The following is a 1,153,433-nucleotide window of genomic DNA, read 5'->3' on the forward strand; positions in this document are numbered from 1 at the left end:
GAAATGTCTCCACCACTATCTGTGTAAACATGGAAATATCTACACCGCTGTCTGTATAAACATGGAAGTATCTACACCACTATCTGTGTTAAGATGGAAATATCTACAGCACAGTCTGTGCAACGATGGAAGTACCTATACCGCTATCTGTGTAAAGATGGAAATATCTACACCGAAATCTGTGCAAAGATGGAAATATCTACACCGTTATCTGTGTAAAGATTGTAATATCTACACCGTAATCTGTATAATCATGGAAATATCTATACCTCTATCTATGTAAACATGGAAATATCTATACCGCCATCTCTATTAACATGGAAATATCTACACGGACATCTGAATAAACATGGAAATATCTACACCGCCATCTGTATAAATATGGAAATATCTACATCGCTACCTCTGTAAACATGGAAATACCTACACCGCTATCTGTAGAAACATGGAAATATCTCCACAGCTATCTGTATAAACATGGAAAAATCTACACCATTATCTGTATAAACATGGAAATATCTACATCGCTATCCCTATAAACATGGAAATGTCAACACCACTCTCAGTATCTACATGGAAATATCTAAACCGCAATCTCTATAAAAATGGAAATATCTACAATGCTCTCTGTGTAATCATGGAAATATCAACAGAGCTATCTGAGTAAACATGGAAATATCTACACCGCTACCTGTGTAAAGATGGAAATATCTACACCATGATCTGTATAAACATAGAAATATCTACACCACTATCTGTATAAAAAAGGAAATATCTACACCGCTATCTGTATAAACACGGAAATATCTACACCGCTATCTGTATAAACATGGAAATATCTACATAGCTATCCCTATAAACATGGAAATGTCAACACCGCTATCTGTATCTACATGGAAATATCTAAACCGCTATCTCTATAAACATGGAAATATCTACAACGCTATCTGTGTAATCATGAAAATATCTACGGAGCTATCTGAGTAAACATGGAAATATCTACACCGCCATCTGTGTAAAGATGGAAATATATACACCACAATCTGCGCAAAGATGGAAATATCTACACCGCTATCTGTGTAAACATGGAAATATCTTCACCGCTATCAGTATATTCATGGAAATATCTACACTGCTGTCTGTATAAACATTGAAATTTCTACACCGCCATCTCTACAAACATGGAAATATCTACACCGCAATCTGCATAAACGTGGAAATATCTACACTGCTATCTCTATAAATATGGAAATATCTACACCGCTAACTCTATAAACATGGTAATAGCTACACCGCTATCTGTATAAACATGGAAATAGCTACACAGCTATCTCTATAAACATGGAAATATCTACACGGCCATCGGTATAAACATGGAAATATCTACACAGTCATCTGCATAAGCATGGAAACATCTATACCACCATGTCTATAAACATGGAAATATCTACACTGCCATCTGTATATACATGGAAATATCTACACAGCCATCTGTATAAACATGGAATTATCTACACCGCTATCTCTATAAACATGGAAATATCTACACCGCTATCTGTATAAACATGGAAATATCTTCTCAGCTATCTGTGTAAACATGGAAATATCTACAATGCTATCTGTGTAAACATGGAAATATATAGAAAGCTATCTATCTGTGTAAAGTTGGAAATATTTACAACGCTATCTGGGTAAAGATGGAAATATCTACACCGCAATCTGTGCAAAGACGGAAATATCTACACAGCTATCTCTGTAAACATGGAAATATCTACACCGCTACCTGTATAAACATGGAAATATCTACAGCGCTATCTCCATAAACATGGAACTATCTACACCACGATCTGTATAAACATGGAAATGTCTACACCGCTGTCTGTATAAACATGGAAATAACTACACAGCCATCTGCATGTCCATGGAAATATCTACACCGCCATCTGTATAAACATGGAAATATCTACACGGCCATCTGTGTATAGATGGAAATATCAACACCGCCATCTGTACAAACATGGAAATATCTACACCGCCATCTCTATAAACATGCAAATATCTACACCACGATCAGTATAAACATGGAAATATCTACACCGCTATCTGTATAAACATGGAAATATCTCCACTGCTATCTCTATAAACATCAAAATATCTACACCGCCATCTGTATAAACATGGAAATACTTAAAAAGTTATCTGTATAAACATGGAAATAACTACAACGCCATCTGTATAAACATGGAAATATCTACACAGCCTAGTGTATATACATGGAAATATCTACACCGCTATCTATATAAACATGGAAATAACTACACTGCTATCTGTATAAACATGGAAATATCTACACCGCCATCTACATATCCATGGAAATATCTGCGACGCCTTCTGTATAAACATGGAAATATCTACACGGTCATCTGTGTAGAGATGGAAATATCAACACGGCCATCTTTACAAACATGGAAATATCTGCACCGCTATCTGTATAAACATGGAAATACATACACCGCGGTCTGTATAAACATGGAAATATCCACACCGCTATCTGTATAAACATGGAAATAACTACACCGCTATCTCTATAAACATGGAAATATCTACACCGCCATCAGTATAAACAAGGAAATATACACACAGTCATCTGTATAAGCATGGGAATGTCTACACCACCATCTCTATAAACATGGAAATATCTACACTGCCATCTGTATAAACATGGAAATATCTACATCGCTATCTGTATAATCATGGAAATATCTCCACCACTATCTGTATAAATATGGAAATATCTGCACCGCTATCTCTATAAACATGGAAATTTCTACACTGCTATCCGTATAACATGGAAATACCTACACCGCTATCTGTATAAACATGGAAATATCTACAGCGCTATCTGTAAAAACATTTAAATATCTACACCGCTATCTGTATAAACTTGGAAATATCTACAACACTATCTGTATAAACATGGAAATATCTCCACCACTATCTGTGTAAACATGGAAATATCAACACCGCTGTCTGTGTAAACATGGAAGTATCTACACCACTATCTGTGTTAAGATGGAAATATCTACAGCACAGTCTGTGCAACGATGGAAATATCTATACCGCTATCTGTGTAAAGATGGAAATATCTACACCGAAATCTGTGCAAAGATGGAAATATCTACACCGTTATCTGTGTAAACATTGTAATATCTACACCGCTATCTGTATAATCATGGAAATATCTATACCTCTATCTATGTAAACATGGAAATATCTACACCGCCATCTCTATTAACATGGAAATATCTACACGGACATCTGAATAAACATGGAAATATCTACACCGCCATCTGTATAAATATGGAAATATCTACATCGCTACCTCTGTAAACATGGAAATACCTACACCGCTATCTGTAGAAACATGGAAATATCTCCACAGCTATCTGTATAAACATGGAAAAATCTACACCATTATCTGTATAAACATGGAAATATCTACATCGCTATCCCTATAAACATGGAAATGTCAACACCACTATCAGTATCTACATGGAAATATCTAAACCGCAATCTCTATAAAAATGGAAATATCTACAATGCTCTCTGTGTAATCATGGAAATATCAACAGAGCTATCTGAGTAAACATGGAAATATCTACACCGCTATCTGTGTAAAGATGGAAATATCTACACCATGATCTGTATAAACATAGAAATATCTACACCACTATCTGTATAAACAAGGAAATATCTACACAGCTATCTGTATAAACACGGAAATATCTACACCGCTATCTGTATAAACATGGAAATATCTACATAGCTATCCCTATAAACATGGAAATGTCAACACCGCTATCTGTATCTACATGGAAATATCTAAACCGCTATCTCTATAAACATAGAAATGTCTACAATGCTATCGGTGTAATCATGAAAATATCTACGGAGCTATCTGAGTAAACATGGAAATATCTACACCGCCATCTGTGTAAAGATGGAAATATATACACCACAATCTGCGCAATAATGGAAATATCTACACCGCTATCTGTGTAAACATGGAAATATCTTCACCGCTATCAGTATATTCATGGAAATATCTACACTGCGGTCTGTATAAACATTGAAATTTCTACACCGCCATCTCTATAAACATGGAAATATCTACACCGCAATCTGCATAAACATGGAAATATCTACACTGCTATCTCTATAAATATGGAAATATCTACACCGCTATCTCTATAAACATGGAAATAGCTACACCGCTATCTGTATAAACATGGAAATACCTACACAGCTATCTCTATAAACATGGAAATATCTACACCGCCATCGTTATAAACATGGAAATATTTTCCCAGTCATCTGTATAAGCATGGAAACATCTATACCACCATGTCTATAAACATGGAAATATCTACACTGCCATCTGTATATACATGGAAATATCTACACAGCCATCTGTATAAACATGGAATTATCTACACCGCTATCTCTATAAACATGGTAATATCTACACCGCTATCTGTATAAACATGGAAATATCTTCTCAGCTATCTGTGGAAACATGGAAATATCTACAATGCTATCTGTGTAAACATGGAAATATATACAAAGCTATCTATCTGTGTAAAGTTGGAAATATTTACAATGCTATCTGGGTAAAGATGGAAATATCTACAACGCAATCTGTGCAAAGATGGAAATATCTACACAGCTATCTCTGTAAACATGGAAATATCTACACCGCTATCTGTATAACGTGGAAATATCAACACTGCCATCTGTATAAACATGGAAATATCTACTCCACCATCTCTATAAACATGGAAACATCTACACCGCCCTCTCCATAAACATGGAACTATCTACACCGCCATCTCTATAAACAAGGACATACCTACACTGCTATCTGTGTAAACATGGAAATATCTACACTGCCATCTGTATAAAGATGGAAATATCTACACCGCGAGCTGTATATACACGGAAATATATACACCGCTCTCTGTATAAACATGGAAATACCAACACCGCTATCTGAATAAACATGAAAATATCTACACCGCTATATGTATAAACATGGAAATATCTTCACTGCGATCTCTATAAACATGGAAATACTTACAACGCCATCTCTATAAACATGGAAATACCAACACCGCTATCTCTATAAACATAGAAATATATACACGGCCATCTCTATAAACATGGAAATATCTACATCGCCATCGGATTAACATGGAAATATCTACAATGCTATCTGTATAAACATGGAACTATCTACACCACCATCTGTATAAACTTGGAAATATCTACACTGCCATCTCTAGAAAATGGAAATATCTACCCCGTGATCTGTAGAAACTTGGAAATTTCTACACCGCTACCTTTGTTAACATGGAAATATTTACTCCGCTATCTGTATAAACGTGGAAATATGTACACCACGATCTGTATAAACATGGAAATATCTACACCACTAACTGTATAAACAAGGAAATATCTGCACCGCTATCCGTATAAAGATGGAAATATCTACACCTCTATCTGTATAAACAAGGAAATATGTAAACCACTATCCCTGTAAACATGGAAATGTCTACACCGCTATCTGTAGATACATGGAAATATCTAAACCGCTATCTCTATAAACATGGAAACATCTACAACACTATCTGTGTAAACATGGAAATACCTACAGAGCCATCTGTGTAAACATGGAAATATCTACACCGCTATCTGTGTAAAGATAGAAATATCTACACCGCAATCTGTGCAAAGATGGAAATATCTACACCGCGATCTGAGAAAACATGGAAATATCTACACTGCTATAAGCATATAGATGGAAATATCTACACCGCTATCTGTATAAACTTGGAAATATCTACACCGCCATCTCTATGAACATGGAAATATCTACACCGCCATCTGTATAAACATGGAAATATCTACACCACTATCTGTAGAAATATGGAAATATCTACACCGCTCTGTCTATAAACATTGAAATAGCTACACTGCTATCTATATAAACATGGAAATTTCTTCACCGCTATCTCTACAAACTTGGAAATATCTACACTGCCATTTATATAAACATGGAAATAGCTACACAGTCATCTGTATAAGCATAGAAATATCTACACCACCATTTCTATAAACAAGGAAATATCTACACTGCCATCTGCATACACATGGAAATATCTACACAACCATCTGCATAAACATGGAAGTACCTACACCGCTATCTCTACAAACATGGAAATACCTACACCGCAATCTCTATAAACATGGAAATATCTACACCGCAATCTCTATAAATATGGAAATATCTACACCGCCATCTCCATATACATGAAACTATCTACACCGCCATCTCAATAAACATGGAAATATCTACACCGCTATCTCTGTAAACATGGAAATACCTACACCGCTATCTGTATAAACATGGAAATAACTACACCGCTATCTGTAAAAACATTTAAATATCTACACCGCTATCTGTATGAACTTGGAAATATCTACACCTCAATCTGTACAAACATGGAAATATCTCCATCGCTATCTGTATACACATGGAAATATCTCCACCGCTATCTGTATAAACATGGAAACACTTACACCGCTATCTGTATAAACATGCAAATATATACAACGCTATCTGTGTAAACATGGAAATATCTATACCACTATCTGTGTAAAGATGGAAATATCTACAGCACAATCTGTGCAACGACTGAAATATCTACACCGCTCTCTGTGTGAAAATGGAAAGATCTTCAACGCAATCTCTGCAAAGATGGAAATATCTACACCGATATCTCTGTAAACATGGAAATATCTACACCGCCATCTGTATAAACATGGATATATCTACACCGACATATGAATAAATATGGAAATATCTACACCGCCATCTGTATAAATATGGAAATAACTACACTGCTATCTCTGTAAACATGGAAATAACTACACCGCTATCTGTATAAACATGGAAATATCTACACCGCTATCTGTATAAACATGGAAACATTTACACCGCTATCTCTATAAACATGGAAATATCTACACTGCTATCTGTATAAACATGCAAATATATAAAACGCTATCTTTGTAAACATGGAAAAATCTACACCGCTATCAGTATAAACATGGAAATATGTAAACCGCTATCCCTGTAAACATGGAAATATCTACACCGCTATCTGTAGAAACATGGAAATATCTAAACCGCTATCTCTATAAACATGGAAACATCTACAACACTATCTGTGTAAACATGGAAATACCTACAGAGCTATCTGTGTAAACATGGAAACATCTACACCGCTATCTGTGTAAAGATGGAAATATCTACACCGCAATCTGTGCAAAGATGGAAATATCTACACCGCTATCTGAGTAAACATGGAAATATCTACACCACTATCAGTATATACATGGAAATATCTACACCGCTATCTTTATAAACTTGGAAATATCTACACCGCCATCTCTATGAATATGGAAATATCTACACCGCCATCTGTATAAACATGGAAATATCTACACCTCTATCTGTATAAATATGGAAATATCTACACCGCTATGTCTATAAACATGGAAATAGCTACACCGCTATCTGTATAAACATGGAAATAACAACACTGCTATCTGTATAAACATGGAGATATCTGCACTGCTATCTGTATAAACATGGAAATGTCTACACCACTATCACTATATAGATGTAAATAACTTCACCGCCATCTCTATAAACATGGAAATATCTACACCGCTATCTGAATAAACATGGAAATATCTACACCGCTATCTGTATAAACATGGAAATATCTACACCGCTATCTCTGTAAACATGGAAATGTCTACACCGCTATCTGTATAAACATGGAAATATCTACACTGCCATCTGTATACACATGGAAATATCTACACAGAAATCAGTATAAACATGGAAATACCTACACCACTATCTCTGTAAAGATGGAAATTACTACACCACAATCTGTATAAACATGGAAATAACTACACCGCTATCTGTATAAACATGGAAATACCTACACCACTATATTTTTAAATATGGAAATATCTACACTGCTATCTCTATAAACATGGAAATGTCTATACCGCTATCTGAATAAACTTGGAAATATATAAACCGCTATCTATATAAACGTAGAAATAACTACAACGCTATCTGTGTAAACATGGAAATACATAAACTGCTATCTCTATAAACATGGAAATATCTACAACGCTGTCTATGAAAAGAAGGAAATATCTACACCGCTATCTCTATAAACATGGAAATACCTTCACCGCAATCTGTGTAAACATGGAAAGATCTACAACACTCTCAGTATAAACATGGAAATATCTACACCGATATCTTTAAAAACTTGGAAATATCTACAACGCTATCTGTATGAACATGGAAATATCTACACATCCATCTGTATAAACAAGGAAATATCTATACCGGTATCTCTGTAAACATGGAAATACCTACACCGCTATCTCTATAAACATGGAAATATCTACACCACTATCTCTATAAACGTGGAAATATCTACACTGCCATCTCTATAAACATGAAAATATCTTCACTGCCATTTCCATAAACATGTAACAATCTACACCACCATCTGTATAAACATGGAAATATCTACACTGCCAGCTGTATGAAAATGTAAATACCTACACCGCGAGCTGTATAAACATGGAAACACCTATACCGCGAGCTGTAGAAACAGGGAAATATCTACACCGCTATCTGTGTAAACAAGTAAATACCAACACCGCTATCTGTATAATCATGGAAATATCTATACCGCTATCTCTATAAACATGGAAATATCTACACCACGATCTGTATAAACCGGGAAATATCTGCACCGCTATGTGTATAAACATGGAAATATCTACACAGCTTTCTCTATAAACATGGAAATATCTACACCACTAACTCTGTAAACATGGAAATATCTACACCGCTATCTGAGTAAACATGGAAATATGTACAAGGCTATCTGTGTAAAGATGGAAATATCTACACCGCAATCTGTGCAAAGATGGAAATATCTACACCGCTATCTCAGTAAACATGGAAATATCTACACTGCTATCTCTATAAACATGAAAATGTCTACATTGCTGTCTGTATAAACATGGAAATATCTACACCACGATCTGTATAAACATGGAAATATCTACACTTCTATCTCTATAACATGAAAATATCTACACTGCTGTCTGTATAAACATGGAAATATCTTGAACACATTCTGTGTTAACGTGGATATAAATACACCGCTCTCTGTGTAAACATGGAAATATGTACACAGCTATCTATGTAAAGATGGAAATATCTACAGTGCAATCTGTGTAAACATGGAAATATCTTCACCGCTATCTCTATCAACATGGAAATATCTACACCACTGTCTTTATAAACGTGGAAATATCTACATCGCTATCTGTTTAAACATGGAAATATCTACAACATTATCTGGGTAAACTTGGAAATATCTACACAGGTATCTGTGTAAACATGTAAATATGTACACTGCTATCTGAGTAAAGATGGAAATATCTACACCGCAATTTGTGCAAATATGGAAATACCTACACTGCCATCTCTGTAAACATGGAAATGTCTACACCGCTACCTATATAAACATGGAAATGTCTACACCGCTATCTGTATAAACATGGAAATATCTACACCGCCATCAGTATAAACATGGAAATAACTACACCGCCATCTATATAAACATGGAAATATCTACACCGCTATCTGAATAAACATGGAAATATCTACTCCGCTATCTCTATAAACACAGAAATATCTACACCCCCATCTTTATAAACATGGAAATACCTACAGAGTCATCTGTATGAAGATGGAAATATCAACACCAATATCATTATAAAAATGGAAATATCTACACCACAATCTGTATAAACATGGAAATGTCTACACCGCTATCTGTATAAACATGGAAATAACTACACCGCTATCTCTATACACATGGAAATATCTACACCGCTATCTGTATAAACATGGAAATATCTACACCGCTATCTATATAAACATGGAAATATCTACACCGGCAACTCTATAAACATGAAAATATCTACACCGCCATCTCCATAATCATGGAACTATCTACAATGCCATCTGTATAAACATGGAAATATCTACACCGCCATCTCTATAAACACAGAAATATCTACACTGCCATCTGTAGAAAGATGGAAATATCTACACCGTGATCAGCATAAACATGGAAATATCTACTCCTCTACCTGTGTAAACATGGAAATATCTACACAGCTATCTGTATAAATATGGAAATATCTACACCACTATCTGTATGAACATGAAAAAATCTACAGCACTATCTGTAAAAACATGGAAATATCTACACTGCCATATGTATAAACGTGGAAATATCTACACAGCCATCTGTATAAACATGGAAGTATCTACACAGCCATCTCTATAAACATGCAAATATCTACACAGCTATCTGTACAAACATGGAAATAGCCACACCGCTATCTGTATAAACAAGGAAATATCTACACTGCCATCTGTAAAAACATGGGAATATCTACACAGTCATCTGTATAAACATGGAAATATCTTCACCTCCATGTGTATAAACATGGAAATATCTACACTGCCATCTGTATACACATGGAATTATCTACACAGCCATGTGTATAAACATGGAAATATCTACACCGCTATCTCCATAAACATGGAAATACCTACACCGCAATCTGTATAAACATGGAAATATCTACACCGTTATCTGTATAAACATGGAAATATCTACACCGCTATCAGTATAAACATGGAAATATCTACAACAATATCTGTGTAAACATGGAAATATCTACACAGATATCTGTGTAAACCTGGAAATATGTACATCGCTATCTGTGTAAAGATGGAAATAACTAGACCTCAATATGTGCAAACATGAAAATATCTACACCGCTATCTCTGTAAACATGGCAATATCTACACCGCTATCTGTATAAACATGGAAATATCTACACCGCTATCTGTATAAACATGGAAATATGTCCACCGCTTTCGTATAAATATTTAATGTCTTCATCGCTATCTGTATATACATGGCAATATCTCCACCGCTATCTGTATAGACATGGAAACATCTACACCGCTATCTGCATAAACTTGGAAATATCTACACCGCTATCTGTATAAACCTGGAAATACCTACACAGATATCTCTATACACATGGAAATATCTACACTGCCATCTGTATAAACATGGAAATATCTACACCGCTATCTCTATAAACATGAAAATACCTACACAGCTATCTGTATAAACATGGAAATATCTACACCGCTATCTGTAGAAACATGAAAATATCTACACCGCTATCTGTATAAACTTGGAAATATCTACACCTCCATCTGTGTAAACATGGAAATACCTACACTGCCAACTGTATACACATGGATATATCTAAACTGCCATGTGTATAAACATGGAAATATCTACACCATTATCTCTATAAACATGGAAATTCTTACACCACTATCTGTATAAACATGGAAGTATCTACATTGCTATCTGTATAAACACGGAAATATCTACAACGCCATCTGTATAAACATGGAAATACATACACAGTCATCTGTATAAACATGGTAATAACTACACCACCGTCTGTATAAACATGGAAATAACTACACTGCCATCTGTATAAACATGGAAATGTCTACCAAGCCATCTATGTAAACATGGAAATATATACACTGCTATCTGTAAGAACATGGAAATAGCCACACCGAAATCTGTATTAACATGGAAATATATACACCGCCATCTGTAAAAACATGGAAATATATAAATGGTCATCTGTATAAACATGGAAATATCCACACTGCCATCTGTATACACATGGAAATATCTTCTCGGCCATCTGTATAAACATGGAAATATCTACACCACTATCAGTATAAATATGGAAATATCTACACCGCTATCTCTATAAACATGGAAATATCTACACCGCTATCTATAGAAACATGGAAATATCTATACCGCTATGTGTATAAACATGGAAATATGTACATCACCATCCGTATAAACCTGGAAATATCTACACAGTCCTCTGTATAAACATGGAAATATCTACACCAACATCAGTATAAATATGGAAATATCTACACTGCCATCTGTATACACATGGAAATATCTACACCGCTATCTCTATAAACGTCAAAATGTGTACACCGCTATCTGTATAAACATGGAAATATCCACATGGCTATGTCTATAAACATGGAAATGTCTGCACTGCCATCTGTATAAACATGGAAATTCCTTCACATTCATCTGTATAAACGTGGAAATATATACACCACTATCAATATAAACATGCAAAACCTACTCTGCCATCTGTATAAACATGGAATTATCTACAAAGCCATCTGCATAAACATGGAAATATCTACAAAGCCATCTCTATAAATATGGAAATATCTACACCTCCATCTGTATAAACATGGAAATATCTACACTGCCATCTGTATAAACATAGAATTATCTACACAGCTATCTCTATATACATGGAATTGTCTACATCGCTATATGTATAAACATGGAAATATCTACCCCGCTATCTGTATAAACATGGAAATATCTTCACCGCTATCTGTATAAACATGGAAATATCTACACCGCTATCTGTATATATATGGAAATATCTACACTGCTATCTCTATAAACATGGAAATGGCTACACCGCTATCTGTATAAACATGGAAATATCTAAATGGCTATCTCTATAAACATGGAAATATGTACACCACCATCTCTGTAAACATGGAAATACCACCACAGTCATCTGTATAAACATGGAAATACCTACACCACTATCTGTATAAACATGGAAATATCTGCACTGCCATCTGTATAAACATGGAAATATCTACACAGCCATCTCTATAAACATGGACATATCTACACCACTATCTGGATAAACATTGAAATATAAACACCGCCATCTGTAAAAACATGGAAATATCAACACAGTCATGTCTATAAACTTGGAATTAACTACACCTCCATCTGTATAAACATGGAAATATCTACAATGTCATCTGTATAAACTTGGAAATAACTAGACCGCTATCTATATAAACATGGAAATACCTACACCGCAATCTGTATAAACATGGAAATATCTACATCGCTATCTGTATAAACATGGAAATATTTTCACCGCTCTCTGTATAAATATGGAAATATCTACAATGCTATCTCTATATACATGGAATTGTCTACACCGCTACCTGTATAAACATGGAAATATCAACACCGCCATCTGTAAAAACATGGAAATATCTACACAATCATGTGTATAAGCATGGAAATATCTACACTGCCATCTGTATAAACATGGAAATACCCATACAGTAATCTGAATAAACCTGGAAATATCTACACCACTATCTGTATTAACATGGAAATATCTACACTGCCATCTGTATAAACATGTAAATATCTACACAGGCATCTCTATAAACATGGAAATATCTACACCGCTATGTGTATAAACATGGAAATAGCCACACCGCTGTCTGTATAAACATGGAAATATCTACACCGCTATGTCTATAAACATGGAAAAATCTCCACCGCTTTGTGTATAAACATGGAAATACCTCCACCGCTATGTGTATAAACATGGAAATATCTACACCGCTATCTGCATAAACATGGAAATATCTACACTGCTATCTGTATATACATGGAAATACCTACACCGCTATCTGTATAAACATGGAAATAACTACATCGCTATCTGTATAAACATGGAAATATCTCCACCGCTATCACTATAAACATGGAAATATCTACACTGCTATCTTTATAAACATTGAATTGTCTACACCGCTATCTGTATTAACATGGAAATATCTACAAGACTATCTGATTAAACATGGATATAGCTACACAGCTCTCTGTGTAAACATGGAAATATGTACTCCGCTATCTTTGTAAAGATGGAAATATCTACACTGCAGTCTGTGCAATACAGAAATACCTACAGCGCCATCTCTGTAAACATGGAAATGTCTACACCGCTATCTGTATGAATATGGAAATTTCTACACCGCTATCTCTATAGACATCGAAAAGTCTACACCGCTATCTGTATATACTTGAAAATATCCACATGGCTATGTCTATAAACATGGAAATGTCTACACTGCCATCTGTATAAACATGGAAATACATAAACAGTCATCTGTATAAATGTGGAAATATCTACACCACTATCTGTATAAACATGGAAAATCTACACTGCCATCTGTATAAACATGGAAGTATCTACAAAGCCATCTGCATATACATGGAAATATCTACACAGCCATCTCTATAAACATGGAAATATCTATACCGCTATGTGTATAAACATGGAAATATCAACAAAGCCATCTGTAAAAACATGGAAATATCTACACCGCTATCTCTATAAACAGAAATATCTACACCAGGATCGATATAAACATGGAAATATCTACACCGCTATCTGTATAAACATGGAAGTATCTACACCGCTATCTCTATATACATGGAATTGTCTGCACCGCTATCTGTATAAATATGGAAATATCTACACCGCTATCTGTATAAACATGGAAGTATCTACACCGCTATATCTATATACATGGAATTATCTACACCGATATCTGTATAAACATGGAAATATCTACACCGCTATCTATATATATATGGAAATATCAACAACGCTATCTCTATAAACATGGAAATATCTACACCGCTATCTATATATATATGGAAATATCAACACCGCTATCTCTATAAACATGGAAATGGCTACATCGCTATCTGAATAAAGATGGAAATATCTAAATGGCTATCTCTATAAACATGGAAATATGTACACCACCATCTGTATAAACATGGAAATACCTACACTGCCATCTGTATAAACATGGAAATATCTACACAGCCATGTCTATAAACATGGACATATCTACACCACTATCTGTATAAACATTGAAATATCAACACCGCCATCTGTAAAAACATGGAAATATCTACACAGTCATGTGTATAAACCTGGAAATATCTACACCTCCATCTGTATAAACATGGAAATATCTACACTGTCATCTGTATAAACATGGAAATAACTACACCGCTATCTATATAAACATGGAAATACCTACATCGCAATCTGTATAAACATGGAAATATCTTCATCGCTATCTGTATAAACATGGAAATATGTACACCGCTATCTGTATAAATATGGAAATATCTACAACGCAATCTCTATATACCTGGAATTGTCTACACTGTTATCTGTATAAACATGGAAATATCAACACCGACATCTGTAAAAACATGCAAATATCTACACAGTCATGTGTATAAACATGGAAATATCTACACCTCCATCTGTATAAACATGGAAATATCTACACTGTCATCTGTATAAATGTGGAGATATCTACACCGCTATCTATATAAACATGGAAATACCTACACCGCAATCTGTATAAACATGGAAATATCTACAACGCTATCTGTATAAAGATGGAAATATCTACACCGCTATCTTTATAAATATGGAAACATCTACACCGCTATCTCTATATACATGGAATTGTCTACACCGCTATCTGTATAAACATGGAAATATCTACACCGCTGTCTGAATAAACATGGAAATATCTACACCGCTATCTGTATAGACATGGAAATATCTACACCGCTATCTGAATAAATATGGAAATAACTACACCGCTATCTCTATAAACATGGAAATGTCTACACCGCTATCTGTATAAACATGTTTATATCTACATGCCTATCTCTATAAACATGGAAATATCTACACCGCCATCTGTATAAACATGCAAATACCTACACAGTCATCTGTATAAACATGGAATTATCTACACCACTATCTGTATAAACATGGAAATATCTACAATGCTATCTGTGTAAACATGGAAATATCTACACAGCTATCTGTGTAAACATGGAAATATGTACACCGCTATCTGTGTAAAGATGGGAATATCTACACCGCAGTCTGTGCAAATATGGAATATATACACCGCAACCCCTGTAAACAAGGAAATATCTACAACGCTATCTGTATAAACATGGAAATATCTACACCGCTATCTCTATAAACATGGAAATATCTACACCGCTATCTATATAAACATGGAAATAGTGACACCGCCGTCTGTATAAATATGGAAATATCTACACCGCTATCTCTATAAACATGGAAATGTCTACACCGCTATCTGTATAAACATGGAAATATCTACATGGCTATCTCTATAAACATGGAAATATCTACACCGCCATCTGTATAAACATGGAAATATCCACACAGTCATCTGAATAAACCTGGAAATGTCTACACCATTATCTGTATAAACATGGAAATATCTACACTGCCATCTGTATAAACATGTAAATATCTACACAGGCATCTCTATAAACATGGAAATATCTACACCGCTATCTGTATAAACATGGAAATAGCCACACCACTATCTGTATAAACATGGAAATATCTACAACGCTATCTCTATAAACATGGAAAAATCTCCACCGCTATGTGTATAAACATGGAAATACCTCCACCGCTATGTGTATAAACATGGAAATATCTACACCGCTATCTGCACAAAGATGGAAATATCTACACCGCTATCTGTATAATCATGGAAATACCTACACAGCTATCTATATAAACATGGAAATATCTACATCGCTATCTGTGTAAACATGGAAATATCTCCACCGCTATCTCTATAAACATGGAAATATCTACACTGCTATCTTTATAAACATGGAAATGTCTACACCGCTATCTGTATTAACATAGAAATATCTACAACACTATCTGAGTAAACATGGAAATATCTACACAGCTCTCTGTGTAAACATGGAAATATGTACTCCGCTATCTGTGTGAAGATGGAAATATCTACACTGCAGTCTGTGCAAGTACGGAAATAACTACAGCGCCATCTCTGTAAACATGGAAATATCTACACCGCCATCTGTGAAAACATGAATATATCTTCACAGTCATCTGTATAAACATGGAAATTTCTACACCTCCATCTGTATAAACATGGAAATATCTACACCGCTATCTCTATAAACATGGAAATAGCTACACCGCAGTCTGTATAAACATGGAAATATCTACACGGCTATTTCTATTAATTTGGAAATGTCTACACCGCTAGCTGTATAAACATGGAAATATCTACAAGGCTATCTCTATAAACATGGAAATATCAACACCGCAATCTGTATATACATGGAAACACCTACAGAGTCATCTGCATAAACATGGAATTATCCACAGCACTATCTGTATAAACATGGAAATACCTACACTGCCATCTGTGTAAACATGGAAATATCTACACAGCCATCCCTATGAACATGGAAATATCTACATGGCTATCTGTATAAACATGGAAAAATCTACACCGCTATCTGTATAAACATGGAAATACCTTCACCGCTATCTCTATAAATATGGTAATATCTACACCACTATCTCTATATACATGGAATTGTCTACACCGCTATCTGTATAAACATGGAAATATCTACACCGCTATCTGTATAAACATGGAATTACCTACACCGCTATCTGTATAAACATGGAAATATCTACACGGCTATCTCTATAAACATGGAAATATCCACACCGCCATCTGTATAAACGTGGAAATACCTACACTGTCATCTGTATAAACATGGAAATATCCACACCACTCTCTGTATAAACATGGAAATATCTACACTGCCATCGGTATAAACATGGAAATATCTACACAGCCATATCTATAAACATGGAAATACCTACACTGCTATCTGTATAAATATGCAAATAACCAGAACGCTATCTCTATAAACATGGAAATATCTACACCGCCATCTGTGAAAACATGAAAATATCTTCACATTCATCTGTATAAACATGGAAATATCTATACCTCCATCTCTATAAACATGGAAATATCTACACCGCTATCTCTATAAACACGGAAATACCTACACCGCAGTCTGTATAAACATGGAAATATCTACACAGCCATCCCTATGAACATGGAAATATCTACACCGCTAGCTGTATAAACATGGAAATATCTACATGGCAATCTCTATAAACATGGAAATATCAACACCGCAATCTGTATATACATGGAAACACGTACAGAGTCATCTGCATAAATATGGAAATATCCACACCACTATCTGTATAAACAATGAAATACCTACACTGCCATCTGTGTAAACATGGAAATATCTACACAGCCATCCCTATGAACATGGAAATATCTACATGGCTATCTGTATAAACATGGAAATATCAACAACGCTATATATATAAATATGGAAATATCTACACCGCTATCTGTGTAAAGATGGAAATATCTACACCACAATCTGTGCAAAGATGGAAATATCTACAATGCTATCTCTGTAAACATGGAAATATCTGCACCGCTATCTGTATAAACATGGAAATATGTACACTGCCATCTGTATAAACATGGAAATATCTACACCGCCATCTGTATATACATGGAAATATCTACACCGCTATCTGTATAAACATGCAAATATCTATATATTCATCTGTATAATCATGGAAATATATACACTACAATCTTTATAAGCATGGAAATAGCTTCACTGCCATCTGTATGCACATGGAAATATCTACAGAGCCACCTGTAAACATGGAAATATCTACACCGCTATCTCTATAAACATGTTAATATCTACACCGCTATTTGTATAAACATGGAAATATCTACACTGCTATCTGTATCAATACGGAAATATCTACACCGCTATCTGTATAAACATGGAAATATCTACACCGCTATCTGTATAAACACGGAAATATCTACACCGCCATCTGTATAAACATGCAAATATCTACAGTCATCTGTATAAACATGGAAATATCTACACCATCATCTCTATAATCATGGAAATATCTACACAGCCATCTGTATACACATGGAAATATCTACACCGCTATCTCTATAAACATGGAAATATCTACACCGCTATCTGTATAAACTTGGAAATATCTACACCGCTATCTGTATAAACATGGAAATATCTACACCACGATCTGTATAAACAAGGAAATATCTCCACCGCTATCTGTATAAACATGGAAATATCTACACCGCTATCTGTGTAAACATGGAAATATCTACACCGCTATCTGTATAAACATAGAAATACCTACACCATAATCTGTATAAACAAGGAAATATCTCCACCGCTATCTGTATAAACATGCAAATATCTATACCGCTCTCTGAATAAACATGGAAATATCTACACCGCTATCTGTATAAACATGGAAATACCTACAACTCTTTCTGTGTAAACATGGAAACGTCTACACAGCTTTCTCTGTAAACTTGGAAATATCTACACCGCTATCTGTGTAAAGATGGAAATATCTACACCGCTATCTATATGAACATGGAAATATCTACACCTCCATCTGTATAAACATGGAAATACCTACACAGCCATCTCTATAAACTTGGAAATATCTACACCGCTATCTGTATAAACATGGAAATATCTACGCAACTATCAGTATAAATATGGAAATATCTACAATGTTATCTCTATAAACATGGAAATATCTACACCGCCATCTGTATAAACATGGAAATACCTACACCACTATCTCTATAAACATGGAAATATCTACACTGCAATCTACATAAACATGCAAATATCTACAGAGTCATCTGTATAAACATGGAAATATCTACACCACCATCTGTATAAACATGGAAATATCTACATCACTATCTCTACAAACATGGAAATATCTACATTGCCATATGTATACAAATGGAAATATCTTCACACCATCTGTATAAACATGGAAATATTTACACCGCTATCTGTATAAACATGGAAATATCTACTCCGCTATCTGTATAAACATGGAAATATCTACAACGCTATCTGTGAAAACATGGAAATACCTACACAGCTATCTGTGTAAACTTGGAAATATCTACACGGCTATCTGTGTAAAGATGGAAATATCTACACCGCAATCTGGGCAAAGATGAATATATCCACACCGATATCCCTGCAAACATGGAAATATCTACACCGCTATCTGTATAAGCATGGAAATATCAACACCACAATCTGTATAAACATGGAAATATCTACACCGCACTCTGTGTAAACATGGAAATGTCTACACCGCTATTTATATAAACATGGAAATATCTACACCGTTATCTGTGTAAACATGGAAATCTCTACACCGCTATCTGTGTAAACATAGAAATGTCTACACCGCCATCTGTATAAACATGTAAATATCTACACTGTCATCTCTATAAATATGAAAATATCTTTACCGCCATCTGTATAAACATGGAAATATCTTCACCGACATCTGTATAAAAATGGAAATATCTACACCGCTATCTTTATAAACATGAAAATATCTACACCACGATCTCTATAAACATGGTAAGATCTACACCTCTATCTGTATAAACATGGAAATATCTACACTGATATCTGTATAAACATGGAAATAACTACACAGCTCTCCCTATAAACATGGAAATATCAACACCGCTATCTGTGCAAACATGGAAATATCTGCACCGCTATCTGTATATACATGCAAATATCTACACTGCTATAACTATAAACATGGAAATGCCTACACCACTATCTCTATAAACAAGGAAATATCTACACCACCATCTGTATAAAAATGTAAATATCTACACTGCCATTTTTATAAAGATGTAAATGTCTACACCGCGAGCTGTATAAACAGGGAAATATCTTCACCGCTGTCTGTATAAACATGTAAATAGCAACACTGCTATTTGTATAAACATGGAAACATCTACAACGCTAACTGTATAAAAATGGAAATATCTACACCGCTATCTGTATAAACATGGAAATATCTACAACGCTATCCGTGTAAACATGGAGATACCTACACCTCCATCTCTATAAACAAGAAAATAACTACACTGCCATCTCCACAAATATGGAACTATCTACACCGCCTTCTATATAAACATGGAAATATCTACACTTCCATCTGTATATAGATGTAAATACCTACACCGCGAGCTGTATAAACATGGAAATATCTACACCGATTTCTGATTAAAATGGAAATACCAACACCGCTATCTGTATTAACATGGAAATATCTTCACCGCTATCTGTATAAACATGGAAATATTTACACTGCTATCTCGATAATCATGGAAATACCTACACCGCTATCTCTATAAACATGGAAATATCTACACCACTATCTCTATAAACTTGGAAATATCTACACCACCATCCCTATAAACATGAAAACATCTACACTGCCATGTGTATAAACATGAAATTATCAACACTGCCATCTCCATAATCATGCAACTATCTACACCACCATCTGTATAAAAATGGAAATATGTACACCGCCATCTGTATAAACATGGGAATATCTACACCGCGAGCTGTATAAACATGGAAATACCTACTCCGCAATGTGTATAATTATGGAAACATCTACAACGCAATTTGTATAAACATGGAAATATCTACACCGCTATCTGTATGAAAATGGAAATATCTACACCGCTATCTCTATAAACATGGAAATATATACACCGCCATCTCTATAAACATGGAAATATCTACACGGCCATCTACATAAACAAGGAAATATCTACACCGCCATCTATATGAACATGGAAATATCTACACCACCATGTGTATAAACATGGAAATATCTACACTGCCATCTGTAGAAAGATGGAAGTATCTACACCGCCATATGTAGAAACATGGAAATATCTACAAAGCTATCTGTATAAACATGGAAATATCTACAATGCTATATGTATAAACATGGAAATATCCGCACCATGATCTGTATAAAGATGGAAATATCTACAACGCTATCTTTGTAAACATAGAATTATCTACACTGCCAACTCTATACACATGAAAATATCTTCACAGCCATTTGTATAAACATGGAAATATATACACCGCTATCTCTAAAAACATGGAAATCCCTATACCGCTAACTCTATAAACATGGAAATATCTACACCACTATCTCTATAAACGTGGAACAATCTACACCGCCGTCTCTATAAACATGAAAATATCTCCACTGCCATCTCTATAAACAAGAAATTATCTACACTGCCATCTCCATAATCATGGAACTATCTACACCACCATGTGTATAAAACCGGAAATATCTACACCGCCATCTGTACAAACATGGAAATATCTACATTGCCATCTTTGTAAACATGTAAGTATCTACACCGCCAGCTGTATAAACATGGAAATATTTACACCACAATGTGTATAAATATGGAAATATCTACACCGATAGCTGTATAAACCTGGAAATATCTACACCGCTATCTCTATAAACATGAAAATATATACACCGCCATCTCTATAAACATGGATATTTCTACACCGCCATCTACATAAACAAGGAAATATCTACACAGCCATCTATACAAACATGGACATATCTACACAGCCATCTGTATAAACTTGGAAATATCTACACTGTCATCTGTAGAAAGACGGAAATAATTACACCGCGATCTGTATAAACATGGAAATTTCTACACCGCTACCTGTAAAAACATGGAAATATCTACACTGCTCTCTGTATAAACATGAAAATATCCACACCACGATCTGTATCAACATGGAAATACCTACACCACTATTTGTATAAACATGGAAATATCTACAATGATATCTGTAAACATGGGAATATCTACACCGCTATCTCTTTAAATATGGAAATATCTACACCGCTATCTCTATAAACATGGAAATGTATACACCACTATCTGTATAAACAGGGAAATATCTAAACCGCTATTTCTATAAACATGGAAATATCTACAACGCTATCTGTGTAAACACGGAAATATCTAATCCGCTATCTTTTTAAATATGGAAATATCTACACCGCTATCTGTATAAACATGAAAATATCAACACTGCCATCTCTATCAACATGAAAATATCTACACCGCTATCTCTATAAACATGGAAATATCTACACCACTATCTCTATAAACATTGAAGTATCTAAAATGCCATCTCTATAAACATTGAAGTATCTAAAACGCCATCTCAATAAACATGAAAATATCTACACTGTCATCCCTATAAACATGAAATTATCTACACTGCCACCTCCATAATCATGCAACTATCTACACCACCATCTGTATAAGAATGTAAATATCTAAACCGCCATCTGTATAAACATGGAAATATCTAAACTGCCATCTTTATAAATATGTAAATATCTACACAACGAGCTGTATAACATGGAAATATCTACACCGCAATGTGTGTAAATATGGAAATATCTACTCCGCTATCTCTATAAATATGGAAATATCAACACTGCTATCTCTGTAAACATGGAAATATCTACATCCCTATCTGTATAAACATGGAAACGTCTCCACCGCTATCTGTATAAACATGGAAATATCTCCACCGCTATGTGTATAAACATGGAAATATCTACACCACTATCTGCATAAACATGGAAATATCTACACCGCCATCCCTATAAACATGGAAATATCTACACTGCCATCTGTAGAGACATGGAATTTTCTACAGAGCCATCAGTATTACTATGGAAACATCTACATCGCTATGTCTATACACATGGAATTAACTACACCACTATCTCTACAAACATGGAAATATCTACAGCGCAATCTCTATAAACATGGAAATATCTACACTGCATTCTCTATAAACATGAAAATATCTACAATGCTATCTCCATAAACACGTAACAATCTACACCGCCATTTGTGTAAACATGGAAATGTCTACACCGCCATCTGTGTAAACATGGAAATATCTACACTGCCATCTGTATAAACAAGGAAATATCTACACAGCTATCTGTGTAAACATGGAAATATCTACACCGCTATCTGTGTAAAGATGGAAATTTCTACACCGCAATCTCTGCAAAGATTGAAATATCTACACCGATATCTGTGTAAACATGCAAATATCTACACCGCTATCTGTATAAACATGGAAATACCTACACCGCAATCTGTATAAACATGGAAATATCTACACCGCCATCTGTATAAACATGGAAATATCTACACCGTCATCTGTATAAACATGGAAATATGTACACTGATATCTGTATAAACATGGAAATATGTACACCACTATCTCTATAAACATGGAGATATCTACACTGCCATCTGTATACACATGGAAATAACTACAGAGCCATCACTATAAACATGGAAACAACAACAACGCTATCTCTATAAACATGGAAATACCTACAGCGCTATCTCTATAAACATGGAAATGACTACACCACAATCTCTATAAACATGGAAAAATCTACACCGCCATCTCTATAAACACAAACATATCTACACCGCAATCTCCATAAACATGTAAAAATCTACACCGCCATTTTTGTAAACATGGAAATATCTCCACCGCTATCTGTATAAACATGGAAATATCTACACCACTATCTGAATAAACATGGAAATATCTACACCGCTATCTGTATAAACATGGAAATATCTACACCCTGATCTCTATAAACATGGAAATATCTACACCGCTATCTGTATATACATGGAAATATCTACACAGCTATCTCTATAAATATGGAAATATGTACACCGCTATCTCTATAAATATGGAAATAACACCGCTATCTCTACAAAAATGCAAATATCTACATCGCTATGTGTATAAACATGGAAATATCTACACCGCCATCTCTATAAACTTGGAAATATCTACAGAGCCATCAGTATAAACATGGAAATATCAACACCGCTATATCTATAAACATGGAAATACCTACACCGCTTTCTCTATAAACGTGGAAATACCTACACCGCTATGTGTATAAACATGGAACTATCTACACCGCTATCTCTATATATGTGGAAATACCTACACCGCTATGTCTATAAACATGGAAATATCTACACCGCCATCTCCATAAACTTGAAAATATCTACACTGCCATCTCCATAAACATGGAATTATCCACATTGCCATCAGTATAAACATGGAAATATCTACAGCGCTATCTGTATAAACACGGAAATATCTAGAACGCTATCTGTATATACATGGAAATATCTACACTGTAATCTGTATAAACATGGAAATATCTACAACGATATCTGTATAAATATGGAAATATGTACACCACTTTCTCTATAAACATGGAAATATCTACAATGCTATCTGTATGAACATGAAAATGTATACACCGCTATCTGGATAAACATGGAAATATCTACACCGCTATCTGTATAAACATGGAAATATCTACACCTCTATCTGAGTAAACATGGAAATATCTACATCGCTATCTGTACAAACATGGAAATATCTACACCGCTGTCTCTATAAACATTGGAATATCTAAACTGCCATCTGTAAAAACATGGAAATATCTACACCACCATCTGCATAAACATGGAAATAACTACACTGCCATCTGTATACACATGGATATATCTACACCGGTATCTGTTTAAACATGGAAATATACACACCACGATCTGTATAAACAGGGAATTATCCACAACGCTATCTGTATAAACATGGAAATATCTACACTGCTATATCTATAAACATGGAAATATCTACACCGCCATCTGTATGAACATGGAATTAGCTACACCACCATCTGTATAAACTTCCAAATAGCTACACAGTCGTCTGGATAAACATGGAAATATCTACACCACCATCTTTATAAACACGGAAATATCAACACTGCCGCATGTATACCCATGGAAATAACTACAGAGCCATCTGTATAAACATGGAAATATCAACACTGCAATATCTATAAACATGGAAATACCTACACCGCTATCTTAATAAACATGGAAATACCTACACCTCTATGTCTATAAACATGGAAATATCTACACCGCTATCTGTATAAACATGGAAATAACTACTCAGCTATCTGTATAAACATGGAAATATCTACACCGCTACCCCTAAAAACATGGAAATATCAACACCGCTATGTGTATAAACGTGGAAATATCTACACCGCTATCTGTATAAACATGGAAATATTTACACCGCTATCTCTATAAACATTGAAATACCTACACCGCTATCTCTTTTAATATGGAAATAACTACACCGCTATCTCTATAAACATGGAAATATCTACACCGCCACCTGCATGAACATGCAAATAACTACACCGCCATCTGTATAAACATGGAAATATCTGCACCACCATCTGTATAAACATGGAAATATCTACACCGCCATCTGTATAAGCATGGAAATATCTGCACCGCCATCTGTATGAACATGGACATATCTACACCGCCATCTGTATAAACATGGAAATATCTACACTGCCATATACATAAACCTGGAAATATCCACACAGCCATCTATATAAACATGGAAATATCTACACCGCCATGTGTACAAACATGGAAATATCTACACTGCCGTCTGTAGAAAGATGGAAATATCTGCACCGCGATCTGTATAAACATGGAAATATCCCAAACACTATCTCTATAAACTTGGAAATATCTACACTGTCATGTGTAGAAAGATGGAAATATGTACAACGCGATCTGTATAACCATGGAAACATCTACACCGGCACCTTTATAAACATGGATATATCTACACCGCTATCTGTATAAACATGGAAATATCTACACTGCTATCTCCATAAACATGGAAATATCTACACCGCTATCTGTATAAACATGGAAATATCTACACCGCTATCTCTATAAACATGGAAATATCTACACTGCTATCTGTATAAACATGGAAATATCCTCACTGCCATCTGTATAAAACTTTAAATATCTACACCACGAGCTGTATAAACAGGGAAATATATACACCGCTATATGTATAAACATGGAAATACCAACACCGCTATCTGTATAAACATGGAAATATCTACACTGCTATCTGTATAAACATGGAATTATCTACACCGCTATCTCTATAAACATGGAAATATACACACCGCCATCTCTATAAACATGGAAATATCTACACTGCCATCTACATAAACAAAGAAATATCACACCGCCATCTGTATTACATGGAAATATCTACACCACGAGCTGTATAAACGTGGAAATATCTACACCGCTATCTGTATAAACATGGAAATATCAACACCGCAACATATATAAACATGGGAATACCTACACCACTATCTCTATAAACATGGAAATACCTGCACCTCTATGTCTATAAACATGGAAATATCTACACCGCTATCTGTATAAACATGGAAATAAATACTCCGCTATCTGTATAAACATGGAAATAACTACACCGCTATCTGTATAAACTTGGAAATATCTACACCGCTAACGCTAAAAACATGGAAATATCAACACAGCTATGTGTATAAACATGGAAATAACTACACCGCTATCTGTATAAACATGGAAATATCTACACCGCTATCACTGTAAATATGGAAATACATACACCCTTATCTCTATAAACATGGAAATATCTAAACCGCTAACTCTATAAACACGGAAACATCTACAACGCCATCTGCATAAACATGGAAATATCTACACCGCTATCTGTATAAACATGGAAATATCTACACCGCCATCTCTATAAACTTGGAAATAACTACACCGCCATCTACATAAACAAGGAAATATCTACTCAGCCATCTATATAAACATGGAAATATCTACACTGCCATCTGTAGAAAGATAAAAATATCTAGACCACGATCTGTGTAATCATGGAAATATCTACAACACTGTCTGTATAAACATAGAATTATCTACAACGCTATCTGTATAAACATGGAAATATCTACACCATGATCTGTATAAACATGGAAATATATACACCGCTATATGTATAAACATGGAAATACCAACACCGCTATCTGTATAAACATGGAAATATCTACACCGCTATCTGTATAAACATGGAATTATCTACACCGCTATCTCTATAAACATGGAAATATACACACCGCCATCTCTATAAACATGGAAATATCTACACTGCCATCTACATAAACAAAAAAATATCTACACCGCCATCTGTATTACATGGAAATATCTACACCACGAGCTGTATAAACGTGGAAATATCTACACCGCTATCTGTATAAACATGGAAATATCAACACCGCAACATATATAAACATGGGAATAACTACACCACTATCTCTATAAACATGGAAATACCTGCACCTCTATGTCTATAAACATGGAAATATCTACACTGCTATCTGTATAAACATGGAAATAAATACTCCGCTATCTGTATAAACATGGAAATAACTACACCGCTATCTGTATAAACTTGGAAATATCTACACCGCTAACGCTAAAAACATGGAAATATCAACACAGCTATGTGTATAAACATGGAAATAACTACACCGCTATCTGTATAAACATGGAAATATCTACACCGCTATCACTGTAAATATGGAAATACATACACCCTTATCTCTATAAACATGGAAATATCTAAACCGCTAACTCTATAAACATGGAAACATCTACAACGCCATCTGCATAAACATGGAAATATCTACACCGCTATCTGTATAAACATGGAAATATCTACTCCGCCATCTCTATAAACTTGGAAATAACTACACCGCCATCTACATAAACAAGGAAATATCTACTCAGCCATCTATATAAACATGGAAATATCTACACTGCCATCTGTATAAACATGGAAATATCTACACTGCCATCTGTAGAAAGATAAAAATATCTAGACCACGATCTGTATAATCATGGAAATATCTACAACACTATCTGTATAAACATAGAATTATCTACAACGCTATCTGTATAAACATGGAAATATCTACACCATAATCTGTATAAACATGGAAATATCTACACCAATATCTTTACAAACATGGAAATATCTACACCACCATCTCTGTAAACATGGAAATATCTACAAAGCCATCTTCATAAACATGGAAATATCTACACCGCCACCTGTATAAACATGGAAATATCTACAATGCCATTTGTATAAACATGGAAATATCAACACCGCCATCTATATAACCATGGAAGTATCTACACCGCCATGTGTGTAAACATGGAAATATCTACGCTGCCATCTGTATAAAGATGTAAATATCTACACCGCGAACTGTATAAAAATTGAAATATCTACACCGCTATCTGTATAAACATGGAAATATGTACACCGCTATCTGTATAAACATGGAAATATGCACACCGCTACCTGTATAAACATGGAAATATGTACACTGCCATCTATATAAACATGGAAATATCTACACCTCCATCTCCATAAACAAGGAAATACCTACACCGCCATCCATATAAACATGGAAATATCCACACCGCCCTCTGTAAACATGGAAATATCTACACTGCCATCTGTAGAAAGATGGAAATATCTACACCGTGATCTGTATAAACATGGAAATATCTACACCGCTATCTGCATAAATATGGAAATATCTACACCGCTATCTGTGTAAACATGGAAATATCTACACCACCATCTATATAAACATGGAAATATCTACACCGGTATCTCTATACACATGGAAACATCTACACCGCCATCCGTAAAAACATGGAAATATCTACACAACCATCTGTATAAATGTGGAGATATCTACACTGCCATCTGTATACCCATGGAAAAATCAACAGAGTTTCTGTATGAACCTGGATATATCTACACTGCCTTCTGTATAGCCATTCAATTATCTACAGAGCCATCAGTATATACATGGAAATATCAACACCTCTATATCTATAAACATGGAAATACCTACAACGCTATCTCTATAAACGTGCAAATACCTACACCGCTATGTCTATAGACATGGAAATATCTAAACCGCCATCTCCATAAACTTGAAAATATCTACACTGCCGTCTCCATAAACATGGAATTATCTACATTGCCATCTGTATAAAAATGGAAATAACTACACCGACATCTGTATAAACATGGAAATATCTACAACGCCATCTGTATAAACATAGAAATATCTACACTGCCATCTATATAAACATGGAAATATCTACACTGTAATCTGTATAAACATGGAAATATCTACACCGCTATCTGTATAAAAATGGAAATACCAACATCGCTATCTGTATAAACATGGAAGTATCTACACCGCTATTTCAATAAACATGGAAATATCTACACCGCTATCTTTATAAACATGGGAATATATACACCGATATTTCTATAAACATGGAAATATCTACACAGCCATCATCCTAAACAAGGAAATATCTACACCGCCATCTATATAAACATGAAGATATCTACACCGCAATCTCTATAAACATGAAAATACCTACACCGCCATCTGTAAAAACAGGGAAATATCTACACAGTCATCTGTATAAACATGGAAATATCTACACCACTATCCATATAAACATGGAAATATCAACACTGCTATCTGTAAAAACATGGAAATATCTACACTGCTTTCTATATAAACACAGAAGTATCTACAGCGCTGTGATTGTAAACATGGAAATGACTACACCGCCATCTGTATAAACATGGAAATATCTACACCGCTATCTCTATAAACATGCAAATATCTACACCGTCGTCTCTATAAACTTCGAAATATCTACACCGCCATCTGCATAAACATGGAGATATCTACCAGCCATCTGCTTAAACATGGAAATATCTACACCTCCATCTGTATAAACTTGGAAATATCTACACTGCCATCTGCATAAAGATGGAAATATCTACAATGCGAGCTGTATAAACATGGAAATATCTACACCGCTATCTGCATAAACATGGAAATATCTACACAGCCATCTGAACAAACGTGGAAATATCTACACCGCTATCTGTATAAACATGGAAACGACAACACGGCTACCTGTATAAACATGGAAATATCTACACCATCATCCCTACAAACATGGAAACATCAACACTGCTATCTGTAAAAACATGGAAATATCTAAACCCCTTCCTGTATAAACATGGAAGTATCTACAGCGCTGTGATTGTAAACATTGAAATGCCTACACCGCCATCTCTATAAACATGGAAATATCTACACCGCTATCTCTATAAACATGGAAATATCTACACCACCATTTCTATATACTTGGAAATATCTACAACGCCATCTGCATAAATATGGAGATATCTACCCGCCATCTGCATAAACATGGAAATATCTACACCTCCATCTGTATAAACATGGAAATACCTACACCGACATCTGTATAAACATGGAAATATCTACACCGCCATCTGTGTATGCATGGGAATATCTACACTGCCATCTGTATAAAGATGGAAATATCCACACCGCGAGCTGTATAAACATGGAAATATCTACACCGCTATCTGTATAAGCATGGAAATACGAACACCGCTATCTGTATACACATGGAATTATCTACATCGCTATCTGTATAAACATGGAAATATCTAGACCGCCATCCGCATAAACATGGAAATATCTACACCACCATCTGAATGAATATGGAAATATCTACATGGCCATCTGTATAAACATTGAAATATCTACACCGCCATCTGTATAAACATGGAAATATCTACAGTGTCATCTCTATAAATATGACATCTCTATAAATATCTCTATAAATATGGAAATATCTACACTGCCATCTGTAGAAAGATGGACATATCCACACCGCGATCTCTATAAGCAAGGAAATATCTACACCGCTACCTGTATAAACATTGAAATATCTACACCGCTAACTGTATAAACATGGAAATATCTACACCGCTAACTGTGTAAACATGGAAATATCTACACCGCGATATGTATAAACATGGAAATATCTACACCGCGATCTGTATAAACATGGAAATATCTACACCGATATATGTATACACATTTAAATATGTCAAACACTATCTATATAAACATGGAAATATCTACACTGCCATCTGTATAAACATTGAAATATCTACACAGCCATCTGTATAAACATTGAAATATCTACACCGACATCTGCATAAACATGGAAATAGCTACACCACCATCTTTATAAACATGGAAATATCTACACCGCCATCTGTATAAACATAGAAATATCTACAACGCCATCAGTGTAAACATGGGAATATCTACACTGCAATCTGTATAAAAACGGAAATATCAACGCCGTTAGCTGTAAAAACATGGAAATATCTACACCGCTATCTGTATAAACATGGAAATACCAACACCGCTATCTGTATAAACATGGAAATATCTAAACCGCTATCAGTATAAACTTGGAAATATCTACACCGATATCTCTATAAACATGGAAATACTTACAAGGATATCTGTATAAACATGGAAATATCTACACCGCTATCTGTATAAACATGGAAATATCTACAATGCTATTTGTATAAACATGGAAATATCTACACAATGATCTGTATAAACATGGAAATATCTACACCGCTATCTGTGTAAACATGGAAATACCTTCACCGCTATCTGTATAAATATAGAAATATCTACACCGCTATCTGTGTAAACATGGAAATACCTTCACCGCTATCTGTATAAATATGGAAATATCAACACCGCCATCTCTATAAACATGGAAATATCTACACCGTGATCTGTATAAACATGGAAATATCTACATCGCTATTTCCATAAACTTGGAAATGTCTACACCACCATCTGTATAAACATGGAAATATCTACACCGCTATCTCTACAAACAAGGAAATATCTACACCGCCATCTGTATAAACTTGGAAATATCTACAGTGTCATCTGTATACACATGGAAATATCTACACAGCTATCTGTATAAACATGGAAATATCTACACCACTATCTCTATAAACATGGAAATAACTACACCACCATCTCTATAGACATGGAAATATCTACCCTGCCATCTCTATAAACATGAAAATAACTACACCGCCATCTCCATAAACATGGAATTATCTACACCTCCATCTGTATAAACATGGAAATATCTACACTGCCATCTGTATAAACATGGAAATATCTACACCGCCATCTGTATAAAAATGGAAATACCAACACCGCTATCTGTATAAACATGGAAATATCAACACCACTGTCTGTATAAACATGGAAATATCTACACCGCGATCTGTATAAACATGGAAATATCTACACGCTATCTCTATAAACATGTAAATGACTACACGTCTATCTGCATAAACATGGAAATATCTACACTGCTATCTCTATAAACATGGAAATATCTACACCGCCATCTGTAAAAACATGGAAATATCTACACCACGATCTGCATAAATATGGAAATATCTACTCCGGTATCTCTATAAACATGTAAATAACTTCAATGCCATCTGTATACACATGGAAATATCTACACCACTATCTCTATAAACATGGAAATATCTACACCGCCATCTCTGTAAACATGAAAATATCTACACTGCCATCTCCATAAACATGAAGCTATCTACATCGCTATCTGTATAAACATGGAAATATCTACACTGCTATCTCTGTAAACATGGAAATATATACACCGCCATCTCTATATACATGGAAATATCTACACTGCCATATACATAAACAAGGAAATATCTACACCACCCTCTGTATAAACATGGAAATATCTACAACGCTATCTTTATAAACATGGAAATATCTACACCAGTATCTCTATAAACATGGAAATATCTACACCGCCATCCGCATAAACATGGAAATACCTACAACACCATCTGAATGAACATGGGAATATCTACATGGCCATCTGTATAAACATTGAAATATCAACACCGCCATCTATATAAAAATGGAAATATCTACACCCCTATCAGTATAAACATGGAAATATCTACATCGCTATCTGTATACACATGGAAATATCTTCACAGCCATCTGCATGAACATGTAAATATCTACACATATATCTCTACAAACATGGAGATACCTACACCCCTATCTCTTCAAACATGGAAATATCTACACCGCTATCTCTATAAAAATGGAAATATCTACACCACTATCTGTATAAACATGGAAATACCAACACCGCTATCTGTATAAACATGGAAATATCTACACCGCTATCTGTATAAACATGGAAATATCTACAACGCTATCTCTATAAACATGGAAATTCCTACACCGCTTTCTGTATAAACATGGAAAAATCTACACCACCATCTCTATTAACATGGAAATATATTCACCGCCATCTCCATAAACATGGAAATATCTACACCGTCATCTACATAAGCAAGGAAATATATACACAGACACCTGTATAAACATGGAAACATCTACACCACTATCTCTATAAACATGGAAATATCTACACCACAATCTCTATATACATGGAAATACCTACACCGCCATCTGTAAAAACATGGAAATATCTCAACCCATATCTCTATAAATATGGAAATATCTACACTGCCATCTGTAGAAAGATGGACATATCCACACCGCGATCTCTATAAACCAGGAAATATCTACACCGCTACCTGTATTAACATTGAAATATCTACACCGCTAACTGTATAAACATGGAAATATCTACACCGCTAACTGTAAAAACATGGAAATATCTACACCGCGATCTGTATAAACATGGAAATATCTACACCGCTATATGTATACACATGGAAATATGTCAAACGCTATCTATATAAACATGGAAATATCTACACTGCCATGTGTATAAACATTGAAATATCTACACAGCCATCTGCATAAACATGGAAATATCTACACCGCCATCTGCATAAACATGGAAATACCTACACCACCATCTTTATAAACATGGAAATACCTACACCGCCATCTATATAAACATTGAAATATCTACAACGCCATCAGTGTAAACATGGGAATATCTACACTGCAATCTGTATAAAAACGGAAATATCAACGCCGTGAACTGTAAAAACATGGAAATATCTACACCGCTATCTGTATAAACATGGAAATACCAACACCGCTATCTGTATAAACATGGAAATATCTACACTGCTATCTGTATAAACTTGGAAATATCTACACCGATATCTCTATAAACATGGAAATACCTACACGGATATCTGTGGAAAAATGGAAATATCTACACTGCTATCTCTGTAAACTTGAAATATCTACACCGCCATCTGTATAAACATGGAAATATCTACACCGCCATATGTATAGACATAGAAATATCTACACCGCTATCTCTATAAACATGGAAATATCAACACCACTATCTCAATAAACATGGAAGTATCTACACTGCCCTCTGTATACACATGGAAATATCTCCAATGCCATCTGTATAAAGATGGAAATATCTACACCGTGAGCTGTATAAACGTGGAAATATCTACACAGCTATCTGTATAAACATGGAAATACCTTCACCGCCACCTTTATAAACATGGAAATATCTACACCGCTAGTCTGTATAAACATGGAAATATATACACCACTATCTGTATAAAGATGTAAATATCTTCACCGTGAGCTGTATAAACATGGAAATATCTACACTGCTATCTGTATAAATATGGAAATATCTACACCCCCATGTGAATAAACATGGAAATATCTACACTGTCATCTGTGGAAAGATGAAAATATCTACACCACGATCTGTATAAACATGGATATATCTACACAACGGTCTGTATAAACAAGGAAATATCTTCACCACTATCTGTATAAACTTGGAAATAACTACAGCGATATCTGTATAAACATGGAAATACCTCCACCGCTATCTCTATAAACATGGAAATATCTACACCGCCATCTGTTTAAACATGCAAATATATACACAGTCATCTGTATAAACATGGAAATATCTACACCACAACCTCTATAAAAATGGAAATATTTACACTGCCATCTGTATACCCATGGAAATATCTACACATCCATCTGTATAAACATGGAAACTTCTACTCCGCTATCTCTACAAACATGGAAATACCTACACCGCTATCGCTATATACATGGAAATATCTACACTGCTATCTCTATAAACATGGAAATATCTACACCGCCATCTCTATAAACATGAAAATATTTACACCGCCATCTCCAGAAACATGGAACTATCTACACCGCCATCTGTATAAACATGGAAATGTCTACCCCACTATCTGTATAAACATGGAAATATCTACACTGCCATCTGTATAAACATGGAAATATCTACACCGCGAGCTGTATAAACATGCAAATATCTACACCACGATCTGTATAAACATGGAAATACCAACACCGCTATCTGTATAAACATGGAAATATCTACATCGCTATGTCTATAAACATGGAAATGTCTACACCACTATCTCTATAAACCTGGAAATACCCTCACCGCCATCTCTATAAACATGGAAATATCTACATCGCTATCTGTATAAACATGGAAATATCTACACCGCTATCTGTATAAACATGGAAATATCTACACTGCTATCTCTGTAATCATGGAAATGTCTACACCGCTATCTGTATAAACATGGAAATATCTACACCGCTATCTCTATAAACCTGAAAATTTCTACACCATCATCTGTGTAAACATGGAAATAACTACACAGTCATCTGTATAAACATGGAAATATCTACACCACTATCTGTATAAACATCGAAATATCTACACTGCCATCTTTATACACATGGAAATATCTACACAGACATCTGTATAAACATGGAAATATCTACACCGCTATCTCTATAAACATGGAAAAACCTACATTGTTATCTCTATAATGATGGAAATATCTACACCGCCATCTCTATAAACATGGAAATATCTACACCGCCATCTCTATAAACATGAAAATATCTACACCGCTATCTGTATAAACATGGAAATACCAACACTGCTATCTGTATAAACATGGAAGTATCCACAGCGCTATTTGTATAAACATGGAAATATCTTCACCACTATCTCTGTAAACATGGAAACACCTACACCGCCATATCTATACACATGGAAATATCTACAACGCTATCTCTATAAACATAGAAATATCTACACCGCATCTCTTTAAACATGGAAATATCTACACCGCCGTCTGCATGAATATGGTAATATCTACACCGCAATCTGTATAAACATGGAAATATCTACACCGCAATCTGTGTAAATATGGAAATAACTACACCGCTATATCTCTGTACATGGAAATATCTAAACCGCTATCTTTATAAACATGGAAATATCTACACCACTATCTGTATAAACATGGAAATACCTACACTGCCATCTGTATAAAGATGGAAATATCTTCACCGTGAGCTGTATAAACATGGAAATATCTACACCGCTCTGTGCATTAACATGGAAATAACACCGCTATCTGTATAAACATGCAAATATCTACACCGCTATCTCTATAAACATGGAAATACCTACACCGCTATCTCTATAAACATGGAAATATCTAAACCGCAATGTCTAATAACATGGAAATATCTCCACCGACATCTCTATAAACATGGAAATATCTGCAACGCAATCTATATAAACCTTGATATATCTCCACCACTATCACTATAAACATGGAAATATCTACACCGCTATCTGTATAAACATGGAAATATCTGTACCGCTATCTGTATAAACTTGGAAATATCTACAACGCTATCTGTGTACATATGGAAATATCTACTCAGCTAACTGTGTCAACTGGGAAATATCTACATAGCTATATTTGTAAAGATGGAAATATCTACAACGCAATCTGTGCAAAGATGGAAATATCTACACCGCTATCTCTGTAAACATGGAAATATCTACACCGCTATCTGTATAAACATGGAAATATCTAAACCGCTATCTGTATAAACAAGGAAATATCTACACCACCATCTGTATAAACATGGAAATATCTACACCGCCATCGGTATAAACATGGAAATATCTACACTGCTATCTGTATAAATATGGAAATATCTACACCACTATCTCTATAAACATTGAAATGTCGACACCGCTATCTCTATAAAAATGGAAATATCTACACCGCAATCTCTATAAACATGGAAATATCTACTCAGTCATCTGTATAAGCATGGAAATATCTACACCACAATCTCTATAAACAAGGAAATATCTAAACTGCCATCTGTATACACTTGGAAATATCTACACAGACTTCTATATAAACATGGAAATATCTACACCGCTATCTCTATAAACATGGAAATACCTACACCGGTATCTCTATAAAGATGGAAATACCTACACCGGCATCTCTATAAACATGGAAATATCTACACCACCATCTCTATAAACATGAAAATATCTACACCGCTATCTGTATAAACATGGAAATACCAAGAATGCTATCTGTATAAACATGGAAATATCTACACCGCTATCTGTATATACATGGAAATATCTTCACCACTATCTCTGTAAACATGGAAATACCTACACCGCCATATCTGTACACATGGAAATATCTACAACGCTATCTCTATAAACATAGAAATAGCTACACCGCCATCTCTTTAAACATGGAAATATCTACACCGCCATCTGCATGAATATGGTAATATCTACACCGCTATCTGTATAAACATGGAAATATTTACACCGCCATCTGTATAAACATGGAAATATCTACACCGCTATCTGTATAAACAAGGAAATATCTACACCACCATCTGTATAAACATGGAAATATCTACACCGCCATCTGCATAAACATGGAAATATCTACACTGCTATCTGTGTAAATATGGAGATAACTACACCGCTATATCTCTGTACATGGAAATATCTAAACCGCTATCTTTATAAACATGGAAATATCTAAACTGTTATCTGGATAAACATGGAAATATCTACACAGCCATCTGTATAAACATGCAAATATCTACACAGTTATCTGTATAAACATGGAAATATCTACACCACCATCTGTATAAACATGGAAATATCTACACCGCTATCTTCATAAACATGGAAATATCTGCACTGTTATCTCTGTAAACATGGAAATATCTACACCACCATCTGTAAAAACATGCAAATACCTACACAGTCATCTCTATAAACATGGAAATATCTATACCACCATCTCTATAAACATGGAAATATCTACACTGCCATCTGTATACACATGGAAATATCAACACCGCCATCTGTATAAATATGGAAATATCTACACCGCTGTCTTTATAAACATGGAAATATCTACACCGCGATCTGTATAAACATGAAAATATCTACACCGCTATCTGTATAAACATGGAAATATCTACACCGCTATCTCTATAAACATGGAAATATCTACACCGCCATCTTTAAAAACATGGAAATATCTACACACTCATCTGTATAAACTTGGAAATATCTACACCACCATCAGTATAAACATGGAAATATCTACTCTGCCAGGAGCTCAAGAGCAGCCTGGGCAATTCAGCAAGACCTCATCTCTACAAAAGAATAAGAAAAATTAGCTGGCCATGGTGGCATGCACCTGTAGTCCCAGCTTCTTGGGAGGCTGAGGTGGGGGGATCCACGAAGCCCAGGAGTTTAAAGCTGCAGTGAGCTTGGATAACGACTGCACTCCCACCTGGATGACAGAACAAGAACCTGTTTCAAAAAGAAACAAGAAAAAAAAACCTAAAAACTAAAACTGGATGTTGTTTGCTAGTAACTAAACAGCAAATTAATTGTAACATGCTTATATATCAACGATGTCTTTCTTCTTTGATCATAAACCTGCTCACTAAGAAGCTGCTGAAGTCCATGGTAGTGACAGGTACATGTCTGCATCCTTGTCCTGACCTGTATCTTCTTTGATTGTCTCTGACTGGCACTGCCGAACCCGCTTGATACCTGATCAATGTTGTACTGAACCGGACTGCTAACTGATCAATGTTGTTGAGCTCACTGCACAAAGCTGTTCTTACAAGGTAGATTTCTGCCTGGAATAGCCATACTTACACTGTTTATATTCCTTACTCCTGACCCATCCAACGCAGCACAAGTTCTATTTATTGCCATAGAAACATAGGTCATTTGGAAACACCTCCTTCATTTCTATGGAATGTTCAAACATTTCTGACATTTTGGACTCTGTTCTAGCCTCTTGTTAAATATATCCAGAAAAGAGACAAAGCTTTATGGGGGGGCTATATGCACACACATGCTATAGAATAAGCTATCTAAATGCTTAAAAATACTTTCCATCTGGCACCGCACCTTAATAGGTAGACAGAAATTAAGTATGTGTATATCTATCTGTATAGATACATACAAATATATATCCCCAAAACAAAAACTCATTCTCTTACTTATACATAGGTAGAATATAGGTGAATATACATATACATTTATAGGTAGAACAAAAAAACCCCTCAGCCTCTTTAGGGCCATGTGTTTTCTCTGAGTAGTTGTCACAATTTATTAAAATACATGTGTATGCCTTTTTAGATAAATTCCATCAGACCAGTTTCTGTCTGGTTGGAAAATAATAACTGCCTATTTGCTAAGTGCCCCTGCCCCCATACTATGTTCCAGTGAACTAAAGACCTCTGGCAATCATAGATTTACAACTCAGCAAGATTAAACAATTTATTGTTATTTATGACCTGCAAGCTGGATCTTCTGTATTATATTCCACATTAGCATCTATCACTTTACATTTGGGAGATCCTGTCCAAAAAATGATTATGCCTCCTAACCAAACATTCAGCAGGGCTGCAGGAACAGGCCCCCTGAACAAACATCCTGCCAAAGTACTTTAAAGCACCGTGAGCTCCCACAGCTGTGCATTTTCAGATGACTCAGCAGATTAGCGTGGAGTCTCTTAGCCTCTGCTTGGTCTGTTCCTTTCAGTGATCTCTCACATGGCCCAGTCCATTCGGTTTGAAAATCCTCATGAAATGAGCAGATTAAGATCTGGCTTCAGTAGAGGGCCATGGGGTGGGCATGGAGGGGAGAGGGTTTGCTCTTAACACAGCCTGAGCCTCAGAAAGGTTTCAGATGGAAAAGCATGGCACTGACTCAGCTCATGCTTAACAGGAAATAATGCACAGACCACACCAAAAAAGCCCTTTATGTTGTGTGAAAGTCTATGCCGGAGCAGCTGCTGCCACCTCATGTACTGTGATAGAGTGTGCATGTGTGTGTTTGTGTGTGCAAGACTGTGAGTATGCACACAAATGTGTGCTGGGAGGGGGAGGAGATCACACCTTCCACAGTCGCCACCTCAGCCTTAGCTAGCAGCATGGAGAAATGCCAAAAGTCAAGAGGAAGCTGCACCAAAGCAACTGTGATCACCACATCAGCAGGCGCTTTCTGGTTAGTAAAGCTACTGGGACTGAAAAACACACACGATCTCGTCCTTCTTTTATTTTAATCAGAGCAAAATATTTTTATAATAATTGTGTTCTATGAATAAATTATTCATAATGCTGTAACCCATGATCACATTCAATCCTCCCAACAACCCTAGAAGATATGTAGACAAGTATTATTACTTTCCCTATTTTTATAAATGAGGAAATAAACCCCAGGAGGCTAGGCGACTTCCCCACGGTCATAGAAGTTGCAAACAGTAGTATCGTGATTCAAATCCAAAGCTTCTCCTTTTGTCTTTCTCATTTTAATTTTGAAGGTAATGCATATGCATGTATGATCTTTTAAATCCAGAGATGTATATGGAATAGATAGGAAAAGGGACTCTCCTTCCCCATTATACACCCCCTCCACCCAAGCTATATACACTGTTGACTAGAGTATGTCCTTTCAATCCTATTTTCTATGCCTACATTATATACAGAAAAGCAGGATTACGTTACACACAATATTCCAGTCATTGCTGTTTTTCACCAACAAGCTATCATTCACATCTTTTTCATACTACATATAAATTTATATCCTTTATTTTAGTGGTGTATATTGTGCAGTTGTGTCATAAATTATGTACCTGTTCTCTGTTGAACATATAGATTTTTTCTGAGTTTTTCCTTAGCCAAATGCTGCAGTGAGTACCCTTGTACACAGATGTTTGTACATTTGTTCTAGAAAAATCTGCAGCAAAGATTCTTAGATTAAGAGATTCCCAGGTTATTAGAAAACTACTCTATTAATTTAGATATATACTTCCAAATTGCCTGACCAAAAAGTTATGTCAATTTAACTTCTATGAACAGTATACAAACATGACAATTTTCCATCACCTACACCAACTCTGGGTAATTTCATCTTCTTTACAAGTTGATGGATTGTTTTAATTTATATTTCTCTGGTTATTAATAAGGTTGGCCACCTGTTCATGTGTTATTATTGATGATATTTGTATTGAATTGTTTGAATTTTCTTGATTTCAAAAAACGTTTTACATGTCATAGATATTAAATATTTGTTGTAAAACTCTCCTTCCAGTATTGTGTATGTGTTTGGTCAAGTAGAATAAACTCTCGTCCTCTGATTTCAGATTCCTTTCTCTTTCCATTAGAAATCCCTAAATGTAAACCTACATATTGATAGCTAAAAACCAGGATGTTTACTAGAGAAAAAGAATACAAAGGCAATAATTAAATATTATATTTATACAAAATACCTACTAGTACAAACTTAAAAAGAGAAAGTAAAAGTCAAATGCTTCTACGACTTCAGACTAAGAAAAAGAACTTTTGAGGTTGAATGTTCCTGAAATTTTTCTTTTCATACAACTACGGACATGACTTCAAAAGTTGATGTGACTAAAAATGTAAGATATGAAAGATATTTGAAGACTCAGAGAAGGTGGATTTTCATTTTAACAAGTCACATATATATTCTAGATATCCTCTTATTCGTAACTAAGAGAGTCAAATCAGATGAAAGAATCTAAAAATTTCCCTTTGACTGTGTTAAGTAGAAGTAGTAGAGGCATATTGGCCAAATCTTGAGTGTTTGCAAATTGACTCTTAAGGCTATAGGCTGGCACAGATCATTGAAGCCCTAGCTTTTTATCTTTAATTTTAAAATCCCAAAACAATGTATACTAATTTTTCTTGTCCATTATTTCCAAATCATCTTGTTTAAATGTTATTACAGTGCTTGCTCATGTTACTGTTGTCTAACAGAAGGGTCTCCGGGGCCTTAAAACTGAGAGGGTTAGGATTAATGATTCCAATACCTATGCTTGGACATCTCCAAAAGTGGGTTCCAACTTCTTGTCCTCAAGTCTGTATAGAAACTAGCAAACTTCCAGAGTTCACAAAAGGCTCAAAGAGAACAGATGTTTTATAGAAAATTCTTAGAGCAAGTTTCACGCATAATGTTGCTGATGCGTGTCTGCCTTTTCAATAAACATCACTATGCTTTATCACAAGATTTAATAAAGCAGCTTAGTTAAAAATGCCATCTGGGTCTCTGGACACATTAAACAAAGCTTAAAATGACCACCCCAGCAACTGGGAGGACCCAGCTGTTCTCATAATCTGTCCCACTCCTTTTACTTCCCCATAAAAAGAGTGAATGAAGACCACAGACTAAAAGCATCCAGAAGGAACTGACACAAACAGGGAGATAGATGGAGCCAAGGGCTCCTGTAAGTTTGCTATTGCTCACATAATAGATTTGCTAATTCCACAACCTGCGGATGGTGATTAAGAACGGGAAGCAGAAAGAGGGAAGAGAGAATCATAGAAGGGCTCATTCAAGTTTTCTAATGTATCACAAACCTGTCCTCCCTAATGTCTGGATCATAGCAGCCCATTCCATTCACCTATTCTGTAGTGCACTCCAATAGAAAATACAAAGCCATCACCACCCAGTTCTTTCTCCCTTCTAGAGATGAGATATTAGCCACCTAATCCCAGATTCTCAGATCCATTCCAGGAAAGAAGCCCTAGGTATTGAAGCACAGCTTTCCCTCCCTCCCTTCTTTTTTCCACCCCAAGATTTGTTCCCCAGATAGTTCTAGTAAATGCAAAACCAAGTATATTCTCATTCTTTAGAGCAACCAGCTTTTCATGGCCAACTGGAATCAAATACAACCCGCACAAACATCTATCTGGAGGACACTCCCAAGGCTCCTACTGAGCCAGCCTTCTGCATACCACTGCATTTCAGCTTCCTAGTTCACAAGACACTGAGACATTCTTGAATTCTCCAATGTGCACTGTGTGTTAATATCTTTGCTGCTCATCATGTGGCCAATAAAGGGCATGACTAGTCAACAAATAAATTTTCTCTTGGCTAAAACTTGCAACAAAACTGTAAGCTGTTTACCAAGGGGCCCACTACAGGTTATATTCAATATATACAGTCAAATCCTAACTATCTGAGATATATTCAGTTGACCATACACCTTTATATTTCAGTAAAAGGTCTTTACATTTCCCAGTGCTATCGATGTTACAAAGTGCTTCCATATGCAGTGCTTCATCTGATTTCCAGGATAATTAAATGATCCTGTCATACCTGATTTTTAGATGAGGAAACAAGTGGTTTCTGGGTATTTCAAGAGGCTAACGCATCTGCCCTCCAACTTGTATGTGAAAACCAAAAACAAAATTCCGAGGCCCCTCAACCATCTGAATGGATTTGACTCTTTTTGTCAATATATGGCAGAGCTAGGAAAAGAAGGTGAGTCTTCCAGCTGCTGATACAGGGTTTTTTTCTGCCATACTCCATTACCTCCAAGGCTAAAGTCAAAAGAGGGTGTGGTTATCACATGAAAAAATCTGGTTTGGATTTCCCAAATGTGTATGTAGTATTTGGGGATTTACCTTAATTTAACCTACAGTTCTTTTGGGTTGTAACAGTCTGACTCCATTTTTGAAAACAAAACAAAATCGATTTTAAATGCTGAATTATAGATCTTTGCTGTCCAGTATGGTAGCTACTAACCACTTATGGTTATTTGCATTTCTATTTTAATTAATTAAAATTAAGTAAAATGCAAAATTCAGTTCTTCAGTTGCTCTAGCCACATTTCAAGTGTTACAGTAGTCACATATGGCTAGTGGCTGGGACAATGCAGATTATAGAACAGTTCTATCATCAAAGAAACTTCTATTGAACAGTGCTATTATATAATGTCATCTCCAGAGAAAGAAGACTTTAGAAAAAGTCAGAAACGGCCGGGCGCAGTGGCTCACACGTGTAATCCCAGCACTTTGGGAGGCCAAGGCAGGCAGATCCCTTGAGGTCAGGAGTTCAAGACCAGCCTGGCCGACATGGTGAAACCCCGTCTCTAGTAAAAATACAAAAAATTAGCTAGGCGTGGTGGTGCATGCCTGTAACCCCAGCTACTCAGGAGGCTGAGTTGGGAGAATCACTGGAACCCAGGAGGCAGAAGTTGTAGTGAGCCAAGATTGTGCCACTGCACTCTAGCCTGGGTGACAGAGCAAGACTCCATCTCAAAAAAAAAAAAAGAAAAAAAAGAAAAAGAAAAAGTCAGAAACATCTTGAGGCAGGCATAGTGCTGTCATCTGTCCAATATTGAAGATGATTTAAGAATAAGAAAGAAGAAGAGAACAAAGAAAAGAAAAAGAAGTTGCCTTAGGTGTACCTACCCAGAAAAGGACAAAGGCATTCTTGTAGTCATTGTGTTGTATTTTAGCTCTTAAACTTTTTAAGAGATTAGAATAATTTGACACATAGAAGATCTAAACCACTGAAGAGGCTCTGAAGCAGATAAAAGTAGAAGGAAAATAAAAAACTAATTAGTTACAAACTAAGCTTAACCACAATTCGTTTAAACGACACTATTTACTCTTCACATGATTGGTTTTTCTTTTGCTTTATAGTATGACATAGTTTATATCTTTAAAGAGGAATTAAAATATTTCTGGGAATTTTTAAAAGTAAGTTCACACAGCCACATAAAAACTACAGAAACAGATAAAACCTATCTTCTCATTTATTCCCTAATCCATTCAAATTAAATATAAAAATCCAAGCAGCCACAGTGATATTCAAAAAAGCAAAAGTGAGACAAAACAAAATTCATTTGTCACCTGTGGAGGTAGTTAGCTCACCTAATCTTCACTCCAAACACCAGTAATTTTTAAAAGACAGAAATAAACATATGTTCTGCCTTCCCGGAAGGAACTATGTTTCAGGGTAGCCAAATAACCCAGTTGTGAAGAAAATGGTCTGCTTATAGAAAAATGCCAGCTAAAACATGTCGATAGAATTAGAGAATTAGAAATTCACCATTTTGAAACCCCTAATGAAATAATCAACTCAAGCAAGGATCATTAATAAATGCTAAAACAATCAAGTAACTATTGATACAGAATATAACTGAATATACACATGGTACAAAGTTCACATCACAGACTACTGGCTTGACCCAAGGGGGAATATTGCAGAGGAGATAGGCAGTGATCACCCTAACTTTGCGATCATCTCACCATCACTAATGATGGGATGTGAATACACATTATTGCCTATGAAATAGTCTTTAAAAAAAGAAGTTGAACCTGAATCTAACTAAACCTTGCAATGGGCTGAACGTGTATGTCTTCCCCAAATTAATATGTTGACATCCTAACCCCAAAGGTGCTGGCATTAAAAGGTGGGGCCTTTAGGGGGTCATTAGATCATAAGGACAGATGCTTCATGATTGGAATTGGTGCCCTTATAAAAGAGGCCCCAGAGAGCTAGCTAGTCTCTCCCACTATGTGAGGGCCCAGCAAGAAGGCCAATCTATGAACCAGAAAGTTTTTCCTAACCAGATATCAAAACCACATGCTCCTTGATTTTAAACTTGCTAGCCTCTAGGACTGTGAGAAATAAATTTCTGTTCTTTATAAGTCATCCAGTTTTTGGTATTTTGTTATAGCAGGCCTAAAAGCCTTTAGAACTAACTTCCACTTAACCAGGAAAAAACAGAGTGAAAAGTTAAATGACACCATAAAAAGCAACCAGAAAATTCCAGAAGGGGAAATATTCTACAGGACAACTGACTAGTTTTTCAACAAGTCAATTTCACTAAATAAACACATAAACAAAGAGTATGGGTATTTTCCAGGTTAAAAAAGTCTTGAGCTAAATAATCAAATGCAATGTGTGTCCCTTGATTAGAAGAAACTAATTTGAACAAACCAGCCACAAAAGATATTTCAGGGAGACCAAGCTGGAAGGATCACTTGAGGCCAGGAGTTTGAGACCAGCCTGGGCAACGTAGTAAGACCTCCATCTCTACAAAAACAATAAATTAGCTGGGCATGGTGGTGTGCACCTCTAGTCCTAGCTACTCAGGAAGCTGAGGCAGGAAGATCACTTGAGCCCAGGAGTTTGAGGCTGCAATGAGCTATGATTGTTTCACTGCACTTCAGGCTGTGTGAAAGAGCAAGACTTTGTCTCAAAAAATAAAAGGACATTTCATAATAATTGAGGAAATCTGAATGTGGACTGGGTAATAAATGATATAAAAAAGCCATTTTTTATTTTGTTTGAAAAGATGATTTTGTAACTATACAGGAAAATGTTCTTATTTTTTTAGAAATCTGTACTAAAGAATTTAGGGGTAAAATATCATTTTCTTTAATATACTTTCAAACACAAGCAAAAAATAGTCATGACACAAATATAGCAAAATGTTTACAATCTATCTTCTATGCTTGCCTGTGAGTGCCATTAATCTCATCTCTCTGCTTTTCTGAAAGTTTGAAAATTTCAAAGTTTTATAATAAATTTTTTTACATCCCATAATTTTATAATCATTTTTTTAAAGTTTGAAGCAAATCAACAACTATAGCTTCAAAAATATCCTGACCCACAATAAACATTGAACAGGGTATATTTCTCCCATTTCCTAAAAAAGTTGGCCCAGGAAGGAGTATGAGAGCTGCCATAGCTCTCCCAAGGCTCATTATTCTCCATCACTCCATGGGAAATCCCAAAATAAATTTTTTTAAAAGTTGTTTAAATTTATAATGTTTTTGATTCTATAATAATTTTATAATAAAATAATTGTAAAATGTTTTTGATTTTATATTTTTAATTTATAAAAATTTTTATACATGTTTATGTTTGAAATGTCTACTTCAAACTTTATGAGATATTAAAATATAAGTAATATAGTTCATCATTTTAGAAATGCCATGCTTTTCTTCTCCAGCAATTACATAATCAAAGAGTAACTGTAGTTTTTCCTGGAACATTGCTTTGTAGGCTGGGCATGGTGGTTCATTACACTTTAGGAGGCCAAGGCAGGCAGATCTCTTGAGATCAGGAGTTTGAGACTAGACTGGGCAACACAGAGAAACCCTATGAGTAGTAAAAACACAAAAATCAGCTGTGCGTAGTGGCATGCACCTATAGCCCCAGCTACTCAGGAGGCTGAGGTGGGAAGATCACCTGAATCTGGGGAGGTCAAGGCTACAGTGAACCAAGACTGTACCATTGTACTCCAGCCTGGGCAACAAAGTGAGACCCTGTCTCAAAAAAAATGAAATTCAATTTAAAAAAAGAAAATTGCTTTGTAAAATTAACTTTTTCAATCAAAACCAAGATTTTTCAGATATAGAGAATGCAGCCCACTGGTCAGACTTGTCAGTTCAAAGAGAATAAATTCTAGTTTCCTATTTTTCTAGCCTGCTTATGATTATCCAATAGGATATCAAAAAAGACCAAAGCCTTTGGGATCCATGTTCAGTATTCCTGAGTTTAACTCAGGATGCCAAATCAGGAGACAAGCACATTCTCATCAATTTTCAATCATTCGAGACCAATTTTGCTTATAATTATCCACTTCTTTTAGACCACCTTTCTCCTGAAGCCAGCCTTATGGCTATTCACTTCACTTTAGCATAAGCCACCAAGAAGGTGAACAAAATGAGGAAACGATTGCTTAAAGTTGGCGTTTGAAATTCTGAAACATGTCCACCATTCCCTTCACCCATGCCCACCCCTCTTAGAAGTAGTACTTTCAGATTATTTAAGAGTCGATGCTTCTATGTGGATTTTGTCATCTGTCCTTTATAACAGCTAGTAGGTTTAATTTGACTCTATTTTAACATATATTGACCTATGCTAATTATCTCTTAAAATAAATTCCACTCTTAGAGTTAATAAAGTGTGTTTGTCATGGAAGACCCATTGAAGTAAGAAGCTGAGGAGCCCTTATGTTAAAGTGGGACAAGAAATAATAGGACATAATAATTTTCCCATGCAAATCAACAACCGTAGCTTCAAAAATATCCTGACCCACAACAAGTATTGGACAGGCCATGTTTCTCTCACTCCCTAAGAAATTGGCTCAGGAAGGAGTATGAGAGCTCCCATAGCTCTCCCAAGGCTCATTATTCTCCATCACTCCACAGGAACAGCCTGTCAGAGAAGAGTGAAAGACCATTTGTCAACCTCTCTTCAACTCCCTGATTCTAGCCAAACTTCATCAATCTCAAGTGAGGAGCCAGAGAGAAATCAAACCCCATATATCCAGCATCATTGTCTACTGGAGTCAAAAATCACAATTCCACTACCCACCCCAACACCACTGGCCCTGTTTCTCCCAATTGCTTTTTATTGTGTTTTTTAAAAAATCCTCTTTCCCCATCCCTGCAACACCAAGAAGGAGGAATTATAGTAGATAAATATGAAGCACGGAGATCCTTTAAAAATGTTTTTAATAATAAATGAGAAAATGAAAAGGAGAGGGTTGGGAAGGAAGGAGGGAATTCAAATGCCAGGGAATTGTGCAGTTTCGCTTTTAAAGATGTTAACACTCATTTATACATCTGCAAGACACTCCCCTTAAAGAAAAGTTCTATGAGTGTGGGTCTGGTTGCATGAATAAGGATAAAATTACTTTTTTAGATGATGTTTCCCACATATCATTCAGAGACCCCTGAAGTTAGGTATCCCTCTTGTAGATATCCTTGAGATGCTGCTGGACCTGGGAAAGAGGAAACTGGGATACGGGTCTATGCCAAAAGGTGCTTCTAGTTATAGGACAGAGAGGAAAGGGGAAGAGGGAGAAAAACCCGAAGTCTGCGAATCTGGATTGCAGAAGACTACCGAGGTCGTGGGAGAAGGGAGAGAAAACAAGGATGAAAAGCGAAAGGGGAAGAGGCATGAAATGTTGTCAAATGTCAAAAGGCATTTGGAGAGAAGTTGGGAATTGCATTAAGAAAACCACTGCAAATCTCATTTCAGACCATTTAGAGATATGCCCCCTGGGAACTGCGAGCTCAGGCTGTTTAGCATCAAACAAATGGATCCACTCCATCCCTACCCTAATTCAATAAATCATTCAGTAATTCCACTGGGTTAAAGAACCAAAATATTAAAAACCTTCAGGGCCTACTCTTGCCAAATATGTCAGGGATCGTGTGTGTGTGTGTGTGTGTGTGTGTGTGTGTGTGTGTGTGTGTGTGTTCTGAGACACCACTACTGTTAAATAGGCAGAGCTAAGACTTAGGGGACTGGCAGATTATTGCAAAAAGGGCACGGGGCAGAGGGACTATGTTGTGAGCCTGGGAAAGAAGTTTGTGTGGGGACTGTGGGCAGTGAACGCGTTGGGAACAATATGGAAAACTGGGAGCTGCCTTGGAATCTACAGGGCCGGGTAAGAGAATGTCCGAAAGAAAAATGAGCAGGTGCGGGAGGTGTGCAGAGTCGGAGAAGAGTCCAGGGCACCCGGAGTGGCTCCAGGAACGACGGACACCCCTCAAGGCTTTTGGGGGCGGTGGGTACTAATAGAACCCAGTGTCCGGGGTGCGCCGGGGAGGCTGCGAGCGCGGCGGGAGTGGGGCGCTGGAGGGTGAGGACGCGGGAGTGAGGAAGCAAAGCCTGGGCCGGGCAGGGGCCTCCCAGCTGGGCCCGGAGGCAGCAGGGGGACAAGGGCTAGGAGAGGGCATGGCGGCGGAGCGGCGGGAAGCGAGGGGCAACCAGACACTCACCCCGTTGGCCGCGGCCATCTGCACCACAATCTCGATGGCCGTCCTGCTAAAGTACCTGCCGTCGCTGCCCACCACTGTGGTGCAGCCCTGACGGTCGCGCAGGTCGATGGACGACAGCACGCTCTGGATGAAGTTGGGCAGGTAGTTGCGCTGGCCCTTGAAGAGGCCAGTAGGTCGACGCAGATCCCCGCCGCCGGCCGGCCGCCGGTCCTCGTAGGGCACGGTGGGCACTGTCAGCACCGGGATGGGGCTCCCCTCCGTGGCGCCTCCTGGCCGGTCCTGCTGCGGCTCCTGGGGCCGGAGGGAATCTGCAGCCTGCCGGGGGCCTCCGCCAGCCTGGCCGCACGCCGGGACTCCGCCTCGCGCCCGGGCCCCCTCTCCGGCAGGTCAGCACCCTGCGCCCTGCGCCCGCCCGCCTGGGGACTGCCCGCCCCTCCTCTCCGCGTGGCCGCTCGCTGACTCCCTCGGCGGAGATTGCTTCTGCCTTCCTGTAAAGTTTTCTCCCGCCCACCTTCTCCGCTGCCAGACCACCCGAGATGCCCTCAGTTTCTCCCCAAGTTGGACTCACTTTCGGGGTGTCCCAAAAGCCTGATTCCAGGGCCTGCTAGCCCGACCCCGGTGACGCCTGCACCCGCGCCTGGCCCCAGCCTTCACGCGTGATCGCCGCCCTCCGGGGCACACCCTCCGCCAGAAAACAGCCGGCGGGCGGCGAGACTTTGGGCAGAGTCCGGGTTCCTCTCCGGCGCCAGGCCCGTCCCTGTCTCCTAGGGAGTGTGCAGCCTACACGCACCAGTTTCTCTTTAGAACAAGGACGGGGAGGGATTTGGGAGGGGGCTGAAACCTTTTGCCATCAGCGAACAGCCTCAGCCAAAAATAACCCTGGAAAGGCGAGCTAAGAATGGTTATCTCCTGCCAGCGCTGAAATCGGAGGCTGGGCGCTGCGTGTGGGGTGTGTGTGTGTGTGTGTGTGTGTGCGTGTGTGTGTGTGTACCCTCCCACCCCGACCATTTGTTGAAGGGAATCACCACTGTCAGACTTCAATCCAACAAGACCCACTCGAGCCATCCACACTTTCCCCAGCCTCCTCCAAAACAGCACACTTTCCGGCATGGACAATTCTTTTTTTTTTTTTTTTTTCACTTGTTTGTTTGTTGTGGTGGTTGCAACAGCAGCAACACAGACGACACATATTTCCCTATTCTTCTCGCCCTTCTCACCCTCCCTACCCAGCTCCTGCCTTAGAAACAGGCTTGGCCTACACTGTATCTGTCCACACTGCCTGAACTCTTCCCTGAGTTAATCGTTTTCAATAGGAGGGGGCTAAATCCCTTATTAATGCCCTACCAGGAGTGAATGAATAAAGCCAAGTTAAAGGGGAACTGGGTACCAGATACTGTGCTAGGTTCCTTTGCATGTATCCTTTCATTCTGCTGGAGCTAAAGATGTTCTGCCTCCTCTCCAGAAAACGCACCCAAACTCCAAAACCAGGAAATTCTCCATAGAAAATAGGAGTGAAGAGAGAAAAGACTAACAGGATAAACCCCAAAGCAGGAAGAAAGTTTTGTCTCCCATTTCGCTCAAGGAATTTTTGGACCGACCAAGCCTACTGTCCTGAAAGATCCTGCTGCTTCTCCTTCCCCAAATATTGTCCACTTCCTGAGAGTAAGGCTGACTTGCCACAGGCTTATAAAGTGTTTGGTCACAGTAAGACAACTGTGAGTAATAACACACATTGTATACTGTTTTGCAATTGATAAAAGGCTTCGCATCTGTTTTTTCTTTGGAGGCTGAAGAAAAGAAGAATGGTATTCACGCAGTTCCCATTTTACAGGTGAAAACAAGAGGACTTTTTCTGTGAAGTCAGGAAAGTGGTTACAATGGTACTTTCCGCCTATCCGAATTATGTATGGCCCCTCCCCTTTCTATTAATAACATTGAAGTGTGATGGGATAACCACTGAAGCTGTCAGTTGAAACCTGCTGGGACTTTTTAGCCATTCTCTTCAACATAAAGAATGGGTGTTTTTGGAGGGGGTGAGAGGAATGGGGAAATGTTGTCAAAGAGTACAATGTTTTAGTTGAGACAGGAAGAATACATTTTGTTGAGATCTACAGCACAGCATGGTGACTGTAGTTAACAATGAAGTATTGTGTATTTCAAAATTGCTAAGACAATAAATTTCAAATGTTCTCACCACAAAAAAGATAGGTTTTGAGGTGATGAATCTATTAATTCTCTGGATTTAATTATTCCACAATGTATACATATATCATAACATCACATTATACCTCCGTAAATACATACAATTTTAATTTGTCAATTAACATTTTTTAAAAGAATAGTGTGGCCATTTGGGGAGGTAGTTTTTTTTTTTTTCCTCTAGTCTCTACTCAGTCTCCAAGATCCCATTCCCCATAAAGTTCCTGTCACCCAGGTGGAGTGCAGTGGCACAATCATGGCTCACTGCACCCTCTCCCTCTTGGGCTCAAGCGATCCTCCCGCCTACAGGTACATGCCACCACGCCCAGCTAATTTTTGTAGTTTTTGTAGACATGGGGTTTCACCATGTTGCCTAGGCTGGTCTCGAACTCCTCAGCTCAATCAATCTGCCCACTTTAGCCTCCCACAGTGCTGGGATTACAGGTGGGAGCCACCAAGCACAACACATAAAGTTCCTAACTTTTTATCTCCCTGGGAGTGCACACCCTACACACACAAGTTTCTCTTTAGAACATACTTAAGAGTCTTGGCTTAGCATCCAACAGACAGAACTTTAACACTTCTACGGATCTGTGCACCTGTCTATGGTGTGGGGTTTTTAAGATCTCTTTCTAATGACACTTTATTTTGCAAAGCAGGACAGTTTCATTCCCAGAAGAGCAGGTATGGTAAATCCTTTGTTCCAGTAACGAAGACAATGATCCAAACCCTAAGCCTCAGAGAAGCCCAGAAACCCTCCAGGCCTCCATCTCTCTGCTCCTAGCACCTGCCTCTCTCTTGACATCAACATCATTCTCCCCTCTCACAGCCCAGCTCCTTCCACAGACCCAGGGATTAGGCACCAGCACCTCAGACTAGATTTTAGAGAATTACCATTCAAGAGGCAATCCTCTTCCCTTGGTTCCAATTTCAAGGTTCTCAAAGACTGGAACAGGGCTAGTTTGAGGCAATGTGCCCCATCGCATAGCCAGAAAGAACCTTACAGTGAAAAGGAAAACAATTCTTCCAAAGTAAGGGGGTGCTGATCCCCAGAGGGAGGACAGATGGGCAACCAAACAGTAACCGGGCCACCACGTGCTTCACACTCACTGATCAAGGATTTCTAAAACCACTTCTCTCTTCTCTGAATTTATATAGGACTTTGTATCACTCATAAAGGAATGTCTTATAGGCTGATAACACCTTTCTATTCATGCTTATACTTAACATTTAGGCTAGGATAATTTCCTAACCTCAGTGTCCTCACTATAAGATGGGAATTATTATAATCCCTACCTCATAAATTGTTGGGAGGATTAAAATACTTAGTAAAGTGCCTGACTAATAGAAAGGCATTCAATAAATGTTAGCTATTCATGGTGTCATCATCATTATATTTACCATTATTACTAATCTCCTGTATTGCAAGAATTACAGTTTATATTTTTGTAGACCATCACTGTAGCTAAAGGGTCTTTGGGCCATAGGTGATATTCCATAAAGGTTGGTTAAATTGATCTGTGGTTTTTGACTATGGAAACTCAGAACTCCCTCAAAATGTACAAAACAGATTTACCTGCTAAATAAATCTCTTCAAAGCTGACCCCAGGTTTAATTGAATTAATTCCAATGAATTTGTCACAATGATGGAGAAAGGAAACTTAGAGGGCCCCACAGTTGTTTGCTGGTAAAATGAGAAGTTTGGATTAGATCAATGTTTCCCAAAATATTTTCCTCAGAATGTTAGTGCCCCTCGAATCCTGCACAAAGCAAGAGTTTCATGACCAAGTAGCTTTTAAAACTCCTGTACACTCTACTCCCATTCTTCACAATGCACACTTTCATATTAAAAGTTCTGAGAGGTCCTCAACAGAAGACATCACTTAACTTTTTTTTTTTTAAGACAGATTCTCACTCTGTCACCCAGGCTGGAGTACAGTGGCCACCACTCCTGGCCTAAAGATTTTTTAACCTGGTGCTTCCCAATCTAAACTCACAGGGACCAGTTTTCTTAATGAAAGAGAATCAGACTAGCTTGTAACCATAGCTGGTGACACTCCTCTGCCCCATTCCTTGTATGTCCTCAGTGGACTAGGTCAGGAATAAATAAATTTTCCTGATTCTCAAGGGCTGGTCACTCCTTTGCACTGAGCTCAAAGCTTCTCTGTAGCATGGGTCACAATGAATGGTAGCCCTGATAGCCTAGAATAGCCTTTCAGCCTTCTCTGAGCCTCTAAAGACTGAGGATCCTTGGCATGAAATGGAGCAACTGATATACCCTTGCTTCCCCTGGGGACTCTCTTGCTCTCAAAAAGGCATCAGCCATCATCTCCATCTAGAGAATATACTAGCTGACTCAGCTTGACCAGCCTGTCCCAAAATGAGAATCTGGGTAAAATAAGCATTGAAACACTTAATTCCTTGTAGACTCACAAAACATATTAGCATATTAAAGACTGTGAAGTTCTGCAGGAAAAAAAAACCTATTTAACTTTAATCCAACATTGCCAAGTTTTATTTGACCATGGAAGATTTTTCAAAAACACTTACAAACAGATCAAGGACATTAATCTTTCATGAAACACTAGATCCCCAGGGTCCTCTCCAGCTACATCATTCTGTGATTTTCTTTTTTATTTATGATGCATTAAAAGATTAATGTCTATCAGACTTCCATTTAGAAATTCACCAGAATGTGCAAAGGCAGCAGGTAAAATTGCTGAAGGGTATTATAAAAATACCCTCCAGTGATTTTTGAAACTTAAACTGAAATATTTATATAACTATATATTTCAGTTTGTATATTATATATATATATACACACATATATATGTGTGTATATATATTGGTGTATGTATATCTATATCTATGTATATATGGCATTATATCCATTTTACAGATGCAGAAACTGAGCTTTAGAGGGGGTGAGCAATTGGTCCAAAGCCACACAGCACACAGGTAGTCATTGATAAAGGTAAAAACAAGAGTTGAAGCCTGAGGTGTAAGGACACAGAGACAAGTACACAAATGTTTACAAGTTACACATATGACACGTGCCTTTAACATGAATTTCTTGAACATTCATTTAGAGGCCTTACAATGAAGACATCAGAGTGGCAGCAAGTTCTGTTGGAATCAGGGGAGCGTGTTCTTCTATAATCCCCTGGCTAACAGGAAAGCACACTGATTTGGCCCATGGTAGTTATACACTCCCATTGAGTCAGGGGCCACTTCCATGCACACAGGAGGTGCTAAAAATATGCTGTTGACTCATTGCCTCTAAGAGCAGAAGAAATGCCAAAAGTATAGGACAAGAGGCAGAAAAGCACATGGAAAAATGTCGTAGGGCAGTCCTCTGAGGAAGTGTTAGATCCCTTTGAAATCTGTCCAAACACTTTCTTGTGCTGGGGAAAGTCAATTACATATTTCAAGCAACCCCACATGTCATACGAGTATCTTGTACGTGTTTGTGTACTCGTGTCTGTGAACTTACATCTCAGACTTCAACTTCTCGCTCCCCACCCTTATCAATGACTGCCTGCATGGCCTTGGGCAAGTTGCTTTCCCTCTTCAAAGCTCAGTTTCTGCATCTATAAAATGGACATAATGCTACCTACCTCATGGGGTTAGTGATCACATTTAAGGAGCTAATATGTGGAAATTGCTTACACAGTACCTATCACATAATAAGGGTTTAATAAGTGTTTGATGTAATTGTTTTGATTATTACTACTATTACTAAAATAATAATTACTACAATAATAATGATTCTTATTCTCTATATTAGTATTATCTTTGAAAATGGGCATAGATTATGTCTATGTAACACTTTTGGCACAATATCTAGCATTATATCACACACAAATTAGAGAATTCATGTTATTAAGGATGAAAAAATATTTTTACTGACCCTTCAATTCTTCGTAAGTAACTGCAAAAGAAGCCATTATCCCAACACATGAAATAAAAAAAAAAAATTCAGTTCCTCTGGAGTTTGTTTTTGGAGGTAGCCACAGGATACCTAATTTTTTTTTCTTTTCAGAGAGACCGAGGGGCTCACTAGGTTGACCAGGCTGGTCTTGAACTCCTGGTCTCAAGCCATCCTCCCACCTCAGCCTCCCAAAGTGCTGGGATTACATGCATGAGCCACCACATCCAGCCTACCTAAAATATTGAATGTTGTTAATAAATCTCCTGAGGCCAGCATAAGAAGGTGATGGGCAAAACTAATGCAGGTATGTTTTTCTGGCTTTTTCATGTATTGGGCCAAACTTTGAAAAGCACTTACTATTAATGGCTATCTTGCAAAATTTGTGATTTATTAAAAGCAGATTTTAATTGTTTTACCTAAAAATAATAGGCCTCTGATCTGCCAAAGATGAAGATTTAATTTCTAGGTGTTCCCCACAATACCTAGAAACATCAGTGTAATCGATTATTAAACACTTTAGAACTATTCTCATCAAAGTTCTTTAATATATAATACAGCAAAAGAAAAGTTTCTTTTCTAAAGGCTTCTCTATACTTTTTTTAATAGTTGAATTTCATTTCTGAAGGCTCCTAAAAAGAATAGAATTTAGATCTTTATTAAAGAGGAAATATATTTTCCGTGTTTAATTTAAATTACATTCCATCAGTCATTTGCAATCTTAGCCTACACGGAATTTTTTTTTTTTTAGTAGTTTTTATGTTTGGGCTTTAGGAGGGGATTCCCAATAATCTCTATATAAATATTTCTAATCTCTATATAAATATTTTAACATTTCAATGTAAATTAGTTTTTTAAAGCTATTTTATCCATAAAAATAATGAATTTGCATGGCTGAGGGTGAAATAATATGTTACCAGGACCCCTCAGTTTTGGGGGTTGTGAGTAGATCCCATCTTCATGTTCCTCCAGCCCAGCCCAAGCCTGGCTCAGGTCCTCCTCCCCCATTTGTCAGGAACCACCATCCCCAGGGATTCTATGTGCCCTGCCTGACCAGTGTTCTCCATCAGAGTTTACCAATCTTTTGTTCATTCCCTCAGAGCACAGCTAAGCAAGAGTACACTAATTTGAAAATTAACTCAAGCAAATAGAGGAACAATATCCCCAACACATTGCATTTTAACATAGGGTTTCCTGGACACACTGTTTCAATACGGCTGTCAGCTTCAGAGGGAAATTCATGAACGTCTTCGTAGTTTGTTTTTACGTTTCACTTGGCACTGTTTCTAAAATTTCCTCTGAAGCCAAAAAATAAGTTATTTCCCAGCACACTGGGCACTTTTCATTTATCATTGGATTGATTTTTGTAACTTGCAGTAGGAGTTGAAATCGACCAGGGGGTTCTTATCCAACAGACAGCAGCAAAACTCTTTGTGTATCTGTGTTCCTTTCAACAAGCGTGACTTCCTCAATGGCATCATTCGTGAGCGTAACACAGAGCTCAGCAATAACGTTTCTTCACTAACCCTACCAGGTATCCAACATAGAATGTTACTTCCTTTCACTGTTTTCCGACTCCTGGCAGATATTAATCATTGGGATTTGGGAACAAGGAAATAGAATTTCTGAGAATGCTTGGGAATTCCCAAATTAATATGATTTTCATAACACTTCACTTACAAGTTTTTGAAAAATAATAAGTGACTATAATAACAAGCAAATAGTCGCTTTTTTCTGTAACAGGATTATATGAAAAGTTTTAGTAGTCTTCTGTTTTAAAAAGATATGATAACAAATGATGATTTATTATTATTATGAGCCAACATATTGTAACAAGATTATAAAATCCAATAGCATTAATAGAGAAAACATTAAAAAGAAATGAATATTATCACAAAATAAATGCTAAAGAAAAGTCCTTTAAAGATTGAAAGGTAACACCACAAATACTTAATGCTTTAATCATTGTTTACATGACATTGTTAAACAAGGCATCAATCATCCCCTCCAATACCATTTAAATAACATAACATTCTGATCTCCTGGCAAGATGAATAGCACTAGAAAGAAGCAACTGTCAAAATTGCCGATTTAAGGGCATATTTTGTTTCTAAAACTTGGCATTTCTTAGAAAACCTCTCATAGGATTTGTAAAACATATACTATGCCTATGAACACATTAATATTTATTTGCAGAAATGGTTCACTGTTAGCAGTGGACAAGGCCATGAACACACACTTGTAACACAGCAGCAGATACAAGAAAGTCTGACTGAGGCTCCTTTACTGCTCCTGTCCTGTTCACCTTAACTTTCATCTCCACATGTCAGTGCTTCCTCATCTTGCTTGACTTGAAGTCAGTGCATTTCTTCAAGCCAGTAAGTTCTCTATACTGACTATTAAGCTGTAATTTTCACAGGAAAATTAGAATGTTCCTTCCCATTTTCCTAATTTCTCAACTGATTTTTCTCAGAATTCAGAATCCATAAATATTGAAATGCCAGGAGAGAATTTCCAAATGGAAATGCTGTTCCCTTCGTCCATTTTCAGAAGAAACCATAGAATAGTGTTATCCTTCTCTTCTCCAATTTTTTTTTTCCTGCAAACTTATGGTTATCACCTCTTTAAGTGAGTAGCTCACAATTTTGCCTCCCCTGCAAATGGTCCCAAAACAGTGAAGTGGGTCCTCTTTAGCTGTGTCTTTAGTACATAATCCTGCATTTCTGACCATATGCAGGGAGTGTGACCCAGGGAAGGATCCCTGACTCAATGGGATTTCTCTTGCTGTCTCTAGAATTTGAACACCGGAACCCAGACGTACAGAGGCTGGGAGCCATCGTGGTGTGCTATATTGATGACGGCAGCAGTGGGTGGTGTGGGGGCAGTTAATTGACAGCTACCTGTTGCTGACATCCCAGGAACTGCCTGAACCTCCTCTTTCCCAGTCATAAGATATCTAAGATTCTGCAGTATTCTTCATTAAATCCTAGCATGGTTTAAGCTAGCCAGAATTAGGTTCTGTTGCTTTCAATCAACAGAACCTTAGCTAATACATTGTTATTTCCTGGTCTTTGTTCCTTTAATTTTCCAGGAAAAGAAGGGAAAATGGCTTACTGGTTTTAAAAAGAGACAAGGGACAACATACCATTTATGCAAAATTTAGAAGCACTTAAAGGAAACTCTGGAAAGTTCCTGAGACATATATAGGTAGGATCAGCATAAAACTTGAACAGTGTATCTAGATCATGGTTGCCATGGTTGCCTTGACACAATGAACATCTGTATCAAGATCATATTTTCTTGGTGGGACAGAGAGAAGCACAAGGCGGCACTCACATTTACAGTAATCCTTGTTTTCCAGGGACCCTACAACCCAGTTTGTCCAGAGCTGTTCATCTTAAGTTTGTTATCCCACCATAATTATAAATAGAACCTCCTTTTTCTCTCAAGAATATCCCACTTTGGATGATAATTTCTGTGACTACCCATTAAGAATATTTAATAACTATAGAAAACTGCTTCTCTATATTTTTTGTATGTTTGAAACATTTTATAACAAAAATATCTTTAAAGTTATCACCTACACAGAATATAGCTGCCAAATGCTCCTACTCTGCTATTCTAACCATGAATCCCTCTGGGGCCCCTTCCTCCTACGGCGCTTGTGAGGATGAAATGAAATAAGCTCTATGAAGTGCCCAACAGTGACCAACACTGAATAAAATACAGCCACCATAGGAGGCCTTCCCTTATGTTCACCAAACTCCTGATAAGTTATTTGGTGATGTTTTAATCTTAATATTTTATGTAGATTATACATTCATCTGATTCAAAATGCAAAAGGTACAAAAGCGTATACAGTTAAAAGTTTCCCAACCCACTACCATTTATCTCCCTGGAGGCAACTGTTTCCAGATTTTTGAATATCCTTAAAGAATATCATATGTATGGAAAAGAAAGTTTATATATTTATATGCATATGTGTATGCATTTTCCTATGAGAGGCTCACAAAGTCTCCTTGAAGAGATATCATTATTACAAATACCCCTCAATTTACAATGGGGTTATATTCCAATAAACTTATGAAAATATTGTAAGCTGAAAATGCATTTAATACACTTAAGCTACTAAACATCATAGCTTAGCTCGGCCTACCTTAAACACTCACATTAACCTACAGTTAGGCAAAATCATCTAACAGAAAGCCCATTTTATAATAAAGTGGGCTTTGAATATCTCATGTAATATAATGAATACTGTACTGAAAGTGGAAAACAGAATGGTTGTATGAGTACTCAAAGTACAGCTTCTGCTGAATGTGTATTGCTTTCAAACTATCTTAAAGTTGAAAAATCATAAGTCAAAATATTCTAAGTCAGGGATTGTTTGTACTTCTACTTTACATGATGAAATTGAGCCTTGAAAAGATTAAGTGACTCGCCCAAGGTCACACTGGCAGTTAAATAGTGAAACTTGGATCCAAATTGTTCAGTCACTACATGTATTGTCTTGAAATTTGAAAAAGAGGAAGAGGAATTAAACTACTGCATTGAAGGACTATTTTAGGCATAGAAGAAGCAGATGCCTTCATGTCCAAGTGATTGTGAAAAGCCCACTTGCCCCAAAATATGTCTCCTGGTCATATGAAATTCCACCATTTCAGATTTTTACCTGGGGATTTAGAGTAATCTGCTGTTTTCCTAGAGCTCCCCTAAAATAGAAATGGAAACTTTTGGAAGGCTAAATATATGCTAACATTGGAAAACTCATTTTCTCCCCTTCGTAAGGCAAGGTACTGAAGGAGGGGGCCCTACGGGCTGTGCAGGGACATCCTGGAGGCATGGGGAGAAGAAACTGAAAGGCAAGTTTGTATGGAACAAAGAATATCGATCTCAGGATTCTCCCTTGGACCTGCCCTAACTTTGTTCAAATAGACTTAGCCACTGACCTGCTGTCAAAAGACCACAGCCAATCTGACTTGTTTTCAATATAATGATGAATATTGATTTGGTCCCTTCATCCAACATTCTCAGCTGGATCTTTTTTGACCAAGGATCTACATTACTAGGTGAGTACAGGCAGTTAATTCTTCCACACGGGACTTCGGAGTTTCTGAGTTAACCAGAATCACCCACCTTAACATCTGCCAGTTTATACCCCAAGTCCTGACCAGTGCCCCCTACCTGCTATGCGTCATGTTTTCAATAGAGCATAAAATCAGAAATGAAAGATGAAACATCATAGCCAATATCACAGAAATACAAAGGATCCTAAGAAACTGCTAGCTATAATTACACACTAACTAATTGGATCATCTAGAAGAAATGGATAAATTCCCAGACACATAAAACCTACCAAGATTGACTCATGAAGAAATTTAAAAATCTGAACAGACTAATAGCAAGCAAGGAGGTTGAATCCGTAAGAAAATGTCTCCTATCAATGAAAAACCCAAAATCAGATGGCTTCCCAGATTAATTCTAACAAATATTTTAAGAAGAACTAATACCAGTCTTTCTCAAACTCTTCCAAAAAGCTGAAGTGGAGGGAATACTTCCAAACTCATCTTACAGGGCCAGCATTACCCTGATTCCAAAGCCAGACAAGAACACTACAAGAAAGGAAAATGACAGGCCAATATCCTTGATCTACATAGATGCAAAAATCCTCAACAAAATCCTAGCAAACCAAATTCAATAGCACATTGAAAGAATCATTCACCATGATCATGTCATGGTTCAACATAAGCAAATCAATACATATAATATACCATATTAGAATAATAAAGGATAGAAACTATATGGCCATCACAATAGATATAGAAAAAGCTTTTGACAAAATTCGAAACCCTTTCATGGTGAAAAAAAAAAAAAACACCCAACAGATCACGTATTGAGGGACTGTATCCCAACAAAATAAAGGCCATATATGACAAACCCATAGCTAACACCATAATCAATGGTGAAAAGTTGAAACTTTTCCTCTACCATCAGGAACAAGACAAGGATGCCCACAGACACCACTTCTCAGGGTAATTAGGCAAAAGAAAGAAATAAAAGGCATCCTAATAGGAAAGGAAGAAGTGAAACTGTCTCTACTGACGGCATGATCTTGTTATATATAGAAAACCTTACAAACTTCACTAAAAAAAGGTTAGAACTCAACACAAAGAAGGGAACAATAGACACTGGGGGACTCCAAAGGTGGGAGGGAAGGATGGTGGGAGCAAGGGTTGAAAAACTACCTATCGATTAGTATGCTCACTGCTTGGGTGGTGGGATCATTAGAAGCCCAAACCTCAGCAGCATGCAATATACCTGTTTAAGAAACCTGTACATCTACCCTCCTGACTCTAAAAGGAAACATACAATATTTAAAAAACAAAAACAAATAAATAAAATTTGAAAACTGTTAGAACTGAACTGATAGGTGAAATCAGTAAAGTTGTAGGATACAAAATCAACATATAGAGCCTTGAACACAGCAACATCCAGCTGTCTGACACGAAAGTCTCAGGGGCAAGAAAACCTCTATATGAACTCAGAAACAATGAGCTAAGTTGTGTTTATGTCTGAAAGGATGTTAAGAACTTCATTCATGTTACATCAGAGCCAACAGAAAGAACCAACAGGAAACCTGTACCCAACAAACAGGAAAACTATACCCAACAAACAGAAATGACAAGATGAAGGGAAAGCAGAGGTAAGGGCTTACCTTAGAAAGGGCAAGTGATTAGCTCAATATGCAATACAATGTTTGCTCCTGAGCCAAAAATTTGTACAATAATTTGGATATTACTTGCACAACCAGAAAAATCAGCCACTCATTAGGAAAATGTGTTTCTGTAGAAGTCTTAGGACTCAGCTATCTATAATAACATGAAAAGACAATATTTTCATCCAAAATGAGTATTTTTGTTTGTCTTGGCTTGTTATTCTAACGTCAACAGCCTCTAAATAAACTGTTGAAGTACATGATATAACCACCTCTTTCTCCATCTTTCCCATTGCTCCCATAGGGTTTCAGTTGTGCAATTTCACCATTAGCAAAGCTTTTTGCTGAAATCTGGCTTTTCAAAGGGAGAGTATCCAGAAACAGAAGATGCTGATCTGGGAGGCTCTTCCTAATAGAACTGCTGCTTCAGTTTAACTTGAAAAAGCCCACACCCAGTTCCTAATGACAAACATCTGAACACCGGGTCTTCCCATGAGCAAGACCATGCTATGCCTCCTGCTCGCTCTGTTCTATAAGCAACCCACAGATTGCTCCCTGTGAAGAGGAGCCTGCCAGGGGAGCAGCATTCCACCAGACCCTGATTTAGCAAGATATTTCCGTATCATTCCCCCAACCAGCTGGAAGTCCTCCACTGCTCTTGTGTAAAAATCTAACTCATCTCGCTGAATTTCCTGATTTAAAAGTCTAATTCATTTCACCAAAAGTGTGACAGAAGGAAACCAAGTACACCATCTCTCTCTTACCAAACCAAAGCTATTGCATGTGCATTCTGGGGAAAAACATGGTCCAAATATGTTATGGAGGGGGTGCCAGCCCAGTGTCATCCTCTTACTATTGCCATAGGATCTTGGCTGATGGCATCAGAGGAAAAACAAGTTTATCGATTACTTTCAACCATTAAGCCCACTCCTCCATGAAAAATAAGTCACAAGTCCAATGTCTCTTATTAAAATAAGCACTGCAAAATATAAAGGAGTCACAGTTTTAAAATGGGACACACGTTCTCTAAGCGGTGAACCACGTTAGAGGTGCACTGTTTACATTGTATAAAGTCCCCTGGAGCCAGGGTTAGGAAGCGCATCTGTTCTTTGGTGTTCTGGGATGAAGGAGAAAGGAAAATGTGCTGCCAGAAGTGAGTGGGAAGGAGCCCATGAGATAAAGGAAGTAAATCCATTTGCTGATTGCAATAATAATGGTAATACACGAAGCTATACATACATACATACATACATACATACATACATACATACATGCAAACTTTCACATTTTTTTAAAAAAAAGAACTTAAGGCTTCCACTCATGTAATCAGCCCTTATGAACTCTCCTGATTAGCTGCAAGGAAAATCTTCCTTTCTCCTCTTTCTTGCACCATCCTGGGCTGCCTTTTGACTTTTTTTTTTTTTTAACTTATAAACGATCAGCTCATATTCTGAAGTTTGTAGTGCCCTCCCGCCCCCTCTCGCTCTATACGGCTCTTTTACATTGGCAGCTGTCGTGCTGCTGGGCATCCTCAAACCCACCAGTTTCCCTTTAATGTTTGAGCAGACAAACATGATCATGCACTAGGCATCACTGTGCCACTCAAAATGCTTTTTTGTTTTTTTTTTATTGCATCTGAGAGAAATCTCAAGGTTGCAAACCTGGAGTCAGAATTGTCTCCATGTGTCTCAGAGGGAAGAGTATCGTGTGAAGAAACAAGTTGATTCTACTAATCAAAAGGAATTTTTTTTGATATCAGGTCATCCTCCGAATGAATTTATATTACCGAGTGGAGGGTCACATGAAGAAAATGGTCAAAGAGCACCACCTAGAGCAAGAGCTGAGAAGTGCAGCGGAGCCGGGCTGTGTCAGGAAAGAAAAGCAAGCTGGGGCCTGGCTCAGCGCTCTCCCCTCTGCTCCTGTCTGCATGGAAAGATTAGGATGACAGTGGCAGGAAGCTTGTGCACCTAGTATGCATCACTTGAAGGGAACACACAGATTCCAGTAAACAGTTGGAAGGAAATGTTAATACCAGGCTCTGCTAAACAATATGAAATGACTCCTAGATGAGACAAGCGACTTTCATCAAAGTTTCCTGATACCTGAAAAGACAGCCCAGGGGATCCTGCACTACATGTGGTGTATGTAAATTAAGCGGGTTTTTTTCCCCTTTGTAATCAAGGCTCATACACAAACAAAATCACATTTTAGAAACGGCCTATTTCAACTTGTAACTAGCTTGCTTTCAGGGGCTCCAGGTCAAAAAGAAATAGAGCACAAAGACGCTTTCTCCTTAGGGATCATACACAAATTCACTCTGTCCGTTTCTTTCCCACATGGAGCAACAAAGCCGTCAGACCTCTCCATCCACACATCGGGTCCTTCCTGATTAAAGTGAGATAAATCACAGCCCTCTCTCTCTAGATGGCAGGCGACAAGAGGGGGATGCTTGCCTCAGTAAGTCCTCCCCATCCCTCTGCATTCATGCAAGCCCGAGCGGAGAGATGCAAGAAATTACGGATGCATTTTAATTCCCCAGACCCTGCAATTAAAAATGGAAATTTTTTGGCCACGCCTGTTGGCTCACGCCTGTAATCCCAGCACTTTCAGAGGCCGAGGTCGGTGGATCACCTGGGGTCAGGAGTTCGAGACCAGCCTGGCCAACATGGTGAAACCCTGTCTCTACTAAAAATACAAAAATTAGCTAGGAATGGTGGTGGGCGCCTGTAGTCCCAGCTACTCGGGAGGATGAGGCAGGAGAATCACTTGAACCCGGGAGACAAAGTTTGCAGTGAGCCAAGATCGCACCACTGCACTCCACTCTGGGTGACAAAGGAAGACTTCATCTCAAAAAATGTTTTTAAAAAATGGAAGTGTTGTTCTTTCATTTGTAAATGTGTTTTGGTAAAAGAGGGGCAGTTTAAGCAACCCTTTCTATTGTCTACATTGTTAAAATTCATCTGACATGGACTCTTGACTCCGTTTTGCCTGGGCAGACCCAATTCAAGCATTTACAACAGCTATAACCTCCTCAAATCAAAAAGAGGAATCAGCATTATTGCTAAGTTCAAATAAGGTCTTGTTTTATTTCATTTTTATTTTTGAATGCAGCCATTCCTCCAGGTGCTGTCATCAGGTAAGATTGTCAGTCCTGATTAGGTAAAGGTATTATTACAAAATGCAATTCTTAAAAATTCAGTGTCTAACTACACTTTTAATAAGCCTTTCCCCCTCCCCTATGTATTCTCCCTTAGACACCCCTTCTCAAATTTAAAATCACAGAAACTAAAATATGATGCCTAAAGAGAGCCTAGCGACTGCCCAGTCCTCTAATTTGATGAGTGGGAGTACTGAAGCCCAGAGGAGGTCAAGTAATTTGTTCCCAATGTCTTAGATAAGAAGAAAATGACCAGCTGGGAAATCCCACTCATGTCAAGGCAGAGGCACAGGGCCACAGACTGTGGTTGAATTGTGCCACACTCCTACATCCTTCTTTAGGAATCACAGAACATTCCTGTGTTGAGTCGGAGTCACTGACTTCCTTTTCAGGCTGATTGAGTTCTGTCCTTACGGGCTGCGACAAGAAGTTTTGGTATTATGCTACACCAAGACCATTTATCTAGTTCAAGAAATGAGCACAGTCCTTAGAGCCCAGCAACTTTCCCCATGTCCAGTAAATGTAGCTTCTCCATTAGAAGCTGTCAGAATGGAGCCTTCTGGCTCATCTTGATTTTGATTTGTGCAAGAATGAATGGTTGTGCTAAGACAGCTTTCCTAGCTGATAGAGAGCGTAACTTTTTTCTCATAATCTATAAAAACATTAAATTAGAACTTTTTTCTCATAATCTGTGAAAAAATATTAAATTAAATCTGGCTCGTCTTGATTTTGATTTGTGCAAGAATGAATGGTTGTGCTAAGACAGCTTTCCTAGCTGATAGTGAGCAAAACTTTTTCCTCATAATCTATAAAAAATATTAAATTAGAAGCATAGAGTTTATTTCATGACTTTTATCTTCCTGCAATTTTCTTGTGGGCATAAATGATTTGTTTTTATCCTGCCTGCCCCCCAATCCCTTTTCCAAGAGACTAAAAGAGTATCTAGTGCAAAGTGGAGACTCAAATATTTTTTAATAAACAGTGATCCCAGCCACCCAGTGCATGTTGCCAAATGCCAACCCCATAAATAATCAAACACATCATCTCATTCAGCCAATCAAAATCAAGTGCTACCTATTTTTTTAAGTTTTCATAGCCCTTGGGCATCTGCTTTCTCAGCATTTCCCAAACTTGAGTCATTCTCATCCTGCCTTCCTAATTTTGATCTGTCAATTACCTCTACTATTATTTATTTCATATATTTTTAAATAGACCCACTTTTGAAACTTAAATACACGCCTTTTAAAAGGAAGCTTTCTTACTACTATACATCAAAAGCCATTATTACTTGTTCTAAGTACTCATAACAAGATGGTCACAACTATTAAAATTTACTAATGTGCATCCACATACTCTCTAAATTCATGGAGCATCTGCACACACTTTAAGAAACAATTCTGCATTACTCACTCAATTTTCTTGACATCCTTCTGAGGCAGGACAAACCTTGGGCCCAAAGAATTGAGGTAGGAGTCCAAGCAAGTTGCCAGCCACATAAAGGCAAACCTTGGCTCGGAAGTCAGGACTACCAGCCCCTAGGTTATGGTTCATGCTCTTTCCTCTGCTCTCCAGAACCTCCTATCTCCAAGTGTAGTTAGCAGCCCAGATGCAGCAGCATCCTCTAGAGACTTGTTAAAAATGCAGAAGCTCAGGCTTCACCCCAGGCCTATGCAGACTGAATCTGCATTTTAACAAGGTCCAGGTAATTCACGTGCACATTAAGTTTGAAAATGCCTGGTATAGATCAGGGGTTCTTTAACTTAGCAGCACATTAGAACCATCTGTAGAGACTTTAAGAATACCAGTGCCTGGGCTTAACCTCCCAGAGAATCTGACTTAAGTGTCTGGGGTTTGCCCTGAGTCTAGGTATTTTTAAAAACTCCTCAGCTTATACAAAGCTGGCAGGGCCGGGCACAGTGGCTCATGCCTATAATCCCAGCAGTTCGTGAGGCCAAAGTGGGCAGATTGCTTGAGTCCAGGAGTTTGAGATTAGCCTGGGCTAAAACCCCATCCCTACAAAAAAAAAATACAAAAAGTAGTTGGGCATGGTGGTGGCACATACCTGTAGTCCCGGCTACTCAGGAGGCTGAGTCCTCACTTCAACCCAGGAGGTCACGGTCTGGTCAACAGAGCAAGACCCTGTATCAAAACAAACAAACAAGCAAACAAAAAATGCTAGCAGCTTACCAGCTAGGGAGGCCTGTAGAGGCAAGTTTTCCAAATGGGGCTACATTAGTTTTTCCAGAACTTTAGCTGCATCAAAACCACCTGGATGGCTTGTTCAGCTACAGAGGGTCTGGCCATGCCCCTAGAGTTTCCAGCTGAGGGTCTGGAATGGGGCCCGATGATTTGCATTTCTAACAATCTCCAGGTGATGCTGATGCTGTGGGTCCAGGGACCACATTTTGAGAATCTATGCTAAATGAATCGGAGAAGACCAAAGCTCAAACTTATTCCAAGAACTTTTCAAGGCCCACCTGCAAGTTGTAGTGGAAGTAAGCATCTAAGGGTGCAAAAAAGGTTCACTGTAGACTAAGGCCTTTTACCTGAGCTCTCAAATGTTCACATTTCTCTTATCAACCTAAATAACAAACAGAGAGAGGCTCTCCACAAGAAAAAGATATTCGTTTGGAAACAGAGCCTTGCAATAGAAACAGGCAAGCCAGAGTAAACTATATGCATATTCACGGAGGTAAAGGAAGACAAAAGAAAAAATGAGGAAGATTATATGATCATTTGGAAATGATTATCCTTGGCTACAAAGATCAATAACAAAGGTGATGCCAGGCCAAGGTTGGACAGGCAGTTGTTGGGCAAATATCCTTCAGAAGCATTGTTGTGTGCAAAGTTGCAATGAGCTTTGTGCAAGATTGTGTTTTTTGCAGTCTTCTGTGATAAGTTTTGTTATCAGGCATACAAGCCCAAGAATCCTTTATTGCATGGCCTTCCCTGGCTCTATTTGTCAGGGTTTTGGTTAGGGGAGGGGTATTTTTAACACTCTCAATGTAAAAAATGCCATAAGGTAGGTACCCCAATTGCTTGTTTGGTCTTCATAAAATAACTTTTCCACCCGAACAAAGTCTACACATAAATTGTAAAAATACCCTGGCATGCAGTCCCTGGAAAAGTCTGGAGTCATTCTCGGGGTTCCCACCCAGGTGGGCAAGCGTAGCCACCACAGATAAACACAAAGTAGGGGTCCCCGCTGGGGTTCAGCGGCAGGCAGTGGCCCTGGTTCTGATATTTGGCTGAAAACACAGCTCCTCTTTGTCACCCTCAGGACATTTCAGCTATTTCCTAGATAATAATCTCACTTCACCCTGCACAAAACAGGCACATGATCATGTCACTCTGACCTGGTTTGAGTCCAAGGAGAATTTTGTTTTTAAAATAATTTAGGTTAGTAGTTAAAATATCAACTTTGGGCCAGGAGTGGTGGCCCATGCCAATAATCCCAGTACTTCGTGAGGCCAAAGTGGGCAGATTGCTTGAGTCCAGGAGTTTGAGACTAGCCTGGGCTAAAACCCCATCCCTACAAAAAAAAAAAAAATACAAAAAGTAGTTGGGCATGGTGGTGGCACATACCTGTAGTCCCGGCTACTCAGGAGGCTGAGTCCTCACTTCAACCCAGGAGGTCACGGTCTGGTCAACAGAGCAAGACCCTGTATCAAAACAAAGAAACAAACAAATAAAAAATGCTAGCAGCTTACCAGCTAGGGAGGCCTGTAGAGCCAAGTTTTCCAAATGGGGCTACATTAGTTGTTCCAGAACTTTAGCTGCATCAAAACCACCTGGATGGCTTGTTCAGCTACAGAGGGTCTGGCCATGCCCCTAGAGTTTCCAGCTGAGGGTCTGGAATGGGGCCCGATGATTTGCATTTCTAACAATCTCCAGGTGATGCTGATGCTGTGGGTCCAGGGACCACATTTTGAGAATCTATGCTAAATGAATCGGAGAAGACCAAAGCTCAAACTTATTCCAAGAACTTTTCAAGGCCCACCTGCAAGTTGTAGTGGAAGTAAGCATCTAAGGGTGCAAAAAAGGTTCACTGTAGACTAAGGCCTTTTACCTGAGCTCTCAAATGTTCACATTTCTCTTATCAACCTAAATAACAAACAGAGAGAGGCTCTCCACAAGAAAAAGATATTCATTTGGAAACAGAGCCTTGCAATAGAAACAGGCAAGCCAGAGTAAACTATATGCATATTCACGGAGGTAAAGGAAGACGAAAGAAAAAATGAGGAAGATTATATGATCATTTGGAAATGATTATCCTTGGCTACAAAGATCAATAACAAAGGTGATGCCAGGCCCAGGTTGGACAGGCAGTTGTTGGGCAAATATCCTTCAGAAGCATTGTTGTGTGCAAAGTTGCAATGAGCTTTGTGCAAGATTATGTTTTTTGCAGTCTTCTGTGATGTTTTTGTTATCAGGCATACAAGCCCAAGAATCCTTTATTGCATGGCCTTCCCTGGCTCTATTTGTCAGGGTTTTGGTTAGGGGAGGGGTATTTTTAACACTCCCTATGTAAAAAATGACATAAGGTAGGTACCCCAATGACTTGTTTGGTCCTCATAAAATAACATTTCATAAAATCTCTGTAAACGTGGAAATATCTACACCGCTATCTCTGTAAATGTGTAAACATTTACAACGCTATCTGTATAAACATGGAACTATTTACACCACCGTCTCAATAAACATGGAAATATCTACACCGCTATCTCTATAAACATGGAAATATCTACACCGCTATCTCTATAAATATGGAAATACCTACACCGCTATCTGTATAAACATGGAAATACCTACACTGCTGTCTCTATAAACATGGAAATATCTACATCTCTATCTGTATAAACATGGAAATATCTACACCACTGTCTCTATAAACATGGAAATATCTACAATGCTATCTCTATAAACACGCAAATATCTACATCACTGTCTCTATAAAGATGGAAATATCTACACCGCTATCTCTATGAACATGGAAATAACTACACCGCTGTCTCTAGAAACATGGAAATATCTAAAACGCTATCTCTATAAACGTGGAAATATATACACCGTTATCTCTAAAAACATGGAAATATATACACCGCTATCCCTATAAACGTGGGAACATCTGCACCGCTAACTCTATAAACCTGGAAATATCTACACCGCTATAAGTATAAATGTGGAAATATCTACACCGCTATCTGCATAAACATGGAAATATCTACACCGCTATCTCTATAAACATGGAAATACTTACACCGCTATCTGTATAAACAGGGAAATATTTACAAAGCAATCTCTATAAACATGGAAATATCTACTCCGTTATCTCTATAAACATGGAAATATCTACACCACTATCTGTAAAACATGGAAATATCTACACCGCTGTCTGTATAAACATGGAAATATATACACGGCTATCTGTTTAAACATGGAAATATCTACACCACTGACTGTATAAACATGGAAATATCTACACCGCTATCTCTATAAACCTGGAAATAACTACACCACTATCTGTAAAACATGGAAATATCTACACCGCTGTCTGTATAAACATGGAAATATATACACGGCTATCTGTTTAAACATGGAAATATCTACACCACTGACTGTATAAACATGGAAATATCTACACCGCTATCTGTATAAACATGGAAATATCTACACCGCAGTCTCTATAAACATGGAAATATCTACAACGCTATCTGTAGAAACATGGAAATATCTACACCGCTGTCTGTATAAACCTGGAAATATCTACACCGTTATCTGTATTAACGTGGAAATACCTACACCGCTATCTGTATAGACGTGGAAATATCTACATCACTATGTCTACTAACGTGGAAATATCTACATCGCTATCTGCATAAACATGGAAATATCTACACCGGTATGTGTATAAACGTGGAAATATCTGCACCGCTATGTGTATAAACTTGGAAATTTCTACACTGCAATATGTATAAAAGTGGAAATATCTTCACCGCTATCTGTATAAACGTGGAAATATCTACACCGCTATCTCTATAAACGGGGAAATATCTACACCGCTATCTGTAAAACGTGGGAATATCTACACCGCTATCCCTATAAACGTGTAAACATTTACACGGCTATCTGTATAAACATGGAAATGTTTACACTGCTATCTCTAAAAACAAGGAAATACCTACACCGCTATGTCTATAAACATGAAAATATTTACACCGATATCTGTATAATCATGGAAATATTTACACCGCTATCTGTAAAAACTTGGAAATATTTACACCGTTATGTCTATAAAAATGGAAATATCTACACCGCTATCTCCATAAACATGAAAATATCTACACTGTTGTTTGTATGAACATGAAAATATCTACACCGCTATCTCTTTAAACATAGAAATATCTACATTGCTGTCTGTATAAACATGGAAATATCTACACAGCTATCTGTATAAACATTGAAATATCTACACCGCTATCTGTATAAACATGGAAATATCTACATGGAAAGCTGTATAAACATGGAAATATCTAGACAGTCATCTCTATAAACATGGAAATATCTATACCGCTATATGTATAAACATGGAAATACCCACACCGCTATCTGTATAAACATGGATATAACCACACCGCTATCTGTATAAAGATGGAAATATCTGCACCGCAATCTTTATAAACATGGAAATATCTGCAACTCTATCTGTGTAAACATAGAAATATCTACATGGCTATTTGTGTAAACATGGAAATATCTGCACCGCTATCTGTATAAAGATGGAAATATCTACACCACTATTTGTAAAACGTGGAAATATCTACACCGCTCTCTGTATAAACCTCGAAATATCTACACCGATATCTGTATAAACCTGGAAATATCTACACCGCTATCTGTATAAACAAGGAAATATCTACACCGCCATCTGTATAAACACAGAAACACCTACACCGCTACCTGTATAAATATGGAAATATCCACACCGCTATCTCTATAAACATGGAAATACCTACACCGCTTTCTCTATAAACATGGAAATATCTACACTGCAATCTCTATATACATGGAAATATCTACACCGCCATCTCTATAAACATGAAAATATCTACAACGCCGTCTTAAGAAACATGGATGTATCTACACCGACATCTGCATAAACATGGAAATATCTACACCACTATCTGTATAAACATGGAAATATCTTCACTGCCATGTGTATAAACATGGAAATATCTACACCGCCATCTGTATAAAGATGGAAATAACTACACCGCAATCTGTATAAATATGGAAATACCTACACCGCTACCTCTATAGACATGTAAATATCTACACCGCTATCTGTGTAAATTTGGCAATACCTAGACCGCAGTCCGTGCAAAGATGGAAACATCTACACCGCTATCTCTGTAAACATGGAAATATCTACACCGATATCTGTATAAACATGGAAATATCTACACTGCCATCTGTACACACATGGAAATATCTACACAGACATCTGTACAAACATGGAAATATCTACACCGCTATCTCTATAAACATGGAAATATCTACACCGCTATCTGTATAAACATGGAAATATCTACATCGCTATCTGTATAAACAGGGAAATATCTCCACCGCTATCTGTATAAACATTGAAATATCTACACCGCTGTCTGTATAAACAAGGAAATATCTACACCGCCATCTGTAGAAACATGGAAATATCTACACCGCAATCTGTATAAACATGGAAATACCTACTCCGCTATCAGTATAAATATGGAAATATGTACAGCGCTATCTCTATAAACTTGGAAATACCTACACCGCTTTCTCTATAAACATGAAAATATCTACACTGCTATCTCTATATACATGGAAATATCTACACCTCCATCTCCATAAACATGAAAATATCTACAATGCCATCTTCAGAAACATGGATGTATCTACACCGCCATCTGTATAAACATGGAAATATGTACACCACTATCTGTATAAACATGGAAATATCTTCACTGCCATCTGTATAAACATGGAAATATCTACACCGCCATCTGTATAAAGATGGAAATATCTACACCGAAATCTGTATAAATATGGAAATAACTACACTGCTATCTCTATAGACATGGAAATATCTACACCGCTATCTCTATAAACATGAAAATACTTACACCACCATCTCTTTAAACATGGAAATATTTACGCTGCTATCACCATAAACTTAGAAATAACTAGACCGCCATCTCTATAAACATGGAAATATCTACACCTCTCTCTGCATAAACATGGATATATATACACAGACATCTGTATAAATATGGAAATATCTTCACCGCCATCTCTATAAATATGAAAATATCTACACCGCCATCTTCAGAAACATGAATGTATCTACACCGCCATGTGTATAAACATGGAAATATCCACACCACTATCTGTATAAACATGGAAATATCTTCACTGCCATCTTTATAAACATGGAAATATCTACACCGCCATCTGTATAAAGATGGAAATATCTACACCGCAATCTGTATAAATATGGAAATACCTACACCGCTATCTCTATAGACATGGAAATATCTACACCGCCATCTCTATAAACATGGAAATATCTACACCGCCATCTAAATAAACATGGAAATATCTACACAGACATCTGTAAAAACATGGAAATATCTACACTGCCATCTATATAAACTTGGAAATATCTACACTGACATCTGTAGAAAAATGGAAATGTCTACAAAGCGATCTGTATAAACATGGGAATTTCTACAACGCTACCTGTATAAACATGGAAATATCTACACCGCTATCTGTATCCACATGGAAATAACTACACCGCAATCTGTATAAACACGGAAAAATGTACAATGCTATCTCTGTAAACATGGAAATATCTACACAGCTATCTGTGTAAACTTGGAAATATCTACACCGCTATCTGTGTAAATTTGGCAATACCTACACCGCAATCTGTGCAAAGATGGAAATACCTACATCGCTATCTCTGTAAACAGGGAAATATCTACACCGATATCTGTAAACATGGAAATATCTACACTGCCATCTGTATAAACATGGAAATATCTACAGCGCCATCTGTATAAACATGGAAATACCGACACCGCTTTCTCTATAAACATGAAAATATCTACACTGCCATCTCTATATACATGGAAATATCTACACCTCCATCTCTATAAACATGAAAATATCTCCACCGCCATCTTCAGAAACATGGAACTATCTACACCGCCATCTCTATAAACATGAAAATATCCACACCGCCGTCTTCAGAAACATGGATGTATCTACACCGACATCTGCATAAACATGGAAATATCTACACCACTATCTGTATAAACATGGAAATATCTTCACTGCCATGTGTATAAACATGGAAATATCTACACCGCCATCTGTATAAAGATGGAAATAACTACACCGCAATCTGTATAAATATGGAAATACCTACACCGCTAACTCTATAGACATGTAAATATCTACACCGCTATCTGTGTAAATTTGGCAATACCTAGACCGAAGTCCGTGCAAAGATGGAAATATCTACACCGCTATGTCTGTAAACATGGAAATATCTACACCGATATCTGTATAAACATGGAAATATCTACACTGCCATCTGTACACACATGGAAATATCTACACAGACATCTGTACAAACATGGAAATATCTACACCGCTATCTCTATAAACATGGAATTATCTACACCGCTATCTGTATAAACATGGAAATATCTACACCGCTATCTGTATAAACATGGAAATATCTACACCGCTATCTGTATAAACATGGAAATATATACAATGCTATCTGTGTAAACATGGAAATATCTACACAGCTAACTGTGTAAACTTGGAAATATCTAAACAGCTATCTGTGTAAAAATGGAAATATCTACAGAGCAATCTGTGCAAAGATGGAAATATCTACACTGCTATCTCTGTAAACATGGAAATATCTACACCACTATCTGTATAAACATGGAAATATCTATACCGCAGTCTCCATAAACATGGAAATATCTCCACGGCTATCTGTATAAACATGAAAATATGTACACCGCTATCTGTATAATCATGGACATATCTACGCCGCAATCTATATAAACTTGGAAATATCTACCACGGTAGGTGTGTAAACATGGAAATATCTACACAGCTATCTGTGTAAACTTGGAAATATCTACACAGCTATCTGCGTAAACATGGAAATATCTACACGGCCATCTGTGCAAAGATGGAAATAACTACACCGCTATCTCTGTAAACTTGGAAATATCTACACCGCTACCTGTATAAACATGGAAATATCTACACCGCTGTCTGTATAAACAAGGAAATATCTACACCGCCATCTGTAGAAACATGGAAATATCTACACCGCAATCTGTATAAACATGGAAATAACTACACCGCTATCTGTATAAATATGGAAATATCTACACCGCTAACTCTATAAACATGGAAATAACTACACCGCTTTCTCTATAAACATGAAAATATCTACACTGCTATCTCCATATACATGGAAATATCTACACCTCCATCTCGATAAACATGAAAATATCTACACCGCCATCTTCAGAAACATGGATGTAACTACACCGCTATCTGTATAAACATGGAAATATCTACACCACTATCTGTATAAACATGGAAATATCTTCACTGCCATCTGTATAAACATGGAAATATCTACACCGCCATCTGTATAAAGATGGAAATATCTACAACGAAATCTGTATAAATATGGAAATAACTACACCGCTATCTCTATAGACATGGAAATATCTAAACCGCTATCTCTATAAACATGAAAATACTTACACCACCATCTCTATAAACATGGAAATATTTACACTGCTATCTCTATAAACTTAGAAATAACTAGACCGCCATCTCTATAAACATGGAAATATCTACACCTCTATCTGCATAAACATGGATATATATACACAGACATCTGTATAAATATGGAAATATCTACACCGCCATCTCTATAAATATGAAAATATCTACACCGCCATCTTCAGAAACATGGATGTATCAACATTGCCATCTGTATAAACATGGAAATATCCACACCACTATCTGTATAAACATGGAAATAACTTCAATGCCATCTTTATAAACATGGAAATATCTACACCGCCATCTGTATAAAGATGGAAATATCTACACCGAAATCTGTATAAATATGGAAATAACTACACTGCTATCTCTATAGACATGGAAATATCTACACCGCTATCTCTATAAACATGAAACTACTTACACCACCATCTCTATAAACATGGAAATATTTACGCTGCTATCACCATAAACTTAGAAATAACTAGACCGCCATCTCTATTAACATGGAAATATCTACACCTCTCTCTGCATAAACATGGATATATATACACAGACATCTGTATAAATATGGAAATATCTACACCGCCATCTCTATAAATAAGAAAATATCTACAGCGCCATCTTCAGAAACATGAATGTATCTACACCGCCATGTGTATAAACATGGAAATATCCACACCACTATCTGTATAAACATGGAAATATCTTCACTGCCATCTTTATGAACATGGAAATATCTACACCGCCATCTGTATAAAGATGGAAATAACTACACCGCAATCTGTATAAATATGGAAATATCTACACCGCTATCTCTATAGACATGGAAATATCTACACCGCCATCTCTATAAACATGGAAATATCTACACCGCCATCTAAATAAACATGGAAATATCTACACAGACATCTGTATAAACATGGAAATATCTACACTGCCATCTCTATAAACTTGGAAATATCTACACTGACATCTGTAGAAAAATGGAAATGTCTACAAAGCGATCTGTATAAACATGGGAATTTCTACAACGCTACCTGTATAAACATGGAAATATCTACACCGCTATCTGTATCCACATGGAAATAACTACACCGCAATCTGTATAAACACGGAAATATGTACAATGCTATCTCTGTAAACATGGAAATATCTACACAGCTATCTGTGTAAACTTGGAAATATCTACACCGCTATCTGTGTAAATTTGGCAATACCTACACCGCAATCTGTGCAAAGATGGAAATACCTACATCGCTATCTCTGTAAACATGGAAATATCTACACCGATATCGGTAAACATGGAAATATCTACACTGCCATCTGTATAAACATGGAAATATCTACAGCGCCATCTGTATAAACATGGAAATACCGACACCGCTTTCTCTATAAACATGAAAATATCTACACTGCTATCTCTATATACATGGAAATATCTACACCTCCATCTCTATAAACATGAAAATATCTCCACCGCCATCTTCAGAAACATGGAAGTATCTACACCGCCATCTCTATAAACATGAAAATATCCACAACGCCGTCTTCAGAAACATGGATGTATCTACACCGACATCTGCATAAACATGGAAATATCTACACCACTATCTGAATAAACATGGAAATATCTTCACTGCCATCTTTATAAACATGGAAATATCTACACCGCCATCTGTATAAAGATGGAAATATCTACACCGCAATCTGTATAAATATGGAAATACCTACACCGCTATCTCTATAGACATGGAAATATCTACACCGCCATCTCTATAAACATGGAAATATCTACACCGCCATCTAAATAAACATGGAAATATCTACACAGACATCTGTAAAAACATGGAAATATCTACACTGCCATCTATATAAACTTGGAAATATCTACACTGACATCTGTAGAAAAATGGAAATGTCTACAAAGCGATCTGTATAAACATGGGAATTTCTACAACGCTACCTGTATAAACATGGAAATATCTACACCGCTATCTGTATCCACATGGAAATAACTACACCGCAATCTGTATAAACACGGAAAAATGTACAATGCTATCTCTGTAAACATGGAAATATCTACACAGCTATCTGTGTAAACTTGGAAATATCTACACCGCTATCTGTGTAAATTTGGCAATACCTACACCGCAATCTGTGCAAAGATGGAAATACCTACATCGCTATCTCTGTAAACATGGAAATATCTACACCGATATCTGTAAACATGGAAATATCTACACTGCCATCTGTATAAACATGGAAATATCTACAGCGCCATCTGTATAAACATGGAAATACCGACACCGCTTTCTCTATAAACATGAAAATATCTACACTGCTATCTCTATATACATGGAAATATCTACACCTCCATCTCTATAAACATGAAAATATCTCCACCGCCATCTTCAGAAACATGGAACTATCTACACCGCCATCTCTATAAACATGAAAATATCCACACCGCCGTCTTCAGAAACATGGATGTATCTACACCGACATCTGCATAAACATGGAAATATCTACACCACTATCTGTATAAACATGGAAATATCTTCACTGCCATGTGTATAAACATGGAAATATCTACACCGCCATCTGTATAAAGATGGAAATAACTACACCGCAATCTGTATAAATATGGAAATACCTACACCGCTAACTCTATAGACATGTAAATATCTACACCGCTATCTGTGTAAATTTGGCAATACCTAGACTGAAGTCCGTGCAAAGATGGAAATATCTACACCGCTATCTCTGTAAACATGGAAATATCTACACCGATATCTGTATAAACATGGAAATATCTACACTGCCATCTGTACACACATGGAGATATCTGCACAGACATCTGTACAAACATGGAAATATCTACACCGCTATCTCTATAAACATGGAATTATCTACACCGCTATCTGTATAAACATGGAAATATCTACACCGCTATCTGTATAAACATGGAAATATCTACACCGCTATCTCTATAAACATGGAAATATATCCACCGTGATCTGTATAAACATGGAAATATTTACACCGCTATCTGTATAAACATGGAAACTTCTACACCGTTATCTGTATAAATATGGAAATATCTACACCGCTATCTCTATAAACTTGGAAATATCTACACCGCCATCTGTATAAACATGGTAATACCTATACACTCATCTGTGTAAACATGGAAATATCTACACCACCTTCTGTATAAACATGGAAATATCTACAATGCCATCTGTATACATATCGAAATACCTATACGGCAATCTGTGCATAGACGGAAGCATCAACACCGCTAACTGTACAAACATGGAAATATCTACAATGCGGTCTGTATAAACAGGGAAATATCTACACCGGTATCTGTATGAACATGGAAATATCTACACCACTATCTGTGTAAACATGGAAATATCAGCAGCCGCTATCTCTATAAACATGGAAATATCTACAAAGCCATCTGTATAAACATGGAAATACCTACACAGTCATGTGTAGGAACACGGAAATATCTGCACTGCCATCAGTATAAACATAGAAATATCTTCACAGCCCTCTGTATAAATATGGAAATATCTGCATAGGCATCTGTATAAACATGGAAATATCTGCACCGCTATCTGTATAAACATGGAAATACCTACACCACTGTCTCTATAAACATGGAAATATGTACACCGCTATGTGTATAAACATGGAAATATCTCCAATGCTGTCTGTATAAACATGGAATTATCTCCACCGTTATCTGTATAAACATGGAAATATCTACAGCGCCATCACTATAAACATTGAAATATCTACACTGCCATCTGTAAAAACATAGAAATATCTACACAGTCATCTGAATAAACATGGAAATATCTACACCGCAATCTGTATAAACATGGAAATATCTACACCGCTATCTGTATAAATATGAAATACCTAAACCGCTATCTCTATAAAAATGGAAATATCTACACTGCTATCTGTATAAACTTGGAAACATCCTCACTACTATCTCTATGAATATGGATATATCTACACCACTATCTCTATAAACATGGAAATATCTACACCGCCATCTCTATGAACATGGAAATATCTACACCGCCATCTGTATAAACATGGAAATTTCTACAGTGCTATCTGTATAAACATGGAAATATCTACACCGCTATCTGTATAAACATGGAAATATCTACACTGCGATCTATATAAACATGGAAATAACTACACCGCGATCTGTGTAAACATGGAAATATCTGCACCGCGATCTGAATAAACATGGAAACATCTACACAGCTATCTCTATATACACAGATATAACTACACCGCAATCTGTATAAACATGGAAATACCTACAAAGTCATCTGTATAAACATGGAAATATCTACACAGCCATCTGTATAAACATACAAATATCTACACAGCCTTCTGTATATACATGGAAATATCTACAGCGCTATCTTTATAAACATGGAAATAACTACACCGCCATCTGCATGTCCATGGAAATATCTACGCCGCCATCTATATAAACATGGAAATATCTACACCGCCATCTCTTTAAACATGGAAATATCTACACTGCCATTTGTAGAATGATGGAAATATGTCCACCTCCATCTGTATAAACATGGAAATATCTACACCGCTATCTGTATAAACATGGAAATAACTACAACGCTGTTTGTATAAACAAGGAAATATCTACAGCGTGATCTGTATAAACATGGAAATATCTACACCGCTATCTGTATAAACAGGCTAATAACTACACAGCTATCTGCATAAATGTGAAAATATTTGCACCGCAATCCCTATAAACATGGTAATATCAACACCGCGATCTGTATAAACATGGAAATATATACACCATGATCTGTATAAACATGGAAATATCTACACCGCGATCTATATAAGCATGGAAATATCTACACCGTGGTCTGTATAAACATAGAAATATCTACACCGCCATCTCTATAAACATGGAAATATCTACACACCTATCTGTATAAACATGGAAATATCCACACCGAAATCTCTATAAACATGGAAAAATCAACACCGCTATCTCTATGAACATGGAAATATCTACACCGCCATCTCTATAAACATGGAAGTATCTACACCACGATCAGTATAAACGTGGAAATATCTACACCGCTATCTCTATAAACATGGAAATATCTCCACTGCCATCTATATAAACATTGAACTATCTACACCGCCATCTGCATAAACATGGAAATACTTACAAGTTATCTGTATAAACATGGAAATATCTACAACGCCATCTGTATAAACATGTTAATATCTATAGAGCCATGAGTATATACATGGAAATATCTACACCGCTATCTACATAAACATGGAAACAACTACACCACTATCTGTATAAACCTGGAAATATCTACACCGTCATCTACATATCCATGGAAATATCTGCGCCACCATCTGTAGAAACATGGAAATATCTACACGGTCATCTGTGTATAGATGGAAATATCAACACCGCCATCTGTACAAACATGGAAATATCTGCATCGCAATCTGTATAAACATGGAAATATCTACACCGCGGTCTGTATAAACATGGAAATATCTACACCGCTATCTGTATAAACATGGAAATACCTACACCGCCATCTACATATCCATAGAAATATCTGCGCCACCATCTGTATAAACGTGGAAATATCTACACGGTCATCTGTATATAGATGGAAATATCAACACCGCCATCTGTACAAACATGGAAATAGGTGCACCGCTATCTGTATAAACATGGAAATATTTACACCGCGGTCTGTATAAACATGGAAATATCTACACCGCCATCTGTATAAACATGGAAATATCTACACCGTTATCTCTATAAACATTGAAATATCTACACCGTGATCTGTATAAACATTGAAATATTTACACGGCTATCTGTATAAACATGGAAATATCTACACTGTTATCTGTATAAACATGGAAATATCTACACCGCCATCTGTATAAACATGGAAATATCTACACTGCTATCTCTATAAACATGGAAATATCTACAATGCCATCTGTGAAAACATGGAAATACCTATACAGTCATCTGTATAAACATGGAAATATCTACACCACCATCTGTATAAGCATGGAAATATCTACAATGCCATCTGTATACACATGGAAATACCTACACGGCAATCTGTGTATAGATGGAAACATCAACACCGCCATCTGTACAAACATGGAAATATCTACACCGCTATCTGTATAAACATGGAAATATCTACACCGCTATCTGAATAAACATGGAAATATCTACACTGCTCTCTGCATAAACATGGAAATGTCTTCATCGCGATCTGTATAAACATGGAAATATCTGCACCACGATCTGTATAAACATGGAAATATCTACACCGCCATCTGTATAAACCTGGAAATATCTACAATGCCATCTGTAGAAAGATGGAAATATCTACACCGCAATCTGTGTAATCATGGAAACATCCACACCGATATCTGTGTAAACATGGAAATACCTACACCGCCATCTGTAGAAATATGGAAATATCTACACCGCTATCTCTATAAACATGTAAATACCAACACCGCTTTCTCTATAAACATGGAAATATCTACATCGCAATCTCTATAGACATGGAAATACCTACAATGCCATCTCTATGAACATGGAAATATCTACACCGCTATCTGTATAAACATGGAAATATCTACACCGCTATCTCTATAAACCTGGAAAGATCTACACTGCTATCTGTATAAATATGGAAATATCTACAACGATATCTCTCTAAACATGGAAATGTCTACACCGCTATCTCTATAGACATGGAAATACCTACAACGCCATCTCTATAAACATGGAAATATCTACACCGCTATCTGTATAAACATGGAAATATCTACACCGCTATCTCTATAAACCTGGAAAGATCTACACCGCTATCTGTATAAATATGGAAATATCTACAACGATATCTCTCTAAACATGGAAATGTCTACACCGCTATCTGTATAAACACGGAAATGTCTACATCGTTATCTCTATAAACATGAAAATATCTACACTGACATCAGTATAAACATGGAAATAACTTCACAGTCATCTGTATAAACATGGAAACACCTACACGACCATCAGTATAAACATGGAAATATCTACACGGAAAGCTGTATAAACATGGAAATATTAAGACAGTCATCTCTATAAACATGGAAATATCTATACCGCTATCTGTATAAACATGGAAATACCCACACCGCTATCTGTATAAACATGGAAATAGCCACACCGCTATCTGTATAAACATGGAAATATCTGCACCGCTATCTTTATAAACATGGAATTATCTGCAACTCTATCTGTGTAAACATAGAAATATCTACACGGCTATTTGTGTAAACATGGAAATATCTGCACCGCTATCTGTATAAAGATGGAAATATCTACACCACTATCTGTAAAACGTGGAAATATCTACACCGCTCTCTGTATAAACCTGGAAATATCTAAACCGATATCTGTATAAAAAAGGAAATATCTACACCGCCATCTGTATAAACATGGAAATACCTACACCGCTATCTGTATAAATATGGAAATATCCACACCGCTATCTCTATAGCATGGAAATACCTACAACGATTTCTCTATAAACATGGAAATATCTACACTGCAATCTCTATATACATGGAAATATCTACACCGCCATCTCTATAAACATGAAAATATCTACACCACCATCGTCAGAAACATGGATGTATCTACACCGCCATCTGTATAAACATGGAAATATCTACACCACTATCTGTATAAACATGGAAATATCTTCACTGCCATCTGTAAAAACATGGAAATACCTACACCGCCATCTGTATAAAGATGGAAATATCTACACAGCTATCTGTATAAACATGGAAATATCTACACTGCCATCTGTATAAATATGGAAATATCTACACCGTGAGCTGTATAAACATGGAAATATCTACACCGCAATCTGTATAAACATGGAAATATCTACAATGCTATCTCTGTAAACATGGAAATATCAACAAAGCTTTCTCTGTAAACTTGGAAATATCTACACCGCAATCTGTGTAAATTTGGCAATACTTACACTGCAATCTGTGCAAAGATGGAAATATCTGCACTGCAATCTCTGTAAACATGGAAATATCTACAATGCTATCTGTATAAACATGGAAATATCTACACTGCCATCTGTATAAACATGGAAATATCTACAGCGACATCTGTATAAACATGGAAATATCTACACTGCCATCTGTACACACATGGAAATATCTACACAGCCATCTGTATAAACATGGAAATATCTACACCGCTATCTCTATAAACATGGAAATATCTACACCGCTATCTGTAGAAACATGGAAATATGTACATCGCTATCTGTATAAACAGGGAAATATCTCAACCGCTATCTGTATAAACATGGAAATATCTACACCGCTATCTGTATAAACTTGGAAATATCTGCACCGCTCTCTGTATAAACATGGAAATATATACAATGCTATCTGTGTAAACATGGAAATATCTACACAGCTATCTGTGTAAGCTTGGAAATATCTACCCAGCTATCTGTGTAAAAATGGAAATATCTACACAGCAATCTGTGCAAAGATGGAAATATCTACACCGCTATCTCTGTAAACATGGAAATATCCACACCGTTACCTGTATAAACATGGAAATATCTACACCGCTGTCTGTATAAACAAGGAAATATCTACACCGCCGTCTGTAGAAACATGGAAATATCTACACCGCAATCAGTATAAACATGGAAATACCTACACCGCTATCTGTATAAACATGGAAATATCTACACCACCATGTGTATAAACATGGAAATATCTACAATGCCATCTGTATACACATGGAAATACCTACACGGCAATCTGTGTATAGATGGAAACATAAACACCGCCATCTGTGCAAACATGGAAATATCTACACCGCTATCTCTATAAACATGGAAATATCTACAATGCGGTCTGTATAAACATGGAAATATCTACACCGGTATCTGTATAAACATCGAAATATCTACACCACGATCTGCATAAACATGGAAATATCTGCACTGCCATCTCTATAAACATGGAAATATCTACAAAGCCATCTGTATAAACATGGAAATACCTACACAGTCATGTGTAGGAACATGGAAATATCTACACTGCCATCTGTATAAACATGGAAATATCTACACAGCCCTCTGTATAAATATGGAAATATCTGCATAGGCATCTGTATAAACATGGAAATATCTTCACCGCTATCTGTATAAACATGGAAATACGTACACCGCTGTCTCTATAAACATGGAAATATGTACACCGCTATGTGTATAAACATGGAAATATCTCCACTGCTGTCTGTATAAACATGGAAATATTTACACCGATATCTGTATAAACATGGAAATTTCTACACCGATATCTGTATAAATATGGAAATATCTACACCGCTATCTCTATAAACATGGAAATATCTACACCGCCATCTACATATCCATAGAAATATCTGTGCCACCATCTGTATAAACATGGAAATATCTACACGGTCATCTGTGTATACATGGAAATATCAACACCGCCATCTGTACAAACATGGAAATATCTGCACCGCTTTCTGTATAAACATGGAAATAACTACAACGCTATTTGTATAAGCAAGGAACTATCGACACCGCCATCTGTTTAATCATGGAAATATATACACAGACATCTGTTTATACACGGAAATATCTACACCGCTATCTGTATAAACATGCTAATAACTATACCGCTATCTGTATAAATTTGGAAATATTTGCACCGCTATCCCTATAAACATGGTAATATCAACACAGCGGTGTGTATAAACATGGAAATATCTACACCATGATCTATATAAACATGGAAACATCTACACCGTGATCTGTATAAACCTGGAAATATCTATATCGCTATCTGAATAAACATGGAAATAGCTACACCGCTATCTCTATAAACATGGAAATAACTGCACCGCCCTCTCTATAAACATGGAAATATCTACACCGTGATCTGTATAAACATGGAAATATTTACACGGCTATCTGTATAAACATGGAAATATCTACACCGTTATCTGTATAAATATGGAAATATCTACAATGCTATCTCTATAAACATGGAAATATCTACACCGCCATCTGTATAAACATGGAAATATCTACACTGCTATCTCTATAAACATGGAAATATCTACAATGCCATCTGTAAAAACATGGAAATACCTATACAGTCTTCTGTATAAACATGGAAATAGCTACACCGCCATCTGTACAATCATGGAAATATCTACACCGCTATCTCTATAAACATGGAAATATCTACAATGCAGTCTGTATAAACATGGAAATATCTACACCGCCATCTGAATAAACATGGAAATATCTACACGGCTATCTGTATAAATATGGAAATATCCACACCGCTATCTCTATAAACATGGAAATGTCTACACCGCCTTCTGTATAAACATGAAAATATCTACACTGCCATCTGTATAAACACGGAAATAACTACACCGCTATCTCTATAAACAAGGAAATATCTACACTGCCATCTTTATATACATGGAAATAGCAACACAGTCATCTGTATAAACATGGAAACATCTACACCACTATCTGTATAAACGTGGAAATATCTACACTGCCATCTGTATAAACATGGAAATATCTACACAGCCATCTCTATAAACATGGAAATATCTAGAACGCTACCTATATAACCATGGAAATAGCCACACCGCTATCTGCATAAACAAGGAATTATCTACACTGCCATCTGTATACACATGGAAATATCTACACAGTCATCTGTATAAAGATGGAAATATCTACACCATTATCTGTATAAACCTGGAAATATCTACACCGCTATCTGTATAAAAGTGGAAATATCTACACCGCAATATGTGGAAATATGGAAATATCTACACATCTATCTCTGTAAATATGGAATTATCTACTCCGCTATCTATATAAACATGGATATATCTACACCGTTATCTGTATAAAAATGGAAACATATACATCGCTATCTGTATAAACATGGAAATATCTACACCGCTATCTGTATAAATATGGAAATATCTACACCGCTATATCAATAAACGTGGAAATGTCTACACCGCTATCTGTATAAACATGGAAATATCTACATGGCTATTTCTATAAATATGGAAATATCTACTCCGCCATCTGTATAAACATGGAAATACCTTCACAGTCATCTGTATAAACATAGAAATATCCACACCACTATCTGTATAAACACGGAAATATCTACACTGCCATCTGTATAAACATGGAAATATCTACACAGCCATCTCTATAAACATGGAAATATCTACATTGCCATCTGAATAAACATGGAAATAGCTAAAACGCTATCTGTATAAACATGGAAATATCTACACCGCCATCTGTAAAAATATGGAAATATCTATACAGTCATCTGTAGAAACATGGAAATATCTAAACCGCCATCTGTATACACATGGAGATATCTACACCGCTATTTGTATAGACATGGAAGTATCTACACCGCAATCTGTACAAACATGGAAATATCCACACAGCCATCTCTATAAACATGGATATATCTACATCGCTATCTGTATAAACATGGAAATATCCACACCGCTCTCTGTGTACATTGGAAATATTTACTCCGCCATCTGTAAAAAACATGGAAATATCTGCACATTCATCTGTAGAAACTTGGATATATCTACACACCAATCTGTATAAACATGGAAATATCTACACTGCCACCTGAATACACATGGAAATATCTACACAGCCATCTGTATAAACATGGAAATATCTACACCGCAATCTCTATAAACATGGGAATACGTGCACCGCTATCTGTATAAACACGGAAATATCTACACCGCTATCTGTATATACTTGGAAATATCTACACTGCCATTACTATAAACATTAAAATACGTCCACCGCTATCTGTATAAACTTGAAAATATCTCCACCGCTATCTGTATAAACATGGAAATATCTACACCGCTATCTGTATTAACATGGAAATATCTACACCGCTATTTGTATAAACATGGAAATATCTAGACCGCTATTTGTATAAACATGGAAATATCTAGACCGGTATCTGTAGAAACATTCAAATATCTACATTGCTATCTGTATAAATATGGAAATATCTCCACCGCTATCTCTATTAACATGGAAATATCTACACCGCTATCTGTATAAACATGGAAATATCTACACCGCTTTCTGCATAAACATGCAAATATCTACAGCGTTATCTGTACAAACATGGAAATACCTCCACCGCTATCTGCATAAACATGGAAATAACTACACCGCTATATTTATAAACCTCGAAATATCTACACTGCAATCTCTGTAAACATGGAAATATCTACAACACCATCTGTGTAAACATGGAAATACCTACACAGCTGTCTGTGTAAACATGGAAATATGTACACCGCAATCTGTGTGAAGATGGAAATATCTACTCCTCTGTCTCTGTAAACATGGAAATATCTACACCACTATCTGTATAAACATGGAAATATCTACACCGCTATCTGTATAAACATGGAAATATCTACACCACAGTCTGTATAAACATGGATATATCTACACCGCTATCTGTATAAACATGGAAATATCTACACTGCTATCTGTATAAACATGGAAATGTCTACTCCGCTATCTGTATAAATTTTGAAATATCTACACCGCTATCTCTATGAACATGGAAATGTCAACACTGCTATCTGTATATACATGGAAATATCTACATGGCTATCACTAAAAACATGGAAATATCCTCACCGTATACAGATCTACAACGCTATCTGTATGAACATGGAAATAGCTCCACCGCGATCTCTGTAAACATGGATATGCCTACACCGCTATCTTTATAAACATGGAAATATCTACACTGCCATCTGTATAAAAATGGAAATATCTACACTGCCATCTGTATACACTTGGAAATATCTACACAACCATCTGTATAATCATGGAAATATCTACACCGTTATCTCTATAAAAATGGAGATACCTGCACCACTATCTCTATAAACATGGAAATATCTACACTGCCATTTCCATAAACATGGAACTATGTTCACCGCCATCTGCATAAACATGGAAATATCTACACTGCCATCTGTATAAAGATGTAAATATCTACACCGCGAGCTGTGTAAACATGGAAATATCTACACCGCTATATATATAAACTTGGACATACCAACACTGCTATCTGTATAAATTTGGAAATGTCTACAACGCTATCTGTATAAACATGGAAATATCTACTCCGCTATCTCTGTAAACATGGAAATACCTACACCGCTATCTCTGTAAACTAGGAAATATCTACACCGCTATCTCTATAAACATGGAAATGTATACACCGCCATCTCTATAAACATGGAAAAATCTACACCGCCATCTACATAAAAAAGGAAGTATCTACACCGCCATCTCTATAAACGTGGAAATATCTACACCGTTATCTGTATAAACATGGAAATATCTACAACACTATCTGTGTAAACATGGAAATATCTACTCAGCTGTATGTGTAAACATGCAAATATGTACACCGTTATCTGTGTGAAGGTGGAAATATATACACGGCAATCTGTGCAAATATGGAAATACCTACAACTCTATCTCTGTAAACATGGAAATAGCTACACTGCTATCTATATAAACATGGAAACCTCTACATCGCTATCTATATAAACATGGAAATATCTACACAGCTATCTGTATAAATATGGAAATATCTACACTGCTGTCTCTATAAACATGGAAATGTCTACACCGCTATCTGTTGAAAAATGGAAATATCTACATGGCTATTTCTATAAATATGGAAATATCTACACTGCCATTTGTATAAACATGGAAATATCTACACAGCCATCTCTATAAACATGGAAATATCTACATCGCTATCTGTATAAACATGGAAATAGCTAAACCCCTATCTGTATAAACATGGAAATATCTACACTGCTATCTGCATAAACATGCACATATCTACAGCGCTATCTGTATAAACATGCAAATATCTCCACCGCTATCTGTATAAACATGGAGATATCTACATCGCAATCTCTCTAAACATGGAAATATCTACACCGCTATCTGCATAAACTTGGAAATATCTACACCGCTATCTGCATAAACTTGGAAATATCTCCACCGCCATCTCTATAAACATGGAAATATCTCCACCGCCATCTGTATAAACATGGAAATATCTCCACCGCTCTCTGTATAAACATGGAAATATCTACATCGCTATCTGTATAAACACGGAAATAACTACACCGCTATCTCTATAAAAAAGGAAATATCTACATTGCCATCTGTATATACATGGAAATAGCTACACAGTCATCTGTATAAACATGGAAACATCTACACCACTATCTGTATAAACGTGGAAATATCTACACTGCCATCTGTATAAACATGGAAATATCTACAAAGCCATCTCTATAAACATGGAAATATCTACAATGCTACCTCTATAAACATGGAAATAGCCACACCGCTATCTGCATAAACATGGAAATACCTACACTGCCATCTGTATACACATGGAAATATCTACACAGTCATCTGTATAAAGATGGAAATATCTACACCGTTATCTGTATAAACCTGGAAATATCTACACCGCTATCTGTATAAAGGTGGAAATATCTACACCGCTATCTGTATAAATATGGAAATATCTACACCGCTATCTCAATAAACGTGGAAATGTCTACACCGCTATCTGTATAAACATGGAAATATCTACATGGCTATTTCTATAAATATGGAAATATCTACACCGCCATCTGTATAAATATGGAAATAACTTCACAGTCATCTGTATAAACATAGAAATATCCACACCACTATCTGTATAAACACGGAAATATCTACACTGCCATCTGTATAAACATGGAAATATCTACACAGCCATCTCCATAAACATGGAAATATCTACATCGCCATCTGAATAAACGTGGAAATAGCTACACCGCTATGTGTATAAACATGGAAATATCTACACTGCTATCTGTATAAATATGGAAATATCTACACCGCTATCTCTATAAACATGGAAATGTCTACACTGCTATCTGTTTAAAAATGGAAATTTCTACATGGCTATTTCTATAAATATGGAAATATCTACACTGCCATCTGTATAAACATGGAAATATCTACACAGCCGTCTCTATAAACATGGAAATATCTACATCGCTATCTGTATAAACATGGAAATATCTAAACCCCTATCTGCATAAACATGGAAATATCTACACCGCTATCTGCATAAACATGCACATAACTACAGCGCTATCTGTATAAACATGGAAATATCTACATCATTATCTGTATAAACATGGAAATAGCTAAACCCCTATCTGTTTAAACATGGAAATATCTACAGCGCTATCTGCATAAACATGCACATATCTACAGCGCTATCTGTATAAACATGGAAATATCTCCACCGCCATCTGTATAAACATAGAAATATCTCCACCGTTCTCTGTATAAACATGGAAATATCTACACAACTATCTGTATAAACATGGAAATATCTACACCGCTATCTGTATAAACATGGAAATATCTACACCGCTATCTCTATAAATATGCAAAAATCTACAGCGCTATCTGTATAAACATGGAAATCTCTCCACCGCTATCTCTATAAACATGGAAATTTCTACACCGCTATCTTTATAAACATGGAAATATCTTCACCGCAATCACTATAAACATGGAAATATCTTCAACACTATCTGTGTAAACATGGAAATATCTACACAGCTGTCTGTGTAAACATGGAAATATGTACACCGCAATCTGTGGGAGGATGGAAATATCTACACCGCAATCTGTGTGAGTATGGAAATATCTACACCGCAATCTGAGCAAATATGGAAATATCTACACCTCTATCTCTGTAAACATGGAAATATCTACACCACTATCAGTATAAACATGGAAATATCTACACCGCTATCTGTATAAACATGGAAATATCCACACCACAATCTGTATAAACATGGAAATATCTACACCGCAATCTGTATAAACATGGAAATATCTACACCACTCTCTGTATAAACATGGAAATCTCAGCACCGCTATCTGTATAAATATGGAAATATCTTCAACACTATCTCTATAAACATGGAAATGACTTCAATGGTACCCGTATAAACATGGAAATATCTACATGGCTATCTCTAAAAACATGGAAATATCTCCACCGCTATCTGTGTAAACATGGAAATATCTCCACCGCTCTCTGTATAAACATGGAAATATCTACACCGCCATCTGTATAAACATGGAAATATCTACACCGCTATCTGTATAAACATGGAAATATCTACACCGCTATCTGTATAAACATGCAAATATCTACAGCGCTATCTGTATAAACATGGAAATATCTCCACCGCTATCTGTATAAACATGGAAATATCTACACTGCTATCTTTATAAACATGGAAATATCTACACCGCAATCTCTATAAACATGGAAATACCTACAACACTATCTGTGTATATAAGGAAATATCTACACAGCTGTCTGTGTAAACATGGAAATATGTACACCGCAATCTGTATGAGGATGGAAATACCTACACCGCAATCTGTGCAAATATGGAAATATCTACACCTCTATCTCTGTAAACATGGAAATATCTACACCACAATCTGTATAAACATGGAAATATGTACAACACTATCTGTGTAAACTTGGAAATATCTACTCCGCTATCTGTATAAATATGGAAATATCTACACCGCTATCTCTATAAACATGGAAATGTCTACACCGCCTTCTGTATAAACATGAAAATATCCACACTGCCATCTGTATAAACACGGAAATAACTACACCGCTATCTCTATAAACATGGAAATATCTACACTGCCATCTGTATATACATGGAAATAGCTACACAGTCATCTGTATAAACATGGAAACATCTACACCACTATCTGTATAAACGTGGAAATATCTACACTGCCATCTGTATAAACATGGAAATATCCAGACAGCCATCTCTATAAACATGGAAATATCTACAACACTACCTCTATAAACAGGGAAATAGCCCCACCGCTATCTGCATAAACAAGGAAATATCTACACTGCCATCTGTATACACATGGAAATATCTATGGAGTCATCTGTAAAAAGATGGAAATATCTACACCGTTATCTGTATAAACATGGAAATATCTACACCGCTATCTGTATAAAGGTGGAAATATCTACACCGCAATCTGTGGAAATATGGAAATAACTACACATCTATCTCTGTAAATATGGAAATATCTACCGCGCTATCTATATAAACTTGGAAATATCTAACCCGCTGTCTGTATAAACATGGAAATATCTACACCACGATCTGTATAAACATGGATATATCTGCACCGCTATCTGTATACACATGGAAACATCTACACCGCTATCTGTATAAACATGGAAATATCTACAGCGCTATCTGTATAAATATTGAAATATGTACACCGCTATCTCTATAAACATGGAAATCTCTACACCGCTATCTGTATAAACATGGAAATATCTACTTGGCTATTTCTATAAATATGGAAATATCTACACCGCCATCTGTATAAACATGGAAATACTTACACAGTCATCTGTTTAAACATAGAAATATCTACATCACTATCTGTATAAACACTGAAATATCTACACTGCCATCTGTATAAACATGGAAATATCTACACAGCCGCCTCTATAAACATGGAAATATCTACATCGCTATCTGAATAAACATGGAAATAACTAAACCGCTATCTGTATAAACCTGGAAATATCTACAACGCCATCTGTAAAAATATGGAAATATCTACACAGTCATCTGTAGAAACATGGAAATATCTACACAGCCATCTGTATACACATGGAAATATCTCCACCGCTATCTGTATAAACATGGAAATATCTACACCGCTATCTGTATAAACATGGAAATATCTACACCGCTATTTGTATAAACATGGAAATATCTACACCGCAATCTGTATAAACATGGAAATATCTACACTGCTATCTGTATAAACCTGGAAATATCTACTCTGCTATCTGTATAAACATGGGAATATCTACACTGCCATCTGTATAAACATGGAAATAGTCACACCGCTATCTGTATAAATATGGAAATATCTACACCGCCATCTGAATAAACATGGAAATATCTACACGGCTATCTTTATAAATATGGAAATATCTACACCGCTACCTCTATAAACATGGAAATATCTACATGGCTATCTGTATAAACATGGAAATATCTGCACCGCTATCTCTATAAACATGGAAATGTCTCCACCGCTATCTCTATGAATATGGAAATATCTACACCGCTATCTGTATAAACATGGAAATATCTACACCGCTATCTGCATAATCATGGAAATACCTACACCGCTATCTGTATAAACATGGAAATATCTACAACGCTATCTGTGTAAACATGGAAATATCTATAATGCTATCTGTGTAAACATGGAAATATCTACACAGCTATCTGTGTAAACTGGGAAATATCTACACCACTATCTGTGTAAAGATGGAAATACCTACACCGCAATCTGTGAAAAGATGGAAATATCTACACCACTATCTCTGTAAACACGGAAATATCAACACCACCATCTGCATAAACATGGAAATATCTACACTGCCATCTGTATAAACATGGAAATATCTACACAGCCATCTCTATAAACATGGAAATATCTACACAGCCATCTGTATTAACATGGAAATATGTACACCGGTATGTGCATAAACATGGAAATACCTACACCGCTATCTGTATAAACATGAAAATATCTACACTGCTATATGTATAAATATGGAAATATCTACACCGCTATCTCTATAAACATGGAAATATCTTCACCACTATCTGTATAAACATGGAAATGTCTACACCGCTATCTCAATAAACATGGAAATATCTACACCGCCATCTGTATAAACATGGAAATATCTACACCGCTACCTGTATAAAAATGGAAACATCTGCACCGCTATCTTTAAAAACATGGAAATATCTACACCGCGGTCTGTAGAAACATGGAAATACCTACACCGCTATCTGTATAAATATGGAAATATCTACACCTCTGTCTCTATAAACATGGAAATATCTACATCGCTATCTCTATAAACATGGAAATATCTACACCGCCATCTTTAAAAACATGGAAATATCTACACACTCATCTGTATAAACATGGAAATATCTACGCCATCATCTGTATAAACATGGAAATATCTACACTGCCAGGAGCTCAAGAGCAGCCTGGGCAATACAGCAAGGCCTCATCTCTACAAAAAAATAAGAAATATTAGCTGGCCATGGTGGTGTGCACCTGTAGTCCCAGCTTCTTGGGAGGCTGAGGTGGGAGGATCCACGGAGCCCAGGAGTTTAAGGCTGCTGTGAGCTTGGATAACGACTGCACTCCTGCCTGGATGACAGAACAAGAACCTGTTTCAAAAAAGAAAAAAGAAAAAAAAACCTAAAAACTAAAAACTGGATGTAGTTTGCTAGTAACTAAACAGCAAATTAATTGTAACATGCTTACACATCAACGATGTCTTTCTTCTTTGATCATAAACCTGCTCACTAAGAAGCTGCTGAAGTCCATGGTAGTGACAGGTACATGTCTGCATCCTTGTCCTGACCTGCATCTTCTTTGATTGTCCCCATCTGTGTCTCCGACTGGCACTGCCGAACCGTCTTGCTACCTGATCAATGTTGTACTGAACCGGACTGCTAACTGATCAATGTTGTCGAGCTCACTGCACAAAGCTGTTCTTACAAGGTAGATTTCTGCCTGGAATAGCCATACTTACACTGTTTATATTCCTTACTCCTGACCCATCCAACGCAGCACAAGTTCTATTTATTGCCATAGAAACATAGGTCATTTGGAAACCCCTCCTTCATTTCTATGGAATGTTCAAACATTTCTGACATTTTGGACTCTGTTCTAGCCTCTTGTTAAATATATCCAGAAAAGAGACAAAGCTTTATGGGGGGGCTATATGCACACATATGCTATAGAATAAGCTATCTAAATGCTTAAAAATACTTTCCATCTGTCACCGCACCTTAATAGGTAGACAGAAATTAAGTATGTGTATATCTGTCTGTATAGATACGTATAAATATATATCCCCAAAACAAAAACTCATTCTCTTACTTATACATAGGTAGAATATAGGTGAATATACATATACATTTATAGGTAGAACAAAAAAACCCTCAGCCTCTTTAGGGCCATGTGTTTTCTCTGAGTAATTGTCACAATTAATTAAAATACATGTGTATGCCTTTTTAGATAAATTTCATCAGACCAGTTTCTGTCTGGTTGGAAAATAATAACTGCCTATTTGCTAAGTGCCCCTGCCCCCATACTATGTTCCAGTGAACTAAAGACCTCTGGCAATCATAGATTTACAACTCAGCAAGATTAAACAATTTATTGTTATTTATGACATCCAAGCTGGATCTTCTGTATTATATTCCACGTTAGCATCTATCACTTTACATTTGGGAGATCCTGTCCAAAAAATGATTATGCCTCCTAACCAAACATTCAGCAGGGCTGCAGGAACAGGCCCCCTGAACAAACATCCTGCCAAAGTACTTTAAAGCACCGTGAGCTGCCACAGCTGTGCATTTTCAGATGACTCAGCAGATTAGCGTGGAGTCTCTTAGCCTCTGCTTGGTCTGTTCCTTTCAGTGATCTCTCACATGGCCCAGTCCATTCGGTTTGAAAATCCTCATGAAATGAGCAGATTATGATCTGGCTTCAGTAGAGGGCCATGGGGTGGGCATGGAGGGGAGAGGGTTTGCTCTTAACACAGCCTGAGCCTCAGAAAGGTTTCAGATGGAAAAGCATGGCACTGACTCAGCTCATGCTTAACAGGAAATAATGCACAGGCCACACCAAAAAAGCCCTTTATGTTGTGTGAAAGTCTATGCCGGAGCAGCTGCTGCCACCTCATGTACTGTGATAGAGTGTGCATGTGTGTGTTTGTGTGTGCATGAGTGTGAGTATGCACACAAATGTGTGCTGGGAGGGGGAGGAGATCACACCTTCCACAGTCGCCACCTCAGCCTTAGCTAGCAGCGTGGAGAATTGCCAAAAGTCAAGAGGAAGCTGCAGCAAAGCAACTGTGATCACCACATCAGCAGGCGCTTTCTGGTTAGTAAAGCTACTGGGACTGAAAAACACACACGATCTCGTCCTTCTTTTATTTTAATCAGAGCAAAATATTTTTATAATAATTGTGTTCTATGAATAAATAATTCATAATGCTGTAACCCATGATCACATTCAATCCTCCCAACAACCCTAGAAGATATGTAGACAAGTATTATTACTTTCCCTATTTTTATAAATGAGGAAATAAACCCCAGGAGGCTAGGCGACTTCCCCACGGTCATAGAAGTTGCAAACAGTAGTATCGTGATTCAAATCCAAAGCTTCTCCTTTTGTCTTTCTCATTTTAATTTTGAAGGTAATGCATATGCATGTATGATCTTTTAAATCCAGAGATGTATATGGAATAGATAGGAAAAGGGACTCTCCTTCCCCATTATACACCCCCTCCACCCAAGCTATATACACTGTTGACTAGAGTATGTCCTTTCAATCCTATTTTCTATGCCTACATTATATACAGAAAAGCAGGATTACGTTACACACAATATTCCAGTCATTGCTGTTTTTCACCAACAAGCTATCATTCACATCTTTTTCATACTACATATAAATTTATATCCTTAATTTTAGTGGTGTATATTGTGCAGTTGTGTCATAAATTATGTACCTGTTCTCTGTTGAACATATAGATTTTTTCTGAGTTTTTCCTTAGCCAAATGCTGCAGTGAGTACCCTTGTACACAGATGTTTGTACATTTGTTCTAGAAAAATCTACAGCAAAGATTCTTAGATTAAGAGATTCCCAGGTTATTAGAAAACTACTCTATTAATTTAGATATATACTTCCAAATTGCCTGACCAAAAAGTTATGTCAATTTAACTTCTATGAACAGTATACAAACATGACAATTTTCCATCACCTACACCAACTCTGGGTAATTTCATCTTTTTTACAAGTTGATGGATTGTTTTAATTGATATTTCTCTGGTTATTAATAAGGTTGGCCACCTGTTCATGTGTTATTATTGATGATATTTGTATTGAATTGTTTGAATTTTCTTGATTTCAAAAAACGTTTTACATGTCATAGATATTAAATATTTGTTGTAAAACTCTCCTTCCAGTATTGTGTATGTGTTTGGTCAAGTAGAATAAACTCTCGTCCTCTGATTTCAGATTCCTTTCTCTTTCCATTAGAAATCCCTAAATGTAAAACTACATATTGATAGCTAAAAACCAGGATGTTTACTAGAGAAAAAGAATACAAAGGCAATAATTAAATATTATATTTATACAAAATACCTACTAGTACAAACTTAAAAAGAGAAAGTAAAAGTCAAATGCTTCTACGACTTCAGACTAAGAAAAAGAACTTTTGAGGTTGAATGTTCCTGAAATTTTTCTTTTCATACAACTACGGACATGACTTCAAAAGTTGATGTGACTAAAAAATGTAAGATATGAAAGATATTTGAAGACTCCGAGAAGGTGGATTTTCATTTTAACAAGTCACATATATATTCTAGATATCCTCTTATTCGTAACTAAGAGAGTCAAATCAGATGAAAGAATCTAAAAATTTCCCTTTGACTGTGTTAAGTAGAAGTAGTAGAGGCATATTGGCCAAATCTTGAGTGTTTGCAAATTGACTCTTAAGGCTATAGGCTGGCACAGGTCATTGAAGCCCTAGCTTTTTATCTTTAATTTTAAAATCCCCAAACAATTTATACTAATTTTTCTTGTCCATTATTTCCAAATCATCTTGTTTAAAGGTTATTACAGTGCTTGCTCATGTTACTGTTGTCTAACAGAAGGGTATCCGGGGCCTTAAAACTGAGAGGGTTAGGATTAATGATTCCAATACCTATGCTTGGACATCTCCAAAAGTGGGTTCCAACTTCTTGTCCTCAAGTCTGTATAGAAACTAGCAAACTTCCAGAGTTCACAAAAGGCTCAAAGAGAACAGATGTTTTATAGAAAATTCTTAGAGCAAGTTTCACGCATAATGTTGCTGATGCGTGTCTGCCTTTTCAATAAACATCACTATGCTTTATCACAAGATTTAATAAAGCAGCTTAGTTAAAAATGCCATCTGGGTCTCTGGACACATTAAACAAAGCTTAAAATAACCACCCCAGCAACTGGGAGGACCCAGCTGTTCTCATAATCTGCCCCACTCCTTTTACTTCCCCATAAAAAGAGTGAATGAAGACCACAGACTAAAAGCATCCAGAAGGAACTGACACAAACAGGGAGATAGATGGAGCCAAGGGCTCCTGTAAGTTTGCTATTGCTCACATAATAGATTTGCTAATTCCACAACCTGCGGATGGTGATTAAGAACAGGAAGCAGAAAGAGGGAAGAGAGAATCATAGAAGGGCTCATTCAAGTTTTCTAATGTATCACAAACCTGTCCTCCCTAATGTCTGGATCATAGCAGCCCATTCCATTCACCTATTCTCTAGTGAACTCCAATAGAAAATACAAAGCCATCACCACCCAGTTCTTTCTCCCTTCTAGAGATGAGATATTAGCCACCCAATCCCAGATTCTCAGATCCATTCCAGGAAAGAAGCCCTAGGTATTGAAGCACAGCTTTCCCTCCCTCCCTTCTTTCTTCCACCCCAAGATTTGTTCCCCAGATAGTTCTAGTAAATGCAAAACCAAGTATATTCTCATTCTTTAGAGCAACCAGCTTTTCATGGCCAACTGGAATCAAACACAACCTGCACAAACATCTATCTGGAGGACACTCCCAAGGCTCCTACTGAGCCAGCCTTCTGCATACCACTGCATTTCAGCTTCCTAGTTCACAAGACACTGAGACATTCTTGAATTCTGCAAGGTGCACTGTGTGTTAATATCTTGGCTGCTCATCATGTGGCCAATAAAGGGCATGACTAGTCAACAAATAAATTTTCTCTTGGCTAAAACTTGCAACAAATCTGTAAGCTGTTTACCAAGGGGCCCACTACAGGTTATATTCAATATATACAGTCAAATCCTAACTATCTGAGATATATTCAGTTGACCATACACCTTTATATTTCAGTAAAAGGTCTTTACATTTCCCAGTGCTATCGATGTTACAAAGTGCTTTCATATGCAGTGCTTCATCTGATTTCCAGGATAATTAAATGATCCTGTCATACCTGATTTTTAGATGAGGAAACAAGTGGTTTCTGGGTATTTCAAGAGGCTAACGCATCTGCCCTCCAACTTGTATGTGAAAACGGAAAAGAAAATTCCAAGGCCCTTCAACCATCTGAATGGACTTTGACTCTTTTGGTCAATATATGGCAGAGCTAGGAAAAGAAGGTGAGTCTTCCAGCTGCTGATACAGGGTTTTTTCTGCCATACTCCATTACCTCCAAGGCTAAAGTCAAAAGAGGGTGTGGTTATCACATGAAAAAATCTGGTTTGGATTTCCCAAATGTGTATGTAGTATTTGGGGATTTACCTTAATTTAACCTACAGTTCTTTTGGGTTGTAACAGTCTGACTCCATTTTTGAAAACAAAACAAAATCGATTTTAAATGCTGAATTATAGATCTTTGCTGTCCAGTATGGTAGCTACTAACCACTTATGGTTATTTGCATTTCTATTTTAATTAATTAAAATTCAGTAAAATGCAAAATTCAGTTCTTCAGTTGCTCTAGCCACATTTCAAGTGTTACAGTAGTCACATATGGCTAGTGGCTGGGAAAATGCAGATTATAGAACAGTTCCATCATCAAAGAAACTTCTATTGAACAGTGCTATTATATAATGTCATCTCCAGAGAAAGAAGACTTTAGAAAAAGTCAGAAACGGCCGGGTGCAGTGGCTCACACGTGTAATCCCAGCACTTTGGGAGGCCAAGGCAGGCAGATCCCTTGAGGTCAGGAGTTCAAGACCAGCCTGGCCGACATGGTGAAACCCCGTCTCTAGTAAAAATACAAAAAATTAGCTAGGCGTGGTGGTGCATGCCTGTAACCCCAGCTACTCAGGAGGCTGAGTTGGGAGAATCACTGGAACCCAGGAGGCAGAAGTTGTAGTGAGCCAAGATTGTGCCACTGCACTCTAGCCTGGGTGACAGAGCAAGACTCCATCTCAAAAAAAAAAAAAGAAAAAGAAAAAGAAAAAGTCAGAAACATCTTGAGGCAGGCATAGTGCTGTCATCTGTCCAATATTGAAGATGATTTAAGAATAAGAAAGAAGAAGAGAACAAAGAAGAGAAAAAGAAGTTGCCTTAGGTGTACCTACCCAGAAAAGGACAAAGGCATTCTTGTAGTCATTGTGTTGTATTTTAGCTCTTAAACTTTTTAAGAGATTAGAATAATTTGACACATAGAAGATCTAAACCACTGAAGAGGCTCTGAAGCAGATAAAAGTAGAAAGAAAATAAAAAACTAATTAGGTACAAACTAAGCTTAACCACAATTCGTTTAAACGGTACTATTTACTCTTCACATGATTGGTTTTTCTTTTGCTTTATAGTATGACATAGTTTATATCTTTAAAGGGGAATTAAAATATTTCTGGGAATTTTTAAAAGTAAGTTCACAAAGCCACATAAAAACTACAGAAACAGATAAAACCTATCTTCTCATTTATTCCCTAATCCATTCAAATTAAATATAAAAATCCAAGCAGCCACAGTGATATTCAAAAAAGCAAAAGTGAGACAAAACAAAATTCATTTGTCACCTGTGGAGGTAGTTAGCTCACCTAATCTTCACTCCAAACACCAGTAATTTTTAAAAGACAGAAATAAACATATGTTCTGCCTTCCCGGAAGGAACTATGTTTCAGGGTAGCCAAATAACCCAGTTGTGAAGAAAATGGTCTGCTTATAGAAAAATGCCAGCTAAAACATGTCGATAGAATTAGAGAATTAGAAATTCACCATTTTGAAACCCCTAATGAAATAATCAACTCAAGCAAGGATCATTAATAAATGCTAAAACAATCAAGTAACTATTGATACAGAATATAACTGAATATACACATGGTACAAAGTTCACGTCACAGACTACTGGCTTGACCCAAGGGGGAATATAGCAGAGGAGATAGGCAGTGATCACCCTAACCTTGCGATCATCTCACCATCACTAATGATGGGATGTGAATACACATTATTGCCTATGAAATAGTCTTTAAAAAAAGAAGTTGAACCTGAATCTAACTAAACCTTGCAATGGGCTGAACGTGTATGTCTTCCCCAAATTAATATGTTGACATCCTAACCCCAAAGGTGCTGGTATTAAAAGGTGGGGCCTTTAGGGGGTCATTAGATCATAAGGACAGAGGCTTCATGATTGGAATTAGTGCCCTTATAAAAGAGGCCCCAGAGAGCTAGCTAGTCTCTCCCACTATGTGAGGGCCCAGCAAGAAGGCCAATCTATGAACCAGAAAGTTGGTCCTAACCAGATATCAAAACCACATGCTCCTTGATTTTAAACTTGCTAGCCTCTAGGACTGTGAGAAATAAATTTCTGTTCTTTATAAGTCATCCAGTTTTTGGTATTTTGTTATAGCAGGCCTAAAAGCCTTTAGAACTAACTTCCAGTTAACCAGGAAAAAACAGAGTGAAAAGTTAAATGACACCATAAAAAGCAACCAGAAAATTCCAGAAGGGGAAATATTCTACAGGACAACTGACTAGTTTTTCAACAAGTCAATTTCACTAAATAAATACATAAACAAAGAGTATGTGTATTTTCCAGGTTTAAACAGTCTTGAGCTAAATAATCAAATGCAATGTGTATCCCTTGATTAGAAGAAACTAATTTGAACAAACCAGCCACAAAAGATATTTCAGGGAGACCAAGCTGGAAGGATCACTTGAGGCCAGGAGTTTGAGACCAGCCTGGGCAACGTAGTAAGACCTCCATCTCTACAAAAACAATAAATTAGCTGGGCATGGTGGTGTGCACCTCTAGTCCTAGCTACTCAGGAAGCTGAGGCAGGAAGATCACTTGAGCCCAGGAGTTTGAGGCTGCAATGAGCTATGATTGTTTCACTGCACTTCAGGCTGTGTGAAAGAGCAAGACTTTGTCTCAAAAAATAAAAGGACATTTCATAATAATTGAGGAAATCTGAATGTGGACTGGGTAATAAATGATATAAAAAAGCCATTTTTTATTTTGTTTGAAAAGATGATTTTGTAACTATACAGGAAAATGTTCTTATTTTTTTAGAAATCTGTACTAAAGAATTTAGGGGTAAAATATCATTTTCTTTAATATACTTTCAAACACAAGCAAAAAATAGTCATGACACAAATATAGCAAAATGTTTACAATCTATGTTCTATGCTTGCCTGTGAGTGCCATTAATCTCATCTCTCTGCTTTTCTGAAAGTTTGAAAATTTCAAAGTTTTATAATAAATTTTTTTACATCCCATAATTTTATAATAATTTTTTGAAGTTTGAAGCAAATCAACAACTATAGCTTCAAAAATATCCTGACCCACAATAAACATTGAACAGGGTATATTTCTCCCATTTCCTAAAAAAGTTGGCCCAGGAAGGAGTATGAGAGCTGCCATAGCTCTCCCAAGGCTCATTATTCTCCATCACTCCATGGGAAATCCCAAAATAAATTTTTTAAAAAGTTGTTTAAATTTATAATGTTTTTGATTCTATAATAATTTTATAATAAAATAATTGTAAAATGTTTTTGATTTTATAATTTATAAAAATTTTTATACATGTTTATGTTTGAAATGTCTATTTCAAACTTTATGAGATATTAAAATATAAGTAATATAGTTCATCATTTTAGAAATGCCATGCTTTTCTTCTCCAGCAATTACATAATCAAAGAGTAACTGTAGTTTTTCCTGGAACATTGCTTTGTAGGCTGGGCATGGTGGTTCATGACACTTTAGGAGGCCAAGGGAGGCAGATCTCTTGAGATCAGGAGTTTGAGACTAGACTGGGCAACACAGAGAAACCCTATGAGTAGTAAAAACACAAAAATCACCTGTGCGTAGTGGCGTGCACCTATAGCCCCAGCTACTCAGGAGGCTGAGGTGGGAAGATCACCTGAATCTGGGGAGGTCAAGGCTACAGTGAGCCAAGACTGTACCATTGCACTCCAGCCTGGGCAACAAAGTGAGACCCTGTGTCAAAAAAAAAATGAAATTTAATTTAAAAAAAGAAAATTGCTTTGTAAAATTAACTTTTTCAATCAAAACCAAGATTTTTCAGATATAGAGAATGCAGCCCACTGGTCAGATTTGTCAGTTCAAAGAGAAAAAATTCTAGTTTCCTATTTTTCTAGCCTGCTTATGATTATCCAATAAGATATCAAAAAAGACCAAAGCCTTTGGGATCCATGTTCAGTATTCCTGAGTCTAACTCAGGATGCCAAATCAGGAGACAAGCACATTCTCATCAATTTTCAATCATTCGAGACCAATTTTGCTTATAATTATCCAGTTCTTTTAGACCACCATTCTCCTGAAGCCAGCCTTATGGCTATTCACTTCACTTTAGCATAAGCCCCCAAGAAGGTGAACAAAATGAGGAAACGATTGGTTAAAGTTGGCGTTTGAAATTCTGAAACATGTCCACCATTCCCTTCACCCATGCCCGCCCCTCTTAGAAGTAGTACTTTCAGATTATTTAAGAGTCGATGCTTCTATGTGGATTTTGTCAGCTGTCCTTTATAACAGCTAGTGCGTTTAATTTGACTCTATTTTAAGCATATATTGACCTATGCTAATTATCTGTTAAAATAAATTCCACTCTTAGAATTAATAAAGTGTGTTTGTCATGGAAGACCCATTGAAGTAAGAAGCTGAGGAGCCCTTATGGTAAAGTGGGACAAGAAATAATAAGACATAATAATTTTCCCATGCAAATCAACAACCGTAGCTTCAAAAATATCCTGACCCACAACAAGTATTGGACAGGCCATGTTTCTCTCACTCCCTAAAAAATTGGCTCGGGAAGGAGTATGAGAGCTCCCATAGCTCTCCCAAGGCTCATTATTCTCCATCACTCCACAGGAACAGCCTGTCAGAGAAGAGTGAAAGACCATTTGTCAACCTCTCTTCAACTCCCTGATTCTAGCCAAACTTCATCAATCTCAAGTGAGGAGCCAGAGAGAAATCAAACCCCATATATCCAGCATCATTGTCTACTGGAGTCAAAAATCACAATTGCACTACCCACCCCAACACCACTGGCCCTGTTTCTCCCAATTGCTTTTTATTGTGTTTTTTAAAAAATCCTCTTTCCCTAACCCTGCAATACCGAGAAGGAGGAATTATAGTAGATAAATATGAAGCATGGAGATCCTTTAAAAATGTTTTTAATAATAAATGAGAAAATGAAAAGGAAAGGGTTGGGAAGGAAGGAGGGAATACAAATGCCAGGGAAATGTTCAGTTTTGCTTTTAAAGATGTTAACACTCATTTATACATCTGCAAGACACTCCCCTTAAAGACAAGTTCTATGAGTGTAGGTCTGGTTGCATGAATAAGGATAAAATTACCTTTTTAGACGATGTTTCCCACATATCATTCAGAGACCCCTGAAGTTAGGTATCCCTCTTGTAGATGTCCTTGAGATGCTGCTGGACCTGGGAAAGAGGAAACTGGGATACGGGTCTATGCCAAAAGGTGCTTCTAGTTATAGGACAGAGAGGAAAGGGGCAGAGGGAGAAAAACCCGAAGTCTGAGAATCTGGATTGCAGAAGACTACCGAGGTCGTGGGAGAAGGGAGAGAAAACAAGGATGAAAAGCGAAAGGGGAAGAGGCATGAAATGTTGTCAAATGTCAAAAGGCATTTGGAGAGAAGTTGGGAATTGCATTAAGAAAACCACTGCAAATCTCACTTCAGACCATTTAGAGATATGCCCCCTGGGAACTGCGAGCTCAGGCTGTTTAGCATCAAACAAATGGATCCACTCCATCCCTACCCTAATTAAATAAATCATTCAGTAATTCCACTGGGTTAAAGAACCAAAATATTAAAAACCTTCAGGACCTACTCTTGCCAAATATGTCAGGGATCGTGTGTGTGTGTGTGTGTGTGTGTGTGTGTGTGTGTGTGTGTGTGTTCTGAGACACCACTACTGTTAAATAGGCAGAGCTAAGACTTAGGGGACTGGCAGATTATTGCAAAAAGGGCACGGGGAAGAGGAACTATGTTGTGAGCCTGGGAAAGAAGTTTGTGTGGGGACTTTGGGCAGTGAACGCATTGGGAACAATATGGAAAACTGGGAGCTGCCTTGGAATCTACAGGGCCGGGTAAGAGAATGTCCGAAAGAAAAATGAGCAGGTGCGGGATGTGTGCAGAGTCGGAGAAGAGTCCAGGGCGCCCGGAGTGGCTCCAGGAACGACGGACACCCCTCAAGGCTTTTGGGGGCGGTGGGTACTAATAGAACCCAGTGTCCAGGGTGCGCCGGGGAGGCTGCGAGCGCGGCGGGAGTGGGGCGCTGGAGGGTGAGGACGCGGGAGGAAGCAAAGCCTGGGCGGGGCAGGGGCCTCCCAGCTGGGCCCGGAGGCAGCAGGGGGACAAGGGCTAGGAGAGGGCATGGCGGCAGCGCGGCGGGAAGCGAGGGGCATCCGGACACTCACCCCGTTGGCCGCAGCCATCTGCCCCACGATCTCGATGGCCGTCCTGCTAAAGTACCTGCCGTCGCTGCCCACCACCGTGGTGCAGCCCCGGCGGTCGCGCAGGTCGATGGACGATAGCACGCTCTGGATGAATTTGGGCAGGTAGTTGCGCTGGCCCTCGAAGAGGCCGGTAGGTCGCCGCAGACCCCCGCCGCCGGCCGGCCGCCGGTCCTCGTAGGGCGCGGTGGGCACTGTCAGCACCGGGATGGGGCTCCCCTCCGTGGCGCCTCCTGGCCGGTCCTGCTGAGGCTTCCGGGGCCGGAGGCAATCTGCAGCCTGCCCTGGGCCTCCGCCCACCTGGCCGCGCACCGGGACTCTGCCTCGCGCCCAGGCCCCCTCTCCGGCAGGTCGGCACCCTGCGCCCTGCACCCGCCCGCCTGGGGACTGCCCGCCCCTCCTCTCCGTGCGGCTGCTCGCTGACTCCCTCGGCGGAGATTGCTTCTGCCTTCCTGTAAAGTTTTCTCCCGCCCACCTTCTCCGCTGCCAGACCACCCGAGGTGTCCTCAGTTTCTCCCCAAGTTGGACTCATTTTCGGGGTGTCCCAAAAGCCTGATTCCAGGGCCTGCTAGCCCGACCCCGGTGACGCCTGCACCTGCGCCTGGCCCAAGCCTTCACGCGCGATCGCCGCCCTCCTGGGCACACCCTCCGCCAGAAAACAGCCGGCGGGCGGCGAGACTTTGGGCAGAGTCCGGGTTCCTCTCCAGCGCCAGGCCCGTCTCCCTGTCTCCCTGGGAGTGCGCAGCCTACACGCACCAGTTTCTCTTTAGAACAAGCACGGGGAGGGATTTGGGAGGGGACTGAAACCTTTTGCCATCAGCGAACAGCCTCAGCCAAAAATAACCCTGGAAAGGCGAGCTAAGAATGGTTATCTCCTGCCAGCGCTGAAATCGGAGGCTGGGCGCTGCATGTGGTGTGTGTGTGTGTGTGTGTGTGTGTGTGTGTGTGTGTGTGTGTACCCTCCCACCCCGACCATTTGTTGAAGGGAATCACCACTGTCAGACTTCAATCCAACAGGACCCACTCGAGCCATCCACACTTTCCCCAGCCTCCTCCAAAACAGCACACTTTCCGGTATGGACAATTCTTTTTTTTTTTTTTTTCACTTGTTTGTTTGTTGTGGTGGTTGCAACAGCAGCAACACAGACGACACATATTTCCCTATTCTTCTCGCCCTTCTCACCCTCCCTACCCAGCTCCTGCCTTAGAAACAGGCTTGGCCTACACTGTATCTGTCCACACTGCCTGAACTCTTCCCTGAATTAATCGTTTTCAATAGGAGGGGGCTAAATCCCTTATTAATGCCCTACCAGGAGTGAATGAATAAAGCCAAGTTAAAGGGGAACTGGGTACCACATACTGTGCTAGGTTCCTTTGCATGTATCCTTTCATTCTGCTGGAGCTAAAGATGTTCTGCCTCCTCTCCATAAAACGCACCCAAACTCCAAAACCAGGAAATTCTCCATAGAAAATAGGAGTGAAGAGAGACAAGACTAACAGGATAAACCGCAAAGCAGGAAGAAAGTTTTGTCTCCCATTTCGCTCAAGGAATTTTTGGACCCACCAAGGCTACTGTCCTGAAAGATCCTGCTGCTTCTCCTTCCCCAAATATTGTCCACTTCCTGAGAGTAAGGCTGACTTGCCGCAGGCTTATAAAGTGTTTGGTCACAGTAAGACAACTGTGAGTAATAACACACATTGTATACTGTTTTGCAATTGATAAAAGGCTTTGCATCTGTTTTTTCTTTGGAGGCTGAAGAAAAGAATAATGGTATTCACGCAGTTCCCATTTTACAGATGAAAACAAGAGGACTTTTTCTGTGAAGTCAGGGAAGTGGTTACAATGGTACTTTCTGCCTGTCCGAATTATGTATTGCCCCTCCCCTTTCTATTAATAACATTGAAGTGTGATGGGACAACCACTGAAGCTGTCAGTTGAAACCTGCTGGGACTTTTTAGCCATTCTCTTCAACATAAAGAATGGGTGTTTTTGGAGGGGGTGAGAGGAATGGGGAAATGTTGTCAAAGAGTACAATGTTTTAGTTGAGACAGGAAGCATACATTTTGTTGAGATCTACAGCACAGCATGGTGACTGTAGTTTACAATGAAGTATTGTGTATTTCAAAATTGCTAAGACAATAAATTTCAAATGTTCTCACCACAAAAAAGATAGGTTTTGAGGTGATGAATCTATTAATTCTCTGGATTTAATTACTCCACAATGTATACATATATCATAACATCACATTATACCTCCGTAAATACATACAATTTTAATTTGTCAATTAACATTTTTTTAAAAGAATAGTGTGGCCAGTTGGGGAGGTAGTTTTTTTTTTTTTTCCTCTAGTCTCTACTCAGTCTCCAAGATCCCATTCCCCATAAAATTCCTGTCACCCAGGTGGAGTGCAGTGGCACAATCATGGCTCACTGCACCCTCTCCCTCTTGGGCTCAAGCGATCCTCCCGCCTACAGGTACATGCCACCACGCCCAGCTAATTTTTGAAGTTTTTGTAGACATGGGGTTTCACCATGTTGCCTAGGCTGGTCTCGAACTCCTCAGCTCAATCAATCTGCCCACTTTAGCCTCCCACAGTGCTGGGATTACAGGTGGGAGCCACCAAGCCCAACCCATAAAGTTCCTAACTTTTTATCTCCCTGGGAGTGCACAGCCTACACACACCAGTTTCTCTTTAGAACATACTTAAGAGTCTTGGCTTAGCATCCAACAGACAGAACTTTAACACTTCTACGGATCTGTGCACCTGTCTATGGTGTGGGGTTTTTAAGATCTCTTTCTAATGACACTTTATTTTGCAAAGCAGGACAGTTTCATTCCCAGAAGAGCAGGTATGGTAAATCCTTTGTTCCAGTAATGAAGACAGTGATCCAAACCCTAAGCCTCAGAGAAGCCCAGAAACCCTCCAGGCCTCCATCTCTCTGCTCCTAGCACCTGCCTCTCTCTTGACATCAACTTCATTCTCCCCTCTCACAGCCCAGCTCCTTCCACAGACCCAGGGATTAGGCACCAGCACCTCAGACTAGATTTTAGAGAATTACCATTCAAGAGGCAATCCTCTTCCCTTGGTTCCAATTTCAAGGTTCTCAAAGACTGGAACAGGGCTAGTTTGAGGCAATGTGCCCCATCGCATAGCCAGAAAGAACCTTACAGTGAAAAGGAAAACAATTCTTCCAAAGTAAGGGGGTGCTGATCCCCAGAGGGAGGACAGATGGGCAAACAAACAGTAACCGGGCCACCACATGCTTCACACTCACTGATCAAGGACTTCTAAAACCACTTTTCTTTTCTCTGAATTTATATAGGATTTTGTATCACTCATAAAGGAATGTCTTATAGGCTGATAACTCCTTTCTATTCATGCTTACACTTAACGTTTAGGCTAGGATAATTTCCTAACCTCAGTGTCCTCACTATAAGATGGGAATTATTATAATCCCTACCTCATAAATTGTTGGGAGGATTAAAATACTTAGTAAAGTGCCTGACTAATAGAAAGGCATTCAATAAATGTTAGCTATTCATGGTGTCATCATCATTATATTTACCATTATTACTAATCTCCTGTATTGCAAGAATTACAGTTTATATTTTTGTAGACCATCACTGTAGCTAAAGGGTCTTTGGGCCATAGGTGATATTCCATAAAGGTTGGTTAAATTGATCTGTGGTTTTTGACTATGGAAACTCAGAACTCCCTCAAAATGTACAAAACAGATTTACCTGCTAAATAAATCTCTTCAAAGCTGCCCCCAGGTTTGATTGAATTAATTCCAATGAATTTGTCACAATGATGGAGAAAGGAAACTTAGAGGGCCCCACAGTTGTTTGCTGGTAAAATGAGAAGTTTGGATTAGATCAATGTTTCCCAAAACATTTTCCTCAGAATGTTAGTGCCCCTCGAATCCTGCACAAAGCAAGAGTTTCATGACCAAGTAGCTTTTAAAACTCCTGTACACTCTACTCCCATTCTTCACAATGCACACTTTCATATTAAAAGTTCTGAGAGGTCCTCAACAGAAGACATCACTTAACTTTTTTTTTTTTTTTTAAGACAGATTCTCACTCTGTCACCCAGGCTGGAGTACAGTGGCCACCACTCCTGGACTAAAAATTTTTTAACCTGGTGCTTCCCAATCTAAACTCACAGGGACCAGTTTTCTTAATGAAAGAGAATCAGACTAGCTTGTAACCATAGCTGGTGACACTCCCCTGCCCCATTCCTTGTATGTCCTCAGTGGACTAGGTCAGGAATAAATAAATTTTCCTGATTCTCAAGGGCTGGTCACTCCTTTGCACTGAGCTCAAAGCTTCTCTGTAGCATGGCTCACAATGAATGGTAGCCCTGATAGCCTAGAGTAGCCTTTCAGCCTTCTCTGAGCCGCTAAAGACTGAGGATCCTTGGCATGAAATGGAGCAACTGATATACCCTTGCTTCCCCTGGGGACTCTCTTGCTCTCAAAAAGGAATCAGCCGTCATCTCCATCTAGAGAATATACTAGCTGACTCAGCTTGACCAGCCTGTCCCAAAATGAGAATCTGGGTAAAATAAGCATTGAAACACTTCATTCCTTGTAGATTCACAAAACATATTAGCATATTAAAGACTATGAAGTTCTGCAGGAAAAAAAAAACCTATTTAACTTTAATCCAACATTGCCAAGTTTTATTTGACCATGGAAGATTTTTCCAAAACACTTACAAACAGATCAAGGACATTAATCTTTCATGAAACACTAGATCCCCAAAGTCCTCTCCAGCTACATCATTCTGTGATTTTCTTTTTTATTTATGATGCATTAAAAGATTAATCTCTATCAGACTTCCATTTAGAAATTCACCAGAATGTGCAAAGGCAGCAGGTAAAATTGCTGAAGGGTATTATAAAAATACCCTCCAGTGATTTTTGAAACTTAAACTGAAATATTTATATAACTATATATTTCAGTTTGTATATTATATATATATGTATATACACACATATATATGTGTGTATATATATTGGTGTATGTATATCTATATCTATGTATATATGGCATTATATCCATTTTACAGATGCAGAAACTGAGCTTTAGAGGGGGTGAGCAATTGGTCCAAAGCCACACAGCACACAGGTAGTCATTGATAAAGGTAAAAACAAGAGTTGAAGCCTGAGGTGTAAGGACACAGAGACAAGTACACAAATGTTTACAAGTTACACATATGACACGTGCCTTTAACATGAATTTCTTGAACATTCATTTAGAGGCCTTACAATGAAGACATCAGAGTGGCAGCAAGTTCTGTTGGAATCAGGGGAGCGTGTTCTTCTATAACCCCCTGGCTAACAGGAAAGCACACTGATTTGGCCCATGGTAGTTATACACTCCCATTGAGTCAGGGGCCACTTCTATGCACACAGGAGGTGCTAAAAATATGCTGTTGACTCATTGCCTCTAAGAGCAGAAGAAATGCCAAAAGTATAGGACAAGAGGCAGAAAAGCACACGGAAAAACGTCGTAGGGCAGTCCTCTGAGGAAGTGTTAGATCCCTTTGAAATCTGTCCAAACACTTTCTTGTGCTGGGGAAAGTCAATTACATATTTCAAGCAACCCCACATGTCATACGAGTATCTTGTACGTGTTTGTGTACTCGTGTCTGTGAACTTACATCTCAGACTTCAACTTCTCGCTCCCCACCCTTATCAATGACTGCCTGCATGGCCTTGGGCAAGTTGCTTTCCCTCTTCAAAGCTCAGTTTCTGCATCTATAAAATGGACATAACGCTACCTACCTCATGGGGTTAGTGATCACATTTAAGGAGCTAATATGTGGAAATTGCTTACACAGTACCTATCACATAATAAGGGTTTAATAAGTGTTTGATGTAATTGTTTTGATTATTACTACTATTACTAAAATAATAATTACTACAATAATAATGATTCTTATTCTCTATATTAGTATTGTCTTTGAAAATGGGCATGGATTATGTCTATGTAACACTTTTGGCACAATATCTAGCATTATATCACACACAAATTAGAGAATTCATGTTATTAAGGATGAAAAAATATTTTTACTGACCCTTAAATTCTTCGTAAGTAACTGCAAAAGAAGCCATTATCCCAACACATGAAATAAAAAAGAAAATTCAGTTCCTCTGGAGTTTGTTTTTGGAGGTAGCCACAGGATACCTAAATTTTTTTTCTTTTCAGAGAGACCGAGGGGCTCACTAGGTTGACCAGGCTGGTCTTGAACTCCTGGTCTCAAGCCATCCTCCCACCTCAGCCTCCCAAAGTGCTGGGATTACATGCATGAGCCACCACATCCAGCCTACCTAAAATATTGAATGCTGTTACTAAATCTCCTGAGGCCAGCATAAGAAGGTGATGGGCAAAACTAATGCAGGTATGTTTTTCTGGCTTTTTCATGTATTGGGCCAAACTTTGAAAAGCACTTACTATTAATGGCTAACTTGCAAAATTTGTGATTTATTAAAAGCAGATTTTAATTGTTTTACCTAAAAATAATAGGCCTCTGATCTGCCAAAGATGAAGATTTAATTTCTAGGTGTTCCCCACAATACCTAGAAACATCAGTGGAATCGAGTATTAAACACTTTAGAACTATTCTCATCAAAGTTCTTTAATATATAATACAGCAAAAGAAAAGTTTCTTTTCTAAAGGCTTCTCTATACTTTTTTTAATAGTTGAATTTCATTTCTGAAGGCTCCTAAAAAGAATAGAATTTAGATCTTTATTAAAGAGGAAATATATTTTCCATGTTTAATTTAAATGACATTCCATCAGTCACTTGCAATCTTAGCCTACACGGAATTTCTTTTTTTGGTAGTTTTTATGTTTGGGCTTTAGGAGGGGATTCCCAATAATCTCTATATAAATATTTCTAATCTCTATATAAATATTTTAACATTTCAATGTAAATTAGTTTTTTAAAGCTATTTTATCCATAAAAATAATAAATTTGCATGGCTGAGGGTGAAATAATGTGTTACCAGGACCCCTCAGTTTTGGGGGTTGTGAGTAGATCCCATCTTCATGTTCCTCCAGCCTAGCCCAAGCCTGGCTCAGGGCCTCCTCCCCCATTTGCCAGGAACCACCATCCCCAGGGATTCTATGTGCCCTGCCTGACCAGTGTTCTCCATCAGAGTTTACCAATCTTTTGTTCATTCCCTCAGAGCACAGCTAAGCAAGAGTACACTAATTTGAAAATTAACTCAAGGAAATAGAGGAACAATATCCCCAACACATTGCATTTTAACATAGGGTTTCCTGGACACACTGTTTCAACCCAAGAGTTGGGCTAATAGTAGGAGTTCCATCTGCTAAAATACGGCTGTCAGCTTCAGAGGGAAATTCATGAACGTCTTCGTAGTTTGTTTTTACGTTTCACTTGGCACTGTTTCTAAAATTTCCTCTGAAGCCAAAAAATAAGTTATTTCCCAGCACACTGGGCACTTTTCATTTATCATTGGATTGATTTTTGTAACTTGCAGTAGGAGCTGAAATCGACCAGGGGGTTCTTATCCAACAGACAGCAGCAAAACTCTTTGTGTATCTGCATTCCTTTCAACAAGCGTGACTTCCTCAATGGCATCATTCGTGAGCGTAACACAGAGCTCAGCAATAACGTTTCTTCACTAACCCTACCAGGTATCCAACATAGGATGTTACTTCCTTTCACTCTTTTCCGACTCCTGGCAGATATTAATCATTGGGATTTGGGAACAAGGAAATAGAATTTCTGAGAATGCTTGGGAATTCCCAAATTCATATGATTTTCATAACACTTCACTTACAAGTTTTTGAAAAATAATAAGTGACTATAATAACAAGCAAATAGTCGTTTTTTTCTGTAACAGGATTATATGAAAAGTTTTAGTAGTCTTCTGTTTTTAAAAGATATGATAACAAATGATGATTTCTTATTATTAGGAGCCAACATATTGTAACAAGATTATAAAATCCAGTAGCATTAATAGAGAAAACATTAAAAAGAAATGAATATTATCACAAAATAAATGCTAAAGAAAAGTCCTTTAAAGATTGAAAGGTAACACCACAAATACTTAATGCTTTAATCGTTGTTTACATGACATTGTTAAACAAGGCATCAATCATCCCCTCCAATACCATTTAAATAACATAACATTCTGATCTCCTGGCAAGATGAATAGCACTAGAAAGAAGCAACTGTCAAAATGGCCGATTTAAGGGCATATTTTGTTTCTAAAACTTGGCATTTCTTAGAAAACCTCTCATAGGATTTGTAAAACATATACTATGCCTAGGAACACATTAATATTTATTTGCAGAAATGGTTCACTGTTAGCAGTGGACAAGGCCATGAACACACACTTGTAACACAGCAACAGATACAAGAAAGTCTGACTGAGGCTCCTTTACTGCTCCTGTCCTGTTCACCTTAACTTTCATCTCCACATGTCAGTGCTTCCTCATCTTGCTTGACTTGAAGTCAGTGCATTTCTTCAAGCCAGTAAGTTCTCTATACTGACTATTAAGCTGTAATTTTCACAGGAAAATTAGAATGTTCCTTCCCATTTTCCTAATTTCTCAACTGATTTTTCTCAGAATTCAGAATCCATAAATATTGAAATGCCAGGAGAGAATTTCCAAATGGAAATGCTGTTCCCTTCGTCCATTTTCAGAAGAAACCGTAGGATAGTGTTATCCTTCTCTTCTCCAATTTTTTTTTCCTGCAAACTTATGGTTATCACCTCTTTAAGTGAGTAGCTCATAATTTTGCCTCCCCTGCAAATGGTCCCAAAACAGTGAAGTGGGTCCTCTTTAGCTGTGTCTTTAGTACATAATCCTGCATTTCTGACCATATGCAGGGAGTGTGACCCAGGGAAGGATCCCTGACTCAATGGGATTTCTCTTGCTGTCTCTAAAATTTGAACACTGGAACCCAGACGTACAGAGGCTGGGAGCCATCGTGGTGTGCTATATTGATGACGGCAGCAGTGGGTGGTGTGGGGGCAGTTAATTGACAGCTACCTGTTGCTGACATCCCAGGAACTGCCTGAACCTCCTCTTTCCCAGTCATAAGATATCTAAGATTCTGCAGTATTCTTCATTAAATCCTAGCATGGTTTAAGCTAGCCAGAATTAGGTTCTGTTGCTTTCAATCAACAGAACCTTAGCTAATACGTTGTTATTTCCTGGTCTTTGTTCCTTTACTTTTCCAGGAAAAGAAGGGAAAATGGCTTATTGGTTTTAAAAAGAGACAAGGGACAACATACCATTTATGCAAAATTTAGAAGCACTCAAAGGAAACTCTGGAAAGTTCCTGAGACATACCTAGGTAGGATCAGCATAAAACTTGAACAGTGTATCTAGATCATGGTTGCCATGGTTGCCTTGACACAATGAACATCTGTATCAAGATCATATTTTCTTGGTGGGACAGAGAGAAGCACAAGGCGGGACTCACATTTACAGTAATCCTTGTTTTCCAGGGACCATACAACCCAGTTTGTCCAGAGCTGTTCATCTTAAGTTTGTTATCCCACCATAATTATAAATAGAACCTCCTTTTTCTCTCAAGAATATCCCACTTTGGATGATAATTTCTGTGACTACCCATTAAGAATATTTAATAACTATAGAAAACTGCTTCTCTATATTTTTTGTATGTTTGAAACATTTTATAACAAAAATATCTTTAAAGTTATCACCTACACAGAATATAGCTGCCAAATGCTCCTACTCTGCTATTCTAACCATGAATCCCTCTGGGGCCCCTTCCTCCTACGGCGCTTGTGAGGATGAAATGAAATAAGCTCTATGAAGTGCCCAACAGTGACCAACACTGAATAAAATACAGCCACCATAGGTGGCCTTCCCTTATGTTCACCAAACTCCTGATAAGTTATTCGGTGATGTTTTAATCTTAATATTTTATGTAGATTATACATTCATCTGATTCAAAATGCAAAAGGTACAAAAGCGTATACAGTTAAAAGTTTCCCAACCCACTACCATTTATCTCCCTGGAGGCAACTGTTTCCAGATTTTTGAATATCCTTAAAGAATATCATATGTATGGAAAAGAAAGATTATATATTTATATGCATCTGTGTATGCATTTTCCTATGAGAGGCTCACAAAGTCTCCTTGAAGAGATATCATTATTACAAATACCCCTCAATTTACAATAGGGTTATATTCCAATAAACTTATGAAAATATTGTAAGCTGAAAATGCATTTAATACACTTAACCTACTAAACATCATAGCTTAGCTCGGCCTACCTTAAACACTCACATTAACCTACAGTTAGGCAAAATCATCTAACAGAAAGCCCATTTTATAATAAAGTGGGCTTTGAATATCTCATGTAATATAATGAATACTGTACTGAAAGTGGAAAACAGAATGGTTGTATGAGTACTCAAAGTACAGCTTCTGCTGAATGTGTATTGCTTTCAAACTATCTTAAAGTTGAAAAATCGTAAGTCAAAATATTCTAAGTCAGGGATTGTTTGTACTTCTACTTTACATGATGAAATTGAGCCTTGAAAAGATTAAGTGACTCGCCCAAGGTCACACTGGCAGTTAAATAGTGAAACTTGGATCCAAATTGTTCAGTCACTACATGTATTGTCTTGAAATTTGAAAAAGTGGAAGAGGAATTAAACTACTAAATTGAAGGACTATTTTAGGCATAGAAGAAGCAGATGCCTTCATGTCCAAGTGATTGTGAAAAGTCAACTTGCCCCAAAATATGTCTCCTGGTCATATGAAATTCCACCATTTGAGATTTTTACCTGGGGATTTAGAGTAATCTGCTGTTTTCCTAGAGCTCCCCTAAAATAGAAATAGAAAATTTTGGAAGGCTAAATATATGCTAACATTGGAAAACTCATTTTCTCCCCTTCGTAAGGCAAGGTACTGAAGGAGGGGGCCCTACGGGCCGTGCAGGGACATCCTGGAGGCATGGGGAGAAGAAACTGAAAGGCAAGTTTGTATGGAACAAAGAATACCGATCTCAGGATTCTCCCTTGAACCTGCCCTAACTTTGTTCAAATAGACTTAGCCACTGACCTGCTGTCAAAAGACCACAGCCAATCTGACTTGTTTTCAATATAATGATGAATATTGATTTAGTCCCTTCATCCAACATTCTCAGCTGGATCTTTTTTGACCAAGGATCTACATTACTAGGTGAGTACAGGCAGTTAATTCTTCCACACGGGACTTCGGAGTTTCTGAGTTAACCAGAATCACCCACCTTAACATCTGCCAGTTTATACCCCAAGTCCTGACCAGTGCCCCCTACCTGCTATGCCTCATGTTTTCAATAGAGCATAAAATCAGAAATGAAAGATGAAACATCATAGCCAATATCACAGAAATACAAAGGATCCTAAGAAACTGCTAGGTATAATTACACACTAACTAATTGGATCATCTAGAAGAAATGGATAAATTCCCAGACACATAAAACCTACCAAGATTGACTCATGAAGAAATTTAAAAATCTGAACAGACTAATAGCAAGCAAGGAGGTTGAATCCGTAAGAAAATGTCTCCTATCAATGAAAAACCCAAAACCAGATGGCTTCCCAGATTAATTCTACCAAATATTTTAAGAAGAACTAATACCAGTCCTTCTCAAACTCTTCCAAAAAGCTGAAGTGGAGGGAATACTTCCAAACTCATCTTACAGGGCCAGCATTACCCTGATTCCAAAGCCAGACAAGAACACTACAAGAAAGGAAAATGACAGGCCAATATCCTTGATCTACATAGATGCAAAAATCCTCAACAAAATCCTAGCAAAATAAATTCAATAGCACATTGAAAGAATCATTCACCATGATCATGTCATGGTTCAACATAAGCAAATCAATACATATAATATACCATATTAGAAAAATAAAGGATAGAAACTATATGGCCATCACAATAGATATAGAAAAAGCTTTTGACAAAATTCGAAACCCTTTCATGGTGAAAAAAAAAAAAACACCCAACAGATCACGTATTGAGGGACTGTATCCCAACAAAATAAAGGCCATATATGACAAACCCATAGCTAACACCATGATCAATGGTGAAAAGTTGAAACTTTTCCTCTACCATCAGGAACAAGACAAGGATGCCCACAGACACCACTTCTCAGGGTAATTAGGCAAAAGAAAGAAATAAAAGGCATCTTAATAGGAAAGGAAGAAGTGAAACTGTCTCTACTGACGGCATGATCTTGTTATATATAGAAAACCCTACAAACTTCACTAAAAAAAGGTTAGAACTCAACACAAAGAAGGGAACAATAGACACTGGGGGACTCCAAAGGTGGGAGGGAAGGATGGTGGGAGCAAGGGTTGAAAAACTACCTATCGATTACTATGCTCACTGCTTGGGTGGTGGGATCATTAGAAGCCCAAACCTCAGCACCATGCAATATACCTGTTTAAGAAACCTGTACATCTACGCTCCTGACTCTAAAATGAAACATGCAATATTTAAAAAACAAAAACAAATAAATAAAATTTGAAAACTGTTAGAACTGAACTGATAGGTGATATCAGTAAAGTTGTAGGATACAAAATCAACAGATAGAGCCTTGAACACAGCAACATCCAGCTGTCTGACACGAAAGTCTCAGGGGCAAGAAAACCTCTATATGAACTCAGAAACAATGAGCTAAGTTGTGTTTATGTCTGAAAGGATGTTAAGAACTTCATTCATGTTACATCAGAGCCAACAGAAAGAACCAACAGGAAACCTGTACCCAACAAACAGAAATGACAAGATGAAGGGAAAGCAGAGGTAAGGGCTTACCTTAGAAAGGGCAAGTGATTAGCTCAATATACAATACAATGTTTGCTCCTGAGCCAAAAATTTGTACAATAATTTGGATATTACTTGCACAAACAGAAAAATCAGCCACTCATTAGGAAAATGTGTTTCTGTAGAAGTCTTAGGACTCAGCTATCTATAATAACAAGAAAAGACAATATTTTCATCCAAAATGAGTATTTTTGTTTGTCTTGGCTTGTTATTCTAACGTCAACAGCCTCTAAATAAACTGTTGAAGTACATGATATAACCACCTCTTTCTCCATCTTTCCCATTGCTCCCATAGGGTTTCAGTTGTGCAATTTCACCATTAGCAAAGCTTTTTGCTGAAATCTGGCTTTTCAAAGGGAGAGTATCCAGAAACAGAAGATGCTGATCTGGGAGGCTCTTCCTAATAGAACTGCTGCTTCAGTTTAACTTGAAAAAGCCCACACCCAGTTCCTAATGACAAACATCTGAACACCGGGTCTTCCCCTGAGCAAGACCATGCTATGCCTCCTGCTCGCTCTGTTCTATAAGCAACCCACAGATTGCTCCCTGTGAAGAGGAGCCTGCCAGGGGAGCAGCATTCCACCAGACCCTGATTTAGCAAGATATTTCCGTATCATTCCCCCAACCAGCTGGAAGTCCTCCACTGCTCTTGTGTAAAAATCTAACTCATCTCGCTGAATTTCCTGATTTAAAAGTCTAATTCATTTCACCAAAAGTGTGACAGAAGGAAACCAAGTACAGCATCTCTCTCTTACCAAACCAAAGCTATTGCATGTGCATTCTGGGGGGAAAACATGGTCCAAATATGTTATGGAGGGGGTGCCAGCCCAGTGTCATCCTCTTACTATTGCCATAGGATCTTGGCTGATGGCATCAGAGGAAAAACAAGTTTATCGATTACTTTCAACCATTAAGCTCACTCCTCCATGAAAAATAAGTCACAAGTCCAATGTCTCTTATTAAAATAAGCACTGCAAAATATAAAGGAGTCACAGTTTTAAAATGGGACACACGTTCTCTAAGCAGTGAACCATGTTAGAGGTGCACTGTTTACATTGTATAAAGTCCCCTGGAGCCAGGGTTAGGAAGCGCATCTGTTCTTTGGTGTTCTGGGATGAAGGAGAAAGGAAAATGTGCTGCCAGAAGTGAGTGGGAAGGAGCCCATGAGATAAAGGAAGTAAATCCATTTGCTGATTGCAATAATAATGGTAATACACGAAGCTATACATACATACATACATACATACATACATACATGCAAATTTTCACATTTTTTTTAAAAAAAGAACTTAAGGCTTCCACTCATGTAATCAGCCCTTATGAACTCTCCTGATTAGCTGCAAGGAAAATCTTCCTTTCTCCTCTTTCTTGCACCATCCTGGGCTCCCTTTTGACTTTTTTTTTTTTTTTAACTTATAAACGATCAGCTCATATTCTGAAGTTTGTAGTCCCCTCCCGCCCCCTCTCTCTCTATACGGCTCATTTACATTGGCAGCTGTCGTGCTGCTGGGCATCCTCAAACCCACAAGTTTCCCTTTAATGTTTGAGCAGACAAACATGATCATGCACTAGGCATCACTGTGCCACTCAAAATGCTTTTTTGTTTTTTTATTGCATCTGAGAGAAATCTCAAGGTTGCAAACCTGGAGTCAGAATTGTCTCCATGTGTCTCAGTGGGAAGAGTACCGTGTGAAGAAACAAGTTGATTCTACTAATCAAAAGGAATTTTTTTTGATATCAGGTCATCCTCCGAATGAATTTATATTACCGATTGGAGGGTCACATGAAGAAAATGGTCAAACAGCACCACCTAGAGCAAGAGCTGAGAAGTGCAGTGGAGCCGGGCTGTGTCAGGAAAGAAAAGCAAGCTGGGGCCTGGCTCAGCGCTCTCCCCTCTGCTCCTGTCTGCACGGAAAGATTAGGAAGACAGTGGCAGGAAGCCTGTGCACCTAGTATGCATCACTTGAAGGGAACACACAGATTCCAGTAAACAGTTGGAAGGAAATGTTAATACCAGGCTCTGCTAAACAATATGAAATGACTCCTAGATGAGACAAGCGACTTTCATCTAAGTTCCCTGATACCTGAAAAGACAGCCCAGGGGATCCTGCACTACATGTGGTGTATGTAAATTAAGCGGGTTTTTTTCCCCTTTGTAATCAAGGCTCATACATAAACAAAATCACATTTTAGAAACGGCCTATTTCAACTTGTAACTAGCTTGCTTTCAGGGGCTCCAGGTCAAAAAGAAATAGAGCACAAAGACGCTTTCTCCTTAGGGATCATACACAAATTCACTCTGTCCGTTTCTTTCCCACATGGAGCAACAAAGCCGTCAGACCTCTCCATCCACACATCGGGTCCTTCCTGATTAAAGTGAGATAAATCACAGCCCTCTCTCTCTAGATGGCAGGCGACAAGAGGGGGATGCTTGCCTCAAGAAGTCCTCCCCATCCCTCTGCATTCATGCAAGCCCGAGCGGAGAGATGCAAGAAATTACGGATGCATTTTAATTCCCCAGACCCTGCAATTAAAAATGGAAATTTTTTGGCCACGCCTGTTGGCTCACGCCTGTAATCCCAGCACTTTCAGAGGCCGAGGTCGGCGGATCACCTGGGGTCAGGAGTTTGAGACCAGCCTGGCCAACATGGTGAAACCCTGTCTCTACTAAAAATACAAAAATTAGCTAGGAATGGTGGTGGGCGCCTGTAGTCCCAGCTACTCGGGAGGATGAGGCAGGAGAATCACTTGAACCTGGGAGGCAAAGTTTGCAGTGAGCCAAGATCGCACCACTGCACTCCACTCTGGGTGACAAAGGAAGACTTCATCTCAAAAAATGTTTTAAAAAATGGAAGTGTTGTTCTTTCATTTCTAAATGTGTTTTGGTAAAAGAGGGGCAGTTTAAGCAACCCTTTCTATTGTCTACATTGTTAAAATTCATCCGACATGGACTCTTGACTCCGTTTTGCCTGGGCAGACCCAATTCAAGCATTTACAACAGCTATAACCTCCTCAAATCAAAAAGAGGAATCAGCATTATTGCTAAGTTCAAATAAGGTCTTGTTTTATTTCATTTTTATTTTTGAATGCAGCCATTCCTCCATGTGCTGTCATCAGGTAAGATTGTCAGTCCTGATTAGGTAAAGGTATTATTACAAAATGCAATTCTTAAAAATTCAGTGTCTAACTACACTTTTAATAAGCCTTTCCCCCTCCCCTATGTATTCTCCCTTAGACACCCCTTCTCAAATTTAAAATCACAGAAACTAAAATATGATGCCTAAAGAGAGCCTAGCGACTGCCCAGTCCTCTAATTTGATGAGTGGGAGTACTGAAGCCCAGAGGAGGTCAAGTAATTTGTTCCCAATGTCTTAGATAAGAAGAAAATGACCAGCTGGGAAATCCCACTCATGTCAAGGCAGAGGCACAGGGCCACAGACTGTGGTTGAATTGTGCCACACTCCTACATCCTTCTTTAGGAATCACAGAACATTCCTGTGTTGAGTCAGAGTCACTGACTTCGTTTTCAGGCTGATTGAGTTCTGTCCTTACAGGCTGCGACAAGAAGTTTTGGTATTATGCTACACCAAGACCATTTATCTAGTTCAAGAAATGCACAGTCCTTAGAGCCCAGCAACTTTCCCCATGTCCAGTAAATGTAGCTTCTCCATTAGAAGCTGTCAGAATGGAGCCTTCTGGCTCATCTTGATTTTGATTTGTGCAAGAATGAATGGTTGTGCTAAGACAGCTTTCCTAGCTGATAGAGAGCGAAACGTTTTTCTCATAATCTATAAAAAAATTAAATTAGAACTTTTTTCTCATAATCTGTGAAAAAATATTAAATTAAATCTGGCTCGTCTTGATTTTGATTTGTGCAAGAATGAATGGTTGTGCTAAGACAGCTTTCCTAGCTGATAGTGAGCAAAACTTTTTTCTCATAATCTATAAAAAATATTAAATTAGAAGCATAGAGTTTATTTCATGACTTTTATCTTCCTGCAATTTTCTTGTGGGCATAAATGATTTGTTTTTCTCCTGCCTGCCCCCCAATCCCTTTTCCAAGAGACTAAAAGAGTATCTAGTGCAAAGTGGAGACTCAAATATTTTTTAATAAACAGTGATCCCAGCCACCCAGTGCATGTTGCCAAATGCCAACCCCATAAATAATCAAACACATCATCCCATTCAGCCAATCAAAATCAAGTGCTACCTATTTTTTTAAGTTTCCATAGCCCTTGGGCATCTGCTTTCTCAGCATTTCCCAAACTTGAGTCATTCTCATCCTGCCTTCCTAATTTTGATCTGTCAATTACCTCTACTATTATTTATTTCATATATTTTTAAATAGACCCACTTTTGAAACTTAAATACACGCCTTTTAAAAGGAAGCTTTCTTACTACTATACATCAAAAGCCATTATTACTTGTTCTAAGTACTCATAACAAGATGGTCACAACTATTAAAATTTACTAATGTGCATCCACATACTCTCTAAATTCATGGAGCATCTGCACACACTTTAAGAAACAATTCTGCATTACTCACTCAATTTTCTTGACATCCTTCTGAGGCAGGACAAACCTTGGGCACAAAGAATTGAGGTAGGAGTCCAAGCAAGTTGCCAGCAACATAAAGGCAAACCTTGGCTCGGAAGTCAGGACTACCAGCCCCTAGGTTATGGTTCATGCTCTTTCCTCTGCTCTCCAGAACCTCCTATCTCCAAGTGTAGTTAGCAGCCCAGATGCAGCAGCATCCTCTAGAGACTTGTTAAAAATGCAGAAGCTCAGGCTCCACCCCAGGCCTATGCAGACTGAATCTGCATTTTAACAAGGTCCAGGTAATTCACGTGCACATTAAGTTTGAAATGGCCTGGTCTAGATCAGCGGTTCTTTAACTTAGCAGCACATTAGAACCATCTGTAGAGACTTTAAAAATACCAGTGCCTGGGCTTCACCTCCCAGAGAATCTGACTTAAGTGTCTGGGGTTTGCCCTGAGTCTAGGTATTTTTAAAAACTCCTCAGCTTATACAAAGCTGGCAGGGCCGGGCACAGTGGCTCATGCCTATAATCTCAGCAGTTCGTGAGGCCAAAGTGGGCAGATTGCTTGAGTCCAGGAGTTTGAGATTAGCCTGGGCTAAAACCCCATCCCTACAAAAAAAAAAATACAAAAAGTAGTTGGGCATGGTGGTGGCACATACCTGTAGTCCCGGCTACTCAGGAGGCTGAGTCCTCACTTCAACCCAGGAGGTCACGGTCTGGTCAACAGAGCAAGACCCTGTATCAAAACAAACAAACAAGCAAACAAAAAATGCTAGCAGCTTACCAGCTAGGGAGGCCTGTAGAGCCAAGTTTTCCAAATGGGGCTACATTAGTTGTTCCAAAACTTTAGCGGCATCAAAACCACCTGGATGGCTTGTTCAGCTACAGAGGGTCTGGCCATGCCCCTAGACTTTCCAGCTGAGGGTCTGGAATGAGGCCCGATGATTTGCATTTCTAACAATCTCCAGGTGATGCTGATGCTGTGGGTCCAGGGACCACATTTTGAGAATCTATGCTAAATGAATCGGAGAAGACCAAAGCTCAAACTTATTCCAAGAACTTTTCAAGGCCCACCTGCAAGTTGTAGTGGAAGTAAGCATCTAAGGGTGCAAAAAAGTTTCACTGTAGACTAAGGCCTTTTACCTGAGCTCTCAAATGTTCACATTTCTCTTATCAACCTAAATAACAAACAGAGAGAGGCTCTCCACAAGAAAAAGATATTCGTTTGGAAACAGAGCCTTGCAATAGAAACAGGCAAGCCAGAGTAAACTATATGCATATTCACGGAGGTAAAGGAAGACAAAAGAAAAAATGAGGAAGATTATATGATCATTTGGAAATGATTATCCTTGGCTACAAAGATCAATAACAAAGGTGATGCCAGGCCCAGGTTGGACAGGCAGTTGTTGGGCAAATATCCTTCAGAAGCATTGTTGTGTGCAAAGTTGCAATGGGCTTTTTGCAAGATTGTGTTTTTTGCAGTCTTCTGTGATAAGTTTTTGTTATCAGGCATACAAGCCCAAGAATCCTTTATTGCATGGCCTTCCCTGGCTCTATTTGTCAGGGTTTTGGTTAGGGGAGGGGTATTTTTAACACTCTCAATGTAAAAAATGCCATAAGGTAGGTACCCCAATTGCTTGTTTCGTCTTCATAAAATAACTTTTCCACCCGAACAAAGTCTACACATAAATTGTAAAAATACCCTGGCATGCAGTCCCTGGAAAAGTCTGGAGTCATTCTCGGGGTTCCCACCCAGGTGGGCAAGCGTAGCCACCACAGATAAACACAAAGTAGGGGTCCCCGCTGGGTTTCAGCGGCAGGCAGTGGCCCTGGTTCTGATATTTGGCTGAAAACACAGCTCCTCTTTGTCACCCTCAGGACATTTCAGCTATTTCCTAGATAATAATCTCACTTCACCCTGCACAAAACAGGCACATGATCATGTCACTCTGACCTGGTTTGAGTCCAAGGAGAATTTTGTTTTTAAAACAATTTAGGTTAGTAGTTAAAATATGAACTTTGGGCCAGGAGTGGTGGCCCATGCCTATAATCCCAGCACTTCGTGAGGCCAAAGTGGGCAGATTGCTTGAGTCCAGGAGTTTGAGACTAGCCTGGGCTAAAACCCCATCCCTACAAAAAAAAAAAAAAATACAAAAAGTAGTTGGGCATGGTGGTGGCACATACCTGTAGTCCTGGCTATTCAGGAGGCTGAGTCCTCGCTTGAACCCAGGAGGTCACGGTCTGGTCAACAGAGCAAGACCCTGTATCAAAACAAAGAAACAAACAAACAAAAAATGCTAGCAGCTTACCAGCTAGGGAGGCCTGTAGAGGCAAGTTTTCCAAATGGGGCTACATTAGTTGTTCCAAAACTTTAGCGGCATCAAAACCACCTGGATGGCTTGTTCAGCTACAGAGGGTCTGGCCATGCCCCTAGACTTTCCAGCTGAGGGTCTGGAATGAGGCCCGATGATTTGCATTTCTAACAATCTCCAGGTGATGCTGATGCTGTGGGTCCAGGGACCACATTTTGAGAATCTATGCTAAATGAATCGGAGAAGACCAAAGCTCAAACTTATTCCAAGAACTTTTCAAGGCCCACCTGCAAGTTGTAGGGGAAGTAAGCATCTAAGGGTGCAAAAAAGTTTCACTGTAGACTAAGGCCTTTTACCTGAGCTCTCAAATGTTCACATTTCTCTTATCAACCTAAATAACAAACAGAGAGAGGCTCTCCACAAGAAAAATATATTCGTTTGGAAACAGAGCCTTGCAATAGAAACAGGCAAGCCAGAGTAAACTATATGCATATTCACGGAGGTAAAGGAAGACAAAAGAAAAAATGAGGAAGATTATATGATCATTTGGAAATGACTATCCTTGGCTACAAAGATGAATAACAAAGGTGATGACAGGCACAGGTTGGAAAGGCAGTTGTTGGGCAAATATCCTTCAAAAGCATTGTTGTGTGCAAAGTTGCAACGGGCTTTGTGCAAGATTGTGTTTTTTGCAGTCTTCTGTGATAAGTTTTTGTTATCAGGCATACAAGCCCAAGAATCCTTTATTGCATGGCCTTTCCTGGCTCTATAAGTAAGGGTTTTGGTTAGGGTAGGGGTATTTTTAACACTCTCAATGTAAAAAATGACATAAGGTAGGTACCCCAATGACTTGTTTGGTCTTCATAAAATAAATTTTCATAAAATCTCTGTAAACGTGGAAATATCTGCACCTCTATCTCTGTAAATGTGTAAACATTTACAACGCTATCTGTAAAAACATGGAACTATTTACACCGCCGTCTCTATAAACATGGAACTATCTACACCACTATCTCTATAAACATGGAAATACCTACAACGCTATCTCTATAAACATGGAAAAACCTACACCGCTATCTGTATAAACATGGAAATATCTACACAGCTGTCTATATAAACATGGAAATATCTACACCTCTATCTGTATAAACATGGAAATATCTACAGCACTGTCTCTATAAACATGGAAATATCTACAATGCTATCTCTATAAACACGCAAATATCTACATCACTGTCTCTATAAACATGGAAATATCTACACCGCTATCTCTATGAACATGGAAATATCTACAGCTCTGTCTCTAGAAACATGGAAATATCTACACCGCTATCTCAATAAACGTGGAAATATATACACCGCTATCTCTAAAAACATGGAAATATCTACACCGCTATCCCTATAAACGTGGGAACATCTACACCGCTAACTCTATAAACCTGGAAATATCTACACCGCTATAAGTATAAATGTGGAAATATCTACAGCGCTATCTGTATAAACATGGAAATATCTACAACGCTATCTCTATAAACATGGAAATACTTACACCGCTATCTGTATAAACATGGAAATATTTACAAAGCTATCTCTATAAACATGGAAATATCTACACCGCTATCTCTATAAACATGGAAATATCTACACCAATATCTGTAAAACATGGAAATATCTACACCGCTGTCTGTATAAACATGGAAATATATACACGGCTATCTGTTTAAACATGGAAATATCTACACCACTGACTGTATAAACACGGAAATATCTACACCGCTATCTGTATAAACATGGAAATATATACACCGCTGTCTCTATAAACATGGAAATATCTACAACGCTATCTGTAGAAACATGGAAATACCTACACCGCTGTCTCTATAAACCTGGAAATATCTACACCGTTATCTGTATTAACGTGGAAATACCTACACTGCTATCTGTATAGACGTGGAAATATCTACATCGCTATGTCTACAAACGTGGAAATATCTACACCGCTATCTGCATAAACAAGGAAATATCTACACCGCAATCTGTATAAAAGTGGAAATATCTTCACCGCTATCTGTATAAACGTGGAAATATCTACACCGCTATCTCTATAAACGGGGAATTATCTACACCGCTATCTGTAAAACGTGGGAATAACTACACCGCTATCCCTACAAACGTGTAAACATTTACACGGCTATCTGTATAAACATGTAAATATTTACACCGCTATCTCTAAAAACATGGAAATATCTACACCGCTATGTCTATAAACATGAAAATATTTACAACGCTATCTGTATAATCATGGAAATATTTACACCGCTATCTGTAAAAACTTGGAAATATTTACCCCATTATGTCTATAAAAATGGAAATATCTACACCTCTATCTCCATAAACATGAAAATACCTACACTGTTGTTTGTATGAACATGAAAATATCTACACCGCTATCTCTATAAACATAGAAATATCTACATTGCTGTCTGTATAAACATGGAAATATCTACACAGCTATCTGTATAAACATGGAAATATCTACACCGCTATCTGTATAAAGATGGAAATATCTGAACCGCTATCTTTATAAACATGGAAATATCTGCAAATCTATCTGTTTAAACACAGAAATATCTACACGGCTATTTCTGTAAACATGCAAATATCTGCACCGCTATCTGTATAAAGATGGAAATATCTACACCACTATCTGTAAAACGTGGAAATATCTACACCGCTCTCTGTATAAACCTGGAAATATCTACACCGATATCTGTATAAAAATGGAAATATCTACAACGCTATCAGTATAAGCAAGGAAATATCTACACCGCCATCTGTATAAACATGGAAATACCTACACCACTATCTGTATAAATATGGAAATAACCACACCGCTATCTCTATAAACATGGAAATACCTACACTGCTTTCTCTATAAACATGGAAATATCTACACTGCAATCTCTATATACATGGAAATATCTACACCGCCATCTCTATAAACATGAAAATATCTACACCGCCATCTTCAGAAACATGGATGTATCTACACCGCCATCTGTATAAACATGGAATATCTACACCACTATCTGTATAAACATGGAAATATCTTCACTGCCATGTGTATAAACATGGAAATATCTACACCGCCATCTGTGTAAAGATGACAATATCTACACCGCAATCTGTATAAATATGGAAACACCTACACCGCTACCTCTATATACATGTAAATATCTACACCGCTATCTCTGTAAATTTGGCAATACCTACACCGCAATCCGTGCAAAGATGGAAATATCTACACCGCTATCTCTATAAACATGGAAATATCTACACAGCTATCTGTGTAAACTTGGAAATATCTACACAGCTTACTGCGTAAACATGGAAATATCTACACGGCAATCGGTGCAAAGATGGAAATAACTACACGGCTATCTCTGTAAACATGGAAATATCTACACCGCTACCTGTATAAACATGGAAATATCTACACCGCTGTCTGTATAAACAAGGAAATATCTACACCACCATCTGTAGAAACATGGAAATATCTACACCGCAGTCTGTATAAACATGGAAATACCTACACCGCTATCTGTCTAAAGATGGAAATATCTACACCACTATCTGTGTAAACATGGAAATATCTACAATGCTATCTCTATAAACATGGAAATACCTACACCGCCATCTGTATAAACATGGAAATATCTACACAGTCAACTGTATAAACATGGAAATATCTACACCACCATCTCTTTAAACATGGAAATATCTTCATTACCGTCAGTATACACAAGGAAATATCTACATAGCCATCTGTATAAACATGAAAATATCTACACCGCCATCTCTGTAAACATGGATATACCTACACCATCTCCATACATATGGAAATATCTACCCCGCCATCTCTATAAAAACGGAAATATCCACACTGCCATCTCTATAAACATGAAAATATCTACACCGCCATCTTTATAAACATGGAAATATCTCCACTGCCATCTCTATAAAGATGGCAATATGTACACCATGAGCAGTATAAACATGGAAAAATCAACACCGCTATCTGAATAAACATGGAAATAGCAACACCGCTATCTGTATAAAGATGGAAATATATACACCACTATCTGTACATACATGGAAATATCTACACCACTATCTCTATAAACATGGAAATACCTACACCGCCATCTCTGTACACATGGAACCATCAACACCGCTATCTCTATAAACATAGAAATATCTACACCGCCATCTCTATACACATGGAAATATCTACTCCACCATCTTCGTGAACATGGAAATAACTACACCGTTATCTGTATAAACATGGAAATATCTACACCGCTTTCTCTACAAACATGGAAATATCAACATTGTAATCTGTATAAACATGGAAATGTCTACACCAGATCTGTATAAACATGGAAATATCTACACCGCTATCTGTATAAACATGGAAATATCTACACCACTATCTATATAAATATGGAAATATCTACAACGCTATCTCTATAATCATATATATATCTACAACGCTATCTGTGTAAACATGGAAATACCTACACAGCTATCTGTATAAATATGCAAATATCCTCACCGCTATCTGTATAAATATGGGAATATCAACACCGCTATCTATACAGACATTGAAATATCTGTGCTGATATCTGTATAAACATGGAAATATCTACACCGCTATCTATATAAACATGGAAATATCTATATCGCCATTTGCATAAACATGCGTATATCTACACTGTCATCACTATAAACGTGGAAATATCTACACCGATATCTACATAAACATAGAAATATCTATACTGCCATCTGCGTAAACATGCATATATCTACACCGCCATCTGTATAAAGATGGAAATATCTACACCGCCATCTGTATAAACATGGAAATATCTACACCGCTATGTGTATGAACATGGAAATATCTACACTGACATCTGTATAAACGTGGAAATATCTACACTGCCATCTGTATAAACATGGAAATATCGACAACGCCACCTGTATAAACATTGAAATATGTACACCGCCATCTGTATAAATATGGAAATATCTACACCGCTATCATTATAAACATGGAAATATCTACACCGCTATCTCTATAAATTTGGAAATATCTACACCGCCATCACTATAAACATGGAAATATCTGCACGGCTATCTGAATAAACATGGAAATATCTACACCGCCATCTGTGTAAACATGGAAATATCTACACCGGGATCTGTATAAACATCGAAATATCTAAACCGCTATCTGTATAAACATGAAAATAACTACACAGCTATCTCTATAAACATGGAAATATCTACACCGCTATCTCTAAAAACATGGAATTATCTACACCGTTATCTCTATAAACATGGAAATATCTACACCGCCATCTCTATACACATGGAAATATCTACTCCACCATCTTCGTGAACATGGAAATAACTACACCGTTATCAGTATAAACATGGAAATATCTACACCGCTTTCTCTACAAACATGGAAATATCAACATTGTAATCTGTATAAACATGGAAATGTCTACACCAGATCTGTATAAACATGGAAATATCTACACCGCTATCTGTATAAACATGGAAATATCTACACCACTATCTATATAAATATGGAAATATCTACAACGCTATCTCTATAATCATGGAAATATCTGCAACGCTATCTGTGTAAACATGGAAATATCTACAGAGCTATCTGTATAAATATGCAAATATCCTCAAAGCTATCTCTATAAATATGGGAATATCAACACCGCTATCTATACAAACCTGGAAATATCTGTGCTGATATCTGTATAAACATGGAAATATCTACACCGCTATCTATATAAACATGGAAATATCTATATCGCCATTTGCATAAACATGCGTATATCTACACCGTCATCACTATAAACGTGGAAATATCGACACCGATATCTATATAAACATAGAAATATCTATACTGCCATCTGCGTAAACGTGCATATATCTACACCGCCATCTGTATAAAGATGGAAATATCTACACCGCCATCTGTATAAACATGGAAATATCTACACCGCTATCTGTATAAACATGGAAATATCTACACTGACATCTGTATAAACGTGGAAATATCTACACTGCCATCTGTATAAACATGGAAATATTGACAACGCCACCTGTATAAACATTGAAATATGTACACCGCCATCTGTATAAATATGGAAATATCTACACCGCTATCATTATAAACATGGAAATATCTACACCGCTATCTCTATAAATATGGAAATATCTACACCGCCATCACTATAAACATGGAAATATCTGCACGGCTATCTGAATAAACATGGAAATATCTACACCGCCATCTGTGTAAACATGGAAATATCTACACCGGGATCTGTATAAACATCAAAATATCTAAACCGCTATCTGTATAAACATGAAAATAACTACACAGCTATCTCTATAAACATGGAAATATCTACACCGCTATCTCTAAAAACATGGAAATATCTACACCGTTATCTCTATAAACACGGAAATATCTACACCACCGTCTGTATAAACGTACAAATATCTACACAGTCATCTGTATATACATGGAAATATCTACACCACCATCTCTATAAACATGGAATTATATACACTGCCATCTGTATACACTTGGGAATATCTACACAGCCATCTGCATAAACATGGAAATATCTGCACCGCTATCTCCATAAACATGGAAATAACTACACAGCCATATTTATAAACATGTTAATATCTACACCGCAATCTCTATATACAAGGAAATATCAACAACGCCATCTCTATAAACATGAAAATATCTACACCACCATCTCCATAAACATGGAACTAACTACACCGCCATCTTTATAAAGCTGGAAATATCTACACCGCTATCTTTATAATCATGGAAATATCTACACTGCCATCTGTATAAAGATGGAAATATATATACCGTGAGCTGAATAAACATGGAAATGTCTTCACCGCTATCAGTATAAACATGGAAATATCTACATCAATATCTCTATAAACTTGGAAATATCTAAACCGCTTCTGAATAAACATGCAAATATCTACACAGTCATCTGTATAAACATGGAAATATCCACACCACCATCTCTATAAACATGGAAATATCTAGACTGCCATCTCTATACACATGGAAATATATACAATGCCATCTGAATAAAGATGGAACTATCTGCACGGACATCTGTGTAAACATAGAAATATGTACTCCGCTGTCTGTATAAACATGGAAACATCTGCACCGCTATCTGTATAAACATGGAAATATCTACATCGCTATCTGTATAAACATGGAAATATCTCCACAGCTATCTTTATAATCATGGAAATATATACAACGCTATCTGTATAAACATGGAAATATCTACAACACTATCTGTGTAAACCTGGAAATATCTACAATGCTTTCTGTGTAAACATGGAAATATCTACACAGCTATCTGTGTAAATTTGGAAATATCTACATGCTCTCTGTGTAATAATGGAAATACCTACACTGCAATCTGTGCAAAGATGGAAATATATACACCGCTATCTCTGTAAACATGGAAATATCTACACTGCTATCTGTATAAACATGGAAATATCTACACCGCTATCTGTATAAGCATGGAAATATCTACACCGCCGTCTGTATAAACATGGAAATAACTACAACGGGATCTGTATAAACATGGAAATATCTATACCGCTATCTGTATAAATATGGAAATATCTTCACCACTATCTTTATAAACATGGAAATAGCTACACCGCTATCTGTAAAAACATGGAAACATCTACACCGCCATCTGCATAAACATGGAAATATCTACACCGCTATCTCTGCAAACTTGGAAATATCTTCACTGCTATCTGTGTAAACATGGAAATATCTACACCACTATGTGTATAAACATGGAAATATCTACACCGCTATGTCTATAATCAGGGAAAAATCTACACCGTCATCTCTATAAAAATGGAAATATCGACACCGCTATCTTTATAAACATGGAAATATCTACACCGCCATGTGTATAAATATGGAAATATCTACATCGCCATCTGAATAAACAGTTAAATATCTACACAGCTCTCTGTATGACCATGAAAATATCTACACCGCTGTCTCTATTAACATGGAAATACACCATCATCTGTATAAATATGGAAATATCTACACCGTTATCTCTATAAACATGGAAATCTCTACACCACTATCTTTATGAACATGGAAATATCTACACTGCCATCTGAATAAACATGGAAACACCTACACCGGTATCTCAATAAAAATGGAAATATCTACACCGCTATCTGTATAAACATGGAAATATCTACACTGCCATATGTATAAAGATGGAAATATATATACCGTGAGCTGTATAAACATGGAAATATCTGCACCGCTATCTGTATAAACTTGGAAATATCTACAACACTATCTCTATAAACTTGGAACTATCTAAACCGCCATCTGAAAAAACATGCAAATATCTACACAGTCATCTGTATAAACATGGAAATATCCACACCACTATCTCTACAAACATGGAAATATCTAGACTGCCATCTCTATACACATGGAAATATCTACAATGCCATCTGAATAAACATGGAAATATCTGCACGGCCATCTGTATAAACATAGAAATATCTACTCCGCTGTCTGTATAAACATGGAAACATCTGCACAGCTATCTGTATAAACATGGAAATATCTACATCGCTATCTGTATAAACTTGGAAATATCTCCACCGCTATCTTTATAAACATGGAAATAAAAACACCGCTATCTCTATAAACATGGAAATATCTACAGCACTATCTGTATAAACCTGGAAATATCTACAATGCTATCTGTGTAAACATGGAAATATCTACACAGCTATCTGTGTAAATTTGGAAATATTTACATGCTATCTGTGTAATTATGGAAATAGCTACACTGCAATCTGTGCAAAGATGGAAATAACTACACCGCAATCTCTGTAAACATGGAAATATCTACACTGCTATCTGTATTAACATGGAAATATCTACACCGCTATCTGTATAAACATGGAAATATCTACACCGCCGTCTGTATAAACATGGAAATAACTACAACGGGATCTGTATAAACATGGAAATATCTATACCGCCATCTGTATAAACATGTAAATATCTACACGACCATCTCTATGAACATTGAAATACCTACACCGCCATCTGTATAAACATGGAAATATCTCAACCGCTATCTCTATAAACATGGAAATATCTACACCGCTATCTGCATAAACATGGAAATATCTACACCGCTATCTGTGTATACATGGAAATATCTACATCAAAATCTGTATAAACATGGAAAAATCTACACCGCTATCTCTATAAACATGGAAACATCTACAATGCTATGTGTATAAACATGGAAATATCCACAATGCTATCTGTATAAATATGTAAATATTTACACCGCTATCTGTATAAACAAGGATGTATCTGCACCGCTACCTCTATAATCATGGAAATATCTACAGCGCTATCTCTATAAAGATGGAAATATCTACACTGCTATCTGTATAAACGAGGAAATATCTACACCGCTATCTCTATAAACATGGAAATATCTGCAGTGCTATCTCTATATACATGGAAATATCAACGTCACTATCTCTATAAACCTCGAAATATCTACACACCCATCTGTAGTAACATGAATACACCTACACCACTGTCTGTATAAACATGTAAATATCTACACCGCCATCTCTATACACATGGAAATATCTACACCGATATCCATATGAACAGGGAAATATCTACACATCAATGTGTATAAACATGGAAATATCTACACTGCTATCTGTAAAACAGGGAAATATCTACACCGCTATCTATCTAAAAATGAAAATGTCTACAATGCAATCTGTAGAAACATGGAAATACCTACACCGCTATCTGTGTAAACATGGAAATATCTTCACCGCTATCTCTATGAACATGGAAATATCTACAGCACTATCTGTATAAACATGGAAACATCTACACCGATATTTCTATGAACAAGTACATATATACACCGCTGTCTGTGTAAACATGCAAATAACTACACCATTATTTGTATAAACATGGAGATATCTTCACCTCTATCTCTATGAACATGGAAATATCTACAGCGCTATCTGTATAAACATGGAAACATCTACACCGATATTTCTATGAACAAGTACATATATACACCGCTGTCTGTGTAAACATGCAAATAACTACACCATTATCTGTATAAACATGGAAATATCTACACCGATTTCTCTATAAACATGGAAATATCAACAGTGCTATCTGTGTAAATATGGAAATATCTACACCGCTATCTCTATAAACATCGAAATATCTACACCGCTATCTGTATAAACATAGGAATATGTACAACGCTATCTGTATAAACATGGAAATATCTAGACCGCTATCTGTGTAAACCTGCAAATATCTGCACGGCTCTCTGTATAAATATGGAAATACCTACACCAGTATCTCTATAAACATGGAAATGCCTACACAGCTAACTGTATAAACATGGAAATATCTACACGGCTATCTCTATAAACATGGAAATATCTCCACCGCTATCTGTATAAACATGGAAACATCTACACAGCCTTCTGTATAAACATGGAAATATCTACAACGCTATCTGTGTAAACATGGAAATATCTACACCGCTATGTGTGTAAAGATGGAAATATCTTCAGCGCAATCTGTACAATGATGGAAATATTTAAAAGTCTATCTGTTTAAAGATGGAAATATCTACAACGCAATCTGTGCAAAGATGGAAATATCTACACCGCTATCTGTATAAACATGGAAATATCTACACCGCTATCTGTATAAATATTGAAATATCTACACCGCTATCTCCATAAACATGGAAATGTCTTCACCGCTCTCTGTATAAACATGGAAATATCTACACTTCCATCTGTATAAACATGGAAATATCTACACAGACATATGTATAAACATGGAAATATCTACGCCGCTATCTGCATAAACTTGGAAATAGCCACGCCGCTATCTGTTTAAACATGGAAATATCTATACTGCCAGCTGAATAAACATGGAAATATCTACACCGCTATGTGTATAAATATGGAAATATATACACCAATCTCTCTATAAACATGGAAATACCTACACCGCTATCTGTGTAAACATGGAATTATCTACACTGCTATCTCAATAAACATAGAAATATCTACACCGCAATCTCTATAAACATGGAAATATCTACACCGCCATCAGCATTAACATGGAAATATCTACACCGCCATCTGTATAAACATGGAAATATCTACACCTCCATCTGTATAAACATAGAAAGATCTACACTGCCATCTTTAGAAAGATGGAAATGTCTACACCGCGATCTGTACAAACCTGGAAATATCTGCACCGCTACTTGTATAAACTTGGAAATATCTACACCGATATCTGTATAAACATGGAAACATCTACACCACGATCTGTATAAAAATGGAAATATCTAAAGCACTATCTGTATAAACATGGAAATATCTACACCGTTATCATTATAAACATGGAAATATCTCCAACGCTATCTGTATATACATGGAAATAACTACAACGCTATCTTTATACACATGGAAATATCTACACCGTTATAACTATAAACATGGAAATATCTACACCGCTATCTGTATAAACATGAAAATATCTCCACCGCTATCTGTACAAACATGGAAATACCCATGCCGCTATCTGTATAAACATGGAAATATGTACACAGCCATCTCTATAAACATGGAAATGTCTACACCGCTATCTGTATAAACTTGGAAATATCTACAACGCTATCTGTGTAAACATGGAAATATATTCACAGTCATCTGTATAAGCATGGAAATATTTGCACCGCTATCTGCATAAACATGGAAATATCTACACCGCTATCTCTATAAACATGGAAAAATCTACACTGCTATCTGTATAAATATGGAAATATCTACACCGCTATCTCTATAAACATGGTAATGTCTACACCGCTATCTATATAAACACGGAAATATCTTCATTTCTATCTCTATAAACATGGAAATATCTACACTGCCATCTGCATAATCACGGAAATACCTACACAGTCATCTGTATAAACATCGAAATATCTACAGCACTATCTTTAAAAACATGGATATATCTACACCGCTATCGGTATAAACATGGAAATATCTACACCGCTATCTGTATAAACATGGAAATATACACTGCTATCTTTATAAATATGGAAATAGCTACACCGCTATCTCTATAAACATCGAAATATCTACAGCACGATCTTTATAAACATGGATATATCTACACCGCTATCTGTATAAACATGGAAATATCTACACCGCTATCTGTATAAACATGGAAATATACACTGCTATCTTTATAAATATGGAAATATCTACACCGCTATCTCTATAAACATGGAAATGTCTACAAAGCTACCTGTATCAACAACGAACTATCTTCATGGCTATCTGTATAAACATGGAAATATCTACTACGCCATCTGTATAAACATGGAAATACCTACACGGTCATCTGTATAAACATGGAAATATCTACACCACTATCTGTATAAACCTGGAAATATCTACAATGCCTTCTCTATAAACATGGAAATAACTACACCGCTATCTGTATAAACATGGAAATATCTACACCGCAATCTGTATATACATGGAAATACATCCACTGCTATCTGTATAAACATGGAAATATCTCCACCGCTATCTGAATAAACATGGAAATGTCTTCATCGCTATCTGTATAAACATGACAATAGCCACACCGCTATGTGTATAAACATGGGAATATCTCCACCGCCATCTGTAAAAACATGGAAATATCTACACAGTCATCTGTATAAACATGGAAATATCTACACCTCCATCTCTGTAAACATGGAAATATCTACACTGCCGTCTGTATACACATGGAAATATCCACACAGCCATCAGTATAAACATGGAAATATCTCCACTGCTATCTCTATTAACGTGGAAATACCTACACCGCTGTCTGTATAAACATGGAAATATCTGCACGGCTATCAGCATGAACATGGAAATATCTACATCGCTATCTGTACAAACATGGAAATATCTCCACCACTATCTCTATAAACATGGAATTATCTTCACTGCTATCTGTATAAACATGGAAATATCTCCACCGCAATCTGTTTAAATATGGAAATATCTACAACGCTATCTGTACAAACACGTAAATATCTACATCGCTATCTGTATAAACATAGTAAATATCTCCACCGCTATCTCTATAAACATGGAAATAACTACACCGCTATCTGTATAAACATGGAAATATCTACACCGCTATCTCCATAAACATGGAAATATCTACACCGCTATCTGCATAAATTTGGAGATATCTACACCGCCATCTGTATAAACATGGAAGTATCTACACCGCCATCTGTAAAAACGTGGAAATATCTACACAGTCATCGGTAGGAACATCGAAGTATCTACACCTCCATCTGTATAAACATGGAAATATCTACACGGCTATCTGTATAAATATGGAAATACCTACACCGATATCTCCATAAACATCGAAATGTCTACACCGCTATCTTTATAAATATGGAAATACTTATATGGCTATCTTTATAAACATGGAAATATCTACACCGCCGTCTTTATAAACATGGAAATACCTGCACAGTCATCTGTGTAAACATGGAAATACCTACACCACTATCTGTATAAACATGGAAATAACTACACTGCCATCTACATAAACTTGGAAATATCTACACAGCCATCTCTATAAACATGGAAATATCTACATCGCTATCTGTATAAACATGGAAATAGCCACACCTCTATCTGTATAAACATGTAAATATCTACACCAACATCTGTAAAAACATGGAAATATCTACAAAGTCATCAGTATAAACATGGAAATACCTACACCTAAATCTTTGTAAACATGGAAATATCCACACTGCTATCTGTATGCACATGGAAAAATCCACTCAGCCATCGGTATAAACATGGAAATATCTACACTGCCATCTGTATAAACATGGAAGTAGCCACACCGCTCTCTGTAAAAACATGGAAATATCTACACCACCATCTGAATAAACATCGAAATATCTACACAGCTATCTGTATAAATATTGAAATATCTACACAACCATCTCAATAAACATGGAAATATCTCCAACACTATCTGTATAAACATGGAAATAACTCCACCGCTATCTGTATAAACATGGAAATATCTCCACCGCTATCTGTATGAACATGGAAATATCTACATTGCTATCTGTACAAACATGGAAATATCTCCACCGCTATCTCTATAAACATGGAAATATCTACACCGCTATCTGTATGAACATGGAATTATCTACATCGTTATCTGTATAAACACGGAAATATCACGACCGCTATCTCTATAAACATGGAAATATCTCCACCTCTATCTCTATAAACATGGAAATATCCCCACCGCTATCTGTATAAACATGTAAATATCTACACCGCTATCTTTAAAAACATGGAAATCTCTGCACCGCTATCTATAAAACTTGGAAATATCTACACCACTATCTGTGTAAACATGGAAATATCTACACTGCCATCCGTATAAACATGGAAACAGCCACACCGCTATGTGTATAAACGTGGAAATATCTACACCGCCATCTGAATAACCATGGAAGTATCTACACCGCTATCTGTATAAATATGGAAATATCTACACTGCTGTCTCTAAAAACATGGAAATAACTACACCGCTATCTGTATAAAGATGGAAATATCTACACCGATAACTCTATAAACATGGAAATATCTACACCTCTATCTGCATAAACTTGTAAATTTCTACAACGCCATCTGTATAAACGTGGAAATACCTCCAACGCTATCTGTAAAAACATGGAAATATCTCCACCATTATCTGAATAAACATGGAAATATCTACATCGCTATCTATATAAACATGGAAATAGCCACACCGCTATCTGTATAAACATCGAAATATCCACACCGCCTTTTGTAAAAACATGGAAATATATACACTGTCATCTGTATAAACATGGAAATAACTTCACCTCCATCTCTATAAACATGGAAATATCTACACTGCCATCTGAATACACATGGAAATATCTACACAGCCATCTGTATAAACATGGAAATATCTACACAGCTATCTCTATAAACATGGAAATACCTACACCGCTATCTGTATAAACATTGAAATATCTACACCGCTATCTGTATAAACATGGAAATATCTACACCGCTATCTGTATAAATTTGTAAATATCTACACCGCCATCTCTATAAACATGGAAATCACTCCAACGCTATCATTATAAACCTAGAAACATCACCACCGCTATCTGTATAAACATGGAAATATCTCCCCCGATATCTGTATAAGCATGGGAACATCTTCACCTCTATCTGTATAAACATAGAAATATCTACACTGCTATGTTTATAAACAGAGAAATATCTACACCACTATCTGTATAAACACAGAAATATCTACACTGCCATCTGTATAAACATGGAAACAACCACACCGCTATCTGTATAAACATGGAAATATCTACACTGCCATCTGAATAAACATGGAAATATCTACACCGCTATCTCTAAAAATATGGAAATATCTACACTGATATCTGCATAAACTTGGAAATATCTAAACCGATATCTATATAAACATGGAAATATCTACAACGCTATCTGTATGAACATGGAAATATCTACATCGCTATCTCCATAAACATGGAAATAGCCACACCGCTATCAGTATAAACATAGAAATACCTACACAGTCATCTGTATAAACATGGAAATATCTACACTGCAATCTGTATAAACATGGAAATATCTTCACAGCCATCTATATAAACATGGAAATATCTACATTGCTATCTGTATAAACTTGGAAATCGCCACACCGTTTTCTGTATAAAAATGGAAATATCTACACCGCCATCTGTAAAAACATGGAAATATCTACACAGTCATCTGTGTAAACTTGGAAATATCTACACCTCCATCTGTATAAACATGGAAATAACTACACTGCCATCTGTATACACCTGGAAATATCTACACAGCCATCTGTATAAACATGGAAATATCTACACCGCTATCTGTATAAACATGGAAGTATCTACATCGCTATCTGTATAAACATGGAAATATCTACACTGCCATCTGTATAAACATGGAAGTAGCCACACCGCTATCTGTATAAACATGGAAATATATACACCACCATGTGAATAAACATGGAAATATCTACACGGCTATCTGCATAAATATGGAAATATCTACACCGCTATCTCTATAAACATGGAAATATCTACACAGCTATCTGTATAAACGTGGAAATATCTACACCGCAATCACCATAAACATGGAAATATCTCCACCGTCATCTGTATAAACATGGAAATATATACACAGTCATGTGAATAAACATGGAAATAACAACACCGCTATCTGAATAAACATGGAAAATCTACACCGCTATCAGTATAAATATGGAAATATCTACACTGCTATGTCTATTAATATGGAAATGTCTACACCGCTATCTGTATAAACATAGAAATATCTACACCGGCATCTGAATAAACATGGAAATATCTACACGGCTATCTGTATAAATGTGGAACTACCTACACCGCTATCTCTATAAACATGGAAATCTCTGCACCGCTATCTGTATAAACATGGAAATATCTACATGGCTATCTCTATAAACATGGAAATATCTACACCGCCATCTGTATAAAATTGGAAATGCCTACACTGCTATCTCTATAAACATTGAAATGCCTACACCGCTATGTGTTTAAACATGGAAATACCTACACAGTCATCTGTATAAACATGGAAATACCAACACCACTATCTGTATAAACACGGAAATATCTACACTGCCATCTGCATAAAGATGGTAATATCAACACAGCCATCTCCTTAAATATGGAAATATCTACACCGCTATCTGTATAAACATGGTAATATCTACATCGTTATCTGTATAAACATGGAAATATATCGACCGCTATCTCTATAAACATGTAAATATCTCCACCGCTATCTCTATAAACATGGAAATATCTACACAGCTACCTTTATAAACATGGAAATATCTACACCACTAGCTGTAAAAACTTGGAAATATCTACACTGCCATCTGTATAAACAGGGAACAGCCACACCGCTACCTGTATAAACATGGAAATATCTACACCGCCATCTGAATAAACATGGAAAAATCTACACCGCTATCTCTACAAATATGGAAATATCTCCACAACTATCTGTATAAACTTGGAAATATTTACACTGCTATCTGTATAAACATGGAAATATCTACACAGCCATCTGTATAAACGTGGAAATATCTACACCACTATCTGTATAAACATGGAAATATCTACACTGCCATCTGTATAAACATGGAAGTAGCCACACCACTATCTGTATACACATGGAAATATATACACCATCATGTGAATAAACATGGAAATATCTACACCGCTATCTCTATATACATGGAAATATCTACACCGCTATCTGTATAAACGTGGAAATATCTAAACCGTTATATGTATAAACATGGAAATATCTCAACTGCAATCTCTATAAACATGGAAATATCTCCACCGCTATTTCTGTAAACATGGAAATATCTACACCGCTTTCTTTATAAACATGGAAATATCTACAAAGCTATCTTTATAAACATGGAAATACCTCCACCGCTAACTGTATAAACATGGAAATATCTACACTGCCATCTGTATAAACATGGAAACAACCACACTGCTATGTGTGTAAACCTGGAAATATCTACACCACCACCTGAATAAACATGGAGTTATCTACAGCGCTATCTGTATAAATATGCACATATCTACACCGCTATCTCTATAAACATGGAAATAACTACACCGCTATCTGTATAAACATGGAAACATCTACACAGCCATCTCTATTGACATGGAAATGGCCACGCCGCTCTCTGTATAAACATGGAAACATCTACACAGTCATCTGTAAACACATGGACGTATCTACACCTCCAACTGTATAAACATGGAAATATCTACACTGTCATCTGTATACACATGGAAGTATCTACATAGCAATCTGTATAAATATGGAAATATCTATACCACTATCTCTATAAACTTGGAAATACCTACACCATTATCTGTACAAACATGGAAATACCTACACCGCTATCTGTATAAAAATGGAAATACCTTCACCACTATTTGTGTAAACATGGAAATATCTACACCGCCATCTGTATAAACTTGGAAATATCTACACAGCCATCTCTATAAACATGGAAATATCTCCAACGCTATCTGTATAAACATGGAAATATCTCCAACGCTATCTGTATAAACATGGAAATATATACAACGCTATCTTTGTGAACATGGAAATATCTACTACGCTATCTGTATTAACATGGAAATATCTACACTGTCATCTGTATAAACTTGGAAATAGCCACACCGCTCTCTGTATATTCATGGAAATAACTTCACCGCCATCTGTAAAAACATGGAATATCTACACAGTCATCTGTATAAACATGGAAATACCTACACCTCCATCTGTGTAAACATGGAAATATCTACACTGCCATCTGTATACACATGGAAATATCCACACAGCCATCTGTATAAACCTGGAAATATCTACACCGCTATCTCGATATACATGGAAATATCTTCATCAATATCTGTATAAACATGGAAATATTTACACTGCCATCTGTATAAACATGGAAGTAGCCACACCGCTATCTGTATAAACATGGAAATATCTACACCACAATCTGAATAAACATCAAAATATATACACGGCTATCTGTATAAATATCTAAATATCTACTCTGCCATCTCTATTAACATGGAAATATCTCCAACGCTCTCCGTATAAGCATGGAAATATCTCCATTGCTTTCTGTATAAACATGGAAATATCTCCACCGCTATCTGTATGAACATGGAAATATCTACATCACTATATGTACAAACACGGAAATCTCTCCACCGCTATCTCTATAAACATGGAATTATCTACACCGCTAGCTATATAAACATGGAAATATATACGCTGCTATCTGTATAAACATGGAAATGTCTCCACCGCTGTCTGTATAAACATGGAAATATCTACATGGATATCTCTATAAACTTGGAAATATCTACAACGCCATCTGTATAAACATGGAAATACCTACACTGCTATCTCCATAAACATAGAAATGTCTACACCGCTGTCTGTATAATCATGGAAATATCTACATGGCTATCTTTATAAACATGGAAATATCTACACCGCCATCTGTATAAACATGGAAATATCTCCAACGCTATCTGTATAAACATGGAAATATCTCCACCGCTATCAGTATAAACATGGAAATATCTCCACCGCTATCTGTAGGAACGTGGAAATATCAACATCGCTATATGTACAAATATGGAAATATCTCCACCGCTATCTCTATAAACATGGAAATATCTACACCGCTATCTGTATAAACATGGAAATATATACGCCGCTATCTCTATATACAAGGAAATATCTACGCCGCTATCTCTATATACATGGAAATGTCTACACCGCTATCTGTATAAACATGGAATTATCTAAATCGTTATATGTATAAACATGGAAATATCTCGACCGCAATCTCTATAAACATGGAAATATCTCCACCGCTATTTCTGTAAACATGGAAATATCTACACCGCTATCTTTATAAACATGGAAATATCTACACCGCTATCTTTATAAACATGGAAATATCTACACCACTATCTGTATAAACATGGAAATATCTACACTGCCAACTGTATAAACATGGAAACAACCACACTGCTATGTGTGTAAACCTGGAATTATCTACACTGCCATCTGAATAAACATGAAATTATCTACAGCGCTATCTGTATAAATATGGATATATCTACACCGCTATCTCTATAAACATGTTAATAACTACACCGCTATCTGTATAAATATGGAAACATCTACACAGCCATCGCTATTGACATGGAAATGGCCACAGCGCTCTCTGTATAAACATGGAAATATCTACAACGCCATGTGTAAAAACATGGAAATATCTACACAGTCATCTGTAGAAACATGGAAGTATCTACACCTCCATCTGTATAAACATGGAAATATCTACACTGCCATCTGTATACACGTGGAAGTATCTACACAGCAATCTGTATAAACATGGAAATATCTACACCGCTATCTCTATAAACCTGGAAATACCTACACCACTATCTGTATAAACATGGAAATACCTACACCGCTATCTGTATAAAAATGGAAATATCTACACCACTATCTGTGTAAACATGGAAATATCTACACCGCCATCTGTATAAACATGGAAATATCTACACCGCCATCTCTATAAACATGGAAATATCTCCAACGCTATCTGTATAAACTTGGAAATATCTCCAACGCTATCTGTATAAACATGGAAATATATACAACGCTATCTGTATAAATATGGAAATATCTACAACGCTATCTGTATTAACATGGAAATATCTACACTGTCATCTGTATAAACTTGGAAATAGCCACACCGCTATCTGTATATTCATGGAAATATCTAAACCGCCATCTGTAAAAACATGGAAATATCTACTCAGTCATCTGTATAAACATGGAAATACCTACACCTCCATCTGTGTAAACATGGAAATATCTACACTGCCATCTGTATACACATGGAAATATCCACACAGCCATCTGTATAAACCTGGAAACATCTACACCGCTATCTCGATATACATGGAAATACCTACATCGATATCTGTATAAACATGGAAATATCTACACTGCCATCTGAATAAACATGGAAATGTCTACACCGCTATCTGTATTCATATGGAAATATCTTCACCACTATCTCTATAAACATGGAAATAACTACACCGCTATCTGTATAAACATGGAAATAACTACACCACTATCTCTATAAACATGAAAATATCTACACCGCTATCTGCATAAACTTGGAAATATCTGCACCGCCATCTGTATAAAAATGGAAATACTTCCACCGCTATCTGTATAAACATGGATATACCTCCACCGCTATCTGAATAAACATGGAAATATCTACGTCGCTATCTGTATAAACATGGAAATAGCCACACCGCTATCTATATTAACATGGAAATATCTACAGAGTCATCTGTGTAAACATGGAAATATCTACACCTCCATCTGTATAAACATGGAAATATCTTCACTGCAATCTGTATACACTTGGAAATATCAACACAGCCATCTGTATAAACTTGGAAATATCTACACCGCTATCTGTATAAACATAGAAATACCTACACCGCTATCTGTATAAACATGGAAATATCTCCACCGCAATCTGTATAAACATGGAAATATCTACAGCACTATCTGTATAAACTTGGAAATATCCACACTGCCATCTGTATAAACATAGAAATACCTACACAGTCATCTGTATAAACGTGGATATATCTACACAAATATCCGTATAAATATGGAAATATCTACACTGCGATCTGTATAAACATGGAAATATCTACACAGCCATCTACATAAACATGTAAATATATACATAGTCATCTGTATAAACATGAAAATATCTACACAGCCATCTCTATAAACATGGAAATATCTACATCGCTATCTGTATAAACATGGAAATAGCCACACCGGTATCTGTATAAACATGGAAATATCTACACCGCTATCTGTATAAACATGGAAATATCTACAACGCTGTCTGTATAAACATGAAAATATCTGCGCCACTATCTGTATAAACATGGAAATATCTACATCGATATCTGTATTAACTTGGAAATATCTACACTGCCATGTGTATAAACATGGAAATAGCCACACCGCTATCTGTATAAACATGGAAATATCTACACCGGCATCTGAATAAACATGGAGATATCTACTGGGCTATCTGTATAAATATGGAAATACCTACACCGCTATCTCTATAAACGTGGAAATGTCTATACCGCTATCTGTATAAACATGGAAATATCTACATGGCTATCTCTATAAACATGGAAATATCTACACCGCCATCTGTATAAATTTGGAAATACCTACACTGCTATCTCAATAACCATTGAAATGTCTACACCGCTCTCTGTTTAAACATGGAAATATCTACATGGCTATCTCTATAAACATGGAAATATATACACCGCCATCTCTATAAACACGGAAATACCTACACAGACATCTGTATAAACATGGAAATACCTACACCACTATCTGTATAAACACGGAAATATCTACACTGCCATCTGCATAAACATGGAAATATCTACACAGCCATCTCTATAAACATGGAAATATCTACACCGCTATCTGTATAAACATGGAAATATCTACATTATTAGCTGTATAAACATGGAAATTTCTCGACCTCTATCTCTATAAACATGGAAATATCTCCAACGCTATCTCTATAAACATGGAAATATCTACACCTCTATCTTTATAAACATGGAAATATCTACACCACTATCTGTATAAACATGGAAATATCTCCACCGCTATCTGTATAAACATGGAAATATCTCCACCGCTATCTGTATGAACATGGAAATATCTACATCGTTATCTGTATAAACATGGAAATATCTCCACCGTTATCTCTATAAACGTGGAAATATCTCCACCTCTATCTCTATAAACATGGAAATATCTACACTGCTATCATTATAAACATGGAAATATCTACACTGCCATCTGTATAAACATGGAAACAGCCACATCGCTATGTGTATAAACATGAAAATATCTACAGCGCCATCTGAATAAACATGGAAATGTCTACACCGCTATCTGTATTCATATGGAAATATCTACACCACTATCTCTATAAACATGGAAATAACTACACCGCTATCTGTATAAACATGGAAATAACTACACCACTATCTCTATAAACATGAAAATATCTACACCGCTATCTGCATAAACTTGGAAATATCTGCACCGCCATCTGTATAAAAATGGAAATACTTCCACCGCTATCTGTATAAACATGGATATACCTCCACCGCTATCTGAATAAAGATGGAAATATCTACGTCGCTATCTGTATAAACATGGAAATAGCCACACCGCTATCTATATAAACATGGAAATATCTACAGAGTCATCTGTGTAAACATGGAAATATCTACACCTCCATCTGTATAAACATGGAAATAACTTCACTGCAATCTGTATACACTTGGAAATATCAACACAGCCATCTGTATAAACTTGGAAATATCTACACCGCTATCTGTATAAACATAGAAATACCTACACCGCTATCTGTATAAACATGGAAATATCTCCACCGCAATCTGTATAAACATGGAAATATTTACAGCACTATCTGTATAAACTTGGAAATATCTACACCGCCATCTGTATAAACATAGAAATACCTACACAGTCATCTGTATAAACGTGGATATATCTACACAACTATCCGTATAAACATGGAAATATCTACACTGCGATCTGTATAAACATGGAAATATCTACACAGCCATCTATATAAACATGGAAATATATACATAGTCATCTGTATAAACATGAAAATATCTACACAGCCATCTCTATAAACATGGAAATATCTACATCGCTATCTGTATAAACATGGAAGTAGCCACACCGGTATCTGTATAAACATGGAAATATCTACACCGCTATCTGTATAAACATGGAAATATCTACAACGCTGTCTGTATAAACATGAAAATATCTGCGCCAATATCTGTATAAACATGGAAATATCTACATCGATATCTGTATTAACTTGGAAATATCTACACTGCCATGTGTATAAACATGGAAATAGCCACACCGCTATCTGTATAAACATGGAAATATCTACACCGGCATCTGAAAAAACATGGAGATATCTACTGGGCTATCTGTATAAATATGGAAATACCTACACCGCTATCTCTATAAACGTGGAAATGTCTATACCGCTATCTGTATAAACATGGAAATATCTACATGGCTATCTCTATAAACATGGAAATATCTACACCGCCATCTGTATAAATTTGGAAATACCTACACTGCTATCTCAAAAACCATTGAAATGTCTACACCGCTCTCTGTTTAAACATGGAAATATCTACATGGCTATCTCTATAAACATGGAAATATCTACACCGCCATCTCTATAAACACGGAAATACCTACACAGACATCTGTATAAACATGGAAATACCTACATCACTATCTGTATAAACACGGAAATATCTATACTGCCATCTGCATAAACATGGAAATATCTACACAGCCATCTCTATAAACATGGAAATATCTACACCGCTATCTGTATAAACATGGAAATATCTACATTATTAGCTGTATAAATATGGAAATTTCTCGACTTGTATCTCTATAAACATGGAAATATCTCCAACGCTATCTCTATAAACATGGAAATATCTACACCTCTATCTTTATAAACATGGAAATATCTACACCATGATCTGTATAAACTTGGAAATATCTACACTGCCATCTGTATAAACATGGAACAGCCACACCGCTGTCTGTATAAACATGGAAATATCTACACCGCCATCTGAATAAACATGGAAATATCTACACCGCTATCTCTATAAATATGGAAATATCTACACTGCTATCTGCATAAACTTGGAAATATCTACACCGATATCTGTATAAACATGGAAATATGTCCACCGCTCTCTGTATAAACATGGAAATATCTCGACAGCTATCCCAATAAACATGGAAATATCTCCAACTCTATCTCTATAAACATGGAAATATCTACACCGCTATCTGTATAAACATGTAAATATCTACACCGCTATCTATAAAACATGGAAATATCTACACCACTATCTGTATAAACTTGGAAATATCTACACTGCCATCTGTATAAACATGGAAACAGCCACATCGCTATGTGTATAAACATGGAAATGTCTACAACGCCATCTGAATAAACATGGAAATATCTACAACGCTATCTGTATAAATATGGAAATATCTACACCGCTATCTCTATAAACACGGAAATAACTACATCGCTATCTATATAAACATGGAAATAACTACACCACTATCTCTATAAACATGGAAATATATACACCACTATCTGCATAAACTTGGAAATATCTACACCGCCATCTGTATAAACATGGAAATACCTCCACCGCTAACTGTATAAACATGGAAATATCTCCACCGCTATCTGAATAAACATGGAAATATCTACATCGCTATCTTTATAAACATGGAAATATCCACATCGCTATGTTTATAAACGTGGAAATATCTACACCGTCATCTGTAAATACATGGAAGTATCTACACAGTCATCTGTATAAACATGGAAATATCTACACCTCCAGCTGTATAATCATGGAAAATCTACACTGCCATCAGTATAACCATGGAAATATCTACACAGCCATCTGTACAAACATGGAAATATCTTCACCGCTATCTCTATAAACATGGAAATACCTACACCTCTATCTTTATAAACATGGAAATATCTACACCGGTATCTGTATAAACATGGAAATACATACACCGCAATCTATATAAACTTGGAAATATCTACACCGCCGTTTCTATAAACATGGAAATATCTCCAATGCTATCGTTATAAACCTAGAAATATCTCCACCGCTATATGTATAAACATGGAAATTTCTCCACCGCTATCTGTGTAAACATGGAAACATCTACACCGCTATCTTTATAAACATGGAAATATCTACATCGCTATCTGTATAAACATGGAAATATCTACATCGTTATCTGTGTAAACATGGAAAAATCTGGACCGCTATCTCTCTAAACATGGAAATATCTACACTGCTATCTTTATAAACATGGAAATATCTACACCACTATCTGTATAAACATAGAAATATCTACACTGCCATCTGTATAAACATGGAAACAGCCACACTGCTATCTCTAAAAATATGGAAATATCTACACCGCCATCTGTATATACATGGAAAGAGCCACACCGCTACCTGTAAAAACATGTAAATATCTGCACCGTCTTCTGTATAAACATGGAAATATCTACACGGCTATCTGTATAAATATGGAAATACCTACACCGCTATCTCTATAAACATGAAAATGTCTACACCGCTATCTGCATACACATGGAAATATCTACATGGCTATCTCTATAAACATGGAAATATCTACACCGCCATCTGTATAAATTTGGAAATACCTACACGGCTATCTCTATAAACATTGAAATGTCTACACCGCTATCTGTTTAAACATGGAAATACCTAAAGAGTCATCTGTATAAACATGGAAATACCAACACCACTATCTGTACAAACACGGAAATATCTACACTGCCATCTGCATAAACATGGAAATATCTACACAGCCATCTCTATAAACATGGAAATATCTACTCCGCTATCTGTATAAACATGGAAATATCTACATCGTTATCTGTATAAACATGGAAATATATCGACCGTTATCTCTATAAACATGGAAATATCTCCGCCACTATCTCTACAAACATGGAAATATCTACACCGTTATCTTTATAAACATGGAAATACCTACACCATTATGTGTAAAAACATGGAAATGTCTACACTGCCATGTGTAAAAACATGGAACAGCCACACCGCTATCTGTATAAACATGGAAAAATCTACACCGCTATGTGTAAAAACATGGAAATATCTCCACCGCTATCAGTAAAAACATGGAAATATCTCCACCGCTATCTGTATGAACATAGAAATATCTACATCGCTATATGTACAAACATGGAAATATCTCCACCGCTATCTCTATAAACATGGAAATATCTACACCGCTATCTGTATAAACATGGAAATATCTATGCCGCTATCTCTATATACATGAAAATATCTACACCGCTATCTGTATAAACATGGAAATATCTACAACGCTGTCTGTATAAACATGAAAATATCTGCGCCAATATCTGTATAAACATGGAAATATCTACATCGATATCTGTATTAACTTGGAAATATCTACACTGCCATGTGTATAAACATGGAAATAGCCACACCGCTATCTGTATAAACATGGAAATATCTACACCGGCATCTGAAAAAACATGGAGATATCTACTGGGCTATCTGTATAAATATGGAAATACCTACACCGCTATCTCTATAAACGTGGAAATGTCTATACCGCTATCTGTATAAACATGGAAATATCTACATGGCTATCTCTATAAACATGGAAATATCTACACCGCCATCTGTATAAATTTGGAAATACCTACACTGCTATCTCAAAAACCATTGAAATGTCTACACCGCTCTCTGTTTAAACATGGAAATATCTACATGGCTATCTCTATAAACATGGAAATATCTACACCGCCATCTCTATAAACACGGAAATACCTACACAGACATCTGTATAAACATGGAAATACCTACATCACTATCTGTATAAACACGGAAATATCTATACTGCCATCTGCATAAACATGGAAATATCTACACAGCCATCTCTATAAACATGGAAATATCTACACCGCTATCTGTATAATCATGGAAATATCTACATTATTAGCTGTATAAATATGGAAATTTCTCGACTTGTATCTCTATAAACATGGAAATATCTCCAACGCTATCTCTATAAACATGGAAATATCTACACCTCTATCTTTATAAACATGGAAATATCTACACCACTATCTGTATAAACTTGGAAATATCTACACTGCCATCTGTATAAACATGGAACAGCCACACCGCTGTCTGTATAAACATGGAAATATCTACACCGCCATCTGAATAAACATGGAAATATCTACACCGCTATCTCTATAAATATGGAAATATCTACACTGCTATCTGCATAAACTTGGAAATATCTACACCGATATCTGTATAAACATGGAAATATGTCCACCGCTCTCTGTATAAACATGGAAATATCTCGACAGCTATCCCAATAAACATGGAAATATCTCCAACTCTATCTCTATAAACATGGAAATATCTACACCGCTATCTGTATAAACATGTAAATATCTACACCGCTATCTATAAAACATGGAAATATCTACACCACTATCTGTATAAACTTGGAAATATCTACACTGCCATCTGTATAAACATGGAAACAGCCACATCGCTATGTGTATAAACATGGAAATGTCTACAACGCCATCTGAATAAACATGGAAATATCTACAACGCTATCTGTATAAATATGGAAATATCTACACCGCTATCTCTATAAACACGGAAATAACTACATCGCTATCTATATAAACATGGAAATAACTACACCACTATCTCTATAAACATGGAAATATATACACCACTATCTGCATAAACTTGGAAATATCTACACCGCCATCTGTATAAACATGGAAATACCTCCACCGCTAACTGTATAAACATGGAAATATCTCCACCGCTATCTGAATAAACATGGAAATATCTACATCGCTATCTTTATAAACATGGAAATATCCACATCGCTATGTTTATAAACGTGGAAATATCTACACCGTCATCTGTAAATACATGGAAATATCTACACAGTCATCTGTATAAACATGGAAATATCTACACCTCCAGCTGTATAATCATGGAAAATCTACACTGCCATCAGTATAACCATGGAAATATCTACACAGCCATCTGTACAAACATGGAAATATCTTCACCGCTATCTCTATAAACATGGAAATACCTACACCTCTATCTTTATAAACATGGAAATATCTACACCGGTATCTGTATAAACATGGAAATACATACACCGCAATCTATATAAACTTGGAAATATCTACACCGCCGTTTCTATAAACATGGAAATATCTCCAATGCTATCGTTATAAACCTAGAAATATCTCCACCGCTATATGTATAAACATGGAAATTTCTCCACCGCTATCTGTGTAAACATGGAAACATCTACACCGCTATCTTTATAAACATGGAAATATCTACATCGCTATCTGTATAAACATGGAAATATCTACATCGTTATCTGTGTAAACATGGAAAAATCTGGACCGCTATCTCTCTAAACATGGAAATATCTACACTGCTATCTTTATAAACATGGAAATATCTACACCACTATCTGTATAAACATAGAAATATCTACACTGCCATCTGTATAAACATGGAAACAGCCACACTGCTATCTCTAAAAATATGGAAATAGCTACACCGCCATCTGTATATACATGGAAAGAGCCACACCGCTACCTGTAAAAACATGTAAATATCTGCACCGTCTTCTGTATAAACATGGAAATATCTACACGGCTATCTGTATAAATATGGAAATACCTACACCGCTATCTCTATAAACATGAAAATGTCTACACCGCTATCTGCATACACATGGAAATATCTACATGGCTATCTCTATAAACATGGAAATATCTACACCGCCATCTGTATAAATTTGGAAATACCTACACGGCTATCTCTATAAACATTGAAATGTCTACACCGCTATCTGTTTAAACATGGAAATACCTAAAGAGTCATCTGTATAAACATGGAAATACCAACACCACTATCTGTACAAACACGGAAATATCTACACTGCCATCTGCATAAACATGGAAATATCTACACAGCCATCTCTATAAACATGGAAATATCTACTCCGCTATCTGTATAAACATGGAAATATCTACATCGTTATCTGTATAAACATGGAAATATATCGACCGTTATCTCTATAAACATGGAAATATCTCCGCCACTATCTCTACAAACATGGAAATATCTACACCGTTATCTTTATAAACATGGAAATACCTACACCATTATGTGTAAAAACATGGAAATGTCTACACTGCCATGTGTAAAAACATGGAACAGCCACACCGCTATCTGTATAAACATGGAAAAATCTACACCGCTATGTGTAAAAACATGGAAATATCTCCACCGCTATCAGTAAAAACATGGAAATATCTCCACCGCTATCTGTATGAACATAGAAATATCTACATCGCTATATGTACAAACATGGAAATATCTCCACCGCTATCTCTATAAACATGGAAATATCTACACCGCTATCTGTATAAACATGGAAATATCTATGCCGCTATCTCTATATACATGAAAATATCTACACCGCTATCTGTATAAACATGGAAATATCTAAATCTTTATATGTATACACATGGAAATATCTCGATCGCTATCTGTATAAACAAGGAAATATCTCCACCGCTATCTCTGTAAACAAGGAAATATCTACACCTCTATCTTTATAAACATGGAAATATCTACACCGCTATCTTTATAAACATAGAAATATCCTCACCACTATCTGGATAAACATGGAAATATCTACACCGCCATCTGAATAAACATGGAATTATCTACAGTGCTATCTGTATAAATATGGAAATATCTACACTGCTATCTCTATAAACATGGAAATAACTACACTGCTATCTGTATAAAAATGTAAATATCTACACAGCCATCTCTATTAACATGGAAATATCTACATCGCTATCTGTATTAACATGGAAATAGCCAGACCGCAATCTGTATAAACATGGAAATATCTACACCGCCATGTGTAAAAACATGGAAATATCTTCACAGTCATCTGTAGAAACATGAAAGTATCTACACCTCCATCTGTATAAACATGGAAATATCTACACTGCCATGTGTATACACGTGGAAGTATTAACACAGCAATCTGTATAAACATGGAAATATCTACACCGCGATCTCTATAAACCTGGAAATACCTACACCGCTATCTGTATAAACATGGAAATAGCTACAAGGCTATCTGTATAAATATGGTAATAACTACACCGCTATCTCTATAAACATGGAAATGTCTACACGGCTATCTGTATAAATATGGTAATACCTTCACCGCTATCTGTATAAACATGGAAATATCTACATGGATATCTGTATAAACATGGAAAAATCTACACCACCATCTGTATAAATGTGGAAATACCTACACTGTTATCTCTATAAACATTGAAATGTCTACACCGCTAACTGTTTAAACATGGAAATATCTACATGGCTATCTCTATGAACATGGAAATATCAAAACCGCCATCTCTATAAACATGGAAATACCTACACAGTCATCTGCATAACCATGGAAATACCTACACCAGTATCTGCATAAACACGGAAATATCTACTCTGCCATCTGTATAAACATGGCACAGCCACACCGCTATTTGTATAAACATGGAAACATCTACACCGGTATCTGAATAAACAAGGAAATATCTACACCGATATCTCTATAAATATGGAAATATCTACACCGCTATCTGCATAAACTTGGAAATATCTATGCCGCTATCTGTATAAACATGGAAATATCTCCACTGCTATCTGTATAAACATGGAAATATCTCCACCGATATCTGTATAAACATGAAAATATCTTCACTGCTATCTGTATAAAGATGGAAATATCTACATCGCTATCTCTATAAACATGGAAATAGGCACACCGTTATCAGTATAAACATGAAAATATCTACACCACCATCTGTAAAAACATGGAAATATCCACACAGTCATCTGTAGAAACTTGGAAATATCTAAACCTCCATCTGTGTCAACATGGAAATATCTGCACTGCCATCTGTATACACATGGAAATATCAACACAGCCATCTGTATAAACATGGAAATATCTACACCGCTATCTCTATAAACATGGAAATAACTACACCGCTATCTCCATAAACATGGAAATATCAACAGCGCTATCTGAGTAAACATGGAAATATCTACACCGCAATCAGTATAGATTTGGAAATATATACACCGCTATCTCTATTAGTATGGAAATGTCTACACCGCTATCTGTATAAACATGGAAATAGCCACACCGCTATCTGTATAAACATGGAAATTTCTACACCGCTATCTGTATAAACTTGGAAATATCTACACTGCCATCTCTATAAACATGGAAATATCCTCAACGCTATCTGTATAAACATGGAAATATCTCCACCGCAATCTGTTTAAACATGGAAATAACTCCACCGCTATCTGTATAAACATGGAAATATCTACACCGCTATCTGTTTAATCCTGGAAATATCTACACCGCTATCTGTATAAACATGGAAATATCTACAACGCTGTCTGTATAAACATGGAAATATCTGCGCCACTATCTGTATAAACATGGAAATATCTACATCGCTATCTGTATTAACATGGAAATGTCTACACTGCCATGTATATAAACATGGAAATAGCCACACCGCTATCTGTATAAACATGGAAATATCTACACCGGCATCTGAATAAACATGGAAATATCTACACAGCTATCTGTATAAATATTGAAATACCTACACCGCTATCTCTATAAACATGTAAATGTCTTCACTGCTATCTGTATGAACATGGAAATATCTACAGTGCTATCTGTGTAAAAATGGAAATATCTACACCGCTATCTGTATAAACTTGGAAATATCTACACCGCCATCTCTACCAACATCGAAATATCTCCAACGCTATCGTTATAAACCTAGAAATATCTCCACCGCTATCTGTATAAACAAGGAAATATCTCTACCGCTATCTGTATAATCATGGAAACATCTACACCGCTATCTGTATAAACATGGAAATATCTCCACCGCTATCTCTATAAACATGGAAATATCTACACTGCTATCTTTATAAACATGGAAATATCTACACCACTATCTGTATAAACATAGAAATATCTACACTGCCATCTGTATAAACATGGAAACAGCCATACCGCTATCTCTAAAAATATGGAAATATCTACACCGCCATGTGTATAAACATGGAAAGAGCCACACCGCTATCTCTAAAAATATGGAAATATCTACACCACCATCTGTATAAAGATGGAAATATCTACACTGCCGTCTGTATACACATGGAAATATCAACACAGCCATCTGTATATACATGGAAATATCTACACCGCTATCTGTATAAACATGGAAATACCTACACCGCTATCTGTATAAACATGGAAATATCTACACCGCTACCTTTATAAACATGGAAATGTCTACACCGCTATCTGTATAAACATGGAAATATCTACATGGCTCTCTCTATAAACTTGGAAATATCTACACCGCCATCTATATAAATATGGAAATACCTACGCTGCTATCTCTATAAACATAGAAATGTCTACACCGCTATCTGTTTAAACATGGAAATATCTACATGGCTATCTGTATAAACATGGAAATGTCTACACCGCCATCTTTATAAACATGGAAATACATGCACAGTCATCTGTATAAACATGGAAATACCTACACCACTATCTGTATGAACATGGAAATATCTACACTGCCATCTCTACAAAAATGGAAATAACTACATCGCTATCTGTATAAACATGGAAATAGGCACACCACTATCTGTATAAACATGGAAATATCTACACCGCCATCTGTTAAAACATGTAAATATCTACACTGTCATCTGTATAAACATGGAAACACCTACATCTCCATCTGTGTAAACATTGAAATATCTACATTGCCATCTGTATGCACATGGAAATATCCACGCAGTCATCTGTATAAACATGGAAATATCTACACCGCTATCTCTATAAACATGGAAATATCTACATCGCTATCTCTATAAACATGGAAATATCTACACTGCCATCTGTATAAACATGGAAGTAGCCACACTGCTATCTGTATAAACATGGAAATATCTACACCACTATCTGTATAAACATGGAAATAACTACAACGCTATCTGTATAAACATGGAAATATCTGCACCACTATCTGTATAAACATGGAAATATCCACATCGCTATCTGTATTAACATGGAAATATCTTCACTGTCATCTGTATAAACATGGAAATAACCACACCGCTATCTGCATAAACATGGAAATATCTACACCGCCATCTGAATAAACATGGAAATATCTACACGGCTATCTGTATAAATATCAAAATACCTACACCGCTATCTCTATAAACATGGAAATGCCCTCACCGCTATCTGTATAAACATGGAAATAACTACATGGCTCTGTCTACAAACTTGGAAATATCTACACCGCCATCTATATAAATATGGAAATACCTACACTACTATCTCTATAAACATAGAAATGTCTACAACTCTATCTGTATAAACATGGAAATATCTACATGGCTATCTTTATAAACATGGAAATATCTACACCGCCATCTTTATAATCATGGAAATACCTGCACAGTCATCTGTATAAACTTGGAAATACCTACACCACTATCTGTATAAACATGGAAATTTCTCCACTGCTATCTGTATAAACATGGAAATATCTTCACCGCTATCTGTATAAATATTGAAATATCTACAATGCTATCTGCATAAACATGTTTATATCTGCGCCACTATCTGTGTAAACATGGAAATGTCTACATCGCTATCTGTATAAACTTGGAAATATCTACACCGCTATCTGTATAAACATGGAAATATCTACACCGCTATATGTATAAACTTGGAAATATTTACACCGCCATCTCTATAAACACGGAAATATCCCCAACGCTATCTGTATAAACATGGAAATATCTCCACCGCTATCTGTATAAACATGGAAATATCTCCACCGCTATCTGTATAAACATGGAAATGTCTATACCGCTATCTGTACAAAGAAGGAAATATCTACAACGCTATCTGTATAAACATGGTAATATCTGCGCCACTTTCTGTATAAACATGGAAATATCTAAATCATTATCTGTATTAACATGGAAGTATCTACACTGCCATCGGTATAAACATTGAAATAGCCACACCGCTTTCTGTATAAACATGGAAATGTGTATACCAGCATCTGAATAAACATGGAAATATCTACACGGCTATCTGTATAAATATGGTAATACCTACACCGCTATCTCTATAAACATGGAAATATCTACATGGCTATCTGTATAAACATGGAAAAATCTACACCGCCATCTGTATAAATTTGGAAATACCTACACTGCTATCTCTATAAACATTGAAATGTCTACACCGCTAACTGTTTAAACATGGAAATATCTACATGGCTATCTCTATAAACATGGAAATATCAAAACTGCCATCTCTATAAACATGGAAATACCTACACTTTCATCTGTATTACCATGGAAATACCTACACCACTATCTGCATAAACACGGAAATATCTACCCTGCCATCTGTATAAACATGGCACAGCCACATCGCTATCTGTATAAACATGGAAACATCCACACCGGCATCTGAATAAACAAGGAAATATCTACACCGATATCTCTATAAATGTGGAAATATCTACACCGCTATCTGCATAAACTTGGAAATATCTACGCCGCTATCTGTATAAACATGGAAATATATCCACCGCTATCTGTATAAACATGGAAATATCTCCACAGATATCTGTATAAACATGAAAATATCTTCATTGCTATCTGTATAAACATGGAAATATCTACGTCGCCATCTCTATAAACATGGAAATAGGGACAACGTTATCTGTATAAACATGGAAATACCTACACCGCCATCTGCAAAAACATGGAAATATCTACACAGTCATCTGTAGAAACTTGGAAATATCTAAACCTCCATCTGTGTCCACATGGAAATATCTGCACTGCCATCTGTATACACATGGAAATATCAACACAGCCATCTGTATAAACATGGAAATATCTACACCGCTATCTCTATAAACATGGAAATATCTACACCGCTATCTCCATAAACATGGAAATATCTACACCGCTATCTGAATAAACATGGAAATATCTACACCGCTATCAGTATAAATATGGAAATATATACACCGCTATCTCTATTAGTATGGAAATGTCTACACCGCAATCTGTACAAACATGGAAATAGCCACACCGCTATCTGTATAAACATGGAAATATCTACACCGCTATCTGTATAAACTTGGAAATATCTACACCGCCATCTCTATAAACATGGAAATATCCCCAACGCTATCTGTATAAACATGGAAATATCTCCACCGCAATCTGTTTAAACATGGAAATACCTCCACTGCTATCTGTATAAACATGTAAATATCCACACCGCTATCTGTTTAATCATGGAAATATCTACACCGCTATCTGTATAAACATGGAAATATATACAACGCTGTCTGTATAAACAAGGAAATATCTGCGCCACTATCTGTATAAACTTGGAAATATCTACATCGCTATCTGTATTAACATGGAAATGTCTACACTGCCATGTATATAAACATGGAAATAGCCACACCGCTATCTTTATAAACATGGAAATATCTACACCGGCATCTGAATAAACATGGAAATATCTACACAGCTATCTGTATAAATATTGAAATACCTACACCGCTATCTCAATAATCATGTAAATGTCTACACTGCAATCTGTATAAACATGGAAATATCTACACTGCTGTCTGTATAAAAATGGAAATATCTACACCACTATCTGTATAAACTTGGAAATATCTACACCGCCATCTCTACAAACATGGAAATATCTCCAACGCTATCGTTATAAACCTAGAAATATCTACACCGCTATCTGTATAAACAAGGAAATATCTCCACCGCTATCTGTATAATCATGGAAACATCTACACCGCTATCTGTATAAACATGGAAATATCTCCACCGCTATCTCTATAAACATGGAAATATCTACACTGCTATCTTTATAAACATGGAAATATCTACACCACTATCTGTATAAACATAGAAATATCTACACTGCCATGTGTATAAACATGGAAACAGCCACACCGCTATCTCTAAAAATATGGAAATATCTACACCGCCATCTGTATAAACATGGAAACAGCCACACCGCTATCTCTAAAAATATGGAAATATCTACACCACCATCTGTATAAACATGGAAATAACTACACTGCCGTCTGTATACGCATGGAAATATCAACACAGCCATCTGTATAAACATGGAAATATCTACACCGCTATCTGTATAAACATGGAAATACCTACACCGCTATCTGTATAAACATGGAAATATCTAAACCGCTACCTTTATAAACATGGAAATGTCTACACCGCTATCTGTATAAACATGGAAATATCTTCATGGTTCTCTCCTTAAACTTGGAAATATCAACACCGCCATCTATATAAATATGGAAATAACTACACTGCTATCTCTATAAACATAGAAATGTCTACACCGCTATCTGTTTAAACATGGAAATATCTACATGGCTATCTGTATAAACATGGAAATACCTACACCGCCATCTTTATAAACATGGAAATACCTGCACAGTCATCTGTATAAACATGGAAATACCTACACCACTATCTGTATAAACATGGAAATATCTACACTGCCATCTCTATAAAAATGGAAATATCTACATCGCTATGTGTATAAACATGGAAATAGCCACACCTCTATCTGTATAAACATGGAAATATCTACACCGCCATCTGTTAAAACATGTAAATATCTACACTGTCATCTGTATAAACATGGAAACACCTACATCTCCATCTGTGTAAACATGGAAATATCTACACTGCCATCTGTATGCACATGGAAATATCCACACAGCCATCTGTATAAACATGGAAATATCTACACCGCTATCTCTATAAACATGCAAATATCTACATCGCTATCGCTATAAACATGGAAATATCTACACTGCCATCTGTATAAACATGGAATTAGCCACACCGCTATCTGTATAAACATGGAAATATCTACACCACTGTCTGTATAAACATGGAAATAACTACAACGCTATCTGTATAAACATGGAAATATCTGCAACACTATCTGTATAAACATGGAAATATCTACATCGCTATCTGTATTAACATGGAAATATCTTCATCGCCATCTGTATAAACATGGAAATAGCCACACCGCTATCTGCATAAACATGGAAATATCTACACCGCCATCTGAATATACATGGAAATATCCACACGGCTATCTGTATAAATATGGAAATACCTACACCACTATCTCTATAAACATGGAAATGTCTTCACCGCTATCTGTATAAACATGGAAATATCTACATGAATCTCTCTACTAACTTCGAAATATCTACACCACCATCTATATAAATATGGAAATACCTACACTACTATCTCTATAAACATAGAAATGTCTACACCACTATCTGTATAAACATGGAAATATCTTCATGACTATCTTTATAAACATGGAAATATCTACACCGCCATCTTTATAAACATGGAAATAACTGCACAGCCATCTCTATAAACATGGAAATACCTACACCACTATCTGTATAAACATGGAAATATTCACACAGCCATCTGTATAAACATGGAAATGTCAACACCGCTATCTCTATAAACATGGAATTAGCTACACCGCTCTCTGTATAAACATGGAAATATCTACACTGCCATCTGAATAAACATCGAAATATCTACACACCTATCTGTATAAACATGGAAATGTCTATACCGCCATCTCTATAAACATGGAAATATCTCCAACGCTATCTGTATAAAAATGGAAATATCTCCATCGCTTTCTGTATAAACATGGAAATATCTCCACCGCTATCTTTATGAACATGGAAATATCTACATCGCTATCTGTACAAACATGGAAATATCTCCACCACTATCTCAATAAACATGGAAATATCTCCACCTCTATCTCTATAAACATTGAAATATTTACACCTCTATCTTTATAAACATGGAAATATCTACAGAGCTATCTATAAAACATGGAAATATCTACAACACTATCTGTATAAACATGGAAATATCTACACTGCCATCTGTATAAACATGGAAACAGCCACACCGCTATGTGTATAAACATGGAAATATCTACACCGCCATTTGAATAAACATCGAAGTATCTACACCGTTATCTGTATAAATATGGAAATATCTACACCGCTATTTCTAAAAACATGGAAATAACTACACCGCTATCTGTATAAACATGGACATATCTACACCGCTATCTCTATAAACATGGAAATATCTACTGCTATCTGCATCAACTTGTTAATATCTACACCGCAATCTGTATAAACATGGAAATACCTCCATCGCTATCTGTATAAACATGGAAATATCTCCACCGCAATCTCTATACACATGGAAATGTCTACACCGCTATCTGTATAAACATGGAAATATCTACATGGCTATCTCTATAAACATGGAAATATCTACTCCGCCATCTGTATAAATATGGAAATACCTACACTGCTATCTCTATAAACATAGAAATGTCTACACCGCTATCTGTTTAAACATTGAAATATCTAGATGGCTATCTCCATAAACATGGAAATATCTAGACCGCCATCTCTATAAACATGGAAATACCTACACAGTCATCTGTATAAACATGGAAATACCTACATCACTATCTGTATAATAATGGAAATATCTACATTGCAATCTGCATAAACATGGAAATACCTATACAGCCATCTCTGTAAATATGGAAATATCTACACAGCTATCTGTATAAACATGGAAATATCTACATCGTTATCTGTATAAACATGGAAATATCTCGACCGCTATCTCTATAAACATGGAAATATCTCCTCCGCTATCTCTATAAGCATGGTAATATCTACACCTCTATCTTTATAAACATGGAAATATCTACACCACTATCTGTATAAACATGGAAATATCTACACTGCCATCTGTATTAACATGGAACAGCCACACCGCTATCTGTATAAACATGGCAATATCTACACCGCCATCTGAATAAACATGGAAATATCTTCACCGCTATCTCTATAAATATGGAAATATCTACACCGCTACCTGCATAAACTTGGAAATATCTACACCACCATCTCTAGAAACATGGAAATATCTCCACCGCTATCTGTATAAACATGGAAATATCTCCACCACTCCCTGCATAAACATGGAAATATCTACATCGCTATCTGTATAAACATGGATATATCTACACCGCTATCTGCATAGGCATGGAAAATCTACACAGCTATCTATATAAACGTGCAAATATCTACAGCGCTATCTGTATAAACATGGAAATATCTCCACCGCTATCTGTATAAACATGGAAATATCTACACCGCTCTCTTTAAAAAGATGGAAATATCTACACCGCAATCACTATAAACATGGAAATATCTACAACACTATCTGTGTAAACATGGAAATATCTACACAGCTGTCTGGGTAAACATGGAAATATGTACACCGCAATCTGTGTGAGGATGGAAATATCTACATCGCAATCTGTGCAAATATGGAAATATCTACACCTCTATTTCTGTAAACATGGATATATCTACACCATTATCTGTATAAACATGGAAATATCTACACCGCCATCTGTATAAACATGGAAATAGCCACACCACAATCTGTATAAACATGGAAATATCTACACCGCAATCTGTATAAACATGGAAATATCTACACCACTATCTGTATAAACATGGAAATATCTACTCCGCTATCTGTATAAATATCGAAATATCTACACCGCTATCTCTATAAACATGGAAATGTCTACACCGCCTTCTGAATGAACATGGAAATATCTACACTGCCATCTGTATATACAGGGAAATTACTACACAGTCATCTGTATAAACATTGAAATATCTACACCACTATCTCTATAAACGTGGAAATAACTACACTGCCATCTGTATAAACATGGAAATATCTACACAGCCATCTCTATAAACATGGAAATATCTACAACGCTATCTCTATAAACATGGAAATAGCCACACCGCTATCTGCATAAACATGGAAATATCTACACTGCCATCTGTATACACATGGAAATATCTACACAGTCATCTGTATAAAGATGGAAATACCTACACCGTTATCTGTATAAACATAGAAATATCTACACAGCTATCTGTATACAGGTGGAAATATCTACACCGCAGTCTGTGCAAATATGGAAATATCTACACATCTATCTCTGTAAATATGGAAATATCTACTTCGCTATCTATATAAACATGGAAATATCTACACCGCTGTCTGTATAAGCATGGAAATATCTACAACGCGATCTGTATAAACATGGAAATATCTATACCGCTATCTTTATAAATATGGAAATATCTACACCGCTATCTCTATAAACATGGAAATATCTACAAGGCTATCTGTATAAACATGGAAATATATTTACGGCTATCTCTATAAATATGGAAATATCTACACCGCCATCGGTATAAACATGGAAATATCTTCATGGCTATTTCTATAAATATGGGAATATCTACGCCGCCATCTGTATAAACATGGAAATACCTACACAGTCATCTGTATAAACATAGAAATATCCGCACCACTATCTGTATAAACACGGAAATATCTACACTGCCATCTGTATAAACATGGAAATATCTACACAGCCATCTCTATAAACATGGAAATATCTACACCACTATCTCTATAAACATGGAAATATCTACACTGCCATCTGCATAAACTTGAAAATATCTACACCACCATCTCTATAAACATGGAAATATCTCCACCGCTATCTGTATAAACATGGAAATATCTACAACGCTATCTGTATAAACATGGAAATATCTACACCGCTATCTGTATAAACATGGAAATATCTACACCGCTATCTGTATACACATGGAAATATCTACACTGCTATCTGTATAAACATGCAAATATCTGCAGCGCTATCTGTATATACATGGAAATATCTCCACCGCTATCTGTAAAAACATGGAAATATCTACACCGCTATCTTTATAAACATGTAAATATCTACACCGCAATCTCTATAAACATGGAAATATCTACAACACTATCTGTGTAAACATGGAAATATGTACACCGCAATCTGTGTGAAGATGGAAATATCTACACCGCTATCTGTATAAACATGGAAGTATCTACACCACAATCTGTATAAACATGGATATATCTACACCGCTATCTGTATAAACATGGAAATATCTACACCACTATTTGTATGAAGATGGAAATATCTACTCCGCTATCTGTATAAATATGGAAATATCTACCCCGCTATCTCTATAAACATGTAGATGTCCACACCGTCTTCTGTATAAACATGGAAATATCTACATGGCTATCTCTAAAAACATGGAAATATCTTCACCGCTTTCTGTATAATCATGGAAATATCTACACTGTCATCTGTATAAACACGGAAGTAACTACACCGCTATCTCTATAAACATGGAAATATCTACACTGCCGTGTGTATATACATGAAAATACCTACACAGTCATATGTATAAACATGGAAATATCTACACCACTATCTCTATATACATGGAAATATTTACACTGCGATCTGTATAAATATGGAAATACCTACACAGCCATCTCTATAAACATGGAAATATCTACGACGCTATCTCTATACACATGGAAATAGCCACACCGCTATCTGTACAAACATGGAAATATCTACACTGCCATCTGTATAAACATGGAAATATCTACACAGTCATCTGTATAAACAGGGAAATATCTCCATCGCTATCTGTATAAACATGGAAATATCTACAAAGCCATCTGTATGAACATGGAAATATCTACACCGCTATCTCTACACACATGGAAATACCTACACCGCCATCTATATAAACATGGAAATATCTACACCGCCATCTCTAGAAACATGGAAATATCTACACCGACATCTCCATAAATATGGAACTATCTAAACCACCATCTGTGTAAAAATGGAAATATCTACACCATGAGTGTATAAACATGGAAATAACTACATCACTCTCTGTATAAACATGGAATTACCAACACCGCAATATGTATGAAAATGGAAATATCTACACCGCTATCTGTATACACATGGAAATATCTACACCACTATCTTTGTAAACATGGAAATACCTACAACACCATCTCTGTAAACATGGAATTATCTACACCGCTATCCCTATAAACTTAGAAATATATACACCGCCGTCTCTATAAACATGTAACTATCTACACAGCCATCTGCATAAACATGGAAATATCTACAACGCCATCTGTGTAAACATGGAAATATCTACACTGCCATCTGTATAAAGATGGAAATGTCTACACTGCGCTCTCTATAAACATGGAAATATATACACCGTTACCTCTATAAGCATGGAAATATGTACACCACCATCTGTGTAAACATGTTAATAACTACACCACGATCTGTATCAACATGTAAATATCTACCCAGCTATCTGTATAAACATGGAAATATCTACACCGCTATCTGTATAAACATGGAAATGTCTACACCGCTATCGGTATAAATATGAAAATATCTATACTGCTATCTCTTTAAACATGAAAAAGTCTACACCACTATCAGTATAAACATGGAAATATCTACATGGCTATCTTTATAAACATGGAAATATCTAAACCGCCATCTGTTTAAACGTGGAAATAACTACTCTGTCTTCTGTATAAACATGGAAATGTCTATACCAAAGTCTCTATAAACATAGAAATACCTACACAGCCATCTGTATAAACGTGGAAATATCTACACAGCCATCTCTATAAACATGGAAATATCAACACCGCTATCTGTTTAAACATGGAAATAGCCACACCGCTATCTGTATATACATGGAAATATCTACACAACCATCTGTAACAGCATGGAAATATATACACAGTCATCTATACAAACATGGAAATATCTACACGGCTATCCCTGTAAACATGAACATGTCTACACCGCTATCTGTATAAACATGGAAATATTTACAGGGCTATCTCTATAAACATGGAAATATTTACACCACCATCTCTATAAACATGGAAATATCTATAGAGTCATCTATATAAACATGGTAATATCTACACCACTATCTGTATAAACAGGGAAATATCTACACTGCCGTCTGTATAAACATGGAAATATCTACACAGCCATCTCTATAAACATGGAAATATCTACAACACCAACGGTAAAAACATGGAAATATCTACAACACCGACGGTAAAAACATGGAAATATCTACAACGCTATCTATATAAATATGGAAATAGCTACACCGCTATCTCTATAAAGATGGAAATATCTACACCGCTATCTCTATAAACATGGGAATATCTACACCGCTATCTGTATGTACATGGAATTATATACACCGTCATCTGTATAAACATGGAAATATCAACAGAGTCATCTGTATATAGATGGAAATATCTACAACAACGTCTCTATAAACATGGAAATATCTACACGGCCATCTGTATACACATGGAAATATCTACACAGCCATCAGTATAAACATGGAAATACCTACACCGCTATTTGTATAAACATGGAAATATCTACACCGCGATCTGTATAAACATGGAAACATCTACACCGCTACCTGTATAAACATGGAAATATCTACAACGCCATCTGTATAAACATGGAAAGATCTACACTGTCATCTTTATAAACATGGAAATATCTACACCACCATCTCTATAAACATGGATATATCTACACAGCAATCTGTATACACATGAAAATATCTGCACAGCCATCTGTATAAACATGCAACTGTCTACACTGCCATCTGTATAAACATGGAAATATCTGCACCGATATCTGTATAAAGATGGAAATATCTACACTGCCATCTGTATAAACATGGAAATATCTACACCGCTATCTGTATAAAGATGGAAATATCTACACCGCTATCTCTATAGAGTTAGAAATATCAACACCGCCATCTCTATAAACGTGGAAAAATCTTCACCGCCATCTGCATATACATGCAAATATCTACACCGCCATCAGTATAAACATGGAAATACCTACACCGCCGTTTGCATAAACATGGAAATATCTACACTGCCATCTGTAGAAAGACGGAAATACTTACACTGCGATCTATATAAACATGGAAATTTCTACACCGCTACCTGTATAAACATGGAAATATCTCCACCGCTATCTCTATGGACATGGAAATATCCCCACAGCTATCTCTATAAACTTGGAAATAGCTGCACCGCTATCCCTGTAAACATGGAAATATCTACACCTCTACCTGTATAAACATGGACATATCTACACAGCTATCTCTATATACATGGAAATATCTACACAGCTACCTGCATAAACTTGGAAATATCTACACCACCATCTCTAGAAACAGGGAAATATCTCCACCGCTATCTGTATAAACATGGAAATATCTCCACCACTCTCAGTATAAACATGGAAATATCTACACCGCTATCTGTATAAACATGGAAATATCTACACGGCTATCTGTATAAACAAGGAAATTTCTACAACGCTATCTGTATAAACCTACAAATATCTACAGCGCTGTCTGTATAAACATTGAAAAATCTCCACCGCTATCTGTATAAACATGGAAATATCTACACTGCTATCTTTATAAACATGGAAATATCTACACCGCAATCTCTATAAATATGGAAATATCTACAACACTATCTGTGTAAACATGGAAATAACTACACAGCTGTCTGTGTAAACATGGAAATATGTACACCGCAATCTGTGTGAAGATGGAAACATCTACACCGAAATCTGTGCAAATATGGAAATATCTACACCTCTATCTCTGTAAACATGGAAACATCTACACCACTCTCTGTATAAACATGGAAATATCTACACCGCTATCTGTATAAACATGGAAATATCTACACCACAATCTGTATAAACATGGATAAATCAACACCGCTATGTTTATAAACATGGAAATGTATACACCACTATCTGTATAAACATGGAAATATCTACTCCGCTATCTGTATAAATATGGAAATATCTACACCGCTATCTCTATAAACATGGAAATGTCTACACCGCTATCTGTATAAACATGGAAATATCTACACCGCCATCTGAATAAACATACAAATATTTAAACCGCTATCTCTATAAATATGAAAGTATCTACACGGCTATCTCTGTAAACATGGAAATATCTACACGACTACCGGTATAAACTTGGAAATATCTACACCACTATCTCTATAAACATGGAAATATCTACACCGCTATCTGTATAAACATGCAAATATCTACAGCGCTATCTGTATAAACATGGAAATATCTCCACAGCTATCTGTATAAACATGGAAATATCTACACCGCTATCGTTATAAACATGTAAATATCTACACCGCAATTTCTATAAACATGGAAATATCTACAACACTTTCTGTATAAACATGGAAATATCTACACAGCTGACTGTTTAAACATGGAAATATGTACACCGCAATCTGTGTGAAGACGGAAATATCTACACCGCAATCTGTGCAAATATGGAAATATCTACACCTCTATCTCTGTAAACATGGAAATATCTACACCACTCTCTGTATTAACATGGAAATATCTACACCGCTATCTGTATAAACATGGAAGTATCTACACCACAATCTGTATAAACATGGATATATCTACACCGCTATCTGTATAAACATGGAAATATCTACACCACTATTTGTATGAAGATGGAAATATCTACTCCGCTATCTGTATAAATATGGAAATATCTACACCGCTATCTCTATAAACATGTAAATGTCCACACCGTCTTCTGTATAAACATGGAAATATCTACATGGCTATCTCTAAAAACATGGAAATATCTACACCGCTTTCTGTATAATCATGGAAATATCTACACTGTCATCTGTATAAACATGGAAATAACTAAACCGCTATCTCTATAAACATGGAAATATCTACACTGCCGTGTGTATATACATGGAAATACCTACACAGTCATATGTATAAACATGGAAATATCTACACCACTATCTCTATATACATGGAAATATTTACACTGCGATCTGTATAAATATGGAAACATCTACACCGCCATCTGTGTAAATAAGGAAATATCTACACTGCCATCTGTATATAGATATAAATATCTGCACCACGAGCTGTATAAACATGGAAATATCTACATCGCTATCTGTATAAACGTGGAAATACCAACTCCGCTATGTCTATAAACATGGAAATACCTACACCGCTATCTCTATAAACAACGAAATATGTACACCGCTATCTGTATAAACATGGAAATATATACACCGCTATCTGTATAAACATGGAAATGTCTACACCGCCGTCTGTTTAAACATGGAAATATCTACACAGACATCTGTTTATACATGGAAATATCTACATCACTATCGGTATAAACATGCTAATAACTACACCGCTATCTGTATAAATGTGGAAATATTTGCACCGCTATCCCTATAATCATGGTAATATCAACACCGCGATCTGTATAAACATGGAAATATCTACACCATGATCTGTATAAACATGGAAATATCTACACCGCGATCTGTATAAACATGGAAATATCGACACCGTGATCTGTATAAACATGGAAATATCTACACGCCATCTCTATAAACATGGAAATATCTACACCCCTATCTGTATAAACATGGAAATATCCACACCGCTATCTCTATAAACATGGAAAAATCAACACCGCTATCTCTATGAACATGGAAATAACTACACCGCCATCTCTATAAACATGGAAATATCTACACCGTGACCAGTATAAACATGGAAATATCTACACCGCTATCTGTATAAACATGGAAATATCTCCACTGCTATCTCTAGAAACATCGATATAAATACACCGCCATCTGTATAAACATGGAAATACTTACAAAGTTATCTGTATAAACATGGAAATTTCTACACAGCCATGTGTATATACATGGAAATATCTACACCGCTATCTATATAAACTTGGAAATATCTACACCGCCATCCCTACAAACATGGAAATATCTACATCGCTATCTGTATAATCATGGAAATATCTACACCACTATCTGCATAAACATGGAAATATCCACACCGATATCTGTATACATATGGAAACATCTACACCGCCATCTCTATAAACATGGAAATATCTAAACCGCTATCTGTATAAACATGGAAATACCTACACAGTCGTCTGTATAAACATGGAAATATCTACACCTCTATCAGTATAAAGATGGAAATATTGACACCGCCATCTGTAAAAACATGGAAATATCTATGCAGTCATCTGTATAATCATGGAAATATCTACACCTCCATCTATATAAACATGGAAATATCTACACTGCCATCTGTATATACTTGGAAATATCTACACAGCCACCTGTATAAACCTGGAAATATCTACAACGCTATCTCTATGAACATGGAAATACCTACACCTCTATATGTATAAACATGGAAATATCTACACCGCTATCTGTATAAACATGGAAATATCTCCACCACTATCTGTATAAACATGGATATATCTACACCGCTATCTTTATAAAAATGGAAATATCTACATCGCTATCTGCATAAACATGGAAATATCTACACTGCCATCAGTATAAACTTGGAAATAGCCACGCCGCTATCTGTATAAACATGGAAATATCTACAACGCCGTCTGAATAAACATGGAAATATCTACACGGCTATCTGTATAAATATGGAAATATCTACACAGCTATCTGTATAAATATGGAAATATCTACACCGCTATCTCTATAAACATAGAAATGCCTACACCTCTATCTGTATAAACATGGAAATAACTACATGGATATCTCTATAAACATGGAAATATCTACACTGACATCATTATAAACATGGAAATAGCCACACCGCTATCTGTATAAACATGGAAATATCTACACCGCCATCTGAATAAACATGGAAATATCTACACGGCTCTCTGTATAAATATGGAAATATCTGCACTGCTATCTCTATAAACATGGAAATATCTACACATCTACCTCTATAAATATGGAAATATCTACACCGCCATCTCTATAAACATGGAAATATATACACCACCATCTGTATAAACATGGAAATAACTACACCGCAATCTGTATAAACATGGAAATATCTACACCGCTATCTGTATAAACATGGAAATACCTACACCGCTATGTGTATAAACATGGAAATATCTACACCGCTATCTCTATAAACATGGAAATGTCTACACCGCTATCTGTATAAACATGGAAATATCTACATGGCTATCTCTATAAACATGGAAATACCTACAATGCCATCTGTATAAACATGGAAATACCTACACAGTCATCTGTATAAACATGGAAATATCTACACCACTATCTGTATAAACATGGAAATATCTACACTGCCATCAGTATAAACTTGGAAATATCTACACAGCCGTCTCTATAAACATGGAAATATCTACAACGCCATCTGAATAAACATGGAAATATCTACACGGCTATCTGTAAATATGGAAATATCTACACCGCTATCTCTATAAACATGGAAATATCTACACCGCTATCTCTATAAACATGGGAATATCTGCTACGCCATCTCTATAAACATGGAAATATATCCACAGTCATCTGTATAAACATGGAAATAACTACACTGCTATCTGTATAAACTTGGAAATATCTACACCGCCATCTCTATAAACATGGAAATATCTACACCGCTATCTGCATAAACATGGAAATATATACACAGCTATCTGTATAAACTTGGAAATATCTACACCACTATCTGTATACATATGGAAACATCTACACTGCCATCTCTATAAACATGGAAATGCCTACACCGCTATCTGTATAAACATGGAAATATCTACATGGATATCTGTATATACATGGAAATATCAACACCGCCATCTGTATAAACACGGAAATACCTACACAGTCGTCAGTATAAACATGGAAATATCTACACCACTATCTGTATAAACATGGAAATATTGACACCGCCATCTGTAAAAACATGGAAATATCTACACAGTCATCTGTATAAACATAGAAATATCTACACCTCCATCTGTATAAACATGGAAATATCTACACTGCCATCTGTATACACATGGAAATATCTACACAGCCATCTGTATAAACATGGAAATATCTACACGGCTATCTGTAAATATGGAAATATCTACACCGCTATCTGTATACATATGGAAACATCTACAACACCATCTCTATAAACATGGAAATGTCTACACCACTATCTTTATAAACATGGAAATATCTACATGCGTATCTCTATATACATGGAAATATCAACACCGCCATCTGTATAAACATGGAAATACATACACAGTCATCTGTATAAACATGGAAATATGTACACCACTATCTGCATAAAGATGGAATTATTGACACAGCTGTCTGTATAAACATGGAAATATCTACACAGTCATCTGTGTAAACATGGAAATACCTACACCTCCATCTCTATAAACAAGGAAATATCTACACTGCCATCTGTATACACCTGGAAATATCTACACTGCCATCTGTATAGACATGGAAATATCTACACCGGTATCTGTGTAAACATGGAAATATGTACATCGCTATCTGTATAAACATGGAAATATCTACACTGCCATCTGTATAAAATGGAAATAGCCAAACCGCTATCTGTGAAACATGGAAATATATACACTACCATGTGAATAAACATGGAAATATCTAAACGGCTATCTTCATAAATATGGAAATATCTACACCGCTATCTCTATAAACATGGAAATATCTACACAGCTATCTGCATAAACATGGAAATATCTACACCGCAATTTCTATAAACATGGAAATCTCTCCACCGTCATCTGTATAAACATGGAAATATATACACAGTCATCTGTATAAACATGGAAATAACTTCACCACTATCTGTATAAACATGGAAATATCTACACCGCTATCTGAACAAACATGGAATTATCTACACCGCTATCAATATAAATCTGGAAATATCTACACAGCAATCTGTATAAACATGGAAATATCTTCACCGCTATCTCTACAAACATGGAAATACCTACCCCGCTATCTGTATAAACATGGAAAAATCTACACCGTTATCTGTATAAACATGGAAATATCTACACCGCTATCTGCATAAACTTGGAAATATCTACACCGCCATCTCTATAAACATGGAAATATCCCCAACGCTATCAGCATAAACATGGAAATATCTCCACCGCTATCTGTATAAACATGGAAATATCTCCACCGCTATCTGTATAAATATGGAAATATCTCCACCGCTATCTCTATAAACATGCAAATATCTAGAACGCTATATGTATAAACATGGAAATATCTGCGCCACTATTTGCATAAACATGGAAATATCTACATCGCTATCTGTATTAACATGGAAATATGAACACTGCCATCTGTATAAACGTGGAACAGCCACACCGCTATCTGTATAAACCTGGAAATATCTACACCGCCAACTGTATAAACATAGAAATACCTACACTGTCATCTGTATAAACATGGAAATATCTACACCACTATCCATATAACCATGGAAATATCTACACTGCAATCTGTAAACATGGAAATATCTACACTTCCATTTGTATAAAGATGGAAGTAGCCACAGCGCTATCTGTGTAAACATGGAAATATATACACTACCATGTGAATAAACATGGAAATATCTACACGGCTATCAGCATAAATATGGAAATATCTACACCGCTATCTCTATAAACATGGAAATATCTACACAGCTATCTTTATAAACGTGGAAATATCTCCAACGAAATCTCTATGAACATGGAAATATCTCCACCATCATCTGTATAAACATGGAAATATATACACAGTCATCTGTATAAACATGGAAATAAATACACCACTATATGTATAAACATGGAAATATCTACACCGTTATCTTTATAAACATGGAAATATCTACACCGCTATCTGCATAAACTTGGAAATATCTACACCGCCATCTCTATAAACATGGAAATATCCCCAACGCTATCATTATAAACATGGAAATATCTACACCGCTGTCTGTATAAACATGGAAATATCTCCACCGCTATCTGTATAAATATGGAAATATCTCCACAGCTATCTGTATAAACATGGAAATATCTACAACGCTATCTGTATGAACATGGAAATATCTGCACCACTATCTGTATAAACATGGAAATATCTACATCGCTATCTGTATTAACATGGAAATATGAACACTGCCATCTGTATAAACATGGAAATAGCCACAACGCTATCTGTATAAACATGGAAATACCAAAACCGGCATCTGAATAAACATGGAAATATCTACACGGCTATCTGTATAAATATGGAAATACCTACACCGCTGTCTCTATAAACATGGAAATGTCTACACCGCTATCTGTATAAACATGGAAATATCTACATGGCTATCTATATAAACATGGAAATATCTACACCGCCAACTGTATAAATTTGGAAATACCTACACTGCTATCTCTATAAACATTGAAATGCCTACACCGCTATCTGTTTAAACATGGAAATATCTACATGGCTATCTCTACAAACATGGAAATATCTACACCGCCATCTCTATAAACATGGAAATACCTACACAGTCATCTGTATAAACATGGAAATCCCAACACCACTATCTGTATAAACATGGAAATATCTACACAGCCATCTGCATAAACCTGGAAATATCGACACAGCCATCTCTATAAACATGGAAATATCTACACCGCTATCTTTATAAACATGGAAATGTCTACTCTGCTATGTTTATAAACATGGAACTATCTACACCACTATCAGTATAAACATAGAAATATCTACACAGCCATCTGTATAAACATGGAAACAGCCACACCGCCGTCTGTATAAACATGGAAATACCTACAAAGACTTCTGTATAAACATGGAAATATCTACACAGCCATCTGTATAAACATGGAAATATCTACACAGCCATCTGTATATACATGGAAATATCTACACTGCTATCTGTATAAACCTGGAAATAACTACACCGCTATTTGTATAAACAAGCAAGTATCTACACCGTGATCTGTATAAACATGGAAGTATCTACAGCGCCATCTCTGTAAACATGGAATTATCTACACCCCTATCTGTATAAACATGGAAATATCCACAGCGCGACCTCTATAAACATGGAAAAATCAACACCGCTATCTCTATGAACATGGAAATATCTACATCGCCATCTCTATAAACATGGAAATATCTACACCACGATCAGTATAAACATGGAAATATCTACACCGCTATCAGTATAAACATGGAAATATCTCCACTGCTACCTCTATAAACATCAAAATATCTACACCGCCATCTGTATAAACATGGAAATACTTACACAGTTATCTGTATAAACATGGAAATATCTACACCTCCATCTGTATAAACATGGAAAAGCCTACACTGCCATCTGTATATATATTGAAATACCTACACAGCCATCTGTATAAACCTGGAAATATCTACACCGCTATCTCTATAAACATGGAAATACCTACACCGCCATGTGTATAAACATGGAAATATCTACACCGCCATCTGTATAAACATGGAAATATCTGCACCGCTATCTCTATAAACATGGAAATATCTACACCGTGATCTGTATAAACATGGAAATATTTACACTGCTATCTGTAAACATGGAAATTTCTACACCGTTATCTGTATAAATATGGAAGTATCTACACCGCTATCTCTATAAACATGGAAATACCTATACCGACATTTGTATAAACATGGAAATACCTATACAGTCATCTGTGTAAACATGGAAATATCTACACCACCATCTATATAAACATGGAAATATCTACACCGCCATCTGTATAAACATGGAAACATCTACAATGCCATCTGTAGAAAGATGGAAATATCTACACCGCAATCTGTGTAAACATGGAAATATCTACACCGATATCTGTAAAAACATGGAAATATTTACACCGCTATCTGCATAAACATGGAAATATCTACACCGCGATATGTATAAACATGCAAATATCTACACCGCGATCTGTATAAACATGGAAATATCTACACTGCCATCTCTATAAACATGGAAATATCTACACCACCATCTGCATAAACATGGAAATTTATACACAGACATATGTATAAACTTGGAAATATCTACACTGACATCTGTAGAAAGATGGAAATATCTACAAAGCGATCTCTATAAATATGGGAATTTCTACACCGCTACCTGTATAAACATGGAAATATCTACACCGCTATCTGTATCAACATGGAAATATCTACACCGCAATCTGTATAAACATGGAAATATCTACACAGCAATCTGTGCAAAGATGGAAATATCTACACTGCAGTCTCTATAAACATGGAAATATCTACACCACTATCTGTATAAACATGGAAATAACTACACCGCTATCTGTATAAACATGGAAATTTTTACACCGCTATCTGTATAAACATGGAAATATCTCCACCGCTATCTTTATAAACACGGAAATAACTACACCGGTATTTTTAAAAACATGGAAATACCTACAGCACTATCTCTATAAACAATGAAATATCTACAATGGTATCTGTGTAAACATGGAAATATCTACACAGCTATCTGTGTAAACTTGGAAATATCTACACCACAATCTGTGTAAGCATGGAAATATCTACAACGCTATATGTGTAAACATAGAAATATTTACAATGCTATCTGTGTAAACAGGGAAATATCTACACAGCTATCTGTAAAATGTGGAAATATCTACACCACTATCTGTATAACCCTGAAAATATCTACACCGCTATCTGTATCAACATGTAAATAACTACAACGCTATCTGTATAAACATGGATATATCTACAAAGCCATTTGTATAAACATGGAAATACCTACACAGTCATGTGTAGGAACATGGAAATATGTACACTGCCATCTGTATAAACATGGAAATATCTACACAGCCCGCTGTGTAAATATGGAAATATCTGCGTAGGCATCTGTATAAACATGGAAATATCTGCACCGCTATGTGTATAAACATGGAAATACCTCCAGTGCTGTCTGTATAAACATGGAAATATCTACACCGTGATCTGTATAAACGTGGAAATACCTACACCGCTATCTGTATAAACATGGAAGTATCTTCACAGCTATCTCTATAAATATGGAAATACCTACTCCGCCATCTGTATAAACATGGAAATACCTACAAAGTCATCTGTATAAACATGGAAATATTTACACAGCCATTTGTATAAACATGGAAATATCTACACCGCCATCTCAATAAACATGGAAATATCTACACCCCTATCTTTATAAACATGGAAATATCCACACAGCTATCTCTATAAACCTGGGAAAATCAACACCATTGTGTCTATGAACATGGAAATATCTACACCGCCATCTCTATAAACATGGAAATAACTACAGCGTGATCAGTATAAACATGGAAATATCTACACCGCTATCTGTATAAACATGGAAATATCTACACCGCAGTCTGTATAAACATGGAAATATCTACACCGCTATCTCTATAAACATGGAAATATCTACACCAAGATCTGTATAAACATGGAAATATTTACACCGCTATCTGTATAAACATGGAAATATCTCCACTGCTAACTCTATAAACATCGAAATATCTTCACCGCCGTCTCTATAAACATGGAAATACTTACAAAGTTATCTGTATAAACATGGAAATATCTACACCGCCTTCTGTATAAACATGGAAATATCAACACAGCCATGTGTATATACATGGAAATATCTACACTGCTATCTATATAAACTTGGAAATAACCACACCGCTCTCTGTATAAACATGGAAATATCTCCACTGCTAACTCCATAAACATCGAAATATCTACACCGCCATCTGTATAAACATGGAAATACCTACAAAGTCTTCTGTATAAACATGGAAATATCTACACTGCCATCTGTAAAAACATGGAAATATCTACACAGTCATCTGAATAAACATGGAAATATCTACACCACCATCTGTATAAACATGGAAATATCTACAATACCATCTGTATACACATGGAAATATCTACACAGACACCTCTATAAATATGGAAATATCTACACCGACATCTGTATCAACATGGAAATATCTACACTGCCATCTGTAGAAAGATGGAAATATCTACACCGCTATCTCTATAAATATGGATATATCTACACAGCCATCTCTATAAACGTGAAAATATCTACACTGCCATCTCCATAAAGATGGAAGTATCTACTCCACCATGTGTATAAACACGGAAATATCTACACCACCATCTGTGAAAACATGGAAATATCTACACCGCTATCTGTATAATCATGGAAACATCTACACCGCCATCTGCATGTCCATGGAAATATCTGCGGTGCCATCTGTATAAACATGGAAATATCTACACGGCAATCTGTGTATAGATGGAAATATCAACACCCCCATCTGTACAAACATGGAAATATCTGCACCGCTATCTGTATAAACATGGAAATATCTACACCGCGGTCTGTATAAACATGGAAATACCTACACCGCTATCTGTATAAACATGGAAATCTCTACACCGCTATCTCTATAAACATGGAAATATCTACGCCATGATCTGAATAAACATGGAAATATTTACACCGCTGTCTGTATAAACATGGAAATATCTACACAGTTATCTGTATAAATATGGAAATATCTACACCGCTATCTCCATAAACATGGATATATCTACACCGCGATCTGTATAAACATGGCAATATCTACACTGCTATCTCTATAAACATGGAAATATCTACAATGCCATCTGTAAAAACATGGAAAAACCTATACAGTCATCTGTATAAACATGGAAATATCTACACCACCATCTGTATAAACATGGAAATATCTACAATGCCATCTGTATACACAAGGAAATACCTACACGGCAATCTGTGTATAGATGGAAACATCAACACCGCCATCTGTACAAACATGGAAATATCTACACCGCTATCTCTATAAACATGGAAATAACTACACTGCGGTCTGTATAAACATGTAAATATCTACACCAGTATCTGTATAAACATGGAAATATCTACACGACGATCTGTATAAACATGGAAATATTTACACCGCTATCTGTATAAACATGGAAATATCTGCACCGCTATCTCTATAAACATGGAAATATCTACAAAGCCATCTGTATAAACATGGAAGTACCTACACAATCATGTGTATATACATGGAAATATCTACACCGCAATCTGTATAAACATGGAAATATCTCCATCGCTATCTGTATAAATATGAAATATCTAAACCGCTATCTCTATAAAAATGGAAATATCTACACTGCTATCTGTATAAACATGGAAATATCCTCACTGCTATCTCTATGAACATGGAAATACCTACACCGCTATCTGCATAAACATGGAAATATCTACACCGCCATCTCTATAAACATGGAAATATCTACACCGCCATCTGTATAAACATGGAAATATCTACAGCGCTATCTGTATAAACATGAAAATATCTACACCGCTATCTGTATAAACATGGAAATATCTACACAGCTATTTCTATAAACATGGAAATATCTACACCGCCATCTGTATAAACATGGAAATACCTACAAAGTCATCTGTATAAACATGGAAATATCTACACAGCCATCTGTATAAACATGGAAATACCTACACAGCCATCTGTATAAACATGGAAATATCTACACCGCGATCTGTATAAACATGGAAATATCTACGCCGCAATCTGCATAAACATGGAAATATCTGCACCGCTATCTCTATAAACATGGAAATATCTGCAAAGCCATCTGTATAAACATGGAAATACCTACACAGTCATGTGTAGGAACATGGAAATATCTACACTACCATCTGTATAAACATGGAAATATCTACACAGCCCTCTGTATAAATATGGAAATATCCTCATAGGCCTCTGTATAAACATGGAAATATCTACACCGTGATCTGTATAAACATGGAAATATTTACACCGCTTTCAATATAAACATGGAAATATCTACAACGTTATCTATATAAACATGGAAATACCTACAATGCCATCTGTAGAAACCTGGAAATATCTACACCACCATCTGTATAAACATGGAAATATTTATAATGCCATCTGTATACACATGGAAATACCTACACGGCAATCTGTGTGTAGATGGAAATATCAACACCCCCATCTGTACAAACATGGAAATATCTGCACCGCTATCTGTATAAACATGGAAATATCTACACCGCGGTCTGTATAAACATGGAAATACCTATACCGCTATCTGTATAAACATGGAAATCTCTACACCGCTATCTCTATAAACATGGAAATATCTACGCCATGATCTGAATAAACATGGAAATATTTACACCGCTGTCTGTATAAACATGGAAATATCTACACAGTTATCTGTATAAATATGGAAATATCTACACCGCTATCTCCATAAACATGGATATATCTACACCGCCATCTGTATAAACATGGCAATATCTACACTGCTATCTCTATAAACATGGAAATATCTACAATGCCATCTGTAAAAACATGGAAAAACCTATACAGTCATCTGTACAAACATGGAAATATCTGCACCGCTATCTGTATAAACATGGAAATATCTACACCGCGGTCTGTATAAACATGGAAATAAATATACCGCTATCTGTATAAACATGGACATCCCTACACCGCTATCTCTATAAACATGGAAATATCTACGCCATGATCTGAATAAACATGGAAATATTTACACCGCTATCTCCATAAACATGGATATATCTACACCGCCATCTGTATAAACATGGCAATATCTACACTGCTATCTCTATAAACATGGAAATATCTACAATGCCATCTGTAAAAACATGGAAAAACCTATACAGTCATCTGGATAAACATGGAAATATCTACACCACCATCTGTATAAACATGGAAATATCTACAATGCCATGTGTATACACATGGAAATACCTACACGGCAATCTGTGTATAGATGGAAACATCAACACCGCCATCTGTACAAACATGGAAATATCTACACCGCTATCTCTATAAACATGGAAATAACTACACTGCGGTCTGTATAAACATGTAAATATCTACACCAGTATCTGTATAAACATGGAAATATCTACACGACGATCTGTATAAACATGGAAATATTTACACCGCTATCTGTATAAACATGGAAATATCTGCACCGCTATCTCTATAAACATGGAAATATGTACAAAGCCATCTGTATAAACATGGAAGTACCTACACAGTCATGTGTGTATACATGGAAATATCTACACCGCAATCTGTATAAACATGGAAATATCTCCACCGCTATCTGTATAAATATGAAATATCTAAACCGCTATCTCTATAAAAATGGAAATATCTACACTGCTATCTGTATAAACATAGAAATATCCTCACTGCTATCTCTATAAACATGGAAATATCTACACCGCTATCTGTATAAACATGGAAATATCTACACTGCCATCTCTATAAACATGGAAATATCTACACCGCCATCTGTATAAACATGGAAATATCTACAGCGCTATCTGTATAAACATGAAAATATCTACACCGCTATCTGTATAAACATGGAAATATCTACACAGCTATTTCTATAAACATGGAAATATCTACACCGCCATCTGTATAAACATGGAAATACCTACAAAGTCATCTGTATAAACATGGAAATATCTACACAGCCATCTGTATAAACATGGAAATACCTACACAGCCATCTGTATAAACATGGAAATATCTACACCGCGATCTGTATAAACATGGAAATATCTACACCACGATCTGCATAAACATGGAAATATCTGCACCGCTATCTCTATAAACATGGAAATATCTGCAAAGCCATCTGTATAAACATGGAAATACCTACACAGTCATGTGTAGGAACATGGAAATATCTACACTGCCATCTGTATAAACATGGAAATATCTACACAGCCCTCTGTATAAATATGGAAATATCCTCATAGGCTTCTGTATAAACATGGAAATATCTACACCGCTATCTCTATAAACATGGAAATATCTACACCGTGATCTGTATAAACATGGAAATATTTACACCGCTTTCAATATAAACATGGAAATATCTACACCGTTATCTGTATAAACATGGAAATACCTACAATGCCATCTGTAGAAACCTGGAAATATCTACACCACCATCTGTATAAACATGGAAATATCTACAATGCCATCTGTATACACATGGAAATACCTACACGGCAATCTGTGTATAGATGGAAATATCAACACCCCCATCTGTACAAACATGGAAATATCTGCACCGCTATCTGTATAAACATGGAAATACCTACACCGCGGTCTGTATAAACATGGAAATACCTACACGGCTATCTGTATAAACATGGAAATCTCTACACCGCTATCTCTATAAACATGGAAATATCTACGCCATGATCTGAATAAACATGGAAATATTTACACCGCTGTCTGTATAAACATGGAAATATCTACACAGTTATCTGTATAAATATGGAAATATCTACACCGCTATCTCCATAAACATGCATATATCTACACCGCCATCTGTATAAACATGGCAGTATCTACACTGCTATCTCTATAAACATGGAAATATCTACAAAGCCATCTGTAAAAACATGGAAAAACCTATACAGTCATCTGTATAAACATGGAAATATCTACACCACCATCTGTATAAACATGGAAATATCTACAATGCCATCTGTATACACATGGAAATACCTACACGGCAATCTGTGTAGAGATGGAAACGTCAACAACGCCATTTGTACAAACATGGAAATATCTACACCGCTATCTCCATAAACATGGAAATATCTACACTACGGTTTGTATAAACATGGAAATATCTACACCGGTATCTGTATAAATATGGAAATATATAAACCGTGATCTGTATAAACATGGAAATATTTACACCCCTATCTGTATAAACATGGAAATATCTGCACCGCTATCTCTATAAACATGGAAATATCTATGAAGCCATCTGTTTAAACATGGAAATACCTACACAGTCATTTGTAGGAACATGGAAATATCTACACTGCCATCTGCATAAACATGGAAATATCTACACAGCCCTCTGTATAAATATGGAAATATCTGCATAGGCATCTGTATAAACATGGAAATATCTACACCGCTATCTCTATAAACATGGAAACATCTACACCGTGATCTGTATAAACATGGAAATATTTACACCGCTATCTATATAAACATAGAAATATCTACACCGTTATCTGTAAACATGGAAATACCAACAATGCCATCTGTAGAAACATGGAAATATCTACAACACCATCTGTATAAACATGGAAATATCTACAATGCCATCTGTCTACACATGGAAATACCTACACGGCAATCTGTGTATAGATGGAAATATCAACATCCCCATCTGTACAAACATGGAAATATCTGCACCGCTATCTGTATAAACATGGAAATATCTACACCGCGGTCTGTATAAACATGGAAATACCTACACCGCTATCTGTATAAACATGGAAATAACTACACCGCTATCTCTATAAACATGGAAATATCTACACCGCGGTCTGTATAAACATGGAAATACCTATACCGCTATCTGTATAAACATGGAAATCTCTACACCGCTATCTCTATAAACATGGAAATATCTACGCCATGATCTGAATAAACATGGAAATATTTACACCGCTATCTCCATAAACATGGATATATCTACACCGCCATCTGTATAAACATGGCAATATCTACACTGCTATCTCTATAAACATGGAAATATCTACAATGCCATCTGTAAAAACATGGAAAAACCTATACAGTCATCTGGATAAACATGGAAATATCTACACCACCATCTGTATAAACATGGAAATATCTACAATGCCATGTGTATACACATGGAAATACCTACACGGCAATCTGTGTATAGATGGAAACATCAACACCGCCATCTGTACAAACATGGAAATATCTACACCGCTATCTCTATAAACATGGAAATAACTACACTGCGGTCTGTATAAACATGTAAATATCTACACCAGTATCTGTATAAACATGGAAATATCTACACGACGATCTGTATAAACATGGAAATATTTACACCGCTATCTGTATAAACATGGAAATATCTGCACCGCTATCTCTATAAACATGGAAATATCTACAAAGCCATCTGTATAAACATGGAAGTACCTACACAGTCATGTGTATATACATGGAAATATCTACACCGCAATCTGTATAAACATGGAAATATCTCCACCGCTATCTGTATAAATATGAAATATCTAAACCGCTATCTCTATAAAAATGGAAATATCTACACTGCTATCTGTATAAACATAGAAATATCCTCACTGCTATCTCTATGAACATGGAAATATCTACACCGCTATCTGTATAAACATGGAAATATCTACACTGCCATCTCTATAAACATGGAAATATCTACACCGCCATCTGTATAAACATGGAAATATCTACAGCGCTATCTGTATAAACATGAAAATATGTACACCGCTATCTGTATAAACATGGAAATATCTACACAGCTATTTCTATAAACATGGAAATATCTACACCGCCATCTGTATAAACATGGAAATACCTACAAAGTCATCTGTATAAACATGGAAATATCTACACAGCCATCTGTATAAACATGGAAATACCTACACAGCCATCTGTATAAACATGGAAATATCTACACCGCGATCTGTATAAACATGGAAATATCTACACCGTGATCTGCATAAACATGGAAATATCTGCACCGCTATCTCTATAAACATGGAAATATCTGCAAAGCCATCTGTATAAACATGGAAATACCTACACAGTCATGTGTAGGAACGTGGAAATATCTACACTGCCATCTGTATAAACATGGAAATATCTACACAGCCCTCTGTATAAATATGGAAATATCCTCATAGGCTTCTGTATAAACATGGAAATATATACACCGCTATCTCTATAAACATGGAAATATCTACACCGTGATCTGTATAAACATGGAAATATTTACACCGCTTTCAATATAAACATGGAAATATCTATACCGTTATCTGTATAAACATGGAAATACCTACAATGCCATCTGTAGAAACCTGGAAATATCAATACCACCATCTGTATAAACATGGAAATATCTACAATGCCATCTGCATGCACATGGAAATACCTACACGGCAATCTGTGTATAGATGGAAATATCAACACCCCCATCTGTACAAACATGGAAATATCTGCACCGCTATCTGTATAAACATGGAAATACCTACACCGCGGTCTGTATAAACATGGAAATACCTACACCGCTATCTGTATAAACATGGAAATCTCTACACCGCTATCTCTATAAACATGGAAATATCTACGCCATGATCTGAATAAACATGGAAATATTTACACCGCTGTCTGTATAAACATGGAAATATCTACACAGTTATCTGTATAAATATGGAAATATCTACACCGCTATCTCCATAAACATGGATATATCTACACCGCCATCTGTATAAACATGGCAATATCTACACTGCTATCTCTATAAACATGGAAATATCTACAAAGCCATCTGTAAAAACATGGAAAAACCTATACAGTCATCTGTATAAACATGGAAATATCTACACCACCATCTGTATAAACATGGAAATATCTACAATGCCATCTGTATACACATGGAAATACCTACACGGCAATCTGTGTAGAGATGGAAACGTCAACAACGCCATTTGTACAAACATGGAAATATCTACACCGCTATCTCCATAAACATGGAAATATCTACACTACGGTTTGTATAAACATGGAAATATCTACACCGGTATCTGTATAAATATGGAAATATATAAACCGTGATCTGTATAAACATGGAAATATTTACACCCCTATCGGTATAAACATGGAAGTATCTGCACCGCTATCTCTATAAACATGGAAATATCTATGAAGCCATCTGTTTAAACATGGAAATACCTACACAGTCATTTGTAGGAACATGGAAATATCTACACTGCCATCTGCATAAACATGGAAATATCTACACAGCCCTCTGTATAAATATGGAAATATCTGCATAGGCATCTGTATAAACATGGAAATATCTACACCGCTATCTCTATAAACATGGAAACATCTACACCGTGATCTGTATAAACATGGAAATATTTACACCGCTATCTATATAAACATAGAAATATCTACACCGTTATCTGTAAACATGGAAATACCAACAATGCCATCTGTAGAAACATGGAAATATCTACACCACCATCTGTATAAACATGGAAATATCTACAATGCCATCTGTCTACACATGGAAATACCTACACGGCAATCTGTGTATAGATGGAAATATCAACATCCCCATCTGTACAAACATGGAAATATCTGCACCGCTATCTGTATAAACATGGAAATATCTACACCGCGGTCTGTATAAACATGGAAATACCTACACCGCTATCTGTATAAACATGGAAATAACTACACCGCTATCTCTATAAACATGGAAATATCTACACCGCGGTCTGTATAAACATGGAAATACCTATACCGCTATCTGTATAAACATGGAAATCTCTACACCGCTATCTCTATAAACATGGAAATATCTGCGCCATGATCTGAATAAACATGGAAATATTTACACCGCTATCTCCATAAACATGGATATATCTACACCGCCATCTGTATAAACATGGCAATATCTACACTGCTATCTCTATAAACATGGAAATATCTACAATGCCATCTGTAAAAACATGGAAAAACCTATACAGTCATCTGGATAAACATGGAAATATCTACACCACCATCTGTATAAACATGGAAATATCTACAATGCCATGTGTATACACATGGAAATACCTACACGGCAATCTGTGTATAGATGGAAACATCAACACCGCCATCTGTACAAACATGGAAATATCTACACCACTATCTCTATAAACATGGAAATAACTACACTGCGGTCTGTATAAACATGTAAATATCTACACCAGTATCTGTATAAACATGGAAATATCTACACGACGATCTGTATAAACATGGAAATATTTACACCGCTATCTGTATAAACATGGAAATATCTGCACCGCTATCTCTATAAACATGGAAATATCTACAAAGCCATCTGTATAAACATGGAAGTACCTACACAGTCATGTGTATATACATGGAAATATCTACACCGCAATCTGTATAAACATGGAAATATCTCCACCGCTATCTGTATAAATATGAAATATCTAAACCGCTATCTCTATAAAAATGGAAATATCTACACTGCTATCTGTATAAACATAGAAATATCCTCACTGCTATCTCTATGAACATGGAAATATCTACACCGCTATCTGTATAAACATGGAAATATCTACACTGCCATCTCTATAAACATGGAAATATCTACACCGCCATCTGTATAAACATGGAAATATCTACAGCGCTATCTGTATAAACATGAAAATATGTACACCACTATCTGTATAAACATGGAAATATCTACACAGCTATTTCTATAAACATGGAAATATCTACACCGCCATCTGTATAAACATGGAAATACCTACAAAGTCATCTGTATAAACATGGAAATATCTACACAGCCATCTGTATAAACATGGAAATACCTACACAGCCATCTGTATAAACATGGAAATATCTACACCGCGATCTGTATAAACATGGAAATATCTACACCGCGATCTGCATAAACATGGAAATATCTGCACCGCTATCTCTATAAACATGGAAATATCTGCAAAGCCATCTGTATAAACATGGAAATACCTACACAGTCATGTGTAGGAACATGGAAATATCTACACTGCCATCTGTATAAACATGGAAATATCTACACAGCCCTCTGTATAAATATGGAAATATCCTCATAGGCTTCTGTATAAACATGGAAATATATACACCGCTATCTCTATAAACATGGAAATATCTACACCGTGATCTGTATAAACATGGAAATATTTACACCGCTTTCAATATAAACATGGAAATATCTACACCGTTATCTGTATAAACATGGAAATACCTACAATGCCATCTGTAGAAACCTGGAAATATCAATACCACCATCTGTATAAACATGGAAATATCTACAATGCCATCTGCATACACATGGAAATACCTACACGGCAATCTGTGTATAGATGGAAATATCAACACCCCCATCTGTACAAACATGGAAATATCTGCACCGCTATCTGTATAAACATGGAAATACCTACACCGCGGTCTGTATAAACATGGAAATACCTACACCGCTATCTGTATAAACATGGAAATCTCTACACCGCTATCTCTATAAACATGGAAATATCTACGCCATGATCTGAATAAACATGGAAATATTTACACCGCTGTCTGTATAAACATGGAAATATCTACACAGTTATCTGTATAAATATGGAAATATCTACACCGCTATCTCCATAAACATGGATATATCTACACCGCCATCTGTATAAACATGGCAATATCTACACTGCTATCTCTATAAACATGGAAATATCTACAAAGCCATCTGTAAAAACATGGAAAAACCTATACAGTCATCTGTATAAACATGGAAATATCTACACCACCATCTGTATAAACATGGAAATATCTACAATGCCATCTGTATACACATGGAAATACCTACACGGCAATCTGTGTAGAGATGGAAACGTCAACAACGCCATTTGTACAAACATGGAAATATCTACACCGCTATCTCCATAAACATGGAAATATCTACACTACGGTTTGTATAAACATGGAAATATCTACACCGGTATCTGTATAAATATGGAAATATATAAACCGTGATCTGTATAAACATGGAAATATTTACACCCCTATCGGTATAAACATGGAAGTATCTGCACCGCTATCTCTATAAACATGGAAATATCTATGAAGCCATCTGTTTAAACATGGAAATACCTACACAGTCATTTGTAGGAACATGGAAATATCTACACTGCCATCTGCATAAACATGGAAATATCTACACAGCCCTCTGTATAAATATGGAAATATCTGCATAGGCATCTGTATAAACATGGAAATATCTACACCGCTATCTCTATAAACATGGAAACATCTACACCGTGATCTGTATAAACATGGAAATATTTACACCGCTATCTATATAAACATAGAAATATCTACACCGTTATCTGTAAACATGGAAATACCAACAATGCCATCTGTAGAAACATGGAAATATCTACACCACCATCTGTATAAACATGGAAATATCTACAATGCCATCTGTCTACACATGGAAATACCTACACGGCAATCTGTGTATAGATGGAAATATCAACATCCCCATCTGTACAAACATGGAAATATCTGCACCGCTATCTGTATAAACATGGAAATATCTACACCGCGGTCTGTATAAACATGGAAATACCTACACCGCTATCTGTATAAACATGGAAATAACTACACCGCTATCTCTATAAACATGGAAATATCTACACCATGATCTGAATAAACATGGAAATATTTACACGGCTCTCTGTATAAACATGGAAATATTTACACCGCTCTCTTTATAAACATGGAAATATCTACACAGTTATCTGTATAAATATGGAAATATCTACAACGCTATCTCCATAAACATGGATATATCTACACGGCCATCTGTATAAACATGGAAGTATCTACACTGCTATCTCTATAAACATGCAAATATCTACAATGCCATCTGTAAAAACATGTAAATACCTATTCAGTCATCTGTATAAACATGGAAATAAATACACCACCATCTGTAAAAACATGGAAATATCTACAATGCCATCTGTATACACATGGAAATACCTACACGGCAATCTGTGTATAGACGGAAACATCAACACCACCCTCTGTACAAACATGGAAATATCTACACTGCTATCTCTATAAACATGGAAATAACTACACTGTGGTCTGTATAAACATGTAAATATCTACACCGGTATCTGTATAAACATGGAAATATCTACACGACGATCTGTATAAACATGGAAATATTTACACCGCTATCTGTATAAACATGGAAATATCTACAATGCCATGTGTATACACATGGAAATACCTACACGGCAATCTGTGTATAGATGGAAACATCAACACCGCCATCTGTACAAACATGGAAATATCTACACCGCTATCTCTATAAACATGGAAATAACTACACTGCGGTCTGTATAAACATGTAAATATCTACACCAGTATCTGTATAAACATGGAAATATCTACACGACGATCTGTATAAACATGGAAATATTTACACCGCTATCTGTATAAACATGGAAATATCTGCACCGCTATCTCTATAAACATGGAAATATCTACAAAGCCATCTGTATAAACATGGAAGTACCTACACAGTCATGTGTATATACATGGAAATATCTACACCGCAATCTGTATAAACATGGAAATATCTCCACCGCTATCTGTATAAATATGAAATATCTAAACCGCTATCTCTATAAAAATGGAAATATCTACACTGCTATCTGTATAAACATAGAAATATCCTCACTGCTATCTCTATGAACATGGAAATATCTACACCGCTATCTGTATAAACATGGAAATATCTACACTGCCATCTCTATAAACATGGAAATATCTACACCGCCATCTGTATAAACATGGAAATATCTACAGCGCTATCTGTATAAACATGAAAATATCTACACCGCTATCTGTATAAACATGGAAATATCTACACAGCTATTTCTATAAACATGGAAATATCTACACCGCCATCTGTATAAACATGGAAATACCTACAAAGTCATCTGTATAAACATGGAAATATCTACACAGCCATCTGTATAAACATGGAAATACCTACACAGCCATCTGTATAAACATGGAAATATCTACACCGCGATCTGTATAAACATGGAAATATCTACACCGCGATCTGCATAAACATGGAAATATCTGCACCGCTATCTCTATAAACATGGAAATATCTGCAAAGCCATCTGTATAAACATGGAAATACCTACACAGTCATGTGTAGGAATATGGAAATATCTACACTGCCATCTGTATAAACATGGAAATATCTACACAGCCCTCTGTATAAATATGGAAATATCCTCATAGGCTTCTGTATAAACATGGAAATATCTACACCGCTATCTCTATAAACATGGAAATATCTACACCGTGATCTGTATAAACATGGAAATATTTACACCGCTTTCAATATAAACATGGAAATATCTACACCGTTATCTGTATAAACATGGAAATACCTACAATGCCATCTGTAGAAACCTGGAAATATCTACACCACCATCTGTATAAACATGGAAATATCTACAATGCCATCTGTATACACATGGAAATACCTACACGGCAATCTGTGTATAGATGGAAATATCAACACCCCCATCTGTACAAACATGGAAATATCTGCACCGCTATCTGTATAAACATGGAAATACCTACACCGCGGTCTGTATAAACATGGAAATACCTACACCGCTATCTGTATAAACATGGAAATCTCTACACCGCTATCTCTATAAACATGGAAATATCTACGCCATGATCTGAATAAACATGGAAATATTTACACCGCTGTCTGTATAAACATGGAAATATCTACACAGTTATCTGTATAAATATGGAAATATCTACACCGCTATCTCCATAAACATGGATATATCTACACCGCCATCTGTATAAACATGGCAATATCTACACTGCTATCTCTATAAACATGGAAATATCTACAAAGCCATCTGTAAAAACATGGAAATACCTATACAGTCATCTGTATAAACATGGAAATATCTACACCACCATCTGTATAAACATGGAAATATCTACAATGCCATCTGTATACACATGGAAATAACTACACGGCAATCTGTGTAGAGATGGAAACGTCAACAACGCCATTTGTACAAACATGGAAATATCTACACCGCTATCTCCATAAACATGGAAATATCTACACTACGGTTTGTATAAACATGGAAATATCTACACCGGTATCTGTATAAATATGGAAATATATAAACCGTGATCTGTATAAACATGGAAATATTTACACCCCTATCTGTATAAACATGGAAATATCTGCACCGCTATCTCTATAAACATGGAAATATCTATGAAGCCATCTGTTTAAACATGGAAATACCTACACAGTCATTTGTAGGAACATGGAAATATCTACACTGCCATCTGCATAAACATGGAAATATCTACACAGCCCTCTGTATAAATATGGAAATATCTGCATAGGCATCTGTATAAACATGGAAATATCTACACCGCTATCTCTATAAACATGGAAACATCTACACCGTGATCTGTATAAACATGGAAATATTTACACCGCTATCTATATAAACATAGAAATATCTACACCGTTATCTGTAAACATGGAAATACCAACAATGCCATCTGTAGAAACATGGAAATATCTACAACACCATCTGTATAAACATGGAAATATCTACAATGCCATCTGTCTACACATGGAAATACCTACACGGCAATCTGTGTATAGATGGAAATATCAACATCCCCATCTGTACAAACATGGAAATATCTGCACCGCTATCTGTATAAACATGGAAATATCTACACCGCGGTCTGTATAAACATGGAAATACCTACACCGCTATCTGTATAAACATGGAAATAACTACACCGCTATCTCTATAAACATGGAAATATCTACACCATGATCTGAATAAACATGGAAATATTTACACCGCTCTCTGTATAAACATGGAAATATTTACACCGCTCTCTTTATAAACATGAAAATATCTACACAGTTATCTGTTTAAATATGGAAATATCTACAACGCTATCTCCATAAACATGGATATATCTACACGGCCATCTGTATAAACATGGAAGTATCTACACTGCTATCTCTATAAACATGCAAATATCTACAATGCCATCTGTAAAAACATGTAAATACCTATTCAGTCATCTGTATAAACATGGAAATAAATACACCACCATCTGTAAAAACATGGAAATATCTACAATGCCATCTGTATACACATGGAAATACCTACACGGCAATCTGTGTATAGACGGAAACATCAACACCACCCTCTGTACAAACATGGAAATATCTACACTGCTATCTCTATAAACATGGAAATAACTACACTGTGGTCTGTATAAACATGTAAATATCTACACCGGTATCTGTATAAACATGGAAATATCTACACGACGATCTGTATAAACATGGAAATATTTACACAGCTATCTGTATAAACATGGAAATATCTGCACCGCTATCTCTATAGACATGGAAATATCTACAAAGCCATCTGTATAAACATGGAAGTACCTACACAGTCATGTGTATATACATGGAAATATCTACAGCGCTATCTGTATAAACATGGAAATATCTACACCGCTATCTGTATAAACATGGAAATATCTACACAGCTATTTCTATAAACATGGAAATATCTACAACGCCATCTGTATAAACATGGAAATACCTACAAAGTCATCTGTATAAACAAGGAAATATCTACACAGCTATCTGTATAAACATGGAAATATCTACACCGCGATCAGTATAAACATGGAAATATCTACACCGCTATCTGTATAAACATGGAAATATGTAAACCGCGGTCTGTATAAACATGGAAATATGTACACCGCTATCTGTATAAACATGGAAATATCTGCACCGCTTTCTCTATAAACATGGAAATATCTACAAAGCCATCTGTATAAACATGGAAATACCTACACAGTCATGTGTAGGAACATGGAAATATCTACACTGCCATCTGTATAAACATGGAAATATCTACACAGCCCTCTGTATAAATATGGAAATATCTGCATAGGCATCTGTATAAACATGGAAATATCTACACCGCTATCTCTATAAACATGGAAATATCTACACCGTGATCTGTATAAACATGGAAATACCTACAATGCCATCTGTAGAAACATGGAAATATCTACACCACCATCTGTATAAACATGGAAATATCTACAATGCCATCTGTATACACATGGAAATACCTACACGGCAATCTGTGTATAGATGGAAATATCAACACCCCCATCTGTACAAACATGGAAATATCTGCCCCCCTATCTGTATAAACATGGAAATATCTTCATCGCGGTCTGTATAAACATGGAAATACCTACACCGCTACCTGTATAAACATGGAAATCTCTATACCGCTATCTCTATAAACATGGAAATATCTACACCATGATCTGAATAAACATGGAAATATTTACACCGCTCTCTGTATAAACATGGAAATATCTACACAGTTATCTGTATAAATATGGAAATATCTACACCGCTATCTCCATAAACATGGATATATCTACACCGCCAACTGTATAAACATGGAAATATCTACACTGCTATCTCTATAAACATGCAAATATCTACAATGCCATCTGTAAAAACATGTAAATACCTATACAGTCATCAGTATAAACATGGAAATATCTACACCACCATCTGTACAAACATGGAAATATCTACAATGCCATCTGTATACACATGGAAATACCTACACGGCAATCTGTGTATAGATGGAAACATCAACACCGCCATCTGTACAAACATGGAAATATCTACAGCGCTATCTCTATAAACATGGAAATAACTACACTGCGGTCTGTATAAACATGTAAATATCTACACCGGTATCTGTATAAACATGGAAATGTCTACACGACGATCTGTATAAACATGGAAATATTTACACCGCTATCTGTATAAACATGGAAATATCTGCACGGCTGTCTCTATAAACATGGAAATATGTACACCGCTATGTGTATAAACATGGTAATATCTCCACTGCTGTCTGTATAAACATGGAAATATCTCCACCTTTATCTGTATAAACATGGAAATATCTACAGCGCCATCTCTATAAACATTGAAATATCTACACTGCCATCTGTAAAAACATGGAAATATCTACACAGTCATCCGAATTAACATGGAAATATCTACACCACCATCTGTATAAACATGGAAATACCTACAATACCATCTGTATACACATGGAAATATCTACACAGACATCTGCATAAATATGGAAATATCTACACCGCCATCTGTAAAAACATGGAAATATCTACACCGCGATCAGTATAAACATGGAAATATCTACACCGCTATCTGTATAAACATGGAAATAACTCCACTGCTATCTCTATAAACATCAAAATATCTACACCGCCATGTGTATAAACATGGAAATACTTCCAAAGTTATCTGTATAAACCTGGAAGTGTCTAAACCGTCATCTGTATAAACCTGGAAATATCTACACAGCCATTTGTATACACATGGAATTATCTACACCGCTATCTACATAAACATGGAAATAACTACACTGCTATCTGTATAAACATGGAAATATCTACACCGCCATCTACATATCCATAGAAATATCTGTGCTGCCTTCTGTATAAACATGGAAATATATGCACGGTCATCTGTGTATAGATGGAAATATCAACACCGCCATCTGTACAAACATGGAAATGTCTGCACCGCTATCTGTATAAACATGGAAATATCTACACCGCGGTCTGTATAAACATGGAAAAACCTACACCGCTATCTGTATAAACATGGAAATATCTACACCGCTATCTCTATAAACATGGAAATATCTACACCATGATCTGTATAAACATGGAAATATTTACACCGCTATCTGTATAAACATGAAAATATCTACACAGTTATCTGTATAAATATGGAAATATCTACACCGCTATCTCTATAAACATGGAAATATCTACACCGCCATCTGTATAAACATGGAAATATCTACACTGCTATCTCTATAAACATAGAAATATCTACAATGCCATCTGTAAATACATGGAAATACCTATACAGTCATCTGTATAAACATGGAAATATCTACACTACCATCTGTATAAACATGGAAATATATACACAGCCCTCTGTATAAATATGGAAATATCTGCATAGGCATCTGTATAAACATGGAAATATCTACACCGCTATCTCTATAAACATGGAAATATCTACACCGTGATCTGTATAAACGTGGAAATATTTACGCCGCTATCTGTATAAACATGGAAATATCTACACCGATATTTGTAAACATGGAAATACCTACAATACCATCTGTAGACACATGGAAATATCTACACCACAATCTGTATAATCATGGAAATATGTACAATGCCACCTGTATACACATGGAAATACCTACACGGCAATCTGTATATAGATGGAAACATCTACACCGCCATCTGTACAGACATGGAAATATCTACACCATTATCTGTGTAAACATGGAAATATCTACACTGCGGTCTGTATAAACCTGGAAATATCTACACCGGTATCTGTATAAAGATGGAAATATCTACACCGTGATCTGTATAAAACATGGAAATATTTACACCGCTATCTGTATAAACAAGGAAATACCTGCAAAGCCATCTGTATAAACATGGAAATAACTACACAGTCATGTGTAGGAACATGGAAATATCAACACTGCCATCTGTATAAACATGGAAATATCTACACAGCCCTCTGTATAAATATGGAAATATCTGCATAGGCATCAGTATAAACATGGAAATATCCGCACCGCTATCTGTATACACATGGAAATATCTACACTGCTGTCTCCATAAACATGGAAATATGTACACCGCTATGTGTATAAACATGGTAATATCTCCACTGCTGTCTGTATAAACATGGAAATATCTCCACCTTTATCTGTATAAACATGGAAATATCTACAGCGCCATCTCTATAAACATTGAAATATTTATACTGCCATCTGTAAAAACATGGAAATATCTCCACACTCATCCGAATAAACATGGAAATATCTACACCACCATATGTATAAACAAGGAAATACCTACAATTCCATCTGTATACACATGGAAATATCTACACAGACATCTGTATAAATATGGAAATATCTACACCGCCATCTGTATAAACATGGAAATATCTACACCGTGATCAGTATAAACATGGAAATATCTACACCGCTATCTGTATAAACATGGAAATATCTCCACTGCTATCTCTATAAACATCGAAATATCTACACCGCCATCTGCATAAACATGGAAATTCTTACAATGTTATCTGTATAAACATGGAAATATCTACACCGCCATCTGTATAAACAAGGAAATATCTACACACCCATGTGTATATACATGGAAATATCTACAGCTCTATCTATATAAACATGGAAATATCTACACTAATATCTGTATAAACATGGAAATACCCACACAGCTATCTCTATAAATATGGAAAATCAACACCGCTATCTCTATGAACATGGAAATATCTACACCGCCATCTCTATAAACATGGAAATATCTACACCGTGATCAGTAAAAACATGGAAATATCTACACCGCTATCTCTATAAACATGGAAATATCTCCACTGCTATCTCTATAAACATCAAAATATCTACACCGCCATCTGTATAAACATGGAAATACCTATACAGTCATGTGTGTAAACATGGAAATATCTACACGACCATCTGTATAAACATGGAAATATCTACAATGCCATCTGTATACACATGGAAATAACTACCCGGCAATCTGTGTATAGATGGAAACATCAACACCGCCATCTGTACAAACATGGAAATAACTACACTGCAATCTCTATAAACATGGAAATACCTTCACTGCGGTCTGTATAAACATGGAAATATCTACACCGGTATCTGTATAAACATGGAAATATCTACACCACGATCTGTATAAACATGGAAATATATACACCGCTATCTGTATAAACATGGAAATATCTGCACCGCTATCTCTATAAACATGGAAATATCTACAAAGCCATCTGTATAAACATGGAAATACCTACACAATCATGTGTAGGAACATGGAAATATCTACACTACCATCGGTATAAACATAGAAATATCTACACAGCCCTCTGTATAAATATGGAAATATCTGCATAGGCATCTGTATAAATATGGAAATATCTACACCACCCTCTGTATAAACATGGAAATATCTACACTGCCATCTGTAGAAAGATGGAAATATCTTCACCGCTATCTCTATAAATATGGAAATACCTACACCGCCATCTCTATAAACTTGAAAATATCTACACTGCCATCTCCATAAAGATGGAAGTATCTACTCCACCAAGTGTATAAACACGGAAATATCTACAACACCATCTGTGTAAACATGGAAATAACTACACCGCTATCTGTATAAACATGGAAATAACTACACCGTCATCTGCATGTCCATGGAAATATCTACGCCACCATCTGTATAAACATGGAAATATCTACACGGCCATCTGTGCATAGATGGAAATATCAACACCGCCATCTGTACAAACATGGAAATATCTACACCGCTATCTCAATAAACATGGAAATATCTGCACTGCCATCTGTAAAAACATGGAAATATCTATACAGTCATCTGTATAAACATGGAAATATCTACAATGCCATCTGTATAAACGTGTAAATATCTACACTGCTATCTCTATAAACATGGAAATATCTACACCACCATCTCTATAAACATGAAAATATCTACACTGCCATCTCCATAAACATGGAACTAACTACTCCGCCATCTGTATAAACATGGCAACATCCACACCGCCATCTGTGTGAATAAGGAAATATCTACAATGCAATCTGTATAAAGAAATAAATATCTGCACCGCGAGCTGTATAAACATGGAAATATCTACATCTCTATCTGTATAAACGTGGAAATACCAACACCGCTATCGGTATAAACATGGAAATATGTACAACGCCATCTATATAAACATGGAAATATCTACACTGCTATGTCTATAAACATGGAAATACCTACACCGCTATCTCTATAAACATGGAAATATCCACACCGCCATCTGCATATCCATGGAAATATCTACAACGCCATGTGTATTAAGATGGAAATATCTACATGGCAATCTGTGTACAATTGGAAATATCAACACCGCCATCTGTACAAACATGGAAATATCTACACAGCTATCTGTATAAACATAGAAATAACTACACTGCAGTCTGTATAAACATGGAAATACCTACACCGGTATCTGTATAAACATGGAAATATCTACACCACGATCTGTATAAAAATGGAAATATTTACACCGCTCTCTGTATAAACCTGGAAATATCTACACTGCTATCTCTATAAATATGGAAATATCTACACCGCCATCTGTATAAACATGGAAATAACTACACAGTCTTGTGTAGGAACATGGAAATATCTACACCAACGTTTGAATAAAGATGGAAATATCTACAACGTTATCTGTATAAACATGGAAATATCTACAGAGTGATCTGTATAAACATGGAAATATGTACAGCACTCTCTGAATAAAGATGGAAATATCTACACCGCTATCTGTAAAAACATGGAAATATCTACACCACTATCTGTATAAATATGGAAATATTTACACCGCTATCTGAATAAACATGGAAATATCTACACCTCTATCTCTGTAAACATGGAAATATCTACACTGCCATATGTATTAACATGGAAATATTTACACAGTCATCTGTATAGACCTTGAAATATCTACACTGTCATCTATATAAACATGGAAATATCAACAGAGAACTCTGTATAAACATGGAAATATCGGCAGAGCCATGTGTATAAACATGGAAATATCTACACCGCTATCTGTATAAACATGGAAATATCTACACCGCTATCTCTATAAACAAGGAAATACCTGCAAAGCCATCTGTATAAACATGGACATATCTCCACCGTAATCTGTATAAACATGAAAATGTCTACACCGCTATCTCTATAAACATGGAAATATGTGCACTGCCATCTGTAGAAACATGGAAATACCTATACAGTCATCTGTATAAACATGGAAATATCTACAATTCCATCTGTATACACATGGAAATATCTACACAGTCATCTCTAGAAATATGGAAATATCTACACCGCTATCTCTATAAACATGAAAATACTTACACCACCATCTCTATAAAAATGGAGATATTTACACCGCTATCTCTATAAACATAGAAATAACTACACCGCCATCTCTATAAACATGGAAATATCTACACCGCCATCTGAATAAACATGGAAATATCAACACAGCCCTCTGTATAAATATGGAAATATCTGCATAGAAATCTGCGTAAACATGGAAATATCTGCACCGCTATCTGTATAAGCATGGAAATAGCTACACCGCTGTCTCTATAAACATGGAAATATGTACATCGCTATGTGTATAAACATGGAAATATCTCCACTGCTGTCTGTATAAACATGGAAATATGTCCAACGTTATCTGTATAAACATGGAAATATCTACAGTGCCATCTCTATAAACATTGAAATATCTACACTGCCATCTGTAAAAACATGGAAATATCTACACAGTCATCTGAATAAACATGGAAATATCTACACCATCATCTGTATAAACATGGAAATACCTACAATACCATCTGTATACACATGGAAATATCTACACAGACATCTGTATAAATATGGAAATATCTACACCACCGTCTGTATAAACATGGAAATACCTACAATACCATCTGTATACACATGGAAATATCTACACAGACATCTGTATAAAAATGGAAATATCTACACCGCCATCTGTAAAAACATGGAAATACCTATACAGTCATCTGTATAAACATGGAAATATCTACAATGCCATCTGTATACACATGGAAATATCTACACAGCCATCTGTATAAACATGTAAATATCTACACTGCCATCTCCATAAACATGGAACTATCTACTCCGCCATCTGTATAAACATGGAAACATCTAGACCGACATCTGTGTGAATAAGGAAATATCTACAATGCCATCTGTATAAAGATATAAATATCTGCACCGCGAGCTGTATTAACATGGAAATATCTACATCGCTATCTGTATAAACGTGGAAATACCAACACCGCTATCGGTATAAACATGGAGATATCTACAACGCCATCTATATAAACATGGAAATATCTAAACCGCTGTGTCTATAAACATGGAAATACCTACACCGCTATCTCTATAAACATGGAAATATCTACATCGCTATCTGTATAAACATGGAAATATCTTCACCGCTATCTGTATAAACATGGAAATATCTACACCGCGATCTGTATAAACATGGAAATATCTACACCGCGGTCTGTATAAACATGGAAATATCTTCACCACGATCTGTATAAACATGGAAATATCTACACCGCGATCTGTATAAACATGGTTATATCTACACCACCATCTATATAAACATGGAAATATCTACACAACCATCTGTATAAACATGGAAATATCTACAATGCCATCTGTAGAAAGATGGAAATATCTACACCGTAATCTGTGTAAACATGGAAATATCTACACCGATATATCTAAAAACATGCAAATATCTACACCGCAATCTGTATAAACATGGAAATATCTACACCGCGATCTGTATAAACATGGAAATATCTACACCGCGATCTGTATAAACATGGAAATATCTACACAGCTATCTCTATAAACATGGAAATATCTACACCGCCGTCTGTATAAACATGGAAATACCTACAAACTCATCTGTATAAACATGGAAACATCTACACAGCCATCTGTATAAACATGGAAATATCTACACAGCCATCTGTATATACATGGAAATATCTACACCGCTATCTGTATAAACATGGAAATAACTACACCGCTATTTGTATAAACAAGGAAATATCTACACCGTGATATGTATAAACATGGAAATATCTACAACGCTATTTGTATAAACAAGGAAGTATCTACACCATGATCTGTATAAACATGGAAATAACTACACCGCTACTTGTATAAACAAGGAAATATCTACACTGCCATCTGTTTAAACATGGAAATATATACACAGACATCTGTTTATACATGGAAATATCTACACCGCTATCTGTATAAACATGCTAATAACTTCACCGCTATCTGTATAAATGTGGAAATATTTGCACCGCTATCCCTATAAACATGGTAATACCAACACCTCGATCTGTATAAACATGGAAATATCTACACCATGATCTGTATAAACATGGAAATATCGACACCGCGATCTGTATAAACATGGAAATATCTACACCGTGATCTGTATAAACATGGAAATATCTACAACGCCATCTCTATAAACATGGAAATATCTACACCCCTATCTGTATAAACATGGAAATATCCACACAGCTATCTCTATAAACATGGAAAAATCAACACCGCTATCTCTATGAACATGGAAATATCTACACTGCCGTCTCTATAAACATGGAAATATCTACACCGCCATCTGTATAAACATGGAAATATCTTCACCGCTATCTGTATAAACATGGAAATATCTACACCGCGATCTGTATAAACATGGAAATATCTTCACCGCTATCTGTATAAACATGGAAATATCTACACCGCGATCTGTATAAACATGGAAATATCTACACCGCGGTCTGTATAAACATGGAAATATCTTCACCACGATCTGTATAAACATGGAAATATCTACACCGCTATCTGTATAAACATGGAAATATCTACACCGCGATCAGTATAAACATGGAAATATCTACACCGACATCTGTATAAACTTGGAAATATCTACAATGCCATCTGTAGAAAGATGGAAATATCTACACCGCAATCTGCGTAAACATGGAAATATCTACACTGATATCTGTAAAAACATGCAAATATCTACACCGTTATCTGTATAAACATGGAAATATCTACACCGCGATGTGTATAAACATGGAAATATCTACAGCGCCATCTCTATAAACATTGAAATATCTACACTGCCATCTGTAAAAACATGGAAATATCTACACAGTCATCTGAATAAACATGGAAATATCTTCACTGCCATCTCCATGAAGATGGAAGTATCTACTCCGCCATGTGTATAAACACGGAAATATCTACACCACCATCTGTGTAAACATGGAAATGTCTACACCGCCCTCTGTGTAAACATGGAAATATCTACACCGCCATCTGCATGTCCATGGAAATATCTACGCCGCCATCTGTATAAACATGGAAATATCTACACGGCCATCTGTGTATAGATGGAAATATCAACACCGCCATCTCTATAAACATGGAAATATCTACACCGCGATCAGTATAAACGTGGAAATATCTACACCGCTATCTGTATAAACATAGAAATATCTCCACTGCTATCTCTATAAACATCGAAATATCTACACCGCCATCTGTATAAACATGGAAATACTTACAAAGTTATCGGTATAAACATGGAAATATCTACACAGCCATGTGTATATACATGGAAATATCTACACCGCTATCTATATAAACATGGAAATAACTACACCGCTATCTGTGTAAAAATGGTAATATCTACACCGCCATCTACATATCCATGGAAATATCTGCACCGCCATCTGTATAAACATGGAAATATCTACACGGTCATCTGAGTATAGATGGAAACATCAACACCGCCATCTGTACAAACATGGAAATACCCGCACCGCTATCTGTATAAACATGGAAATATCTACACCGTGGTCTGTATAAACATGGAAGTATCTAAACCGCTATCTGTATAAACATGGAAATATCTACACCGATATCTCTATAAACATGGAAATATCTACACCGTGATCTGTATAAACATGGAAATATTTAAAACGCTATCTGTATAAACATGGAAATTTCTACAACGTTATCTGTATAAATATGGAAATATCTACACCGCTATCTCTATAAACATGGAAGTATCTACATCGCCATCTGTATAAACATGGAAATACCTATACAGTCATCTGTGAAAACATGGAAATATCTACACCACAATCTGTATAAACATGGAAATATCTACAATGCCATCTGTATACACATGGAAATACCTACACGGCAATCTGTGTATACATGGAAACACCAACACCAACATCTGTACATACTTGCAAATATCTACACTGCTATCTCTATAAACATGGAAATATCTACACTGCGGTCTGTATAAACATGGAAATATCTACACCAGTATCTGTATAAACATGGAAATATCTACACCACGATCTGTATAAACATGGAAATATATACACCGCTATCTGTATAAACATGGAAATATCTGCACCGCTGTCTCTATAGACATGGAAATATCTACAAAGCCATCTGTATAAACATGGAAATACCTGCACAGTCATGTGTAGGAACATGGAAATATCTACACTGCCATCTGTATAAACATAGAAATATCTACACAGCCCTCTGTATAAATATGGAAATATCTGCATAGGCATCTTTATAAACATGGAAATATCTGCACCGCTATCTGTATAAATATGGAAATACCTACACCGCTGTCTGTATAAACATGGAAATATGTACACCGCTATGTGTATAAACATGGAAATATCTCCACTGCTCTCTGTATAAACATGGAAATATCTCCACTGTTATGTGTATAAACATGGAAATATCTACGCCGCCATCTGTATAAACATGGAAATATCTGCACGGCCATCTGTGTATAGATGGAAATATCAACACCGCCATCTGTACAAACATGGAAATATCTACACCGCTATCTCTATAAACATGGAAATATCTGCACTGCCATCTGTGAAAACATGGAAATACCTATACAGTCATCTGTATAAACATGGAAATATCTACAATGCCATCTGTATACACATGGAAATATCTACACAGCCATCTGTATAAACATGTAAATATCTACAATGCTATCTCTATAAACATGGAAATATCTACACCGCCGTCTCTATAAACATGAAAATATCTACACTGCCATCTCCATAAACATGGAAGTAACTACTCCGCCATCTGTATAAACATGGAAACATCTAGACCGCCATCTGTGTGAATAAGGAAATATCTACAATGCCATCTGTTTAAAGATATAAATATCTGCACCGCGAGCTGTATAAACATGGAAATATCTACATCTCTATCTGTATAAACGTGGAAATACCAACACCGCTATCGGTATAAACATGGAGATATCTACAACGCCATCTATATAAACATGGAAATGTCTACACCGCTGTGTCTATAAACATGGAAATACCTACACCGCTATCTCTATAAACATGGAAATATCTACATCGCTATCTGTATAAACATGGAAATATCTTCACCGCTATCTGTATAAACATGGAAATATCTACACCGCGATCTGTATAAACATGGAAATATCTACACTGCGGTCTGTATAAACATGGAAATATCTTCACCACGATCTGTATAAACGTGGAAATATCTACACCGCGATCTGTATAAACATGGTAAAATCTACACCATCATCTATATAAACATGGAAATATCTACACAACCATATGTATAAACATGGAAATATCTACAATGCCATCTGTAGAAAGATGGAAATATCTACACCGCAATCTGTGTAAACATGGAAATATCTACACCGATATCTCTAAAAACATGGAAATATCTACACCGCTATCTGTATCAACATGGAAATATCTACACCGCGATCTGTATAAACATGGAAATATCTACACTGCGATCTGTATAAACATGTAAATATCTACACAGCTATCTCTATAAACATGGAAATATCTACAACGCCGTCTGTATAAACATGGAAATACCTACAAAGTCATCTGTATAAACATGGAAACATCTACACAGCCATCTGTATAAACATGGAAATATCTACACAGCCATCTGTATATACATGGAAATATCTACACCGCTATCTGTATAAACATGGAAATATCTACACCAGTATCTGTATAAACATGGAAATATCTACACCACGATCTGTATAAACATGGAAATATATACACCGCTATCTGTATGAACATGGAAATATCTGCACCGCTGTCTCTATAGACATGGAAATATCTACAAAGCCATCTGTATAAACATGGAAATACCTGCACAGTCATGTGTAGGAACATGGAAATATCTACACTGCCATCTGTATAAACATAGAAATATCTACACAGCCCTCTGTATAAATATGGAAATATCTGCATAGGCATCTGTATAAACATGGAAATATCTGCACCGCTATCTGTATAAATATGGAAATACCTACACCGCTGTCTGTATAAACATGGAAATATGTACACCGCTATGTGTATAAACATGGAAATATCTCCACTGCTCTCTGTATAAACATGGAAATATCTCCACCGTTATCTGTATAAACATGGAAATATCTACGCCGCCATCTGTATAAACATGGAAATATCTGCACGGCCATCTGTGTATAGATGGAAATATCAACACCGCCATCTGTACAAACATGGAAATATCTACACCGCTATCTCTATAAACATGGAAATATCTGCACTGCCATCTGTGAAAACATGGAAATACCTATACAGTCATCTGTATAAACATGGAAATATCTACAATGCCATCTGTATACACATGGAAATATCTACACAGCCATCTGTATAAACATGTAAATATCTACAATGCTATCTCTATAAACATGGAAATATCTACACCGCCGTCTCTATAAACATGAAAATATCTACACTGCCATCTCCATAAACATGGAAGTAACTACTCCGCCATCTGTATAAACATGGAAACATCTAGACCGCCATCTGTGTGAATAAGGAAATATCTACAATGCCATCTGTTTAAAGATATAAATATCTGCACCGCGAGCTGTATAAACATGGAAATATCTACATCGCTATCTGTATAAACGTGGAAATACCAACACCGCTATCGGTATAAACATGGAGATATCTACTACGCCATCTATATAAACATGGAAATGTCTACACCGCTGTGTCTATAAACATGGAAATACCTACACCGCTATCTCTATAAACATGGAAATATTTACATCGCTATCTGTATAAACATGGAAATATCTTCACCGCTATCTGTATAAACATGGAAATATCTACACCGCGATCTGTATAAACATGGAAATATCTACACCGCGGTCTGTATAAACATGGAAATATCTTCACCACGATCTGTATAAACGTGGAAATATCTACACCGCGATCTCTATAAACATGGTAAAATCTACACCACCATCTATATAAACATGGAAATATCTACACAACCATATGTATAAACATGGAAATATCTACAATGCCATCTGTAGAAAGATGGAAATATCTACACCGCAATCTGTGTAAACATGGAAATATCTACACCGATATCTCTAACATGGAAATATCTACACCGCTATCTGTATAAACATGGAAATATCTACACGGCGATCTGTATAAACATGGAAATATCTACACTGCGATCTGTATAAACATGTAAATATCTACACAACTATCTCTATAAACATGGAAATATCTACAACGCCGTCTGTATAAACATGGAAATACCTACAAAGTCATCTGTATAAACATGGAAACATCTACACAGCCATCTGTATAAACATGGAAATATCTACACAGCCATCTGTATATACATGGAAATATCTACACCGCTATCTGTATAAACATGGAAATAACTACACCGCTATTTGTATAAACAAGGAAATATCTACACCGTGATCTGTATAAACATGGAAATATCTACACCGCTATTTGTATAAACAAGGAAATATCTACACCGCTACCCGTTTAAGCATGGAAATAACTACAACGCTATTTGTATAAACAAGGAAATATCTACACCATGATCTGTATAAACATGGAAATAACTACACCGCTATTTGTATAAACAAGGAAATATCTACACCGTCATCTGTTTAAACATGGATATATATACCAGACATCTGTTTATACATGGAAATATCTACACCGCTATCTGTATAAACATGCTAATAGCTACACCGCTATCTGTATAAATGTGGAAATATTTTCACCGCTATCCCTATAAACATGGTAATATCAACACCTCGATCTGTATAAACATGGAAATATCTACACCATGATCTGTATAAACATGGAAATATCTACACCGCGATCTGTATAAACATGGAATATCTTCATCACGATCTGTATAAACCTGGAAATATCTACACCGCTGTCTGTATAAACATGGTAATATCTACACCACCATCTATATAAACATGGAAATATCTACTCCGCATCTGTATAAACATGGAAATATCTAAAATGCCATCTGTAGAAAGATCATAATATTTACACTGCAATCTGTGTAAACTTGGAAATATCTACACCGATATCTGTAAAAACATGGAAATATCTACACCGCTATCTGTATAAACATGGAACTATCTACACCGTGATCTGTATAAACATGGAAATATCTACACCGCGGTCTGTATAAACATGTTAATATCTACACAACTATCTGTATAAACATGTAAATATCTACTCCACTATCTGCATAAACATGGAACAATCTACAGCGCTATCTGTATAAACATGGAAATAACAACACAGCTATCTGTATAAACATGGAAATATCTAAACCGATATCTGTATAAACATGGAAATATCTTCACCGCCATCTGTAGAAACATGGAAATATCTAAACCGCTATCTGTATAAACATGGAAATATCTACACTGCCATCTCTATAAAGATAGAAATATCTACACCGCGAGCTGAATAAACATGGAAATATCTACAACGCTATTTGTATAAACATGGAAATACCAACACCGCTATCTGTATAAACATGGAAATATCTACACTGCAATATGAATAAACATGGAAATACCTACACAACTATCTCTATAAACATGGAAACACCTACACCACCATCTCTATACACATAGAAATATCTACACTGCTATCTCTATAAACATGGAAATATCTACACCACCATCTGCATGAACATGGAAATATCTACACCACTATCTGTATAAACATGGAAATATCTACACTGTCATCTGTATAAACATGGAAATATCTACAATGCCATCTGTGGAAAGATGGAAATATCTACACCACGATCTGTATAAATATGAAAATATCTACACCGTTATCTGTGTAAAGATGGAAATATCTACACCGCAATCTGTGCAAAGATGGAAATATCTACACCGCCATCTCTGTAAACATAGAAATATCTACACCACTATCTGTATAAACATGGAAATATCTACATCGCTATCTGAATAAACATGGATATATCTACACCTTAATCTGTATAAACATGGAAATATCTACACCGCAATCTGTATAAATTTGGAAATATCTACACCGCCATTTGTGTAAACATACAAATATCTGTAGACATGGAAATACCTACACAGCCATCTGTATAAACATGGATGTATCTTCACAGCTATCTCTATAAACAAGGAAATACCTACACCGCTATCTCTATAAACATGGAAATATCTACACCGCAATCTGTATAAACATGGAAATATCTACACCACTATCTGTATAAACATGGAAATATCTTCACTGCCATCTGTATAAACATGGAAATATCTACACTGCCATCTGTATAAAGATGGAAATATCTACACCGCAATCTGTATAAATATGGAAATACCTACACTGCTATCTCTATAGACATTAAAATATCTACACCGCTATCTGTATAAACATGGAAATATCTACACTGCCATCTGTATAAAGATGGAAATATCTAAATCGCGAGCTGTATAAACATGGAAATATCTACACCGCTATCTGTATAAGCATGGAAATACCAACACCGTTATCTGTATAAACATGGAAATATATACACCGCTATCTCTTTAAACATGAAAATACTTACACCACCACCTCTGTAAACCTGGAAATATCTACACCACTCTCTGTATAAACATGGAAATATCTTCACTGCCATCTGTATAAAGATGGAAATATCTACACCGGGAGCTGTATATACATGGAAATATCTACACCACTATCTGTATGAACATGGAAATACCAACACCGCTATCTGTATAAACATGTAAATATCTACACCGCTATCTGTATAAACATGGAAATATCTACAATGCTATCTGTGTAAACATGGAAATATCTACACAGCTATCTGTATAAACATGGAAATATCTACACCGCTATCTGTATAAACATGGAAATACCAACACCGCTATCTGTATAAATATGGAAATATCTACACCGCTATCTGTATGAACATGGAAATACCTTCACCACTATCTCTGTAAACATGGAAATATCTACACCACCATCTCTATACACATGGAAATATCTACACGGCTATCTGTATAAACATGGAAATATCTGCAACACTATCTGTGTAAACATGGAAATATCTACATTGCTATCTGTGTAAACATGGAAATATCTACTCTGCTATCTGTATAAAGATGGAAATATCTTCACCGCTATCTGTATAAACATGGAAATTTCAACATCGCTATCTGTGTAAACATGGAAATATCTATACTGCTATCAGTAAAAACATGGAAATATCTACACCGCCATCTCCATAAATATGGAAATATCTACACCGCTATCTCTATAAACCTGGAAATATCTACACTGCTATGCGTATAAACGTGGAAATATCTACAACGCTATCTGTGTAAACATGGAAATATCTACACAGCTATCTGTGTAAACTTGGAAATATCTACACCGCAATCTGTGTAAAGATGGAAAGATATACACAGCAATCTGTTCAAAGATGGAAATATCTGCACCGCTAACTCTGTAAACATGGAAATATCTACACCACTATCTGTATAAACATGGAAATATCTACACCACTATCTGTATAAACATGGAAATATCTACACCGCTATGTGAATAAATATGGAAATATCTACAACGCTATCTCTATAAACATGGAAATATTTACAACTCTATCTGTGAAAACATGGAAATAACTACACAGCTATCTGTGTAAACCTGGAAATATCTACACCGCTATCTGTGTAAAGATGGAAATATCAACACCGCAATCTGTGCAAAGATGGAAATATCTACACCGCTTTCTCTGTAAACATGGAAATATCTACACCGCTATCTGTATAAACATGGAAGTATCTACGCCGCTATCTGTATAAACATGGAAATATCTACACCGCCATCTATATAAACATGGAAATATCTACACCGGGATCTTTATAAACATTGAAATATCTATACCGCTATCTGTGTAAATATGGAAATATCTACACCGCTATCTCCATAAACAAGGAAATATCTACACTGCTATCTGTATAAACATGGATATTCTTCACCATTATCTCTATAAACATGGAAATATCTACACGGCCATCTGTATAAACATACAAATATCTACAAAGTCATGTGTATAAACATGGAAATATCTACACCACCATCTCTATAAACATTGAAATATCTACACTGCCATGTGTATACACATGGAAATATCTACACATCCATCCGTATAAACATGGAAATATCTCCACCGCTATCTCTATAAACATGGAAATATCTACACCTCCATATGCATAAACATGGAAATATCTACACTGCCATGTATACACATGGAAATATCTACACAGCCATCTGTATAAACATGGAAATATCTACACCGCTACCTCTATAAACATGGAAATACCTACAAAACAATCTGTATAAACATGGAAATATCTACATCGCTCTCTGTATAAACATGGAAACACCACCACCGCTCTCTGTTTATATATGGAAATATCTACACCGCTATCTGTATAAAAATAGAAATATCTACACAGTCAACTGTATATACATGGAAATATCTACACCACCATCTCTATAAACATGGAAATATCTACACTGCCATCTGTAAACATGGAAGTATCTACACAGTCATCTGTATATACATGGAAATATCTACACCACCATCTCTATAAACATGGAAATATCTACACTGCCGTCTGTATACACATGGAAATGTCTACAGAGCCATCAGTATAAACATGGAAACATCTGCACCGCTATCTCTATACACATGGAAATACCTACATTGCAATCTCTGTAAACATGGAAACACTACACCACAAACTCTGTAAACATGGAAATATCTACACCGCCATCTCTATAAACATGAAAATATCTACACCGCCATCTCCATAAACATGGAACTATCTACACCGCCATCTGTGTAAACATGGAAATATCTACACTGCCGTCTGTATAAAGATGGAAATATCTGCACCCCGAGCTGTATAAACATGGAAATATCTACACTGCTATCTGTATAAACAGGGAAATACCAACACCACTATCTGTATAAACGTGGAAATATCAACAACACGATCTGTATAAACATGGAAATATCTACAAGTCTCTCTGTATAAACATGGAAATAAATACACCGCTGTCTGTATAAACATGGAAATATCTATACCACCCTCTGAATAAACATGGAAATATCTACACTGCTATCTCTATAAATATGGAAATATATACACCGCTATCTATATAAACATGGAAATATCTATGCCGCCATCCGTATAAACATGGAAATATCTACACAGCCATCTGCATAAACATTGAAATAACTATACCGCTATCTCTATACAGATGGAAATAATTACACAGCTATCTCTATAAACATGGAAATATCTACACCGCCATCTCTGAAACCTAGAAATATCTACACTGACATATTTATAAACATGGAAATATCTACACCGCCATCTCCATAAACATGGAACAATCTACACCACCATCTGTGCAAAATGGAAATATCTAAACCGCTATCTGTATAAACATGGACATATCTACACTGCTATCTGTATAAATATGGAAATATCTACACCGCGAGCAGTATAAACATGGAAATATCTACACCGCTATCTGTATAAACATGGAAATACCAACACTGCTATCTGTATCAACATGGAAATATCTATACCGCTATCTGTATAAACATGGAAATATCTACACCACTATCTCTATAAAGAAGGAAATACCTGCACTGTCATCTCTATAAACATGGAATTATCTACACCAATATCTCTATAAACAAAGAAATACCTACACCGCCATCTCTATAAACATGGAAATATCTACACCACTATCTCTACAAACATATAAATATCTACACCGCCATTTCTATAAACATGGAAATATCTACACCGCCATCTGTATAAACATGGAAATATCTATGCCGCCGTCTGTATAAACATAGAAATATCTACACTGCCATCTGTGGAAAGATGGAAATGTCTACACCGCGATCTGTATAAACTTGGAAATATCTACAATGCTATCTGTATAAACATGGAAATATCTACACCGCTATCTGTATAAACATGGAAACATCTACACAGCTATCTGTGTAAACATGGAAATATGTACACCGCTATCTGTGTAAAGATGGTAATATCTACAACGCAATCTGTGCAAATATGGAATTATCTACACCACCATCTCTGTAAACATGGAGATATCTACAGCGCTATCTGTGTAAACATGGAAATATCTAGACCATTATCTGTATAAACATAGAAATATCTACACCACTGTCAGTATAAACATGGAAATATCTACACCACAATCTGTAAAAACATGGAAATAACTACACCGCCTTCTGAATAAACATGGAAATATCTACACGGCTATCTGTATAAATATGGAAATATCTACACCGCTATCTCCATAAACATGGAAATATCTACACCACGATCTGTATAAACATGGAAATATCTCCACCGCTGTCTGTATAAACATGGAAACATCTACACCGCTAACTATATAAACATGCAAATATCTACAACGAGATCTGTATAAATATGGAAATATCTACACCGCTGTCTCTATAAACATGGAAATGTCTACACCACTATCTGCATAAACATGGGTATATCTACAAGGCTAACTCTATAAATATGGAAATACCTAAACCGCCTTCTGTATAAACATGGAAATAACAACACAATCATCTGTATAAACATGGAAATATCTACAGCGCAATCTGTGAAAACATGGAAATACTTACACCGCCATCAGTATAATCATGCTAATATCTCCACCGCTCTCTGTATAAACATGGAAATATCTCCACTGCTATCTGTAAAAACATGGAAATATCTACACCACGATCTGTATAAACATGGAAATATCTCCACCGCTTTCTGTATAAACATGGAAACATCTACACCGCTATCTGTATAAACATGGAAATATCTACACCGCTATCTGTATAAACATGCAAATACCTACAACGCTATCTGTGTAAACATGGAAATATCTACACCGCTATCTGCATAAACATGGAAACATATACACCACGATCTGTATAAAATTGGAAATATCCACACCGCTATCTGTATATACATGGAAATATCTATGCCGCCATCTGTTAAAACATAAAAATATCTACAACGCAATCTGTATAAACATGGAAATACCTACACAATCATCTGTATAACCATGGTGACATCTACACCGCTATCATTAAAAACATGGAAATATCAACAACGATATGTGTGTAAACATGGAAATGTCTACACAGCTATCTGTGTAAACATGGAAATATCTACACCGCTATTTTTGTAAAGATGGAAATGTCTGCAGCGCAATCTGTGCAAACATTGAAATATTTACACCGCTATCTCTATAAACATGGAAATATCTGCACCGGTATCTGTATAAACATGGAAATATCTACACCGCTATCTCTATAAACATGGAATTATCTACACCACCATCTTTATAAACATGGAAATATCTACAAAGTCATCTGTATATACGTGGAAATATCTACACCACCATCTCTATAAACATGGAAATATCTACACTGCCATATGTATACACATGGAAATATCTACACAGCCATCAGTATACACTTGGAATCATCTGCACCGCTATCTGAATACACCTGGAAATACCTACACCGCTATCTCTATAAACATGGAAATATCTCCACCGCTATCTGTATAAACATGGAAATATCTGCTCCGCGATCTCTATAAAAATGGAAATATCTACACCGCTATCTCTATAAAGATGGAAATATCTCCACTGCTATCAGTATAAACATGGGAATATATGCACCGGTATTTCTATAAACATGGAAGTATGTACACCGCTATCTCTATAAATATGGAAATAGCCACATTGCTATCTGTATAAACATGGAAATATCTACACCGCCATCTTTGAAAACATGGAAATATCTACAAAGTCATATTTATAAACATGGAAATAACTACACATCCATCTATATAAACATGGAAATATCTACACTGCCATCTGTGTACACATGGAAATAACTACACAGTCATCTGTATAAACGTGGAAATATCTACACTGCTATCTCTATAAACATGGAAATACATACACCGCTATCTGTATAAACATGGAAATATCTACACGGCTATCTGCTTAAACATGTAAATACCTACACTGCCATCTGTATAAAGATGGAAATATGTACACCACGAGCTGTATAAACGTGGAAATATCTACACCGCTATCCGTATAAATATGGAAATATCTACACCGCTATCTCTATAAACATGGAAATACCTACACCACTTTCACTATAAACATGGAAATATCTACACTGCAATCTCTATATACATGGAAATATCTACAACGCCATCTCTATAAACATGAAAATATCTACACCGCCAATTTCAGAAACATGGATGTATCTACACCGCCATCTGTATAAACTTGGAAATATCTACACCACTATCTATATAAACATGGAAATATCTTCACTTCTATCTATATAAACATGGAAATATCTACACCGCCATCTGTATAAAGATGGAAATACCTACACCGCTATCTGTATAGACATGGAAATATCTACACCGCTATCTGTATAAACATGTTAATTTCTCCCCTCCCATCTGTTTAAAGATGGAAATATCTACACTGCGAGCTGTATAAACATGGAAATATCTACACCGCTATCTGTATAAACATGGAAGTAGCAACACCGCTATCTGTATTAACATGGAAATATCTACACCGCTATCTCTATAAACATTAAAATACTTACACCAAAATCTCTATAAACATGGAAATATTTACACCGCTATCTCTATAAACATAGTAATAACAACACCACCATCTCTATAAACATGGAAATATCTACACCGCCATCTGCATAAACATGGAAATATCTACACAGACATCTGTATAAACTTGGAAATATCTACACTGACATCTGTAGAAAGATGGAAATATCTACAAAGCGATCTGTGTAAACATGGGAATTTCTACACCGCTACCTGTATAAACATAGAAATATCTACACCACTATCTGTATCAACGTGGAAATAACCACACCGCAATCAGTATAAACATGGAAATATCTACACAGCAATCTGTGCAAAGATGAAAATATCTACACCGCAGTCTCTATAAACATGGAAATATCAACACCGCTATCTGTATAAACATGGAAATAACTACAGCGCTATCTGTATAAACATGGAAATTTTTACACCGCAATCTGTATAAACATGGAAATATCTCCACCGCTATCTTTATAAACACGGAATTACCTACACCGGTATCTTTAAAAACATGGAAATACCTACACCGCTATCTCTATAAACAATGAAATATCTACAACGCTGTCTCTATAAACATGGAAATATGTACACCGCTATGTGTATAGATGGAAATATCAACAACGCCATCTGTACAAACATGGAAATATCTACAGCGCTATCTCTATAAACATGGAAATATCTGCACTCCCATCTGTAAAAACATGGAAATACCTATACAGTCATCTGTATAAACATGGAAATATCTACAATGCCATCTGTATACACATGGAAATATCTACACAGCCATCTGTATAAACGTCTAAATATCTACACTGCTATCTCTGTAAACATGGAAATATCTACACCGCTATCTCTATAAACATGAAAATATCTACACTGCCATCTCCATAAACATGGAACTAACTACTCCGCCATCTGTATAAACATGGAAATATCTACACCGACATCTGTGTGAATAAGGAAATATCTACAATGCCATCTGTATAAAGTTATAAATATCTGTATCGCAAGCTGTATAAACATGCGAATATCTACATCGCTATCTGTATAAACGTGGAAATAACAACACCGCTATCGGTATAAACATGGAAATATCTACAACTCCATCTATATAAACATGGAAATATCTACACCGCTATGTCTATAAACATGGAAATAACTGCACCGCTATCTCTATAAACATGGAAATATCCACACCACCATCTGCATATCCATGGAAATATCTACAACGCCATCTGTATAAAGATGGAAATATCTACACGGCAATCTGTGTACAGATGGAAATATCAACACCGCCATCTGTACAAACATGGAAATACCTTCACCGCTATATGTATAAACATAGAAATACCTACACTGCAGTCTGTATACACATGGAAATATCTACACCGGTATCTGTATAAACGTGGAAATACCAACAGCGCTGTCGGTATAAACATGGAAATATCGACAACGCCATCTATATAAACATGGAAATATCTACACCGCTATGTCTACAAACATGGAAATACCTACACCGCTATCTCTATAAACATGGAAATATCTACACCGGTATCTGAATAAAAATGGAAATATCTACACTGCTATCTGTATAAACATGGAAATATCTACACCACGATCTGTATAAACATGGAGATATCTACACCGCGATCTGTATAAACATGGAAATATCTTCACCACGATCTGTATAAACATGGAAATATCTACACCGCTATCTGTATAAACATGGTAATATCTACACCACCATCTATATAAAGATGGAAATATCTACACCGCCATTGTATAAACATGGAAATATCTACAATGCCATCTGTAGAAAGATGGAAATATCTACACCACAATCTGTGTAAACATGGAAATATCTACACTGATATCTGTAAAAACATGGAAATATCTACACCCCTATCTGTATAAACATGGAAATATCCACACAGCTATCTCTATATACATGGAAAAATCAACACCCATATCTCTATTAACATGGAAATATCTACACCGCCATCTGTATAAACATGGAAATACTTACAAAGTTATCTTTATAAACATAGAAATATCTACACAGCCATCTGTATAAACATGGAAATATCTGCACAGCCATCTGTATATACATGGAATTATATACACCGCTATCTATATAAACATGGAAAAAACTAAACCGCTATCTGAAGAAATATGGAAATATCTACAGCGCTATCTGCATATCCATGGAAATATCTGCACCGTCATCTGTATAAACATGGAAATATCTACACGGTCATCTGTGTAGAGATGGACATATCAACACCGCCATCTGTACAAACATGGAAATATCTGCACCGCCATCTGTATAAACATGGAAATATCTACACCGTGATCTGTATAAACATGGAAATATATACACCGCTATCTCTATGAACATGGAAATATCTACACCGCCATCTCTATAAACATGGAAATATCTACAACGCGATCAGTATAAACATGCAAATATCTACACCGCTATCTGTATAAACATGGAAATATTTACACCGCGGTCTGTATAAACATGGAAATATTTACACCGGATCTACGTATCCATAGAAATATCTGTGCCGCCATCTGTATAAACATGGAAATATCTACACGGTCATCTGTGTATAGATGGAAATATCAACACCGCCATCTGTACAAAGATGGAAATATCTGCAATGCTATCTGTATAAACATGGAAATATTTACACCGCGGTCTCTATAAACATGGAAATATCTACACTGCTATCTGTATAAACATGGAAATATCTACACCGCGGTCTCTATAAACATGGAAATATCTACACCGTGATCTGTATAAACATGGAAATATTTACACCGCTATCTGTATAAACATGGAAATATCTACACCGTTATCAGTATAAATATGGAAATATCTACACCGCTGTCTCTATAAACATGGAAATATCTACACCGCTATCTCAATAAACATGGAAATATCAACACTGCTATCTCTATAAACATGGAAATATCTACAATGCCATCTGTAAAAACATGGAAATACCTACACAGTCATCTGTATAAACATGGAAATATCTACACCACCATCTGTATAAACATGGAAATATCTACAATGCCATCTGTATACACATGGAAATAACAACATGGCAATCTGTGTATAGATGGAAACATCAACACCGCCACCTGTACAAACATGGAAATATCTACACCGCTATCTCTTTAAAATGGAAATACCTACACTGCGGTCTGTATAAACATGGAAATATCTACACCGGTATCTGTATAAACATGGAAATATCTACACCACGATCTGTATAAACATGGAAATATTTACACCGCTATCTGTATAAACTTGGAAATATCTGCACCGCTATCTCTATAAACATGTAAATATCTACAAAGCCATCTGTATAAACATGGAAATACCTACACAGTCATGTGTAGGAACATGGAAATATCTACACTGCCATCTGTATAAACATGGAAATATCTACACAACCCTCTGTATAAATATGGAAATATCTGCATAGGCATCTGTATAAACATGGAAATATCTGCACCGCTATCTGTATAAACATGAAAATACCTACACCGCTGTCTCTATAAACATGGAAATATGTAGACCGCTATGTGTATAAACATGGAAATATCTCCACTTCTGTCTGTATAAACATGGAATTATCTCCACCGCGATCTGTATAAACATGGAAATATCTACACCGCTATCTGTGTAAACATGGAAATATCTACACATCTATCTCTATAAACATGGAAATACCTACACCGCCATCTGTATAAACATGGAAATACCTACAAAGTCATCTGTATAAACATGGAAATATCTACAGAGGCATCTGTATAAACATGGAAATATCTACACAGCCATCTGTATATACATGGAAATATCTACACTGCTATCTGTATAAACATGGAAATAACTACACCGCTATTTGTATAAACAAGGAAATATCTACACCGCCATCTGTTTAAACATGGAAATATATACACAGACATCTGTTTATATATGGAAATATCTACACCGCTATCTGTATAAACATGCTAATAACTACACCGCTATCTGTATAAATGTGGAAATAGTTGCACCGCTATCCCTATAAACATGGTAATATCAACACCGTGATCTGTATAAACATGGAAATATCTACACCATGATCTGTATAAGCATGGAAATATCTACACCGCGATCTGTATAAACAAGGAAATATCTACACCGTGATGTATATAAACATGGAAATATCTACACCGCCATCTCTATAAACATGGAAATATCTAAAACCCTATCTGTATAAACGTGGAAATATCTACACAGCTATCTCTATAAACATGGAAAAATCAACACCGCTATCTCTATGAACATGGAAATATCTACACCACCATCTCTACAAACATGGAAATATCTACACCACGATAAGTATAAACACGGAAATATCTACACCGCTATCTGTATAAACATGGAAATATCTCCACTGCTATCTCTATAAACATCAAAATATCTACACCGCCATCTGTATAAACATGGAAATACTTACAAAGTTATCTGTATAAACATGAAAATATCTACACCGCCACGTGTATAAACATGGAAATGTCTACACAGCCATGTGTACATACATGGAAAGAGCTACACCGTTCTGTATATAAACATGGAAATAATTACCCCGCTATCTCTATATAAATGGAATTATCTACACCGCCGTCTACATATCCATAGAAATATCTGCGCCGCCAACTGTATAAACATGGAAATATCTACACGGTCTTCTGTGTATAGATGGAAATATCAACACCGCCATCTGTAAAAAGACGGAAATATCTACACCGCGGTCTGTATAAACATGGAAATATCTACAACGCCATCTCTATAAACATGGAAATATCTACACCGCTATCTCTATAAACATTTAAATATCTACACCGTGATCTGTATAAACATGGAAATATTTACACCGCTACCTGTATAAACATGGAAATTTCTACACCGTTATCTGTATAAATATGGAAATATCTAAGCCGCTATCTCTATAAACATGGAAATATTTACACCGCCATTTGTATAAACATGGAAATACCTATACAGTCATCTGTGTAAACATGGAAATAACTACAATGCCATCTGTATACACATGGAAATACCTACACGGCAATCTGTGTATAGATGGAAACATCAACACCGCCATCTGTACAAACATGGAAATATCTACACCGCTGTCTGTATAAACATGGAAATATCTACACTGCGGTCTATATAAACATGGAAATATCTATACCGGTATCCGTATAAACATGGAAATATCTACACCACGATCTGTATAAACATGGAAATATATACACCGCTCTCTGTATAACTATGGAAATATCTGCACCGCTATCTCTATAAACATGAAAATATCCACAAAGCCATCTGCATAAACATGGAAACACCTACACAGTCATGTGTAGGAACATTTAAATATCTACACTGCCATCTGTATAAACGTAGAAATATATACACAGCCCTCTGTATAAATATGGAAATATCTGTATAGGCATCTGTATAAACATGGAAATATCTGCATCGCTATCTGTATAAACATGGAAACACCTACACCGCTGTCTCTATAAACATGGAAATATGTACACCGCTATGTGTATAAACATGGAAATATCTCCACTGCTGTCTGTATAAACAAGGAAATATCTCCACCGTTATCTGTATAAACTTGGAAATATCTACAGCGCCATCTCTATAAAAATTGAAATATATACACTGCCATCTGTAAAAACATGGAAATATCTACACAGTCATCTGAATAAACATGGAAATATCTACACCACCATCTGCATAAACATGGAAATACCTACAATACCATCTGTATACACATGGAAATATCTACACAGACAGCTGTATAAATATGGAAATATCTACACCGCCATCTCTATAAACATGGAAATATCTACACTTCCATGTGTAGAAAGATGGAAATATCTACACCGCTATCTCTAAAAATATGGAAATATCTACACCGCCATCTGTATAAACATGAAAATATCTACACTGCCATCTCCATAAAGATAGAAGTATCTACTCCGCCATGTGTATAAACACGAAAATATCTACACCGCTATCTCTATAAACATGGAAATATCTGCACTGCCATCTTTAAAAACATGGAAATACCTATGCAGTCATCTGTATAAACATGTAAATATCTACAATGCCATCGGTATACACGTGGAAATATCTACACAGCCATCTGTATAAACATGTAAATATCTACAGTGCTATCTCTATAAACATGGAAATATCTACAGCACCATCTATATAAACATGAAAATATCTACACTGCCATCTCCATAAACATGGAACTAACTACTCCGCCATCTGTATAAACATGGAAACATCTACACCGCCATCTGTGTGAATAAGGAAATATCTACAATGCCATCTGTATAAAGATATAAATATCTGCACCGCGAGCTGTATAACCATGGAAATATCTACATGGCTATCTGTATAAACGTGGAAATAACAACACCACTATCGGTATAAACATGGAAATATCTACAACGGCATCTATATAAACATGGAAATATCTACACCGCTATGTCTATAAACATGGAAAAACCTACACCGCTATCTCTATAAACATGGAAATATCTCCACCGCTATCTATATAAACATGGAAATATCTACACCGCTATCTGTATAAACATGGAAATATCTACACCGTGATCTGTATGAACATGGAAATATCTACACCCCGATCTGTATAAACATGGAAATATCTACACCGCTATCTGTATAAACATGGAAATACCAACACCGTTATCTGTATAAACATGGAAATATCTACACCGCTATCTCTATAAACATGAAAATACTTACACTACCATCTCTATAAACATGGAGATATTTACACCGCTATCTCTATAAACATAGAAATAACTACACCGCCATCTCTATAAACATGGAAATATCTACACCGCCATCTGAATAAACATGGAAATATCTACACAGACATCTGTATAAACATGGAAATATCTACACTGCCATCTGTATAAACTTGGAACTATCTACACTGACATCTGTAGAAAAATGGAAATGTCTACAAAGCGATCTGTATAAACATGGGAATTTCTACACCGCTACCTGTATAAACATGGAAATATCTACACCGCTATCTGTATCAACATGGAAATAACTACACCGCAATCTGTATAAACACGGAAATATCTACAATGCTATCTCTGTAAACATGGAAATATCTACACAGCTATCTGTGTAAACTTGGAAATATGTACACCGCTATCTGTGTAAATTTGGCAATACCTACACCGCAATCTGTGCAATGCTGGAAATACCTACACCGCTATCTTTGTAAACATGGAAATATCTACACCGATATCTGTATAAACTTGGAAATATCTACACTGCCGTCAGTATAAACATGGAAATATCTACAGCGCCATCTCTATATACATGGAAATATCTACACCGCGATCTGTACACACATGGAAATATCTACAAAGCCATCTGTATAAACTTGGAAATATCTACAATGCTATCTCTATAGACATGGAAATATCTACACCGCTATCTGTATATACATGGAAATATCTACACCCATATCTGTATAAACGTGGAAATATCCACACAGCTATCTCTGTAAACATGGAAAAATCAACACCGCTATCTCTATGAACATGGAAATATCTACATAGCCATCTCTATAAACATGGAAATATCTACACCGCGATCAGTATAAACATGGAAATATCTACACCGCTATCTGTATAAACATGGAAATATCTTCAATGCTATCTCTATAAACATCGAAATATCTACACCGCCATCTGTATAAACATGGAAATACTTACAAAGTTATCTGTATAAACATGGAAATAACTACACTGCCACCTGTATAAACATGGAAATATCTACACCGTTATCTGTATAACTATGGAAATATCTACACCGCTATCTCTATAAACATGGAAATATCTACACCACCATCTGTAAAAACATGGAATTATCTACACTGCTATCTCTATAAACATTGAAATATCTACAATGCCATCTGTAAAAACATGGAAATACCTATAGACATCTGTATAAACATGGAAATATCTACACCACCATCTGTATAAACATGGAAATATCTACAATGCCATCTGTATACACATGGAAATAAATACACGGCAATCTGTGTATAGATGGAAACATCAACACCGACATCTGTACCAACATGGAAATAACTACAACGCTATCTCTATAAACATGGAAATATTTGCACCGCTATCTCTATAAACATGGAAATATCTACACCACGATCTGTATAAACATGGAAATATCTACACCACGATTTGTATAAACATGGAAATATTTACACCGCTATCTGTATAAACATGGAAATACCTACACAATCATGACTAGGAACATGGAAATATCTACAATGCCATCTGTATAAACAAGGAAATATCTACACAGCCCTCTGTATAAATATGGAAATATATGCATAGGCATCTGTATAAACATGGAAATACCTGCACCGCTATCTGTATAAACATGGAAATACCTACACCGCTGACTCTATAAACAAGGAAATATGTACACCCCTATGTGTATAAACATGGAAATATCTCCACTACTGTCTGTATAAACATGGAAACATCTACACCGCGATCTGTATAAATATGGAAATATCTACAACGCTATCTGTATAAACATGGTAATATCTACATATCTATCTCTATAAACATGGAAATACCTACACCGCCATCTGTATAAACATGGAAATACCTACAAAGTCATCTGTATAAACATGGAAATATCTACACAGGCATCTGTATAAACATGGAAATATCTACACAGCCATCTGTATAAACATGGAAATATCTACACTGCTATCTGTATAAACATGGAAATAACTACACCGCTATTTGTATAAACAAGGAAATATCTACACCGACATTTGTTTAAACATGGAAATATATACATAGACATCTGTTTATACATGGAAATATCTAAACCGCTATCTGTATAAACATGCGAATAACTACACCGCTATCTGTATAAATGTGGAAATATTTGCACCGATATCCCTATAAACATGGTAATATCAACACCGCGATCTGTATAAACATGGAAATATCTACACCATGATCTGTATAAACATGGAAATAACTACACCGCGATCTGTATAAACATGGAAATATCTACACCGTGATCTATATAAACATGGAAATATCTACACCATCATCTCTATAAACATGGAAATATCTACACCCCTATCTGTATAAACATGGAAATATCCACACAGCTATCTCTATAAACATGGAAAAATCAACACCGCTATCTCTATGAACATGGAAATATCTACACCTCCATCTCTATAAACATGGAAATAGCTACACCGCGATCAGTATAAACATGGATATATCTACACCGCTATCTGTATATACATGGAAATATCTCCACTGCTATCTCTATAAACATCGAAATATCTACACCGCCATCTGTATAAACATGGAAATACTTACAAAGATATCTGTACAAACATGGAAATGTCTTCACCGCCATCTGTATAAACATGGAAATATCTACACAGCCATGTGTATATACATGGAAATATCTACACCGCTATCTATATAAACATGGAAATAACTACACCGCTATCTGTATAAACATGGTAATATCTCCACTGCTATCTCTATAAACATCGAAATATCTACTCTGCCATCTGTATAAACATGGAAATACTTACAAAGTTATCTGTATAAACTTGGAAATATCTACACCGCCATCTGCATGTCCATGGAAATATCTATGCCGCCATCTGTATAAACATGGAAATATCTACACAGCCATGTGTACATACATGGAAATATCTACACCGCTCTCTATATAAACATGGAAATAACTACACCGCTATCTCTATATACATGGAAACATCTACACCGCCATCTACATTTCCATAGAAATATCTGCACCGCCATCTGTATAAACGTGGGAATATCTACACGGTCATCTGTGTATAGATGGAAGTATCAACACCGCGATCTGTAAAAACATGGAAATATCTACACCGCGGTCTGTATAAACATGGAAATATCTACACCGCCATCTGTATACACCTGGAAATATCTACACCGCTATCTCTCTAAACATTCAAATATCTACACCGTGATCTGTATAAACATGGAAATATTTACACAGCTATCTGTATAAACATGGAATTTTCTACACCGTTATCTGTATAAATATGGAAATATCTACACCGCTATCTCTATAAACATGTAAATATCTACACCGCCATCTGTATAAACATGGAAATACCTATAAAGTCATCTGTGTAAACATGGAAATATCTACAATGCCATCTGTATACACATGGAAATACCTACACGGCAATCTGTGTATAGATGGAAACATCAACACCTCCATCTGTACAAACATGGAAATATCTACACTGCTATCTCTATAAACATGGAAATATCTACACTGCGGTCTGTATAAACATGGAAATATCTACACTGCGGTCTGTATAAACATGGAAATACCTACACTGCGGTCTGTATAAACATGGAAATATCTACAACGGTATCTGTATAAACATGGAAATATCCACACCACGATCTGTATAAACATGGAAATATATACACTGCTATCTGTATAAACATGGAAATATCTGCACCGCTATCTGTATAAACATGGAAATATCTACACCGCTATCTGCATAAACACGGAAATATCTACACCGCTATGTGTATTAACGTGGAAATATCTCCATTGCTATCTGTATAAACATGGACATATCTCCACCGCAATCTGTATAAACATGAAAATATCTACACCGCTATCTCTATAAACATGGAAATATCTACAGTGCCATCTGTACAAACATGGAAATATCTACACAGTCATCTGTAGTAACATGGAAATATCTACAACGCTATCTCTATAAACATGGAAATAACTACACCACTATCTCTATAAACATGGAAATATCTACACCACTATCTCCATCAACATGGAAATATACACACCGCCATCTCTTTAAACATGGAGGTATCTACAATGCCATCTACATAAACAAGAAAATATCTACACTGCCATCTATATAAACATGGAAATATCTATACAGCCATCTGTATAAACGTGTAAATATCTACACTGCTATCTCTATAAACATGGAAATATCTACACAGCCATCTGTATAAACATGGAAATACTTACAAAGTTATCTGTATAAACATGGAAATATCTACACCGCAATCTGTATAAACATGGAAATATCTACACCGCTATCTGTATAAATATGAAATATCTAAACCGCTATCTCTATAAAAGAGGAAATATCTACACTGCTATCTGTATAAACATGGAAATATCCTCACTGCTATCTCTATGAAAATGGATATATCTACAACGCTATCTTTATAAACATGGAAATATCTACACCGCCATTTCTATAAACATGGAAATATCTACACCGCCATCCGTAAAAACATGGAATTATCTACACCGCTATCTGTATAAACATGGAAATATCTACACCGCGATCTGTATAAACATGGAAATATCTACACCGCGATCTGTATAAACATGGAAATATCTAGACCGCTATCTCTGTAAACATAGAAATATCTACACAGCTATCTCTATAAACATGGAAATATCTACACCGCCGTCTGTATAAACATGGAAATACCTACAAAGTCATCTGTATAAACATGGAAATATCTACACAGCCATCTGTTAACATGGAAATATTTACACAGCCATCTGTACATACATGGAAATATCTACACCGCTATCTGCATAAACATGATAATATCTACAACGCTATTTGTATAAACAAGGAAATATCTACACCGCCATCTGTTTAAACTTGGAAATATATACACAGACATCTGTTTATACATGGAAATATCTACACCGCTATCTGTATAAACATGCTAATAACTACACCGCTATCTGTATAAATGTGGAAATATTTGCACCGCCATGCCTATAAACATGGTAATATCAACACCACGATCTGTATAAACATGGAAATATCTACACCATGATCTGTATAAACATGGAAATATCTACACCGCGATCTGTATAAACATGGAAATATCTACACCGTGATCTGTATAAACATGAAAATATCTACACCGCCATCTGTATAAACATGGAAATATCTGCACCCCTCTCTGTATAAACATGGAAATATCCACACAGCTATCTCTATAAACATGGAAAAATCATCACCGCTATCTCTATGAACATGGAAATATCTACACCGCCATCTCTATAAACATTGAAATATCTAAACCGCGATCAGTATACACATGGAAATATCTACACCGCTATCTGTATAAACATGGAAATATCTACACCGCTATCTCTATTAACATGGAAATATTTGCACCGCTATCTCTATAAACATGGAAATATCTACACCACGATCTGTATAAACATGGAAATATCTACACCACGATCTGTATAAACATGGAAATATTTACACCACTATCTGTATAAACATGGAAATACCTACACAGTCATGACTAGGAACATGGAAATATCTACAATGCCATCTGTATAAACATGGAAATATCTACACAGCCCTCTGTATAAATATGGAAATATCTGCATAGGCATCTGTATAAACATGGAAATACCTGCACCGCTATCTGTATAAACATGGAAATACCTACACCGCTGTCTCTATAAACAAGGAAATATGTACACCGCTATGTGTATAAACATGGAAATATCTCCACTGCTGTCTATATAAACATGGAAACATTTACACCGCGATCTGTATAAATATGGAAATATCTACACCGCTATCTGTATAAACGGTAATATCTACACATCTATCTCTATAAACATGGAAATACCTACACCGCCATCTGGATAAACATGGAAATACCTACAAACTCATCTGTATAAACATGGAAATATCTACACAGCCATCTGTATAAACATGGAAATATCTACACAGCCATCTGTATAAACATGGAAATATCTACACTGGTATCTGTATAAACATGGAAATAACTACACCGCTATTAGTATAAACAAGGAAATATCTACACCGCCATTTGTTTACACATGGAAATATATACACAGACATCTGTTTATACATGGAAATATCTAAACCGCTTTCTGTATAAACATGCTAATAACTACACAGCTATCTGTATAAATGTGGAAATATTTGCACCGATATCCCTATAAACATGGTAATATCAACACCGCGATCTGTATAAACATGGAAATATCTACACCATGATCTGTATAAACATGGAAATACCTACACCGCGATCTGTATACACATGGAAATATCTACACCGTGATCTATATAAACATGGAAATATCTACACCATCATCTCTATAAACATGGAAATATCTACACCCCTATCTGTATAAACGTGGAAATATCCACACAGCTATCTCTATAAACATGGAAAAATCAACACCGCTATCTCTATGAACATGGAAATATCTACACCTCCATCTCTATAAACATGGAAATAGCTACACCGCGATCAGTATAAACATGGATATATCTACAACGCTATCTGTATATACATGGAAATATCTCCACTGCTATCTCTATAAACATCGAAATATCTACACCGCCATCTGTATAAACATGGAAATACTTACAAAGATATCTGTACAAACATGGAAATGTCTACACCGCCATCTGTATAAACATGGAAATATCTACACAGCCATGTGTATATACATGTTAATATCTACACCGCTATCTATATAAACATGGAAATAACTACACCGCTATCTGTATAAACATGGTAATATCTCCACTGCTATCTCTATAAACATCGAAATATCTACTCCGCCATCTGTATAAACATGGAAATACTTACAAAGTTATCTGTATAAACTTGGAAATATCTACACCGCCATCTGTATAAACATGGAAATATCTACACAGCCATGTGTACATACATGGAAATATCTACACCGCTCTCTATATAAACATGGAAATAACTACACCGCTATATCTATATACATGGAAACATCTACACCGCCATCTCCATTTCCATAGAAATATCTGCACCGCCATCTGTATAAACGTGGGAATATCTACACGGTCATCTGTGTATAGATGGAAATATCAACACCGCCATCTGTAAAAACATGGAAATATCTACACCGCGGTCTGTATAAACATGGAAATATCTACACCGCCATCTGTATAAACCTGGAAATATCTACACCGCTATCTCTCTAAACATTCAAATATCTACACCGTGATCTGTATAAACATGGAAATATTTACACAGCTATCTGTATAAACATGGAATTTTCTACACCGTTATCTGTATAAATATGGAAATATCTACACCGCTATCTCTATAAACATGTAAATATCTACACCGCCATCTGAATAAACATGGAAATACCTATACAGTCATCTGTGTAAACATGGAAATATCTACAATGCCATCTGTATACACATGGAAATACCTACACGGCAATCTGTGTATAGATGGAAACATCAACACCTCCATCTGTACAAACATGGAAATATCTACACTGCTATCTCTATAAACATGGAAATATCTACACTGCGGTCTGTATAAACATGGAAATACCTACACTGCGGTCTGTATAAACATGGAAATATCTACAACGGTATCTGTAAAAACATGGAAATATCCACACCACGATCTGTATAAACATGGAAATATATACACCGCTATCTGTATAAACATCGAAATATCTGCACCGCTATCTGTATAAACATGGAAATATCTACACCGCTATCTGCATAAACACGGAAATATCTACACCGCTATGTGTATTAACGTGGAAATATCTCCATTGCTATCTGTATAAACATGGACATATCTCCACCGCAATCTGTATAAACATGAAAATATCTACACCACTATCTCTATAAACATGGAAATATCTACAGTGCCATCTGTACAAACATGGAAATATCGACACAGTCATCTGTAGTAACATGGAAATATCTACCCCGCTATCTCTATAAACATGGAAATAACTACACCGCTATCTCTATAAACATGGAAATATCTACACCACTATCTCCATCAACATGGAAATATACACACCGCCATCTCTTTAAACATGGAGGTATCTACAATGCCATCTACATAAACAAGAAAACATCTACACTGCCATCTATATAAACATGGAAATATCTACACAGCCATCTGTATAAACATGTAAATATCTACACTGCTATCTCTATAAACATGGAAATATCTACACCGCCATCTGTATAAACATGGAAATACTTACAAAGTTATCTGTATAAACATGGAAATATCTACACCGCAATCTGTATAAACATGGAAATATCTACACCGCTATCTGTATAAATATAAAATATCTAAACCGCTATCTCTATAAAAGAGGAAATATCTACACTGCTATCTGTATAAACATGGAAATATCCTCACTGCTATCTCTATGAAAATGGATATATCTACAACGCTATCTTTATAAACATGGAAATATCTACACCGCCATTTCTATAAACATGGAAATATCTACACCGCCATCCGTATAAACATGGAATTATCTACACCGCTATCTGTATAAACATGGAAATATCTACACCGCGATCTGTATAAACATGGAAATATCTACACCGCCGTCTGTATAAACATGGAAATACCTACAAAGTCATCTGTATAAACATGGAAATATCTACACAGCCATCTGTTAACATGGAAATATTTACACAGCCATCTGTATATACATGGAAATATCTACACCGCTATCTGTATAAACATGATAATATCTACAATGCTATTTGTATAAACAAGGAAATATCTACACCGCCATCTGTTTAAACATGGAAATATATACACAGACATCTGTTTATACATGGAAATATCTACACCGCTATCTGTATAAACATGCTAATAACTACACCACTATCTGTATAAATATGGAAATATTTGCACCGCCATGCCTATAAACATGGTAATATCAACACCGCGATCTGTATAAACATGGAAATATCTACACCATGATCTGTATAAACATGGAAATATCTACACCGCGATCTGTATAAACATGGAAATATCTACACCGAGATATGTATAAACATGGAAATATCTACACCGCCATCTGTATAAACATGGAAATATCTGCACCCCTATCTGTATAAACATGGAAATATCCACACAGCTATCTCTATAAACATGGAAAAATCAACACCGCTATCTCTATGAACATGGAAATATCTACACCGCCATCTCTATAAACATTGAAATATCTAAACCGCGATCAGTATAAACATGGAAATATCTACACCGCTATCTGTATAAACATGGAAATATCTACACCGCTATCTCTATAAACATGGAAATATTTGCACCGCTATCTCTATAAACATGCAAATATCTACACCACGATCTGTATAAACATGGAAATATCTACACCACGATCTGTATAAACATGGAAATATTTACACCGCTATCTGTATAAACATGGAAATACCTACACAGGCATGACTAGGAACATGGAAATATCTACAATGCCATCTGTATAAACATGGAAATATCTACACAGCCCTCTGTATAAATATGGAAATATCTGCATAGGCATCTGTATAAACATGGAAATACCTGCACCGCTATCTGTATAAACATGGAAATACCTACACCGCTGTCTCTATAAACAAGGAAATATGTACACCGCTATGTGTATAAACATGGAAATATCTCCACTGCTGTCTGTATAAACATGGAAACATCTACACCGCCATCTGTATAAATATGGAAATATCTACACCGCTATCTGTATAAACATGGTAATATCTACACATCTATCTCTATAAACATGGAAATACCTACACGGCCATCTGTATAAACATGGAAATACCTACAAAGTCATCTGTATAAACATGGAAATATCTACACAGCCATCTGTATAAACATGGAAATATCTACACTGCTATCTGTATCAACATGGAAATAACTACACCGCTATTTGTATAAACAAGGAAATATCTACACCGCCATTTGTTTAAACATGGAAATATATTCACAGACATCTGTTTATACATGGAAATATCTACACCGCTATCTGTATAAACATGCTAATAATTACACCGCTATCTGTATAAATGTGGAAATATTTGCACCGATATCCCTATAAACATGGTTATATCAACACCGCGATCTGTATAAACATGGAAATATCTACACCATGATCTGTATAAACATGGAAATACCTACACCGCAATCTGTATACACATGGAAATATCTACACAGCCATGTGTATATACATGGAAATATCTACACCGCTATCTATATAAACATGGAAATGACTACACCGCTATCTCTATAAACATGGTAATATCTCCACTGCTATCTCTATAAACATCGAAATATCTACTCCGCCATATGTATAAACATGGAAATACTTACAAAGTTATCTGTATAAACTTGGAAATATCTACACCGCCATCTGTATAAACATGGAAATATCTACACAGCCATGTGTACATACATGGAAATATCTACACCGCTCTCTATATAAACATGGAAATAACTACACCGCTATCTCTATATACATGGAAACATCTACACCGCCATCTACATTTCCATAGAAATATCTGCACCGCCATCTGTATAAACGTGGGAATATCTACACGGTCATCTGTGTATAGATGGAAATATCAACACCGCCATCTGTAAAAACATGGAAATATCTACACCGCGGTCTGTATAAACATGGAAATATCTACACCGCCATCTGTATAAACCTGGAAATATCTACACCGCTATCTCTCTAAACATTCAAATATCTACACCGTGATCTGTATAAACATGGAAATATTTACACAGCTATCTGTATAAACATGGAATTTTCTACACCGTATTCTGTATAAATATGGAAATATCTACACCGCTATCTCTATAAACATGTAAATATCTACACCGCCATCTGCATAAACATGGAAATACCTATACAGTCATCTGTGTAAACATGGAAATATCTACAATGCCATCTGTATACACATGGGAATACCTACACGGCAATCTGTGTATAGATGGAAACATCAACACCTCCATCTGTACAAACATGGAAATATCTACACTGCTATCTCTATAAACATGGAAATATCTACACTGCGGTCTGTATAAACATGGAAATACCTACACTGCGGTCTGTATAAACATGGAAATATCTACAACGGTATCTGTATAAACATGGAAATATCTACACCAAAATCAATAAACATGGAAATATATACACCGCTATCTGTATAAACATGGAAATATCTGCACCGCTATCTGTATAAACATGGAAATATCTACACCGCTATCTGCATAAACACGGAAATATCTACACCGCTATGTGTATTAACGTGGAAATATCTCCATTGCTATCTGTATAAACATGGACATATCTCCACCACAACCTGTATTAACATGAAAATATCTACACCGCTATCTCTATAAACATGGAAATATCTACAGTGCCATCTGTACAAACATGGAAATATCTACACAGTAATCTACAGTAACATGGAAATATCTACACCGCTATCTCTATAAACATGGAAATAACTACACCGCTATCTCTATAAACATGGAAATATCTACACCACTAACTCCATCAACATGGAAATATACAGAACCGCCATCTCTTTAAACATGGAGGTATCTACAATGCCATCTACATAAGCAAGAAAATATCTACACTGCCATCTATATAAACATGGAAATATCTACACAGCCATCTGTATAAACATGTATATATCTACACTGCTATCTCTATAAACATGGAAATAGCTACACCGCCATCTCTATAAACATGGAAATACTTACAAAGTTATCTGTATAAACATGGAAATATCTACACTGCAATCTGTATAAACCTGGAAATATCTACACCGCTATCTGTATAAATATGAAATATCTAAACCGCTATCTCTATAAAAGAGGAAATATCTAAACTGCCATCTGTATAAACATGGAAATATCCTCACTGCTATCTCTATGAAAATGGATATATCTACACCGCTATCTTTATAAACATGGAAATATCTACACCACCATTTCTATAAACATGGAAATGTCTACACCGCCATCCGCATAAACATGGAATTATCTACACCGATATCTGTATAAACATGGAAATATCTACACCGCGATCTGTATAAACATGGAAATATCTAGACCGCTATCTCTGTAAACATAGAAATATCTACACAGCTATCTCTATAAACATGGAAATATCTACACCGCCGTCTGTATAAACATGGAAATACATACAAAGTCATCTGTATAAACATGGAAATATCTACACAGCCCTCTGTTAACATGGAAATATTTACACAGCCATCTGTATATACATGGAAATATCTACACAGCTATCTGTATAAACATGATAATATCTACAACGCTATTTGTATAAACAAGGAAATATCTACACCGCCATCTGTTTAAACATGGAAATATACACACAGACATCTGTTTATACATGGAAATATCTACACCGCTATCTGTATAAATATGCTAATATCTACAACGCTATCTGTATAAATGTGGAAATATTTGCACCGCCATGCCTATAAACATGGTAATATCAACACCGCGATCTGTATAAACATGGAAATATCTACACCATGATCTGTATAAACATGGAAATATCTACACCGCGATCTGTATAAACATGGAAATATCTACACCGTGATCTGTATAAACATGGAAATATCTACACCGCCATCTGTATAAACATGGAAATATCTGCACCCCTATCTGTATAAACATGGAAATATCCACACAGCTATCTCTATAAACATGGAAAAATCAACACCGCTATCTCTATGAACATGGAAATATCTACACCGCCATCTCTATAAACATTGAAATATCTAAACCGCGATCAGTATAAACATGGAAATATCTACACCGCTATCTGTATAAACATGGAAATATATCCACTGCTATCTCTATAAACATCGAAATATCTACACCGCCATCTGTACAAATATGGAAGTACTTACAAAGTTATCTGTATAAACATCGAAATATCTACACAGCCATCTGTATAAACATGTAAATATCTACACTGCTATCTTTATAAAGATGGAAATATCTACACCGCCATCTCTATAAACATGGAAACATCTACACCGCCATCTGTGTGAATAAGGAAATATCTACAATGCCATCTGCATAAAGATATAAATATCCGCAACGCGAGCTCTATAAACATGGAAATATCTACATCCCTAACTGTATAAACGTGGAAATACCAACACCGCTATCGGTATAAACATGGAAATATCTACAACACCATCTATATAAACATGGAAATATCTACACCGCTATGTTTATAAACATGGAAATACCTACACCGCTATCTCTATAAACATGGAAGTATCTACACCGCTATCTGTATAAACATGGAAATATCTACACCGCTATCTGTATAAACATGGAAATATCTACACCGCTATCTGTATAAACATGGAAATATCTACACCGCTATCTGTATAAACATGGAAATATCTACACCGCGATGTGTCTAAACATGGAAATACCTACACCGCCATCTGTATAAACATGGAAATATCTACACAGCTATCTCTATAAACATGGAAATATCTACACCGCCATCTGTATAAACGTGGAAATACCTACAAACTCATCTGTATAAACATGGAAATATCTACACAGGCATCTGTGTAAACATGGAAATACCTACACAGCCATCTGAATACACATGGAAATATCTACACCGCTATCTGTATAAACATGGAAATAACAACACCTCTATTTGTATAAACAAGGAAATATCTACACCGTGATCTGTATAAACATGGAAATATCTACACCGCCATCTCTATAAACATTGAAATATCTACACTGCCTTCTGTAAAAACACGGATATATCTACACAGTCATCTGAATAAACATGGAAATATCTACACCACCATCTGTATAAACATGGAAATATCTACACCGCTATCTGTATTAACATGGAAATATCTACACAGCTATCTCTATAAACATGGAAATATCTAAACCGCCATCAGTATAAACATGGAAATACCTACAAATTCATCTGTATAAACATGGAAATATCTACACAGCCATCTGTGTAAACATGGAAATACCTACACAGCCATCTGTATACACATGGAAATATCTACACCGCTATCTGTATAAACGTGGAAATAACAACACCGCTATTTGTCTAAACAAGGAAATATCTACTCCGTGATCTGTATAAACATGGAAATATCTACACCGCCATCTCTATAAACATGGAAATATCTACACCCCTATCTGTATAAACATGCAAATATCCACACCGCTATCTCTATAAACATGGAAAAATCAACACCGCTATCTCTATGAACATGGAAATATCTACACAGCCATCTCTATAAACTTGGAAATATGTACACCACGATCAGCATAAACATGGAAATATCTACACCGCTATGTGTATAAACATGGAAATATCTCCACTGCTATCTCTATAAACATCGAAATATCTACACCGCCATCTGCAAAAGCATGGAAATAATTACAAAGTTATCTGTATAAACGTGGAAATATGTACAAAGCCATCTGTATAAATATGGAAATATCTGCACAGCCATCTGTATATACATGGAAATATCTACACCGCTATCTGTATAAACATGGAAATAACTACACCGCTATTTGTATAAGCAAGGAAATATCTACACCGTGATCTGTATAAACATGGAAATATTTACACTGCTATCTGTATAAACATGGAAACTTCTACACCGTTATCTGTATAAATATGGAAATATCTACACCGCTATCTCTATAAACATGGAAATATCTACACCGCCATCTGTATAAACATGGAAATACCTATACAGTCATCTGTATAAACCTGGAATTATCTACAACACCATCTGTATAAACATGGAAATATCTACAAAGCCATCTGTATACACATGGAAATACCTACACCGCAATCTGTGTATAGATGGAAACATCAACACCGCCATCTGTAAAAACTTGGAAATATCTACACTGCTATCTCTATAAACATGGATATATCTACACTGCGGTCTGTATAAACATGGAAATATCTACACCGATATCTGTATAAACATGGAAATATCTACACCACAATCGGTATAAACATGGAAATATATACACCGCTATCTGTAAACTTGGAAATATCTGCACCGCTATCTCTATAGACATGGAAATATCTACAAAGCCATCTGTATAAACATGGAAATACCTACACAGTCATGTGTAGGAACATAGAAATATCTACACTGCCATCTGTATAAAAATAGAAATATCTACAGAGCCCTCTGTATAAATATGGAGATATCTGCATAGGCATCTGTATAAACATGGAAATATCTGCACCGCTATCTGTATAAACATGGAAATACCTACACCGCTGTCTCTATAAACATGGAAATATGTACATCGCTATATGTGTAAACATGGAAATATCTCCACTGCTGTCTGAATAAACATGGAAATATCTCCACCGTTATCTGTATAAACATGGAAATATCTATAGCGCCATCTCTATAAACATGAAAATGTCTACACTGCCATCTCCATAAAGATGGAAGTATCTACTCCGCCATGTGTATAAACACGGAAATATCTACACCACCATCTGTGAAAACATGAAAATATCTACACCGCGATCGGTATAAACATGGAAATCTCTGCACCGCGTTCTGTACAAACATGGAAATATCTTCACCACGATCTTTATAAACATGGAAATATCAACAACGCTATCTGTATAAACATGGTAATATCTACACCACCATCTATATAAACATGGAAATATCTACACCGCCATCTGTATAAACATGGAAATATCTACAATGCCATCTGTAGAAAGATGGAAATGTCTACACCGCAATCTGTGTAAACATGGAAATATATACACCGATATCTGTAAAAACATGGAAATATCTTCACTGCTATCTGTATAAACATGGAAATATCTACACCGTGATCTGAATAAACATGCAAATATCTACAGCACCATCTCTATAAACATTGAAATATCTACACTGCCATCTGCAAAAACATGGATATATCTACACAGTCATCTGAATAAACATGGAAATATCTACACCACCATCTGTATAAACGTGGAAATACCTACAATACCATCTGTATACACATGGAAATGTCTACACAGACATCTGTATAAATATGGAAATATCTACACCGCCATCTGTATAAAAATGGAATATCTTCACTGCCATCTGTAGAAAGATGGAAATATCTACCCCACTATCTCTATAAATATGGAAATATCTACACCGCCATCTCTATCACCATGAAAATATCTACACTGCCATCTCCATAAAGATGGAAGTATCTACTCCGCCATGTGTATAAACACGGAAATATCTACACCACCATCTGTGTAAACATGGAAATATCTACACCGCTATCTGTATAAACATGGAAATATCTACACTGCCATCTGCATGTCCATGGAAATATCTACGCCGCCATCTGTATAAACATGGAAATATCTACACGGCCATTTGTGTATAGATGGAAATATCAACACCGCCATCTGTACAAACATGGAAATACCTACACCGCTATCTCTATAAACATGGAAATATCTGCACTGCCATCTGTAAAAACATGGAAATACATATACAGTAATCTGTATAAACATGGAAATATCTACAATGCCACCTGTATACACATGGAAATATCTACACAGCCATCTGTATAAACATGTAAATATCTACACTGCTATCTCTATAAACATGGCAATATCTACACCGCCATCTCTATAAACATGAAAATATCTACACTGCCATCTCCATAAACATGGAACTAACTACTCCGCCATCTGTATAAATATGGAAACATCTACACCGCCATCTGTGGGAATACGGAAATATCTACAAAGCCATCTGTATAAAGATATAAATATCGGCACCGCGAGCTGAATAAATATGGAAATATCTACATCGCTATCTGTATAAACGTGGAAATACCAACACCGCTATCAGTATAAACATGGAAATATCTACAACGCCATCTATATAAACATGGAAATATCTACACCGCTATGTCTATAAACATGGAAAATCCTACACCGCTATCTCTACAAACATGGAAATATCTACACCGCTATCTGTATAAACATGGAAATATCTACACCGCTATCTGTATAAACATGGAAATATCTACACCGGGATCTGTATAAACATGGAAATATCTACACCGCGATATGTATAAACATGGAAATATCTTCACCGCGATCTGTATAAAAATGGAAATATCTACACCGCGATCTGTATAAACATGGAAATATCTTCACCACGATCTGTATAAACATGGAAATACCTATCCCGCTATCTGTATAAACATGGTAATATCTACACCACGATCTATATAAACATGGAAATATCTACACCGCCATCTGTATAAACATGGAAATATCTACAATGCCATCTGTAGAAAGATGGAAATATCTACACCGCAATCTGTGTAAACATGGAAATATCTACACCAATATCTGTATAAACATGGAAATATTTACACCGTGATCTGTATAAACATGGAAATATCTACACCGCAATCTGTATAAACATGGAAATATCTACACCGCTATCTGTATAAACATGGAAATATCTACACAGCTATCTATATAAACATGGAAATATCTACACCGCCATCTGTATAAACATGGAAATACCTACAAAGTCATCTGAATAAACATGGAAATATCTACACAGCCATCTGTATAAACATGGAAATATCTACACAGCCATCTGCATATACAGGGAAATATCTGCACCGCTATCTGTATAAACATGGAAATAACTACACCGCTATTTGTATAAACAAGGAAATATCTACACCGTGATCTGTAGAAACATGGAAATATCTACACCGCCATCTCCATAAACACGGAAATATCTACACCCCTATTTGTATAAACATGGAAATATCCACACCGCTATCTCTATAAACAAGGAAAAAATCAACACCGCCATCTCTATGAATATGGAAATATCTAGACCGCCATCTGTATAAACATGGAAATATCTACACCGCGATCGGTATAAACATGGAAATAACTAGACCGCTATCTGTGTAAACATGGAAATATCTACACCGCCATCTGTATAAACATGGAAATACCTACAAACTCATGTGTATAAACATGGAAATATCTACACCGCCATCTGTATAAACATGGAAATATCTACACACCCATGTGTATATACATGGAAATATCTACACCGCTATCTATATAAACATGGAAATAACTACACCGCTATCTGTATAAACATGGAAACATCTACACCGCCATCTACATATCCATGGAAATATCTGCGCCACCATCTGTATAAACATGGAAATATATACACAGTCATCTGTGTATAGATGGAAATATCAACACCGCCAACTGTACAAACATGGAAGTATCTGCACCGCATTCTGTATAAACATGGAAATATCTACACCGCGGTCTGTATAAACATGGAAATATCTAAACCGCTATCTGTATAAACATGGAAATATCTACACCGCTCTCTCTATAAACATGGAAATATCCACACCGTGATCTGTATAAACATGGAAATATTTACACGGCTATCTGTATAAACATGGAAATATCTACACCGTTATCTGTATAAACATGGAAATACCTACCATGACATCTGTAGAAACATGTAAATATGTACACCACCATCTGTATAAACATGGAAATATCTACAATGCCATCTGTATACACATGGAAATACCTACACGGCAATCTGTGTATAGATGGAAACTTCAACACCGCCGTCTGCACAGACATGGAAATATCTACACCGCTATCTGTATAAACATGGAAATATCTACACTCTAGTCTGTATAAACATGGAAATATCTACACCGGTATCTGTGTAAACATGGAAATATCTACACCACGGTCTGTATAAAACATGGAAATATTTACACCGCGATCTGTATAAACATGGAAATATCTACACCGCTATCTCTATAAACAAGGAAACACCTGCAAAGCCATCTGCATAAACATGGAAGTAACTACACAGTCATGTGTAGGAACATGGAAACATCTACAAAGCCCTCTGTATAAATATGGAAATATCTGCATAGACATCTGTAAAAACATGGAAATATCCGCACCGCTATCTGTATAAACATGGAAATACCTACACTGCTGTCTCTATAAACATGGAAATATGTACACCGCTATGTGTATAAACATGGTAATATCTCCAGTGCTGTCTGTATAAACATGGAAATATCTCCACCTTTATCTGTATAAACATGGAAATATCTACAGCGTCATCTCTATAAACATTGAAATATCTACACTGCCATCTGTAAAAACATGGAAATATCTACACAGTCATCCGAATAAACATGGAAATATCTACACCACCATCTGTATAAACATGGAAATACCTACAATACCATCTGTATACACATGGAAATATCTACACAGACATCTGTATAAATATGGAAATATCTCCACTGTCATCTGTATAAACATGGAAATATCTACACCGCGATCATTATAAACATGGAAATATATACACCGCTATCTGTATAAACATGGAAATATCTCCACTGCTATCTCTATAAACATCGAATTATCTACACCGCCATCTGTATAAACATGGAAATACGTACAAAGTTATCTGTATAAACATGGAAATATCTACACCGCCATCTGTATAAACATGGAAATATCTACACAGCCATGTGTATATACATGGAAATACCTATACCGCTATCTATATAAACATGGAAATAACTACACCGCTATCTGTATAAACATGGAAATATCTACACCGCCATCTGCATATCCATAGAAATATCTGTGCCGCCATCTGTATAAACATGGAAATAGCTACACGGTCATCTGTGTATAGATGGAAATATCAACACCGCCATCTGTACAAACATGGAAATATCTGCACCACTATCTGAATAAACATGGAAATATCTACACCGCGGTCTGTATAAACATGGAAATATCTACACCGCTATCTGTATAAACATGGAAATATATACACCGCTATCTCTATAAACATGGAAATATCTACACCGCTATCTGTATAAACAGGGAAATATCTACACCGCCATCTGTAAAAACATGAAAATACCTACACAGTCATCTGTATAAAAACGGAAATATCTACAACTCCATCTGTATAAACCTGGAAATATCTACACTGCCATCTCTATACACATGGAAATATCTCCACTGCCTTCTGTATAAACATGGAAATATCTACACCGCTCTCTATTAACATGGAAATACCTACACAGCTATCAGTATAAACATGGAAATATCTACAACGCTATCTGTAGAAACATGGAAATATCTACACCGCTATCTGTATAAAGTTGGAAATATCTACACTTCCATCTGTATAAACCTGGAAATACCTACACTGTCATCTGTACACTCATGGAAATATATACACTGCCATGTGTATAAACATCGAAATATCTACACGGTTATCTCTACAAACATGAAATACCTACACCGCTATCTGTATAAACATGGAAGTATCTACATGGCTATCTGCATAAACATGGAAATACCTACAACGCCATCTGTATAAACATGGAAATACATACACATTCATCTGCATAAACATGGAAATATCTACAGCACTATCTGTATAAACATGGAAATAACTACACCGCCATCTGTATAAACATGGAAATGTCTCCACCGCTCTCTGTATTAACAAGGAAATATCTACATCGCTATCTGTATAAACATGGAAATATCTCCATCGCTATCGGTATAAACATGGAAATATCTACACCGCTATCTTTATAAACATGGAAATATCTACACCGCTATCAGTATAATCATGGAAAATCTACAACACTATCTGTATAAACATGGAAATATCTACACTGCTATCTGTATAAATATGGAAATATCTACACCACGATCTCTATAAATATGGAAATAACTACACCGCTATCTGTATAAACATGGAAATATCTACAAAACTATCTGTGTTAACATGGAAATACCTTCACCGCTATCTGTGTAAACATGGAAATATGTACACCGCTATCTGTGTAATGATGGAAATATCTACACCGCTATCTGTATAAACCTGGAAATATCTACAATGCTATCTGTGTAAACATGGAAATATCTAAACAGCTATCTATGTAAACATGGAAATATCTACACCGCTTTCTGTGGAAAGATGGGAATATCTACACAGAAATCTGTGCAAAGATGGAAATATCTACAACGCTATCTCTATAAACATGGAATTATCTGCACCGCTATCTGTATAAACATGGAAATATCTTCACCGCTATCTGTATAAACATGGAAATATTTACAAGGCTATCTCTGTAAATATGGAAATATCTACACTGCCATCTGTATAAACATGGAAATATCTACAAAGTCATCTGTATATACATGGAAATATCTACACCACCATCTCTATAAACATGGAAATATCTACACTGCCATCTGTATAAACATGTAAATATCTACACTGCTATCTCTACAAACTTAGAAATATCTACACCGCCATCTCTATAAACATGGAAATATCTACACTGCCATCAGCATAAACATGGAAATAACTACACCGCCGTCTGTATAAATATGGAATTATCTACACCGCCATCTCTATAAACATAGAAACATCTACACTGCCATCTGTAGAAAGATGGAAATATCTTCACTGAGATCTGTATAAATCTGGTAATATCTACACCTCTACATGTATAAACATGCAAATATCTACACAGCTATCTGTATAAATATGGAAATATGTACACCGCTATCTCTATGAACATGGAAATGTCTACACCGCTATCTGTATAAACATGGAATTATCTACATGGCTATCTCTATAAACGTGGAAATATCTACACCGCCATCTGTAAAAACATGAAAATACCTACACAGTCATCTGTATAAACATGGAAATATCCCCAGCGCTATCTCTATAAACATGGAAATACCTACACCGCTAATTTTGTAATCATGGAAATACCTACACCGCTGCATGTATAAACATGGAAATATCTGCAACACTATCAGTGTAAACATGGGAATATCTTCACAGTTACCTGTGTAAACAAGGAAATATGTACACCACTATCTGTGTAAAGATGGAAATATCTTCACCGCAATATGCGCAAATATGGAAATATCTACACCGCTATCTCTGTAAACATGGAAATATCTACACCGCTATCTGTATAAACATGGAAATATCTACACTGCTCTCTGTATAAACATGGAAATACCTACACAGCTCTATGCATAAACATGGAATTATCTACATCGCTATCTCTATAAACATAGAAATATCTTGAACGCCATCTCTATAAACATGGAAATATCTACACCGCCATCAGCAAAAACATGGAAATAAATACACCGCCATCTGTATAAACATGGAAATAACTACACCGCCATCTCTATAAAGATAGAAACATCTACAATCTCATCTGTAGAAAGATGGAAATATCTGCACCGAGATCTTCATAAACATGGAAATATCTACACCTCTACCTGTATAAACATGGAAATGTCTCCACCACTCTCTGAATAAACATGGAAATATCTACACTGCCATCTGTATAAACATGGAAATATCTACACTGCCATCTCTAAACACATGGAAATACCTACACCGCTATCTGTATAAGCATGGAAATATCTACACCACTATCTTTATAAACATGGAAATATCTACACCGCTGTCTGTATAAACATGGAAATATCTACAACAATATCTGTGTAAACATGGAAATATCTACACAGCTCTCTGTGTAAACATGGAAATATGTATACCGCTTTCTGTGAAAGATGAAAACATGTAGACCGCAATCTGTGCAAATATCAAAATATCTACACCGCTATCTCTGTAAACATGGAAATATCTACACCATTATGTGTATAAACATGGAAATATCTACACCGCTATCTGTATAAACATGGAAATATCTACACCACGATCTGCAAAAACATGGAAATGTCTACACCGCTATCTGTATATACATGGAAATATCTACACAGCTATCTGCATAAACTTGTAAATATCTACTCTGCTATCTCTATAAATATTGAAATACCTACAATGCTATCTCTATAAACATGGAAATGCCTACACCGCTATCTTTATAAACATGGAAATATCTACATTGCTATCTCTATAAACATGGAAATATCTACACCGCCATCTGTATAAACATGGAAATACATACACAGTCATCTGTATAAACATGGAAACATCTACAACACTATCTGTATAAACATGGAAATATCTACACTGCCATCTGTATAAACATATAAATATCTACACCGCTCTCTGTATAAACATGGAAATATCTACACAGCTATCTCTATAAACATGGAAATAGCTACACTGCTATCTGCATAAACATAGAAATAGCGAGAACGCTATCTGTATAAACATGGAAATATCTACACCGCCATCTGTAAAAACATGAAGATATCTACACTGCCATCTGTATAAACATGGAAATATCTACACTGCTATTTGTATAAACATGGAAATATCTACACAGTTATCTCTATAAACAATGAAATAGCTACACTGCAATCTGTATAAACATAGAAATAGCGACACCGCTATCTGTACAAACATTGAAATATGTACACTGCTATCTGTAAACATGGAAATATCTACACCGCTATCTTTATAAACTTGGAAATATCAACACCACCTTGTGTATAAACATGGAAATATACCCACCACTATCTGTATAAACATGGAAATATCTCCAACGCTATCTCTATAAACATTGAAATTTCTACGCCGCTATCTGTATAAACATGGAAATATCTCCACCGCTATTTATATAAACATGGAAATATCTACACCGCTATCTGAATAAACATGGGAATATCTACATCGCTATCTGAATAAACATGGAAATATCCCCAGCGCTATCTCTATAAACATGGAAATATCTACATCGCTATCTTTGTAAACATGGAAATATCTACACCGCTACCTGTATAAACATGGAAATATCTACAACACTATCTGTGTAAACATGGGAATATCTTCACATTTATCTGTGTAAACATGGAAATATGTACACCGCTATCTGTGTAAAGATGGAAATATCTTCACCGCAGTATGCGCAAATATGGAAATATCTACACCACAATCTCTGTAAACATGGAAATATCTACACCGCTATCTGTATAAACATGGAAATACCTACACATTCATCTGTACAAACATGGAAAAATCTACACCACTATCTGTATACACATGGAAACATCTACACCGCCATGGGTATAAACATGTAAATATCTACACTGCCATCTGTATACACATGGAAATATCTACACAACCATCTGTATAAACATGGAAATATCTACACCGCTATCTCCATAAACATGGAAATACCCACACCGCTAGCTGTATAAACCTGGAAATATCTACATGGATATCTCTATAAACATGGAAATTTCTACACCGCCATCTGTATAAACAAGGAAATACCTACACAGTCAATTGCATAAACATGGAAATATCTACACCACTATCTGTATAAACATGGAAATATCTACACCGCTAACTGTATAAACATGGAAATATCTACACAGCTATCTGTATAAACATGGAAATACCTACACAGCTATGTGTATAAACATGGAATTATCTACACCGCTATCTCTATAAACATAGAATTATGTAAAACGCCATCTCTGTAAACATGGAAATATCTACACCGCCATCAGCAAAAACATGGAAATAACTACACCGCCATCTGTATAAACATGAAAATATCTTCACCACCAACTCTACAAACATAGAAACATCTGCACTGTCATCTGTAGAAAGGTGGAAATATCTACACAGAGATCTGCATAAACATGGAAATATCTACACATCTACCTGTATGAACTTCGAAATATCTACACCACTATCTGTATAAACATGGAAATATCTACACTGCCATCTGTATAAACATGGAAATATCTACACAGCTGTCTCCATAAACATGGAAATATTTACACTGCTATCTGTATAAACATGGAAATATCTGCACTGCCATCTGTATAAACATGGAAATATCTACACTGCCATCTGTATACACATGGAAATACCTACACAGCTATCTGTATAAGCATGGATATATCTACACCGCTATCTCTGTAAACATGGAATTAGCTACACTGCAATCTGTAAAAACATGGAAATATCTACACCTTTCTCTGTATAAACATGGAAATATCTACACCGCTATCTGTATAAACATGGAAATATCTACACCGCTATCTTTATAAACATGGAAATATCTTCACCGCTATCTGTATAAACATGGAAATATCTACAACAATATCAGTGTAAACATTGAAATATCTGCACACCTATCTGAGTAAACATGGAAATATGTACACCACTATCTGTGTAAATATGAAAATATGTACACCGCAATCAGTGCAAATATCAAAATATATACTATGCTATCTCTGTAAACATGGAAATATCTACCCCGTTATCTGTATAAACATGGAAATATCTACTCCGCTATCTGTATAAACATGGAAATATCTACAACGCTATCAGTGTAAACATGGAAATATCTCCATCGCTATCTGTATAAACATGGAAATATCTACACCGCTATATGTATAAACATGGAAATATCTACGTCGCTACCTGTATAAACATGGAAATATCTCCAGCACTATCTCTACAAACATGGAAATATCTACACCGTTATCTTTGTAAACATGGAAATATCTACTACACCGCTACCTGTATAAACACGGAAATACCTGCAACACTATCTATGTAAACATGGGAATATCTTCACAGCTATCTGTGTAACCATGGAAATATGTACTCCGCTATCTGTGTAAAGATGGAAATATCTACACCGCAATATGCGCAAATATGTTAATATCTACACCGCTATATCTGTAAACATGGAAATATCTACAACGCTATCTCTGTAAACATGGAAATATCTACACCGCTATCTGTATACACATGGAAATATCTACATGGCTATCTCTATAAACATGGAAATATCTACACCGCCATCTGTATAAACATGGAAATAACTACACAGTCATCTGTATAAACATGGAAAAACCTACACCACTGTCTGTATAAACATGGAAATATCTACACTTCCATCTGTATAAACATGGAAATATCTACACAGCCATCTGTATAAACATGGAAATATCTACACTGCTATCTGTATAAACATGTAAGTAGCCACACCGCTATCTGTATAAACATGAAAATATCTACACCGCCATCTGTAAAAACATGGAAATATCTACACAGCCATCTGTATAAACATGGAAATATCTACACCTCCATGAGTATAAACATGGAAATGTCTACACTGCCATCTGTATACACATGGAAATATCTACACAGCCATCTGTATAAACATGGAAATATCTACACCGCTATCTCCATAAACATGGAAATACCTACACCGCAATCTGTATAAACATGGAAATGTCTACACCGCTATCTCTATAAACATGGAAGTATCTACACTGCTATCTGAAAAATATGGAAATATCTACACCGCTATCTCTATAAACATGGAAATATTTACACCGCTAGCTATATAAACGTGGAAATATCTGCTTGGCTATCTCTAGAAACATGGAAATATCTACACCGCCATCTGTATAAACATGGAAATACCTACACAGTCAATTGCATAAACATGGAAATATCTACAACACTATCTGTATAAACTTGGAAATATCTACACCGCTATCTGTATAAACATGGAAATACCTACACCGCTATCTATATAAACATGGAATTATCTACACCGCTATCTCTATAAACATAGAAATATCTAAAACGCCATCTCTATAAACATGGAAATATCTACACCGCCATCATCATAAACATGGAAATAACTACACCGCCGTCTGTATAAACATGGAAATATCTACACCGCCATCTCTATAAACATAGAAACATCTACACTGTCATCTGTTGAAAGATGGAAATAACTACACCGAGATCTGCATAATCATAGATATATCTACACCTCTACCTGTATAAACATGGAAATAACTACACAGCTATCAGTACAAACATGGAAATATTTACACCGCTATCTCTATGAACATGGAAATGTCTACACCGCTATCTGTATAAACATGGAAACATCTACATGCCTATCTCTATAAACATGGAAATGTCTACACCGCTATCTGTATAAACATGGAAATACATACAATGATATCTCTATAAACATGGAAATATCTACACCGTCACCTTTATAAACCTGGGAATACTTACACAGACGTCTGTATAAACATGGAAATATCTACACTGCTATCTGTATAAACATGGAAATATCTACACTTCTATCGGTATAAATATTGAAATATCTACACCGCTATCTCTATAAACATGGAAATGCCTACACCTCTATCTTTATAAACATCTAAATATCTACAAGGCTATCTCTGTAAACATGGAAATATCTACACCGCCATCTGTTTAAACATGGAAATAACTACACAGTCATCTGTATAAAGATGGAATTATCTACACCACTATCTGTATAAACATGGAAATATCTACTCTGCCATCTGTATAAACATGGAAATATCTACACCGATACCTGTATAAACATGGAAATGTCCACAAAGCTATCTCTATAAACATGGAAATATCTACACCACTATCTGTATAAACATGGAAATACCTATGCTGCCATCAGTATAAACATGGAAATATCTACACAGCCATCTCTATTATCATGGAAATATCTACAACGGTATCTGTATAAACCTGGAAATATCTACACCGCCATCTGTAAAACATGGAAATATCTACACTGCCATCTGTATACATATGGAAATACCTACACAACCATCTGTATAAACATGGAAATATCTACACCGCTATCTCTATAAACATGGAAATACCTTCACCGCGATCTGTATAAACATCAAAATATCTACACTGCTATCTCTGTAAACATGGATATATCTACACCGCTATCTCTATAAACATGGAAATATCTCCACCGCTATCTCTATAAACATGGAAATATCTCCACTGCTATCTGTATAAACATGGAAATATCTACACCGCTATCTGTATAAACATGGAAATATCTATACCGCTCTCTGTATAAACATGGAAATACCTACACCGCCATCTATATAAACATGGAAATATCTACACCGCTATCTGTATAAACATGGAAATATCTACAACACTATCTGTGTAAACATGGAAATATCTACACAGCTGTCTGTGTAAACATGGAATATGTACTCTGCTATCTGTGTTAAGATGGAAATATCTACACCGCAATCTGTGCAAATACTGAAATATCTACAGCTCTATCTCTGTAAACATGGCAATATCTACACCGCTATCTGTGTAAACATGGAAATATCTACACCGCTATCTCTATAAACATCGAAATGTCTACACCACTATCTGTATAAACATGGAAATATCTACAGCGCAATCTATATAAACATGGAAATATCTACACCACCATCCCTATCAGCATGGAAATAGTGGCACCGCAATCTGTATAAACATGGAAATATCTACACCGCCATCTGTATAAACATGGAAATACCTACACAGTCATCTGCATAAACATGGAAATATCTACACCGCTGTCTGTATAACCATGGAAATACCTACACTGCCATCTGTATAAACATGGAAATATCTACACAACAATCTCTACGAACATGGAAATACCTCCACTGCTATCTGTATAAACATGGAAGTAGACACACCGCTATCTGTATAAACAATGAAATATCTACACTGCCATGTGAAAAAATATGAAAATATCTACACAGTCATCTGTATAAACATGGAAATATCTACACCTCCATCTGTATAAACATGGAAATATCCACACTGCCATCTGAATACATATGGAAATATCTACACAGCCATCTGTATAAACATGGAAATATCTACACCGCTATCTCTATTAACATGGAAATACCTACACAGCCATGTTTATAAACATGGAAATATCTACACCGCTATCTGTATAAACATGGAAATATCTACACCGCTTTCTTCATAAACTTTGAAATATCTACACCGCCATCTGTATAAACATGGATATATATCCACCGCTATCTATATAAACATGGAAATACCTCCATCGCTATCTGTATAAACAGGGAAATATCTACAACATTATCTGTATAAACATGGACATATCTACACACCTATTTCTATAAACACGGAAATACCTACACCGCAATCTGTATAAACATCGAAATATCTACACCGCTATCTGTATAAACATGGAAATATATACACTGCAATCTGTATAAATATGGAAATATCTACACCGCTATCTCTATAAACATCGAAATGTCTACAACACTATCTGTATAAACATGGAAATAGCCACACCAGTATCTGCATAAACATGGAAATATCAACACCGCCATCTGTAAAAACATGGAAATATCTACAAAGTCATCTGTATAAACATGGAAATATCTACACAGCCGTCTGTATATACATGGAAATATTTACGCCGCTATCTATATTAACATGGAAATACCTACACCGCAATCTTTATGAACATGGAAATATCTATGCCGCTATATATATAAACATGGAAATATCTACACCGCTATCTGTATAAACATGGAAATACCTACACTGCTGTCTGTATAAACATGGAAATATCTACATCGCTAACTGTATAAACATGGAAATACCTCCACCGCTATCTCTATTAACAATTAAATATCTACACCTCCATCAGTATAAACATGGGAAATCTACACTGCCATCTATATACACATGGAAATATCTACACAGCCATCAGTATAAACATGGAAATATCTGCACCGCAATCTCTGTAAACGTGGAAATATATCCACTGCTATGGGTATAAACATGCAAATATCTACACCGCTATCTACATAAACATGGAAATATCTACACGGCTATCTGTACAAACTTGGAAATATGGACAATGCTATCTGTATAAACTTGAAATATCTACACCCCGATCTGTATAAAAATGGAAATATCTCCACAGCCATCTGTATAAACATGGATATATCTCCACCGCTATCTGTATAAACATGGAAATATATACACTGCTATCTGTATAAATATGGAAATATCTACACCGCTATCTGTATAAATATGGAAATATCTACACAGTGATCTGAATAAACATGGAAATATTTACACCGCTATCTGTATAAATATGGAAATATATACAACGCTGTCTCTATAAACATGGAAAGATCTGCACCGCTATCTGTATAAACATGGAAATATCTACACCACTATCTCTGTAAACATGGAAATATTTACACCGCCATCTGTATAAGTATGGAAATATCTTCACAGTCATCTGTATAAACATGAAAATATCTACACCACAATCTCTATAAACATGAAAATATCTACACAGCCATCTCCATTAATATTGAACTATCTACACCACCAGCTCTGAAAACATGGAAATATCTACACCGCTATCTGTATAAACATGGAAATTTCTGCACTGTCATCTGTATAAAGATGGAAATATCTACACCGCGAGCTGTATAAACATGGAAATATCTACACCGCTATCTGTATAAACATGGAAATACCAACACCGTAATCTGTATAAACATGGAAATATCTACACCGCTATCTGTATGAACATGGAAATATCTACACCGTAATCTCTATAAACCTGTGAATACCTACAACGCCTTCTCTATAAACATGAAATTATCTACATCGCTACCTCTATAAACATAGAAATATATACACGGCCATCTCAATAAACATGGAAATATCTACTCCACCATCTGCATAAACATGGTAATATCTACACCGCCATCTGTATAAACATGGAAATATCTACACCGCTATCTCTATAAACATAGAAATATCTTCACCGCCATCTCTATAAACAGGGAAATATCTACACCGCCATTTGTATAAACATTGAAAAATCTACACTGCCATCTCTAGAAAGATGGAAATGTCTACACCTCTGTGTATAAACATGTTAATATCTACACCGCCATCTGTATAAACATGGAAATATCTACACGGACATCTGAATAAACATGGAAATATCTAGACCGCCATCTGTATAAATATGGAAGTATCTACACCGCTATCTCTGTAAACATGGAATTATCTACACCGCTATCTGTATAAACATGGAAATATCTCCACCTATATCTTTATAAACATAGAATCATGTACACCGCTATCTGTATAAACATGGAAATATCTACACCGCTATCTGTATAAACATGGAAACAATTACACCACTATCTGTATAAACAAGGAAATATCTACAATGCTATCTGTATAAACATGCAAATATATATAACGCTATCTATGTAAACATGGAAAAATCTACACCGCTATCTGTATAAACATGGAAATATGTAAACCGCTATCCCTGTAAACATGGAAATGTCTACACCGCTAACTGTAGATACATGGAAATATCTAAACCGCTATCTCTATAAACATGGAAACATCTACAACACTATCTGTGTAAACATGGAAATATCTACACCGCTATCTGTGTAAAGATGGAAATATCTACACCGCAATCTGTGCAAAATGGAAATATCTACACCGCTCTCTGAGTAAACATGGAAATATCTACACCACTATCAGAATGGACATGGAAATACCTACACCGCTATCTGTATAAACTTGGAAATATCTACACCGCCATCTCTATGAATATGGAAATATCTACACCGCGATCTGTATAAACATGGAAATACCTACACCGCTATCTGTGTAAAGATGGAAATATCTACACCGCAATCTGTGCAAAGATGGAAATATCTACACCGCTCTCTGAGTAAACATGGAAATATCTACACCACTATCAGAATGGACATGGAAATACCTACACCGCTATCTGTATAAACTTGGGAATATCTACACCGCCATCTCTATGAATATGGAAATATCTACAGCGCCATCTGTATAAACATGGAAATATCTACACCGCTATCTGTGTAAATATGGAAATATCTACACCGCTATGTCTATAAACATGGAAATAGTTACACCGCTATCTGTATAAACATGGAAATATCTACACCGCTATCTCTATAAACTTTGAAATATCTACACTGCCATCTGTATAAACATGGAAATAGCTACACAGTCATCTGTATAAGCATAGAAATATCTACACCACCATCTCCATAAACATGGAAATATCTACACTGCCATCTGCGTACACACGGAAATAACTACACAGCCATCTGTATAAACATGGAAGTACCTACGCCGCTATCTCTATAAACATAGAAATATCTACACCACTATCTCTATAAACATGGAAATTTCTACACCGCTATCTCTACTAACATGGAAATACCTACACCGCTATCTGTATAAACATGGAAATACCTACACCGCTATCTCTACAAACATGAAAATACCTACACCGCAATCTCTATAAACATGGAAATATCTACACCGCCATCTCCATAAACATGAAACTATCTACACCGCTATCTCTATAAACATGGAAATATCTGCATCACTATCTGTGTAAAGTTGGAAATATCTACAGCACAATCAGTGCAACGATGGAAATATCTAAACCGCTATCTTTATAAACATGGAAATAACTACACTGCCATCTATATAAACGTGGAAATATCTACACAGCCATCTCAATAAACATGGAAATGTCTACACCGCTATCTGTATAAACCTGGAAATAGACACACCGTCATCTGTATAAACATGGAATTCCCTACACTGCCATCTGTAAAAACATGGAAATATCTACACAGTCATCTGTATAAACATGGAAATATCTACACCGCCGTCTCTATAAACATGGAAATATCTACACCGCCGTCTGTATAAACATGGAAATATCTACACCGCTATCTGTATAAATATGAAAATATCTACACCCTATGTCTATAAACATGGAAATAGCTACACCGCTCTCTGTATAAACATGGAAATATCTACACCGCTATCTCTATAAACATGGAAATATCTACACCGCCATCTGTATAAACATGGAAATATCCACACAGTCATCTGTATAAGCATGGAAATGTCTAATCCACCATCTCTATAAACATGGAAATATCTACACTGCCATCTGTATGCACACGGAAATATCTACACAGCCATCTGTATAAACATGAAAATATCTACACTGTTATCCCTATAAACATGAACATATCGACACCGCCATCTCTATAAACATGAAAATATCTACACCGCCATCTTCATAAACCTGGAACTGTCTACACCATCATCTGTATGATCATGGAAATATCTACACCGCTATCTGTGTAAATATGGAAATATCTACACTGCTATCTCTGTAAACATGGAAATGTCTTCACCGCTCTCTGTATAAACATGGAAATATCTACATCGCTATCTCTATGAACCTGAAAATATCTACACCGACATCTGTATAAACATGGAAACACCTACACAGTCATCTGTATAATTATGGAAATATCTACACCACTATCTCTATAAACATGGAAATATCTACACTGCCATCTGTATAAACATGGAAATATCAACACCGCTATCTGCATAAACATATAAATATCTGCACCGCTATCATTATAAACATGGAAATAACTACACCGCTATCTCTATAAACATGGAAATATCTACCCCGCTATCTCTATAAACATGGAAATATCTACACCCCAGTCTGCATGAACATAGAAATCTCTACACCACCATCTGCATAAACATGGAAATACCTACACCGCTGTCTCTATAAACATGGAAATATCTACACCCCCATCTGCATAAACATAGAAATCTATACACCACCATCTGCATAAACATGGAAATATCTACACCGCTATCTGTATATGCATGGAAATGTCTACAACACTATCTGTGTTAACATGGAAATAAATACACCGCTATCTGTGTAAACATGGAAATATGTACACAGATATCTGTGTAAAGATGGAAATATCTACAGCGCAATCTGTGCAAATATGGAAATATCTACACCGATCTGACTGTAAACATGGAAATATCTAAACCGCTGTCTGTATAAACATGGAAATAACTACACAGCTCTCTGTATAAATATGGAAATATCTCCACCACGATCTCTATAAACATGGAAAAATCTACACTGCTATCTGTATAAATATGGAAATATCAACACCGCTATCTCTATAAACATGGAAATGTCTACACCGCTATCTGTATAAACATGGAAATATCTACATGGCTATTTGTATAAACATGGAAATACCTACACCGCTATCTGTATAAACATGGAAATATCTACACCACTATCTGTATAAACGTGTAAATATCTACACTGCCATCTGTATAAACATGGAAATATCTACAGAGCCATCTCCATAAACATCGAAATATCTACACTGCTATCTCTATAAACATGGAAATAGCCACAATGCTATCTGTATAAACATGGAAATATCTGCACCACTATCTGTATAAACTTGGAAAAATCTACACTGCCATCTGTATAAACATGGAAATATCTACAGAGCCATCTCTATAAACATGGAAATATCTACACTGCTAACTGTATAAAAATGGAAACAGCCACACCGCTCTCTGTATAAACATGGAAATATATACACCGCCAACTGTAAAAACATGAAAATTTCTGCACAGTCATCTGTATAAACATGGAAATGTCTATACCTCCAACTGTATAAACATGGAAATATCTTCACTGCCATCTGTATACACATGGTAACATCTACACAGCCATCTGTACAAACATGGAAACATCTACACCGCTATCTCTATAAACATGGAAATACCTTCACCGCAATCTGTATAAACATGGAAATATCTACACCACTCTCAGTATAAACATGGAAATATCTACACCGCTATCTTTAAAAACTTGGAAATATCTACACCGCCATCTGTATAAACATGGAAATATCTCCACCAGTATCTGTAAAAACAAGGAAATATCTCCACTGCCCTCTGTATAAACATGGAAATATCTACACCGTTATCTTTATAAACATGGAAATATCTACAACGCTATCTGTATAAACATGGAAATATCTACAACAATATCTGTGTAAATATGGAAATATCTACACAGATATCTGTGTAAACATGGAAATATGTACATCACTATCTGTGTAAAGATGGAAATATCTAGACCAAAATATGCGTAAATATGAAAATATCTACACCGCTATCTCTGTAAACATGGAAATATATACACCACTATCTGTATAAAGATGGAAATATCTGCACCACTATCTGTATAAACATGGAAATATTTACACCGCTATGTGTATTAACATGGAAATATCTCCACCACTTCCTGTATAAACATCTAAATGTCTACATCGCTATCTGTATAAAGATGGAAATATCTCCACCGCTATCTGTATAAACATGGAAATATCTACACTGCCATTTGTATAAACATGGAAATATCCACACTGCCATCTGTGGAAAGATGGAAATATCTACACTACGATCTGTAAACATGGAAATTTCTACAACGCTACCTGTATAAACATGGAAATATCTACACCGCTATCTGTATAAACATGGAAATATCTACACCGCCATCTGTATAAACATGCAAATATCTACACTGCCATCTGTATAAAGATGGAAATATCCACACCGCGAGCTGTATAAAGATGGAAATACCTACACAGCTATCTGTATAAACATGGAAATACCAACACTGCTATCTGTATAAACATGGAAATATCTGCACTGCTATCTGTATAAACATGGAAATGTCTACACCACTATCACTGTATAGATGGAAATACCTTCACCGCCATCTCTATAAACATGGAAATATCTACACCGCTGTCTGCATAAACATGGAAATATCTACACTGCCATCTGTATACACATGGAAATATCTACACGGACATCAGTATAAACATGGAAATATCTACACCGCTATCTCTATAAACATGGAAATTACTACACCACTATCTGTATAAACATGGAAATAACTACACTGCTATCTGTATAAACATGGAAATACCTACACCACTGTAACTTTAAAAATGGAAATATCTACACTGCTATCTCTATAAACATGGAAATGTCTATACCGCTATCTGAATAAACTTGGAAATATCTAAACCGCTATCTATATAAACGTAGAAATACGTACAACGCTATCTGTGTAAACATGGAAATACATAAACCACTATCTCTATAAACATGGAAATATCTACAACGCTGTCTATGTAAACATGCAAATATCTACAACGCTATCTCTATAAACATGGAAATACCTACTCCGCTATCTGTATGAACATGGAAATATCTACACAACCATCGGTATAAACATGGAAATATCTATACCGGTATCTCTGCAAACATGGAAATACCTACACCGCTATCTCTATAAACATGGAAATATCTACATCACTATCTCCATAAACGTGGAAATACCTACACTGCCATCTGTATAAACATGAAAATATCTTCACTGCCATTTCCATAAACATGTAACAATCTACACTACCATCTGTATAAACATGGAAATATCTACACTGCCAGCTGTATAAAGATGTAAATATCAACACCGTGAGCTGTATAAACATGGAAATATCTACACCGCTATCTGTATAAACATGGAAATACCAACACCGCAACCTGTATAAACATGGAAACATCTACATCGCTATCTGTATAAACATGGAAATGTCTACACCGCTATGTGTATGAACATGGAAATACCTTCACAGCTATCTCTATAAACATGGAAATATCATCAACGCTATCTATACAAACATGGAAATATATACTCTGCCATCTCTATAAACATGGAAATACCTACACCGCCATCTACATAAACAAGGAAATATCTACACGGCCATCTATATAAACATGGAAATATCTACAATGCTTTGTCTATATACATGGAAATATCTACACCGCTATCTGTAAAAACATGGAAATATCTACACAGTCATCTGTATAAACATGGAAATATCTACACCACCATCTGTATAAACATGGAAATATGTACACTGCCATCTGTATAAACATGGAAATATCTACACTGCTATCTCTACAAACTTGGAAATATATATTCTGCCATCTCTATAAACATGGAAATACCTACACAGCCATCTACTTAAAGAAGGAAATATGTACACGGCCATCTATATGAACATGGAAATATTTACAACAGTATCACTAAAAACATGGTAATATCTACACCACCATCTGTAAAAACATGGATATACCTACACAGTCATCTGTATAAACATGGAAATACCTACACCACCATCCCTATGAACATAGAAGTACCTACACCGCTATCTCTATAAACATGGAAATAAATATACCGCTATCTCTATAAACATGGAAATACCTACAGAGCTATCTCTACAAACATGGAAATATCTACACCGCTATCTCTATAAACTTAAGAATATCTACACTGCCATCTCTTTAATCATGAAAATATCTACACTGCCATCTCCATAATCATGCTACTATCTACACCGCCATCTGTATAAAAATGCAAATATCTACACCGCCATCTGTATAAACTTGAAAATATCTACACAGTCATCGGTATAAAGATGGAAATATCTACACTGCCATCTGTATAATCATGGAAATATCTACACAGCCATCTGTAAAAACTTGGAAATATCTACACAGCCATCTGTATAAACATGGAAATATCTACACCATCATCTGTATAAACGTGGGAATATCTACACCGCTATCTGTATAAATATGGAAATATCTATACCGATATCTTTATACACAGTGAAATATCAACATTTCTATCTGCGTAAACATGGAAATATCTACACCGCTATCTCTATATCCATGGAAATATCTACACCGCCATCAGTAAAAACATGGAAATATCTACACAGTCATCTGTATAAACATGGAAATATTTACACCACCATCTGTATAAACAAGGAAATATCTACACCACTATCTCTATAAACGTGGAAATATCTACACTGCCATCTCTATAAACATGAAAATACCTTCACTGCCATTTCCATAAACATGTAACAATCTACACCACCATCTGTATAAACATGGAAATATCTACACCACTATCTCTATAAACATGGAAATATCTACACCACCATCTCTATAAACATGAAAATATCTACAACACCATCCCAATAATCATGGAAATATCTACACCGCCATCTGTATAAACATAGAAATATTTCCACCACCATCTGTATAAACATGGAAATAGCTATACCGCGAGCTGTAGAAACAGGGAAATATCTACACCGCTATCTGTGTAAACATGTAAATACCAACAACGATATCTGTATAATCATGGAAATATCTATACCGCTATCTCTATAAACATAGAAATATCTACACCGCGATCTGTATAAACAGGGAAATATCTGCACCGCTATGTGTATAAACATAGAAATATCTACACAGTCATGTGTATAAACATGGAAATATCTACACCTCCGTGAGTATAAACGTGGAAATATATACAGTGCCATCTGTATACACATGGAAATATCTACACAGTCATCAGTATAAACATCGAAATATCTACACCGCTATCTCTATAAACATGGAAATTCCTACACCGCCATCTGTATAAACATGGAAATAGCTACACCGCTATCTGTATAAACATGGAAATACCTACACAACTATCTGTATAAACTTGGAAATATCTACAACGCTATCGGTATAAACATGGAAATATCTACACCGTCATCTCTATAAACACTTAAATATCTCCACCGCGATCTGTATAAACATGGAAATATCTACACCGCTATCTGTATAAACACGGAAATATCTACAGCGTTATCTGTATAAACTTGCAAATCTCTACACCGCTATCTGTATAAACATGGAATTATCTACATCGCCATCTTTATGGACGTGGAAGAATCTACACTTCCATCTGTATAAATATGTACATATCTACACCGCGAGCTGTATAAATAAGGAAGTATCTACACCGCTATCTGTATAAACATGAAAATACCAGCAACGCTACCTGTATAAACATGGAAATATCTACACAGCTATCTGTATAAACATGGAAATATCTACACCACTATCTCTATAAACATGGAAATACCTTCAACGCTATCTCTATAAACATGTAAATATAAGCACGGCTATCTCTACAAACGTGGAAATATATACTCTGCCATCTCTATAAACATGGGAATACCTACACAGCCGTCTACATAAACAAGGAAATATCTACACAGCCATCTATATGAACATGGAAATATCTACACTGCTATCTCTATAAACATGGCAATATCTACACCACCATCTGTAAAAACATGGACATATCTACACAGTCATCTGTATAAACATGGAAATATCTACACCACCATCTCTATAAACATAGAAATATCTACACTGCCATCTGTATACACATGGAAATATATACCCAGCCATCTCTATAAACATGGAAATAAATACACCGCTATCTCTATAAACATGGAAATACCTACAGAGCTATCTCTATAAACATGGAAATATCTACACCGCTATCTCTATAAACATGGAAATATCTACACTGCCATCTCTATAATCATGAAAATATCTACACTGCCTTCTCAATAATCATGGAACTATCTACACCGCCATTTGTATAAAAATACAACTATCTACACCGCCATCTGTATAAACATGGAAATATCTACACAGTCATCTGTATAAAGATGGAAATATCTACACTGCCATCTGTATAGTCAAGGAAATATCTACAAAGCCATCTGTAAAAACTTGAAAATATCAACACAGCCATCTGTATAAACATGGAAATATCAACACCACTATCTGTATAAACGTGGGAATATCTACACCGCTCTCTGTATAAATATGGAAATATTTACACCGCTATGTTTATACACATGGAAATATCAACAATTCTATCTGTATAAACATGGAAATATCTACACTGCTATCTCAATATACATGGAAATGTCTACACCGCCATCTGTAAAAACATGGAAATATCTACACAGTCATCTGTATAAACATGGAAATATTTACACCACCATCTGTATAAACATGGAAATAACTACACAGCCATCTGTATACACATGGAAATATCTTCACAGCCATCTGTATAAACATGGAAATATATACACCGCTATCTCTAAAAACATGGAAATACCTACACCGCTATCTCTATAAACATGGAAATATCTACACCGCTATCTCTATAAACACGGAAATACCTACACCGCCATCTCTATAAACATGAAAATATCTACACCGCCATCCCAATAAACATGGAAATATCTACACCGCCATCTGTATAAACATGGAAATATCTACACCGCCATATGTATAAATATGGAAATATCTACATCGCCATCTGTATAAACATGGAAATACCTATACCGCAAGCTGTAGAAACATGGAAATATATACACCGCTATCTGTGTAAACATGGAAATACCAACACGGCTATCTGTACTATCATGGAAATATCTATACCGCTATCTGTATAAACATGGAAATATCTACACCGATTTCTGTATAAACATGGAAATATATACACCACTAACTGTATAAACATGGAAATATCTACACCGCCATCTGTAAAAACATGGAAATATCTACACAGTCATCTGTATAAACATGGAAATATCTACACCTCCGTGAGTATAAACATGGAAATATCTACACTGCCATCTGTATACACATGGAAATATCCACACCGCCATTTGTAAAAACATGGAAATATCTACACCGCTATCTCTATAAACATGGAAATACCTACAGCGCTGTATCTATAAACATGGAAATATCTACACCACAATCTCTATAAACATGGAAAGATCTACAACGCTATCTCTATAAACATGAAAATATCTACACCGCCATCTCCAGAAACATGGAACTATCTACACCGCCATCTGTATAAACATGGAAATATCTACACCGATATCTGTATAAACATGGAAATTTCTACACCGCTATCTGCATAAACATGGAAATATCTACAACGCTATCTGTATAAACACGGAAATATGTACAACACTATTTGTATAAACATGGAAATATCTACAACTCTATCTGTATAAACATGGAAATATCTACACAGATATCTGTGTAAACTTGCAAATGTCTACACAGCTATCTGTGTAAAGATCGAAATATCTACAGCGCAATCTGTGCAAAGATGGAAATATCTACACCGCTATCTCTGTAAACATGGAAATATCTACACCACTATCCGTATCAACATGGAAATATCTACACTGCTATCTTTATAAACATGGAAATATCTACACTGTTATCTCTATAAACATGGAAATATCTACACTGCCATCTGTATACACATGGAAATACCTACAACGCCATCTGTAGAAACGTGGAAGTATCTACACCGCTGTCTCTATAAACATGGAAATACCTACACCGCCATCTCTATAAACATGGAAATATCTACACCACAATCTCTATAAACTTGGAAATATCTACACCACCAACTCTATAAACATGAAAATATCTACACTGCCATCTGTATAAACATGGAAATATCTACACCGCTATCTGCATAAACATAGAAATATCTGCACTGCTATCATTATAAACATGGAAATACCTACACCGCTATCTCTATAAACATGGAAATATCTACACCGCTATCTCTATAAACGTGGAAATATCTACACCACCATTCTATAAACCTGGAAATATCTACACCCTCATCTGCATAAACATAGAAATATCTACACCGCCATCTGCATAAACATGGAAATATCCACACCGCCATCTGCATAAACATAGAAATATCTACACCGCCATCTGTATTAGCTTGGAAATATCTACACAACTATCTGTAAAACGTGGAAATATCTACACCGCTATCTGTATAAACGTGGAAATATCTACACGGCTATCTGTATAAACGTGGGAATATCAACACCGCTATCTCTGTAAACATGGAAATACCTACACCGCTATGTGTATAAACATGGAAATATCTAAACCGCTAACAGTATAAAGAAGGAAATACCTACACCGCTATCTCTATATACATGGAAATATCTACACCGCCATCTGTAAAAACATGGATATATCTACACAGTCATCTGTATAAAGATGGAAATATCTACACCACCATCTGTATAAACATGGAAATATGTACAATGCCATCTGTATACACATGGAAATATCTACACAGCTATCTGTAGAATCATGGAAATATCTACACCGCTATCTCCATAAACATGGAAATACCTACAGCGCTATCTCTTTAAACTTGGAAATATCTACACCACTATGTCTACATACATGGAAATATATACACTGCCATCTCTATAATCATGAAAATATCTACACTGCCATCTCCATAATCATGGTACTATCTACACCGCCATCTGTATAAAAATGGAAATATCTACACCGCCATCTGTATAAACATGGAAATATATATGCAGTCAACTGTATAAAGGTGGAAATATTTACACTGCCATCTGTATAATCATGGACATAACTACACAGCCATTTGTAAAAACATGGAAATATCTACACAGCCATCTGTATAAATATTGAATTATCTACACCGCTATCTTTATAAACATGGAAATATCTACACCACTATCTGCATAAATATGGAGATATCTGCTCCGCTACCTTTCTACACATGGAAATATCAACACTTCCATCTGTATAAACATGGAAATGTCTACACCACTATCTCTATATACATGGAAATGTTTACAATGCCATCTGTAAAACCATGGAAATATCTACACTGTAATCTGTATAAACATGGAAATATCTACACCACCATCTGTATAAACATGGAAATATCTACACTGCCATCTGTATACACATGGAAATATCTTCACAGCCATCTGTATAAACATGGAAATATATACACCGCTATCTCTAAAAACATGGAAATATCTACACCGCTATCTCTATAAACAAGGAAATACGTACACATCTATCTCTATAAACATGGAAATATCTACACTGCCATCTCTATAAATATGAAAATATCTACACTGCCATCTCCATAAACATGGAACTATCTACACCGCCATCTGTATAAACATGGAAATATCTACACCGCCATCTGTATAAAGATGGAAATATGTACACCACCATCTGTATAATCATGGAAATACCTACACTGTGAGCTGTAGAAACATGGAAATATCCACACCGCTAAATGTATAAACTTGGAAATATCAACACCGCTATCTGTATAAACATGTAAATATCTATACCGCTATCTGTATAAACATGGAAATATCCACACTGCGTTCCGTATAAACATGGAAATATCTGCACCGCTATCTGTATAAACATGAAAATATCTACACTGCTATCTGTATAAACATGGAAATATCTACACCGCTAAGACTATAAACATGGATATATCTACACCGCCATCAGTATAAACGTGGAAATAGCTACACAGTCATCTGTATAAACATGGAAATATCTAAAACTCCATGAGTATAAACATGGAAATATCTACACTGCCATCTGTATACACATGGATATATCTACACAGCCATCAGTATAAACATGGAAATATCTACACCGCTATCTCTATAAACATGGAAATTCCTACACCGCTATCTGTATAAACATGGAAATATCTACATCGCTATCTGAACAAACATGGAAATACCTACACCACTATCTGTATAGACTTGGAAATATCTACACCGCTATCTGTATAAACATGGAAATATCTACACCGCCATCTGTGTAAACGTGGAAATATCTCCACCGCGATCTGTATAAAGATGGAAATATCTACACTGCTCTCTGTATAAACATGGAAATATCTACACCGTTATCTGTATAAACATGCAAATATCTACACCGCTGTCTCTATAAACATGTGAATATCTACATCGCCATCTGTATAAACAGGGAAATATCTATACTTCCATCTGTATCAAGATGTAACTATCTACACCGCGAGCTGTATAAACAAGGAAGTGTCTACACCACTATCTGTACAAACATGGAAATACCAACACTGCTACCTGTATAAACATGGAAATAACTACACCGCTATCTGTAAAAACATGGAAATATCTACACCGCTATCTCTATAAACATGGAAATAACTGCACCGATATCTCTATAAACATGGGAATATCAGCACCGCTATCTCTGCAAACATGGAAATATATACTCTGCCATCTCTATAAACATGGAAATACCTACACAGCCAACTACATAAAGAAGGAAATATCTACACTGCCATCTATATGAACATGGAAATATCTACACCGCTATCTCTATAAACATGGTAATATCTACACCACCATCTGTAAAAACATGGATATATCTACACAGTCATCTATATAAACATTTAAATATCTACCCCACCATCTCTATAAACATGGAAATATCTACACTGCCATCTGTATTTACATGGAAATATCTACACAGCCATCTCTATAAACATGGAAATAAATACACCGCTATCTCTATAAACATCGAAATACCTACAGAGCTATCTCTATAAACATGGAAATATTTACACCGCTATCTCTATAAACTTGGAAATTCCTACACCGCTATCTGTATAAACATGGAAATATCTACACCGCTATCTGAATAAACATGGAAATACCTACACCACTATCTGTATAAACTTGGAAATATCTACACCGCTATCTGTATAAACATGGAAATATCTACACCGCCATCTGTGTAAACGTGGAAATATCTCCACCGCGATCTGTATAAACATGGAAATATCTACACTGCTCTCTGTATAAACATGGAAATATCTACACCGTTATCGGTATAAACATGCAAATATCTACACCGCTGTCTGTATAAACATGTGAATATCTACAACGCCATCTGTATAAACAGGGAAATATCTATACTTCCATCTGTATCAAGATGTAAATATCTACACCGCGAGCTGTATAAACAAGGAAGTATCTACACCGCTATCTGTATAAACATGGAAATACCAACACCGCTACCTGTATAAACATGGAAATAATTACACCGCTATCTGAATAAACATGGAAATACCTACTCCGCTATCTCTATAAACATGGAAATAACTGCACTGATATCTCTATAAACATGGGAATATCAGCACCGATATCTCTGCAAACATGGAAATATATACTCTGCCATCTCTATAAACATGGAAATACCTACACAGCCATCTACATAAAGAAGGAAATATCTACACTGCCATCTATATGAACGTGGAAATATCTACACCGCTATCTCTATAAACATGGTAATAGCTACACCACCATCTGTAAAAACATGGATATATCTACACAGTCATCTATTTAAACCTTTAAATATCTACACCACCATCTCTATAAACATGGAAATATCTACACTGCCATCTGTATTTACATGGAAATATCTACACAGCCATCTCTGTAAACATGGAAATAAATACACCGCTATCTCTATAAACATGGAAATACCTACAGAGCTATCTCTATAAACATGGAAATATCTACACCGCTATCTCTATAAACATGGAAATATCTACACTGCCATCTCTATAATCATGAAAATATCTACACTGCCATCTCCATAATCATGGTACTATCTACAACGCCATCTGTATAAAAATGCAAATATCTACACCGCCATCTGTATTAAGATGGAAATATCTACACAGTCATCTGTATAAAGATGGAAATATCTACACTTCAATCTGTGTAAATATGTAAATATCTACACCGCGAGCTGTATTAACAAGGAAGTATCTACATCGCTATCTGTATAAACGAGAAAATCCCAACACCGCTACCTATATAAACATGGAAATATCTACACAGCTATCTGTATAAACATGGAAATATCTACACTGCTATCTCTATAAACATGGAAATACCTACACCGCTATCTCTATAAACATGGAAATATCTACACCACTATCTGTATAAACGTGGGAATATCTACACCGCTATCTTTATAAATATAGAAATATCTACACCGCTATCTTTATACACATGGAAATATGAACAATTCTATCTGTATAAACATGGAAATATCTACACCGCTATCTCTATATACATGGAAATGTCTACACCGTCGTCTGTAAAAACATGGAAATGTCTACACAGTCATCTGTAAAAACATGGAAATATTTACACCACCATCTGTATAAACATGGAAATATCTACATCGCTATCTGTATAAACATGGAAATATCTACACAGTTATCTCTATAAACATGGAAATATCTACACCGCTATCTCTATAAACATGGAAATATCTACACCACTATCTGTATAAACATGGAAATATCTACACCGCCATCTCTATAAAGATGGAAATATCTACACCGCCATCTGTATAAACATGCAAATATCTACACAGTCATCTGTATAAACATGGAAATATCTACACCACCATCTCTATAAACATGGAAATATCAAGACTGCCATCTCTATACACATGGAAATATCTACACAGCCATCTGTATAAACATGGAAATATCTACACCGCTATCTGTATAAACATGGAATTATCTACACCGCTATCTGTATAAACATGGAAATATCTACACCGCTATCTGTATAAACATGGAAATACCTACACCGCTATCTGTATAAACATGGAAATATCTACAACGCTATCTGTGTAAACATGGAAATATCTACAACGCCATCTGTGTAAACATGGAAATATCTACACAGCTATCTTTGTAAACTCGGAAATATCTACACCACTATCTGTGTAAGGATGGAAATACCTACACCGCAATCTGTGCAAAGATGGAAATATCTACACCGCTATCTCTGTAAACACGGAAATATCAACACCACCATCTGCATAAACATGGAAATATCTACACTGCCATCTGTATAAACATGGAAATATCTACACAGCCATCTGTATAAACATGGAATTATCTTCACCGCTATCTGTATTAACATGGAAATACCTACACCGTTATCTGTATAAACATTAAAATATCAACACCGCTATCCGTATAAACATGGAAATATCTACACCGCTATCCGTATAAACTTGGAAATATCTACACCGCTATCACTATAAACATGGAAATTCCTACACCGCTATCACTGTAAACATGGAAATATCTACACCGTTATATGTATAAATATGGAAATATCTACACCGCTATCTCTATAAACATGGAAATATCTACACCACTATCTGTATAAACATGGAAATGTCTACACTGCTATCTCAATAAACATGGAAATATCTACACCGCCATCTGTGTAAACATGGAAATATCTAAACCGCTACCTGTATAAAAATGGAAATATCTACACCACTATCTTTAAAAACGTGGAAATATCTACACTGCTATCTGTATAAACATGGAAATATCTACACCTCCATCTCTATAAACATGGAAATATCTACACCGCCATCTTTAAAAACATGGAAATATCTACACACTCATCTGTATAAACATGGAAATATCTACACCATCATCTGTATAAACATGGAAATATCTACACTGCCAGGAGCTCAAGAGCAGCCTGGGCAATACAGCAAGGCCTCATCTCTACAAAAAAATTAGAAGTATTAGCTGGCCATGGTCGTGTGCACCAGTAGTCCCAGCTTCTTGGGAGGCTGAGGTGGGAGGATCTGCGGAGCCCAGGATTTTAAGGCTGCAGTGAGCTTGGATAACATGGAAATATCTACACTGCGTTCCGTATAAACATGGAAATATCTACACCGCTAAGACTATAAACATGGATATATCTACACCGCCATCAGTATAAACGTGGAAATAGCTACACAGTCATCTGTATAAACATGGAAATATCTAAAACTCCATGAGTATAAACATGGAAATATCTACACTGCCATCTGTATACACATGGATATATCTACACAGCCATCAGTATAAACATGGAAATATCTACACCGCTATCTCTATAAACATGGAAATTCCTACACCGCTATCTGTATAAACATGGAAATATCTACATCGCTATCTGAACAAACATGGAAATACCTACACCACTATCTGTATAGACTTGGAAATATCTACACCGCTATCTGTATAAACATGGAAATATCTACACCGCCATCTGTGTAAACGTGGAAATATCTCCACCGCGATCTGTATAAAGATGGAAATATCTACACTGCTCTCTGTATAAACATGGAAATATCTACACCGTTATCTGTATAAACATGCAAATATCTACACCGCTGTCTCTATAAACATGTGAATATCTACATCGCCATCTGTATAAACAGGGAAATATCTATACTTCCATCTGTATCAAGATGTAAATATCTACACCGCGAGCTGTATAAACAAGGAAGTGTCTACACCACTATCTGTACAAACATGGAAATACCAACACTGCTACCTGTATAAACATGGAAATAACTACACCGCTATCTGTAAAAACATGGAAATATCTACACCGCTATCTCTATAAACATGGAAATAACTGCACCGATATCTCTATAAACATGGGAATATCAGCACCGCTATCTCTGCAAACATGGAAATATATACTCTGCCATCTCTATAAACATGGAAATACCTACACAGCCAACTACATAAAGAAGGAAATATCTACACTGCCATCTATATGAACATGGAAATATCTACACCGCTATCTCTATAAACATGGTAATATCTACACCACCATCTGTAAAAACATGGATATATCTACACAGTCATCTATATAAACATTTAAATATCTACCCCACCATCTCTATAAACATGGAAATATCTACACTGCCATCTGTATTTACATGGAAATATCTACACAGCCATCTCTATAAACATGGAAATAAATACACCGCTATCTCTATAAACATCGAAATACCTACAGAGCTATCTCTATAAACATGGAAATATTTACACCGCTATCTCTATAAACTTGGAAATTCCTACACCGCTATCTGTATAAACATGGAAATATCTACACCGCTATCTGAATAAACATGGAAATACCTACACCACTATCTGTATAAACTTGGAAATATCTACACCGCTATCTGTATAAACATGGAAATATCTACACCGCCATCTGTGTAAACGTGGAAATATCTCCACCGCGATCTGTATAAACATGGAAATATCTACACTGCTCTCTGTATAAACATGGAAATATCTACACCGTTATCGGTATAAACATGCAAATATCTACACCGCTGTCTGTATAAACATGTGAATATCTACAACGCCATCTGTATAAACAGGGAAATATCTATACTTCCATCTGTATCAAGATGTAAATATCTACACCGCGAGCTGTATAAACAAGGAAGTATCTACACCGCTATCTGTATAAACATGGAAATACCAACACCGCTACCTGTATAAACATGGAAATAATTACACCGCTATCTGAATAAACATGGAAATACCTACTCCGCTATCTCTATAAACATGGAAATAACTGCACTGATATCTCTATAAACATGGGAATATCAGCACCGATATCTCTGCAAACATGGAAATATATACTCTGCCATCTCTATAAACATGGAAATACCTACACAGCCATCTACATAAAGAAGGAAATATCTACACTGCCATCTATATGAACGTGGAAATATCTACACCGCTATCTCTATAAACATGGTAATAGCTACACCACCATCTGTAAAAACATGGATATATCTACACAGTCATCTATTTAAACCTTTAAATATCTACACCACCATCTCTATAAACATGGAAATATCTACACTGCCATCTGTATTTACATGGAAATATCTACACAGCCATCTCTGTAAACATGGAAATAAATACACCGCTATCTCTATAAACATGGAAATACCTACAGAGCTATCTCTATAAACATGGAAATATCTACACCGCTATCTCTATAAACATGGAAATATCTACACTGCCATCTCTATAATCATGAAAATATCTACACTGCCATCTCCATAATCATGGTACTATCTACAACGCCATCTGTATAAAAATGCAAATATCTACACCGCCATCTGTATTAAGATGGAAATATCTACACAGTCATCTGTATAAAGATGGAAATATCTACACTTCAATCTGTGTAAATATGTAAATATCTACACCGCGAGCTGTATTAACAAGGAAGTATCTACATCGCTATCTGTATAAACGAGAAAATCCCAACACCGCTACCTATATAAACATGGAAATATCTACACAGCTATCTGTATAAACATGGAAATATCTACACTGCTATCTCTATAAACATGGAAATACCTACACCGCTATCTCTATAAACATGGAAATATCTACACCACTATCTGTATAAACGTGGGAATATCTACACCGCTATCTTTATAAATATAGAAATATCTACACCGCTATCTTTATACACATGGAAATATGAACAATTCTATCTGTATAAACATGGAAATATCTACACCGCTATCTCTATATACATGGAAATGTCTACACCGTCGTCTGTAAAAACATGGAAATGTCTACACAGTCATCTGTAAAAACATGGAAATATTTACACCACCATCTGTATAAACATGGAAATATCTACATCGCTATCTGTATAAACATGGAAATATCTACACAGTTATCTCTATAAACATGGAAATATCTACACCGCTATCTCTATAAACATGGAAATATCTACACCACTATCTGTATAAACATGGAAATATCTACACCGCCATCTCTATAAAGATGGAAATATCTACACCGCCATCTGTATAAACATGCAAATATCTACACAGTCATCTGTATAAACATGGAAATATCTACACCACCATCTCTATAAACATGGAAATATCAAGACTGCCATCTCTATACACATGGAAATATCTACACAGCCATCTGTATAAACATGGAAATATCTACACCGCTATCTGTATAAACATGGAATTATCTACACCGCTATCTGTATAAACATGGAAATATCTACACCGCTATCTGTATAAACATGGAAATACCTACACCGCTATCTGTATAAACATGGAAATATCTACAACGCTATCTGTGTAAACATGGAAATATCTACAACGCCATCTGTGTAAACATGGAAATATCTACACAGCTATCTTTGTAAACTCGGAAATATCTACACCACTATCTGTGTAAGGATGGAAATACCTACACCGCAATCTGTGCAAAGATGGAAATATCTACACCGCTATCTCTGTAAACACGGAAATATCAACACCACCATCTGCATAAACATGGAAATATCTACACTGCCATCTGTATAAACATGGAAATATCTACACAGCCATCTGTATAAACATGGAATTATCTTCACCGCTATCTGTATTAACATGGAAATACCTACACCGTTATCTGTATAAACATTAAAATATCAACACCGCTATCCGTATAAACATGGAAATATCTACACCGCTATCCGTATAAACTTGGAAATATCTACACCGCTATCACTATAAACATGGAAATTCCTACACCGCTATCACTGTAAACATGGAAATATCTACACCGTTATATGTATAAATATGGAAATATCTACACCGCTATCTCTATAAACATGGAAATATCTACACCACTATCTGTATAAACATGGAAATGTCTACACTGCTATCTCAATAAACATGGAAATATCTACACCGCCATCTGTGTAAACATGGAAATATCTAAACCGCTACCTGTATAAAAATGGAAATATCTACACCACTATCTTTAAAAACGTGGAAATATCTACACTGCTATCTGTATAAACATGGAAATATCTACACCTCCATCTCTATAAACATGGAAATATCTACACCGCCATCTTTAAAAACATGGAAATATCTACACACTCATCTGTATAAACATGGAAATATCTACACCATCATCTGTATAAACATGGAAATATCTACACTGCCAGGAGCTCAAGAGCAGCCTGGGCAATACAGCAAGGCCTCATCTCTACAAAAAAATTAGAAGTATTAGCTGGCCATGGTCGTGTGCACCTGTAGTCCCAGCTTCTTGGGAGGCTGAGGTGGGAGGATCTGCGGAGCCCAGGATTTTAAGGCTGCAGTGAGCTTGGATAACATGGAAATATCTACACTGCGTTCCGTATAAACATGGAAATATCTACACCGCTAAGACTATAAACATGGATATATCTACACCGCCATCAGTATAAACGTGGAAATAGCTACACAGTCATCTGTATAAACATGGAAATATCTAAAACTCCATGAGTATAAACATGGAAATATCTACACTGCCATCTGTATACACATGGATATATCTACACAGCCATCAGTATAAACATGGAAATATCTACACCGCTATCTCTATAAACATGGAAATTCCTACACCGCTATCTGTATAAACATGGAAATATCTACATCGCTATCTGAACAAACATGGAAATACCTACACCACTATCTGTATAGACTTGGAAATATCTACACCGCTATCTGTATAAACATGGAAATATCTACACCGCCATCTGTGTAAACGTGGAAATATCTCCACCGCGATCTGTATAAAGATGGAAATATCTACACTGCTCTCTGTATAAACATGGAAATATCTACACCGTTATCTGTATAAACATGCAAATATCTACACCGCTGTCTCTATAAACATGTGAATATCTACATCGCCATCTGTATAAACAGGGAAATATCTATACTTCCATCTGTATCAAGATGTAAATATCTACACCGCGAGCTGTATAAACAAGGAAGTGTCTACACCACTATCTGTACAAACATGGAAATACCAACACTGCTACCTGTATAAACATGGAAATAACTACACCGCTATCTGTAAAAACATGGAAATATCTACACCGCTATCTCTATAAACATGGAAATAACTGCACCGATATCTCTATAAACATGGGAATATCAGCACCGCTATCTCTGCAAACATGGAAATATATACTCTGCCATCTCTATAAACATGGAAATACCTACACAGCCAACTACATAAAGAAGGAAATATCTACACTGCCATCTATATGAACATGGAAATATCTACACCGCTATCTCTATAAACATGGTAATATCTACACCACCATCTGTAAAAACATGGATATATCTACACAGTCATCTATATAAACATTTAAATATCTACCCCACCATCTCTATAAACATGGAAATATCTACACTGCCATCTGTATTTACATGGAAATATCTACACAGCCATCTCTATAAACATGGAAATAAATACACCGCTATCTCTATAAACATCGAAATACCTACAGAGCTATCTCTATAAACATGGAAATATTTACACCGCTATCTCTATAAACTTGGAAATTCCTACACCGCTATCTGTATAAACATGGAAATATCTACACCGCTATCTGAATAAACATGGAAATACCTACACCACTATCTGTATAAACTTGGAAATATCTACACCGCTATCTGTATAAACATGGAAATATCTACACCGCCATCTGTGTAAACGTGGAAATATCTCCACCGCGATCTGTATAAACATGGAAATATCTACACTGCTCTCTGTATAAACATGGAAATATCTACACCGTTATCGGTATAAACATGCAAATATCTACACCGCTGTCTGTATAAACATGTGAATATCTACAACGCCATCTGTATAAACAGGGAAATATCTATACTTCCATCTGTATCAAGATGTAAATATCTACACCGCGAGCTGTATAAACAAGGAAGTATCTACACCGCTATCTGTATAAACATGGAAATACCAACACCGCTACCTGTATAAACATGGAAATAATTACACCGCTATCTGAATAAACATGGAAATACCTACTCCGCTATCTCTATAAACATGGAAATAACTGCACTGATATCTCTATAAACATGGGAATATCAGCACCGATATCTCTGCAAACATGGAAATATATACTCTGCCATCTCTATAAACATGGAAATACCTACACAGCCATCTACATAAAGAAGGAAATATCTACACTGCCATCTATATGAACGTGGAAATATCTACACCGCTATCTCTATAAACATGGTAATAGCTACACCACCATCTGTAAAAACATGGATATATCTACACAGTCATCTATTTAAACCTTTAAATATCTACACCACCATCTCTATAAACATGGAAATATCTACACTGCCATCTGTATTTACATGGAAATATCTACACAGCCATCTCTGTAAACATGGAAATAAATACACCGCTATCTCTATAAACATGGAAATACCTACAGAGCTATCTCTATAAACATGGAAATATCTACACCGCTATCTCTATAAACATGGAAATATCTACACTGCCATCTCTATAATCATGAAAATATCTACACTGCCATCTCCATAATCATGGTACTATCTACAACGCCATCTGTATAAAAATGCAAATATCTACACCGCCATCTGTATTAAGATGGAAATATCTACACAGTCATCTGTAGAAAGATGGAAATATCTACACTTCAATCTGTGTAAATATGTAAATATCTACACCGCGAGCTGTATTAACAAGGAAGTATCTACATCGCTATCTGTATAAACGAGAAAATCCCAACACCGCTACCTATATAAACATGGAAATATCTACACAGCTATCTGTATAAACATGGAAATATCTACACTGCTATCTCTATAAACATGGAAATACCTACACCGCTATCTCTATAAACATGGAAATATCTACACCACTATCTGTATAAACGTGGGAATATCTACACCGCTATCTTTATAAATATAGAAATATCTACACCGCTATCTTTATACACATGGAAATATGAACAATTCTATCTGTATAAACATGGAAATATCTACACCGCTATCTCTATATACATGGAAATGTCTACACCGTCGTCTGTAAAAACATGGAAATGTCTACACAGTCATCTGTAAAAACATGGAAATATTTACACCACCATCTGTATAAACATGGAAATATCTACATCGCTATCTGTATAAACATGGAAATATCTACACCGCTATCTGTATAAACAGGCTAATAACTACACAGCTATCTGCATAAATGTGAAAATATTTGCACCGCAATCCCTATAAACATGGTAATATCAACACCGCGATCTGTATAAACATGGAAATATATACACCATGATCTGTATAAACATGGAAATATCTACACCGCGATCTATATAAGCATGGAAATATCTACACCGTGGTCTGTATAAACATAGAAATATCTACACCGCCATCTCTATAAACATGGAAATATCTACACACCTATCTGTATAAACATGGAAATATCCACACCGAAATCTCTATAAACATGGAAAAATCAACACCGCTATCTCTATGAACATGGAAATATCTACACCGCCATCTCTATAAACATGGAAATATCTACACCGCGATCAGTATAAACGTGGAAATATCTACACCGCTATCTCTATAAACATGGAAATATCTCCACTGCCATCTATATAAACATTGAACTATCTACACCGCCATCTGCATAAACATGGAAATACTTACAAGTTATCTGTATAAACATGGAAATATCTACAACGCCATCTGTATAAACATGTTAATATCTATAGAGCCATGAGTATATACATGGAAATATCTACACCGCTATCTACATAAACATGGAAACAACTACACCACTATCTGTATAAACCTGGAAATATCTACACCGTCATCTACATATCCATGGAAATATCTGCGCCGCCATCTGTAGAAACATGGAAATATCTACACGGTCATCTGTGTATAGATGGAAATATCAACACCGCCATCTGTACAAACATGGAAATATCTGCATCGCAATCTGTATAAACATGGAAATATCTACACCGCGGTCTGTATAAACATGGAAATATCTACACCGCTATCTGTATAAACATGGAAATACCTACACCGCCATCTACATATCCATAGAAATATCTGCGCCACCATCTGTATAAACGTGGAAATATCTACACGGTCATCTGTATATAGATGGAAATATCAACACCGCCATCTGTACAAACATGGAAATAGGTGCACCGCTATCTGTATAAACATGGAAATATTTACACCGCGGTCTGTATAAACATGGAAATATCTACACCGCCATCTGTATAAACATGGAAATATCTACACCGTTATCTCTATAAACATTGAAATATCTACACCGTGATCTGTATAAACATTGAAATATTTACACGGCTATCTGTATAAACATGGAAATATCTACACTGTTATCTGTATAAACATGGAAATATCTACACCGCCATCTGTATAAACATGGAAATATCTACACTGCTATCTCTATAAACATGGAAATATCTACAATGCCATCTGTGAAAACATGGAAATACCTATACAGTCATCTGTATAAACATGGAAATATCTACACCACCATCTGTATAAGCATGGAAATATCTACAATGCCATCTGTATACACATGGAAATACCTACACGGCAATCTGTGTATAGATGGAAACATCAACACCGCCATCTGTACAAACATGGAAATATCTACACCGCTATCTGTATAAACATGGAAATATCTACACCGCTATCTGAATAAACATGGAAATATCTACACTGCTCTCTGCATAAACATGGAAATGTCTTCATCGCGATCTGTATAAACATGGAAATATCTGCACCACGATCTGTATAAACATGGAAATATCTACACCGCCATCTGTATAAACCTGGAAATATCTACAATGCCATCTGTAGAAAGATGGAAATATCTACACCGCAATCTGTGTAATCATGGAAACATCCACACCGATATCTGTGTAAACATGGAAATACCTACACCGCCATCTGTAGAAATATGGAAATATCTACACCGCTATCTCTATAAACATGTAAATACCAACACCGCTTTCTCTATAAACATGGAAATATCTACATCGCAATCTCTATAGACATGGAAATACCTACAATGCCATCTCTATGAACATGGAAATATCTACACCGCTATCTGTATAAACATGGAAATATCTACACCGCTATCTCTATAAACCTGGAAAGATCTACACTGCTATCTGTATAAATATGGAAATATCTACAACGATATCTCTCTAAACATGGAAATGTCTACACCGCTATCTCTATAGACATGGAAATACCTACAACGCCATCTCTATAAACATGGAAATATCTACACCGCTATCTGTATAAACATGGAAATATCTACACCGCTATCTCTATAAACCTGGAAAGATCTACACCGCTATCTGTATAAATATGGAAATATCTACAACGATATCTCTCTAAACATGGAAATGTCTACACCGCTATCTGTATAAACACGGAAATGTCTACATCGTTATCTCTATAAACATGAAAATATCTACACTGACATCAGTATAAACATGGAAATAACTTCACAGTCATCTGTATAAACATGGAAACACCTACACGACCATCAGTATAAACATGGAAATATCTACACGGAAAGCTGTATAAACATGGAAATATTAAGACAGTCATCTCTATAAACATGGAAATATCTATACCGCTATCTGTATAAACATGGAATTACCCACACCGCTATCTGTATAAACATGGAAATAGCCACACCGCTATCTGTATAAACATGGAAATATCTGCACCGCTATCTTTATAAACATGGAATTATCTGCAACTCTATCTGTGTAAACATAGAAATATCTACACGGCTATTTGTGTAAACATGGAAATATCTGCACCGCTATCTGTATAAAGATGGAAATATCTACACCACTATCTGTAAAACGTGGAAATATCTACACCGCTCTCTGTATAAACCTGGAAATATCTAAACCGATATCTGTATAAAAAAGGAAATATCTACACCGCCATCTGTATAAACATGGAAATACCTACACCGCTATCTGTATAAATATGGAAATATCCACACCGCTATCTCTATAGCATGGAAATACCTACAACGATTTCTCTATAAACATGGAAATATCTACACTGCAATCTCTATATACATGGAAATATCTACACCGCCATCTCTATAAACATGAAAATATCTACACCACCATCGTCAGAAACATGGATGTATCTACACCGCCATCTGTATAAACATGGAAATATCTACACCACTATCTGTATAAACATGGAAATATCTTCACTGCCATCTGTAAAAACATGGAAATACCTACACCGCCATCTGTATAAAGATGGAAATATCTACACAGCTATCTGTATAAACATGGAAATATCTACACTGCCATCTGTATAAATATGGAAATATCTACACCGTGAGCTGTATAAACATGGAAATATCTACACCGCAATCTGTATAAACATGGAAATATCTACAATGCTATCTCTGTAAACATGGAAATATCAACAAAGCTTTCTCTGTAAACTTGGAAATATCTACACCGCAATCTGTGTAAATTTGGCAATACTTACACTGCAATCTGTGCAAAGATGGAAATATCTGCACTGCAATCTCTGTAAACATGGAAATATCTACAATGCTATCTGTATAAACATGGAAATATCTACACTGCCATCTGTATAAACATGGAAATATCTACAGCGACATCTGTATAAACATGGAAATATCTACACTGCCATCTGTACACACATGGAAATATCTACACAGCCATCTGTATAAACATGGAAATATCTACACCGCTATCTCTATAAACATGGAAATATCTACACCGCTATCTGTAGAAACATGGAAATATGTACATCGCTATCTGTATAAACAGGGAAATATCTCAACCGCTATCTGTATAAACATGGAAATATCTACACCGCTATCTGTATAAACTTGGAAATATCTGCACCGCTCTCTGTATAAACATGGAAATATATACAATGCTATCTGTGTAAACATGGAAATATCTACACAGCTATCTGTGTAAGCTTGGAAATATCTACCCAGCTATCTGTGTAAAAATGGAAATATCTACACAGCAATCTGTGCAAAGATGGAAATATCTACACCGCTATCTCTGTAAACATGGAAATATCCACACCGTTACCTGTATAAACATGGAAATATCTACACCGCTGTCTGTATAAACAAGGAAATATCTACACCGCCGTCTGTAGAAACATGGAAATATCTACACCGCAATCAGTATAAACATGGAAATACCTACACCGCTATCTGTATAAACATGGAAATATCTACACCACCATGTGTATAAACATGGAAATATCTACAATGCCATCTGTATACACATGGAAATACCTACACGGCAATCTGTGTATAGATGGAAACATAAAAACCGCCATCTGTGCAAACATGGAAATATCTACACCGCTATCTCTATAAACATGGAAATATCTACAATGCGGTCTGTATAAACATGGAAATATCTACACCGGTATCTGTTTAAACATCGAAATATCTACGCCACGATCTGCATAAACATGGAAATATCTGCACTGCTATCTCTATAAACATGGAAATATCTACAAAGCCATCTGTATAAACATGGAAATACCTACACAGTCATGTGTAGGAACATGGAAATATCTACACTGCCATCTGTATAAACATGGAAATATCTACACAGCCCTCTGTATAAATATGGAAATATCTGCATAGGCATCTGTATAAACATGGAAATATCTTCACCGCTATCTGTATAAACATGGAAATACGTACACCGCTGTCTCTATAAACATGGAAATATGTACACCGCTATGTGTATAAACATGGAAATATCTCCACTGCTGTCTGTATAAACATGGAAATATTTACACCGATATCTGTATAAACATGGAAATTTCTACACCGATATCTGTATAAATATGGAAATATCTACACCGCTATCTCTATAAACATGGAAATATCTACACCGCCATCTACATATCCATAGAAATATCTGTGCCACCATCTGTATAAACATGGAAATATCTACACGGTCATCTGTGTATAGATGGAAATATCAACACCGCCATCTGTACAAACATGGAAATATCTGCACCGCTTTCTGTATAAACATGGAAATAACTACAACGCTATTTGTATAAGCAAGGAACTATCGACACCGCCATCTGTTTAATCATGGAAATATATACACAGACATCTGTTTATACACGGAAATATCTACACCGCTATCTGTATAAACATGCTAATAACTATACCGCTATCTGTATAAATTTGGAAATATTTGCACCGCTATCCCTATAAACATGGTAATATCAACACAGCGGTGTGTATAAACATGGAAATATCTACACCATGATCTATATAAACATGGAAACATCTACACCGTGATCTGTATAAACCTGGAAATATCTATATCGCTATCTGAATAAACATGGAAATAGCTACACCGCTATCTCTATAAACATGGAAATAACTGCACCGCCCTCTCTATAAACATGGAAATATCTACACCGTGATCTGTATAAACATGGAAATATTTACACGGCTATCTGTATAAACATGGAAATATCTACACCGTTATCTGTATAAATATGGAAATATATACAATGCTATCTCTATAAACATGGAAATATCTACACCGCCATCTGTATAAACATGGAAATATCTACACTGCTATCTCTATAAACATGGAAATATCTACAATGCCATCTGTAAAAACATGGAAATACCTATACAGTCATCTGTATAAACATGGAAATAGCTACACCGCCATCTGTACAATCATGGAAATATCTACACCGCTATCTCTATAAACATGGAAATATCTACAATGCAGTCTGTATAAACATGGAAATATCTACACCGCCATCTGAATAAACATGGAAATATCTACACGGCTATCTGTATAAATATGGAAATATCTACACCGCTATCTCTATAAACATGGAAATGTCTACACCGCCTTCTGTATAAACATGAAAATATCTACACTGCCATCTGTATAAACACGGAAATAACTACACCGCTATCTCTATAAACAAGGAAATATCTACACTGCCATCTTTATATACATGGAAATAGCAACACAGTCATCTGTATAAACATGGAAACATCTACACCACTATCTGTATAAACGTGGAAATATCTACACTGCCATCTGTATAAACATGGAAATATCTACACAGCCATCTCTATAAACATGGAAATATCTAGAACGCTACCTATATAACCATGGAAATAGCCACACCGCTATCTGCATAAACAAGGAATTATCTACACTGCCATCTGTATACACATGGAAATATCTACACAGTCATCTGTATAAAGATGGAAATATCTACACCATTATCTGTATAAACCTGGAAATATCTACACCGCTATCTGTATAAAAGTGGAAATATCTACACCGCAATATGTGGAAATATGGAAATATCTACACATCTATCTCTGTAAATATGGAATTATCTACTCCGCTATCTATATAAACATGGATATATCTACACCGTTATCTGTATAAAAATGGAAACATATACATCGCTATCTGTATAAACATGGAAATATCTACACCGCTATCTGTATAAATATGGAAATATCTACACCGCTATATCAATAAACGTGGAAATGTCTACACCGCTATCTGTATAAACATGGAAATATCTACATGGCTATTTCTATAAATATGGAAATATCTACTCCGCCATCTGTATAAACATGGAAATACCTTCACAGTCATCTGTATAAACATAGAAATATCCACACCACTATCTGTATAAACACGGAAATATCTACACTGCCATCTGTATAAACATGGAAATATCTACACAGCCATCTCTATAAACATGGAAATATCTACATTGCCATCTGAATAAACATGGAAATAGCTAAAACGCTATCTGTATAAACATGGAAATATCTACACCGCCATCTGTAAAAATATGGAAATATCTATACAGTCATCTGTAGAAACATGGAAATATCTAAACCGCCATCTGTATACACATGGAGATATCTACACCGCTATTTGTATAGACATGGAAGTATCTACACCGCAATCTGTACAAACATGGAAATATCCACACAGCCATCTCTATAAACATGGATATATCTACATCGCTATCTGTATAAACATGGAAATATCCACACCGCTCTCTGTGTACATTGGAAATATTTACTCCGCCATCTGTAAAAAACATGGAAATATCTGCACATTCATCTGTAGAAACTTGGATATATCTACACACCAATCTGTATAAACATGGAAATATCTACACTGCCACCTGAATACACATGGAAATATCTACACAGCCATCTGTATAAACATGGAAATATCTACACCGCAATCTCTATAAACATGGGAATACGTGCACCGCTATCTGTATAAACACGGAAATATCTACACCGCTATCTGTATATACTTGGAAATATCTACACTGCCATTACTATAAACATTAAAATACGTCCACCGCTATCTGTATAAACTTGAAAATATCTCCACCGCTATCTGTATAAACATGGAAATATCTACACCGCTATCTGTATTAACATGGAAATATCTACACCGCTATTTGTATAAACATGGAAATATCTAGACCGCTATTTGTATAAACATGGAAATATCTAGACCGGTATCTGTAGAAACATTCAAATATCTACATTGCTATCTGTATAAATATGGAAATATCTCCACCGCTATCTCTATTAACATGGAAATATCTACACCGCTATCTGTATAAACATGGAAATATCTACACCGCTTTCTGCATAAACATGCAAATATCTACAGCGTTATCTGTACAAACATGGAAATACCTCCACCGCTATCTGCATAAACATGGAAATAACTACACCGCTATATTTATAAACCTCGAAATATCTACACTGCAATCTCTGTAAACATGGAAATATCTACAACACCATCTGTGTAAACATGGAAATACCTACACAGCTGTCTGTGTAAACATGGAAATATGTACACCGCAATCTGTGTGAAGATGGAAATATCTACTCCTCTGTCTCTGTAAACATGGAAATATCTACACCACTATCTGTATAAACATGGAAATATCTACACCGCTATCTGTATAAACATGGAAATATCTACACCACAGTCTGTATAAACATGGATATATCTACACCGCTATCTGTATAAACATGGAAATATCTACACTGCTATCTGTATAAACATGGAAATGTCTACTCCGCTATCTGTATAAATTTTGAAATATCTACACCGCTATCTCTATGAACATGGAAATGTCAACACTGCTATCTGTATATACATGGAAATATCTACATGGCTATCACTAAAAACATGGAAATATCCTCACCGTATACAGATCTACAACGCTATCTGTATGAACATGGAAATAGCTCCACCGCGATCTCTGTAAACATGGATATGCCTACACCGCTATCTTTATAAACATGGAAATATCTACACTGCCATCTGTATAAAAATGGAAATATCTACACTGCCATCTGTATACACTTGGAAATATCTACACAACCATCTGTATAATCATGGAAATATCTACACCGTTATCTCTATAAAAATGGAGATACCTGCACCACTATCTCTATAAACATGGAAATATCTACACTGCCATTTCCATAAACATGGAACTATGTTCACCGCCATCTGCATAAACATGGAAATATCTACACTGCCATCTGTATAAAGATGTAAATATCTACACCGCGAGCTGTGTAAACATGGAAATATCTACACCGCTATATATATAAACTTGGACATACCAACACTGCTATCTGTATAAATTTGGAAATGTCTACAACGCTATCTGTATAAACATGGAAATATCTACTCCGCTATCTCTGTAAACATGGAAATACCTACACCGCTATCTCTGTAAACTAGGAAATATCTACACCGCTATCTCTATAAACATGGAAATGTATACACCGCCATCTCTATAAACATGGAAAAATCTACACCGCCATCTACATAAAAAAGGAAGTATCTACACCGCCATCTCTATAAACGTGGAAATATCTACACCGTTATCTGTATAAACATGGAAATATCTACAACACTATCTGTGTAAACATGGAAATATCTACTCAGCTGTATGTGTAAACATGCAAATATGTACACCGTTATCTGTGTGAAGGTGGAAATATATACACGGCAATCTGTGCAAATATGGAAATACCTACAACTCTATCTCTGTAAACATGGAAATAGCTACACTGCTATCTATATAAACATGGAAACCTCTACATCGCTATCTATATAAACATGGAAATATCTACACAGCTATCTGTATAAATATGGAAATATCTACACTGCTGTCTCTATAAACATGGAAATGTCTACACCGCTATCTGTTGAAAAATGGAAATATCTACATGGCTATTTCTATAAATATGGAAATATCTACACTGCCATTTGTATAAACATGGAAATATCTACACAGCCATCTCTATAAACATGGAAATATCTACATCGCTATCTGTATAAACATGGAAATAGCTAAACCCCTATCTGTATAAACATGGAAATATCTACACTGCTATCTGCATAAACATGCACATATCTACAGCGCTATCTGTATAAACATGCAAATATCTCCACCGCTATCTGTATAAACATGGAGATATCTACATCGCAATCTCTCTAAACATGGAAATATCTACACCGCTATCTGCATAAACTTGGAAATATCTACACCGCTATCTGCATAAACTTGGAAATATCTCCACCGCCATCTCTATAAACATGGAAATATCTCCACCGCCATCTGTATAAACATGGAAATATCTCCACCGCTCTCTGTATAAACATGGAAATATCTACACCGCTATCTGTATAAACACGGAAATAACTACACCGCTATCTCTATAAAAAAGGAAATATCTACATTGCCATCTGTATATACATGGAAATAGCTACACAGTCATCTGTATAAACATGGAAACATCTACACCACTATCTGTATAAACGTGGAAATATCTACACTGCCATCTGTATAAACATGGAAATATCTACAAAGCCATCTCTATAAACATGGAAATATCTACAATGCTACCTCTATAAACATGGAAATAGCCACACCGCTATCTGCATAAACATGGAAATACCTACACTGCCATCTGTATACACATGGAAATATCTACACAGTCATCTGTATAAAGATGGAAATATCTACACCGTTATCTGTATAAACCTGGAAATATCTACACCGCTATCTGTATAAAGGTGGAAATATCTACACCGCTATCTGTATAAATATGGAAATATCTACACCGCTATCTCAATAAACGTGGAAATGTCTACACCGCTATCTGTATAAACATGGAAATATCTACATGGCTATTTCTATAAATATGGAAATATCTACACCGCCATCTGTATAAATATGGAAATAACTTCACAGTCATCTGTATAAACATAGAAATATCCACACCACTATCTGTATAAACACGGAAATATCTACACTGCCATCTGTATAAACATGGAAATATCTACACAGCCATCTCCATAAACTTGGAAATATCTACATCGCCATCTGAATAAACGTGGAAATAGCTACACCGCTATGTGTATAAACATGGAAATATCTACACTGCTATCTGTATAAATATGGAAATATCTACACCGCTATCTCTATAAACATGGAAATGTCTACACTGCTATCTGTTTAAAAATGGAAATATCTACATGGCTATTTCTATAAATATGGAAATATCTACACTGCCATCTGTATAAACATGGAAATATCTACACAGCCGTCTCTATAAACATGGAAATATCTACATCGCTATCTGTATAAACATGGAAATATCTAAACCCCTATCTGTATAAACATGGAAATATCTACACCGCTATCTGCATAAACATGCACATAACTACAGCGCTATCTGTATAAACATGGAAATATCTACATCATTATCTGTATAAACATGGAAATAGCTAAACCCCTATCTGTTTAAACATGGAAATATCTACAGCGCTATCTGCATAAACATGCACATATCTACAGCGCTATCTGTATAAACATGGAAATATCTCCACCGCCATCTGTATAAACATAGAAATATCTCCACCGTTCTCTGTATAAACATGGAAATATCTACACAACTATCTGTATAAACATGGAAATATCTACACCGCTATCTGTATAAACATGGAAATATCTACACCGCTATCTCTATAAATATGCAAAAATCTACAGCGCTATCTGTATAAACATGGAAATCTCTCCACCGCTATCTCTATAAACATGGAAATTTCTACACCGCTATCTTTATAAACATGGAAATATCTTCACCGCAATCACTATAAACATGGAAATATCTTCAACACTATCTGTGTAAACATGGAAATATCTACACAGCTGTCTGTGTAAACATGGAAATATGTACACCGCAATCTGTGGGAGGATGGAAATATCTACACCGCAATCTGTGTGAGTATGGAAATATCTACACCGCAATCTGAGCAAATATGGAAATATCTACACCTCTATCTCTGTAAACATGGAAATATCTACACCACTATCAGTATAAACATGGAAATATCTACACCGCTATCTGTATAAACATGGAAATATCCACACCACAATCTGTATAAACATGGAAATATCTACACCGCAATCTGTATAAACATGGATATATCTACACCACTCTCTGTATAAACATGGAAATCTCAGCGCCGCTATCTGTATAAATATGGAAATATCTTCAACACTATCTCTATAAACATGGAAATGACTTCAATGGTACCCGTATAAACATGGAAATATCTACATGGCTATCTCTAAAAACATGGAAATATCTCCACCGCTATCTGTGTAAACATGGAAATATCTCCACCGCTCTCTGTATAAACATGGAAATATCTACACCGCCATCTGTATAAACATGGAAATATCTACACCGCTATCTGTATAAACATGGAAATATCTACACCGCTATCTGTATAAACATGCAAATATCTACAGCGCTATCTGTATAAACATGGAAATATCTCCACCGCTATCTGTATAAACATGGAAATATCTACACTGATATCTTTATAAACATGGAAATATCTACACCGCAATCTCTATAAACATGGAAATACCTACAACACTATCTGTGTATATAAGGAAATATCTACACAGCTGTCTGTGTAAACATGGAAATATGTACACCGCAATCTGTATGAGGACGGAAATACCTACACCGCAATCTGTGCAAATATGGAAATATCTACACCTCTATCTCTGTAAACATGGAAATATCTACACCACAATCTGTATAAACATGGAAATATGTACAACACTATCTGTGTAAACTTGGAAATATCTACTCCGCTATCTGTATAAATATGGAAATATCTACACCGCTATCTCTATAAACATGGAAATGTCTACACCGCCTTCTGTATAAACATGAAAATATCCACACTGCCATCTGTATAAACACGGAAATAACTACACCGCTATCTCTATAAACATGGAAATATCTACACTGCCATCTGTATATACATGGAAATAGCTACACAGTCATCTGTATAAACATGGAAACATCTACACCACTATCTGTATAAACGTGGAAATATCTACACTGCCATCTGTATAAACATGGAAATATCCAGACAGCCATCTCTATAAACATGGAAATATCTACAACACTACCTCTATAAACAGGGAAATAGCCCCACCGCTATCTGCATAAACAAGGAAATATCTACACTGCCATCTGTATACACATGGAAATATCTATGGAGTCATCTGTAAAAAGATGGAAATATCTACACCGTTATCTGTATAAACATGGAAATATCTACACCGCTATCTGTATAAAGGTGGAAATATCTACACCGCAATCTGTGGAAATATGGAAATAACTACACATCTATCTCTGTAAATATGGAAATATCTACCGCGCTATCTATATAAACTTGGAAATATCTAACCCGCTGTCTGTATAAACATGGAAATATCTACACCACGATCTGTATAAACATGGATATATCTGCACCGCTATCTGTATACACATGGAAACATCTACACCGCTATCTGTATAAACATGGAAATATCTACAGCGCTATCTGTATAAATATTGAAATATGTACACCGCTATCTCTATAAACATGGAAATCTCTACACCGCTATCTGTATAAACATGGAAATATCTACTTGGCTATTTCTATAAATATGGAAATATCTACACCGCCATCTGTATAAACATGGAAATACTTACACAGTCATCTGTTTAAACATAGAAATATCTACATCACTATCTGTATAAACACTGAAATATCTACACTGCCATCTGTATAAACATGGAAATATCTACACAGCCGCCTCTATAAACATGGAAATATCTACATCGCTATCTGAATAAACATGGAAATAACTAAACCGCTATCTGTATAAACCTGGAAATATCTACAACGCCATCTGTAAAAATATGGAAATATCTACACAGTCATCTGTAGAAACATGGAAATATCTACACAGCCATCTGTATACACATGGAAATATCTCCACCGCTATCTGTATAAACATGGAAATATCTACACCGCTATCTGTATAAACATGGAAATATCTACACCGCTATTTGTATAAACATGGAAATATCTACACCGCAATCTGTATAAACATGGAAATATCTACACTGCTATCTGTATAAACCTGGAAATATCTACTCTGCTATCTGTATAAACATGGGAATATCTACACTGCCATCTGTATAAACATGGAAATAGTCACACCGCTATCTGTATAAATATGGAAATATCTACACCGCCATCTGAATAAACATGGAAATATCTACACGGCTATCTTTATAAATATGGAAATATCTACACCGCTACCTCTATAAACATGGAAATATCTACATGGCTATCTGTATAAACATGGAAATATCTGCACCGCTATCTCTATAAACATGGAAATGTCTCCACCGCTATCTCTATGAATATGGAAATATCTACACCGCTATCTGTATAAACATGGAAATATCTACACCGCTATCTGCATAATCATGGAAATACCTACACCGCTATCTGTATAAACATGGAAATATCTACAACGCTATCTGTGTAAACATGGAAATATCTATAATGCTATCTGTGTAAACATGGAAATATCTACACAGCTATCTGTGTAAACTGGGAAATATCTACACCACTATCTGTGTAAAGATGGAAATACCTACACCGCAATCTGTGAAAAGATGGAAATATCTACACCACTATCTCTGTAAACACGGAAATATCAACACCACCATCTGCATAAACATGGAAATATCTACACTGCCATCTGTATAAACATGGAAATATCTACACAGCCATCTCTATAAACATGGAAATATCTACACAGCCATCTGTATTAACATGGAAATATGTACACCGGTATGTGCATAAACATGGAAATACCTACACCGCTATCTGTATAAACATGAAAATATCTACACTGCTATATGTATAAATATGGAAATATCTACACCGCTATCTCTATAAACATGGAAATATCTTCACCACTATCTGTATAAACATGGAAATGTCTACACCGCTATCTCAATAAACATGGAAATATCTACACCGCCATCTGTATAAACATGGAAATATCTACACCGCTACCTGTATAAAAATGGAAACATCTGCACCGCTATCTTTAAAAACATGGAAATATCTACACCGCGGTCTGTAGAAACATGGAAATACCTACACCGCTATCTGTATAAATATGGAAATATCTACACCTCTGTCTCTATAAACATGGAAATATCTACATCGCTATCTCTATAAACATGGAAATATCTACACCGCCATCTTTAAAAACATGGAAATATCTACACACTCATCTGTATAAACATGGAAATATCTACGCCATCATCTGTATAAACATGGAAATATCTACACTGCCAGGAGCTCAAGAGCAGCCTGGGCAATACAGCAAGGCCTCATCTCTACAAAAAAATAAGAAATATTAGCTGGCCATGGTGGTGTGCACCTGTAGTCCCAGCTTCTTGGGAGGCTGAGGTGGGAGGATCCACGGAGCCCAGGAGTTTAAGGCTGCTGTGAGCTTGGATAACGACTGCACTCCTGCCTGGATGACAGAACAAGAACCTGTTTCAAAAAAGAAAAAAGAAAAAAAAACCTAAAAACTAAAAACTGGATGTAGTTTGCTAGTAACTAAACAGCAAATTAATTGTAACATGCTTACACATCAACGATGTCTTTCTTCTTTGATCATAAACCTGCTCACTAAGAAGCTGCTGAAGTCCATGGTAGTGACAGGTACATGTCTGCATCCTTGTCCTGACCTGCATCTTCTTTGATTGTCCCCATCTGTGTCTCCGACTGGCACTGCCGAACCGTCTTGCTACCTGATCAATGTTGTACTGAACCGGACTGCTAACTGATCAATGTTGTCGAGCTCACTGCACAAAGCTGTTCTTACAAGGTAGATTTCTGCCTGGAATAGCCATACTTACACTGTTTATATTCCTTACTCCTGACCCATCCAACGCAGCACAAGTTCTATTTATTGCCATAGAAACATAGGTCATTTGGAAACCCCTCCTTCATTTCTATGGAATGTTCAAACATTTCTGACATTTTGGACTCTGTTCTAGCCTCTTGTTAAATATATCCAGAAAAGAGACAAAGCTTTATGGGGGGGCTATATGCACACATATGCTATAGAATAAGCTATCTAAATGCTTAAAAATACTTTCCATCTGTCACCGCACCTTAATAGGTAGACAGAAATTAAGTATGTGTATATCTGTCTGTATAGATACGTATAAATATATATCCCCAAAACAAAAACTCATTCTCTTACTTATACATAGGTAGAATATAGGTGAATATACATATACATTTATAGGTAGAACAAAAAAACCCTCAGCCTCTTTAGGGCCATGTGTTTTCTCTGAGTAATTGTCACAATTAATTAAAATACATGTGTATGCCTTTTTAGATAAATTTCATCAGACCAGTTTCTGTCTGGTTGGAAAATAATAACTGCCTATTTGCTAAGTGCCCCTGCCCCCATACTATGTTCCAGTGAACTAAAGACCTCTGGCAATCATAGATTTACAACTCAGCAAGATTAAACAATTTATTGTTATTTATGACATCCAAGCTGGATCTTCTGTATTATATTCCACGTTAGCATCTATCACTTTACATTTGGGAGATCCTGTCCAAAAAATGATTATGCCTCCTAACCAAACATTCAGCAGGGCTGCAGGAACAGGCCCCCTGAACAAACATCCTGCCAAAGTACTTTAAAGCACCGTGAGCTGCCACAGCTGTGCATTTTCAGATGACTCAGCAGATTAGCGTGGAGTCTCTTAGCCTCTGCTTGGTCTGTTCCTTTCAGTGATCTCTCACATGGCCCAGTCCATTCGGTTTGAAAATCCTCATGAAATGAGCAGATTATGATCTGGCTTCAGTAGAGGGCCATGGGGTGGGCATGGAGGGGAGAGGGTTTGCTCTTAACACAGCCTGAGCCTCAGAAAGGTTTCAGATGGAAAAGCATGGCACTGACTCAGCTCATGCTTAACAGGAAATAATGCACAGGCCACACCAAAAAAGCCCTTTATGTTGTGTGAAAGTCTATGCCGGAGCAGCTGCTGCCACCTCATGTACTGTGATAGAGTGTGCATGTGTGTGTTTGTGTGTGCATGAGTGTGAGTATGCACACAAATGTGTGCTGGGAGGGGGAGGAGATCACACCTTCCACAGTCGCCACCTCAGCCTTAGCTAGCAGCGTGGAGAATTGCCAAAAGTCAAGAGGAAGCTGCAGCAAAGCAACTGTGATCACCACATCAGCAGGCGCTTTCTGGTTAGTAAAGCTACTGGGACTGAAAAACACACACGATCTCGTCCTTCTTTTATTTTAATCAGAGCAAAATATTTTTATAATAATTGTGTTCTATGAATAAATAATTCATAATGCTGTAACCCATGATCACATTCAATCCTCCCAACAACCCTAGAAGATATGTAGACAAGTATTATTACTTTCCCTATTTTTATAAATGAGGAAATAAACCCCAGGAGGCTAGGCGACTTCCCCACGGTCATAGAAGTTGCAAACAGTAGTATCATGATTCAAATCCAAAGCTTCTCCTTTTGTCTTTATCATTTTAATTTTGAAGGTAATGCATATGCATGTATGATCTTTTAAATCCAGAGATGTATATGGAATAGATAGGAAAAGGGACTCTCCTTCCCCATTATACACCCCCTCCACCCAAGCTATATACACTGTTGACTAGAGTATGTCCTTTCAATCCTATTTTCTATGCCTACATTATATACAGAAAAGCAGGATTACGTTACACACAATATTCCAGTCATTGCTGTTTTTCACCAACAAGCTATCATTCACATCTTTTTCATACTACATATAAATTTATATCCTTAATTTTAGTGGTGTATATTGTGCAGTTGTGTCATAAATTATGTACCTGTTCTCTGTTGAACATATAGATTTTTTCTGAGTTTTTCCTTAGCCAAATGCTGCAGTGAGTACCCTTGTACACAGATGTTTGTACATTTGTTCTAGAAAAATCTACAGCAAAGATTCTTAGATTAAGAGATTCCCAGGTTATTAGAAAACTACTCTATTAATTTAGATATATACTTCCAAATTGCCTGACCAAAAAGTTATGTCAATTTAACTTCTATGAACAGTATACAAACATGACAATTTTCCATCACCTACACCAACTCTGGGTAATTTCATCTTTTTTACAAGTTGATGGATTGTTTTAATTGATATTTCTCTGGTTATTAATAAGGTTGGCCACCTGTTCATGTGTTAATATTGATGATATTTGTATTGAATTGTTTGAATTTACTTGATTTCAAAAAACGTTTTACATGTCATAGATATTAAATATTTGTTGTAAAACTCTCCTTCCAGTATTGTGTATGTGTTTGGTCAAGTAGAATAAACTCTCGTCCTCTGATTTCAGATTCCTTTCTCTTTCCATTAGAAATCCCTAAATGTAAAACTACATATTGATAGCTAAAAACCAGGATGTTTACTAGAGAAAAAGAATACAAAGGCAATAATTAAATATTATATTTATACAAAATACCTACTAGTACAAACTTAAAAAGAGAAAGTAAAAGTCAAATGCTTCTACGACTTCAGACTAAGAAAAAGAACTTTTGAGGTTGAATGTTCCTGAAATTTTTCTTTTCATACAACTACGGACATGACTTCAAAAGTTGATGTGACTAAAAAATGTAAGATATGAAAGATATTTGAAGACTCCGAGAAGGTGGATTTTCATTTTAACAAGTCACATATATATTCTAGATATCCTCTTATTCGTAACTAAGAGAGTCAAATCAGATGAAAGAATCTAAAAATTTCCCTTTGACTGTGTTAAGTAGAAGTAGTAGAGGCATATTGGCCAAATCTTGAGTGTTTGCAAATTGACTCTTAAGGCTATAGGCTGGCACAGGTCATTGAAGCCCTAGCTTTTTATCTTTAATTTTAAAATCCCCAAACAATTTATACTAATTTTTCTTGTCCATTATTTCCAAATAATCTTGTTTAAAGGTTATTACAGTGCTTGCTCATGTTACTGTTGTCTAACAGAAGGGTATCCGGGGCCTTAAAACTGAGAGGGTTAGGATTAATGATTCCAATACCTATGCTTGGACATCTCCAAAAGTGGGTTCCAACTTCTTGTCCTCAAGTCTGTATAGAAACTAGCAAACTTCCAGAGTTCACAAAAGGCTCAAAGAGAACAGATGTTTTATAGAAAATTCTTAGAGCAAGTTTCACGCATAATGTTGCTGATGCGTGTCTGCCTTTTCAATAAACATCACTATGCTTTATCACAAGATTTAATAAAGCAGCTTAGTTAAAAATGCCATCTGGGTCTCTGGACACATTAAACAAAGCTTAAAATAACCACCCCAGCAACTGGGAGGACCCAGCTGTTCTCATAATCTGTCCCACTCCTTTTACTTCCCCATAAAAAGAGTGAATGAAGACCACAGACTAAAAGCATCCAGAAGGAACTGACACAAACAGGGAGATAGATGGAGCCAAGGGCTCCTGTAAGTTTGCTATTGCTCACATAATAGATTTGCTAATTCCACAACCTGCGGATGGTGATTAAGAACGGGAAGCAGAAAGAGGGAAGAGAGAATCATAGAACGGCTCATTCAAGTTTTCTAATGTATCACAAACCTGTCCTCCCTAATGTCTGGATCATAGCAGCCCATTCCATTCACCTATTCTCTAGTGAACTCCAATAGAAAATACAAAGCCATCACCACCCAGTTCTTTCTCCCTTCTAGAGATGAGATATTAGCCACCCAATCCCAGATTCTCAGATCCATTCCAGGAAAGAAGCCCTAGGTATTGAAGCACAGCTTTCCCTCCCTCCCTTCTTTCTTCCACCCCAAGATTTGTTCCCCAGATAGTTCTAGTAAATGCAAAACCAAGTATATTCTCATTCTTTAGAGCAACCAGCTTTTCATGGCCAACTGGAATCAAACACAACCTGCACAAACATCTATCTGGAGGACACTCCCAAGGCTCCTACTGAGCCAGCCTTCTGCATACCACTGCATTTCAGCTTCCTAGTTCACAAGACACTGAGACATTCTTGAATTCTGCAAGGTGCACTGTGTGTTAATATCTTGGCTGCTCATCATGTGGCCAATAAAGGGCATGACTAGTCAACAAATAAATTTTCTCTTGGCTAAAACTTGCAACAAATCTGTAAGCTGTTTACCAAGGGGCCCACTACAGGTTATATTCAATATATACAGTCAAATCCTAACTATCTGAGATATATTCAGTTGACCATACACCTTTATATTTCAGTAAAAGGTCTTTACATTTCCCAGTGCTATCGATGTTACAAAGTGCTTTCATATGCAGTGCTTCATCTGATTTCCAGGATAATTAAATGATCCTGTCATACCTGATTTTTAGATGAGGAAACAAGTGGTTTCTGGGTATTTCAAGAGGCTAACGCATCTGCCCTCCAACTTGTATGTGAAAACCGAAAAGAAAATTCCAAGGCCCTTCAACCATCTGAATGGACTTTGACTCTTTTGGTCAATATATGGCAGAGCTAGGAAAAGAAGGTGAGTCTTCCAGCTGCTGATACAGGGTTTTTTCTGCCATACTCCATTACCTCCAAGGCTAAAGTCAAAAGAGGGTGTGGTTATCACATGAAAAAATCTGGTTTGGATTTCCCAAATGTGTATGTAGTATTTGGGGATTTACCTTAATTTAACCTACAGTTCTTTTGGGTTGTAACAGTCTGACTCCATTTTTGAAAACAAAACAAAATCGATTTTAAATGCTGAATTATAGATCTTTGCTGTCCAGTATGGTAGCTACTAACCACTTATGGTTATTTGCATTTCTATTTTAATTAATTAAAATTCAGTAAAATGCAAAATTCAGTTCTTCAGTTGCTCTAGCCACATTTCAAGTGTTACAGTAGTCACATATGGCTAGTGGCTGGGACAATGCAGATTATAGAACAGTTCCATCATCAAAGAAACTTCTATTGAACAGTGCTATTATATAATGTCATCTCCAGAGAAAGAAGACTTTAGAAAAAGTCAGAAACGGCCGGGTGCAGTGGCTCACACGTGTAATCCCAGCACTTTGGGAGGCCAAGGCAGGCAGATCCCTTGAGGTCAGGAGTTCAAGACCAGCCTGGCCGACATGGTGAAACCCCGTCTCTAGTAAAAATACAAAAAATTAGCTAGGCGTGGTGGTGCATGCCTGTAACCACAGCTACTCAGGAGGCTGAGTTGGGAGAATCACTGGAACCCAGGAGGCAGAAGTTGTAGTGAGCCAAGATTGTGCCACTGCACTCTAGCCTGGGTGACAGAGCAAGACTCCATCTCAAAAAAAAAAAAAAAAGAAAAAGAAAAAGTCAGAAACATCTTGAGGCAGGCATAGTGCTGTCATCTGTCCAATATTGAAGATGATTTAAGAATAAGAAAGAAGAAGAGAACAAAGAAGAGAAAAAGAAGTTGCCTTAGGTGTACCTACCCAGAAAAGGACAAAGGCATTCTTGTAGTCATTGTGTTGTATTTTAGCTCTTAAACTTTTTAAGAGATTAGAATAATTTGACACATAGAAGATCTAAACCACTGAAGAGGCTCTGAAGCAGATAAAAGTAGAAAGAAAATAAAAAACTAATGAGTTACAAACTAAGCTTAACCACAATTCGTTTAAACGGTACTATTTACTCTTCACATGATTGGTTTTTCTTTTGCTTTATAGTATGACATAGTTTATATCTTTAAAGGGGAATTAAAATATTTCTGGGAATTTTTAAAAGTAAGGTCACACAGCCACATAAAAACTACAGAAACAGATAAAACCTATCTTCTCATTTATTCCCTAATCCATTCAAATTAAATATAAAAATCCAAGCAGCCACAGTGATATTCAAAAAAGCAAAAGTGAGACAAAACAAAATTCATTTGTCACCTGTGGAGGTAGTTAGCTCACCTAATCTTCACTCCAAACACCAGTAATTTTTAAAAGACAGAAATAAACATATGTTCTGCCTTCCCGGAAGGAACTATGCTTCAGGGTAGCCAAATAACCCAGTTGTGAAGAAAATGGTCTGCTTATAGAAAAATGCCAGCTAAAACATGTAGATAGAATTAGAGAATTAGAAATTCACCATTTTGAAACCCCTAATGAAATAATCAACTCAAGCAAGGATCATTAATAAATGCTAAAACAATCAAGTAACTATTGATATAGAATATAACTGAATATACACATGGTACAAAGTTCACGTCACAGACTACTGGCTTGACCCAAGGGGGAATATAGCAGAGGAGATAGGCAGTGATCACCCTAACCTTGCGATCATCTCACCATCACTAATGATGGGATGTGAATACACATTATTGCCTATGAAATAGTCTTTAAAAAAAGAAGTTGAACCTGAATCTAACTAAACCTTGCAATGGGCTGAACGTGTATGTCTTCCCCAAATTAATATGTTGACATCCTAACCCCAAAGGTGCTGGTATTAAAAGGTGGGGCCTTTAGGGGGTCATTAGATCATAAGGACAGAGGCTTCATGATTGGAATTAGTGCCCTTATAAAAGAGGCCCCAGAGAGCTAGCTAGTCTCTCCCACTATGTGAGGGCCCAGCAAGAAGGCCAATCTATGAACCAGAAAGTTGGTCCTAACCAGATATCAAAACCACATGCTCCTTGATTTTAAACTTGCTAGCCTCTAGGACTGTGAGAAATAAATTTCTGTTCTTTATAAGTCATCCAGTTTTTGGTATTTTGTTATAGCAGGCCTAAAAGCCTTTAGAACTAACTTCCAGTTAACCAGGAAAAAACAGAGTGAAAAGTTAAATGACACCATAAAAAGCAACCAGAAAATTCCAGAAGGGGAAATATTCTACAGGACAACTGACTAGTTTTTCAACAAGTCAATTTCACTAAATAAATACATAAACAAAGAGTATGGGTATTTTCCAGGTTAAAACAGTCTTGAGCTAAATAATCAAATGCAATGTGTGTCCCTTGATTAGAAGAAACTAATTTGAACAAACCAGCCACAAAAGATATTTCAGGGAGACCAAGCTGGAAGGATCACTTGAGGCCAGGAGTTTGAGACCAGCCTGGGCAACGTAGTAAGACCTCCATCTCTACAAAAACAATAAATTAGCTGGGCATGGTGGTGTGCACCTCTAGTCCTAGCTACTCAGGAAGCTGAGGCAGGAAGATCACTTGAGCCCAGGAGTTTGAGGCTGCAATGAGCTATGATTGTTTCACTGCACTTCAGGCTGTGTGAAAGAGCAAGACTTTGTCTCAAAAAATAAAAGGACATTTCATAATAATTGAGGAAATCTGAATGTGGACTGGGTAATAAATGATATAAAAAAGCCATTTTTTATTTTGTTTGAAAAGATGATTTTGTAACTATACAGGAAAATGTTCTTATTTTTTTAGAAATCTGTACTAAAGAATTTAGGGGTAAAATATCATTTTCTTTAATATACTTTCAAACACAAGCAAAAAATAGTCATGACACAAATATAGCAAAATGTTTACAATCTATGTTCTATGCTTGCCTGTGAGTGCCATTCATCTCATCTCTCTGCTTTTCTGAAAGTTTGAAAATTTCAAAGTTTTATAATAAATTTTTTTACATCCCATAATTTTATAATAATTTTTTTAAAGTTTGAAGCAAATCAACAACTATAGCTTCAAAAATATCCTGACCCACAATAAACATTGAACAGGGTATATTTCTCCCATTTCCTAAAAAAGTTGGCCCAGGAAGGAGTATGAGAGCTGCCATAGCTCTCCCAAGGCTCATTATTCTCCATCACTCCATGGGAAATCCCAAAATAAATTTTTTAAAAAGTTGTTTAAATTTATAATGTTTTTGATTCTATAATAATTTTATAATAAAATAATTGTAAAATGTTTTTGATTTTATAATTTATAAAAATTTTTATACATGTTTATGTTTGAAATGTCTATTTCAAACTTTATGAGATATTAAAATATAAGTAATATAGTTCATCATTTTAGAAATGCCATGCTTTTCTTCTCCAGCAATTACATAATCAAAGAGTAACTGTAGTTTTTCCTAGAACATTGCTTTGTAGGCTGGGCATGGTGGTTCATGACACTTTAGGAGGCCAAGGCAGGCAGATCTCTTGAGATCAGGAGTTTGAGACTAGACTGGGCAACACAGAGAAACCCTATGAGTAGTAAAAACACAAAAATCAGCTGTGCGTAGTGGCGTGCACCTATAGCCCCAGCTACTCAGGAGGCTGAGGTGGGAAGATCACCTGAATCTGGGGAGGTCAAGGCTACAGTGAGCCAAGACTGTACCATTGCACTCCAGCCTGGGCAACAAAGTGAGACCCTGTGTCAAAAAAAAAAATGAAATTTAATTTAAATAAAGAAAATTGCTTTGTAAAATTAACTTTTTCAATCAAAACCAAGATTTTTCAGATATAGAGAATGCAGCCCACTGGTCAGATTTGTCAGTTCAAAGAGAAAAAATTCTAGTTTCCTATTTTTCTAGCCTGCTTATGATTATCCAATAGGATATCAAAAAAGACCAAAGCCTTTGGGATCCATGTTCAGTATTCCTGAGTCTAACTCAGGATGCCAAATCAGGAGACAAGCACATTCTCATCAATTTTCAATCATTCGAGACCAATTTTGCTTATAATTATCCAGTTCTTTTAGACCACCTTTCTCCTGAAGCCAGCCTTATGGCTATTCACTTCACTTTAGCATAAGCCCCCAAGAAGGTGAACAAAATGAGGAAACGATTGGTTAAAGTTGGCGTTTGAAATTCTGAAACATGTCCACCATTCCCTTCACCCATGCCCGCCCCTCTTAGAAGTAGTACTTTCAGATTATTTAAGAGTCGTTGCTTCTATGTGGATTTTGTCAGCTGTCCTTTATAACAGCTAGTGCGTTTAATTTGACTCTATTTTAAGCATATATTGACCTATGCTAATTATCTGTTAAAATAAATTCCACTCTTAGAGTTAATAAAGTGTGTTTGTCATGGAAGACCCATTGAAGTAAGAAGCTGAGGAGCCCTTATGGTAAAGTGGGACAAGAAATAATAAGACATAATAATTTTCCCATGCAAATCAACAACCGTAGCTTCAAAAATATCCTGACCCACAACAAGTATTGGACAGGCCATGTTTCTCTCACTCCCTAAAAAATTGGCTCGGGAAGGAGTATGAGAGCTCCCATAGCTCTCCCAAGGCTCATTATTCTCCATCACTCCACAGGAACAGCCTGTCAGAGAAGAGTGAAAGACCATTTGTCAACCTCTCTTCAACTCCCTGATTCTAGCCAAACTTCATCAATCTCAAGTGAGGAGCCAGAGAGAAATCAAACCCCATATATCCAGCATCATTGTCTACTGGAGTCAAAAATCACAATTGCACTACCCACCCCAACACCACTGGCCCTGTTTCTCCCAATTGCTTTTTATTGTGTTTTTTAAAAAATCCTCTTTCCCTAACCCTGCAATACCGAGAAGGAGGAATTATAGTAGATAAATATGAAGCATGGAGATCCTTTAAAAATGTTTTTAATAATAAATGAGAAAATGAAAAGGAAAGGGTTGGGAAGGAAGGAGGGAATACAAATGCCAGGGAAATGTTCAGTTTTGCTTTTAAAGATGTTAACACTCATTTATACATCTGCAAGACACTCCCCTTAAAGACAAGTTCTATGAGTGTAGGTCTGGTTGCATGAATAAGGATAAAATTACCTTTTTAGACGATGTTTCCCACATATCATTCAGAGACCCCTGAAGTTAGGTATCCCTCTTGTAGATGTCCTTGAGATGCTGCTGGACCTGGGAAAGAGGAAACTGGGATACGGGTCTATGCCAAAAGGTGCTTCTAGTTATAGGACAGAGAGGAAAGGGGCAGAGGGAGAAAAACCCGAAGTCTGAGAATCTGGATTGCAGAAGACTACCGAGGTCGTGGGAGAAGGGAGAGAAAACAAGGATGAAAAGCGAAAGGGGAAGAGGCATGAAATGTTGTCAAATGTCAAAAGGCATTTGGAGAGAAGTTGGGAATTGCATTAAGAAAACCACTGCAAATCTCACTTCAGACCATTTAGAGATATGCCCCCTGGGAACTGCGAGCTCAGGCTGTTTAGCATCAAACAAATGGATCCACTCCATCCCTACCCTAATTAAATAAATCATTCAGTAATTCCACTGGGTTAAAGAACCAAAATATTAAAAACCTTCAGGACCTACTCTTGCCAAATATGTCAGGGATCGTGTGTGTGTGTGTGTGTGTGTGTGTGTGTGTGTGTGTGTGTGTGTGTTCTGAGACACCACTACTGTTAAATAGGCAGAGCTAAGACTTAGGGGACTGGCAGATTATTGCAAAAAGGGCACGGGGAAGAGGAACTATGTTGTGAGCCTGGGAAAGAAGTTTGTGTGGGGACTTTGGGCAGTGAACGCATTGGGAACAATATGGAAAACTGGGAGCTGCCTTGGAATCTACAGGGCCGGGTAAGAGAATGTCCGAAAGAAAAATGAGCAGGTGCGGGATGTGTGCAGAGTCGGAGAAGAGTCCAGGGCGCCCGGAGTGGCTCCAGGAACGACGGACACCCCTCAAGGCTTTTGGGGGCGGTGGGTACTAATAGAACCCAGTGTCCAGGGTGCGCCGGGGAGGCTGCGAGCGCGGCGGGAGTGGGGCGCTGGAGGGTGAGGACGCGGGAGGAAGCAAAGCCTGGGCGGGGCAGGGGCCTCCCAGCTGGGCCCGGAGGCAGCAGGGGGACAAGGGCTAGGAGAGGGCATGGCGGCAGCGCGGCGGGAAGCGAGGGGCATCCGGACACTCACCCCGTTGGCCGCAGCCATCTGCCCCACGATCTCGATGGCCGTCCTGCTAAAGTACCTGCCGTCGCTGCCCACCACCGTGGTGCAGCCCCGGCGGTCGCGCAGGTCGATGGACGATAGCACGCTCTGGATGAATTTGGGCAGGTAGTTGCGCTGGCCCTCGAAGAGGCCGGTAGGTCGCCGCAGACCCCCGCCGCCGGCCGGCCGCCGGTCCTCGTAGGGCGCGGTGGGCACTGTCAGCACCGGGATGGGGCTCCCCTCCGTGGCGCCTCCTGGCCGGTCCTGCTGAGGCTTCCGGGGCCGGAGGCAATCTGCAGCCTGCCCTGGGCCTCCGCCCACCTGGCCGCGCACCGGGACTCTGCCTCGCGCCCAGGCCCCCTCTCCGGCAGGTCGGCACCCTGCGCCCTGCACCCGCCCGCCTGGGGACTGCCCGCCCCTCCTCTCCGTGCGGCTGCTCGCTGACTCCCTCGGCGGAGATTGCTTCTGCCTTCCTGTAAAGTTTTCTCCCGCCCACCTTCTCCGCTGCCAGACCACCCGAGGTGTCCTCAGTTTCTCCCCAAGTTGGACTCATTTTCGGGGTGTCCCAAAAGCCTGATTCCAGGGCCTGCTAGCCCGACCCCGGTGACGCCTGCACCTGCGCCTGGCCCAAGCCTTCACGCGCGATCGCCGCCCTCCTGGGCACACCCTCCGCCAGAAAACAGCCGGCGGGCGGCGAGACTTTGGGCAGAGTCCGGGTTCCTCTCCAGCGCCAGGCCCGTCTCCCTGTCTCCCTGGGAGTGCGCAGCCTACACGCACCAGTTTCTCTTTAGAACAAGCACGGGGAGGGATTTGGGAGGGGACTGAAACCTTTTGCCATCAGCGAACAGCCTCAGCCAAAAATAACCCTGGAAAGGCGAGCTAAGAATGGTTATCTCCTGCCAGCGCTGAAATCGGAGGCTGGGCGCTGCATGTGGTGTGTGTGTGTGTGTGTGTGTGTGTGTGTGTGTGTGTGTGTACCCTCCCACCCCGACCATTTGTTGAAGGGAATCACCACTGTCAGACTTCAATCCAACAGGACCCACTCGAGCCATCCACACTTTCCCCAGCCTCCTCCAAAACAGCACACTTGCCGGTATGGACAATTCTTTTTTTTTTTTTTTCACTTGTTTGTTTGTTGTGGTGGTTGCAACAGCAGCAACACAGACGACACATATTTCCCTATTCTTCTCGCCCTTCTCACCCTCCCTACCCAGCTCCTGCCTTAGAAACAGGCTTGGCCTACACTGTATCTGTCCACACTGCCTGAACTCTTCCCTGAATTAATCGTTTTCAATAGGAGGGGGCTAAATCCCTTATTAATGCCCTACCAGGAGTGAATGAATAAAGCCAAGTTAAAGGGGAACTGGGTACCACATACTGTGCTAGGTTCCTTTGCATGTATCCTTTCATTCTGCTGGAGCTAAAGATGTTCTGCCTCCTCTCCATAAAACGCACCCAAACTCCAAAACCAGGAAATTCTCCATAGAAAATAGGAGTGAAGAGAGACAAGACTAACAGGATAAACCGCAAAGCAGGAAGAAAGTTTTGTCTCCCATTTCGCTCAAGGAATTTTTGGACCCACCAAGGCTACTGTCCTGAAAGATCCTGCTGCTTCTCCTTCCCCAAATATTGTCCACTTCCTGAGAGTAAGGCTGACTTGCCGCAGGCTTATAAAGTGTTTGGTCACAGTAAGACAACTGTGAGTAATAACACACATTGTATACTGTTTTGCAATTGATAAAAGGCTTTGCATCTGTTTTTTCTTTGGAGGCTGAAGAAAAGAATAATGGTATTCACGCAGTTCCCATTTTACAGATGAAAACAAGAGGACTTTTTCTGTGAAGTCAGGGAAGTGGTTACAATGGTACTTTCTGCCTGTCCGAATTATGTATTGCCCCTCCCCTTTCTATTAATAACATTGAAGTGTGATGGGACAACCACTGAAGCTGTCAGTTGAAACCTGCTGGGACTTTTTAGCCATTCTCTTCAACATAAAGAATGGGTGTTTTTGGAGGGGGTGAGAGGAATGGGGAAATGTTGTCAAAGAGTACAATGTTTTAGTTGAGACAGGAAGCATACATTTTGTTGAGATCTACAGCACAGCATGGTGACTGTAGTTTACAATGAAGTATTGTGTATTTCAAAATTGCTAAGACAATAAATTTCAAATGTTCTCACCACAAAAAAGATAGGTTTTGAGGTGATGAATCTATTAATTCTCTGGATTTAATTACTCCACAATGTATACATATATCATAACATCACATTATACCTCCGTAAATACATACAATTTTAATTTGTCAATTAACATTTTTTTAAAAGAATAGTGTGGCCAGTTGGGGAGGTAGTTTTTTTTTTTTTTCCTCTAGTCTCTACTCAGTCTCCAAGATCCCATTCCCCATAAAATTCCTGTCACCCAGGTGGAGTGCTGTGGCACAATCATGGCTCACTGCACCCTCTCCCTCTTGGGCTCAAGCGATCCTCCCGCCTACAGGTACATGCCACCACGCCCAGCTAATTTTTGAAGTTTTTGTAGACATGGGGTTTCACCATGTTGCCTAGGCTGGTCTCGAACTCCTCAGCTCAATCAATCTGCCCACTTTAGCCTCCCACAGTGCTGGGATTACAGGTGGGAGCCACCAAGCCCAACCCATAAAGTTCCTAACTTTTTATCTCCCTGGGAGTGCACAGCCTACACACACCAGTTTCTCTTTAGAACATACTTAAGAGTCTTGGCTTAGCATCCAACAGACAGAACTTTAACACTTCTACGGATCTGTGCACCTGTCTATGGTGTGGGGTTTTTAAGATCTCTTTCTAATGACACTTTATTTTGCAAAGCAGGACAGTTTCATTCCCAGAAGAGCAGGTATGGTAAATCCTTTGTTCCAGTAATGAAGACAGTGATCCAAACCCTAAGCCTCAGAGAAGCCCAGAAACCCTCCAGGCCTCCATCTCTCTGCTCCTAGCACCTGCCTCTCTCTTGACATCAACATCATTCTCCCCTCTCACAGCCCAGCTCCTTCCACAGACCCAGGGATTAGGCACCAGCACCTCAGACTAGATTTTAGAGACTTATCATTCAAGAGGCAATCCTCTTCCCTTGGTTCCAATTTCAAGGTTCTCAAAGACTGGAACAGGGCTAGTTTGAGGCAATGTGCCCCATCGCATAGCCAGAAAGAACCTTACAGTGAAAAGGAAAACAATTCTTCCAAAGTAAGGGGGTGCTGATCCCCAGAGGGAGGACAGATGGCCAAACAAACAGTAACCGGGCCACCACATGCTTCACACTCACTGATCAAGGACTTCTAAAACCACTTTTCTTTTCTCTGAATTTACATAGGACTTTGTATCACTCATAAAGGAATGTCTTATAGGCTGATAACACCTTTCTATTCATGCTTACACTTAACGTTTAGGCTAGGATAATTTCCTAACCTCAGTGTCCTCACTATAAGATGGGAATTATTATAATCCCTACCTCATAAATTGTTGGGAGGATTAAAATACTTAGTAAAGTGCCTGACTAATAGAAAGGCATTCAATAAATGTTAGCTATTCATGGTGTCATCATCATTATATTTACCATTATTACTAATCTCCTGTATTGCAAGAATTACAGTTTATATTTTTGTAGACCATCACTGTAGCTAAAGGGTCTTTGGGCCATAGGTGATATTCCATAAAGGTTGGTTAAATTGATCTGTGGTTTTTGACTATGGAAACTCAGAACTCCCTCAAAATGTACAAAACAGATTTACCTGCTAAATAAATCTCTTCAAAGCTGACCCCAGGTTTGATTGAATTAATTCCAATGAATTTGTCACAATGATGGAGAAAGGAAACTTAGAGGGCCCCACAGTTGTTTGCTGGTAAAATGAGAAGTTTGGATTAGATCAATGTTTCCCAAAATATTTTCCTCAGAATGTTAGTGCCCCTCGAATCCTGCACAAAGCAAGAGTTTCATGACCAAGTAGCTTTTAAAACTCCTGTACACTCTACTCCCATTCTTCACAATGCACACTTTCATATTAAAAGTTCTGAGAGGTCCTCAACAGAAGACATCACTTAACTTTTTTTTTTTTTTTTTTTTTTTTTTTTTTAAGACAGATTCTCACTCTGTCACCCAGGCTGGAGTACAGTGGCCACCACTCCTGGCCTAAAATTTTTTTAACCTGGTGCTTCCCAATCTAAACGCACAGGGACCAGTTTTCTTAATGAAAGAGAATCAGACTAGCTTGTAACCATAGCTGGTGACACTCCCCTGCCCCATTCCTTGTATGTCCTCAGTGGACTAGGTCAGGAATAAATAAATTTTCCTGATTCTCAAGGGCTGGTCACTCCTTTGCACTGAGCTCAAAGCTTCTCTGTAGCATGGGTCACAATGAATGGTAGCCCTGATAGCCTAGAGTAGCCTTTCAGCCTTCTCTGAGCCTCTAAAGACTGAGGATCCTTGGCATGAAATGGAGCAACTGATATACCTTTGCTTCCCCTGGGGACTCTCTTGCTCTCAAAAAGGAGTCAGCCATCATCTCCATCTAGAGAATATACTATCTGACTCAGCTTGACCAGCCTGTCCCAAAATGAGAATCTGGGTAAAATAAGCATTGAAACACTTCATTCCTTGTAGATTCACAAAACATATTAGCATATTAAAGACTATGAAGTTCTGCAGGAAAAAAAAAAAAACCTATTTAACTTTAATCCAACATTGCCAAGTTTTATTTGACCATGGAAGATTTTTCCAAAACACTTACAAACAGATCAAGGACATTAATCTTTCATGAAAGACTAGATCCCCAGGGTCCTCTCCAGCTACATCATTCTGTGATTTTCTTTTTTATTTATGATGCATTAAAAGATTAATCTCTATCAGACTTCCATTTAGAAATTCACCAGAATGTGCAAAGGCAGCAGGTAAAATTGCTGAAGGGTATTATAAAAATACCCTCCAGTGATTTTTGAAACTTAAACTGAAATATTTATATAACTATATATTTCATTTTGTATATTATATATATATGTATATACACACATATATATGTATGTATATACACACATATATATGTGTGTATATATATGTATACACACATATATATGTGTGTATATATATGTATACACACATATATATGTGTGTATATATATGTATACACACATATATATGTGTGTATATATATTGGTGTATGTATATCTATATCTATGTATATATGGCATTATATCCATTTTACAGATGCAGAAACTGAGCTTTAGAGGGGGTGAGCAATTGTTCCAAAGCCACACAGCACACAGGTAGTCATTGATAAAGGTAAAAACAAGAGTTGAAGCCTGAGGTGTAAGGACACAGAGACAAGTACACAAATGTTTACAAGTTACACATATGACACGTGCCTTTAACATGAATTTCTTGAACATTCATTTAGAGGCCTTACAATGAAGACATCAGAGTGGCAGCAAGTTCTGTTGGAATCAGGGGAGCGTGTTCTTCTATAATCCCCTGGCTAACAGGAAAGCACACTGATTTGGCCCTTGGTAGTTATACACTCCCATTGAGTCAGGGGCCACTTCTATGCACACAGGAGGTGCTAAAAATATGCTGTTGACTCATTGCCTCTAAGAGCAGAAGAAATGCCAAAAGTATAGGACAAGAGGCAGAAAAGCACACGGAAAAATGTCGTAGGGCAGTCCTCTGAGGAAGTGTTAGATCCCTTTGAAATCTGTCCAAACACTTTCTTGTGCTGGGGAAAGTCAATTACATATTTCAAGCAACCCCACATGTCATACGAGTATCTTGTACGTGTTTGTGTACTCGTGTCTGTGAACTTACATCTCAGACTTCAACTTCTCGCTCCCCACACTTATCAATGACTGCCTGCATGGCCTTGGGCAAGTTGCTTTCCCTCTTCAAAGCTCAGTTTCTGCATCTATAAAATGGACATAATGCTACCTACCTCATGGGGTTAGTGATCACATTTAAGGAGCTAATATGTGGAAATTGCTTACACAGTACCTATCACATAATAAGGGTTTAATAAGTGTTTGATGTAATTGTTTTGATTATTACTACTATTACTAAAATAATAATTACTACAATAATAATGATTCTTATTCTCTATATTAGTATTATCTTTGAAAATGGGCATGGATTATGTCTATGTAACACTTTTGGCACAATATCTAGCATTATATCACACACAAATTAGAGAATTCATGTTATTAAGGATGAAAAAATATTTTTACTGACCCTTCAATTCTTCGTAAGTAACTGCAAAAGAAGCCATTATCCCAACACATGAAATAAAAAAAAAAAAATTCAGTTCCTCTGGAGTTTGTTTTTGGAGGTAGCCACAGGATACCTAATTTTTTTTTCTTTTCAGAGAGACCGAGGGGCTCACTAGGTTGACCAGGCTGGTCTTGAACTCCTGGTCTCAAGCCATCCTCCCACCTCAGCCTCCCAAAGTGCTGGGATTACATGCATGAGCAACCACATCCAGACTACCTAAAATATTGAATGCTGTTAATAAATCTCCTGAGGCCAGCATAAGAAGGTGATGGGCAAAACTAATGCAGGTATGTTTTTCTGGCTTTTTCATGTATTGGGCCAAACTTTGAAAAGCACTTACTATAAATGGCTAACTTGCAAAATTTGTGATTTATTAAAAGCAGATTTTAATTGTTTTACCTAAAAATAATAGGCCTCTGATCTGCCAAAGATGAAGATTTAATTTCTAGGTGTTCCCCACAATACCTAGAAACATCAGTGGAATCGAGTATTAAACACTTTAGAACTATTCTCATCAAAGTTCTTTAATATATAATACAGCAAAAAAAAGTTTCTTTTCTAAAGGCTTCTCTATACTTTTTTTAATAGTTGAATTTCATTTCTGAAGGCTCCTAAAAAGAATAGAATTTAGATCTTTATTAAAGAGGAAATATATTTTCCATGTTTAATTTAAATGACATTCCATCAGTCATTTGCAATCTTAGCCTACACGGAATTTCTTTTTTTGGTAGTTTTTATGTTTGGGCTTTAGGAGGGGATTCCCAATAATCTCTATATAAATATTTCTAATCTCTATATAAATATTTTAACATTTCAATGTAAATTAGTTTTTTAAAACTATTTTATCCATAAAAATAATAAATTTGCATGGCTGAGGGTGAAATAATGTGTTACCAGGACCCCTCAGTTTTGGGGGTTGTGAGTAGATCCCATCTTCATGTTCCTCCAGCCCAGCCCAAGCCTGGCTCAGGGCCTCCTCCCCCATTTGCCAGGAACCACCATCCCCAGGGATTCTATGTGCCCTGCCTGACCAGTGTTCTCCATCAGAGTTTACCAATCTTTTGTTCATTCCCTCAGAGCACAGCTAAGCAAGAGTACACTAATTTGAAAATTAACTCAAGCAAATAGAGGAACAATATCCCCAACACATTGCATTTTAACATAGGGTTTCCTGGACACACTGTTTCAACCCAAGAGTTGGGCTAATAGTAGGAGTTCCATCTGCTAAAATACGGCTGTCAGCTTCAGAGGGAAATTCATGAACCTCTTCGTAGTTTGTTTTTACGTTTCACTTGGCACTGTTTCTAAAATTTCCTCTGAAGCCAAAAAATAAGTTATTTCCCAGCACACTGGGCACTTTTCATTTATCATTGGATTGATTTTTGTAACTTGCAGTAGGAGCTGAAATCGACCAGGGGGTTCTTATCCAACAGACAGCAGCAAAACTCTTTGTGTATCTGCGTTCCTTTCAACAAGCGTGACTTCCTCAATGGCATCATTCGTGAGCGTAACACAGAGCTCAGCAATAACGTTTCTTCACTAACCCTACCAGGTATCCAACATAGGATGTTACTTCCTTTCACTGTTTTCCGACTCCTGGCAGATATTAATCATTGGGATTTGGGAACAAGGAAATAGAATTTCTGAGAATGCTTGGGAATTCCCAAATTCATATGATTTTCATAACACTTCACTTACAAGTTTTTGAAAAATAATAAGTGACTATAATAACAAGCAAATAGTCGTTTTTTTCTGTAACAGGATTATATGAAAAGTTTTAGTAGTCTTCTGTTTTTAAAAGATATGATAACAAATGATGATTTCTTATTATTAGGAGCCAACATATTGTAACAAGATTATAAAATCCAATAGCATTAATAGAGAAAACATTAAAAAGAAATGAATATTATCACAAAATAAGTGCTAAAGAAAAGTCCTTTAAAGATTGAAAGGTAACACCACAAATACTTAATGCTTTAATCGTTGTTTACATGACATTGTTAAACAAGGCATCAATCATCCCCTCCAATACCATTTAAATAACATAACATTCTGATCTCCTGGCAAGATGAATAGCACTAGAAAGAAGCAACTGTCAAAATGGCCGATTTAAGGGCATATTTTTTTTCTAAAACTTGGCATTTCTTAGAAAACCTCTCATAGGATTTGTAAAACATATACTATGCCTATGAACACATTAAAATTTATTTGCAGAAATGGTTCACTGTTAGCAGTGGACAAGGCCATGAACACACACTTGTAACACAGCAGCAGATACAAGAAAGTCTGACTGAGGCTCCTTTACTGCTCCTGTCTTGTTCACCTTAACTTTCATCTCCACATGTCAGTGCTTCCTCATCTTGCTTGACTTGAAGTCAGTGCATTTCTTCAAGCCAGTAAGTTCTCTATACTGACTATTAAGCTGTAATTTTCACAGGAAAATTAGAATGTTCCTTCCCATTTTCCTAATTTCTCAACTGATTTTTCTCAGAATTCAGAATCCATAAATATTGAAATGCCAGGAGAGAATTTCCAAATGGAAATGCTGTTCCCTTAGTCCATTTTCAGAAGAAACCGTAGGATAGTGTTATCCTTCTCTTCTCCAATTTTTTTTTTCCTGCAAACTTATGGTTATCACCTCTTTAAGTGAGTAGCTCATAATTTTGCCTCCCCTGCAAATGGTCCCAAAACAGTGAAGTGGGTCCTCTTTAGCTGTGTCTTTAGTACATAATCCTGCATTTCTGACCATATGCAGGGAGTGTGACCCAGGGAAGGATCCCTGACTCAATGGGATTTCTCTTGCTGTCTCTAGAATTTGAACACTGGAACCCAGACGTACAGAGGCTGGGAGCCATCGTGGTGTGCTATATTGATGACGGCAGCAGTGGGTGGTGTGGGGGCAGTTAATTGACAGCTACCTGTTGCTGACATTCCAGGAACTGCCTGAACCTCCTCTTTCCCAGTCATAAGATATCTAAGATTCTGCAGTATTCTTCATTAAATCCTAGCATGGTTTAAGCTAGCCAGAATTAGGTTCTGTTGCTTTCAATCAACAGAACCTTAGCTAATACGTTGTTATTTCCTGGTCTTTGTTCCTTTAATTTTCCAGGAAAAGCAGGGAAAATGGCTTATTGGTTTTAAAAAGAGACAAGGGACAACATACCATTTATGCAAAATTTAGAAGCACTCAAAGGAAACTCTGGAAAGTTCCTGAGACATACCTAGGTAGGATCAGCATAAAACTTGAACAGTGTATCTAGATCATGGTTGCCATGGTTGCCTTGACACAATGAACATCTGTATCAAGATCATATTTTCTTGGTGGGACAGAGAGAAGCACAAGGCGGGACTCACATTTACAGTAATCCTTGTTTTCCAGGGACCATACAACCCAGTTTGTCCAGAGCTGTTCATCTTAAGTTTGTTATCCCACCATAATTATAAATAGAACCTCCTTTTTCTCTCAAGAATATCCCACTTTGGATGATAATTTCTGTGACTACCCATTAACAATATTTAATAACTATAGAAAACTGCTTCTCTATATTTTTTGTATGTTTGAAACATTTTATAACAAAAATATCTTTAAAGTTATCACCTACACAGAATATAGCTGCCAAATGCTCCTACTCTGCTATTCTAACCATGAATCCCTCTGGGGCCCCTTCCTCCTACGGCGCTTGTGAGGATGAAATGAAATAAGCTCTATGAAGTGCCCAACAGTGACCAACACTGAATAAAATACAGCCACCATAGGTGGCCTTCCCTTATGTTCACCAAACTCCTGATAAGTTATTCGGTGATGTTTTAATCTTAATATTTTATGTAGATTGTACATTCATCTGATTCAAAATGCAAAAGGTACAAAAGCGTATACAGTTAAAAGTTTCCCAACCCACTACCATTTATCTCCCTGGAGGCAACTGTTTCCAGATTTTTGAATATCCTTAAAGAATATCATATGTATGGAAAAGAAAGATTATATATTTATACGCATCTGTGTATGCATTTTCCTATGAGAGGCTCACAAAGTCTCCTTGAAGAGATATCATTATTACAAATACCCCTCAATTTACAATAGGGTTATATTCCAATAAACTTATGAAAATATTGTAAGCTGAAAATGCATTTAATACACTTAACCTACTAAACATCATAGCTTAGCTCGGCCTACCTTAAACACTCACATTAACCTACAGTTAGGCAAAATCATCTAACAGAAAGCCCATTTTATAATAAAGTGGGCTTTGAATATCTCATGGAATATAATGAATACTGTACTGAAAGTGGAAAACAGAATGGTTGTATGAGTACTCAAAGTACAGCTTCTGCTGAATGTGTATTGCTTTCAAACTATCTTAAAGTTGAAAAATCATAAGTCAAAATATTCTAAGTCAGGGATTGTTTGTACTTCTACTTTACATGATGAAATTGAGCCTTGAAAAGATTAAGTGACTCGCCCAAGGTCACACTGGCAGTTAAATAGTGAAACTTGGATCCAAATTGTTCAGTCACTACATGTATTGTCTTGAAATTTGAAAAAGTGGAAGAGGAATTAAACTACTAAATTGAAGGACTATTTTAGGCATAGAAGAAGCAGATGCCTTCATGTCCAAGTGATTGTGAAAAGCCCACTTGCCCCAAAATATGTCTCCTGGTCATATGAAATTCCACCATTTCAGATTTTTACCTGGGGATTTAGAGTAATCTGCTGTTTTCCTAGAGCTCCCCTAAAATAGAAATAGAAAATTTTGGAAGGCTAAATATATGCTAACATTGGAAAACTCATTTTCTCCCCTTCGTAAGGCAAGGTACTGAAGGAGGGGGCCCTACGGGCTGTGCAGGGACATCCTGGAGGCATGGGGAGAAGAAACTGAAAGGCAAGTTTGTATGGAACAAAGAATACCGATCTCAGGATTCTCCATTGAACCTGCCCTAACTTTGTTCAAATAGACTTAGCCACTGACCTGCTGTCAAAAGACGACAGCCAATCGGACTTGTTTTCAATATAATGATGAATATTGATTTGGTCCCTTCATCCAACATTCTCAGCTGGATCTTTTTTGACCAAGGATATACATTACTAGGTGAGTACAGGCAGTTAATTCTTCCACACGGGACTTCGGAGTTTCTGAGTTAACCAGAATCACCCACCTTAACATCTGCCAGTTTATACCCCAAGTCCTGACCAGTGCCCCCTACCTGCTATGCCTCATGTTTTCAATAGAGCATAAAATCAGAAATGAAAGATGAAACATCATAGCCAATATCACAGAAATACAAAGGATCCTAACAAACTGCTAGGTATAATTACACACTAACTAATTGGATCATCTAGAAGAAATGGATAAATTCCCAGACACATAAAACCTACCAAGATTGACTCATGAAGAAATTTAAAAATCTGAACAGACTAATAGCAAGCAAGGAGTTTGAATCCGTAAGAAAATGTCTCCTATCAATGAAAAACCCAAAACCAGATGGCTTCCCAGATTAATTCTACCAAATATTTTAAGAAGAACTAATACCAGTCCTTCTCAAACTCTTCCAAAAAGCTGAAGTGGAGGGAATACTTCCAAACTCATCTTACAGGGCCAGCATTACCCTGATTCCAAAGCCAGACAAGAACACTACAAGAAAGGAAAATGACAGGCCAATATCCTTGATCTACATAGATGCAAAAATCCTCAACAAAATCCTAGCAAACCAAATTCAATAGCACATTGAAAGAATCATTCACCATGATCATGTCATGGTTCAACATAAGCAAATCAATACATATAATATACCATATTAGAAAAATAAAGGATAGAAACTATATGGCCATCACAATAGATATAGAAAAAGCTTTTGACAAAATTCGAAACCCTTTCATGGTGAAAAAAAAAAAAAACACCCAACAGATCACGTATTGAGGGACTGTATCCCAACAAAATAAAGGCCATATATGACAAACCCATAGCTAACACCATGATCAATGGTGAAAAGTTGAAACTTTTCCTCTACCATCAGGAACAAGACAAGGATGCCCACAGACACCACTTCTCAGGGTAATTAGGCAAAAGAAAGAAATAAAAGGCATCTTAATAGGAAAGGAAGAAGTGAAACTGTCTCTACTGACGGCATGATCTTGTTATATATAGAAAACCCTACAAACTTCACTAAAAAAAGGTTAGAACTCAACACAAAGAAGGGAACAATAGACACTGGGGGACTCCAAAGGTGGGAGGGAAGGATGGTGGGAGCAAGGGTTGAAAAACTACCTATCGATTACTATGCTCACTGCTTGGGTGGTGGGATCATTAGAAGCCCAAACCTCAGCACCATGCAATATACCTGTTTAAGAAACCTGTACATCTACGCTCCTGACTCTAAAATGAAACATGCAATATTTAAAAAACAAAAACAAATAAATAAAATTTGAAAACTGTTAGAACTGAACTGATAGGTGATATCAGTAAAGTTGTAGGATACAAAATCAACATATAGAGCCTTGAACACAGCAACATCCAGCTGTCTGACACGAAAGTCTCAGGGGCAAGAAAACCTCTATATGAACTCAGAAACAATGAGCTAAGTTGTGTTTATGTCTGAAAGGATGTTAAGAACTTCATTCATGTTATATCAGAGCCAACAGAAAGAACCAACAGGAAACCTGTACCCAACAAACAGAAATGACAAGATGAAGGGAAAGCAGAGGTAAGGGCTTACCTTAGAAAGGGCAAGTGATTAGCTCAATATACAATACAATGTTTGCTCCTGAGCCAAAAATTTGTACAATAATTTGGATATTACTTGCACAACCAGAAAAATCAGCCACTCATTAGGAAAATGTGTTTCTGTAGAAGTCTTAGGACTCAGCTATCTATAATAACATGAAAAGACAATATTTTCATCCAAAATGAGTATTTTTGTTTGTCTTGGCTTGTTATTCTAACGTCAACAGCCTCTAAATAAACTGTTGAAGTACATGATATAACCACCTCTTTCTCCATCTTTCCCATTGCTCCCATAGGGTTTCAGTTGTGCAATTTCACCATTAGCAAAGCTTTTTGCTGAAATCTGGCTTTTCAAAGGGAGAGTATCCAGAAACAGAAGATGCTGATCTGGGAGGCTCTTCCTAATAGAACTGCTGCTTCAGTTTAACTTGAAAAAGCCCACACCCAGTTCCTAATGACAAACATCTGAACACCGGGTCTTCCCCTGAGCAAGACCATGCTATGCCTCCTGCTCGCTCTGTTCTATAAGCAACCCACAGATTGCTCCCTGTGAAGAGGAGCCTGCCAGGGGAGCAGCATTCCACCAGACCCTGATTTAGCAAGATATTTCCGTATCATTCCCCCAACCAGCTGGAAGTCCTCCACTGCTCTTGTGTAAAAATCTAACTCATCTCGCTGAATTTCCTGATTTAAAAATCTAATTCATTTCACCAAAAGTGTGACAGAAGGAAACCAAGTACAGCATCTCTCTCTTACCAAACCAAAGCTATTGCATGTGCATTCTGGGGGGAAAACATGGTCCAAATATGTTATGGAGGGGGTGCCAGCCCAGTGTCATCCTCTTACTATTGCCATAGGATCTTGGCTGATGGCATCAGAGGAAAAACAAGTTTATCGATTACTTTCAACCATTAAGCTCACTCCTCCATGAAAAATAAGTCACAAGTCCAATGTCTCTTATTAAAATAAGCACTGCAAAATATAAAGGAGTCACAGTTTTAAAATGGGACACACGTTCTCTAAGCAGTGAACCATGTTAGAGGTGCACTGTTTACATTGTATAAAGTCCCCTGGAGCCAGGGTTAGGAAGCGCATCTGTTCTTTGGTGTTCTGGGATGAAGGAGAAAGGAAAATGTGCTGCCAGAAGTGAGTGGGAAGGAGCCCATGAGATAAAGGAAGTAAATCCATTTGCTGATTGCAATAATAATGGTAATACACGAAGCTATACATACATACATACATATATACATACATGCAAATTTTCACATTTTTTTAAAAAAAGAACTTAAGGCTTCCACTCATGTAATCAGCCCTTATGAACTCTCCTGATTAGCTGCAAGGAAAATCTTCCTTTCTCCTCTTTCTTGCACCATCCTGGGCTCCCTTTTGACTTGTTTTTTTTTTTTAACTTATAAACGATCAGCTCATATTCTGAAGTTTGTAGTCCCCTCCCGCCCCCTCTCTCTCTATACGGCTCATTTACATTGGCAGCTGTCGTGCTGCTGGGCATCCTCAAACCCACAAGTTTCCCTTTAATGTTTGAGCAGACAAACATGATCATGCACTAGGCATCACTGTGCCACTCAAAATGCTTTCTTGTTTTTTTTATTGCATCTGAGAGAAATCTCAAGGTTGCAAACCTGGAGTCAGAATTGTCTCCATGTGTCTCAGTGGGAAGAGTATCGTGTGAAGAAACAAGTTGATTCTACTAATCAAAAGGAATTTTTTTAGATATCAGGTCATCCTCCGAATGAATTTATATTACCGAGTGGAGGGTCACATGAAGAAAATGGTCAAACAGCACCACCTAGAGCAAGAGCTGAGAAGTGCAGTGGAGCCGGGCTGTGTCAGGAAAGAAAAGCAAGCTGGGGCCTGGCTCAGCGCTCTCCCCTCTGCTCCTGTCTGCACGGAAAGATTAGGATGACAGTGGCAGGAAGCCTGTGCACCTAGTATGCATCACTTGAAGGGAACACACAGATTCCAGTAAACAGTTGGAAGGAAATGTTAATACCAGGCTCTGCTAAACAATATGAAATGACTCCTAGATGAGACAAGCGACTTTCATCAAAGTTCCCTGATACCTGAAAAGACAGCCCAGGGGATCCTGCCCTACATGTGGTGTATGTAAATTAAGCGGGTTTTTTTCCCCTTTGTAATCAAGGCTCATACACAAACAAAATCACACTTTAGAAACGGCCTATTTCAACTTGTAACTAGCTTGCTTTCAGGGGCTCCAGGTAAAAAAGAAATAGAGCACAAAGACGCTTTCTCCTTAGGGATCATACACAAATTCACTCTGTCCGTTTCTTTCCCACATGGAGCAACAAAGCCGTCAGACCTCTCCATCCACACATCGGGTCCTTCCTGATTAAAGTGAGATAAATCACAGCCCTCTCTCTCTAGATGGCAGGCGACAAGAGGGGGATGCTTGCCTCAAGAAGTCCTCCCCATCCCTCTGCATTCATGCAAGCCCGAGCGGAGAGATGCAAGAAATTACGGATGCATTTTAATTCCCCAGACCCTGCAATTAAAAATGGAAATTTTTTGGCCACGCCTGTTGGCTCACGCCTGTAATCCCAGCACTTTCAGAGGCCGAGGTCGGCGGATCACCTGGGGTCAGGAGTTCGAGACCAGCCTGGCCAACATGGTGAAACCCTGTCTCTACTAAAAATACGAAAATTAGCTAGGAATGGTGGTGGGCGCCTGTAGTCCCAGCTACTCGGGAGGATGAGGCAGGAGAATCACTTGAACCCGGGAGGCAAAGTTTGCAGTGAGCCAAGATCGCACCACTGCACTCCACTCTGGGTGACAAAGGAAGACTTCATCTCAAAAAATGTTTTTAAAAAATGGAAGTGTGTTCTTTCATTTGTAAATGTGTTTTGGTAAAAGAGGGGCAGTTTAAGCAACCCTTTCTATTGTCTACATTGTTAAAATTCATCCGACATGGACTCTTGACTCCGTTTTGCCTGGGCAGACCCAATTCAAGCATTTACAACAGCTATAACCTCCTCAAATCAAAAAGAGGAATCAGCATTATTGCTAAGTTCAAATAAGGTCTTGTTTTATTTCATTTTTATTTTTGAATGCAGCCATTCCTCCATGTGCTGTCATCAGGTAAGATTGTCAGTCCTGATTAGGTAAAGGTATTATTACAAAATGCAATTCTTAAAAATTCAGTGTCTAACTACACTTTTAATAAGCCTTTCCCCCTCCCCTATGTATTCTCCCTTAGACACCCCTTCTCAAATTTAAAATCACAGAAACTAAAATATGATGCCTAAAGAGAGCCTAGCGACTGCCCAGTCCTCTAATTTGATGAGTGGGAGTACTGAAGCCCAGAGGAGGTCAAGTAATTTGTTCCCAATGTCTTAGATAAGAAGAAAATGACCAGCTGGGAAATCCCACTCATGTCAAGGCAGAGGCACAGGGCCACAGACTGTGGTTGAATTGTGCCACACTCCTACATCCTTCTTTAGGAATCACAGAACATTCCTGTGTTGAGTCGGAGTCACTGACTTCCTTTTCAGGCTGATTGAGTTCTGTCCTTACAGGCTGCGACAAGAAGTTTTGGTATTATGCTACACCAAGACCATTTATCTAGTTCAAGAAATGCACAGTCCTTAGAGCCCAGCAACTTTCCCCATGTCCAGTAAATGTAGCTTCTCCATTAGAAGCTGTCAGAATGGAGCCTTCTGGCTCATCTTGATTTTGATTTGTGCAAGAATGAATGGTTGTGCTAAGACAGCTTTCCTAGCTGATAGAGAGCGAAACGTTTTTCTCATAATCTATAAAAACATTAAATTAGAACTTTTTTTTCATAATCTGTGAAAAAATATTAAATTAAATCTGGCTCGTCTTGATTTTGATTTGTGCAAGAATGAATGGTTGTGCTAAGACAGCTTTCCTAGCTGATAGTGAGCAAAACTTTTTTCTCATAATCTATAAAAAATATTAAATTAGAAGCATAGAGTTTATTTCATGACTTTTATCTTCCTGCAATTTTCTTGTGGGCATAAATGATTTGTTTTTATCCTGCCTGCCCCCCAATCCCTTTTCCAAGAGACTAAAAGAGTATCTAGTGCAAAGTGGAGACTCAAATATTTTTTAATAAACAGTGATCCCAGCCACCCAGTGCATGTTGCCAAATGCCAACCCCATAAATAATCAAACACATCATCTCATTCAGCCAATCAAAATCAAGTGCTACCTATTTTTTTAAGTTTTCATAGCCCTTGGGCATCTGCTTTCTCAGCATTTCCCAAACTTGAGTCATTCTCATCCTGCCTTCCTAATTTTGATCTGTCAATTACCTCTACTATTATTTATTTCATATATTTTTAAATAGACCCACTTTTGAAACTTAAATACACGCCTTTTAAAAGGAAGCTTTCTTACTACTATACATCAAAAGCCATTATTACTTGTTCTAAGTACTCATAACAAGATGGTCACAACTATTAAAATTTACTAATGTGCATCCACATACTCTCTAAATTCATGGAGCATCTGCACACACTTTAAGAAACAATTCTGCATTACTCACTCAATTTTCTTGACATCCTTCTGAGGCAGGACAAACCTTGGGCCCAAAGAATTGAGGTAGGAGTCCAAGCAAGTTGCCAGCCACATAAAGGCAAACCTTGGCTCGGAAGTCAGGACTACCAGCCCCTAGGTTATGGTTCATGCTCTTTCCTCTGCTCTCCAGAACCTCCTATCTCCAAGTGTAGTTAGCAGCCCAGATGCAGCAGCATCCTCTAGAGACTTGTAAAAAATGCAGAAGCTCAGGCTCCACCCCAGGCCTATGCAGACTGAATCTGCATTTTAACAAGGTCCAGGTAATTCACGTGCACATTAAGTTTGAAAAGGCCTGGTCTAGATCAGCGGTTCTCTAACTTAGCAGCACATTAGAACCATCTGTAGAGACTTTAAAAATACCAGTGCCTGGGCTTCACCTCCCAGAGAATCTGACTTAAGTGTCTGGGGTTTGCCCTGAGTCTAGGTATTTTTAAAAACTCCTCAGCTCATACAAAGCTGGCAGGGCCGGGCACAGTGGCTCATGCCTATAATCCCAGCATTTCGTGAGGCCAAAGTGGGCAGATTGCTTGAGTCCAGGAGTTTGAGATTAGCCTGGGCTAAAACCCCATCCCTACAAAAAAAAAAAAATACAAAAAGTAGTTGGGCATGGTGGTGGCACATACCTGTAGTCCCGGCTACTCAGGAGGCTGAGTCCTCAATTCAACCCAGGAGGTCACGGTCTGGTCAACAGAGCAAGACCCTGTATCAAAACAAACAAACAAGCAAACAAAAAATGCTAGCAGCTTACCAGCTAGGGAGGCCTGTAGAGCCAAGTTTTCCAAATGGGGCTACATTAGTTGTTCCAGAACTTTAGCTGCATCAAAACCACCTGGATGGCTTGTTCAGCTACAGAGGGTCTGGCCATGCCCCTAGAGTTTCCAGCTGAGGGTCTGGAATGAGGCCCGATTATTTGCATTTCTAACAATCTCCAGGTGATGCTGATGCTGTGGGTCCAGGGACCACATTTTGAGAATCTATGCTAAATGAATCGGAGAAGACCAAAGCTCAAACTTATTCCAAGAACTTTTCAAGGCCCACCTGCAAGTTGTAGTGGAAGTAAGCATCTAAGGGTGCACAAAAGTTTCACTGTAGACTAAGGCCTTTTACCTGAGCTCTCAAATGTTCACATTTCTCTTATCAACCTAAATAACAAACAGAGAGAGGCTCTCCACAAGAAAAAGATATTCGTTTGGAAACAGAGCCTTGCAATAGAAACAGGCAAGCCAGAGTAAACTATCTGCATATTCACGGAGGTAAAGGAAGACAAAAGAAAAAATGAGGAAGATTATATGATCATTTGGAAATGATTATCCTTGGCTACAAAGATCAATAACAAAGGTGATGCCAGGCCCAGGTTGGACAGGCAGTTGTTGGGCAAATATCCTTCAAAAGCATTGTTGTGTGCAAAGTTGCAATGGGCTTTGTGCAAGATTGTGTTTTTTGCAGTCTTCTGTGATAAGTTTTTGTTATCAGGCATACAAGCCCTAGAATCCTTTATTGCATGGCCTTCCCTGGCTCTATTTGTCAGGGTTTTGGTTAGGGGAGGGGTATTTTTAACACTCTCAATGTAAAAAATGCCATAAGGTAGGTACCCCAATTGCTTGTTTCGTCTTCATAAAATAACTTTTCCACCCGAACAAAGTCTACACATAAATTGTAAAAATACCCTGGCATGCAGTCCCTGGAAAAGTCTGGAGTCATTCTCGGGGTTCCCACCCAGGTGGGCAAGCGTAGCCACCACAGATAAACACAAAGTAGGGGTCCCCGCTGGGGTTCAGCGGCAGGCAGTGGCCCTGGTTCTGATATTTGGCTGAAAACACAGCTCCTCTTTGTCACCCTCAGGACATTTCAGCTATTTCCTAGATAATAATCTCACTTCACCCTGCACAAAACAGGCACATGATCATGTCACTCTGACCTGGTTTGAGTCCAAGGAGAATTTTGTTTTTAAAATAATTTAGGTTAGTATTTAAAATATGAACTTTGGGCCAGGAGTGGTGGCCCATGCCTATAATCACAGCACTTCGTGAGGCCAAAGTGGGCAGATTGCTTGAGTCCAGGAGTTTGAGACTAGCCTGGGCTAAAACCCCATCACTACAAAAAAAAAAAATACAAAAAGTAGTTGGGCATGGTGGTGGCACATACCTGTAGTCCCGGCTACTCAGGAGGCTGAGTCCTCGCTTGAACCCAGGAGGTCACGGTCTGGTCAACAGAGCAAGACCCTGTATCAAAACAAAGAAACAAACAAACAAAAAATGCTAGCAGCTTACCAGCTAGGGAGGCCTGTAGAGGCAAGTTTTCCAAATGGGGCTACATTAGTTGTTCCAGAACTTTAGCTGCATCAAAACCACCTGGATGGCTTGTTCAGCTACAGAGGGTCTGGCCATGCCCCTAGAGTTTCCAGCTGAGGGTCTGGAATGAGGCCCGATGATTTGCATTTCTAACAATCTCCAGGTGATGCTGATGCTGTGGGTCCAGGGACCACATTTTGAGAATCTATGCTAAATGAATCAGAGAAGACCAAAGCTCTAACTTATTCCAAGAACTTTTCAAGGCCCACCTGCAAGTTGTAGTGGAAGTAAGCATCTAAGGGTGCACAAAAGTTTCACTGTAGACTAAGGCCTTTTACCTGAGCTCTCAAATGTTCACATTTCTCTTATCAACCTAAATAACAAACAGAGAGAGGCTCTCCACAAGAAAAAGATATTCGTTTGGAAACAGAGCCTTGCAATAGAAACAGGCAAGCCAGAGTAAACTATCTGCATATTCACGGAGGTAAAGGAAGACAAAAGAAAAAATGAGGAAGATTATATGATCATTTGGAAATGATTATCCTTGGCTACAAAGATCAATAACAAAGGTGATGCCAGGCCCAGGTTGGACAGGCAGTTGTTGGGCAAATATCCTTCAAAAGCATTGTTGTGTGCAAAGTTGCAATGGGCTTTGTGCAAGATTGTGTTTTTTGCAGTCTTCTGTGATAAGTTTTTGTTATCAGGCATACAAGCCCTAGAATCCTTTATTGCATGGCCTTCCCTGGCTCTATTTGTCAGGGTTTTGGTTAGGGGAGGGGTATTTTTAACACTCTCAATGTAAAAAATGCCATAAGGTAGGTACCCCAATTGCTTGTTTCGTCTTCATAAAATAACTTTTCCACCCGAACAAAGTCTACACATAAATTGTAAAAATACCCTGGCATGCAGTCCCTGGAAAAGTCTGGAGTCATTCTCGGGGTTCCCACCCAGGTGGGCAAGCGTAGCCACCACAGATAAACACAAAGTAGGGGTCCCCGCTGGGGTTCAGCGGCAGGCAGTGGCCCTGGTTCTGATATTTGGCTGAAAACACAGCTCCTCTTTGTCACCCTCAGGACATTTCAGCTATTTCCTAGATAATAATCTCACTTCACCCTGCACAAAACAGGCACATGATCATGTCACTCTGACCTGGTTTGAGTCCAAGGAGAATTTTGTTTTTAAAATAATTTAGGTTAGTATTTAAAATATGAACTTTGGGCCAGGAGTGGTGGCCCATGCCTATAATCACAGCACTTCGTGAGGCCAAAGTGGGCAGATTGCTTGAGTCCAGGAGTTTGAGACTAGCCTGGGCTAAAACCCCATCACTACAAAAAAAAAAAAATACAAAAAGTAGTTGGGCATGGTGGTGGCACATACCTGTAGTCCCGGCTACTCAGGAGGCTGAGTCCTCGCTTGAACCCAGGAGGTCACGGTCTGGTCAACAGAGCAAGACCCTGTATCAAAACAAAGAAACAAACAAACAAAAAATGCTAGCAGCTTACCAGCTAGGGAGGCCTGTAGAGGCAAGTTTTCCAAATGGGGCTACATTAGTTGTTCCAGAACTTTAGCTGCATCAAAACCACCTGGATGGCTTGTTCAGCTACAGAGGGTCTGGCCATGCCCCTAGAGTTTCCAGCTGAGGGTCTGGAATGAGGCCCGATGATTTGCATTTCTAACAATCTCCAGGTGATGCTGATGCTGTGGGTCCAGGGACCACATTTTGAGAATCTATGCTAAATGAATCAGAGAAGACCAAAGCTCTAACTTATTCCAAGAACTTTTCAAGGCCCACCTGCAAGTTGTAGTGGAAGTAAGCATCTAAGGGTGCACAAAAGTTTCACTGTAGACTAAGGCCTTTTACCTGAGCTCTCAAATGTTCACATTTCTCTTATCAACCTAAATAACAAACAGAGAGAGGCTCTCCACAAGAAAAAGATATTCGTTTGGAAACAGAGCCTTGCAATAGAAACAGGCAGGCCAGAGTAAACTATACGCATATTCACGGAGGTAAAGGAAGACAAAAGAAAAAATGAGGACGATTATATGATCATTTGGAAATGACTATCCTTGGCTACAAAGATCAATAACAAAGGTGATGCCAGGCACAGGTTGGACAGGCAGTTGTTGGGCAAATATCCTTCAAAAGCATTGTTGTGTGCAAAGTTGCAATGGGCTTTGTGCAAGATTCTGTTTTTTGCAGTCTTCTGTGATAAGTTTTTGTTATCAGGCATACAAGCCCAAGAATCGTTTATTGCATGGGCTTTCCTGGCTCTATATGTCAGGGTTTTGGATAGGGTAGGGGTATTTTTAACACTCTCAATGTAAAAAATGACATAAGGTAGGTACCCCAATGACTTGTTTGGTCTTCATAAAATAACTTTTCATAAAATCTCTACAAACGTGGAAATATCTACACCGCTATCTCTGTAAATGTGTAAACTTTTACAACGCTATCTGTATACACTTGGAACTATTTACACCGCCGTCTCTATAAACATGGAAATATCTAAACAGCTATCTCTATAAACATGGAAATATCTACACCGCTATCTCTATAAACATGGAAATACCTACACTGCTATCTGCATAAACATGGAAATATCTACAATGCTGTCTCTATAAACATGGAAATATCTACACCTCTATCTGTATAAACATGGAAATATCTACACCGCTGTCTCTATAAACATGGAAATATCTACAATTCTATCTCTATAAACATGCAAATATCTACATCACAGTCTCTATAAACATGGAAATATCTACACCGCTATCTCTATGAACACGGAAATATCTACACCGCTATCTCTAAAAACATGGAAATATCTACAACGCTATCTCTATAAACGTTGGAACATCTACACCGCTAACTCTATAAACCTGGAAATATCTACACCGCTATAAGTATAAATGTGGAAACATCTACACCGCTATCTGCATAAACATGGAAATATCTACACCGCTTTCTCTAAAAACATGGAAATATTTACACCGCTATCTGTATAAACATGGAAATATTTACAAAGCTATCTCTATAAACATGGAAATATCTACACCGCTATCTCTATAAACATGGAAATATGTACACCACTATCTGTAAAACATGGAAATATATACACCGCTGTTGGTATAAACATGGAAATATATACACGGCTATCTGTTTAAACATGGAAATATCTACACCACTGACTGTATAAACATGGAAATATCTACACCGCTATCTGTATAAACATGGAAATATCTACACCGCTGTCTCTATAAACATGGAAATATCTACACCGCTATCTGTAGAAACATGGAAATATCTACACCGCTGTCTCTATAAACCTGGAAATATCTACACCGTTCTCTGTATTAAAGTGGAAATACCTACACCGCTATCTGCATAAACATGGAAATATCTACACCGTTATGTGTATAAACCTGGAAATGTCTGCACCGCTATGGGCATAAACTTGGAAATTTCTACACCGCAATCTGTATAAAAGTGGAAATATCTTCACTGCTATCTGTATAAACGTGGAAATATCTACACCGCTATCTCTATAAACGGGGAAATATCTACACCGCTATCTGTATAAACGTGGGAATATCTACACCGCTACCCCTATAAACGTGTAAACATTTACACGGCTATCTGTACAAACATGGAAATATTTACACCGCTATCTCTAAAAACACGGAAATATCTACACCGCTATGTCTATAAACATGAAAATATTTACACCGCTATCTGTATAATCATGGAATTATTTACACCGCTATCTGTAAAAACTTGGAAATATTTACACAGCTATGTCTATAAAAATGGAATTATCTACACCACCATCTCCATAAACATGAAAATATCTACACTGTTGTTTGTATGAACATGAAAATATCTACACCGCTATCTCTACAAACATAGAAATAGCTACATTGCTGTCTGTATAAACATGGAAATATCTACACAGCTATCTGTATAAACATGGAAATATCTACACCGCCATCTGTATAAACAAGGAAATATCTACACCGCCATCTGTAGAAACATGGAAATATCTACACCGCCATCTGTATAAACATGGAAATAACTACACCGGTATCTGTAGAAATATGGAAATATCTACACCGCTATCTCTATAAACATGGAAATACCAACACCACTTTCTCTATAAACATGGAAATATCTACATTGCAATCTGTATAAACATGGAATTATATACACGGCCATCTCCATAAACATGAAAATATCTACACCGCCATCTTCAGAAACATGGCTGTATCTACGCCGCCATCTGCATAAACATGGAAATATCTACGCCTCTATCAGTATAAACATGGAAAAATCTTCACTGCCATCTGTATAAAGATGGAAATATCTGCACTGCGAGTTGTATAAACATGGAAATATCTACACCGCTATCTCTATAAACATGGAAATACCTACAACGCTATCTTTATAAACATGGAAATATCTACACCGCAATCTGTATAAACATGGAAATATCTACACCGCTATCTGTATAAACCTGGAAAGATCTACACCGCTATCTGTATAAATATGGAAATATCTACAACGCTATCTCTCTAAACATGGAAATGTCTACACCGCTATCTGTATAAACATGGAAATATCTACATCATTATCTCTATAAACTTGAAAATATCTACACTGACATCTGTATAAACATGGAAGTAACTTCAGAGTCATCTGTATAAACATGGAAATATCTACACTACCATCTGTATAAACATGGAAATATCTACACGGATAGCTGTATAAACATGGAAATATCTAGACAGTCATCTCTATAAACATGGAAATATCTATACCGCTATCTGTATAAACATGGAAATACTCACACCGCTATCTGTATAAACATGGAAATAGCCACACCGCTATCTGTATAAACATGGAAATATCTGCACTGCTATCTTTATAAACATGGAAATATCTGCAACTCTATCTGTGTAAACATAGAAATATCTACACGGCTATTTGTGTAAACATGGAAATATCTGCACCGCTATCTGTACAAATATGGAAATAACTACACGGCTATTTCCATAAACATGGAAATGTCTACACCGCTAGCTGTATAAACATGGAAATATCTACATGGCTATCTCTATAAACATGGAATTATCTACACCGCCATCTGTATCAACATGGAAATACCTACACAGTAATCTGCATAAACATGGATATATCTACACCACTAGCTGTATAAACATGGAAATACCTACGCTGCCATCTCTATAAACATGGAAGTATCTACACAGCCATCTCTATAAACATGGAAATATCTACAACGGTATCTGTATAAACATGGAAATATCTACACCGCCATCTGTAAAACATGGAAATATCTACACTGCCATCTGTATACATGTGGAAATACCTACACAGCGATCTTTATAAACATGGAAATATCTACACCGCCATCTGTATAAAGATGGAAATATCTACACCGCAATCTTTATAAATATGGAAATAACTACACCGCTATCTCTATAGACAAGGAAATATCTACAGCGCTATCTGTATAAACATGGAAATATCTACACTGCCATCTGTATAAAGATGGAAATATCTACACCGCGAGCTGTATAAACATGGAAATATCTACACCGCTATCTGTAAAAACATGGAAATACCAACACCGCTATCTGTATAAACATGGAAATACTTACATCACCATCTCTATAAACATGGAAATATTTACACCGCTATCTCTACAAACTTAGAAATAACTAGACCGCCATCTCTATAAACATGGAAATATCTACACCGCTATCTGCATAAACATGGAATTATCTACACAGACATCTGTATAAACATGGAAATATCTACACCGCCATCTGTATAAACATGAAAATATCTACACCACCATCTTCAGAAACATGGATGTATGTACACCGCCATCTGTATAAACATGGAAATATCTACACCAGTATCTTTATAAACTTGGAAATACCTTCACTGCCATCTGTATAAACATGGAAATATCTACACCGCCATCTGTATAAAGATGGAAATATCTACACCGCAATCTGTATAAATATGGAAATACCTACACCGCTATCTCTATAGACATGGAAATATCTACACCGCTATCTGTATAAACATGGAAATATCTACACTGCCATCTGTATAAAGATGGAAATATCTACACCACGAGCTGTATAAACATGGAAATATCTACACCGCTATCTCTATAAACATGGAAATACCAACACCATTATCTGTATAAACATGGAAATACCTACAGCGCTATCTCTATAAACATGAAAATACTTACACCACCATCTCTATAAACATGGAGATATTTACACCGCCATCTCTATAAACATAGAAATAACTACACCGCCATCTCTATAAACATGGAAATATCTACACCGCCATCTGCATGAACATGGAAATATCTACACAGAAATCTGTATAAACATGGAAATATCTACACTGCCATCTGTATAAACTTGGAAATATCTACACTGACATCTGTGGAAAGATGGAAATGCCTACAAAGCAATCTGTATAAACATGGGAATTTCTACACTGCTACTTGTATAAACATGGAAATATCTACACCGCAATCTGTATAAACATGGATATATCTACAATGCTATCTCTGTAAACATGGAAATATCTACACAGGTATCTGTTTAAACTTGGAAATATCTACACCGCTATCTGTGTAAGTTTGGCAATAGCTACACCGCAATCTGTGCAAAGATGGAAATACCTACATCGCTATCTCTATAAACATGGAAATATCTACACCGATATCTGTATTAACATGGAAATATCTACACTGCCATCTGTATAAACATGGAAATACCTACACCGCTTTCTCTATAAACTTTAAAATATCTACACTGCTATCACTATATACATGGAAATATCTACACCTCAATCTCTATAAACATGAATATATCTACACCCCCATCTTCAGAAATATGGATGTATCTACACCGCCATCTGTATAAACATGGAAATATCTACACCACTGTCTGTATAAATATGGAAATATCTTCACTGCCATCTGTATAAACATGGAAATATCTACACTGCCATCTGTATAAACATGGAAATATCTACACCGCCATCTGCATAAACATGGAAATATCTACACAGACATCTGTATAAACATGGAAATATCTACACTGCCACCTGTAGAAACTTGGAAATATCTACACTGACATCTGCAGAAAGATGGAAATGCCTACAAAGCGATCTGTATAAACATGGGAATTTCTACACCACTACCTGTATAAAAATGGAAATATCTACACCGCTATCTGTATCAACATGGAAATAACTACACCGCAATCTGTATAAACATGGAAATATCTACAATGCTATCTCTGTAAACATGGAAATATCTACATATCTATCTGTGTAAACTTGGAAATATCATCACCGCTATCTGTGTAAATTTGGCAATACTTACACCGCAATCTGTGCAAAGATGGAAATATCTACACCGCTATCTCTGTAAACATGGAAATATCTACACCGCTATCTGTATAAACATGGAAATATCTACACTGCCATCTGTATAAACATGGAAATATCTACAGCGCCATCTGTATAAACATGGAAATATCTACACAGCCATCTGTATAAACATGGAAATATCTACTCCGCCATCTGTTTATACATGGAAATATCTACACAGTCATCTGTATAAACATGGAAATATTTACACCACCATCTCTGTAAACATAAAAATATTTACATCACCATCTCCATAAACATGGAACAATCTACACCGCTATCTGTATAAACATGGAAATAACACAGCTATCTGTATAAACATGGAAATATCTAAACCGATATCTGTATAAACATGGAAATATCTACACCGCCATCTGTAAACATGGAAATATCTAAACCGCTATCTGTATAAACATGCAAATATCTACAGCGCTATCTATATAAACATGGAAATATCTCCACAGCTATCTGTCTAAACATGGAAATATCTACACCGCAATCTTTATAAACATGGAAATATCTACACTGCAATCTCTATAAACATGGAAATATCTACAACACTGTCTGTGTAAACATGGAAATATCTTCACAGCTGTCTGTGTAAACGTGGAAATATGTACACCGCAATCTGTGTGAATATGGAAATACCTACAACACAATCTGTATAAACATGGATATATCTACACCGCTATCTGTATAAACATGTTAATATCTACACTGCGATCTGTATAAACATGGAAATATCTACTCCGCTATGTGTATAAATATGGACGTATCTACACCGCTATCTCTATAAACATGGAAATGTCAACACCGCTATCTGTATAAACATGGAAATATCCACATGGCTATCCCTAAATACATGGAAATATCTTCACCGCCTTCTGTATAAACATGGAAATATCTACACTGTCATCTGTATAAACATGGAAATAACTAAACCGCTAACTCTATAAACATTGAAATATCTACACCGCTATCTGTATAAACGTGGAAATATGAACACCGCAATCTGTGCAAATATGGAAATATCTATACCTATATCTCTGTAAATATGGAAATATCTACACCGCAATCTGTATAAACATGGAAATATCTACACCGCAATCAGCATAAACATGGATATATCTACACCGCTATCTGTATAAACATGGACATATCTACACCGCTATCTGTATAAACATGGAAATATCTACACTGCTATCTGTATAAACATGGAATTATCTTCACCGCTATCTGTATAAACGTGGAAATATGTACACCGCAATCTGTGCAAATATGGAAATATCTACACCTCTATCTCTGTAAATATGGAAATATCTACACCGCTATCTGTATAAACAAGGAAATATCTACACCGCTATGTGTATAAACATGGAAATATCTACACCACGATCTGTATAAAGATGGATATATCTACACCGCTATCTGTATAAACATGGAAACATCTACACCGCTATCTGTATAAACATGGAAATATCTACACCGCTATCTGTATAAATATGGAAATATCTACACTGCTATCTCTATAAACATGGAAATGTCTACACCGCTGTCTGTATAAAAATGGAAATATCTTCATGGCTATCTCTCTAAACATGGAAATGTCTACAAAGCCATATGTATAAACATGGAAATACCTACACAATCATCTGTATAAACATAGAAATGTCTACCCAATATCTGTATAAACATGGAAATATCTACAATGGAATCTGTATAAACATGGAAATATCTACAACGCTATCTCTATAAACATGGAAATTCCTGCACCGCTATCTGTATAAACACGGAAGTATCTACACCGCTATCTGTATATACTTGGAAATATCTACACCGCCATCACTATAAACATGAAAATACGTCCACCGCTATCTCTATACACTTGAAAATATTTCCACCGCTATCTCTATAAACGTGGAAATATCTACACCGCTATCTGTATAAACATGGAAATATCTACACCGCTATCTGTATAAACATGGAAATATCTACACCGCTATCTGCATAAACATGCACATATCTACAGCGCTATCTGAATAAACATGGAAATATCTCCACCGCTATCTGTATAAACATGGAAATATCTACACCGCTATGTTTATAAACCTGGAAATAACTACACTGCAATCTCTATAAACATGGAAATATCTATGACACTATCTGTGTAAACATGGATATACACACACAGCTGTCTCTGTAAACATGGAAATATGTACACCGCAATCTGTGTGAAGATGGAAATATCTACACCTCTGTCTCAGGAAACCTGGAAATATCTACACCACTATCTGTATAAGCATGGAAATATCAACACCGCTATCTGTAGAATCATGGAAATATCTACACTGCTATCTGTATAAACTTGGAAATGACTACTCCGCAATCTGTATATATATGGAAATATCTACACCGCTATCTCTATAAACATGGAAATGTCAACACCGCTATCTGTATGTACATGGAAATATCTACATGGCTATCGCTAAAAACATGGAAATATCTTCACCGTATACGGATCTACAATGCTATCTGTATGAACATGGAAATAGCTTCACCGCGATCTCTATAAACATGGATATGTCTACACCGCTATCTTTACAAACATGGAAATGCCTACACTGCCATCTGTATAAACATTTAAATACCTACACTGCCATCTGTATACACATGGAAATATCTACGCAACCATCTGTATAATCATGGAAATATCTACACCGTTATCTCTATAAACATGGAGATAACTGCAGCACTCTCTCTATAAACATGGAAATATCTACAATGTCATTTCCATAAACATGGAACTATGTACACCGCCATCTGTATAAACATGGAAATATCTACACTGCCATCTGTATAAAGATGTAAATATGTACACCACAAGCTGTGTAAACATGGAAATATCTACACCACAATATATATAAACATGGAAATACCAACACCGATATCTGTATAAACTTGGAAATGTCTACAACGCTATCTGTATAAACATGGAAATATCTACTCCACTATCTCTATAAACATGGAAATACCTACACCGCTATCTCTGTAAACAAGGAAATGTCTACACCGCTATCTCTATAAACATGGAAATGTATACACGGCCATCTCTATTAACATGGAAAAATCTACACCGCCATCTACATTAAAAAGGATGTATCTACACCGCCATCTCTATAAACGTGGAAATATCTACACCGTTATCTGTATAAACATGGAAATATGTACAACACTATCTGTGTAAACATGGAAATATCTACTCAGCTGTCTGTGTAAACGTGCAAATATGTACACCGTTATATGTGTGAAGGTGGAAATATCTTCACGGCAATCTGTGCAAATATGGAAATATCTACAACTCTATCTCTGTAAACATGGAAATAGCTGCACCGATATCTGTATAAACATGGAAACATCTACACCGCTATCTGAACAAACATGGAAATATCTACACCGTTATCTGTATAAATATGGAAATAACTACACCGCTATCTCTATAAACATGGAAATATCTACATCGCTATCTGTTTAAAAATGGAAATATCTACAAGGCTATTTCTATAAATATGGAAATATCTACACTGCCATCTGTATAAACATGGAAATATCTCCACCCCTATCAGTATAAAGATGGAAATATCTACACAGCCATCTGTAAAAATATGGAAATATCTACACAGTCATCTGTAGAAACATGGAAATATCTACATCGCCATCTGTATACACATGGAAATATCTCCACCGCTATCTGTATAAACATGGAAATATCTACACCACTATCTGTATAAATATGGAAATATTTACACTGCTATTTGTATAGACATGGAAATACCTGCACCGCTATCTGTATAAACACGGAAGTATCTACACTGCTATGTTTATACAGTTGGAAATATCTACACCGCTATCAGTGTAAACATGGAAATATCTACAGTGCCATCTGTATAAACATGAAAATAGACACACCGCTATGTGTATATATATGGAAATATCTAAACCGCCATCTGAATAAACATGGAAATATCTACATGGCTATCTGTATAAATATGGAAATATCTACACCACTATCTCTATACATATGGAAATGTCTACACCGCTATCTGTATAAACATGGAAATATCTACACAGCTATCTGTATAAACTTGGATATATCTACACCGCTATCTCTATAAACATGGAAATATCTACACTGCCATCTGTGGAAACATGGAAATATGTACACAGTCATCTGTATAAACATGGAAATAACTACACCGCTATCTGTATAAACATGGAAATACCTACACCGCTACCCGTATAAACATGGAAATATCTACACCGCTATCTGTATAAATATGGAAATATCCACACCGCTATCCCTATAAACATGGAAATGTCTACACCGCTATCTGTATAAACATGGAAATGTCTACATGGCTATCTCTATAAACATGGAAATATCAACACCGCTATTTGCATAAACACGGAAATATCTACACCGCTATCTGCATACACATGGAAATATCTACATCGTTATCTGTACAAACATGGAAATATCTCCATCGCTATCTCTATGAACATGGAAATATCTCCACGGCTATCTCTATACACTTGGAAATATCTTCACCGCTACCTTTATAACCATGGAAATATATACTCCACTATCTGTATAAACATGGATATGCCTACACTGCCATCTGTATAAACATGGTAATAGCCACACCGCTATCTGTATAAACATGGAAATATCTACAACTCTATCTGTGTAAACATGGAAATATCTACACCGCTATCTCTGTAAACATGGAAATATCTACACCGCTATCTCTATAAACATGGAAATATCTACACTGCCATCTGTATAAACATGGAAATATCTACAAAGTCATCTGTATAAACATGGAAATATCTACAGAGAACTCTGTATAAATTTGGAAATATCGGCACAGCCATCTATATAAAGATGGAAATATCTACACCGCTATCTGTATAAACATGGAAATATCTACACCGCTATGTGTATTAACGTGGAAATATCTCCATTGCTATCTGTATAAACATGGACATATCTACACCGCAGTCTATATAAACATGAAAATATCTACACCGCTATCTATATAAACATGGAAATAACTACACTGCCATCTGTACAAACATGGAAATATCTACGCAGTCATCTGTAGAAACATGGAAATATCTACACCGCTATCTCTATAAACATGGAAATAACTACACCGCTATCTCTATAAATATGGAAATATCTACACCGCTATCTCCATCAACATGGAAATATACACACCGCCATCTCTTTAAACATGGAGGTATCTACAACGCCATCTACATAAACAAGAAAATATCTACACTGCCATCTATATAGACATGGAAATATCTACACTGCTTTTCTATAAACATGGAAATATCTACACTGCCATTTGTAGAAATATGGAAAAATCTACACCGCCATCTGTATATACGTGGAAATATCTACACCGCTATCTGTATAAACATGGAAATATCTACACCGCAATCAGTATAAACATGGAAATATCTACACCGCGATCTGTATAAACATGGAAATATCTAGACCGCTATCTGTGTAAACATGGAAATATCTACACAGCTATCTCTATAAACATGGAAATAACTTCACCGCCATCTGTATAAACATGGAAATACCTACAAAGTCATCTGTATAAACATGGAAATATCTACACAGCCATCAGTATAAACATGGAAATATCTACACAGCCATCTGTATATACATGGAATTATCTACACCGCTATCTGTATAAACATGGAAATATCTACACCGCTATGTGTATAAACATGGAAATATCTACACAGCTATCTCTACAAACATGGAAATACCTACACCGCCATCTGTATAAACATGGAAATACCTACAAAGTCGTCTGTATAAACATGGAAATATCTACACAGCCATCTGTATAAACTTGGAAATATCTACACAGCCATCTGTATATACATGGAAATATCTACACCATGATCTGTATAAACATGGAAATATCTACAAAGCGATATGTATAAACATGGAAATATCTACACCGTGACCTGTATAAACATGGAAATATCTACACCGCCATCTCTATAAACGTGGAAATATCTACACCCCTATCTCTATAAACATGGAAATATCCACTCAGCTATCTCTATAAACATGGAAAAATCAACACCACTATCTCTATGAACATGGAAATATCTTCACCACGATCAGTATAAACATGGAAATATCTACACCGCTATCTGTATAAACATGGAAATATCTCCACTGCTATCTCCATTAACATCGAAATATCTACACCGCCATCTGTATAAACATGGAAATACTTACAAAGTTATCTGTATTAACGTGGAAATAACTACACCGCCATCTGTATAAACATGGAAATATCTACAAAGCGATCTGTATAAACACGGAAATATCTACACCGTGATCTGTATAAACATGGAAATATCTACACCGCCATCTCTATAAACGTGGAAATATCTACACCCCTATCTCTATAAACATGGAAATATCCACTCAGCTATCTCTATAAACATGGAAAAATCAACACCACTATCTCTATGAACATGGAAATATCTTCACCACGATCAGTATAAACATGGAAATATCTACACCGCTATCTGTATAAACATGGAAATATCTCCACTGCTATCTCCATTAACATCGAAATATCTACACCGCCATCTGTATAAACATGGAAATACTTACAAAGTTATCTGTATTAACATGGAAATAACTACACCGCCATCTGTATAAACATGGAAATATCTACACAGCCATGTTTATACGTGGAAATATCTACACCGGTATCTGTATAAACATGGAAATAACTGCACCGCTATCTGTATAAACATGGAAATATCTACACCGCCATCTACATATGAATGGAAATATCTGCGCCGCCATCTGTATAAACATGGAAATAACTACACGGTCATCTGTGTATAGATGGAAATATCAACACCGCCATCTGTACAAACATGGAAATATCTGCACCGCTATCTGTATAAACACGGAAATATCTACACCGCGGTCTGTATAAACAAGGAAATATCTACACCGCTATCTGTATAAACATGGAAATATCTCCACCGCTATCTCTATAAACATGGAAATATCTACACCGTGATCTGTATAAACATGGAAATATGTACACCGCTATCTGTATAAATATGAAATATCTAAACCGCTATCTCTATACAAGTGGAAATATCTACACTGCTATCTGTATAAACGTGGAAATATCCTCACTGCTATCTCTATGAACATGGATATATCTACACCGCTATCTCTATAAACATGAAATATCTACACCACCGTCTCTATAAACATGGAAATATCTACACCGCCATCTGTTTAAACATGGAAATATCTACACCGCTATCTGTATAAACATGGAAATATCTACACCGCGATCCGTATAAACATGGAAATATCTACACCACGATCTGTATAAACATGGAAATATCTAGATCGCTATCTGTGTAAACATGGAAATATTTACACAGCTATCACTATAAACATGGAAATAACTACACCGCCATCTGTATAAACATGGAAATACCTACAAAGTCGTCTGTATAAACATGGAAAAATCTACACAGCCATCAGTATAAACATGGAAATATCTACACAGCCATCTGTATATACATGGAAATATCTACAACGATATCTGTATAAACATGGAAATATCTACACCGCTATCTGTATAAACATGGAAATACCTACCCAGCTATCTGTATAAACATGGAAATACCTACACCGCCATCTGTATAAACATCGAAATAGCTACATAGTCGTCTGTATAAACATGGAAATATCTACACAGCCATCTGCATAAACATGGAAATGTCTACACAGCCATCTGTATATACATGGAAATATCTACAACGCTATCTGTATAAACATGGAAATAACTACACCGCTATTTGTATAAACAAGGAAATATCTACACCGCCATCTGTTTAAGCATGGAAATATATACACAGACATCTGTTTATACATGAAATATCTACACCGCTATCTGTATAAACATGCTAATAACTACACAGCTATCTCTATGAATGTGGAAATATTTGCACCGCTATCCCTATAAACATGGTAATATCAACACCGTGATCTGTATAAACATGGAAATATCTACACCATGATCTGTATAAACATGGAAATATCTGCAAAGCGATCTGTATAAACATGGAAATTTCTGCACCGTGATCTGTATAAACATGGAAATATCTACACCGCCGTCTCTATAAACGTGGAAATATGTACACCCCTATCTGTACAAACATGGAAATATGTTCACCACAATCTGTATAAACATGGAAATATCTACATCGCTATCTGTATAAACATGGTACTATCTACACCGCCATCTATATAAACATGGAAATATCTACCCAACTATCTGTATAAAGATGGAAATATCTACAATGCCATCTGTAGAAAGATGAAAATATCTACACCGCAATCTGTGTAAACATGGAAATATCTACACCGATATCTCTAAAAACATGGAAATATCTACACAGCTATCTGTATAAACATGGAAATATCTACACCGCGATCTGTATAAACATGGAAATATCTACACCGTGATCTGTATACACATGGAAATATCTACACCGCTATCTCTATGAACATGGAAATATCTACACATCTATCTCTATAAACATGGAAATATCTACACCGCCATCTGTATACACATGGAAATACCTACAAAGTCATATGTATAAACATGGAAACATCTACACAGCCATCTGTATAAACATGGAAATATCTACACAGCCATCTGTATAAACATGGAAATATCTACACTGATATCTGCATAAACATGGAAATATCTACACTGCTATCTGTATAAACATGGAAATATCTACACCGTGGTCTGTATAAACGTGGAAATATCTACACCGCCATCTCTATAAACATGGAAATATCTACACCCCTATCTGTGTAAACATGGAAATATCCACACAGCTATCTCTATAAACATGGAAAAATCAACACCGCTATCTCTATGAACATGGAAATATCTACACCGCCATCTCTATAAACATGGAAATATCTACACCGTGATCGGTATAAACATGGAAATATCTAAACCGCTGTCTGTATAAACATGGAAAAATCTCCACTGCTATCTCTATAAACATCGAAATGTCTACACAGCCATCTGTATAAACATGGAATTACTTAAAAAATTATCTGAATAAACATGGAAATATCTAAACCGCCATCTGTATAAACATGGAAATATCTACACAGCCATGTGTATATACATAGAAATATCTACACCGCTATCTATATAAACATGGAAATAACTACACCGCTATTTGTATAAACATGGAAATAACTCCGCTGCTATCTCTATAAACATCGAAATATCTACACCGCCATCTGTATAAACATGGAAATACTTACAAAGTTATCTGTATAAACATGGAAATATCTCCACCGCCACCTGTATAAAAATGGAAATATCTACACAGCCAAGTATACATACATGGAAATATCTACACCGCTCTCTATATAAACATGGAAATAACTACACCGCTATCTGTATACACATGGAAATATCTACACCGCCATCTACATATCCATAGAAATATCTGCGCCGCCATCTGTATAAACATGAAAATATCTACACGGTCATCTATGTAAACATGGAAATATCTACACCACCATCTGTATAAACATGGAAATATCTACAATGCCATCTGTATACACATGGAAATACCTACACGGCAATCTGTGTATAGATGGAAACATCAACACTGCCATCTGTACAAACATGGAAATATCTACACTGCTATCTCTTTAAACATGGAAATATCTACACTGCTATCTCTATAAACATGGAAATATCTACAATGCCATCTGTAAAAACATGGAAATACCTATAAAGTCATCTGTGTAAACATGGATATATCTACACCACCATCTGTATAAACATGGAAATATCTACAATGTCATCTGTATACACATGGAAATACCTACACGGCAATCTGTGTATAGATGGAAACATCAACACCGCCATCTGTACAAACATGGAAATATCTACACCGCTATCTCTATAAACATGGAAATATCTACACTGCGGTCTGTATAAACATGGAAGTATCTGCACCGGTATCTGTACAAACATGGAAATATCTACACCACGATCTGTATAAACATAGAAATATTTACACTGCTATCTGTATAAACATGGAAAAATCTGCACCGCTATCTCTATAAACATGGAAATAACTACAAAGCCATCAGTATAAACATGGAAATACCTACACAGTCATGTGCAGGAACATGGAAATATCTACACTGCCATGTGTATAAACATGGAAATATCTACACAGCCCTCTGTATAAATAAGGAAATATCTGGATAGGCATCTGTATAAACATGGAAATATCTGCACGGCTATCTGTATAAACATGGAAATACCTACACCGCTGTCTCTATAAACATGGAAATATGTACACCGCTATGTGTATAAACGTGGAAATATCTCCACTGCTGTCTGTATAAACATGGAAGTATCTACACCGCGATATGTATGAACATGGAAATATCTACACCGCTATCTGTATAAACATGGAAATAACTACACCGCCATCTGTATAAACATGGAAATACCTACAAAGTCACATGTATAAACATGGAAATATCTACACAGCCATCTGTATTAACTTGGAAATATTTACATAGCCATCTGTATATACATGGAAATAGGTACACCGCTATCTGTATAAACATGGAAATAACTACAAAGCTATTTGTACAAACAAGGAAATATCTACACCGCCATCTGTTTAATCATGGAAATATATACACAGACATCTGTTTATACATGGAAATATCTACACTGCTATCTGTATAAACATGCTAATAACTACACCGCTATCGGTATAAATGTGGAAATATTTGCACCGCTATCCCTATAAACATGGTAATAACAACACTGCGATCTGTATAAACTTGGAAATATCTACACCATGATCTGTATAAACACGGAAACATCTACTCCGCGATCTGTATAAACATGGAAATATCTACACCGTGGTCTGTATAAACATGGAAATATCTTCACCGCCATCTCTATAAACATGGAAATATCTACACCCCTATCTGTGTAAACATGGAAATATCCACACAGCTATCTCTATAAACATGGAAAAATCAACACCGCTATCTCTATCAACATGGAAATATCTACACCGCCATCTCTATAAACATGGAAATATCTACACCGTGATCAGTATTAACATGGAAATATCTAAACCGCTGTCTGTATAAACATGGAAATATCTTCACTGCTATCTCTATAAACATCAAAATGACTACACCGCCATCTGTATAAACATGGAATTACTTACAAAATTATCGGTATAAACATGGAAATATCTACACCGCCATCTGTATAAACATGGAAATATCTACACAGCCATGTGTATATACATGGAAATATCTACACCGCTATCTATATAAACATGGAAATAACTACACCGCTATCTGTATAAACGTGGAAATATCTACACCGCCATCTACATAACAATGGAAATATCTGCGCCGCCATCTGTATAAACATGGAAATATCTACACGGTCATCTGTGTATAGATGGAAATATCAACACTGACATCTGTACAAACATGGAAATATCCGCACCGCTATCTGTATGAACATGGAAATATCTACACCGCGGTCTGTATAAACATGGAAATATCTACACCGCTATCTGTATAAATATGGAAATATCTACAGCGCTATCTCTATAAACATGGAAATATCTACACCATGATCTGTATAAACATGGAAATATTTACACCGCTATCTGTATAAACATGGAAATTTCTACACCGTTATCTGTATAAATATGGAAATATCTACACCGCTATCTCTATAAACATGGAAATATGTACAACGCCTTCTGTATAAACATGGAAATAGCTATACAGTCATCTGTGTAAACATGGAAATATCTACACGACCATCTGTATAAACAAGGAAATATCTACAATGCCATCTGTATACACATGGAAATACCTACACGGCAATCTGTGTATAGATGGAAATATCAACACCGCCATCTGTACAAATATGAAAATATCTACACTGCTATCTCTATAAACATGGAATTATCTACACTGCGGCCTGTATAAACATGGAAATATCTACACCGGTATTTGTATAAACATGGAAATATCTACACCACGATCTGTATAAACATGGAAATATAAACAGCGCTATCTGTATAAACATGGAAATATCTGCACCGCTATCTCTATAAACATGGAAATATCTACAAAGCCATCTGTATAAACATGGAAATACCTACACAGTCATGTGTAGGAACATGGAAATACCTACACTGCCATCTGTATAAACATAGAAATATCTACACAGCCCTCTGTATAAATACGGAAATATCTGCATAGGCATCTGCATAAACATGGAAATATCTGCACCGCTATCTGTATAAACATGGAAATTCCTACACCGCTGTCTCTATAAACATGTAAATATGTACACATCTATGTGTATAAACATGGAAATATCTCCACTGCTGTCTGTATAAACATGGAAATATCTCCACCGTTATCTGTTTAAACATGGAAATATCTACTGCGCCATCTCTATAAACCTTGAAATATCTACACTGCCATCTGTAAAAACATGGAAATACCTACACAGTCATCTGAATAAACATGGAAATATCTACACGACCATCTGTATAAACATGGAAATACCTACAATACCATCTGTATACACATGGAAATATCTACACAGACATCTGTGTAAATATGGAAATATCTACACTGCCATCTGTATATACATGGAAATATCTACACCGCTATCTGTATAAACATGGAAATAACTACAGCGCTATTTGTATAAACAAGGAAATATCTACACCGTGATCTGTATAAACATGGAAATATCTACACCGCCATCTCTATAAACATGGAAATATCCACACCCCTATCTTTATAAACATGGAAATATCTACACCGTCATCTCTATAAACATGGAAATATCTACACCAAAATCAGTATAAACATTGAAATATCTACACCGCTATCTGTATAAACATGGAAATACTTACAAAGTTATCTGTATAAACATGGAAAATCTACACCGCCATCTGTATAAACATGGAAATATCTACACAGCCATGTGCACATACATGGAAATATCTACACCGCTATCTGTATAAACATGGAAATAACTGCGCCGCCATCTGTATAAACATGGAAATATCTACACGGTCATCTGTGTATAGATGGAAATATAAACACCGCCATCTGTACAAACATGGAAATATCTGCACCGCTATCTGTATAAACATGGAAATATCTACCCTGCGGTCTGTATAAACATGGAAATATCTGCACCGCTATCTGTATAAACATGGAAATATCTTCACCGCTATCTCTATAAACATGGAAATATCTACAACGTGATCTGTATAAACATGGAAATATTTACACCGCTATCTGTATAAACATGGAAACTTCTACACCGTTATCTGTATAAATATGGAAATATCTACACGGCTATCTCCAGAAATTTGGAAATAACTACACCGCCATCTGTATAAACATGGAAATAACTATACAGTCATCAGTGTAAACATGGAAATATCTACACCACCATCTGTATAAACATGGAAATATCTACAAGGCCATCTGTATACACATGGAAATACCTACACGGCAATCTTTGTATAGATGGAAACATCAACACCACCATCTGTACAAACATGGAAATATCTACACTGCTATCTCTATAAACATGGAAATATCTACACTGCGGTCTGTATAAACATGGAAATATATACACCTCTATCTGTATAAACATGGAATTATCGGCACCGCTATCTCTATAAACATGGAAATATCTACAAAGACATCTGTATAAACATGGAAATACCTACACAGTCATGTGTAGGAACATGGAAATATCTACACTGCCATCTGTGTAAACATAGAAATATCTACAAAGCCCTCTGTATAAATATGGAAATAACTGCATAGGCATCTGTATAAACATGGAAATATCTGCACCGCTATCGGTATAAACATGGAAATACCTACACCGCTGTCTCTATAAACATGGAAATATGTACACCGCTATGTGTATAAACATGGAAATATCTCCAATGCTCTCTGTATAAACATGGAAATATCTCCACCGTTATCTGTATAAACATGGAAATATCTACAGCGCCATCTCTATAAACATTGAAATATCTACAATGCCATCTGTAAAAACATGGAAATATCTACACAGTCATCTGAATAAACATGGAAATATCTACACCACCATTTGTATAAACATGGAATACCTACAATACCATCTGTATACACATGGAAATATTTACACAGACATCTGTATAAATATGGAAATATCTACACCTCCAGCTCTATAAACATGGAAATATCTACACTGCCAGCTGTAGAAAGATGGAAATATCTACACCGCTATCTCTATAAATATGGAAATATCTACACCGCCATTTCTATAAACATGAAAATATCTACACTGCCATCTCCATAAAAATGGAAGTATCTACTCCGCCATGTGTATAAACACGGAAATATCTACACCACCATCTCTGTAAACATGGAAATATCTACACCGCTATCTGTAAAAACAGGGAAATATCTACACCGCCATCTGCATGTCCATGGAAATATCTACGCCGCCATCTGTATAAACATGGAAATATCTACACGGCCATCTGTGTATAGATGGAAATATCAACACCGCCATCTGTACAAACATGGAAATATCTACACCGCTATCTCTATAAACATGGAAATATCTGCACTGCCATCTGTAAAAACATGGAAATATCTACACTGCCATCTATATAAACATGGAACGAACTACTCCGCCATCTGTATAAACATGGAAACATCTACACGGCCATCTGTGTGAATAAGGAAATATCTACAATGCCATCTGTATAAAGATATAAATATCTGCAACGCGAGCTCTATAATCATGGAAATATCTACACCGTGATCTGTATAAACTTGGAAATATCTACACCGCGATCTGTATAAACATGGAAATATCTAGACCGCTATCTGTGTAAACATGGAAATATCTAAACAGCTATCTCTATAAACATGGAAATATCTACACCGCCATTTGTATAAACATGGAAATACCTACAAAGTCATCTGTATAAACATGGAAATATCTACACAGCCATCTGTATAAACATGGAAATATCTACACAGCCATCTTTATATACATGGAAATATCTACACCGCTATCTGTATAAACATGGAAGTATCTTCACCGCTATTTGTATAAACAAGGAAATATCTACACCACCATCTGTTTAAACATGGAAATATATACACAGATATCTGTTTATACATGGAAATATCTACAACGCTATCTGTATAAACATGCTAATAATTACACCGCTATCTGTATAAATGTGGAAAAATTTGCACCGCTATCCCTATAAACATGGTAATATCAACACCGCAATCTGTATAAACATGGAAATATCTACACCATGATCTGTATAAACATGGAAATATCTACAACGCCATCTGTATAAACATGGAAATATCTACACCGTGATCTGTGTAAACATGGAAATATCTACAACGCCATCTCTATAAACATGGAAATATCTACATCCCTATCTGTATAAACACGGAAATATCCACACAGCTATCTCTAGAAACATAGAAAAATCAACACCGCTATCTCTATGAACATGGAAATATCTACACCGCCATCTCTATAAACATGGAAATATCTACACCGCGATCAGTATAAACATGGAAATATCTACACCGCTATCTGTATAAACGTGGAAATATCTCCACTGCTATCTCTATAAACATGGAAATATCTACACCGCCATCTGCATGACCGTGTAAATATCTACGCCGCCATCTGTATAAACATGGAAATATTTACACCGCTATCTCTATAAACATGGAAACTTCTACACTTTTATCTGTATAAATATGGAAAAATCTACACCGCTATCTCTATAAACTTGGAAATATATACACCGCCATCTCTATAAACATGGAAATACCTATTCAGTCATCTGTGTAAACATGGAAATATCTACACCACCATCTTTATAAATATGGAAATATCCACAATGCCATCTGTATACACATGGAAATACCTACACGGCAATCTGTGTATACATGGAAACATCAACACCGCCATCTGTACAAACATGGAAATATCTACACTGCTATCTCTATAAACATGGAAATGTCTACACTGCGGTCTGTATAAACATGGAAATATCTACACCGGTATCTGTTTAAACATGGAAATATCTACAGCGCCATCTCTATAAACATTGAAATATCTACACTGCCATCTGTAAAAACATGAAAATATCTACACAGTCATCTGAATAAACATGGAAATGTCTACGCCACCATATGTATAAACATGGAAATACCTACAATACCATCTGTATACACCTGGAAATATCTACACAGACATCTGTATAAATATGGAAATATCTACACTGCCATCTGTATAAACATGGAAATATCTACACTGCCATCTGTAGAAAGATGGAAATATCTACACCGCTATCTCTATAAATATGGAAATATCTACACCGCCATCTCTATAAACATGAATATATCTACACTGCCATCTCCATAAAGATGGAAGTATCTACTCCGCCATGTGTATAAACATGGAAATATCTACACCACCATCTGTGTAAACATGGAAATATCTACACCGATATCTGTATAAACATGGAAATATCTACACCGCCATCTGCATGTCCATGGAAATATCTATGCCGCCATCTGTATAAACATGGAAATATCTACACGGCCATCTGTGTGTAGATGGAAATATCAACACCGCCATCTGTCCAAACATGGAAATATCTACACCGCTATCTCTATAAACATGGAAATATCTGCACTGCCATGTGTAAAAACATGGAAATACCTATGCAGTCATCTGTAAAAACATGGAAATATCTACAATGCCATCCGTATACACATAGAAATATCTACACAGCCATCTGTATAAACATGTAAATATCTACACTGCTTTCTCTATAAACATGGAAATATCTACACCGCCATCTGTATAAACATGAAAATATCTACACTGCCATCTAAATAAACATGGAACTAACTACTCCGCCATCTGTATAAACATGGAAACATCTACACGGCCATCTGTGTGAATAAGGAAATATCTACAATGCCATCTGTATAAAGATATAAATATCTTCAACGCGAGCTCTATAAACATGGAAATATCTACACCGTGATCTGTATAAACTTGGAAATATCTACACCGCGATCTGTATAAACATGGAAATATCAAGACCGCTATCTGTGTAAACATGGAAATATCTAAACAGCTATCTCTATAAACATGGAAATATCTACACCGCCATCTGTATAAACATGGAAATACCTTCAAAGTCATCTGTATAAACATGGAAATATCTACACAGCCATCTGTATAAACATGGAAATATCTATACAGTCAGCTGTGTAAACATGGAAATATCTACACAGACATCAGTATAAATATGGAAATGTCTACACGGCCATCTGTATAAACATGGAAATATCTACACTGCCATCTGTAGAAAGATGGAAATATCTACACCGCTATCTCTATAAATATGGAAATATCTACACCGCCATCTCTATAAACATGAAAATATCTACACTGCCATGTCCATAAAGATGGAAGTATCTACTCCGCCATGTGTATAAACACGGAAATATCTGCACCACCATCTGTGTAAACATGGAAATATCTACACCGTTATCTGTATAAACATGGAAATATCTACACCGCCATCTGCATGTCCATGGAAATATCTACACCGCCATCTGTATAAACATGGAAATATCTACACTGCTATCTCTATAAACATGGAAATATCTACACAGCCACCTCTATAAACATGAAAATATCTACACTGCCATCTCCATAAACATGGAACTAAATACTTCGCAATCTGTGTAAACATGGAAACATCTACACCACCATCTGTGTGAATAAGGAAATATATACAATGCCATCTGTATAAAGATATAAATATCTGCACCGCGAGCTGTATAAACATGGAAATATCTACATTGCTATCTGTATAAACATGGAAATACCAACACCGATATCGGTATAATCATGGAAATATCTACAACGCCATCTATATAAACATGGAAATATCTACACCGCTCTGTCTATAAACATGGAAATACCTACACCGCTATCTCTATAAACATGGAAATATCTACACCACTATCTGTATAAACATGGAAATATCTACACCGCTATCTGTATAAACATGGAAATATCTACACCGCGATCTGTATGAACATGGAAATATCTACACAGCTATCTCCATAAACATGGAAATATCTACACCGCCATCTGTATAAACATGGAAATACCTACAAAGTCATCTGTATAAACATGGAAATATCTACACAGCCATCTGTATAAACATGGAAATATCTACACAGCCATCTGTTTAAACATGGAAATATCTACAGCGCCATCTCTATAAACATTGAAATATCTACACTGCCATCTGTAAAAACATGAAAATATCTACACAGTCATCTGAATAAACATGGAAATGTCTACGCCACCATATGTATAAACATGGAAATACCTACAATACCATCTGTATACACCTGGAAATATCTACACAGACATCTGTATAAATATGGAAATATCTACACTGCCATCTGTATAAACATGGAAATATCTACACTGCCATCTGTAGAAAGATGGAAATATCTACACCGCTATCTCTATAAATATGGAAATATCTACACCGCCATCTCTATAAACATGAATATATCTACACTGCCATCTCCATAAAGATGGAAGTATCTACTCCACCATGTGTATAAACACGGAAATATCTACACCACCATCTGTGTAAACATGGAAATATCTACACCGATATCTGTATAAACATGGAAATATCTACACCGCCATCTGCATGTCCATGGAAATATCTATGCCGCCATCTGTATAAACATGGAAATATCTACACGGCCATCTGTGTGTAGATGGAAATATCAACACCGCCATCTGTACAAACATGGAAATATCTACACCGCTATCTCTATAAACATGGAAATATCTGCACTGCCATGTGTAAAAACATGGAAATACCTATGCAGTCATCTGTAAAAACATGGAAATATCTACAATGCCATCCGTATACACATAGAAATATCTACACAGCCATCTGTATAAACATGTAAATATCTACACTGCTTTCTCTATAAACATGGAAATATCTACACCGCCATCTGTATAAACATGAAAATATCTACACTGCCATCTAAATAAACATGGAACTAACTACTCCGCCATCTGTATAAACATGGAAACATCTACACGGCCATCTGTGTGAATAAGGAAATATCTACAATGCCATCTGTATAAAGATATAAATATCTTCAACGCGAGCTCTATAAACATGGAAATATCTACACCGTGATCTGTATAAACTTGGAAATATCTACACCGCGATCTGTATAAACATGGAAATATCAAGACCGCTATCTGTGTAAACATGGAAATATCTAAACAGCTATCTCTATAAACATGGAAATATCTACACCGCCATCTGTATAAACATGGAAATACCTTCAAAGTCATCTGTATAAACATGGAAATATCTACACAGCCATCTGTATAAACATGGAAATATCTACACAGCCATCTTTATATACATGGAAATATCTACACCGCTATCTGTATAAACATGGAAGTAGCTTCACCGCTATTTGTATAAACAAGGAAATATCTACACCACCATCTGTTTAAACATGGAAATATATACACAGATATGTGTTTATACATGGAAATATCAACAACGCTATCTGTATAAACATGCTAATAACTACACCGCTATCTGTATAAATGTGGAAAAATTTGCACCGCTATCCCTATAAACATGGTAATATCAACACCGCAATCTGCATAAACATGGAAATATCTACACCATGATCTGTATAAACATGGAAATATCTACACCGCCATCTGTATAAACATGGAAATATCTACACCGTGATCTGTGTAAACATGGAAATATCTACACCGCCATCTCTATAAACATGGAAATATCTACATCCCTATCTGTATAAACACGGAAATATCCACACAGCTATCTCTAGAAACATAGAAAAATCAACACCGCTATCTCTATGAACATGGAAATATCTACACCGCCATCTCTATAAACGTGGAAATATCTCCACTGCGATCAGTATAAACATGGAAATATCTACACCGCCATCTGCATGACCGTGTAAATATCTACGCCGCCATCTGTATAAACATGGAAATATTTACACCGCTATCTGTATAAACATGGAAACTTCTACACTTTTATCTGTATAAATATGGAAATATCTACACCGCTATCTCTATAAACTTGGAAATATATACACCGCCATCTCTATAAACATGGAAATACCTATTCAGTCATCTGTGTAAACATCGAAATATCTACACCACCATCTTTATAAATATGGAAATATCCACAATGCCATCTGTATACACATGGAAATACCTACACGGCAATCTGTGTATACATGGAAACATCAACACCGCCATCTGTACAAACATGGAAATATCTACACTGCTATCTCTATGAACATGGAAATGTCTACACTGCGGTCTGTATAAACATGGTAATATCTACACCGGTATCTGTTTAAACATGGAAATATCTACAGCGCCATCTCTATAAACATTGAAATATCTACACTGCCATCTGTAAAAACATGAAAATATCTACACAGTCATCTGAATAAACATGGAAATGTCTACGCCACCATATGTATAAACATGGAAATACCTACAATACCATCTGTATACACCTGGAAATATCTACACAGACATCTGTATAAATATGGAAATATCTACACTGCCATCGGTATAAACATGGAAATATCTACACTGCCATCTGTAGAAAGATGGAAATATCTACACCGCTATCTCTATAAATATGGAAATATCTACACCGCCATCTCTACAAACATGAATATATCTACACTGCCATCTCCATAAAGATGGAAGTATCTACTCCGCCATGTGTATAAACACGGAAATATCTACACCACCATCTGTGTAAACATGGAAATATCTACACCGATATCTGTATAAACATGGAAATATCTACACCGCCATCTGCATGTCCATGGAAATATCTACGCCGCCATGTGTATAAACATGGAAATATCTACACGGCCATCTGTGTATAGATGGAAATATCAACACCGCCATCTGTACAAACATGGAAATATCTACACCGCTATCTCTATAAACATGGAAATATCTGCACTGCCATGTGTAAAAACATGGAAATACCTATGCAGTCATCTGTATAAACATGGAAATATCTACAATGCCATCCGTATACACATGGAAATATCTACACAGCCATCTGTATAAACATGTAAATATCTACAGTGCTATCTCTATAAACATGGAAATATCTACACCGCCATCTGTATAAACATGAAAATATCTACACTGCCATCTCCATAAACATGGAACTAACTACTCCGCCATCTGTATAAACATGGAAACATCTACACGGCCATCTGTGTGAATAAGGAAATATCTACAATGCCATCTGTATAAAGATATAAATATCTGCAACGCGAGCTCTATAAACATGGAAATATCTACACCGTGATCTGTATAAACTTGGAAATATCTACACCGCGATCTGTATAAACATGGAAATATCAAGACCGCTATCTGTGTAAACATGGAAATATCTAAACAGCTATCTCTATAAACATGGAAATATCTACACCGCCATCTGTATAAACATGGAAATACCTTCAAAGTCATCTGTATAAACATGGAAATATCTACACAGCCATCTGTATAAACATGGAAATATCTACACAGCCATCTTTATATACATGGAAATATCTACACCGCTATCTGTATAAACATGGAAGTAGCTTCACCGCTATTTGTATAAACAAGGAAATATCTACACCACCATCTGTTTAAACATGGAAATATATACACAGATATGTGTTTATACATGGAAATATCAACAACGCTATCTGTATAAACATGCTAATAACTACACCGCTATCTGTATAAATGTGGAAAAATTTGCACCGCTATCCCTATAAACATGGTAATATCAACACCGCAATCTGCATAAACATGGAAATATCTACACCATGATCTGTATAAACATGGAAATATCTACACCGCCATCTGTATAAACATGGAAATATCTACACCGTGATCTGTGTAAACATGGAAATATCTACACCGCCATCTCTATAAACATGGAAATATCTACATCCCTATCTGTATAAACACGGAAATATCCACACAGCTATCTCTAGAAACATAGAAAAATCAACACCGCTATCTCTATGAACATGGAAATATCTACACCGCCATCTCTATAAACGTGGAAATATCTCCACTGCGATCAGTATAAACATGGAAATATCTACACCGCCATCTGCATGACCGTGTAAATATCTACGCCGCCATCTGTATAAACATGGAAATATTTACACCGCTATCTGTATAAACATGGAAACTTCTACACTTTTATCTGTATAAATATGGAAATATCTACACCGCTATCTCTATAAACTTGGAAATATATACACCGCCATCTCTATAAACATGGAAATACCTATTCAGTCATCTGTGTAAACATCGAAATATCTACACCACCATCTTTATAAATATGGAAATATCCACAATGCCATCTGTATACACATGGAAATACCTACACGGCAATCTGTGTATACATGGAAACATCAACACCGCCATCTGTACAAACATGGAAATATCTACACTGCTATCTCTATGAACATGGAAATGTCTACACTGCGGTCTGTATAAACATGGTAATATCTACACCGGTATCTGTTTAAACATGGAAATATCTACAGCGCCATCTCTATAAACATTGAAATATCTACACTGCCATCTGTAAAAACATGAAAATATCTACACAGTCATCTGAATAAACATGGAAATGTCTACGCCACCATATGTATAAACATGGAAATACCTACAATACCATCTGTATACACCTGGAAATATCTACACAGACATCTGTATAAATATGGAAATATCTACACTGCCATCGGTATAAACATGGAAATATCTACACTGCCATCTGTAGAAAGATGGAAATATCTACACCGCTATCTCTATAAATATGGAAATATCTACACCGCCATCTCTACAAACATGAATATATCAACACTGCCATCTCCATAAAGATGGAAGTATCTACTCCGCCATGTGTATAAACACGGAAATATCTACACCACCATCTGTGTAAACATGGAAATATCTACACCGATATCTGTATAAACATGGAAATATCTACACCGCCATCTGCATGTCCATGGAAATATCTACGCCGCCATCTGTATAAACATGGAAATATCTACACGGCCATCTGTGTATAGATGGAAATATCAACACCGCCATCTGTACAAACATGGAAATATCTACACCGCTATCTCTATAAACATGGAAATATCTGCACTGCCATGTGTAAAAACATGGAAATACCTATGCAGTCATCTGTATAAACATGGAAATATCTACAATGCCATCCGTATACACATGGAAATATCTACACAGCCATCTGTATAAACATGTAAATATCTACAGTGCTATCTCTATAAACATGGAAATATCTACACCGCCATCTGTATAAACATGAAAATATCTACACTGCCATCTCCATAAACATGGAACTAACTACTCCGCCATCTGTATAAACATGGAAACATCTACACGGCCATCTGTGTGAATAAGGAAATATCTACAATGCCATCTGTATAAAGATATAAATATCTGCAACGCGAGCTCTATAAACATGGAAATATCTACACCGTGATCTGTATAAACTTGGAAATATCTACACCGTGATCTGTATAAACATGGAAATATCTAGACCGCTATCTGTGTAAACATGGAAATATCTAAACAGCTATCTCTATAAACATGGAAATATCTACACCGCCATCTGTATAAACATGGAAATACCTACAAAGTCATCTGTATAAACATGGAAATATCTACACAGCCATCTGTATAAACATGGAAATATCTACACAGCCATCTTTATATACATGGAAATATCTACACCGCTATCTGTATAAACATGGAAGTATCTTCACCGCTATTTGTATAAACAAGGAAATATCTACACTCCATCTGTTTAAACATGGAAATATATACACAGACATCTGTTTATACATGGAAATATCTACAACGCTATCTGTATAAACATGCTAATAACTACACCACTATCTGTATAAATGTGGAAAAATTTGCACCGCTATCCCTATAAACATGGTAATATCAACACCGCAATCTGTATAAACATGGAAATATCTACACCATGATCTGTATAAACATGGAAATATCTACACCGCCATCTGTATAAACATGGAAATATCTACACCGTGATCTGTGTAAACATGGAAATATCTACACCGCCATCTCTATAAACATGGAAATATCTACATCCCTATCTGTATAAACACGGAAATATCCAAACAGCTATCTCTAGAAACATAGAAAAATCAACACCGCTATCTCTATGAACATGGAAATATCTACACCGCCATCTCTATAAACCTGGAAATATCTACACCGCGATCAGTATAAACATGGAAATATCTACACCGCTATCTGTATAAACGTGGAAATATCTCCACTGCTATCTCTATAAACATGGAAATATCTACACCGCCATCTGCATGACCGTGTAAATATCTATACCGCCATCTGTATAAACATGGAAATATTTACACCGCTATCTGTATAAACATGGAAACTTCTACACTTTTATCTGTATAAATATGGAAATATCTACACCGCTATCTCTATAAACTTGGCAATATATACACCGCCATCTCTATAAACATGGAAATACCTATTCAGTCATCTGTGTAAACATGGACATATCTACACCACCATCTTTATAAATATGGAAATATCTACAATGCCATCGGTATACACATGGAAATACCTACACGGCAATCTGTGTATAGATGGAAACATCAACACCGCCATCTGTACAAACATGGAAATATGTACACTGCTATCTCTATAAACATGGAAATGTCTACACTGCGGTCTGTATAAACATGGAAATATCTACACCGGTATCTGTTTAAACATGGAAATATCTACAGCGCCATCTCTATAAACATTGAAATATGTACACTGCCATCTTTAAAAATATGAAAATATCTACACAGTCATCTGAATAAACATGGAAATGTCTACGCCACCATATGTATAAACATGGAAATACCTACAATACCATCTGTATACACATGGAAATATCTACACAGACATTTGTATAAATATGGAAATATCTACACTGCCATCTGTATAAACATGGAAATATCTACACTGCCATCTGTAGAAAGATGGAAATATCTACACCACTATCTCTATAAATATGGAAATATCTACAGCGCCATCTCTATAAACATGAATATATCTACACTGCCATCTCCATAAAGATGGAAATATCGACTCCGCCATGTGTATAAACACGGAAATATCTACACCACCATCTGTGTAAACATGGAAATATCTACACCGATATCTGTATAAACATGGAAATATCAACACCGCCATCTGCATGTCCATGGAAATATCTATGCCGCCATCTGTATAAACATGGAAATATCTACACGGCCATCTGTGTATAGATGGAAATATCAACAACGCCATCTGCACAAACATGGAAATATCTACATCGCTATCTCTATAAACATGGAAATATCTGCACTGCCATCTGTAAAAACATGGAAATACCTATACAGTCATTTGTATAAACATGGAAATATCTACAATGCCACCTGTATAGACATCGAAATATCTACACAGCCATCTGTATAAACATGTAAATATCTACACTGCTATCTCTATAAACAAGGAAATATCTACACCGCCATCTCTATAAACATGAAAATATCTACACTGCCATCTACATGAAGATGGAACTAACTACTTCGCCATCTGTATAAACATGGAAACATCTACACCGCCATCTGTGTGAACAAGGAAATATCTACAATGCCATCTGTATAAAGATATAAATATCCGCACCGTGAGCTGTATAAACATGGAAATATCTACATCGCTATCTGTATAAACGTGGAAATACCAACACCGCTATCGGTGTAAACATGGAAATATCTACAATGCCATCTATATAAACATGGAAATACCTACACCGCTATCTGTGTAAACATGGAAATAACTACACCGCTATCTGTATAAACATGGAAATATCTACACAGCCATGTGTATAAACATGGAAATATCTACACAGCCATCTGTATATACATGGAAATATCTACACCGCTATCTGAATAAACATGGAAATAACTACACCACTATTTGTATAAACAAGCAAATATCTACACCGTGATCTGTATAAACGTGGAAATATCTGCACTACCTTCTCTAGAAACATGGAAATATCTACACCCCTATCTGTGTAAACATGGAAATATCCACACCTCTATCTCTATAAACATGGAAAAATCAACACCGCTATCTCTATGAACATGGAAATATCAACACCGCCATCTCTATAAACATGGAAATATCTACACCACGATCAGTATAAACATGGAAATATCTACACCGCTATCTGTATAAACATGGAAATATCTACACCGCTATCTGTATAAAAATGGAAATATCTACACCGCGATCTGTATAAACATGGAAATATCTACACCGCGATCTGTATAAACATGGAAATATCTTCAAAATGATGTGTATAAACATGGAAATATCTACACCGCCATCTATATAAACATGGAAATACCTACAAAGTCATCTGTACAAACATCTAAATATCTACACAGCCATCTGTATAAACATGGAAATATCTACACAGCCATCTGTATATACATGGAAATATCTACACCGCTATCTGTATAAACATGGAAATAACTAAACCGCTATGTGTATAAACAAGGAAATAACTACACCGTGGTCTGTATAAACATGGAAATGTCTGCACCGCCATCTCTATAAAAATGGAAATATCCACACCCCTATCTGTATAAACATGGAAATATCCACACCGCTATCTCTATAAACATGGAAAAATGAACTCCGCTATCTCTATGAACATGGAAATACCTGCACCGCCATCTCTATAAACATGGAAGTATCTACACCACGATCAGTATAAACATTGAAATATCTACACCGCTATGTGTATAAACAAGGAAATATCTCTACTGCTATCTCTATAAATTTCGAAATATCTACACCGCCATCTGTATAAACATGGAAATACTTACTAAGTTATCTGTATAAACATGGAAATATCTACACCGCCATCTGTATAAACCTGGAAATACCTACACAGCCATCTGTATATACATGGAAATAGCTACACCGCTATCTATAGAAACATGGAAATAACTACACCGCTATATGTATAAACATGTAAATATCTGCACCGCCATCTACATATCCATGGAAATATCTGCCCCGCCATCTGTATAAACATGGAAATATCTACACGGTCATCTGTGTATAGATGGAAATATCAACACCGCCATCTGTACAAACATGGAAATATCTGCACCGCTATCTGTATAAACATGGAAATATCCACACCGCGGTCTGTATAAACATGGAAATATCTACACCGCTATCTTTATAAACATGGAAATATCTACACCGCTATCTCTATAAACATGGAAATATGTACACCGTGATCTGTATAAACATGGAAATATTTACACCGCTATCTGTATAAACATGGAAACTTCTACACCGTTATCTGTATAAATATGGAAATATCTACAGCGCTATCTCTATAAACTTGGAAATATCTACACCGCCATCTGTATAAACATGGAAATATCTATACAGTCAGCTGTGTAAACATGGAAATATCTACACAGACATCAGTATAAATATGGAAATGTCTACACGGCCATCTGTATAAACATGGAAATATCTACACTGCCATCTGTAGAAAGATGGAAATATCTACACCGCTATCTCTATAAATATGGAAATATCTACACCGCCATCTCTATAAACATGAAAATATCTACACTGCCATTTCCATAAAGATGGAAGTATCTACTCCGCCATGTGTATAAACACGGAAATATCTGCACCACCATCTGTGTAAACATGGAAATATCTACACCGTTATCTGTATAAACATGGAAATATCTACACCGCCATCTGCATGTCCATGGAAATATCTACACCGCCATCTGTATAAACATGGAAATATCTACACTGCTATCTCTATAAACATGGAAATATCTACACAGCCACCTCTATAAACATGAAAATATCTACACTGCCATCTCCATAAACATGGAACTAAATACTTCGCAATCTGTGTAAACATGGAAACATCTACACCACCATCTGTGTGAATAAGGAAATATATACAATGCCATCTGTATAAAGATATAAATATCTGCACCGCGAGCTGTATAAACATGGAAATATCTACATTGCTATCTGTATAAACATGGAAATACCAACACCGATATCGGTATAATCATGGAAATATCTACAACGCCATCTATATAAACATGGAAATATCTACACCGCTCTGTCTATAAACATGGAAATACCTACACCGCTATCTCTATAAACATGGAAATATCTACACCACTATCTGTATAAACATGGAAATATCTACACCGCTATCTGTATAAACATGGAAATATCTACACCGCGATCTGTATGAACATGGAAATATCTACACAGCTATATCCATAAACATGGAAATATCTACACCGCCATCTGTATAAACATGGAAATACCTACAAAGTCATCTGTATAAACATGGAAATATCTACACAGCCATCTGTATAAACATGGAAATATCTACACAGCCATCTGTATATACATGGGAATATCTACACCGCTATCTGTATAAACATGGAAATAACTACACCGCTATTTGTATAAACAAGGAAATATCTACACCGTGATCTGTATAAACATGGAAATATCTACACCGACATCTCTATAAACATGGAAATATCCACACCCCTATCTGTATAAAGATGGAAATATCCACACCGCTATCTCTATAAACATGGAAAAATCAACACCGCTATCTCTATAAACATGGAAATATCTACACTGCCATCTCTATAAACATGGAAATATCTACACCACGATCAGTATAAACATTGAAATATCTACACCGCTATCTGTATAAACATGGAAATATTTCCACTGCTATCTCTATAAATATCGAAATATCTACACCGCCATCTGTATAAACATGGAAATACTTACAAAGTTATCTGTATAAACATGGAAATATCTACACCGCCATCTGTATAAACATGGAAATATCTACACAGCCATGTGCACATACATGGAATTATCTACACCGCTATCTGTATAAACATGGAAATAATTACACCGCTATCTGTATAAACATGGAGATATCTGCACCGCCATCTACATATCCATGGAAATAACTGCGCCGCCATCTGTATAAAGATGAAAATATCTACACGGTCATCTGTGTATAGATGGAAATATCAACACCGGCATCTGTACAAACATGGAAATATCTGCACCGCTATCTCTATAAACATGGAAATATCTAAAAAGCCACCTGTATAAACATGGAAATACCTACACACTCATGTGTAGGAACATGGAAATATCTACACTGCCATCTGTGTAAACATAGAAATATCTACAAAGCCTTCTGTATAAATATGGAAATAGCTGCATAGGCATGTGTATAAACATGGAAATATCTCCACTGTTCTCTGTATAAACATGGAAATATCTCCACCGTTATCTGTATAAACATGGAAATATCTACAGCGCCATCTCTATAAACATTGAAATATCTACACTGCCATCTGTAAAAACATGGAAATATCTACACAGTCATCTGTATAAACATGGAAATATCTACACCGCCATCTGCATGTCCGTGGAAATATCTACGCCGCCATCTGTATAAACATGGAAATATTTACACCGCTATCTGTATAAACATGGAAACTTCTACACTGTTATCTGTATAAATATGGAAATATCTACACCTCTGTCTCTATAAACTTGGAAATATATACACCGCCATGTGTATAAACATGGAAATACCTATTCAGTCATCTGTGTAAACATGGAAATATCTACACCACCATCTTTGTAAATATGGAAATATCTACAATGCCATCTGTATACACATGGAAATACCTACACGGCAATCTGTGTATAGATGGAAACATCAACACCGCCATCTGTACAAACATGGAAATATCTACACTGCTATCTCTATAAACATGGAAATATCTACACTGCGGTCTGTATAAACATGGAAATATCTACACCGGTATCAGTTTAAACATGGAAATATCTACAGCGCCATCTCTATAAACATTGAAATATCTACACTGCCATCTGTAAAAACATGAAAATATCTACACAGTCATCTGAATAAACATGGAAATATCTACGCCACCATATGTATAAACATGGAAATATCTACAATACCATCTGTATACACATGGAAATATCTACACTGCCATCTGTATAAACATGGAAATATCTACACTGCCATCTGTAGAAAGATGGCAATATCTACACCGCTATCTCTATGAATATGGAAATATCTACACCACCATCTCTACAAACATGAAAATATCTACACTGCCATCTCCGTAAAGATGGAAGTATCTACTCCACCATGTGTATAAACACGGAAATATCTACACCACCATCTGTGTAAACATGGAAATATCTACACCGATATCTGTATAAACATGGAAATATCTACACCACCATCTGCATGTCCATGGAAATATCTACGCCGCCATCTGTATAAACATGGAAATATCTACACAGCCATCTGTGTATAGATGGAAATATCAACAACGCCATCTGTACAAACATGGAAATATCTACATCGCTATCTCTATAAACATGGAAATATCTGCACTGCCATCTGTAAAAACATGGAAATGCCTATACAGTCATCTGTATAAACATGGAAATATCTACAATGCCATCTGTATACACATGGAAATATCTACACAGCCATCTGTATAAACATGGAAATATCTACACTGCTATCTCTATAAACATGGAAATATCTACACCGCCATCTGTATAAACATGAAAATATCTACACTGCCATCTCCATAAACATGGAACTAACTACTCCGCCATCTGTATAAACATGGAAACATCTACACGGCCATCTGTGTGAATAAGGAAATATCTACAATGCCATCTGTATAAAGATATAAATATTTGCAACGCGAGCTCTATAAACATGGAAATATCTACACCGTGATCTGTATAAACTTGGAAATATCTACACCGCGATCTATATCAACATGGAAATATCTAGACCGCTATCTGTGTAAACATGGAAATATCTAAACAGCTATCTCTATAAACATGGAAATATCTACACCGCCATCTGTATAATCATGGAAATACCTACAAAGTCATCTGTATAAACAAGGAAATATCTACACCACCATCTGTTTAAACATGGAAATATCTACACAGCCATCTTTATATACATGGAAATGTCTACACCGCTATCTGAATAAACATGCTAATAACTACACCGCTATCTGTATAAATGTGGATATATTTTCACCGCTATCCCTATAAACATGGTAATAGCAACACCGCGATCTGTATAAACATGGAAATCTCTACACCCCTATCTATATAAACATGGAAATCTCCACACCGCTATCTCTATAAACATGGAAAAATCAACACCGCTATCTCTATGAACATGCAAATATCTACACCGCCATCTCTATAAACATGGAAATACCTACACCGCGATCAGTATAAACATGGAAATATCTACACCGCTATCTGTATAAACATGGAAATATCTCCACTGCTATCTATATAAACATCGAAATATCTACACCGCCATCTGTATAAACATGGAAATACTTACAAAGTTATCTGTATAAACATGGAAATATCTACACCTCCATCTGTATAAAAATGGAAATATCTACACCGCCATCTGTATAAACACGAAAATATCTGCACCACCATCTGTATAAACATAGAAATATCTACACTGTCATCTGTATAAACATGGAAATAAACACAAGGCTATCTGTATAAACATGGAAATATCTACACCGCCATCTGTAAAAACATGAAAATACCTACACAGTCGTCTGTATAAACATGGAAATATCTTCAAATCCATCTGTAGAAACCTGGAAATATCTACACTGCCATCTCTATACACATGGATATACCTACACAGCTATCTGTATAAACATGGAAATATCTACACCGCCATCTCTAAAAACATGAAAATACCTACACAGTCGTCTGTATAAACATGGAAATATCTTCAAATCCATCTGTAGAAACCTGGAAATATCTACACTGCCATCTCTATACACATGGAAATACCTACACAGCTATCTGTATAAACATGGAAATATCTACACCGCTATCTGTAGAAACATGGAAATATCTACACCACTATCTGTGTAAACTTGGAAATATCTACACCTCCATCTGTATAAACATGGAAATACCTACACTGCCATCTGTATACACATGGAAATATCTACACTGCCATGTGTATAAACATGGAAATACATACATCGTTTTCTCTATAAGCATGGAAATTCCTACACCGCTATCTGTATAAACATGGAAGTAACTACAGGGCTATCTGTACAAACATGGAAATAACTACAACGCCATCTGTATAAACATGGAAATACATACACAGTCATTTGTATAAACATGGAAATATCTACACCACTATCTCTATAAACATGGAAATATGTACACCGCCATCTGTATAAACATGGAAATATCTACACAGCCATCTCTATAAACATGGAAATATCTACACCGCTATCAGTATAAACATGGAAATAACTACACCGCTATCTGTATAAACATGGAAAATCAACAACACTGTCTGTATAAACATGGAAATATCTACACCGCTATCTGTATAAATATGGAAATATCTACACCACAATCTCTATAAATATGGAAATATCTAAACCGCTATCTGTATAAACATGGAAATGTCTACACCACGATCTGTATAAACATGGAAATAGCTACACCGCTATCTGTGCACACATGGAAATATGTACACAGCTATCTGTATAAACATGGAAATACCTACACCACTATCTGTGTAAATATGGAAATATCTACACTGCAATCTCTATAAACATGGAAATGGCAACACCGCTATCTGTATAAACATGGAAATATCTACATGGCTATCTCTATAAACATGGAAATATCTACAACGCCGTTTGTATAAACATGGAAATAGCTACACAGTCATCTGTATAAACATGGAAATATCTACACCACTAGCTGCATAAACATGGAAATATCTACACTGCCATCTGTATAAACATGGAAGTATCTACACAGCCATCTCTATAAACATGGAAATATCTACATTGCTATCTGTATAAACATGGAAATAGCCACACCGCTATCTGTATAAACAGGGAAATATCTACACCGCCATCTGTAAAAACATGAAAATACCTACACAGTCATCTGTATAAACATGGATATATCTTCAACTCCATCTGTAGAAACCTGGAAATATCTACACTGCCGTCTCTATACACATGGAAATATCTACACTGCCATCTGTATAGACATGGGAATATCTACACCGCTATCTCTATTAACATGGAAATACCTACACAGCTATCTGTATAAAAGTGGAAATATCTACACCGCTATCTGTAGAAACATGGAAATATCTACACCGCTATCTGTATAAACTTGGAAATATCTACACCTCCATCTGTATAAACATGGAAATACCTACACTGCCATCTGTATACACATGGAAATATCTACACTGTCATGTGTATAAACATGGAAATATCTACACCGTTATCTCTATAAACATGGAAATTCCTACACCGATATCTGTATAAACAAGGAAGTATCTACATGGCTATCTATATAAACATGGAAATATCTACAACGCCATATGTATAAACATGGAAATACATACACAGTCATGTGTATAAACATGGAAATATCTACACCACTATCTCTATAAAAATGGAAATACCTACACCGCCCTCTATATAAACAGGGAAATATCTCCACCGCTCTCTGTATAAACATGGAAATATCTACATCGCTATCTGTGTAAACATGGAAATATCTCCACCACTATCGGTATGAACATGGAAATATCTACACCGCTATCTTTATAAACATCGAATTATCTACACCGCTATCTGTATAAACATGGAAAATCTACAACACTATCTGTATAAACATGGTAATATCTACACCGCTATCTGTATAAATATGGAAATATCTACACCAAGATCTCTGTAAATATGGAAATACCTACACCGCTACCTGTATAAACATGGAAATATCTTCAAAACTACCTGTGTTAACATGGAAATATCTTCACCGCTATCTGTGTAAACATGGAAATATGTACACCGCTATCTGTGTAAAGATGGAAATATTTACACCGCGATCTTTGCAAATATGGAAATATCTACACAGCTATCTCGGTAAACATGGAAATACCTACACCGCTATCTGTATAAACATGGAAATATCCACACTTCTATCTGTATAAACATGGAAATATCTACACCACGATCTGTATAAACATGGAAATATCTCCACCGCTATCTGTATAGACATGGAAACATCTACACCGCTATCTGTATAAACATGGAAATATCTACACCGCTATCTGTATAAACCTGGAAATATCTACAATGCTATCTGTGTAAACATGGAAATATCTAAACAGCTATCTGTATAAACATGAAAATATCTACACCGCTCTCTGTGGAAAGATGGAAATATCTACACTGCAATCTGTGCAAAGTTGGAAATATCTACAACGCTATCTCTATAAACATGGAATTACCTGCACCGCTATCTGTATAAACATGGAAATATCTACACCGCTATCTGTATAAACATGGAAATATCTACAAATCTATCTCTATAAACATGGAAATATCCACACAGTCATCTGTATATACATGGAAATATCTACACCACCATCTCTATAAACATGGAAATATCTACACTGCCATCTGTATAAACACGTAAATATCTACACTGCTATCTCTACAAACTTAGAAATCTCTACACTGCAATCTCTATAAACATGGAAATATCTACACTGCCATCAGCATAAACACTGAAATAACTTCACCACCGTCTGTATAAATATGGAATTATCTACACCGCCATCTCTATAAACATAGAAACATCTACACTGCCATCTGTAGAAAGATGGAAATAACTTCACCGAGATCTGCATAAACATGGAAATATCTACACCTCTACCTGTATAAACATGGAAATATCTACACCGCGATCTGTATAAACATGGAAAAATCTACACCGCTATCCATATAAACATGGAAATATCTACACAGCTATCTCTCTAAACATGGAAATATCTACACCGCCATCTGTATAAACATGGAAAATCCTACAAAGTCATCTCTATAAACATGGAAATATCTACAAAGCAATCTGTATAAACATGGAAATATCTACAGAGCCATCTGTATATACATGGAAATATCTTCACCGCTATCTGTATAAATATGGAAATAACTACACCGCTATTTGTATAAACAAGGAAATATCTACACCGCTATGTCTATAAACATGGAAATACCTACACCGCCATCTCTATACACAAGGAAATATCTACACCCTATCTGTATAAACATGGAAATATCCACACCGCTATCTCTATAAACATGGAAAAATCAACACCGCTATCTCTATGAACATGGAAATATCTGCACCGCCATCTCTATAAACATGGAAATATCTACACCACGATCAGTATAAACATGGAAATATCTACACCGGTATCTGTATAAACATGGAAATATCTCCACTGCTATCTCTATATACATCGAAATATCTACACCGCCATCTGTATAAACATGGAAATATCTACACAACTATGTGTAAATACATGGAAATATCTACACCGCTATCTATATAAACATGGAAATACCTACACTGCTATCTGTATAAACATGGAAATATCTACACCGCCATCTACATATCCATGGAAATATCTGTACCGCCATCTGTATAAACATGGAAATGTCTACACGGTCATCTGTGTATAGATGGAAATATCAACACCGCCATTTGTACAAACATGGAAATATCTACACCGCTATCTGTATAAACTTGGAAATATCTACACCGTGGTCTGTATAAACATGGGAATATCCACACCGCTATCTGTATAAACATGGAAATATCTACACCGCTATCTCCATGAACATCGAAATATCTACACCGTGATCTGTATAAACATGGAAATATTTACACCGCTATCTGTATAAACATGGAAATTTCTACACCGCGATCTGTATAAACATGGAAATATACACACCGCAATCTGTATAAACATGGAAATATCTAGATCGCTATCTGTGTAAACATGGAAATATCTACACCGCTATCTGTAAAAACATGGAAATAACTACACCACTATTTGTATAAACAAGGAAATATCTACACCGTGATCTCTATAAACATGGAAATATGTTCACCGCCATCTCTATAAACATGGAAATATCTACACCCCTATCTGTATAAACATGGAAATAGCCACACCGCTATCTCTTTAAACATGGAAAAATCAACACCGCTATCAGTATAAAAATGGAAATAACTAAACCGCTATTTTATAAACAAGGAAATATCTACACCGCCATCTGTTTAATCATGGAAATATATACACAGACATCTGTTCATACCTGGAAATATCTACACCGCTATCTGTATAAACATTCTAATAACTACACCGCTATCTGAATAAATGTGGAAATATTTGCACCGCTATCCCTATAAACATGGTAATAACAACACTGCGATCTGTATAAACATGGAAATATCTACACCACGATCTGTATAAACATGGAAATATCTTCACCACGATCTGTATAAACATGGAAATAGTTACACCGCTATCTGTATAAACATGGTAATATCTACACCACCATCTATGTAAACATGGAAATATCTACACCGCCATCTGTATAAACATGGAAATATCTATAATGCCATCTGTAGAAAGATGGACATACCTACACTGCAATCTGTGTAAACATGGAAATATCTACACCGATATCTGTAAAAACATGGAAAATCTACACCACTATCTGTATAAACATGGAAATATCTATACAGCTATCTCTTCAAACATGGAAATATCTACACCGCCATCTGTATAAACATGGAAATACCTACAAAGTCATCTGTATAAACATGGAAATATCTACAAACGCATCTGTATAAACATGGAAATATCTACAGAGCCATCTGTATATACATGGAAATATCTACACCGCTATCTGTAAAAACATGGAAATAACTACACCGCTATTTGTATAAACAAGGAAATATCTACACCGTGATCTCTATAAACATGGAAATATGTTCACCGCCATCTCTATAAACATGGAAATATCTACACCCCTATCTGTACAAACATTGAAATAGCCACACCGCTATCTCTTTAAACATGGAAAAATCAACACCGCTATCTGTATAAAAATGGAAATAACTAAACCACTATTTTATAAACAAGGAAATATCTACACCGCCATCTGTTTAAACATGGAAATATATACACAGACATCTGTTCATACATGGAAATATCTACACCGCTATCTGTATAAACATGCTAATAACTACACCGCTATCTGAATAAATGTGGAAATATTTGCACCGCTATCGCTATAAACATGGTAATACCAACACTGCGATCTGTATAAACATGGAAATATCTACACCATGATCTGTATAAACATGGAAACATCTACACCGTGATCTGTATAAACATGGAAATATCTACACCCCTATCTGTATAAACATGGAAATATCCACACCCCTATCTGTATAAACATGGAAATATCCACACCGCTATATCTATAAACATGGAAAAATCAACACCACTATCTCTATGAACATGTAAATATCTACACCGCCATCTCTATAAGCATGGAAATATCTACACCGCGATCAGTATAAACATGGAAATATCTACACCGCTATCTGTATAAACATGGAAATATCTCCACTGCTATCTCTATAAACATCGAAATATCTACACCGCCATCTGTATAAACATGGAAATACTTACAAAGTTATCTGTATAAAAATGGAAATATCTACACCGCCATCTGTATAAACATGGAAATATCTACACAGCCATGTGTATTTACATGGAAATATCTACACAGCTATCAATATAAACATGGAAATAACTACACCGCTTTCTGTATAAACATTGAAATATTTACACGGCCATCTACATATCCATAGAAATATCTGCACCGCCATCTGTATAAACATGGAAATATCTACACTGTCATCTGTGTATTGATTGAAATATCAACACCGCCATCTGTACAAACATGGAAATATCTGCAACGCTATCTGTATAAACATGGAAATATTTACACCGCGGTCTGTATAAACATGGAAATACCTACATCGCGATCTGTATAAACATGGAAATATCTACACTGCTATCTCTATAAACATGGAAATATCTACACCGTGATCTGTATAAACATGGAAATATTTACATGGCTATCTTTATAAACATGGAAATATCTACAACGATTTCTGTATAAATATGGAAATATCTACACCGCTATCTCTATAAACATGGAAATATCTACACCGCCATCTGTATAAACACGGAAATATCTACACTGCTATCTCTATACACATGGAAATATCTACAGTGCCATCTGTAAAAACATGGAAATACCTATACAGTCATCAGTATAAACATGGAAATATCTACACCACCATTTGTATAAACATGGAAATATCTACAATGCCATCTGTATACACATGGAAATACCTATACGGCAATCTGTGTATAGATGGAAACATAAACACCGCCGTCTGTACAAACATGGAAATATCTACACCGCTATCAGTATAAACATGGAAATATCTACACTGCGGTCTGCATAAACATGTAAATATCTACACCGTGATCTGTATAAACATGGAAATATTTACACCGCTATCTGTATAAACATGGAAATTTCTACACCGCGATCTGTATTAACATGGAAATATATACACCGCAATCTGTATAAACATGGAAATATCTAGATCGCTATCTGTGTAAACATGGAAATATCTACACCGCTATCTGTAAAAACATGGAAATAACTACACCACTATTTGTATAAACAAGGAAATATCTACACCGTGATCTCTATAAACATGGAAATATGTTCACCGCCATCTCTATAAACATGGAAATATCTACACCCCTATCTGTATAAACATGGAAATAACCACACCGCTATCTCTTTAAACATGGAAAAATCAACACCGCTATCAGTATAAAAATGGAAATAACTAAACCGCTATTTTATAAACAAGGAAATATCTACACCGCCATCTGTTAAATCATGGAAATATATACACAGACATCTGTTCATACCTGGAAATATCTACACCGCTATCTGTATAAACATGCTAATAACTACACCGCTATCTGAATAAATGTGGAAATATTTGCACCGCTATCCCTATAAACATGGTAATAACAACACTGCGATCTGTATAAACATGGAAATATCTACACCACGATCTGTATAAACATGGAAATATCTTCACCACGATCTGTATAAACATGGAAATAGTTACACCGCTATCTGTATAAACATGGTAATATCTGCACCACCATCTATGTAAACATGGAAATATCTACACCGCCATCTGTATAAACATGGAAATATCTACAATGCCATCTGTAGAAAGATGGAAATACCTACACTGCAGTCTGTGTAAACATGGAAATATCTACACCGATATCTGTAAAAACATGGAAAATCTACACCGCTATCTGTATAAACATGGAAATATCTATACAGCTATCTCTTCAAACATGGAAATATCTACACCGCCATCTGTATAAACATGGAAATACCTACAAAGTCATCTGTATAAACATGGAAATATCTACAAACGCATCTGTATAAACATGGAAATATCTACAGAGCCTTCTGTATATACATGGAAATATCTACACCGCTATCTGTAAAAACATGGAAATAACTACACCGCTATTTGTATAAACAAGGAAATATCTACACCGTGATCTCTATAAACATGGAAATATGTTCACCGCCATCTCTATAAACATGGAAATATTTACACCCCTATCTGTATAAACATGGAAATAGCCACACCGCTATCTCTTTAAACATGGAAAAATCAACACCGCTATCTGTATAAAAATGGAAATAACTAAACCACTATTTTATAAACAAGGAAATATCTACACCGCCATCTGTTTAAACATGGAAATATATACACAGTCATCTGTTCATACATGGAAATATCTACACCGCTATCTGTATAAACATGCTAATAACTACACCGCTATCTGAATAAATGTGGAAATATTTGCACCGCTATCGCTATAAACATGGTAATACCAACACTGCGATCTGTATAAACATGGAAATATCTACACCATGATCTGTATAAACATGGAAACATCTACACCGTGATCTGTATAAACATGGAAATATCTACACCCCTATCTGTATAAACATGGAAATATCCACACCGCTATATCTATAAACATGGAAAAATCAACACCACTATCTCTATGAACATGTAAATATCTACACCGCCATCTCTATAAGCATGGAAATATCTACACCGCGATCAGTATAAACATGGAAATATCTACACCGCTATCTGTATAAACATGGAAATATCTCCACTGCTATCTCTATAAACATCGAAATATCTACACCGCCATCTGTATAAACATGGAAATACTTACAAAGTTATCTGTATAAAAATGGAAATATCTACACCGCCATCTGTATAAACATGGAAATATCTACACAGCCATGTGTATATACATGGAAATATCTACACAGCTATCAATATAAACATGGAAATAACTACACCGCTTTCTGTATAAACATTGAAATATTTACACGGCCATCTACATATCCATAGAAATATCTGCACCGCCATCTGTATAAACATGGAAATATCTACACTGTCATCTGTGTATTGATTGAAATATCAACACCGCCATCTGTACAAACATGGAAATATCTGCAACGCTATCTGTATAAACATGGAAATATTTACACCGCGGTCTGTATAAACATGGAAATACCAACATCGCGATCTGTATAAACATGGAAATATCTACACCGCTATCTCTATAAACATGGAAATATCTACACCGTGATCTGTATAAACATGGAAATATTTACATGGCTATCTGTATAAACATGGAAATATCTACACCGATTTCTGTATAAATATGGAAATATCTACACCGCTATCTCTATAAACATGGAAATATCTACACCGCCATCTGTATAAACACGGAAATATCTACACTGCTATCTCTATACACATGGAAATATCTACAGTGCCATCTGTAAAAACATGGAAATACCTATACAGTCATCAGTATAAACATGGAAATATCTACACCACCATCTGTATAAACATGGAAATATCTACAATGCCATCTGTATACACATGGAAATACCTATACGGCAATCTGTGTATAGATGGAAACATAAACACCGCCGTCTGTACAAACATGGAAATATCTACACCGCTATCACTATAAACATGGAAATATCTACACTGCGGTCTGCATAAACCTGTAAATATCTACACGGGTATCTGTATAAACATGGAAATATCTACACCACGATCTGTATAAACATGGAAATATTTACACCGCTATCTGTATAAACATGGAAATATCTGCACCGCTATCTCTATAAACATGGAAATATCTACAAAGCCATCTGTATAAACATGGAAATACCCACAAAGTCATCTGTATAAACATGGAAATATCTGCACCGCTATCTGTATAAACATGGAAATATCTACAAAGCCATCTGTATAAACATGGAAATACCCACAAAGTCATCTGTAGGAACATGGAAATATCTTCACTGCCATCTGTATTAACATGGAAATATCTACACAGCCCTCTCTATAAATATGGAAATATCTGCATAGGCATCTGTATAAACATGGAAATATCTGCACCGCTATCTGTATAAACATGGAAATACCTACACCGCTGTCTCTATAAACATGGAAATGTGTACACCGCTATGTGTATAAACATGGAAATATCTCCACTGCTGTCTGTATAAACATGGAAATATCTACAACGCGATCTGTATAAAAATGGAAATATCTACACCGCTATCTGTATAAACATGGAAATACCTACACAGCTATCTCTATAAACATGGAAATACCTACACCGCCATCTGTATAAACATGGAAATACCTACACAGACATCTGTCTATACATGGAAATATCTACACAGCCATCTGTATATACATGGAAATATCTACACTGCTATCTGTATAAACATGCAAATAACTACACCGCTATTTGTATAAACAAGGAAATATCTACACCGCCATCTGTTTAAACATGGAAATATATACACAGACATCTGTTTATACATGGAAATATCTTCACCACTATCTGTATAAACATGCTAATAACTACATCGCTATCTGTATAAATGTGGAAATATTTGCACCGCTATCCCTATAAACATGGTAATATCAACACCGTGATTTGTATAAACATGGAAATAACTACACCATGATCTGTATTAACATGGAAATATCTGCACCGCGATCTGTATAAACATGGAAATATCTACACCGTGATCTGTATAAACATGGAAATATCTACACCACCATCTCTATAAACATGGAAATATCTACACCGCGATCAGTATAAACATGGAAATATCTACACCGCTATCTGTATAAACATGGAAATATCTCCACAGATATCTCTATAAAAATCGAAATAACTACACCGCCATCTGTAAAAACATGGAAATATTTACAAAGTAATCTTTATAACATGGAAATATCTACACCGCCATCTGTATAAACATGGAAATATCTACACAGTCATGTGTATATATATAGAAATATCTACACTGCTATCTATATAAACATGGAAATAACTACACCACTATTTGTATAAACATGGAAATATCTCCACTGCTATCTCAATAAACATTGAAATATCTACACCGTCATCTGTATAAACATGGAAATACTTACAAAGTTATCTGTATAAACATGGATATATCTACACCGCCATCTGTAAACATGGAAATGTCTACACAGCCATGTGTACATACATGGAAATATCTACACTGCTCTCTATATAAACATGGAAATAACTACACAGCTATCTGTATATACATGGAAATATCTACACCGCCATCTACATATCCATAGAAATATCTGCACCGCCATTTGTATAAACATGGAAATATCTACACTGTCATCTGTGTATAGATGGAAATAACACCGCCATCTGTACAAACATGGAAATATCTGCACCGCTATCTGTATAAACGTGGAAATACCTACACCACGGTCTGTATAAACATGGAAATATCTACTCCGCTATCTGTATAAACATGGAAATATATACACCGCTATCTCTATAAACATGGAAATATCTACACCATGATCTGTATAAACATGGAAATATTTACAGTAATATCTGTATAAACATATAAATTTCTACACCGTTATCTGCATAAATATGGAAATATCTACACCGCTATCTCTATAAACATGGAAATATCTACACCGCCATCAGTATAAAAATGGAAATACCTATACAGTCATCTGTATAAACATGGAAATATCTACACCACCATCTCTATAAACATGGAAATATCTACAATGCCATCTGTATACACATGGAAATACCTACACGGCAATCTGTGTGTAGATGGAAACATCAACACCGCCATCTGTACAAAGATGGAAATATCTACACTGCTATCTCTATAAACATGGAAATATCTACACTGCGGTCTGTATAAACATGGAAATATCTACACCGGTATCGGTATAAACATGGAAATAACTACACCACGATCTGTATAAACATGGAAATATATACACCGCTATCTGTATAAACATGGAAATATCTGCACCGCTATCTCTATAAACATGGAAATAACTAAAAAGCCATCAGTATAAACATGGAAACACCTACACAGTCATGTGTAGGAACATGGAAATATCTACACTGCCATCTGTATAAAAATAGAAATATCTTCACAGCCCTGTGTATAAATATGGAAATATCTGCATAGGCATCTGTATAAACATGGAAATATCTGCACCGCTATCTGTATAAACATGGAAATACCTACACCGCAGTCTCTATAAACATGGAAATATGTACACCGCTATATGTATAAACATGGAAATATCTCCACTGCTCTCTGTATAAAAATGGAAATATCTCCACCGTTATCTGTATAAACATGGAAATATCTACAGCGCCATCTGTATAAACATTGAAATTTCTACATTGCCATCTGTAAAAACATGGAAATATCTACACAGTCATCTGAATAAACATGGAAATATCCACACCACCATCTGTATAAACATGGAAATAGTTGCAATATCATCTGTATACACATGGAAATATCTACACAGACATCTGTATAAACATGGTAATATCTACACCACCATCTATATAAACATGGAAATATCTACACCGCCATCTCTATAAACATGGAAATATCTACAATGCCATCTGTATATACATGGAAATATCTACACCACTATCTGCATAAACATGGAAATAACTACACCACTATTTGTATAAACAATGAAATATCTACACCGCCATCTGTATTAACATGGAAATACTTACAAAGTTATCGGTATAAACATGGAAATATCTACACCGCCATCTGTATAAACATGGAAATATCTACACAGCCATGTGTATATTCATGGAAATATCTACAACGCTATCTATATAAACATGGAAATATTTACACAGCCATCTACATATCCATGGAAATATCTGACCTGCCGTCTGTATAAACATAGAAATATCTACACGGCAATCTGTGTACAGATGGAAATATCAACACCGCCATCTATACAAACATGGAAATATCTACACCGCTCTCTGTATAAACATGGAAATATCAGCACCGCTATCTCTATAAACATGGAAATATCTACAAAGCCATCTGTATAAACATGGAAATACCTACACAGTGATGTGTAGGAACATGGAAATATCTACACTGCCATCTGTATAAACATGGAAATATCTACACAGCCCTCTGAATAAACATGGAAATATCTACACCGTGATCAATATAAACATGGAAATATCTGCACCGCTATCTGTATAAACATGGAAATACCTACACCGTGGTCTCTATAAACATGGAAATATGTACACCGCTATGTGTATAAACATGGAAATATCTCAACTGCTGTCTGTATAAACATGGAAATATCTACACCGCGATCTGTATAAACCTGGAAATATCTACACCGCTATCTGTATAAACATGGAAATATCAGCACCGCTATCTCTATAAACATGGAAATATCTACAAAGCCATCTGTATAAACATGGAAATACCTACACAGTGATGTGTAGGAACATGGAAATATCTGCACCGCCATCTGTATAAACATGGAAATATCTACACAGCCCTCTGAACAAACATGGAAATATCTACACCGTGATCAATATAAACATGGAAATATCTGCACCGCTATCTGTATAAACATGGAAATACCTACACCGTGGTCTCTATAAACATGGAAATATGTACACCGCTATTTGTATGAACATGGAAATATCTCCACTGCTGTCTGTATAAACATGGAAATATCTACACCGCGATCTGTATAAACCTGGAAATATCTACACCGCTATCTGTATAAACATGGAAATATCTACACAGCTATATCTATAAACATGGAAATACCTACACCGCCATCTGTATAAACGTGGAAATACCTACAAAGTCATCTGTATAAACTTGGAAATATCTACACCACGATCTGTATAAACATGGAAACATTTACACCGCTATCTGTATAAACATGGAAATATCTACACCGCTACCTCTATAAACATGGAAATATCTACAAAGCCATCTGTATAAACATGGAAATACAAACACAGTCATGTGTAGGAACATGGAAATAGCTACATCGCGATCTGTGTAAACATGGAAATATCTACACCACGATCTGTATAAACATGGAAATATCTACACCGCTATCTGTATAAACATGGAAATATCTACACAGCTATCACTATAAACATGGAAATATCTACCCCGCAATCTGTATAAACATGGAAATACCTACAAAGTCATCTGTATAAACATGGAAATACCTACACAGCCATCTGTATATACATGGAAATATCTACACAGCCATCTGTATATACATGGAAATATCTACACCGCTATCTGTATAAACGTGGAAATAAATACACCGCTATTTGTATAAACAAGGAAATATCTCCACCACCATCTGTTTAAACATGGAAATAACTACACAGACATCTGTTTATACCTGAAAATATCTACACCGCTATCTGTATAAACATGTTAATAACTACACCGCTATCTGTATAAATGTGGAAATATTTGCACCGCTATCCCTATAAACATGGTAATATCAACACCGCCATCTGTATAAACATGGAAATATCTACACCGTGATCTGTATAAACATGGAAATATCTACACCGCGATCTTTGTAAAGATGGAAATATCTACACAGTGATCTGTATAAACATGGAAATATCTACACCGCCATCTCTATCAACATGGAAATATTTACACCCCTATCTGTATGAACATGGAAATGTCCACACCGCTTTCTCTATAAACATGGAAAAATCAACACCGCTATCTCTATGAACATGGAAATATCTACACCGCTATCTCTATAAAGATGGGAATATCTACACCGCGATCAGTATAAACATGGAAATATCTACACCGCTATCTGTATCAACATGGAAATAATTACACCACAATCTGTATAAACATGGAAATATCTACAATGCTATCTCTCTAAACATGGAAATATCTACACAGCTATCTGTGTAAACTTGGAAATATCTACACCGCTATCTGTGTAAATTTGGCAATACTTACACTGCAATCTGTGCAAAGATGGAAATATCTACACCGCTATCTCTGTAAACATGGAAATATCTACACCGCTATCTGCATAAACATGGAAATATCTACACTGCCATCTGTATAAACATGGAAATATCTACAGCGCCATCTGCATAAACATGGAAATATCTACAGCGCCATCTGTATAAACATGGAAATATCTAAACTGACATCTGTACACACATGGAAATATCTACACAGCCATCTGTATAAACATGGAAATATCTACACTGCCATCTGTAGAAAGATGGAAATATCTACACCGCTATCTCTATAAATATGGAAATATCTACACCGCCATCTCTATAAACATGAAAATATCTACACTGCCATCTCCATAAACATGGAAATATCTTCACCACCATCTGTGTAAACATGGAAATATCTACACCACTATCTGTATAAACATGGAAGTATCTACACCACCGTCTGCATATCCATGGAAATATCTACGCCGCCATCTGTGTAAACATGGAAATATCTACATGGCCATCTGTGTATAGATGGAATTATCAACACCGCCATAGGTACAAACATGGAAATATCTACACCGCTATCTCTATAAACATGGAAATATCTACACCGCCATCTCTATAAACATGAAAATATCTGCACTGCCATCTGTAAAAACATGGAAATACATATAAAGTCATCAGTATAAACATGGAAATATCTACAATGCCGTCTGTATACACATGGAAATATTTACACTGCCATCTGTATATACATGTAAATATCTACACTGCTATCTCTATAAACACGGAAACATCTACACCGCAATCTCCATAAACATGAAAATATCTACACTGCCATCTCCATAAACATGGAACTATCTACTCCGCCATCTGTATAAACATGGAAACATCTACACCGCCATCTGTGTGAATAAGGAAATATCTGCAATGCCATCTGTAGAAAGATATAAATATCTGAACCGCGAGCTGTATAAACATGGAAATACCTACACTGCCATGTGTAGAAAGATGGAAATATCTACACCGCCATCTGTATAAACGTGGAAATATCTACACCGCTATCTGTATAAACATGGAAATATCTACACCGCAATCTGTATAAACATGGATATATCTACACCGCTATCTGTATAAATACGAAATATCTAAACCGCTATCTCTATAAAAATGGAAATATCTCCACTGCTATCTGTATAAACATGGAAATCTCCTCACTGCTATCTCTATGAACATGGATATATCTACACCGCTATCTAAATAAACATGGAAATATCTACACTGCCATCTCCATAAACATGGAATTATCTACATCGCCATCAGTATAAACATGGAAATATCTACACCGCTATCTGTATAAACATGGAAATATATACAATGCTATCTGTGTAAACATGGAAATATCTACACAGCTAACTGTGTAAACTTGGAAATATCTACCCAGCTATCTGTGTAAAAATGGAAATATCTACACAGCAATCTGTGCAAAGATGGAAATATCTACACCGCTATCTCTGTAAACATGGAAATATCTATGCCGCTATCTGTATAAACATGGAAATATCTATACCGCAGTCTCTATAAACATGGAAATATCTCCACCGCTATCTATATAAATATGAAAATATCTACACCGCTATCTGTACAATCATGGACATATCTACACCGCAATCTGTTTAAAAATGGAAATATCTACCACGCAATGTGTGTAAACATGGAAAATCTACAAAGCTATCTGTGTAAACTTGGAAATATCTACACCGCTATCTCTGTAAACATGGAAATATCTACAACGCTACCTGTATAAACATGGAAATATCTACACTGCTGTCTGTATAAACAAGGAAATATCTACACCGCCATCTGTAGAAACATGGAAATATCTACAACGCAATCTGTATAAACATGGAAATACCTACACCGCTATCTGTATAAATATGGAAATAACTACACCGCTATCTCTATATAAATGGAAATACCTACACCGCTTTCTCTATAAACATGAAAATGTCTACACTGCTATCTCTATATACATGGAAATATCTACACCTCCATCTCTATAAACATGAAAATATCTACACCGCCATCTTCAGAAACATGGATGTATCTACACCACTATCTGTATAAACATGGAAATAACTACACCACAATCTGTATAAACATGGAAATATCTTCACTGCCATCTGTATAAACATGGAAATATCTACACCGCCATCTGTATAAAGATGGAAATATGTACACCGCAATCTGTATAAATATGGAAATAACTACACCGCTATCTCTGTAGACAAGGAAATATCTACACCGCTATCTGTATAAACATGGAAGTATCTACACTGCCATTTGTATAAAGATGGAAATATCTACACCGCGAGCTGCACAAACTTGGAAGAACCAACACCGCTATCTGTATAAACATGGAAATATCTACACCGCTATCTCTATAAACATGCAAATACTTACACGATCATCTCTATAAACATGGAAATATTTACACCGCTATCTCTATAAACTTAGAAATAACTAGACCGCCATCTCTATAAACATGGAAATATTCACACCGCCATCTCTATAAACATGAAAATATCTACACCGCCATCTTCAGAAACATGGATGTATCTACACCGCCATCTGTATAAACATGGAAATATCTACACCACTATCTGTATAAACATGGAAATATCTTCACTGCCATGTGTATAAACATGGAAATATCTACACCGCCATCTGTATAAAGATGGAAATACCTACACCGCAATCTGCATAAATATGGAAATACCTATACCGCTATCTCTATAGACCTGGAAATATCTACACCGCTATCTGTATAAACATGGAAATATCTACACCGCTATCTGTATAAACATGGGAATACCAACACCGTTATCTGTATAAACATGGAAATATCTACAGAGCTATCTCTATAAACATGAAAATACTTACACCACCATCTCTATAAACATGGAAATATCTGCACCGCCATCTGCCTAAACATGGAAATATCTACAAAGTCATCTGTATAAACATGGAAATATATACAATGTCATCTGTATAAACTTGGAAATATGTACACTGACATCTGTAGAAAGATGGAAATATCTACAAAGCGATTTGTATAAACATGGGAATTTCTACCCCGCTACATGTATAAACATGGAATTATCTACACGGCTATCTGTATCAACATGGAAATAACTACACCGCAATCTGTATAAACATGGAAATATCTAAAATGCTATCTCTGTAAACATGGAAATATCTACACAGCTATCTGTGTAAACTTGGAAATATCTACACCGCTATCTGTGTAAATTTGGCAATACTTACACCGCAATCTGTGCATAGATGGAAATATCTACACCGCTATCTCTGTAAACATGGAAATAACTTCACCGCTATCTGTATAAACATGGAAATATCTACACTGCCATCTATATAAACTTGGAAATATCTACAGCGCCATCTGTATAAAAATGGAAATATCTACACTGCCATCTGTACACACATGGAAATATCTACACAGCCATCTGTATAAACATGGAAATAACTACACCGCTATCTCTATAAACATGGAAATATCTACACCGCTATCTGTATAAACATGGAAATATCTACATCGCTATCTGTATAAACAGGGAAATATCCCCACCGCTATCTGTATAAACATGGAAATATCTACACCGCTATCTGTATAAACATGGAAATATCTACACCGCTATCTCTAAAAACATGGAAATATATACAATGATATCTGTGTAAACATGGAAATATCTACACAGCTATCTGTGTAAACTTGGAAATATCTACCCAGCTATCTGTGTAAAAATGGAAATATCTACACGGCAATCTGTGCAAAGATGGCAATATCTACACCGCTATCTCTGTAAACATGGAAAGACCTACACCGCCATCTCTATAAACATGGAAATATCTACACTGCTATCTCTATAAACATGGAAATATCTACAATGCCATCTGTAAAAACATGGAAATAACTATACAGTCATCTGTATAAACATGGAAATATCTACCATGCCATCTGTATACACATGGAAATATTTACACCACCATCTGTGTAAACATGGAAATATCTTCAATGCCATCTGTATACACATGGAAATACCTACACGGCCATCTGTGTATAAATGGAAACATCAACTCCGCCATCTGTACAAACATGGAAATATCTACACTGCTATCTCTATAAACATGGAAATACCTACACTGCGGTCTGTATAAACATGGAAATATCTACAACGCTATCTCTATAAACATGAAAATAATTACACCACCATCTCTATAAACATGAAAATACTTACACCACCATCTCTATAAACATGGAAATATTTACACCGCTATCTCTACAAACTTAGAAATAAGTAGACTGCCATCTCTATAAACATGGAAATATCTACACCGTTATCTGTATAAACATGGAAATAGCTAAACCGCTATCTGTATAAACATGGAAATATCTACACCGCCATCTGTACAAACATGGAAATATCTCCACCGTTATGTGTATAAACATGGAAATATCTACACCGCTATCTGTATAAACATGGAAATAACTACACCGCTATCTGTATAGACATGGAAATATCTACACCGCCATCTGTATAAACATGGAAATATCTACACCGCTATCTGTATAAACATGGAAATATCTACACCGCTGTCTGTGTAAACATGGAAATATGTACACCGCAATCTGTGTGAAGATGGAAATATCTACACTGCCATCTGTGCAAATATGGAAATATCTACACCTCTATCTCTGTAAACATGGAAATATCTACACCACTCTCTGTATAAGCATGGAAATATCGACACCGCTATCTGTATAAACATGCAAATATCTTCACCACAATCTGTATAAATATGGATATATCTACACCGCTATCTGTATAAACATGGAAATACCTACACTGCCATCTGTATAAACATGGAAATACCTACACTGCCATCTGTATACACATGCAAATATCTACACAACCATCTGTATAATCATGGAAATATCTACACCGTTATCTCTATAAACATGGAGATACCTGCACCACTATCTCTATAAACATGGAGATACCTACACTGCCATTTCCATAAACATGGAAATATGTACACCGCCATCTGTATAAACATGGAAATATCTACACTGCCATCTGTATGAAATGTAAATATCTACACCGCGAGCTGTGTAAACATGGAAATATCTTCACCGCTATATATATAAACTTGGAAATAGCAACACCGCTATCTGTATAAACTTGGAAATGTCTACAACGCTATCTGTATAAACATGGAAATATCTAGTCCGCTATCTGTATAAACATGGAAATACCTACTGCGCTATCTCTGTAAACAAGGAAATATCTACACCGCTATCTCTATAAACATGGAAATTTATACACCGCCATGTCTATTAACATGGAAAAATCTACACCACCATCTACATAAAAAAGGAAGTATCTACACCGCCATCTCTATAAACGTGGAAATATCTACACCGTTATCTGTATAAACATGGAAATATTTACAACACTATCTGTGTAAACATGGAAATATCTACTCAGCTGTCTGTGTAAACATGCAAATATATACACAGTTATCTGTGTGAAGGTGGAAATATCTACACGGCAATCTGTTGAAATATGGAAATATCTACAACTCTATCTCTGTAAACATGGAAATAGCTACACCGCTATCTGTATAAACATGGAAACATCTGCACCGCTATCTGTATGAACATGGAAATATCTACACCACTATCTGTATAAACATGCAAATATCTACAGCGCTATCTGTATAAACATGGAACTATCTTCAACACTATCTGTGTAAACATGGAAATATCTACACAGCTGTCTGTGTAAACATGGAAATATGTACACCGCAATCTGTGTGAGTATGGTAATATCTAAACCGCAATCTGTGCAAATATGGAAATATCTACACCTCTATCTTTGTAAACATGGAAATATCTACACCACTATCTGTATAAACATGGAAATATCTACACCGCTCTCTGTATAAACATGGAAATATCAACAGCGCTATCTGTATAAACATTGAAATATCTACACTGCCATCTGTAAAAACATGGAAATATCTACACAGCCATCTCTATAAACATGGAAATACCTTCAACGCTATCTCTATAAACATGGAAATAGCCACACCGCTATCTGCATAAACATGGAAATATCTACACTGCCATCTGTATACACATGGAAATATCTACACATCTATCTCTGTAAATTTGGAAATATCAATTCCAATATCTACATAAACATGGAAATATCTGCACCGCTGTCTGTATAAACATGGAAATATCTACACCACGATCTGTATAAACATTGATATATCTACACCGCTATCTGTATAAACATGGAAACATCTACACCGCTATCTGTATAAACATGGAAATATCTACAGCGCTATCTGTATAAATATGGAAATATCTACACCGCTATCTCTATAAACATGGAAATGTCTGCACCGCTATCTGTATAAACATGGAAATATCTACATGGTTATTTCTATAAATATGGAAATATCTAAACCGCCTTCTGTGTAAACATGGAAATACGTACACAGCAATCTGTATAAACATGGAAATATCCACACCACTATCTGTATAAACACGGAAATATCTACACTGCCATCTGTATAAACATGGAAATATCTACAAAGCCATCAGTATAAACATGGAAATATCTTCATCGCTATCTGTATAAACATGGAAATAGCTAAACCGCTATCTGTATAAACATGGAAATATCTACACCGCCATCTGTAAAAATATGGAAATATCTACACAGTCAACTGTAGAAACATGGAAATACCTACACCGCCATCTGTACAAACATGGAAATATCTCCACCGCTATCTGTATAAACATTAAAATATCTACACCGCTATCTGTATAAACATGGAAATAACTACACCGCTATCTGTATAGACATGGAAATATCTACACCGCCATCTGTATACACATGGAAATATCTACACCCCTATCTATATAAACATGGAAATCTCCACACCGCTATCTCTACAAACATGGAAAAATCAACACCGCTATCTCTATGAACATGGAAATATCTACACCGCCATCTCTATAAACATGGAAATACCTACACCGCGATCAGTATAAACATGGAAATATCTACACCGCTATCTGTATAAACATGGAAATATCTCCACTGCTATCTATATAAACATCGAAATATCTACACCGCCATCTGTATAAACATGGAAATACTTACAAAGTTATCTGTATAAACATGGAAATATCTACACCACCATCTGTATAAAAATGGAAATATCTACACCGCCATCTGTATAAACACGAAAATATCTGCACCACCATCTGTATAAACATAGAAATATCTACACTGTCATCTGTATAAACATGGAAATAAACACAAGGCTATCTGTATAAACATGGAAATATCTACACCGCCATCTGTAAAAACATGAAAATACCTACACAGTCGTCTGTATAAACATGGAAATATCTTCAAATCCATCTGTAGAAACCTGGAAATATCTACACTGCCATCTCTATACACATGGAAATACCTACACAGCTATCTGTATAAACATGGAAATATCTACACCGCCATCTCTAAAAACATGAAAATACCTACACAGTCGTCTGTATAAACATGGAAATATCTTCAAATCCATCTGTAGAAACCTGGAAATATCTACACTGGCATCTCTATACACATGGAAATACCTACACAGCTATCTGTATAAACATGGAAATATCTTCACCGCTATCTGTAGAAACATGGAAATATCTACACCACTATCTGTATAAACTTGGAAATATCTACACCTCCATCTGTATAAACATGGAAATACCTACACTGCCATCTGTATACACATGGAAATATCTACACTGCCATGTGTATAAACATGGAAATACATACATCGTTTTCTCTATAAGCATGGAAATTCCTACACCGCTATCTGTATAAACATGGAAGTAACTACAGGGCTATCTGTACAAACATGGAAATAACTACAACGCCATCTGTATAAACATGGAAATACATACAGTCATTTGTATAAACATCGAAATATCTACACCACTATCTCTATAAACATGGAAATATGTACACCGCTATCTGTATAAACATGGAAATACCTACACCACTATCTGTGTAAATATGGAAATATCTACACTGCAATCTCTATAAACATGGAAATGGCAACACCGCTATCTGTATAAACATGGAAATATCTACATGGCTATCTCTATAAACATGGAAATATCTACAACGCCGTTTGTATAAACATGGAAATAGCTACACAGTCATCTGTATAAACATGGAAATATCTACACCACTAGCTGCATAAACATGGAAATATCTACACTGCCATCTGTATAAACATGGAAATATCTACACAGCCATCTCTATAAACATGGAAATATCTACATTGCTATCTGTATAAACATGGAAATAGCCACACCGCTATCTGTATAAACAGGGAAATATCTACACCGCCATCTGTAAAAACATGAAAATACCTACACAGTCATCTGTATAAACATGGATATATCTTCAACTCCATCTGTAGAAACCTGGAAATATCTACACTGCCGTCTCTATACACATGGAAATATCTACACTGCCATCTGTATAGACATGGGAATATCTACACCGCTATCTCTATTAACATGGAAATACCTACACAGCTATCTGTATAAAAGTGGAAATATCTACACCGCTATCAGTAGAAACATGGAAATATCTACACCGCTATCTGTATAAACTTGGAAATATCTACACCTCCATCTGTATAAACATGGAAATACCTACACTGCCATCTGTATACACATGGAAATATCTACACTGTCATGTGTATAAACATGGAAATATCTACACCGTTATCTCTATAAACATGGAAATTCCTACACCGATATCTGTATAAACAAGGAAGTATCTACATGGCTATCTATATAAACATGGAAATATCTACAACGCCATATGTATAAACATGGAAATACATACACAGTCATGTGTATAAACATGGAAATATCTACACCACTATCTCTATAAAAATGGAAATACCTACACCGCCCTCTATATAAACAGGGAAATATCTCCACCGCTCTCTGTATAAACATGGAAATATCTACATCGCTATCTGTGTAAACATGGAAATATCTCCACCGCTATCGGTATGAACATGGAAATATCTACACCGCTATCTTTATAAACATCGAATTATCTACACCGCTATCTGTATAAACATGGAAAATCTACAACACTATCTGTATAAACATGGTAATATCTACACCGCTATCTGTATAAATATGGAAATATCTACACCAAGATCTCTGTAAATATGGAAATACCTACACCGCTACCTGTATAAACATGGAAATATCTTCAAAACTACCTGTGTTAACATGGAAATATCTTCACCGCTATCTGTGTAAACATGGAAATATGTACACCGCTATCTGTGTAAAGATGGAAATATTTACACCGCGATCTTTGCAAATATGGAAATATCTACACAGCTATCTCGGTAAACATGGAAATACCTACACCGCTATCTGTATAAACATGGAAATATCCACACTTCTATCTGTATAAACATGGAAATATCTACACCACGATCTGTATAAACATGGAAATATCTCCACCGCTATCTGTATAGACATGGAAACATCTACACCGCTATCTGTATAAACATGGAAATATCTACACCGCTATCTGTATAAACCTGGAAATATCTACAATGCTATCTGTGTAAACATGGAAATATCTAAACAGCTATCTGTATAAACATGAAAATATCTACACCGCTCTCTGTGGAAAGATGGAAATATCTACACTGCAATCTGTGCAAAGTTGGAAATATCTACAACGCTATCTCTATAAACATGGAATTACCTGCACCGCTATCTGTATAAACATGGAAATATCTACACCGCTATCTGTATAAACATGGAAATATCTACAAATCTATCTCTATAAACATGGAAATATCCACACAGTCATCTGTATATACATGGAAATATCTACACCACCATCTCTATAAACATGGAAATATCTACACTGCCATCTGTATAAACACGTAAATATCTACACTGCTATCTCTACAAACTTAGAAATCTCTACACTGCAATCTCTATAAACATGGAAATATCTACACTGCCATCAGCATAAACACTGAAATAACTTCACCACCGTCTGTATAAATATGGAATTATCTACACCGCCATCTCTATAAACATAGAAACATCTACACTGCCATCTGTAGAAAGATGGAAATAACTTCACCGAGATCTGCATAAACATGGAAATATTTACACCTCTACCTGTATAAACATGGAAATATCTACACCGCGATCTGTATAAACATGGAAAAATCTACACCGCTATCCATATAAACATGGAAATATCTACACAGCTATCTCTCTAAACATGGAAATATCTACACCGCCATCTGTATAAACATGGAAAAACCTACAAAGTCATCTCTATAAACATGGAAATATCTACAAAGCCATCTGTATAAACATGGAAATATCTACAGAGCCATCTGTATATACATGGAAATATCTTCACCGCTATCTGTATAAATATGGAAATAACTACACCGCTATTTGTATAAACAAGGAAATATCTACACCGCTATGTCTATAAACATGGAAATACCTACACCGCCATCTCTATACACAAGGAAATATCTACACCCTATCTGTATAAACATGGAAATATCCACACCGCTATCTCTATAAACATGGAAAAATCAACACCGCTATCTCTATGAACATGGAAATATCTGCACCGCCATCTCTATAAACATGGAAATATCTACACCACGATCAGTATAAACATGGAAATATCTACACCGGTATCTGTATAAACATGGAAATATCTCCACTGCTATCTCTATATACATCGAAATATCTACACCGCCATCTGTATAAACATGGAAATATCTACACAACCATGTGTAAATACATGGAAATATCTACAACGCTATCTATATAAACATGGAAATACCTACACCGCTATCTGTATAAACATGGAAATATCTACACCGCCATCTACATATCCATGGAAATATCTGTACCGCCATCTGTATAAACATGGAAATGTCTACACGGTCATCTGTGTATAGATGGAAATATCAACACCGCCATCTGTACAAACATGGAAATATCTACACCGCTATCTGTATAAACTTGGAAATATCTACACCGTGGTCTGTATAAACATGGAAATATCCACACCGCTATCTGTATAAACATGGAAATATCTACACCGCTATCTCCATGAACATCGAAATATCTACACCGTGATCTGTATAAACATGGAAATATTTACACCGCTATCTGTATAAACATGGAAATTTCTACACCGCGATCTGTATAAACATGGAAATATCTACAAACGCATCTGTATAAACATGGAAATATCTACAGAGCCATCTGTATATACATGGAAATATCTACACCGCTATCTGTAAAAACATGGAAATAACTACACCGCTATTTGTATAAACAAGGAAATATCTACACCGTGATCTCTATAAACATGGAAATATGTTCACCGCCATCTCTATAAACATGGAAATATCTACACCCCTATCTGTACAAACATGGAAATAGCCACACCGCTATCTCTTTAAACATGGAAAAATCAACACCGCTATCTGTATAAAAATGGAAATAACTAAACCACTATTTTATAAACAAGGAAATATCTACACCGCCATCTGTTTAAACATGGAAATATATACACAGTCATCTGTTCATACATGGAAATATCTACACCGCTATCTGTATAAACATGCTAATAACTACACCGCTATCTGAATAAATGTGGAAATATTTGCACCGCTATCGCTATAAACATGGTAATACCAACACTGCGATCTGTATAAACATGGAAATATCTACACCATGATCTGTATAAACATGGAAACATCTACCCCGTGATCTGTATAAACATGGAAATATCTACACCCCTATCTGTATAAACATGGAAATATCCACAACCCTATCTGTATAAACATGGAAATATCCACACCGCTATATCTATAAACATGGAAAAATCAACACCACTATCTCTATGAACATGTAAATATCTACACCGCCATCTCTATAAGTATGGAAATATCTACACCGCGATCAGTATAAACATGGAAATATCTACACCGCTATCTGTATAAACATGGAAATATCTCCACTGCTATCTCTATAAACAGCGAAATATCTACACCGCCATCTGTATAAACATGGAAATACTTACAAAGTTATCTGTATAAAAATGGAAATATCTACACCGCCATCTGTATAAACATGGAAATATCTACACAGCCATGTGTATATACATGGAAATATCTACACAGCTATCAATATAAACATGGAAATAACTACACCGCTTTCTGTATAAACATTGAAATATTTACACGGCCATCTACATATCCATAGAAATATCTGCACCGCCATCTGTATAAACATGGAAATATCTACACTGTCATCTGTGTATTGATTGAAATATCAACACCGCCATCTGTACAAACATGGAAATATCTGCAACGCTATCTGTATAAACATGGAAATATTTACACCGCGGTCTGTATAAACATGGAAATACCAACATCGCGATCTGTATAAACATGGAAATATCTACACCGCTTTCTCTATAAACATGGAAATATCTACACCGTGATCTGTATAAACATGGAAATATTTACATGGCTATCTGTATAAACATGGAAATATCTACACCGATTTCTGTATAAATATGGAAATATCTACACCGCTATCTCTATAAACATGGAAATATCTACACCGCCATCTGTATAAACACGGAAATATCTACACTGCTATCTCTATACACATGGAAATATCTACAGTGCCATCTGTAAAAACATGGAAATACCTATACAGTCATCAGTAAAAACATGGAAATATCTACACCACCATCTGTATAAACATGGAAATATCTACAATGCCATCTGTATACACATGGAAATACCTATACGGCAATCTGTGTATAGATGGAAACATAAACACCGCCGTCTGTACAAACATGGAAATATCTACACCGCTATCACTATAAACATGGAAATATCTACACTGCGGTCTGCATAAACATGTAAATATCTACACGGGTATCTGTCTAAACATGGAAATATCTACACCACGATCTGTATAAACATGGAAATATTTACACCGCTATCTGTATAAACATGGAAATATCTGCACCGCTATCTCTATAAACATGGAAATATCTACAAAGCCATCTGTATAAACATGGAAATACCCACAAAGTCATCTGTATAAACATGGAAATATCTGCACCGCTATCTCTATAAACATGGAAATATCTACAAAGCCATCTGTATAAACATGGAAATACCCACAAAGTCATCTGTAGGAACATGGAAATATCTTCACTGCCATCTGTATTAACATGGAAATATCTACACAGCCCTCTCTATAAATATGGAAATATCTGCATAGGCATCTGTATAAACATGGAAATATCTGCACCGCTATCTGTATAAACATGGAAATACCTACACCGCTGTCTCTATAAACATGGAAATATGTACACCGCTATGTGTATAAACATGGAAATATCTCCACTGCTGTCTGTATAAACATGGAAATATCTACAACGCGATCTGTATAAAAATGGAAATATCTACACCGCTATCTGTATAAACATGGAAATATCTACACAGCTATCTCTATAAACATGGAAATACCTACACCGCCATCTGTATAAACATGGAAATACCTACACAGACATCTGTCTATACATGGAAATATCTACACAGCCATCTGTATATACATGGAAATATCTACCCTGCTATCTGTATAAACATGCAAATAACTACACCGCTATTTGTATAAACAAGGAAATATCTACACCGGCATCTGTTTAAACATGGAAATATATACACAGACATCTGTTTATACATGGAAATATCTTCACCGCTATCTGTATAAACATGCTAATAACTACATCGCTATCTGTATAAATGTGGAAATATTTGCACCGCTATCCCTATAAACATGGTAATATCAACACCGTGATTTGTATAAACATGGAAATAACTACACCATGATCTGTATTAACATGGAAATATCTGCACCGCGATCTGTATAAACATGGAAATATCTACACCGTGATCTGTATAAACATGGAAATATCTACACCACCATCTCTATAAACATGGAAATATCTACACCGCGATCAGTATAAACATGGAAATATCTACACCGCTATCTGTATAAACATGGAAATATCTCCACAGATATCTCTATAAAAATCGAAATAACTACACCGCCATCTGTAAAAACATGGAAATATTTACAAAGTAATCTTTATAAACATGGAAATATCTACACCGCCATCTGTATAAACATGGAAATATCTACACAGTCATGTGTATATATATAGAAATATCTACACTGCTATCTATATAAACATGGAAATAACTACACCACTATTTGTATAAACATGGAAATATCTCCACTGCTATCTCAATAAACATTGAAATATCTACACCGTCATTTGTATAAACATGGAAATACTTACAAAGTTATCTGTATAAACATGGATATATCTACACCGCCATCTGTAATCATGGAAATGTCTACACAGCCATGTGTACATACATGGAAATATCTACACTGCTCTCTATATAAACATGGAAATAACTACACAGCTATCTGTATATACATGGAAATATCTACACCGCCATCTACATATCCATAGAAATATCTGCACCGCCATTTGTATAAACATGGAAATATCTACACTGTCATCTGTGTATAGATGGAAATAACACCGCCATCTGTACAAACATGGAAATATCTGCACCGCTATCTGTATAAACGTGGAAATACCTACACCACGGTCTGTATAAACATGGAAATATCTACTCCGCTATCTGTATAAACATGGAAATATATACACCGCTATCTCTATAAACATGGAAATATCTACACCATGATCTGTATAAACATGGAAATATTTACAGTAATATCTGTATAAACATATAAATTTCTACACCGTTATCTGCATAAATATGGAAATATCTACACCGCTATCTCTATAAACATGGAAATATCTACACCGCCATCAGTATAAAAATGGAAATACCTATACAGTCATCTGTATAAACATGGAAATATCTACACCACCATCTCTATAAACATGGAAATATCTACAATGCCATCTGTATACACATGGAAATACCTACACGGCAATCTGTGTGTAGATGGAAACATCAACACCGCCATCTGTACAAAGATGGAAATATCTACACTGCTATCTCTATAAACATGGAAATATCTACACTGCGGTCTGTATAAACATGGAAATATCTACACCGGTATCGGTATAAACATGGAAATAACTACACCACGATCTGTATAAACATGGAAATATATACACCGCTATCTGTATAAACATGGAAATATCTGCACCGCTATCTCTATAAACATGGAAATAAATAAAAAGCCATCAGTATAAACATGGAAACACCTACACAGTCATGTGTAGGAACATGGAAATATCTACACTGCCATCTGTATAAAAATAGAAATATCTTCACAGCCCTGTGTATAAATATGGAAATATCTGCATAGGCATCTGTATAAACATGGAAATATCTGCACCGCTATCTGTATAAACATGGAAATACCTACACCGCAGTCTCTATAAACATGGAAATATGTACACCGCTATATGTATAAACATGGAAATATCTCCACTGCTCTCTGTATAAAAATGGAAATATCTCCACCGTTATCTGTATAAACATGGAAATATCTACAGCGCCATCTGTATAAACATTGAAATTTCTACATTGCCATCTGTAAAAACATGGAAATATCTACACAGTCATCTGAATAAACATGGAAATATCCACACCACCATCTGTATAAACATGGAAATAGTTGCAATATCATCTGTATACACATGGAAATATCTACACAGACATCTGTATAAACATGGTAATATCTACACCACCATCTATATAAACATGGAAATATCTACACCGCCATCTCTATAAACATGGAAATATCTACAATGCCATCTGTATATACATGGAAATATATACACCACTATCTGCATAAACATGGAAATAACTACACCGCTATTTGTATAAACAATGAAATATCTACACCGCCATCTGTATTAACATGGAAATACTTACAAAGTTATCGGTATAAACATGGAAATATCTACACCGCCATCTGTATAAACATGGAAATATCTACACAGCCATGTGTATATTCATGGAAATATCTACAACGCTATCTATATAAACATGGAAATATTTACACAGCCATCTACATATCCATGGAAATATCTGACCTGCCGTCTGTATAAACATAGAAATATCTACACGGCAATCTGTGTACAGATGGAAATATCAACACCGCCATCTATACAAACATGGAAATATCTACACCGCTCTCTGTATAAACATGGAAATATCAGCACCGCTATCTCTATAAACATGGAAATATCTACAAAGCCATCTGTATAAACATGGAAATACCTACACAGTGATGTGTAGGAACATGGAAATATCTACACTGCCATCTGTATAAACATGGAAATATCTACACAGCCCTCTGAATAAACATGGAAATATCTACACCGTGATCAATATAAACATGGAAATATCTGCACCGCTATCTGTATAAACATGGAAATACCTACACCGTGGTCTCTATAAACATGGAAATATGTACACCGCTATGTGTATAAACATGGAAATATCTCAACTGCTGTCTGTATAAACATGGAAATATCTACACCGCGATCTGTATAAACCTGGAAATATCTACACCGCTATCTGTATAAACATGGAAATATCAGCACCGCTATCTCTATAAACATGGAAATATCTACAAAGCCATCTGTATAAACATGGAAATACCTACACAGTGATGTGTAGGAACATGGAAATATCTGCACCGCCATCTGTATAAACATGGAAATATCTACACAGCCCTCTGAACAAACATGGAAATATCTACACCGTGATCAATATAAACATGGAAATATCTGCACCGCTATCTGTATAAACATGGAAATACCTACACCGTGGTCTCTATAAACATGGAAATATGTACACCGCTATGTGTATGAACATGGAAATATCTCCACTGCTGTCTGTATAAACATGGAAAAATCTACACCGCGATCTGTATAAACCTGGAAATATCTACACCGCTATCTGTATAAACATGGAAATATCTACACAGCTATATCTATAAACATGGAAATACCTACACCGCCATCTGTATAAACGTGGAAATACCTACAAAGTCATCTGTATAAACTTGGAAATATCTACACCACGATCTGTATAAACATGGAAATATTTACACCGCTATCTGTATAAACATGGAAATATCTACACCGCTACCTCTATAAACATGGAAATATCTACAAAGCCATCTGTATAAACATGGAAATACAAACACAGTCATGTGCAGGAACATGGAAATAGCTACATCGCGATCTGTATAAACATGGAAATATCTACACCACGATCTGTATAAACATGGAAATATCTACACCGCTATCTGTATAAACATGGAAATATCTACACAGCTATCACTATAAACATGGAAATATCTACGCCGCAATCTGTATAAACATGGAAATACCTACAAAGTCATCTGTATAAACATGGAAATACCTACACAGCCATCTGTATATACATGGAAATATCTACACAGCCATCTGTATATACATGGAAATATCTACACCGCTATCTGTATAAACGTGGAAATAAATACACTGCTATTTGTATAAACAAGGAAATATCTCCACCACCATCTGTTTAAATATGGAAATAACTACACAGACATCTGTTTATACCTGAAAATATCTACACCGCTATCTGTATAAACATGTTAATAACTACACCGCTATCTGTATAAATGTGGAAATATTTGCACCGCTATCCCTATAAACATGGTAATATCAACACCGCCATCTGTATAAACATGGAAATATCTACACCGTGATCTGTATAAACATGGAAATATCTACACCGCGATCTTTGTAAAGATGGAAATATCTACACAGTGATCTGTATAAACATGGAAATATCTACACCGCCATCTCTATCAACATGGAAATATTTACACCCCTATCTGTATGAACATGGAAATGTCCACACCGCTTTCTCTATAAACATGGAAAAATCAACACCGCTATCTCTATGAACATGGAAATATCTACACCGCTATCTCTATAAAGATGGGAATATCTACACCGCGATCAGTATAAACATGGAAATATCTACACCGCTATCTGTATCAACATGGAAATAATTACACCACAATCTGTATAAACATGGAAATATCTACAATGCTATCTCTCTAAACATGGAAATATCTACACAGCTATCTGTGTAAACTTGGAAATATCTACACCGCTATCTGTGTAAATTTGGCAATACTTACACTGCAATCTGTGCAAAGATGGAAATATCTACACCGCTATCTCTGTAAACATGGAAATATCTACACCGCTATCTGCATAAACATGGAAATATCTACACTGCCATCTGTATAAACATGGAAATATCTACAGCGCCATCTGCATAAACATGGAAATATCTACAGCGCCATCTGTATAAACATGGAAATATCTAAACTGACATCTGTACACACATGGAAATATCTACACAGCCATCTGTATAAACATGAAAATATCTACACTGCCATCTCCATAAACATGGAAATATCTTCACCACCATCTGTGTAAACATGGAAATATCTACACCACTATCTGTATAAACATGGAAATATCTACACCACCGTGTGCATATCCATGGAAATATCTACGCCGCCATCTGTGTAAACATGGAAATATCTACATGGCCATCTGTGTATAGATGGAATTATCAACACCGCCATATGTACAAACATGGAAATATCTACACCGCTATCTCTATAAACATGGAAATATCTACACCGCCATCTCTATAAACATGAAAATATCTGCACTGCCATCTGTAAAAACATGGAAATACATATAAAGTCATCAGTATAAACATGGAAATATCTACAATGCCGTCTGTATACACATGGAAATATTTACACTGCCATCTGTATATACATGTAAATATCTACACTGCTATCTCTATAAACACGGAAACATCTACACCGCAATCTCCATAAACATGAAAATATCTACACTGCCATCTCCATAAACATGGAACTATCTACTCCGCCATCTGTATAAACATGGAAACATCTACACCGCCATCTGTGTGAATAAGGAAATATCTGCAATGCCATCTGTAGAAAGATATAAATATCTGAACCGCGAGCTGTATAAACATGGAAATACCTACACTGCCATGTGTAGAAAGATGGAAATATCTACACCGCCATCTGTATAAACGTGGAAATATCTACACCGCTATCTGTATAAACATGGAAATATCTACACCGCAATCTGTATAAACATGGATATATCTACACCGCTATCTGTATAAATACGAAATATCTAAACCGCTATCTCTATAAAAATGGAAATATCTCCACTGCTATCTGTATAAACATGGAAATCTCCTCACTGCTATCTCTATGAACATGGATATATCTACACCGCTATCTAAATAAACATGGAAATATCTACACTGCCATCTCCATAAACATGGAATTATCTACATCGCCATCAGTATAAACATGGAAATATCTACACCGCTATCTGTATAAACATGGAAATATATACAATGCTATCTGTGTAAACATGGAAATATCTACACAGCTATCTGTGTAAACTTGGAAATATCTACCCAGCTATCTGTGTAAAAATGGAAATATCTACACAGCAATCTGTGCAAAGATGGAAATATCTACACCGCTATCTCTGTAAACATGGAAATATCTATGCCGCTATCTGTATAAACATGGAAATATCTATACCGCAGTCTCTATAAACATGGAAATATCTCCACCGCTATCTATATAAATATGAAAATATCTACACCGCTATCTGTACAATCATGGACATATCTACACCGCAATCTGTTTAAAAATGGAAATATCTACCACGCAATGTGTGTAAACATGGAAACTCTACACAGCTATCTGTGTAAACTTGGAAATATCTACACCGCTATCTCTGTAAACATGGAAATATCTACAACGCTACCTGTATAAACAAGGAAATATCTACACCGCCATCTGTAGAAACATGGAAATATCTACAACGCAATCTGTATAAACATGGAAATACCTACACCGCTATCTGTATAAATATGGAAATAACTACACCGCTATCTCTATATAAATGGAAATACCTACACCGCTTTCTCTATAAACATGAAAATGTCTACACTGCTATCTCTATATACATGGAAATATCTACACCTCCATCTCTATAAACATGAAAATATCTACACCGCCATCTTCAGAAACATGGATGTATCTACACCACTATCTGTATAAACATGGAAATAACTACACCACAATCTGTATAAACATGGAAATATCTTCACTGCCATCTGTATAAACATGGAAATATCTACACCGCCATCTGTATAAAGATGGAAATATGTACACCGCAATCTGTATAAATATGGAAATAACTACACCGCTATCTCTGTAGACAAGGAAATATCTACACCGCTATCTGTATAAACATGGAAGTATCTACACTGCCATTTGTATAAAGATGGAAATATCTACACCGCGAGCTGCACAAACTTGGAAGAACCAACACCGCTATCTGTATAAACATGGAAATATCTACACCGCTATCTCTATAAACATGCAAATACTTACACGATCATCTCTATAAACATGGAAATATTTACACCGCTATCTCTATAAACTTAGAAATAACTAGACCGCCATCTCTATAAACATGGAAATATTCACACCGCCATCTCTATAAACATGAAAATATCTACACCGCCATCTTCAGAAACATGGATGTATCTACACCGCCATCTGTATAAACATGGAAATATCTACACCACTATCTGTATAAACATGGAAATATCTTCACTGCCATGTGTATAAACATGGAAATATCTACACCGCCATCTGTATAAAGATGGAAATACCTACACCGCAATCTGCATAAATATGGAAATACCTATACCGCTATCTCTATAGACCTGGAAATATCTACACCGCTATGTGTATAAACATGGAAATATCTACACCGCTATCTGTATAAACATGGGAATACCAACACCGTTATCTGTATAAACATGGAAATATCTACAGAGCTATCTCTATAAACATGAAAATACTTACACCACCATCTCTATAAACATGGAAATATCTGCACCGCCATCTGCCTAAACATGGAAATATCTACAAAGTCATCTGTATAAACATGGAAATATATACAATGTCATCTGTATAAACTTGGAAATATGTACACTGACATCTGTAGAAAGATGGAAATATCTACAAAGCGATTTGTATAAACATGGGAATTTCTACCCCGCTACATGTATAAACATGGAATTATCTACACGGCTATCTGTATCAACATGGAAATAACTACACCGCAATCTGTATAAACATGGAAATATCTAAAATGCTATCTCTGTAAACATGGAAATATCTACACAGCTATCTGTGTAAACTTGGAAATATCTACACCGCTATCTGTGTAAATTTGGCAATACTTACACCGCAATCTGTGCATAGATGGAAATATCTACACCGCTATCTCTGTAAACATGGAAATAACTTCACCGCTATCTGTATAAACATGGAAATATCTACACTGCCATCTATATAAACTTGGAAATATCTACAGCGCCATCTGTATAAAAATGGAAATATCTACACTGCCATCTGTACACACATGGAAATATCTACACAGCCATCTGTATAAACATGGAAATAACTACACCGCTATCTCTATAAACATGGAAATATCTACACCGCTATCTGTATAAACATGGAAATATCTACATCGCTATCTGTATAAACAGGGAAATATCCCCACCGCTATCTGTATAAACATGGAAATATCTACACCGCTATCTGTATAAACATGGAAATATCTACACCGCTATCTCTAAAAACATGGAAATATATACAATGATATCTGTGTAAACATGGAAATATCTACACAGCTATCTGTGTAAACTTGGAAATATCTACCCAGCTATCTGTGTAAAAATGGAAATATCTACACGGCAATCTGTGCAAAGATGGCAATATCTACACCGCTATCTCTGTAAACATGGAAAGACCTACACCGCCATCTCTATAAACATGGAAATATCTACACTGCTATCTCTATAAACATGGAAATATCTACAATGCCATCTGTAAAAACATGGAAATAACTATACAGTCATCTGTATAAACATGGAAATATCTACCATGCCATCTGTATACACATGGAAATATTTACACCACCATCTGTGTAAACATGGAAATATCTTCAATGCCATCTGTATACACATGGAAATACCTACACGGCCATCTGTGTATAAATGGAAACATCAACTCCGCCATCTGTACAAACATGGAAATATCTACACTGCTATCTCTATAAACATGGAAATACCTACACTGCGGTCTGTATAAACATGTAAATATCTACACCGGTATCTGTATAAACATGGAAATATCTACACTGCTATCTGTATAAACATGGAAATACCAACACCGCTATCTGTATAAACATGGAAATATCTACAACGCTATCTCTATAAACATGAAAATAATTACACCACCATCTCTATAAACATGAAAATACTTACACCACCATCTCTATAAACATGGAAATATTTACACCGCTATCTCTACAAACTTAGAAATAAGTAGACTGCCATCTCTATAAACATGGAAATATCTACACCGTTATCTGTATAAACATGGAAATAGCTAAACCGCTATCTGTATAAACATGGAAATATCTACACCGCCATCTGTACAAACATGGAAATATCTCCACCGTTATGTGTATAAACATGGAAATATCTACACCGCTATCTGTATAAACATGGAAATAACTACACCGCTATCTGTATAGACATGGAAATATCTACACCGCCATCTGTATAAACATGGAAGTATCTACACCGCTATCTGTATAAACATGGAAATATCTACACCGCTGTCTGTGTAAACATGGAAATATGTACACCGCAATCTGTGTGAAGATGGAAATATCTACACTGCCATCTGTGCAAATATGGAAATATCTACACCTCTATCTCTGTAAACATGGAAATATCTACACCACTCTCTGTATAAGCATGGAAATATCGACACCGCTATCTGTATAAACATGGAAATATCTACACCACAATGTGTATAAATATGGATATATCTACACCGCTATCTGTATAAACATGGAAATACCTACACTGCCATCTGTATAAACATGGAAATACCTACACTGCCATCTGTATACACATGCAAATATCTACACAACCATCTGTATAATCATGGAAATATCTACACCGTTATCTCTATAAACATGGAGATACCTGCACCACTATCTCTATAAACATGGAGATACCTACACTGCCATTTCCATAAACATGGAAATATGTACACCGCCATCTGTATAAACATGGAAATATCTACACTGCCATCTGTATGAAATGTAAATATCTACACCGCGAGCTGTGTAAACATGGAAATATCTTCACCGCTATATATATAAACTTGGAAATAGCAACACCGCTATCTGTATAAACTTGGAAATGTCTACAACGCTATCTGTATAAACATGGAAATATCTAGTCCGCTATCTGTATAAACATGGAAATACCTACTGCGCTATCTCTGTAAACAAGGAAATATCTACACCGCTATCTCTATAAACATGGAAATTTATACACCGCCATGTCTATTAACATGGAAAAATCTACACCACCATCTACATAAAAAAGGAAGTATCTACACCGCCATCTCTATAAACGTGGAAATATCTACACCGCTATCTGTATAAACATGGAAATATTTACAACACTATCTGTGTAAACATGGAAATATCTACTCAGCTGTCTGTGTAAACATGCAAATATATACACAGTTATCTGTGTGAAGGTGGAAATATCTACACGGCAATCTGTTGAAATATGGAAATATCTACAACTCTATCTCTGTAAACATGGAAATAGCTACACCGATATCTGTATAAACATGGAAACATCTGCACCGCTATCTGTATAAACATGGAACTATCTTCAACACTATCTGTGTAAACATGGAAATATCTACACAGCTGTCTGTGTAAACATGGAAATATGTACACCGCAATCTGTGTGAGTATGGTAATATCTACACCACAATCTGTGCAAATATGGAAATATCTACACCTCTATCTTTGTAAACATGGAAATATCTACACCACTATCTGTATAAACATGGAAATATCTACACCGCTCTCTGTATAAACATGGAAATATCAACAGCGCTATCTGTATAAACATTGAAATATCTACACTGCCATCTGTAAAAACATGGAAATATCTACACAGCCATCTCTATAAACATGGAAATACCTTCAACGCTATCTCTATAAACATGGAAATAGCCACACCGCTATCTGCATAAACATGGAAATATCTACACTGCCATCTGTATACACATGGAAATATCTACACATCTATCTCTGTAAATTTGGAAATATCAATTCCAATATCTACATAAACATGGAAATATCTGCACCGCTGTCTGTATAAACATGGAAATATCTACACCACGATCTGTATAAACATTGATATATCTACACCGCTATCTGTATAAACATGGAAACATCTACACCGCTATCTGTATAAACATGGAAATATCTACAGCGCTATCTGTATAAATATGGAAATATCTACACCGCTATCTCTATAAACATGGAAATGTCTGCACCGCTATCTGTATAAACATGGAAATATCTACATGGTTATTTCTATAAATATGGAAATATCTAAACCGCCTTCTGTGTAAACATGGAAATACGTACACAGCCATCTGTATAAACATGGAAATATCCACACCACTATCTGTATAAACACGGAAATATCTACACTGCCATCTGTATAAACATGGAAATATCTACAAAGCCATCAGTATAAACATGGAAATATCTACATCGCTATCTGTATAAACATGGAAATAGCTAAACCGCTATCTGTATAAACATGGAAATATCTACACCGCCATCTGTAAAAATATGGAAATATCTACACAGTCAACTGTAGAAACATGGAAATACCTACACCGCCATCTGTACAAACATGGAAATATCTCCACCGCTATCTGTATAAACATGGAAATATCTACACCGCTATCTGTATAAACATGGAAATAACTACACCGCTATCTGTATAGACATGGAAATATCTACACCGCCATCTGTATACACATGGAAATATCTACACCGCTATCTGTATAAACATGGAAATATCTACACCGCTATCCGTATAAACATGGAAATATCTAAACCGCTGTCTGTGTAAACATGGAAATATGTACACCGCAATCTGTGTGAAGATGGAAATATCTACACTGCAATCTGTGCAAATATGGAAATATCTGAACCTCTATCTCTGTAAACATGGAAATATCTACACCACTCTCTGTATAAGCTTGGAAATATCGACACCGCTATCTGTATAAACATGGAAATATCTACACCACAATCTGTATAAACATGGATATATCTACACCGCTATCTGTATAAACATGGAAATATCTACACTGCCATCTGTATAAACAAGGAAATACCTACACTGCTATCTGTATACACATGCAAATATCTACACAACCATCTGTATAATCATGGAAATATCTACACCGTTATCTCTATAAACATGGAGATACATGCACCACTATCTCTATAATCATGGAAATATCTACACTGCCATTTCCATAAACATGGAACTATGTACACCGCCATCTGTATAAACATGGAAATATCTATGCCGCTATCTGTATAAACATGGAAATATCTCCACTGCTATCTCTATAAACATCGAAATATCTACACCGCCATTTGTATAAACATGGAAATACTCACAAAATTATCTGTATAAACATGGAAATATCTCCACCGCAATCTGTATGAACATGGAAATATCTACACAGCCATGTGAATATACATGGAAATATCTACACTGCTATCTATATAAACATGGAAATAACTACACCGCTATCTGTATAAACATGGAAAAATTTACACCGCCATCTACATATCCATAGAAATGTCTGCGCCGCCATCTGTATAAACATGGAAATATCTACACGGTCATCTGTGTATAGATGGAAATATCTACACCGCCATCTTTATAAACATGGAAATATCTACACCGACATCTGTATAAACATGGAAATATCTACACCGCTATCTGTATAAACATGGAAATATCTACACCGCTATCTCTATAAACATGGAAATATCTACACCGTGATCTGTATAAACATGGAAATCTTTACACGGCTATCTGTATAAACATGGAAATACCTACACCGTTATCTGTATAAATATGGAAATATCTACACCGCTATCTCTATAAACATGGAAATATCTACACCACCATCTGTATAAACATGGAAATATCTACACTGCTATCTCTATAATCATGGAAATATTTACAATGCCATCTGTAAAAACATGGAAATACCTATACAGTCATCTGTATAAACATGGAAATATCTACACCACCATCTGTATAAACATGGAAATATCTATAATGCCACCTGTATACACATGAAAATAACTACACGGCATTCTATGTATAGATAGAAACGCCAACACCGCCATCTGTACAAACATGGAAATATCTACACCGCTATCTCTATAAACATGGAAATATCTACACTGCGGTCTGTATAAACTTGGAAATATCTACATCGGTATCTGTATAAACATGGAAATATCTACACCATGATCTGTATAAACTTGGAAATATTTACACCGCTATCTGTATAAACATGGAAATATCTACACCGTGATCAATATAAAAATGGAAATATCTACACCGCCATCTCTATAAACATGGAAATATCTACACCCCTATCTGTATAAACATGGAAATATCCGCACAGCTATATCTATAAACATGGAAAAATCAACACCGCTATCTCTATGAACATGGAAATATCTACACCGCCATCTCTATAAACATGGATATATCTACACCGCTATCTGTATAAACATGGAAATATCTCCACTGCTATCTCTATAAACATCGAAATATCTAAACCGCCATCTGTATAAACATGGAAATACTTACAAAGTTATCTGTATAAAGATGGAAATATCTACAACGTCTTCTGTATAAACATGGAAATACCTACACAGCCATGTGTATATACATGGAAATATCTACACCGCTATCTATATAAACATGGAAATAACTACACCGCTATCTCTATATACATGGAAATATCTCCACTGCTATCTCTATAAACATCGAAATATCTACACCGCCGTCTCTATAAACATGGAAATACTTACAAAGTTATCTGTATAAACATGGAAATATCTACACCGCCATCTGTATAAACATGGAAATATCTACACTGCCATCTCCATAAACATGGAACTAACTACTCCGCCATCTGTATAAACATGGAAACATCTACACCGCCATCTGTGTGAATAAGGAAATATCTACAATGCCATCTGTATAAAGATATAAATATCTGCACCGCGAGCTGTATACCCATGGAAATATCTACATCTCTATCTGTATAAAAGTGGAAATAGCAACACCGCTATCGGTATAAACATGGAAATATCTACAACACCATCTATATAAACATGGAAATATCTACACCGCTATGTCTATAAACATGGAAATACTTACACCGCTATATCTATAAACATGGAAATATCTTCACCGCTATCTCTATAAACATGGAAATATCTACACCGCTGTCTGTATAAACATGGAAATATCTACACGTCGATATGTATAAACACAGAAATATCTACACTGCGATCTGTATAAACATGGAAATATCTACACCGCTATCTGTATAAACATGGAAATACCAACACCGTTATCTGTATAAACATGGAAATATCTACACCGCTATCTCTATAAACATGAAAATACTTACACCACCATCTCTATAAACATGGAGATATTTTCACAGCTATCTCTATAAACATAGAAATAACTACACCGCCATCTCTATAAACATGGAAATATCTACACCGTCATCTGAATAAACATGGAAATATCTACACAGACAACTGTATAAACATGGAAATATCTACACCGCTATCTCAATAAACATGAAAATACTTACACCACCATCTCTATAAACATGGAGATATTTACACCGCTATCTCTATAACATAGAAATAACTACACCCACATCTCTATATACATGGAAATATCTACACCGCCATCTGAATAAGCATGGAAATATATACACAGACATCTGTATAAACATGGAAATATCTACACTGCCATCTGTGGAAAAATGGAAATGTCTACAAAGCGATCTGTATAAACATGGGTATTTCTACACCGCTACCTGTATAAACATGGAAATAACTACACCGATATCTGTATCAACATGGAAATAACTACACCACATTCTGTATAAACTCGGAAATATCTACAATGCTATCTCTGTAAATATGGAAATATCTACACAGCTATCTGTGTAAACTTGGAAATATCTACACCGCTATCTGTGTAAATTTGGCAATAACTACAACGCAATCTGTGCAAAGATGTAAATACCTACACCGCTATCTCTGTAAACATGGAAATATCTACACCAATATCTGTATAAACATGGAAATATCTACACTGCCATCTGTATAAACATGGAAATATCTACAGCGCCATCTGTATAAACTTGGAAATATCTACACCGCCATCTGTACACACGTGGAAATATCTACACAGAAATCTGTATAAACATGGAAATATCTACACTGCTATCTCTATAAACATGGACATATCTACACCACTATCTGTATAAACATGGAAATATCTACATCGCTATCTGTATAAACAGGGAAATATCTCCATCGCTATCTGTATAAACATGGAAATAACTACACCGCTATCTGTATAAACATGGAAATATCTACACTGCTATCTGTATAAACATGGAAATATCTACAACGCTATCTGTGTAAACATGGAAATATCTACAGAGCTATCTGTGTAAACTTGGAAATATCTACACAGCTATCCGTGTAAAAATGGAAATATCTACACAGCAATCTGTGCAAAGATGGAAATATCTACACTGCTATCTCTGTAAACATGGAAATACCTACACCGCTATCTGTATAAACATGGAAATATCTATACCGCAGTATCTATAAACATGGAAATATCTCCACCTCTATCTGTATAAACATGGAAATATCTACAACGCTTTCTGTATAAACATGGACATATCTACACCGCAATCTGTATAAACATGGAAATGCCTACAACGCTATGTGTGTAAACATGGAAATATCTACACAGCTATCTGTGTAAACTTGGAAATATCTACAAAGCTATCTGCGTAAACATGGAAATATCTGCACGGCAATCTGTGCAAAGATGGAAATAACTACACCGCTATCTCTATAAACATGGAATTATCTACACCGTGGTCTGTATAAACATGGACATATCTAAACCGCTATCTGTATAAACATGGAAATATCTACACCGCTATCTCTATAAACATGGAAATAACTACACCGTGATCTGTATAAACATGGAAATATTTACACCGCTATCTGTGTAAACATGGAAATATCTACACCGTTATCTGTATAAATATGGAAATATCTATACCGCTATCTCTATAAACATGGAAATATCTACACCGCAATCTGTATAAACATGGAAATATCTACACTGCTATCTCTATAAACATGGAAATATCTGCAATGCCATCTGTAAAAACATAGATATACCTGTACAGTCATATGTATAAACATGGAAGTATCTACACCACCATCTGTATACACATGGAGATATCTACAATGCCATCTGTATACACATGGAAATACCTACACGGCAATCAGTGTATAGATGAAAACATCAACACCGCCGTCTGTACAAACATGGAAATATCTTCACCGCTATCTGTATTAACATGGAAATATCTACATGGCTGTCTGTATAAACATGGAAATTTCTACACCTGTATCTGTATAAACATGGAAATATCTACACCATGATCTGTATAAACTTGGAAATATTTACACCGCTATCTGTATAAACATGGAAATATCTACACCGCTATCTCTATAAACATGAAAATACTTACACCACCATCTCTATAAACATGGAGATATTTTCACAGCTATCTCTATAAACATAGAAATAACTACACCGCCATCTCTATAAACATGGAAATATCTACACCGTCATCTGAATAAACATGGAAATATCTACACAGACAACTGTATAAACATGGAAATATCTACACCGCCATCTCAATAAACATGAAAATACTTACACCACCATCTCTATAAACATGGAGATATTTACACCGCTATCTCTATAACATAGAAATAACTACACCCACATCTCTATATACATGGAAATATCTACACCGCCATCTGAATAAGCATGGAAATATATACACAGACATCTGCATAAACATGGAAATATCTACACTGCCATCTGTGGAAAAATGGAAATGTCTACAAAGCGATCTGTATAAACATGGGTATTTCTACACCGCTACCTGTATAAACATGGAAATAACTACACCGATATCTGTATCAACATGGAAATAACTACACCACATTCTGTATAAACTCGGAAATATCTACAATGCTATCTCTGTAAATATGGAAATATCTACACAGCTATCTGTGTAAACTTGGAAATATCTACACCGCTATCTGTGTAAATTTGGCAATAACTACAACGCAATCTGTGCAAAGATGTAAATACCTACACCGCTATGTCTGTAAACATGGAAATATCTACACCAATATCTGTATAAACATGGAAATATCTACACTGACATCTGTATAAACATGGAAATATCTACAGCGCCATCTGTATAAACTTGGAAATATCTACACCGCCATCTGTACACACATGGAAATATCTACACAGAAATCTGTATAAACATGGAAATATCTACACTGCTATCTCTATAAACATGGACATATCTACACCACTATCTGTATAAACATGGAAATATCTACATCGCTATCTGTATAAACAGGGAAATATCTCCATCGCTATCTGTATAAACATGGAAATAACTACACCGCTATCTGTATAAACATGGAAATATCTACACTGCTATCTGTATAAACATGGAAATATCTACAACGCTATCTGTGTAAACATGGAAATATCTACACAGCTATCTGTGTAAACTTGGAAATATCTACACAGCTATCTGTGTAAAAATGGAAATATCTACACAGCAATCTGTGCAAAGATGGAAATATCTTCACTGCTATCTCTGTAAACATGGAAATACCTACACCGCTATCTGTATAAACATGGAAATATCTATACCGCAGTATCTATAAACATGGAAATATCTCCACCGCTATCTGTATAAACATGGAAATATCTACACCGCTTTCTGTATAAACATGGACATATCTACACCGCAATCTGTATAAACATGGAAATGCCTACAACGCTATGTGTGTAAACATGGAAATATCTACACAGCTATCTGTGTAAACTTGGAAATATCTACAAAGCTATCTGCGTAAACATGGAAATATCTGCACGGCAATCTGTGCAAAGATGGAAATAACTACACCGCTATCTCTATAAACATGGAATTATCTACACCGTGGTCTGTATAAACATGGACATATCTAAACCGCTATCTGTATAAACATGGAAATATCTACACCGCTATCTCTATAAACATGGAAATAACTACACCGTGATCTGTATAAACATGGAAATATTTACACCGCTATCTGTGTAAACATGGAAATATCTACACCGTTATCTGTATAAATATGGAAATATCTATACCGCTATCTCTATAAACATGGAAATATCTACACCGCAATCTGTATAAACATGGAAATATCTACACTGCTATCTCTATAAACATGGAAATATCTGCAATGCCATCTGTAAAAACATAGATATACCTGTACAGTCATATGTATAAACATGGAAGTATCTACACCACCATCTGTATACACATGGAGATATCTACAATGCCATCTGTATACACATGGAAATACCTACACGGCAATCAGTGTATAGATGAAAACATCAACACCGCCATCTGTACAAACATGGAAATATCTTCACCGCTATCTGTATTAACATGGAAATATCTACATGGTTGTCTGTATAAACATGGAAATTTCTACACCTGTATCTGTATAAACATGGAAATATCTACACCATGATCTGTATAAACTTGGAAATATTTACACCGCTATCTGTATAAACATGGAAATATCTACACCGCTATCTCTATAAACATGGAAATATCTACAAAGCCATCTGTATAAACATGGAAATATCTACACCGCTTTCTGTATAAACATGGACATATCTACACCGCAATCTGTATAAACATGGAAATGTCTACAACGCTATGTGTGTAAACATGGAAATATCTACACAGCTATCTGTGTAAACTTGGAAATATCTACAAAGCTATCTGCGTAAACATGGAAATATCTGCACGGCAATCTGTGCAAAGATGGAAATAACTACACCGCTATCTCTGTAAACATGGAAATATCTACACCGCTACCTGTATAAACATGGAGTTATCTACACCGCTGTCTGTATAAACAAGGAAATATCTACACCGCCATCTGTAGACACATGGAAATACCTACACCGCAATCTGTTTAAGCATGGAAATACCCACACTGCTACCTGTATAAATATGGAAATATCTACACCGCTATCTCTATAAACATGGAAATATCTACACTGCAATCTCTATATACATGGAAATATCTACACCGCCATCTCTATAAACATGAAAATATCTACACCGCCATCTTCAGAAACATGGATGTATCTACACCGCCATCTGTATAAACTTGGAAATATCTACACCACTATCTGTATAAACGTGGAAATATCTTCACTTCTATCTGTATAAACATGGAAATATCTACACCGCCATCTCTATAAAGATGGAAATATCTACACCGCTATCTGTATCAACATGGAAATAACTACACCGCAATATGTATAAACTTGGAAATATCTACACAGCAATCTGTGCAAAGATGGAAATATCTACACCGCAGTGTCTATAAACATGGAAATATCTACACCGCTATCTGTATAAACATGGAAATAACTACACCGCTATCTGTATAAACATGGAAATTTTTACACCGCTATCTGTATAAACATGGAAATATCTCCACCGCTATCTTTATAAACACGGAAATACCTACACCGGTATCTTTAAATACATGGAAATACCTACACCGCTATCTCTATAAACAATGAAATATCTACAACGCCATCTGTATAAACATGGAAATATCTACACTGCTATCTCTATAAACATGTAAATATCTACAATGCCATCTGTAAAAACATAGATATAACTGTACAGTCATATGTATCAACATGGAAATAACTACACCACCATCTGTATACACATGGAGATATGTACAATGCCATCTGTATAAACATGGAAATACCTACACAGTCATGTGTAGGAACATGGAAATATCTACACTGCCATCTGTGTAAACATGGAAATACCTACACCGCCATCTGTATACACATGGAAATACCTATACAGTCATCTGTGTAAACATGGAAATATCTACAATGCCATCTGTATACACATGGAAATACCTACACGGCAATCTGTGTATAGATGGAAACATCAACACCACCATCTTTACAAACATGGAAATATCTACACTGCTATCTCTATAAACATGGAAATATCTACACCGTGGTCTGTATAAACATGGAAATATCTAAACCGCTATCTGTATAAACATGGAAATATCTACACCGCTATCTCTATAAACATGGAAATAACTACACCGTGATCTGTATAAACATGGAAATATTTACACCGCTATCTGTGTAAACATGGAAATATCTACACCGTTATCTGTATAAATATGGAAATATCTATACCGCTATCTCTATAAACATGGAAATATCTACACCGCAATCTATATAAACATGGAAATATCTACACTGCTATCTCTATAAACATGGAAATATCTACAATGCCATCTGTAAAAACATAGATATACCTGTACAGTCATATGTATAAACATGGAAGTATCTACACCACCATCTGTATACACATGGAGATATCTACAATGCCATCTGTATACACATGGAAATACCTACACGGCAGTCAGTGTATAGATGGAAACATCAACACTGCCATCTGTACAAACATGGAAATATCTTCACCGCTATCTGTATAAACATGGAAATATGTACACCGCTATGTGTATAAACATGGAAATATCTCCAATGCTGTCTGTATAAACATGGAAATATCTACTCCGCGATCTGTATAAACATGGAAATATCTACACCGCTATCTGTATGAACATGGAAATATCTACACAGCTATCTCTATAAGCATGGGAATACCTACACCGACATCTGTATAAACATGGAAATACCTACAAAGTCATCTGTATAAACATGGAAATATCTACACAGCCATCTGTATAAACATGGAAGTATCTACACAGCCATCTGTATATACATGGAAATATCTACACCGCTATCTGTATAAACATGAAAATATCTGCACTACTATCTCTATAAACATCAAAATATCTTCACCGCCATCTGTATAAACATGGAAATACTTACAAAGTTATCTGTATAAACATGGAAATATCTACACCGCCACCTGTACAAACATGGAAGTATCTACACAGCCATGTGTATATTCATGGAAATATCTACACCGCTATCTATATAAACATGGAAAAAACTACACCGCTATTTGTATAAACATGGAAATATCTCCACTGCTCTCTCTATAAACATCGAAATATCTACACCGCCATCTGTATAAACATGGAAATACTTACAAAGTTATCTGTATAAACATGGAAATATCTACACCGCCATCTGTATAAACATGCAAATATCTACAATGCCATCTGTAGAAAGATGGAAATATCTACACCGCAATCTGTGTAAACATGGAAATATCTACACCAATATCTGTAAAAACATGGAAATATCTACACCGCTATCTGTATAAACATGAAAATATCTACACCGCGATCTGCATAAACATGGATATATCTACACCACGATCTGTATAAACATGGAAATATCTACACCGCTATCTGTATATACATGGAAATATCTACACAGCTATCTCTATAAACATGGAAATATCTACACAGCCATCTGTATATACATGGAAATATCTACACCGCTATCTGTATAAACATGGAAATAACTACACCGCTATTTGTATAAACAAGGAAATATCTACACCGTGATCTGTATAAACATGGAAATATCTACACTGCTATTTGTATAAACAAGGAAATATCTACACCATTATCTGTATAAACATGGAAATAATTACACCACTATTTGTATAAACAAGGAAATATCTACACCGTGATCTGTATAAACATGGAAATATCTACACCGCCATCTCTATAAACATGGAAATATTTACACCCCTATCTGTATAAACATGGAAATATCCACACTGCTATCTCTATAAACATGGAAATATCTACACCGCGATCAGTATAAACGTGGAAATATCTACACTGCTATCTCTATAAACATGGAAATATCTCCACTGCTATCTCTACAAACATCGAAATATCTACACCGCCATCTGTATAAACATGGAAATACTTACAAATTTATCGGTATAAACATGGAAATATCTACACCGCCATTTGTATAAACATGGAAATATCTACACAGCCATGTGTATATACATGGAAATACCTACACCGCTATCTATATAAACATGGAAATAACTACACTGCTATCTGTATAAACATGGAAATACCTACACCGCCTTCTACATATACATGGAAATATCTGCGCCGCCATCTGTATAAACATGGAAATATCTACACAGTCATCTGTGTATAGATGGAAATATCAACACTGCCATCTGTACAAACATGGAAATTTCTGCACCGCTATCTGTATAAACATCGAAATATATACACCACGGTCTGTATAAACATGGAAATATCTAAACCGCTATCTGAATAAACATGGAAATATATACACCGCTATCTCTATAAACATGGAAATATTTACGCCGTGATCTGTATAAACATGGAAATATTTACACCGATATCTGTATAAACATGGAAATTTCTACACCGTTATGTGTATAAATATGGAAATATCCACACCGCTATCTCTATAAACATGGAAATATCTACACCGAAATCTGTATAAACATGGAAATACCTATACAGTCATCTGTGTAAACATGGAAATACCTACACCGACATCTGTATACACATGGAAATAGCTATAAAGTCATCTGTGTAAACATGGAAATATCTACAATGCCATCTGTATACACATTGAAATACCTACACGGCAATCTGTGTATAGATGGAAACATCAACACCGCCAACTGTACAAACATGGAAATATCTACACTGCTATCTCTATAAACATGGAAATATCTACACTGTGGTCTGTATAAACATGGAAACAAAAACACTGCCATCTGTACAAACATGGATATATCTACACTGCTATCTCAATAAACAGTGAAATATCTACACTGCGGTCTGTATAAACATGGAAATATCTACACCGGTATCTTTATAAACATGGAAATATCTACAACGTTATCTCTATAAACATGGAAATATCTACACCGCCATCTCTATAAACATGCAAAAGTCTACACAGTCATCTGTATAAACATGAAAATATCTACACCACCATCTCTATAAACATGGAAATATCTACACTGCCAACTGCCTACATGGAAATACCTACACAGCCATCTGTATACACGTGGAAATATCTACACCGCTATGTCAATAAACATGGAAATAACTACACCGCTATCTCTGTAAACTTGGAAATATCTACAATGCAATCTCTATAAACATGGAAATATCTACACCGCCATCTCTATAAACATGGAAATATCTTCCTCGCTATCTGTATAAACATGGAAATATCTCCACCGCCCTCAGTACTAACATGGAAATATCTATGCCGATATCTCTGTAAACATGGAAATATCTACCTGGCCATTTTGATAAACATGGAAATATCTACACCACCATTTGTATAAACAGGGAAATATCTACACCGCAATCTCTATAAACATGGAAATATCTACACCGCCATCTCTTTAAACATGGAAATATCTAAACCGCTATCTGTGTAAACATGGAAATATCTACACCGCTATCTCTATAAACATGGAAATATCTCCACCGCCATTCTCTATACACATGAAAATATGTACACTGCTATCTCTATAAACAGAGATATATCTACACCGCCATCTCTATAAACATGGAAATATCTACAACGCCATCTGCATGAACATGGAAATATCTACAGCGCTATCAGTATCAACATGGAAATTTCTACACTGCCATCTGTGGAAAGATCGAAATATCTACACTGCGATCTGTATAAACTTGGAAATATCTCCACCGCTACCTGTATAAATATGGAAATATCTTCACAGCTATCTGTATAAACATGGAAATATCTACACCACGATTTGTATAAAGGAAATAGCTCCAGCACTATCTGTATAAACAGGGAATTAACTAAACCGCTATCTGTATAAACATGGAACTATCTACACCGCTATCACAATAAAAATGGAAATACCTGCGCTATATGTATAAACAGGGAAATATCTACACCTCTATCTCTATAAACATGGAAATATCTACACTGCCATTCTATAAACTTGGAAATATGTACACTGCCATCTGCATAAACATGGAAATCTCTACACCGCCATCTGTGTGAATAAGGAAATATCTACAATGCCATCTGTATAAAGATAAAAATATCTGCGCTGCGAGCTGTATAAACATGGAAATATCTGCAATGCTATCGGTGTAAACATGGAAATATCCACACCGCTATCTATAAAACGTGGAAATATCTACACCGCTATCTGTACAAACGTGGAAATATCTACACCGCTAAATGTATAAAGTTTTAAATATCTACAACGCTATCTGAATAAATGTGGAAATATCTACATCGCTATCTGAATAAACGTGGAAATATCTCCACCACTATCTGTATAAACGTGGAAATATCTACACCGCTATCTGTATAAACAAGGAAATACCTACAAAGGTATCTGTATAAAGATGGAAATACCTACAACGCTATCTGTATAAACATGGAAATATCTACAACGATATCTCTGTAAACATGGAAATATCTACACTGCTCTCTGTGTAAACTTGGAAATATCTACACAGCTATCTTGGTAAAGATGTTAATATCTACACGGCAATGTGTGGAAAGATGGAAATATCTACACCTCTATCTCTGTCAACATGGATATATCTACACCGCTATCTGTATCAACATGGAAATATCTACACCGCTATCTGTATAAACAAGGAAATATCTACACCATCATCTGTATAAACTTGGAAATCCCTACACCGCCATCTCTATACACATGGAAATATCTACACCGCTATCTGTATGAACATAGAAATATCTACACCACCATCTCTATAAACATGGAAATATCTACACCGCCACCTGCATGATCATGGAAATATCTACACAGCCATCTGTATAAACATGGAAATATCTACACTGTCATCTGTGGAAAGATGGAAATATCTACACCGCGATCTGTATGAACATGGAAATATATACACCACGATCTGTATAAACAAGGAAATAACTCCAACACTATCTGTATAAACATGGAATTATCTACACCGCTATGTGTATAATCCTGGAAATATCTACACCGCTATCGGTATAAACATGGAAATACCTACACCGCTATCTCTGTAAACATGGAAATATCTACACCGCCATCTGTATAAACATGCAAATATCTCCACAGTCATCTGTATAAACATGGAAATACCTACAACACCATCTCTATAAACATGGAAATATCTACACTGCCAACTGTATAACCATGGAAATACCTACACTGCCATCTGTATAAACAAGGAAATATCTACACCGCTATCTGTGTAAACATGGAAATATCTATGCCGCTATCTGTATAAACATGGAAATATCTACACCGCCATCTCTATGAACATGGAAATGCCTACACCGCCATTTGCATACACATAGAAATATCTACACCGATCTCTCTATAAACATGGAAATATCTACACCGATAGCTCTATAAACATGGAAATATCTATACCGCTATCTTTATAAACATGGAAATATCTAAACCGCTATCTCTATAAACTTGGAAACATCTACGCTATCTGTGTAAACATGGAAATATCTACACAGCTTTGTGTGTAAACTTGGAAATATCTACACAGGTATCTGTGTAAAAATGGAAATGTCTACACGGCAGTCTCTGCAAAGAGGGAAATATCTACACAGCTATCTGTATAAACATGGAGATATCTACAGCGCTATCTCTATAAACATGGAAATGTCTACACCGCCATCTGTATAAACATGGAAACATGTACACAGACATCTGTATAAACATGGAAATAACTACACCGCTGTCTGTATAAACCTGGAAATATATATACCGCTATCCGTATAAACATGGAAATATCTACACCGCTATCTGTATAAATATGGAAATATCTACAGCGCTATCTATATAAACATGCTAATATCTACAGCGCTATCTATATAAACATGGAAATGTCTCCACCGCTATCTGTATAAACATGGAAATATCTACATGGCTATCTCAAAAACGTGGAAATATCTTCACCGCCTTCTGTATAAACATGGAAATATCTACACTGCCATCTGTATAAACATGGAAATAACTAAACCACTATCTCTATTAACATTGAAATATCTACACCGCTATCTGTATAAACGTGGAAATATGTACACCGCAATCTGTGCAAATATGGAAATATCTACACATCTATCTCTGTAAATATGGAAATATCTACACCGCTATCTGTATAAACATGGAAATATCTACACCGCAATCAGCATAAACATGGATATATCTACACCGATATCTCTATAAACATGGAAATAACTACACCGCTATCAGTATAAACATGGAAATATCTACACTGCTACCTATATAAACATGGAAATATCTACCCCACTATCTGTATAAACATGGAAATATCTACACTGCAATCTCTATAAACATGGAAATAAGTACACAGCCATCTCTATAAACATGGAAATATCTACATCGCTATCTGTACAAACATGGAAATATCCACACCGCTATCTGCGTAACATGGAAATATTTACACCGCCATCTGTAAAAAACATGGAAATATCTACACAGTCATCTGTATAAACATGGAAATATCTACACCCCCATCTGTAAAAACATGGAAATATCTACACCGCTGTCTCTACAAACATGGAAATACCTGCACCGCTATCTGTATAAACAAGGAAATATCGAAACCGCTATCTGTATAAACTTGGAAATATCTACACTGTCATCTCTATAAACATGAAAATATGTCCACCGTTATCTTTATAAACTTGAAAATATCTCCACCACTATCTGTAAACATGGAGTTATCTACACCGCTATCTGTATAAACATGGAAATATCTACACCGCTATCTGTATAAACATGGAAATATCTACACTGCTATCTGCATAAACATGCAAATATCTACAGCCCTATCTATATAAACATGGAAATATCTCCACCGCTATGTGTATAAACATGGAAATATCTACACCGCTATCTTTATAAACATGGAAATATCTACACTGCAATCTCTATAAACATGGAAATATCTACAACACTATCTGTGTAAACATGGAAATACCTTCACAGATGTCTGTGTAAACATGGAAATATGTACACCACAATCTGTGTGAATATGGAAATATCTACACCTCTGCCTCTGTAAACATGGAAATATCTACACCACTATCTGTATAAAAATGGAAATATCTACACTGCTATCTGTATAATCATGGAAATATCTACACCACAGTCTGTATAAACATGGATATATCTACACCACTATCTGTATAAACATGTTAATATCTACACTGCTATCTGTATAAACATGGAAATATCTACTCCGCTATCTGTATAAATATGGAAATATCTACACTGCTATCTCTATAAACATGGAAATATCTAAACCGCTATCTGTAAAAACGTGGAAATATCTACACCGCTATCTATATAAACATGCAAATATCTACAGCGCTATCTATATAAACATGGAAATATCTCCACCGCTATCTGTATGAACATGGAAATATCTACATGGCTATCTCAAAAACGTGGAAATATCTTCACCGCCTTCTGTATAAACATGGAAATATCTACACTGCCATCTGTATAAACATGGAAATAACTAAACCACTATCTCTATTAACACTGAAATATCTACACCGCTATCTGTATAAACGTGGAAATATGTACACCGCAATCTGTGCAAATATGGAAATATCTACACATCTATCTCTGTAAATATGGAAATATCTACACCGCTATATGTATAAACATGGAAATATCTACACCGCAATCAGCATAAACATGGATATATCTACACCGATATCTGTATAAACATGGAAATAACTACACCGCTATCAGTATAAACATGGAAATATCTACACTGCTATCTATATAAACATAGAAATATCTACACCGCTATCTGCATAAACATGTAAATATCTCCACCCCATCTCTATAAACATGGAAATATCTACACCGCTATCTGTATAAACATGGAAATATCAACACCGCTATCTGCATAAACATGCAAATATCTACAGCGCTATCTGTATAAACATGGAAATATCTCCACCGCTATCTGTATAAACATGGAAATATCTACACCGCTATCTGCATAAACATGCAAATATCTACAGCCCTATCTATATAAACATGGAAATATCTCCACCGCTATGTGTATAAACATGGAAATATCTACACCGCTATCTTTATAAACATGGAAATATCTACACTGCAATCTCTATAAACATGGAAATATCTACAACACTATCTGTGTAAACATGGAAATACCTTCACAGATGTCTGTGTAAACATGGAAATATGTACACCACAATCTGTGTGAATATGGAAATATCTACACGTCTGCCTCTGTAAACATGGAAATATCTACACCACTATCTGTATAAAAATGGAAATATCTAAACTGCTATCTGTATAATCATGGAAATATCTACACCACAGTCTGTATAAACATGGATATATCTACACCACTATCTGTATAAACATGTTAATATCTACACTGCTATCTGTATAAACATGGAAATATCTACTCCGCTATCTGTATAAATATGGAAATATCTACACTGCTATCTCTATAAACATGGAAATATCTAAACCACTATCTGTAAAAACATGGAAATATCTACACCGCTATCTATATAAACATGCAAATATCTACAGCGCTATCTATATAAACATGGAAATATCTCCACCGCTATCTGTATAAACATGGAAATATCTACATGGCTATCTCAAAAACGTGGAAATATGTTCACCGCCTTCTGTATAAACATGGAAATATCTACACTGCCATCTGTATAAACATGGAAATAACTAAACCACTATCTCTATTAACATTGAAATGTCTACACCGCTATCTGTATAAACGTGGAAATATGTACAACGCAATCTGTGCAAATATGGAAATATCTACACATCTATCTCTGTAAATATGGAAATATCTACACCGCTCTCTGTATAAACATGGAAATATCTACACCGCTATGTGTATAAACATGGAAATATCTACACCGCTATCTGTATAAACATGGAAATATCTTCAATGCTATCTCTATAAACATGGAAATGACTTCCCTGCTATCTGTATAAACATGGAAATATCTACACCGCCATCTGAATAAACATACAAATATCTACACCGCTCTCTCTATAAATTTGGAAGTATTTACACCGCTATCTCTGTATACACTGAAATATCTACACCGCTATCTGTATAAACATGGAAATATCTACACTGCCATCTGTATAAACTTAGAAATAGCCACACCGCTATCTGTATAAATATGGAAATATCTACACCGCTACCTCTATAAACATTCAAATATCTACACAGCTATCTGTATAAACGTGGATATATCTACACCGCTATCTCTATAATCATGGAAATATCTACACCGTCATCTGTATAAACATGGAAATATATACACAGTCATCTGTATAAACATGGAAATAACTACACCGCTATCTGTATAAACATGGAAATACCTACACCGCTATCCGTATAAACATGGAAATATCTACACCGCTATCTGTATAAATATGGAAATATCCACACAGCTATCCCTATAAACATGGAAATGTCTACAGCGCTATCTGTATAAACATGGAAATATCTACATGGCTATGTCTATAAACATGGAAATATCTACACCGCTATCTGCATAGACATGGAAATATCTACATCGTTATCTGTACAAAAATGGAAATATCTCCATCGCTATCTCTATGAACATGGAAATATCTCCACCGCTATCTCTATAAACTTGGAAATATCTTCACCGCTATCTTTATAACCATGGAAATATCTACTCCACTATCTGTATAAACATGGATATATCTACACTGCCATCTGTATAAACATGGTAATAGCCACACCGCTATCTGTATAAGCATGTAAATATCTACAATGTTATCTCTATAAACATGGAAATATCCACACCACAATCTGTATAAACATGGAAATATGTACACCGCAAGCTGTATAAACATGGAAATATCTACACCACTATCTGTATAAACATGGAAATATCTGCGCCGCCATCTATATAAATATGGAAATATCTTCAATGCTATCACTATAAACATGGAAATGACTTCCCTGCTATCTGTATAAACATGGAAATATCTACACCGCCATCTGAATAAACATACAAATATCTACACCGCTCTCTCTATAAATATGGAAGTATTTACACCGCTATCTCTGTATACACTGAAATATCTACACCGCTATCTGTATATACATGGAAATATCTACACTGCCATGTGTATAACCTTAGAAATAGCCACACCGCTATCTGTATAAATATGGAAATATCTACACCGCTACCTCTATAAACATGGAAATATCTACACAGCTATCTGTATAAACGTGGATATATCTACCACGCTATCTCTATAACCATGGAAATATCTACACCGCCATCAGTATAAACATGGAAATATGTACACAGTCATCTGTATAAACATGGAAATAACTACACCGCTATCTGTATAAACATGGAAATACCTACACCGCTATCCGTATAAACATGGAAATATCTACACCGCTATCTGTATAAATATGGAAATATCCACACAGCTATCCCTATAAACATGGAAATCTCTACAGCGCTATCTGTATAAACATGGAAATATCTACATGGCTATGTCTATAAACATGGAAATATCTACACCGCTATCTGCATAGACATGGAAATATCTACATCGTTATCTGTACAAAAATGGAAATATCTCCATCGCTATCTCTATGAACATGGAAATATCTCCACCGCTATCTCTATAAACTTGGAAATATCTTCACCGCTATCTTTATAACCATGGAAATATCTACTCCACTATCTGTATAAACATGGATATATCTACACTGCCATCTGTATAAACATGGTAATAGCCACACCGCTATCTGTATAAACATGGAAATATCTACACCACCACCTGAATAAACATACAAATATCTAAACCGCTATCTGTATAAATATGGAAATATCTACACCGCTATCTCTGTAAACATGGAAATATCTACACTGCTACCTTTATAAACATGGACATATCTACACCGCTATCTCTATAAAAATGCATATATCTACACCACTACCTGCATAAACTTGGAAATATCTACACCGCCATCACTAGAATCATGGAAATATCTCCACCGCTATCTGTATAAACATGGAAATATCTTTTCCACTCTCTGTATATACATGGAAATATCTACAACGCTGTCTGTATAAACATGGAAATATCTACACCGCTATCTGTATAAACATGGTAATATCTACACCGCTATCTTTATAAACATGTAAATATCTACACCGCGATCTGTATAAGCATGGAAATATCTACATCAATATCTGTGTAAACATGGAAATATGTACACAGCTGTCTGTTTAAACATGGAAATATGTACACCGCAATCTGTGTGAAGATGGAAATATCTACACCGCAATGTTTGCAAATATGGAAATATCTACACCTCTATCTCTGTAAACATGGAAATATCTACACCACTCTCTGTATAAACATGGAAATATCTGCACCGCTATCTGTATAAACATGGAAATATCTACACCACAATCTGTATAAACATGGATATACCTACACAGCTATCTGTATAAACATGGAAATATCTACTCTGCTATCTGTATAAATATGGAAATATCTACACCACTATCTCTATACACAAGGAAATGTCTACACCGCTATCTGAATAAACATGGAAATATCTACATGGCCATCTCCATAAACATGGAACTATCTACACCGACATCTGTTTAAACATGGAAATAACTACACCATTATCTGAAAAAACATGGAAATATCTACACCAGTGTCATTATAAACATGGAAATACCTACAGCACCATCTCTATACACATGGAAATATTTACACCGCTATCTCTATAAACATAGAAATATCAACACCGCCATCTCTGTAAAGATGGAAATATCTATACCGCCTTCTGAATGAACATGGAAATATCTACACCGCCATCTGTATAAACATGGAAATATCAAAACTGCCATCTGAGGAAAATGGAAATATCTACACCACGATCTGTATAAACATGGAAATATGAACACCACTACCTGTATAAACATGGAAATATCTACACGGCTCTCTGTATAAACATAGAAACATCTACAACACGATCTCTATAAAAAAGGAAATATCTCCACCGCAATCTCTATAAACATGGAAATATCTTCACCGCCATCTGTATTAACATGGAAATATCTACACAGTCATCTCTATAAAAATGGAAATATCTACACCACCATCTCTACAAACATGAAAATATCTACACCGCCATCTCCATAAACATGGAACAATCTACACCGCTATCTGTATAAACATGGAAATCACAACACAGCTATCTGTATAAACATGGAAATACCTAAACCACTATTTCTATAAACATGGTAATATCTATAGTGCTATCTGTGTAAACATGGAAATGTCTACAGAGCTATCTGTGTAAACATGGAAATATCTACAACGCTATCTGAATAAACATGGAAATATCCACACCGCAATCTGTTCAAAGATGGAAATATCTACACCGCTATCTGTGTAAGCATGGTAATATCTACACCGCTATCTGTATATACATGGAAATATCTACACCGCTATCTGTATAAACATGGTAATATCTACACCGCCATCTCTATAAACATGGAAATATCTACACCGCGATCTGTATAAACATAAAAATATCTACAAAGCTATCTGTATAAATATGGAAATATCTGCACCGCTATCTGTATAAACATGGAAATTCCTACACCGCTTTCTGTATAAACATGTAAATACCTACACCACTATCTCTATAAACATGGAAATACCTACACCACCATCTGTATAAACATGGAAATATCTACACATTCATCTCTATAAACATGGAAATATCGACAGCACCATCTGCTTAAACATGGAAATATCTACACTGCCATCTGTATGCACATGGAAATATCTACACAGCCATCTGCATTGACATAGAAATATCCTCACCGCCATCTCTATAAACACGGAAATACCTACACCGCTATCTCTATAAACATGGAAATATCTACACCGCCATCTCTATATACGTGGAAATATCTACACTGCCATGTCCATAAACCTGAAAATATCTGCACCGTGATCTCCACAAACATGGAAATATCAACACCACCATCTGTGTAAACACGGAAGTATCTACACCGCTATCTGTAAAAACATGGAATTATCTACACTGCCATCTCTATAAAGATGGAAATAACAACACCGCGAGCTGTATAAACATGGAAATATCTACAATTCTAGTTGTATAAACATGGAAATACCAACGCCACTGTCTGTATAAACAGGGAAATATCTACACCGCTATCTGTAAAAACATGGATATAACTACACTGTTATCTGTATAAACATGGAAATATCTACAATGCTATCTTTATAAATATGGAAAAATCTCCACCACTATCTGTATAAACATGGATATATCTACACTGCCATCTGTATAAGCATGGATATATCTACACCGCCATCTGTATAAACATGGAAATATCTACACCGCCATCTCTATAAATGTGAAAATATCTAAACGGCCATCTCCATAAACATGAAACAATCAACACCACCATCTGTATAAACATGGAAATAACTTCAACGCTATCTGAATAAACATGGAAATATCTACACCACTATCTCAATAAACATGGAAATACCTACAACACTATCTCTATACACATGGAAATTCCTACACCGCTATCTCTATAAACATAGAAATATCTACACCGCCATCTCTGTAAACATGGAAATATCTACACCGCCTTCTAAATGAATATGGAAATATCTACACCGCTGTCTGTATAAACATGGAAATTTCTGCACCGCCATCTGTATAACCATGGAAATATCTAAACTGCCATCTGAAGAAAATCGAAATATCTACACAACGATCTGTATAAACATGGATATATGTACACTACTACCTGTATAAACATGGAAATATCTACATGGCTCTCTTTATAAACATAGAAATATCTACACCACGATCTGTATAAACAAGGAAATATCTCCACTATTATCTGTATAAACATGGAAATAACTACACCGCGATCTGTATAAACATGGAAATATCTACGCCGCTATCTGTATAAACATGGAAATATCTACACAGTTATCTCTATGAACATGGAAATATATACACAGCCATCTGTATAAACATGGAAATATCTACACAGCCATCTGTATATACATGGAAATATCTACACTGCTATCTCCATCAACATGGAAATATATACACTGCCATCTCTTTAAACATGGAGATATCTACAACGCCATCTACATAAACAAGAAAATATCTACACTGCCATCTATATAAACATGGAAATATCTACACCGCCATCTCTATAAACATGGAAATATCTACACTGACATTTGTAGAAAGATGGAAATGTCTACACCGCCATCTCTATAAACATGGAAATATCTACACTGACATTTGTAGAAAGATGGAAATATCTACACCGTCATCTCTATAAGCATGGAAATATCTACAGCGCTATCTGTATAAACATGGAAATATCTACACTGCTATCTGTATAAACATGGAAATATCTACACGGCGATCTGTATAAACATGGAAATATGTACACCGCGATGTGTATAAACATGGAAATATCTACACCGCTATCTGTATAAACATGGTAATATCTACACCACCATCTATATAAACATGGAAATATATACACCACCATCTGTATAAACATGGAAATATCTATAATGCCAACTGTAGAAAGATGGAAATATCTACACCACAATCTGTGTAAACATGGAAATATCTACACCGATATCTGTAAAAACATGGCAATACCTACACCGCTATCTGTATAAACATGGAAATATCTACACCGCGATCTGTATTGACATGGAAATATCAACACCGCGATCTGTAGAAACATGGAAATATCTACACCGGTATCTCTATAAACATGGAAATAACTACACCGCTATCTCTATAAACATGGAAATATCTACACCGCTATCTCCATCAACATGGAAATATATACACCGCCATCTCTTTAAACATGGAGATATCTACAACGCCATTTACATAAACAAGAAAATATCTACACTGCCATCTATATAAACATGGAAATATCTACACCACCATCTCTATAAACATGGAAATATCTACACTGCCATTTGTAGAAAGATGGAAATATCTACACCGCAATCTGTGTAAACATGGAAATATCTACAACAATATCTGTAAAAACAAGGAAATATCTACACAGCTATCTGTATAAACATGGAAATATCTACACCGCGATCTGTATACACATGGAAATATCTACACCACGATCTGTGTAAACATGGAAATATCTACACTGCTATCTGTATTAACTTGGAAATATCTACAAAGCTATCTCTATAAACATGGTTATATCTACACCGTTATCTGTATAAACATGGAAATATCTACACAGCCATCTGTATAAACATGGACATATCTACACAACTATCACTATAAACAAGGAAATACCTACTGCGCTGTCTCTATAAACGTGGAAATATCAACACCACAATCTCTAGAAACATGGAAATATCTACACCGCCATCTATATAAACATGAAAATATCCACACCGCCATCTCCATAAACATGGAACTATCTACACCGCCATCTGTATAAACATGGAAATATCTACACCGCTATCTGTATAAAGATGGAAATATCTACACCGCTATATCTATGAACATGGAAATATCTACAGAGCCATCTGTATAAACATAGAAATATCTACACTGCTATCTCTATACACATGGAAATATCTACACCACTATCTGTATAAACATGGAAATATCTACATCGCTATCTGTATAAACAGGGAAATATCTCCACCGCTATCTGTATAAACATGGAAATATCTACACAGGTATCTGTATAAACATGGAAATATCTACACCGTTATCTGTATAAACATGGAAATATCTACAACGCTATCTGTGTAAACATGGAAATCTCTACACAGCTATCTGTGTAAACTTGGAAATATCTACACAGGTATCTGTGTAAAAATGGAAATATCTACACGGCAATCTGTGCAAAGAGGGAAATATCTACACCGCTATCACTGAAAACATGGAAATATCTACACCTCTATCTGTATGAACATGGAAACATCTACACCACTATCTGTATAAATATGGAATTATTTACACCGCTATCTCTATAAACATGGAAATATCTACACCGCTATGTCTATAAACATCGAAATATCTACACCGTCATCTGTATTAACATGGAAATATCTACACAGTCATCTGTATAAACCTGGAAATATCTACACAGTCATCTATATAAACATGGAAATATCTACAGACAACTCTGTATAAACATGGAAATATCTGCACAGCCATCTGTATAAACATGGAAATATCTACACCGTTATCTGTATAAATATGGAAATATCTACACCGCTATGAGTATTAACGTGGAAATAACTCCATTGCTATCTGTATAAACGTGGACATATCTCCACCACAATCGGTATAAACATGACGATATCTACACCGCTATCTCTATAAACATGGAAATATCTACAATGCCATCTGTACAAACATTTAAATATCTACACAGTTATCTGTAGAAACATGGAAATATCTACACCGGTATGTCTATAAACATGGAAATAACTACACCGCTATCTCTATAAACATGGAAATAACTACACCGCTATCTGTATAAACATGGAAATATCTACACCACTATCTGTATAAATATGTAATTATTTACACCGCTATCTCTATAAACATGGAAATATCTACACCGCTATCTCCATCAACATGGAAATATCCACACCACCATCTGTATTAACATGGAAATATCTACACAGTCATCTGTATAAACATGGAAATATCTACACTGTCATCTATATAAACATGTAAATATCTACAGAGAACTCTGTATAAACATGGAAATATCTGCACAGCCATCTGTATAAACATGGAAATATCTACACCGCTATCTGTATAAACATGGAAAAATCTGCACCGCTATCTGTATAAACATGGAAATATCTACACTGCGGTCTGTATAAACATGGAAATATCTACACCGTTATCTGTATAAACATGGAAATATCTACACCCCTATCTGTGTAAACATGGAAATATCCACACCGCTATCTGTATAAACATGGAAATATCTACACCGCTATCTCTATAAACACGGAAATACCTGCAAAGCCATCGGTATAAACATGGAAATATCACCACCTTTATCTGTATAAGCATGGAAATATCTACAGCGCCATCTCTATAAACATTGAAATATCTACACTGCCATCTGTAAAAACATGGAAATATCTACACAGTCATCCGAATAAACATGGAAATATCTACACCAAAATCTGTATAAACATGGATATACCTACAATACCGTCTGTATACACAGGGAAATATCTACACAGACATCTGTATAAATATAGAAATATCTACACCGCCATCTGTATAAACATGGAAATATCTACACCGCGATCAGTATAAACATGGAAATATCTACACCGCCATCTGTAAAAACATGGAAATATCTACACAGCCATGTGTATATACATGGAAATATCTACACCGCTATCTATATAAACATTGAAATAACTACACCGCTATCTGTATAAACATGGAAATATCTACACTGCCATCTACATATCCATAGAAATATCTGTGCCGCCATCTCTATAAACATGGAAATATCTACACGGTCATCTGTGTATAGTTGGAAATATCAACACTGCCATCTGTACAAACATGGAAATATCCGCACTGCTATCTGTATTAACATGGAAATATCTGCACCGTGGTCTGTATAAACATGGAAATATCTACACCGCTATCTGTATAAACATGGAAATATCTACACCGGTATCTCTATCAACATGGAAATATCTACACCATGATCTGTATAAACATGGAAACGTTTACACCGCTATCTGTATAAACATGGAAATATCTACAATGCCATCTGTATACACATGGAAATACCTACACGGCAATCTGTGTATAGATGGAACCATCAACACCGCCATCTGTACAAACATGGAAATATCTACACCGCTATCTCTATCAACATGGAAATACCTACACGGCGGTCTGTATAAACATGCAAATATCTACATGGGTATCTGTATAAACATGGAAATATCTACACCACGATCTGTATAAACATGGAAATATTTACACCGCTATCTGTATAAACATGGAAATATCTGCACCGCTTTCTCTATAAACATGGAAATATCTAAAAAGCCATCTGTATAAACATGGAAATACCTACTCAGTCATGTGAAAAAACATGAAAATATCTACACCGCAATCTGTATAAACATGGAAATATCTACACCACTATCTGTATAAATATGAAATATCTAAACAGCTATCTCTATAAAAATGGAAATATCTACACTGCTATCTGTATTAACATGGAAATATCCTCACTGCTATCGCTATGAACATGGATATATCTACACCGCTATCTCTATAAACATGGAAATATCTACACCATCATCTCTATAAACATGGAAATATCTACATCGCCATCTGTATAAACATGGAAATATCTACAGCGCTATCTGTATAAACATGGAAATATCTACACCGCTATCTGTATAAACATGGAAATATCTACACTGTGATCTGTATAAACATGGAAATATCTACAGCGCGATCTGTATAAACATGGAAATATCTACACCGCGATCTGTATAAACATGGAAATATCTACACCGCTATCAGTATTAACATGGAAATATCTACACAGCTATCTCTATAAACATGGAAATATCTACACCGCCATCTGTATAAACATGGAAATACCTACAAAGTCATCTTTATAAACATGGAAATATCTACACAGCCATCTGTATAAACATGGAAATATCTACACAGCCATCTGTATATACATGGAAATATCTACAGCGCTATCTGTATAAACATGGAAATAACTACACTGCCATCTGTATAAACATGGAAATACTTACAACGTTATCTGTATAAACATGGAAATATCTACACAGCTATTTGTATAAACAAGGAAATATCTACACCGCCATCTGTTTAAACATGGAAATATATACACAGACATCTGTTTATACATGGAAATATCTACACCGCTATCTGTATAAACATGCTAATAACTACACCGCTATCTGTATAAATGTGGAAATATTTGCACAGCTATCCCTATAAACATGGTAATATCAACACCGCGATCTGTATAAACATGGAAATATCTACACCATGATCTGTATAAACATGGAAACACCTACACCGTGATCTGTATAAACATGGAAATATCTAAACCGCCATCTCTATAAACATGGAAATATCCACACCGCTATCTCTATAAACATGGAAAAATCAACACCGCTATCTCTATGAACATGGAAATATCTACACCGCCATCTCTATAAACATGGAAATATCTACACCGCCATCTCTATAAACATGGAACTATCTACACCGCGATCAGTATAAACATGGAAATATCAATACTGCTATCCCTATAAAGATGGAAATAACAACACCTCTATCTGTATAAATATGGAAATAACTAAACCGCCATCTGTATAAACATGGAAATAGCTAAACCGCCATCTGTATAAAGATGGAAACATCTACACTGTCATCTGTATAAAGATGGAAATATCTACAACGCTATCTCTATAAACATGGAAATATCTACATTGCCATCTGTATACACATGGTAATACCTATACAGTCATCTGTATAAACATGAAAATATCTACAACACCATCTGTATAAACATGGAAATATCTACAATGCCATCTGTATACCCATGGAAATACCTACCCGGCAATCTGTGTATAGATGGAAACATCAACACCGCCATCTGTACAAATATGGAAATATCTACACCGCTATCTCTATAAACATGGAAAAATCAACACCGCTATCTCTATGAACCTGGAAATATCTACACCGCCATCTCTATAAACATGGAACTATCTACACCGCGATCAGTATAAACATGGAAATATCTATACCGCTACCTGTAAAAACATGGAAATATCCCCACTGCTATCTCTATAAACATCGAAATATCTACACCGCCATCTGTATAAACATGGAAATACTCACAACGTTATCTGTATAAACATGGAAATATCTGCACCACCATCTGTATAAACATGGAAATATCTACACGGTCATCTGTGTATAGATGGAAATTTCAACAACGCCATCGGTACAAACAAGGAAATATCTGCAACGCTATCTGTATAAACATGGAAATATTTACACCGCGGTCTGTATAAACATGGAAATATCTACATCGCTATCCGTATAAACATGGAAATATCTACACCGCTATCCCTATAAACATGGAAATAACTACACCGTGATCTGTATAAACATGGAAATATTTACACGGCTATCTGCATAAACATGGAAATAGATACACCGCCATCTACATATCCATGGAAATATCTGTGCTGCCATCTGCGTAATCATGGAAATATCTACACGGTCATCTGTGTATAGATCGAAATATCAACACCGCCATCTGTACAAACGTGGAAATATATGCACCGCAATCTGTATAAACATGGAAATATCTACACCGCCATCTGTATAAACATGGAAATATCTACACAGCCATGTGTATGTACATGGAAATATCTACACCGCTATCTATAGAAACATGGAAATAACTACACCACTATCTGTATAAACATGGAAATATATACACCGCGATCTACATATCCATGGAAATATCTGCACCGCCATCTGTATAAACATGGAAATATCTACACGGTTATCTGTGTATAGATGGAAATATCAACACCGCCATCTGTACAAACATGGAAATATCTGCAGCGCAATCTGTATAAACACGGAAATATCTACACCGTGGTCTGTATAAACATGGAAATATCTAAACCGCTATCTGTATAAACATGGAAATATCTACACCGCTATCTCTATAAACATGGAAATATCTTCACCGTGATCTGTATAAACATGGAAATATTTACACCGCTATCTGTATAAATATGGAAATATTTCCACCGCTATCGGTATAAACATGGAAATATCTACACCGCTATCGGTATAAACATGGAAATATCTACACCACCATCTGTATAAACATGGAAATACCTACAATGCCATCTGTGTACACATGGAAATACCTACACGGCAATCTGTATATAGATGGAAACATCAACACCGCCATCTGTACAGACATGGAAATAACTACACCGCTATCTGTATAAACATGGAAATATCTCCACCGCTATCTGGATAAACTTGGAAATATCTACACCTTGATCTGTATAAACATGTAAATAACTACACCGCTATCTGTATAAACATGGAAATAATTCCACCGCTAACTGTATAAACATGGAAATATCTACACTGCTATCTGTATGAACATGGAAATATCTACAACACTATCTGTATAAACATGGAAATATCTGCAGTGCTATGTCTAAACATGGAAATATCTACACCGCTATCTATATGAACATGGAAATATCTACACCAAAATCCCTATAAACATGGAAATATCAACACTGCTATCTGTACAAATATGGAAATAAATACACCGCCATTTGTACAAACATGGAAATATCTATAAGGCCCTCTGTATAAACATGGAAATATCTACACCGCTATCTGTATAAACCTGGAAATATGCACACCGTCATCTGTATGAACATCGAAATATCTGCACCGCCATCAGTATAAACATGGAAATAACTACAAAGCCATCTGTATAAACATGGAAATATCTGCACCGCCATCTCTATAAACATGGAAACATCTACACAGCCATCTGTATAAACATGGATATATCCACACTGCCATCTGTACAAACATGGAAATATCTATACTGCCATTTGTATAAAGAAGGAATTATCTACACAGCCATCTGTATAAACATGCAAATATCTACAAGGCTATCTGTATAAACATGGAAATATCTACACATTGATGTGTATAAACATGGAAATATCTACTCAGTGATATATATAAACATGGAAATATCTACACAGTGATATGTATAAACATGAAAATATCTACAGCACCATCTGTATAAACATGGAAATATCTACACTGCCATCTGTAAACATGGAAATATCTACACCGCTATCTGTATTAACTTGGAAATACCTACACGGCTATCTGTATCAACATGGAAATGTCTACACTGCTATTGCAATAAACATGGAAATATCATTACCGCTATCTGTATAAACATGGAAATATCTACAACGATATCTGTATAAACATGGAAATATCTACACCACCTTCTGTATAAGCATGTAAATATCTACACCGCCATCTGTATAAACATGGAAGTACATACACTGCCATCTCTATGAACATGGATATACGTACACCGCCACCTGTAGAAACATGGAAATATCTACACCTCCATCTGTATAAACATGGAAATATCTACACCGCCATCTCTATAAACATGGAAATATCTACACCACCGTCTGTATAAACATGGAAATATGTACACTGCCATCTGTATAAACATGGAAATATCAATACTGCTATCCTTATAAAGATGGAAATAACAACACCTCTATCTGTATAAATATGGAAATAACTAAACCGCCATCTGTATAAACATGGAAATAGCTAAACCGCCATCTGTATAAAGATGGAAACATCTACACTGTCATCTGTATAAAGATGGAAATATCTACACCGCTATCTCTATAAACATGGAAATATCTACATTGCCATCTGTATACACATGGAAATACCTATACAGTCATCTGTATAAACATGAAAATATCTACAGCACCATCTGTATAAACATGGAAATATCTACACTGCCATCTGTAAACATGGAAATATCTACACCGCTATCTGTATTAACTTGGAAATACCTACACGGCTATCTGTATCAACATGGAAATGTCTACACTGCTATTGCAATAAACATGGAAATATCCACACCGCCATCTGTATAAACATGGAAATATCTACACCGCTAACTCTGTAAACAAGGAAATATCTACACCGCCATCTCTATAAAAATGGAAATACCTACACTGCCATATCTATAAACATGGAAACACCTACACTGACATCTGTATAAACATGGAAATATATAGACAGTCTTATGTATAAACATAGAAATATCTACATCGCCATCTGTATAAACTGGAAATATCTACACCGCTATCTGTGTAAACATGGAAATATCTACACCGCTATCTCCATAAACATGGAAATATCTACACACTCGTCTGTATCAACATGGAAATATCTACACCGCTATCTGTATAAACATGGAAATATCTACACCGCTATCTCTATAAACAAGGAAATATCTACACCGCCTTCTCTATAAACATGGAAATACCTACACTGCCATCTGTATAAACATGGAAATACCTACAAAGCCATCTGTATAAACATGGGAATATATACACAGTCATATGTATAAACTTGGAAATATCTACACCACCATCTGTGTAAACCTTGAAATATCCAGACAGCCATCTGTATAAACATGGAAATATCTACACCGCTATCTGTATAAGCATTGAAATACCTACACCGCTATCTGTATAAACATGGAAATAACTACATGGCTATCAGTATAAACATGGAAATATCTACACCGCCATTTGTCTAAACATGGATTTATATATACAGTCATCTTAGTAAACAGGGAATTAACTACAACGCTATCTCTATAAACATGGAAATATCTACAGCGCCATCTCTATAACCATGGAAATATGTACACCGCCATCTGTATAAACATGGAAGTATCTACAGCGCCATCTGTATAAACATAGAAATATCCAAACGAACATCCGTAGAAACATCGAAATATCAACACCGCCATCTGTATAAAGATCGTAATATCTACACCGCCATCTGTATAAACATGGAAATATCTCCATGCTCTCTGTATAAACATGGAAATACCTCCACCGCTATCTGTATAAATATGGAAATATCTACACCGCTATCTCTATAAACATGGAAATATCTACACTGCTATCTCTATGAACATGGAAATACCTACAAAGCTACCTGTATAAACATGGAAATATCTACACCGCTATCTATATGAACATGGAAATATCTACACCGCTATCTGTATAAACATGGAAATAACTACACCGCAATCAGTATAAACATGGAAATATCCAGATCGCTATCTTTATAAACATGGAAATATCTCCACTGCTATCTGTATAAACATGGAAATACCTACAACGCTACCTTTATAAACATGGAATTACCTACACCGCTATTTTTATAAAAATGGAAATATCTATACTGCTATCTTTATTAACATGGAAATATCTACACCGCTATATGTATAATCATGAAAATATCTACACCACTATCTCTATAAACATGGAAATATCTACACTGCTATCTCTATAAACATGCAGATATCTCCACCGCTACCTCTATAAACATGGAAATATCTCCTCCGCTATCTCTATAAACATGGAAATATCTCCTCCGCTATCTCTATAAACATGGAAATATCTACACCGCAATCTTTATAAACTTGAAAATATGTACACCACTATACTTTCTGTATAAAAATGGAAATAGCGACACTGCCATCTGTATAAACTTGGAAATAGCCACACCGCTATCTGTATAAACATGGAAATATCTACACTGCCATCTGAATAAACATGGAAATATCTACACTGCTATCTCTATAAACATGGAAATATATACACCGGTATCACTATAAACATGGAAATATCTACACAGCCATCTGTATAAACATGGAAATATATACACAGTCATCTGTATAAACATGAAAACATCTACACCACCATGTCTATAAACATGGAAATAACTACACTGCCATCTCTACAAACATGGAAATATCTACACAGCCATCTGCATAAACATGGCAATATCTACAACGCAATCTCTATACACATGGAAATACCTACACCGCTATCTCTATAAACATGGAAATATCTACACCGCCATCTGTGTAAAAATGGAAATATCTACACTGCTATCTGTATAACCATGGAAATATCTACACTGCCATCTGTATAAAGATGGAAATATCTACACCGGGAGGGGTATAAACATTTAAATATCTACACCGCTATAAGTATAAACATGGAATTACCAACACTGCAATCTGTATAAACATGAAAATATATACATCGCTATCTGTATAAACATGGAAATAGCTACACCGCTATCTCTTTAAACATGGAAATGGCTACACCGCTATCTCTATAAACATGGAAATACCTACACCACTACCTGTATAAACATGGAAATATATACAGTGCAATCTGTATAAACATGGAAATATCTACACCGCTATCTGTATAAACGTGGAAATACCTACACAGCTATCTGTATAAACATGGAAATAACTGCACCGCTATCTCTATAAACATGGAAATATCTACACCTCTATCAGTATGAACATGGAAATATCTACGTGGCTATCTCTATAAAGATGGAAACATCTAAACCGCCATCTGTATAAAAGTGTAAATAACTACACAGTCATCTGTATAAACATGGAAATATCTACAGCACCGTCTGAATAAACGTGGAAATAACTTCACTGCCATCTGTATGAATATGGAATTACCTACACTGCCTTCTCTATTAACATGGAAATATCTACAACGCTATCTGTATAAACATGGAAATAGCCACACCGCTATGTGTATAAACATGGAAATAGCTACACAGCCATCTGTAAAAACATGGAAATATCTACACAGTCATCTCTATAAACATGGAAATATTTACACCTCCATCTGTATAAACATGGAAATATCTACACTTCCACCTGTATACACATGGAAATATCTACATCGCTAGGTGTATAAACATGGAAATATCTGCACCGCTATATGTATAAACGTGGAAATATCTACATCATGATCTTTATAAACATGGAAATATCTACACCGCTATCTGTATAAACTTGGAAATATCTACAACGCTCTCTGTATAAACATGGAAATATCTACATCGTTATCTGTATAAACATGGAAATATCTCCAGGGCTATCTCTATAAACATTGCAATAGCACCACCGCTATCTCTATAAACATGGAAATATCTACACCGCTATCTTTATAAACATGGAAATATCTACACCACTATCTGACTAAACATGGAAATATCTACGCTGCCATTTGTACAAACATGGATATAGCCACACCGCTATCTGCATAAACATGGAAATATCTACACCGCCATCTGAATAAACATGGAAATATCTACACCGCTATCTGTATAAATATGGAATTATCTACACCGCTATCTCTATAAACATGGAAATATCTACAAAGCAATCTGTATAAACATGGAAATATCTAACCGCTATCTCTATAAACATGGAAATATCTACACCGCCATCTGTATACACATGGAAATATACACACCGTCATCTGTTAACATGGAAATATCTACACTACTATCTGTATAAACATGGAAATATCTACACCGTTACCTGTATAAATATTGAAATATCTACACCGCTATCTGTATAAATATGGAAATATCTACAGCGCTATCTCTATAAACCTGGAAATGTCTACACCGCTATCTGTATAAGCATGGAAATAGCCACAACGCTATCTGTATAAACATGGAAATAGCTACACAGCCATCTGTATAAACATGGAAATACCTACACAGTCATCTGTATAAACATGGAAATATCTACACCACTATCTGTATAAACATGGAAATATCTACAATGCCATCGGCATAAACATGGAAATATGCACACAGCCATCCCTATAAAAATGGAAATATCTACATCGCTATCTGTATAAACATGGAAATAGCCACACTGCTATCTGTATAAACCTAGAAATATCTACACCGCCATCTGTAAAAACATGGAAATATCTACACAGACATCTGTATAAACATGGAAATATCTACACTGCCACCTGTATACACATGGAAATATCTACACCGCTATGTGTATAAACATGGAAATATGTACACTGCTATCATTATGAACATGGAAATATCTACACCGCTATCTGTATAAACTTGGAAATATCTACACCGCTATCAGTATAAACATGGAAATATCTACATTGTTATCTGTATAAACATGGAAATATCTCCAGGGCTATCTCTATAAACATGGCAATATCGCCACCGCTATCTCTATCAACATGGAAATATCTACACCGCTATCTTTATAAACATGGAAATATCTACACCACTATCTGACTAAACATGGAAATGTCTACAGAGCTATCTGTGTAGACATGGAAATACCTACAACCCTATCTGAATAAACATGGAAATATCCACACCGCAATCTGTTCAAAGATGGAAATATCTACCCCGTTATCTGTGTAAACATGTTAATATCTACACCGCTATCTGTATAAACATGGAAATATCTACACCGCCATCTCTATAAACATGGAAATATCTACACCGCGATCTGTATAAACATAGAAATATCTACAAAGCTATCTGCATAAATATGGGAATATCTGCACAGCTATCTCTATAGACATGGAAATATCTACACCGCTATCTACATAAACATGGAAATATCTACACCACTATCTCTATAAACATGGAAATACCTACACCACCATCTGTATAAACATGGAAATACCTACACCACCATCTGTATAAACATGGAAATACCTACACATTCATCTCTATAAACATGGAAATATCCACAGCACCATCTGCTTAAACATGGAAATATCTACACTGCCATCTGTATGCACATGGAAATATCTACACAGCCATCTGCATTGACATGGAAATATCCTCACCGCCATCTCTATAAACACGGAAATACCTACACCGCTATCTCTATAAACATGGAAATATCTACACCGCCATCTCTATATACGTGGAAATATCTACACCGCCATCTCTATAAACCTGAAAATATCTGCACCGTGATCTCCATAAACATGGAAATATCTACACCACCATCTGTATAAACACGGAAGTATCTACACCGCTATGTGTAAAAACATGGAATTATCTACACTGCCATCTCTATAAAGATGGAAATAACTACACCGCGAGCTGTATAAACCTGGAAATATCTACAATGCTAATTGTATAAACATGGAAATACCAACACTACTATCTGTATAAACATGGAAATATCTACACCGCTGTCTGTATAAACATGGATATATCTACACCGTTATCTGTATAAACATGGAAATATCTACAACGCTGTCTTTATAAATATGGAAATATCTCCACCGCTATCTGTATAAACATGGATATATCTACACTGCCATCTGTATAAGCATGGAAATATCTGCACCACCATCTATATAAACATGGAAATATCTACACCGCTATCTCTATAAACATGGAAATATCTACACCGCCATTTCCATAAATGTGAAAATATCTACACGGCCATCTCCAAAAACATGAAACTATCTACAACGCCTTCTGTATAAACATGGAAATAACTTCCACGCTATCTGAATAAACATGGAAATATCCACACCACTATCTCTATAAACATGGAAATACCTACACCACTATATCTATAGACATGGAAATACGTACACCGCTATCTCTATAAACATAGAAATATCTACACGGCCATCTCTGTAAACATGGAAATATCTACACAGCCTTCTGAATGAACATGGAAATATCTACACTGCTGTCAGTATAGACATGGAAATTTCTACACCGCCATCTATATAAACATGGAAATATCTAAACTGCCATCTGAGGAAAATGGAAATATCTACACAATGATCTGTATAAACATGGATATATGTACACTACTACCTGTATAAACATGGAAATTTCTACACGGCTCTCTTTATAAACATAGAAACATCTACACCACGATCTGTATAAACAAGCTAATATCTCCAACTTTATCTGTATAAACATGGAAATATCTACTCCGCCATCTGTATATACATGGAAATATCGACACAGTCATCTGTATAAACATGGAAACATCTACACAACCATCTCTGTAAACATGAAAATATTTACATCGCCATCTCCATAAACATGGAACAATCTACACCGCTATCTGTATAAACATGGAAATAACAACACAGCTATCTATATAAACATGGAAATATCTAAACCGATATCTGTATAAACATGGAAATATCTACACCGCCATCTGTATAAACATGGAAATACCTACACTGCCATCTCTATAAAGATGGAAATATCTACAACGCGAGTTGTATAAAAATGGAAATATCTACAATGCTAGTTGTATAAACATGGAAATACCAATACCGCTATCTGTATAAACATGGAAATACCTACACCACTATCTCTATACACATGGAAATACCTACACCGCTATCTCTATAAACATAGAAATATCTACACCGAAATCTGTATAAACATGGAAATATCTTCACCGCCATCTGCATGAACATGGAAATATCTACACCACTATCTGTATAAACATGGAAATATCTACACTGTCATATGTATAAATATGGAAATATCTACACTGCCATCTGTGGAAAGATGGAAATATCTACACCACGATCTTTATAAATATGTAAATATCTACAACGCTATCTGTGTAAAGATGGAAATATCTACACCGCAATCTGTGCAAAGATGGAAATATCTACACCGCTATCTCTGTAAACATGGAAATATCTTCACCGCCTTCTACATATCCATGGAAATATCTGCTCTGCCATCTGTATAAACATGGAAATACCTACACGGTCATCTGTGTATAGATGGAAATATCAACACCGCCATCTGTACAAACATGGAAATATCTGCACCGCTATCTGTATAAACATGGACATATCTACACCGCGGTCTGTATAAACACGGAGATAGCTAAACCGCTATCTGTATAAACATGGAAATATCTACACCGCTATCTCTATAAACATGGAGATATCTACACCGTGATCTGTATAAACATGGAAATATTTACACTGCTATGTGTATAATCATGGAAATATCTACACCGTTATCTGTATAAATATGGAAATATCTACACAGACATCTGTATAAACATGGAAATATCTACACCGCCATCTGTATAAACATGGAAATACCTACACTGCTAACTCTATGAATATGGAAATATCTACACTGCTATCTTTATAAACATTGAAATAACTACACCACTATCTCTACAAACATGAAAATATCTACACCGCTATCTCCATCAACATGGAAATATATACACCGCCGTCTCTTTAAACATGGAGATATCTACAACACCATCTACATAAACAAGAAAATATCTACATTGCCATCTATATAAACGTGGAAATATCTACACCGCCATCTCTATAAACCTGGAAATATCTACACTGCCATTTGAAGAAAGATGGAAATATCTACGCCGCCATCTGTATAAACGTGGAAATATCTACACCGCTATCTGTATAAACATGGAATTATCTACACCGCTATCTGTATAAACATGGAAATATCTACACCGCTATCTGTATAAATATGAAATATCAAAACCGCTATTTCTATAAAAATGGAAATATCTACACTGCTATCTGTATAAACCTGGAAATATCCTCACTGCTATCTCTATGAGCATGGATATATCTACATCGCTATCTCAATGAACATGGAAATATCTACACCGCCATCTCTATAAACATGGAAATATCTACACCGCCATCTGTATAAACATGGAAATATCTACACCACTATCTGTATAAACATGGAAATATCTACACCGCTATCTCTGTAAACATGGAAATATCTACACTGTGATCTGTATAAACATGGAAATATCTAAACCGCGATCTGTATAAACATGGAAATATCTTCACCACGATCTTTATAAACATGGAAATATCTACACCTGTATCTGTGTAAACATGGAAATATCTACACCACGATCTGTATAAACATGGAAATATATATACCGCTATCTGTATAAATATGGAAATATCTGCACCGCTATCTCTATAAACATGGAAATACCTACAAAGCCATCTGTATAAACATGGAAATGCCTACACAGTCATGTGTAGGAACATGGAAATATCTACACTGCCATCTGTATAAACATAGAAATATCTACACAGCCCTCTGTATAAATGTGGAAATATCTGCATAGGCATCTGTATAAACATGGAAATATCTGCACCACTGTCTCTATAAACATGGAAATATGTACACCGCTATGTGTATAAACATGGAAATATCACCACTGCTGTCTGTATAAACATGGAAATATCTCCACCGTTATCTGTATAAACATGGAAATATCTACAGCGCCATCTCTATAATCATTGAAATATCTACACTGCCATCTGTAAAAACATGGAAATATCTACACAGTCATCTGAATAAACATGGAAATATCTACACCACCATCTGTTTAAACATGGAAATAGCTACAATACCATCTGTATACACCTGGAAATATCTACACAGACATCTCTATAAATATGGAAATATCTACAACGCCATCTGTATAAACATGGAAATATCTACACTGGCATCTGTAGAAAGATGGAAATATCTACACCGCTATCTCTATAAATATGGAAATATCTACACCGCCGTCTCTATAAACATGAAAATATCTACACAGCCATCTCCATAAAGATGGAAGTATCTACTCCGCCATGTGTATAAACACGGAAATATCTACACCACCCTCTGTGTAAACATGGAAATATCTACAAGGCTATCTGTATAAACATGGAAATAACTACAACGCCATCTGCATGTCCATGGAAATATCTACGCCGCCGTCTGTATAAACATGGAAATATCTACATGGCCATCTGTGTATAGATGGAAATATCAACACCGCCATCTGTACAAATATGGAAATATCTACACCGCTATCTCTATAAACATGGAAATATCTGCACTGCCATCTGTAAAAACATGGAAATACCTATACAGTCATCTGTATAAACATGGAAATATCTACAATGCCATCTGTATACACATGGAAATATCTACTCATCCATCTGAATAAACATGTAAATATCTACACTGCTATCACTATAAACATGGAAATATCTACACCGCCATCTCTATAAACATGAAAATATCTACACTGCCATCTCCATAAACATGGAACTAACTGCTCCGCCATCTGTATAAACATGGAAACATCTACATCGCCATCTGTGTGAATAAGGAAATATCTACAATGCCATCGGTATAAAGATAATAATATCGCCACCGCGAGCTGTATAAACATGGAAATATCTACATCGCTACCTGTATAAACGTGGAAATACCAACACCGCTATCGGTATAAACATGGAAATATCTACAACGCCATCTATATAAACATGGAAATATCTACACCGCTATGTCTATAAACATGGAAATACATACACCGCTATCTCTATAAACATGGTAATATCCACACCGCCATCTGCATATCCATGGAAATATCTACAACGCCATCTGTATAAAGATCAAATATCTACAAGGCAATCTGTGTACAGATGGAAATATCAACACCGCCATCTGTACAAACATAGAAATATCTACACCGCTATCTGTATAAACATAGAAATACCTACACTGCAGTCTGTATAATCATGGAAATATCTACACCGGTATCTGTATAAACATGGAAATATCTACACCATGATCTGTATAAACATGGAAATATTTACACCGCTATCTGTATAAACCTGGAAATACCTACACTGGTATCTCTATAAATATGGAAATATCTACACCGCCATCTGTATAAACATGGAAATAACTACACATTCATGTGTAGGAACATGGAAATATCTACACCACCGTTTGTATAAAGTTGGAAATATCTACAACGTTATCTCTATAAATATGGAAATATCTACACAGTGATCTGTATAAACATGGAAATATGTACAGCACTCTCTGAATAAAGATTGAAATATCTACACCGCTATCTGTAAAAACATGAAAATATCTACACCACTATCTGTATAAATATGGAAATATTTACACCGCTATCACAATAAACATGGAAATATCTACACCGCTATCTCTATAAACATGGAAATATCTACACCGCCATCTGTATTAACAATGAAATATCTACACAGTCATCTGTATAAACCTGGAAATATCTACACTGTCATCTATATAAACATTGAAATATCTACAGAGAACTCTGTATAAACATGGAAATATCGGCACAGCCAACTGTATAAACATGGAAATATCTACACCGGTATCTGTATAAACATGGAAATAACTACACTGCTATGTGTATTAATGTGGAAATATCTCCATTGCTATATGTATAAACATGGACATACCTCCACCGCAATCTGTATAAACATGAAAATATCTACACCGCTATCTCTATAAACATGGAAATATCTACACTGCCATCTGTACAAACATGGAAATATCTACACAGTCATCTGTAGAAATATGGAAATATTTACACCGCTATCTCTATAAACATGGAAATAACTACACCGCTATCTCTATAAACATGGAAATATCTACTCCGCTATCTCCATCAACATGGAAATATATACACCGCCATCTCTTTAAACATGAAGATAACTACAACGCCATCTACATAAACAAGAAAATATCTACATTGCCATCTATATAAACATGGAAATATCTACACCGCCATCTCTATAAACATGGAAATATCTACACTGCTATTTGAAGAAAGATGGAAATCACTAAACCGCCATCTGTATAAACGTGGAAATATCTACAATGCCATCTGCAGAAAGTTGGAAATATCTACACCGCAATCTGTGTAAACATGGAAATATCTACACCAATAACTCTAAAAATATGGAAATATCTACACCGCTATCTGTATAAACATGGAAATATCTGCACCGCGAACTGCATAAACATGGAAATATCTACACTGCGATCTCTATAAACATGGAAATACCTACACCGCTATCTGTATAAACATGGAAATATCTACACAGTCATGTGTAGGAACATGGAAATATCTACACTGCCATCTGTATAAACATGGAAATATCTACCCAGCCCTCTGTATAAATATGGAAATATCTGCATAGGCATCTGTATAAACACGGAAATATATGCACCGCTATCTGTATAAACATGGAAATACCTTCACCGCTGTCTCTATAAACATGGAAATATGTACACCGCTATGTGTATAAAGATGTAAATATCTACACAGCCATCTGTATAAACATGGAAATATCTACACAGCCATCTGTATATACATGGAAATATCTACACCGCTATCTGTATAAACATGGAAATAACAACACTGCTATTTGTATAAACAAGGAAATATCTACACCGCCGTCTGTTTAAGCATGAAAATATATACACAGACATCTGTTTATACATGGAAATATCTACACCGATATCTGTATAAACATGCTAATAACTACACCGCTATCTGTATAAATGTGGAAATATTTGCACCGCTACCCCTATAAACATGGTAATATCAACACCGCGATCTGTATAAACTTGGAAAAATCTACACCATGATCTGTATAAACATGGAAATATCTACACCGCGATCTGTATAATCATGGAAATATCTACACCGTGATCTGTATAAACATGGAAACATCTACACCGCCATCGCTATAAACATGGAAATATCTACACCCCTATCTGTATAAACATGGAAATATCCACACAGCTATCTCTATAAACATGGAAAAATCAACACCGCTATCTCTATGAACATGGAAATATCTACACCGCCATCTCTATAAACATGGAACTATCTGCACCGTGATCAGCATAAACATGGAAATATCTACACCGCTATCTGTATAAATATGGAAATATCTCCACTGCTATCTCTATGAACATCGAAATGTTTACACCGCCATCTGTATAAACATGGAAATACTTACAAAGTTATCTGTATAAGCATGGAAATACCTACACCGCCATCTGTATAAACATGGAAATATCTACACAGCCATGTGTATATACATAGAAATATCTACACCGCTATCTATATAAACATGGAAATAACTACACCGCTATGTGTATAAACATGGAAATATCTCCACTGCTATCTCTATAAACATCGAAATATCTACATGGCCATCTGTATAAACATGGAAATACTTACAAAGTTATCTGTATAAACATGGAAATATCTACAACGTGATCTGTATAAACGTGGAAATATTTACACCGATATCTGTATACACATGGAAATTTCTACACCGTTATCTGTATAAATATGGAAATATGTACACCGCTATCTCTATAAACATGGAAATATCTACAACGCCATCTGTATAAACATGGAAATATCTACAGTGCTATCTCTATAAACATGGAAATATCTACAATGCCATCTGTAAAAACATGGAAATACCTATACAGTCATCTGTATAAACATGGAAATACCTACAACACCATCTGAATAAACATGGAAATATCTACAATGCCATCTGTATACACATGGAAATACCTACACGGCAATCTGTGTATAGATGGAAACATCAACACCGCCATCTGTACCAACATGGAAATATCTACACCGCTATCTCTATAAACATGGAAATATCTACACTGCGGTCTGTATAAACATGGAAATATCTACAACGGTATCTGTATAAACAAGGAAATATCTACACCACGATCTGTATAAACATGGAAATATTTACACCGCTATCTGTGTAAACATGGAAATATCTGCACCGCTATCTCTATAAACATGGAAATACCTACAAAGCCATCTGTATAAACATGGAAATATCTACACAGTCATGTGTAGGAACATGGAAATATCTACACTGCCATCTGTATAAACATGGAAATATCTACCCAGCCCTCTGTATAAATATGGAAATATCTGCATAGGCATCTGTATAAACATAGAAATATCTGCACCGCTCTCTGTATAAACATGGAAATACCTACACCGCTGTCTCTATAAACATGGAAAAATGTACACAGCTATGTGTATAAACATGGAAATATCTACACAGCCATCTGTATAAACATGGAAATATCTACACAGCCATCTGTATATACATGGAAATATCTACACCGCTATCTGTATAAACATGGAAATAACTACACCGCTATTTGTATAAACAAGGAAATATCTACACCGCCATCTGTTTAAGCATGGAAATATATACACAGACATCTGTTTATACATGGAAATATCTACACCGCTATCTGTATAAACATGCTAATAACTACACCGCTACCTGTATAAATGTGGAAATATTTGCACCGCTACTCCAATAAACCTGGTAATATCAACACCGCGATCTGTATAAACATGGAAATATCTACACCATGATCTGTATAAACATGGAAATATCTACACCGCGATCTGTATAAACATGGAAATATCTACAAAGTGATCTGTATAAACATGGAAATATCTACACCGCCATCTCTATAAACATGGAAATATGTACACCCCTATCTGTATAAACATGAAAATATCCACACAGCTATCTCTATAAACATGTAAAAATCAACACCGCTATCTCTATGAACATGGAAATATCTACACCGCCATCTCTATAAACATGGAAATATCTACACCGTGATCAGTATAAACATGGAAATATCTACACCGCTATTTGTATAAACATGGAAATATCTCCACTGCTATCTCTATAAACATCGAAATGTCTACACCGCCATCTGTATAAACATGGAAATACTTACAAAGTTATCTGTATAAACATGGAAATATCTACACCGCCATCTGTATAAACATGGAAATATCTACACAGCCATGTGTATATACATAGAAATATCTACACCGCTATCTATATAAACATGGAAATAACTACACCGCTATGTGTATAAACATGGAAATATCTCCACTGCTATCTCTATAAACATCGAAATATCTACACCGCCATCTGTATAAACATGGAAATACTTAAAAAGTTATCTCTATAAACATGGAAATATCTACACCGCCATCTGTATAAACATGGAAATATCTACACAGCCATGTGTACACACATGGAAATTTCTACACCGCTCTCTATATAAACATGGAAATAGCTACACCGTTATCTCTATATACATGGAATTACCTACACCGCCTTCTATATATCCATAGAAATATCTGCGCCGCCATCTGTATAAACATGGAAATATCTACACGGTCATCTGTGTACAGATGGAAATAACAACACCGCCATCAGTACAAACATGGAAATATCTGCACCGCTATCTGTATAAACATGGAAATATCTACACCGCGTTCTGTATAAACATGGAAATATCTACACCGCTATCTGTATAAACATGGAAATATATACACCGCTATCTCTATAAACATGGAAATATCTACAACGTGATTTGTATAAACATGGAAATATTTACACCGCTATCTGTATAAACATGGAAATTTCTACACCGTTATCTGTATAAATATGGAAATATGTACACCGCTATCTCTATAATCATGGAAATATCTACACCGCCATCTGTATAAACATGGAAATATCTACAGTGCTATCTCTATAAACATGGAAATATCTACAATGCCATCTGTAAAAACATGGAAATACCTATACAGTCATCTGTATAAACATGGAAATACCTACAACACCATCTGAATAAACATGGAAATATCTACAATGCCATCTGTATACACATGGAAATACCTACACGGCAATCTGTGTATAGATGGAAACATCAACACCGCCATCTGTACCAACATGGAAATATCTACACCGCTATCTCTATAAACATGGAAATATCTACACTGCCGTCTGTATAAACATGGAAATATCTACAACGGTATCTGTATAAACAAGGAAATATCTACACCACGATCTGTATAAACATGGAAATATTTACACCGCTATCTGTGTAAACATGGAAATATCTGCACCGCTATCTCTATAAACGTGGAAATACCTACAAAGCCATCTGTATAAACATGGAAATATCTACACAGTCATGTGTAGGAACATGGAAATATCTACACTGCCATCTGTATAAACATGGAAATATCTACCCAGCCCTCTGTATAAATATGGAAATATCTGCATAGGCATCTGTATAAACATGGAAATATCTGCACCGCTATCTGTATAAACATGGAAATACCTACACCGCTGTCTCTATAAACATGGAAAAATGTACACAGCTATGTGTATAAACATGGAAATATCTACACAGCCATCTGTATAAACATGGAAATATCTACACAGCCATCTGTATATACATGGAAATATCTACACCGCTATCTGTATAAACATGGAAATAACTACACCGCTATTTGTATAAACAAGGAAATACCTACACCGCCATCTGTTTAAGCATGGAAATATATACACAGACATCTGTTTATACATGGAAATATCTACACCGCTATCTGTATAAACATGCAAATAACTACACCGCTACCTGTATAAATGTGGAAATATTTGCACCGCTACCCCAATAAACCTGGTAATATCAACACCGCGATCTGTATAAACATGGAAATATCTACACCATAATCTGTATAAACATGGAAATATCTACACCGCGATCTCTATAAACATGGAAATATGTACTCCCCTATCTGTATAAACATGAAAATATCCACACAGCTATCTCTATAAACATGTAAAAATCAACACCGCTATCTCTATGAACATGGAAATATCTACACCGCCATCTCTATAAACATGGAAATATCTACACCGTGATCAGTATAAACATGGAAATATCTACACCGCTATCTGTATAAACATGGAAATACCTTCACCACTGTCTCTATAAACATGGAAATATGTACACAGCTATGTGTATAAACATGGAAATATCTACACAGCCATCTGTATAAACATGGAAATATCTACACAGCCATCTGTATATACATGGAAATATCCACACCGCTATCTGTATAAACATGGAAATAACTACACCGCTATTTGTATAAACAAGGAAATATCTACACCACCATCTGTTTAAGCATGGAAATATATACACAGACATCTGTTTATACATGGAAATATCTACACCGCTATCTGTATAAACATGCTAATAACTACACCGCTACCTGTATAAATGTGGAAATATTTGCACCGCTACCCCAATAAACCTGGTAATATCAACACCGCGATCTGTATAAACATTTAAATATCTACACCATGATCTGTATAAACATGGAAATATCTACACCGCGATCTGTATAAACATGGAAATATCTACACCGCTATCTGTATAAACATGGAAATATCTACACCGCCATTTCTATAAACATGGAAATATCTACAGCCCTATCTGTATAAACATGGAAATATCCACTCAGCTATCTCTATAAACATGGAAAAATCAACACCGCTATCTCTATGAACATGGAAATATCTACACCGCCATCTCTATAAACATGGAAATATCTACACCGTGATCAGTATAAACATGGAAATATCTACACCGCTATCTGTATAAACATGGAAATATCTCCACTGCTATCTCTATAAACATCGAAATGTCTACACCTCCATCTGTATAAACATGGAAATACTTACAAAGTTATCTGTATAAACCTGGAAATATCTACACCGCCATCTGTATAAACCTGGAAATATCTACACAGCCATGTGTATATACATAGAAATATCTACACCGCTATCTATATAAACATGGAAATAACTACACCGCTATGTGTATAAACATGGAAATATCTCAACTGCTATCTCTATAAACATCGAAATATCTACACAGCCATCTGTATAAACATGGAAATACTTACAAAGTTATCTGTATAAACATGGAAATACCTACACCGCCATCTGTATAAACATGGAAATACTTACACAGCCATGTGTACACACATGGAAGTATCTACACCGCTCTCTATATAAACATGGAAATAACTACACCGCTATCTGTATATACATGGAATTACCTACACCGCCATCTATATATCTATAGAAATATCTGCGCCGCCATCTGTAAAAACATGGAAATATCTACACGGTCATCTGTGTATAGATGGAAATAACACCGCCATCAGTACAAACATGGAAATATCTGCACCGCAATCTGTATAAACATGGAAATATCTACACCGCGTTCTGTATAAACATGGAAATATCGACACCGCTATCTGTATAAACATGGAAATATATACACCGCTATCTCTATAAACATGGAAATATCTACAACGTGATCTGTATAAACATGGAAATGTTTACACCGATATCTGTATAAACATGGAAATTTCTACACCGTTATCTGTATAAATATGGAAATATGTACACCGCTATCTCTATAAACATGGAAATATCTATACCGCCATCTGTATAAACATGGAAATATCTACTGTGCTATCTCTATAAACATCGAAATATCTACAATGCCATCTGTAAAAACATGGAAATACCTATACAGTCATCTGTATAAAGATGGAAATATCTACAACACCATCTGAATAAACATGGAAATATCTACAATGCCATCTGTATACACATGGAAATACCTACACGGCAATCTGTGTATAGATGGAAACATCAACACCGCCATCTGTACCAACATGGAAATATCTACACCGCTATCTCTATAAACATGGAAATATCTACAATGCGGTCTGTATAAACATGGAAATATCTACAACGGTATCTGTATAAACAAGGAAATATCTACACCACGATCTGCATAAACATGGAAATATTTACACCGCTATCTGTGTAAACATGGAAATATCTGCAACGCTATCTCTATAAACATGGAAATACCTACAAAGCCATCTGTATAAACATGGAAATATCTACACAGTCATGTGTAGGAACATGGAAATATCTACACTGCCATCTGTATAAACATGGAAATATCTACCCAGCCCTCTGTATAAATATGGAAATGTCTGCATAGGCATCTGTATAAACATGGAAATATCTGCACCGCTATCTGTATAAACATGGACATACCTACACCGCTGTCTCTATAAACATGGAAATATGTACACAGCTATGTGTATAAACATGGAAATATCTACACAGCCATCTGTATAAACATGGACATATCTACGCAGCCATCTGTATATACATGGAAATATCTACACCGCTATCTGTATAAACATGGAAATAACTACACTGCTATTTGTATAAACAAGGAAATATCTACACCGCCATCTGTTTAAGCATGGAAATATATACACAGACATCTGTTTATACATGGAAATATCTACACCGCTATCTGTATAAACATGCTAATAACTACACCGCTACCTGTATAAATGTGGAAATATTTGCACCGCTACCCCAATAAACCTGGTAATATCAACACCGCGATCTGTATAAACATGGAAATATCTACACCATGATCTGTATAAACATGGAAATATCTACACCGCGATCTGTATAAACATGGAAATATCTACACCGTGATCTGTATAAACATGGAAATATCTACACCGCCATCTCTATAAACATGGAAATATCTACACCCCTATCTGTATAAACATGGAAATATCCACACAGCTATCTCTATAAACATGGAAAAATCAACACCGCTATCTCTATGAACATGGAAATATCTACACCGCCATCTCTATAAACATGGAAACATCTACACCGTGATCAGTATAAACATGGAAATATCTACACCGCTATCTGTATAAACATGGAAATATCTCCACTGCTATCTCTATAAACATCGAAATGTCTACACCGCCATCTGTATAAACATGGAAATACTTACAAACTTATCTGTATAAACATGGAAATATCTACACCGCCATCTGTATAAACATGGAAATATCTACACAGCCATGTGTATATACATAAAAATATCTACACCGCTATCTATATAAACATGGAAATAACTACACCGCTATGTGTATAAACATGGAAATATCTCCACTGCTATCTCTATAAACATCGAAATATCTACACCGCCATCTGTATAAACATGGAAATACAAAGTTATCTGTAGAAACATGGAAATATCTACACCGCCATCTGTATAAACATGGAAATATCTACACAGCCATGTGTACACACATGGAAGTATCTACACCACTCTCTATATAAACATGGAAAGAACTACACCGCTATCTGTATATACATGGAATTACCTACACCGCCATCTATATATCCATAGAAATATCTGCGCCGCCATCTGTATAAACATGGAAATATCTACACGGTCATCTGTGAATAGATGGAAATAACAACACCGCCATCAGTACAAACATGGAAATATCTGCACCGCTATCTGTATAAACATGGAAATATCTACACCGCGTTCTGTATAAACATGGAAATATCTACACCGATAACTGTATAAACATGGAAATATATACACCGCTATCTCTATAAACATGGAAATATCTACAACGTGATCTGTATAAACATGGAAATATTTACACCGATATCTGTATAAACATGGAAATTTCTACACCGTTATCTGTATAAATATGGAAATATGTACACCGCTATCTCTATAAACATGGAAATATCTACACCGCCATCTGTATAAACATGGAGATATCTACAGTGCTATCTCTATAAACATGGAAATATCTACAATGCCATCTGTAAAAACATGGAAATACCTATACAGTCATCTGTATAAACATGGAAATATCTACAACACCATCTGAATAAACATGGAAATATCTACAATGCCATCTGTATACACATGGAAATACCTACACGGCAATCTGTGTATAGATGGAAACATCAACACCGCCATCTGTACCAACATGGAAATATCTACACCGCTATCTCTATAAACATGGAAATATCTACAATGCGGTCTGTATAAACATGGAAATATCTACAACGGTATCTGTATAAACAAGGAAATATCTACACCACGATCTGCATAAACATGGAAATATTTACACCGCTATCTGTGTAAACATGGAAATATCTGCAACGCTATCTCTATAAACATGGAAATACCTACAAAGCCATCTGTATAAACATGGAAATATCTACACAGTCATGTGTAGGAACATGGAAATATCTACACTGCCATCTGTATAAACATGGAAATATCTACCCAGCCCTCTGTATAAATATGGAAATGTCTGCATAGGCATCTGTATAAACATGGAAATATCTGCACCGCTATCTGTATAAACATGGACATACCTACACCGCTGTCTCTATAAACATGGAAATATGTACACAGCTATGTGTATAAACATGGAAATATCTACACAGCCATCTGTATAAACATGGACATATCTACGCAGCCATCTGTATATACATGGAAATATCTACACCGCTATCTGTATAAACATGGAAATAACTACACTGCTATTTGTATAAACAAGGAAATATCTACACCGCCATCTGTTTAAGCATGGAAATATATACACAGACATCTGTTTATACATGGAAATATCTACACCGCTATCTGTATAAACATGCTAATAACTACACCGCTACCTGTATAAATGTGGAAATATTTGCACCGCTACCCCAATAAACCTGGTAATATCAACACCGCGATCTGTATAAACATGGAAATATCTACACCATGATCTGTATAAACATGGAAATATCTACACCGCGATCTGTATAAACATGGAAATATCTACACCGTGATCTGTATAAACATGGAAATATCTACACCGCCATCTCTATAAACATGGAAATATCTACACCCCTATCTGTATAAACATGGAAATATCCACACAGCTATCTCTATAAACATGGAAAAATCAACACCGCTATCTCTATGAACATGGAAATATCTACACCGCCATCTCTATAAACATGGAAATATCTACACCGTGATCAGTATAAACATGGAAATATCTACACCGCTATCTGTATAAACATGGAAATATCTCCACTGCTATCTCTATAAACATCGAAATGTCTACACCGCCATCTGTATAAACATGGAAATACTTACAAACTTATCTGTATAAACATGGAAATATCTACACCGCCATCTGTATAAACATGGAAATATCTACACAGCCATGTGTATATACATAAAAATATCTACACCGCTATCTATATAAACATGGAAATAACTACACCGCTATGTGTATAAACATGGAAATATCTCCACTGCTATCTCTATAAACATCGAAATATCTACACCGCCATCTGTATAAACATGGAAATACAAAGTTATCTGTAGAAACATGGAAATATCTACACCGCCATCTGTATAAACATGGAAATATCTACACAGCCATGTGTACACACATGGAAGTATCTACACCACTCTCTATATAAACATGGAAATAACTACACCGCTATCTGTATATACATGGAATTACCTACACCGCCATCTATATATCCATAGAAATATCTGCGCCGCCATCTGTATAAACATGGAAATATCTACACGGTCATCTGTGAATAGATGGAAATAACAACACCGCCATCAGTACAAACATGGAAATATCTGCACCGCTATCTGTATAAACATGGAAATATCTACACCGCGTTCTGTATAAACATGGAAATATCTACACCGCTAACTGTATAAACATGGAAATATATACACCGCTATCTCTATAAACATGGAAATATCTACAACGTGATCTGTATAAACATGGAAATATTTACACCGATATCTGTATAAACATGGAAATTTCTACACAGTTATCTGTATAAATATGGAAATATGTACACCGCTATCTCTATAAACATGGAAATATCTACACCGCCATCTGTATAAACATGGAAATATCTACAGTGCTATCTCTATAAACATCGAAATATCTACAATGCCATCTGTAAAAACATGGAAATACCTATACAGTCATCTGTATAAAGATGGAAATATCTACAACACCATCTGAATAAACATGGAAATATCTACAATGCCATCTGTATACACATGGAAATACCTACACGGCAATCTGTGTATAGATGGAAACATCAACACCGCCATCTGTACCAACATGGAAATATCTACACCGCTATCTCTATAAACATGGAAATATCTACAATGCGGTCTGTATAAACATGGAAATATCTACAACGGTATCTGTATAAACAAGGAAATATCTACACCACGATGTGCATAAACATGGAAATATTTACACCGCTATCTGTGTAAACATGGAAATATCTGCAACGCTATCTCTATAAACATGGAAATACCTACAAAGCCATCTGTATAAACATGGAAATATCTACACAGTCATGTGTAGGAACATGGAAATATCTACACTGCCATCTGTATAAACATGGAAATATCTACCCAGCCCTCTGTATAAATATGGAAATATCTGCATAGGCATCTGTATAAACATGGAAATATCTGCACCGCTATCTGTATAAACATGGACATACCTACACCGCTGTCTCTATAAACATGGAAATATGTACACAGCTATGTGTATAAACATGGAAATATCTACACAGCCATCTGTATAAACATGGACATATCTACGCAGCCATCTGTATATACATGGAAATATCTACACCGCTATCTGTATAAACATGGAAATAACTACACTGCTATTTGTATAAACAAGGAAATATCTACACCGCCATCTGTTTAAGCATGGAAATATATACACAGACATCTGTTTATACATGGAAATATCTACACCGCTATCTGTATAAACATGCTAATAACTACACCGCTACCTGTATAAATGTGGAAATATTTGCACCGCTACCCCAATAAACCTGGTAATATCAACACCGCGATCTGTATAAACATGGAAATATCTACACCATGATCTGTATAAACATGGAAATATCTACCCAGCCCTCTGTATAAATATGGAAATATCTGCATAGGCATCTGTATAAACATGGAAATATCTGCACCGCTATCTGTATAAACATGGAAATGCCTACACCGCCATCTGTATAAACATGGAAATATCTACACCGCCATCTGTATAAACATGGAAATATCTACACAGCCATGCGTATATACATAGAAATATCTACACCGCTATCTATATAAACATGGAAATAACTACACCGCTATGTGTATAAACATGGAAATATCTCCACTGCTATCTCTATAAACATCGAAATATCTAAACCGCCATCTGTATAAACATGGAAATACTTACAAAGTTATCTGTATAAACATGGAAATATCTACACCGCCATCTGTATAAACATGGAAATATCTTCACAGCCATGTGTACACACATGGAAGTATCTACACCGCTCTCTATATAAACATGGAAATAACTACACCACTATCTGTATATACATGGAAATATCTACACCGCCATCTATATATCCATAGAAATATCTGCACCGCCATCTGTATAAACATGGAAATATCTGCACCGCTATCTGTATAAACATGGAATTATCTACACCGTGTTCTGTATAAATATGGAAATATCTACACCGCTATCTCTATAAACATGGAAATAGCTACTAAGCCATCTGTATAAACGTGGAAATATCTACACAGTCATGTGTAGGAACATGGAAATATCTACACTGCCATCTGTATAAACATGGAAATATCTACCCAGCCCTCTGTATAAATATGGAAATATCTGCATAGGCATCTGTTTAAACATGGAAAGATCTGCACCGCTATCTGTATAAACATGGAAATACCTACACCGCTGTCTCTATAAACATGGAAATATGTACACAGCTATGTGTATAAACATGGAACTATCTACACAGCCATCTGTATAAACATGGAAATATCTACACAGCCATCTGTATATACATGGAAATATCTACACCGCAATCTGTATAAACATGGAAATAACTACACCGCTATTTGTATAAACAAGGAAATACCTACACCGCCATCTGTTTAAGCATGGAAATATATACACAGACATCTGTTTATACATGGAAATATCTACACCGCTATCTGTATAAACATGCTTATAACTACACCGCTATCTGTATAAATGTGGAAATATTTGCACCGCTACCCCTATAAACCTGGTAATATCAACACCGCGATCTGTATAAACATGGAAATATTTACACCATGATCTGTATAAACATGGAAATATCTACACCGCGATCTGTATAAACATGTAAATATCTACACCGTGATCTGTATAAACATGGAAATATCTACACCGTCATCTCTATAAACATGGAAATATCTACACTCCTATCTGTATAATCATGGAAATATCCACACAGCTATCTCTATAAACATGGAAAAATCAACACCGCTATCTCTATGAACATGGAAATATCTACACCGCCATCTCTATAAACATGGAAATATCTACAACGTGATCAGTATAAACATGGAAATATCTACACCGCTATATGTAGAAACATGGAAATATCTCCACTGCTATCTCTATAAACATTGAAATATCTACACCGCCATCTGTATAAACATGGAAATACTTACAAAGTTATCTGTATAAACATGGAAATATCTACACCGCCATCTGTATAAACATTGAAATATCTACACAGCCATGTGTATATACATACAAGTATCTACACCACTATCTATATAAACATGGAAATAACAACACCGCTATGTGTATAAACATGGAAATATCTCCACTGCTATCTCTATAAACATCGAAATATCTACACCGCCATCTGTATAAACATGGAAATACTTACAAATTTATCTGTATAAACATGGAAATATCTACACCGCCATCTGTATAAACGTGGAAATATCTACACAGCCATGTGTACACACATGGAAGTATCTACACCGCTCTCTATATAAACATGGAAATAACTACACCGCTATCTGTATATACATGGAAATATCTACACCGCCATCTACATATCCATAGAAATATCTGCGCCGCCATCTGTATAAACATGGAAATATCTACACGGTCATCTGTGTATACATGGAAATATCAACACCGCCATCAGTACAAACATGGAAATATCTGCACCGCTATCTGTATAAACATGGAAATATCTACACCGCGTTCTGTATAAACATGGAAATATCTACACTGCTATCTGTATAAACATGGAAATATATACACCACTATCTCTATAAACATGGAAATATCTACACCGTGATCTGTATAAACATGGAAATATTTACACTGATATCTGTATAAACATGGAAATTTCTACACCGTTATCTGTATAAATATGGAAATATATACACCGCTATCTCTATAAACATGGAAATATCTCCACCGCCATGTGTATAAACATGGAAATATCTACAGTGCTATCTCTATAAACATGGAAATATCTACAATGCCATCTGTAAAAACATGGAAATACCTATACAGTCATCTGTATAAACATGGAAATATCTACACCACCATCTGAATAAACATGGAAATATCTACAATGACATCTGTATGCACATGGAAATACCTACACAGCAATCTGTGTATAGATGGAAACATCAACACCGCCATCTGTACAAACATGGAAATATCTACACCGCTATCTCTATAAACATGGAAATATCCACACTGCGGTCTGTATAAACATGGAAATATCTACAACGGTATCTATATAAACAAGGAAATATCTACACCACGATCTGCATAAACATGGAAATATTTACACCGCTATCTGTATAAACATGGAAATATCTGCACCGCTATCTCTATAAACATGGAAATAGCTACAAAGCCATCTGTATAAACACGGAAATATCTACACAGTCATGTGTAGGAACATGGAAATATCTACACTGCCATCTGTATAAACATGGAAATATCTACCCAGCCCTCTGTATAAATATGAAAATATCTGCATAGGCATCTGTATAAACATGGAAATATCTGTACCGCTATCTGTATAAACATGGAAATACCTACACCGCTGTCTCTATAAACATGGAAATATGTACACCGCTATGTGTATAAACATGGAAATATCTACACAGCCATCTGTATAAACATGGAAATATCTACACAGCCATCTGTATATACATGGAAATATCTACACAGCTATCTGTATAAACATGGAAATAACTACACCGCTATTTGTATAAACAAGGAAATATCTACACCGCCATCTATTTAAGCATGGAAATATATACACAGACATCTGTTTATACATGGAAATATCTACACCGCTATCTGTATAAACATGCTAATAACTACACCGCTATCTGTATAAATGTGGAAATATTTGCACCGCTACCCTTATAAACATGGTAATATCAACACCGTGATCTGTATAAACATGGAAATATCTACACCGTGATCTGTATAAACATGGAAATATCTACACCGCCATCTCTATAAACATGGAAATATCTACACCCCTATCTGTATAAACATGGAAATATCCACACAGCTATCTCTATAAACATGGAAATATCAACACCGCTATCTCTATGAACATGGAAATATCTACACCGCCATCTCTAAAAACATGGAAATATCTACACCGTGATCAGTATAAACATGGAAATATCTACACAGCCATGTGTATATACATAGAAATATCTACACCGCTATCTATATAAACATGGAAATAACTACACCGCTATGTGTATAAACATGGAAATATCTCCACTGCCATCTCTATAAACATCGAAATATCTACACCGCCATCTGTATAAACATGGAAATACTTACAAAGTTATCTGTATAAACATGGAAATATCTACACCGCCATCTGTATAAACATGGAAATATCTACACAGCCATGTGTACACACATGGATGTATCTTCACCGCTCTCTATATAAACATGGAAATAACTACACCGCTATCTGTATATACATGGAATTACCTACACCGCCATCTATATATCCATAGAAACATCTGCACCGCCATCTGTATAAACATGGAAATATCTACACGGTCATCTGTGTATAGATGGAAATAACATCACCGCCATCAGTACAAACATGGAAATATCTGCACCGCTATCTGTATAAACATGGAAATATCTACACCGCGTTCTGTATAAACATGGAAATATCTACACCGCTATCTGTATAAACATGGAAATATATACACCACTATCTCTATAAATATGGAAATATCTACAACGTGATCTGTATAAACATGGAAATATTTACACCGATATCTGTATAAACATGGAAATTTCTACACCGTTATCTGTATAAATATGGAAATATGTACACCGCTATCTCTATAAACATGGAAATATCTACACCGCCATCTGTATAAACATGGAAATATCTACAGTGCTATCTCTATAAACATGGAAATATCTACAATGCCATCTGTAAAAACATGGAAATACCTATACAGTCATCTGTATAAACATGGAAATATCTACAACACCATCTGAATAAACATGGAAATATCTACAATGCCATCTGTATACACATGGAAATAGCTACACGGCAATCTGTGTATAGATGGAAACATCAACACCGCCATCTGTACCAACATGGAAATATCTACACCGCTATCTCTATAAACATGGAAAAATCTACACTGCGGTCTGTATAAACATGGAAATATCTACAACGGTATCTGTATAAACAAGGAAATATCTACACTACGATCTGTATAAACATGGAAATATTTACACCGCTATCTGTGTAAACATGGAAATATCTGCACCGCTATCTCTATAAACATGGAAATACCTACAAAGCCATCTGTATAAACATGGAAATATCTACACAGTCATGTGTAGGAACATGGAAATATCTACACTGCCATCTGTATAAACATGGAAATATCTACCCAGCCCTCTGTATAAATATGGAAATATCTGCATAGGCATCTGTATAAACATGGAAATAACTGCACCGCTATCTGTATAAACATGGAAATACCTTCACCACTGTCTCTATAAACATGGAAATATGTACACAGCTATGTGTATAAACATGGAAATATCTACACAGCCATCTGTATAAACATGGAAATATCTACACAGCCATCTGTATATACATGGAAATATCCACACCGCTATCTGTATAAACATGGAAATAACTACACCGCTATTTGTATAAACAAGGAAATATCTACACCACCATCTGTTTAAGCATGGAAATATATACACAGACATCTGTTTATACATGGAAATATCTACACCGCTATCTGTATAAACATGCTAATAACTACACCGCTACCTGTATAAATGTGGAAATATTTGCACCGCTACCCCAATAAACCTGGTAATATCAACACCGCGATCTGTATAAACATTTAAATATCTACACCATGATCTGTATAAACATGGAAATATCTACACCGCGATCTGTATAAACATGGAAATATCTACACCGCTATCTGTATAAACATGGAAATATCTACACCGCCATTTCTATAAACATGGAAATATCTACAGCCCTATCTGTATAAACATGGAAATATCCACTCAGCTATCTCTATAAACATGGAAAAATCAACACCGCTATCTCTATGAACAAGGAAATATCTACACCGCCATCTCTATAAACATGGAAATATCTACAAAGTGATCAGTATAAACATGGAAATATCTACACCGCTATCTGTATAAACATGGAAATATCTCCACTGCTATCTCTATAAACATCGAAATGTCTACACCGCCATTTGTATGAACATGGAAATACTTACAAAGTTATCTGTATAAACCTGGAAATATCTACACCGCCATCTGTATAAACCTGGAAATATCTACACAGCCATGTGTATATACATAGAAATATCTACACCGCTATCTATATAAACATGGAAATAACTACACCGCTATGTGTATAAACATGGAAATATCTCAACTGCTATCTCTATAAACATCGAAATATCTACACAGCCATCTGTATAAACATGGAAATACTTACAAAGTTATCTGTATAAACATGGAAATACCTACACCGCCATCTGTATAAACATGGAAATACTTACACAGCCATGTGTACACACATGGAAGTATCTACACCGCTCTCTATATAAACATGGAAATAACTACACCGCTATCTGTATATACATGGAATTACCTACACCGCCATCTATATATCTATAGAAATATCTGCGCCGCCATCTGTAAAAACATGGAAATATCTACACGGTCATCTGTGTATAGATGGAAATAACACCGCCATCAGTACAAACATGGAAATATCTGCACCGCTATCTGTATAAACATGGAAATATCTACACCGCGTTCTGTATAAACATGGAAATATCTACACCGCTATCTGTATAAACATGGAAATATATACACCGCTATCTCTATAAACATGGAAATATCTACAACGTGATCTGTATAAACATGGAAATGTTTACACCGATATCTGTATAAACATGGAAATTTCTACACCGTTATCTGTATAAATATGGAAATATGTACACCGCTATCTCTATAAACATGGAAATATCTACACCGCCATCTGTATAAACATGGAAATATCTACACAGTCATGTGTAGGGACATGGAAATATCTACACTGCCATCTGTATAAACGTGGAAATATCTACCCAGCCCTCTGTATAAATATGGAAATATCTGCATAGGCATCTGTATAAACATGGAAATATCTGCACCGCTATCTGTATAAACATGGACATACCTACACCGCTGTCTCTATAAACATGGAAATATGTACACAGCTATGTGTATAAACATGGAAATATCTACACAGCCATCTGTATAAACATGGACATATCTACGCAGCCATCTATATATACATGGAAATATCTACACCGCTATCTGTATAAACATGGAAATAACTACACTGCTATTTGTATAAACAAGGAAATATCTACACCGCCATCTGTTTAAGCATGGAAATATATACACAGACATCTGTTTATACATGGAAATATCTACACCGCTATCTGTATAAACATGCTAATAACTACACCGCTACCTGTATAAATGTGGAAATATTTGCACCGCTACCCCAATAAACCTGGTAATATCAACACCGCGATCTGTATAAACATGGAAATATCTACACCATGATCTGTATAAACATGGAAATATCTACACCGCGATCTGTATAAACATGGAAATATCTACACCGTGATCTGTATAAACATGGAAATATCTACACCGCCATCTCTATAAACATGGAAATATCTACACCCCTATCTGTATAAACATGGAAATATCCACACAGCTATCTCTATAAACATGGAAAAATCAACACCGCTATCTCTATGAACATGGAAATATCTACACCGCCATCTCTATAAACATGGAAATATCTACACCGTGATCAGTATAAACATGGAAATATCTACACCGCTATCTGTATAAACATGGAAATATCTCCACTGCTATCTCTATAAACATCGAAATGTCTACACTGCCATCTGTATAAACATGGAAATACTTACAAACTTATCTGTATAAACATGGAAATATCTACACCGCCATCTGTATAAACATGGAAATATCTACACAGCCATGTGTATATACATAAAAATATCTACACCGCTATCTATATAAACATGGAAATAACTACACCGCTATGTGTATAAACATGGAAATATCTCCACTGCTATCTCTATAAACATCGAAATATCTACACCGCCATCTGTATAAACATGGAAATACAAAGTTATCTGTAGAAACATGGAAATATCTACACCGCCATCTGTATAAACATGGAAATATCTACACAGCCATGTGTACACACATGGAAGTATCTACACCACTCTCTATATAAACATGGAAATAACTACACCGCTATCTGTATATACATGGAATTACCTACACCGCCATCTATATATCCATAGAAATATCTGCGCCGCCATCTGTATAAACATGGAAATATCTACACGGTCATCTGTGAATAGATGGAAATAACAACACCGCCATCAGTACAAACATGGAAATATCTGCACCGCTATCTGTATAAACATGGAAATATCTACACCGCGTTCTGTATAAACATGGAAATATCTACACCGATAACTGTATAAACATGGAAATATATACACCGCTATCTCTATAAACATGGAAATATCTACAACGTGATCTGTATAAACATGGAAATATTTACACCGATATCTGTATAAACATGGAAATTTCTACACCGTTATCTGTATAAATATGGAAATATGTACACCGCTATCTCTATAAACATGGAAATATCTACACCGCCATCTGTATAAACATGGAAATATCTACAGTGCTATCTCTATAAACATGGAAATATCTACAATGCCATCTGTAAAAACATGGAAATACCTATACAGTCATCTGTATAAAGATGGAAATATCTACAACACCATCTGAATAAACATGGAAATATCTACAATGCCATCTGTATACACATGGAAATACCTACACGACAATCTGTGTATAGATGGAAACATCAACACCGCCATCTGTACCAACATGGAAATATCTACACCGCTATCTCTATAAACATGGAAATATCTACAATGCGGTCTGTATAAACATGGAAATATCTACAACGGTATCTGTATAAACAAGGAAATATCTACACCACGATGTGCATAAACATGGAAATATTTACACCGCTATCTGTGTAAACATGGAAATATCTGCAACGCTATCTCTATAAACATGGCAATACCTACAAAGCCATCTGTATAAACATGGAAATATCTACACAGTCATGTGTAGGAACATGGAAATATCTACACTGCCATCTGTATAAACATGGAAATATCTACCCAGCCCTCTGTATAAATATGGAAATATCTGCATAGGCATCTGTATAAACATGGAAATATCTGCACCGCTATCTGTATAAACATGGACATACCTACACCGCTGTCTCTATAAACATGGAAATATGTACACAGCTATGTGTATAAACATGGAAATATCTACACAGCCATCTGTATAAACATGGACATATCTACGCAGCCATCTGTATATACATGGAAATATCTACACCGCTATCTGTATAAACATGGAAATAACTACACTGCTATTTGTATAAACAAGGAAATATCTACACCGCCATCTGTTTAAGCATGGAAATATATACACAGACATCTGTTTATACATGGAAATATCTACACCGCTATCTGTATAAACATGCTAATAACTACACCGCTACCTGTATAAATGTGGAAATATTTGCACCGCTACCCCAATAAACCTGGTAATATCAACACCGCGATCTGTATAAACATGGAAATATCTACACCATGATCTGTATAAACATGGAAATATCTACCCAGCCCTCTGTATAAATATGGAAATATCTGCATAGGCATCTGTATAAACATGGAAATATCTGCACCGCTATCTGTATAAACATGGAAATGCCTACACCGCCATCTGTATAAACATGGAAATATCTACACCGCCATCTGTATAAACATGGAAATATCTACACAGCCATGCGTATATACATAGAAATATCTACACCGCTATCTATATAAACATGGAAATAACTACACCGCTATGTGTATAAACATGGAAATATCTCCACTGCTATCTCTATAAACATCGAAATATCTAAACCGCCATCTGTATAAACATGGAAATACTTACAAAGTTATCTGTATAAACATGGAAATATCTACACCGCCATCTGTATAAACATGGAAATATCTTCACAGCCATGTGTACACACATGGAAGTATCTACACCGCTCTCTATATAAACATGGAAATAACTACACCGCTATCTGTATATACATGGAAATATCTACACCGCCATCTATATATCCATAGAAATATCTGCACCGCCATCTGTATAAACATGGAAATATCTGCACCGCTATCTGTATAAACATGGAATTATCTACACCGTGTTCTGTATAAATATGGAAATATCTACACCGCTATCTCTATAAACATGGAAATAGCTACTAAGCCATCTGTATAAACGTGGAAATATCTACACAGTCATGTGTAGGAACATGGAAATATCTACACTGCCATCTGTATAAACATGGAAATATCTACCCAGCCCTCTGTATAAATATGGAAATATCTGCATAGGCATCTGTTTAAACATGGAAAGATCTGCACCGCTATCTGTATAAACATGGAAATACCTACACCGCTGTCTCTATAAACATGGAAATATGTACACAGCTATGTGTATAAACATGGAACTATCTACACAGCCATCTGTATAAACATGGAAATATCTACACAGCCATCTGTATATACATGGAAATATCTACACCGCAATCTGTATAAACATGGAAATAACTACACCGCTATTTGTATAAACAAGGAAATACCTACACCGCCATCTGTTTAAGCATGGAAATATATACACAGACATCTGTATATACATGGAAATATCTACACCGCTATCTGTATAAACATGCTTATAACTACACCGCTATCTGTATAAATGTGGAAATATTTGCACCGCTACCCCTATAAACCTGGTAATATCAACACCGCGATCTGTATAAACATGGAAATATTTACACCATGATCTGTATAAACATGGAAATATCTACACCGCGATCTGTATAAACATGTAAATATCTACACCGTGATCTGTATAAACATGGAAATATCTACACCGTCATCTCTATAAACATGGAAATATCTACACCTCTATCTGTATAATCATGGAAATATCCACACAGCTATCTCTATAAACATGGAAAAATCAACACCGCTATCTCTATGAACATGGAAATATCTACACCGCCATCTCTATAAACATGGAAATATCTACAACGTGATCAGTATAAACATGGAAATATCTACACCGCTATATGTAGAAACATGGAAATATCTCCACTGCTATCTCTATAAACATTGAAATATCTACACCGCCATCTGTATAAACATGGAAATACTTACAAAGTTATCTGTATAAACATGGAAATATCTACACCGCCATCTGTATAAACATTGAAATATCTACACAGCCATGTGTATATACATACAAATATCTACACCACTATCTATATAAACATGGAAATAACAACACCGCTATGTGTATAAACATGGAAATATCTCCACTGCTATCTCTATAAACATCGAAATATCTACACGGCCATCTGTATAAACATGGAAATACTTACAAATTTATCTGTATAAACATGGAAATATGTACACCGCCATCTGTATAAACGTGGAAATATCTACACAGCCATGTGTACACACATGGAAGTATCTACACCGCTCTCTATATAAACATGGAAATAACTACACCGCTATCTGTATATACATGGAAATATCTACACCGCCATCTACATATCCATAGAAATATCTGCGCCGCCATCTGTATAAACATGGAAATATCTACACGGTCATCTGTGTATACATGGAAATATCAACACCGCCATCAGTACAAACATGGAAATATCTGCACCGCTATCTGTATAAACATGGAAATATCTACACCGCGTTCTGTATAAACATGGAAATATCTACACTGCTATCTGTATAAACATGGAAATATATACACCGCTATCTCTATAAACATGGAAATATCTACACCGTGATCTGTATAAACATGGAAATATTTACACTGATATCTGTATAAACATGGAAATTTCTACACCGTTATCTGTATAAATATGGAAGTATATACACCGCTATCTCTATAAACATGGAAATATCTCCACCGCCATGTGTATAAACATGGAAATATCTACAGTGCTATCTCTATAAACATGGAAATATCTACAATGCCATCTGTAAAAACATGGAAATACCTATACAGTCATCTGTATAAACATGGAAATATCTACACCACCATCTGAATAAACATGGAAATATCTACAATGACATCTGTATGCACATGGAAATACCTACACGGCAATCTGTGTATAGATGGAAACATCAACACCGCCATCTGTACAAACATGGAAATATCTACACCGCTATCTCTATAAACATGGAAATATCCACACTGCGGTCTGTATAAACATGGAAATATCTACAACGGTATCTGTATAAACAAGGAAATATCTACACCACGATCTGCATAAACATGGAAATATTTACACCGCTATCTGTATAAACATGGAAATATCTGCACCGCTATCTCTATAAACATGGAAATAGCTACAAAGCCATCTGTATAAACATGGAAATATCTACACAGTCATGTGTAGGAACATGGAAATATCTACACTGCCATCTGTATAAACATGGAAATATCTACCCAGCCCTCTGTATAAATATGAAAATATCTGCATAGGCATCTGTATAAACATGGAAATATCTGTACCGCTATCTGTATAAACATGGAAATACCTACACCGCTGTCTCTATAAACATGGAAATATGTACACCGCTATGTGTATAAACATGGAAATATCTACACAGCCATCTGTATAAACATGGAAATATCTACACAGCCATCTGTATATACATGGAAATATCTACACAGCTATCTGTATAAACATGGAAATAACTACACCGCTATTTGTATAAACAAGGAAATATCTACACCGCCATCTGTTTAAGCATGGAAATATATACACAGACATCTGTTTATACATGGAAATATCTACACCGCTATCTGTATAAACATGCTAATAACTACACCGCTATCTGTATAAATGTGGAAATATTTGCACCGCTACCCTTATAAACATGGTAATATCAACACCGTGATCTGTATAAACATGGAAATATCTACACCGTGATCTGTATAAACATGGAAATATCTACACCGCCATCTCTATAAACATGGAAATATCTACACCCCTATCTGTATAAACATGGAAATATCCACACAGCTATCTCTATAAACATGGAAATATCAACACCGCTATCTCTATGAACATGGAAATATCTACACCGCCATCTCTAAAAACATGGAAATATCTACACCGTGATCAGTATAAACATGGAAATATCTACACAGCCATGTGTATATACATAGAAATATCTACACCGCTATCTATATAAACATGGAAATAACTACACCGCTATGTGTATAAACATGGAAATATCTCCACTGCCATCTCTATAAACATCGAAATATCTACACCGCCATCTGTATAAACATGGAAATACTTACAAAGTTATCTGTATAAACATGGAAATATCTACACCGCCATCTGTATAAACATGGAAATATCTACACAGCCATGTGTACACACATGGATGTATCTACACCGCTCTCTATATAAACATGGAAATAACTACACCGCTATCTGTATATACATGGAATTACCTACACCGCCATCTATATATCCATAGAAACATCTGCACCGCCATCTGTATAAACATGGAAATATCTACACGGTCATCTGTGTATAGATGGAAATAACATCACCGCCATCAGTACAAACATGGAAATATCTGCACCGCTATCTGTATAAACATGGAAATATCTACACCGCGTTCTCTATAAACATGGAAATATCTACACCGCTATCTGTATAAACATGGAAATATATACACCGCTATCTCTATAAACATGGAAATATCTACAACGTGATCTGTATAAACATGGAAATATTTACACCGATATCTGTATAAACATGGAAATTTCTACACCGTTATCTGTATAAATATGGAAATATGTACACCGCTATCTCTATAAACATGGAAATATCTACACCGCCATCTGTATAAACGTGGAAATATCTACAGTGCTATCTCTATAAACATGGAAATATCTACAATGCCATCTGTAAAAACATGGAAATACCTATACAGTCATCTGTATAAACATGGAAATATCTACAACAAAATCTGAATAAACATGGAAACATCTACAATGCCATCTGTATACACATGGAAATACCTACACGGCAATCTGTGTATAGATGGAAACATCAACACCGCCATCTGTACCAACATGGAAATATCTACACCGCTATCTCTATAAACATGGAAATATCTACACTGCGGTCTGTATAAACAAGGAAATATCTACAACGGTATCTGTATAAACAAGGAAATATCTACACCACGATCTGTATAAACATTGAAATATTTACACCGCTATCTGTGTAAACATGGAAATATCTGCACCGCTATCTCTATAAACATGGAAATAGCTACAAAGCCATCTGTATAAACATGGAAATATCTACACAGTCATGTGTAGGAACATGGAAATATCTACACTGCCATCTGTATAAACATGGAAATATCTACCCAGCCCTCTGTATAAATATGGAAATATCTGCATAGGCATCTGTATAAACATGGAAAAACCTGCACCGCTATCTGTATAAATATGGAAATACCGACACCGCTGTCTCTATAAACATGGAAATATGTACACAGCTATGTATATAAACATGGAAATATGTACACAGCTATCTGTATAAACGTGGAAATATCTACACAGCCATCTGTATAAACATGGAAATATCTACACAGCCATCTGTATATACATGGAAATAGCTATACCGCTATCTGTATAAACATGGAAATAACTACACCGCTATTTGTATAAACAAGGAAATATCTACACCGCCATCTGTTTAAGCATGGAAATATATACACAGACATCTGTTTATACATTGAAATATCTACACCGCTATCTGTATAAACATGCTAATAATTACATCGCTACCTGTATAAATGTGGAAATATTTGCACCGCTACCCCAATAAACCTGGTAATATCAACAGCCGCGATCTGTATAAACATGGAAATATCTACACCATGATCTGTATAAACATGGAAATATCTACACCGCGATCTGTATAAAAATGGAAATATCTACACCTTGATCTGTATAAACATGGAAATATCTACACCGCCATCTCTATAAACATGGAAATATCTACAACCCTATCTCTATAATCATGGAAATATCCACACAGCTATCTCTATAAACATGGAAAAATCAACACCGCTATCTCTATGAACATGGAAATATCTACACCGCCATCTCTATAAACATGGAAATATCTACACCGTGATCAGTATAAACATGGAAATATCTACACCACTATATGTATAAACATGGAAATATCTCCACTGCTATCTCTATAAACATTGAAATATCTACACCGCCATCTGTATAAACATGGAAATACTTACAAAGTTATCTGTATAAACATGGAAATATCTACACCGCCATCTGTATAAACATTGAAATATCTACACAGCCATGTGTATATACATACAAATATCTACACCACTATCTATATAAACATGGAAATAACAACACCGCTATGTGTATAAACATGGAAATATCTCCACTGCTATCTCTATAAACATCGAAATATCTACACCGCTATCTGTATAAACATGCTAATAACTACATCGCTACATGTATAAATGTGGAAATATTTGCACCGCTACCCCAATAAACCTGGTAATATCAACACCGCTATCTGTATAAACATGGAAATATCTACACCATGATCTGTATAAACATGGAAATATCTACACCGCGATCTGTATAAACATGGAAATATCTACACCGTGATCTGTATAAACATGGAAATATCTACACCGCCATCTCTATAAACATGGAAATATCTACACCCCTATCTGTATAATCATGGAAATATCCACACAGCTATCTCTATAAACATGGAAAAATCAACACCGCTATCTCTATGAACATGGAAATATCTACACCGCCATCTCTATAAACATGGAAATATCTACACCGTGATCAGTATAAACATGGAAATATCTACACCGCTATATGTATAAACATGGAAATATCTCCACTGCTATCTCTATAAACATTGAAATATCTACACCGCCATCTGTATAAACATGGAAATACTTACAAAGTTATCTGTATAAACATGGAAATATCTACACCGCCATCTGTATAAACATTGAAATATCTACACAGCCATGTGTATATACATACAAATATGTACACCACTATCTATATAAACATGGAAATAACAACACCGCTATGTGTATAAACATGGAAATATCTCCACTGCTATCTCTATAAACATCGAAATATCTACACCGCCATCTGTATAAACATGGAAATACTTACAAATTTATCTGTATAAACATGGAAATATCTACACCGCCATCTGTATAAACGTGGAAATATCTACACGGTCATCTGTGTATAGATGGAAATATCAACACCGCCATCAGTACAAACATGGAAATATCTGCACCGCTATCTGTATAAACATGGAAATATCTACACCGCGTTCTGTATAAACATGGAAATATCTACACCGCTATCTGTATAAACATGGAAATATATGCACCGCTATCTCTATAAACATGGAAATATCTACACCGTGATCTGTATAAACATGGAAATATTTACAGTGATATCTGTATAAACATGGAAATTTCTACACCGTTATCTGTATAAATATGGAAATATATACACCGCTGTCTCTATAAACATGGAAATATCTACACCGCCATCTGTATAAACATGGAAATATCTACAGTGCTATCTCTATAAACATGGAAATATCTACAATGCCATCTGTAAAAACATGGAAATACCTATACAGTCATCTGTATAAACATGGAAATATCTACACCACCATCTGAATAAACATGGAAATATCTACAATGCCATCTGTATGCACATGGAAATACCTACACGGCAATCTGTGTATAGATGGAAACATCAACACCGCCATCTGTACAAACATGGAAATATCTACACCGCTATCTCTATAAACATGGAAATATCCACACTGCGGTCTGTATAAACATGGAAATATCTACAACGGTATCTGTATAAACAAGGAAATATCTACACCACGATCTGTATAAATATGGAAATATTTACACCGCTATCTGTATAAACATGGAAATATCTGCACCGCTATCTCTATAAACATGGAAATAGCTACAAAGCCATCTGTATAAACTTGGAAATATCTACACAGTCATGTGTAGGAACATGGAAATATCTACACTGCCATCTGTATAAACATGGAAATATCTACCCAGCCCTCTGTATAAATATGGAAATATCTGCATAGGCATCTGTATAAACATGGAAATATCTGCACCGCTATCTGTATAAACATGGAAATACCTACACCGCTGTCTCTATAAACATGGAAATATGTACACAGCTATGTGTATAAACATTGAAATATCTACTCAGCCATCTGTATAAACATGGAAATATCTACACAGCCATCTGTATATACATGGAAATATCTACACCGCTATCTGTATAAACATGGAAATAACTACACCGCTATTTGTATAAACAAGGAAATATCTACACCGCCATCTGTTTAAGCATGGAAATGTATACACAGACATCTGTTTATACATGGAAATATCTACACCGCTATCTGTATAAACATGCTAATAACTACACCGCTACCTGTATAAATGTGGAAATATTTGCACCGCTACCCCAATAAACCTGGTAATATCAACACCGTGATCTGTATAAACATGGAAATATCTACAACATGATCTGTATAAACATGGAAATATCTACACCGCGATCTGTATAAACATGGAAATATCTACACCGTGATCTGTATAAACATGGAAATATCTACACCGCCATCTCTATAAACATGGAAATATCTACACCCCTATCTGTATAAACATGGAAATATCCACACAGCTATCTCTATAAACATGGAAAAATCAACACCGCTATCTCTATGAACATGGAAATATCTACACCGCCATCTCTATAAACTTGGAAATATCTACACCGTGATCAGTATAAACATGGAAATATCTACACCGCTATCTGTATAAACATGGAAATAACTCCACTGCTATCTCTATAAACATCGAAATGTCTACACCGCCATCTGTATAAACATGGAAATACTTACAAAGTTATCTGTATAAACATGGAAATACTTACAAAGTTATCTGTACAAACATGGAAATATCTACACAGCCATGTGTATATACATAGAAATATCTACACCGCTATCTATATAAACATGGAAATAACTACACCGCTATGTGTATAAACATGGAAATATCTCCACTGCTATCTCTATAAACATCGAAATATCTACACCGCCATCTGTATAAACATGGAAATACTTACAAAGTTATCTGTATAAACATGGAAATATCTACACCGCCATCTGTATAAACATGGAAATATCTGCACAGCCATGTGTACACACATGGAAGTATCTACACCGCTCTCTATATAAACATGGAAATAACTACACCGCTAACTGTATATACATGGAATTACCTACACCGCCATCTATACATCCATAGAAATATCTGCACCGCCATCTGTATAAACATGGAAATATGTACACGGTCATCTGTGTATAGATGGAAATAACACCGCCATCAGTACAAACATGGAAATATCTGCACCGCTATCTGTATAAACATGGAAATATCTACACCGCGTTCTGTATAAACATGGAAATATCTACACCGCTATCTGTATGAACATGGAAATATATACACCGCTATCTCTATAAACATGGAAATATCTACAACGTGATCTGTATAAACATGGAAATATTTACACCGATATCTGTATAAACATGGAAATTTCTACACCGTTATCTGTATAAATATGGAAATATGTACACCGCTATCTCTATAAACATGGAAATATCTACACCGCCATCTGTATAAACCTGGAAATATCTACAGTGCTATCTCTATAAACACGGAAATATCTACAATGCCATCTGTAAAAACATGGAAATACCTATACAGTCATCTGTATAAACATGGAAATATCTACACCACCATCTGAATAAACATGGAAATATCTACAATGCCATCTGTATACACATGGAAATACCTACACGGCAATCTGTGTATAGATGGAAACATCAACACCGCCATCTGTACAAACATGGAAATATCTACACCGCTATCTCTATAAACATGGAAATATCTACCCTGCGGTCTGTATAATCATGGAAATATCTACAACGGTGTCTGTATAAACATGAAAATATCTACACCACGATCTGTATAAAACATGGAAATATTTACACCGCTATCTGTATAAACATGGAAATATCTACACCGCTATCTCTATAAACAAGGAAATACCTGCAAAGCCATCTGTATAAACATGGAAATAACTACACAGTCATGTGTAGGAACATGGAAATATCTACACTGACATCTGTATAAACATGGAAATATCTCCACAGTCCTCTGTAAAAATATGGAAATATCTGCATAGGCATCTGTATAAACATGGAAATATCCGCACCGCTATCTGTATAAACATGGAAATACCTACACCGCTGACTCTATAAACATGGAAATATGAACACGGCTATGTGTATAAACATGGTAATATCTCCACTGCTGTTTGTATAAACATGGAAATATCTCCACCTTTATCTGTATAAACATGGAAATATCTACAGTGCCATCTCTGTAAACATTGAAATATCTACTCTGCCATCTGTAAAAACATGGAAATATCTACAGTCATCCGAATAAACATGGAAATATCTACACCACCATCTGTATAAACATGGAAATATCTACACAGCTATCTCTATTAACATGGAAATATCTACACCGTCATCTGTATAAACATGGAAATACCTACAAAGTCATCTGTATAAACATGGAAACATCTAAACAGCCATCTGTATAAACATGGAAATATCTACACAGCCATCTGTATATACATGGAAATATCTACACCGCTATCTGCATAAACATGGAAATAACTACACCGCTATTTGTACAAAACAAGGAAATATCTACACCATGATCTGTATAAACATGGAAATATCTACACCGCTATTTGTATAAACAAGGAAATATCTACACTGCTATCTGTATAAGCATGGAAATAACTACACCGCTATTTGTATAAAAAAGGAAATATCTACACCGTCATCTGTATAAACAGGGAAATAACTACAACGCTATTTGTATAAACAAGGAAATATCTACACCGCCATCTGTTTAAACTTGGAAATCTATACAAAAACATCTGTTTATACATGGAAATAACTACACTGCTATCTGTATAAACATGCTAATAACTACACCGCTATCTGTATAAATGTGGAAATATTTGTACCGCTATCCCTATAAACATGGTAATATCAACACCGCGATCTGTATAAACATGGAAATATCTACACCATGATCTGTATAAACATGGAAATATCTACACCGCGATCTGTATAAACATGGAAATATCTACACCGTGATCTGTATAAACATGGAAATATCTTCACCGCCATATCTATAAACATGGAAATATCTACACCCCTATCTGTATAAACATGGAGAAATCCTCATCGCTATCTCTATAAACATGGAAAAATCAACACCGCTATCTATATGAACATGGAAATATCTACACCGCCATCTCTATAAACATGGAAATATCTACACCGCGATCAGTATAAACGTGGAAATATCTACAACGCTATCTGTATAAACATGGAAATATCTCCACTGCTATCTCTATAAACATCGAAATATCTACACCACCATCTGTATAAACATGGAAATACTTACAAAGTTATCGGTATAAACATGGAAATATCTACACAGCCATGTGTATATACATGGAAATATCTTCACCGCTATCTATATAAACATGGAAATAAGTACACAGCTATCTGTGTAAACATGGAAATATCTACACCGCCATCTACATATCCATGGAAATATCTGCGCCGCCATCTGTATAAACATGGAAATATCTACAAGGTCATCTGTGTATAGATGGAAATATCAACAACGCCATCTGTACAAACATGGAAATATCTGCACCGCTATCTGTATAAACATGGAAATATCTACACTGCGGTCTGTGTAATCATGGAAATAACTACACCGGTATCTGTATAAACATGGAAATAACTACACCACGATCTGTATAAACAGGGAAATATATACACCGCTATCTGTATAAACATGGAAGTATCTGCACCGCTATCTCTATAGACATGGAAATATCTACAAAGCCATCTGTATAAACATGGAAATAGCTACACAGTCATGTGCAGCAACATGGAAATATCTACACTGCCATCTGTATAAACATAGAAATATCTACACAGCCCTCTGTATAAATATGGAGTTACCTGCGTAGGCATCTGTATAAACATGGAAATATCTGCACCGCTATCTGTATAAAAATGGAAATACCTACACCGCTGTCTGTATAAACATTCTAATATGTACACCGCTATGTGAATAAACATGGAAATATCTCCACTGCCATCTGTAAAAACATGGAAATATCTACACAGACATCTGTATAAATATGGAAATATATACACCGACATCTGTATAAACATGGAAATATCTGCAGCGCCATCTCTATAAACATAGAAATATCTACACTGCCATCTGTAAAAACATGGAAATATCTACACAGTCATCTGAATAAACATGGAAATATCTACAACGCCATCTGTATAAACATGGAAATATCTGCGCCGCCATCTGTATAAACATGGAAATATCTACACGGTCATCTGTGTATAGATGGAAATATCAACACCGCCATCTGTACAAACATGGAAATACCTGCAACGCTATCTGTATAAATTTGGAAATATCTACACCGCGGTCTGTATAAAAATGGAAATATCTAAACCGTTATCTGTATAAACATGGAAATATCTACAGCACTATCTCTATAAACATGGAAATATCTACACCGTAATCTGTATATACATGGAAATATTTACACCGCTATCTGTATAAACCTGGAAATTTCTACACCGTTATCTGTATAAATATGGAAATATCTACACCGCTATCTCTATAAACATGGAAATATCTTCACCGCCATCTGTATAAACATGGAAATACCTATACAGTCATCTGTGTAAACATGGAAATAACTACACCACCATCTGTATAAAGATGGAAATATCTACAATGCCGTCTGTATACACATGGAAATACCTACACGACAATCTGTGTATAGATGGAAATATCAACTCCGCCATCTCTACAAACTTGGAAATATCTACAATGCTATCTCTATAAACATGGAAATATCTACACTGCGGTCAGTACAAACATGGAAATATCTACACCGGTATCTGTATAAACACGGAAATATCTACACCACGATCTGTATAAACATGGAAATATATTCAACGCTATCTGTATAAACATGGAAATATCTGCACCGCTATCTCTCTAGACATGGAAATATCTACAAAGCCATCTGTATAAACATAGAAAAATCTACACAGCCCTCTGTATAAATATGGAGATATCTGCATAGGCATCTGTATAAACATGGAAATATCTACAACGCTATCTGTATAAACATGGAATTATCTGCACCGCTATCTCTATAAACATGGAAATATCTACAAAGCCATCTGTATAAACATGGAAGTACCTACACAGTCATGTGTAGGAACATGGAAATATCTACACTGCCATCTGTATAAGCATAGAAAAATCTACACAGCCCTCTGTATAAATATGGAGATATCTGCATAGGCATCTGTATAAACATGGAAATATCTGCACGGCTATCAGTATAAACATGGAAATACCTATATCTCTGTCTGTATGAACATGGAAATATGTACACCGCTATGTGTATAAACATGGAAATATCTCCACTGCTGTCTGTATAAACATGGAAATATCTCCACCGTTATCTGTATAAACATGGAAATATCTACAGCACCATCTCTATAAACATTGAAATATCTACACTGCCATCTGTAAAAACATGGAAATATCTACACAGTCATCTGTATAAACATGGAAATATCTACAATGCCATCTGTATACACATGGAATTATCTACACAGCCATCTGTATAAACGTGTAAATATCTACACTGCTATCTCTATAAACATGGAAATATCTACACCGCCATCTCTATAAACATGAAAATATCTACACTGCCATCTCCATAAACATGGAACTAACTACTCCGCCATCTGTATAAACATGGAAACATCTACACCGCCAACTGTGTGATTAAGGAAATATCTACAATGCCATCTGTATAAAGATATAAATATCAGCAACGCGAGCTGTATAAACATGGAAATATCTACATCGCTATCTGTATAAACGCGGAAATACCAACAGAGTTATCGGTATAAACATGGAAATATCTACAACGCCATCTATATAAACATGGATATATCTACACCGCAATGTCTATAAACATGGAAATACCTACACCGCTATCTCTATAAACATGGAAATATCTACACCGCAATCTGTGTAAACATGGAAATACCTACACCGATATCTGTAAAAATATGGAAATATCTACACCGCTATCTGTATAAACATGGAAATATCTACACCGCGATCTGTATAAACATGGAAATATCTACACTGCTATCTCTATAAACATGGAATTATCTACACTGCGGTGTGTATAAACATGGTAATATCTGCACCGCTATCTCTATAAACATGGAAATATCTACAAAGCCATCTGTATAAAGATGGAAATACCTACAGAGTCATGTGTAGTAACATGGAAATATCTACACTGTCATCTGAATAAACATAGAAATATCTACACAGCCCTCTGTATAAATATGGAAATATCTGCATAGGCATCTGTGTAAACATGGAAATATCTGCACCGCTGTATGTATAAACATGGAAATACCTACACCGCTATCTCTATAAACATGGAAATAACTACACCGTGATCTGTATAAACATGGAAATATTTACACCGATATCTGTATAAACATGGAAATTTCTACACCGTTATCCGTATAAACATGGAAATATCTACACCGCTATCTCTATAAACATGGAAATACCTACACCGCCATCTGTATAAACATGGAAATACCTATAAAGTAATCTGTGTAAACATGGAAATATCTACACCACTATCTGTATAAACATGGAAATATCTACAATGCCATTTGTATACACATGGAATTACCTACACGGCAATCTGTGTATAGATGGAAACATCAACACCGCCATCTGTACAAACATGGAATTATCTACACTGCTATCTCTATAAACATGGAAATATCTACACTGCGGTCTGTATAAACATGGAAATATCTACACCGGTATGTGTATAAACATGGAAATATCTACACCACCATCTGTATAAACATGGAAATATCTACAATACCATCTGTGCACACATGGAATTATCTACACAGTCATCTGTATAAATATGGAAATATCTACACCGCCATCAGTATAAACATGGAAATATCAACACTGCCATCTGTAGATAGATGGAAATATCTACACCGCTATCTCTATAAACATGAAAATATCTACACTGCCATCTCAATAAAGATGGAAGTATCTACTCCGCCATGTGTATAAACACGGAAATATCTACACCACCATCTGTGTAAACATGGAAATATCTACACCGCTATCTGTATAAACATGGAAATATCTACACCGCCATCTGCATATCCATGGAAATATCTACGCCGCCATCTGTATAAACATGGAAATATCTACACGGCCATCTGTGTATACATGGAAATATCAACACCGCCATCTATACAAACATGGAAATATCTACACCGCTATCTCTATATACATGGAAATATCTGCATGGCCATCTGTAAAAACATGGAAATAAGTATATAGTAATCTTTATAAACATGGAAATACCTATACAGTCATCTGTATAAACATGGAAATATCTACAATGCCATCTGTATACACATGGAAATATCTACACCGCCATCTGTATAAACATGTAAATATCTTCACTGTAATCTCAACAAACATGGAAATATCTACACCACCATCTCTATAAACATGAAAATGTCTGCACTGCCATCTCCATAAACATGGAACTATCTACTCTGCCATCTCTATAAACATGGAAACATCTGCACCGCCATCTGTGTGAATAAGGAAATATCTACAATGCCATGTGTATAAAGATATAAATATCTGCAACTCGAACTGTATAAACATGGAAATATCTACATCGCTATCTGTATAAACGTGGAAATACCAACACCTCTATCGGTATAAACATGGAAATATCTACAACGCCATCTATATAAACACGGAAATATCTACACTGCTATGTCTATAAACATGGAAATACCTACACCGCTATCTCTATCAACATGGAAATATCCACACCGCCATCTGCCTATCCATGGAAATATCTACAACGCCATCTGTATAAAGATTGAAATATCTACACGGCAATCTGCGTAGAGATGGAAATATGAACACCGCCATCTGTAGAAACATGGAAATATGTACACCGCTATCTGTATAAACATAGAAATATCTACACTGCTATCTGTATGAACATGGAAATATGTACACCACCATCCGTAAAAACGTGGAAATATCTACACCACCATCTGAATAAACATGGAAATATCTACACCGCTAACACTATAAACATGGAAATATCTACACCGATATCTCTATAAGCATGGAAATATCTACACCGCTATCAGTATAAACAAGGAAATAACTCCACCGCTATCTGTATAAACATTGAAACATCTACACAGCTATATCTATAAACAAGGAATTATCTACACCGCTATCTGTTTAAACATGGAAATGTCTACAATGCTATCTGTGTAAACATGGAAATATCTACACCGTTATCTGTGTAAACATGGAAACATCGGCACCACAATCTGTGCAAAGATGGAAATATATACAACGCTATCTCTATAAACATGGAAATATCTGCACCGCTATCTGTATAAACATGGAAATATCTACACTGCTATCTCTATAATCATGGAAATATCTACACCGCCGTCTGTAGAAACATGGAAATATCTACACAGTCATCTGTATATACATGGAAATATCTACAACACAATCTCTATAGACATGGAAATATCTACAACACCATCTCTATAATCATGGAAATATCTACACCGCCATCTGTAGAAACATGGAAATAACTACTCTGCCATCTGTATAAAGATGGAAATATCTACACCGCGAGCTGTATAAACATGGAAATATCTACACAGCCATGTGTATAAACATGGAAATACCAACACCACTATCTGTATAAACATGGAAATATCCACAGCGCTGACTGTAAACATGGAAATATCTACCCCACTATCTCTATAAACATGGAAATACCTACTCGGCCATCTCTATAAACATGGAATTATCTACAACACTATCTCTATAAACATAGAAATATCTACAACGCAATCTCAGTAATCATGGAAATATCTACACCGCCATCTGCATAAACTTGGAAATATCTACACCGCAATCTGTGTAAAAATGGAAATATCTACACCGCCATCTGTATAAACGTAGAAATATCTACACTGCCATCTGTAGAAAGATGGAAATATCTACACCTTGATCTGTATAAACATGGAGATATCTACAACTCTTCCTATATGAACATGGAGATATCTACACGGCTATCTGAATAAATATGGAAATATCCACACCGCTATCTCTATAAACATGGAAATGTCTACACGGCTATCTGTATCAACATGGAAATATCTACATGGCTATCTGTATGAACTTGGAAATATCTACACTGCCTTCTGTATATACATGGAAATACCTTCACATTCATCTGTATAAACATGGAAGTATCTACACCACTATCTGTATAAACATGGAAATATCTACACTGCCATCTGTATAAACATGGAAATATCATCACAGCCATCTCTATAAACATGGAAATATCTACACCGCTATCCCTATAAACATGGAAATAGTGACACCGATGTCTGTATAAACATGAAAATATCTATACCGCCATCTGTAAAAATATGGAAATATCTACACAGTCATCTGTATAAACATGGAAATATCTACAACTCCATCTGTATAAACATGGAAATATCTACACTGCCATCTGAATACACATGGAAAAGTCTACACAGTCATCTGTATAAATATGGAAATATCTACACCGATATCTCTGTAAACATGTAAAAGCTTTACCGCTATCGGCATAAACATGGAAATATCTACACCGCTATCTGAATAAACACAGAAATATCTACACCGCTATCTCTATAAACTTGGAAATATCTACACCGCCATCTCTATAAACATGTAAATATGTCCACCACTATCTGTATAAACTTGAAAATATGTCCACCGCTATCTGTATAAACATGGAAATATCTACACCGCTATCTGTATAAACATGGAAATATCTACACCGCTATCTGTATAAAGATGGAAATATCTAGACCTCTATCTCTATAAACATGGAAATATCTACACCGCCATCTGTATAAACATGGAAATATGTACACAGTCATCTGTATAAACTTGGAAATAACAAGACCGCTATGTGTGTAAAAATGGAAATATCTACACCGTTATCTGTATAAACATGGAAATATCTAGAGCGCTATCTGTATAAACATTAAAATATCTACATTGCTATCTGTAAAAACATGGAAATATCTCCTCCGCTATCTCTATAAACATGGAAATATCTACACCGCTATCTGTATAACCATGGAAATATCTACACCGCTATCTGTATAAGGAAGCATATATCTACAGCGCTATCTATATAAACATGGAAATATCTCCACCGCTATCTGCATAAACATGGAAATATCTACACCGCTATCTTTATAAACATGGAAATATCTACACTGCAATCTCTATAAACACGGAAACATCTACAACAGTATCTGTGTAAACATGGGATTATCTTCACAGTTGTCGGTGTAAATATGGAAGTATGTACACCGCAATCTGTGTGAATATGGAAATATCTACACCTCTGTCTCTGAAAACATGGAAATATCTTCACAGCTGTCTGTGTAAACATGGAAATATGTACACCGCAATCTGTGTGAATATGGAAATATCTACACCACAATCCGTATAAACATGGATATATCTACACCGCTATCTGTATAAACATGTTAATATCTCCACTGCTATCTTTATAAACATGGAAATATCTACTCCGCTATCTGTATAAATATGGAAATATCTACACCGCTATCTCTATAAACATGGAAATGTCAACACCGCTATCTGTATAAACATGGAAATATCTACATTGGAATCCCTAAAAACATGGAAATACCTTCACCGCCCTCTGTATAAACATGGAAATATCTACACTGCCATCTGTATAAACATGGAAATAACTAAACCGCTATCTCTATAAACATTGAAATATCAACACTGCCTTCTGGATATACTTGGAAATACCTACACAGGCATCTGTGTAAACATGGAAATATCTACACAGCCATCTCTAGAAACATGGAAATACCTACACCGCTATTTCTATAAACATGAAAATAGCCACACCGCAATCTGTATAAACATGGAAATATCTACACTGCCATCTGTATAAACATGGAAATATCTACACTGCCATCTGTATACACATGGAAATATCTACACAGTCATCTGTATAAACATTGAAATATCTCCACCGCTATCTGTCTAATCCTGGAAATATCTCCACCGCTATCTGTACAGACATGGAAATATCTACACCGCTATCTGTATAAACAAGGAAATGTCTACACTGCCATCTGTATAAACATGGATATATCTACTCCGCTATCTGTATAAACATGGAAATATTTACATTGCTATCTGTATAAACATGGAAATATTTCCACCGCAATCGGTGTAAACATAGAAATATCTACACCGCTATCTTTATAAACATGGAAATATCTACACCGCAATCTGTATTAACATGGATATATCTACACCGCTATCTGTATAAACATGGAAATAACTACACGACTATCTGTATAAACGTGGAAATATGTACACCGCAATCTGTGCAAATATGGAAATATCTACACCTCTATCTTTATATACATGGAAATATCTACATCGCTATCTGTATAAACATGGAAATATCCACACCGCTATCTGCGTAACATGGAAATATTTACACCGCCATCTGTAAAAAACATGGAAATATCTACACAGTCATCTGTATAAACATGGAAATATCTACAACCCATATGTAAAAACATGGAAATATCTACACCGCTGTCTCTACAAACATGGAAATACCTGCACCGCTATCTGTATAAACACGGAAATATCGACACCGCTATCTGTATAAACTTGGAAATAACTACAGTGCCATCTCTATAAACATGAAAATATGTCCACCGCTATCTGTATAAACTTGAAAATATGTCCACCGCTATCTGTATAAACATGGAAATATCTAGACTGCTATCTGTATAAACATTCAAATATCTACATTGATATCTGTGAAAACATGGAAATATCTCTTTCGCTATCTCTATAAACATGGAAATATCTACACCGCTATCTGTATAAACATGGAAATTTCTACAACGCTATCTGTATAAACAAGAAAATATCTACAGCGCTATCTTTATAAACATGGAAATATCTACACCGCAATCTGTATAAACATGGATATATCTACACCGCTATCTGTATAAACATGGAAATATCTACACCGCTATCTGCAAAAAACATGGAAATATCTACACAGTCATCTGTATAAACATGGAAATATCTACACCCCCATCTATAAAAACATGGAAATATCTACACCGCTGTCTCTACAAACATGGAAATACCTGCACCGCTATCTGTATAAACACGGAAATATCGACACCGCTATCTGTATAAACTTGGAAATATCTACACTGCCATCTCTATAAACATGAAAATATGTCTTCCGCTATCTGTATATACTTGAAAATATCTCCACCGCTATCTGTATAAACATGGAATTATCTACACCGCTATCTGTATAAACATGGAAATATCTACACCGCTATCTGTATAAACATGGAAATATCTACACCGCTATCTGTATAAACATGGAAATATCTACACCGCTATCTGCATAAACGTGGAAATATGTACACTGCAATCTGTGCAAATATGGAAATATCTACACCTCTATCTCTGTAAATATGGAAATATCTACACCGCTATCTGTATAAACATGGAAATATCTACACCGCTATCTGTATAAACATGGAAATATATACACCGCTATCTGTATAACTATGGCAATATCTACACCGCTATCTCTATAAACATGGAAATGTCTACACCGCTGTCTGTATAAACATGGAAGTATCTTCATGGCTATCTCTCTAAACATGGAAATATCTACACCGCCATATGTATAAACATGGAAATACCTACACAGTCATCTGTATAAACATGGAAATATCTACCCCACTATCTGTATAAACATGGAAATATCTACACTGCAATCTGTATAAACATGGAAATAACTACACAGCCATCTCTATAAACATGGAAATATCTACATCGCTATCTGTATAAACATGGAAATATCCACACCACTATCTGCATAACATGGAAATATTCTCACCGCCATCTGTAAAAAACATGGAAATATCCACACACTCATCTGTATAAACATGGGAATATCTACACAACCATCTGTATAAACATGGAAATACCTACACTGCCACCTGTATACATATGGAAATATCTACACAGCCATCTGTATAAACATGGAAATATCTACACCGCTATCTCTATAAACATGGAAATACCTGCACCACTATCTGTATAAACATTCAAATATCTACATTGCTATCTGTATAAATATGGAAATATCTCCACCGCTATCTCTATAAACATGGAAATATCTACACCGCTATCTGTATAACATGGAAATATCTACACCGCTATCTGCATAAACATGCAAATATCTACAGCGCTATCTATATAAACATGGAAATATCTCCACCGCTATCTCTATAAACATGGAAATATCTACACCGCTATATATATAAACCTGGAAATATCTACACTGAAATCTCTATAAACATGTAAATATCTACAACACTATCTTTGTAAACATGGAAATACCTACACAGCTCTCTGTGTAAACACGGAAATATGTACACCGCAATATGTGTGAAGATGGAAATATCTACACCTCTGTCTCTGTAAACATGGAAATATCTACACCAATATCTGTATAAACATGGAAATATCTACACCGCTATCTGTATAAACATAGAAATATCTACACCACAGTCTGTATAAACATGGATATATCTATACCGCCATCTGTATAAACATGGAAAAATCTACACTGCTATCTGTATAAACATGGAAATGTCTACTCCGCTATCTGTGTAAATATGGAAATATCTACAACGCTATCTCTATAAACACGGAAATGTCAACACCGCTACCTGTATATACATGGAAATATCTACATGGCTATCACTAAAAACATGGAAATATCTTCGCCGTATACAGATTTACAACGCTATCTTTATGAACATGGAAATAGCTACACCGCGATCTCTATAAACATGGATATGTCTACACCGCTATCTTTATAAACATGGAAATATCTACACTGCCACCTGTATAAACATGGAAATACCTACACTGCCATCTGTATACACATGGAAATATCTACACAACCATCCGTATAATCGTGGAAATATCTACACCGTTATCTCTATAAACATGGAGATACCTGCACCACCATCTCTATAAACATGGAAATATCTACACTGCCATTTCCATAAACATGGAACTATGTACACCACCATCTGTATAAACATGGAATTATCTACACTGCCATCTGTATAAAGATGTGAATATCTACACCGCGAGCTGTGTAAACATGGAAATATCTACACCGCTATATATATAAACTTGGAAATACCAACACTGCTATCTGTATAAACTTGGAAATGTCTACAACGCTATCTGTATAAACATGAAAATATCTACTCCGCTATCTCTATAAACATGGAAATACCTACACCGCTATCTCGGTAAACAAGGAAATATCTACACCGCTATCTCTATAAACATGGAAATGTATACACCGCCATCTCTATAAACATGGAAAAATCTACACTGCCGTCTACATAAAAAAGGAAGTATCTACACCGCCATCTCTATAAACGTGGAAATATCTACACCGTAATCTGTATAAACATTTAAATATCTACAAAACTATCAGTGTAAACTTGGAAATATCTACTCAGCTGTCTGTGTAAACATGCAAATATGTACACCGTTATCTGTGTGAAGGTGGAAATATCTACACGGCAATCTGTGCATATATGGAAATAACTACAACTCTATCTCTGTAAACATGGAAATTGCTACACCGCTATTTGTATAAACATGGAATCATCTACACCGCTATCTGTATAAATATGGAAATATTTATACCGCTATCTGCATAAATGTGGAAATATCTACACCACTATCTCTATAAACATGGAAATGTCTACACCGCTATCTGTTTAAACATGGAAATATCTACATGGCTATTTCTATAAATATGGAAATATCTACACTGCCATCTGTATAAACATGGAAATATCTACACAGCCATCTCTATAAACATGGAAATATCTACATCGCTATGTGTATAAACATGGAAATAGCTAAACCGCTACCTGTATAAACATGGAATTAGCTACACCGCTAACTGCATAAACATGCACATATCTACAGCGCTATCTGTATAAACATTGAAGTATCTCCACAGCTATCTGCATAAACATGGAAATATCTACACCGCAATCTATATAAACATGGAAATATCTACACCGCTATCTGCATAAACTTGGAAATATCTAAACCACCATCTCTATAAACATGGAAATATCTCCACCGCTCTCTGTATAAACATGGAAATATCCCCACCGCTCTCTGTATAAACATGGAAATATCTACACCGCTATCTGTATAAACATGGAAATATGTACACAGTCATCTGTATAAACATGGAAATAACTACACCGCTGTCTGTATAAACATGGAAATATCTACACCGCTATGCGTATAAACATGGAAATATCTACACCGCTATCTGTATAAATATGGAAATATCCACACCACTATCCCTATAAACATGGAAATGCCTACACCGCTATCTGTATAAACATGGAAACATCTACATGGCTATCTCTATAAACATGGAAATATCTACACCGCTATCTGCATAAACACGGAAATAACTAAACCGCTATCTGCATAGTCATGGAAATATCTACATCGTTATCTGTACAAACATGGAAATATCTCCATCAATATCTCTATGAACATGGAAATATCTCCACCGCTATCTCTATAAACTTGGAAATATCTTCACCGCTATCTTTATAAACATGGAAATATCTACTCCACTATCTGTATAAACATGGATATATCTAAACTGCCATCTGTATAAACATGGTAATGGCCACACCGCTATCTGTATAAACGTGAAAATACCTACACAAACATCTGAATAAACATACAAATATCTAAACCGCTATCTTTATAAATATGGAAATATTTACACCGATATCTCTGTAAACATGGAAATATCTACACCGCTACCTGTATAAACATGGACATACCTACACCGCTATCTCTATAAACATGGAAATATCTACACCGCTACCTGCATAAACTTGGAAATATCTACACCACCATCTCTAGAAACATGGAAATATCTCCACCGCTATCTGTATAAACATGGAAATATCTCCTCCACTCTCTGTATACACATGGAAATGTCTATACCGCTATCTGTATAAACATGGAAATATCTACACCGCTATCTGTATAAACATGGAAATATCTACACCGCAATCTCTATAAACATGGAAATATCTACAACACTATCTGTGTAAACATGGAAATATCTTCACTGCTGTCTGTGTAAACATGGAAATATGTACACCGCAATCTGTGTGAAGATGGAAATATCTACACCGCAATCTGTGCAAATATGGATATATCTACACATTTATCTCTGTAAATATGGAAATATCTACTCCGCTATCTATATAAACATGGAAATATCTACACCGCTGTCTGTATAAACATGGAAATATCTACACCATGATCTGTATAAACATGGATATATCTACACCGCTAACTGTATAAACATGGAAACATCTACACCGCTATCTGTATAAACATGGAAATATCTACAGCGCTATCTGTATAAATATGGAAATATCTACACCGCTATTTCTATAAACATGGAAAGGACTACACTTCTATCTGTATAAACATGGAAATATCTACATGGCTATTTCTATAAATATGGAAATATCTACACCGTCATCTGTAAAAACATGGAAACAGCTTCAGAGTCATCTGTATAAACTTAGAAATATCCACACCACTATCTGTATAAACACGGAAATATCTACACTGCCATCTGTATAAACATGGAAATATCTACACAGCCATCTCTATAAACATGGAAATATCTACATCGCTATCTGAATAAACATGGAAATAGCTAGACCGCTATCTGTATAAACATGGAAATATCTACACCGCTATCTGTATAAACATGCAAATATCTACAGTGCTATCTGTATAAACATGGAAATATCTCCACCGCTATCTGTATGAACATGGAAATATCTACACCGATATCTTTATAAACATGGAAATATCTACACCGCAATCACTATAAAAATGGAAATATCTTCAACACACTCTGTATAAACATGGAAATATCTACACAGCTGTCTGTGTAAACATGGAAATATGAACACCGCAATCTGTGTGAGGATGGAACTATCTACACCGCAATCTGTGCAAACATGGAAATATCTACACCTCTATGTCTGTAAACATGGAAATATCTACACCACTATCTGTATAAACATGGAAATATCTACACCGCTATCTGTATAAACATGGAAATATCCACACCACGATCTGTATAAACATGGAAGTATCTACACCGCAATCTGTATAAACATGGAAATATCTACACCACTATCTGTATAAACATGGAAATATCTGCGCCGCTATCTGTATGAATATGGAAATAACTTTAACACTATCTCTATAAACATGGAAATGACTTCACTGCTATCTGTATAAACATGGAAATATCTACATGGCTATCTCTGAAAACATGGAAATATCTACACCGCCTTCTGCATAAACATGGAAATACCTACACTGCCATCTGTAGAAACATGGAAAAAACTAAACTGCTATCTTTATAAACATGGAAATATCTACACTGCCATCTGTATATACATGGAAATACCTACACCGCTATCTGTATAAACATGGAAACATCTACACTGCCATCTGTATAAACATGGAAATAGCCACACCGCTATCTGTATAAATATGGAAATATCTACACCGCCATCTGAATTAACATGGAATTATCTACACGGCTATCTGTATAAATATGGAAATATCTACACCGCTACTTCTATAAACATGGAAATATCTACACAGCTATCTGTATAAATATGGATATATCTACACCGCTATCTCTATGAACATGGAAATATCTACACCGCCATCTGTATAAACATGGAAATATGTACAAAGTCACCTGTATGAACATAGAAATAACTTCACCGCTATCTGCATAAACATGGAAATATATACACCGCTATCCGTATAAACATGGAAATATCTACACCGCTATCTGTATAAATATGGAAATATCCACACCGCTATCCCTATAAACATGGAAATGTCTACACCGCTATCTGTATAAACATGGAAATATCTACATGGCTATCTCTATAAACATGGAAATATCTACACCGCTATCCGCATAAACACGGAAATATATACACCGCTATCTGCATAGACATGGAAATATCTACATCGTTATCTGTACAAACATGGAAATATCTCCATCGCTATCTCTATGAACATGGAAATATCTCCAACGCTATCTCTATAAACTTGGAAATATCTTCACCGCTATCTTTATAAACATGGAAATATCTACTCCACTATCTGTATAAACATGGATATATCAACACTACCATCTGTATAAACATGGTCATAGCCACTCAGCTATCTATATAAACATGAAAATATCTACAACACCATCTGAATAAACATACAAATATCTAAACCGCTATCTGTATAAATATGGAAATATCTACACCGATATCTCTGTAAACATGGAAATATCTACACCGTGATCTGTATAAACATGGAAATATTTACACCGCTATCTGTATAAACATGGAAGTACCTACACCGTTATCTGTATAAACATGGAAATACCTACAACGCTATCTGTATAAACATGGAAATACCTACACCGTTATCTGTATAAACATGGATATTTCTACACCGTTATCTGTATAAACATGGAAATATCTACAACGCTATCTTTATAAATATGGAAATATCTCCACCGCTATCTGTATAAACATGGATATATCTACACTGTCATCTGTATAAGCATGGAAATATCTACACCGCCATCTGTATAAACATGGAAATATCTACACCGCTATCTCTATAAACATGGAAATATCTACACCGCCATCTCTATAAACGTGAAAATATCTACACGGCCATCTCCATAAACATGAAACTATCTACACCGCCATTTGTATAAACATGGAAATAACTTCTACGCCATCTGAATAAACATGGAAATATCTACACCACTATCTCTATAAACATGGAAATACCTACACCACAGTCTCTATACACATGGAAATACCTACACCGCTATCTCTATAAACAAAGAAATATCTACACCGCCATCTCTGTAAACATGGAAATATCTACACCGCTATCTCTATAAACATAGAATTATCTACAGCGCCATCTCTATAAACATGGAAATATCTACACCGCCATCTGCATGAACATGGAAATATCTACACCACTATCTGTATAAACATGGAAATATCTACACTGTCATCTGTATAAAAATGGAAATATCTAAACTGCCATCTGAGGAAAATGGAAATATCTACACAACGATCTGTATAAACATGGATATATGTACACTTCTACCTGTATAAACATGGAAATATCTACACGGCTCTCTTTATAAACATAGAAATATCTACACCACGATCTGTATAAGCAAGGAAATATCTCCACCTTAATCTGAATAAACATGGAAATATCTACTCCGCCATCTGTATATACATGGAAATATCTACACAGTCATCTGTATAAACATGAAAATGTCTACACCACCATCCCTGTAAACATGAAAATATTTACATCTCCATCTCCATAAACATGGAACAATCTACTCTGCTATCTGTATAAACATGGAAATAACAACACAGCTATCTGTATAAACATGGAAATATCTAAACCGATATCTGTATAAACATTGAAATATCTACCCCGCCATCTGTATAAACTTGGAAATATCTAAACCGATATCTGTATAAACATGGAAATATGTACACTTCCATCTCTATAAAGATGGAAATATCTACACCGCGAGCTGCATAAGCATGGAAATATCTACAACGCTAGTTGTATAAACATGGAAATACCAACACCGCTATCTGTATAAACATGGAATTCTCTACACAGCTATCTGTGTAAACTTGGAAATATCTACACAGCTATCTGCGTAAACATGGAAATATCTACACGGCAATCTGTGCAAAGATGGAAATATCTACACCGCTATCTGTGTAAACATGGAAATATCTACACCGCTACCTGTATAAACATGGAAATATCTACACCGCTGTCTGTATAAACAAGGAAATATCTACACCGCCATCTGTAGAAACATGGAAATAACTGCACCGCAATCTGTATAAACATGGAAATACCTATACCGCTATCTCTATAAATATGGAAATATCTACACCGCTATCTCTATAAACATGGAAATACCTACACCGCTTTCTCTATAAACATGAAAATACCTACACTGCTATCTCTATATACATGGAAATATCTACACCTCCATCTCTATAAACATGAAAATATCTACACCGCCATCTTCAGAAACATGGATGTATCTACACCGCTATCTGTATAAACATGGAAATATCTACACCACTATCTCTATAAACATGGAAATATCTTCACTGCCATCTGTATAAACATGGAAATATCTACAACGCCATCTGTATAAGGATGGAAATATCTACACCGCAATCTGTAAAAAGATGGAAATAACTACACCGCTATCTCTATAGACAAGGAAATATCTACACCGCTATATGTATAAACGTGGAAATATCTACACTGCCATCTGTATAGAAATGGAAATATCTACACCGCGAGCTGTATAAACATGGAAATATGTACACCGCTATCTGTATAAACATGGAAATACCAACACCGTTATCTGTATAAACATGGAAATATCTACAGCGCTATCTCTATAAACATGAAAATACTTACAACACCATCTCTATAAACATGGTGATATTTACACCGCTATCTCTATAAACATAGAAATAACTACACCGCCATCTCTATAAACATTGAAATATCTACACGGCCATCTGCATAAACATAGAAATATCTACACAGACATCTGTATAAACATGGAAATATCTACACTGCTATCTGTATCAACATGGAAATAACTACACCGCAATCTGTAAAAACATGGAAATATCTACAATGCTATCTCTGTAAACATGGAAATATCTACACATCTATCTGTGTAACCTTGGAAATATCTACACTGCTATCTCTGTAAGTTTGGCAATACCTACACCGCAATCTGTGCAAAGATAGAAATAGCTACACCGCTATCTCTGTAAACATGGAAATATCTACAATGATATCTGTATAAACATGGAAATATCTACACTGCCATCTGTATAAACATGGAAATACCTACACCACTTTCTCTATAAACATGAAAATATCTACACTGCTATCTCTATATACATGGAAATATCTACACCTCCATCTCTATAAACATGAAAATATCTACACCGCCATCTTCAGAAACATGGATGTATCTACACCGCCATCTGTATAAACATGGAAATATCTACACCACTATCTGTATAAATATGGAAATATCTTCAATACCATCTGTATAAACATGGAAATATCTACACCGCCATCTGTATAAATATGGAAATATGTACACCGCAATCTGTATAAATATGGAAATAATACACCGCTATCTCTATAGACATGGAAATATCTACACCGCTATCTGTATAACCTTGGAAATATCTACACTGCCATCTGTATAAAGATGGAAATATCTACACCGCGAGCTGTATAAACACGGAAATATCTAAACCGCTATTTGTATAAACAAGGACATATCTACACTGCCATCTGTTTAAACATGGAAATATATACACAGACTTCTGTTTATACACGGAAATATCTACACCGCTATCTGTATAAACATGCTAATAACTACACCGCTATCTGTATAAATGTGGGAATATTTGCACCGCTATCCCTATAAACATGGTAATATCAACACCGCGATCTGTATAAACATGGAAATATCTACACCATGATCTGTATAAACATGGAAATATCTACACCGCGATCTGTATAAACATGAAAATATCTACACCGTGATCTATATAAACATGGAAATATCTACACCGCCATCTCTATAAACATGGACATATCTACACCCCTATCTGTATAAACATGGAAATATCCACACAGCTATCTCTATAAACAGGGAAAAATCAACACCACTATCTCTATGAACATGGAAATATCTACACCGCCATCTCTATAAACATGGAAATATCTACACCGCGATCAGTATAAACATGGAAATATCTCCACTGCTATCTCTCTAAACATCGAAATATCTACTACGCCATCTGTATAAACATGGAAATATCTACACAGCCATGCGTATATACATGTTAATATCTAAACAGCTATCTATATAAACATGGAAATAACTACACTGCTATCTGTATAAACATGGAAATATCTACACTGCCATCTACATATCCATAGAAATATCTTTGCTGCCATCTGTATAAACATGTAAATATCTACACGGTCATCTGTGTAGAGATGGAAATATCAACACCGCCATCTGTACAAACATGGAAATATCTGCACCGCTATCTGTATAAACATGGAAATATCTACACCGCGGTCTGCATAAACATGGAAATATCTACGCCGCTATCTGTATAAACATGGAAATATCTACACCGCTATCTCTATAAACATGGAAATATCTACACCATGATCTGTAGAAACATGGAAATATTTACACCGCTATCTGTATAAACATTGAAATATCTACACAGTTATCTGTATAAATATGGAAATATCTACACCGCTATCTCTATAAACATGGAAATATCTACACTGCCATCTGTTTAAACTTGGAAATATCTACACTGACATCTGTAGAAAGATGGAAATGTCTAAAAAGCGATCTGTATAAAAATGGGAATTTGTACACCGCTACTTGTATAAACATGGAAATATCTACACCGCTGTCTGTATCAACATGGAAATAACTACACCGCAATCTATATAAACATGGAAATATCTACAATGCTATCTCTGTAAACATGGAAATATCTACACAGCTATCTGTGTAAACTTGGAAATATCTACACCGCTATCTCTGTAAGTTTGGCAAACCTACACCGCAATCTGTGCAAAGATAGAAATAGCTACACCGCTATCTCTGTAAACATGGAAATATCTACACCGATATCTGTATAAACATGGAAATATCTACACTGCCATCTGTATAAACATGGAAATACCTACACCACTTTCTCTATAAACATGAAAATATCTACACTGCTATCTCTATATACATGGAAATATCTACACGTCCATCTCTATAAACATGAAAATATCTACACCGCCATCTTCAGAAATTTGGATGTACCTATACCGCCATCTGTATAAACATGGAAATATCTACACCGCTATCTGTATAAATATGGAAATATCTTCACTGCCATCGGTATGAACATGGAAATATCTACACCGCCATCTCTATAAACATGGAAATATCTACACCGCGATCAGTATAAACATGGAAATATCTACTCCACTATCTGTATAAACATGGAAATATCTCCACTGCTATCTGTATAAACATCGAAATATCTACACCACCATCTGTATAAACATGGAAATATCTACACAGCCATGCGTATATACATGGAAATATCTACACCGCCACCTATATAAACATGGAAATATCTACACCGTCATCTGTATAAACATGGAAATATCTACACTTCTATCTCTATAAACATGGAAATATCTACAATGCCATCTGTAAAAACATGGAAATAGCTATACAGTCATCTGTATAAACATGGAAATATCTTCACCACCATCTGTATAAACATGGAAATATCTACAATGCCATCTGTATACACATGGAAATACCTACACGGCAATCTGTGTATAGATGGAAACATCAACACCGCCATCTGTACAAACATTGAAATATCTACACCGCTATCTCTATATACATGGAAATACCTACACAGCGGTCTGTATAAACATGTAAATACCTACACCTGTATCTGTATAAACATGCAAATATCTACACCACGATCTGTATAAGCATGGAAATATTTACACCGCTATCTGTATAAACATGGAAATATCTGCACCGCTATCTCTATAAACATGGAAATATCTACAAAGCCATCTGTATAAACATGGAAATACCTATACAGTCATGTGTATAAACATGGAAATATCTACACCGCAATCTGTATAAACATGGAAATATCTATACCGCTATCTGTATAAATATGAAATATCTAAACCGCTATCTCTATAAAATGGAAATGTCTACACTGCTATCTGTATAAACATGGAAATATCCTCACTGCTATCTCTATGAACATGGATATATCTACACTGCTATCTCTATAAACATGGAAATATCTACACGGCCATCTCTATAAACATGGAAATATCTACACCGCCATCTGTATAAACATGGAAATATCTTCAGTGGTATCTGTATAAACATGGAAATAACTACACCGCTATCTGTATAAACATGGAAATACCTACACTGCGATCTGTATAAACATGGAAATAGCTACACTGCAATCTGTATAAACATGGAAATATCTACACCGCGATCTGTATAAACATGGAAATATCTACAACGCTATCTGTATAAACATGGAAATATCTACACAGCTATCTCTATAAACATGGAAATATCTACACCGCCATCTGTATAATCATAGAAATACCTACAAAGTCATCTGTATAAACATGGAAATACCTACACAGCCATCTGTATAAACATGGAAATATCTACACAGCCATCTGTATATACATGGAAATATCTACACCGCTATCTGTACAAACATGGAAATAACTACACCGCTATTTATATAAACAAGGAAATATCTACACAGCCATCTGTTTAAACATGGAAATATATACACAGACATCTGTTTATACATGGAAATATCTACACTGCTATCTGTATAAACATGCTAATAACTACACCGCTGTCTGTATAAATGTGGAAATATTTGCACCGCTATCCCTATAAACATGGTAATATCAACACCGCGATCTGTATAAACATGGAAATATCTACACCATGATATGTATAAACATGGAAACATCTGCACCGTCATCTGTATAAACATGTAAATATCTACACCGCCATCCCTATAAACATGGAAATATCTACACACCTATCTGTATAAACATGGAAATATCCACACCGCTATCTCTATAAACATGGAAAAATCATCACCGCTATCTCTATGAACATGGAAATATCTACACCGCCATCTCTATAAACATGGAAATATCTACACCGCGATCAGTATAAACATGGAAATATCTACACCGCTATCTGTATAAAAATGGAAATATCTCCACTGCTATCTCTCTAAACATTGAAATGTCTACACCGCCATCTGTATAAACATGGAAATACTTACAAAGTTATCTGTATAAACATGGAAATATCTACACCGCCATCTGTATAAACATGGAAATATCTACAAAGCCATGTGTATATACATGGAAATATCTACACCGCTATCTATATAAACATGGAAATAACTACACCACTTTCTGTATAAACATGGAAATATTTACACCGCAATCTACATATCCATAGAAATATCTACGCCACCATCTGTATAAACATGGAAATATCTACACGGCCATCTGTGTATAGATGGAAATATCAACACCGCCATCTGTACAAACATGGAAATATCTGCAATGCTATCTGTATAAACATGGAAATATTTACACCGCGGTCTGTATAAACATGGAAATATCTACACCGCTTTCTGTAGAAACATGGAAATATCTACACCGCTATCTCTATAAACATGGAAATATCTACACCGTGATCTGTATAAACATGATAATATTTACATGGCTATCTGTATAAACATGGAAATATCTACACCGTTATCTGTATAAACATGGAAATATCTACACCGCCATCTGTATAAACATGGAAATATCTGCACTGCTATCTCTATAAACATGGAAATATCTACACCGCCAACTCTATAAACATGGAAATATCTATACCGCCATTTGTATAAACATGGAAATATGTACACCGCTGTGTGGATAAACAACGAAATATCTACACCGTGATCTGTATAAACATGGAAATATCTACACTGCCATCTCTATAAACATGGAAATATCTACAACCCTATCTGTATAAACATGGAAATATCCACACCGCTATCTCTATGAACATGGGATAATCAACACCGCTATCTCTATGAACATGGAAACATCTACACCGCTATCTCTATAAACATGGAAATACCTGCAAAGTCATCTGTATAAACATGGAAATATCTACACAGCCATCTGTATAAACATGGAAATATCTACGCAGCCATCTGTATATACCTGGAAATATCTACACCGCTATCTGTATAAACATGAAAATAACTACACCGCTATTAGTATAAACAAGGAAATATCTACACCGCCATCTGTTTAAACATGGAAATATCTACACTGTGATCAGTATAAACATGGAAATATCTACACCGCTATCTGTATAAACATGGAAATATCTCCACTGCTATCTCTATAAACATCGAAATATCTACACCGCCATCTGTATAAACATGGAAATACTTACAAAGTTATCTGTATAAACATGGAAATATCTACAGCGCCATCTCTATAAACAGGGAAATATCTACACAGCCATGTGTACATACATGGAAATATATACACTGCTCTCTATATAAACATGGAAATAACTACACCGCTATCTGTATATACATGGAAATATCTACACCGCCATCTACATATCCATAGAAATATCTGCGCTGCCATCTGTATAAACATGGAAATATCTACACGGTCATCTGTGTATAGATGGAAATATCGACACCGCCATCTGTACAAACATGGAAATATCTGCACCGCTATATATATAAACATGGAAATATCTACACCGTGGTCTGTATAAACATGGAAATATCTACACCTCTATCTGTATAAACATGGAAATATATACACCGCCATCTCTATATACATGGAAATATCTGCAACGCTATCTGTATAAACATGGAAATATTTACACCGCTTTCTGTAGAAACATGGAAATATCTACACCGCTATCTCTATAAACATGGAAATATGTACAACGCCATCTGTATAAACATGGAAATACCTATACAGTCATCTGTGTAAACATGGAAATATCTACACCACCATCTGTATAAACATGGAAATATCTACAATGCCATCTGTATACACATGGAAATACCTACACGGCAATCTGTGTATAGATGGAAACATCATCACCGCCATCTGTACAAACATGGAAATATCTACATTGCTATCTCTATAAACATGGAAATATCTACACCGCTATCTGTATAAACATGGAAATACCTACACCGCTATCTGTATAAACATGGAAATATCTACAACGCTATCTGTGTAAACATGGAAATATCTACAACGCTATCTGTGTAAACATGGAAATATCTACACAGCTATCTTTGTAAGCTCGGAAATATCTACACCACTATCTGTGTAAAGATGGAAATACCTACACCGCAATCTGTACAAAGATGGAAATATCTACACCGCTATCTGTGTAAACACGGAAATATCAACACCACCATCTGCATAAACATGGAAATATCCACACTGCCATCTGTATAAACATGGAAATATCTACACAGCCCTCTGTATAAAAATGGAAATATCTACACCGCTATCTGTATTAGCATGGAAATACCTACACCGCTATCTGTATAAACATGAAAATATCAACACCGCTATCCGTATAAACATGGAAATATCTACACCGCTATCCGTATAAACATGGAAATATCTACACTGCTATCACTATAAACATGGAATATCTACACCGCTATATGTATAAATATGGAAATATCCACACCGCTATCTCTATAAACATGGAAATATCTACACTACTATCTGTATAAACATGGAAATGTCTACACCGCTACCTCAATAAACATGGAAATATCTACACCGCCATCTGTGTAAACATGGAAATATCTACACCGCTACCTGTATAAAATTGGAAATATCTACACCGCTATCTTTAAAAACGTGGGAATATCTACACCCCCTCCACCCAAGCTATATACACTGTTGACTAGAGTATGTCCTTTCAATCCTATTTTCTATGCCTACATTATATACAGAAAAGCAGAATTACGTTACACACAATATTCCAGTCATTGCTGTTTTTCACCAACAAGCTATCATTCACATCTTTTTCATACTACATATAAATTTATATCCTTTATTTTAGTGGTGTATATTGTGCAGTTGTGTCATAAATTATGTACCTGTTCTCTGTTGAACATATAGATTTTTTCTGAGTTTTTCCTTAGCAAAATGCTGCAGTGAGTACCCTTGTACACAGATGTTTGTACATTTGTTCTAGAAAAATCTACAGCAAAGATTCTTAGATTAAGAGATTCCCAGGTTATTAGAAAACTACTCTATTAATTTAGATATATACTTCCAAATTGCCTGACCAAAAAGTTATGTCAATTTAACTTCTATGAACAGTATACAAACATGACAATTTTCCATCACCTACACCAACTCTGGGTAATTTCATCTTTTTTACAAGTTGATGGATTGTTTTAATTTATATTTCTCTGGTTATTAATAAAGTTGGCCACCTGTTCATGTCTTATTATTGATGATATTTGTATTGAATTGTTTGAATTTTCTTGATTTCAGAAAACGTTTTACATGTCATAGATATTAAATATTTGTTGTAAAACTCTCCTTCCAGTATTGTGTATGTGTTTGGTCAAGTAGAATAAACTCTCGTCCTCTGATTTCAGATTCCTTTCTCTTTCCATTAGAAATCCCTAAATGTAAAACTACATATTGATAGCTAAAAACCAGGATGTTTACTAGAGAAAAAGAATACAAAGGCAATAATTAAATATTATATTTATACAAAATACCTACTAGTACAAACTTAAAAAGAGAAAGTAAAAGTCAAATGCTTCTACGACTTCAGACTAAGAAAAAGAACTTTTGAGGTTGAATGTTCCTGAAATTTTTCTTTTCATACAACTACGGACATGACTTCAAAAGTTGATGTGACTAAAAAATGTAAGATATGAAAGATATTTGAAGACTCCGAGAAGGTGGATTTTCATTTTAACAAGTCACATATATATTCTAGATATCCTCTTATTCGTAACTAAGAGAGTCAAATCAGATGAAAGAATCTAAAAATTTCCCTTTGACTGTGTTAAGTAGAAATAGTAGAGGCATATTGGCCAAATCTTGAGTGTTTGCAAATTGACTCTTAAGGCTATAGGCTGGCACAGCTCATTGAAGCCCTAGCTTTTTATCTTTAATTTTAAAATCCCCAAACAATTTATACTAATTTTTCTTGTCCATTATTTCCAAATCATCTTGTTTAAAGGTTATTACAGTGCTTGCTCATGTTACTGTTGTCTAACAGAAGGGTATCCGGGGCCTTAAAACTGAGAGGGTTAGGATTAATGATTCCAATACCTATGCTTGGACATCTCCAAAAGTGGGTTCCAACTTCTTGTCCGCAAGTCTGTATAGAAACTAGCAAACTTCCAGAGTTCACAAAAGGCTCAAAGAGAACAGATGTTTTATAGAAAATTCTTAGAGCAAGTTTCACGCATAATGTTGCTGATGCGTGTCTGCCTTTTCAATAAACATCACTATGCTTTATCACAAGATTTAATAAAGCAGCTTAGTTAAAAATGCCATCTGGGTCTCTGGACACATTAAACAAAGCTTAAAATAACCACCCCAGCAACTGGGAGGACCCAGCTGTTCTCATAATCTGTCCCACTCCTTTTACTTCCCCATAAAAAGAGTGAATGAAGACCACAGACTAAAAGCATCCAGAAGGAACTGACACAAACAGGGAGATAGATGGAGCCAAGGGCTCCTGTAAGTTTGCTATTGCTCACATAATAGATTTGCTAATTCCACAACCTGCGGATGGTGATTAAGAACGGGAAGCAGAAAGAGGGAAGAGAGAATCATAGAAGGGCTCATTCAAGTTTTCTAATGTATCACAAACCTGTCCTCCCTAATGTCTGGATCATAGCAGCCCATTCCATTCACCTATTCTCTAGTGAACTCCAATAGAAAATACAAAGCCATCACCACCCAGTTCTTTCTCCCTTCTAGAGATGAGATATTAGCCACCCAATCCCAGATTCTCAGATCCATTCCAGGAAAGAAGCCCTAGGTATTGAAGCACAGCTTTCCCTCCCTCCCTTCTTTCTTCCACCCCAAGATTTGTTCCCCAGATAGTTCTAGTAAATGCAAAACCAAGTATATTCTCATTCTTTAGAGCAACCAGCTTTTCATGGCCAACTGGAATCAAACACAACCTGCACAAACATCTATCTGGAGGACACTCCCAAGGTTCCTACTGAGCCAGCCTTCTGCATACCACTGCATTTCAGCTTCCTAGTTCCCAAGACACTGAGACATTCTTGAATTCTGCAAGGTGCACTGTGTCTTAATATCTTGGCTGCTCATCATGTGGCCAATAAAGGGCATGACTAGTCAACAAATAAATTTTCTCTTGGCTAAAACTTGCAACAAAACTGTAAGCTGTTTACCAAGGGGCCCACTACAGGTTATATTCAAAATATACAGTCAAATCCTAACTATCTGAGATATATTCAGTTGACCATACACCTTTATATTTCAGTAAAAGGTCTTTACATTTCCCAGTGCTATCGATGTTACAAAGTGCTTTCATATGCAGTGCTTCATCTGATTTCCAGGATAATTAAATGATCCTGTCATACCTGATTTTTAGATGAGGAAACAAGTGGTTTCTGGGTATTTCAAGAGGCTAACGCATCTGCCCTCCAACTTGTATGTGAAAACCAAAAACAAAATTCCAAGGCCCTTCAACCATCTGAATGGACTTTGACTCTTTTGGTCAATATATGGCAGAGCTAGGAAAAGAAGGTGAGTCTTCCAGCTGCTGATATAGGGTTTTTTCTGCCATACTCCATTACCTCCAAGGCTAAAGTCAAAAGAGGGTGTGGTTATCACATGAAAAAATCTGGATTGGATTTCCCAAATGTGTATGTAGTATTTGGGGATTTACCTTAATTTAACCTACAGTTCTTTTGGGTTGTAACAGTCTGACTCCATTTTGGAAAACAAAACAAAATCGATTTTAAATGCTGAATTATAGATCTTTGCTGTCCAGTATGGTAGCTACTAACCACTTATGGTTATTTGCATTTCTATTTTAATTAATTAAAATTCAGTAAAATGCAAAATTCAGTTCTTCAGTTGCTCTAGCCACATTTCAAGTGTTACAGTAGTCACATATGGCTAGTGGCTGGGACAATGCAGATTATAGAACAGTTCCATCATCAAAGAAACTTCTATTGAACAGTGCTATTATATAATGTCATCTCCAGAGAAAGAAGACTTTAGAAAAAGTCAGAAACGGCCGGGTGCAGTGGCTCACACGTGTAATCCCAGCACTTTGGGAGGCTAAGGCAGGCAGATCCCTTGAGGTCAGGAGTTCAAGACCAGCCTGGCCGACATGGTGAAATCCCGTCTCTAGTAAAAATACAAAAAATTAGCTAGGCGTGGTGGTGCATGCCTGTAACCCCAGCTACTCAGGAGGCTGAGTTGGGAGAATCACTGGAACCCAGGAGGCAGAAGTTGTAGTGAGCCAAGATTGTGCCACTGCACTCTAGCCTGGGTGACAGAGCAAGACTCCATCTCAAAAAAAAAAAAAAAAAGAAAAAGAAAAAGTCAGAAACATCTTGAGGCAGGCATAGTGCTGTCATCTGTCCAATATTGAAGATGATTTAAGAATAAGAAAGAAGAAGAGAACAAAGAAGAGAAAAAGAAGTTGCCTTAGGTGTACCTACCCAGAAAAGGACAAGGGCATTCCTGTAGTCATTGTGTTGTATTTTAGCTCTTAAACTTTTTAAGAGATTAGAATAATTTGACACATAGAAGATCTAAACCACTGAAGAGGCTCTGAAGCAGGTAAAAGTAGAAAGAAAATAAAAAACTAATTAGTTACAAACTAAGCTTAACCACAATTCGTTTAAACGATACTATTTACTCTTCACAGGATTGGTTTTTCTTTTGCTTTATAGTATGACATAGTTTATATCTTTAAAGGGGAATTAAAATATTTCTGGGAATTTTTAAAAGTAAGTTCACACAGCCACATAAAAACTACAGAAACAGATAAAACCTATCTTCTCATTTATTCCCTAATCCATTCAAATTAAATATAAAAATCCAAGCAGCCACAGTGATATTCATAAAAGCAAAAGTGAGACAAAACAAAATTCATTTGTCACCTGTGGAGGTAGTTAGCTCACCTAATCTTCACTCCAAACACCAGTAATTTTTAAAAGACAGAAATAAACATATGTTCTGCCTTCCCAGAAGGAACTATGTTTCAGGGTAGCCAAATAACCCAGTTGTGAAGAAAATGGTCTGCTTATAGAAAAATGGCAGCTAAAACATGTAGATAGAATTAGAGAATTAGAAATTCACCATTTTGAAACCCCTAATGAAATAATCAACTCAAGCAAGGATCATTAATAAATGCTAAAACAATCAAGTAACTATTGATACAGAATATAACTGAATATACACATGGTACAAAGTTCACGTCACAGACTACTGGCTTGACCCAAGGGGGAATATAGCAGAGGAGATAGGCAGTGATCACCCTAACCTTGCGATCATCTCACCATCACTAATGATGGGATGTGAATACACATTATTGCCTATGAAATAGTCTTTAAAAAAAGAAGTTGAACCTGAATCTAACTAAACCTTGCAATGGGCTGAACGTGTATGTCTTCCCCAAATTAATATGTTGACATCCTAACCCCAAAGGTGCTGGTATTAAAAGGTGGGGCCTTTAGGGGGTCATTAGATCATAAGGACAGAGGCTTCATGATTGGAATTAGTGCCCTTATAAAAGAGGCCCCAGAGAGCTAGCTAGTCTCTCCCACTATGTGAGGGCCCAGCAAGAAGGCCAATCTATGAACCAGAAAGTTGGTCCTAACCAGATATCAAAACCACATGCTCCTTGATTTTAAACTTGCTAGCCTCTAGGACTGTGAGAAATAAATTTCTGTTCTTTATAAGTCATCCAGTTTTTGGTATTTTGTTATAGCAGGCCTAAAAGCCTTTAGAACTAACTTCCAGTTAACCAGGAAAAAACAGAGTGAAAAGTTAAATGACACCATAAAAAGCAACCAGAAAATTCCAGAAGGGGAAATATTCTACAGGACAACTGACTAGTTTTTCAACAAGTCAATTTCACTAAATAAATACATAAACAAAGAGTATGGGTATTTTCCAGGTTAAAACAGTCTTGAGCTAAATAATCAAATGCAATGTGTGTCCCTTGATTAGAAGAAACTAATTTGAACAAACCAGCCACAAAAGATATTTCAGGGAGACCAAGCTGGAAGGATCACTTGAGGCCAGGAGTTTGAGACCAGCCTGGGCAACGTAGTAAGACCTCCATCTCTACAAAAACAATAAATTAGCTGGGCATGGTGGTGTGCACCTCTAGTCCTAGCTACTCAGGAAGCTGAGGCAGGAAGATCACTTGAGCCCAGGAGTTTGAGGCTGCAATGAGCTATGATTGTTTCACTGCACTTCAGGCTGTGTGAAAGAGCAAGACTTTGTCTCAAAAAATAAAAGGACATTTCATAATAATTGAGGAAATCTGAATGTGGACTGGGTAATAAATGATATAAAAAAGCCATTTTTTATTTTGTTTGAAAAGATGATTTTGTAACTATACAGGAAAATGTTCTTATTTTTTTAGAAATCTGTACTAAAGAATTTAGGGGTAAAATATCATTTTCTTTAATATACTTTCAAACACAAGCAAAAAATAGTCATGACACAAATATAGCAAAATGTTTACAATCTATGTTCTATGCTTGCCTGTGAGTGCCATTCATCTCATCTCTCTGCTTTTCTGAAAGTTTGAAAATTTCAAAGTTTTATAATAAATTTTTTTACATCCCATAATTTTATAATAATTTTTTTAAAGTTTGAAGCAAATCAACAACTATAGCTTCAAAAATATCCTGACCCACAATAAACATTGAACAGGGTATATTTCTCCCATTTCCTAAAAAAGTTGGCCCAGGAAGGAGTATGAGAGCTGCCATAGCTCTCCCAAGGCTCATTATTCTCCATCCCTCCATGGGAAATCCCAAAATAAATTTTTTAAAAAGTTGTTTAAATTTATAATGTTTTTGATTCTATAATAATTTTATAATAAAATAATTGTAAAATGTTTTTGATTTTATAATATATAAAAAATTTTATACATGTTTATGTTTGAAATGTCTATTTCAAACTTTATGAGATATGAAAATATAAGTAATATAGTTCATCATTTTAGAAATGCCATGCTTTTCTTCTCCAGCAATTGCATAATCAAAGAGTAACTGTAGTTTTTCCTAGAACATTGCTTTGTAGGCTGGGCATGGTGGTTCATGACACTTTAGGAGGCCAAGGCAGGCAGATCTCTTGAGATCAGGAGTTTGAGACTAGACTGGGCAACAGAGAAACCCTATGAGTAGTAAAAACACAAAAATCAGCTGTGCGTAGTGGCGTGCACCTATAGCCCCAGCTACTCAGGAGGCTGAGGTGGGAAGATCACCTGAATCTGGGGAGGTCAAGGCTACAGTGAGCCAAGACTGTACCATTGCACTCCAGCCTGGGCAACAAAGTGAGACCCTGTGTCAAAAAAAAAAATGAAATTTAATTGAAAAAAAGAAAATTGCTTTGTAAAATTAATTTTTCAATCAAAACCAAGATTTTTCAGATATAGAGAATGCAGCCCACTGGTCAGATTTGTCAGTTCAAAGAGAATAAATTCTAGTTTCCTATTTTTCTAGCCTGCTTATGATTATCCAATAGGATATCAAAAAAGACCAAAGCCTTTGGGATCCATGTTCAGTATTCCTGAGTCTAACTCAGGATGCCAAATCAGGAGACAAGCACATTCTCATCAATTTTCAATCATTCGAGACCAATTTTGCTTATAATTATCCAGTTCTTTTAGACCACCTTACTCCTGAAGCCAGCCTTATGGCTATTCACTTCACTTTAGCATAAGCCCCCAAGAAGGTGAACAAAATGAGGAAACGATTGGTTAAAGTTGGCATTTGAAATTCTGAAACATGTCCACCATTCCCTTCACCCATGCCCGCCCCTCTTAGAAGTAGTACTTTCAGACTATTTAAGAGTCGATGCTTCTATGTGGATTTTGTCATCTGTCCTTTATAACAGCTAGTAGGTTTAATTTGACTCTATTTTCAGCATATATTGACCTATGCTAATTATCTGTTAAAATATATTCCACTCTTAGAGTTAATAAAGTGTGTGTGTCATGGAAGACCCATTGAAGTAAGAAGCTGAGGAGCCCTTATGGTAAAGTGGGACAAGAAATAATAAGACATAATAATTTTCCCATGCAAATCAACAACCGTAGCTTCAAAAATATCTTGACCCACAACAAGTATTGGACAGGCCATGTTTCTCTCACTCCCTAAAAAATTGGCTCGGGAAGGAGTATGAGAGCTCCCATAGCTCTCCCAAGGCTCATTATTCTCCATCACTCCACAGGAACAGCCTGTCAGAGAAGAGTGAAAGACCATTTGTCAACCTCTCTTCAACTCCCTGATTCTAGCCAAACTTCATCAATCTCAAGTGAGGAGCCAGAGAGAAATCAAACCCCATATATCCAGCATCATTGTCTACTGGAGTCAAAAATCACAATTCCACTACCCACCCCAACACCATTGGCCCTGTTTCTCCCAATTGCTTTTTATTGTGTTTTTTAAAAAATCCTCTTTCCCCATCCCTGCAACACCGAGAAGGAGGAATTATAGTAGATAAATATGAAGCATGGAGATCCTTTAAAAATGTTTTTAATAATAAATGAGAAAATGAAAAGGAGAGGGTTGGGAAGGAAGGAGGGAATTCAAATGCAGGGAATTGTGCAGTTTCGCTTTTAAAGATGTTAACACTCATTTATACATCTGCAAGACACTCCCCTTAAAGAAAAGTTCTATGAGTGTGGGTCTGGTTGCATGAATAAGGATAAAATTACTTTTTTAGACGATGTTTCCCACATATCATTCAGAGACCCCTGAAGTTAGGTATCCCTCTTGTAGATGTCCTTGAGATGCTGCTGGACCTGGGAAAGAGGAAACTGGGATACGGGTCTATGCCAAAAGGTGCTTCTAGTTATAGGACAGAGAGGAAAGGGGCAGAGGGAGAAAAACCCGAAGTCTGAGAATCTGGATTGCAGAAGACTACTGAGGTCGTGGGAGAAGGGAGAGAAAACAAGGATGAAAAGCAAAAGGGGAAGAGGCATGAAATGTTGTCAAATGTCAAAAGGCATTTGGAGAGAAGTTGGGAATTGCATTAAGAAAACCACTGCAAATCTCGTTTCAGACCATTTAGAGATATGCCCCCTGGGAACTGCGAGCTCAGGCTGTTTAGCATCAAACAAATGGATCCACTCCATCCCTACCCTAATTAAATAAATCATTCAGTAATTCCACTGGGTTAAAGAACCAAAATATTAAAAACCTTCAGGGCCTACTCTTGCCAAATATGTCAGGGATCATGTGTGTGTGTGTGTGTGTGTGTGTGTGTGTGTGTGTGTTCTGAGACACCACTACTGTTAAATAGGCAGAGCTAAGACTTAGGGGACTGGCAGATTATTGCAAAAAGGGCACGGGGCAGAGGGACTATGTTGTGAGCCTGGGAAAGAAGTTTGTGTGGGGACTGTGGGCAGTGAACGCGTTGGGAACAATATGGAAAATTGGGAGCTGCCTTGGAATCTACAGGGCCAGGTAAGAGAATGTCCGAAAGAAAAATGAGCAGGTGCGGGATGTGTGCAGAGTCGGAGAAGAGTCCAGGGCACCCGGAGTGGCTCCAGGAACGACGGACACCCCTCAAGGCTTTTGGGGGCGGTGGGTACTAATAGAACCCAGTGTCCGGGGTGCGCCGGGGAGGCTGCAAGCACGGTGGGAGTGGGGCGCTGGAGGGTGAGGACGCGGGAGTGAGGAAGCAAAGCCTGGGCCGGGCAGGGGCCTCCCAGCTGGGCCTGGAGGCAGCAGGGGTACAAGGGCTAGGAGAGGGCATGGCGGCAGCGCGGCGGGAAGTGAGGGGCAACTGGACACTCACCCCGTTGGCCGCGGCCATCTGCCCCACGATCTCGATGGCCGTCCTGCTAAAGTACCTGCCGTCGCTGACCACCACCGTGGTGCAGCCCCGACGGTCGCGCAGGTCAATGGACGATAGCACGCTCTGGATGAATTTGGGCAGGTAGTTGCGCTGGCCCTCGAAGAGGCCGGTAGGTCGCCGCAGAACCCTGCCGCCGGCCCGACGAGCGTCCTCGTAGGGCACGGTGGGCACTGTCAGCACCGGGATGGGGCTCCCCTCCGTGGTGCCTCCTGGCCGGTCCTGCTGTGGCTCCTGGGGCCGGAGGGAATCTGCAGCCTGCCGGGGGCCTCCACCAGCCTGGCCGCGTGCCGGGACTCCGCCTCGCGCCCGGGCCCCCTCTCCGGCAGGTCGGCACCCTGCGCCCTGCGCCCGCCCGCCTGGGGACCGCCCGCCCCTCCTCTCCACGCGGCCGCTCGCTGACTCCCTCGGCGGAGATTGCTTCTGCCTTCCTGTAAAGTTTTCTCCCGCCCACCTTCTCCACTGCCAGACCACCCGAGGTGTCCTCAGTTTCTCCCCAAGTTGGACTCACTTTCGGGGTGTCCCAAAAGCCTGATTCCAGGGCCTGCTAGCCCGACCCCGGTGACGCCTGCACCCGCGCCTGGCCCCAGCCTTCACGCGCGATCGCCGCCCTCCGGGGCACACCCTCCGCCAGAAAACAGCCGGCGGGCGGCGAGACTTTGGGCAGAGTCCGGGTTCCTCTCCGGCGCCAGGCCCGTCTCCCTGTCTCCCTGGGAGTGCGCAGCCTACACGCACCAGTTTCTCTTTAGAACAAGCATGGGGAGGGATCTGGGAGGGGGCTGAAACCTTTTGCCATCAGCGAACAGCCTCAGCCAAAAATAACCCTGGAAAGGCGAGCTAAGAATGGTTATCTCCTGCCAGCGCTGAAATCGGAGGCTTGGTGCTGCGTGTGGGGTGTGTGTGTGTGTGTATGTGTGTGTGTACCCTCCCACCCCCACCATTTGTTGAAGGGAATCACCACTGTCAGACTTCAATCCAACAGGACCCACTCGAGCCATCCACACTTTCCCCAGCCTCCTCCAAAACAGCACACTTTCTGGTATGGACAATTCTTTTTTTTTTTTTTTCACTTGTTTGTTTGTTTTGGTGGTTGCAACAGCAGTAACACAGACGACACATATTTCCCTATTCTTCTCGCCCTTCTCACCCTCCCTACCCAGCTCCTGCCTTAGAAACAGGCTTGGCCTACACTGTATCTGTCCACACTGCCTGAACTCTTCCCTGAATTAATCGTTTTCAATAGGAGGGGGCTAAATCCCTTATTAATGCCCTACCAGGAGTGAATGAATAAAGCCAAGTTAAAGGGGAACTGGGTACCACATACTGTGCTAGGTTCCTTTGCATGTATCCTTTCATTCTGCTGGAGCTAAAGATGTTCTGCCTCCTCTCCATAAAACGCACCCAAACTCCAAAACCAGGAAATTCTCCATAGAAAATAGGAGTGAAGAGAGAAAAGACTAACAGGATAAACCCCAAAGCAGGAAGAAAATTTTGTCTCCCATTTCGCTCAAGGAATTTTTGGACCCACCAAGGCTACTGTCCTGAAAGATCCTGCTGCTTCTCCTTCCCCAAATATTGTCCACTTCCTGAGAGTAAGGCTGACTTGCCGCAGGCTTATAAAGTGTTTGGTCACAGTAAGACAACTGTGAGTAATAACACACATTGTATACTGTTTTGCAATTGATAAAAGGCTTTGCATCTGTTTTTTCTTTGGAGGCTGAAGAAAAGAAGAATGGTATTCACACAGTTCCCATTTTACAGATGAAAACAAGAGGACTTTTTCTGTGAAGTCAGGAAAGTGGTTACAGTGGTACTTTCCGCCTGTCCAAATTATGTATTGCCCCTCCCCTTTCTATTAATAACATTGAAGTGTGATGGGACAACCACTGAAGCCGTCAGTTGAAACCTGCTGGGACTTTTTAGCCATTCTCTTCAACATAAAGAATGGGTGTTTTTGGAGGGGGTGAGAGGAATGGGGAAATGTTGTCAAAGAGTACAATGTTTTAGTTGAGACAGGAAGAATACATTTTGTTGAGATCTACAGCACAGCATGGTGACTGTAGTTAACAATGAAGTATTGTGTATTTCAAAATTGCTAAGACAATAAATTTCAAATGTTCTCACCACAAAAAAAGATAGGTTTTGAGGTGATGAATCTATTAATTCTCTGGATTTAATTATTCCACAATGTATACATATATCATAACATCACATTATACCTCCGTAAATACATACAATTTTAATTTGTCAATTAACATTTTTTAAAAGAATAGTGTGGCCAGTTGGGGAGGTAGTTTTTTTTTTTTTTTCCTCTAGTCTCTACTCAGTCTCCAAGATCCCATTCCCCATAAAGTTCCTGTCACCCAGGTGGAGTGCAGTGGCACAATCATGGCTCACTGCACCCTCTCCCTCTTGGGCTCAAGCGATCCTCCCGCCTACAGGTACATGCCACCACGCCCAGCTAATTTTTGTAGTTTTTGTAGACATGGGGTTTCACCATGTTGCCTAGGCTGGTCTCGAACTCCTCAGCTCAATCAATCTGCCCACTTTAGCCTCCCACAGTGCTGGGATTACAGGTGGGAGCCACCAAGCCCAACCCATAAAGTTCCTAACTTTTTATCTCCCTGGGAGTGCACAGCCTACACACACCAGTTTCTCTTTAGAACATACTTAAGAGTCTTGGCTTAACATCCAACAGACAGAACTTTAACACTTCTACGGATCTGTGCACCTGTCTATGGTGTGGGGTTTTTAAGATCTCTTTCTAATGACACTTTATTTTGCAAAGCAGTACAGTTTCATTCCCAGAAGAGCAGGTATGGTAAATCCTTTGTTCCAGTAACGAAGACAGTGATCCAAACCCTAAGCCTCAGAGAAGCCCAGAAACCCTCCAGGCCTCCATTTCTCTGCTCCTAGCACCTGCCTCTCTCTTGACATCAACATCATTCTCCCCTCTCACAGCCCAGCTCCTTCCACAGACCCAGGGATTAGGCACCAGCACCTCAGACTAGATTATAGAGAATTACCATTCAAGAGGCAATCCTCTTCCCTTGGTTCCAATTTCAAGGTTCTCAAAGACTGGAACAGGGCTAGTTTGAGGCAATGTGCCCCATCGCATAGCCAGAAAGAACCTTACAGTGAAAAGGAAAACAATTCTTCCAAAGTAAGGGGGTGCTGATCCCAGAGGGAGGACAGATGGGCAACAAACAGTAACCGGGCCACCACATGCTTCACACTCACTGATCAAGGATTTCTAAAACCACTTTTCTTTTCTCTGAATTTACATAGGACTTTGTATCACTCATAAAGGAATGTCTTATAGGCTAATAACGCCTTTCTATTCATGCTTATACTTAACATTTAGGCTAGGATAATTTCCTAACCTCAGTGTCCTCACTATAAGATGGGAATTATTATAATCCCTACCTCATAAATTGTTGGGAGGATTAAAATACTTAGTAAAGTGCCTGACTAATAGAAAGGCATTCAATAAATGTTAGCTATTCATGGTGTCATCATCATTATATTTACCATTATTACTAATCTCCTGTATTGCAAGAATTACAGTTTATATTTTTGTAGACCATCACTGTAGCTAAAGGGTCTTTGGGCCATAGGTGATATTCCATAAACGTTGGTTAAATTGATCTGTGGTTTTTGACTATGGAAACTCAGAACTCCCTCAAAATGTACAAAACAGATTTACCTGCTAAATAAATCTCTTCAAAGCTGACCCCAGGTTTGATTGAATTAATTCCAATGAATTTGTCACAATGATGGAGAAAGGAAACTTAGAGGGCCCCACAGTTGTTTGCTGGTAAAATGAGAAGTTTGGATTAGATCAATGTTTCCCAAAATATTTTCCTCAGAATGTTAGTGCCCCTCGAATCCTGCACAAAGCAAGAGTTTCATGACCAAGTAGCTTTTAAAACTCCTGTACACTCTACTCCCATTCTTCACAATGCACACTTTCATATTAAAAGTTCTGAGAGGTCCTCAACAGAAGACATCACTTAACTTTTTTTTTTTTTTTAAGACAGATTCTCACTCTGTCACCCAGGCTGGAGTACAGTGGCCACCACTCCTGGCCTAAAGATTTTTTTAACCTGGTGCTTCCCAATCTAAACTCACAGGGACCAGTTTTCTTAATGAAAGAGAATCAGACTAGCTTGTAACCATAGCTGGTGACGCTCCCCTGCCCCATTCCTTGTATGTCCTCAGTGGACTAGGTCAGGAATAAATAAATTTTCCTGATTCTCAAGGGCTGGTCACTCCTTTGCACTGAGCTCAAAGCTTCTCTGTAGCATGGGTCACAATGAATGGTAGCCCTGATAGCCTAGAGTAGCCTTTCAGCCTTCTCTGAGCCTCTAAAGACTGAGGATCCTTGGCATGAAATGGAGCAACTGATATACCCTTGCTTCCCCTGGGGACTCTCTTGCTCTCAAAAAGGAATCAGCCATCATCTCCATCTAGAGAATATACTATCTGACTCAGCTTGACCAGCCTGTCCCAAAATGAGAATCTGGGTAAAATAAGCATTGAAACACTTCATTCCTTGTAGATTCACAAAACATATTAGCATATTAAAGACTATGAAGTTCTGCAGGAAAAAAAAAAAACCTATTTAACTTTAATCCAACATTGCCAAGTTTTATTTGACCATGGAAGATTTTTCCAAAACACTTACAAACAGATCAAGGACATTAATCTTTCATGAAACACTAGATCCCCAGGGTCCTCTCCAGCTACATCATTCTGTGATTTTCTTTTTTATTTATGATGCATTAAAAGATTAATCTCTATCAGACTTCCATTTAGAAATTCACCAGAATGTGCAAAGGCAGCAGGTAAAATTGCTGAAGGGTATTATAAAAATATCCTCCAGTGATTTTTGAAACTTAAACTGAAATATTTATATAACTATATATTTCAGTTTGTATATTATATATATATGTATATACACACATATATATGTATGTATATACACACATATATATGTATGTATATACACACATATATATGTGTGTATATATATGTATACACACATATATATGTGTGTATATATATTGGTGTATGTATATCTATATCTATGTATATATGGCATTATGTCCATTTTACCGATGCAGAAACTGAGCTTTAGAGGGGGTGAGCAATTGGTCCAAAGCCACACAGCACACAGGTAGTCATTGATAAAGGTAAAAACAAGAGTTGAAGCCTGAGGTGTAAGGACACAGAGACAAGTACACAAATGTTTACAAGTTACACATATGACACGTGCCTTTAACATGAATTTCTTGAACATTCCTTTAGAGGCCTTACAATGAAGACATCAGAGTGGCAGCAAGTTCTGTTGGAATCAGGGGAGCGTGTTCTTCTATAATCCCCTGGCTAACAGGAAAGCACACTGATTTGGCCCATGGTAGTTATACACTCCCATTGAGTCAGGGGCCACTTCTATGCACACAGGAGGTGCTAAAAATATGCTGTTGACTCATTGCCTCTAAGAGCAGAAGAAATGCCAAAAGTATAGGACAAGAGGCAGAAAAGCACACGGAAAAATGTCGTAGGGCAGTCCTCTGAGGAAGTGTTAGATCCCTTTGAAATCTGTCCAAACACTTTCTTGTGCTGGGGAAAGTCAATTACATATTTCAAGCAACCCCACATGTCATACGAGTATCTTGTACGTGTTTGTGTACTCGTGTCTGTGAACTTACATCTCAGACTTCAACTTCTCGCTCCCCACACTTATCAATGACTGCCTGCATGGCCTTGGGCAAGTTGCTTTCCCTCTTCAAAGCTCAGTTTCTGCATCTATAAAATGGACATAATGCTACCTACCTCATGGGGTTAGTGATCACATTTAAGGAGCTAATATGTGGAAATTGCTTACACAGTACCTATCACATAATAAGGGTTTAATAAGTGTTTGATGTAATTGTTTTGATTATTACTACTATTACTAAAATAATAATTACTACAATAATAATGATTCTTATTCTCTATATTAGTATTATCTTTGAAAATGGGCATGGATTATGTCTATGTAACACTTTTGGCACAATATCTAGCATTATATCACACACAAATTAGAGAATTCATGTTATTAAGGATGAAAAAATATTTTTACTGACCCTTAAATTCTTCGTAAGTAACTGCAAAAGAAGCCATTATCCCAACACATGAAATAAAAAAAAAAAAATTCAATTCCTCTGGAGTTTGTTTTTGGAGGTAGCCACAGGATACCTAATTTTTTTTTCTTTTCAGAGAGACCGAGGGGCTCACTAGGTTGACCAGGCTGGTCTTGAACTCCTGGTCTCAAGCCATCCTCCCACCTCAGCCTCCCAAAGTGCTGGGATTACATGCATGAGCCACCACATCCAGACTACCTAAAATATTGAATGCTGTTAATAAATCTCCTGAGGCCAGCATAAGAAGGTGATGGGCAAAACTAATGCAGGTATGTTTTTCTGGCTTTTTCATGTATTGGGCCAAACTTTGAAAAGCACTTACTATTAATGGCTAACTTGCAAAATTTGTGATTTATTAAAAGCAGATTTTAATTGTTTTACCTAAAAATAATAGGCCTCTGATCTGCCAAAGATGAAGATTTAATTTCTAGGTGTTCCCCACAATACCTAGAAACATCAGTGGAATCGAGTATTAAACACTTTAGAACTATTCTCATCAAAGTTCTTTAATATATAATACAGCAAAAGAAAAGTTTCTTTTCTAAAGGCTTCTCTATACTTTTTTTAATAGTTGAATTTCATTTCTGAAGGCTCCTAAAAAGAATAGAATTTAGATCTTTATTAAAGAGGAAATATATTTTCCATGTTTAATTTAAATGACATTCCATCAGTCATTTGCAATCTTAGCCTACACGGAATTTCTTTTTTTGGTAGTTTTTATGTTTGGGCTTTAGGAGGGGATTCCCAATAATCTCTATATAAATATTTCTAATCTCTATATAAATATTTTAACATTTCAATGTAAATTAGTTTTTTAAAGCTATTTTATCCATAAAAATAATGAATTTGCATGGCTGAGGGTGAAATAATGTGTTACCAGGACCCCTCAGTTTTGGGGGTTGTGAGTAGATCCCATCTTCATGTTCCTCCAGCCCAGCCCAAGCCTGGCTCAGGGCCTCCTCCCCCATTTGCCAGGAACCACCATCCCCAGGGATTCTATGTGCCCTGCCTGACCAGTGTTCTCCATCAGAGTTTACCAATCTTTTGTTCATTCCCTCAGAGCACAGCTAAGCAAGAGTACACTAATTTGAAAATTAACTCAAGCAAATAGAGGAACAATATCCCCAACACATTGCATTTTAACATAGGGTTTCCTGGACACACTGTTTCAACCCAAGAGTTGGGCTAATAGTAGGAGTTCCATCTGCTAAAATACGGCTGTCAGCTTCAGAGGGAAATTCATGAACGTCTTCGTAGTTTGTTTTTACGTTTCACTTGGCACTGTTTCTAAAATTTCCTCTGAAGCCAAAAAATAAGTTATTTCCCAGCACACTGGGCACTTTTCATTTATCATTGGATTGATTTTTGTAACTTGCAGTAGGAGCTGAAATCGACCAGGGGGTTCTTATCCAACAGACAGCAGCAAAACTCTTTGTGTATCTGCATTCCTTTCAACAAGCGTGACTTCCTCAATGGCATCATTCGTGAGCGTAACACAGAGCTCAGCAATAACGTTTCTTCACTAACCCTACCAGGTATCCAACATAGGATGTTACTTCCTTTCACTGTTTTCCGACTCCTGGCAGATATTAATCATTGGGATTTGGGAACAAGGAAATAGAATTTCTGAGAATGCTTGGGAATTCCCAAATTCATATGATTTTCATAACACTTCACTTACAAGTTTTTGAAAAATAATAAGTGACTATAATAACAAGCAAATAGTCGTTTTTTTCTGTAACAGGATTATATGAAAAGTTTTAGTAGTCTTCTGTTTTTAAAAGATATGATAACCAATGATGATTTCTTATTATTAGGAGCCAACATATTGTAACAAGATTATAAAATCCAATAGCATTAATAGAGAAAACATTAAAAAGAAATGAATATTATCACAAAATAAATGCTAAAGAAAAGTCCTTTAAAGATTGAAAGGTAACACCACAAATACTTAATGCTTTAATCGTTGTTTACATGACATTGTTAAACAAGGCATCAATCATCCCCTCCAATACCATTTAAATAACATAACATTCTGATCTCCTGGCAAGATGAATAGCACTAGAAAGAAGCAACTGTCAAAATTGCCGATTTAAGGGCATATTTTGTTTCTAAAACTTGGCATTTCTTAGAAAACCTCTCATAGGATTTGTAAAACATATACTATGCCTAGGAACACATTAATATTTATTTGCAGAAATGGTTCACTGTTAGCAGTGGACAAGGCCATGAACACACACTTGTAACACAGCAACAGATACAAGAAAGTCTGACTGAGGCTCCTTTACTGCTCCTGTCCCGTTCACCTTAACTTTCATCTCCACATGTCAGTGCTTCCTCATCTTGCTTGACTTGAAGTCAGTGCATTTCTTCAAGCCAGTAAGTTCTCTATACTGACTATTAAGCTGTAATTTTCACAGGAAAATTAGAATGTTCCTTCCCATTTTCCTAATTTCTCAACTGATTTTTCTCAGAATTCAGAATCCATAAATATTGAAATGCCAGGAGAGAATTTCCAAATGGAAATGCTGTTCCCTTAGTCCATTTTCAGAAGAAACCGTAGGATAGTGTTATCCTTCTCTTCTCCAATTTTTTTTTTCCTGCAAACTTATGGTTATCACCTCTTTAAGTGAGTAGCTCATAATTTTGCCTCCCCTGCAAATGGTCCCAAAACAGTGAAGTGGGTCCTCTTTAGCTGTGTCTTTAGTACATAATCCTGCATTTCTGACCATATGCAGGGAGTGTGACCCAGGGAAGGATCCCTGACTCAATGGGATTTCTCTTGCTGTCTCTAGAATTTGAACACTGGAACCCAGACGTACAGAGGCTGGGAGCCATCGTGGTGTGCTATATTGATGACGGCAGCAGTGGGTGGTGTGGGGGCAGTTAATTGACAGCTACCTGTTGCTGACATCCCAGGAACTGCCTGAACCTCCTCTTTCCCAGTCATAAGATATCTGATTCTGCAGTATTCTTCATTAAATCCTAGCATGGTTTAAGCTAGCCAGAATTAGGTTCTGTTGCTTTCAATCAACAGAACCTTAGCTAATACGTTGTTATTTCCTGGTCTTTGTTCCTTTAATTTTCCAGGAAAAGAAGGGAAAATGGCTTATTGGTTTTAAAAAGAGACAAGGGACAACATACCATTTATACAAAATTTAGAAGCACTCAAAGGAAACTCTGGAAAGTTCCTGAGACATACCTAGGTAGGATCAGCATAAAACTTGAACAGTGTATCTAGATCATGGTTGCCATGGTTGCCTTGACACAATGAACATCTGTATCAAGATCATATTTTCTTGGTGGGACAGAGAGAAGCACAAGGCGGGACTCACATTTACAGTAATCCTTGTTTTCCAGGGACCATACAACCCAGTTTGTCCAGAGCTGTTCATCTTAAGTTTGTTATCCCACCATAATTATAAATAGAACCTCCTTTTTCTCTCAAGAATATCCCACTTCGGATGATAATTTCTGTGACTACCCATTAACAATATTTAATAACTATAGAAAACTGCTTCTCTATATTTTTTGTATGTTTGAAACATTTTATAACAAAAATATCTTTAAAGTTATCACCTACACAGAATATAGCTGCCAAATGCTCCTACTCTGCTATTCTAACCATGAATCCCTCTGGGGCCCCTTCCTCCTACGGCGCTTGTGAGGATGAAATGAAATAAGCTCTATGAAGTGCCCAACAGTGACCAACACTGAATAAAATACAGCCACCATAGGTGGCCTTCCCTTATGTTCACCAAACTCCTGATAAGTTATTCGGTGATGTTTTAATCTTAATATTTTATGTAGATTATACATTCATCTGATTCAAAATGCAAAAGGTACAAAAGCGTATACAGTTAAAAGTTTCCCAACCCACTACCATTTATCTCCCTGGAGGCAACTGTTTCCAGATTTTTGAATATCCTTAAAGAATATCATATGTATGGAAAAGAAAGATTATATATTTATATGCATCTGTGTATGCATTTTCCTATGAGAGGCTCACAAAGTCTCCTTGAAGAGATATCATTATTACAAATACCCCTCAATTTACAATAGGGTTATATTCCAATAAACTTATGAAAATATTGTAAGCTGAAAATGCATTTAATACACTTAACCTACTAAACATCATAGCTTAGCTCGGCCTACCTTAAACACTCACATTAACCTACAGTTAGGCAAAATCATCTAACAGAAAGCCCATTTTATAATAAAGTGGGCTTTGAATATCTCATGGAATATAATGAATACTGTACTGAAAGTGGAAAACAGAATGGTTGTATGAGTACTCAAAGTACAGCTTCTGCTGAATGTGTATTGCTTTCAAACTATCTTAAAGTTGAAAAATCGTAAGTCAAAATATTCTAAGTCAGGGATTGTTTGTACTTCTACTTTGCATGATGAAATTGAGCCTTGAAAAGATTAAGCGACTCGCCCAAGGTCACACTGGCAGTTAAATAGTGAAACTTGGATCCAAATTGTTCAGTCACTACATGTATTGTCTTGAAATTTGAAAAAGTGGAAGAGGAATTAAACTACTAAATTGAAGGACTATTTTAGGCATAGAAGAAGCAGATGCCTTCATGTCCAAGTGATTGTGAAAAGCCCACTTGCCCCAAAATATGTCTCCTGGTCATATGAAATTCCACCATTTCAGATTTTTACCTGGGGATTTAGAGTAATCTGCTGTTTTCCTAGAGCTCCCCTAAAATAGAAATAGAAAATTTTGGAAGGCTAAATATATGCTAACATTGGAAAACTCATTTTCTCCCCTTCGTAAGGCAAGGTACTGAAGGAGGGGGCCCTACGGGCTGTGCAGGGACATCCTGGAGGCATGGGGAGAAGAAACTGAAAGGCAAGTTTGTATGGAACAAAGAATACCGATCTCAGGATTCTCCCTTGAACCTGCCCTAACTTTGTTCAAATAGACTTAGCCACTGACCTGCTGTCAAAAGACCACAGCCAATCTGACTTGTTTTCAATATAATGATGAAGATTGATTTGGTCCCTTCATCCAACATTCTCAGCTGGATCTTTTTTGACCAAGGATATACATTACTAGGTGAGTACAGGCAGTTAATTCTTCCACACGGGACTTCGGAGTTTCTGAGTTAACCAGAATCACCCACCTTAACATCTGCCAGTTTATACCCCAAGTCCTGCTATGCCTCATGTTTTCAATCGAGCATAAAATCAGAAATGAAAGATGAAACATCATAGCCAATATCACAGAAATACAAAGGATCCTAAGAAACTGCTAGGTATAATTACACACTAACTAATTGGATCATCTAGAAGAAATGGATAAATTCCCAGACACATAAAACCTACCAAGATTGACTCATGAAGAAATTTAAAAATCTGAACAGACTAATAGCAAGCAAGGAGGTTGAATCCGTAAGAAAATGTCTCCTATCAATGAAAAACCCAAAACCAGATGGCTTCCCAGATTAATTCTACCAAATATTTTAAGAAGAACTAATACCAGTCCTTCTCAAACTCTTCCAAAAAGCTGAAGTGGAGGGAATACTTCCAAACTCATCTTACAGGGCCAGCATTACCCTGATTCCAAAGCCAGACAAGAACACTACAAGAAAGGAAAATGACAGGCCAATATCCTTGATCTACATAGATGCAAAAATCCTCAACAAAATCCTAGCAAACCAAATTCAATAGCACATTGAAAGAATCATTCACCATGATCATGTCATGGTTCAACATAAGCAAATCAATACATATAATATACCATATTAGAAAAATAAAGGATAGAAACTATATGGCCATCACAATAGATATAGAAAAAGCTTTTGACAAAATTCGAAACCCTTTCATGGTGAAAAAAAAAAAACACCCAACAGATCACGTATTGAGGGACTGTATCCCAACAAAATAAAGGCCATATATGACAAACCCATAGCTAACACCATGATCAATGGTGAAAAGTTGAAACTTTTCCTCTACCATCAGGAACAAGACAAGGATGCCCACAGACACCACTTCTCAGGGTAATTAGGCAAAAGAAAGAAATAAAAGGCATCTTAATAGGAAAGGAAGAAGTGAAACTGTCTCTACTGACGGCATGATCTTGTTATATATAGAAAACCCTACAAACTTCACTAAAAAAAGGTTAGAACTCAACACAAAGAAGGGAACAATAGACACTGGGGGACTCCAAAGGTGGGAGGGAAGGATGGTGGCAGCAAGGGTTGAAAAACTACCTATCGATTACTATGCTCACTGCTTGGGTGGTGGGATCATTAGAAGCCCAAACCTCAGCACCATGCAATATACCTGTTTAAGAAACCTGTACATCTACGCTCCTGACTCTAAAATGAAACATGCAATATTTAAAAAACAAAAACAAATAAATACAATTTGAAAACTGTTAGAACTGAACTGATAGGTGATATCAGTAAAGTTGTAGGATACAAAATCAACATATAGAGCCTTGAACACAGCAACATCCAGCTGTCTGACACGAAAGTCTCAGGGGCAATAAAACCTCTATATGAACTCAGAAACAATGAGCTAAGTTGTGTTTATGTCTGAAAGGATGTTAAGAACTTCATTCATGTTACATCAGAGCCAACAGAAAGAACCAACAGGAAACCTGTACCCAACAAACAGAAATGACAAGATGAAGGGAAAGCAGAGGTAAGGGCTTACCTTAGAAAGGGCAAGTGATTAGCTCAATATACAATACAATGTTTGCTCCTGAGCCAAAAATTTGTACAATAATTTGGATATTACTTGCACAACCAGAAAAATCAGCCACTCATTAGGAAAATGTGTTTCTGTAGAAGTCTTAGGACTCAGCTATCTATAATAACATGAAAAGACAATATTTTCATCCAAAATGAGTATTTTTGTTTGTCTTGGCTTGTTATTCTAACGTCAACAGCCTCTAAATAAACTGTTGAAGTACATGATATAACCACCTCTTTCTCCATCTTTCCCATTGCTCCCATAGGGTTTCAGTTGTGCAATTTCACCATTAGCAAAGCTTTTTGCTGAAATCTGGCTTTTCAAAGGGAGAGTATCCAGAAACAGAAGATGCTGATCTGGGAGGCTCTTCCTAATAGAACTGCTGCTTCAGTTTAACTTGAAAAAGCCCACACCCAGTTCCTAATGACAAACATCTGAACACCGGGTCTTCCCCTGAGCAAGACCATGCTATGCCTCCTGCTCGCTCTGTTCTATAAGCAACCCACAGATTGCTCCCTGTGAAGAGGAGCCTGCCAGGGGAGCAGCATTCCACCAGACCCTGATTTAGCAAGATATTTCCGTATCAGTCCCCCAACCAGCTGGAAGTCCTCCACTGCTCTTGTGTAAAAATCTAACTCATCTCGCTGAATTTCCTGATTTAAAAGTCTAATTCATTTCACCAGAAGTGTGACAGAAGGAAACCAAGTACACCATCTCTCTCTTACCAAACCAAAGCTATTGCATGTGCATTCTGGGGGGAAAACATGGTCCAAATATGTTATGGAGGGGGTGCCAGCCCAGTGACATCCTCTTACTATTGCCATAGGATCTTGGCTGATGGCATCAGAGGAAAAACAAGTTTATCGATTACTTTCAACCATTAAGCTCACTCCTCCATGAAAAATAAGTCACAAGTCCAATGTCTCTTATTAAAATAAGCACTGCAAAATATAAAGGAGTCACAGTTTTAAAATGGGACACACGTTCTCTAAGCAGTGAACCATGTTAGAGGTGCACTGTTTACATTGTATAAAGTCCCCTGGAGCCAGGGTTAGGAAGCGCATCTGTTCTTTGGTGTTCTGGGATGAAGGAGAAAGGAAAATGTGCTGCCAGAAGTGAGTGGGAAGGAGCCCATGAGATAAAGGAAGTAAATCCATTTGCTGATTGCAATAATAATGGTAATACACGAAGCTATACATACATACATACATACATACATACATGCAAATTTTCACATTTTTTTAAAAAAAGAACTTAAGGCTTCCACTCATGTAATCAGCCCTTATGAACTCTCCTGATTAGCTGCAAGGAAAATCTTCCTTTCTCCTCTTTCTTGCACCATCCTGGGCTCCCTTTTGACTTTTTTTTTTTTTAACTTATAAACGATCAGCTCATATTCTGAAGTTTGTAGTCCCCTCCCGCCCCCTCTCTCTCTATACGGCTCATTTACATTGGCAGCTGTCGTGCTGCTGGGCATCCTCAAACCCACCAGTTTCCCTTTAATGTTTGAGCAGACAAACATGATCATGCACTAGGCATCACTGTGCCACTCAAAATGCTTTTTTGTTTTTTTTATTGCATCTGAGAGAAATCTCAAGGTTGCAAACCTGGAGTCAGAATTGTCTCCATGTGTCTCAGCGGGAAGAGTACCGTGTGAAGAAACAAGTTGATTCTACTAATCAAAAGGAATTTTTTTTGATATCAGGTCATCCTCCGAATGAATTTATATTACCGAGTGGAGGGTCACATGAAGAAAATGGTCAAACAGCACCACCTAGAGCAAGAGCTGAGAAGTGCAGTGGAGCCGGGCTGTGTCAGGAAAGAAAAGCAAGCTGGGGCCTGGCTCAGCGCTCTCCCCTCTGCTCCTGTCTGCACGGAAAGATTAGGAAGACAGTGGCAGGAAGCCTGTGCACCTAGTATGCATCACTTGAAGGAAACACACAGATTCCAGTAAACAGTTGGAAGGAAATGTTAATACCAGGCTCTGCTAAACAATATGAAATGACTCCTAGATGAGACAAGCGACTTTCATCAAAGTTCCCTGATACCTGAAAAGACAGCCCAGGGGATCCTGCACTACATGTGGTGTATGTAAATTAAGCGGGTTTTTTTCCCCTTTGTAATCAAGGCTCATACACAAACAAAATCACACTTTAGAAACGGCCTATTTCAACTTGTAACTAGCTTGCTTTCAGGGGCTCCAGTTCAAAAAGAAATAGAGCACAAAGACGCTTTCTCCTTAGGGATCATACACAAATTCACTCTGTCCGTTTCTTTCCCACATGGAGCAACAAAGCCGTCAGACCTCTGCATCCACACATCGGGTCCTTCCTGATTAAAGTGAGATAAATCACAGCCCTCTCTCTCTAGATGGCAGGCGACAAGAGGGGGATGCTTGCCTCAAGAAGTCCTCCCCATCCCTCTGCATTCAGGCAAGCCCGAGCGGAGAGATGCAAGAAATTACGGATGCATTTTAATTCCCCAGACCCTGCAATTAAAAATGGAAATTTTTTGGCCACGTCTGTTGGCTCACGCCTGTAATCCCAGTACTTTCAGAGGCCGAGGTCGGCAGATCACCTGGGGTCAGGAGTTCGAGACCAGCCTGGCCAACATGGTGAAACCCTGTCTCTACTAAAAATACAAAAATTAGCTAGGAATGGTGGTGGGCGCCTGTAGTCCCAGCTACTCGGGAGGATGAGGCAGGAGAATCACTTGAACCCGGGAGGCAAAGTTTGCAGTGAGCCAAGATCGCACCACTGCACTCCACTCTGGGTGACAAAGGAAGACTTCATCTCAAAAAATGTTTTTAAAAAATGGAAGTGTGTTCTTTCATTTGTAAATGTGTTTTGGTAAAAGAGGGGCAGTTTAAGCAACCCTTTCTATTGTCTACATTGTTAAAATTCATCCGACATGGACTCTTGACTCCGTTTTGCCTGGGCAGACCCAATTCAAGCATTTACAACAGCTATAACCTCCTCAAATCAAAAAGAGGAATCAGCATTATTGCTAAGTTCAAATAAGGTCTTGTTTTATTTCATTTTTATTTTTGAATGCAGCCATTCCTCCATGTGCTGTCATCAGGTAAGATTGTCAGTCCTGATTAGGTAAAGGTATTATTACAAAATGCAATTCTTAAAAATTCAGTGTCTAACTACACTTTTAATAAGCCTTTCCCCCTCCCCTATGTATTCTCCCTTAGACACCCCTTCTCAAATTTAAAATCACAGAAACTAAAATATGATGCCTAAAGAGAGCCTAGCGACTGCCCAGTCCTCTAATTTGATGAGTGGGAGTACTGAAGCCCAGAGGAGGTCAAGTAATTTGTTCCCAATGTCTTAGATAAGAAGAAAATGACCAGCTGGGAAATCCCACTCATGTCAAGGCAGAGGCACAGGGCCACAGACTGTGGTTGAATTGTGCCACACTCCTACATCCTTCTTTAGGAATCACAGAACATTCTTGTGTTGAGTCGGAGTCACTGACTTCCTTTTCAGGCTGATTGAGTTCTGTCCTTACAGGCTGCGACAAGAAGTTTTGGTATTATGCTACACCAAGACCATTTATCTAGTTCAAGAAATGCACAGTCCTTAGAGCCCAGCAACTTTCCCCATGTCCAGTAAATGTAGCTTCTCCATTAGAAGCTGTCAGAATGGAGCCTTCTGGCTCATCTTGATTTTGATTTGTGCAAGAATGAATGGTTGTGCTAAGACAGCTTTCCTAGCTGATAGAGAGCGAAACGTTTTTCTCATAATCTATAAAAAAATTAAATTAGAACTTTTTTCTCATAATCTGTGAAAAAATATTAAATTAAATCTGGCTCGTCTTGATTTTGATTTGTGCAAGAATGAATGGTTGTGCTAAGACAGCTTTCCTAGCTGATAGTGAGCAAAACTTTTTTCTCATAATCTATAAAAAATATTAAATTAGAAGCATAGAGTTTATTTCATGACTTTTATCTTCCTGCAATTTTCTTGTGGGCATAAATGATTTGTTTTTATCCTGCCTGCCCCCCAATCCCTTTTCCAAGAGACTAAAAGAGTATCTAGTGCAAAGTGGAGACTCAAATATTTTTTAATAAACAGTGATCCCAGCCACCCAGTGCATGTTGCCAAATGCCAACCCCATAAATAATCAAACACATCATCTCATTCAGCCAATCAAAATCAAGTGCTACCTATTTTTTTAAGTTTTCATAGCCCTTGGGCATCTGCTTTCTCAGCATTTCCCAAACTTGAGTCATTCTCATCCTGCCTTCCTAATTTTGATCTGTCAATTACCTCTACTATTATTTATTTCATATATTTTTAAATAGACCCACTTTTGAAACTTAAATACACGCCTTTTAAAAGGAAGCTTTCTTACTACTATACATCAAAAGCCATTATTACTTGTTCTAAGTACTCATAACAAGATGGTCACAACTATTAAAATTTACTAATGTGCATCCACATACTCTCTAAATTCATGGAGCATCTGCACACACTTTAAGAAACAATTCTGCATTACTCACTCAATTTTCTTGACATCCTTCTGAGGCAGGACAAACCTTGGGCCCAAAGAATTGAGGTAGGAGTCCAAGCAAGTTGCCAGCCACATAAAGGCCAACCTTGGCTCGGAAGTCAGGACTACCAGCCCCTAGGTTATGGTTCATGCTCTTTCCTCTGCTCTCCAGAACCTCCTATCTCCAAGTGTAGTTAGCAGCCCAGATGCAGCAGCATCCTCTAGAGACTTGTTAAAAATGCAGAAGCTCAGGCTCCTCCCCAGGCCTATGCAGACTGAATCTGCATTTTAACAAGGTCCAGGTAATTCACGTGCACATTAAGTTTGAAAAGGCCTGGTCTAGATCAGCGGTTCTCTAACTTAGCAGCACATTAGAACCATCTGTAGAGACTTTAAAAATACCAGTGCCTGGGCTTCACCTCCCAGAGAATCTGACTTAAGTGTCCGGGGTTTGCCCTGAGTCTAGGTATTTTTAAAAACTCCTCAGCTCATACAAAGCTGGCAGGGCCGGGCACAGTGGCTCATGCCTATAATCCCAGCATTTCGTGAGGCCAAAGTGGGCAGATTGCTTGAGTCCAGGAGTTTGAGATTAGCCTGGGCTAAAACCCCATCCCTACAAAAAAAAAAACACAAAAAGTAGTTGGGCATGGTGGTGGCACATACCTGTAGTCCCGGCTACTCAGGAGGCTGAGTCCTCGCTTGAACCCAGGAGGTCACGGTCTGGTCAACAGAGCAAGACCCTGTATCAAAACAAACAAACAAGCAAACAAAAAATGCTAGCAGCTTACCAGCTAGGGAGGCCTGTAGAGGCAAGTTTTCCAAATGGGGCTACATTAGTTGTTCCATAACTTTAGCTGCATCAAAACCACCTGGATGGCTTGTTCAGCTACAGAGGGTCTGGCCATGCCCCTAGAGTTTCCAGCTGAGGGTCTGGAATGAGGCCCGATGATTTGCATTTCTAACAATCTCCAGGTGATGCTGATGCTGTGGGTCCAGGGACCACATTTTGAGAATCTATGCTAAATGAATCGGAGAAGACCAAAGCTCAAACTTATTCCAAGAACTTTTCAAGGCCCACCTGCAAGTTGTAGTGGAAGTAAGCATCTAAGGGTGCACAAAAGTTTCACTGTAGACTAAGGCCTTTTACCTGAGCTCTCAAATGTTCACATTTCTCTTATCAACCTAAATAACAAACAGAGAGAGGCTCTCCACAAGAAAAAGATATTCGTTTGGAAACAGAGCCTTGCAATAGAAACAGGCAAGAAAGAGTAAACTATATGCATATTCACGGAGGTAAAGGAAGACAAAAGAAAAAATGAGGAAGATTATATGATCATTTGGAAATGACTATCCTTGGCTACAAAGATCAATAACAAAGGTGATGCCAGGCCCAGGTTGGACAGGCAGTTGTTGGGCAAATATCCTTCAGAAGCATGGTTGTGTGCAAAGTTGCAATGGGCTTTGTGCAAGATTGTGTTTTTTGCAGTCTTCTGTGATAAGTTTTTGTTATCAGGCATACAAGCCCAAGAATCCTTTATTGCATGGCCTTTCCTGGCTCTATATGTCAGGGTTTTGGTTAAGGTAGGGGTATTTTTAACACTCTCAATGTAAAAAATGACATAAGGTAGGTACCCCAATGACTTGTTTGGTATTCATAAAATAAATTTTCATAAAATCTCTGTAAACGTGGAAATATCTACACCGCTATCTCTGTAAATGTGTAAACATTTACAACGCTATCTGTATAAACATGGAACTATTTACAACGCCGTCTCTATAAACATGGAAATATCTACACCGCTATCTCTATAAACATGGAAATATCTACACCGCAATCTCTATAAACATGGAAATACCTACACCGCTATCTGTATAAACATGGAAATATCTACACTGCTGTCTCTATAAACATGGAAATATCTACACCTCTATCTGTATAAACATGGAAATATTTACACCACTGTCTCTATAAACATGGAAATATCTACAATGCTATCTCTATAAACACGCAAATATCTACATCACTGTCTCTATAAACATGGAAATATCTACACCGCTATCTCTATGAACATGGAAATATCTACACCGCTGTCTCTAGAAACATGGAAATATCTACACCGCTATCTCTATAAAGGTGGAAATATACACACCGCTATCTCTAAAAACATGGAAATATCTACACCGCTATCTCTATAACCGTGGGAACATCTACACCGCTAACTCTATAAACCTGGAAATATCTACACCGCTATAAGTATAAATGTGGAAATATCTACACCGCTATCTGTATAAACATGGAAATATCTACAACGCTATCTCTATAAACATGGAAATACTTACACCGCTATCTGTATAAACATGGAAATATTTACAAAGCTATCTCTATAAACATGGAAATATCTACACCGCTATCTCTATAAACATGGAAATATCTACACCACTATCTGTAAAACATGGAAATATCTACACCGCTGTCTGTATAAACATGGAAATATATACACGGCTATCTGTTTAAACATGGAAATATCTACACCACTGACTGTATAAACATGTAAATATCTACACCGCTATCTGTCTAAACATGGAAATATCTACACTGCTGTCTCTATAAACATGGAAATATCTACACAGCTATCTGTAGAAACATGGAAATATATACACCGCTGTCTCTATAAAACTGGAAATATCTACACCGTTATCTGTATTAATGTGGAAATACCTACACCGCTATCTGTATAGACGTGGAAATATCTACATCGCTACGTCTACAAACGTGGAAATATCTACACTGCTATCTGTATAAACATGGAAATATCTACACCGGTATGTGTATAAACGTGGAAATATCTGCACCGCTATGTGTATAAACTTGCAAATTTCTACACCGCAACCTGAATAAAAGTGGAAATATCTTCACCGCTATCTGTATAAATGTGGAAATACCTACACTGCTATCTCTATAAATGGGGAAATATCTACACCGCTATCTGTATAAACGTGGGAATATCTACACCGCTATCCCTATAAACGTGGAAACATTTACACGGCTATCTGCATAAACATGGAAATATTTACACCGCTATCTCTGAAAACATGGAAATATCTACACCGCTATGTCTATAAACATGAAAATATTTACGCGGCTATCTGTATAATCATGGAAATATTTACACCGCTATCTGTAAATACTTGGAAATATTTACACCGCTATGTCTATAAAAATGGAAATATCTACACCGCTATCTCCATAAACATGAAAATATCTACACTGTTGTTTGTATGAACATGAAAATATCTACACCGCTATCTCTATAAACCTAGAAATATTTACAATGCTGTCTGCATAAACATGGAAATATCTACACAGCTATCTGTATAAACATGGAAGTATCTACACCGCTGTTTGTATAAACATGGAAATATCTACACGGAAAGCTGTATAAACATGGAAATATCTAGACAGTCATCTCTATAAACATGGAAATATCTATACCGCTATCTGAATAAACATGGAAATACCCACACAGCTATCTGTATAAACATGGATATAACCACACCGCTATCTGTATAAAGATGGAAATATCTGCACCGATGACTTTATAAACATGGAAATATCTGCAACTCTATCTGTGTAAACATAGAAATATCTACACGGCTATTTGTGCAAACATGGAAATATCGGCACCGCTATCTGTGTAAAGATGAAAATATCTACACCACTATCTCTAAAACATGGAAATATCTACACCGCTCTCTGTATAAACCGGGAAATATCTACAACGATATCTGTATAAACATGGAAATATCTACACCGCTATCTGTATAAACAAGGAAATATCTACACCGCCATCTGTATGAACATGGAAATACCTACACCGCTATCTGTATAAATATGGAAATATCCACACCGCTATCTCTATAAACATGGAAATACCTACACCACTTTCTCTATAAACATGGAAATATCTACACTGCAATCTCTATATACATGGAAATATCTACACCGCCATCTCTATAAACATGAAAATATCTAAACCGCCATTTCAGAAACATGGATGTATCTACACCGCCATCTGTATAAACATGGAAATATCTTCACCACTATCTGTATAAACATGGAAATATCTTCAATACCATGTGTATAAACATGGAAATATCTACACCGCCATCTGTATAAAGATGGAAATATCTACACCGCAATCTGTATAAATATGGAAACACCTACACCGCTACCTCTATAGACATGTAAATATCTTCACCGCTATCTGTATAAACATGGAAATATCTACACTGCCATCTGTATAAAGATGGAAATATCTACACCGCGAGCTGTATAAACATGGAAATATCTACACCGCTATCTGTATAAACATGGAAATACCAACACCTTTATCTGTATAAACATGGAAATATCTATACCGCTATCTGTATAAACATGGAAATACCCACACAGCTATCTGTATAAACATGGATATAACCACACCGCTATCTGTATAAAGATGGAAATATCTGCACGGCTGACTTTATAAACATGGAAATATCTGCAACTCTATCTGTGTAAACATAGAAATATCTACACGGCTATTTGTGCAAACATGGAAATATCGGCACCGCTATCTGTATAAAGATGAAAATATCTACACCACTATCTCTAAAACATGGAAATATCTACACCGCTCTCTGTATAAACCTGGAAATATCTACAACGATATCTGTATAAACATGGAAATATCTACACCGCTATCTGTATAAACAAGGAAATATCTACACCGCCATCTGTATGAACATGGAAATACCTACACCGCTATCTGTATAAATATGGAAATATCCACACCGCTATCTCTATAAACATGGAAATACCTACACCGCTTTCTCTATAAACATGGAAATATCTACACTGCAATCTCTATATACATGGAAATATCTACACCGCCATCTCTATAAACATGAAAATATCTAAACCCCCATTTCAGAAACATGGATTTATCTACACCGCCATCTGTATAAACATGGAAATATCTTCACCACTATCTGTATAAACATGGAAATATCTTCAATACCATGTGTATAAACATGGAAATATCTACACCGCCATCTGTATAAAGATGGAAATATCTACACCGCAATCTGTGTAAATATGGAAATACCTACACCGCTACCTCTATAGACATGTAAATATCTACACCGCTATCTGTATAAACATGGAAATATCTACACTGCCATCTGTATAAACATGGAAATATCTACACCGCGAGCTGTATAAACATGGAAATATCTACACCGCTATCTGTATAAACATGGAAATACCAACACCGTTATCTGTATAAACATGGAAATATCTACATCGCTATCTCTATAAACATGAAAATACTTACACCACCATCTCTATAAGCATGGAAATATTTACACCGCTATCTGTATAAACATAGAAATAACTACACCGCCATCCCTATAAACATGGAAATATCTACACCACCGTCTGCATAAACATGGAAATATCTACACAGACATCTGTATAAACATGGAAATATCTAAACTGCCATCTGTATAAACTTGGAAATATCTACACTGAAATCTGCAGAAAGATGGAAATGTCTACAAAGTGATCTGTATAAACATGGGAATTTCTACACCGCTACCTGTATAAACATGGAAATATCTACAATGCTATCTCTGTAAACATGAAAATATCTACACAGCTATCTGTGTATACTTGGAAATATCTACACCGCAATCTGTGTAAATTTGGCAATACGTACACCGCAATCTGTGCAAAGATGGAAATGTCTACAACGCTATCTCTGTAAACATGGAAATATCAACACCGCTATCTGTATAAACATGGAAATATCTACACTGCCATCTGTATAAACATGGAAATATCTACACCGCCATCTGAATAAACATGGAAATATCTACACTGCCATCAGTACAAACATGGAAATATCTACACAGCCATCTCTATAAACATGGAAATATCTACACCGCTATCTCTATAAACATGGAAATATCTACACCGCTATCTGTATAAACATGGAAATATCTACATCGCTATCTGTATAAACAGGGAAATATCTCCACCGCTATCTGTATAAACATGGAAATATCTACACCGCTATCTGTATAAACACGGAAATATCTACACCGCTATCTATATAAACATGGAAATATATACAATGCTATCTGTGTAAACATGGAAACACCTACACAGCTATCTGTGTAAACCTGGAAATATCTACACAGCTATCTGTGTAAAAATGGTAATATCTACACAGCAATCTGTGCAAAGACGGAAATATCTACACTGCTATCTCTGTAAACATGGAAATATCTACACCGCTATCTGTATAAACATGGAAATATCTATACCGCTGTCTCTATAAACATGGAAATATCTCCACCGATATCTGTATAAACATGAAAATATCTACACCGCTATCGGTATAATCATGGACATATCTAAACCGCAATCTGTATAAACATGGAAATATCTACCACGGTATGTGTGTAAACATGGAAATACCTACACTGCTATCTGTGTAAACTTGGAAATATCTACACAGCTATCTGCATAAACATGGAAATATCTACACGGAAATCTGTGCAAAGATGGAAATAACTACACTGCTATCTCTGTAAACTTGGAAATATCTATACCGCTACCTGTATAAACATGGAAATACCTACACCGCTGTCTGTATAAACAAGGAAATATCTACACTGCCATCTGTAGAAACATGGAAATATCTACACCGCAATCTGTATAAACATGGAAATACCTACACCGATATCTGTATAAATATGGAAATATCTACACCGCTATCTCTATAAACATGGAAATACCTACACCGCTTTCTCTATAAACATGAAAATATCTACACCGCTATCTCTATATACATGGAAATATCTACATCTCCATCTCTATAAGCATGCAAATATCTACACCGCCATCTTCAGAAACATGGATGTATCTACACCGACATCTGTATAAAGATGGAAATATCTACACCACTATCTGTATAAACATGGAAATATCTTCACTGCCATCTGTATAAACATGGAAATATCTACACTACCATCTGTATAAAGATGGAAATATCTACACCGCAATCTGTATAAATATGGTAATAACTACACCGCTATCTCTATAAACATGGAAATATCTACACCGCTATCTGTATAAACATGGAAATATCTACACTGTCATCTGTATAAAGATGGAAATATCTACACCGCGAGCTGTATAAACATTTAAATATCTACACCGCTGTCTGTATAAACATGGAAATAGCAACACCGCTATCTGTTTAAACATGGAAATATCTACACCGCTATCTCTATAAACATGAAAATACTTACACCACCATCTCTATAAACATGGAAATATTTACACCGCTATCTCTATAAACTTAGAAATAACTATACCGCAATCTCTATGAACATGGAAATATCTACACCGCTATCTGTATAAACATGGAAGTATCTACACAGACATCTGTATAAACATGGAAATATCTACACCGCCATCTCTATAAACATGAAAATATCTACACTGCCATCTTCAGAAACATGGATGTAACTACACCGCCATCTGTATAAACATGGAAATATCTACACCACTATCTGTATAAACATGGAAATATATTCACTGCCTTCTGTATAAACATGGAAATATCTACACCGCCGTCTGTATAAAGTTGGAAATATCTACAACGAAATCTGTATAAATATGGAAATACCTACACCGCTATCTCTATAAACATCGAAATCTCTACAACGCCATCTGTATAAACATGGAAATACTTACAAAGTTTCCTGTATAAACATGGAAATATCTACAACGCCATCTGTATTAACATGGAAATATCTACACAGCCATGTGTATATACATGGAAATATCTACTCCACTATCTATTTAAACATGGAAATAACTACACCACTATCTGTAAAAACATGTAAATATGTAGAATGCTATCTCTGTAAACATGGAAATATCTACACAGCTATCTGTGTAAACTTGGAAATATCTACAACCCTATCTGTGTAAATTTGGCAATACCTACACCGCAATCTGTGCAAAGATGGAAATACCTACACCGCTATCTCTGTAAACATGGAAATATCTACACCGATATCTGTATAAACATGGACATATCTACACTGCCATCTGTATAAAGATGGAAATACCTACACCGCGAGCTGTATAAACATGGAAATATCTACACCGCTATCTGTATAAACATGGAAATAACAACACCGTTATCTGTATAAACATGGAAATATCTACACCGCTATCTCTATAAACATGAACATATATACAACACCATCTCTATAAACATGGAGATATTTAAAATGCTATCTCTATAAACATAGAAATAACTACACTGCCATCTCTGTAAACATGGAAACATCTACACCGCCATCTGTGTGAATAAGGAAATATCTACAATGCCATCTGCATAAAGATATAAATATCGGCACCGCGAGCTGTATAAACGTGGAAATATCTACATCGCTATCTGTATAAACGTGGAAATGCCAACACCGCTATCGATATAAACATGGAAATATCTACAACGCCATGTATATAAACATGGAAATATCTACACTGCTATGTCTATAGAGATGGAAATACCTACACTGCTATCTCTATAAACATGGAAATATCTACACCGCCATCTCTATATACATGAAAATATCTACACTGCCATCTCCAGAAACATGGAACTAACTACTCCGCCATCTGTATAAACATGGAAATATCTACACCGCCATCTGTGTGAATAAGGAAATATCTACAATGCCATCTGCATAAAGATATAAATATCGGCACCGCGAGCTGTATAAACGTGGAAATATCTACATCGCTATCTGTATAAAGGTGGAAATACCAACACCGCTATCGGTATAAACATGGAAATATCTACAACGCCATCTTTATAAACATGGAAATATCTATACCGCTATGTCTATAAACATGGAAATACCTACACCGCTATCTCTATAAACATGGAAATATTTACACCGCTATCGGCATAAACATGGAAATTTCTCCACCGTTATCTGTAAAAATATGGAAATATCTACACCGCTATCTGTATAAACATGGAAATATCTACACCGCCATCTATATAAACATCGAAATACCTTCACCGCCATCTGTATAAACATGGAAATACATACAAATTTATCTGTATAAACATGGAAATATCTACACCGCCATCTGTATAAACATGGAAATATCTACACAGCCATGTGTATATACATGGAAATATCTACACCGCTATCTTTATAAACATGGAAATAACTACACCGCTATCTGTATAAACATGGAAATATCTACACCTCCATCTACATATCCATTGAAATATCTGCGCCGCCATCTGTATAAACATGGAAATATCTACACGGTCATCTGTGTAGAGATGGAAATATCAACAACGCCATCTGTACAAACATGGAAATATCTGCACCGCTATATGTATAAACATGGAAATATCTACACCGTGGTCTGTATAAACATGGAAATATCTACACCGCTATCTGTATAAACATGGAAATATCTACACCACTATCTCTATAAACATGGAAATATCTACACCATGATCTGTATAAACATGGAAATATTTACACCGCTATCGGCATAAACATGGAAATTTCTACACCGTTATCTGTATAAATATGGAAATATCTACACCGCTATCTCTATAAACTTGGAAATATCTACACCGCCATCTGTATAAACATGGAAATACCTATACAGTCATCTGTGTAAACATGGAAATATCTACACCACCATCTGTATAAACATGGAAATATCTACAATGCCATCTGTATACACATGGAAATACCTACACGGCAATCTCTGTAGAGATGGAAATATCAACACCGCCATCTGTACAAACATGGAAATATCTACACTGCTATGTCTATAAACATGGAAATATCTACACTGCGGACCGTATAAACATGGAAATATCTACACCGGTATCTGTATAAACATGGAAATATCTACACCATGATCTGTATAAACATGGAAATATATACACCGTTATCTGTATAAACATGGAAATATCTGCACCGCTATCTCTATAAACATGGAAATAACTACAAAGACATCTGTATCAACATGGAAATACCTACACAGTCATGTGTAGGAACATTTAAATATCTACACTGCCATCTGTATAAACCTAGAAATATCTACACAGCCCTGTGTATAAATATGGAAATATCTGCATAGGCATCTGTGTAAACATGGAAATATCTGCACCGCTATCTGTATAAACATGGAAATACCTACACCGCTGTCTCTATAAACATGGAAATATGTACACCGCTATGTGTATAAACATGGAAATATCTCCACTGCTCTCTGTATAAACATGGAAATATCTCCACCGTTACCTGTATAAACATCTACACCGCCATCTGTGTGAATAAGGAAATATCTACAATGCCATCTGCATAAAGATATAAATATTGGCACCGCGAGCTCTATAAACGTGGAATTATCTACATCGCTATCTGTATAAACGTGGAAATGCCAACACCGCTATCGGTATAAACATGGAAATATCTACAACGCCATCTATATAAACATGGAAATATCTACACTGCTATGCCTATAAACATGGAAATACCTACACTGCTATCTCTATAAACATGGAAATATCTACACCGCCATCTCTATATACATGAAAATATCTACACTGCCATCTCCATAAACATGGAACTAACTACGCCGCCATCTGTATAAACATGGAAATATCTACACCGCCATCTGTGTGAATAAGGAAATATCTACAATGCCATCTGCATAAAGATATAAATATCGGCACCGCGAGCTGTATAAACGTGGAAATATCTACATCGCTATCTGTATAAAGGTGGAAATACCAACACCGCTATCGGTATAAACATGGAAATATCTACAACGCCATCTATATAAACATGGAAATATCTACACCGCTATGTCTATAAACATGGAAATACCTACACTGCTATCTCTATAAACATGGAAATATCTACACCGCTATCTGTATAAACATGGAAATATCTACACCGCTATCTGTATAAAAATGGAAATATCTACACCGCTATCTGTATAAACCTGGAAAGATCTACACAGCTATCTGTATAAATATGGAAATATCTACAATGCTGTCTCTCTAAACATGGAAATGTCTACACCGCTATCTGTATAAACATCAAAATATCTATATCGTTATCTCTATAAACATGAAAATATCTACACTGACATATGTATAAACATGGAAATAACTTCACATTCGTCTGTATAAGCATGTAAATATCTACGCCACCATCTGTATAAACATGGAAATATCTACACGGAAAGCTGTATAAACATGGAAATATCTACATAGTCATCTCTATAAACATGGAAATATCTATACCGCTATCTGTATAAACATGGAATACCCACACCGCTATCTGTATAAACATGGAAATAGCCACACCGCAATCTTTATAAATATGGAAATGTCTGCACCGCTATCTTTATACACATGGAAATATCTGCAACACTATCTGTGTAAGCATAGAAATATCTACACTGCTATTTGTGTAAAGATGGAAATAACTGCACCGCTATCTGTATAAAGATGGAAATATCTACACCACTATCTGTAAAACGTGGAAATATCTACACAACTCTCTCTATAAACCTGAAAATATCTACACTGATGTCTGTATAAACAAGGAAATATCTACACCGCCATCTGTATAAACATGGAAATACCTACACCGCTATCTGTATAAATATGGAAATATCCACACCGCTATCTCTATAAACAGGGAAATACCTACACCGATTTCTCTATTAACATGGAAATATCTACACTGCAATCTCTATATACATGGAAATATCTACACCGCCCTCTGTATAAACATGAAAATATCTACACCGCCATCTTCAGAAACATGGATGTATCTACACCGCCATCTGTATAAACATGGAAATATCTACACCACGATCTGTATAAACATGGAAATTTCTTCACCGCCATCTGTATAAACAGGGAAATATCTACACCGCCATCCGTATAAAGATGGAAATACCTACACCGCAATCTGTATAAATATGCAAATACATACACCGCTATCTCTATAGACATGGAAATATCTACACCGCTATCTGTATAAACATGGAAATATCTACACTGCCATCTGCATAAAGATGGAAATATCTACACCGCGAGCTGTATAAACATGGAAATATCTACACCACTATCTGTATTATCATGGACATATCTACACCGCAATCTGTATAAAAATGGAAATATCTACCACGCTACGTGTGTAAACATGGAAAATCTACACAGATATCTGTGTAAACTTGGAAATATCTACACAGCTATCTGCGTAAACATGGAAATATCTACACAGCAATCTGTGCAAAGATGGAAATATCTACACCGCTATCTCTGTAAACATGGAAATATCTACACAGCTACCTCTATAAACATGGAAATATCTACACCGCTGTCTGTATAAACAAGGAAATATCTACACCGCAATCTGTTTAAAAATGGAAATGTCTACCACGCAATGTGTGTAAAAATGGAAAATCTACACAGCTATCTGTGTAAACTTGGGAATATCTACACCGCTATCTCTGTAAACATGGAAATATCTACAACGCTACCTGTATAAACATGGAAATATCTACACCGCTGTCTGTATAAACAAGGAAATATCTACACCGCCATCTGTAGAAACATGGAAATATCTACACCGCAATCTGTATAAACATGGAAATACCTACAACGCTATCTTTATAAATATGGAAATAACTACACCGCTATCTCTATATAAATGGAAATACCTACACCGCTTTCTCTATAAACATGAAAATGTCTACAATGCTATCTCTATATACATGGAAATATCTACACCTCCATCTCTATAAACATGAAAATACCTACACCGCCATCTTCAGAAACATGGATGTATCTACACCACTATCTGTATAAACATGGAAATATCTACACCACAATCTGTATAAACATGGAAATATCTTCACTGCCATCTGTATAAACATGGAAATATCTACACCGCCATCTGTATAAAGATGGAAATATGTACACCGCAATCTGTATAAATATGGAAATAACTACACCGCTATCTCTGTAGACAAGGAAATATCTACACCGCTATCTGTATAAACATGGAAGTATCTACACTGCCATTTGTATAAAGATGGAAATATCTACACCGCGAGCTGTACAAACTTGGAAAAACCAACACCGCTATCTGTATAAACATGGAAATATCTACACCGCTATCTCTATAGACATGCAAATACTTACACGATCATCTCTATAAACATGGAAATATTTACACCGCTATCTCTATAAACTTAGATATAACTAGACCGCCATCTCTATAAACATGGAAATATCTACACCGCCATCTCTATAAACATGAAAATATCTACACCACTATCTGTGTAAACATGGAAATACCTTCACTGCCATCTGTATAAACATGGAAATATCTACACTGCCATCTGTATAAAGATGTAAATACCTACACCGCAATCTGTATAAATGTGGAAATACCTATACCGCTATCTCTATAGACCTGGAAATATCTACACCGCTATCTGTATAAACATGGAAATATCTACACCGCTATCTGTATAAACATGGGAATACCAACACCGTTATCTGTATAAACATGGAAATATCTACAGAGCTATCTCTATAAACATGAAAATACTTACACCACCATTTCTATAAACATGGAAATATCTGCACCGCCATCTGCCTAAACATGGAAATATCTACACAGACATCTGTATAAACATGGAAATATATACAATGTCATCTGTATAAACTTGGAAATATGTACTCTGACATCTGTAGAAAGATGGAAATATCTACATAGCGATTTGTATAAACATGGGAATTTCTACCCCGCTACTTGTATAAACATGGAATTATCTACACCGCTATCTGTATCAACATGGAAATAACTACACCGCAATCTGTATAAACATGGAAATATCTAAAATGCTATCTCTGTAAACATGGAAATATCTACACAGCTATCTGTGTAAACTTGGAAATATCTACATCGCTATCTGTGTAAATTTGACAATACTTACACCGCAATCTGTGCATAGATGGAAATATCTACACCGCTATCTCTGTAAACATGGAAATAACTTCAGCGCTATCTGTATAAACATGGAAATATCTACACTGCCATCTGTATAAACTTGGAAATATCTACAGCGCCATCTGTATAAAAATGGAAATATCTACACTGCCATCTGTACACACATGGAAATATCTACACAGCCATCTGTATAAACATGGAAATAACTACACCGCTATCTCTATAAACATGGAAATATCTACACTGCTATCTGTATAAACATGTAAATATCTACATCGCTATCTGTATAAACAGGGAAATATCCCAACCGCTATCTGTATAAACATGGAAATATCTACACCGCTATCTGTATAAACATGGAAATATCTACACCGCTATCTCTATAAACATGGAAATATATACAATGCTATCTGTGTAAACATGGAAATATCTACACAGCTATCTGTGTAAACTTGGAAATATCTACCGAGCTATCAGTGTAAAAATGGAAATATCTACACGGCAATCTGTGCAAAGATGGCAATATCTACACCGCTATCTCTGTAAACATGGAAATATCTACACCGCTTTCTGTATAAACATGGAAATATCTATACCGCAGTCTCTATAAACGTGGAAATATCTCCACCGCTATCTGTATAAAAATGAAAATATCTACACCGCTATCTGTATAATCATGGACATATCTACACCGCAATCTGTATACACATGGAAATATCTACCACGCTATGTGTGTAAACATGGAAATATCTACACAGCTATCTGTGTAAACATGGAAATATCTACACAGCTATCTGCGTAAACATGGAAATATCTACAAAGCAATCTGTGCAAAGACGGAAATATCTACACCGCTATCTCTATAAACATGGAAATATCTACACCGCTACCAGTATAAACATGGAAATATCTTCACCACTCTCTGTATAAACAAGGGAATATCTACACCGCCATCTGTAGAAACATGGAAATACATACACTGCAATGTGTATAAACATGGAAATACCTACACTGCTATCTGTATGAATATGGAAATATCTACACCGCTGTCTCTATAAACATGGAAAGACCTACACCGCCATCTCTATAAACATGGAAATATCTACACTGCTATCTCTATAAACATGGAAATATCTACAATGCCATCTGTAAAAACGTGGAAATAACTATACAGTCATCTGTATAAACATGGAAATATCTACCATGCCATCTGTATACACATGGAAATATTTACACCACCATCTGTGTAAACATGGAAATATCTTCAATGCCATCTGTATACACATGGAAATACCTACACGGCCATCTGTGTATAGATGGAAACATCAACTCCGCCATCTGTACAAACATGGAAATATCTACACTGCTATCTCTATAAACATGGAAATACCTACACTGCGGTCTGTATAAACATGTAAATATCTACACCGGTATCTGTATAAACATGGAAATATCTACACCACGATCTGTATAAACATGGAAATATTTACACCGCTATCTGTATAAACATGGAAATATCTGCCCCGCTATCTCTATAAACATGGAAATATCTACAAAGCCATCTGTATAAACATGGAAATACCTTCACAGTCATGTGTATAAACATGGAAATATCTACACCGCAATCTGTATAAACATGAAAATATCTACACCGCTAACTGTATAAATATGAAATATCTAAACCGCTATCTCTATAAAAATGCAAATATCTACAATGCTATCTGTATAAACTTGGAAATATCCTCACTGCTATATCCATGAACATGATATATCTACACCGCTATCTCTATAGACATGGAAATATCTACACCGCCATCTCTATAAACATGGAAATATCTACACCGCCATCTGTGTAAACATGGAAATATCTACAGTGCTATCTGTATAAACATGGAAATATCTATAACGCTATCAGTATAAACATGGAAATATATACACAGACATCTGTTTATACATGGAAATATCTACACCGCTCTCTGTATAAACATGGAAATATCAACAGCGCTATCTGTATAAACATTGAAATATCTACACTGCCATCTGTAAAAACATGGAAATATCTACACAGTCATCTGAATAAACATGGAAAAATCTACACTACCATCTGTATAAACATGGAAATACCTACAATACCAACTGTATATACATGAAAATATCTACACAGACATCTGTATAAATATGGAAATATCTACACCGCCATCTGTATAAACATGGAAATATCTACACTTCCATCTGTAGAAAGATGGAAATATCTACACCGCTATCTCTATAAATATGGAAATATCTTCACCGCCATCTCTATAAACATGAAAATATCTACACTGCCATCTCCATAAACATGGAAATATCTTCACCACCATCTGTGTAAACATGGAAATATCTACACCGCTATCTGTATAAACATGGAAATATCTACACCGCCATCTGCATATCCATGGAAATATTTACGCCGCCATCTGTGTAAACATGGAAATATCTACATGGCCATCTGTGTATAGATGGAAATATTAACACCGCCATCTGTGCAAACATGGAAATATCTATACCACTATCTCTATAAACATGGAAATATCTACACCGCCATCTCTATAAACATGAAAATATCTGCACTGCCATCTGTAAAAACATGGAAATACCTATAAAGTCATCTGTATAAACATGGAAATATCTACAATGCCGTCTGTATACACATGGAAATATCTACACAGCCATCTGTATATACATGTAAATATCTACACTGCTATCTCTATAAACATGGAAACATCTACACCGCAATCTCTATAAACATGAAAATATCTACACTGCCATCTCCATAAACATGGAACTATCTACTCCGCCATCTGTATAAACATGGAAACATCTACACCGCCATCTGTGTGAATGAGGAAATATCTACAATGCCATCTGTATAAAGATATAAATATCTGAACCGCGAGCTGTATAAACATGGAAATATCTACACTGCCATGTGTAGAAAGATGGAAATATCTACACCGCCATCTGTATAAACGTGGAAATATCTACACCGCTATCTGTATAAACATGGAAATACCTACACCGTAGTCTGTATAAACATGGAAATATCTATACCGCTATATGTATAAATACGAAATATCTAAACCGCTATCTCTATAAAAATGGATATATATCCACTGCTATCTGTATAAACATGGAAATCTCCTCAATGCTATCTCTATGAACATGGATATATCTACACCGCTATCTAAATAAACATGGAAATATCTACACTGCCATCTCTATAAACATGGAATTATCTACATCGCCATCTGTATAAACATGGAAATATCTACAACGCAATCTTTATGAACATGGAAATATCTACACCGCTATCTGTATAAACATGGAAGTATCTACACCGCGTTCTGTATAAACATGGAAATATCTACACCGCAATCTGTATAAACATGGAAATATCTCCACCACGATCTGTATAAACATGGAAATATCTACACCGCTATCTGTATAAACACGGTAATATCTACACAACCATCTATATAAACATGGAAATATCTACACCGCCATCTGTATAAACATGGAAATATCTACAATGCCATCTGTAGAAAGATGGAAATATCTACAACGCAATCTGTGTAAACATGGAAATATCTACACCGATATCTGTTAAAACATGGAAATATCTACAATGCCATCTGTACAAACATGGAAATATCTACACAGTTATCTGTAGAAACATGGAAATATCTACACCGCTATCTCCATCAACATGGAAATATATACACCGCCGTCTCTTTAAACATGGAGATATCTACAACGCCATCTACATAAACAAGAAAATATCTACACTGCCATCTATATAAACATGGAAATATCTACACGGCCATCTCTATAAACATGGAAATATCTACACTGCCTTTTGTAGAAAGATGGAAATATCTACACCGCCATCTGTATAAACGTGGAAATATCTACACCACCGTCTATATAAACATGGAAATATCTACACCGCCATCTCTATAAACATGGAAATTTCTACAATGCCATCTGTAGAAAGATGGAAATATCTACACCGCAATCTGTGTAAACATGGAAATATTTACACAGATATCTGTAAAAACATGGAAATATCTACACCGCTATCTGTATAAACATTGAAATATCTACACCGCGATCTGTATAAACATGGAAATATCCACACCGCAATCTGTATAAACATGGAAATATCTACACCGCGATGTGTATAAACATGGAAATATCCACACCGCGATCTGTATAAACATGGAAATATCTACACAGCTATCTGTATAAACATGGAAATATCTACAAAGCTATCACTTTAAACATGGAAATATCTACACCGCTATCTGTATAAACATGGAAATATCTACACAGCTATCTGTGTAAACTTGGAAATATCTACACAGCTTTCTGCGTAAACATGGCAATATCTACACAACACTCTGTGCAAAGATGGAAATATCTACACCGCTATCTCTGCAAACATGGAAATATTTACACCGCTACCTGTATACACTTGGAAATATCTACACCGCTGTCTGTATAACCAAGGAAATATCTACACCGCCATCTGTAGAAACATGGAAATATCTACACCGCAATCTGTATAAACATTGAAATACCTACACCGCTATCTGTATAAATATGGAAATATCTACACCGCTATCCCTAAAAAAATGGAAATACCTACACCGCTTTCTCTATAAACATGAAAATATCTACACTGCTATCTTTATATACATGGAAATATCTACACCTCCATGTCTATAAACATGAAATATCTACACCGCCATCTTCAGAAACATGGATGTATCTACACCACTATCTGTATAAACATGGAAATATCTACAACACTATCTGTATAAACGTGGAAATGTCTTCACTGCCATCTGTATAAACATGGAAATATCTACACCCCCATCTGTATAAAGATGGAAATATCTACACCGCAATCTGTATAAATATGGAAATAACTACACCGCTATCTCTATAGACAAGGAAATATCTACACTGCTATCTGTATAAACATGGAAATATCTACACTGCTATCTGTATAAACATGGAAATACCAACACCGCTATCTGTATAAACATGGAAATATCTACAACGCTATCTCTATAAACATGAAAATAATTACACCACCATCTCTATAAACGTGAAAATACTTACACCACCATCTCTATAAACATGGAAATATTTACACCGCTATCTCTACAAACTTAGAAATAAGTAGACCGCCATCTCTATAAACATGGAAATATCTACACCGTTATCTGCATAAACATGGAATTATCTACACAGACATCTGTATAAACATGGAAATATCTACACCGCTATCTCTGTAAACATGGAAATAGCCACACCGCTATCTGCATAAACATGGAAATATCTACACTGCCATCTGTATACACATGGAAATATCTACACAGTCATCTGTATAAAGATGGAAATATCTTTACCGTTATCTGTATAAACATGGAAATATATACAACGATATCTGTATAAAGGTGGAAATACCTACACCGCAATCTCTGCAAACATGGAAATATCTACACATCTATCTCTGTTAATTTGGAAATACCAACTCCGCTATCTACATAAACATGGAAATATCTACACCGCTGTCTGTATAAACATGGAAATATCTACACCACGATCTGTATAAACATTGATATATCTACACCGCTATCTGTATAAACATGGAAACATCTGCACCGCTATCTGTATAAACATGGAAATATCTACACCGCTATCTGTATAAATATGGAAATATCTACACCGCTATCTCTATAAACATGGAAATGTCTACACCGCTATCTGTATAAACATGGAAATATCTACATGGTTATTTCTATAAATATGGAAATATCTAAACCGCCTTCTGTATAAACATGGAAATACGTACACAGCCATCTGTATAAACATGGAAATATCCACACCACTATCTGTATAAACACGGAAATATCTACACTGCCATCTGTATAAACATGGAAATATCTACACCGCCATCTGTACAAACATGGAAATATCTCCACCGCTATCTGTGTAAACATGGAAATATGTACACCGCAATTTGTGTGAAGATGGAAATATCTACACTGCCATCTGTGCAAATATGGAAATATCTACACCTCTATCTCTGTAAACATGGAAATATCTACACCACTCTCTGCATAAGCATGGAAATATCGACACCGCTATCTGTATAAACATGGAAATATCTACACCACAATCTGTATAAACATGGATATATCTACACCGCTATCTGTATAAATATGGAAATACCTACACTGCCATCTGTATAAACATGGAAATACCTACACTGCCATCTGTATACACATGCAAATATCTACACAACCGTCTGTATAATCATGGAAATATCTACACCGTTATCTCTATAAACATGGAGATACCTGCCCCACTATCTCTATTAAAATGGAGATATCTATACTGCCATTTCCATAAACATGGAACTATGTACACCGCCATCTGTATAAACATGGAAATATCTACACTGCCATCTGTATAAAATGTAAATATCTACACCGCGAGCTGTGTAAACATGGAAATATCTTCACCGCTATATATATAAACTTGGAAATAGCAACACCGCTATCTGTATAAACTTGGAAATGTCTACAACGCTATCTGTATAAACATGGAAATATCTAGTCCGCTATGTGTATAAACATGGAAATACCTACTGCGCTATCTCTGTAAACAAGGAAATATCTACACCGCTATCTCTATAAACATGGAAATTTATACACCGCCATGTCTATTAACATGGAAAAATCTACACCACCATCTACATAAAAAAGGAAGTATCTACACCGCCATCTCTATAAACGTGGAAATATCTACACCGTTATCTGTATAAACATGGAAATATTTACAACACTATCTGTGTAAACATGGAAATATCTACTCAGCTGTCTGTGTAAACATGCAAATATATACACAGTTATCTGTGTGAAGGTGGAAATATCTACACGGCAATCTGTTGAAATATGGAAATATCTACAACTCTATCTCTGTAAACATGGAAATAGCTACACCGCTATCTGTATAAACATGGAAACATCTGCACCGCTATCTGTATAAACATGGAAATATCTACACCGCTATCTGTATAAACATGCAAATATCTACAGCGCTATCTGTATAAACATGGAAATATCTTCAACACTATCTGTGTAAACATGGAAATATCTACACAGCTGTCTGTGTAAACATGGAAATATGTACACCTCAATCTGTGTGAGGATGGAAATATCTACACAGCAATCTGTGCAAATATGGAAATATCTACACCTCTATCTTTGTAAACATGGAAATATCTACACCACTATCTGTATAAACATGGAAATATCTACACCGCTATCTGTATAAACATGTAAATATCCACAACACAATCTGTATAAACATGGAAATATCTACACCACTATCTGTATAAACATGGAAATACCTGTGCCACTATCTGTATAAATATGGAAATATCAACACCGCCTTCTGCATAAACATGGAAATACCTACACTGCCATCTGTATAAACATGGAAATAACTACACTGCTACCTCTATAAACATGGAAATATCTACACTGCCATCTGTATATACATGGAAATACCTACACAGTCATCTGTATATACATGGAAATATCTACACCACTATCTGTATAAACGTGGAAATATCTACACTGCCATCTGTATAAACATGGAAATATCTACACAGCCATCTCTATAAACATGGAAATATCTTCAACGCTATCTCTATAAACATGGAAATAGCCACACCGCTATCTGCATAAACATGGAAATATCTACACTGCCATCTGTATACACATGGAAATATCTACACATTCATCTGTATAAAGATGGAAATATCTATACCGTTATCTGTATAAACATGGAAATATCTACAACGATATCTGTATAAAGGTGGAAATATCTACACCGCAATCTGTGCAAACATGGAAATATCTACTCATCTATCTCTGTAAATTTGGAAATATCAACTCCAATATCTACATAAACATGTAAATATCTGCACCGCTGTCTGTATAAACGTGGAAATATCTACACCACGATCTGTATAAACATTGTTATATCTACACCGCTATCTGTATAAACATGGAAACATCTACACCGCTATCTGTATAAACATGGAAATATCTAGACCGCTATCTGTATAAATATGGAAATATCTACACCGCTATCTCTATAAACATGGAAATGTCTACACCGCTATCTGTATAAACATGGAAATATCTACATGGTTATTTCTATAAATATGGAAATATCTAAACCGCCTTCTGTATAAACATGGAAATACGTACACGGCCATCTGTATAAACATGGAAATATCCACACCACTATCTGTATAAACACGGAAATATCTACACTGCCATCTGTATAAACATGGAAATATCTACAAAGCCATCAGTATAAACATGGAAATATCTACATCGCTATCTGTATAAACATGGAAATAGCTAAACCGCTATCTGTATAAACATGGAAATATCTACACCGCCATCTGTAAAAATATGGAAATATCTACACAGTCAACTGTAGAAACATGGAAATATCTGCACCGCCATCTGTATAAACATGGAAATATCTACACTGCTATTTCTATAAACATGGAAATATCTACAATGCCATCTGTAAAAACATGGAAATACCTATACAGTCATCTGTATAAACATGGAAATATCTACACCACCATCTGTATAAACATGGAAATATCTACAATGCCATCTGTATACACTTGGAAATACCTACACAGCAATCTGTGTATAGATGGAAACATCAACACCACCATCTGTACAAACATGGAAATATCTACACCATGATTTCTATAAACATGGAAATATCTACACCGCGATCTGTATAAACCTGGAAATATCTAAACCGTGATCTGTATAAACATGGAAATATCTACACCGCCATCTCTATAAACATGGAAATATCTACACCCCTATCTGTACAAACATGGAAATATCCACACAGGTATCTCTATATACATGGAAATATCAACACCGCTATCTCTATGAACATGGAAATGTCTACACCGCCATCTTTATAAACTTGGAAATATCTACACTGTGATCAGTATAAACATCGAAATATCTACACCGCCATCTGTATAAACATGGAAATACTTACAAAGTTATCTGCATAAACATGGAAATATCTGGACCGCCATCTGTATAAACATGGAAATATCTACACAGCCATGTGTACATACATGGAAATATCTACACCGATCGCTATATAAACATGGAAATAACTACAACGCTATCTGTATATACATGGAAATATGTACACCGCCATCTACATATCCATAGAAATATCTGCGCTGAGGTCTGTATAAACATGGAAATATCTACACGGTCATCTGTGTATAGATGGAAATATCAACACTGCCATCTGTACAAACATGGAAATATCTGCACCGCTATCTCTATAAACATGGAAATATCTACACCGCGGTCGGTATAAACATGGAAATATCTACACAGCTATCTGAATAAACATGGAATTTTCTACACCGTTATCTGTATATATATGGAAATATCTACACCCCTATCTCTATAAACTTGGAAATATCTAAACCGCCAGCTGTATAAACATGGAAATACCTATACAGTCATCTGTTTAAACATGGAAATATCTACTCCACCATCTGTAGAAACATGGAAATATCTACAATGCCATCTGTATACACATGGAAACACCTACACGGCAATCTGTGTATAGATGGAAACATCAACACCGCCATCTGTACAAACATGGAAATATCTACACTGCTATATCTATAAACATGGAAATATCTACACAGCGGTCTGTATAAACATGGAAATATCTACACCGGTATCTGTATAAACATGGAAATATCTACACCACGATCTGTATAAACATGGAAATATATACACCGCTATCTGTATAAACATGGAAATATCTCCACCGCTATCTCTATAAACATGGAAACATCTACAAAGCCATCTGTATAAACATGGAAATACCTACACAGTCATGTGTAGGAACATGGAAATATCCACACTGCCATCTGTATAAACATAGAAATATCTACACAGCCCTCTGTATAACTATGGAAATATCTGCATAGGCATCTGTATAAACATGGAAATATCTGCACCGCTATGTGTATAAACATGGAAATACCTACACCGCTGTCTCTATAAACATGGAAATATGTACACCGCTATGTGTATAAACATGGAAATATCTCCACTGCCGTCTGTATAAACATGGAAATATCTCCACTGTTATCTGTATAAACATGGAAATATCTACAGCGCCATCTCTATAAACATTGAAATATCTACATTGCCATCTGTAAAAACATGGAAATATCTGCACAGTCATCTGAATAAACATGGAAATATCTACACCACCATCTGTATAAACATGGAAATAGCTACAATACCATCTGTATACACATGGAAATATCTACACAGACATCTATATAAATATGGAAATATCTACACCGCCATCTGTATAAACATGGAAATATCTACACTGCCATCTGTAGAAAGATGGAAATATCTACACCGCTATCTCTATAAATATGGAAATACCTACACCGCCATCTCTATTAACATGAAAATATCTACATTGCCATCTCCATAAAGATGGAAGTATCTACTCCACCATGTGTATAAACACGGAAGTATCTACACCTCCATCTGTGTAAACATGGAAATATCTACACCGCTATCTGTATAAACATGGAAATAACTACACCGCCATCTGCATGTCAATGGAAATATCTACACCGCCATCTCCATAAACACGAAAATATCTACACCGCCATCTTCAGAAACATGGATATATCTACACCGCCATCTGTATAAACTTGGAAATATATACACCACTATCTGTATAAACATGGAAATATCAACACCGCCATCTGTACAAACATGGAAATATCTGCACCGCTATCTGTATAAACATGGAAATATCTACACCGTGGTCTGTATAAACATGGAAATATCTAAACCGCTATCGGTACAAACATGGAAATATCTTTACCGCTATCTCTATAAACATGGAATTAACTACACCGTGATCTGTATAAACATGGAAATATTTACACCGCTATCTGTATAAACATGGAAATATCTACACCGTTTTCTGTATAAATCTCGAAATATCTACAACGCTATCTCTATAAACATGGAAATATTTACACCGACATGTGTATAAACAAGGAAATATCTACACTGCTATCTCTATAAACATGGAAATATCTACAATGCCATCTGTAAAAACATGGAAATATCTGTACAGTCATATGTATAAACATGGAAATATCTGCACCACCATCTGTATAAACATGGAAATATCTACAATGCCATCTGTATACACATGGAAATAACTACACGGCAATCTGTGTATAGATGGAAACATCAACACCGCCATCTGTACAAACATGGAAATATCTACACCGCTATCAGTATAAACATGGAATTATCTACACTGCGGTCTGTATAAACATGGAAATTTCTACACCGGTATCTGTATAAACATGTAAATATCTACATCACAATCTATATAAACATGGAAATATTTACACCGCTATCTGTATAAACATGGAAATATCTTCACCGCTATCTCTATAAACATGGAAATATCTACAAAGCCATCTGTATAAACATGGAAATACCTACACAGTCATGTGTAGGAACATGGAAAAACCTGCACTGCCATCTGTATAAACATGGAAATATCTACAGAGCCCTCTGTATAAATATGGAAATACCTACACCGCTGTCTCTATAAACAAGGAAATATGTACACCGCTATGTGTATAAACATGGAAATATCTCCACTGCTGTCTGTATAAACATGGAACTATCTCCACCGTTATCTGTATAAACATGGAAATATCTACACAGTCATCTGAATAAACATGGAAATGTCTACACCAACATCTGTATAAACATGGAAATACCTACAATACCAACTGTATACACATGGAAATATCTACCCCGGTATCTCTATAAATATGGAAATATCTACACCGCCATCTCTATAAACATGAAAATATCTACACTGCCATCTCCATAAAGATGGAAGTATCTACTCCGCCATGTGTATAAACACGGAAATATCTACACCGCTATCTGTATAAACATGGAAATATCTGCACCGCCATCTGCATATCCATGGAAATATCTATGCCGCCATCTGTATAAACGTGGAAAAATCTACACGGCCCTCTGTGTATAGATGGAAATAACAACACCGCCATATGTACAAACATGGAAATATGTACACCGCTATCTCTATAAACATGGAAATATCTACACCGCCATCTCTATAAACATGAAAATATCTGCACTGCCATCTGTAAAAACATGGAAATACCTATACAGTCATCTGTATAAACATGGAAATATCTACAATGCCATCTGTATAAAGATGGAAATATCTACACCGCTATCTGTATAAACATGGAAATACCAACAACGTTATCTGTATAAATATGGAAATATCTACACCGCTATTTCAATAAACATGAAAATACTTACACCACCATCTCTATAAGCATGGAAATATTTACACTGCTCTCTCTATAGACATAGAAATAACTACACCGCCATCCCTATAAATATGGAAATATCTACACTGCCATCTGCATAAACATGGAAATATCTACACAGACATCTGTATAAACATGGAAATATCTACACTGCCATCTGTATGAACTTGGAAATATCTACACTGACATCTGCATAAACATGGAAATATCTACACAGACATCTGTATAAACATGGAAATATCTACACTGCCATCTGTATGAACTTGGAAATATCTACACTGACATCTGTAGAAAGATGGAAATGTCTACAAAGCGATCTGTATAAACATGGGAATTTCAACACCGCTACCTGTATAAACATGGAAATATCTACACCGCTATCTGTATCAACATGGAAATAATTACACCGCAATCTGTATAAACAAGGAAATATCTACAATGCTATCTCTGTAAACATGGAAATATCTACACAGCTATTTGTGTAAACTTGGAAATATCTACACCGCTATCTGTGTAAATTTGGCAATACTTACACCACAATCTGTGCAAAGATGGAAATATCTACACCGCTATCCCTGTAAACATGGAAATATCCACACTGCTATCTGTATAAACATGGAAATATCTACACTGCCATCTGTATAAACATGGAAATATCTACAGCGCCATCTGTATAAACATGGAAATGTCTACACTGCCATCTGTACACACATGGAAATATCTACACAGCCATCTGTATAAACATGAAAATATCTACACTGCTATCTCTATAAACATGGAAATATCTACACCGCTATCTGTATAAACATGGAAATATCTACATCGCTATCTGTATAAACAGGGAAATATCTCCAGGGCTATCTGTATAAACATGGAAATATCTACACCGCTATCTGAATAAACGTGGAAATATCCACACCGTTATCTGTATAAACATGGAAATATCTAGTGCGCCATCTCCATAAACATTGAAATATCTACACTGCCATCTGTATAAACATGGAAATACCTACAATACCATCTGTATTCACATGGAAATATCTACACAGACATCTGTATAAATATGGAAATATCTACACCGCCATCTGTATAAACATGGAATTATCTACACTGCCATCTGTAGAAAGATGGAAATATCTACACCGCTATCTGTATAAATATGGAAATATCTACACCGCCATCTCTATAAACATGAAAATATCTACACTGCCATCTCCATAAAGATGGAATTATCTACTCAGCCATGAGTATAAACACGGAAATATCTACAGCACTTCTGTGAAAACATGGAAATATCTACACTGCTATCTGTATAAACATGGAAATATCTACACCACCATCTGCATGTCCATGGAAATAACTATGCCACCATCTGTATAAACATGGAAATATCTACACGGCCATCTGTGTATAGATGGAAATACCAACACCGCCATGTGTACAAACATGGAAATATCTACACCGCTATCTCTATAAACATGGAAATATCTGCACTGCCATCTGTAAAAACATGGAAATACCCATACAGTCATCTGTATAAACATGGAAATATCTACAATGCCATCTGTATACACATGGAAATATCTACACAGCCATCGGTATAAACATGTAAATATCTACACTGCTGTCTCTATAAACATGGAAATATCTACACCGCCATCTCTATAAACATGAAAATATCTACACTGCCATCTCCATTAACATGGAACTAAGTACTCCGCCATCTGTATAAACATGGAAACATCTACACCGCCATCACTGTGTAGGAAATATCTACAATGCCATCTGTATAAAGATATAAATATCTGCACCGCGAGCTGTATAAACATGGAAATATCTACAAAGCCATGTGTACATACATGGAAATATCTACACCTCTCTCTATATACATGGAAATAAGTACAGAGCTATCTGTATACACATGCAAATATCTACACCACCATCTGCATATCCATAGAAATATCTGCGCCACCATCTGTGTAAACATGGAAATATCTACACGGTAATCTGTGTATAGATGGAAATATCAACACCGCCATCTGTACAAACATGGAAATATCTGCACCGATGTCTGTATAAACATGTAAATATCTACACCGCGATCTGTATAAACATGGAAATATCTACAGTGCCATCTCTATAAACATTGAAATATCTGCACTGCCATCTGTAAAAACATGGAAATATCTACACAGCCATCTGAATAAACATGGAAATATCTACACCGCCATCTGTATAAACATGGAAATACCTACAATACCATCTGTATACACATGGAAATATCTACACAGACATCTGTATAAATATGGAAATATCTACACCGCCATCTCTATAAACATGGAAATATCTACACTGCCATCTGTAGAAAGATGGAAATATCTACACCGCTATCTCTATAAATATGGAAATATCTACACCGCCATCTCTATAAACATGAAAATACCTACACTGCCATCTCCATAAACTGGAAGTACCTACTCCGCCATGTGTATAAACACGAAAATAACTACACCAACATCTGTGTTAACATGGAGATATCTACACCGCTGTCTGTATAAACATGGAAATATCTACACCGCCATCTGCCTGTCCATGGAAATATCTACGCCACCATCTGTATGAACATGGAAATATCTACACCGCTATCTCTATAAACATGGAAATATCTGCACTGTCATCTGTAAAAACATGGAAATACCTACACAGTCATCTGTATAAACATGGAAATATCTACAATGCCATCTGTATACACATGGATATATCTACACTGCCATCTGTATAAACATGTAAATATCTACACTGCTATCTATATAAACATGGAAATATCTACACCGCCATCTCTATAAACATGAAAATATCTACACTGCCATCTCCATAAACATGGAACTATCTTCTCCGCCATCTGTGTAAACATGGAAACATCTACAACGCCATCTGTGTGAAAAAGGAAATATGTACAATGCATTCTGTATAAAGATATAAATATCTGCACCGCGAGCTGTGTAAACATGGAAATATCTACATCGCTATCTGTATAAACGTGGAAATACCAACACCGCTATCGGTATAAATATGGAAATATCTACAACGCCATCTATATAAACTTGGAAATATATACATCGCTATGTCTATAAACATGGAAATTCCTACACCGCTATCTGTATAAACATGGAAATATCTACAACGCTATCTGTATAAACATGGAAATATCTACACCGCTATCTGTATAAACATGGATATATCTACACCGCCATCTGTATAAACAGGAAAATATCTACACCGCGATCTGTATAAACATCAAATGCCTTCACCACGATCTGTATAAACATGGAAATATCTACACCGCTATCTGTATAAACATGGTAATATCTACACCACCATCTATATAAACATGGAAATATCTACACCGCCATCTGTATAAACAAGGAAATATCTACAATGCCATCTGTAGAAAGATGGAAATATCTACACCGCAATCTGTGTAAACATGGAAATATCTACACCGATATCTATAAAAACATGGAAATATCTACACCGCTATCTGTATAAATATGGAAATATCTACACCGCGATCTGTATAAACATGGAAATATCTACAGCGCCATCTCTATAAACATTGAAATACCTACACTGCCATCTGTAAAAACATGGAAATACCTATACAGTCATCTGTATAAACATGGAAATATCTACAATGCCATCTGTATACACATGGAAATATCTACACAGCCATCTGTATAAACATGGAAATACCTTCAATACCATCTGTATACACATGGAAATATCTACACAGACATCTGTATAAATATGGAAATACATACACCGCCATCTGTATAAACATGGAAATATCTACACTGCCATCTGTAGAAAGATGGAAATATCTACACCGCTATCTCTATAAATATGGAAATATCTACACCGCCATCTCTATAAACATGAAAATATCTACACTGCCATCTCCATAAAGATGGAAGTATCTACTCCGCCATGTGTAGAAACACGGAAATAACTACACCACCATCTGTGTAAAAATGGAAATAACTACACTGCTGTCTGTATAAACATGGAAATATCTACACCGCCATCTGCATGTCCATGGAAATATCTACGCCGCCATCTGTACAAAGATGGAAATATCTACACAGCCCTCCGTATAAATATGTAGTTATCTGCATAGGGATCTGTATAAACATGGAAATATCTTCACCGCAATCTGTATACACATGGAAATATCTACACAGACATCTGTATAAATCTGGAAATATCTACACGGCCATCTGTATAAACTTGGAAATATCTACAATGCCATCTGCATGTCCATGGAAATATCTACGCCGCCATCTGTATAAACATGGAAATATCTACACGGCCATCTGTGTATAGATGGAAATATCAACACCGCCATCTGTACAAACATGGAAATATCTACACCGCTATCTCTATAAACATGGAAATATCTGCACTGCCATCTGTAAAAACATGGAAATACCTATACAGTCATCTGTATAAACATGGAAATATCTACAATGCCATATGTATACACATGGAAATATCTACACCGCCATCTGTATAAACATGTAAATATCTACACTGCTATCTCTATAAACATGGAAATATCTACACCGCCATCTCTATAAAGATGAAAATATCTACACTGCCATCTCCAAAAACATGGAAATAACTACTCCGCCATCTGTATAAACATGGAAACATCTACACCGCCATCTGTGTGAATAAGGAAATATCTACAATGCCATCTGTATAAAGATATAAATATCTGCACCACGAGCTGTATAAACATGGAAATATCTACATCGCTATCTGTATAAACGTGGAAATACCAACACCGCTATCGGTATAAACATGGAAATATCTACAACGCCATCTATATAAACATGAAATTATCTACACCGCTATGTCTATAAACATGGAAATACCTACACCGCTATCTCTATAAACATGGAAATATCTACACTGCTATCTGTATAAACATGGATATATCTACACCGCTATCTCTATAAACATGGAAATATCTACACAGTTATCTATATAAACATGGAAATATCTACACCGCGATCTGTATTAACATGGAAATGTCTTCACCACGATCTGTATAAACATGGAAATATCTACACCGCTATCTGTATAAAGATGGTAATATCTTCACCACCATCTATATAAACATGGAAATGTCTACACCGCCATCTGTATAAACAGGGAAATATCTACAATGCCATCTGTAGAAAGATGGAAATATCTACACCGCAATCTGTGTAAAAATGGAAATATCTACACCGATATCTGTAAAAACATGGAAATATCTACACCGCTATCTGTATAAACATCGAAATATCTACACCGCGATCTGTATAAACATGGAAATATCTACACGGCCATCTGTGTATAGATGGAAATATCAACACCACCATCTGTACAAACATGGAAATATCTACACCGCTATCTCTATAAACATGGAAATATCTGCACTGCCATCTGTAAAAACATGGAAATACCTATACAGTCATCCGTATAAACATGGAAATATCTACAATGCCATCTGCATACACATGGAAATATCTACACAGACATCTGTATAATTATGGAAATATCTACACCGCCATCTCTATAAACATGGAAATATCTACACTGCCATCTTTAGAAAGATGGAAATATCTACACCGCTATCTCTATAAATATGGAAATATCTACACCGCCATCTCTATAAACATGAAAATAGCTACACTGCCATCTCCATAAAGATGGAAGTATCTACTCCGCCATGTGTATAAACACGGAAATAACTACACCACCATCTGTGTAAACATGGAAATATCTACACCGCTTTCTGTATAAACATGGAAATATCTACACCGCCATCTGCATGTCCATGGAAATCTCTACGCCGCCATCTGTATAAACATGGAAATAACTACATGGCCATCTGTGTATAGATGGAAATATCAAAACCTACATCTGTACAAACTTCGAATTCTCTACATCGCTATCTCAATAAACATGGAAATATCTGCACTGCCATCTGTAAAAACATTGATATACCTATACAGTCATCCGTATAAACATGGAAATATCTACAATGCCATCTGTATACACATGGAAATATCTACACAGCCATCTGTATAAACATGTAAATATCTACACTGCTATCTCTTTAAACATAGAAATATCTACACCGCCATCTCTATAAACATGAAAATATCTACACTGGAATCTCCATAAACATGGAACTAACTACTCCGCCATCTCTATAAATATGGAAACATCTAAACCGCCATCTGTGAGAACAAGGAAATATCTACAATGCCATCTGTATAAAGATATAAATATCTGCACCGCGAGCTATATAAACATGGAAATATCTACATCGCTATCTGTATAAACGTGGAAATACCAAAACCGCTATCGGTGTAAACATGGAAATATCTACAACGCCATCTATATAAACATGGAAATATCTACACCGCTATGTCTATAAACATGGAAATACCTACACCGCTATCTGTATAAACATGGAAATATCTACACCGCTATCTGTATAAACATGGAAATATCTACACCGCTATCTGTATAAACATGGAAATATCTACACCGTGATCTTTATAAACATGGAAATATCTACACCGTGATCTGTATTAACATGGAAATGTCTTCACCGCGATCTGTATAAACATGGAAATATCTACACCGCTATCTGTATAAACATGGTAATATCTACACCACCATCTATATAAACACCGCCATCTGTATAAACATGGAAATATCTACAATGCCATCTGTAGAAAGATGGAAATATCTACACCGCAATCTGTGTAAACATGGAAATATCTACACCGATATCTGTAAAAACATGGAAATATCTACACCGCTATGTCTATAAACATGGAAATTCCTACACCGCTATCTCTATAAACATGGAAATATCTACACCGCTATCTGTATAAACATGGAAATATCTACACCGCTATCAGTATAAACATGGAAATATCTACACCGCGATCTGTATAAACAGGGAAATATCTACACCGCGATCTGCATAAATATGGAAATGTCTTCACCAATATCTGTATAAACATGGAAATATCTACACCGCTATCTGTATAAACATGGTAATAACTACACCACCATCTATATAAACATGGAAATATCTACACCGCCATCTGTATAAACAAGGAAATATCTGCAATGCCATCTGTAGAAAGATGGAAATATCTACACCGCAATCTGTGTAAACATGGAAATATCTACACCGATATCTGTAAAAACAAGCAAATATCTACACCGCTATCTGTATAAACATGGAAATATCTACACCGCGATCTGTATAAACATGGAAATATCTACAGCGCCATCTCTATAAACTTTGAAATATCTACACTGCCATCTGTAAAAACATGGAAATATCTACACAGTCCTCAGAATAAACATGGAAATATCTACACCACCATCTGTATAAACATGGAAATAACTTCAATACCATCTGTATACACATGGAAATATCTACACAGACATCTGTATAAATATGGAAATATCTACACCGCCATCTGTATAAACATGGAAATGTCTACACTGCCATCTATAGAAAGATGGAAATATCTACACCGCTATCTCTATAAATATGGAAATATATACACCACCATCTCTATAAACATGAAAATATCTACACTGCCATCTCCATAAAGATGGAAGTATCTACTCCGCCATGTGTTTAAACACGGAAATATCTACACCACCATCTGTGTAAACATGGAAATATCTACACCGCTGTCTGTATAAACATGGAAATATCTACACGGCCATCTGCATGTCCATGGAAATATCTACGCCGCCATCTGTATAAACATGGATATATCTACACGGCCATCTGTGTATAGATGGAAATAACAACACCGCCATCTGTACAAACATGGAAATATCTACACTGCTATCTGTATAAACATGGATATATCTACACCGCTATCTCTATAAACATGGAAATATCTACACAGTTATCTATATAAACATGGAAATATCTACACCGCGATATGTATTAACATGGAAATGTCTTCACCACGATCTGTATAAACATGGAAATATCTACACCGCTATCTGTATAAACATGGTAATATCTACACCACCATCTACATAAACACTGCCATCTGTATAAACATGGAAATATCTACACCGCAATCTGTATAAACATGGAAATATCTACACCGCGATCTGTATAAACATGGAAATGTCTTCACCACGATCTGTATAAACATGGAAATATCTACACCGCTATCTGTATAAACATGGTAATATCTACACCACCATCTACATAAACACTGCCATCTGTATAAACATGGAAATATCTACAACGCCATCTGTAGAAAGATGGAAATATCTACACCGCTATCTCTATAAATATGGAAATATCTACACCGCCATCTCTATAAACATGAAAATATCTACACTGCCATCTCCATAAAGATGGAAGTATGTATTCCGCCATGTGTATAAACACGGAAATATCTACACCACCATCTGTGTAAACATGGAAATATCTACACTGCTGTCTGTATACACATGGAAATATCTACACCGCCATCTGCATGTCCATGGAAATATCTACGCCGCCATCTGTATAAACATGGAAATATCTACACGGCCATCTGTGTATAGATGGAAATATCAACACCGACATCTGTACAAACTTGGAAATATCTACACGGCTATCTGTATAAACATGGAAATATCTGCACTGCCATCTGTAAAAACATGGAAATACCTATACAGTCATCTGTATAAACATGGAAATATCTACAATGCCATCTGTATACACATGGAAATATCTACAAAGCCATGTGTATAAACATGTAAATATCTACACAGACATCTGTATAATTATGGAAATATCTACACCGCCATCTCTATAAACATGGAAATATCTACACTGCCATCTTTAGAAAGATGGAAATATCTACACCGCTATCTCTATAAATATGGAAATATCTACACCGCCATCTCTATAAACATGAAAATAGCTACACTGCCATCTCCATAAAGATGGAAGTATCTACTCCGCCATGTGTATAAACACGGAAATAACTACACCACCATCTGTGTAAACATGGAAATATCTACACCGCTTTCTGTATAAACATGGAAATATCTACACCGCCATCTGCATGTCCATGGAAATCTCTACGCCGCCATCTGTATAAACATGGAAATAACTACATGGCCATCTGTGTATAGATGGAAATATCAAAACCTACATCTGTACAAACTTCGAATTCTCTACATCGCTATCTCAATAAACATGGAAATATCTGCACTGCCATCTGTAAAAACATTGATATACCTATACAGTCATCCGTATAAACATGGAAATATCTACAATGCCATCTGTATACACATGGAAATATCTACACAGCCATCTGTATAAACATGTAAATATCTACACTGCTATCTCTTTAAACATAGAAATATCTACACCGCCATCTCTATAAACATGAAAATATCTACACTGGAATCTCCATAAACATGGAACTAACTACTCCGCCATCTCTATAAATATGGAAACATCTAAACCGCCATCTGTGAGAACAAGGAAATATCTACAATGCCATCTGTATAAAGATATAAATATCTGCACCGCGAGCTATATAAACATGGAAATATCTACATCGCTATCTGTATAAACGTGGAAATACCAAAACCGCTATCGGTGTAAACATGGAAATATCTACAACGCCATCTATATAAACATGGAAATATCTACACCGCTATGTCTATAAACATGGAAATACCTACACCGCTATCTGTATAAACATGGAAATATCTACACCGCTATCTGTATAAACATGGAAATATCTACACCGCTATCTGTATAAACATGGAAATATCTACACCGTGATCTTTATAAACATGGAAATATCTACACCGTGATCTGTATTAACATGGAAATGTCTTTACCGCGATCTGTATAAACATGGAAATATCTACACCGCTATCTGTATAAACATGGTAATATCTACACCACCATCTATATAAACACCGCCATCTGTATAAACATGGAAATATCTACAATGCCATCTGTAGAAAGATGGAAATATCTACACCGCAATCTGTGTAAACATGGAAATATCTACACCGATATCTGTAAAAACATGGAAATATCTACACCGCTATGTCTATAAACATGGAAATTCCTACACCGCTATCTCTATAAACATGGAAATATCTACACCGCTATCTGTATAAACATGGAAATATCTACACCGCTATCAGTATAAACATGGAAATATCTACACCGCGATCTGTATAAACAGGGAAATATCTACACCGCGATCTGCATAAATATGGAAATGTCTTCACCAATATCTGTATAAACATGGAAATATCTACACCGCTATCTGTATAAACATGGTAATAACTACACCACCATCTATATAAACATGGAAATATCTACACCGCCATCTGTATAAACAAGGAAATATCTGCAATGCCATCTGTAGAAAGATGGAAATATCTACACCGCAATCTGTGTAAACATGGAAATATCTACACCGATATCTGTAAAAACAAGCAAATATCTACACCGCTATCTGTATAAACATGGAAATATCTACACCGCGATCTGTATAAACATGGAAATATCTACAGCGCCATCTCTATAAACTTTGAAATATCTACACTGCCATCTGTAAAAACATGGAAATATCTACACAGTCCTCAGAATAAACATGGAAATATCTACACCACCATCTGTATAAACATGGAAATAACTTCAATACCATCTGTATACACATGGAAATATCTACACAGACATCTGTATAAATATGGAAATATCTACACCGCCATCTGTATAAACATGGAAATGTCTACACTGCCATCTATAGAAAGATGGAAATATCTACACCGCTATCTCTATAAATATGGAAATATATACACCACCATCTCTATAAACATGAAAATATCTACACTGCCATCTCCATAAAGATGGAAGTATCTACTCCGCCATGTGTTTAAACACGGAAATATCTACACCACCATCTGTGTAAACATGGAAATATCTACACCGCTGTCTGTATAAACATGGAAATATCTACACGGCCATCTGCATGTCCATGGAAATATCTACGCCGCCATCTGTATAAACATGGATATATCTACACGGCCATCTGTGTATAGATGGAAATAACAACACCGCCATCTGTACAAACATGGAAATATCTACACTGCTATCTGTATAAACATGGATATATCTACACCGCTATCTCTATAAACATGGAAATATCTACACAGTTATCTATATAAACATGGAAATATCTACACCGCGATATGTATTAACATGGAAATGTCTTCACCACGATCTGTATAAACATGGAAATATCTACACCGCTATCTGTATAAACATGGTAATATCTACACCACCATCTACATAAACACTGCCATCTGTATAAACATGGAAATATCTACACCGCAATCTGTATAAACATGGAAATATCTACACCGCGATCTGTATAAACATGGAAATGTCTTCACCACGATCTGTATAAACATGGAAATATCTACACCGCTATCTGTATAAACATGGTAATATCTACACCACCATCTACATAAACACTGCCATCTGTATAAACATGGAAATATCTACAACGCCATCTGTAGAAAGATGGAAATATCTACACCGCTATCTCTATAAATATGGAAATATCTACACCGCCATCTCTATAAACATGAAAATATCTACACTGCCATCTCCATAAAGATGGAAGTATGTATTCCGCCATGTGTATAAACACGGAAATATCTACACCACCATCTGTGTAAACATGGAAATATCTACACTGCTGTCTGTATACACATGGAAATATCTACACCGCCATCTGCATGTCCATGGAAATATCTACGCCGCCATCTGTATAAACATGGAAATATCTACACGGCCATCTGTGTATAGATGGAAATATCAACACCGACATCTGTACAAACTTGGAAATATCTACACGGCTATCTGTATAAACATGGAAATATCTGCACTGCCATCTGTAAAAACATGGAAATACCTATACAGTCATCTGTATAAACATGGAAATATCTACAATGCCATCTGTATACACATGGAAATATCTACAAAGCCATGTGTATAAACATGTAAATATCTACACTGCTATCTCTATAAACATGGAAATATCTACACCGCCATCTCTGTAAACATGAAAATATCTACACTGCCATCTCCATAATCATGGAACTAACTACTCCGCCATCTGTATAAACATGGAAACATCTACACCGCCATCTGTGTTAATAACGAAATATCTATAATGCCATTTGTATAAAGATATAAATATTTGCACCGCGAGCTGTATAAACATGGAAATATCTACATCGCTATCTGTATAAACGTGGAAATACCAACACCGCTACCGGTATAAACATGGAAATACCTACAACGCGATCCATATAAACATAGAAATATCTACACTGCTATGTCTATACACATGGAAATACCTACACCGCTATCTGTATAAACATGGAAATATCTACACCGCTATCTGTATAAACATGGAAATATCTACACCGCTATCTGTATAAACATGGAAATATCTACACCGTGATCTTTATAAACATGGAAATATCTACACCGTGATCTGTATTAACATGGAAATGTCTTCACCGCGATCTGTATAAACATGGAAATATCTACACCGCTATCTGTATAAACATGGTAATATCTACACCACCATCTATATAAACACCGCCATCTGTATAAACATGGAAATATCTACAATGCCATCTGTAGAAAGATGGAAATATCTACACCGCAATCTGTGTAAACATGGAAATATCTACACCGATATCTGTAAAAACATGGAAATATCTACACCGCTATGTCTATAAACATGGAAATTCCTACACCGCTATCTCTATAAACATGGAAATATCTACACCGCTATCTGTATAAACATGGAAATATCTACACCGCTATCAGTATAAACATGGAAATATCTACACCGCGATCTGTATAAACAGGGAAATATCTACACCGCGATCTGCATAAATATGGAAATGTCTTCACCAATATCTGTATAAACATGGAAATATCTACACCGCTATCTGTATAAACATGGTAATAACTACACCACCATCTATATAAACATGGAAATATCTACACCGCCATCTGTATAAACAAGGAAATATCTGCAATGCCATCTGTAGAAAGATGGAAATATCTACACCGCAATCTGTGTAAACATGGAAATATCTACACCGATATCTGTAAAAACAAGCAAATATCTACACCGCTATCTGTATAAACATGGAAATATCTACACCGCGATCTGTATAAACATGGAAATATCTACAGCGCCATCTCTATAAACTTTGAAATATCTACACTGCCATCTGTAAAAACATGGAAATATCTACACAGTCCTCAGAATAAACATGGAAATATCTACACCACCATCTGTATAAACATGGAAATAACTTCAATACCATCTGTATACACATGGAAATATCTACACAGACATCTGTATAAATATGGAAATATCTACACCGCCATCTGTATAAACATGGAAATGTCTACACTGCCATCTATAGAAAGATGGAAATATCTACACCGCTATCTCTATAAATATGGAAATATATACACCACCATCTCTATAAACATGAAAATATCTACACTGCCATCTCCATAAAGATGGAAGTATCTACTCCGCCATGTGTTTAAACACGGAAATATCTACACCACCATCTGTGTAAACATGGAAATATCTACACCGCTGTCTGTATAAACATGGAAATATCTACACGGCCATCTGCATGTCCATGGAAATATCTACGCCGCCATCTGTATAAACATGGATATATCTACACGGCCATCTGTGTATAGATGGAAATAACAACACCGCCATCTGTACAAACATGGAAATATCTACACTGCTATCTGTATAAACATGGATATATCTACACCGCTATCTCTACAAACATGGAAATATCTACACAGTTATCTATATAAACATGGAAATATCTACACCGCGATATGTATTAACATGGAAATGTCTTCACCACGATCTGTATAAACATGGAAATATCTACACCGCTATCTGTATAAACATGGTAATATCTACACCACCATCTACATAAACACTGCCATCTGTATAAACATGGAAATATCTACACCGCAATCTGTATAAACATGGAAATATCTACACCGCGATCTGTATAAACATGGAAATGTCTTCACCACGATCTGTATAAACATGGAAATATCTACACCGCTATCTGTATAAACATGGTAATATCTACACCACCATCTACATAAACACTGCCATCTGTATAAACATGGAAATATCTACAACGCCATCTGTAGAAAGATGGAAATATCTACACCGCTATCTCTATAAATATGGAAATATCTACACCGCCATCTCTATAAACATGAAAATATCTACACTGCCATCTCCATAAAGATGGAAGTATGTATTCCGCCATGTGTATAAACACGGAAATATCTACACCACCATCTGTGTAAACATGGAAATATCTACACTGCTGTCTGTATACACATGGAAATATCTACACCGCCATCTGCATGTCCATGGAAATATCTACGCCGCCATCTGTATAAACATGGAAATATCTACACGGCCATCTGTGTATAGATGGAAATATCAACACCGACATCTGTACAAACTTGGAAATATCTACACGGCTATCTGTATAAACATGGAAATATCTGCACTGCCATCTGTAAAAACATGGAAATACCTATACAGTCATCTGTATAAACATGGAAATATCTACAATGCCTTCTGTATACACATGGAAATATCTACAAAGCCATGTGTATAAACATGTAAATATCTACACTGCTATCTCTATAAACATGGAAATATCTACACCGCCATCTCTGTAAACATGAAAATATCTACACTGCCATCTCCATAATCATGAAACTAACTACTCCGCCATCTGTATAAACATGGAAACATCTACACCGCCATCTGTGTTAATAACGAAATATCTATAATGCCATTTGTATAAAGATATAAATATTTGCACCGCGAGCTGTATAAACATGGAAATATCTACATCGCTATCTGTATAAACGTGGAAATACCAACACCGCTACCGGTATAAACATGGAAATACCTACAACGCGATCCATATAAACATAGAAATATCTACACTGCTATGTCTATAAACATGGAAATACCTACACCGCTATCACTATAAACATGGAAATATCTACACCGCTTTCTGTATAAACATGGAAATATCTACACCGCTATCTGTATAAACATGGAAATATCTACACCGCGATCTGTATAAACATGGAAATATCTACACCGCGATCTGTATAAACATGGAAATGTCTTCACCACGATCTGTATAAACATGGAAATATCTACACCGCTATCTGTATAAACATGGTAATATCTACACCACCATCTATATAAACATGGAAATATCTACACCGCCATCTGTATAAACATGGAAATATCTACAATGCCATCTGTAGAAAGATGGAAATGTCTACACCGCAATCTGTGTAAACATGGAAATATGTACACCGATATCTGTAAAAACATGGAAATATCTACTCCGCTCTCTGTATAAAAATGGAAATATCTACACCGCGATCTGTATAAACATGGAAATATCTACACCGCCATCTCTATAAAGATGAAAATATCTACGCTGCCATCTCCAAAAACATGGAAATAACTACTCCGCCATCTGTATAAACATGGAAACATCTACACCGCCATCTGTGTGAATAAGGAAATATATACAATGCCATCTGTATAAAGATATAAATATCTGCACCACGAGCTGTATAAACATGGAAATATCTACATCGCTATCTGTATATACGTGGAAATACCAACACCGCTATTGGTATAAACATGGAAATATCTACAACGCCATCTATATAAACATGGAAATATCTACACCGCTATGTCTATAAACATGGAAATACCTACATCGCTATCTCTATAAACATGGAAATATCTACACCGCTATCTGTATAAACAGGGAAATATCTAAACGGCTATCTGTATAAACATGGAAATATCTACACCACGATCTGTATAAACATGGAAATATCTACACCGCGATCTGTATAAACATGGAAATGTCTTCACCACGATCTGTATAAACATGGAAATATCTACACTGCTATGTGTATAAACATGGTAATATCTACACCACCATCTATATAAACACCGCCATCTGTATAAACATGGAAATATCTACAATGCCGTCTGTAGAAAGATGGAAATATCTACACCGCAATCTGTGTAAACATGGAAATATCTACACCGATATCTGTAAAAACATGGAAATATCTAAACCGCTATCTGTATAAACATGGAAATATCTACACCGTGATCTGTATAAACATGGAAATATCTACAGCACCATCTCTATAAACATTGAAATATCTACACTGCCATCTGTAAAAACATGGAAATATCTACACAGTCATCTGAAAAAACATGGAAATATCTACACCACCATCTGTATAAACATGGAAACACCTACAATACCATCTGTATACACATGGAAATATCTACAGAGACATCTGTATAAATATGGAAATATCTACACCGCCATCTGTATAAACATGGAAATATCTACACTGCCATCTGTAGAAAGATGGAAATATCTACACCGCTATCTCTATAAATATGGAAATATCTACACCGCCATGTCTATAAACATGAAAATATCTACACTGCCATCTCCATAAAGATGGAAGTATCTATTCCGCCATGTGTATAAACACGGAAATATCTACACCACCATCTCTGTAAACATGGAAATAACTACACTGCTGTCTGTATAAACATGGAAATATCTACACCGCCATCTGCATGTCCATGGAAATATCTACGCCGACATCTGTATAAACATGGAAATATCTACACGGCCATCTGTGTATAGATGGAAATATCAACACCGACATCTGTACAAACTTGGAAATATCTACACCGCTATCTCTATAAACATGGAAATAACTGCACTGCCATCTGTAAAAACATGGAAATACCTATACAGTCATCTGTATAAACATGGAAATGTCTACAATGCCATCTGTATACACGTGGAAATATCTACACAGCCATCTGTATAAACATGGAAATATCTAAACTGCTATCTCTATAAACATGGAAATATCTACACCGCCATCTCTGTAAACATGAAAATATCTACACTGCCATCTCCATAAACATGGAACTAACTACTCCGCCATCTGTATAAACATGGAAACATCTACACCGCCATCTGTGTTAATAACGAAATATCTGTAATGCCATCTGTATAAAGTTATAAATATTTGCACCGCCAGCTTTATAAACATGGAAATATCTACATCGCTATCTGTATAAACGTGGAAATACCAACACCGCTATCGTTATAAACATGGAAATACCTACAACGCAATCCATATAAACATGTAATATCTACACCGCTATGTCTATAAACATGGAAATAACTACACCGCTATCACTATAAACATGGAAATATCTACACCGCTATCTGTATAAACATGGAAATATCTACACCGCGATCTGTATAAACATGGAAATATCTTCACCGCGATCTGTATAAACATGGAAATCTCTTCACCACGATCTGTATAAACATGGAAATATCTACACTGCCATCTGTAAAAACATGGAAATATCTACACAGTCATCTGAATAAACATGGAAATATCTACACCACCATCTGTATAAACATGGAAATACCTACAATACCATCTCTATACACATGGAAATATCTACACAGACATATGTATAAATATGGAAATATCTACACCGCCATCTGTATAAACATTGAAATAACTACACTGCCATCTGTAGAAAGATGGAAATATCTACACCGCTATCTCTCTAAATATGGAAATATATACACGCCATCTCTATAAACATGAAAATATCTACACTGCCATCTCCATAAAGATGGAAGTATCTACTCCGCCATATGTATAAACACGGAAATATCTACACCACCATCTGTGTAAACATGGAAATATCTACACCGCCATCTGCATGTCCATGGAAATATCTACGCCGCCATCTGTATAAACATGGAAATATCTACACGGCCATCTGTATATAGATGGAAATATCAACACTGCCATCTGTACAAACATGGAAATATCTACACCGCTATCTCTATAAACATGGAAATATCTGCACTGCCATCTGTAAAAACATGGAAATACCTATAGAGTCATGTGTATAAACATGGAAATACCTACAATGCCATCTGTATACACATGGAAATATCTACGCAGCCATCTGTATAAACATGTAATTATCTACACTGATATCTCTGTATACATGGAAATATCTACACCGCCATCTCTATAAACATGAAAATATCTACACTGCCATCTCCATAAACATGGAACTAACTACTCTGCCATCTGTGTAAACAAGGAAACATGTACACCGCCATCTGTGTGAATAAGGAAATATCTACAATGCCATCTGTATAAAGATATATATATCTGCACCGCGAGCTGTATAAACATGGAAATATCTACATCGCTATCTGTATAAACGTGGAAATACCAACACCGCTATTGGTATAAACATGGAAATATCTACAACGCCATCTATATAAACATGGAAATATCTACACCGCTATGTCTATAAACATGGAAATACCTACACCGCTATCTCTATAAACATTGAAATATCTACACCGCTATCTGTATAAACGTGGAAATATCTATACCGCTATCTGTATAAACATGGAAATATCTACACCGCGATCTGTATAAACAGGGAAATATCTACACCGCGATCAGTATAAACATGGAAATGTCTGCAACACGATCTGTATAAACATGGAAATATCTACACCGCTATCTGTATAAACATGGTAATATCTACACCACCATCTACATAAACATGGAAATATCTACACCGCCGTCTGTATAAACATGGAAATAACTACAATGTCATCTGTGGAAAGATGGAAATATCTACACCGCAATCTGTGTAAACATGGAAATATCTACACCGCGATCTGTATAAACAGGGAAATATCTACACCGCGATCAGTATAAACATGGAAATGTCTGCAACACGATCTGTATAAACATGGAAATATCTACACCGCTATCTGTATAAACATGGTAATATCTACACCACCATCTACATAAACATGGAAATATCTACACCGCCGTCTGTATAAACATGGAAATAACTACAATGTCATCTGTGGAAAGATGGAAATATCTACACCGCAATCTGTGTAAACATGGAAATATCTACACCGATATCTGTAATAACATGGAAATATCTACACTGCTATCTGTATAAACATGGAAATATCTACACCGCGATCTGTATAAACATGGAAATATCTACAGCGCCATCTCTATAAACATTGAAATATCTACACTGCCATCTGTAAATACATGGAAATATTTACACCGTCATCTGAATAAACATGGAAATATCTACACCACCATCTGTATAAACATGGAAATACCTACAATACCATCTGTATACACATGGAAATATCTACACAGACATCTGTATAAACATGTAAATATCTACACTGCTATCTCTATAAACATGGAAATATCCACACCGACATCTCTATAAACATGAAAATATCTACACTGCCATCTCCATAAACATGGAACTAACTACTCCGCCATCTGTATAAACATGGAAACATCTACACCGCCATCTGTGTGAATAAGGAAATATCTACAATGCCATCTGTATAAACATATAAATATCTGCACCGGGAGCTGTATAAACATGGAAATATCTACATCGCTATCTGTATAAACGTGGAAATATCAACACCGCTATCGGTATAAATATGGAAATATCTACAACGCCATGTATATAAACATGGGAATATCTACACCGCAATGTCTATAAACATGGAAATACCTACACCGCTATCTCTATAAACATGGAAATATCTACACAGCTATCTGTATAAACATGGAAATATCTACACCGCTATCTGTATAAACATGGAAATATCTACACCGCGATCTGTATAAACATGGAAATATCTACACCGCGATCTGTATAAACATGGAAATGTCTTCACCACGATCTGTATAAACATGGAAATATCTACACCGCTATCTGTATAAACATGGTAATATCTACACCACCATCTATATAAACATGGAAATATCTACACCGCCATCTGTATAAACATGGAAATATCTACAATGCCATCTGTAGAAAGATGGAAATATCTACACCGCAATCTGTGTAAACATGGAAATATCTACACCGATATCTGTAAAAACATGGAAATATCTACACCGCTATCTGTATAAACATGGAAATATCTACACCGCGATCTGTATAAACATGGAAATATCTACAGCGCCATCTCTATAAACATTGAAATATCTACACTGCCATCTGTAAAAACATGGAAATATCTACACAGTCATCTGAATAAACATGGAAATATCTACACCACCATCTGTATAAACATGGAAATACCTACAATACCATCTGTATACACATGGAAATATCTACACAGACATATGTATAAATATGGAAATATCTACACCGCCATCTGTATAAACATGGAAATAACTACACTGCCATCTGTAGAAAGATGGAAATATTTACACCGCTATCTCTCTAAGTATGGAAATATCTACACGCCATCTCTATAAACATGAAAATATCTACACTGCCATCTCCATAAAGATGGAAGTATCTACTCCGCCATATGTATAAACACGGAAATAACTACACCACCATCTGTGTAAACATGGAAATAACTACAACGCTGTCTGTATAAACATGGAAATATCTACACCGCCATCTGCATGTCCATGGAAATATCTACGCCGCCATCTGTATAAACATGGAAATATCTACACGGCTATCTGTATAAACATGGAAATATCTACAACGCCATCTGTGTAAACATGGAAATATATACACAGCTATCTGTGTAAACATGGAAATATCTACACAGGTATCTGTGTAAAAATGGAAATATCTACATGGCAATCTGTGCAAAGAGGGAAATATCTAATCCGCTTTCTCTGAAAACATGGAAATATCTACACCGCTATCTGTATAAACATGGAAATATCTACACCGCTATCTGTATAAACAAGGAAATATCTACACTGCCATCTGTAGAAACATGGAAATATCTACACCGCCATCTGTATAAACATGGAAATAACTACACCGATATCTGTAGAAATATGGAAATATCTACACCGCTATCTCTATAAACATGGAAATAGCAACACCGCTTTCTCTATAAACATGGAAATATCTACATCGCAGTCTCTATAAACATGGAATTATCTACACCGCCATCTCTATAAACATGAAAATATCTACACCGCCATCTTCAGAAATATAGCTGTATATACATCGCCATCTGTATAAACATGGAAATATCTACACCACTATCTGTATAAACATGGAAAAATCTTCACTGCCATCTGTATAAAGATGGAAATATCTGCACTGTGAGTTGTATAAACATGGAAATATCTACACAACTATCTCTATAAACATGGAAATAACAACACCGCTTTCTCTATACACATAGAAATATCTACATCGCAATCTCTATAAACATGGAATTATCTAAACCGCCGTCTGTATAAACATGGAAATATCTACACCACCATCTGTATATACATGGAAATACTTACAAAGTTATCTGTATAAACATGGAAATATCCACACAGTCATGTGTACATACATGGAAATATCTACACCGCTCTATATATAAACATGGAAATAACTACACCGCTATCTGTAAATACATGGAAATATCTACAAAGCCATCTACATATCCATAGAAATATCTGCGCCGCCATCTGTATAAACATGGAAATATCTACACGGTCATCTGTGTATAGATGGAAAAATCAACACTGCTATCTGTACAAACATGGAAATATCTGCACCGATATCTGTATAAACATGGAAATATCTACACCGCGGTCTGTATAAACATGGAAATATCTACACCGCTATCTGTATAAACATGGAAATATATACACCGCTATCAGTATAAACATGAAAATATCTACACCGCTATCTGTATAATCATGGACATATATACACCGCAATCTGTATAAACATGGAAATATCTACAACGCTATGTTTGTAAACATGGAAATATCTACACAGCTATCTGCGTAAACATGGAAATATCTACACGGCAATCTGTGCAAAGATGGAAATATCTACACCGCTATCTCTGTAAACATATAAATATCTACACCACTACCGGTATAAACATGGAAATATCCACACCGCTGTCTGTATAAACAAGTAAATATCTACACCACCATCTGTAGAAACCTGGAAATATCTCCACCGCAATCTGTATAAACATGGAAATAACTACACCGCTATCTGTATAAATATGGAAATATCTACCCGGCCATCTGTGTATAGATGGAAATATCAACACCGCCATCTGTACAAACATGGAAATATCTACACCGCTATCTCTATAAACATGGAAATATCTGCACTGCCATCTGTAAAAAGATGGAAATACCTATACAGTCATCTGTATAAACATGGAAATATCTACAATGCCATCTGTATACACACGGAAATATCTACACAGCCATCTGTATAAACATGTAAATATCTACACTGCTATCTCAATAAACATGGAAATATCTACACCGCCATCTCTATAAACATGAAAATATCTACACTGACGTCTCCATAATCATGGAACTATCTACTCCGCCATCTATATAAACATGGAAACATCTACACCGCAATCTGTGTGAATAAGGAAATATCTACAATGCCATCTGTATAAAGATGTAAATATCTGCACCGCGAGCTGTATAAACATGGAAATATCTATATCGCTATCTGTATAAACGTGGAAATACAAACACCGCTATCGGTATAAACATGGAAATATCTACAACGCCGTCTATATAAACACGGAAATATCTACACCGCTATGTCTATAAACATGAAAATACCTACACCGCTATCTCTATAATCATGGAAATATCCACACCGCCATCTGCATATCCATGGAAATATCTACAATGCCATCTGTATAAAGATGGAAATATCTACACGGCAATCTGTGTACAGATGGAAATGTCAACACCGCCATCTGTACAAACATGGAAATATCTACACCGCTATCTGTATAAACATAGAAATATCTACACTGCAGTCTGTAAAAACATGGAAATATCTACACCGGTATCTGTATAAACATGGAAATATCTCCACCATGATCTGTATAAACATGGAAATATTTACACTGCTATCTGTATAAACCTGGAAATATCTACACTGCTATCTCTATAAATATGGAAATATCCACATCGCCATCTGTATAAACATGGAAATAACTTCACACTCATATGTAGGAACATGGAATATCTACACCACCGTTTGTATAAAGATGGAAATATCGACAACGTCTTCTGTATAAACATGGAAATATCTACACAGTGATCTGTATAAACATGGAAATATGTACAGTACTCTCTGAATAAAGATGGAAATAACTACACCGCTATCTGTAAAAACATGGAAATATCTACACCACTATCTGTATAAATATGGAAATATTTACACCGCTATCTATATAAACATGGAAATATCTACACCGCTATCTCTATAAACATGGAAATATCTACACCGCCATCTGTATTAACATGGAGATATCTACACAGTCAACTGTATAAACCTGGAAATATCTACAATGTCATCTATATAAAGATGGAAATATCTACAGAGTACTCTGAATAAACATGGAAATAACGGCACAGCCATCTGTATAAACATGGAAATATCTACACCGCTATCTGTATAAACATGGAAATATCTACACCGCTATGTGTATTAACGTGGAAATATCTCCATTGCTATCTGTATAAACATGGACATATCTCCACCGCAATCTGTATAAACAAGCAAATATCTACACCGCTATATATATAAACATGGAAATATCTCCACCGCTATCTGTATAAACATGGAAATATCTACACCGCTATCTGTATAAACATGGAAATGTCTACACCGCACTCTGTATAAACATGGATATATCTATTCCGCTGTCTGTATAAACATGGAAATATTTACATCGCTATCTGTATAAACATGGAAATAGTTCCACCGCAATATGTGTATACATAGAAATATCTACACCGCTATCTTTATAAGCATGGAAATATCTACACCGCAATCTGTATAAACATGGATATATCTAAGCCGTTATCTGTATAAACATGGAAATCTCTACACCGTGATCTGTATAAACATGGAAATATCTACACCGCTATCTCTATAAACATGGAAATATCTACACTGCTATCTGTATAAACATGGAAATATCTACACAACTATCTGTATAAACGTGGAAATATGTACACCACAATCTGTGCAAATATGGAAATATCTACACTGCTATCTGTATAACTATGGAAATATCTACACCACTATCTCTATAAATATGGAAATGTCTACACCGCTGTCTGTATAAACATGGAAATATCTTCATGGCTATCTCTCTAAACATGGAAATAACTACACCACCATATGTATAAACATGGAAATACCTACAGAGTCATCTGTATAAATATGGAAATATCCACCCCACTATCTGTATAAACATGGAAATACCTAAACCGCTATCAGTATGAACATGGAAATATCTACACTGCTATCTCTATAAACCTGGAAATATCTACACCGTGATCTGTATAAAAATGGAAATATTTACACTGCTATCTGTATAAACATGGAAATATCTACACCATTATGTGTATAAATATGTAAATATCTACACCGCTATCTCTATAAACATGGAAATATCTACACCGCCATCTGTATAAACATGGAAATATCTACACTGCTATCTCTATAAACATGGAAATATCTACAATGCCATCTGTAAAAACATGGAAATACCTATACAGTCATCTGTATAAACATGGAAATATCTACACCACCATCTGTATAAACATGGAAATAACTACAATGCCATCTGTATACACATGGAAATACCTACACGGCAATCTGTGTATAGATGGAAACATCAACACCGCCCTCTGTACAAACATGGAAATATCTACACCGCTATCTGTATAAACTTGGAGATATCTACACTGCGGTCTGTATAAACATGGAAATTTCTACACCGGTATCTGTATGAACATGGAAATATCTAAACCACGATCTGTATAAACATGGAAATATTTACACCGCTATCTGTATAAACATGGAAATATCTACACCGCTATCTCTATAAACATGGAAATATCTACAAGCCATGTGTATAAACATGGAAATACCTACACAGTCATGTGTAGGAACATGGAAAAATCTACACTGCCATCTGTATAAACATGGAAATATCTACAGAGCCCTCTGTATAAATATGGAAATATCTGCATAGGCATCTGTATAAACATGGAAATACCTACACCGCTGTCTCTATAAACATGGAAATATGTACACCGCAATGTGTAAAAACATGGAAATATCTCCACTGCTGTCTGTATAAACATGGAAATATCTACACCGCTATCTGTATGAACATGGAAATATCTACAACGCTATCTGTATAAACATGGAAATATCTACACAGCTATCTCTATAAACATGGAAATACCTACACCGCCATCTGTATAAACATGGAAATACCTACAAAGTCATCTGTATAAACATGGAAATATCTACACAGCCATCTGTATAAACATGGAAATATCTACACAGCCATCTGTATATACATGGAAATATCTACACCGCTATCTGTATAAACATGGAAATATCTACACCGACTTCTACATATCCATGGAAATATCTGCGCCTCCTTCGGTATAAACATGGAAATATCTACACGGTCATCTGTGTATAGATGGAAATATCAACACCGCCATCTGTACAAACATGGAAATATCTGCACCGCTATCTGTATAAACATGGAAATATCTACACCGCGGTCTGTATAAACATGGAAATAGCTAAACCGCTATATGTATAAACATGGAAATATCTACACTGATATCTCTATAAACCTGGAAATATCTACACCGTGATCTGTATAAACATGGAAATATTTACACTGCTATCTGTATAAACATGGAAATATCTACACCGTTATCTGTATAAATATGGAAATATCTACACCGCTATCTCTATAAACATGGAAATATTTACACCACTATCTCTATAAACATGGAAATATCTACACCGCCATCTGTATAAACATGGAAATATCTACACTGCTATCTCTATAAACATGGAAATATATACAATGCCATCTGTAAAAACATGCAAATACCTATACAGTCATCCGTATAAACATGGAAATATCTACACCACCATCTGTATAAACATGGAAATATCTACAATGCCATCTGTATACACATGGAAATACCTACACGGCAATCTGTGTATAGATGGAAACATCAACACCACCCTCTGTACAGACATGGAAATATCTACACCGCTATCTGTATAAACATGGAGATATCTACACTGCGGTCTGTATAAACATGTAAATTTCTACGCCGGTATCTGTATGAACATGGAAATATCTACACCACGATCAGCATAAACATGGAAATATTTACACCGCTATCTGTATAAACATGGAAATATCTACACCGCTATCTCTATAAACATGGAAATATCTACAAAGCCATCTGTATAAACATGGAAATACCTACACAGTCATGTGTAGGAACATGGAAAAATCTACACTGCCATCTGTATAAACATGGAAATATCTACAGAGCCCTCTGTATAAATATGGAAATATCTGCATAGGCATCTGTATAAACATGGAAATACCTACACCGCTGTCTCTATAAACATGGAAATATGTACACCGCTATGTGTATAAACATGGAAATATCTCCACTGCTGTCTGTATAAACATGGAAACATCTGCACCACGATCTGTATAAACATGGAAATATCTACACCGCCATCTCTATAAACATGGAAATATCTACACCGCCATCTGTATAAACATGGAAATATCTACACCGCTATCTGTATAAACATGGAAATATCTCCACTGCTATCTCTATAAACATCGAAATATCTACACCGCCATCTGTATAAACATGGAAATATTTACAAAGTTATCTGTATAAACATGGAAATATCTACACCGCCATCTGTATAAACATGGAAATATCTACACAGCCATGTGTATATACATGGAAATATCTACACCGCTATCTATATATACATGGAAATAACTACACCGCTATTTGTGTAAACATGGAAGTGTCTCCACTGCTATCTCTATAAACATCGAAATATCTGCACAGCCATCTGTACAAACATGGAAATATCAACACCGCTATGGGTTTAAACATGGAAATATCTACACTGCGGTCTGTATAAACATGGGTATATCTACACCGCTATCTCTATAAACATGGAAATATCTACAAAGCCATCTGTATAAACATGGAAATACCTACACAGTCATGTGTAGGAACATGGAAAAATCTACACTGCCATCTGTATAAACATGGAAATATCTACAGAGCCCTCTGTATAAATATGGAAATATCTGCATAGGCATCTGTATAAACATGGAAATAACTGCACCGCTATCTGTATAAACATGGAAATACCTACACCGCTGTCTCTATAAACATGGAAATATGTACACCGCTAAGTGTATAAACATGGAAATATCTCCACTGCTGTCTGTATAAACATGGAAACATCTGCACCACGATCTGTATAAACATGGAAATATCTACACCGCTATCTGTATAAACATGGAAATATCTACACAGCTATCTCTATAAACATGGAAATACCTACACCGCCATCTGTATGAACATGGAAATACCTACAAAGTCATCTGCATAAACATGGAAATATCTACACAGCCATCTGTATAAACATGGAAATATCTACACAGCCATCTGTATATCCATGGAAATATCTACACCGCTATCTGTATAAACATGGAAATATCTACACCGCCTTCTACATATCCAAGGAAATATCTGCGCCGCCTTCTGTATAAACATGGAAATATCTACACGGTCATCTGTGTATAGATGGAAATATCAACACCGCCATCTGTACAAACATGGAAATATCTGCACCGCTATCTGTATAAACATGTAAATATCTACACCGCGGTCTGTATATACATGGAAATAGCTAAACCGCTATCTGTATAAACATGGAAATATCTACACTTCTATCTCTATAAACCTGGAAATATCTACACCGTGATCTGTATAAACATGGAAATATTTACACTGCTATCTGTATAAACATGGAAATATCTACACCGTGATCTGTATAAATATGGAAATATCTACACCGCTATCTCTATAAACACGGAAATATCTACACCACCATCTGTATAAACATGGAAATATCTACACCGCTATCTCTATAAACATGGAAATATCTACAAGCCATCTGTATAAACATGGAAATACCTACACAGTCATGTGTAGGAACATGGAAAAATCTACACTGCCATCTGTATAAACATGGAAATATCTACAGAGCCCTCTGTATAAATATGGAAATATCTGCATAGGCATCTGTATAAACATGGAAATACCTACACCGCTGTCTCTATAAACATGGAAATATGTACACCGCAATGTGTAAAAACATGGAAATATCTCCACTGCTGTCTGTATAAACATGGAAATATCTACACCGCGATCTGTATGAACATGGAAATATCTACAACGCTATCTGTATAAACATGGAAATATCTACACAGCTATCACTATAAACATGGAAATACCTACACCGCCATCTGTATAAACACGGAAATACCTACAAAGTCATCTGTATAAACATGGAAATATCTACACAGCCATCTGTATAAACATGGAAATATCTACACAGCCATCTGAATATACATGGAAATATCTACACCGCTATCTGTATAAACATGGAAATATCTACACCGACTTCTACATATCCACGGAAATATCTGCGCCTCCTTCGGTATAAACATGGAAATATCTACACGGTCATCTGTGTATAGATGGAAATATCAACACCGCCATCTGTACAAACATGGAAATATCTGCACCGCTATCTGTATAAACATGGAAATATCTACACCGCGGTCTGTATAAACATGGAAATAGCTAAACCGCTATCTGTATAAACATGGACATATCTACACTGATATCTCTATAAACCTGGAAATATCTACACCGTGATCTGTATATACATGGAAATATTTCCACTGCTATCTGTGTAAACATGGAAATATCTACACCGTTATCTGTATAAATATGGAAATATCTACACCGCTATCTCTATAAACATGGAAATATTTACACCACTATCTCTATAAACATGGAAATATCTACACCGCCATCTGTATAAACATGGAAATATCTACACTGCTATCTATATAAACATGGAAATATATACAATGCCATCTGTAAAAACATGGAAATACCTATACAGTCATCTGTATAAACATGGAAATATCTACACCACCATCTGTATAAACATGGAAATATCTACAATGCCATCTGTATACACATGGAAATACCTACAAGGCAATCTGTGTATAGATGGAAACATCAACACCACCCTCTGTACAGACATGGAAATATCTACACCGCTATCTGTATAAACATGGAGATATCTACACTGCGGTCTGTATAAACATGGAAATTTCTACGCCGGTATCTGTATGAACATGGAAATAACAACACCACGATCAGTATAAACATGGAAATATTTACACCGCTATCTGTATAAACATGGAAATATCTACACCGCTATCTCTATAAACATGGAAATATCTACAAAGCCATCTGTATAAACATGGAAATACCTACACAGTCATGTGTAGGAACATGGAAAAATCTACACTGCCATCTGTATAAACATGGAAATATCTACAGAGCCCTCTGTATAAATATGGAAATATCTGCATAGGCATCAGTATAAACATGGAAATATCTGCACCGCTATCTGTATAAACATGGAAATACCTACACCGCTGTCTCTATAAACATGGAAATATGTACACCGCTAAATGTATAAACATGGAAATATCTCCACTGCTGTCTGTATAAACATGGAAACTTCTGCACCACGATCTGTATAAACATGGAAATATCTACACCGCTATCTGTATAAACATGGAAATATCTACACAGCTATCTCTATAAACATGGAAATACCTACACCGCCATCTGTATGAACATGGAAATACCTACAAAGTCATCTGCATAAACATGGAAATATCTACACAGCCATCTGTATAAACATGGAAATATCTACACAGCCATCTGTATATCCATGGAAATATCTACACCGCTATCTGTATAAACATGGAAATATCTACACCGCCTTCTACATATCCATGGAAATATCTGCGCCGCCTTCTGTATAAACATGGAAATATCTACACGGTCATCTGTGTATAGATGGAAATATCAACACCGCCATCTGTACAAACATGGAAATATCTGCACCGCTATCTGTATAAACATGGAAATATCTACACCGCGGTCTGTATACACATGTAAATAGCTAAACCGCTATCTGTATAAACATGGAAATATCTACACTTCTATCTCTATAAACCTGGAAATATCTACACCGTGATCTGTATAAACATGGAAATATTTACACTGCTATCTGTATAAACATGGAAATATCTACACCGTGATCTGTATAAATATGGAAATATCTACACCGCTATCTCTATAAACACGGAAATATCTACACCACCATCTGTATAAACATGGAAATATCTACACTGCTATCTCTATAAACATGGAAATATCTACAATGCCATCTGTATCCACCTGGAAATACCAACACGGCAATCTGTGTATAGATGGAAACAGCAACACAGCCATCTGTAAAAACGTGGAAATATCTACTCCGCTATCTGTATAAACATGGAAATTTCTACACCGGTATCTGTATAAACATGGAAATAACTATACCACGATCTGTATAAACATGGAAATATGTACACCGCTATCTGTATAAACATGGAAATATCTACACCGCCATCTCTATAAACATGGAAATATCTACACCGTGATCAGTATAAACATGGAAATATCTTCACGGCTATCTGTATAAACATGGAAATATCTCCACTGCTATCTCTATAAACATCGAAATATCTACACCGCCATCTGTATAAACATGGAAATATTCACAAAGTTATCTGTATAAACATGGAAATATCTACACCGCCATCTGTATAAACACGGAAATATCTACACAGCCGTGTGTATATACATGGAAATATCTACACCGCTATCTATATATACATGGAAATAACTACACCGCTATTTGTGTAAATATGGAAGTGTCTCCACTGCTATCTCTATAAACATCGAAATATCTGCACAGCCATCTGTACAAACATGGAAATATCAACACCGCTATGTGTTTAAACATGGAAATATCTTCACTGCGGTCTGTATAAACATGGAAATTTCTACACCGGTATCTGTATAAACATGGAAATATCTACACCACGATCTGTATAAACATGGAAATATTTACACTGCTATCTGTATAAACATGGAAATATCTACACCGCTATCTCTATAAACATGGAAATATCTACAAAGCCATCTGTATAAACATGGAAATACCTACACAGTCATGTGTAGGAACATGGAAAAATCTGCACTGCCATCTGTATAAACATGGAAATATCTACAGAGCCCTCTGTATAATTATGGAAATATCTGCATAGGCATCTGTATAAACATGGAAATATCTGCACCGCTATCTGTATAAACATGGAAATACCTACACCGCTGTCTCTATAAACATGGAAATATGTACACCGCTATGTGTATAAACATGGAAATATCTCCACTGCTGTCTGTATAAACATGGAAATACCTACACCGCGATCTGTATAAACATGGAAATATCTACACCGCTATCTGTATAAACATGCAAATATCTACACAGCTATCTCTATAAACCTGGAAATACCTACACCGCCATCTGTATAAACATGGAAATACCTACAAAGTCATCTGTATAAACATGGAAATATCTACAGAGCCATCTGTATAAACATGGAAATATCTACACAGCCATCTGTATATACATGGAAATATCTACACCGCTATCTGTATAAACATGGAAATATCTACACCGCCTTCTACATATCCATGGAATTATCTGCGCCGCCTTCTGTATAAACATGGAAATATCTACACGGTCATCTGTGTATAGATGGAAATATCAACACCGCCATCTGTACAAACATGGAAATATCTGCACCGCTATCTGTATAAACATGGAAATATCTACACCGCGGTCTGTATAAAAATGGAAATAGCTAAACCGCTATCTGTATAAACATGGAAATATCTACACCGTTATCTGTATAAATATGGAAATATATACACCGCTATCTCTATAAACATGGAAATATCTACACCGCCATCTGTATAAACATGGAAATATCTACACTGCTATCTCTATAAACATGGAAATATCTACAATGCCATCTGTAAAAACATGGAAATACCTATACAGTCATCTGTATAAACATTGAAATATCTACACCACCATCTGTATAAACATGGAAATATCTACAATGCCATCTGTATACACATGGAAATACCTACACGGCAATCTGTGTATAGATGGAAACATCAACACCACCATCTGTAGAGACATGGAAATATCTACACCGCTACCTGTATAAACATGGACATATCTACACTGCGGTCTGTATAAACATGGAAATTTCTACACCGGTATCTGTATAAACATGGAAATATCTACACCACGATCTGTATAAACATGGAAATATTTACACTGCTATCTGTATAAACATGGAAATATCTACACCGCTATCTCTATAAACATGGAAATATCTACAAAGCCATCTGTATAAACATGGAAATACCTACACAGTCATGTGTAGGAACATGGAAAACTCTACACTGCCATCTGTATAAACATGGAAATATCTACAGAGCCCTCTGTATAAATATGGAAATATCTGCATAGGCATCTGTATAAACATGGAAATATCTGCACCGCTATCTGTATAAACATGGAAAATCCTACACCGCTGTCTCTATAAACATGGAAATATGTACACCTCTATGTGTATAAACATGGAAATATCTCCACTGCCGTCTGTATAAACATGGAAATATCTACACCGCGATCGGTATAAACATGGAAATATCTACACCGCTATCTGTATAAACATGGAAATATCTACACAGCTATCTCTATAAACATGGAAATACCTACACCGCCATCTGTATAAACATGGAAATACCTACAAAGTCATCTGTATAAACATGGAAATATCTACACAGCCATCTGTATAAACATGGAAATATCTACACAGCCATCTCTATATACATGGAAATATCTACACCGCTATCTGTATAAAAATGGAAATATCTACACTGCCTTCTACATATCCATGGAATTATCTGCACCGCCTTCTGTATAAACATGGAAATATCTACACGGTCATCTGTGTATAGATGGAAATATAAACACCGCCATCGGTACAAACATGGAAATATCTGCACCGCTATCTGTATAAACATGGAAATATCTACACCGCGGTCTGTATAAACATGGAAATAGCTAAACCGCTATCAGTATAAACATGGAAATATCTACACTGCTATCTCTATAAACCTGGAAATATCTACACCGTGATCTCTATAAAAATGGAAATATTTACACTGCTATCTGTATAAACATGGAAATATCTACACCATTATGTGTATAAATATGTAAATATCTACACCGCTATCTCTATAAACATGGAAATATCTACACCGCCATCTGTATAAACATGGAAATGTCTACACTGCTATCTCTATAAACATGGAAATATCTACAATGCCATCTGTAAAAACATGGAAATACCTATACAGTCATCTGTATAAACATGGAAATATCTACACCACCATCTGTATAAACATGGAAATATCTACAATGCCATCTGTATACACATGGAAATACCTACACGGCAATCTGTGTATAGATGGAAACATCAACACCGCCCTCTGTACAAACATGGAAATATCTACACCGCTATCTGTATATACTTGGAGATATCTACACTGCGGTCTGTATAAACATGGAAATTTCTACACCGGTATCTGTATGAAAATGGAAATATCTAAACCACGATCTGTATAAACATGGAAATATTTACACCGCTATCTGTATAAACATGGAAATATCTACACCGCCATCTGTATTAACATGGAGATATCTACACAGTCAACTGTATAAACCTGGAAATATCTACAATGTCATCTATATAAAGATGGAAATATCTACAGAGTACTCTGAATAAACATGGAAATAACGGCACAGCCATCTGTATAAACATGGAAATATCTACACTGCTATCTGTATAAACATGGAAATATCTACACCGCTATGTGTATTAACGTGGAAATATCTCCATTGCTATCTGTATAAACATGGACATATCTCCACCGCAATCTGTATAAACAAGCAAATATCTACACCGCTATATATATAAACATGGAAATATCTCCACCGCTATCTGTATAAACATGGAAATATCTACACCGCTATCTGTATAAACATGGAAATGTCTACACCGCACTCTGTATAAACATGGATATATCTATTCCGCTGTCTGTATAAACATGGAAATATTTACATCGCTATCTGTATAAACATGGAAATAGTTCCACCGCAATATGTGTATACATAGAAATATCTACACCGCTATCTATATAAGCATGGAAATATCTACACCGCAATCTGTATAAACATGGATATATCTAAGCCGTTATCTGTATAAACATGGAAATCTCTACACCGTGATCTGTATAAACATGGAAATATCTACACCGCTATCTCTATAAACATGGAAATATCTACACTGCTATCTGTATAAACATGGAAATATCTACACAACTATCTGTATAAACGTGGAAATATGTACACCACAATCTGTGCAATATGGAAATATCTACACTGCTATCTGTATAACTATGGAAATATCTACACCACTATCTCTATAAATATGGAAATGTCTACACTGCTGTCTGTATAAACATGGAAATATCTTCATGGCTATCTCTCTAAACATGGAAATAACTACACCACCATATGTATAAACATGGAAATACCTACAGAGTCATCTGTATAAATATGGAAATATCCACCCCACTATCTGTATAAACATGGAAATACCTAAACCGCTATCAGTATAAACATGGAAATATCTACACTGCTATCTCTATAAACCTGGAAATATCTACACCGTGATCTGTATAAAAATGGAAATATTTACACTGCTATCTGTATAAACATGGAAATATCTACACCATTATGTGTATAAATATGTAAATATCTACACCGCTATCTCTATAAACATGGAAATATCTACACCGCCATCTGTATAAACATGGAAATATCTACACTGCTATCTCTATAAACATGGAAATATCTACAATGCCATCTGTAAAAACATGGAAATACCTATACAGTCATCTGTATAAACATGGAAATATCTACACCACCATCTGTATAAACATGGAAATAACTACAATGCCATCTGTATACACATGGAAATACCTACACGGCAATCTGTGTATAGATGGAAACATCAACACCGCCCTCTGTACAAACATGGAAATATCTACACCGCTATCTGTATAAACTTGGAGATATCTACACTGCGGTCTGTATAAACATGGAAATTTCTACACCGGTATCTGTATGAACATGGAAATATCTAAACCACGATCTGTATAAACATGGAAATATTTACACCGCTATCTGTATAAACATGGAAATATCTACACCGCTATCTCTATAAACATGGTAATATCTACAAGCCATGTGTATAAACATGGAAATACCTACACAGTCATGTGTAGGAACATGGAAAAATCTACACTGCCATCTGTATAAACATGGAAATATCTACAGAGCCCTCTGTATAAATATGGAAATATCTGCATAGGCATCTGTATAAACATGGAAATACCTACACCGCTGTCTCTATAAACATGGAAATATGTACACCGCAATGTGTAAAAACATGGAAATATCTCCACTGCTGTCTGTATAAACATGGAAATATCTACACCACTATCTGTATGAACATGGAAATATCTACAACGCTATCTGTATAAACATGGAAATATCTACACAGCTATCTCTATAAACATGGAAATACCTACACCGCCATCTGTATAAACATGGAAATACCTACAAAGTCATCTGTATAAACATGGAAATATCTACACAGCCATCTGTATAAACATGGAAATATCTACACAGCCATCTGTATATACATGGAAATATCTACACCGCTATCTGTATAAACATGGAAATATCTACACCGACTTCTACATATCCATGGAAATATCTGCGCCTCCTTCGGTATAAACATGGAAATATCTACACGGTCATCTGTGTATAGATGGAAATATCAACACCGCCATCTGTACAAACATGGAAATATCTGCACCGCTATCTGTATAAACATGGAAATATCTACACCGCGGTCTGTATAAACATGGAAATAGCTAAACCGCTATATGTATAAACATGGAAATATCTACACTGATATCTCTATAAACCTGGAAATATCTACACCGTGATCTGTATAAACATGGAAATATTTACACTGCTATCTGTATAAACATGGAAATATCTACACCGTTATCTGTATAAATATGGAAATATCTACACCGCTATCTCTATAAACATGGAAATATTTACACCACTATCTCTATAAACATGGAAATATCTACACCGCCATCTGTATAAACATGGAAATATCTACACTGCTATCTCTATAAACATGGAAATATATACAATGCCATCTGTAAAAACATGCAAATACCTATACAGTCATCCGTATAAACATGGAAATATCTACACCACCATCTGTATAAACATGGAAATATCTACAATGCCATCTGTATACACATGGAAATACCTACACGGCAATCTGTGTATAGATGGAAACATCAACACCGCCATCTGTAGAGACATGGAAATATCTACACCGCTATCTGTATAAACATGGAAATATCTACACTGCGGTCTGTATAAACATGGAAATTTCTACACCGGTATCTGTATAAACATGGAAATATCTACACCGCTATCTCTATAAACATGGAAATATCTACAAAGCCATCTGTATAAACATGGAAATACCTACACAGTCATGTGTAGGAACATGGAAAAATCTACACTGCCATCTGTATAAACATGGAAATATCTACAGAGCCCTCTGTATAAATATGGAAATATCTGCATAGGCATCTGTATAAACATGGAAATATCTGCACCGCTATCTGTATAAACATGGAAAATCCTACACCGCTGTCTCTATAAACATGGAAATATGTACACCGCTATGTGTATAAACATGGAAATATCTCCACTGCTGTCTGTATAAACATGGAAATATCTACACCGCGATCGGTATAAACATGGAAATATCTACACCGCTATCTGTATAAACATGGAAATATCTACACAGCTATCTCTATAAACATGGAAATACCTACACCGCCATCTGTATAAACATGGAAATACCTACAAAGTCATCTGTATAAACATGGAAATATCTACACAGCCATCTGTATAAACATGGAAATATCTACACAGCCATCTGTATATACATGGAAATATCTACACCGCTATCTGTATAAACATGGAAATATCTACACCTCCTTCTACATATCCATGGAATTATCTGCACCGCCTTCTGTATGAACATGGAAATATCTACACGGTCATCTGTGTATAGATGGAAATATCAACACCGCCATCTGTACAAACATGGAAATATCTGCACCGCTATCTGTATAAACATGGAAATATCTACACCGCGGTCTGTATAAACATGGAAATAGCTAAACCGCTATCTGTATAAACATGGAAATATCTACACCGTTATCTGTATAAATATGGAAATATATACACCGCTATCTCTATAAACATGGAAATAACTACACCGCCATCTGTATAAACATGGAAATATCTACACTGCTATCTCTATAAACATGGAAATATCTACAATGCCATCTGTAAAAACATGGAAATATCTATACAGTCATCTGTATAAACATGGAAATATCTACAACACCATCTGTATAAACATGGAAATATCTACAATGCCATCTGTATACACATGGAAATACCTACACGGCAATCTGTGTATAGATGGAAACATCAACACCGCCATCTGTAGAGACATGGAAATATCTACACCGCTATCTGTATAAACATGGAAATATCTACACTGCGGTCTGTATAAACATGGAAATTTCTACACCGGTATCTGTATAAACATGGAAATATCTACACCGCTATCTCTATAAACATGGAAATATCTACAAAGCCATCTGTATAAACATGGAAATACCTACACAGTCATGTGTAGGAACATGGAAAAATCTACACTGCCATCTGTATAAACATGGAAATATCTACAGAGCCCTCTGTATAAATATGGAAATATCTGCGTAGGCATCTGTATAAACATGGAAATATCTACACCGCTATCTGTATAAACATGGAAAATCCTACACCGCTGTCTCTATAAACATGGAAATATGTACACCGCTATGTGTATAAACATGGAAATATATCCACTGCTGTCTGTATAAACATGGAAATATCTACACCGCGATCGGTATAAACATGGAAATATCTACACGGTCATCTGTGTATAGATGGAAATATCAACACCGCCATCTGTACAAACATGGAAATATCTGCACCATCTGTATAAACATGGAAATATCTACACCGCGGTCTGTATAAACATGGAAATAGCTAAACCGCTATCAGTATAAACATGGAAATATCTACACTGCTATCTCTATAAACCTGGAAATATCTACACCGTGATCTGTATATAAATGGAAATATTTACACCACTATCTGTATAAACATGGAAATATCTACACCATTATGTGTATAAATATGGAAATATCTACACCGCTATCTCTATAAACATGGAAATATCTACACCGCCATCTGTATAAACATGGAAATATCTACACTGCTATCTCTATAAACATGGAAATATCTACAATGCCATCTGTAAAAACATGGAAATACCTATACAGTCATCTGTATAAACATGGATATATCAACACCACCATCTGTATAAACATGGAAATATCTACAATGCCATCTGTATACACATGGAAATACATACACGGCAATCTGTGTATAGATGGAAACATCAACACCGCCCTCTGTACAAACATGGAAATATCTACACCGCTATCTGTATAAACTTGGAGATATCTACACTGCAGTCTGTATAAACATGGAAATTTCTACACCGGTATCTGTATGAACATGGAAATATCTAAACCACGATCTGTATAAACATGGAAATATTTACACTGCTATCTGTATAAACATGGAAATATCTACACCGCTATCTCTATAAACATGGAAATATCTACAAGCCATCTGTATAAACATGGAAATACCTACACAGTCATGTGTAGGAACATGGAAAAATCTACACTGCCATCTGTATAAACATGGAAATATCTACAGAGCCCTCTGTATAAATATGGAAATATCTGCATAGGCATCTGTATAAACATGGAAATACCTACACCGCTGTCTCTATAAACATGGAAATATGTACACCGCAATGTGTAAAAACATGGAAATATCTCCACTGCTGTCTGTATAAACATGGAAATATCTACACTGCGATCTGTATAAACATGGAAATATCTACAACGCTATCTGTATAAACACGGAAATATCTACACAGCTATCTCTATAAACATGGAAATACCTACACCGCCATCTGTATAAACATGGAAATACCTACAAAGTCATCTGTATAAACATGGAAATATCTACACAGCCATCTGTATAAACATGGAAATATCTACACAGCCATCTGTATATACATGGAAATATCTACACCGCTATCTGTATAAACATGGAAATATCTTCACCGACTTCTACATATCCATGGAAATATCTGCGCCTCCTTCGGTATAAACATGGAAATATCTACACGGTCATCTGTGTATAGATGGAAATATCAACACCGCCATCTGTACAAACATGGGAATACCTGCACCGCTATCTGTATAAACATGGAAATATCTACACCGCGGTCTGTATAAACATGGAAATAGCTAAACCGCTATCTGTATAAACATGGAAATATCTACACTGATATCTCTATAAACCTGGCAATATCTACACCGTGATCTGTATAAACATGGAAATATTTACACTGCTATCTGTATAAACATGGAAATATCTACACCGTTATCTGTATAAATATGGAAATATCTACACCGCTATCTCTATAAACATGGAAATATTTACACCACTATCTCTATAAACATGGAAATATCTACACCGCCATCTGTATAAACATGGAAATATCTACACTGCTATCTCTATAAACATGGAAATATATACAATGCAATCTGTAAAAACATGGAAATACCTATACAGTCATCTGTATAAACATGGAAATATCTACACCACCATCTGTATAAACATGGAAATATCTACAATGCCATCTGTATACACATGGAAATACCTACACGGCAATCTGTGTATAGATGGAAACATCAACACCACCCTCTGTACAGACATGGAAATATCTACACCGCTATCTGTATAAACATGGAGATATCTACACTGCGGTCTCTATAAACATGGAGATTTCTACGCCGGTATCTGTATGAACATGGAAATATCTACACCACGATCAGTATAAACATGGAAATATTTACACCGCTATCTGTATAAACATGGAAATATCTACACCGCTATCTCTATAAACATGGAAATATCTACAAAGCCATCTGTATAAACATGGAAATACCTACACAGTCATGTGTAGGAACATGGAAAAATCTACACTGCCATCTGTATAAACATGGAAATATCTACAGAGCCCTCTGTATAAATATGGAAATATCTGCATAGGCATCTGTATAAACATGGAAACATCTGCACCGCTATCTGTATAAACATGGAAATATCTACACGGTCATCTGTGTATAGATGGAAATATCAACACCGCAATCTGTACAAACATGGAAATATCTGCACCGCTATCTGTATAAACATGGAAATATCTACACCGCTATCTGTATAAACATGGAAATACCTACACAGCTATCTCTATAAACATGGAAATACCTACACCGCCATCTGTATGAACATGGAAATACCTACAAAGTCATCTGCATAAACATGGAAATATCTACACAGCCATCTGTATAAACATGGAAATATCTACACCGCGGTCTGTATAAACATGGAAATAGCTAAACCGCTATCTGTATAAACATGGAAATATCTACACCGTTATCTGTATAAATATGGAAATATATACACCGCTATCTCTATAAACATGGAAATATCTACACCGCCATCTGTAAACATGGAAATATCTACACTGCTATCTCTATAAACATGGAAATATCTACAATGCCATCTGTAAAAACATGGAAATACCTATACAGTCATCTGTATAAACATTGAAATATCTACACCACCATCTGTATAAACATGGAAATATCTACAATGCATCTGTATACACATGGAAATACCTACACGGCAATCTGTGTATAGATGGAAACATCAACACCGCCATCTGTAGAGACATGGAAATATCTACACCGCTATCTGTATAAACATGGAAATATCTACACAGCGGTCTGTATAAACATGGAAATTTCTACACCGGTATCTGTATAAACATGGAAATATCTACACCGCTATCTCTATAAACATGGAAATATCTACACCGTTATCTGTATAAATATGGAAATATTTACACCGCTATCTCTATAAAGATGGAAATATTTACACCACTATCTCTATAAACATGGAAATAACTACACCGCCATCTGTATAAACATGGAAATATCTACACTGCTATCTCTATAAACATGGAAATATATACATTGCCATCTGTAAAAACATGGAAATACCTATAAAGTCATCTGTAGAAACATGGAAATATCTACACCACCATCTGTATAAACATGGAAATATCTACAATGCCATCTGTATACACATGGAAATACCTACATGGCAATCTGTGTATAGATGGAAACATCAACACCACCCTCTGTACAGACATGGAAATACCTACACCGCTATCTGTATAAACTTGGAGATATCTACACTGCGGTCTGTATAAACATGGAAATTTCTACACCGGTATCTGTATGAACATGGAAATATCTACACCACGATCAGTATAAACATGGAAATATTTACACCGCTATCTGTATAAACATGGAAATATCTACACCGCTATCTCTATAAACATGGAAATAACTACAAAGCCATCTGTATAAACATGGAAATACCTACAGAGTCATGTGTACGAACATGGAAAAATCTACACTGCCATCTGTATAAACATGGAAATATCTACAGAGCCCTCTGTATAAATATGGAAATATCTGCATAGGCATCTGTATAAACATGGAAATATCTGCACCGCTATCTGTATAAACATGGAAATACCTACACCGCTGTCTCTATAAACATGGAAATATGTACACCGCTATGTGTATAAACATGGAAATATCTCCACTGCTGTCTGTATAAACATGGAAACATCTGCACCACGATCTGTATAAACATGGAAATACCTACACCGCTATCTGTATAAACATGGAAATACCTACACAGCTATCTCTATAAACATGGAAATTCCTACACCGCCATCTGTATGAACATGGAAATACCTACAAAGTCATCTGCATAAACATGGAAATATCTACACAGCCATCTGTATAAACATGGAAATATCTACACAGCCATCTGTATATACATGGAAATATCTACACCGCTATCTATATAAACATGGAAATATCTACACCGCCTTCTACATATCCATGGAAATATCTGCGCCGCCTTCTGTATAAACATGGAAATATCTACACGGTCATCTGTGTATAGATGGAAATATCAACACCGCCATCTGTACAAACATGGAAATATCTGCACCGCTATCTGTATAAACATGTAAATATCTACACCGCGGTCTGTATATACATGGAAATAGCTAAACCGCTATCTGTATAAACATGGAAATATCTACACTTCTATCTCTATAAACCTGGAAATATCTACACCGTGATCTGTATAAACATGGAAATATTTACACTGCTATCTGTATAAACATGGAAATATCTACACCGTGATCTTTATAAATATGGAAATATCTACACCGCTATCTCTATAAACACGGAAATATCTACACCACCATCTGTATAAACATGGAAATATCTACACCGCTATCTCTATAAACATGGAAATATCTACAAGCCATCTGTATAAACATGGAAATACCTACACAGTCATGTGTAGGAACATGGAAAAATCTACACGGCCATCTGTATAAACATGGAAATATCTACCGAGCCCTCTGTATAAATATGGAAATATCTGCATAGGCATCTGTATAAACATGGAAATACCTACACCGCTGTCTCTATAAACATGGAAATATGTACACCGCAATGTGTAAAAACATGGAAATATCTCCACTGCTGTCTGTATAAACATGGAAATATCTACACCGCGATCTGTATGAACATGGAAATATCTACAACGCTATCTGTATAAACATGGAAATATCTACACAGCTATCACTATAAACATGGAAATACCTACACCGCCATCTGTATAAACACGGAAATACCTACAAAGTCATCTGTATAAACATGGAAATATCTACACAGCCATCTGTATAAACATGGAAATATCTACACAGCCATCTGTATATACATGGAAATATCTACACCGCTATCTGTATAAACATGGAAATATCTACACCGACTTCTACATATCCACGGAAATATCTGCGCCTCCTTCGGTATAAACATGGAAATATCTACACGGTCATCTGTGTATAGATGGAAATATCAACACCGCCATCTGTACAAACATGGAAATATCTGCACCGCTATCTGTATAAACATGGAAATATCTACACCGCGGTCTGTATAAACATGGAAATAGCTAAATCGCTATCTGTATAAACATGGACATATCTACACTGATATCTCTATAAACCTGGAAATATCTACACCGTGATCTGTATATACATGGAAATATTTCCACTGCTATCTGTGTAAACATGGAAATATCTACACCGTTATCTGTATAAATATGGAAATATCTACACCACTATCTCTATAAACATGGAAATATTTACACCACTATCTCTATAAACATGGAAATATCTACACCGCCATCTGTATAAACATGGAAATATCTACACTGCTATCTATATAAACATGGAAATATATACAATGCCATCTGTAAAAACATGGAAATACCTATACAGTCATCTGTATAAACATGGAAATATCTACACCACCATCTGTATAAACATGGAAATATCTACAATGCCATCTGTATACACATGGAAATACCTACAAGGCAATCTGTGTATAGATGGAAACATCAACACCACCCTCTGTACAGACATGGAAATATCTACACCGCTATCTGTATAAACATGGAGATATCTACACTGCGGTCTGTATAAACATGGAAATTTCTACGCCGGTATCTGTATGAACATGGAAATAACAACACCACGATCAGTATAAACATGGAAATATTTACACCGCTATCTGTATAAACATGGAAATATCTACACCGCTATCTCTATAAACATGGAAATATCTACAAAGCCATCTGTATAAACATGGAAATACCTACACAGTCATGTGTAGGAACATGGAAAAATCTACACTGCCATCTGTATAAACATGGAAATATCTACAGAGCCCTCTGTATAAATATGGAAATATCTGCATAGGCATCAGTATAAACATGGAAATATCTGCACCGCTATCTGTATAAACATGGAAATACCTACACCGCTGTCTCTATAAACATGGAAATATGTACACCGCTAAATGTATAAACATGGAAATATCTCCACTGCTGTCTGTATAAACATGGAAATATCTACACCGCTATCTGTATAAACATGGAAATATCTACACAGCTATCTCTATAAACATGGAAATACCTACACCGCCATCTGTATGAACATGGAAATACCTACAAAGTCATCTGCATAAACATGGAAATATCTACACAGCCATCTGTATAAACATGGAAATATCTACACAGCCATCTGTATATCCATGGAAATATCTACACCGCTATCTGTATAAACATGGAAATATCTACACCGCCTTCTACATATCCATGGAAATATCTGCGCCGCCTTCTGTATAAACATGGAAATATCTACACGGTCATCTGTGTATAGATGGAAATATCAACACCGCCATCTGTACAAACATGGAAATATCTGCACCGCTATCTGTATAAACATGGAAATATCTACACCGCGGTCTGTATACACATGTAAATAGCTAAACCGCTATCTGTATAAACATGGAAATATCTACACTTCTATCTCTATAAACCTGGAAATATCTACACCGTGATCTGTATAAACATGGAAATATTTACACTGCTATCTGTATAAACATGGAAATATCTACACCGTGATCTGTATAAATATGGAAATATCTACACCGCTATCTCTATAAACACGGAAATATCTACACCACCATCTGTATAAACATGGAAATATCTACACTGCTATCTCTATAAACATGGAAATATCTACAATGCCATCTGTATCCACCTGGAAATACCAACACGGCAATCTGTGTATAGATGGAAACAGCAACACAGCCATCTGTAAAAACGTGGAAATATCTACTCCGCTATCTGTATAAACATGGAAATTTCTACACCGGTATCTGTATAAACATGGAAATAACTATACCACGATCTGTATAAACATGGAAATATGTACACCGCTATCTGTATAAACATGGAAATATCTACACCGCCATCTCTATAAACATGGAAATATCTACACCGTGATCAGTATAAACATGGAAATATCTTCACGGCTATCTGTATAAACATGGAAATATCTCCACTGCTATCTCTATAAACATCGAAATATCTACACCGCCATCTGTATAAACATGGAAATATTCACAAAGTTATCTGTATAAACATGGAAATATCTACACCGCCATCTGTATAAACACGGAAATATCTACACAGCCATGTGTATATACATGGAAATATCTACACCGCTATCTATATATACATGGAAATAACTACACCGCTATTTGTGTAAATATGGAAGTGTCTCCACTGCTATCTCTATAAACATCGAAATATCTGCACAGCCATCTGTACAAACATGGAAATATCAACACCGCTATGTGTTTAAACATGGAAATATCTACACTGCGGTCTGTATAAACATGGAAATTTCTACACCGGTATCTGTATAAACATGGAAATATCTACACCACGATCTGTATAAACATGGAAATATTTACACTGCTATCTGTATAAACATGGAAATATCTACACCGCTATCTCTATAAACATGGAAATATCTACAAAGCCATCTGTATAAACATGGAAATACCTACACAGTCATGTGTAGGAACATGGAAAAATCTGCACTGCCATCTGTATAAACATGGAAATATCTACAGAGCCCTCTGTATAATTATGGAAATATCTGCATAGGCATCTGTATAAACATGGAAATATCTGCACCGCTATCTGTATAAACATGGAAATACCTACACCGCTGTCTCTATAAACATGGAAATATGTACACCGCTATGTGTATAAACATGGAAATATCTCCACTGCTGTCTGTATAAACATGGAAATACCTACACCGCGATCTGTATAAACATGGAAATATCTACACCGCTATCTGTATAAACATGCAAATATCTACACAGCTATCTCTATAAACCTGGAAATACCTACACCGCCATCTGTATAAACATGGAAATACCTACAAAGTCATCTGTATAAACATGGAAATATCTACAGAGCCATCTGTATAAACATGGAAATATCTACACAGCCATCTGTATATACATGGAAATATCTACACCGCTATCTGTATAAACATGGAAATATCTACACCGCCTTCTACATATCCATGGAATTATCTGCGCCGCCTTCTGTATAAACATGGAAATATCTACACGGTCATCTGTGTATAGATGGAAATATCAACACCGCCATCTGTACAAACATGGAAATATCTGCACCGCTATCTGTATAAACATGGAAATATCTACACCGCGGTCTGTATAAACATGGAAATAGCTAAACCGCTATCAGTATAAACATGGAAATATCTACACTGCTATCTCTATAAACCTGGAAATATCTACACCGTGATCTCTATAAAAATGGAAATATTTACACTGCTATCTGTATAAACATGGAAATATCTACACCATTATGTGTATAAATATGTAAATATCTACACCGCTATCTCTATAAACATGGAAATATCTACACCGCCATCTGTATAAACATGGAAATGTCTACACTGCTATCTCTATAAACATGGAAATATCTACAATGCCATCTGTAAAAACATGGAAATACCTATACAGTCATCTGTATAAACATGGAAATATCTACACCACCATCTGTATAAACATGGAAATATCTACAATGCCATCTGTATACACATGGAAATACCTACACGGCAATCTGTGTATAGATGGAAACATCAACACCGCCCTCTGTACAAACATGGAAATATCTACACCGCTATCTGTATATACTTGGAGATATCTACACTGCGGTCTGTATAAACATGGAAATTTCTACACCGGTATCTGTATGAAAATGGAAATATCTAAACCACGATCTGTATAAACATGGAAATATTTACACCGCTATCTGTATAAACATGGAAATATCTACACTGCTATCTCTATAAACATGGAAATATCTACAAGCCATCTGTATAAACATGGAAATACCTACACAGTCATGTGTAGGAACATGGAAAAATCTACACTGCCATCTGTATAAACATGGAAATATCTACAGAGCCCTCTGTATAAATATGGAAATATCTGCATAGGCATCTGTATAAACATGGAAATACCTACACCGCTGTCTCTAAAACATGGAAATATGTACACCGCAATGTGTAAAAACATGGAAATATCTCCACTGCTGTCTGTATAAACATGGAAATATCTACACTGCGATCTGTATGAACATGGAAATATCTACAACGCTATCTGTATAAACATGGAAATATCTACACAGCTATCTCTATAAACATGGAAATACCTACACCGCCATCTGTATAAACATGGAAATACCTACAAAGTCATCTGTATAAACATGGAAATATCTACACAGCCATCTGTATAAACATGGAAATATCTACACAGCCATCTGTATATACATGGAAATATCTACACCGCTATCTGTATAAACATGGAAATATCTACACCGACTTCTACATATCCATGGAAATATCTGCGCCTCCTTCGGTATAAACATGGAAATATCTACACGGTCATCTGTGTATAGATGGAAATGTCAACACCGCCACCTGTACAAACATGGAAATATCTGCACCGCTATCTGTATAAACATGGAAATATCTACACCGCGGTCTGTATAAACATGGAAATAGCTAAACCGCTATCTGTATAAACATGGAAATATCTACACTGATATCTCTATAAACCTGGAAATATCTACACCGTGATCTGTATAAACATGGAAATATTTCCACTGCTATCTGTATAAACATGGAAATATCTACACCGTTATCTGTATAAATATGGAAATATCTACACCGCTATCTCAATAAACATGGAAATATTTACACCACTATCTCTATAAACATGGAAATATCTACACCGCCATCTGTATAAACATGGAAATATCTACACTGCTATCTCTATAAACATGGAAATATACACAATGCCATCTGTAAAAACATGGAAATACCTATACAGTCATCTGTATAAACATGGAAATATCTACACCACCATCTGTATAAACATGGAAATATCTACAATGCCATCTGTATACACATGGAAATACCTACACGGCAATCTGTGTATAGATGGAAACATCAACACCACCCTCTGTACAGACATGGAAATATCTAGACCGCTATCTGTATAAACATGGAGATATCTACACTGCGGTCTGTATAAACATGGAAATTTCTACGCCGGTATCTGTATGAACATGGAAATATCTACACCACGATCAGTATAAACATGGAAATATTTACACCGCTATCTGTATAAACATGGAAATATCAACACCGCTATCTCTATAAACATGGAAATATCTACAAAGCCATCTGTATAAACATGGAAATACCTACACAGTCATGTGTAGGAACATGGAAAAATCTACACTGCCATCTGTATAAACATGGAAATATCTACAGAGCCCTCTGTATAAATATGGAAATATCTGCATAGGCATCTGTATAAACATGGAAATATCTGCACCGCTATCTGTATAAACATGGAAATACATAAACCGCTGTCTCTATAAACATGGAAATATGTACACCGCTATGTGTATAAACATGGAAATATCTCCACTGCTGTCTGTATAAACATGGAAACATCTGCACCACGATCTGTATAAACATGGAAATATCTACACCGCTATCTGTATAAACATGGAAATATCTACACAGCTATCTCTATAAACATGGAAATACCTACAACGCCATCTGTATGAACATGGAAATACCTACAAAGTCATCTGCATAAACATGGAAATATCTACACAGCCATCTGTATAAACATGGAAATATCTACACAGCAATCTGTATATACATGGAAATATCTACACCGCTATCTGTATAAACATGGAAATATCTACACCGCCTTCTACATATCCATGGAAATATCTGCGCCGCCTTCTGTATAAACATGGAAATATCTACACGGTCATCTGTGTATAGATGGAAATATCAACACCGCCATCTGTACAAACATGGAAATATCTGCAACGCTATCTGTATAAACATGGAAATATCTACACCGCGGTCTGTATACACATGGAAATAGCTAAACCGCTATCTGTATAAACATGGAAATATCTACACTTCTATCTCTATAAACCTGGAAATATCTACACCGTGATCTGTATAAACATGGAAATATTTACACTGCTATCTGTATAAACATGGAAATATCTACACCGTGATCTGTATAAATATGGAAATATCTACACCGCTATCTCTATAAACATGGAAATATCTACACCACCATCTGTATAAACATGGAAATATCTACACAGCTATCTCTATAAACATGGAAATAACTACAATGCCATCTGTAAAAACATGGAAATACCTATAGAGTCATCTGTGTAAACATGGAAATATCTACACCACCATCTGTATAAACATGGAAATATCTACAATGCCATCTGTATACACCTGGAAATACCAACACGGCAAACTGTGTATACATGGAAACAGCAACACCGCCATCTGTAAAAACATGGAAATATCTATACCGCTATCTGTATAAACATGGAAATATCTACACTGCGGTCTGTATAAACATGGAAATTTCTACACCGGTATCTGTATAAACATGGAAATAACTATACCACGATCTGTATAAACATGGAAATATTTACACCGCTATCTGTATAAACATGGAAATATCTACACCGCCATCTCTATAAACATGGAAATATCTACACCGTGATCAGTATAAACATGGAAATATCTACACCGCTATCTGTATAAACATGGAAATATCTCCACTGCTATCTCTATAAACATCGAAATATCTACACCGCCATCTGTATAAACATGGAAATATTTACAAAGTTATCTGTATAAACATGGAAATATCTACACCGCCATCTGTATAAACATGGAAATATCTACACAGCCATGTGTATATACATGGAAATATCTACACCGCTATCTATATATACATTGAAATAACTACACCGCTATTTGTGTAAACATGGAAGTGTCTCCACTGCTTTCTCTATAAACGTCGAAATATCTGCACAGCCATCGGTACAAACATGGAAATATCAACACCGCTATGTGTTTAAACATGGAAATATCTACACTGCGGTCTGTATAAACATGGAAATTTCTACACCGCTATCTGTATAAACATGGAAATATCTACACAGCAATCTCTATAAACATGGAAATACCTACACCGCCATCTGTATAAACATGGAAATACTTACAAAGTCATCTGTATAAACATGGAAATATCTACACAGCCATCTGTATAAACATGGAAATATCTACACAGCCATCTGTATATATATGGAAATATCTACACCGCTATCTGTATAAACCTGGAAATATCTACACCGCCTTCTACATATCCATGGAAATATCTGCGCCGCCTTCTGTATAGACATGGAAATATTTACACGGTCATCTGAGTATAGATGGAAATATCAACACCGCCATCTGTACAAACATGGAAATATCTGCACCACTTTCCGTATAAACATGGAAATATCTACACCGCGGTCTGTATAAACATGGAAATAGCTAAACCGCTATCTGTATAAACATGGAAATATCTACACCGTTATCTGTATAAATATGGAAATATATACACCGCTATCTCTATAAACATGGAAATATCTACACCGCCATCTGTATAAACATGGAAATATCTACACTGCTATCTCTATAAACATGGAAATATCTACAATGCCATCTGTAAAAACATGGAAATATCTATACAGTCATCTGTATAAACATGGAAATATCTACAACACCATCTGTATAAACATGGAAATATCTACAATGCCATCTGTATACACATGGAAATACCTACACGGCAATCTGTGTATAGATGGAAACATCAACACCGCCATCTGTAGAGACATGGAAATATCTACACCGCTATCTGTATAAACATGGAAATATCTACACTGCGGTCTGTATAAACATGGAAATTTCTACACCGGTATCTGTATAAACATGGAAATATCTACACCGCTATCTCTATAAACATGGAAATATCTACAAAGCCATCTGTATAAACATGGAAATACCTACACAGTCATGTGTAGGAACATGGAAAAATCTACACTGCCATCTGTATAAACATGGAAATATCTACAGAGCCCTCTGTATAAATATGGAAATATCTGCATAGGCATCTGTATAAACATGGAAATATCTGCACCGCTATCTGTATAAACATGGAAAATCCTACACCGCTGTCTCTATAAACATGGAAATATGTACACCGCTATGTGTATAAACATGGAAATATCTCCACTGCTGTCTGTATAAACATGGAAATATCTACACCGCGATCGGTATAAACATGGAAATATCTACACCGCTATCTGTATAAACATGGAAATATCTACACAGCTATCTCTATAAACATGGAAATACCTACACCGCCATCTGTATAAACATGGAAATACCTACAAAGTCATCTGTATAAACATGGAAATATCTACACAGCCATCTGTATAAAAATGGAAATATCTACACAGCCATCTGTATATACATGGAAATATCTACACCGCTATCTGTATAAACATGGAAATATCTACACCTCCTTCTACATATCCATGGAATTATCTGCACCGCCTTCTGTATGAACATGGAAATATCTACACGGTCATCTGTGTATAGATGGAAATATCAACACCGCCATCTGTACAAACATGGAAATATCTGCACCGCTATCTGTATAAACATGGAAATATCTACACCGCGGTCTGTATAAACATGGAAATAGCTAAACTGCTATCTGTATAAACATGGAAATATCTACACCGTTATCTGTATAAATATGGAAATATATACACCGCTATCTCTATAAACATGGAAATAACTACACCGCCATCTGTATAAACATGGAAATATCTACACTGCTATCTCTATAAACATGGAAATATCTACAATGCCATCTGTAAAAACATGGAAATATCTATACAGTCATCTGTATAAACATGGAAATATCTACAACACCATCTGTATAAACATGGAAATATCTACAATGCCATCTGTATACACATGGAAATACCTACACGGCAATCTGTGTATAGATGGAAACATCAACACCGCCATCTGTAGAGACATGGAAATATCTACACCGCTATCTGTATAAACATGGAAATATCTACACTGCGGTCTGTATAAACATGGAAATTTCTACACCGGTATCTGTATAAACATGGAAATATCTACACCGCTATCTCTATAAACATGGAAATATCTACAAAGCCATCTGTATAAACATGGAAATACCTACACAGTCATGTGTAGGAACATGGAAAAATCTACACTGCCATCTGTATAAACATGGAAATATCTACAGAGCCCTCTGTATAAATATGGAAATATCTGCGTAGGCATCTGTATAAACATGGAAATATCTGCACCGCTATCTGTATAAACATGGAAAATCCTACACCGCTGTCTCTATAAACATGGAAATATGTACACCGCTATGTGTATAAACATGGAAATATATCCACTGCTGTCTGTATAAACATGGAAATATCTACACCGCGATCGGTATAAACATGGAAATATCTACACGGTCATCTGTGTATAGATGGAAATATCAACACCGCCATCTGTACAAACATGGAAATATCTGCACCATCTGTATAAACATGGAAATATCTACACCGCGGTCTGTATAAACATGGAAATAGCTAAACCGCTATCAGTATAAACATGGAAATATCTACACTGCTATCTCTATAAACCTGGAAATATCTACACCGTGATCTGTATATAAATGGAAATATTTACACCACTATCTGTATAAACATGGAAATATCTACACCATTATGTGTATAAATATGGAAATATCTACACCGCTATCTCTATAAACATGGAAATATCTACACCGCCATCTGTATAAACATGGAAATATCTACACTGCTATCTCTATAAACATGGAAATATCTACAATGCCATCTGTAAAAACATGGAAATACCTATACAGTCATCTGTATAAACATGGATATATCAACACCACCATCTGTATAAACATGGAAATATCTACAATGCCATCTGTATACACATGGAAATACATACACGGCAATCTGTGTATAGATGGAAACATCAACACCGCCCTCTGTACAAACATGGAAATATCTACACCGCTATCTGTATAAACTTGGAGATATCTACACTGCAGTCTGTATAAACATGGAAATTTCTACACCGGTATCTGTATGAACATGGAAATATCTAAACCACGATCTGTATAAACATGGAAATATTTACACTGCTATCTGTATAAACATGGAAATATCTACACCGCTATCTCTATAAACATGGAAATATCTACAAGCCATCTGTATAAACATGGAAATACCTACACAGTCATGTGTAGGAACATGGAAAAATCTACACTGCCATCTGTATAAACATGGAAATATCTACAGAGCCCTCTGTATAAATATGGAAATATCTGCATAGGCATCTGTATAAACATGGAAATACCTACACCGCTGTCTCTATAAACATGGAAATATGTACACCGCAATGTGTAAAAACATGGAAATATCTCCACTGCTGTCTGTATAAACATGGAAATATCTACACTGCGATCTGTATAAACATGGAAATATCTACAACGCTATCTGTATAAACACGGAAATATCTACACAGCTATCTCTATAAACATGGAAATACCTACACCGCCATCTGTATAAACATGGAAATACCTACAAAGTCATCTGTATAAACATGGAAATATCTACACAGCCATCTGTATAAAAATGGAAATATCTACACAGCCATCTGTATATACATGGAAATATCTACACCGCTATCTGTATAAACATGGAAATATCTTCACCGACTTCTACATATCCATGGAAATATCTGCGCCTCCTTCGGTATAAACATGGAAATATCTACACGGTCATCTGTGTATAGATGGAAATATCAACACCGCCATCTGTACAAACATGGGAATACCTGCACCGCTATCTGTATAAACATGGAAATATCTACACCGCGGTCTGTATAAACATGGAAATACCTAAACCGCTATCTGTATAAACATGGAAATATCTACACTGATATCTCTATAAACCTGGCAATATCTACACCGTGATCTGTATAAACATGGAAATATTTACACTGCTATCTGTATAAACATGGAAATATCTACACCGTTATCTTTATAAATATGGAAATATCTACACCGCTATCTCTATAAACATGGAAATATTTACACCACTATCTCTATAAACATGGAAATATCTACACCGCCATCTGTATAAACATGGAAATATCTACACTGCTATCTCTATAAACATGGAAATATATACAATGCAATCTGTAAAAACATGGAAATACCTATACAGTCATCTGTATAAACATGGAAATATCTACACCACCATCTGTATAAACATGGAAATATCTACAATGCCATCTGTATACACATGGAAATACCTACACGGCAATCTGTGTATAGATGGAAACATCAACACCACCCTCTGTACAGACATGGAAATATCTACACCGCTATCTGTATAAACATGGAGATATCTACACTGCGGTCTCTATAAACATGGAGATTTCTACGCCGGTATCTGTATGAACATGGAAATATCTACACCACGATCAGTATAAACATGGAAATATTTACACCGCTATCTGTATAAACATGGAAATATCTACACCGCTATCTCTATAAACATGGAAATATCTACAAAGCCATCTGTATAAACATGGAAATACCTACACAGTCATGTGTAGGAACATGGAAAAATCTACACTGCCATCTGTATAAACATGGAAATATCTACAGAGCCCTCTGTATAAATATGGAAATATCTGCATAGGCATCTGTATAAACATGGAAACATCTGCACCGCTATCTGTATAAACATGGAAATATCTACACGGTCATCTGTGTATAGATGGAAATATCAACACCGCAATCTGTACAAACATGGAAATATCTGCACCGCTATCTGTATAAACATGGAAATATCTACACCGCTATCTGTATAAACATGGAAATACCTACACAGCTATCTCTATAAACATGGAAATACCTACACCGCCATCTGTATGAACATGGAAATACCTACAAAGTCATCTGCATAAACATGGAAATATCTACACAGCCATCTGTATAAACATGGAAATATCTACACCGCGGTCTGTATAAACATGGAAATAGCTAAACCGCTATCTGTATAAACATGGAAATATCTACACCGTTATCTGTATAAATATGGAAATATATACACCGCTATCTCTATAAACATGGAAATATCTACACCGCCATCTGTAAACATGGAAATATCTACACTGCTATCTCTATAAACATGGAAATATCTACAATGCCATCTGTAAAAACATGGAAATACCTATACAGTCATCTGTATAAACATTGAAATATCTACACCACCATCTGTATAAACATGGAAATATCTACAATGCATCTGTATACACATGGAAATACCTACACGGCAATCTGTGTATAGATGGAAACATCAACACCGCCATCTGTAGAGACATGGAAATATCTACACCGCTATCTGTATAAACATGGAAATATCTACACAGCGGTCTGTATAAACATGGAAATTTCTACACCGGTATCTGTATAAACATGGAAATATCTACACCGCTATCTCTATAAACATGGAAATATCTACACCGTTATCTGTATAAATATGGAAATATTTACACCGCTATCTCTATAAAGATGGAAATATTTACACCACTATCTCTATAAACATGGAAATAACTACACCGCCATCTGTATAAACATGGAAATATCTACACTGCTATCTCTATAAACATGGAAATATATACATTGCCATCTGTAAAAACATGGAAATACCTATAAAGTCATCTGTAGAAACATGGAAATATCTACACCACCATCTGTATAAACATGGAAATATCTACAATGCCATCTGTATACACATGGAAATACCTACATGGCAATCTGTGTATAGATGGAAACATCAACACCACCCTCTGTACAGACATGGAAATACCTACACCGCTATCTGTATAAACTTGGAGATATCTACACTGCGGTCTGTATAAACATGGAAATTTCTACACCGGTATCTGTATGAACATGGAAATATCTACACCACGATCAGTATAAACATGGAAATATTTACACCGCTATCTGTATAAACATGGAAATATCTACACCGCTATCTCTATAAACATGGAAATAACTACAAAGCCATCTGTATAAACATGGAAATACCTACAGAGTCATGTGTACGAACATGGAAAAATCTACACTGCCATCTGTATAAACATGGAAATATCTACAGAGCCCTCTGTATAAATATGGAAATATCTGCATAGGCATCTGTATAAACATGGAAATATCTGCACCGCTATCTGTATAAACATGGAAATACCTACACCGCTGTCTCTATAAACATGGAAATATGTACACTGCTGTCTGTATAAACATGGAAACATCTGCACCACGATCTGTATAAACATGGAAATATCTACACCGCTATCTGTATAAACATGGAAATACCTACACAGCTATCTCTATAAACATGGAAATACCTACACCGCCATCTGTATGAACATGGAAATACCTACAAAGTCATCTGCATAAACATGGAAATATCTACACAGCCATCTGTATAAACATGGAAATATCTACACAGCCATCTGTATATACATGGAAATATCTACACCGCTATCTATATAAACATGGAAATATCTACACCGCCTTCTACATATCCATGGAAATATCTGCGCCGCCTTCTGTATAAACATGGAAATATCTACACGGTCATCTGCGTATAGATGGAAATATCAACACCGCCATCTGTACAAACATGGAAATATCTGCACCGCTATCTGTATAAACATGGAAATATCTACACCGCGGTCTGTATACACATGGAAATAGCTAAACCGCTATCTGTATAAACATGGAAATATCTACACTTCTATCTCTATAAACCTGGAAATATCTACACCGTGATCTGTATAAACATGGAAATATTTACACTGCTATCTGTATAAACATGGAAATATCTACACCGCGGTCTGTATACACATGGAAATAGCTAAACCGCTATCTGTATAAACATGGAAATATCTACACTTCTATCTCTATAAACCTGGAAATATCTACACCGTGATCTGTATAAACATGGAAATATTTACACTGCTATCTGTATAAACATGGAAATATCTACACCGTGATCTGTATAAATATGGAAATATCTACAACTCTATCTCTATAAACACGGAAATATCTACACCACCATCTGTATAAACATGGAAATATCTACACTGCTATCTCTATAAACATGGAAATATCTACAATGCCATCTGTAAAAACATGGAAATACCTATAGAGTCATCTGTGTAAACATGGAAATATCTACACCACCATCTGTATAAACATGGAAATATCTACAATGCCATCTGTATACACCTGGAAATACCAACACGGCAATCTGTGTATAGATGGAAACAGCAACACCGCCATCTATAAAAACATGGAAATATCTACACCGCTATCTGTATAAACATGGAAATATCTACACTGCGGTCTGTATAAACATGGAAATTTCTACACCGGTATCTGTATAAACATGGAAATAACTATACCATGATCTGTATAAATATGGAAATATTTACACCGCTATCTGTATAAACATGGAAATATCTACACCGCCATCTCTATAAACATGGAAATACCTACACCGTGATCAGTATAAACATGGAAATATCTACACCGCAATCTGTATAAACATGGAAATATCTCCACTGCTATGTCTATAAACATCGAAATATCTACACCGCCATCTGTATAAACATGGAAATATTTACAAAGTTATCTGTATAAACATGGAAATATCTACACCGCCATCTGTATAAACATGGAAATATCTACACAGCCATGTGTACATACATGGAAATATCTACACCGCTCTCTATATATACATGGAAATAACTACACCGCTATTTGTATAAACATGGAAGTGTCTCCACTGCTATCTCTATAAACATCGAAATATCTGCACAGCCATCTGTACAAACATGGAAATATCAACACCGCTATGTGTATAAACATGCAAATATCTACACTGCGGTCTGTATAAACATGGAAATATCTACACCGGTATCTGTATAAACATGGAAATATCTACACCGCTATCTCTATAAACGTGGAAATATTTACACCACTATCTCTATAAACATGGAAATATCTACACCTCCATCTGTATAAACATGGAAATATCTACACTGCTATCTCTGTAAACTTGGAAATATCTACAATGCCATCTGTAAAAACATGGAAATACCTATACAGTCATATGTATAAACATGGAAATGTCTACACCGCCATCTGTATAAACATGGAAATATCTACACAGCCATTTGTATATACGTGGAAATATCTACACCGCTATCTATATACACATGGAAATAACTACACCGCTATTTGTATAAACATGGAAATGTCTCCACTGCTATCTCTATAAACATCGAAATATCTAAACTGCCATCTGTACAAACATGGAAATATCAACACCGCTATGTGTATAAACATGGAAATATCTACACCGCGGTCTGTATAAACATGGAAATTTCTACACTGGTATCTGTATAAACATGGAAATATCTACACCACGATCTGTATAAACATGGAAATATTTACACCGCTATCTGTATAAACATGGAAATATCTACACCGCTATCTATATAAACATGGAAATATCTTCAAAGCCATCTGTATACACATGGAAATACCTACACAGTCATGTGTAGGAACATGGAATAATCTACACTGCCATCTGTATAAACATGGAAATATCTACAGAGCCCTCTGTATAATTATGGAAATATCTGCATAGGCATCTGTATAAACATGGGAATATCTGCACCGCTATCTGTATAAACATGGAAATACCTACACCGCTGTCTCTATAAACATGGAAATATGTACACCGCTATGTGTATAAACATGGAAATATCTCCACTGCTGTCTGTATAAACATGGAAGTATCTACACCGCGATCTGTATAAACATGGAAATATCTACAACGCTATCTGTATAAACATGGAAATATCTACACAGCTATCTCTGTAAACATGGAAATACCTACACCGCCATCTCTATAAACATGGAAATACCTACAAAGTCATCTGTATAAACATGGAAATATCTACACAGCCATCTGTATAAACATGGAAATATCTACACAGTCATCAGTATATACATGGAAATATCTACACCGCTATCTGTATAAACATGGAAATATCTACACCGCCTTCTACATATCCATGGAAATATCTGCGCCACCTTCTGTATAAACATGGAAATATCTACACGGTCATCTGTGTATAGATGGAAATATCAACACCGCCCTCTGTACAAACATGGAAATATCTGCACCGCTATCTGTATAAACATGGAGGTATCTACACCGTGGTCTGGATAAACATGGAAATAGCTAAACCGCTATCTGTATAAACATGGAAATATCTACACTGCTATCTCTATAAACCTGGAAATATCTACACCGTGATCTGTATAAACATGGAAATATTTACACTGCTATCTGTATAAACATGGAAATATCTACACCGTTATCTGTATAAATATGGATATATCTACACCGCTATCTCTATAAACATGGAAATATCTTCACCACCATCTGTATAAACATGGAAGTATCTACACCGCTATCTCTATAAACATGGAAATATCTACAATGCCGTCTGTAAAAACATGGAAATACCTATACAGTCATCTGTATAAACATGGAAATATCTACACTGCCATCTGTATAAACATGGAAATATCTACACAGCCATCTGTATAAACATGGAAATATCTACACAGCCATCTGTATATACATGGAAATATCTACACCGCTATCTGTATAAACATAGAAATATCTACACCGCTATCTCTATAAACATGGAAATATCTACAAAGCCATCTGTATAAACAAGGAAATACCTACACAGTCATATGTAGGAACATGGAAAAATCTACACTGCCATCTGTGTAAACATGGAAATATCTACAGAGCCCTCTGTATAAATATCGAAATATCTGCATAGGCATCTGTATAAACATGGAAATATCTGCACCGCTATCTGTATAAACATGGAAATACCTACACCGCTGTCTCTATAAACATGGAAATATGTACACCGCTATGTGTATAAACACGGAAATATATCCACTGCTGTCTGTATTAACATGGAAATATCTACACCGCGATCTGTATAAACATGGAAATATCTAGACCGCTATCTGCATAAACATGGAAATATCTACACAGCCATCTCTATATACATGGAAATATCTACACCGCTATCTGTATAAACATGGAAATATCTACACCGTCTTCTACATATCCATGGAAATATCTGCGCCACATTCTGTATAAACATGGAAATATCTACACGGTCATTTGTGTATAGATGGAAATAACAACACCGCCATCTGTACAAACATGGAAATATCTGCACCGCTATCTGTATAAACATGGAGATATCTACACCACGGTCTGTATAAACATGGAAATAGCTAAACCGCTATCTGTATAAACATGGAAATATCTACACTGCGATCTCTATAAACCTGGAAATATCTACACCGTGATCTGCATAAACATGGAAATATTCACACTGCTATCTGTATAAACATGGAAATATCTACACTGCTATCTCTATAAACATGGAAATATCTACAATGCCATCTGTAAAAACATGGAAATGCCTATACAGTCATCTGTATAAACATGGAAATAGCTAAACCGCTATCTGTATAAACATGGAAATATCTACACCGTTATCTGTATAAATATGGAAATATATACACCGCTATCTCTATAAACATGGAAATATCTACACCGCCATCTGTATAAACATGGAAATATCTACACTGCTATCTCTGTAAACATGTAAATATCTACAATGCCATCTGTAGAAACATAGAAATACCTATACAGTCATCTGTACAAACATGGAAATATCTACACCACCATCTGTATAAACATGGAAATATCTAGAATGCCATCTGTATACACATGGAAATACCTACACGGCAATCTGTGTACAGATGGAAACATCAACACCGCCATCTGTACAGACATGGAAATATCTACACCGTTATCTGTATAAACATGGAAATATCTACACTGCGGTCTGTATAAACATGGAAATTTCTACACCGGTATCTGTATAAACATGGAAATATCTACACCACGATCTGTATAAACATGGAAATATTTACACCGCTATATGTATAAACATGGAAATATCTACACCGCTATCTCTATAAACAAGGAAATATCTACAAAGCCATCTGTATAAACATGGAAATACCTACAAAGTCATGTGTAGGAACATGGAAAAATCTACATTGCCATCTGTCTAAACATGGAAATATCTACAGAGCCCTCTGTATAAATATGGAAATATCTGCATAGGCATCTGTATAAACATGGAAATATCTGCACCGCTATCTGTATAAACATGGAAATACCTACACCGCTGTCTCTATAAACATGGAAATATGTACACCGCTATGTGTATAAACATGGAAATATCTCAACTGCTGTCTGTATAAACATGGAAATATCTACACCACCATCTGTATAAACATGGAAATATCTACAATGCCATCTGTATACACATTGAAATACCTTCACGGCAATCTGTGTATAGATGGAATCACCAACACCGCCATCTGTACAAACATGGAAATATCTACACCGCTATCTGTATAAACATGGAGATATCTACACTGCGGTCTGTATAAACATGGAAATTTCTACACCGGTATCTGTATAAACATGGAAATATCTACACCACGATCTGTATAAACATGGAAATATTTACACCGCTATCTGTATAAACATGGAAATATCTACACCGCTATCTCTATAAACATGGAAATATCTACAAAGCCATGTGTATAAACACGGAAATACCTACACAGTCATGTGTATAAACATGGAAATATCTACACAGCCATCTGTATATACATGGAAATATCTACACCTCTACCTGTATAAACATGGAAATAACTACACCGCCTTCAACATATCCATGGAAATATCTGCGCCGCCTTCTGTATAAACATGGAAATATCTACACGGTCATCTGTGTATAGATGGAAAATCAACACCGCCATCTGTACAAACATGGAAATATCTGCACCGCTATCTGTATAAACATGGAAATACCTACACCGCTGTCTCTATAAACATGGAAATATGTACACCGCTATGTGTATAAACATGGAAATATCTCCACTGCTGTCTGTATAAACATGGAAGTATCTACACCGCGATCTGTATAAACATGGAAATATCTACAACGCTATCTGTATAAACATGGAAATATCTACACAGCTATCTCTGTAAACATGGAAATACCTACACCGCCATCTCTATAAACATGGAAATACCTACAAAGTCATCTGTATAAACATGGAAATATCTACACAGCCATCTGTATAAACATGGAAATATCTACACAGTCATCAGTATATACATGGAAATATCTACACCGCTATCTGTATAAACATGGAAATATCTACACCGCCTTCTACATATCCATGGAAATATCTGTGCCACCTTCTGTATAAACATGGAAATATCTACACGGTCATCTGTGTATAGATGGAAATATCAACACCGCCCTCTGTACAAACATGGAAATATCTGCACCGCTATCTGTATAAACATGGAGGTATCTACACCGTGGTCTGGATAAACATGGAAATAGCTAAACCGCTATCTGTATAAACATGGAAATATCTACACTGCTATCTCTATAAACCTGGAAATATCTACACCGTGATCTGTATAAACATGGAAATATTTACACTGCTATCTGTATAAACATGGAAATATCTACACCGTTATCTGTATAAATATGGATATATCTACACCGCTATCTCTATAAACATGGAAATATCTTCACCACCATCTGTATAAACATGGAAGTATCTACACCGCTATCTCTATAAACATGGAAATATCTACAATGCCGTCTGTAAAAACATGGAAATACCTATACAGTCATCTGTATAAACATGGAAATATCTACACTGCCATCTGTATAAACATGGAAATATCTACACAGCCATCTGTATAAACATGGAAATATCTACACAGCCATCTGTATATACATGGAAATATCTACACCGCTATCTGTATAAACATGGAAATATCTACACCGCTATCTCTATAAACATGGAAATATCTACAAAGCCATCTGTATAAACAAGGAAATACCTACACAGTCATATGTAGGAACATGGAAAAATCTACACTGCCATCTGTGTAAACATGGAAATATCTACAGAGCCCTCTGTATAAATATCGAAATATCTGCATAGGCATCTGTATAAACATGGAAATATCTGCACCGCTATCTGTATAAACATGGAAATACCTACACCGCTGTCTCTATAAACATGGAAATATGTACACCGCTATGTGTATAAACACGGAAATATATCCACTGCTGTCTGTATTAACATGGAAATATCTACACCGCGATCTGTATAAACATGGAAATATCTAGACCGCTATCTGCATAAACATGGAAATATCTACACAGCCATCTCTATATACATGGAAATATCTACACCTCTATCTGTATAAACATGGAAATATCTACACCGTCTTCTACATATCCATGGAAATATCTGCGCCACATTCTGTATAAACATGGAAATATCTACACGGTCATTTGTGTATAGATGGAAATAACAACACCGCCATCTGTACAAACATGGAAATATCTGCACCGCTATCTGTATAAACATGGAGATATCTACACCACGGTCTGTATAAACATGGAAATAGCTAAACCGCTATCTGTATAAACATGGAAATATCTACACTGCGATCTCTATAAACCTGGAAATATCTACACCGTGATCTGCATAAACATGGAAATATTCACACTGCTATCTGTATAAACATGGAAATATCTACACTGCTATCTCTATAAACATGGAAATATCTACAATGCCATCTGTAAAAACATGGAAATGCCTATACAGTCATCTGTATAAACATGGAAATAGCTAAACCGCTATCTGTATAAACATGGAAATATCTACACCGTTATCTGTATAAATATGGAAATATATACACCGCTATCTCTATAAACATGGAAATATCTACACCGCCATCTGTATAAACATGGAAATATCTACACTGCTATCTCTGTAAACATGTAAATATCTACAATGCCATCTGTAAAAACATTGAAATACCTATACAGTCATCTGTACAAACATGGAAATATCTACACCACCATCTGTATAAACATGGAAATATCTAGAATGCCATCTGTATACACATGGAAATACCTACACGGCAATCTGTGTACAGATGGAAACATCAACACCGCCATCTGTACAGACATGGAAATATCTACACCGTTATCTGTATAAACATGGAAATATCTACACCGTTATCTGTATAAACATGGAAATATCTACACTGCGGTCTGTATAAACATGGAAATTTCTACACCGGTATCTGTATAAACATGGAAATATCTACACCACGATCTGTATAAACATGGAAATATTTACACCGCCATATGTATAAACATGGAAATATCTACACCGCTATCTCTATAAACAAGGAAATATCTACAAAGCCATCTGTATAAACATGGAAATACCTACAAAGTCATGTGTAGGAACATGGAAAAATCTACATTGCCATCTGTCTAAACATGGAAATATCTACAGAGCCCTCTGTATAAATATGGAAATATCTGCATAGGCATCTGTATAAACATGGAAATATCTGCACCGCTATCTGTATAAACATGGAAATACCTACACCGCTGTCTCTATAAACATGGAAATATGTACACCGCTATGTGTATAAACATGGAAATATCTCAACTGCTGTCTGTATAAACATGGAAATATCTACACCACCATCTGTATAAACATGGAAATATCTACAATGCCATCTGTATACACATTGAAATACCTTCACGGCAATCTGTGTATAGATGGAATCACCAACACCGCCGTCTGTACAAACATGGAAATATCTACACCGCTATCTGTATAAACATGGAGATATCTACACTGCGGTCTGTATAAACATGGAAATTTCTACACCGGTATCTGTATAAACATGGAAATATCTACACCACGATCTGTATAAACATGGAAATATTTACACCGCTATCTGTATAAACATAGAAATATCTACACCGCTATCTCTATAAACATGGAAATATCTACAAAGCCATGTGTATAAACACGGAAATACCTACACAGTCATGTGTATAAACATGGAAATATCTACACAGCCATCTGTATATACATGGAAATATCTACACCTCTATCTGTATAAACATGGAAATAACTACACCGCCTTCAACATATCCATGGAAATATCTGCGCCGCCTTCTGTATAAACATGGAAATATCTACACGGTCATCTGTGTATAGATGGAAAATCAACACCGCCATCTGTACAAACATGGAAATATCTGCACCGCTATCTGTATAAACATGGAAATATCTACACCGCGGTCTGTATAAACATGGAAATAGCTAAACCGCTATGTGTATAAACAGGGAAATATCTACACTGCTATCTCTATAAACCTGGAAATATCTACACCGCTATCTGTATAAACATGGAAATATCTACACCGTTATCTGTATAAATATGGAAATATCTACACCACTATCTCTATAAACATGGAAATATCTACACCGCCATCTGTATAAACATGGAAATATCTACACTGCTATCTCTATAAACATGGAAATATCTACAATGCCATCTGTAAAAACATGGAAATACCTATACAGTCATCTGTATAAACATGGAAATATCTACACCCCCATCTGTATAAACATGGAAATATCTACAATGCCATCTGTATACACATGGAAATACCTACACGGCAATCTGTGTATAGATGGAAGCATCAACACCGCCCTCTGTACAAACATGGAAATATCTACACCGCTATCTGTATAAACATGGAGATATCTACACTGCGGTCTGTATAAACATGGAAATTTCTACACCGGTATCTGTATGAACATGGAAATATCTACAGCACGATCTGTATAAACATGGAAATATTTACACCCCTATCTGTATAAACATGGAAATATCTACACCACTATCTCTACAAACATGGAAATATCTACAAAGCCATCTGTATAAACATGGAAATACCTACACAGTCATGTATAGGAACATGGAAAAATCTACACTGCCATCTGTATAAACATGGAAATATCTACAGAGCCCTCTGTATAAATATGGAAATATCTGCATAGGCATCTGTATAAACATGGAAATATCTGCACCGCTATCTGTTTAAAAATGGAAATACCTACACCGCTGTCTCTATAAACATGGAAATATGTACACCGCTATGTGTATAAACATGGAAATATCTCCACTGCTGTCTGTATAAACATGGAAATATCTACACCGCGATCTGTATAAACATGGAAATATCTACACCGCTATCTGTATAAACATGGAAATATCTACAGAGCTATCTCTATAAACATGGAAATATGTACACCGCTATGTGTATAAACATGGAAATATCTCCACTGCTGTCTGTATAAACATGGAAATATCTACACCGTGATCTGTATAAACATGGAAATATCTACACCGCTATCTCTATAAACATGGAAATATCTACAATGCCATCTGTAAAAACATGGAAATAACTATACAGTCATCTGTATAAACATGGAAATATCTACACCACCATCTGTATAAACATGGACATATCTACAATACCATCTGTATACACATGGAAATGCCAACACGGCAATCTGTGTATAGATGGATACAGCAACTCCGCCATCTGTACAAACATGGAAATATCTACACAGCTATCTGTATAAACATGGAAATATCTACACTGCGGTCTGTATAAACATGGAAATTTCTACACCGGTATCTGTATAAACATCGAAATATCTACACCACGATCTGTATAAACATGGAAATATTTACACCGCTATCTGTATAAACATGGAAATATCTACACCGCTATCTCTATGAACATGGAAATATCTACACCGCCGTCTCTATAAACATGGAAATATCTACATCGTGATCAGTATAAACATGGAAATATCTACACCGCTATCTGTATAAACATGGAAATAACTCCACTGCTATCTCTATAAACATCGAAATATCTACACCGCCATCTGTATAAACATGGAAATACTTACGAAATTATCTGTATAAACATGGAAATATCTACACCACCATCTGTATAAACATGGAAATATCTACACAGCCATGTGTATATACATGGAAATATCTATACCGCTATCTATATAAACATGGAAATAACTACACCGCTATTTGTATAAACATGGAAATGTCTCCACTGCTATCTCTATAAACATCGAAATATGTACACCGCCATCTGTACAAACATGGAAATATCTACACCGCTATCTGTATAAACATGGAAATATCTACACTGCGGTCTGTATAAACATGGAAATTTCTACACCGGTATCTGTATAAACATGGAAATATCTACACCACGATCTGTATAAACATGGAAATATCTACACCGCTATCTGTATAAACATGGAAATATCTACACTGCGGTCTGTATAAACATGGAAATTTCTACACCGGTATCTGTATAAACATGGAAATATCTTCACCATGATCTGTATAAACATGGAAATATTTACACCGCTATCTGTATAAACATGGAAATATCTACACCGCTATCTCTATAAACATGGAAATATCTACAAAGCCATCTGTATAAACATGGAAATACCTACACAGTCATGTGTAGGAACATGGAAAATCTACACTGCCATCTGTATAAACATGGAAATATCTACAGAGTCCTCTGTATAATTATGGAAATATATGCATAGGCATCTGTATAAACATGGAAATATCTGCACCGCTATCTGTATAAACATGGAAATAACTACACCGCTGTCTCTATAAACATGGAAATATGTACACCGCTATGTGTATAAACATGGAAATGTCTCCACTGCTGTCTGTATAAACATGGAAATATCTACACCGTGATCTGAATAAACATGGAAATATCTACACCGCTATCTGTATAAACATGGAAATATCTACAGAGCTATCTCTATAAACATGGAAATACCTACACCGCCATCTGTATAAACATGGAAATACCTACAAAGTCATCTGTAGAAACATGGAAATATCTACACAGCCATCTGTATAAACATGGAAATATCTACAAAGCCATCTGTATATACATGGAAATATCTTCACCGCTATCTGTACAAACATGGAAATATCTACACCGCCTTCTACATATCCATTGAAATATCTGCGCCGCCTTCTGTATAAACATGGAAATATCTACACGGTCATCTGTGTATAGATGGAAATATCAACACCGCCATCTGTACAAACATGGAATTATCTGCACCGCTCTCTGTATAAACATGGAAATATCTACACCGCGGTCTGTATAAACATGGAAATAGCTAAACCGCTATCTGTATAAATATGGAAATATCTACACTGCTATCTCTATAAACCTGGAAATATCTACACCGTGATCTGTATAAACATGGAAATATTTACACTGCTATCTGTATAAACATCGAAATATCTACACTGCTATCTCTGTAAACATGGAAATATCTACAATGCCATCTGTAAAAACATAGAAATGCCTATACAGTCATCTGTATAAACATGGAAATAGCTAAAGCGCTATCTGTATAAACATGGAAATATCTACACCGTTATCTGTGTAAATATGGAAATATCTACACCGCTATTTCTATAAACATGGAAATATCTACAATGCCATCTGTAAAAACATGGAAATACCTATACAGTCATCTGTATAAACATGGAAATATCTACACCACCATCTGTATAAACATTGCAATATCAACAATGCTATCTCTCTAAACCTGGAAATATCTACACCGTGATCTGTATAAACATGGAAATATTTACACTGCTATCTGTATAAACATGGAAATATCTACGCCGTTATCTGTATAAATATGGAAATATCTGCACCGCTATCTCTATAAACATGGAAATATCTACACCGCCATCTGTATAAACATGGAAATATCTACACTGCTATCTCTATAAACATGGAAATATCTACAATGCCATCTGTAGAAACATGGAAATACCTATACAGTCATCTGTATGAACATGGAAATATCTACAACACCATCTGTATAAACATGGAAATATCTACAATGCCATCTGTATACACATGGAAATACCTACACGGCAATATGTGTAGAGATGGAAACTTCAACACCGCCATCTGTACAGACATGGAAATATCTACACCGCTATCTGTATAAACATGGAAATATCTACACTGCGGTCTGTATAAACATGGAAATTTCTACACCGGTATCTGTATAAACATGGAAATATCTACACCGTGATCTGTATAAACATGGAAATATTCACACCGCTATCTGTATAAACATGGAAATATCTACACCGCTATCTCTATAAACATGGAAATATCTACAAAGCCATCTGTATAAACATGGAAATACCTACACAGTCATGTGTAGCAATATGGAAAAAACTACACTGCCATCTGTATAAACATGGAAATATCTACAGAGCCCTCTGTATAAATATGGAAATATCTGCATAAGCATCTGTATAAACATGGAAATATCTGCATCGCTATCTGTATAAACATGGAAATACCTACACCGCTGTCTCTATAAACATGGAAATATGTACACCGCTATGTGTATAAACATGGAAATATCTCCAGTGCTGTCTGTATAAACATGGAAATATCTACACCGCGATCTGTATAAACATGGAAATATCTACACCGCTATCAGTATAAACATGGAAATATCTACACAGCTATCTCTATAAACATGGAAATACCTACACCGCCATCTGTATGAACATGGAAATACCTGCAAAGTCATCTGTATAAACATGGAAATATCTACACAGCCATCTGTATAGACATGGAAATATCTACACAGCCATCTGTATATACATGGAAATATCTACACCGCCTTCTACATATCCATGGAAATATCTGCGCCGCCTTTTGTATAAACATGGAAATATCTACACGGGCATCTGTGTATAGATGGAAATATCAACACCGCCATCTGTACAAACATGGAAATATCTGCACCGCTATCTGTATAAACATGGAAATATCTACACCGCGGTCTGTATAAACATGGAAAGAGCTAAACCGCTATCTGTATAAACATGGAAATATCTACACTGCTATCTCTATAAACCTGGAAATATCTACACCGTGATCTGTATAAACATGGAAATATTTACACTGCTATCTGTATAAACATGGAAATATCTACACCGTTATCTGTATAAATATTGAAATATCTACACCGCTATCTCTATAAACACGGAAATATCTACACCGCCATGTGTATAAACATGGAAATATCTACACTGCTACCTCTGTAAACATGGAAATATCTACAATGCCGTCTGTAAAAACATGGAAATACCTATACAGTCATCTGTATAAACATGGAAATATCTACACCACCATCTGTATAAACATGGAAATATCTACAATGCCATCTGTATACACATGGAAATACCAACACGGCAATCTGTGTATAGATGGAAACAGCAACACCGCCATCTGTACAAACATGGAAATATCTACACCGCTATCTGTATAAACATGGAAATATCTACACTGCGATCTGTATAAACATGGAAATTTCTACACCGGTATCTGTATAAACATGGATATATCTACACCACGATCTGTATAAACATGGAAATATTTACACCGCTATCTGTATAAACATGGAAATATCTACAACGCTATCTCTATAAACATGGAAGTATCTACACCGCTATCTCTATGAACATGGTAATATCTACACCGTGATCAGTATAAACATGGAAATATCTACACCGCTATCTGTATAAACATGGAAATATCTCCACTGCTATCTTTATAAACATCGAAATATTTACACCGCCATCTGTATAAACATGGAAATACTTACAAAGTTATCTGTATAAACATGGAAATATCTACACAGCCATCTGTATAAACATGGAAATATCTACACAGCCATGTGTATATACATGGAAATATCTACACCGCTATCTATATAAACATGGAAATAACTACACCGCCATCTGTATAAACATGGAAATACTTACAAAGTTATCTGTATAAACATGGAAATATCTACACAGCCATCTGTATAAACATGGAAATATCTACACAGCCATGTGTATATACATGGAAATATCTACACCGCTATCTATATAAACATGGAAATAACTACACCGCTATTTGTATAAACATGGAAATGTCTCCACTGCTATCTCTATAAACATCGAAATATCTACACCGCCATCTGTGCAAACATGGAATTATCTACAGCGCTATCTGTATAAACATGGAAATAACTACACTGCGGTCTGTATAAACATGGAAATTACTACACCGGTATCTTTATAAACATGGAAATATCTACACCACGATCTGTATAAACATGGAAATATTTACACCGCTATCTGTATAAACATGGAAATATCTATACCGCTATCTCTATAAACATGGAAATATCTACAAAGCCATCTGTATAAACATGGAAATACCTACACAGTCATGTGTAGGACCATGGAAAAATCTACACAGCCATCTGTATAAACATGGAAATATCTACAGAGCCCTCTGTATAATTATGGAAATATCTGCATAGGCATCTGTATAAACATGGAAATATCTGCACCGCTATCTGTATAAACATGGAAATATCTACACTGCGGTCTGTATAAACATGGAAATTTCTACACCGGTATCTGTATAAACATGGAAATATCTACACCACGATCTGTATAAACATGGAAATATTTACACCGCTATCTGTATAAACGTGGAAATATCTACACCACTATCTCTATAAACATGGAAATACCTACAAAGCCATCTGTATAAACATGGAAATACCTACACAGTCATGTGTAGGAACATGGAAAAATCTACACTGCCATCTGTATAAACATGGAAATATCTACAGACCCCTCTGTATAAATATGGAAATATCTGCATAGGCATCTGTATAAACATGGAAATATCTGCACCGCTATCTGTATAAACATGGATATACCTTCACCGCTGTCTCTATAAACATGGAAATATGTACACCGCTATGTGTATAAACATGGAAATATCTCCACTGCTGTCTGTATAAACATGGAAATATCTACAACGCGATCTGTATAAACATGGAAATATCTACACCGCTATCTGTATAAACATGGAAATATCTACGCAGCTATCTCTATAAACATGGAAATAAATACACCGCCATCTGTATAAACATGGAAATATCTACACCGCCTTCTACATATCCATGGAAATATCTGTGCCGCCTTCTGTATAAACATGGAAATATCTACACAGCCATCTGTATATACATGGAAATATCTACACCGCTATCTGTATAAACATGGAAATATCTACACCGCCTTCTACATATCCATGGAAATATCTGCACCGCCTTCTGTATAAACATGGAAATATCTACACGGGCATCTGTGTATAGATGGAAATATCAACACCGCCATCTGTACAAACATGGAAATATCTGCACCGCTATCTGTATAAACATGGAAATATCTACACCGCGGTCTGTATAAACATGGAAAGAGCTAAACCGCTATCTGTGTAAACATGGAAATATCTACACTGCTATCTCTATAAACACGGAAATATCTACACAGCCATCTGTATAAACATGGAAATATCTACACTGCTATCTCTATAAACATGGAAATATCTACAATGCCATCTGTAAAAACATGGAAATACCTATACAATCATTTGTATAAACATGGAAATATCTACATCACCATCTGTATAAACATGGAAATATCTACAATGCCATCTGTATACACATGGAAATACCAACACAGCAATCTGTGTATAGTTGGAAACAGCAACACCGCCACCTGTACAAATATGGAAATATCTACACCGCTATCTGTATAAACATGGAAATATCTACACTGCGGTCTGTATAAACACGGAAATTTCTACACCGTTATCTGTATAAACATGGAAATATCTACACCACGATCTGTATAAACATGGAAATATTTACACCGCTATCTGTATAAACATGGAAATATCTACACCGCTATCTCTATAAACATGGAAATATCTACACCGCCATCTCTATAAACATGGAAATATCTGCACGGTGATCAGTATGAACATGGAAATATCTACAATGCTATCTGTATAAACATGGAAATATCTCCACTGCTATCTCTATAAACATCAAAATATCTACACCGCCATCTATATAAACGTGGAAACACTTACAAAGTTATCTGTATAAACATGGAAATATCTACACCGCCATCTGTATAAACATGGAAATATCTACACAGCCATGTGTATATACATGGAAATATCTACACCGCTATCTATATAAACATGGAAATAACTAGACCGCTGTTTGTATAAACATGGAAATGTCTCCACTGCTATCTCTATAAACATCGAAATATCTACACCGCCATCTGTACAAACATAGAAATATCTACACGGCTATCTGTATAAACGTGGAAATATCTACACTGCGGTCTGTATAAACATGGAAATTTCTACACCGGTATCTGTATAAACATGGAAATATCTACACCACGATCTGTATAAACATGGAAATATTTACACCGCTATCTGTATTAACATGGAAATATCTACAGCGCTATCTCTATAAACATGGAAATATCTACAAAGCCATCTGTATAAACATGGAAATACCTACACAGTCATGTGTAGGAACATGGAAAAATCTACACAGCCATCTGTATAAACATGGAAATATCTACAGAGCCCTCTGTATAATTATGGAAATATCTGCATTGGCATCTGTATAAACATGGAAATATCTGCAACGCTATCTGTATAAACATGGAAATACCTACACCGCTGTCTCTATAAACATGGAAATATGTACACCGCTATCTGTATAAACATGGAAATATCTCCACTGCTATCTGTATAAACATGGAATTATCTAAACCGCGATCTGTATAAACATGGAAATATCTGCACCGCCATCTGTATAAACATGGAAATATCTACACAGCTATCTCTATAAATATGGAAATACCTACATTGCCATCTGTATAAACATGGAAATACCTACAAAGTCATCTGTATAAACATGGAAATAACTACAAAGCCATCTGTATAAACATGGAAATATCTACACAGCCATCTGTAAAAACATGGAATTACCTATACAGTCATCTGTATAAACATGGAAATATCTACACCACCATCTGTATAAACATGGAAATATCTACACTGCTATCTCTATAAACCTGGAAATATCTACACCGTGATCTGTATAAACATGGAAATATTTACACTGCTATCTGTATAAACATGGAAATATCTACTCCGTTATCTATATAAATATGGAAATATCTACACCGCTATCTCTATAAACATGGAAATATCTACACCGCCATCTGTATAAACATGAAAATATCTACACTGCTATCCCTATAAACATGGAAATATCTACAATGCCATCTGTAAAAACATGGAAATAACTATAGCGTCATCTGTATGAACATGGAAATATCTACACCACCATCTGTATAAACATGGAAATATCTACAATGCCATCTGTATACACATGGAAATACCTACACGGCAATCTGTGTATAGATGGAAACATCAACACCGCCATCTGTACAGACATGGAAATATCTACACCGCTATCTGTATAAATATGGAAATATCTACTCTGCGGTCTGTATAAACATGGAAATTTCTACACCGGTATCTGTATAAACATGGAAATGTCTACACAGCGTTCTGTATAAACATGGTAATATTTACACCGCTCTCTGTATAAAGATGGAAATATCTACACCGCAATCTCTATAAACATGGAAATATCTACATAGCCATCTGTATGAACATGGAAATACCTACACAGTCTTGTGTAGGAACATGGAAAAAACTACACTGCCATCTGTATAAACATGGAAATATCTACAGAGCCCTCTGTATAAATATGGAAATATCTGCATAGGCATCTGTATAAACATGGAAATATCTGCACCGCTATCTGTATAAACATGGAAATACCTACACCGCTGTCTCTATAAACATGGAAATATGTACACCGCTATGTGTATAAACATGGAAATATCTCCACTGCTGTCTGTATAAACATGGAAATATCTCCACTGCTGTCTGTATAAACATGGAAATATCTACACCGCGATCTGCATAAACATAGAAATATCTACACCGCAATCTGTATAAACATGGAAATATCTACGCAGCTATCTCTATAAACATGGAAATAGCTACACTGCCATCTGTATAAACATGGAAATACCTACAAAGTCATCTGTATAAACATGGAAATATCTACACAGCCATCTGTATAAACATGGAAATATCTACACAGCCATCTGTAAATACATGGAAATATCTACACCGCTATCTGTATAAACATGGAAATATCTACACCGCCTGCTACATATCCATGGAAATATGTGCGCCGCCTTCTGTATAAACATGGAAATATCTACAAGGGCATCTGTGTATAGATGGAAATATCAACACCGCCATCTGTACAAACATGGAAATATCTACACCGCTATCTGTATAAACATGGAAATATCTACACCGCGGTCTGTATAAACATGGAAAGAGCTAAACCGCTATCTGTGTAAACATGGAAATATCTACACCGTTATCTGTATAAACATGGAAATATTTACACTGCTATCTGTATAAACATGGAAATATCTAAACCGTTATCTGTATAAATATGGAAATATCTACACCGCTATCTCTATAAACATGGAAATATCTACAAAGCCATCTGTATAAACATGGAAATACCTATACAGTCATCTGTATAAACATGGAAATATCTACACCACCATCTGTATAAACATGGAAATATCTACAATGCCATCTGTATACACATGGAAATACCAACACGACAATCTGTGTATAGATGGAAACAGCAACACCACCATCTGTACAAACATGGAAATATCTACACCGCTATCTGTATAAACATGGAAATATCTACACTGTGTTCTGTATAACATGGAAATAATTACACCGCTATCTGTATAAACATGGAAATATCTACACCGCTATCTCTATAAATATGGAAATATCTACACCGCCATCTCTATAAACATGGAAATATCTACACCGTGATCAGTATAAACATGGAAATATCTACACCGTTATCTGTATAAATATGGAAATATCTCCACTGCTATCTCTTTAAACATCGAAATATCTACACCGCCATCTGTATAAACATGGAAATACTTACAAAGTTATCTGTATAAACATGGAAATATCTACACCGCCATCTGTATAAACATGGAAATATCTACACAGCCAAGTGTATATACATGGAAATATCTACACCGCTATCTATATAAACATGGAAATAACTACACCGCTATCTGTATAAACATGGAAATATCTACACTGCTATCTCTATAAACATGGGAATATCTACAATGCCATCTGTAAAAACATGGAAATACCTATACAGTCATCTGTATAAACATGGAAATATCTACACCACCATCTGTATAAACATGGAAATAGCTACAATGCCATCTGTATACACATGGAAATACCTACACGGCAATCTGTGTATAGATGGAAACATCAACACCGCCATCTGTACAGACATGGAAATATCTACACCGCTATCTGTATAAACATGGAAATATCTACACTGCGGTCTGTATAAACATGGAAATTTCTACACCGGTATCTGTATAAACATAGAACTACCTACACCACGATCTGTATAAACATGGAAATATTTACACCGCTATCTGTATATACATGGAAATATCTACACCGCTATCTCTATAAACATGGAAATATCTACAAAGCCATCTGTATAAACATGGAAATACCTACACAGTCATGTGTAGGAACATGGAACAATCTACAATGCCATCTGTCTAAACATGGAAATATCTACAGAGCCCTCTGTATTAATATGGAAATATCTGCATAGGCATCTGTATAAACATGGAAATATCTGCACCGCTATCTGTATAAAAATGGAAATACCTTCACCGCTGTCTCTATAAATATGGAAATATGTACACCGCTATGTGTATAAACATGGAAATATCTCCACTGCTGTCTGTATAAACATGGAAATATATACACCGCGATCTGTATAAACATGGAAATATCTACACGGCTATCTGTATAAACATGGAAATATCTACACCGCTATCTCTATAAACATGGAAATACCTACACCGCCATCAGTAGAAACATGGAAGTACCTACAAAGTCATCTGTATAAACATGGAAATATCTACAAAGCCATCTCTATAAACATGGAAATATCTACACAGCCATCTGTATATACATGGAAATATCTACACCGCTATCAGTATAAACATGGAAATATCTACACTGCTATCTCTATAAACATGGAAATATCTACAATGCCATCTGTAAAACATGGAAATACCTATAAAGTCATCTGTATAAACATGGAAATATCTACACCACCATCTGTATAAACATGGAAATATCTACAATGCCATCTGTATACACATGGAAATACCTACACGGCAATCTGTGTATAGATGGAAACATCAACACCGCCCTCTGTACAAACATGGAAATATGTACACCGCTATCTGTATAAACATGGAAATATCTACAACGCTATCTGTATAAACATGGAAATATCTACACAGCTATCTCTATAAACATGGAAATAACTACACCGTCATCTGTATAAACATGGAAATACCTACAAAGTCATCTGTATAAACATGGAAATATCTACAAAGCCGTCTGTATAAACATGGAAATACCTACACAACCATCTGTATATACATTGAAATATCTACACCGCTATCTGTATAAACATGGAAATATCTACACCGCCTTCTACATATCCATAGAAATAACTGCGCCACCTTCTGTATAAACATGGAAATACCTACACGGTCATCTGTGTATACATGGAAATATCAACACCGCCGTCTGTACAAACATGGAAATATCTGCACCGCTATCTGTATAAACATGGAGAAATCTACACCGCGGTCTGTATAAACATGGAAATAGCTAAACCGCTATCTGTATAAACATGGAAATATCTACACTGCTATCTCTATAAACCTGGAAATATCTACACCGTGATCTGTATAAACATGGAAATATTGACACTGCTATCAGTATAAACATGGAAATATCTACACTGCTATCTCTATAAACATGGAAATATCTACAATGCCATCTGTAAAAACATGGAAATGCCTATGCAGTCATCTGTATAAACATGGAAATAGCTAAACCGCTATCTGTATAAACATGGAAATATCTACACCGTTATCTGTATAAATATGGAAATATCTACACCGCTATCTCTATAAACATGGAAATACCTACACCGCCATCTGTATAAACATGGAAATATCTACACTGCTATCTCTATAAAGGTGGAAATATCTACAATGCCATCTGTAAAAACATGGAAATACCTATACAGTCATCTGTATAAACATGGAAATATCTACACCACCATCTGTATAAACATGGAAATATTTACAATGCCATCTGTATACACATGGAAATACCAACACGGCAATCTGTGTATAGATGGAAACACCCACTCCGCCATCTGTACAAACATGGAAATATCTACACCGCTATCTGTATATACGTGGAGATATCTACACTGCGGTCTGTATAAACATGGAAATTTCTACACCGGTATCTGTATAAACATGGAAATATCTACACCGCTGTCTCTATAAACATGGAAATATGTACACCGCTATGTGTATAAACATGGAAATATCTCCACTGCTGTCTGTATAAACATGGAAATATCTACACCGCGATCTGTATAAACATGGAAATATCTACACTGCTATCTGTATAAACATGGAAATATCTACACGGTCATCTGTGTAAAGATGGAAATATCAACACCGCCATCTGTACAAACATGGAAATATCTGCACCACTATCTGTATAAACATGGAAATATCTACACCGCGGTCTGTATAAACATGGAAATAGCTAAACCGGTATCTGTATAAACATGGAAATATCTACACTGCTATCTCTATAAACCTGGAAATATCTACACCGTGATCTGTATAAACATGGAAATATTTACACCGCTATCTGTATAAACATGGAAATATCTACACCGTTATCTGTAAAAATATGGAAATATCTACACCGCTCTCTCTATCAATATGGAAATATCTACACCACCATCTGTATAAACATAGAAATATCTACACTGCTATCTCTATAAACATGGAAATATCTACAATGCCATCTGTAAAAACATGGAAATACCTATACAGTCATCTGTATAAACATGGAAATATCTACACCACCATCTGTATAAACATGGAAATATCTACAATGCCATCTGTATACACATGGAAATACCTACACGGCAATCTGTGTATAGATGGAAACATCAACACCGCCATCTGTACAGACATGGAAATATCTACACCGCTATCTGTATAAACATGGAAATATCTACACTGCGATCTGTATAAACATGGAAATTTCTACACCGTTATCTGTATAAACATGGAACTATCTACACCACGATCTGTATAAACATGGAAATATTTACACCGCTATCTGTATAAACATGGAAATATCTACACCGCTATCTCTATAAACATGGAAATATCTACAAAGCCATCGGTATAAACATGGAAATACCTACACAGTCATGTGTAGGAACATGGAAAAATCTACACTGCCATCTGTATAAACATGGAAATATCTAGAGAGCCCTCTGTATAAATATGGAAATATCTGCATAGGCATCTGTATAAACATGGAAATATCTGCACCGCTATCTGTATAAAGATGGAAATACCTACACAGCTGTCTCTATAAACATGGAAATATGTACAACGCTATGTGTATAAACATGGAAATATCTGCACTGCTGTTTGTATAAACATGGAAATTTCCACACCATGATCTGTATAAACATGGAAATATCTACACCGCTATCTGAATAAACAGGGAAATATCTACACAGCTATCTCTATAAACATGGAAATACCTACATCGTCATCTGTATAAACATGGAAATACCTACAAAGTCATCTGTATAAACATGGAAATATCTACACAGCCATCTGTATATACATGGAAATATCTACACCGCTATCTGTATAAACATGGAAATATCTACACCGCCTTCTACATATCCATGGAAATATCTGCGCCACCTCCTGTATAAACATGGAAATATCTACACGGTCATCTGTGTATATATGGAAATATCAACACCGCCATCTGTACAAACATGGAAATATCTGCACAGATATCTGTATAAACATGGAAATATCTACACCGCGGTCTTTATAAACATGGAAATAGCTAAACCGCTATCTGTATAAACATGGAAATATCTACACTGCTATCTCTATAAACCTGGAAATATCTACACCGTGATCTGTATAAACATGGAAATATTTATACTGCTATCTGTATAAACATGGAAATATCTACACCGTTATCTGTATAAATATGGAAATATCGACACCGCTATCTCTATAAACATGGAAATATCTACACCGCCATCTGTATAAACATGGAAATATCTACACTGCTATCTCTATAAACGTGGAAATATCTACAATGCCATCTGTAAAAACATGGAAATACCTACACAGTCATCTGTAAAACATGGAAATATCTACACCACCATCTGTATAAACATGGAAATATCTACAATGCCATCTGTATACACATGGAAATACCTACACGGCAATCTGTGTATAGATGGAAACATCAACACCGCCATCTGTACAGACATGGAAATATCTACACCGCTATCTGTATAAATATGGAAATATCTACTCTGCGGTCTGTATAAACATGGAAATTTCTACACCGGTATCTGTATATACATGGAAATATCTACACAGCGTTCTGTATAAACATGGTAATATTTACACCGCTCTCTGTATAAAGATGGAAATATCTACACCGCAATCTCTATAAACATGGAAATATCTACAAAGCCATCTGTATAAACATGGAAATACCTACACAGACATGTGTAGGAACATGGAAAAATCTACACTGCCATCTGTATAAACATGGAAATATCTACGGAGCCCTCTGTATAAATATGGAAATATCTGCATAGGCATCTGTATAAACATGGAAATATCTGCACCGCAATCTGTATAAACATGGAATTACCTACACCGCTGTCTCTATAAACATGGAAATATGTACACCGCTATGTGTATAAACATGGAAATATCTCCACTGCTGTCTGTATAAACATGGAAATATCTACACTGCGATCTGCATAAACATAGAAATATCTACACCTCTATCTGTATAAACATGGAAATATCTACGCAGCTATCTCTATAAACATGGAAATAGCTACACTGCCATCTGTATAAACATGGAAATACCTACAAAGTCATCTGTATAAACATGGAAATATCTACACAGCCATCTGTATAAACATGGAAATATCTACACAGCCATCTGTAAATACATGGAAATATCTACACCGCTATCTGTATAAACATGGAAATATCTACACCGCCTGCTACATATCCATGGAAATATCTGCGCCGCCTTCTGTATAAACATGGAAATATCTACACGGGCATCTGTGTATAGATGGAAATATCAACACCGCCATCTGTACAAACATGGAAATATCTGCACCGCTATCTGTATAAACATGGAAATATCTACACCGCGGTCTGTATAAACATGGAAAGAGCTAAACCGCTATCTGCGTAAACATGGAAATATCTACACTGCTATCTCTATAAATCTGGAAATATCTACACCGTGATCTGTATAAACATGGAAATATTTACACTGCTATCAGTATAAACATGGAAATATCTACACCGTTATCTGTATAAATATGGAAATATCTACACCGCTATCTCTATAAACATGGAAATATCTACAAAGCCATCTGTATAAACATGGAAATACAATACAGTCATCTGTATAAACATGGAAATATCTACACCACCATCTGTATAAACATGGAAATATCTACAATGCCATCTGTATACACATGGAAATACCAACACGACAATCTGTGTATAGATGGAAACAGCAACACCACCATCTGTACAAACATGGAAATATCTACACCGCTATCTGTATAAACATGGAAATATCTACACTGTGTTCTGTATAACATGGAAATAATTACACCGCTATCTGTATAAACATGGAAATATCTACACCGCTATCTCTATAAATATGGAAATATCTACACCGCCATCTCTATAAACATGGAAATATCTACACCGTGATCAGTATAAACATGGAAATATCTTCACCGTTATCTGTATAAATATGGAAATATCTCCACTGCTATCTCTTTAAACATCGAAATATCTACACCGCCATCTGTATAAACATGGAAATACTTACAAAGTTATCTGTATAAACATGGAAATATCTACACCGCCATCTGTATAAACATGGAAATATCTACACAGCCAAGTGTATATACATGGAAATATCTACACCGCTATCTATATAAACATGGAAATAACTACACCGCTATCTGTATAAACATGGAAATATCTACACTGCTATCTCTATAAACATGGGAATATCTACAATGCCATCTGTAAAAACATGGAAATACCTATACAGTCATCTGTATAAACATGGAAATATCTACACCACCATCTGTATAAACTTGGAAATATCTACAATGCCATCTGTATACACATGGACATACCTACACGGCAATCTGTGTATAGATGGAAACACCAACACCGCCATCTGTACACACATGGAAATATCTACACCGCTATCTGTATAAACATGGAGATATCTACACTGCGGTCTGTATAAACATGGAAATTTCTACACCGGTATCTGTATAAACACGGAAATATCTACACCACGATCTGTATAAACATGGAAATATTTTCACCGCTATCTGTATAAACATGGAAATATCTACACCGCTATCTCTATAAACATGGAAATATCTACAAAGCCATCTGTATAAACATGGAAATACCTACACAGTCATGTGTAGGAACATGGAAAAATCTACACTGCCATCTGTATAAACATGGAAATATCTACAGAGCCCTCTGTATAAATATGGAAATATCTGCATTGGCATCTGTATAAACATGGAAATATCTGCACCGCTATCTGTATAAACATGGAAATACCTACACCGCTGTCTCTATAAACATGGAAATATGTACACCGCTATATGTAGAAACATGGAAATATCTCCACTGCTGTCTGTATAAACATGGAAATATCTACACCGCGATCTCTATAAACATGGAAATATCTACACCGCCATCTGTATAAACATGGAAATATCTTCACTGCTATCTCTATAAACATGGAAATGTCTACAATGCCATCTGTATAAAAATGGAAATAGCTATACAGTCATCTGTATAAACATGGAAATATCTTCATCACCATCTGTATAAACATGGAAATATCTACAATGCCATCTGTATACACATGGAAATACCTACACGGCAATCTGTGTAGAGATGGAAACACCAACACCGCCATCTCTACAAACATGGAAATATCTACACCGCTATCTGTATAAACAGGGAGATATCTACACTGCGGTCTGTATAAACTTGGAAATTTCTACACCGGTATCTGTATAAACATGGAAATATCTACACAGCTATTTCTATAAACCTGGAAATATCTACACCGTGATCTGTATAGACATGGAAATATTTACACTGCTATCTGTATAAACATGGAAATATCTACACCGTTATCTGTATAAATATGGAAATATCTACACCGCTATCTCTATAAACATGGAAATATCTACACCGCCATCTGCATAAACATGGAAATATCTACACTGCTATCTCTATAAACATGGAAATATCTACAATGCCATCTGTAAAATCATGGAAATACCTATACAGTCATCTGTATAAACATGGAAATATCTACACCACCATCTGTATAAACATGGAAATATCTACAATGCAATCTGTATACACATGGACATACCTACACGGCAATCTGTGTATAGACGGAAACACCAACTCCGCCATCTGTACAAACATGGAAATATCTACACCGCTATCTGTATAAACATGGAGATATCTACACTGCGGTTTGTATAAACATGGAAATTTCTACACCGGTATCTGTATGAACATGGAAATATCTACACCACGAGCTGTATAAACATGGAAATATTTACACCGCTATCTGTATAAACATGGATATATCTGCACCGCTCTCTCTATAAACATGGAAATATCTACAAAGCCATCTGTATAAACATGGAAATACCTACACAGTCACGTGTAGGAACATGGAAAAATCTACACTGCCATCTGTATAAACATGGAAATATCTACAGAGCCCTCTGTATAAATATGGAAATATCTGCATAGGCATCTGTATAAACATGGAAATATCTGCACTGCTATCTGTATAAACATGGAAATACCTACACCGCTGTCTCTATAAACATGGAAATATGTACACCGCTATGTGTATAAACATGGAAATATCTCCACTGCTGTCTGTATAAACATGGAAATATCTACACCGCGATCTGTATAAACATAGATATATCTACACCGCTATCTGTATAAACATGGAAATATCTACACAGCTATCTCTATAAACCTGGAAATATCTACACCGTGATCTGTATAAACATGGAAATATTTACACCGCTTTCTGTATAAACATGGAAATATCTACACCGTTATCTGTATAAATATGGAAATATCTACACCGCTATCTCTATAAATATGGAAATATCTACACTGCCATCTGTATAAACATGGAAATATCTACACTGCTATCTCTATAAACATGAAACTATCTACAATGCCATCTGTAAAAACATGGAAATACCTATACAGTCATGTGTATAAACATGGAAATATCTACACCACCATCTGTATAAACATGGAAATATCTACAATGCCATCTGTATACACTTGGAAATAGCTACACGGCAATCTGTGTATAGACGGAAACACCAACACCGCCATCTGTACAAACATGGAAATATCTACACCGCTATCTGTATAAACATGGAGATATCTACACTGCGGTCTGTATAAACATGGAAATTCCTACACCGGTATCTGTATAAACATGGAAATATCTACACCAAGATCTGTATAAACATGGAAATATTTACACCGCTATCTGTATAAACATGGAGATATCTACACCGCTATCTCTATAAACGTGGAAATATTTACAAAGCCATCTGTATAAACATGGAAATACCTACACAGTCATGTGTAGGAACATGGAAAAATCTACACTGCCATCTGTATAAACATGGAAATATCTACAGAGCCCTCTGCATAAATATGGAAATATCTGCATAGGCATCTGTATAAACATGGAAATATCTGCACCGCTATCTGTATAAACATGGAAATACCTACACCGCTGTCTCTATAAACATGGAAATATGTACACCGCTATATGTATAAACATGGAAATATCTCCACGGCTGTCTGTATAAACATGGAAATATCTACACCGCGATCTCTATAAACATGGAAATATCTACACCGCTATCTGTATAAACATGGAAATATCTACACAGCTATCTCTATAAACATGGAAATAACTACACCGCCATCTGTATAAACATGGAAATGCCTACAAAGTCATCTGTATAAACATGGAAATATCTACACAGCCATCTGTATAAACATGGAAATTTCTACACAGCCATCTGTATATACATGGAAATATCTACACCGCTATCTGTATAAACATGGAAATATCTACACCGCCTTCTACACATCCATGGAAATATCTGTGCCGCCTTCTGTATAAACATGGAAATATCTACACGGTCATCTGTGTAAAGATGGAAATATCAACACCGCCATCTGTACAAACATGGAAATATCTGCACCGCTATCTGTATAAACATGGAAATATCTACACCGCGGTCTGTATAAACATGGAAATAGCTATACCGCTATCTGTATAAACGTGGAAATATCTACACTGCTATCTCTATAAACCTGGAAATATCTAAACCGTGGTCTGTATAAACATGGAAATATTTACACCGCTATCTCTATAAACATGGAAATATCTACACCGTTATCTGTATAAATATGGAAATATCTACACCGCAATCTCTATAAACATGGAAATATCTACAACGCCATCTGTATAAACATGGAAATATCTACACTGCTATCTCTATAAACATGGAAATATCTACAATGCCATCTGTAAAAACATCGAAATACCTATACAGTCATCTGTATAAACATGGAAATATCTACACCACCATCTGTATAAAAATGGAAATATCTACAATGCCATCTCTATACACATGGAAATACCTACACGGCAATCTGTGTATAGATGGAAACAACAACACCGCCATCTGTACAAACATGGAAATATCTACACCGCTATCTGTATAAACATGGAGATATCTACACTGCGGTCTGTAGAAATATGGAAATTTCTACACCGGTATCTGTATAAACATGGAAATATCTACACCACGATCTGTATAAACATGGAAATAATTACACCGCTATCTGTATAAACGTGGGAATATCTGCACCGCTATCTCTATAAACATGGAAATATCTACAAAGCCATCTGTATAAACATGGAAATACCTACACAGTCATGTGTAGGAACATGGAAAAATCTACACTGCCATCTGTATAAACATGGAAATATCTACAGAGCCCTCTGTATAAATATGGAAATATCTTCATAGGCATCTGTATAAACATGGAAATATCTGCACCGCTGTCTGTATAAACATGGAAATGCCTACACCTCTGTCTCTATAAACATGGAAATATGTACAAAGCTATGTGTATAACCATGGAAATATCTCCACTGCTGTCTGTATAAACATGGAAATATCTACACCGCGATCTCTATAAACATGGAAATATCTACACCGCTATCTGTATAAACATGGAAATATCTACACAGCTATCTCTATAAACATGGAAATACCTACACCGCCAACTGTATAAACATGGAAATACTTACAAAGTCATCTGTATAAACATGGAAATATCTACACCGCTATCTGTATAAACATGGAAATATCTACACCGCCTTCTACATATCCATGGAAATATCTGCGCCGCCTTCTGTATAAACATGGAAATATCTACACGGTCATCTGTGTAAAGATGGAAATACCAACACCGCCATCTGTACAAACATGGAAATATCTGCACCGCTACCTGTATAAACATGGAAATATCTACACCGTGGTCTGTATAAACAAGGAAATAGCTAAACCGCTATCTGTATAAACATGGAAATATCTACACTGCTATCTCTGTAAACCTGGAAATATCTACACCGTGATCTGTATAAACATGGAAATATTTACACTGCTATCCGTATAAACATGGAAATAACTACACCGTTATCTGTATAAATATGGAAATATCTACACTGCTATCTCTATAAACATAGAAATATCTACACCGCCATCCGTATAAATATGGAAATATCTACACAGCTATCTCTATAAACATGGAAATATCTACAATGCCATCTGCAATAACATGGAAATACCTATACAGTCATCTGTATAAACATGGAAATATCTACACCACCATCTGTATAAACATGGAAATATCTACAATGCCATCTGTATACACATGGAAATACCTACACGGCAATCTGTGTATAGATGGAAACACCAACACCGCCATCTGTACAAACATGGAAATATCTACACCGCTATCTGTATAAACATGGAGATATCTACACTGCGGTCTGTATAAACATGGAAATTTCTACACCGGTATCTGTGTAAACATGGAAATATCTACACCACGATGTGTATAAACATGGAAATATATACACCGCTATCTGTATAAACATGGGAATATCTACACCGCTATCTCTATAAACATGGAAATATGTACAAAGCCATCTGTATAAACATGGAAATACCTACACAGTCATGTGTAGGAACATGGAAAAATCTACACTGCCATCTGTATAAACTTGGAAATATCTACAGAGCCCTCTGTATAAATATGGAAATAACTGCTTAGGCATCTGTATAAACATGGAAATATCTGCACCGCTGTCTGTATAAACATGGAAATGCCTACACTGCTGTCTCTATAAAGAAGGAAATATGTACATCGCTATGTGTATAAACATGGAAATATCTCCACTGCTGTCTGTATAAACATTGAAATACCTACACCGCAATCTCTATAAACATGGAAATATCTACACCGCTATCTGTATAAACATGGAAATATCTACACAGCTATCTCTATAAACATGAAAATACCTACACCGCCATCTGTATAAACATGGAAATACCTACAAAGTCATCTGTATAAACATGGAAATAGCTACACCGCTATCTGTATAAACATGGAAATATCTACACCGTTATCTGTATAAATATGGAAATATCTACACCGCTATCTCTATAAACATGGAAATATCTACACCGCCATCTGTATAAACATGGAAATATCTACACTGCTATCTCTATAAACATGGAAATATCTACAATGCCATCTGTAAAAACATGGAAATACCTATACAGTCATCAGTATAAACATGGAAATATCTACACCACCATCTGTATAAACATGGAAATATCTACACCGCCATCTGCATAAACATGGAAATATCTACACTGCTATCTCTATAAACATGGAAATATCTATAATGCCATCTGTAAAAACATGGAAATACCTATACAATCATCTGTATAAACATGGAAATATCTACACCACCATCTGTATAAACATGGAAATATCTACAATGCCATCTCTATACACATGGAAATACCTACACGGCAATCTGTGTATAGATGGAAACACCAACACCGCCATATATACAAACATGGAAATATCTACACCGCTATCTGTGTAAACATGGAGATATCTACACTGCGGTCTGTATAAACATGGAAATTTCTACACCGGTATCTGTATAAACATGGAAATATCTACACAACGATCTGTATAAACATGGAAATAAATACACCACTATCTGTATAAACATGGTAATATCTACACCGCTATCTCTATAAACATGGAAATATCTTCAAAGCCATCTGTATAAACATGGAAATACCTACACAGTCATGTGTAGGAACATGGAAAAATCTACACTGCCATCTGTATAAACATGGAAATATCTACAGAGCCCTCTGTATAAATATGGAAATATCTGCATAGCCATCTGTATAAACATGGAAATATCTGCACCGCTATCTGTATAAACATGGAAATACCTACACCGCTGTCTCTATAAACATGGAAATATGTACACCGCTATGTGTATAAACATGGAAATATATCCACTGATGTCTGTATAAACATGGAAATATCTACACCGCGATCTCTATAAACATGGAAATATCTACACCGCTATCTGTATAAACATGGAAATATCTACACAGCTATCTCTATAAACATGGAAATACCTACACCGCCATCTGTATAAACATGGAAATACCTACAAAGTCATCTGTATATACATGGAAATATCGACACAGCCATCTGTATATACATGGAAATATCTACACCGCGATCTGTATAAACATGGAAATATCTACACCGCCTTCTACATATCCATGGAAATATCTGCGCCGCCTTCTGTATAAACATGGAAATATCTACACAGTCATCTGTGTATAGATGGAAATATCAACACCGCCATCTGTACAAACATGGAAATATCTGCACCGCTATCTGTATAAACATGGAAATATCTACACCGCGGTCTATATATACATGGAAATAGCAAAACCGCTATCTGCATAAACATGGAAATATCTACACTGCTATCTCTATAAACCTGGAAATATCTACACCGTGATCTGTATAAACATGGAAATATTTACACTGCAATCTGTATAAACATGGAAATATCTACACCGTTATCTGTATAAATACGGAAATATCTACACCGCTATCTCTATAAACATGGAAATATCTACACCGCCATCTGTATAAACATGGAAATATCTACACTGCTATCTCTATAAACATGGAAATATCTACAATGCCATCTGTAAAAACATGGAAATACCTATACAGTCATCAGTATAAACATGGAAATATCTACACCACCATCTGTATAAACATGGAAATATCTACACCGCCATCTGTATAAACATGGAAATATCTACACTGCTATCTCTATGAACATGGAAATATCTACAATGCCATCTGTAAAAACATGGAAATACCTATACAGTCATCTGTATAAACATGGAAATATCTACACCACCATCTGTATAAACATGGAAATATCTACAATGCCATCTCTATACACATGGAAATACCTACACGGCAATCTGTGTATAGATGGAAACACCATCACCGCCATCTCTACAATCATGGAAATATCTACACCGCTATCTGTATAAACATGGAGATATCTACACTGCGGTCTGTATAAACATGGAAATTTCTACACCGGTATCTGTATAAACATGGAAATATCTACACCACGATCTGTATAAACATGGAAATAAATACACCGCTATCTGTATAAACATGGTAATATCTACACCGCTATCTCTATAAACATGGAAATATCTACACAGCCATCTGTATGTACATGGAAATATCTACACCGTTATCTGTATAAATATGGAAATATCTACACCGCTATCTCTATAAACATGGAAATATCTACACCGCCATCTGTATAAACATGGAAATATCTACACTGCTATCTCTATAAACATGGAAATATCTACAATGCCATCTGTAAAAACATGGAAATACCTATACAGTCATCTGTATAAACATGGAAATATCTACACCACCATCTGTATAAACATGGAAATATCTACAATGCCATCGGTATACACATGGAAATACCTACACGGCAATCTGTGTATAGATGGAAACACCAACACCGCGATCTGTACATACATGGAAATATCTACACCGCTATCTGTATAAACATGGAGATATCTACACTGCAGTCTGTATAAACATGGAAATTTCTACACCGGTATCTGTATAAACATGGAAATGTCTACACCACGATCTGGATAAACATGGAAATATTTACACCGCTATCTGTATAAACATGGAAATATCTGCACCGCTATCTCTGTAAACATGGAAATATCTACAAATCCATCTGTATAAACATGGAAATACCTACACAGACATGTGTAGGAACATGGAAAAATCTACACTGCCATCTTTATAAACATGGAAATATCTACAGAGACCTCTGTATAAATATGGAAATATCTGCATAGGCATCTGTATAAACTTGGAAATATCTGCACCGCTATCTGTATAAACACGGAAATACCTACACCGCTGTCTCTATAAACATGGAAATATGTACACCGCTATGTGTATAAACATGGAAATATCTCCACTGCTGTCTGTATAAACATGGAAATATCTACACCGCGATCTCTATAAACATGGAAATATCTACACCGCTATCTGTATAAACATGGAAATATCTACACAGTTATCTCTATAAACATGGAAATATCTACACCGCCATCTGTATAAACATGGAAATACCTACAAAGTCATCTGTATATACATGGAAATATCTACACAGCCATCTGTATAAACATGGAAATATCTACACCGCCATCTGTATATACATGGAAATAACTACACCGCTATCTGTATAAACATGGAAATATCTACACCGCCTTCTACATATCCATGGAAATATCTGCGCCGCCTTCTGTATAAACCTGGAAATATCTACACGGTCATCTGTGTATAGATGGAAATATCAACACCGCCATCTGTACAAACATGGAAATATCTGCACCGCTATCTGTATAAACATGGAAATATCTACACCGCGGTCTGTATAAACATGGAAATAGCAAAACAGCTATCTGCATAAACATGGAAATATCTACACTGCTATCTCTATAAACCTGGAAATATCTACACCGTGATCTGTATAAACATGGAAATATTTACACCGCTATCTGTATAAACATGGAAATATGTACACCGCTATCACTATAAACATGGAAATATCTACAAAGCCATCTGTACAAACATGGAAATACCTACACAGTCATGTGTAGGAAAATGGAAAAATCTACACTGCCATCTGTATAAACATGGAAATATCTACAGAGCCCTCTGTATATATATGGAAATATCTGCACCGCTATCTGTATAAACATGGAAATACCTACACCGCTGTCTCTATAAACATGGAAATATGTACACCGCTATGTGTATAAACATGGAAATATCTCCACTGCTGTCTGTATAAACATGGAAATATCTACACCGCGATCTCTATAAACATGGAAATATCTACACCGCTATCTGTATAAACATGGAAATATCTACACAGCTATCTCTATAAACATGGAAATACCTACACCGCCATCTGTATAAACATGGAAATACCTACAAAGTCATCTGTATATACATGGAAATATCTACACAGCCATCTGTATAAACATGGAAATATCTACACAGCCATCTGTATATACATGGAAATATCTACACCGCTGTCTGTATAAACATGGAAATATCTACACCGCCTTCTACATATCCATGGAAATATCTGCGCCGCCTTCTGTATAAACATGGAAATATCTCCACGGTCCTCTGTGTATAGATGGAAATATCAACACCGCCATCTGTACAAACATGGAAATATCTGCACCGCTATCTGTATAAACATGGAAACATCTACACCGCGGTCTGTATAAACATGGAAATAGCAAAACGGCTATCTGCATAAACATGGAAATATCTACACTTCTATCTCTATAAACCTGGAAATATCTACACCGTGATCTGTATAAACATGGAAATATTTACACTGCTATCTGTATAAACATGGAAATATCTACACCGTTATCTGTATAAATATGGAAATATCTACACCGCTATCTCTATAAACATGGAAATATCTACACCGCCATCTGTATAAACATGGAAATATCTACACTGCTATCTCTATAAACATGGAAATATCTACAATGCCATCTGTAAAAACATGGAAATACCTATACAGTCATCAGTATAAACATGGAAATATCTACACCACCATCTGTATAAACATGGAAATATCTACACCGCCATCTGTATAAACATGGAAATATCTACACTGCTATCTCTATAAACATGGAAATATCTACAAAGCCATCTGTATAAACATGGAAATACCTACACAGTCATGTGTAGGAACATGGAAAAATCTACACTGCCATCTGTATAAACATGGAAATATCTACAGACCCCTCTGTATAAATATGGAAATAGCAAAACCGCTATCTGTATAAACATGAAAATATCTACACTGCTATCTCTATAAACCTGGAAATATCTACACCGTGATCTGTATAAACATGGAAATATTTACACCGCTATCTCTATAAACATGGAAATATCTACACCGTTATCTGTATAAACATGGAAATTCCTACAACGCCATCTGTAGAAACATGGAAATATCTACACCACCATCTGTATAAACACGGAAATATCTACACCGCTATCTGTATAAACATGGAAATATTTACACCGCTATCTTTATAAACATGGAAATATCTACACCGATATCTGTATAAACCTGAAAATACCTACAACGCCATCTGTAGAAACATGGAAATATCTACACCACCATCTGTATAAACATGGAAATATCTACAATGCCATCTGTATACACATGGAAATACCTACACGGCAATCTGTGTATAGATGGAAACATCAACACCGCCATCTGTACAGACATGGAAATATCTACACCGCTATCTGTATAAACATGGAAATATCTACACTGCCATGTGTACATACATGGAAATATCTACACCGCCATCTACATATCCACAGAAATATCAACACCGCCATCTGTATAAACATGGAAATATCTAAACGGTCATCTCTGTATAGATGGAAAAATCAACACCGCTATCTGTACAAACATGGAAATATCTGCACCTCTATCTGTATAAACATGGAAATATCTACACCGCGGTCTGCATAAACATGGAAATACCTACACCGCTATCTGTATAAACATGGAAATATCTACACCGCTATCTGTAGAAACATGAAAATATCTACACCGCTATCTGTATAATCATGGACATATCTACACCGCAATCTGTATAAACATGGAAATATCTACCACGCTATGTGTGTAAACATGGGAATATCTACAGAGCTATCTGTGTAAACTTGGAAATATCTACACAGCTATCGGCGTAAACATGGAAATGCCTACTCGGCAATTTGTGCAAACATGGAAATATCTACACCGCTATCTCTGTAAGCATGGAAATATCTACACCGCTACCTGTATAAACATGGAAATATCCACACCGCTGACTGTATAAACCAGGAAATATCTACACTGCCAGCTGTAGAAACATGGAAATATCTACACCGCAGTCTGTATAAACATGGAAATACATACACCGCTATCTGTATAAACATGGAAATATCTACACCCCTATCTCTATAAACATGGAAATACCTACACCGCTTTCTCTATAAACATGAAAATATCTACACTGCTATCTCTATATACATGTAAATATCTACACCTCCATCTCTATAAACATGAAAATATCTACACCGCCATCTTCAGAAACATGGATGTATCTACAGCGCTATCTGTATAAACATGGAAATATCTACACCACTATGTGTATAAACATGGAACTATCTTCACTGCCATCTGTATAAACATGGAAATATCTACACCACCATCTGTATAAAGATGGAAATACCTACACCGCAAACTGTATAAAGATGGAAATATCCACACCGCTATTTCTATAGACAGGGAAATATCTACACCGCTATCTGTATAAACATGGAAATATCTACACTGCCATTGGTATAAAGATGGAAATATCTACACCGCGAGCTGTATATCATGGAAATATCTACACCGCTATCTGTATAAACATGGAAATACCAATACCGTTATCTGTATAAACATGGAAATATCTACAGCGCTATCTCTATAAACATGAAAATACTTACACCAGCATCTCTATAAACATGGAGATATTTACACCGCTATCTCTATAAACATAGGAATAACTACACCTCCATCTCTATATACATGGAAATATCTACACCGCCATCTGCATAAACATGGAAATATCTACACTGCCATCTGTATAAACTTGGAAATATCTACACTGACATATGTAGAAAGATGGAAATGTCTACAAAGCGATCTGTATAAACATGGGAATTTCTACACCGCTACTTGTATAAACATGGAAATATCTACACCGCTATCTGTATCAACATGAAAATCACTACACCGCAATCTGTATAAACATGGAAATATCTACAAAGCTATCTCTGTAAACATGGAAATATCTACACAGCTATCTGTGTAAACTTGGAAATATCTACACCGCTATCTCTGTAAGTTTGGCAATACCTACACCGCAATCTGAGAAAAGATAGAAATACCTACAACTCTATCTCTGTAAACATGGAAATATTTACACCGATATCTGTATAAACATGGAAATATCTACACTTCCATCTGTATAAACATGGAAACACCTACACCACGTTCTCTATAAACATGAAAATATCTACACTGCTATCTCTATATACATGGAAATATCAACACCTCCATCTCCATAAACATGAAAATATCTACACCGCCATCTTCAGAAACATGGATGTATCTACACCGCCATCTGTATAAACATGGAAATATCTACACCACTATCTGTATAAACATGGAAATATCTACAATGCCATCTCTATACACATGGAAATACCTACACGGCAATCTGTGTATAGATGGAAACACCATCACCGCCATCTCTACAATCATGGAAATATCTACACCGCTATCTGTATAAACATGGAGATATCTACACTGCGGTCTGTATAAACATGGAAATTTCTACACCGGTATCTGTATAAACATGGAAATATCTACACCACGATCTGTATAAACATGGAAATAAATACACCGCTATCTGTATAAACATGGTAATATCTACACCGCTATCTCTATAAACATGGAAATATCTACTCAGCCATCTGTATGCACATGGAAATATCTACACCGTTATCTGTATAAATATGGAAATATCTACACCGCTATCTCTATAAACATGGAAATATCTACACCTCCATCTGTATAAACATGGAAATATCTACACTGCTATCTCTATAAACATGGAAATATCTACAATGCCATCTGTAAAAACATGGAAATACCTATACAGTCATCTGTATAAACATGGAAATATCTACACCACCGTCTGTATAAACATGGAAATATCTACAATGCCATCGGTATACACATGGAAATACCTACACGGCAATCTGTGTATAGATGGAAACACCAACACCGCCATCTGTACATACATGGAAATATCTACACCGCTATCTGTATAAACATGGAGATATCTACACTGCGGTCTGTATAAACATGGAAATTTCTACACCGGTATCTGTATAAACATGGAAATATCTACACCACGATCTGTATAAACATGGAAATATTTACACCGCTATCTGTATAAACATGGAAATATCTGCACCGCTATCTCTATAAACATGGAAATATCTACAAATCCATCTGTATAAACATGGAAATACCTACACAGACATGTGTAGGAACATGGAAAAATCTACACTGCCATCTGTATAAACATGGAAATATCTACAGAGACCTCTGTATAAATATGGAAATATCTGCATAGGCATCTGTATAAACTTGGAAATATCTGCACCGCTATCTGTATAAACATGGAAATACCTACACCGCTGTCTCTATAAACATGGAAATATGTACACCGCTATGTGTATAAACATGGAAATATCTCCACTGCTGTCTGTATAAACATGGAAATATCTACACCGCGATCTCTATAAACATGGAAATATCTACACCGCTATCTGTATAAACATGGAAATATCTACACAGCTATCTCTATAAACATGGAAATACCTACACCGCCATCTGTATAAACATGGAAATACCTACAAAGTCATCTGTATAAACATGGAAATATCTACACAGCCATCTGTATAAACATGGAAATATCTACACAGAGATCTGTATGTACATGGAAATATCTACACCGCTATCTGTATAAACATGGAAATATCTACACCGCCTTCTACATATCCATGGAAATATCTGCGCCGCCTTCTGTATAAACATGGAAATATCTACACGGTCCTCTGTGTATAGATGGAAATATCAACACCGCCATCTGTACAAACATGGAAATATCTGCACCGCTATCTGTATAAACATGGAAATATCTACACCGCGGTCTGTATAAACATGGAAATAGCAAAACCGCTATCTGTATAAACATGAAAATATCTACACTGCTATCTCTATAAACCTGGAAATATCTACACCGTGATCTGTATAAACATGGAAATATTTACACCGCTATCTGTATAAACATGGAAATATCTACACCGTTATCTGTATAAACATGGAAATTCCTACAACGCCATCTGTAGAAACATGGAAATATCTACACCACCATCTCTATAAACATGGAAATATCTACACCGCTATCTGTATAAACATGGAAATATTTACACCGCTATCTTTATAAACATGGAAATATCTACACCGATATCTGTATAAACCTGAAAATACCTACAACGCCATCTGTAGAAACATGGAAATATCTACACCACCATCTGTATAAACATGGAAATATCTACAATGCCATCTGTATACACAAGGAAATACCTACACGGCAATCTGTGTATAGATGGAAACATCAACACCGCCATCTGTACAGACATGGAAATATCTACACCGCTATCTGTATAAACATGGAAATATCTACACTGCCAAGTGTACATACATGGAAATATCTACACCGCCATCTACATATCCACAGAAATATCAACACCGCCATCTGTATAAACATGGAAATATCTAAACGGTCATCTCTGTATAGATGGAAAAATCAACACCGCTATCTGTACAAACATGGAAATATCTGCACCTCTATCTGTATAAACATGGAAATATCTACACCGCGGTCTGTATAAACATGGAAATATCTACACCGCTATCTGTATAAACATGGAAATATCTACACCGCTATCTGTAGAAACATGAAAATATCTACACCGCTATCTGTATAATCATGGACATATCTACACCGCAATCTGTATAAACATGGAAATATCTACCACGCTATGTGTGTAAACATGGGAATATCTACAGAGCTGTCTGTGTAAACTTGGAAATATCTACACAGCTATCGGCGTAAACATGGAAATGCCTACTCGGCAATTTGTGCAAAGATGGAAATATCTACACCGCTATCTCTGTAAGCATGGAAATATCTACACCGCTACCTGTATAAACATGGAAATATCCACACCGCTGACTGTATAAACCAGGAAATATCTACACTGCCAGCTGTAGAAACATGGAAATATCTACACCGCAGTCTGTATAAACATGGAAATACATACACCGCTATCTGTATAAACATGGAAATATCTACACCCCTATCTCTATAAACATGGAAATACCTACACCGCTTTCTCTATAAACATGAAAATATCTACACTGCTATCTCTATATACATGTAAATATCTACACCTCCATCTCTATAAACATGAAAATATCTACACCGCCATCTTCAGAAACATGGATGGATCTACAGCGCTATCTGTATAAACATGGAAATATCTACACCACTATGTGTATAAACATGGAACTATCTTCACTGCCATCTGTATAAACATGGAAATATCTACACCACCATCTGTATAAAGATGGAAATACCTACACCGCAATCTGTATAAAGATGGAAATATCCACACCGCTATTTCTATAGACAGGGAAATATCTACACCGCTATCTGTATAAACATGGAAATATCTACACTGCCATTGGTATAAAGATGGAAATATCTACACCGCGAGCTGTATATCATGGAAATATCTACACCGCTATCTGTATAAACATGGAAATACCAATACCGTTATCTGTATAAACATGGAAATATCTACAGCGCTATCTCTATAAACATGAAAATACTTACACCAGCATCTCTATAAACATGGAGATATTTACACCGCTATCTCTATAAACATAGGAATAACTACACCTCCATCTCTATATACATGGAAATATCTACACCGCCATCTGCATAAACATGGAAATATCTACACAGACATCTGTATAAACATGGAAATATCTACACTGCCATCTGTATAAACTTGGAAATATCTACACTGACATATGTAGAAAGATGGAAATGTCTACAAAGCGATCTGTATAAACATGGGAATTTCTACACCGCTACTTGTATAAACATGGAAATATCTACACCGCTATCTGTATCAACATGAAAATCACTACACCGCAATCTGTATAAACATGGAAATATCTACAAAGCTATCTCTGTAAACATGGAAATATCTACACAGCTATCTGTGTAAACTTGGAAATATCTACACCGCTATCTCTGTAAGTTTGGCAATACCTACACCGCAATCTGAGCAAAGATAGAAATACCTACAACTCTATCTCTGTAAACATGGAAATATTTACACCGATATCTGTATAAACATGGAAATACCTACACTTCCATCTGTATAAACATGGAAATACCTACACCACGTTCTCTATAAACATGAAAATATCTACACTGCTATCTCTATATACATGGAAATATCAACACCTCCATCTCCATAAACATGAAAATATCTACACCGCCATCTTCAGAAACATGGATGTATCTACACCGCCATCTGTATAAACATGGAAATATCTACACCACTATCTGTATAAATATGGAAAAATCTTCACTGCCATCTGTATAAACATGGAAATATCTACACCGCCATCTGTATTAACATGGAAATATCTTCACCGCAATCTGTATAAATATGGAAATAACTACACCGCTATCTCTATAGACAGGGAAATATCTACACCGCTATCTGTATAAACATGGAAATATCTACACTGCCATGTGTATAAAGACGGAAATATCTACAATACGAGCTATATAAACATGGAAATATCTACTCCGCTATTTGTATAAACAAGGAAATATCTACACCGCCAACTGTTTAAACATGGAAATATATACACAGACATCTGTTTATACATGGAAATGTCTACAACGCTATCTGTATAAACATGCTAATAACTACACCGCTATCTGTATAAATGTGGAAATATTTGCACCGCTATCCCTATAAACATGGTAATATCAACACCGCGATCTGTATAAACATGGAAATATCTACACCATGATCTGTATAAACATGGAAATATCTACACCGCGATCTGTATACACATGGAAATATCTACACCGTGAGCTGTATAAACATGGAAATATCTACACCGCCATCTCTATAAATATGGAAATATCTACACCCCTATCTGTATAAACATGGAATTATCCACACAGCTATCTCTATAAACATGGAAAAATCAACACCGCTATCTCCATGAACATGGAAATATCTACACCGCCATCTCTATAAACATGGAAATATCTACACCGCGATCAGTAAAAACATGGAAATATCTACACCGCTATCTGTATAAACATGGAAATATCTCCACTGCTATCTCTATAATCATCAAAATATCTACAGCGCCATCTGTATATACATGGATATACTTACAAAGTTATCTGTATAAACATGGAAATATCTACACCGCCATCTGTATAAACATGGAAATATCTACACAGCCATGCGTATATACATGGAAATGTCTACAGCGCTATCTATATAAACATGGAAATAACTACACAGCTATCTGTATAAACATGGAAATATCTACACCACCATCTACATATCCATAGAAATACCTGAGACGCCATCAGTATAAACATGGTAATATCTACACGGTCATCTGTTTATAGATGGAAATATCAACACCGCCATCTGTACAAACATGGAAATATCTGCACCGCTATCTGTATAAAGAGGGAAATATCTACACCGTGGTCTGTATAAACATGGAAATAGCTAAACCACTATCTGTATAAACATGGAAATATCTACACCGCTATCTCTATAAACTTGGAAATATCTACACCATGATCTGCATAAACATGGAAATATTTACACCGCTATCTGTATAAACATGGAAATATCTGCACAGTTATCTGTATAAATATGGAAATATCTACACCGCTATCTCTATAAACATGGAAATATCTACACCGCCATCTGTATAAACATGGAAATGTCAACACTGCTATCTCTATAAACATGGAAATATCAACAATGCCCTCTGTAAAATCATGGAAATACCTATTCAGTCATCTGTATAAACATGGAAATATCTACACCACCATCTGCATAAACGTGGAAATAACTACAATGCCATCTGTATACACATGGAAATACCTACATGGCAATCTGTGTATAGATGGAAACATCAACACCGCCATCTGTATAAACATGGAAATATCTACACCGCTATCTCTGTAAACATGGAAATAACTACACTGCGGTCTGTATAAACATGTAAATATCTACACCAGTATCTGCATAAACATGGAAATATCTACACCACGATCTGTATAAACATGGAAATATTTACACCGCTATCTGTATAAACATGGAAATATCTGCACCGCTATCTCTATAAACATGGAAATATCAACAAAGCCATCTGTATATACATGGAAATACCTACACAGTCATGTGTATAAACATGGAAATATCTGCACCGCAATGTGTATAAACATAGAAATATCTACACCGCTATCTGTATAAACATGAAATATCTAAACCGCTATCTCTATAAAAATGGAAATATCTACCATGCTATCTTTATAAACATGGAAATATCCTCACTGCTATCTCTATGAACATGGACATATCTACACCGCTATCTCTATAAACATGGAAATATCTACACCGCCATCTCTATAAACATGGAAATATCTACACCGCCATCTGTATAAACATGGAAATACCTACAGCGCTATCTGTATAAACATGGAAATATCTACACCGCTATCTGTATAAACATGGAAATAACTTCACCGCTATTTGTATAAACAAGGAAATATCTGCACCGACATCTGTTTAAACATGGAAATATATACACAGACATCTGTTTATACATGGAAATATCTACACCACTGTCTGTATAAACATGCTAATAACTACACCTCTATCTGTATAAATGTGGAAATATTTGCACCGCTATCCCTATAAACATGGTAATATCAACACCGCGATCTGTATAAACATGGAAATTTCTACATCGGTATCTGTATAAACATGGAAATATCTACACCACGATCTGTATAAACATGGAAATAAATACACCGCTATCTGTATAAACATGGTAATATCTACACCGCTATCTCTATAAACATGGAAATATCTACTCAGCCATCTGTATGTACATGGAAATATCTACACCGTTATCTGTATAAATATGGAAATATCTACACCGCTATCTCTATAAACATGGAAATATCTACACCTCCATCTGTATAAACATGGAAATATCTACACTGCTATCTCTATAAACATGGAAATATCTACAATGCCATCTGTAAAAACATGGAAATACCTATACAGTCATCTGTATAAACATGGAAATATCTACACCACCATCTGTATAAACATGGAAATATCTACAATGCCATCGGTATACACATGGAAATACCTACACGGCAATCTGTGTATAGATGGAAACACCACCGCCATCTGTACATACATGGAAATATCTACACCGCTATCTGTATAAACATGGAGATATCTACATTGCGGTCTGTATAAACATGGAAATTTCTACACCGGTATCTGTATAAACATGGAAATATCTACACCACGATCTGTATAAACATGGAAATATTTACACCGCTATCTGTATAAACATGGAAATATCTGCACCGCTATCTCTATAAACATGGAAATATCTACAAATCCATCTGTATAAACATGGAAATACCTACACAGACATGTGTAGGAACATGGAAAAATCTACACTGCCATCTGTATAAACATGGAAATATCTACAGAGCCCTCTGTATAAATATGGAAATATCTGCATAGGCATCTGTATAAACTTGGAAATATCTGCACCGCTATCTGTATAAACATGGAAATACCTACACCGCTGTCTCTATAAACATGGAAATATGTACACCGCTATGTGTATAAACATGGAAATATCTCCACTGCTGTCTGTATAAACATGGAAATATCTACACCGCGATCTCTATAAACATGGAAATATCTACACCGCTATCTGTATAAACATGGAAATATCTACACAGCTATCTCTATAAACATGGAAATACCTACACCGCCATCTGTATAAACATGGAAATACCTACAAAGTCATCTGTATAAACATGGAAATATCTACACAGCCATCTGTATAAACATGGAAATATCTACACAGAGATCTGTATGTACATGGAAATATCTACACCGCTATCTGTATAAACATGGAAATATCTACACCGCCTTCTACATATCCATGGAAATATCTGCGCCGCCTTCTGTATAAACATGGAAATATCTACACGGTCCTCTGTGTATAGATGGAAATATCAACACCGCCATCTGTACAAACATGGAAATATCTGCACCGCTATCTGTATAAACATGGAAATATCTACACCGCGGTCTGTATAAACATGGAAATAGCAAAACCGCTATCTGTATAAACATGAAAATATCTACACTGCTATCTCTATAAACCTGGAAATATCTACACCGTGATCTGTATAAACATGGAAATATTTACACCGCTATCTGTATAAACATGGAAATATCTACACCGTTATCTGTATAAACATGGAAATTCCTACAACGCCATCTGTAGAAACATGGAAATATCTACACCACCATCTCTATAAACATGGAAATATCTACACCGCTATCTGTATAAACATGGAAATATTTACACCGCTATCTTTATAAACATGGAAATATCTACACCGATATCTGTATAAACCTGAAAATACCTACAACGCCATCTGTAGAAACATGGAAATATCTACACCACCATCTGTATAAACATGGAAATATCTACAATGCCATCTGTATACACAAGGAAATACCTACACGGCAATCTGTGTATAGATGGAAACATCAACACCGCCATCTGTACAGACATGGAAATATCTACACCGCTATCTGTATAAACATGGAAATATCTACACTGCCATGTGTACATACATGGAAATATCTACACCGCCATCTACATATCCACAGAAATATCAACACCGCCATCTGTATAAACATGGAAATATCTAAACGGTCATCTCTGTATAGATGGAAAAATCAACACCGCTATCTGTACAAACATGGAAATATCTGCACCTCTATCTGTATAAACATGGAAATATCTACACTGCGGTCTGTATAAACATGGAAATATCTACACCGCTATCTGTATAAACACGGAAATATCTACACCGCTATCTGTAGAAACATGAAAATATCTACACCGCTATCTGTATAATCATGGACATATCTACACCGCAATCTGTATAAACATGGAAATATCTACCACGCTATGTGTGTAAACATGGGAATATCTACAGAGCTGTCTGTGTAAACTTGGAAATATCTACACAGCTATCGGCGTAAACATGGAAATGCCTACTCGGCAATTTGTGCAAAGATGGAAATATCTACACCGCTATCTCTGTAAGCATGGAAATATCTACACCGCTACCTGTATAAACATGGAAATATCCACACCGCTGACTGTATAAACCAGGAAATATCTACACTGCCAGCTGTAGAAACATGGAAATATCTACACCACAGTCTGTATAAACATGGAAATACATACACCGCTATCTGTATAAACATGGAAATATCTACACCCCTATCTCTATAAACATGGAAATACCTACACCGCTTTCTCTATAAACATGAAAATATCTACACTGCTATCTCTATATACATGTAAATATCTACACCTCCATCTCTATAAACATGAAAATATCTACACCGCCATCTTCAGAAACATGGATGGATCTACAGCGCTATCTGTATAAACATGGAAATATCTACACCACTATGTGTATAAACATGGAACTATCTTCACTGCCATCTGTATAAACATGGAAATATCTACACCACCATCTGTATAAAGATGGAAATACCTACACCGCAATCTGTATAAAGATGGAAATATACACACCGCTATTTCTATAGACAGGGAAATATCTACACCGCTATCTGTATAAACATGGAAATATCTACACTGCCAGTGGTATAAAGATGGAAATATCTACACCGCGAGCTGTATATCATGGAAATATCTACACCGCTATCTGTATAAACATGGAAATACCAATACCGTTATCTGTATAAACATGGAAATATCTACAGCGCTATCTCTATAAACATGAAAATACTTACACCAGCATCTCTATAAACATGGAGATATTTACACCGCTATCTCTATAAACATAGGAATAACTACACCTCCATCTCTATATACATGGAAATATCTACACCGCCATCTGCATAAACATGGAAATATCTACACAGACATCTGTATAAACATGGAAATATCTACACTGCCATCTGTATAAACTTGGAAATATCTACACTGACATATGTAGAAAGATGGAAATGTCTACAAAGCGATCTGTATAAACATGGGAATTTCTACACCGCTACTTGTACAAACATGGAAATATCTACACCGCTATCTGTATCAACATGAAAATCACTACACCGCAATCTGTATAAACATGGAAATATCTACAAAGCTATCTCTGTAAACATGGAAATATCTACACAGCTATCTGTGTAAACTTGGAAATATCTACACCGCTATCTCTGTAAGTTTGGCAATACCTACACCGCAATCTGAGCAAAGATAGAAATACCTACAACTCTATCTCTGTAAACATGGAAATATTTACACCGATATCTGTATAAACATGGAAATATCTACACTTCCATCTGTATAAACATGGAAACACCTACACCACGTTCTCTATAAACATGAAAATATCTACACTGCTATCTCTATATACATGGAAATATCAACACCTCCATCTCCATAAACATGAAAATATCTACACCGCCATCTTCAGAAACATGGATGTATCTACACCGCCATCTGTATAAACATGGAAATATCTACACCACTATCTGTATAAACATGGAAATATCTACAATGCCATCTCTATACACATGGAAATACCTACACGGCAATCTGTGTATAGATGGAAACACCATCACCGCCATCTCTACAATCATGGAAATATCTACACCGCTATCTGTATAAACATGGAGATATCTACACTGCGGTCTGTATAAACATGGAAATTTCTACACCGGTATCTGTATAAACATGGAAATATCTACACCACGATCTGTATAAACATGGAAATAAATACACCGCTATCTGTATAAACATGGTAATATCTACACCGCTATCTCTATAAACATGGAAATATCTACTCAGCCATCTGTATGCACATGGAAATATCTACACCGTTATCTGTATAAATATGGAAATATCTACACCGCTATCTCTATAAACATGGAAATATCTACACCTCCATCTGTATAAACATGGAAATATCTACACTGCTATCTCTATAAACATGGAAATATCTACAATGCCATCTGTAAAAACATGGAAATACCTATACAGTCATCTGTATAAACATGGAAATATCTACACCACCATCTGTATAAACATGGAAATATCTACAATGCCATCGGTATACACATGGAAATACCTACACGGCAATCTGTGTATAGATGGAAACACCAACACCGCCATCTGTACATACATGGAAATATCTACACCGCTATCTGTATAAACATGGAGATATCTACACTGCGGTCTGTATAAACATGGAAATTTCTACACCGGTATCTGTATAAACATGGAAATATCTACACCACGATCTGTATAAACATGGAAATATTTACACCGCTATCTGTATAAACATGGAAATATCTGCACCGCTATCTCTATAAACATGGAAATATCTACAAATCCATCTGTATAAACATGGAAATACCTACACAGACATGTGTAGGAACATGGAAAAATCTACACTGCCATCTGTATAAACATGGAAATATCTACAGAGACCTCTATATAAATATGGAAATATCTGCATAGGCATCTGTATAAACTTGGAAATATCTGCACCGCTATCTGTATAAACATGGAAATACCTACACCGCTGTCTCTATAAACATGGAAATATGTACACCGCTATGTGTATAAACATGGAAATATCTCCACTGCTGTCTGTATAAACATTGAAATATCTACACCGCGATCTCTATAAACATGGAAATATCTACACCGCTATCTGTATAAACATGGAAATATCTACACAGCTATCTCTATAAACATGGAAATACCTACACCGCCACCTGTATAAACATGGAAATACCTACAAAGTCATCTGTATAAACATGGAAATATCTACACAGCCATCTGTATAAACATGGAAATATCTACACAGAGATCGGTATGTATATGGAAATATCTACACCGCTATCTGTATAAACATGGAAATATCTACACCGCCTTCTACATATCCATGGAAATATCTGCGCCGCCTTCTGTATAAACATGGAAATATCTACACGGTCCTCTGTGTATAGATGGAAATATCAACACCGCCATCTGTACAAACATGGAAATATCTGCACCGCTATCTGTATAAACATGGAAATATCTACACCGCGGGCTGTATAAACATGGAAATAGCAAAACCGCTATCTGTATAAACATGAAAATATCTACACTGCTATCTCTATAAACCTGGAAATATCTACACCGTGATCTGTATAAACATGGAAATATTTACACCGCTATCTGTATAAACATTTAAATATCTACACCGTTATCTGTATAAACATGGAAATTCCTACAACGCCATCTGTAGAAACATGGAAATATCTACACCACCATCTCTATAAACATGGAAATATCTACACCGCTATCTGTATAAACATGGACATATTTACACCGCTATCTTTATAAACATGGAAATATCTACACCGATATCTGTATAAACCTGAAAATACCTACAACGCCATCTGTAGAAACATGGAAATATCTACACCACCATCTGTATAAACATGGAAATATCTACAATGCCATCTGTATACACAAGGAAATACCTACACGGCAATCTGTGTATAGATGGAAACATCAACACCGCCATCTGTACAGACATGGAAATATCTACACCGCTATCTGTATAAACATGGAAATATCTACACTGCCATGTGTACATACATGGAAATATCTACACCGCCATCTACATATCCACAGAAATATCAACACCGCCATCTGTATAAACATGGAAATATCTAAACGGTCATCTCTGTATAGATGGAAAAATCAACACCGCTATCTGTACAAACATGGAAATATCTGCACCTCTATCTGTATAAACATGGAAATATCTACACCGCGGTCTGTATAAACATGGAAATATCTACACCGCTATCTGTATAAACATGGAAATATCTACACCGCTATCTGTAGAAACATGAAAATATCTACACCGCTATCTGTATAATCATGGACATATCTACACCGCAATCTGTATAAACATGGAAATATCTACCACGCTATGTGTGTAAACATGGGAATATCTACAGAGCTGTCTGTGTAAACTTGGAAATATCTACACAGCTATCGGCGTAAACATGGAAATGCCTACTCGGCAATTTGTGCAAAGATGGAAATATCTACACCGCTATCTCTGTAAGCATGGAAATATCTACACCGCTACCTGTATAAACATGGAAATATCCACACCGCTGACTGTATAAACCAGGAAATATCTACACTGCCAGCTGTAGAAACATGGAAATATCTACACCGCAGTCTGTATAAACATGGAAATACATACACCGCTATCTGTATAAACATGGAAATATCTACACCCCTATCTCTATAAACATGGAAATACCTACACCGCTTTCTCTATAAACATGAAAATATCTACACTGCTATCTCTATATACATGTAAATATCTACACCTCCATCTCTATAAACATGAAAATATCTACACCGCCATCTTCAGAAACATGGATGGATCTACAGCGCTATCTGTATAAACATGGAAATATCTACACCACTATGTGTATAAACATGGAACTATCTTCACTGCCATCTGTATAAACATGGAAATATCTACACCACCATCTGTATAAAGATGGAAATACCTACACCGCAATCTGTATAAAGATGGAAATATACACACCGCTATTTCTATAGACAGGGAAATATCTACACCGCTATCTGTATAAACATGGAAATATCTACACTGCCATTGGTATAAAGATGGAAATATCTACACCGCGAGCTGTATATCATGGAAATATCTACACCGCTATCTGTATAAACATGGAAATACCAATACCGTTATCTGTATAAACATGGAAATATCTACAGCGCTATCTCTATAAACATGAAAATACTTACACCAGCATCTCTATAAACATGGAGATATTTACACCGCTATCTCTATAAACATAGGAATAACTACACCTCCATCTCTATATACATGGAAATATCTACACCGCCATCTGCATAAACATGGAAATATCTACACAGACATCTGTATAAACATGGAAATATCTACACTGCCATCTGTATAAACTTGGAAATATCTACACTGACATATGTAGAAAGATGGAAATGTCTACAAAGCGATCTGTATAAACATGGGAATTTCTACACCGCTACTTGTACAAACATGGAAATATCTACACCGCTATCTGTATCAACATGAAAATCACTACACCGCAATCTGTATAAACATGGAAATATCTACAAAGCTATCTCTGTAAACATGGAAATATCTACACAGCTATCTGTGTAAACTTGGAAATATCTACACCGCTATCTCTGTAAGTTTGGCAATACCTACACCGCAATCTGAGCAAAGATAGAAATACCTACAACTCTATCTCTGTAAACATGGAAATATTTACACCGATATCTGTATAAACATGGAAATACCTACACTTCCATCTGTATAAACATGGAAATACCTACACCACGTTCTCTATAAACATGAAAATATCTACACTGCTATCTCTATATACATGGAAATATCAACACCTCCATCTCCATAAACATGAAAATATCTACACCGCCATCTTCAGAAACATGGATGTATCTACACCGCCATCTGTATAAACATGGAAATATCTACACCACTATCTGTATAAATATGGAAAAATCTTCACTGCCATCTGTATAAACATGGAAATATCTACACCGCCATCTGTATTAACATGGAAATATCTTCACCGCAATCTGTATAAATATGGAAATAACTACACCGCTATCTCTATAGACAGGGAAATATCTACACCGCTATCTGTATAAACATGGAAATATCTACACTGCCATGTGTATAAAGACGGAAATATCTACAATACGAGCTATATAAACATGGAAATATCTACTCCGCTATTTGTATAAACAAGGAAATATCTACACCGCCAACTGTTTAAACATGGAAATATATACACAGACATCTGTTTATACATGGAAATGTCTACAACGCTATCTGTATAAACATGCTAATAACTACACCGCTATCTGTATAAATGTGGAAATATTTGCACCGCTATCCCTATAAACATGGTAATATCAACACCGCGATCTGTATAAACATGGAAATATCTACACCATGATCTGTATAAACATGGAAATATCTACACCGCGATCTGTATACACATGGAAATATCTACACCGTGAGCTGTATAAACATGGAAATATCTACACCGCCATCTCTATAAATATGGAAATATCTACACCCCTATCTGTATAAACATGGAATTATCCACACAGCTATCTCTATAAACATGGAAAAATCAACACCGCTATCTCCATGAACATGGAAATATCTACACCGCCATCTCTATAAACATGGAAATATCTACACCGCGATCAGTAAAAACATGGAAATATCTACACCGCTATCTGTATAAACATGGAAATATCTCCACTGCTATCTCTATAATCATCAAAATATCTACAGCGCCATCTGTATATACATGGAAATACTTACAAAGTTATCTGTATAAACATGGAAATATCTACACCGCCATCTGTATAAACATGGAAATATCTACACAGCCATGCGTATATACATGGAAATGTCTACAACGCTATCTATATAAACATGGAAATAACTACACAGCTATCTGTATAAACATGGAAATATCTACACCACCATCTACATATCCATAGAAATACCTGTGACGCCATCAGTATAAACATGGTAATATCTACACGGTCATCTGTTTATAGATGGAAATATCAACACCGCCATCTGTACAAACATGGAAATATCTGCACCGCTATCTGTATAAAGAGGGAAATATCTACACCGCGGTCTGTATAAACATGGAAATAGCTAAACCACTATCTGTATAAACATGGAAATATCTACACCGCTATCTCTATAAACTTGGAAATATCTACACCATGATCTGCATAAACATGGAAATATTTACACCGCTATCTGTATAAACATGGAAATATCTGCACAGTTATCTGTATAAATATGGAAATATCTACACCGCTATCTCTATAAACATGGAAATATCTACACCGCCATCTGTATAAACATGGAAATGTCAACACTGCTATCTCTATAAACATGGAAATATCAACAATGCCCTCTGTAAAATCATGGAAATACCTATTCAGTCATCTGTATAAACATGGAAATATCTACACCACCATCTGCATAAACGTGGAAATAACTACAATGCCATCTGTATACACATGGAAATACCTACATGGCAATCTGTGTATAGATGGAAACATCAACACCGCCATCTGTATAAACATGGAAATATCTACACCGCTATCTCTGTAAACATGGAAATACCTACACTGCGGTCTGTATAAACATGTAAATATCTACACCAGTATCTGTATAAACATGGAAATATCTACACCACGATCTGTATAAACATGGAAATATTTACACCGCTATCTGTATAAACATGGAAATATCTGCACCGCTATCTCTATAAACATGGAAATATCAACAAAGCCATCTGTATATACATGGAAATACCTACACAGTCATGTGTATAAACATGGAAATATCTGCACCGCAATCTGTATAAACATAGAAATATCTACACCGCTATCTGTATAAACATGAAATATCTAAACCGCTATCTCTATAAAAATGGAAATATCTACCATGCTATCTTTATAAACATGGAAATATCCTCACTGCTATCCCTATGAACATGGACATATCTACACCGCTATCTCTATAAACATGGAAATATCTACACCGCCATCTCTATAAACATGGAAATATCTACACCGCCATCTGTATAAACATGGAAATATCTACAGCGCTATCTGTATAAACATGGAAATATCTACACCGCTATCTGTATAAACATGGAAATAACTTCACCGCTATTTGTATAAACAAGGAAATATCTGCACCGACATCTGTTTAAACATGGAAATATATACACAGACATCTGTTTATACATGGAAATATCTACACCGCTGTCTGTATAAACATGCTAATAACTACACCTCTATCTGTATAAATGTGGAAATATTTGCACCGCTATCCCTATAAACATGGTAATATCAACACCGCGATCTGTATAAACATGGAAATTTCTACACCGGTATCTGTATAAACATGGAAATATCTACACCACGATCTGTATAAACATGGAAATAAATACACCGCTATCAGTATAAACATGGTAATATCTACACCGCTATCTCTATAAACATGGAAATATCTACTCAGCCATCTGTATGTACATGGAAATATCTACACCGTTATCTGTATAAATATGGAAATATCTACACCGCTATCTCTATAAACATGGAAATATCTACACCTCCATCTGTATAAACATGGAAATATCTACACTGCTATCTCTATAAACATGGAAATATCTACAATGCCATCTGTAAAAACATGGAAATACCTATACAGTCATCTGTATAAACATGGAAATATCTACACCACCATCTGTATAAACATGGAAATATCTACAATGCCATCGGTATACACATGGAAATACCTACACGGCAATCTGTGTATAGATGGAAACACCAACACCGCCATCTGTACATACATGGAAATATCTACACCGCTATCTGTATAAACATGGATATATCTACACTGCGGTCTGTATAAACATGGAAATTTCTACACCGGTATCTGTATAAACATGGAAATATCTACACCACGATCTGTATAAACATGGAAATATTTACACCGCTATCTGTATAAACATGGAAATATCTGCACCGCTATCTCTATAAACATGGAAATATCTACAAATCCATATGTATAAACATGGAAATACCTACACAGACATGTGTAGGAACATGGAAAAATCTACACTGCCATCTGTATAAACATGGAAATATCTACAGAGACCTCTGTATAAATATGGAAATATCTGCATAGGCATCTGTATAAACTTGGAAATATCTGCACCGCTATCTGTATAAACATGGAAATACCTACACCGCTGTCTCTATAAACATGGAAATATGTACACCGCTATGTGTATAAACATGGAAATATCTCCACTGCTGTCTGTATAAACATGGAAATATCTACACCGTGATCTCTATAAACATGGAAATATCTACACCGCTATCTGTATAAACATGGAAATATCTACACAGCTATCTCTATAAACATGGAAATACCTACACCGCCATCTGTATAAACATGGAAATACCTACAAATTCATCTGTATAAACATGGAAATATCTACACAGCCATCTGTATAAACATGGAAATATCTACACAGAGATCTGTATGTACATGGAAATATCTACACCGCTATCTGTATAAACATGGAACTATCTACACCGCCTTCTACATATCCATGGAAATATCTGCGCCGCCTTCTGTATAAACATGGAAATATCTACACGGTCCTCTGTGTATAGATGGAAATATCAACACCGCCATCTGTACAAACATGGAAATATCTGCACCGCTATCTGTATAAACATGGAAATATCTACACCGCGGTCTGTATAAACATGGAAATAGCAAAACCGCTATCTGTATAAACATGAAAATATCTACACTGCTATCTCTATAAACCTGGAAATATCTACACCGTGATCTGTATAAACATGGAAATATTTACACCGCTATCTGTATAAACATGGAAATATCTACACCGTTATCTGTATAAACATGGAAATTCCTACAACGCCATCTGTAGAAACATGGAAATATCTACACCACCATCTCTATAAACATGGAAATATCTACACCGCTATCTGTATAAACATGGAAATATTTACACCGCTATCTTTATAAACATGGAAATATCTACACCGATATCTGTATAAACCTGAAAATACCTACAACGCCATCTGTAGAAACATGGAAATATCTACACCACCATCTGTATAAACATGGAAATATCTACAATGCCATCTGTATACACAAGGAAATACCTACACGGCAATCTGTGTATAGATGGAAACATCAACACCGCCATCTGTACAGACATGGAAATATCTACACCGCTATCTGTATAAACATGGAAATATCTACACTGCCATGTGTACATACATGGAAATATCTACACCGACATCTACATATCCACAGAAATATCAACACCGCCATCTGTATAAACATGGAAATATCTAAACGGTCATCTCTGTATAGATGGAAAAATCAACACCGCTATCTGTACAAACATGGAAATATCTGCACCTCTATCTGTATAAACATGGAAATATCTACACCGCGGTCTGTATAAACATGGAAATATCTACACCGCTATCTGTATAAACATGGAAATATCTACACTGCTATCTGTAGAAACATGAAAATATCTACACCGCTATCTGTATAATCATGGACATATCTACACCGCAATCTGTATAAACATGGAAATATCTACCACGCTATGTGTGTAAACATGGGAATATCTACAGAGCTGTCTGTGTAAACTTGGAAATATCTACACAGCTATCGGCGTAAACATGGAAATGCCTACTCGGCAATTTGTGCAAAGATGGAAATATCTACACCGCTATCTCTGTAAGCATGGAAATATCTACACCGCTACCTGTATAAACATGGAAATATCCACACCGCTGACTGTATAAACCAGGAAATATCTACACTGCCAGCTGTAGAAACATGGAAATATCTACACCGCAGTCTGTATAAACATGGAAATACATACACCGCTATCTGTATAAACATGGAAATATCTACACCCCTATCTCTATAAACATGGAAATACCTACACCGCTTTCTCTATAAACATGAAAATATCTACACTGCTATCTCTATATACATGTAAATATCTACACCTCCATCTCTATAAACATGAAAATATCTACACCGCCATCTTCAGAAACATGGATGGATCTACAGCGCTATCTGTATAAACATGGAAATATCTACACCACTATGTGTATAAACATGGAACTATCTTCACTGCCATCTGTATAAACATGGAAATATCTACACCACCATCTGTATAAAGATGGAAATACCTACACCGCAATCTGTATAAAGATGGAAATATCCACACCGCTATTTCTATAGACAGGGAAATATCTACACCGCTATCTGTATAAACATGGAAATATCTACACTGCCATTGGTATAAAGATGGAAATATCTACACCGCGAGCTGTATATCATGGAAATATCTACACCGCTATCTGTATAAACATGGAAATACCAATACCGTTATCTGTATAAACATGGAAATATCTACAGCGCTATCTCTATAAACATGAAAATACTTACACCAGCATCTCTATAAACATGGAGATATTTACACCGCTATCTCTATAAACATAGGAATAACTACACCTCCATCTCTATATACATGGAAATATCTACACCGCCATCTGCATAAACATGGAAATATCTACACAGACATCTGTATAAACATGGAAATATCTACACTGCCATCTGTATAAACTTGGAAATATCTACACTGACATATGTAGAAAGATGGAAATGTCTACAAAGCGATCTGTATAAACATGGGAATTTCTACACCGCTACTTGTATAAACATGGAAATATCTACACCGCTATCTGTATCAACATGAAAATCACTACACCGCAATCTGTATAAACATGGAAATATCTACAAAGCTATCTCTGTAAACATGGAAATATCTACACAGCTATCTGTGTAAACTTGGAAATATCTACACCGCTATCTCTGTAAGTTTGGCAATACCTACACCGCAATCTGAGCAAAGATAGAAATACCTACAACTCTATCTCTGTAAACATGGAAATATTTACACCGATATCTGTATAAACATGGAAATACCTACACTTCCATCTGTATAAACATGGAAATACCTACACCACGTTCTCTATAAACATGAAAATATCTACACTGCTATCTCTATATACATGGAAATATCAACACCTCCATCTCCATAAACATGAAAATATCTACACCGCCATCTTCAGAAACATGGATGTATCTACACCGCCATCTGTATAAACATGGAAATATCTACACCACTATCTGTATAAATATGGAAAAATCTTCACTGCCATCTGTATAAACATGGAAATATCTACACCGCCATCTGTATTAACATGGAAATATCTTCACCGCAATCTGTATAAATATGGAAATAACTACACCGCTATCTCTATAGACAGGGAAATATCTACACCGCTATCTGTATAAACATGGAAATATCTACACTGCCATGTGTATAAAGACGGAAATATCTACAATACGAGCTATATAAACATGGAAATATCTACTCCGCTATTTGTATAAACAAGGAAATATCTACACCGCCAACTGTTTAAACATGGAAATATATACACAGACATCTGTTTATACATGGAAATGTCTACAACGCTATCTGTATAAACATGCTAATAACTACACCGCTATCTGTATAAATGTGGAAATATTTGCACCGCTATCCCTATAAACATGGTAATATCAACACCGCGATCTGTATAAACATGGAAATATCTACACCATGATCTGTATAAACATGGAAATATCTACACCGCGATCTGTATACACATGGAAATATCTACACCGTGAGCTGTATAAACATGGAAATATCTACACCGCCATCTCTATAAATATGGAAATATCTACACCCCTATCTGTATAAACATGGAATTATCCACACAGCTATCTCTATAAACATGGAAAAATCAACACCGCTATCTCCATGAACATGGAAATATCTACACCGCCATCTCTATAAACATGGAAATATCTACACCGCGATCAGTAAAAACATGGAAATATCTACACCGCTATCTGTATAAACATGGAAATATCTCCACTGCTATCTCTATAATCATCAAAATATCTACAGCGCCATCTGTATATACATGGAAATACTTACAAAGTTATCTGTATAAACATGGAAATATCTACACCGCCATCTGTATAAACATGGAAATATCTACACAGCCATGCATATATACATGGAAATGTCTACAACGCTATCTATATAAACATGGAAATAACTACACAGCTATCTGTATAAACATGGAAATATCTACACCACCATCTACATATCCATAGAAATACCTGTGACGCCATCAGTATAAACATGGTAATATCTACACGGTCATCTGTTTATAGATGGAAATATCAACACCGCCATCTGTACAAACATGGAAATATCTGCACCGCTATCTGTATAAAGAGGGAAATATCTACACCGCGGTCTGTATAAACATGGAAATAGCTAAACCACTATCTGTATAAACATGGAAATATCTACACCGCTATCTCTATAAACTTGGAAATATCTACACCATGATCTGCATAAACATGGAAATATTTACACCGCTATCTGTATAAACATGGAAATATCTGCACAGTTATCTGTATAAATATGGAAATATCTACACCGCTATCTCTATAAACATGGAAATATCTACACCGCCATCTGTATAAACATGGAAATGTCAACACTGCTATCTCTATAAACATGGAAATATCAACAATGCCCTCTGTAAAATCATGGAAATACCTATTCAGTCATCTGTATAAACATGGAAATATCTACACCACCATCTGCATAAACGTGGAAATAACTACAATGCCATCTGTATACACATGGAAATACCTACATGGCAATCTGTGTATAGATGGAAACATCAACACCGCCATCTGTATAAACATGGAAATATCTACACCGCTATCTCTGTAAACATGGAAATACCTACACTGCGGTCTGTATAAACATGTAAATATCTACACCAGTATCTGTATAAACATGGAAATATCTACACCACGATCTGTATAAACATGGAAATATTTACACCGCTATCTGTATAAACATGGAAATATCTGCACCGCTATCTCTATAAACATGGAAATATCAACAAAGCCATCTGTATATACATGGAAATACCTACACAGTCATGTGTATAAACATGGAAATATCTGCACCGCAATCTGTATAAACATAGAAATATCTACACCGCTATCTGTATAAACATGAAATATCTAAACCGCTATCTCTATAAAAATGGAAATATCTACCATGCTATCTTTATAAACATGGAAATATCCTCACTGCTATCTCTATGAACATGGACATATCTACACCGCTATCTCTATAAACATGGAAATATCTACACCGCCATCTCTATAAACATGGAAATATCTACACCGCCATCTGTATAAACATGGAAATATCTACAGCGCTATCTGTATAAACATGGAAATATCTACACCGCTATCTGTATAAACATGGAAATAACTTCACCGCTATTTGTATAAACAAGGAAATATCTGCACCGACATCTGTTTAAACATGGAAATATATACACAGACATCTGTTTATACATGGAAATATCTACACCGCTGTCTGTATAAACATGCTAATAACTACACCTCTATCTGTATAAATGTGGAAATATTTGCACCGCTATCCCTATAAACATGGTAATATCAACACCGCGATCTGTATAAACATGGAAATATCTACACCACGATCTGTATAAACATGGAAATATCTACACCGCCATCTCTATAACATGGAAATATGTACACCCCTATCTGTATAAACATGGAATTATCCACACCGCTATCTCTATAAACATGGAAAAGTCAACAACGCTATCTCAATGAACATGGAAATATCTAAACCGACATCTCTATAAACATGGAAATATCTACACCGCGATCAGTATAAACATGGAAATATCTACACCGCTATCTGTATAAACATGGAAATATCTCCACTGCTATCTCTATAAACATCGAAATATCTACACCGCCATCTGTATAAACATGGAAATATTACAAAGTTATCTGTATAAACATGGAAATATTTACACGGCTATCTGTATAAACATGGAAATATCTACACCGCAATCTGTATAAACATGGAAATATCTACACTGCTCTCTCTATAAACATGGAAATATCTACAATGCCATATGTAAAAACATGGAAATACCTATACACTCATCAGTATATACATGGAAATATCTACACCACCATCTGTATAAACATGGAAATATCTACAATGCCACCTGTATGCACATGGAAATACCTACACGGCAATCTTTGTATAGATGGAAACATCAACACCGCCATCTGCACAAACATGGAAATATCTACACCGCTATCTCTATAAACATGGAAATAACTACACTGTGGTCTGTATAAACATGGAAATATCTCCACCGCTATCTGTATAAACATGGAAATATCTACACCGCTATCTGTATAAACATGGAAATGTCTACACCGCTCTCTGTATAAACATGGATATATCTATTCCGCTGTCTGTATAAACATGGAAATATTTACATCGCTATCTGTATAAACATGGAAATAGTTCCACCGCAATATGTGTAAACATAGAAATATCTACACCGCTATCTTTATAAACTTGGAAATATCTACACCGCAATCTGTATAAACATGGATATATCTACGCCGCTATCTCTATAAACATGGAAATCTCTACACCGCGATCTGTATAAACATGGAAATATCTACACCTCTATCTCTATAAACATGGAAATATCTACACCGCTATCTGTATAAACATGGAAATATCTACACAACTATCTGTATAAACGTGGAAATATTTACACCACAATCTGTGCAAATATGGAAATATCTACACCGCTATCTGTATAACTATGGAAATATCTACACCGCTATCTGTATAAATATGGAAATGTCTACACCGCTGTCTGCATAAACATGGAAATATCTTCATGGCTATCTCTCTAAACATGGAAATATCTACACCGCCATATGTATAAACATGGAAATACCTACACAGTCATCGGTATAAACATGGAAATATGAACCCCACTATCTGTATAAACATGGAAATATCTACACTGCAATCTGTATAAACATGGAAATAACTACACAGACATCTCTGTAAACATGGAAATATCTACATCGCTATCTGTATAAGCATGGAAATATCCACACCGCTATCTGCGTAACATGGAAATATTTACACCGCCATCTGTAAAAAACATGGAAATATCTACACAGTCATCTGTGAAAACATGGAAATATCTTCACCCCCATCTGTAAATACATGGAAATATCTACACCGCTGTCTCTACAAACATGGAAATAACTGCATCGCTATCTGTATAAACACGGAAATATCAGCACCGCTATCTGTATAAAGTTGGAAATACCTACACGGCCATCTCTATAACCATGAAAATATGTCCACCGCTATCTGTATAAACTTGAAAATATCTCCACCGCTATCTGTATAAACATGGAATTATCTACACCGCTATCTGTATAAACATGGAAATATCTACACCGCTATCTGTATAAACATGGAAATATCTACAATGCCACCTGTATACACATGGAAATACCTACACGGCAATCTTTGTATAGATGGAAACATCAACACCGCCATCTGCACAAACATGGAAATATCTACACCGCTATCTCTATAAACATGGAAATAACTACACTGTGGTCTGTATAAACATGGAAATATCTCCACCGCTATCTGTATAAACATGGAAATATCTACACCGCTATCTGTATAAACGTGGAAATGTCAACACCGCTCTCTGTATAAACATGGATATATCTATTCCGCTGTCTGTATAAACATGGAAATATTTACATCGCTATCTGTATAAACATGGAAATAGTTCCACCGCAATATGTGTAAACATAGAAATATCTACACCGCTATCTTTATAAACTTGGAAATATCTACATCGCAATCTGTATAAACATGGATATATCTACGCCGCTATCTCTATAAACATGGAAATCTCTACACCGCGATCTGTATAAACATGGAAATATCTACACCTCTATCTCTATAAACATGGAAATATCTACACCGCTATCTGTATAAACATGGAAATATCTACACAACTATCTGTATAAACGTGGAAATATGTACACCACAATCTGTGCAAATATGGAAATATCTACACCGCTATCTGTATAACTATGGAAATATCTACACCGCTATCTGTATAAACATGGAAATATCTGTACCGCTATCTCTATAAACATGGAAATATCTACACCGGTATCTGTAAAATCGTGGAAATATGTACACCGCAATCTGTGCAAATATGGAAATATCTACACCTCTATCTCTGTAAATATGGAAATATCTATACCGCTATCTGTATAAACATGGAAATATGTACACCGCTATCTGTATAAACATGGAAATATATACACCACGATCTGTATGAACATGGATATATCTACACCGCTATCTGTATAAACCTGGAAACATCTACACCGCTATCTGTATAAACATGGAGATATCTACACCGCTATCTGTATAACTATGGAAATATCTACACCGCTATCTGTATAAACATGGAAATATATATACCGCTATCTGTATAAACATGGAAATATCTACACCGCAATCTGTATAAACATGGAAATATCTACACCGGTATCTGTAAAATCGTGGAAATATGTACACCGCAATCTGTGCAAATATGGAAATATCTACACCTCTATCTCTGTAAATATGGAAATATCTACACCGCTATCTGTATAAACATGGAAATATGTACACCGCTATCTGTATAAACCTGGAAACATCTACACCGCTATCTGTATAAACATGAAAATATCTACACCGCTATCTGTATAACTATGGAAATATCTACACCGCTATCTCTATATACATGGAAATGTCTACACCGCTGTCTGTAGAAACATGGAAATATCTTCATGGCTATCTCTCTAAACATGGAAATATTTACACCGACATATGTATAAACATGGAAATACCTACACAGTCGTCTGTATAAACATGGAAATATCTACCCAACTATCTGTATAAACATGGAAATATCTACACTGCAATCTGTATAAACATGGAAATAACTACACAGCCATCTCTATAAACATGGAAATATCTACATCGCTATCTGTATAAACATGGAAATATCCACACCGCTATCTGCGTAACATGGAAGTATTTCCACCGCCATCTGTAAAAAACATGGAAATATCTACACAGTCATCTATATAAACATGGAAATAGCTACACCCCCATCTGTTAAAACATGGAAATATCTACACCGCTCTCTCTACAAACATGGAAAAACCTGCACCGCTATCTGTATAAACACGGGAATATCGACACCGCTATCTGTATAAACTTGGAAATATCTACACTGCCATCTCTATAAACATGAAAATATGTCCACCGCTATCTGTATAAACTTGAAAATATCTCCACCGCTATCTGTATAAACATGGAATTATCTACACCGCTATCAGTATAAACATTTAAATATCTACATCGCTATCTGTATAAACTTGGAAACATCTACACCGCTATCTGTATAAACATGGAAATATCTACACCGCTATCTGTATAAACATGGAAATATGTACACCGCAATCTGTGGAAATATGGAAATATCTACACATCTATCTCTGTAAGTATGAAAATATCTACTCCGCTATCTATATAAACATGGAAATATCTACACCGCTGTCTGTATAAACATGGAAATATCTACACCATGATCTGTATAAACATGGATATATCTACATGGATATCTGTATAAACATGGAAACATCTACACCGCTATCTGTATAAACATGGAAATATCTACATGTCTATTTCTATAAATATGGAAATAACTACACCGCCATATGTATAAACATGGAAATACCTTCAGAGTCATCTGTATAAACATAGAAATATCCACACCACTATCTGAATAAACACGGAAATATCTACACTGCCATCTGTATAAACATGGAAATATCACCACCGCTATCGGTACAAACATATAAATATCTACACTGCTTTCTGTATACACATGGAAATATCTACACCGCTATCTTTTTAAACATGGAAATATCTACACTGCCATCTGTATAAACATGGAAATATCTACACCGCTATCTGTATAAACATGGAAATATCTACACTGCGGTCTGTATAAACATGGAAATTTCTACACCAGTATCTGTATAAACATGGAAATATCTACACCACGATCTGTATAAACTTGAAAATATTTACACCGCTATCTGTATAAACATGGAAATATCTACACCGCTATCTCTGTAAACATGGACATATCTACAAAGCCATGTGTATAAACATAGAAATACCTACAGTCATGTGTAGGAACATGTAAAAATCTACACTGCCATCTGTATAAACATGGAAATATCTACAGAGCCCTCTGTATAAATATGGAAATATCTGCATAGCCATCTGTATAAACATGGAAATATCTGCACCGATATCTGTATAAACATGGAAATACCTACACTGCTGTCTCTATAAACATGGAAATATGTACACCGCTATGTGTATAAACATGGAAATATATCCACGGCTGTCTGTATAAACATGTAAATATCTACACCGCAATCTGTATAAACATGGAAATATCTACACCGCTATCCGTATAAACATGGAAATATCTACACAGCTATCTCAATAAACATGGAAATAACTACACCGACATCTGTAAACATGGAAATACCTACAAAGTCATCTGTATAAACATGGAAATATCTACACAGCCATCTGTATAAACATGGAAATATCTACACAGCCATCTGTATATACATGGAAATAACTACACCGCTATCTGTATAAACATGGAAATATCTACACCACCTTCTACATATCCATGGAAATATCTTCGCCGCCTTCTGTATAAACATGGAAATATCTACACGGTCATCTCTGTATAGATGGAAATACCAACACCGCCATCTGTACAAACATGGAAATATCTGCACCGCTATCTGTATAAACATGGAATTATCTACACCGCGGTCTGTATAAACATGGAAATAGCTAAACCCCTATCTGTATAAACATGGAAATATCTACACTGCTATCTATATAAACCTGGAAATCTCTACACCGTGATCTGTATAAACATGGAAATATTAACACTTCTATCTGTATAAACATGGAAATATCTACACCGTTATCTGTATAAATATGGAAATATCTACACCGCTATCTCTATAAACATGGAAATATCTACACCGCCATCTGTATAAACATGGAAATAGCTAAACCCCTATCTGTATAAACATGGAAATATCTACAATGCTATCTCTATAAACCTGGAAATCTCTACACCGTGATCTGTATAAACATGGAAATATTTACACTTCTATCTGTATAAACATGGAAATATCTACACCGCCATTTGTATAAACATGGAAATACCTACAAAGTCATCTGTATAAACATGGAAATATCTACACAGCCATCTGTATAAACATGGAAATATCTACACAGCCATCTGTATATACATGGAAATATCTACACCGCTATCTGTATAAACATGGAAATATCTACACCGCCCTCCACATATCCATGGAAATATCTGCGCCACCTTCAGTATAAACATGGAAATATCTACACCATTATCTGTCTAAATATGGAAATATCTACACCGCTATCTCTATAAACATGGAAATATCTACACCGCCATCTGTATTAACATGGAAATATCTACACTGCTATCTCTATAAACATGGAAATATCCACAATGCCATCTGTAAAAACATGGATATACCTATACAGTCATCTGTATGAACATGGAAATATCTACACCACCATCTGTATAAACATAAAAATATCTACAATGCCATCTGTATACACATGGAAATACCTACACGGCAATCTGTGTATAGATGGAAACATCAACGCCGCCATCTGTACAGACATGGAAATATCTACACCGCTATCTGTATAAACATGGAAATAACTACACTGCGGTCTGTATAAACATGGAAATTTCTACACCGGTATCTGTATAAACATGGAAATATCTACACCACCATCTGTATAAACATGGAAATATTTACAGCGCTGTCTTTATAAACATGGAAATATCTACACCGCTATCTCTATAAACATGGAAATATCTACCAAGCCATCTGTATAAACATGGAAATACCTACACAGTCATGTGTAGGAACATGGAAAAATCTACGCTGCCATCTATATAAACATAGAAATATGTACAGAGCCCTCTGTATAAGTATGGAAATATCTGCATAGGCATCTGTATAAACATGGAAATATCTGCACCGCTATCTGTATAAACATGGAAATAACTACACCGCTGTCTCTATATACATGGAAATATGTACACCGCTATGTGTATAAACATGGAAATATCTCCACTGCTGTCTGTATAAACATGGAAATATCTACACCACGATCTGTATAAACATGGAAATATCTACACCGCTATCTGTATAAACATGGAAATATCTACACAGCTTTCTCTATAAACATGGAAATACCTACACCGCCATCTGTATAAACATGGAAATAGCTACAAAGTCATCTGTATAAACATGGAAATATCTACACAGCCATCTGTATAAACATGGAAATATCTACACAGCCATCTGTATATACATGGAAATATCTACACCGCTATCTGTATAAACGTGAAAATATCTACACCGCCTTCTACATATCCATGGAAATATCTGCGCCGCCTTCTGTATAAACATGGAAATATCTACACGGTCATCTGTGTAAAGATGGAAATATCAACAACGCCATCTGTACAAACATGGAAGTATCTGCACCGCTATCTGTATAAACATGGAAATATCTACACCGCGGTCTGTATACACATGGAAATAGCTAAACAGCTATCTGTATAAACATGGAAATATCTACACAGCTATCTCTATAAACCTGGAAATACCTACACCGTGATCTGTATAAACATGGAAATATTTACACTGCTATCTGTATAAACATGGAAATATCTACACCGTTATCTGTATAAATATGGAAATATCTACACCGCTATCTCTATAAACACGGAAATATCTACACCGCCATCTGTATAAACATGGAAATACCTACATTGCTATCTCTATAAACATGGAAATATCTACAATGCCATCTGTAAAAACATGGAAATACCTATACAGTCATCTGTATAAACATGGAAATATCTACACCACCATCTGTATAAACATGGAAATATCTACAATGCCATCTGTATACACATGGAAATACCAACAAGGCAATCTGTGTATAGATGGAAACAGCAACACCGCCAACTGTACAAACATGGAAATATCTACACCGCTATCTGTATAAACATGGAAATATCTACACTGCGGTCTGTATAAACATGGAAATTTCTACACCGGTATCTGTATAAACATGGAAATATCTACACCACGATCTGAATAAACATGGAAATATCTACACTGCTATCTGTATAAACATGGAAATATCTACACCGCTATCTCTATAAACATGGAAATATCTACACCGCCATCTCTATAAACATGGAAATATCTACACCGTGATCAGTATAAACATTGAAATATGTACACCGCTATCTGTATAAACATGGAAATATCTCCACTGCTATCTCTATAAACATTGAAATATCTACACCGCCATCTGTATAAACATGGAAATACTTACAAAGTTATCTGTATAAAAATGGAAATATCTACACCGCCATCTCCATAAAAATGGAAATATCTACACAGCCATGTGTATATACATGGAAATATCTACACCGCTATCTATATAAACATGGAAATAACTACAACGCTATTTGTATAAACATGGAAATGTCCCCACTGCTATCTCTAAAAACATCAATATATCTACACCGCCATCTGTACAAACATGGAAATATCTACACTGCGGTCTGTATAAACATGGAAATTTCTACACCGGTATCTGTGTAAATATGGAAATATCTACACCACGATCTTTATAAACATGGAAATATTTACACCGTTATCTGTATAAACATGGAAATATCTACACCGCTATCTCTATAAACATGGAAATATCTACAAAGCCATCTGTATAAACATGGAAATACCTACACAGTCATGTGTAGGAACATGGAAAAATCTACACTGCCATCTGTATAATCATGGAAATATCTACAGAGCACTCTGTATAAATATGGAAATATCTGCATAGGAATCTGTATAAACATGGAAATATCTGCAATGCTATCTGTATAAACATGGAAAAAACTACACCGCTGTCTCTATAAACATGGAAATATGTACACCACTATGAGTATAAACATGGAAATATCTCCACTGCTGTTTGTATAAACATGGAAGTATCTACACCGCGATCTGTATAAACATGGAAATATCTATACCGCTATCTGTATAAACATGGAAATATCTACACAGCCATCTGTATATACATGGAAATATCTACACCGCTATCTGTATAAACATGGAAATATCTACACCGCCTTATACATATCCATGGAAATATCTGCGCCGCCTTCTGTGTAAACATGGAAATATCTACACGGTCGTCTGTCTATAGATGGAAATATCAACACCGCCATCTGTACAAACATGGAAATATCTGCACCGCTATCTGTATAAACATGGAAATATCTACACCGCGGTCTGTATACACATGGAAATAGCTAAACCGCTATCTGTATAAACATGGAAATATCTACACTGCTATCTCTATAAACCTGGAAATATCTACACCGTGATCTGTATAAACATGGAAATATTTACACTGCTATCTGTATAAACACGAAAATATCTACACCGTTATCTGTATAAATATGGAAATATCTACACCGCTATCTCTATAAACACGGAAATAACTACACCGCCATCTGTATAAACATGGAAATATCTACACTGCTATCTCTATAAACATGGAAATATCTACAATGCCATCTGTAAAAACCTGGAAATACCTATACAGTCATCTGTATAAACATGGAAATATCTACACCACCATCTGTATAAACATGGAAATATCTACAATGCCATCTGTATACACATGGAAATACCAACACGGCAATCTGTGTATAGATGGAAACAGCAACACCGCCAACTGTACAAACATGGAAATATCTACACTGCTATCTGTATAAACATGGAAATATCTACACTGCGGTCTGTATAAACATGGAAATTTCTACACCGGTATCTGTATAAACATGGAAATATCTACACCACGATTTGCAAAAACATGGAAATATCTACACCGCTATCTGTATAAACATGGAAATATCTACACCGCTATCTCTATAAACATGGAAATATCTACACCGCCATCTCTATAAACATGGAAATATCTACATCGTGATCAGTATAAACATGGAAATATGTACACCGCTATCTGTATAAACATGGAAATATCTCCACTGCTATCTCTATAAACATTGAAATATCTACACCGCCATCTGTATAAACATGGAAATACTTACAAAGTTATCTGTATAAACATGGAAATATCTACCCCGCCATCTCTATAAACATGGAAATATCAACACAGCCATGCGTATATTCATGGAAATATCTACACCGCTATCTATATAAACATGGAAATAACTACAACGCTATTTGTATAAACATGGAAATGTCTCCACTGCTATCTCTAAAAACATCAATATATCTACACCGCCATCTGTACAAACATGGAAATATCTACACTGCGGTCTGTATAAACATGGAAATTTCTACACTGGTATCTGTATAAACATGGAAATATCTACACCACGATCTGTATAAACATGGAAATATTTACACCGCTATCTGTATAAACATGGAAATATCTACACCGCTATCTCTATAAACATGGAAATATCTTCAAAGCCATCTGTATAAACATGGAAATACCTACACAGTCATGTGTAGGAACCTTGAAAAATCTGCACTGCCATCTGTATAAACATGGAAATATCTACAGAGCCCTCTGTATAATTATGGAAATATCTGCATAGGCATCTGTATAAACATGGAAATATCTGCACCGCTATCTGTATAAACATGGAAATACCTACACCGCTGTCTCTATAAACATGGAAATATGTACACCGCTATGTGTATAAACATGGAAATATCTCCACTGCTGTCGGTATAAACACGGAAGTATCTACACCGCGATCTGTATAAACATGGAAATATCTACACCGCTGTCTCTATAAACATGGAAATATGTACACCGCAATGTGTAAAAACATGGAAATATCTCCACTGCTGTCTGTATAAACATGGAAATATCTACAACGCTATCTGTATAAACATGGAAATATCTACACTGCTATCTCTATAAACATGGAAATACCTACAACGCCATCTGTATAAACATGGAAATACCTACAAAGTCATCTGTATAAACATGGAAATATCTACACAGCCATCTGTATAAACATGGAAATATCTACACAGCCATCTGTATATACATGGAAATATCTACACCGCTATCTGTATAAACATGGAAATATCTACACCGACTTCTACATATCCATGGAAATATCTGCGCCTCCTTCTGTATAAACATGGAAATATCTACACGGTCATCTCTGTATAGATGGAAATATCAACACCGCCATCTGTACAAACAAGGAAATATCTGCACCGCTATCTGTATAAACATGGAAATATCTACACCGCAGTCTGTATAAACATGGAAATAGCTAAACCGCTATCTGTATAAACATGGAAATATCTACACTGCCATCTGTATAAACCTGGAAATATCTACACCGTGATCTGTATAAACATGGAAATATCTACACCGCTATCTGTATAAACATGGAAATATCTACACAGCTATCTCTATAAACATGGAAATACCTACACCGCCATCTGTATAAACATGGAAATACCTACAAAGTCATCTGTATAAACATGGAAATATCTACACAGCCATCTGTATAAACATGGAAATATCTACACTGCTATCTCTATAAAAATGGAAATATCTACAATGCCATCTGTAAAAACATGGAAATACCTATAGAGTCATCTGTGTAAACATGGAAATATCTACACCACCATCTGTATAAACATGGAAATATCTACAATGCCATCTGTATACACCTGGAAATACCAACACGGCAATCTGTGTATAGATGGAAACAGCAACACCGCCATCTGTACAAACATGGAAATATCTACACCGCTATCTGTATAAACATGGAAATATCTACACTGCGGTCTGTAAAAACATGGAAATTTCTACACCGGTATCTGTATGAACATGGAAATATCTAAACCACGATCTGTATAAACATGGAAATATTTACACCGCTATCTGTATAAACATGGAAATATCTACACCGCTATCTCTATAAACATGGAAATATCTACAAGCCATCTGTATAAACATGGAAATACCTACACAGTCATGTGTAGGAACATGGAAAAATCTACACTGCCATCTGTATAAACATGGAAATATCTACAGAGCCCTCTGTATAAATATGGAAATATCTGCATAGGCATCTGTATAAACATGGAAATACCTACACCGCAGTCTCTATAAACATGGAAATATATACACCGCAATGTGTAAAAACATGGAAATACCTCCACTGCTGTCTGTATAAACATGGAAATATCTACACTGCGATCTGTATAAACATGGAAATATCTACAACGCTTTCTGTAAAAACATGGAAATATCTACACAGCTATCTCTATAAACATGGAAATAACTACACCGCCATCTGTATAAACATGGAAAAACCTACAAAGTCATCTGTATAAACATGGAAATATCTACGCAGCCATCTGTATAAACATGGAAATATCTACACAGCCATCTGTATATACATGGAAATATCTACACCGCTATCTGTATAAACATGGAAATATCTACACCGACTTCTACATATCCATGGAAATATCTGCGCCTCCTTCTGTATAAACATGGAAATATCTACACGGTCATCTGTGTATAGATGGAAATATCAACACCGCCATCTGTACAAACATGGAAATATCTGCACCGCTATCTGTATAAACATGGAAATATCTACACCGCGGTCTGTATAAACATGGAAATAGCTAAACCGTTATCTGTATAAACATGGAAATATCTACACTGCTATCTCTATAAACCTGGAAATATCTAAACCGTGATCTGTATAAACATGGAAATATTTACACTGCTATCTGTAGAAACATGGAAATATCTACACCGTGATCTGTATAAATCTGGAAATATCTGCACCGCTATCTCTATAAACCCGGAAATATCTACACCACTATCTGTATAAACATGGAAATATCTGCACTGCTATCTCTATAAAAATGGAAATATATACAATGCCATCTGTAAAAACATGGAAATACCTATAGAGTCATCTTTGTAAACATGGAAATATCTACACCACCATCTGTATAAACATGGAAATATCTACAATGCCATCTGTATACACCTGGAAATACCAACACGGCAATCTGTGTATAGATGGAAACAGCAACACCGCCATCTGTACAAACATGGAAATATCTACACCGCTATCTGTATAAACATGGAAATATCTACACTGCGGTCTGTATAAACATGGAAATTTCTACACCGGTATCTGTATAAACATGGAAATAACTATACCACGATCTGTATAAACATGGAAATATTTACACCGCTATCTGTATAAACATGGAAATATCTACACCGCTATCTCTATAAACATGGAAATATCTACACCGCCATCTCTATAAACATGGAAATATCTACACCGTGATCAGTATAAACATGGAAATATCTACACCGCTATCTGTATAAAAATGGAATTATCTCCACTGCTATCTCTATAAACATCGAAATATCTACACCGCCATCTGTATAAACATGGAAATATTTACAAAGTTATCTGTATAAACATGGAAATATCTACACCGCCATCTGTATAAACATGGAAATATCTACACAGCCATGTGTATATACATGGAAATATCTACACCGCTATCTATATATACATGGAAATAACTACACCGCTATTTGTATAAACATGGAAGTGTCTCCACTGCTATCTCTATAAACATCGAAATATCTGCACAGCCATCTGTACAAACATGGAAATGTCAACACCGCTATGTGTATAAACATGGAAATATCTACACTGTGGTCTGTATAAACATGGAAATTTCTACACCGGTATCTGTATAAACATGGAAATATCTACACCACGATCTGTATAAACATGGAAATATTTACACCGCTATCTGTATAAACATGGAAATATCTACACCGCTATCTCTATAAACATGGAAATATCTTCAAAGCCATCTGTATAAACATGGAAATAACTACACAGTCATGTGTAGGAACATGGAAAAATCTGCACTGCCATCTTTATAAACATGGAAATATCTACAGAGCCCTCTGTATAATTATGGAAATATCTGCATAGGCATCTGTATAAACATGGAAATATCTGCACCGCTAAATGTATAAACATGGAAATACCTACACCGCTGTCTCTATAAACATGGAAATATGTGCACCGCTATGTGTATAAACATGGAAATATCTCCACTGCTGTCTGTATAAACATGGAAGTATCTACACCGCGATCTGTATAAACATGGAAATATCTACACCGCTATCTGTATAAACATGGAAATATCTACACAGCTATCTCTATAAACATGGAAATACCTACACCGCCATCTGTATAAACATGGAAATACCTACAAAGTCATCTGTATAAACATGGAAATATCTACACAGCCATCTGTATAAACATGGAAATATCTACACAGCCATCGGTATATACATGGAAATATCTACACCGCTATCTGTATAAACATGGAAATATCTACACCGACTTCTACATATCCATGGAAATATCGGCGCCTCCTTCTGTATAAACATGGAAATATCTACACGTTCATCTGTGTATAGATGGAAATATCAACACCGCCATCTGTACAAACATGGAAATATCTGCACCGCTATCTGTATAAACATGGAAATATATACACCGCGGTCTGTATAAACATGGAAATAGCTAAACCGCTATCTGTATAAACATGGAAATATCTACACCGTTATCTGTATAAATATGGAAATATATACACCGCTATCTCTATAAACATGGAAATATCTACACCGCCATCTGTATAAACATGGAAATATTTACACTACTATCTCTATAAACATGGAAATATCTACAATGCCATCTGTAAAAACATGGAAATACCTATACAGTCAACTGTATAAACATGGAAATATCTACAACACCATCTGTATAAACATGGAAATATCTACAATGCCATCTGTATACACATGGAAATACCTACACGGCAATCTGTGTATATATGGAAACATCAACACCGCCATCTGTAGAGACATGGAAATATCTACACCGCTATCTGTATAAACATGGAAATATCTACACTGCGGTCTGTATAAACATGGAAATTTCTACACCGGTATCTGTATAAACATGGAAATATCTACCCAACGATCTGTATAAACATGGAAATATTTACACTGCTATCTGTATAAACATGGAAATATCTACACTGCTATCTCTATAAACATGGAAATATCTACAAATCCATCTGTATAAACATGGAAATACCTACACAGTCATGTGTAGGAACATGGAAAAATCTACACTGCCATCTGTATAAACATGGAAATATCTACAGAGCCCTCTGTATAAATATGGAAATATCTGCATAGGCATCTGTATAAACATGGAAATATCTGCACCGCTATCTGTATAAACATGGAAATACCTACACCGCTGTCTCTATAAACATGGAAATATGTACACCGCTATGTGTATAAACATGGAAATATCTCCACTGCTGTCTGTATAAACATGGAAATATCTACACCGCGATCTGTATAAACATGGAAATATCTACACCGCTATCTGTATAAACATGGAAATATCTACACAGCTATCTCTATAAACATGGAAATACCTACACCGCCATCTGTATAAACATGGAAATACCAACAAAGTCATCTGTATAAACATGGAAATATCTACACAGCCATCTGTATAAACATGGAAATATCTACACGGCCATCTGTATATACATGGAAATATCTACACCGCTATCTGTATAAACCTGGAAATATCTACACCGCCTTCTACATATCCATGGAAATATCTGCGCCGCCTTCTGTATAAACATGGAAATATCTACACGGTCATCTGTGTATAGATGGAAATATCAACACCGCCATCTGTACAAACATGGAAATATCTGCACCGCTCTTTGTATAAACATGGAAATACCTACACCGCGGTCTGTATAAACATGGAAATAGCTAAACCGCTATCAGTATAAACATGGAAATATCTACACTGCTATCTCTATAAACCTGGAAATATCTACACCGTGATCTGTATAAAAATGGAAATATTTACACTGCTATCTGAGTAAACATGGAAATATCTACACCATTATGTGTATAAATATGTAAATATCTACACTGCTATCTCTATAAACATGGAAATATCTACACCGCCATCTGTATAAACATGGAAATATCTACACTGCTATCTCTATAAACATGGAAATATCTACAATGCCATCTGTAAAAACATGGAAATACCTATACAGTCATCTGTATAAACATGGAAATATCTACACCACCATCTGTATAAACATGGAAATACCTACAATGCCATCTGTATACACATGGAAATACCTACACGGCAATCTGTGTATAGAGGGAAACATCAACACCGCCCTCTGTACAAACATGGAAATATCTACACCGCTATCTGTATAAACTTGGAGAAATCTACACTGCGGTCTGTATAAACATGGAAATTTCTACACCGGTATCTGTATGAACATGGAAATATCTAAACCACGATCTGTATAAACATGGAAATATTTACACCGCTATCTGTATAAACATGGAAATATCTACACCGCTATCTCTATAAACCTGGAAATATCTACAAGCCATCTGTATAAACATGGAAATACCTACACAGTCATGTGTAGGAACATGGAAAAATCTACACTGCCATCTGTATAAACGTGGAAATATCTACAGAGCCCTCTCTATAAATATGGAAATATCTGCATAGGCATCTGTATAAACATGGAAATACCTACACCGCTGTCTCTATAAACATGGATATATGTACACCGCAATGTGTAAAAACATGGAAATATCTCCACTGCTGTCTGTATAAACATGGAAATATCTACACTGCGATCTGTATAAACATGGAAATATCTACAACGCTATCTGTATAAACATGGAAATATCTACACAGCTATCTCTATAAACATGGAAATACCTACACCGCCATCTGTATAAACATGGAAATACCTACAAAGTCATCTGTATAAACATGGAAATATCTACACAGCCATCTGTATAAACATGGAAATATCTACACAGCCATCTGTATATACATGGAAATATCTACACCGCTATCTGTGTAAACATGGAAATATCTACACCGACTTCTACATATCCATGGAAATATCTGCGCCTCCTTCTGTATAAACATGGAAATATCTACACGGTCATCTGTGTAAAGATGGAAATATCAACACCGCCATCTGTACAAACATGGAAATATCTGCACCGCTGTCTGTATAAACATGGAGATATCTGCACTGCGGTCTGTATAAACATGGAAATAGCTAAACCGCTATCTGTGTAAACATGGAAATAACTACACTGCTATCTCTATAAACCTGGAAATATCTACACCGTGATCTTTATAAACATGGAAATATTTACACTGCTCTCTGTATAAGCATGGAAATATCTACACCGTTATCTGTATAAATATGGAAATATCTACACTGCTATCTCTATAAACACGGAAATATCTACACCGCCATCTGTATACACATGGAAATATCTACATTGCTATCTCTATAAACCTGGAAATATTTTCACCGTGATCTCTATAAACATGGAAATATTTACACTGCTATCTGTATAAACATGGAAATATCTACACCATTATCTGTATAAATATGGAAATATCTACACCGCTATCTCTATAAACACGGAAATATCTACACCGCCATTTGTATAAACATGGAAATATCTACACTGCTATCTCTATAAACATGGAAATATCTACAATGCCATCTGTAAAAACATGGAAATGCCTATACAGTCATCTGAATAAACATGGAAATTGCTTAACCGCTATCTGTATAAACATGGAAATATCTACACCGTTATCTGTATAAATATGGAAATATTTACACCGCTATCTCTATAAACATGGAAATATTTACACCACTATCTCTATAAACATGGAAATATCTACACCGCCATCTGTACAAACATGGAAATATCTACACTGCTATCTCTATAAACATGGAAATACCCACAATGACATCTGTAAAAACATGGAAATACCAATACTGTCATCTGTATAAACATGGAAATATCTACACCACCATCTGTATAAACATGGAAATACCTACAATGCAATCTGTATACACATGGAAATACCTACACGGCAATCTGTGTATAGATGGATACATCAACACCGCCATCTGTACAGACATGGAAATATCTACACCGCTATCTGTATAAACATGGAAATATCTACACTGCTGTCTGTATAAACATGGAAATTTCTACACCGGTATCTGTATAAACATGGAAATATCTACACCACGATCTGTATAAACATGGAAATATTTACACCGCTATCTGTATAAACATGGAAATACCTACAAAGTCATCTGTATAAACATGGAAATATCTACACAGCCATCTGTATAAACATGGAAATATCCACACAGCCATCTGTATATACATGGAAATATCTACACCGCTATCTGTATAAACATGGAAATATCTACACCGCCTTCTACATATCCATGGAAATATCTGCACCACCTTCTGTATAAACATGGAAATATCTACACGGTCATCTGTGTATAGATGGAAATATCAACAACGCCATCTGTACAAACATGGAAATATCTGCACCACTATCTGTATAAACATGGAAATATCTACACCGCGGTCTGTATAAACATGGAAATAGCGAAACCGCTATCTGTATAAACATGGAAATATCTACACTGCTATCTCTATAAACCTGGAAATATCTACACCGTGATCTGTATAAACATGGAAATATTTACACTGCTCTCTGTATAAACCTGGAAATATCTACACTGATATCTCTATAAACATGGAAATATCTACAATGCCATCTGTAGAAACATGGAAATGCCTATACAGTCATCTGTATAAACATGGAAATAGCTAAACCGCTATCTCTATAAACATGGAAATATCTACACCGCCATCTGTATAAACATGGAAATATCTACACTGCTATCTCTATAAACATGGAAATATCTACAATGCCATCTGTAGAAACATGGAAATACCCATACAGTCATCTGTATAAACATGGAAATATCTACACCACCATCTGTATAAACATGGAAATATCTACAATGCCATCTGTATACACATGGAAATACCTACACGTCAATCTGTGTATAGATGGAAACATCAACACCGCCAACTGTAGAGACATGGAAATATCTACACCGCTATCCGTGTAAACATCGAAATATCTACACTGTGGTCTGTATAAACATGGAAATTTCTACACCGGTATCTGTATAAACATGGAAGTATATACACCACGATCTTTATAAACATGGAAATATCTACACCGCTATCTGTATAAACATGGAAATATCTACACCGCTATCTCTATAAACATGGAAATATCTACAAAGCCATCTGTATAAACATGGAAATACCTACACAGTCATGTGTAGGAACATGGAGAACTCTACACTGCCATCTGTATAAACATGGAAATATCTACAGAGCCCTCTGTATAAATATGGAAATATCTGCATACGCATCTGTATAAACATGGAAATATCTGCACCGCTGTCTGTATAAACATGGAAATACCTACACTGCTGTCTCTATAAACATGGAAATATGTACACCGCTATGTGTATAAACATGGAAATATCTCCACTGCTGTCTGTATAAACATGGAAATATCTACACCGCGATCTGTATAAACATGGAAATATCTACACCGCTATCTGTATAAACATGGAAATATCTACACAGCTATCTCTATAAACATGTTAATACCTACACCGCCATCTGTATAAACATGGAAATACCTACAAAGTCATCTGTATAAACATGGAAATATCTACAAAGCCATCTGTATAAACATGGAAATATCTACAGAGCCATCTGTATATACATGGAAATATCTACACCGCTATCTGTATAAACATGGAAATATCTACACCGCCTTCTACATATCCATGGAAATATCTGCGCCGCCTTCTTTATAAACTTGGAAATATCTACACGGTCATCTGTGTATAGATGGAAATATCAACACCGCCATCTGTACAAACATGGAAATATCTGCACCGCTATCTGTATAAACATGGAAATATCTACACCGCGGTCTGTATAAACATGGAAATAGCTAAACCGCTATCTGTATAAACATGGAAATATCTACACTGCCATCTCTATAAACCTGGAAATATCTACACCGTGATCTGTATGAACATGGAAATATTTACACTGCTATCTGTATAAACATGGAAATATCTACACCGTGATCTGTATAAATATGGAAATATCTACACCGCTATCTCTATAAACACGGAAATATCTACACCACCATCTGTATAAACATGGAAATATCTACACTGCTATCACTATAAAAATGGAAATGTCTACAATGCCATCTGTAAAAACATGGAAATACCTATAGAATCATCTGTGTAAACATGGAAATATCTACACCACCATCTGTATAAACATGGAAATATCTACAGAGCCATCTGTATATACATGGAAATATCTACACCGCTATCTGTATAAACATGGAAATATCTACACCGCCTTCTACATATCCATGGAAATATCTGCGCCGCCTTCTTTATAAACTTGGAAATATCTACACGGTCATCTGTGTATAGATGGAAATATCAACACCGCCATCTGTACAAACATGGAAATATCTGCACCGCTATCTGTATAAACATGGAAATATCTACACCGAGGTCTGTATAAACATGGAAATAGCTAAACCGCTATCTGTATAAACATGGAAATATCTACACTGCCATCTCTATAAACCTGGAAATATCTACACCGTGATCTGTATAAACATGGAAATATTTACACTGCTATCTGTATAAACATGGAAATATCTACACCGTGATCTGTATAAATATGGAAATATCTACACCGCTATCTCTATAAACACGGAAATATCTACACCACCATCTGTATAAACATGGAAATATCTACACTGCTATCACTATAAAAATGGAAATATCTACAATGCCATCTGTAAAAACATGGAAATACCTATAGAGTCATCTGTGTAAACATGGAAATATCTACACCACCATCTCTATAAACATGGAAATATCTACAATGCCTTCTGTATACACCTGGAAATACCAACACGGCAATCTGTGTATAGATGGAAACAGCAACACCGCCATCTGTACAAACATGGAAATATCTACACCGCTATCTGTATAAACATGGAAATATCTACACTGCGGTCTGTATAAACATGGAAATTTCTACACCGGTATCTGTATGAACATGGAAATATCTAAACCACGATCTGTATAAACATGGAAATATTTACACCGCTATCTGTATAAACATGGAAATATCTACACCGCTATCTCTATAAAGATGGAAATATCTACAAGCCATCTGTATAAACATGGAAATACCTACACAGTCATGTGTAGGAACATGGAAAAATCTACACTGCCATCTGTATAAACATGGAAATATCTACAGAGCCCTCTGTATAAATATGGAAATATCTGCATAGGCATCTGTATAAACATGGAAATACCTACACCGCTGTCTCTATAAACATGGAAATATGTATACCGCAATGTGTAAAAACATGGAAATATCTCCACTGCTGTCTGTATAAACATGGAAATATCTACACTGCGATCTGTATAAACATGGAAATTTCTACAACGCTATCTGTATAAACATGGAAATATCTACACAGCTATCTCTATAAACATGGAAATACCTACACCGCCATCTGTATAAACATGGAAATACCTACAAAGTCATCTGTATAAACATGGAAATACCTACACAGCCATCTGTATAAACATGGAAATATCTACAAAGCCATCTGTATATACATGGAAATACCTACACCGCTATCTGTATAAACATGGAAATATCTACACCGACTTCTACATATCCATGGAAATATCTGCGCCTCCTTCTGTATAAACATGGAAATATCTACACGGTCATCTGTGTATAGATGGAAATATCAACACCGCCATCTGTACAAACATGGAAATATCTGCACCGCTATCTGTATAAACATGGAAATATCTACACCGCGGTCTGTATAAACATGGAAATAGCTAAACCGCTATCTGTATAAACATGGAAATATCTACACTGCTATCTCTATAAACCTGGAAATATCTAATCCGAGATCTGTATAAACATGGAAATATTTACACTGATATCTGTATAAACATGGAAATATCTACACCGTGATCTGCATAAATATGGATATATGTACTCCGCTATCTCTATAAACACGGAAATATCTACACCACCATCTGTATAAACATGGAAATATCTACACTGCTATCTCTATAAAAATGGAAATATCTACAATGCCATCTGTAAAAACATGGAAATACCTATAGAGTCATCTGTGTAAACATGGAAATATCTACACCACCATCTGTATAAACATGGAAATATCTACAATGCCATCTGTATACACCTGGAAATACCAACACGGCAATCTGTGTATAGATGGAAACAGCAACACCGCCATCTGTACAAACATGGAAATATCTACACCGCTATCTGTATAAACATGGAAATATCTACACTGCGGTCTGTATAAACATGGAAATTTCTACACCGGTATCTGTATAAACATGGAAATAACTATACCACGAACTGTATAAACATGGAAATATTTACACCGCTATCTGTATAAACATGGAAATATCTACACCGCTATCTCTATAAACATGGAAATATCTACAGCGCCATCTCTATAAACATGGAAATATCTACTCCGTGATCAGTATAAACATGGAAATATCTACACCGCTATCTGTATAAACATGGAAATATCTCCACTGCTATCTCTATAAACATCGAAATATCTACACCGCCATCTGTATAAACATGGAAATATTTACAAAGTTATCTGTATAAACATGGAAATATCTACACCGCCATCTGTTTAAACATGGAAATATCTACACAGCCATGTGTATATACACGGAAATATCTTCACCACTATCTATATATACATGGAAATAACTACACCGCTATTTGTATAAACATGGAAGTGTCTCCACTGCTATCTCTATAAACTTCGAAATATCTGCACAGCCATCTGTACAAACATGGAAATGTCAACACCGCTATGTGTATAAACATGGAAATATCTACACTGCGGTCTGTATAAACATGGAAATTTCTACACCGGTATCTGTATAAACATGGAAATATCTACACCACGATCTGTAAAAACATGGAAATATTTACACCGCTATCTGTATAAACATGGAAATATCTACACCGCTATCTCTATAAACATGGAAATATCTTCAAAGCCATCTGTATAAACATGGAAATAACTACACAGTCATGTGTAGGAACATGGAAAAATCTGCACTGCCATCTGTATAAACATGGAAATATCTACAGAGCCCTCTGTATAATTATGGAAATATCTGCATAGGCATCTGTATAAACATGGAAATATCTGCACCGCTAAATGTATAAACATGGAAATACCTACACCGCTGTCTCTATAAACATGAAAATATGTACACCGCTATGTGTATAAACATGGAAATATCTCCACTGCTGTCTGTATAAACATGGAAGTATCTACACCGCGATCTGTATAAACATGGAAATATCTACACCGCTATCTGTATAAACATGGAAATATCTACACAGCTATCTCTATAAACATGGAAATACCTACACCGCCATCTGTATAAACATGGAAATACCTACAAAGTCATCTGTATAAACATGGAAATATCTACACAGCCATCTGTATAAACATGGAAATATCAACACAGCCATCTGTATATATATGGAAATATCTACACCGCTATCTGTATAAACATGGAAATATCTACACCGCCTTCTACATATCCATGGAAATATCTGCGCCGCCTTCTGTATAAACATGGAAATATTTACACGGTCATCTGTATATAGATGGAAATATCAACACCGCCATCTGTACAAACATGGAAATATCTGCACCACAATCTGCATAAACACGGAAATATCTACACCGCGGTCTGTATAAACATGGAAATAGCTAAACCGCTATCTGTATAAACATGGAAATATCTACACCGTTATCTGTATAAATATTGAAATATATACACCGCTATCTCTATAAACATGGAAATATCTACACCGCCATCTGTATAAACATGGAAATATCTACACTGCTATCTCTATAAACATGGAAATATCTACAATGCCATCTGTAAAAACATGGAAATACCTATACAGTCATCTGTATAAACATGGAAATAACTACACCACCATCTGTATAAACATGGAAATATCTACAATGCCATCTGTATACACATGGAAATACCTACACGGCAATCTGTGTATAGATGGAAACATCAACACCGCCATCTGTAGAGACATGGAAATATCTACACCGCTATCTGTATAAACATGGAAATATCTACACTGCGGTCTGTATAAACATGGAAATTTCTACACCGGTATCTGTATAAACATGGAAATATTTACACCACGATCTGTATAAACATGGAAATATTTACACTGCTATCTGTATAAACATGGAAATATCTACACCGCTATCTCTATAAACATGGAAATATGTACAAAGCCATCTGTATAAACATGGAAATACCTACACAGTCATGTGTAGGAACATGGAAAAATCTACACTGCCATCTGTATAAACATGGAAATATCTACAGAGCCCGCTGTATAAATATGGAAATATCTGCATAGGCATCTGTATAACCATGGAAATATCTGCACCGCTATCTGTACAAACATGGAAATACCTACACCGCTGTCTCTATAAACATGGAAATATGTACACCGCTATGTGTATAAACATGGAAATATCTCCACTGCTGTCTGTATAAACATGGAAATATCTACACCGCGATCTGTATAAACATGGAAATATCTACACCGCTATCTGTATAAACATGGAAATATCTACACAGCTATCTCTATAAACATGGAAATACCTACACCGCCATCTGTATAAACATGGAAATATCTACAAAGTCAACTGTATAAACATGGAAATATCTACACAGCCATCTGTATAAACATGGAAATATCTTCACAGCCATCTGTATATACATGGAAATATCTACACCGCTATCTGTATAAACATCGAAATATCTACACCGCCTTCTACATATCCATGGAAATATCTGTGCCGCCTTCTGTTTAAACATGGAAATATCTACACGGTCATCTGTGAAAAGATGGAGATATCAACACCGCCATCTGTACAAACATGGAAATATCTGCACCGCTATCTGTATAAACATGGAAATATCTACACCGCGGTCTGTGTAAACATCGAAATAGCTAAACCGGTATCTGTATAAACATGGAAATATCTACACTGCTATCTCTATAAACCTGGAAATATCTACACCGTGATCTGTATAAACATGGAAATATTTACACTGCTATCTGTATAAACATGGAAATATCTACACCGTTATCTGTATAAATATGGAAATATCTACACCGCTATCTCTATAAACGTGGAAATATTTACACCACTATCTCTATAAACATGGAAATATCTACACCGCCATCTGTATAAACAGGGAAATATCTACACTGATATCTCTATAAACTTGGAAATATCTACAATGCCATCTGTAAAAACATGGAAATACCTATACAGTCATCTGTATAAACATGGAAATATCTACACCGCCATCTCTATAAACATGGAAATATCTACACAGCCATGTGTATATACATGGAAATATCTACACCGCTATCTATATATACATGGAAATAACTACACCGCTATTTGTATAAACATGGAAATGTCTCCACTGCTATCTCTATAAACATCGAAATATCTACACCGCCATCTGTACAAACATGGAAATATCAACACCGCTATGTGTATAAACATGGAAATACCTAAACTACGGTCTGTATAAACATGGAAATTTCTACACCGCTATCTGTATAAACATGGAAATATCTACACCGCCTTCTACATATCCATGGAAATATCTGCGCTGCCTTCTGTATAAACATGGAAATATCTACACGGTCTTCTGTGTATAGATGGAAATATCACCACCGCCATCTGTACAAACATGGAAATATCTGCACCGCTATCTGTATAAACATGGAGATATCTACACCGTTATCTGTATAAATATGGAAATATCTACACCGCTATCTCTATAAACATGGAAATATTTACACCACTATCTCTATAATCATGGAAATATCTACACCGCCATCTGTATAAACATGGAAATATCTACACTGCTATCTCTATAAACTTGGAAATATCTACAATGCCATCTGTAAAAACATGGAAATACCTATACAGTCATCTGTATAAACATGGAAATATCTACACCACCATCTGTATAAACATGGAAATATCTACAATGCCATCTGTATACACATGGAAATACCTACACGGCAATCTGTGTATAGATGGAAACATCAACACCGCCAACTGTAGAGACATGGAAATATCTACACCGCTATCTGTGTAAACATGGAAATATCTACACTGCGGTCTGTATAAACATGGAAATTTCTACACCGGTATCTGTATAAACATGGAAATATATACACCACGATCTGTATAAACATGGAAATATCTACACCGCTATCTGTATAAACATGGAAATATCTACACCGCTATCTCTATAAACATGGAAATATCTACAAAGCCATCTGTATAAACATGGAAATACCTACACAGTCATGTGTAGGAACATGGAAAAATCTACACTGCCATCTGTATAAACATGGAAATATCTACAGAGCCCTCTGTATAAATATGGAAATATCTGCATACGCATCTGTATAAACATGGAAATATCTGCACCGCTGTCTGTATAAACATGGGAATACCTACACTGCTGTCTCTATAAACATGGAAATATGTACACCGCTATGTGTATAAACATGGAAATATCTCCACTGCTGTCTGTATAAACATGGAAATATCTACACCGCGATCTGTATAAACATGGAAATATCTACACAGCTATCTGCATAAACATGGAAATATCTACATAGCTATCTCTATAAACATGTTAATACCTACACCGCCATCTGTATAAACATGGAAATACCTACAAAGTCATCTGTATAAACATGGAAATATCTACAAAGCCATCTGTATAAACATGGAAATATCTACACCGCTATCTGTATAAACATGGAAATATCTACACCGCCTTCTACATATCCATGGAAATATCTGCGCCACGTTCTGTATAAACTTGGAAATATCTACACGGTCATCTGTGTATAGATGGAAATATCAACACCGCCATCTGTACAAACATGGAAATATCTGCACTGCTATCTGTATAAACATGGAAATATCTACACCGCGGTCTGCATAAACATGGAAATAGCTAAACCGCTATCTGTATAAACATGGAAATATCTACACTGCTATCTCTATAAACCTGGAAATATCTACACCATGATCTGTATAAACATGGAAATATTTAAACTGCTATCTGTATAAACATGGAAATATCTACACCGTTATCTGTATAAATATGGAAATATCTACACCGCTATCTCTATAAACTTGGAAATATTTACACCACTATCTCTATAAACATGGAAATATCTACAATGCCATCTGTAAAAACATGGAAATACCTATAGAGTCATCTGTATAAACATGGAAATAACTACACCACCATCTGTATAAACATGGAAATATCTACAATGCCATCTGTATACACATGGAAATACCAACACGGTAATCTGTGTATAGATGGAAACAGCAACACCGCCATCTGTACAAACATGGAAATATCTACACCGCTATCTGTATAAACATGGAAATATCTACACCGCGGTCTGTATAAACTTGGAAATAGCTAAACCGCTATCTGTATAAACATGGAAATATCTACACTGCTATCTCTATAAACCTGGAAATATCTACACCGTGATCTGTATAAACATGGAAATATTTACACTGCTATCTGTATAAACTTGGAAATATCTACACCGTTATCTGTATAAATTTGGAAATATCTACACCGCTATCTCTATAAACATGGAAATATCTACACCGCTATCTGTATAAACATGGAAATATCTACACTGCTATCTCTGTAAACATGGAAATATCTACAATGCCATCTGTAAAAACATGGAAATACCTATACAGTCATCTGTATAAACATGGAAATATCTACACCACCATCTGTATAAACATGGAAATATCTAAAATGCCATCTGTATACACATGGAAATAGCTACACGGCAATCTGTGTATAGATGGAAACATCAACACCGCCCTCTGTACAAACATGGAAATATCTACACCGCTATCTGTATAAACATGGAGATATCTACACCGTTATCTGTATAAATATGGAAATATATACACCGCTATCTCTATAAACATGGAAATATCTACACCGCTATCTGTATAAACATGGAGATATATACACTGCGGTCTGTATAAACATGGAAATTTCTACGCCGGTATCTGTATGAACATGGAAATATCTACACCACGATCTGTATAAACATGGAAACATTTACACCGCTATCTGTATAAACATGGAAATATCTACACCGCTATCTCTATAAACATGGAAATATCTACAAAGCCATCTGTATAAACATGGAAATACCTACACAGTCATGTGTAGGAACATGGAAAAATCTACACTGCCATCTGTATAAACATGGAAATATCTACAGAGCCCTCTGTATAAATATGGAAATATCTGCATAGGCATCTGTATATACATGGAAATATCTGGACGGCTATCTGTATAAACATGGAAATACCTACACCGCTGTCTCTATAAACATGGAAATATGTACACCGCTATGTGTAAAAACATGGTAATATCACCACTGCTGTCTGTATACACAAGGAAATATCTACACTGCGATCTGTCTTAACATGGAAATATCTACACCGCTATCTGTATAAACATGGAAATATCTACACAGCTATCTCTATAAACATGGAAATACCTACACAGCCATCTGTATAAACATGGAAATACCTACAAAGTCATCTGTATAAACATGGAAATATCTACACAGCCATCTGTATAAACATGGAAATATCTACACTGCTATCTCTATAAACCTGGAAATATCTACACCGTGATCTGTATAAACATGGAAATATTTACACTGCTATCTGTATAAACATGGAAATATCTACACCGTTATCTGTATAAATATGGAAATATCTACACTGCTATCTCTATAAACATGGAAATATCTACACCGCCATCTGTATAAACATGGAAATATCTACACTGCTATCTCTATAAACATGGAAATATCTACAATGCCATCTGTAAAAACATGGAAATACCTATACAGTCATCTGTATAAACATGGAAATATCTACACCACCATCTGTATAAACATGGAAATATCTACAATGCCATCTGTATACACATGGAAATATCTACACGGCAATCTGTGTATTGATGGAAACACCAACACCGCCATCTGTACAAACATGGAAATATCTACACCGCTATCTGTATAGACATGGAGATATCTACACTGCGGTCTGTATAAACATGGAAATTTCTACACCGGTATCTGTATAAACATGGAAATATCTACACCACGATCTGTATAAACATGGAAATATTTACACCGCTATCTGTATAAACATGGAAATATCTACACCGCTATCTCTATAAACATGGAAATATCTACAAAGCCATCTGTATAAACATGGAAATACCTACTCAGTCATGTGTAGGAACATGGAAAAATCTACACTGCCATCTTTATAAACATGGAAATATCTACAGAGCCCTGTGTATAAATATGGAAATATCTGCATAGTCATCTGTATAAACATGGAAATATCTGCACCGCTATCTGTATAAACATGGAAATACCTACACTGCTGTCTCTATAAACATGGAAATATGTACAACGCTATGTGTATAAACATGGAAATATCTCCACTGCTGTCTGTATAAACATGGAAATATCTACACCGTGATCTGTATAAACATGGAAATATCTTCACGGCTCTCTGTATAAACATGGCAATATCTACACAGCTATGTCTATAAACATGGGAATACCTACACCGCCATCTGTATAAACATGGAAATACCTACAAAGTCATCTGTATATACATGGAAATATCTACACAGCCGTCTGTATAAACATGGAAATATCTACACAGCCATCTGTATATACATGGAAATATCTACACCGCTATCAGTATAAACTTGGAAATATCTACACCGACTTCTACATATCCATGGAAATATCTGCGCCGCCTTCTGTATAAACATGGAAATATCTACACGGTCATCTGTGTATAGATGGAAATATCAACACCGCCATCTGTAAAAACATGGAAACATCTGCCCCGCTATCTCTATAAACATGGAAATATCTACACCGCGGTCTGTATAAACATGGAAATAACTAAACCGCTATCTGTATAAACATGGAAATATCCACACTGCTATCTCTATAAACCTGGAAATATCTACACCGTGATCTGTATAAACATGGAAATATTTACACTGCTATCTGTATAAACATGGAAATATCTACACCGTTATCTGTATAAATATGGAAATATCTACAACGCTATCTCTATAAACATGGAAATACCTACACCGCCATCCGTATAAACATGGAAATATCTACACTGCTATCTCTATAAACATGGAAATATGTACAATGCCATCTGTAAAAACATGGATATACCTATGGAGTCATCTGTATGAACATGGAAATATCTACACCACCATCTGTATAAACATGGAAATATCTACAATGCCATCTGTATAGACATGGAAATACCTACACGGCAATCTGTGTATAGATGTAAACATCAACACCGCCATCTGTAGAGACATGGAAATATCTACACCGCTATCTGTATAAACATGGAAATATCTACACTGCGGTCTGTATAAACATGGAAATTTCTACACCGGTATCTGTATAAACATGGAAATATCTACACCATGATCTGTATAAACATGGAAATATTTACACCGCAATCTGTATAAACATGGAAATACCTACAAAGTCATCTGTATAAACATGGAAATATCTACACCGTTATCTGTATAAATATGGAAATATATACACCGCTATCTCTATAAACATGGAAATATCTACACCGCCATCTGTATAAACATTTAAATATCTACACTGCTATCTCTATAAACATGGAAATATCTACAATGCCATCTGTAAAAACATGGAAATACCTATACAGTCATCTGTATAAACATGGAACTATCTACACCACCATCTGTATAAACATGGAAATATCTACAATGCCATCTGTATTCACATGGAAATACCTACACGGCAATCTGTGTATAGATGGAAACATCAACACCGCCATCTGTAGAGACATGGAAATATCTACACCGCTATCTGTATAAACATGGAAATATCTACACTGCGGTCTGTATAAACATGGAAATTTCTACACCGGTATCTGTATAAACATGGAAATATCTACACCACGATCTGTATAGACATGGAAATATTTACACCGGTATCTCTATAAACATGGAAGTATCTACACCGCTATCTCTATAAACATGGAAATATCTACAAAGCCATCTGTATAAACATGGAAATACCTACACAGTCATGTGTAGGAACATGGAAAAATCTACACTGCCATCTGTATAAACATGGAAATATCTACAGAGCCCTCTGTATAAATATGGAAATATCTGCATAGGCATCTGTATAAACATGGAAATATCTGCACCGCTATCTGTATAAACATGGAAATAACTACACCGCTGTCTCTATAAACATGGAAATATGTACACCGCTATGTGTATAAACATGGAAATATCTCCACTGCTGTCTGTATAAACATGGAAATATCTACACCGCTATCTGTATAAACATGGAAATATCTACACCGCTATCTGTATAAACATGGAAATATCTACACAGCTATCTCTATAAACATGGAAATACCTACACCGCCATCTGTATAAACATGGAAATACCTACAAAGTCATCTGTATAAACATGGAAATATCTACTTAGCCATCTGTATAAACATGGAAATATCTACACAGCCATCTGTATATACATGGAAATATCTACACCGCTATCAGTATAAACTTGGAAATATCTACACCGACTTCTACATATCCATGGAAATATCTGCGCCGCCTTCTGTATAAACATGGAAATATCTACACGGTCATCTGTGTATAGATGGAAATATCAACACCGCCATCTGTAAAAACATGGAAACATCTGCCCCGCTATCTCTATAAACATGGAAATATCTACACCGCGGTCTGTATAAACATGGAAATAACTAAACCGCTATCTGTATAAACATGGAAATATCCACACTGCTATCTCTATAAACCTGGAAATATCTACACCGTGATCTGTATAAACATGGAAATATTTACACTGCTATCTGTATAAACATGGAAATATCTACACCGTTATCTGTATAAATATGGAAATATCTACACCGCTATCTCTATAAACATGGAAATACCTACACCGCCATCCGTATAAACATGGAAATATCTACACTGCTATCTCTATAAACATGGAAATATCTACAATGCCATCTGTAAAAACATGGATATACCTATGGAGTCATCTGTATGAACATGGAAATATCTACACCACCATCTGTATAAACATGGAAATATCTACAATGCCATCTGTATAGACATGGAAATACCTACATGGCAATCTGTGTATAGATGTAAACATCAACACCGCCATCTGTAGAGACATGGAAATATCTACACCGCTATCTGTATAAACATGGAAATATCTACACTGCTGTCTGTATAAACATGGAAATTTCTACACCGGTATCTGTATAAACATGGAAATATCTACACCACGATCTGTATAAACATGGAAATATTTACACCGCAATCTGTATAAACATGGAAATACCTACAAAGTCATCTGTATAAACATGGAAATATCTACACCGTTATCTGTATAAATATGGAAATATATACACCGCTATCTCTATAAACATGGAAATATCTACACCGCCATCTGTATAAACATTTAAATATCTACACTGCTATCTCTATAAACATGGAAATATCTACAATGCCATCTGTAAAAACATGGAAATACCTATACAGTTATCTGTATAAACATGGAACTATCAACACCACCATCTGTATAAACATGGAAATATCTACAATGCCATCTGTATTCACATGGAAATACCTACACGGCAATCTGTGTATAGATGGAAACATCAACACCGCCATCTGTAGAGACATGGAAATATCTACACCGCTATCTGTATAAACATGGAAATATCTACACTGCGGTCTGTATAAACATGGAAATTTCTACACCGGTATCTGTATAAACATGGAAATATCTACACCACGATCTGTATAGACATGGAAATATTTACACCGCTATCTCTATAAACATGGAAGTATCTACACCGCTATCTCTATAAACATGGAAATATCTACAAAGCCATCTGTATAAACATGGAAATACCTACACAGTCATGTGTAGGAACATGGAAAAATCTACACTGCCGTCTGTATAAACATGGAAATATCTACAGAGCCCTCTGTATAAATATGGAAATATCTGCATAGGCATCTGTATAAACATGGAAATATCTGCACCGCTATCTGTATAAACATGGAAATAACTACACCGCTGTCTCTATAAACATGGAAATATGTACACCGCTATGTGTATAAACATGGAAATATCTCCACTGCTGTCTGTATAAACATGGAAATATCTACACCGCGATCTCTATAAACATGGAAATATCTACACCGCTATCTGTATAAACATGGAAATATCTACACAGCTATCTCTATAAACATGGAAATACCTACACCGCCATCTGTATAAACATGGAAATACCTACAAAGTCATCTGTATAAACATGGAAATATCTACTTAGCCATCTGTATAAACATGGAAATATCTACACAGCCATCTGTATATACATGGAAATATCTACTCCGCTATCTGTATAAACATGGAAATATCTACACCGCCTTCTACATATCCATGGAAATATCTGCGCCGCCTTCTGTATAAACATGGAAATATCTACACGGTCATCTGTGTATAGATGGAAATATCAACACCGCCATCTGTACAAACATGGAAATATCTGCACCGCTATCTGTATAAACATGGAAATATCTAGAACGCGGTCTGTATAAACATGGAAATATCTACACCGTGATCTCTATAAACATGGAAATATCTACACCGCTATCTGTATAAACATGGAAATATCTACACAGCTATCTCTATAAACATGGAAATACCTACACCGCCATCTGTATAAACATGGAAATACCTACAAAGTCATCTGTATAAACATGGAAATATCTACTTAGCCATCTGTATAAACATGGAAATATCTACACAGCCATCTGTATATACATGGAAATATCTACACCACTATCTGTATAAACATGGAAATATCTACACCGACTTCTACATATCCATGGAAATATCTGCGCCTCCTTCTGTATAAACATGGAAATATCTACACGGTCATCTGTGTATAGATGGAAATATCAACACCGCCATCTCTACAAACATGGAAATATCTGCAACGCTATCTGTATAAACATGGAAATATCTACACCACGGTCTGTATAAACATGGAAATAGCTAAACCGCTATGTGTATAAACATGGAAATATCTACACCGCTGTCTCTATAAACATGGAAATATCTACAAAGCCATCTGTATAAACATGGAAATACCTACACAGTCATGTGTAGGAACATGGAAAAATCTACACTGCCATCTGTATAAACATGGAAATATCTACAGAGCCCTCTGTATAAATATGGAAATATCTGCATAGGCATCTGTATAAACATGGAAATATCTGCACCGCTATCTGTATAAACATGGAAATAACTACACCGCGGTCTCTATAAACATGGAAATATGTACACCGCTATGTGTATAAACATGGAAATATCTCCACTGCTGTCTGTATAAACATGGAAATATCTACACCGCTATCTGTATAAACATGGAAATATCTACACCGCTATCTGTATAAACATGGAAATATCTACACAGCTATCTCTATAAACATGGAAATACCTACACCGCCATCTGTATAAACATGGAAATACCTACAAAGTCATCTGTATAAACATGGAAATATCTACTTAGCCATCTGTATAAACATGGAAATATCTACACAGCCATCTGTATATACATGGAAATATCTACACCGCTATCAGTATAAACTTGGAAATATCTACACCGACTTCTACATATCCATGGAAATATCTGCGCCGCCTTCTGTATAAACATGGAAATATCTACACGGTCATCTGTGTATAGATGGAAATATCAACACCGCCATCTGTAAAAACATGGAAACATCTGCCCCGCTATCTCTATAAACATGGAAATATCTACACCGCGGTCTGTATAAACATGGAAATAACTAAACCGCTATCTGTATAAACATGGAAATATCCACACTGCTATCTCTATAAACCTGGAAATATCTACACCGTGATCTGTATAAACATGGAAATATTTACACTGCTATCTGTATAAACATGGAAATATCTACACCGTTATCTGTATAAATATGGAAATATCTACACCGCTATCTCTATAAACATGGAAATACCTACACCGCCATCCGTATAAACATGGAAATATCTACACTGCTATCTCTATAAACATGGAAATATCTACAATGCCATCTGTAAAAACATGGATATACCTATGGAGTCATCTGTATGAACATGGAAATATCTACACCACCATCTGTATAAACATGGAAATATCTACAATGCCATCTGTATAGACATGGAAATACCTACATGGCAATCTGTGTATAGATGTAAACATCAACACCGCCATCTGTAGAGACATGGAAATATCTACACCGCTATCTGTATAAACATGGAAATATCTACACTGCTGTCTGTATAAACATGGAAATTTCTACACCGGTATCTGTATAAACATGGAAATATCTACACCACGATCTGTATAAACATGGAAATATTTACACCGCAATCTGTATAAACATGGAAATACCTACAAAGTCATCTGTATAAACATGGAAATATCTACACCGTTATCTGTATAAATATGGAAATATATACACCGCTATCTCTATAAACATGGAAATATCTACACCGCCATCTGTATAAACATTTAAATATCTACACTGCTATCTCTATAAACATGGAAATATCTACAATGCCATCTGTAAAAACATGGAAATACCTATACAGTCATCTGTATAAACATGGAACTATCTACACCACCATCTGTATAAACATGGAAATATCTACAATGCCATCTGTATTCACATGGAAATACCTACACGGCAATCTGTGTATAGATGGAAACATCAACACCGCCATCTGTAGAGACATGGAAATATCTACACCGCTATCTGTATAAACATGGAAATATCTACACTGCGGTCTGTATAAACATGGAAATTTCTACACCGGTATCTGTATAAACATGGAAATATCTACACCACGATCTGTATAGACATGGAAATATTTACACCGCTATCTCTATAAACATGGAAGTATCTACACCGCTATCTCTATAAACATGGAAATATCTACAAAGCCATCTGTATAAACATGGAAATACCTACACAGTCATGTGTAGGAACATGGAAAAATCTACACTGCCGTCTGTATAAACATGGAAATATCTACAGAGCCCTCTGTATAAATATGGAAATATCTGCATAGGCATCTGTATAAACATGGAAATATCTGCACCGCTATCTGTATAAACATGGAAATAACTACACCGCTGTCTCTATAAACATGGAAATATGTACACCGCTATGTGTATAAACATGGAAATATCTCCACTGCTGTCTGTATAAACATGGAAATATCTACACCGCGATCTCTATAAACATGGAAATATCTACACCGCTATCTGTATAAACATGGAAATATCTACACAGCTATCTCTATAAACATGGAAATACCTACACCGCCATCTGTATAAACATGGAAATACCTACAAAGTCATCTGTATAAACATGGAAATATCTACTTAGCCATCTGTATAAACATGGAAATATCTACACAGCCATCTGTATATACATGGAAATATCTACTCCGCTATCTGTATAAACATGGAAATATCTACACCGCCTTCTACATATCCATGGAAATATCTGCGCCGCCTTCTGTATAAACATGGAAATATCTACACGGTCATCTGTGTATAGATGGAAATATCAACACCGCCATCTGTACAAACATGGAAATATCTGCACCGCTATCTGTATAAACATGGAAATATCTACAACGCGGTCTGTATAAACATGGAAATATCTACACCGTGATCTCTATAAACATGGAAATATCTACACCGCTATCTGTATAAACATGGAAATATCTACACAGCTATCTCTATAAACATGGAAATACCTACACCGCCATCTGTATAAACATGGAAATACCTACAAAGTCATCTGTATAAACATGGAAATATCTACTTAGCCATCTGTATAAACATGGAAATATCTACACAGCCATCTGTATATACATGGAAATATCTACACCACTATCTGTATAAACATGGAAATATCTACACCGACTTCTACATATCCATGGAAATATCTGCGCCTCCTTCTGTATAAACATGGAAATATCTACACGGTCATCTGTGTATAGATGGAAATATCAACACCGCCATCTCTACAAACATGGAAATATCTGCAACGCTATCTGTATAAACATGGAAATATCTACACCGCGGTCTGTATAAACATGGAAATAGCTAAACCGCTATGTGTATAAACATGGAAATATCTACACCGCTGTCTCTATAAACATGGAAATATCTACAAAGCCATCTGTATAAACATGGAAATACCTACACAGTCATGTGTAGGAACATGGAAAAATCTACACTGCCATCTGTATAAACATGGAAATATCTACAGAGCCCTCTGTATAAATATGGAAATATCTGCATAGGCATCTGTATAAACATGGAAATATCTGCACCGCTCTCTGTATAAACATGGAAATACCTACACCGCTGTCTCTATAAACATGGAAATATGTACACCGCTATGTGTATAAACATGGAAATATCTCCACTGCTGTCTGTATAAACATGGAAATATCTACACCGCGATCTCTATAAACATGGAAATATCTACACCGCTATCTGTATAAACATGGAAATATCTACACAGCTATCTCTATAAACATGGAAATACCTACACCGCCATCTGTATAACATGGAAATACCTACAAAGTCATCTGTATAAACATGGAAATATCTACACAGCCATCTGTATAAACATGGAAATATCTACACAGCCATCTGTATATACATGGAAATATCTACACCGCTATCAGTATAAACTTGGAAATATCTACACCGACTTCTACATATCCATGGAAATATCTGCGCCGCCTTCTGTATAAACATGGAAATATCTACACGGTCATCTGTGTATAGATGGAAATATCAACACCGCCATCTGTAAAAACATGGAAACATCTGCCCCGCTATCTCTATAAACATGGAAATATCTACACCGCGGTCTGTATAAACATGGAAATAACTAAACCGCTATCTGTATAAACATGGAAATATCCACACTGCTATCTCTATAAACCTGGAAATATCTACACCGTGATCTGTATAAACATGGAAATATTTACACTGCTATCTGTATAAACATGGAAATATCTACACCGTTATCTGTATAAATATGGAAATATCTACACCGCTATCTCTATAAACATGGAAATACCTACACCGCCATCCGTATAAACATGGAAATATCTACACTGCTATCTCTATAAACATGGAAATATCTACAATGCCATCTGTAAAAACATGGATATACCTATGGAGTCATCTGTATGAACATGGAAATATCTACACCACCATCTGTATAAACATGGAAATATCTACAATGCCATCTGTATAGACATGGAAATACCTACATGGCAATCTGTGTATAGATGTAAACATCAACACCGCCATCTGTAGAGACATGGAAATATCTACACCGCTATCTGTATAAACATGGAAATATCTACACTGCTGTCTGTATAAACATGGAAATTTCTACACCGGTATCTGTATAAACATGGAAATATCTACACCACGATCTGTATAAACATGGAAATATTTACACCGCAATCTGTATAAACATGGAAATACCTACAAAGTCATCTGTATAAACATGGAAATATCTACACCGTTATCTGTATAAATATGGAAATATATACACCGCTATCTCTATAAACATGGAAATATCTACACCGCCATCTGTATAAACATTTAAATATCTACACTGCTATCTCTATAAACATGGAAATATCTACAATGCCATCTGTAAAAACATGGAAATACCTATACAGTCATCTGTATAAACATGGAACTATCTACACCACCATCTGTATAAACATGGAAATATCTACAATGCCATCTGTATTCACATGGAAATACCTACACGGCAATCTGTGTATAGATGGAAACATCAACACCGCCATCTGTAGAGACATGGAAATATCTACACCGCTATCTGTATAAACATGGAAATATCTACACTGCGGTCTGTATAAACATGGAAATTTCTACACCGGTATCTGTATAAACATGGAAATATCTACACCACGATCTGTATAGACATGGAAATATTTACACCGCTATCTCTATAAACATGGAAGTATCTACACCGCTATCTCTATAAACATGGAAATATCTACAAAGCCATCTGTATAAACATGGAAATACCTACACAGTCATGTGTAGGAACATGGAAAAATCTACACTGCCGTCTGTATAAACATGGAAATATCTACAGAGCCCTCTGTATAAATATGGAAATATCTGCATAGGCATCTGTATAAACATGGAAATATCTGCACCGCTATCTGTATAAACATGGAAATAACTACACCGCTGTCTCTATAAACATGGAAATATGTACACCGCTATGTGTATAAACATGGAAATATCTCCACTGCTGTCTGTATAAACATGGAAATATCTACACCGCGATCTCTATAAACATGGAAATATCTACACCGCTATCTGTATAAACATGGAAATATCTACACAGCTATCTCTATAAACATGGAAATACCTACACCGCCATCTGTATAAACATGGAAATACCTACAAAGTCATCTGTATAAACATGGAAATATCTACTTAGCCATCTGTATAAACATGGAAATATCTACACAGCCATCTGTATATACATGGAAATATCTACTCCGCTATCTGTATAAACATGGAAATATCTACACCGCCTTCTACATATCCATGGAAATATCTGCGCCGCCTTCTGTATAAACATGGAAATATCTACACGGTCATCTGTGTATAGATGGAAATATCAACACCGCCATCTGTACAAACATGGAAATATCTGCACCGCTATCTGTATAAACATGGAAATATCTACAACGCGGTCTGTATAAACATGGAAATATCTACACCGTGATCTCTATAAACATGGAAATATCTACACCGCTATCTGTATAAACATGGAAATATCTACACAGCTATCTCTATAAACATGGAAATACCTACACCGCCATCTGTATAAACATGGAAATACCTACAAAGTCATCTGTATAAACATGGAAATATCTACTTAGCCATCTGTATAAACATGGAAATATCTACACAGCCATCTGTATATACATGGAAATATCTACACCACTATCTGTATAAACATGGAAATATCTACACCGACTTCTACATATCCATGGAAATATCTGCGCCTCCTTCTGTATAAACATGGAAATATCTACACGGTCATCTGTGTATAGATGGAAATATCAACACCGCCATCTCTACAAACATGGAAATATCTGCAACGCTATCTGTATAAACATAGAAATATCTACACCGCGGTCTGTATAAACATGGAAATAGCTAAACCGCTATGTGTATAAACATGGAAATATCTACACCGCTGTCTCTATAAACATGGAAATATCTACAAAGCCATCTGTATAAACATGGAAATACCTACACAGTCATGTGTAGGAACATGGAAAAATCTACACTGCCATCTGTATAAACATGGAAATATCTACAGAGCCCTCTGTATAAATATGGAAATATCTGCATAGGCATCTGTATAAACATGGAAATATCTGCACCGCTCTCTGTATAAACATGGAAATACCTACACCGCTGTCTCTATAAACATGGAAATATGTACACCGCTATGTGTATAAACATGGAAATATCTCCACTGCTGTCTGTATAAACATGGAAATATCTACACCGCGATCTCTATAAACATGGAAATATCTACACCGCTATCTGTATAAACATGGAAATATCTACACAGCTATCTCTATAAACATGGAAATACCTACACCGCCATCTGTATAACATGGAAATACCTACAAAGTCATCTGTATAAACATGGAAATATCTACACAGCCATCTGTATAAACATGGAAATATCTACACAGCCATCTGTATATACATGGAAATATCTACACCGCTATCTGTATAAACATGGAAATATCTACACCGCCTTCTACATATCCATGGAAATATCTGTGCCGCCTTCTGTATAAACATGGAAATATCTACACGGTCATCTGTGTAAAGATGGAAATATCAACACCGCCATCTGTACAAACATGGAAATATCTGCACCGCTATCTGTATAAACATGGAAATATCTACACCGCGGACTGTATAAACATGGAAATAGCTAAACCGCTATCTGTATAAACATGGAAATATCTACACTGCTATCTCTATAAACCTGGAAATATCTACACCGTGATCTGTATAAACATGGAAATATTTACCCTGCTATATGTATAAACATGGAAATATCTACACCGTTATCTGTATAAATATGGAAATATCTACACCGCTATCTCTATAAACATGGAAATATCTACGCTGCCATCTGTATAAACATGGAAATATCTACACTGCTATCTCTATAAACATGGAAATATCTACAATGCCATCTGTAAAAACATGGAAATACCTATACAGTCATCTGTATAAACATGGAAATATCTACAACACCATCTGTTTAAACATGGAAATATCTACAATGCCATCTGTATAAACTTGGAAATACCTACACGGCAATCTGTGTATAGATCGAAACACCAACACCGCCATCCGTACAAACATGGAAATATCTACACCGCTATCTGTATAAACATGGAGATATCTACACTGCAGTCTGTATAAACATGGAAATTTCTACACCGGTATCTGTATAAACATGGAAATATCTTCACCACGATATGTATAAACATGGAAATATTTACACCGCTATCTGTATAAACATGGAAATATCTACACCGCTATCTCTATAAACATGGAAATATCTACAAAGCCATCTGTATAAACATGGAAATATCTACACAGTCATGTGTAGGAACATGGAAAAATCTACACTGCCATCTGTATAAACATGGAAATATCTACAGAGCCCTCTGTATAAATATGGAAATATCTGCATAGGCATCTGTATAAACATGGAAATATCTGCACCGCTATCTGTATAAACATGGAAATACCTACACCGCTGTCTCTATAAACATGGAAATATGTACATGGCTATGTGTATTAACATGGAAATATCTCCACTGCTGACTGTATAAACATGGAAATATCTACACCGCGATCTCTATAAACATGGAAATATCTACACCGCTATCTGTATAAACATGGAAATACCTACACAGCTATCTCTATAAACCTGGAAATATCTACACCGTGATCTGTATAAACTTGGAAATATTTACACTGCTATCTGTATAAACATGGAAATATCTACACCGTTAACTGTATAAATATGGAAATATCTACACCGCTATCTCTATCAACATGGAAATATCTACACCGCCATCAGTATAAACATGGAAATATCTACACTGCTATCTCTATAAACATGGAAATATCTACAATGCCATCTGTAAAAACATGGAAATACCTATACAGTCATCTGTATAAACATGGAAATATCTACACCACCATCTGTATAAACATGGAAATATGTACAATGCCATCTGTATACACATGGAAATACCTACACGGCAATCTGTGTATAGATGGAAACACCAACACCGCCATCTGTACAAACATGGAAATATCTACACCGCTATCTGTATAAACATGGAGATATCTACAATGCGGTCTGTATAAACATGGAAATAGCTAAACCGCTATCTGTATAAACATGGAAATATCTACACTGCTATCTCTATAAACCTGGAAATATCTACACCGTGATCTGTATAAACATGGAAATATTTACACTGCTATCTGTATAAACATGGAAATATCTACACCATTATCTGTATAAATATGGAAATATCTACACCGCTATCTCTATAAACATGGAAATATCTACACCGCCATCTGTATAAACATGGAAATATCTATATTGCTGTCTCTATAAACCTGGAAATATCTACAATGCCATCTGTAAAAACATGGAAATAACTATACAGTCATCTGTATAAACATGGAAATATCTACACCACCATCTGTATAAACATGGGAATATCTACAATGCCATCTGTATACACATGGAAATACCTACACGGCAAACTGTGTATAGATGGAAACACCAACACCGCCATCTGTACAAACATGGAAATATCTACACCGCTATCTGTATAAACATGGAGATATCTACACTGCGGTCTGTATAAACATGGAAATTTCTACACCGGTATCTGTATAAACATGGAAATATCTACACCACGATCTGTATAAACATGGAAATATTTACACCGCTATCTGTATAAACATGGAAATATCTACACCGCTATCTCTATAAACATGGAAATATCTACAAAGCCATCTGTATAAACATGGAAATACCTACACAGTCATGTGTAGGAACATGGAAAAATCTACACTGCCATCTGTATAAACATGGAAATATCTACAGAGCCCTCTGTATAAATATGGAAATATCTGCATAGGCATCTGTATAAACATGGAAATATCTGCACCGCTATCTGTATAAACATGGAAATACCTACACCGCTGTCTCTATAAACATGGAAATATGTACATGGCTATGTGTATAAACATGGAAATATCTCCACTGCTGACTGTATAAACATGGAAATATCTACACCGCGATCTCTATAAACATGGAAATATCTACACCGCTATCTGTATAAACATGGAAATATCTACACAGCTATCTCTATAAACCTGGAAATATCTACACCGTGATCTGTATAAACATGGAAATATTTACACTGCTATCTGTATAAACATGGAAATATCTACACCGTTATCTGTATAAATATGGAAATATCTACACCGCTATCTCTATAAACATGGAAATATCTACACCGCCATCAGTATAAACATGGAAATATCTACACTGCTATCTCTATAAACATGGAAATATCTACAATGCCATCTGTAAAAATATGGAAATACCTACACGGCAATCTGTGTATAGATGGAAACATCAACACTGCCATCTGTACAAACATGGAAATATCTACACCGCTATCTGTATAAACATGGAAATATCTACACTGCGGTCTGTATAAACATGGAAATTTCTACACCGGTATCTGTATAAACATGGAAATATCTACACCACGATCTGTATAAACATGGAAATATTTATACCGCTATCTGTATAAACATGGAAATATCTACACCGCTCTCTCTATAAACATGGAAATATCTACAAAGCCATCTGTATAAACATGGAACTACCTACACAGTCATGTGTAGGAACCTGGAAAAATCTACCCTGCCATCTATATAAACATGGAAATATCTACAGAGCCCTCTGTATAAATATGGAAATATCTGCATAGGCATCTGTATAAACATTGTAATATCTGCACCGCTATCTGTATAAACATGGAAATACCTACACCGCTGTCTCTATAAACATGGAAATATGTACAACGCTATGTGTATAAACATGGAAATATCTCAACTGCTGTCTGTATAAACATGGAAATATCTACACCGTGATCTGTATAAACATGGAAATATCTATACCGCTTTCAGTATAAACATGGAAATATCTACACAGCTATCTCTATAAACATGAAAATACCTACACCGCCATCTGTATAAACATGGAAATACCTACAAAGTCATCTGTATAAACATGGAAATATCTACACAGCCATCTGTATAAACATGGAAATATCTACACAGCCATCTGTATATACATGGAAATATCTACACCGCTATCTGTATAAACATGGAAATATCTACACCGCCTTCTACATATCCATGGAAATTTCTGCGCCACCTTCTGTATAAACATGGAAATATCTACACGGGCATCTGAGTATAGATGGAAATATCAACACCGCCATCTGTACAAACATGGAAATATCTGCACCGCTATCTGTATAAACATGGAAATATCTATACCGCGGTCTGTATAAACATGGAAATAGCTAAACCGCTATCTGTATAAACATGGAAATATCTACACTGCTATCTCTATAAACCTGGAAATATCTACACCGTGATCTGTATAAACATGGAAATATTTACACTGCTATCTGTATAAACATGGAAATATCTACACCGTTATCTGTATAAATATGGAAATATCTACGACGCTATCTCTATAAACATGGAAATATCTACACCGCTATCTGTATAAACATGGAAATATCTACACTGCTATCTCTATAAACATGGAAATATCTACAATGCCATCTGTAAAAACATGGAAATACCTATACAGTCATCTGTATAAACATGGAAATATCTACACCACCATCTGTATAAACAGGGAAATATGAACAATGCCATCTATATACACATGGAAATACCTATACGGCAATCTGTGTATAGATGGAAACGTCAACACTGCCATCTGTACAAACATGGAAATATCTACACCGCTATCTGTATAAACATGGAAATATCTACACTGCGGTCTGTATAAACATGGAAATTTCTACACCGGTATCTGTATAAACATGGAAATATCTACACCACGATCGGTATAAACATGGAAATATTTACACCGCTATCTGTATAAACATGGAAATATCTACACCGCTATCTCTATAAACATGGAAATATCTACAAAGCCATCTGTATAAACATGGAAATACCTACACAGTCATGTGTAGGAACATGGAAAAATCTACACTGACATCTGTATAAACATGGAAATATCTATGGAGCCCTCTGTATAAATTTGGAAATATCTGCATAGGCATCTGTATAAAAATGGAAATATCTGCACCGCTATCTGTATAAACATGGAATTACCTACACCGCTGTCTCTATAAACATGGAAATATGTACAACGCTATGTGTATAAACATGGAAATATCTCCACTGCTGTCTGTATAAACATGGAAATATCTCCACTGCTGTCTGTATAAACATGGAAATATCTACACCGTGATCTGTATAAACATGGAAATATCCATACCGCTATCAGTATAAACATGGAAATATCTACACAGCTATCTCTATAGACATGGAAATACCTACACCGCCATCTGTATAAACATGGAAATACCTACAAAGTCATCTGTATAAACATGGAAATATCTACACAGCCATCTGTATAAACATGGAAATATCTACACAGCCATCTGTATATACATGTAAATATCTACACCGCTATCTGTATAAACATGGAAATATCTACACCGTCTTCTACATATCCATGGAAATATCTGCGCCGCCTTCTGTATAAACATGGAAATATCTACACGGGCATCTGTGTATAGATGGAAATATCAACACCGTCATCTGTACAAACATGGAAATATCTGCACCGCTATCTGTATAAACATGGAAATATCTCTACCGCGGTCTGTATAAACATGGAAATAGCTAAACCGCTATCTGTATAAACATGGAAATATCTACACTGCTATCTCTATAAACCTGGAAATATCTACACCGTGATCTGTATAAACATGGAAATATATACACTGCTATCTGTATAAACCTGGAAATATCTACAACGTTATCTGTATAAATATGGAAATATCTACACCGCTATCTCTATAAACATGGAAATATCTACACCGCCATCTGTATAAACATGGAAATATCTACACTGCTATCTCTATAAACATGGAAATATCTACAATGCCATCTGTAAAAACATGGAAATACCTATACAGTCATCTGTATGAACATGGAAATATCTACACCACCATCTGTATAAACATGGAAATATCTACAATGGCATCTGTGTACACATGGAAATACCTACACGGCAATCTGTGTATAGATGGAAACACCAACACCGCCATCTGTACAAACATGGAAATATCTACAACGCTATCTGTATAAACATGGAAATATCTACACTGCAGTCTGTATAAACATGGAAATCCCTACGCCGGTATCTGTATAAACATGGAAATATCTACGCCACGATCTGTATAAACATGGAAATATTTACACCGCTATCTGTATAAACATGGAAATATCTACACCGCTATCTCTATAAACATGGAAATATCTACAAAGCCATCTGTATAAACATGGAAATACCTACACAGTCATATGTAGGAACATGGCAAAATCTACACTGCCATCGGTATAAACAAGGAAATATCTACAGAGCCCTCTGTATAAATATGGAAATATCTGCATAGGCATCTGTATAAACATGGAAATACCTACACCGCTGTCTCTATAAACATGGAAATATGTACACCTCTATGTGTAGAAACATGGAAATATCTCCACTGCTGTCTGTATAAACATGGAAATATCTACACCGCGATCTCTATAAATATGGAAATATCTACACCGCTATCTGTATAAACATGGGAATATCTATACAGCTATCTCTATAAACATGGAAATAACTACACCGCCATCTGTATAAACATGGAAATACATACAAAGTCATCTGTATAAACATGGAAATATCTACACAGCCATCTGTATAAACATGGAAATATCTACACAGCCATCTGTATATACATGGAAATATCTACACCGCGGTCTGTATAAACATGGAAATAGCTAAACCGCTATCTGTATAAACATGGAAATATCTACACTGCTATCTCTATAAACCTGGAAATATCTACACCGTGATCTGTATAAACATGGAAATATTTACACTGCTATAGGTATAAACATGGAAATATCTACACCGTTATCTGTATAAATATGGAAATATCTACACCGCTATCTCTATAAACATGGAAATATCTACACCGCCATCTGTATAAACATGGAAATATCTATACTGCTGTCTCTATAAACATGGAAATATCTACAATGCCATCTGTAAAAACATGGAAATACCTATACAGTCATCTGTATAAACATGGAAATATCTACACCACCATCTGTATAAACATGGGAATATCTACAATGCCATCTGTATACACATGGAAATACCTACACGGCAAACTGTGTATAGATGGAAACACCAACACCGCCATCTGTACAAACATGGAAATATCTACACCGCTATCTGTATAAACATGGAGATATCTACACTGCGGTCTGTATAAACATGGAAATTTCTACACCGGTATCTGTATAAACATGGAAATATCTACACCACGATCTGTATAAACATGGAAATATTTACACCGCTATCTGTATAAACATGGAGATATCTACACCGCTATCTCTATAAACATGGAAATATCTACAAAGCCATCTGTATAAACATGGAAATACCTACACAGTCATGTGTAGGAACATGGAAAAATCTACACTGCCATCTGTATAAACATGGAAATATCTACAGAGCCCTCTGTATAAATATGGAAATTTCTGCATAGGCATCTGTATAAACATGGAAATATCTGCACCGCTATCTGTATAAACATGGAAATACCTACACCGCTGTCTCTATAAACATGGAAATATGTACATGGCTATGTGTATAAACATGGAAATATCTCCACTGCTGACTGTGTAAACATGGAAATATCTACACCGCGATCTCTATAAACATGGAAATATCTACACCGCTATCTGTATAAACATGGAAATATCTACACAGCTATCTCTATAAACCTGGAAATATCTACACCGTGATCTGTATAAACATGGAAATATTTACACTGCTATCTGTATAAACATGGAAATATCTACACCGTTATCTGTATAAATATGGAAATATCTACACCGCTATCTCTATAAACATGGAAATATCTACACCGCCATCAGTATAAACATGGAAATATCTACACTGCTATCTCTATAAACATGGAAATATCTACAATGCCATCTGTAAAAATATGGAAATACCTACACGGCAATCAGTGTATAGATGGAAACATCAACACTGCCATCTGTACAAACATGGAAATATCTACACCGTTATCTGTATAAACATGGAAATATCTACACTGCAGTCTGTATAAACATGGAAATTTCTACACCGGTATCTGTATAAACATGGAAATATCTACACCACGATCTGTATAAACATGGAAATATTTACACCGCTATCTCTATAAACATGGAAATATCTACAAAGCCATCTGTATAAACATGGAACTACCTACACAGTCATGTGTAGGAACATGGAAAAATCTACCCTGCCATCTGTATAAACATGGAAATATCTACAGAGCCCTCTGTATAAATATGGAAATATCTGCATAGGCATCTGTATAAACATTGTAATATCTGTACCGCTATCTGTATAAACATGGAAATACCTACACCGCTGTCTCTATAAACATGGAAATATGTACAACGCTATGTGTATAAACATGGAAATATCTCAACTGCTGTCTGTATAAACATGGAAATATCTACACCGCTATCTGTATAAACATGGAAATATCTATACCGCTGTCAGTATAAACATGGAAATATCTACACAGCTATCTCTATAAACATGAAAATACCTACACCGCCATCTGTATAAACATGGAAATACCTACAAAGTCATCTGTATAAACATGGAAATATCTACACAGCCATCTGTATAAACATGGAAATATCTACACAGCCATCTGTATATACATGGAAATATCTACACCGCTATCTGTATAAACATGGAAATATCTACACCGCCTACTACATATCCATGGAAATTTCTGCGCCGCCTTCTGTATAAACATGGAAATATCTACACGGGCATCTGAGTATAGATGGAAATATCAACACCGCCATCTGTACAAACATGGAAATATCTGCACCGCTATCTGTATAAACATGGAAATATCTATACCGCGGTCTGTATAAACATGGAAATAGCTAAACCGCTATCTGTATAAACATGGAAATATCTACACTGCTATCTCTATAAACCTGGAAATATCTACACCGTGATCTGTATAAACATGGAAATATTTACACTGCTATCTGTATAAACATGGAAATATCTACACCGTTATCTGTATAAATATGGAAATATCTACGACGCTATCTCTATAAACATGGAAATATCTACACCGCTATCTGTATAAACATGGAAATATCTACACCACGATCTGTATAAACATGGAAATATTTACACCGCAATCTGTATAAACATGGAAATATCTACACCGCTATCTCTATAAACATGGAAATATCTACAAAGCCATCTGTATAAACATGGAAATACCTACACAGTCATATGTAGGAACATGGAAAAATCTACACTGCCATCGGTATAAACAAGGAAATATCTACAGAGCCCTCTGTATAAATATGGAAATATCTGCATAGGCATCTGTATAAACATGGAAATACCTACACCGCTGTCTCTATAAACATGGAAATATGTACACCGCTATGTGTATAAACATGGAAATATCTCCACTGCTGTCTGTATAAACATGGAAATATCTACACCGCGATCCCTATAAACATGGAAATATCTACACCACTATCTGTATAAACATGGAAATATCTACACAGCTATCTCTATAAACATGGAAATACCTACACCGCCATCTGTATAAACATGGAAATACCTACAAAGTCATCTGTATAAACATGGAAATATCTACACAGCCATCTGTATAAACATGGAAATATCTACACAGCCATCTGTATATACATGGAAATATCTACACCGCTATCTGTATAAACATGGAAATATCTACACCGCCTTCTACATATCCATGGAAATATCTGTGCCGCCTTCTGTATAAACATGGAAATATCTACACGGTCATCTGTGTAAAGATGGAAATATCAACACCGCCATCTGTACAAACATGGAAATATCTGCACCGCTATCTGTATAAACATGGAAATATCTACACCGCGGTCTGTATAAACATGGAAATAGCTAAACCGCTATCTGTATAAACATGGAAATATCTACACTGCTATCTCTATAAACCTGGAAATATCTTCACCGAGATCTGTATGAACATGGAAATATTTACACTGCTATATGTATAAACATGGAAATATCTACACCGTTATCTGTATAAATATGGAAATATCTACAGCGCTATCTCTATAAACATGGAAATATCTACACCGCCATCTGTATAAACATGGAAATATCTACACTGCTATCTCTATAAACATGGAAATATCTACAATGCCATCTGTAAAAACATGGAAATACCTATACAGTCATCTGTATAAACATGGAAATATCTACACCACCATCTGTATAAACATGGGAATATCTACAATGCCATCTGTATACACATGGAAATACCTACACGGCAATCTGTGTATAGATGGAAACACCAACACCGCCATCTGTACAAACATGGAAATATCTACACCCCTATCTGTATAAACATGGAGATATCTACACTGCGGTCTGTATAAACATGGAAATTTCTACACCGGTATCTGTATAAACATGGAAATATCTACACCACGATGTGTATAAACATGGAAATATTTACACCGCTATCTGTATAAACATGGAAATATCTACACCGCTATCTCTATAAACATGGAAATATCTACAAAGCCATATGTATAAACATGGAAATACCTACACAGTCATGTGTAGGAACATGGAAAAACCTACACTGCCATCTGTATAAACGTGGAAATATCTACAGAGCCCTCTGTATAAATATGGAAATATCTGCATAGGCATCTGTATAAACATGGAAATATCTGCACCGCTATCTGTATAAACATGGAAATACCTACACCGCTGTCTCTATAAACATGGAAATATGTACATGGCTATGTGTATAAACATGGAAATATCTGCACTGCTGACTGTATAAACATGGAAATATCTACACCGCGATCTCTATAAACACGGAAATATCTACACCGCTATCTGTATAAACATGGAAATATCTACACAGCTATCTCTATAAACCTGGAAATATCTACACCGTGATCTGTATAAAGATGGAAATATTTACACTGCTATCCGTATAAACATGGAAATATCTACACCGTTATCTGTATAAATATGGAAATATCTACATCGCTATCTCTATAAACATGGAAATATCTACACCGCCATCAGTATAAACATGGAAATATCTACACTGCTATCTCTATAAACATGGAAATATCTAAAATGCCATCTGTAGAAACATGGAAATACCTTTACAGTCATCTGTATAAACATGGAAATATCTACACCACCATCTGTATAAACATGGAAATATGTACAATGCCATCTGTATACACATGGAAATACCTACACGGCAATCTCTGTATAGATGGAAACATCAAGACTGCCATCTGTACAAACATGGAAATATCTACACCGCTATCTGTATAAACATGGAAATATCTACACTGCGGTCTGCATAAACATGGAAATTTATACACCGGCGTCTGTATAAACATGGAAATATCGAAACCACGATCTGTATAAACAAGGATATATTTACACCGCTATCTGTATAAACATGGAAATATCTACACCACCATCTGTATAAACATGGGAATATCTACAATGCCATCTGTATACACATGGAAATACCTACACGGCAATCTGTGTATAGATGGAAACACCAACACCGCCGTCTGTACAAACATGGAAATATCTACACCGCTATCTGTATAAACATGGAGATATCTACACTTCGGTCTGTATAAACATGGAAATTTCTACACCGGTATCTGTATAAACATGGAAATATCTACACCACGATCTGTATAAACATGGAAATATTTACACTGCTATCTGTATAAACATCGAAATACCTACACCGCTATTTCTATAAACATGGAAATATCTACAAAGCCATCTGTATAAACATGGAAATACCTAAACAGTCATGTGTAGGAACATGGAAAAATCTACACTGCCATCTGTATAAACATGGAAATATCTACAGAGCCCTCTGAATAAATATGGAAATATCTGCATAGGCATCTGTATAAACATGGAAATATCTGCACCGCTATCTGTATAAACATGGAAATACCTACACCGCTGTCTCTATAAACATGGAAATATGTACACCGCTATGTGTATAAACATGGAAATATCTCCACTGCTGTCTGTATAAACATGGAAATATCTACACCGCGATCTCTATAAACATGGATATATCTACACCGCTATATGTATAAACATGGAAATATCTACACCGCGGTCTGTATAAATATGGAAATAGCTAAACCGCTATCTGTATAAACATGGAAATATCTACACTGCTATCTCTATAAACCTGGAAATATCTACACCGTGATCTGTATAAACATGGAAATATTTACACCGCTTTCTGTATAAACATGGAAATATCTACACCGTTATCTGTATAAATATGGAAATATCTACACCGCTATCTCTATAAACATGGAAATATCTACACCGCTATCTCTATAAACATGAAAATATCTACACCGCCATCTGTATAAACATGGAAATATCTACACTGCTATCTCTATAAACATGGAAATATCTACAATGCCATGTGTAAAAACATGGAAATACCTATACAGTCATCTGTATAAGCATGGAAATATCTACACCACCATCAGTATAAACATGGAAATATCTACAATGCCATCTGTATACACATGGAAATACCTACATGGCAATCTGTGTATAGATGGAAACACCAACACCGCCATCTGTACAAACATGGAAATATCTTCACCGCTATCTGTAAAAACATGGAGATATCTACACTGCGGTCTGTATAAACATGGAAATTTCTACACCGTTATCTGTATAAACATGGAAATATCTACACCACGATCTGTATAAACATGGAAATATTTACACTGCTATTTGTATAAACATGGAAATACCAACACCGCTATCTCTATAAACATGGAAATATCTACACAGCCATCTGTATAAACATGGAAATATCTACACAGCCATCTGTATATACATGGAAATATCTACACCGCTATCTGTATAAACATGGAAATATCTACACCGCCTTCTACATATCCATGGAAATATCTACACCGCCTTCTGTATAAACATGGAAATATCTACACGGTCATCTGTGTATAGATGGAAATATCAACACCGCCATCTGTACAAACATGGAAATATCTGCACCGCTATCTGTATAAACATGGAGATATCTACACTTCGGTCTGTATAAACATGGAAATTTCTACACCGGTATCTGTATAAACATGGAAATATCTACACCACGATCTGTATAAACATGGAAATATTTACACCGCTATCTGTATAAACATGGAAATATCTACACCGCTATCTCTATAAACATGGAAATATCTACAAAGCCATCTGTATAAACATGGAAATACCTACACAGTCATGTGTAGGAACATGGAAAAATCTACACTGCCATCTGTAGAAACATGGAAATCTCTACAGAGCCCTCTGTATAAATATGGAAATATCTGCATAGGCATCTGTATAAACATGGGAATATCTGCACCGCTATCTGTATAAACATGGAAATACACCGCTGTCTCTATAAACATGGAAATATGTACACCGCTATGTGTATAAACATGGAAATATCTCCACTGCTGTCTGTATAAACATGGAAATATCTACACCGCGATCTCTATAAACATGGAAATATCTACACCGCTATCTGTATAAACATGGAAATATCTACACAGCTATCTCTATAAACATGGAAATACCTACACCGCCATCTGTATAAACATGGAAATACCTACAAAGTCATCTGTATAAACATGGAAATATCTACACAGCCATCTGTATAAACATGGAAATATCTACACAGCCATCTGTATATACATGGAAATATCTACACCGCTATCTGTATAATCATGGAAATATCTACACCGCCTTCTACGTATCCATGGAAATATCTGTGCCGCCTTCTGTATAAACATGGAAATATCTACACGGTCATCTGTGTAAAGATGGAATTATCAACACCGCCATCTGTACAAACATGGAAATATCTGCACCGCTATCTGTATAAACATGGAAATATCTACACCGCGGTCTGTATAAACATGGAAATAGCTAAACCGCTATCTGTATAGACATGGAAATGTCTACACTGCTTTCTCTATAAACCTGGAAATAGCTACACCATGATCTGTATAAACATGGAAATATTTACACTGCTATATGTATAAACATGGAAATATCTACACCGTTATCTGTATAAATATGGAAGTATCTACACCGCTATCTCTATAAACATGGAAATATCTACACCGCCATCTGTATAAACATGGAAATATCTACACTGCTATCTCTATAAACATGGAAATATCTACAATGCCATCTGTAAAAACATGGAAATACCTATACAGTCATCTGTATAAACATGGAAATATCTACACCACCATCTGTATAAACATGGAAATATGTACAATGCCATCTGTATACACATGGAAATACCTACACGGCAATCTGTGTATAGATGGAAACACCAACACCGCCATCTGTACAAACATGGAAATATCTACACCGCAATCTGTATAAACATGGAGATATCTACACTGCGGTCTGTATAAACATGGAAATTTCTACACCGGTATCTGTATAAACATGGAAATATCTACACCACGATCTGTATAAACATGGAAATATTTACACCGCTATCTGTATAAACATGGAAATATCTACACCGCTATCTCTATAAACATGGAAATATCTACAAAGCCATCTGTATAAACATGGAAATACCTACACAGTCATGTGTAGGAACATGGAAAAATCTACACTACCATCTGTATAAACATGGAAATATCTACAGAGCCCTCTGTATAAATATGGAAATATCTGCATAGGCATCTCTATAAACATGGGAATATCTGCACCGCTATCTGTATAAACTTGGAAATACCTACACCGCTGTCTCTATAAACATGGAAATATGTACACCGCTATGTGTATAAACATGGAAATATCTCCACTGCTGTCTGTATAAACATGGAAATATCTACACCGCGATCTCTATAAAGATGGAAATATCTACACCGCTATCTGTATAAACATGGAAATATCTACACAGCTATCTCTATAAACATGGAAATACCTACACCGCCATCTGTATAAACATGGAAATACCTACAAAGTCATCTGTATAAACATGGAAATATCTACACAGCCATCTGTATAAACATGGAAATATCTACACAGCCATCTGTATGTACATGGAAATACCTACACCGCTATCTGTATAAACATGGAAATATCTACACCGCCTTCTACATATCCATGGAAATATCTGTGCCGCCTTCTGTATAAACATGGAAATATCTACACGGTCATCTGTGTAAAGATGGAATTATCAACACCGCCATCTGTACAAACATGGAAATATCTGCACCGCTATCTGTATAAACATGGAAATATCTACACCGCGGTCTATATAAACATGGAAATAGCTAAACCGCTATCTGTATAAACATGGAAGTGTCTACACTGCTATCTCTATAAACCTGGAAATAGCTACACCGTGATCTGTATAAACATGGAAATATTTACACTGCTATATGGATAAACATGGAAATATCTACACCGTTATCTGTATAAATATGGAAATATCTACACCGCTATCTCTATAAACATGGAAATATCTACACCGCCATCTGTATAAACATGGAAATATCTACACTGCTATCTCTTTAAACATGGAAATATCTAAAATGCCATCTGTAAAAACATGGAAATACCTATACAGTCATCTGTATAAACATGGAAATATCTACACCACCATCTGTATAAACATGGAAATATCTACAATGCCATCTGTATACACATGGAAATACCTACACGGCAATCTGTGTATAGATGGATACACCAACAACACCATCTGTACAAACATGGAAATATCTACACCGCTATCTGTATAAACATGGAGATATCTACACTGCGGTCTGTATAAACATGGAAATTTCTACACCGGTATCTGTATAAACATGGAAATATCTACACCACGATCTGTATAAACATGGAAATAATTACACTGCTATCTGTATAAACATGGAAATATCTACACCGCTATCTCTATAAACATGGAAATATCTACAAAGCCATCTGTATAAACATGGAAATACCTACACAGTCATGTGTAGGAACATGGAAAAATCTACACTGCCATCTGTATAAACATGGAAATATCTACAGAGCCCTCTGTATAAATATGGAAATATCTGCATAGGCATCTGTATAAACATGGAAATATCTGCACCGCTATCTGTATAAACATGGAAATACCTACACCGCTATCTGTATAAACATGGAAATACCTACACCGCTGTCTCTATAAACATGGAAATATGTACATGGCTATGTGTATAAACATGGAAATATCTCCACTGCTGACTGTATAAACATGGAAATATCTACACCGCGATCTCTATAAACATGGAAATATCTACACCGCTATCTGTATAAACATGGAAATATCTACACAGCTATCTCTATAAACCTGGAAATATCTACACCGTGATCTGTATAAACATGGAAATATTTACACTGCTATCTGTATAAACATGGAAATATCTACACCGTTATCTGTATAAATATGGAAATATCTACACCGCTATCTCTATAAACATGGAAATATCTACACCGCCATCAGTATAAACATGGAAATATCTACACTGCTATCTCTATAAACATGGAAATATCTAAAATGCCATCTGTAACAACATGGAAATACCTATACAGTCATCTGTATAAACATGGAAATCTCTACACCACCATCTGTATAAACATGGAAATATGTACAATGCCATCTGTATACACATGGAAATACCTACGCGGCAATCTGTGTATAGATGGAAACATCAACACTGCCATCTGTACAAACATGGAAATATCTACAACGCTATCTGTACAAACATGGAAATATCTCTAACGCGGTCTGTATATACATGGAAATAGCTAAACCGCTATCTGTATAAACATGGAAATATCTACATTGCTATCTCTATAAACCTGGCAATATCTACACCGTGATCTGTATAAACATGGAAATATTTACACTGCTATATGTATAAACATGGAAATATCTACACAGTTATCTGTATAAATATGGAAATATCTACACCGCTTTCTCTATAAACATGGAAATATCTACATCGCCATCTGTATAAACATGGAAATATCTACACTGCTTTCTCTATAAACATGGAAATATCTTAAATGCCATCTGTAAAAACATGGAAATACCTATACAGTCATCTGTATAAACATGGAAATATCTACACCACCATCTGTATGAACATGGAAATATCTACAATGCCATCTGTATACACATGGAAATACCTACACGGCAATGTGTGTATAGATGGAAACACCAACACTGCCATCTGTACAAACATGGAAATATCTACACCGCTATCTGTATAAACATGGAGATATCTACACTGCGGTCTGTATAAACATGGAAGTTTCTACACAGGTATCTGTATAAACATGGAAATATCTACACCACGATCTGTATAAACATGGAAATATTTACACCGCTATCTGTATAAAAATGGAAATACCTACACCGCTGTCTCTATAAACATGGAAATATGTACGCCGCTATGTGTATAAACATGGAAATATCTCCACTGCTGTCTGTATAAACATGGAAATATCTACACCATGATCTCTATAAACATGGAAATATCTACACCGCTATCTGTATAAACATGGAAATATCTACACAGCTATCTGTAAAAACCTGGAAATATCTACACCGTGATCTGTATAAACATGGAAATATTTACACTGCTATCTGTATAAACATGGAAATATCTACACCGTTATCTGTATAAATATGGAAATATCTACACCGCTATCTCTATAAACATGGAAATATCTACACAGCCATCTGTATAAACATGGAAATATCTACACAGCCATCTGTATATACATGGAAATAACTACACCGCTATCTGTATAAACATGGAAATAGCTACACCGCCTTCTACATATCCATGGAAATATCTGTGCCGCCTTTTGTAGAAACATGGAAATATCTACACGGTCATCTGTGTAAAGATGGAAACATCAACACCGCCATCTGTACAAACATGGAAATATTTGCACCGCTATCTGTATAAACATGGAAATATCTACACCGCGGTCTGTATAAACATGGAAATAGCTAAACCGCTATCTGTATAAACATGGAAATATCTACACAGCTATCTCTATAAACCTGGAAATATCTACACCGTGATCTCTATAAACATGGAAATATTTACACTGCTATCTGTATAAACATGGAAATATCTACACCGTTATCTGTATAGGTATGGAAATATCTACACCGCTATCTGTATAAACATGGAAATATCTACACCGCCATCTGCATAAACATGGAAATATCTACACTGCTATCTCTATAAACATGGAAATATCTACAATGCCATCTGTAAAAACATGGAAATACCTATACAGTCATCTGTATAAACATGGAAATATCTACACCACCATCTGTATAAACATGGAAATATCTACAATGCCATCTATATACACATGGAAATACCTACACGGCAAACTCTGTATAGATGGAAACACCAACACCGCCATCTGTACATACATGGAAATATCTACACCGCTTTCTGTATAAACATGGAGATATCTACACTGCGGTCTGTATAAACATGGAAATTTCTACACCGGTATCTGTATAAACATGGAAATATCTACACAACGATCTGTATAAACATGGAAATATTTACACCGCTATCTGTATAAACATGGAAATATCTACACCGCTATGTCTATAAACATGGAAATATCTACAAAGCCATCTGTATAAACATGGAAATACCTACACAGTCATGTGTAGGAACATGGAAAAATCTACACTGCCATCTGTATAAACATGGAAATATCTACAGAGCCCTCTGTATAAATATGGAAATATCTGCATAGGCATCTGTATAAACATGGAAATATCTGCACCGCTATCTGTATAAACATGGAAATACCTACACCGCTGTCTCTATAAACATGGAAATATGTACACCGCTATGTGTATAAACATGGAAATATCTCCACTGCTGTCTGTATAAACATGGAAATATCTACACCGCGATCTCTATAAACATGGAAATATCTACACCGCTATCTGTATAAACATAGAAATATCTACACAGCTATCTCTATAAACATGGAAATAACTACACCGCCTTCAGTATAAACATGGAAATACCTACAAAGTCGTCTGTATAAACGTGGAAATATCTACACAGCCATCTGTATAAACATAGAAATATCTACACAGCCATCTGTATATACATGGAAATAACTACACCGCTATCTGTATAAACATGGAAATATCTACACCGCCTTCTACATATCCATGGAAATATCTGTGCCGCCTTCTGTATAAACATGGAAATATCTACACGGTCATCTGTGTGAAGATGGAAACATCAACACCGCCATCTGTACAAACATGGAAATATTTGCACCGCTATCTGTATAAACATGGAAATATCTACACCGCGGTCTGTATAAACATGGAAATATCTACACCGCTATCTGTATAAACATGGAAATATCTACACAGCTATCTCTATAAACCTGGAAATATCTACACCGTCATCTGCATAAACATGGAAATATTTACACTGCTATCTGTATAAACATGGAAATATCTACACCGTTATCTGTATAGATATGGAAATATCTACACCGCTATCTCTATAAACATGGAAATATCTACACCGCCATCTGCATAAACATGGAAATATCTACAATGCTATCTCTATAAACATGGAAATATCTACAATGCCATCTGTAAAAACATGGAAATACCTATACAGTCATCTGTATAAACATGGAAATATCTACACCACCATTTGTATAAACATGGAAATATCTACAATGCCATCTGTATACACATGGAAATACCTACACGGCAATCTGTGTATAGATGGAAACACCAACACCGCCATCTGTACATACATGGAAATATCTACACCGCTTTCTGTATAAACATGGAGATATCTACACTGCGGTCTGTATAAACATGGAAATTTCTACACCGGTATCTGTATAAACTTGGAAATATCTACACCACGATCTGTATAAACATGGAAATATTTACACCGCTATCTGTATAAACATGGAAATATCTGCACCGCTATCTCTATAAACATGGAAATATCTATAAAGCCATCTGTATAAACATGGAAATACCTACACAGTCATGTGTAGGAACATGGAAAAATCTGCACTGCCATCTGTATAAACATGGAAATATCTACAGAGCCCTCTGTATAAATATGGAAATATCTGCATAGGCATCTGTATAAACATGGAAATATCTGCACCGCTATCTGTATAAACATGGAAATACCTACACAGCTGTCTCTATAAACATGGAAATATGTACACCGCTATGTGTATAAACATGGAAATATCTCCACTGCTGTCTGTATAAACATGGAAGTATCTACACCGCGATCTCTATAAACATGGAAATATCTACACCGCTATCTGTATAAACATGGAAATATCAACACAGCTATCTCTATAAACATGGAAATACCTACACCGCCATCTGTATAAACATGGAAATACCTACAAAGTCATCTGTATAAACGTGGAAATATCTACACAGCCATCTGTATAAACATGGAAATATCTACACAGCCATCTGTATATACATGGAAATATCTACACCGCTATCTGTATAAACATGGAAATATCTACACCGCCTTCTACATATCCATGGAAATATCTGTGCCGCCTTCTGTATAAACATGGAAATATCTACACGGTCATCTGTGTAAAGATGGTATTATCAACACCGCCATCTGTACAAACATGGAAATATCTGCACCGCTATCTGTATAAACATGGAAATATCTACACCGCGGTCTGTATAAACATGGAAATAGCTAAACCGCTATCTGTGTAATCATGGAAATGTCTACACTGCTATCTCTATAAACCTGGAAATAGCTACACCGTGATCTCTATAAACATGGAAATACTTACACTGCCATCTGTATAAACATGGAAATATCTACACCGTTATCTGTATAGGTATGGAAATATCTACACCGCTATCTCTATAAACATGGAAATATCTACACCGCCATCTGCATAAACATGGAAATATCTACACTGCTATCTCTATAAACATGGAAATATCTACAATGCCATCTGTAAAAACATGGAAATACCTATACAGTCATCTGTATAAACATGGAAATATCTACACCACCATCTGTATAAACATGGAAATATCTACAATGCCATCTATATACACATGGAAATACCTACACGGCAAACTCTGTATAGATGGAAACACCAACACCGCCATCTGTACATACATGGAAATATCTACACCGCTTTCTGTATAAACATGGAGATATCTACACTGCGGTCTGTATAAACATGGAAATTTCTACACCGGTATCTGTATAAACATGGAAATATCTACACAACGATCTGTATAAACATGGAAATATTTACACCGCTATCTGTATAAACATGGAAATATCTACACCGCTATGTCTATAAACATGGAAATATCTACAAAGCCATCTGTATAAACATGGAAATACCTACACAGTCATGTGTAGGAACATGGAAAAATCTACACTGCCATCTGTATAAACATGGAAATATCTACAGAGCCCTCTGTATAAATATGGAAATATCTGCATAGGCATCTGTATAAACATGGAAATATCTGCACCGCTATCTGTATAAACATGGAAATACCTACACCGCTGTCTCTATAAACATGGAAATATGTACACCGCTATGTGTATAAACATGGAAATATCTCCACTGCTGTCTGTATAAACATGGAAGTATCTACACCGCGATCTCTATAAACATGGAAATATCTACACCGCTATCTGTATAAACATGGAAATATCAACACAGCTATCTCTATAAACATGGAAATACCTACACCGCCATCTGTATAAACATGGAAATACCTACAAAGTCATCTGTATAAACGTGGAAATATCTACACAGCCATCTGTATAAACATGGAAATATCTACACAGCCATCTGTATATACATGGAAATATCTACACCGCTATCTGTATAAACATGGAAATATCTACACCGCCTTCTACATATCCATGGAAATATCTGTGCCGCCTTCTGTATAAACATGGAAATATCTACACGGTCATCTGTGTAAAGATGGTATTATCAACACCGCCATCTGTACAAACATGGAAATATCTGCACCGCTATCTGTATAAACATGGAAATATCTACACCGCGGTCTGTATAAACATGGAAATAGCTAAACCGCTATCTGTGTAATCATGGAAATGTCTACACTGCTATCTCTATAAACCTGGAAATAGCTACACCGTGATCTCTATAAACATGGAAATACTTACACTGCCATCTGTATAAACATGGAAATATCTACACCGTTATCTGTATAGGTATGGAAATATCTACACCGCTATCTCTATAAACATGGAAATATCTACACCGCCATCTGCATAAACATGGAAATATCTACACTGCTATCTCTATAAACATGGAAATATCTACAATGCCATCTGTAAAAACATGGAAATACCTATACAGTCATCTGTATAAACATGGAAATATCTACACCACCATCTGTATAAACATGGAAATATCTACAATGCCATCTATATACACATGGAAATACCTACACGGCAAACTCTGTATAGATGGAAACACCAACACCGCCATCTGTACATACATGGAAATATCTACACCGCTTTCTGTATAAACATGGAGATATCTACACTGCGGTCTGTATAAACATGGAAATTTCTACACCGGTATCTGTATAAACATGGAAATATCTACACAACGATCTGTATAAACATGGAAATATTTACACCGCTATCTGTATAAACATGGAAATATCTACACCGCTATGTCTATAAACATGGAAATATCTACAAAGCCATCTGTATAAACATGGAAATACCTACACAGTCATGTGTAGGAACATGGAAAAATCTACACTGCCATCTGTATAAACATGGAAATATCTACAGAGCCCTCTGTATAAATATGGAAATATCTGCATAGGCATCTGTATAAACATGGAAATATCTGCACCGCTATCTGTATAAACATGGAAATACCTACATCGCTGTCTCTATAAACATGGAAATATGTACACCGCTATGTGTATAAACATGGAAATATCTCCACTGCTGTCTGTATAAACATGGAAATATCTACACCGCGATCTCTATAAACATGGAAATATCTACACCGCTATCTGTATAAACATGGAAATATCTACACAGCTATCTCTATAAACATGGAAATACCTACACCGCCATCTGTATAAACATGGAAATACCTACAAAGTCATCTGTATAAACATGGAAATATCTACACAGCCATCTGTATAAACATGGAAATATCTACACAGCCATCTGTATATACATGGAAATATCTTCACCGCTCTCTGTATAAACATGGAAATATCTACACCGCCTGCTACATATCCATGGAAATATCTGTGCCGCCTTCTGAATAAACATGGAAATATCTACACGGTCATCTGTGTAAAGATGGAATTATCAAAACCGCCATCTGTACAAACATGGAAATATCTGCACCGCTATCTGTATAAACATGGAAATATCTACACCGCGGTCTGTATAAACATGGAAATAGCTAAACCGCTATCTGTATAAACATGGAAATGTCTACACTGCTATCTCTATAAACCTGGAAATAGCTACACCGTGATCTGTATAAACATGGAAATATTTACACTGCTATATGTATAAACATGGAAATATCTACACCGTTATCTGTATAAATATGGAAATATCTACACCGCTATCTCTATAAACATGGAAATATCTACACCGCCATCTGTATAAACATGGAAATATCTACACTGCTATCTCTATAAACATGGAAATATCTACAATGCCATCTGTAAAAACATGGAAATACCTATACAGTCATCTGTATAAACATGGAAATATCTACACCACCATCTGTATAAACATGGAAATGTCTACAATGCCATCTGTATACACATGGAAATGCCTACACGGCAATCTGTGTATAGATGGAAACACCAACACCGCCCTCTGTACAAACATGGAAATATCTACACCGCTATCTTTATAAACATGGAGATATCTACACTGCGGTCTGTATAAACATGGAAATTTCTACACCGGTATCTGTATAAACATGGAAATATCTACACCAAGATCTGTATAAACATGGAAATATTTACACCGCTATCTGTATAAACATGGAAATATCTACACCGCTATCTCTATAAACATGGAAATACCTACAAAGCCATCTGTATAAACATGGAAATACCTACACAGTCATGTGTAGGAACATGGAAAAATCTACACTACCATCTGTATAAACATGGAAATATCTACAGAGCCCTCTGTATAAATATGGAAATATCTGCATAGGCATCTCTATAAACATGGGAATATCTGCACCGCTATCTGTATAAACTTGGAAATACCTACACCGCTGTCTCTATAAACATGGAAATATGTACACCGCTATGTGTATAAACATGGAAATATCTCCACTGCTGTCTGTATAAACATGGAAATATCTACACCGCGATCTCTATAAAGATGGAAATATCTACACCGCTATCTGTATAAACATGGAAATATCTACACAGCTATCTCTATAAACATGGAAATACCTACACCGCCATCTGTATAAACATGGAAATACCTACAAAGTCATCTGTATAAACATGGAAATATCTACACAGCCATCTGTATAAACATGGAAATATCTACACAGCCATCTGTATGTACATGGAAATACCTACACCGCTATCTGTATAAACATGGAAATATCTACACCGCCTTCTACATATCCATGGAAATATCTGTGCCGCCTTCTGTATAAACATGGAAATATCTACACGGTCATCTGTGTAAAGATGGAATTATCAACACCGCCATCTGTACAAACATGGAAATATCTGCACCGCTATCTGTATAAACATGGAAATATCTACACCGCGGTCTATATAAACATGGAAATAGCTAAACCGCTATCTGTATAAACATGGAAGTGTCTACACTGCTATCTCTATAAACCTGGAAATAGCTACACCGTGATCTGTATAAACATGGAAATATTTACACTGCTATATGGATAAACATGGAAATATCTACACCGTTATCTGTATAAATATGGAAATATCTACACCGCTATCTCTATAAACATGGAAATATCTACACCGCCATCTGTATAAACATGGAAATATCTACACTGCTATCTCTTTAAACATGGAAATATCTAAAATGCCATCTGTAAAAACATGGAAATACCTATACAGTCATCTGTATAAACATGGAAATATCTACACCACCATCTGTATAAACATGGAAATATCTACAATGCCATCTCTATACACATGGAAATACCTACACGGCAATCTGTGTATAGATGGATACACCAACAACACCATCTGTACAAACATGGAAATATCTACACCGCTATCTGTATAAACATGGAGATATCTACACTGCGGTCTGTATAAACATGGAAATTTCTACACCGGTATCTGTATAAACATGGAAATATCTACACCACGATCTGTATAAACATGGAAATAATTACACTGCTATCTGTATAAACATGGAAATATCTACACCGCTATCTCTATAAACATGGAAATATCTACAAAGCCATCTGTATAAACATGGAAATACCTACACAGTCATGTGTAGGAACATGGAAAAATCTACACTGCCATCTGTATAAACATGGAAATATCTACAGAGCCCTCTGTATAAATATGGAAATATCTGCATAGGCATCTGTATAAACATGGAAATATCTGCACCGCTATCTGTATAAACATGGAAATACCTACACCGCTATCTGTATAAACATGGAAATACCTACACCGCTGTCTCTATAAACATGGAAATATGTACATGGCTATGTGTATAAACATGGAAATATCTCCACTGCTGACTGTATAAACATGGAAATATCTACACCGCGATCTCTATAAACATGGAAATATCTACACCGCTATCTGTATAAACATGGAAATATCTACACAGCTATCTCTATAAACCTGGAAATATCTACACCGTGATCTGTATAAACATGGAAATATTTACACTGCTATCTGTATAAACATGGAAATATCTACACCGTTATCTGTATAAATATGGAAATATCTACACCGCTATCTCTATAAACATGGAAATATCTACACCGCCATCAGTATAAACATGGAAATATCTACACTGCTATCTCTATAAACATGGAAATATCTAAAATGCCATCTGTAACAACATGGAAATACCTATACAGTCATCTGTATAAACATGGAAATCTCTACACCACCATCTGTATAAACATGGAAATATGTACAATGCCATCTGTATACACATGGAAATACCTACGCGGCAATCTGTGTATAGATGGAAACATCAACACTGCCATCTGTACAAACATGGAAATATCTACAACGCTATCTGTACAAACATGGAAATATCTCTAACGCGGTCTGTATATACATGGAAATAGCTAAACCGCTATCTGTATAAACATGGAAATATCTACATTGCTATCTCTATAAACCTGGCAATATCTACACCGTGATCTGTATAAACATGGAAATATTTACACTGCTATATGTATAAACATGGAAATATCTACACAGTTATCTGTATAAATATGGAAATATCTACACCGCTTTCTCTATAAACATGGAAATATCTACATCGCCATCTGTATAAACATGGAAATATCTACACTGCTTTCTCTATAAACATGGAAATATCTTAAATGCCATCTGTAAAAACATGGAAATACCTATACAGTCATCTGTATAAACATGGAAATATCTACACCACCATCTGTATGAACATGGAAATATCTACAATGCCATCTGTATACACATGGAAATACCTACACGGCAATGTGTGTATAGATGGAAACACCAACACTGCCATCTGTACAAACATGGAAATATCTACACCGCTATCTGTATAAACATGGAGATATCTACACTGCGGTCTGTATAAACATGGAAGTTTCTACACAGGTATCTGTATAAACATGGAAATATCTACACCACGATCTGTATAAACATGGAAATATTTACACCGCTATCTGTATAAAAATGGAAATACCTACACCGCTGTCTCTATAAACATGGAAATATGTACGCCGCTATGTGTATAAACATGGAAATATCTCCACTGCTGTCTGTATAAACATGGAAATATCTACACCATGATCTCTATAAACATGGAAATATCTACACCGCTATCTGTATAAACATGGAAATATCTACACAGCTATCTGTAAAAACCTGGAAATATCTACACCGTGATCTGTATAAACATGGAAATATTTACACTGCTATCTGTATAAACATGGAAATATCTACACCGTTATCTGTATAAATATGGAAATATCTACACCGCTATCTCTATAAACATGGAAATATCTACACAGCCATCTGTATAAACATGGAAATATCTACACAGCCATCTGTATATACATGGAAATAACTACACCGCTATCTGTATAAACATGGAAATAGCTACACCGCCTTCTACATATCCATGGAAATATCTGTGCCGCCTTTTGTAGAAACATGGAAATATCTACACGGTCATCTGTGTAAAGATGGAAACATCAACACCGCCATCTGTACAAACATGGAAATATTTGCACCGCTATCTGTATAAACATGGAAATATCTACACCGCGGTCTGTATAAACATGGAAATAGCTAAACCGCTATCTGTATAAACATGGAAATATCTACACAGCTATCTCTATAAACCTGGAAATATCTACACCGTGATCTCTATAAACATGGAAATATTTACACTGCTATCTGTATAAACATGGAAATATCTACACCGTTATCTGTATAGGTATGGAAATATCTACACCGCTATCTGTATAAACATGGAAATATCTACACCGCCATCTGCATAAACATGGAAATATCTACACTGCTATCTCTATAAACATGGAAATATCTACAATGCCATCTGTAAAAACATGGAAATACCTATACAGTCATCTGTATAAACATGGAAATATCTACACCACCATCTGTATAAACATGGAAATATCTACAATGCCATCTATATACACATGGAAATACCTACACGGCAAACTCTGTATAGATGGAAACACCAACACCGCCATCTGTACATACATGGAAATATCTACACCGCTTTCTGTATAAACATGGAGATATCTACACTGCGGTCTGTATAAACATGGAAATTTCTACACCGGTATCTGTATAAACATGGAAATATCTACACAACGATCTGTATAAACATGGAAATATTTACACCGCTATCTGTATAAACATGGAAATATCTACACCGCTATGTCTATAAACATGGAAATATCTACAAAGCCATCTGTATAAACATGGAAATACCTACACAGTCATGTGTAGGAACATGGAAAAATCTACACTGCCATCTGTATAAACATGGAAATATCTACAGAGCCCTCTGTATAAATATGGAAATATCTGCATAGGCATCTGTATAAACATGGAAATATCTGCACCGCTATCTGTATAAACATGGAAATACCTACACCGCTGTCTCTATAAACATGGAAATATGTACACCGCTATGTGTATAAACATGGAAATATCTCCACTGCTGTCTGTATAAACATGGAAATATCTACACCGCGATCTCTATAAACATGGAAATATCTACACCGCTATCTGTATAAACATAGAAATATCTACACAGCTATCTCTATAAACATGGAAATAACTACACCGCCTTCAGTATAAACATGGAAATACCTACAAAGTCGTCTGTATAAACGTAGAAATATCTACACAGCCATCTGTATAAACATAGAAATATCTACACAGCCATCTGTATATACATGGAAATAACTACACCGCTATCTGTATAAACATGGAAATATCTACACCGCCTTCTACATATCCATGGAAATATCTGTGCCGCCTTCTGTATAAACATGGAAATATCTACACGGTCATCTGTGTGAAGATGGAAACATCAACACCGCCATCTGTACAAACATGGAAATATTTGCACCGCTATCTGTATAAACATGGAAATATCTACACCGCGGTCTGTATAAACATGGAAATATCTACACCGCTATCTGTATAAACATGGAAATATCTACACAGCTATCTCTATAAACCTGGAAATATCTACACCGTCATCTGCATAAACATGGAAATATTTACACTGCTATCTGTATAAACATGGAAATATCTACACCGTTATCTGTATAGATATGGAAATATCTACACCGCTATCTCTATAAACATGGAAATATCTACACCGCCATCTGCATAAACATGGAAATATCTACAATGCTATCTCTATAAACATGGAAATATCTACAATGCCATCTGTAAAAACATGGAAATACCTATACAGTCATCTGTATAAACATGGAAATATCTACACCACCATTTGTATAAACATGGAAATATCTACAATGCCATCTGTATACACATGGAAATACCTACACGGCAATCTGTGTATAGATGGAAACACCAACACCGCCATCTGTACATACATGGAAATATCTACACCGCTTTCTGTATAAACATGGAGATATCTACACTGCGGTCTGTATAAACATGGAAATTTCTACACCGGTATCTGTATAAACTTGGAAATATCTACACCACGATCTGTATAAACATGGAAATATTTACACCGCTATCTGTATAAACATGGAAATATCTGCACCGCTATCTCTATAAACATGGAAATATCTATAAAGCCATCTGTATAAACATGGAAATACCTACACAGTCATGTGTAGGAACATGGAAAAATCTGCACTGCCATCTGTATAAACATGGAAATATCTACAGAGCCCTCTGTATAAATATGGAAATATCTGCATAGGCATCTGTATAAACATGGAAATATCTGCACCGCTATCTGTATAAACATGGAAATACCTACACAGCTGTCTCTATAAACATGGAAATATGTACACCGCTATGTGTATAAACATGGAAATATCTCCACTGCTGTCTGTATAAACATGGAAGTATCTACACCGCGATCTCTATAAACATGGAAATATCTACACCGCTATCTGTATAAACATGGAAATATCAACACAGCTATCTCTATAAACATGGAAATACCTACACCGCCATCTGTATAAACATGGAAATACCTAGAAAGTCATCTGTATAAACGTGGAAATATCTACACAGCCATCTGTATAAACATGGAAATATCTACACAGCCATCTGTATATACATGGAAATATCTACACCGCTATCTGTATAAACATGGAAATATATACACCGCCTTCTACATATCCATGGAAATATCTGTGCCGCCTTCTGTATAAACATGGAAATATCTACACGGTCATCTGTGTAAAGATGGTATTATCAACACCGCCATCTGTACAAACATGGAAATATCTGCACCGCTATCTGTATAAACATGGAAATATCTACACCGCGGTCTGTATAAACATGGAAATAGCTAAACCGCTATCTGTGTAATCATGGAAATGTCTACACTGCTATCTCTATAAACCTGGAAATAGCTACACCGTGATCTCTATAAACATGGAAATATTTACACTGCCATCTGTATAAACATGGAAATATCTACACCGTTATCTGTATAGGTATGGAAATATCTACACCGCTATCTCTATAAACATGGAAATATCTACACCGCCATCTGCATAAACATGGAAATATCTACACTGCTATCTCTATAAATATGGAAATATCTACAATGCCATCTGTAAAAACATGGAAATACCTATACAGTCATCTGTATAAACATGGAAATATCTACACCACCATCTGTATAAACATGGAAATATCTACAATGCCATCTATATACACATGGAAATACCTACACGGCAAACTCTGTATAGATGGAAACACCAACACCGCCATCTGTACATACATGGAAATATCTACACCGCTTTCTGTATAAACATGGAGATATCTACACTGCGGTCTGTATAAACATGGAAATTTCTACACCGGTATCTGTATAAACATGGAAATATCTACACAACGATCTGTATAAACATGGAAATATTTACACCGCTATCTGTATAAACATGGAAATATCTACACCGCTATGTCTATAAACATGGAAATATCTACAAAGCCATCTGTATAAACATGGAAATACCTACACAGTCATGTGTAGGAACATGGAAAAATCTACACTGCCATCTGTATAAACATGGAAATATCTACAGAGCCCTCTGTATAAATATGGAAATATCTGCATAGGCATCTGTATAAACATGGAAATATCTGCACCGCTATCTGTATAAACATGGAAATACCTACACCGCTGTCTCTATAAACATGGAAATATGTACACCGCTATGTGTATAAACATGGAAATATCTCCACTGCTGTCTGTATAAACATGGAAATATCTACACCGCGATCTCTATAAACATGGAAATATCTACACCGCTATCTGTATAAACATAGAAATATCTACACAGCTATCTCTATAAACATGGAAATAACTACACCGCCTTCAGTATAAACATGGAAATACCTACAAAGTCGTCTGTATAAACGTGGAAATATCTACACAGCCATCTGTATAAACATAGAAATATCTACACAGCCATCTGTATATACATGGAAATAACTACACCGCTATCTGTATAAACATGGAAATATCTACACCGCCTTCTACATATCCATGGAAATATCTGTGCCGCCTTCTGTATAAACATGGAAATATCTACACGGTCATCTGTGTGAAGATGGAAACATCAACACCGCCATCTGTACAAACATGGAAATATTTGCACCGCTATCTGTATAAACATGGAAATATCTACACCGCGGTCTGTATAAACATGGAAATATCTACACCGCTATCTGTATAAACATGGAAATATCTACACAGCTATCTCTATAAACCTGGAAATATCTACACCGTCATCTGCATAAACATGGAAATATTTACACTGCTATCTGTATAAACATGGAAATATCTACACCGTTATCTGTATAGATATGGAAATATCTACACCGCTATCTCTATAAACATGGAAATATCTACACCGCCATCTGCATAAACATGGAAATATCTACAATGCTATCTCTATAAACATGGAAATATCTACAATGCCATCTGTAAAAACATGGAAATACCTATACAGTCATCTGTATAAACATGGAAATATCTACACCACCATTTGTATAAACATGGAAATATCTACAATGCCATCTGTATACACATGGAAATACCTACACGGCAATCTGTGTATAGATGGAAACACCAACACCGCCATCTGTACATACATGGAAATATCTACACCGCTTTCTGTATAAACATGGAGATATCTACACTGCGGTCTGTATAAACATGGAAATTTCTACACCGGTATCTGTATAAACTTGGAAATATCTACACCACGATCTGTATAAACATGGAAATATTTACACCGCTATCTGTATAAACATGGAAATATCTGCACCGCTATCTCTATAAACATGGAAATATCTATAAAGCCATCTGTATAAACATGGAAATACCTACACAGTCATGTGTAGGAACATGGAAAAATCTGCACTGCCATCTGTATAAACATGGAAATATCTACAGAGCCCTCTGTATAAATATGGAAATATCTGCATAGGCATCTGTATAAACATGGAAATATCTGCACCGCTATCTGTATAAACATGGAAATACCTACACAGCTGTCTCTATAAACATGGAAATATGTACACCGCTATGTGTATAAACATGGAAATATCTCCACTGCTGTCTGTATAAACATGGAAGTATCTACACCGCGATCTCTATAAACATGGAAATATCTACACCGCTATCTGTATAAACATGGAAATATCAACACAGCTATCTCTATAAACATGGAAATACCTACACCGCCATCTGTATAAACATGGAAATACCTACAAAGTCATCTGTATAAACGTGGAAATATCTACACAGCCATCTGTATAAACATGGAAATATCTACACAGCCATCTGTATATACATGGAAATATCTACACCGCTATCTGTATAAACATGGAAATATCTACACCGCCTTCTACATATCCATGGAAATATCTGTGCCGCCTTCTGTATAAACATGGAAATATCTACACGGTCATCTGTGTAAAGATGGTATTATCAACACCGCCATCTGTACAAACATGGAAATATCTGCACCGCTATCTGTATAAACATGGAAATATCTACACCGCGGTCTGTATAAACATGGAAATAGCTAAACCGCTATCTGTGTAATCATGGAAATGTCTACACTGCTATCTCTATAAACCTGGAAATAGCTACACCGTGATCTCTATAAACATGGAAATACTTACACTGCCATCTGTATAAACATGGAAATATCTACACCGTTATCTGTATAGGTATGGAAATATCTACACCGCTATCTCTATAAACATGGAAATATCTACACCGCCATCTGCATAAACATGGAAATATCTACACTGCTATCTCTATAAACATGGAAATATCTACAATGCCATCTGTAAAAACATGGAAATACCTATACAGTCATCTGTATAAACATGGAAATATCTACACCACCATCTGTATAAACATGGAAATATCTACAATGCCATCTGTATACACATGGAAATACCTACACGGCAAACTCTGTATAGATGGAAACACCAACACCGCCATCTGTACATACATGGAAATATCTACACCGCTTTCTGTATAAACATGGAGATATCTACACTGCGGTCTGTATAAACATGGAAATTTCTACACCGGTATCTGTATAAACATGGAAATATCTACACAACGATCTGTATAAACATGGAAATATTTACACCGCTATCTGTATAAACATGGAAATATCTACACCGCTATGTCTATAAACATGGAAATATCTACAAAGCCATCTGTATAAACATGGAAATACCTACACAGTCATGTGTAGGAACATGGAAAAATCTACACTGCCATCTGTATAAACATGGAAATATCTACAGAGCCCTCTGTATAAATATGGAAATATCTGCATAGGCATCTGTATAAACATGGAAATATCTGCACCGCTATCTGTATAAACATGGAAATACCTACACCGCTGTCTCTATAAACATGGAAATATGTACACCGCTATGTGTATAAACATGGAAATATCTCCACTGCTGTCTGTATAAACATGGAAATATCTACACCGCGATCTCTATAAACATGGAAATATCTACACCGCTATCTGTATAAACATAGAAATATCTACACAGCTATCTCTATAAACATGGAAATAACTACACCGCCTTCAGTATAAACATGGAAATACCTACAAAGTCGTCTGTATAAACGTGGAAATATCTACACAGCCATCTGTATAAACATAGAAATATCTACACAGCCATCTGTATATACATGGAAATAACTACACCGCTATCTGTATAAACATGGAAATATCTACACCGCCTTCTACATATCCATGGAAATATCTGTGCCGCCTTCTGTATAAACATGGAAATATCTACACGGTCATCTGTGTGAAGATGGAAACATCAACACCGCCATCTGTACAAACATGGAAATATTTGCACCGCTATCTGTATAAACATGGAAATATCTACACCGCGGTCTGTATAAACATGGAAATATCTACACCGCTATCTGTATAAACATGGAAATATCTACACAGCTATCTCTATAAACCTGGAAATATCTACACCGTCATCTGCATAAACATGGAAATATTTACACTGCTATCTGTATAAACATGGAAATATCTACACCGTTATCTGTATAGATATGGAAATATCTACACCGCTATCTCTATAAACATGGAAATATCTACACCGCCATCTGCATAAACATGGAAATATCTACAATGCTATCTCTATAAACATGGAAATATCTACAATGCCATCTGTAAAAACATGGAAATACCTATACAGTCATCTGTATAAACATGGAAATATCTACACCACCATTTGTATAAACATGGAAATATCTACAATGCCATCTGTATACACATGGAAATACCTACACGGCAATCTGTGTATAGATGGAAACACCAACACCGCCATCTGTACATACATGGAAATATCTACACAGCTTTCTGTATAAACATGGAGATATCTACACTGCGGTCTGTATAAACATGGAAATTTCTACACCGGTATCTGTATAAACTTGGAAATATCTACACCACGATCTGTATAAACATGGAAATATTTACACCGCTATCTGTATAAACATGGAAATATCTGCACCGCTATCTCTATAAACATGGAAATATCTATAAAGCCATCTGTATAAACATGGAAATACCTACACAGTCATGTGTAGGAACATGGAAAAATCTGCACTGCCATCTGTATAAACATGGAAATATCTACAGAGCCCTCTGTATAAATATGGAAATATCTGCATAGGCATCTGTATAAACATGGAAATATCTGCACCGCTATCTGTATAAACATGGAAATACCTACACAGCTGTCTCTATAAACATGGAAATATGTACACCGCTATGTGTATAAACATGGAAATATCTCCACTGCTGTCTGTATAAACATGGAAGTATCTACACCGCGATCTCTATAAACATGGAAATATCTACACCGCTATCTGTATAAACATGGAAATATCAACACAGCTATCTCTATAAACATGGAAATACCTACACCGCCATCTGTATAAACATGGAAATACCTACAAAGTCATCTGTATAAACGTGGAAATATCTACACAGCCATCTGTATAAACATGGAAATATCTACACAGCCATCTGTATATACATGGAAATATCTACACCGCTATCTGTATAAACATGGAAATATCTACACCGCCTTCTACATATCCATGGAAATATCTGTGCCGCCTTCTGTATAAACATGGAAATATCTACACGGTCATCTGTGTAAAGATGGTATTATCAACACCGCCATCTGTACAAACATGGAAATATCTGCACCGCTATCTGTATAAACATGGAAATATCTACACCGCGGTCTGTATAAACATGGAAATAGCTAAACCGCTATCTGTGTAATCATGGAAATGTCTACACTGCTATCTCTATAAACCTGGAAATAGCTACACCGTGATCTCTATAAACATGGAAATACTTACACTGCCATCTGTATAAACATGGAAATATCTACACCGTTATCTGTATAGGTATGGAAATATCTACACCGCTATCTCTATAAACATGGAAATATCTACACCGCCATCTGCATAAACATGGAAATATCTACACTGCTATCTCTATAAACATGGAAATATCTACAATGCCATCTGTAAAAACATGGAAATACCTATACAGTCATCTGTATAAACATGGAAATATCTACACCACCATCTGTATAAACATGGAAATATCTACAATGCCATCTGTATACACATGGAAATACCTACACGGCAAACTCTGTATAGATGGAAACACCAACACCGCCATCTGTACATACATGGAAATATCTACACCGCTTTCTGTATAAACATGGAGATATCTACACTGCGGTCTGTATAAACATGGAAATTTCTACACCGGTATCTGTATAAACATGGAAATATCTACACAACGATCTGTATAAACATGGAAATATTTACACCGCTATCTGTATAAACATGGAAATATCTACAGCGCTATGTCTATAAACATGGAAATATCTACAAAGCCATCTGTATAAACATGGAAATACCTACACAGTCATGTGTAGGAACATGGAAAAATCAACACTACCATCTGTATAAACGTGGAAATATCTACAGAGCCCTCTGTATAAATATGGAAATATCTGCATAGGCATCTCTATAAACATGGGAATATCTGCACCGCTATCTGTATAAACTTGGAAATGCCTACACCGCTGTCTCTATAAACATGGAAATATGTACACCGCTATGTGTATAAACATGGAAATATCTCCACTGCTGTCTGTATAAACATGGAAATATCTACACCGCGATCTCTATAAAGATGGAAATATCTACACGGCTATCTGTATAAACATGGAAATATCTACACAGCTATCTCTATAAACATGGAAATACCTACACCGCCATCTGTATAAACATGGAAATACCTACAAAGTCATCTGTATAAACATGGAAATATCTACACAGCCATCTGTATAAACATGGAAATATCTACACCGCGGTCTGTATAAACATGGAAATAGCTAAACCGCTATCTGTATAAACATGGAAGTGTCTACACTGCTATCTCTATAAACCTGGAAATAGCTACACCGTGATCTGTATAAACTTGGAAATATTTACACCGCTATATGTATAAACATGAAAATATCTACACCGTTATCTGTATAAATATGGAAATATCTACACCGCTATCTCTATAAACATGGAAATATCTACAAAGCCATCTGTATAAACATGGAAATACCTACACAGTCATGTGTAGGAACATGGAAAAATCTACACTGCCATCTGTATAAACATGGAAATATCTACAGAGCCCTCTGTATAAATATGGAAATATTTGCATAGGCATCTGTATAAACATGGGAATATCTGCACCGCTATCTGTATAAACATGGAAATACCTACACCGCTGTCTCTATAAACATGGAAATATGTACACCGCTATGTGTATAAACATGGAAATATCTCCACTGCTGTCTGTATAAACATGGAAATATCTACACCTCGATCTCTATAAACTTGGAAATATCTACACCGCTATCTGTATAAACATGGAAATATCTACACCTCGATCTCTATAAACTTGGAAATACCTACACCGCCATCTGTATAAACATGGAAATACCTACAAAGTCATCTGTATAAACATGGAAATATCTACACAGCCATCTGTATAAACATGGAAATGTCTACACAGCCATCAGTATATACATGGAAATATCTACACCGCTATCTGTATAAACATGGAAATATCTACACCGCCTTCTACATATCCATGGAAATATCTGTGCCGCCTTCTGTATAAACATGGAAATATCTACACGGTCATCTGTGTAAAGATGGGATTATCAACACCGCCATCTGTACAAACATGGAAATATCTGCACCACTATCTGTATAAACATGGAAATATCTACACCGCGGTCTGTATAAACATGGAAATAGCTAAACCGCTATCTGTATAAACATGGAAATGTCTACACTGCTATCTCTATAAACCTGGAAATAGCTACACCGTGATCTGTATAAACTTGGAAATATTTACACCGCTATATGTATAAACATGAAAATATCTACACCGTTATCTGTATAAATATGGAAATATCTACACCGCTATCTCTATAAACATGGAAATATCTACACCGCCATCTGTATAAACATGGAAATATCTACACTGCTATCTCTATAAACATGGAAATATCTACAATGCCTTCTGTAAAAACATGGAAATACCTATACAGTCATCTGTATAAACATGGAAATATCTACACCACCATCTGTATAAACATGGAAATATCTACAATGCCATCTGTATACACAGGGAAATATCTACACCACCATCTGTATAAACATGGAAATATCTACAATGCCATCTGTATACACATGGAAATACCTACACGGCAATCTGTGTATAGATGGAAACACCAACACCGCCATCTGTACAAACATGGAAATATCTACACCGCTATCTGTATAAACATGGAGATATCTACACTGCGGTCTGTATAAACATGGAAATTTCTACACCGGTATCTGTATAAACATGGAAATGTCTACACCACGATCTGTATAAACATATAAATATTTGCACCGCTATCTGTATAAACATGGAAATATCTACACCGCTATCTCTATAAACATGGAAATATCTACAAAGCCATCTGTATAAACATGGAAATACCTACAGAGTCATGTGTAGGAACATGGAAATATCTACACCACCATCTGTATAAACATGGAAATATCTACAATGCCATCTGTATACACATGGAAATACCTACACGGCAATCTGTGTATAGATGGAAACACCAACACCGCCATCTGTACAAACATGGAAATATCTACACCGCTATCTGTATATACATGGAGATATCTACACTGCGGTCTGTATAAACATGGAAATTTCTACACCGGTATCTGTATAAAAATGGAAATATCTACACCACGATCTGTATAAACTTGGAAATATTTACACCGCTATCTGTATAAACATGGAAATACCAACACCGCTATCTCTATAAACATGGAAATATCTACAAAGCCATCTGTATAAACATGGAAATATCTACACCACCATCTGTATAAACATGGAAATATCTACAATGCCATCTGTATACACATGGAAATACCTACACGGCAATCTCTGTATAGATGGAAACACCAACACCGCCATCTGTACAAACATGGAAATATCTACACCGCTATCTTTATAAACATGGAGATATCTACACTGCGGTCTGTATAAACATGGAAATTTCTACACCGGTATCTGTATAAACATGGAAATATCTACACCACGATCTGTATAAACATGGAAATATTTACACCGCTATCTGTATAAACTTGGAAATATCTACACCGCTATCTCTATAAACATGGAAATATCTACAAAGCCATCTGTATAAACATGGAAATACCTACACAGTCATGTGTAGGAACATGGAAAAATCTACACTGCCATCTGTATAAACATGGAAATATCTACAGAGCCCTCTGTATAAATATGGAAATATCTGCATAGGCATCTCTATAAACATGGGAATATCTGCACCGCTATCTGTATAAACTTGGAAATACCTACACCGCTGTCTCTATAAACATGGAAATATGTACACCGCTATGTGTATAAACATGGAAATATCTCCACTGCTGTCTGTATAAACATGGAAATATCTACACCGCGATCTCTATAAAGATGGAAATATCTACACCGCTATCTGTATAAACATGGAAATATCCACACAGCTATCTCTATAAACATGGAAATACCTACACCGCCATCTGTATAAACATGGAAATACCTACAAAGTCATCTGTAAACATGGAAATATCTACACAGCCATCTGTATAAACATGGAAATATCTACACAGCCATCTGTATATACATGGAAATACCTACACCGCTATCTGTATAAACATGGGAATATCTACACCGCCTTCTACATATCCATGGAAATATCTGTGCCGCCTTCTGTATAAACATGGAAATATCTACACGGTCATCTGTGTAAAGATGGAATTATCAACACCGCCATCTGTACAAACATGGAAATATCTGCACCGCTATCTGTATAAACGTGGAAATATCTACACCGCGGTCTGTATAAACATGGAAATAGCTACACCGCTATCTGTATAAACATGGAAATGTCTACACTGCTATCTCTATAAACCTGGAAATAGCTACACCGTGATCTGTATAAACATGGAAATATTTACACTGCTATATGTATAAACATGGAAATATCTACACCGTTATCTGTATAAATATGGAAATATCTACACCGCTATCTCTATAGACATGGAAATATCTACACCGCCATCTGTATAAATATGGAAATATCTACACTGCTATCTCTATAAACATGGAAATATCTAAAATGCCATCTGTAAAAACATGGAAATACCTATACAGTCATCTGTATAAACATGGAAATATCTACACCACCATCTGTATAAACATGGAAATATCTACAATGCCATCTGTATACACATGGAAATACCTACACGGCAATCTGTGTATAGATGGATACACCAACACCACCATCTGTACAAACATGGAAATATCTACACTGCTATCTGTATAAACATGGAGATATCAACACTGCGGTCTGTATAAACATGGAAATTTCTACACCGGTATCTGTATAAACATGGAAATATCTACACCACGATCTGTATAAACATGGAAATATTTACACCGCTATCTGTATAAACATGGAAATATTTGCACCGCTATCTCTATAAACATGGAAATATCTACAAAGCCATCTGTATAAACATGGAAATACCTACACAGTCATGTGTAGGAACATGGAAAAATGTACACTGCCATCTGTATAAACATGGAAAAATCTACAGAGCCCTCTGTATAAATATGGAAATATCTGCATAGGCATCTGTATAAACATGGGAATATCTGCACCGCTATCTGTTTAAACATGGAAATACCTACACCGCTGTCTCTATAAACATGGAAATATGTACACCGCTATGTGTATAAAAATGGAAATATCTCCACTGCTGTCTGTATAAACATGGAAATATCTACACCTCGATCTCTATAAACTTGGAAATATCTACACCGCTATCTGTATAAACATGGAAATATCTACACCTCGATCTCTATAAACTTGGAAATACCTACACCGCCATCTGTATAAACATGGAAATACCTACAAAGTCATCTGTATAAACATGGAAATATCTACACAGCCATCTGTATAAACATGGAAATGTCTACACAGCCATTTGTATATACATGGAAATATCTACACCGCTATCTGTATAAACATGGAAATATCTACACCGCCTTCTACATATCCATGGAAATACCTGTGCCGCCTTCTGTATAAACATGGAAATATCTACACGGTCATCTGTGTAAAGATGGGATTATCAACACCGCCATCTGTACAAACATGGAAATATCTGCACCGCTATCTGTATAAACATGGAAATATCTACACCGCGGTCTGTATAAACATGGAAATAGCTAAACCGCTATCTGTATAAACATGGAAATGTCTACACTGCTATCTCTATAAACCTGGAAATAGCTACACCGTGATCTGTATAAACTTCGAAATATTTACACCGCTATATGTATAAACATGAAAATATCTACACCGTTATCTGTATAAATATGGAAATATCTACACCGCTATCTCTATAAACATGGAAATATCTACACCGCCATCTGTATAAACATGGAAATATCTACACTGCTATCTCTATAAACATGGAAATATCTACAACGCCATCTGTAAAAACATGGAAATACCTATACAGTCATCTGTATAAACATGGAAATATCTACACCACCATCTGTATAAACATGGAAATATCTACAATGCCATCTGTATACACATGGAAATATCTACACCACCATCTGTATAAACATGGAAATATCTACAATGTCATCTGTATACACATGGAAATACCTACACGGCAATCTGTGTATAGATGGAAACACCAACACCGCCATCTGTACAAACATGGAAATATCTACACCGCTATCTGTATAAACATGGAGATATCTACACTGTGGTCTGTATAAACATGGAAATTTCTACAACGGTATCTGTATAAACATGGAAATATCTACACCACGATCTGTATAAACATGGAAATATTTACACCGCTATCTGTATAAACATGGAAATATCTACACCGCTATCTCTATAAAAATGGAAATATCTACAAAGCCATCTGTATAAACATGGAAATACCTACACAGTCATGTGTAGGAACATGGAAAAATCTACACTGCCATCTGTATAAACGTGGAAATATCTACAGAGCCCTCTGTATAAATATGGAAATATCTGCATAGGCATCTCTATAAACATTGGAATATCTGCACCGCTATCTGTACAAACTTGGAAATACCTACACCGCTGTCTCTATAAACATGGAAATATGTACACCGCTATGTGTATAAACATGGAAATATCTCCACTGCTGTCTGTATAAACATGGAAATATCTACACCGCGATCTCTATAAAGATGGAAATATCTAGACCGCTATCTGTATAAACATGGAAATATCTACACAGCTATCTCTATAAACATGGAAATACCTACACCGCCATCTGTATAAACATGGAAATACCTACAAAGTCATCTGTAAACATGGAAATATCTACACAGCCATCTGTATAAACATGGTAATATCTACACAGCCATCTGTATATACATGGAAATACCTACACCGCTATCTGTATAAACATGGAAATATCTACACCGCCTTCTACATATCCATGGAAATATCTGTGCCGCCTTCTGTATAAACATGGAAATATCTACACGGTCATCTGTGTAAAGATGGAGTTATCAACACCGCCATCTGTACAAACATGGAAATATCTGCAAGGCTATCTGTATAAACAAGGAAATATCTACACTGCGGTCTGTATAAACATGGAAATAGCTAAACCGCTATCTGTATAAACATGGAAATGTCTACACTGCTATCTCTATAAACCTGGAAATAGCTACACCGTGATCTGTATAAACATGGAAATATTTACACTGCTATATGTATAAACATGGAAATATCTACACCGTTATCTGTATAAATATGGAAATATCTACACCGCTATCTCTATAAACATGGAAATATCTACACCGCCATCGGTATAAACATGGAAATATCTACACTGCTATCTCTATAAACATGGAAATATCTAAAATGCCATCTGTAAAAACATGGAAATACCTATACAGTCATCTGTATAAACATGGAAATATGTACACCACCATCTGTATAAACATGGAAATATCTACAATGCCATCTGTATACACATGGAAATACCTACACGGCAATCTGTGTATAGATGGATACAGCAACACCACCATCTGTACAAACATGGAAATATCTACACTGCTATCTGTATAAACATGGAGATATCTACACTGCGGTCTGTATAAACATGGAAATTTCTACACCGGTATCTGTATAAACATGGAAATATCTACACTGCTATCTCTATAAACATGGAAATATCTACAATGCCATCTGTAAAAACATGGAAATACCTATACAGTCATCTGTATAAACATGGAAATATCTACACCACCATCTGTATAAACATGGAAATATCTACAATGCCATCTGTATACACATGGAAATATCTACACCACCATCTGTATAAACATGGAAATATCTACAATGTCATCTGTATACACATGGAAATACCTACACGGCAATCTGTGTATAGATGGAAACACCAACACCGCCATCTGTACAAACATGGAAATATCTACACCGCTATCTGTATAAACATGGAGATATCTACACTGTGGTCTGTATAAACATGGAAATTTCTACACCGGTATCTGTATAAACATGGAAATATCTACACCACGATCTGTATAAACATGGAAATATTTACACCGCTATCTGTATAAACATGGAAATATCTACACCGCTATCTCTATAAAAATGGAAATATCTACAAAGCCATCTGTATAAACATGGAAATACCTACACAGTCATGTGTAGGAACATGGAAAAATCTACACTGCCATCTGTATAAACGTGGAAATATCTACAGAGCCCTCTGTATAAATATGGAAATATCTGCATAGGCATCTCTATAAACATTGGAATATCTGCACCGCTATCTGTATAAACTTGGAAATACCTACACCGCTGTCTCTATAAACATGGAAATATGTACACCGCTATGTGTATAAACATGGAAATATCTCCACTGCTGTCTGTATAAACATGGAAATATCTACACCGCGATCTCTATAAAGATGGAAATATCTAGACCGCTATCTGTATAAACATGGAAATATCTACACAGCTATCTCTATAAACATGGAAATACCTACACCGCCATCTGTATAAACATGGAAATACCTACAAAGTCATCTGTAAACATGGAAATATCTACACAGCCATCTGTATAAACATGGAAATATCTACACAGCCATCTGTATATACATGGAAATACCTACACCGCTATCTGTATAAACATGGAAATATCTACACCGCCTTCTACATATCCATGGAAATATCTGTGCCGCCTTCTGTATAAACATGGAAATATCTACACGGTCATCTGTGTAAAGATGGAATTATCAACACCGCCATCTGTACAAACATGGAAATATCTGCAAGGCTATCTGTATAAACAAGGAAATATCTACACCGCGGTCTGTATAAACATGGAAATAGCTAAACCGCTATCTGTATAAACATGGAAATGTCTACACTGCTATCTCTATAAACCTGGAAATAGCTACACCGTGATCTGTATAAACATGGAAATATTTACACTGCTATATGTATAAACATGGAAATATCTACACCGTTATCTGTATAAATATGGAAATATCTACACCGCTATCTCTATAAACATGGAAATATCTACACCGCCATCTGTATAAACATGGAAATATCTACACTGCTATCTCTATAAACATGGAAATATCTAAAATGCCATCTGTAAAAACATGGAAATACCTATACAGTCATCTGTATAAACATGGAAATATGTACACCACCATCTGTATAAACATGGAAATATCTACAATGCCATCTGTATACACATGGAAATACCTACACGGCAATCTGTGTATAGATGGATACACCAACACCACCATCTCTACAAACATGGAAATATCTACACTGCTATCTGTATAAACATGGTGATATCTACACTGCGGTCTGTATAAACATGGAAATTTCTACACCGGTATCTGTATAAACATGGAAATATCTACACCACGATCTGTATAAACATGGAAATATTTACACCGCTATCTGTATAAACATGGAAATATCTACATCGCTATCTCTATAAACATGGAAATATCTATAAATCCATCTGTATAAACATGGAAATACCTACACAGTCATGTGTAGGAACATGGAAAAATCTACACTGCCATCTGTATAAACATGGAAATATCTACAGAGCCCTCTGTATAAATATGGAAATATCTGCATAGGCATCTGTATAAGCATGGGAATATCTGCACTGCTATCTGTATAAACATGGAGGTACCTACACCGCTGTCTCTATAAACATGGAAATATGTACACCGCTATGTGTATAAACATGGAAATATCTACACCGCCATCAGTATAAACATGGAAATATCCACACTGCTATCTCTATAAACATGGAAATATCTACAATGCCATCTGTAAAAACATGGAAATACCTATACAGTCATCTGTATAAACATGGAAATATCTACACCACCATCTGTATAAACATGGAAATATCTACAATGCCATCTGTATACACATGGAAATACCTACACGGCAATCTGTGTATAGATGGAAACACCAACACCGCCATCTGTACAAACATGGAAATATCTACACCGCTATCTGTATATACATGGAGATATCTACACTGCGGTCTGTATAAACATGGAAATTTCTACACCGGTATCTGTATAAACATGGAAATATCTACACCACGATCTGTATAAACATGGAAATATTTACACCGCTATCTGTATAAACATGGAAATACCAACACCGCTATCTCTATAAACATGGAAATATCTACAAAGCCATCTGTATAAACATGGAAATATCTACACCACCATCTGTATAAACATGGAAATATCTACAATGCCATCTGTATACACATGGAAATACCTACACGGCAATTTCTGTATAGATGGAAACACCAACACCGCCATCTGTCCAAACATGGAAATATCTACACCGCCATCTGTATAAACATGGAGATATCTACACTGCGGTCTGTATAAACATGGAAATTTCTACACCGGTATCTGTATAAACATGGAAATATCTACACCACGATCTGTATAAACCTGGAAATATTTACACCGCTATCTGTATAAACATGGAAATATCTACACCGCTATCTCTATAAACATGGAAATATCTACAAAGCCATCTGTATAAACATGGAAATATCTACACAGTCATGTGTAGGAACATGGAAAAATCTACACTGCCATCTGTATAAACATGGAAATATCTACAGAGCCCTCTGTATAAATATGGAAATATCTGCATAGGCATCTCTATAAACATGGGAATATCTGCACCGCTATCTGTATAAACTTGGAAATACCTACACCGCTGTCTCTATAAACATGGAAATATGTACACCGCTATGTGTATAAACATGGAAATATCTCCACTGCTGTCTGTATAAACATGGAAATATCTACACCGCGATCTCTATAAAGATGGAAATATCTACACCGCTATCTGTATAAACATGGAAATATCCACACAGCTATCTCTATAAACATGGAAATACCTACACCGCCATCTGTATAAACATGGAAATACCTACAAAGTCATCTGTAAACATGGAAATATCTACACAGCCATCTGTATAAACATGGAAATATCTACACAGCCATCTGTATATACATGGAAATACCTACACCGCTATCTGTATAAACATCGGAATATCTACACCGCCTTCTACATATCCATGGAAATATCTGTGCCGCCTTCTGTATAAACATGCAAATATCTACACGGTCATCTGTGTAAAGATGGAATTATCAACACCGCCATCTGTACAAACATGGAAATATCTGCACCGCTATCTGTATTAACATGGAAATATCTACACCGCGGTCTGTATAAACATGGAAATAGCTAAACCGCTATCTGTATAAACATGGAAATGTCTACACTGCTATCTCTATAAACCTGGAAATAGCTACACCGTGATCTGTATAAACATGGAAATATTTACACTGCTATATGTATAAACATGGAAATATCTACACCGTTATCTGTATAAATATGGAAATATCTACACCGCTATCTCTATAAACATGGAAATATCTACACCGCCATCTGTATAAACATGGAAATATCTACACTGCTATCTCTATAAACATGGAAATATCTAAAATGCCATCTGTAAAAACATGGAAATACCTATACAGTCATCTGTATAAACATGGAAATACCTACACCACCATCTGTATAGACATGGAAATATCTACAATGCCATCTGTATACACATGGAAATACCTACACGGCAATCTGTGTATAGATGGATACACCAACACCACCATCTGTACAAACATGGAAATATCTACACTGCTATCTGTATAAACATGGAGATATCAACACTGCGGTCTGTATAAAGATGGAAATTTCTACACCGGTATCTGTATAAACATGGAAATATCTACACCACGATCTGTATAAACATGGAAATATTTACACTGCTATCTGTATAAACATGGAAATATTTGCACCGCTATCTCTATAAACATGGAAATATCTACAAAGCCATCTGTATAAACATGGAAATACCTACACAGTCATGTGTAGGAACATGGAAAAATCTACACTGCCATCAGTATAAACATGGAAATATCTACAGATCCCTCTGTATAAATATGGAAATATCTGCATAGCCATCTGTATAAACATGGAAATATCTGCACCGCTATCTGTATAAACAAGGAAATACCTACACCGCTGTCTCTATAAACATGGAAATATTTACACCGCTATGTGTATAAACATGGAAATATCTCCACTGCTGTCTGTATACACATGGAAATATCTACACCGCGATCTCTATAAACATGGAAATATCTACACCGCTATCTGTATAAACATGGAAATATCTACACAGCTATCTCTATAAACATGGAAATAGCTACACCGCCATCTGTATAAACATGGAAATACCTACAAAGTCATCTGTATAACATGGAAATATCTACACAGCCATCTGTATATACATGGAAATATCTTCACCGCTATCTGTATAAACATGGAAATATCTACACCGCCTTCTACATATCCATGGAAATATCTGTGCCGCCTTCTGTATAAACATGGAAATATCTACACGGTCATCTGTGTAAAGATGGAAATATCAACACCGCCATCTGTACAAACATGGAAATATCTGCACCGCTATCTGTATAAACATGGAAATATCTACACCGCGGTCTGTATAAACATGGAAATAGCTAAACCGCTATCTGTATAAACATGGAAATGTCTACACTGCTATCTCTATAAACCTGGAAATATCTACACCGTGATCTGTATAAACATGGAAATATTTACACTGCTATCTGTATAAACATGGAAATATCTACACCGTTATCTGTATAAATATGGAAATATCTACACCGCTATCTCTATAAACATGGAAATATCTACACCGCCATCTGTATAAATATGGAAATATCTACACTGCTATCTCTATAAACATGGAAATATCTACAATGCCATCTGTAAAAACATGGAAATACCTATAGTCATCTGTATAAACATGGAAATATCTACACCACCATCTGTATAAACATGGAAATATCTACAATGCCATCTGTATACACATGGAAATACCTACACGGCAATCTGTGTATAGATGGAAACACCAACACCGCCAACTGTACAAACATGAAAATATCTACACCGCTATCTGTATAAACATGGAGATATCTACCCTGCGGTCTGTATAAACATGGAAATTCCTACACCGGTATCTGTATAAACATGGAAATATCTACAATGCCATCTGTATACACATGGAAATACCTACACGGCAATCTGTGTATAGATGGAAACACCAACACCGCCATCTGTACAAACATGGAAATATCTACACCGCTATCTGTATAAACATGGAGATATCTACACTGCGGTCTGTATAAACATGGAAATTTCTACACCGGTATCTGTATAAACATGGAAATATCTACAACACGATCTGTATAAACATGGAAAAAATTACACCGCTATCTGTATAAACGTGGGAATATCTACACCGCTATCTCTATAAACATGGAAATATCTACAAAGCCATCTGCATAAACATGGAAATACCTACACAGTCATGTGTAGGAACATGGAAAAATCTACACTGCCATCTGTATAAACATGGAAATATCTACAGAGCCCTCTGTATAAATATGGAAATATCTGCATAGGCATCTTTATAAACATGGAAATATCTGCACCGCTGTCTGTATAAACATGGAAATACCTACACCGCTGTCTCTATAAACATGGAAATATGTACACCGCTATGTGTATAAACATGGAAATATCTCCACTGCTGTCTGTATAAACATGGAAATATCTACACCGCGATCTCTATAAACATGGAAATATCTACACCGCTATCTGTATAAACATGGAAATATCTACACAGCTATCTCTATAAACATGGAAATTCCCACACCGCCATCTGTATAAACATGGAAATACCTACAAAGTCATCTGTATAAACATGGAAATATCTACACAGCCATCTGTATAAACATGGAAATATCTACACAGTCATCTGTATGTACATGGAAATATCTACACCGCTCTCTGTATAAACATGGAAATATCTACACCGCCTTCTACATATCCATGGAAATATCTGTGCCACCTTCTGTATAAACATGGAAATATCTACACGGTCATCTGTGTAAAGATGGAAATATCAACAGCGCCATCTGTACAAACGTGGAAATATCTGCACTGCTATCTGTATAAACATGGAAATATCTACACCGCGGTCTGTATAAACATGGAAATAGCTAAACCGCTATCTGTATAAACATGGAAATGTCTACACTGCTGTCTCTATAAACCTGGAAATATCTACACCGTGATGTGTATGAACATGGAAATATTTACACTGCTATCTGTATAAACATGGAAATATCTACACCGTTATCTGTATAAATATGGAAATATCTACACCGCTATCTCTATAAACATGGAAATATCTACACCGCCATCTGTATAAACATGGAAATATCTACACTGCTATCTCTATAACCATGGAAATATCTGCAATGCCATCTGTAAAAACATGGAAATACCTATACAGTCATCTGTATAAACATGGAAATATCTACACCACCATCTGTATAAACATGGAAATATCTACAATGCCATCTGTATACTCATGGAAATACCTACACGGCAATCTGTGTATAGATGGAAACACCAACACCGCCATCTGTACAAACATGGAAATATCTACACCGCTATCTGTATAAACATGGGGATATCTACACTGCGGTCTGTATAAACATGGAAATTTCTACACCGGTATCTGTATAAACATGGAAATATCTACACCACGATCAGTATAAACATGGAAATATTTACACCGCTATCTGTATAAACATGGAAATATCTACACCGCTATCTCTATAAACATGTAAATACCTACAAAGCCATCTGTATAAACATGGAAATACCTACACAGTCATGTGTAGGAACATGGAAAAATCTACACTGCCATCTGTATAAACATAGAAATATCTACAGAGCCCACTGTATAAATATGGAAATATCTGCATAGGCATCTGTATAAACATTGAAATATCTTCACCGCTATCTGTATAAACATGGAAATACCTACACCGCTGTCTCTTTAAACACGGAAATATGTAAACCGCTATGTGTATAAACATGGAAATATCTCCACTGCTGTCTGTATAAACATGGAAATATCTACACCGCGATCTATGTAAACAAGGAAATATCTACACCGCTATCTGTATAAACATGGAAATATCTACACAGCTATCTCTATAAACATGGAAATACCTACACCGCCATCTGTATAAACATGGAAATACCTACAAAGTCATCTGTATAAACATGGAAATATATACACAACCATCTGTATAAACATGGAAATACCTTCACAGCCATCTGTATGTACAAGGAAATATCTACACCGCAATCTGTATAAACATGGAAATATCTTCACCGCCTTCTACATATCCATGGAAATATCTGTGCCGCCTTCTGTATAAACATGGAAATATCTACACGGTCATCTGTGTAAAGATGGAAATATCAACACCGCCATCTGGACAAACATGGAAATATCTGCACCACTATCTGTATAAACATGGAAATATCTACACCGCGGTCTGTATAAACATGGAAATATTTACACCGCTATCTGTATAAACATGGAAATATCTGCACCGCTATCTCTATAAACCTGGAAATATCTACACCGTCATCTGCATAAACATGGAAATATTTACACTGCTATCTGTATAAACATGGAAATATCTACACCGTTATCTGTATAGATATGGAAATATCTACACCGCTATCTCTATAAACATGGAAATATCTACACCGCCATCTGCATAAACATGGAAATATCTACAATGCTATCTCTATAAACATGGAAATATCTACAATGCCATCTGTAAAAACATGGAAATACCTATACAGTCATCTGTATAAACATGGAAATATCTACACCACCATTTGTATAAACATGGAAATATCTACAATGCCATCTGTATACACATGGAAATACCTACACGGCAATCTGTGTATAGATGGAAACACCAACACCGCCATCTGTACATACATGGAAATATCTACACCGCTTTCTGTATAAACATGGAGATATCTACACTGCGGTCTGTATAAACATGGAAATTTCTACACCGGTATCTGTATAAAAATGGAAATATCTACACCACGATCTGTATAAACATGGAAATATTTACACCGCTATCTGTATAAACATGGAAATACCAACACCGCTATCTCTATAAACATGGAAATATCTACAAAGCCATCTGTATAAACATGGAAATATCTACACCACCATCTGTATAAACATGGAAATATCTACAATGCCATCTGTATACACATGGAAATACCTACACGGCAATCTCTGTATAGATGGAAACACCAACACCGCCATCTGTACAAACATGGAAATATCTACACCGCTATCTTTATAAACATGGAGATATCTACACTGCGGTCTGTATAAACATGGAAATTTCTACACCGGTATCTGTATAAACATGGAAATATCTACACCACGATCTGTATAAACATGGAAATATTTACACCGCTATCTGTATAAACTTGGAAATATCTACACCGCTATCTCTATAAACATGGAAATATCTACAAAGCCATCTGTATAAACATGGAAATACCTACACAGTCATGTGTAGGAACATGGAAAAATCTACACTGCCATCTGTATAAACATGGAAATATCTACAGAGCCCTCTGTATAAATATGGAAATATCTGCATAGGCATCTCTATAAACATGGGAATATCTGCACCGCTATCTGTATAAACTTGGAAATACCTACACCGCTGTCTCTATAAACATGGAAATATGTACACCGCTATGTGTATAAACATGGAAATATCTCCACTGCTGTCTGTATAAACATGGAAATATCTACACCGCGATCTCTATAAAGATGGAAATATCTACACCGCTATCTGTATAAACATGGAAATATCCACACAGCTATCTCTATAAACATGGAAATACCTACACCGCCATCTGTATAAACATGGAAATACCTACAAAGTCATCTGTAAACATGGAAATATCTACACAGCCATCTGTATAAACATGGAAATATCTACACAGCCATCTGTATATACATGGAAATACCTACACCGCTATCTGTATAAACATGGGAATATCTACACCGCCTTCTACATATCCATGGAAATATCTGTGCCGCCTTCTGTATAAACATGGAAATATCTACACGGTCATCTGTGTAAAGATGGAATTATCAACACCGCCATCTGTACAAACATGGAAATATCTGCACCGCTATCTGTATAAACGTGGAAATATCTACACCGCGGTCTGTATAAACATGGAAATAGCTACACCGCTATCTGTATAAACATGGAAATGTCTACACTGCTATCTCTATAAACCTGGAAATAGCTACACCGTGATCTGTATAAACATGGAAATATTTACACTGCTATATGTATAAACATGGAAATATCTACACCGTTATCTGTATAAATATGGAAATATCTACACCGCTATCTCTATAGACATGGAAATATCTACACCGCCATCTGTATAAATATGGAAATATCTACACTGCTATCTCTATAAACATGGAAATATCTAAAATGCCATCTGTAAAAACATGGAAATACCTATACAGTCATCTGTATAAACATGGAAATATCTACACCACCATCTGTATAAACATGGAAATATCTACAATGCCATCTGTATACACATGGAAATACCTACACGGCAATCTGTGTATAGATGGATACACCAACACCACCATCTGTACAAACATGGAAATATCTACACTGCTATCTGTATAAACATGGAGATATCAACACTGCGGTCTGTATAAACATGGAAATTTCTACACCGGTATCTGTATAAACATGGAAATATCTACACCACGATCTGTATAAACATGGAAATATTTACACCGCTATCTGTATAAACATGGAAATATTTGCACCGCTATCTCTATAAACATGGAAATATCTACAAAGCCATCTGTATAAACATGGAAATACCTACACAGTCATGTGTAGGAACATGGAAAAATGTACACTGCCATCTGTATAAACATGGAAAAATCTACAGAGCCCTCTGTATAAATATGGAAATATCTGCATAGGCATCTGTATAAACATGGGAATATCTGCACCGCTATCTGTTTAAACATGGAAATACCTACACCGCTGTCTCTATAAACATGGAAATATGTACACCGCTATGTGTATAAAAATGGAAATATCTCCACTGCTGTCTGTATAAACATGGAAATATCTACACCTCGATCTCTATAAACTTGGAAATATCTACACCGCTATCTGTATAAACATGGAAATATCTACACCTCGATCTCTATAAACTTGGAAATACCTACACCGCCATCTGTATAAACATGGAAATACCTACAAAGTCATCTGTATAAACATGGAAATATCTACACAGCCATCTGTATAAACATGGAAATGTCTACACAGCCATTTGTATATACATGGAAATATCTACACCGCTATCTGTATAAACATGGAAATATCTACACCGCCTTCTACATATCCATGGAAATACCTGTGCCGCCTTCTGTATAAACATGGAAATATCTACACGGTCATCTGTGTAAAGATGGGATTATCAACACCGCCATCTGTACAAACATGGAAATATCTGCACCGCTATCTGTATAAACATGGAAATATCTACACCGCGGTCTGTATAAACATGGAAATAGCTAAACCGCTATCTGTATAAACATGGAAATGTCTACACTGCTATCTCTATAAACCTGGAAATAGCTACACCGTGATCTGTATAAACTTCGAAATATTTACACCGCTATATGTATAAACATGAAAATATCTACACCGTTATCTGTATAAATATGGAAATATCTACACCGCTATCTCTATAAACATGGAAATATCTACACCGCCATCTGTATAAACATGGAAATATCTACACTGCTATCTCTATAAACATGGAAATATCTACAACGCCATCTGTAAAAACATGGAAATACCTATACAGTCATCTGTATAAACATGGAAATATCTACACCACCATCTGTATAAACATGGAAATATCTACAATGCCATCTGTATACACATGGAAATATCTACACCACCATCTGTATAAACATGGAAATATCTACAATGTCATCTGTATACACATGGAAATACCTACACGGCAATCTGTGTATAGATGGAAACACCAACACCGCCATCTGTACAAACATGGAAATATCTACACCGCTATCTGTATAAACATGGAGATATCTACACTGTGGTCTGTATAAACATGGAAATTTCTACAACGGTATCTGTATAAACATGGAAATATCTACACCACGATCTGTATAAACATGGAAATATTTACACCGCTATCTGTATAAACATGGAAATATCTACACCGCTATCTCTATAAAAATGGAAATATCTACAAAGCCATCTGTATAAACATGGAAATACCTACACAGTCATGTGTAGGAACATGGAAAAATCTACACTGCCATCTGTATAAACGTGGAAATATCTACAGAGCCCTCTGTATAAATATGGAAATATCTGCATAGGCATCTCTATAAACATTGGAATATCTGCACCGCTATCTGTACAAACTTGGAAATACCTACACCGCTGTCTCTATAAACATGGAAATATGTACACCGCTATGTGTATAAACATGGAAATATCTCCACTGCTGTCTGTATAAACATGGAAATATCTACACCGCGATCTCTATAAAGATGGAAATATCTAGACCGCTATCTGTATAAACATGGAAATATCTACACAGCTATCTCTATAAACATGGAAATACCTACACCGCCATCTGTATAAACATGGAAATACCTACAAAGTCATCTGTAAACATGGAAATATCTACACAGCCATCTGTATAAACATGGTAATATCTACACAGCCATCTGTATATACATGGAAATACCTACACCGCTATCTGTATAAACATGGAAATATCTACACCGCCTTCTACATATCCATGGAAATATCTGTGCCGCCTTCTGTATAAACATGGAAATATCTACACGGTCATCTGTGTAAAGATGGAGTTATCAACACCGCCATCTGTACAAACATGGAAATATCTGCAAGGCTATCTGTATAAACAAGGAAATATCTACACTGCGGTCTGTATAAACATGGAAATAGCTAAACCGCTATCTGTATAAACATGGAAATGTCTACACTGCTATCTCTATAAACCTGGAAATAGCTACACCGTGATCTGTATAAACATGGAAATATTTACACTGCTATATGTATAAACATGGAAATATCTACACCGTTATCTGTATAAATATGGAAATATCTACACCGCTATCTCTATAAACATGGAAATATCTACACCGCCATCGGTATAAACATGGAAATATCTACACTGCTATCTCTATAAACATGGAAATATCTAAAATGCCATCTGTAAAAACATGGAAATACCTATACAGTCATCTGTATAAACATGGAAATATGTACACCACCATCTGTATAAACATGGAAATATCTACAATGCCATCTGTATACACATGGAAATACCTACACGGCAATCTGTGTATAGATGGATACAGCAACACCACCATCTGTACAAACATGGAAATATCTACACTGCTATCTGTATAAACATGGAGATATCTACACTGCGGTCTGTATAAACATGGAAATTTCTACACCGGTATCTGTATAAACATGGAAATATCTACACTGCTATCTCTATAAACATGGAAATATCTACAATGCCATCTGTAAAAACATGGAAATACCTATACAGTCATCTGTATAAACATGGAAATATCTACACCACCATCTGTATAAACATGGAAATATCTACAATGCCATCTGTATACACATGGAAATATCTACACCACCATCTGTATAAACATGGAAATATCTACAATGTCATCTGTATACACATGGAAATACCTACACGGCAATCTGTGTATAGATGGAAACACCAACACCGCCATCTGTACAAACATGGAAATATCTACACCGCTATCTGTATAAACATGGAGATATCTACACTGTGGTCTGTATAAACATGGAAATTTCTACACCGGTATCTGTATAAACATGGAAATATCTACACCACGATCTGTATAAACATGGAAATATTTACACCGCTATCTGTATAAACATGGAAATATCTACACCGCTATCTCTATAAAAATGGAAATATCTACAAAGCCATCTGTATAAACATGGAAATACCTACACAGTCATGTGTAGGAACATGGAAAAATCTACACTGCCATCTGTATAAACGTGGAAATATCTACAGAGCCCTCTGTATAAATATGGAAATATCTGCATAGGCATCTCTATAAACATTGGAATATCTGCACCGCTATCTGTATAAACTTGGAAATACCTACACCGCTGTCTCTATAAACATGGAAATATGTACACCGCTATGTGTATAAACATGGAAATATCTCCACTGCTGTCTGTATAAACATGGAAATATCTACACCGCGATCTCTATAAAGATGGAAATATCTAGACCGCTATCTGTATAAACATGGAAATATCTACACAGCTATCTCTATAAACATGGAAATACCTACACCGCCATCTGTATAAACATGGAAATACCTACAAAGTCATCTGTAAACATGGAAATATCTACACAGCCATCTGTATAAACATGGAAATATCTACACAGCCATCTGTATATACATGGAAATACCTACACCGCTATCTGTATAAACATGGAAATATCTACACCGCCTTCTACATATCCATGGAAATATCTGTGCCGCCTTCTGTATAAACATGGAAATATCTACACGGTCATCTGTGTAAAGATGGAATTATCAACACCGCCATCTGTACAAACATGGAAATATCTGCAAGGCTATCTGTATAAACAAGGAAATATCTACACCGCGGTCTGTATAAACATGGAAATAGCTAAACCGCTATCTGTATAAACATGGAAATGTCTACACTGCTATCTCTATAAACCTGGAAATAGCTACACCGTGATCTGTATAAACATGGAAATATTTACACTGCTATATGTATAAACATGGAAATATCTACACCGTTATCTGTATAAATATGGAAATATCTACACCGCTATCTCTATAAACATGGAAATATCTACACCGCCATCTGTATAAACATGGAAATATCTACACTGCTATCTCTATAAACATGGAAATATCTAAAATGCCATCTGTAAAAACATGGAAATACCTATACAGTCATCTGTATAAACATGGAAATATGTACACCACCATCTGTATAAACATGGAAATATCTACAATGCCATCTGTATACACATGGAAATACCTACACGGCAATCTGTGTATAGATGGATACACCAACACCACCATCTCTACAAACATGGAAATATCTACACTGCTATCTGTATAAACATGGTGATATCTACACTGCGGTCTGTATAAACATGGAAATTTCTACACCGGTATCTGTATAAACATGGAAATATCTACACCACGATCTGTATAAACATGGAAATATTTACACCGCTATCTGTATAAACATGGAAATATCTACATCGCTATCTCTATAAACATGGAAATATCTATAAATCCATCTGTATAAACATGGAAATACCTACACAGTCATGTGTAGGAACATGGAAAAATCTACACTGCCATCTGTATAAACATGGAAATATCTACAGAGCCCTCTGTATAAATATGGAAATATCTGCATAGGCATCTGTATAAGCATGGGAATATCTGCACTGCTATCTGTATAAACATGGAGGTACCTACACCGCTGTCTCTATAAACATGGAAATATGTACACCGCTATGTGTATAAACATGGAAATATCTACACCGCCATCAGTATAAACATGGAAATATCCACACTGCTATCTCTATAAACATGGAAATATCTACAATGCCATCTGTAAAAACATGGAAATACCTATACAGTCATCTGTATAAACATGGAAATATCTACACCACCATCTGTATAAACATGGAAATATCTACAATGCCATCTGTATACACATGGAAATACCTACACGGCAATCTGTGTATAGATGGAAACACCAACACCGCCATCTGTACAAACATGGAAATATCTACACCGCTATCTGTATATACATGGAGATATCTACACTGCGGTCTGTATAAACATGGAAATTTCTACACCGGTATCTGTATAAACATGGAAATATCTACACCACGATCTGTATAAACATGGAAATATTTACACCGCTATCTGTATAAACATGGAAATACCAACACCGCTATCTCTATAAACATGGAAATATCTACAAAGCCATCTGTATAAACATGGAAATATCTACACCACCATCTGTATAAACATGGAAATATCTACAATGCCATCTGTATACACATGGAAATACCTACACGGCAATTTCTGTATAGATGGAAACACCAACACCGCCATCTGTCCAAACATGGAAATATCTACACCGCCATCTGTATAAACATGGAGATATCTACACTGCGGTCTGTATAAACATGGAAATTTCTACACCGGTATCTGTATAAACATGGAAATATCTACACCACGATCTGTATAAACCTGGAAATATTTACACCGCTATCTGTATAAACATGGAAATATCTACACCGCTATCTCTATAAACATGGAAATATCTACAAAGCCATCTGTATAAACATGGAAATATCTACACAGTCATGTGTAGGAACATGGAAAAATCTACACTGCCATCTGTATAAACATGGAAATATCTACAGAGCCCTCTGTATAAATATGGAAATATCTGCATAGGCATCTCTATAAACATGGGAATATCTGCACCGCTATCTGTATAAACTTGGAAATACCTACACCGCTGTCTCTATAAACATGGAAATATGTACACCGCTATGTGTATAAACATGGAAATATCTCCACTGCTGTCTGTATAAACATGGAAATATCTACACCGCGATCTCTATAAAGATGGAAATATCTACACCGCTATCTGTATAAACATGGAAATATCCACACAGCTATCTCTATAAACATGGAAATACCTACACCGCCATCTGTATAAACATGGAAATACCTACAAAGTCATCTGTAAACATGGAAATATCTACACAGCCATCTGTATAAACATGGAAATATCTACACAGCCATCTGTATATACATGGAAATACCTACACCGCTATCTGTATAAACATCGGAATATCTACACCGCCTTCTACATATCCATGGAAATATCTGTGCCGCCTTCTGTATAAACATGCAAATATCTACACGGTCATCTGTGTAAAGATGGAATTATCAACACCGCCATCTGTACAAACATGGAAATATCTGCACCGCTATCTGTATTAACATGGAAATATCTACACCGCGGTCTGTATAAACATGGAAATAGCTAAACCGCTATCTGTATAAACATGGAAATGTCTACACTGCTATCTCTATAAACCTGGAAATAGCTACACCGTGATCTGTATAAACATGGAAATATTTACACTGCTATATGTATAAACATGGAAATATCTACACCGTTATCTGTATAAATATGGAAATATCTACACCGCTATCTCTATAAACATGGAAATATCTACACCGCCATCTGTATAAACATGGAAATATCTACACTGCTATCTCTATAAACATGGAAATATCTAAAATGCCATCTGTAAAAACATGGAAATACCTATACAGTCATCTGTATAAACATGGAAATACCTACACCACCATCTGTATAGACATGGAAATATCTACAATGCCATCTGTATACACATGGAAATACCTACACGGCAATCTGTGTATAGATGGATACACCAACACCACCATCTGTACAAACATGGAAATATCTACACTGCTATCTGTATAAACATGGAGATATCAACACTGCGGTCTGTATAAAGATGGAAATTTCTACACCGGTATCTGTATAAACATGGAAATATCTACACCACGATCTGTATAAACATGGAAATATTTACACTGCTATCTGTATAAACATGGAAATATTTGCACCGCTATCTCTATAAACATGGAAATATCTACAAAGCCATCTGTATAAACATGGAAATACCTACACAGTCATGTGTAGGAACATGGAAAAATCTACACTGCCATCAGTATAAACATGGAAATATCTACAGATCCCTCTGTATAAATATGGAAATATCTGCATAGCCATCTGTATAAACATGGAAATATCTGCACCGCTATCTGTATAAACAAGGAAATACCTACACCGCTGTCTCTATAAACATGGAAATATTTACACCGCTATGTGTATAAACATGGAAATATCTCCACTGCTGTCTGTATACACATGGAAATATCTACACCGCGATCTCTATAAACATGGAAATATCTACACCGCTATCTGTATAAACATGGAAATATCTACACAGCTATCTCTATAAACATGGAAATAGCTACACCGCCATCTGTATAAACATGGAAATACCTACAAAGTCATCTGTATAACATGGAAATATCTACACAGCCATCTGTATATACATGGAAATATCTTCACCGCTATCTGTATAAACATGGAAATATCTACACCGCCTTCTACATATCCATGGAAATATCTGTGCCGCCTTCTGTATAAACATGGAAATATCTACACGGTCATCTGTGTAAAGATGGAAATATCAACACCGCCATCTGTACAAACATGGAAATATCTGCACCGCTATCTGTATAAACGTGGAAATATCTACACCGCGGTCTGTATAAACATGGAAATAGCTACACCGCTATCTGTATAAACATGGAAATATCTACACAGCTATCTCTATAAACCTGGAAATATCTACACCGTCATCTGCATAAACATGGAAATATTTACACTGCTATCTGTATAAACATGGAAATATCTACACCGTTATCTGTATAGATATGGAAATATCTACACCGCTATCTCTATAAACATGGAAATATCTACACCGCCATCTGCATAAACATGGAAATATCTACAATGCTATCTCTATAAACATGGAAATATCTACAATGCCATCTGTAAAAACATGGAAATACCTATACAGTCATCTGTATAAACATGGAAATATCTACACCACCATTTGTATAAACATGGAAATATCTACAATGCCATCTGTATACACATGGAAATACCTACACGGCAATCTGTGTATAGATGGAAACACCAACACCGCCATCTGTACATACATGGAAATATCTACACCGCTTTCTGTATAAACATGGAGATATCTACACTGCGGTCTGTATAAACATGGAAATTTCTACACCGGTATCTGTATAAACTTGGAAATATCTACACCACGATCTGTATAAACATGGAAATATTTACACCGCTATCTGTATAAACATGGAAATATCTGCACCGCTATCTCTATAAACATGGAAATATCTATAAAGCCATCTGTATAAACATGGAAATACCTACACAGTCATGTGTAGGAACATGGAAAAATCTGCACTGCCATCTGTATAAACATGGAAATATCTACAGAGCCCTCTGTATAAATATGGAAATATCTGCATAGGCATCTGTATAAACATGGAAATATCTGCACCGCTATCTGTATAAACATGGAAATACCTACACAGCTGTCTCTATAAACATGGAAATATGTACACCGCTATGTGTATAAACATGGAAATATCTCCACTGCTGTCTGTATAAACATGGAAGTATCTACACCGCGATCTCTATAAACATGGAAATATCTACACCGCTATCTGTATAAACATGGAAATATCAACACAGCTATCTCTATAAACATGGAAATACCTACACCGCCATCTGTATAAACATGGAAATACCTAGAAAGTCATCTGTATAAACGTGGAAATATCTACACAGCCATCTGTATAAACATGGAAATATCTACACAGCCATCTGTATATACATGGAAATATCTACACCGCTATCTGTATAAACATGGAAATATATACACCGCCTTCTACATATCCATGGAAATATCTGTGCCGCCTTCTGTATAAACATGGAAATATCTACACGGTCATCTGTGTAAAGATGGTATTATCAACACCGCCATCTGTACAAACATGGAAATATCTGCACCGCTATCTGTATAAACATGGAAATATCTACACCGCGGTCTGTATAAACATGGAAATAGCTAAACCGCTATCTGTGTAATCATGGAAATGTCTACACTGCTATCTCTATAAACCTGGAAATAGCTACACCGTGATCTCTATAAACATGGAAATATTTACACTGCCATCTGTATAAACATGGAAATATCTACACCGTTATCTGTATAGGTATGGAAATATCTACACCGCTATCTCTATAAACATGGAAATATCTACACCGCCATCTGCATAAACATGGAAATATCTACACTGCTATCTCTATAAATATGGAAATATCTACAATGCCATCTGTAAAAACATGGAAATACCTATACAGTCATCTGTATAAACATGGAAATATCTACACCACCATCTGTATAAACATGGAAATATCTACAATGCCATCTATATACACATGGAAATACCTACACGGCAAACTCTGTATAGATGGAAACACCAACACCGCCATCTGTACATACATGGAAATATCTACACCGCTTTCTGTATAAACATGGAGATATCTACACTGCGGTCTGTATAAACATGGAAATTTCTACACCGGTATCTGTATAAACATGGAAATATCTACACAACGATCTGTATAAACATGGAAATATTTACACCGCTATCTGTATAAACATGGAAATATCTACACCGCTATGTCTATAAACATGGAAATATCTACAAAGCCATCTGTATAAACATGGAAATACCTACACAGTCATGTGTAGGAACATGGAAAAATCTACACTGCCATCTGTATAAACATGGAAATATCTACAGAGCCCTCTGTATAAATATGGAAATATCTGCATAGGCATCTGTATAAACATGGAAATATCTGCACCGCTATCTGTATAAACATGGAAATACCTACACCGCTGTCTCTATAAACATGGAAATATGTACACCGCTATGTGTATAAACATGGAAATATCTCCACTGCTGTCTGTATAAACATGGAAATATCTACACCGCGATCTCTATAAACATGGAAATATCTACACCGCTATCTGTATAAACATAGAAATATCTACACAGCTATCTCTATAAACATGGAAATAACTACACCGCCTTCAGTATAAACATGGAAATACCTACAAAGTCGTCTGTATAAACGTGGAAATATCTACACAGCCATCTGTATAAACATAGAAATATCTACACAGCCATCTGTATATACATGGAAATAACTACACCGCTATCTGTATAAACATGGAAATATCTACACCGCCTTCTACATATCCATGGAAATATCTGTGCCGCCTTCTGTATAAACATGGAAATATCTACACGGTCATCTGTGTGAAGATGGAAACATCAACACCGCCATCTGTACAAACATGGAAATATTTGCACCGCTATCTGTATAAACATGGAAATATCTACACCGCGGTCTGTATAAACATGGAAATATCTACACCGCTATCTGTATAAACATGGAAATATCTACACAGCTATCTCTATAAACCTGGAAATATCTACACCGTCATCTGCATAAACATGGAAATATTTACACTGCTATCTGTATAAACATGGAAATATCTACACCGTTATCTGTATAGATATGGAAATATCTACACCGCTATCTCTATAAACATGGAAATATCTACACCGCCATCTGCATAAACATGGAAATATCTACAATGCTATCTCTATAAACATGGAAATATCTACAATGCCATCTGTAAAAACATGGAAATACCTATACAGTCATCTGTATAAACATGGAAATATCTACACCACCATTTGTATAAACATGGAAATATCTACAATGCCATCTGTATACACATGGAAATACCTACACGGCAATCTGTGTATAGATGGAAACACCAACACCGCCATCTGTACATACATGGAAATATCTACACCGCTTTCTGTATAAACATGGAGATATCTACACTGCGGTCTGTATAAACATGGAAATTTCTACACCGGTATCTGTATAAACTTGGAAATATCTACACCACGATCTGTATAAACATGGAAATATTTACACCGCTATCTGTATAAACATGGAAATATCTGCACCGCTATCTCTATAAACATGGAAATATCTATAAAGCCATCTGTATAAACATGGAAATACCTACACAGTCATGTGTAGGAACATGGAAAAATCTGCACTGCCATCTGTATAAACATGGAAATATCTACAGAGCCCTCTGTATAAATATGGAAATATCTGCATAGGCATCTGTATAAACATGGAAATATCTGCACCGCTATCTGTATAAACATGGAAATACCTACACAGCTGTCTCTATAAACATGGAAATATGTACACCGCTATGTGTATAAACATGGAAATATCTCCACTGCTGTCTGTATAAACATGGAAGTATCTACACCGCGATCTCTATAAACATGGAAATATCTACACCGCTATCTGTATAAACATGGAAATATCAACACAGCTATCTCTATAAACATGGAAATACCTACACCGCCATCTGTATAAACATGGAAATACCTACAAAGTCATCTGTATAAACGTGGAAATATCTACACAGCCATCTGTATAAACATGGAAATATCTACACAGCCATCTGTATATACATGGAAATATCTACACCGCTATCTGTATAAACATGGAAATATCTACACCGCCTTCTACATATCCATGGAAATATCTGTGCCGCCTTCTGTATAAACATGGAAATATCTACACGGTCATCTGTGTAAAGATGGTATTATCAACACCGCCATCTGTACAAACATGGAAATATCTGCACCGCTATCTGTATAAACATGGAAATATCTACACCGCGGTCTGTATAAACATGGAAATAGCTAAACCGCTATCTGTGTAATCATGGAAATGTCTACACTGCTATCTCTATAAACCTGGAAATAGCTACACCGTGATCTCTATAAACATGGAAATACTTACACTGCCATCTGTATAAACATGGAAATATCTACACCGTTATCTGTATAGGTATGGAAATATCTACACCGCTATCTCTATAAACATGGAAATATCTACACCGCCATCTGCATAAACATGGAAATATCTACACTGCTATCTCTATAAACATGGAAATATCTACAATGCCATCTGTAAAAACATGGAAATACCTATACAGTCATCTGTATAAACATGGAAATATCTACACCACCATCTGTATAAACATGGAAATATCTACAATGCCATCTGTATACACATGGAAATACCTACACGGCAAACTCTGTATAGATGGAAACACCAACACCGCCATCTGTACATACATGGAAATATCTACACCGCTTTCTGTATAAACATGGAGATATCTACACTGCGGTCTGTATAAACATGGAAATTTCTACACCGGTATCTGTATAAACATGGAAATATCTACACAACGATCTGTATAAACATGGAAATATTTACACCGCTATCTGTATAAACATGGAAATATCTACACCGCTATGTCTATAAACATGGAAATATCTACAAAGCCATCTGTATAAACATGGAAATACCTACACAGTCATGTGTAGGAACATGGAAAAATCTACACTGCCATCTGTATAAACATGGAAATATCTACAGAGCCCTCTGTATAAATATGGAAATATCTGCATAGGCATCTGTATAAACATGGAAATATCTGCACCGCTATCTGTATAAACATGGAAATACCTACACCGCTGTCTCTATAAACATGGAAATATGTACACCGCTATGTGTATAAACATGGAAATATCTCCACTGCTGTCTGTATAAACATGGAAATATCTACACCGCGATCTCTATAAACATGGAAATATCTACACCGCTATCTGTATAAACATAGAAATATCTACACAGCTATCTCTATAAACATGGAAATAACTACACCGCCTTCAGTATAAACATGGAAATACCTACAAAGTCGTCTGTATAAACGTGGAAATATCTACACAGCCATCTGTATAAACATAGAAATATCTACACAGCCATCTGTATATACATGGAAATAACTACACCGCTATCTGTATAAACATGGAAATATCTACACCGCCTTCTACATATCCATGGAAATATCTGTGCCGCCTTCTGTATAAACATGGAAATATCTACACGGTCATCTGTGTGAAGATGGAAACATCAACACCGCCATCTGTACAAACATGGAAATATTTGCACCGCTATCTGTATAAACATGGAAATATCTACACCGCGGTCTGTATAAACATGGAAATATCTACACCGCTATCTGTATAAACATGGAAATATCTACACAGCTATCTCTATAAACCTGGAAATATCTACACCGTCATCTGCATAAACATGGAAATATTTACACTGCTATCTGTATAAACATGGAAATATCTACACCGTTATCTGTATAGATATGGAAATATCTACACCGCTATCTCTATAAACATGGAAATATCTACACCGCCATCTGCATAAACATGGAAATATCTACAATGCTATCTCTATAAACATGGAAATATCTACAATGCCATCTGTAAAAACATGGAAATACCTATACAGTCATCTGTATAAACATGGAAATATCTACACCACCATTTGTATAAACATGGAAATATCTACAATGCCATCTGTATACACATGGAAATACCTACACGGCAATCTGTGTATAGATGGAAACACCAACACCGCCATCTGTACATACATGGAAATATCTACACAGCTTTCTGTATAAACATGGAGATATCTACACTGCGGTCTGTATAAACATGGAAATTTCTACACCGGTATCTGTATAAACTTGGAAATATCTACACCACGATCTGTATAAACATGGAAATATTTACACCGCTATCTGTATAAACATGGAAATATCTGCACCGCTATCTCTATAAACATGGAAATATCTATAAAGCCATCTGTATAAACATGGAAATACCTACACAGTCATGTGTAGGAACATGGAAAAATCTGCACTGCCATCTGTATAAACATGGAAATATCTACAGAGCCCTCTGTATAAATATGGAAATATCTGCATAGGCATCTGTATAAACATGGAAATATCTGCACCGCTATCTGTATAAACATGGAAATACCTACACAGCTGTCTCTATAAACATGGAAATATGTACACCGCTATGTGTATAAACATGGAAATATCTCCACTGCTGTCTGTATAAACATGGAAGTATCTACACCGCGATCTCTATAAACATGGAAATATCTACACCGCTATCTGTATAAACATGGAAATATCAACACAGCTATCTCTATAAACATGGAAATACCTACACCGCCATCTGTATAAACATGGAAATACCTACAAAGTCATCTGTATAAACGTGGAAATATCTACACAGCCATCTGTATAAACATGGAAATATCTACACAGCCATCTGTATATACATGGAAATATCTACACCGCTATCTGTATAAACATGGAAATATCTACACCGCCTTCTACATATCCATGGAAATATCTGTGCCGCCTTCTGTATAAACATGGAAATATCTACACGGTCATCTGTGTAAAGATGGTATTATCAACACCGCCATCTGTACAAACATGGAAATATCTGCACCGCTATCTGTATAAACATGGAAATATCTACACCGCGGTCTGTATAAACATGGAAATAGCTAAACCGCTATCTGTGTAATCATGGAAATGTCTACACTGCTATCTCTATAAACCTGGAAATAGCTACACCGTGATCTCTATAAACATGGAAATACTTACACTGTCATCTGTATAAACATGGAAATATCTACACCGTTATCTGTATAGGTATGGAAATATCTACACCGCTATCTCTATAAACATGGAAATATCTACACCGCCATCTGCATAAACATGGAAATATCTACACTGCTATCTCTATAAACATGGAAATATCTACAATGCCATCTGTAAAAACATGGAAATACCTATACAGTCATCTGTATAAACATGGAAATATCTACACCACCATCTGTATAAACATGGAAATATCTACAATGCCATCTGTATACACATGGAAATACCTACACGGCAAACTCTGTATAGATGGAAACACCAACACCGCCATCTGTACATACATGGAAATATCTACACCGCTTTCTGTATAAACATGGAGATATCTACACTGCGGTCTGTATAAACATGGAAATTTCTACACCGGTATCTGTATAAACATGGAAATATCTACACAACGATCTGTATAAACATGGAAATATTTACACCGCTATCTGTATAAACATGGAAATATCTACAGCGCTATGTCTATAAACATGGAAATATCTACAAAGCCATCTGTATAAACATGGAAATACCTACACAGTCATGTGTAGGAACATGGAAAAATCAACACTACCATCTGTATAAACGTGGAAATATCTACAGAGCCCTCTGTATAAATATGGAAATATCTGCATAGGCATCTCTATAAACATGGGAATATCTGCACCGCTATCTGTATAAACTTGGAAATGCCTACACCGCTGTCTCTATAAACATGGAAATATGTACACCGCTATGTGTATAAACATGGAAATATCTCCACTGCTGTCTGTATAAACATGGAAATATCTACACCGCGATCTCTATAAAGATGGAAATATCTACACGGCTATCTGTATAAACATGGAAATATCTACACAGCTATCTCTATAAACATGGAAATACCTACACCGCCATCTGTATAAACATGGAAATACCTACAAAGTCATCTGTATAAACATGGAAATATCTACACAGCCATCTGTATAAACATGGAAATATCTACACCGCGGTCTGTATAAACATGGAAATAGCTAAACCGCTATCTGTATAAACATGGAAGTGTCTACACTGCTATCTCTATAAACCTGGAAATAGCTACACCGTGATCTGTATAAACTTGGAAATATTTACACCGCTATATGTATAAACATGAAAATATCTACACCGTTATCTGTATAAATATGGAAATATCTACACCGCTATCTCTATAAACATGGAAATATCTACAAAGCCATCTGTATAAACATGGAAATACCTACACAGTCATGTGTAGGAACATGGAAAAATCTACACTGCCATCTGTATAAACATGGAAATATCTACAGAGCCCTCTGTATAAATATGGAAATATTTGCATAGGCATCTGTATAAACATGGGAATATCTGCACCGCTATCTGTATAAACATGGAAATACCTACACCGCTGTCTCTATAAACATGGAAATATGTACACCGCTATGTGTATAAACATGGAAATATCTCCACTGCTGTCTGTATAAACATGGAAATATCTACACCTCGATCTCTATAAACTTGGAAATATCTACACCGCTATCTGTATAAACATGGAAATATCTACACCTCGATCTCTATAAACTTGGAAATACCTACACCGCCATCTGTATAAACATGGAAATACCTACAAAGTCATCTGTATAAACATGGAAATATCTACACAGCCATCTGTATAAACATGGAAATGTCTACACAGCCATCAGTATATACATGGAAATATCTACACCGCTATCTGTATAAACATGGAAATATCTACACCGCCTTCTACATATCCATGGAAATATCTGTGCCGCCTTCTGTATAAACATGGAAATATCTACACGGTCATCTGTGTAAAGATGGGATTATCAACACCGCCATCTGTACAAACATGGAAATATCTGCACCACTATCTGTATAAACATGGAAATATCTACACCGCGGTCTGTATAAACATGGAAATAGCTAAACCGCTATCTGTATAAACATGGAAATGTCTACACTGCTATCTCTATAAACCTGGAAATAGCTACACCGTGATCTGTATAAACTTGGAAATATTTACACCGCTATATGTATAAACATGAAAATATCTACACCGTTATCTGTATAAATATGGAAATATCTACACCGCTATCTCTATAAACATGGAAATATCTACACCGCCATCTGTATAAACATGGAAATATCTACACTGCTATCTCTATAAACATGGAAATATCTACAATGCCTTCTGTAAAAACATGGAAATACCTATACAGTCATCTGTATAAACATGGAAATATCTACACCACCATCTGTATAAACATGGAAATATCTACAATGCCATCTGTATACACAGGGAAATATCTACACCACCATCTGTATAAACATGGAAATATCTACAATGCCATCTGTATACACATGGAAATACCTACACGGCAATCTGTGTATAGATGGAAACACCAACACCGCCATCTGTACAAACATGGAAATATCTACACCGCTATCTGTATAAACATGGAGATATCTACACTGCGGTCTGTATAAACATGGAAATTTCTACACCGGTATCTGTATAAACATGGAAATGTCTACACCACGATCTGTATAAACATATAAATATTTGCACCGCTATCTGTATAAACATGGAAATATCTACACCGCTATCTCTATAAACATGGAAATATCTACAAAGCCATCTGTATAAACATGGAAATACCTACAGAGTCATGTGTAGGAACATGGAAATATCTACACCACCATCTGTATAAACATGGAAATATCTACAATGCCATCTGTATACACATGGAAATACCTACACGGCAATCTGTGTATAGATGGAAACACCAACACCGCCATCTGTACAAACATGGAAATATCTACACCGCTATCTGTATATACATGGAGATATCTACACTGCGGTCTGTATAAACATGGAAATTTCTACACCGGTATCTGTATAAAAATGGAAATATCTACACCACGATCTGTATAAACTTGGAAATATTTACACCGCTATCTGTATAAACATGGAAATACCAACACCGCTATCTCTATAAACATGGAAATATCTACAAAGCCATCTGTATAAACATGGAAATATCTACACCACCATCTGTATAAACATGGAAATATCTACAATGCCATCTGTATACACATGGAAATACCTACACGGCAATCTCTGTATAGATGGAAACACCAACACCGCCATCTGTACAAACATGGAAATATCTACACCGCTATCTTTATAAACATGGAGATATCTACACTGCGGTCTGTATAAACATGGAAATTTCTACACCGGTATCTGTATAAACATGGAAATATCTACACCACGATCTGTATAAACATGGAAATATTTACACCGCTATCTGTATAAACTTGGAAATATCTACACCGCTATCTCTATAAACATGGAAATATCTACAAAGCCATCTGTATAAACATGGAAATACCTACACAGTCATGTGTAGGAACATGGAAAAATCTACACTGCCATCTGTATAAACATGGAAATATCTACAGAGCCCTCTGTATAAATATGGAAATATCTGCATAGGCATCTCTATAAACATGGGAATATCTGCACCGCTATCTGTATAAACTTGGAAATACCTACACCGCTGTCTCTATAAACATGGAAATATGTACACCGCTATGTGTATAAACATGGAAATATCTCCACTGCTGTCTGTATAAACATGGAAATATCTACACCGCGATCTCTATAAAGATGGAAATATCTACACCGCTATCTGTATAAACATGGAAATATCCACACAGCTATCTCTATAAACATGGAAATACCTACACCGCCATCTGTATAAACATGGAAATACCTACAAAGTCATCTGTAAACATGGAAATATCTACACAGCCATCTGTATAAACATGGAAATATCTACACAGCCATCTGTATATACATGGAAATACCTACACCGCTATCTGTATAAACATGGGAATATCTACACCGCCTTCTACATATCCATGGAAATATCTGTGCCGCCTTCTGTATAAACATGGAAATATCTACACGGTCATCTGTGTAAAGATGGAATTATCAACACCGCCATCTGTACAAACATGGAAATATCTGCACCGCTATCTGTATAAACGTGGAAATATCTACACCGCGGTCTGTATAAACATGGAAATAGCTACACCGCTATCTGTATAAACATGGAAATGTCTACACTGCTATCTCTATAAACCTGGAAATAGCTACACCGTGATCTGTATAAACATGGAAATATTTACACTGCTATATGTATAAACATGGAAATATCTACACCGTTATCTGTATAAATATGGAAATATCTACACCGCTATCTCTATAGACATGGAAATATCTACACCGCCATCTGTATAAATATGGAAATATCTACACTGCTATCTCTATAAACATGGAAATATCTAAAATGCCATCTGTAAAAACATGGAAATACCTATACAGTCATCTGTATAAACATGGAAATATCTACACCACCATCTGTATAAACATGGAAATATCTACAATGCCATCTGTATACACATGGAAATACCTACACGGCAATCTGTGTATAGATGGATACACCAACACCACCATCTGTACAAACATGGAAATATCTACACTGCTATCTGTATAAACATGGAGATATCAACACTGCGGTCTGTATAAACATGGAAATTTCTACACCGGTATCTGTATAAACATGGAAATATCTACACCACGATCTGTATAAACATGGAAATATTTACACCGCTATCTGTATAAACATGGAAATATTTGCACCGCTATCTCTATAAACATGGAAATATCTACAAAGCCATCTGTATAAACATGGAAATACCTACACAGTCATGTGTAGGAACATGGAAAAATGTACACTGCCATCTGTATAAACATGGAAAAATCTACAGAGCCCTCTGTATAAATATGGAAATATCTGCATAGGCATCTGTATAAACATGGGAATATCTGCACCGCTATCTGTTTAAACATGGAAATACCTACACCGCTGTCTCTATAAACATGGAAATATGTACACCGCTATGTGTATAAAAATGGAAATATCTCCACTGCTGTCTGTATAAACATGGAAATATCTACACCTCGATCTCTATAAACTTGGAAATATCTACACCGCTATCTGTATAAACATGGAAATATCTACACCTCGATCTCTATAAACTTGGAAATACCTACACCGCCATCTGTATAAACATGGAAATACCTACAAAGTCATCTGTATAAACATGGAAATATCTACACAGCCATCTGTATAAACATGGAAATGTCTACACAGCCATTTGTATATACATGGAAATATCTACACCGCTATCTGTATAAACATGGAAATATCTACACCGCCTTCTACATATCCATGGAAATACCTGTGCCGCCTTCTGTATAAACATGGAAATATCTACACGGTCATCTGTGTAAAGATGGGATTATCAACACCGCCATCTGTACAAACATGGAAATATCTGCACCGCTATCTGTATAAACATGGAAATATCTACACCGCGGTCTGTATAAACATGGAAATAGCTAAACCGCTATCTGTATAAACATGGAAATGTCTACACTGCTATCTCTATAAACCTGGAAATAGCTACACCGTGATCTGTATAAACTTCGAAATATTTACACCGCTATATGTATAAACATGAAAATATCTACACCGTTATCTGTATAAATATGGAAATATCTACACCGCTATCTCTATAAACATGGAAATATCTACACCGCCATCTGTATAAACATGGAAATATCTACACTGCTATCTCTATAAACATGGAAATATCTACAACGCCATCTGTAAAAACATGGAAATACCTATACAGTCATCTGTATAAACATGGAAATATCTACACCACCATCTGTATAAACATGGAAATATCTACAATGCCATCTGTATACACATGGAAATATCTACACCACCATCTGTATAAACATGGAAATATCTACAATGTCATCTGTATACACATGGAAATACCTACACGGCAATCTGTGTATAGATGGAAACACCAACACCGCCATCTGTACAAACATGGAAATATCTACACCGCTATCTGTATAAACATGGAGATATCTACACTGTGGTCTGTATAAACATGGAAATTTCTACAACGGTATCTGTATAAACATGGAAATATCTACACCACGATCTGTATAAACATGGAAATATTTACACCGCTATCTGTATAAACATGGAAATATCTACACCGCTATCTCTATAAAAATGGAAATATCTACAAAGCCATCTGTATAAACATGGAAATACCTACACAGTCATGTGTAGGAACATGGAAAAATCTACACTGCCATCTGTATAAACGTGGAAATATCTACAGAGCCCTCTGTATAAATATGGAAATATCTGCATAGGCATCTCTATAAACATTGGAATATCTGCACCGCTATCTGTACAAACTTGGAAATACCTACACCGCTGTCTCTATAAACATGGAAATATGTACACCGCTATGTGTATAAACATGGAAATATCTCCACTGCTGTCTGTATAAACATGGAAATATCTACACCGCGATCTCTATAAAGATGGAAATATCTAGACCGCTATCTGTATAAACATGGAAATATCTACACAGCTATCTCTATAAACATGGAAATACCTACACCGCCATCTGTATAAACATGGAAATACCTACAAAGTCATCTGTAAACATGGAAATATCTACACAGCCATCTGTATAAACATGGTAATATCTACACAGCCATCTGTATATACATGGAAATACCTACACCGCTATCTGTATAAACATGGAAATATCTACACCGCCTTCTACATATCCATGGAAATATCTGTGCCGCCTTCTGTATAAACATGGAAATATCTACACGGTCATCTGTGTAAAGATGGAGTTATCAACACCGCCATCTGTACAAACATGGAAATATCTGCAAGGCTATCTGTATAAACAAGGAAATATCTACACTGCGGTCTGTATAAACATGGAAATAGCTAAACCGCTATCTGTATAAACATGGAAATGTCTACACTGCTATCTCTATAAACCTGGAAATAGCTACACCGTGATCTGTATAAACATGGAAATATTTACACTGCTATATGTATAAACATGGAAATATCTACACCGTTATCTGTATAAATATGGAAATATCTACACCGCTATCTCTATAAACATGGAAATATCTACACCGCCATCGGTATAAACATGGAAATATCTACACTGCTATCTCTATAAACATGGAAATATCTAAAATGCCATCTGTAAAAACATGGAAATACCTATACAGTCATCTGTATAAACATGGAAATATGTACACCACCATCTGTATAAACATGGAAATATCTACAATGCCATCTGTATACACATGGAAATACCTACACGGCAATCTGTGTATAGATGGATACAGCAACACCACCATCTGTACAAACATGGAAATATCTACACTGCTATCTGTATAAACATGGAGATATCTACACTGCGGTCTGTATAAACATGGAAATTTCTACACCGGTATCTGTATAAACATGGAAATATCTACACTGCTATCTCTATAAACATGGAAATATCTACAATGCCATCTGTAAAAACATGGAAATACCTATACAGTCATCTGTATAAACATGGAAATATCTACACCACCATCTGTATAAACATGGAAATATCTACAATGCCATCTGTATACACATGGAAATATCTACACCACCATCTGTATAAACATGGAAATATCTACAATGTCATCTGTATACACATGGAAATACCTACACGGCAATCTGTGTATAGATGGAAACACCAACACCGCCATCTGTACAAACATGGAAATATCTACACCGCTATCTGTATAAACATGGAGATATCTACACTGTGGTCTGTATAAACATGGAAATTTCTACACCGGTATCTGTATAAACATGGAAATATCTACACCACGATCTGTATAAACATGGAAATATTTACACCGCTATCTGTATAAACATGGAAATATCTACACCGCTATCTCTATAAAAATGGAAATATCTACAAAGCCATCTGTATAAACATGGAAATACCTACACAGTCATGTGTAGGAACATGGAAAAATCTACACTGCCATCTGTATAAACGTGGAAATATCTACAGAGCCCTCTGTATAAATATGGAAATATCTGCATAGGCATCTCTATAAACATTGGAATATCTGCACCGCTATCTGTATAAACTTGGAAATACCTACACCGCTGTCTCTATAAACATGGAAATATGTACACCGCTATGTGTATAAACATGGAAATATCTCCACTGCTGTCTGTATAAACATGGAAATATCTACACCGCGATCTCTATAAAGATGGAAATATCTAGACCGCTATCTGTATAAACATGGAAATATCTACACAGCTATCTCTATAAACATGGAAATACCTACACCGCCATCTGTATAAACATGGAAATACCTACAAAGTCATCTGTAAACATGGAAATATCTACACAGCCATCTGTATAAACATGGAAATATCTACACAGCCATCTGTATATACATGGAAATACCTACACCGCTATCTGTATAAACATGGAAATATCTACACCGCCTTCTACATATCCATGGAAATATCTGTGCCGCCTTCTGTATAAACATGGAAATATCTACACGGTCATCTGTGTAAAGATGGAATTATCAACACCGCCATCTGTACAAACATGGAAATATCTGCAAGGCTATCTGTATAAACAAGGAAATATCTACACCGCGGTCTGTATAAACATGGAAATAGCTAAACCGCTATCTGTATAAACATGGAAATGTCTACACTGCTATCTCTATAAACCTGGAAATAGCTACACCGTGATCTGTATAAACATGGAAATATTTACACTGCTATATGTATAAACATGGAAATATCTACACCGTTATCTGTATAAATATGGAAATATCTACACCGCTATCTCTATAAACATGGAAATATCTACACCGCCATCTGTATAAACATGGAAATATCTACACTGCTATCTCTATAAACATGGAAATATCTAAAATGCCATCTGTAAAAACATGGAAATACCTATACAGTCATCTGTATAAACATGGAAATATGTACACCACCATCTGTATAAACATGGAAATATCTACAATGCCATCTGTATACACATGGAAATACCTACACGGCAATCTGTGTATAGATGGATACACCAACACCACCATCTCTACAAACATGGAAATATCTACACTGCTATCTGTATAAACATGGTGATATCTACACTGCGGTCTGTATAAACATGGAAATTTCTACACCGGTATCTGTATAAACATGGAAATATCTACACCACGATCTGTATAAACATGGAAATATTTACACCGCTATCTGTATAAACATGGAAATATCTACATCGCTATCTCTATAAACATGGAAATATCTATAAATCCATCTGTATAAACATGGAAATACCTACACAGTCATGTGTAGGAACATGGAAAAATCTACACTGCCATCTGTATAAACATGGAAATATCTACAGAGCCCTCTGTATAAATATGGAAATATCTGCATAGGCATCTGTATAAGCATGGGAATATCTGCACTGCTATCTGTATAAACATGGAGGTACCTACACCGCTGTCTCTATAAACATGGAAATATGTACACCGCTATGTGTATAAACATGGAAATATCTACACCGCCATCAGTATAAACATGGAAATATCCACACTGCTATCTCTATAAACATGGAAATATCTACAATGCCATCTGTAAAAACATGGAAATACCTATACAGTCATCTGTATAAACATGGAAATATCTACACCACCATCTGTATAAACATGGAAATATCTACAATGCCATCTGTATACACATGGAAATACCTACACGGCAATCTGTGTATAGATGGAAACACCAACACCGCCATCTGTACAAACATGGAAATATCTACACCGCTATCTGTATATACATGGAGATATCTACACTGCGGTCTGTATAAACATGGAAATTTCTACACCGGTATCTGTATAAACATGGAAATATCTACACCACGATCTGTATAAACATGGAAATATTTACACCGCTATCTGTATAAACATGGAAATACCAACACCGCTATCTCTATAAACATGGAAATATCTACAAAGCCATCTGTATAAACATGGAAATATCTACACCACCATCTGTATAAACATGGAAATATCTACAATGCCATCTGTATACACATGGAAATACCTACACGGCAATTTCTGTATAGATGGAAACACCAACACCGCCATCTGTCCAAACATGGAAATATCTACACCGCCATCTGTATAAACATGGAGATATCTACACTGCGGTCTGTATAAACATGGAAATTTCTACACCGGTATCTGTATAAACATGGAAATATCTACACCACGATCTGTATAAACCTGGAAATATTTACACCGCTATCTGTATAAACATGGAAATATCTACACCGCTATCTCTATAAACATGGAAATATCTACAAAGCCATCTGTATAAACATGGAAATATCTACACAGTCATGTGTAGGAACATGGAAAAATCTACACTGCCATCTGTATAAACATGGAAATATCTACAGAGCCCTCTGTATAAATATGGAAATATCTGCATAGGCATCTCTATAAACATGGGAATATCTGCACCGCTATCTGTATAAACTTGGAAATACCTACACCGCTGTCTCTATAAACATGGAAATATGTACACCGCTATGTGTATAAACATGGAAATATCTCCACTGCTGTCTGTATAAACATGGAAATATCTACACCGCGATCTCTATAAAGATGGAAATATCTACACCGCTATCTGTATAAACATGGAAATATCCACACAGCTATCTCTATAAACATGGAAATACCTACACCGCCATCTGTATAAACATGGAAATACCTACAAAGTCATCTGTAAACATGGAAATATCTACACAGCCATCTGTATAAACATGGAAATATCTACACAGCCATCTGTATATACATGGAAATACCTACACCGCTATCTGTATAAACATCGGAATATCTACACCGCCTTCTACATATCCATGGAAATATCTGTGCCGCCTTCTGTATAAACATGCAAATATCTACACGGTCATCTGTGTAAAGATGGAATTATCAACACCGCCATCTGTACAAACATGGAAATATCTGCACCGCTATCTGTATTAACATGGAAATATCTACACCGCGGTCTGTATAAACATGGAAATAGCTAAACCGCTATCTGTATAAACATGGAAATGTCTACACTGCTATCTCTATAAACCTGGAAATAGCTACACCGTGATCTGTATAAACATGGAAATATTTACACTGCTATATGTATAAACATGGAAATATCTACACCGTTATCTGTATAAATATGGAAATATCTACACCGCTATCTCTATAAACATGGAAATATCTACACCGCCATCTGTATAAACATGGAAATATCTACACTGCTATCTCTATAAACATGGAAATATCTAAAATGCCATCTGTAAAAACATGGAAATACCTATACAGTCATCTGTATAAACATGGAAATACCTACACCACCATCTGTATAGACATGGAAATATCTACAATGCCATCTGTATACACATGGAAATACCTACACGGCAATCTGTGTATAGATGGATACACCAACACCACCATCTGTACAAACATGGAAATATCTACACTGCTATCTGTATAAACATGGAGATATCAACACTGCGGTCTGTATAAAGATGGAAATTTCTACACCGGTATCTGTATAAACATGGAAATATCTACACCACGATCTGTATAAACATGGAAATATTTACACTGCTATCTGTATAAACATGGAAATATTTGCACCGCTATCTCTATAAACATGGAAATATCTACAAAGCCATCTGTATAAACATGGAAATACCTACACAGTCATGTGTAGGAACATGGAAAAATCTACACTGCCATCAGTATAAACATGGAAATATCTACAGATCCCTCTGTATAAATATGGAAATATCTGCATAGCCATCTGTATAAACATGGAAATATCTGCACCGCTATCTGTATAAACAAGGAAATACCTACACCGCTGTCTCTATAAACATGGAAATATTTACACCGCTATGTGTATAAACATGGAAATATCTCCACTGCTGTCTGTATACACATGGAAATATCTACACCGCGATCTCTATAAACATGGAAATATCTACACCGCTATCTGTATAAACATGGAAATATCTACACAGCTATCTCTATAAACATGGAAATAGCTACACCGCCATCTGTATAAACATGGAAATACCTACAAAGTCATCTGTATAACATGGAAATATCTACACAGCCATCTGTATATACATGGAAATATCTTCACCGCTATCTGTATAAACATGGAAATATCTACACCGCCTTCTACATATCCATGGAAATATCTGTGCCGCCTTCTGTATAAACATGGAAATATCTACACGGTCATCTGTGTAAAGATGGAAATATCAACACCGCCATCTGTACAAACATGGAAATATCTGCACCGCTATCTGTATAAACATGGAAATATCTACACCGCGGTCTGTATAAACATGGAAATAGCTAAACCGCTATCTGTATAAACATGGAAATGTCTACACTGCTATCTCTATAAACCTGGAAATATCTACACCGTGATCTGTATAAACATGGAAATATTTACACTGCTATCTGTATAAACATGGAAATATCTACACCGTTATCTGTATAAATATGGAAATATCTACACCGCTATCTCTATAAACATGGAAATATCTACACCGCCATCTGTATAAATATGGAAATATCTACACTGCTATCTCTATAAACATGGAAATATCTACAATGCCATCTGTAAAAACATGGAAATACCTATAGTCATCTGTATAAACATGGAAATATCTACACCACCATCTGTATAAACATGGAAATATCTACAATGCCATCTGTATACACATGGAAATACCTACACGGCAATCTGTGTATAGATGGAAACACCAACACCGCCAACTGTACAAACATGAAAATATCTACACCGCTATCTGTATAAACATGGAGATATCTACCCTGCGGTCTGTATAAACATGGAAATTCCTACACCGGTATCTGTATAAACATGGAAATATCTACAATGCCATCTGTATACACATGGAAATACCTACACGGCAATCTGTGTATAGATGGAAACACCAACACCGCCATCTGTACAAACATGGAAATATCTACACCGCTATCTGTATAAACATGGAGATATCTACACTGCGGTCTGTATAAACATGGAAATTTCTACACCGGTATCTGTATAAACATGGAAATATCTACAACACGATCTGTATAAACATGGAAAAAATTACACCGCTATCTGTATAAACGTGGGAATATCTACACCGCTATCTCTATAAACATGGAAATATCTACAAAGCCATCTGCATAAACATGGAAATACCTACACAGTCATGTGTAGGAACATGGAAAAATCTACACTGCCATCTGTATAAACATGGAAATATCTACAGAGCCCTCTGTATAAATATGGAAATATCTGCATAGGCATCTTTATAAACATGGAAATATCTGCACCGCTGTCTGTATAAACATGGAAATACCTACACCGCTGTCTCTATAAACATGGAAATATGTACACCGCTATGTGTATAAACATGGAAATATCTCCACTGCTGTCTGTATAAACATGGAAATATCTACACCGCGATCTCTATAAACATGGAAATATCTACACCGCTATCTGTATAAACATGGAAATATCTACACAGCTATCTCTATAAACATGGAAATTCCCACACCGCCATCTGTATAAACATGGAAATACCTACAAAGTCATCTGTATAAACATGGAAATATCTACACAGCCATCTGTATAAACATGGAAATATCTACACAGTCATCTGTATGTACATGGAAATATCTACACCGCTCTCTGTATAAACATGGAAATATCTACACCGCCTTCTACATATCCATGGAAATATCTGTGCCACCTTCTGTATAAACATGGAAATATCTACACGGTCATCTGTGTAAAGATGGAAATATCAACAGCGCCATCTGTACAAACGTGGAAATATCTGCACTGCTATCTGTATAAACATGGAAATATCTACACCGCGGTCTGTATAAACATGGAAATAGCTAAACCGCTATCTGTATAAACATGGAAATGTCTACACTGCTGTCTCTATAAACCTGGAAATATCTACACCGTGATGTGTATGAACATGGAAATATTTACACTGCTATCTGTATAAACATGGAAATATCTACACCGTTATCTGTATAAATATGGAAATATCTACACCGCTATCTCTATAAACATGGAAATATCTACACCGCCATCTGTATAAACATGGAAATATCTACACTGCTATCTCTATAACCATGGAAATATCTGCAATGCCATCTGTAAAAACATGGAAATACCTATACAGTCATCTGTATAAACATGGAAATATCTACACCACCATCTGTATAAACATGGAAATATCTACAATGCCATCTGTATACTCATGGAAATACCTACACGGCAATCTGTGTATAGATGGAAACACCAACACCGCCATCTGTACAAACATGGAAATATCTACACCGCTATCTGTATAAACATGGGGATATCTACACTGCGGTCTGTATAAACATGGAAATTTCTACACCGGTATCTGTATAAACATGGAAATATCTACACCACGATCAGTATAAACATGGAAATATTTACACCGCTATCTGTATAAACATGGAAATATCTACACCGCTATCTCTATAAACATGTAAATACCTACAAAGCCATCTGTATAAACATGGAAATACCTACACAGTCATGTGTAGGAACATGGAAAAATCTACACTGCCATCTGTATAAACATAGAAATATCTACAGAGCCCACTGTATAAATATGGAAATATCTGCATAGGCATCTGTATAAACATTGAAATATCTTCACCGCTATCTGTATAAACATGGAAATACCTACACCGCTGTCTCTTTAAACACGGAAATATGTAAACCGCTATGTGTATAAACATGGAAATATCTCCACTGCTGTCTGTATAAACATGGAAATATCTACACCGCGATCTATGTAAACAAGGAAATATCTACACCGCTATCTGTATAAACATGGAAATATCTACACAGCTATCTCTATAAACATGGAAATACCTACACCGCCATCTGTATAAACATGGAAATACCTACAAAGTCATCTGTATAAACATGGAAATATATACACAACCATCTGTATAAACATGGAAATACCTTCACAGCCATCTGTATGTACAAGGAAATATCTACACCGCAATCTGTATAAACATGGAAATATCTTCACCGCCTTCTACATATCCATGGAAATATCTGTGCCGCCTTCTGTATAAACATGGAAATATCTACACGGTCATCTGTGTAAAGATGGAAATATCAACACCGCCATCTGGACAAACATGGAAATATCTGCACCACTATCTGTATAAACATGGAAATATCTACACCGCGGTCTGTATAAACATGGAAATATTTACACCGCTATCTGTATAAACATGGAAATATCTGCACCGCTATCTCTATAAACATGGAAATATCTACAAAGCCATCTGTATAAACATGGAAATACCTACACAGTCATGTGTAGGAACATGGAAAAATCTACACTGCCATCTGTATAAACATGGAAATATCTACAGATCCCTCTGTATAAATATGGAAATATCTGCATAGCCATCTGTATAAACATGGAAATATCTGCACCGCTATCTGTATAAACAAGGAAATACCTACACCGCTGTCTCTATAAACATGGAAATATTTACACCGCTATGTGTATAAACATGGAAATATCTCCACTGCTGTCTGTATAAACATGGAAATATCTACACCGCGATCTCTATAAACATGGAAATATCTACACCGCTATCTGTATAAACATGGAAATATCTACACAGCTATCTCTATAAACATGGAAATAGCTACACCGCCATCTGTATAAACATGGAAATACCTACAAAGTCATCTGTATAACATGGAAATATCTACACAGCCATCTGTATATACATGGAAATATCTTCACCGCTATCTGTATAAACATGGAAATATCTACACCGCCTTCTACATATCCATGGAAATATCTGTGCCGCCTTCTGTATAAACATGGAAATATCTACACGGTCATCTGTGTAAAGATGGAAATATCAACACCGCCATCTGTACAAACATGGAAATATCTGCACCGCTATCTGTATAAACATGGAAATATCTACACCGCGGTCTGTATAAACATGGAAATAGCTAAACCGCTATCTGTATAAACATGGAAATGTCTACACTGCTATCTCTATAAACCTGGAAATATCTACACCGTGATCTGTATAAACATGGAAATATTTACACTGCTATCTGTATAAACATGGAAATATCTACACCGTTATCTGTATAAATATGGAAATATCTACACCGCTATCTCTATAAACATGGAAATATCTACACCGCCATCTGTATAAATATGGAAATATCTACACTGCTATCTCTATAAACATGGAAATATCTACAATGCCATCTGTAAAAACATGGAAATACCTATAGTCATCTGTATAAACATGGAAATATCTACACCACCATCTGTATAAACATGGAAATATCTACAATGCCATCTGTATACACATGGAAATACCTACACGGCAATCTGTGTATAGATGGAAACACCAACACCGCCATCTGTACAAACATGGAAATATCTACACCGCTATCTGTATAAACATGGAGATATCTACCCTGCGGTCTGTATAAACATGGAAATTCCTACACCGGTATCTGTATAAACATGGAAATATCTACAATGCCATCTGTATACACATGGAAATACCTACACGGCAATCTGTGTATAGATGGAAACACCAACACCGCCATCTGTACAAACATGGAAATATCTACACCGCTATCTGTATAAACATGGAGATATCTACACTGCGGTCTGTATAAACATGGAAATTTCTACACCGGTATCTGTATAAACATGGAAATATCTACAACACGATCTGTATAAACATGGAAACAATTACACCGCTATCTGTATAAACGTGGGAATATCTACACCGCTATCTCTATGAACATGGAAATATCTACAAAGCCATCTGCATAAACATGGAAATACCTACACAGTCATGTGTAGGAACATGGAAAAATCTACACTGCCATCTGTATAAACATGGAAATATCTACAGAGCCCTCTGTATAAATATGGAAATATCTGCATAGGCATCTTTATAAACATGGAAATATCTGCACCGCTGTCTGTATAAACATGGAAATACCTACACCACTGTCTCTATAAACATGGAAATATGTACACCGCTATGTGTATAAACATGGAATTATCTCCACTGCTGTCTGTATAAACATGGAAATATCTACACCGCGATCTCTATAAACATGGAAATATCTACACCGCTATCTGTATAAACATGGAAATATCTACACAGCTATCTCTATAAACATGGAAATTCCCACACCGCCATCTGTATAAACATGGAAATACCTACAAAGTCATCTGTATAAACATGGAAATATCTACACAGCCATCTGTATAAACATGGAAATATCTACACAGTCATCTGTATGTACTTGGAAATATCTACACCGCTATCTGTATAAACATGGAAATATCTACACCGCCTTCTACATATCCATGGAAATATCTGTGCCACCTTCTGTATAAACATGGAAATATCTACACGGTCATCTGTGTAAAGATGGAAATATCAACAGCGCCATCTGTACAAACGTGGAAATATCTGCACTGCTATCTGTATAAACATGGAAATATCTACACCACCATCTGTATAAACATGGAAATATCTACAATGCCATCTGTATACACATGGAAATACCTACACGGCAATCTGTGTATAGATGGAAACACCAACACTGCCATCTGTACAAACATTGAAATATCTACACCGCTATCTGTATAAACATGGAGATATCTACACTGCGGTCTGTATAAACATGGAAATTTCTACACCGGTATCTGTATGAACATGGAAATATCTACACCACGATCTGTATAAACAAGGAAATATTTACACCGCTATCTGTATAAACATGGAAATATCTGCACCGCTCTCTCTATAAACATGGAAATATCTACAAAGCCATCTGTATAAACATGGAAATACCTACACAGTCATGTGTAGGAACATGGAAAAATCTACACTGCCATCTGTATAAACATGGAAATATCTACAGAGCCCTCTGTATAAATATGGAAATATCTGCATAGGCATCTATATAAACATGGAAATATCTGCACCACTATCTGTATAAACATGGAAATACCTACACCGCTGTCTCTATAAACATGGAAATATGTACACCGCTATGTGTATAAACATGGAAATATCTCCACTGCTGTCTGTATAAACATGGAAATATCTACACCGCGATCTGTATAAACATGGATATATCTAAACCGCTATCTGTATAAACATGGAAATATCTACACAGCTATCTCTATAAACATGGAAATACCTACACCGCCATCTGTATACACATGGAAATACCTACAAAGTCATCTGTATAAACATGGAAATATCCACAGCCATCTGTACAAACATGGAAATATCGACACAGCCATCTGTATATACATGTAAATACCTACACCGCTATCTGTATAAACATGGAAATATCTACACCGCCTTCTACATATCCATGGAAATATCTGCGCCGCCTTCTGTATAAACACGGAAATATCTACACGGTCATCTGTGTATAGATGGAAATATCAACACCGCCATCTGTACAAACATGGAAATATCTGCACCGCTATTTGTATAAACATGGAAATATCTACACTGCTATCTCTATAAACCTGGAAATATCTACACCGTGATCTGTATGAACATGGAAATATTTACACCGCTTTCTGTATAAACATGGAAATATCTACACCGTTATCTGTATAAATATGGAAATATCTACACCGCTATCTCTATAAACATGGAAATATCTACACCGCCATCTGTATAAACATGGAAATATCTACACTGCTATCTCTATAAACATGGAAATATCTACAATGCCATCTGTAAAAACATGGAAATACCTATACAGTCATCTGTATAAACATGGAAATATCTACACCACCATCTGTATAAACATGGAAATATCTACAATGCCATCTGTATACACATGAAAATACCTACACGGCAATCTGTGTATAGATGGAAACACCAACACCGCCATCTGTGCAAACATGGAAGTATCTACACCGCTATCTGTATAGACATGGAGATATCTACACTGCGGTCTGTATAAACATGGAAATTTCTACACCGGTATCTGTATAAACATGGAAATATCTACACCACGATCTGTATAAACATGGAAATATTTACACCGCTGTCTGTATAAACATGGAAATATCTGCACCGCTATCTCTATAAACATGGAAATATCTACAAAGCCATCTGTATAAACATGGAAATACCTACACAGTCATGTGTAGGAACATGGAAAAATCTACACTGCCATCTGTATAAACATGGAAATATCTACAGAGCCCTCTGTATAAATATGGAAATATCTGCCTAGGCATCTGTATAAACATGGAAATATCTGCACCGCTATCTTTATAAACATGGAAATACCTACACCGCTGTCTCTATAAACATGGCAATATGTACACCGCTATGTGTATAAACATGGAAATATATCCACTGCTGTCTGTATAAACATGGAAATATCTACACCGCCATCTCTATAAACATGGAAATATCTACACCGCTATCTGTATAAACATGGAAATATCTACACAGCTATCTCTATAAACATGGAAATAACTACACCGCCTTCTGTATAAACACGGACATACCTACAAAGTCATCTGTATAAACATGGAAATATCTACACAGCCATATGTATAAACATGGAAATATCTACACAGCCATCTGTATATACATGGAAATAACTACACCGCTATCTGTATGAACATGGAAATATCTACACCGCCTTCTACATATCCATGGAAATATCTGTGCCGCCTTCTGTATAAACATGGAAATATCTACACGGTCATCTGTGTAAAGATGGAAATATCAACACCGCCATCTGTACAAACATGGAAATATTTGCACCGCTATCTGTCTAAACATGGAAATATCTACACCGCGGTCTGTATAAACATGGAAATAGCTAAACCGCTATCTGTATAAACATGGAAATATCTACACAGCTATCTCTATAAACCTGGAAATATCTACACCGTGATCTGTATAAACATGGAAATATTTATACTGCTATCTGTATAAACATGGAAATATCTACACCGTTATCTGTATAAATATGGAAATATCTACACCGTTATCTCTATAAACATGGAAATATCTACACCGCCATCTGCATAAACATGGAAATATCTACACTGCTATCTCTATAAACATGGAAATATCTACAATGCCATCTGTAAAAACATGGAAATACCTATACAGTCATCTGTATAAACATGGAAATATCTACACCACCATCTGTATAAACATGGAAATATCTACAATGCCATCTGTATACACATGGAAATACCTACACGGCAATCTGTGTATAGATGGAAACACCAACACTGCCATCTGTACAAACATTGAAATATCTACACCGCTATCTGTATAAACATGGAGATATCTACACTGCGGTCTTTATAAACATGGAAATTTCTACACCGGTATCTGTATGAACATGGAAATATCTACACCACGATCTGTATAAACAAGGAAATATTTACACCGCTAACTGTATAAACATGGAAATATCTGCACCGCTCTCTCTATAAACATGGAAATATCTACAAATCCATCTGTATAAACATGGAAATACCTACACAGTCATGTGTAGGAACATGGAAAAATCTACACTGCCATCTGTATAAACATGGAAATATCTACAGAGCCCTCTGTATAAATATGGAAATATCTGCATAGGCATCTGTATAAACATGGAAATATCTGCACCGCTATCTGTATAAACATGGAAATACCTACACCGCTGTCTCTATAAACATGGAAATATGTACACCGCTATGTGTATAAACATGGAAATATTTCCACTGCTGTCTGTATAAACATGGAAATATCTACACCGTGATCTCTATAAACATGGAAATATCTACACCGCTATCTGTATAAACATGGAAATATCTACACAGCTATCTCTATAAACATGGAAATACCTACACCGCCATCTGTATAAACATGGAAATACCTACAAAGTCATCTGTATAAACATGGAAATATCTACACAGCCATCTGTATAAACATGGAAATATCGACACAGCCATCTGTATATACATGTAAATATCTACACCGCTATCTGTATAAACATGGAAATATCTACACCGCCTTCTACATATCCATGGAAATATCTGCGCCGCCTTCTGTATAAACACGGAAATATCTACACGGTCATCTGTGTAAAGATGGAAATATCAACACCGCCATCTGTACAAACATGGAAATATCTGCACCGCTATCTCTATAAACATGGAAATATCTACACCGCGGTCTGTATAAATATGGAAATAGCTTAACCGCTATCTGTATAAACATGGAAATATCTACACTGCTATCTCTATAAACCTGGAAATATCTACACCGTGATCTGTATAAACATGGAAATATTTACACCGCTTTCTGTATAAACATGGAAATATCTACACCGTTATCTGTATAAATATGGAAATATCTACACCGCTATCTCTATAAACATGGAAATATCTACACCGCCATCTGTATAAACATGGAAATATCTACACTGCTATCTCTATAAACATGAAAATATCTACAATGCCATCTGTAAAAACATGGAAATACCTATACAGTCATCTGTATAAACATGGAAATATCTACACCACCATCTGTATAAACATGGAAATATCTACAATGCCATCTGTATACACATGGAAATACCTACACGGCAATGTGTGTATAGATGGAAACACCAACACCGCCATATGTACAAACATGGAAATATCTACACCGCTATCTGTATAAACATGGAGATATCTACACTGCGGTCTGTATAAACATGGAAATTTCTACACCGGTATCTGTATAAACATGGAAATATCTACACCACGATCTGTATAAACATGGAAATATTTACACCGCTATCTGTATAAACATGGAAATATCTACACCGCTATCTCTATAAACATGGAAATATCTACAAAGCCATCTGTATAAACATGGAAATACCTACACAGTCATGTGTAGGAACATGGAAAAATCTACACTGCCATCTGTATAAACATGGAAATATCTACAGAGCCCTCTGTATAAATATGGAAATATCTGCATAGGCATCTCTATAAACATGGAAATATCTGCACCGCTATCTGTATAAACAATGAAATACCTACACCGCTGTCTCTATAAACATGGAAATATGTACACCGCTATGTGTATAAACATGGAAATATCTCCACTGCTGTCTGTATAAACATGGAACTATCTACACCGCCATCTCTATAAACATGGAAATATCTACACCGCTATCTGTATAAACATGGAAATATCTACACAGCTATCTCTATAAACATGGAAATAACTACACCGCCTTCTGTATAAACATGGACATACCTACAAAGTCATCTGTATAAACATGGAAATATCTACACAGCCATCTGTATAAACATGGAAATATCTACACAGCCATCTGTATATACATGTAAATATCTACACTGCTATCTGTATAAACATGGAAATATCTACACCGCCTTCTACATATCCATGGAAATATCTGCACCACCTTCTGTATAAACACGGAAATATCTACACGGTCATCTGTGTATAGATGGAAATATCAACACCGCCATCTGTACAAACATGGAAATATCTGCATCGCTATCTGTATAAACATGGAAATATCTACAATGCCATCTGTATACACATGGAAATACCTACACGGCAATCTGTGTATAGATGGAAACACCAACACCGCCATCTGTACAAACATGGAAATATCTACACCGCTATCTGTATAAACATGGAGATATCTACACTGAGGTCTGTATAAACATGGAAATTTCTACACCGGTATCTGTATAAACATGGAAATATCTACACCACGATCTGTATAAACATGGAAATATTTACACCGCTATCTGTATAAACATGGAAATACTACACCGCGGACTGTATAAACATGGAAATAGCTAAACCGCTATCTGTATAAACATGGAAATGTCTACACTGCTATCTCTATAAACCTGGAAATATCTACACCGTGATCTGTATAAACATGGAAATATTTACACTGCTATCTGTATAAACATGGAAATACCAACACCGTTATCTGTATAAATATGGAAATATCTACACCGCTATCTCTATAAACATGGAAATATCTACACCGCCATCTGTATAAACATGGAAATATCTACACTGCTATCTCTATAAACATGGAAATATCTACAATGCCATCTGGAAAAACATGGAAATACCTATACAGTCATCTGTATAAACATGGAAATACCTACACCACCATCTGTATAAACATGGAAATATCTACAATGCCATCTGTATACACATGGAAATACCTACACGGCAATCTGTGTATAGATGGAAACACCAACACCGCCATCTGTACAAACATGGAAATACCTACACCGCTGTCTCTATAAACATGGAAATATGTACACCGCTATGTGTATAAACATGGAAATATCTCCACTGCTGTCTGTATAAACATGGAAATATCTACACCGCGATCTCTATAAACATGGAAATATCTACACCGCTATCTGTATAAACATGGAAATATCTACACAGCTATCTCTATAAACATGGAAATACCTACAAAGCCATCTGTATAAACATGGAAATACCTACAAAGTCATCTGTATAAACATGGAAATATCTACACAGCCATCTGTATAAACATGGAAATATCTACACAGCCATCTGTATATACATGTAAATATCTACACCGCTATCTGTATAAACATGGAAATATCTACACCGCCTTCTACATATCCATGGAAATATCTGCGCCGCCTTCTGTATAAACACGGAAATATCTACACGGTCATCTGTGTATAGATGGAAATATCAACACCGCCATCTGTACAAACATGGAAATATCTGCACCGCTATCTGTATAAACATGGAAATATCTACACCGCGGTCTGTATAAATATGGAAATAGCTTAACCGCTATCTGTATAAACATGGAAATATCTACACTGCTATCTCTATAAACCTGGAAATATCTACACCGTGATCTGTATAAACATGGACATATTTACACCGCTTTCTGTATAAACATGGAAATATCTGCACCGTTATCTGTATAAATATGGAAATATCTACACCGCTATCTCTATAAACATGGAAATATCTACACCGCCATCTGTATGAACATGGAAATATCTACACTGCTATCTCTATAAACATGAAAATAGCTACAATGCCACCTGTAAAAACATGGAAATACCTATACAGTCATCTGTATAAACATGGAAATATCTACACCACCATCTGTATAAACATGGAAATATCTACAATGCCATCTGTATACACATGGAAATACCTACACGGCAATGAGTGTATAGATGGAAACACCAACACCGCCATCTGTACAAACATGGAAATATCTACACCGCTATCTGCATAAACATGGAGATATCTACACTGCGGTCTGTATAAACATGGAAATTTCTACACCGGTATCTGTATGAACATAGAAATAACTACACCACAATCTGTATAAACATGGAAATATTTACACCGCTATCTGTATAAACATGGAAATATCTACACCGCTATCTCTATAAACATGGAAATATCTACAAAGCCATCTGTATAAACATGGAAATACCTACACAGTCATGTGTAGGAACGTGGAAAAATCTATACTGCCATCTGTATAAACATGGAAATATCTACAGAGCCCTCTGTATAAATATGGAAATATGTGCATAGGCATCTGTAAAAACATGGAAATATCTGCACCGCTATCTGTATAAACATGGAAATACCTACACCGCTGTTTCTATAAACATGGAAATATGTACACCGCTATGTGTATAAACATGGATATATCTACACCACCATCTGTATAAACATGGAAATATCTACAATGCCATCTGTATACACATGGAAATACCTACACGGCAATCTGTGTATAGATGGAAACACCAACACCGCCATCTGTACAAACATGGAAATATCTACACCGCTATCTGTATAAACATGGAGATATCTACACTGCGGTCTGTATAAACATGGAAATTTCTACACCGGTATTTGTATAAACATGGAAATGTCTACACCACGATCTGTATAAACATGGAAATATTTGCACCGCTATCTGTTTAAACATGGAAATATCTGCACCGCAATCTCTATAAACATGGAAATATCTACAAAGCCATCTGTATAAACATGGAAATACCTACACAGTCATGTGTAGGAACATGGAAAAATCTACAATGCCATCTGTATAAACATGGAAATACCTACACAGTCATGTGTAGGAACATGGAAAAATCTACACTGCCATCTGTATTTACATGGAAATATCTACAGATCCCTCTGTATAAATATGGAAATATCTTCATAGGCATCTGTATAAACATGGAAATATCTGCACCGCTATCTGTATAAACATGGAAATACCTACACCGCTGTCTCTATAAACATGGAAATACCTACACCGCTGTCTCTATAAACATGGAAATATGTACACCGCTATGTGTATAAACATGGAAATATCTCCACTGCTGTCTGTATAAACATGGAAATATCTACACCGCCATCTCTATAAACATGGAAATATCTACACCGCTATCTGTATAAACATGGAAATATCTACACAGCTATCTCTATAAACATGGAAATAACTACACCGCCTTCTGTATAAACATGGACATACCTACAAAGTCATCTGTATAAACATGGAAATATCTACACAGCCATATGTATAAACATGGAAATATCTACACAGCCATCTGTATATACATGGAAATAACTACACCGCTATCTGTATGAACATGGATATATCTACACCGCCTTCTACATATCCATGGAAGTATCTGTGCCGCCTTCTGTATAAACATGGATATATCTACACGGTCATCTGTGTAAAGATTTAAATATCAACACCGCCATCTGTACAAACATGGAAATATTTGCACCGCTATCTCTCTAAACATGGAAATATCTACACCGCGGTCTGTATAAACATGGAAATAGCTAAACCGCTATCTGTATAAACATGGAAATATCTACACAGCTATCTCTATAAACCTGGAAATATCTACACCGTGATCTGTATAAACATGGAAATATTTACACTGCTATCTGTATAAACATGGAAATATCTACACCGTTATCTGTATAAATATGGAAATATCTACACCGCTATCTCTATAAACATGGAAATATCTACACCGCCATCTGCATAAACATGGAAATATCTACACTGCTATCTCTATAAACATGGAAATATCTACAATGCCATCTGTAAAAACATGGAAATACCTATAGAGTCATCTGTATAAACATGGAAATATCTACACCACCATCTGTATAAACATGGAAATATCTACAATGCCATCTGTATACACATGGAAATACCTACACGGCAATCTGTGTATAGATGGAAACACCAACACTGCCATCTGTACAAACATTGAAATATCTACACCGCTATCTGTATAAACATGGAGATATCTACACTGCGGTCTGTATAAACATGGAAATTTCTACACCGGTATCTGTATGAACATGGAAATATCTACACCACGATCTGTATAAACAAGGAAATATTTACACCGCTATCTGTATAAACATGGAAATATCTGCACCGCTCTCTCTATAAACATGGAAATATCTACAAAGCCATCTGTATAAACATGGAAATACCTACACAGTCATGTGTAGGAACATGGAAAAATCTACACTGCCATCTGTATAAACATGGAAATATCTACAGAGCCCTCTGTATAAATATGGAAATATCTGCATAGGCATCTATATAAACATGGAAATATCTGCACCGCTATCTGTATAAACATGGAAATACCTACACCGCTGTCTCTATAAACATGGAAATATGTACACCGCTATGTGTATAAACATGGAAATATCTCCACTGCTGTCTGTATAAACATGGAAATATCTACACCGCGATCTCTATAAACATGGAAATATCTACATCGCTATCTGTATAAACACGGAAATATCTACACAGCTATCTCTATAAACATGGAAATACCTACACCGCCATCTGTATAAACATGGAAATACCTACAAAGTCATCGGTATAAACATGGAAATATCTACACAGACATCTGTATAAACATGGAAATATCTACACAGCCATCTGTATATACATGGAAATATCTACACCGCTATCTGTATAAACATGGAAATATCTACACCGCCTTCTACATATCCATGGAAATATCTGTGCCGCCTTCTGTATAAACATGGAAATATCTACACGATCATCTGTGTAAAGATGGAAATATCAACACCGCCATCTGTACAAACATGGAAATATCTGCACCGCTATCTGTATAAACATGGAAATATCTACACCGCGGTCTGTATAAACATGGAAATAGCTAAACCGCTATCTGTATAAACATGGAAATATCTACACTGCAATCTCTATGAACCTGGAAATATCTACACCGTGATCTGTATAAACTTGGAAATATTTACACTGCTATCTGTATAAACATGGAAATATCTACACTGTTAACTGTATAAATACGGAAATATCTACACCGCTTTCTCTATAAACATGGAAATATCTACACCGCCATCTGTATAAACATGGAAATATCTACACTGCTATCTCTATAAACATGGAAATATCTACAATGCCATCTGTAAAAACATGGAAATACCTATACAGTCATCTGTATAAACATGGAAATATCTACACCACCATCTGTATAAACACGGAAATATCTACAATGCCATCTGTATACACATGGAAATACCTACACGGCAATCTGTGTATAGATGGAAACACCAACACCGCCATCTGTACAAACATGGAAATATCTACACCGCTATCTGTAAAAACATGGAGATATCTACACTGCGGTCTGTATAAACATGGAAATTTCTACACCGGTATCTGTATAAACATGGAAATGTCTACACCACGATCTGTATAAACATATAAATATTTGCACCGCTATCTGTATAAACATGGAAATATCTGCACCGCTATCTCTATAAACATGGAAATATCTACAAAGCCATCTGTATAAACATGGAAATACCTACAGAGTCATGTGTAGGAACATGGAAAAATCTACACTGCCATCTGTATAAACATGGAAATATCTACAGAGCCCTCTGTATAAATATGGAAATACCTGCATACGCATCTGTATAAACATGGAAATATCTGCACCGCTATCTGTATAAACATGTAAATACCTACACCACTGTCTCTATAAACATGGAAATATGTACACCGCTATGTGTATAAACATGGAAATATCTCCACTGCTGTCTGTATAAACATGGAAATATCTGCACCGCTATCTCTATAAACATGGAAATATCAACAAAGCCATCTGTATAAACATGGAAATACCTACACAGTCATGTGTAGGAACATGGAAAATTCTACACTGCCCTCTGTATAAACACGGAAATATCTACAGAGCCCTCTGTATAAATATGGAAATATCTGCATAGGCATCTGTATAAACATGGAAATATCTGCACCGCTATCTGTATAAACAATGAAATACCTACACCGCTGTCTCTATAAACATGGAAATATGTACACCGCTATGTGTATAAACATGGAAATATCTCCACTGCTGTCTGTATAAACATGGAAATATCTACACCGCCATCTCTATAAACATGGAAATATCTACACCGCTATCTGTATAAACATGGAAATATCTACACAGCTATCTCTATAAACATGGAAATAACTACACCGCCTTCTGTATAAACATGGACATACCTACAAAGTCATCTGTATAAACATGGAAATATCTACACAGCCATATGTATAAACATGGAAATATCTACACAGCCATCTGTATATACATGGAAATAACTACACCGCTATCTGTATGAACATGGATATATCTACACCGCCTTCTACATATCCATGGAAGTATCTGTGCCGCATTCTGTATAAACATGGAAATATCTACACGGTCATCTGTGTAAAGATGGAAATATCAACACCGCCATCTGTACAAACATGGAAATATTTGCACCGCTATCTCTCTAAACATGGAAATATCTACACCGCGGTCTGTATAAACATGGAAATAGCTAAACCGCTATCTGTATAAACATGGAAATATCTACACAGCTATCTCTATAAACCTGGAAATATCTACACCGTGATCTGTATAAACATGGAAATATTTACACTGCTATCTGTATAAACATGGAAATATCTACACCGTTATCTGTATAAATATGGAAATATCTACACCGCTATCTCTATAAACATGGAAATATCTACACCGCCATCTGCACAAACATGGAAATATCTGCACTGCTATCTCTATAAACATGGAAATATCTACAATGCTATCTGTAAAAACATGGAAATACCTATACAGTCATCTGTATAAACATGGAAATATCTACACCACCATCTGTATAAACATGGAAATATCTACAATGCCATCTGTATACACATGGAAATACCTACACGGCAATCTGTGTATAGATGGAAACACCAACACTGCCATCTGTACAAACATTGAAATATCTACACCGCTATCTGTATAAACATGGAGATATCTACACTGCGGTCTGTATAAACATGGAAATTTCTACACCGGTATCTGTATGAACATGGAAATATCTACACCACGATCTGTATAAACAAGGAAATATTTACACCGCTATCTGTATAAACATGGAAATATCTACACCGCTCTCTCTATAAACATGGAAATATCTACAAAGCCATCTGTATAAACATGGAAATACCTACACAGTCATGTGTAGGAACATGGAAAAATCTACACTGCCATCTGTATAAACATGGAAATATCTACAGAGCCCTCTGTATAAATATGGAAATATCTGCATAGGCATCTATATAAACATGGAAATATCTGCACCGCTATCTGTATAAACATGGAAATACCTACACCGCTGTCTCTATAAACATGGAAATATGTACACCGCTATGTGTATAAACATGGAAATATCTCCACTGCTGTCTGTATAAACATGGAAATATCTACACCGCGATCTGTATAAACATGGATATATCTAAACCGCTATCTGTATAAACATGGAAATATCTACACAGCTATCTCTATAAACATGGAAATACCTACACCGCCATCTGTATACACATGGAAATACCTACAAAGTCATCTGTATAAACATGGAAATATCCACAGCCATCTGTATAAACATGGAAATATCGACACAGCCATCTGTATATACATGTAAATACCTACACCACTATCTGTATAAACATGGAAATATCTACACCGCCTTCTACATATCCATGGAAATATCTGCGCCGCCTTCTGTATAAACACGGAAATATCTACACGGTCATCTGTGTATAGATGGAAATATCAACACCGCCATCTGTACAAACATGGAAATATCTGCACCGCTATTTGTATAAACATGGAAATATCTACACTGCTATCTCTATAAACCTGGAAATATCTACACCGTGATCTGTATGAACATGGAAATATTTACACCGCTTTCTGTATAAACATGGAAATATGTACACCGTTATCTGTATAAATATGGAAATATCTACACCGCTATCTCTATAAACATGGAAATATCTACACCGCCATCTGTATAAACATGGAAATATCTACACTGCTATCTCTATAAACATGGAAATATCTACAATGCCATCTGTAAAAACATGGAAATACCTATACAGTCATCTGTATAAACATGGAAATATCTACACCACCATCTGTATAAACATGGAAATATCTACAATGCCATCTGTATACACATGAAAATACCTACACGGCAATCTGTGTATAGATGGAAACACCAACACCGCCATCTGTGCAAACATGGAAATATCTACACCGCTATCTGTATAGACATGGAGATATCTACACTGCGGTCTGTATAAACATGGAAATTTCTACACCGGTATCTGTATAAACATGGAAATATCTACACCACGATCTGTATAAACATGGAAATATTTACACCGCTATCTGTATAAACATGGAAATATCTGCACCGCTATCTCTATAAACATGGAATTATCTACAAAGCCATCTGTATAAACATGGAAATACCTACACAGTCATGTGTAGGAACATGGAAAAATCTACACTGCCATCTGTATAAACATGGAAATATCTACAGAGCCCTCTGTATAAATATGGAAATATCTGCCTAGGCATCTGTATAAACATGGAAATATCTGCACCGCTATCTGTATAAACATGGAAATACCTACACCGCTGTCTCTATAAACATGGCAATATGTACACCGCTATGTGTATAAACATGGAAATATCTCCACTGCTGTCTGTATAAACATGGAAATATCTACACCGCCATCTCTATAAACATGGAAATATCTACACCGCTATCTGTATAAACATGGAAATATCTACACAGCTATCTCTATAAACATGGAAATAACTACACCGCCTTGTGTATAAACACGGACATACCTACAAAGTCATCTGTATAAACATGGAAATATCTACACAGCCATATGTATAAACATGGAAATATCTACACAGCCATCTGTATATACATGGAAATAACTACACCGCTATCTGTATGAACATGGAAATATCTACACCGCCTTCTACATAACCATGGAAATATCTGTGCCGCCTTCTGTATAAACATGGAAATATCTACACGGTCATCTGTGTAAAGATGGAAATATCAACACCGCCATCTGTACAAACATGGAAATATTTGCACCGCTATCTGTCTAAACATGGAAATATCTACACCGCGGTCTGTATAAACATGGAAATAGCTAAACCGCTATCTGTATAAACATGGAAATATCTACACAGCTATCTCTATAAACCTGGAAATATCTACACCGTGATCTGTATAAACATGGAAATATTTACACTGCTATCTGTATAAACATGGAAATATCTACACCGTTATCTGTATAAATATGGAAATATCTACACCGTTATCCCTATAAACATGGAAATATCTACACCGCCATCTGCATAAACATGGAAATATCTACACTGCTATCTCTATAAACATGGAAATATCTACAATGCCATCTGTAAAAACATGGAAATACCTATACAGTCATCTGTATAAACATGGAAATATCTACACCACCATCTGTATAAACATGGAAATATCTACAATGCCATCTGTATACACATGGAAATACCTACACGGCAATCTGTGTATAGATGGAAACACCAACACTGCCATCTGTACAAACATGGAAATATCTACACCGCTGTCTCTATAAACATGGAGATATCTACACTGCGGTCTTTATAAACATGGAAATTTCTACACCGGTATCTGTATGAACATGGAAATATCTACACCACGATCTGTATAAACAAGGAAATATTTACACCGCTAACTGTATAAACATGGAAATATCTGCACCGCTCTCTCTATAAACATGGAAATATCTACAAATCCATCTGTATAAACATGGAAATACCTACACAGTCATGTGTAGGAACATGGAAAAATCTACACTGCCATCTGTATAAACATGGAAATATCTACAGAGCCCTCTGTATAAATATGGAAATATCTGCATAGGCATCTGTATAAACATGGAAATATCTGCACCGCTATCTGTATAAACATGGAAATACCTACACCGCTGTCTCTATAAACATGGAAATATGTATACCGCTATGTGTATAAACATGGAAATATTTCCACTGCTGTCTGTATAAACATGGAAATATCTAAACCGTGATCTCTATAAACATGGAAATATCTACACCGTTATCTGTATAAACATGGAAATATCTACACAGCTATCTGTATAAACATGGAAACACCTACACCGCCATCTGTATAAACATGGAAATACCTACAAAGTCATCTGTATAAACATGGAAATATCTACACAGCCATCTGTATAAACATGGAAATATCGACACAGCCATCTGTATATACATGTAAATATCTACACCGCTATCTGTATAAACATGGAAATATCTACACCGCCTTCTACATATCCATGGAAATATCTGCGCCGCCTTCTGTATAAACACGGAAATATCTACACGGTCATCTGTGTAAAGATGGAAATATCAACACCGCCATCTGTACAAACATGGAAATATCTGCACCGCTATCTGTATAAACATGGAAATATCTACACCGCGGTCTGTATAAATATGGAAATAGCTTAACCGCTATCTGTATAAACATGGAAATATCTACACTGCTATCTCTATAAACCTGGAAATATCTACACCGTGATCTGTATAAACATGGAAATATTTACACCGCTTTCTGTATAAACATGGAAATATCCACACCGTTATCTGTATAAATATGGAAATATCTACACCGCTATCTCTATAAACATGGAAATATCTACACCGCCATCTGTATAAACATGGAAATATCTACACTGCTATCTCTATAAACATGAAAATATCTACAATGCCATCTGTAAAAACATGGAAATACCTATACAGTCATCTGTATAAACATGGAAATATCTACACCACCATCTGTATAAACATGGAAATATCTACAATGCCATCTGTATACACATGGAAATACCTACACGGCAATGTGTGTATAGATGGAAACACCAACACCGCCATATGTACAAACATGGAAATATCTACACCGCTATCTGTATAAACATGGAGATATCTACACTGCGGTCTGTATAAACATGGAAATTTCTACACCGGTATCTGTATAAACATGGAAATATCTACACCACGATCTGTATAAACATGGAAATATTTATACCGCTAGCTGTATAAACATGGAAATATCTACACCGCTATCTCTATAAACATGGAAATATCTACAAAGCCATCTGTATAAACATGGAAATACCTACAGAGTCATGTGTAGGAACATGGAAAAATCTACACTGCCATCTGTATAAACATGGAAATATCTACAGAGCCCTCTGTATAAATATGGAAATACCTGCATAGGCATCTGTATAAACATGGAAATATCTGCACCGCTATCTGTATAAACATGGAAATACCTACACCGCTGTCTCTATAAACATGGAAATATGTACACCGCTATGTGTATAAACATGGAAATATCTCCACTGCTGTCTGTATAAACATGGAAATATCTGCACCGCTATCTCTATAAACATGGAAATATCAACAAAGCCATCTGTATAAACATGGAAATACCTACACAGTCATGTGTAGGAACATAGAAAAATCTACACTGCCATCTGTATAAACATGGAAATATCTACAGAGCCCTCTGTATAAATATGGAAATATCTGCATAGGCATCTGTATAAACATGGAAATATCTGCACCGCTATCTGTATAAACAATGAAATACCTACACCGCTGTCTCTATAAACATGGAAATATGTACACCGCTATGTGTATAAACATGGAAATATCTCCACTGCTGTCTGTATAAACATAGAAATATCTACACCGCGATCTGTATAAACATGGATATATCTACACCGCTATCTGTATAAACATGGAAATATCTACACAGCTATCTCTATAAACATGGAAATACCTACACCGCCATCTGTATAAACATGGAAATACCTACAAAGTCATCTGTATAAACATGGAAATATCCACAGCCATCTGTATAAACATGGAAATATCGACACAGCCATCTGTATATACATGTAAATACCTACACCGCTATCTGTATAAACATGGAAATATCTACACCGCCTTCTACATATCCATGGAAATATCTGCGCCGCCTTCTGTATAAACACGGAAATATCTACACGGTCATCTGTGTATAGATGGAAATATCAACACCGCCATCTGTACAATCATGGAAATATCTGCACCGCTATCTGTATAAACATGGAAATATCTACACTGCTATCTCTATAAACCTGGAAATATCTACACCGTGATCTGTATAAACATGGAAATATTTACACCGCTTTCTGTATAAACATGGAAATATCTACACCGTTATCTGTATAAATATGGAAATATCTACACCGCTATCTCTATAAACATGGAAATATCTACACCGCCATCTGTATAAACATGGAAATATCTACACTGCTATCTCTATAAACATGGAAATATCTACAATGCCATCTGTAAAAACATGGAAATACCTATACAGTCATCTGTATAAACATGGAAATATCTACACCACCATCTGTATAAACATGGAAATATCTACAATGCCATCTGTATACACATGAAAATACCTACACGGCAATCTGTGTATAGATGGAAACACCAACACCGCCATCTGTGCAAACATGGAAATATCTACACCGCTATCTGCATAGACATGGAGATATCTACACTGCGGTCTGTATAAACATGGAAATTTCTACACCGGTATCTGTATAAACATGGAAATGTCTACACCACGATCTGTATAAACATGGAAATATTTACACCGCTATCTGTATAAACATGGAAATATCTGCACCGCTATCTCTATAAACATGGAAATATCTACAAAGCCATCTGTATAAACATGGAAATACCTACACAGTCATGTGTAGGAACATGGAAAAATCTACACTGCCATCTGTATAAACATGGAAATATCTACAGAGCCCTCTGTATAAATATGGAAATATCTGCCTAGGCATCTGTATAAACATGGAAATATCTGCACCGCTATCTGTATAAACATGGAAATACCTACACCGCTGTCTCTATAAACACGGAAATATGTACACCGCTATGTGTATAAACATGGAAATATCTCCACTGCTGTCTGTATAAACATGGAAATATCTACACCGCCATCTCTATAAACATGGAAATATCTACACCGCTATCTGTATAAACATGGAAATATCTACACAGCTATCTCTATAAACATGGAAATACCTACACCGCCATCTGTATAAACATGGAAATACCTACAAAGTCATCTCTATAAACATGGAAATATCTACACAGCCATCTGTATATACATGGAAATAACTACACCGCTATCTGTATGAACATGGAAATATCTACACCGCTTTCTACATATCCATGGAAGTATCTGTGCCGCCTTCTGTATAAACATGGAGATATCTACACGGTCATCTGTGTAAAGATGGAAATGTCAACACCGCCATCTGTACAAACATGGAAATATTTGCATCGCTATCTGTCTAAACATGGAAATATCTACACCGCGGTCTGTATAAACATGGAAATAGCTAAACCGCTATCTGTATAAACATGGAAATATCTACACAGCTATCTCTATAAACCTGGAAATACCTACACCGTGATCTGTATAAACATGGAAATATTTACACTGCTATCTGTATAAACATGGAAATATCTACACCGTTATCTGTATAAATATGGAAATATCTACACCGCTTTCTCTATAAACATGGAATTATCTACACCGCCATCTGCATAAACATGAAAATATCTACACTGCTATCTCTATAAACATGGAAATATCTACAATGCCATCTGTAAAAACATGGAAATACCTATACAGTCATCTGTATATACATGGAAATATCTACACCACCATCTGTATAAACATGGAAATATCTACAATGCCATCTGTATAGACATGGAAATACCTACACGGCAATCTGTGTATAGATGGAAACACCAACACCGCCATCTGTACAAACACTGAAATATCTACACCGCTATGTGTATAAACATGGAGATATCTACACTGCGGTCTCTATAAACATGGAAATTTCTACACCGGTATCTGTATGAACATGGAAATATCTACACCACGATCTGTATAAACAAGGAAATATTTACACCGCTATGTGTATAAACATGGAAATGTCTACACAGCTATCTCTATAAACATGGAAATAACTACACCGCCTTCTGTATAATCATGGTCATACCTACAAAGTCATCTGTATAAACATGGAAATATCTACACAGCCATATGTATAAACATGGAAATATCTACACAGCCATCTGTATATACATGGAAATAACTACACCGCTATCTGTATGTACATGGAAATATCTACAACGCCTTCTACATATCCATGGAAGTATCTGTGCCGCCTTCTGTATAAACATGGAAATATCTACACGGTCATCTGTGTAAAGATGGAAATATCAACACCGCCATCTTTACAAACATGGAAATATTTGCACCGCTATCTGTCTAAACATGGAAATATCTACACCGCGGTCTGTATAAACATGGAAATAGCTAAACCGCTATCTGTATAAACATGGAAATATCTACACAGCTATCTCTATAAACCCTGGAAATATCTACACCGTGATATGTATAAACATGGAAATATTTACACTGCTATCTGTATAAACATGGAAATATCTACACCGTTATCTGTATAAATATGGAAATATCTACACCGCTATCTCTATAAACATGGAAATATCTACACCGCCATCTGCATAAACATGGAAATATCTACACTGCTATCTCTATAAACATGGAAATATCTACAATGCCATCTGTAAAAACATGGAAATACCTATACAGTCATCTGTATAAACATGGAAATGTCTACACCGCCATCTGTATACACATGGAAATACCTACACGGCAATCTGTGTATAGATGGAAACACCAACACTGCCATCTGTACAAACATTGAAATATCTACACCGCTATCTGTATAAACATGGAAATATCTACACAGCTATCTCTATAAACCTGGAAATATCTACACCGTGATCTGTATAAACATGGAAATATTTACACTGCTATCTGTATAAACATGGAAATATCTACACCGTTATCTGTATAAATATGGAAATATCTACACCGCTATCTCTATAAACATGGAAATATGTACACCGCCATCTGCATAAACATGGAAATATCTACAGTGCTATCTCTATAAACATGGAAATATCTACAATGCCATCTGTAAAAACATGGAAATACCTATACAGTCATGTGTATAAACATGGAAATATCTACACAACCATCTGTATAAACATGGAAATATCTACAATGCCATCTGTATACACATGGAAATACCTACACGGCAATCTGTGTATAGATGGAAACACCAACACTGCCATCTTTACAAACATTGAAATATCTGCACCGCTATCTGTATAAACATGGAGATATCTACACTGCGGTCTGTATAAACATGGAAATTTCTACACCGGTATCTGTATGAACATGGAAATATCTACACCACGATCTGTATAAACAAGGAAATATTTACACCGCTATCTGTATAAACATGGAAATGTCTACACAGCTATCTCTATAAACATGGAAATAACTACACCGACTTCTGTATAAACATGGACATACCTACAAAGTCATCTGTATAAACATGGAAATATCTACACAGCCATATATATAAACATGGAAATATCTACACAGCCATCTGTATATACATGGAAATAACTACACCGCTATCTGTATGTACATGGAAATATATACACCGCCTTCTACATATCCATGGAAGTATCTGTGCCGCCTTCTGTATAAACATGGAAATATCTACACGGTCATCGGTGTAAAGATGGAAATATCAACACCGCCATCTGTACAAACATGGAAATATTTGCACCGCTATCTGTCTAAACATGGAAATATCTTCACCGCGGTCTGTATAAACATGGAAATAGCTAAACCGCTATCTGTATAAACATGGAAATATCTACACAGCTATCTCTATAAACCTGGAAATATCTACACCGTGATCTGTATAAACATAGAAATATTTACACTGCTATCTGTATAAACATGGAAATATCTACACCGTTATCTGTATAAATATGGAAATATCTACACCGCTATCTCTATAAACATGGAAATATCTACACCGCCATCTGCATAAGCATGGAAATATCTACACTGCTATCTCTATAAACATGGAAATATCTACAATGCCATCTGTAAAAACATGGAAATACCTATACAGTCATGTGTATAAACATGGAAATATCTACACCACCATCTGTATAAACATGGAAATATCTACAATGCCATCTGTATACACATGGAAATACCTACACGGCAATCTGTGTATAGATGGAAACACCAACACTGCCATCTGTACAAACATTGAAATATCTACACCGCTATCTGTATAAACATGGAGATATCTACACTGCGGTCTGTATAAACATGGAAATTTCTACACCGGTATCTGTATGAACATGGAAATATCTACACCACGATCTGTATAAACAAGGAAATATTTACACCGCTATCTGTATAAACATGGAAATATCTACACAGCTATCTCTATAAACATGGAAATAACTACACCGCCTTCTGTATAAACATGTACATACCTACAAAGTCATCTGTATAAACATGGAAATATCTACACAGCCATATGTATAAACATGGAAATATCTACACAGCCATCTGTATATACCTGGAAATAACTACACCGCTATCTGTATGAACATGGAAATATCTACACTGCCTTCTACATATCCATGGAAGTACCTGTGCCGCCTTCTGTATAAACATGGAAATATCTACACGGTCATCTGTGTAAAGATGGAAATATCAACACCGCCATCTGTACAAACATGGAAATATTTGCACCGCAATCTGTCTAAACATGGAAATATCTACACCGCGGTCTGTATAAACATGGAAATAGCTAAACCGCTATCTGTATAAACATGGAAATATCTACACAGCTATCTCTATAAACCTGGAAATATCTACAAAGTGATCTGTATAAACATGGAAATATTTACACTGCTATCTGTATAAACATGGAAATATCTACACCGTTATCTGTATAAATATGGAAATATCTACACCGCTATCTCTATAAACATGGAAATATCTACACCGCGGTCTGTATAAACATGGAAATAGCTAAACCGCTATCTGTATAAACATGGAAATATCTACACAGCTATCTCTATAAACCTGGAAATATCTACACCGTGATCTGTATAAACATGGAAATATTTACACTGCTATCTGTATAAACATGGAAATATCTACACCGTTATCTGTATAAATATGGAAATATCTACACCGCTATCTCTATAAACATGGAAATATCTACACCGCCATCTGCATAAACATGGAAATATCTACAGTGCTATCTCTATAAACATGGAAATATCTACAATGCCATCTGTAAAAACATGGAAATACCTATACAGTCATGTGTATAAACATGGAAATATCTACACAACCATCTGTATAAACATGGAAATATCTACAATGCCATCTGTATACACATGGAAATACCTACACGGCAATCTGTGTATAGATGGAAACACCAACACTGCCATCTGTACAAACATTGAAATATCTACACCGCTATCTGTATAAACATGGAGATATCTACACTGCGGTCTGTATAAACATGGAAATTTCTACACCGGTATCTGTATGAACATGGAAATATCTACACCACGATCTGTATAAACAAGGAAATATTTACACCGCTATCTGTATAAACATGGAAATGTCTACACAGCTATCTCTATAAACATGGAAATAACTACACCGCCTTCTGTATAAACATGGACATACCTACAAAGTCATCTGTATAAACATGGTAATATCTACACAGCCATATATATAAACATGGAAATATCTACACAGCCATCTGTATATACATGGAAATAACTACACCGCTATCTGTATGTACATGGAAATATATACACCGCCTTCTACATATCCATGGAAGTATCTGTGCCGCCTTCTGTATAAACATGGAAATATCTACACGGTCATCTGTGTAAAGATGGAAATATCAACACCGCCATCTGTACAAACATGGAAATATTTGCACCGCTATCTGTCTAAACATGGAAATATCTTCACCGCGGTCTGTATAAACATGGAAATAGCTAAACCGCTATCTGTATAAACATGGAACTATCTACACAGCTATCTCTATAAAGCTGGAAATATCTACACCGTGATCTGTATAAACATAGAAATATTTACACTGCTATCTGTATAAACATGGAAATATCTACACCGTTATCTGTATAAATATGGAAATATCTACACCGCTATCTATATAAACATGGAAATATCTACACCGCCATCTGCATAAGCATGGAAATATCTACACTGCTATCTCTATAAACATGGAAATATCTACAATGCCATCTGTAAAAACATGGAAATACCTATACAGTCATCTGTATAAACATGGAAATGTCTACACCGCCATCTGTATACACATGGAAATACCTACACGGCAATCTGTGTATAGATGGAAACACCAACACTGCCATCTGTACAAACATTGAAATATCTACACCGCTATCTGTATAAACATGGAAATATCTACACAGCTATCTCTATAAACCTGGAAATATCTACACCGTGATCTGTATAAACATGGAAATATTTACACTGCTATCTGTATAAACATGGAAATATCTACACCGTTATCTGTATAAATATGGAAATATCTACACCGCTATCTCTATAAACATGGAAATATGTACACCGCCATCTGCATAAACATGGAAATATCTACAGTGCTATCTCTATAAACATGGAAATATCTACAATGCCATCTGTAAAAACATGGAAATACCTATACAGTCATGTGTATAAACATGGAAATATCTACACAACCATCTGTATAAACATGGAAATATCTACAATGCCATCTGTATACACATGGAAATACCTACACGGCAATCTGTGTATAGATGGAAACACCAACACTGCCATCTTTACAAACATTGAAATATCTGCACCGCTATCTGTATAAACATGGAGATATCTACACTGCGGTCTGTATAAACATGGAAATTTCTACACCGGTATCTGTATGAACATGGAAATATCTACACCACGATCTGTATAAACAAGGAAATATTTACACCGCTATCTGTATAAACATGGAAATGTCTACACAGCTATCTCTATAAACATGGAAATAACTACACCGACTTCTGTATAAACATGGACATACCTACAAAGTCATCTGTATAAACATGGAAATATCTACACAGCCATATATATAAACATGGAAATATCTACACAGCCATCTGTATATACATGGAAATAACTACACCGCTATCTGTATGTACATGGAAATATATACACCGCCTTCTACATATCCATGGAAGTATCTGTGCCGCCTTCTGTATAAACATGGAAATATCTACACGGTCATCGGTGTAAAGATGGAAATATCAACACCGCCATCTGTACAAACATGGAAATATTTGCACCGCTATCTGTCTAAACATGGAAATATCTTCACCGCGGTCTGTATAAACATGGAAATAGCTAAACCGCTATCTGTATAAACATGGAAATATCTACACAGCTATCTCTATAAACCTGGAAATATCTACACCGTGATCTGTATAAACATAGAAATATTTACACTGCTATCTGTATAAACATGGAAATATCTACACCGTTATCTGTATAAATATGGAAATATCTACACCGCTATCTCTATAAACATGGAAATATCTACACCGCCATCTGCATAAGCATGGAAATATCTACACTGCTATCTCTATAAACATGGAAATATCTACAATGCCATCTGTAAAAACATGGAAATACCTATACAGTCATGTGTATAAACATGGAAATATCTACACCACCATCTGTATAAACATGGAAATATCTACAATGCCATCTGTATACACATGGAAATACCTACACGGCAATCTGTGTATAGATGGAAACACCAACACTGCCATCTGTACAAACATTGAAATATCTACACCGCTATCTGTATAAACATGGAGATATCTACACTGCGGTCTGTATAAACATGGAAATTTCTACACCGGTATCTGTATGAACATGGAAATATCTACACCACGATCTGTATAAACAAGGAAATATTTACACCGCTATCTGTATAAACATGGAAATATCTACACAGCTATCTCTATAAACATGGAAATAACTACACCGCCTTCTGTATAAACATGTACATACCTACAAAGTCATCTGTATAAACATGGAAATATCTACACAGCCATATGTATAAACATGGAAATATCTACACAGCCATCTGTATATACCTGGAAATAACTACACCGCTATCTGTATGAACATGGAAATATCTACACTGCCTTCTACATATCCATGGAAGTACCTGTGCCGCCTTCTGTATAAACATGGAAATATCTACACGGTCATCTGTGTAAAGATGGAAATATCAACACCGCCATCTGTACAAACATGGAAATATTTGCACCGCAATCTGTCTAAACATGGAAATATCTACACCGCGGTCTGTATAAACATGGAAATAGCTAAACCGCTATCTGTATAAACATGGAAATATCTACACAGCTATCTCTATAAACCTGGAAATATCTACAAAGTGATCTGTATAAACATGGAAATATTTACACTGCTATCTGTATAAACATGGAAATATCTACACCGTTATCTGTATAAATATGGAAATATCTACACCGCTATCTCTATAAACATGGAAATATCTACACCGCGGTCTGTATAAACATGGAAATAGCTAAACCGCTATCTGTATAAACATGGAAATATCTACACAGCTATCTCTATAAACCTGGAAATATCTACACCGTGATCTGTATAAACATGGAAATATTTACACTGCTATCTGTATAAACATGGAAATATCTACACCGTTATCTGTATAAATATGGAAATATCTACACCGCTATCTCTATAAACATGGAAATATCTACACCGCCATCTGCATAAACATGGAAATATCTACAGTGCTATCTCTATAAACATGGAAATATCTACAATGCCATCTGTAAAAACATGGAAATACCTATACAGTCATGTGTATAAACATGGAAATATCTACACAACCATCTGTATAAACATGGAAATATCTACAATGCCATCTGTATACACATGGAAATACCTACACGGCAATCTGTGTATAGATGGAAACACCAACACTGCCATCTGTACAAACATTGAAATATCTACACCGCTATCTGTATAAACATGGAGATATCTACACTGCGGTCTGTATAAACATGGAAATTTCTACACCGGTATCTGTATGAACATGGAAATATCTACACCACGATCTGTATAAACAAGGAAATATTTACACCGCTATCTGTATAAACATGGAAATGTCTACACAGCTATCTCTATAAACATGGAAATAACTACACCGCCTTCTGTATAAACATGGACATACCTACAAAGTCATCTGTATAAACATGGTAATATCTACACAGCCATATATATAAACATGGAAATATCTACACAGCCATCTGTATATACATGGAAATAACTACACCGCTATCTGTATGTACATGGAAATATATACACCGCCTTCTACATATCCATGGAAGTATCTGTGCCGCCTTCTGTATAAACATGGAAATATCTACACGGTCATCTGTGTAAAGATGGAAATATCAACACCGCCATCTGTACAAACATGGAAATATTTGCACCGCTATCTGTCTAAACATGGAAATATCTTCACCGCGGTCTGTATAAACATGGAAATAGCTAAACCGCTATCTGTATAAACATGGAACTATCTACACAGCTATCTCTATAAAGCTGGAAATATCTACACCGTGATCTGTATAAACATAGAAATATTTACACTGCTATCTGTATAAACATGGAAATATCTACACCGTTATCTGTATAAATATGGAAATATCTACACCGCTATCTATATAAACATGGAAATATCTACACCGCCATCTGCATAAGCATGGAAATATCTACACTGCTATCTCTATAAACATGGAAATATCTACAATGCCATCTGTAAAAACATGGAAATACCTATACAGTCATGTGTATAAACATGGAAATATCTACACCACCATCTGTATAAACATGGAAATATCTACAATGCCATCTGTATACACATGGAAATACCTACACGGCAATCTGTGTATAGATGGAAACACCAACACTGCCATCTGTACAAACATTGAAATATCTACACCGCTATCTGTATAAACATGGAGATATCTACACTGCGGTCTGTATAAACATGGAAATTTCTACACCGGTATCTGTATGAACATGGAAATATCTACACCACGATCTGTATAAACAAGGAAATATTTACACCGCTATCTGTATAAACATGGAAATATCTACACAGCTATCTCTATAAACATGGAAATAACTACACCGCCTTCTGTATAAACATGTACATACCTACAAAGTCATCTGTATAAACATGGAAATATCTACACAGCCATATGTATAAACATGGAAATATCTACACAGCCATCTGTATATACCTGGAAATAACTACACCGCTATCTGTATGAACATGGAAATATCTACACTGCCTTCTACATATCCATGGAAGTACCTGTGACGCCTTCTGTATAAACATGGAAATATCTACACGGTCATCTGTGTAAAGATGGAAATATCAACACCGCCATCTGTACAAACATGGAAATATTTGCACCGCAATCTGTCTAAACATGGAAATATCTACACCGCGGTCTGTATAAACATGGAAATAGCTAAACCGCTATCTGTATAAACATGGAAATATCTACACAGCTATCTCTATAAACCTGGAAATATCTACACCGTGATCTGTATAAACATGGAAATATTTACACTGCTATCTGTATAAACATGGAAATATCTACACCGTTATCTGTATAAATATGGAAATATCTACACCGCTATCTCTATAAACATGGAAATATCTACACCGCGGTCTGTATAAACATGGAAATAGCTAAACCGCTATCTGTATAAACATGGAAATATCTACACAGCTATCTCTATAAACCTGGAAATATCTACACCGTGATCTGTATAAACATGGAAATATTTACACTGCTATCTGTATAAACATGGAAATATCTACACCGTTATCTGTATAAATATGGAAATATCTACACCGCTATCTCTATAAACATGGAAATATCTACACCGCCATCTGCATAAACATGGAAATATCTACAGTGCTATCTCTATAAACATGGAAATATCTACAATGCCATCTGTAAAAACATGGAAATACCTATACAGTCATGTGTATAAACATGGAAATATCTACACAACCATCTGTATAAACATGGAAATATCTACAATGCCATCTGTATACACATGGAAATACCTACACGGCAATCTGTGTATAGATGGAAACACCAACACTGCCATCTGTACAAACATTGAAATATCTACACCGCTATCTGTATAAACATGGAGATATCTACACTGCGGTCTGTATAAACATGGAAATTTCTACAACGGTATCTGTATGAACATGGAAATATCTACACCACGATCTGTATAAACAAGGAAATATTTACACCGCTATCTGTATAAACATGGAAATGTCTACACAGCTATCTCTATAAACATGGAAATAACTACACCGCCTTCTGTATAAACATGGACATACCTACAAAGTCATCTGTATAAACATGGAAATATCTACACAGCCATATACATAAACATGGAAATATCTACACAGCCATCTGTATATACATGGAAATAACTACACCGCTATCTGTATGTACATGGAAATATATACACCGCCTTCTACATATCCATGGAAGTATCTGTGCCGCCTTCTGTATAAACATGGAAATATCTACACGGTCATCTGTGTAAAGATGGAAATATCAACACCGCCATCTGTACAAACATGGAAATATTTGCACCGCTATCTGTCTAAACATGGAAATATCTTCACCGCGGTCTGTATAAACATGGAAATAGCTAAACCGCTATCTGTATAAACATGGAAATATCTACACAGCTATTTCTATAAACCTGGAAATATCTACACCGTGATCTGTATAAACATAGAAATATTTACACTGCTATCTGTATAAACATGGAAATATCTACACCGTTCTCTGTATAAATATGGAAATATCTACACCGCTATCTCTATAAACATGGAAATATCTACACCGCCATCTGCATAAGCATGGAAATATCTACACTGCTATCTCTATAAACATGGAAATATCTACAATGCCATCTGTAAAAACATGGAAATACCTATACAGTCATCTGTATAAACATGGAAATATCTACACCACCATCTGTATAAACATGGAAATATCTACAATGCCATCTGTATACACATGGAAATACCTACACGACAATCTGTGTATAGATGGAAACACCAACACTGCCATCTGTACAAACATTGAAATATCTACACCGCTATCTGTATAAACATGGAGATATCTACACTGCGGTCTGTATAAACATGGAAATTTCTACACCGGTATCTGTATGAACATGGAAATATCTACACCACGATCTGTATAAACAAGGAAATATTTACACCGCTATCTGTATAAACATGGAAATATCTACACAGCTATCTCTATAAACATGGAAATAACTACACCGCCTTCTGTATAAACATGTACATACCTACAAAGTCATCTGTATAAACATGGAAATATCTACACAGCCATATGTATGAACATGGAAATATCTACACAGCCATCTGTATATACCTGGAAATAACTACACCGCTATCTGTATGAACATGGAAATATCTACACTGCCTTCTACATATCCATGGAAGTACCTGTGCCGCCTTCTGTATAAACATGGAAATATCTACACGGTCATCTGTGTAAAGATGGAAATATGAACACCGCCATCTGTACAAACATGGAAATATTTGCACCGCAATCTGTCTAAACATGGAAATATCTACACCGCGGTCTGTATAAACATGGAAATAGCTAAACCGCTATCTGTATAAACATGGAAATATCTACACAGCTATCTCTATAAACCTGGAAATATCTACACCGTGATCTGTATAAACATGGAAATATTTACACTGCTATCTGTATAAACATGGAAATATCTACACCGTTATCTGTATAAATATGGAAATATCTACACCGCTATCTCTATAAACATGGAAATATCTACACCGCCATCTGCATAAACATGGAAATATCTACACTGCTATCTCTATAAACATGGAAATATCTACAATGCCATCTGTAAAAACATGGAAATACCTATACAGTCAACTGTATAAACATGGAAATATCTACACCACCATCTGTATAAACATGGAAATATCTACAATGCCATCTGTATACACATGGAAATACCTACACGGCAATCTGTATATAGATGGAAACACCAACACTGTCATCTGTACAAACATTGAAATATCTACACCGCTATCTGTATAAACATGGAGATATCTACACTGCGGTCTGTATAAACATGGAAATTTCTACACTGGTATCTGTATGAACATGGAAATATCTACACCACGATCTCTATAAACAAGGAAATATTTACACCGCTATCTGTATAAACATGGAAATATCTACACAGCTATCTCTATAAACATGGAAATAACTACACCGCCTTCTGTATAAACATGGACATACCTACAAAGTCATCTGTATAAACATGGAAATATCTACACAGCCATATGTATAAACATGGAAATATCTACACAGCCATCTGTATATACCTGGAAATAACTACACTGCTATCTGTATGAACATGGAAATATCTACACCGCCTTCTACATATCCATGGAAGTACCTGTGCCGCCTTCTGTATAAACATGGAAATATCTACACGGTCATCTGTGTAAAGATGGAAATATCAACACCGCCATCTGTACAAACATGGAAATATTTGCACCGCAATCTGTCTAAACATGGAAATATCTACACCGCGGTCTGTATAAACATGGAAATAGCTAAACCGCTATCTGTATAAACATGGAAATATCTACACAGCTATCTCTATAAACCTGGAAATATCTACACCGTGATCTGTATAAACATGGAAATATTTACACTGCTATCTGTATAAACATGGAAATATCTACACCGTTATCTGTATAAATATGGAAATATCTACACCGCTATCTCTATAAACATGGAAATATCTACACCGAAATCTGCATAAACATGGAAATATCTACACTGCTATCTCTATAAACATGGAAATATCTACAATGCCATCTGTAAAAACATGGAAATACCTATACAGTCATCTGTATAAACATGGAAATATCTACACCACCATCTGTATAAACATGGAAATATCTACAATGCCATCTGTATACACATGGAAATACCTACACGGCAATCTGTGTATAGATGGAAACACCAACACTGCCATCTGTACAAACATTGAAATATCTACACCGCTATCTGTATAAACATGGAGATATCTACACTGCGGTCTGTATAAACATGGAAATTTCTACACCGGTATCTGTATGAACATGGAAATATCTACACCACGATCTGTATAAACAAGGAAATATTTACACCGCTATCTGTATAAACATGGAAATATCTACACCGCTCTCTCTATAAACATGGAAATATCTACAAAGCCATCTGTATAAACATGGAAATACCTACACAGTCATGTGTAGGAACATGGAAAAATCTACACTGCCATCTGTATAAACATGGAAATATCTACAGAGCCCTCTGTATAAATATGGAAATATCTGCATAGGCATCTGTATAAACATGGAAATATCTGCACCGCTATCTGTATAAACATGGAAATACCTACACCGCTGTTTCTATAAACATGGAAATATGTACAACGCTATGTGTATAAACATGGAAATATCTCCACTGCTGTCTGTATAAACATGGAAATATCTGCACCGCTATCTCTATAAATATGGAAATCTCTACAAAGCCATCTGTATAAACCTGGAAATACCTACACAGTCATGTGTAGGAACATGGAAAAATCTACACTGCCGTCTGTATAAACATGGAAATATCTACAGAGCCCTCTGTATAAATATGGAAATATCTGCATAGGCATCTGTATAAACATGGAAATATCTGCACCGCTATCTGTATAAACAATGAAATACCTACACCCCTGTCTCTATAAACTTGGAAATATGTACACCGCTATGTGTATAAACATGGAAATATCTCCACTGCTGTCTGTATAAACATGGAAATATCTACACCGCCATCTGAATAAACATGAAAATAACTACAACGCCATCTTTAGAAACATGGATTTATCCTCACTGCCATCTGTATAAACATGGAAATATCTACACCACTATCTGTATAAACATGGAAATATCTTCACTGCTATCTGTATAAACATGGAAATATCTACACCGCCATCTGTACACACATGGAAATATCTACACAGCCATCTGTACACACATGGAAATATCTACACAGCCATCTGTATAAACATGGAAATATCTACACCGCTATCTGTATAAACAATGAAATATCTACACCGCTATCTGTATAAACATGGAAATACCTACACAGCTATCTCTATAAACATGGAAAAAACTACACCACCTTCTGTATAAACATGGACATACCTACAAAGTCATCTGTATAAACATGGAAATATCTACACAGCCATATGTATAAACATGGAAATATCTACACAGCCATCTGTATATACATGGAAATAACAACACCGCTATCTGTATGAACATGGAAATATCTACACCGACTTCTACATATCCAAGGAAATATCTGTGCCGCCTTCTGTATATACATGGAAATATCTACACGGTCATCTGTCTAAAGATGGAAATATCAACACCGCCATCTGTACAAACATGGAAATATTTGCACCGCTATCTGTCTAAACATGGAAATATCTGCACCGCGGTCTGTATGAACATGGAAATAGCTAAACCGCTATCTGTATAAACATGGAAATATATACACAGCTATCTCTATAAACCTGGAAATATCTACACCGTGATCTGTATAAACATGGAAATATTTACACCGCTATCTGTATAAACATGGAAATATCTACACCGTTATCTGTATAAATATGGAAATATCTACACCGCTATCTCTATAAACATGGAAATATCTACACCGCCATCTGCATAAACATGGAAATATCTACACTGCTATCTCTATAAAAATGGAAATATCTACAATGCCATCTGTAAAAACATGGAAATACCTATACAGTCATCTGTATAAACATGGAAATATCTACACCACCATCTGTATAAACATGGAAATATCTACAATGCCATCTGTATACACATGGAAATACCTACACGGCAATCTGTGTATAGATGGAAACACCAACACTGCCATCTGTACAAACATGGAAATATCTACACCGCTATCTGTATAAACATGGAGATATCTACACTGCGGTCTGTATAAACATGGAAATTTCTACACCGGTATCTGTATGAACATGGAAATATCTACACCACGATCTGTATAAACAGGACAATGTTTACACCGCTATCTGTATAAACATGGAAATATCTGCACCGCTCTCTCTATAAACATGGAAATATCTACAAAGCCATCTGTATAAACATGGAAATACCTACACAGTCATGTGTAGGAACATGAAAAAATCTACACTGCCATCTGTATAAACATGGAAATATCTACAGAGCCCTCTGTATAAATATGGAAATATCTTCATAGGCATCTGTATAAACATGGAAATATCTGCACCGCTATCTGTATAAACATGGAAATACCTACACCGCTGTCTCTATAAACATGGAAATATGTACACCGCTATGTGTATAAACATGGAAATATTTCCACTGCTGTCTGTATAAACATGGAAATATCTACACCGCGATCTCTATAAACATGGAAATATCTACACCGCAATCTGTATAAACATGGAAATATCTACACAGCTATCTGTATAAACATGGAATTATCTACACAGCTATCTCTATAAACATGGAATAACTACACCGCCTTCTGTATAAACATGGACATAACTACGAAGTCATCTGTGTAAACATGGAAATATCTACACAGCCGTATGTATAAACATGGAAATATCTACACAGCCATCTGTATATACATGGAAATAACTACACCGTTATCTGTATAAACATGGAAATATCTACACCGCCTTCTACATATCCATGAAAATATCTGTGCCGCCTACTGTATAAACATGGAAATATCTACACGGTCATCTGTGTAAAGATGGAAATATCAGCACCGCCATCTGTACAAACATGGAAATATTTGCACCGCTATCTGTCTAAACATGGAAATATCTACACCGTGATCTGTATAAACATGGAAATAGCTAAACCGCTATCTGTATAAACATGGAAATATCTACACAGCTATCTCTATAAACCTGGAAATATCTACACCGTGATCTGTATAAACATGGAAATATATACACTGCTATCTGTATAAACATGGAAATATCTACACCGTTATCTGTATAAATATGGAAATATCTACACCGCTATCTCTATAAACATGGAAATATCTACACCGCCATCTGCATAAACATGGATATATCTACACTGCTATCTCTATAAACATGGAAATATCTACAATGCCATCTGTAAAAACATGGAAATACCTATACAGTCATCTGTATAAAGATGGAAATATCTATACCACCATCTGTATAAACATGGAAATATCTACAATGCCATCTGTATACACATGGAAATAGCTACACGGCAATCTGTGTATAGATGGAAACTCCAACACTGCCATCTGTACAAACATTGAAATATCTACACCGCTATCTGTATAAACATGGAGATATCTACACTGCGGTCTGTAAAAACATGGAAATTTCTACACCGGTATCTTTTTGAACATGGAAATATCTACACCACGATCTGTATAAACAAGGAAATATTTACACCGCTATCTGTATAAACATGGAAATATCTGCACCGCTCTCTCTATAAACATGGAATTATCTACAAAGCCATCTGTATAAACATGGAAATACCTACACAGTCATGTGTAGGAACATGGAAAAATCTACACTGCCATCTGTATAAACATGGAAATATCTACAGAGCCCTCTGTATAACTATGGAAATATCTGCATAGGCATCTGTATAAACATGGAAATATCTGCACCGCTATCTGTATAAACATGGAAATACCTACACCGCTGTCTCTATAAACATGGAAATATGTACACCGCTATGTGTATAAACATGGAAATATCTCCAATGCTGTCTGTATAAACATGTAAATATCTACACCGCGATCTCTATAAACATGGAAATATCTACACCGCTATCTGCATAAACATGGAAATATCTACACAGCTATCTCTATAAACATGGAAATAACTACACCGCCTTCTGTATGAACATGGACATACCTACAAAGTCATCTGTATAAACATGGAAATATCTACACAGCCATATGTATAAACATGGAAATATCTACACAGCCATCTGTATATACATGGAAATAACTACACCGCTATCTGTATAAACATGGAAATATCTACACCGCCTTCTACATATCCATGGAAATATCTGTGCCGCCTTCTGTATAAACATGGAAATATCTACACGGTCATCTGTGTAAAGATGGAAATATCAACACCGCCATCTGTACAAACTTGGAAATATTTTCACCGCTATCTGTCTAAACATGGAAATATCTACACCGCGGTCTGTATAAACATGGAAATAGCTAAACCGCTATCTGTATAAACATGGAAATATCTACACAGCTATCTCTATAAACCTGGAAATATCTACGCCGTGATCTGTATAAACATGGAAATATTTACACTGCTATCTGTATAAACATGGAAATATCTACACCGTTATCTGTATAAATATGGAAATATCTACACCGCTATCTCTATAAACATGGAAATATCTACACCGCCATCTGCATAAACATGGAAATATCTACACTGCTATCTCTATAAACATGGAAATATCTACAATGCCATCTGTAAAAACATGGAAATACCTATACAGTCATCTGTATAAACATGGAAATATCTACACCACCCTCTGTATAAACATGGAAATATCTACAATGCCATCTGTATACACATGGAAATACCTACACGGCAATCTGTGTATAGATGGAAACACCAACACTGCCATCTGTACAAACATCGAAATATCTACACCGCTATCTGTATAAACATGGAGATATCTACACTGCGGTCTGTATAAACATGGAAATTTCTACACCGGTATCTGTATGAACATGGAAATATCTACACCACGATCTGTATAAACAGGACAATGTTTACACCGCTATCTGTATAAACATGGAAATATCTGCACCGCTCTCTCTATAAACATGGAAATATCTACAAAGCCATCTGTATAAACATGGAAATACCTACACAGTCATGTGTAGGAACATGAAAAAATCTACACTGCCATCTGTATAAACATGGAAATATCTACAGAGCCCTCTGTATAAATATGGAAATATCTGCATAGGCATCTGTATAAACATGGAAATATCTGCACCGCTATCTGTATAAACATGGAAATACCTACACTGCTGTCTCTATAAACATGGAAATATGTACACCGCTATGTGTATAAACATGGAAATATTTCCACTGCTGTCTGTATAAACATGGAAATATCTACACCGCGATCTCTATAAACATGGAAATATCTACACCGCAATCTGTATAAACATGGAAATATCTACACAGCTATCTGTATAAACATGGAATTATCTACACAGCTATCTCTATAAACATGGAATAACTACACCGCCTTCTGTATAAACATGGACATAACTACGAAGTCATCTGTGTAAACATGGAAATATCTACACAGCCGTATGTATAAACATGGAAATATCTACACAGCCATCTGTATATACATGGAAATAACTACACCGTTATCTGTATAAACATGGAAATATCTACACCGCCTTCTACATATCCATGAAAATATCTGTGCCGCCTACTGTATAAACATGGAAATATCTACACGGTCATCTGTGTAAAGATGGAAATATCAGCACCGCCATCTGTACAAACATGGAAATATTTGCACCGCTATCTGTCTAAACATGGAAATATCTACACCGTGATCTGTATAAACATGGAAATAGCTAAACCGCTATCTGTATAAACATGGAAATATCTACACAGCTATCTCTATAAACCTGGAAATATCTACACCGTGATCTGTATAAACATGGAAATATATACACTGCTATCTGTATAAACATGGAAATATCTACACCGTTATCTGTATAAATATGGAAATATCTACACCGCTATCTCTATAAACATGGAAATATCTACACCGCCATCTGCATAAACATGGATATATCTACACTGCTATCTCTATAAACATGGAAATATCTACAATGCCATCTGTAAAAACATGGAAATACCTATACAGTCATCTGTATAAACATGGAAATATCTAAACCACCATCTGTATAAACATGGAAATATCTACAATGCCATCTGTATACACATGGAAATAGCTACACGGCAATCTGTGTATAGATGGAAACTCCAACACTGCCATCTGTACAAACATTGAAATATCTACACCGCTATCTGTATAAACATGGAGATATCTACACTGCGGTCTGTAAAAACATGGAAATTTCTACACCGGTATCTTTTTGAAAATGGAAATATCTACACCACGATCTGTATAAACAAGGAAATATTTACACCGCTATCTGTATAAACATGGAAATATCTGCACCGCTCTCTCTATAAACATGGAATTATCTACAAAGCCATCTGTATAAACATGGAAATACCTACACAGTCATGTGTAGGAACATGGAAAAATCTACACTGCCATCTGTATAAACATGGAAATATCTACAGAGCCCTCTGTATAACTATGGAAATATCTGCATAGGCATCTGTATAAACATGGAAATATCTGCACCGCTATCTGTATAAACATGGAAATACCTACACCGCTGTCTCTATAAACATGGAAATATGTACACCGCTATGTGTATAAACATGGAAATATCTCCAATGCTGTCTGTATAAACATGTAAATATCTACACCGCGATCTCTATAAACATGGAAATATCTACACCGCTATCTGCATAAACATGGAAATATCTACACAGCTATCTCTATAAACATGGAAATAACTACACCGCCTTCTGTATGAACATGGACATAGCTACAAAGTCATCTGTATAAACATGGAAATATCTACACAGCCATATGTATAAACATGGAAATATCTACACAGCCATCTGTATATACATGTAAATATCTACACCGCTATCTGTATAAACATGGAAATATCTACACCGCCTTCTACATAGCCATGGAAATATCTGCGCCGCCTTCTGTATAAACACGGAAATATCTACACGGTCATCTGTGTATAGATGGAAATATCCACACCGCCATCTCTACAAACATGGAAATATCTGCACCGCTATCTGTATAAACATGGAAATATCTACACTGCTATCTCTATAAACCTGGAAATATCTACACCGTGATCTGTATAAACATGGAAATATTTACACCGCTTTCTGTATAAACATGGAAATATCTACACCGTTATCTGTATAAATTTGGAAATATCTACACCGCTATCTCTATAAACATGGAAATATCTACACCGCCATCTGTATAAACATGGAAATATCTACACTGCTATCTCTATAATCATGGAAATATCTACAATGCCATCTGTAAAAACATGGAAATACCTATACAGTCATCTGTATAAACATGGAAATATCTACACCACCATCTGCATAAACATGGAAATATCTACAATGCCATCTCTATACACATGGAAATACCTACACGGCAATCTGTGTATAAATGGAAACACCAACACCGCCATCTGTACAAACATGGAAATATCTACACCGATATCTGTATAAACATGGAGATATCTACACGGCGGTCTGTATAAACATGGAAATTTCTACACCGGTATCTGTATAAACATGGAAAAATCTACACCACGATCTGTATAAACATGGAAATAAATACACCGCTATCTGTATAAACAGGGGAATATCTACACCGCTATCTCTATAAACATGGAAATATCTACAAAGCCATCTGTATAAACATGGAAATACCTACACAGTCATGTGTAGGAACATGGAAAAATCTACACTGCCATCTGTATAAACATGGAAATATCTACAGAGCCCTCTGTATAAATATGGAAATACCTGCATAGGCATCTGTATAAACATTTAAATATCTGCACCGCTGTCTGTATAAACATGGAAATACCTACACCGCTGTCTCTATAAACATGGAAATATGTACACCGCTATGTGTATAAACATGGAAATATCTCCACTGCTGTCTTTATAAACATGGAAATATCTACACCGCGATCTCTATAAACATGGAAATATCTACACCGCTATCTGTATAAACATGGAAATATCTACACAGCTATCTCTATAAACTTGGAAATACCTACAACGCCATCTGTATAAACATGGAAATACCTACAAAGTCATCTGTATAAACATGGAAATATATACACAGCCATCTGTATAAACATGAAAATATCTACACAGCCATCTGTATATACATGGAAATATCTACACCGCTATCTGTATATACATGGAAATATCTACACCGCCTTCTACATATCCATGGAAATATCTGCGCCGACTTCTGTATAAACATGGAAATATCTTCACGGTCATCTGTGTAAAGATGGAAATATCAACACCGCCATCTGTACAAACATGGAAATATCTGCACCGCTATCTGTATAAACATGGAAATATCTACACCGCTGTCTCTATAAACATGGAAACGTACACCGCTATGTGTATAAACATGGAAATATCTACACTGCTGTCTGTATAAACATGGAAATATCTACACCGCGATCTCTATAAACATGAAAATATCTACACCGCTATCTGTATAAACATGGAAATATCTACACCATTATCTGTATAAATATGGAAATATCTACACCGCTATGTCTATAAACATGGAAATATCTACACCGCCATCTGTATAAACATGGAAATATCTACACTGCTATCTCTATAAACATGGAAATATCTACAATGCCATCTGTAAAAACATGGAAATACCTATAGAGTCATCTGCATATACATGGAAATATCTACACCACCATCTGTATAAACATGGAAATATCTACAATGCCATCGGTATACACATGGAAATACCTACACGGCAATCTGTGTATAGATGGAAACACCAACACCGCCATCTGTACAAACATGGAAATATCTACACCGCTATCTGTATAAACATTTAGATATCTACACTGCGGTCTGTATAAACATGGAAATTTCTACACCGGTATCTGTATAAACATGGAGATATCTACACCGCTATCTGTATAAACATGGAAATATCTACACCGCCTTCTACATATCCATGGAAATATCTGCGCCACCTTCGGTATAAACATGGAAATATCTACACGGTCATCTGTGTATAGATGGAAATATCAACACCGCCATCTGTACAAACATGGAAATATCTGCACCGCTATCTGTATAAACATGGAAATATCTACACCGCGGTCTGTATAAACATGGAAATAGCAAAACGGCTATCTGTATAAACATGGAAATATCTACACTGCTTTCTCTATAAACCTGGAAATATCTACACCGTGATCTGTATAAACATGGAAATATCTCCACTGCTGTCTGTATAAACATGGAAATATCTACACCGCGATCTCTATAAACATGGAAATATCTACACCGCTATCTGTATAAACATGGAAATATCTACACAGCTATCTCTATAAACATGGAAATACCTACACCGCCATCTGTAAAAACATCGAAATACCTACAAAGTCATCTGTATAAACATGGAAATATCTACACAGCCATCTGTATAAACATGGAAATATCTACACAGCCATCTGTATATACATGGAAATAACTACACCGCTATCTGTATAAACATGGAAATATCTACACCGCCTTCTACATATCCATGGAAATATCTGTGCCGCCTTCTGTATAAACATGGAAATATCTACACGGTCATCTGTGTATAGATGGAAATATCAACACCGCCATCTGTACAAACATGGAAATATCTGCACCGCTATCTGTATAAACATGGAAATACCTGAAAAGTCATCTGTATAAACATGGACACATCTACAAAGCCATCTGTTTAAACATGGAAATGTCTACACAGCCATCTGTATATACATTTAAATATCTACACCGCTATCTGTATAAACATGGAAATAACTACACTGCTATTTGTATAAACAAGGAAATATCTACACCGTGATATGTATAAACATGGAAATATTTACACCGCTATCTGTATAAACATGGAAATTTCTACACCGTTATCTGTATAAATATGGAAATATCTACACCAATATCTCTATAAACATGGAAATATCTACACCGCCATCTGTATAAACATGGAAATACCTATACAGTCATCTGTGTAAACATGGAAATATCTACACCACCATCTGTATAAACATGGAAATATCTACAATGCCATCTGTATACACACGGAAATACCTACACGGCAATCTGTGTATAGATGGAAACATTAACACCGCCATCTGTACAAACTTGGAAATATCTATACTGCTATCTCTATAAACATGGAAATATCTACACTGCGGTCTGTATAAACATGGAAATATCTACACCGGTATCTGTATAAACATGGAAATATCTACACAATGATCTGTATAAACATGGAAATATATACACCGCTATCTGTATAAACATGGAAATATCTGCACCGCTATCTCTATTGACATGAGAATATCTACAAAGCCATCTGTATAAACATGGAAATACCTGCACAGTCATGTGTAGGAACATGGAAATATCTACACTGCCATCTGTATAAACATAGAAATATCTACACAGCCCTCTGTATAAATATGGAGATATCTGCATAGGCATCTGTATAAACATGGAAATATCTGCACCGCTATCTGTATAAACATGGAAATACCTACACCGCTGTCTCTATAAACATGGAAATATGTTCACCACTATGTGTATAAACATGGAAATATCTCCACTGCTGTCTGTACAAACATGGAAATATTTCCACCGTTATCTTTATAAACATGGAAATATCTACAGCGACATCTCTATAAACATTGAAATAGCTACACTGCCATCTGTAAAAACATGGAAATATCTACACAGTCATCTGAATAAACATGGAAATATCTACACCACCATCTGTATAAACATGGAAATAACTACAATACCATCTGTATACACCTGGAAATATCTAAACAGACATCTGTATAAATATGGAAATATCTACACCGCCATCTGTATAAACATGGAAATACCTACACTGCCATCTGTAGAAAGATGGAAATATGGACACCGCTATCTCTATAAATATGGAAATATCTACACCGCCATCTCTATGAACATGAAAATATCTACACTGCCATCTCCATAAAGATGGAAGTATCTACACCGCCATGTGTATAAACACGGAAATATCTATACCACCATCTGTGAAAACATGGAAATATCTACACCGCTATCTCTATAAACATGGAAATATCTACACCGCCATCTGCATGTCCGTGGAAATAGCTACGCAGCCATCTGTATAAACATGGAAATATCTACACGGCCATGTGTGTATAGATGGAAATATCAACACCGCCATATGTACAAACACGGAAATATCTACACCGCTATCTCTATAAACATTGAAATAACTGCACTCCCTTCTGTAAAAACATGGAAATACATATTCAGTCATCTGTATATACATGGAAATATCTACAATGCCATGTGTATACACATGGAAATATCTACACAGCCATCTCTATAAACATGTAAATACCTACATTGCTATCTCTATAAACATGGGAAGATCTACACCGCCATCTGTATACACATGAAAATATCTACACTGCCATCTCCATAAACATGGAACTAACTACTCCGCCATCTGTATAAACATGGAAATATCTACACCGCCATCTCTATAAACATGAAAATATCTACACTGTCATCTCCTTAAACATGCAACTAACTACTCCGCCATCTGTATAAACATGGAAACATCTACACCGCCATCTGTGTGAATAAGGAAATATCTACAATGCCATCTGTATAAAGATATAAATGTCTGCACCACGAGCTGTAGAAACATGGAAATATCTGCATCGCTATCTGTATAAACGTGGAAATACCAACACCGCTATCGGTATAAACATGGAAATATCTACAAAGCCATATATGTAAACATGGAAATATCTACAACGCTATTTCTATAAACATGGAAATACTTACACCGCTATCCGTATAAACATGGAAATATCTACACCGCTATCTGTATAAACATGGAAATATCTACACCGCTATCTGTATAAACATGGAAATATCTACACCGTGATCTGTATAAACATGGAAATATCTACACCGCGATCCGTATAAACATGTTAATATCTTCACTACGATCTGTATAAACAGGGAAATATCTACACCGCTCTCTGTATAAACATGGTAATATCTACACCACCATCTATATAAACATGCAAATATCTACACCGCCGTCGGTATAAACATGGAAATATCTACAATGCCATCTGTAAAAAGATGGAAATATCTACACCGCAATCTGTGTAAACATGAAAATATCTACACCAATATCTGTAAAAACATGGAAATTTCTACACCGCTATCTGTATAAACGTGGAAATATCTACACCGCGATCTGTATAAACCTGGAAATATCTACACCGCGATTTGTATAAACATGGAAATATCTACACCGCTATCTGTATAAACATGGAAATTCCTACACAGCCCTCTGTAAAAACATAGATATATCTAAACCGCTATCAGTATATACATGGAAATATCTACACCACTATCTCTATAAACATGGAAATATCTACACAGTGATCTGTAAACATGGGAAATATTTACACCGCCATCTATATAAACTTGGAAATATCTACACTATCATCTGTAGAAAGATGGAAATATGTACACCGCTATCTCTATAAATATGGGAATATCTACACCGCCATCTCTATAAACATGTAAATATCTACACTGCCATCTCCATAAAGCTGGAAGTATCTACTCCGCCATGTGTATAAACACGGAAATATCTACACCACCATCTGTGAAAACATGGAAATATCTACACCGCTATCTGTATAAACATGGAAATATCTACACCGCCATCTGCATATCCATGGAAATATCTACGCTGCCATCTGTATAAACATGGAAATATCTACACGGCCATCTGTGTATAGATGGAAATATCAACACCGCCATCTGTACAGACATGGAAATATCTACACCGCTATCTCTATAAACATGGAAATATCTGCACTGCCATCTGTAAAAACACGGAAATATCTATACAGTCATCTGTATAAACATGGAAATATCTACAATGCCATCTGTATACACATGGAAATATCTACACATCCATCTGTATAAACATGTAAATATCTACACTGCTATCTCTATAAACATGGAAATACCTACACCGCCATCTCTATAAACATGAAAATATCTACACTGCCATCTACATAAACATGGAACTAACTACTCCGCCATCTGTATAAACATGGAATCATCTACACTGCCATCAGTGTGAATAAGGAAATATCTACAATGCCATCTGTATAAAGTTATAAATATCTGCACCGCGAGCTGCATAAACATGGAAATATCTACATCGCTATCTGTATAAACGTGGAAATACCAACACCGCTAATGGTATAAACATGGAAATATCTATAACGCCATCTATATAAACATGGAAATATCTGCACCGCTATGTCTATAAACATGGAAATACCTACACCGCTATCTCTATAAACATGGAAATATCTACACCGCTATCTGTATAAACATGGAAATGTCTACACCGCTATCTGTATAAACATGGAAATATCTACACCGTGATCTGTATAAACATGGAAATAACTACACCGCGATCCGTATAAACATGGAAATATCTTCACCACGATCTGTACAAACATGGAAATATCTACACCGCTATCTGTATGAACATGGTAATATCTACACCACCATCTATATAAACATGGAAATATCTACACCGCCACCAGTATAAACATGGAAATATCTACAATGACATCTGTAGAAAGATGGAAATATCTACACCGCAATCTGTGCAAACATGCAAATATCTACACCGATATCTGAAAAAACATGGAAATATCTACACCGCTATCTGTATAAACATGGAAATATCTACACCGCTATCTGTATAAACATGGAAATATCTACACCGTGATCTGTATAAACATGGAAATATCTACACCGCGATCCGTATAAACTTGTTAGTATCTTCACCACGATCTGTATAAACAGGGAAATATCTACAACGCTCTCTGTATAAACATGGTAATATCTACACCACCATCTATATAAACATGGAAATATCTACACCGCCGTCGGTATAAACATGGAAATATCTACAATGCCATCTGTAAAAAGATGGAAATATCTACACCGCAATCTGTGTAAACAAGAAAATATCTACACCAATATCTGTAAAAACATGAAAATATCTACACCGCTATCTGTATAAACGTGGAAATATCTACACCGCGATCTGTATAAACCTGGAAATATCTACACCGCGATTTGTATAAACATGGAAATATCTACACCGCTATCTGTATAAACATGGAAATTCCTACACAGCCCTCTGTATAAACATAGATATATCTAAACCGCTATCAGTATATACATGGAAATATCTACACCACTATCTCTATAAACATGGAAATATCTACACCGTGATCTGTAAACATGGGAAATATTTACAACGCCATCTATATAAACTTGGAAATATCTACACTACCATCTGTAGAAAGATGGAAATATGTACACCGCTATCTCTATAAATATGGGAATATCTACACCGCCATCTCTATAAACATGTAAATATCTACACTGCCATCTCCATAAAGCTGGAAGTATCTACTCCGCCATGTGTATAAACACAGAAATATCTACACCACCATCTGTGAAAACATGGAAATATCTACACCGCTATCTGTATAAACATGGAAATATCTACACCGCCATCTGCATATCCATGGAAATATCTACGCTGCCATCTGTATAAACATGGAAATATCTACACGGCCATCTGTGTATAGATGGAAATATCAACACCGCCATCTGTACAGACATGGAAATATCTACACCGCTATCTCTATAAACATGGAAATATCTGCACTGCCATCTGTAAAAACACGGAAATATCTATACAGTCATCTGTATAAACATGGAAATATCTACAATGCCATCTGTATACACATGGAAATATCTACACATCCATCTGTATAAACATGTAAATATCTACACTGCTATCTCTATAAACATGGAAATACCTACACCGCCATCTCTATAAACATGAAAATATCTACACTGCCATCTACATAAACATGGAACTAACTACTCCGCCATCCGTATAAACATGGAATCATCTACACTGCCATCAGTGTGAATAAGGAAATATCTACAATGCCATCTGTATAAAGTTATAAATATCTGCACCGCGAGCTGCATAAACATGGAAATATCTACATCGCTATCTGTATAAACGTGGAAATACCAACACCGCTAATGGTATAAACATGGAAATATCTATAACGCCATCTATATAAACATGGAAATATCTGCACCGCTATGTCTATAAACATGGAAATACCTACACCGCTATCTGTATAAACATGGAAATATCTACACCGCGATCCGTATAAACATGGAAATATCTTCACCACGATCTGTACAAACATGGAAATATCTACACCGCTATCTGTATGAACATGGTAATATCTACACCACCATCTATATAAACATGGAAATATCTACACCGCCCCCAGTATAAACATGGAAATATCTACAATGACATCTGTAGAAAGATGGAAATATCTACACCGCAATCTGTGCAAACATGCAAATATCTACACCGATATCTGAAAAAACATGGAAATATCTACACCGCTATCTGTATAAACGTGGAAATATCTACACCGCGATCTGTATAAACATGGAAATATCTACACCGCGATCTGTATAAACATGGAAATATCTACACCGCTATCTGTATAAACATGGAAATATCTACACATCTATGTTTATAAACATGGAAATATCTACACCGCCATCTGTATAAACATGGAAATACCTACAAAGTCATCTGTATAAACATGGAAATATCTACACCGCCATCTGTATAAACATGGAAATATCTACACAGCCATGTGTATATACATGGAAATATCTACACCGCTATCTATATAAACATGGAAATAACTACACCGCTATCAGTACAAACATGGAAATATCTACACCGCCATATAAATATCCATGGAAATCTCTGCTCCGCCATCTGTATAAACATGGAAGTATCTACACGGTCATCTGCATATAGATGGAAATATCAACACCGCCATCTGTACAAACATTTAAATATCTGCACCGCTATCTGTATAAACATGGAAATAACTACAACGTTATTTGTATAAACAAGGAAACACCTACACCGCCATCTGTTTAAACATGGAAATATATACAAAGACAACTGTTTATACACGGAAATATCTACACCGCTATCTGTATAAACATGCTAATAACTACACCGCTATCTGTATAAATGTGGAAATATTTGCTCCGCTATCCCTATAAACATGGTAATATCAACACCGCGGTCTGTATAAACATGGAAATATCTACACCATGATCTGTATAAACATGGAAACATCTACACCATGATCTGTATAAACATGGAAATATCTACACCGCCATCTCTATAAACATGGAAATATCTACACCGCAATCAGTATAAACATGGAAATATCTCCACTGCTATCTCTATAAACATGGAAATATCTACACCGCCATCGGTATAAACATGGAAATACTTACAAAGTTATCTGTACAAACATGGAAATATCTACACCGCCATCTGTATAAACATGGAAATATCTACACAGCCATGTGTATATACATGGAAATATCTACACCGCTATCTATATAAACATGGAAATAACTACACCGCTTTCGTATAAACATGGATATATTTACACCATGGTCTGTATAAACATGGAAATATCTACATCACTATCTGTATAAACATGGAAATATCTACACCGCTATATCTATAAACATGGAAATATCTACATCACTATCTGTATAAACATGGAAATATCTACACCGCTATCTCTATAAACATGGAAATACCTACACCGTGATCTGTATAAACATGGAAATATTTACATGGCTATCTGTACAAACCTGGAAATATCTACACCGTTATCTGTATAAATATGGAAATATCTACACCGCTATCTCTATAAACATGGAAATATCTACACCGCCAACTGTATAAACATGGAAATATCTACACTGCTATCTCTATAAACATGGAAATATCTACAATGCCATATGTAAAAACATGGAAATATCTATACAGTCGTCTGTATAAACATGGAAATATCTACACCACCATCTGTATAAACATGCAAATATCTACAATGCCATCTGTATACACATGGAAATACCTACACGGCAATCTGTGTATAGAGGGAAACATCAACACCGCCATCTGTACAAACATGGAAATATCTACACCGCTATCTCTATAAACATGGAAATATCTACACTGCCGTCTGTATAAACATGGAAATATCTACACCGGTATCTGTATAAACATGGAAATATCTACACCACAATCTGTATAAACATGGAAATATTTACACCGCTATCTGTATAAACATGGAAATATCTGCACCGCTATCTCTATAAACATGGAAATATCGACAAAGCCATCTGTATAAACATGGAAATACCTACACACTCATGTGTAGGAAGATGGAAATACCTACAATGCCATCTGTATAAACATGGAAATTCCTACACAACCCTCTGTATAAACACGGAAATATCTAAACCGCTATCTGTATAAACATGGAAATATCTACACCACTATCTCTATAAACATGGAAATATCTACACCGTGATCTGTAAACATGGAAATATTTACACCGCCATCTGTATAAGCATGAAAATATCTACACTGCCATCTGTAGAAAGATGGAAATATCTACACCGCTATCTCTATAAATATGGAAATATCTACACCGCCATCTCTATAAACTTGTAAATAACTACACTGCCATCTCCATAAAGCTGGAAGTATCTACTCCGGCATGTGTATAAACACGGAAATATCTAAACCACCATCTGTGAAAACATGGAAATATCTACACCGCTATCTGTATAAACATGGAAATATCTACACCGCCATCTGCATGTCCATGGAAATATCTACGCTGCCATCTGTATAAACATGGAAATATCTCCACGGCCATCTGTGTATAGGTGGAAATATCAACACCGCCATCTGTACAAACATGGAAATATCTACACCGCTATCTCTATAAACATGGAAATATCTGCACTGCCAGCTGTAAAAACATGGAAATACCTATACAGTCATCTGTATAAACATGGAAATATCTACAATGCCATCTGTATACACATGGAAATATCTACACATCCATCTGTATAAACATGTAAATATCAACACTGCTATCTCTATAAATATGGAAATATCTACACCGCCATCTCTATAAACATGAAAATATCTACACTGCCATCTACATAAACATGGAACTAACTACTCCGCCATCTGTATAAACATGGAAACATCTACGCTGCCATCAGTGTGAATAAGGACATATCTACAATGCAGTCTGTATAAAGATATAAATATCTGCACTGCGAGCTGCATAAACATGGAAATATCTACATCGCTATCTGTATAAACGTGGAAATACCAACACCGCTATTGGTATAAACATGGAAATACCTATAACGCCATCTATATAAACATGGAAATATCTACACCGCTATGTCTATGAACATGGAAATACTTACACCGCTATCTCTATAAACATGGAAATATCTACACCGCTATCTGAATAAACATGGAACTATCTACACCGCTATCTGTATAAACATGGAAATATCTACACCGCGATCTGTATAAACATGGAAATATCTACACCGTGATCCGTATAAACATGGAAATATCTTCACCATGATCTGTATAAACTTGGAAATATCTACACCGCTCTCTGTATGAACATGGTAATATCTACACCACCACCTATATAAACATGGAAATATCTACACCGCCACCTGTATAAACATGGAAATATCTACAATGCCATCTGTAGAAAGATGGAAATATCTACACCGCAATCTGTGTAAACATGGAAATATCTACACCGATATCTGTAAAAACATGGAAATATCTACACCGCTATCTGTAAAACATGGAAATATCTACACCGCGATCTGTATAAACATAGAAATATCTACAACGCAATCTGTATAAACATGGAAATATCTACACCGCTATCTGTATAAACATGGAAATATCTACACATCTATCTCTATAAACATGTAAATATCTACTCCGTCATCTGTATAAACATGGAAATACCTACAAAATCATCTGTATAAACATGGAAATATCTACACCGCTATCTGTATAAACATGGAAATATCTACACAGCCATGTGTATATACATGGAAATATCTACACCGCTATCTATATAAACATGGAAATAACTACACCGCTATCTGTATAAACATGGAAATATCTACACCGCCATGTACATATCCATGGAAATATCTGCGCCGCCATCTGTATAAACATGGAAATATCTACACGGTCATCTGCGTATAGATGGAAATATCAACACCGCCATCTGTATAAACATGGAAATATCTGCACCGCTATCTGTATAAACATGGAAATAACTACACCGCTTTCGTATAAACATGGATATATTTAAACCACGGTCTGTATAAACATGGAAATATCTACATCACTATCTGTATAAACATGGAAATATCTACACCGCTATCTCTATAAACATGGAAATATCTACACCGTGATCTGTATAAACATGGAAATATTTACATGGCTATCTGTATAAACCTGGAAATATCTACACCGTTATCTGTATAAACATGGAAATATCTACACCGCTATCTCTATAAACATGGAAATATCTACACCGCCAACTGTATAAACATGGAAATATCTACACTGCTATCTCTATAAACATGGAAATATCTACAATGCCGTATGTAAAAACATGGAAATACCTATACAGTCATCTGTATAAACATGGAAATATCTACACCACCATCTGTATAAACATGGAAATATCTACAATGCCATCTGTATACACATGGAAATACCTACAGGGCAATCTGTGTATAGATGGAAACATCAACACCGCCATCTGTACAAACATGGAAATATCTACACCGCTATCTGTATAAACATGGAAATATCTACATTGCCGTCTGTATAAACATGGAAATATCTACACCGGTATCTGTATAAACATGGAAATATCTACACCACGATCTGTATAAACATGGATATATTTACACCGCTATCTGTATAAACATGGAAATATCTGCTCCGCTATCTCTATAAATGTGGAAATATCTACAAAGCCATCTGTATAAACCTGGAAATACCTACACAGTCATGTGTAGGAACATGGAAATATCTACACTGCCATCTGTATAAACATGGAAATTCCTACACAGCCCTCTGTATAAACATGGAAATATCTACACAGCTATCTCTATAAACATGGAAACACCTACAATGTCATCTGTATAAACATGGAAATCTCTACGCAGCCATCTGTATAAACATGGAAATATCTACACAGCCATCTGTATATACATGGAAATATCTACACGGCTATCTGTATAAACATGGAAATAACTACACCGCTATTTGTATAAACAAGGAAATATCTACACCGCCATCTGTTTAAACATGGAAATATATACACATACATCTGTTTATACATGGAAATATCTACACCGCTATCTGTATAAACATGCTAATAACTACTCCGCTATCTGTATAAATGTGGAAATATTAGCACCGCTATCCCTATAAACGTCGTAATATCAACAACGCGATCTGTATAAACATGGAAATACCTACACCGTGATCTGTATAAACATGGAAATATCTGCACCGCGATCTGTATAAACATGGAAATATCTACAACGTGATCTGTATAAACATGGAAATATCTACCGCGCCATCTCTATAAACATGGAAATATTTACACCCCTATCTGCATAAACATGGAAATATCCACACAGCTATCTCTATAAACATGGAAAAATCAACAATGCTATCTCTATGAACATGGGAATATCTACACCGCCATCTCTATAAACATGGAAATATCTACACCGTGATCAGTATAAACATGGAAATATCTACACCGCTATCTGTATAAACATGGAAATATCTCCACTGCTATCTGTATAAACATCGAAATATCTACACCGCCATCTGTATAAACATGGAAATACTTACAAAGTTATCTGTATAAACATGGAAATATCTACACCGCCATCTGTATAAACATGGAAATATCTACACAGCCATGTGTATATACAAAGAAATATCTACACCGCTATCTATATAAACATGGAAATAACTACACCGCTATTTGTATAAACATGGAAATATCTACACTGCTATCTGTATAAACATCAAAATATCTACACCGCCATCTGTATAAACATGGAAATACTTACAAAGTTATCTGTATAAACATGGAAATATCTACATTGCTATCTGTATAAACATGGAAATACCAACACCGCTATCAGTATAAACATGGAAATATCTACAACGCCATCTAAATAAACATGGAAATATCTACACCGCTATGTCTGGAAAATATTGAAATACCTACACCGCTATCTCTATAAACATGGAAATATCCACACCGCCATCTGCATATCCATGGAAATATCCACAACGCCATCTGTATAAAGATGGAAATATCTACACGGCAATCAGTGTACAGATGGAAATATCTACACCGCCAACTGTATAAACATGGAAATATCTACACTGATATCTCTATAAACATGGAAACATCTACAATGCCATATGTAAAAACAGGGAAATACCTATACAGTCATCTGTATAAACATGGAAATATCTACACCACCATCTGTATAAACATGGAAATATCTACAATGCCATCTGTATACACATGGAAATACCTACACGGCAATCTGTGTATAGATGGAAACACCAACACCGCCATCTGTACAAACATGGAAATATCTACACCGCTATCTCTATAAACATGGAAATATCTACACTGCAGTCTGTATAAACATGGAAATATCTACACCGGTATCTGTATAACCATGGAAATATCTACAACACGATCTGTATAAACATGGAAATATTTACACCGCTATCTGTATAAACATGGAAATATCTGCACCGCTATCTCTATAAACATGGAAATATCTACAAAGCCATCTGTATAAACATGGAAATACCTACATAGTCATGTGTAGGAACATGGAAATATCTACACTGCCATCTGTATAAACATGGAAATATCTACACAGCCCTCTGAATAAACATGGAAATATCTACACCGTGATCAATATAAACATGGAAATATCTGCACCGCTATCTGTATAAACATGGAAATACCTACACCGCGGTCTCTATAAACATGGAAATATGTACACCGCTATGTGTATAAACATGGAAATATCTCCACTGCTGTCTGTATAAACATGGAAATATCTACACCGCGATCTGTATAAACCTGGAAATATCTACACCGCTATCTGTATAAACATGGAAATATCTACACAGCTATCTCTATAAACATGGAAATACCTACACCGCCATCTGTATAAACGTGGAAATACCTACAAAGTCATCTGTATAAACTTGGAAATATCTACACCACGATCTGTATAAACATGGAAATATTTACACCGCTATCTGTATAAACATGGAAATATCTACACCGCTATCTCTATAAACATGGAAATATCTACAAAGCCATCTGTATAAACATGGAAATACAAACACAGTCATGTGTAGGAACATGGAAATATCTACATCGCGATCTGTATATACATGGAAATATCTACACCACGATCTGTATAAACATGGAAATATCTACACCGCTATCTGTATAAACATGGAAATATCTACACAGCTATCACTATAAACATGGAAATATCTACACCGCAATCTGTATAAACATGGAAATACATACAAAATCATCTGTATAAACATGGAAATACCTACACAGCCATCTGTATATACATGGAAATATCTACACAGCCATCTGTATATACATGGAAATATCTACACCGCTATCTGTATAAACGTGGAAATAAATACACCGCTATTTGTATAAACAAGGACATATCTCCACCACCATCTGTTTAAACATGGAAATAACTACACAGACATCTGTTTATACATGAAAATATCTACACCGCTATCTGTATAAACATGTTAATAACTAAACCGCTATCTGTATAAATGTGGAAATATTTGCACCGCTATCCCTATAAACATGGTAATATCAACACCGCCATCTGTATAAACATGGAAATATCTACACCGTGATCTGTATAAACATGGAAATATCTCCACCTCGATCTTTATAAAGATGGAAATATCTACACAGTGATCTGTATAAACATGGAAATATCTACACCGCCATCTCTATCAACATGGAAATATTTACACCCCTATCTGTATAAACATGGAAATGTCCACACCGCTATCTCTATAAACATGGAAAAATCAACACCGCTATCTCTATGAACATGGAAATATCTACACCGCTATCTCTATAAACATGGGAATATCTACACCGCGATTAGTATAAACATGGAAATATCTACACCGCTATCTGTATAAACATGGAAATATCTCCACTTCTACCTCTATAAACATCGAAATATCTACACCGCCATCTGTATAAACATGGAAAAACTTACAAAGTTATCTGTATAAACATGGAAATATCTACACCGCCATCTGTATAAACATGGAAATATCTACACAGCCATGTGTATACACATGGAAATATCTACACCGCTATCTGTATATACATGGAAATAACTACACCGCTATCTGTATAAACATGGAAATATCTACATCGCAATCTACATATCCATGGAAATATCTGCGCCGCCATCTGTATAAACATGGAAATATCTACACAGTCATCTGTGTAGATATGGAATTATCAACACCGCCATCTGTACAAACATGGAAATATCTGCACCGCAATCTGTATAAACATGGAAATGACTACACCGCGGTCTGTAGAAACATGGAAATATCTGAACCGCTATCTGTATAAATATGGAAGTATCTACACCGTTATCTGTATAAATATCGAAATATCTACACCGCTATCTCTATAAACATGGAAATATCTACACCGCCTTCTGTATAAACTTGGAAATATCTACACTGCTATCTCTATAAACATCGAAATATCTACAATGCCATCTGTAAAAACATGGAAATACCTGTACAGTCATATGTATAAACATGGAAATATCTACACCACCATCTGTATAAACGTGGGAATATCTACAATGCCATCTGTATACACAGGGAAATACCTACACGGCAATCTGTGTATAGATGGAAACATCAACACCGCCATCTGTACAAACATGGAAATATCTACACCGCTATCTGTATAAACATGGAAATAACTACACTGCGGTCTGTATAAACATGGAAATTTCTACACCGGTATGTGTATAAACATGAAAATATCTACACCACACTCTTTATAAACATGGAAATATTTACACCGCTATCTGTATAAACATGGAAATATCTCAACCTCTATCTCTATAAACATGTAAATATCTACAAAGCCATCTGTATAAACATGGAAATATCTACACAGCCCTCTGTATAAATATGGAAATATCTGCATAGGCATCTGTATAAACATGGAAATATCTGCACCGCTATCTGTATAAACACTTAAATACCTACACCGCTGTCTGTACAAACATGGAAATATGTACACCGCTATGTGCATAAACATGGAAATATCTCCACTGCTGTCTGTATAAACATGGAAATATCTCCACCGTTATCTGTATAAACATGGAAATATCTACAGCGCCATTTCTGTAAACATTGAAATATCTACACAGCCATCTGTAAAAACATGGAAATATCTACACAGTCATCTGAATAAACATGGAAATATCTACACCACCATCTGTATAAACATGGAAATATCTACACAGTCATCTGAATAAACATGGAAATATCTACACCACCATCTGTATAAACATGGAAATACCTACAATACCAACTGTATACACATGGAAATATCTACACAGACATCTGTATAAATATGGAAATATCTACACCGCCATCTGTATAAACATGGAAATATCTACACTGCCATGTGTAGAAAGATTGAAATATCTACACCGCTATCTCTATAAATATGGAAATATCTACACCGCCATCTCTATAAACATGAAAATATCTACACTGCCATCTCCATAAAGATGGAAGTGTCTACTCCGCCATGTGTATAAACACGGAAATATCTACACCACCATATGTGTAAACATGGAAATATCTACACCGCTATCTGTATAAACATGGAAATATCTACACCGCCATCTGCATATCCATGGAAATATCTTCGCCGCCATATGTATAAACATGGAAATATCCACACCGCCATCTCACTAAACATGAAAATATCTGCACTGCCATCTGTAAAAACATGGAAATACCTATACAGTCATCTGAATAAACATGGAAATATCTACAATGCTGTCTCTATAAACATGGATATATCTACACCGCCATCTCTATAAACATGAAAATAACTACACCGCTATCTCTATAAATATGGAAATATCTACACCGCTATCTCTATCAACATGGAAATATATACACCACCATCTCTTTAAACATGGAGATATCTACAAAAGCCATCTATATAAAGAAGAAAATATCTACACTGCCACCTATATAAACATGGAAATATCTACACCTCCATCTCTATAAACATGGAAATATCTACACTGCCATTTGTAGAAAGATTGAAATATCTACACCGCCATTTCTATAAACGTGGAAATATCTACACCGCTATCTGTATAAACATGGAAATATCTACACCGCAATCTCTATAAACATGGAAATATCTACACCGCTATCTGTATAAATATGAAATATCTAAACCGCTTCCTCTATAAAAATGGAAATATCTACACCGCTATCTCTATAAACATGAATATACTTACACCACCATCTCTATAAGCATGGAAATATTTACACCGCTATCTCAATAGACATAGAAATAATTAGACCGCCATCCCTATAAACATGGAAATATCCACACCGCCATCTGCATAACATTGAAATATCTACACAGACATCTGTATAAACATGGAAATATCTACACTGCCATCTGTATAAACTTGGAAATATCTTCACTGACATCTGTAGAAAGATGGAAATGTCTACAAAGCGATCTGTATAAACATGGGAATTTCTACACCGCTACCTGTATAAACATGGAAATATCTACATCGCTATCGGTATCAACATGGAAATAACCACACCGCAATATGTATAAACATGGAAATATCTACAATGCTATCTCTGTAAACATGGAAATATCTACACAGATATCTGTGTAAACTTGGAAATATCTACACCGCTATCTGTGTAAATTTGGCAATACTTACACCGCAATCTGTGCATAGATGGAAATATCTACACCGCTATCTCTGTAAACATGGAAATATCTATACCACTATCTGTATAAACATGGAAATATCTACACTGCCATCTGTATAAACTTGGAAATATCCATAGCGCCCTCTGTATAAACTTGGAAATATCTACACTGCCATCTGTACACACGTGGAAATATCTACACAGCCATTTGTACAAACATGGAAATATGTACACCGCTATCTCTATAAACAAGGAAATATCTACACCACTATCTGTATAAACGTGGAAATATCTACATCGCTGTCTGAATAAACATGGAAATATCTACACTGCTATCTCTATAAACATGGAAATATCTACACCGCTATCTGTATCAAAAAGGAATTATCTACACCGCCATATGTAGAAACATGGAAATATCTACACCGCCATCGGTATAAACATGGAAATACCTACACCGCTATCTGTAGAAATAAGGAAATATCTACACCGCTATCTGTATAAACCTGGAAAGATCTACACAGCTATCTGTATAAATAGGGAAATATCTACAACGCTCTCTTTCTAAAAATGGAAATGTCTACACCGCTATCTGTACAAACATGGAAATATCTACATCGTTATCTCTAAACATGAAAATATCTACACTAACATATGTATAAAAATGGAAATAACTTCACAGTCATCTGTATAAACATGGAAATATCTACACCACCATCTGTATAAACATGGAAATATCTATACGGAAAGCTGTATAAACATGGAAATAGCCACACCGCTATCTGTATAAACATGGAAATGTCTGCACCGCTATCTTTATAAACATGGAAATATCTGCAACTCTATGTGCGTAAACATAGAAATATCCGCACGGCTATTTGTGTAAACATGGAAATAACTGCACCGCTATCTGTATAAAGATGGAAATATCTACACCACTATCTGTAAAACGTGGAAATATCTACACCGCTCTCTGTATAAACCTGGAAATATCTACACCGATCTCTGTATAAACAAGGAAATATCTACACCGCCATCTGCATAAACATGGAAATACCTACACCGCTATCTGTATAAATATGGAAATATCCACACCGCTATCTCTATAAACATGGAAATACCTACACCGATTTCTCTATAAACATGGAAATATCTACACTGCAATCTCTATATACATGGAAATATCTACACCGCCATCTCTATAAACATGAAAAATCTACACCGCCATCTTCAGAAACATGGATGTATCCACACCGCCATCTGTATAAACATGGAAATATCTACACCACTGTCTGTATAAACATGGAAATATCTTCACTGCCATCTGTATAAACATGGAAATATCTACACCGCCATCTGTATAAAGATTGAAATATCTACACCACGAGCTGTATAAACATGGAAATATCTACACCGCTATCTGTATAAACATGGAAATACCAACAACGTTATCTGTATAAACATGGAAATATCTACACTGCTATCTCTATAAACATGAAAATACTTACACCACCATCTCTATAAGCATGGAAATATTTACACTGCTATCTCTATAGACATAGAAATAACTACACCACCATCCCTATAAACATGGAAATATCTACACCGCCATCTGAATAAACATGGAAATATCTACACAGACATCTGTATAAACATGGAAATATCTACACTGCCATCTGTATAAACTTGGAAATATCTACACTGACATCTGTAGAAAGATGGAAATGTCTACAAAGCGATCTGTGTAAACATGGGAATTTCTACACCGCTACCTGTATAAACTTGGAAATATCTACACCGCTATAGATATCAACATGGAAATAACTACACCGCAATATGTATAAACATGGAAATATCTACAATGCTATCGCTGTAAATATGGAAATATCTACACAGCTATCTGTGTAAACTTAGAAATATCTACACAGCTATCTGTGTAAATTTGGCAATACTTACACCGCAATCTGTGCAAAGATGGAAATATCTACAACGCTATCTCTGTAAACATGGAAACATCTACACCACTATCTGTATAAACATGGAAATATCTACACTGCCATCTGTATAAACTTGGAAATATCTACAGCGACATCTGTATAAACTTGGAAATATCTACACTGCCATCTGTACACACATGGAAATATCTACACAGCCATCTATATAAACATGGAAATATCTACACCGCTATCTCTATAAACAAGGAAATATCTACACCGCTATCTGTATAAACATGGAAATATCTACATCGCTATCTCTATAAACATGGAAATATCTACACTGCTATCTCTATAAACATGGAAATATCTACACCGTTATCTGTATAAACATGGAATTATCTTCACAGCCATCTATATAAACATGGAAATATCTACACCGCTATCTCTATAAACAAGGAAATATCTACAAATCTATCTGTATAAACATGGAAATATCTACATCGCTATCTCTATAAACATGGAAATATCAACACCACAATCTCTACAAACATGGAAATATCTACACCGCCATCTATATAAACATGAAAATATATACACCGCCATCTCCATAAACATGGAACTATCTACAAAGCCTTCTGTATAAACATGGAAATATCTACACCGCTATCTCTATGAAAATGGAAATATCTACACAGCCATCTGTATAAACATGGAAATATCTACACTGCTATCTCTATAAACATGGAAATACCTACTCCGCTATCTGTATAAACATGGAAATATCTACCTCGCTATCTGTATAAACAGGGAAAAATCCACAGCGCCATCTATATAAACATGAAAATATCTACACCGCCATCTCTATAAACATGGAAATATCTACACAGCCATCTGTATAAACATCGAAATGTCTACACTGCTATCTCTATAAACATGGAAATATCTACACCGCTATCTTTATAAACATGGAAATATCTACATCGCTATCTGTGTAAACAGGGAAATATCTCCACCGCTATCTGTATAAACATGGAAATATCTACAAAGCCATCTGTATAAACATGGATGTATCTACACAACTATCTTTGTAAACAAGGAAATACCTACAGCGCTATCTCTATAAACATGGAAATATCAACACCACAATCTCTACAAACTTGGAATTATCTACACCGCCATCTATATAAACATGAAAATATCTACACCGCCATCTCCATAAACATGGAACTATCTACAACGCCATCTGTATAAACATGGAAATATCTACACCGCTATCTGTATAAAGATGGAAATATCTACAACGCTATCTGTATAAACATGGAAATATCTTCACTGTGGTTTGTATAAACATGGAAATTTCTACACCGGTATCTGTATAAACATGGAAATATCTACACCTCGATCTGTATAAACATGGAAATATTTACACCGCTATCTGTATAAACATGGAAATATCTACACTGCCATCTGTATAAACTTGGAAATATCTACACTGACATCTGTAGAAAGATGGAAATGTCTACAAAGCGATCTGTATAAACATGGGAATTTCTACACCGCTACCTGTATAAACATGGAAATATCTACACCGCTATAGATATCAACATGGAAATACCTACACCGCAATATGTATAAACATGGAAATATCTACAATGCTATCGCTGTAAATATGGAAATATCTACACAGCTATCTGTGTAAACTTAGAAATATCTACAAAGCTATCTGTGTAAATTTGGCAATACTTACACCGCAATCTGTGCAAAGATGGAAATATCTACAACGCTATCTCTGTAAACATGGAAACATCTACACCACTATCTGTATAAACATGGAAATATCTACACTGCTATCTGTATAAACCTGGAAATATCTACAGCGACATCTGTATAAACTTGGAAATATCTACACTGCCATCTGTACACACATGGAAATATCTACACAGCCATCTATATAAACATGGAAATATCTACACCGCTATCCCTATAAACAAGGAAATATCTACACCGCTATCTGTATAACATGGAAATATCTACATCGCTATCTCTATAAACCTGGAAATATCTACACTGCTATCTCTATAAACATGGAAATATATACACCGTTATCTGTATAAACATGGAATTATCTTCACAGCCATCTATATAAACATGGAAATATGTACACCGATATCTCTATAAACAAGGAAATATCTACAAAGCTATCTGTATAAACATGGAAATATCTACATCGCTATCTCTATAAACATGGAAATATCAACACCACAATCTCTACAAACATGGAAATATCTACACCGCCAACTATATAAACATGAAAATATATACACCGCCATCTCCATAAACATGGAACAATCTACAAAGCCTTCTGTATAAACATGGAAATATCTACACCGCTATCTCTATAAACATGGAAATATCTACACAGCCAACTGTATAAACATGGAAATATCTACACTGCTATCTCTATAAACATGGAAATATCTACTCCGCTATCTGTATAAACATGTAAATATCTACAGCGCTATCTGTATAAAGATGGAAATATCTACACCGCTAACTCTATAAACATGGAAATATCTACACAGCCATCTGTATAAACATCGAAATATCTACACTGCTATCTCTATAAACATGGAAATATCTACACCGCTATCTTTATAAACATGGAAATATCTACATCGCTATCTGTGTAAACAGGGAAATATCTCCACCGCTATCTGTATAAACATGGAAATATCTACACAGCCATCTGTATTAACATGGATGTATCTACACAACTATCTTTATAAACAAGGAAATACCTACAGCGCTATCTCTATAAACATGGAAATATCAACACCACAATCTCTACAAACTTGGAATTATCTACACCGCCATCTATATAAACATGAAAATATCTACACCGCCATCTCCATAAACATGGAACTATCTACAACGCCATCTGTATAAACATGGAAATATCTACACCGATATCTGTATAAAGATGGAAATATCTACACCGCTATCTGTATAAACATGGAAATATCTTCACTGTGGTCTGTATAAACATGGAAATTTCTACACCGGTATCTGTATAAACATGGAAATATCTACACCTCGATCTGTATAAACATGGAAATATTTACACCGCTATCTCCATCAACATGGAAATATATACACCGCCATCTCTTTAAGCATGGAGATATCTACAATGCCATCTACATAAACAAGAAAATATCTACATTGCCATCTATGGAAACATGGAAATATCTACACCGCAATCTCTATAAACATAGAAAAATCTACACTGACATTTGTAGAAAGATGGAAATCTCTACACCGCCATCTGTATAAACGTGGAAATATCTACACACTATCTGTATAAACATGGAAATATCTACACCGCAATCTGTATAAACATGGAAATATCTACACTGCTATCTGTGTAAATATGAAATATCAAAACTGCTATCTCTATAAAAATGGAAATATCTACACTGCTATCTGTAGAAACTTGGAAATATCCTCACTGCTATCTCTATGAACATGGATATATCTACACCGCTATCTCTATGAACATGGAAATATCTACACCGACATCTCTATAAACATGGAAATATCTACACCGCTATCTGTATAAACATGGAAATATCTACACCGCTATCTGTATAAACATGGAAATATCTACAGTGTGATCTGTATAAACATGGAAATATCTACACCGCGATCTGTATAAACATGGAAATAGCTTCATCACGATCTGTATAAACATGGAAATATTTACACCGCTATCTGTACAAACATGGTAATATCTACACCACCATCTATATAAACATGGAAATATCTACACCACCATCTGTATAAACATGGAAATATCTACAATGCCATCTGTAGAAAGATGGAAATATCTACACTGCAATCTGTGTAAACATGGAAATATCTACACCAATATCTGTAAAAACATGGAAATATCTACACTGCTATCTGTATAAACATGGAAATATCTACACTGCTATAGGAATAAACATGGAAATATCTACACCACGATCTGTACAAACATGGAAATATCTACACCGCTATCGGAATAAACATGGAAATATCTACACTGCTATCTCTATAAACATGGAAATATCTACACCGCGATCTGCATAAACATGGAAATATCTACACCGCTATCTGTATAAACATGGAAATAACTACACCGCTATTTGTATAAACAAGGAAATATCTACACCGTGATCTGTAAAACATGGAAATATCTACACCGCTAATTGTATAAACAAGGAAATATCTACACCGCTATCTGTATAAACATCGAAATAACTACACCGCTATTTGTATAAGCAAGGAAATATCTACACCGTCATGTGTATAAACATGGAAATAACTACACCGCTATTTGTATAAACAAAGAAGTATCTACACGGCCATCTGTTTAAACATGGAAATACATACACAGACATCTGTTTATACATGGAAATATCTACACCGCTATCTGTATAAACATGCTAATAACTACACCGCTATCTGTATAAATGTGGAAATATTTGCACCGCTATCCCTATAAACATGGTAATATCAACACCGCGATCTGTATAAACTTGGAAATATCTTCACCATGATCTGTATAAACATGGAAATATCTACACCGTGATCTTTATAAACATGGAAATATCTACACCGCGATTTGTATAAACATGGAAATATCTACACCGCCATCTCTATAAACATGGAAATATCTACTCCTCTATCTGCATAAACATGGAAATATCCACACCGCTATCTCTATAAACATGGAAAAATCAACACCGCTATCTCTATGAACATGGAAATATCTACACCGCTATCCCTATAAACATGGAAATATCTACACCGCGATCAGTATAAACGTGGAAATATCTACACCGCTATCTCTATAAACATGGAAATATCTCCACTGCTATCTCTATAAACATCGAAATATCTACACCGCCATCTGTATAAACATGGAAATACTTACAAAGTTATCGGAATAAACATGGAAATATTTACACCGCCATCTGTATAAACATGGAAATATCTACAATGCCATCTGTTGAAATATGGAAATATCTACACCACAAGCTATGTAAACATGGAAATATCTACACCGATATCTGTAAAAACATGGAAATATCTACACCGCTATCTGTATAAACATGGAAATATCTACACCGCGACCTGTATAAACATGGAAATGTCTACACGGCTCTCTGTATAAACATGGAAATATATACAAAGCTATCTCTATAAACATGGAAATATCTACACCGCGATCTGCATAAACATGGAAATCTCTACACCGCTATCTGTATAAACATGGAAATAACTACACCGCTATTTGTATAAACAAGGTAATATCTACACCGTGATCTGTAAAACATGGATATATCTACACCGCTAATTGTATAAACAAGGAAATATCTACACCGCTATCTGTATAAACATCGAAATAACTACACCGCTATTTGTATAAACAAGGAGATATCTACACCGTGATGTGTATGAACATGGAAATAACTACACCGCTATTTGTATAAACAAAGAAGTATCTACACCGCCATCTGTTTAAACATGGAAATATATACACAGACATTTGTTTATACATGGAAATATCTACACCGCTATCTGTATAAACATGCTAATAACTACACCGCTATCTGTATAAATGTGCAAATATTTGCACCGCTATCCCTATAAACATGGTAATATCAACACCGCGATCTGTATAAACATGGAAATATCTTCACCATGATCTGTATAAACATGGAAATATCTACACCGTGATCTGTATAAATATGGAAATATCTACACCGCCATCTGTATAAACATGGAAATATCTACAATGCCATCTGTTGAAATATGGAAATATCTACACCACAATCTATGTAAACATGGAAATATCTACACCGATATCTGTAAAAACATGGAAATATCTACACCGCTATCTGTATAAACATGGAAATATCTACACTGCGACCTGCATAAACATGGAAATATCTACACCGCTCTCTGTATAAACATGGAAATATATACAAAGCTATCTCTATAAACATGGAAATATCTACACCGCTATCTGTATAAACATGGAAATATCTTCACTGTCATCTGTATAAACATGGAAATATCTAAACTGCCATCTGTGGAAAGATGGAAATATCTACACCACGATCTGTATAAATATGAAAATATGTACACCGCTATCTGTGTAAAGATGGAAATATCTACACCGCAATCTGTGCAAAGATGGAAATATCTACACCGCTATCTCTGTAAACATGGAAATATCTACGCCACTATCTGTATAAACATGGAAATATCTACATCGCTATCTGTATAAACATGGATATATCTTCACCGTTATCTGTATAAACATGGAAATATCTACACCGCTATCTGTATAAACATGGAAATATCTACACCGCCATTTGTGTAAACATACAAATATCTACAGAGTCATCTGTATACACATGGAAATAACTACACAGCCATCTGTATAAACATGGATGTATCTACACAACTATCTCTATAAACAAGTAAATACCTACAGCGCTATCTCTATAAACATGGAAATATCAACACCACAATCTCTACAAACATGGAAATATCTACACCGCCATCTATATAAACATGAAATTATATACACCGCCATCTCCGTAAACATGGAACTATCTACAAAGCCATCTGTATAAACATGGAAATATCTACACCGCTATCTCTATAAACATGGAAATATCTACACAGCCATCTGTATAAACATTGAAATATCTACACTGCTATCTCTATAAACATGGAAATATCTACTCCGCTATCTGTATAAACATGGAAATATCTACATCGCTATCTGTATAAACAGGGAAAAATCCACAACGCCATCTATATAAACATGAAAATATCTACACCGCCATCTGTATAAACATGGAAATATCTACAGCGCTATCTGTATAAAGATGGAAATATCTACACCGCTATCTCTATAAACATGGAAATATCTACACAGCCATCTGTATAAACATCGAAATATCTACACTGCTATCTCTATAAACATGGAAATATCTACACCGCTATCTTTATAAACATGGAAATATCTACATCGCTATCTGTGTAAACAGGGAAATATCTCCACCGCTATCTGTATAAACATGGAAATATCTACACCGCTATCTGTATAAACATGAAATATCTCCACCGCTATCTGTATAAACATGGAAATATCTACAACGCTATCTATGTAAACATGGAAATATCTACACAGCTATCTGTGTATACTTGGAAATATCTACACAGGTATCTGTGTTAAAATGGAAATATCTACACGGCAATCTGTGCAAAGAGGGAAATATCTGCACCACTATCTCAGAAAACATGGAAATAACTACACCACTATCTGTATAAACATGGAAATATCTACACTGCTATCTGTATAAACAAGGAAATATCTACACCGCCATCTGTAGAAACATGGAAATAACTACACCGCCATCTGTATAAACATGGAAATACCTACACCGCCATCTGCATATCCATGGAAATATCTACGCCGCCATCTGTATAAACATGGAAATATCTACACGGCCATCTGTGTATAGATGGAAATATCAACACTGCCATCTGTACAAACATGGATATATCTACACGGCCATCTGTGTATAGATGGAAATATCAACACCGCCATCTGTACAAACATGGAAATAACTACACCGCTATCTCTATAAACATGGAAATATCTGCACTGCCATCTGTGAAAACATGGAAATCACTATAGAGTCATCTGTATAAACATGGAAATATCTACAATGCCATCTGTATACACATGGAAATATCTACACAGCCATCTGTATAAACATGTATATATCTAAACTGCTATCTCAATAAACATGGAAACATCTACACCACCATCTGTGTGAATAAGGAAATATCTACAATGCCATCTGTATAAAGATATAAATATCTGCACCGCGAGCTGTATAAACATGGAAATATCTACATCGGTATCTGTATAAACGTGGAAATACCAACACCGCTATTGGTATAAACATGGAAATACCTACAACGCCATCTATATAAACACGGAAATATCTACACCGCTATGTCTATAAACATGGAAATACGTACACCGCTATCTCTATAAACATGGAAATATCCACACCGCCATCTGCATATCCATGGAAATAACTACAACGCCATCTGTATAAAGATGGAAATATCTACACGGCAATCTGTGTACAGATGGAAATATCAACACCGCCATCTGTACAAACATGGAAATATCTACACCGCTATCTGTATAAACATGGAAATACCTACACTGCAGTATGTATAAACATGAAAATATCTACACTGGAATCTGTGTAAACATGGAAATATCTACACCGCGATCTGTATAAACATGGAAATATTTACACCGGTATCTGTATAAAGCTGGAAATATCTACACTGCTTTCTCGATAAATATGGAAATATCTACACCGCCATCTCTATAAACATGGAAATAACTACACAGTCATGTGTAGGAACATGGAAATATCTACACCACCGTTTGTATAAAGACGGAAATATCTACAAAGTTATCTGTATAAACATGGAAATATCTACACAGTGATCTGTATAAACCTGGAAATATGTACAGCACTCTCTGAATAAAGATGGAAATACCTACACCGCTATCTGTAAAAACATGAAAATATCTTCACCACTATCTGTATAAATATGGAAATATTTACACCGCTATCTCTATAAACATGGAAATATCTACACCGCTATCTCTATAAACATGGAAATGTCTACACCGCCATCTGTATTAACATGGAAATATCTACACAGTCAACTGTATTCACCTGGAAATATCTACACTGTCATCTATATAAACATGGAAATATCTACAGAGAACTCTAAATAAACATGGAAATATCGGCACAGCCATCTGTATGAACATGGAAATATCTACACCGCCATCTGTATAAACATGGAAATATCTACACCGCTATGTGTATTAACGTGGAAATATCTCCATTGATATCTGTATAAACATGGACATATCTCCACCACAATCTGTATAAACATGAAAATAACTACACTGCTATCTCTATAAACATGGAAATATCTACACTGCCATCTGTACAAACATGGAAATACCTACACAGTCGTCTGTAGAAACATGGAAATATCTACACCGCTACGTCTATAAACATGGAAATACCTACAATGCAATCTGTATAAACATGGAAATACCTACATCGCTCTCTGTGTAAACATGGAAATATCACCACCGCTATCTGTTTAAATCTGGAAATAACTACACCACTATCTGTATAAAAATGGAAATATCTACACAGTCAACTGTATATACATGGAAATATCTACACCACCATCTCTTTAAACATGGAAAAAACTACACTGCCATCTGTATAAACATGGAAATATCAACACAATCATCTGTATATACGCGGAAAATCTACACCACCTTCTCTATAAACATGGAAATATCTACACTGCCGTCTGTATACACATGGAAATGTCTACAGAGCCATCAGTATAAACATGGAAACATCTGCACCACTATCTCTATACACATGGAAATACCTACACTGCAATCTGTATAAACATGGAAATATCTACACCACAAACTCTATAAACATGTAAATATCTACACCGCCATCTCTATAAACATGAAAATATCTACACCGCCATCTCCAAAAACATGGAAGTATCTACACCGCCATCTGTGTAAACATGGAAACATCTACACTGCCTTCAGTATATACATGGAAATACCTACACAGACATCTGTATAAAAATGGAAATATCTACACCACTATCTGTATAAACATGGAAATATCTACACTGCCATCTGTATAAACATGGAAATATCGTCACAGCCATCTCTATAAACATTGAAATATCTACACCGCTATCCCTACAAACATGGAAATAGTGACACCGATATCTGTATAAACATGGAAATATCTACACCGCCATCTGTAAAAATATGGAAATATCTACACAGTCATCTGTATAAACATTGAAATATCTACACCTCCGTCTGTATAAACATGGAAATATCTACACTGCCATCTGAATACACATGGAAAAGACTACACAGTCATCTGTATAAGTATGGAAATATCTACACCGCTATCTCTATAAACATGGAAAACCTATACCGCTATCTGCATAAACATGGAAATATCTACACTGCTATCTGTATAAACACGGAAATATCTACACCACTATCTGTATAAACTTGGAAATATCTACACCGCCATCTCTATAAACATGAAATTATGTCCACCGCTATTTGTATAAACATGAAAATATGTCCACCGCGATCTGCATAAACATGGAAATATCTACACCGCTATCTGTATAAACATGGAAATATCTACACCAGCATCTGAATAAACATGGAATTATCTTCACGGCTATCTGTATAAATATGGAAATATCTACACCGCTATCTCTATAAATGTGGAAATATCTACACAGCTATCTGTATAAACATGGAAACACCTAAACCGCTATTTCTATAAACATGGAAATATCTACACAGCCATCTGTATAAACATGGAAATATGTACACAGTCATCTGTATAAACATGGAAATAACTACACAGCTATGTGTATATAAATGGAAATATCTACACCGTTATCTGTATATACATGGAAATATCTGGACTGATATCTGTATAAACTTTCAAATATCTACATTGCTATCTGTAAAAACATGGAAATATCTCCTCCGCTATCTGTATAAACATGGAAATATCTACAACGCTATCTGTATAAACATGGAAATATCTACACCGCTATCTGTATTAACAAGCAAATATCTGCAGCGCTATCTATATAAACATGGAAATATCTCCACAGCTATCTGTATAAACATTGAAAAATCTACACCGCTATTTTTATAAACATGGAAATAACTACACTGCAATCTCTATAAACATGGAAACATCTACAACAGTATCTGTGTAAACATGGGATTATCTTCATAGCTGTCGGTGTAAATATGGAAATATGTACACCGCAATCTGTGTGAATTTGGAAATATCTACACCTCTGTCTCTGTAAACATGGAAATATCTACACCGCTATCTGTATAAACATGGAAATATCTACACCGCTATCTGTATAAACATGGAAATATATACAACATGATCTGTATAAACATGGATATATCTACACCGCTATCTGTATAAACATGGAAATATTTACATCGCTATCTGTATCAACATGGAAATATTTCCACCGCAATCTGTGTAAACATAGAAATATCTACACCGCTATCTTTATAAACATGGAAATATCTATACCGCAATCTGTGTAAACATGGATATATCTACACCGCTATCTGTATAAACATGGAAATATCTACACCACTATCTCTATAAACATGGAAATATCTACACCGCTATCTGTATAAACATGGAATTATCTACACCGATATCTGTATGAACATGGAAATATCTACACCGCTATCTGTATAAACGTGGAAATATGTACATCGCAATCTGTGCAAATGTGGAAATATCTACACCTCTATCTCTGTAAATATGGAAATATCTACACCGCTATCTGTATAAACATGGAAATATCTACACCGCTATCGGTATAAACATGGAAATATATACACCACGATCTGTATAAACATGGATATATCTACACCGCTATCTGTATAAACATGGAAACATCTACACCGCTATCTGTATAAACATGGAAATATCTACACCTCTATCTGTAGAACTATGGAAATATCGACACCGCTATCTCTATAAACATGGAAATGTCTACACCGCTGTCTGTATAAACATGGAAATATCTTCATGGCTATCTCTCTATACATGGAAATATCTACACCGCCATATGTATAAACATGGAAATACATACACAGACATCTGTATAAACATGGAAATATCTACCCCATTATCTGTATAAGCATGGAAATATCTACACTGAAATCTGTATAAACATGGAAATATCTACACAGCCATCTCTATAAACATGGATATATCTACATCGCTATCTGTATAAACATGGAAATATCCTCACCGCTATTTGCGGAACATGGAAATATTTACACCGCCATCTGTAAAAAACATGGAAGTATCTATAGAGCCCTATGTATAAATATGGTAATACCTGCATAGGCATCTGCATAAACATGGAAATATCTTCACCGCTATCTCTATAAACATGGAAATACCTACAACGCTGTCTCTATAAACTTGGAAATATGTACACCGCTATGTGTTTAACATGGAAATATCTCCACTGCTGTCTGTATAAACATGGAAATATCTACACCGCAATCTGTATAAACATGGGAATATCTACACCGCTATCTGTATAAACATGGAAATATCTACACAGCTATCTCTATAAACATGGAAATACCTACACCGCGATATGTATAAACATGGAAATACCTACAAAGTCGTCTGTACAAACATGGAAATATCTACACAGCCATCTGTATAAACATGGAAATATCTTCACCACGATCTGTATAAACATGGACATATCTACACAGCTATCTTCATAAACATGGTAATATCTACACAACCATCTATATAAACATGGAAATATCTACACCGCCATCTGTATAAACATGGAAATATATATAATGCCACCTGTAGAAAGATGGAAATATCTACACCGCAATCTGTGTAAATATGGAAATATCTACACCGATATCTGTAAAAACATGGAAATATCTACACCGCTATCTTTATAAACATGGAAATATCTACACTACGATCTGTATAAATATGGAAATATCTACACCGCAATCTGTATAAACATGGAAATATCTACACCGCTATCTGTATAAACATGGAAATATCTACAAAGCAATCTCTATAAACATGGAAACATCAATACCGCTATCTGTATAAACATGGAAATATCTCCACCGCTATCTGTGTGAACATGGAAATATCTACACCGCTATCTGTATAAACATGGAAATATCTCCACCGCTATCTGTATAAACATGGAAATATCTACAACGCTATCTGTGTAAACATGGAAATATCTACACAGATATCTGTGTAAACTTGGAAATATCTACACAGGTATCTGTGTTAAAATGGAAATATCTACACTGCAATCTGTGCAAAGAGGGAAATATCTACACCACTATCTCTGAAAACATGGACATATCTACACCGCTATCTGTATAAACATGGAAATATCTACACTGCTATCTGTATAAACAAGGAAATATCTACACCGCCATCTGTAGAAACATGGAAATATCTACACCGCCATGTGTATAAACATGGAAATACCTACACCGCCATCTGCATATCCATGGAAATATCTACGCCGCCATCTGTATAAACATGGAAATATCTACATGGCCATCTGTGTATAGATGGATATATCAACACCGCCATCTGTACAAACATGGAAATATCTATACGGCCATCTGTGTATAGATGGAAATATCAGCAGCGCCATCTGTACAAACATGGAAATATCTACACCGCGATCTCTATAAACATGGAAATATCTGCACTGCCATCTGTAAAAACATGGAAATAACTATAGAGTCATCTGTATAAACATGGAAATATCTACAATGCCATCTGTATACACATGGAAATATCTACACAGCCATCTGTATAAACATGTAAATATCTGCACTGCTATCTCAATAAACATGGAAACATCAACACCGCCATCTGTGTGAATAAGGAAATATCTACAATGCCATCTGTATAAAGATATAAATATCTGCACCGCGAGCTGTATAAACATGGAAATATCTACACTGCCATTTGTATAAACATGGAAATAACATCACAGCCATCTCTATAAACATGGAAATATCTACACCGCTATCCCTATAAACATGGAAATAGTGACACCGATATCTGTATAAACATGGAAATATCTACGCCACCATCTGTAAAAATATGGAATTATCTACACAGTCATCTGTATAAACATGGAAATATCTACACTTCCGTCTGTATAAACATGGAAATATCTACACTGCCATCTGAATACACATGGAAAAGACTACACAGTCATCTGTATAAATATGGAAATATCTTCACCGCTATCTCTATAAACATGGAAAACCTATACCGCTATCTGCAAAAACATGGAAATATCTACACCGCTATCTGTATAAACACAGAAATATCTACACCGCTATCTGTATAAACTTGGAAATATCTACAACGCCATTTCTATAAACATGAAATTATGTCCACCGCTATCTGTATAAACATGAAAATATGTCCACCGCTATCTGTATAAACATGGAAATATCTACACCGCTATCTGTATAAACATGGAAATATCTACACCACCATCTGAATAAACATGGAATTATCTACACGGCTATCTGTATAAATATGGAAATATCTACACCACTATCTCTATAAATGTGGAAATATCTACACAGCTATCTGTATAAACATGGAAACACCTAAACCGCCATCTCTATAAACATGGAAATATGTACACCGCCATCTGCATAAACATGGAAATATGTACACAGTCATCTGTATAAACATGGAAATAACTACACAGCTATGTGAATAGAAATGGAAATATCTACACCGTTATCTGTATAAACATGGAAAATCTAGACCGCTATCTGTATAAACTTTCAAATATCTACATTGCTATCTGAAAAAACATGGAAATATCTCCTCCGCTATCTGTATAAACATGGAAATATCTACAACGCTATCTGTATAAACATGGAAATATCTTCACCGCTATCTGTATAAACAAGCAAATATCTACAGCGTTATCTATATAAACATGGAAATATCTCCACCGCTATCTGTATAAACATGGAAATATCTACAACGCTATCTTTATAAACATGGAAATATCTACACTGCAATCTCTATAAACATGGAAACATCTACAACAGTATCTGTGTAAACATGGGTATATCTTCACAGCTGTTGGTGTAAATATGGAAATATGTACACCGCAATCTGTGTGAATATGGAAATATCTACACCTCTGTCTCTGTAAACATGGAAATATCTACACCGCTATCTGTATAAACATGGAAATATCTACACCGCTATCTGTATAAACGTGGAAATATGTACACCGCAATCTGTGCAAATGTGGAAATATCTACACCTCTATCTCTGTAAATATGGAAATATCTACACCGCTATCTGTATAAACATGGAAATATCTACACCACAAACTCTATAAACATGGAAATATCTACACCGCCATCTCTATAAACATGGAAATATCTACACTGCAATCTCTATAAACATGGAAACATCTACAACAGTATCTGTGTAAACATGGGTATATCTTCACAGCTGTTGGTGTAAATATGGAAATATATACACCGCAATCTGTATAAACATGGAAATATATACACCACGATCTGTATAAACATGGATATATCTACACCGCTATCTTTATAAACATGGAAACATCTACACCGCTATCTGTATAAACATGGAAATATCTACACCGCTATCTGTAGAACTATGGAAATATCGACACCGCTATCTCTATAAACATGGAAATGTCTACACTGCTGTCTGTATAAACATGGAAATATCTTCATGGCTATCTCTCTAAACATGGAAATATCTACACCGCCATATGTATAAACATGGAAATACCTACACAGTCATCTGTATAAACATGGAAATATCTACCCCACTATCTGTATAAGCATGGAAATATCTACACTGAAATCTGTATAAACATGGAAATACCTACACAGCCATCTCTATAAACATGGATATATCTACATCGCTATCTGTATAAACCTGGAAACATCAACACCGCTATCTGCGGAACATGGAAATATTTACACCGCCATCAGTAAAAAACGTGGAAATATCTACACAATCATCTGTATAAACATGGAAATGTCTACACCGCCATCTGTAAAAACATGGAAATATCTACACCGCTATCTCTACAAACATGGAAATACCTGCACCGCTATCTGTATAAAAACGGAAATATCGACACCGCTATCTGTATAAACTTGGAAATATCTACACTGCCATCTCTATAAACATGAAAATATGTCCACCGCTATCTGTATAAACTTGAAAATATCTCCACCGCTATCTGTATAAACATGGAAATACCTACACCGCTATCTCTATAAACATGCAAATATCTACAGCGCTATCTATATAAACATGGAAATATCTCCACCGCTATCTGTATAAACATGGAAATATCTACACCGCTATCTTTATAAACATGGAAATATCTACACTGCAATCTCTATAAACATGGAAATATCAACAACACTATCTGTGTAAACATGGAAATGTCTTCACAGCTGTCTGTGTAAACATGGAAATATGTACACCGCAATCTGTGTGAATATGGAAATATCTACACCTCTGCCTCTCTAAACATGGAAATATCTGCACCACTATCTGTATAAACATGGAAATATCTACACCGCTATCTGTATAAACATAGAAATATCTACACCACAATCTGTATAAAAATGGATATATCTACACCGCTATCTGTATAAACATGTTAATATCTACACTGCTATCTGTATAAACATGGAAATATCTACTCCGCTATCTGTATAAATATAGAAATATCTACACCGCTATCTCTATAAACACGGAAACGACAACAGCGCTATCTGTATAAACATGGAAATATCTACATGGCTATCCCTAAAAACATGGAAATATCTTCACCGCCTTCTATATAAACATGGAAATATCTACACTGCCATCTGTATAAACATGGAAATAACTAAACCGCTATCTCTATAAACATTGAAATATCTACACCGCTATCTGTATAAACGTCGAAATATGTACACCGCAATCAGCATAAACATGGATATATCTTCACCGCTATCTGTATAAACATGGAAATATCTACACCGCAATCTCTATAAACATGGAAATACCTACAACACTATCTGTGTAAACAAGGAAATATCTACACAGCTGTCTGTGTAAACATGGAAATATGTACACCGCAATCTGTGTGAGGATGGAAATATCTACACCGCAATCTGTGCAAATATGGAAATATCTACACCTCTGTCTCTGTAAACATGGAAATATCTACACCACAATCTTTATAAACATGGAAATATCTACACCACTGTCTGTATAAACATGGAAATACATACATGGCAATCTCTATGAACATGGAAATGTCTACACCGCTATCTATATAATCATGGAAACATCTACATGCGTATCTCTATAAACATGGAAATGTCTACACCACTATCTGTATAAACATGGAAATACATACATGGCAATCTCTATAAACATGGAAATGTCTACACCACCACCATTATGAACATGGGAATACCTACACAGTCATCTGTATAAACATGGAAATACCAACAACGCTATCTGTATAAACATGGAAATATATACACCGCTATCTGTATAAATACGGAAATATCTTCACCACTATCTCTATAAACATGGAAATACCTACACCGTCATCTCTATACACATGGAAATATCTACACCGCTATCTCTATAAACATAGAAATATATACACAGACATCTCTATAAACAGGGAAATATCTACACCGCCATCTGTATAAACATGGAAATATCTACACAGCTATCTGTGTTAACTTGGAAATATCTACATAGCTATCTGTGTAAGGATGGAAATATCCACACCGCAATCTGTGCAAAGATGGAAATATCTACACCGCTATCTCTGTAAACATGGAAATATCTACACCGCTATCTGCATAAACATGTAAGTATCTACACCGCTATCTGTAAAACGTGGAAATATCTATACCGCTATCTGTATAAACGTGGAAATATCTACAACAATATCTGTGTAAACATGGAAATATATACACAGCTATTTGTGTAGACATGGAAATATGTACAACGCTATCTGTGTAAAGAGGAAAATATGTACACCCCAATCTGTGCAAATATCAAAATATCTACACCGCTATCACTGTAAACATGGAAATATCTACCCCATTATCTGTATAAACATGGAAATATCTACACCGCTATCTGCATAAACATGGAAATATCTACACCACGATCTGTATAAACATGGAATTGTCTACACCGCTATCTGTATAAACAGGGAAATATCTACACCACTATCTGCATAAACATGGAAATATCTACACCGCTATCTCTATAAATATTGAAATACCTACAACGCTATCTATATAAACATGGAAATATCTACAACAATATCTGTGTAAACATGGAAATATCTACACCGCTCTCTGTATAAACATGGAAATATCTACACCGCTTTCTTTATAAACATGGAAATACCTACACCGCTGTCTGTAAAAACATGGGAATATCTACAACAATATCTGTGTAAACATGGAAATATTTACACAGCTATCTGAGTAAACATGGAAATATGTACACCACTATCTGTGTAAAGATGAAAATATGTACACCGCAATCTGTGCAAATATCAAAATATATACTACGCTATCTCTGTAAACATGGAAATATCTACCCCGTTATCTGTATAAACATGGAAATATCTACACCACTGTCTGTATAAACATGGAAATATCTACAACGCTATCTGTATAAACATGGAAATATCTCCACTGCTATCTGTATAAACATGGAAATATCTACACCGCTATCTGTATAAACATGGAAATATCTACATCGCTATCTGTATAAACATGGAAATATCTCCAGCGCTATCTCTATAAACATGGAAATATCTACACCGTTATCTTTGTAAACATGGAAATATCTACACCGCTACCTGTATAAACATGGAAATATCTACAACACTATCTGTGTAAACATGGGAATACCTTCACAGCTATCTGTGTAAACATGGAAATATGTACACCGCTATCTGTGTAAAGATTGAAATATCTACCCCGCAATATGCGCAATTATGGAAATATCTACACAGATATCTCTGTAAACATGCAAATATCTACACCCCTATCTGTATAAACACCGAAATATCTGCACTGCTATCTGCATAAACATGGAAATATCCCCAGCGCTATCTCTATAAACATGGAAATATCTACACCGTTATCTTTGTTAACATGGAAATATCTACACCGCTACCTGTATAAACACGGAAATAACTACAACACTATCTGTGTAAACATGGTAATATCTTCACAGCTATCTGTGTAACCATGGAAATATGTACACCGCTATCTGTGTAAAGATGGAAATATCTACACCGCAATATGCGCAAATATGGAAATATCTACACCGCTATATCTGGAAACATGGAAATATCTACACCGCTATCTCGGTAAACATGGAAATATCTACACCGCTATCTGTATAAACATGGAAATATCTGCACTGCTATCTGAATAAACCTGGAAATATCTACATGGCTATCTCTATAAACATGGAAATATCTACACCTCCATCTGTATAAACATGGAAATACCTACACAGTCATCTGTATAAACATGGAAAAACCTACACCACTATCTGTATAAACATGGAAATATCTACACTGCCATCTGAGTAAACATGGAAATATCTACACAGCCATCTGTATAAACATGGAAATATCTACACAGCCATCTCTATAAACATGGAAATATCTACAGAGCTATGTGTATAAACATGGAAATAGCCACACCGCTATCTGTATAAACATGGAAATATCTACACCGCCGTCTGAAAAAACATGGAAATATCTACACAGTCATCTGTAAATACATGGAAATATCTACATCTGCATGTGTATAAACATGGAAATATCTACACGGTAATCTGTATACACATGGAAATATCGACACAGCCGTCTGTATAAACATGGAAATATCTACACCGCTATCTCCATAAACATGGAAATACCCACACCGCAATCTGTATAAACATGGAAATATCTACACCGCATTCGGTATAAACATGGAAGTATCTACACTGCTATCTGTAAAAATATGGAAATATCTACATCGCTATCTCTGTAAACATGGAAATATCTACACCGCTATCTGTATAAACGTGGAAATATCTACTTGGCTATCTCTAGAAACATGGAAATATCTACACCGCCATCTGTATAAACATGGAAATATCTACATAGTCGATTGATAAACATGGAAATATCGACACCACTATCTGTATAAACATGAAAATATCTACACCGCTATCTGTATAAACACGGAAATATCTACACCGCTATCTGTATAAACATGGAAATAGCTACACCGCTATCTGTATAAACATGGAAATATCTACACTGCTATCTCTATAAACATAGAAATATATAAAACGCCATCTCTATAAACATGGGAATATCTACACCGCCAACAGCATAAACATGGAAATAAATACTCCGCCGTCTGTATAAACATGGAAATATCTACACCGCCATCTCTATAAACATAGAAACAACTACAGTGCCATCTGTAGAAAGATGGAAATATCTACACCGAGATCTGCATAAACATGGAAATATATACACCTCTACCTCTATAAACATGGAAATACCTACACAGCTATCTTTATAAGTATGGAAATATTTACACTGCTATCTCTATGAACATGGAAATATCTACACCGCTATCTATATAAACATGGAAACATCTACATGCGTATCTCTATAAACATGGAAATGTCTTCACCGCTATCGGTATAAACATGGAAATACGTACATGGCTATCTCTATAAACATGGAAATACCTACACCGCCACCTTTATGAACATGGGAATACCTACACAGTCTTCTGTATAAACATGGAAATATCTACACCGCTATCTGTATAAACATGGAAATATCTACACCGCTATCTCTATAAACATGGAAATATCTACACCGCCACCTTTATGAACATGGGAATACCTACACAATCATCTGTATAAACATGGAAATATCTACACCGTTATCTGTATAAACATGGAAATATCTACATCGCTATCTCTATAAACATGGAAATATCTACACGGCTATCTTTATAAGCATGGAAATATCTACATCGCTATCTGTATAAACATGGAAATATCCCCAGCGCTATCTCTATAAACATGGAAATATCTACACCGTTATCTTTGTAAACATGGAAATATCTACACCGCTACCTGTAGAAACACGGAAATACCTACAACACTATCTGTGTAAACATGGGAATATCTTCACAGCTATCTGTGTAACCATGGAAATATGTACGCCGCTATCTGTGTAAAGATGGAAATATCTACACCGCAATATGCGCAAATATGGAAATATCTACACCGCTATATCTGTAAACATGGAAATATCAACACCGCTATCTCTGTAAACCTGGAGATATCTACACCGCTATCTGTATATACATGGAAATATCTGCACTGCTATCTGTATAAAGCTGGAAATATCTACATGGCTATCTCTATAAACATGGAAATATCGACAACGCCATCTGTATAAACATGGAAATACCTACACAGTCATCTGTATAAACATGGAAAAATCTACACCACTATCTGTATAAACATGGAAATATCTACACTGCCATCTGAATAAACATGGAAATATCTACACAGCCATCAGTATAAACATGGAAATATCTACACAGCCATCTCTATAAACATGGAAATATCTACAGAGCTATCTGTATAAACATGGAAATAGACACACCGCTCTCTGTATAAACCTGGCAATATCTACAGCGTCGTCTGTAAAAACATGGAAATATCTACACAGTCATCTGTAAAAACATGGAAATATCTACATCTCCATGTGTATAAACATGGAAATATCTACACGGTCGTCTGTATACACTTGGAAATAACTACACAGCCATCTGTATAAACATGGAAATATCTACACCGCTATCTCCACAAACATGGAAATACCCACACCGCAATCTGTATAAACATGGAAATATCTACACCGCAATCGGTATAAACATGGAAGTATCTACACTGCTATCTGTAAAAATATGGAAATATCTACATCGCTATCTCTATAATGATGGAAATATCTACACCGCTAGCTGTATAAACGTGGAAATATCTACTTGGCTATCTCTAGAAACATGGAAATATCTACACCGCCATCTGTATAAACATGGAAATATCTACACAGTCGATTGCATAAACATGGAAATATCTACAACACTATCTGTATAAACATGTAAATATCTACACCTCTATCTGTAAAACGTGGAAATATCTACACCGCTATCTGTATAAACGTGGAAATATCTACAACAATATCTGTGTACACATGGAAATATCTACAGAGCTATCTGTGCAAACATGGAAATATGTACACCACTATCTCTGTAAACGTGAAAATATGTACACCGCAATCTGTACAAATATCAAAGTATCTACTACGCTTTCTCTGTAAACATGGAAATATCTACCCAGTTATCTGCATAAACATAGAAATATCTACACCGCTATCTGTATAATCATGGAAATATCTACACCGCTATCTCTATAAATATTTAAATATCTACAACGCTATCTTTATAAACATGGAAATGCCTACACAGCTACCTGTATAAACATGGAAATATCTACACGGCTATCTCTATAAACATGGAAATATCTACAGCGCCATCTGTATAAACATGGAAATACCTACACAGTCATCTGTATAAACATGGAAACATCTACACCACTATCTGTATAAACCTGGAAATCTCTACACTGCCATCTGTATAAACATGGAAAAATCTACACCGCCATCTGTTTAAACATGGAAATATCTCCAATGCTATCTGTATAAACACAGAAATACCTGCACTTCTACCTGTATAAACATGGAAATATCTACATGGCTATCTCCAGAAACGTGGAAATATCTACACCGCCATCTGTATAAACATGGAAATACCTACACAGTCATCTTTATAAACATGGAGAAATCTACACCACTATCTGTATAAACATGGAAATATCTACACTGCCATCTGTATAAACATGGAAATATCTACACAGCCATCTGTATAAACATGGAAATATCTACACTGCCATCTGTATAAACATGGAAATATCTACACAGCCATCTGTATAAACATGGAAATATGCACACCTTCATGTGTATAAACATGGAAATATTTACACAGCCATCTGTATAAACATGGAAATATCTACACCGCTATCTCCATAAACATGGAAATACCTACACTGCAATCTGTATAAACATGGAAATGTCTACACCGCTATCTGTATAAACATGGAAGTATCTACACCGCTATCTATAAAAATATGGAAATATCTACACCGCTATCTCTATAAACATGGAAATATTTACAACGCTAGCTGTATAAACGTGGAAATATCTACTTGGCTATCTCTAGAAACATGGAAATACCTACACCGACATCTGTATAAACATGGAAATACCTACACAGTCAATTGCATAAACATGGAAATATCTACACCACTATCTGTATAAACATGGAAATATCTACACTGCTATCTGTATAAATATGGAAATAACTACACGGCTAATTCTATAAACATGGAAATGTCTACAGAGCTAGCTGTATAAACATGGAAATATCTACATGGCTATCTCTATAAACATGGAAATATCTACACCGCCATCTGTATCAACATGGAAATAACTACACAGTAATCTGCATAAACATGGAAAAATCTACACCATTCTGTGTATAAACATGGAAATATCTACACAGCCATTTCTATAAACATGCTAATATCTACAACGCTATCTGTATAAACATGGAAATATCTACACCGCCATCTGTAAAAACATGGAAATATTTACACAGTCATCTGTATAAACATGGAAATATCTACACCTCCATTTGTAAAACATGGAAATATCTACACTGCCTTCTGTATACACATGAAAATATGTACACAGCCATCTGTATAAACATGGAAATATCTACACCGCTATCTCTATAAACATGCAAATACCTACACCGCCATCTGTATACATGGAAATATCTACACCGCTATCTGTATAAACCTGGAAATATCTACACCTCTATCTATATAAACTTGGAAATATCTACACCGCCACCTGTATAAACATGGAAATTTCTCCACCGCTATCTGTATAAAAATGGAATTATCTCCACCGCTATCTGTTTAAACATGGAAATACCTACACTTCTATCTGTATAAACATGGATGTAGCTACACCATTATCTGTATAAACATGAAAATATCTACATCGCTATCTGTATAAACATGGAAATATGTCCACTGCTATCTCTATAAACAAGGAAATATCTACAACACTATCTTTATAAACATTGAAATATCTACACAGCAATCTGTATAAACATGGAAATATCTACCACGCTCTCTGTGTAAATATGGAAGTATCTACACAGCTATCTGTGTAAACATGGAAATATGTACACTGCTATCTGTGTAAAGATGGGAATATCTACACCGCAGTCTGTGTAAATATGGAAATATATACACCGCTATCCCTGTAAACATGGAAATATCTACACCGCTATCTGTATAAACATGGAAGTATCCACCCCACTATCTGTATAAACATGGAAATATCTACACCACTATCTGTATAAACATGGATATATCTACACTGCTAACTGTATAAACATGGAAATATCTACAACGCTGTCTGTATAAACACGGAAACATCTCCAACGCTATCTGTATAAACATGGAAATATCTCCAACGCTATCTGTATAAACATGGAAATACCTACACCGCTATCTGTATAAACATGGAAATACCTACATCGCTATCTGCATAAAGTTGGAAATATCTCCACCGCTATTTTTATAAACATGGAAATATCTACACCGCTATGTTTATAAACATGGAAGTATCTACACAGCTATCTGTGTAAACATGGAAATATGTACGCCGCTAGCTGTGTAATGATGGAAATATCTACACGGCAATCTGTGCAAATATGGAAATATCTACAGCTCTATCTCTGTAAACATGGAAATATCTTCACCGCTGTCTGTATAAACATGGAAATATCTACACAGCTATCTGTATAAACATGGAAATATCTACACTGTTATCTGTGTAAACATGGAGATGTGTACACTGCTATTTGTATAAATATAGGAATATCTACACCGCTATCTCTATAAACATCAAAATATCAACACCGCTATCTGTTTAAACCTGTAAGTATCCACATGGCTATGTCTATGAACATGGAAATGTCTACACCGCCATCTGTATAAACATGGAAATACCTACACAGTCATCTGTATAAACGTGGAAATATCTACACCACTATCTGTATAAACATGGATATATCTACAATGCCATCTGTATAAACTTGGAAGTATCTACACAATCATCTGTATAAACCTGGAAATATCTAAACAGCAATCTCTATGAACTTGGAAATATCTACACAGCCATTTCTATAAACATGGAAATGTCTACAAAGCTATCTATATGAACATGGAAATATTCACACCGCTATCTGTATAAACATGGAAATATCTACACCTCCATGTCTATAAACATGGAAATATCTACACTGCCATCTGTATACACATGGAAATATCTACACAGCCATCTGTATAAACATGGAAATATCTACACCGCTGTCTCTATAAACATGGAAATACCTACAACGCAATCTGTACAAACATGGAAATATCTACACCGCTATCTGTATAAACATGGAAATATCTACACAGCTATCTGTACAAATATGGAAATAACTACACGGCTATTTCAATAAACATGGAAATGTCTACACCGCTAGCTGTATAAAAATGGAAATATCTACATGGCTGTCTCTATAAACATGGAAATATCTACACCGTCATCTGTATCAACGTGGAAATACCTACAGAGTCAGCTGCATAAACATGGATATATCTACACCACTATCTGTATAAACATGGAAATAACTACGCTACCATCTGTATAAACATGGAAATATCTACACAGCCATCTCTATAAACATGGAAATATCTACAACGGTATCTGCATAAACATGGAAATATCTACACCGCCATCTGAAAAACATGGAAAGATCTACATTGCCATCTGTATACATATGGAAATACCTACACAGCCATCTGTATAAACTTGGAAATATCTACACCGCTATCTCTATAAACATGGAAATACCTGCACCGCCATCTGTATAAACATTGAAATATCTACACTGCTATCTCTATAAACATGGAAATATCTACACCGCTATCTCTATAAACATGGAAATATCTCCACCGCTATCTGTATAAACATGGAAATATCTCCACTGCTATCAGTATAAACATGGAAATATCTACAACGCTATCTGTATAAACATGGAAATATCTACACCGCTCTCTGTATAAACATGGAAATAACTACACCGCCATATGTATAAACATGGAAATATCTACACCGCTATCTGTATAAACATGGAAATATCTACACCGCTATCTGTATAAACATGGAAATATCTACACCGCTCTCTGTATAAACATGGAAATACCTACACCGCCATCTGTATAAACATGGAAATATCTACACCGCTATCTGTATAAACATGGAAATATCTACAACACTCTCTGTGTAAACATGGAAATATCTACACAGCTGTCTGTGTAAACATGGAAATATGCACTCCGCTATCTGTGTAAAGATGGAAATATCTACACCGCAATCTGTGTAAATACTGAAATATCTACAGCTCTATCTCTGTAAACATGGCAATATCTACACCGCTATCTGTATAAACATGGAAATATCTACACCGCTATCTCTATAAACATCGAAATTTCTACACCACTATCTGTATAAACTTGGAAATATCTACACCGCAGTATGTATAAACATGGAAATATCTACACAGTCATCTGTATAAACATGGAAATATCTACACCTCCATCTGTATAAACATGGAAATGTCTACACTGCAATCTGTAAACACATGTAAATATCTACACAGCCATCTATAAAAACATGGAAATACCTACACCGCTATCTCTATCAGCATGGAAATAGCGGCACCGCAATCTGTATAAACATGGAAATAACTACACCACCATCTGTATAAACATGGAAATACCTACACAGTCATCTGCATAAACATGGAAATATCTACACCGCTGTCTGTATAAACATGGAAATACCTACACTGCCATCTGTATAAACATGGAAATATCTACACAACCATCTCTATGAACATGGAAATACCTCCACTGCTATCTGTATAAACATGGAAGTAGACACACCGCTATCGGTATAAACAATGAAATATCTACAGTGCCATGTGTAAAAATATGAAAATATCTACACAGTCATCTGTATAAACATGGAAATATCTACACCTCCATCTGTATAAACATGGAAATATCTACACTGCCATTTGTATACTTATGGAAATATCTACACAGCCATCTGTATAAACATGGAAATATCTACACCGCTATCTCTATAAACATGGAAATACCTACACCGCTTTCTTCATAAACTTTGAAATATCTACACCGCCATCTGTATAAACATGGATGTATATCCACCGCTATCTATATAAACATGGAAATACCTCCACCGCTATCTGTTTAAACAGGGAAATATCTACAACATTATCTGTATAAACATGGAAATATCTACATGGATATTTCTATAAACACGGAAATAACTACACCGCAATCTGTATAAACATGGAAATATCTACACCACTATCTGTATAAACATGGAAATATATACACTGCAATTTGTATAAATATGGCAATATCTACACCGCTATCTCTATAAACATCGAAATGTCTACAACGCTATCTGTATAAACATGGAAATAGCCACACCACTATCTGTATAAACATGGAAATATCTACAAAGTCATCTGTATAAACATGGAAATATCTACACCTCCATCTGTATAAACATGGAAATATCTTCACTGCGATCTGTATAAACATGGAAATATCTTCACTGCGATCTGTATAAACATGGAAATACTTACACCGCTATCTGTAGTAACATGGAATACCTACACCGCAATCTTTATGAACATGGAAATATCTATGCCGCTATATATATAAACATGGAAATATCTACACCGATATCTGCATAAATATGGAAATATCTACACCGCTATCTTTATATACATGGAATTGTCTACACCGCTATCTGTATAAACATGGAAATATCTACACCGCTATCTGTATAAACATGGAAATATCTACACCGCTTTCTCTATAAACATGGAAATATCTACTGCGCTATCTGTATAAACATGGAAATATCTGCATGGCTATCTCTATAAACATGGAAATATATACACAGCCATCTGTATAAACATGGAAATACCTACACAGTCATCTGTATAAACATGGAAATATCTACACCTCCATCTGCATAAACTTGGAAATATTTACACTGCCATCTGTATACACATTGAAATATCTACACAGCCATGTGTATAAACATGGAAATATCTACACCGCTATCTCTATAAACCTGGAAATAACTTCACTGCAATCTGTATAAACATGGAAATAACTGCACTGCTATCTGTATAAAAATGGAAATATGTAAACCGCTATCTGTATAAACTTGGAAATATCTACACTGCCATCTGTATAAACAAGGCAATATCTCCACCGCTATCTGTATAAACATGGAAATATCTCCACCGCTATCTGTATAAACATGGAAATATCTACACCGCTATCTCTATAAACATGGAAATATCTTCACCGCTTTCTGTATAAACATGGAAATACCTTCACTGCTATCTCTATAAACATGGAATTATCTACATCGCTATCTGTATCAACATGGAAATATCTCCACCGCTATCTCTATAAACAAGGAAATATCTACACCTGCATCAGAATAAACATGGGAAATCTACACTGCAATCTGTATACACATGGAAATATCTACAGAGCCATCAGTACAAACATGGAAATATCTACACCGCAATCTCTGTAAACGTGGAAATATGTACACCGCTATGGGTATAAACATGCAAATATCTACACCGCTGTCTGCATAAACATGGAAATATCTACAACGCTATCTGGGTAAACATGGAAATATCTACAACGCCATCTGTGTAAACATGGAAATATCTACACAGCTATCTTTGTAATCTCGGAAATCTCTACACCACTATCTGTGTAAAGATGGAAATACCTACACCGCAATCTGTGCAAAGATGGATATATCTACACCGCTATCTCTGTAAACACGGAAATATCAACACCACTATCTGCATAAACATGGAAATATCTACACTGCCATCTGTATAAACATGGAAATATCTACACAGCCATTTGTATAAACATGGAAATATCTACACCGCTATCTGTATTAGCATGGAAATACCTACACCGCTATCTGTATAAACATGAAAATATCAACACCGCTATCCGTATAAACATGGAAATATCTACACCGCTATCCGTATAAACATGGAAATATCTACACCGCTATTACTATAAACATGGAAATTCCTACACTGCTATCACTATAAACATGGAAATATCTACACCGCTATATGTATAAATATGGAAATATCTACACCGCTATCTCTATAAACATGGAAATATCTACACCACTATCTGTATAAACATGGAAATGTCTACACCGCTATCTTAATAAACATGGAAATATCTACACCGCCATCTGTGTAAACATGGAAATATCTGCACCGCTACCTGTATAAAAATGGAAATATCTACACCGCTATCTTTAAAAACGTGGAAATATCTACACTGCTATCTGTATAAACATGGAAATCTCTACACCGCCATCTCTATAAACATGGAAATATCTACACCGCCATCTTTAAAAACATGGAAATATCTACACACTCATCTGTATAAACATGGAAATATCTACACCATCATCTGTATAAACATGGAAATATCTACACTGCCAGGAGTTCAAGAGCAGCCTGGGCAATACAGCAAGGCCTCATCTCTACAAAAAAATTAGAAGTATTAGCTGGCCATGGTCGTGTGCTCCTGTAGTCCCAGCTTCTTGGGAGGCTGAGGTGGGAGGATCCACAGAGCCCAGGATTTTAAGGCTGCAGTGAGCTTTGATAACGATTGCACTCCAACCTGGATGACAGAACAAGAACCTGTTTCAAAAAAGAAAAAAGAAAAAAAAACCTAAAAACTAAAAACTGGATGTAGTTTGCTAGTAACTAAACAGCAAATTAATTGTAACATGCTTACATATCAACGATGTCTTTCTTCTTTATCATCAACCTGCTCACTAAGAAGCTGCTGAAGTCCATGGTAGTGACAGGTACATGTCTGCATCCTTGTCCTGACCTGCATCTTCTTTGATTGTCCCCATCTGTGTCTCCGACTGGCACTGCCAAACCGTCTTGCTACCTGATCAATGTTGTACTGAACCGGACTGCTAACTGATCAATGTTGTCGAGCTCACTGCATAAAGCTGTTCTTACAAGGTAGATTTCTGCCTGGAATAGCCATACTTACACTGTTTATATTCCTTACTCCTGACCCATCCAACGCAGCACAAGTTCTATTTATTGCCATAGAAACATAGGTCATTTGGAAACACCTCCTTCATTTCTATGGAATGTTCAAACATTTCTGACATTTTGGACTCTGTTCTAGCCTCTTGTTAAATATATCCAGAAAGGAGACAAAGCTTTATGGGGGGGCTATATGCACACATATGCTATAGAATAAGCTATCTAAATGCTTAAAAATACTTTCCATCTGTCATCGCACCTTAATAGGTACACAGAAATTAATTATGTGTATATCTGTCTGTATAGATACGTATAAATATATATCCCCAAACAAAAACTCATTCTCTTACTTATACATAGGTAGAATATAGGTGAATATACATATTCATTTATAGGTAGAACAAAAAAACCCTCAGCCTCTTTAGGGCCATGTGTTTTCTCTGAGTAATTGTCACAATTAATTAAAATACATGTGTATGCCCTTTTAGATAAATTTCATCAGACCAGTTTCTGTCTGGTTGGAAAATAATAACTGCCTATTTGCTAACTGCCCCTGCCCCCATACTATGTTCCAGTGAACTAAAGACCTCTGGCAATCATATATTTACAACTCAGCAAGATTAAACAATTTATTGTTATTTATGACATCCAAGCTGTATCTTCTGTATTATATTCCACATTAGCATCTATCACCTTACATTTGGGAGATCCTGTCCAAAAAATGATTATGCCTCCTAACCAAACATTCAGCAGGGCTGCAGGAACAGGCCCCCTGAACAAACATCCTGCCAAAGTACTTTAAAGCACCGTGAGCTGCCACAGCTGTGCATTTTCAGATGACTCAGCAGATTAGCGTGGAGTCTCTTAGCCTCTGCTTGGTCTGTTCCTTTCAGTGATCTCTCACATGGCCCAGTCCATTCGGTTTGAAAATCCTCATGAAATGAGCAGATTATGATCTGGCTTCAGTAGAGGGCCATGGGGTGGGCATGGAGGGGAGAGGGTTTGCTCTTAACACAGCCTGAGCCTCAGAAAGGTTTCAGATGGAAAAGCATGGCACTGACTCAGCTCATGCTTAACAGGAAATAATGCACAGACCACACCAAAAAAGCCCTTTATGTTGTGTGAAAGTCTATGCCGGAGCAGCTGCTGCCACCTCATGTACTGTGATAGAGTGTGCATGTGTGTGTTTGTGTGTGCATGAGTGTGAGTATGCACACAAATGTGTGCTGGGAGGGGGAGGAGATCACACCTTCCACAGTCGCCACCTCAGCCTTAGCTAGCAGCGTGGAGAATTGCCAAAAGTCAACAGGAAGCTGCACCAAAGCAACTGTGATCACCACATCAGCAGGCGCTTTCTGGTTAGTAAAGCTACTGGGACTGAAAAACACACACGATCTCGTCCTTCTTTTATTTTAATCAGAGCAAAATATTTTTATAATAATTGTGTTCTATGAATAAATAATTCATAATGCTGTAACCCATTATCACATTCAATCCTCCCAACAACCCTAGAAGATATGTAGACAAGTATTATTACTTTCCCTATTTTTATAAATGAGGAAATAAACCCCAGGAGGCTAGGCGACTTCCCCACGGTCATAGAAGTTGCAAACAGTAGTATCATGATTCAAATCCAAAGCTTCTCCTTTGGCTTTATCATTTTAATTTTGAAGGTAATGCATATGCATGTATGATCTTTTAAATCCAGAGATGTATATGGAATAGATAGGAAAAGGGACTCTCCTTCCCCATTATACACCCTCTCCACCCAAGCTATATACACTGTTGACTAGAGTATGTCCTTTCAATCATATTTTCTATGCCTACATTATATACAGAAAAGCAGGATTACGTTACACACAATATTCCAGTCATTGCTGTTTTTCACCAACAAGCTATCATTCACATCTTTTTCATACTACATATAAATTTATATCCTTTATTTTAGTGGTGTATATTGTGCAGTTGTGTCATAAATTATGTACCTGTTCTCTGTTGAACATATAGATTTTTTCTGAGTTTTTCCTTAGCAAAATGCTGCAGTGAGTACCCTTGTACACAGATGTTTGTACATTTGTTCTAGAAAAATCTACAGCAAAGATTCTTAGATTAAGAGATTCCCAGGTTATTAGAAAACTACTCTATTAATTTACATATATACTTCCAAATTGCCTGACCAAAAAGTTATGTCAATTTAACTTCTATGAACAGTATACAAACATGACAATTTTCCATCACCTACACCAACTCTGGGTAATTTCATCTTTTTTACAAGTTGATGGATTGTTTTAATTTATATTTCTCTGGTTATTAATAAGGTTGGCCACCTGTTCATGTCTTATTATTGATGATATTTGTATTGAATTGTTTGAATTTTCTTGATTTCAAAAAACGTTTTACATGTCATAGATATTAAATATTTGTTGTAAAACTCTCCTTCCAGTATTGTGTATGTGTTTGGTCAAGTAGAATAAACTCTCGTCCTCTGATTTCAGATTCCTTTCTCTTTCCATTAGAAATCCCTAAATGTAAAACTACATATTGATAGCTAAAAACCAGGATGTTTACTAGAGAAAAAGAATACAAAGGCAATAATTAAATATTATATTTATACAAAATACCTACTAGTACAAACTTAAAAAGAGAAAGTAAAAGTCAAATGCTTCTACGACTTCAGACTAAGAAAAAGAACTTTTGAGGTTGAATGTTCCTGAAATTTTTCTTTTCATACAACTACGGACATGACTTCAAAAGTTGATGTGACTAAAAAATGTAAGATATGAAAGATATTTGAAGACTCCGAGAAGGTGGATTTTCATTTTAACAAGTCACATATATATTCTAGATGTCCTCTTATTCGTAACTAAGAGAGTCAAATCAGATGAAAGAATCTAAAAATTTCCCTTTGACTGTGTTAAGTAGAAGTAGTAGAGGCATATTGGCCAAATCTTGAGTGTTTGCAAATTGACTCTTAAGGCTATAGGCTGGCACAGGTCATTGAAGCCCTAGCTTTTTATCTTTAATTTTAAAATCCCCAAACAATTTATACTAATTTTTCTTGTCCATTATTTCCAAATCATCTTGTTTAAAGGTTATTACAGTGCTTGCTCATGTTACTCTTGTCTAACAGAAGGGTATCCGGGGCCTTAAAACTGAGAGGGTTAGGATTAATGATTCCAATACCTATGCTTGGACATCTCCAAAAGTGGGTTCCAACTTCTTGTCCTCAAGTCTGTATAGAAACTAGCAAACTTCCAGAGTTCACAAAAGGCTCAAAGAGAACAGATGTTTTATAGAAAATTCTTAGAGCAAGTTTCACGCATAATGTTGCTGATGCGTGTCTGCCTTTTCAATAAACATCACTATGCTTTATCACAAGATTTAATAAAGCAGCTTAGTTAAAAATGCCATCTGGGTCTCTGGACACATTAAACAAAGCTTAAAATAACCACCCCAGCAACTGGGAGGACCCAGCTGTTCTCATAATCTGTCCCACTCCTTTTACTTCCCCATAAAAAGAGTGAATGAAGACCACAGACTAAAAGCATCCAGAAGGAACTGACACAAACAGGGAGATAGATGGAGCCAAGGGCTCCTGTAAGTTTGCTATTGCTCACATAATAGATTTGCTAATTCCACAACCTGTGGATGGTGATTAAGAACGGGAAGCAGAAAGAGGGAAGAGAGAATCATAGAAGGGCTCATTCAAGTTTTCTAATGTATCACAAACCTGTCCTCCCTAATGTCTGGATCATAGCAGCCCATTCCATTCACCTATTCTCTAGTGAACTCCAATAGAAAATACAAAGCCATCACCACCCAGTTCTTTCTCCCTTCTAGAGATGAGATATTAGCCACCCAATCCCAGATTCTCAGATCCATTCCAGGAAAGAAGCCCTAGGTATTGAAGCACAGCTTTCCCTCCCTCCCTTCTTTCTTCCACCCCAAGATTTGTTCCCCAGATAGTTCTAGTAAATGCAAAACCAAGTATATTCTCATTCTTTAGAGCAACCAGCTTTTCATGGCCAACTGGAATCAAACACAACCTGCACAAACATCTATCTGGAGGACACTCCCAAGGCTCCTACTGAGCCAGCCTTCTGCATACCACTGCATTTCAGCTTCCTAGTTCACAAGACACTGAGACATTCTTGAATTCTGCAAGGTGCACTGTGTGTTAATATCTTGGCTGCTCATCATGTGGCCAATAAAGGGCATGACTAGTCAACAAATAAATTTTCTCTTGGCTAAAACTTGCAACAAAACTGTAAGCTGTTTACCAAGGGGCCCACTACAGGTTATATTCAATATATACAGTCAAATCCTAACTATCTGAGATATATTCAGTTGACCATACACCTTTATATTTCAGTAAAAGGTCTTTACATTTCCCAGTGCTATCGATGTTACAAAGTGCTTTCATATGCAGTGCTTCATCTGATTTCCAGGATAATTAAATGATCCTGTCATACCTGATTTTTAGATGAGGAAACAAGTGGTTTCTGGGTATTTCAAGAGGCTAACGCATCTGCCCTCCAACTTGTATGTGAAAACCAAAAACAAAATTCCAAGGCCCTTCAACCATCTGAATGGACTTTGACTCTTTTGGTCAATATATGGCAGAGCTAGGAAAAGAAGGTGAGTCTTCCAGCTGCTGATACAGGGTTTTTTCTGCCATACTCCATTACCTCCAAGGCTAAAGTCAAAAGAGGGTGTGGTTATCACATGAAAAAATCTGGTTTGGATTTCCCAAATGTGTATGTAGTATTTGGGGATTTACCTTAATTTAACCTACAGTTCTTTTGGGTTGTAACAGTCTGACTCCATTTTTGAAAACAAAACAAAATCGATTTTAAATGCTGAATTATAGATCTTTACTGTCCAGTATGGTAGCTACTAACCACTTATGGTTATTTTCATTTCTATTTTAATTAATTAAAATTCAGTAAAATGCAAAATTCAGTTCTTCAGTTGCTCTAGCCACATTTCAAGTGTTACAGTAGTCACATATGGCTAGTGGCTGGGACAATGCAGATTATAGAACAGTTCCATCATCAAAGAAACTTCTATTGAACAGTGCTATTATATAATGTCATCTCCAGAGAAAGAAGACTTTAGAAAAAGTCAGAAACGGCTGGGTGCAGTGGCTCACACGTGTAATCCCAGCACTTTGGGAGGCCAAGGCAGGCAGATCCCTTGAGGTCAGGAGTTCAAGACCAGCCTGGCCAACATGGTGAAACCCCGTCTCTAGTAAAAATACAAAAAATTAGCTAGGCGTGGTGGTGCATGCCTGTAACCACAGCTACTCAGGAGGCTGAGTTGGGAGAATCACTGGAACCCAGGAGACAGAAGTTGTAGTGAGCCAAGATTGTGCCACTGCACTCTAGCCTGGGTGACAGAGCAAGACTCCATCTCAAAAAAAAAAAAAAAAAGAAAAAGAAAAAGTCAGAAACATCTTGAGGCAGGCATAGTGCTGTCATCTGTCCAATATTGAAGATGATTTAAGAATAAGAAAGAAGAAGAGAACAAAGAAGAGAAAAAGAAGTTGCCTTAGGTGTACCTAACCAGAAAAGGACAAGGGCATTCCTGTAGTCATTGTGTTGTATTTTAGCTCTTAAACTTTTTAAGAGATTAGAATAATTTGACACATAGAAGATCTAAACCACTGAAGAGGCTCTGAAGCAGATAAAAGTAGAAAGAAAATAAAAAACTAATTAGGTACAAACTAAGCTTAACCACAATTCGTTTAAACGATACTATTTACTCTTCACATGATTGGTTTTTCTTTTGCTTTATAGTATGACATAGTTTATATCTTTAAAGGGGAATTAAAATATTTCTGGGAATTTTTAAAAGTAAGATCACACAGCCACATAAAAACTACAGAAACAGATAAAACCTATCTTCTCACTTATTCCCTAATCCATTCAAATTAAATATAAAAATCCAAGCAGCCACAGTGATATTCAAAAAAGCAAAAGTGAGACAAAACAAAATTCATTTGTCACCTGTGGAGGTAGTTAGCTCACCTAATCTTCACTCCAAACACCAGTAATTTTTAAAAGACAGAAATAAACATATGTTCTGCCTTCCCGGAAGGAACTATGTTTCAGGGTAGCCAAATAACCCAGTTGTGAAGAAAATGGTCTGCTTATAGAAAAATGCCAGCTAAAACATGTAGATAGAATTAGAGAATTAGAAATTCACCATTTTGAAACCCCTAATGAAATAATCAACTCAAGCAAGGATCATTAATAAATGCTAAAACAATCAAGTAACTATTGATACAGAATATAACTGAATATACACATGGTACAAAGTTCACGTCACAGACTACTGGCTTGACCCAAGGGGGAATATAGCAGAGGAGATAGGCAGTGATCACCCTAACCTTGCGATCATCTCACCATCACTAATGATGGGATGTGAATACACATTATTGCCTATGAAATAGTCTTTAAAAAAAGAAGTTGAACCTGAATCTAACTAAACCTTGCAATGGGCTGAACGTGTATGTCTTCCCCAAATTAATATGTTGACATCCTAACCCCAAAGGTGCTGGTATTAAAAGGTGGGGCCTTTAGGGGGTCATTAGATCATAAGGACAGAGGCTTCATGATTGGAATTAGTGCCCTTATAAAAGAGGCCCCAGAGAGCTAGCTAGTCTCTCCCACTATGTGAGGGCCCAGCAAGAAGGCCAATCTATGAACCAGAAAGTTGGTCCTAACCAGATATCAAAACCACATGCTCCTTGATTTTAAACTTGCTAGCCTCTAGGACTGTGAGAAATAAATTTCTGTTCTTTATAAGTCATCCAGTTTTTGGTATTTTGTTATAGCAGGCCTAAAAGCCTTTAGAACTAACTTCCAGTTAACCAGGAAAAAACAGAGTGAAAAGTTAAATGACACCATAAAAAGCAACCAGAAAATTCCAGAAGGGGAAATATTCTACAGGACAACTGACTAGTTTTTCAACAAGTCAATTTCACTAAATAAATACATAAACAAAGAGTATGGGTATTTTCCAGGTTAAAACAGTCTTGAGCTAAATAATCAAATGCAATGTGTATCCCTTGATTAGAAGAAACTAATTTGAACAAACCAGCCACAAAAGATATTTCAGGGAGACCAAGCTGGAAGGATCACTTGAGGCCAGGAGTTTGAGACCAGCCTGGGCAACGTAGTAAGACCTCCATCTCTACAAAAACAATAAATTAGCTGGGCATGGTGGTGTGCACCTCTAGTCCTAGCTACTCAGGAAGCTGAGGCAGGAAGATCACTTGAGCCCAGGAGTTTGAGGCTGCAATGAGCTATGATTGTTTCACTGCACTTCAGGCTGTGTGAAAGAGCAAGACTTTGTCTCAAAAAATAAAAGGACATTTCATAATAATTGAGGAAATCTGAATGTGGACTGGGTAATAAATGATATAAAAAAGCCATTTTTTATTTTGTTTGAAAAGATGATTTTGTAACTATACAGGAAAATGTTCTTATTTTTTTAGAAATCTGTACTAAAGAATTTAGGGGTAAAATATCATTTTCTTTAATATACTTTCAAACACAAGCAAAAAATAGTCATGACACAAATATAGCAAAATGTTTACAATCTATGTTCTATGCTTGCCTGTGAGTGCCATTAATCTCATCTCTCTGCTTTTCTGAAAGTTTGAAAATTTCAAAGTTTTATAATAAATTTTTTTACATCCCATAATTTTATAATAATTTTTTTAAAGTTTGAAGCAAATCAACAACTATAGCTTCAAAAATATCCTGACCCACAATAAACATTGAACAGGGTATATTTCTCCCATTTTCTAAAAAAGTTGGCCCAGGAAGGAGTATGAGAGCTGCCATAGCTCTCCCAAGGCTCATTATTCTCCATCACTCCATGGGAAATCCCAAAATAAATTTTTTAAAAAGTTGTTTAAATTTATAATGTTTTTGATTCTATAATAATTTTATAATAAAATAATTGTAAAATGTTTTTGATTTTATAATTTATAAAAATTTTTATACATGTTTATGTTTGAAATGTCTATTTCAAACTTTATGAGATATTAAAATATAAGTAATATAGTTCATCATTTTAGAAATGCCATGCTTTTCTTCTCCAGCAATTACATAATCAAAGAGTAACTGTAGTTTTTCCTAGAACATTGCTTTGTAGGCTGGGCATGGTGGTTCATGACACTTTAGGAGGCCAAGGCAGGCAGATCTCTTGAGATCAGGAGTTTGAGACTAGACTGGGCAACAGAGAAACCCTATGAGTAGTAAAAACACAAAAATCAGCTGTGCTTAGTGGCGTGCACCTATAGCCCCAGCTACTCAGGAGGCTGAGGTGGGAAGATCACCTGAGTCTGGGGAGGTCAAGGCTACAGTGAGCCAAGACTGTACCATTGCACTCCAGCCTGGGCAACAAAGTCAGACCCTGTGTCAAAAAAAAATGAAATTTAATTGAAAAAAAGAAAATTGCTTTGTAAAATTAATTTTTCAATCAAAACCAAGATTTTTCAGATATAGAGAATGCAGCCCACTGGTCAGATTTGTCAGTTCAAAGAGAATAAATTCTAGTTTCCTATTTTTCTAGCCTGCTTATGATTCTCCAATAGGATATCAAAAAAGACCAAAGCCTTTGGGATCCATGTTCAGTATTCCTGAGTCTAACTCAGGATGCCAAATCAGGAGACAAGCACATTCTCATCAATTTTCAATCATTCGAGACCAATTTTGCTTATAATTATCCAGTTCTTTTAGACCACCTTTCTCCTGAAGCCAGCCTTATGGCTATTCACTTCACTTTAGCATAAGCCCCCAAGAAGGTGAACAAAATGAGGAAACGATTGGTTAAAGTTGGCATTTGAAATTCTGAAACATGTCCACCATTCCCTTCACCCATGCCCGCCCCTCTTAGAAGTAGTACTTTCAGATTATTTAAGAGTCGATGCTTCTATGTGGATTTTGTCATCTGTCATTTATAACAGCTAGTAGGTTTAATTTGACTCTATTTTCAGCATATATTGACCTATGCTAATTATCTGTTAAAATAAATTCCACTCTTAGAGTTAATAAAGTGTGTGTGTCATGGAAGACCCATTGAAGTAAGAAGCTGAGGAGCCCTTATGGTAAAGTGGGACAAGAAATAATAAGACATAATAATTTTCCCATGCAAATCAACAACCGTAGCTTCAAAAATATCCTGACCCACAACAAGTATTGGACAGGCCATGTTTCTCTCACTCCCTAAAAAATTGGCTCGGGAAGGAGTATGAGAGCTCCCATAGCTCTCCCAAGGCTCATTATTCTCCATCACTCCACAGGAACAGCCTGTCAGAGAAGAGTGAAAGACCATTTGTCAACCTCTCTTCAACTCCCTGATTCTAGCCAAACTTCATCAATCTCAAGTGAGGAGCCAGAGAGAAATCAAACCCCATATATCCAGCATCATTGTCTACTGGAGTCAAAAATCACAATTCCACTACCCACCCCAACACCATTGACCCTGTTTCTCCCAATTGCTTTTTATTGTGTTTTTTAAAAAATCCTCTTTCCCCATCCCTGCAACACCGAGAAGGAGGAATTATAGTAGATAAATATGAAGCATGGAGATCCTTTAAAAATGTTTTTAATAATAAATGAGAAAATGAAAAGGAGAGGGTTGGGAAGGAAGGAGGGAATTCAAATGCCAGGGAATTGTGCAGTTTCGCTTTTAAAGATGTTAACACTCATTTATACATCTGCAAGACACTCCCCTTAAAGAAAAGTTCTATGAGTGTGGGTCTGGTTGCATGAATAAGGATAAAATTACTTTTTTAGACGATGTTTCCCACATATCATTCAGAGACCCCTGAAGTTAGGTATCCCTCTTATAGATGTCCTTGAGATGCTGCTGGACCTGGGAAAGAGGAAACTGGGATACGGGTCTATGCCAAAAGGTGCTTCTAGTTATAGGACAGAGAGGAAAGGGGCAGAGGGAGAAAAACCCGAAGTCTGAGAATCTGGATTGCAGAAGACTACCGAGGTCGTGGGAGAAGGGAGAGAAAACAAGGATGAAAAGCGAAAGGGGAAGAGGCATGAAATGTTGTCAAATGTCAAAAGGCATTTGGAGAGAAGTTGGGAATTGCATTAAGAAAACCACTGCAAATCTCGTTTCAGACCATTTAGAGATATGCCCCCTGGGAACTGCGAGCTCAGGCTGTTTAGCATCAAACAAATGGATCCACTCCATCCCTACCCTAATTAAATAAATCATTCAGTAATTCCACTGGGTTAAAGAACCAAAATATTAAAAACCTTCAGGACCTACTCTTGCCAAATATGTCAGGGATCGTGTGTGTGTGTGTGTGTGTGTGTGTGTGTGTGTGTGTGTTCTGAGACACCACTACTGTTAAATAGGCAGAGCTAAGACTTAGGGGACTGGCAGATTATTGCAAAAAGGGCACGGGGCAGAGGGACTATGTTGTGAGCCTGGGAAAGAAGTTTGTGTGGGGACTGTGGGCAGTGAACGCATTGGGAACAATATGGAAAACTGGGAGCTGCCTTGGAATCTACAGGGCCGGGTAAGAGAATGTCCGAAAGAAAAATGAGCAGGTGCGGGATGTGTGCAGAGTCGGAGAAGAGTCCAGGGCGCCCGGAGTGGCTCCAGGAACGACGGACACCCCTCAAGGCTTTTGGGGGCGGTGGGTACTAATAGAACCCAGTGTCCGGGGTGCGCCGGGGAGGCTGCAAGCACGGTGGGAGTTGGGCGCTGGAGGGTGAGGACGCGGGAGTGAGGAAGCAAAGCCTGGGCCGGGCAGGGGCCTCCCAGCTGGGCCTGGAGGCAGCAGGGGGACAAGGGCTAGGAGAGGGCATGGCGGCAGCGCGGCGGGAAGCGAGAGGCATCTGGACACTCACCCCGTTGGCCACGGCCATCTGCCCCACGATCTCGATGGCCGTCCTGCTAAAGTACCTGCCGTCGCTGCCCACCACCGTGGTGCAGCCCCGACGGTCGCGCAGGTCAATGGACGATAGCACGCTCTGGATGAATTTGGGCAGGTAGTTGCGCTGGCCCTCGAAGAGGCCGGTAGGTCGCCGCAGAACTCCGCCGCCGGCCCGCCGCGAGTCCTCATAGGGCACGGTGGGCACTGTCAGCACCGGGATGGGGCTCCCCTCCGTGGTGCCTCCTGGCCGGTCCTGCTGTGGCTCCCGGGGCCGGAGGGAATCTGCAGCCTGCCGGGGGCCTCCACCAGCCTGGCCGCGTGCCGGGACTCCGCCTCGCGCCCGGGCCCCCTCTCCGGCAGGTCGGCACCCTGCGCCCTGCGCCCGCCCGCCTGGGGACCGCCCGCCCCTCCTCTCCACGCGGCCGCTCGCTGACTCCCTCGGCGGAGATTGCTTCTGCCTTCCTGTAAAGTTTTCTCCCGCCCACCTTCTCCGCTGCCAGACCGCCCGAGGTGCCCTCAGTTTCTCCCCAAGTTGGACTCACTTTCGGGGTGTCCAAAAAGCCTGATTCCAGGGCCTGCTAGCCCGACCCCGGTGACGCCTGCACCCGCGCCTGGCCCCAGCCTTCACGCGCGATCGCCGCCCTCCGGGGCACACCCTCCGCCAGAAAACAGCCGGCGGGCGGCGAGACTTTGGGCAGAGTCCGGGTTCCTCTCCGGCACCAGGCCCGTCTCCCTGTCTCCCTGGGAGTGCGCAGCCTACACGCACCAGTTTCTCTTTAGAACAAGCACGGGGAGGGATTTGGGAGGGGGCTGAAACCTTTTGCCATCAGCGAACAGCCTCAGCCAAAAATAACCCTGGAAAGGCGAGCTAAGAATGGTTATCTCCTGCCAGCGCTGAAATCGGAGGCTTGGTGCTGCGTGTCGGGTGTGTGTGTGTGTGTATGTGTGTGTGTACCCTCCCACCCCGACCATTTGTTGAAGGGAATCACCACTGTCAGACTTCAATCCAACAGGACCCACTCGAGCCATCCACACTTTCCCCAGCCTCCTCCAAAACAGCACACTTTCCGGTATGGACAATTCTTTTTTTTTTTTTTTTCACTTGTTTGTTTTGGTGGTTGCAACAGCAGCAACACAGACGACACATATTTCCCTATTCTTCTCGCCCTTCTCACCCTCCCTACCCAGCTCCTGCCTTAGAAACAGGCTTGGCCTACACTGTATCTGTCCACACTGCCTGAACTCTTCCCTGAATTAATCGTTTTCAATAGGAGGGGGCTAAATCCCTTATTAATGCCCTACCAGGAGTGAATGAATAAAGCCAAGTTAAAGGGGAACTGGGTACCACATACTGTGCTAGGTTCCTTTGCATGTATCCTTTCATTCTGCTGGAGCTAAAGATGTTCTGCCTCCTCTCCATAAAACGCACCCAAACTCCAAAACCAGGAAATTCTCCATAGAAAATAGGAGTGAAGAGAGAAAAGACTAACAGGATAAACCCCAAAGCAGGAAGAAAGTTTTGTCTCCCATTTCGCTCAAGGAATTTTTGGACCCACCAAGGCTACTGTCCTGAAAGATCCTGCTGCTTCTCCTTCCCCAAATATTGTCCACTTCCTGAGAGTAAGGCTGACTTGCCACAGGCTTATAAAGTGTTTGGTCACAGTAAGACAACTGTGAGTAATAACACACATTGTATACTGTTTTGCAATTGATAAAAGGCTTTGCATCTGTTTTTTCTTTGGAGGCTGAAGAAAAGAAGAATGGTATTCACGCAGTTCCCATTTTACAGATGAAAACAAGAGGACTTTTTCTGTGAAGTCAGGAAAGTGGTTACAGTGGTACTTTCCGCCTGTCCGAATTATGTATTGCCCCTCCCCTTTCTATTAATAACATTGAAGTGTGATGGGACAACCACTGAAGCCGTCAGTTGAAACCTGCTGGGACTTTTTAGCCATTCTCTTCAACATAAAGAATGGGTGTTTTTGGAGGGGGTGAGAGGAATGGGGAAATGTTGTCAAAGAGTACAATGTTTTAGTTGAGACAGGAAGAATACATTTTGTTGAGATCTACAGCACAGCATGGTGACTGTAGTTAACAATGAAGTATTGTGTATTTCAAAATTGCTAAGACAATAAATTTCAAATGTTCTCACCACAAAAAAAGATAGGTTTTGAGGTGATGAATCTATTAATTCTCTGGATTTAATTATTCCACAATGTATACATATATCATAACATCACATTATACCTCCGTAAATACATACAATTTTAATTTGTCAATTAACATTTTTTAAAAGAATAGTGTGGCCAGTTGGGGAGGTAGTTTTTTTTTTTTTTTTTCCTCTAGTCTCTACTCAGCCTCCAAGATCCCATTCCCCATAAAGTTCCTGTCACCCAGGTGGAGTGCAGTGGCACAATCATGGCTCACTGCACCCTCTCCCTCTTGGGCTCAAGCGATCCTCCCGCCTACAGGTACATGCCACCACGCCCAGCTAATTTTTGTAGTTTTTGTAGACATGGGGTTTCACCATGTTGCCTAGGCTGGTCTCGAACTCCTCAGCTCAATCAATCTGCCCACTTTAGCCTCCCACAGTGCTGGGATTACAGGTGGGAGCCACCAAGCCCAACCCATAAAGTTCCTAACTTTTTATCTCCCTGGGAGTGCACAGCCTACACACACCAGTTTCTCTTTAGAACATACTTAAGAGTCTTGGCTTAGCATCCAACAGACAGAACTTTAACACTTCTACGGATCTGTGCACCTGTCTATGGTGTGGGGTTTTTAAGATCTCTTTCTAATGACACTTTATTTTGCAAAGCAGGACAGTTTCATTCCCAGAAGAGCAGGTATGGTAAATCCTTTGTTCCAGTAACGAAGACAATGATCCAAACCCTAAGCCTCAGAGAAGCCCAGAAACCCTCCAGGCCTCCATTTCTCTGCTCCTAGCACCTGCCTCTCTCTTGACATCAACATCATTCTCCCCTCTCACAGCCCAGCTCCTTCCACAGACCCAGGGATTAGGCACCAGCACCTCAGACTAGATTTTAGAGAATTACCATTCAAGAGGCAATCCTCTTCCCTTGGTTCCAATTTCAAGGTTCTCAAAGACGGGAACAGGGCTAGTTTGAGGCAATGTGCCCCATCGCATAGCCAGAAAGAACCTTACAGTGAAAAGGAAAACAATTCTTCCAAAGTAAGGGGGTGCTGATCCCAGAGGGAGGACAGATGGGCAACCAAACAGTAACCGGGCCACCACATGCTTCACACTCACTGATCAAGGATTTCTAAAACCACTTTTCTTTTCTCTGAATTTACATAGGACTTTGTATCACTCATAAAGGAATGTCTTATAGGCTAATAACACCTTTCTATTCATGCTTATACTTAACATTTAGGCTAGGATAATTTCCTAACCTCAGTGTCCTCACTATAAGATGGGAATTATTATAATCCCTACCTCATAAATTGTTGGGAGGATTAAAATACTTAGTAAAGTGCCTGACTAATAGAAAAGCATTCAATAAATGTTAGCGATTCATGGTGTCATCATCATTATATTTACCATTATTACTAATCTCCTGTATTGCAAGAATTACAGTTTATATTTTTGTAGACCATCACTGTAGCTAAAGGGTCTTTGGGCCATAGGTGATATTCCATAAAGGTTGATTAAATTGATCTGTGGTTTTTGACTATGGAAACTCAGAACTCCCTCAAAATGTACAAAACAGATTTACCTGCTAAATAAATCTCTTCAAAGCTGACCCCAGGTTTGATTGAATTAATTCCAATGAATTTGTCACAATGATGGAGAAAGGAAACTTAGAGGGCCCCACAGTTGTTTGCTGGTAAAATGAGAAGTTTGGATTAGATCAATGTTTCCCAAAATATTTTCCTCAGAATGTTAGTGCCCCTCGAATCCTGCACAAAGCAAGAGTTTCATGACCAAGTAGCTTTTAAAACTCCTGTACACTCTACTCCCATTCTTCACAATGCACACTTTCATATTAAAAGTTCTGAGAGGTCCTCAACAGAAGACATCACTTAACTTTTTTTTTTTTTTTTTTTTAAGACAGATTCTCACTCTGTCACCCAGGCTGGAGTACAGTGGCCACCACTCCTGGCCTAAAATTTTTTTAACCTGGTGCTTCCCAATCTAAACTCACAGGGACCAGTTTTCTTAATGAAAGAGAATCAGACTAGCTTGTAACCATAGCTGGTGACACTCCCCTGCCCCATTCCTTGTATGTCCTCAGTGGACTAGGTCAGGAATAAATAAATTTTCCTGATTCTCAAGGGCTGGTCACTCCTTTGCACTGAGCTCAAAGCTTCTCTGTAGCATGGGTCACAATGAATGGTAGCCCTGATAGCCTAGAGTAGCCTTTCAGCCTTCTCTGAGCCTCTAAAGACTGAGGATCCTTGGCATGAAATGGAGCAACTGATATACCCTTGCTTCCCCTGGGGACTCTCTTGCTCTCAAAAAGGAGTCAGCCATCATCTCCATCTAGAGAATATACTATCTGACTCAGCTTGACCAGCCTGTCCAAAAATGAGAATCTGGGTAAAATAAGCATTGAAACACTTCATTCCTTGTAGATTCACAAAACATATTAGCATATTAAAGACTATGAAGTTCTGCAGGAAAAAAAAAAAAACCTATTTAACTTTAATCCAACATTGCCAAGTTTTATTTGACCATGGAAGATTTTTCCAAAACACTTACAAACAGATCAAGGACATTAATCTTTCATGAAACACTAGATCCCCAGGGTCCTCTCCAGCTACATCATTCTGTGATTTTCTTTTTTATTTATGATGCATTAAAAGATTAATCTCTATCAGACTTCCATTTAGAAATTCACCAGAATGTGCAAAGGCAGCAGGTAAAATTGCTGAAGGGTATTATAAAAATACCCTCCAGTGATTTTTGAAACTTAAACTGAAATATTTATATAACTATATATTTCATTTTGTATATTATATATATATGTATATACACACATATATATATATGTATATACACACATATATATGTGTGTATATATATGTATACACACACATATATATGTATGTATATACACACATATATATGTGTGTATACATATGTATACACACATATATATGTGTGTATATATATGTATACACACATATATGTGTGTATATATATGTATACACACATATATATGTGTGTATATATATGTATACACACATATATATGTGTGTATATATATTGGTGTATGTATATCTATATCTATGTATATATGGCATTATATCCATTTTACAGATGCAGAAACTGAGCTTTAGAGGGGGTGAGCAATTGGTCCAAAGCCACACAGCACACAGGTAGTCATTGATAAAGGTAAAAACAAGAGTTGAAGCCTGAGGTGTAAGGACACAGAGACAAGTACACAAATGTTTACAAGTTACACATATGACACGTGCCTTTAACATGAATTTCTTGAACATTCATTTAGAGGCCTTACAATGAAGACATCAGAGTGGCAGCAAGTTCTGTTGGAATCAGGGGAGCGTGTTCTTCTATAATCCCCTGGCTAACAGGAAAGCACACTGATTTGGCCCATGGTAGTTATACACTCCCATTGAGTCAGGGGCCACTTCTATGCACACAGGAGGTGCTAAAAATATGCTGTTGACTCATTGCCTCTAAGAGCAGAAGAAATGCCAAAAGTATAGGACAAGAGGCAGAAAAGCACACGGAAAAATGTCGTAGGGCAGTCCTCTGAGGAAGTGTTAGATCCCTTTGAAATCTGTCCAAACACTTTCTTGTGCTGGGGAAAGTCAATTACATATTTCAAGCAACCCCACATGTCATACGAGTATCTTGTACATGTTTGTTACTCGTGTCTGTGAACTTACATCTCAGACTTCAACTTCTCGCTCCCCACACTTATCAATGACTGCCTGCATGGCCTTGGGCAAGTTGCTTTCCCTCTTCAAAGCTCAGTTTCTGCATCTATAAAATGGACATAATGCTACCTACCTCATGGGGTTAGTGATCACATTTAAGGAGCTAATATGTGGAAATTGCTTACACAGTACCTATCACATAATAAGGGTTTAATAAGTGTTTGATGTAATTGTTTTGATTATTACTACTATTACTAAAATAATAATTACTACAATAATAATGATTCTTATTCTCTATATTAGTATTATCTTTGAAAATGGGCATGGATTATGTCTATGTAACACTTTTGGCACAATATCTAGCATTATATCACACACAAATTAGAGAATTCATGTTATTAAGGATGAAAAAATATTTTTACTGACCCTTAAATTCTTCGTAAGTAACTGCAAAAGAAGCCATTATCCCAACACATGAAATAAAAAAAAAAAAAAATTCAGTTCCTCTGGAGTTTGTTTTTGGAGGTAGCCACAGGATACCTAATTTTTTTTTCTTTTCAGAGAGACCGAGGGGCTCACTAGGTTGACCAGGCTGGTCTTGAACTCCTGGTCTCAAGCCATCCTCCCACCTCAGCCTCCCAAAGTGCTGGGATTACATGCATGAGCCACCACATCCAGACTACCTAAAATATTGAATGCTGTTAATAAATCTCCTGAGGCCAGCATAAGAAGGTGATGGGCAAAACTAATGCAGGTATGTTTTTCTGGCTTTTTCATGTATTGGGCCAAACTTTGAAAAGCACTTACTATTAATGGCTAACTTGCAAAATTTGTGATTTATTAAAAGCAGATTTTAATTGTTTTACCTAAAAATAATAGGCCTCTGATCTGCCAAAGATGAAGATTTAATTTCTAGGTGTTCCCCACAATACCTAGAAACATCAGTGGAATCGAGTATTAAACACTTTAGAACTATTCTCATCAAAGTTCTTTAATATATAATACAGCAAAAGAAAAGTTTCTTTTCTAAAGGCTTCTCTATACTTTTTTTAATAGTTGAATTTCATTTCTGAAGGCTCCTAAAAAGAATAGAATTTAGATCTTTATTAAAGAGGAAATATATTTTCCATGTTTAATTTAAATGACATTCCATCAGTCATTTGCAATCTTAGCCTACACGGAATTTCTTTTTTTGGTAGTTTTTATGTTTGGGCTTTAGGAGGGGATTCCCAATAATCTCTATATAAATATTTCTAATCTCTATATAAATATTTTAACATTTCAATGTAAATTAGTTTTTTAAAGCTATTTTATCCATAAAAATAATGAATTTGCATGGCTGAGGGTGAAATAATGTGTTACCAGGACCCCTCAGTTTTGGGGGTTGTGAGTAGATCCCATCTTCATGTTCCTCCAGCCCAGCCCAAGCCTGGCTCAGGGCCTCCTCCCCCATTTGCCAGGAACCACCATCCCCAGGGATTCTATGTGCCCTGCCTGACCAGTGTTCTCCATCAGAGTTTACCAATCTTTTGTTCATTCCCTCAGAGCACAGCTAAGCAAGAGTACACTAATTTGAAAATTAACTCAAGCAAATAGAGGAACAATATCCCCAACACATTGCATTTTAACATAGGGTTTCCTGGACACACCGTTTCAACCCAAGAGTTGGGCTAATAGTAGGAGTTCCATCTGCTAAAATACGGCTGTCAGCTTCAGAGGGAAATTCATGAACGTCTTCGTAGTTTGTTTTTACGTTTCACTTGGCACTGTTTCTAAAATTTCCTCTGAAGCCAAAAAATAAGTTATTTCCCAGCACACTGGGCACTTTTCATTTATCATTGGATTGATTTTTGTAACTTGCAGTAGGAGCTGAAATCGACCAGGGGGTTCTTATCCAACAGACAGCAGCAAAACTCTTTGTGTATCTGCGTTCCTTTCAACAAGCGTGACTTCCTCAATGGCATCATTCGTGAGCGTAACACAGAGCTCAGCAATAACGTTTCTTCACTAACCCTACCAGGTATCCAACATAGGATGTTACTTCCTTTCACTGTTTTCCGACTCCTGGCAGATATTAATCATTGGGATTTGGGAACAAGGAAATAGAATTTCTGAGAATGCTTGGGAATTCCCAAATTCATATGATTTTCATAACACTTCACTTACAAGTTTTTGAAAAATAATAAATGACTATAATAACAAGCAAATAGTCGTTTTTTTCTGTAACAGGATTATATGAAAAGTTTTAGTAGTCTTCTGTTTTTAAAAGATATGATAACAAATGATGATTTCTTATTATTAGGAGCCAAAATATTGTAACAAGATTATAAAATCCAATAGCATTAATAGAGAAAACATTAAAAAGAAATGAATATTATCACAAAATAAATGCTAAAGAAAAGTCCTTTAAAGATTGAAAGGTAACACCACAAATACTTAATGCTTTAATCGTTGTTTACATGACATTGTTAAACAAGGCATCAATCATCCCCTCCAATACCATTTAAATAACATAACATTCTGATCTCCTGGCAAGATGAATAGCACTAGAAAGAAGCAACTGTCAAAATTGCCGATTTAAGGGCATATTTTGTTTCTAAAACTTGGCATTTCTTAGAAAACCTCTCATAGGATTTGTAAAACATATACTATGCCTATGAACACATTAAAATTTATTTGCAGAAATGGTTCACTGTTAGCAGTGGACAAGGCCATGAACACACACTTGTAACACAGCAGCAGATACAAGAAAGTCTGACTGAGGCTCCTTTACTGCTCCTGTCCTGTTCACCTTAACTTTCATCTCCACATGTCAGTGCTTCCTCATCTTGCTTGACTTGAAGTCAGTGCATTTCTTCAAGCCAGTAAGTTCTCTATACTGACAATTAAGCTGTAATTTTCACAGGAAAATTAGAATGTTCCTTCCCATTTTCCTAATTTCTCAACTGATTTTTCTCAGAATTCAGAATCCATAAATATTGAAATGCCAGGAGAGAATTTCCAAATGGAAATGCTGTTCCCTTAGTCCATTTTCAGAAGAAACCGTAGGATAGTGTTATCCTTCTCTTCTCCAATTTTTTTTTCCTGCAAACTTATGGTTATCACCTCTTTAAGTGAGTAGCTCATAATTTTGCCTCCCCTGCAAATCGTCCCAAAACAGTGAAGTGGGTCCTCTTTAGCTGTGTCTTTAGTACATAATCCTGCATTTCTGACCATATGCAGGGAGTGTGACCCAGGGAAGGATCCCTGACTCAATGGGATTTCTCTTGCTGTCTCTAGAATTTGAACACTGGAACCCAGACGTACAGAGGCTGGGAGCCATCGTGGTGTGCTATATTGATGACGGCAGCAGTGGGTGGTGTGGGGGCAGTTAATTGACAGCTACCTGTTGCTGACATCCCAGGAACTGCCTGAACCTCCTCTTTCCCAGTCATAAGATATCTAAGATTCTGCAGTATTCTTCATTAAATCCTAGCATGGTTTAAGCTAGCCAGAATTAGGTTCTGTTGCTTTCAATCAACAGAACCTTAGCTAATACGTTGTTATTTCCTGGTCTTTGTTCCTTTAATTTTCCAGGAAAAGAAGGGAAAATGGCTTATTGGTTTTAAAAAGAGACAAGGGACAACATACCATTTATACAAAATTTAGAAGAACTCAAAGGAAACTCTGGAAAGTTCCTGAGACATACCTAGGTAGGATCAGCATAAAACTTGAACAGTGTATCTAGATCATGGTTGCCATGGTTGCCTTGACACAATGAACATCTGTATCAAGATCATATTTTCTTGGTGGGACAGAGAGAAGCACAAGGCGGGACTCACATTTACAGTAATCCTTGTTTTCCAGGGACCATACAACCCAGTTTGTCCAGAGCTGTTCATCTTAAGTTTGTTATCCCACCATAATTATAAATAGAACCTCCTTTTTCTCTCAAGAATATCCCACTTCGGATGATAATTTCTGTGACTACCCATTAAGAATATTTAATAACTATAGAAAACTGCTTCTCTATATTTTTTGTATGTTTGAAACATTTTATAACAAAAATATCTTTAAAGTTATCACCTACACAGAATATAGCTGCCAAATGCTCCTACTCTGCTATTCTAACCATGAATCCCTCTGGGGCCCCTTCCTCCTACGGCGCTTGTGAGGATAAATGAAATAAGCTCTATGAAGTGCCCAACAGTGACCAACACTGAATAAAATACAGCCACCATAGGTGGCCTTCCCTTATGTTCACCAAACTCCTGATAAGTTATTCGGTGAAGTTTTAATCTTAATATTTTATGTAGATTATACATTCATCTGATTCAAAATGCAAAAGGTACAAAAGCGTATACAGTTAAAAGTTTCCCAACCCACTACCATTTATCTCCCTGGAGGCAACTGTTTCCAGATTTTTGAATATCCTTAAAGAATATCATATGTATGGAAAAGAAAGATTATATATTTATATGCATCTGTGTATGCATTTTCCTATGAGAGGCTCACAAAGTCTCCTTGAAGAGATATCATTATTACAAATACCCCTCAATTTACAATAGGGTTATATTCCAATAAACTTATGAAAATATTGTAAGCTGAAAATGCATTTAATACACTTAACCTACTAAACATCATAGCTTAGCTCGGCCTACCTTAAACACTCACATTAACCTACAGTTAGGCAAAATCATCTAACAGAAAGGCCATTTTATAATAAAGTGGGCTTTGAATATCTCATGGAATATAATGAATACTGTACTGAAAGTGGAAAACAGAATGGTTGTATGAGTACTCAAAGTACAGCTTCTGCTGAATGTGTATTGCTTTCAAACTATCTTAAAGTTGAAAAATCGTAAGTCAAAATATTCTAAGTCAGGGATTGTTTGTACTTCTACTTTGCATGATGAAATTGAGCCTTGAAAAGATTAAGTGACTCGCCCAAGGTCACACTGGCAGTTAAATAGTGAAACTTGGATCCAAATTGTTCAGTCACTACATGTATTGTCTTGAAATTTGAAAAAGTGGAAGAGGAATTAAACTACTAAATTGAAGGACTATTTTAGGCATAGAAGAAGCAGATGCCTTCATGTCCAAGTGATTGTGAAAAGCCCACTTGCCCCAAAATATGTCTCCTGGTCATATGAAATTCCACCATTTCAGATTTTTACCTGGGGATTTAGAGTAATCTGCTGTTTTCCTAGAGCTCCCCTAAAATAGAAATAGAAAATTTTGGAAGGCTAAATATATGCTAACATTGGAAAACTCATTTTCTCCCCTTCGTAAGGCAAGGTACTGAAGGAGGGGGCCCTACGGGCTGTGCAGGGACATCCTGGAGGCATGGGGAGAAGAAACTGAAAGGCAAGTTTGTATGGAACAAAGAATACCGATCTCAGGATTCTCCCTTGAACCTGCCCTAACTTTGTTCAAATAGACTTAGCCACTGACCTGCTGTCAAAAGACCACAGCCAATCTGACTTGTTTTCAATATAATGATGAAGATTGATTTGGTCCCTTCATCCAACATTCTCAGCTGGATCTTTTTTGACCAAGGATATACATTACTAGGTGAGTACAGGCAGTTAATTCTTCCACACGGGACTTCGGAGTTTCTGAGTTAACCAGAATCACCCACCTTAACATCTGCCAGTTTATACCCCAAGTCCTGACCAGTGCCCCCTACCTGCTATGCCTCATGTTTTCAATAGAGCATAAAATCAGAAATGAAAGATGAAACATCATAGCCAATATCACAGAAATACAAAGGATCCTAAGAAACTGCTAGGTATAATTACACACTAACTAATTGGATCATCTAGAAGAAATGGATAAATTCCCAGACACATAAAACCTACCAAGATTGACTCATGAAGAAATTTAAAAATCTGAACAGACTAATAGCAAGCAAGGAGGTTGAATCCGTAAGAAAATGTCTCCTATCAATGAAAAACCCAAAACCAGAGGGCTTCCCAGATTAATTCTACCAAATATTTTAAGAAGAACTAATACCAGTCCTTCTCAAACTCTTCCAAAAAGCTGAAGTGGAGGGAATACTTCCAAACTCATCTTACAGGGCCAGCATTACCCTGATTCCAAAGCCAGACAAGAACACTACAAGAAAGGAAAATGACAGGCCAATATCCTTGATCTACATAGATGCAAAAATCCTCAACAAAATCCTAGCAAACCAAATTCAATAGCACATTGAAAGAATCATTCACCATGATCATGTCATGGTTCAACATAAGCAAATCAATACATATAATATACCATATTAGAAAAATAAAGGATAGAAACTATATGGCCATCACAATAGATATAGAAAAAGCTTTTGACAAAATTCGAAACCCTTTCATGGTGAAAAAAAAAAAACACCCAACAGATCACGTATTGAGGGACTGTATCCCAACAAAATAAAGGCCATATATGACAAACCCATAGCTAACACCATGATCAATGGTGAAAAGTTGAAACTTTTCCTCTACCATCAGGAACAAGACAAGGATGCCCACAGACACCACTTCTCAGGGTAATTAGGCAAAAGAAAGAAATAAAAGGCATCTTAATAGGAAAGGAAGAAGTGAAACTGTCTCTACTGACGGCATGATCTTGTTATATATAGAAAACCCTACAAACTTCACTAAAAAAAGGTTAGAACTCAACACAAAGAAGGGAACAATAGACACTGGGGGACTCCAAAGGTGGGAGGGAAGGATGGTGGGAGCAAGGGTTGAAAAACTACCTATCGATTACTATGCTCACTGCTTGGGTGGTGGGATCATTAGAAGCCCAAACCTCAGCACCATGCAATATACCTGTTTAAGAAACCTGTACATCTACCCTCCTGACTCTAAAATGAAACATGCAATATTTAAAAAACAAAAACAAATAAATACAATTTGAAAACTGTTAGAACTGAACTGATAGGTGATATCAGTAAAGTTGTAGGATACAAAATCAACATATAGAGCCTTGAACACAGCAACATCCAGCTGTCTGACACGAAAGTCTCAGGGGCAATAAAACCTCTATATGAACTCAGAAACAATGAGCTAAGTTGTGTTTATGTCTGAAAGGATGTTAAGAACTTCATTCATGTTACATCAGAGCCAACAGAAAGAACCAACAGGAAACCTGTACCCAACAAACAGAAATGACAAGATGAAGGGAAAGCAGAGGTAAGGGCTTACCTTAGAAAGGGCAAGTGATTAGCTCAATATACAATACAATGTTTGCTCCTGAGCCAAAAATTTGTACAATAATTTGGATATTACTTGCACAACCAGAAAAATCAGCCACTCATTAGGAAAATGTGTTTCTGTAGAAGTCTTAGGACTCAGCTATCTATAATAACATGAAAAGACAATATTTTCATCCAAAATGAGTATTTTTGTTTGTCTTGGCTTGTTATTCTAACGTCAACAGCCTCTAAATAAACTGTTGAAGTACATGATATAACCACCTCTTTCTCCATCTTTCCCATTGCTCCCATAGGGTTTCAGTTGTGCAATTTCACCATTAGCAAAGCTTTTTGCTGAAATCTGGCTTTTCAAAGGGAGAGTATCCAGAAACAGAAGATGCTGATCTGGGAGGCTCTTCCTAATAGAACTGCTGCTTCAGTTTAACTTGAAAAAGCCCACACCCAGTTCCTAATGACAAACATCTGAACACCGGGTCTTCCCCTGAGCAAGACCATGCTATGCCTCCTGCTCGCTCTGTTCTATAAGCAACCCACAGATTGCTCCCTGTGAAGAGAAGCCTGCCAGGGGAGCAGCATTCCACCAGACCCTGATTTAGCAAGATATTTCCGTATCATTCCCCCAACCAGCTGGAAGTCCTCCACTGCTCTTGTGTAAAAATCTAACTCATCTCGCTGAATTTCCTGATTTAAAAGTCTAATTCATTTCACCAAAAGTGTGACAGAAGGAAACCAAGTACACCATCTCTCTCTTACCAAACCAAAGCTATTGCATGTGCATTCTGGGGGGAAAACATGGTCCAAATATGTTATGGAGGGGGTGCCAGCCCAGTGTCATCCTCTTACTATTGCCATAGGATCTTGGCTGATGGCATCAGAGGAAAAACAAGTTTATCGATTACTTTCAACCATTAAGCTCACTCCTCCATGAAAAATAAGTCACAAGTCCAATGTCTCTTATTAAAATAAGCACTGCAAAATATAAAGGAGTCACAATTTTAAAATGGGACACACGTTCTCTAAGCAGTGAACCATGTTAGTGGTGCACTGTTTACATTGTATAAAGTCCCCTGGAGCCAGGGTTAGGAAGCGCATCTATTCTTTGGTGTTCTGGGATGAAGGAGAAAGGAAAATGTGCTGCCAGAAGTGAGTGGGAAGGAGCCCATGAGATAAAGGAAGTAAATCCATTTGCTGATTGCAATAATAATGGTAATACACGAAGCTATACATACATACATACATACATACATACATGCAAATTTTCACATTTTTTTAAAAAAAGAACTTAAGGCTTCCACTCATGTAATCAGCCCTTATGAACTCTCCTGATTAGCTGCAAGGAAAATCTTCCTTTCTCCTCTTTCTTGCACCATCCTGGGCTCCCTTTTGACTTGTTTTTTTTTTTTTTTTTTTTTTTAACTTATAAACGATCAGCTCATATTCTGAAGTTTGTAGTCCCCTCACGCCCCCTCTCTCTATATACGGCTCATTTACATTGGCAGCTGTCGTGCTGCTGGGCATCCTCAAACCCACAAGTTTCCCTTTAATGTTTGAGCAGACAAACATGATCATGCACTAGGCATCACTGTGCCACTCAAAATGCTTTTTTGTTTTTTTTATTGCATCTGAGAGAAATCTCAAGGTTGCAAACCTGGAGTCAGAATTGTCTCCATGTGTCTCAGTGGGAAGAGTATCGTGTGAAGAAACAAGTTGATTCTACTAATCAAAAGGAATTTTTTTTGATATCAGGTCATCCTCCGAATGAATTTATATTACCGAGTGGAGGGTCACATGAAGAAAATGGTCAAACAGCACCACCTAGAGCAAGAGCTGAGAAGTGCAGTGGAGCCGGGCTGTGTCAGGAAAGAAAAGCAAGCTGGGGCCTGGCTCAGCGCTCTCCCCTCTGCTCCTGTCTGCACGGAAAGATTAGGATGACAGTGGCAGGAAGCCTGTGCACCTAGTATGCATCACTTGAAGGGAACACACAGATTCCAGTAAACAGTTGGAAGGAAATGTTAATACCAGGCTCTGCTAAACAATATGAAATGACTCCTAGATGAGACAAGCGACTTTCATCAAAGTTCCCTGATACTTGAAAAGACAGCCCAGGGGATCCTGCACTACATGTGGTGTATGTAAATTAAGCGGGTTTTTTTCCCCTTTGTAATCAAGGCTCATACACAAACAAAATCACACTTTAGAAACGGCCTATTTCAACTTGTAACTAGCTTGCTTTCAGGGGCTCCATGTCAAAAAGAAATAGAGCACAAAGACGCTTTCTCCTTAGGGATCATACACAAATTCACTCTGTCCGTTTCTTTCCCACATGGAGCAACAAAGCCGTCAGACCTCTCCATCCACACATCGGGTCCTTCCTGATTAAAGTGAGATAAATCACAGCCCTCTCTCTCTAGATGGCAGGCGACAAGAGGGGGATGCTTGCCTCAAGAAGTCCTCCCCATCCCTCTGCATTCATGCAAGCCCGAGCGGAGAGATGCAAGAAATTACGGATGCATTTTAATTCCCCAGACCCTGCAATTAAAAATGGAAATGTTTTGGCCACGCCTGTTGGCTCACGCCTGTTGGCTCACGCCTGTAATCCCAGCACTTTCAGAGGCCGAGGTCGGCGGATCACCTGGGGTCAGGAGTTCGAGACCAGCCTGGCCAACATGGTGAATCCCTGTCTCTACTAAAAATACAAAAATTAGCTAGGAATGGTGGTGGGCGCCTGTAGTCCCAGCTACTCGGGAGGATGAGGCAGGAGAATCACTTGAACCCGGGAGGCAAACTTTGCAGTGAGCCAAGATCGCACCACTGCACTCCACTCTGGGTGACAAAGGAAGACTTCATCTCAAAAAATGTTTTTAAAAAATGGAAGTGTTGTTCTTTCATTTGTAAATGTGTTTTGGTAAAAGAGGGGCAGTTTAAGCAACCCTTTCTATTGTCTACATTGTTAAAATTCATCCGACATGGACTCTTGACTCCGTTTTGCCTGGGCAGACCCAATTCAAGCATTTACAACAGCTATAACCTCCTCAAATCAAAAAGAGGAATCAGCATTATTGCTAAGTTCAAATAAGGTCTTGTTTTATTTCATTTTTATTTTTGAATGCAGCCATTCCTCCATGTGCTGTCATCAGGTAAGATTGTCAGTCCTGATTAGGTAAAGGTATTATTACAAAATGCAATTCTTAAAAATTCAGTGTCTAACTACACTTTTAATAAGCCTTTCCCCCTCCCCTATGTATTCTCCCTTAGACACCCCTTCTCAAATTTAAAATCACAGAAACTAAAATATGATGCCTAAAGAGAGCCTAGCGACTGCCCAGTCCTCTAATTTGATGAGTGGGAGTACTGAAGCCCAGAGGAGGTCAAGTAATTTGTTCCCAATGTCTTAGATAAGAAGAAAATGACCAGCTGGGAAATCCCACTCATGTCAAGGCAGAGGCACAGGGCCACAGACTGTGGTTGAATTGTGCCACACTCCTACATCCTTCTTTAGGAATCACAGAACATTCCTGTGTTGAGTCGGAGTCACTGACTTCGTTTTCAGGCTGATTGAGTTCTGTCCTTACAGGCTGCGACAAGAAGTTTTGGTATTATGCTACACCAAGACCATTTATCTAGTTCAAGAAATGCACAGTCCTTAGAGCCCAGCAACTTTCCCCATGTCCAGTAAATGTAGCTTCTCCATTAGAAGCTGTCAGAATGGAGCCTTCTGGCTCATCTTGATTTTGATTTGTGCAAGAATGAATGGTTGTGCTAAGACAGCTTTCCTAGCTGATAGAGAGCGAAACGTTTTTCTCATAATCTATAAAAAAATTAAATTAGAACTTTTTTCTCATAATCTGTGAAAAAATATTAAATTAAATCTGGCTCGTCTTGATTTTGATTTGTGCAAGAATGAATGGTTGTGCTAAGACAGCTTTCCTAGCTGATAGTGAGCAAAACTTTTTTCTCATAATCTATAAAAAATATTAAATTAGAAGCATAGAGTTTATTTCATGACTTTTATCTTCCTGCAATTTTCTTGTGGGCATAAATGATTTGTTTTTATCCTGCCTGCCCCCCAATCCCTTTTCCAAGAGACTAAAAGAGTATCTAGTGCAAAGTGGAGACTCAAATATTTTTTAATAAACAGTGATCCCAGCCACCCAGTGCATGTTTCCAAATGCCAACCCCATAAATAATCAAACACATCATCTCATTCAGCCAATCAAAATCAAGTGCTACCTATTTTTTTAAGTTTTCATAGCCCTTGGGCATCTGCTTTCTCAGCATTTCCCAAACTTGAGTCATTCTCATCCTGCCTTCCTAATTTTGATCTGTCAATTACCTCTACTATTATTTATTTCATATATTTTTAAATAGACCCACTTTTGAAACTTAAATACACGCCTTTTAAAAGGAAGCTTTCTTACTACTATACATCAAAAGCCATTATTACTTGTTCTAAGTACTCATAACAAGATGGTCACAACTATTAAAATTTACTAATGTGCATCCACATACTCTCTAAATTCATGGAGCATCTGCACACACTTTAAGAAACAATTCTGCATTACTCACTCAATTTTCTTGACATCCTTCTGAGGCAGGACAAACCTTGGGCCCAAAGAATTGAGGTAGGAGTCCAAGCAAGTTGCCAGCCACATAAAGGCAAACCTTGGCTCGGAAGTCAGGACTACCAGCCCCTAGGTTATGGTTCATGCTCTTTCCTCTGCTCTCCAGAACCTCCTATCTCCAAGTGTAGTTAGCAGCCCAGATGCAGCAGCATCCTCTAGAGACTTGTTAAAAATGCAGAAGCTCAGGCTCCACCCCAGGCCTATGCAGACTGAATCTGCATTTTAACAAGGTCCAGGTAATTCACGTGCACATTAAGTTTGAAAAAGCCTGGTATAGATCAGCGGTTCTTTAACTTAGCAGCACATTAGAACCATCTGTAGAGACTTTAAAAATACCAGTGCCTGGGCTTCACCTCCCAGAGAATCTGACTTAAGTGTCTGGGGTTTGCCCTGAGTCTAGGTATTTTTAAAAACTCCTCAGCTTATACAAAGCTGGCAGGGCCGGGCACAGTGGCTCATGCCCATAATCCCAGCAGTTCGTGAGGCCAAAGTGGGCAGATTGCTTGAGTCCAGGAGTTTGAGATTAGCCTGGGCTAAAACCCCATCCCTACAAAAAAAAAAAAATACAAAAAGTAGTTGGGCATGGTGGTGGCACATACCTGTAGTCCCGGCTACTCAGGAGGCTGAGTCCTCACTTCAACCCAGGAGGTCACGGTCTGGTCAACAGAGCAAGACCCTGTATCAAAACAAACAAACAAGCAAACAAAAAATGCTAGCAGCTTACCAGCTAGGGAGGCCTGTAGAGCCAAGTTTTCCAAATGGGGCTACATTAGTTGTTCCAGAACTTTAGCTGCATAAAAAACCACCTGGATGGCTTGTTCAGCTACAGAGGGTCTGGCCATGCCCCTAGAGTTTCCAGCTGAGGGTCTGGAATGAGGCCCGATGATTTGCATTTCTAACAATCTCCAGGTGATGCTGATGCTGTGGGTCCAGGGACCACATTTTGAGAATCTATGCTAAATGAATCGGAGAAGACCAAAGCTCAAACTTATTCCAAGAACTTTTCAAGGCCCACCTGCAAGTTGTAGTGGAAGTAAGCATCTAAGGGTGCAAAAAAGGTTCACTGTAGACTAAGGCCTTTTACCTGAGCTCTCAAATGTTCACATTTCTCTTATCAACCTAAATAACAAACAGAGAGAGGCTCTCCACAAGAAAAAGATATTCGTTTGGAAACAGAGCCTTGCAATAGAAACAGGCAAGCCAGAGTAAACTATATGCATATTCACGGAGGTAAAGGAAGACAAAAGAAAAAATGAGGAAGATTATATGATCATTTGGAAATGATTATCCTTGGCTACAAAGATCAATAACAAAGGTGATGCCAGGCCCAGGTTGGACAGGCAGTTGTTGGGCAAATATCCTTCAGAAGCATTGTTGTGTGCAAAGTTGCAATGGGCTTTGTGCAAGATTGTGTTTTTTGCAGTCTTCTGTGATAAGTTTTTGTTATCAGGCATACAAGCCCAAGAATCCTTTATTGCATGGCCTTCCCTGGCTCTATTTGTCAGGGTTTTGGTTAGGGGAGGGGTATTTTTAACACTCTCAATGTAAAAAATGCCATAAGGTAGGTACCCCAATTGCTTGTTTGGTCTTCATAAAATAACTTTTCCACCCGAACAAAGTCTACACATAAATTGTAAAAATACCCTGGCATGCAGTCCCTGGAAAAGTCTGGAGTCATTCTCGGGGTTCCCACCCAGGTGGGCAAGCGTAGCCACCACAGATAAACACAAAGTAGGGGTCCCCGCTGGGGTTCAGCGGCAGGCAGTGGCCCTGGTTCTGATATTTGGCTGAAAACACAGCTCCTCTTTGTCACCCTCAGGACATTTCAGCTATTTCCTAGATAATAATCTCACTTCACCCTGCACAAAACAGGCACATGATCATGTCACTCTGACCTGGTTTGAGTCCAAGGAGAATTTTGTTTTTAAAATAATTTAGGTTAGTAGTTAAATTATGAGCTTTGGGCCAGGAGTGGTGGCCCATGCCTATAATCCCAGCACTTCGTGAGGCCAAAGTGGGCAGATGGCTTGAGTCCAGGAGTTTGAGACTAGCCTGGGCTAAAACCCCATCCCTACAAAAAAAAAAAATACAAAAAGTAGTTGGGCATGGTGGTGGCACATACCTGTAGTCCCGGCTACTCAGGAGGCTGAGTCCTCACTTCAACCCAGGAGGTCACGGTCTGGTCAACAGAGCAAGACCCTGTATCAAAACAAAGAAACAAACAAACAAAAAATGCTTGCAGCTTACCAGCTAGGGAGGCCTGTAGAGCCAAGTTTTCCAAATGGGGCTACATTAGTTTTTCCAAAACTTTAGCTGCATCAAAACCACCTGGATGGCTTGTTCAGCTACAGAGGGTCTGGCCATGCCCCTAGAGTTTCCAGCTGAGGGTCTGGAATGAGGCCCGATGATTTGCATTTCTAACAATCTCCAGGTGATGCTGATGCTGTGGGTCCAGGGACCACATTTTGAGAATCTATGCTAAATGAATCGGAGAAGACCAAAGATCAAACTTATTCCAAGAAATTTTCAAGGCCCACCTGCAAGTTGTAGTGGAAGTAAGCATCTAAGGGTGCAAAAAAGGTTCACTGTAGACTAAGGCCTTTTACCTGAGCTCTCAAATGTTCACATTTCTCTTATCAACCTAAATAACAAACAGAGAGAGGCTCTCCACAAGAAAAAGATATTCGTTTGGAAACAGAGCCTTGCAATAGACACAGGCAAGCCAGAGTAAACTATACGCATATTCACGGAGGTAAAGGAAGACAAAAGAAAAAATGAGGAAGATTATATGATCATTTGGAAATGACTATCCTTGGCTACAAAGATCAATAACAAAGGTGATGCCAGGCCCAGGTTGGACAGGCAGTTGTTGGGCAAATATCCTTCAGAAGCATTGTTGTGTGCGAAGTTGCAATGGGCTTTGTGCAAGATTGTGTTTTTTGCAGTCTTCTGTGATAAGTTTTTGTTATCAGGCATACAAGCCCAAGAATCCTTTATTGCATGGCCTTCCCTGGCTCTATTTGTCAGGGTTTTGGTTAGGGTAGGGGTATTTTTAACACTCTCAATGTAAAAAATGACATAAGGTAGGTACCCCAATGACTTGTTTGGTCTTCATAAAATAACTTTTCATAAAATCTCTGTAAACATGGAAATATCTACACCGCTATCTGTATAAACATGGAAATAACTACACCGCTATCTGTATAAATATGGAAATTTTTACACCGCTATCTGTATAAACATGGAAATATCTCCTCCGCTATCTTTATAAACACGGAAATAACTACACCGGTATCTTTAAAAACATGGAAATACACACACCGCTATCTCTATAAACAATGAAATATCTACAACGCTATCTGTGTAAACATGGAAATATCTACACAGCTATCTGTGTAAACTTGGAAATATCTACACCGCAATCTGTGTAAGCATGGAAATATCTACAACGCTATCTGTGTAAACATGGAAATATTTACAACGCTATCTGTGTAAACAGGGAAATATCTACATTGCTATCTGTAAAACGTGGAAATATCTACACCACTATCTGTATAACCCTGAAAATATCTATCCCGCTATCTGTATCAACATGTATATAACTACACCGCTATCAGTATAAACATGGAAATATCTACAATGATATCTCTGTAAACATGGATATACCGACACAGGTATCTGTGTAAACTTGGAAATATCTACACCGCTATCTGTGTAAAGTGTACAATGTCTACAACGCAATCTGTGCAAAGATGGAAATATCTTTACCGCTATATCTGTAAACATGGAAATATCTACACTGCTATATGTATAAACATGGAAATATCTACACCGCCATCTGTATACACATGGAAATATCTACACAGCCATCTGTATAAACATGGAAATATCTACACCGCTATCTCTATAAACATGGAAATATCTACACCGCTATCTGTATAAACATGGAAATATCTACATCGCTATCTGTATAAACAGGGAAATATCTCCGCCGCTATCTTTGTAAACATGGAAATATCTACACCGCTATCTGTATATACATGGAAATATCTACACCACTATCTGTGTAAACATGGAAATATCTACACCGCCATCTGTATAAACATGGAAATACCTACACCGCTACCTGTATAAATATGGAAATGTCTAAACCGCTATCTCTATAAACATGGAAATACCTACACCACTTGCACTATAAACATGGAAATATCTACAACGCAATCTCTGTAAACATGGAAATATCTACACCGCCATCTATGTAAACATGAAAATGTCTACACTGCCATCTTCAGAAACATGGCTGTATCTACACCGACATCTGTATAAACATGGAAATATCTACACCACTATCTATATAAAGATGGAAACATTTAAACCGCTATCTCTATAAACATGGAAATATCTCCACCGCTCTCTGTGTAAACATGGAAATATCTACACCGCTATCTGTATATACATGGAAATATCTACACCGCTATCTGTATAAACAAGGAAATATCTACACCGCCATCTTTAGAAACATGGAAATATCTACACTGCCATCTGTATAAACATGGAAATACCTACACCGCTACCTGTATAAATATGGAAATGTCTACACCGCTATCTGTATAAACATGGAAATAACTACACCACTTTCACTATAAACATGGAAATATCTACACCGCAACCTCTGTAAACATGGAAATATCAACACCACCATCTATGTAAACATGAAAATGTCTACACTGCCATCTTCAGAAACATGGCTGTATCTACACCGCCATCTGTATAAACATGGAAATATCTACACCACTATCTGTATAAAGATGGAAAGATTTAAACCGCTATCTCTATAAACATGGAAATATCTACACCGCTCTGTCTATAAACATGGAAATATCTACACCGCCATCTGTATAAACGTGGAATTACCTACACAGTCATCTATATAAACATGGAAATACCAAGAAAGAACTCTGTATAAACATGGAAATATCGGCACAGCCATCTGTATAAACATGGAAATATCTACACCGCTATCTATGTAAACATGGAAATATCTACACCGCTATGTGTATTAACGTGGAAATATCTCCATTTCTATCTGTGTAAACATGGACATACCTCCACCGCAATCTGTATAAACATGAAAATATCTACACGGCTATCTCTATAAACATGGAAATATCTACATTGCCATCTGTACAAACATGGAAATATCTACACAGTCATCTGTAGAAACATGGAAATATCTACACCGCTATCTCCATCAACATGGAAATATACACACCGCCATCTCTTTACACATGGAGGTATATACAACGCCATCTACATAAACAAGAAAATATCTACACTGCCATAGATATAAACATGGAAATATCTACACCGCCATCTCTATAAACATAGAAATATCTACAATGCCATTTGCAGAAAGATGGAAATATCTACACCGCCATCGGTATAAACGTGGAAATATCTACACCGCTATCTGTATAAACATGGAAATATCTACACTGCAATCTGTATAAACATGGAAATATCTACACTGCTATCTGTATAAACATGGAAATACCCGCACTGCTATCTCTATGAACATGGATATATCTACACCGCTATCTCTATAAACATGGAAATATCTACACCGCCTTCTCTATAAACATGGTAATATCTACACCGCCATCTGTATAAACATGGAAATATCTACACCACTATCTGTATAAACATGGAAATATTTACACCGCGATCTGTATAAACATGGAAATACCTACACCGCGATCTGTATAAACATGGAAATATCTAGACCGCTATCTGTGTAAACATGGAAATACCTAAACAGCTATCTCTATAAACATGGAAATATCTACACCGCCATCTGTATAAACATGGAAATAACTACAAAGTCATCTGTATAAACATGGAAATATCTACACAGCCATCTGTATAAACATGGAAATATCTACAAAGCCATCTGTATATACATGGAAATATCTACACCGCTATCTGTATAAACATGGAAATAACTACACCGCTATCTGTATAAATGTGGAAATATTTGCACCGCTATCCCTATAAACATGTTAATATCTACACCGTGATCTGTATAAACATTGAAATATCTACACGGCTATCTGTATAAACATGGAAATATCTACACCGCTATATGTATAAACACGGAAATATCTACAAAGCTATCTCTATAACAATGGAAATATCTACACCGCCATCTGTATAAACATGGAAATACCTACAAAGTCATCTGTATAAACGTGGAAATATCTACACAGCCATCTGCATTTACATGGAAATATCTACACCGCTATCTGTATAAACATGGAAATAACTGCACCGCTATTTGTATAAACAAGGAAATATCTACACCGTGATCTGTATAAACATGGAAATATCTACACTGCCATCTCTATAAACATGGAAATATCTACACCCCTATCTGTATAAACATGGAAATATCCACACCGCTATCTCTATAAACATGGAAAAATCAACACCGCTTTCTCTGTGAACATGGAAATATCTACACCGCCATCTCTGTAACATGGAACTATCTACACCACGATCAGTATAAACATGGAAATATCTACACCGCTATCTGTATAAACATGGAAATATCTCCACTGCTATCTCTATAAACATCGAAATATCTACACCGCCATCTGTATAAACATGGAAATACTTACAAAGTTATCTGTATAAACATGGAAATATCTCCACCGCGATCTGTATAAACATGGAAATATCTACAGAGCCATGTGTATATACATGGAAATATCTACACCGCTATCTATATAAACACGGAAATAACTACACCGCTATCTGTATAAACATGGAAATATCTACACCGTCATCTACATATCCACGGAAATATCTGCGCTCCCATCTGTATAAACATGGAACTATCTACACGGTCATCTTTGTATAGATGGAAATATCAACACCGCCATCTGTACAAACACGGAAAAATCTGCACCGCTATCTGTATAAACATGAAAATATCTATACCGCGGTGTGTATAAACATGGAAACATCTACACTGCTATCTGTATAAACATGGAAATATCTACACCGCTATCTCTATAAACATGGAAACATCTACACCGTGATCTGTATAAACATGGAAATATTTACACCGCTATCTATATAAACATGGAAACTTCTACACCGTTATCTGTATAAATATGGAAATATCTACACCGCTATCTCTATAAACTTGGAAATATCTACACCGCCATCTGTATAGACATGGAAATACCTATACGGTCATCTGTGTAAACATGGAAATATCTACACCACCATCTGTATAAACATGGAAATATCTACAATGCCATCTCTATACACATGGAAATACCTACACGGCAATCTGTGTATACATGGAAACATCAACACCGCCGTCTGTACAAACATGAAAATATCTACACTGCAATCTCTATAAACATGGAAATATCTACACTGCGGTTTGTATAAACATGGAAATATCTACACCGCTATCTGTATAAACATGGAAATACCTACACCGCTTTCTCTATAAACATGAAAATATCTACACTTCTATCTCTATATACATGGAAATATCTACACATCCATCTCTATAAACATGAAAATATCTACACCGCCATCTTCAGAAACATGGATGTATCTACACCGCCATCTGTATAAACATGGAAATATCTACACCACTATCTGTATAAATATGGAAATATCTTCAATGCAATCTGTATATACACGGAAATATCTACACCGCTATCTCTATAAACATGGAAATATCTACACCGCTATGTGTATAAACATGGAAATATCTACATCGCTATCTGTATAAACAGGGAAATATCTCCACCCCTATCTGTGTAAACATGGAAATATCTACACCGCTATCTGTATAAACATGGAAATATCTACACCACTATCTGTATAAACATGGAAATATATACAATGCTATCTGTGTAAACATGGAAATATCTACACAGCTATCTGTGCAAACTTGGAAATATCTACCCAGCTATCTGTGTAAAAATGGAAATATCTACACAGCAATCTGTGCAAAGATGGAAATATCTACACCGCTATCTCTGTAAACATGTAAATATCTACATCGCAATCTGTATAAACATGGAAATATTTACACCGCAGTCTCTATAAACATGGAAATATCTCCTCCGCTATCTGTATAAACATGAAAATATCTACACCGCTATCTGTATAATCATGGACATATCTACACCGCAATCTGTATAAACATGGAAATATCTACCACGCTATGTGTGTAAACATGGAAATATCTACACAGCTATCTGTGTGAACTTGGAAATATCTACACAGCTATCGGCATAAACATGGAAGTATCTACACGGCAATCTGTGCAAAGGTGGAAATATCTACACCGCTAACTCTGCAAACATGGAAATAACTACACTGCTACCTGTATAAACATGAAAATATCAACACCGCTGTCTGTATAAACAAGGAAACATCTACACCGCCATCTGTAGAAACATGGAAATATCTACACCGCAATCTGTATAAACTTGGAAATACCTACACCTCTATCTGTATAAATATGGAAATATCTACACCGATATCTCTATATACATGGAAATACCTACACCGCTTTCTCTATAAACATGAAAATATCTACACTGCTATCTCTATATACATGGAAATATCTACACCTCCATCTCTATAAACATGGAAATATCTACACCGCCATCTTCAGAAACATGGATGTATCTACACCGCTATCTATATAAACATGGAAATATCTACAACACTATCTGTATAAACATGGAAATATCTTCACTGCCATCTGTATAAACATGGAAATATCTACACCGCCATCTGTATAAAGATGGAAATATCTACATCGCAATCTGTATAAATATGGAAATAACTACACCGCTGTCTCTATAGACAAGGAAATATCTACAACGCTATCTGTACAAACATGGAAATGTCTACACTGCCATCTATATAAAGATGGAAATATCTACACCGCGAGCTGTATAAACATGGAAATATCTACACCGCTATCTGTATAAACATGGAAACACCAACACCGGTATCTGTATAAATATGGAAATATCTACACCGCTATCTATATAAACATGAAAATACTTACATCACCGTCTCTATAAACATGGAGATATTCAAACCGATATCTCTATAAACATAGAAATACCTACACTGCCATCTCTGTAAACATGGAAATATCTACACCGCCATCTGTATAAACATGGAAATATCTACACTGCCAACTGTATAAACTTGGAAATATCTACACTGACATCTGTAGAAAGATGGAAATGTCTACAAAGCGATCTGTATAAACATGGGAATTTCTACACCGCTATTTGTATAAACATGGAAATATCTACACCACTATCTGTATCTACATGGAAATAACTACACCGCAATCTGTATAAACATGGAAATATCTACAATGCTATCTCTGTAAACATGGAAATATCTACACATCTTTCTGTGTAAACTTGGAAATATCTACACCGCTATCTCTGTAAGTTTGGCAATATCTACACCGCAATCTGTGCAAAGATAGAAATACCTACACCGCTATCTCTGTAAACATGGAAATATCTACACCGATATCTGTATAAACATGGAAATATCTACACTGCCATCTGTATAAACATGGAGATACCTACACCACTTTCTCTATAAACATGAAAATATCTACACTGCTATCTCTATATACATGGAAATATCTACACCTCCGTCTCTATAAACATGAAAATATCTACACCGCCATCTTCAGAAACATGGATACATCTACACCGCCATCTGTATAAACATGGAAGTATTTAAACCACTATCTGTATAAATATGGAAATATCTTCCCGGCCATGTGTATAAAAATGGAAATATCCACACTGCCATCTGTATAAACATGGAAATATCTACACCGCAATCTGTATACATATGGAAATAACTACACCGTTATCTCTATATACATGGAAATATCTACACCGCTGTCTGTATAAACATGGAAATATCTACACTGCCATCTGTATAAAGATGGAAATATCTACACCGCGAGGTGTATAAACATGGAAATATCAACACCGCTATCTGTATAAACATGGAATTACAAACACCACTATCGGTATAAACATGTAAATATCTACACCGCTATCTCTATAAACATGAAAATACTTACACCACCATCTCTATAAACATGGAAATATTTACACCGCTATCTCTATAAAGATGGAAATATCTACACTGCCATCTGTACAAACATGGAAATATCTACACAGTCATCTGAAGAAACATGGAAATATCTACACCGCTATCTCTATAAACATGGAAATATCTACACCGCTATCTCCATCAACATGGAAATATATACACCGCCATCTCTTTAAACATGGAGATATCTACAACGCCATCTACATAAACAAGAAAATATCTACACTGCCATCTATATAAACATGGAAATATCTACACCACCATCTCTATAAACATGGAAATATCTACACTGCCATTTGTAGAAAGATGGAAATATCTACACCGCCATCTGTATAAACTTGATAATATCTACACCGCTCTCTGTATAAACATGGAAATATCTACACTGCAATCTGTATAAACATGGAAATATCTACACCGCTATCTGTATAAATATGAAATATCTAAACCGCTATCTCTATAAAAATGGAAATATCTACACTGCTATCTCTATAAATATGGAAATATCCTCACCGCTATCTCTGTGAACATGGATATATCTACACCGCTATCTCTATAAACATGGAAATATCTACTCCGCCATCTCTATAAACATGGAAATATCTACACCGCCATCTGTATAAACATGGAAATATCTACACATCCATCTGCATAAACATGGAAATATCTACACTGCGATATATACACATGGAAATATCTACACAGCCATCTGTATAAATATGGAAATATCTACAAAGCTACCTCTATAAACATGGAAATACCTACAATGCAATCTGTATAAACATGGAAATATCTACATCGCTCTCTGTGTAGACATGGAAATATCACCACCGCTATCTGTTTAAATATGGAAATAACTACACAGCTATCTGTATAAAAATGGAAATATCTACAAGGTCAACTCTATATACATGGAAATATCTACACCACCATCTCTGTAAACATGGAAAAAACTACACTGCCATCTGTATAAACATGGAAATATCTAAACAATCATCTGTATATACATGGAAATATCTACACCACCTTTTCTATAAACATGGAAATATCTACACATTCAGCTGTATATACATGGAAATATCTACACCACCATCTCTATAAACATGGAAAAAACTACACTGCCATCTGTATAAACATGGAAATATCTACACAATCGTCTGTATATACATGGAAATATCTACATCACCTTCTCTATAAACATGGAAATATCTACACTGCCGTCTGTATACACATGGAAATGTCTACAGAGCCATCAGTATAAACATGGAAACATCTGCACCGCTATCTCTATACACATGGAAATACCTACACTGCAATCTGTATAAACATGGAAATATCTACACCACAAACTCTATAAACATGGAAATATTTACACCGCCATCTCTATAAACATGAAAATATCTACACCACCATATCCATAAACATGGAACTATCCACACCGCCATCTGTGTAAACATGGAAATAACTACACTGCCATCTCTATAAACATGGAAATATCTGCATCCCGTGCAGTATAAACATGGAAATATCTGCACTGCTATCTGTACAAACAGGGAAATACCAACACCACTATCTGTATAAACGTGGAAATATCTACACCACGATCTGTATAAACATGGAAATATCTACAAGTCTCTCTGTATAAACATGGAAATAAATACACCACTATCTGTATAAACATGGAAATATCTATACCGCCCTCTGAATAAACGTGGAAATATCTACACCGCTATCTCTATGAATATGGAAATATATACACCGCTATCTCTATAAACATGGAAATATCTATGCCGCCATCTGTATAAACATGGAAATATCTACACAGTCATCTGCATAAACATGGAAATATCTGCACCACCATCTCTATAAACATGGAAATATCTAGACTGTCATCTGTATAAACATGGAAATATGTACACAGCCATCTGCATAAACATGGAAATAACTACACCGCTATCCCCATACACATGGAAATAATTACACAGCTATCTCTATAAACATGGAAATATCTACACCGCCATCTCTATAAACCTGGAAATATCTGGACTGACATATTTATAAATATGAAAATATCTGCCACGCCATCTCCATAAACATGGAACTATCTACACCAACATCTGTGTAAAAATGGAAATATCTAAACCGCTATGTGTATAAACATGGACATATCTACACTGCCATCTGTATAAAGTTGGTAATATCTACACCGCGAGCAGTATAAACATGGAAATATCTACACCGCTATCTGTATAAACATGGAAATACCAACACTGCTATCTGTATTAACATGGAAATATCTAAACCACTATCTCTATTAACATGGAAATATCTACACCACTATCTCTATAAACATGGAAATATCTACACCACTATCTCTATAAACATGGAAATATCTGCACTGCCATCTCTAAAAACATGGAATTATCTACACCACTATCTCTATACACATAGAAATACCTACACCGCCATCTCTATAAACATGGAAATATGTACACCACTATCTCTATAAAGATATAAATATCTACACCGCCATCTCTGTAATCATGGAAATATCTATACCGCCATCTGCATAAACATGGAAATATCTACACCGCCATCTTTATAAACATGGAAATATCTATGACACCGTCTGTATAAACATAGAAATATCTACACTGCCATCTGTGGAAAGATGGAAATGTCAACACCGCGATCTGCATAAACTTGGAAATATCTACACCGCTACTTGTATAAACATGGAAATATCTACACCGCTATCTATATAAACATGGAAACATCTACACTGCCATCTGTATACACATGGAAATATCTACACAGTCATCTTTATAAAGATGGAAATATCTATACCGTTATCTGTATAAACATGGAAATATCTACACCGATATCTGTATAAAGGTTGAAATATCTACACCGCAATCTGTGCAAATATGGAAATATCTACACATCTATCTCTGTAAATATGGAAATATCAACTCCGCTATCTATATAAACTTGGAAATATCTACACCGCTGTCTGTATAAACATGGAAATATCTACACCACGATCTGTATAAACATTGATATATCTACACCGCTATCTGTATAAACATGGAAACATCTACACCGCTATCTGTATAAACATGGAAATATCTACACCGCTGTCTGTATAAATATGGAAATATATACACCGCTATCTCTATAAACATGGAAATGTCTACACCGCTATCTGTATAAACATGGAAATATCTACCTGGCTATTTCTATAAATATGGAAATATCTAAACCGCCTTCTGTACAAACATGGAAATAAGTACACAGTCATCTGCATAAACATAGAAATATCCACACCACTATCTGTATAAAAACGGAAATATCTACACCGCTATCTGTACAGACTTGGAAATATCTACACTGCCATCTTTATAAACATGGAAATATCTACACCGCCATCTGTATAAAGATGGAAATATCTACACCGCTATCTGTATAAACATGGAAATATCTACAATGCCATCTGTATAAACATGGAAATAGCCACACCGTTATGTTTTATAAACATGGATATAACTACAACACCATCTGAATAAACTTGGAAATATCTACAGGGCTATCTGTATAAATATGGAAATATCTACACCGCTACCTCTATAAACATGGAAATATCTACACAGCTATCTGTATAAACATGGATATATCTACAGCGCTATCTCTATAAACATGGAAATATCTACACCGTCATCTGTATAAACATGGAAACATGTACACAGTCGTCTGTGTAAACATGGAAATAACTACAACGCTGTCTGTAAAAACATGGAAATATATACACCACTATCCGTATAAACATGGAAATATCTACACCGCTATCTGTATAAATATGGAAATATCCACACCGCTATCCCTATAAACATGGAAATGTCTACACCGCTATCTGTATGAACATGGAAATATCTACATGGCTATCTCTATAAACATGGAAATATCAACACTGCTATCTGCATAAACGCGGAAATATCTACACCGTAATCTGCATAAACATGGAAATACCTACATCGTTATCTGCACAAACATGGAAATATTTCCACCGCTATCTCTATGAACATGGAAATATCTCCACCGCTATCTCAATAAACTTGGAAATATCTGCACTGCTATCTTTATAAACATGGAAATATCTACACCGCTATCATTATAAACATGGAAATATCTACAACACTATCTGTGAAACATGGAAATAACGTCACAGCTGTCTGTGTAAACATGGAAATATGTACACCACAATCTGTGTGAATATGGAAATATCTACACCTCTGCCTCTGTAAACATGGAAATATATACACCACTATCTGTATAAACATGGAAATATCTACACCGATATCTGTATAAACATGGAAATATCTACACCACAATCTGTATAAACAAGGATATATCTACACCGCTATCTGTATAAACATGTTAATATCTACACTGCTATCTGTATAAACATGAAAATATCTACCCCGCTATCAGTATAAATATGGAAATATCTACACCGCTATCTCTGTAAACATGGAAATGTCAACACTGCTATCTGTATAAACATGGAAATATCTACATGGCTATCCCTAAAAACATGGATATTTCTTCACCGCCTTCTGTATAAACATGTAAATATCTACACGGACATCTGTATAAACATGGAAATAACTAAACCGCTATCTCTATAAACATTGAAATATCTACACCGCTATCTGTATAAACGTGAAAATATGTACACCGCAATCTGTGCAAATATGGAAATATCTACACCTCTATCTCTGTAAATATGGATATATCTACACCGCTATCTGTATAAACATGGAAATGTCTACACAGCTGCCTGTATAAACATGGAAATATCTTCATGGCTATCTCTCTAAACATGGAAATATCTACACCGCCATATGTATAAACATGGAAATACCTACACAAGAATCTGTATAAACATAGAAATATCTACCCCACTATCTGTATAAACATGGAAATATCTACACTGCAATCTGTATAAACATGGAAATATCTACAAAGCCATCTCTATAAACATGGATATATCTACATCGCTATCTGTGTAAACATGGAAATATCCACACCGCTACCTGTGTAACATGGAAATATTTACTCCGCCATCTGTAAAAAAACATGGAAATATGTACACATACATCTGTATAAACATGGAAATATCTACACCCCCATCTGTATAAACATGTAAATAACTACACTGCTATCTCTATAAACATGGAAATATCTACACTGCCATCTGTATATACATGGAAATACCTACACAGTCATCAGTATAAACATGGAAATATCTACACCACTATCTGTATAAACGTGGAAATATCTACACTGCCATCTGTATACGCATGGAAATATCTACACAGCCATCTCTATAAACTTGGAAATATCTTCAACGCTATCTATATAAACATGGAAATAGCCACACCGCTATCTGCATAAACATGGAAAAATCTACACTGCCATCTGTATACACATGGAAATATCTACACAGTCATCTGTATAAAGATGGAAATATCTATACCGTTATCTGTATAAACATGGAAATATCTACAACGATATCTGTATAAAGGTGGAAATATCCACACCGCAATCTGTGCAAATATGGAAATATCTACACATCTGTCTCTGTAAATATGGAAATATCAACTCCGCTATCTATATAAACTTGGAAATATCTACACCGCTGTTTGTATAAACATGGAAATATCTACACCACGATCTGTATAAACATTAATATATCTACACCGCTATCTGTATAAACATGGAAACATCTACACTGCTATCTGTATAAACATGGAAATATCTACACCGCCATCTGTATAAATATGGAAATATCTACACCGCTATCTCTATAAACATGGAAATGTCTACACTGCTATCTGTATAAACATGGAAATATCTACATGGCTATTTCTATAAATATGGAAATATCTAAACCGCCTTCTGTACAAACATGGAAATACGTACACAGTCATCTGTATAAACATAGGAATATCCACACCACTATCTGTATAAACACGGAAATATCTACACCGCTATCTGTACAGACATGGAAATATCTACACTGCCATCTGTATAAACATGGAAATATCTACACTGCCATCTGTATAAAGATGGAAATATCTACACCGCTATCTGTATAAACATGGAAATATCTACACTGCCATCTGTATAAACATGGAAATAGCCACACCGTTATGTTTTATAAACATGGATATATCTACACCACCATCTGAATAAACATGCAAATATCTACACCGCAATCTTTATAAACATACAAATATCTACACCGCAATCTATATAAAAATGGGAATACCTACAACACTCTCTGTGTAAACATGGAAATATCTACACAGCTGTCAGTGTAAACATGGAAATATGTACACCGCAATCTGTGTGAGGATGGAAATATCTACACCGCAATCTGTGCAAATATGGAAATATCCACACCTCTATCTCTGTAAACATGGAAATATCTACACCACTCTCTGTATAAACATGGAAATATCTACACCGCTATCTGTATAAACATGGAAATATCCACACCAAAATCTGTATAAATATGGAAATATCTACACCACAATCTGTGGACATATGGAAATATCTACACATCTATCTCTGTAAATATGCAAATATATACTCCGCTATCTATATAAACATGTAAATATCTACACCGCTGTCTGTATAAACATGGAAATATCTACACCACGATCTGTATAAACATGGATATATCTACACCGCTATCTGTATAAACATGGAAACATCTACACCGCTATCTGTATAAACATGGAAATATCTACACCGCTATCTGTATAAATATGGAAATATCTACACCGGTATCTCTATAAACATGGAAATGACTACACCGCTATCTGTATAAACATGGAAATATCTACATGGCTATTTCTATAAATATGGAAATATCTACTCCGTCATTTGTATAAACATGGAAATACCTACACAGTCATCTGTTTAAACATAGAAATATCCACACCATTATCTGTAAACCCGGAAATATCTACACGGTCATCTGTATAAACATGGAAATATCTACACAGCCATCTCTATAAAAATGGAAATATCTACATCGCTATCTGAATAAACATGGAAATAGCTAAACCACTATCTGTATAAACCTGGAAATAACTACAATGCCATCTGTAAAAATATGGAAATATCTACACATTCATCTGTAGAAACATGGAAATATCTACACCGCCATCTGTATACACATGGAAATATCTCCACTGCTATCTGTATAAACATGGAAATATCTACACCACTATTTGTATAGACATGGAAGTATCTATACCGCAATCTGTATAAACATGGAAATATCTACACTGCTATCTGTGTAAACATGGAAATATCTACACTGCTATCTGTATAAACATGGAAATATCTACACTGCCATCTGTATAAACATGGAAATAGCCACACCGTTATGTTTTATAAACATGGAAATATCTACACCTCCATCTGAATAAACATGGAAATATCTACACGGCTATCTGTATAAACATGGATATATCGATAGCGCTATCTCTATAAACATGGAAATATCTACACCGCCATATGTATAAACATGGAAACATGTACACAGTCATCTGTGTAAACATGGAAATAACTACACCGCTTTCTGTATAAACATGGAAATATATACACCGCTATCAGTATAAACATGGAAATATCTACACCGCTATCTGTATAAATATGGAAATATCCACACCGCTATCCCTATAAACATGGAAATGTCTACACCGCTATCTGTATAAACATGGAAATATCTACATGGCTATCTCTATAAACATGGAAATATCAACACCGCTACCTGCATAAACTTCGAAATATCTACACCACCATCTCTAGAAACATGGAAATATCTCCACCGCTATCCGTATAAACATGGAAATATCTCCACCGCTCTCTGTATAAACATGGAAATATCTCCACCGCTCTCTGTATAAACATGGAAATATGTACACCGCTATCTGTATAAACATGGAAATTTCTACACCGCTATCTGAATAAACATGGAAATATCTACACCGCTATCTTTATAAACAAGGATATATCTACACCGCAATCTCTATAAACATGGAAATACCTACAACACTATCTGTGTAAACATGGAAATATCTACACAGCTGTCTGTGTAAACATGGAAATATGTACACCGCAATCTGTGTGAGGATGGAAATATCTACACTGCAATCTGTGCAAATATGGAAATATCTATACCTCTATCTCTGTAAACATGGAAATATCTACACCACAATCTGTATAAACATGGAAATATCTACACCACTATCTGTATAAACATGGAAATATCCACACCAAAATCTGTAGAAACCTGAAATATATACACCAAAATCTGTATAAACATGGAAATATCTACACCACTATCTCTATAAACATGGAAATATCTACTCCGCTATCTGTATAAATATGGAAATATCTACACCGCTATCTCTATAAACATGGAAATGTCTACACAGCGTTCTGTATAAATATGAAAATATCTACACTGACATCTGTATAAACATGGAAATAACTACACTGCTATCTCTATAAACATGGAAATATCCACACTGCCATCTGTATATACATGGAAATAGCTACACAGTCATCTGTATAAACATGGAAACATCTACACCACTATCTGTAAAAACGTGGAAATATCTACACTGCCATCTGTATAAACGTGGAAATATCTACACAGCCATCTCTATAAACTTGGAAATATCTACAACGCTACCTCTATAAACATGGAAATAGCCACACCGCTATCTGCATAAACATGTAAATATCTACACTGCCATCTGTATACACATGGAAATATCTACAAAGTCATCTGTATAAAGATGGAAATGTCTACACCGTTATTTGTGTAAACATGGAAATAACTACACCGCTATCAGTATAAAGGTGGAAACACCTACACCGCAATCTGTGGAAATATGGAAATATCTACACATCTATCTCTGTAAATATGGAAATATCTACTCCACTATCTATATAAACATGGAAATATCTACACAGCTGTCTGTATAAACATGGAAATATCTACACCACGATCTGTATAAACATGGGTTTATCTACACTGCTATTTGTATAAACATGGAAACATCTACACCGCTATCTGTATAAACATGGAAATATCTACACCGCTATCTGTATAAATATGGAACTATCTACACCGCTATCTCTATAAACATGGAAATGTCTACACCGCTATCTGTATATACATGGAAAAATCTACATGGCTATTTCTATAAATATGGAAACATCTACACTGCCATCTGTATAAACATGGAAATACCTACACAGTCATCTGTTTAAACATAGAAATATCCACACCATTATCTGTAAACACGGAAATATCTACACGGTCATCTGTACAAACATGGAAATATCTAAACAGCCATCTCTATAAACATGGAAATATCTACATCGCTATCTGAATAAACATGGAAATAGCTAAACCACTATCTCTATAAACCTGGAAATAACTACAATGCCATCTGTAAAAATATGGAAATATCTACACATTCATCTGTAGAAACATGGAAATATCTACACCGCCATCTGTATACACATGGAAATATCTACACATTCATCTGTAGAAACATGGAAATATCTACACCGCCATCTGTATACACATGGAAATATCTACATGGCTATCTGTATAAATATGGAAATATCTACACCGCTACCTCTATAAACATGGAAATATCTACACAGCTATCTCTATAAACATGGATATATCTACAGCGCTATCTCTATAAACATGGAATTATCTACACCGCCATCTGTATAAACATGGAAACATGTACACAGTCATCTGTGTTAACATGGAAATAACTACACCGCTTCCTGTATAAACATGGAAATATATACACCGCTATCAGTATAAACATGGAAATAGCTACACCGCTATCTGTATAAATATGGAAATATCCACACCGCTATCCCTATAAACATGGAAATGTCTACACCGCTATCTGTATGAACATGGAAATATCTACATGGCTATCTCTATAAACATGGAAATATCAACACCGCTATCTGCATAAATGTGGAAATATCTACACCGCTATCTGCATAAACATGGAAATATCTACATCGTTATCTGTACAAACATGGAAATATTTCCACCGCTATCTCTATGAACATGGAAATATCTCCACCGCTATCTCAATAAACTTGGAAATATCTGCACTGCTATCATTATAATCATGGAAATATCTACTCCACTATCTGTATAAACATGGATATATCTACATTGCCATCTGAATAAACATGGTAATAGCCACACCGTTATCTGTATAAAAATGGAAATATCTACACCACCATCTGAATAAACATACAAATGTTTACACCGCTATCTTTATAAATATGGAAATATCTTCACCGCTATCTCTATAAACATGGAAATATCTACACCGCTACCTGCATAAACTTCGAAATATCTACACCACCATCTCTAGAAACATGGAAATATCTCCACCGCTATCCGTATAAACATGGAAATATCTCCACCGCTCTCTGTATAAACATGGAAATATGTTCACCGCTATCTGTAAAAACATGGAAATATCTACACCGCTATCTGTATAAACATGGAAATATCTATACCGCTATCATTATAAACAAGGAAATATCTACACCGCAATCTCTATAAACATGGAAATACCTACAACACTATCTGTGTAAACATGGAAATATCTACACAGCTGTCTGTGTAAACATGGAAATATGTACACCGCAATCTGTGTCAGGATGGAAATATCTACACCGCAAACTGTGCAAATATGGAAATATCTACACCTCTATCTCTGTAAACATGGAAATATCTACACCACAATCTGTATAAACATGGAAATATCTACACCACTATCTGTATAAACATGGAAATATCCACACCAAAATATGTACAAACATGAAATATATACACCAAAATCTGTATAAACATGGAAATATCTACACCACTATCTCTATAAACATGGAAATATCTACTCCGCTATCTGTATAAATATGGAAATATCTACACCGCTATCTCTATAAACATGGAAATGTCTACACAGCATTCTGTATGAATATGAAAATATCTACACTGACATCTGTATAAACATGGAAATAACTACACCGCTATCTCTATAAACATGGAAATATCCACACTGCCATCTGTATATACATGGAAATAGCTACACAGTCATCTGTATAAACATGGAAACATCTACACCACTATCTGTAAAAACGTGGAAATATCTACACTGCCATCTGTATAAACGTGGAAATATCTACACAGCCATCTCTATAAACATGGAAATAACTACAACGCTACCTCTATAAACATGGAAATAGCCACACCGCTATCTGCATAAACATGGAAATATCTACACTGCCATCTGTATACACATGGAAATATATACAAAGTCATCTGTATAAAGATGGAAATATCTACACCGTTATTTGTGTAAACATGGAAATATCTACACCGCTATCACTATAAAGGTGGAAACACCTTCACCGCAATCTGTGGAAATATGGAAATATCAACATATCTATCTCTGTAAATATGGAAATATCTACTCCGCTATCTATATAAACATGGAAATATCTACACCGCTGTCTGTATAAACATGGAAATATCTACACCACGATCTGTATAAACATGGGTTTATCTACACTGCTATTTGTATAAACATGGAAACATCTACACCGCTATCTGTATAAACATGGAAATATCTACACCGCTATCTGTATAAATATGGAACTACCTACACCGCTATCTCTATAAACATGGAAATGTCTACACCGCTATCTGTATATATATGGAAAAATCTACATGGCTATTTCTATAAATATGGAAACATCTACACTGCCATCTGTATAAACATGGAAATACCTACACAGTCATCTGTTTAAACATAGAAATATCCACACCATTATCTGTATAAACACGGAAACATCTACACGGCCATCTGTATAAACCTGGAAATATCTACACAGCCATCTCTATAAACATGGAAATATCTACATCGCTATCTGAATAAACATGGAAATAGCTAAACTGCTATCTGTATAAACCAGGAAATATCTACAACGCCATCTGTAAAAATTTGGAAACATCTACACAGTCATCTGTAGAAACATGGAAATATCTACACCGCCATCTGTATACACATGGAAATATCTCCACAGCTATCTGTATAAACATGGAAATATCTACACCGCCATCTGTATACACATGGAAATATCTCCACAGCTATCTGTATAAACATGGAAATATCTACACCGTCATCTGTATAAACATGGAAATATCTCCACCGCTATCAGTATAGACATGGAAATATCTACACAGCAATCTGTATAAACATGGAAATATCTACACTGCTATCTGTATAAACATGGAAATATCTACACCGCTATCTGTATAAACATGGAAATATCTACACTGCCATCTGTATAAACATGGAAATAGCCACACCGCTATCTGTATAAATATGGAAATAACTACACCACCATCTGAATAAACATGGAAATATCTACACGGCTATCTGTATAAATATGGAAATATCTACACTGCTACCTTTATAAACATGGAAATATCTACACAGCTATCTGTATAAACATGGATATATCTACACCGCTATTTCTATAAACATGGAAATATCTACACCGCCATCTGTAAAAACGTGGAAATATGTACACAGTCATCTGTATAAACATGGAAATATCTACACCGCTATCTGTATAAACATGGAAATATCTACACCGCTATCTGTATAAATATGGAAATATCCACACCGCTATCCCTATAAACATGGGAATGTCTACAAGGATAACTGTATAAACATGGAAATATCTACATGGCTATCTCTATAAACATGGAAATATCAACACCGCTATGTGCATAAACACGGAAATATCTACACCGCTAACTGCATAGACATGGAATTATCTACATCGTTACCTGTACAAACATGGAAATATCTCCATCGTTATCTCTATGAACATGGAATTATTTCCACTGCTATCTCTATAAACTTGGAAATATCTTCAACGCTATCTTTATAACCATGGAAATATCTACTCCACTATCTGTATAAACATGGATATATCTACAATGCCATCTGTATAAACATGGTAATAGCCACACCGCTATCTGTATAAACATGGAAATATCTACACCAACATCTGAATAAACATACAAATATGTAAACCGCTATCTGTATAAATATGGAAATAGCCACACCGCTATTTGTATAAACATGGAAATATCTACACCACCATCTGAATAAACATACAAATATCTACACCGCTATCTTTATAAATATGGAAATATCTTCACCGCTATCTCTGTAAACATGGAAATATCTACACCGCTACATGTATAAACATGGACATGTCTACACCGCTATCTCTATAAACTTGGAAATATCTACAACACAACCTGCATAAACTTCGAAATATCTACACCACCATCTCTAGAAACATGGAAATATCTCCACCGCTATCTGTATAAACATGGAAATATCTCTACCATTCTCTGTATAAACATGGAAATATCTACACCGCTATCTGTATAAAAATGGAAATATCTACACCGCTATCTGTATAAACATGGAAATATCTACACTGCTATCTGTATAAACATGGAAATATCTACACCGCAATGACTATAAACATGGAAATATCAACAACACTCTCTGTGTAAACATGGAAATATCTACACAGGAGTCTGTGTAAACATGGAAATATGTACACCGCAATCTGTGTGAGGATGCAAATATCTAAACTGCAATCTGTGCAAATATGGAAATATCTACACCTATATCTCTGTAAACATGGATATATGTACACAACTATCTGTATAAACATGGAAATATCTACACCGCTATCTGTATAAACATGGAAATATCCACACCAAAATCTTTATCAACATGGAAATGTCTACAACGCTCTCTGTATAAACATGGAAATATCTACACCGCCATCAGAATAAACATACAAATATCTACACCACTATCTCTATAAATATGGAAGTATCTACACCGCTATCTCTGTAAACATGGAAATATCTACACCGCTACCTGTATAAACATGGAAATATCTACACCACTATCTCTATAAACATGGAAATATCTACACCGCTATCTGCATATACTTGAGAATATCTACACCACCATCTCTATAAACATTGAAATATCTCCACCGATATCTGTATAAACATGGAAATATCTCCACCGCTCTCTGAATAAACATGGAAGTATCTACACCGCTATCTGTATAAACATGGAAATATCTACACCGCTATCTGTATAAACATGGAAATATCTACACCGCGATCTGTATAAACATGCAAATATCTACAGATCTATCTGTATAAACATGGAAATATCTCCACCGCTGTCTGTATAAACATGGAAATATGTACACTGCTATCTTTATAAACATGGAAATATCTACACCGCAATCTCTATAAACATGGAAATACCTACAACATTATCTGTGTAAACAAGGAAATATCTACACAGCTGTCTGTGTAAACATGGAAATATGTACACCGCAATCTGTGTGAAGATGGAAATATCTACACCGCAATCTGTGCAAATATGGAAATATCTACACCTCTACCTCTGTAAACATGGAAATATCTAAACCACAATCTGTATAAACATGGAAATATCTACACCACTATCTGTATAAACATGGAAATATCTACTCCGCTGTCTGTATAAACACGGAAATAACTATACCGCTATCTCTATAAACATGGAAATATCTACACTGCCATCTGTATATACTTGGAAATAGCTACACAGTCATCTGTATAAACATGGAAACATCTACACCACTATCTGTATAAACGTGGAAATATCTACACTGCCGTCTGTATAAACATGGAAATATCTACACAGCCATCTCTATAAACATGGAAATATCTACAACGCTACCTCTATAAACATGGGAATAGCCACACCGCTATCTGCATAAACATGGGAATATCTGCACTGCCATCTGTATACACATGGAAATATCTACACAGTCATCTGTATAAAGATGGAAATATCTACACCGTTATCTGTATAAACATGGAAATATCTACACCGCTATCTGTATAAATGTGGAAATATCTACACCGCAATCTGTGGAAATATGGAAATATCTACACATTTATCTCTGTAAATATTGAAATATCTTCTCCGCTATCTATATAAACATGGAAATATGTACACCGCTGTCTGTATAAACATGGACATATCTAAACCATGATCTGTATAAACATGGATATATCTACACCGCTATCTGTATAAACATGGAAACATCTACACTGCTATCTGTATAAACATGGAAATATCTACACCACTATCTGTATAAATATGGAAATATCTACACCGCTATCTCTATAAACGTGGAAATGTCTACACCGCTATCTTTTTAAACATGGAAATATCTACATGGCTATTTCTATACATATGGAAATACCTACACCGCCATCTGTAGAAACATGGAAATACATTCACAGTCATCTGTATAAACTTAGAAATATCCACACCACTATCTGTATAAACACGGAAATATCTACACTGCCATCTGTATAAACATGGAAATATCTACACAGCCATCTCCATAAACATGGAAATATCTACATCGCTATCTGAATAAACATGGAAATATCTACACTGCGATCTGTATAAACATGGAAATATCTACACCGCGATCTGTAAAAATATGGAAATATCTACACAGTCATCTGTAGAAACATGGAAATATCTACAACGCCATCTGTATTCACATGGAAATATCTCCACCGCTATCTGTATAAACATGGAAATATCTACACCGCTATCTGTATAAACATGGAAATAACTACACCGCTATTTGTATAGACATGGAAATATCTACACCGCAATCTGTACAAACATGGAAATATCTACACTGCTATCTGTATACACATGGAAATATCTACACTGCTATCTGTATAAACATGGAAATATCTACACTGCCATCTGTATAAAAATGGAAATAGCCACACAGCTATCTATATATATATGGAAATATCTACACCGCCATCTGAATAAACATGGAAATATCTTCACGGGTATCTGTATAAATATGGAAATATCTACACCGCTACCTCTATAAACATGGAAATATCTACACAGCTATCTGTTTAAACATGGATATATCTACACCGCTATCTCTATAAACATGGAAATATCTACACCGCCATCTGTGTAAACATGGAAATATGTACACAGTCATCTGTATAAACATGGAAATAACTACACCGCTATCTGTATAAACATGGAAATACCTACACTGCTATACGTATAAACATGGAAATATCTACACCGCTATCTTTATAAATATGGAAATATCCACACCGCTATCCCTACAAACATGGAAATGTCTACACCGCTATCAGTATAAACCTGGAAATATCTACATTGCTATCTCTATAAACAAGGAAATATCAACACCGCTATCTGCATAAACACGGAAATATATACACCGCTATCTGCATAGACATGGAAATATTTACATAGTTATCTGTACAAAACATCGCTATCTCAATGAACATGGAAATATCTTCACCGCTATCTCTATAAACTTGGAAATATCTTCACTGCTATCTTTATAACCATGGAAATATCTGCTCCACTATCTGTATAAACATGGATACATCTAAACTGCCATCTGTATAAACATGGTAATAGCCACACCGCTATCTGTATAAACATGGAAATATCTACACCACCATCTGAATAAACATACAAATATGGAAACCGCTATCTGTATAAATATGGAAATATCTACACCGCTATCTCTGTAAACATGGAAATATCTACACCGCTACCTGTATAAACATGGACATATCTACACCGCTATCTCTATAAACATGGAAATACCTACACCGCTACCTGCATAAACTTGGAAATATCTACACCACCATCTCTAGAGACATGGAAATATCTCCACCGCTATCTGTATAAACATGGATATATCTCCTCCAATCTCTGTATAAACATGGAAATATCTACAATGCTGTCTGTCTAAACATGGAAATATCTACACCGCTATTTCTATAAACATGGAAATATCTACACCGCTATCTTTATAAAGATGTAAATATCTACAACGCAATCTGTATAAACGTGGAAATATCTACAACACTATCTGTGTTAACATGGAAATACGTACAGAGATGTCTGTTTAAATATGGAAATATGTACACCACAATCTGTGTGAAGATGGAAATATCTACACCGCAATCTTTGCAAATATGGAAATATCTACACCTCTATCTCTGTAAACTTGGAAATATCTACACCACTCTCTGTATAAACATGGAAATAACTACACCGCTATCTGTATAAACCTGGAGATATCTACACCACAATTTGTATAAACATGGATATATCTACACAGCTATCTGTATAAACATGAAAATATCTACACCACTATATGTATAAACATGGAAATATCTACTCCGCTATCTGTATAAACATGGAAATACCTACACCACTATCTGAAAAAACATGGAAATATCTACACCACTGTCATTATAAACATGGAAATACCTACACCACCATCTCTATACACATGGAAATATTTACACCGCTATCTCTATAAACACGGAAATATCAACACCGCCATCTCTGTAAACATAGAACTACCTATACCGCCTTCTGAATGAACATGGAAATATATACACCGCCATCTGTATAAACATGGAAATATCTAAACTGCCATCTGAGGAAAATGGAAATATCTACACCAACATCTGTATAAACATGAAAATATGAACACCGCTACCTGTATAAACATGGAAATATCTACACGGCTATCTGTATAAACATAGAAACATCTACAACACGATCTCTATATACAAGGAAATATCTCCACCGCTATCTGTATAAACATGGAAATATCTACAACGCCATCTGTATAAACATGGAAATATCTACACAGTCATCTCTATAAAAATCGAAATATCTACACCAACATCTCTATAAACATGAAAATATCTACACCGCCATCTCCATAAACATGGAACAATCTACACCGCTATCTGTATAAACATGGAAATAACAACACAGCTATCTGTATAAACATGAAAATAACTAAACCACTATCTCTATAAACATGGAAATATCTATAATGCTATCTGTGTAAACATGAAAATTTCTACAGAGCTATCTGTGTAAACATGGAAATATCTACAACTCTATCTGAATAAACATGGAAATATCCACACCGCAATCTGTTCAAAGATGGAAATATCTACACCGCTATCTGTGTAAACATAGAAATATTTACAAAGCTATCTGTATAAATATGGAAATATCTGCACCGCTATCTCTATAAACATGGAAATACCTACACCGCTATCTGCATAAACATGGAAATATCTACACCTCTATCTCTATAAGTATGGAAATACCTACACCACCATCTGTATAAACATGGAAATATCTACACAGTCATCTCTATAAACATGGAAATATCGACACCACCATCTGCTTAAACATGGAAATATCTACACTGCCATCTATATGGACATGGAAATATCTACACAGCCATCTGCATTGACATGGAAATAACTTCACCGCCATCTCTATAAACACGGAAATCCCTACACCGCTATCTCTATAAACATGGAAATATCTACACCGCCATCTCTATATACGTGGAAATATCTACACCGCCATCTTTATAAACCTGAAAATATCTGCAACGTGATCTCCGTAAACATGGAAATATATACACCACCATCTGTATAAACACGGAAGTATCTACAACGCTATCTGTAAAAACATGGAAGTATCTACACTGCCATCTCTATAAAGATGGAAATAACAACACCGCGAGCTGTATAAACATGGAAATATCTAAAATGCTAGTTGTATAATCATGGAAACACCAACACCACTATCTGTATAAACATGGAAATATCTACACCGCTATCTGTATAAACATGGATATATCTAAACCGTTATCTGTATAAACATGGAAATATCTACAACGCTATCTTTATAAATATGGAAATATCTCCACCGCTATCTGTATAAACATGGATATATCTACACTGCCATCTGTATAAGCATGGAAATATCTACACCGCCATCTGTATAAACATGGAAATATCTACACCGCTATCTCTATAAACATGGAAATATCTACACCACCATCTCTATAAACGTGAAAATATCTACACGGCCATCTCCATAAACATGAAACTATCTACACCGCCATCTGTATAAACATGGAAATAACTTCTACGCTATCTGAATAAACATGGAAATATCTACACCAGTATCTCTATAAACATGGAAATACCTACACCACCGTCTCTATACACATGGAAATACCTACACCGCTATCTCTATAAACATAGAAATATCTACACCGCCATCTCTGTAAACAAGGAAATATCTACACCGCCTTCTGAATGAACATGGAGATATCTGCACCGCTGTCTGTATAAACATGGAAATTTCTACACCGCCATCTGTATAAACATGGAAATATCTAAACTGCCTGCTGAGGAAAATGGAAATATCTACACAACGATCTGTATAAACATGGATATATGTACACTGCTACCCGTATAAACATGGAAATATCTACACGGCTCTCTTTATAAACATAGAAATGTCTACACCACGATCTGTATAAACAAGGAAATATCTCCACCTTTATCTGTATAAACATGGAAATATCTACTCCGCCATCTGTATATACATGGAAATATCTACACAGTCATATGTATAAACATGGAAATATCTACACCACCATCTCTGTAAACATGAAAATATTTACATCGCCATCTCCATAAACATGGAAAAATCTACACTGCAATCTCTATAAACATGGAAATATCTAAACCGATATCTGTATAAATATGGAAAAATCTACACCGCCATCTGTATAAACTTGGAAATATCTAAACTGCTATCTGTATAAACATGCAAATATCTACAGCGCTATCTATATAAACATGGAAATATCTCCACTGCTATCTGTATAAACATGGAAATATCTACACCGCTATGTTTATAAAAATGGAAATATCTACACTGCAATCTCCATAAACATGGAAATATCTACAACACTATCTGTGTAAACATGGAAATAGCTGAACAGCTGTCTGTGTAAACATGGAAATATGTACACCGCAATCTGTGTGAATATGGAAATATCTTCACCTCTGCCTCTGTAAACATGGAAATATCTACACCACTATCTGTATAAACATGGAAATATCTACACCGCTATCTGTATAAACATGGAAATATCTACACCACAATCTGTATAAACATGGATATATCTACACCGCTATCTGTATAAACATGTTAATATCTACACTGCTATCTGTACAAACATGGAAATATCTACTCCGCTATCTGTATAAATATGGAAATATCTACACCGCTATCTCTATAAACATGGAAATGTCAACACCGCTATCTGTATAAACATGGAAAATCTGCACTGCCATCTGTATAAATATGGAAATAACTAAACCGCTAACTCTACAAACATTGAAATATCTACACCGCTATCTGTATAAACGTGGAAATATGTACACCGCAATCTGTGCAAATATGGACATATCTACACCTCTATCTCTGAAAATATGGAAATATCTACACCGCTATCTGTATAAACATGGAAATGTCTACACCGCAATCAGCATAAACATGGATATATCTCCACCGCTATCTGTATAAACATGGAAATATCTTCACCGCTATCTGTATAAACATGGAAATATCTACACTGCTATCTGTATAAACATGGAAATATCTACACTGCCATCTGTATAAACATGGAAATAGCCACACAGCTGTCTGTATATATATGGAAATATCTACACCGCCATCTGAATAAACATGGAAATATCTACACGGCTATCTGTACAAATATGGAATTATCTACACCGCTACCTCTATAAACATGGAAATATCTACACAGCTATCAGTATAAACATGGATATATCTACACCGCTATCTCTATATACTTGGAAATATCTACACCGCCATCTGTGTAAACATGTAAATATGTACACAGTCATCTGTATAAACATGGAAATAACTACACCGCTATCTGTATAAACATGGAAATACCTACACCGCTATCCGTATAAATATGGAAATATCTACACCGCTATCTGTATAAATATGGAAATATCCACACCGCTATCCCTATAAACATGGAAATGTCTACACCGCTATCTGTATAAACATGTAAATATCTACATGGCTATCTCTATATACATGGAAATATCAACACCGCTATCTGCATAAACACGGAAATATCTACACCGCTATCTGCATAGACATGGAAATTTCTACATAGTTATATGTACAAACATGGAAATATCTCCATCGCTATCTCTATGAACATGGAAATATCTCCACCGCTATCTCTATAAACTTGGAAATATCTTCAACGCTATCTTTATAACCATGGAAATATCTACTCCACTATCTATATAAACATGGATATATCTACACTGCCATCTGTATAAACATGGTGATAGCCACACCGCTATCTGTATAAACATGGAAATATCTACACCACCATCTGAATAAACATGCAAATATGTAAACCGCTATCTGTATAAATATGGAAATATCTACACTGCTATCTCTGTAAACATGGAAATATCTACACCGCTACCTGTATAAACATGTACATATCTACACCACTATCTCTATAAACTTGGAAATATCTACACCACCATCTCTAGAAACATGGAAATATCTCCATCGCTATCTGTATAAACATGGAAATATCTACATGGCTAAGTCTATAAATATGGAAATATCTAAACTGCCTTCTGTATAAACATGGAAACAACTACAAAGTCATCTGTATAAACATGGAAATATCTACACCGCCATCTGTGAAAACATGGAAATATCTACACCGCCATCTGTATAAACATGGAAATATCTACACCGCCATCTCAATAAACATGGAAATATCTCCACCGCTATCTGTATAAACATGGAAATATCTCCATCGCTATCTGTATAAACATGGAAATATCTGCACCGCGATCTCTATAAAAATGGAAATATCTACACTGCTATCTGTATAAACATGGAAATATCTACAAAGCTATCAGTGTAAACATGGAAATATCCAGACAGCTATCTGTGTAAACATGGAAATATCTACACCGCTATCTATGTAAAGATGGAAATACCTACACCGCAAAATGTGCAAAAATGCAAATATCTAAACGGCTATCTCTATAAAGATGTAAACATCTGCACTGCTCTCTGTATAAACATGGAAATATCTACACCGCTATCTGTGTAAAGATGGAAATATCTACATCGCAATCTGTGCAAAGATGGAAATAACTACACCACTATCTCTGTAAATATGGAAATATCTACACTGCTATCTCTATAAACATGAAAATATCTACACTGCTGTCTGAATAAAAATGGAAATATCTACACCACAAACTGAATAAACATGGAAATATCTACACCGCTATCTGTATAAACATGGAAATATCTACAACACTATCTGAGTTAATACGGAAATAAATACACCGCTATCTGTGTAAACATGGGAATATGTACACAGCTATCTGTGTAAAGATGGAAATATCTACAGCGCAATCTGTGCAAATATGGAAATATCTACACCGCTCTCTCTGAAAACATGGAAATATCTAAACCGCTGTCTGTATAAACGTGGAAATACCTACACTGCTATCTGTATAAATATGGAAATATCTACACCACGATCTCCATAAACTTGGAAATATCTACACTGCTGTCTGCATAAATATGGAAATATCTACACCGCTATCTCTATAAACATGGAAATGTCTACACCTCTATCTGTATAAACATGGAAATATCTACATGGCTATCTCTATAAACATGGAAATACCTACAACGCCATCTGTATAAACATGGAAATACGTACACAGCTATCTGTATAAACATGGAAATACCTACACCACTATCTGTATAAACATGGAAATATCTACACTGACATCTGTATAAACATGGAAATATCTACAGAGCCATCTCTATAAACATCGAAATATCTGCACCAGTATCTGTAAAAACATGGAAATATCTCCTCCGCTATCTGTATAAACCTGGAAATATCTACACTGCCATCTACATACACATGGAAATATCTACACTGACATCGGTATAAACATGGAAATATCTATACCGCTATCTCTATAAGCCTGGAAATAACTACACAGCTATCTGTAGAAACATGGAAATATCTACACTGCTATCTGTAGAAACATGGAAACATCTACACGACTATCTGTATAAACTTGGAAATATCTACCCCTCGATATGTATAAACATGGAAATATCTACACTGCCATCTGTATACACTTGGAAATATCTAGACTGCCATGTATATAAACATGGAAATATCTACACCGTTTTCTCTATAAACATGGAAATTCCTACACCGCTATCTGTATAAACATGGAAGTAACTACATGGCTATCTGTATAAACATGGAAATATCTACAACGCCATCTGTATAAACATGGAAATACATACACAGTCATCTGTATAAACATGGAAATATCCACACCACTATCTCTATAAACATGGAAATATCTACACTGCCATCTGTATAAACATGGAAATATCTACACTGCTATCTGTATAAACATGGAAATAGCCACACCGCTATCTGTATAAACATGGAAATATCTACACCGCCATCTGTATAAACATGGAAATATCTCCACCGCTATCTGTATAAATATGGAAATATTTCCACCGCTATCGGTATAAACATGGAAATATCTACACCGCTATCGGTATAAACATGAAAATATCTACACCGCTATCTGTATAAATATGGAAATATCTACACAACAATCTCTATAAATATGGAAATATCTACACCGCTATCTGTTTAAACATGGAAATATCTACAAAACTATCTGTGTAAACATGGAAATACCTAAACAGCTATCTGTGTATACATGGAAATATGTACACCGCTATCTGCGTAAAGATGGAAATATCTACATCGCAATCTGTGCAAAGATGGAAATATCTACACCGCTATGTCTGTAAACATGCAAATATCTACACTGCTATCTGTATAAACATGGAAATATCTACACCGCTATCTGTATAAACATGGAAATATCTACACCGCTATCTGTATAAAAATGGAAATATGTACACCGCGATCTGTATAAACATGGAAATACCTACACCACTATCTGTGTAAATATGGAAATATCTACACCGCTATCACTATAAACATGGAAATGGCAACACGGCTATCTGTATAAACATGGAAATATCTACATGGCTATCTCTATAAACATGGAAATATCTACAACGCCGTCTGTATAAACATGGAAATACCTACACAGTCATCTGTATAAACATGGAAATATCTACACCACTATCTGTATAAACATGGAAATATCTACACTGACATCTGTATATACATGGAAATATCTACACAGCCATCTCTAAAAACATGGAAATATCTACATTGCTATCTGTATAAACATGGAAATGGCCACACCGCTATCTGTACAAACAGGGAAATATCTACACCGCCATCTGTAAAAACATGAAAATACCTACACAGTCATCTGTATAAACATGGAAATATCCTCAACTCCATCTGTAGAAAGCTGGAAATATCTACACTGCCATCTCTATACACATGGAAATATCTACACTGCCATCTCTATAAACATGGAAATATCTACACTGCTATCTCTATTAACATGGAAATACCTACACAGCTATCTGTATAAACATGGAAATATCTACAACTCTATCTGTAGAAACGTGGAAATATCTACAACGCTATCTGTATAAACTTGGAAATATCTACACCTCCATCTGTATAAACATGGAAATACCTACACTACCATCTGTATAACCATGGAAATCTCCACACTGCCATGTGTATAAACATGGAAATATCTACACAGTTATCTCTATAAACATGGAAATTCCTACACCGCTATCTGTATAAACATGGAAGTATCTACATGGTTTTCTGTATAAACGTGGAAATAACTACAACGCCATCTTCATAAATATGGAAAAACATACACAGTCATCTGTATAAACATGGAAATATCTGCACTACTATCTGTATAAACATGGAAATATCTACACCGCCATCTGTATAAACATGGAAAAATCTCCACCGCTCTCTCTATAAACATGGAAATATCTACATTGCTATCGGTATAAACATGGAAATATCTACACCGCTATCGGTATAAACATGGAAATATCTACACCGCTATCTTTATAAACATGGAAATATCTACACCGCTATCTGTATAAACATGGAAAATCTACAACACTATCTGTATAAACATGGAAATATCCGCACCGCTATCTGTATAAATATGGAAATATCTACACCATGATCTCCATAAATATGGAAATACCTACACAGCTATCTGTATAAACATGGAAATATCTACAAAACTATCTGTGTTAACATGGAAATATCTTCACCGCTATCTGTGTAAACATGGAAATTTGTACACCGCTATCTGTGTAAAGATGGAAATATCTACACCGCAATTTTGCAAATATGGAAATATCTACACCGCTATCTCTGTAAACATGGAAATACCTACACCGCTATCTGTATAAACTTGGAAATATGAACACTTCTATCTGTATAAACATGGAAATATCTACACCACGATCTGTATAAACATGGAAATACCTCCACCGCTATCTGTATAGACATGGAAACATCTACACCGCTATCTGTATAAACATGGAAATATCTAAACCGCTATCTGTATTAACCTGGAAATATCTACAATGCTATCTGTGTAAATATGGAAATATCTAAACAGCTCTCTGTGTAAACATGGAAATATCTAAACAGCTATCTGTGTAACCATGGAAATATCTACACCGCTCTCTGTGGAAAGATGGAAATATCTACACCGCAATCTGTGCAAAGATGGAAATATCTACAACGCTATCTCTATAAACATGGAATTATATGCACCGCTCTCTGTATAAACATGGAAATATCTACACCGCTATCTGTATAATCATGGAAATATCTACAAGGCTATCTCTATAAAAATGGATATATCTACACAGCCATCTCTATAAAGATGGAAATATCTACACCGCGAGCTGTATAAACATGGAAATATATACACCTTTATCTGCACAAACATGGAAATACCAAACCTGCGATCTGTATAAACATGGAAATATCTACACCGCCATCTGTATAAACATGGAAATATCTACACTGTTATCTGTACAAACATGGAAATACCTACACATCCATCTGTATAAACATGGAAATATCAACACTGCCATCTGTATACAGAAGGAAATATGTACACTACCGTCTGTATGAACACGGAAATATCTACACTGCTATCTCTATAAATATGGAAATAACTACACCGCCATCTGTATAAACATGGAAATATCCACACCACTATCTGTGTAAAGATGGAAACATCTACACCGCTATCTTTATAAACATAGAAATATCTGCACTACTATCTCTATAAACATGGAAATATCTACAACACTATCTGTGTAAACATGGAAATATCTACACCGCTATCTGTGTAAACATGGAAATATGTACACCGCTATCTGTGTAAAGATGGAAATATCTACACCACGATCTATGTAAGCATGGAAATATCTACACCGCTATCTGTATAAACAAGGAAATATCTACAACACTATCTGTGTTAACACGGAAATAAGTACAACGCTATCTGTGTAAACATGGAAATATGTACACAGCTATCTGTATAAACATGGAAATACCTTCACCGCTATCTGTATAGACATGGAAACATCTCCACCGCTATCTGTATAAACTTGGAAATAACTACATTGTTATCTTTATAACCATGGAATTATCTACAACGCTATCTGTATAAACATGGAAATATCTACACCACTATCTGTATAAAAATGGAAATACATTCACCGCTATCTATATAAAAATGGAAATATCTACACCGCTATCTGTATAAACATGGAAATACTTTCACCACTATCTCTATAAACATGGAAATAACTACACCGCCATCTCTATAAACATGGAATTATCTACACCGCTATCTCTATAAACTTAGAAATATGTACACTGCCATCTTTATTAACATGAAAATATCTACACCGCCATCAGCATAAACATGGAAATAACTACACCGCCGTCTGTATAAATATGGAATTATCTACACCGCCATCTCTATAAACATAGAAATAACTACACTGCCATCTGTAGAAAGATGGAAATATCTTCACCGAGATCTGCATAAACATGGAAATATCTACACCTCTACCTGTATAAACATGGAAATATCTACACAGGTATCTGTATAAAAAGGGAAATATCTACACAGCTATCTCTATGAACATGGAAATGACTACAACGCTATCTTTATAAACACGGGAATACTTCCATGGCTATCTCTATAAACATAGAAATATCTACACAGACATCTGCATAAACATGGAAATACCTACACAGTCATCTGTATAAACATGGAAATATCTACACCATTATCTGTATAAACATGGAATATTTACACGGCCATCGGTGTAAACATGGAAATATCTGCACAGCCATCTCTATAAACATGGAAATATCTACACTGCGGTCTGTATAGACATGGAAATAGCCAAAACGCTCCCTGTATAATCATGGAAATATCTACACCGCCATCTGTAAAAACATGGAAATATCTACACTGTCATCTGCATAAACATGGAAGTATCTACACCTCCATCTGTATAAACATGAAAATATCTACACTGCCATCTGTATACACATGGAAATATGTACACTGCCATCTGTATAAACATGGAAATATCTACACCACTATCTGTATAAAGATGGAAACATCTACACCGCTATCTTTATAAACATAGAAATACCTACTCCGCTATCTGTATAAACATGTAAATATCTACAACACTATCTGTGTAAACATCGAAATATCTACACCGCTATCAGTGTAAACATGGTAATATGTACACCGCTATCTGTGTAAAGATGGAAATATCTACACCGCAATCTGTGCAAAGATGGAAATATCTACACCGCTATCTCTGTAAACATGGAAATACCTTCACTGCCATCTGTATAAACTTGGAAATATCTACACAGCCATCTCTATAAACATGGAAATATCTACACTGCCATCTCTATACATATGGAAATATCTACACTGACATCTGTATAAACATGGAAATATCTACACCGCTATCTCTATAAACATGGAAATACTTACACAGCTATCTGTATAAACATGGAAATATCTACACCGCTATCTGTACAAACATGGAAATATCTACACTGCTATCTGTATAAACTTGGAAATATCTACACCTCCATCTGTATAAACATGGAAATACCTACACTGACATTTGTATACACATGGAAATATCTACATTGCCATGTGTGTAAACATGGAAATATCTACACCATTATCTCTATAAACATGGAAATTCCTACACCGTTATCTGTATAAACATGGAAGTAACTACATGACTATCTGTATAAACATGGAAATATCTACAACGACATCTGTATAAACATGGAAATACATACAAGTCATCTGTATAAAAATGGAAATATCTACACCACTATCTCTATAAACATGGAAATATCTACACTGCCATCTGTATAAACATGGAAATATCTACACAGCCATCTCTATAAACATGGAAATATCTACACTGCTATCTGTATAAACATGGAAATAGCCACACCGCTATCTGTATAAACATGGAAATATCTTCACCGCCATCTGTAAAAACAGGAAAATACCTACACAGTCATCTGTATAAACATGGAAATATCTACAACTCCATCTGTATAAACCTGGAAATATGTACACTGCCATCTGTATACACATGGAAATATCTACTCTGACATCGGTATAAACATGGAAATGTCTACACCGCTATCTCTATAAACATGGAAATAACTACACAGCTATCTGTATAAACATGGAAATATCTACACTGCTATCTGTAGAAACATGGAAACATCTACACTGCTATCTGTATAAACTTGGAAATATCTACCCCACCATCTGTATAAACATGGAAATATCTACACTGCCATCTGTATACACTTGGAAATATCTAGACTGCCATGTGTATAAACATGGAAATATCTACACCGTTATCTCTATAAACATGGAAATTCCTACACCGCTATCTGTATAAACATGGAAGTAACTACATGGCTATCTGTATAAACATGGAAATATCTACAACGCCATCTGTATAAACATGGAAATACATACACAGTCATCTGTATAAACATGGAAATATCCACACCACTATCTCAATAAACATGGAAATATCTACACTGCCATCTGTATAAACATGGAAATTGAGACACCGCTATCTGTATAAACATGGAAATATCTAAACTGCTATCTGTATAAACATGGAAATACCTGCACCGTGAGCAGAATAAACATGGAAATGTCTACACCGCTATGTGTATAAACACGGAAATATCAACACCACCATCTGTATACGCATGGAAATATCTACACCGCTATCTGAATAAACTTGGAAATTACTACACCACTATCTTTATAAACATGGAAATACCTACACCACCATCTCTAGAAACATGGAATTATCTACACCGCTGTCTCTATAAACATAGAAATACCTACACCGCCATCTCTATAAACATGGAAATATCTACACCGCCGTCTGCATAAACATGGAAATATCTACACCGCGATCTGTATAAACATGGAAATATCTACATCTCTACCTGTATAAACATGCAAATATCTACACCACTATCTGTATAAACATGGAAATATCTACACCGCTATCTGTATAAACTTGGAAATATCTACACCACCATCTGTATAAAGAGGGAAATATCTCCATGGCCATCTGTATAAATATGCAAAGATCTCCACCGCTATCTGTATAAACATGGAAATATCTACAACTCTATCTGTATAAACATGGAAATATCTACAACACTATCTGTGTAAACATGGAAATATCCACAGCTATCTGTGTAAACATGGAATTATGTACACCGCTATCTGTGTAAAGATGGAAATATCTACACCGCAATCTGTGCAAATATGGAATTATCTACACCACCATCTCTGTAAACATGGAGATATCTACAGCGCTATCTGTATAAACATGGAAATATCTGCACCACTATCTGTATAAACATAGAAACATCTACACCACTGTCAGTATAAACATGGAAATATCTACACCACCATCTGTATAAACATGGAAATAACTACACCGCCTTCTGAATAAACATGGAAATATCTACACCGCTATCTGTATATATATGGAAATATCTACACAGCTATCTCCATAAACATGGAAATATCTACACCACGATCTGTATAAACATGGAAATATCTCCACCGCTATCTGTATAAACATGGAAACATCTACACCGCTATCTGTATAAACATGGAAATATCTACACCGCTGTCAGTATAAACATGGAAAAATCTACAACACTATCAGTGTAAACATGGAAATATCTACACAGCTATCTGTGTAAACATGGAAATATCTACACCGCTATCTGTATAAACATGGAAACATATACAACACGATCTCCATAAAAATGGAAATATCTACACCGCCATCTGTATAAACATGAAAATATCTGCACCGCCCTCTTTATAAACATAGAAATATCTACACTGCCATCTGTATAAACATGGAAATACCTACACAGTTATCTGTATAAACATTGAACCATCTACACCACTATCTGTGTAAATATGGAAATATCAACACCGCAATCTCTGTAAACATGGAAATATCTACACCGCTATCTTTGTAAAGATGGAAATATCTACACCGCAATCTGTGCAAAGATGGAAATATCTAAACCGCTATCTGTGTAAACATGGTAATATCTACACCACTGTCTGTATAAACATGGAAATATCCACACCGTTATCTGTATATACATGGAAATATCTACGCCGCCATCTGTAAAAACATGGAAATATCTACACCGAAATCTGTATAAACATGGTAATACCTACACAATCATCTGTATAAACATGGTGACATCCACACAGCTATCTGTATAGTCATGGAAATATGTACACCGATATCAGTATATACATGGAAATATCTACAACGCTATCTGTGTAAACATGGAAATGTCTACACAGCTATCTGTGAAAACATGGAAATATCTACACCGGTATTTTTGTAAAGTTGGAAATATCTGCACTGCAATCTGTGCAAACATGCAAATATTTACACCGCTATCTGTGAAAGATGAAAACATATACACCGCAATCTGTGCAAATATCAATATATCTACACCGCTATATCTGTAAACATGGAAATGTCTACCCCGTTATGTGTATAAACATGGAAATAACTACACCGCTATCTGTATAAACATGGAAATATCTACACCACGATCTCTATAAACATGGAAATGTCAACACCGCTATCTGCATATAAATGGAAATATCTACACCGCTATCTTTATAAACTTGGAAATATCTACTCTGCTATCTCTATAAATATTGAAATACCTACACCGCTGTCTGTATAAACATGAAAATGCCTACACCGCTATCTTTATAAACATGGAAATATCTACATGGCAATCTCTATAAACATGGAAATATCTACACTGCCATCTGTATAAACATGGAAATACATACACATTCATCTGTATAAACATGGAAACGTCTACACCACTATATGTATAAACAAGGAAATATCTACACTGCCATCTGTATAAACATGGAAATATCTTCACCGCTATCTGTATAAACATGGAAATATCTACACAGTTCTCTCTATAACCATGGAAAATAGCTAAACTGCTATCTGTATAAACATAGAAATAGCGACACCGCTATCTGTATAAACTTGGAAATATCTACACCGCCTTGTGTATAAACATGGAAATATACCCACCCCTATCTGTATAAACATGGAAATATCTCCAATGCTATCTCTATAAACATGGAAATATCTGCACTGCTAACTGTATAAACATGGAAATATCTCCACCGCTATCTGTATAAACATGGAAATATCTACACCGCTATGTGTATAAACATGGGAATATCTACATCGCTATCTGAATGAACATGGAAATATCCCCAGCGCTATCTCTATAAACATGGAAATATCTACACCGCTATCTTTGTAAACATGGAAATATCTACACCGCTACCTGTATAAACATGGGAATATCTACAACACTATCTGTGTAAACATGGGAATATCTTGACAGTTATCTGTGTAAACATGGAAATATGTACACCGGTGACTATGTAAAGATGGAAATATCTTCACCGCAATATGCGCAAATATGGAAATAGCTACACCGCTATCTCTGTAATCATGGAAATATCTACACCGCTATCTGTATAAGCATGGAAATACCTACACTGCTCTCTGTATAAACATGGAAATATCTACACCGCCGTCTCTATAAACATAGAAACATCTACACTCTCATCTGTAGAAAGATGGAAATATGTGCACCGAGATCTTCATAAACATGGAAATATCTACCCCTCTACCTGTATAAACATGGAAATATCGACACCACTATCTGTATAAACATGGAAATATCTACACTACCATCTGTATAAACATGGAAATATCTACACTGCCATCTCTAAACACATGGAAATACCTACACCGCTATCTGTATAAGCATGGAAATATCTACACCGCTATCTTTATAAACATGGAAATATCTACACCGTTATCTGTATAAACATGGAAATATCCACAACAATATCTGTGTAAACATGGAAATATCTACACAGCTCTCTGTGTAAACATGGAAATATATATACCGCTTTCTGTGAAAGATGAAAACATGTACACCGCAATCTCTGCAAATATCAAAATATCTACACCGCTATCTCTGTAAACATGGAAATATCTACCCCGTTATCTGTATAAACATGGAAATATCTACACCGCTATCTGTATAAACATGGAAATATCTACACCACGATCTGTAAAAACATGGAAATGTCTACACCGCTATCTGTATATACATGGAAATATCTACACCGCTATCTGCATAAACTTGGAAATATCTACTCTGCTATCTCTATAAATATTGAAATACCTACAACACTATTTCTATAAACATGGAAATTCCTACACCTCTATCTTTATAAACATGGAAATATCTACATGGCTATCTCTATAAACATGGAAATAACTACACCGCCATCTGTATAAACATGGAAATACGTACACAGTCATCTGTATAAACATGGAAAAATCTACACCACTATCTGCATACACATGCAAACATCTACACCGCCATTGGTATAAACATGGAAATATCTACACAGCCATCTGTATAAACATGTAAATATCTACTCAGCCATGTCTATAAACATGGAAATATCTACACAGCTATCTATATAAACTTGGAAATAGCCACACCGCCATCTGCATAAACATGGAAATATCTACACCTCCATCTGGAAAAACATGTAAATATCTACACAGTCATCTGTATAAACATGGAAATATCTACATCTCCATGTGTATAAACATGGAAATATCTACATCTCCATGTGTATAAACATGGAAATATCTACACTGCCATGTGTATAAACATGGAAATATCTAGCCTGCCATGTGTATACACATGAAAATATCTACACAACAATCTGTATAAACATGGAAATAACTACACCGCTATCTCCATAAACATGGAAATACCCACACCGCTAGCTGTATAAACATGGAAATATCTACATGGATATCTCTACAAACATGGAAATATCTTCACCGCCATCTGTATAAACAAGGAAATACCTACACAGTCAATTGCATAAACATAGAAATATCTACACCACTATCTGTATAAACATGGAAATATCTACACTGCCGTGTGTATAAACATGGAAATATCTACACAGCTGTCTCCATAAACATGGAAATACCTACACAGCTATCTGTATAAGCATGGAAATATCTACACCGCTATCTCTATAAACATGGAATTAGCTACAACGCAATCTCTATTAACATGCAAATATCTACACCGTTCTCTGTATAAACATGGAAATACCTACACTGCTATCTGTATAAACATGGAAATCTCTACACCGCTATCTTTATAAACATGGAAATATCTACACCGCTATCTGTATAAACATGGACATATCTACAACAATATCTGTGTAAACATGGAAATATCTACACAGCTATCTGTGTAGACATGGAAATATGTACAACGCTATCTGTGTAAAGATGAAAATAGGTACAGCCCAATCTGTGCAAATATCAAAATATCTACAACGCTATCTCTGTAAACATGGAAATATCTACCCCGTTCTCTGTATAAACATGGAAATATCTACACCGCTATCTGTATAAAAATGGAAATATCTACACCACGATCTGTATAAACATAGAAATGACTACCCCGCTATCTGTATAAACATGGAAATATCTACACCACTATCTGCATAAACATGGAAATATCTACACCGCTATCGCTATAAATATTGAAATACCTACAACGCTATCTCTATAAACATGGAAATGCCTACACCGCTATCTTTATAAACATGGAAATATCTACATGGTTAACTTCAAAATCATGGAAATATCTACACCACCACCTGTAAAAACATGGAAATACCTACACAGTCATCTGTATAAACATGGAAACATCTGCACCACTATCTGTATAAACATGGAAATATCTACACTGCCATCTGTATAAACAAGGAAATATCTACACCTCTATCTGTACAAACATGGGAAAATCTACACAGCTATCTCTATAAACATGGAAATATCTACACTTCTGTCTGTATAAACATGGAAATTGAGACACCGCTATCTGTATAAACATGGAAATATCTAAACTGCTATCTGTATAAACATGGAAATACCAACTCCGCTATCTATATAAACCTGGCAATATCTACACTGCTGTCTTTATTAATATGGAAATATCTACACCAATATCTCTATAAACATGGAAATACCTACACCGCCATCTGTATAAACATGGAAATATCTACACCGCCATCTGTATAAACATGGAAATATCTACGCAGCCATCTCTATGAACATGGAAATATCTACACTGCTAACTGTATAAAAATGGAAATAACTACACCATTATCTGTATAACCATAGAAATATCTACACCGATATCCCTATAAACATGGAAATATCAACACCGCTATCTGCATAAACATGGAAATATCTACACCGCTACCTGTATAAACATGGAAATATCTACACCGCTATCACTATAAACATGGAAATACCTACAGCGGTATGTCTATAAAATGGAAAAAACCACACCGCCGTCTGTATAAACATGGAAATATCTACAACGCTATCTGTATAAACATGGAAATTTGTACAACAGTATCTGTGTAAACATGGAAATATCTACACCGCTATCTGTGTAAACATGGAAATATCTACACCGCTATCTCTATAAAGATGGAAATATCTACACCGCTATCTGTATAATCGTGTAAATATCAACATTGCTATCTGTATAAACGTGGAAATATCTACAACGCTATCTGTATAAACGTGTAAATATCTACACCGCTATCTGTATAAAAATGGAAATATATGCAATGATATCTGGGTAAACGTGGAAGAATCTACACAACTATCTCTGTAAACTTGGAAATATCTACAACGCTATCTGTGTAAAGATGGAAAAAACTACACCGCAATCTGTGCAAAGAGGAAATATCTACACCGCTATCTCTGTAAACGTGGGAATATCAACATTGCTATCTGTATAATCATGGAAATATCTACACCGCTATCTGTATAAACATGGATAACTTCATTGCCATCTGTATAAACATGCAAATATCTACACAGTCATCTGTACAAACATGTAAATATCTACACCACCATCTCAATACACATGGAAATATCTAGACAGTCATATCTATACACATGGAAATATCTACACAGTCATCTGTATAAACATGGAAATTTATTCACTGCTATCTCTGTAAACATGGAAATATCTGCACCGCTATCTGTAGAAACATGGATATATCTATGTCACTATCTGTATAAACATGGAAATATCTACAACGCTATCTCTATAAACATGGAAATATGTACAAAGCTATCTGTATAAACATGGAAATACCTACACAACTGCCCTTATAAACATGGAAATATCTACAACGCTATCTGTGTAAACCTGAAATAACTACAACACTATCTTTGTAAACATCAACAATGCTATCTGTGTAAACATGGAAATATCTACCCAGCTATCTGTGGAAACTTGGAAATATCTACACCGCTATCTGTGTAAAGACGGAAATATCTACACCGCAATCTGTGCAAAGATGGAAATATCTACACCGCTATCTCTGTAAACATGGAAATATCTACACCGCTAACTGTATAAACATGGAAATATCTACATCGCGATCTGTATAAACATGGATACATCTACACCGTTGTCTCTATAACATGGAAATATCTGCACCGCTCTCTGTATACACATTGAAATATCTACACCACTATGTCTATAAACTTGGAAATATCTACACCGCCATCGGTATACACATGGAAATATCTACACAGCCATCTGTATAAACATGGAAATATCTACACCACTATCTCTGTAAACATGGAAATATCTACACCACTATCTCTATAAACATGGAAATTCTACACGACCATCTCTATAAACATGGAAATATCTACACTGCTATCTCTATAAACATGGAAATACCTACACAGCTATCTCTAGAATCATGGAAATATCTACACCGCAATCTCTATAAACATGGAAATATCTACACCGCCATCTGTATAAACCTGAAAATATCTACACCGCAATCTACATAATCATGGAACTAACTACACCACCATCTGTATAAACTTGGAAATATCTACACCACTTTCTGTATAAACATGGAAACATCTACACTTCATTCTGTATAAAGATGGAATTACCTATACCGCGAGCTGTATAAACATGGAAATATATAAACTGCTATCCGTATAAACATGGAAATACCAACACCGCTATCTGCATAAACGTTAAAATATCTACACCATTCTCTGTATAAACATGGAAATATCTACACCACTATCTCTATAAACATGGAAATACCTACACCGACATCTCTATAAACATGGAAATAGATTAACTGCTATCCGTATAAACATGGAAATACCAACACCGCTATCTGTATAAAAGTGGAAATATCTACACCGCTATCTGTGTAAACATGGAAATATCTACACCACTATCTCTATAAACAAGGAAATACCTACACCGCCATCTCTATAAACATGGAGATATCTACACCGATATCTCTATGAACATGAAAATATCTACACCAACATCTGTATAAACATGGAAATATCTCCACCGCCATCTGTATAAACATGGAAATATCTACACTGCCATCTGTAAAAACATGGAAATATCTACACAGCCATCTCTGTGAACATGGAAATATCCACACCGATAACTGTATAAAAATGGAAATACCTACACCTCTATCTCTATAAACATGGAAGCATATACAACGCTATCCCTATAAACATGGAAATAACAACACCACTATCCGTATAAACATGGAAATATGTACACCGCTACTTGTATAAACATAGAAATATCTACACCGTTATCATTAAAAACATGGAAATACCAACACCGCTATCTCTATAACATGGAAATATAGACACCGCCGTCTGCATAAACATGGAAATATCTACACGGCTATCTGTATAAACATGGAAATATCTGCAATGCTATCTGTGTAAACATGGAAATATCTACACCGCTATCTGTATAAACATGGAAATACCTACACCGCTATCTCTATAAATATGGAAATATCTACAACGCTAATTGAGTAAATATGGAAATATCTACAAAGCTCTCTGTGTAAACTTGGAAATATCTACAACGCCATCTGTATAAACATGGAAATATCTACAACGCTATCTGTATAAATATGGAAATATCTACACCGCTCTCTCTACAAACATGGAAATATCTACATCGCTATCTGTATAAACATGGAAATGTCTACACCGCTATCTCTACAAACATGGAAATATCTGCACTGCCATCTGTATAAACATGCAAATATCCTCACAATCATCTGTATAAACATGGAAATATCTACACCACCATCTCTAAAAACTTGGAAATATCTACACTGCCATCTGTATACACTTGGAAATATCTACACAGCCATTTGTATAAACATGGAAATATCTACACCGCTATCTCTATAAACATGAAAATATCTACACCGCCATCTCCAAAATCATGGAACTAACTTCACCGCCATCTGTATAAATGTGGAAATATCTGCACCGCTTTCTGTATAAACATGGAAACATCTACACTGCCATCTCTATAAAGATGGAAATATCTATACCGCGAGCTGTATAAACATGGAAATATCTAAACTGCTATCTGTATAAACATGGAAACACCAACTCCGCTATCTGTATAAAACTGGTAATATCTACACGGCTGTCTTTATTAATATGGAAATATCTACACCAATATCTCTATAAACATGGAAATACCTACACCGCTATGTGTATAAACATGGAAATATCTACACCGATATCTCTATAAACATGAAAATATCTACACCAACATCTGTATAAACATGGAAATATCTACACCGCCATCTGTATAAACATGGAAATACCTACACAGCCATCTCTATTAACATGGAAATATCTACACTGCTAACTGTATAAAAATGGAAATACCTACACCATTATCTGTATAACCATAGAAATATCTACACCGATATCCCTATAAACATGGAAATATCAACACCGCTATCTGCATAAACATGGAAATATCTACACCGCTACCTGTATAAACATGGAAATATCTACACCGCTATCACTATAAACATGGAAATACCTACACCGGTATGTCTATAAAATGGAAAAATCCACACCGCCATCTGTATAAACATGGAAATATCTACACCGCTATATGTATAAACATGGAAATATCTACAACGGTATCTGTGTAAACATGGAAATATCTACACCGCTCTCTCTATAAAGATGGAAATACCTACACCGCTATCTATATAATCGTGGAAATATCTACATTGCTATCTGTATAAATGTGGAAATATCTACACCGCTATCTGTATAAACGTGGAAATATCTACACCGCTATCTGTATAAAAATGGAAATATATGCAATGATATCTGGGTAAACGAGGAAGTATCTACACAACTATCTGCGTAAACTTGGAAATATCTACACCGCTATCTGTGTAAAGATGGAAAAAACTACACCGCAATCTCTGCAAAGAGGAAATATCTACAGCGCTATCTCTGTAAACGTGGGAATACCTACATTGCTATCTGTATAATCATGGAAATATCTACACCGCTATCTGTATAAACATGGAATAACTACATTGCCATCTGTATAAACATGCAAATATCTACGCAGTCATCTGTACAAACATGTAAATATCTACACCACCATTTCAATAAACATGGAAATATCAAGACAGCCATATCTATACACATGGAAATATCTACACAGTCATCTGTAGAAACATGGAAATTTCTACACTGCTATCTCTGTAAACATGGAAATATCTACACCGCTATCTGTAGAAACATGGATATATCTACATCGCTATCTGTATAAACATGGAAATATCTGCAACGCTATCTCTATAAACATGGAAATATGTACAACACTATCTGTATAAACATGGAAATACCTACACCAATGCCCTTATAAACATGGAAATATCTACAACGCTATCTGTGTAAACCTGAAATAACTACAACGCTATCTTTGTAAACATCTACAATGCTATCTGTGTAAACATTAAAATATATACCCAGCTATCTGTGTAAACTTGGAAATATCTACACGGCTATCTGTGTAAAGATGGAAATATCTACACCGCAATCTGTGCAAAGATTGAAATATTTACAATGCTATCTCTGTAAACATGGAAATATCTACACCACCATCTGTATAAACATGGAAATATCTACACTGCCATTTGAACAAACATGGAAATATCTACACAGCCATATCTATAAACATGGAAATATCTACACCGCTATCTGTATAAACATTGAAATACCTACACCGCTCTCTGAATAAACATGGAAATATCTACACCGCTATCCTTAAAACATGGAAATATCAACACCACTATCCTTATAAACATGGAAATCTCTACACCGCTATCACTATAAACATGGAAAAAACTGCAACGCTATCTGTGTAAACATGGAAATATTTACACCACTCTCTGTGTAAACATGGAAATATCTACACCGCTATCTGTTTAAATATGGAAATATCTACACCACTATCTCTGTAAACATGGAAATGTCTACACCGCTATCTGTATAAGCATGGAAATACCTACACCGCTATCTCTATAAACATGAAAATATCTACAATGACGTCTGTATAAAAATGGAAATACATACACAGTCATCTGCATAAACATGGAAATATCTACACTGCCATGTGTATAAACACGGCAATATCAACACTACTTCTGTATAAACATGGAAATATCTACACTGCCATGTGTATAAACACGGCAATATCAACACTGCTTCTGTTTAAACATGGAAATATCTACATCGCTATCTGTATAAACCTGGAAACATCTACACAGCTATTTGTATAAATATGGAAATATTTACACCGCTATCTCTATAAACATGGAAATATCTACACCGCTATCTCTACAAACATGGAAATATCTACACCGCTATCTCTATAAACATGCAAATATATACACCGCTATCTCTATAAATATGTAAATATATACACCACTATCTCTATAAACATGGAAATATCTACATCGCTATCTTTATAAACATGGAAATATCTACACCGCTATCTCTATAAACGTGGGAATATCTACACCGCCATCTGTAAAAACAAGGGAATATCTACACAGTCATATGTATAAACTTGAAAATATCTACACCACCATCTGTATAAACATGGAAATATCAACACTGCCATCTGTATACACAAGTTAATATCTACACAGCCATCCCTATAAACATGGAAATATCTACACCGCTATCTCTATAAACATGGAAATACCCACAAAGCTATCTGTATGAACATGGAAATATGTACATCGCTATCTCTATAAACTTGGAAATATCTACACCGCCCACTCTATAAACCTGAAAATATCTACCATGCCATCTCTATAAACATGGAACTAACTACACAGCCATCTGAATAAACAAGGAAATATCTACACTGCCATCTGTATAAACATGGATATATCTACACCGCCATCTGTATAAACATGGAAATAACTACACAGCCTTCTGTATAAACATGGAAATATCTACACCGCTATCAGTGTAAAATGGAAATATCTAAACCGCAATCTGTGCAAAGATGGAAATATTTACACCGATATCTCTGTAAACATGGAAATATCTACACAGCTATCTATATAAATATGGAAATATTTACACTGCTATCTCTATAAACATGGAAATATCTACACCTCTCTCTCTGTAAATATGGAAAATCTACAAAAGTATCTCTGTAAACATGTAAATATCTACACAGCTATCTGTGTAAACTTGGAAATATCTACACCACTGTCTGTGTAAAGATGGAAATATCTACACTGCAATCTGTGCAAAGATGGAAATATCTACACGGGTATCTCTGTAAACATGGAAATATCTACAACGCTATCTGTATAAACATGGAAATATCTACACCGCTATCTCTAAAACCATGGAAATGTCTACACCACCATCTGTATAAACATGGAAATATCTACAACAGGATCTGTATAAACATGGAAATATCAAAACCGTTATTTTTATAAATATGGGAAAATCTACACCACTATCTCTATAAACATGGAAATATCTACACCACCATCTCTATAAACATGGAAATATATACACTGCCATCTGTATATATATGGAAATATCTACACAGCCATCTCTATAAACATGGAAATATCTACACCACCATCTCTACAAACAAGAAAATATCTACACCGCCATCTCCATAATCATGGAAATAACTACACCACCATCTGTATAAAGGAGGAAATATCTAAACCGCTTTCTGTATAAACATGGAAACATCTACACTGCCATCTGTATAAAGATGGAAATATCTATACCGCGAGCTGTATAAACATGGAAATATCTACACCGTTATCTGTATAAACATGGAAATATCTACACCGCTATCTGTATATATATGGAAATATCTACACCGCTATCTTTATAAACATGGAAATGCCTACACTTCCATCTGTATAAACATGGAAATATCTAAACCGATATCTCTATAAACATGAAAATATCTACACCAACATCTTTATAAACATGGAAATATCTACACCGACTTCTGCATAAACATGGAAATAACTACACTGCCATCTGTATAAACATGGAAATACATACACAGCCATCTCTATGAACAAGGAAATATCTACACCGCTAAATGTATAAAAATGGAAATACCTACACCGCTACCTGTATAAACATGGAAACATCTACACCACTATCTCTATAAACATGAAAATATAAACACCGCTATCCGTATAAATATGAAAATATCTACACCGCTACCTGTATAAACATGGAAATATCTACACCGGTATCACTATAAACATGGAAATACCTACACCGCTATCTCTATAACATGTAAAAATCTACACCGCCATCTGTATAAACACGGAAATATCTACACCGCTATCTGTATAAAAACGGAAATATCTACAACCTTATCTGTGTAAACATGGAAATATCTACGCTGCTATCTCTATAAAGATGGAAATATCTACACCACTGTCTGTATAATCGTGGAAATATCTACACCGCTATCTGTATAAACGTGGAATTATCTACACAGCTATTGGTATAAACTTGGAAATATCTGCAGCGCTATCTGTATGAACATGGAAATATTTGCAACACTATCTCTGTAAACGTGGAAGTATCTACACAGCTATCAGTGTAAACTTGGAAATATCTACACCGCTATCTGTGTAAAGATGGAAATATCTACACTGCAATACTTGCAAAGATGGAAATGTCTACACAGCTATCTGTACAAACATGGAAATATCTACACCATTATCTGTATAAATATGGAAATGTCTACACCGATATCTCAATAAACATGGAAATGTCTACACCACTATCTGTATAAACATGGAAATATCTACATGGCTATCTCTATAAACATGGAAATATCTACACCCCCATCTGTATAAACTTGGAAATATCTACACAGTCATTTTTATAAACATGGAAATATCTTCACTGCTATCTGTAGGAGGATGGAAATGTCTGCACCGCTATCTCTATAAACATGGAAATGTCTACACCACTCTCTATATAAACGTGGAAATATCTACATGGCTTTCTCTATAAACATGGAAATCTCTACACCGCCATCTGCATAAACTTTAAATACCTTCAAAGTCTTCTCTATAAACATGAAAATATCTACACCACCACCTGTATAAACATGGAAATATCTACACTGTCATCTGTATAAACATGGAAATATCTACACAGCCATCTCTAAATACATGGAAATATCTACACCCCTATCTGTATGAACATGGAAATATCTACACCGCTATCTGTATAAACATGGAAAAATCTACACCGCCATGTGTATAAACATTGAAATATCTACACCGTCATCTGTATGAACATGTAAATACAACACCGCTATCTGTATAAACATGGAAATATCTACACCGTCATCTGTATAAACATGGAAATATAACACCGCTATCTATGTAAACATGGCAATATCTACACCGCTATCTCTATAAACTTGGAAATATCGGCACCGCTATCTCTATAAACATGGAAATATCTACACCACTATCTATATAAACATGGAAATATCTACACCACCATCTGTATAAACATGGAAATATCTACACCACCATCTCTATAAACATGGAAATATATACACTGCCATCTGTATACACATGGAAATATCTACACAGCGATCAGTATAAACATGGCATCATCTACACCGCTATCTCTATACACATGGAAATACCTAAACCGCTACCTCTATAAAAATGGTAATATCTACACCATAATCTCTATAAACAGGGAAATATCTACACCGTCATCTCTATAAACATGAAAATGTCTACACCGCCATCGCTATAAACATGGAAATATCTACACCACCATCTGTGTAAACGTGGAAATAGCTACACCGCTATCTGTATGAACATGGAACTATCTACACCGCTATCTGTATAAACATGGAAATAACTACAACGCTATCTGTGTAAACATGGAAATATCTACACAGCTATCTGTGCAAAGATGGAAATATCTACACCGCTATCTCTGTAAACATGGAAATATCTACACCGCTATCTGTATAAACATCGAGATATCTACATCGCTATCTGTATAAACATGGAAACATCTCCACCGCTATCTCTATAAACATGGAACTACCTACACCGCTATCTGTATAAACATGGAAATATCTACAACGCTATCTGTGTAAACATGGAAATATCTACACAGATATCTGTGTAAACATGGAAATAACTACACCCCTATCTGTGTAAACATGGAAATATCTACACCGCAATCTGTTCAAGGATGGAAATATCTACACCGCTATCTCTGTAAACATGGAAATATCTACACCGCTGTCTGTATAAACATGGAAATATCTACACCGCTATCTGTATAAACATGGATATATCTACACCGCCATCTGTATATACATGGAAATATGTACATTGCCATCTATATAAACATGGACATATCTAAACCGCTATATGTATAAATGTGGAAATGTCTACACCGCTATCTCTATAAACATGGAAATATCTACACCGCTGCTTGTTTAAAAATGGAAATTTCTACACCGCAATCTGTGAAAAGATGGAAATATCTAAACCGCTATCTGTGTAAACATGGAAATATATACACTGCTACCTGTATAAACATGGAAATATATACACTGCTCTCTGTATAAACATGGAAATATCTACACCGCCACGTGTATAAATATGGAAATAACCAGGCAGTAATCTGTATAATCATGGAAATATCTTCACAGCTATCTATAAAAACATGGAAATATCTACACCGCTATCTCTATAAACACGGAAATATCTGCACCGCTACCTCTATAAACATGGAAATATCTACACGGCTATCTCTATAAACATGGAAATATCCACCCCGCCATCTGAATAAACATGGAAGTATCTACACAGCCATCAGTATAAAAATGGAAGCATCTACTCCGCTATCTCTATACTATGGATACATCTACACCGCAATCTCAATAAACATGGAAATATCTACACAGCCATCTCTATATACATGAAAACATCTACACTGCCATCTACATAAACGTGGAACTATCTACACCGTCATCTGTATAAATATGGAAATATCTACACTGCCATCGGTATAAAGATGCAAATATCTACAACGTGAGCTGTATAAACATGGAAATAACTACACCGCAATCTGAATAAACATGGAAATACCTACTACGCTATCTGTATAAACATGGAAATATCTACTCCGTTATCTCTCTAAACCTGGAAATACCTACACCGCTATCTCTATAAACTTGGAAATATCTACACCGCTATCTCTATAAACATGGAAATATATACACCGCCATCTCTATAAACATGGGAAGATCTACACCGCCATCTACATAAACAAGGAAATACCTACACCGCCATCTATAAAAATACGGAAATATCTACAACGCTATCTCTATAAACATGGAAATATCTACACCGCCATCTCCATAAACCTGGAACTATCTACACCACCATCTGTGTAAACATGGAAATATCTACACCGCTATCTGTATAAACATGGAAATATCTACACTGCAATCTGTATAAACATGGAAATCTCTACACCGCTGTCTCTATAAACATGGAAACATCTACAACACCATGTGCAAAAACCTGGAAGTATCTAAAGAGTCATCTGTATAGACATGGAAATATCTACACCACCATCTGTATAAACATGGGAATACCTATACTGCAATCTTTATACACACGGATATAACTTCACAGCCATCTGTATCAACATGGAAATAACTACACCGCTATCTATATAAACATGGAAATACACCGCTATCACTGTAAACATGGAAATATCTACACCACTATCTCTAGGAACATGGAAATATGTACACCGCCATCTGAATAAACATGGAAATGTCTACACTGCCATCTGTATAAAGATGTAAATATCTACACCGTGAGCTGTATATACATGGAAATATCTACATTGCTATCTGTATAAACATTGAAATACCAACACCACAATCTGTATAAACATGGAAATATCTACACCGCTATCTGTAGAAATATGGAAATATCGACTCCTCTATCTATATAAACATGGAAATACCGACACCGCTATCTCTATAAACATGGAAATATATACACCGTCATCTCTACAAACATGGAAAAATCTACACCATCATCTATATAAACAAGGAAATATATACACCGCCATCTATATAAACATGTAGATATCTACACCGCTATCTCTATAAACATGGAAATATCTACACCGCCATCTGTAAAAACATGGAAATACCTACACCGCTATCTTCATAAACATGGAAATATCTACACCGCCATCTGTATAAACATGGAATTATCTACACCGCTATCTGTATAAACTTGGATCTATCTACACCGCCATCTGTGTAAACATGGAAATATCTAAACCGCTATCTGTATAAACATGGAAATATCTGCACTGCCATCTGTATAAAGATGGAAAATTCTACACCAAGATCTGTATAAATATGGAAATATCTACACCGCTACCTATATAAACATGGAACTATCTTCACTGGTATCTGTGTAAACATCAAATATCTATACCGCTATCTCTATAAACATGGAAATATCTGCACCGCTACCTCTATAAACATGGTAATATCTACACGGCTATCTCTATAAACATGGAAATATCCACACTGCCATCTGTATAAACATGGAAATATCTACACAGCCATCAATATAAACAAGGAAGCATCTACTCCGCTATCTCTATACAATGGAAACATCTACACCGCAATCTCTATAAACATGGAGATATCTACACCGCCATCTCTATAAACATGAAAATATCTACACCGCCATCTCCATAAACGTGGAACTATTTACACCACCATCTGTGTAAACATGGAAATATTTACACCGCCATCTGTATAAACATGGAAATATCTACACCGCCATCTGTATAAACATTTAAATATCTACACCACCGTCTCTATAAACATGGAAATATCTACTCCGCCATCTGCAAAAACAGGAAAATATCAACACATTCGTCTGTATAGACATGGAAATAACACCACCACCTGTATAAACATGGAAATATCTACACATTCATGTGTATAAACATGGAAACCTCCACACTTCCATCCGTATAAACATGGAAATATCTACACTGCCATTTGTATACACATGGAAATATCTACACAGCCATCTGTATAAACATGCAATTATCTACACCGCTATCTCTATAAACATGGAAATACCTATACCGCTAACTGTATAAACATGGAAATATCTATACCGCCATCTGTATAAACATGGAAATATTTCCACCGCTATCTGTATAAACATGGAAATATCTACACCGCTATCTGTATAAACATGGAATTATCTACACCGCCATCTGTATAACCATGGAATTATCTACTCAGCAATCTCTATAAGTATGGAAAATGCCACACCGTTATCTGCATAAACTTTGAAAAGCCATAGCGCTATCTGTATAAACATGGAAATATCTACACCGCCAGCTGTACAAACATGGAAATATCAGCACCGCCATCAGTATAATCATGGAAATATCCACACTACCGTCTGCATAAACATGGAAATATCTACACCGCCATTTGTAAAAACATGGAATATGTACACAGTCATTTGAATAAACATTGAAATATCCACACCTCCATCAGAATGAACATGGAAATATCTACACCGCTATCTCTATAAACATGGAAATAGATAAACCTGTATCTGTATAGTCATGGAAATATCCACACCGCTATGTGTATAAACACGGAAATAACTACACCGCCATCTCTATAAACATGGAAATATCTACACAGTCATGTGTATAAACATGGAAACATTCACACCTCCATCTGTATAAACATGGAAATATCTACAGTGACATCTGTATTCACATGGAAATGTCTACAGTGCCATCTGTATACACATGGAAATAACTACACAGCCAACTGTATAAACATGGAAATATCTACTCCGCTATCTCTATAAACATGGAAATACCTACACCCCTAATTGTATAAACATGGAAACCTCTACACCGCCATTTGCATAAACATGTAAATATCTCCAGCGCTATCTGTATAAACATGGAAATATCTAGAGCGCTATCTGTATATACATGGAAATATCTACACCGCTATCTGTATAAACATGGAAATTTGTACACCGCCATCTGTGTAAACATGGAAATAACTACACAGTCATCTGTATAAACATGGAAATATCTACCCCACTATCTGTATAAACATGGAAATGGCTACAAGGCCATCTTCATAAACATGGAAACATCTACACAGGCATCTCTATAAATATGGAAATAGCTACAGCGTTATCTGTGTAAATGTGGGAATATCTACACCGCAATCCCTATAAACATGGAAATAACTACACCGCTACCTGTGTAAAGACGAAAATTTCTACATGGCAATCTGTGCAAAGATGGAAATATCTCCCCTCCTGTCTGTATAAACATGGAAATATCTACACTGCTATCTGTATAAACATGGAAATATCAACACCGCTATCTGTATAAACATGGAAATATCTACACCGCTATATGTATAAACATGGAAATAATTACACCGCTATCTCTATCAACATGGAAATATCTACATCGCTATCTGCATAAACATAGAAATAACTGCACTGCTATCTCTTTAAACATGGAAATATCTGCACCGCCATATGAAAAACGTGGAAATATCTACATCGTCATCTGTATAAACATGGAAATATCTACAACGCTTTCTGTATAAATATGGAAATATCTACATAGCTATCTGTATAAACATGGAAATATCTACACCACTGTCTCTATATACATCGAAATAACTACACCGCAATCTGTAAGAACATGGAAATAACTTCAGAGTCATCTGTATAAACATGGAAATATCTACACCACCATCTGTATAAACTTGGAAATAACTAGACTACCATGTGTGTACACATGGAAATAACTACACTGCAATCTGTATACACATGGAAATATCTACACAGCCATCTGTATCAACATGGAAATAACTACACCACTATCTCTATAAACATGGAATTACCTACACCGCTATCTCTATAAACATGGAAATATCTACACCACTATCTGTATAAACATGGAAATATCTACACCGTTATCTGCATAAACATGGAAATATCTACAAAGCTATATGTATAAATATGGAAATAATTATCCCGCTATCTCTATAAATATGGAAATATCTACATCGCTATCTGTAAAAATATAGAAATAACTACATCGCTATCTCCATAAACATGGAAATATCTACACCGCCATCTGCATAAATCTGGAAATATGTACACCGTCATGTGTATAAACATGGAAATATCTACACCGCTTTCTGTATAAATATGGAAATATCTGCACCGCTATCTCTCTAAATTTCGAAATATCTACACCGCCATCTGCATAAACATCTAAATATCTACACCATCGGTATAAACATGGAAATATCTACACCGCCATATCTATAAACATGGCAATATCAACACCGCCATTTTATAATCATGGAAATATCCACACTGCCATCTCTATAAACATGGAAATATCTACACCGCCATTTGTAAAAACATGGAAATACGTACACAGTCATCTGTATAAACATGGAAATATCTACAACTCCACCAGTATAAACATGGAAAAATCTACACTGCTATCTGTGTAAACATGGAAATCTCTACACTGCCATCTGTATAAATATGCAAATATCTACACCGGTATCTGTATAAACACGGAAATATCTACACTGCCATCTGTATAAACATGGAAATATCTACATCGTTGTCTCTATAAACATGGAAATATCTACACCACCATCTGTAAAAACATGGAAATATCAACACAGTGATCTGTATAAACATGGAAATATCTACACAGTCGTCTGTAAACATGGAAATATCTACACCACCATCTGTATAAAGTTGGAAATATCTACACTGCCATCTGTGTACACATGGAAATACCTACACTGCCATGTGTATACACATGGAAATATCTACACAGCCATCTGTACCAACTTGGAAACATCTACACCGCTATCTCTATAAACATGTATATATCTACACTGCCATCTCCATAAACATGGAAGTATCTACAGCAACATCTGTAGAAACATGGAAATAACTACACTGCCATCTATATAAAGATATAAATATCTACACCGCGAGCTGGATAAACATGGAAATATCTACACCGCTATCTGAATTAACATGGAAATACCAACACCGCTATCTGTATAAACATGGAAATATCTACAACGCTACCTGTATAAACATGGAAATATCTACACCGCTTTCTGTATAAACATGGAAATATCAACACCGCGATCTTTATAAACATGGAAAGAACTGCACTGCTATCTGTATAAACATGGAAATATCTACACAGCTATCTGTATATACATGGAAATATCTACCAAGCTATCTGTATAAATATGGAAATAACTACACCGTTATCTCTATAAACAGGGAAATTTCTACACCGCTATCTGTATAAACATGTAAATATCTACATGGCTATCTCTATAAAGATGGAAATATCTACACCGCCATCTGTATAAGCCTGCAAATATCTACACAGTCATCTCTATAAACATGGAAATATCTACACCAGCATCTGTATAAACATGGAAATATCTACACCGGCATCTGTATAAACGTGGAAACAACTGCAAAGTCATTTCTATAAACATGGAAATATCTACATGGTCATCTGTATAAAGATGGAAATATCTACACTGCTATCTGTATAAACATGGAAATATCTACACCGCTTTCCACATAAACTTGGAAATACCTACACCGCTATCTGTATAAACATGGAAATATCTACACCACTATCACTATAAACATGGAAATATCAACACCGCTATCCTTATAAACATGGAAATATCTGCACCGCTATCTGTATAAACATGGAAATATCTACACCGCTAACTCTATAAACATGGAAATATATACACCGCTATCTCTGTAAACATGGAAATATCTACACCGCCATCTCTATAAACTAGGAAATATCTACACAACCATCTGCATGAACATGGAAATATCTACACCGCTATCTGTATAAACATGGAAATGTCTACAACGCTATTTGTATAAACGTGGAAATATCTACATCGATAAGTGTAAAAACGTGGAAATATCTCCACCGCTATCTGTATAAACGTGGAAATATCTACACCGCTATCTGTATAAACATGGAAATATCTACACCGCTAACTGTATAAACATGGAAAAACCTACAACGCTATCTGCGTAAACATGGAAATATCTACACCGCTATCTGTGTAAAGAGGGATATATCTACACCACAGTCTGAGCAAAGATGGAAATATCTACACCGGTATCTCTGTAAACATGGATATAACTACACTGCTATCTGTATAAACTTGGAAATATCTACACCGCTATCTGTCTAAACATGGAAATATCTAAACCGACATCTGTATAAACATGGAAATATCTACACTGCTATCTGAATAAACATGGAGATATCTACACCGCTATCTGTATAAATATGGAAATATCTACACCGCTATCTCTTTAAATATGGAAATATCTACACCGCTATGTCTATAAACAAGGAAATATCTACACCGCTATCTCTATAAACATGGAAATATCTACACTGCCATCTGTATGAACATGCAAATATCCTCACAGTCATCTGTATAAACATGGAAATATCTACACCACCATCTCTATAAACATGGAAAAATCTACACTGCCAACTGTATACACATGGAAATATCTTCAAAGCTGTCTGTATAAACATGGAAGTAAACACACTGCTATCTCTACAAACATGGAAATATCTACACCGCTATCTGTATAAACATGGAAACGTATACATCGCTATCTGTATAAACACGGAAATATCTTCACCGCTATCTCTATTAACTTCGAAACATCTACGCCACTATCTGTATAAACATGGAAATATCTACACCGCTATCTGTATGAATATGGAAATATCTACAACGCTATCTGTGTAAACATGGCAATAACTACACCGCTATCTATATAAATATGGAAATATTTACACCGCTATCTCTTTAAACATGGAAATACCTACACCACTATCTGTATAAACATGGAAATACCTACAACGCAAATTGTGTAATCATGGAAATATCTACACAACTATCTGTGTAAACTTCGAAATAACTACACCGCCGTCTGTATAAACATGGAAATATCTACAACACTATCTGTATAAATTTGGAAATATCTACACAGCCATCTGTATAAACATGGAAATATCTACACCGCTATCTCTATAAACATGGAAATATCTACACCGCTATCTCTATAAACATGGAAATGTCTACATCGCTATCTGCATAAAGATGGAAATATCTCCACCGCTGTCTATATAAACATGAAAATATCGACACCGCTATCTGTATAAACATGGAAATATATACACCGCTATCTGTATAAACATGGAAAATCTACAACAGTATCTCTGTAAACATGTAAATATCTACACAGCTATCTGTGTAAACTTGGAAATATCTACACCGCTATCTGTATAAACATGGAAATATCTACAACAGGATCTGTAAAAACATGGAAATATCTAAACCGCTATCTGTATAAATATGGAAATATCTACACCACTATCTCTACAAACATGGAAATATCTACACCACCATCTCTATAAACATGGAAATATATTCACTGCCGTCTGTATACACATGGAAATATCTACACAGCCATCTGTATAAACATGGAAATATCTACACTGCTATCTCTATAAACATGGAAATCACTACACAGCTATCTCTAAAAACATGGAGATATCTACTGCGCAATCTCAATAAACATGGAAATATCTACACCGCGATCTCTATGAACATGAAAATATCTGCACCGCCATCTCCATAATCATGGAACTAACTTCACCACCATTTGTCTAAAAGTGGAAATATCTACACCGATTTCTGTATAAACATGGAAACATCTACACTGCCATCTGTATAAAGATGGAAATATCTATACCGTGAGCGGTATAAACATGGAAATATCTAAACCACTATCTGTAGAAACATAGAAATATCAACTCCGCTATGGGTATAAACGTGGCAATATCAACACCGCTGTCTGTATAAACATGGAAATATCTAAACCGCTATCTCTATAAACATGGAAATACCTACACTGCCATTTCTATAAACATGGAAATATCTACACCGATATCTGCATCAGCATGGACATATCTACACCGCTATCTGTATAAACATGGAAATGTCTACACCGCTATCGGTATAAACATGGAAATATCTAAACCGATATATCTATAAACATGAAAGTATCTACACCAACATCTCTATAAACATGGAAATATCTGCACCGCCTTCTGCATAAACATGGAAATATCTACACTGCCATCTGTATAAACATGGAAATAACTACAAAGCCATGTCTATTAACCTGGAAATATCTACACCAGTAAAAGTATAAAAATGGAATTACCTACACAGCTATCTGTATAAACATGGAAGCATCTACATCACTATCCCCATAAACATGGAAATATCAACACCGCTATCCATATAAACATGGAAATATCTACACCGCTACCTGTATAAACATGGAAATATCTGCACCGCTATCACTATAAACATGGAAATACCTACATCGCTATCTCTATAACATGGAAAAATCTACACCGCCGTCTGTATAAACACCTAAATATCTACACCGCTATCTGTATAAAAATGGAAATATCTACAACGCTATATGTGTAAACGTGGAAATACCTACACCGCTATCTGTGTAAACATGGAAATATATACACCGCTATCACTATAAAGATGGAAACATCTACAGCACAATCTGTATAATCGTGGAAATATCTACACCGCTATCTGTATGAACGTGGAAATATCTACACCACTATCTGAATAAACGTGGAAATATCTACACCGCTGTCTGTATAAACATGGAAATATTTTCAACGCTATCTGTGCAAACGTGGAACTATCTACACAGCTATCTGTGTAAACTTGGAAATATCTACACCGCTATCTGTGTAAAGATGGAAATACCTACACCGCAATCTGTGCAAAGATGGAAATATCTACACTGCTATCTCGGTAAACATGGAAATATCTACACCGCTATCTGTATAAACATGGAAATATCTACACCGCTATATCTATAAACATGGAATTATCTACACCGCTATCTCTATTATCATGGAAATATCTACACCGTCATCTGTACGAACATGCAAATATCTACACAGTCATCTGTATAAACATGTTAATATCTACACCACCATCTCAATAAACATGGAAATATCTAGACAGCCATATCTATACACATGGAAATATCTACACAGTCATCTGTATAAACATGGAAATATCTACACCTCTATCTCTGTAAACATGGAAATACCTACACCGCTATCTGTAGAAAAATGGAAATATCTACACTGCCATCTGTATACACAAGGAAATATCCACAAAGCCATCCCTATAAACATGGAAATATCTACACCGCTATCTCTATAAACATGGAAATACCTACACCGCTATCTGTATGAACATGGAAATATCTACATCGCTATCTCTGTAAACAAGGAAATATCTACACAGCCATCTCTATAAACATGAAAATATCTACACTGCCATCTCTATAAACATGGAAGTATCTACACAGCCATCTTTATAAACATGGAAATATCTACACTGCCATCTGTATAAACATGGAAATATCTACACTGTCATCTGTATGAAGATGGAAATATCTCCTTCACCATCTGTATAATTATGGAAATATCTACACCTCCATCTGTATAAACATGGAAACATCTACACAACCTTCTATATAAACATGGAAATATATACACCGCTATCTGTATAAATTTGGAAATATCTACACTGCTATCTCTATAAACATGGAAATATCTACACCGCTATCTGTATAAACATGGAAATATATACATCGCTATCTCTATAAGCATGGAAATATCAACAGTGCCACCTGTATAAACATGCAAATATCTACATAGTCATCTGTATAAACATGGAAATATCTACACTACCATTTCTATAAACATGGAAATATGTATAGCAATCACTGTATAAAGATGCAAATATCTACACCACTATCTATATAAACATGGAAATATCTACATCGCTATCTGTATAAATATGGAAATATTAACACCGCTATCTCTGTAAACATGGAAATATCTACACCGCTATTTCTATAAACAGGGAAATATCTACACCAACATCTGTATAAACATGGAAATATCTACACTGCCATCTGTATAAACATGGAAATACCTACTCAGCCCTCTTCATAAACATGGAAACATCTGCACAGCAATCTGTATAAACATGTAAATATCTGCATCGCTATCTGTATAAACAGGGAAATATCTACACCGCTATCACTATAAACATGGAAATAACTACACCGCTATGTGTATAAACATGAAAATATTTCCACTGCTATCTCTATCAACAGAGAAATAACTACACCGCTATCTGTATGAACATGGAAATACCTACACTGCCATCTGTATTAACATGGAAATATCCACACCACCATCTGTATAAAAGTGGAAATATCTACATGGCGAACTCTATAAACATGGAAATATTTACACCGCTATCTGTATAAACATGGAAATACCAACACCGCTATCTCTAAAAACGTGGAAATATCTAGACCGCTATCTGTATAAACATGGAAACATCTACACCGCGATCTGTATGAAAATGGAAATATCTGCACCTCCATCACTATAAACATGAAAATATCTACACTGCCATCTCCATAAACATGGGACTATCTACAAAGCCATCTGTATAAACATGGAAATATCTACACTGCCATCTGTATAAAGATGTAAATATCTACAACACGAGCTGTATAAACATGGAAAGATTTATACCACTATCTGTATAAACATGGAAATACCAACACCGCTATCTGTATATACTTGGAAATATCTACACCGCTATCTGTATAAACATGGAAATATCTACAAAGTTATCTCTATAAACATGGAAATACCTAAACCGCTATCTCTATAGACATGGAAATATCTACACCGCTGTCTCTATAAACATGGAAATATATACACAGCCATCTCTACAAACATGGAAATGTCTACAACGCCATCTAAGTAAACAAGGAAATATCTACACTGCCATCTATATAAACATGGAAATATCTACACTGCCATCTGTAGAAAGATGGAGTTATCTACACTGCGATCTGTATAAACGTGGAAATATCTACACCATGATCTGTATAAACATGGAAATATCTACACCCATATCTGTAAACATGGAAATATCTACACCGCTATCTGTGCAAAGATGGAAATATCTACACCGCTATCACTGTAAACATGGAAATACCTACACCGCTATCTGTATACACATGGAAATATCTACAGCGCTATCTCTATAAACATGGTAATATCTACACTGCTATCTCTATAAACATGGAAATATCTACACCGTTATCTGTATAAACATGGAAATATATACAGCGCTATCTGTATAAACATGGAAACTTCTACACCACGATCTGTATGAACATGGAAAGATCTACACCGCTATCTCTATAAACATGTAAATATCTACACTGCTATCTGTATAAACATAGAAATATCTACACCACTATCTGTATAAACATGGAAATATCCACACGGCCATCTGTATAAATATGGAAATATCTACACCGCTATCTCTATTAACATGGAAATATCTACACCGCCATCTGTATAAACATGGAAATAACTACACAGCTATCTCTATAAACGTGGAAATATATACACCGCCATCTCAACAAACATGGAAATATCTACAGCGCCATCTACATAAACAAGGAAATATCTACACTGCCATCTATATGAACATGGAAATATCTACACCGATATTTGTATAACCATGGAAATATCGACAGTGCCGTCTGTAAAAAATGGAAATATCTACACAGTCATCTGTATAAACATGGAAATATCTACACCACCATCTGTATAAACTTGGAAATATCTACACCGCCATCTGTATATACATGTAAATAGCTACACAGTCATCTGTATAAACATGGAAATATCTACACCGCCATCTCTATGAACATGAGAATATCTACACCTCCATCTCCATAAACATGGAACTAACTACACAGCCATTTGTGTAAACATGGAAATATGTACACCTCTATCTGTATAAATATGGAAATATCTACACTACCATCTTCATAAACATGGAAATATCTTCATCGTGACCTGTATAAACATGGAAATATCTACACCGATATCTCTATAAACGTGGAAATATCTACAGCGCTATCTCTATAAACATTGAAATATCTACACCGCTATCTCTATAAACATGGAAATATGTACACCGCCATCTCTGTAAACATGGAAATATTTACACCGCCATCTACATAAATTAGGAAATATCTACACCGCCATCTACATAAACATGAAAATATCTAAACCGCCGTCTGTATAAACATGGAAATATCTACACCGCTATCTGTATAAACATGGAAATATCTACAATGCTATCTGTATAAACGTGGAAATATCTACACCATGATCTGTGTAAACATGGAAATATGTACACCGCTATCTGCATAAACATGGAAATATCTACACCGCTATCTCTATAAATATGGAAATATCTATACCACTATCTCTATAAACATGGAAATATCTACATCGCTATCTGTATAAACATGGAAACATCTCCACCGCTGTCTGTATAAACATGGAAATATCTGCACCGCTATGTGTATAAACATGGAAGTATCTACACCGCTATCTGTATAAACATGGAAATACCAACACCGCTATCTGCATAAACATGGAAATATATACACCGCCATCTCTATAAACATGGAGATACTTTACCTGCCATTTACGTAAACAAGGAAATATCTACACCGCCATCTATATAATCATGGAAATCTCTACACCGCCATCTGTATAAACATGCAAATGTCTACACTGCCATCTGTAGAGAGAAATATCTACACCGCGATCTGTATAAACATGGAAATATCTTCATCGCGATCTGAATAAACATGGAAATATCTACAACGCTATTTGTGTAAACGTGGAAATATGTACACCATGATCTGTATAAACATGGAAATATCTACACCGCTTTCTGTATAAATATGGAAATATGTACACCGCTATCTGAATAAACATGGAAATATCTACACCGCTTTCTGTATAATCATGGAAATATCTACACCACTATCTCTATAAACATGGAAATATCTACACCGCTATGTGTGTAAACATGGACATATCTCCACTGCTATCTGTATAAACATGGAAATATCTACTCCGTTATCTGTATAAACATGGAAATACCTACACCGCTATCTGTTTAAACATGGAAATATGTACACTGCCATCTGTATAATGATGGAAATATCTATACCACGAGCTGCATAAAGATAGAAATATCTACACCGCTATCTGTATAAACATGGAAATACCAACACAGCTATCTGTATAAACATGGAAATACCAACACAGCTATCTGTATAAACATGGAAATACCTACACCGCCATCTCTGTAGACATGGAAATATCTACACCGCTATCTTCATAAACATGGAAATGTCTACACCGCTATCTGTATAAACATGGAAATATCTATACCGCTATCTGTATAAATATGGAAATATCTACACCGCTATCTGTATAAAGATGGAAATATCTACACCACTATCTGTTTCAACATGGAAATATCTACACCGCTATCTGCTTCAACATGGAAATATCTACACCACTATCCCTATAAACATGGAAATAACTACACCGCAATCTTTATAAACATGGAAATACCTACACCGCCATCTCTATAAACATGGAAATATCTACACAGCCATCCGTATTAACATGGAAATATCTACACCGCTATCTGTATAAACATGGAAATATCTACACTGCTATCTGAATACACAAGGAAATATCTTCAAGACCCTCTGTGTAAACATGGAAATATCTACACCGCCATCTGTATAAACATGGAAATATCTACACCGCTATCTGTATAAACAAGGAAATATCAACACCGCTATCTGTATAAACATGGAAATATCTACACCGCTATCTGTATAAACATGGATATATCTACACTGCTATATCTATAAACATGGAAATACCTATACAGCTATCTCTATGAACATAGAAAGATCTACACCGCTATCTCTATTAACATGGAAATATATACACGGCCATCTGTACAAACATGTAAATATCTACACCGCCATCTACATAAACAAGGAAATACCTACAACGCCATCTATGTAAACATGGAAATATCTACACCGCTATCTCTATAAACATGGAAATACCTACACCACCATGTGTAAAATTAAGGAAATAGCTACACAGTCATCTGTATAAACATGGAAATATCTACACCACCATCTGTATAAACATGGAAATATCTACATTGCCATCTGTATAAACATGGAAATATCTACACAGCCATCTGTATAAACATGGAAATATCTACACCGCTATCTCTATAAACATGGAAATACCTACACCGCTATCTCTATAAACATGGAAATATCTACACCGCCATTTGCATAATCATGTAAATATCTGCGCCGCCATCTGTATAAACATGGAAATATCTACACGGCCATCTGTATAAACATGGAAATATCTACACCGCCATCTGCATAAACATGGAAATATCTACACCGCCATCTGTATAAACATGGAAATATCTACACGGCCATCTGTATAAACATGGAAAAATCAACACCGTCATCTGTATAAACATGGGAATGTCTCCACTGCAATCTCTATAAAGATGGAAATATGTACACCGCGAACTGTATAAACCTGGAAATATCTACACCGCTATCTGTATAAACATGGAAATACCAACAGAGCTGTCTGTATAAACATGGAAATATTTACACCGCTCTCTGTATAAACATGGAAATATCTACACTGCTATCTGTATAAACATGGAAATATCTACACAATGATCAGTATAAACATGGAAATATCTACACTGCTGTCCGTATAAACATGAAAATATCTACACTGCTATCTGTGTAAACATGGAAATACCTACACCGCTATCTGTATAAATATGGAAATACCTACACCGCTATCTCTATAAACATGGAAATATCTATACCGCGATCTGTATAACCATCGAAATATCTACACCGCTACCTGTATAAACTTGGAAATATCTACACCGCCATCTGCTTAAACATGGAAATATCTACACCGCTATCTGTATAAACATGGAAATAGCAACAGCGCTGTCTGTATCAACATGGAACTATCTACACCGCTCTCTGTATAAACATGGAAATATCTACACTGCTATCTCTATAAACATGGAAATAACTACACCGATATCTGTATAAACATGGAAATATCTACATCTCTATCTCTATAAAAATGGAAATACATACACCACCATCTCTATAAACATGGAAATATTTACACAGCCATCTACATAATCAAGGATGTATCTACACTGCCATCAATATAGAGATGGAAATATCTACACCGCTATATATATAAACATGGAAATATCTACACTGCCATCAGTAGAAAGGTGCAAACATCTACACCGCGATCTGTTTAACCATGGAAATATCTACACCGCAATCTCTATAAACATGGAAATATCTACGACGCTATCTGTATAAACATGGAAATATCTACACAATGATCAGTATAAACATGGAAATATCTACACCGCTATCTGTATAAACATGGAAATATCTACACTGCTATCTGTGTAAACATGGCAATACCAACACCACTATCTGTATCAATATGGAAATATCAGCACCGCTATCTCTATAAACATGGAAATATCTACAGTGTGATCTGTATAACCATGGAAATATCTACACCGCTACCTGTATAAACTTGTAAATGTCTACACTGCCATCTGCATAAACATGGAAATATCTACACCGCCATTTGCATAAACCTGGAAATATCTACACCGCCATCTGTATAAACATGGAAATATCTACACGGCCATCTGTGTAAACATGGAAAAATCAACACCGCCATCTGTGTAAACATGGGAATGTCTCCACTGCAATCTCTATAGAGATGGAAATATCTACACCGCGAACTGTATAAACCTGGAAATATCTACACCGCTATCTGTATAAACATGGAAATAGCAACAGCGCTGTCTGTATAAACATGGAAATATCTACACCGCTCTCTGTATAAACATGGAAATATCTCCACTGCTATCTCTATAAACATGGAAATATCTACACCGATATCTGTATTATCATGGAAATATCTACATCTCTATCTCTATAAAAATGGAAATATATACACCACCATCTCTATAAACAGACACAGCCATCTAAATAAACAAGGAAATATCTACACTGCCATCTATATAAAGATGGAAATATCTACACCGCTATATGTATAAACAGGGAAATATCTACACTGCCATCAGTAGAAAGGTGCAAGTATCTACACCGCGATCTGTATAAACATGGACATATCTACACCGCTATCTGTATAAACATGGAAATATCTACACAATGATCTGTATAAACATGGAAATATCTACACAGTTATAGGTATAAAGTTGGAAATATCTACACCGCTATCTGTGTAAACATGGAAATATGTACACCGCTATCTCTATAAACATGGAAATATCTACACCAAGATCCGTATAACCATGGAAATATCTACACCACCATCTGTATAAACTTGGAAATATCTACACCGCTATCTTTATAAACATAGAAGTATCCGTACCACGATCTGTATACACATGGAAATATCTATTACGCTATCTGTATAATCATGGAAATATCTACACCGCTATCCCTATAAACATGGAAATATCAACACCACTATCCGCACAAACATGGAAATATCTACACCGATATCGGTATAAACATGGAAATAACAACACCGCTATCAGTATAAACATGGAAATACCTACACCGCTATCTGTATAAACATGGAAATATCTACACCGCTATGTGTATAAACATGGAAATATCTACAACGCCATCTGCATAAACATGGAAATATCTACACCGCTATCTGTATAAACATGGAAATACCAACAGTGCTGTCTGTATCAACATGGAACTATCTACACCGCTCTCTGTATAAGCATGGAAATATCTACACTGCTATCTCTATAAACATGGAAATAACTACACCGATATCTGTATAAACATGGAAATATCTACATCTCTATCTCTATAAAAATGGAAATACATACACCACCATCTCTATAAACATGGAAATATTTACACAGCCTTCTACATAAACAAGGAAGTATCTACACTGCCATCTATATAAAGATGGAAATATCTACACCGCTATATGTATAAACATGGAAATATCTACACTGCCATCAGTAGAAAGGTGCAAATATCTACACCGCGATCTGTATAAACATGGAAATATCTACACCGCAATCTCTATAAGCATGGAAATATCTACACCGCTATCCGTATGAACATGGAAATATCTACACTGCTATCTGTGTAAACATGGAAATACCAACACAACTATCTGTATAAATATGGCAATATCTACACCGCTATCTCTATAAACATGGAAATATCTACACCGTGATCTGCATAACCATGGAAATATCTACTCCGCTACCTGTATAAACTTGTAAATGTCTACACTGCCATCTGCATAAACATGGAAATATCTACACCGCCAACTACATAAACCTGGAAATATCTACACCGCCATCTGTATAAACATGGAAATATCTACACGGCCATCTGTGTAAACATGGAAAAATCAACACCGCCATCTGTGTAAACATGGGAATGTCACCACTGCAATCTCTATAAAGATGGAAATATCTACACTGCGAACTGTATAAACCTGGAAATATCTACACCGCTATCTGTATAAACATGGAAATAGCAACAGCGCTGTCTGTATAAACATGGAAATATCTACACCGCTCTCTGTATAAACATGGAAATATCTCCACTGCTATCTCTATAAACATGGAAGTATCTACACCGATATCTGTATTAACATGGAAACATCTACATCTCTATCTCTATAAAAATGGAAATATATACACCACCATCTCTATAAACATGGAAATATCTACACTGCCATCTACATAAACAAGGAAATATCTACACTGCCATCTATATAAAGATGGAAATATCTACACCGCTATATTTATAAACAGGGAAATATCTACACTGCCATCAGTAGAAAGGTGCAAATATCTACACCGCGATCTGTATAAACATGGAAATATCTACAACGCTATCTGTATAAACTTGGAAATATCTACACAATGATCTGTATAAACATGCAAATATCTACACAGCTATAGGTATAAAGATGGAAATATCTACACCGCTATCTGTGTAAACATGGAAATAACTACACCGCTATCTGTATAAATATGGAAATATGTACACCGCTATCTCTATAAACATGGAAATATCTACACCAAGATCTGTATAACCTTGGAAATATCTACACCACCACCTGTATAAACTTGGAAATATCTACACCGCTATCTTTATAAACATAGAAATATCCATACCACGATCTGTATAAACATGGAAATATCTACGACGCTATCTGTATAATCATGGAAATATCTACACCGCTATCCCTATAAACATGGAAATATCAACACCACTATCTGCACAAACATGGAAATATATACACCGCTATCAGTATAAACATGGAAAAAACAACACCGCTATCACTATAAACATGGAAATACCTACACCGTTATCTGTATAAACATGGCAATATCTACACCACTATGTGTATAAACATGGAAATATCTACAATGCTATCTGTATAAACATGGAAATATCTGCAATGTTATCTGTGTAAACATGGAAATGTCTACACAGCTATCTGTGTAACTTGGAAATATCTACACAGCTATGTGTTTAAAGATGGAAATATCTACACTGCAATCTGTGCAAAGATGGAAATATCTACACCGCTATCTCTGTAAACATGGAAATATCTGCTCCACGATCTCTGTAAAGATGGAAATATCTACACCGCTATCTGTATAAACACGGAAATATCTACATTGCTATCTGAATAAACAAGGAAATATCTACACCACCATCTGTATAAACATGGAAATATCTACAACGCTATCTCTATAAACATGAAAATACCTACACCACTATCTCTATAAACATGGAAATATCTGCACCATAATCTCCATAATCATGGAAATATCTACACCTCCATCTGTATAAACATGAAAATACCTACACCGCCATCTCCAGAAACATGGAACTATCTACACCGCAATCTGTATAAACATGGAAATACCTACACCACTGTCTATTAACCTGGAAATTTCTACACTGTGAGCTGTATAAACATGGAAATATCTACACCGCTATGTGTATAAACATGGAAATAACAACACCGCTATCTGTATAAACATGCAAATATCTACACGGCAATTTCTATAAATGGAAATAACTACACCGCTATCTCTATAAACATTGAAATATCTACACCGCAATTTCTATAAGCCTGGAAATATCTACACAGCCAAATCTATAAACATGGAAATATCAACATCACAATCTCTATAAACACGGAAATATCTCCACCGCTATCAGTATAAACATGGAAATAACTACATCGCTATCTGTATCAACATGGAAATATCTACACCGCTATCTGTATCAACATGGAAATATATACAATCCTATCTGTGTAAACATGGAAATATCTACCCAGCTATCTGTGTAAACTTGGAAATATCTACATAGCTATATGTGTAAAGATGGAAATATCTACACCACAATCTGTGCAAAGATGGAAATAACTACACCGCTATCTCTGTAAACTTGGAAATATCTACACGGCTATCTGTATAAACATGGAAATATCTTCACCGCCATCTGTATAAACAAGGAACTATCTACACCGCCATCTGTATAAACATGGAAATATCTACATCGCCATCTGTATAAACATGGAAATATCTACACTGCGATCTCTATAAACATGGAAATATAAACACCGATATCTGTGTAAATATGGAAATATCTACATCTCTATCTCTATAAAAATGGAAATATATACACCGCCATCTCTAAAAACATGGAAATATCTACACAGCCATCTACATAAAAAAGGAAATATATACACTGCCATCTATATAAAGATGGAAATATCTACACTGCTATATGTATAAACATGGAAATAACTGCACTGAAATCAGTGGAAAGGTGCAAATATCTACACCGCGATCTGTACAAACATGGAAATGTCTACACCGTAATCTGTATAAACATGGAAATATCTACAACAATATCTGTATAAACATGGAAATATCTACACAATGATCAGTATAAACATGGAAATATCTACACCGCTATCCATATAAACATGGAAATATGTACACTGCTATCAGTGTAAACATGGAAATAACTACACCGCTATCAGTATAAATATGGAAGTATCTACACCGCTATCTCTATAAACATGGAAATATCTACACCGCGATCTGTATAACCATGGAAATATCTACACCACTACCTCTATAAACTTGGAAATATCTACACTGCTATCTTTATAAACATAGAAATATCTATACCACGATCTGTATAAACATGGAAATATCTACGCAGCTATCTGAATAATCATGTAAATGTCTACACCGCTATCCCTATAAACATGGAAATATCAACACCACTATCCTCATAAACATGGAAATATCTACACCGCTATCTGTAAAAACATGGAAATATCAACACCGCTATCACTATAAACATGGAAATACCTACACCGCTATCTGTATAAACATGGAAATATCTACACCGCTATCTGTATAAACATGGAAATATCTACAACACTATCTGTATAAACATGGAAATATCTACAATGCTATATGTGTAAACATGGAAATGTCTACACAGCTATCTGTGTAAACTTGGAAATATCTACACAGCTATCTGTTTAAAGATGGAAATATCTACACTGCAATCTGTGCAAAGATGGAAATATCTACACCGCTATCTCTGTAAACATGGAAATATCTGCACCGCGATCTCTGTAAACATGGAAATATCTACACCACTATCTGTATAAACATGGAAATATCTACACTGCTATCTGAATAAACAAGGAGATATCTACACCACCATCTGTATAAACATGGAAATATCTTCACCGCCATCTGTATAAACATGGAAATATCTACACCGCTATCTGTGTATATATGGAAATAACCACAACGCTATCTCCATATACATGGAAATATCTACACCGCTATCTTTATAAACATGGAAATATCTACACTGTTATCTCTATGAACAAGGAAATATCTACACCGCCATCTGTATAAACATGAAAATATCTACACAGTCATCTGTATAAACATGGAAATATGTACACCACCATCTGCATAAACATGCAAAAAACTACACTGCCATCTGTATACACATGGAAATATCTACAAAGCCATTTGTATAAACATGGAAATATCTACACCGCTATCTGTATAAATATGGAAATAACTACACTCTATCTCTATAAACATGGAAATATCTACACCGCTATCTTTATAAACATGGAAATATCTGCACTGTTATCTCTATAAAAATGGAAATATCTATACCACCATCTGTATAAACATGCAAATATCTACACAGTCATCTGTATAAACATGGAAATATCTACACCACCATCTCTATAAACATGGAAATATCTACACTGCCTTCTGTATACATATGGAAATATCTTCACAGCCATCAGTATAAACATGGAAATATCTACACCGCTATCTCTATAAACATGGAAATACCTACACCACTATCTCTATAAACATGGAAATAACTGCACTGCAATCTCCATAATCATGGAAATATCCACACCTCCATCTGTATAAACATGAAAATACCGACACCGCCATCTCCAGAAACATGGAACTATCTACACCGCAATCTGTATAAACATGGAAATAACTACACCACTGTCTGTATAAACCTGGAAATATCTACACCGTTATCTGTATAAACATGGAAATATCTACACCACTATGTGTATAAACATGGAAATAACAACACCGCTATCTGTATAAACATGCAAATATCTACACCGCAATTTTTATAAATGGAAATAACTACACCGCTATCTCTATAAACATTGAAATATCTACACCGCAATTTCTATATGCATGGAAATATCTACACAGCCATCTCTATAAACATGGAAATATCTACATCACAATCTCTATGATCACGGAAATATCTCCACCGCTATCAGTATAAACATGGAAATAACTACATCGCTATCTGTATGAACATGGAAATATCTACACCGCTATCTGTATCAACATGGAAATATCTACAATGCTATCTGTGTAAACATGGAAATATCTACCCAGCTATCTGTGTAAACTTGGAAATATCTACATAGCTATATGTGTAAAGATGGAAATATCTACACCGCAATCTGTGCAAAGATGGAAATAACTACACCGCTATCTCTGTAAAGATGGAAATATCTACACCGCTATCTGTATAAACATGGAAATATCTACACCGCCATCTATACACACATGGATATACCTACAAAGCCATCTGTATAAACATGGAAATATCTACACCGCTCTCAGTATAAACATGGAAATATCTACACCGTTATCTGTATAAATATCGAAATATCTACAACGCTATCTCTATAAACATGGAAATATCTACACCGACATGTGTATAAACATGGAAATATCTACACTGCTATCTCTATAAACATGGAAATATCTACAATGCCATCTGTAAAAACATGGAAATATCTGTACAGACATATGTATAAACGTGGAAATATCTACACCACCATCTGTATAGACATGGAAATATCTACAATGCCATCTGTATACACATGGAAATACCTACACGGCAATCTGTGTATAGATGGAAACATCAACACTGCCATCTGTACAAAAATGGAAATATCTACACCGCTATCTGTATAAACATGGAAATATCTACACTGCGGTCTGTATAAACATGGAAATTTCTACACCGGTATCTGTATAAACATGGAAATATCTACACCACGATCTGTATATACATGGACATATTTACACCGCTATCTGTATAAACATGGAAATATCTCCACCGCTATCTCTATAAACATGGAAATATCTACAAAGCCATCTGTATAAACATGGAAATACCTACACAGTCATGGGTAGGAACATGGAAAAATCTACACTGCCATCTGTATAAACATGGAAATATCTACAGAGCCCTCTGTATAAATATGGAAATATCCTCATAGGCATCTGTATAAACATGGAAATATCTGCACCGCTATCTGTATAAACATGGAAATACCTACACCGCTGTCTCTATAACATGGAAATCTGTACACCGCTATATGTATAAACATGGAAATATCTCCACTGCTGTCTGTATAAACATGGAAATATCTCCACCGTTATTTGTATAAACATGGAAATATCTACACAGTCATCTGAATAAACATGGAAATATCTACACCAACATCTGTATAAACATGGAAATACCTACAATACCAACTGTATACACATGGAAAAATCTACAACGCTATCTCTATAAATATGAAAATATCTACACCTCCGTCTCTATAAATATGAAAATATCTACACTGCCATCTCCATAAAGATGGAAATATCAACTCCGCCATGTGTATAAACACAGAAATATCTACACCGCTATCTGTATAAACATGGAAATATCTACACCGCCATCTGCATATCCATGGAAATATCTACGCCGCCATCTGTATAAACGTGGAAATATCTACACGGCCATCTGTGTATAGATGGAAATATCAACACCGCATATGTACAAACATGGAAATTTGCACACCGCTATCTCTATAAACATGGAAATACCTACACCGCCATCTCTATAAACATGAAAATATCTGCACTGCCATCTGTAAAAACATGGAAATACCTATACAGTCATCTGTATAAACATGGAAATATCTACAATGCCATCTGTATAAAGATGGAAATATCTACACCGCTATCTGTATAAACATGGAAATACCAACACCGTTATCTGTATAAATATGGAAATATCTACACCGCTATCTGTAAAAACATGGGAATTTCAACAACGCTACCTGTATAAACATGGAAATATCTACACCGCTATCTGTATCAACATGGAAATAATTACACCGCAATCTGTATAAACATGGAAATATCTACAATGCTATCTCTGTAAACATGGAAATATCTACACAGCTATTTGTGTAAACTTGGAAATATCTACACCGCTATCTGTGTAAATTTGGCAATACTTACACCGCAATCTGTGCAAAGATGGAAATATCTACACCGCTATCTCTGTAAACCTGGAAATATCTACACCACTATCTGTATAAACATGGAAATATCTACACTGCCATCTGTATAAACATGGAAATATCTACACTGCCATCTGTACACACATGGAAATATCTACACAGCCATCAGTAAAAACATGAAAATATCTACACCGCTATCTCTATAAACATGGAAATATCTACACCGCTATCTGTATAAACATGGAAATATCTACATCGCTATCTGTATAAACAGGGAAATATCTCCACCGCTATCTGTATAAACATGGAAATATCTACACCGCTATCTGTATAAACATGGAAATATCTACACCGTTATCTGTATAAACATGGAAATATCTACAGCGCCATCTCTATAAACATTGAAATATCTACACTGCCATCTGTAAAAACATGGAAATATCTACACAGTCATCTGAATAAACATGGAAATACCTACACCACCATCTGTATAAACATGGAAATACCTACAATACCATCTGTATACACATGGAAATATCTACACAGACATCTTTATAAATATGGAAATATCTACACCACCATCTGTATAAACATGGAAATATCTACACCGCCATCTGCATGTCCATGGAAATATCTACGCCGCCATCTGTATAAACATGGAAATATCTACATGGCCATCTGTGTATAGATAGAAATATCAACACCGCCATCTGTACAAACCTGGAAACATCTACACCGCTATCTCTATAAACATGGAAATATCTGCACTGCCATCTGTAAAAACATGGAAATACCTATACAGTCATCTGTATGAACATGGAAATATCTACAATGCCTTCTGTATACACATGGAAATATCTACACAGCCATCGGTATAAACATGTAAATATCTACACTGCTATCTCTATAAACATGGAAATATCTACACCACCATCTCTATAAACATGAAAATATCCACACTGCCATCTCCATAAACATGGAACTAACTACTCCGCCATCTGTATAAACCTGGAAACATCTACACCGCCATCAATGTGAATAAGGAAAAATCTACAATGCTATCTGTATAAAGATATAAACATCTGCACCGCGAGCTGTATAAACATGGAAATAACTACATCGCTATCTGTATAAACGTGGAAATACCAACACTGCTATCGGTATAAACATGGAGATATCTACAATGCCATCTACATAAACATGGAAATATCTACACCGCTATGTCTATAAACATGGAAATATCTACACCGCTATCTCTATAAACATGGAAATATCTACACCGCTATCTGTGTAAACATGGAAATGTCTACACTGCTATCTGTATAAATATGGAAATATGTACACTGTGATCTGTATAAACATGGAAATATCTACACCGCGATCTGTATAAACATGGAAATACCTCCACCATGATCTGTATAAACATGGAAATAACTACACCGCTATCTGTATAAACATGGTAATATCTACACCACCATCTATATGAACATGGAAATATCTACACCTCCATCTGTATAAACATGGAAATATCTACAATGCCATCTGTAGAAAGATGGAAATATCTACACCGCAATCTGTGTAAACATGGAAATATCTACACCGATATCTGTAAAAACATGGAAATATCTACACCGCTATCTGTATAAACATGGAAATATCTACACCGCGATCTGTATAAACATGGAAATATCTACAGCGCCATCTCTATAAACATTGAAATATCTACACTGCCATCTGTAAAAACATGGAAATATCTTCACAGTCATCTGAATAAACATGGAAATATCTACACCACCATCTGTATAAACATTGAAATACCTACAATACCATCTGTATTCACATGGAAATATCTACACAGACATCTGTATAAATATGGAAATATCTACACCGCCAACTGTATAAACATGGAAATATCTACACTGCCATCTGTAGAAAGATGGAAATATCTACACCGCTATCTCTATAAATATGGAAATATCTACACCGCCATCTCTATAAACATGAAAATATCTACACTGCCATCTCCATAAAGATGGAAGTATCTACTCCGCCATGTGTATAAACACGGAAATATCTACACCACCAACAGTGGAAGCATGTAAATATCTACACCGCTATCTGTATAAACATGGAAATATCTACACCGCCATCTGCATGTCCATGGAAATATCTACACAGCCATCTGTATAAACATGGAAATATCTACACGGCCATCTGTGTATAGATGGAAATACCAACATTGCCATCTGTAGAAACATGAAAATATCTACACCGCTATCTCTATAAACATGGAAATATCTGCACGGCCATCTGTAAAAACATGGAAATACCTATACAGTCATCTGTAGAAACATGGAAATATCTACAATGCCATCTGTATACACATTGAAATACCTACACAGCCATCTGTATAAACGTAAATATCTACACTGCTATCTCTATAAACATGGTAATATCTACACAGCCATCTCTATCAACATGAAAATATCTACACTGCCATCTCCATAAACATGGAACTAACTACTCCGCCAACTGTATAAACATGGAAACATCTACACCGCCATCTGTGTGAATAAGGAGATATCTACAATGCCATCTGTATAAAGATATAAATATCTGCACCACGAGCTGTATAAACATGGAAATATCTACATCGCTATCTGTATAAACGTGGAAATACCAACACCGGTATCGGTATAAACATGGAAATATCTACAACGCCATCTATATGAACATGGAAATATCTACACCGCTCTGTCTACAAACATGGAAATACCTACACCGCTATCTCTACAAACATGGAAATATCTACACCGCTATATGCATAAACATGGAAATATCTACACCGCTATCTGTATAAACATGGAATTATCTACACCGCGATCTGTATAAAAATGGAAATATCTACACCGCTATCTCTATAAACATGGAAATATCTACACCGCCATCTGTGTAAACATGGAAATACCTACAAAGTCATCTGTATAAACATGGAAACATCTACACAGCCATCTGTATAAAAATGGAAATATCTACACTGCCATCTGTATATACATGGAAATATCTACACCACTATCTGTATAAACATGGAAATAACTACACCGCTATTTGTATAAACAAGGAAATATCTACACCGTGATCTGTATAAACATGGAAATATCTACACCGCTATTTGTATAAACAAGGAAATATCTACACCGCTATCTGTATAAGCATGGAATTACTACACCGCTATTTGTATAAACAAGGAAATATCTACACCGTGATCTGTATAAACATGGAAATAATTACACGGCTATTTGTATAAACAAGGAAATATCCACACCGCCATCTCTATAAACATGGAAATATCTACACCCCTATCTGTATAAACATTGAAATATCCACACCGCTATCTCTATAAACATGGAAATATCTCCACTGCCATCTCTATAAACATCGAAATATCTGCACCGCCATCTGTATAAACATGGAAATAGTTACAAAGTTATCGGTATAAACATGCAAATATCTACACCGCCATCTGTATAAACATGGAAATACCTACACAGCCATGTGTATATACATGGAAATATCTACACCGCTATCTATATAAACATGGAAATGCCTACACCGCTATCTGTGTAAACATGGAAATATCTACACCGCCATCTACATATCCATGGAAATATCTGCGCCGCCATCTGTATAAACATGGAAATATCTACACCGCTATTTGCATAAACAAGGAAATATCTACACCGCTATCTTTATAAGCATGGAAATAACTACACCGCTATTTGTATAAACAAGGAAATATCTACACCGTGATCAGAATAAACATGGAAATAACTACACCGCTATTTGTATAAACAAGGAAATATCTAAACCGCCATCTGTTTAAATATGGAAATATATACACAGACATCTCTTTATACATGGAAATATCTACACCGCTCTCTGTATAAACATTCTAATATCTACACCGCTATCTGTATAAATGTGGAAATATTTTCACCGCTGTCCCTATAAACCTGGTAATATCTACACCGCGATCTGTATAAACATGGAAATATCTACACCATGATCTGTATAAACATCTAAATATCTACACCGCGATCTGTATAAACATGGAAATATCTACACCGTGATTCGTATGAACATGGAAATATCTACACCGCCATCTCTATAAACATGGAAATATCTACACCGCGATCAGTATAAACGTGGAAATATCTACACCGCTATCTGTATAAACATGGAAATATCTCCACTGCTATCTCTATAAACATCGAAATATCTACACCGCCATCTGTATAAACATGGAAATACTTACAAAGTTATCGGTATAAACATGGAAATATCTACACCGCCATCTCTATAAACATGGAAATATCTACACAGCCATGTGTATATACATGGAAATATCTACACCGCTATCTATATAAACATGGAAATAACTACACCGCTATTTGTATAAACATGGAAATATCTCCACTGCTATCTCTATAAACATAGAAATATCTACACCGCCATCTGTATAAACTTGGAAATATCTACAAAGCCATGTGTACATACATGGAAATATCTACACCAATCTCTATATTAACATGGAAATAAGTACAGCGCTATCTGTATATACATGGAAATATCTACACCACCATCTACATACCCATAGAAATATCTGCGCCACCATCTGTATAAACATGGAATTATCTACACGGTCATCTGTGTATACATGGACATATCAACACCGCCATCTGTACAAACATGGAAATATCTACACCTCTATCTGTATAAACATGGAAATATCTACACCGCTATGTGTATTAACGTGGAAATATCTCCATTGCTATCTGTATAAACATTTACATATCTCCACCGCAATCTGTATAAACATCAAAATATCTACACCGCTATCTCTATAAACATGGAAATATCTACACTTCCATCTGTACAAACATGGAAACATCTACACAGTCATCTGTAGAAATATGGAAATATCTACACCGCTATCTCTATAAACATGAAAATACTTACACCACCATCTCTATAAACATGGAGATATTTACACCGCTTTCTCTATAAACATAGAAATAACTACACCCCCATCTCTAAAAACATGGAAATATCTACACTGATATCTGAATAAACATTGAAATATCTACACAGACATCGTTATAAACATGGAAATATCTACACTGCCATCTGTATAAACTTGGAAATATCTACACTGACATCTGCAGAAAAATGGAAATGTCTACAAAGCGATATGTATAAACATGGGAATTTCTACACCAATACCTTTATAAACATGGAAATATCTACACGGCTATCTGTATCAACATGGAAATAACTAGACCGCAATCTGTATAAACACGGAAATATCTAAAATGCTATTTCTGTAAGCATGGAAATATCTACAAAGCTATCTGTGTAAACTTGGAAATATCTACACCGCTATCTGTGTAAATTGGGCAATAACTACACCGCAATCTGTGCAAAGATGGAAATACCTACACCGATATCTCTGTAAACATGGATATATCGACACTGATATCTGTATAAACATGGAAATATCAACACTGCCATCTGTATAAACATGGAAATATCTACAGCGCCATCTGTACAAACATGGAAATATCTACACCGCCATCTGTATAAACATGGAAATATCTACACTGGTATCTCTATAAACATGGAAATATCTACACCGCTATCTGTATAAACATGGAAATATCTACATCGCTATCTGTATAAACATGGAAATATCTCCATCGCTATCTGTATAAACATGGAAATATCTCCACCGCTATCTGTATAAACATGGAAATATCTACACCGCTATCTGTATAAACATGGAAATAACTCCAACGCTATCTGTTTAAACATGGAAATATCTACGCACCTATCTGTGTAAACTTGGAAATATCTACACTGCTATCTCTGTAAACATGGAAATATCTACACGGCTATCTGTATAAACATGGAAATATCTATACTGCAGTCTCTATAAACATGGAAAAATCTCCACCGCTATCTGTATAAACATGAAAATATCTACAACGCTTTCTGTATAAACATGGACATAACTACACCGCAATCTTTATAAACATGGAAATATCTACGACGCTATGTGTGTAAATATGGAAATATCTACACAGCTATCTGCGTAAACATGGAAATATCTACAGGGCAATCTGTGCAAAGATGGAAATAACTACACCGCTATATCTGTAAACATGGAAATCTCTACACCGCTACCTCTAAAAACATGGAAATATCGACACCACTGTCTGTATAAACAAGGAAATATCTACACCGTCATCTGTAGAAACATGGAAATATCTACACCGCAATCTGTATAAACTTGGAAATATCTACACTGCTAACTGTATAAATATGGAAATGTCTACACCACTATCTCTATAAACATGGAAATACCTACACTACTTTCTCTATTAACATGGAAATATCTACACTGCAATCTCTATATACATGTAAATATCTACACCGCCATCTCTATAAACATGAAAATATCTACACCGCCATCTTCAGAATCATGGATGTATCTACACCGCCATCTGTATAAACTTGGAAATATCTACACCACTATCTGTATAAACATGGAAATATCTTCAATTCTATCTGTATAAACATGGAAATATCTACACCGCCATCTGTATAAAGATGGAAATATCTACACCGCAATCTGTATAAATATGGAAATACCTACACCGCTATCTCTATAGACATGGAAATATCTACACCTCTAACTGTATAAACATGAAATATCTCCACTCACATCTGTATAAAGATGGAAATATCTACACCGCGAGCTGTATGAACATGGAAATATCTACACCGCTATCTGTATAAACATGGAAGTAGCAACACCGCTCTCTGTATAAACATGGAAGTATCTACACCGCTATCTCTATAAACATGAAAATACTTACACCACCATCTCTATAAACATGGAAATATTTACAACACTTTCTCTATAAACATAGAAATAACTACACCGCTATCTGTATAAACATGGAAATTTTTACACCGCTATCTGTATAAACATGGAAATATCTCCACCGCTATCTTTATAAACACGGAAATACCTACACCGGTATCTTTAAAAATATGGAAATACCTACACCGCTATCTGTATAAACAATGAAATATCTACAGCGCTTGCTGTGTAAACATGGAAATATCTACACAGCTATCTGTGTAAACTTGGAAATATCTACACCGCAATCTGTGTAAGCATGGAAATATCTACAACGCTATCTGTGTAAACATGGAAATATTTACAACGCTATCTGTGTAAACAGGGAAATATCTACACAGCTATCAGTAAAACGTGGAAATATCTACACCACTATCTGTATAACCCTGAAAATATCTACACCGCTATCTGTATCAACATGTAAATAACTACACCGCTATCTGTATAAACATAGAAATATCTACAATGATATCTCTGTAAATATGGAAATATGGACACAGGTATCTGTGTAAACTTGGAAATATCTACACCGCTATCTGTGTAAAGTTTGCAATGTCTACACCACAATCTGTGCAAAGATGGAAATATCTTTACCGCTATATCTGTAAACTTTTAAATATCTACACTGCTATATGTATAAACAGGGAAATATCTACACTGCCATCTGTATACACATGGAAATATCTACACAGCCATCTGTATAAACATGGAAATATCTACACCGCTATCTCTATAAACATGGAAATATCTACACCGCTATCTGTGTATACATGGAAATATCTACATCGCTATCTGTATAAACAGGGAAATATCTCCACCGCTATCTGTGCAAACATGGAAATATCTACACCGCCATCTGTATAAACATGGAAATACCTACACCGCTACCTGTATAAATATGGAAATGTCTACACTGCTATCTCTATAAACATGGAAATACCTACACCACTTGCACTATAAACATGGAAATATCTACACCGCAATCTCTGTAAACATGGAAATATCTACACCGTGATCTGTATAAACATGGAAATATCTACACCGTGATCTGTACAAACATGGAAATATCTACACCGCCATTTCTATAAACATGGAAATATCTACAACCCTATCTGTATAAACATGGAAATATACACACAGCTATCTCTATAAAGATGGAAATATCAACACCGCTATCTCTATGAACATGGAAATATCTACACCGCCATCTCTATAAACATGGAAATATCTACACCGCGATCAGTATAAACATGGAAATAACTACACCGCTATCTGTATAAACATGGAAATATCTCCACTGTTATCTCTATAAACATCGAAATATCTGCACCGCCATCTGTATAAACATGGAAATACTTACAAAGTTATCTGTATAAACATGGAAATATCTACACCACCATCTGTATAAACATGGAAATATCTACACCGCCATCTACATATCCATAGAAATATCTGTGCCACCATCTGTATAAACATGGAAATATCTATACGGTCATCTGAGTATAGATGGAAATATAAACACCGCCATCTGTACAAACATGGAAATATCTACACCGCTATCTGAATAAACATGGAAATATCTACACCGCGGTCAGTATAAACATGGAAATATCAACACCGCTAACAGTATAAACATGGAAATATCTACACCGCTATCTCTATAAACATGGAAATATCTACAAAGCCATCTGTATAAACATGGAAATACCTACACAGTCATGTGTAGGAAAATGGAAATATCTACACTGCCATCTGTATAAACATGGAAATATCTACACAGCCCTCTGCATAAATATGGAAATATCTGCATTGGCATCTGTATAAACATGGAAATATCTGCACCGCTATCTGTATAAACATGGAAATACCAACACCGCTGACTCTATAAACATGGAAATATGTACACCGCTATGTGTATAAACATGGAAATATCTCCACTGCTGTCTGTATAAACATGGAAATATCTACACCGCGATCTGTATAAACATGGAAATATCTACACCGCTATCTGTATAAACATGCAAATGTCTACACAGCTATCTCTATAAACATGGAAATAACTACACCGCCAACTGTATAAACATGGAAATACCTACAAAGTCATCTGTATAAACATGGAAATATCAACAGCGCCATCTCTATAAACATGGAAATATCTACACAGCCATGTGTATATACATGGAAATTTCTACACCGCTATCTATATAAACATGGAAATAACTACACCGCTAACAGTATAAACAAGGAAATATCTCCACTGCTATCTCTATAAACATAGAAATATCTACACCGCCATCTGTGTAAACATGGAAATACTTACAAACTTATCTGTATAAACATGGAAATAGCTACACCGCCATCTGTATAAACATGGAAATATCTACACAGCCATGTGTATATACATGGAAATATCTACACCGCTCTTTATATAAACATGGAAATAAGTACATCGCTATCTGTATATACATGGAAATATCTACACCACCATTTACATATCCATAGAATTATCTGGGACGCCATCTGTATAAACATGGAAATATCTACACGGTCATCTGTGTATAGATGGACATATCAACACCGCCATCTGTACAAACATGGAAATATCTGCACCGCTATCTGTATAAACATGGAAATATCTACACTGCGGTCTGTATAAACATGGAAATATCTACTCCGCTATCTGTATAAACATGGAAATAACTACACCGCTATCTCTATAAACATGGAAATATCTACACCGTGATCTGTATAAACATGGAAATATTTACACCGCTATCTGTATAAACATGGAAATTTCTACACCGTTATCTGTATAAATATGGAAATATCTACACCGCTATCTCTATAAACATGGAAATACCTGCACCGCCATCTGCATAAACATGGAAATACCTATAGAGTCATCTGTGTAAACATGGAAATATCTACACCACCATCTGTATAAACATGGAAATATCTACAATGCCATCTGTATACACATGGAAATACCTACACGGCAGTCTGTGTATAGATGGAAATACCAACATCGCCATCTGTACAAACATGGAAATATCTACACTGCTATCTCTATAAACATGGAAATATCTTCACTGCGGTCTGTATAAACATGGAAATATCTACACTGGTATCTGTATAAACATGGAAATATCTACACCACGATCTGTATAAACATGGAAATATATACACCGCAATCTGTATAAAAATGGAAATACCTGCAACGCTATCTCTATAAACATGGAAATATCTACAAAGACATCTGTATAAACATGGAAATAGTCACACAGTCATGTGTAGGAACATTTAAATATCTACACTGCCATCTGAATAAACATAGAAATATCTACACAGCCCTCTGTATAAACATGGAAATATCTGCACCGCTATCTGTATAAATATGGAAATACCTACACTGCTGTCTCTATAAACATGGAAATATGTACACCGCTATGTGTATAAACATGGAAATATCTCCACTGCTCTGGGTATAAACATGGAAATATCTCCACCGTTATCTGTATAAACATGGAAATATCTACAGCCCCATCTCTATAAACATTGAAATATCTGCACTGCCATCTGTAAAGACATGGAAATATCTACACAGTCATCTGAATAAACATGGAAATATCTTCACCACCATCTGAAAAAACATGGAAATACCTACAATACCATCTGTATACACATGGAAATATCTACACAGACATCTGTATAAATATGGAAATATCTCCACCGCCATATGTATAAACCTGGAAATATCTACTCTGCCATCAGTAGAAAGATGGAAATATCTACACCGCTATCTCTATAAACATGGAAATATCTACACCACCATGTCTATAAACATGAAAATATCTACACTGCCATCTCCATAAAGATGGAATTATCTACTCCGCCATGTGAATAAACACGGAAATATCTACACCACCATCTGTGTAAACATGGAAATATCTCAACCACTATCTGTATAAACATGGAAATATCTACACCGCCATCTGCATGTCCATGGAAATAGCTATGCCGCCATCTGTATAAACATGGAAATATCTACACGGCCATCTGTGTATAGATGGAAATATCTACACCGCCATCTGTACAAACTTGGAAATATCTACACCGCGATCTCTATAAACATGGAAATATCTGCACTGCCATCTGTAAAAACAAGGAAATACCTATACAGTCATCTGTATAAACATGGAAATATCTACAATGCCATCTGTATACACATGGAAATATCTACACAGCCATCTGTGTAAACATGTAAATATCTACACTGCTATCTCTATGAACATGGAAATAGTTACATCGCAATCTCTATAAACATGAAAATATCTACACTGCCATCTCCATAAACATGGAACTCACTACTCCGCCATCTGTATAAGCATGGAAACATCTACACCGCCATCTGTGTGAATAAGGAAATATCTACAATGCCATCTGCAGAAAGATATAAATATCTGCACCGCGAGCTGTATAACATGGAAATATCTACATCGCTACCTGTATAAACGTGGAAATACCAACACCGCTATCGGTATAAACATGGAAATATTTACAACGCCGTCTATATAAACATGGAAATATCTACACCGCTATGTCTATAAACATGGAAATACCAACACCGCTATCTCTATAAACATGGAAATATCTACACCGCTATCTGTATAAACATGGAAATATCTACACCGCTATCTGTATAAACATGGAAATATCTACACCGCGATCTGTATAAACATGGAAATATCTACACCGCGATCTGTATAAACATGGAAATATATACACCGCTATCTGTATAAACATGGTAATATGTACACCACCATCTACATAAACATGGAAATATCTACACCGCCATCTTTATAAACATGGAAATATCTACAATGCCATCTGTAGAAAGATGGAAATATCTACACCGGAATCTGAGTAAACATGGAAATATTTACACCGATATCTGTAAAAACATGGAAATATCTATACCACTATCTGTATAAACATGGAAATATCAACACCGCGATCTGTATAAACATAGAAATATCTACACCGCGATCTGTATAAACATGGAAATATCTACATCACTATCTGTATAAACATGGAAATATCTACACCGCAATCTGTAAAAACATGGAAATACCAACACCGCTATCTCTATAAACATGGAAATATCTACACCGCCATCTGTATAAACATGGAAATACCTACAAAGTCATCTGTATAAACATGGAAATATATACACAGCCATCTGTATAAACATGGAAATATCAACACAGCCATCGGTATATACATGGAAATATCTTCACCGCTATCTGTATAAACATGGGAATAACTACACCGCTATTTGTATAAACAAGGAAATATCTACACCGTGATCTGTATAAACATGGAAATATCTACACCGCCATCTCTATAAACATGGAAATATCTACACCCCTATCTGTATAAACATGGAAATATCCACACTGCTATCTCTATAAATACGGAAAAATCAACACCGCTATCTGTATGAACATGGAAATATCTACACCCCCATCTCTATAAACATGGAAATATCTACACCACGATCAGTATAAACATGGAAATATCTACACCGCTATCTGTATAAACATGGAAATATCTCCACTGCTATCTCTATAAACATCGAAATATCTACACCGCCATCTGTATGAACATGGAAATACCTCCACTGCTATATCTATAAACATCGAAATATCTACACCGCCATCTGTATAAACGTGGAAATACTTACAAAGTTATCTGTATAATCATGGAAATATCTACACCGCCATCTGTATAAACATGGAAATACCTACACAGTCATGTGTACATACATGGAAATCTCTACACCGCTATCTATATAAACATGGAAATAACTACACCGCTATCTGTATAAACATGGAAATATCTACACCGCTATCTCTATAAACATGGAAATATCTACACCGTGATCTGAATAAACATGGAAATATTTACACCGCTATCTGTATAAACATAGAAACTTCTACACCTTTATCTGTATAAATATGGAAATATCTACACCGCTATCTGTATAAACATGGAAATACCTATACAGTCATCTGTGTAAACATGGAAATATCTACCCCACCGTCTGTATAAACATGGAAATATCTACACCGCTACCTCTATAAATATGGAAATATCTACACCGCCATCTCTATAAACTTGAAAATATCTACACTGCCATCTCCATAAAGATGGAAGTATCTACTCCGCCATGTGTATAAACACGGAAATATCTACACCGCGATCTGTATAAACATGGAAATATCTACACCGCTATCTGTATAAACATGGAAATATCTACAAAGCTATCTCTATAAACATGGAAATATCTACCCGCCATCTGTATAAACATGGAAATATCTACAAAGTCATCTGTATAAACATGGAAACATCTACACATCCATCTGTATAAACATGGAAATATCCACACAGCCATCTGTATATACATGGAAATATCTACACAGCCATCTGTATATACATGGAAATATCTACACCGCTATCTGTATAAACATGGAAATAACTACACCGCTATTTGTATAAACATGGAAATATCTACACCGTGATCTCTATAAACATGGAAATATCTACACCGCTATCTGTATAAGCATGGAAATAACTACACCGCTATTTGTATAAACAAGGAAATATCTACACCGTGATCTGTATAAACTTGGAAATAAGTACACTGCTATTTGTATAAACAAGGAAATATCTACACCGCCATCTGTTTAAACATGGAAATATATACACAGACATCTGTTTATACATGGAAATATCTACACCGCTAGCTGTATAAACATGCTTATAACTACACCGCTATCTCTATAACTGTGGAAATATTTTCACCGCTATCCCTATAAACATGGTAATATCAACACCGCGATCTGCATAAACATGGAAATATCTACACCATGATCTGTATAAACATGGAAATATCTACACCGCGATCTGTATAACCATGGAAATATCTACATCATGATCTGTATAAACATGGAAATATCTACACCGCCATCTCTATAAACATGGAAATATCTACACCCCTATCGGTATAAACATGGAAATATCCACACCGCTATCTCTATAAATATGGAAAAATCAACACCGCTATCTCTATGAACATGGAAATATCTAAATCGCCATCTCTATAAACATGGAAATATCTACACCGCGATCAGTATAAACATGGCAATATCTACACCGCTATCTGTATAAACATGGAAATATCTCCACTACTATCTCTATAAACATCGAAATATCTACACCGCCATCTGTGTAAACATGGAAATACTTACAAAGTTATCGGTATAAACATGGAAATATCTACACCGCCATCAGTATAAACATGGAAATATCTGCACAGCCATGTGTATATACATGGAAATAAATACACCGCTATCTATATAAACATGGAAATAACTACACCGCTATCTGTGTAAACATGGAAATATCTACACCGCCATCTACATATCTATGGAAATATCTGCGCCGCCATCTGTATAAACATGGAAATATCTACACGGTCATCTGTGTATAGATGGAAATATCAACAACGCCATCTGTACAAACATAGAAATATCTTCACCGCTATCTGTATAAACATGGAAATATCTACACCGCGGTCTGTGTAAACATGGAAATATCTAAACCGCTATCGGTATCAACATGGAAATATCTACACCGCTATCTGTATAAATATTGAAATATGTACACCGCTATCTCTATAACCATGAAAATATGTACACTGCCATCAGTATAAACATGGAAATAACTATGCAGTCATCTGTGTAAACATGGAAATATCTACACCACCATCTGTATAAACATGGAAATATCTACAATGCCATCTGTATACACATGGAAATACATACACGGCAATCTGTGTATAGATGGAAATAACAACACCGCCATCTGTACAAACGTGGAAATATCTACACTGCTATTTCTATAAACATGGAAATATCTACACTGCGGTCTGTATAAACATGGAAATATCTACACCGTTATCTGTATAAACATGGAAATAACTACACCACGATCTGTATGAACGTGGAAATATATACACCGCTATCTGTATAAACATGGAAATATCTACAACGCCATCTATATAAACATGGAAATATTTACACCGATATGTCTATAAACATGGAAATACCTACACCGCTATCTCCATAAACATGGAAATATCAACACCGCTATCTTTATAAACATGGAAATATCTACACCGCTATCTGTATAAACATGGAAATATCTACACCGTGATCTGTAGAAACATGGAAATATCTACACCGCGATCTGTATAAACATGGAAATATCTTCACCCCGATCTGTATAAACATGGAAATATCTACACCGCTATCTGTATAAACATGGTAATATCTATACCACCATCTATATAAACATGTAAATATCTACACCGCCATCTGTATAAACATGGGAATATCTACAATGCCATCTGTAGAAAGATGGAAATAACTACACCGCAACCTGTGTAAACATGGAAATATCTACATCGATATCTGTAAAAACATGGAAATATCTACACCCCTATCTGTATAAACATGGAAATATCCACACCGCTATCTCTATAAACATGGAAAAATCAACACCGCTATCTCTATGAACATGGAAATATCTACACCGCCATCTCTATAAACATGGAAATATCTACACCACCATCAGTATAAACATGGAAATATCTACACCGCTATCTGTATAAACATGGAAATTTCTACACCGTTATCTGTGTAAATATGGAAATATCTTCACCGCTATCTCTATAAACATGGAAATATCTGCACTGCCATCTGTAAAAACTTGGAAATACCTATACAGTCATCTGTATAAACATGGAAATATCTACTATGCCTTCTGTATACACATGGAAATATCTACACAGCCATCTGTATAAACATGTAAATATCTACACTGCTATCTCTACAAACATGGAAATATCTACACCGCCATCTCTATAAACATGAAAATATCTACACTGCCATCTCCATAAACATGGAACTAACTTCTCCGCCATCTGTATAAACATGGAAACATCTACACCGCTATCTGTGTGAATAAGGAAATATCTACAATGCCATCTGTATAAAGATATAAATATCTGCACCGCGAGCTGTATAAACATGGAAATATCTACATCGCTATCCGTATAAATGTGGAAATACCAACACCGCTATCGGTATAAACATGGAAATATCTACAACGCCATCTATATAAACATGGAAATATCTACACCGCTATGTCTATAAACATGGAAACACCTACACCGCTATCTCTATAAACATGGAAATATCTACACCGCTATCTGTATAAACATTTTAATATCTACACCACCATCTATATAAACATGGAAATATCTGCACCGCCATCGGTATAAACATGGAAATATCTACAATGCCATCTGTAGAAAGATGGAAATATCTACACCGCAATCTGTGTAAACATGGAAATATCTACACTGATATCTGTAAAAACATGGAAATATCTACACCGCTATCTGTATAAACATGGAAATATCTACACCGCGATCTGTATAAACATGGAATTATCTACAGCAGCATCTCTATAAACATTGAAATAACTACACTGCCATCTGTAAAAACATGGAAATATCTACACAGTCATCTGAATAAATATGGAAATATCTACACCACCATCTGTATACACATGGAAATAACTACAATAACATCTGTATACACATGGAAATATCTACACAGACATCTGTATTAATATGGAAATATCTACACCGCCATCTATATAAACATGGAAATACCTACACTGCCATCTGTAGAAAGATGGAAATATCTACACCGCTATCTCTATAAATATGGAAATATCTACACCGCCATCTCTATAAACATGAAAATATCTACACTGCCATCTCCATAAAGATGGAAGTATCTACTCCGCCATGTGTTTAAACACGAAAATATCTACACCACCATCTGTGTAAACATGGAAATATCTACACTGCTGTCTGTATAAACATGGAAATATCTACACCGCCATCTGCCAGTCCATGGAAATATCTACGCCGCCATCTGTATAAACATGGAAATATCTACACGGCCATCTGTGTATAGATGGAAATATCAACACCGCCATCTGTACAAACATGGAAATATCTACACCGCTATCTCTATAAACATGGAAATATTTACACTTCTATCAGTATAAACATGGAAATATCTACACCGCTATCTCTATAAACAAGGAAATACCTGCAAAGCCATCTGTATATAAATGGAAATAACTACAGAGTCATGTGTAGGAACATGGAAATACCTACACTGCCATCTGTATAAACATGGAAATATCTACAGAGTCCTCTGTATAAATATGGAAATATCTGCATAGGCATCTGTATAAACATGGAAATATCCGCACCGCTATCTGTATAAACAAGGAGATACCTACACCGCTGTCTCTATAAACATGGAAATATGTACACCGCTTTGTGTATAAACATGGTAATATCTCCACTGCTGTCTGTATAAACATAGAAATATCTCCACCTTTATCTGTATAAACATGTAAATATCTACAGCGCCATCTCTATAAACATTGAAATATCTACACTGCCATCTGTAAAAACATGGAAATATCTACACAGTCATCCGAATAAACATGGAAATATCTACACCACCATCTGTATAAACATGGAAATACCTACAATACCATCTGTATACACATGGAAATATCTACACAGACATCTGTATAAATATGGAAATATCAACACCGCCATCTGTATAAACATGGAAAGATCTACAACACGATCTGTATAAAACGTGGAAATATTTACACCGCTATCTGTATAAACATGGAAATATCTCCACTGCTATCTCTATATACATCGAAATAACTACACCGCCATCTGTATAAACTTGGAAATACTTACAAAGTTATCTGTATAAACATGATAATATCTACAACGCCATCTGTATAAACATGGAAATATCTACACAGCCATGTGTATATACATGGAAATATCTACACCGCTATCTATATAAACATGGAAATAACTACACCGCCATCTGTATAAACATGGAAATACCTATACAGTCATCTGTGTAAACATGGAAATATCTACAATGCCATCTGTATAAACTTGGAAATATCTACACTGACATCTGTAGAAAGATGGAAATGTCTACAAAGTGATCTGTATAAACATGGGAATTTCTACACCGCAATCTGTATAAACATGGAAATATCTACAATGCTATCTCTGTAAACATGGAAATATCTACACAGCTATCTGTGTAAACTTGGAAATATCTACACCGCTATCTGTGTAAATTTGGCAATAGTTACACCGCAATCTGTGCAAAGATGGAAATATCTACGACGCTATCTCTGTAAACATGGAAATAACTACACCGCTATCTGTATAAACATGGAAATATCTACACTGCCATCTGTATAAACATGGAAATAACTACACTGCCATCTGTATAAACATGGAAATATCTACAGCGCCATCTGTATAAACATGGAAATATCTACACTGCCATCTGTACACACATGGAAATATCTACACAGCCATCTGTATAAACATGGAAATATCTACACCGCTATCTCTATAAACATGGAAATATCTGCACTGCTATCTGTATAAACATGGAAATATCTACGTCACTATCTGTATAAACAGGGAAATATCTCCACCGCTATCTGTATAAACATGGAAATATCTACACCGCTATCTGTATAAACATGGAAATATCTACAACGCTATCTGTATAAACATGGAAATATCTACAATGCTATCTGTGTAAACATGGAAATATCTACACAGCTATCTGTGTAAACTTGGAAATATCTACCCAGCTATCTGTGTAAAAATGGAAATATCTACACAGCAATCTGTGCAAAGATGGAAATATCTACACCGCTATCTGTATAAACATGGAAATATCTATACCGCAGTCTCTATAAACATGGAAATATCTCCACCGCTATCTGTATAAACATGAAAATATCTACACCGCTTTCTGTATAATCATGGACATATCTACACCGCAATCTGTATAAACATGGAAATATCTATCACGCTATGTGTGTAAAGATTGAAATATCTACACCGCGGTCTGTATAAACATGTAAATATCTACACAACGATCTGTATAAACATGGAAATATCTACAACGCTATCTGTATAAACTTGGAAATATCTTCACCACTATCTGTGCAATCATGAAAATATGTCTATAAAGATGGAAATATCTACACCGCGAGCTGTATAAACATGGAATTATCTACAATGCTAGTAGTATAACCATGGAAATAACAACACCACGATCTCTATAAACATGGAAATACCTACACCGCCATCTCTATACACATAGAATTATCTACACCGCTATCTCTATAAACATAGAAATATCTACACCGCCATCTCTGTAAACATGGAAATATGTACACCGCCATCTGCATGAACATGGTAATATCTACACCGCTATCTGTATAAACATGGAAATATCTACACTGTCATCTGTATAAACATGGAAATATCTAAACTGCCATCTGTGGAAAGATGGAAATATCTACACCACGATCTGTATAAATATGAAATTATCTACACCGCTATCTGTGCAAAGATGGAAATACCTACACCGCTATCACTGTAAACATGGAAATATCTACACCACTATCTGTATAAACATGGAAATATCTACATCGCTATCTCTATAAACATGGATATATCTACACCGATATCTGTATAAACATGGAAATATCTACTCCGCTTTCTGTACAAATATGTAAATATCTACACCACCATTGGTGTAAACATACAAATATCTACAGAGTCATCTGTATACACATGGAAATATCTACACAGCCATCTGTATAAACATGGATGTATCTACACAACTATCTGCATAAACAAGGAAGTACCTACAGCGCTATCTGTATAAACATGGAAATATCAACACCACAATCTATACAAACATGGAAATATCTACACCGCCATCTATATAAACATGAAAATATCTACACCGCCATCTCCATAAACATGGAACCATCCACACCGCCATCTGTATAAACATGGAAATATCTACGCCGCTATCTGTATAAAGAGGGAAATATCTACACCGCTATCTCTATAAACATGGAAATATCTACACAGCCATCTGTATAAACTTGGAAATATCTAAACTGCTATCTCTATAAACATGGAAATATCTACACCGTTATCTGTATAAACATGGAAATATCTACATCGCTATCTGTATAAACAGGGAAATGCCTCGACCGTTATCTGTATAAACATGGAAATATCTACACCGCTATCTGTATAAACATGGAAAAATCTACACCGCTATCTGTATAAACATGGAAATATATACAACGCTATCTGTGTAAACATTGAAATATCTACAGAGCTATCTGTGTAAACTTGAAAATATCTACACAGGTATCTGTGTAAAAATGGAAATATCTACACGGCAATCTGTGTAAAGAGGGAAATATCTACACTGCTTTCTCTGAAAACATGGAAATATCTACACTGATATCTGTATGAACATGGAAATATCTACACCGCTATCTGTATAAACAAGGGAATATCTACACTGCCATCTGTAGAAACATGGAAATATCTACACCGCCATCTGTATAAACATGGAAATACCTACACCGCTATCTGTAGAAATATGGAAATATCTACACCGCTATCTCTATAAGCATGGAAATACCAACACCGCTTTCTCTATAAACATGGAAATATCTACATCGCAATCTCTATAAACATGAAAATATCTACACCGCCATCTTCAGAAACATGGCTGTATATACACCGCCATCTTTATAAACATGGAAATATCTACACCACTATCTGTATAAACATGGAAAACTCTTCACTGCCATCTGTATAAACATGGAAATATCTACACCGCCATCTGTATAAACATGGAAATATCTACACTGCTATCTCTATAAACAGGGAAATACCTACAACGCCATGTCTATAAACATGGAAATATCTACAACGCTACCTGTATAAACCTGGAAATATCTACACCGCTATCTGTATAAACCTGGAAAGATCTACACCGCTATCTGTATAAATATGGAAATATCTACAACGCTATCTCTCTAAACATGGAAATGTCTACACCGCTATCGGTATAAACATGGAAATACCTACACCGCTTTCTCTATAAACATGAAAATATCTACACTGCTATCTCTATATACATGGAAATATCTACACCGCCATCTTCAGAAACATGGATGTATCTACACCGCCATCTGTATAAACCTGGAAATGTCTACACCACTATCTGTATAAATATGGAAATACCTTCACTGCCATCTGTATAAACATGGATATATCTACACCGCCATCTATATAAACATGGAAATATCTATACCGCCATCTGCATAAACATGGAAATATCTACACAGACATCTGTATAAAATGGAAATATCTACACTGCCATCTGTATAAACTTGGAAATATCTACACTGACATCTGTCAAAAGATGGAAATGTCTACAAAGTGATCTGTAAAAACATGGGAATTTCTACACCACTACCTGTATAAACATGGAAATATCTACAATGCCATCTGTATACACATGGAAATAACTACACGGCAATCTGTGTATAGATGGAAACATCAACACCGCCATCTGTACAAACATGGAAATATCTACACTGCTATCTCTATAAACATGGAAACACCTACACCGCTATCTCTATAAACATGGAAATATCTACACCGCTATCTGTATAAACATTTTAATATCTACACCACCATCTATATAAACATGGAAATATCTGCACCGCCATCGGTATAAACATGGAAATATCTACAATGCCATCTGTAGAAAGATGGAAATATCTACACCGCAATCTGTGTAAACATGGAAATATCTACACTGATATCTGTAAAAACATGGAAATATCTACACCGCTATCTGTATAAACATGGAAATATCTACACCGCGATCTGTATAAACATGGAATTATCTACAGCAGCATCTCTATAAACATTGAAATAACTACACTGCCATCTGTAAAAACATGGAAATATCTACACAGTCATCTGAATAAATATGGAAATATCTACACCACCATCTGTATAAACATGGAAATAACTACAATAACATCTGTATACACATGGAAATATCTACACAGACATCTGTATTAATATGGAAATATCTACACCGCCATCTATATAAACATGGAAATAGCTACACTGCCATCTGTAGAAAGATGGAAATATCTACACCGCTATCTCTATAAATATGGAAATATCTACACCGCCATCTCTATAAACATGAAAATATCTACACTGCCATCTCCATAAAGATGGAAGTATCTACTCCGCCATGTGTTTAAACACGAAAATATCTACACCACCATCTGTGTAAACATGGAAATATCTACACTGCTGTCTGTATAAACATGGAAATATCTACACCGCCATCTGCCAGTCCATGGAAATATCTACGCCGCCATCTGTATAAACATGGAAATATCTACACGGCCATCTGTGTATAGATGGAAATATCAACACCGCCATCTGTACAAACATGGAAATATCTACACCGCTATCTCTATAAACATGGAAATATTTACACTTCTATCAGTATAAACATGGAAATATCTACACCGCTATCTCTATAAACAAGGAAATACCTGCAAAGCCATCTGTATATAAATGGAAATAACTACAGAGTCATGTGTAGGAACATGGAAATACCTACACTGCCATCTGTATAAACATGGAAATATCTACAGAGTCCTCTGTATAAATATGGAAATATCTGCATAGGCATCTGTATAAACATGGAAATATCCCCACCGCTATCTGTATAAACAAGGAGATACCTACACCGCTGTCTCTATAAACATGGAAATATGTACACCGCTTTGTGTATAAACATGGTAATATCTCCACTGCTGTCTGTATAAACATAGAAATATCTCCACCTTTATCTGTATAAACATGTAAATATCTACAGCGCCATCTCTATAAACATTGAAATATCTACACTGCCATCTGTAAAAACATGGAAATATCTACACAGTCATCCGAATAAACATGGAAATATCTACACCACCATCTGTATAAACATGGAAATACCTACAATACCATCTGTATACACATGGAAATATCTACACAGACATCTGTATAAATATGGAAATATCAACACCGCCATCTGTATAAACATGGAAAGATCTACAACACGATCTGTATAAAACGTGGAAATATTTACACCGCTATCTGTATAAACATGGAAATATCTCCACTGCTATCTCTATATACATCGAAATAACTACACCGCCATCTGTATAAACTTGGAAATACTTACAAAGTTATCTGTATAAACATGATAATATCTACAACGCCATCTGTATAAACATGGAAATATCTACACAGCCATGTGTATATACATGGAAATATCTACACCGCTATCTATATAAACATGGAAATAACTACACCGCCATCTGTATAAACATGGAAATACCTATACAGTCATCTGTGTAAACATGGAAATATCTACAATGCCATCTGTATAAACTTGGAAATATCTACACTGACATCTGTAGAAAGATGGAAATGTCTACAAAGTGATCTGTATAAACATGGGAATTTCTACACCGCAATCTGTATAAACATGGAAATATCTACAATGCTATCTCTGTAAACATGGAAATATCTACACAGCTATCTGTGTAAACTTGGAAATATCTACACCGCTATCTGTGTAAATTTGGCAATAGTTACACCGCAATCTGTGCAAAGATGGAAATATCTACGACGCTATCTCTGTAAACATGGAAATAACTACACCGCTATCTGTATAAACATGGAAATATCTACACTGCCATCTGTATAAACATGGAAATAACTACACTGCCATCTGTATAAACATGGAAATATCTACAGCGCCATCTGTATAAACATGGAAATATCTACACTGCCATCTGTACACACATGGAAATATCTACACAGCCATCTGTATAAACATGGAAATATCTACACCGCTATCTCTATAAACATGGAAATATCTACACTGCTATCTGTATAAACATGGAAATATCTACGTCACTATCTGTATAAACAGGGAAATATCTCCACCGCTATCTGTATAAACATGGAAATATCTACACCGCTATCTGTATAAACATGGAAATATCTACAACGCTATCTGTATAAACATGGAAATATCTACAATGCTATCTGTGTAAACATGGAAATATCTACACAGCTATCTGTGTAAACTTGGAAATATCTACCCAGCTATCTGTGTAAAAATGGAAATATCTACACAGCAATCTGTGCAAAGATGGAAATATCTACACCGCTATCTGTATAAACATGGAAATATCTATACCGCAGTCTCTATAAACATGGAAATATCTCCACCGCTATCTGTATAAACATGAAAATATCTACACCGCTTTCTGTATAATCATGGACATATCTACACCGCAATCTGTATAAACATGGAAATATCTATCACGCTATGTGTGTAAAGATTGAAATATCTACACCGCGGTCTGTATAAACATGTAAATATCTACACAACGATCTGTATAAACATGGAAATATCTACAACGCTATCTGTATAAACATGGAAATATCTTCACCACTATCTGTGCAATCATGAAAATATGTCTATAAAGATGGAAATATCTACACCGCGAGCTGTATAAACATGGAATTATCTACAATGCTAGTAGTATAACCATGGAAATAACAACACCACGATCTCTATAAACATGGAAATACCTACACCGCCATCTCTATACACATAGAATTATCTACACCGCTATCTCTATAAACATAGAAATATCTACACCGCCATCTCTGTAAACATGGAAATATGTACACCGCCATCTGCATGAACATGGTAATATCTACACCGCTATCTGTATAAACATGGAAATATCTACACTGTCATCTGTATAAACATGGAAATATCTAAACTGCCATCTGTGGAAAGATGGAAATATCTACACCACGATCTGTATAAATATGAAATTATCTACACCGCTATCTGTGCAAAGATGGAAATACCTACACCGCTATCACTGTAAACATGGAAATATCTACACCACTATCTGTATAAACATGGAAATATCTACATCGCTATCTCTATAAACATGGATATATCTACACCGATATCTGTATAAACATGGAAATATCTACTCCGCTTTCTGTACAAATATGTAAATATCTACACCACCATTGGTGTAAACATACAAATATCTACAGAGTCATCTGTATACACATGGAAATATCTACACAGCCATCTGTATAAACATGGATGTATCTACACAACTATCTGCATAAACAAGGAAGTACCTACAGCGCTATCTGTATAAACATGGAAATATCAACACCACAATCTATACAAACATGGAAATATCTACACCGCCATCTATATAAACATGAAAATATCTACACCGCCATCTCCATAAACATGTAACCATCCACACCGCCATCTGTATAAACATGGAAATATCTACGCCGCTATCTGTATAAAGAGGGAAATATCTATACCGCTATCTCTATAAACATGGAAATATCTACACAGCCATCTGTATAAACTTGGAAATATCTAAACTGCTATCTCTATAAACATGGAAATATCTACACCGTTATCTGTATAAACATGGAAATATCTACATCGCTATCTGTATAAACAGGGAAATGCCTCGACCGTTATCTGTATAAACATGGAAATATCTACACCGCTATCTGTATAAACATGGAAATATCTACACCGCTATCTGTATAAACATGGAAATATATACAACGCTATCTGTGTAAACATTGAAATATCTACACAGCTATCTGTGTAAACTTGAAAATATCTACACAGGTATCTGTGTAAAAATGGAAATATCTACACGGCAATCTGTGTAAAGAGGGAAATATCTACACTGCTTTCTCTGAAAACATGGAAATATCTACACTGATATCTGTATGAACATGGAAATATCTACACCGCTATCTGTATAAACAAGGGAATATCTACACTGCCATCTGTAGAAACATGGAAATATCTACACCGCCATCTGTATAAACATGGAAATACCTACACCGCTATCTGTAGAAATATGGAAATATCTACACCGCTATCTCTATAAGCATGGAAATACCAACACCGCTTTCTCTATAAACATGAAAATATCTACATCGCAATCTCTATAAACATGAAAATATCTACACCGCCATCTTCAGAAACATGGCTGTATATACACCGCCATCTTTATAAACATGGAAATATCTACACCACTATCTGTATAAACATGGAAAACTCTTCACTGCCATCTGTATAAACATGGAAATATCTACACCGCCATCTGTATAAACATGGAAATATCTACACTGCTATCTCTATAAACAGGGAAATACCTACAACGCCATGTCTATAAACATGGAAATATCTACAACGCTACCTGTATAAACCTGGAAATATCTACACCGCTATCTGTATAAACCTGGAAAGATCTACACCGCTATCTGTATAAATATGGAAATATCTACAACGCTATCTCTCTAAACATGGAAATGTCTACACCGCTATCGGTATAAACATGGAAATACCTACACCGCTTTCTCTATAAACATGAAAATATCTACACTGCTATCTCTATATACATGGAAATATCTACACCGCCATCTTCAGAAACATGGATGTATCTACACCGCCATCTGTATAAACCTGGAAATGTCTACACCACTATCTGTATAAATATGGAAATACCTTCACTGCCATCTGTATAAACATGGATATATCTACACCGCCATCTATATAAACATGGAAATATCTATACCGCCATCTGCATAAACATGGAAATATCTACACAGACATCTGTATAAAATGGAAATATCTACACTGCCATCTGTATAAACTTGGAAATATCTACACTGACATCTGTCAAAAGATGGAAATGTCTACAAAGTGATCTGTAAAAACATGGGAATTTCTACACCACTACCTGTATAAACATGGAAATATCTACAATGCCATCTGTATACACATGGAAATAACTACACGGCAATCTGTGTATAGATGGAAACATCAACACCGCCATCTGTACAAACATGGAAATATCTACACTGCTATCTCTATAAACATGGAAACACCTACACCGCTATCTCTATAAACATGGAAATATCTACACCGCTATCTGTATAAACATTTTAATATCTACACCACCATCTATATAAACATGGAAATATCTGCACCGCCATCGGTATAAACATGGAAATATCTACAATGCCATCTGTAGAAAGATGGAAATATCTACACCGCAATCTGTGTAAACATGGAAATATCTACACTGATATCTGTAAAAACATGGAAATATCTACACCGCTATCTGTATAAACATGGAAATATCTACACCGCGATCTGTATAAACATGGAATTATCTACAGCAGCATCTCTATAAACATTGAAATAACTACACTGCCATCTGTAAAAACATGGAAATATCTACACAGTCATCTGAATAAATATGGAAATATCTACACCACCATCTGTATAAACATGGAAATAACTACAATAACATCTGTATACACATGGAAATATCTACACAGACATCTGTATTAATATGGAAATATCTACACCGCCATCTATATAAACATGGAAATAGCTACACTGCCATCTGTAGAAAGATGGAAATATCTACACCGCTATCTCTATAAATATGGAAATATCTACACCGCCATCTCTATAAACATGAAAATATCTACACTGCCATCTCCATAAAGATGGAAGTATCTACTCCGCCATGTGTTTAAACACGAAAATATCTACACCACCATCTGTGTAAACATGGAAATATCTACACTGCTGTCTGTATAAACATGGAAATATCTACACCGCCATCTGCCAGTCCATGGAAATATCTACGCCGCCATCTGTATAAACATGGAAATATCTACACGGCCATCTGTGTATAGATGGAAATATCAACACCGCCATCTGTACAAACATGGAAATATCTACACCGCTATCTCTATAAACATGGAAATATTTACACTTCTATCAGTATAAACATGGAAATATCTACACCGCTATCTCTATAAACAAGGAAATACCTGCAAAGCCATCTGTATATAAATGGAAATAACTACAGAGTCATGTGTAGGAACATGGAAATACCTACACTGCCATCTGTATAAACATGGAAATATCTACAGAGTCCTCTGTATAAATATGGAAATATCTGCATAGGCATCTGTATAAACATGGAAATATCCCCACCGCTATCTGTATAAACAAGGAGATACCTACACCGCTGTCTCTATAAACATGGAAATATGTACACCGCTTTGTGTATAAACATGGTAATATCTCCACTGCTGTCTGTATAAACATAGAAATATCTCCACCTTTATCTGTATAAACATGTAAATATCTACAGCGCCATCTCTATAAACATTGAAATATCTACACTGCCATCTGTAAAAACATGGAAATATCTACACAGTCATCCGAATAAACATGGAAATATCTACACCACCATCTGTATAAACATGGAAATACCTACAATACCATCTGTATACACATGGAAATATCTACACAGACATCTGTATAAATATGGAAATATCAACACCGCCATCTGTATAAACATGGAAAGATCTACAACACGATCTGTATAAAACGTGGAAATATTTACACCGCTATCTGTATAAACATGGAAATATCTCCACTGCTATCTCTATATACATCGAAATAACTACACCGCCATCTGTATAAACTTGGAAATACTTACAAAGTTATCTGTATAAACATGATAATATCTACAACGCCATCTGTATAAACATGGAAATATCTACACAGCCATGTGTATATACATGGAAATATCTACACCGCTATCTATATAAACATGGAAATAACTACACCGCCATCTGTATAAACATGGAAATACCTATACAGTCATCTGTGTAAACATGGAAATATCTACAATGCCATCTGTATAAACTTGGAAATATCTACACTGACATCTGTAGAAAGATGGAAATGTCTACAAAGTGATCTGTATAAACATGGGAATTTCTACACCGCAATCTGTATAAACATGGAAATATCTACAATGCTATCTCTGTAAACATGGAAATATCTACACAGCTATCTGTGTAAACTTGGAAATATCTACACCGCTATCTGTGTAAATTTGGCAATAGTTACACCGCAATCTGTGCAAAGATGGAAATATCTACGACGCTATCTCTGTAAACATGGAAATAACTACACCGCTATCTGTATAAACATGGAAATATCTACACTGCCATCTGTATAAACATGGAAATAACTACACTGCCATCTGTATAAACATGGAAATATCTACAGCGCCATCTGTATAAACATGGAAATATCTACACTGCCATCTGTACACACATGGAAATATCTACACAGCCATCTGTATAAACATGGAAATATCTACACCGCTATCTCTATAAACATGGAAATATCTACACTGCTATCTGTATAAACATGGAAATATCTACGTCACTATCTGTATAAACAGGGAAATATCTCCACCGCTATCTGTATAAACATGGAAATATCTACACCGCTATCTGTATAAACATGGAAATATCTACAACGCTATCTGTATAAACATGGAAATATCTACAATGCTATCTGTGTAAACATGGAAATATCTACACAGCTATCTGTGTAAACTTGGAAATATCTACCCAGCTATCTGTGTAAAAATGGAAATATCTACACAGCAATCTGTGCAAAGATGGAAATATCTACACCGCTATCTGTATAAACATGGAAATATCTATACCGCAGTCTCTATAAACATGGAAATATCTCCACCGCTATCTGTATAAACATGAAAATATCTACACCGCTTTCTGTATAATCATGGACATATCTACACCGCAATCTGTATAAACATGGAAATATCTATCACGCTATGTGTGTAAAGATTGAAATATCTACACCGCGGTCTGTATAAACATGTAAATATCTACACAACGATCTGTATAAACATGGAAATATCTACAACGCTATCTGTATAAACATGGAAATATCTTCACCACTATCTGTGCAATCATGAAAATATGTCTATAAAGATGGAAATATCTACACCGCGAGCTGTATAAACATGGAATTATCTACAATGCTAGTAGTATAACCATGGAAATAACAACACCACGATCTCTATAAACATGGAAATACCTACACCGCCATCTCTATACACATAGAATTATCTACACCGCTATCTCTATAAACATAGAAATATCTACACCGCCATCTCTGTAAACATGGAAATATGTACACCGCCATCTGCATGAACATGGTAATATCTACACCGCTATCTGTATAAACATGGAAATATCTACACTGTCATCTGTATAAACATGGAAATATCTAAACTGCCATCTGTGGAAAGATGGAAATATCTACACCACGATCTGTATAAATATGAAATTATCTACACCGCTATCTGTGCAAAGATGGAAATACCTACACCGCTATCACTGTAAACATGGAAATATCTACACCACTATCTGTATAAACATGGAAATATCTACATCGCTATCTCTATAAACATGGATATATCTACACCGATATCTGTATAAACATGGAAATATCTACTCCGCTTTCTGTACAAATATGTAAATATCTACACCACCATTGGTGTAAACATACAAATATCTACAGAGTCATCTGTATACACATGGAAATATCTACACAGCCATCTGTATAAACATGGATGTATCTACACAACTATCTGCATAAACAAGGAAGTACCTACAGCGCTATCTGTATAAACATGGAAATATCAACACCACAATCTATACAAACATGGAAATATCTACACCGCCATCTATATAAACATGAAAATATCTACACCGCCATCTCCATAAACATGTAACCATCCACACCGCCATCTGTATAAACATGGAAATATCTACGCCGCTATCTGTATAAAGAGGGAAATATCTATACCGCTATCTCTATAAACATGGAAATATCTACACAGCCATCTGTATAAACTTGGAAATATCTAAACTGCTATCTCTATAAACATGGAAATATCTACACCGTTATCTGTATAAACATGGAAATATCTACATCGCTATCTGTATATACAGGGAAATGCCTCGACCGTTATCTGTATAAACATGGAAATATCTACACCGCTATCTGTATAAACATGGAAATATCTACACCGCTATCTGTATAAACATGGAAATATATACAACGCTATCTGTGTAAACATTGAAATATCTACACAGCTATCTGTGTAAACTTGAAAATATCTACACAGGTATCTGTGTAAAAATGGAAATATCTACACGGCAATCTGTGTAAAGAGGGAAATATCTACACTGCTTTCTCTGAAAACATGGAAATATCTACACTGATATCTGTATGAACATGGAAATATCTACACCGCTATCTGTATAAACAAGGGAATATCTACACTGCCATCTGTAGAAACATGGAAATATCTACACCGCCATCTGTATAAACATGGAAATACCTACACCGCTATCTGTAGAAATATGGAAATATCTACACCGCTATCTCTATAAGCATGGAAATACCAACACCGCTTTCTCTATAAACATGGAAATATCTACATCGCAATCTCTATAAACATGAAAATATCTACACCGCCATCTTCAGAAACATGGCTGTATATACACCGCCATCTTTATAAACATGGAAATATCTACACCACTATCTGTATAAACATGGAAAACTCTTCACTGCCATCTGTATAAACATGGAAATATCTACACCGCCATCTGTATAAACATGGAAATATCTACACTGCTATCTCTATAAACAGGGAAATACCTACAACGCCATGTCTATAAACATGGAAATATCTACAACGCTACCTGTATAAACCTGGAAATATCTACACCGCTATCTGTATAAACCTGGAAAGATCTACACCGCTATCTGTATAAATATGGAAATATCTACAACGCTATCTCTCTAAACATGGAAATGTCTACACCGCTATCGGTATAAACATGGAAATACCTACACCGCTTTCTCTATAAACATGAAAATATCTACACTGCTATCTCTATATACATGGAAATATCTACACCGCCATCTTCAGAAACATGGATGTATCTACACCGCCATCTGTATAAACATGGAAATGTCTACACCACTATCTGTATAAATATGGAAATACCTTCACTGCCATCTGTATAAACATGGATATATCTACACCGCCATCTATATAAACATGGAAATATCTATACCGCCATCTGCATAAACATGGAAATATCTACACAGACATCTGTATAAAATGGAAATATCTACACTGCCATCTGTATAAACTTGGAAATATCTACACTGACATCTGTCAAAAGATGGAAATGTCTACAAAGTGATCTGTAAAAACATGGGAATTTCTACACCACTACCTGTATAAACATGGAAATATCTACAATGCCATCTGTATACACATGGAAATAACTACACGGCAATCTGTGTATAGATGGAAACATCAACACCGCCATCTGTACAAACATGGAAATATCTACACTGCTATCTCTATAAACATGGAAATACCTACACTGCGGTCTGTATAAACATGGAAATATCTACACCGGTATCTGTATAAACATGGAAATATCTACACAACGATCTGTATAAACATGGAAATATCTACACCGCTATCTCTATAAACATGGATATACCTACAAAGCCATCTGTATAAACATGGAAATACCAACACAGTCATGTGTAGGAACATGGAAAAATCTACACTGCCATCTGTATAAACATGGAAATATCTACAGAGTCCTCTGTATAAATATGGAAATATCTGCATAGGCATCTGTATAAACATGGAAATATCTGCACCGCTATCTGTATAAACATGGAAATACCTACACCGCTGTCTCTATAAACATGGAAATATGTACACCGCTATGTGTATAAACATGGAAATATCTCCACTGCTGTCTGTATAAACATGCAAATATCTACACTGCGATCTCTATAAACATGGAAATATCTACACCGCTATCTGTATAAACATGGAAATATCTACACAGCTATCTCTATAAACATGGAAAAACCTACACCGCCATCAGTATAAACATGGAAATGCCTACAAAGTCATCTGTATAAACATGGAATTATCTACACAGCCATCTGTATAAACATGGAAATACCTACACAGCCATCTGTATATACATGGAAATATCTACACCGCCATCTGCATGTCCATGGAAATAGCTACGCCGCCATCTGTATAAACATGGAAATATCTACATGGCCATCTGTGTATAGATGGAAATATCAACACCGCCATCTGTACAAACTTGGAAATATCTACACCGCGATCTCTATAAACATGGAAATATCTGCACTGCCATCTGTAAAAACAAGGAAATACCTATACAGTCATCTGTATAAACATGGAAATATCTACAATGCCATCTGTATACACATGGAAATATCTACACAGCCATCTGTGTAAACATGTAAATATCTACACTGCTATCTCTATAAACATGGAAATATCTACATCGCAATCTCTATAAACATGAAAATATCTACACTGCCATCTCCATAAACATGGAACTCACTACTCCGCCATCTGTATAAGCATGGAAACATCTACACCGCCATCTGTGTGAATAAGGAAATATCTACAATGCCATCTGCAGAAAGATATAAATATCTTCACCGCGAGCTGTTTAAACATGGAAATATCTACATCGCTACCTGTATAAACGTGGAAATACCAACACCGCTATCGGTATAAACATGGAAATATTTACAACGCCGTCTATATAAACATGGAAATATCTACACCGCTATGTCTATAAACATGGAAATACCTACACCGCTATCTCCATAAACATGGAAATATCTACACCGCTATCTGTATAAACATGGAAATATCTACACCGCTATCTGTATAAACATGGAAATATCTACACCGCGATCTGTATAAACATGGAAATATCTACACCGCGATCTGTATAAACATGGAAATATATACACCGCTATCTGTATAAACATGGTAATATGTACACCACCATCTACATAAACATGGAAATATCTACACCGTCATCTTTATAAACATGGAAATATCTACAATGCCATCTGTAGAAAGATGGAAATATCTACACCGCAATCTGTGTAAACATGGAAATATTTACACCGATATCTGTAAAAACATGGAAATATCTACACCACTATCTGTATAAACATGGAAATATCAACACCGCGATCTCTATAAACATAGAAATATCTACACCGCGATCTGTATAAACATGGAAATATCTACATCGCTATCTGTATAAACATGGAAATATCTACACTGCTATCTGTAAAAACATGGAAATACCAACACCGCTATCTCTATAAACATGGAAATATCTACACCGCCTTCTGTATAAACATGGAAATACCTACAAAGTCATCTGTATAAACATGGAAATATCTACACAGCCATCTGTATAAACATGGAAATATCAACACAGCCAACGGTATATACATGGAAATATCTTCACCGCTATCTGTATAAACATGGGAATAACTACACCGCTATTTGTATAAACAAGGAAATATCTACACCGTGATCTGTATAAACATGGAAATATCTACACCGCCATCTCTATAAACATGGAAATACCTACACCCCTATCTGTATAAACATGGAAATATCCACACCGCTATCTCTATAAATACGGAAAAATCAACACCGCTATCTCTATGAACATGGAAATATCTACACCCCCATCTCTATAAACATGGAAATATCTACACCACGATCAGTATAAACATGGAAATATCTACACCGCTATCTGTATAAACATGGAAATATCTCCACTGCTATCTCTATAAACATCGAAATATCTACACCGCCATCTGTATAAACATGGAAATACCTCCACTGCTATATCTATAAACATCGAAATATCTACACCGCCATCTCTATAAACGTGGAAATACTTACAAAGTTATCTGTATAATCATGGAAATATCTACACCGCCATCTGTATAAACATGGAAATACCTACACAGCCATGTGTACATACATGGAAATCTCTACACCGCTATCTATATAAACATGGAAATATCTACACCGCTATCTGTATAAACATGGAAATATCTACACCGCTATCTCTATAAACATGGAAATATCTACACCGTGATCTGTATAAACATGGAAATATTTACACCGCTATCTGTATAAACATGGAAACTTCTACAATATTATCTGTATAAATATGGAAATATCTACACCGCTATCTCTATAAACTTGGAAATATCTACACCGCCATCTGTATAAACATGGAAATACCTATACAGTCATCTGTGTAAACATGGAAATATCTACACCACCGTCTGTATAAACATGGAAATATCTACACCGCTATCTCTATAAATATGGAAATATCTACACCGCCATCTCTATAAACTTGAAAATATCTACACTGCCATCTCCATAAAGATGGAAGTATCTACTCCGCCATGTGTATAAACACGGAAATATCTACACCGCGATCTTTATAAACATGGAAATATCTACACCGCTATCTGTATAAACATGGAAATATCTACAAAGCTATCTCTATAAACATGGAAATATCTACCCGCCATCTGTATAAACATGGAAATATCTACAAAGTCATCTGTATAAACATGGAAACATCTACACATCCATCTGTATAAACATGGAAATATCCACACAGCCATCTGTATATACATGGAAATATCTACACAGCCATCTGTATATACATGGAAATATCTACACCGCTATCTGTATAAACATGGAAATAACTACACCGCTATTTGTATAAACATGGAAATATCTACACCGTGATCTGTATAAACATGGAAATATCTACACCGATTTCTGTATAAGCATGGAAATAACTACACCGCTATTTGTATAAACAAGGAAATATCTACACCGTGATCTGTATAAACTTGGAAATAAGTACACCGCTATTTGTATAAACAAGGAAATATCTACACCGCCATCTGTTTAAACATGGAAATATATACACAGACATCTGTTTATACATGGAAATATCTACACCGCTAGCTGTATAAACATGCTTATAACTACACCGCTATCTCTATAACTGTGGAAATATTTTCACCGCTATCCCTATAAACATGGTAATATCAACACCGCGATCTGCATAAACATGGAAATATCTACACCATGATCTGTATAAACATGGAAATATCTACACCGCGATCTGTATAACCATGGAAATATCTACATCATGATCTGTATAAACATGGAAATATCTACACCGCCATCTCTATAAACATGGAAATATCTACACCCCTATCGGTATAAACATGGAAATATCCACACCGCTATCTCTATAAATATGGAAAAATCAACACCGCTATCTCTATGAACATGGAAATATCTAAATCGCCATCTCTATATACATGGAAATATCTACACCGCGATCAGTATAAACATGGCAATATCTACACCGCTATCTGTATAAACATGGAAATATCTCCACTACTATCTCTATAAACATCGAAATATCTACACCGCCATCTGTATAAACATGGAAATACTTACAAAGTTATCGGTATAAACATGGAAATATCTACACCGCCATCAGTATAAACATGGAAATATCTGCACAGCCATGTGTATATACATGGAAATAAATACACCGCTATCTATATAAACATGGAAATAACTACACCGCTATCTGTGTAAACATGGAAATATCTACACCGCCATCTACATATCCATGGAAATATCTGCGCCGCCATCTGTATAAACATGGAAATATCTACACGGTCATCTGTGTATAGATGGAAATATCAACAACGCCATCTGTACAAACATAGAAATATCTTCACCGCTATCTGTATAAACATGGAAATATCTACACCGCGGTCTGTATAAACATGGAAATATCTAAACCGCTATCGGTATCAACATGGAAATATCTACACCGCTATCTGTATAAATATGGAAATATGTACACCGCTATCTCTATAAACATGAAAATATGTACACCGCCATCAGTATAAACATGGAAATAACTATGCAGTCATCTGTGTAAACATGGAAATATCTACACCACCATCTGTATAAACATGGAAATATCTACAATGCCATCTGTATACACATGGAAATACATACACGGCAATCTGTGTATAGATGGAAATAACAACACCGCCATCTGTACAAACGTGGAAATATCTACACTGCTATCTCTATAAACATGGAAATATCTACACTGCGGTCTGTATAAACATGGAAATATCTACACCGTTATCTGTATAAACATGGAAATAACTACACCACGATCTGTATGAACGTGGAAATATATACACCGCTATCTGTATAAACATGGAAATATCTACAACGCCATCTATATAAACATGGAAATATTTACACCGGTATGTCTATAAACATGGAAATACCTACACCGCTATCTCCATAAACATGGAAATATCAACACCGCTATCTTTATAAACTTGGAAATATCTACACCGCTATCTGTATAAACATGGAAATATCTACACCGTGATCTGTAGAAACATGGAAATATCTACACCGCGATCTGTATAAACATGGAAATATCTTCACCCCGATCTGTATAAACATGGAAATATCTACACCGCTATCTGTATAAACATGGTAATATCTATACCACCATCTATATAAACATGTAAATATCTACACCGCCATCTGTATAAACATGGGAATATCTACAATGCCATCTGTAGAAAGATGGAAATAACTACACCGCAATCTGTGTAAACATGGAAATATCTACATCGATATCTGTAAAAACATGGAAATATCTACACCCCTATCTGTATAAACATGGAAATATCCACACCGCTATCTCTATAAACATGGAAAAATCAACACCGCTATCTTTATGAACATGGAAATATCTACACCGCCATCTCTATAAACATGGAAATATCTACACCACCGTCAGTATAAACATGGAAATATCTACACCGCTATCTGTATAAACATGGAAATTTCCACACCGTTATCTGTGTAAGTATGGAAATATCTTCACCGCTATCTCTATAAACATGGAAATATCTGCACTGCCATCTGTAAAAACTTGGAAATACCTATACAGTCATCTGTATAAACATGGAAATATCTACTATGCCATCTGTATACACATGGAAATATCTACACAGCCATCTGTATAAACATGTAAATATCTACACCGCTATCTCTACAAACATGGAAATATCTACACCGCCATCTCTATAAACATGAAAATATCTACACTGCCATCTCCATAAACATGGAACTAACTTCTCCGCCATCTGTATAAACATGGAAACATCTACACCGCCATCTGTGTGAATAAGGAAATATCTACAATGCCATCTGTATAAAGATATAAATATCTGCACCGCGAGCTGTATAAACATGGAAATATCTACATCGCTATCTGTATAAACGTGGAAATACCAACACCGCTATCGGTATAAACATGGAAATATCTACAACGCCATCTATATAAACATGGAAATATCTACACCGCTATGTCTATAAACATGGAAACACCTACACCGCTATCTCTATAAACATGGAAATATCTACACCGCTATCTGTATAAACATTTTAATATCTACACCATCATCTATATAAACATGGAAATATCTGCACCGCCATCTGTAAAAACATGGAAATATCTACAATGCCATCTGTAGAAAGATGGAAATATCTACACCGCAATCTGTGTAAACATGGAAATATCTACACTGATATCTGTAAAAACATGGAAATATCTACACCGCTATCTGTATAAACATGGAAATATCTACACCGCGATCTGTATAAACATGGAATTATCTACAGCAGCATCTCTATAAACATTGAAATAACTACACTGCCATCTGTAAAAACATGGAAATATCTACACAGTCATCTGAATAAATATGGAAATATCTACACCACCATCTGTATAAACATGGAAATAACTACAATAACATCTGTATACACATGGAAATATCTACACAGACATCTGTATTAATATGGAAATATCTACACCGCCATCTATATAAACATGGAAATAGCTACACTGCCATCTGTAGAAAGATGCAAATATCTACACCGCTATCTCTATAAATATGGAAATATCTACACCGCCATCTCTATAAACATGAAAATATCTACACTGCCATCTCCATAAAGATGGAAGTATCTACTCCCCCATGTGTTTAAACACGAAAATATCTACACCACCATCTGTGTAAACATGTAAATATCTACACTGCTGTCTGTATAAACATGGAAATATCTACACCGCCATCTGCCAGTCCATGGAAATCTCTACGCAGCCATGTGTATAAACATGGACATATCTACACGGCCATCTGTGTATAGATGGAAATATCAACACCGCCATCTGTACAAACATGGAAATATCTACACCGCTATCTCTATAAACATGGAAATATTTACACTTCTATCAGTATAAACATGGAAATATGTACACCGCTATCTCTATAAACAAGGAAATACCTGCAAAGCCATCTGTATATAAATGGAAATAACTACAGAGTCATGTGTAGGAACATGGAAATACCTACACTGCCATCTGTATAAACATGGAAAAATCTACAGAGTCCTCTGTATAAATATGGAAATATCTGCATAGGCATCTGTATAAACATGGAAATATCCCCACCGCTATCTGTATAAACAAGGAGATACCTACACCGCTGTCTCTATAAACATGGAAATATGTACACCGCTTTGTGTATAAACATGGTAATATCTCCACTGCTGTCTGTATAAACATAGAAATATCTCCACCTTTATCTGTATAAACATGTAAATATCTACAGTGCCATCTCTATAAACATTGAAATATCTACACTGCCATCTGTAAAAACATGGAAATATCTACACAGTCATCCGAATAAACACGGAAATATCTACACCACCATCTGTATAAACATGGAAATACCTACAATACCATCTGTATACACATGGAAATATCTACACAGACATCTGTATAAATATGGAAATATCAACACCGCCATCTGTATAAACATGGAAAGATCTACAACACGATCTGTATAAAACGTGGAAATATTTTCACCGCTATCTGTATAAACATGGAAATATCTCCACTGCTATCTCTATATACATCGAAATAACTACACCGCCATCTGTATAAACGTGGAAATACTTACAAAGTTATCTGTATAAACATGATAATATCTACAACGCCATCTGTATAAACATGGAAATATCTACACAGCCATGTGTATATACATGGAAATATCTACACCGCTATCTATATAAACATGGAAATAACTACACCGCCATCTGTATAAACATGGAAATACCTATACAGTCATCTGTGTAAACATGGAAATATCTACAATGCCATCTGTATAAACTTGGAAATATCTACACTGACATCTGTAGAAAGATGGAAATGTCTACAAAGTGATCTGTATAAACATGGGAATTTCTACACCGCAATCTGTATAAACATGGAAATATCTACAATGCTATCTCTGTAAACATGGAAATATCTACACAGATATCTATGTAAACTTGGAAATATCTACACCGCTATCTGTGTAAATTTGGCAATACTTACAGCGCAATCTGTGCAAAGATGGAAATATCTACGACGCTATCTCTGTAAACATGGAAATAACTACACCGCTATCTGTATAAACATGGAAATATCTACACTGCCATCTGTATAAACATGGAAATAACTACACTGCCATCTGTATAAACATGGAAATATCTACAGCGCCATCTGTATAAACATGGAAATATCTACACTGCCATCTGTACACACATGGAAATATCTACACAGCCATCTGTATAAACATGGAAATATCTACACCGCTATCTCTATAAACATGGAAATATCTACACTGCTATCTGTATAAACATGGAAATATCTACGTCACTATCTGTATAAACAGGGAAATATCTCCACCGCTATCTGTATAAACTTGGAAATATCTACACCGCTATCTGTATAAACATGGAAATATCTACAATGCTATCTGTATAAACATGGAAATATCTACAATGCTATCTGTGTAAACATGGAAATATCTACACAGCTATCTGTGTAAACTTGGAAATATCTACCCAGCTATCTGTGTAAAAATGGAAATATCTACACAGCAATCTGTGCAAAGATGGAAATATCTACACCGCTATCTGTATAAACATGGAAATATCTATACTGCAGTCTCTATAAACATGGAAATATCTCCACCGCTATCTGTATAAACATGAAAATATCTACACCGCTTTCTGTATAATCATGGACATATCTACACCGCAATCTGTATAAACATGGAAATATCTATCACGCTATGTGTGTAAACATTGAAATATCTACACCGCAGTCTGTATAAACATGTAAATATCTACACAACGATCTGTATAAACATGGAAATATCTACAACGCTATCTGTATAAACATGGAAATATCTTCACCACTATCTGTGCAATCATGAAAATATGTCTATAAAGATGGAAATATCTACACTGCGAGCTGTATAAACATGGAATTATCTACAATGCTAGTAGTATAACCATGGAAATAACAACACCACGATCTCTATAAACATGGAAATACCTACACCGCCATCTCTATACACATAGAATTATCTACACCGCTATCTCTATAAACATAGAAATATCTACACTGCCATCTCTGTAAACATGGAAATATGTACACCGCCATCTGCATGAACATGGAAATATCTAAACCGCTATCTGTATAAACATGGAAATATCTACACTGTCATCTGTATAAACATGGAAATATCTAAACTGCCATCTGTGGAAAGATGGAAATATCTACACCACGATCTGTATAAATATGAAATTATCTACACCGCTATCTGTGCAAAGATGGAAATACCTGCACCGCTATCACTGTAAACATGGAAATATCTACACCACTATCTGTATAAACATGGAAATATCTACATCGCTATCTCTATAAACATGGATATATCTACACCGATATCTGTATAAACATGGAAATATCTACTCCGCTTTCTGTACAAATATGTAAATATCTACACCACCATTGGTGTAAACATACAAATATCTACAGAGTCATCTGTATACACACGGAAATATCTACACAGCCATCTGTATAAACATGGATGTATCTACACAACTATCTGCATAAACAAGGAAGTACCTACAGCGCTATCTGTATAAACATGGAAATATCAACACCACAATCTATACAAACATGGAAATATCTACACCGCCATCTATATAAACATGAAAATATCTACACTGCCATCTCCATAAACAAGGAACCATCCACACCGCCATCTGTATTAACATGGAAATATCTACGCCGCTATCTGTATAAAGAGGGATATATCTACAACGCTATCTCTATAAACATGGAAATATCTACACAGCCATCTGTATAAACTTGGAAATATCTAAACTGCTATCTCTATAAACATGGAAATATCTACACCGTTATCTGTATAAACATGGAAATATCTACATCGCTATCTGTATAAGCAGGGAAATGCCTCGACCGTTATCTGTATAAACATGGAAATATCTACACCGCTATCTGTATAAACATGGAAATATCTACACCGCTATCTGTATAAACATGGAAATATATACAACGCTCTCTGTGTAAACATTGAAATATCTACACAGCTATCTGTGTAAACTTGAAAATATCTACACAGGTATCTGTGTAAAAATGGAAATATCTACATGGCAATCTGTGTAAAGAGGGAAATATCTACACTGCTTTCTCTGAAAACATGGAAATATCTACACTGATATCTGTATGAACATGGAAATATCTACACCGCTATCTGTATAAACAAGGGAATATCTACACTGCCATCTGTATAAACATGGAAATATCTACACCGCCATCTGTATAAACATGGAAATACCTACACCGCTATCTGTAGAAATATGGAAATATCTACACCGCTATCTCTATAAACATGGAAATACCAACACCGCTTTCTCTATAAACATGGAAATATCTACATCGCAATCTCTATAAACATGAAAATATCTACACCGCCATCTTCAGAAACATGGCTGTATATACACCGCCATCTGTATAAACATGGAAATATCTACACCACTATCTGTATAAACATGGAAAACTCTTCACTGCCATCTGTATAAACATGGAAATATCTACACCGCCATCTGTATAAACATGGAAATATCTACACTGCTATCTCTATAAACAGGGAAATACCTACAACGCCATGTCTATAAACATGGAAATATCTACAACGCTACCTGTATAAACCTGGAAATATCTACACCGCTATCTGTATAAACCTGGAAAGATCTACACCGCTATCTGTATAAATATGGAAATATCTACAACGCTATCTCTCTAAACATGGAAATGTCTACACCGCTATCATTATAAACATGGAAATACCTACACCGCTTTCTCTATAAACATGAAAATATCTACACTGCTATCTCTATATACATGGAAATATCTACACCGCCATCTTCAGAAACATGGATGTATCTACACCGCCATCTGTATAAACATGTAAATGTCTACACCACTATCTGTATAAATATGGAAATACCTTCACTGCCATCTGTATAAACATGGATATATCTACACCGCCATCTATATAAACATGGAAATATCTATACCGCCATCTGCATAAACATGGAAATATCTACACAGACATCTGTATAAAATGGAAATATCTACACTGCCATCTGTATAAACTTGGAAATATCTACACTGACATCTGTCGAAAGATGGAAATGTCTACAAAGTGATCTGTATAAACATGGGAATTTCTACACCACTACCTGTATAAACATGGAAATATCTACAATGCCATCTGTATTTACATGGAAATACCTACACGGCAATCTTTGTATAGATGGAAACATCAACACCGCCATCTGTACAAACATGGAAATATCTACACTGCTATCTCTATAAACATGGAAATACCTACACTGCGGTCTGTATAAACATGGAAATATCTACACCGGTATCTGTATAAACATGGAAATATCTACACCACGATCTGTATAAACATGGAAATATTTACACCGCTATCTGTATAAACATGGAAATATCTACACCGCTATCTCTATAAACATGGATATATCTACAAAGCCATCTGTATAAACATGGAAATACCTACACAGTCATGTGTAGGAACATGGAAAAATCTACACTGCCATCTGTATAAACATCGAAATAACTACAGAGTCCTCTGTATAAATATGGAAATATCTGCACCGCTATCTGTATAAACATGGAAATACCTACACCGCTGTCTCTACAAACATGGAAATATGTACACCGCTATGTGTATAAAGATGGAAATATCTCCACTGCTGTCTGTATAAACATGGAAATACCTACACCGTGATCTTTGTAAACATGGAAATATCTACACCGCTATGTGTATAAACATGGAAATATCTACACAGCTATCTCTATAAATATGGAAATGCCTACATCGCCATCTGTATAAACATGGAAATACCTACAAAGTCATCTGTATAAACATGGAAATATCTACAAAGCCATCTGTATAAACATGGAAATATCTACAATGCCATCTGTAAAAACATGGAAATACCTATACAATCATCAGTATAAACATGGAAATATCTACACCACCATCTGTAGAAACATGGAAATATCTACAATGCCATCTGTATACACATGGAAATACCTACACGGCAATCTGTGTATAGATGGAAACATCAACACCGCCATCTGTACAAACATGGAAATATCTACACCGCTATCTGTATAAACATGGAAATATCTACACCGCGATCTCTATAAACATGGAAATACCTACACAGCTATCTCTATAAACATGGAAATACCTACACTGCCATCTGTATAAATATGGAAATACATACAAAGTCATCTGTATAAACATGGAAATATCTACACAGCCATCTGTATAAACATGGAAATATCTACACAGCTATCTGTATATACATGGAAATATCTACACCGCTATATGTATAAACATGGAAATATCTACACCGCCTTCTACGTATCCATGGAAAGGTCTGCGCCGCCTTCTGTATAAACATGGAAATATCTACACGGTCATCTGTGTAAAGATGGAAATATCAACACCGCCATCTGTACAAACATAGAAATATCTGCACCGCTATCTGTATAAACATGGAAATATCTACACCGCGGTCTGTATAAACATGGAAATAGCTAAACCACTATCTGTATAAACATGGAAATATCTACACTGCTATCTCTATAAACCTGGTAATATCTACGCCGTGATCTGCATAAACATGGAAATATTTACACTGCTATCCGTATAAACATGGAAATATCTACACCGTTATCTGTATAAATATGGAAATATCTACACCGCTATCTCTATAAACATGGAAATATCTACAACGCCATCTGTATAAACATGGAAATATCTACACTGCTATCTCTATAAACATGGAAATATCTACAATGCCATCTGTAAAAACATGGAAATACCTATGCAGTCATCTGTATAAACATGGAAATATCTACACCACCATCTGTATAATCATGGAAATATCTACAATGCCATCTGTATACACATGGAAATACCTACACGGCAATCTGTGTATAGATGGAAACACCAACACCGCCATCTGTACAAACATGGAAATATCAACACGGCTATCTGTATAAACATGGAGATATCTACACTGCGGTCTGTATAAACATGGAAATTACTACACCTTTATCTGTATAAAAATGGAAATATCTACACCACGATCTGTATAAACATGGATATATTTACACCGCTATGTGTATAAACATGGAAATATCTACACCGCTATCTCTATAAACATGGAAATACCTACAAAGCCATCTGTATAAACACGGAAATACCTACACAGTCATGTGAAGGAACGTGGGAAAATCTACACTGCCATCTGTATAAACATGGAAATATCTACAGAGCCCTCTGTATAAATATGGAAATATCTGCATAGGCATCTGTATAAACATGGAAATATCTGCACCGCTATCTGTATAAACATGGAAATACCTACACCGCTGTCTCTATAAACGTGGAAATAGGTACACCGCTATGTGTATAAACATGGAAATATCTCCACCGCTGTCTCTATAAACATGGAAATATCTCCACCGTGATCTGTATAAACATGGAAATATCTACACCGCTATCTGTATAAACATGGAAATATCTACACAGCTATCTCTATAAACATGGAAATACCTACACCGCCATCTGTATAAACATGGAAATACCTACAAAGTCAACTGTATAAACATGGAAATATCTACTCAGCCATCTGTATAAACATGGAAATATCTACACAGCCATCTGTATATACATGGAAATATCTACACCGCTATCTGTATAAACATGGAAATATCTACACCGCCTTCTACATATCCATGGAAATATCTGCGCCGCCTTCTGTATAAACATGGAAATATCTACACGGTCATCTGTGTATAGATGGAAATATCAACAACGCCATCTGTACAAACATGGAAATATCTGCACCGCTATCTGTGTAAACATGGAAATATCTACACCGCGGTCTGTATAAACATGGAAATAGCTAAACCGCTATCTGTATAAACATGGAAATATCTACACTGCTATCTCTATAAACCTGGAAATATCTACACCGTGACCTGTATAAACATGGAAATATTTACACTGCTATCTGTATAAACATGGAAATATCTACACCGATATCTGTATAAATATGGAAATATCTACACCGCTATCTCTATAAACATGGAAATATCTACACCGCCATCTGTATAAACATGGAAATATCTACACTGCTATCTCTATAAACATGGAAATATCTACAATGCCATCTGAAATAACATGGAAATACCTATAATGCCATCTGTATAAACATGGAAATATATACACCACAATCTGTATAAACATGGAAATATCTACAATTCCATCTGTATACACATGGAAATACCTACACGGCAATCTGTGTATAAATGGAAACATCAACACCGCCACCTGTACAAACATGGAGATATCTACACTGCGGTCTGTATAAACATGGAAATATCTACAATGCGGTCTGTATAAACATGGAAATTTCTACATCGGTATCGGTATAAACATGGAAATATCTACACTACGATCTGTATAAACATGGAAATATTTACACCGCTATCTGTATAAACATGGAAATATCTACACCGCTATCCCTATAAACATGGAAATATCTACAAAGCCATCTGTATACACATGGAAATAGCTACACGGCAATCTGTGTATAGATGGAAACATCAACACTGCCATCTGTACAAACATGGAAATATCTACACCGCTATCTGTATAAACATAGAGATATCTACACTGCGGTCTGTATAAACATGGAAATTTCTACACCGGTATCTGTATAAACATGGAAATATCTACACCACGATCTGTATAAACATGGAAATATTTACACCGCTATCTGTATAAACATGGAAATGTCTACACTGCTATCTCTATAAACATGGAAATATCTACAAAGCCATCTGTATAAACATGGAAATACCTACACACTCATGTGTAGGAACATGGAAAAATCTACACTGCCATCTGTATAAACATGGAAATGTCTACAGAGCCCTCTGTATAAATATGGAAATATCTGCATAGGCATCTGTATAAACATGGAAATATCTGCAGCGCTATCTGTATAAACATGGAAATACCTACACCGCTGTCTCTATAAACATGGAAATATGTACGCCGCTATGTCTATAAACATGGAAATATCTCCACTGCTGTATGTATAAACATGGAAATATCTACACTGCGATCTGTATAAACATGGAAATATCTACACCGCTATCTGTATAAACATGGAAATATCTAAACAGCTATCTCTATAAACATGGAAATACCTACACCGCCATCTGTATAAACATGGAAATACCTACAAAGTCATCTGTATAAACATGGAAATATCTACACAGCCATCTGTATAAACATGGAAATATCTACACAGCCATCGGTATATACATGGAAATATCTACACCGCTATCTGTATAAACATGGAAATATCTACACCGCCTTCTACATATCCATGGAAATATCTGCGCCGCCTTATGTATAAACATGTTAATATCTACACGGTCATCTGTGTATAGATGGAAATATCAACAATGCCATCTGTACAAACATGGAAATATCTGCACCGCTATCTGTATAAACATGGAAATATCTACACCGCAGTCTGTATAAACATGGAAATAGCTAAACCACTATCTGTATAAACATGGAAATATCTACACTGCTATCTCTATAAACCTGGAAATATCTACACCGTGATCTGTATAAACATGGAAATATTTACACTGCTATCTGTATAAACATGGAAATATCTACACCGTTATCGGTATAAATATGCAAATATCTACAACGCTATCTCTATAAACATGGAAATATCTACACCGCCATCTGTATAAACATGGAAATATCTACACTGCTATCTCTATAAACATGGGAATATCTACAATGCCATCTGTAAAAACATGGAAATACCAATACGGACATCTGTATAAACATGGAAATATCTACACCACCATCTGTATAAACATGGAAATTTCTACAATGCCATCTGTATACACATGGAAATAACTACACGGCAATCTGTGTATAGATGGAAACACCAACACCGCCATCTGTACAAACATGGAAATATCTACACCGCTATCTGTATAAACATGGAGATATCTACACTGCGGTCTGTATAAACATGGAAATTTCTACAACGGTATCTGTATAAACATGGAAATATCTACACCACGATGCGTATAAACATGGAAATATTTACACCGCTATCTGTATAAACATGGAAATATCTACACCGCTATCTCTATAAACATGGAAATATCTACAAAGCCATCTGTATAAACACGGAAATACCTACACAGTCATGTGAAGGAATGTGGGAAAATCTACACTGACATCTGTATAAACATGGAAACATCTAAAGAGCCCTCTGTGTAAATATGGAAATATCTGCATAGGCATCTGTATTAACATGGAAATATCTGCACCGCTATCTGTATAAACATGGAAATACCTACACCGCTGTCTCTATAAACATGGAAATATGTACACCGCTATGTGCATAAACATGGAAATATCTCCACTGCTGTCTGTATAAACATGGAAATATCTACACCGTGATCTGTATAAACATGGAAATACCTACACAGCTATCTCTATAAACATGGAAATACATACACTGCCATCTGTATAAACATGGAAATACCTACAAAGTCATCTGTATAAACATGGAAATATCTACACGGCCATCTGTATAAACATGGAAATATCTACACAGCCATCTGTATATACATGGAAATATCTACAGAGCTATCTGTATAAACATGGAAATATCTACACCGCCTTCTACATATCCATGGAAATATCTGCGCCGCCTTCTGTATAAACATGCAAATATCTACACAGTCATCTGTGTATAGATGGAAATATCAACACCGCCATCTGTACAAACATGGAAATATCTGCACCGCTATCTGTATAAACATGGAAATATCTACACCGCGGTCTGTATAAACATTGAAATAGCTAAACCGCTATCTGTATAAACATGGAAATATCTACACTGCTATCTCTATAAACCTGGAAATATCTACACTGTGATCTGTATAAACATGGAAATATTTACACTGCTATCTGAATAAACATGGAAATATCTACACCGTTATCTGTATAAATATGCAAATATCTACACCGCTATCTCTATAAACATGGAAATATCTACACCGCCATCTTTATAAACATGGAAATATCTACACTGCTATCTCCATAAACATGGAAATATCTACAATGCCATCTGTAAAAACATGGAAATACCTATACAGTCATCTGTATAAACATGGAAATATCTACACCAGCATCTGTATAAACATGGAAATATCTACAATACCATCTGTATACACCTGGAAATACCTACACGGCAATCTGTGTATAGATGGAAACATCAACACCGCCATCTGTACAAACATGGAAATATCTACACCGCTATCTGTATAAACATGGAGTTATCTACACTGCGGTCTGTATAAACATGGAAATATCTACACTGCGGTCTGTATAAACATGGAAATTTCTACACCGATATCTGTATAAACATGGAAATATCTACACCACGATCTGTATAAACATGGAAATATTTAAACCGCTATCTGTATAAACATGGAAATATCTACACTGCTATCTCTATAAACATGGAAATACCTACAAAGCTATCTGTATAAACATGGAAATACCTACACACTCATGTGTAGGAACATGGAAAAATCTACACTGCCATCTGTATAAACATGGAAATATCTACAGAGCCCTCTGTATAAATATGGAAATATATGCATGGGCATCTGTATAAACATAGAAATATCTGCACCGCTATCTGTATAAACATGGAAATACCTACACCGCTGTCTCTATAAACTTGGAAATATGTACACCGCTATGTGTATAAACATGGAAATATCTCCACTGCTGTCTGTATAAACATGGAAATATCTACACCGCTATCTGTATAAACATGGAAATACCTACACAGCTATCTCTATAAACATGGAAATACCTACACGGCCATCTGTATAAACATGGAAATACCTACAAAGTCATCTATATAAACATGGAAATATCTACACAGCCATCTGTATAAACATGGAAATATCTACACAGCCATCTGTATATACATGGAAATATCTACACCGCTATCTGTATAAACATGGAAATATCTACACCGCCTTCTACATATCCATGGAAATATCTGCGCCGCCTTCTGTATAAACATGGAAATATCTACACGATCATCTGTGTATTGATGGAAAGATCAACACCGCCAACTGTACAAACATGGAAATATCTGCACCACTATCTGTATAAACATGGAAATATCTACACCGCGGTCTGTATAAACATGGAAATAGCTAAACCGCTATCTTTATAAACATGGAAATATCTACACTGCTATCTCTATAAACCTGGAAATATCTACACCGTGATCTGTATAAACATGGAAATATTTACACTGCTATCTGTATAAACATGGAAATATCTACACCGTTATCGGTATAAATATGCAAATATCTACAACGCTATCTCTATAAACACGGAAATATCTACACCACCATCTGTATAAACATGGAAATATCTACACTGCTATCTCTATAAACATGGGAATATCTACAATGCCATCTGTAAAAACATGGAAATACCTATACAGTCATCTGTATAAACATGGAAATATCTACACCACCATCTGTATAAACATGGAAATATCTTCAATGCCATCTGTATACACATGGAAATAACTACCCGGCAATCTGTGTATAGATGGAAACACCAACACCGCCATCTGTACAAACATGGAAATATCTACACCGCTATCTGTATAAACATGGAGATATCTACACTGCGGTCTGTATAAACATGGAAATTTCTACACCGGTATCTGTATAAACATGGAAATATCTAAACCACGATGTGTATAAACATGGAAATATTTACACCGCTCTCTGTATAAACATGGAAATATCTACACCTCTATCTCTATAAACATGGAAATATCTACAAAGCCATCTGTATAAACACGGAAATACCTACACAGTCATGTGAAGGAACGTGGGAAAATCTACACTGCCATCTGTATAAACATGGAAATATCTACAGAGCCCTCTGTGTAAATTTGGAAATATCTGCATAGGCATCTGTATAAACATGGAAATATCTGCACCGCTATCTGTATAAACATGGAAATACCTACACCGCTGTCTCTATAAACATGGAAATATGTACACCGCTATGTGTATAAACATGGAAATATCTCCACTGCTGTCTGTATAAACATGGAAATATCTACACCGTGATCTGTATAAACATTGAAATATCTACACCGCTATCTGTATAAACATGGAAAAATGTAAACAGCTATCTGTATAAACATGGAAATACCTACACCGCCATCTGTATAAACATGGAAATACCTACAAAGTCATCTGTATAAACATGGAAATATCTACACAGCCATCTGTATAAACATGGAAATATCTACACAGCCATCTGTATATACATGGAAATATCTACACAGCTATCTGTATAAACATGGAAATATCTACACCGACTTCTACATATCCATGGAAATATCTGCGCCGCCTTCTGTATAAACATGGAAATATCTTCACGGTCATCTGTGTATAGATGGAAATATCAACACCGCCATCTGTACAAACATGGAAATATCTGCACCGCTATCTGTATATACATGGAAATATCTACACCGCGGTCTGTATAAACATGGAAATAGCTGAACCGCTATCTGTATAAACATGGAAATATTTACACTGCTATCTCTATAAACCTGGAAATATCTACACTGTGATCTGTATAAACATGGAAATATTTACACTGCTATCTGTATAAACATGGAAATATCTACACCGTTATCTGTATAACTATGCAAATATCTACACCGCTATCTCTATAAACATGGAAATATCTACACCGCCATCTGTATAAACATGGAAATATCTACACTGCTATCTCTATAAACATGGAAATATCTACAATGCCATCTGTAAAAACATGGAAATACCTATACAGTCATCTGTATAAACATGGAAATATCTACACCAGCATCTGTATAAACATGGAAATATCTACAATACCATCTGTATACACCTGGAAATACCTACACGGCAATCTGTGTATAGATGGAAACATCAACACCGCCATCTGTACAAACATGGAAATATCTACACCGCTATCTGAATAAACATGGAGTTATCTACACTGCGCTCTGTATAAACATGGAAATATCTACACTGCGGTCTGTATGAATATGGAAATTTCTACACCGGTATCTGTATAAACATGGAAATATCTACACCACGATCTGTATAAACATGGAAATATTTACACCGCTATCTGTATAAACATGGAAATATCTACACTGCTATCTCTATAAACATGGAAATATATACAAAGCCTTCTGTATAAACATGGAAATACCTACACAGTCATGTGTAGGAACATGGAAAAATCTACACTGCCATCTGTATAAACATGGAAATATCTACAGAGCCCTCTGTATAAATATGGAAATATCTGCATAGGCATCTGTATAAACATGGAAATATCTGCACCGCTATCTGTATAAACATGGAAATACCTACACCGCTGTCTCTATAAACATGGAAATATGTACACCGCTATGTGTATAAACATGGAAATATCTCCACTGCTGTCTGTATAAACATGGAAATATCTACACCGCTATCTGTATAAACATGGAAATATCTACACAGCTATCTCTATAAACATGGAAATACCTACATGGCCATCTGTATAAACATGGAAATACCTACAAAGTCATCTGTATAAACATGGAAATATCTACACAGCCATCTGTATAAACATGGAAATATCTACAGAGCCCTCTGTATAAATATGGAAATACCAACACCGCCATCTGTACAAACATGGAAATATCTGCACCTCTATCTGTATAAACATGGAAATATCTACACCGCTGTCCGTATAAACATGGAAATAGCTAAACCGCTATCTGTATAAACATGGAAATATCTACACTGCTATCTCTATAAACCTGGAAATATCTACACCGTGATCTGTATAAACATGGAAATATTTACACTGCTATCTGTATAAACATGGTAATATCTACACCGTTATCTGTATAAATATGCAAATATCTACAACGCTATCTCTATAATCATGGAAATATCTACACCGCCATCTGTATAAACATGGAAATATCTACACTGCTAACTCTATAAACATGGGAATCTCTACAATGCCATCTGTAAAAACATGGAAATACCTATACAGTCATCTGTATAAACATGGAAATATCTACACCACCATCTGTATAAACATGGAAATATCTACAATGCCATCTGTATACACATGGAAATACCCACACGGCAATCTATGTATAGATGGAAACATCAACACCGCCATGTGTACAAACATGGAATTATCTACACCGGTATCTCTATATACATGGACATATCTACACTGCGGTCTGTATAAAAATGGAAATTTCTACACCGGTATCTGTATAAACATGGAAATATCTACACCACGATCTGTATAAACATGGAAATATTTTCACCGCTATCTGTATAAACATGGAAATATCTACACCGCTCTCTCTATAAACATGGAAATACCTACAAAGCCATCTGTATAAACATGGAAATACCTACACAGTGATGTGAAGGAACGTGGAAAAATCTACACTGCCATCTGTTTAAACATGGAAATATCTACAGAGCCCTCTGTATAAATATGGAAATATCTGCATAGGCATCTGTATAAACATGGAAATATCTCCAATGCTGTCTGTATAAACATGGAAATATCTACACCGCTATCTGTATAAACATGGAAATACCTACACCGCTGTCTCTATAAACATGGAAATATGTACACCGCTATGTGTATAAACATGGAAATATTTCCACTGCTGTCTGTATAAACATGGAAATATCTACACCGTGATCTGTATAAACATGGAAATATCTACACCGCTATCTGTATAAACATGGAAATATCTACACAGCTATCTCTATAAACATGGAAATACATACACCGCCATCTGTATAAACATGGAAATACCTACAAAGTCATCTGTATAAACATGGAAATATCTACACGGCCATCTGTATAAACATGGAAATATCTACACAGCCATCTGTATATACATGGAAATATCTACACAGCTATCTGTATAAACATGGAAATATCTACACCGCCTTCTACATATCCATGGAAATAACTGCGCCGCCTTCTGTATAAACATGGAAATATCTACACGGTCATCTGTGTATAGATGGAAATATCAACACCGCCAACTGTACAAACATGGAAATATCTGCACCGCTATCTGTATAAACATGGAAATATCTACACCGCCTTCTACATATCCATGAAAATAACTGCGCCGCCTTCTGTATAAACATGGAAATATCTACACGGTCATCTGTGTATAGATGGAAATATCAACACCGCCATCTGTACAAACATGGAAATATCTGCACCGCTATCTGTATAAACATGGAAATATCTACACTGCGGTCTGTATAAACATGGAAATAGCTAAACCGCTATCTGTATAAACATGGAAATATCTACACTGCTATCTCTATAAACCTGGAAATATCTACACCGTGATCTGTATAAACATGGAAATATTTACACTGCTATCTGTATAAACATGGAAATATCTACACCGTTATCTGTATAAATATGCAAATATCTACACCGCTATCTCTATAAACATGGAAATATCTACACCGCCATCTTTATAAACATGGAAATATCTACACTGCTATTTCTATAAACATGGAAATATCTACAATGCCATCTGTAAAAACATGGAAATACCTATACAGTCATCTGTATAAACATGGAAATATCTACACCAGCATCTGTATAAACATGGAAATATCTACAATACCATCTGTATACACCTGGAAATACCTACACGGCAATCTGTGTATAGATGGAAACATCAACACCGCCATCTGTACAAACATGGAAATATCTACACCGCTATCTCTATAAACATGGAGTTATCTACACTGCGGTCTGTATAAACATGGAAATATCTACACTGCGGTCTGTATAAACATGAAAATTTCTACACCGGTATCTGTATAAACATGGAAATATCTACACCACGATCTGTAAAAACATGGAAATATTTACACCGCTATCTGTATAAACATGGAAATACCTACACTGCTATCTCTATAAACATGGAAATATCTACAAAGCCATCTGTATAAACATGGAAATACCTACACAGTCATGTGTAGGAACATGGAAAAATCTACACTGCCATCTGTATAAACATGGAAATATCTACAGAGCCCTCTGTATAAATATGGAAATATCTGCATAGGCATCTGTATAAACATGGAAATATCTGCACCGCTATCTGTATAAACTTGGAAATACCTACACCGCTGTCTCTATAAACATGGAAATATGTACACCGCTATGTGTATAAACATGGAAATATCTCCACTGCTGTCTGTATAAACATGGAAATATCTACACCGCTATCTGTATAAACATGGAAATATCTACACAGCTATCTCTATAAACATGGAAATACCTACACGGCCATCTGTATAAACATGGAAATACCTACAAAGTCATCTATATAAACATGGAAATATCTACACAGCCATCTGTATAAACATGGAAATATCTACACAGCCATCTGTATATACATGGAAATATCTACACCGCTATCTGTATAAACATGGAAATATCTACACCGCCTTCTACATATCCATGGAAATATCTGCGCCGCCTTCTGTATAAACATGGAAATATCTACACGATCATCTGTGTATAGATGGAAATATCAACACCGCCATCTGTGCAAACAAGGAAATATCTGCACCACTATCTGTATAAACATGGAAATATCTACACCGCGGTCTGTATAAACATGGAAATAGCTAAACCGCTATCTGTATAAACATGGAAATATCTACAATGCTATCTCTATAAACCTGGAAATATCTACACCGTGATCTCTATAAACATGGAAATATTTACAATGCTATCTGTATAAACATGGAAATATCTACACCGTTATCTGTATAAATATGCAAATATCTACAACGCTATCTCTATAAACATGGAAATATCTACACCGCCATCAGTATAAACATGGAAATATCTACACTGCTATCTCTATAAACATGGGAATATCTACAATGCCATCTGTAAAAACATGGAAATACCTATACAGTCATCTGTATAAACATGGAAATAACTAAACCACCATCTGTATAAACGTGGAAATATCTACAATGCCATCTGTATACACATGGAAATACCTACACGGCAATCTGTGTATAGATGGAAACACAAAAACCGCCATCTCTTCAAACATGGAAATATCTACACCGCTATCTGTATAAACATGGAGATATCTTCACTGCGGTCTGTATAAACATGGAAATTTCTACACCGGTATCTGTATAAACATGGAAATATCTACACCACGATGTGTATAAACATGGAAATATTTACACCGCTATCTGTATAAACATGGAAATATCTACACCGCTATCTCTATAAACATGGAAATATCTACAAAGCCATCTGTATAAACACGGAAATACCTACACAGTCATGTGAAGGAACGTGGGAAAATCTACACTGCCATCTGTATAAACATGGAAAGATCTACAGAGCCCTCTGTATAAATATGGAAATATCTGCATAGGCATCTGTATAAACATGGAAATATCTGCACCGCTATCTGTATAAACATGGAAATACCTACACCGCTGTCTCTATAAACACAGAAATATGTACACCGCTATGCGTATAAACATGGAAATATCTCCACTGCTGTCTGTATAAACATGGAAATATCTACACCGTGATCTGTATAAACATGGAAATATCTACACCGCTATGTGTATAAACATGGAAATACCTACACAGCTATCTCTATAAACATGGAAATACATACACCGCCATCTGTATAAACATGGAAATATCTACACAGCTATCTCTATAAACATGGAAATACCTACACCGCCATCTGTATAAACATGGAAATACCTACAAAGTCATCTGTATAAACATGGAAATATCTACACAGCCATCTGTATAAACATGGAAATATCTACACAGCCATCTGTATATACATGGTAATATCTACACCGCCATCTGTATAAACATGGAAATATCTGCACCGCTATCTGTATAAACATGGAAATATCTACACCGCGGTCTGTATAAACATGGAAATAGCTAAACCGCTCTCTGTATAAACATGGAAATATCTACACTGCTATCTCTATAAACCTGGAAATATCTACACTGTGATCAGTATAAACATGGAAATATTTACACTGCTATCTGTATAAACATGGAAATATCTACACCGTTATCTGTATAACTATGCAAATATCTACACCGCTATCTCTATAAACATGGAAATATCTACACCGCCATCTGTATAAACATGGAAATATCTACACTGCTATCTCTATAAACATGGAAATATCTACAATGCCATCTGTAAAAACATGGAAATACCTATACAGTCATCTGTATAAACATGGAAATATCTACACCAGCATCTGTATAAACATGGAAATATCTACAATACCATCTGTATACACCTGGAAATACCTACACGGCAATCTGTGTATAGATGGAAACATCAACACCGCCATCTGTACAAACATGGAAATATCTACACCGCTATCTGTATAAACATGGAGATATCTACACTGCGGTCTGTATAAACGTGGAAATATCTACACTGCGGTCTGTATAAACATGGAAATTTCAACACCGGTATCTGTATAAACATGGAAATATCTACACCACGATCTGTATAAACATGGAAATATTTACACCGCTATCTGTATAAACATGGAAATATCTACACTGCTAACTCTATAAACATGGAAATATCTACAAAGCCATCTGTATAAACATGGAAATACTTACAAAGTCATCTGTATAAACATAGAAATATCTACACAGCCATCTGTATAAACATGGAAATATCTACACCACGATGTGTAGAAACATGGAAATATTTACACCGCTATCTGTATAAACATGGAAATATCTACACCGCTATCTCTATAAACATGGAAATATCTACAAAGCCATCTGTATAAACACGGAAATACCTACACAGTCATGTGAAGGAACGTGGGAAAATCTGCACTGCCATCTGTATAAACATGGAAAGATCTACAGAGCCCTCTGTATAAATATGGAAATATCTGCATAGGCATCTGTATAAACATGGAAATATCTGCACCGCTATCTGTATAAACATGGAAATACCTACACCGCTGTCTCTATAAACACGGAAATATGTACACCGCAATGCGTATAAACATGGAAATATCTCCACTGCTGTCTGTATAAACATGGAAATATCTACACCGTGATCTGTATAAACATGGAAATATCTACACCGCTATCTGTATAAACATGGAAATACCTACACAGCTATCTCTATAAACATGGAAATACCTACACCGCCATCTGTATAAACATGGAAATACCTTCAAAGTCATCTGTATAAACATGGAAATATCTACAACGCCTTCTACATATCCATGGAAACATCTGCGCCGCCTTCTGTATAAACATGGAAATATCTACACAGCTATCTCTATAAACATGGAAATACCTACACCGCCATCTGTATAAACATGGAAATACCTACAAAGTCATCTGTATAATCATGGAAATATCTACACAGCCATCTGTATAAACATGGAAATATCTACACAGCCATCTGTATATATATGGAAATATCTACACAGCTATCTGTATAAACATGGAAATATCTACACCGCCTTCTACATATCCATGGAAATATCTGCGCCGCCTTCTGTATAAACATGGAAATATCTACACGGTCATCTGTGTATAGATGGAAATATCAACACCGCCATCTGTACAAACATGGAAATATCTGCACCGCTATCTGTATAAACATGGAAATATCTACACCGCGGTCTGTATAAACATGGAAATAGCTAAACCGCTATCTGTATAAACATGGAAATATCTACACTGCTATCTCTATAAACCTGGAAATATCTACACTGTGATCTGTATAAACATGGAAATATTTACACTGCTATCTGTATAAACATGGAAATATCTACACTGTTATCTGTATAACTATGCAAATATCTACACCGCTATCTCTATAAACATGGAAATATCTACACCGCCATCTGTATAAACATGGAAATATCTACACTGCTATCTCTATAAACATGGAAATATCTACAATGCCATCTGTAAAAACATGGAAATACCTATACAGTCATCTGTATAAACATGGAAATATCTACACCAGCATCTGTATAAACATGGAAATATCTACAATACCATCTGTATACACCTGGAAATATCTACACGGCAATCTGTGTATAGATGGAAACATCAACACCGCCATCTGTACAAATATGGAAATATCTACACCGCTATCTGTATAAACATGGAGATATCTACACTGCGGTCTGTATAAACATGGAAATATCTACACTGCGGTCTGTATAAACATGGAAATTTCTACATCGGTATCTGTATAAACATGGAAATATCTACACCACGATCTGTATAAACATGGAAATATTTACACCGCTATCTGTATAATCATGGAATTATCTACACTGCTATCTCTATAAACATGGAAATATCTACAAAGCCATCTGTATAAACATGGAAATACTTACAAAGTAATCTGTATAAACATAGAAATATCTACACAGCCATCTGTATAAACATGGAAATATCTACACAGCCATCTGTATATACATGGAAATATCTACACCGCTATCTGTATAAACATGGAAATATCCACACCGCCTTCTACATATCCATGGAAATATCTGCGCTGCCTTCTGTATAAACATGGAAATATCTACACGATCATCTGTGTATAGATGGAAATATCAACACCGCCATCTGTACAAACATGGAAATATCTGCACCACTATCTGTATAAACATGGAAATATCTACACCACGGTCTGTATAAACATGGAAATAGCTAAACCGCTATCTGTATAAACATGGAAATATCTACAATGCTATCTCTATAAACCTGGAAATATCTACACCGTGATCTGTATAAACATGGAAATATTTACAATGCTATCTGTATAAACATGGAAATATCTACACCGTTATCTGTATAAATATGCAAATATCTACAACGCTATCTCTATAAACATGGAAATATCTACACCGCCATCTTTATAAACATGGAAATATCTACACTGCTATCTCTATAAACATGGGAATATCTACAATGCCATCTGTAAAAACATGGAAATACCTATACAGTCATCTGTATAGACATGGAAATATCTACACCACCATCTGTATAAACATGGAAATATCTACAATGCCATCTGTATACACATGGAAATACCTACACGGCAATCTGTGTATAGATGGAAACACAAACACCGCCATCTCTACAAACATGGAAATATCTACACCGCTATCTGTATAAACATGGAGATATCTTCACTGCGGTCTGTATAAACATGGAAATTTCTACACCGGTATCTGTATAAACATGGAAATATCTACACCACGATGTGTATAAACATGGAAATATTTACACCGCTATCTGTATAAACATGGAAATATCTACACCGCTATCTCTATAAACATGGAAATATCTACAAAGCCATCTGTATAAACACGGAAATACCTACACAGTCATGTGAAGGAACGTGGGAAAATCTACACTGCCATCTGTATAAACATGGAAAGATCTACAGAGCCCTCTGTATAAATATGGAAATATCTGCATAGGCATCTGTATAAACATGGAAATATCTGCACCGCTATCTGTATAAACATGGAAATACCTACACCGCTGTCTCTATAAACACGGAAATATGTACACCGCTATGCGTATAAACATGGAAATATCTCCACTGCTGTCTGTATAAACATGGAAATATCTACACCGTGATCTGTATAAACATGGAAATATCAACACCGCTATCTGTATAAACATGGAAATACCTACACAGCTATCTCTATAAACATGGAAATACCTACACCGCCATCTGTATAAACATGGAAATACCTTCAAAGTCATCTGTATAAACATGGAAATATCTACACAGCCATCTGTATAAACATGGAAATATCTACACAGCCATCTGTATAAACATGGAAATATCTACACAGCCATCTGTATATACATGGAAATATCTACACCGCTATCAGTTTAAACATGGAAATATCTACACCGCCTTCTACATATCCATGGAAACATCTGTGCCGCCTTCTGTATAAACATGGAAATATCTACACAGCTATCTCTATAAACATGGAAATACCTACACCGCCATCTGTATAAACATGGAAATACCTACAAAGTCATCTGTATAATCATGGAAATATCTACACAGCCATCTGTATAAACATGGAAATATCTACACAGCCATCTGTATATACATGGAAGTATCTACACAGCTATCTGTATAAACATGGAAATATCTACACCGCCTTCTACATATCCATGGAAATATCTGCGCCGCCTTCTGTATAAACATGGAAATATCTACACGGTCCTCTGTGTATAGATGGAAATATCAACACCGCCATCTGTACAAACATGGAAATATCTGCACCGCTATCTGTATAAACATGGAAATATCTACACCGCGGTCTGTATAAACATGGAAATAGCTAAACCGCTATCTGTATAAACATGGAAATATCTACACTGCTATCTCTATAAACCTGGAAATATCTACACTGTGATCTGTATAAACATGGAAATATTTACACTGCTATCTGTATAAACATGGAAATATCTACACCGTTATCTCTATAACTATGCAAATATCTACACCGCTATCTCTATAAACATGGAAATATCTACACCGCCATCTGTATAAACATGGAAATATCTACACTGCTATCTCTATAAACATGGAAATATCTACAATGCCATCTGTAAAAACATGGAAATACCTATACAGTCATCTGTATAAACATGGAAATATCTACACCAGCATCTGTATAAACATGGAAATATCTACAATACCATCTGTATACACCTGGAAATATCTACACGGCAATCTGTGTATAGATGGAAACATCAACACCGCCATCTGTACAAACATGGAAATATCTACACCGCTATCTGTATAAACATGGAGATATCTACACTGCGGTCTGTATAAACATGGAAATATCTACACTGCGGTCTGTATAAACATGGAAATTTCTACATCGGTATCTGTATAAACATGGAAATATCTACACCACGATCTGTATAAACATGGAAATATTTACACCGCTATCTGTATAATCATGGAATTATCTACACTGCTATCTCTATAAACATGGAAATATCTACAAAGCCATCTGTATAAACATGGAAATACTTACAAAGTCATCTGTATAAACATAGAAATATCTACACAGCCATCTGTATAAACATGGAAATATCTACACAGCCATCTGTATATACATGGAAATATCTACACCGCTATCTGTATAAACATGGAAATATCCACACCGCCTTCTACATATCCATGGAAATATCTGCGCTGCCTTCTGTATAAACATGGAAATATCTACACGATCATCTGTGTATAGATGGAAATATCAACACCGCCATCTGTACAAACATGGAAATATCTGCACCACTATCTGTATAAACATGGAAATATCTACACCACGGTCTGTATAAACATGGAAATAGCTAAACCGCTATCTGTATAAACATGGAAATATCTACAATGCTATCTCTATAAACCTGGAAATATCTACACCGTGATCTGTATAAACATGGAAATATTTACAATGCTATCTGTATAAACATGGAAATATCTACACCGTTATCTGTATAAATATCCAAATATCTACAACGCTATCTCTATAAACATGGAAATATCTACACCGCCATCTGTATAAACATGGAAATATCTACACTGCTATCTCTATAAACATGGGAATATCTACAATGCCATCTGTAAAAACATGGAAATACCTATACAGTCATCTGTATAAACATGGAAATATCTACACCACCATCTGTATAAACATGGAAATATCTACAATGCCATCTCTATAAACATGGGAATATCTACAATGCCATCTGTAAAAACATGGAAATACCTATACAGTCATCTGTATAAACATGGAAATATCTACACCACCATCTGTATAAACATGGAAATATCTACAATGCCATCTGTATACACATGGAAATACCTACACGGCAATCTGTGTATAGATGGAAACACAAACACCGCCATCTCTACAAACATGGAAATATCTACACCGCTATCTGTATAAACATGGAGATATCTTCACTGCGGTCTGTATAAACATGGAAATTTCTACACCGGTATCTGTATAAACATGGAAATATCTACACCACGATGTGTAGAAACATGGAAATATTTACACCGCTATCTGTATAAACATGGAAATATCTACACCGCTATCTCTATAAACATGGAAATATCTACAAAGCCATCTGTATAAACACGGAAATACCTACACAGTCATGTGAAGGAACGTGGGAAAATCTGCACTGCCATCTGTATAAACATGGAAAGATCTACAGAGACCTCTGTATAAATATGGAAATATCTGCATAGGCATCTGTATAAACATGGAAATATCTGCACCGCTATCTGTATAAACATGGAAATAACTACACCGCTGTCTCTATAAACACGGAAATATGTACACCGCAATGCGTATAAACATGGAAATATCTCCACTGCTGTCTGTATAAACATGGAAATATCTACACCGTGATCTGTATAAACATGGAAATATCTACACCGCTATCTGTATAAACATGGAAATACCTACACAGCTATCTCTATAAACATGGAAATACCTACACCGCCATCTGTATAAACATGGAAATACCTTCAAAGTCATCTGTATAAACATGGAAATATCTACAACGCCTTCTACATATCCATGGAAACATCTGCGCCGCCTTCTGTATAAACATGGAAATATCTACACAGCTATCTCTATAAACATGGAAATACCTACACCGCCATCTGTATAAACATGGAAATACCTACAAAGTCATCTGTATAATCATGGAAATATCTACACAGCCATCTGTATAAACATGGAAATATCTACACAGCCATCTGTATATATATGGAAATATCTACACAGCTATCTGTATAAACATGGAAATATCTACACCGCCTTCTACATATCCATGGAAATATCTGCGCCGCCTTCTGTATAAACATGGAAATATCTACACGGTCATCTGTGTATAGATGGAAATATCAACACCGCCATCTGTACAAACATGGAAATATCTGCACCGCTATCTGTATAAACATGGAAATATCTACACCGCGGTCTGTATAAACATGGAAATAGCTAAACCGCTATCTGTATAAACATGGAAATATCTACACTGCTATCTCTATAAACCTGGAAATATCTACACTGTGATCTGTATAAACATGGAAATATTTACACTGCTATCTGTATAAACATGGAAATATCTACACCGTTATCTGTATAACTATGCAAATATCTACACCGCTATCTCTATAAACATGGAAATATCTACACCGCCATCTGTATAAACATGGAAATATCTACACTGCTATCTCTATAAACATGGAAATATCTACAATGCCATCTGTAAAAACATGGAAATACCTATACAGTCATCTGTATAAACATGGAAATATCTACACCAGCATCTGTATAAACATGGAAATATCTACAATACCATCTGTATACACCTGGAAATATCTACACGGCAATCTGTGTATAGATGGAAACATCAACACCGCCATCTGTACAAACATGGAAATATCTACACCGCTATCTGTATAAACATGGAGATATCTACACTGCGGTCTGTATAAACATGGAAATATCTACACTGCGGTCTGTATAAACATGGAAATTTCTACATCGGTATCTGTATAAACATGGAAATATCTACACCACGATCTGTATAAACATGGAAATATTTACACCGCTATCTGTATAATCATGGAATTATCTACACTGCTATCTCTATAAACATGGAAATATCTACAAAGCCATCTGTATAAACATGGAAATACTTACAAAGTCATCTGTATAAACATAGAAATATCTACACAGCCATCTGTATAAACATGGAAATATCTACACAGCCATCTGTATATACATGGAAATATCTACACCGCTATCTGTATAAACATGGAAATATCCACACCGCCTTCTACATATCCATGGAAATATCTGCGCTGCCTTCTGTATAAACATGGAAATATCTACACGATCATCTGTGTATAGATGGAAATATCAACACCGCCATCTGTACAAACATGGAAATATCTGCACCACTATCTGTATAAACATGGAAATATCTACACCACGGTCTGTATAAACATGGAAATAGCTAAACCGCTATCTGTATAAACATGGAAATATCTACAATGCTATCTCTATAAACCTGGAAATATCTACACCGTGATCTGTATAAACATGGAAATATTTACAATGCTATCTGTATAAACATGGAAATATCTACACCGTTATCTGTATAAATATGCAAATATCTACAACGCTATCTCTATAAACATGGAAATATCTACACCGCCATCTGTATAAACATGGAAATATCTACACTGCTATCTCTATAAACATGGGAATATCTACAATGCCATCTGTAAAAACATGGAAATACCTATACAGTCATCTGTATAAACATGGAAATATCTACACCACCATCTGTATAAACATGGAAATATCTACAATGCCATCTCTATAAACATGGGAATATCTACAATGCCATCTGTAAAAACATGGAAATACCTATACAGTCATCTGTATAAACATGGAAATATCTACACCACCATCTGTATAAACATGGAAATATCTACAATGCCATCTGTATACACATGGAAATACCTACACGGCAATCTGTGTATAGATGGAAACACAAACACCGCCATCTCTACAAACATGGAAATATCTACACCGCTATCTGTATAAACATGGAGATATCTTCACTGCGGTCTGTATAAACATGGAAATTTCTACACCGGTATCTGTATAAACATGGAAATATCTACACCACGATGTGTAGAAACATGGAAATATTTACACCGCTATCTGTATAAACATGGAAATATCTACACCGCTATCTCTATAAACATGGAAATATCTACAAAGCCATCTGTATAAACACGGAAATACCTACACAGTCATGTGAAGGAACGTGGGAAAATCTGCACTGCCATCTGTATAAACATGGAAAGATCTACAGAGCCCTCTGTATAAATATGGAAATATCTGCATAGGCATCTGTATAAACATGGAAATATCTGCACCGCTATCTGTATAAACATGGAAATACCTACACCGCTGTCTCTATAAACACGGAAATATGTACACCGCAATGCGTATAAACATGGAAATATCTCCACTGCTGTCTGTATAAACATGGAAATATCTACACCGTGATCTGTATAAACATGGAAATATCTACACCGCTATCTGTATAAACATGGAAATACCTACACAGCTATCTCTATAAACATGGAAATACCTACACCGCCATCTGTATAAACATGGAAATACCTTCAAAGTCATCTGTATAAACATGGAAATATCTACAACGCCTTCTACATATCCATGGAAACATCTGCGCCGCCTTCTGTATAAACATGGAAATATCTACACAGCTATCTCTATAAACATGGAAATACCTACACCGCCATCTGTATAAACATGGAAATACCTACAAAGTCATCTGTATAATCATGGAAATATCTACACAGCCATCTGTATAAACATGGAAATATCTACACAGCCATCTGTATATACATGGAAGTATCTACACAGCTATCTGTATAAACATGGAAATATCTACACCGCCTTCTACATATCCATGGAAATATCTGCGCCGCCTTCTGTATAAACATGGAAATATCTACACGGTCATCTGTGTATAGATGGAAATATCAACACCGCCATCTGTACAAACATGGAAATATCTGCACCGCTATCTGTATAAACATGGAAATATCTACACCGCGGTCTGTATAAACATGGAAATAGCTAAACCGCTATCTGTATAAACATGGAAATATCTACACTGCTATCTCTATAAACCTGGAAATATCTACACTGTGATCTGTATAAACATGGAAATATTTACACTGCTATCTGTATAAACATGGAAATATCTACACCGTTATCTCTATAACTATGCAAATATCTACACCGCTATCTCTATAAACATGGAAATATCTACACCGCCATCTGTATAAACATGGAAATATCTACACTGCTATCTCTATAAACATGGAAATATCTACAATGCCATCTGTAAAAACATGGAAATACCTATACAGTCATCTGTATAAACATGGAAATATCTACACCAGCATCTGTATAAACATGGAAATATCTACAATACCATCTGTATACACCTGGAAATATCTACACGGCAATCTGTGTATAGATGGAAACATCAACACCGCCATCTGTACAAACATGGAAATATCTACACCGCTATCTGTATAAACATGGAGATATCTACACTGCGGTCTGTATAAACATGGAAATATCTACACTGCGGTCTGTATAAACATGGAAATTTCTACATCGGTATCTGTATAAACATGGAAATATCTACACCACGATCTGTATAAACATGGAAATATTTACACCGCTATCTGTATAATCATGGAATTATCTACACTGCTATCTCTATAAACATGGAAATATCTACAAAGCCATCTGTATAAACATGGAAATACTTACAAAGTCATCTGTATAAACATAGAAATATCTACACAGCCATCTGTATAAACATGGAAATATCTACACAGCCATCTGTATATACATGGAAATATCTACACCGCTATCTGTATAAACATGGAAATATCCACACCGCCTTCTACATATCCATGGAAATATCTGCGCTGCCTTCTGTATAAACATGGAAATATCTACACGATCATCTGTGTATAGATGGAAATATCAACACCGCCATCTGTACAAACATGGAAATATCTGCACCACTATCTGTATAAACATGGAAATATCTACACCACGGTCTGTATAAACATGGAAATAGCTAAACCGCTATCTGTATAAACATGGAAATATCTACAATGCTATCTCTATAAACCTGGAAATATCTACACCGTGATCTGTATAAACATGGAAATATTTACAATGCTATCTGTATAAACATGGAAATATCTACACCGTTATCTGTATAAATATGCAAATATCTACAACGCTATCTCTATAAACATGGAAATATCTACACCGCCATCTGTATAAACATGGAAATATCTACACTGCTATCTCTATAAACATGGGAATATCTACAATGCCATCTGTAAAAACATGGAAATACCTATACAGTCATCTGTATAAACATGGAAATATCTACACCACCATCTGTATAAACATGGAAATATCTACAATGCCATCTCTATAAACATGGGAATATCTACAATGCCATCTGTAAAAACATGGAAATACCTATACAGTCATCTGTATAAACATGGAAATATCTACACCACCATCTGTATAAACATGGAAATATCTACAATGCCATCTGTATACACATGGAAATACCTACACGGCAATCTGTGTATAGATGGAAACACAAACACCGCCATCTCTACAAACATGGAAATATCTACACCGCTATCTGTATAAACATGGAGATATCTTCACTGCGGTCTGTATAAACATGGAAATTTCTACACCGGTATCTGTATAAACATGGAAATATCTACACCACGATGTGTAGAAACATGGAAATATTTACACCGCTATCTGTATAAACATGGAAATATCTACACCGCTATCTCTATAAACATGGAAATATCTACAAAGCCATCTGTATAAACACGGAAATACCTACACAGTCATGTGAAGGAACGTGGGAAAATCTGCACTGCCATCTGTATAAACATGGAAAGATCTACAGAGCCCTCTGTATAAATATGGAAATATCTGCATAGGCATCTGTATAAACATGGAAATATCTGCACCGCTATCTGTATAAACATGGAAATACCTACACCGCTGTCTCTATAAACACGGAAATATGTACACCGCAATGCGTATAAACATGGAAATATCTCCACTGCTGTCTGTATAAACATGGAAATATCTACACCGTGATCTGTATAAACATGGAAATATCTACACCGCTATCTGTATAAACATGGAAATACCTACACAGCTATCTCTATAAACATGGAAATACCTACACCGCCATCTGTATAAACATGGAAATACCTTCAAAGTCATCTGTATAAACATGGAAATATCTACAACGCCTTCTACATATCCATGGAAACATCTGCGCCGCCTTCTGTATAAACATGGAAATATCTACACAGCTATCTCTATAAACATGGAAATACCTACACCGCCATCTGTATAAACATGGAAATACCTACAAAGTCATCTGTATAATCATGGAAATATCTACACAGCCATCTGTATAAACATGGAAATATCTACACAGCCATCTGTATATACATGGAAGTATCTACACAGCTATCTGTATAAACATGGAAATATCTACACCGCCTTCTACATATCCATGGAAATATCTGCGCCGCCTTCTGTATAAACATGGAAATATCTACACGGTCATCTGTGTATAGATGGAAATATCAACACCGCCATCTGTACAAACATGGAAATATCTGCACCGCTATCTGTATAAACATGGAAATATCTACACCGCGGTCTGTATAAACATGGAAATAGCTAAACCGCTATCTGTATAAACATGGAAATATCTACACTGCTATCTCTATAAACCTGGAAATATCTACACTGTGATCTGTATAAACATGGAAATATTTACACTGCTATCTGTATAAACATGGAAATATCTACACCGTTATCTCTATAACTATGCAAATATCTACACCGCTATCTCTATAAACATGGAAATATCTACACCGCCATCTGTATAAACATGGAAATATCTACACTGCTATCTCTATAAACATGGAAATATCTACAATGCCATCTGTAAAAACATGGAAATACCTATACAGTCATCTGTATAAACATGGAAATATCTACACCAGCATCTGTATAAACATGGAAATATCTACAATACCATCTGTATACACCTGGAAATATCTACACGGCAATCTGTGTATAGATGGAAACATCAACACCGCCATCTGTACAAACATGGAAATATCTACACCGCTATCTGTATAAACATGGAGATATCTACACTGCGGTCTGTATAAACATGGAAATATCTACACTGCGGTCTGTATAAACATGGAAATTTCTACATCGGTATCTGTATAAACATGGAAATATCTACACCACGATCTGTATAAACATGGAAATATTTACACCGCTATCTGTATAATCATGGAATTATCTACACTGCTATCTCTATAAACATGGAAATATCTACAAAGCCATCTGTATAAACATGGAAATACTTACAAAGTCATCTGTATAAACATAGAAATATCTACACAGCCATCTGTATAAACATGGAAATATCTACACAGCCATCTGTATATACATGGAAATATCTACACCGCTATCTGTATAAACATGGAAATATCCACACCGCCTTCTACATATCCATGGAAATATCTGCGCTGCCTTCTGTATAAACATGGAAATATCTACACGATCATCTGTGTATAGATGGAAATATCAACACCGCCATCTGTACAAACATGGAAATATCTGCACCACTATCTGTATAAACATGGAAATATCTACACCACGGTCTGTATAAACATGGAAATAGCTAAACCGCTATCTGTATAAACATGGAAATATCTACAATGCTATCTCTATAAACCTGGAAATATCTACACCGTGATCTGTATAAACATGGAAATATTTACAATGCTATCTGTATAAACATGGAAATATCTACACCGTTATCTGTATAAATATGCAAATATCTACAACGCTATCTCTATAAACATGGAAATATCTACACCGCCATCTGTATAAACATGGAAATATCTACACTGCTATCTCTATAAACATGGGAATATCTACAATGCCATCTGTAAAAACATGGAAATACCTATACAGTCATCTGTATAAACATGGAAATATCTACACCACCATCTGTATAAACATGGAAATATCTACAATGCCATCTCTATAAACATGGGAATATCTACAATGCCATCTGTAAAAACATGGAAATACCTATACAGTCATCTGTATAAACATGGAAATATCTACACCACCATCTGTATAAACATGGAAATATCTACAATGCCATCTGTATACACATGGAAATACCTACACGGCAATCTGTGTATAGATGGAAACACAAACACCGCCATCTCTACAAACATGGAAATATCTACACCGCTATCTGTATAAACATGGAGATATCTTCACTGCGGTCTGTATAAACATGGAAATTTCTACACCGGTATCTGTATAAACATGGAAATATCTACACCACGATGTGTAGAAACATGGAAATATTTACACCGCTATCTGTATAAACATGGAAATATCTACACCGCTATCTCTATAAACATGGAAATATCTACAAAGCCATCTGTATAAACACGGAAATACCTACACAGTCATGTGAAGGAACGTGGGAAAATCTGCACTGCCATCTGTATAAACATGGAAAGATCTACAGAGACCTCTGTATAAATATGGAAATATCTGCATAGGCATCTGTATAAACATGGAAATATCTGCACCGCTATCTGTATAAACATGGAAATACCTACACCGCTGTCTCTATAAACACGGAAATATGTACACCGCAATGCGTATAAACATGGAAATATCTCCACTGCTGTCTGTATAAACATGGAAATATCTACACCGTGATCTGTATAAACATGGAAATATCTACACCGCTATCTGTATAAACATGGAAATACCTACACAGCTATCTCTATAAACATGGAAATACCTACACCGCCATCTGTATAAACATGGAAATACCTTCAAAGTCATCTGTATAAACATGGAAATATCTACAACGCCTTCTACATATCCATGGAAACATCTGCGCCGCCTTCTGTATAAACATGGAAATATCTACACAGCTATCTCTATAAACATGGAAATACCTACACCGCCATCTGTATAAACATGGAAATACCTACAAAGTCATCTGTATAATCATGGAAATATCTACACAGCCATCTGTATAAACATGGAAATATCTACACAGCCATCTGTATATATATGGAAATATCTACACAGCTATCTGTATAAACATGGAAATATCTACACCGCCTTCTACATATCCATGGAAATATCTGCGCCGCCTTCTGTATAAACATGGAAATATCTACACGGTCATCTGTGTATAGATGGAAATATCAACACCGCCATCTGTACAAACATGGAAATATCTGCACCGCTATCTGTATAAACATGGAAATATCTACACCGCGGTCTGTATAAACATGGAAATAGCTAAACCGCTATCTGTATAAACATGGAAATATCTACACTGCTATCTCTATAAACCTGGAAATATCTACACTGTGATCTGTATAAACATGGAAATATTTACACTGCTATCTGTATAAACATGGAAATATCTACACCGTTATCTGTATAACTATGCAAATATCTACACCGCTATCTCTATAAACATGGAAATATCTACACCGCCATCTGTATAAACATGGAAATATCTACACTGCTATCTCTATAAACATGGAAATATCTACAATGCCATCTGTAAAAACATGGAAATACCTATACAGTCATCTGTATAAACATGGAAATATCTACACCAGCATCTGTATAAACATGGAAATATCTACAATACCATCTGTATACACCTGGAAATATCTACACGGCAATCTGTGTATAGATGGAAACATCAACACCGCCATCTGTACAAACATGGAAATATCTACACCGCTATCTGTATAAACATGGAGATATCTACACTGCGGTCTGTATAAACATGGAAATATCTACACTGCGGTCTGTATAAACATGGAAATTTCTACATCGGTATCTGTATAAACATGGAAATATCTACACCACGATCTGTATAAACATGGAAATATTTACACCGCTATCTGTATAATCATGGAATTATCTACACTGCTATCTCTATAAACATGGAAATATCTACAAAGCCATCTGTATAAACATGGAAATACTTACAAAGTCATCTGTATAAACATAGAAATATCTACACAGCCATCTGTATAAACATGGAAATATCTACACAGCCATCTGTATATACATGGAAATATCTACACCGCTATCTGTATAAACATGGAAATATCCACACCGCCTTCTACATATCCATGGAAATATCTGCGCTGCCTTCTGTATAAACATGGAAATATCTACACGATCATCTGTGTATAGATGGAAATATCAACACCGCGATCTGTACAAACATGGAAATATCTGCACCACTATCTGTATAAACATGGAAATATCTACACCACGGTCTGTATAAACATGGAAATAGCTAAACCGCTATCTGTATAAACATGGAAATATCTACAATGCTATCTCTATAAACCTGGAAATATCTACACCGTGATCTGTATAAACATGGAAATATTTACAATGCTATCTGTATAAACATGGAAATATCTACACCGTTATCTGTATAAATATGCAAATATCTACAACGCTATCTCTATAAACATGGAAATATCTACACCGCCATCTTTATAAACATGGAAATATCTACACTGCTATCTCTATAAACATGGGAATATCTACAATGCCATCTGTAAAAACATGGAAATACCTATACAGTCATCTGTATAAACATGGAAATATCTACACCACCATCTGTATAAACATGGAAATATCTACAATGCCATCTGTATACACATGGAAATACCTACACGGCAATCTGTGTATAGATGGAAACACAAACACCGCCATCTCTACAAACATGGAAATATCTACACCGCTATCTGTATAAACATGGAGATATCTTCACTGCGGTCTGTATAAACATGGAAATTTCTACACCGGTATCTGTATAAACATGGAAATATCTACACCACGATGTGTATAAACATGGAAATATTTACACCGCTATCTGTATAAACATGGAAATATCTACACCGCTATCTCTATAAACATGGAAATATCTACAAAGCCATCTGTATAAACACGGAAATACCTACACAGTCATGTGAAGGAACGTGGGAAAATCTACACTGCCATCTGTATAAACATGGAAAGATCTACAGAGCCCTCTGTATAAATATGGAAATATCTGCATAGGCATCTGTATAAACATGGAAATATCTGCACCGCTATCTGTATAAACATGGAAATACCTACACCGCTGTCTCTATAAACACGGAAATATGTACACCGCTATGCGTATAAACATGGAAATATCTCCACTGCTGTCTGTATAAACATGGAAATATCTACACCGTGATCTGTATAAACATGGAAATATCAACACCGCTATCTGTATAAACATGGAAATACCTACACAGCTATCTCTATAAACATGGAAATACCTACACCGCCATCTGTATAAACATGGAAATACCTTCAAAGTCATCTGTATAAACATGGAAATATCTACACAGCCATCTGTATAAACATGGAAATATCTACACAGCCATCTGTATAAACATGGAAATATCTACACAGCCATCTGTATATACATGGAAATATCTACACCGCTATCAGTTTAAACATGGAAATATCTACACCGCCTTCTACATATCCATGGAAACATCTGCGCCGCCTTCTGTATAAACATGGAAATATCTACACAGCTATCTCTATAAACATGGAAATACCTACACCGCCATCTGTATAAACATGGAAATACCTACAAAGTCATCTGTATAATCATGGAAATATCTACACAGCCATCTGTATAAACATGGAAATATCTACACAGCCATCTGTATATACATGGAAGTATCTACACAGCTATCTGTATAAACATGGAAATATCTACACCGCCTTCTACATATCCATGGAAATATCTGCGCCGCCTTCTGTATAAACATGGAAATATCTACACGGTCATCTGTGTATAGATGGAAATATCAACACCGCCATCTGTACAAACATGGAAATATCTGCACCACTATCTGTATAAACATGGAAATATCTACACCGCGGTCTGTATAAACATGGAAATAGCTAAACCGCTATCTGTATAAACATGGAAATATCTACACTGCTATCTCTATAAACCTGGAAATATCTACACTGTGATCTGTATAAACATGGAAATATTTACACTGCTATCTGTATAAACATGGAAATATCTACACCGTTATCTGTATAACTATGCAAATATCTACACCGCTATCTCTATAAACATGGAAATATCTACACCGCCATCTGTATAAACATGGAAATATCTACACTGCTATCTCTATAAACATGGAAATATCTACAATGCCATCTGTAAAAACATGGAAATACCTATACAGTCATCTGTATAAACATGGAAATATCTACACCAGCATCTGTATAAACATGGAAATATCTACAATACCATCTGTATACACCTGGAAATATCTACACGGCAATCTGTGTATAGATGGAAACATCAACACCGCCATCTGTACAAACATGGAAATATCTACACCGCTATCTGTATAAACATGGAGATATCTACACTGCGGTCTGTATAAACATGGAAATATCTACACTGCGGTCTGTATAAACATGGAAATTTCTACATCGGTATCTGTATAAACATGGAAATATCTACACCACGATCTGTATAAACATGGAAATATTTACACCGCTATCTGTATAATCATGGAATTATCTACACTGCTATCTCTATAAACATGGAAATATCTACAAAGCCATCTGTATAAACATGGAAATACTTACAAAGTCATCTGTATAAACATAGAAATATCTACACAGCCATCTGTATAAACATGGAAATATCTACACAGCCATCTGTATATACATGGAAATATCTACACCGCTATCTGTATAAACATGGAAATATCCACACCGCCTTCTACATATCCATGGAAATATCTGCGCTGCCTTCTGTATAAACATGGAAATATCTACACGATCATCTGTGTATAGATGGAAATATCAACACCGCCATCTGTACAAACATGGAAATATCTGCACCACTATCTGTATAAACATGGAAATATCTACACCACGGTCTGTATAAACATGGAAATAGCTAAACCGCTATCTGTATAAACATGGAAATATCTACAATGCTATCTCTATAAACCTGGAAATATCTACACCGTGATCTGTATAAACATGGAAATATTTACAATGCTATCTGTATAAACATGGAAATATCTACACCGTTATCTGTATAAATATGCAAATATCTACAACGCTATCTCTATAAACATGGAAATATCTACACCGCCATCTGTATAAACATGGAAATATCTACACTGCTATCTCTATAAACATGGGAATATCTACAATGCCATCTGTAAAAACATGGAAATACCTATACAGTCATCTGTATAAACATGGAAATATCTACACCACCATCTGTATAAACATGGAAATATCTACAATGCCATCTGTATACACATGGAAATACCTACACGGCAATCTGTGTATAGATAGAAACACAAACACCGCCATCTCTACAAACATGGAAATATCTACACCGCTATCTGTATAAACATGGAGATATCTTCACTGCGGTCTGTATAAACATGGAAATTTCTACACCGGTATCTGTATAAACATGGAAATATCTACACCACCATGTGTATAAACATGGAAATATTTACACCGCTATCTGTATAAACATGGAAATATCTACACCGCTATCTCTATAAACATGGAAATATCTACAAAGCCATCTGTATAAACACGGAAATACCTACACAGTCATGTGAAGGAACGTGGGAAAATCTACACTGCCATCTGTATAAACATGGAAAGATCTACAGAGCCCTCTGTATAAATATGGAAATATCTGCATAGGCATCTGTATAAACATGGAAATATCTGCACCGCTATCTGTATAAACATGGAAATACCTACACCGCTGTCTCTATAAACACGGAAATATGTACACCGCTATGCGTATAAACATGGAAATATCTCCACTGCTGTCTGTATAAACATGGAAATATCTACACCGTGATCTGTATAAACATGGAAATATCTACACCGCTATCTGTATAAACATGGAAATACCTACACAGCTATCTCTATAAACATGGAAATACCTACACCGCCATCTGAATAAACATGGAAATACCTTCAAAGTCATCTGTATAAACATGGAAATATCTACACAGCCATCTGTATAAACATGGAAATATCTACACAGCCATCTGTATAAACATGGAAATATCTACACAGCCATCTGTATATACATGGAAATATCTACACCGCTATCAGTTTAAACATGGAAATATCTACACCGCCTTCTGCATATCCATGGAAACATCTGCGCCGCCTTCTGTATAAACATGGAAATATCTACACAGCTATCTCTATAAACATGGAAATACCTACACCGCCATCTGTATAAACATGGAAATACCTACAAAGTCATCTGTATAATCATGGAAATATCTACACAGCCATCTGTATAAACATGGAAATATCTACACAGCCATCTGTATATACATGGAAATATCTACACAGCTATCTGTATAAACATGGAAATATCTACACCGCCTTCTACATATCCATGGAAATATCTGCGCCGCCTTCTGTATAAACATGGAAATATCTACACGGTCATCTGTGTATAGATGGAAATATCAACACCGCCATCTGTACAAACATGGAAATATCTGCACCGCTATCTGTATAAACATGGAAATATCTACACCGCGGTCTGTATAAACATGGAAATAGCTAAACCGCTATCTGTATAAACATGGAAATATCTACACTGCTATCTCTATAAACCTGGAAATATCTACACTGTGATCTGTATAAACATGGAAATATTTACACTGCTATCTGTATAAACATGGAAATATCTACACCGTTATCTCTATAACTATGCAAATATCTACACCGCCATCTCTATAAACATGGAAATATCTACACCGCCATCTGTATAAACATGGAAATATCTACACTGCTATCTCTATAAACATGGAAATATCTACAATGCCATCTGTAAAAACATGGAAATACCTATACAGTCATCTGTATAAACATGGAAATATCTACACCAGCATCTGTATAAACATGGAAATATCTACAATACCATCTGTATACACCTGGAAATATCTACACGGCAATCTGTGTATAGATGGAAACATCAACACCGCCATCTGTACAAACATGGAAATATCTACACCGCTATCTGTATAAACATGGAGATATCTACACTGCGGTCTGTATAAACATGGAAATATCTACACTGCGGTCTGTATAAACATGGAAATTTCTACACCGGTATCTGTATAAACATGGAAATATCTACACCACGATCTGTATAAACATGGAAATATTTACACCGCTATCTGTATAATCATGGAAATATCTACAAAGCCATCTGTATAAACATGGAAATACTTACAAAGTCATCTGTATAAACATAGAAATATCTACACAGCCATCTGTATAAACATGGAAATATCTAAAATGCCATCTGTATAAACATGGAAATATCTACACTGCTATCTCTATAAACCTTGAAATATCTACACCGTGATCTGTATAAACATGGAAATATTTACACTGCTATGTGTATAAACATGGAAATATCTACACCGCTATCTGTATATACATGGAGATATCTACACTGCGGTCTGTATAAACATGGAAATTTCTACACCGGTATCTGTATAAACATGGAAATATCTACACCACGATCTCTATAAAATGGAAATATTTACACCACTATGTGTATAAACATGGAAATATCTACACCGCTATCTCTATAAACATGGGAATATCTACAAAGCCATCTGTATAAACATGGAAATACCTACACAGTCATGTGTAGGAACATGGAAAAATCTACACTGCCATTTGTATAAACATGGAAATATCTACAGAGCCCTCTGTATAAATATGGAAATATCTGCATAGGCATCTGTATAAACATGGAAATATCTGCACCGCTATCTGTATAAACATTGAAATACCTACACCGCTGTCTCTATAAACATGGAAATATGTACACCGCTATGTGTTTAAACATGGAAATATCTCCACTGCTGTCTGTATAAACATGGAAATATCTACACTGTGATCTGTATAAACATGGAAATATCTACACTGCGATCTGTCCAAACATGGAAATATCTACACCGCTATCTGTATAAACATGGAAATATCTACACAGCCATCTGTATAAACCTGAAAATATCTACACAGCCATCTGTATATACATGGAAATATCTACACCGCTATCTGTATAAACATGGAAATATCTACACCGCCTTCTACATATCCATGGAAATACTTGTGCCGCCTTCTGTATAAACATGGAAATATCTACACGGTCATCTGTGTATAGATGGAAATATCAACACCGCCATCTGTACAAACATGGAAATATCTGCACCGCTATCTGTATAAACATGGAAATATCTACACCGCGGTCTGTATATACATGGAAATAGCTAAACCGCTATCTGTATAAACATGGAAAGATCTACACCGCCTTCTACATATCCATGGAAATACCTGCGCCGCCTTCTGTATAAACATGGAAATATCTACACGGTCATCTGTGTATAGATGGAAATATCAACACCGCCATCTGTACAAACATGGAAATATCTGCACCGCTATCTCTATAAACATGGAAATATCTACACCGCGGTCTGTATATACATGGAAATAGCTAAACCGCTATCTGTATAAACATGGAAATATCTACACTGCTATCTCTATAAACCTGGAAATATCTACACCGTGATCTGTATAAACATGGAAATATTTACACTGCTATCTGTATAAACATGGAAATATCTACACCGTTATCTGTATAAATATGGAAATATCTACACCGCTTTCTCTATAAACATGGAAATATCTACACCGCCATCTGCGTAAACATGGAAATATCTACACTGCTAACTGTATAAACATGGAAATATCTACAATGCCATCTGTAAAAACACGGAAATACCTATACAGTCATCTGTATAAACATGGAAATATCTACACCACCATCTGTATAAACATGAAATATCTACAATGCCATCTGTATACACATGGAAATACCTACACGACAGTCTGTGTATAGAGGGAAACACCAACACCGCCATCTGTACAAACATAGAAATATCTACACCGCTATCTGTATAAACATGGAGATATCTACACTGCGGTCTGTATAAACATGGAAAATTCTACACCGGTATCTGTATAAACATGGAAATATCTACACCACGATCTGTATAAACATGGAAATATTTACACCGCTATCTGTATAAACATAGAAATATCTACACCGCTAACTGTATAAACATGGAAATATCTACAAAGCCATCTTTGTAAACATGGAAATACCTACACAGTCATGTGTAGGAACATGGAAAAATCTACACTGCCATCTGTATAAACATGGAAATATCTACAGAGCCCACTGTATAAATATGGTAATATCTGCATAGGCATCTGTATAAACATGGAAATATCTGCACCGCTATCTGTATAAACATGGAAATACCTACACCGCTGTCTCTATAAACATGGAAATATGTACACCGCTATGGGTATAAACATGGAAATATCTCCACTGCCGTCTGTATAAACATGGAAATATCTACACTGCGATCTGTGTAAACATGGAAATATCTACACCGCTATCTGTATAAACATGGAAATATCTACACCGCTATCTGTATAAACACGGAAATATCTAGAGAGCTATCTCTATAAACATGGAAATACCTACACCGCCATCTGTATAAACATGGAAATAGCTACAAAGTCATCTGTATAAACATGGAAATATCTACACAGCCATGTGTATAAACATGGAAATATCTACACAGCCATCTGTATATACATGGATATATCTACACCGCTATCTGTATAAACATGGAAATATCTACACCGCCTTCTACATATCCATGGAAATATCTGTGCCGCCTTCTGTATAAACTTGGAAATATCTACACGGTCATCTGTGTATAGATGGAAATATCAACACCGCCATCTGTACAAACATGGAAATATCTGCACCGCTATCTGTATAAACATGGAAATATCTACAACGCGGTCTGTATAAACATGGAAATAGCTAAACCGCTATCTGCATAAACACGGAAATATCAACACTGCTATCTCTATAAACCTGGAAATACCTACACCGTGATCTGTATAAACATGGAAATATTAACACTGCTATCTGTATAAACATGGAAATATCTACACCGTTATCTGTATAAATATGGAAATATCTACACTGCTATCTCTATAAACATGGAAATATCTACACCGCCATCTGTATAAACATGGAGATATCTACACTGCTATCTCTATAAACATGGAAATATCTACAATGCCATCTGTAAAAACATGGAAATACCTATACAGTCATCTGTATAAACATGGAAATATCTACACCACCATCTGTATAAACTTGGAAATATCTACAATGCCATCTGTATATACATGGAAATAACTACACGGCAATCTGTGTATAGATGGAAACATCAACACTGCCATCTGTACAAACATGGAAATATCTACACCGCTATCTGTATATACATGGAGATATCTACACTGCGGTCTGTATAAACATGGAAATTTCTACACCGGTATCTGTATAAACATGGAAATATCTACACCACGATCTGTATAAACATGGAAATATTTACACCGCTATGTGTATAAACATGGAAATATCTACACCGCTATCTCTATAAACATGGAAATATCTACAAAGCCATCTGTATAAACATGGAAATACCTACACAGTCATGTGTAGGAAAATGGAAAAATCTACACTGCCATTTGTATAAACATGGAAATATCTACAGAGCCCTCTGTATAAATATGGAAATATCTGCATAGGCTTCTGTATAAACATGGAAATATCTGCACCGCTATCTGTATAAACATGGAAATACCTACACCGCTGTCTCTATAAACATGGAAATATGTACACCGCTATGTGTATAAACATGGAAATATCTCCACTGCTGTCTGTATAAACATGGAAATATCTACACCGTGATCTGTATAAACATGGAAATATCTACACCGCTATGTGTATAAACATGGAAATACCTACACAGCTATCTCTATAAACATGGAAATACTTACACCGCCATCTGTATAAACATGGAAATATCTACACAGCTATCTCTATAAACATGGAAATACCTACACCGCCATCTGTATAAACATGGAAATACCTACAAAGTAATCTGTATAAACATGGAAATATCTACACAGCCATCTGTATAAACATGGAAATATCTACACAGCCATCTGTATATACGTGGTAATATCTACACCGCCATCTGTATAAACATGGAAATATCTGCACCGCTATCTGTATAAACATGGAAATATCTACACCGCGGTCTGTATAAACATGGAATTATCTACACCGCCTTCTACATATCCATGGAAATATCTGCGCCGCCTTCTGTATAAACTTGGAAATATCTACACGGTCATCTGTGTATAGATGGAAATAACAACACCGCCATCTGTACAAACATGGAAATCTCTGCACCGCTATCTGTATAAACATGGAAATATCTACACCGCGGTCTGTATAAACATGGAAATAGCTAAACCGCTATCTGTATAAACATGGAAATATCTACACTGCTATCTCTATAAACATGGAAATATCTACAATGCCATCTGTAAAAACATGGAAATACCTATACAGTCATCTGTATAAACATGGAAATATCTACACCACCATCTGTATAAACATGGAAATATCTACAATGTCATCTGTATACACATGGAAATACCTACACGGCAATCTGTGTATAGATGGAAACATCAACACCGCCATCTGTACAAACATGGAAATATCTACACCGCTATCTGTATAAACATGGAAATATCTACACTGCGGTCTGTATAAACATGGAAATTTCTACACCGGTATCTGTATAAACATGGAAATATCTACACCACGATCTGTATAAACATGGAAATATTTACACCGCTATCTGTATAAACATGGAAATATCTACACCACTATCTCTATAAACATGTAAGTATCCACAAAGCCATCTGTATAAACATGGAAATACCTACACAGAGATGTGTAGGAACGTGGAAAAATCTACACTGCCATCTGTATAAACATGGAAATATCTACAGAGCCCTCTGTATAAATATGGAAATATCTGCATAGGCATCTGTAAACATGGAAATATCTGCACCGCTATCTGTATAAACATGGAAATACCTACACGGCTGTCTCTATAAACATGGAAATATGTACAACGCTATGTGTATAAACATGGAAATATCTGCACTGCTGTCTGTATAAACATGGAAATATCTCCACTGCTGTCTGTATAAACACGTAAATATCTACACAGCAATCTCTATAAACATGGAAATACCTACACCGCCATCTGTATAAACATGGAAATACCTACAAAGTCATCTGTATAAACATGGAAATATCTACACAGCCATCTGTATAAACATGGAAATATCTACACAGCCATATGTATATACATGGAAATACCTACACCGCTATCTGTATAAACATGGAAATATCTACACCGCCTTCTACATATCCATGGAAATATCTGCGGTGCCTTCTGTACAAACATGGAAATATCTACACGGTCATCTGTGTATAAATGGAAATATCAACACCGCCATCTGTACAAACATGGAAATATCTGCACCGCTATCTCTATAAACATGGAAATATCTACACCGCGGTCTGTATAAACATGGAAATAGCTAAACCACTATCTGCATAAACACAGAAATATCTACACTGCTATCTCTATAAACCTGGAAATATCTACACCGTGATCTGTATAAACATGGAAATATTTACACTGCTATCTGTATAAACATGGAAATATCTACACCGTTATCTGTATAAATATGGAAATATCTACACCGCTATCTCTATAAACATGGAAATATCTACACCGCCATCTGTATAAACATGGAGATATCTACACTGCTATCTCTATAAACATGGAAATATCTACAATGCCATCTGTAAAAACATGGAAATACCTATACAGTCATCTGTATAAACATGGAAATATCTACACCACCATCTGTATAAACATGGAAATATCTACAATGCCATCTGTATACACATGGAAATAACTACACGGCAATCTGTGTATAGATGGAAACATCAACACCGCCATCTGTACAAACATGGAAATATCTACACTGCTATCTGTATATACATGGAGATATCTACACTGCGGTCTGTATAAACATGGAAATTTCTACACCGGTATCTGTATAAACATGGAAATATCTACACCACGATCTGTATAAACATGGACATATTTACACCGCTATGTGTATAAACATGGAAATATCTACACCGCTATCTCTAGAAACATGGAAATATCTACAAAGCCATCTGTATAAACATGGAAATACCTACACAGTCATGTGTAGGAAAATGGAAAAATCTACACTGCCATTTGTATAAACATGGAAATATCTACAGAGCCCTCTGTATAAATATGGAAATATCTGCATAGGCATCTGTATAAACATGGAAATATCTGCACCGCTATCTGTATAAACATGGAAATACCTACACCGCTGTCTCTATAAACATGGAAATATGTACACAGCTATGTGTTTACACATGGAAATATCTCCACTGCTGTCTGTATAAGCATGGAAATATCTACACTGCGATCTGTATAAACATGGAAATATCTACACTGCGATCTGTATAAACATTGAAATATCTACACCGCTATCTGTATAAACATGGAAATATCTACACAGCTATCTCTATAAACATGGAAATACCTACACCGCCATCTGTATAAACATGGAAACACCTACAAAGTCATCTGTATAAACATGGAAATATCTACCCAGCCATCTGTATAAACATGGAAATATCTACACAGCCATCTGTATATACATGGAAATATCTACACCGCTATCTGTATAAACATAGAAATATCTACACAGCCATCTGTATAAACATGGAAATATCTACACAGCCATCTTTATATACATGGAAATATATACACCGCTATCTGTATAAACATGGAAATATCTACACCGCCTTCTACATATCCATGGAAATATCTGCGCCGCCTTCTGAAGAAACATGGAAATATCTACACGGTCATCTGTGTATAGATGGAAATATCAACACCGCAATCTGTACAAACATGGAAATCAATGCACCGCTATCTGTATAAACATGGAAATAACTACACCGCGGTCTGTATAAACATGGAAATAGCTAAACCGCTATCTGTATAAACATGGAAATAACTACACCGCGGTCTGTATAAACATGGAAATAGCTAAACCGCTATCTGTATAAACATGGAAATATCTACACTGCTATCTCTATAAACATGGAAATATCTACAATGCCATCTGTAAAAACATGGAAATACCTATACAGTCATCTGTATAAACATGGAAATATCTACACCACCGTCTGTATAAACATGGAAATATCTACAATGTCATCTGTATACACATGGAAATACCTACACGATAATCTGTGTATAGATGGAAACATCAACACCGCCATCTGTACAAACATGGAAATATCTACACCACGATCTGTATAAACATGGAAATATTTACACCGCTCTCTGTATAAACATGGAAATATCTACACCACTATCTCTATAAACATGGAAGTATGTACAAAGCCATCTGTATAAACATGGAAATACCTACACAGTCATGTGTAGGAACATGGAAAAATCTACACTGCCATCTGTATAAACATGGAAATATCTACAGAGCCCTCTGTATAAATATGGAAATATCTGCATAGGCATCTGTATAAACATGGAAATATCTGCACCGCTATCTGTATAAACATGGAAATACCTACACCGCTGTCTGTATAAACATGGAAATATGTACACCGCTATGTGTTTAAACATGGAAATATCTCCACTGCTGTCTGTATACACATGGAAATATCTACACTGCGATCTGTATAAACATTGAAATATCTACACTGCGATCTGTATAAACATGGAAATATCTACACCGCTATCTGTATAAACATGGAAATATCTACACAGCTATCTCTATAAACATGGAAATACCTACACCGCCATCTGTATAAACATGGAAATACCTACAAAGTCATCTGTATAAACATGGAAATATCTACCCAGCCATCTGTATAAACATGGAAATATCTACACAGCCATCTGTATATACATGGAAATATCTACACCGCTATCTGTATAAACATGGAAATATCTACACAGCCATATGTATAAACATGGAAATATCTACACAGCCATCTGTATATACATGGAAATATATACACCGCTATCTGTATAAACATGGAATTATCTACAACGCCTTCTACATATCCATGGAAATATCTGCGCCGCCTTCTGTATAAACTTGGAAATATCTACACGGTCATCTGTGTATAGGTGGAAATAACAACACCGCCATCTGTACAAACATGTAAATCTCTGCACCGCTATCTGTATAAACATGGAAATATCTACACCGCGGTCTGTATAAACATGGAAATAGCTAAACCGCTATCTGTATAAACATGGAAATATCTACACTGCTATCTCTATAAACATGGAAATATCTACAATGCCATCTGTAAAAACATGGAAATACCTATACAGTCATCTGTATAAACATGGAAATATCTACACCACCATCTGTATAAACATGGAAATATCTACAATGTCATCTGTATACACATGGAAATACCTACACGGCAATCTGTGTATAGATGGAAACATCAACACCGCCATCTGTACAAACATGGAAATATCTACACCGCTATCTCTATAAACATGGAAATATCTACACTGCGGTCTGTATAAACATGGAAATTTCTACACCGGTATCTGTATAAACATGGAAATATCTACACCACAATCTGTATAAACATGGAAATATTTACACCGCTATCTGTATAAACATGGAAATATCTACACCACTATCTCTATAAACATGGAAGTATCTACAAAGCCATCTGTATAAACATGGAAATTCCTACACAGCCATGTGTAGGAACATGGAAAAATCTACACTGCCATCTGTATAAACATGGAAATATCTACAGAGCCCTCTGTATAAATATGGAAATATCTGCTTAGGCATCTGTATAAACATGGAAATATCTGCACCGCTATCTGTATAAACATGGAAATGCCTACACCGCTGTCTCTATAAACATGGAAATATGTACAACGCTATGTGTATAAACATGGAAATATCTCCACTGCTGTCTGTATAAACATGGAAATATCTCCACTGCTGTCTGTATAAACACGTAAATATCTACACAGCTATCTCTATAAACATTGAAATAACTACACCGCCACCTGTATAAACATGGAAATACCTACAAAGTCATCTGTATAAACATGGAAATATCTACACAGCCATCTGTATAAACATGGAAATATCTACACAGCCATATGTATATACATGGAAATATCTACACCGCTATCTGTATAAACATGGAAATATCTACACCGCCTTCTACATATCCATGGATATATCTGCGGCGCCTTCTGTACAAACATGGAAATATCTACACGGTCATCTGTGTATAAATGGAAATATCAACACCGCCATCTGTACAAACATGGAAATATCTGCACCGCTATCTCTATAAACATGGAAATATCTACACCGCGGTCTGCATAAACATGGAAATAGCTAAACCGCTATCTGCATAAACACGGAAATATCTACACTGCTATCTCTATAAACCCGGAAATATCTACACCGTGATCTGTATAAACATGGAAATATTTACACTGCTATCTGTATAAACATGGAAATAGCTACACCGTTATCTGTATAAATATGGAAATATCTACACCGCTATCTCTATAAACATGGAAATATCTACACCGCCATCTGTATAAACATGGAGATATCTACACTGCTATCTCTATAAACATGGAAATATCTACAATGCCATCTGTAAAAACATGGAAATACCTATACAGTCATCTGTATAAACATGGAAATATCTACACCACCATCTGTATAAACATGGAAATATCTACAATGCCATCTGTATACACATGGAAATAACTACACGGCAATCTGTGTATAGATGGAAACATCAACACCCCCATCTGTACAAACATGGAAATATCTACACCGCTATCTGTATATACATGGAGATATCTACACTGCGGTCTGTATAAACATGGAAATTTCTACACCGGTATCTGTATAAACATGGAAATATCTACACCACGATCTGTATAAACATGGAAATATTTACACCGCTATGTGTATAAACATGGAAATATCTACACCGCTCTCTCTATAAACATGGAAATATCTACAAAGCCATCTGTATAAACATGGAAATACCTACACAGTCATGTGTAGGAAAATGGAAAAATCTACACTGCCATTTGTATAAACATGGAAATATCTACAGAGCCCTCTGTATAAATATGGAAATATCTGCATAGGCATCTGTATAAACATGGAAATATCTACACAGCCATCTGTATATACATGGAAATATCTACACCACTATCTGTATAAACATGCAAATAAATACACCGCTATTTGTATAAACAAGGAAATATCTACACTGTGATCTGTATAAACATGGAAATATCTACACTGCCATCTCTATCAACAGGGAAATATCTACACCGCTATCTGTATAAACATGGAAATATCAACACCGCTATCGGTATAAACATGGAAATATCTACACCGCTATCTCTATAAACATGGAAATATCTACACCGTGGTCTGTATAAACATGGAAATATTTACACCGCTATCTCTATAAACATGGAAATAACTACAAAGACATCTGTATAAACATGGAAACTTCTGCACCGTTATCTGTATAAATATGGAAATATCTACACCGCTATCTCTATAAACTTGGAAATATCTACACTGCCATCTGTATAAACTTGGAAATACCTATACAGTCATCTGTGTAAACATGGAAATATCTACACAACCATCTGTATAAACATGGAAGTATCTACAATGCCATCTGTATACACATGGAAATACCTACACGGCAATCAGTGTATAGATGGAAACATCAGCACCGCCATCTGTACAAACATGGAAACATCTACACTGCTATCTCTATAAACATGGAAATATCTACACTGCAGTCTGTATAAACATGGAAATATATACACCGGTATCTGTATAAACATGGAAATATCTACACCATGATCTATATAAACATGGAAATATATACACCGCTATCTGTATAAACATGGAAATATCTGCACCGCTATCTCTATAAACATGGAAATAACTACAAAGACATCTGTATAAACACGGAAATAACTACACAGTCATGTGTAGGAACATTTAAATATCTACACTGCCATCTGTATAAATATAGAAATATCTACACAGCCCTCTGTATAAATATGGAAATATCTCCATAGGCTTCTGTGTAAACATGGAAATATCTGCACCGCTATCTGTATAAACATGGAAATACCTACACCGCTGTCTCTATAAACATGGAAATATGTACACCGCTATGTGTATAAACATGGAAATATCTCCACTGCTCTCTGTATAAACATGGAAATATCTCCACCGTTATCTGTATAAACATGGAAATATCAACAGCGCCATCTATATAAACATTGAAATATCTACACTGCCATCTGTAAAAACATGGAAATATATACACAGTCATCTGAATAAACATGGAAATATCTACACCACCATCTCTATAAACATGGAAATACCTACAATACCATCTGTATACACATGGAAATATCTACTCAGACATCTGTATAAATATGGAAATATCTACACGGCCATCTGTATAAACATGGAAATATCTACATCGCCATCTGTAGAAAGATGGAAATATCTACACCGCTATCTCTATAAATATGGAAATATCTACACCGCTATCTGAATAAACATGAAAATATCTACACCGCGGTCTGTATAAACATGGAAATATCAACACCGCTATCTCTATGAACATGGAAATATCTACACCGTGATCTGTATAACCATGGAAATATTTAACCGCTATCTGTATAAACATGGAAACTTCTACACCGTTATCTGTATAAATATGGAAATATCTACACCGCTATCTCTGTAAACTTGGAAATATCTACACCGCCATCTGTATAAACATGGAAATACCTATACAGTCATCTGTGTAAACATGGAAATATCTACACCACCATCTGTATAAACATGGAAATATCTACAATGCCATCTGTATACACATGGAAATACCTACACGGCATCAGTGTATAGATGGAAACATCAACACCGCCATCTGTACAAACATGGAAATATCTAAACTGATATCTCTATAAACATGGATATATCTACACTGTGGTCTGTATAAACATGGAAATATCTACACCGGTATCTGTATAAACATGGAAATATCTACACCATGATCTGTATAAACATGGAAATATATACACCGCTATCTGTATAAACATGGAAATATCTGCACCGCTATCTCTATAAACATGGAAATAACTACAAAGACATCTGTATAAACATGGAAATACCTACACAATCATGTGTAGGAACATTTAAATATCTACACTGCCATCTGTATAAATATAGAAATATCTACTCAGCCCTCTGTATAAGTATGGAAATATCTGCATAGGCATCTGTGTAAACACGGAAATATCTGCACAGCTATCTGTATAAACATGGAAATACCTACACCGCTATCTCTATAAACATGGAAATATGTACACCGCTATGTGTATAAACATGGAAATATCTCCACTGCTCTCTGTATAATCATGGAAATCTCTCCACCGTTATCTGTATAAACATGGAAATATCAACAGCGCCATCTATATAAACATTGAAATATCTACACTGCCATCTGTAAAAACATGGAAATATCTACACAGTGATCTGAATAAACATGGAAATATCTACACCACCATCTGTATACACATGGAAATAGCTACACAGACATCTGTATAAATGTGGAAATATCTACACAGCCATCTGTATAAACATGGAAATATCTACACTGCCATCTGTAGAAAGATGGAAATATCTACACCGCTATCTCTATAAATATGGAAATATCTACACCGCCATCTCTATGAACATGAAAATATCTACACTGCCGTCTCCATAAAGATGGAAGTTTCAACTCCGCCATGTGTATAAACATGGAAATATCTACACCACCATCTGTGTAAACATGGAAATACCTACACCGCTATCTGTATAAACATGGAAATAACTACACCGCCATCTGCATGTCCTTGGAAATATCTACGCCGCCATCTGAATAAACATGGAAATATCTACACGGCCATCTGTGTATAGATGGAAATATCAACACCGCCATCTGTACAAACATGGAAATATCTACACCGCTATCTCTATAGACATGGAAATATCTGCACCGCCATCTGTAAAAACATGGAAATACCTATACAGTCATCTGTATAAACATGGAAATATCTACAATGCCATCTGTAGAAAGATGGAAATATCTACACCGCAATCTATGTAAACATGGAAATATCTACACCGATATCTGTAAAAACATGGAAATATCTACACCGCTATCTGTATAAACATGGAAATATCTACACCGCGATCTGTATAAACATGGAAATATCTACACCGCGATCAGTATAAACATGGAAATATCTACACCGCTATCTGTATAAACATGGAAATATCTACAGAGTTATCTCTATAAACATGGAAATATCTAAACCGCCATCTGTATAAACATGGAAATACCTACAAAGTCATCTGTATAAACATGGAAATATCTACACAGCCATCTGTATAAACATGGAAATATCTACACAGCCATCTGTATATACATGGAAATATCTACACCAATATCTGTATAAACATGGAGATAACTACACCACTATTTGTATAAACAAGGAAATATCTACACCGTGATCTGTATAAACATGGAAATATCTACACCGCCATCTCTATAAACAGGGAAATATCTACAACCCTACCTGTATAAACATGGAAATATCCACACCGCTATCTCTATAAACATGGAAAAATCAACACCGATATCTCTATGAAAATGGAAATATCTACACCGCCATCTCTATAAACATGGAAATGTCTACACCACGATCAGTATAAAAATGGAAATATCTACACCGCTATCTGTATAAACATGGAAATATCTCCACTGCTATCTCTATAAACATCGAAATATCTACACCGCCATCTGTATAAACATGGAAATACTTACAAAGTTATCTGTATAAACATGGAAATATCTACAATGCCATCTGTATAAACATGGAAATATCTACACAGCCATGTGTACATACATGGAAATATCTACACCGCTATCTATATAAACATGGAAATAACTACACCGCTATCTGTATAAACATGGAAATATCTACACCGCCATCTACATATCCATGGAAATATCTGTGCCGCCATCTGTATAAACATGGAAATATCTACACGGCCATCTGTGTTTAGATGGAAATATCAACACCGCCATCTGTACAAACATGGAAATATCTGCACCGCTATCTGTATAAACATGGAAATATCTACACCGCGGTCTGTAGAAACATGGAAATAACAACACCGCTGTCGGTATAAACATGGATATATCTACACCGCTATCTCTATAAACATGGAAATATCTACACCGTGATCTGTATAAAGATGGAAATATTTACACCGCTATCTGTATAAACATGGAAACTTCTACACCGTTATCTGTATAAATATGGAAATATCTACACCGCTATCTCTATAAACTTGGAAATATCTACACCGCCATATATATAAACATGGAAATACCTATACAGTCATATGTGTAAACATGGAAATATCTACACCACCATCTGTATAAACATGGAAATATCTACAATGAAATCTGTATACACATGGAAATAGCTACACGGCAATCAGTGTATAGATGGAAACATCAACACCGCCATCTGTACAAACATGGAAATATCTACACTGCTATCTCTATAAACATGGAAATATCTACACTGCGGTCTGTATAAACATGGAAATATCTACACCGGTATCTGTATAAACATGGAAATATCTACACCATGATCTGTATATACATGGAAATATCTACACCGCTATCTGTATAAACATGGAAATATCTGCACCGCTATCTCTATAAACATGGAAATAACTACAAAGACATCTGTATAAACATGGAAATACATACACAGTCATGTGTAGGAACATTTAAATATCTACACTACCATCTGTATAAATATAGAAATATCTACACAGCCCTCTGTATAAATATGGAAATATCTGCATAGGCATCTGTGTAAACATTTAAATATCTGCACCGCTATCTGTATAAACATGGAAATACCTACACCGCTGTCTCTATAAACATGGAAATATGTACACCGCTATGTGTATAAACATGGAAATATCTCCACTGCTCTCTGTATAAACATGGAAATATCTCCACCGTTATCTGTATAAACATGGAAATATCAACAGCGCCATCTATATAAACATTGAAATATCTACACTGCCATCTGTAAAAACATGGAAATATCTACACATTCATCTGAATAAACATGGAAATATCTACACCACCATCTGTATAAACACGGAAATAGCTACAATACCATCTGTATACACATGGAAATATCTACACAGACATCTGTATAAATATGGAAATACCTACACGGCCATCTGTATAAACATGGAAATATCTACACTGCCATCTGTAGAAAGATGGAAATATCTACACCGCTATCTCTATAAATATGGAAAAATCTACACCGCCATCTCTATGAACATGAAAATATCTACACTGCCATCTCCATAAAGATGGAAGTATCTACTCCGCCATGTGTATAAACACGGAATTATCGACACCACCATCTTTGTAAACATGGAAATACCTACACCGCTATCTGTATAAACATGGAAATAACTACACCGCCATCTGCATGTCCTTGGAAATATCTACGCCGCCATCTGTATAAACATGGAAATATCTACACGGCCATCTGTGTATAGATGGAAATATCAACACCGCCATCTGTACAAACATGGAAATATCTACACCGCTATCTCTATAGACATGGAAATATCTGCACCGCCATCTGTAAAAACATGGAAATACCTATACAGTCATCTGTACAAACATGGAAATATCTACAATGCCATCTGTAGAAAGATGGAAATATCTACACCACAATCTGTGAAAACATGGAAATATCTACACCGATATCTGTAAAAACATGGAAATATCTACACCGCTATCTGTATAAACATGGAAATATCTACACCGCGATCTGTATAAACATGGAAATATCTACACAGTTATCTCTATAATACCTACAAAGTCATCTGTATAAACATGGAAATATCTACACAGCCATCTGTATAAACATGGAAATATCTACACCGCTATTTGTATAAACAAGGAAATATCTACACCGTGATCTGTATAAACATGGAAATATCTACACCGCCATCTCTATAAACAGGGAAATATCTACACCCATATCTGTATAAACATGGAAATATCCACACCGCTATCTCTATAAAGATGGAAAAATCAACACCGCTATCTCTATGAACATGGAAATATCTACACCGCCATCTCTATAAACATGGAAATGTCTACACCACGATCAGTATAAACATGGAAATATCTACACCGCTATCTGTATAAATATGGAAATATCTCCACTGCTATCTCTATAAACATCGAAATACCTACACCGCCATCTGCATAAACATGGAAATACTTACAAAGTTATCTGTATAAACTTGGAAATATCTTTACCGCCATCTGTATAAACATGGAAATATCTACACAGCCGTGTGTACATACATGGAAATATCTACACCGCTATCTATATAAACATGGAAATAACTACACCACTATCTGAATAAACATAGAAATATCTACACCGCCATCTACATATCCATGGAAATATCTGCGCCGCCATCTGTATAAACATGGAAACATCTACACGGTCATCTGTGTATAGATGGAAATATCAACACCGCCATCTGTATAAACATGGAAATATCTACACCACGGTCTGTATAAACATGGAAATATCAACACCGCTATCGGTATAAACATGGAAATATCTACACCGCTATCTCTATAAACATGGAAATATCTACACCGTGATCTGTATAAACATGGAAATATTTACACCGCTATCTGTATAAACATGGAAACTTCTACACCGTTATCTGTATAAATATGGAAATATCTACACCGCTATCTCTATAAACTTGGAAATATCTACACCTCCATCTGTATAAACATGGAAATACCTATACAGTCATCTGTGTAAACATGGAAAAACCTACGCCACCATCTGTATAAACATGGAAATATCTACAATGCCATCTGTATACACATGGAAATACCTACACGGCAATCAGTGTATAGATGGAAACATCAACACCGCCATCTGCACAAACTTGGAAATATCTACACTGCTATCTCTGTAAACATGGAAATATCTACACTGCGGTCTGTATAAACATGGAAATATCTACACCAGTATCTGTATAAACATGGAAATATCTACACCATGATCTGTATAAACACGGAAATATATACACCGCTATCTGTATAAACATGGAAATATCTGCACCGCTATCTCTATTAACATGGAAATAACTACAAAGACATCTGTATAAACATGGAAATACCTACGCAGTCATGTGTAGGAACATTTAAATATCTACACTGCCATCTGTATAAATATAGAAACATCTACACAGCCCTCTGTATAAATATGGAAATATCTGCATAGGCATCTGTGTAAACATGGAAATATCTGCACCGCTATCTGTATAAACATGGAAATACCTACACCGCTGTCTCTATAAACATGGAAATATGTACACCGCTATGTGTATAAAGATGGAAATATCTCCACTGCTCTCTGTATAAACATGGAAATATCTCCACCGTTATCTGTATAAACATGGAAATATCAACAGCGCCATCTATATAAACATTGAAATATCTACACTGCCAACTGTAAAAACATGGAAATATCTACACAGTCCTCTGAATAAACATGGAATTATCTACACCACCATCTGTATAAACATGGAAATAGCTACAATAACATCTGTATACACATGGAAATATCTACACAGACATCTGTATAAATGTGGAAATATCTACACAGCCATCTGTATAAACATGGAAATATCTACACTGCCATCTGTAGAAAGATGGAAATATCTACACCGCTATCTCTATAAATATGGAAATATCTACACCGCCATCTCTATGAACATGAAAATATCTACACTGCCATCTCCAAAAAGATGGAAGTATCAACTCCGCCATGTGTATAAACACGGAAATATCTACACCACCATCTGTGTAAACATGGAAATGCCTACACCGCTATCTGTATAAACATGGAAATAACTACACCGCCATCTGCATGTCCTTGGAAATATCTACGCCGCCATCTGAATAAACATGGAAATATCTACACGGCCATCTGTGTATAGATGGAAATATCAACACCGCCATCTGTACAAACATGGAAATATCTACACCGCTATCTCTATAGACATGGAAATATCTGCACCGCCATCTGTAAAAACATGGAAATACCTATACAGTCATCTGTATAAACATGGAAATATCTACAATGCCATCTGTAGAAAGATGGAAATATCTACACCGCAATCTGTGTAAACATGGAAATATCTACACCGATATCTGTAAAAACATGGAAATATCTACACCGCTATCTGTATAAACATGGAAATATCTACACCACGATCTGTATAAACATGGAAATATCTACACCGCGATCTGTATAAACATGGAAATATCTACACCGCTATCTGTATAAACATGGAAATATCTACACAGTTATCTCTATAAAAATGGAAATATCTACACCGCCATCTGTATAAACATGGAAATACCTACAAAGTCATCTGTATAAACATGGAAATATCTACACAGCCATCTGTATAAACATGGAAATATCTACACAGCCATCTGTATATACATGGAAATATCTACACCACTATCTGTGTAAACATGGAAATAACTAAACCGCTATTTGTATGAACAAGGAAATATCTACACCGTGATCTGTATAAACATGGAAATATCTACACCGCCATCTCTATAAACAGGGAAATATCTATACCCCTATCTGTATAAACATGGAAATATCCACACCGCTATCTCTATAAACATGGAAAAATCAACACCGCTATCTCTATGAACATGGAAATATCTACACCGCCATCTCTATAAACATGGAAATGTCTACACCGCGATCAGTATAAACATGGGAATATCTACACCGCTATCTGTATAAACATGGAAATATCTCCACTGCTATCTCTATAAACATGGAAATATCTCCACTGCTATCTATATAAACATCGAAATATCTACACCGCCATCTGTATAAACATGGAAATACTTACAAAGTTATCTGTATAAACATGGAAATATCTACACCACCATCTGTATAAACATGGAAATATCTGCAAAGCTATGTGTACATACATGGAAATATGTACACCGCTATCTATATAAACATGGAAATAACTACACCGCTTTCTGTATAAACATGGAAATATCTACCCCGCCATCTACATATCCATGGAAATATCTGTGCCGCCATCTGTATAAACATGGAAATATCTACACGGTCATCTGTGTATAGATGGAAATATCAACACCGCCATCTGTACAAACATGGAAATATCTGCACCGCTATCGGTATAAACATGGAAATACCTACACCGCAGTCTGTATAAACATGGAAATACCTATACAGTCATCTGTGTCAACATGGAAATATCTACACCACCATCTGTATAAACATGGATATATCTACAATGCCATCTGTATACACATGGAAATTCCTACACGGCAATCTGTGTATAGATGGAAACATCAACACCGCCATCTGTACAAACTTGGAAATATCTACACTGCTATCTCTATAAACATGGAAATATCTACACTGCAGTCTGTATAAGCATGGAAATATCTACACCGGTATCTGTATAAACATGGAAATATCTACACCATGATCTGTATAAACATGGAAATATATACACCGCTATCTGTATAAACATGGAAATATCTGCACTGCTATCTTTATAAACATGGAAATAACTGCAAAGACATCTGTATAAACATGGAAATACCTACACAGTCATGTGTAGGAACATTTAAATATCTACACTGCCATCTGTATAAATATAGAAATATCTACACAGCCCTCTGTATAAATATGGAAATATCTGCATAGGCATCTGTGTAAACATGGAAATATCTGCACCGCTATCTGTATAAACATGGAAATACCTACACCGCTGTCTCTATAAACATGGAAATATGTACACCGCTATGTGCATAAACATGGAAATATCTCCACTGCTCTCTGTATAAACATGGAAATATCTCCACCGTTATCTGTATAAACATGGAAATATCAACAGCGCCATCTATATAAACATTGAAATATCTACACTACCATCTGTAAAAACATGGAAATATCTACACATTCATCTGAATAAACATGGAAATATCTACACCACCATCTGTATAAACATGGAAATAGCTACAATACCATCTGTATACACATGGAAATATCTACGCAGACATCTGTATAAATATGGAAATATCTACACGGCCATCTGTATAAACATGGAAATATCTACACTGCCATCTGTAGAAAGATGGAAATATCTACACCGCTATCTCTATAAATATGGAAATATCTACACCGCCATCTCTATGAACATGAAAATATCTACACTGCCATCTCCATAAAGATGGAAGTATCTACTCCGCCATGTGTATAAACACGGAAATATCTACACCACCATCTGTGTAAACATGGAAATATCTACACCACCATCTGTATAAACATGGAAATATCTACAATGCCATCTGTATACACATGAAAATACCTACACGGCAATCAGTGTACAGATGGAAACGTCAACACCGCCATCTGTACAAACTTGGAAATATCTACACTGCTATCTCTATAAACATGGGAATATCTACACTGCGGTCTGTATAAACATGGAAATATCTACACCGGTATCTGTATAAACATGGAAATATCTACACCATGATCTGTATAAACATGGAAATATATACACCGCTATCTGTATAAACATGGAAATATCTGCACCGCTATCTCTATAAACATGGAAATAACTACAAAGACATCTGTATAAACATGGAAATACCTACACAGTCATGTGTAGGAACATTTCAATATCTACACTGCCATCTGTATAAATATAGAAACATCTACACAGCCCTCTGTATACATATGAAAATATCTGCATAGGCATCTGTGTAAACATGGAAATATCTGCACCGCTATCTGTATAAACATGGAAATACCTACACCGCTGTCTCTATAAACATGGAAATATGTACACCGCTATGTGTATAAACATGGAAATATCTCCACTGCTCTCTGTATAAACATGGAAATATCTCCACCCTTATCTGTATAAACATGGAAATATCAACAGCGCCATCTATATAAACATTGAAATATCTACACTGCCATCTGTAAAAACATGGAAATATCTACACAGTCATCTGAATAAACATGGAAATATCTACACCACCATCTGTATAAACATGGAAACAGCTACAATACCATCTGTATACACATGGAAATATCTACACAGACATCTGTATAAATATGGAAATATCTACACGGCCATCTGTATAAACATGGAAATACCTACACTGCCATCTGTAGAAAGATGGAAATATCTACACCGCTATCTCTATAAATATGGAAATATCTACACCGCCATCTCTATGAACATGAAAATATCTACACTGCCATCTCCATAAAGATGGAAGTGTCTACTCCGCCATGTCTATAAACACGGAAATATCTACACCACCATCTGTGTAAACATGGAAATACCTACACCGCTATCTGTATAAACATGGAAATAACTACACCGCCAGCTGCATGTCCTTGGAAATATCTACGCCGCCATCTGAATAAACATGGAAATATTTGCACCGCCATCTGTGTATAGATGGAAATATCAACACCGCCTTCTGTACAAACATGGAAATATCTACACCGCAATCTGTATAACCCTGAAAATATCTACACCGCGATCTGCATCAACATGTAAATAACAACACCGCTATCTGTATAAACATGGAAATATTTACAATGATATCTCTGTAAACATGGAAATATCGACACAGGTATCTGTGTAAACTTGGAAATATCTACACCGCTATCTGTGTAAAGTTTGCAATGTCTACACCGCAATCTGTGCAAAGATGGAAATATCTTTACGACTATATCTGTAAACATGGAAATATCTGCACTGCTATATGTATAAACATGGAAATATCTACACCGCCATCTGTATACACATGGAAATATCTACACAGCCTTGTGTATAAACATGGAAATAACTACACCGCTATCTCTATAAACATGGAAATATCTACACCGCTATATGTATAAACATGGAAATATCTACATCGCTATCTGTATAAACAGGGAAATATCTCCACCGCTATCTCTGTAAACATGGAAATATCTACACCGCTATCTCTATATACATGGAAATATCTACACCGCTACCTGTATAAACAAGGAAATATCTACACCGCCATCTTTAGAAACATGGAAATATCTACACCGCCATCTGTATAAACATGGAAATACCTACACCGCTACCTGTATTAATATGGAAATGTCTACACAGCTATCTATATAAACATGGAAATACCTACACCACTTGCACTATAAACGAGGAAACATCTACACCGCATTCTCTGTAAACATGGAAATATATACACCGCCATCTATGTAAACATGAAAATACCTACACTGCCATATTCAGAAACATGGCTGTATCTACACCGCCATCTGTGTAAACATGGAAATATCTACACCACTATCCCTATAAAGATGGAAATATTTAAACCGCTATCTCTATAAACATGGAAATATCTACACCGCCATCTGTATTAACATGGAAATATGTACACAGTCATCTGTATAAACCTGGAAATATCTACACTGTCATCTATATAAATTTGGAAATATCTACAGAGAACTCTGAATAAACATGGAATTATCGGCACAGCCATCTGTATAAACATGGAAATATCTACACCGCTATCTGTATAAACATGGAAATATCTACACCGCTATGTGTATTAACGTGGAAATATCTCCATTCCTATCTGTACAAACATGGACGTATATCCACCGCAATCTGTATAAACATGAAAATACCTACACCGCTATCTCATTAAACATGGAAATATCTACACTGCCATCTGTACAAACATGGAGATATCTACACAGTCATCTGTAGAAACATGGAAATATCTACACCGCTATCTCTATAAACATGGAAATAACTACACCGCTATCTCTATAAACATGGAAATATCTACACCGCTATCTCCATCAACATGGAAATATACACACCGACATCTCTTTAAACATGGAGATATCTACAACGCCATCTACATAAACAAGAAAATATCTACACAGCCATCTATATAAACATGGAAATATCTACACCGCCATCTCTAAAAACATGGAAATATCTACACTGCCATTTGTAGAAAGATGGAAATATCTACACAGCCATCTGTATAAACGTGGAAATATCTACACCGCTATCTGTATAAACATGGAAATATCTACACCACAATCTGTATAAACATGGAAATATCTACACCGCTATCTGTATAAATATGAAATATCTAAACCGCTATCTCTATAAAAGTGGAAATATCTACACAGCTATCTGTATAAACATGGAAATATCCTCACTGCTATCTCTATGAACATGGATATATCTACACCGCTATCTCTATAAAAGTGGAAATATCTACAACGCCATCTCTATAAACATGGAAATATCTACACCGCCATCTGTATACACATGGAAATATCTACACCGCTATCTGTATAAAAATGGAAATATCTACACCGCAATCTGTATAAGCATGGAAATATCTACACCGCGATCTGTATAAACATGGAAATATCTAGACCGCTATCTGTATAAAAATGGAAATATCTACAGAGCTATCTCTATAAACATAGATATATCAACACCTCCACCTGTATAAACATGGAAATACCTACAAAGTCAGTTGTATAAACATGGAAATATCTACACAGCCATCTGTATAAATATGGAAATATCTACACAGCCATCTGTATATACATGGAAATATCTACACCGCTATCTGTATAAACATGGAAATGTCTACACCGCTATTTGTATAAACAAGGAAATATCTACACCGCCATCTGTTGAAACATGGAAATATATACACAGACATCTGTTTATACATGGAAATATCTACACCGCTATCTGAATAAACATGCTAATATCTACACAGCTATCTGTATAAATGTGGAAATATTTGCAACGCTATCCCTATAAACATGGTAATATCAACACCGCGATCTGTATAAACGTGGAAATATCGACACAGCTATCTCTATAAACATGGAAAAATCCACACCGCTATCTCTATGAACATGGAAATATCTACACCGCCATCTCTCTAAACATGGAAATATCTACACCGCGATCAGTATAAACATGGAAATATCTACACCGCTATCTGTATAAACATGGAAATATCTGCACTGCTATCTCTATAAACATCGAAATATCTACACCGCCATCTGTATAAACATGGAAATACTTACAAAGTTATCTGTATAAACATGGAAATATCTACACCGCCATCTGTATAAACATGGAAATATCTACACAGCCATGGGTACATACATGGAAATATCTACATCTCTATCTATATAAACATGGAAATAACTACACCGATATCTGTATAAACATGGAAATATCTACACCGCCATCTACATATCCATAGAAATATCTGTGCCGCCATCTGTATAAACATGGAAATATCTACACGGTCATCTGTGTATAGATGGAAATATCAACACCGCCATCTGTACAAACATGGAAATATCTGCACCGCTATCTGTATAAACATGGAAATATCTGCACCGCGGTCTGTATAAACATGGAAATATCTACACCACTATCTCTATAAACATGGAAATATCTACACCGCTATCTCTATAAATATGGAAATATCTACAAAGCCAACTGTATAAACATGGAAATACCTAGAGAGTCATGTGAAGGAACATGGAAATATCTACACTGCCATCTGTATAAACATGGAAATATCTACACAGCCCATGTATAAATATGGAAATATCTGCATAGGCATCTGTATAAACATGGAAATATCTGCACCGCTATGTGTATAAACATGGAAATACCTACACCGCTGTCTCTATAAACATGGAAATATGTACACCGCTATGTGTATAAACATGGAAATATCTCCACTGCTGTCTGTATAATAATGGAAAAATCTACACCGCGATCTGTATATACATGGAAATATCTACACCGCTATCTGTATAAACATGGAAATATCTACACAGCTATCTCTATAAACATGGAAATACCTACACCGCCATCTGTACAAATATGGAAATACCTACAAAGTCATCTGTATAAACATGGAAATATCTACACAGCCATCTGTATATATATGGAAATATCTACACCGCTATCTGTATAAACATGGAAATATCTACACCGCTATTTGTATAAACAAGGAAATATCTACACCGCCATCTGTTTAAACATGGAAATATATACACAGACATCTGTTTATACATGGAAATATCTACACCGATATCTCTACAAACATGCTAATAACTACACCGCTATCTGTATAAATATGGAAATATTTGCACCGCTATCCCTATAAACATGGTAATATCAACACCGCGATCTGTATAAACTTGGAAATATCTACACCATGAACTGTATAATCATGGAAATATCTACACCGCGATCTATATAAACATGGAAACAAGTAAAGCGCTATCTGTATATACATGGAAATATCCACACCGCCATCTACATATACATAGAAATATCTGTGACGCCATCTGTACAAACATGGAAATATCTACACAGTCATCTGTGGAAACATGGAAATATCTACACCGCTATCTCTATAAACATGGAAATAGCTACACCGCTATCTCTATAAACATGGAAATATCTACACCGCTATCTCCATCAACATGGAAATATACACACCGACATCTCTTTAAACATGGAGGTGTCTACAACGCTATCTACATAAACAAGAAAATACCTACACTGCCATCTATATAAACATGGAAATATCTACACTGCCATTTGTGGAAAGATGGAAATATCTACACCGCCATCTGTATAAACGTGGAAATATCTACACCGCTATCTGTATAAGCATGGAAATATCTACACCGCAATCTGTATAAACATGGAAATATCTACACCGCTATCTGTATAAATATGAAATATCTAAACCGCTATCTCTATAAAAGTGGAAATATCTACACTGGTATCTGTATAAACAAGGAAATATCCTCACTGCTATCTCTATGAACATGGATATATCTACACAGCTATCTCTATAAACATGGAAATATCCACACCGCCATCTCTATAAACATGGAAATATCTACACCGCGATCTGTATAAACATGGAAATATCTATACCGCTATCTGTATAAACATGGAAATATCTACAGAGCTATCTCTATAAACATAGATATATCTACACCACCATCTGTATAAACATGGAAATACCTACAAAGTCATCTGTATAAACATGGAAATATCTACACAGCCATCTGTATAAACATGGAAATATCTACACAGCCATCTGTATATACATGGAAATATCTACACCGCTATCTGTATAAACATGGAAATATCTACACCGCTATTTGTATAAACAAGGAAATATCTACACCGCCATCTGTTTAAACATGGAAATATATACACAGACATCTGTTTATACATGGAAATATCTACACCGCTATCTGTACAAACATGCTAATAACTACACCGCTATCTGTATAAATGTGGAAATATTTGCACCGCTATCCCTATAAACATGGTAATATCAACACCGTGATCTGTATAAACATGGAAATATCTACACTGCCATTTGTAGAAAGATGGAAATATCTACACCGCCATCTGTATAAACGTGGAAATATCTACACCGCTATCTGTATAAACATGGAAATAACTACACCGCAATCTGTATAAACATGGAAATATCTACACCGCTATCTGTATAAATATGAAATATCTAAACCGCTATCTCTATAAAAGTGGAAATATCTACACTGCTATCTGTATAAACAAGGAAATATCCTCACTGCTATCTCTATGAACATGGATATATCTACACCGCTATCTCTATAAACACGGAAATATCTACACTGCCATCTCTATAAACATGGAAATATCTACACCGCGATCTGTATAAACATGGAAATATCTATACCGCTATCTGTATAAACATGGAAATATCTACAGAGCTATCTCTATAAACATAGATATTTCTACACCACCATCTGTATAAACATGGAAATACCTACAAAGTCATCTGTATAAACATGGAAATATCTACACAGCCATCTGTATAAACTTGGAAATATCTACACAGCCATCTGTATATACATGGAAATATCTACACCGCTATCTGTATAAACATGGAAATATCTACACCGCTATTTGTATAAACAAGGAAATATCTACACCGCCATCTGTTTAAACATGGAAATATATACACAGACATCTGTTTATACATGGAAATATCTACACCGCTATCTGTACAAACATGCTAATAACTACACCGCTATCTGTATAAATGTGGAAATATTTGCACCGCTATCTCTATAAACATGGTAATATCAACACCGCGTTCTGTATAAACATGGAAATATCTACACCATGATCTGTATAAACATGTAAATATCTACACCGCGATCTCTGTAAACATGGAAATATCTACACCGCTATCTCTATATACATGGAAATATCTACACCGCTACCTGTATAAACAAGGAAATATCTACACCGCCATCTTTAGAAACATGGAAATATCTACACCGCCATCTGTATAAACATAGAAATACCTACACCGCTACCTGTATTAATATGGAAATGTCTACACAGCTATCTATATAAACATGGAAATACCTACACCACTTGCACTATAAACGAGGAAATATCTACACCGCATTCTCTGTAAACATGGAAATATATACACCGCCATCTATGTAAACATGAAAATACCTACACTGCCATATTCAGAAACATGGCTGTATCTACACCGCCATCTGTGTAAACATGGAAATATCTACACCACTATCCCTATAAAGATGGAAATATTTAAACCGCTATCTCTATAAACATGGAAATATCTACACCGCCATCTGTATTAACATGGAAATATGTACACAGTCATCTGTATAAACCTGGAAATATCTACACTGTCATCTATATAAATTTGGAAATATCTACAGAGAACTCTGAATAAACATGGAATTATCGGCACAGCCATCTGTATAAACATGGAAATATCTACACCGCTATCTGTATAAACATGGAAATATCTACACCGCTATGTGTATTAACGTGGAAATATCTCCATTCCTATCTGTATAAACATGGACGTATATCCACCGCAATCTGTATAAACATGAAAATACCTACACCGCTATCTCATTAAACATGGAAATATCTACACTGCCATCTGTACAAACATGGAGATATCTACACAGTCATCTGTAGAAACATGGAAATATCTACACCGCTATCTCTATAAACATGGAAATAACTACACCGCTATCTCTATAAACATGGAAATATCTACACCGCTATCTCCATCAACATGGAAATATACACACCGACATCTCTTTAAACATGGAGATATCTACAACGCCATCTACATAAACAAGAAAATATCTACACAGCCATCTATATAAACATGGAAATATCTACACCGCCATCTCTAAAAACATGGAAATATCTACACTGCCATTTGTAGAAAGATGGAAATATCTACACAGCCATCTGTATAAACGTGGAAATATCTACACCGCTATCTGTATAAACATGGAAATATCTACACCACAATCTGTATAAACATGGAAATATCTACACCGCTATCTGTATAAATATGAAATATCTAAACTGCTATCTCTATAAAAGTGGAAATATCTACACAGCTATCTGTATAAACATGGAAATATCCTCACTGCTATCTCTATGAACATGGATATATCTACACCGCTATCTCTATAAACGTGGAAATATCTACAACGCCATCTCTATAAACATGGAAATATCTACACCGCCATCTGTATACACATGGAAATATCTACACCGCTATCTGTATAAAAATGGAAATATCTACACCGCAATCTGTATAAGCATGGAAATATCTACACCGCGATCTGTATAAACATGGAAATATCTAGACCGCTATCTGTATAAAAATGGAAATATCTACAGAGCTATCTCTATAAACATAGATATATCAACACCTCCACCTGTATAAACATGGAAATACCTACAAAGTCAGTTGTATAAACATGGAAATATCTACACAGCCATCTGTATAAATATGGAAATATCTACACAGCCATCTGTATATACATGGAAATATCTACACCGCTATCTGTATAAACATGGAAATATCTACACCGCTATTTGTATAAACAAGGAAATATCTACACCGCCATCTGTTGAAACATGGAAATATATACACAGACATCTGTTTATACATGGAAATATCTACACCGCTATCTGAATAAACATGCTAATATCTACACAGCTATCTGTATAAATGTGGAAATATTTGCACCGCTATCCCTATAAACATGGTAATATCAACACCGCGATCTGTATAAACGTGGAAATATCGACACAGCTATCTCTATAAACATGGAAAAATCCACACCGCTATCTCTATGAACATGGAAATATCTACACCGCCATCTCTCTAAACATGGAAATATCTACACCGCGATCAGTATAAACATGGAAATATCTACACCGCTATCTGTATAAACTTGGAAATATCTGCACTGCTATCTCTATAAACATCGAAATATCTACACCGCCATCTGTATAAACATGGAAATACTTACAAAGTTATCTGTATAAACATGGAAATATCTACACCGCCATCTGTATAAACATGGAAATATCTACACAGCCATGGGTACATACATGGAAATATCTACATCTCTATCTATATAAACATGGAAATAACTACACCGATATCTGTATACACATGGAAATATCTACACCGCCATCTACATATCCATAGAAATATCTGTGCCGCCATCTGTATAAACATGGAAATATCTACACGGTCATCTGTGTATAGATGGAAATATCAACACCGCCATCTGTACAAACATGGAAATATCTGCACCGCTATCTGTATAAACATGGAAATATCTGCACCGCGGTCTGTATAAACATGGAAATATCTACACCACTATCTCTATAAACATGGAAATATCTACACCGCTATCTCTATAAATATGGAAATATCTACAAAGCCAACTGTATAAACATGGAAATACCTAGAGAGTCATGTGAAGGAACATGGAAATATCTACACTGCCATCTGTATAAACATGGAAATATCTACACAGCCCATGTATAAATATGGAAATATCTGCATAGGCATCTGTATAAACATGGAAATATCTGCACCTCTATGTGTATAAACATGGAAATACCTACACCGCTGTCTCTATAAACATGGAAATATGTACACCGCTATGTGTATAAACATGGAAATATCTCCACTGCTGTCTGTATAATAATGGAAAAATCTACACCGCGATCTGTATATACATGGAAATATGTACACCGCTATCTGTATAAACATGGAAATATCTACACAGCTATCTCTATAAACATGGAAATACCTACACCGCCATCTGTACAAATATGGAAATACCTACAAAGTCATCTGTATAAACATGGAAATATCTACACAGCCATCTGTATATATATGGAAATATCTACACCGCTATCTGTATAAACATGGAAATATCTACACCGCCATCTGTTTAAACATGGAAATATATACACAGACATCTGTTTATACATGGAAATATCTACACCGCTATCTCTACAAACATGCTAATAACTACACCGCTATCTGTATAAATATGGAAATATTTGCACCGCTATTCCTATAAACATGGTAATATCAACACCGCGATCTGTATAAACTTGGAAATATCTACACCATGAACTGTATAATCATGGAAATATCTACACCGCGATCTATATAAACATGGAAACAAGTAAAGCGCTATCTGTATATACATGGAAATATCCACACCGCCATCTACATATACATAGAAATATCTGTGACGCCATCTGTACAAACATGGAAATATCTACACAGTCATCTGTGGAAACATGGAAATATCTACACCGCTATCTCTATAAACATGGAAATAGCTACACCGCTATCTCTATAAACATGGAAATATCTACACCGCTATCTCCATCAACATGGAAATATACACACCGACATCTCTTTAAACATGGAGGTGTCTACAAAGCTATCTACATAAACAAGAAAATACCTACACTGCCATTTTTATAAACATGGAAATATCTACACTGCCATTTGTGGAAAGACGGAAATATCTACACCGCCATCTGTATAAACGTGGAAATATCTACACCGCTATCTGTATAAGCATGGAAATATCTACACCGCAATCTGTATAAACATGGAAATATCTACACCGCTATCTGTATAAATATGAAATATCTAAACCGCTATCTCTATAAAAGTGGAAATATCTACACTGGTATCTGTATAAACAAGGAAATATCCTCACTGCTATCTCTATGAACATGGATATATCTACACAGCTATCTCTATAAACATGGAAATATCCACACCGCCATCTCTATAAACATGGAAATATCTACACCGCGATCTGTATAAACATGGAAATATCTATACCGCTATCTGTATAAACATGGAAATATCTACAGAGCTATCTCTATAAACATAGATATATCTACACCACCATCTGTATAAACATGGAAATACCTACAAAGTCATCTGTATAAACATGGAAATATCTACACAGCCATCTGTATAAACATGGAAATATCTACACAGCCATCTGTATATACATGGAAATATCTACACCGCTATCTGTATAAACATGGAAATATCTACACCGCTATTTGTATAAACAAGGAAATATCTACACCGCCATCTGTTTAAACATGGAAATATATACACAGACATCTGTTTATACATGGAAATATCTACACCGCTATCTGTACAAACATGCTAATAGCTACACCGCTATCTGTATAAATGTGGAAATATTTGCACCGCTATCCCTATAAACATGGTAATATCAACACCGTGATCTGTATAAACATGGAAATATCTACACTGCCATTTGTAGAAAGATGGAAATATCTACACCGCCATCTGTATAAACGTGGAAATATCTACACCGCTATCTGTATAAACATGGAAATAACTACACCGCAATCTGTATAAACATGGAAATATCTACACCGCTATCTGTATAAATATGAAATATCTAAACCGCTATCTCTATAAAAGTGGAAATATCTACACTGCTATCTGTATAAACAAGGAAATATCCTCACTGCTATCTCTATGAACATGGATATATCTACACCGCTATCTCTATAAACATGGAAATATCTACACTGCCATCTCTATAAACATGGAAATATCTACACCGCGATCTGTATAAACATGGAAATATCTATACCGCTATCTGTATAAACATGGAAATATCTACAGAGCTATCTCTATAAACATAGATATTTCTACACCACCATCTGTATAAACATGGAAATACCTACAAAGTCATCTGTATATACATGGAAATATCTACACAGCCATCTGTATAAACTTGGAAATATCTACACAGCCATCTGTATATACATGGAAATATCTACACCGCTATCTGTATAAACATGGAAATATCTACACCGCTATTTGTATAAACAAGGAAATATCTACACCGCCATCTGTTTAAACATGGAAATATATACACAGACATCTGTTTATACATGGAAATATCTACACCGCTATCTGTACAAACATGCTAATAACTACACCGCTATCTGTATAAATGTGGAAATATTTGCACCGCTATCTCTATAAACATGGTAATATCAACACCGCGTTCTGTATAAACATGGAAATATCTACACCACGATCTGTATAAACATGTAAATATCTACACCGCGATCTGCATAAACATGGAAATATCTACACCGTGATCTGTATAAACATGGAAATATCTACACCGCCATCTCTATAAACATGGAAATATCAACACCCCTATCTGTATAAACATGGAAATATCCACACAGCTATCTCTATAAACATGGAAAAATCAACACCGCTAACTCTGTGAACAGGGAAATATCTACACCGCCATCTGTATAAACACGGAAATATCTACACAGCCATGTGTACATCCATGGAAATATCTACACCGCTCTCTATATAAACATGGAAATAAGTAAACCGCTCTCTGTATATACATGGAAATATCTACACCACCATCTCCATATCCATAGAAATATCTGCGCCGCCATTTGTATGCACATGGAAATATCTACACGGTCATCTGTGTATAGATGGAAATATCAACACTGCCATCTGTACAAACATGGAAATATCTGCACCGCTATCTGTATAAACATGGAAATATCTACACCGCGGTCTGTATAAACATGGAAATATCTAACCCGCTATCTGTATAAACATGGAAATATTTCCACTGCTGTCTGTATAAACATGGAAATATCTCCACCGTTATCTGTTTAAACAAGGAAATATCTACAGCGCCATCTCTATAAACATTGAAATATCTACACTGCAATCTGTAAAAACATGGAAATATCTACACAGTCATCTGAATAAACATGGAAATATCTACGTCACCATCTGTATAAACATGGAAACAGCTACAATACCATCTGTATACACATGGAAATATCTACACAGACATGTGTATAAATATGGAAATATCTACACGGCCATCTGTATAAACATGGAAATATCTACACTGCCATCTGTAGAAAGATGGAAATATCTACACCGCTATATCTATCAATATGGAAGTATCTACACCGCCATCTCTATAAACATGAAAATATCTACACTGTCATCTCCATAAAGATGGAAGTACCTACTCCGCCATGTGTATAAACACGGAAATATCTACACCACCATCTGTGTAAACATGGAAATATCTACACTGCTATCTGTATAAACATGGAAATATCTACACCGCCATGTGCATTTCCATGGAAATATCTACGCCGCCTTCTGTATAAACATGGAAATATCTACACGGCCATCTGTGTATACATGGAAATATCAACACCGCCATCTGTACAAACATGGAAATATCCACACCGCTATCTCTATAGACATGGAAATATCTACACTGCCATCTGTAAAAACATGGAAATACCTTTACAGTCATCTGTATAAACATGGAAATATCTACAATGCCATCTGTATACACATGGAAATATATACACAGCCATCTGTATAAACATGTAAATATCTACACTGCTATCTCTATAAACATGGAAATATCTACACCGCCATCTGTATAAACATGAAAATATCTACGCTGCCATCTCCATAAACATGGAACTAACCTCTCCGCCATCTGTATAAACATGGAATCATCTACACCGCCATCTGTGTGAATAAGGAAATATCTACAATGCCATCTGTATAAAGATATGAATATCTGCACCGTGAGCTGTATAAACATGGAAATATCTACATCGCTATCTGTTTAAACGTGGAAATACCAACACTGCTATCGGTATAAACATGGAAATATCTACAACGTCATCTATATAAACATGGAAATATCTACACCGCTATGTCTATAAACATGGAAATACCTACACCGCTATCTCTATAAACATGGAAATATCTACACCGCGATCTGTATAAACATGGAAATATCTTCACCACGATCTGTAAACATGGAAATATCTACACCGCTATCTATATAAACATGGTAATATCTACACCACCATCTATATAAACATGGAAATATCTACACCGCCATCTGTATAAACATGGAAATATCTACAATGCCATCTGTAGAAAGATGGAAATATCTACACCGCAATCTGTGTAAACATGGAAATATCTACACCGATATCTGTAAAAACATGGAAATATCTACACCGCTATGTGTATAAACATGGAAATATCTACACTGCGATCTGTATAAACATTGAAATATCTACACCGCCATCTGTATAAACGTGGAAATATCTACACAGCCATCTGTATATACACGGAAATATCTACACCGCTATCTGTTTAAACATGGATATAACTACACCGCTATTTGTATAAACAAGGAAATATCTACACCGTGATCTGTATAAACATGGAAATATCTACACCGCCATCTCTATAAACACGGAAATATCTACACCCCTATCTGTATAAACATGGAAATATCCACACCGCTATCTCAATAAACATGGAAAAATCAACACCGCTATCTCTATGAACATGGAAATAACTATACCGCCATCTCTATAAACATGAAAATATCTTCACCACGATCAGTATAAACATGGAAATATCTACACCGCTATCTATATAAACATGGAAATATCTCCACTGCTATCTCTATAAACATCGAGATATCTGCACCGCCATCTGTATAAATATGGAAATACTTAAAAAGTTATCTCTATAAACATGGAAATATCTACACCGCCATCTGTATAAACATGGAAATATCAACACAGCCATGTGTACATACACGGAAATATCTACACCGCTATCTATATAAACTTGGAAATAACTACACCGCTATCTGAATAAACATGGAAATATCTACACCGCCATCTACATATCCATGGAAATATCTGCGACGCCATCTGTATAAACATGGAAATATCTACACGGTCATCTGTGTATAGATGGAAATATCCACACCGCCATCTGTACAAACATGGAAATATCTGCACTGCAATCTTTATAAACATGGAAATATCTACACCGCTATCTCAATAAACATGGAAATATTTGCACTGCCATCTGTGAAAACATGGAAATACCTATACAGTCATCTGTATAAACATGGAAATATCTACAATGCCATCTGTATACACATGGAAATATGTACACAGCCATCTGTATAAACATGTAAATATCTACACTGCTATCTCTATAAACATAGAAATATCTTCACCGCCATCTCTATAAACATGAAAATATCTACACTGCCATCTCCATAAACATGGAACTAAGTACTCCGCCATCTGTATAAACATGGAAACATCTACACCGCCATCAGTGTGAATAAGGAAATATCTACAATGCCATCTGCATAAAGATATAAATATCTGCACCGTGAGCTCTATAAACATGGAAATATCTACAATGCAATCTGTAGAAAGATGGAAATATCTACATCGCAATCTGTGTTAACATGGAAATAACTACAACGATATCTGTAAAAACATGGAAATACCAACACCGCTATCGGTATAAACATGGAAATAACTTCAACGCCGTCTATATAAACATGGAAATATCTACACCGCTATGTCTATAAACATGGAAATACCTACACCGCTATCTCTATAAACATGGAAATATCAACACCGCTATCTGTATAAACATGGAAATATCTACACCGCTATCTGCATAAACATGGAAATATCTACACCACGATCTGTATAAACATGGAAATATCTACACCACGATCTGTATAAACATGGTAATATCTACACCACCATCTATATAAACATGGAAATATCTACACCGCCATCTGTATAAACATGGAAATATCTACAATGCCATCTGTGGAAAGATGGAACTATCTACAGAGCAATCTGTGTAAACATGGAAATATCTACACCGATATCTGTAAAAACATGGAAATATCTACACCGCTATCTGTATAAACATGGAAATATCTACACCGCGATCTGTATAAACATCAAATATCTACACCGCTATCTGTATAAACATGGAAATATCTACACATCTATCTCTATAAACATGGAAATACCTACACCGCCATCTGTATAAACATGGAAATACCTACAAAGTCATCTGTATAAACATGGAAATATCTACAAAGCCATCTGTATAAACATGGAAATATCTACAGAGCCATCTGTATATACATGGAAATATCTACACCGCTATCTGTATAAACATGGAAATAAGTACACCGCTATTTGTATTAACAAGGAAATATCTACACCGTGATCTGTGTAAAAATGGAAATATCTACACTGCCATCTCTATAAACATGGAAATATCTACACCCCTATCTGTATAAACATGGAAATATCCACACCGCTATCTCTATAAACATGGAAAAATCAACACCGCTATCCCTATGAACATGGAAATATCTACACCGCCATCTCTATAAACATGGAAATATCTACACCACGATCAGAATAAACATGGAAATATCTACACCGCTGTCTGTATAAACATGGAAATAACTCCACTGCTATCTCTATAAACATCGAAATATCTACACCGCCATCTGTATAAACATGGAAATACTTACAGAGTTATCTGTATAAACATGGAAAAACCTACACCGCCATCTGTATAAACAAGGAAATATCTACACAGCCATGTGTATATACATGGAAATATCTATACCGCTATCTATATAAACGTGGAAATAACTACAGCGCTATCTGTATAAACATGGAAATATCTACACGGTCATCTGTGTATAGATGGAAATATCAACACCGCCATCTGTACAAACATGTAAATATCTGCAACGCAATCTGTATAAACATGGAAATATCTACACCGTGGTCTGTATAAACATGGAAATATCTACACCGCTATCTGTATAAACGTGGAAATATCTACACCGTGATCTGTAGAAACATGGAAATATTTACACCGTTATCTGTATAAACCTGGAAATTTCTACACTGTTATCTGTATAAATATGGAAATATCTACACCGCTATCTCTATAAACATGGAAATATCTACACCGCCATCTGTATAAACATGGAAATACCTACACAGTCATCTGTGTAAACATGGAAATATCTACACCACCATCTGTATAAACATGGAAATATCTACAATGCCATCTGTATACACATGGAAATACCTACACGGCAATCTGTGTATAGACGAAAACATCAACACCGCCATCTGTACAAACATGGAAATATCTACACTGCTATCTCTATAAACATGGAAATATCTACACTGCGGTCTGTATAAACATGGAAATTTCTACACCGCTATCTGTATAAACATGGAAATATCTGCACCGCTGTCTCTATAAACATGGAAATATCTGCACTGCCATCTGTGAAAACTTGGAAATACCTATACAGTCATCTGTATAAACATGGAAATACCTACAATGCCATCTGTATACACATGGAAATATCTACACAGCCATCTGTATAAACATGTAGATATCTACACTGCTATCTCCATAATCATGGAAATATCTTCACCGCCATCTCTATGAACATGAAAATATCTACACGGCCATCTCCATAAACATGGAACTAACTACTCCGCCATCTGTATAAACATGGAAACATCTACATCGCCATCAGTGTGAATAAGGAAATATCTACAATGCCATCTGCATAAAGATATAAATATCTGCACCGCGAGCTGTATAAACATGGAAATATCTACATCGCTATCTGTATAAACGTGGAATTACCAACACCGCTGTCGGTAAAACATGGAAATATCTACAACGCCATCTATATAAACATGGAAATATCTACACCGCTATGTCTATAAACATGGAAATACCTACACTGCTATCTCTATAAACATGGAAATATCTACACCGCTATCTGTATAACATGGAAATATCTACACTGCTATCTGTATAAACATGGAAATACCTACACCGCGATCTGTATCAACATGGAAATATCTTCACCACGATCCGTAAAAACGTGGAAATATCTACACCGCTATCTGTATAAACATGGTAATATCTACACCACCATCTATATAAACATGGAAATATCTACACCGCCATCTGTATAAACATGGAAATATCTACAATGCCATCTGTAGAAAGATGGAAATATCTACATCGCAATCTGTGTAAACATGGAGATATCTACAACGATATCTGTAAAAACATGGAAATACCAACACCCCTATCGGTATAAACATGGAAATATCTACAACGCCATCTATATAAACATGGAAATATCTACACCGCTATGTCTATAAACATGGAAATACCTACACCGCTATCTCTAAAAACATGGAAATATCTACACCGCTATCTGTATAAACATTGAAATATCTACACCGCGATCTGTATAAACATGGTAATATCTACACCACCATCTATATAAACATGGAAATATCTACACCGCCATCTCTATAAACATGGAAATATCTACAATGCCATCTGTGGAAAGATGGAACTATCTACACCGCAATCTGTGTAAACATGGAAATATCTACACCGATATCTGTAAAAACATGGAAATATCTACACCGCTATCTGTATAAACATGGAAATATCTACACCGTGATCTGTATAAACATGGAAATATCTACACCGCGATCTGTATAAACATCAAATATCTACACCGCTATCTGTATAAACATGGAAATATCTACACAGCTATCTCTATAAACATGGAAATAACTACACCGCCATCTGTATAAACATGGAAATACCTACAAAGTCATCTGTATAAACATGGAAATATCTACAAAGCCATCTGTATAAACATGGAAATATCTACAGAGCCATCTGTATATACATGGAAATATCTACAAAGCCATCTGTATAAACATGGAAATATCTACAGAGCCATCTGTATATACATGGAAATATCTACACCGCTATCTGTATAAACATGGAAATAACTACACCGCTATTTGTATAAACAAGGAAATATCTACACCGTGATCTGTATAAACATGGAAATATTTACACCGCTATCTGTATAAACATGGAAATTTCTACACCGTTATCTGTATAAATATGGAAATATCTACACCGCTATCTCTATAATCATGGAAATACCTACACCGCCATCAGTATAAACATGGAAATACCTATACAGTCATCTGTGTAAACATGGAAATATCTACACCACCATCTGTATAAACATGAAAATATCTACAATGCCATCTGTATACACATGGAAATACCTACACAGCAATCTGTGTATAGATGGAAACATCAACACCGCCATCTGTACAAACTTGGAAATATCTACACTGATATCTCTATAAACATGGAAATATCTACACTGCGGTCTGTATAAACATGGAAATATCTGCACCGGTATCTGTATAAACATGGAAATATCTACACCGCTATCTGTATAAACATGGAAATATCTACACCGCGATCTGTATAAACATGGAAATATCTACACCACGATCTGTATAAACATGGAAATATCTACACCGCTATCTGTATGAACATGGAAATATCTACACAGCTATCTCTATAAACGTGGAAATATCTACACAGCCATCTGTATATACATGGAAATATCTACACCGCTATCTGTATAAACATGGAAATTACTACACCGCTATTTGTATAACAAGGAAATATCTACACCGTGATCTGTATAAACATGGAAATATCTACACCGCCATCTCTATAAACATGGAAATATCTACACCCCTATCTGTATAAACATGGAAATATCCACACCGCTATCTCTATAAACATGGAAAAATCAACACCGCTATCTCTATAAACATCGAAATGTCTACACCGCCATCTGTCTAAACATGGAAATACTTACAAATTTATCTGTATAAACATGGAAATATCTACACCGCCATCTGTATAAACATGGAAATATCTACACAGCCATGTGTATAAACATGGAAATATCTGCACTGCTATCTGTATAAACATGGAAATATCTACACCGCGGTCTGTATAAACATGGAAATATCTATACCGCTATGTGTATAAACATGGAAATATATACACCGCTATCTGTATAAACATGGAAATATTTCCACCGCAATCTGTACAAACATGAAAACATCTACACCGCCATCTTCAGAGACATGGATGTATCTACACCGCCATCTGTAAAAACATGGAAATACCTACACCACTATCTGTATAAACATGGATATAGCTTCACTTCTATCTGTATAAACATGGAAATGCCTACACGGCCATCTGTATAAAGATGGAAATATCTACACCGCAATCTGTATAAATATGGAAATACCTACACCGCTATCTCTATAGACATGGAAATATCTACACCGCTATCTGTATAAACATGGAAATATCTACACTGCCATCTGTATAAAGATGGAAATATCTGCACCGCTATCTGTATAAACATGGAAATATCTACACCGCGGTCTGTATAAACATGGAAATATCTAAACCGCTATCTGTATAAACATGGAAATATCTACACCGCTATCTCTATAAACATGGAAATAACTACACCGTGATCTGTATAAACATGGAAATATTTACACCGCTATCTGTATAAACATGGAAATATCTACACCGTTATCTGTATAAATATGGAAATATCTCCACCGCTATCTCTATAAACATGGAAATATCTACACCGCCATCTGTATAAACATGGAAATATCTACACTGCTATCTCTATAAACATGGAAATATCTACACCGTTATCTGTATAAATATGGAAATATCTACAGCGCTATCTGTATAAACAGGGAAATATCTCCACCGCTATCTGTATAAACATGGAAAATCTACACCGCTATCTGTATAAACATAGAAATATCTCCACCGCTATCTGTATAAACATGGAAATATCTACAACGCTATCTGGGTAAACATGGAAATATGTACACAGTTATCTGTGTAAACTTGGAAATATCTACCCAGGTATCTGTGTAAAAATGGAAATATCTAGATGGCAATCTGTGCAAAGAGGGAAATATCTACACCGCTTTCTCTGAATACATGGAAATATCTACACCGCTATCTGTATAAACATGGAAATATCTACACCGCTCTCTGTATAAACAAGGAAATAACTACACCGCCATCTGAAGAAACATGGAAATATCTACACCGCCATCTGTGTAAACATGGAAATACCTACACCGCTATCTGTAGAAATATGGAAATATCTACACCGCTATCTCTATAAACATGGAAATACCAACTCCGCTTTCTCTATAAACATGGAAATGTCTACACCGCTATCTGTATAAACATGGAAATATCTACATCGTTATCTCTATAAACATGAAAATATCTACACCGCCATCTTCAGAAACATGGCTGTATCTACACCGCCATCTGTAAATACATGGAAATATCTACACCGCTATCAGTATAAACCTGGAAAGATCTACACAGCTATCTGTATAAATATGGAAATATCTACAACGCTGTCTCTCTAAACATGGAAATGTCTACACCGCTATCTGTATAAACATGGAAATATCTACACCGTTATCTCTATAAACATGAAAATATCTACACTGACATATGTATAAACTTGGAAATAACTTCACAGTCATCTGTATAAACATGGAAATATCTACACCACCATCTTTATAAACATGGAAATATCTACACGGAAAGCTGTATAAACATGGAAATATCTAGAGATTAATCTCTATAAACATGGAAATATGTATACCGCTATCTGTATAAACATGGAAATACCCACACCGCTCTCTGTATAAACGTGGAAATAGCCACACCGCTATCTGTATAAACATGGAAATGTCTGCACCGCTATCTTTATAAACATGGAAATATCTGCAACTCTATCTGTGTAAACATCGAAATATCTACACGGCTATTTGTGTAAACATGGAAATAACTTCACCGCACTCTGTATAAAGATGGAAATATCTACACCACTATCAGTAAAACGTGGCAATATCTACACCACTCTTTGTATAAACCTGCAAATATCTACACCACTATCTCTATAAACATGAAAATAATTAAACCACCATCAGTATAAACATGGAGATATTTACACCGCTATCTCTATAAACATAGAAATAACTACACCGCCATCTCTATAAACATGGAAATATCTACACAGACATCTGTATAAACATGGAAATATTTACACTGCCATCTGTATAAACTTGGAAATACCTACACTGACATCTGTAGAAAGATGGATGTGTCTACAAAGCGATCTCTATAAACATGGGAATTTCTACACCGCTAGTTGTATAAACATGGAAATATCTACATCGCTATCTGTATCAACATGGAAATAACTACACCGCAATCTGTATAAACATGGAAATATCTACAATGCTATCTCTGTAAACATGGAATTATCTACACAGCTATCTGTGTAAACTTGGAAATATCTACACCGCTCTCTGTGTAAGTTTGGCAATACCTACACCGCAAACGGTGCAAAGATGGAAATAACTACACCGCTATCTCTATAAACATGGAAATATCTACACCGATATCTGTATAAACATGGAAATATCTACACTGCCATCTATATAAACATGGAAATACCTACACCGCTTTCTCTATAAACATGAAAATATCTACACTGCTATCTCTATATACATGGAAATATCCACACCTACATCTCTATAAACATGAAAATATCTACACCGCGATCTTCAGAAACATGGATTTATCTACACCGCCATCTGTATAAACATGGAAATATCTACACCACTATCTGTATAAATATGGAAATATCCTCACTGCCATCTGTATAAACATGGAAATATCTACACCGCCATCTGCATAAACATGGAAATGTCTACACAGACATCAGTATAAACATGGAAATATCTACACTGCCATCTGTATAAACTTGGAAATATCTACACTGACATCTGTAGAAAGATGGAAATGTCTACAAAGCGATCTGAATAAACATGGGAATTTCTACACCACTACCTGTATAAACATGGAAATATCTACACCGCTATCTGTATCAACATGGAAATAACTACACCGCAATCTGTATAAACATGGAAATATCTACAATGCTATCTCTGTAAACATGGAAATATCTACACAGCTATCTGTGTAAACTTGGAAATATCTACACCGCTATCTGTGCAAATTTGGCATTACTTTCATCGCAATCTGTGCAAAGATGGAAATATCTACACCGCTATCTCTGTAAACATGGAAATATCTACACCGCTATCTGTATAAACATGGAAATATCTACACTGCCAACTGTATAATCATGGAAATATCTACAGCGCCATCTGTATAAACATGGAAATATCTACACTGCCATCTGTAGACACATGGAAATATCTACACAGCGATCTGTATAAACATGGAAATATCTACACCGCTATCTCTGTAAACATGGAAATATCTACACCGCTATCTGTATAAACATGGAAATATCTACATCGCCATCTGTATAAACAGGGAAATATCTCCACCGCTATCTGTATAAACATGGAAATATCTACACCGCTATAAGTATAAACATGGAAATATCTAAACCGCTATCTGTATAAACATGGAAATATGTACAATGCTATCTGTGTAAACATGGAAATATCTACACAGCTATCTGTGTAAACTTGGAAATATCTACCCAGCTATCTGTGTAAAAATGGAAATATCTACACAGCAATCTGTGCAAAGATGGAAATATCTACACTGCTATCTCTGTAAACATGGAAATATCTACACCGCTATCTGTATAAACATGGAAATATCTATACCGCAGTCTCTATAAACATAGAAATATCTCCAACGCTATCTGTATAAACATTAAAATATCTACACCGCTATCTGTATAATCATGGACATATCTACACCGCAATCTGTATAAACATGGAAATATCTACCACGCTATGTGTGTAAACCTGGAAATATCTACACAGCTATCTGTGTAAACTTGGAAATATCTACACAGCTATATGCATAAACATGGAAGTATCTACACGGCAATCTGTACAAAGATGGAAATATCTACACCGCTATCTCTGTAAACTTGGAAATATCTACACCGCCATCTGTATAAAGATGGAAATATCTACACCGCAATCTGTATAAATATGGAAATAACTACACCACTATCTCTATAGACAAGGAAATATCTACACCGCTATCTGTATAAACATGGAAATATCTACACTGCCATCTGTATAAAGATGGAAATATCTACACCGTGAGCTGTATAAACTTGGAAATATCTACACCGCTATCTGTATAAACATGGAAATACCAACTCCGTTATCTGTATAAACATGGAAATATCTACAGCGCCATCTGTATAAACATTGAAATACTTACACCACCATCTCTATAAACATGGAGATATTTACACCGCTATCTCTATAAACGTAGAAATAACTACACCGCAATCTCTGTAAACATGGAAATATCTACACCGCCATCTGCATAAGCATGGAAATATCTACACAGACATCTGCATAAACATGGAAATATCTACACTGCCATCTGTATAAACTTGGAAATATCTACACTGACATCTGTAGAAAGAAGGAAATATCTACAAAGCGATCTATATAAACATGGGAATTTCTACACCGCTACTTGTATAAACATAGAAATATCTACACCGCTATCTGTATCAACACGGAAATAACTACACCGCAATCTGTATAAACGTGGAAATATCTACAATGCTATCTTCGTAAACATGGTAATATCTACACAGCTATCTGTGTAAACTTGGAAATATCTACACCGCTATCTCTGTAAGTTTGGCAATTCCTACACCGCAATCTGTGCAAAGATAGAAATACCTACACCGCTATCTCTGTAAACATGGAAATATCTTCACCGATATCTGTATAAACATGGAAATATCTACACTGCCATCTGTATAAACATGGAAATACCTGCACCACTTTCTCTATAAACACGAAAATATCTATACTGCTATCTATATATACTTGGAAAAATCTACACGTCCATCTCTATAAACATCAAAATAACTACACTGCCATCTTCAGAAACATGGATGTATCTACACCGCCATTTGTATAAAGATGGAAATATCTACACCACTATCTGTATAAATATGGAAATATCTTCACAGCCATCTGTATAAACATGGAAATATCTACACCAGGAGCTGTATATACGTGGAAATATCTACACCGCTATCTCTATAAACATGGAAATATCTACATCACGATCTGTATAAACATGGAAATACCTAAACAGTCATGTGTAGGAACATGGAAAAAGCTACACTGCCATCTGTATAAACATGGAAATATCTACACAGCCCTCTGTATAAATATAGAAATATCTGCATAGGCATCTGAATAAACATGGAAATATCTGCACCCCTATCTGTATAAACATGGAAATACCTACACCACTGTCTCTATAAACATGGAAATATGTACACCGCTATGTGTATAAACATGGAAATATCTCCACTCCTGTCTGTATAAACATGGAAATATCTCCACCGTTATCTGTATAAACATGGAAATATCTACAGCGCCATCTCTATAAACATTGAAATATCTACACTGCCATCTGTAAAAACATGGAAATATCTACACAGTCATCTGAATAAACATGGAAATATCTACACCACCATCTGTATAAACATGGAAATACCTACAATACCACCTGTATACACATAGAAATATCTACACAGACATCTGTATAAATATGGAAATATCTACACCGCCATCTGTATAAACATGGAAATATCTACACCGCTATCTCTATAAATATGGAAATATCTACACCGCCATCTCTATAAACATGAAATTATCTACACTGCCATCTCCATAAAGATGGAAGTATCTACACCGCCATGTGTATAAACACGGAAATATCTACACCACCATCTGTATAAACATGGAAATATCTACACCGCTATCTGTATAAACATGGAAATATCTACACCGTCATCTGGATATCCATGGAAATATCTACGCCGCCATCTGTATAAACATGGAAATATCTACACGGCCATCTGTATATAGATGGAAATATCAACACCGCCATATGTACAAACATGGAAATATCTACACCGCTATCTCTATAAACATGGAAATATCTACACCGCCATCTCTATAAACATGAAAATATCTGCTGTGCCATCTGTAAAAACATGGTAATACCTATACAGTCATCTGCATAAACATGCAAATATCTGCAATGACGTCTGTATACACATGGAAATATCTACACAGCCATCTGTATAAACGTAAATATCTACACTTCTATCTCTATAAACATGGAAATATCTACACCGCCATCTCTATAAACATGAAAATATCTACACTGCCATCTCCATAAACATGGAACTATCTACTCCGCCCTCTGTATAAACATGGAAACATCTACACCGCCATCTGTGTGAATAAGGAAATATCTGCAATGTCATCTGTATAAAGATATAAATATATGCACCGCGAGCTGTATAAACATGGAAATATCTACCTCACTATCTGTATAAACGTGGAAATACCAACAGCGCTATCGGTATAAACATGGAAATATCTACAACGCCATCTATATAAACATGGAAATACCTACACCGCTATCTCTATAAACATGGAAACTTCCACACCGCCATCTGTATAAAGATGGAAATATCTACACCGTGAGCTGTATAAACATGGAAATATCTACACCGCTATCTGTATAAACATGGAAATAGCAACACCACTATCTGTATAAAAATGGAAATATCTACACCGCTATCTGTATAAACATGGAAATATCTACACCACTATCTCTATAAACATGGAAATACCTACACCGCCATCTCTATAAACATGGTATTATCTACACCGCTATCTCTATAAACTTAGAAATATGTACACTGCCATCTCTATAAACATGAAAATATCTACACCGCCATCAGTATAAACATGGAAATAACTACACCACCGTCTGTATAAATATGGAATTATCTACACCGCCATCTCTATAAACATAGAAATATCTACACTACCATCTGTAGAAAGATGGAAATATCTTCACCGAGATCTGCATAACCATGGAAATATCTACACCTCTACCTGTATAAACATGGAAATATCTACACAGCTATCTGTATAAATATGGAAATATCTACACCGCTATCTCTATGAACATGGAAATGTTTACACCGCTATCTTTATAAACATGGAAATATCTTCATGGCTATCTCTATAAACATGGAAATATCTACACCACCATCTGTATAAACATGGAATATTTACAGGGCCATCGGTGTAAACACGGAAATATCTGCACAGCCATCTCTATAAACGTGGAAACATCTACACTGCTATCTGTATAGACATGGAAATAGCCACACCGCTCCCTGTATAAACATGGAAATATCTACACCGCCATCTGTAAAAACATGGAAATATCTACACTGTCATCTGCATAAACATTTAAATATCTACACCTCCATCTGTATAAACATGGAAATATCTACACTGCCATTTGAATTCACATGGAAATATGTACACTGCCATCTGTATAAACATGGAAATATCTACACCGCTATCTCTATAAAATGGAAATACCTACACCACCATCTGTATAAACATGGAAATATCTACACCACTATCTGTATAAAGATGGAATCATCTACACCGCTATCTTTATAAACATAGAAATATCTACACCGCTATCTGTATAAACATGGAAATATCTACAACACTAACTGTATAAATATGGAAATATCTACACCGCCATCTGTAAAAACAGGAAAATACCTACACAGTCATCTGTATAAACATGGAAATATCTACAAGTCCATCAGTATAAACCTGCAAATATCTACACTGCCATCTCTATACACATGGATATATCTACACAGACATCGGTATAAACATGGAAATATCTACACCGCTATCTCTATAAACATTGAAATACCTACACAGCTATCTGTATAAACATGGAAATATCATCACCGCTATCTGTAGAAACATGGAAATATCCACACCGCTATCTGTATAAACTTGGAAATATCTACACCTCCAACTGTATAAACGTGGAAATACCTTCACTGCCATCTGTATACACATGGAAATATCTACACTGCCATGTGTATAAACATGGAAATATGTGCACCGTTATCTCTATAAACATGGAAATTACTACACCGCCATGTGTATAAACATGGTAATATGTGCACCGTTATCTCTATAAACATGGAAATTCCTACACCGCTATCTCTATAAACATGGAAGGAACTACATGGCTATCTGTATAAACATGGAAATAACTACAACGCCATCTGTATAAACATGGAAATACATACACAGTCATCAGTATAAACATGGAAATATCTACACAACTATCTCTATAAACATGGAAATATCTACACTGCCATCTGTATAAACATGGAAATATCTACACAGCCATCTCTATAAACATGGAAATATCTACACTGCTATCTGTATAAACATGGAAATAGCCACACCACTATCTGTATAAACATGGAAATTTCTACACCGCCATCTGTATAAACATGGAAATATCTCCACCGCTATCTGTATAAATATGGAAATATTTCCACCGCTATCGGTATAAACATGGAAATATCTACACCGCTATCAGTATAAACATGGAAATATCTTCACCGCTATCTGTATAAACATGGAAAATCCACAACACTGTCTGTATAAACATGGAAATATCTACACCGCTATCTGTATAAATATGGAAATATCTACACCACAATCTCTATAAATATGGAAATATCTACACCGCTATCTGTATAAACATGGAAATATCTACACCGCTTTCTGTATAAACATGGAAATACCTACACAACTATCTGTGTAAATATGGAAATATCTACACCGCTATCACTATAAACATGGAAATGGCAACACCGCTATCTGTGTAAACATGGAAATATCTACATGGCTCTCTCTATAAACATGGAAATATCTACAACGCCGTCTGTATAAAAATGGAAATACCTACACAGTCATCTGTATAAACATGGAAATATCTACACCACTATCTGTACAAACATGGAAATATCTACACTGCCATCTGTATAAACATGGAAATGTCTACATTGCTATCTGTATAAACATGGAAATAGCCACACCGCTATCTGTGTAAACAGGGAAATATCTACACCGCTATCGGTATAAACTTGGAAATATCTACACCTCCATCTGTATAAACATGAAAATACCTACAATGACATCTGTATACGCATGGAAATATCTACACTGCCATGTGTATAAACATGGAAATATCTACACAGTTATCTCTATAAACATGGAAATTCCTACACCGCTATCTGTATAAACATGGAAGTATCTACATGGCTACGTGTATAAACATGGAAATATCTACAACGCCATCTGTACAAACATGGAAATACATACACAGTCATCTGTATAAACATGGAAATATCTACACAAATACCAGTATGAACATGGAAATATCTACACCGCCCTCTGTATAAACATGGAAATATCTCCACCGCTCTCTGTATAAACATGGAAATATCTGCATCGCTATCTGTATAAACATGGAAATATCTCCACGGCTATCGGTATAAACATGGAAATATCTAACCGCTATCTTTGTAAACATGGAATTATTTTCACCGCTATCTGTATAAACATGGAAAATCTACAACACTATCTGTATAAACATGGAAATATCTGCACCGCTATCTGTATAAATATGGAAATATCTACACCACGATCTCTATAAATATGGAAATACCTACACCGCTATCTGTATAAACATGGAAATATCTACAATACTATCTGTGTTAACATGGAAATATCTTCACCGCTATCTGTGTAAACATGGAAATATGTAAACCTTTCTCTGTGAAAAGATGGAAATATTTACACCGCGATCTTTGCAAATATGGAAATATCTACAACGCTATCTCAGTAAACATGGAAATACCTACACCGCTATTTGTATAAACATGGAAATATCCACACTTCTATCTATATAAACACGTAAATATCTACACTGCTATCTCTACAAACTTAGAAATATCTACACTGCCATCTGTAGAAAGATGGAAATAACTTCACCGAGATCTGCATAAACATGGAAATATCTACACCTCTACCTTTATAAACATGGAAATATCTACACAGCTATCTGTATAAATATGGATATATCTACACCGCTATCTCTAAGAACATGGAAATGTCTACACCGCTATCTGTATAAACATGGAAATATCTACATGGCTATCTCTATAAACGTGGAAATATCTACACCACCATCTGTAAAAACATGAAAATACCTACACAGTCATCTGTATAAACATGGAAATATCTACACCACTATCTGTAGAAACATGGAATATCTACACGGCCATCGGTATAAACATGGAAATATCTACACAGTCATCTCTATAAACATGGAAATATCTACACTGCTATCTGTATAAACATGGAAATTGCCACACCGTTATATGTATAAACTTGGAAATATCTACACCACAATCTGTAAAACCAAGGAAATATCTACACTGTCATCTGTATAAACACGGAAATATCTACACCTCCATCTGTATAAACATGGAAATATCTACACAGCCATCTGTATGAACATGGAAATATCTACACCGCTATCTCTGTAAACATGGAAATACCTACACCGCCATCTATATAAACATGGAAATATCTACACCGCTATCTGTAGAAACATGGAAATACCTACACTGCTATCTGTATAAACTTGGAAATATATACACCGCCATCTATATAAACATGGAAATAACTCCACCGCCATCTGTATAAACATGGAAATATCAAAAAAGCTATCTGTATAAATATGGAAATATCTACACTGCTATCTCTATGAACATGGAAATGTCTACACCACTATCTGTATAAACATGGAAATATCTACATGGCTATCTCCATAAACATGGAAATATCTTCACTGATATCTCTATAAACATGGAAATGTTTACACCTCTATCTCTATAAACATCAAATATCTACACCGCCATCTGTAAAAACATGGAAATATCTACACCGCTATCTGTATAAACATGGAAATATCTACACCGCTATCTTTATAAACTTGGAAATATCTACACCGCTCTCTGTAAACATGGAAATATCAACAACACTAGCTGTTTTAACATGGAAATATCTACACCGCTATCTGTGTAAACATGGAAATATGTACACCGCTATCTGTGTAACGATGGAAATAACTACACCGCAATCTGTGCAAATATGAAATATCTACACCGCTAACTCTGTAAACATGGAAATATCTACACCGCTATCTGTATAAACATGGAAATATCTACACCGCTATCTGTATAAACATGGAAATATCAACACCGCTATCTGTATAAACATGGAAATATCTACACCGCCATCTCTATAAACATGGAAATATCTACACCGCCATCTCAATAAACATGAAAATATCTACACCGCCATCTCCATAAACATGGAAATATCTACACCGACATCTTTGTAAAAATGGAAAAATCCACAACGCTATCCGTACAAATTTGGAAATGTCTACACTGCGATCTGTATAAACATGGAAATATCTACCCCGCTACCTGTATAAACATGGAAATATCTACACCGCTCTCTGTATAAACATGGAAATATCTACACCACGATCTGTATAAACATGTAAATATCCACACTGCTATCTGTATAAACATGGAAATATCTACACCGCTATCTGTAAAAACATGGAAATATGTACAATGCTATCTGTATAAACATGGAAATAACTACACCGCTATCTGTATAAATAGGGAAATATCTACACCGCTATCTCTATAAACATGGAAATGCCTACACTGCTATCTGTATAAACATGGGAATATCTACAAGGCTATCTCTATAAACATGGAAATATCTAAACAGTCATCGGAATAAAAATGGAAATAACTACACAGTAATCTGCATAAACATGGAAATATCTAAACTGTCTTCTGTATAAACGTGGAAATATCTACACAGCCATCTCTATACACATGGAAATATCTACACCGCTATCTCTATAAACATGGAAATAGCCACACCGCTATCTGTATGAACATGGAAATATCTACACTGCCATCTGTGAAAACATGGAAATACTTACAGAGTCATCTGTACAAACATGGAAATATCTACACCACCATCTCTTAAAACATGGATATATCTACACAGCCATCTGTAAAGACACGGAAATATCTACACCGCTAATTGTATAAATATGGAAATATCTACAACACCATCTCTATAAACATGGAAATATCTACACCGCAATCTGTATAAATATGGAAATATCTACACCACTATCTCTATAAACATGGAAATGTCTACACCGTTATCTCTATAAACATGGAAATACCTACACCGCTATCTGTATAAACATGTAAATATCTGCACCGCTATCTGTAAAAACATTTAAATATCTACACCGCTATCTGCATAAACATGGAAATATCTACACCACCATCTCTATAAACATGGAAATATCTGCATCGCTATCTGTATATACATGGAAATATCTCCACGGCTATCGGTATAAACATGGAAATATCTAACCGCTATCTTTGTAAACATGGAATTATTTTCACCGCTATCTGTATAAACATGGAAAATCTACAACACTATCTGTATAAACATGGAAATATCTGCACCGCTATCTGTATAAATATGGAAATATCTACACCACGATCTCTATAAATATGGAAATACCTACACCGCTATCTGTATAAACATGGAAATATCTACAATACTATCTGTGTTAACATGGAAATATCTTCACCGCTATCTGTGTAAACATGGAAATATGTAAACCTTTCTCTGTGAAAAGATGGAAATATTTACACCGCGATCTTTGCAAATATGGAAATATCTACAACGCTATCTCAGTAAACATGGAAATACCTACAGCGCTATTTGTATAAACATGGAAATATCCACACTTCTATCTATATAAACACGTAAATATCTACACTGCTATCTCTACAAACTTAGAAATATCTACACTGCCATCTGTAGAAAGATGGAAATAACTTCACCGAGATCTGCATAAACATGGAAATATCTACACCTCTACCTTTATAAACATGGAAATATCTACACAGCTATCTGTATAAATATGGATATATCTACACCGCTATCTCTAAGAACATGGAAATGTCTACACCGCTATCTGTATAAACATGGAAATATCTACATGGCTATCTCTATAAACGTGGAAATATCTACACCACCATCTGTCAAAACATGAAAATACCTACACAGTCATCTGTATAAACATGGAAATATCTACACCACTATCTGTAGAAACATGGAATATCTACACGGCCATCGGTATAAACATGGAAATATCTACACAGTCATCTCTATAAACATGGAAATATCTACACTGCTATCTGTATAAACATGGAAATTGCCACACCGTTATATGTATAAACTTGGAAATATCTACACCACAATCTGTAAAACCAAGGAAATATCTACACTGTCATCTGTATAAACACGGAAATATCTACACCTCCATCTGTATAAACATGGAAATATCTACACAGCCATCTGTATGAACATGGAAATATCTACACCGCTATCTCTGTAAACATGGAAATACCTACACCGCCATCTATATAAACATGGAAATATCTACACCGCTATCTGTAGAAACATGGAAATACCTACACTGCTATCTGTATAAACTTGGAAATATATACACCGCCATCTATATAAACATGGAAATAACTCCACCGCCATCTGTATAAACATGGAAATATCAAAAAAGCTATCTGTATAAATATGGAAATATCTACACTGCTATCTCTATGAACATGGAAATGTCTACACCACTATCTGTATAAACATGGAAATATCTACATGGCTATCTCCATAAACATGGAAATATCTTCACTGATATCTCTATAAACATGGAAATGTTTACACCTCTATCTCTATAAACATCAAATATCTACACCGCCATCTGTAAAAACATGGAAATATCTACACCGCTATCTGTATAAACATGGAAATATCTACACCGCTATCTTTATAAACTTGGAAATATCTACACCGCTCTCTGTAAACATGGAAATATCAACAACACTAGCTGTTTTAACATGGAAATATCTACACCGCTATCTGTGTAAACATGGAAATATGTACACCGCTATCTGTGTAACGATGGAAATAACTACACCGCAATCTGTGCAAATATGAAATATCTACACCGCTAACTCTGTAAACATGGAAATATCTACACCGCTATCTGTATAAACATGGAAATATCTACACCGCTATCTGTATAAACATGGAAATATCAACACCGCTATCTGTATAAACATGGAAATATCTACACCGCCATCTCTATAAACATGGAAATATCTACACCGCCATCTCAATAAACATGAAAATATCTACACCGCCATCTCCATAAACATGGAAATATCTACACCGACATCTTTCTAAAAATGGAAAAATCCACAACGCTATCCGTACAAATTTGGAAATGTCTACACTGCGATCTGTATAAACATGGAAATATCTACCCCGCTACCTGTATAAACATGGAAATATCTACACCGCTCTCTGTATAAACATGGAAATATCTACACCACGATCTGTATAAACATGTAAATATCCACACTGCTATCTGTATAAACATGGAAATATCTACACCGCTATCTGTAAAAACATGGAAATATGTACAATGCTATCTGTATAAACATGGAAATAACTACACCGCTATCTGTATAAATAGGGAAATATCTACACCGCTATCTCTATAAACATGGAAATGCCTACACCGCTATCTGTATAAACATGGGAATATCTACAAGGCTATCTCTATAAACATGGAAATATCTAAACAGTCATCGGAATAAAAATGGAAATAACTACACAGTAATCTGCATAAACATGGAAATATCTAAACTGTCTTCTGTATAAACGTGGAAATATCTACACAGCCATCTCTATACACATGGAAATATCTACACCGCTATCTCTATAAACATGGAAATAGCCACACCGCTATCTGTATGAACATGGAAATATCTACACTGCCATCTGTGAAAACATGGAAATACTTACAGAGTCATCTGTACAAACATGGAAATATCTACACCACCATCTCTTAAAACATGGATATATCTACACAGCCATCTGTAAAGACACGGAAATATCTACACCGCTAATTGTATAAATATGGAAATATCTACAACACCATCTCTATAAACATGGAAATATCTACACCGCAATCTGTATAAATATGGAAATATCTACACCACTATCTCTATAAACATGGAAATGTCTACACCGTTATCTCTATAAACATGGAAATACCTACACCGCTATCTGTATAAACATGTAAATATCTGCACCGCTATCTGTAAAAACATTTAAATATCTACACCGCTATCTGCATAAACATGGAAATATCTACACCACCATCTCTATAAACATGGAAATATCTACAACGTTATCTGCATAAACATGGAAATATCTACACCGCTATCTGTATAAACCTGGAAGTATCTACACTGATATCTGTAAAAACATGGAAATATCTACACCGCTACCTGTATAAACTTGGAACTATCTACACCACTATATGTATAAACATGCAAATATATACAACGCTATCTGTGTAAACATGGAAATATCTACACCGCTGTCTGTGTAAACATGGAAATATCTACACCACTATCAGTGTAAAGATTGAAATATCTACAGCACAATCTGTGCAACGATGGAAATAGCTACACCGCTATCTCTGTAAACATGGAAATACCTACACCGATATCTCTATAAACATGGAAATATCTACATTGCAATCTATATAAACATGGAAATATCTAGAGCGCCATCTGTATAAACATGGAAATATCTACACCGCCATCTGATCACACATGGAAATATGTACACAGCCCTCTGTATAAACATGGAAATATCTACACTGCTATCTCTATAAACATGGAAATATCTACACCGCTATCTGTACAACCATGGAAATATCTACATCGCTATCTGTATAAACAGGGATATATCTCCACCGCTATCTGTATAAACATGGAAATATCTGCACCGCTCTCTGTGTAAACATGGAAATACCAACAACGCTAACTGTATAAACATGGAAATATCTACACCGCTATCTCTATAAACATGAAAATACTTACACCACCATCTCTATAACCATGGAAATATCTACAATGCTATGTGTGTAAACATGGAAATATCTACACAGCTATCTGTTTAAACTTGGAAATATCTACACAGCTATCTGCGTAAACATGGAAATATCTACACCGCTATCTTTATAAACATGGAAATATCAACACCACTATCTGTATAAACATGGAAATATCTACACTGCCATCTGTATAAACATGGAAAGAGCCACAGCGCCATGTGTTTAAACCTGGAAATATCTACTCCGACATCTGAATAAACATGGGATTATCTACACCGCTATCTGTATAAATATGGAAATATCTACACCGCTATCTCTATAAAAATGGAAATTACTACACCGCTATCTGTATATACATGGGAATATCTACACGGCTATCTGTATAAACAAGGAAATATCTACACCGCAACCTTTAGAAACATGGAAATATCTACACCACCATCTGTATAAACATGGAAATACCTACAAAGTCATCTGTATAAACATGGAAATATCTACACAGCCATCTGTATAAACATGGAAATATCTACACAGCCATCTGTATATACATGGAAATATCTACACCGCTAACTGTATAAACATGGAAATATCTACACCGCTATCTGTATAAACATGGAAATATCTACACGGAAAGCTGTATAAACATGGAAATATCTACATCGCTATCTGTATAAACGTGGAAATACCAACACCGCTATCGGTATAAACATGGAAATACCTACAACGCCATCTCTATAAACATGGAAATATCTACACCGCTATGTCTATAAACATGGAAATACCTACACCGCTATCTCTATAAACATGGAAATATCCACACCGCCATCTGCATATCCATGGAAACATCTACAACGCCATCTGTGTAAAGATGGAAATATCTACACGGCAATCTGTGTACAGATGGAAATAACAACACCGCCATCTGTACAAACATGGAAATATCTACACCGCTATCTGTATAAACATAGAAATACCTACACTGTGGTCTGTATAAACATGGAAATATCTACACCGGTATCTGTATAAACATGGAAATATCTACACCACGAACTGTATAAACATTTAAATATATACACCGCTATCTGTATAAACATGGAAATATCTGCACCGCTATCTCTATAAACATGGAAATATCTACAAAGCCATCTGTATCAACATGGAAATGCCTACACCGCTGTCTCTATAAACATGGAAATATATACACCGCTATGTGTATACACATGGAAATATCTCCACTGCTGTCTGTATAAACATGGAAATATCTCCACCGTTATCTGTATAAACATGGAAATATCTACAGCGCCATCTCTATAAACACTGAAATATCTACACTGACATCTGTAAAAACATGGAAATATCTACAAAGGCATCTGAATAAACATGGAAATATCTACACCACCATCTGTATAAACATGGAAATAGCTACAATACCATCTGTATACACATGGAAATATCTACACAGACATCTGTATAAATATGGAAATATCTACACCGCCATCTGTATAAACATGGAAATATCTACACTGCCATCTGTAGAAAGATGGAAATATCTACACCGCTATCTCTATAAATATGGAAATATCTACACCGCCATCTCTATAAACATGAAAATATCTACACTGCCATCTCCATAAAGATGGAAGTATCTACTCCGCCATGTGTATAAACACGGAAATATCTACACCACCATCTGTGTAAACATGTAAATATCTACACCGCTATCTGTATAAACATGGAAATAACTACACCGCCATCTGCATGTCCATGGAAATATCTACGCTGCCATCTGTATAAACATGGAAATATCTACACGGCCATCTGTATATAGATGGAAATATCAACACCACCATCTGTACAAACATGGAAATATGTACACCGCTATCTCTATAAACATGGAAATATCTGCACTCCCATCTGTAAAAACATGGAAATACCTATAAAGTCATCTGTATAAACATGGAAATATCTATAATGCCATCTGTATACACATGGAAATACCTACACAGCCAACTGTATGAACATGTAAATATCTACACTGCTATCTCTATAAACATGGAAATATCTACACCGCCATCTCTATAAACATGAAAATATCTACACTGCCATCTCCATAAACATGGAACTAACTACTCCGACATCTGTATAAACATGGAAACATCTACACCGCCATCTGTGTGAAAAAGGAAATATCTACAATGCCATCTCTATAAAGATATAAATATCTGCACCGCGAGCTGTATAAACATGGAAATATCTACATCGCTATCTGTATAAACGTGGAAATACCAACACCGCTGTCGGTATAAACATGGAAATACCTACAACGCCATCTCTATAAACATGGAAATATCTACACCGCTATGTCTATAAACATGGAAATACCTACACCGCTATCTCTATAAACATGGAAATATCCACCCTGCCATCTGCATATCCATGGAAATATCTACAACGCCATCTGTGTAAAGATGGAAATATCTACACGGCAATCTGTGTACAGATGGAAATAACAACACCGCCATCTGTACAAACATGGAAATATCTACACCGCTATCTGTATAAACATAGAAATACCTACACTGTAGTCTGTATAAACATGGAAATATCTACACCGGTATCTGTATAAACATGGAAATATCTACACCACGATCTGTATAAACATTTAAATATATACACCGCTATCTGTATAAACATGGAAATATCTGCACCGCTATCTCCATAAACATGGAAATATCTCAAAAGCCATCTGTATAAACATGGAAATGCCTACACCGCTGTCTCTATGAACACGGAAATATATACACCGCTATGTGTATACACATGGAAATATCTCCACTGCTGTCTGTATAAACATGGAAATATCTCCACCGTTATCTGTATAAACATGGAAATATCTACAGCGCCATCTCTATAAACATTGAAATATCTACACTGCCATCTGTAAAAACATGGAAATATCTACACAGTCATCTGAATAAACATGGAAATAGCTACACCACCATCTGTATAAACATGGAAATAGCTACAATACCATCTGTATACACATGGAAATATCTACACAGACATCTGTATAAATATGGAAATATCTACACCGCCATCTGTATAAACATGGAAATATCTACACTGCCATCTGTAGAAAGATGGAAATATCTACACCGCTATCTCTATAAATATGGAAATATCTACACCGCCATCTCTATAAACATGAAAATATCTACACTGCCATCTCCATAAAGATGGAAGTATCTACTCCGCAATGTGTATAAACACGGAAATATCTACACCACCATCTGTGTAAACATGTAAATATCTACACCGCTATCTGTATAAACATGGAAATAACTACACCGCCATCTGCATGTCCATGGAAATATCTATGCCGCCATCTGTATAAACATGGAAATATCTACACGGCCATCTGTATATAGATGGAAATATCAACACCGCCATCTCTACAAACATGGTAATATGTACACCGCTATCTCTATAAACATGGAAATATCGGCACTGCCATCTGTAAAAACATGGAAATACCTATACAGTCATCTGTATAAACATGGAAATACCTACAATGCCATCTGTATACACATGGAAATATCTACACAGCCAACTGTATGAACATGTAAATATCTACACTGCTATCTCTATAAACATTGAAATATCTACACCGCCATCTCTATAAACATGAAAATATCTACACTGCCATCTCCATAAACATGGAACTAACTACTCCGCCATCTGTATAAACATGGAAACATCTACACCGCCATCTGTGTGAAAAAGGAAATATCTACAATGCCATCTGTATAAAGATATAAATATCTGCACCGCGAGCTGTATAAACATGGAAATATCTACATCGCTATCTGTATAAATGTGGAAATACCAACACCGCTATCGGTATAAACATGGAAATACCTACAACACCATCTCTATAAACGTGGAAATATCTACACCGCTATGTCTATAAACATGGAAATACCTACACCCCTATCTCTATAAACATGGAAATATCCACACCGCCATCTGCATATCCATGGAAATATCTACAACGCCATCTGTGTAAACATGGAAATATGTACACAGTCATCTGTATAAACATGGAAATAACTACACCGCTATCTGTATAAACATGGAAATACCTACACCGCTATCTGTATAAACATGGAAATATCTACACCGCTATCTGTATAAATATGGAAATATCCACACCGCTATCCCTATAAACATGGAAATGTCTACACCGCTATCTGTATAAACATGGAAATATCTACATGGCTATCTCTATAAACATGGAAATATCAACACCGCTATCTGCATAAACACGGAAATATCTACACCGCTATCTGCATAGACATGGAAATATCTACATCGTTATCTGTACAAACATGGAAATATCTCCATCGCTATCTCTATGAACATGGAAATATCTCCGCCGCTATCTCTATAAACTTGGAAATATCTTGACCTCTATCTTTATAACCATTGAAATATATACTCCACTATCTGTATAAACATGGATATGTCTACACTGCCATCTGTATAAACATGGTAATAGCCACAACGCTATCTGTATAAACATGGAAATATCTACAACTGTATCTGTGTAAACATGGAAATATCTACACCGCTATCTCTGTAAACATGGAAATATCTACACCGCTACCTGTATAAACATGGACATATCTACACCGCTATCTCTATAAACGTGGAAATATCTACACCGCTACCTGCATAAACTTGGAAATATCTACACCACCATCTCTAGAAACATGGAAATATCTCCACCGCTATCTGTATAAACATGGAAATATCTCCACCACTCTCTGTATAAACATGGAAATATCTACAACGCTGTCTGTATAAACATGGAAATATCTACACCGCTATCTGTAAAAACATGGAAATATCTACACCGCTATCTTTATAAACATGTAAATATCTACAACGCAATCTGTATAAACATGGAAATATCTACAACTCTATCTGTGTAAACATGGAAATATGTACACCGCAATCTGTATAAACATGGATATATCTACACAGCTATCTGTATAAACATGGAAATATCTACACCACTATCTGTATAAACATGGAAATATCTACTCCGCTATCTGTATAAATATGAAAATATCTACACCACTATCTCTATACCCATGGAAATGTCTACACCGCTCTCTGTATAAACATGGAAATATCTACATGGCCATCTCCATAAACATGGAACTATCTACACTGACATCTGTATAAACATGGAAATACCTACACCACTATCTGAATAAACATGGAAATATCTACACCACTGTCATTATAAACATGGAAATACCTACACCACCGTCTCTATACACATGGAAATATTTACTCCGCTATCTCTATAAACATAGAAATTTCAACACGGCCATCTCTGTAAACATGGAAATATCTACACCGCCTTCTGAATGAACATGGAAATATCTACACCGCCATCTGTATAAACATGGAAATATCTAAACTGCCATCAGAGAAAAATGGAAATATCAACACCACGATCTGTATAAACATGGAAATATGAACACCGCTACCTGTATAAACAAGGAAATATCTCCACCGCTATCTGTATAAACATGTAAATATCTACACCGCCATCTCTATAAAAATGGAAATATCTACACTGTCATCTCTATAAAAATGGACATATCTACACCGTTATTTGTGTAAACATGGAAATATCTACGCCGCTATCTGAAAAAAGGTGGAAATACCTACACCGCAATCTGTGGAAATATGGAAATATCTACACATCTATCTCTGTAAATATGGAAATATCTACTCCACTATCTACATACACATGGAAATATATACACCGCTGTCTGTATAAACGTGGAAATATCTACACCACGATCTGTATAAACATGGATATATCCACACTGCTATCTGTATAAACATGGAAACATCTACACCGCTATCTGTACAAACATGGAAATATCTACACCGCTATCTGTCTAAATATGGAAATATCTACACCGCTATCTCTATAAACATGGAAATGTCTACACCGCTATCTGTATAAACATGGAAATATCTACATGGCTATTTCTATAAATATGGAAATATCTACACCGCCATCTGTATAAACATGGAAATACCTACACAGTCATCAGTTTAAACATAGAAATATCCACACCACTATCTGTATAAACACGGAAATATCTACACCGCTATCTGCATAGACATGGAAATATCTACATCGTTATGTGTACAAACATGGAAATATCTCCATCGGTATCTCTAGGAACATGGAAATATCTTCACCGCTATCTCTATTAACTTGGAAATATCTTCACCGCTATCTTTATAAACATTGAAATATCTTCTCCACTATCTGTATAAACATGGGTATATCTACACTGCCATCTGTATAAACATGGTAATAGCCACACCGTTATCTGTATAAACCTGAAAATATCTACACCACCATCTGAAAAACATACAAATATCTAAACCGCTATCTGTATAAATATGGAAATATCTACACCTCTATCTCTGTAAACATGGAAATATCTACACCACTCTCTGTATAAGCTTGGAAATATCGACACCGCTATCTGTATAAACATGGAAATATCTACACCACAATTTGTATAAACATGGATATATCTACACCACTATCTGTATAAACATGGATATATCTACACCGCTATCTGTATAAACATTTAAATATCTACTCCGCTATCTATATAAACATGGAAATATTTACACCGCTGTCTGTATAAACATGGAAATATCTACACCATGATCTGTCTAAACATGGATATATCTACACCGCTATCTCTATAAACATGGAAACATCTACACTGCTATCTGTATAAACATGGAAATATCTACACCGCTATCTGTATAAATATGGAAATATATACACCGCTATCTCTATAAACATGGAAATGTCTACACCGCTATCTGTACAAATATGGAAATATCTACATGGCTATTTCTATAAATATGGAAATATCCACACTACCATCTGTATAAACATGGAAATATCTACACAGCCATCTCTATAAACATGCAAATATCTACATCGCTATCTGTATAAACATGGAAATATCTGCACCGCTATCTGTAACCATAGAAATATCTACACCGCCATCTCTATAAACATGGAAATATCTACATCGCTATCTGTATAAACATGGAAATATCTGCACCGCTATCTGTAAACATAGAAATATCTACACCACCATCTCTATAAACATGGAAATATCTACACTGCTATCTGCATAAACTTGGAAATATCTACACCACCATCTCTATAAACATGGAAATATCTCCACCGACATCTGTATAAACATGGAAATATCTCCACCGCTCTCTGTATAAATATGGAAATATCTACACCGCTATCTGTATAAACATGGAAATATCTACACCGCTATCTGTATAAACATGGAAATATCTACACCGCTATCTATATAAACATGCAAATATCTTCAGCGCTATCTGTATAAACATGGAAATATCTCCACCGCTAACTCTATATACATGGAAATATCTACACCGCTATCTTTATAAACATGGAAATATCTACACTGAAATCACTATAAACATCGAAATATCTTCAACACTATCTGTGTAAACTTGGAAATATCTACACAGCTGTCTGTGTAAACATGGAAATATGTACACCGCAATCTGTGTGAGGATGTAAATATCTACACCGCAATCTGTGCAAATATGGAAATATCTACACCTCTATCTCTGTAAACATGGAAATATCTACACCACTATCTGTATAAACATGGAAATATCTACACCGCTATCTGTATAAACATGGAAATATCCACACCACAATCTGTATAAACATGGAAATATCTACACCGCAATCCTTATAAACATGGAAATATCTACACCACTATCAGTATAAACATGGAAATATCTGCGCCGCTATCTGTATAAATATGGAAATATCTTCAATGCTATCTCTATAAACATGGAAATGACTTCACTGCTCTCTGTATAAACATGGAAATATCTACATGGCTATCTCTAAAAACATGGAAATATCTACACCACCATCTGAATAAACATACAAATATCTAAACCGCTATCTGCATAAATATGGAAATATCTACACCGCTATCTCTGTAAACATGGAAATATCTACACCGCTACCTGTATAAACATGGACATATCTACACCGCTATCTCTATAAACATGGAAATGTCTACACCGCTATCTCCATAAACTTGGAAATATCTACCCCACCGTCTCTAGAAACATGGGAATATCTCCACGGCTATCTGTATAAACATGGAAATATCTCCACCACTCTCTGTATAAACATGGAAATATCTACAACGCTGTCTGTATAAACATGGAAATATCTACACCGCTATCTGTATAAACATGGAAATATCTACACTGCTATCTTTATTAACATGTAAATAACTACACCGCTATCTTTATAAACATCTAAATACATACAACGCAATCTGTAGAAACATGGAAATATCTACAACTCTATCTGTGTAAACATGGAAATATGTACACAGCTGTCTGTTTAAACATGGAAATATGTACACCGCAATCTATGTGAAGATGGAAATATCTACACCACAATCTTTCCTAATATGGAAATATCCACACCTCTATCTCCGTAAACATGGAGATATCTACACCACTCTCTGTATAAACATGGAAATATCTACACCGCTATCTGTATAAACATGGAAATATCTACACCACAATCTGTATAAACATGGATATATCTACACAGATATCTGTATAAACATGGAAATATCTACACCACTATCTGTATAAACATGGAAATATCTACTCCGCTATCACTATAAATATGGAAATATCTACACCACTATGTCTA

This window comes from Pan troglodytes, chromosome 8 (genome assembly GCF_028858775.2).
Source record: "Pan troglodytes isolate AG18354 chromosome 8, NHGRI_mPanTro3-v2.0_pri, whole genome shotgun sequence".
In the NCBI taxonomy this organism is placed as follows: domain Eukaryota; kingdom Metazoa; phylum Chordata; class Mammalia; order Primates; family Hominidae; genus Pan; species Pan troglodytes.